Below are 1,062,780 nucleotides of genomic sequence, written 5' to 3'. Positions count from 1 at the left end.
ATTCAGACGTCCGGATGCGTTTTGCGGATCCGATCCATCTATCAGTGCATCCGTAAAAATCATGCGGACGTCTGAATGGAGCTTTACATGGGGGTAATCAATGACAGGGGGGTGATCAAGGAGTCTATATGGGGTGATCACCACAGTCATTGATCATGCCCCTGTAAGGCTTCATTCAGACGTCCGGATGCAGTTTGCGGATCCGATCCATCTATCAGTGGATCCGTAAAAATCATGCGGACGTCTGAATGGAGCTTTACAGGGGGGTAATCAATGACAGGGGGGGTAATCAATGACAGGGGGGTGATCAGGGAGTCTATATGGGGTGATCACCACAGTCATTGATCACGCCCCTGTAAGGCTTCATTCAGACGTCCGGATGCGTTTTGCGGATCCGATCCATCTATCAGTGCATCCGTAAAAATCATGCAGACATCTGAATGGAGCTTTACAGGGGGGTAATCAATGACAGGGGTGTAATCAATGACAGGGGGGTGATCAGGGAGTCTATATGGGGTGATAACCACAGTCATTGATCATGCCCCTGTAAGGCTTCATTCAGACGTCCGGATGCGTTTTGCGGATCCGATCCATCTATCAGTGCATCCGTAAAAATCATGCGGACATCTGAATGGAGCTTTACAGGGGGGTGATCAGGGAGTCTATATGGGGTGATCACCACAGTCATTGATCACGCCCCTGTAAGGCTTCATTCAGACGTCCGGATGCGTTTTGCGGATCCGATCCATCTATCAGTGGATCCGTAAAAATCATGCGGACGTCTGAATGGAGCTTTACAGGGGGTTGATCAATGACAGGGGGGTAATCAATGACAGGGGGGTGATCAGGGAGTCTATATGGGGTGATCACCACAGTCATTGATCACGCCCCTGTAAGGCTTCATTCAGACGTCCGGATGCGTTTTGCGGATCCGATCCATCTATCAGTGGATCCGTAAAAATCATGCGGACGTCTGAATGGAGCTTTACAGGGGGGTGATCAATGACAGGGGGGTGATCAATGACAGGGGGGTGATCAGGGAGTCTATATGGGGTGATCAGGGGTGATCAGGGGCTAATAAGGGGTTAATAAGTGACGGGGGAGGGTGTAGTGTAGTGTAGTGGTGCTTGGTGCTACTTTACTGAGCTGCCTGTGTCCTCTGGTGGTCGATCCAAACAAAGCGGACCACCAGAGGACCAGGTAGCAGGTATATTAGACGCTGTTATCAAAACAGCGTCTAATATACCTGTTAGGGGTTAAAAAAAACACATCTCCAGCCTGCCAGCGATTGATCGCCGCTGGCAGGCTGGAGATCAACTCTCTTACCTTCCGTTCCTGTGAGCGCGCGCGCCTGTGTGCGCGCGTTCACAGGAAATCTCGTGTCTCGCGAGATGACGCGTATATGCGTCCAGGCGGAATGAATCAACCACCTCCAGGACGCGTCTGTGCGTACAGCGGTCCGGAGGTGGTTAAACAAGCAGGAAGTGCTCAAACCCACATGCAGTTGTGCATATATATACAGGGGAGCAGATCCTGCACTTGTGGCCCATTGCTAATGACAATCCCCAGCAAAAATGCATACAGTGGAGGATGCCCGCAGCGAACCACAAGTACCACAATAGACATCCTACACAAGATAGCAATTATGTGGATGTGATAATCAATATAACAATATAACAAAATAATAGCAAGGACAGGTGCACTCTGCGGTCTTACTAAACCCTCAAACTGATTTTAAAATTGAGAGATTAGCCAACATGTCCTACGGTGTAGGACATGTCTGAGCCCGAGCACCGCGCCAGGGTTTCTCAAGTAGCTCGGGACCTAACACTCGCCTACCTGGGCCATGTGGGCAATACCAGGAGCCAGTGGGCAAATTACAGGAGCATGAGGCCGACTCGCAAACAACTCACCAGTTACCTCCAGCATGTAACCATGCTAGCAATGGGAGGAGGGAGGAGTCTGCGAGTCCCACTCAAGACTGGCTGATATGGCCCCGGCCTCACAGGTTTACCTAAATGTAGCCTGTAGATGGAAAGCAGGCACATTTAAATTGGAGTTTATACACCTCCAGACATCTCTATATATACAAACTGAAAAGTTAGGTCCCGAGCTACTTGAGAAACCTTGGCGTGGTGCTCGGGCTCAGACATGTCCTAAACCGTAGGACATGTTGGCTAATCTCTCAATTTTAAAATCAGTTTGAGGGTTTAGTAAGACCACAGAGTGCACCTGTCTTTGCTATTATTTTGTTATATAGATATAAAAAAAGATGCAGATTCCATGTGGTAGCTTACGGCTTATTTGCACAGATGTTGCAGCTGGTCCTGTAAATCCTGCAAAGCAGGCGGCCCAGTTTATGGGACATATGTGCTTGACTGGCAATGAATCTGACAACCGGGCAGGCCAATTAAGTGTTGCTGTCTGGCAGAAACATTCCAGGGAATCCCTGTCTGTGAATAAGCATTATCCAGCGGAAAAATGCCAGTTGGAAGCCGCTGCCATGAGGCAACACATGTAGCGGCAGGACATTAATAAATAAAAAAATAAAAAAGAATTATAGAATATATGTTAATTAAATCAATAATGATAGAATGGATACTTCATCCAAAGGCGATTCGTTCAAAACTTCGGAATAGTATTAATGTATGGGCTCCGATGAGCTGGAGTTAGTTATTCATTCATTATTGATTTTTAAAGTGGAAAACCACTCAAACTTGAAACTGAACTCTGCTCTGGGTCCAAGGTACTAGTCGGATCCAATACATTCTGATACTGTACAGAGACGAATCTGGGTACAGTACTATTCCGAAGTTTTGCACAAAGCGACTTTGGATGAAGCATCTGGAACTTGCTTCTCTCAACACTAATCATAACACCAGCAACTGGGGCTGTGTGTTGCTCACCACAAGGCTCCATACTCAAAGCCAACAGATATTGGATCCTGAACAGAACCCAGATTCATCATTAAAAAAAATAAACATTTCCAGTCCGTAGTAATCAAAGTTTCTCACTCCTAACACCACTACAAATGAAGGTGACAGTGCCTAGATGTCAATGGCAGGGCATGTAATGGGTACTATGACACAAAATTTGTGTAATGAAAGTGCCACCTGTGTCTGGATAGTGGACAACAAAACTGAGAGCTGCTCATGCTGCTGGCGGTCTATCTGGGCCACCTGGAGTCTGTTCAATGTGTTTGTGCACTTACATAACCACTGTTCCTAACCCTTTATAACAACTAGGTCAGAGTGGCCTAGATGGTGAGCTATTCACCAAACGGACCATCCTGCTTCTCTCAGTCCAATTAAGCATCCCCTCTCAAAGTCTGTGCAAAATGTCTTTAAGTGCAGCATAGAGCCATGTGCAATATCTCTTACCCAGTGGTACACAGATGTTGCAGCTCTCTAAAAGCCTTTTTATAAAGGAAGGTGGGGAAGAAATTTTACACCCTCTTGTGGCAAGACCCAGTGTGCAATTAGGCACCATTAATCATGTACATAGCTGTATGGTGAGTTTTGCCGCAATCTAAAATTTAGATCTGGGTGTTTGTTGTGTATCAGTGATTTAGATGTTACCCAAAGTTCAGCATTTCACCAACCAATAGTTGGTATAGAGTTAGTCAAAACGGTGTAGCCCTGAACCAGATTTATCATGGCGTCTGGGCCACTGTGATAAATCTAGTGCTCCTGTAGGTAGCCTAATACCATCTGTATGTTTAGCAAATCTGTCCCAATATTTGTAGTGACTTGAGTTATCATTCTAAGCAAAGATTCAAACAGCTGTCTGGCACAGGGCACTGGAGTTCAATAGAAAGACAATGGAGCTCTGGTGTTCGATACCATATCAAGTTTAACTATTACAATCATATTTCCAAAGCTGTAATTAAAGAAAAAAAATACATATACACTGTAGGTAAACAAAAAAGAGATACTCGCGCTGCCGTCAAATAGGGGAAATAAGCTCACATGGGGTTAATTGCAAAAAATACCCCAATAAATAGGGAAATCCTAATAGAAAAAGAAAAATAGAACCTGCGCTGACTTGTTAGGTAGTTGTGTAGATTAGGATATTGCCGCAATGAATGGAAATTATTCCAATATCCAGTATATACTGACTTAATATTCGCTAACTCCTCGATTCAAATACAGCAGAATCTATGTATCAATAGTCTATGGCAGATGAGAATCCAGTAATTCAAATACAGTGTATGCATAAAAATAAGCGCTGGACACTCACTGGTATGTGCACTGCCGGACACACTTGATGCTGCAGATGGATTTGTGTGTTGCTGGCTGCGATTCTCCTGTTGGTGTCTCTTCCGATCCTGTCTTCTGCTCACCTCATGGTACACGCGTAGCTCCGGCCGGTAGCTCGCGCGCGCACAGGGATCGCTTCCCTACACAGGTTTTTGGTTTTAATTTAATTTTTTTAAATTAAGGTACACTCCAAAAGAGTGAACTATCCAAAATACAAACATGAGCAATTGCGCTGCAGTATAACAATGGCTGGTTAGTGCCGGTATACATGTCTATTCTGGTCAAGGTACGGACAAGTCCTGAGGGATCCATGCCTGGTTCATTTTAATGAACGTGAGCTTGTCCACATTGGCTGTGGACAGGCGGCTGCGCTTGTCTGTGATGACGCCCCCTGCCGTGCTAAACACACGTTCAGATAATACACTGGCTGCAGGGCAGGCCAGCACCTCCAAGGCAAGCTCAGGCCATGTGCCCAATTTGGAGACCCAGAAGTTGATGGGGGCAGACCCGTCATTCAGTACGTGTAGGCGTGTGCACACATACTGCTCCACGATGTTGGTGAAATGTTGCCTCCTGCTAAGACGTTCCATATCAGCTGGTGGTGCTGGTTGTTGTGGCGTGCTGACAAAGCTTTTCCACATTTCGGCCATGCTAACCCTGCCTTCTGAGGTGCTGGTGGTGCCCCAGCTGTGTTGGCGACCTCGTCCTCTGCCTTCGCCTTGTGCTTCCACTGTGCCCCCGCTATCAGGTGGAAATGCCACCAGCAGCGCATCTACCAGTGTGCGCTTGTACTCGCGCATCTTACGATCACGCTCCAGTGACGGAATTAAGGACGGTACGTTGTCCTTGTAACGGGGATCCAGCAGCGTGGCCACCCAGTAATTAGCACAAGTTAGAATGTAGGCAACTCGGTGGTAGTTGCGGAGACACTGCAGAATGTAATCGATCATGTGTGCCAGGCTGCCCAGAGGCAACGAAAAGCTGTCCTCTGTGGGAGGTGTATCATCTGTGTCCTCTGTATCCCCCCCCATCCACACACCAGTGATGGCCAGGAGCTGGTCTGGGTGCCACCCTGCTGTGAACATGGTTCCTCCTCATCCTCCACAACTGTGGCCTGGCTGGACAATTGTGTTCCTTGGGTTTGTGGGTGCAGGAACCCACCCTCGGAGCCACTTGGGAATGACTGGCCGGAAACCCTACGAAATGGTCCCTCTTCCTCCTCCTGTGCCACATCCTCTTCCATCATCGCCAGGAGCGTTTTTTCAAGGAGGCATAGAAGTGGGATAGTAACGTTGAGAACGGCGTTATCGGCACTGGCCATGTTGGCGGAGTACTCGAAACAGTGCAACAAGGAACACAGGTCTCGCATGGAGGCCCAGTCATTGGTGGTGAAGTGGGTGCTGCAGCTGAAACTCCACTATCGCCTGCTGCTGCTCGCATGTGCAAGGTGGAGTCCCACCTTGTGGGCATGTCGCATATGAGGCGGTGTGCGGGAAGGCCGAAGTTACACTGCAGCGCTGACAGGCGAGCAGCAGCAGGGTGAGAACGCCGAAAGCACGCACAGACAGCCCGCACTTTATGCAGCAGCTATGACATATCGGGGTAATTGTTAAGGAATCTCTGCACCAAATTCAGCACATGCGCCAGGCAAGGGATGTGCGTTAAACCGGCTAGTCCCAGTGCGGCTACGAGATTTTGCCCATTATAGCACACAACCAGGCCGGGCTTGAGGCTGACTGGCACAAACCACCCTTACCATGTGCTTTTAATTAGATAGCTTGTACAGCTGTATTCTACCCAGCCCATACTGCAGGCTCATAACCTGGGAGAGGCATGTGTAGGATGCAGCTTGGTACTACTTTGCCCAGATTGTAGGCTGTAAGCCCAGGAGAGGCATGTCAGAGTAGGACCCATCTGATTAGAAGCGACCTTGACGACCGGTAGATGGGCCCGAAATATTTTTGATCAATTATATTCGCAAAAAGCTTCTAGCTGCATTTGCAGTAAGTATGACCCCCAAGCATTTATTCTTTTAGTGTTTGCTTATATCTTTGCGCAATTGACTAGCAGAGTGCTGTTACCTGTAGTTCTACGTATCCAAGAGTGTTTTAGCCAAGGTAGCGTGCACCTGCGTTCTTATATTCACTTATTGTGGGGGTGCTGGTTCGTTTATTTTTTCCCCATTGTCACTGCCACTAGGGGAGTGGCTCCCCCTGGTGGTGAGATTGAACCGTGCACCACCAGCCCATTTACCATGTGCTTTTAATTAGATAGCTTGTACAGCTGTATTCTACCCAGCCCATACTGCAGGCTCATAACCTGGGAGAGGCATGTGTAGGATGCAGCTTGGTACTACTTTGCCCAGATTGTAGGCTGTAAGCCCAGGAGAGGCATGTCAGAGTAGGACCCATCTGATTAGAAGCGACCTTGACGACCGGTAGATGGGCCCGAAATATTTTTGATCAATTATATTCGCAAAAAGCTTCTAGCTGCATTTGCAGTAAGTATGACCCCCAAGCATTTATTCTTTTAGTGTTTGCTTATATCTTTGCGCAATTGACTAGCAGAGTGCTGTTACCTGTAGTTCTACGTATCCAAGAGTGTTTTAGCCAAGGTAGCGTGCACCTGCGTTCTTATATTCACTTATTGTGGAGGTGCTGGTTCGTTTATTTTTTCCCCATTGTCACTGCCACTAGGGGAGTGGCTCCCCCTGGTGGTGAGATTGAACCGTGCACCACCAGCCCATTTACCATGTGCTTTTAATTAGATAGCTTGTACAGCTGTATTCTACCCAGCCCATACTGCAGGCTCATAACCTGGGAGAGGCATGTGTAGGATGCAGCTTGGTACTACTTTGCCCAGATTGTAGGCTGTAAGCCCAGGAGAGGCATGTCAGAGTAGGACCCATCTGATTAGAAGCGACCTTGACGACCGGTAGATGGGCCCGAAATATTTTTGATCAATTATATTCGCAAAAAGCTTCTAGCTGCATTTGCAGTAAGTATGACCCCCAAGCATTTATTCTTTTAGTGTTTGCTTATATCTTTGCGCAATTGACTAGCAGAGTGCTGTTACCTGTAGTTCTACGTATCCAAGAGTGTTTTAGCCAAGGTAGCGTGCACCTGCGTTCTTATATTCACTTATTGTGGAGGTGCTGGTTCGTTTATTTTTTCCCCATTGTCACTGCCACTAGGGGAGTGGCTCCCCCTGGTGGTGAGATTGAACCGTGCACCACCAGCCCATTTACCATGTGCTTTTAATTAGATAGCTTGTACAGCTGTATTCTACCCAGCCCATACTGCAGGCTCATAACCTGGGAGAGGCATGTGTAGGATGCAGCTTGGTACTACTTTGCCCAGATTGTAGGCTGTAAGCCCAGGAGAGGCATGTCAGAGTAGGACCCATCTGATTAGAAGCGACCTTGACGACCGGTAGATGGGCCCGAAATATTTTTGATCAATTATATTCGCAAAAAGCTTCTAGCTGCATTTGCAGTAAGTATGACCCCCAAGCATTTATTCTTTTAGTGTTTGCTTATATCTTTGCGCAATTGACTAGCAGAGTGCTGTTACCTGTAGTTCTACGTATCCAAGAGTGTTTTAGCCAAGGTAGCGTGCACCTGCGTTCTTATATTCACTTATTGTGGAGGTGCTGGTTCGTTTATTTTTTCCCCATTGTCACTGCCACTAGGGGAGTGGCTCCCCCTGGTGGTGAGATTGAACCGTGCACCACCAGCCCATTTACCATGTGCTTTTAATTAGATAGCTTGTACAGCTGTATTCTACCCAGCCCATACTGCAGGCTCATAACCTGGGAGAGGCATGTGTAGGATGCAGCTTGGTACTACTTTGCCCAGATTGTAGGCTGTAAGCCCAGGAGAGGCATGTCAGAGTAGGACCCATCTGATTAGAAGCGACCTTGACGACCGGTAGATGGGCCCGAAATATTTTTGATCAATTATATTCGCAAAAAGCTTCTAGCTGCATTTGCAGTAAGTATGACCCCCAAGCATTTATTCTTTTAGTGTTTGCTTATATCTTTGCGCAATTGACTAGCAGAGTGCTGTTACCTGTAGTTCTACGTATCCAAGAGTGTTTTAGCCAAGGTAGCGTGCACCTGCGTTCTTATATTCACTTATTGTGGAGGTGCTGGTTCGTTTATTTTTTCCCCTTTTTTGGCACAAACCACCCATCGCTCTCTTGTTCAAGGCCCGTCCACAGCTCCTGCGTGGTGTGGGGTTTGTCCCCCAAACAGATAAGTTTTAAAACTGCCTGCTGTCGTTTACCCCTGGCTGTGCTGAAGTTGGTGGTGAAGGTGTTACGCTGACCGGATGAGGAGCTGGTAGAGGATGAGGAAGCAGAGTAGGAGGAGAAAGCAACAGGAGGCAAACTGAAGCGCCCTGCAATCCTCGGTGGTGGAAGGACATGCGCCAAACTGCTATCCGCCTCAGGCCCAGCCGCCACTGCATTTACCCAGTGTGCTGTTATGGAGATATAACGGCCCTGACCGTGCTTACTGGTCCACGTATCCGTAGTCAGGTGCACCTTGCCACAGATGGCGTTGCTCAATGCACACCTGATTTTGTCCCCTACTTGGTTGTGCAGGGAAGGGATGGCTCGCCTGGAAAAGTAGTGGCAGCTGGGCACAACGTACTGTGGGACAGCCACCACCATAAGGCCTTTAAAACTATCCGTCTCCACCAGACGGAATGACAGCATTTCAAAGGCCAGTAATTTAGAAATGCTGGCATTCAGGGCTAGGGATCGCAGGTGGGTAGGGGGGTACTTCCTCTTCCTCTCCAGCGCTTGGGAGATTGAGAGCTGAACGCTTCTGTGGGACATTGTGGAGATGCTTGGTGACCAAGGTGTTGGTGTTGCTGGCAGATCCTCTGTTTGCGGGGTGGCAGGTGGCACTGTCACTCCAGAGGTGAATGAAGAGGTCGAGACTGCAGCAGAAGAGGAAGTAGGAGGAGCCAGAGACCTTTCTTGGTTTTTGAGGTGTCTACTCCACTGCAGCTCGTGCTTTGCACTTAAATGCCTGGTCATGCAGGTTGTGCTCAGGTTGAGAATATTTATGCCTCGCTTCAGGCTCTGATTGCACAGCGTGCAAACCACTCGGAACTCCTTAAAGCTGGCTTTGGTGTTCTCGGTCCCTTGCTGCGGTGGGTAGTAGCAGGCGTACTGTCAAGAGGACGGCCGCTCCGCTTTTGCACCCTGCTCCCTCTTCTGCTGTGCTGGTTGCTCTGTGCGACCACCGCCTCTTCTTCCAAACTACATAGGTCACTCGCATGACCTTGATTCCATGTGGATTCCGTCCTCCACATCATCTTCCACCCAGTCTTCACCCCTGCCTTCCTTGTCGGTCTGCACACTTTCGAAGGCCCCAGCAGTTGGCACCTGTGTTTCATCATCATCCGAGACGTGCTGCGATGGTCCTCCCATGTACTCGTCTTGAAAAAAAAAGTGGTTGGGCATCGGTGCACTCAATCTCTTCCACTTCTGGGGCAGGGCTAGGTGGATGGCCCTGGGAAACCCTGCTAACAGAGTCATCAAAAGCAGAAGAGACTGCTGCATGACTTGGGGCTCAGAATGCTTGGCTGATTTGCAAGGGGGTGAGGTGAAAGACTAATGGACATCGGCTGCAGGTGCCAACTGTGGTCTTTCAGCAGGAGACTGGGTGGGAGACAATTTGAAGGAACTGGATCCACTGTCAGCAACCCAATCTACTACCGCCTGTACTTGTTCAGGCCTCACCATTCGTAGAGCGCATTAGGCCCGACCAAATGCTGCTGCAGGTTCTGTCGCCTACTCGCACCTGAGGAAGCGGTTTCACTTGTGCGTGTAGCTGGCACAGATCGACCACGTCCTCTCCCTGCAACAGGAACTCCACCAGCAGCACCACGACCTGGGCCACGTTCCTTATTTGACACTCCTCATATTTTTCGAATTTAGGATCTTGCCCTTGTTTAATTAATAGTAGAATAGAACGACAGTATGTATCTCACACGGCCTGAACCAGACTAGGCCTCAATTGAAGATTTATTTTCCCAAAATGGCTGTATTTCAAATGGCTGTATCAAACCCCTGTATGTAGAGGGGGTATCTCACAGGGCCTGAACCAGTGTAGGCCTGAATTTAATATTGGTGCACCAAATGGCCGTATTTACAAACTCTGAATGTAACCCAAATGTATTAAGGGTGTATCTCACAATGACATCTGCATCAAAGGCTGCCACCTAAATTTTTTGTGCCCAAACGAGTGTTTAACAACTGAATTTGACAGCAGTATATAAGCCTGTAATTATGCTGCAAGGCCTGAAAATAGTGGTTTTTGTCAAAAAAGTGTGTTTTTAAAACCCCAGAAAATGATGGGTGTATTTCTAGCTTAAATTGCACACTGATGAATCAAGATGTTGTAGTTTGCCCAAAAAATGGTGATTTGCAATGTCCCAAAAGCTCAGATGCAGTGCTGGTGCACTGAGCTTGCACAAAATGGCCACCGCCACCGCCCACATAACAGAATTCTAAATGTTTTTGTTTTTTTTGGTCAATGGGCTCAGGGCAAGGTAAAACTATTGTGCCCTGCACCCACACAACTATTTCTCTGTAGATCGCGGAGTTAGATTCTCTCCTATTCTCTCCCTGAAATCACAAGTCCAGCAGCATCCTCTCCCTACACTTGTAACAGCAGAGTGACGTGCAGCGCTACGTGACTCAAGCTTATATAGAGCCTGGGTCACATGCTGCTCTGGCCAATCACAGCCATGCCATTAGTAGGCATGGCTGTGATGGCTTCTAAGGTCAGACAGTTAACTGCTTGTTGATTGGCTTCTCTGCAGCCTTTCAAAAAGCGCCGAACACCGAACCCGAACCTTTACGGAAATGTTCGGGTCCGGGGTCCAAAAATCCTAAAGTTCGGGTTCGCTCAACCCTAAAAAGGACTAAATGTAAGACAGCTAGGAAACTGTCTTACACTTAGAACTGGTAGAGGATCCGCCAAAGTTATGAAGAGGCCAGCTTAGGGGTTTGTTAAGGCCAGCGTCAAAACTCAGGTCTTTATAAATGTGCCCCAAAAGCTCTACTCTAGCTAAAGATATGTTCAAAGAATTCTCCCATTCCATCAAAAGATCAAACCAGATGTCAAACAGATCTTTTCAAGAATCAGCACGCGTGAAGAATCCTCAAATCAAATTACCACTCATGCTATCCATTAGGGATGAGCGAATTGACTTCGGATTAAACATCTGAAGTCGATTCGCATAAAACTTTGTTCTAATACTGTATGGAGCAGGAGCTCCGTACAGTATTAGAATGTATTGGCTCCGATGCGCCGAAGTTATTGCTTTGCAAAGTCTCGCGAGACTTCGTGCAATAACTTCATAAATTAATTTGTACAGTAAAAAAACATTTCCCGAACTCAGTTTTGGTTCCACAGTATTAGAACGTTTTATGCGAATCGACTTCGCTCATCCCTACCATCCATGTGAAGCAAAAACAAAGAACAGCAAAACAAATGTCTGTATGTTTAACCACTTAAGGACCACAGGTTTATACCCCCCTAAAGACCAGGCCCTTTTTTACAAATCGGCACTCCACAACTTTAGCGGTTTATTGCTCGGTCATGCCACCCAAATGAATTTTACCTCCTTTTCTTCTCACTAATAGAGCTTTCATTTGGTGGTATTTCATTGCTGCTGTCATTTTTACTTTTTTTGTTATTAATCGAAATTTAACAATTTTTTTGCAAAAAAATGAAATTTTTCACTTTTAGTTGTAAAATTTTGCAAATAAACCAACATCCATATATAAATTTTTCTCTAAATTTATTGTTCTACATGTCTTTGATAAAAAAAATTGTTTGGGTAAAAAAAAAATGGTTTGGGTAAAAGTTATAGCGTTTACAAACTATGGTACAAAAATATGAATTTCCGCTTTTTGAAGCAGCTCTGACTTTCTGAGCACCTGTCATGTTTCCTGAGGTCCTACAATGCCCAGACAGTAGAAAAACCCCACAAATGACCCCATTTCGGAAAGTAGACACCCTAAGGTATTTGCTGATGGGCATAGTGAGTTCATAGAACTTTTTATTTTTTGTCACAAGTTAGCGGAAAATGATGATTTTTTTATTTATTTTTCTTACAAAGTCTCATATTCCACTAACTTGTGACAAAAAATAAAAACTTCCATGAACTCACTATGCCCATCACGAAATACCTTGGGGTGTCTTCTTTCCAAAATGGGGTCACTTGTGGGGTAGTTATACTGCCCTGGCATTTTAGGGGCCCAAATGCATGCAAAGTAGTTTGAAATCAAAATCTGTAAAAAATGGCCGGTGAAATCCGAAAGGTGCTCTTTGGAATGTGGGCCCCTTTGCCCACCTAGGCTGCAAAAAAGTGTCACACATGTGGTATCTCCGTACTCAGGAGAAGTTGGGCAATGTGGTTTGGGGTGTCATTTTACATATACCCATGCTGGGTGAGATAAATATCTTAGTCAAATGCCAACTTTGTATAAAAAAAGGGGAAAAGTTGTCTTTTGCCAAGATATTTCTCTCACCCAGCATGGGTATATGTAAAAAGACACCCCAAAACACATTTCCCAACTTCTCCTGAGTACGGGGATACCAGATGTGTGACACTTTTTTGCAGCCTAGGTGAGCAAAGGGGCCCACATTCCAAAGAGCACCTTTCAGATTTCACCGCCTATTTTTTACAGATTTTGATTTCAAACCACTTCTCACGCATTCGGCCCCTAAAATGCCAGGGCAGTATAACTACCCCACAAGTGACCCCATTTTGTAAAGAAGACACCCCAAGGTATTTCATGATGGGCATAGTGAGTTCATGGAAGTTTTTATTTTTTGTCACAAGTTAGTGGAATATGAGACTTTGTAAGAAAAAAAAAAAAATCATCATTTTCCGCTAACTTGTGACAAAAAATAAAAAATTCTAGGAACTCGCCATGCCCCTCACGGAATACCTTGGGGTGTCTTCTTTCCAAAATGGGGTCACTTGTGGGGTAGTTATACTGCCCTGGCATTCTAGGGGCCCTAATGTGTGGTAAGTAGGTAAATGACCTGTGAAATCCGAAAGGTGCTCTTTGGAATGTGGGCCCCTTTGCCCACCTAGGCTGCAAAAAAGTGTCACACATGTGGTATCGCCGTTTTCAGGAGAAGTCGGGCAATGTGTTTTGGGGTGTCTTTTTACATATACTCATGCTGGGTGAGAGAAATATCTCGGCAAAAGACAACTTTTCCCATTTTTTATACAAAGTTGGCATTTGACCAAGATATTTATCTCACCCAGCATGGGTATATGTAAAATGACACCCCAAAACACATTGCCCAACTTCTCCTGAGTACGGCGATACCAGATGTGTGACACTTTTTTTGCAGCCTAGATGCGCAAAGGGGCCCACATTCCTTTTATGAGGGCATTTTTAGACATTTGGATCCCAGACTTCTCATGCTTTAGGGCCCCTAGAATGCCAGGGCAGTATAAATACCCCACATGTGACCCCATTTTGGAAAGAAGACACCCCAAGGTATTCAATGAGGGGCATGGCGAGTTCATAGAAATTATTTTTTTTTGGCACAAGTTAGCGGAAATTGATATATTTTTTTTTCTCACAAAGTCTCCCTTTCCGCTAACTTGGGACAAATATTTCAATCTTTCATGGACTCAATATGCCCCTCACGGAATACCTTGGGGTGTCTTCTTTCCGAAATGGGGTCACATGTGGGGTATTTATACTGCCCTGGCATTCTAGGGGCCCTAAAGCGTGAGAAGAAGTCTGGAATATAAATGTCTAAAATATTTTACGCATTTGGATTCCGTGAGGGGTATGGTGAGTTCATGTGAGATTTTATTTTTTGACACAAGTTAGTGGAATATGAGACTTTGTAAGAAAAAAAAAAAAAAAATTCCGCTAACTTGGGCCAAAAAAATGTCTGAATGGAGCCTTACAGGGGGGTGATCAATGACAGGGGGGTGATCAATGAGTCTATATGGGGTGATTACCCCCCTGTCATTGATCACCTACCTATAAGGCTCCATTCAGACGTCCGTATGTGTTTTGCGGATCCGATCCATGTATCAGTGGATCCGTAAAAATCATACGGACATCTGAATGCAGCCTTACAGGGGGGTGATCAATGACAGGGGGGTGATCAATGACAGGGGGGTGATCAGGGAGTCTATATGGGGTGATCACCCCCCTGTAAGGCTCCATTCAGATGTCCGTATGTGTTTTGCGGATCCGATCCATGTATCAGTGGATCCGTAAAAATCATACGGACATCTGAATGCAGCCTTACAGGGGGGTGATCAATGACAGGGGGGTGATCAATGACAGGGGGATAATCAGGGAGTCTATATGGGGTGATCACCCCCCTGTAAGGCTCCATTCAGATGTCCGTATGTGTTTTGCGGATCCGATCCATGTATCAGTGGATCCGTAAAAATCATACGGACATCTGAATGCAGCCTTACAGGGGGGTGATCAATGACAGGGGGGTGATCAATGACAGGGGGGTGATCAATGACAGGGGGGTGATCAGGGAGTCTATATGGGGTGATCACCCCCCTATAAGGCTCCATTCAGATGTCCGTATGTGTTTTGCGGATCCGATCCATGTATCAGTGGATCCGTAAAAATCATACGGACATCTGAATGCAGCCTTACAGGGGGGTGATCAATGACAGGGGGGTGATCAATGACAGGGGGATAATCAGGGAGTCTATATGGGGTGATCACCCCCCTGTAAGGCTCCATTCAGATGTCCGTATGTGTTTTGCGGATCCGATCCATGTATCAGTGGATCCGTAAAAATCATACGGACATCTGAATGCAGCCTTACAGGGGGGTGATCAATGACAGAGGGGTGATCAATGACGGGGGTGATCAATGACAGGGGGGTGATCAGGGAGTCTATATGGGGTGATCACCCCCCTATAAGGCTCCATTCAGATGTCCGTATGTGTTTTGCGGATCCGATCCATGTATCAGTGGATCCGTAAAAATCATACGGACATCTGAATGGAGCCTTACAAGGGGTTATCAATGACAGGGGGGTGATCAGGGAGTCTATATGGGGTGATCACCTCCGTCATTGATCACTCCCCTGTAAGGCTCCATTCAGATGTCCGTACGTGTTTTGCGGATCCGATCCATGTATCAGTGGATCCGTAAAAATCATACGGACATCTGAATGCAGTCTTACAGGGAGGTGATCAATGACAGGGGGTGATCAATGACAGGGGGGTGATCAGGGAGTCTATATGGGGTGATCAAGGGTGATCAAGGGTGAATAAGGGGTTAATAAGTGACAAGGGGGGGTGTAGTGTAGTGGTGCTTGGTGCAACATATTACTGAGCTACCTGTGTCCTCTGGTGGTCGATCCAAACAAAGGGGACCACCAGAGGACCAGGTAGCAGGTATATTATTAGACGCTGTTATCAAAACAGCGTCTAATATACCTGTTAGGGGTTAAAAAAAATCACATCTCCAGCCTGCCAGCGAACGATCGCCGCTGGCAGGCTGGAGATCCACTCTCTTACCTTCCGTTCCTGTGAGCGCGCGCGCCTGTGTGCGCGCGTTCACAGGTAATCTCGGCTCTTGCGAGATGACGCCAATCGGCGTTAGCGTAGCCTGGGAGAGCCGCCGCGATGACGCCTTTCGGCGTTAGCTTAGCGGTAAGTGGTTAAGTTGATGACTTTGAAAACAGGTCCAGATGCAACAATCAGTGCATTAAGGGTCTCACAAAAAAAGTGGATGACGAATAAATGATCACAGTGCTTCCTCAAACCTTCCACAAACTGTTAGGGCTCATGCACACGACAGTATTTTGCGTTCAGTATACTAGACGTTTTTTGAGTTCAGTATGCGGAACATATACTGAACCATTCATTTCAATGGTTCAGCAAAAAATACTGAAGTGTCTCCGTGTGCATTCCGTTTCAGTATTTCCGTACCGTGAAAAGATAGAACATGTCCTATTCTTGTCCGCAAATCACGGTGCTTGGCTCCATTCAAGTCAATGGGTCAGCAAAAAAAACGGAACACATACGGAAATGCATCCGTATGTCTTCCGTATCCGTTCCGTTTTTGCTGAACCATCCATTGAAAATGTTATGCCCAGCCCAATTGCTGTATACTGTATATGGCATACGGAAAAACCGAACGGAAAAACGGAAAGGAAACGGAAACACAACGGAAACAAAAAACTGAACAACGGATCCGTAAAAAACGGACCGCAAAACACTGAAAAAGCTATACGGTCGTGTGCATGAGCCCTTAGGCAAAGAACATTCATTCAACACACTGAAATCAGAGACTGGAACAAGAGAGATGGAGAGGGTAAAGATCCTCCACTGATGTGCCCACTTGGGAATGAGTAACCAAGCCGAAGGCCAAGAAAACAGGGTTACGGGAGCAATCTTTCCAAAAGGGACTGTATGATGAATGATCAGATATCCAAAATACTCATTGGTTATTTCCTGTATTCTATTCTGTTTATTCCTAAGGTCATCTCACCCGTAACATAACTATTAGGTCTAAGTTAATTAGAGTTGGGTTTAGAACATGAGCATACTCATAAATCTAACAATGATTTTCTTATAGGTTTTTTTTTTTTTTTTTATTGAGACTGAAGAGCAGCCTTTTGATGTTTGCTATTTACCATTTATACTTGTAACATTACTTCAAAAAGAAATAATCTTTCCCCCACTCCCTAAGAAGGTTGGGGTTTGTGGCCTCCACCTACTAAAGTCCTGGGAACAAGAGTATAATTTACCCTTTCACTCCCAACAGCACATAGCTGAAATTTGGCAAAAATGGAAAACAGCGACTCCACCTATCGGCCGAATGGATCAGGGTGCTCACCTCCCGGTCCACCCAGACCGTATAGAAGAAAATAGTAAATAGCAATAGATAATGAGGGGCACTCCAACTTTAGGAAAATGACAGCCATCGTAATATGAATATATCAATTATTTAATATGGTGAGCCAGTTAATATAATAGCAACAATAAAAACATACATACAATAAAACAATGTTTCAAATCAATCTGAACCTTAAGTGAATGTAGTCCCGATACACCTCTGCTTCCAAATGATCGCAAGGGATATCGACAGTCTGTGAATAGCAGTGGGCTTTAATAGAACCAGATGGGAGGACAAACTCTTCACAGCAATATTATATCAGCACTACGCAATGTCCCAAATATCCAGGATAGGTTCCGCTCTTCCAGCCGAATAACCAGGTAGTAATAGTAGTGGAGGATATCCCTTACCACATTACGTCCCCTGCTGGATCCCCAGCTCAGTTCTCCTGCCGTTCTTACCCAACGCGGCGTCCCACGTGGTATGGAGTCTCTAACGTGACTCCTAGGCTTGGCAGCGGTGTGATGTCAGACCGCTCCCTGCGATCCTGCCCTTTCTCAGAGGATCGGACACAATTCAAGACAATTTAGATGGTCCATAAGGGAGTGATCATCGCAACATAGATATATCCTGTAGATGAATCCTCGTAGATGGGAAAAAGCTCACTGTCCCAACAGAATCAGACGCGTTTCAGGGTCTACACCCCTTCCTCAGTGGTGGTGACAGTGAGCATTTAGCAACCTTTTATACCTCTCCAGAGGTAAATTGTGGGTGGGACTGGGCAATTTGAAACCCTGGAAAGTCTGATCTGGAATCCTGTTCTTATTCTGATTTACATAGGAAAACTTAGATTATGCCTCACATGTTTATATTAATTCTCTAAAACTTGGGTCAAATGGTCCTCCAATGGAAATCTCTATCAATAAATGACTGTCCATCACATAATATACAAACCAACATGTGAGAAAACAAATATAAAATGTATGGCTCTATATCAAAAAGCATAAGAATATCTAAAATATAAAAAGTATAAAAAACGCACAGGAAACGCACATGCAGTTGAATGCGTTTTCACTGCGTCTCCAATGCGTTGTCCATTGTAATCCTCCAGATAGCACCTGAGAAGTATGAGCATCAAGTCCAGAGTTTGCCCCCATCAAAGGAATTCTGCCATATCAAAACTTTACTCAGAATGTTAGGGGAAGAGAGCTGTGCAGGGAGGAAGGAACAGAGTGCTGATGAACAGCCAGACTCTGATCCTGCATCACCACCCGGCTCGCCCCCCACCCCTCAGAGAAATCCGAATAACTCCTATTCGGCATTAAGGCCCCTTGGAATCAGGGACTCAAACTCAAAAATACGACGAGACTCCTGTCTAGACATAGAGGCTATATGATTTCCACCTCTCCAAGGTTTCTTAACCCTTTCCAATGCAATGAATGTCAGGGAGGAGGGATCACACTTATGTGCCTCTTTGAAATGTCTAGAAAGAGAGTGTAGCATATAGCCCTTCCTAATATTCGCCTTATGTTCCGCAACCCTCTTTTTCAGCGTTCTCTTTGTCCTCCCTATGTATTGCTAACGACAATCACACTGCAACAAATAAATAACATCAGTCAAGTCACAGGTCAGGCAGTTCTATTGAAGCCCACTGTTGGGCTATAGACAAGGATTGCTATTCACAGACTGTCGATAACCCTTGCGATCATTTGGAAGCAGAGGTGTATCGGGACTACATTCACTTAAGGTTCAGATTGATTTGAAACATTGTTTTATTGTATGTATGTTTTTATTGTTGCCATTATATTAACTGGCTCACCATATTAAATAATTGATATATTCATATTACGCTGGCTGTCATTTTCCCAAAGTTGGAGTGCCCCTCATTATCTATTGCTATTTACATAGCTGAAATTTAGCATCTTATATTCTATTTTAATATTTACTACTTAACTCATGTGTTACTCACCTTGGTTATTGTTTTTTTCCCCAGCCCTTATTCCCCAATAGAGAACTCACAGAAGTACATAAACCTGTAATCCCACATGTAAAACTGACCATGGCTAACTTTATTTGCTCCACGTATAATGTCAATGCAATTTGTGTTTTTTAGGGATATTAAAAAACGACATCTTCTTCCAAGAAATGCACTTTAAGAAAACGTACACTCCCTTTTCCAAGACATTCAATGATCAACAATGGTTCAATGCAACCACCCCTATCAAAAAGAGGAGTCTCAATAGTATTCAGTGAAACAAATTCCTAACACAACCATTTTCTCCAATACATCTTTGAGAAAGTTCCCCCATTCATTGAATATACCCCTGGAAAGCTCAGATCCATTAAAAAGCTTCTACATCAGCACTGTTTAGTAGACACCTGAACCCTTAATCCAGCATCTAAAAGACTACTCATTTTACTCACAGATTCACAACCTATACTCCCGTATTGACTATCTTTGTCCAACTCCAATATACTTCCAGCCCAGCCACATAATCACTTGATGTTTTCTGTCCGGTGAATGAATAATTTTTGGAGCCTGTAGTCCACTGGCCTGCAGTAAAATTGATATCCAATGACCGTCTAATATACCTCCAGCCACATAATTACTTGATATTTTATGTACGGTGAATGCATAATTTTTGGGGCCTGTAATCTAACTGGCCAACAGTAAAATTGTTATACGGTGACCGCCTAATGTACCTCCAGCCACATTATCAATTGTTCTTTTCTGTCCGGTGAATGAAAAATGTTTGGGGCCTGTAGTAAAATTGATATCCATTGACCGTCTAATATGCCTCCAGTTACATAGTTAATACGGTTGAAAAAAAAGACATGGGTCAATCAAGTTCAACCAAGGGATAGGTGGGTATGTGAATCCCAAAAAGAATTGAGACTCAGATTTCTACACATTTTCATAAGCATTAATGTTTTTTACTTTTAAGAATTCGTCTAAACCCTTTTTTTTAAACTGTCTACTGTTCCTGCTGTGACCACGTCCTGAGGAAGTCTATTCCATAGCTTCACAGTTCTTACAGTAAAAAAGCTTTGACTCTTCTGGAGACTGAACTTTTTCCTCTTAAGTCGGATGCAGTGCCCCCTTGCCTTTTGAGCACATTTTACAAAGAACAGCTTTTCACCGTATTTTTTTGTATGGCCCTTTTATATATTTGTATAAGTTAATCATGTCCCCCTTAGACATCTCTTCTTAAGACTAATTCCCCCTATCAGTTTAGTCGCTCGCCTTTTTTTCAGCTGCAGTGCGTCCTTTCTATGTACTGGTGCCCAGAACTGAACTGCATATTCCAGATGAGGCCGCACCAACGCTTTGTAAAGTGGTAATATTACATCCCTGCCACGCGAGTCCATCCCTCGTTTAATGCATGACAATATCCTGGTGGCCTTAGAAGCAGCTGATTGACATTGTGTGCTGTAATTTAATCTAACAAATATTGGTTATACTACCACACTGTCTTGGATGTATGGAGGTATACAGGGAGTGCAGAATTATTAGGCAAGTTGTATTTTTGAGGATTAATTTTATTATTGAACAACAACCATGTTCTCAATGAACCCAAAAAACTCATTAATATCAAAGCTGAATATTTTTGGAAGTAGTTTTTAGTTTGTTTTTAGTTTTAGCTATTTTAGGGGGATATCTGTGTGTGCAGGTGACTATTACTGTGCATAATTATTAGGCAACTTAACAAAAAACAAATATATACCCATTTCAATTATTTATTTTTACCAGTGAAACCAATATAACATCTCAACATTCACAAATATACATTTCTGACATTCAAAAACAAAACAAAAACAAATCAGTGACCAATATAGCCACCTTTCTTTGCAAGGACACTCAAAAGCCTGCCATCCATGGATTCTGTCATTGTTTTGATCTGTTCACCATCAACATTGCGTGCAGCAGCAACCACAGCCTCACAGACACTGTTCAGAGAGGTGTACTGTTTTCCCTCCTTGTAAATCTCACATTTGATGATGAACCACAGGTTCTCAATGGGGTTCAGATCAGGTGAACAAGGGGGCCATGTCATTAGATTTTCTTCTTTTATACCCTTTCTTGCCAGCCACGCTGTGGAGTACTTGGACGCGTGTGATGGAGCATTGTCCTGCATGAAAATCATGTTTTTCTTGAAGGATGCAGACTTCTTCCTGTACCACTGCTTGAAGAAGGTGTCTTCCAGAAACTGGCAGTAGGACTGGGAGTTGAGCTTGACTCCATCCTCAACCCGAAAAGGCCCCACAAGCTCATCTTTGATGATACCAGCCCAAACTAGTACTCCACCTCCACCTTGCTGGCGTCTGAGTCGGACTGGAGCTTTCTGCCCTTTACCAATCTAGCCACGGGCCCATCCATCTGGCCCATCAAGACTCACTCTCCTTTCATCAGTCCATAAAACCTTAGAAAAATCAGTCTTGAGATATTTCTTGGCCCAGTCTTGACGTTTCAGCTTGTGTGTCTTGTTCAGTGGTGGTCGTCTTTCAGCCTTTCTTACCTTGGCCATGTCTCTGAGTATTGCACACCTTGTGCTTTTGGGCACTCCAGTGATGTTGCAGCTCTGAAATATGGCCAAACTGGTGGCAAGTGGCATCTTGGCAGCTGCACGCTTGACTTTTCTCAGTTCATGGGCAGTTATTTTGCGCCTTGGTTTTTCCACACGCTTCTTGCGACCCTGTTGACTATTTTGAATGAAACGCTTGATTGTTCGATGATCACGCTTCAGAAGCTTTGCAATTTTAAGAGTGCTGCATCCCTCTGCAAGATATCTCACTATTTTTGACTTTTCTGAGCCTGTCAAGTCCTTCTTTTGACCCATTTTGCCAAAGAAAAGGAAGTTGCCTAATAATTATGCACACCTAATATAGGGTGTTGATGTCATTAGACCACACCCCTTCTCATTACAGAGATGCACATCACCTAATATGCTTAATTGGTAGTAGGCTTTCGAGCCTATACAGCTTGGAGTAAGACAACATGCATAAAGAGGATGATGTGGTCAAAATACTCATTTGCCTAATAATTCTGCACGCAGTGTAATGTCACAACCCAAACTATTGTCAATAAATTGTGTGAACTGGGTATCTTAAAACATAGCTTTTACTATATACGTTAAAAAAGGTATAGATTACACCACATTGCTGTGAGACAAAAATTACACTGACAGAAGCGCCACTAACTCATGTCACAAAGTGAGTGAAGAAAAAAATAAATAGGTGGATCTTAGCACGTCTTGTAGGGAGATCCACACCTAGTGGCGATTGGTCCTTTTGTGAGGTGGCAGAAGGACACTGGTGACCGGTGCACTTGTGTTTACGGCATAAATTGTTCTATTTTTCCCTCATATAAATCCCTACCTAGGAGGAGGGCTGGGGGCTGAACTGGTTTCCTGCCTATCAGACACAGAGCACCCGCCCCCACAGGGGCGACCCCATACGGAACCTTTACCTCTATATGGGCCTAATCCTAAATTGTACCCTGTTTATAAAGCCCTACATGCCATGTTTCATTCTGATTTTAATGTATATAGTAAAAGCTATGTTTTAAGATACCCAGTTCACACAATTTATTGACTGTAATTTAATCTACCATCCACAAGGACACCCAAATCCTTCTCTATAAGTGACTCTCCCAGTACTACATCACCTAGGACATATGAAGCACAGAGATTATTACTACCAATATGCATAACTTTAAAAAAATATTTAGGAACTCTGCCTTTGCCTTTTCCTTATCTTCAGTGACTATTCCCCCCCCCCCCCTCCTTACCATTATTTAGGGTACCTACCTGCTCAGACCTAGGTTTTTTAGCAATTATATAAAAAAAAAACTTTGGGATTTGTTTTGCTTTCTTTTGCTACCTGCTGTTCATTTTGTAGCTTTGCTAATTTTATCTCCTTTTTGCAGATTTTATTAAGCCCTTTGTAATCTTCAAACGCTACAGCTGACCCCTCAGATTTGTATCATTTAAATGCCCTCTTTTTGTCTTTTATTGCCCAATTACAGTAGCTGCAAGCCATGGGGGGGGGGGGGGGGGTAATTTTTAGCCTTTTATACTTGTTACCTAAAAGGGATACATTTTTTAGTGCAATTACTCAATTCGGATAGTTTTTATAGTTTAGGGGGAATATAATTATTATATTGTGATCACTATTACCTAGTGTTTCTCGAACAGTAGCATTACCAACAAGCTTTGCATCATTAGTAATTACCAGATCCAACAGAGCATCGCCCCTAGTTATTACTTTACATTCCCCATATGTCTACTTCATGTTAGGATCATTTTGGGGATGACATTTAATTTTTGGGGGACGTTACAAGGCTTAGAAGTTTAGAAGTAAATATTTTAAATTTCTTTGAAATTTTCAAAAACCAACTTTAAGGACCAGTTCAGGTCTGAAGTCACTTTGTGAGGCTTACATAATAGAAACCACCTAAAAATGACCGTATTCTAGAAACTACACCCCTCAAGGTATTCAAAACTGATTTTACAAACTTTGTTAACCCTTTAGGTGTTCCACAAGAATTTATGGAAAATAGAGATACAATTTCAAAATTTCACTTTTTTGGCAGATTTTCCATTTTAATAATTTTTTTCCAGTTACAAAGCAAGGGTTAACAGCCAAACAAAACTCAATATTTGTGGCTCTGGTTCTGAGTTTACAGAAACACCCCATATGTGGTCGTAAACTGCTGTACGGGCACACGGCAGGGCGAAGAAGGAAAGGAATGCCATACGGTTTTTGGAAGGCAGATTTTGCTGGACTGGTTTTTTGACACCATGTCCCATTTGAAGCCCCCCTGATGCACCCCTAGAGGAGAAACTCCAAAAAAGTGACCCCATTTTAGAAACTACGGGATAGGGTGGAGGTTTTGTTGGTACTAGTTTAGGGTACATTTTGGTTGCTCTTTTTGGTGATTTTTGGTTGCTCTATATTACATTTTTTGTGAGGCAAGGTAACAAGAAATAGCTGTTTTGGCACAGTTTTTTTTGTTATTTACAACATTCATCTGACAGGTTATATCATGTGGTATTTTTTTTATAGAGCAGGTTGTCACAGACGTGGCGATACCTAATATGTATACAGTTTTATTTAAGTAAGTTTTACACAATGATTTCATTTTTGAAACAAAAAAATAATCATGTTTTAGTGTCTCCATAGTCTGAGAGCCATAGTTTTTTCAGTTTTTGGGCGATTATCTTGGGTAGGGTCTCATTTTTCGCGGGATTAGATGACAGTTTGATTGGCACTATTTTGGGGTGCATATGACTTTTTGATCGCTTGCCATTACACTTTTAGTGATGTAAGATGACCAAAAAAATTTTTACACTTTTTTTTTTTTTTACGGTGTTCACCTGAGGGGTTAGGTCATGTGATATTTTTATATAGCCGGTTGATACGGACGCGGCGATACTTAATATGTATACTTTTTCTTAATGTACTTAAATTTTACACAATAACAGCTTTATTAAAACAAAAAAAAAAGATGTTTTAGGGTCTCCATATTCTGAACAAAATCACAGAAATATCGTGGCAAATATGGGGGAACTGCTCAAACGCCAAAACAATGTAGCGTGTTTTTCATTGGGGGAGCAGTCCCACTGCATGTGGACCGCAGCAAACGACTATCCTCAGAAAAAAAATGGTGCATGATGGGCTCCGATATTTTCCTGACAGGAATATATTGGCAAAAGTCTCAGCTTTTAATATCTGCATTTATGACTAGCCAGTATAGTCAGTGGCATATCCGTTTGGTGCATTTTTTCTGTGATTTATATGATTATATTTTCATCCGCACAATGCTTCGGTTTGTGTAAGGATGCCTTTGTGGTGCATGTGGACCGCGCCGACATCCTCCATTGTATGCATATTTTTGCTGGGGATAGTCGTTTGCTGCGGTCCACATGCGGTGGGACTGTACCCCAATGAAAAACACGCTACAGTGTTTGGGGTTTGAGCAGGTCCCCCATATTTGCCACTATATTTCTGTGATTTTGTTTTGTTTTATATGTAGTGTATGTGCCTTTACCTGGCATTTAAACACTCCTTTGCACCTAATAACCTCCATCACATGGTCTGATTTGGGTGTGGCTTACAGTCTTGCTTTGTTCACATTGCACTAGTTGTCCTGCTAGGCGGTTGTGTGGAAGCTTGTCTGTGAGCTGGATTACATCACCTTCAGACCTTGTTCACACCATAGTTAGCGTAGTGGTAGGACCCCTTGCCATGCTGAGTGACCGTGACGTGGTGCATGATGGGCTCCGATATTTTCCTGACAGGAATATATTGGCAAAAGTCTCAGCTTTTAATATCTGCATTTATGACTAGCCAGTATAGTCAGTGGCATATCCGTTTGGTGCATTTTTTCTGTGATCTCCATATTCTGAGCCATAGTTTTTTCTATTTTTTGGGCGATTGTCTTAGTTAGGGTCTCATTTTTTGCGGGATGAGGTGACTGTTAGATCTTTCCCCCCCCCCCTCCCCCCTATTTTTTTACCAATTTTTGTTTACTTTATTTGGGGAAAATATAAGTTTTTTTGTTTATTTTTAATTGAAACTTAAAATTTTTGGTGGGGGGGAAATTTTTTTTCAACTTTTTTTTTTTACTTTATTTTTTGTCCCATTTTAGGACTTCAACTTTTGGGGGTCTAATCCTTTTTACAATGCATTCCAATACTTCTGTATTGGAATGCATTGGCTGTATGAGTAATACTGTGTGTATTACTCATACAGCTTCCGGCCTGTGAGATGCCATCGGGTTTCCCCTACAGCCGCATGGGGACCTGATGGCACCGCCGCCGCAACAGTGAAAAGCCGCAAACCGCATTTAGCCAAGGTGCCTGCTCAATGATTTTAGCAGGCACTGGGGTCCGATCACTGGCCGCCGAGCGGCGGTGATTGGAAATACACAGGGCGTACAGGTACGCCCTGTGTCCTTAAGTACCAGGACATCAGGGCGTACCTGTACGCCCTGTGTCCTTAAGGGGTTAAACGCCATTTACACCTTTTGGGGGCAATTTTTTTTTATTAGTGCATTGTACTCCTGATGAGCTAAAAATCACTTTTCAGTGGGTCTTTATTAAAAAATATGGAGTCCTTTTCTCTGTACATAGTTGAGATGCTCTACTAGCAGGATCTGAATTTTCTCTGATGCATCAGACAGGGAGCTGTGCTCCTTAACTCTGACCTTATAAACATTCAAAGCTCAATCCTTATCTTACTGATAAGAAAGTGGCTTAAGGCTGTTACACTGGTCAATAATCGCTAACGAGCAATCATTGGACAATTTTAAAGTATGCTTAAAAAAATCAGCGCTTGCCGGCAGCAATTGTGTTGTACAATAGTAATCTGCCACTGGCAAATCACTAAACAGTATGGGGACGAACAATGGCATAGCGATTGCTGCATGTCTCCTCTGTTAGATAGCCAAGAAGGAACACTTCCCTCGAAACAATAGCTTGCTGATCTGCTTGTCTAATACAGGCTTTAAATGAGTATTACACTCACTGGTAATCCGGTTTCCTGGAAGTCTCCATGACAGCACATCTTGAGACGGACTTCCTATGATAAGACAGGAAAAACAGAGGTTTGAATCCCCAACCCTTTCCCCTCACCACTAGTGTATTTTAAATCGGAAACCAGATTAAAGGGAACCTTATATATCAAAATAAAAGTTATACCCTAACAAGAGTAACGAAAAAGGTAGGGAGGGAAATATGTGCAGTCAAAGAGACTTCCAGGAAACCAGATTACTGGTGAGTGTAATACTCATTTTGCCAGTCGTACAGAAAATTATGGAGGGACCACAGCACAAAAGGACTTTGCGTCGAAAAGCCATGTCCTCATTAGCAAATACATCTACTATAGTGTTTGGTGAAGGTATTGCCTCTTTTCCAAGAGGCAGCCCTACAAATTTGTTCTAAAGAAGCTGAGGATCTCTCTGCCCAAGAGGCAGAGACAGCTCTGGTGGAATCGGCCTTAGGCCTCATGCACATGGCTATTGCCCGGCCGTGGCCGTATAGTGGCCCGCAATATGCAGGCACCGGCCGTGTGCCCCCTGCATCACGGATGCGGACCCATGCACTTGAACAGGTCTGCAATCCGGAGCTGCGGTGCGGAGGCACGGAACCCCACGGAAGCACTACGGAGTGCTTCCGTGGGGTTTCTGTCCGTGCCTCCACACCACAAAAAAAAAAAAACTGTTCTATTTTTTTGCGGTGCAGACTGATCATGGACCCATTCAAGTTGCGGTCCCCAATGCACAGAACGGCCACACAACGGCCATGTGCATGAGGCCTTAAGAGAAGGAGGGGGGACTTTGTCTACTGCTTTATAGGCTTCTGAAATGGCTGTTCTTATCCAGCGGGAGACCACTCTTCGCTGCCTTTTTTCCCCATGTTGTTAGGGCCACAGAACTGAATAATTAGATTCTTGTCAATTCTCCAATCCTTGGTGGACTCTACGTAATAAAGAACTGCACGTCTGACATCTAGATTGTGGAATTTAGATTCTTGCTCACTTTTAGGGTTGGCACAGAAGGAGAGTATTACGATGTCCTGGGACCTGTGAAATAAGGTAACTACTTTAGGTTAAAAAAAAATTGGTCCAGCTTGAATACCAGCTTCTCCTCAAATTCTTAGGAAGGGCTCCTGGATGGAAACAGCATGGAGCTCAGACTCTTCTGGCCGAGGAGATCGCTACTAGGAAGATGGTCTTGAGGGTAAGCCATTTGATAGAAAGAGAATCCAGCGGTTCAAAGGGGGCAGAAGACAACCCTAATAGTACCATATTTAGGTTCCACGGTACTACCATATTCTTACATTTTTGGCCTGGACCCATCAATATCTTTAAGAAACCTGGACACCCACGATATATCCGAGAGGCTAGTGTTTTAAAAAGCACTCAAAGCAGATACTTGTACTCAGAGTATTTGGAGATAGGCCAAGGTTCAACCCTTCCTGAAGGAAATAGAGAATGAGGGGGATATTCGGCGATGACAGATTAAAATCGGTCACCACTCGAAGAAGCAAACTTGTTCCAAACCTTTAAATAAGCTTTTGAAGTATTAGACTTCCTGCTGGGTAACAAAGTCTTTACCACTTTTTTTTTTTTAAAACATTTTTTATTCAGGGAAACATCAATATGCAGCGTACAGATGTAATAGTTACACTTAATAGACAAAAATGTCACTTTAAATGCACGTACAATAAAGTGTCACATTAAGCATAAAATAGTCACATTTCCCATTTTTCAGTTTTCTCCTCCCCACCTCCCCCCTCCCATGAACCTTTATTTCCCCAACTTTGAGCCCAACTGTCGGTCAAGAAAAGAACTCTCTATCAAAAGATGTCTGCACGGAGGCATCTCGTTAGTCATTTTCTCTGTCTACAACCAGAAGATACCTCGCCTAAACCTCCTGTTAGCAAAGACTACCATCATACTACACTGCTCAAAAAAATAAAGGGAACACAAAAATAACATCCTAGATCTGAATTAATTAAATATTCTTCTGAAATACTTTGTTCTTTACATAGTTGAATGTGCTGGAAACAAAATCACACAAAAATAAAAAAATGGAAATCAAATTTTTCAACCCATGGAGGTCTGGATTTGGAGTCACACACAAAATTAAAGTGGAAAAACACACAACAGGCTGATCCAACTTTGATGTAATGTCCTTAAAACAAGTCAAAATGAGGCTCAGTAGTGTGTGTGGCCTCCACGTGCCTGTATGACCTCCCTACAACGCCTGTGCATGCTCCTGATGAGGTGGCGGACGGTCTCCTGAGGGATCTCCTCCCAGATCTGGACTAAAGCATCTGCCAACTCCTGGACAGTCTGTGGTGCAACGTGACGTTGGTGGATAGAGCGAGACATGATGTCCCAGATGTGCTCAATTGGATTCAGGTCTGGGGAACGGGCGGGCTAGTCCATAGCATCAATGCCTTCGTCTTGCAGGAACTGCTGACACACTTCAGCCACATGAGGTCTAGCATTGTCTTGCATTAGGAGGAACCCAGGGCCAACCGCACCAGCATATGGTCTCACAAGGGGTCTGAGGATCTCATCTCGGTACCTAATGACAGTCAGGCTACCTCTGGCGAGCACATGGAGGGCTGTGCGGCCCTCCAAAGAAATGCAACCCCACACCATTACTGACCCAATGCCAAACCGGTCATGCTGGAGGATGTTGCAGGCAGAACGTTCTCCACGGCGTCTCCAGACTCTGTCACGTCTGTCACATGTGCTCAGTGTGAACCTGCTTTAATCTGTGAAGAGCACAGGGCACCAGTGGCGAATTTGCCAATCTTGGTGTTCTCTGGCAAATGCCAAACGTCCTGCACGGTGTTGGGCTGTAAGCACAACCCCCACCTGTGGACGTCGGGCCCTCATATCACCCTCATGGAGTCTGTTTCAGACCGTTTGAGCAGACACATGCACATTTGTGGCCTGCTGGAGGTCATTTTGCAGGGCTCTGGCAGTGCTCCTCCTTGCACAAAGGCGGAGGTAGCGGTCCTGCTGCTGGGTTGTTGCCCTCCTACGGCCTCCTCCACGTCTCCTGATGTACTGGCCTGTCTCCTGGTAGCGCCTCCATGCTCTGGACACTACGCTGACAGACGCAGCAAACCTTCTTGCCACAGCTCGCATTGATGTGCCATCCTGGATAAGCTGAACTACCTGAGCCACTTGTGTGGGTTGTAGACTCCGTCTCATGCTACCACTAGAGTGAAAGCACCGCCAGCATTCAAAAGTGATCAAAACATAAGCCAGGAAGCATAGGAACTGAGAAGTGGTCTGTGGTCACCACCTGCAGAACCAATCCTTTATTGGGGGTGTCTTGCTAATTGCCTATAATTTCCACCTGTTGTCTATACCATTTGCACAACAGCATGTGAAATTGATTGTCACTCAGTGTTGCTTCCTAAGTGGACAGTTTGATTTCACAGAAGTGTGATTGACTTGGAGTTACATTGTGTTGTTTAAGTGTTCCCTTTATTTTTTTGAGCAGTGTATTTACGCCTCTAGTTTACCTAACGTCCCCCTTATCTGTTCTTCCAGGTACCATTTAGTGTGGCGAAAAGGCTCCATTACCTCCTGAATTTCAGTAGCAGTCAGAACATGACTGATAAATTTCTTCCACTTATTGAAAAATGGTTTCGTGGACTTAACTTTATTATTTTCTGCCTCCAACCTTTCCATATAAAGAATACGGTTCATAATGCCCACTGTCTCGTCTAGTGTGGGGATGGTGAAAAATATCCAGTGTCTCAGGATTGTTTTTTTTACTGCCAGTAAAAACAAATTGATACCCTTGATGTGTGTGGAGTGAGTTATTTCCCCTTTGGTATCCCAAGGTATATAATGAAAAATACAGTGTAGTGGAGTCAATTGTATCTCCACCCCCCAGATCTGCTTCATGAGTTCTAACACTCCCTTCCACAGGGGAATTACAGACAGGCAGCTCCACAACCCATGCAACAGATTGGCTTTATGTAATTGACATTTTGGGCACCATCTAAGAGCGCTGGGGCATCCTTGTAAGACAAGTCAAATGCATATGTAGCTTTATGCAAAATCCTGAAGTGCATCTCCCTCCAAGTCTCATTACCGGTCGCCTGCCTCACACGTGCCATACCTTCTCTTAGCTTTGGAGTTAACTCCGTATCATCAAGCTCAATTTCCCATTTCTAGAACACCTTTGCATTTAGAGGGATCGAATGAGTATTCTGAATTTTCCGGTACAGGTCTGATAGAGAGCTGTTTTGATTTCCCATTAGGGCATCGAACCAGGCTCTCCTTTCCTGGTCTCCCATATATAAGGACTGAGACCGACAAAATGATCTAACTTGATTATAAGGGAGAAAGTGCGAGGGAGGCAACCGGAACTGCGACTGGATAGTCTGCCATGGTAACATTTCACTTCCCATGGGATTAAGTAACTGTTTTAAAGAGGTTATTCCCTTCTCCTTCCAGAGTGTGAACATTACCGACTGTCTCCCTGCTGGAAAGGCCAGGAGGGTCCATAGTGGCATATATGGAGAGAGGTACATAGGCAATCGAAACAATTTACGAACCCCTTTCCACGTAGCTAGAGTATCCTTTAGTAGCGTATTTTTCCTCAGAGTGAGGGGAATGTCTCGGATTCTGGTGTGTAAGATGGCTCCCAAATCCCATGGAGCGGCCAATTCCTTCTCCAAAGGGGAATTGGAGAAATTCGAGGAGCCAGTCAACCAATCTTTAATATGTCTCCAGAGGGAAGCCAAATTATAATTCCTGATATTAGGCATCTGTAAGCCACCCTCCCATTTCAGCAAAGTTTCGCGTACACGATTCTCAGTCTCATACCTCGCCACAAAAAGCGCGAGAAAGCCTTTTGAATCCTGGCAATGTCTACATGTGTTAGCAGGAGAGGAATGGTTTGCATGGGATGGAGTAGTCTGGCAAAGCTAACCATCTTCAATAGATGGGCTCTCCTGAATAAAGACAGCGGCAAGTTCAGCCACCTTTCAAGTTCTTCCTCTATCTTTCTGATTAGCGGGCCATAATTTAACTTGTACAAGGACAGTGGACTCCTACCTATTTTAATACCAAGGTAAGTCAGGTATTGAGGGACCACCTCCACATCCTGAAGCATAATCGGTGCGTTACGATCCCTAGTATAGCCTTTTAAGTATAGCAGTTGGCTTTTGCTCACGTTCACACGGTAACCTGTCACCTCCCCAAAATATTATAAAGAATCTAGGACACCTTTCAGGTCTGTTTCCGGGGAACCAAGAAAGAGTAGTATGTCATCTGCGAAGCAGGTGGGTTTAGTCTCTTTAGCTCCTACCTTAATCCCCCGGTACACACCCGAATGTATCAGGAATCTAACTAGAGGCTCCAGGGCCAAATTAAAAAGAAGCGGGGATAAGGGGCATCCCTGTCTCGTGCCCCTGTTGAGACGGAAAGGCGTCGACAAAAAACCTGGCAAATGAACTTGAGCTATCGGACCAGCGTACAATGTGTCAAGAAACGTACGGAATGGTCGTGTAAATCCAAAGGCCTCCAGTGCCTTCCTGAGCCAAATCCAGTTCACATTGTCGAAGGCCTTTTCCGCATCCACAGACAGCAGAGCAGGGCAAACAACTGAGTCCTGATTATGGAAGAGGTAATCTTGTATCGTTAAAACTGTTCTGATATTGGTGACAGCTGCTCTCCCTTTAGTAAACCGTACCTGATGAGGGCCAATCAGGGATGGCATGAGTTCCGCCAGCCTATTTGTCATTAGTTTTGTCATAATTTTTAGGTCTTGGTTTATTAACGAGATCGGGCGATATGACCCCATATGGGCAGCATCTTTACCCGGCTTGGGGATAAGTTTAATGTGAGCTAACTTTCCTGTTGACATAATGTCACCCTCATGTAGACAGGAGTTGAACAACTCCTGTAGAACTGGGGAGACTTCCGCCGTAAGAGCTTTGAAAAACTCCGCCGGGAACCCATCTGGACCTGGTGCCTTTCCGTTACCAAGCGATTTAATGGTATACTGAACCTTCAACTGAAATTGGTTTATTGAGTTTATTCAGCATATCTTCCGAAAGTCTGGGGAGAGGGACATTAGCTAGGAGCTCCTCCGCTCGTGACTGGTTAAACCCGTCCTGGGAATAAAGTGTTTCATAGTACTTCCGAAAGCATTCCACTATATCTTTCGGGTTTGTGAGTTTTTTCCCGGTATCATCAACTTGTAGGATGACAGGCCGAACTGGATGGACAAATGTCTTTTTTCGGCCTTATGTACTATCATCTAATATTGACCTAATGGCAGGACTATACCGTTGTGCGTTGATTAAATTAGCCAGCATTTTGCCTGCCTTATTGCCATATTTAAACAGCTTGGCCGAGTGATGGTCCATGTGCAGTTTAATTTGTTGCTCTAGCTTGTGATCGTAATTGTGTTTCGCCGTTACCCATCTAATCCTGTTCATGTCAGTAGGACTCGCTAAATAAGAGGTATAGGCAGAACAAACTTCATCAGTGGCTTGCTGGAGCCCAAGCCATACTTTCTTCCTCCTAGCTGTTGTGTATGAAATAATATTTCCACGAATTACCGCTTTTGCCGTGTCCCAAAGGAGGCAATGATTGTCCCTATGGCCAGAATTGTTATCGAGGAATTCCCACCACCAGCCTTTCAATCTATCTAAAAAAAAAATCATCATCTGACATAAGGTAGCTAGGTAATCGCCACACCCGATCAGTGCCTCTAGGAGTGTTTTCGGCAATAGTGATGCACACCGGGGCGTGATCAGACACCACTATGTCTGTGATCTCTGCCTGAAGAACCTTTTTCGAGAGTTGCGGCGAGGGCATAGTCAATCCTAGACCACGACCGGTGTACATGCGAGAAATGTGTGAATTCCCTTTCCACTGGGTTCAGGAATCGCCATATGTCTATCATACCCGTGGACTTAATAAAAGGTTCTAGGCTGCACAGACTGGTGGGTAAGCTGCGTCTGTTTTCGATCTTCCGCTAGATTATGTACTGCATTAAGATCCCCTATGACCAAAATCTGGTTTCCTGCCTCACAGAGAACTCTGCTTTCCAGGTTTCTAAAAAAAAGAGGCCTGACCAGCATTAGGCCCGTAAACATTAAATAGGTCCAGAGGACCAACAGCTGTGGACATTTTAAGATGTATAATCCTGCCCTCCTCATCACACCCCAGTCGATATCACATCGTAACTTACCCGCTTGTGAATAAGAATTACCACCCCCGCTTTCTTATTACAAGATGGGGATCCTAAGACACGTCCCACAAAGAGACGTTGCATACACCATAAGTCAGCCTCCTCCAGGTGTGTCTCCTGTAGCAATGCAATATTCGCTTTTAATTTCTTAAGGTGTTTGAGTACCATTAATCTTTTCTGTGGGGCTCTAAGGCCCTTTACATTCAAGGTGACTACTTTCATAAAATATGTAGTATAATGGGCTTGCAAGGAGCATCACCTGGAGGAAGCTTCCCCCAGTCGCAAACATCAAGTGTAGCATGTGCAGAACATCTATGGAGCATGACCGTAAAAACATTTCCCCCAACTTGTTGACAACATTAACAAACCATTTTGTATATGTAACCCACAAAAATCCGCCGTAAGGCACTTTGGACTTCACTTTTTTCGCACTGAACTGGCGAGTACATTCGGACTCTGTCTCGCCAGATTCCCTCCTACATAGTCGCATCCCGCTAACGTCTCCACTACCCATGGATACTTAGCAAATATAACCCTTCACTCCCGTCTAGCCTCCCTCTCCCACCCTGCTTTCATTTGAGGGCATTTACATCAACGACCTTCCCCATATCGTCAGTGTAGGGATAATCAAATTTCTGGCATCAGCAAGCTGGTAACTCACAAGTTCCAGAAACGTAACTTCCAGCCTTAGCCGCATCCTACAGCAGATATCAGTCCCAGTCCGAATTAGAAGCCTGGCCGATGGCATCCCCGGACATGCGCGGGTAAGTATCACAAGGCCTCGGATTCGATTGTCCACCGGGGCGACCTCCTCTGGGTGAAGAACTACCTCTGGGTGTTGATCTGGGCCTCGGGCTGTCAGAAAAGTCGCCGTCTTCTAAGGCTTCTGTTGCCTCTCTAGGCGATAAGTAGGTGTCAGTTCCTCCATTCTGTTTGAAAACGCGCAGGACAGCCGGATAAATAAGTGCAAAACGGATTTTCTTCTGCACAATCTGTGTGCAAATCTGGGAAAAGGCTCTCCTTTTGGCTACTTCCACAGAATAATCACCGAATAGAAGCAGCTTATTCCCTCTAACTCTGAGAGGCTGATTTAAGCGTCGGTACTTCACCAAGATGGCTTCCTTGTCTGCATAGTTAAGGAACTTAACAATAACCGGCCTCGGTCTGGATGGCTGGCTGTCCAAGCGTGGTTCCCTGGGGGGGCCAATTCTATGAGCCCTTTCCACAGTGAGCGGCATCTCAAACCCCAGCGCCAGCGGGAGCTCTGAGGAGCAAAAACGCGCCAATTGATGCATTGGAATATCCTCTGGGAGGCCCACAATGCGAATATTACTCCTCCGGGAGCGGTTCTCCAGGTCTTCCACTTTATCCTGCAGGGCCTGGTTAATTCGAGCTATTTCTCTTACTTGAGATTGAGTTTTACATAACTCGTCCTCCAGGGTCCCTGTTCTTTGCTCTAATTCCTGAATATGGGAAGAGTTCTGTGCAATGTCCTGTTGCAACTGTTTCATAGTCCCGGCAATAGTGGATTCTAGCGTGGCTTTAATATCCGGGGCCAGTATTTGTGCAACAGCCATCGCGATTTCTTTGCTGGGGAGCTCCAACTCCTGGAGCTGCTGCAGCGATTGTGGCAGTGTCTCCCCTCTAGAATCCTCTGCATCGGGGGGAAGGGGGGCTGTGAGGCTGTGAGGAGGAGCGGGTTGCTCTCCACTTTCCCTCCGCCATCTTGTCTGGCAGTGGTTGCGGGGTCTGCGGGGGGCCGTTGCGGACCAGGTACTTGTCCATGTGCAACCCGATTCAATTTAGGGGGCAGCGATCCAGCTTCTGGTCCCAGCAAACCCCCGATATGTAACAGGGTACACAGAGCTCCTCCACCACACGTCCTCACATGTGCGTGCCGGAACCGGAAGTCTACCACTTTTTCTGATAGCCCCAGCTTTAGGAGGATGGATTCTTCAGTAGCCAAACTGACAGCTTGAGAAATCTGGTGTTTGGATGATTAATTGGATCCCGAGACAGCAGATCCGATCTTTAAAAGGTATAAGTATTGGATCCTCCTTGCTGAGGGATCTCAATAACCCGATCAATCCCCTTCTGGACCAAAATGGAATGACTAGTATCAGAGAGCAGTTCTCTGTCTGGAATTTATGGAGCACACTTGGAATCAGAGGAATAGGAGGAAAGGCATAGACCATCTATGGCTATATATGCTCTTAGGTTGAGCGGGAAAAAAGGGGATTGCCCCATTGATTCTGGATCATCTGAAAGATCCCCGGACAAAGGGACCACTCGCCTGGATCTAGAGAATGATGGCTTAGTTAGTCCGCTTTGACATTAAGAGACCCCCTCAGGTGTACCACAGATATGGATTTTATGTTCCTTTCTGCCCACCAGAAAATTTGCCCCGATAGGTCTTGAAGATGGCGATGCCTTGTCCCTCAATGATGTTATATAAAAGTGACCACTGTTCAGTTGTCCGAATGTATCAAAACATGGCACTCCCTGTTCTGATCTAGTCACTCTGAGGGTCTCCCAACTGGACAGCAGCTCCCTGCAGATGGATGATATTTGACTCCCTGGAACGAATTTTGATCTGTATGGACTCACCAGCCCCAGGAACTGGCATCTGTTGTCAATGAGAATATTTTTTCTTAACTCCAAAATATTCCATTTTCTAGGTTCCTGTTCAGGAGCCACCATTTCAAAGACCTTCTGACTTCTTTGTTTAATATTATCCTCTGATCCAGAGTTGTTTGAGACTTGATCCATCGTCTGAGGATGTCTCTGAAGAGTTCTCATGTGGAACTGAGCCCAGGCTACTGCTGGGATGCAAGATAACAGGTTTCCTAACATTTTCATGCCTTCCCTGATAGTACACACATAAATGTTTTGGAATTGGCAAATCCGGATCTTCAGGTCCTGACTTTTCTGAGAAGGAAGGAATGATCTTGGGAGACAGGAGTCCAGTAAGATACTTAGAAAAAATCTTCCTGTTTTCCAGGATGAGATTGGACATTTCCCAGTTGATTATCCAACTCAGGGACTGGAGAAGGAACAGAACCACTTGAATATGGGTATAAAGCAGATCTTTGTTGTTTGCTACCATCAGAAGATAGTCTAAGTATGGGACAACTAGTATTCCCTCTTGCCTGAGTGTTGATACAACCTCTGCCATAATCTTGGTGAAGATTCTGGGAGCAGGGGAGATAGCAAACGGAAGACAGTTAAATTTTGGTAGTGATAGATCTGACCGTGCATCTGAACCACAAGTCTTCCTTGATTGAGGATGAATCGGGACATGAAAGTAGGCGTCTTTTAGATATAATGTAGCCATCATTGCCCCCTTCCAAATTACCTTGACAGCAGATTTCATTCTCCATTTTGAACTTGTGGCTTATGGTTGTTTAGTGGTTGAAAATTTATTACATGCCTGAACTAGATGTTTTGCTTTCTCACTAGAAAGGGAGGAGAATAATGACCCAAGCCCCTCTCTACTAGGGAAACCGGTTCTATTGTCCCTAGGCAAACAAGTTCTCTTACACCATTGGACAGGCAAGTCTTCTGGGAATGGGGGAGCTGCATTATAATACATTTTTCAAACGGAGACTCCATTTCTAATATATATATACATATATATATATATATATATATATATATATATATATTGTGGCAATGTGAACATTGAGGTGTTGTTTCCCCAGGTTCCAGTCCGGGACTTAGGGCATGCTCATGCCCAGGGATCCTATTTAATCCTGCTACTGGATCCTGGGTGTGTCTCACTCTGGAGAGTGTGCAGACAGAGGCCTGGTGAGGCTCTGTCAGCGTGGTCTCAGCTGGGCAAGGCTGAGGAGCCATGAGGCGATGCAATAGCCTGGACTTTGGGGGACTCAGCGACACCTGGGAACAAGCATTGAAAGGTCAGAGTCAGGAGGACTGCTAGACCACAACCCCCTCCAAAGGTACTGCATTTATTACAGCCTGAGGGCTGGTGGACTGTATGTCTGGGGTAAGCCGCACCTGGTTCCATGTGGGAACGCTATCGTATAACAGAGTTAGGGATACAATGTTTATTATGTTTAGGTAGAGCCCAGACGGGCAGGTTTTTGTTTTATGCCATGTTGTGTATGAAGAGTGTAAAATAAATTGCACTGTTTGGACCTGAAACCCAGTGGTTATGAAGATCATTGTGAGAATGACCCCCGAATAAGAGGCGATCCCTTACAATATATATTTTATTACACACACACACACAGGTCCATAAATATTGGGACATCAACACAATTCTAACATTTTTGGCTCTATACACCACCACAATGGATTTGAAATGAAATAAACAAGATGTGCTTTAACTGCATACTGTCAGTGTCACGGCGGACAGAATAGAAGATACATAAATCACAAAACAAGTTTTCTAGGCGAGAAGCTGGGGATAAGGTCACCTCCTAGCTAATCCCTAACTGCTCTTCCTATTCTGCTTTGCCCACATTCAGACCTTGAAGGTAGGAATAAGGTGTCCTCGTGCCTGGGCTGAGAATACCCTAGAATCCCTGAGATGGGGAAAGGGGAAAAAGGGACAGCCTGCTCCCTCAGAACCAGGAGGGGACAGACGACACACAAAAGCAAAGACAGGAAACCAAAGAAATAAGAAACCAACTTATCTTATCTGAGCCAGAAAAGCCAATCCTTCACTCCTTACTTCCACAGACTGACTGAGCTATAACCCGCACGGCCCCCTGGGAGTGAAAGTAATTTAAGCCAATGACCCCACCCAGAGCACCTGAAGGGAGGCTGATCTAGCACGACTCCAAAACAAAACAAATGATTAGACATGTGCTGCTAATTTGACAGACCTCCGCACATAGTCTGAGCAGGGCATGACAGTCAGCTTTAATTTGAGGGTATTTACATCCAAATCAGGTGAACGGTGTAGGAATTACAACAGTTTGCATATGTGCCTCCCACTTGTTAAGGAACCAAAAGTAATGGGACAGAATAATAATCATAAATCAAACTTTCACTTTTTAATACTTGGTTGCAAATCCTTTGCAGTCAATTACAGCCTCAAGTCTGGAATGCATAGACATCACCAGATGCTGGGTTTCATCCCTGGTGATGCTCTGCCAGGCCTCTACTGCAGCCGTCTTCAGTTCCTGCTTGTTCTTGGGGCATTTTCCCTTCAGTTTTGTCTTCAGCAAGCGAAATGCATGCTCAATCGGATTTAGGTCAGGTGATTGACTTGGCCATTGCATAACATTCTACTTTTTTCCCTTAAAAAAACTCTTTAATTGCTTTTGCAATATGCTTTGGGTCATTGTCCATCTGCACTGTGAAGCACCATGCAATGAGTTCTGAAGCATTTGGCTGAATAAGAGCAGATAATATAGCCCGAAACACTTCAGAATTCATCCTGCTGCTTTTGTCAATACAAGAGAACCAGTTCCATTGGCAGCCATACATGTTCACACCATGACACTACCACCACCATGCTTCACTGATGAGGTGGTATGATTAGGATCATGAGCAGTTCCTTTCCTTCTCCATACTCTTCTCATCACTCTGGTACAAGTTGATCTTGGTCTCATCTGTCCATAGGATGTTGTTCCAGAACTGTGAAGGCTTTTTTAGATGTCGTTTGGCAAACTCTAATCTGGCCTTCCTGTTTTTGAGGCTCATCGATGGTTTACATCTTGTGGTGAACCCTCTGTATTCACTCTGGTGAAGTCTTCTCTTGATAGCTGACTTTGACACATACACCTACCTCCTGAAGAGTGTTCTTGATCTGGCCAACTGTTGTGAAGGGTGTTTTCTTCACCAGGGAAAGAATTCTTCTGTCATCCACCACAGTTGTTTTCCGTGGTCTTCCAGGTCTTTTGGTGTTGCTAAGCTCACTGATGCGTTCCTTCTTTTTAAGAATGTTCCAAACAGTTGTTTTGGCCACGCCTAATGTTTTTGCTATCTCTCTGATGGGTTTGTTGTGTTTTTTTTAGCCTAATGATGGCTTGCTTCACTGATAGTGACAGCTCTTTGGATCTCATCTTGAGAGTTGATAGCAACAGATTCCAAATGCAAATAGCACACTTTAAATGAACTCTGGACCTTTTATCTGCTCATTGTAATTGGGATAATGAGGGGATACCACACACCTGGCCATGGAACAACTGAGAAGCCAGTTGTCCCATTACTTTTGGTCCATTAACAAGTGGAAGGCACATATGCAAACTGTTGTAATTCCTACACCGTTCACCTGATTTGGATGTAAATACCCTCAAATTAAAGCTGACAGTCTGCAGTTAAAGCACATCTTGTTCATTTCAAATCCGTTGTGGTGGTGTATAGAGCCAAAAATGTTAGAATTCTGTTGATGTCCCAATATTTATGGACCTGACATTATATATATATATATATATATATATATATATATACACACACACACACACACATACACATACCTAAAGAATTATTAGGAACACCTGTTCTATTTCTCATTAAAGCAATTATCTAGTCAACCAATCACATGGCAGTTGCTTTAATGCATTTAGGGGTGTGGTCCTGGTCAAGACAATCTCCTGAACTCCAAACTGAATGTCAGAATAGGAAAGAAAGGCGATTAAAAATTTTGAGCGTGGCATGGTTGTTGGTGACAGACGGGCCGGTCTGAGTAATTCACAATCTGCTCAGTTACTGGGATTTTCACGCACAACCATTTCTAGGGTTTACAAAGAGTGGGGTGAAAAGGGAAAAACATCCAGTATGCGGCAGTCCTGTGGGCAAAAATGCCTTGTGGATGCTAGAGGTCAGAGGAGAATGGGCCGACTGATTCAAGCTGATAGAAGAGCAACGTTGACTGAAATAACCACTCGTTACAACCGAGGTATGCAGCAAAGCATTTGTGAAGCCACAACACGCACAACCTTGAGGCAACATTGGGCTACAACAGCAGAAGACCCCACCGGGTACCACTCCTCTTAGAGTCCAATTTGGCGTAAACAGAATGAGAACATGTATCCATCCTCTGATGGCTACTTCCAGCAGGATAATGCACCATATCACAAAGCTCGAATCATTTCAAATTGGTTTCTTGAACATGACAATGAGTTCACTGTACTAAAATGGCCCCCACAGTCACCAGATCTCAACCCAATAGAGCATCTTTGGGATGTGGTGGAACGGGAGCTTCGTGCCCTGGATGTGCATCCCTCAAATCTCCATCAACTGCAAGATGCTATCCTATCAATATGGGCCAACATTTCTAAAGAATGCTATCAGCACCTTGTTGAATCAATGCCACATAGAATTAAGGCAGTTCTGAAGGCAAAAGGGGGTCCAACACCATATTAGTATGGTGTTCCTATTAATTCTTTAGGTGAGTGTGTGTGTGTATATATATATATATATATATACACACACATACATACACACACACACACATATACATACATACACACACACACACACACATACACACATACATACACACACACACACACACTGCTCAAAAAAATAAAGGGAACACAAAAATAACACATCCTAGATCTGAATTAATTAAATATTCTTCTGAAATACTTTGTTCTTTACATAGTTGAATGTGCTGACAACAAAATCACACAAAAATAAAAAAATGGAAATCAAATTTTTCAACCCATGGAGGTCTGGATTTGGAGTCACCCTCAAAATTAAAGTGGAAAAACACACTACAGGCTGATCCAACTTTGATGTAATGTCCTTAAAACAAGTCAAAATGAGGCTCAGTAGTGTGTGTGGCCTCCACGTGCCTGTATGACCTCCCTACAACGCCTGTGCATGCTCCTGATGAGGTGGCGGACGGTCTCCTGAGGGATCTCCTTCCTGACCTGGACTAAAGCATCTGCCAACTCCTGGACAGTCTGTGGTGCAACGTGACATTGGTGGATAGAGCGAGACATGATGCCCCAGATGTGCTCAATTGGATTCAGGTCTGGAGAACGGGCGGGCCAGTCCATAGCATCAATGCCTTCGTCTTGCAGGAACTGCTGACACACTCCAGCCACATGAGGTCTAGCATTGTCTTGCATTAGGAGGAACCCAAGGCCAACAGCACCAGCATATGGTCTCACAAGGGGTCTGAGGATCTCATCTCGGTACCTAATGGCAGTCAGGCTACCTCTGGTGAGCACATGGAGGGCTGTGCGGCCCTCCAAAGAAATGCCACCCCACACCATTACTGACCCAATGCCAAACCGGTCATGCTGGAGGATGTTGCAGGCAGCAGAACGTTCTCCACGGCGTCTCCAGACTCTGTCACATGTGCTCAGTGTGAACCTGCTTTCATCTGTGAAGAGCACAGGACGCCAGTGGTGAATTTGCCAATCTTGGTGTTCTCTGGCAAATGCCAAACGTCCTGCACGGTGTTGGGATGTAAGCACAACCCCCACCTGTGGACATCGGGCCCTCATATCACCCTCATGGAGTCTGTTTCTGACCGTTTGAGCAGACACATGCACATTTGTGGCCTGCTGGATGTCATTTTTCAGGGCTCTGGCAGTGCTCCTCCTGTTCCTCTTTGCACAAAGGCGGAGGTAGCGGTCCTGCTGCTGGGTTGTTGCCCTCCTACGGCCTCCTCCACGTCTCCCGATGTACTGGCCTGTCTCCTGGTAGCGCCTCCATGCTCTGGACACTACGCTGACAGACACGGCAAACCTTCTTGCCACAGCTCGCATTGATGTGCCATCCTGCATAAGCTGCACTACCTGAGCCACTTGTTTGGGTTGTAGACTCCGTCTCATGCTACCACTAGAGTGAAAGCACCACCAGCATTCAAAAGTGACCAAAACATCAGCCAGGAAGCATAGGAACTGAGAAGTGGTCTGTGATCACCACCTGCAGAACCACTCCTTTATTGGGGGTGTCTTGCTAATTGCCTATAATTTCCACCTGTTGTCTATCCCATTTGCACAACAGCATGTGAAATTGATTGTCACTCAGTGTTGCTTCCTAAGTGGACAGTTTGATTTCACAGAAGTGTGATTGACTTGGAGTTACATTGTGTTGTTTAAGTGTTCCCTTTATTTTTTTGAGCAGTGTAATATATATATATTATACACACACACAGTGACAAACAAAATTAGAGACCACACAATTTCCGAAATGTCAAGGTCGTAGTGTATTCCTATGTGAATATATCCTAACATGAGTAAAACAGCAGTATTTTAATATTTCATCAATTGTATTTTCTCTAAAGCCCAGAATAAAAATGTAAATGAGATAATTGAAGAAGAACACTGATCAAAATTAGAGAACACTTTCAGATACCTGCAAATTATTGGTGTTAATATGGCAACTAGTGCCAATTTCCTTATTGATCTGACAAACCCCATTTAACGGTCAGCCTAACTTTCCAGTTTTCACTGACTTTGGAACAGCACACCATTTTGGCAAAGTGACTGAAACCCTCCGGCAGCAGGTTGTCCAGATGAAGGCCAAAGGGGTGACCCTATCAGCCATAGCAAGAGAAGTTGGTCGTTCCAAGTCTGTGATTTCTAGAATATTGCATCTTTACATCACAAACTCATTCAAGTCCCCCAAGAAGGCTTGTCGCCTACAAAAGATAAATGCAAGAGAGGACAGGATAATGCAGAGAATCTCCCTGGGTAATCGTTTCAACTGCAGCTGGAATTGCTCGCCAGTTTAGCACTGAACAGGGTAAGGATCTGTCTAGTCATACGTGCCTCGACGTTTAAAAGTATTTGGACTGAAAGCCCACTCTGCAGTGACCAAACCTCTCATTAGCAGAAAGAATCAAAAGGCTAGAATAACCTTTGCTGAGGAGTATGTTGTGTGGACAGTGGAGAAGTGGTCCAGAGTTCATTTTAGTGATGAAAGCAAGTTTAAGTTAATTGGGTCTGATGGGAAACCTTATGCTTGTCGACAAACTAAAGAAAAGACTGAACCCAAAGTGTGTAAAGAAGTGAGTGAAAGGTGGAGGAGGAAGTGTCATGGTTTGGGGAAGGTTTTCTGCAGCAGGAGTTGGACCTCTAATACAGCTACATGGCAGAGTGAATGCAAGTGTGTATCAGAACCTTCAACAACAATGGTTCCTTCCTTGCGTTCATCACTTATTCATGCAATTTTCATGCAGGACAATGGCCCCTTTCGCACAGCAAAACGGATAAAGCAGTTCCTTGAAACTGAAAACATTGAAACAATTTAATGGCCAGCCCAGAGTCCTGATCTAAACCCAATAGAAAACCTCTGGAAAATCCTTGGTGACAAAGTTATGGTCAAGAAACCCACAACGGTCACATAACTGTTGGAGACTATTAGAAGAGTGGACCAAAATCACCCCAGAGCAGTGTGAGAGACTAGTGATGTCCTGTGGCCACAGATGTGCTGAAGTCATTCAAAGCAAGGGCCTGTACACTTCCTACTGAAAATATTGTTTGAATCTTTCTCTGTGCTACAGTCATTGATGTTCTCTAATTATGATCAGTTTTTTTTAGAAAAATAAAAGGTTTTATGTTGATATACTTTGGTTATTTTGGAAAACACTGTTCTAATGGCATGGTGTACCCCTTACAAAAAATCCTTCAAATGATGATCAATGTAGATTACATTATTTCAGAAAAAATTTAAAAAAGTGTTCTCTCATTTTGATCGCCACTGTATATATATATATATATATATATATATATATATATATATATATATATATATATAATCTCCTTTCTAATATCCTTCTCCTATGATGATGTAAGGATCTGTATTAATCTGCTCTCCGGTATCCATAAGGGAGTCTTCCCCCTACCCGGATGGCATCATTGTTTTGAAAAGGCAGAGGCTTCCCCGGTTTTGGGATTGAAAATAAAATTTCTTTTACCTCCACCTCCCTGATTTGCCTTTATCTTTTTTGCTTCCCTGTTGAAACTGATCGCCTCAAAAAATATAAATAAAAAAATAATTCTACCCCGAGGTTTATCCTCAGGAAAACCTGTTTTCTAATCCATGGCATTTTCAAGGATCTGGTCAAGGTCAGGCCCAAAAGCACATTAACCGGGAAAAAGGTAGGGAAATTAATTTATTTTTGGAGGTTGATAGGAATCTCTTAGTCTCTTAGTCCCACTTGGTACCTGGCACCAAGACTTCTAGTATCGGCTTGGTTTGAGTCCTTCTGACGTCAGGAGAGCGCTTCACTCAGTATGTAATAAAAGACACAACAGTGATGTACTGAATGAACACTCTAAGGTTTATTTTTAATGCACACAGGTTATATAGAGGGGGCTTTACCCTCTTAATTGGCATCATCGTATGTTATGTATTTAACCTATCATATTAACACGTTTCATTCTACGCTCAGAGAAATAGAAACAAAAACGGAACTTCCATATTAGGAATATTGTCCGGGAGTAGTGCCAAAGAGATAAGATTCAGGGTTACAGAGAATAGAAACCTTACAGTATATTAGTTTCACAGCAATCAGAGTTAGTACCTAACATAGAAATGAAACTTCAGTAAAAGCAGAATTGATTTTGACATAATAAAGAACATGGATTCCTTTCAAATCCCCTCTTAAGAACCTTTAGTGGATCACACTACATGGTTCTTTCCTTTCTTGTCCTTTTTCTCTCTATATGATATTAGGTAATTCTTATACCCATCTGGGCTTCGATCCTCCTGGGGTACAGTAGTCTGATATAATGACATATTAGAGAGCCCTTTTTCTAGCATTCGTCTCACACAGGGAATAACACATAATGCTACTACACCTATTACTACAATTACTATTAGTATGACAATCCCTAGTTGCATGAGACCTTGTTTCCAATTTGTGAACCACCCAAAGTATTGATCCCATGGATCATTTATACCTGAGTTCTTTTTCAGTTCTACTGACAGATCTTCAAGCTTTTTTATAGCTATTGTGACCTTACCAGTGGGGCCAGTATTATTTGGTATGTATGTGCAGCAGGAGGTTGGATCAATCAATACTCGGCACACTCCGCCCTTCTCTGCAAGAATCATATCCAACACCATTCGATTCTGGAATGTCATGATTGAGTCTGCTTGTAGTTCTTCTGCTACCCCTAGAAATGCATCTCTGGTATAGTTTACAAACCTTTGCTGATTGTAGTATATGTAATTTATCCAATCCACATTTTTATTCACAGTAATGATGGGAAATATTGATTCAAATCCGGCGGCTACTTGATCTCTAGCTTTGAACTCATCTGGGACCCCTCTTGGAACACCTATTGCATCTATATACACATGGGGATCAAAACTTGAAAGGGGGGCGCTTCTTTTGTTTCTCTTTAGCACCCCTTTTTCTATAATATCTGATTCAGAAAAAATGTGCATGTTCATTATAGCTTTGGCAAGCGCACATTCACCTTTCCAGGCACCTTCCAATCTGGATCTTATCTTTCCATCTCCACAGATCCAGTACACATATCCTATGGAGTACACTTGGTTCTGAGTGAGGGATATGTTCAGATTGCTGTATTTGTGACAATAACCTTTGGTGAAATTCTGTACATTCCTCCCATGTGTGCTCCCTTTGTAACATGTGTAGTTACCTGGATATACCTGGATACCTGCCCCTGGGCGAGGATTTTTTAACAAAAGAGGGTATTTTGATTTCCATTCTGTACATGCACTGTGGTTATAAGACATATTAACAAAAAGAGTCAAAAAACATTCTTCAACACTTTCTGGTAACACTAGAGGTACGGTACCTAGGTGTGGCTTGGCAGCACCGCATATGTAACAGTTACTTTTATTCACAGAGGCTGCACTATACTTCATCCACTCCAGCCACAGATTAACATCAGAAAAGCCCGTCCCCATGGCTAAAGTATCCTCATATGTGGGATTAGATATGGCCCTTAGGTTTTTTAGAGAAACTATATGTGGAGCTAGTGGGTTTTTGGGGACACCTGTGATGGGCTGGTATTCCTTAGACTTATACATATCTCTAAGTTTGAACATTTGTGTTACCTGAGAAGTCTCAGCTCCCCACATGTTATGATAGTACCATCCTAATACATAATCTCCTTCATCATATTTACCAGGGTTGTCTATTGTCAATACAATTTTCATTTCCGCTGACCTTTTTTTGCAATGATACACTGAAGAGGTGTCCACATAACACGTCCCTCTCTCAAGGAGTGTCATTCTAGTCAAAAGGGACTTAGAATTTTTATCCCTCCTTTTGAGGGCGCTTTCTGGTTTATATCCCCATTTTGTCCCTGTATTCCATCCCACTGATCCCCAGTATCCACAACCTTTTCCCCAGTATGAGTCTGTTACACATATATAGGCCTGTCCTTCTACATAGTCGTTGGAACAATAGCTATAATATGAACATTTTTTCAAGATATCACAAAGGCAAAAGGTGTAGGTGGCTACGTGAGTGTTAGATGAATTATACCAAAAAGTGATGACGCCGCCCTTGCTAGTTGCGGCTACTTCCCCCTTACTACTAATTGGTATAATCAACAAGATTATTGAAGCAATCTTAGTCAGTACATTCAACCATTTCCCAGAAAGGAGTGAGGAGCTCATCATGTTGGAGGTCAGGACTGTCTGCCCCCGTTAGTACCTCTGGGCCTTGTTGGAGGTCAGGGCTGTCTGCCCTCGTTAGTACCTCTTGTCCTTCTTCAAGGCCAAGGCTGTCTGCCTCCGTTCCTGCCTCCTCTCTTTTTCTCACAAGCTTCACTCGGGTGGCGTGGATCCAAGTTGGAGATTGTTCAGTCAGCACAGCTGTTCTGGTCACTGCAACCACGGTAGTGGGTGGGCCATATGCGAAGTCACCTTGGGATTTTCCTTTCTTCAGTGTTTTGATCACTACCTCATCCCCCACCCTGTATGGGTGGGTGGGTTCCTGTGGAAGAGAGGGAGACTTACAAGCAACTTTTTCCTCAGTTTTATTAAGAACCTGTATCAATTTGGTGACATATTCTTCCCTTATTAAATCAAGATCACCTTCCTGCACTATCATTGGGCGTCTTGCCCAGGGGGTGGGGAAAGGCCTTCCCATGAGTATCTCGAATGGTGATAACCCTAACCTCTTATTAGGTGTCATCCTTATTTCTGCAAGTATTATGGGTAGGATCTCTTTCCATTTTTCAAAAGTACCTGCAGTGGCCTTCCTCAATTTATCTTTGATAGTCCTGTTCATGCGTTCCACAATGCCAGAACTTTGCGGGTGATATGGAATGTGAAATTTCCATTCTATATGTAGTAATTTAGCAATTTCCTTGTTGAGTTTGGAGGTGAATGCTGGCCCTTGGTCAGATTCAATCATCAGAGGGCATCCCCACCTAGGAATGATTTGTTGAGTAAGTATCCTTGCTGTTGTTTTAGCATCCTCTGATTTGGTGGGGAATACTTCAGGCCATCTGGAGAACATGTCAACAATCACCAAAGCATATTCCTGTCTACCCTGAGTTTTGGGAATATGTGTGAAGTCTACCTGTAAATGGGTGAATGGAGTAGTGGGATAGTCAAGGTGTTGATGGACTACCTTCAAGGGGTTGTTGGGGTTGTTCCTCAAACATGTAATGCACCTGTGTACATATTCTGTTACTAACTTTTTGATGTCAGTAATGTAAAAATTTTGACTCAACAATGACTGAGTTGTCTGTATGCTGTTATGTCCTGTTCCATGGAAATGTGCTATGAAGATGGAAGCACTGTGTTGGGGAATGCATGGTCTCCCCTCTTTGCAGAGTAATTCTGTCTTAGAATTTTTCTGCAATACTGGATAACACCAGTCTTGCCGTTCCTGTTCAGTGGCGTATCTTTGAAGATCGGTAAGCATTTGTGACATCTCAAGGGTTGGGGGTGCCAAACATGGCATCTCCCAACGTTTACATGGACCTGAGGGGCTGTAGTCGGCTGCTCGTTTCGCCTCCCTATCTGCCAGCGCATTGCCCTGTGAGACATGATCCTTACCATTGGTGTGTGCCTTGCAGTGGATAATTGCCAATTGTGAAGGCAATCTGATGGCTTCAAGTAGATCTGCGACCAACTGTGAGTGTGAGATGCGTTTACCATCTGCTGCAGTGAAACCTCTTCTGTGCCAAATCATTCCATGATCCCACACTACCCCATGTGCGTACCTACTGTCAGTATAAATGGTGACTGGTTTTTCAGCATGTAGAATGCATGCCCTGGTAAGGGCAATGAGTTCAGCTGCCTGTGCAGACTGAAACTTTATGGGCTTTGCCTCTAGTACAACATCTGGGAGCATGACAATGGCGTAGCCTGTACAGTAACTGGTGTCATCTGGTCTGGTGCATGAACCGTCTACAAAAACCTCTGGAGCACCTATAATGGGTGTGGATGACAAATCATGTCTTGGAGAAGTTTCGTGTTCCAGGACCTGTAAGCAATCATGTGTATCTGTGAGGCAATCTTCCTGTCCTTTAAGGCCTAAGAGAGCATTCAGTATTGGTGCTGGTCCTGAGGTGTGGGAAGCATACTTGATTTCGAGTGAAGGGTCACTGAGCAGTAGTACCTCATATCCTGAAAGCCTTTGTGCAGACATGTGTTGTGTGTGGATGCCCTTGAGTAGGCCTACAACATCATGTGTGGTGTGCAAAATGGTGTAATGTCCCATTGTAAAAGGAGTTGCCAACTCTACCATCATAGCACAGGCTGCAAGAGAACGCAGACATGCCGGCATCCCTTGGACAGAGGTGGGCATTACCTTCGAGAAAAATGCACATGGGCGCAACTTGCCTCCATGTTCTTGTGTCAGCACGCCCGCCATGGTTTTACAGTTTTGTCGTGCAAACATGTGGAAGGGCAGTTTGTAGTCAGGGAGGCCCAATCCTGGACTTGACATTAATGAACATTTCAGATAATCAAATGCATTGTACATTTCTGAAGACCATCTTATTAAATCAGGTTTGTCCTGCAGTGTTGCCTGTCTCAAGATATTATCATGGTAGGAACAGTCTGGGATCCATTGTCTGCAGTAGTTTATCATTCCAAGGAAGGATAGCATTTCCTTCTTGGAGTGCGGGGTGACCAATCCCGCTACAGACTGAACTCTCCCTGGACTGATCCTCCTTTCCCCCTTTGTCAGGACAAACCCCAAGTATTCGACTTGCTGTTTACACCATTGCATTTTCCCTAATGACACTTTGTGTCCACATTCAAACAACCATTGTAACAGTGATATACCATCCTCAATGTTGGCCTCCACTGACATACTGCACAACAGTAAATCATCCACGTATTGCAACAACACGGAACCTTGGGGGGGGTGCCATGGTTTTAAAGTCATTTGGAGGACAATGCTGAACACTACAGGTGAATCAGCATATCCCTGCGGCATTCTTGCCCAGGTTAGTTGTCGCCCCTCGAAGGAAAAAGCAAAAAGTAGTCTGGTCTTCTTGTCAACTGGGATAGAAAAGAATGCATTTTTCAGATCTATCACACTGAACCAAACAGCGTCCGCTGGAATGGCAGATAGCAACTGAGTAATGTCAGGTACAATGGGGGCTATAGGCACAATGATGTTGTTGATTCCCCTTAAATCCTGCACAAAGCGAATTGAACCATCTGCTTTTGCCACAGGATTTATGGGAGTGCTGAAGGGTGAAATCACCTCTTCCAGGATGCCTTCTTTTAAAAACTCTTCGATCATTGGCCTCAAGCCCTCAATTTTTTCTGTGGACAACGGGTACTGTTTCTGGAACACTGAGAGGACACCTGATATCACAGTAGCCTTGTAAGGTGTGCAATCTATGAACCCCGTGTCATATTCATTTGAAGACCATAATGCAGGGTTGATGTTGTTGAGTTCTGGGTGGTCCTGTATGTTTGCAAGAATCAGTGGCACTGGTGTAGAGATTGGAATGAGATCTGAATGTACTCTTATGCCCTGATTTTTGGCTGACACTTGTAAATCAAGCTTAATGAACAAATCTCTCCCTAACAGGCTGACAGGGCAATCTGGTATAATGCTGAAGGCATGGTCTGTGATGTACTCCTTGTCCATGGTCTCAAGTGGTAGTGAGTCAGTTTTGAAAGTTTTTGTTAAAACCCCATTAATTCCCATAGAGGGCTCAGATTTTCTCAATGGTCCCTTGTATAAATCTTTACTTAACACACTTGAAGTTGCACCGCTATCTACCATGAATCCTACTCTTCTTCCTCCCACTCTCAGTAGAATAACAGGTGTGTCTTTCCAGTGTGTGGTGACCTGTGTGAAAATCGGGGTACCTCCCTCCGGGCAGCATCAGTATGATTGTTGTTGCTGATTCCAATCAATGGGGAATCTTGGTTGTTGGCCTGTTTGTTGGGGTCTTTGTTGAGGAAGGTTAAAAGACTGTGTATTTGTGTCTGGTACCTGACTTTGGCCCTGTCTACCCCGGTGCCTTCTGGGCTGTGTACACTGTCTTGCCCAATGTCCTTCTTTCCCACAGTTATAACAACAGTTATTTTGTATCTGATCTTGTGGGTGTCCTTGCTGCCACTGTGTGTTCTGGTTGTAACTAGTATGTCCTCCTCTCCTCCTTCCTCTGCCCCCTCCCCTGTTGTTGGCATAGGCATGTGTGGGTGTGATTTTTCTGATTTCGAAACATCCTGCTGATTCCTTTTCATAAAGGTGTTTTTCAAAAGTGACAGTATCATCTGAGGTCCATGAGGATACACCTTGTTTCACTGGAAGGGTTAATTTGTCTGACAGATTGTTAATGAATGTGGAGATGATCAGGCTGTCGTTCTGGAGGGTAGGGAGTCCCGCCTCCAGTCTCCAACAGTCCATGAATCTCTTCCAAAACTCAGTAACAGACTCTGTGGGCTTTTGTTTACAAGCTACAGCAATAGGCAGAGATGATTTTTGTTTGAATACCTTATTCATATGATCCTCAACTTGGGTCCAAATCTTCTTCATTCCTTCTTCTGTATTGCATATGTACCGGCTGGCATCAACAGTTCCATCTACTAGTGTAGAAATGTATGGGACTTCATCCCAATCCCAAGCAGTATGTGTTCCTATGATGCCATCTATTATGAGCCTTAAATCTTCTTGTGTACAATTTCTGCCTTTACAAGCCTTTTTAAGATAGGTGATGGTTCCCAAAGGAGCCACTGTGGGTTTGGGGCAGTGTTTGATAATTTTATTAAGGTCCTCGATGTCCATGGGTTTCTTCATTAAGTGTTCTCCTATTGTTATGAAGGGTGCACTGAGTTCTACCTGTTCTTCTTTAGCTTCTATTCCCTTGCTGCGTGTGTGGTACTTATATTGTTCTGCAGCTTTCTGTTGTTTTTGACTGTATTTTGTTTTCTCTAGGTCGTCATGGACCTGCATTAATGTAGCACCTATATCTTCGTCCTGTATCTCCTGCATGCTTGGACATATGTGTACAGGGTTTAGTGTGAGATGGGGTGCAGGGGCGGACGGGACAGTGTAAGGTGGTGGGTTTGGCTTTTCAGACACGTCTTTTAATTCTGTTCTTTTCTCCATTTTATGTAACTGACTGTCATCTTTTGGAATCTTATTAGTTTTCCCTTTCTTCTTATTTGATGGTACATTGTACCAATGTGGGGCTATCTCCAACCATTGTTCACCCCCTTGTATCATGTAATCCATATTCCAGGACGGATCATGGTCAAAATGTGGCCATGCTTCTTTGTCTTCCAGACAAAGACCCTTTATCATGTCCATGTGGTACGGGCTATTATCGCCGTCCCTGGGAAAGGGGCTAGCAGCTTGCATGAACTCAGTCCATCCAGCTAAATTATCCACCCATGGGTTAACTAGGAAGTAATTTGTGGGACTACACCGTGCAACATAAACTTTGCATGTTTCTCCCGTCTCAGGTTTGGGATAATTGGTTTTAGACTCTTGTGATCCCATTCCGTCTGATATTTTAATGATGCTACTTTCCTAGGACTGGCTGCACTGAACGTTTAAGGCTCAGAGAAATTAATCCTGTCAACTAGGCAAAGGACTCAGGTCTGATCACAATATATCAGAGAGTTTCATCAAACATATAATTTGTTGCTTTGGTCTGCTGCTTGTGTTCACCTATCTGTGGGTTAACGGATTGCTCCCAGCCGGGGGTGGGGCGTATTGCAGACCTCCGCAACACAGTAAAACAACAATGCAATGTCCTTAAAACTCTATGCAAATAGTGAACTTCAGTCCGTACACTTACCACCCGGACATCAGTATCCTTATATCAACTCTAATAATCTTATACTTTAAAACAGCTTTTAAAAAGTAAAGAGTCAAACCAAGCTCCGTCTTTGTCTCCCTGAGACAGTATCTCTAGTGCGCACTATATTTTCTCTGAGTGATCCTCACGGCGAACTCCCGGAGTCCCCGGGTCACTCCCCCAGACTCCCGGAGTCTGTACCCTGTATCCCTGATACAGTAATTATACTAGAAGTTGTAGGTTCTACTTACTAGATCGGGACGTGGTCCTCGGATCGGCCAGAGGACAATAACAGATGCCTTCCTTACCGAACACGAGGAAAACCTTCCCGATCCCGGAAACGAGCCCCCAACTGATAGGAATCTCTTAGTCTCTTAGTCCCACTTGGTACCTGGCACCAAGACTTCTAGTATCGGCTTGGTTTGAGTCCTTCTGACGTCAGGAGAGCGCTTCACTCAGTATGTAATAAAAGACACAACAGTGATGTACTGAATGAACACTCTAAGGTTTATTTTTAATGCACACAGGTTATATAGAGGGGGCTTTACCCTCTTAATTGGCATCATCGTATGTTATGTATTTAACCTATCATATTAACACGTTTCATTCTACGCTCAGAGAAATAGAAACAAAAACGGAACTTCCATATTAGGAATATTGTCCGGGAGTAGTGCCAAAGAGATAAGATTCAGGGTTACAGAGAATAGAAACCTTACAGTATATTAGTTTCACAGCAATCAGAGTTAGTACCTAACATAGAAATGAAACTTCAGTAAAAGCAGAATTGATTTTGACATAATAAAGAACATGGATTCCTTTCAGAGGTCATATCACCTGACCAGTGGTTTTACTGCCTGACAAGAACGCTTAAAATAGTATAATTTATTCTGCTAATATTAAAATGTAGGGGCTACTCGCCAACAATACAAATCAGGCTAGGTGCAGTGGGGGTAGTGGACTGTTGGTATAATTATCCAGCCACTAACACCACTCGTACCAAAAGTAGAATGAATCTGTGTGCAGTATTGGAGATATCTTGTAGCCTCCACAATGTTAGGCCTCCAGCACACGACCATTCCCCCCCCCCCCCCCTGTTTTTTGCGTTCCGTATACGGAACCATTCATTTCAATGGTTCCGCAAAAAAAACGGAATGCATTCATGTTTTCCTGTGTGTTCTACATTCACCACTGTACTGTCCCTTACTTGTATTTTATTGTATTTTGTCTCGTACTGAGACCAGAATAAAGTTTATATCCATTACTACTTGTGCTAGCCCCATTCTCTTTTGTTGTTTTACTTAGCTACAGGAGCATCGACCCGAGGAATAGATTCCCAATCCGTACAGTCTTCCTCAAAGGGATAACATCTCTTTATTCCACGATGAAGAAAGGAACCTCTCTAGTCTTTCCAACTCCGCTTTTAACTTCTGAACATTATCTGGAACAGGAAACAGACCTGCACCTTTCCCCCCAAACATCTCACCCTGAACGGATTTTGGCTTTTTAGGGATCTCCATTCTAATAAGCTCATTAATATCATCTGGTTTTAAACAAGAACCTCAGTAGTATAGGGATGTATAACTCAAACTCAAAGTGACAGGTGGCCACACCATTTTCCTCCCATAACACCGCCCATTCAAATCCCCTTTTATTCTTTTAGATCCAATAAAGCGTCAGTAATTAAATTAAGTTTAATATGTTTAATAAAATGATGTGGTTAATACAAGCTTAATGAATTATAAATATTGGCAATAGCTATTTGAGCTATCTGACCTTTGATGAGGTCACCGAAGGTCCTGCAAGGTATACGATGCAGTCCAACATGCCAGTAACAAATTTTAATATTTACAAATAAAATATTAAGCTTGTATTAACCTCTTACTAAGCTATTATAAATATTGGCAGTGGCTACTTTGATGAATGTGACCAAAACGCCCCATTTTCCACCCATAACCCCAGCCCACTCCGACTACAACCCCGCCCATCGTGTTGTCATCGAAGGTACCTCAAGGCAGCAGTCCCTTGGTTAGTGGACCTGCGAGCTTTGAAATTTGCTTTATTATATACAATAGTGTATAATAAATTGAATGCTGCTGTGATTTAAGCAAAATATTTGATCACCGCATCTAACACAGATATGTATCATTTATAAATATTAACAATAGCTAATTGCGGCACCCATCTTTCCCGGGCCGATTCTGTCCTATTTCATAGCCGCATCTATAACAGATATTCAACATATCTATATGAACAGCTGTTCACAGACATGTCAGGACATGTTCTAATATACCGTATTTTTCACCCTATAAGACGCAGGTTTTTGAGGAGGAAAATAAGTAATATTTTGAACCAAAAGGTGTGCTTTTGAACTAATGGTGGTCTGTAGATGACGCACTGTTATGGGGGATCTGTGGAGGGCACTGTTATGGGGGGGGGGGGGATTTCCGTAGATGGCACATATACAGTATCTTATGCTATATATGTGCCACCCACAGATATCACCCATAACAGTGTTCCTGGGTCACGGTCACTAGCGGAGTACCTCAGGGGATAGTATTGGGCCCTATTCTCTTCAATATATTTATTAATGATCTTGTAGCAGGCTTGCACAGTAAAATAAAAAAATTTGCAGATGACACTAAACTGTGTAAAGTAATTAACACTGAAGAGGACACTATACAGCTACAGATGGATCTGGATAGATTAGAGGCTTGGGCAGAGAATTTAACACTGACAAATGTAAGGTTATGCACATGGGAAGGAATAATGCAAGTCACCCGTACATACTAAATGGTAAAACACTGGGTAACACTGACATGGAAAAGGACCTAGGAATTTTAATAAATAGCAAACTAAGCAGTAAAAAAACAGTGTTAGGGTACTTTCACACTAGCGTTTTTCTTTTCCGGCGCTGAGTTCCGTCCTAGGGGCTCAAATCCGGAAAAGAACTGATCAGTTTTATCCCCATGCATTCTGAATGGAGAGTCAGTCCTTCAGGATGCATCAGGATGTCTTCAGTTCAGTCTTTTTGACTGATCAGGCTTTTCAGAAAAACGTAGCATGCAGTATTTTTACCTCCGGCCAAAAAGCCTGAACACTTTGACTGAACGCCGGATCAGGCCTTTTTCCCATTGACTTGCATTAACGCCGGATCTGGCACTGTGTGTTCAGTCAAACCGGATCCGGCTTTTGCATGTTAAACCCGAGAAATGTGAAAAAAAAGTTAAAGTCCATAAATGGCGGATCCGTTTTTTCCAATGCAGTTTTTCATTGTGATCAAAATCCTGATCAGGATTCAAATGTAATCAGTTTTCACCCGTTTTTCCGGATCCGGCGGGCAGTTCCTGTGTCGGAATTGAACGCCGGATTAAAACAACGCTAGTGTGAAAGTAGCATTAGGCAGCTGCTGCCAACGGCCATAACATAATGGGTTGCATCAAAAGGGGCATAGATGCCCGCGATGAGAACATAGTCCTACCACTTTACAAAATCAATTGTCAGACCACACATGGACTACTGTGTACAGTTCTGGGCTCATGTGAACAAGTCAGACATAGCAGAGCTGGAGAGGGTTCAGAGGAGGGCAACTAAAGTAATAACTGGAATGTGACAACTACAGTACCCTGAAAGATTATCAACATTAGGGTTATTCACTTTAGAAAAAAAGATGACTGAGGGGAGATCTAATTACTATGCATAAATATATTAGGGGTCAGTACAGAGATCTCTCCCATCATCTATTTATCCCCAGGACTGACAGACAAGGGGACATTCTCTGCATCTGGAGAAAAGAAGGTTTGTACACAAACATAGAAAAGGATTCTTTACGGTAAGTGCAGTGAGACTCTCTGCCTGAGGAGGTGGTGATGGTGAGTACAATAAAAGAATTCAAGAGGGGCTTGGATGAATTTCTGAAGTGTAATAATATTACAGGCTATAGCTACTAGAGAGGGGTTGTTGATCCAGGGAGTTATTCTGATTGCCTTATTGGCGTCGGGAAGGAATTTTGCTCCCCTTAAGTGGGGAAAATTGGCTTGTACCTCACAGATTTTTTTTTTGCCTTCCTCTGGATCAACTTGCAGGATAACAGGACGAACTGGATGGACAAATGTCTTTTTTCAACCTTATATACTATGTTACTATGTCCAGTAAATAGTGACCATAATACAAGTGGGGGCCAGCGACTGGTGTTAAAATCGCTGCGGGCCCGATGCAGTCACTGTATTTTAATACACCGGGCCCCGCACACACAAGTATTCAGATCTAAACTGTAGGCAATTGATATGTTAACTGTAGGCAATCCATATTTAAACTACAAGGTAGCACAATACGCGTACCTTAGTACTCACTATTGAACGCCCGTACTTGCAGGCAGCCTGGCCGGTCACACACTTCCTCACTGTGCATCTGCCTGCTTCATTAATAAAGTGGGCGGAGCATGCGCGGTGAGGAAGTGAGTGACTGGCCAGCCTGCCTGCAAGTACAGGCGTTCAATAGTGAGTACTAAGGTACGTAGATTGCGCTACCTTGTAGTTTAAATATTAATTGCCTACAGTTTACATCTGAACACTTGTGTGTGCAGGACCCGGTGTAAGAGTACAGTGACTGCACCAGATCCCGCTGCGAGTTGCCTCCAGCCTCTCCTCCCTCCCCGCTGATACATCGCAGTCTGAGATGTAAATATGGCAGCAATTGCCCCATAAGACGCACTGCCATTCTCCCCCCCCCCCCCCTTTTGGTGGGGAAAAGTGTGTCTTATGGGGCGAAAAATGATGATTACACTTACACTTACCTTAGAGAGATCGCTCCGCCCCATGACAGGAAACCTGCAGCATAAAAAGGTGGAGCCACTCTCCCACCTCAGTGAGTTTCCAGAGCTTGAGGGGGACTCCCCCTTACGTTAGCTTAAATCTTATACATATATACACACACACACACACACTTTTATTTATTTTTTGCGACACCCGTGAACACACAGCCCCACACCAAAAGGGAGGGAATAAAGAGGTGCTGTCGTGGGGTCAGGAAAATCCGATTACCGGGAAGTGTAATCATCATTTTTCCCCTCCCCCACAACAGCACCTTAGAGAGATTTCAAAGATCATCCTCAGGGTGGGAGACAGTGCCCAAGACCTTTGTGCCAAAGAGTAGGTCAGAAATAGAATCAAGCTGAAGCCTATAGTGCTTATAGAAAATGGACGGAGAAGACCAGGTAGCTGCCCGACAAATCTGTTCTATGGATATGTTGGCCTTTTCCGCCCAGGAAGAAGACACCGCCCTTGTGGAGTGTGCCCTCACAGAAACAGGAGGAGAAACACCAGATACTGAACATGCCAGGGATATAGCTTCTCTGATCCAGCGGGCAATAGATGCCTTAGAGGCCGTATTACCTTTCCTAACCACACCGAATAGTACAAATAAGGCAGAAGATTTTTTCCAATCTTGAGTTACTTCCAGATACTGCAAAATACACCTCTTGACATCAAGGGAATGCAGCTCCTTCTCTGTCATCTTTCGGTTCTGAAAAGAAAGCTGGAAGAACTACCTCCTGAGCCCTATTTGACCTAGAAGAGACTTTTGGCATAAAACGGGGATCTGGTCTCAGCACTACCCTATCCTCTCGGACAGTCATAAAGGGGGGTTAATGGAGAGGGCTTGAATCTCAACAACCCTCCTGGCTGACGTTAAGGCTACTAACAAAACCAGCTTAAGGGTAAGCAATTTAACTGAGCAATAATCTAGTGGCTCAAAAGGATGTTTGGTTAAGGCATTCAATACTAAGTTAAGATCCCAGGGAGGAAATCTGGTGCCCTTCACCGGCATCACCCTGTCAACTGCCTTAAAAAAACCTAACCACCCATGGGTCCATGGCTAAACTCCTTCCCCCTAAGACTGACAAAGCTGACACCTGCACCTTCAGTGTACTCTTTGCTAACCCGAGGGACAACCCTCTCTGGAGGAATTCTAACACCTGTACAACTGAGAATTCTAACGGCCAAGAAACTATCTATGCCTATAAAGGATAGGAACTTTCTCCATACTCGCGCATAGATAACGTTCGTCACCTCTTTCCTACTTTTCATCAGAGTGGAAACAACTTCCTTTAAAAATCCCTGACTGGCTAAAAATTACCTTTCAAATCCCACGCCGAAAGGTGAAGAGACTACCTCCGGGTGGAATACTGGACCCTGCGACAACAGGTTTGGAATCCCTGGCAGAATCCATGGGTCCGAAACTGACATGGCTCTCAAAAGGGAAAACCATGCTCTCTTCGGCCAGAAGGGCGCTATTAGAATCACTCTCGCTTCCTCGTACCTGATCTTCCTTATCACTAGCGGAATTTACTGTAGAGGGGGAAAGGCATATCCTAGAGGGAAGTCCCATCTCTGGAGGAAGGCATCCACTCCAGACGGGTACTCCCTTGGACTGAGGGAAAATAACTTTTCAACCTTCCTGTTTTCCCTTGTGGCGAACAGGTCTACTGATGGAAGACCCCATAAATCCACTATCTGGGAAAAAACCTCTGGCTTCAGAGACCATTCTCCCTGACGTAACCTGTGGCGACTCAAGAAATCTGCTTGAGAATTCTCGACTCCTCTTATGTGAATGGCTGAAAGATGGAGAACTCTCCCTTCTATTTCTTCGAAAATCCATTCCATCTCCCTCCATAAGGAATCTGACCTGGTTCCTCCCTGATGATTGAGGTAGGAGACGACCGCCCGATTGCATGTTTACTCTCACATGCCTGTTCTGGATCATTGGTAGAGCTGCTCTCAAAGCTAGTAAGCTAGTAAGACCGCCCGTAGCCCTTTCCGATTTGAAGAAAACGGTCTGACCTCTGGACCATTCTCCCTGAAAATCTGATCCTCCAGGGGCTGGGGTCTGTAGTTACTACTACTGGTTCCGGAAAGGACCAGGTAACTCCCTGAGTCAAATTCTCTGCTTCCTTCCACCAGTTCAGGGATGAAAGCATTGGATCTGATAATTTTATAAATCGACTCCAGGGAAGTCCCTGCTCGTTTCGTGGCGGCCAGGATCTCTCCTTGTTGTCAAGAGTGCCTCTGAGCCCACTGGACTGCTGGCATACAGGATGTCAGAACTCCCAAAAGGGACATAGCTTTCCTTATGGACAGGGCCTCTCCTGACTGAACCCTCTGAACTACCTCCTGAACCCCGGCAACTTTCTCCACTGTGAGGAAAGTTCTCTCCTGTCTGGAATCCAGTACCAGACCCAAGAAAACCTGACTTGTTGATGGCTGCATCCTGGACTTCTGGAAGTTCAATAACCATCCTAGGGATTTCAGTACATCCATCACCCGATTCAGCGCCCTGACACACGTCTCCAGAGACTGGACCACCACTAGAAAATCTTCCAGGTAAGGCATGAACAGGATATTCTCCTTTCTGATGAAGGAAGCCATCTCTGTCACTACCTTGGTAAAGATCCGAGGCGCCATAGAGAGGCCGAAGGGTAGTGCCTGGAACTGAATGTGAAGAACACCGGAATCGGATTTTACAGCCACCCTGAGGAATTTCTGGTGGTCTGGATGTATCGGGAGATGATGATAGGCATCCTTTAGATCCAGAACCGCCATATGGCATCCTGGAGATAAAAAGATAGATTGCTGACCTGATAATCTCCACTGAATTTTCTGGCCCTCGGAAATTTGTTCAGGTGCTTTAGATTTATGATCGTTCGGTATGACCCATCTGGTTTCTTCACTAGGAACAGAGTAGAATAGAAACCTCTCCCTAGCTCTAACACTGGGACAGGAATCAACACCTTTTTGTTTGTTTTGTTTATTTCTTGCATTAGTGCGAGAGACGATCTCGAGATCACAAATCTTTCTGCAGGATATTTCATGAATTCCAATTTTAGCCCTTCCTGCAGAAGTTCCACCAGCCATTTTCCTGCAATTCTCTCCCAAGCAGGAAGGAAGAACTTTAATCTTCCCCCTACTGGGATCATGGAGTCATTGCTTTCCCTGTTTTTCTGCACGGGCGGATGCTGATCTGAACAAAAAAAAAAAACGTATTCCCAGATCTAAGCCTTGCTCCCTATCTCCCATCTGCTTTTTACTCTGGAATCTGGATGGGTTCCAAAAAGGCCGTTTATACTGCTTAAACTGGGTGAAGGACTCCTGAGGAAATTTTTTCTTTCTATCTGCAGCCTTTTCAAGCAAAGAGTCTAGTTCTGACCCGAAAAGAAACTGGCCAACACAGGGAATGCCACATAGCCTCAGTTTCGAAGGCATATCTCCTCCTTTCCAATTTTAAGCCACAAGGCCCAGCGTGCCGAATTAGAAAGGGATGCGGCTCTGGCCTCCAGTCTCATCGCATCCACCGAGGCATCCGCAATAAAGTCTGCGGCCTTTTGGAAAGTGGGTATGGATGCTAACAACTGCTCCCTAGGACATCTGTCCCTGATCTGCCCCTCCAGTCTATCCAGCCATACAGACATTGACCTCGCGGCTACTGTGGCGGCAATACTAAACCTGAATGCAGCCGCAGAAGACTCCCAAGTATTTTTAAGTGAAGAATCTATTCTTATCTAAAGGGTCTCTTAAAAACCCCATATCTAGAGTTGAGCGAACACCTGGATGTTCGGGTTCGAGAAGTTCGGCCGAACTTCCCGGAAATGTTCGGGTTCGGGATCCGAACCCGAACCGAACTTCGTCCCGAACCCGAACCCCATTGAAGTCAATGGGGACCCGAACTTTTGGGCACTAAAAAGGCTGTAAAACAGCCCAGGAAAGAGCTAGAGGGCTGCAAAAGGCAGCAACATGTAGGTAAATCCCCTGCAAACAAATGTGGATAGGGAAATGAATTAAAATAAAAATTAAAAAAATAAAAATGACCCAATATCAATTGGACAGAGGTCCCATAGCAGAGAATCTGGCTTCACGTCAGCAGAGAATCAGTCTCTTCATGCCATAGCAAAGAATCTGGCTTCATGTCAGCAGAGAATCAGTCTCTTCATGCCATAGCAGAGAATCTGGCTTCATGTCACCCACCACTGGAAGAGGCCACTGTCACATATTTAGGCCCCAGCACCCAGACAGAGGAGAGCGGTCCCGTAACAGAGAATCTGGCCTTATGTCAGCGCAGAATCTGTCTTCATGTCATAGCAGAGAATCAGGCTTCACGTCACCCACCACTGGAACAGGCCAGTGTCACACATTTAGGCCGAGGCCGAGGAGAGAGGTCCCGTAACAGAGAATCTGGCCTTATGTCAGCGCAGAATCTGTCTTCATGTCATAGCAGAGAATCAGGCTTCACGTCACCCACCACTGGAACAGGCCACTGTCACACATTTAGGCCCCGGCACCCAGACAGAGGAGAGGTTCATTCAACTTTGGGTTGCCCCGCAATATAATGGTAAAATGAAATTAAAAATAGTATTGAATGAGGAAGTGCCCTGGAGTAGAATAATATATTGTTAAGGGGAGGTAGTTAATGTCTAATATGCACAAGGGATGGACAGGTCCTGTGGGATCCATGCCTGGTTCATTTTTATGAACGTCAGCTTGTCCACATTGGCTGTAGACAGGCGACTGCGTTTGTCTGTAATGACGCCCCCTGCCGTGCTGAATACACGTTGAGACAAAACGCTGGCCGCCGGGCAGGCCAGCACCTCCAAGGCATAAAAGGCTAGCTCTGGCCACGTGGACAATTTGGAGACCCAGAAGTTGAATGGGGCCGAACCATCAGTCAGTACGTGGAGGGGTGTGCACAGGTACTGTTCCACCATGTTAGTGAAATGTTGCCTCCTGCTAACACGTTCCGTATCAGGTGGTGGTGCAGTTAGCTGTGGCGTGGTGACAAAACTTTTCCACATCTCTGCCATGCTAACCCTGCCCTCAGAGGAGCTGGCCGTGACACAGCTGCGTTGGCGACCTCTTGCTCCTCCTCTGCCTTCGCCTTGGGCTTCCACTGGTTCCCCTGTGACATTTGGGAATGCTCGCAGTAGCGCGTCTACCAACGTGCACTTGTACTCGCGCATCTTCCTATCACGCTCCAGTGTAGGAAGTAAGGTAAGCACATTGTCTTTGTACCGGGGATCCAGCAGGGTGGCAACCCAGTAGTCCGCACACGTTAAAATGTGGGCAACTCTGCTGTCGTTGCGCAGGCACTGCAGCATGTAGTCGCTCATGTGTGCCAGGCTGCCCAGAGGTAAGGACAAGCTGTCCTCTGTGGGAGGCGTATCGTCATCGTCCTGAGTTTCCCCCCAGCCACGCACCAGTGATGGGCCCAAGCTGCTTTGGGTGCCACCCCGCTGTGAACATGCTTCATCCTCAACCTTGTTTTTAAGGTGTTTACTCCACTGCAGTTCATGCTTTGCATGCAGGTGCCTGGTCATGCAGGTTGTGCTAAGGTTCAGAACGTTAATGCCTCGCTTCAGGCTCTGATGGCACAGCGTGCAAACCACTCGGGTCTTGTCGTCAGCACATTGTTTGAAGAAGTGCCATGCCAGGGAAATCCTTAAAGCTGCCTTTGGGGTGCTCGGTCCCAGATGGCGGCGGTCAGTAGCAGGCGGAGTCTCTTGGCGGCGGGTGTTCTGATTTTGCCCACTGCTCCCTCTTTTGCTACGCTGTTGGCTCGGTCTCACCACTGCCTCTTCCTCCGAACTCTGAAAGTCAGTGGCACGACCTTCATTTCATGTGGGGTCTAGGACCTCATCGTCCCCTGCATCGTCTTCCACCCAGTCTTGATCCCTGACCTCCTGTTCAGTCTGCACACTGCAGAAAGACGCAGCAGTTGGCACCTGTGTTTCGTCATCATCAGAGACGTGCTGAGGTGGTATTCCCATGTCCTCATCATCAGGAAAAATAAGTGGTTGTGCGTTAGTGCATTCTATCTCTTCCACCCTGGTGAAGAGCTAGGTGGATGCCCTTGGGAAACCCTGGCAGCAGAGTCTTCAAAAAGCATAAGAGACTGCTGCATAACTTGAGGCTCAGACAGTTTCCCTGATATGCATGGGGGTGATGTGACAGACTGATGGGCTTGGTTTTCATGCGCCATCTGTGCGCTTTCTGCAGAAGACTGTGTGGGAGATAATGTGAACGTGCTGGATGCACTGTCGGCCACCCAATTGACTAATGCCTGTACCTGCTCAGGCCTTACCATCCTTAGAACGGCATTGGGCCCCACCAAATATGGCTGTAAATTCTGGCGGCTACTGGGACCTGAGGTAGTTGGTACACTAGGACGTGTGGCTGTGGCAGAACGGCCACGTCCTCTCCCAGCACCAGAGGGTCCACTAACACCACCACGACCATGTCCACGTCCGCGTCCCTTATTAGATGTTTTCCTCATTGTTCCCGTTCACCACAATTTTGAGAATGGCAAATTTGGGAATAGTTTTTCAACCCAGAACAAAAAGTGTGCTTTTACGGTCACTACAAATAACTTGACCAGCTAAAACAGTACAGATTTGGTTGAATAGAAATGTGAGGCCTGTTTTTTTTTTGCGCTGTGTGACAGGTATAGGTTTAATCACAGAACTAGACTTCTATCTGCACGGTAGCGTGTGTCTTAGGTTTTTCTGAATGACACTATCAGCACCTTCAATGTAAGATATCCTTTTTGGGATAGATTTCAAGTAGGCCTCATATACCAGAAACTAGTTATTTTGAGAATGGCAAATTTGGGAATAGTTTTTCAACCCAGAACAAAAAGTGTGCTTTTACGGTCACTACAAATAACTTGACCAGCTAAAACAGTACAGATTTGGTTGAATAGAAATGTCAGGTCTATTTTTTAGGCGCTGGGTGACAGGCTCAACTTACCCCTGATGTAGTATATGGCCAAAAAATAACCAGACTGTTGATGGTTAAATGCACTTCGGTGACACAGGCTCAGCCTGCAGCTGATGTAGGATATAGCACAAAATAACCACACTATTGATGGTTAAATACACTTGGTGATAGCTTGTGCTGGCGCACCACAAGTCACAAAATGGCCGCCGATCACCTCAGAAAAAAAGTGATCTAAAAACTATTGGCAGCCTCAAAAAAGTGAGCAAGTCAATATTAGCACTTCAATGATCCACAGCTGCAGATCGATCACAGAATGAAGTCTTTTGGAGGAGTTAATCTGCCTAATCTCGCCCTAACGTCGCAGCTGCAACCTCTCCCTATGCTTGAATCAGCAGAGTGACGTGCAGCGCAACGTGACTCAAGCTGATATAGAGGCTGGGTCACATGCTGCACTGGCCAATCACAGCCATGCCAATAGTAGGCAAGGCTGTGATGGCCTCTTGGGGCAAGTAGTATGACGCTTGTTGATTGGCTGCTTTGCAGCCTTTCAAAAAGCGCCAAGAAAGCGCCGAACACCGAACCCGAAACGAAAAGGTTCGGGTCTGTGTCACGGACACCCCAAAATTCGGTACGAACCCGAACTATACAGTTCGGGTTCGCTCATCCCTACCCATATCCTCAAAAGGCAAGGAGGATCTCTTAGAAAATTTTGAAATAGCTACATCTAGTCTTGGGGCTTTATCCCAGGATGTAGATGCCTCTTCCTCAAAGGGGTACTTTCGTTTAAAGGTCTTTGAAATAAATGGCTTCTTATCTGGCTTTTTCCATTCTCTCTATTACCGCTAGATTTATGAACTGGGAAACCTCTACTCTTCCTTTCCCTAAGACCCTCAAATACGGAATCCTCCACTGATCTATCCTCCCTGGGTAGATCCAGGGTAGATCGAATAACTTAGTAATTTGTCCGTATCTTCCGCTGGGAATAGGAACTTCCTCTCTCGCTTCATCCTCTGAAAAGGAGGAATCATCAGAGTCCCCATTCACAGAATGAGACTCGCTGTCTTCTGACTCCACATCCGACTTCTGCCTCACCGCTCTTCTCTTTCTACCGGCTTTCAGGGACACTTTAACTTCGGACATAAGAGACTTCAAATCCCTCAGAATACCCGGAGTCTCTTCCGCCACAGTTTTTTCAATGCACTGCTGACAGAGCTTCTTAGCATAGGAAGATGTCAGCGAACATTTGCAGATAGGGCATTCCTTATTCTTTTTCTTGGCCACCACTTTTTTAGGCACAGTCTAAGAAAAGGAAACATACCCATATCTAAGGAAACAGCCTTAACCCTTTAAGGACCAAACATTAGAACTCACAATACCGGCGGCAGGATCTCAATCTGCGCCTTCAGACCTCCTTTCCTCTTCTATAATAGTAGGCAACCCTGCATACAATCAACATTGCAAATAGTTACCATGTGCCACCAGAGTGCCCCTCTCACCTGAGAGATCCACTGTATCCTGCAGACCCACCACGCCACGGACACCACTGAGACAGAACTTCTGTCTATCACCGGACTTCACTCCGACACCCTGAATGCAGCCGCAGAAGACTCACACATCCGGACCGCTGCCATACCCGTTAACTTTTTAAAAATGCCGGGAATGCCGAACTTCCGGTCATCTGACCGGAAGCGCACGGCCGTGGAACACATGGACTTCCTGTATGACGCCATCACTGCGCGCCTGCTTCCGGTGGCATCCTGTGCTGGTCCTGCGCTTCTGGCCACACTCCACGGTGGTGTGGTCCTCCTCACCTGAGGGACCGACACCTTCTGCGGACTCCCGACCATCGCTGCTCTCGCCTATTCCTTCAACTCCACACCTATGGGGGAGGACTCTTAAGGCAGGTAAGAGAAAACTGTCGTCACTGACCCTTCAGTAACTACCAGGACTTCCAGGTCAGGACAAACTGAACTGCAGGCTTCCTGCACCAGGACAGGAAACCTCACTGAGGTGGGAGAGTGGCTCCACCTTTTTATGCTGCAGGTTTCCTGTCCTGGGGGCAGAGCCATCTCTCTAAGGTGCTGTCGTGGAGGAGGGGAAAAATACGGTATTTATATAACTTCTCTATATATAAACCGGCTTAATAAAATACTATAAATATTTTATCTATCCATCTAGCAATCTATTTTTATCTATCTATATATCGACCTATCTATTCTGTCTATCAATCTTTCTATCTATACGTCTGCGATTGAGGTTACTTATCCTGAAAGCGAGATGAGAAGACGTGCCCCAGGAAAGAAGACGACGGTATTTGATCCACCCAATGACTTCCATCTATCAATTTGTCTACCAATCTATCCATCTAACAATTTATCTATTTACCTATCTACCAATCTATTTTATCTATTTATCTAGCTTCTAATATCTATCCAACGTCCTATCTTTCTAACAATTTATCTACAATCAATTTTTTATCTATCCACCTATTATCTATCAATCTATCCATCTAACAATCTATGTTAACTATCTATTTATCTAGCTTCTAATATCCAACGTCTAATCTTTCTAACAATTTATCCATCTACAAATCTATATATCGACCTAATCCATTATCTAATTATCAATCTATCCATCTAACAATTTATCTAACCATCTACCAATCTATTTTATCTAGCTTCAAACAGGTAGCAATCTATCCATCACATAGCTATTTATCTATTATCTATCTATACATCACATTTATCTAACCATCTATTTATCCATATATCTATCTATGTATACGCATATCTATTCATCAAGCTTCTATTATCTTTCTATCTAGCTATAACAGGCATGCTTAACCCACGGACCTCCAGCTGTTGTAAAACTACAATTCCCACAATGCCCTGCTGTAGGCTGTTCAGGCATGCTGGGAGTTGTAGTTTTGCAGCAGCTGGAGGGCCGCAGGTTGAGCATGCCTGAGCTATAACATGGCTACAAACATCTATTTATCTTTCTATCTAACCATCATCTAACAATTTAGGCTAACTGACCAACTAAACCAGACGGATCCGTTGCTCACGTTTGTTTCCATTTTGGCTTCAGTTTAGCGGATCAGTTGTGTAATAAGAAGGCTTGTCTCAAAGTGTCCATCCACTTTTACAGTGCATTTAAGTAGGGATTAATCCATGTAGGCTCTTTATGTATTGGGACCATGTTGCCTGCACACATACGTCTGCGATTGAGGTTACTTATCCTGAAAGAGCTGGAGAAGACGTGCCCAGGAAAGAAGACGACTGTATTTGATCCACCCAATGACTTCCAAATGCCTGACTAGAGGCGTATTTTCAGTCCTGAGCTTTGTGGTAATCCTAAATTTTTCAATCAAGAGTTTTGACCAGCTACTGCAGCGCATTTCGACAAGCCTTAAAAGACAGGATACCCGCTACAGAAGAGCAATTACTCCTGCAGAGCGACTAATAGGACAATCCTTACCTCCTTGTCACCATTTATTTTAATATTTTTACAGCTCTATACATTAAAAAAAAAAATAATTATGTAAATTTTTTGCATCTCGTCACAGGTTTCTTGCTACCGGAGAAAGTCTTTCATCTCTGCATTACCAGTATTGGATGGGAATTTCAACGATCTCCGGTATAGTCCGCGATACTTGTCGTGCCTAAAAGTGGGGAAAATTGGCTTCTACCTCACAGGTTTTTTTTTTTTCCTTCCTCTGAAACAACTTGCAGGATAACAGGCCGAACTGTAATGGACAGGTGTCTTTTTTCGGCCTTATGTACTAGGTTACTATGCCTTGTGGGTGGTACTGCACGAGGATTACATCCTACAACTGAACAGTGGCTTCAGATCGCAGACAAGTTCCTGCAAACCTGCCAATTCCCAAACGGTCAGAGCTGTGGATGGGAAACATACGGATTGTGAAACCTCCGAATTCTATAACTACAAGAAATACATTTCAATTATCTTGATGGTCATTGTGGATGCTGAATACCGGTTTGCCCCAATTTACATTGGAGCTTCTAGGCGGACAAATGACTCAACGGCTTTCAAAAATTCTGCAATGGTACGCCTCCTGTATTCGAAGGCCTTTGGATTGCCAGCACAGAGACCTTTGCCAGGGACTGATGGACCTCCAATTCCGTTTGTGGTAGTAGGGGACGAGGCATTCCAAGTGTGCGAGAACCTCATCAAGCCACGACTTGAACCCTGCAAAGCGCGTTTTTAACTACAGACTGTCACGAGCTAGACTTGGAGTGCTCTTTGGCATTTTAGTTGCGAAATGGTGATTCTCACCAAAGCCATCAATCTTTGGGAATGGGAGTAGGTTTGGGATGGGGGCGGTGCATAATTTCCAACAACCCGTTTTAAATCATGTTCTTGAACTCATGCAACTGCCTGGGCGTCATTGAGTCCATCAAAGTGATTAGGCTTAGCCCATAACGGTAGTTAGGGCTGAGTTGAATCGCTAACTCTGCCACCGGCGCATCAAGTCATCACTAACTACCTTCTGATGTTTGGCAAAACCTTCAAGAGCGTCGGAAACAACCTCTATCAGGTCCACATCATCACTTAGACTTGTCCTACCTGATCTCTGCCTACTCAAGAGGGCTCTCAAATTTAGTCTGAAACTGAAGAGCTTCTGTTCAGTGGACGGATCAGGTAGGGAACCTAGATTGTCCTGAGCTGGTGCATGAGGGACAGGAGTGCTGGGGTGGCGATCCTTTCCGGTTCCGCCTCAAGAGGTGGCTCAGGCTCCCAAGTGCTGTTGGAGAAAAAAAAAGAAAGAATTACCTTCTCATCGCCAGTGTCCGTCGTAGGAACCCCAAAGGCCTCAGTATACATATATGGAGGCCTTGAGGTTGCTCCGGAGCCACCCGGGGCTTGAACCTCAAGGTTGTACTTCCTCCCTCTTGAGGAGGTCCCGGATCAATCGCCACAGAGTGGTAACCTTTTTAACTGAAGAAACCCCCCACAAAATTAAGCATGCGGTTAGGTTAATATAAATGTGTTAAAATTCTATATTTACTTATCACATTCCCTTTGAGCCACCGCGGAGAGATCCCCTCCAGTGTCAACTAGTTGGGGAGTCATCTCCCTCCAGAGACACTGGGTCCGCTGATGGTTGACATGGTGGTGGTCTTTGGCCCCATAAAGCGGTACGCGCCTCCACCAGATGGATGATGAGTTCGCTATCGATTTCAGGGACAACGAACCCCTCATCTTCCCTGGTGAAGTGTTTGGAACCCTGTTTGGAACACCGGGTGAACAGCCTGTCAGATCCGTCCTGCCGCTAGTGAACATGTGCCCCCGGACTGCCGCTCCATACCCATTGACTATAAATGGGGGCTGGGGCAGAGTTCCAGCTGAGGCTGCCGGAATAAAACTACGACATGTCCGACATTTATTCCGGCAGCCTCTCGCCGTGGCTCTGCTCCGCCCCCATTATCGTCAATGGGGACGGAGCGGCAGTCCGGGGGCACACGTTCACTAGCGGCAGGACGGATGTCCGTGCCACTAGTGTGAAAGTAGCCAAAGAAAAAACTAATTTATTAAAAGTAAAAAAAAAAAAAAAAAAAAAAAAATTATATATATATATATATATATATATATATATATTTATTTATTTTCTTCATTTTTTTATTTATTAGGGCTGCACGATAAATCGGAGAAAAGAAATCGAATCCCGATAATCGGCAAACGCGATATGGCGATTTGTCCGACCCGAAAATGCCGCAATTATATATGAAGGGGCCCCGCGCACATAACTGGCTTTGTGTGTAAAGTAATTTACTAGTGTGTGAAACAATCTCTCTCCTATTGATAACAGGTCCAGCCTCTGTACTCACTTTCACGATGAATGCACTGCAGCGAACGGCAGCGAGCGGGCCGGCCGGCGTGTGACTGACGTCACTTAGTAACGCTCCTGCTTCCTGAAGTGGGAGGAGCGTTACTAAGTGACGTCAGTCACGCGCCGGCCAGCTCGCTGTAGTGCATTCATAGTGACAGTGAGTACAGAGGCTGGCCATGTTATCAATAAGAGAGAGCTTGTTTTACACACTAGTAAAATACTTTACACACAAAGCCAGTTATGTGCGCAGTTTAGGGCACATGAGGGGACACATAGGGCCATGAGGGGGACCAGCATAAGATGCTATATGTCATAGCACAGATCCCCCACAACACAGTGTCATGCACAGATCCCCCACAACACAGCGTCATGCACAGATCCCCCACAACACAGCGTCATGCACAGATCCCCCACCACACAGCGTCATGCACAGATCCCCCACCACACAGCGTCCTCCACAGATCCCCCACCACACAGCGTCCTCCACAGATCCCCCACCACACAGCGTCCTCCACAGATCCCCCACCACAGTGCATCATCCACAGATCCCCTATAACTATGTCATACCCAGCCGCGTCAGCGGCTCATATGGGAAAATCCAAGCAAATAGACCTCTAGCACAATTCCCTTAAAATATCGCATCGCATATCGTTATCTCAATTTTTAGGGCCCTAATCGCAATCGCACAAAATTCCCATAAAAAAAGCAGCACACATTAAACGCGGGTGCAAATCCTCCTGGGGGCCTGTGACCAAGGTCCCAAATGCATATAGAAGAAAGGCAGCACTCACTTTATATGATCATGTTCACAACTACTTGAGATATAATCATGACGACAGATGAATTGTATTTTGAATATTGTTATATTTTTGACGCACTTCCACTTTATAGTCCAATTATCGATTTGTGATTATGAAATTGTTTGCACTACTTATGTATGCCACCATGCACATGTTACTCAGCTGGACAAAGGCTCCAATGAGAGATGAAAAGTTGCTGCTAGCAGTCCACCTTTTTTCATCAATATTGGAGTGCTGACATATATACATGGATGTGCTGCGGTGTATTTATTTCTTCTGGATTCAACACTTTGGTAAAGTGCTAACACCGTTGGCACCCATCACTTGTAACAAGGTGTGCTGCCCTGAACTCCTGTCACTATCTATATATATCTATCTATATCTATCTATCTGTTTTTTTTTCCATTACACTTCAGGTCAGACCAGCAATCAGACCCCCAATGTCAATCAGACCTCAGATCAGACGCCCAATGCCTCAGATAAACCCCCCCAATATTCAGCCCATATGTCAACCATCAGCACCCCAGTACAAATAATAAATAAAAAAACTCATAGCGATACTCTTCAACCTGCTGTCGGCTGTGTATCGCGGCGCACAGTGTGATGTATTCACCCCATAAGACGCAGGGGCATTTTTCACCCACTTTGGGTGAGGATATTGTGTAATGTAATGTAATGTAAATTATATATATATATATATATATATATATATATATATATATATATAAAAAGAAAGTCTGCAGCACTCCTTGAAGTAAAAAAATGTGCAGTTTTATTCACTCGTCAGAAAATTGACAACATTTCTCACAGAACCTTTCTCAAGTCAGGTCCAGGTCACCTGACTTGAGAACCGAAACGTTGTCAATTTTCTGACATGTGTGAATAAAACTGCACATTTTTTACTTCAAGGAGTGCTGCAGACTTTCTTTGTTGTTTATCCGTCCTGTATCAAGGGACCACCGCGGGCACCGTACAACCATTCATTGCATGTGAAGGAGTGCTGCCTAACCATTATATATATATATATATATATATATATATATATATATATATATATATACACACATATACACATATACACACACACACACACACACACACACTGCTCAAAAAAATAAAGGGAACACAAAAATAACATCCTAGATCTGAGTTAATTAAATATTCTTCTGAAATACTTTGTTCTTTACATAGTTGAATGTGCTGACAACAAAATCACACAAAAATTTTTTAACCCATGGAGGTCTGGATTTGGAGTCACACTCAAAATTAAAGTGGAAAAACACACTACAGGCTGATCCAACTTTGATGTAATGTCCTTAAAACAAGTCAAAATGAGGCTCAGTAGTGTGTGTGGCCTCCACGTGCCTGTATGACCTCCCTACAACGCCTGTGCATGCTCCTGATAAGGCGGCGGACGGTCTCCTGAGGGATCTCCTCCCAGACCTGGACTAAAGCATCTGCCAACTCCTGGACAGTCTGTGGTGCAACGTGACGTTGGTGGATAGAGTGAGACATGATGTCCCAGATGTGCTCAATTGGATTCAGGTCTGGGGAACGGGCGGGCCAGTCCGCAGCATCAATGCCTTCGTCTTGCAGGAACTGCTGACACACTCCAGCCACATGAGGTCTAGCATTGTCTTGCATTAGGAGGAACCCAGGGCCAACCGCACTAGCATATGGTCTCACAAGGGGTCTGAGGATCTCATCTCGGTACCTAATGGCAGTCAGGCTAGCTCTGGCGAGCACATGGAGGGCTGTGCGGCCCTCCAAAGAAATGCCACCCCACACCATTACTGACCCAATGCCAAAACGGTCATGCTGGAGGATATTACAGGCAGCAGAACGTTCTCCACGGCGTCTCCAGACTGTCACATGTGCTCAGTGTGAACCTGCTTTCATCCGTGAAGAGCACAGGGCGCCAGTGGCGAATTTGCCAATCTTGGTGTTCTCTGGCAAATGCCAAACGTCCTGCACGGTGTTGGGCTGTAAGCACAACCCCCACCTGTGGACGTCGGGCCCTCATGGAGTCTGTTTCTGACCGTTTGAGCAGACACATGCACATTTGTGGCCTGCTGGAAGTCATTTTGCAGGGCTCTGGCAGTGCTCCTCCTGTTCCTCCTTGCACAAAGGCGGAGGTAGCGGTCCTGCTGCTGGGTTGTTGCCCTCCTACGGCCTCCTCCACGTCTCCTGATGTACTGGCCTGTCTCCTGGTAGCGCCTCCATGCTCTGGACACTACGCTGACAGACACAGCAAACCTTCTTGCCACAGCTCGCATTGATGTGGCATCCTGGATAAGCTGCACTACCTGAGCCACTTGTGTGGGTTGTAGACTCCGTCTCATGCTACCACTAGAGTGAAAGCACCGCCAGCATTCAAAAGTGACCAAAACATCAGCCAGGAAGCATAGGAACTGAGCAGTGGTCTGTGGTCACCACCTGCAGAACCACTCCTTTATTGGGGGTGTCTTGCTAATTGCCTATAATTTCCACCTGTTGTCTATCCCATTTGCACAACAGCATGTGCAATTGATTGTCACTCAGTGTTGCTTCCTAAGTGGACAGTTTGATTTCACAGAAGTGTGATTGACTTGAGTTACATTGTGTTGTTTAAGTGTTCCCTTTATTTTTTTTGAGCAGTGTATACACACACACACATATATATATATATATACACACATATATATATATATATATATATATATACACACACATGTGTGTGTTTGTGTGTATGATATATACACATATATATATATATATTTTACACACACACATATATATACACTCACTCACCTAAAGAATTATTAGGAACACCATACTAATACGGTGTTGGACCCCCTTTTGCCTTCAGAACTGCCTTAATTCTACATGGCATTGATTCAACAAGGTGCTGATAGCATTCTTTAGAAATGTTGGCCCATATCGATAGGATAGCATCTTGCAGTTGATGGAGATTTGAGGGATGCACATCCAGGGCATGAAGCTCCCGTTCCACCACATCCCAAAGATACTCTATTGGGTTGAGATCTGGTGACTGTGGGGGCCATTTTAGTACAGTGAACTCATTGTCATGTTCAAGAAACCAATTTGAAATGATTCGAGCTTTGTGACATGGTGCATTATCCTGCTGGAAGTAGCCATCAGAGGATGGGTACATGGTGGTCATGAAGGGATGGTCATGGTCAGAAACAATGCTCAGGTAGCCCGTGGCATTTAAAACGATGCCCAATTGGCACTAAGGGGCCTAAAGTGTGCCCAGAAAACATCCCCCACACCATTACACCACCACCACCAGCCTGCACAGTGGTAACAAGGCATGATGGATACATGTTCTCATTCTGTTTACGCCCCCAAATTCGGACTCTACCATTTAAATGTCTCAACAGAAATCGAGACTCATCAGACCAGGCAACATTTTTCCAGTCTTCAACAGTCCAATTTTGGGGAGCTCGTGCAAATTGTAGCCTCTTTTTCCTATTTGTAGTGGAGATGAGTGGTACCCGGTGGGGTCTTCTGCTGTTGTAGCCCATCCGCCTGAAGGTTGTGCGTGTTGTGGCTTCACAAATGCTTTGCTGCATACCTCGGTTGTAACGAGTGGTTATTTCAGTCAACGTTGCTCTTCTATCAGCTTGAATCAGTCGGCCCATTCTCCTCTGACCTCTAGCATCCACAAGGCATTTTTGCCCACAGGACTGCCGCATACTGGATGCTTTTCCCTTTTCACACCATTCTTTGTAAACCCTAGAAATGGTTGTGCGTGAAAATCCCAGTAACTGAGCAGATTGTGAAATACTCAGACCGGCCCGTCTGGCACCAACAACCATGCCACGCTCAAAATTGCTTAAATCACCTTTCTTTCCAATTCTGACATTCAGTTTGGAGTTCAGGAGATTGTCTTGACCAGGACCACACCCCTAAATGCATTGAATCAACTGCCATGTGATTGGTTGACTAGATAATTGCATTAATGAGAAATAGAACAGGTGTTCCTAATAATTCTTTAGGTGAGTGTGTGTATATATATATATTTATATTATGTATGTATGTATGTATGTATATATATATATATATGTGTGTGTGTGTGTGTGTGTGTGTGTGTGTGTGTGTGTATTTCAATAACTTACTTTGGAGTAGATACATCGTTTTCTGCCCAATATTGAATTTAATTAATTTTAAATTTTTTTCAAAAATGCTGGTAAATTATTACCATGGTCATGTTGTGGGAGTTCTACTAAATAAAATTAGTGTGGTTGTGAGCAACAGCGACAGATATGAAATACGTTGGCGGAGTAGAGCCACGGCTAAATAAAAAAGTGTGGCAAGTCAGCTGAGGAGAGGCAGATGATTTCAAGATGGAATGGGATAAGCAAGTGCCTTCAGTCACCCTCCAGTGCCATAAGCCCCCAAGTGCCACCTGCTTAAATTACTGGCGCGTTGGACTGCATCAAATACCTTGCAGGATCTTCGGTGACATAATTGAAGGTCCTATAGATCGATACGGTAGTTAGATGGATCAAATAGCTATTGCCAATATTTATAATAACTTAATAAGGAGTAAATACAAGCTTAATATTTTATTTCTAAACATATTAAACTTAAATTTAATTACCAAACAAATGAAGTGGAGGGCGGCACAATCAAACAAGCACAGGATTGACGTGGAGCGGTCAGTGCAGGTAGCAAGGCTGGCGAGGAGACACGCACTCGGCGGTGCACAGCTGAGACAGTGGATAGAATGTAACAAACTCCAGTAAGTAGGAAATGAACAGCGGCACTCACCAATGTGCGATCACAGACGGCAGCTTTATTCCATAAGAATTAAGGCAAGGGGCAGACAGTTCAAGCACGCAACTAACAGCGGCGGCCGTTTCGTGCTATCTGCGCTTCATCAGGCTGTGCGTCAATGTGTGCTTGCGTCAATGCTCCTTTTAAACCCAGGTGCAGGCTACCGTCATAATGACAGACGAATCAAACCGCACCTGAGCAAGAGGAGATACATTTCAACAAATACAAACAAACAATGGACAAGCAATAAATCAGGGACAAATACAAACACATTGTGCACATATGTTTAGACGAGCTTAAAGAAACAAATTTGAAAAGCTTACTTAAAGAAACGGGCTGAGGTCATTTCTGTCATTCAGCCCAAGTTCCCCTAGCGCTTGTGTGCGCAGAACCCACCTAGCTTCCCTCTGCAGGAGGAGGCGGTGTCTGTCCCCCCCCTGCTCTAAACCGGAGAATGAAATGCAACTCGCATCCCCATTATGGGCTTCTCTAACATGTTGGATAAACCTCGGGCACCCCTTCCCTGTTTTGATTGAGTTTAAGTGTTCCCTAAACCTTTCAAACAGGCACCTAATAGTCTTACCGATGTAAAATCGTCCGCAGGGGCACAATAGCAGATACACCACGTATGTGCTCCTGCAGTTGATGAAGGTGCTGACTCTGTGTTGGATACCCCCAAATTCGATCCACTTCTTAAGGGAATTATGCTGGCAAAACGAGCAACTGCCACACTTAAAATTCCCTTTGGGTAAATTGCTATTCAGCCAATTCTCACTCCTACTATGCTTAAACCTGCTTCTAACCAATCTGTCCTTTACAGTATGGGCCCTTCTAAAGGAAATCAGTGGTTTTTGCTCGGTAAGCTCATGTAAGGTTGCATCTCTTCTCAATACGTCCCAATTTTTAAAAATAACGGAGCGGATGCGCTCTGCCATAGGACTGTATTTAAATGAGAAGGCAAACCTGGTAAATTTAATTACTGACGCTTTAATCGGATCTAAAAGAATAAAAGGGGATTTGAATGGGCAGTATTTTAGGCGGGATTGTGGGCTGGGTTATGTTTGTGGCCACCTGTCACTAGGTTTGACAAGCTATACATCCCTACACTACTAACCTCTTTTATTCATTATCTTCATCCGAGTCCTGAGATCTATATTCTAAAAAAATAAAAATAAAAAAAACACTGGATCAGAAAGATCAGGGTTAGGTCTCTTGCACACGAACGTGCGTCCCCCATGGCCGTAATACATGGGACACCGGCCGTGCGCATTCCGCATCACGGATGCGGACTCATTCACTTGAATGGGTCTGCAAATCCGGAGATGCGTTGCGGAATAGAACATAACCACGAAATGAAAGCACTACAGAGTGCTTTCGTGGGGTTATGTTCCGTGCTTCAGTTTCGCAAAAAAGAAAGAACTTGTCCTATTTTTACGAAACGGACTGGTCACGGGCCCCATTCAAGTCTGTGCTCGAGCATTGTGGACCGCAATTTGCGGTTCGCAGAACAGCCACGGGACTTAACAGAATCAGCGACACTTTACACATTAATGGAATCCCTAGCATCTCTCAGCGGGTGAGGGGGGTCTGGGGAAGGATGTTGACTCCTAAGACAGGGCAGAATTAACCTCTTCTCTCACAAGCACTTTAATGTTCTCCAGAAAGCTATAATGTCAGCCTTGACCACTGGCTGTACAATCCTTGCACGGGGTTTAGCTCCAGATTATGGTAATTGTTTAGAGCATAAACCACATTTCCTGGTCTTAACTTTACTGAAGGAGGAAGACTCCTTTTCTCCCTTCAACATACAAGGGATAGAAGGGTCAGCCACTACAGGGAAATAAAAAGACATAAGGGGACCTGAAACAGGGTACTCACGCCACCCTGGATAGTGGGGGGCTCCGGTCCCAAGCCTAAAGTGGTGGGGGCACTCATGATCCACAGACCCTATCCACGTGGAAGCCGCAAGCAGGAACGCTGGGCAAGATTTGTCGGGCACCATCTTACACAGGCCATGCACTCTTATGCTGCCGGCATGCGCGGGGACCTGTAATGCCAGACATGACGTCTAGACACATGGCCACACCCCCAGCAGCTGACATCACTTGGTGGCCATTTTCCTCTCCGCATATCCACAGAGACCCACTGGACCGCCGCAGGAGGGATATTTGCCAGGGACACCAAGCAAAAGAGGACCCCTGGATGTTTGTATGCGAGGGGTTCAGCCAGACTTCGTTTAAAAGTTCGATTCGGGTTCTGAACTTGACCCTGAAAAAATTTCAATTACTTACCGGTAATTGTTTTTTCCTCTAGCCCCCACAGCGGCACGTAACAAGAGGATACCCCGCCTCCCCTGGGACAGGAAACAACATGGAGACCTTTAAATAGTCCCCTCCCCTTACCTGCTCCAGTAAATAACCGAGAAACTCTGGAAAGGATGCAACATATTAATATTTATGTATTTTCCAAATTGAACAAAGTATGGGGGGGGGAAATTCCCCGTGCCGCTGTGGGGACTAGAGGAAAAACCAATTACCGGTAAGTAATTGAAATCTTTCCAAACGCCCCCCCAGCGGCACGTAACAGGAGGAATAACAGAGAAGCTCTAAATTAGGGTGGGACTACCGAGCAAAGGATAACTCTCTATTTCTTAACACATCCAACTGATAATGCCTAAAAAAAAGTGGAAGGTGAGGACCAGGTGGCCGCCTGGCAAATCTGCTCTAATGGAACATCTGTTGATTCAGCCCAAGATGCTGCTACCCAGCGAGTTGAATGGGCTTTAAGACCTGCTTGGGGGGGGGAAGAGAGGACTTTTTTTTTTGAGTCATAACACCACAAGATTGCCGATCTGATCCATCGGCTGATAGATGCTTTGCTTCCCGCGTTACCCCTGTTTGGGCCTGAAAATTTAACAAACAGTCTGTCCGTCTTTCTGAAGTCCTCCGTGGCTTTAAGGTAGGTCAGTACTGCTCTTCTCACATCTAGGTTATGAAAGAGAGTCTTTGTTCCTGACTGCCAGATGGATTCCCAAAGGATGGAAGAGACACTTCCTGTAGACAATGGAACTTAGAGACCACCTTGGGCAAAAAAGAAGGAGAGTGTTTTAATACTATTCTATCATCTCTGATGGTTAGATAAAGAGGTCTGCATAAAAAAGGCTTGTATTTCCCCCACCCTTCTAGCCGTGGTAATAGCTATCAGAAAAACAGTTTTTTTTATATCCAGACAGCAAACCCTTCTTACAGATGGAAATTATTTTGACTCGCTGGGAAGATTCCGCTGATTTCTGAGCCTCCCTGACCTAGGAGATACATAAGGGTACTCTTTCAGAAAAGGGGCCACCCCAGAATAATATAATAAGTTAGACCCTCTCCCTGGTGCAATAAAAGATTGTTTCTGACCAAAAGGGGTGCACAGATAAGAAAAGAGAGCAATCGTTTTTAACCTCCCAAGGAGGATGTCTTACCGGGCTGCCAATTTTTGCTGGGTCTTCAGGCCTGCGAATAGTGTCCTCTGCTGGTGCAGACATAGCTGGCTCGTCTGCTGCACCGAGGACGCCAAGCAATCTCCACGCTCGTTGTCTAAGGGAAATCCCGTCACAGACTCCGCCTGTATGTAAGTGAACGGTCACGTGACCCGCGCGTCCTCTCGCGGGACTTCGCACGGACGCGCCGCCCAAGGCCGCCCCCACCGGAGAACTTATGCCTGGGAGTCGGGAAGGGCCGTACTGCGCCCCTGCTTCCTGCCTGGAGTTCCTTGCTGACCGGGCGCTCTTACAAAGAAAACGACGTTCTCCCAAAGGAGGATCTCCATGTACTCCCAGAGGGACAGGAAACAACTGGAGCAGGTAAGGGGAGGGGACTATTTAAAGATCTCCATGTTTCCTGTCCCAGGGGAGGCGGGGTATCCTCCTGTTACGTGCCGCTGGGGGAGCGTTTGGAAAACAAACCCCATTGAAGTCAATGGGGAACCAAACTTTGGGGCACTAAAATGGCTCTAAAAAGTAATAAGCGCTAGAGGGCTGCAAAATGCTCCGAAGTGTGTGTAAAATGAGTACAATTACCCTGCAAACAAAAGTGGATAGGGAAATGACTTAAAATGAAATACAAAATAAAAAAAGGATCACAACCTTGAACCAAGAGGAGGAGGTCCAAATGGAGAAGGAAGTTAAGGAGACTGTGGACATGGCGATGTAGGTGGAAGAAGCGGCACAGGAGGAAGCCAACACTTTTTTTCCATGTGTCCGTCCATTCTGTGTCAGGTTGCTAAGGGCCACAGCGTGACAGTTTGGTGCTTGTATGTCCTGGGTTAAAACGGAGTAAAAAAAATTTCATCTAAGTTATAGATCTCAAACATCCCCTATCTGAGGACTATATATTATTAAAAAAAAACTTTCTCCTAATACAGTAAGACTGGTGCCAAAGGGGTGTTCTAAATTTAAAAAAATTGCCAGTGTCAGACACTCCACAGAAGAATTTCCTCTCCCATTTGGATGGATACAAAATGGGTTGTCTTATTAGTATTCTTCATTTTTTGGGGCGGGGGAGGGGGTTGGTCACTGTCGACCACCAAACATTGCGCTGGAGTACAAAAATGGCTCTGTGTGCCCAGTACACTTCTCTACTCTGCCAATATAAGACATAACAATCTTGAGCCTGGAGGCAGAGGTCCCAGTGGAGGAGGATGCGGACATGGCGGTGCAGACAGAGGTCACCAACCTTTTTTTTTCTTTTTTGATTTGTGGAGGCCTAAAAATATTGGGAAATAGCAAAGAGAAGTCACAAACTGTGCCGGAGTACAACAATGGCTAGGTGCGCCTGGTATACCTCTCTACTCTGACCAAGGTACAGACAAATCCTGTGGGATCCATGCCTGGTTCATTTTTAGGAATGAGCTGTGAAAAGGTGGATAGGCTGTTCTATAATAGTCTCACACACTAAAGTGATCGGACCAAAAGGAAGGGACTGGCTTTGGACTGCATACATTTTGTATACAGTCATCATGGCTATTTTGTTGGCAGAAATCTCCTATTTACCAATAGTATAAATGTAACCGTGCAAGCCACAGTGCTATCCGAAGTGCACAGTGGCATCAGGTAGCTGTACCTTCATTCCAGATAATGCATACAGGAACATAAGTAGTGCACATGTACCTTTGCCCAGAATATACATATATTTATTATGTTGCAACCCATCAGGGCAGCAATGTGTACTCCGCCAATTGGTTACAGCTCTATGGGGAGAGTCACATAACTTTTCTAGACAGCCCAGTGGCTAATCTGCCTAGCAATGCAGTGAAAATTGCACCCTTCAATGCATAATCGGACAGACTTTTCAGCAGTTTTGGAAAGCTGGGTAGCAGCTTGGAGACTACATACACGTTTTTTTTTTTGCTTAAAAAGGACTCCCACAAAAGGTTTATTCTCTGGCCTATTCGAAAGGTTCATGATGTAAACTATAGTGAAGGTAATCTCCTTACCAGTGACTATTTGTGAGTTATAAACTCCCTTCTGATCCTAAGCTGTGTCATGTGACCAGTATACATAGCATTTTATGTGTGGACAGGAATCCAGTTTATCTGTTACTTGGAGTGTCCGAGGGTTGGTGACATGACAGCTGAGGATCAGACGGAAGGTTATAACTCACAAATACAGTCACTGGTAAGAAGATTACTTCCACCACAGTTTACATCACATACCTTTCAAACAGGTCAGAGAACAAACACTTTATGGGAGTGCTTCTTTAAAAGGGGTTGTCTCACTTCAGTAAGTTGCATTTATTATGTAGAGAAAATTAATACAAGCCACATATCCATATTGCCTCCTTTGCACGCTGGATTCATTTTTTTCCCCATCACATTATAGTGACTATACACTGCTAGTTTCCATGGTTACAGACTACCCCAAAATCCATCAGTGGTGCACACTATAGGAAAAAGCATCAGCTTCTCTGGTGGCCAGGACCATGGGAGCGCACATAGCCTGGTGCTTTTTCCTATATTCTGCAAGCACGACCACCACTGATAGATTGCAGGGTGGTGTGTAACCATGGAAAACGAGCAGTGTATTATGTGCTAGAAAAATGTATCCAGCCAGCAAAGGAAGCAATATGGATAATATGTTAGTAAGTGCCTTGTATTAACTTTCTCTACATGATAAATGCCACTTACTGAAGTGAGACAACCCTTTAAGTCTGCCTTGCAGTGCACTAAATTTATCAAATGTAGGAAATTTAACAAGCTTGGTGCATCTTTAAATATGTCAAGATGTTACTCAAGTTTTTGGGTTATTGAAATGCTCTTCGAAATGTACTAGGAACTGCTAAATCCCAGATCCACTCAAGTCTTCACTCCCAAATCATGCCATAGCTAGATAAATTTGCATTGTGCAGGTTACCCGGATTTCCAAGGTTCCCGGAAGGCAAAGGTAACACAAGTGCAGAGTATACTCACTTCACAAGATGTCCCAATACAATGACAATCCAGCATCGGCACATGGATCAATGTTAAAAGTTCTCTAGGCTTGATATTGATGCCGGAGCCCCACTGACTCTATATTGATAACCAAGCCTGAGAATAGGTCATCAATATTAAAAGCCTGGAGAAGACCTTTAACATTGATCCGTGTGCAGAAGCTGGATTATAATTGGCTAAGTCATCAATATTAAAAGTCCAGAGAACCCCTTTAAATTTGCCTAGACTGAATATTCCTCCAATCTTAGTAGGTAAGCAGAACATTTAGGAACTGTAAAAGCTAGATGGCACTTACCAGAGATACAGTGACAGCTTGTCACAGGTGTAGAACTCTGGTTTATGAGAAATCCATTCGCTCATCTCTAGTCCTGTCCCATCTTACTAGTTTCCTTACCAGAACCTGTTCCAAGACTGCAGTAGATCGCCACAATGATCAGACCCATTGAATGGGGCCAATTAGTAATGCAGACCAGCAGCAGGACCCAAAAGCTCAGCCTCAGGTTCCCAGCTGGAATACTGGCTGGAATTGTCTGAGTTATTTGCTTGTGTGAAAATTTCACAACAGTGAATTACCTGGTGACAGACTTTAGCTGGTGTCGCACAGCTTTTTCCTGGCAGTTTTTGACGCAGTCGGAGACAAAACTAATAGCTTAAAAAGGAGCTCATGCTTCTTCCTGCTGGGTCCACTTCTGCTTTGGCAAAAAATAAAAAAATAAAAATAATGAATCAAAAACTGTCCCAAAAGGCTGTGTGCGACACCATCTTTAATGTGTGAATACACCCTTTCTGGAACAAGATGGTAAAAGGAGATTTTTTGTGAACCTCACCTGTAAAATCTTTTTCTCGTCTTTTCCATTGGGGGACACAGACCATGGGTATAGCTTAAGCCACCACTAGGAAGAGACACTATGCAAATAAGAAAAAACAGCTCCTCCTCCTCTGGCTATACCCCCATGCTCCAACAGGAGGACCTCAGTGCGTGCAAAAGCAGTAGGAGGAGGAGACAAAAAACAAATATTAATAAAGAAAAACAGAACCGAGGAATACCGCCATCGGGACCTTATGGTTTACGGCCTAATAGAATAGAACAAACCCCTCCTGTAACAGACAAGAATGGGTGGGAGCTGTCTCCCCCAATGGAAAAGACGAGAAAAAGATTTTACAGGTGAGTTTCACAAAAAAAAAAAAAAATCTCCTTTTCTCGCCCATTCCATTGGGGGACACAGACCATGAGACGTCCTAGAGCAGTCCATGGGGTGGGAAGACCAACACCTCCAGAGGGAAACGTCCAACGGTTAAACAGGAACCACAGCCTGCAATACCTTGTGCCCTAGGGCAGCATCAGCCGACGCCAGAGAGTGCAGCTGGTAGAACTTGGTAAAAGGTATGTAAGGACGACCAGGTGGCCGCCTTACAAAGTTGTGATGTAGAGGCTCGATTGCGCCTAGCCCAGGAGGCCCCCTCCGCCCTGGTGGAGTGCGTGGTAACCCCCGCTAGGGGAAACCCTACCCCGGGACCGATAGGCCATGGTAATATAGTCGACCTAATCCACCGAGCCACAGTGACCTTTGAGGCCGCCAGACCCTCACGAGGCCCCTCGGGGACCACAAAAAGGGAGTCCGAGCGGCGAAATGGGGCAGTAACCGACAGGTACATCCGCAAAGCACAGACAACATCCAGAGAATGGAGACGCGCTCCTTGGGGTTCGCCGGAGCGGGGCAAAAAAGAAGGGACTGGGCGCAGTACCACCCTATCCTTATGGAAGACCAAAAAGGGCCCCTTGGAGGAAAGGGCGCCCAGCTCCGATACCCTCCAGAAAGAGGTGATGGCCACCAAAAGACCACCTTCCCGGTGAGAAGACTCAGGGAAATGTCCCTCAGGGGCTCAAAGGAGCCGCCTGCAGAGAAAACAGAACCAGGTTCAGATCCCAGGGGGGCAGGGGAGGGACACACGGAAGGACCGAATGCGCCAACCCCAGTAGGAAGGTCCTCACCGGACCGAGCAGAGACAGAGACCGCTGAAAGAAAATGGCCAGAGCAGAGACCTGACCCTTCAGAGAGCTCAGGGACATTCCCATCTCAAGACCCGACTAGAGAGAAGAGAGGATCACCGGAATAGAGAAACAAAGTGAAAAAACACCTAACTTCTCGCAAAAAGGCAAGAAAGGCCTTCCAGGTACGATAGTATATCCGGGAGGAAGCTGGTCTCCTGGCTCTTATCATGGACTTCACGACAGAGTCTGAGAAGCCCCTCTACTTCAAAATGGAGGTCTCAACAGCCATGCCGTTAAAAGAAGCGGCTGTAAAATCCGGTGGAAGAGCGGTCCTCGAGACAGCAGGTCCTCCCTGAGAGGAAGAGGTCAGGGAATGTCTGCCAGCATCCGAGTGCCTTCAGAGAACCAGGCGCGACGAGGCCAATCTGGGGCGATTATTATGGTCGGGATCCCTTCCGCCGCGACCCTGCAAAGAACCTTTAGGAGTGAGGCAGTGGAGGGAAGACAGAGGAGCACGAAGTCTCACCACAGAGACACCAGAGCGTCCACCCCGTACGCCTCAGGATCCCGAGCTCGGGCCAGGAATGTGGGAACCTCGTTGATGAGCCTCGACGCCATCAGGTCCACGTCCGGGCAGCCCCAACCGCGACAGATGTCCTCGAATAAGTCCTGATGCAGAGACCAGTCTCCCGGATCCACCCTGTTGTGGCTGAGAAAGTCTGCCGTCCAGTTTTCGACCCCTGGGATGTACACTGCAGACCATATTGGAACAGGAGCTTCCGCCCACTGGAAGATCCTTTTCACCTCTGGCATCACCGTCCGGCTGCGGGTTCCGCCCTGAAGATTGATGTAGGCCACAGCTGTGGCATTGTCCGACTGGACCCTTACCAGGAGACCCGCTAGGAGGGGGGTCCAATGAGACAGAGAAAAATTACTCTGAGCTCCAGTATGTTGATCGGAAGGCGGCTTTCACCTCTGACCACACCCTCAGAACTGTCCGAGCCCGGAAAACGCCACCCCAACCCAGGAGACTGGCATCGGTGGTGACGACTATCTAGGAGATTGGGAGGAAGGATCTACCTGAAGCCAGATTCTGAGGGGACAGCCACCACGGGAGTCCAAAGCGAACCCGAGGCGGTAGGCGGATCTGAGTCCAGACCCCTCGATGTCCTGTCCCAGGAGGACAGGATTGCCTGTCGCAGAGTGTGAAACTGGGCAAAAGGAACAGCCTCGAAGGAGGCCACCATAAGCCCCAGAACCTGCATGCCCTCCCTGGGGCAACTAGGGCAATTTCTCCCCGGACCAGAAGAGAAGAGGCCACTTGTAAAAGGGCCAAGGCTCGGGCCGGAACCACCGGAACCAGAGAAGGGAAGAAACGTCCCGGAGGTCTGGAAGCAAATTCTATCTTGTAACCAGAAGATACAATTTTCAGGGTCCAGGCATCTCGAACGTGAGCTCTCCAGACCTGCTGAAAGGAAAGCAGACTGCCCCCCACCGCAGGCGGTGGGGGGTGCCCTTTTAGGCGGAGAACTGCTTGGGAGCTGCGGGGCGGGCAGAACTCCCCTGGAATTGTGCCCGCGGATGCCAGGGAGGCTGAGGTTTAAAGGAAGGCTTCTTGCGGGAGTCCTGAGAGCCACCGGAGGAGGGGGCTGTCTAGAAAGGACTGGTTTCTAGAGCCAAAGGGGCAAGCTCTGAAGGCGCGCTTGGATCTAGATTGGGGCAGGTGTGTGCTCTTGCCCCCCGTAGCGTCAGAGATCATCTCTTCCAGCGTAGCACCGAAGGGCCCGGAGCCCGAAAAGAGGAGGTTAGTGAGGGAGCGCTCGGAGGAAGCGTCGGCGTCCCAGACCTTCAACAGGACCTCCCTGCTCTGCGTGACTGAGAGGGCCAAAATCCACGCAAAGAGAGTGCTGAAGTCCAATGAGTCCTCACAGAGGAATGTTGTTGCTTGGGACATCTGGAGGGCAAAGCTCAGGGTGTTCGCATAGGTATCCTGCTCTGCGAGGTCCTGATGATGGCGCTGCAACCACACAGAAAGCGCCCTGGCTACCCAGGCAGAGGCGAACGCGGGCCGCAGACCAGTGCCTGCCAGAGTGAAGATGGCTTTGGAAAGAGTCCAAACCCCTATCAACGGAGTCCTGTAGGGAGAACCAGTCCAGGACTGGTATTGCCAAATTCTTAGCCAATCTGGCCACCGGCGGGTCGACCATAGGAGGAGAAGACCACTGCTGCGCATTATCTGCCGGGAAAGGATACAGAGTATCCATGCACCTTGTGGCAGAAAAAACGGTGATTCGGGCGCTCCCAAGCCTTAGAAAGGACCTTGGCGACTCGCCATGAATGGGGAATGTGACTGCCTCTGGTGAGTCACCCCTTCTGGAGTGGAAAAGTGGGGATTCCTGGCAACTAGAAGGAGGTTCCCCCTGTATGTCAAAGGTGTCACGGACCGCCGTGACCAAGTCTGCCCCCAAGGTGGAGAGCTTAAGCGAGGGTTCCGGTTCAGTGTCCTCGTCCGAGACGGACCTTTCCCCTTCAGACCTGCAGTCACCGCGAAGTGGAGAGGCTGAACACGCCTCCAGGCGAGGGGGAGAAGCAGAGTCAACCGAGGAGGGATGCTGCTGCGCACGCTGCCTCTTAACGGTCGAGTGTCCTGTGTATGGGGCACCGGTAGGTGGAGCGGTGCTAACCACAGGCATCGCAGGCGGTGGATCCGAGGCCGCCATGCCTTCCATATGAATGGGTCTGGATTCAGTGCGGGTGCTAGGCGCTCACATTACGCATCGCACCCGCGCGGAAAACTCGCTCGTGTTAAAGAGGCCTAAGGGTAACCAGCAATGGTGCATGTGGTCACCTCATTAAAAAGTACCTATCCAAATAAATGAGTCTCCCGTGTTTGTCCTGACATGCTTCTTGTTCTGCTAGATTATTAAGTATTTGTCTGCGACACACACTTATCTTTAATGAAAGCTCACATTTCCCTAGTGCCAGCTGTATAGTTTTCCTGCACTGGCTCCTCCCATTGATGACTCAAAAAGGTCCTCTAGCCATTTCCTTTTAGTACACCTGTAGGACTTCCTCCCCATGTGCTCTCCTGCTGCCGCTGATCACACAGATTGTATCGGTGGGGAGAGAGAACTGTGTGCAAATGAACAGCTCACACAGATCAGGCAAAGCGCTCTGCCAGATCATTAAGGAAGCAGTCAGGATGGTTTGGCCATGCTGGACCTGCCTGACTGCTGTTTAAGCCGTAACCACTTTTTAGCAAGATTTTAACTTGCTAAAAAAGTGTGTCTTATAAAGCGAAAAATACAGTAACCATCACAGCTCAAATGCTCTCTAGAAGTGCAGCAGGTTATTCCTTTAGTTTCCTACTACAGCCAACGAGAAACAGAAGACATTTATACAGCTAGACTTCCAAAGAGCCTATGCAAATTAATTATGTACAAAAGACATGAATGGGAACATGAAATATTTTATAAAACCATTCAAGGCTGACCAAATGAAAGTCATGTGTACAGTGACCTGCAATTTTCCCTACTATTAGGGTTACATCAGTCAGTTGCTGCAGGATCGGTAAGCATGCTTAACACTCTGGGATGTCTAGAACACATTTCCCCATGTAATATAATATCCAAAATGTCTTCTATTATAATAGCCAAAACGGAAAAAAGCCACACCTGACTTACTAATACCAGGAGTCAATGCCTCACCATGCACAAGTAATACAAAGAAACATTTTTAAAAAAAAAACACCTTTATATTTTATTTTAAAAAAAGGCTTCCTGTAACAACTAAATACAAAATCGTGGGTGTTAAATCAGAAATGTTTAATAAATTCAAAGCTTAAAGCGATTTCCTCAACCCTAAATGGCCAAAATCCCTTTGAGAAAAATGAAGCTTCATAAAATTTAGCATTTCAATAATTGCTACCGAAAGAACATGATAAGGAGATATGGACAGTAGATGCTCGTTCACTCTACAGTTTGAAAGGCTGCAAAAACAAGACATTATTGGAGTAAAGAAAGCCTGAGTCATCTATAAATCTTACGACAAATGCCTGTGCTGCCACACGTTCCGAGGTAGGGAATGTAAATTAGAATTGGAAATGTGAATCTAAATTCCAGAAATTGGTATGAACAGTTTTCCTAGAAACCTCACTAAGGCTACTTTCACACTAGCTTTTTTTGTAGATCCGTCATGGATCTGCAAAAACGCTCCTGTTACAATAATACAACCGCATGCATCCGTCATGAACGGATCCGGTTGTATTATGTCTTCTATAGCCAAGACTGATTAGTCATGAACTCCACCACAATGCGGACAGAAAAAAGCTGCATGCAGCTATTTAGTGTCCACCTCCAGAGTGGAATGGAGACTGAACGGAGACAAACTGATGCATTCTGAGCAGATCCTTTTCCATGCAGAATGCATTAGGGCAAAAATGATCCGCTTTTGAGAGGCCATGACGGATCTCAGAAACGGAAAGCCAAAACGCTAGTGTGAAAGTAGCCTAAGAAATCAAAGAGGAGGATGCTCAGAAGTATCCAAGTAGGTTTTAGAAGAGGAATGCAGCCTTGCAGAAACTTTAATCTTAGATGAAGTTAACAATGCCAATACCGGGCCTATAACTAATGTAATTTAGTGTGCAACCATAGTGCTTATTGCATTGCCAAAATCACTGCATATACAATGTCAGTATGCTCTGGGGAGTACAGTGGTCCCTCAAGTTACAGAATGAATTGGTTCTGGGATGATCATAGTAATGATTAAGACAAATACTTAAAACTTAAGTCACTTATAGGTGCTGGAAACTGTAAATCACTTTCTACAATGAGGACAGGAGCCTCTTCAGGAACCTGTATTGCACACATTGTACCAGAAAAGTAAAATGGAGCTGCCCTCCAAAGAAGCAGCTCATCCTGGCACAGAAACGGTTCAGTGCAGGGCATGTAGTACTACAGTCATTAAAGATGTTTTAAACACAGAAAAGGTCATGTTTAGTGGTTGGATATGAGTGAGGCACTGCATGTTGTGTCTAGTTTAAACTTACGATGGCCCATTGTATAATGAAAATAGTGTCCCGAGGCCATTGTTTCTTGAGGGAACACCGTACTACTTCAGCAGCTTGAAGAGGTAAAGAAATGAAATAGTTTCAAACTTATTTTTTACAAAATCATTAAGTGTTCTTGCCAAAAAAACGCAAAGAGGTTAAATCATACTGGAGAAAGCAAAAAATATTAAGACCTGAATGAAAAACAAGAATGCATGATAGAGGGAGACTGTCTTTGGAATCATCCTCATATTTTTAACACCCGTGCAACATTCACAGATCAGAGGAACCACAGAACTTTCACAGAAAATTCCAAGGGACGTGGGATGGATGAGGAAAAAAAAAAAAAATGATAGATATAGATAGATATAATTTCTACGATCCGACTCTGCAAATGAGTCAGCCGGCCATCTGTTTAAATAAAGCAGCAAACATTTTCATTCAGACCAGAAGTCTAATTTCTCTACACACAGGAGGAGGAAAGGAGGGGGGGGAAAAAAAACAAAACCTTTAACAGGTGGGGGTGGATGGGCTGACAGATGTCTACAGTAGTGTACCCATCAGCAGGCACCATCACATGTACTGATAGCCAGCCCACAGTCCATAAAAAGATCCAGGTTGCCTTTCGAGTATTATTCATCATCCTCTTCCTCAAAATCATCACCTTCATCTTCCAAATCCCTTTTTCGCTTTTCTCCCTGGGGTGCATCTGCATGTATATAAAAGTGAAATGTTACACTTGGCAAGTTTCTCCACTCCTAGAGAATACATTTGTGTGCATAATTAGGACAGTTGTATTTTGGATTACATTTAATTTTGAGCAACTACAATACTGTTGGTCAATCAAAAATGCTAGTAAACCTCAAACCTGAATATTACTTGCATTTAATTACCACCCTCTTCCAGCCAGACCTGTGAAGGTAAGCATACTTACCTGCCGCCTTGTTCCAGCTCCATGGGTCACCGACTGTCCACCACTACACTACACCCCCCCTGTCACTTATTAACCCCTGATCACCCCATATAGACTCCCTGATCACCCCCCTGTAAGGCTCCATTCAAACGTCCGTATGTTTTTTACGGATCCACGGATCGGATCCGCAAAACACATACGGACATCTGAATGGAGCCTTATAGGGGGGTGATCACCCCATATAGACTCCCTGATCACCCCCCTGTCATTGATCACCCCCCTGTAAGGCTCCATTCAGACATTTTTTTGGCCCAAGTTAGCGGAAATTATTATTTTTTTTCTTACAAAGTCTCATATTCCACTAACTTGTGTCAAAAAATAAAATCTCACATGAACTCCCCATACCCCTCACGGAATCCAAATGCGTAAATTTTTTTAGACATTTATATTCCAGACTTCTTCTCACGCTTTAGTCCATGAAAGATTGAAATTTTTGTCCGCTAACTTGTGCCAAAAAAAAAATAAAAAATTCTATGAACTCGCCATGCCCCTCATTGAATACCTTGGGGTGTCTCTCCAAAATGGGGTCACATGTGGGGTATTTATACTGCCCTGGCATTTTAGGGGCCCTAAAGCGTGAGAAGAAGTCTGGGATCCAAATGTCTAAAAATGCCCTCCTAAAAGGAATGTGGGCCCCTTTGCGCATCTAGGCTGCAAAAAAGTGTCACACATCTGGTATCTCCGTACTCCGGAGAAGTTGGGCAATGTGTTTTGGGGTGTCATTTTACATATACCCATGCTGGGTGAGAGAAATATCTTGGCAAAAGACAACTTTTCCAATTTTTTTTATACAAAGTTGGCATTTGACCGAGATATTTATCTCACCCAGCATGGGTATATGTAAAATGACACCCCAAAATACATTGCCAAACTTCTGAGTACGGCAATACCAGATGTGTGACACTTTTTTGCAGCCTAGGTGGGCAAATGGGCCCACATTCCAAAGAGCACCTTTCGGATTTCACCGGCCATTTTTTACAGATTTTGATTTCAAACTACTTCTCACGCATTCGGGCCCCTAAAATGCCAGGGCAGTATAACTACCCCACAAGTGACCCCATTTTGGAAAGAAGACACCCCCAGGTATTTCGTGATGGGCATAGTGAGTTCATGGAAGTTTTTATTTTTTGTCACAAGTTAGTGGAATATGAGACTTTGTAATAAAAAATAAATAAATAAATCATAATTTTCCGCTAACTTGTGATAAAATAAAAACTTCTATGAACTCACTATGCTTATCACGAAATACCTTAGGTGTCTACGTTCCCAAATGGGGTCATTTGTGGGGTGTTGTACTGTCTGGCCATTGTAGAACCTCAGGAAACATGACAGGTGCTCAGAAAGTCAGAGCTGCTTCAAAAAGCGGAAATTCACATTTTTGTACCATAGTTTGTAAACGCTATAACTTTTACCCAACCATTTTTTTTTTACCCAAACATTTTTTTTTTTATCAAAGACATGTAGAACAATAAATTTTGAGAAAAAAATTATATATGGATGGTCGTATTTTTTTGCAAAATTTTACAACAGAAAGTAAAAAATGTCATTTTTTTGCAAAAAAAAAATCGTTAAATTTCGATTAACAACAAAAAAGTAAAAATGTCAGCAGCAATGAAATACCACAACCAAATGAAAGCTCTATTAGTGAGAAGAAAAGGAGGTAAAATTCATTTGGGTGGTAAGTTGCATGACCGAGCAATAAATGGTGAAAGTAGTGTAGGTCAGAATGTAAAAGTGTCTGGTCATTAAGGGTGTTTAAGCTATGGGGGCTGAGGTGGTTAAAAGGTATTTATTCAGATCACCTGAATAAATACCTTTTAAAAAGACGTCACTCATAATTGTGGTTTTGCGCCAAGAGGTATCACATTGTGTACGACCTAGTACACAGCTTTTCACAGTACTCTTTATTGCACAAGCAGTGGGAAAGACTTTGAATGGAGGTGCAGTCGACTATGTGCTGCCACTAACATTTTATAGTAGCCAGTTCAAAAAATAGTAATAAATACTCTTTAAAAACTTACCTTCATCTTCTTCCTCTTCTCCCTCCTCCTCTTCTACATCCTCCTAAAAAAAAAAAAAAAAATTCTCACCTGCAATAAATATTGACGGGCCATTGCCCTTCCAGCAAAACAGACCAGAGGGGTCAAAAGTGTGTGTGTGTGTGTGTGTGTGTGTTTGTGTGTGTGTGTGTGTTTTTTTGTGTGTGTGTTTTTGTGTGTGTGTAGGGGGGGGGGGGGGGAAGAGTATGGAGTGCATATATGATTTAAAGTCATATCCAGTGTCAAAAATAACACTTTCCACATACACAGCAACACGAATCAGTCTTCGAAATGCATTTCAAAAGTATCACATCCCCAAACATTGGTCACATGACTAGAGTTCTCTGCGTTAAACAATGTAATTGGGACTCATACCACATTACCAAGTCACATGAGCAGGACACTGCATATGTTACTGTTCTCTAACATAATAAAAAGCGAAAGATTTACACAAAGGTCAATAACTTAATAAATGCAACAACCACTTGCAGTGAATCACATACTGAGGGGGTAGTCACATGACTTGCGGACTGTAGAACCGCAAAACACAGGCAATGGGCGTGTGCAACCCACACATGACTTCAATGGGATCACGATCCGCATGTTGCAGCCAAAAGGACATGTCCCATCTTTTGGGGATGGCTGTACGGACCCAGAAGCAAAATGGACACGGTCGTGTGAATGCACCCTAAAGGGGGCAAATCACCTGAGGACAAAATTAAACAGCAAAGATGCTATATATGATATCAGTTAAGTCCACAAAATTAATCCCTTGGATACCAGAGGTTTTTTAGTTTTAATTTTTCTTTCCCCAACTTTATTTTCCAGTTCACATGTCTATATGAGTACTCATTTTTTTGCGGGCAAGTTGTACTTTCTAAAGCCACCATTTAATATGGCATATAATGTAGTGGGAAGAGGGGAAAGCAATTCCTCCACCATTTTATGGGTTTTGTTCCTACGGCATTCCCTTTGTGGCAAAACTGACCTGTGCCCTTCATTCTCTGGGTCAGTACGATAATACCAAATATGTACACAGTTTTAAATTAGAGGGGCAAAGGTTTAAAAGTAATATAAGGAAGTATTACTTTACTGAGAGAGTAGTGGATGCATGGAATAGCCTTCCTGCAGAAGTGGTAGCTGCAAATACAGTGAAGGGGTTTAAGCATGCATGGGATAGGCATAAGGCTATCCTTCATATAAGATAGGGCCAGGGACTATTCATAGGATTCAGATATATTGGGCAGACTAGATGGGCCAAATGGTTCTTATCTGCCGACACATTCTATGTTTCTATGTATAGATGGTTTTCTAAATAGTATAAAAATAATTAAAAATAATTAAAAAAAAACTTTGAAAAAATTATATCTAGTAAGTTGTGTGGGGTTCTTTTGCAGACAAGCAGCTGTAGTTTTTATTGATACCATTTTGGAGTGTGACTTTGATCACATTTTCTATTTTTTTGGAAATATTTTTCTATTTTATTATGGGCGTTATCGGACGCAGTGATGCCCATGATGTTTATATTTGTTAAGTATATCCCCGCATCTGGTTCTCCCCGTGCATGGATAAAATGATCGCAGGAGACACTATGGGGGCTCATCCCCATCACTGCCTGCCATTGGCTGCTAACCTTCCCCCCGCCCCCAGGTGTTTTCATCCACACACAGAAGGAGCTGCAGCGATGCAGGACCAGGGCAGGGACCCAGGTAAGTGATGTGCCCACATATGGGGAGCATTTGTTAGTGTAGTGTATAAACCCCTTAAAGAAGAAGAAGAAGAAGAAGAAAAATAAGAAAGTTAGTGATTTAGGTCACAGGCTTAGAGCAAGGACCTCAAAAAGGTAAGGTTTTCCGAAATACCTATACCACGAGCCACACCAGAAAGCAGCGGAGATTAGGGAGGTTAAACAAATGGCTCAAGAACTGGCGTTAGGAAGGAACGGTTTTTGGGTTCCTGGAGAATTGTACTTCTCTGTTTTAGCAATAACCAAAAGAAAATTAACCTTTCACTACTGGTTCAGGATCCACTAGAGACGGCCATACTGGACTTGGTACTAAAGAGTCATATACAGAGAGAGAATGCACCAAACAGAAATGCTACTGACTATACTGGGAAGTCATAATTGCAGGTATTAAAAGCTGAGACTTTCGCCAATATGTTCCAGTCAGGAAAATATCGGAGCCCATCATGCACCACGTCACGGTCACTCAGCATGGCAGAGGGTCCTACCACTGCTCTAACTATGGTGTGAACAAGGTCTGAGGGTGATGTAATCAAGCTCACAGCCAAGCTTCAACACAACTGTGCATGATGGGCTCCGATATTTTCCTGACTGGAACATATTGCGAAAGTCTCAGCTTTTAATACCTGCAATTATGACTTCCCAGTATAGTCAGTAGCATTTCTGTTTGGTGCATTCTCTCTCTGTATATGATTATTTGCTACATTCTGTGTAGTTTGCTCTTGTGGTGCATGTGGACCGCGCCGACATCCTGCATTGTATGCATATTTTGCTGGGGATAGTCGATTACTGCGGTCCACATGCGGTCGGGCTGCTCCCCCAATGAAAGACACGCCACAGTGTTAGGGGCTGAGCAGCTCCTCCAGAATTGCCACTATATTTCTGTGTTCTGTCTTGGTACTAAAGAGACCTGACAGAACAGATGTGCAGGTTGGGGGACACCATAAATTAACCTTCAAACTGTCATTCAAATGAGTGTTTCTTAAAGGAGGAAAAAAAAATAACCAAAGTTCAAAAAAGCAAATAAATTTAGCCAACTAAGGTCATTAGCCCTAACTGGGACAAATTCCTCAAAAATAAAAATACAGCGACAAAATGTGATATTTTTAAAACCATCCTAAACTCTAAATGTGAGAGATCCATACCTTATGGGTATAAAAGGTTAGGACAAAAAAAAAAAAATGAAATAAAACACAAACAATGTGGGTAAATAGAGTTGTAAAGAAAGCAATAAATGGCAAAAGCATAAAAATAAAAAAAAAGTATTGAAAAACTAAAGAGAAAAAAAAAATATATAGAATATGTAAAAGACAAAAGCATCCAAACTAGAAACCGTTAAACGAACAAAAAATTTCTTTAATTATTTAAATGGCAAAAAGTATAAATCTGAAGGTGTCTGCTCTTTACAGAGTGACGAGGGGGGAGTTGCAGACAGTGATGAGGAGAAAGCAAAGCTATTGACTTTCTCCACTGTATTCACTGGGGAAAATAAACTGTCAGATGGAATTCAGAATGTAAAAGTAAATTCCCCATTAAAAGCGTCCTGTCTGACCCAGGAAATACAGCGGCGTCTTAATATATAAATCATCATGACCAGATGGCATACACCCCTGTATCCTCATAGAAGTAATACACTGCTCAAAAAAATAAAGGGAACACTTAAACAACACAATGTAACTCCAAGTCAATCACACTTCTGTGAAATCAAACTGTCCACTTAGGAAGCAACACTGAGTGACAATTTCACATGCTGTTGTGCAAATGGGATAGACAACAGGTGGAAATTATAGGCAATTAGCAAGACACCCCCAATAAAGGAGTGGTTCTGCAGGTGGTGACCACAGACTGCTTCTCAGTTCCTATGCTTCCTGGCTGATGTTTTGGTCACTTTTGAATGCTGGCGGTGCTTTCACTCTAGTGGTAGCATGAGACGGAGTCTACAACCCACACAAGTGGCTCAGGTAGTGCAGCTTATCCAGGATGGCACATCAATGCGAGCTGTGGCAAGGTTTGCTGTGTCTGTCAGCGTAGTGTCCAGAGCATGGAGCGCTACCAGAGACAGGCCAGTACATCAGGAGACGTGGAGGAGGCCGTAGGAGGGCAACAACCCAGCAGCAGGACTGCTACCTCTGCCTTTGTGCAAGGAGGAACAGGAGGAGCACTGCCAGAGCCCTGCAAAATGTCCTCCAGCAGGCCACAAATGTGCATGTGTCTGCTCAAACGGTCAGAAACAGACTCCATGAGGGTGATATGAGGGCCCGACGTCCACAGGTGGGGGTTGTGCTTACAGCCCAACACCGTGCAGGACGTGTGGCATTTGCCAGAGAACACCAAGATTGGCAAATTCGCCACTGGCGCCCTGTGCTCTTCACAGATGAAAGCAGGTTCACACTGAGCACATGTGACAGAGTCTGGAGACGCCGTGGAGAACGTTCTGCTGCCTGCAACATCCTTCAGCATGACCGGTTTGGCATTGGGTCAGTAATGGTGTGGGGTGGCATTTCTTTGGAGGGCCACATAGCCCTCCATGTGCTCGCCAGAGGTAGCCTGACTGCCATTAGGTACCGAGATGAGATCCTCAGACCCCTTGTGAGACCATATGCTGGTGCGGTTGGCCCTGGGTTCCTCCTAATGCAAGACAATGCTACACCTTATGTGGCTGGAGTGTGTCAGCAGTTCCTGCAAGACGAAGGCATTGATGCTATGGACTGGCCCGCCCGTTCCCCAGACCTGAATCCAATTGAGCACATCTGGGACATCATGTCTCGCTCTATCCACTAACGTCACGTTGCACCACAGACTGTCCAGGAGTTGGCAGATGCTTTAGTCCAGGTCTGGGAGGAGATCCCTCAGGAGACCGTCCGCCACCTCATCAGGAGCATGCACAGGCGTTGTAGGGAGGTCATACAGGCACATGGAGGCCACACACTACTGAGCCTCATTTTGACTTGTTTTAAGGACATTACATCAAAGTTGGATCAGCCTGTAGTGTGTTTTTCCACTTTAATTTTGAGTGGGACTCCAAATCCAGACCTCCATGGGTTGAAAAATTTGATTTCCATTTTTTTTTTTTTTTTTTTTGTGATTGTTGTCAGCACATTCAACTATGTAAAGAACAAAGTATTTCAGAAGAATATTTAATTAACTCAGATCTAGAATGTGTTATTTTTGTGTTCCCTTTTTTTTTTTGAGCAGTGTATAATACCTTTATTTCTAATATTTACGTACTCTATATTAACAAGGAGTGTTCCACAGGATTGGTGCTTATGGATGAGCGAACTTGTGTTTTCATGTTCAGTGTACAAGTTTCAGGGTTTGGGTTATCTTAGAATTCAGTTATGGATTCCGCTATGGTCCGTGGTAGCGGAACTCATAACTGAATTCTTAAAAAACCCGAACCTTGTAAACACAAGTTCGGTCAACACTACCGGTAAGATTAACATCTGTCGTGGGTAAACTGAAGGTTTTCTAAGAGATACCATCTTGTAGTACTTCAACGAAAATAAGCAAAAAGTGCCATATCAGCATGGCTTCATGAGGAATTGGTCATGTCAAACTAATTTAATCAGTTTCTATGAGGAGGTAAGTTCTAGACTTGACTGTGGCGAATCAATGGATGTCATATCTTGACTTCTCCAAAGCATTTGACACTGTACCACATAAAAGGTTAGTATATAAAATGAGAATGCTCGGACTGGGAGAAAATGTCTGTATGTGGGTAAGTAACTGACTCAATGATAGAAAACAGAGGGTGGTTATTAACAGTACACACTCAGATTGGGTGACTGTCACTAGTGGGGTACCACAGAAGTCCATACTGAGCCCTATTCTGTTCAATAAATCTTGAAGAATGCTTCTGCAGTAAAATATAAAGTAACAAATGTAAAGTAACACAGAAGAGTACAGTATATTGCTACAGATGATCTGGATAGATTGGAGGCTTGGGCAGAGAAGTGGCAGATGAGCTTTAACACTGAGAAATGTAAGGTTATGCACATGGGAAGGAATAACGCAAGCCACCTGCACATACTAAATGGCAAAACACTGGGTAACACTGACATGGAAAAAGGACTTTAGTGCAATTTTAGTGAACAGCAAACTCAGCTGTAGAAACCAATGTCAAACAGCTACTACCAAGGCCAATAAGAAAATGGATTGCAGGTTGAAAGGGGCGAGTGATGAGAACTTTGTCCTGCCACTTTAAAAATCATTAGTTAGACCAGGGATGCCCAACCTGCAGCCCTCCAGCTGTTGCAAAACTACAACGCCGAGCATGCCCAGACAGCCTACAGCGGTGAATGATGGGAGTTGTAGTTTTACAACAGCTGGAGGGCTGCAGGTTGAGCATCCCTGAGTTAGACCATGCATGGAGTACTGTGTACAGTTTTGGGCTCCTGTGAACAAGGCAGACACAAGGCAGAGCTGGAGAATGGCAACTAAAGTAATAACTGGAATGGGTGGACTACAGTACCCAGAAATGTTATCAAAATTAGGGTTATTGACTTTGGGAGAAAGGGGGGGAATGGAGGGGAGATCTAATAACCATGTATTAATATATCAGGGGTTAGTACAAAGATCTCTCATCTATTTATTCCCAGGATTGTGATGAGGGGACATACTCTGCATCAAGAAATTGTTTCTACAAAAAAACTGAATTGAATATTTTACAGTAAAAGCAGTGAGACTATGGAGGTGGTGAAGGTGAATTCACTAAAAAAGTTCAAAAGGAACCTGGATGCATTTCTGGAGTATAATATTACAGGTTCTATTAGATTTCTGGAGAGTTCGTTGATCCAGGGAGTTATTCAGAATCCCCCCCCCCCCCTAAAATGAGGAAAGAATTCTGGGTTTTTTGCCTTCCTCTGGATCAACTTGTATAACATCTGTCCATCCAGTCCAGCCTGTCTTTTCAGGCTTACACACTATGGGGGTCACTTACCACTACTGAAATTGCCCTTACCAAAGTCTCCAACAACCTGCAAACTGCCAAAGATAAACACCATTACTCTGTCCTCCTCAACCTATCTCCTGCCTCGGATACAGTTGACCGCTCTTCTGCACAAAAAAAAATATATATATATCGCAGCATCACTGACTTGGATTGCATCATACTTTGCAGACCAGACATTTAGTGTCCCCCAATCAACACCTCCTCGCCTCAACGTATTTTCTTTCCACTACCGTTCATTTTTTTGCGGACTGTATGCGGAACCATTCACTTCAATGGGTCCTCAAAAACAACAGAAGGTACTCAGTGTGCATTGTTTCCGTATTTCCATTCCGGAAAAAAAATAGTACATGTCCTATTGTCCGCAAATCACGGTCCGAGGCCCCATTCAAGCCAATGGGTCCGCAAAAAATACAGAACGCACACGGAACACATGCATATGTCATCCGTATTTTGCGGATCCATACTGTATGCTATGCCCAGCCCATATTGCACATGTGTTTGGTGATTAATAAGTTACTGTTTCCGTTTCGTCCCCCCCCCCCCATCTCACTCAGCACCCTCAGACCTTTCTATCACAGTCAGTCAATGATTGCACACTCCCCAGTCAACCAAGTACACTGCCTTGGGGTAACCTTCCATTCTGCACACACCTAAGCCCTTTCAACCTCCTATTGCCTTCAGCTCAAAAATATCTCTCAGATCTGCACAGTCCTCAATCCAGAGTGTGCAAAATGATTGTACATGCCTGAATCATCTCCAGACTAATGTAACATCCTCCTCTGTGACCACACCTTCCAATCTATCCTCAATTCTGCCACCTGACTTATCCACCTCCCCACTACTGTCTCTTCTCTTTCAATCCCTTCATGCTTACTGTACTTTTTATATTATATATACTCCCCCCATATATGTACAGCATCGTGGAATGATTGCCGCTTTAATAAATAATGACTATAGCCTGCAGAACCTGCCCGTCAAACGCCAAGTCCTGTCCGGCATTGACATCCACTCTAATGTCTTATAAACTTAAGGGCTTGACCGCGTAGCTGACTTGCAAATTAATTCAATAGACGCATCAGCCCTTTCTACCCAGGAGGTCAATAAATACCTTGTAGAATGAGCCTTAAGCTCCTATACATTTTGCCTTTCAGAGGCCGTGGTCAAATGTGACCACGGCATCTGCGCAGTCCGGAAGCGAAAGTTGCGCACTTCCTCTCCGGTAACAGCGTTCCCTGACTGAGATCGGGGAACCTGTTACATTGATTTAATAGGCTGAAGCCTCAAGCAGGCTTTGGTGCCTATTAGATGACTATACCAATACACTGCGTGCAGAATTATTAGGCAAATGAGTATTTTGACCACATCATCCTCTTTATGCATGTTGTCTTACTCCAAGCTGTATAGGCTCGAAAGCCTACTACCAATTAAGCATATTAGGTGATGTGCATCTCTGTAATGAGAAGGGGTGTGGTCTAATGACATCAACACCCTATATCAGGTGTGCATAATTATTAGGCAACTTCCTTTCCTTTGGCAAAATGGGTCAAAAGAAGGACTTGATAGGCTCAGAAAAGTCAAAAATAGTGAGATATCTTGCAGAGGGATGCAGCACTCTTAAAATTGCAAAGCTTCTGAAGCGTGATCATCGAACAATCAAGCGTTTCATTCAAAATAGTCAACAGGGTCGCAAGAAGCGTGTGGAAAAACCAAGGCGCAAAATAACTGCCCATAAACTGAGAAAAGTCAAGCGTGCAGCTGCCAAGATGCCACTTGCCACCAGTTTGGCCATATTTCAGAGCTGCAACATCACTGGAGTGCCCAAAAGCACAAGGTGTGCAATACTCAGAGACATGGCCAAGGTAAGAAAGGCTGAAAGACGACCACCACTGAACAAGACACACAAGCTTAAACGTCAAGACTGGGCCAAGAAATATCTCAAGACTGATTTTTCTAAGGTTTTATGGACTGATGAAATGAGAGTGAGTCTTGATGGGCCAGATGGATGGGCCCGTGGCTGGATTGGTAAAGGGCAGAGAGCTCCAGTCCGACTCAGACGCCAGCAAGGTGGAGGTGGAGTACTGGTTTGGGCTGGTATCAAAGATGAGCTTGTGGGGCCTTTTCGGGTTGAGGATGGAGTCAAGCTCAACTCCCAGTCCTACTGCCAGTTTCTGGAAGACACCTTCTTCAAGCAGTGGTACAGGAAGAAGTCTGCATCCTTCAAGAAAAACATGATTTTCATGCAGGACAATGCTCCATCACACGCATCCAAGTACTCCACAGCGTGGCTGGCAAGAAAGGGTATAAAAGAAGAAAATCTAAATGACATGGCCTCCTTGTTCACCTGATCTGAACCCCATTGAGAACCTGTGGTCCATCATCAAATGTGAGATTTACAAGGAGGGAAAACAGTACACCTCTCTGAACAGTGTCTGGGAGGCTGTGGTTGCTGCTGCACGCAATGTTGATGGTGAACAGATCAAAACACTGACAGAATCCATGGATGGCAGGCTTTTGAGTGTCCTTGCAAAGAAAGGTGGCTATATTGGTCACTGATTTGTTTTTGTTTTGTTTTTGAATGTCAGAAATGTATATTTGTGAATGTTGAGATGTTATATTGGTTTCACTGGTAAAAATAAATAATTGAAATGGGTATATATTTGTTTTTTGTTAAGTTGCCTAATAATTATGCACAGTAATAGTCACCTGCACACACAGATATCCCCCTAAAATAGCTAAAACTAAAAACAAACTAAAAACTACTTCCAAAAATATTCAGCTTTGATATTAATGAGTTTTTTGGGTTCATTGAGAACATGGTTGTTGTTCAATAATAAAATTAATCCTCAAAAATACAACTTGCCTAATAATTCTGCACTCCCTGTACAGGCCACTAGGAGGCAGCATTGTATTGGGATAGTGCAAATGGTGTTCAATGGCGTCTATATAATGATTGCCGGTTATTGTCACCCAAAAAAGAGATGATTACCCTTACCGGTAATTGGATTTTCCAATAGCCTCCACAACGGCACTCCAGGAGGGTGTCCCCGCCTCCCCAGGACAGGAAACAACGTAGAAGCTCAGACTTAAAAGGCCCCCTCCCCTTACCTGCTTCAGTTAATGATATAGGACTCAGTTAGTTCAAGAACTGCATTGATATAATGATAACATAACATAACATAACTCCCACAATAATCACACAACTTGGGTAGGCAATCCAGTGCCGTTGTGGAGGCTATTGGAAAATCCAATTACCGGTAAGAGTAATAGTCTCTTTTCCCCAGCGCCTCCACAACGGCACTCCAGGAGGATTAATAGAGAAACAAACTCTAGGGTGGGACTACTGCAGATAAGAATTTTCTGCCATACAATAAATCATGATTTTGGAGTACATCTAATTTATATAATGTTTAAAGAAAGTATTTGGATTCTTCCACGTAGCTGCTCTGCATATTTGCTCTACTGAGGCAGAGGCATTTTCTGCCCATGAAGCTGACACGGCTCTGGTAGAGTGTGCTTTGATCCCTTTGGGGGGGGGGGGGGGGGGGGGGGTTCGGTGTCAAGCTTCTCTGCAGGTAACAGAACTCTGTTTCAGATCCATCTGGATATGGTACTCTTGCTTGCCGCTGATCCCTTATGCTGGCCCTGATACTGAAGGAGGAGATGGTCCGATTTTCTGAATACTCCTGAGACTTCCAGGTAAGTTAGCAGACATCTTCTGACATCCAAATTATGGTATTTTCTCTCTAAATCAGAGGCTGGATTTTCACAAAAGGATGGAAGCGACACCTCCTGTTGGTGATGGAATTTTGAGGCCACCTTGGGTAGGAACATCGGGGTGTGTCTAAGGATAATACGGTCCTCTAGCACTGTGATAGGGTGCTTTGCAGTAAAAAGCCTGAATCTCGCATACCCTTCTGGCAGATGTTATTGCCAGTAGAAAGGCGGTTTTTAGGGTCAGGAGCTTAAGTGGGATCTCCTGCAAGGGCTCAAAGGGTGCTTCCTTTAAAACCTCTAATACTAAATTTAGGTCCCAAGGAGGAATGGTAGAATGAATAAATGGGCATTTTCTGAATGCTCCTTTTATGAATCGCTTTATTAAAAGGCAAGTCTGCTAGCTTTACTTCAAGAAAGCTACTTAATGCTGAGACTTGCACCTTTATGGTGTTAGGTCTGAGACCTTTGTCAAGGCCTGCCTGCAAAAAATCCAGTATAAGTGGAATATTAGCTTCTTGACTGTGGTAAAGTCTGTCTCCTGCAAACTCCAGGAATGTTTTCCTTTTTACTACAAAGTAGAGAGGATATTGTAAAGGAACCCATATAATACAGATGAGCCCTTATGCAGCTTACTCCCGAACACACAGCCGAAACTCCGTAATAAAGCGAATAGAAGATCCCAGTCCCCCAAACATGCGCAGAGACTACATGAAGGGGTAAAATCAATGTGTTTAATTAGCAGTTGAGTCATTTTTTTTATGCCCTCCTCCCATGCAAGGGAGACACCCACAACAAATATACATTAAAGGGTTTCTATCACTTCGTATGACATAATTAGCTGTCAGACACTAGCGATCTGCTAGTGTCTGCTCTGGCCAACCATCCTACTATAATCACTTGTGGGGCAGCGGTTTTGCTAAAAAACTAACTTTTATAAATATGCTAATGAGCCTCTAGGTGCTATGTGGGCGTCATTAGCACCTAGAGGCTCCGTCTACCTTCATACACAGCCGCCGCCCAGCGCGTCCCTCCAGCCCGCCCATGTCCTCCTCCGTGTGACGCAGCGGACGAGTTCTCGCGCATGCGCCGTGCGCGGCTGTATTCGGCGCATTTGAGAGCTCAGCTCGGAGCGGTCAGACATTCAATACGCATGCGCCGAATACAGCCGCGCATGCGCATTGAATGTCTGACCGCTCCGAGTTGAGATCTCAAATGCGCCGAATACAGCCGCGCACGGCGCATGCGCGAGAACTCGTCCGCTGCGTCACACGGAGGAGGACATGGGCGGGCTGGAGGGACGCGCTGGGCGGCGGCTGTGTATGAAGGTAGACGGAGCCTCTAGGTGCTAATGACGCCCACATAGCACCTAGAGGCTCATTAGCATATTTATAAAAGTTAGTTTTTTAGCAAAACCGCTGCCCCACAAGTGATTATAGTAGGATGGTTGGCCAGAGCAGACACTAGCAGATCGCTAGTGTCTGACAGCTAATTATGTCATACGAAGTGATAGAAACCCTTTAACTCATAACACAAAGGTTACAACCCACATAGAATCCTCCCCTCTGCCTGTGATATAATCATGGTACACCATGGTTAACATACTCAACACAGGCAGGAGAATACACAATGTCCTCTGTCCTGGAGACAACAGAGTTGTAATTCAATTATCTCTCAGGACAGAGGGCAATCGCCAATACACAAAGAGAGACAATGGAACAGACCTCACTACTCAACGTATACAATGTCCCACCCTTTACAATACACAGACGTTTAACATCCCAACATGGCACGAATTAGTTAGTAAAAGTAAGCAGAAACCTCCCTTTCTCCACAGATATTACGGACTCCGATAGGCCTCTTTGTTGTAAGTGGACCCGTTCACTTTCCACGCTGTTAAATGAAGTCTTGCTACATCTGGATGGAGCACTGGACCCTGGCGTAGTAGTCCCGGATACGATGGGAGAGACCAGAATTGACCTGCCGACAGATTGTAGAGGAGGGGAAACCAGGACCTTTTTGGCCAAAATGGGGCAATCAGTATTAATTGTGCCTCTTCTTCTATTACTTTTACTAGCACCTTCGGAATTATACTGTAAGGGGGAAAGGCATACAGGAGGTCTTTCGGCCATTGACAGGACAGAGAGTCCACCATTAGTGGGTGATCCCTGCTAGAGAGGGAACCGAATAACTCGAGTTGTTTGTTCTTTTTATTTGCAAAGAGATCCACTTTTGGTAACCCCCATCTGAGAGATATTTGCCTGAACATGTTGGGATCTAATGACCATTCTCCCACTCCTAGAACCTCTCTGCTGAGATAATCCGCTATTCTGTTTTCCTCGCCTTTCAGATGGACCGCTACCAGGGACTTTATATTCCTCTCTGCCCAACTGAAAATTTTCCATGACAACTGTTGTAATTCTTTGCTTCTGGTACCCCCCTGTCGGTTTAAGTAGGCTACTGTGGTAGCGTTGTCGGACAGTATCTTTACGTGATAGGATTTTACATACGGAAGAAGATACGCAAGAACTTCCAGCACTGCCGACAGCTCCCTAATGTTTGAAGAGGCTGCTGACATCTCTGGGCTCCAGGTGCCCTGAACTACCCAATTTCCTGTATGGCCTCCCCAGCCTCGGCTGCTGGCATCTGTTATGATGATCTGATCCGCCGGTCGCCAGAAAACTCCTCTTTGGAGATTTTTCTTTATCTTCCACCAGAAGAGAGACATCTTCACTCTTAATGGAACTTCTATTCTTTTGTTTAAGGAGCTTTGATCTCAGTCCCAGGATTCCAGGAGAAATTTTTGTAATGTCCTTGTATGATGCTGGGCCCATCGCACTGCGGGTATGTTAGATGTCCGGACACTCTTTTGGCTTCGCAGAATTGGGAGATCTTTTGACTTATGATCATTTGTTTTTCTGGAGGTAAAAAGGACATGAGGTTGTGTGAATCTAGCAAGATTCCTAGAAACTTTTTCTGCTGACTGGGAACCAGGTCGGATTTCTGGGTATTTATTAGCCAGCCTAACTCTGTCAGCTTTTCCTGCACCGTCTGCAGATGCCCCTGGAGGTCCTGAAGAGATGAACCTGCTATCAAGAGGTAGTCTAAATATGGGACCACTATTATACCTTGAAGGTGTAGATATCCCATCACCTCGGCCATAATCTTGGAAAATATTCTTGGTGCTGATGATATCTCGAAGGGAAGTGCCTGAAATTGAAAGTGGTACTCCTGACCTCCTAGGAGTATTGCTATTCTGAGATGTCTTTGGTATGCTCTGTGTATGGGAACATGGTAATATGCGTCCGAAAGGTCTATAGTTACCAAGTAACAGTTGCGAGATAGGAGATTCACTGTGGATCTGATGGATTCCATTTTGAATCTTTTGTAGGTCATGTATTTGTTTAGCTTTTTTAAATTGATTATTAGTCTGAAGGACTTGTTTGGTTTTTGAATAAGGAATATGGGAGAGTAAAATCCCTGCCTTTCCTGATCTTGCGGAACTGGAACAATTACACCCTTTAGGAGAGATGATATCTCCATCTCTAAGGCCTGCTGTTTTTCTGATTTTTAACGGCTTGTTGATGGTGAAGTATTCTGGAGGAGGCATATTGAACTCTAGTTTGTACCCCATGCATATGGTGTTTATAACCCATGGGGCGGAAGAAATCTTTTCCCAGGCCTTGGAGAACATCTTTAACCTGCCACCTACTTAAGGCCTGGCGTCATTGTCCAGGTTTAGAAGTGGATTCGGGGTTGAATAGAAACCCCCTCCCTCTTCCTCTGGAGGATTGCCATCTTCCTGTACTGTTCTTTCTCTTCTGGTCTGGTCTATTTCTCCTTGGATTCCGAAAGGACCGACGCTGCTGATAAACTTGGATTCTGAAGGAAATCCCTTCTTTTTGTCTGATCCTTTTTCTAAAATGTCCTCAAGGACTGACCCGAACAGCTTATCTCCCTCACACGGAATAGAGCATAGCCGACTCTTTGAACTGGCGTCACCGGACCAAGATCTAAGCCATATAGCTCTTGTAGAATTTGAGAGGGCTGAGGATCTAGCAGAGTTTCACCAGGTCTGTGGATGCATCTGACAGGAAATTACAGGCATGTTTTAAGGTAGGTATTGAGGCCAGGATCTCTTCCCTTGGAGTCCCTGCCGCCAGGTGTTCTTCAAGCTGTGTTATCCATACCGACAGGGATCTTGACGTGCAGGTAGCGGCTATACTGGGCCTAAGCATGTCTGTGTTTGTCTCCCATGCACGTTTTAACAGACCTTCACATTTCTTATCCATAGGATCTTTTAAAAGGCCCATGTCTTCGAAGGGAAGAGAAGTTTTCTTAAATATCCTGGCGACAGGCGCATCAATCTTAGGCGTCTTGTCCCACAGAACTGAATCCTCCTCAGTAAATGGATATTTCCTTTTAAAGGAGGCAGGGATTAAAATTATTTTTCTCTGGATCTTTCCATTCCTTTTTAATCAACGTTTTAATGTTACTATGAAAAGGAAAGACCTTCCTCTTCTTTTCTCCCAGCCCCTGGAACATGCTGTCCTGCACGGACTGAGGCTCCTTAGTCTCTTCTATTTTCATTGTAGCCCTAATGGTCCTTAACAGCCTTTCTGTATCTTCTGGGCTACAAAGGGGTCTCCCTGATTCCTCAGAGGATTCAGTTTCTTCAAGGGATAATACTTCTCCCTCCTCAGAGTCAGGCTCCGGCTGACGGTCTGACAACTGAGATCTTTGAGAGGTAGAGGGCTGAGGAGAACACGGAGGGAGCCTCGTGTCAACTGCTGATTTAACCTCTTCCTTAATCATGTCTCGGATTGCGTCAAGGAAAGAGGGCGATTCCTCCGAAACTATTTTGTCCATACATTTTGGACATAGTGACTTCTTTGATTTAAAGGGCAGGGATTTTCTACATATTGCACATCTTTTCTTGGATAATGACTCCTCAGATCTTCTGGTGCTGGTGTCCTTGCCCTGTGAGATAATATTTGAATCTTTTCAGGGCTCTGTAATAGGGCTACACTATTAAAACACCAGCACCACACCAGTGAGGGAAATAGTAATGTGCTTCCCCCAACTCCCCCCAGCAGGGTCAATATCAGACAGGAAGGAGGCTTACCGGGCTCTGGGCGGCAGGATCCACAGGCTTACGGGACTCGGGAGCTTCCACAGGAGCCGACATGTCAGCGATGCAGGACACCGAACTCCGCGCTCCCAGCCCTATATCCGCCAGTCCTCTGACGTCACCTGCCACGAACTGGCAACTTAACTTTCGGCCTGTGCGCACGCGCGCGATCCCTCGTTCCCACAATGAGCCAGGGAACGGAAGCCTGGGGCTGCCTTCACCTAAGGACTTATGCCAAAGGAACGGGGACAGGACCTGTCAACTCCCGACCTCTGCACGGCCCTCCCGGATGGGGCAAGTTATCCAGCCCGTACGTCGATGAACCCCTGAAGTAGCAGGAGCAGCTTCCACACAATCCCGAGGACAGGAAACCACAAACTAAAGCAGGTAAGGGGAGGGGGCCTTTTAAGTCTGAGCTTCTACACGTTGTTTCCTGTCCTGGGGAGGTGGGGACACCCTCCTGGAGTGCCGTTGTGGAGGCGCCGGAGAAAAATAATAAAAAATAAAAAAAAAGGTTTTGCAAATATAAAAAAAAGAAAGAAAAAAAAAAAAAACCCACACACAAAAAGTTCAAATCACCCCCCTTTCCTTAAGAAAATAAAAGTACTTAAAAAAAATTATCATGGGCACCGCCGAATGGGAAAAAATGCCCATACTATTAAAATATAAAACAATATTAATGGCATACAGCAAATGGCGTAACGGGGAAAAAATAAAAACAGCAAATTTGCCAATTTGTCACTTCAACTACCCATTATTTTTTTTTTGTATAAAAAGTGATCAAAAAGTCGCACAAACTTCAATTTGGCATTACTGAAAAGAACAGATCGGCCCACAAAAAATTAGCCCTCACACAGCCCCGTACACAACTACAAAAAAGTGCACTTGCATTGGAATGTATTCTGATTTTATTAGTTTCCTATGAAGCCCTATTATAGGCAAGGACTCAATAGGAAATACTATGTAGCAGCCTCATGTCAGTCAAAGACGTGGGCTGCTGCATACACGCTCCGGCTTCTCCGATCGCCACACGGGGGAGCCGGAGCGCAACCGGTTTCTGCCCGCTCAGATGCCGTGGTTAGGATTGACCATGGCATCCGAGGAGTTAAATGTCCGCAATCAGCATTACTGCGGTTGCAGACGTGAGCGGCGGGCGTCTGCTTGCAGGCGGCCACCTGCGGCTATGAAGGTGTTAATATAATAAGAGGGCTAATTACACTTACATACTGCACAAGCCATATACAGAGCAAACAGTTATAGAAACTGACCTCATCATCTACTTCATCTTCATCAAGCTCATCTTCATCAAATTCCTCCTCTTCTTCATCCTCCCCTTCTGGAAGAGAAAAAAAAATTATATATATATATTTATTGATTATTTATTTATGAGTAAACTCCATAGCGGCCGTCGGTTTATTAGTGGCCCCTTCCCCCATGCAAGTAGCAGTGTAGTTGTGCAGTCATACGACTGAATATTTAAGGACCTGCGAACTGCTAAAACCTGTAATCAGCTGTTAGGGCAACCTGAAGTAGGACCTGCGAGCTTCTATTGGCTAATAAGGAACATGTGACTGTGTAAATGGCAGTTCGGATTTAAGTGAAAGGTTTGCTGGCTTCTATTGGCTAATGCTCATTTTTTGGGAATCTCTCAGGAACAGCAAGTCCTAGAGAGCAGAGACCTGGTCTAAAACCTTCCCGGTCACCTGATGTACCTGTGTGCCAAATTTAGTGAAGATCGGTCCAGTCGTTTGGACGTTCTTTATGCGCGACCAAACGACTGGACCGATCATCACCAAATTTGACACACAGGTACATCAGGTGTCCGGGAAGGTTTTCTCATCAGGTGTCTCATCTCTCTAGGACGTACCGTTCCTGAGATATTCCCAAAAAATAAAAGTCTCTCTTCAAATCCCAACTGCCATAAATAGTTTTACTCCAGGTTTCCATAACAACCCAGACATTTTTCTTTACTGCTTAAAGGGGCGGCCACTGTGAAAGTCACTTAAGGGGGCGTGCAGGCACTGTGGAGGTTAATGTTATGGGGGAAACTGTCGATTCGATCTCTTTACGACACACGGAAACCAAATGAAATAGATAACATACCCATGCGAAGCCGGGTCCTTCTGCTAAAAATATATATGTGTATATGTGTGTAAAATTATATATTATATATATATATATATATATATATATATATATATATATATATATATATATATATACACATACATATACACACACACACACACACACACACACACACACACACACTGCTCAAAATAAATAAAGGGAACACAAAAATAACATCCTAGATCTGAATTAAATATTCTTCTAAAATACTTTGTTCTTTACATAGTTGAATGTGCCGACAACAAAATCACACAAAAATTAAAAAATGGAAATCAAATTTTTCAACCCATGGAGGTCTGGATTTGGAGTCACACTCAAAATTAAAATGGAAAAACACACTACAGGCTGATCCAACTTTGATGTAATGCAACGTGACGTTGGTGGATAGAGCGAGACATGATGTCCCAGATGTGCTCAATTGGATTCAGGTCTGGGGAACGGGCGGGCCAGTCCATAGCATCAATGACTTAGTATTGCAGGAACTGCTGACACACTCCAGCCACATGAGGTGTAGCATTGTCTTGCATTAGGAGGAACCCAGGGCCAACCGCACCAGCATATGGTCTCACAAGGGGTCTGAGGATCTCATCTCGGTACCTAATGGCAGTCAGGCTACCTCTGGCGAGCACATGGAGGGCTGTGTGGCCCTCCAAAGAAATGCCACCCCATACCATTACTGACCCAATGCCAAACCGGTCATGCTGGAGGATGTTGCAGGCAGCAGAGCGTTCTCCATGGCGTCTCCAGACTGTCACATCTGTCACATGTGCTCAGTGTAAACCTGCTTTCATCTGTGAAGAGCACAGGGCGCCAGTGGCGAATTTGCCAATCTTGGTGTTCTCTGGCAAATGCCAAACGTCCTGCACGGTGTTGGGCTGTAAGCACAACCCCCACCTGTGGATGTCGGGCCCTCATATCACCCTCATGGAGTCTGTTTCTGACCGTTTGAGCAGACACATGCACATTTGTGGCCTGCTGGAGGTCATTTTGCAGGGCTCTGGCAGTGCGCCTCCTGTTCCTCCTTGCAGAAAGGCGGAGGTAGCGGTCCTGCTGCTGGGTTGTTGCCCTTCTATATGTCTCCTGATGTACTGGCCTGTCTCCTGGTAGCTCCTCCATGCTCTGGACACTACGCTGACAGACACAGCAAACCTTGCCACAGCTCGCATTGATGTGCCATCCTGGATAAGCTGCACTACCTGAGCCACTTTAGTGGTAGCATGAGACGGAGTCTACAACCCACACGAGTGAAAGCACCGCCAGCATTCAAAAGTGACCAAAACATCAGCCAGGAAGCATAGGAACTGAGAAGTGGTCTGTGGTCACCACCTGCAGAACCACTCCTTTATTGGGGGTGTCTTGCTAATTGCCTATAATTTCCACCTGTTGTCTATCCCATTTGCACAACAGCATGTGAAATTTATTGTCACTCAGTGTTGCTTCCTAAGTGGACAGTTTGATTTCACAGAAGTGTGATTGACTTGGAGTTACATTGTGTTGTTTAAGTGTTCCCTTTATTTTTTTGAGCAGTGTAGTAAAATCATAGATTCCAATGCAAATGCATTGGAGTCTATGATAATAATCAGATGATTGATTGTTATAGTTCCCTATGGGAACTATAAAGTGTAAAAAAAAAAAAAACAAGTTTAAGAATTAAAGGGAACCGGTCATGTGGATATTTGATTATAATCTAACTAATTATATACAATCATTAACTACTAAAAAGTACCTTAGATGTATTCACTTACTGGTGTGACAGATGGTTATCTCATAATATACACACAAAAGATGCCACATGCTAATGAGCTGATTTGAGTCCAGCGTGAGGTCATAGAGTCCAGCGTATATTTAATTCAGAGCTATAGCCACTCCCCTGCCCACCTGCTGCTGATTCATATGGAAAATAACTGTCATTCAGCAGCAGGTAGGCAGGGAGAGTCAGGAGCTCATAAATATTTATGACTCATAATTATCAGCTGGAGCTTTTCAATACAAGATGTTGGCAGATTGACTGGGTCAATTAAAGAAAGTGACCCAGCATTTTGCTAAGAGAATCACTTATTTATGTTGCCCTTAGTTAGGACACCATAAAACTGGTGACAGGTTCCCTTTAAATTAAAACCCTAAAAAAAAAAAAAAAAATCACCCCTTAAGGGGTTAACCTCAAAGATGCTGCAGTCTAGGGTTGTCACGATACCAAAATTTTGATTTCAATACCATAAAAAAATATATAAAAAAAAATAAATAATAATAATTGTATTGCGATACTCGATATCACGCGAAAAAAAATATAAAAACCTTGTGCATTACGCATTTTATGGAAAGTCCGGCCCATAATAGAACAGTCCAGGACAAGGGGACTGAAAAAAAATTGCCTGTTTGAGATTTTTTTTTCCCTGTTTCGGCGTTCACTGCATAGGGGATATTTTTTAATCATTCGGACGTGGCGATATGCAATATAAAAATATAAACACAATAGAAAGTAAATATGTAAAATTAGGAAAGTGGGAGATTAAAAATTTTAATATGGGGGGGTTTTAGTGTTAAACTTTTTTTTATTTTATTATTTAATAACCATTTCCCCCCTTAGGGGCTAGAACCTGGGATCTTTTAATCCCTTGTCCTATTCACCCTAATAGAGCTCTACTAGGGTGAATAGGACTTCTCTCCCTGCTGCCCTGTGCATAGTACACACAGCAGCATGGAGCATACGATGGCAGCCAGGGCTTCAGCAGCATCCTGGCTGCCATGGTAACCGATCGGCCTTTATGACCGCGCTATGATACGCCACAATTCACCCCTCAGGTGCAGCAGATCAGTCCCTCCCCTACTCCGTTCTCATTGATGGCCAGCAGCAGCTGCACACAATTGGGAGGGACTCCCTCCTGTGTAACCTGTCCTGCCCCCACACACACACCTTATATAATTTTACCTCACATCTAGCACATATGGAGGGAATAAATGGTCAGAAGAAAAAGGTGGACTTTAACACTAAAATGGGACAGATTGTCAGGGGTGTATATTTTGAAGAGTTTTTGAACCCCTAAGAAAGGGTATTAGGGGCCTCTATTTAGCATATCATAAGCTAGGTTACTTCTTGGGGGAGGGGACACATAGGATTTATTGGGGGGGGGAAGCCACTGCAAACAGCCCATATTAAAGGGGATCTATCCACTCCCAAAAACTCCCCATACTAGAGTGAGCAGTGTATTGTGTAAGTGATATGGAGTCCAGTTATATAATTTTTAACTTCATAGTCACTTGCATTTCGACGCTGTGCTCCAACAAACAAGCAGTAAAATGCATTGAGAGGACTCCTGAGTCCTCTCCATTTTGTGCAAGAGCTCAGAAGTCCACTCAATGCATTTTACTGCTGGTTTGTTGGAGCAGTGTCAAAACGCAAGCGAGTATGAAGATAAAATTACTAACCAAATTCTGCACCACTCACACTATACACCGCTTACTCTAGTTTGGTGGAGGGGGTGGGGGAAGGTTTGCAGCTGACATTTCCTTTAAGAGTAAGCCCAAGCCCCCAATCCACTTGATCGCGCAGCCGGGATCCTCTTTTCTCTTCTTGAAGGACCTGCAAAAAGACCTTCACTGACATCAGCACAGGTCCTTGAAGAAGAACAGAGGATCCTGGCTGCGCGATCAAGTGGATGGGGTGAGTAATGTTTTATTTTTTCACCCCCTGACATTTGACTTTGCATTCTGTAACCATGTTATAATGGAAAATAATGATGTAAATGAGGTCCCGGGTCGCTCATCCCTCATCTCCTTAGCAACCATCCATGAAAAAAAAAATAAAAAAAAATAAAATAAAATAAAATCGCATTGCATCCGCGCTTGCTGATGCTATGCGATTTTCACACAGCCCCATTCATTTCTATGGGGCCTGCACGGCGTGAAAAACGCAGAATATAGAACATGCTGAGATTCGCGCAACGCACAAGTGATGCGTGAAAAACATCGCTCATATACACAGCCCCATTGAAATGAATGGGTCAGGATTTAGCGAGGGTGCAATACGTTTACCTCACACATTGCACCCACGCGGAATACTCGCCTGTGTGAAAGGGGCCTTATACAGAAAACTGCAGTACAAAGGTTGATCTGCTGTACCATTCCAATACTGTTATTCCCAAATGAGAAAAAAATAAAAATAAAAATCGTAGGGGGTTAAAATGTGACTTCCTCATTTATTTGTTGAGTAGCTAATGAGTGGGTTACTGTGAAGCAATGTCAGTTTCACTATCTGAACACAAGACCCATGCCTGGTCCACAGTACACACCAGGAGAGCCATTTGTGTTACAAAGCCCAGTAGATAAATGCTCCCACCCTAGAGTAACCTATTTTAAGAAAGATGCATAAATTAACAGTTCTGGACAATAACCATCACCCAGTAATTAATAAATAATGGATTCTAAGTAATGGACAACTACAGGGTTCTGAAGGAGCTAATACGCTATGGCACAATGGAGTATATTGGAAGTTGTGCGGAGTTTGGCAACTGGGAAGCTAGTACTAGGCAAAAAGGCTAGAGCAAATATTAAATGGCTTTTACTTACCTTCTCCATTTTCATCCACATCCTCACCATCTGGCTCCGGATCAGAATCAGGTGCCTCTTGGTCATCAGCATCAAAACCATCAAGATAAGTTAACTGGGGCAGCAGCGCAAATACACTCTCTCTGTAGTTATTCAGCATGGTGACTTCACAGTTGAATAAATCTAAACTCATGAGGTGATTTAGTTTTTTCTGTGAATTGCAAAACACTACAGTCATGTTTAATACATCAAGGTAGCCAGTGAAAAAGCATGTGCACAGGGCCGGCCTTTGGGGTGTGCGGGCTGTGCGGCCGCACAGGGCGCCATAGTAACAGGGGCGCTGGGCGGCCGACAGCTCGCAATGTAATATGCGGCAGGCGAGGCTGAACTTGTGTTCTCCCTCAGGGCGCCCCCTCCATCTAGCCCTCCCCTGTCTGACCTGATTCGTTCCTCCTCCCCTGTGTCTGACCTGCCTGCTGCCCCCGCCGCTGCCAATAAGAAGAGAGGCAGGAGGAGGAGGGGAGGGGCTGTGGCCACTGCGCCACCAATGAAGATAACTGACCTGAAATACAAATACAGGAGGCGGGTGCCGGAATCAAATAGCCGGCACCCGACCTCTGTGACAGGGAGCTGCGATCAGCTGCAGTTGAGTTAACCCTTCAGGTGTGGTACCTGAGGGGTTAACTGCCGCTGATCGCAGCTCCCTGTCACAGAGGTCGGGTGTCGGCTATTTGATTCCGGCACCCGCCTCCTGTATTTGTATAAGAAACGTTGGTGGCACAGTGCGCCCCCCCCCCCCCAAACACCCCAGTATAAGAAACGGTGGCACAGTGCGGCCCCCCCCCCCCAACACCCCAGTATAAGAAACGGTGGCACAGTGCGGCCCCCCCCCCCCAACACCCCAGTATAAGAAACGGTGGCACAGTGCGCCCCCCCCCCCCCAACACCCCAGTATAAGAAACATTGGTGGCACAGTGGGAAGTGCCAGTGAGGGTTAAAAAATACTAAAAAAAAATTAACTCACCTCCTCCAGTTGATCGCATAGCTGCCGGTCTCCTGTTTTCTTCAGGACCTGTGGTGACGTCACTGAGCTCATCACATGACCCATTACCATGGTGATGGATCATGTGATGAGCACAGTGATGTCACCACAGGTCCTTTGACAGGTCATGAAGAAAGAACAGAAGACGATCAATTGGAGGAGGTGAGTTAATTATTTTTTAACCCTCATTGGCACTGCCCACTGCGCCACCAATGTTTATTATACTGGGGTGTTGGGGGTGCGCACTGCGCCACCAATGTTTATTATACTGGGGTGTTGGGGGGGCGCACTGCGCCACCAATGTTTATTATACTGGGGTGTTGGGGGTGCGCACTGCGCCACCAATGTTTATTATACTGGGGTGTTGGGGGGGGCGCACTGCGCCACCAATGTTTATTATACTGGGGTGTTGGGGGGGGCGCACTGCACCACCAATGTTTATTATATTGGGGGGGCGCACTGCGCCAATGTTTATTATATTGGGGGGGCGCACTGCGCACAACGATGGGTTAGGGAAATTTCACAGCAGAGTGCGCATGCGCTGGGAGCCTCGCCGGCGGTTAGGGTAGGGAAAAATTATGGGCCAGTGCACAGGTGCGGTGATCGGATGGATGTTCTCAGCTGGACACCGGCCGACACTGCGCATGCGCTGGGAGCCTCACCAGCGGTTAGGGTAGGGAAAAAGCACTGGCCCGTACGTAATTTTTTCCTTCCCTAACCGCTGGTGAGGCTCCTGGCGCATGCGCACTCTGCTGTGAAACTTCCCTAACCTGTCGTTGTGCGCCTGCGCGGCGCTGCACACCTCCTCACGTCATGTCCGGTGCGACTGGAAGTGACGAGGGTAGGGAAATCTCACGAAGTAGGGAAGTATAACATTACACCGGCCTTTGGGGTGTGTGGGCTGGTAACTACTTGGTTGGATAGTCAGCCAGCCTATGCCATGATGCCAGCAACAAGCAGTGTTTTTTTTTTTTTTTGGGGGGGGGGGGGCGCCACAAGGTTAGCTCGCACAGGGCGCCTGAACACCTAAGGCCGGCCCTGCATGTGCATTGGATTCAGCAATCAAAAACAATATACCCAGGGATACATTCGAGTTGGCGACATTCTGGTTACTGTTGACCGATGGGTTTGTGAAATGACTATATGGCACTTAATATAGCCTTTGTTGATATTCTGTGCCATTTGCTATATTTCATAAGGTATGCCACCTTTATTCTGCTGTCCATAGAGAGATCCTGTCCACAAGATGGCCGCTGATTGACGGTCATGTGACCAGGCAAAGCACCTCCATGTGATGTCCCCTCCATTGAAATACACTGCACCTGCCACCTATACTTGCATTGTTGGAAGTTTAGTGCAGTGTGCTATAATGGAGACGGCTGAGTGAGGTGTCTGATCACATGATCCTCCATCAGCAGCCATTTTATGGAAAGGACCTCTGTGTGGACGGCACAAAAAAGAAAAAAAAATTGCAACCAAGGGGACAAGGCTTATGAAATATAGAAAACAGAGCAGAAATTAAAGGCTAGTAAGACCCATATAATCATCTCAAATACATTGGTTAACAGTAACCAGAAAGTGGCCAACACCTTTTAGATCTAAACTTACATCCAAGTATGGTCTCCAAAAAGTAGCCAGCCTCGTAAATATACCTTTTAAAAAGGGATTTTCAGAGATTTATAAAACAATGACCTATCCTTTGGATAGGTCACCAGTATCTGATTGGTAGAGGGGTCCTATAATTGAGTGACAGTCTGCCCTCTGTACACAGATAACCGTTAATCACTGATAGGACACATGCCTTAACTTCAAAGCCTAGAACGAGCAGGAATTTATATGTAATTTATAAAATACATATACCAAATCTTTTCCAATAAAAATCAATCTGCTCAGCTCCTCCTGCATCTCAAAACATGATGATGTTCAAGGTGACAGGTTCTCAAAGTTTAAATAACTGACCTTTAGGGCCACGTTCACATCACCACTAGTCATTTCCACTCCGCTCTATTAGAGGAGAACAAATGATTTAACTAACCTCCCTTTCCCAAATTGAACTACCGTATATACTCGAGTATAAGACAAGTTTTTTGGCACATATTATTGTGCTCAAAAAGCCCCCTCGTCTTATACTCGAGTCTAGTCTAGCTCCGGTAATAGCAGGCAGTGCGGGGGGCGGCGCTCACTCACTGACGTCACACGCCTGCGCCGCCTAGTGGGAGCCATCATGGCACTGTTTAGGGGGGGGGGGGGGGTCTGTGGATGGCACTGTTTAGGGGGGAGATCTGTGGATGGCTCCCTGTATTTAATGCAGAGTGTGTTTATATAATGCACACACTCTGCATTAAATACAGGGAGTCAGACTCCCATCAATCTGAGTCACCCTCTTGCAGATGTGTGTATATAATGTAGAGTGTGTGCATTATATACACATACACTCTGCATTATAGCTGCATTTCCCACCCTAGTCTTATACTCAAGTCAATAATTTTTCCCATTTTTTGGGGGTAAAATTAGGGGCCTCGGCTTATACTCGGGTCTGCTTATACTCGAGTATATACGGTACTACAGTTATATGCAGCAGCTTCTTGACAAAGTACTTGCATCACAAGACAAAAAATTGAATAAAAAAATTTAAAAAAATTTATAATATATATCACTGTACAGAATACATACATTTTTATTTTAATAGTAGGGGCATTTTAGGTCACAATAACATGGGGAAAATGGGCAAATTCTATTTTTATTTTTTTTATGTCATTTTACGTCCCGCCCCCACGACTTTAAAACATGTTATCATCAGATCGCTTCTCAAAGTGCATTTATTTAAAGGCAACCAGTCATCAACTTTATGCTGACCATACTAAAAACAGCAGAATAAAGTAGAGACAAGAGAGTTGATTTCAGCGGTCTGTCATTAAAAGTTGTAAGTGGGGGCATGGCCTGACGCAGCATAATGTGAGACGCACGGGAGAGCGCTCCTGCTAGGAATCCTGATATTTATATCTGAAGTACCTTATAGCTACACGCTGGAGCGGCAAGTGAGGGGTGAGAACGCTGGGGTACGAGGAGAAAGCCTGTGGGAATACAAAAAAAATAAAAAAATAAATGCCCAGAAAGGCTAAGGCGACGCACAAACCGGAGCGGGAGCTGCGGCCTCAACATGGCGCGGGCGAGGAAGGGGAGGACCCACAAGACAGGTTGAGCCGCGATATAGCTGCATGGCTCAGCAAATATGCCCGCGATGCTGATGAGAGGACAGACAGGCACAGAAGAGTGTGGGACAGACCTCTCGTCAGATGTAGGAGAAAAATCCTCTGGCAATGAAAAAAGAAAAAGGGGCCAAGGCGCAGGCAACTCCTGGTAAGCAAAGCTGGTCAGCCAGGGATAGATACGCTTCCCCCAAGAAGGAACCTTCCCTTCTAGATGTGATGTCCGTAGTGGCACAATGCAACAACACTCAAATCCCCATCATTACAAGTGGGGGGCTTAAAAGAAGATTTATTGCTTATAAAGAAGTGTGCATAAGATTGCAGAAAGAAGGCGAAGAAGGAAAGGGGGAAAAAAAAAAAAGCGTCAGGCCTGGAAGATGAAATGGGCCCTCCCAAAATGGCAGCCAGGTCGTCTGCTTGCTATATTGCTGTGTTATTTGCCAAAATGGATGACCTGGAAAATAGGTTGCGTCGCAACATTAGACCGCTTCCCCCAGTGAGACCACCAGGCCCAATTCTAGCTAAAATACTTCACTACAAAGACAAACATTATATTGCGACAAGCATGAGATCATCCAGGCCTGTTTATCAATGGAGTTCAGATTTCATTTTTCCCCGACTACTCCACAGAAGTTCAGAAAAGAAGGGTGCAGTTTCTAGATTTTAAAAAGGAGACCGCGAAATCTCCAAATTTCACGATGTTCCCGGCGAAATTGAGGACCACACAGTTCTTCGAAGATCCGGAGGAGGCTCTGAAATGGTTGGATCTACATTAGAATCAACTGAAGACAAAGGACATTGGCACCTGAGGATAAGATCCGGTGAAAGACTTAACACATATTGTTTATATGTTTTTTTCATCCCAGCTGGGGAAGACGCCTTTTGTTATAAGGTGCATCTCCCTTCCTTTTCCCTTCTGTTTAATTTCTTATGTTAGAGGGAAAAGGTTAAAACGGCTCCAGAAATACAGAACTGAAAGGCTAAAGCTAAAGGTTTGCTTGAACGGTACCAACAGCAGGAGCGTGAGTAACCTGTGGGACCGTCTCAAAAGACACGAGTCTGTGCGATTTCTAATGCAGGACTGGGTTATGCTGCGTATTATGTTGGGCGGGTTATGGGGTCAAATACTGGTTACTCTACGTGAAGTTTGCTATGGGGGGGGGGGGGGGGGGTTAAATTAGGCGGGAGGGGTTAACATGCTTCAGCATTGTATGGCCTTCGGAAGTAGGGCAAGGGTTGTGGGCACAGTGGATAACGACTCATATGACTAAAATAATTAGCTGGAATGTGAGGGGAATGGCCAATGCAACTAAAACGCCAAAGTATATTTAATTTGCTGAGGTTTCATCCAGCTATATATTGTCTGCAAGAGACCCACTTGACTAAGCAGTCGCTGCACAATGTAAAGACGACGTGGGTGGGCTTCTCAGCGCATGCTGTATTTTCCCTCACATTCCAGAGGGGTCAGCATCTTGATACATAAAAGTGCGCAGTTTGAATGTAAGCGGGAACATATGTTTACTCTAATGTGGATGGAGTGATAATGATTTCGGTAGGGGTTTATATTCCCCCTCCTCTCAGTGGTCCCCCTGAGACTTGTATTAGATATCCTGGCTCAATATGCAGGGATTCCTTGGATAATAATTGGGGATTTTAATAATGTGCCAGATGAGCGGGTAGACAGATGTAGAATACACAATACAGGCAGACAACCGGGTCCAGCTTCCTTACATACCATCATGACGGAGGTAGGACTGTTAGATATTTGGGACTTCAACATCCAGCGGAATTTAGCCATTCATGCAGTTAGTCCATGTACTCCTTCCCTATCAAGAATAGATCTGGCCCTAATCAATAATAGTATATTTCAGTTAATACACTCCACGGATTACCTCCCTAGATCCCTGTCTGACCAATCCCAGTTGAAAATGGAATTATCCTTTTCCCTTTACGTACTCCGGCAGCACATCACGGGTTAATCCCATTCCCTTCAGTTTGTAGGACCGCCCACCTAGATAAATCAGAATTAATTAGTTATTAGCTCCCAATATAAGGTAGCTACCCACAGGTCTCTGTTTTTTTATTGTCCTTCAGTAAGCACACCTAGCGGTTGGTTACCTGGGATCAGGTAGCCTGATTTCTGCTTTTGTTTCTTTTCCTTTCTTTTATTCGTTTTGGCCATGTATGGTTCCCTGGCCCTAAGCGTTCGCTCCTGCGTTTTTCCAGGACGCGCTCTGCAGGCATTTTGAGGCTTTAGAAGGCAGCGTTTACCGCACGGGCAACCGGAAGTGATACATTCGAACTTCCGGTTTTGCCGGCGTGATGGAGCACAAGGAAGCGCATGGTGGAATGCAGGCGCTGGGCGTCTGACGTCACCCCGCATGCCGCCTCCTACCTGCTGGACACAGCCAGTAAGTATTTAAAGTGGCTGTTTGTTATACTCGCTGCCCCATGCCTGGCAGCAGAGCTCTGGTATTGTTGAGGTAATCTTGCCTGTCCTGTGTCAGGCAGTCCTGCAATAGTCTTCTTTATTGTAACTGGCTACCTGTATTTGTGTATTACAGATGTCCAGCAAGAGGGTCTGTATCATCAGCATCTAAACAGACTACACCTCACAGCCTGGAGGCTGAAAGATCTGCTCTAGAAGAAAGAGGACTCTCAGACTCAGTAATTACTACACTTCTCTGCTCACGTAAGGAGTCAACTAATCAGAAGTATGCCAAGATCTGGAATAAGTTCTCAGAGTGGCTCTGTGAGTCCAATTGTTCATTCATTAACATTTCTTCTATACTGCAGTTCCTTCAAGACGGTTTTCAAAAGGGTCTCAAGCCCAACACATTAAGGGCACATATGACAGCGATCAATGCCATGACTGAAAACAAAGTCATTCATCACCCCCTCATTGTCAGGTTCTTTAAAGCAGTAAAAAAGTTAAGACCTACTTTCCGAGAACCCATACCAGTCTGGGACCTGTCTGTGGTACTCAGAAGATTAAACAGCCTCTCCGTTCGAGCCTCTCCAGCAAGCTGATTTCAAATGGCTTACATATAAGGTGTCGTTTCTAATGGCAATCACTTCTGCAAAGCGGTTGGGGGAGCTACGAGCCCTTTCCTCTAAACATCCGTACCTAAGAATTCTTCCAGATGGAGTGCTACTTCGTACCATGCCATTCTTTCAACCGAAGGTCTCATCTTCATCTAACATTAACAGAGTCTTTCCTTCCAGCGTTCTTTCCTGACCCTTCTGATGAACAACAAAAAGTGTCCTACACACACTAGATGTTAAGAGGGCAATTGAGATCTATCTTCTCAGAACCAAGGAGTTCAGAAAGGCAGAGAACCTCCTCCTGTTGTATGCTGGCTCAAGAAGGGGTCAATATCCATCCAAACATACCATTGCAAGGTGGATTAAATCTACAATTATGGAAGCATATGCACTTGAGGGGATCCCTCCTCTGTTTCCAGTCAAGGCACTCTACAAGAGCCACAGCAGTATCCTGGGCACAACAAACATCTCTAGAAGACATCTGCAACGCAGCATCTTGGTCTTCAACACTGACCTTTGCGAATCACTACCACCTGGACATCTATACTAAGAGCTCAGCCTTCGGCACTGGGGTATTAAGTGCAGTACTAGATGCGGAAACCCCCCTTTTGGGATCTATGCAAATCCCGTGATGTGCTGCCGGAGTACGAAAAGGGAAAGGAAAAATACGTACCTGGGATTTTACTTTCCTTGAGTACGGAGGCAGCACATCGATACCCTCCCTAATAAATATTTGTTATGGAATTTTGTGTCTGGATCTATTTTTTTTTAACACAATGAGGCATGTGGGTAGCTACCTTATATTGGGAGCTAATTAACCAATTAATTATTCTGATTTATCTAGGTGGGCGGTCCTACAAACTGAAGGGAATGGGATTAACCCGTGATGTGCTGCCTCCGTACTCAAGGAAAGTAAAATCCCAGGTACGTATTTTTCCTATCCACAGGTACTGGTCAGGGACCCAAGATGTGTAATGTTTTCTGGTTACAAGTACTGGGGGACATGAAAGAGATTGAGGTTGCATTGAAGGAATATTTTTTTCCTTTACCATTTCATGACCAAGGGTCATTGATGCCCCAGTGTCCAGGTCAAAATTTACAAATCTGACATGCGTCACTTTATGTTGTAATAGCTTTGGAACACTTATTTATCCAAGCCATTCTGAGATTGTTTTCTCGTGACATATTGTACTTCATGATAGTCAAAAATTTGAGTCAATATATTTCACCTTTATCTATGAAAAAATCCCAAATTTACCAAAAATTTTGAAAAATTCACAATTTTCAAAATTTTAATTTCTCTGCTTCTAAAACAGAAAGTCATACCTAATAAAATATTTATTACTTAACATTTCCTATATGTCTATTTTATGTTGGCATCATTTTGGAAATGTCATTTTATTTTTTTAGGGCGTTGGAAGGCTTAGAAGTTTAGAAGCAGTTCTTAAAATTTTTAAGAAAATTTCCAAAACCCACTTTTTAAGGACCAGTTCAGGTCTAAAGTCACTTTGTGGGGCTTACAAAGTGGAAACCCCCCATAAATGACCCCATTGTAGAAACTACACCCCTCAAGATACTCCAAACTGATTTTACAAACTTTGTTAACCCTTTAGGTGCTCCACAAGAATTAAAGGAAAATGGAGAGGACATTTCTAAATTTCACTTTTTTGGCAGATTTTCCATTTTATAAAAAAAAATTCTTTAACACATTGAGGGTTAACAGCCAAACAAAACTCAATATTTATTACCCTGATTCTGCGGTTTACAGAAACACCCCACATGTGGTCGTAAACTGATGTAAGGGCAAACGGCAGGGCGCAGAAGGAAAGGAACGCATTGTGGTTTTTGGAAGGCAGATTTTGCTGGACTGGTTTTAGATGCCTTGTCCCATTTAAAGCCCCCCTGATGCACCCTTACAGTAGAAACTCCCAAAAAGTGACCCTATTTTGGAAACTAGGGGATAAGGTGCCCGTTTTATTGGTACTATTTTGGGGTACATATGATTTTTAATTGCTCTATTTTAAGTTTTTTGTGAGGCAAGGTAACCGAAAAATGGCTGTTTTGGCACCGTTTATTTATTTATTTATTTTTTTTTACAAGATTCATCCGACAGGGTAGATCATGTGCTATTTTTATAGAGCAGGTTGTTACGGACGCAATGATATCAAATATGTATACTTTCTTTGTTGGTTTGTTTCAGTTTTACATAATGAAGCATTTTTTAAAAAGAAATTATGTTTTTGTGTGTCCATTTTCTGAACGCCATATGTTTTTTATTTTTCTGCCGATCGTCTTGTGCAGGGGCTCGTTTTTTGCAGAAAGTTGGTTTTTATTGGTACCATTTTTGGGTACATAGGATTTTTGGATCATTCATTATTACACTTTATGGGGCAAGGTGACCAAAAAATTGGGTGTTTTGGAACAGTTTTTATTTATTTTCACAGCGTTTATCTGAGGGGTTGGGTCATGTGACAGTTTTATAGAGCAGATAGTTACGGACGTGGCAATACCCAATATGTATACTTTTTTATTTATTTAAGTTTTACACAATAGCAGCATTTCTGAAACCAAAAAAATTATGTTTTAGTGTCTCCATAGTCTGAGAGCCATAGCTTTTTAATTTTTTGGGCGATTGTCATAAATAGGGTATAATTTTTTGCGGGATGAGGTCACTGTTTGTTTGGTACTATTTTGGGGGTCATAAGTCTTTTTGATCGCTTGCTGCTGCACTTTTTGTGATGTAAGGTGACAAAAATGGCTTTTTTTTTACACAGTTTAATATTTTTTTATGGTGTTTATCGGACGGGCTCTATCATGTGATATACACTGCTCAAAAAAATAAAGGGAACACTTAAACAACACAATGTAACTCCAAGTCAATCACACTTCTGTGAAATCAAACTGTCCACTTAGGAAGCAACACTGAGTGACAATCAATTTCACATGCTGTTGTGCAAATGGGATAGACAACAGGTGGAAATTATAGGCAATTAGCAAGACACCCCCAATAAAGGAGTGGTTCTGCAGGTGGTGACCACAGACCACTTCTCAGTTCCTATGCTTCCTGGCTGATGTTTTGGTCACTTTTGAATGCTGGCGGTGCTTTCACTCTAGTGGTAGCATGAGACGGAGTCTACAACCCACACAAGTGGCTCAGGTAGTGCAGCTTATCCAGGATGGCACATCAATGCGAGCTGTGGCAAGAAGGTTTGCTGTGTCAGTCAGCGTAGTGTCCAGAGCATGGAGGCGCTACCAGGAGACAGGCCAGTACATCAGGAGACGTGGAGGAGGCCGTAGGAGGGCAACAACCCAGCAGCAGGACCGCTACCTCCGCCTTTGTGCAAGGAGGAACAGGAGGAGCACTGCCAGAGCCCTGCAAAATGACCTCCAGCAGGCCACAAATGTGCATGTGTCTGCTCAAACGGTCAGAAACAGACTCCATGAGGGTGATATGAGGGCCCGACGTCCACAGGTGGGGGTTGTGCTTACAGCCCAACACCGTGCAGGACGTTTGGCATTTGCCAGAGAACACCAAGATTGGCAAATTCGCCACTGGCGCCCTGTGCTCTTCACAGATGAAAGCAGGTTCACACTGAGCACATGTGACAGACGTGACAGAGTCTTGAGACGCCGTGGAGAACGTTCTGCTGCCTGCAACATCCTCCAGCATGACCGGTTTGGCATTGGGTCAGTAATGGTGTGGGGTGGCATTTCTTTGGAGGGCCGCACAGCCCTCCATGTGCTCGCCAGAGGTAGCCTGACTGCCATTAGGTACCGAGATGAGATCCTCAGACCCCTTGTGAGACCAGATGCTGGTGCGGTTGGCACTTGGTTCCTCCTAATGCAAGACAATGCTAGACCTCATGTGGCTGGAGTGTGTCAGCAGTTCCTGCAAGACTAAGGCGTTGATGCTATGGACTGGCCTGCCCGTTCCCCAGACCTGAATCCAATTGAGCACATCTGGGACATCATGTTTCGCTCTATCCACCAACGTCTGCACCACAGACTGTCCAGGAGTTGGCAGATGCTTTAGTCCAGGTCTGGGAGGAGATCCCTCAGGAGACCGTCCGCCACCTCATCAGGAGCATGCACAGGCGTTGTAGGGAGGTCATACAGGCACGTGGAGGCCACACACACTACTGAGCTTTATTTTGACTTGTTTTAAGGACATTACATCAAAGTTGGATCAGCCTGCAGTGTGTTTTTCCACTTTAATTTTGAGTGGGACTCCAAATCCAGACCTCCATGGGTTGAAAAATTTGATTTCCATTTTTTTTTTTTGTGTGATTTTGTCGTCAGCACATTCAACTATGTAAAGAACAAAGTATTTCAGAAGAATATTTAATTAATTCAGATCTAGGAGGTGTTATTTTTGTGTTCCCTTTTTTTTTTTGAGCAGTGTATTTAGAGACTGTCGTTACGGTCGCGGTGATACCTAATATGTGTATTTTTATTTTTAATAGGAAAAGGCAATTTAATTTTACATTTTTATTTATTTATTTTTACTTTTTTTTTTATCAAGTCCCTCTTGGATCTTGAAGATCCAGTGGGGCTGATGGCTGAACTATACTTTGCAATGCTCTTGCATTGCAAAGTATAATACAATCAGATGCCCTGTAGGTGGCAACAGCGGACGCTTTTGGAAAGCGTCCGGTTGCCATGGCAACCTTCGGGCGCTGCAATCGCAGCGCAGCAGCCCCGATGGTAGAGAGAGGGAGCCCCCTCCCCCTATTAACCCCATGGATGCCGCTGACGCGGCATCTATGGGGTTACAGCAGAGTGTCAGCATAGAGCTGACACTCTCTGCTGATGGCGGCGGCTCAGGAATGGAGCCGCCGCCATCACACACAGCGGGGGCACAGGATCGGGGGCAGCGCTGGAAAGGGGGGGGGGGGGTCCGGGGTGATTCGGCCACCAGCATGCCATTGAGGGAGGCTGGGGCAGGACTAATGCATGGGGAGGGGGCGGACCGCAGAAGGCAGGAGATGAGCGCAGGAGAGGGGCACAGATCGGGGGGGGGGGCACAGATTGGGGGGCATGAGGAACACTACCTGCTTTCAGAGCCTGAAACCGGCATTTTTTCACTGCCGCGATCCGATTGGTTAGTCTGTGCAGACTAACCAATCGGATCGATTGTCGGCAAGGGGCCACTCTGACTGGTCCCTTGCCGGCAATACTGAACTGTATGCTGTCCGTGACAGCAGCAGGGCAGGGGCAGAAGCTTTAATCCAAGCGTTTTGCAGCGCTTGGATTAAAGAACTGTCTTGACGTTTATAGACGTAATAGCTGCACGGGGCATGTGCAGCTATCACGTATATATACAGATTACAGTCGGGAAGGGGTTAATGCAGGTACGGCCTCTATGCACACTATATGGGATGCAATGAAGAGTTTTTTATTTTTTTTTAAGAGGGATATTGATCCAATCTATTAGTAAACAAAACCCGATCTAGGGAAGTGGACGTCCATATGCATGAAAGGGTAAAAGAAGCTGAGCTAGCATTTGTTTTGGCTCCCTCATTGCCCTCTAGTACACACTTAAAGATAGCACAAGAGGACTTGAGATGTCAGTTGTGCAGATAGAAAAGAGGCAATTTTATAAACGCTTTTTCGAGGAAGGAGAAAAAGTGGGGCATCTGCTTTCGGTAATCTTTAAGGCCCAGCAGGGATCTCTCTGTATTCCTGAATTAATGAGAAAGGGCAGAGTAGGAAGGGTACAGGGGAGATCCTGGAGACTCTGGAGTGCTTTTACTCTTCTCTATATACATCCAAATCATCTTGTACAGAGACAGAAATCGTAGAGTTTCTGGGTAGGATTGATCTACCCAAATTATCACATGAAGATAGGGAAATGTAGGAAGCCCCTTTAAGCCTGGAAGAATTAGATACAGCATTAAATACCATGGCAAATTAGGCTCCAGGCACTGACTGGCTCCAAACCGAGGTATATAAAAAAAATTCCAAGGGGTGTTACTCCCTGAGCTGCTGAATGTTCTCCATTCTTCAGAGGTGGGTTGTCTCCCTGATTCCATGCAGGAAGCACTTCTTGTGGTGTTACCCAAGCCTGGGACAGATTGAGGCTAATAATGGGGGAGATGGGGCAATCCTGTCACTAAGGCTTTTGATAGCAGATATCTGGTGTACGCTAAAGACAATGGGTTTTAGTCAGTGTTTTATTAAATGGGTGCAAACGCTATATCATCCAAGAGCGCGCATTAGAGCCAACGGGGGAATGTCTTCAATGTTGAGGTTGGCTAGGGGGACTCGGCAGGGATGCCCACTGTCCCCTCTATTGTTTGCAATAGCGATCGAGCCACTTGCAGCAGCAGTACGCTGCTCCCCAGGAATCCAAGGTTTTAAATATGGATCAGACCACAATAAAATAGCAATGCACGCTGATGACACTGCTATTTTTGGGGGGGATACGTCGGCATCTCTGTCAGAGGCCATGTCGCCAATTGGCAATTTCAGTAAGATGTCTGGGTTGAATATAAACTGGCATAAATCGTCACTCATGTTTCCAGATGGTCAAATTTCCTCGAAAGTTGCTAAGGAAAACAATATTCCTTGTGTTAAAACCATCAAATACCTGGGGATTAACATATCTCCTAAGCTGGAAGACTTTGAGGAGACAAATCTAACAGTTGCTTCCAAAGTTTAAAATCCAGAATAGGACATGGTGTAAACTGTTCCTGTCAGTAGTGGGGAGAATTAACCTCATAAAAATGATTATGATGCCCCAACTATTATACTTGCTTCATAACGCCCCGATATGGTTACCACTAAATAGGTTCCAGAGAATCAATTCCATTTTCAGGGAGCTGGTATGGAAAAAAAAGTCCACCTAGAATTAAAATGGAAACCTTACAACACACGAAAACAGAGGGGGGCCTGTCATTGCCCAATCCCTGGATATACAATCTGGCGGCCCGGTCACATTTCAGGGGTGGATAGATCTGGGAATAACAGATATGACAGGCAAAATTTTGCAGCGTAAATTGGGTGGAAAGGAGCTCCTGTGGATATTAGGAGGGTCAGGACTACCGATTTTAGATAAACGTACTCCACTTATATGAATGAGGAAAGTATGGGAAAAATCAAAACAATTGAGAGGGGTTATGGGATAACAGAGTTTACTCCCTTATGGAATAAGCACATCCTCCCAGAATTCCTCCCTCTAAAGAGATTTAAAACCTGGCAGAATAAAGGAGTGACTTGGTTGACAAGGGGTGTTTAGAACATTCACCAAGAGAGAGACCTACAATTTACCAAAAAGTAGCTTTTATCAATACTTACAAATAAGGCATGCATTTAATGAAATGCATAAAAATAATATCGTGATACACAGACACCACCCTATGGTTGATAGTTGGGAAAGGAGATAAAAAGGGACTTATTTACATGATCTATCAAATGCTTTTAGACAAATTCCTGGAAGCATATCCACTATCCAGAATGAAAAGGTGGGAGAATGAGGTCAGGGAGATCTCCAAAGAACAATGGGAGGACATCCTAGAAGCTGTACCTAAAACGTCTTTAAGTGAAAGTGGGAAACTGTCAAAATTATTATACATAGGGTCTACAAAACCCCAGTGTTTTTACATCATATTGGCATCAGGACGGATGCAAGATGTCCAAAATGTCAGATGGAACCAGCAGATATAATACACATGATATGGCAGTGCCCAAGATTAGTTGGTTTCTGGACGAATGTACTAGAGCTTATACACAGAACCTTCCTAATACAAGTACCTCGTGAGCCAAAGATTTGTATTCTAGGTTATATGTCCGAGATTGGAGTGGATGAACCAGATAGGGTAGCGGTGGGAAGATTACTATATGTAGCCAGGAAACTCATAGCATTACATTGGATACAAGCAGTTCCCGAGACTGGAGGAGTTCTGGAATAAAGTAAAACACGATGCTAACATGAAAAAAATGGTATTTACGAAACGTGGTTGCGGTAAAAATTTGAAGAGTTTTGGAGTCAATGGCATACATTGGAGTACAACATGAAAAGTCATATGTGACCGATCAATGCTGAAGTGTGGGGGAAGAAAAAGAAAGAAAAAGAAAGAAAAAGAAAGAAAAAGAAAGAAAAAGAAGAAAAAGAAAGAAAAAGAAAGAAGAACGTGGGCGGTAGCGCAGGAGATTATGAATAACCATGACTCTTCTCAAGTAGATTTGACTCTTCAAGTGCTGTGCGCAATGATTATGATGCTGCTTCTCAGCAACCACTTTTAGCTCATGAGTGACACACTGATGAAATCAACATATCTGTCACAAATTTATGCTGCCCTCAGTGAGGTCAGCAAAAAGTTGATGACAGGTTCCCTTTAAGAATGCAGCCTATGGGAGATATGTTCCGATGGAGCACTGCCACCCACAGGCCTCAATAAGAATATACCTGTGGAAGCCCCTGGCAGGCTGCAAGACATTAGGGAGGGGGGGAATAGTGGTAGGGAGATATTTCCCTGTTAAAACTACAGAACTTATATTCACTAGTGATTTATGCAGTTTGTTGAAAGACCATTTGATGTTCTAGCCTTAGTATAAGCCATTAATAAACACAGCCATACATTTTACACACCTAAACACGAAAGAGCAGCCATTTCCATTGGAGTACCTCTGACATGTTTGCTTTAGCAACACACATTCCCCATGTCAATTCTTAATCATCTTATACAAGTATGTTGTGCCGTTCCTTCCATTTTCCTTACAAAAAATTAGGAATGAATTACCACCATTCTGAAATTAACATCTAGCTAGAATTTTTATTCGGTTTCGATACCATAAAAAAGTATTGCGATACTCGATACAACGCTAAAAAATAAACCAAAAAAGCCACGTGCATTCCGCATTTTAAAAAAAATGGCGAATTGCACAGTTTTTATTTTTTCTGTTCCGGCGTTCACCGCATAGATTTTTTTTTATATTTTAATAGTTTGGACTCTTCTGACTTGCCGATATTTGATATGTTTATTTATTGTTTATACATTTTATATGTGAAATTTGGAAAGGGGGTGATTCATACTTAATATTTGTGTTTTTAACTTTTTATTAATTTTTTTTACACTTTTTATTTAATAACTATTTCCCCCCTTAGGGGCTAGAATCTGGGATTTTTTTCATCCCTTGTCCTATTCACCCTGATAGAGCTCTATCAGGGTGAATAGGACTTCACACTGTCCCTGCTGCTCTGTGCACACAGCATCAGGAATGTTACCATGGCAGCCAGGGCTTCAGTAGCGTCATGGCTGCCATGGTAACCGATCGGAGCCCCAGGCTTACACTGCTGGGGCTCCGATCAGAAGCTGCCACTGCACCAATGAGGGGGAGGGGAGAGGACCCTGTGGCCACTGCCACCAATGATTTTAATACTGGGGGGTGGGGGGAGGGGGCATGGTGCCACCAATGATTTTAATGGGGTGGGGGGTTGAGGGGCCGCATTGCGCCACCAATGATAATTACCCCTTAATACAGGAGGCGGGTACTGGCAGATCAGCGGCAGGGTGCCGGCAATGAGATTCTGCTGCTGGCACCCGCCTCCTGTATTATGTGCTAAAGTCTGGACCCATATAAAGTAGTCTAAGTATTAGGCTACACAGAGCGGCTCCCAGAGTTGTCCCTGCACTTATTATTCCTGGGCGCCGCTCCGTTCGCCCGCTGTGCCCCATTACGGTCTCCTCTCCTGCTCCATATGCTAATTACTATCGGAGCAATGGGGAGGAGACATCAGATTCTCTAGTGGGCATTCCTTCTCCCTGGCTGTAGCGCTGTCCAATCACAGCGCAGCGCAGGGAGAAGGAACGCCCACTAGAGAAGCTGATCTCTACTCACCATTGCTCCGATAGTAATTGGCAAATGGAGCAGGAGAGGAGACAGTAATGCGGGTACAGCGGGTGAACGGAGCAGTGCCCAGGAATAATAGTAAGTGCAGGGACATCTCTGGGCTCCGCTCTGTGGAAGAAAAGTCCCATCATTGTTGGCGCAGTGCGCCTGCTCCTCCTCCACCCCTCTCTCCATTCATTGGTGGCAGCGGCACAGGGGGGAGGGAGAGACTGCTTCCTTCTCCCCTGTGCTGCTGAGGGAACATGTTCAGAGATACTAGACTCCGCAGCAGCGCAGACCAGTATCGAAAAAATTGGAAATCATACCGGGACAAAAGTATCGATTGGGTATCGAAATTTCGATACCCGCAACAACCCTACATCTAGCTTTGTGTTATCAGTTGGTGGAGTGTCCTTGCAGTTAGCAAGAGGCAATTCATAACTTCTAGAAGAAATAAAGCAACGGCACAGTCATAAGAATAGATGCCCCAGAATTACATGGGGAATGCAAGTAGTTATAAGGCATAATAAGCGGCGACAGCTCCTCTAAGTTACTAAAACAAATCCAATGTTTCCATGTACTCACAAGTGGTTCCAGAGTGTTTATGTCTTTAATCTTGTTCCCACTGAGATTCAAGTGTGTTAAATTTGGTGTCCTCTCTGCAAGCACTTCCAGACCACCTGAAATTCTGTTATCACTAAGCTCCATCTGCAGAACAGTACAGATTTCATAGAGTTAATGTCATGGTCGCACAATGCTGAGCAATATGGTTCATAACCCCTTCCGCAATAAAATCTGCAGGTAAAGTCAGTTTGAATAGCTACCAAGATTAACCTTTGTTAACCTCCCTGACGGTATTCCCGAGCGTGACTCCGGGTTAATTTTCGCTGCCAGGAGCAGTAACCCTGAGTAACGCTCAGGGTAACATTGCAGAGTCCCTTCACCTTCTGCTGGCGATCCGGCGATGTCCTCCGCTAAGAGCGCCAGTGTTCTGTCAGATCTCTATAGGTAATGGCTAAATAGTATATTCGGGAAGGACCTGCTGACGTCATAACATCACGTGGCACTCCTAGATCACGTGGATCGGAAACGGGAGAGCCGCGCTCTTTTTCACATGCATCATGGAGCTCGCTAGGGTCAGCAGCACGGGGAGTGAACTAAAAAAACTCCTTCAGCGTTGTAGAAGTACGCAGAACCTACTGATTTAGTAACTTATTTTGTACTGAAACTGTTGATGTGCTGTGAGGGATTGTACACCGCGGGGGGCAGCTGCATGGATGCTGAGGGAGGGGGTATTTTGTTGTATGCGAAAAGTCTATACTGGAAGTGACGCGGCCGCACAGAAATCAGCTGCAGGAGGGTGTGCGCGGCGCTGCGCAAGCGCACACCCACTGGCTTAGGAAAGAATCGTAGCAGCACCGAGATAGAAGTACTTTGTGCACACTTAGGGGTATAGAGATTTTGCAGCGCGCAATGTTGCATCAGATCTCCCTACCCCTGAGTGCGCACAAATCAGTTGCAGTACATCCTGATTTGATCTGATGATTTGTGAGCGTGTGCGCACTCAGGGGTAGGGAGATCTGATGCAACATTGTGCGCTGCAAAATCTCTATACCCCCTAAGTGTGCACGTGCGGTGCACGAAGTACTTCTATCTCGGCGCTGCAACGATTCTTTCCTAAGCCAGTGGATGTGCGCTTGCACAGCGCACACCCTCCTCCAGCTGATTCCTGTGCGGCTGCTTCACTTCCAGTATAGACTTTTCGCAAGGTATAGAGATCTGGCAGAACACCGGCCGGCATTTGACTTCCTGGTTCCATTCCGTGAGCAGCAGCTGCGCATGGGAGCGGAACTGGGCGGGAAATTCAAATAAATATAAACATAAAAAGTGACACACATAAAAGAGGTTATACAGCGTAATCTGAGAGGATTACACTGTATAACCTCAGATCTGACATTTGATGACTGTACAGTGCCCCTTGTTTGCCATTTTACTGTCATTTGTGCCCATAAAATATTTATGCAAAAAAAAAATTGTACCACTTTTGGTACAAAATTCCTGACAATCATACCGCCAGGGAGGTTAAACTAGTCACCCATTAAAGGGAACTTACCATCAGAAAATCACCTGTTCAAGTTTTTACATAAACCATTAAGAATTTTGGCTTATGTGGCAAAGCACTCAATGATTTTTCTGTCTAAATAGTACAGGATAGGCCATTATTAAAGGGGTATTCTGGCTATAACAAGTTATTGGCTAGCAAAAGGAGAGGAAAACTATCAGATCCACTTACCACTGGAACCCCAATCAATGAGAACAAAGGCCCTGTACCCTGTGGAGCCCCCTTAAATGGATGGAGTGGCTGGTTGGAGGTGAGTGCCAGAGAGCAGAGCACTGTACTCTACCATCCCCGGCTCTCCCACAGAAATTTACGGAGCGCCAGCACTACATGTTATAAGCAGAATAAACCTTGAAATAAGTGGCTGCTGTGTATGCCTTAGATATAATAGTTTTATTTCAAGTGCCATTTGTGGCTTGTTAGCCATTTTAATTCCTTCTTTCCCTTTCTTAAAGGGGATGGCCACTCTGTGTAATTTCTACTACTGTGTGGGAGGCAAGGAAAAAGTACATTTCCTAATATATGTCTAAGTAGATTTGCCCGTTTTTAATACAACCTGAAGCCATACCCCCTAAGCCCCGCTCTGCCGTGCAGCCAGTTCGTCCATGGCTGCACGCGACATGGAGGAGCTTCGTCCATGCCTGCAGAGTAAATGCGCATGCGCTGCTTTTCCTCATCATCGCAGCGCATGCCCAGTATGCCTCTGCCCCCCAGCCTCACGTAACCCCATCTCCCGCCCCCCCTCCATCCGGCGCTTGTACTGTGTCCAGGGTCCTAGCCTCCGCCGCAGAGCCACAGCGCACCAGAAAGCCCAGCGCATCAGCATCCGCAGATCCAGCACAAGCCCGCCACCATGTAGTGACACTTATCCAGCGCCAGTGCCCAGCTGTGTTGTGTTGTGTTGTCACTACTGTGTGCATGGGGCTAGTCACGCTCCCCACCCACAGGACTATAGGCACCGGGAGCCTCCAAACTTCAGTGCAGTCAGAGGCGCAACTTTTCCGGTTGCGATTGAGGAGACTTATCAGTCGCGCTGGGCAGTGGAGCCGCCATGGGGAAAGTGTTTACAAGTTGCCTGCTGACTTTGGTTGGACTTCTGCCAGCTGTGGCGTTGGGACTGTACTCCGGTAAGTGCAGGCTGTCAGGGGTGGGTGTCATTGCCGGACATAGGGATGCTACATCAGGCACAGCCTGGAAAGGTGGGCATGGTGCCATGTACGGAGTTAGGGGAAGTTTTTATGTAGTCTCTTGGCTGGGCTCAGCCTCCTGGTGGATAGTTCACCACAGGAATGCCTCCTCTTCACTCCATAGACACTAGTGCACATCAGCCGGTGTGCAAGTAACAGAGCGGTGCTGCTGTGCCATTGCCCGGGTGTAGTAAACAGGCACACACATGACACATGGCACCTGGTCTGATTGGATGGTGAGCACATACTGTACATAGCACATGGGAGGCTGATGCCAGGGCTGTGGAGGACCAGGATCTGTGGACAGAGCAGTGGGTGAGGGCTCTGCAGGTAGTCGCCCCGCACACTGCACGCAGCTGCCCCAGCAAGTGAGAAGAAGAAAACCCCATTCAATTCCGTAATGTTAGAACACTGCCCTACTACGTAGTGATCTTTGGCCCCGTGCAGCCTCAGTCTAAGGGCCCCCTTCTTCAGATTTTGCCACTTTTCCGCAGCAGAAAATTCAGGGCGGCTATGTAACGGGACTGCTGTAGAATATCTAAAATTAGCTGGTCAAGTAAAATGTTGCATGCAACAATCATTAAATAGGTGGCCGACAAAAAAAGGGGCAGGTCAATGGGCGCGGCAAAATTAGCTTTTGCCTAGGGTGGCAAAAATCCTTGCACCAGCCCTGCACGGAGGAACGGCCCCGCTCTCCTGTAACATGGCAAATACAGTGCGGAGGACAACTCAAACTTTCCAGCAGTCCGCCATGAACTGAGTGTGCGGCCAGATGGATGCCGGGCATGTGTCCCCTTCACGCCGCCTCTTCTCCCCTGTTGTGAGGAAGTGCAGCCGTGTCTTCTAATGCCGTCTGAAAGGTTCTGATCTCCACAGTTCATGACTGTGGAGATCAGAATCTTCCAAGATGTAGATATAATACCCACCCCCCCAAAGTGCCCCCTCATTTTATTGCTGGCCCCACTGAGCAAGCGGGTAGGCGCGCGCGCGATCCTCCGACACCGAACACCACACATGCACACTTAGGGGTAGGTAGATCTGATAGAACATTTTGCGCTGGAAAATCTACCTACCCCTAAGTGCGCACGCAGGGTGTACGGTTTTGCACATGAAGGCCTTCTCCCACGGCGCTGCAATGATTTTTTGCTAATCCAGTAGATGGGCGCTTGTACAGCGCCGCACACACCCTCCTCCAGCTGGTTCCTGTGCGGCCGCGTTACTTCCGGTATAGCGTTCTTTCAAGGTATAGGAATCTGGCAGAACACAGCCACCCGATACTTGATGGGATTACAGAGGGAGGGGGCCGCTCCATCCCCCATCAGCCTCTACTCTGTTGTGGCAGCGGCTGATGGTTACCATGGCAACTGGACACCTTCACAGCCTCCCGCTTGCCATGGTGTAGCTCAGCCTTTGTGTAAAGTCTAAATACACTACAGTACACTATATAATGTACTGTAGTTTATTATATAGTCATCAGACCCACTGGATCTTCATGAACCAAGTGGGTCTGGGTAAAAAAAAAAAAAAAAGTAAAAATAAAATAAAAATTCTTCTTATAGCTGCACATTTAACACCGATAAAAAAAATAAAAAATAAATAGACATGTTTGATATCACCGCGTCCGTAACAACCGGATCTATGAAAGGGTCATGTTACTTTCCTGGCACGGTAAACGCCATATAAAAAAAAATAATAATTTTAAAAAACGATGATGAAATTAAAATTTTGCCCACCTCACTTCACAAAAAATGTAATAAAAGGAATCAAAAAAGTCATATGTACGCCAAAATGGTACCAAACTGTCACCTCATGCTGCAAAAAAAAATTGCCCCTACATGAGACAATCGCCCAAAAAAAAAAAAAGCTCAGACTATGCAGACACAAAAAAAAAAATTTCTTCTAAAATGCTATTATTTTGTTAAAATAAATAAAAAAGTACACATATATTAGGTATCGCCGGATCCGTAAGAACCAGCTCTATGAAAATATCTCATGACCTAAACCCCTCAGATGAACACTGTAAAAAAATATATAAAAAAGGTGTAAAAAAAAGCCATTTTTTGTCACCTTACATCACAAAAAGTGTACTACCAAGCGATCAAAAAGGCGTTTTTTCCCCAAAATAGTACCAATCAAACCGCCATCTCATACCAAAAAAATGAGCCCCTATATAAAAAAAAGTCACCCAAAAAATAAAAATTAAACTATGGCTTTCAGAATAAGGAGAAACAAAGAAAAAAATATAATATTTTTCAAAAATGCTTTATTTTGTAAAACTGAAATAAACCCAAAAAATTCTGATTTGGTATTGTCGCACCCGTAACAACCTGCTCTATAAAAATACCACATGATCTAACCTGTCAGATGAACATTGTAAATAACAAAAAATAACAGTGCCAAAACAGCTATTTAGTGTTTCCTTGCCTCACAAAAAGTGCAATATAGAGCAACCAAAAATCATATGTACCCTAAAATAGTGCCAACAAAACTGCCAACTTATCCTGTAGATTCCAAAATGGGGTCATCTTTTGGAGTTTTTACTCTAGGGGTGGATCTGGGGGGGGGGGGTCATCAAATGTGATATGGCAACTTAAATTTATCCAAGTGAAATCTGCCCTCCAAAAACCATATGGCGTTCCTTTCCTTCTGCGTCCTGCCATGTGCTCGTACAGCAGTTTCTGACCACATATGGGGTGTTTCTGTAAACTACAGAATTAAGCCTCCTGCGGTCCGCAAAAAACAGAAGCCCATTGTAGAAATGCCTATTCTTGTCCGCAAAACGGACAAGAATAGGACATGTCTTTTTTTTTTTGCGGGGCCACGGAACAGAGCAACGGATGCGGAAAGCACACGGAGTGCTGTCCACATCTTTTGCGGCCCCTTTAAAGTGAATGGGTCCACATCCAAGCCGCAAAAAAAACTGCGGCACGGATGCGGACCAAAACAACGGTCGTGTGCATGAGGCCTTAGGGTAATAAATATTGAGTTTAGTTTGACTGTTAACCCTTGCTTTGTTAGCAGAAAAGGGTTAACAAAGTATGTAAAATCAGTTTTGAATACCTTGATGGGTGTAGTTTCTAAAGTGGGGCCATTTATGAGTGGTTTCTATTATGTAACCCTCACAAAGTGACTTCAGAACAGAACTGGTCCTTAAAAATTGGGTTTTGGAAATTTTCCAAAAAAAAATTAATTGCTTCTAAACTTCTAACGTCCCAAAAAAAAGAAAATATAAATTTACAAGATAATCCAAACATGTAGTAGACATATAGGAAATTTAAAGTAATAACTATATGAGGTATCACTATCTACAGGATTTTAAAAGCAGATAAAATTGCAACTTTTTTGTAAATTTGGTATTTTTTTTTATAAATAAAAAAGTCTTAGTACACTGCTCAAAAAAAAGGGAACACAAAAATAACATCCTAGATCTGAATTAGTTAAATATTAATTAAATATTCTTCTGAAATACTTTGTTCTTTACATAGTTGCAGGTGCTGACAACAAAATCACACAAATTAAAAAATGGAAATCAAATTTTTTAACCCATGGAGGTCTGGATTTGGAGTCACACTCAAAATTAAAGTGGAAAAACACACTACAGGCTTATCCAACTTTGATGTAATGTCCTTAAAACAAGTCAAAAGGAGGCTCAGTAGTGTGTGTGGCCTCCACGTGCCTGTATGACCTCCCTACAATGCCTGTGCATGCTCCTGCTGAGATGGCGGACGGTCTCCTGAAGGGATCTCCTCCCAGACCTGGACTAAAGCATCTGCCAACTCCTGGACAGTCTGTGGTGCAGGAGTTGGTGGATAGCGCGAGACATGATATCCCAGATGTGCTCAATTGGATTCAGGTCTGGGGAACGGGCGGGCCAGTCCATAGCATCAATACCTTAGTCTTGCAGGAACTGCTGACACTCCAGCCACATGAGGTCTAGCATTGTCTTGCATTAGGAGGAACCAAGGGCCAACCGCACCAGCATATGGTCTCACAAGGGGTCTGAGGATCTCATCTCGGTACCTAATGGCAGTCAGGCTACCTCTGGCGAGCACATGGAGGGCTGTGCGGCCCTCCAAAGAAATGCCACCCCACACCATTACTGACCCAATGCCAAACCGGTCATGCTGGAGGATGTTGCATGCAGCAGAACGTTCTCCACGGCGTCTCCAGACTCTGTCACGTCTGTCACATGTGCTCAGTGTGAACCTGCTTTCATCTGTGAAGAGCACAGGGCGCCAGTGGTGAATTTGCCAATCTTGGTGTTCTCTGGCAGATGCCAAACATCCTGCACGGTGTTGGGCTGTAAGCACAACCCCCACCTGTGGACGTCGGGCCCTCATATCACCCTCATGGAGTCTGTTTCTGACCGTTTGAGCAGACACATGCACATTTGTGGCCTGCTGGAGGTCATTTTGCAGGGCTCTGGCAGTGCTCCTCCTGTTCCTCCTTGCACAAAGGTGGAGGTAGCGGTCCTGCTGCTGGGTTGTTGCCCTCCTACGGCCTCCTCCACGTCTCCTGATGTACTGGCCTGTCTCCTGGTAGCGCCTCCATGCTCTGGACACTACGCTAACAGACACAGCAAACCTTCTTGCCACAGCTCGCATTGATGTGCCATCCTGGATAAGCTGCACTACCTGAGCCACTTGTGTGGGTTGTAGACTCAGTCTCATGCTACCACTAGAGTGAAAGCACCGGCAGCATTCAAAAGTGACCAAAACATCAGCCAGGAAGCATAGGAACTGAGAAGTGGTCTGTGGTCACCACCTGCAGAACCACTCCTTTATTGGGGGTGTCTTGCTAATTGCCTATAATTTCCACCTGTTGTCTATGCCATTTGCACAACAGCATGTAAAATTGATTGTCACTCAGTGTTGCTTCCTAACTAGACAGTTTGATTTCACAGAAGTGTGATTGACTTGGAGTTACATTGTGTTGTTTAAGTGTTCCCTTTATTTTTTGGAGGAGTGTGTATAATATATATATATATATATATATATATATACATACACACACACACACACACACACACACACACACTTCCCAAAATAAAGGCACAAAATTGTAAAATAGAAAATTTTTTACACATAGTATTTTTCGCTTTATAAGACGCACTTTTTTCCCCCCAAATGTCCGTGCGTCTTATAAAACGAATACTAGTGAGCGCTTCCATTATGGAAGCACTCACTAGTATGTATTAAGAGCGGGGAGCGAAGCGCCACAAGCGCAGGTAATATTTACCTGCCCTGGTGTGCACCATGGCTCCTCTTCAGCTGTCGCGCTCCCATCTTTCTGGCCTGCGCTGCATTGTCCTGACCCTGTACAGTGATAGAAGACAGTTGCAGAGCAGCACAAATGGACCTCCTGACCAATCCGGAATGTACCAGCCACGATAGGACCACCGATCCACAGCAGTCCCATAAGAAATGGTAGAAAGTAAAAAAAAAAAAAAAAAAAAAAAAAAAAAGGTTCACAGCAGCATGTCCGGTGTGACTATGAGAAACCAAGAGTGCACACACAAGAGGATACGACGTTTCGGCTATGCAATAGCCTTTATCAAGTATACAGATACAAAAAGTGAGCAGACATATATACACACCAGAGTGGCCAACCATGTGGCATAGTGTAGCCAATAAGCTAAAAGGTAAATCTCATCAGCACATGTGTAGTAATTAAAATGGTCTGAGCTCCAATCAGAATAATGTGTTTCCTTGTGTCTTCCTTTTTTTGTCTGATAGGGAAAAAAAAAAAAAGGAAGGTTAATAAAAAGTGTAATTTTATTGCACCAAGGTCTTGTAGAAAAAAACGGACGCGGACACGAATGACATACCAGTTGTGCACCCGCTTTTTTTGACGGACCCATTGACTTGAATGGGTCCGTTTTCCACTGACAAGAATAGGACAGGTTATTTTTTTGACGGACTGGAATCATGGATGCGGAGAACTATCAGTTTTTTTCACATAGAAATGAATGGGACCGCGGCTAAACTGAAAAATGACGGAACGGACACAGATGCACACAACGGTCGTGTGCATGAGGCCTAAGGGGGAAAAAATTCAACTAAAAATGAAGAAGGCAATGGGAGTCGGCATATACTATGGAGCTAGTGAAGCTAAAAAAAATAATTAAAAATAAAAATTGTACCACAAGGGGACAGATCATAAAAAGTGCAAAAACAATGTGAACATATAACTTAAAGTATCATGTAAAAACATTATATATCGAATCGGACAGCAGTAAATGAAAATATTCTACCCATCTACACTGTTTACATTGAATTCAATGTAAAGTCCCTGGGTTGTAGGGATTGTAATGTGAAAATCCATTTTAACTCTTTCTTCAAAATGCGCTCCCTATACCCTCCTCTCTTAGGGACCTCAACAGAACCGATGACCCGGAATCTCAATTGGCTGACAGTGTCCACAATCAAAATCTTTAGCCACCGGCTTGTCCGTCATTTTTTTCCTTATATTACTTTTGTTTGTTGATACGCTCCCTAATCTCTATTGTCGTCTCTCCCACGTAGATCAAACTACAGGGGCAAACGATCATGTAGATGACAAACCTAGACCGGCACGTGTAATATTCAGCAATATTAAATCTCTTGCCACTGTATGGGTGAACAAAAGTATTCTTTCAACATGTTCCCACAATTACAGCAACCCAAACAAGGGAAATTCCCAGTCTTTATGGGCTTCAAATAAGTCTGGCCCCCTCTGTTAACATCACACGTGTCAGTCTTAATCAGTTTGTCATGCAAATTGGTACCCAGTTTGTATGCCAAGGACGGATTGTAAAATTCACTTACCCCTATGTAAAATGCGCCACTCCCTTCTCAAAATCTGTGCTATATCAGCACTGATTGCCATAGGTGGATACAAAAGGGATGCATCCCACATTCATTCTCCTAGGAGAGACTTGAAAAGTGGACACTGTCAGCCGAGGAGATCCTGGTCCTCGTTCTATCTAGCAGCCTGCCTGGATATCTTCTATTGGAGAACTTGTTGCACATCTCATTAATGCGATTCATGAATTTGTCATCAGATACCACTCGTCTCACACGCAGCATCTGGCTCCAGGGTAAGGAGTCAAGCATGCGGCGTGGGTGATTACTGTCATATCTTAAAAGATTGTTCCTATCTGAAGGCTTTTTGTACAAGTCAGTTTTTAAAACACCTCCTTCACGGTATACCCAGATGTCAAGAAACTGCAACTCCTCAGAAGAGGCCGTGACAGTGAATTGAAGCCCGGGTACACCATTGTTAAGATGTTGGTGGAACTCATTCAAGGAGTCCATCGAGCCACTCCAAATCATAAAAATGTAGTCTATGTAGTGCCACCAGCACAGGACCCACTGTTGAAATTGTGATGCGTATACCAATTTGTCTTCGACCTCCGCCATAAAAATGTTGGCATAAGTTGGTGCCATGTTGGACCCCAGAAGGGGAAGAGGGAGGAGATTTGATCAAGGTCATTTTGGCTTTACAACAGGTGAATCTGAGTCAACAGATGAGTCCACCAAGTCAGCTTTTTTAGGAAGAGCAATGCACGCAGGAGGAAACTCCAACGTGGCGGCAGAAAACACCACAGAGTCCAGAAAAGATCAGCCTCCACCTATGTAGCCAGGATACAATCGGGGAGTACGAGAGTGACGAGACCCATGCACAAGAAATAAATAATCTGGTGGTCAACATATCTACTGAGTTGAATGACGACTAGATTAATGTTTTGCGACATGGACTTTCCTTTTGTCTTCTGGCGGACACGGATTGGTTTGAGATGGAACTTTATTTACGTTTTTTCATGCGGCTTCGATTAAAAGCATTTTTTGCTAACGATGTCAACATCAGGGGTACCCCCAATAAGGAAGTTGCTGAATTGTCCATGGCCAAATTTGAGCTAAGTAACAAGAGCAAATTTATGCCCCCACATAATCATAATGTGGAATCGTATATCCAAATAGTCACTAAACAAATTAGGAATTTGCAAGAACGTAGTAGACAGCAACAGTTTAATTCCAATATGTCATACAAAGAGAGGGCAGCCCTCAAGGTATTGACACAAAACAGGGACATCACTATCAAACCAGCCGACAAGGGGGGAGCTGTGGCTGTAATGGACACCGACAGCTACTTAGGGGATATACATAGGCAGTTGGGTGATTGAGAAGTGTATGAAAAATTTAAACAGGATCCCAAATGAGAGATTGCCAGAGTGGTGCCTGATATTGTTGATACAGCACATGCACGAGGCATTATTGATTCAGATTGATAGAGAAATGTAGAAGGGCACTCAACATATGGAGTCACATCGAATCATGGAGGTCCAAACAATATCGATTTATTGAATAAGTCTAAAATAGGCAGTCAAAAATATTAAGATTAGCAAATTGTCAACACACCATAACATCATAAAAACAAGTAAAACATACAATGGCAATCAAACGAGCAATGTCAATGTGTATAAAAAAAGGGGAGGTTTCAAATAAAATGTCCAATACCACTAAGAACGCAGGTAAATGTTATAAGCAGAAAAACGTTATAGGCAGATTGGAAGTCCTAAATTTGCGAATTATAGGAACTTTCGATTTTCTCAATTAAATAATTGTATAGTCTTAGGCAGTCTCGATTAAAACCATTTCATGGCGTCCCACATTTTTTTATTAAAATCGGCACAGGAAACAAAGTTCAACAAATAAATACTTAGCCTTGTCTATTGAAGCTTATTCGCGGCCTTCTGTTGATCGGCACTGTAGCAGTAGTCGAGTATTCTACTGTAAGATATCGAACTTGATCTTCGGCGTCCCACGTGTTGTGACTTTCGAACACAGATTCAATAGTTAACCCAGGCACTTTAGTAATCGAGTCACACACATTAACCGCCTAACGCAGGATTGCGGTCCGGAGGCGGTCGATTCATTCCTCCTAGACGCGCCGGCGAGTCATCGCGAGAGGAGAGATTTCCTGCGAACGCACGCACACAGGAACCAAAAGGTAAACGAGTGGATCTGCAGCCTGCCAGCAGTGATCGTTCGCTGGCAGGCTGTAGATGCGATTTTTTTAACCCCTTAAAAAGGTATATTAGACACTGTTTTGATAACAGCGTCTAATATACCTGCTACCTGGTCCTCTGGTGGTCCCTTTTGCTTGGATCGACCAGAGGACACAGGCAGCTCTGTGAGTAGCACCAATCACCACTACACTACACCCCCCCCCCCCCCCCCCCCCCCCGTCACTTATTAACCCCCGATCACCCCCCTGTCATTGATCACACCCCTGTAAGGCTCCATTCAGACGTCAGTATGTGTTTTGCGGATCCGGGGACCCACGGATCCGCAAAACACATACGGACATCTGAATGGAGCCTTACAGGGGGGTGATCAATGACAGGGGGGTGATCAGGGAGTCTATATGGGGTGATCACCCCCCTGTAAGGCTCCATTCAGACGTCCGTATGTGTTTTGCAGATCCGCAAAACACAGACACCGCGGATCCGCAAAACACGGACACCGGCAATGTGCTTTCCGTATTTTGCGGATCCGCACATTGCCAGAACTATATAGAAAATGCCTTTTCTTGTCCGCAATTGCGGACAAGAATAGGTCATGTTCGATAGGCTCTACAAAAAACGCAGTGTTCACCTAATCAGGCCTGATCTTGTGCGCACACTTGCGTTCAGTCCGCCCCACCGCAGTGACAGAAATTAATTTTTCTGATCACTGCAAAAACACCGTAAAATCGCTGCGGCGCTATAAAAAGATCACTTTTGGAGGGGCATGGCGAGTTCATAGAAGATAATTGGTTTTTTTTTGTCACAAGTTAGCGGAAATAGTTTTTTTTTTTTTTTGTTTTGTTTTTTCTTACAAAGTCTCATATTCCACTAAGGGCTCTTTCACACTTGCGTTCTTGTCTTCCGGCATAGAGTTCCGTCGTCGGGGCTCTATGCCGGAAGAATCCTGATCAGGATTATCCTAATGCATTCTGAATGGAGAGAAATCCGTTCAGGATGCATCAGGATGTCTTCAGTTCCGGAACGGAACGTTTTTTTGGCCGGAGAAAATACCGCAGCATGCTGCGCTTTTTGCTCCGGCCAAAAATCCGGAACACTTGCCGCAAGGCCGGATCCGGAATTAATGCCCATTGAAAGGCATTGATCCGGACTTAAGCTAAACGTCGTTTCGGCGCATTGCCGCATCCGACATTTAGCTTTTTCAGAGTGGTTACCATGGCTGCCGGGACGCTAAAGTCCTGGCAGCCATGGTAAAGTGTAGCGGGGAGCGGAGGAGCAGTGTACTTACAGTCCGTGCGGCTCCCCGGGCGCTCCAGAGTGACGTCAGGGCGCCCCAAGCGCATGGATCATGTGATTGCATGGATCACGTCATCCATGCGCATGGGGCGCTCTGACGTCATTCTGGAGCGCCCGGGGAGCCGCACGGACTGTAGGTATACCGCTCCCCGCTACTACTATGGCAGCCAGGACTTTAATAGCGTCCTGGGTGCCATAGTAACACTGAAAGCATTTGGAAGACGGTTCCGTCTTCAAATGCTTTCAGTACACTTGCGTTTTTCCGGATCCGGAGTGTAATTCCGGCAAGTGGAGTACACGCCGGATCCGGACAACGCAAGTGTGAAAGAGGCCTAACTTGTGACAAAAGAATAAAATCTCACATGAACTCACCATACCCCTCACGGAATCCAAATGCACAAAATTTTTTAGACATTTATATTTTAGACTTCTTCTCACGCTTTAGGGCCCCTAAACTGCCAGGGCAGTATAAATACCCCACAAGTGAGCCCATTTCGGAAAGAAGACACCCCAAGGTATTCGCTGAGGGGCATATTGAGTCCATGAAAGATTTAACTTTTTGTCCCAAGTTAGTGGAAAGGGAGACTTTGTGAGAACAAAAAATATATAATTATATATATTATATATATATTATAATATAATATATATAATTATATATTTTTTTGTTCTCACAAAGTCTCCCTTTCCACTAACTTGGGACAAAAAGTTAAATCTTTCATGGACTCCATATGCCCCTCAGCGAATACCTTGGGGTGTCTTCTTTCCAAAATGGGGTCACATGTGGGTTATTTATACTGCCCTGGCATTTTAGGGGCCCTTAAGCGTTAGAAGAAGTCTGGAATCCAAATGTCTAAAAATGCCCTCCTAAAAAGGAATTTGGGCCCCTTTGCGCACCTAGGCTGCAAAAAAAAAGTGTCACACATGTGGTATCGCCGTACTCAGGAGAAGTAGGGCAATTTGTTTTGGGGGTGTTTTTTTTTTTTACATAAACCCATGCTGGGTGAGAGAAATCTCTAAAATTACAACTTTGTATAAAAAATAAATAAAAAAAAAGGGAAAAGTTGACATTTACAGGAGATATTTCTCTCACCCAGCATGGGAATATGTAACAATACACCCCAAAACACATTGCCCTACTTCTCCCGAGTACGGCGATACCACATGTGACACTTTTTTGCAGCCTAGGTGGGCAAAGGGGCCCACATTCTAAAGAGCACCTTTAGGATTTCACAGGACATTTTTTTACACATTTGAATTTCAATCTACTTCTCACGCATTAGGGCCCCTAAAATGCCAGGGCAGTATAACTACCCCACAAGTGACCACATTTTGGAAAGAAGACACCCCAAGGTATTTCGTGATGGGCATAGTGAGTTCATGGAAGTTTTTATTTTTTGTCACAAGTTAGTGGAATGAGACTTTGTAAGAAAAAAATATATATTTCCACTAACTTGTGACAAAAAAAAATAAAAATTCTAGGAACTCACCATGCCCATCAGTGAATACCTTAGGGTGTCTACTTTCCGAAATGGGGTCATTTGTGGGGGGTTTTCTACTGTCTGGGCATTGTAGAACCTCAGGAAACATGACAGGTGCTCAGAAAGTCAGAGCTGCTTCAAAATGCAGAAATTCACATTTTTGTACCATAGTTTGTAAACGCTATAACTTATTGCATTTATTTTTATCAAAGACATGTAGAACAATAAATTTAGAGAAAAATTATATTAAGAAATGTAGTTTTTTTTTAAAAAAATTACAACTGAAAGTGACCGAAATTTTTGCAAAAATTTTTCAATTTCGATTAATAACAAAAAAAAGTTAAAAATGTCAGCAGCAATGAAATACCACCAAATGAAAGCTCTATTAGTGAGAAGAAAAGGAGGTAAAATTCATTTGGGTGGCAAGTTGTATGACCGAGCAATAAACCGTGAAAGTAATGTAGTGCAGAATTGTAAAAAGTGGTCTGGTCATTAAGGGTGTTTAAGCTAGGGGAGCTGAGGTGGTTAAATGGACCTTTTTTTCGGGTACAGCAAGATTGGATGCTTGGCTCTTCCTCGATCCTGTAGGCATTCCTCTCCAAGTGTTGTGTCTTTTGGGTAATTGCAATCCGTGCGATTTAATCTTTTTTTCTTTCTTTTTTTCAAAGCAAAGTCCAGTGTATATGGGTTAGGATTATAACCCCACTATGCAAGTCAAACAATAGAGCACCAAACGCATTTCGGAGTGTTGCTTTACTCCTTCCTCAGTGGTAATGCTTGCATGGGGTGTTAGCTGCCTTTTATATCCCTCCTTCCTGGGTTCCTCACAAAGAATGGACAGGATTTCGGTTGAAAACGCTAATAAATGGAGTTGCGGTTTTGATGCGTTTGATACATTAAGTCAAATACCAGTATAAATACATATGGGACCATAACACATTTCAATCTTCATAATAATTGGCTTTCCCCATGTTGACTCAGTGTCTATGGTCCATGGGTGAGGGCCCTCTATCGAGGCCGAACCCCCGCATTAATAGATCACACGGGGGTATCGCATCAATGGGGGGCACCCACCCACAATTCAAAGGAAGCCAAAAATTTCAAGTTCAGCATTTAACCCATTAGGTAACATACTTCCAAATTCAAATATACGTCTAGATTCTGCCCTTGACATCCTGGCAATATGGTCGCCACCCCTCCAATGTTGATCGATTTGTTCCAATGCTACGAATGTTAGGCCCTTCGGATCTTTATTGTGTGCGATTTTAAAATGTCTAGATAGTACAGGTTTCTCATATCCGTTTTTGATATTTGAGATATGTTCAGCTATTCTAGTCTTTAAAAGCCCTTTTAGTCCTTCCGATATATTGCTTTGCGCATGGGCACTGGATTAAATATATCACATTGCAAGTACTACATGTAAGAAACTTATTTATCTCAAATGAAAGAATTTTGCATTGAAGCTATTTTTTTTTAGGAAAAGATGTGTTCCTACAATTGATACATCTTCCACATCTGTGGAAACCCTTCATAGTTAACCATTTGTGTATGGAACGCTCATTTACTTTAGGATTTTTAATGGAGGCCATTTTTATTCCCAAATTAGAGGCTCTTGTATATACTATTTGTGGTGATTTTGATATTAGGGATCCTATAGTTTTATCTTCTTGGATGTAATGCCAGTGTTTGTATATTATCTGCTCAATTCTTTTATATTGTGTATTGAAAGGAAGGATTATCCGAAGGGTTTCTTCTTGTTTTTCTTGGAATTCTCTAGACTAATTTGAAAGTCTTTCTATCCACCAGTTCTATTTTTTGTAAAGCTTCATCTAATATTTTTTCAGGATAGTCTTGTGTTATAAATTCTTCTTTCATTTTTAAAGCTTCCTCTTGAAATTTGTCTTAGTGCAATTTCTCTTTATTCTATAAAATTGGCCTAGAGGGATGTTCAACCACCTAGGTAAATGGCAACTAGAAAATCGAATAAAACTGTTCTTCACGACAGGTTTCTGTTATGTGTTGCAATTGTAATGGTCTCTACTGTAATTTGTTAGTCTAAAAATTCAGTGCATTGATTGTTAATATTTGATGTAAAAATTTGGTTTAAAATTATTAATCTCATCTAAAAATATTAATATATCAGATTTCTCTCCCCTTCAAATAAAAATCACATCTATACATCTTAGCCAGAGCACAGGTCTGTCCCCAGCCTTGGGCCAATGGATAGTTATTCCCAATGTGCCTAAAATAGATTGGTATAGCTGGGGGCAAACCTGGTACCCATGGCTGTTCCCTCGTTTTTGGAGAAGTGGTCACTTTCAAAATAAAAATTGTGCGCGAATATAAAAAAATACTCCTAAAAAAAATTGAATCTGTTTTTCTCCAAAATCTCCACTCTGTTTCAACTAGACTCCATCGCTGTAATACCCTGCTTGTGATCGATAATAGTATACAATTTTTGGACATCCAGTGTCCCCATGTATCCATTGTGGTTCCACTTGTAAATTTTCTAAAACATGAATAATCTGGGTCGTGTCTAATGTAAGAATTTGTTTTATTCACCACTGGCTGGATTAATCTATCAATATACTGTGAGAGATTTGCTGTCAGGGAACAAATCCATGATATGATGGGACAGCCAGGGGGTTCTGTCAGGTTTTTGTGTATTTTGGGCAAGCAGTAGGTTGGTTGCCCGTTGGTTGCCCAAAATATATTCATATTCCTGCTCTGTTAATATAGTCTCTTCTAGACCTTTTTTTACAATATTCTGTTAATAGCTCATAAAATTCTTCCGTTAGGTCTTTTCTTAAATTTAGTATATGTATTAGTGTCTGTCAACTGCGTTCAAACATTCAGTATTGTATTTAGCTGTTTCCCACAAGACCACCACTCCCCCCTTTGTCTGCTGGACGTATGAGTCAGATTATTTTTGGTTTGTAACTGTTTTATTGCTTATATTTCCTGTGGAGTTAATTATTACAGTCTGATTTTTCTGTAGATCAGTTTCTACGTTTTTTTGAAATGCTGTCAACTCAGGGCTGATCTCTTCTGGGAAATTTTCTTTATTCTGGTTTTTAAATCCATATGTTTAATTAACTCATCCACACTTTGATTTTCTCTATATTTAATGTCACAGGGTTTTTCAGATGGTATTTTTTAAGACAGTTTTCAAATAAATTTTCGATCCCTATGTAGGTATCGAATTTATTTAGCTGGGCAGTTTGGAAGCGAATTTTAGCCCCTTATTGAGTAGTTGCGTCTGTGCTATAGTTAAAAAGTGATGGGACTCAAATTTACTATGGTTCCATTTGTTTCCAAAATCTAATTGGGCTTGTTATATTATTGATTCAGATTTATGCCAGGTTTCTCAAGGTACCTTTTTCCCCATCATCCGGCTGATCTATGTTCTCCCGAAGATAAACAAGCAGTTGGTAGACCCCCCCCCCCCGGGCAGACCCAGTGTCGGGCAGAGGGTCCATCTTCAGCAAGATCGCTATATTTTTGGACAGACTGCTCCGTGTCCACGCAACCTCAGCTCCCTCCTATGTCAGGGACACTTTTTAACCAAGTTGAGTGAAATCACTCTACCGGTCCACTTCTATATGGTGAGTTTTGATGTGGTTTCCCTGTACACGTCTATTATGCACGGACTATGGATTAAATGTCGTCGCTTTAGCCCTGGCCGGCCACGGGACTTGATGCGCGCCGTTTTGTCCTTGACCTCCTAGAGTTGGTCCTCAAGAGGAATTATTTTCTCTTTGGCAATACCTTTTACCAACAGTCACGTGGTGTGGCCATGGGGTCCAACATGGCACCAACTTATGCCAACATTTTTATGGCGGAGGTCGAGGACAAATTGGTATACGCATCACAATTTCAACAGTGGGTCTGTGCTGGTGGCACTACATAGGACTACATTTTTATGATTTGGAGTGGCTCGATGGACTCCTTGAATGAGTTCCACCAACCTATCTTAACAATGGTGTACCCGGGCTTCAATTCACTGTCACGGCCTTTCTGAGGAGTTGGTTTCTTGACATTAGGGTATACCGTGAAGGAGGTGTTTTAAAAACTGACTTGTACAAAAAGCCTACAGATCGGAACAATCTTTTAAGATATGACAGTAATCACCCACGCCGCATGCTTGACTCCTTACCCTGGAGCCAGATGCTGAATGAGACGAGTGGTATCTGATGATGACAAATTCATGAATCGCATTGATGAGATGTGCAACAAGTTCTCCAATAGAAGATATCCAGGCAGGCTGCTAGATAAAACGAGGACCAGGATCTCCTCGGCTGACAGTGTCCACTTTTCAAGTTTCTCCAAGGAGAATGAATACGGGACGCATCCCGTTTGCCATAGGTGGATACAATCAAAGTGCTGATATAGCACAGATTTTGAGAAGGGAGTGGCACATTTTACATAGGGGTCTCCCTACAGTAAGTGAACTTGACAATCCACCATTGATGGCATACAAACGGGGTACTAATTTGCATGACAAACCGATTAAGACTGACACGTGTGATGTTAACAGAGGGGGCCAGACTTATTTGAAGCCCAGAAAGACTGGGAATTTACCTTGTTTGGGTTGCTGTAATTGTGGGAACATGTTGAAAGGTAAATACTTTTGTTCACCTATACAGTGGCAAGAGATTTAATATTGCAGAATTTACACGTGCCGGTCTAGGTTTGTCATCTACATGATCATTTGCCCCTGTAGTTTGATCTACGTGGGAGAGACGACCATGGAGATTAGGGAGTGTATCAAACACAAAAGTACTATAAGGAAAAAAATGACGGACAAGCCGGTGGCTAAACATTTTATTGATTGTGGACACAGTCAGCCAATTGAGATTCCGGGTCATCGATTCTGTTCAGGTCCCTAAGAGAGGAGGGGATAGGGAGTGCATGTTGAGGAAGAAAGAGTTTAAAAATGGATTTTCACATTACAATTTCTACAACCCCAGGGACTTAACATTTAAATTCAATGTAAACAGTGTAGATGGGTAGAATATTTTTATTTACTGCTGTCCGATTCGATATAGGTTTTCACATGATACTTTTAGTTATATGTTTACATTGTGTTTTTGCACTATTATCTGTCCCCTTGTGGTACAATGATTTAGGTTCACTAGCTCCATAGTATATGCCGACTCCCATCGTCTCATCCATTGCCTTTTTTTCTCCCCTAAAGCAGAGGTTCAGTGACAAATAAAATATCATGATTTACCCATTTACTATTAGGTGGATCTAGGACCTTTTGCCAGTCAGGTGACGATCAAGTGGGCTGATGATGCGAGCTACATGAGATTTGCTGTCACGGACATGCACAGTGGGTCTGTTGAGACGCCGACTTTGGGAAACGACATGACTGAGGCATGTGGATGAGTTTCAATGATGATCAGGTATATGTAACTTCTATTTATCATTAGTCTGATTAGAACTCAGAACATTTTAATTACTACACATGTGCTGATGAGACTGACCTTTTAGCTTATTGGCTACACTATGCCACATGGTTGGCCACTCTGGTGTATATATGTCCGCTCATTTTTTTGTATCTGTATACTTGATAAAGGTTATTGCATAGCCGAAACGTCGTATGTGCACTCTTGGTTCCTAATAGTCACACGGACATGCTGCTGTGAACCTTTTTACTTTCTACCACTGACCTGTAAAGAGTCAGGACGTAGTGCGCGCACTATGACCTGACGCTGCACGCATGTCCTGTGACAGTGCAGCGCAGGCCGGGAAGATGGCAAGCACGACAGCTGAAGAGGAGCCGCGGAGCAGGACAGGTAAGATGATTTTTTATTTTATAGTCTGATCTGAGGTCAGATGGGCTAATCTGGAGGTCTTATAAGGCTCTGAGTGGGTGATTGAAAGTATTTTTTCAGATTTTTCTACTCTAAAATCTGGGGTGCGTCTTATAAAGCAAACAATACGGTATATATTTTATACACAAATTATATTGTGTAAAAAAAAAAAATTATAAAATTTATATATATATATATATATATATATATATATATATATATATATATACACACCACACACACACATACACACACACACTTGGTATCAGAATAGCGACACTAAAATCATTTAAAGGGTTTCTGTCACCCCACAAAACTCCTTTTTTTTTGGATAGTTATATTCCTTATAGCGCGATATAGGAGAATCTAATAGTCTTACTTACTTTCATGCGGCCGATTCTTTAGAAAACGAAGTTTTATAATATGTAAATCAGGGCTCTACCAGCAAGTAGGGCGTCTACTTGCTGGGCTAGCCGCAGCAGAAAACGCCCCCTCGCCACGTTGATTGACAGGGCCAGCCGTGATCTCCTCCTCCGGCCGGCCCTGTCGGCATTTCAAAAATCGCGCGCCTCTGGTCATTCAGCGCAGGCGCTCTGAGATGAGGAGGCTCGTCTCCTCAGAACTCCCTCAGTGCGCCTGCGCCGATGACGTCTTCTCTTTCGGTGATGTCATCGGCGCAGGCGCACTGAGGGAGTGGAAGGATAGTTCTGTCGTCGGAAGGGTTATCATAAAAGAATTTCCTGATCTTTATGGAATTTAGACACTACCTTTGGCATGAATTCTGGGTCTAGCCTCAGGATTAATCTATCGTTTTTGACCTGCAGGTAAGGTTCCCTCATGGATAATGCTTGTAGTTTCTTAATTCTTCTGGCGGAAGTGATGGCACTAGGTAAGCAGTTTTGAACGATTTTAGTTTCAAAGAGCATTCACTCAACCGGTTCAAAGGGGGGGGGGGGGACATGATAATCCTGTGAGAACTAAGTTTAGGTCCCAAGTAGGGATACGAGATTTTAACGTTGGACGTATTCTGGTAACGGCTCTCATAAATCTTCTAATCCATTTATGGTTCGCCAATTCAGTGTCGTAGAAACAACTTAAAGCGAATATTTGAACCCTGAGGGTAGCAGGTCTTAACCCCATATCGAAACCATTTTGTAAGAAATCTAGAATTGACTGTATATTAGGAGCGGATTTGTTAGGAGAGGGTGATCCTGACCAAGAACAAAATTTCTTCCAGATTTTTAATAAATGGCGACGGTTGACTTTCTTCCTGGAGGCCTTAGAGTAGAGTATCACTGAATCCAAAAGACCCTGAGATTTCAGGATTTGGGTTTCAGGATCCAAGAGATCAAATTTAAAAAGTCTGGGTCCGGATGAAGAATTGGACCTTGATGTAGAAGGTCCCTCCTCCTTGGAAGGGGCCAAGGACCTTGGATGGCCATCTTCCGAATAACGGGAAACCAGCTCTTTTTCGGCCAACAAGGTGTTATCAGTATGACATTTGCTCAGTCCTGATGGATCTTCTGCACCACTTTTGGTATTATCGGAAGTGGCGGGAAGGCATAGTACAGTGCTTGGTCCCACGTGAAGGAGAAGGCGTCTAGGATCCACGGATTGTCCCCTGGGGTCTAGGGAACAAAATGCTGGGACTTTTGAATTTTTCTGGGAGGCAAACAGGTCACTTCCAGTGTGCCCCATTTGTCTGTTATCAGGAAGATTTCTTCCTTCAAGGACCATTCCAATTGGTCTATCTTTTTCCTGCTTAAGTAGTCGGCTTCTATATTCCGGGATCCTTTTAGGTGAACCGCTGAAATAGATTTTATGTTCATTTCCGCCCAACTGAAAATATCCGAGGATAGTTTTAGCAGACTCAGATTTTGTACCTCCTTGATGGTTTAGGCATTTTATTGTCGTCGTGTTGTCTGATAGTATTTTTAAATGACGACCCCGGCGCTGTGATTCTGCAATTTTTAGGAGTTCCCCCAAACCGCTCTCGGTAATTCGACGAGTGACTCATGATTGAACTGGACCAAAGTCCCTGGTAATAAATTTCTCAGACTTTCGACCCCCAGCCCCACTGGCTCGCATCTGTGGTGATTCGGATGTGAGGTATCTTCCTCCATGTTACCCCTCTGGTCAAGTTTCCTGGATCCTCCACCACTGAAGTGAGGATTTTATCCTCTGAGGTATGGTAACCATGTGATCTAACGAGAAAACTTTGTCTCATACTCTGAGTTCCCACATTTGAAGAGGTCTGAAGTGAATTTGACACCATTGAACAGCTGGGATGCAGGAAGTGAGGACACCTAGAAGACTCAGTTTCTGATGGAAAAGGTTCTGATGGATGTAAATACCTTGATCTTCCGTTGGATGTCGGATATCTGGTCCCGAGGTAGACTGGTCAGCTGTTTTTGAGAGTCCAGGATAACTCCTAGGAACCTGATTTTGGTTGATGGTACAAGGTTCGATTTTTTCCTGTTGATCATCCATCCCGTCTGTCCAATGTTATTAGAAACACTTCCAGGTCTTCCTGTAGTTGGGAAGGAGAAATCGTCCAGATACAGAAAGATTGTTAATCCTCTTTTCCTCAGATATGCTACAACTTAATTATGAGTTTGGTGAACACCCGAGGTGCTGAGGATATGCGAAAGGGAGAGGGGGTAAATTGGTAGTGGAGAACAACTCCCCTGTGATCCTTTATTCTAAACCTCAGAAATTGCTGGGAATTGTGGTGTAGTGAGACATGGTAATAAGTGTCGCTTAAATCCACTGTGCACATCACTGAATCTCTCTGTAAGAGGGGAATTGAGTTTAATGTCTCCATACAAAACTTGATAAGAAATGAATTTGTTTAGGAGATTCAAATTTATGATGGCTCGAAAGGAACCCTCTTATTTTCACCAGGAAGAGTAATAGAAACCTATCCCTTTTTCCAATGGGGGGGGGGGACGGGGGACGACGACTCTGTTATTACGTGTTCGGATAATATTCCTGAACCCCTTTCCAAATTGGACTCATATGTTGGAGTAGGGAGTTTTGAGATTACAAATCTATTTGGGGGGGGGGGGGGGAGAAAAGTGAATTCTGTATCCTGTTTTGAGGATCTTTAGCACCCATGGGTTTGAAGAGATTTCCTCCCAGAAGGGAAAAAATCCCTTCAATCTTCCCACCACTCCGGCCTCACTGATTTTTGTTACCTTTCTGTGATGGGGCAGGAACCCCCTTCCCCTTCCTCCTTTGGGGGTAAACTATAACGCCCCGTTTTCCCTTTACCGCTGTAAGGCCTGCTCTGATTAGAGGGGGCACGAAAGGGGTATTTCCTTTTGCAGGACTTTTCTTCTGGGAAACCTTTTTTATCCGAAGCCTTTAAGTATTTTATCAAACTGGGGCCCGAATATATACTCCGAGAAAGGTATAGAACAAAGTCTTGATTTAGAGACCTTGTCTCCAGAGCAACATTTGACCCATAGGGCTCTCCAAGCCGCATTTGAAAGTCCTGCGTCCTTAGCCGCAAACCGAACAGACTCTGCGGAGGCGTCAAGAAATGCTGTGGCAGACTAAGAGTGGGAGCGCACCTAGGAGCTCCTCGTTATCGGATGCACGATTTTCTAACTCCGGTAGCCAGATCCATGTTTGTATGGCTTTCGAGGTAGCAGCTATGTTAGATTTTAAATTGTACATAGCTGCCTCCCAGGACCTGCGTAATAGACCATCGGCTTTCCTGTCCATAGGGTCTCTTAGTTGTGATGCGTATTCAAAAGGGTAGAGAGCTTTTTTTATTGACTTTCGCTACCTGAGCATCTATTTTAGGAATCATATTAAATATTTTGGCCTCTTCTTGATTAAAAAGTAGACGGCTCTGATATGATCTTGAGATTCCTGGGCGTTTTTTCCGGATCAGACCATTCATCTAATATCAAACCTTTAATATTTTCATTAATAGCGAAGAGTTTAGTTTTTTTTCACACGCAGACCACCGAACATTTCCTCCTGAACAGAAGGGTTTGGTAAGATTTCTTCAACCCCCATTGTTGCCCTGACTGCTTTGAGCAATTCTGGCATATCCTATGAAGAAAAAAATATCTTTTTCTACCTTCATGGATATCCCGTTCGGATTGTTTGTCCTCCTCCTCCCATGTTTTGGAGGAAGAGGCACAGTTGAATTAGTCTGACTCAGATGAAAAGGAATCGCCTGTTCTTGGCCGCTTGTGTGGGGGCTCGTATAATCTTGGTAATACAATCACCGCATAACTTTTTCAGATAGTCAGACTTTTTGGGCTTCCTCTGCGCTTCTAAGAGCAGAGGAAAAGCCCCATTAGAAAGATAAAGAAGCCCAATATACTCCACAATAGACCAGAACCAGAAAAAATAACATAGGATTAAATTTTCCCCACAGGGGACTTACGGAAGGTGGCGCAGGGGCTTCTGAGTGTTCCGGTGCGGACATTCTGGAGGGATAGAGAACACAACTCACCGCAACCAGGAACGCTTGGGGAAGGAAAGAAATTCAAATTCGCTTCCGGTCCCGCCGAATATGCGCCGCCTTAGTCACTTCCGGTGATGTCATCCCAGCACCGGAAGGGACCTAACTTATATAGCGCCTGCCGCACGTGACCCAGCTGGAACTACTGGAGCCCAGGCGGGAGACAGCAGCCCCGGGAGCAAGCCCCAGATAAGACCGGAGCGAGGCCTCCCAATCTGCTCCCTACCCAGCGTTAGTACGAGGACCGCAGGGAGCCACCATGTGGAAATGGTATTCCAGGTGCGCAATATCTTCATCTCCCCGGCACGAGGCACACAAAGAGACCTTTCTCCACCCCCTGTCCTCTGTAGGGACAGGAAACACTGGTGTTGGGAGGGGGGGTATTTAAACCTCTCTCCGCTTCCTGCCCCTATAGAGGTCAATCTCCAGGTTATGCAGTCATGGTGGACGAAATGGATAATGTGTATGTGTATGAGATATATAGATATAGATCAGATTAAATAACAAATCATAACTCCATCGACAGTTGCTTTCAAATAATCATCAATTGTATTGGTACTCAGTTATAACCATTGCTGGCCTCACAGACATTTAAGAACATTTAAAAATCAACCATCAGACTTCGGGTGTATGACAGTTACCATTCATATAAATAAAGTGCTAGTGCAAAAGTATACATGGAAAGGTATAATCAGTGCATATACAGAGTGTTGTCCTGTCCACAATATATGGTCACAGAGCCAGAAATGCCGACCCTGGATCCTACGGACACTATCAAAACACACTACTATGCTAAATTATCGTACAATCGGCAAAAAGCTATGCATACTGACCCAGGTATCTGTCACACGGTTAGACTGTGCCCCGAGGCGCGTTTTCGCCGTCAGCTATTTCAAGGGGTAATAACAATGACTACATAGTCGGGTATACATGGTCACAGGAGTGGGCGGGGCAGTTTGTATTGGACTAATGAATAATGGTCATTTCAGTAGTAGGCCGGAAACTACAAATCCTCACCTGTATAAGTTAAAATTGGAGACAACGTCTAGTGTGGCTCGCGAACCGCCGCGCTCCTTGGAGCGCAGAGCGTCCCACGCCAGCGGCTGCGCAAAAGGACGCGCGCACTGCGAGCTCCATCTTGGGTGAGGGAAAATGATTCTCACTATGTATGTATGTATGTATGTATGTATGTATGCATGCATGCATATATATCCCCCCCCATCATTCACATATGTCCATTTTTCAAACATTATATAGATGCATGTATAGAATATGGCACATTTTTCCATGGATATTATAATATTCACCAATTTATCCAACAAGTGCAAATAAATACATGGTGCATGTAGTGAGTGTATATATTATATTTCCAAACATTTCCCATATAATTAATCCTACATGCTTATAAAGATGTTCATACAGTGACAGTACATTAATTTGTCATAAAAATCTAACCATAGTCAATTGTATAACATACTAGGGCTACCAATATATATTATAGCCCATTAACCACATTTTTTTGAAAAAAAATATATATCAATGCAAGTGTTAATTGAAATTCCAGTTCCTTTCACACAATATGGTACATTCTCAATCTATTTAAAGTGTCAATGCAAATTCTAGTGCATAATTGCAATTCCTCCATAGCTTAATAGCTCTGTGTTGAATTTCCCGTACAACACAGAATAACTCATCACAAATAACATCAGAAAAGGTAAGTAAATAAAAAGAAAAAGAGTCAGTGATTGGTGAGAGGTTGTGCATGAGTGAGCCCATGCGCAACCACTAGGGATACCAATAAACAGTGATTATAATCAAGGTGACAGAGGGAAAAGGGTACCAAATTATATGTACATATATCTAGATGTAAAGAGTACATATATGACTGCATGGAATCCATAGAAGCTGGGAGTGCGTGAACCGGTGAAGCAGATCACACAGCCCCACGTTCCACCCTTACACATTGACATAAAAAGAAAAAATGAAAATAGATGCCAAGCACACATTCATCATGTACAAAACACGTGTAATTATATAAAGCAAATTACTTCAAGCTATTTGTCTGTTGTAGATCACACATAGAATAAATGATGCTGATGGAATCATGGAGAAAATGGGTTTTCAGTATTCCAAGGCCAAGTTACAAAAAATCCTACACATGCAAAATAAAGGGGAAATATATTAGTAAATATTATTTAGCATGACCACATTATCCCGGCTCCAGAACCTAAAATAAAACAATTCTTTATTACTTAAAACGCCACAACTCAGGGATGATGCTGCATTCTACAGAAACCTGTCACCTTGATATAATCACTGTTTATTGGTATCCCTAGTGGTTGCGCATGGGCTCACTCATGCACAACCCCTCACCAATCACTGACTCTTTTTCTTGTTTTTCTTTTATTTACTTACCTTTTCTGATGTTATTTGTGATGAGTTATTCTGTGTTGTACGGGAAATTCAACACAAAGAGCTATTAAGCTATGGAGGAATTGCAATTATGCACTAGAATTTGCATTGACACTTTAAATAGATTGAGAATGTACCATATTGTGTGAAAGGAACTGGAATTTCAATTAACACTTGTATTGATAAAATATATATTTTTTCAAAAAATGTGGTTAATGGGCTATAATATATATTGGTAGCCCTAGTATGTTAATACAATTGACTATGGTTAGATTTTTATGACTATTAAATTAATGTACTGTCACTGTATGAACATCTTCATAAGCATGTAGGATTAATTATATGGGAAATGTTTGGAAATATAATATATACACTCGCATCACTACATGCACCACATGTATTTATTTGCACTTGTTGGATAAATTGGTGAATATTATAATATCCATGGAAAAATGTGCCGAGATAGAGAGATAGAGAGATATATATATCCTGTTTCCCCGAAAATAAGACAGTGTCTTATATTAATTTTTGCTCCCAAAGATTCGCTAGGTCTTATTTTCAGGGGATGTCTTATTTTACCATGAAGAAAAATACGGTACACATTTATTGTTGAACAAAAAAAAAAGGAAATTTATTACGTACCTGTATACGGTACGGTAGTAGTTGTCATCACAAACCAGCATAACCAGACAAACTGTGAATCCTACGGTATCAAGAATTTCTTGTTACTACAGTACCATTATTTCCATGTACAACAATCTATGGTACATTTACTGATACCGATACCAGTATGAACACAAAGTAAGATTTATTCAATGACAGTCATGTCATCATCTTCTGGAACATCATCATAACAATCCAAACCCTGAATTTCCTGGTCAATTTCTTGTGACTCCATTTCTTTCAGAATCAGTGGACCAAATCTCTCATGTTTAGCAATAGCACTGTCCTTAAATGAGTACTTCTTGTCAAGGTAGCCTGCTCGTAGTGCATTTGCAATGCAACTGTCAGTGATTTTCTCCCATGAATTCTTCACCCAAGTCACAACCTCTTGCAGTTTAGGTTTCACAAAGTTTCCACGCTGATTTCTCTCTATTCTATTTTCAATGTAGTCATTAATTTCTAAGTGCAAATTGTCCTTGAATGGCTTGTTTATTGCAATATCAAGAGTCTGGAGATAGGCAGTCATTCCTGCAGGAATCATTATTTGATCTATTTTTCTTTCGTGAAGAAATTTCTTCATGTGTTTAGCGCGGTGAGTGCTGGCTGCATCCCAGACTAGCAGACCTCTTTGGCCACCCCGCAAAGCAAGTGGCAGCATTAAATCGAGCCACTTCCTTATAACGGCTTGTGTGGCCCAGGCTTTTTCAGTTTCAAGAATAAAAATGCCTGAAACACGTTCAATATTTTCCTTCTTGCCCTTAGAAATGATTAAGGTGGGATTTTAGTGCCAACAAGACGAATTGCCAAAATACAGGTAACACGTGCACTTTCGTAAGCAGTGGAGGGAATGTACACCGAGGAGGCACCCCGCTGTTCAATTGTTGTTCGAGATGATTGGCCCATAAACACTGCAGTTTCATCCATAGCAATCATGTTGGAAAGATTGTATTTAGAGAAGTCAGCATCATCAATAAATGACTTGAATGCAAGTGCTCGCTTAATAACTTGAGCATCTTCCAGCCTAAACAATGTTGTGGATCTTCTTAAAGACAGTTCACTACGCTGAAGGAAATTATCCAGCCAGTGTTGTGATGCTTTGAAGTCTTCGGGGGCTATGTCAAACTGTGGTGCCATTGCAAGGGCAAATTCTTGAATCTGAGCCCTATTCACAACCAAAGCCTTTGCTCTCCTGTCAACAACCCATTCACAGATGAGATCTTCCAGCTCGGAAAATAATGGTTGCCGACCTGATCCACACTTGCGCTTTTTAGCATTTCCCTTCACTTGTTCAATGAGGTTACCATACTCTGCTCGCCATTTTCGGACCAATCGGATACTCAACATCTTCTCTTTGAAGAAAGCAGTAAGACTTTGGCCCCAAGAGTCTTCCACGATTCCTTTCTTATACTCTATGGAGTAGCCCTTTCTTTTTGCGCTCATGTCTAGGGGTAAAAAAAATGAAAATGGCACAGTGGTATCAGGATGGGGAGGGGGATCACTTAAAATGACACAGGGGGATCAGAAGGGGGAATCAAAATGGTACAGGAGAATCAGAGGGGGGGGGGGGATTACTATAGCATTTTAGTACCCCCTTCTGATCCTCCTGTGTCATTTTGATTCCCCCCTCTGATCCCCCTGTGTAATTTTAAATGATCCCCCTCCCCACCCTGAGTCATTTTGATTCCCCCCCTCTGATCACCCTGTGTCATTTTAAATGAGCCCCCTGCCCACCCTGAGTCATTTTAATTACCGTTTTTTAGTCTCCCCCCCCCCCCCCCACCTTCACCAGACATCCCCCACCTTCCATCATATATTCAACCCCCCCCCCCCCCCCAACTGTCACCCCGTCCCCTGTCTGTCCGTGCCAGCCAAGTTGTCAGGGCAGAACGAGCAGTGGGCGGGAGAAGGCGGAAGCTTGTCCTGGCGGCGGCGCAGGCTCTGTGGCCAATCAGTGAGCTGCGTGGCGGCACCTGTAGGGTCCAGAGGAATCAGAATCCTTACGGTAGGGTAGCAGGGTCCTTACATTCTGGGGTGGGAGGCTTTATAAATCGGGGAGGCATTATTTTCGGGGGGGGGTGCTTTATAATCTGGGAGGCCTTATTTTCGGGGGGGGATGCCTTATATTACAGGGATAGGCAAAACTAGAGGTAGGTCTTATTTTCGGGGGATGTCTTATTTTCGGGGAAAGACGGTACATACACACACACACACACACACACAGAGATGGGCCGTGAGAATCATTTTCCCCTCACCCAAGATGGAGCTCGCAGTGCGCGCGTCCTTCTGCGCAGCCGCGGGCGTGCCGACGCTGTCTCGACTCTGGCGTGGGACGCTCTGTGCTCCAATGAGCGCGGCCGTCCTACGTCCTCGCTGCGACGGCGTACGCAGGCAACGGCGGTGCGCGGCGGTGCGCGGCGGTGCGCGGCGGTGCGCGCGCCACACTAGACGTTGTCTTAAATTTAAACTTATACAGGTGAGGATTTGTAGTTTCCGGCCTACTACTGAAATGACCATTATTCATTGGTCCAATACAAACTGTCCCACCCACTCCTGTGACCATATATACCCGGCTATGTAGTCATTGTTATTACCCCTTGAAAAAGCTGACGGCGAAACGCGCGTCGGGGCACAGTCTAACGGTGTGACAGATACCTGGGTCAGTATGCATAGCTTTTTGCCGATTGTACGATAATTTAGCATAGTAGTGTGTTTTGATAGTGTCCGTGGGATCCAGGGTCGGCATTTCTGGCTCTGTGACCATATATTGTGGACAGGACAACACTCTGTATATGCACTGATTATACCTTTCCATGTATACTTTTGCACTAGCACTTTATTTATATGAATGGTAACTGTCATACACACGAAGTCTGATGGTTGATTTTAAATGTTCTTAAATGTCTGAGGCCAGCAATGGTTATAACTCTGAGTACCAATAAAATTGATGATTATTTGAAAGCAACTGTCGATGGAGTTATGATTTGTTATTTAATCTGATCTATGTATCTATGATTGGTTGCGCTAATGGTGATACTGGATCGCTAATACAATTAGTTTAAGGGAAATAAGTTTTGGATATATATATATACATACACACACTGTATATTAGTAACCCACTGATAAAGCTAGAAAAACTTCAGCAAATTTATCTAAATTCAATAATATCCCCCATTAACCCCATATTTCCCGTATCAGAACACTCAAGCTGCCGCCGGACCTCCAGCCTATCCTCATTATAGTCAATGGGGCCGGAGCAGACATCCAGCGGTATGCGTGCACTAGCGGCAGCATGGATATTGCAAGCTGTTCACGCACGGGAACAGCCTGCCGGAGAAGGCTACCACTAATGCGAAAGTAGCCTCAATGAAACTCACCTTTCTTAATTTCTCCAATTTGGGAATATTAGCTACGGACACCAAGTTACTGTTTATCATGCTCAAGAATTCCAGGTTCACAAACTCCACTGTAAGACCTGTAATCTTGCCATCATCTGAACGGCAGTTATCCAAAACCATTTCTTTAACCTAAGGCAAAAAGAGAGAATAGTAAATTCTTACACTCGTACAGCATTTACAATGAGACTTCGCTGCTGTTCTAGCGCAGCACATTTCTACAAGACACCTGCTTGAGCACCAGCCATAACACTATACATTTAATGAGAATCTTCACTCTAGCTGTGGTAAAACTACAACTCCCAAGATGCAGACTTGCTTGGCTTTTCTCAGAACTCCACAGAAATGAATGGAGATGTGGTTTCACCACAGCTGGAGTGCTGGAGGTTGGCCATCACTGTCCTATGGGGTGGGTAGGGGTCAGAACAGACAGCCCTCTACAACCAGTTTGTTCCAACCCTAACCTCCAACATCCTGGATTATAACAAGAACTGGAGCTTCAAGAAAAATCGGCGCTTCACTCAACCACACAGGCTTGTTTCCTCCACCACAGCCACTAGCTTCCACACTGAAGGAATGCTGCGTCCCTACATACAACTAGGGTGGCCACTGGCTTCACTGAAGAAAGCTGGACCTCAGCAGCCACGCCCACCTTGGTGAAGCCACTCCATCGTCGCCCGCAGAAAAAACAGGGGGAGGAGAGGGAAGAAGGGAGGTGAGAGGGAAGAAGGGAGGTGAGAGGGAAGAAGGGAGGTGAGAGGGAAGAAGGGAGGTGAGAGGGAAGAAGGGAGGTGAGAGGGAAGAAGGGAGGTGAGGGGGAAGGTGAGCTGGGGGTAGGCGGGGTGCCCCTCTCCCCCTCAGTCAGCCACAGGGAGCCATGTCTGCGGGTGTAGTGACTGAGTGGGGGTGAGAGAAGCCTCAGTCAGTTGCTGCAGCTCACGCTCAGACAGCGCAATGCTGCTATCTGAATGTGAGTTACTGAAAGGGCAGACATCCCTGCATCCATCCGGGCCCTGTGCCGAACGGAGGACAGGAAGCCAGAAAACTGGATGTCTGGCCACCCTACATACAATCCTAGAAAAGGATTTAACCACCTCCGGACCGCTTAACGCAGGATCGCGTTCCGGAGGTGGCAGCGCTGCGCACAGTCACGCATATATGCGTCATCTTGATAACAGCGTCTAATATACCTGCTACCTGGTCCTCTGGTGGTCCCCTTTGTTTGGATCGACCACCAGAGGACACAGATAGCTCAGTAAAGTAGCACCAAGCACCAAGCACCACTACACTACCCCCCCCCACCCGGGTCACTTATTAACCCCTTATTAGCCCCTGATCACCCCATATAGACTCCCTGATCACCCCCCTGTCATTGATTACCCCCCTGTCAAGCTCCATTCAGACGTCCGCATGATTTTTACGGATCCACTGATAGATGGATCGGATCCGCAAAACGCATCCGGACGTCTGAATGAAGCCTTACAGGGGCATGATCAATGACTGTGGTGATCACCCCATATAGACTCCCTGATCACCCCCCTGTCATTGATTACAGCCCTGTCATTGATCAACCCCCTGTAAAGCTCCATTCAGATGTTTGCATGATTTTTACGGATCCACTGATAGATGGATCGGATCCGCAAAACGCATACGGACGTCTGAATGAAGCCTTACAGGGGCGTGATCAATGACTGTGGTGATCACCCCATATAGACTCCCTGATCACCCCCCTGTCATTGATCACCCCCCTGTCATTGATCACCCTCTGTAAGGCTCCATTCAGACATTTTTTTGGCCCAAGTTAGCGGAATTTTTTTTTTTTTTTTTCTTACAAAGTCTCATATTCCACTAACTTGTGTCAAAAAATAAAATCTCACATGAACTCACCATACCCCTCACGGAATCAAATGCGTAAAATATTTTAGACATTTATATTCCAGACTTCTTCTCACGCTTTAGGGCCCCTAGAATGCCAGGGCAGTATAAATACCCCACATGTGACCCCATTTCGGAAAGAAGACACCCCCAGGTATTCCGTGAGGGGCATATTGAGTCCATGAAAGATTGAAATTTTTGTCCCAAGTTAGCGGAACGGGAGACTTTGTGAGAAAAAAATTAAAAATATCAATTTCCGCTAACTTGTGCCAAAAAAAAAAAATTTCTATGAACTCGCCATGCCCCTCATTGAATACCTTGGGGTGTCTTCTTTCCAAAATGGGGTCACATGTGGGGTATTTAAACTGCCCTGGCATTCTAGGGGCCCCAAAGCGTGAGAAGAAGTCTAGTATCCAAATGTCTAAAAATGCCGTCCTAAAAGGAATTTGGGCACCTTTGCGCATCTAGGCTGCAAAAAAGTGTCACACATCTGGTATCGCCGTACTCAGGAGAAGTTGGGGAATGTGTTTTGGGGTGTCATTTTACATATACCCATGCTGGGTGAGAGAAATATCTTGGTCAAATGCCAACTTTGTATAAAAAAATGGTAAAAGTTGTCTTTTGCCAAGATATTTCTCTCACCCAGCAAGGGTATATGTAAAATGACACCCCAAAACACATTCCCCAACTTCTCCTGAATACGGCGATACCACATGTGTGACACTTTTTTGCAGCCTAGGTGGGCAAAGGGGCCCATATTCCAAAGAGCACCTTTATGATTTCACAGGTCATTTACCTACTTACCACACATTAGGGCCCCTGGAAAATGCCAGGGCAGTATAACTACCCCACAAGTGACCCCATTTTGGAAAGAAGACACCCCAAGGTATTCCGTGAGGGGCATGGCGAGTTCCTAGAATTTTTTATTTTTTGTCACAAGTTAGTGGAAAATGCAGATTTTTTTTTATTTTTTTTCATACAAAGTCTCATATTCCACTAACTTGTGACAAAAAATAAAAACTTCCATGAACTCACTATGCCCATCAGCGAATACCTTGGGGTCTCTTTCCAAAATGGGGTCACTTGTGGGGTAGTTATACTGCCCTGGCATTTTCCAGGGGCCCTAATGTGTGGTAAGTAGGTAAATGACCTGTGAAATCCGAAAGGTGCTCTTTGGAATGTGGGCCCCTTTGCCCACCTAGGCTGCAAAAAAGTGTCACACATCTGGTATCTCCGTACTCAGGAGAAGGTGGGGAATGTGTTTTGTGGTGTCATTTTACATATACCCATGCTGGGTGAGAGAAATATCTTGGCAAAAGACAACTTTTCCCATTTTTTTAAACAAAGTTGGCATTTGACCAAGATATTTATCTCACCCAGCAGGGGTATATGTAAAAAGACACCCCAAAACACATTCCTCAACTTCTCCTGAGTACGCCGATACCAGATGTGTGACACTTTCTTGCAGCCTAGGTGGGCAAAGGGGCCCAAATTCCTTTTAGGAGGGCATTTTTAGACATTTGGATACCAGACTTCTTCTCACGCTTTGGGGCCCCTAAAATGCCAGGGCAGTATAAATACCCCACATGTGACCCCATTTTGGAAAGAAGACACGCCAAGGTATTCAATGAGGGGCATGGCGAGTTCATTGAAAAAAAATATTTTGGCACAAGTTAGCGGAAATTGATTTTTGGGATTTTGTTCTCACAAAGTCTCCCTTTCCGCTAACTTGGGACAAAAATTTCAATCTTTCATGGACTCAATATGCCCCTCAGCGAATACCTTGGGGTGTCTTCTTTCCAAAATGGTGTTATTTGTGGGGTGTTTGTACTGCCCTGGCATTTGAGGGTCTCCGCAATCATTACATGTATGGCCAGCATTAGGAGTTTCTGCTATTCTCCTTATATTGAGCATACGGGTAATGAGATTTTTTTCTTCCGTTCAGCCTCTGGGCTGAAAGAAAAAAAATGAACGGCACAGATTTCTTCATTCGCATCGATCAATGTGGATGAAAAAATCTCTGCCAAAAAAAGAAAAAGGAGGGGAAAGGCGTCTGCCAGGACATAGGAGCTCCGCCCAACATCCATACCCACTTCAGCTCGTATGCCCTGGCAAACCAGATTTCTCCATTCACATCAATCGATGTGGATGAATAAATCATTGCCGGGATTTTTTTTTTTTTATATATACAAAGTGTTTGCCAAAGTATATGAACACCGCCACCTCCTCAGCTCATATGCCTCGGCAAACATATCTTTTACTGCAGAGGAGAAATCTCGTCTTGCAGCGCCGCATACACCGACTTGCGTGTAATCTGACAGCAGCGCAATGCTTCTGTCCGAATGCACATCAGTGCTGCAGCTGGTCGATCGGTTGGTCCACCTGGAAGGTAAAAAAAACAAAACAAAAAAGAAAAAACCAGGCCGCAAAGCAATAACTTTATTAACTTTAGAACAGAACATATTAACTTTTTTTAACTTTTTTACTTACCGGTAATTTTTTTTTTGTTTAGTTTTTTTTACCTTTATAGAACAAACCTCTCCTTCCCCATGGGACAATGTGCAAAGCGCAAATCGCCCAAAGATGTGGCGAAGTACGTTATGCACTTTATCCCAGGTGAAAGGAGAGGTTTGCAGCAGCTGTGAGAGAAAGGGCCCTAATAGCCCTGTGTGCCTGTCCTGGTGAGATGTGATCCCTATGCTAGGTGTACCTATGTGTGGTACTTCCGGAAACACTCTCCTAAGCATAGGGCAGGGTGGTCCGGACAGTCAGGACAGAAATAGCGGGTGTCACGCCTTATTCCACTCCTGCTACAGACACGACATTTTTTTCGGGGTGGCGGTTGGGTTGAGGTACCAGCAACGACACTGGGGAAATGTCGCTCGTGTAGACGGCTAACTACACTGGTGAATGGGGCCACGGAACCTCCTGGGTAAAGGAGGTTCTCGATGATCTCTTCCTGGAATTTGAGGAAGGATCGTGTTCTCCCAGCCTTACTGTAGAGAACAAAACTATTGTAGAGCGCAAATTGAATTAAATATACAGACACCTTCTTATACCAGCGTCTGGTTCTGCGGGAAACTAAATAGGGAGCCAACATCTGGTCATTGAAGTCCACCCCTCCCATGAGCAAATTATAGTCGTGGACTGAGAGGGGCTTTTCAATGACACGGGTTGCCCTTTGAATTTGTATTGTCGTGTCTGCGTGAATGGAGGAGAGCATGTAAACGTCACGCTTGTCTCTCCATTTCACCGCGAGCAGTTCTTCGTTACACAAGGCAGCCCTCTCCCCCCTTGCAAGACGGGTGGTTACAAGACGTTGGGGGAAGCCCACGCGACTAGTTCGCGCGGTGCCACAGGCGCAAATCTGTTCTAGAAACAAATGCCTAAAGAGGGCCACACTTGTGTAAAAATTGTCCACATAAAGATGGTACCCCTTGCCGAATAAGGGTGACACCAAGTCCCAGACTGTCTTCCCACTGCTCCCCAGGTAGTCAGGGCAACCGACCGGCTCCAGGGTCTGATCTTTTCCCTCATAGATCCGAAATTTGTGGGTATAGCCTGTGGCCCTTTCACAGAGCTTATACAATTTGACCCCATACCGGGCACGCTTGCTTGGGATGTATTGTTTGAAGCCAAGGCGCCCGGTAAAATGTATTAGGGACTCGTCTACGCAGATGTTTTGCTCAGGGGTATACAAATCTGCAAATTTCTGGTTGAAATGGTCTATGAGGGGCCGAATTTTGTGGAGCCGGCCAAAAGCTGGGTGGCCTCTGGGACGGGAGGTGGTGTTGTCGCTAAAGTGCAGGAAACGCAGGATGGCCTCAAATCGTGTCCTGGACATAGCAGCAGAGAACATGGGCATGTGATGAATCGGGTTCGTGGACCAATATGACCGCAATTCATGCTTTTTGGTTAGACCCATGTTGAGGAGAAGGCCCAGAAAAATTTTAAGTTCGGAAACTTGGACTGGTTTCCACCGGAAAGGCTGGGCATAAAAGCTTCCCGGGTTTGCGGTTATAAATTGTGTGGCATATTGGTTGGTCTCTGCCACGACTAAGTTCAAGAGCTCCGCAGTCAAGAACAGCTCAAAAAATCCCAGGGCCGTACTGATCTGAGCCGTCTCAACACGAACTCCAGACTGGGCGGTGAAAGGGGGAACTACTGGTGCGGCTGAAGTTGGTGACTGCCAATCAGGGTTTGCCAGCACCTCAGGGATTCTAGGGGCTCTACGGGCCTGTCTGTGCGGTGGCTGCGACGGGGTAACTAGTGCACGTGCCACCGTACCAGCTTCAACTGCCCTTCTGGTGCTCGCTACTTCACCATGTTGTACGGCAGTGCTGGTACTAGGTCCAGGAAGGGCTGCGCTGCTGGTGTATGCCTCACCACGTGATCCGGCAGCGACAGCCCCACTCTGCTGCTCTTGAAGCGGATCCTGCGCAACCTGTGGTCTAGCGACACAGGGCCGGGTACGCCTGGTGCTGCCAGGGACCTCAACCTCCTCGTCCGAACTTTGGGTCAGAGAGCCACTGCTTTCTACAGGTTCATATTCTGACCCGCTAGATTCGTCAGATGAGGGTTCCCACTCCTCATCCGACTGGGTCAGAATCCTGTAGGCCTCTTCAGAAGAATACCCCGTTTGACATTTTGGACTACTAAATTTAGGGGTATTCCCTGAGACTACCTAAGAAAAAAAGCAAGCCTGTCTTACAAAGGGGAGGCTAGCGAAGTACCGGAGGCCGCTGCGGTTGATAAAAAATATCAAAACTGATTTTTTTATCGCCGCAGAGCGTGTAAAGTGAATGTGCAGTGATCAAAAAAAAAAAAATTTTTGTCACTGCGGTGGGGCGGGCGTGGGTGAACGCACGTGTGGGCGACCGATCATGCCTGATCGGGCAAACACTGCGTTTTGGGTGGAGGGCGAGCTAAGGTGACACTAATACTATTATAGATCTGACCGTGATCAGTTTTGATCACTTACAGATACTATAAAAGTACAAATGCTGATTAGCGATACGCTAAACAGCGAATAAAAGTGACTGCGGTGCGGTGGGCGCTAACTGACGCTAACTACCTAACCAAGGGGCCTAAATTATCCCTAAAACCTAACAGCCAATACTAGTGGGAAAAAAAAGTGTCAGTTTACACTGATCACTTTTTGTCTTTCACTAAGTGATTGACAGGGGGCGATCAAGGGGTTAATTTGGATGATGGGGGTGATGGATGGTGATCAGGGGCTAAGGGCAGTGTTTGGTGTGTACTCAGTGATCTCTGCTCCTCTGCTGGATCCAACCGACGAAAAGGACCAGCAGAGGAGCAGAGAAGCCATATAACAGATCATATTTACTAATATGATCTGTTATCTGGCTTGTGATTCTATTTTTTAAAAACCAGCAACCTACCAGCGACAATCATTGGCTGGCAGGTTGCTGATGCAATAGTCCTTTAACTTTTGCCGGCCCGCGATGCGCATGCGCGGGCCGGCTGTGACAGAAATCTCGCGTGAGGACGCGCCGGCGCGTCCAGGAGGAATTAAACAACCACCTCCAGGACGCGTCTGTGCGTACAGCGGTCCGGAGGTGGTTAAAGGGGCTGTCTCACTTCAGTAAATGACATTTATTGTGTAGAGAAAGTTAATACAAGGCACTTACTATGTGATTCTCCATATTGCCTTATTTGTGGGCTTGATTAATTTTTCCATTGCATAATACACTGTTCGTTTCCAGGGGTTATAGCCACCCTGCCGAGACCCTCTTTTTCCCACGGTGTACAAAGCATGGCCACCACTGCTGGATTGCAGGGTGGTCCAAACCCATGGAAACATGCAGTGTACAACGAGATATAGGAGGCAATATGGACAATCAACACATTAGTGCCTTGTATTATATTTCTCTACATCAGGGGTACACAACCTTTTCTGGTTGGGGGCCACATTGTCAGACTGAAGGAATCCAAAGGGCCGAAAAATAAAAGTTAAAGGGGTATTACCAACTGATATACTGTATTTATTGCATATTGTACATACAGTATATACTATAAATGTCTGGTTATGCCTCCAGGATTCATATCTAATGGGAGAATACATGAAAAATGCATGTGAGCAGCCACAAGACATAGACATACATGTCTGTCACCAGATGGTTGGGGGCCACACAGAATGATATCGAGGGCCGCATGTGGCCCCCGGGCCGCAGGTTGTGCACACCTGCTCTACATGATAAAACGCCACTTACTGAAGTGACAATCACTTTAACCTGTTGAGAACACATGACATACTGGTACGTCATGTGTATTTCTGGGTGCCTGCTGAAATCAATCAAACTGGGTGTCTGCTGAAGGTGTCCTGTGTCCCCACCCCCGTATCGGCGATCGCGGCAAACCGTTTGCCGCTGCGTTTCCGGGTTATTCGGGTCTCTGGTGACCCGATAACCCGGAACAGGATGGTGATCTGTGGTGTGATAATACACCAACCATCCTGCGATCCTGAGATATGGTGACATCACATCTCAGGATAGCTTCTGATTGGCTGCAGGGCGGGCGGTTTAAGTTACTGCAGCTCTGCTCTCCTCATCCTTTGTGTCCGGGAGCGAGAAGAGAGGAGCCTGCGTCGGATCTCCTGACCCTCCAGTGCCATCTGGCACTAAAAGGTATTTAGGGAACGATTAGGGACAGGTTAGGTTAGGCAGGGATATTCAGGGAAAGTTTAGGAAAAAATAAATAAATAAAGTTTTAACTGTTGCATCACCCTGATCGGGTGTCTGGGTGACACTAGACCCCCCCCCCCCCCCGGGGTGCTGCAAGCAGTTTTTTGGGGGGCTTTTTTTTATTAATTCTTTTCTGTTAGGTTTAGGAATAAGTACGCGAACACCCATGCCCCCACACACACTAAATAAAGTTTTCCATGCACGCTTTCACTCCCCTATGGCCCGAATGTTCTCGGCCAAGGAGGCATAAGCCCAGCTTGCCTCCGACTCCAAGAGCCCCAGTGAGGACGAGGATGACCCCACTTTCCTCTCGTCATCCGCGTCCTCCTCATCATCTAGCGATGAGGAGCCCCCAAGGCAGCAGAGATGCCGCCAGGCGGAGCAAGGAGACCGCCATGCCAGGGACCCTGTGGCCCACACTAGTACGAGCAGCTCTGGGGCTCGAACTAGTTTTCTGGACCACCAGATAAGTCCACCTGAGCCCCCTACCAGTGAACTTTCATGGTGTACCCCAGAGCATTTTGAGCCTGCGATTCCTGATTTTGTTGGCCAACCAGAAATCCAAATTCACACAGTGGGCTTCACTGAATATGACTATTTTAGTCTTTTTTTCAGTGACCACTTTGTGAATCTGATGGTGGAGCAAACGAACTTGTACGCCCAACAGTTCATTGCTCAACATCCGGGCTCCTTTCTGGCTAGGGCCGGACTCCAGTCAGTGCAGCCGAGATTAGGATGTTTTGGGGCCTCGCGCTGCACATGGGCCTAGTCAAAAACCCAGTGTCAGGCATTACTGGAGTGGGGACGTCCTCTACCAGACCCCACTTTACAGTACGGCCATGACACGTTCCCGTTTTGAGGCCATTCGGAAATGCCTGCATTATGCAGATAATGAGGCATGTCCCCCCCCCCCCCAAGGTGATCCTGCCTATGAACGCCTGTACAAAATCAGGCTGGTCATCGATCACTTTGGGGCCAAATTTTTGGAAGCCTATGTACCAGGAAGGGAGGTCGCAGTTGATGAGTCTCTCATTGCTATCAAGGGGAGACTCATTTTCCGCCAGTATGTTCCCTCTAAGCGGGGGAGGTATGGCGTAAAGCTGTACAAACTTTGTGAGAGTACCTCAGGGTACAATTACAAGTTTTGTGTGTACGAGGGGCGAGATTCCCGTATTGAACCCCCAGAATGTCCCCCCACTCTGGGTGTTACAGGGAAACTTGTGTGGGATCTTCTGCACCCACTGCTAGATAAGGGTTACCACCTGTACGTGGATAACATACTAGTATCCCCTTGTTCCAGTCCCTCAACACTGCCTCCCTACCCATCCCCTCCAGGTACCTATCCCCAGGGGTGAGACCCGTGCCCTTACCAGTGGAAACCTGTTGCTGGTCAGATATAAGGACAAGAGGGATGTCCTTGTACTGTCCACAATTCACGGTAACGGCATCACCCATGTCCCTGTGCGAGGTACCGCAGCAACGGTCCTCAAGCCCGATTGTATCATCGACTACGATCGGTATATGGGAGGAGTTGATCTCTCTGATCAAGTCCTCAAGCCATATAACGCCATGCGCAAAACCCAGGCATGGTACAAAAAAGTTGCGGTCTACTTGGTACAGGTTGCCTTTTACAACTCTTTTGTGCTGTCCCGGAGCGCTGGCAACACAGGGAAATTCCTCCAGTTCTATGAGGCAGTCCTCAAGGCCCTGATCTTTTCTGACCGGGAAAGAGCAGACCGGAGAACCTCGGGAACTGGAGGCGCCCAGATCGTCCCTGGCCAACACTTTCCAGGTGTGGTCCCCCAAAAAAGGTGTAGGAAGTGTCACAGGAGGGGAATACGGAAGGGAACCACCACTCAGTGTGACACGTGCCCGATCATCGGGGCCTCTGCATTATTGGTTGCTTCAGGGAGTACCACACTTCCATGGAGTACTAAATTTATAACACCCTTCCCCAATTTTTATTCCATTTAGCCACTGACAATCGAAAAAAAGGGAGAGGTCTAATTAGGGTGAATAGGACTTTACACTCTCCCTGCTGCCCTTCAGTAGCATCCTGGATGCCATGGTAACCGATCGGAGCCCAAGGATTACACTGCCGCTATACAATGTGTATGTCGCTGTAGTCTGGTAAACAGAGCACATCACTACCTATCTCCCTGGCTATGACGCTCTCTGCTGTGATTGGACCACAGCAGAGCTGGGGAGACTAAAACACCCACTGAGAAACCCAGGTGACCTCCTCCTCCCTGTAACTATGCTCAGTATTAGGCCTCTTACACACAAACGTATTTTCATTCCGTTTCCGTCGTGTTTATTTATTTTCTGGACCATATACGGAACTAGTGTTGTCTCAGGTATCGAATTATCGGTACCCAGTCAATACTTTTGTCCCGATATCGGTTCGATACCAGGATTTGCCATTTCCTAATACTAAAGAACCCCAAACACATACTGACCTCATCCATTGAAGATCTCACATAAAATTCCGAGCACGGTGACGCATGATAATTGCCGTTCCGTTATCGCACCCACAACTTTAAGAAATGCACTTCATAAAACTAAATTTCATAAGATTTGCCAAAGCAAGTTTTTAAAAAACTTTGCTCATCTCTAGTCATCAGTATCAAAATCCCAGAAACTCCTTTAATACCAAATCTAGCCACCAAAATGCAAAAATAAGATATCCAACACAGTGCCACTAGGTCTAGTGACTATATAGGGAGCAGATACTGGTTATGGTAGTCACACGTGCAGGTTTTGAGGGGAAAGTTAAAATGAGGACTAGAAAAAAAAAGAAAGTTATTAAAACCCACTTCTGAAGAAAGACGAAGTTCTCTGCACGGTGAATTTACCCCAAGAACATGGAGTACATGTGGCTTGGAGGCAGCACAGCTGTAGAGAAACAGGGGAGACCTGTGAATGGAGAAGGAGGAAGTACACACAGAACTTGTACCAGACAGGCGGCGGAGGCGCTGCTCACCAGGCCCCGGTAGCACGCCGCCGGCTCGTGCAGGCTCCCTCACACGTTCTAACGTACGGCCCACATATCAAGCACGGCGATCAGTGTCCCTAGCCACGTGTTCTGGGAACTTGGAAGTCATGGCCACACGATAGCAGCGCATAGGGCGATCAACACCTCATTTCCCCATGTGCACGTCAGCCAGCCAATCCGTATGCTCTTCAGCCCCACCGACCGTTAACATAAGCGTAAAAGAACCGAACACATTTACCGGAGACTAGAACCAAGAGAAGCCGCTTACCTCAGCTGCCTTCCGGTTCCTCAGCTCTAAGGTGAGTCGCTTCTTCATGTCCATTTTAGAAGGTTCAAGTTCAAGCAAGAACAGAAACTTCTTAAAATAAAATAAAAAATAATAAATAAACAATTACGAAATGCGTGTATGCTACTCTTTATATAGGAACGGCGCCAAAGACACAAAGGAGGGGTTTGGTTGCTGGGTGGGAGTATGTAGCGCGATCGACTGACATCTAGAGGTTAAACGCGGTACTGCACCCCCGTCTCATAGCTGTGGACATTGGACAAGGAAAACTTTATTGACCAACATCAACGTGCTAAAAAGTAAAACCGTGTAGCGCCTTTGAACTCCATTATGGGGGTAACAGCTCCGAATGGCGATAGAAGTCCTGAGACAAAAATAAATGCACGTGTTTGGCCTGTGTACTTCGCGATATGAAGTCTGGTACAATGACGTGACCAAATAGTGCGGCTGGGAATGTAATGTTTTTCCAGTGGTGATATGGCACGCTAGTAGATTTCACATGCTTTATTGCTGTGATTCCTGCCCAGGCCCTTGTGTCGTAAGTAGGCATGAGAAAATCGACCTTGGGGTTATAGATCTGAAGTCCATTCATTCTATGTTAATGCTGTTTCCGTACATCAAAATGTATTGGCTCCTTGGAGCCATAGTTCGGTTAATTCCTACCGTATGCATATCTACGTATTGAAAAACAATTTAAAATAGCAATCCGAACTGGGCTTTTGCACTGGCTTGTACCTCAGTACAAAAGCCCAGTTCGGATTCCTATTTTGAATGATTTTTAATTCCACAGATGAGAGGAATTTGCCAAAGTCGCGCACAATAAAGTTTGGCTCCGCGAAGTCAATGGTTTTTACTGTTGTACAGAAACAGCATTAACATTGAAGTATTTGAACGATCTTTGATCTGAAGCTCGTTTCACTGAAGCTTAGTGCACATATACATGTCCTTTGCGATCGATTTGAGGCTTAGGCTACTTTCACACTGGCGTTTCTGGGTCCGCCTGTGAGATCCGTTTCAGGGCTCTCACAAGCGGCCCAAAACGGATCAGTTTAGCCCCAATGCATTCTGAATGGATAAGGATCCGCTCAGAACGCATCAGTTTGCCTCCGTTCAGCCTACATTCCACTCTGGAGGCGGACACCAAAACGCTGCTTGCAGCGTTTTGATGTCCGCCTGACGATGCGGAGCCAAACGGATCCGTCCTGACTTACAATGTAAGTCAATAGGGACGGATCCGTTTTCACTGACACAATATGGTGCAATTAAAAACGGATCCGCCTCCCATTGACTTATTTTTTTTTGTTCATGGTAATGCAAACGGATCCGTTCTAAGCGGATACAAGCATTTGCATTATAGGTGCGGATCCGTCTGTGCAGATACCAGACGGATCCGCACCTAACGCAGGTGTGAAAGTAGCCTTAGCTAACATGGAGTTGTAAACAGGCGTTCCCTCGGCTGGAATGAAGAATTCAGATTTTAATGAGACATTAGCGAAAACTAAAGAATATCAGTCGGGACTCCATCGACATGACAAGTACTCTTGGAGGCCTTTTTACATGCTTCCCAAGGAGATCTACTACAGTGTTGCTATATTATGTGAGTCACTGTATCTTCATGTTTACAGACTGAATGCTTGTAGCCAGTGCCAACCCTCTAGAAAAAACACAATGTGCATGAAAAATTAGAAATTTAGGGGAAATGAATAGAAGTACCGTATTTTTCGCCCTATAAATCACAGCGGCCCATAAGACGCACCTAGGTTTTTGAGGAGGAAAATAAAAAGAAAAAATATTTTGAACCAAAAGGTGTGCTTTTGGTGGGTTTTGAACAAATGGTGGTCTGTGGATGACAAACTGTTGTGGGGGCATCTGTGGATGGCACTGTTATGGAGGATCTGTGGATGGCACTGTTATGGAGGATCTGTGGATGGCACTGTTAGGCTACTTTCACACTAGCGGCAGGACGGATCCGACAGGCTGTTCACCCTGTTGGATCCGTCCTGCTGCTATTTCGTCGGACCGCCACTCCGTCCCCATTGACTATAATGGGGACGGGGGCGGAGCTCCGGCGCAGCACGGCAGTGCACGGCGAAAGGCCGCCGGACTAAAAGTGCTGCATGTCCGACTTTTTAGTCCAGCGGCCCCTCACCGCGAACTGCCGTGCACGGCGAAATAGTGGCAGGACGGATCCGACAGGGTAAACAGCCTGTCGGATCCGTCCTGCCGCTAGTGTGAAAGTAGCCTTATGGGGGCATCTGTGGATGGCATTTGTGAATGACACATATATAGCATCTTATGCTATGTGTCATCCACAGATTCCCCCATAAGTGTCCCTATGTAGTGAATGACCCCCAATACAGGGGGTGGGGGGTCGGCATCTGGTTTTGTAATGGCAGCGGGCCCGGTGCAGTCACTGTATTCTATTATACCCGGCCCTGCTCACTGTAGTAATCATATCTAACCTGTAGGCAATGGTAAACTATAGAAATCATGTGCAATCCAGCCTATAGTACTTACTACAATCTTCCGTAGCAGGCAGGAGGCCGGGCGGGCTGGCGGCGGCAGCATAACTTACTACGTACCGCGCCTGCGTAGCCTGCTTCATTCATAAAGTGGGAGGAGTAGTGAGTTACGCTGCCGCCACCCGCCCGGCCCGCTGGATTGCACATGATTTCTATAGTTTAACATTGCCTACAGGTTAGATATGATTACTACAGTGAGCGGGGCCCAGTGTAATAGAATACAGTGACTGCATCAGGTCCCATTGCCATTACAAAACCAGATGCCAGCCCCTCCTCCCTACCCGCTGACCGCGCCATGCAGGATCACGGCAGCGGTGTATCAGTGTAAATTGCAGCATTCGCCCCATAAGACGCACTACCATTTTGCCCCCACTTTTTTTTTGAAGGGGGGGGGGGTCTTATAGGGCAAAAAATACGGTATACCAAAGAGCATGTAGATAAGGTAACTGAATGAAATTTATTTACATTTAAATGGAATGGAAAATAATGTTGCAGCTTCAGTATTCTTTATGGTTACTAACTTATTTATTGATAGTGGGCATCAGGGGGCGCAGCTAAAGGCTCATAGGCCCTGGTGCAAGAGTTCAGCTTGAGCCCCGCTTCCCTCAGTGCTTTGTGGCAATGGGCAGGGGTGCACCTAGTCCTTCTGCTGCCTGAGGCAAAAATTGAAACTTCCCCTCCCCTTGCCAAATTCTCAAATGTGTCACCAAAAATGTTATCTGCCAGTTAAAATCAGATAGTAGCACATCTCCTTTTTTCTAATCTATTTTTATTTTCTGATTGCAGATTTCTTCTATTTCCTTAACGTTATTATGGGGGCAGCCATCTTACCTGAGATCTTCTTAACAGCATTTGGAAAGCATTAAGTAAATTGCTTTATGGCAGCCCCATGGGCAATGGACAGGAGGGGACCCTATTGACTTATATGGGAGAGTTTTCTAGACATGCTCTGTGACCTGTACACTGCTCTGTGACATACTTGGAAAACATTACATGCAGCGCTACAAAACATACAGGAGAATTGTACAAGGAAAGAATAGATAAGCTCTTACAATCACCTATTGTGAATAGAGGATCCTGTCTTAGGCCTTTTGCACACAAATGTTTTTTTTTCCGTTTACGTTCCATTTTTTGTGTTTCGTATACGGACCGTATACAGAACCATTCATTTCAATGTATCCGCAAAAAAAAGTTCTGTATTTCCGTTCTGTTGAAAGATGAACATGTCCTATTATTGTTCGATAGTATTGGATAGTACTGTTCTATCAGGGGCCAGCTGTTCCGTTCCGCAAAATACGGAATGCACACGGACATCATCTGTATTTTTTGCAGTAAAGTAATCTGTACATACCAAGAAGTGGCACCAATTATATTAGACATAGTGGCCAGTGCAAAAACTGTAGGATTTTATCTTTTTAAAATATATGTAACACATGGAAAATTTAAAACAGCATAATCAAAAATTGTTTAAAAATATGTTAAACATAAAAAATGATTGTCATTTTCTGATGACACATTCTCTTTAACCCCTTCCCTCCAGCCCTACTGTTAAGCCAGACACACCAGTGAGTTGAATGTGATAAACTCAAAGCGTGTGTCAGTGATAGCTCCCGTTCTCGCCTCCGCTTTTCTGATAGCATCGCACAGCATAATAATGCTGTGTAAGGCCTCTTGCACACAAACGTATTTTCTTTTCATGTCCATTCAGCTTTTTTTGCAGACCATATGCGGAACCATTCATTTCAATGGGTCCGCAAAAAAACCGAAGGTACTCTGTGTGCATTCTGTTTCCATATTTCCTTTCTGCTAAAAGATAGAACTTATCCTATTATTGTCTGCATAACGGACAAGGATAGTACTGTTCTATCAGGGGCCAGCTGTTCAGTTCGGCAAAATACGAAATGCCCACGGACGTCATCCATATTTTTTGCGGACCGCAAATACATACGGTCGTGTGCAAGAGCGAAAGAGGCCTAACTCTGAGAGTCCTGGAATCTGTTGTATTACACTGACATAATGCTGTGGCATCCTGTGAAAGGAGCGGAGGCCAGAACAGGACCTCTTAGGGTCCACTCACACGTCCGCAAAAGGGTCCGCACCCGTTCCGCAATTTTGCGGAATGGGTGCGGACCCATTAATTCTCTATGGGCCCGGACGTGAAGCGGAGAGCACACTATGTGCTCTCCGCTTCCGCATTTGCGGAGCGCGGCCCCGAACTTCCGGTCCGCAGCTCCGCAAAAGATAGAACATGTCCTATTCTTGTCCGCAGCTCCGGACAAGAATAGGCATTTCTATAGCGGGTGCCGGCCGGGTGTGTTGCGGATCCGCAATTTGCGGGTCCGCAACACACCACGGACGTGTCAATGGACCCTTACTGAAACACTCTGTGAGTTTATAGCATTCAACTCACTGGTGTGTCTGGCTTTAAAGGGGTTATCCAAGTAATGGGGGGAATTTTTTTTATAAAACTCATCAGGACTTACATATACATTAGTTAAGTTTGATTTCTTAAGAGAAAAACCCATACTTACACCTTTGCATGGTTCTATTATTCATGCTTTGTTTACATGCTGCAGCAAGGCTGTGGGGGCATGTAACAGCAATGACTGAGCTCACCCTCATGAATATTTGTGGGTGTGAATAATCTGCCCTTCCCCGCCACCTGCACTGCACAACCTAACCTTGCATACAAACACAGTCACATCATCATCTCCTAGCTCACACAGGCAGAAGATCTTCCTGTCACATTGCAGATACACAGGGTAAGGGTACTTCCACACTTGCGGCAGGCAGTTCCGTCGGTTTTCCGGAACACTTAGTACCATATCCGGCATTAATACATTTCAATGGAAATGAATGCCGGATACGGCAAGTGTTCAGGATTTTTGTCCGGAGAGAAAACTGCTGGTATTTTCTCTGGCCAAAAAACGTAAAAGGGACTGAACTGATGAATCCTGAACGGATTGCTCTCCATTCAGAATGCATTAGGATAAAACTGATCAGTTTTTTTCCGGTATTGAGCCCTTAGGACGGAACTCAATACCAGATAAGAAAACCGCTAGTGTGAAAGTACCCTAGGTTCTGCTATTTTACAGACATTTATTTCCTGTTTGGTCTCCTTTCCAGTATAATCCTGTTCTCTCTGTTATTACAGTACATCAAGGAAGGCATCTTTGCACTATTTCTAAAATTGAAATTGCACTACTGGCTAGGAAAGAATGGTAAGTCAAAGGATATTCTACAATGAGTAATAACATTGGTTCACTACTTACTGTTCAAACAATATTAATAGCTTTCACTGTCTCTGTCCGTTAGGCCTCTTGCACACAAAAGTTTTTTTTGTTTACGTTTACGTTTTGTATTTTGCGTTCCGTATACGGTCCGTATACAGAACCATTCATTTCAATGGGTCCGCAAAAAAACCTGAATGTACTCCGTATGCATTCCGTTTCCGTATTTCATTTTTTCCGTTCTATTCAAATATAGAACATGTTTTATTATTGTCCGCATAATGGACAAGGATAGTACTGTTCTATCAGGGGCCAGCTGTTGCATTCCACAAAAAACGGAATGCACACGGACGTCATCCGTATTTTTTGCAGGTCCGTTTTATGCGGACCGCAAAATATTGAAAAAGCCATACGGTCGTGTGCAAGAGGCCTTACTCCAGCGCTCTCTGTATATGTATATATATATATATATATATATATATATAATATGAATATCCAACCAAGCTACCTAGCTACTAATCTTTCAATGCTCTGTCTAGTATCTATCTGCTACCTATCTATCTATCTATCTATCTATCTATCTATCTACTATCATATCTAGAGAAAAGTACAAAAAGCCAGCAGCACACGGAGTGGTGCCAGTTCGTGTTGGCCTGATTTTGCACCCTAACGCTAGTGTGCTGCATCCTCATTTTTCATATTACTATCGTATCTATCTAGCTCATATCTTTCTATCACATATCTATCTAGCAGCTACCTATCTATCTATGGATCCATTTATCTATACACTATCACAGGGGTAGGCAACCTCCGGCACTCCAGCTGTTGTGAAACTACAACTCCCAGCATGCATACTTGTTCTGCTCTTCTAAGAACTCTCATAGAAATGAATGAAGCATGCTGGGAATTGTAGTTTCACAACAGCTGGAGTGCCGAAGGTTGCTGATCTCTGTGTGCCGGCATACATACATAATTCCTCTGGGTAGCCATTTTGTATGCTTCTGGCCTATGTAAAAGAACAGTGAACTCTCATCTTCCTGAAGCCTGGGTCAAGTATGATATAGATGGACACTTTTATTACCACTACTCTGTGAGGCCGGCTATAAAAGGTCATAAAGGCTATACCAGGCCCAGCTCATTCTGTCCTATAAGATAAAGATCAGCTCGCTGTCAAGCCTGGCTGGAGCGTGACGTCATTAATTTCCAGGTCTGGTTTGAGGAGAGCTAATAGCCCTTAATTAGCTCTGGGCATAAAACCAGTCCACTTTCATATTTCAGTTATGAATCAACTTATGCCCTTTCTGACACCAGATCCAGGCTCTACAGAGTATTGTGGTTAATTGGGTATCAAATATGACCAGAGGATGTGATTCTGTAGCTCACCTATGGGTGGTAGAAGAACTACAGGTCCCAGCATTACCGTGTGTGGTCTCATTCTGTATGTAAATAAATAAGGATCGCAAATATGTATTATGTATAAAAATATGCCGATGTATCAGGGAGATACAGGCTTAAGTATAATCCTCATTGTAGGAACTGAACTTCGATGGGGTAATAAAACCCTTGGAGGCCAATCCCTGGGCTTCACAGTCACTCTGCTGCCATTGGCTGACAGGAGTAAGTCTCCTGCCCATGGCAGAGTTCATAAAGATCTGTGCACAAGGACAGAGGAGAGAGACCCATGGAACATCACCAGACACTTAATTGGACATTGACGGCATATCCCTGTATCAGAAGAACTTTGAGGGTCTCCCCTGATACATACTGAACGGGGTTTGCAAGGATTCAAAAAGGACATATGAACGACCATCTGAAAGCCTCCAGAGAAACTAAGTATTCTTTCACCTTTTTCCCTTTCATTTGAACTGTCGTGATTATTTATATTGTTATTATTATTCTGTAGATTTATAGTCATTTTCATTAGATTTGTATGCACTGCTTTTTACCTCTTATTAAAGATTATACAATCTAAGTGGCCAAGTCTTCCATATTCTAAGCTGCTGAACAACGTACCTTGCCTTTGAAGAGACGTTACCAGGTAGTTAGTTAAATTGCATTTAGGAATTGTAGCTGGGGGTGATTGACTGCGGTTGGTCAGTAAGTGATATCCGGTTCATCCACTGATCTGTGTGATAGTGAATGACCCGGATAGTCGGCTCGTGGACCGGGAACCCACGTGGTGGCAGTTACCGAAGTGTAGTGGGGGGGTGTTAGCTGAAGGGTAATACCCCGGTCACGTGAGGTCTCTGTGTGTGCGCAGACTCCGTCACAGACCACTACGTCAGAGCTGTGGGATCCAGAGCGATCGGATCCATAGTTCGTGACACTCTGCACTATCATATCTATCTATCTGATATCTATCTGGTACCTATCTATCTCATGTCTGTCTATCTAATATCTATCTATGAAAAAAAGGGTATTTTATTCACCCATGTGTAAACAGCAACGGTTGGTTTTATACATGTGCAAGTTTTGTATTCAAACCAATAACTAATAATTTGTTTTTTTATATTTCCTAGATGAACATGAAATTATACCTTATAATGGATTTTCTTCATGGAAACTGGACGACAGCAGGACCTTGTTGGCGATTAATTATAATTGATGTTGTCTTTTGAATGAATTATTTTGAGAAAAATATATATGTTTGTTGCCTGATGGTACGGGCTGGGTGGGACTTGGCACCATGCATGCTTTTGACAGTGGGATTCTATGACAGAACACTGACGGCCGGTAATGCGGACATGGTTTGTGTGTAATTTGGTCACCAAGTATTGACACAGTCTGCGGGTGCTTGTTTGGCTCTCCTAGAATGGGGACCGGGTAGGCTATGGGTAGTCTCGCGGGATGTAACATTCCCCGCGTCTGCGCAATGTTGAGTTCCGGACGCCGACCGAGTCCTGCAGTCTCCAGCGACATGTGAGAATTCTATATCGAATGAATTATATATTTTTAATTAACACAATCATGCACACCTGTAAGAGAGTATCAATTGATGCTGTTATGCACTATAATTGTATGTATTGATGGTTAATATTTGTGGCACACAGCACTCTAGGGATACTTGATTTGTACAATCTAGATTCACTGGTTTTATGAATGTTTTTTATATTAATTGAGATATAATTATGTAATCACTCTGCTAATTATGTATGCTTTACAAGCACCTGAGTTTGCACTTTGTATTATGGCTTGACAAAGGCTCCATTGAGTGAGCTGAAACGTTGCTGTTTACACATGGGTGAATAAAATACCCTTTTTTTCATGGATATCTGTGTGCTGCCTTGGATTTCTTCTGTATATACTCAGCTGGATCAAAGTCCGTGGTCCGTCTCAAGGAATTGCACCGCCTGGGATTTGTGTGCTGCTCATCTATTTTTTATACATATTGCCTGGACCAGAGGAGCCCCTGCACCATTATCATGGATACCATTTTAAATGCAGTCAACCCTGATGTGTTCTCCTACACGAGAGAGGATGAGGAGAGAATTTTTCAGAACACGGTGAGAGATGTCTCTTTCCTATCTGTTCCTTCTATTGTGGACATTAAGAAAAAGTTAGAAATTGAATCAAAACGTTCTATTAATTTGGATTTACACCTGCAAACGTTAAGTGAATATCATCGCCTTCATAGAATACCGAGGGGTATGCGCTCGCACCTGAGACCAGATTTATTTCTGCACAATTCTGAGTTTTGTGCGAGATTCATACAGATTTCCAACAAATATGCTTTTGACTTTATTTTGTTAAATGTAGAGTTTTTGCAAAAGGAGCTTATTAACCAAGAGGCATGCATACAAGTTCTTACTGAACAACTGCAACATATGTTACCTACAGAGGACTTTGATACATACATGTCCACCAGCCGTTTGATTTTTGATAAATTTAAGAGTGATCTCCAGGCCAAAAAAAGAAATAAATGGTCCAGAGATATGGATGATTACTCTACGGGTTATATTTATAACTGGCAAGGAGACCTGAGAAAAAAACGGAGGCCGGTGGGTAAAAAAAGAGGCTTGACCATGGCAAGTGATAACAGGAAACCGACTAACCAAGGGCCTAAGGACAAGGCTGAAATGCAATCAGGTGCTGGGGGAGTCCCTTGTTCCTATTTTTTAGAGCAGAGTCCAGGAGCAAGAGATCCCGGCGGGGCGGGCGACGCCAGCACAAGTGGAGAAAGAGAAAGAGCACCCAGGTACCAGAGACCAAGGACTGTAAAGAAGAGAACACAATGGTAAACATCTCTTCAGCTGTACTCACTGATGCGCAAATTTCTGTATTAAACAAAGGGTTATCCTTTTGCCCAGTTGCCAAAACTAATTGGTTCAATGTTGAATTGGACCTACAAAGGTTTTACCGTATGATTAAATTGAAAGTGTGGGCTTCAGAGCAACAGGACAGAACCCTGACTGATACTAGGAGAGTAACTGAATTGAGCCTACAGGGCACTGGTTTGTTTCTTAAAAGTGATTTCAACCCTGTGTCACACCATCCCGCCATTGAGGCTTTCACTCTGGCAGTAGGGCGGGACATAGATAAATTAAAACAAGAGGTTGTGTTGAATCCTAGGGGCCATGCGAATATGACCACTGGGGATATCAAAGCTGTTAGCGATCTGTCTTCAGCAGGGGAGCACCCATGAATTTTGTCTAGGGAGGTCCAAAAGGCAAAAATATGTGGCATGTGTAGTGCGGGGGGGGGGGGGGGGGTGGCTGTAGTGTGTTGCGCTGGCCATTTCTAAAAGCTCTGCCGGAACGGAACAGTGCGCCGCCAATTTTTTAGCCCCGCCCATTATTAGAAGCCCCTGCTACATATAATAGGCCACGCCCAACAAACACTGTACAGCTGAAATTCTATAGTTGAGGCCTGTCTCTACATATCATACGGAGAGGGGAGGGTCTGTCCTGGCTGCACTGCCTGCTTATACAACAAGCTACAGCCAGGAAGCTCCTCCGCTCTCCTCCCTCCCCAGATCCTGCTCAATTCCTGTGGTTCCCCCCACCATCTGTCACCCGCCCGTGGCCTGCTGCCCCCTTTGGCCGTCCTCACCCAGCTCTGAATCCTCCTTCTGCAAATTGCAGGGGGAGGAGCCGGAGCATCTCCTCTCCTACATAGCGCCCCATACCTCTTACATCCAGTGATGTCACCTTTGGTGTAGACGTTCTCTTTCTTTATCTTCTCCATTCAGACCAGACCGCCATGATGATTTTTCAGCCATCTCCCGTCTCTGCAGAGATTAACAAACAGACAGACATTAGTTTCCCACATTTCCATCATCTTCTGAACACCCTTTCCTGCCGCCCCCAATACTATACTGCAGAGAAAGTCCCCCTGGAAATACTACCACACAGATAGTGCCCCCTTCAACAATTATTGGCACACAGTGCTCTAAAAATAACTGCGCCCAGACACTAATAGTATAAAGATAATGTCCCCCAAAAATTATTGTGCTAAGCTGATACTGTGCCAGGGTGCCCCCCAAAGTAACAGTGCTCCCCAAAATCCCACCAATAGAAATAATTCTCTGCCAGAGCACACTTAGTAGTAATAATGCCCTTATCGTGCCCATACTAGTAATCATGTTCCTCATAGACCCCCAGTAGTAGTATAGCTAATACCCCTAGTAGTAATAATTCTCCCTATAATATGACAGTACATGAAATACCCCCGCTTAGTGCCCGCAGTTGAGCTAATGTCCCCATAATGTATACCAGTATAAAATACCCCTATATAGTGCCCCAGTAAATGCCCTCATAGTGCTCCTCTTGCCCTTTCCCATAGTGTCCCCCATAATATGCCAGTAAAAAATGCCCCTTCTAAGTGCCACCATATGCCCCAATAGTGCTCCACTCCCCCATAGTGCCCCCAAATAATGCCCCATAGTGCCGCTCTCCCCTATAGTGCCAGTAAAAAATGCCCCTAGTGCCACCAGATGCCATAATGCCCCCCATAATGTGCCAATAAGAAAAAAGTCCCCTTTAGAGCCCCCACTCCCCCATAGTGCCCCCAAATAATGCCCCTATAGTGCCACCAGATGCCCCATAGTGGCGTTCTCCCCTATAGTGCCCCCCATAATGTGTCAATAAAATAAAAAGCCCCTTTAGACCCCCCAGATGCCCCCATAGTGCGCCTCTCCCCCATGGTGCCCCCCCCCATAATGTGCCAGTAAAAAATGACCCCTTAGTGCCACCAGATGCCATAATGCCCCCCATAATGTGCCAATAAGAAAAAAAGTCCCCTTTAGAACCCCCACTTCCCCGATAGTGCCCCCAAATAATGCCCCTATAGTGCCACCAGATGCCCCATAGTGCCGTTCTCTCCTATAGTGCCTCCCATAATGTGTCAATAAAAAAAAAGCCCCTTTAGAGCCCCCAGATGCCCCCCATAGTGCTCCTCTCCCCCATGGTGGCCCCCCTCCCCATAATGTGCCAGTAAGAAATGCCCCTAGAGTGCCACCCCCAAAAAAAATTGGGCTGTAAGAATTGTCAGATGCCCCCATAGTGCTTGCTCCCCCCCCTCTACAAAAAGAAAAAAAAATAGAAAACACTGATACTTACCTCCATCAGCAGCGATGTGATGCAGGTCTCTTCCGGCCTGTGTCCCTGCTGTGTGCTGCCCGGCTCAGGCGGCGCGAAAATGACGTCATCGCGCCGCCTGAGCCGGCCTCTGATAGGCTGCAGGCATTAGTGCCTGCGGCCTATCAGAAGAACAGGGGAGGGACACGCCTCTCCCTCCCCTGCCACAGCATAGGCATCTGTATCGCTGTCCTGAGGACAGCGATACAGATGGATATGGAGATGAGCGCTTCCACAATGGAAGCGCTCATCTCCTACTGCCCGCCGCCACTGCCGCAATTACATCCAGGGCCGCGCCGCCTGTGGAGATCGGCGGTGCGGCCCTGAGGGTTAAAAAAAAATTATAATTGTCTGGTTGTTTTAGGACCCCCCCTGTAGGTGCGCCACTGGTCTTCAGACCGCAGCCTCACCATCAAGTCTGCTGACAAGGGTGGTGGGGTTGTGGTCATGGACACAGATCGCTACGTGCAAGAGATTCTATCCCAGTTGGCAGATAGAAATGTGTGTCAGCGGGTTTCCAGTGACCCTAAATTGGGATTATTGAGAGAACTCAGGGATGTGTTATTGCAGGCCAAATCTGGTGGCATCATAGATGAGAAATTGTACAGTTATCTTTTGTGTGATAAACTGATTACGCCCATACTGTATACCCTCCCTAAAATACATAAGAGTTTTCTTGCTCCCCCGGTCGGCCCATAGTGTCTTGCAGGGGTTCCCTGTTTTGTAATCCAGCGATTTTTCTTGATAGGATCTTGCGGCCATTTGCCATGTCCGCCAGATCTTATATAAGAGACACTAGTGATTTTTTATTTAAGATTAAGGACCTGATGGTGCCACCCTCGCTTCTTTTGATGTGTGTAGTCTATACACGTCAATTGAGCACGAGTTGGGCATCCGTGTGGTGGAGCAATGTCTTTTACAGACTGAATATACTGAGGAATGCAGGGCATATCTACTTGGATTGTTGCGGTTTATACTCTCTAGGAATTTTTTTTTATTTCAAGATGAATACTATGTACAGTTGCGGGGGACCGTGATGGGGTCCAATGTGGCGCCCACCTATGCTAACATATATATGACACATCTAGAGTAGTCCTATGTCTATGGGTGCCGTCACTTCAGCCATGTGCTGGGGTGGTGGCGCTACATAGACGATATTTTCTTGATATGGGTGGGCGCCACAAGGGGCCTCATGGCCTTCCACTCATTCCTGAATGAGATTGACCCAAGTGTCAAGTTCACCTTGATACACTCTCAGGACAAATTGCAATTTCTCGACACTGAGGTCACGATACAGGGACACACATTGTCCTCGGACCTCTATGTGAAGCCTACAGACAAAAACACTCTTGTCCGGTATGAAAGTCACCACCCACGGCCGATGATTAAGTCCCTTCCCCTTAGCCAGATGCTACGAGTGGCCAGGATAGTCGGTGAGGGCCCGGTCCGGGACCAACGACTATCAGAGATGGCCATGAAGTTCCGCTCTAGGGGTTATCCTAAGAGACTCATCTCTGAGAGCATCAATAAAACTGAAGTGAGAATGAAGGATGGTGATGTTAAGAGTCCTAAAACCTCAACATCAAGGATTCCACTAGTCACAGACTATTGCATCAGCAGCTCTCGGGTCTCCTCTATTGTTAGGAAACACTGGCCTATTTTGTCCAGCGGTTTTGATAACATAGAGGAATTCAAAGTCCCCCTATTGTGCTCCTTTCGGAGGAGTTACAATCTAGGTGACAAATTAGGTCGGATGTTGGTTCTGCCCGGGTTGATTGCAGCACGTACTTCGGCTCTACACGCAAGGGCTGTTATCCCTGCTGTAATTGTGTGAATTGCCCCTATATGATCAGGGGTGACTCTGGTAAGACTATCCGTATTAAACAATACCTCACATGTGATTTGACATACGCAATTTATTTGTTATCATTTCCATGTGGTCTATGGTATGTTGGAGAAACAACCTGGGATGTTAAAACTCGGTTAAACCAACATAGATACACCATAAGAAAAAAGAGGTTGGATTTACCAGTGCCCAAGCACTTTACAGAAGCAGGTCATTATGAACGTGATTTAAAATTTAGAATACTTGAACAAGTGCTCTTACCCAGAATGGGTTGGGGACAGGACGATACGTTTGAAAAGAAGGGAGCTCTACTGGATTTTTGAGTTAAAGACTCTCAAACCTAGGGGGCTCAATGTCGACTTTAGGGTTGTTTGACATCTCTTTGTGTTTTTTGTTTACCCCTTTTCCCTTTCCCTTGTTTATGTATGTTGGTTGCCCTGCCTTTGTGATGTTACCCCTCTGCTGTGTTTGTCGTGGGGGTTCTGTTCAATTCTGCTCACACATCTCTCTCGGTTAGTTTTATACATGTGCAAGTTTTGTATTCAAACCAATAACTAATAATTAGTTTTTTTATATTTCCTAGATGAACATGAAATTATACCTTATAATGGATTTTCTCCATGGAAACTGGACGACAGCAGGATTTGTTGGCGATTAATTATAATTGATGTTGTCTTTTGAATTAATTATTTTCAGAAAAATATATATGTTTGTTGCCTGAGTGGGGCTGGGTGGGACTTGGCACCATGCATGCTTTTGACAGTGGGATTCTATGACAGAACACTGACGGCCGGTAATGCGGACATGGTTTGTGTGTAATTTGGTCACCAAGTATTGACACAGTCTGCGGGTGCTTGTTTGGCCCTCCTAGAATGGGGACCGGGGCACGGGGTCACTTCACGGTGATGTCTGTGCCCACCGGCCCCCTAAATGTGTATCGCCATCATCCGGGTAACCCGCGGGTGTAGGCTTCACACAAATGGAGAGCAGGTATGAAAGTGTTTGCTGTGCGGACCTGTAGATAGTCAACTGTAATTATTAAATATGGGGATTAGGTGCTCTAGGGTGACAGTGGCGTTTGCCATTAGCCCGTTTGACACCTCGGGACCCCGCTATGTACGGAGGAGTAACCAGGAAATAATCAATGTAAACGGTCCGTTGCTATGTATGGGTGTCAGGTGACTAGTCACATGATTCCATGTCTGTCCGACTGTGCACGCCTTGCTTTGGGTATGAGCATGCCCAGTTTGTGTGTGGAGCCATGCCACCATCTTGACTATGGACCGTCGGCTATTGTAGGCTATGGGTAGTCTCGCGGGATGTAACATTCCCCGCGCCTGCGCAATGTTGAGTTCCGGACGCCAACCGAGTCCTGCAGTCTCCAGCGACATGTGAGAATTCTATATCGAATTAATTATATTTTTTTAATTAACACAATCATGCACACCTGTAAGAGAGTATCAATTGATGCTGTTATGCACTATAATTGTATGTATTGATGGTTAATATTTGTGGCACACAGCACTTTAGGGATACTTGATTTGTACAATCTAGATTCACTGGTTTTATGAATGTTTTTTATATTAATTGAGATATAATTATGTAATCACTCTGCTAATTATGTATGCTTTATAAGCACCTGAGTTTCCACTTTGTATTATGGCTTGACAAAGGCTCCATTGAGTGAGCTGAAATGTATTTTTTATACATAATATCTATCTATCCATACAATATAGTAACATAGTACATAAGGCGAAGAAAAGACATTTGTCCATCCAGTTCGGCCTGTTATCCTGCAAGTTGATCCAGAGGAAGGCAAAAAGAAACCCTGTGAGGTAGAAGCCAATTTTCCCCACTTCCCGACTCCAATCAGGCAATCAGACTAACTCCCTGGATCAACGACCCCTCTCTAGTAGCTATAGCCTGTAATATTATTACGCTCCAGAAATACATCCAGGCCCCTCTTGAATTCCTTTATTGTACTCATCATCACCACCTCCTTAGGCAAAGAGTTCCATAGTCTCAATGCTCTCACCGTAAAGAATCCTTTTCTATGTTTGTGTACAAACCTTCTTTCCTCCAGACGCAGAGGATGTCCCCTCGTCACAGTCCTGGGGATAAATAGATGATGGTATAGATCTCTGTACTGACCACTGATATAATTATACATATTAATTAGATCTCCCCTCAGTCGTCTTTTTTCTAAAGGGAATAACCCTAATTTTGATAATCTTTCAGGGTACTGTAGTTGCCCCATTCCAGTTATTACTTTAGTTGCCCTCCTCTGGACCCTCTCCAGCTCTGCTATATCTGCCTTGTTTACAGGAGCCCAGAACTATACACAGTACTCCATGTGTGGTCTGACTAGAGATTTGTAAAGTGTTAGGACTATGTTCTTATCACGGGCATCTATGCCCCTTTTGATGCAACCCATTATCTTATTGGCCTTGACAGCAGCTGCCTGACACTGGTTTTTGCAGCTTAGTTTGCTGTTTATTAAAATTCCTAGATCCTTTTCCATGTCAGTGTTACCGAGTGTTTTACCATTTAGTATGTACGGGTGACTTGCATTATTTATTCTCATGTGCATAACTTTACATTTGTCAGTGTTAAACATCATCTGCCACTTATCTGCCCAAGCCTCCAATCTATCCAGATCCCTCTGTAGTAGTATACTGTCCTCTTCAGTGTTAATTACTTTACACAGTTTAGTGTCATCTGCGAAAATTGATACTTTACTATGCAAGCCTTCTACAAGATCATTAATAAATATATTGAAGAGAATAGGGCCCAATACTGACCCCTGAGGTACTGTCACGGATGGTGTTGCAGAAAGTTGGAACATATAAATAAACATCCGACTGGCTTGATCCCAAACTAAGGAGCATATGGGTGAGCCCTATAAACCCCTAAAGCTCTCCCTGACTGCTATGCCCATGCAAAGGTCTTTATGGTAGACAAATGCATGTCCTCGTACCTTATACTATGTGTCACTACCAGAGCTTTGAGACATTCTCACAGCTCTGTTTCTCCACCCCTGTGATGATGTCACTACTAGATCTTGGAGGAGTTCTCTCTGCTCTGTTTCTCCGCCCCTGTGATGAGGTCTTTACTTTCTGTTTCCTTCCTCCCAGCTGTTCCTCCTGTGTTTGATTTCTCTGCCTTTAAATCACCCCTCCTCCTTTGTAGGGTGTGGATTATATTTCTCATTTGAGTTGTAGCTCTCACTTGAGTATCTTCACTTGTGTGCTATCATTTCACTGGACCTGTGTTCTGCTGCAGCAAGTACTCTGGATATTGCCAGTTGTCTTTGGATCTGTCTTCACTGCTGCTACAGCTCCTTCAGTTAAGTGTGCAGACATTGTAGTGTTTCTGTTTGTTTTCTGACTGGATCCGAGGCGACCCCGGTTCCGTCCATATACTGAGCAGGGCACCGGTGGCCGTGCCCCTTCCACTATTGTAGGGGTTACAGTGGTCATCAGTCTTAGGTACGCGGGCATGCCTCGTTCCACCATTTGGATCCGGGCATGTGCTTAGCAGCATAGGAAGAGCTTTGAGGGTCTGACAGGGGTCACCCTTTATCCTCCCTAGTTTGGGTCCGGTCAGTAGCTCTATTTACTGTGCATGCTCTTGTTGCTCACATACAGCCGTGACATTATAACCCGCCAAAACCGTCCTTTTTGACATGGATCCGCTTTCTGGCCTGGTTGACCGCATGCAGGGTCTTTCTTTGGAGGTAGCGGATCTCCGTCAATCTATGACTCAGCTTCATGCATTGGGCTATGCTCCAGCCCATGGAGTCTATTGCGAGCCAAAGGTCTCACTTCCGGAAACGTTCTCCGGGGGCAGTGAGAATTTTGTTCGCTTCAGAGAGGCATGCAAACTCCATTTTTGCTTGTGTCCCCATTCCTCTGGTAATGAGGAGCAGAGGGTGAGGATTGTCATCTCCCTGCTCAGGGGTAATGCTCAGACTTGGGCTTTTTCGCTGCCATCAGGGGATCCCTCCCTTCGATCCGTGGAAAGATTTTTTGTGGCCCTGGGGCAGATATATGATGACCCGGATCGTGTTGCTCTGGCCGAATCTAACTTACGTTTTTTATGCCAGAACAAACTGTCTGCGGAGCTTTATTGTTCTGAATTTCGGAGATGGGCAGCTGATTCAGGTTGGAATGATGCTGCACTCCGGAGTCAGTTCTGTCATGGTCTCTCAGAGAGATTGAAAGATGCGTTTGCTTTCCATGAGAGACCAACGTCCTTAGAGTCTGCCATGTCATTGGCGGTACGCTTTGACAGGCGTCTAAGAGAAAGAAACGAGACCTCTCTGTCCAGCCATTGTCAGTCTAGGGGCAGTGGTGCGGACTCATTCAGTGTGCAGGGGCCTCATCCTGTCTCGGTCCCATCTGAGGAGGAGCCCATGCAGCTAGGTCGACTTGCCCCTGATAAAAGAGGATTTAGTCCTCAGAGTATGGTGTGTTTTTGTTGTGGGGGCATAGGTCATTTGGCAAATGTTTGTCCGTCTAGGAGATTCTTGAACTGTACTAAGAGCGATAATAAGAGAAAAACCTCAAAAGGTAAATCATCAAACTCTGCTTCATCTGCTACTTTGGGCAAAGTTGATGTAGGAATTGATGCTTTTCCTCTGACCTGCAGTTCCCGTTTTCTCCTGTCTGCCAGGGTGGCGCTAGAGAGCAAAGTCATTTCTTGTGAGATTTTTGTCGATAGTGGAGCGGCCGTCAATCTTATTGACACTCAATTTGTAGCCATGCATGGTTTTCAGGTTTGCACATTAGAAAAGGTTATACCTGTTTTTGCTATTGACTCTGCTCCACTCTCACAGAGATCTCTGAAGGGCATTGTTCACAATATCCGGTTAGCTGTAGGTGACACTCATGTGGAGGATATATCTTGTTTTGTCCTTAACGGATTGCCTTCTCCTCTAGTTTTGGGGTTACCCTGGCTCACTAGACATAACCCCACTATTGATTGGCAAGGAAGGCAAATAAATGAGTGGAGTGACTTTTGTAGAGAGAATTGTCTCACAGCGACTTTTGCAGAGGTGTCTACTAAAACTGTGCCATCATTTCTCTCCGATTTCTCGGACGTGTTTCCCGAGAGCTGTGTTCAGGAGCTACCTCCTCACCGGGAGTTTGACTGTCCCATTAACCTCATTCCCGGCGCCAAGCTGCCAAAAGCACGCCTCTACAATCTCTCACAACCGGAAAGAATCGCAATGCGAACCTATATCTCCGAGAGTCTCGATAAGGGGCATATTCGTCCCTCAAAATCACCTGTTGCCGCTGTGTTTTTTTTTGTTAAAAAAAAAGATGGCTCTCTGAGACCTTGCCTAGATTTTGGGGAGCTGAACCGTATCACGATTCGCGATCCCTATCCCCTTCCTCTGATCCCGGACCTCTTCAACCAAATTGTTGGGGCCAAGGTTTTTTCCAAATTGGATTTGAGAGGCGCGTACAACCTGGTCAGGGTCAGAGAGGGGGATGAATGGAAAACGGCCTTTAATACCCCTAACGGGCATTTCGAGAATCTCGTTATGCCTTTCGGCCTGATGAATGCTCCGGCCGTCTTTCAGCATTTTGTTAACAGTATTTTCTACCATTTAATGGGGAAATTTGTATTGGTGTATCTTGATGATATTTTAATTTTTTCCCCTGATGTTCAGACCCATCAGGATCATCTTTTTCAGGTTCTGCGGATTCTGCGGGAAAATAAATTGTACGCCAAGCTGGAGAAATGTCTTTTTATGGTATCGGAGATTCAATTTCTGGGTTTTTTCCTCTCTGCTTCTGGTTTTCGCATGGATCCGGAGAAGGTCCGTGCTGTACTTGAGTGGGAGCTTCCTGAGAATCAGAAGGCATTGATGCGCTTTCTGGGTTTTGCGAACTATTACAGAAAGTTCATTTTGAATTATTCCTCTGTTGTCAAACCCCTCACTGACATGACAAAAAAGGGGGCGGATTTTTCCTCTTGGTCGGAGGAGGCGCTTGCAGCTTTTTCTAAGATTAAAGAGAGTTTTGCGTCTGCTCCCGTCTTGGTGCATCCCGATGTTTCCTTACCTTTTATTGTTGAGGTGGATGCTTCCGAGGTGGGTGTGGGTGCGGTTTTGTCCCAGGGCCCTTCTCCTGCCAAATGGCGACCCTGTGCCTTTTTCTCTAAAAAACTCTCCCCGGCAGAGAAAAACTATGATGTGGGAGCTAGGGAGTTGTTGGCTTTCGAGGAATGGCGCCATTGGTTGGAGGGGGCCAGGCACCCTATTACCGTTTTTACCGACCATAAGAATCTGGCATACTTGGAGTCGGCTAGGCGTATGAATCCGAGACAGGCCAGATGGTCTCTGTTCTTCTCCAGATTCAATTTTGTCGTTACATTCCGCCCTGGGATCAAAAATGTGAAGGCTGATGCTCTCTCTCGCTGTTTTCCGGGAGGAGGAAACTCCGAGGACCCGTGTCCCATTTTGGCGGAGGGGGTAGTTGTTTCTGCTCTATATTCTGATTTGGAGGCAGAGGTCCAGGCTGCCCAGACTGAGGCACCTGCCCGTTGTCCTTCTGGGAAGTTCTTTGTGCCTCCTGAGCTACGTCACAAACTCTTCAAGGAGCATCATGATACTGTTCTTGCTGGTCACCCCGGGAGTAGAGCCACGGTAGATCTCATTGCTCGGAGATTTTGGTGGCCGGCTCTTTGTAAGTCGGTGGAGGGTTTTGTGGCTGCTTGTGAGACGTGCGCTCGCGCTAAGGTCCCTCGTTCACGGCCTTCAGGTTCCCTTCTCCCGTTACCCATACCTTCCCGTCCTTGGACACACCTGTCCATGGACTTTATTACGGATCTTCCTCGTTCCTCAGGGAAGTCGGTGATCCTGGTGGTGGTGGACCGTTTTAGCAAGATGGCTCATTTCGTACCTTTCCCTGGTTTACCCAATGCTAAAACGTTGGCGCAAGCTTTTGTCGACCATATTGTTAAATTGCATGGCATTCCCTCTGATATTGTTTCCGATAGAGGCACGCAGTTTGTGTCCAGATTCTGGAAGGCTTTCTGTTCTCGCCTGGGGGTTCGGCTGTCCTTCTCTTCTGCTTTTCACCCGCAGTCGAATGGTCAGACTGAGCGCCTCAATCAGAATCTGGAGACATATTTGCGCTGTTTTGTGGCAGAGAACCAGGAGGATTGGTGTTCATTTCTCCCTCTTGCTGAGTTTGCTCTGAACAACCGTCGTCAGGAATCTTCTGATAAGTCACCATTCTTTGGTGCATATGGGTTCCATCCGCAGTTTGGGACATTCTCGGGAGGGGCTCCTTCTGGTTTACCTGAGGAGGAGAGATTTTCCTCGTCTTTGTCTACCATTTGGCAAAAGATTCAGAGTAATCTTAGAAAGATGAGTGAGAAGTATAGACGTGTGCCTGGTCCGGACCTGAATGTGGGTGATCTGGTGTGGTTGTCTACAAGAAATATTAAACTGAAGGTTCCCTCCTGGAAATTGGGTCCCAAGTTTATTGGGCCTTATAAAATCTTGTCAGTCGTCAATCCTGTTGCCTTCCGTCTTGATCTTCCACGGGTTTGGAAGATACATAATGTATTTCACAGATCTCTCTTAAAACCATATGTCCAGCCCACGGTACCCTCCTCTTTTCCTCCTCCTCCGATTTTGGTTGATGGCAATCTGGAGTTTGAGGTTTCCAGAATTGTGGACTCTCGCATTGTCCGCGGTTCTCTTCAGTACCTCGTTCATTGGAAGGGTTATGGTCCTGAGGAGAGGATGTGGGTTCTGGTGTCGGACTTTAAGGCCACTCGCCTCATCAGGGCATTTCATAGGGCTCATCCTGAGAAGGTGGGTCCTGGGTGTCCGGAGTCCACCCGTAGAGGGGGGGGGGTACTGTCACTACCAGAGCTTTGAGACGTTCTCACAGCTCTGTTTCTCCACTCCTGTGATGATGTCACTACTAGAGCTTGGAGGAGTTCTCTCTGCTCTGTTTCTCCGCCCCTGTGATGAGGTCTTTACTTTCTGTTTCCTTCCTCCCAGCTGTTCCTCCTGTGTTTGATTTCTCTGCCTTTAAATCACCCCTCCTCCTTTGTAGGGTGTGGATTATATTTCTCATTTGAGTTGTAGCTCTCACTTGAGTATCTTCACTTGTGTGCTATCATTTCACTGGACCTGTGTTCTGCTGCAGCAAGTACTCTGGATATTGCCAGTTGTCTTTGGATCTGTCTTCACTGCTGCTACAGCTCCTTCAGTTAAGTGTGCAGACATTGTAGTGTTTCTGTTTGTTTTCTGACTGGATCCGAGGCGACCCCGGTTCCGTCCATATACTGAGCAGGGCACCGGTGGCCGTGCCCCTTCCACTATTGTAGGGGTTACAGTGGTCATCAGTCTTAGGTACGCGGGCATGCCTCGTTCCACCATTTGGATCCGGGCATGTGCTTAGCAGCATAGGAAGAGCTTTGAGGGTCTGACAGGGGTCACCCTTTATCCTCCCTAGTTTGGGTCCGGTCAGTAGCTCTATTTACTGTGCATGCTCTTGTTGCTCACATACAGCCGTGACATTATAACCCGCCAAAACCGTCCTTTTTGACATGGATCCGCTTTCTGGCCTGGTTGACCGCATGCAGGGTCTTTCTTTGGAGGTAGCGGATCTCCGTCAATCTATGACTCAGCTTCATGCATTGGGCTATGCTCCAGCCCATGGAGTCTATTGCGAGCCAAAGGTCTCACTTCCGGAAACGTTCTCCGGGGGCAGTGAGAATTTTGTTCGCTTCAGAGAGGCATGCAAACTCCATTTTTGCTTGTGTCCCCATTCCTCTGGTAATGAGGAGCAGAGGGTGAGGATTGTCATCTCCCTGCTCAGGGGTAATGCTCAGACTTGGGCTTTTTCGCTGCCATCAGGGGATCCCTCCCTTCGATCCGTGGAAAGATTTTTTGTGGCCCTGGGGCAGATATATGATGACCCGGATCGTGTTGCTCTGGCCGAATCTAACTTACGTTTTTTATGCCAGAACAAACTGTCTGCGGAGCTTTATTGTTCTGAATTTCGGAGATGGGCAGCTGATTCAGGTTGGAATGATGCTGCACTCCGGAGTCAGTTCTGTCATGGTCTCTCAGAGAGATTGAAAGATGCGTTTGCTTTCCATGAGAGACCAACGTCCTTAGAGTCTGCCATGTCATTGGCGGTACGCTTTGACAGGCGTCTAAGAGAAAGAAACGAGACCTCTCTGTCCAGCCATTGTCAGTCTAGGGGCAGTGGTGCGGACTCATTCAGTGTGCAGGGGCCTCATCCTGTCTCGGTCCCATCTGAGGAGGAGCCCATGCAGCTAGGTCGACTTGCCCCTGATAAAAGAGGATTTAGTCCTCAGAGTATGGTGTGTTTTTGTTGTGGGGGCATAGGTCATTTGGCAAATGTTTGTCCGTCTAGGAGATTCTTGAACTGTACTAAGAGCGATAATAAGAGAAAAACCTCAAAAGGTAAATCATCAAACTCTGCTTCATCTGCTACTTTGGGCAAAGTTGATGTAGGAATTGATGCTTTTCCTCTGACCTGCAGTTCCCGTTTTCTCCTGTCTGCCAGGGTGGCGCTAGAGAGCAAAGTCATTTCTTGTGAGATTTTTGTCGATAGTGGAGCGGCCGTCAATCTTATTGACACTCAATTTGTAGCCATGCATGGTTTTCAGGTTTGCACATTAGAAAAGGTTATACCTGTTTTTGCTATTGACTCTGCTCCACTCTCACAGAGATCTCTGAAGGGCATTGTTCACAATATCCGGTTAGCTGTAGGTGACACTCATGTGGAGGATATATCTTGTTTTGTCCTTAACGGATTGCCTTCTCCTCTAGTTTTGGGGTTACCCTGGCTCACTAGACATAACCCCACTATTGATTGGCAAGGAAGGCAAATAAATGAGTGGAGTGACTTTTGTAGAGAGAATTGTCTCACAGCGACTTTTGCAGAGGTGTCTACTAAAACTGTGCCATCATTTCTCTCCGATTTCTCGGACGTGTTTCCCGAGAGCTGTGTTCAGGAGCTACCTCCTCACCGGGAGTTTGACTGTCCCATTAACCTCATTCCCGGCGCCAAGCTGCCAAAAGCACGCCTCTACAATCTCTCACAACCGGAAAGAATCGCAATGCGAACCTATATCTCCGAGAGTCTCGATAAGGGGCATATTCGTCCCTCAAAATCACCTGTTGCCGCTGTGTTTTTTTTTGTTAAAAAAAAAGATGGCTCTCTGAGACCTTGCCTAGATTTTGGGGAGCTGAACCGTATCACGATTCGCGATCCCTATCCCCTTCCTCTGATCCCGGACCTCTTCAACCAAATTGTTGGGGCCAAGGTTTTTTCCAAATTGGATTTGAGAGGCGCGTACAACCTGGTCAGGGTCAGAGAGGGGGATGAATGGAAAACGGCCTTTAATACCCCTAACGGGCATTTCGAGAATCTCGTTATGCCTTTCGGCCTGATGAATGCTCCGGCCGTCTTTCAGCATTTTGTTAACAGTATTTTCTACCATTTAATGGGGAAATTTGTATTGGTGTATCTTGATGATATTTTAATTTTTTCCCCTGATGTTCAGACCCATCAGGATCATCTTTTTCAGGTTCTGCGGATTCTGCGGGAAAATAAATTGTACGCCAAGCTGGAGAAATGTCTTTTTATGGTATCGGAGATTCAATTTCTGGGTTTTTTCCTCTCTGCTTCTGGTTTTCGCATGGATCCGGAGAAGGTCCGTGCTGTACTTGAGTGGGAGCTTCCTGAGAATCAGAAGGCATTGATGCGCTTTCTGGGTTTTGCGAACTATTACAGAAAGTTCATTTTGAATTATTCCTCTGTTGTCAAACCCCTCACTGACATGACAAAAAAGGGGGCGGATTTTTCCTCTTGGTCGGAGGAGGCGCTTGCAGCTTTTTCTAAGATTAAAGAGAGTTTTGCGTCTGCTCCCGTCTTGGTGCATCCCGATGTTTCCTTACCTTTTATTGTTGAGGTGGATGCTTCCGAGGTGGGTGTGGGTGCGGTTTTGTCCCAGGGCCCTTCTCCTGCCAAATGGCGACCCTGTGCCTTTTTCTCTAAAAAACTCTCCCCGGCAGAGAAAAACTATGATGTGGGAGCTAGGGAGTTGTTGGCTTTCGAGGAATGGCGCCATTGGTTGGAGGGGGCCAGGCACCCTATTACCGTTTTTACCGACCATAAGAATCTGGCATACTTGGAGTCGGCTAGGCGTATGAATCCGAGACAGGCCAGATGGTCTCTGTTCTTCTCCAGATTCAATTTTGTCGTTACATTCCGCCCTGGGATCAAAAATGTGAAGGCTGATGCTCTCTCTCGCTGTTTTCCGGGAGGAGGAAACTCCGAGGACCCGTGTCCCATTTTGGCGGAGGGGGTAGTTGTTTCTGCTCTATATTCTGATTTGGAGGCAGAGGTCCAGGCTGCCCAGACTGAGGCACCTGCCCGTTGTCCTTCTGGGAAGTTCTTTGTGCCTCCTGAGCTACGTCACAAACTCTTCAAGGAGCATCATGATACTGTTCTTGCTGGTCACCCCGGGAGTAGAGCCACGGTAGATCTCATTGCTCGGAGATTTTGGTGGCCGGCTCTTTGTAAGTCGGTGGAGGGTTTTGTGGCTGCTTGTGAGACGTGCGCTCGCGCTAAGGTCCCTCGTTCACGGCCTTCAGGTTCCCTTCTCCCGTTACCCATACCTTCCCGTCCTTGGACACACCTGTCCATGGACTTTATTACGGATCTTCCTCGTTCCTCAGGGAAGTCGGTGATCCTGGTGGTGGTGGACCGTTTTAGCAAGATGGCTCATTTCGTACCTTTCCCTGGTTTACCCAATGCTAAAACGTTGGCGCAAGCTTTTGTCGACCATATTGTTAAATTGCATGGCATTCCCTCTGATATTGTTTCCGATAGAGGCACGCAGTTTGTGTCCAGATTCTGGAAGGCTTTCTGTTCTCGCCTGGGGGTTCGGCTGTCCTTCTCTTCTGCTTTTCACCCGCAGTCGAATGGTCAGACTGAGCGCCTCAATCAGAATCTGGAGACATATTTGCGCTGTTTTGTGGCAGAGAACCAGGAGGATTGGTGTTCATTTCTCCCTCTTGCTGAGTTTGCTCTGAACAACCGTCGTCAGGAATCTTCTGATAAGTCACCATTCTTTGGTGCATATGGGTTCCATCCGCAGTTTGGGACATTCTCGGGAGGGGCTCCTTCTGGTTTACCTGAGGAGGAGAGATTTTCCTCGTCTTTGTCTACCATTTGGCAAAAGATTCAGAGTAATCTTAGAAAGATGAGTGAGAAGTATAGACGTGTGCCTGGTCCGGACCTGAATGTGGGTGATCTGGTGTGGTTGTCTACAAGAAATATTAAACTGAAGGTTCCCTCCTGGAAATTGGGTCCCAAGTTTATTGGGCCTTATAAAATCTTGTCAGTCGTCAATCCTGTTGCCTTCCGTCTTGATCTTCCACGGGTTTGGAAGATACATAATGTATTTCACAGATCTCTCTTAAAACCATATGTCCAGCCCACGGTACCCTCCTCTTTTCCTCCTCCTCCGATTTTGGTTGATGGCAATCTGGAGTTTGAGGTTTCCAGAATTGTGGACTCTCGCATTGTCCGCGGTTCTCTTCAGTACCTCGTTCATTGGAAGGGTTATGGTCCTGAGGAGAGGATGTGGGTTCTGGTGTCGGACTTTAAGGCCACTCGCCTCATCAGGGCATTTCATAGGGCTCATCCTGAGAAGGTGGGTCCTGGGTGTCCGGAGTCCACCCGTAGAGGGGGGGGGGTACTGTCACTACCAGAGCTTTGAGACGTTCTCACAGCTCTGTTTCTCCACTCCTGTGATGATGTCACTACTAGAGCTTGGAGGAGTTCTCTCTGCTCTGTTTCTCCGCCCCTGTGATGAGGTCTTTACTTTCTGTTTCCTTCCTCCCAGCTGTTCCTCCTGTGTTTGATTTCTCTGCCTTTAAATCACCCCTCCTCCTTTGTAGGGTGCAGATTTCTCATTTGAGTTGTATCTCTCGCTTGAGTATCTTCACTTGTGTGCTATCATTTCACTGGACCTGTGTTCTGCTGCAGCAAGTACTCTGGATATTGCCAGCTGTCTTTGGATCTGTCTTCACTGCTGCTGTAGCTCCTTCAGTTAAGTTTGCAGACATTGTAGTGTATCTGTTTGTTTTCTGACTGGATCCGAGGCGACCCCGGTTCCGTCCATATACTGAGCAGGGCACCGGTGGCCGTGCCCCTTCCACTATTGTAGGGGTTACAGTGGTCATCAGTCTTAGGTATGCGGGCATGCCTCGTTCCACCATTTGGATCCGGGCATGTGCTTAGCAGTATAGGGAGAGCTTTGAGGGTCTGACAGGGGTCACCCTTTATCCTCCCTAGTTTGGGTCCGGTCAGTAGCTCTATTTACTGTGCATGCTCTTGTTGCTCACATACAGCCGTGACACTATGTGACACCTGAAAACCCTATAATAGTGAGGGGACATGACCACCTGCTCCCTGCACTTAATACGGACGGAGTCAGGGTCACCTACAATCAAGCCAGCAAGAAAACACAAATAAAGGAAACAGACTTATCTGAGGAATCAGGAGAAGCAGGCTCCAGCAGTGAACACAATCCAGGAAGAAGTATAAACCGCAAAGTGAGGCAGTATGGGAGGTAAATATAAAGGGAGTCAATCAGTGCAAATAGGTGACAGCTGAGAGAAGGAAAGGAGATAGAAAGTGAAACCAAAACAAAGAACATCATACAACAGGTAGAGAAGAACGTCTGCCAGATCTTCTCACAGAGCTGGCGGTGACAATACCCATCCCTCTACGGGTTGACTCCGGACACTCAGAGCCCACCTTCTCAGGATGAGACCTATGGAAAGCCCTGATGAGACGAGTGGCCTTAATGTCCGCCACTGGGACCCACATCCTCTCCTCAGGACCATAACCCTCCCAATGAACGAGGTACTGGAGAGAACCACGGATAATGCGAGAATCCACAATCCTAGAGACGGACAAGATCTTGTAAGGCCCAATAAACCTAGGACCCAACTTCCAGGAGGGAACCTTCAGTTTGATATTCTTTGTAGACAACCACACCAGATCCCCCACATTCAGGTCCGGACTAGGCACACGTCTCTTATCCGCCACACGCTTATATCTCTCACTCATCCTCTTCAGATTACCCTGAATCTTTTACCAAATAAATGACAAAGACGAGGAAAATCTCTCCTCATCAGGTAAACCAGAAGACCCCTCTCCAGAGAATGTCCCAAACTGCGGATGAAACCCATATGCACCAAAAAACGGTGACTTATCAGAGGACTCCTGGCGACGGTTATTTAAAGCAAACTCAACAAGGGACAAAAAAGAACACCAATCCTCCTGATTCTCCGCCACAAAACAGCGCAGATATGTCTCCAGATTATGATTGACGCGTTCGGTCTGACCATTCGACTGCGGGTGAAAAGCAGAAGAGAACGACAACCGAACCCCCAAGCGAGAACAGAAGGCCTTCCAGAATCTGGAAACAAATTGCGTGCCCCTATCAGAAACGATGTCTGGAGGAATGCCATGCAATTTAACAATGTGATCCACAAACTCTTGCGCCAGCGTCTTAGCATTGGGTAACCCAGGAAAGGGAATGAAATGCGCCATTTTGCTAAAACGGTCCACTACCACCAGAATCACAGTCTTCCCCGAGGAACGAGGCAGGTCCGTAATGAAGTCCATGGACAGATGCGTCCAAGGACGGGAAGGAATGGGTAACTGGAGGAGAGAACCCGATGGCCGTGAATGAGGGACCTTGGCACGAGCACAGGTCTCGTAGGGTGCCACAGAACCCTCAACCGTCTTACGAAGAGCTGGCCACCAGAATCTCCGAGCAATGAGATCCACTGTGGCTCTGCTCCTCGGGTGCCCAGCAAGGACAGTATCATGGTGCTCCTTAAAAACCTTGTGTTGTAAAGCGAGAGGCACAAACAACCTCCCAGGGGACAAAGATCAGGAGCCTCTGCCTGGGCTGCCTGAACCTCTGCCTCCAAATCAGGATAAAGAGCTGAGACGACCACCCCTTCAGCCAACATGGGACCCGGGTCTTCAAAGTTCCCCCCTCCCGGAAAACAACGTGACAGGGCATCTGCCTTCACATTTTTAACCCCAGGGCGGAACGTAACAACAAAATTAAACATAGAAAAGAACAAAGACCATCTGGCCTGTCTCGGGTTCAGACGCTTGGCCGATTCCAAGTAGGCCAGATTCTTATGGTCTGTAAACACGGTAGTAGGGTGTCTGTCTCCCTCTAACCAATTGCGCCATTCCTCAAAAGCTAATTTGATGGCCAACAACTCCCTATCTCCCACATCGTAATTTCTCTCTGCAGAGGAGAGTTTTCTTGAGAAAAAGGCACATGGTCGCCATTTGGCAGGAGAGGGACCCTGAGATAAGACCGCACCCACAGCCACCTCAGAAGCGTCCACCTCAACAATAAAAGGTAGAGAGACATCAGGTTGTACCAAAATGGGAGCGGAAGCAAAACTCTCTTTGATAGTAGAAAAGGCTTTAAGCGCATCTACCGACCACGAAGAAAAATCTACCCCCTTTTTAGTCATATCAGTGAGTGGCTTAACAACAGAGGAATAATTCAAAATGAACTTTCTGTAATAATTGGCAAAACCCAAAAACCGCATCAGCTCCTTCTGATTCTCAGGAAGCTTCCAATCAAGCACAGCACGGACCTTCTCAGGGTTCATGCGAAAACCAGAAGCGGAGAGAAGAAAACCAAAAAATTGAATCTCCGGAGCCGCAAACACACATTTTTCCAGTTTAACATACAATTTATTGTCCCGCAGAATCAGCAAGACCTGACGTAGGTGGTCTCGATGAGTTTTGAAATCAGGAGAAACAATCAAAATGTCATCCAGCTACACCAGTACAAATTTCCCCATTAAATGATGACAATTGCTGTTCACAAAATGTTGGAAGACGGCCGGAGCATTCATCAAACCAAAGGGCATAACCAAATTCTCGAAATGACCCTCAGGGGTATTGAAGGCCGTCTTCCATTCGTCCCCTTCCCTGACCCTGACTAGGTTGTATGCCCCTCTTAAATCCAACTTAGAAAAAACCTTAGCCCCAACAATCTGGTTAAACAGGTCCGGGATCAGAGGAAGCGGATATGGGTCACGAACCGTGATACGGTTCAGCTCCCTGAAATCCAGACAAGGTCTTTAAGAACCATCTTTTTTCTTAACAAAAAAATAAACAGCGGCAACAGGTGACTTCGAGGTGTCCCTTTCTCAGGCTCTCAGAGATATAAGTACGCATAGCGACTCTTTCAGGTTGGGAGAGATTTTATAAATGTGATTTTGGCAGTTTGGCGCCTAGAATGAGATTAATAGGGCAGTCGTACTCCCGGTGCGGGGGCAACTCCTGGACACCACTCTCGGAAAACACATCCGAAAATTCTGAGAGAAAAGATGGCACAGTCTTGGTAGAAATCTCTGAAAGAGACGCCGTGAGACAATTCTCTCTGCAAAACTCACTCCAACCATTTATTTGCCTTGCTTGCCAATCAATGGTGGGGTTATGTTTAGTGAGCCATGGTAGCCCCAACACTAGAGGAGTAGGTAATCCGCTTTAGACGAAACATGACATATCCTCAACATGAGCGTCCCCCACAGTCAAACGGATATTGTGAACTATGCCCTTTAACGATCTTTGAGAAAGTGGAGCCGAATCGATAGCAAAAACAGGTATATCCTTTTCCAAAGTGCATACCTGGAAACCATGCGTTATTGCAAATTGATTATCAATGAGATTGACAGCTGCTCCACTATCTACAAAAATCTCACAAACAATGTTCTTGCTGTCTAGCGCCACCCTGGCAGGTAGGAGAAAACGGGAACTACAAGTAAATGGCAAACCTTCAATTTCCGCATCAACCTTGCCAATAGTAGCAAATGGAAAGTTTTTAGAGGGTTTTTTTCTTTTTGTTTTTCTTTTATTACCCTCAGAAAACTCCATGAATCTCCTAGAGGGGCAAACATTAGCCAAATGATTTATACCCCCACAACAGAAACAAACCCTCCTCTGAGAGCTGAATCCTCTACTATCAGAGGCAAGCAAACCCAGCTGCATGGCCTCCTCCTCAGAGGGGATTGAGAGAGACTGGGACCCCTGCGCACTGAATCAGACAGCCCCACTGTCCTTGGACTGAATATGACAGGAAGGAGTAGTCTCCTCTCTCTCTCTCTCTCTCTCTCTCTCTCTAAGACGCCTGTCAATACGAACAGCTAGAGACATGGCAGATTCTAACGAGGCTGGTCTCTCATGAAAAGCAAAAGCATCTTTCAATCTTTCCGAAAGACCATGGCAAAATTGACTTCGGAGTGCAGCATCATTCCAACCAGTATCAGCTGCCCATCTCTGAAATTCTGAACAATATATCTCTGCGGACTGTTTACCCTGGCATAAAAGACGCAGTTTAGATTCAGCCAGAGCAATACGTTCCGGGTCATCATAAATCTGTCTCAGGGCTACAAAAAATTCATCCACCGATCGGAGGGGCCGTGCCCCGACCGGCAGCGAAAAGGCCCAAGACTGAGCGTTATCCCTGAGCAGCGAGATGATGATCTCCACCCTCTGCTCCTTATCACCAGAGGAATGGGGAAGTAGGCGAAAATGGAGTTTGCAAGCCTCTCTAAAGTGAACAAAATTCTCACTACCCCCGGAGAACGTATCAAGAGGCACTTACTGTAGATAATCCGGCAATACCGACATTATATGTTCTACCTAAAGTCCACAAAAATGGAAAAACCACCAGGTAGGCCCATCATATTTGGATGTGGGGGACCTTTCGAAAATGTATGCAAATTCCTGGACCACAAATTAAAACCATTTGTTGAATGTTTACCATCATACATTCGGGACACAGCAGATCTACAGTCGTGGCCAAAAGTTTTGAGAATGACACAAATATTAGTTTTCACAAAGTTTGCTGCTAAACTGCTTTTAGATCTTTGTTTCAGTTGTTTCTGTGATATAGGGAAATATAATTACATGCACTTCATACGTTTCAAAGGCTTTTATCGACAATTACATGACATTTATGCAAAGAGTCAGTATTTGCAGTGTTGGCCCTTCTTTTTCAGGACCTCTGCAATTCGACTGGGCATGCTCTCAATCAACTTCTGGGTCAATTCCTGATAGCAATCCATTCTTTCATAATCACTTCTTGGAGTTTGTCAGAATTAGTGGGTTTTTGTTTGTCCACCCGCCTCTTGAGGATTGACCACAAGTGCTCAATGGGATTAAGATCTGGGGAGTTTCCAGGCCATGGACCCAAAATGTCAAAGTTTTGGTCCCTGAGCCACTTAGCTATCACTTTTGCCTTATGGCACGGTGCTCCATCGTGCTGGAAAATGCATTGTTCTTCACCAAACTGTTGTTGGATTGTTGGAAGAAGTTGCTGTTGGAGGGTGTTTTGGTACCATTCTTTATTCATGGCTGTGTTTTTGGGCAAGATTGTGAGTGAGCCCACTCCCTTGGATGAGAAGCAACCCCACACATGAATGGTCTAAGGATGCTTTACTGTTGGCATGACACAGGACTGATGGTAGTGCTCACCTTTTCTTCTCTGGACAAGCCTTTTTCCAGATGCCCCAAACAATCAGAAAGAGGCTTCATCGGAGAATATGACTTTGCCCCAGTTCTCAGCAGTCCATTCACCAAACTTTCTGCAGAAGATCAATCTGTCCCTGATGTTTTTTGGAGAGAAGTGGCTTCTTTGCTGCCCTTCTTGACACCAGGCCATCTTCCAAAAGTCTTCGCCTCACTGTGCGTGCAGATGCGCTCACACCTGCCTGCTGCCATTCCTGAGCAAGCTCTGCACTGGTGGCACTACGATCCCGCAGCTGAATCCTCTTTAGGAGACGATCCTGGCGCTTGCTGGACTTTCTTGGACGCCCTGAAGCCTTCTTAACAAGAATTGAACCTCTTTCCTTGAAGTTCTTGATGATCCTATAAATTGTTGATTGAGATGCAATCTTAGTAGCCACAATATCCTTGCCTGTGAAGCCATTTTTATGCAACGCAATGATGGCTGAAAGCGTTTCTTTGCGGGTCACCATGGTTAACAATGGAAGAACAATGATTTCAAGCATCACCCTCCTTTTAACATGTCAAGTCTGCCATTTTAACCCAATCAGCCTGACATAATGATCTCCAGCCTTGTGCTCGTCAACATTCTCACCTGAGTTAACAAGACGATTACTGAAATGATCTCAGCAGGTCCTTTAATGACAGCAATGAAATGCAGTGGAAAGTTTTTTTTTGGATTAAGTTAATTTTCATGGCAAAGAAGGACTATGCAATTCATCTGATCACTCTTCATAACATTCTGGAGTATATGCAAATTGCTATTATAAAAACGTAAGCAGCAACTTTTCCAATTTCCAATATTTATGTAATTCTCAAAACTTTTGGCCACGACTGTACTTCAGAAAATAGATGGGATCCATATAGACTCTGACATACTCCTTGTGACATGTGATGTACAGGGTGGGCCATTTATTTGGATACACCTTAATAAAATGGGAATGGTTGGTGATTTTAACTTCCTGTTTGTGGCACATTAGTATATGTGAGGGGGGAGACTTTTCAAGATGGGTGGTGACCATGGCGGCCATTTTGAAGTCGGCCATTTTGAATCCAACTTCTATTTTTTTCAATAGGAAGAGGGTCATGTGACACATCAAACTTATTGGGAATTTCAACTTTATTCTTTCATGAGTTATTTACAAGTTTCTGACCACTTATAAAATGTGTTCAATGTGCTGCCCATTGTGTTGGATTGTCAATGCAACCCTCTTCTCCCACTCTTCACACACTGATAGCAACACCGCAGGAGAAATGCTAGCACAGGCTTCCACTATCCCTAGTTTCAGGTGCTGCACATCTCATATCATCTGAAGGCAATCGTCTATGCTGTGAAGATACGAGATGTGCAGCACCTGAAACTACGGATACTGGAAGTCTGTGCTAGTATTTCTCCTGCGGTGTTGCTATCAGTGTGTGAAGAGTGAGAGAAGAGGGTTGCATTGACAATCCAACACAATGGGCAGCACATTGAACACATTTTTGTCCAGACGGATCCATTTTGATTCCCATAGACTTCTATTAGGATGGAAAGCAAACGGAAAGCCTTTTAAAGGCTTCCGTTTTGCATTCCGTTATAATACGGAATCCATAAGACGGATCCATCCTTCCATCTTATGGATTCCGTTATTTTCCGTTATAACCATGTTATAACGGAAAGCCATAACGGAATACCTAACGCTAGTGTGAACCCACCCTTACACCTGCTCGCCATCACATCCGCAGTGGTGAGCAGGTGTAAGGGTGGGTTCACACTAGCGTTAGGTATTCTAACTACACCTTACCGTCCCATTCATTTCAATGGGACGGATCGCTTCTATACAAGTGTATAGTAACGAGCTGTCCCATTGAAATGAATGTGGTGGCTTAGTTGTAATTACACCTGCTCACCGCTGCAGATATGACGGCGAGCAGGTAAGCAATGAAGAGGAGGCAGCACTGGAACCGCGCACGCCTTCATTTTAAACAGCAGATCGGTGGAGGCGCCGGGTGTAGGACCCCCGCCGATCTGATATTGATGATGTATCCTGAGGACAGGTCATCAATAAAAATAACTTGGACAACCCCTTTAATTTCGAAGGGCCTTCAGCCAGACGTGTTTTCTTTTTTTATTTTAATTGATCACCTGGTTTTACTCTATAGTAACTGTAAATAATTCCTTCAATATCACTACTGTATTAGACTTTGGAATACATGAGTGGTAGTTTGGCCTTGATGCCTAGATGTTATGGAAAATATAGTAAAAGACTTTTTCTATCGGAAAATAAAGATAAGATGGTTGGAGAATCAAAGTACTGTGCAAATCTGTAAACTATACATTATGAATTTTGTTTCATATTAAACAAGATAGGTAACTGATTTGTCAAGTTTACTGATGATGTTTCACACAGTATTTTTATATAAATATCTAAAAAAAAATATATATATTAAAATTATATCAAATTCTATGTAAAATAACACGCTATAGATTTAACTCCAACATAAAATGCCCTGGGAAAACAACAACTTATAAGTTTGTTACTGTTATAGCACATTATTGCCTACACAAAACAATGTATTCCACACACTACTTGCATAGTCAAAAAAAAGGTCCTAATGATGGATTTGAAAGAAATGGCAGTTTACAGTTACATTTCACCCAGGCATTCAAAACTAAATACAACAACTAAAATAATGGTTTTATTATTGATAAATATCAGATCTGCACCACCGCCATCAGCTGGTTGAAGATAAGGCTATGCACTGTGCCAGTGCAGCCTACCCTTCTTTATTTAAATGCTTGACTTTGCAAAAGCGGCATTGAATGGGTGCAATTACAATGGTGCATTCACTCCAATCCGACTGCTCCTTCCATTCAAGTGAATACTACAGAGTCGGTCAATTGAAGTGAATGTGATGGCTCAGTTTTACTTATCACCTGCTCAACACTGCAAGTGTGATTTTGAGCGGGTAGACAAGGAGTGGAACGCTACACTGCCATGGTGCATTAGTCTTCACTTCATCGACCTGATGTCAAACACCCGCTGATCTGCTATTCATGACCTATTCTGAGAATAGGTTATCAATAATAAAAATCCAAACATCTATTAAAAAATTTATCCATGTTGACATTTGAAACAAACTAAATAAAATGTTTCCGTCCTGCACAATTGTAATCCAAAGACAGGATCTATACCCACTGCACAAATAAGCTAGATTAATAAATACGCTATAAACACTAACACATAGTCCACTGACAAACCCACAAAAATTTATGGGTTTAAAAAACTAAGTTTTAACCGAGTGTGCATGATATGATTTCGCAAAGCCTAAAGCAGGCCTAATGAACTCTATAGACCGACAAGGATTGATCTAAAAACTAGATAGATGTTCTCTTATAAAGTTTTGCTTGTTTGGTTTGGGTATTGGTGCTATGTTTTTCGGTAATTCGCTGCGTTGAGATCTCCAATCAGATGTAATCTCTTTTTTGGCAAGCCTCAACATAATTTCGCTCATGAACGCCGTTGAAGTGGGCTCATATAATGCTTTCAGAACCGACTCCTTTCTTCCCTTAGAGTGACATACACTACCAATTGGATCACTGGTGGTAGTTTGGAGTTTCACAGTAGCTCGCACTCGATCGACATTATTGTTATGATACATGGCTGCCAGCTGGCTTCTAGCAACCATAGCATCCATAAAGTAATGGATTCATTTTGGCTGATATTCCAGCACTATGATATATTTATAATTCACCTGTATGGCAAAAATGTGTGATTTGCCTTATGTCACATAGTAATGTTTTGCTTTCAACAATATGCTCCAAAATTTGGATTGGAGAAGAATTTGGGGTGAGCCATTTAGTATTGGTCAGTACTGAATCGGTCAATGGTAAGTGATGACATATTGTATATTTGCTTGGAGATTCCCACTCATGTTCATTGTTAGCCCAGCGGTCTGTGCCAGCGCTGCTGCACCTAACTGCGGGCAAGGGCGCCGGGCTCCTTCTTTCCCTGCCGCCTTGCGCTGCGCTTACAAGCGCGGGCAGAAGATAGCTTAACTATGGTATCTGTGTTCCATGCCAGAGTTTCCTTCCTGCTGGAGACTTGTACTGTTGTTTGAACTTGCATAGGTGTGTCTCTCTCCACCTATGAAGCAGCATATACACGCCCTCTGTCTCACCAGCCTATGGCTGGATTGCAGCAGGTATTTAAAGGCGCTTCCTACCACAGGTAGATGCCTGAGCAACCTCATGGTTTTAGCTTGTCTATTTCCAAGTGCTAAGGTGTCTCTCTTGTCTTCTCCACTGTGTACCGGACCTTGCTTATTGAACTCCTGGGCTTTGCCTGTTTGCCGCCTGCCTCTGACCTCGGACTTCGTTTATGAACTTTGCCTGTTTGCCGCCTACCCCTGACCTCGGATCTCGTTAATGGACTTTGTTTACTGCCTGCCTCTGACCTCGGATTTTGCTTACTGACTTCGATTGATTGCCACCTGTCCAGACCCGGAACCTCCTGGCCACCCAAGTCCTCTCGGTTCCTTCACCGAGTACTCTGACCCCCTAGTAAGCTGCCACTAACTTGGGGACTGCTCTGTAGTAGCCCCTGGCAACTACCCTAACGGCCCAAGCCTATCTTCACCATCAGAGGCTCTAGTGAAGACCAGGTAGTGGCTTAGTTACGCCCCTCCAGAGTATACCCAGTCAGTGGAGCAGTGGAGCAGTGGGTCCACACCCACTTGCATAACAGTTTGCTCAGGCCATGGACCCCGCTGATCAGAACCCACCAAGCCTCATCGAACTGTGCCAGGAGTTGGCTAATGAGAAAGGATGTCAGGTTCAGATTCTGTGCTATCTGCGCAAAGTGAACATGCGCCTTAATGACCTTTCGCCCACCAACCCTGCACCTCCAGCTCCCGCTGCAGCGGCTAACCTGGCACCAGCTCCATCGACACCCTATGTGCCATGTTCTAGTCCTTGTTTGTCAGCTCCGTCACGTTTTGATGGAGACCCTAAACAGTGCAGGGGATTCATTAACCAGTGCACTCTGCACTTTCAGCTGATGCCGCATCATCATATTTCTGACCAAGCCAAGGTCGCCTTTTTAATGTCGCATCTTACAGGAGAAGCCCTGGCCTGGATCGAGAAGTGACCCAGTCGTTATGAATCTACAGGTCTTCCTAGAGGCTTTCCGTAGGGTGTTTGACGAGCCACCTCAGCTGTGTCTTCTATACTGCGGTTGCGCCAAGGAAGTCTGTGGGCCAGTATGCAGTCCAGTTCCGGACATTGGCCTCTGAATTGGGCTGAAATAATGATGCTTTAGTGGCCGCCTTTTGGGAGGGTCTCTCTGGGAAAATTAAGGATGAACTGGCCGGTCAGGATGTTTCCTCTACCCTGGACGACCTTATTTCCCTGGCCACCCGGATTGATCTGCGCTTCCAGGAGCATGCTAAGGAGGTAGCACGTGAGAGTAGACCATATCATCCAGCGTCTTCAGTCCCTCAGTCTTCTACGTCTGCAGCTGCGCCACAACCCTTGCTTCTGGCTTCCGTACCAGCAGGGAACTTCCTGCAACAATGCCTAGTGGATCGTCATCAGATACCTGTTCAACGGCTGCAAAGTCCTTTGACAGTATCGTCCGTCGATGGAAAGGCTCTATCAGAGTCCATACAGTTCATCACGGAAGCTGTAAAATTACAGGTGGGAGCGCTTCATTCTGAAGAGATTTAGTTCCTGATCTTCTCAAGTCATCCTCTCCTCCTGGGACTTCCGTGGCTTCGTGTTCATGAACCTGTCCTTGACTGGAGGTCCGGAGAGGTGCTTTGTTGGGGACAGTCCTGTCTTGGTAAGTGTCTTTCTTCTGTTCAGCCAACTCGGTCACCTCGGGTATTACCCAATCTCCAGGGTCTGCCAGCCGCCTATCATGCTTATGCGGATGTCTCCTCACAGGCCGTATGACTGCCCTATTGGCTGGGTTACAGGCTCTTCACCTCCTCGGGGACGCATCTATGCCCTGTCACCAGCAGAGACTCAATCCATGTCTGAGTATATCAAGGAAAACCTCTCCGGCTGGTGCAGGTTCCTTCTTTATGAAGAAGAAAGATGGCTCACTACGTCCATGCATCGACTACAGGGGTCTTAACAAGATAACCGTAAAAAATAAGTACCCTCTTCCCCTAATTCCTAAATTGTTTGATCGCCTCAGGGGAGCTGAAGTTTTCTCCAAATTAGACCTATGTGTGGCCTACAACCTGATCAGAATTCGCCAGGGGGATGACTTGAAGTCACTATGAATACCTGGTAATGCCCTTTGGACTAAGCAATGCCCCTGCAGTGTTCCAGGAATTTGTGAACGATATCTTCAGAGACTTGCTATATTCCTGTGTTGTGTACCTAGAGGATATCCTTGTTTTTTCTCCAGATTTGGCTACTCACGGGAAGCACATTCGTCTGGTCCTTCAAAGGCTAAGAGAAAATCATCTATACGCCAAGTTCGAGAAATGTTCCTTTGAGCAGTCCTCTCTGCCATTCCTAGGATACATAATATCCGATACTGGGCTGCAGATGGATCCTGAGAAGCTGTCAGCGATTTTAAAGTGGCCTCATCCTTCAGGTATAAAAGCAATCCAGCTGTTCCTGTTACTATTGCCTGTTCGTGCTACACTTCTCGTCCTTGACTACTCCCATCTCCACCTTGACCCGTAAGGGAGCAAATCCAAAGAATTGGACAGCTGAGGCTGAATCGGCCTTCCAAGCCTTGAAGCAGGCCTTTTCTGCGGCTCCGGTTCTCAATATCCCTGATGCTAACAAGCAATTCTACCTGGAGGTGGATGCATCGTCTCTTGGAGCTGGGGCGGTGCTTTCACAAAAAGCTTCCTCCGGTAAGATGGTAACCTGTGGTTTCTTCTCCAGGGCCTTCTCTGCTCCTGTGCGCAACTATTCGATTGGGGACAGGGAGTTTTTGGCCATCAAAATGGCACTGGAGGAATGGCGTTACCTTCTAGAGGGAGCATCTCATCCTGTGGTGATCTACACTGACGACAAAAATCTGACCTATTTGCAGTCTGCACAAAGACTGAATCCCCGTCAAGCTAGATGGCCCTTATTCTTTGCCCGTTTTGATTTCGTTCTTCATTTCCGTGCACTAGAAAAGAATATCAAAGCAGATGCTCTCTCGAGGTCCTTTGATGCTACTGATCAGGAGGAGGAGTCTCAACACATCATTGATCCTGCAAAAATTGCTGTTTGTCCTGTCAAGTTGTCTTGAGATTCCGCCCGGAAAGACTTTTGTTGCACAGAACCTCAGGAAGAAAGTTCTAGTCTGGGGTCATTCCTCAAAAATTGCAGGTCATGCCGGACAACGAAAGACTTTCAAATTCATTGCTCAACGGTACTGGTGGCCATCCAAACGGCAAGACATTCAAGTGTTTGTCGCTGCCTGTCCGTCATGTGCACAGTATAAAATCTCCATGCAACGTCCAGGGGGTCTCTTCCTGTTCCTGAGGCTCCTTGGCAACAGATAGCCATGGATTTTATTACTGATCTACCCTTGTCCTCTTGGTGTTCTGTGATCTGTGTTGTGGTGGATCATTTTTCCAAAATGGCGCATTTTGTCCCTCTGCCTGGTCTTCCTTCTGCTTCTCAACTGGATTTCTCTTCAGTTTATAATCCTTAGTCTAATGGTCAAGTGAAATGTGTCAATCAAATTCTGACCAATTTTTTGCGACATTTTACCAACCTTCATTATGATGACTGGGTCGAGTTATTACCTTGGGCTGAGTTTTCATATAATAACCATGTCAGTGAGTCTTCCAAGAAATCACAATTTTTTGTTCTTTACGGTCAACAACCTAACATCTCACTCCCGGTGTCTTCTACTTCTAGTACCCCTGCAGCGGATGCAACTTTTTTAATTTTATTTTATATAAATCTTTATTATTATTTTACCCTTTATACAAAAAAGGTTATAACAATCATTAGATTATATAACATTGTATTTCCCTTCCCACCCCTCCCTCCTCCGATAATTATCTGCTTCAGAAAAAAACAAAAAAACAGACTCCTCATATCTCCTGCCCCCCTCTGCCCATCTCGCACCACCCTCAACTCCCAGGGGGGAATTATATTAGCTATTTCTGCCATATTTTAACAAATCTGTGTTTTTTTTCTTAGTAATTGCCAGATGGAATTACTCTCTAATAAGTGAGATTCTAGTAGCCTTTTCCCATTCCTTAACCGTGGGTACCACACTACCTCCCCAATGCCCAATAATGCATTTCCGAGCTTGAAAAAGAAGTTTGGAAGCAATTTCCCGATGTTGTGGGGTATCCATTTTATCCATCACCCCCAGTATACATGTCACAAATGGGCTAGGGACTTTAAACCAATGGTATTGCTCTATTCTGTCATTGACCTTTCCCCAGAACTCTTGGATCTTTATACATTTCCAAAGTATATGGACATCATCCACCCCTTCCTCCCCACATTTTAGACAACTAAACACTTTAGTTTTATAACACTTCATTAATATCTTAGGGGAGTAATACAGGTGATATAATATATTAAATTGAGTAATCCTATGAGAAAAGTTCTTTGACACCCTATTTTTTTCTTTTATAGCGAATTCCCCAAACTCTTCCTGCTGGGGGTTTATAACGTCTTTCCATTTATTCATTAAACTATTAACTGCTTTTTCCTTGCTCTTTTGATGTAACAAACGTTAATAAATTTTAGAGATTAATTTTTCCCCTGGTGTTATCTTAAAAATATTCATTAACGGCTGTGGAGGATATCAATTTGTGTACCTTTTCCTAGCCAAGTTCGCAGTGCTTGTTTTAGTTGCAGATAGAAAAACCTCAGCTCTATATTACCCATACCATACTCCTTTTTAAGATCTTCATATAGTATTATGTCCCCCTGTCTCCATACCTGACACAATTTATAGACTCCATGTTTCCACCAAATTTTCTGCTCGATTGACTTTAATTTTGTAAGGTGGGTATTATCCCACAATAAGGTGTCAGCATGGGTCCAAACTGGGACCACAACCCTCTTACTTACTTCCAGACCCTATCCATCAATTCAAATATCGGATTCTTACTACTTCCCTGTTGTAGCATTAATTGGAAGATATTACAATTTTCTAACCGGTAATTTATCCCTCTAACCATAGACTTATATCTTGGCGTATTACTCCACCTTATCATGTTTTTTTATATGACCAGCAACAAAATAAAGTTCCAAATCTGGGACGGATAAACCGCCCTCCCTCTCTTGAATATACAATATTTGTGCTTTTATCCTTGTTTTATTCCCTCACCATATAAAATCCATTAAGAGGCTAGCTATTATTTTAAATGTTTTCTTTGGGATTATTACCGGAGAATTCCACAATATATAATTCAGAGAAGGTAGTAGGCACATTTTAACCAAAGAAATCCGTCCTGCCATCGAGACGTATAATCTTTTCCATGCATCTATTTTCTTCCTAATTTGTTGTATTTTAGGGGTCACGTTCAACTGAATATAATCCTTAACGTTTGGGGTTATTTGAATGCCCAAATACTTGACGGGTTCATTAAACTTCTTGATTTCCAGTGCACCTGGTATAAAATTGTTCAGAGGATCAACCGGGATACAGGTTGATTTAGACCAGTTTATTTTAAGCCCAGCATATTTGCCAAATTGGTCAAACACCTGGAAAATCTTCACAAGTGATCTATGAGAACCTACAAACAACATAATATCATCTGCATATAAAGTGATTTTTTCCTCGTGTTCACCAAACCTGAAACCCTCAATTTCTTCATCTTGCCTAATAATATCAGCTAACGGTTATATTTCTAAAGCAAAAAGCAACGGGGAAAGGGGGCAACCCTGTCTAACCCCCCTGCCAATCTTTATATTCTCAGAGTATTCCCCATTTAATATCACTTTTGCAGAGATTTCTGTATATAGCAATCTTATCCATGATATAAAATTGTCACCAAATCCCATCTTCCTCAATGTTGTGATCAGGAAGGGCCATTCTATAGTATCAAACGTCTTTGAGGCATCTATGGTAACAATCAATCGTTCACCACAATTTGTGGGTTCAAGCTGGGTATTCACAAAGTAACGCATAATATTATCAGTTGTAGTTTTGCCTGCCATAAATCCCGTTTGATCCTCATGAACAAACCCCGAGACCACACTTCTAAGTCTAGTTGCCAAGATCTTAGGGCTCTTTCACACTTGCGTTGTTCTTTTCCGGCATAGAGTTCCGTCGTCGGGGCTCTATGCCGGAAGAATCCTGATCAGGATTATCCCCATGCATTCTGAATGGAGAGAAATCCGTTCAGGATGCATCAGGATGTCTTCAGTTCCGGAACGGAATGTTTTTTGGCCGGAGAAAACACCGCAGCATGCTGTGCTTTTTGCTCCGGTCAAAAATCCTGAACACTTGCCGCAAGGCCGGATCCGGAATTAATGCCCATTGAAAGGCATTAATCCGGATCCAGCCTTAAGCTAAACGTCGTTTCGGCGCATTACCGGATCCGACGTTTAGCTTTTTCTGAATGGTTACCATGGCTCCCAGGACACTAAAGTCCTGTTTGCCATGGTAAAGTGTAGTGGGGAGCAGGGGAGCAGGGGAGCAGTAAACTTACAGTCCGTGCGGCTCCCAGGGCGCTTCAGAGTGACGTCAGGGCGCCCCACGCGCATGGGTGACGTGATCACATGGATCACGTTATCCATGCGCATGGGGCGCTCTGACGTCATTCTGGAGCGCCCTGGGAGCCGCACGGACAGTAAGTATACTGCTCCCCCGCTCCCCACTACTACTATGGCAGCCAGGACTTTAATAGCGTCCTGGCTGCCATAGTAACACTGAACGCATTTTGAAGACGGAACCATCTTCAAATGCTTTCAGTTCACTTGCGTTGTTACGGATCCGCGGGCACCTCCGGCAAATGGAGTGCACGACGGATCCGGACAACGCAAGTGTGAAATAGGGCGATATGAATCCAGAAACATTGGATCTTTCTCGGGTTTTTGAATCAATGTAATTAAGGCTTCTCTTGATGATTCTGGCAGTTTCCCTGCTGTCCTCGCCTCGTCCCACATTGTTAATAATTTCGGAGTTAATATTTGTTTATATTGGGCATAGACTTCAAATGGAATACCGTCTATACCTGGGGCTTTGTTCTTTGTGATCCCACATAGTACTTTATCCACTTCCAAGGCTTTTAGAGGGGCTTCCAGGGTTTCACATTGTTCTGTTGTTAACCTAAAGATAATAATTCCCTACAGAAACTGTTGTATTTGGGCCAGAATCTTATTTATCTTACTACTATATATATCTTCAAAATATTCTTTGAGCAATTCTAATTTGGCCGCTTGTTCAGTAATTTTATATCTTTATTTGTCTACCAAACAATGGATATAATAGTTGTTTTTTTTTTATCTGGGTCACTACCAAGACTGCCAGCTTTTTGCCTGGAATATGAGCGTAGATATAATTATTTCTCACATAATTTTCTTTTTGTTGTTCCGCCAGTAAAAAACGCTCATCTTCCAGTTTGGACACTTTCTCTATCCACTCTTCATAGTTTTTATCTATGGGGTTTTCTATGTACTTTTTTTCATATTTTTCCTCCTCTTGTTCCAATTCCATTATTTTTCTTCTTGTTCCTTTTTTATATATTGCTGTATATTTTATAAATAACCCTCTAATATAGGCCTTAGCGGCCTCCCATACTATGTTATTTGCTGCTGACCCTTCATTCACGTCAAAAAACTCCATTATCTTTTTCAAAATCCTCTCATGTACCCCTAATATGTTTATCCACTCTATATTTATGTGCATCCCTCTTATTTATTTTTTAAATCGTGTTTATACTTATAATAATTGGGTTATGATCTGAGATCCCACGCTGTCCGTATTTAACCTGTTCGATCTCAAACGAACCTTTATTATTAGTGAACACTAAATCTATCTGTCATAAGCTCCTATGGGTCTTTGAATAACATGAGTATTTTTTTTATTTAGGGTGCATTATTCTCAAAATATCAATCCAACCCATTTCCTCTGTGATATTTTTTAACTTAGAACCTGTGCAGGAAATTTGAGCATTACCAACTCTACATCTATCTATTTTACTATCCATAACATTATTAATGTCACCTAATACTAAAAGTGGTTTATCTCCTACCTTAAGCACAAAATCGTGAACTTTCAATAAGACATCCGTTTTAAAGGGTGGCGGTATTGTCACGGATGATGTTGCAGATAGCTGGAACTTATGAATAAGCGTCCGACTGGCTTGATCCCAAACTAAGGAGCATATAGGTGAGCCCTATGAAACCTTAAGAGCTCTCCCTGACTGCTATGCCCATGCAAGGGTCTCAATGGTAGACGATTGCATGCCCACGTACCTATGACTGTGTGACACCTGAAAACCCTATAATAGTGAGGGGACACGACCACCGGCTCCCTGCACTTAATATGGACGGAGTCAGGGTCACCTAGAATCAAGCCAGCAAGGAAACACAATACATAAAAGACTTATCTGAGCAAACAGCAGAAGCAGCCTCCAGCAGTGAACACTTCATCCAGGAAGTAGTATAACACGCAAAGTGGGGCAGTATGGGAGGGAATATAAAGGGAGACGATTAATCTAAATAGGTGACACCTGGGAGAAGGAAAGGAGATGACAAAGTGAAACCAAAACAAAGAAAGTCATGCAAGAGGTAGAGAAGGACGTCTGCCAGACCTTCTCACAGAACTGGCGGTGACAGTACCTCTCCCTCTACGGGTGGACTCCGGACACTCAGAGACCACCTTCTCAGGATGAGACTTATGGAAAGCCCTGATGAGACGAGTGGCCTTAATGTCTGCCACTGGGACCCACATCCTCTCCTCAGGACCATAACCCTCCCAATGAATGAGGTACTGGAGAGAACCGCGGATAATGCTAGAATCCACAATCCTAGAGACCTGAAATTCAAGATTAACATCAACAAAAATCGGAGGATGAAACAAAGAGGAGGGTACAGTGGGTTGGACATAAGGTTTTAATAGGGACCTGTGAAAAACATTATGGATCTTCCAAGTCTGAGGAAGATCAAGACGGAAGGCAACGGGATTGATGACGGACAAGATCTTGTAAGGCCCAATAAACTTAGGACCCAACTTCCAGGAGGGAACCTTCAGTTTGATATTCTTTGTAGACAACCACACCAGATCACCCACATTCAGGTCTGGACCAGGCACACGTCTCTTATCCACCACACGCTTATATCTCTCACTCATCCTCTTCAGATTACCCTGAATCTTTTGCCAAATAAATGACAAAGACGAGGAAAATCTCTCCTCATCAGGTAAACCAGAAGACCCCTCTCCAGAGAATGTCCCAAACTGCGGATGAAACCCATATGCACAAAAAAATGGTGGCTTATCAGAGGACTCCGGGCGACGGTTATTTAAAGCAAACTCAGCAAGGGACAAAAAAGAATACCAATTCTCCTGATTCTCCGCCACAAAACAGTGCAGATATGTCTCCAGATTCTAATTGACGTGTTTGGTCTGACCATTCGACTGCGGGTGAAAAGCAGAAGTGAACGACAACCGAATCCCCAAGCGAGAACAGAAGGCCTTCCAGAATCTAGAAACAAATTGCGTGCCCCTATCAGAAACGATGTCTGAAGGAATGCCATGCAATTTAACAATGTGATCAACAAACGCTTGCGCCAACGTCTTAGCATTGGGTAACCCAGGAAAGGGAATGAAATGCGCCATTTTGCTAAAACGGTCCACTACCACCAGAATCACAGTCTTCCCCGAGGAATGAGGCAGGTCCGTAATGAAGTCCATGGACAGATGCGTCCAAGGACGGGAAGGAATGGGTAACGGGAGGAGAGAACCCGATGGCCGTGAATGAGGGACCTTGGCATGAGCGCAGGTCTCGCAGGCTGCACAAAACCCTCAACTGTCTTACAAAGAGCCGGCCACCAGAATCTCCGAGCAATGAGATCCACTGTGGCTCTACTTCCCGGGTGCCCAGCAAGGACAGTATCGTGGGGCTCTTCAAAAACCTTGTGTCGTAAAGTGAGAGGCACAAACAACCTCCCAGGAGGACAAAGATCAGGAGCCTCTGCCTGGGCTGCCTGAACCTCTGCCTCCAAATCAGGATAAAGAGCAGAGACGACAACCCCTTCAGCCAAAATGGGACCCGGGTCTTCAAAGTTCCCCCCTCCCGGAAAACAATGTGACAGGGCATCCGCCTTCACATTTTTAACCCCAGGGCGGAACGTGACAACAAAATTAAACCTAGAAAAGAACAAAGACCATCTGGCCTGTCTCGGGTTCAGACGCTTGGCCGATTCCAAGTAGGCCAGATTGTTATGGTCGATAAACACGGTAATAGGGTGTCAGTCTCCCTTTAACCAATAGCGCCATTCCTGAAAAGCTAATTTGATGGCCAACAACTCCCTATCTCCTACATCGTAATTTCTCTCTGCAGAGGAGAGTTTCCTTTAGAAAAAGGCACAGGGTCGCCATTTGGCAGGAGAGGGACCCTGAGATAAGACCGCACCCACTCCACCTCAGAAGCGTCCACCTCAACAATAAAAGGTATTATTATTTATTATTAAAGCGCCATTCATTCCATAGCGCTGTACATATGAGAAGAGGTATACATACATAATACAGACAATTGCACTAATCATAAACAAGACGAGTTACAAACTGGTACAGAAGGAGAGCGGGCCCTGCCCGTGAGGGCTTACAATCGACATGGTATGGGAGAAGGACACAGTAGGTGAGGGTGAAGTTAGTCATGGCAGTATAGAAGCAGCAGGGTCACTGGTTGTAGGCTTGTCTCAAGAGGTGGGTTTTCAGGTTTCTTTTTAAGGATTCCACTGTAGGTGAGAGTCTGATATGTTGGGGTAGCGAGTTCCAGAGTATGGGGGATGCACGGGAGAAATCTTGGAATCGATTGTGAGAAGAGGCGATAAGAGGAGAGGAGAGAAGGAGGTCTTGTGAGGATCGGAGAGTGCGTGTGGAGGTGTATCGGGAAAGTAGCTCAGAGATGTAGGGAGGGGACAGGTTATGGACTGCCTTGTATGTATTTGTTAGTACTTTGAAGTGAATTCGCTGGGCAATGGGTAGAGAGACATCAGGTAGAGAGACATCAGGTAGAGGTAGAGAGACATCAGGTTGTACCAAAATGGGAGCGGAAGCAAAACTCTCTTTGATACTAGAAAAGGCTTTAAGCGCATCTACCGACCACGAGGAAAAATCTACCCCCTTTTAGTCATATCAGTGAGTGGCTTAACAACAGAGGAATAATTCAAAATGAACTTTCTGTAATAATTGGCAAAAACCGCATCAGCGCCTTCTGATTCTCAGGAAACTCCCAATCAAGCACAGCGTGGACCTTCTCAGGGCCCATGCGAAAACCAGAAGCGGAGAGAAGAAAACCAAGAAATTGAATCTCCGGAACCGCAAACACACATTTTTCCAGTTTAGCGTACAATTTATTCTCCCGCAGAATCAGCAAGACCTGACGTAGGTGGTCCCAATGAGTCTTGAAATCAGGAGAAAAAATCTAAATGTCATCTAGATACACCAGAACAAATTTCCCCATTAAATGATAAAAAATGCTGTTCACAAAATGTTGGAAGACAGCCGTAGCATTCATCAAACCAAAGGGCATAACCAAATTCTCGAAATGACCCTCAGGGGTATTGAAGGTCGTCTTCCATTCATCATCCCCTTCCCTGACCCTGACTAGGTTGTATGCCCCTCTTAAATCCAACTTAGAAAAAACTTTAGCCCCAACAATCTGGTTAAACATGTCCGGGATCAGAGGAAGCGGATATGGGTCACGAACCGTGATACGGTTCAGCTCCCTGAAATCCAGAAAAGGTCTTAAAGAACCATCTTTTTCTTAACAAAAAAAAAAAAACTGCGGCAACAGGTGACTTCGAGGGTTGGATGTGTCCCTTTCTCAGGCTCTCAGAGATATAAGTACGCATAGCGACTCTTTCAGGTTGGGAGAGATAGTATAAACGTGATTTTGGCAGCTTGGCGCCTGGGATGAGATTAATAGGGCAGTCGTACTCCCGGTGAGGGGGCAACTCCTGGACACCACTCTCGGAAAACACATCCGAAAATTCAGAGAGAAAAGATGGTACAGTCTTGGTAGAAACCTCTGAAAAAGACGCCGTGAGGCAATTCTCTCTGCAAAACTCACTCCAACCATTTATTTGCCTTGCTTGCCAATCAATGGTGGGGTTATGTTTAGTGAGCCAGGGTAGCCCCAACACTAGAGGAGTAGGTAATCCGCTTAGGACGAAACATGACATATCCTCAACATGATCGTCCCCCACAGTCAAACGGATATTGTAAACTATGCCCTTTAACGATCTTTAAGAAAGTGGAGCGGAATCGATAGCAAAAACAGGTATATCCTTTTCCAAAGTGCATACCTGTAAACCATGCGTTATTCCAAATTGATTATAAATGAGATTGACAGCTGCTCCACTATCTACAATAATCTCACAAACAATGTTCTTGCTGTCTAGCGCCACCCTGGCAGGTAGGAGAAAACGGAAACTACAAGCAAACGGCAAACCTTCAATTTCCGCATCAACCTTGCCAATAGTAGCAAATGGAAAGTTTTTAGAGGGTTTTTATATATTTTTTTATTACCCTCAGAAAACTCCATGAATCTCCTAGAGGGGTAAACATTAGCCAAATGATTTATACCCCCACAACAGAAACAAGCCCTCCTCTGAGAGCTGAATCCTCTACTATCAGAGGCAAGCAAACTCAGCTGCATGGCCTCCTCCTCAGAGGGGATTGAGAGAGACTGAGACCCCTGCGTACTGAATGAGACAGCCCCACTGTCATTGGGCTGAATATGACAGGAAGGAGTAGTCTCCTCTCTCTCTTTCTAAGACGCCTGTCAATACGAACAGCTAGAGACATGGCAGATTCTAACGATGCTGGTCCCTCTTGAAAAGCAAATGCATCTTTCAATCTTTCCGAAAGACCATGGCAAAATTGACTTCGGAGTGCAGCATCATTCCAACCAGTATCAGCTGCCCATCTCCGAAATTCAGAACAATATATCTCTGCGGACTGTTTACCCTGGCATAAAAGACGCAGTTTAGATTCAGCCAGAGCAATACGATCCGGGTCATCATATATCTGCCCCAGGGCTACAAAAAATTCATCCACCGGGGCCGTGCCCCTACCGGCAGCGAAAAGGCCCAAGACTGAGCGTTATCCCTGAGCAGCGAGAAGATGATCCCCACCCTCTGCTCCTCATCACCAGAGGAATGGGGAAGTAGGCGAAAATGGAGTTTGCAAGCCTCTCTAAAGCGAACAAAATTCTCACTACCCCAGGAGAACGTATCCGGAAGCGAGATCTTAGGCTCGGAACAAACTCCATGAACGCCAGCAGAACCGGTCACCTGAAACTGAAACACAGTTTTACGGAGATCTGCTACCTCCAGCGAAAGACCTTGCATGCGGTCAATTAAGGCTGAAACCGGATCCATACCTAAGACGGTTACAGCGGTTTATAATGTCACGGATGATGTTGCAGATAGCTGCAACTTATGAATAAGTGTCCGACTGGCTTGATCCCAAACTGTCAAATGTCAAGAAGCATATATGTGAGCCCTATAAAACCCTAAGAGCTCTCCCTGACTGCTATGCCCATGCAAGGGTCTCAATGGTAGACGATTGCATGCCCACGTACCTATGACTGTGTGACACCTGAAAACCCTATAATAGTGAGGGGACACGACCACCGGCTACCTGCACTTAATACGGACGGAGTCAGGGTCACCTAGAATCAAGCCAGCAAGGAAACACAATACATAAAAGACTTATCTGAGCAAACAGCAGAAGCAGCCTCCAGCAGTGAACACTTCATCCAGGAAGTAGTATAAAGCACAAAGTGAGGCAGTATGGGAGGGAATATAAAGGGAGACAATTAGTATAAATAGGTGACACCTGGGAGAAGGAAAGGAGATGACAAAGTGAAACCAAAACAAAGAAAGTCATGCAAGAGGTAGAGAAGGACGTCTGCCAGACCTTCTCACTGAACTGGCGGTGACAGGTATATAAACATTTGCTAATATCCATGGTTTTCCTTCCAATAAACAGTCAATCAGCACATATCGACCGTCCTCATCTATCGCTGTTTTCCCTATTTTAATATCTATATCCCAATGTATTAATACACTCACCCCTCTAGCGTTTGATGAATAGACTGAATGAAAAGAGTGTTGTATCCACGGCCTAGACAGCCCATTTATCGTTTCAACTAACAAATTAGTCTCTTGTAAACAAACTATAGCAGATACAGATCTATGTATTACATCAAAAACCACCACTCTCTTTACACCCCTACTCAAGCCCCTAATATTCCAAGAGATAATTCTCATAAAAGCCTATTTAAATTTCTAGCCCTTTCCAAAATGTAGTAAGAGGGGCATCGAGGGAGGGTGGGCAAAGAGAAAGGGGAAGAAGAGAATAAAAAATAAATAAAAAAAACATCTTAACCAAAACAAGCAGAATAATTATACAGATTACAACCCCCTCCCTAACCCACCCTTTCTGAATGGCCCAGGATATCATCCGAACCTGGCCCTCTCACTTGGCATTACTCCCTCCCGACTGAGCCCCCTCCCTATTTACACGTTAAACCTTTAACCTTTCTTTAGCCCATTCTCCCGCTGCTTCTGCCGTGTCAAAATACCAAGACTTAGGCTACTTTCACACTTGCGGCAGGACCGATCCGACAGGCTGTTCACCCTGTCGGATCCGTCCTTCCGCTATTTCGCCGTGCCGCCGGACCGCCACTCTGTCCCCATTGACTATAATGGGGACGGAGGCGGAGCTCCGGTGCAGCACGGCAGTACACAGAGAAAGGCCGCCAGACTAAAAGTCCTACATGTCCGACGGCGGAATCTCACCGCGACCTGCTGTGTTGCGCCGGAGCTCCACCCCGTCCCCATTATAGTCAATGGGGACGGAGCGGCAGTCCGGCGGCACGGCGAAATAGCGGAAGGACGGATCCGACATGGTGAACAGCCTGTCGGATCCGTCCTGCCGCAAGTATGAAAGTACCCTTATTCTCCCATCCCACTCTCAGCTTAGCCAGAAACATCATTGAATACTTTAGATTATTTAGACGCAACATTTTCTTTACATCAATAAATTGGCTTCTCTCTCTTACTGTTTCCCTTGCGTAATCGGGAAATAACATTTTTATTGCACCCGCGTATTCTTGACCGTCGCAGTACCTCCTCTTTATCCCTAGTCGATAAAAAATTTACTATTATAGATCGCAATCTAGTACCAGGAAGGGGAACCCTCACCTATGAGCTCGCTCTACAAAATTTTTATAATCTGAAATATCCTGGCCTAATTGTTCCCTTAGCCAAGTTTGTATGAAACCACAAAGATCTCGTCCCTTCACTCCCTCCGGGAACCCCAGACATCTCAAGTTGGCCCTCCTGGATCTATTTTCCAAATCCAGTAGTTTTTTTTTAAGTTCTCTATTTTCTTCCTTTAGGGTTCTTATTTCTTTTGTGTTTTTCTGCAAAAGGTCCTCAGAGTCTGATGTTCTCTTCTCTACATCTATCAACCTATCCTTATATTTTTTCAGATCTGCCCTGAGGAACCCTACAGCCTCCTTAATATTTCCGGTCTGGAGAGAGAGATCCTGTATTGCAGAATTAATTTTTTTTATTTCTTGAAATATATCCTGCAAACTAGGCACCTGCTCCTCTTTGGTGGAGGTAATTTTCTCTGCAGCTTTCAGCTGTTTATCACCGCTCTTTCCAGATTGGAAACCTTCAGCCAGTAATCTTATATTATCATTTTCTATCAGACTAAGGGATTCCCCCTCCTGGATTTGGGATATATCATCCTTCTTCCTCCTGGGGGGACTAATCTACCCTCCTACGCTAGTCACTAATTGTTGTTTAGATCTCTCTACTCTCTTAAACATTGGGGAAATTGAGGTATTTAGTTCTAGTTGGGCTCTCCCCTTTTTTCATACTCCTTGTCTAGACATTTCTGCAACTTTTTTTTTCCCCTTTCCTTTTCCCGTTTTCTTACCTTTCCCCCTTTTTTTCTTTTTTCTCCTTCCCTTTTTTCCTTTTTTTTCCCTTAATCTCTATCCCAGCTCACTATATTGCACAGCTTATGCAAAAATAAATAATTCATCTGATATTTACATTCAAGAACAGTTAATACATTCTTAGGGCATTTCAACGTTCACATAAAATTAGATAGCAGTTCATACAAGATAGTTCCTGAGAAAACTCCTGAAACTTAGCTAATCACCAAGCAATATCCCTTGATCATTGTCAGATCAATTAATACAGTTGGTAAAACTCATTTCATCCCAAATGCTGTCCGTACAGAGACAAATAGTCATACAGTTGTGCCAATAGAAGGGAGTAGACAAAAGGAAAGGGGGTCCAAGATCTTCCAATCTTCCTGTCTTCTAAATTATTATTATTATTTATTATTAAAGCGCCATTCATTCCATAGCGCTGTACATATGAGAAGAGGTATACATACTTAATGCAGACAATTTCACTAATCATAAACAAGACGAGTTGCAAACTGGTACGGAAGGAGAGAGGGCCCTGCCCATGAAGGCTTACAATCTACATGAATATTCCAATAGCGACGGTTAATAATGGCCCAGGAAAAAGGGAAAAGGCACTTCCAACAATTATACTCTTCCAATTACGCAAACAAAAAAATAAAAATATATATATTGTCCTATGCCAAAGCCCGATAAAGCTGCGAAATCCGTTAGTACCACTCCAGTCATCCAAAATTCCAACAAATGTCACAGAAAAAAAATGACCAGCTAGCTTCTCATCTGGTCTAAAGAAGAAAATTAGCAAAGACTCTCCCTTGAGCAATTTTATTTTTGGTTACTCTGCCGCTTTTCCGCTTACTTGCTGCACTTTTTACACTTTGCCGTCAGTGGCCACCAACCACCTCCCTCCAATTCCACAGTGCAGTTCAGACTTAACTTTCAGGTATACAATTCAGGGGATAAGGGAAATTGCCAGCAGGCTCACACATCAAGCTTCAAGCTGGTAACATCAATTCCCCCTCACTTAACTCCCCCTATACCAGCTTGTCTCACCTCGATACCGAAGCCTGTCCTCCAGTCTGACTTCGACCCGGCACTTCACTGAACACGCACTTCTCACCTTATTTCCGTTCACATCAGGGGGAGGGGGGATTGCCAACTTTCAGACCGTATTAACTGCACTCCGCCTGGCTCCCTCAATCTTCATCTGTGCTACGATCCCGCTCCTCACCCAGGACAGAGGCGACACAGCCAAACATTCAGGTGCTCAAACCCTCACCTCCGAGCAGGGCGACCGGGTAATAACAGCGGCGGGTATTCACGGCGAGGTGCAGAGTTCACATTCGGGAGTCAGCGAGCCGGGAGGTCAGCAGCTGAAGCGGCGTCTCACGTGGGCCGGGAGCTCACCATTCGGAAGGGAGGTGCGCGCGTCAGTCCAGCGGATGCAACTTTAAAAGAGTTCTCTAAAATCTGGGAGGAGACCAGGGCAGCTCTGAAAGAGGCTTCCTTGCGCATGAAGGAGGCTGCTGATAAAAGACAGAGATTCTCCTAAGTTCCATCCTGGTGATAAAGTGTGGATTGTCTCCAAATACATTAGGCTTAAAATGCCCTCTTACAAATTGGGTCCACACTTCATTGGTCCATTTGAGATCCTCAAGCAAATTAATGATGTTTCCTACAAGCTCAAGCTGCCAGCCTCTCTTCGGGTACCGAATTCCTTCCACGTCTCCCTGCTGAAACCTGTCATCCTGAATCATTTTGTCAAAAAACCTGTCTTAGCTCCTTTTGCGCTCAGTGATGAAAACATCTATGAGGTAAAAGCTATTCTGGGGGTTTGGTCCTGAGGAAAGATCTTGGGAACCTAGAGAAAACATCAATGCCCCTCTTCTTCTGAAAAAATTATTGCCCAGGACCAGGCCTGAGGAGAGGGTGCGTAAGGGGAAGGTTACTGTTAGGCCAGCAGTCCGTGCCGGCACTGCTGCCCCTAACCACGGGCAAGGGTGTCGGGCTCCTCCTTACCCTGCCGCCATCCGCCGTGCTGACAAGCGGGGCAGCAGATAGATTAACTATTGTTATGATACATGGCTGCTAGCTGGCTTCTAGCAACCATAGCATCCATAAAGTAATGGATTCATTTTGGCCGATATTTCAGCACTATGATATATTTATAATTCACCTGTATGGCAAAAGTGTGTGATTTGCCTTATGTCACATAGTAATGTTTTGCTTTCAACAATATGCTCCAAAGTTTGGATTGGAGAAGAATTTGGGGTGAGCCATTTAGTATTGGTCAGTACTGAATCGGTCAATGGTAAGTGATGACATATTGTATATTTGCTTGGAGATTCTTACTCATGTTCGTTGTTAGCCCAGCGGTCTGTGCCAGCGCTGCTGCACCTAACTGCGGGCAAGGGCGCCGGGCTCCTTCTTTCCCTGCCGCCATGCGCTGTGCTTACAAGCGTGGGCAGAAGATAGCTTAACTATGGTATCTGTGTTCCATGCCAGAGTTTCCTTCCTGCTGGAGACTTGTACTGTTGTTTGAACTTGCATAGGTGTGTCTCTCTCCACCTATGAAGCAGCATATACACGCCCTCTGTCTCACCAGCCTATGGCTGGATTGCAGCAGGTATTTAAAGGCGCTTCCTACCGCGTGTCTATCTCCAAGTGCTAAGGTGTCTCTCTTGTCTTCTTCACTGTGTACCAGACCTTGCTTATTGAACTCCTGGACTTTGCCTGTTTATCGCCTGCCCCTGACTTCGGATCTCGTTTATGGACTTTGTTTGCTTACCGCCTGCCTCCGACCTCGGACTTTGCTTACTTCGATTGATTGCTGGCTGTCCAGACCCGGAACCTCCTGGTCACGCAAGTCCCCTCGGTGCTTGCACCGAGTACTCTGACCCCCTGGTCAGCTCCCACTGACTCAGGGACTGCTCTATAGTAGCCCCTGGCAACTACCCTAACGGCCCAAGCCTATCTTCACCATCAGAGGCTCTAGTGAAGACCAGGTAGTTGCTTAGTTACGCCCCTCCAGAGTATACCCAGTCAGTGGCACAGTGGGCCCACACCCGCTTGCCATAACATTCGTTATGTACATGATAAAGTAGTGATTTCCATCTCTCGAAGAGGTCATCACTGTCCTTCTTACATGTTCTTGCTGCCCACCAAAGGTGGTTTTTGATTGGTTGAATCCACAGGCTCAGTCCTACACTGTCTCTGGTCTTTGAGGCAGTTAGCAATTTGGTCCCAACTGATTTGGCAAGATGCTATATATCAAATTGGTGATTGATTTCATTATATTGTTCATGTAGCAATTTTCTTATGCCTACATGGCGATCTGTGGCTATAAGTTGTACGTCCACACCCTTTCCAATGAGGTAAAGCAAATTTTTCTCAAATGCTACTGACGAAATGGGGGGCTTTAAACTGTTGTATTTCAAAGGCACAGATTTTTTCAATGCCATGTCCATGAAGGAATACACACAGTATTTAGCAGACTTTCATATTGTCCATCTCCTGTAATAGCCGCCAGCAATTTTTTCATTTCTGAGATTATATTTTCTTGATCCAACTTCCATTTGAAATCAACTGCCGGAAAAAGATAATTTGTCTGGTAGGTGTAGTATGAATATTTGCCGATGAATTTCATTTCAGTATTCAGTATTAGCTTCATTGGTTGCTCTTTCATCCTCACAATCACTGGAATGTGCAAGAGAAACAAAAAGAAAATCTTCAGGGTTTAAAAGTGAGATGGTTGCTTCTAAATCTGGTTCTGGTGCCAGTGGCTCAATTAGTCAGCACATAGTCTTTTTATGAAAATGTTTCCATTTTGTGTGCGTAGCAACATAACGTTGCAAAAGCAAACACTCTGCTTGCAAAGCAAAGCTCCGTACTTGTACTTGAGACTTAGATTCAAGTGAAGTAACTACACCAATAATGTCAGACTTGGAGGTTGGAGTTTTTGCTGCCAGGGTAAGTGATAATGAACTACACAATGCTTCTGCTGGATCATCCTCTTGACAGTTTTCTGATGTGATTTTTTTAGTTTTTTGGACAATTGAGTCTCACTTCCTCTATTACTCAGAGTACTGGATGTACAGGAAGTGGATGGAAGAAATGAACACATTATAGTACATGACAGTGATGACACTGTACTACATGACGGAGCTTGAGCATAGGTCAAACTGATTGTTGTAGTTGTTGGGACACCGACTGAATGTACCGTTTGAGACCATGAAGCATTTCCAAATGTAGACGGGGTAGTCGGTAACTCAGTTTGGCCACTGACTGCCGTGTCTACTACACTGGATAAAAAAATCATGTCTCAATATGCAACGATTTTCGTCATATCGGTATGCCTCTGCTTCAAAATGGAGTGAACAGAGGCGGTACATATATACTTTTCACTCATGAACTTTTTCTATCATGTATTCTAAATTGTCCAGAAATTGACCAGTTTGTATAAGTCAAGTTCTTATACTCTTTCTGGGCTGGAAATGAATGCAGGATCACCGCGCAGTCTTTTTTTCGAGACTTGGAAGTGCATCCTCGAACAATACAATTTGGCATTTTTCCTTGGGAATAAATATTACATAGTTATTTTGCATTTTTTATATAAAAAAGTCTATAAATAACTACCAATCTACAGTAGATTGATAGCTTGTCCAGGCAAATTTAATTTTCCAATCTTGTCTCTATTTTTGTTCAATTATTAGAGTGCTCAAGGTTCGATTTGATTTGGATCTGTTGCTTATTGTTACACCCAAGACGTTTACATTTACATTTACAATGTAGGTTGTACAGGCCAATTTAGAATCTGGTTAAAAATCAAATATCAATTTTTTTATGATCCTCAACAACATATGTCTGAACAACATACCGTACATATTGATATGATTTAGACCGTCAGAAATCTATGGGTTCAGTTCAATTACACAGCTCTATATTTTTTAATTAAAAGAGAGTGTGTTCAAAAATTGTAACGCGGCAAATATATAGAACCAATCATCTATTAAATTAGATTTTATGAGCATGTAAATAAGCAATTGGAAAATGAAAATTAACCAGAGTAACTGATTGCCAGAATCAGTATAACCTCTAGTGCTTGTTGACCAATTGCTCATATCATTCTAAATGAACCAGGTTATGCCTTTAAAATCTGGTATTTGTGTAAATACCAGTCTACTGTTCAATCGCACTGATTTATAAAATGGAAAAAATATTACTATGGCATGTCCATATTCATAAAATCAAATTTTCTAATCTTATTGCAGTTCAACTACAGGCTAAATTAGACAAATATTGGAATTGTCTCCCTCCAGCCTGTAAATCTATTAGATCATTGTTTCTTGTTCAGAGACTATCATAGTTGATACTCTTTACAAACGCAGCCTATGGCTACCTACACATGTTTAATATTTAGCTTTTGTTTTTATAACAATATTTTTTGGGCAAACACCCTATACTGGTATTCCAATTGCTGATACATTTTTTTTTTTTCATGAAACAAATTGATAATATATTGATAGGTTTCTAACTTTACTGTCATTTTTCAACATGGACTCAATCACAAATGTAATTGCAGACTGGAGAATTTCACCTTTTGATTGCATAATTTGCATAGTAGTATGATAAAAGATTTTTCAAATGTCTGAAATATCCAAAAGTATACCATGGGTACATTCGCATTTGTCTTTGTTTTTTCAAGCCTAAATAATCTGGCATGTTGGCTCTGTTTTGTAACAAAATCAGAGCATGTTTTATTTTTATTTTTTTCTCATAAAGTAAACAGTCATCTATGACAGAACCAGTCAAATATAATTCCACATTAAACTACAGCTGCACTCTGTGATCCAGAGTGATTAGATATTTATCAACTTGCTTGGTCACCAAACACAGATGACAACATACACAAAGATGATATTTTTAATAAAATATAATTGATTATCAAATTCAAAATAAGTTTAGAACATATTAGCATAGTATCCAACAAGTGTAGATAACCTCAAATATACAAAATATAAGAGTGCTCTTCAGGAGTATAGCTTGGCCTGCTATTAAATGCAAATATATAATCAAGGGCCAGCTTGTTATAAAGAACAATACTTTAATAAGAACAAACAACATGTAGATCTGGCTAATATTTCATATACAAATGGACTGATCCCCTGAATGGGACCAAAGGGAATAAAACTTAACATTTAATCAAAGATACTTTAGAATAAGTGCCACAAAAAGGAAGACATTTACAAAACACAAATATATAGACAAGCCCAGGTGGGCCAAAACAAGAGCAAGGTAATGCCAGTGTAGAAGAGGAACGTTCTCACCCAATGTGGACTTGATGGATGGATGGATCCTGTCAGAGATTGTCAAAGCAAGAATCCATGATGAGAATCTTCCGAGTCTTTCAGCTGGTAATCACTGGGAACCATGCGTAGAGAATAGCGTACAGTAGGTTGCTGGATATGTAGGCAAGGTCAGGAACAAAAACCCTAGTGTGACCCTGAGAAGAGGGAAGGGGCTAGTAAGGCCCTTCCTACCTATACGGAGTACTTGCCCCGCAAGGAGCGACCCCATCCAGATACCTTTCCCTGGTGGAGGCCGGTATCCCTGGTGTACCCTAAAAAAATCCTGACGTGTCACGTTTCATTTGCATAAAACTCATCAGGGGAAGTGAAAATGAAATTAAACGGTAACAGGCGAGGAGCGCCTGTGGTTAGAGCAACAATGGTAGCCAGTCAGGCTAAAAACTTGCTACAGTTAGAGCCAAACTGGCTACAGGCTATGAGCTGGGCCGTTCAGGCCGAGATGGCTCAAAAAAACGGGCAAAAAGATGGTCCAGTGGTACCAATCAAGCTCACGGTACGGTGGTCAGGCCAGTGGGACCTGACAACACACTTGTAATCACAGGTAGACCTCAAGTACCAGCATGCCAGTGGGCCGCCATAGAACAATACAGCACTGCACAGAAGCGCAGTGCGATCCCTGTGGGGCCCAAAACGTTGGGTATGAAGTAGGGGCTGTCAGCAATTGTCTACCTACTTAATGCCACTTTTAAAGGCAAGAAACAGCGCGCCATTTACCAGGCACACCCTCCTAAGTCACGTGGGGCCGGGTCAGCTAAATCACGTGATCAACGGCCTGCGTGCCGAGGAACGCAGCGCACGGCAGCGTATGCGTTCCACGTCGCGCCCAGGAGCTGAAGAGATGGAGGTAAGCTCAACATGAGGGGGCGGGAGGAAGTGGAACGCAACGCCTGCCGCCGCAGCGGGGTGACACGCAGAACCAGGGAGGGGCGGAGTTTAACAGCCTGGCAACCGGGACGCCGGGAAACTATGCCACGGGGTGTCAGCGGCTGCAGGGGAGACCAGCGGATCAGCGGTCTCATGTTACAGCAAAGAGAAAATTGCTGGACTCACAGAGCTACATAGGTGCTAGGATAACACAGACTACAGACTTAGGCTACTTTCACACTTGCGTTAGGAGCGGATCCGTCTGGTGTCTGTACAGACGGATCCGCTCCTATAATGCAAACGCTTGCATCCGTTCAGAACGGATCCGTCTGCATAACTGTTTTTTTCAGATCTGATTTTTCACTTCGTGAAAACTCAGATCCGACAGTATATTCTAACACAGAGGCGTTCCCATGGTGATGGGGACGCTTCAAGTTAGAATATACTAAAAGAACTGTGTACATGACTGCCCCCTGCTGCCTGGCAGGTGCTGCCAGGCAGCAGGGGGCAAACCCCCCCTCCCTCCCTCCCCTGTATTTAACTCATTGGTGGCCAGTGCGGCCCCCCCTCCCTTCCCTGTATTTAACTCATTGGTGGCCAGTGCAGCCGGCCCCCCCTCCCTCCCTCCCTTGTATTTAACACATTGGTGGCCAGTGCGGCCGGCCCCCCCCTCCCCCCCTGTTTTTAACTCATTGGTGGCCAGTGCGGCCGGCCCCCCCTCCCTCCCCCCCTGTTTTTAACTCATTGGTGGCCAGTGCGGTCGGTGGCCAGGCAGCAGGGGGCAGTCATGTACACAGTTCTTTTAGTATATTCTAACTTGAAGCGTCCCCATCACCATGGGAACGCCTCTGTGTTAGAATATACTGTCGGATCTGAGTTTCACGATCTAACTCAAATCCGATGGTATATTCTAACATAGAGGCGTTCCCATGGTGATGGGGACGCTTCAAGTTAAAATATACCATCGGATTGGAGAAAACTCTGATCTGATGGTATATTAATAGGGACTCCTGACTTTACATTGAAAGTCAATGGGGGACGGATCCATTTGCAATTGCACCATATTGTGTCAACGTCAAACGGATCCGTCCCCATTGACTTGCATTGTAAGTCTGGACAGATCCGTTTGGCTCCGCACGGCCAGGCGGACACGAAAACGCTGCAAGCTGCGTTCGGGTGTCCGCCTGCTGAGCGGAACGGAGGCCAAACGGTGCCAAACTGATGCATTCTGAGCGGATACGCATCCACTCAGAATGCATTGCGGCTGTACGGATCCGTTCGGGGCCGCTTGTGAGAGCCTTCAAATGGAACTCACAAGCGGAATCCCGAACGCATGTGTGAAAGTAGCCTTATTAACAAAAACAATGACTGATGGTGAAGCTCAATGAAGAGATGACAAGAGCTGAGTGGCTAGAAAGATCGGGCGATCACAAAAACAGCTGTGAACAGGTGATCATAAAAAACAACTATAATTAAGCTGTTCATTAAGGCCCAACGGAGCCATAGATTTTAAGTAGTAGATCCAGCAGGTTTCACGCTGCAGGATCGCCCGGTCCCAATCTCCCCCCCGACACGGAGGGAGAACTCTGTCGATGCCCATGACAGACACGTGGGCGATACCATTATGATGGTTGTGGATATGGTTGGCCACCGGTGTATCCTTGCCCTTGGCTATGTCATTAAGGTGCTCGCCCACTCGCCTGCGAAACTCGCGGATGGTATTTCCGACATATTCCTTGCCGCATTCACAGGCGAGACGGTAGATTACCCCTCGGGTCCTACAGTTGATGAAATGATTAATGGTATAGACCTTCCCAGTGTTATTACTGCGGAAAGTCTTACCAGTTTGCAAGTGGCTGCAAGCAATGCAGCTGTGGAACATTTCCTGAGCAGCCGAGGTCGTCAGTATCGCGCCCACAGTCTCTTCATCCTCCATTTGTTGGAGTTCACTCTTACCCACAATGTGTTCTCCTTCAGCGGCAGGGTCTACCACCAGCTCAGGGGCACCGCGATGGGGAGTCCCTGTGCCCCATCATATGCTAACTTGTTCCTGGGCTGGTGGGAGGAGACTCTGGTCTTCACGGATGCTGGATCCGCCACTATGGATCCAGTGGGACTGTGGGCGCTATACATTGATGACATTTTCATCATCTGGAATGGTGATGATGTCTCGTTCTGCTCCCTGGTGGAGACACTCAATATAAACAATATAGGTCTCCGTTTCACTAGCGAGCACAGTACTGCCCTTTTGCCGTTTTTAGATGTCCTCATCTCCAAAACAGAGGAGGGAGAACTGATTACGACGGTTTATAGGAAGCCCACTTCCACTAATAATCTGCTTAAGTGGGAGAGTAGCCATCCGCTCCCACTTAAGAGAGGTATTCCTAAGGGTCAGTACCTCCGCCTTAGGAGAAATTGCTCCTCTAAAAAAGAATACATCAAGCAGGCCGCTGACTTGCGACTGAGATTTAGTCAGCAAGGATACCCCGATAAGGTGTTGCGACAAGCCTTTAGATCAGCACTGCAGGTAGACCGCACGAATCTCTTAATTCCTAAGTCTAACCAGGCACAGACAGGGAACCTCATTCGCCTGGTTAGTACCTTTGATCGGGCAGCACCTGAGGTCCGCGACATCATACGCAACAACTGGGGTATCCTATTTATGGATCCAGATCTAAGAGAGGCGGTGGGGCAATACCCTCACATTACATACCGCAGAGGACGTAATCTCCGTGATAGATTGGTCTCGAGTGAGTTCATACCGCCTGTACCCTCTGGTTCTGTATGGTTACAGTCTAACATCAAAGGCTGTTACAAATGCAGTGGCTGCATTGCTTGCAGCCACTTGCAAACTGGTAAGACTTTCCGCAGTAATAACACTGGGAAGGTCTATACCAGGGATCAGCAACCTTCGGCGCTCCAGCTGTGCTGAAACTACGACTCCCAGCATGCACACTTGCTTAGCTATTTTCAGAACTCCCATAGAAGTGAATGGAGCATGCTGGGAGTTGTAGTTTCAACACATCTGGAGTGCCGAAGGTTGCTGACCACTGGTCTATACCATTAATCATTTCATTAACTGTAGGACCCGAGGGGTGATCTACCGTCTCGCCTGTGAATGCTTCAAGGAATATGTCGGAAAGACCATCCGCGAGTTTCGCAGGCAGGTGGGCGAGCACCTTAATGACATAGCCAAGGGCACGGATACACCGGTGGCCAACCATATCCACAACCATCTTAATGGTATCGCCCACGTGTCTGTCATGGGCATCGACAGAGTTCTCCCTCCGCATCGGGGGGAGATTGGGACCGGGCGATCCTGCAGCGTGAAACCCGCTGGATCTACTACTTAAAATCTATGGCTCCGTTGGGCCTTAATGAACAGCTTAATTATAGCTGTTTTTTATGATCACCTGTTCACAGCTGTTTTTGTGATCGCGGTGATCGCCCGATCTTTCTAGCCACTCAGCTCTTGTCATCTCTTCATTGAGCTTCACCATCAGTCATTGAGCTTCACCATCAGTCATTGTTTTTGTTAATAAGTCTGTAGTCTGTGTTATCCTAGCACATATGTAGCTCTGTGAGTCCAGCAATTTTCTCTTTGCTGTAACGTGAGACCGCTGATCCGCTGGTCTCCCCTGCAGCCGCTGACAACTTGTGGCATAGTTTCCCGGTGTCCCGGTTGCCAGGCAACCAGCCCGCCTCCAGGCTGTTAAACTCCGCCCCCTCCCTGGTTCTGCGTGTCACCCCGCTGCGGCGGCAGGCGTTGTGTTCCACTTTCTCCCACCCCCTCATGTTGAGCTTACCTCCATCTCTTCAGCTCCTGGGCGCGACGTGGAACGCATACGCTGCCGTGCGCTGCGTTCCACGGCACGCAGGCCGTTGATCACGTGATTTAGCTGACCTGGCCCCACGTGACTTAGGAGGGTGTGCCTGGTAAATGGCGCGCTGTTTCTTGCCTTTAAAAGTGGCATTAAGTAGGTAGACAATTGCTGACAGCCCCTACTTCATACCCAACATTTTGGGCCCCACAGGGATCGCACTGCGCTTCTGTGCAGCGCTCTATTGTACTACGGCGGCCCACTGGCATGCTGGTACCTGAGGTCTACCTGTGATTACAAGTGTGTTGTCAGGTCCCACTGTCCTGACCACTGTACCGTGGGCTTGATTGGTCCCACTAGACCATCTTTTTGCCCGTTTTATGAGCCATCTCGGCCTGAACGGCCCAGCTCATAGCCTGTAGCCCGTTTGGCTCTAACTGTAACAAGTTTTTAGCCTGACTGGCTACCATTGTTGCTCTAACCACAGGCGCTCCTCGCCTGTTACCGTTTAATTTAATTTTCACTTCCCCTGATGAGTTTTATGCAAATGAAACGTGACATGTCAGGATTTTTTTAGGGTACACCAGGGATACCGGCCTCCACCAGGGAAAGGTATCCGGACGGGGCCGCTCCTTGCGGGGCAAGTACTCTGTATAGGTAGGCAGGGCCTTACTAGCCCCTTCCCTCTTCTCAGGGTCACACTAGGGTTTTTGTTCCTGACCTTGCCTACATATCCAGCAACCTACTGTACGCTATTCTCTACGCATGGTTCCCAGTGATTACCAGCTGAAAGACTCAGAAGATTCTCATCATGGATTCTGACAGGATCCATCCATCCATCAAGTCCACCTTGGGTGAGAACGTTCCTCTTCTACACTGGCATTACCTTGCTCTTGTTATTGCTCTATATATTTGTGTTTTGTAAATGTCTTCCTTTTTGTGGCACTTATTCTAAAGTATCTTTGATTAAATGTTAAGTTTTATTCCCTTTGGTCCCATTCAGGGGATCAGTCCATTTGCATTCTGAATATTGGGAGTATATTGGTCAAGCCTTTGAGCTAGACCTGGCGCACTGATTTTTTTATATTTCATATACAACGGTATTACCTAGCTTCTAATCACTGTTGACAATTAGCATATAGTCGCAGTCCCTCATTTGTTATAGTGCGAAGCTCTCGCACTGTAATAAAAATGTTGGCAAAGTTCCGTAGCGTTCTTATATACAGTTGCAAGAAAAAGTATGTGAACCCTTTGGAATGATATGGATTTCTGCACAAATTGGTCATAAAATGTGATCTGATCTTCATCTAAGTCACAACAATAGAAAATCACAGTCTGCTTAAACTAATAACACACAAAGAATTAAATGTTACCATGTTTTTATTGAACACACCATGTAAACATTCACAGTGCAGGTGGAAAAAGTATGTGAACCCTTGGATTTAATAACTGGTTGAACCTCCTTTGGCAGCAATAACTTCAACCAAACGTTTCCTGTAGTTGCAGATCAGACGTGCACAACGGTCAGGAGTAATTCTTGACCATTCCTCTTTACAGAACTGTTTCAGTTCAGCAATATTCTTGGGATGTCTGGTGTGAATCGCTTTCTTGAGGTCATGCCACAGCATCTCAATTGGGTTGAGGTCAGGACACTGACTAGGCCACTCCAGAAGGCGTATTTTCTTCTGTTAAACCATTCTGTTGTTGATTTACTTCTATGCTTTGGGTCGTTGTCCTGTTGCAACACCCATCTTCTGTAGAGCTTCAACTGGTGAACAGATGTCCTTAAGTTCTCCTGCAAAATGTCTTGATAAACTTGGGAATTAATTTTTTTCTTCGATGATAGCAATCCATCCAGGCCCTGACGCAGCAAAGCAGCCCCAAACCATGATGCCCCCACCACCATACTTCACAGTTGGGATGAGGTTTTGATGTTGGTGTGCTGTGCCTCTTTTTCTCCACACATAGTGTTGTGTGTCTCTTCCAAACAACTCAACTTTGGTTTCATCTGTCCACAGAATATTTTGCCAGTACTGCTGTGGAACATCCAGGTGCTCTTGTGCAAACTGTAAATGTGCAGCAATGTTTTTTTTTGGACAGCAGTGGCTTCCTCTGTGGTATCCACCCATGAAATCCATTCTTGTTTAGTGTTTTACATATCGTAGATTCGCTAACAGGGATGTTAGCATATGCCAGAGACTTTTGTAAGTCTTTAGCTGACACTCTAGGATTCTTCTTCACCTCATTGAGCAGTCTGCGCTGTGCTCTTGCAGTCATCTTTACAGGATGACCACTCCTAGGGAGAGTAGCAGCAGTGCTGAACTTTCTCCATTTATAGACAATTTGTCTTACCATGGACTGATGAACAGCAAGGCTTTTCGAGATACTTTTATAACCCTTTCCAGCTTTATGCAAGTCAACAATTCTTAATCGTAGGTCTTCTGAGAGCTCTTTTGTGCGAGGCATCATTCACATCAGGCAATGCTTCTTGTGAAAAGCAAATCCAGAACTAGTGTGTGTTTTTTAGGGCAGGGCAGCTGTAACCAACACCTCCAATCTCATCTCATTGATTGGACTCCAGTTGGCTGACACCTCACTCCAATTAGCTCTTGGAGATGTCATTAGTCTAGATTGAGGAGTGAGGTTCACATACTTTTTCCACTTGCACTGTGAATGTTTAAAAATATGGTAACATTTAATTATTTGTGTGTTATTAGTTTAAACAGACTGTGATTGTCTATTGTTGTGACTTAGATGAAGATCAGATCACATTTTATGACCAATTTGTTCAGAAATCCATATCATTCCAAAAGGTTCACATACTTTTTCTTACAACTGTATGCTGAGTATAGGTTGGACAAGCGTGTTCATGCTTTTGGACAGGCTTAATCAAGCTTTTGATGGTAAATTGTTTCGCACTGCTATCCTATAATCATGCAGTCCCGTTCAGATATATCTCAAGTCCGTATCAGACACAAACGCAACCGATTATATGGTATGTATGGCTACTTCTTACCAGAGTCTCAGTTAAGTTCGGATTGTTGGTTGATAGCAGAGCAGTTTATACATACGTGATGTTACTCCATACACCTTTTACGGCTGCTAGCATCTGTATTTAATCCCTGTGCTAGTGCCGGCACTTTGATTTTCTGCGCATGCGAGTTGGGAATCCAGGGACGCCAAGTCGGTATCCTGGCTGTGTGTGGTAATCTCCAATACAGATGGTAAGCGCTTCAAACAACCTTATATTCAGTTGTATAAATGACGCTATGGCAGCATATTCTTCAGTTCACCAGATGCGTTTCGGAACATCATGGTTTCTTCCTAAGTGGTGTATAATCAAAATGAGGGACAAGATTGCTTTTTATATTGTCATGATACTCACAAAACCTGTACCGGACTTTACTCCACCGGTACCATTGCTAAAAGTCGTGACTGGACTATGTGATGATTCCATGTACCTTTTCATATTCAGCATTTTTTACATGACTGTAAAATCTTCTATTTTACTTACTAACTAAACCCGTTTACATATATCTTCCTAGGTATAATCATACATGCGGGCAATACTTTCCGCATACTTGGTGCTGTATACTTATGCTAATGCCAGTAATGAAATCAGATAAAATCATATAAAATTATTATAAAACACATAAGGACTATATATATATATATATATATATATATATATATATATATATATATATATGAGCTGACGTTATCCGGAGGCCGTAGGACTAGTGATGTCGCGAACATAAAATTTTCCGTTCGCGAACGCCGAACGCGAATTTCTGCAAATGTTCGCGAACGGGCGAACCGCCATAGACTTCAATAGGCAGGCGAATTTTAAAACCCACAGTGACTCTTTCTAACCACATTAGTGATAGAAAAGTTGTTTCAAGGGGACTAACACCTGGACTGTGGCATGCCGGAGGGGGATCCATGGCAAAACTCCCATGGAAAATTACATAGTTGACGCAGAGTTGGATTTTAATCCATAAAGGGCATAAATCACCTAACAATCCAATTTTTTTTTTGAACAACGTGGTTTAAAAAAACATCCAGTGTGTGTATACGATCAGGTATGATGTTGTATCGATCAGGTAGTGTAAGGGTTACGCCCGCTTCACAGACATTGACAGACCAAACTCCCCTTTTAATGCACCGCAAACAACCGCAAACAGTCCATTTGCCCAACCGCAAACTCCCCATTATTTCAAGGTTGGATACCAAGCTAGCCATGTCCCGTTGATGTCATTGAAGGTTTCTTCCTCCACCCAGCCACGTACAACACCAAGGGTCCCCGAAAGGTGAATTGAATTGATTTTTCGAACGGGGAGATGGTTAAAAAAACGCTGGCTCCCTCCCCTTTGTTTGAATCCACGGTCACTGCGTCTGTGCCGTGCAATTTGCTGCCCCACCCGATATGAGTGGTATTTTCTGTAGTTCTCTCTTCTCATCAGTTTAATCCCTGTTACGTCCCCAATCTGGGGTCAATTTATTAAATAGATTTTTCGAACGGGGAGATGGTTAAAAAAATGCTGGCTCCCTCCCCTTTGTTTGAATCCACGCCACGGTCACTGCGTCTGCACCGTGCAATTTACTGCCCCACCGGATATGAGTGGTATTTTCTGTAGTACTATTCTCATCAGTTTAATCCCTGTTACGTCCCCAATCTGGGGTCAAATTATTAAATAGATTTTTCGAACGGGGAGATGGTTAAAAAAATGCTGGCTCCCTCCCCTTTGTTTGAATCCACGCCACGGTCACTGCGTCTGCACCATGCAATTTACTTTCCCACCAGATATGAGTGGTATTTTCTGTAGTACTATTCTCATCAGTTTAATCCCTGTTACGTTCCCAATCTGGGGTCAAATTATTAAATAGATTTTTCGAACGGGGAGATGGTTAAAAAAATACTGGCTCCCTCCCCTTTGTTTGAATCCATGCCACGGTCACTGCGTCTGCACCGTGCAATTTACTGCCCCACCGGATATGAGTGGTACTTTCTGTAGTACTATTCTCATCAGTTTAATCCCTGTTACGTCCCATATCAGGGTGGGATTTCCTTCTGTGTAAAAAAATTTAGGCCGGGTACCATCGACTGCCTTCACAGCAGCTTGGTCGGTCCTCTTACTTAGTCCCAAGTTGGGGCACTGCGCGTGCACGGAGCAATGTGCTGTGACACCCTATATGAGTGGTGTCTTAACTAGTACTATTCCTATCAGTTTAATCCCTGTTACGTCCCCTATCCGGGGACGTGTGTCGAATTGATAAACCATTGTCGAATTAACGAACCATTACGACATCCTGGAATAATTTAGTTCTGAGCTTTGTACTTGCTTTGTATTGGAATTTATGGGGATTTTTTTTAATTGTCTGCATTATTTCTAATAAACTATTAAGAGACTTTATTATGATTTTTTTATTTTATGTATTAAAAACCCACCCATACAACTTAAAAAAAAAATTAAAAAAAATGTATGTTTTTTCTATGAAAAATTATCCAGCCGATCGCTTTTGGTCTGATCATAATGAAGCAACGGCCTTATCATCTGGGGTGTGGCAACATTGCCAACACACTCATAGAGGTGATGATCGCTTCATTGTGATATGCAAGCCCCTTCACCACAACAAGGTAACGATCACGAAGGGGAATTGACACTTGTATGTTCCTTTTTTTTTTGTTTTGTTTTTGCAGCCACAGTGCAGCACCAGAGGCCAGAAAAATTAGGCATGTACACATGCCTGAAAAATAATGTTATTGTTGCAGCCGCTGTTGTAGCAGCGGCCGGAAAAATTTATGTTTTCAAGGCAGAAAGGTGACTAAAACATTGCGGCTTGAACCCTAGTTGGTGGCGGAGAATTCACGAAAGTCATCCGGTATGCAGACATTAAATACAGCAGCGTGGGGACCATTTTGAGGCCAAGGCATGTCATCAGGCCCTTTGTTAGTCAAACGTATCCCCCACTGTCAGTCCCTTCGGGATCCATGCCTCATTCATCTTAATTAAGGTGAGGTAATCAACACTTTTTTGACCGAGGCGACTTCTTAGGTCAGTGACAATGCCTCCTGCTGCACTGAAGGTCCTTTCTGACAGGACACTTGAAGCGGGGCAGGCCAGAAGTTCTATCGCAAACTGGGATAGCTCAGGCCACAGGTCAAGCCTGCACACCCAGTAGTCAAGGGGTTCATCGCTCCTCAGAGTGTCGATATCTGCAGTTAAGGCGAGGTAGTCTGCTACCTGTCGGTCGAGTCGTTCTCTAAGGCTGGATCCCGAAGGGCTGTGGCGATGTGTAGGACTGAAAAAGCTCTGCATGTCCTCCATCAACAACACATCTGTAAAGCGTCCTGTCCTTGCCGCCGTGGTTGTGGTAGGAGGAGGATTACTTTCACCTCTTCCCCTGTTAGATTCCCGTTGTGCTGTGACATCCCCCTTATAAGCTGTGTAAAGCATATTTTTTAGTTTTGTTTTGAACTGCTGCATCCTTTCTGACTTTCGGTAAGTTGGTAACATTTCCGCCACTTTCTGCTTATACCGGGGGTCTAGTAGCGTGGCCACCCAGTACAGGTAGTTCTCCTTCATCCTTTTTATACGAGGGTCCCTCAACAGACATGACAGCATGAAAGACCCCATTTGCACAAGGTTGGATGCCGAGCTACTCATTTCCCGTTCCTCGTCCTCACTGATGTAATTGACGGTCTGTTCTTCACCCCAGCCACGTACAACACCACGGGTCCCAGATAGGTGACAACAACGAGCACCCTGGGATGCCTGCTGTGGTTGGTCTTCCTCCTCCTCAAAGCCACATTCCTCCTCTCACTCCTCTTCCTCACACTCCTCTTCCAGCGTTGCCGCAGGTCCAGCAAGCGTGGATGACAAGGCTGTTTTATGGTGGTGATGGTGACCACAACTCTTCCTCTTCATGCTCATCTACAGCCTGATCCAGCACTCTTCACAGGGCACGCTCCAGGAAGAAAACAAATGGGATGAGGTCGCTGATGGTGCCTTCGGTGCGACTGACTAGGTTTGTCACCTCCTCAAAAGGACGCATGAGCCTACAGGCATTGCAAATGAGCGTCCAGTAACGTTGCAAAAAAATTCCCAGCTCCGCAGAGGCTGTCCTAGCACCCCGGTCATACAAATACTCGTTGACGGCTTTTTCTTGTTGGAGCAGGCGGTCGAACATTAGGAGTGTTGAATTCCAACGTGTCGGGCTGTCGCAAATCAAGCGCCTCACTGGCATGTTGTTTCGGCGCTGAATGTCTGAAAAGTGCGTCATGGCCGTGTAGGAACGCCTGAAATGGCCACACACCTTCCTGGCCTGCTTGAGGACGTCCTGTAAGCCTGGGTACTTAGACACAAAGCGTTGTACGATGAGATTCAACACGTGTGCCATGCACGGCACATGTGACAACTTGCCCAAATTCAATGCCACCAACAAATTGCTTCCATTGTCACACACCACTTTGCCCATCTCCAGTTGGTGTGGGGTCAGCCACTGATCCACCTGTATGGTGGTTTTGAGGTTGTGTGCTGCTTCTACTCGTCATCATGTGTTGATCCAATAGGCGTTTGTGATGTGCGATCATGTGCCTTCGCAAAGCAGTTGTACCTAGGTGGGTGTCGGATTTCCCACGACTCAGTTTCTTTTGGCACAGGTTGCAAATGGCATCGCTGTTGTTAGAGGCAGACACACAAAAAAAATGACACACTGCTGAGCTTTGCAATGATGGCATTCTGGTGGTGGCAGCAGCATGTGTTGATTGGCGTGCTGTCTGGCTGACGCCGGGTGCCAATACATGCTGTCTGACTGTGCCACTAGCTCCTTGCGACGACCTCCCCCTGCTTCCAACTCGTCTCCTCCTTCTCTTTGTCTCCCCTTCTGAACTTTCCCCCTCTTCTTCTTCTCTTCGAGCAGGCACCCACATGGCATCCACGGACACATCGTCATCATCAACCACTTCACTTGTATCTGACACCTCAGCAAAGGAAGCAGCAGCAGGTACAACATCATCATCATCATCACACTGTACGTCCATGTGTGTAATGCTGCCTGACTGAGACATATCCCTGTTATCTCCATACTCTGGCAATAATGGTTGCGCATCACTAATTTCATCCAAATGATGTGTAAATAACTCTTCTGAGGGATCAAGTGAAGCGGCTTTGGTGGCTGTGGTGGTGGTGGTGGTGGCGGCGGGCGGGAGAGTGGTAACTTGAGAGCAGGTGACCAAAGCTGAGCTGGAGGAGGATGGTGGGTCAAGGTTCTTAGCGGAAGTTGTTGAAGATTGGGTGTCCTGTGTAAGCCAGTCAACTATTTTCTCCGAATTTTTTGGGCTCAGGGTACGTGGCCTCTGAACACTGGGCATTATTCCAGGGCCAGTGGAAATCACAGCACCAGGAACACGACGGCCCCTGCGGCGTGGCCTGCCTCTGCCTGTCATTTTTTATTAGATAAGTGTTACTATGCGTGCAAGGTACTGTGCCACCCTATATAAGTGGTGGGCAGTGGGCACAGTACAGTCTGTGTGGGCCTGACACACACGGGCTTGCAACTGTGATTATATCACAGAAAAATATTAAATTGAATTTGTATTTATCTGCGAGGTATTTGTGAGTGAGTGACACCCTGTAATGGTATGAGTGGAGGTCTAGCCACTAGCCAGTGGCCATAATACAGTCTGTGTGGGCCTGACACACACGGGCTTGCAACTGTGATTATATCACAGAAAAATATTAAATAGAATTTTTATTTATCTGCGAGGTATTTGTGAGTGAGTGACACCCTGTAACGGTATAAGTGGAAGTCTAGCCACTAGCCAGTGGACACAATACAGTCTGTGTGGGCCTGACACACACGGGCTTGCAAATGTGATTATATCACAGAAAAATATTAAATAGAATTTGTATTTATCTGCGAGGTATTTGTGAGTGAGTGACACCCTGTAACGGTATAAGTGGAGGTCTAGCCACTAGTCAGTGGCCACAATACAGTCTGTGTGGGCTTGACACACATGGGCTTGCAACTGTGATTATATCACAGAAAAATATTAAATAGAATTTTTATTTATCTGCAAGGTATTTGTGAGTGAGTGACACCCTGTAACGGTATGAGTGGAGGCCTAGCCACTAGCCAGTGGCCACAATACAGTCTGTGTGGGCCTGACACACACGGGCTTGCAACTGTGATTATATCACAGAAAAATATTAAATAGAATTTTTATTTATCTGCGAGGTATTTGTGAGTGAATGACACCCTGTAACAGTATAAGTGGAAGTCTAGCCACTAGCCAGTGGACACAATACAGTCTGTGTGGGCCTGACACACACGGGCTTGCAACTGTGATTATATCACAGAAAAATATTAAATAGAATTTTTATTTATCTGCGAGGTATTTGTGAGTGAGTGACACCCTGTAACGGTATAAGTGGAGGTCTAGCCACTAGCCAGTGGCCACAATACAGTCTGTGTGGCAGTGGCGTTGCTAGGGCTGGTGTCACCCTGTGCGGTAGAAAATGGTGTCACCCCAACAATCCCCCCCCGCCCGGAGCAATAATTTTTTTGTCATATAACCAAAAATATGTTGAAAGAAATCAAAGTTAATGCTTTTAAAAAATAACGTTTATTTTAAATCCAACCCCTTTACTGACCAAATAACATTTTACAACACTAAATTTAACGGGATAAAATTATAAATAATAAATTAATAACACAAAATTGAACATGAAGAGACCACAGAGCGGTACAATGACCGAGTCTGGAGGTGGCGGCATCTTAATGGGCGGCGTCATAACTGCCGATGTCCAGGCCGCGCGCTCATCTTCATAACTTTCCAATCCCCCTTTCACCCAGAAGGCCCGCCCAGTGTCTTCAGCTTGTCCTCCTCCTCCAGTGGCCAAATCCCTCACCTGCGCCGAGGATCCGGATGCCCGCAGGCCCATACAGTGACACTCCTGCAAGCGCCGCATCGGAGGGCTGTTCAGAGCTCCAAGAAGAGGTGTGCCGTGTTGGAGCTGCCAGCCTGCCTACCTCCTGACTTTGGCAATAGCAATATTTTTACAGCACAGTACGTGTCCCCTATATTTTTATATAATAAATAAAGAGTCCCACAGTACATAATGTGGGCAAAATATTCCTAATTACATAACATTCCCAATACATAAACTTATTTTTATGTGTAAAATGGTGCCAGGTGGTGTACCATAATAAAAATGCCAGGGTACACCCCCTGGCACCTAAGAGTATCACTAATAAAAATGTAAAATAGTGGTAGGTTGTGGTGGCTCACTAGCAAGTAGTTAAGGTATGGTGCTGCAAGCTCATATAGAGGGAATCACCCCACCCTCTCTTAAAGGCAAATGTAGTAATAGAGTAATGAGCGAGCACTCATACACTTGGCAACCAGATTGACATGTGCAGAAAATATTTATTATATCCCCATAAAATACAAGTAATAAAATTTATAAGAACAATGTAGCAATAATATACAACATTACAGTCACATATATTGTGGTAGATATGATCAACACTATATTCATATGACTCAATAGTGTCGATAAATTCAATAATATATATCACACCAAGAAACTTCAAGTATATGCTGTTATTTGGGAAGAGGGGGTATTATCTTCTAGCGCTCTATCCCAATTTGGGAAACTGAATGTCACTGAAAATGTTGTAGGTGTATTCACTGGGAGCGCAATATGTTCATAAAGTGTCCACAGGAATCCTGATAATGTGAGAAGTCTCTTATAGCTGATCCTTTTAAGCTCGATATGAGCTTTGGATTGGAGAAAACTTTAAATCGATGTTTGGCTTACCGTCTAGCGTCTGCTGTCTCCCTATTGCTTCAATGGAGCTTTAAATATTTGCCGGCTTATTCAGTCGCTCCATACAGCAAGCTGGTTTAAATTTCGCAGGAGTTCCAAAGATCGCAGGAGTTACCACTCTGTTCCGCAATTTCCTTTGGTGCAGCTTTCGACGATAAGAATAGTTAATCCTTTACTGTAGAGATTTTCTTCTGTATGGCCATACAGTATTATCGGAGGCTTTTCAATGCAGGTACATCACTTGTTTCACCATACGCGTTACGGGTAGATTCACTCTCCCTTCTTCAGTGGACCACTGAGGAAGGGAGAGTGAATCTACCCGTAACGCGTATGGTGAAACAAGTGATGTACCTGCATTGAAAAGCCTCCGATAATACTGTATGGCCATACAGAAGAAAATCTCTACAGTAAAGGATTAACTATTCTTATCGTCGAAAGCTGCACCAAAGGAAATTGCGGAACAGAGTGGTAACTCCTGCGATCTTTGGAACTCCTGCGAAATTTAAACCAGCTTGCTGTATGGAGCGACTGAATAAGCCGGCAAATATTTAAAGCTCCATTAAAGCAATAGGGAGACAGCAGACGCTAGACGGTAAGCCAAACATCGATTTAAAGTTTTCTCCAATCCAAAGCTCATATCGAGCTTAAAAGGATCAGCTATAAGAGACTTCTCACATTATCAGGATTCCTGTGGACACTTTATGAACATATTGCGCTCCCAGTGAATACACCTACAACATTTTCAGTGACATTCAGTTTCCCAAATTGGGATAGAGCGCTAGAAGATAATACCCCCTCTTCCCAAATAACAGCATATACTTGAAGTTTCTTGGTGTGATATATATTATTGAATTTATCGACACTATTGAGTCATATGAATATAGTGTTGATCATATCTACCACAATATATGTGACTGTAATGTTGTATATTATTGCTACATTGTTCTTATAAATTTTATTACTTGTATTTTATGGGGATATAATAAATATTTTCTGCACATGTCAATCTGGTTGCCAAGTGTATGAGTGCTCGCTCATTACTCTATTACTAAAAATGTAAAATAGCCTTTTTTCACAAAAAAATAAATGTATTTATTGGGAATGTTATGTAGGTAGGTATATTTTGCCCACATTATGTACTGTGGGACTCTTTGCACCGGCCCTGTCACGTGGACGTGACCAGGGCCTGTGCAAGGATTTTTTGGCAACACAAGCGAAGCTATATCTCGGCGACCCCCCCGCCCGCGGCTCACCTGGTCCTGGTTCTGTCTGCAGCAGCTGGCTTCTCCTCTGTGTGGTCCTGATATCTTCGCTCTGCTTCAATCTGGTTTGAGGACTGTACTTTTCGCCCTATAAGACGCACATATGTTTTAGAGGCGTATAATAAGAAACAATATTTTCCATTATACCTCAGGTCAGACCACCAATCAGACCCCCAATGTTAATCATACCTCAGATCAGCCCCCATCCATCATGCCCCTCATGTCAGCCCCCATCCATCATGCCCCCCCATGTCAGCCGTCATGCCCTCATGTCAGCCGTCAGCACCCCATCCATCATGCCCATGTCACCCGTCAGCCCCCATCCATCATGCCCCCATGTCAGCCGTCATGCCCCCATGTCAGCCATCATGCCCTCATGTCAGCACCACATCCATCATGCCCCCCATGTCAGCCGTCATGCCCTCATGTCAGCCGTCCGCACCCCATCCATCATGCCCATGACAGCCATCAGCCCCCATCCATCATGCCCATGTCAGCCGTCAGTACCCCATCCATCATGCCCATGTCAGCCGTCAGCACCCCATCCATCATGCCCATGTCAGCCCCCATTCATCATGCCCCCCATGTCAGCCATCATGCCCCCCATGTCAGCCGTCAGCACCCCATCCATCATGCCCATGACAGCCGTCAGCCCCCATCCATCATGCCCCCCATGTCAGCCGTCATGCCCCCATGTCAGCCATCATGCCCTCATGTCAGCCGTCAGCACTCCATCCATCATGCCCCCCATATCAGCCCCCATCCATCATGCCCCCCATGTCAGCCGACAGCCCCCCATCTATTATGCTCCCTAATGGGGGACAATGTTGGAGTCTGCACCATCAGGGGGGGTGACATGATGAGGGACAATGTTGGAGTCTGTGCCAAAGAGGGGTGACGGTGACAGGATGTCACCCCCCCCCCTTCCCCATGGCACAGACTCCAACATTGTCCCTCCCTTCATCATTGTCCCGGGTCCCCTCATCATGTCATCCATGATCCCCTCCCCCCATGGGTGGCACAGACATTTCTTCTCTTCCCCTCCAGGCTCCATGGCACAGACATGTTTGTACATTTTGTCCCCCATCTCCCCCTCTCTGTTACAATTACAATACACTTAAAGTACCTGATATATCACTGGGGTCTGGCTGGAGTGGGGTCGGTTGGGTCCTGGCTCCAGTCTCAGCTGGCTCTGCCTTAAGGTGTCTTCTCCAGTCCTCTGTGTTCTTCTGCTGCCAGCCTGGAGAGGCAGCTTTTACAGGCCACAGCAGACAGAGCAGCTCCGCCTCCGTCCATCCAGAGTCCTCCAGTCCGCCGCGGCCCCACTGACAGTCAGTCACGCCTCCTTTGGCCTGAGGGCGCCGCACGGCACAAATGTAGGCTGGACAGCCGCCGCCCGCCCACCAGACAAGACAGTAGCAGCCGCACTGTAAGTAAGTAGTTAGTAAGGCCCCCGGACTTTCTACAGTGCAATTTTAATGTGTTACATAATTTAATTAATTACCTAGGTAGGTCTGGCTGGCGGCTGCTGCTGCTACAATGGGGTGTCACCCGCCCCCGGCGAGGGCAGGTGACACCCCATTGTAGCAGCAGCCGCCAGCCAGACCTACCTAGGTGATTAATTCAATTATGTAACACATTGAAATTGCACTGCAGTAAGTCAGTCCGGCGGCCGGGTGACACCCCATCAGACTGGTGTCACCCGATGCGGCCCGCACCCCCCGCACCCCCCTTGCAACGCCACTGCTGTGTGGGCCTGACACACACTGGCTTGCAAATGTGATTATATCACAGAATAACATTAAATTTAATTTTTATTTATCTGCAAGGTATTTGTGAGTGAATGACACCCTGTAACGGTATAAGTAGAGGTCTAGCCACTAGCCAGTGGCCACAATACATATTGTGTGGGCCTGACACACACGGGCTTGCAACTGTGATTATATCACTGAAAAATATTAAATAGAATTTTTATTTATCTGCGAGGTATTTGTGAGTGAATGACACCCTGTAACGGTATAAGTGGAGGTCTAGCCACTAGCCAGTGGACACAACACAGTCTGTGTGGGCCTGACACACACGGGCTTGCAACTGTGATTATATCACAGATAAATATTAAATAGAATTTTTATTTATCTGCGAGGTATTTGTGAGTGAATGACACCCTGTAACGGTATAAGTAGAGGTCTAGCCACTAGCCAGTGGCCACAATACAGTCTGTGTGGGCCTGACACACACGGGCTTGCAACTGTGATTATATCACAGAAAAATATTAAATAGAATTTTTTTTTTATCTGCAAGGTATTTGTGAGTGAGTGACACCCTGTAACGGTATAAGTGGAGGTCTAGCCACTAGCCAGTGGCCATAATACAGTCTATGTGGGCCTGACACACACTGGCTTGCAAATGTGATTATATCACAGAAAAATATTAAATAGAATTTTTTTGATCTGCAAGGTATTTTCTGTCACACCCTGTATGAATGGTGTGCACACAGTGCTGTCTGTGACTGAGCCTGCAGCCTCTCACACACGGGCAGGCAACTGCAATATATGTATACCGTATATGCCGGCGTATAAGATGACTGGGCGTATAAGACGACCCCCAACTTTTACACTGAAAATATAGAGTTTGGGATATACTCGCCGTATAAGACTACCCCTTTTTCAACACAGCAGTACATTACTGCATCCCACCACCATCCCTGGGTACCTCTGCCATCCCTGAATCCCACCACCATCCCTGGGTACCACTGCCATCCCTGCATCCCACCACCATCCCTGCATCCCACCACCATCCCTAGATACCACTGCCATCCCTGCATCCCACCACCATCCCTAGGTACCACCGCCATCCCATGGTATCACCACCATCCCTGCATCCCACCCCCTTCCTTGTGCTCCCTCCCTGCCTCCCAGACCCTAAACATGTGCCACCTATACCCTGAACATGTTTTTGTTATGTTATTCTTCATATTCACATTCACATATGCACATCTGCGCCGCACTTAGATACGCCGCACGGAGATCTCGCACATGCGCAGGAGCGAGATGCGATCGGCCGTGAGGATCCCGTGTATCCACGCTCGCCGCATGAAATCTCGCACATGCGTAGGAGCGAGATGCGAGCGGCCGGGAGGATGGCGGTACAAGGAGCATACAAGGTACAGAGCAGGGGGGCGGCATACAAGGTACAGAGCAGGGGGCGGTATACAAGGTACAGCGCGGGGGGGCATATGCCGTGGGTTACATCGCAGCTCTCAGCTGCTGGGGATACAAGGCAATAGCCCGGGCTCTCTCTGTTGATAATTCGGGCGTCCCGGCACTGCAGCGCCCGCCATACCCGGCGTATAAGACGACCCCCGACTTTTGAGAAGATTTTCATGTGTTAAAAAGTAGTCTTATACGCAGGAATATACAGTATATAAAATAAAATAAAAAAAGCAGACTGATGTACAAGCCCTGAAAAGGGCTTTTTGGGGTGCTGTCAGGATGCTGTCCTTACAGCAGATGAGTCTGTGGACACAGAACAATGCCCTAGCTAACGCTTTCCCTATTGAATCAGCAGCAGCAGCACTGTCCCTCCTCTCACACACGGGCAGGCAACTGCAATATATGTATATATATAAAAAATTTAAAAAAGCAGACTGATGTACCAGCCCTGAAAAGGGATTTTTGGGGGGCTGTCAGGACGCTGTCCTTACAGCAGATGAGTCTGTGGACACAGAACACTGCCCTAGCTAACGCTTTCCCTATTGAATCAGCAGCAGCAGCACTGTCCCTCCTCTCACTGAGAATGCAGATTCCGAATGAATCTAAAATGAATGCTGTCCTGGAGGTGGGAGGGTCTGGGAGGGAGGGTCTGCTGCTGATTGGCTGGAATGTGTCTGCTGACTGTGAGGTACAGGGTCAAGGTTTACTCAATGATGATGTATAGGGGGCGGACCGAACATCGCATATGTTCTCCCGCCGCGGTGAACGCGAACAAGCTATGTTCGCCGGGAACTATTCGCCGGCGAACTATTCGGGCCATCTCTACACGTAACTATTAAAAAAATTATAGGGGTCAGAATATGGCAACGAAAATAAAAAAAAATTATACATATGTGGTATCGCCATAATCGTACTGACCTTGATAATGAAAGTAATGGATCAGTTTTACCGCATAGGGAACGCCGTAAAAAAAACATAAAACTGTTGCAGAATTGCGTTTGGATTATTTTTTTTTTTTTTTACAGTTCCCCAATATATTGTATGCCATTAAATGGGGGAAGTAGAAAATGAAACTTGTCCCACAAAAAACAAGCCCTCATACAGCTATGTGAACAGAAAAATTAAAAAATTATGGCCCCAGAAAGGCAGGGAGTGAAAAATGTAAATGAAAAAACCTCCAGGGTTGAAGGGTTAGATTCATTCTGGACTTTAAAGTCAAAGAAGGGGTCTCATCAGTGATTGACAGCCTGCCATCTATGAGGGTCCATTCACACATCCATGCGTGTTTTGCAGATGCACGGATCCGCGGATCCGCAAAACACGGACATCGGCAATGTGAGTTCTGCATTTTGCAGACCGCACATCGCCGGCACTTAATAGAAAATGCCTATTCTTGTCCGCAATTGCGGACAAGAATAGGACATGTACTATTTTTTTTTTCGGGATCGGAATTTCGGACTCGGAAGTGCGGGTCCGGGCAGCACATCATGCGCCCCATAGAAATGAATGGGTCCGAAATTCTGTTACGCAAAATGCGGAACAGAATTGCGGACGTGTGATTGGAGCCTTTCTGTGCATACACAGATAGCTGTCCCAGACATTCTCAATGGGGAGAGAGATCTGGTGATTGAACTGGCCAAGTTGCTGCTGGAAACACTGAAGAGCATGCTGTTTAAAGCTGCCAGTGTGTGGGCAGGCATTATATACTAGTAATCGGCCTGGAAGCAATGTGCATAGGCTCAGACATATTACTACTACAGAACACCTTCCCTGATCTTAGCCAGGTGAAGGCATCCTGGGCCGGGAAGTGTGAGGCTTCCGGTTTTAGCACTTTCAGATGCTGTGGCATCTGAGGGGTTAATTGTATGCGACCGCATTTTCGCTGATCACAGCACAAACTCAGCAGTTATGGCGCCTGCTGCCATAACCACCGGGTCTGGAAAGGGTTAAATGGACTCTAAAAAAACATAAATAACAAAAATACATTTACAGGGGTTGCCCTGTTTTAGGAAAATATTGAAAATCAGTTGCAATACGCCAGCAGTACAGAATAGATCATTACTGCACCTCCATTACAGTTCTCCCCGCAGGGCTCTTTTTACATAGCTGCAGCAGTGATGTCCTGTCAACAACATGTGACCACTGCAGCAAATCACTGTCCTTTTTGGTGCACTGCTGAGGCCAGTGCAGTGGCGTAACTAGAGTGTTATAGGCCCCAGTGCAAACTTTGGATCGGGCCCCCCCCCCACCCATTTTTACAAAGAGATTTTCTTTACACTAAGGCCTCATGCACACAACCGTTCCGTTTTTTGCGGTCCGCAAATTGCGGATCCGCAAAACACGGAAGCCCCCCGTGTGCCTTCTGGAATTTGCGGAACGGAACAGGCGGCCCATTGTAGAAATGCCTATTCTTGTCCGCAAAACCGACAAGAATAGGACATGTTATATATTTTTTGCGGGGCCACGGAATGGAGCAACGGATGAGACAGCACATGAATTGATGTGAAAAACTGCGGCTCGGATGCGGACCAGAACAATGGTCGTGTGCATGAGGCTTAAGGGCTCTTTCACATGAGCGGATGCCGTGCGGGTAATCCGCTGCGTGAAAGAGAGTCAAGCCCCGTTCCGGACAGCAGAGGCACGGAGCATTACCATAATTGATAATGCTCTTTGCCTCTCTGTGATCTTTTTACTACAAAATCACAGTGAGATAAAATTGTCACTGTGATTTTGTAGTAAAAAGATCACAGAGAGGCAAAGAGCATTATCAATCATGTTAATGCTCCGTGCCTCAACTATCCGAAACGGGGCTTGGCACTCTTTTACGCAGTGGATTACCCACACAGGATCCACTCGTGTTAAAGAGCCCTAAGCCCAATGCATGGCTACACTCACCCAGTCCTAATAAAATCTGGTCCTACCTCATCCAGGGTGTCGCTGGCGTCGGCGTGATGTTCACTGGATCCAGAACAAGGTCCCTGTGGTCATAGAGTAAAAAAGAATAATCACATAAGGAAGGGATGGTGACTGCCCCTTTGAAATCACCAGCAGGGGGCGCTGTGCTGGCCTGTAAGACTGAGCCATGCCAATGCATAACAGAGAAATCTAGGACATTTCCCCTAAGTGCTTCCACACAGTACTAATGCCCACATTGTGGCCCCTCACAGTACTAATGCCCACCTTGTGGCTCCTCACAGTAGTTATGCCAAATATGTGCCCCCTCACAGTAGTTATGCCCACATATGTGCCCCCTCACAGTAGTTATTCCAGATTAGGTGCCCCCTCACAGTAGTTATTCCAGATTAGGCTGCCCCCTCAGTAAAGATGCCCACTTTTGTTCTCCGTCACTCTAGTTTTTGCCTCCAGTCTGCAGCTTTATGAGAAAAAAAAACAAAAACACATACTTACCCTCTTCCCTAATGTTACGCTCCCACACTCACATCGCGCTGCTGGCTGTGCTGAAGGCCAATTCCTAGGCTTTCAGCACTCCTCCCACAGCCAGCATTGCGATGTGCGGCCAGCAGGGGAAGGGCCTTGATGGGGTATAAGTAACTCCATTTTTTCCTTTCAGCAACGTGTATTACATTTGGTCAGAGCACTTACAAAATCTCCCTTCTCCCTTCCCCCTTTTGGAATGTGTGAAACTTCTTGTGCTGTTTCAAGATATCCATACATTCCTTAGTTTGTAAGTTTGAACAGCCTTCTAACGATATAAGGTCGTTTGGCTCAAGTACTTGCTGGCCTATGTGTATATACCTGATTGGTCAAATGCTGTTACTATGAGTCATCTATTATGTTAATGCAGAGCTCATGTGTGATCATACCATAGGTCGAATACTAATGCTAACATATGATTGGATGTCAAGGAAGCTCAACCCCCTCTATTATAACTGTTTGCCAAGTGTGAAATAAACCAGAATGGATTGGAACTAGACATGTGTTCAGTGTTTATCTGATTCATTCTCCCGGTACCGGATAGACTTAATTCAAGCTGATCACCGAAATCATGTGTCAGGGACACGTTAGGCAAGAGAGTATATTGCCCAACAGCTTGGGGGCTCGGTCCGTGATCGGGGGGTCATCTTTGGGTCTGTTGCAAAAGACATCAATTTTTGTCTTCTTCGGACCTGGAGGCACTGACCAAAATCTCGAATCAAGTAAGTCGAACCATCTATTTATGATTTCGGTGGATTGCGATGTCCGGGACACGCAAATGTTGATTGTAAGAGGCTCCGGGAGTCCGTATCGTGAGATATAAAAAGTGCACTATGAATAGAAATCTGTTCCGGGAACAGAAGGTTACAAGCTTGAATTAACTCTTATGTATATATAGTATAAGTATTTTAGAAGTAATAAGATTATCTGTCTGTGTGAGATGTTGACCGGGTGGTAAGTGTACGGTCACATCCCACTGTGAAATCATTCTGTTTCCATCACTGCCAACATGTAAACTTTATGTTGCACGGTCTAGTCTCACAAATTACTTCCTAGTTAACACATGGGTAGACAATTTGGCAGGATGTGAGAATTGACAGTTAAAATGTGAAACAGAATGTTATGCCCGGCTGGCAACAGGGATGAAAAGCTGTAATAATCTGTGAAGTTAGAAGCTTACAGACTGTCTACACCAGAACTCCTGTGATGGTGAAGGGCTATGGTGAGTGAGAAAGCAGAGCAGTGTCAGGAAGTTAATTGAAAAAAAAAAAAAGTGCCCCAGTGTCTGCAATCAGAAAGGGCTTGTGTTAAACGTTCAGAAATAAACTGGTTAAGTTTTGTTGCCCTAATGATATGTGTGTGTTTAAATAGTGACGATTTATAGCCCTAGAATTAGAGATTACAGCACTAAAAGATGGACAGTTAATGCATAAGTGTATTGATAATTGAAAAGAGAAGTTTGCCATGTGGCATCCCTTCCCCCACTACATCTGCTGTAAATTCAAATAGTTCCACAAGAACTTTTCCTGTTCTGTCTGAGATGTGTTCTCAGAGAGAACTCCCTCCCATCTCATACCCCCCTCCTCTGCTCAGGAATTTCATATGGGGGTTGGGGGGGGGGGAGGGGGGCTGGTAATTGGTAATGCATCAGCAGAATGTGAAGATACTAATCTGTGTTATCTATAAGATCTTCCAGACAGGGCTCCAGTATTGGATTAGATCTTTCCAAATTGTATGTTCTGATGGTTTAAAATGTGCCTGCAGTGATTATTCCCATGATGCTAATTGGAAGTGTCCAATCCTTTCAATCTAAGGTTGCACCCATTGTAAGTCCTTATTCAGATATGAGTAAAAGTTTGAGGAACATGTGGGACAATTGAACGTCCTGTGATAGATTGCTTTACTTCCCCTGTTTGAACATTCCTGAAATAAGAGACGCAAGGCAAAGGAAATGGGGGAAGGGGGAATTATATAGAATAAGTGGCGATGTGTGTAACACTAAACTAAAACTACATGGCATATAAGATGATTTGAATTTTAACAAAATGACTGTAGGATTATAACATGTATATTGTTTTACAGTGACAGACCATCAGCAATTCTGGGTGTGGTGTGGCTATCTGTTTCCAGGAAAGCTGTGTTTGTCTGTGCTGCAAATTTTGGAATGTAACAAAGAAATTGTGTGATTGGGTGAAAGATACATGATTCAGTGGAATGTGAATGGGTGTGGCTCTGAGTTGTATGTTTGTAGCAGAGCTGTGAATTCAATTCATATTTTATGTGTAAGGGCGTGGTTATGAGTTGTTAATGAAAATGATTACATGAAAAATGTATATGAATGCGTATGGAGTACGATATTTGTTTTTAAATATGCGCATTGAGAATTTTATTTTATTTTTCTTGGAAGTTTTTGGTTTTTATTGGTACCAACAGCATTGATCAAGCTGTACATTTTTATTTATTGAAGTCAATGAAAAGTTTTTATGGGCCCTTTGTGTGTTCATGTCTGTATTGTCAGATCTGTTCGTTTCAATGTTTGCAGTTACATGTTACATGTTAAGTGTTGTGCTTAACATCAGAGCTCTGTTCTTATGGACAGCTAGGATACTAATGGCAGAACAGAAGAAAGACCACAGCGTCCGACTAAAAGGGGTGGACTTAGATGACTCAGAGTGGGAGGAAGGAAGTGTGAGCCTTCTATGTGAATTAATGGGGTTTTGAAAAAAAAAAAAAAAAACTTTCAAAACTGACTCACTACTACTCGAGACCATGGACAGGGAATACATAACAGATCATGTATTTAGCATTGTACTAGATTGCCCAGTCAGCCTATTAGGGAGAGATTTGTTCATTAAGCTTGACTTGCAGGTATCAGCAAAGAATCAGGACATAAGAGTACACTCAGATCTCATTCCAGTCTCTACACCAGTGCCACTGATTCTTGCAAACATACAGGACCACCCAGAACTTAATAACATTAACCCTGCATTATGGTCCTCAAATGAATATGACACAGGATTCATAGATTGCACACCTTACACAGCTACTGTGAAACCAGGTGTCATCTCAGTGTTCCAGAAACAATACCCGCTGTAAAAAGAGAAACTTGACGGACTTAGGCCGATGATAGAAGAATTCCTACAAAAGGGAATCCTGGCAGAGGTGATTTCACCCTACAGCATGCCTGTGAATCCAGTGACAAAGGCAGATGGTGCTACCCGCTTTGTACAGGATTTAGGGGCCATCAACAACATCATTGTGCCTATAGCCCCTGTTGTACCTGATGTCACTCAATTATTATCTGCCATTCCAGCAGATGCTGTTTGGTTCAGTGTGATAGATCTGAAAAATGCATTCTTTTCTATCCCAGTTGATAAGATAACCAGACTACTTTTTGCTTTTTCCTTTGACAGACGTCAACTGACCTGGTGCAGAAATGCCCCAGGGATATGCTGATTCACCTGTAGTGTACAGCATAATCCTCCAAGCGATGTTAGAACCATGGTACCCCCCCCCCCCCCCCCCCCCGAGGTTCTGTGCTGCTGCAATATGTCGATGATTTATTACTGTGTAGCATGTCAGCGGAGGCCAGTATTCAGGATGGTTTACAATGATTGTCAGGATGTGGTCACAAAGTGACACTTAAGAAAATGCAATGGTGTAAAATGCAGGTTGAATACTTGGGCTTTGTCCTCACAAAAGGTGAACGGAGAATCAGCGCAGAAAGAGTCCAGTCTATTGCGGGTTTGGTCACCCCGCACACCAGGAAAGAAATGTTATCTTTCCTTGGTATGATAAATTACTGTAGACAATGGATTCCTGATTGCTCCCACTATTGACAATGTTTTGAGGCAAGCCACTCTGGATGGAAATCCAGATTTGATTAAATGGTCTTCTGAAATGTACAATGCATTTGATTATCTGAAATGTTCGCTCATGTCGAGTCCAGGGCTGGGCCTCCCTGACTATAATATGCCCTTCCACATGTTTGCACGCCAAAATTGTAAAACCATGGCGGGTGTACTGACACAAGAAAACGGAGGCAAGTTGCGTCTTTGTGTGTTTTTCTCAAAGGTAATGCCCACCCCTGTTCAAGGGATGTCGGCATGTCTGTGTTCTCTTGCAGCCTGTGCTATGATGGTAGAGTTGGCAAATTCTTTCACAATGTGACATTACACCATTTTGCACACCACTCATGATGTTGTAGGCCTACTCAAGGACATCCACACTCAACACAGCAGGCAGCTGAGCTCATTGCACTCACTAGGACATGTATTCTACATACTGATAGACCTGTCACCATTTATACTGAGAGTAGGTACACACATGGGGTAGTGTGGGACCATGGTATGATCTGGCAGAGGAGAGGATTCACGGCAGCAGATGGTAAGGATCATGTCTCACAGGGCAATGCACTGGCAGTTAAGGTGGCGAAATGAATGGCCAAATGCAACCTCACAGGTTTGTGTAACCATTGGGAGATGCCATGTTTGGCACCTCCAACCCCTGAGATGTTGCAAATGCTTACTGATCTTCAGTGGTATGCCACTGAACAGGAACAGTAAGACTGGTGTTATTCAGTATTGCAGAAAAATCCTGAGATAGGATTAGTCTGCGAAGAGGGGAAGCTATGCATTCCCCAACACAGTGCTTCCATCTTAATAGCACATTTCCACGGAGTAGGACATAAACAGCATTGAGAATACTCATGGGTAGGCCTTTCCCCACACCATGGGCAAGACGCCCCCTGGTAGTGCAGGAAGGGGACTTGGACCTGATCAGAGAGGAGTAATAATCTGATCAGGGTACTCAGTAAAACTGAAAAAAATAAGTTGCTTGTAAGTCTCCTTCTCTTTCACAGGAATCAACCCGTCCATTCCGGATAGGCGACCAGGTGATGATCACGATCTTAAAGAAGGGAAAGGAACCAGGAAGCTTCACTTACGGACCACCCATCGAGGTAGTCGCGATCACCAGAACAGCAGTCCTCACTGAACAGTCGCCCACGTGGATCCACGCCACAAGGATTAAGTTGGTGAAGAAAAGAGAGGTATTAACGGGGGCAGACAGCCCTGACCTCCAACGAGGCCCAGAGGTACTAACGGAGGCAGACAGCCTTGACCTCGAAGAAGCTACAGAAGGGGTACTAACGGAGGCAGACAGCCTTGACCCCCAACGAGATGACGCAGTCGGGAAGTTCCTCGAGATGGCTGAATCGTAGTGCTTTGATAATTGCAGTTTTGTGTCTCCTATTCACTGTCCCATGGCTGTGGAACAGACAGACATACCTGAAAACGGAATGCAGAGGGGAAGACAATCTCTGGAAGACAAAGGAGAACTTATGGCTGTACCTGGCCAAAACTCTGAACTTAACTGACTTTTGTCTCCGAACCACTTTATCTGTATTTAACATTTTGGAGACATGTCTGGTAGCAGTCCCCACCCCAGTAGATGTATGGACGGAGCTCCTATGTTCCCAATGGAATGACACAGACTTGGAGGATCATGATGTTAAATATGGATATGTAAATCCTTATCATGCTTGTTATGACTGTCCTATATATGAGACTCTGCAAAGTAATATGATAGAAATAATTACAGGTCTTGTCACAGCAGCAGGAATATGTTATAACTTCACCTGTGATGAGGAACTATTGCCTCCCTGCATACAAGCAAAAATGCAGAATAAGACTAAACCAAATATTTGTGATAGAGATTTAGGTAGTTGTAAAAAGATAGTATCAGGAAAGAATATGCAATGTAATATTACAAAAACAGTACCATCCCTAGACAAACATGTACCTCTACCAACAGGATGGGTATTGGCCTGTGGGAATACTAGTTACACATACATACCGGCCAATATTACAGTGGGACCCTGTACAATAGCTAGGTTAACATTAGCAATGATACCACTATTCCCAGCAATGCAGACACGACACACGAGAGACACTTCCCTACAGTTACCAGAAAATTGTGATTATAATGTGAATCTCCTCTCTAGATCAGAATATATGAGTTTAGGGGTATCTTTGATAGGAGTACCAGGTTTGGCCATATATAACCACAGGACAATATCAAAACTTGCCTGTTTTATGGTAAAACAGATAAATATCACTAGTGCAGTTCTGCAAGATATGCTGCTGGATATACAATCGTATGAAAAGGCTATCCTGCAGAATAGGGCAACTATTGACTATTTATTGCTCCAACATGGTATAGGATGCTCAGCGTTCGCAGGGATGTGTTGTTTCAATTTATCAGACCACTCCCGTGGAATAAAAGATAAAATAGGCCAATTAGAGGAGATGAGAAAACATATAAAACAGGATGTTGACCAAGGTTGGGGGGACTGGCTTTTTGGCTGAATACCTGACTTTGGTCAAATAAGATATGTTTTAGGAGTGGTACTCGCCGTGGTCGCTGCAATAGTGTGTCTCTGCTGTTGTCTGCAGTGTGTGCCCTCCCTTCTTACCATATGTAAAAAAGTAGGCGAAAGAGGGGTACACTCAACATTCCTCTATACTCCGGTAGAGGTAGAAGAGGTAAACACAACCTCAACAAAGCCTGAGGATTATACTCCTGAAGGGTATATGGAATACCTAAAGGCTTATAAGCAAACAAAGGAAGAGCAGAGAAAGAACCATATAGTATTAGGTATATATATAAGGTTATTAGAGGGGATTGATGGGGTATAAGTAACTCCATTTTGTCCTTTCAGCAACGTGTATTACATTTGGTCAGAGCACTTACAAAATCTCCCTTCTCCCTTCCCCCTTTTGGAATGTGTGAAGCTTCTTGTGCTGTTTCAAGATATCCATACATTCCTTAGTTTGTAAGTTTGAACAGCCTTCTAACCATATAAGGTCATTTGGCTCAAGTACTTGCTGGCCTATGTGTATATACCTGATTGGTCAAATGCTGTTACTATGAGTCATCTATTATGTTAATGCAGAGCTCATGTGTGATCATACCATAGGTCGAATACTAATGCTAACATATGATTGGATGTCAAGGAAGCTCAACCCCCTCTATTATAACTGTTTGCCAAGTGTGAAATAAACCAGAATGGATTGGAACTAGACATGTGTTCAGTGTTTATCTGATTCATTCTCCCGGTACCGGATAGACTTAATTCAAGCTGATCACCGAAATCATGTGTCAGGGACACGTTAGGCAAGAGAGTATATTGCCCAACAGGCCTGAGCTCAGAAGAACAGTAAACAGTGAATAACAGTGAAGCAGGGAGTGGAGAGGTCGCCCTGCTTCACTCTGAAAACGAACAGCCCGGCAGTGACAAGAACTTCAGCGTGAGTGTACCCCCCCCCCTCTTCCTTGCCTCTGTGCTCCCCCTGCCTCCTGCGCCCCCCTTCACTGTACTTCATGCCGGGCCCCGTAAGAGCGCTCACATTACATGTGAGTGCAGCGGGCCCCCTCCCCCCACCAGGCCGGCAGAGGCTGCAACCGCGATCGTTACGCCCCTGGGCCAGTGATTGGCTGCAGCAGTCATAACTGCTGCACCCATGTAAAAATCTCTGCTTTTAGAACAGGAGCAGCAGTGTGGGAGCTGTCGGGTAAGTAACGATCTATTCTTTATTGCAAGTGGATCATATGTGTTGTTCAGTTTCCTCCTGAAACCAGACAACCCCTTCAAGACCAAAACAGTTTTCATCTTAATGACTAGGCAGGTTTTTGCTAATCTTACATATCACTTTATGTGGTAATAACTTTAGAATTCATTTAATTATCTAAGCCAGAATTTCGCAATGCATTTTTTTCTGGAGGAGTAGCATTTTTGAGGAGTATTTTCAGCCAGTGAGAAGTATGAAATAAGACACTGGGCAGTTTTTTTTTATCTGGCCATAACTTTTTTATTTTTCTGTCAATTTAGCCATATGAAGGCTTGTTTTTTGTGTTTTCATGGGGAGAACAGTACTTTTAAGATACGGCCACCGGCCTACACAGAGGCAGAGAGGGAGCGGATGCCTTTTTCACTGTTTGCAATGAGAAGGACCATGTGTATTCTATGAGCACCAAATCACTGGAAGCTAAAATCTTCCAATTGTCTGACCAAGAAGTGAGATTGTTTTGGACAATCAAGTCTTTGAAATCATATAAGGAGTGTAACCGAGTCCCGCAAATACTTAGGGTATAAAGATATGCTCCAGTATGAAGATGATGAGAATTTTGTTGATACCTGGAAGTCCATGCACCTTGAGTTTTCCATGCAGGTTTTAGTTCTGGTTTTAACGCGTGATAAGGAGTATGCAGTGGTGGTGCAAGAGTTGGAAAAAGCATGAACAGAACTCAAGATTAGGCTAACAGAGACAAAGTATATCAACTTTGAAAAAAGACTAAGCAAAAAATTCATGATGACCCAAATGGAGATTAAAGAATGTAAGAGAGATAAGTTTTCGAGAGATAAGACTGATTATGAATGTGATAAGGTCAATCCTGCCCCAGGCGTAATCAATGCCGGGGCAGGATTGACTTTTGGACCACTGACTCTGACTCCAGTCAATCGGAGAGTGGGGCCCATGCTCCAGCGACCAACTGTCCCCCTTTAGCAAAAGAGTCAGAAGGGGGCGAAGAAGTGGCAAAAGAAAGATGCAATTACATCCGCTAGTCGATGAGGAGGAGAAGACAAGTCTCATGGAAACAGTAGAGACTGCTACGTTGCTGTCCCCCTATTGTGATCCCCCCAATGTTGTGGTCAACCTGACGCCACACGAATTGCCCCCAAGCTGTCTCTCACTCCTCAACCGAGGACTGGGATACAGCTTTGTAGAGTAATTCAGCTTGGTGGACTTCGAAATAGATTTATACAAAGCCATACGAAAATTGTTCTTGAAGAAAATGTTTAGCGAGTCTGCTCACATCGGTCCCCCATCCTTTCCTGGGGAGGTCCCCGCATCCATGACATGTGCAGATTTCCACAATAAACAGCGGTTTAATCAGCAGGAGGTCGATTGTGTCACCTTTCTAGCTGATGTTGGGACCACAGAGGATGTTGCACTTGTTGATCGTAGTGGGTTCTTGGGTGGCATCAGGTCCACCTTTCTTCCTCCCATGCCGGCCGCCTCCGCCATTGACCTTTTCTATAAAATAATTCTTAGGGATGTACGTGCTTTGGTGTACCCGGTAGCACCCCCTAACATTACTCGCGAGGAACGGTCCGCCCTTAAGTGGTTAATGGGCCTTGATGACGTTGTCATCAAGCGGGCCAACAAGGGAGGCAATGTGGTCCTGATGACCAAGGATTATTATTTGGAAGAAGCTGCTAGACAGCTTGATGATAGGAGCGTTTATGAAAAACTTAGAGATAGTCCTATTTCATCTATACTGGTCAGGTTAGAATAATTACTTAACAGGTATATTAATGTACAGTTCTTACCTAGAAATATCCTAGACAAATTGGTTCCTAAAATTCCTAAGAATCCTGTTTGGTACTTTGTCCCCAAAATTCACAAGTCACTGACCCGGCCTCCTGGTCGACCTATTGTCGCGGGTGTCAGGTCAGTGACTGAACACTTATCCAGATACGTCGACTGGCTGTCAAGGACATATCTGAAGGACACCGGGGACTTCCTCCGCGCCCTCAATCACTTTGAGTGGCGGGAGGTATTCCGCCTTGTGTCCTTTGATGTTGAAAGCCTTTATACTAGGATACCCAGGGCCGGCGCCACCCATAAGCAGAGTAGGCCACCGCGGCGCCGGCGCTCTGGAGTTCGAATCCTGACTAGCCGCCGCCCGCGCCACGCCCCCTACTTGTGATCCATCTAACATCTTCTCCTGATTCCCGACTAGCCGCCGCCCGCACCACGCCCCTTACTTGTGATCCATCTAACATCTTCTCCTGATTCCTGACTAACCGCCGCCCGCGCCACGCCCCCTTCCATGATGATCATCCATCTGACATCATCTCCTGCGGCTGCTTGAATCCTGTTCCTGTACTTGCCAGCCAGATCATGGATGTGCTGCGAGCCTGCGCGGGCATGAATTTGTTCAGTCACTTCGGCGCGAGATCTCGCGCCGATACACATGATCTTAGCCAACGTCATATCCGGGGGATGTCACAACAGGAAGTGACGTGACAACTCAGGGTATTGAAATATTACAGGGTAGGGAAATATCACTAGACACCTGCCGCAAGTACAGACTAGACTACAGGATCATCAGCGTCAGTGAGCGACACAAGTACGTACGGGGGAGGGGGGGTGGGTTTTGGCGGCAATTTCAAATTACATAATGGAGCCTGGCTGGAGGACAGTGTGACTGTGCACTGTCTGTGGTGGCAGTATTACTTAGTGGAGCACTGGGGGGGGGGGGCAAATTACATAATGGGCAGTGTGCACTGTCTGTGGGGGCAGTATTACTTAGTGGAGCACTGGGGGGGGCAAATTACATAATGGGCAGTGTGCACTGTCTGTGGGGGCAGTATTACTTAGTGGAGCACTGGGGGGGAAATTACATAATGGGCAGTGTGCAGTTGTGCACTGTCTGTCGGGGCAGTATTACTTAGTGGGGACACTGGGGGGCAAATTACATAATGGGCAGTGTGCAGTTGTGCATTGTCTGTGGGGGCAGTATTACTTAGTGGGGCACTGGGGGGCAAATTACATAATGGAGGGCATTGTACACTGTCTGTGGGGGCAATATTACTTAGTGGGGGAACTGGGGGGCAAATAACATAATGGAGGGCATTGTGCACTGTCTGTGGGGGCAGTATTGCTTAGTGGGCCACTGGGGGGCAAATTACATAATGGAGGGCAGTGTGGGGGTCTGATTGGGCTGATCTGAGGTCTGATCGGGGGCTGTGTGGGCTAATATGAGGTCTGATGGGCGGCTGAGTGGGCTTATGTGAGGTTTGATGGGGGGCTGAGTGGGCTTATGTGAGGTTTGATGGGGGGCTACGTGTGCTAATGGGGGGCTGAGTTGGCTGATATGAGGTCTCTCTGCAGTGGCAGAGAGACTCACTGAGGCCAGGAGCATCCATTTTAGTCACATTACAGCCACTCTGCAGCTTTGTCTCTAATCTGAATGAAATGGCTGCTGCTGGCCTCAGTATCTCTGCCACTTCTGCTCTTAGGGTGGCCAGACGTCCAGTTTTAGGCCGGACAGTCCGGTTTTTAGACTCCTGGTCCTCAGTCCGGCGCAAGGATCGACGGCAAGAAGTCCCCCTTTTTTGTTGTTATGGATGATGTTCCGGCGTGTCCGGCTCAGGCATGGTCAATTAAAGTAACAAAGGCAGGGGGCAGGCCCTGGCAGCAATGGCCGGATCACACTGCGCGCTTACGTTCTTTCTTTCTCTCTGCCAGACATTTCTGCCAGCCTGAGCCAGTCCCAGGAGCAGCACTTATTCAGTCAGCCAGAGCCCGCACTGAGCCCAGCCAGCCTCCAGCATTCAGCCTTTCAGCAGGTCGGTTCAGCAGCTTTCAGCCAGAGCAAGCTCAGGTAAGAGTTACTATCTGGCCTTGGTATGTTCTGTATATTATTATATGTGAGCTGGCTTAGTATAAGTTATACATCTTCTGGTATATTAAGATGTATGACTTAGCTACTTTCACACTTGCGTTCGGGGTTCCGCTTGTGAGTTCCGTTTGAAGGCTCTCACAAGTGACCCCGAACGGATCCGTACAGCCCCAATGCATTCTGAGTGGATGCGGATCCGCTCAGAATGCATCAGTTTGGCACCGTTTGGCCTCCGTTCCGCTCAGCAGGCGGACACCCGAACGCAGCTTGCAGCGTTTTCGTGTCCCCCTGGCCGTGGGGAGCCAAACGGATCTGTCCAGACTTACAATGCAAGTCAATGGGGACGGATCCGTTTGACGTTGACACAATATGGTGCAATTGCAAACTGATCCGTCCTCCATTGACTTTCAATGTAAAGTCAGGAGTCCCTATTAATATACCATCAGATCGGAGTTTTCTCCAATCCGATGGTATATTTTAACTTGAAGCGTCCCCATCACCATGGGAACGCCTCTATGTTTGAATATACCATTGGATTTGAGTTAGATCGTGAAACTCAGATCCGACAGTCAGGGGCGTACCTAGAGCATTTGGCACCCGGGGCGAACCCTTTGTTTGCCCCCCCCCCCACCCCAAGAAAGTTAAGAAAACATGCACAAACTTTTTTCAATGTTTTCAATAATATTTATAAACAAAAATAAAACCCCTTAATAAAATAAACCTCTGCACACCCCCTTAACGAAATAAACCCATTAACCCCCCTTAATAAAACCCATTAACCACCCCTTAATAGACCCCTTAACCCTTCCTTAATAAAATTAAAACCTGCACCCCCTTAAACCCCAGTATAATAAACATTGGTGGCGCAGTGCGCCCCCCCCAACATAATAAACATTGGTGGGCAGTGCGCCCCCCCTCCCTAGTATAATAAACATATAAACATTGGTGGTGCAGTGCGCCCCCCCCCAACACCCTAGTATAATAAACATTGGTGGCGCAGTGTGCCCCCCAACATAATAAACATTGGTGGGCAGTGCGCCCCCCCCCTCCCTAGTATAATAAACATATAAACATTGGTGGTGCAGTGCGCCCCCCCCCAACACCCTAGTATAATAAACATTGGTGGCGCAGTGTGCCCCCCCAACATAATAAACATTGGTGGGCAGTGCGCCCCCCCTCCCTAGTATAATAAACATATAAACATTGGTGGTGCAGTGCGCCCCCCCCAACACCCTAGTATAATAAACATTGGTGGCGCAGTGTGCCCCCCCAACATAATAAACATTGGTGGGCAGTGCGCCCCCCCTCCCTAGCATAATAAACATATAAACATTGGTGGTGCAGTGCTCCCCCCCCAACACCCCAGTATAATAAACATTGGTGGCACAGTGCGCCCCCGTCCCCCCCAACATAATAAACATTGGTGGGCAGTGCCAATGAGGGTTAAAAAAATAAATAAAAATTAACTCACCTCCTCCAATTGATCGCGTAGCAGCCGGTCTCATGTACTTTCTTCAGGACCTGTGGTGATGTCACTGAGCTCATCACATGATACATCACATGATCCATCACCATGGTAATGGACCATGTGATAGAGGCTGGAGCTCAGTGACGTCACCACAGGTCCTAAAGAAATTATTACAAGGAGACCGGCAGCAGCTACGCGATCAATTGGAGGAGGTGAGTTAATTTTTTATTTTTTAACCCTCATTGGCACTGCCCACTGCCCACCAATGTTTATTATACTGGGGGGGGGGGCCGCACTCAATGTTTATTATACTGGGGGGGGGGGGGGCGCACTCAATGTTTATTATACTGGGGGGGCCGCACTCAATGTTTATTATACTGGGGGGGGCGCACTCAATGTTTATTATACTGGGGGGGGGGGCGCACTCAATGTTTATTATACTGGGGGGGCAAGCAGCAACTATTAAAGATTTAAATTTTGTTTTTATTTATATATAACCACTGGGATCCCCTTAGATGCTTAGAATGGAAGACAATTGTTCCTGAAGGAATGCAGCGGCAGTGCACATGCGCAGCCAGCAATCAGTTCGTTCTCTATGGGGTCTCCAAACATAGATGAGCTCATAATTGGGCACTCCATGGGAGACAATTTTCGTGATTAGTGAAGGATCCTGCAGTCCGACCCCCAACAATTAACTTGTTATCCTTTATCCTGTGGTTAGATCAGGGCCGACGCCACCTTTGCAGTAGATTGATTTATGAGCAATGTCTGGACCACCACGTAAGAAGTTGTTGGGTGCAGGTTTCAAAAGGAAAAGAAAACTTCAAGAAGAAGAAGCCAAAAAAATTGCTGGATCTTTAAGCAAATTCTTCAGTGTTGGTCAAAAGCAAGCCACACAAGCTGATGAGGAATCATATTGTGTAGCTGAAGACGATCCAGTGCATATGGACACAGATGAAGGACCTTCAACAAGCATGACCTCAACAACTGTTAGTGAGCAATCTGTTATAGAGAAAAGTTACACAGATACTGAAGAAGTGACTTCTCTAAAATCACCAGAACTAATAGAACAAGAAAAGGAGATCACTGCATTACCACTGGATATCTCTGATCCAGCGAACTGGCCAGATGTCATTACTACCTCATTTCGGGATACCATCGTAATGAAAGGCCCAGCAAAGCCACGCAAAGACTTTGCATTTCCAAGAGATGCATCTAAGAGACGTTTTACAGCAGTCCATTACAAACGCCACCTTGGAAATGGAGAAGTGCAGAACAGACATTGGCTAATTTACTCTACCACGCTAAACAGAGTGTTTTGTTTTGTTGCAAACTGTTTGCAAAGCAACAAATAAGTCTGACTGCTGGAGGTGTCGATGACTGGAGAAATATATCTCATATTTTGAACGCACACGAACAGTCTGCATCTCATCTTGCTTCTGTGGGAAGGTGGAATGAGTTATTGATGAGGCTTGGATCAGAAAGAACTATTGACCAGTCTTACCAGAGATTGTTAACAGCAGAAACTCAGCACTGACAAAATGTTCTCCAGCGCCTTGTAGCCATCGTCCAATACAGTGTGTTGAGGAACGGTTGAGACGTGTGCATATATATACATGCATGCCTGCAAACACGTGCGGGCATGTATGGTATATATATGCATACATTAACCACCGCATCATGGGGTGATGCCCATGGTGATCCCCAGGGGCTCATGGTGGCCCCTGTGGGAAATATGTGGTCCCTGGAAGCTGTGCCCCCTTATAATCCCCCTTATATTAGTATATATATGTGTCCCCTTATAGTTAGCATATATTTCCTGGCCCCAGATATATGTGAGGGTGTGTGTATATATAGATATGTGTGTATGTATTTGCACACGTGTCTATGTATATACACTTATGTCAGCATGACAGTATGTATGTGGGCTTATTGCTGCCCATTCATACCCCCGGTTTTGTATGTGTTATATGTATATATGCAATTCCAACTGTTATCAACAGAGTTGTTTAGAGAAAAACTTGTGCTGATAGCCTGTAGGATAACAGCTGATTAGCATCTAGTCCCCTTTTGTTCAGGCCCAAAGCAATCAGACTCTGTGGCACCGTTGTGAGGGGACCTTCTAATCAGAGCCATCAAAAACCTGTTTTTCCACACCTCTGCCCCATGGCCATGCCCATTACTCCCAGCTTTTTTGGGACTAGGAGGGGGGACTAAGGCACACTATGATGTCACATGCCTGAGGAAGGAGGAGGGGGTTGCTTTTGGGCTATAAAACCCCGAACCGGACAGAGGTGCCCTCTCTTGCAACCAGACTAGATTCAGAGACGCATGGGAGAGTGGAGCTCCATGATGACCACCTGGATAAGGCCTAAGTATCACCCCTGGTCCTGTAACCCCTATATTTCCCTGATGTGTACCCTGGGCCCTGATTCCGTGTTACTGGACACCCTGATCCCCCAAACCCTTGCCTTATTGTATCCTTGTTTGTACCCCTGATCCTGTGATCCCCCAAACCCTTGCCTTATTGTATCCCCTGTTGTACCCCTGATCCTGTGGCCCTATTAGTACCCCTGATTACCCCCACTCCCTGCTGTGTAACCCTTGGTTACCCTTAACCTCTCCTGCCCTGAGACCCCCTATAATCATATATCCCCTGTGTTCCCCCAGGCCCCGTAGGGATAGTATATTGTCAGGATTGGGTGGGCTGCTGGTAAAGTGCATGCATGTGTATTAGTACAATTGTAGGTAGATGTTGGGGAGGACTGGGGAATGTGTTAGTGTAGTTAGTACTGAAATAGTGTACTTATATTGTTGTGTGCTGCTATAAATATATATATCTATTCCATTGATATAGATATATATAATTATAAGCAAATATTAGACTACATATAGTGGGTGAATAAATCCCTGCAGAACATTAACCTCTGCATTGCCCTGTCCCTGCAGAGTCCTGACCATTAACCTCTTCAATGCCTGATCCCTGCTACCACTGTCCTGTTAACTCATAACCCTGTGTCCCTTGGCCTGCAGGTAATAACCCCTGCATAGCCACCATTGTGTTTAACTCTTTGTACCCCATAGGGACAGTGATTAGTCAGGCGGGTGTGTTACTGATATTTGTGTGGATACGAATGTATTATTGTATTATATAGATAGTGTGTGGGGTGGAATTTGGGATTGTGCTGTGTAGAGTAGTTAGGCTTGTATTGTGTTTATTGTAGTACCATTTCTATACTGCGGTGTGTACTTCTGTATGTATATATATTCATATCCATTGATCTATGAATATATATAGATATAGCATATTGTTAGACTTGTATAATTGTATTGTGTAATAAATATTCCTTATTGTTCATAATACAGTGTATGGTGTTTTTACAAGTCGCCGCCGTAGTATAGTGATAGTAAGTCGCACGTAGTGTAGTTCAGTGTAGTGTATAGGCAATCAGAGGTAATCAGTAGTGTTTTATGTTTATTTAGGTATAAATGGGCGGAGTCATCAATAGACGGCTCCTCCCATTTATGAATATTAATTATCGATATTTGCATAAATATTGATGATTAATATCCCCCCTTAACATTGGCGAGCCAGGCCCACTGCTAGGAATTTGTTTTCTGTGTTTGTTTTTGGTGGAAAAAATCGTTTACGCTGTGAACTAGTCAGACAGGAGGGACGCAGTCAGTGGATTCTGAGCGTCCATTGCCTGATAGTTCGTACAGGTAAAGCGTTTTGTTCAATCAGAACCAAACACAGAGCAATCTCTACAGCAGAGAATTTAAATCTTTCTGATTTGTGTATTAACGATTTTCTGATTGCCTTGCACGCCCACTGAACACTGGAGAGAAGTCGTCGCATACGTCACTGAAGGGGGGACCATCGCCGTTGGAGCTGAACAGAGAAGTCCGGCTGAGCGGGAGAAGGCGTTCCAGATACTACAGGACCTTCTCCACGCAGCATACAAGGGACAACAAAGGACAACACCAAGGAAGATGAACTCTCATCAAAACGGGAGTATGGACTTTTCCACACTACACCAGCTAGCTAAACACAGCACATTTAACCCCATCCTCCCCACTACATACAAGTCAGCAGAAATGCTGTGGTCCGATTTGTTAGCACAGGCTTGTACTTATGACAAGCTTTGTGTTAACAAACGGATGGTTTTGAACAAGGCCACCAAACGGCTTCGGATGCTCGCCAAACTCGTTCATACGTTTGAGGCTAGTATCTGTAAGCCAAAGGAAGTGGCGCTGGTGTCTCAGTCAACGGAGACAATTCCTCCGGCCATTCACTGCCAATGCTGTGCTAGTAATTCGGACCAGGTTTCGGCATTGCGGGCACAGCTGGCAGAGAATGTGCAGTCTACTGTTGACCGAGATGCGCAGGTGGCTAGGATAGAGTCACAGTTGGTAGAGCTGCAGAGGCAGAAGGAGGAAATTGAGGCTAAGTTGACTCAGTCTTATACTGAAGTCAAGGCCTTCAAGGAGCGGACTGCCTCTACTGACGTGACGGTAGCCAAATTGAAGGCTCAGGTTGCTGTAAGGTCCCAGCTAATGTCTGGCATGCAACAGGTTATCACCAAGTTGGTGCCGGCCCTTTCTTTTTCCGTAAAGCCAGGGTCGGAATCTCCCAAAATGTTGCCCTGTGCAGGGCCACAAGGGGGGAGAGTAGTCTGTGACCGGTCTGATCATCAGGTCAAGCCGGTCCAGACTAACAGAGATTTTTCCCTGACTTTGGGAAAAAGAACTGTGAAGAGTGCGTCCCTGAGGATGGTACAATTCAGAAGAAGGGAGCACGGCTGCAGTGTAGATGGACCTGGGCCATGCAGAGCAAACATCAGATGTTTTGCATGTGGTGGCCTAGGTCACATAGCGAGACACTGCAAAACACACAGGACAGGAAACCAAGTCACGTGTTTCAGGTGTGGGAACAAAGGACACATTGCAAGGAATTGCCCTTGTGCAAGTAATTGCAATGTGTCCAACAGTATCAGCCAGGTAACAAATTGTGCAGTGGGGTCTAGTCAGTCTGGCCATAACGGGGTTACCTCTCGGCAGCTTCACCAGCTGCTGAGGGGTCAGAGTGGCCAGGCTAGGCTAGGCAACATTTGACACCCCTGTACTATTTGTTACACCGTTTGTTCCCTGTGTATGTCCATGTTGTGTGTTTTTGTTATCTGTTTGTAAGTTTTTCTTGATGTTGATGGTGGTAGTCCTTGTCTGCGGATGTGTTCTACCATGCTGATTTATGTAGTGGTGTAAGTCCCATCTGCTGTCTGTTTCATTCTGTGTCCCCTTGCAGTGGAACAGTGTTATACTGTGGATTGAGAACGTATAGGCTTGCGAGCAGATAATTTCACACGGGTAATCCTACACAAAGGATGATGTGATTTTATTCTGGGCAGCCAGGGTCTCGGATCGATACGGATAACGCTGTTGTGCTCAAGGTTTTCGGTAGGGCTGTGTTGCACTGGGGACTGGGGCGGACAGACAACATTGGTGTAATGTTGAGCTGCGCACTTAATTCTAGTCCGGTCAGGTAGCACAGCTCTGATAGGGATTGGACGCAGAGTGTTTGGCAGCAGAATGTGGACTGTGTTCTTGTGTTGTGGGGTCCTGGGGGGCAAGGGCATGCCTATGCCATTGGTTCTGCGGGCCTCCACAAGACGGGATCACAGGGGGAGGTCAGCCTGGGTGCACATGAGGGATGCGGTACCATCAATAACAAGATGGTGCTTTGTCCACAGAACTCCAGTTATCCCAACCTAGTAGGGTGGCCATCCTTATCTGTTGGTGCAGAGGGATGTGCAGCAGAGGATGCAATCCTCTGAAGGTACGGTGTTAAGACACCAGTGTTGGGATAACGAGGGGTCCTGTGAGATAAAGGGCAGCTCAATGCCTTTCTCTACCCATGGGTCAAAGGTATTGGTGCTGGAAATTTTCACATTAATTGCACTGTTAGGGGAGAAATTCCCCTGGGAGCGCCTGGTATTTTCTTCTGCCATAGGTGTGATTTTACATGGAGCGGAAGAAAAACCCAGGAGACGCCACAGAAGAGACCAGCTATTCCCCCTGACACTGTTGTGAAGCTCCAGAGGATCCCACTGGATTTTGGCAACTAAGCGACCTCTGCCTAGAGGTGTTCTAGAGAAGACTGTGCCACAATCCAGCGGGAGCACTATTTAACCACCTCCGGACCGCCTAACGCAGGATCGCGTTCCGGAGGTGGCAGCGCTGCGCACAGTCACGCATATACGCGTCATCTCGCGAGACGCGAGATTTCCTGTGAACGCGCGCACACAGGCGCGCGCGCTCACAGGAACGGAAGGTAAGAGAGTTGATCTCCAGCCTGCCAGCGGCGATCGTTCGCTGGCAGGCTGGAGATGTGTTTTTTTTAACCCCTAACAGGTATATTAGACGCTGTTTTGATAACAGCGTCTAATATACCTGCTACCTGGTCCTCTGGTGGTCCCCTTTGTTTAGATCGACCACCAGAGGACACAGGTAGCTCAGTAAAGTAGCACCAAGCACCACTACACTACACCCCCCCCCCATCACTTATTAACCCCTTATTAGCCCCTGATCACCCCTAATCACCCCTGATCACCCCATATAGACTCCCTGATCACCCCCCTGTCATTGATTACCCCCCTGTCATTGATCAACCCCCTGTAAAGCTCCATTCAGACGTCCGCATGATTTTTACGGATCCACTGATAGATGGATCGGATCCGCAAAACGCATCCGGACGTCTGAATGAAGCCTTACAGGGGCATGATCAATGACTGTGGTGATCACCCCATATAGACTCCCTGATCACCCCCCTGTCATTGATTACCCCCCTGTCATTGATTACCCCCCTGTAAAGCTCCATTCAGATGTCCGCATGATTTTTACGGATGCACTGATACATGGATCGGATCCGCAAAACGCATCCGGTCGTCTGAATGAAGCCTTACAGGGGCATGATCAATGACTGTGGTGATCACCCCCCTGTCATTGATTACCCCCCTGTAAAGCTCCATTCAGATGTCCGCATGATTTTTACGGATGCACTGATAGATGGATCGGATCCGCAAAACGCATCCGGACGTCTGAATGAAGCCTTACAGGGGCATGATCAATGACTGTGGTGATCACCCCATATAGACTCCCTGATCACCCCCCTGTCATTGATTACCCCCCTGTCATTGATTACCCCCCTGTAAAGCTCCATTCAGATGTCCGCATGATTTTTACGGATGCACTGATAGATGGATCGGATCCGCAAAACGCATCCGGACGTCTGAATGAAGCCTTACAGGGGCATGATCAATGACTGTGGTGATCACCCCATATAGACTCCCTGATCACCCCCCTGTAAAGCTCCATTCAGATGTCCGCATGATTTTTACGGATGCACTGATACATGGATCGGATCCGCAAAACGCATCCGGTCGTCTGAATGAAGCCTTACAGGGGCATGATCAATGACTGTGGTGATCACCCCCCTGTCATTGATTACCCCCCTGTAAAGCTCCATTCAGATGTCCGCATGATTTTTACGGATGCACTGATAGATGGATCCGATCCGCAAAACGCATCCGGACGTCTGAATGAAGCCTTACAGGGGCATGATCAATGACTGTGGTGATCACCCCATATAGACTCCCTGATCACCCCCCTGTCATTGATCACCCCCCTGTCATTGATTACCCCCCTGTAAAGCTCCATTCAGATGTCCGCATGATTTTTACGGATGCACTGATAGATGGATCGGATCCGCAAAACGCATCCGGGCGTCTGAATGAAGCCTTACAGGGGCATGATCAATGACTGTGGTGATCACCCCATATAGACTCCCTGATCACCCCCCTGTCATTGATCACCCCCCTGTCATTGATCACCCCCCTGTAAAGCTCCATTCAGATGTCCGCATGATTTTTACGGATGCACTGATAGATGGATCGGATCCGCAAAACGCATCCGGACGTCTGAATGAAGCCTTACACGGGCGTGATCAATGACTGTGGTTATCACCCCATATAGACTCCCTGATCACCCCCCTGTCATTGATCACCCCCCTGTCATTGATCACCCCCCTGTCATTGATCACCCCCCTGTCATTGATCACCCCCCTGTCATTGATCACCCCCCTGTCATTTAGCACCCCTCTGTAAGGCTCCATTCAGATATTTTTTTGGCCCAAGTTAGCAGAATTTTTTTTTTTTTTTCTTACAAAGTCTCATATTCCACTAACTTGTGTCAAAAAATAAAATCTCACATGAACTCACCATACCCCTCACGGAATCCAAATGCGTAAAATTTTTTAGACATTTATATTCCAGACTTCTTCTCACGCTTTAGGGCCCCTAGAATGCCAGGGCAGTATAAATACCCCACATGTGACCCCATTTCGGAAAGAAGACACCCCCAGGTATTCCGTGAGGGGCATATTGAGTCCATGAAAGATTGAAATTTTTGTCCCAAGTTAGCGGAACGGGAGACTATGTGAGAAAAAAATTAAAAATATCAATTTCCGCTAACTTGTGCCAAAAAAAAAAAATTTCTATGAACTCGCCATGCCCCTCATTGAATACCTTGGGGTGTCTTCTTTCCAAAATGGGGTCACATGTGGGGTATTTATACTGCCCTGGCATTCTAGGGGCCCCAAAGCGTGAGAAGAAGTCTGGTATCCAAATGTCTAAAAATGCCCTCCTAAAAGGAATTTGGGCACCTTTGCGCATCTAGGCTGCAAAAAAGTGTCACACATCTGGTATCGCCGTACTCAGGAGAAGTTGGGGAATGTGTTTTGGGGTGTCATTTTACATATACCCATGCTGGGTGAGAGAAATATCTTGGTCAAATGCCAACTTTGTATAAAAAAATGGGAAAAGTTGTCTTTTGCCAAGATATTTCTCTCACCCAGCATGGGTATATGTAAAATGACACCCCAAAACACATTCCCCATTTTCTCCTGAATACGGCGATACCACATGTGTGACACTTTTTTGCAGCCTAGGTGGGCAAAGGGGCCCATATTCCAAAGAGCACCTTTAGGATTTCACAGGTCATTTACCTACTTACCACAAATTAGGGCCCCTGGAAAATGCCAGGGCAGTATAACTACCCCACAAGTGACCCCATTTTGGAAAGAAGACACCCCAAGGTATTCCGTGAGGGGCATGGCGAGTTCCTAGAATTTTTTATTTTTTGTCACAAGTTAGTGGAAAATGCTTATTTTATTTTTTTATTTTTTTTTTCATACAAAGTCTCATATTCCACTAACTTGTGACAAAAAATAAAAACTTCCATGAACTCACTTTGCCCATCAGCGAATACCTTGGGGTCTCTTCTTTCCAAAATGGGGTCACTTGTGGGGTAGTTATACTGCCCTGGCATTCTAGGGGCCCAAATGTGTGGTAAGGAGTTTGAAATCAAATTCTGTAAAAAATGACCTGTGAAATCCGAAAGGTGCTCTTTTGAATATGGGCCCCTTTGCCCACCTCGGCTGCAAAAAAGTGTCACACATCTGGTATCTCCGTAATCGGGAGAAGTTGGGGAATGTGTTTTGGGGTGTCATTTTACATATACCCATGCTGGGTGAGAGAAATATCTTGGCAAAAGACAACTTTTCCCATTTTTTTATACAAAGTTGGCATTTGACCAAGATATTTATCTCACCCAGCATGGGTATATGTAAAAAGACACCCCAAAACACATTCCTCAACTTCTCCTGAATACAGAGATACCAGATGTGTGACACTTTTTTGCAGCCTAGGTGGGCAAAGGGGCCCACATTCCAAAGAGCACCTTTCGGATTTCACAGGTCATTTACCTACTTACCACACATTTGGGCCCCTAGAATGCCAGGGCAGTATAACTACCCCACAAGTGACCCCATTTTGGAAAGAAGAGACCCCAAGGTATTCGCTGATGGGCATAGTGAGTTCATGGAAGTTTTTATTTTTTGTCACAAGTTTGTGGAATATGAGACTTTGTATGAAAAAAAAAAAAAAAAAAAAAAATCATCATTTTCCACTAACTTGTGACAAAAAATAAAAAATTCTAGGAACTCGCCATGCCCCTCACGGAATACCTTGGGGTGTCTTCTTTCCAAAATGGGGTCACTTGTGGGGTAGTTATACTGCCCTGGTATTCTAGGGGCCCAAATGTGTGGTAAGGAGTTTGAAATCAAATTCAGGAAAAAATGAGGAGTGAAATCCGAAAGGTGCTCTTTGGAATATGGGCCCCTTTGCCCACCTAGGCTGCAAAAAAGTGTCACACATCTGGTATCCCCGTACTCAGGAGAAGTTGAGGAATGTGTTTTGGGGTGTCTTTTTACATATACCCATGCTGGGTGAGATAAATATCTTGGTCAAATGACAACTTTGTATAAAAAAATGGGAAAAGTTGTCTTTTGCCAAGATATTTCTCTCACCCAGCATGGGTATATATAAAATGACACCCCAAAACACATTCCCCACCTTCTCCTGAGTACGGAGATACCAGATGTGTGACACTTTTTTGCAGCCTAGGTGGGCAAAGGGGCCCATATTCCAAAGAGCACCTTTCGGATTTCACAGGTCATTTTTTACAGAATTTGATTTCAAACTCCTTACCACACATTTGGGCCCCTAGAATGCCAGGGCAGTATAACTACCCCACAAGTGACCCCATTTTGGAAAGAAGAGACCCCAAGGTATTCGCTGATGGGCATAGTGAGTTCATAGAAGTTTTTATTTTTTGTCACAAGTTAGTGGAATATGAGACTTTGTAAGGAAAAAAAAAAAATCATCATTTTCCGCTAACTTGTGACAAAAAATAAAAAGTTCTATGAACTCACTATGCCCATCAGCGAATACCTTAGGGTGTGTACTTTCAGAAATGGGGTCATTTGTGGGGTGTTTGTACTGTCTGGGCATTGTAGAACCTCAGGAAACATGACAGGTGCTCAGAAAGTCAGAGCTGCTTCAAAAAGCGGAAATTCACATTTTTGTACCATAGTTTGTAAACGCTATAACTTTTACCCAAACCATTTTTTTTTTACCCAAACATTTTTTTTTTATCAAAGACATGTAGAACTATAAATTTAGAGCAAAATTTCTATATGGATGTCGTTTTTTTTTGCAAAATTTTACAACTGAAAGTGAAAAATGTCATTTTTTTGCAAAAAAATCGTTAAATTTCGATTAATAACAAAAAAAGTAAAAATGTCAGCAGCAATGAAATACCACCAAATGAAAGCTCTATTAGTGAGAAGAAAAGGAGGTAAAATTCATTTGGGTGGTAAGTTGCATGACCGAGCAATAAACGGTGAAAGTAGTGTAGGTCAGAAGTGTAAAAAGTGGCCTGGTCTTTCAGGGTGTTTAAGCACTGGGGGCTGAGGTGGTTAAGGCTCTGGAGGAAGACTTGGGAGACGTTCGGGTGGAAGAACTTATCACTTGTTTCACCTAGTGAAACTTCTTCTGGTTCTGGTCATCGTAATCGGAGGGTCAAGGGACTTATTGACCAAATACACCAGAACCAGACAGAACTTTACAGAACTATCCGGAGGAGGAGGCTCAGGACATAACTCCAACTTTGTCCTGTAGCCAAATATTTTATGGACACTTTGTTTCCTATGAGGGTTCGGAACGTATAACATGTACTACCCTGAAACCCCATAGCACATTGTATTGTATATATATTGATTATGTTTGTTGGTTGATTATGTACCCATAGACACTCTAGGTACAAATGTGTGACAGCCTACACCCAGGGAAACTCGCCCAACGCATTGCGGTGAGTTATAATTTGGCTGTACACATTTGCATCCTATAGTCGTTTCCCATTGACACAGGGGTCTGCGACCTACCTGTGTCTTTGGAGGTGTAGAGATATGCCAGGTTGCATTAGTCTCTATGGGTACACACATTTAATGGAATTTGGTGGTGTTGGGAGGGATGTGACATGTGTTTTGTGTGAATGGGGATAAGGTTAGGTCACGATAGGGACAGGCATCATTCATTTGCCACCTTGAACCCTGGAACGGTGAGGTTCTTAAGGGAAGGGCTGGAGGTGTAGTGTGGCGGAGGTGTTCTCCGCAGTAGAATTTAGGTACTATGACATCACCGCTTAAGAGTTTGACCTGCCTTGTAAAGACCTATTAATCTGTCCACGGGAGAACTGCACCCATCAAGATGGAAACAGACGTTGGATAGAAGAAAGTTGGGACAAAGACTGTAAGGGTGAACCCGCTCCAGAATTGGGGGGGGCGAAGATACCTGAAGATCGGCAGAATTACCGAGAGACTGTGGGGGTGTGGTCACTCCAAAGTGGGGGTGGCCAACACCAAGAGACTGTTATAGAAAGGTAAAGACTGTAAGGGTGAACCCGCTCCAGAATTGGGGGGGACGAAGATACCTGAAGATCGGCAGAATTACCGAGAGACTGTGGGGGTGTGGTCACTCCAAAGTGGGGGTGGCCGACACCAAGAGACTGTTATAGAAAGGTAAAGACTGTAAGGGTGAACCCACTCCAGAATTGGGGGGGCGAAGATACCTGAAGATCGGCAGAATAACCGAGAGACTGTGGGTGTGTGGTATCCTAAAGATGTCAAGAAGAAGACGGTGTATCCGGTGGACGGAGGAGGAGGTTACGGTGAAGGGCAGGTCGGAGGAAGCTGGATGAGGGATGTCTAAGTACCTAAAGATCAGTGTGCACTACAGTTCTTCCTGAACTTCCACCAAAGATGGGGTTGAAGGGGGGCAAATATATCTCAACCCGTTCCCCCATTATATTGTCGTATTATATTCCGACAACAGGGGGATTGTTGAGGAACGGTTGAGACGTGTGCATATATATACATGCATGCCTGCAAACACGTGCGGGCATGTATGGTATATATATGCATACATTAACCACCGCATCATGGGGTGATGCCCATGGTGATCCCCAGGGGCTCATGGTGGCCCCTGTGGGAAATATGTGGTCCCTGGAAGCTGTGCCCCCTTATAATCCCCCTTATATTAGTATATATATGTGTCCCCTTATAGTTAGCATACATTTCCTGGCCCCAGATATATATGAGGGTGTGTGTATATATAGATATGTGTGTATGTATTTGCACACGTGTCTATGTATATACACTTATGTCAGCATGACAGTATGTATGTGGGCTTATTGCTGCCCATTCATACCCCCGGTTTTGTATGTGTTATATGTATATATGCAATTCCAACTGTTATCAACAGAGTTGTTTAGAGAAAAACTTGTGCTGATAGCCTGTAGGATAACAGCTGATTAGCATCTAGTCCCCTTTTGTTCAGGCCCAAAGCAATCAGACTCTGTGGCACCGTTGTGAGGGGACCTTCTAATCAGAGCCATCAAAAACCTGTTTTTCCACACCTCTGCCCCATGGCCATGCCCATTACTCCCAGCTTTTTTGGGACTAGGAGGGGGGACTAAGGCACACTATGATGTCACATGCCTGAGGAAGGAGGAGGGGGTTGCTTTTGGGCTATAAAACCCCGAACCGGACAGAGGTGCCCTCTCTTGCAACCAGACTAGATTCAGAGACGCATGGGAGAGTGGAGCTCCATGATGACCACCTGGATAAGGCCTAAGTATCACCCCTGGTCCTGTAACCCCTATATTTCCCTGATGTGTACCCTGGGCCCTGATTCCGTGTTACTGGACACCCTGATCCCCCAAACCCTTGCCTTATTGTATCCTTGTTTGTACCCCTGATCCTGTGATCCCCCAAACCCTTGCCTTATTGTATCCCCTGTTGTACCCCTGATCCTGTGGCCCTATTAGTACCCCTGATTACCCCCACTCCCTGCTGTGTAACCCTTGGTTACCCTTAACCTCTCCTGCCCTGAGACCCCCTATAATCATATATCCCCTGTGTTCCCCCAGGCCCCGTAGGGATAGTATATTGTCAGGATTGGGTGGGCTGCTGGTAAAGTGCATGCATGTGTATTAGTACAATTGTAGGTAGATGTTGGGGAGGACTGGGGAATGTGTTAGTGTAGTTAGTACTGAAATAGTGTACTTATATTGTTGTGTGCTGCTATAAATATATATATCTATTCCATTGATATAGATATATATAATTATAAGCAAATATTAGACTACATATAGTGGGTGAATAAATCCCTGCAGAACATTAACCTCTGCATTGCCCTGTCCCTGCAGAGTCCTGACCATTAACCTCTTCAATGCCTGATCCCTGCTACCACTGTCCTGTTAACTCATAACCCTGTGTCCCTTGGCCTGCAGGTAATAACCCCTGCATAGCCACCATTGTGTTTAACTCCTTGTACCCCATAGGGACAGTGATTAGTCAGGCGGGTGTGTTACTGATATTTGTGTGGATACAAATGTATTATTGTATTATATAGATAGTGTGTGGGGTGGAATTTGGGATTGTGCTGTGTAGAGTAGTTAGGCTTGTATTGTGTTTATTGTAGTACCATTTCTATACTGCGGTGTGTACTTCTGTATGTATATATATTCATATCCATTGATCTATGAATATATATAGATATAGCATATTGTTAGACTTGTATAATTGTATTGTGTAATAAATATTCCTTATTGTTCATAATACAGTGTATGGTGTTTTTACAAGTCGCCGCCGTAGTATAGTGATAGTAAGTCGCACGTAGTGTAGTTCAGTGTAGTGTATAGGCAATCAGAGGTAATCAGTAGTGTTTTATGTTTATTTAGGTATAAATGGGCGGAGTCATCAATAGACGGCTCCTCCCATTTATGAATATTAATTATCGATATTTGCATAAATATTGATGATTAATATCCCCCCTTAACACAGTGATAGGCAAACTGCGGCTCTCCAGCTGTTGCAGAACTACAACTCTCAGCATGAAAAGTCTGCCTACAGCTTTCAGCCTACAGCAGGGCATGGTGGGAGTTGTAGTTTTGCAACAGCTGGAGAGCCGCAGTTTGCCGATCACTGGTCCAATATCTTGGTAAGCAATGCTTGGCTTTCAGAGGAAGCAATGATACACTTTACAGTGAAAACAACAGCAATTACTTGCAACTTGTGGAGATGCTGGCTACCTTTCATACAGTGATGCAGAACCACCTTACAAAAATAACTAATTCAGAAATTCATTGCCATTACCTGGGAAAGAATATCCAAAATAAATTGATTGGCATCATTTCCATAGAAATAACAAGACGGATTGTGTTACTTTTAACAAATGCCAAATACTATTCTATCATCCTTGACTGCACCCCAGATGTTGCTCTTGTGGAACAGATGACCATCATTGTTAGATTTGTGTCGATCACTCAAGGGGACTCAATAACTGCAAGCCCTGAAGTGAAAATTGAAGAAAGGTTTCTTGGATTCATCCCAGTATATAGTTCAACTGAAGAAAGTTTGACTGAATCAATTCTGGCAGAGCTTGAGAAACTTAACATACCATTAAAGGATATGAGAGGTCAAGGTTATGATAACAGGTCTAACATGAAAGGCAAGCACTCTGGCGTCCAGAAAATAATCAAAGATTTGAATTCACGTGCATTCTATGTTCCTTGCAGTGCTCATTCGTTAAACCTTGTTGTCAATGACGCTGCTATGAGCTATAGGCAAGCCAGTTCATATTTTGGTACTTTGCAGAAAATATATGTGTTTTTGTCTGGCTCGACAAATCGTTGGGACATTCTAAAGAAGCACATCAGTAGGCTGACTGTGAAGCCACTATCAGACACAAGATGGTCTAGCAGAATTGATGCCATTCGTCCTTTTAGATTTTAAATGTCAGAAATATATGACACACTGATGGAAATTGAGGAAGATGCAGCATTTTCTTCTCTTGCAAGAAATGAGGCTGCATCATTGGCACAAGAGATAAACAACTTTACATTTGTGTGTTTGACAGCAATTTGGTATAGCATATTAAATTGCATAAACAGAGTAAGCAAACTTCTTCAAAGTCAAACTATTTACTTGCCAGATGTGGTGGAGCTTTTAGAAGCCAGCAAGAGCTACTTAGAAAATTATCGTTCTGACACTGGATTTGAGGAGTTACTTAAAGAAGCAAAAACGATGGCATCAGAAATGGAAATTGATCCTGTTTCCTTCTACATCGCATAGGCACAGAAAAAAAAAGAGACTTTTTTTCCTACGAGGGACAAGATGAACCAATCCAAGATCCCCAAAAACAGTTTAAGGTTGAGTGTTTCTATACCATCTTGGATGTTGTAATAAAATCTGTTCAAGAGAGATTTGAACAGCTTAAAGATCATAGCAACAGTTTTCAATTTTTGTATGACATTAGGAAGCTTAAAGACATGGATAGGGAGCAACACTTAACCACCTCAGCCCCCAGTGCTTAAACCCCCTTAATGACCAGGCCACTTTTTACACTTCTGACCTACACTACTTTCACCGTTTATTGCTCGGTCATGCAACTTACCACCCAAATGAATTTTACCTCCTTTTCTTCTCACTAATAGAGCTTTCATTTGGTGGTATTTCATTGCTGCTGACATTTTTACTTTTTTTGTTATTAATCGAAATTTAACGATTTTTTTGCAAAAAAATGACATTTTTCACTTTCAGTTGTAAAATTTTGCAAAAAAAACGAGATCTATATATAAATTTTGCTCTAAATTTATTGTTCTACATGTCTTTGATAAAAAAAAAATGTTTGGGTAAAAAAAAAATGGTTTGGGTAAAAGTTATAGCGTTTACAAACTATGGTACAAAAATGTGAATTTCCGCTTTTTGAAGCAGCTCTGACTTTCTGAGCACCTGTCATGTTTCCTGAGGTTCTACAATGCCCAGACAGTACAAACACCCCACAAATGACCCCATTTCGGAAAGTACACACCCTAAGGTATTCGCTGATGGGCATAGTGAGTTCATAGAACTTTTTATTTTTTGTCACAAGTTAGCGGAAAATGATGATTTTTTTTTTTTTCTTACAAAGTCTCATATTCCACTAACTTGTGACAAAAAATAAAAAGTTCTATGAACTCACTATGCCCATCACGAAATACCTTGGGGTCTCTTCTTTCCAAAATGGGGTCACTTGTGGGGTAGTTATACTGCCCTGGCATTCTAGGGGCCCAAATGTGTGGTAAGGAGTTTGAAATCAAATTCTGTAAAAAATGACCAGTGAAATCCGAAAGGTGCTCTTTGGAATATGGGCCCCTTTGCCCACCTAGGCTGCAAAAAAGTGTCACACATCTGGTATCTCTGTATTCAGGAGAAGTTGAGGAATGTGTTTTGGGGTGTCTTTTTACATATACCCATGCTGGGTGAGATAAATATCTTGGTCAAATGCCAACTTTGTATAAAAAAATGGGAAAAGTTGTCTTTTGCCAAGATATTTCTCTCACCCAGCATGGGTATATGTAAAATGACACCCCAAAACACATTCCCCAACGTCTCCTGAGTACGGAGATACCAGATGTGTGACACTTTTTTGCAGCCTAGGTGGGCAAAGGGGCCCATATTCCAAAGAGCACCTTTCGTGAGAAGAAGTCTGGAATATAAATGTCTAAAAAATTTTACGCATTTGGATTCCGTGAGGGGTATGGTGAGTTCATGTGAGATTAAATTTTTTGACACAAGTTAGTGGAATATGAGACTTTGTAAGAAAAAAAATAATAATTTCCGCTAACTTGGGCCAAAAAAATGTCTGAATGGAGCCTTACAGAGGGGTGATCAATGACAGGGGGGGTGATCAATGACAGGGGGGGTGATCAATGACAGGGGGGGTGATCAATGACAGGGGGGTGATCAGGGAGTCTATTTGGGGTGATCACCACAGTCATTGATCATGCCCCTGTAAGGCTCCATTCAGACGTCCGTGTGCGTTTTGCAGATCCGATCCATCTATCAGTGGATCCGTAAAAATCATGCGGACGTCTGAATGGAGCTTTACAGGGGGTGTGATCAATGACAGGGGGGTAATAAATGACAGGGGGGTGATCAGGGAGTCTATATGGGGTGATCACCACAGTCATTGATCATGCCCCTGTAAGGCTCCATTCAGACGTCCGTGTGCGTTTTGCGGATCCGATCCATCTATCAGTGGATCCGTAAAAATCATGCGGACGTCTGAATGGAGCTTTACAGGGGTGTGATCAATGACAGGGGGGTAATCAATGACAGGGGGGTGATCAGGGAGTCTATATGGGGTGATCACCACAGTCATTGATCATGCCCCTGTAAGGCTCCATTCAGACGTCCGTGTGCGTTTTGCGGATCCGATCCATCTATCAGTGGATCCGTAAAAATCATGCGGACGTCTGAATGGAGCTTTACAGGGGTGTGATCAATGACAGGGGGGTAATCAATGACAGGGGGGTGATCAGGGAGTCTATATGGGGTGATCACCACAGTCATTGATCACGCCCCTGTAAGGCTCCATTCAGACGTCCGTGTGCGTTTTGCGGATCCGATCCATCTATCAGTGGATCCGTAAAAATCATGCGGACGTCTGAATGGAGCTTTACAGGGGTGTGATCAATGACAGGGGGGTAATCAATGACAGGGGGTGATCAGGGAGTCTATATGGGGTGATCACCACAGTCATTGATCACCCCCCTGTAAGGCTCCATTCAGACGTCCGTGTGCGTTTTGCGGATCCGATCCATCTATCAGTGGATCCGTAAAAATCATGCGGACGTCTGAATGGAGCTTTACAGGGGTGTGATCAATGACAGGGGAGTAATCAATGACAGGGGGGTGATCAGGGAGTCTATATGGGGTGATCAGGGGTGATCAAGGGTGAATAAGGGGTTAATAAGTGACGGGGGGGGTGTAGTGTGGTGCTTGGTGCAACATATTACTGAGCTACCAGTGTCCTCTGGTGGTCGATCCAAACAAAGGGGACCACCAGAGGACCAGGTAGCAGGTATATTAGACGCTGTTATCAAAACAGCGTCTAATATACCTGTTAGGGGTTAAAAAAATCACATCTCCAGCCTGCCAGCGAACGATCGCCGCTGGCAGGCTGGAGATCCACTTTCTTACCTTCCGTTCCTGTGAGCGCGCGCGCCTGTGTGCGCGCGTTCACAGGAAATCTCGGCCATCGCGAGAGGACGCGCCGGCGTGTCCACTCGGAATGAATCAACCACCTCCAGGACGCGTCTGTGCGTACAGCGGTCCGGAGGTGGTTAAAGAGCTGTATGGAGCTACAAACCGTATTAACTGACAAAAATTCCAAGGATGAAGATACTGATGGAATGCAGCTGTATGAAGAGCTCAGTATTTTGGCTCCTGTTGTATCACCAAGCATGAAACCAATTGACGTTCTGGGCTATGCCGTCAGGAATGGTTTTGCTCCAAATGTAGCAATAGCACTTAGAATACTGCTGACACTCCCCATCACAGTGGCTTCAGGTGAAAGAAGCTTCTCAAAACTGAAAATTATAAAAAATTATCTGCGGTCTTCAATGTCTCAAGAACGGCTGGTGGGTCTTGCCATGCTGTCTATTGAGAATGCCATTGCTCAAGATATTGATTTTGAAATATTGATGAAGGACTTTGCTAATGCTAAAGCAAGAAAAGTAAATTTTTTGTAGACCCAATAGCCTTGGTGACATTATGCTTTTACAGCATAAAGATCACAGATTGGCACTTGAATTATTGATTGTATTTAGGTTTGTATTGTTATGCACTGTTATGTTAGTTTGCACTTTGTTGTTTTGCACTATAATTTAATCACAATTTGCACTTTTGTACTTCAGTTTATTGACATTTTTATTTTTTGTACTGTACTTGAGGTGTTTGGAATATTAGTCTTTAATATCTCTCCTGTCTCAAAGTGTTTTTAATTTTTTGGTTATTTATTTTACCATTCTATACTGTTTTAATATTTCAATTTATATTATAATTTTTATGTTATGTTTGGAAATCTTGTTGGTGCTTGATATATGTGCAATGCTGCTATTTTATGTTTTACATATGGGGAAATGTTTACAATTAAAATGTTTTAATTAAATGTTCTATTTTACTATTTTTATTATTTGCTCGAAAGGCTGATTGGGGGGAGGGGGGATTGTAATGGGAATTCTGTAGAATATCTAAAATTAGCTGGTCAAGTAAAATGTTGCATGCAATAGGTGGCCGAAAAAGGGGGTGGGTAAATGGGCGTGGTCAATGGGCGGAGTCAATGGGGCGGCAAAATTAGCTTTTGCCTTGGGTGGCAAAAATCCTTGCACCAGCCCTGAGGATACCCCACAATTTAGGGTTACGGGCCATCGAGGTAGTCTTGAATCGGTCCAACAAAGGCGCCGTCTTTTGTAATTTCATCCAGGAAGCCCTAGATTTGATACTCACCAACAATGTATTTCAGTTTGACCGACAATGGTACCGTCAGGTATTGGGTACAGTGATGGGCACGCCTGTGTCGTGCACGTTCGCTAACCTATACCTGGCGGTATTCAAGGAGACCTACGTCTTCTCTATGGATAACCCCTTTCTGAGATATATGCACTTGTTCCTGCACTATGTTGATGAGGTGTTCCTGGTCTGGTCGGGCAGCGAAGAGGAGTGCCAGTTGTTTGTACGGCATCTTTATGACATTAACCAGATGAATATGTAGTTCACTTTGAACTTTGGTGGAGACTCGTTCGACTTTTTAGACATGCGGGTCACCGTCGTGGATGGTAGTTTATCCACCACTGGGTACCGCAAGCCTACCGCCACCAATTCGCTGCTCCACCAGACCAGTTTTCATCCTGCTGCGGTTAAGGATGCTGTCCCTTTTGGACAGCTCATCCGTCTCCACCGAATTAATAGCACGGACAGTGGGTATTTTCGTCAAGCACACCAGTTGAAGGATCGACTTCTAGAGAGGGGTTACCCGCGGAGGGACGTCCTCGCAGCGATGCATCGAGCAGGCAATTTCATTCGCCACGACCTACTGGCTGATCGAGTCAGAGAACGTGACAGTGATAGGTTTGCCTTCACTTTTAAGTTTAGCGCGGCCGCTGATATAGTGAAACAGGCAGTCATGAATAACTCGGACCTACTCAAGGGTGACTCTAGTTTGGGGGACTTGACGTCAAAGAGGCCGTTAGTTACCGTTAAGAGATGTCATACCCTCAAGGACAAACTTGTTCATAGTATGGTTAAACAATCTAAACGAGTGGATTGGCTACAAAGCAGTAGGCCGGTAGGTAACTACAAATGTGGGACTTGCTCCTTTTGCCCCCGTAACTCACAGAGCAAATTCTTCATCTGGGAGGAGTTGTATACAAAGTGAGGGAGTTCATCACTTGTCGCACACCTTATGTAGTGTACGCCATAGTCTGTGAATGCAAAAAGTTTTATATTGGGAAAACCATCAGACCACTTTTTGAGCGGATACGCGAGCATCTTAATTCGGTTAGAACCGGGCGAGGTTCTCACCGCCTTGTGGAACATGTTTGTGCCGTGCATGGTAGGGATCCGCGGTGCCTCTCTTTTGCGGGCATAGAGGCGGTGGGACCCATCCCTAGGGGTCGTGATCACAACCGCCTCTTGCTGCAGCGGGAGGCACGGTGGATCATTAAAACCACAGCCACTGGCCCGCATGGTTTAAATGATAAGAACGATATGGCGGTGTTCTTATAGTCGATTCTGCTAGCCGATTCCGTCCCTCTATTCCCACTACGTGTTTGTGCTCGTCTGTCTTATTTGTTATTTGTCATATTAGTAATGGCTTAATCATTGCCTGCATGTATTGTTATGTTCTGTTACTTATGTGTCCTTCTCTTTGATGTGGTCTTACTTTGTTTCTGTTTGTATATGGAGCGTCCTGCCGTCACTATGGGGATGGTTTGAGGCGACGCCTATTTGTAGCACGTTTGGTGCGCAGAGACGTCATAACGGTCCGACGAAGCGCTAGTCCAGCGCGAAACGGCCGTCACCGCCGATCCTCAGTGAATGGCTTGCTCCGCTCCCCTGCCTGTTTGTTGATTCTATATAAAGGAATAAAGCCTGAATTGTTTTCGCAACTTGGTGAGTGCCGCAACTTCTTTCTCTTATCATTGCATCGATTTGATCTTTGTTCTCATATTGCTGTGCACCACTGAAGAGGTTGCTTTTTTATACAAGGGCTGTTTAGTCGATGTCACACCGTCTACTGGGGTTATCAGTGCTTGTCCAAGTAGTGCCGCCGTGTTCTACTTCTGATTCTACTATTGATTCGTACTGTACTTTTAAGTGACAGCATTTTGAAGGATATACAGTATAACTTTTATTACCTCTTTTTGGGATGGTAATGGAAAAAAAAAGCCGTTCCGTCACTACATTTTGCACTTTAAATTTACGGCGTTCACTGTGTGACGTTACTAGCATGTTACTGTTATTCTATGGTATAATACGTATAAGATAGTGGAAGCAAGGCGGCACTGCCTTCACTGATATTGCCTTTGATAATAAAAAAACGGTACTGTGGTTAAATGTACTCCGCTGCGTGGTGCTCAGCGATATAGAGGTAAGATGAATAGTTCATAATGTGGAGAGAAGCAATGAAGAAAATCGCGGCACTCACCGGAGTTGAAATAATGTTGCAGCTTTATTGGAAAACTTCCTGGGAAGATAGTGCATGAAGGATCCTGGGGCGGACACACTGTAGCAAGCGGCGACGGCCGTTTCGCGCGCGGGATCGCGCTTCCTCTGGCCGCTATGCACGTCATCGCGCAGGCCTGCGCTTTATGGAGGCGGACTCAGAGCAGCCGGCACCATCAGCTACAGCTGTGCGCCCGTAGGTCCGTGACGTGAGCTAAAAAATATGACCAATGTGGACAAGTACAAATAGAGACACTAGGAGACACACAAGGGGGTGCAATAGAATACAAATTATGCAGCGATGCCCATGCAATAAAGCGCATGGCTACAAGGAAAGTTGAATATAGCGATACAGATTGAAGTGTAATTATGCAGGCTATAATCTATACATAAGTCACATTCGGGCTAAGTTTATGTAGAGTACAAGTGTTAGAGGCCATATGTGACTACTCACCCCTCTAATGGACACATCTCATTTACAAAAACACTGACATGTCGTTTTTGTCATTAAACCCTGCCGCTCCCATTGCTCCAGTTTGCATGATCCAGCTTGCCTCCCTCTGCAGGAGCAGGTGATGCCGATCACCCCCCCTGGGGATGGGTCGGACATGCTCTACCCCCGCAAAGGAGAGACAACGTGGATAGGCATCGTGGGCGGTGCGGATGTGGTCAATGAGACGTGGGCTACCTCTGCCCGACCGTATAGAACCAACATGTTCACGGATGCGTTCAAATAGGGGGCAGATCGTTTTACCTATGTAAAAACGTTTACAGGGGCAAAAGACTACATATACCACATAGGATGTATGGCAATTGATAAATTCACGTACAGCATGTTTAATTCCCCCTATCTGCAGGCCCTTACTGCAGGTGTTGAGTGCACAGAAAGAGCAATGGCCACATCTGTAGTTCCCTCTGGGTTTCTTAAGCCAGGTCTCTTCTGGGGGCGTATTAAATACACTCCTAACCAGCTTATCCTTGATCGTGGGGCACCTTCTGAATGTGACTAAGGGTCGCTCGTTTGCAAGGTTGCTAAGAGAGGGACCCCCCTTCAATAAATCCCAATTTTGATTAATGGCCTGCCTGATTACATCGGCGGCAGGACTATACTGAAAAGAAAAGGCGAAGCGCAAAGGTGTGGCGTTTGTTCTTTTCTCCATGAGCAGAGAATCACGATCCAGTCTAGCGGCCCTGCATAGGGCTGCTGAGACACTTCTCGATGGATAACCCCTATCCAGGAGCCTATCCCCAAGTTCTCTGGCCTGCTTGTGGAACCCCGCATCGGTGTCGTTTATCCTCCGTAAACGGACAAATTGTCCGTACGGGACCGCCCGCTTAACCGAAGGCGGGTGGAAACTGGTCTGGTGGAGGAGCGAGTTAGTCGCCGTGGGCTTGCGGTAACCACTAGTGTGTACAGCGCCCTCTTTAATGGTGACATGCACGTCCAAAAAATCAAGAGACTCACCACCAAAATTGATGGTGAATTTCATATTCATCTGGTTACGTGCGTTGAGGTAGTCGACAAATGCATTACAGGACTCCTCACTCCCCGACCAGACCAGAAAGACATCATCCACATATCTTAAAAACAGGTGGATATGCCGCAAGAAGGGGTTATCCACCGAGAAGATATAAGTCTCTTCAAATACTGCCAGGTACAGGTTAGCAAATGTGCACGAAACAGGTGTGCCCTTTGCGGTACCTAGTACCTGGCGGTACCACTGTCCGTCAAACTGAAAAACGTTATTATTGAAGACGAGATCTAGTGCTTCATGGACAAAGTTTTTAAACACCACATCCTTGTCGCTCCTACTAAGGGCAAGGCTAACTGCCCGAAGTCCTAAATCATGGGGGATTCTAGTGTATAAACTTTCGACGGCTAAGGACACCAGGTTAAACTCACCCCGCCACTCAAGGGATCTGAGTGCTCGGAGGAAGTCGCCCGTGTCCTTTAGGTACGTCGGGGTACTAGCTAGCAACGGTCTCAGGAGCCAGTCGATATAGCCAGACAAAGGCTCAGTCACTGACCCAATCCCGGCAATGATGGGACGGCCCGGGGGTCGGGTCAGTGATTTGTGAATTTTTGGCACAAAGTACCATATAGGGATCTTGGGGAACGCAGGGATGAGTTGGTCTATCATACCTTTGGGTAAGAATCCAACCGATACATACTGATTTATAAGTGTAAAAAGCTTGGACGAGATCCCGGGAACGGGATCTCCCCTGAGCTTTAAATACACTGTACTATCTCCTAATTGCCTGTGCACTTCCTCTAAATAATACTCCCTGGGCATCAGGACCACATTCTCTCCCTTGTCGGCCGGCTTGATTACGATGTTGTCCTGTTTATTTAACCACAAGAGAGCGCGGGATTCTTCTACCGTAAGGTTTGAAGGTGCCACGGGATACACCAGCGCACGCATTTCTCTCAGCACTCGCTTGTGGAACAGATCTATCGCCGAGCCGGCCGGCATGGGAGGAAAGAAGGTGGACCTGACGCCCCCTGCATACTTATTGAGCTGGCCTTGATTGCCCGAAGGCTCCTCTGGCTCCATATTGGACAGAAAGTGGATGCAAGCTATCTCCTCCTCACTGAATCTACCCCGTAAATGGAAATCGGTTTGGGACATGGTAGCTGGGACCTCCCCCGGTAAGGGGGTAGGGCCCTGCATGGAGGTCTCAGCAAACAGCTTTTTCAGGTACAGCTTGCGAACCGACAAGTATAGATCTATCTCGAAATCTACCAGGTTGAACTGCTCAGGTAGGCTGTATCCTCGAGAAGGGGCGGACACATTTTTTGCAATATGTGACCAACGGGACTATGTCTATGCCATCAGCACTGAAACCTTGGAGACCAAGATTTTCCAGCTTGCGGACAAGGAGGTGAGACTTTTCTGGACCTATTCAAAGAAATCATGCAATATGACGACGACCCCCATTTTGTAGGGGAATGGAAGGCTGCGCACCAGCGATTTTCTTTGGAAATCATGGAGCTGGTACTGGCTCGAGACCAGCAAGAATATACAGCCGTCACAGAGGAGCTAAGCAAAGCGCGAGAAGAGCTCCAAAAAAGGCTCTTGGAGTCACAGTTTGTTAATTTTGAAAAGAGGCTTAACAAAAAGCTACTCACCACACAGGCAGATATAAAAGATCGGAAAAGAGATAAGTTTATCAGGGATAAAAATCGATTGGGGCAAAAAGAGGATCCGCCCCAAACGCATGCCACGCCGAGGACGCCATAACTTTTGGGCTACTGACTCTGAGTCAAGTCAATCCGAAGGAAATGGAGCCAATTCCGTCGACGAACCATCCCCTTTAGAAAAGGCACGAGAAGGGGGCGTGGCAGACGCTCAAGAAAAATCCAGAGAGGTCCGCAAGTCCACGAGAAGGAGGCGCCAGGTCTCCTGGCGACAGTAAAATATGAAGATCGAACCCCGAATGCACCTACTAAGGACATCATAGTAAATCTAACAGGCTTAGAACTGCCTCCTGGCTGTATCCCACTCCTCAATCGGGGGGTTGGGATACAGCCTACCTGAGCAGTTCAGCCTGGTAGATTTCGAGATAGATCTATACTTGTCGGTTCGCAAGCTGTACCTGAAAAAGCTGTTTGCTGAGACCCCCATGCAGGGCCCTACCCCCTTACCGGTGGAGGTCCCAGCTACCATGTCCCAAACCGATTTCCATTTACGGGGTAGATTCAGTGAGGAGGAGATAGCTTGCATCCACTTTCTGTCCAATATGGAGCCAGAGGAGCCTTCAGGCAATCAAGGCCAGCTCAATAAGTATACAGGGGGCGTCAGGTCCACCTTCCTTCCTCCCATGCCGGCCGGCTCGGCGATAGATCTGTTCCACAAGCGAGTGCTAAGAGAAATGCGTGCACTGGCGTATCCCGTGGCACCTTCAAACCTTACGGTAGAAGAATCCCGTGCTCTCTTGTGGTTAAATAAACAGGACAACATCGTAATCAAGCCGGCTGACAAGGAAGGAATGTGGTCCTGATGCCCAGGGAGTATTATTTAGAGGAAGCGCACAGGCAATTAGGAGATAGTACAGTGTATTTAAAGCTCAGGGGAGATCCCGTTCCCGGGATCTCGTCCAAGCTTTTTACACTTATAAATCAGTATGTATCGGTTGGATTCTTACCCAAAGGTATGATAGACCAACTCATCCCTGCGTTCCCCAAGATCCCTATATGGTACTTTGTGCCAAAAATTCACAAATCACTGACCCGACCCCCGGGCCGTCCCATCATTGCCGGGATCGGGTCAGTGACTGAGCTTTTGTCTGGCTATATCGACTGGCTCCTGAGACCGTTGCTAGCTAGTACCCCGACGTACCTAAAGGACACGGGCGACTTCCTCCGAGCACTCAGATCCCTTGAGTGGCGGGGTGAGTTTAACCTGGTGTCCTTAGCCGTCGAAAGTTTATACACTAGAATCCCCCATGATTTAGGACTTCGGGCAGTTAGCCTTGCCCTTAGTAGGAGCGACAAGGATGTGGTGTGTAAAAACTTTGTCCATGAAGCACTAGATCTCATCCTCAATAATAACGTTTTTCAGTTTGACGGACAGTGGTACCGCCAGGTACTAGGTACCGCAATGGGCACACCTGTTTCGTGCACATTTGCTAACCTGTACCTGGCGGTATTTGAAGAGACTTATATCTTCTCGGTGGATAACCCCTTCTTGCCGCATATCCACCTGTTTTTAAGATATGTGGATGATGTCTTTCTGGTCTGGTCGGGGAGTGAGGAGTCCTGTAATGCATTTGTCGACTACCTCAACGCACGTAACCAGATGAATATGAAATTCACCATCAATTTTGGTGGTGAGTCTCTTGATTTTCTGGACGTGCATGTCACCGTTAAAGAGGGCGCTGTACACACTAGTGGTTACCGCAAGCCCACGGCGACTAACTCGCTCCTCCACCAGACCAGTTTCCACCCGCCTTCGGTTAAGCGGGCGGTCCCGTATGGACAATTTGTCCGTTTATGGAGGATAAACGACACCGATGCGGGGTTCCACAAGCAGGCCAGAGAACTTGGGGATAGGTTCCTGGATAGGGGTTATCCATCGAGAAGTGTCTCAGCAGCCCTATGCAAGGCCGCTGGACTGGATCGTGATTCTCTGCTCAAGGAGAAAAGAACAAACGCCACACCTTTGCGCTTCGCCTTTTCTTTTCAGTATAGTCCTGCCGCCGATGTAATCAGGCAGGCCATTAATCAAAATTGGGATTTATTGAAGGGGGATCCCTCTCTTAGCAACCTTGCAAATGAACGACCCTTAGTCACATTTAGAAGGTGCCCCACGATCAAGGATAAGCTGGTCAGGAGCGTATTTAATACGCCCCCAGAAGAGACCTGGCTTAAGAAACCCAGAGGGAACTACAGATGTGGCCATTGCTCTTTCTGTGCACTCAACACCTGCAGTAAGGGCCTGCAGATAGGGGGAATTAAACATGCTGTACGTGAATTTATCAATTGCCGTACATCCTATGTAATATATGTAGTCTTTTGCCCCTGTAAACGTTTTTACATAGGTAAAACGATCCGCCCCCTATTTGAATGCATCCGTGAACATGTTGGTTCTATACGGTCGGGCAGAGGTAGCCCACGTCTCATTGACCACATCCGCACCGCCCACGATGCCTATCCACGTTGTCTCTCCTTTGCGGGGGTAGAGCATGTCCGACCCATCCCCAGGGGGGGTAATCGGCATCGCCTGCTCCTGCAGAGGGAGGCAAGATGGATCATGCAAACTGGAGCAATGGGAGCGGCAGGGTTAAATGACAAAAACGACATGTCAGTGTTTTTGTAAATGAGATGTGTCCATTAGGGGGGTGAGTAGTCACATGTGGCCTCTAACACTTGTACTCTGCATAAACTTAGCCCGAATGTGACTTATGTATAGATTATAGCCTGCATAATTACACTTCAATCTGTATCGCTATATTCAACCTTTCTTGTAGCCATGCGCTTTATTGCATGGGCATCGCTGCATAATTTGTATTCTATTGCACCCCCTTGTGTGTCTCCTAGTGTCTCTATTTGTACTTGTCCACATTGGTCATATTTTTTAGCTCACGTCACGGACCTACGGGCGCACAGCTGTAGCTGATGGTGCCGGCTGCTCTGAGTCCGCCTCCATAAAGCGCAGGCCTGCGCGATGACGTGCATAGCGGCCAGAGGAAGCGCGATCCCGCGCGAAACGGCCGTCGCCGCTTGCTACAGTGTGTCCGCCCCAGGATCCTTCATGCACTATCTCCCCAGGAAGTTTTCCAATAAAGCTGCAACATTATTTCAACTCCGGTGAGTGCCGCGATTTTCTTCATTGCTTCTCTCCACATTATGTACTGTTATTCTATAGGTCTACGGTTATGATGATAACAAATATGTGTAGTTTTATCAGTTTTTTTCTACTTTTAGACAATAATTTCTCGCTATGTCAGGAATTATAAATTTTTGAGCAGATGTCACAGTATGAGGGCATGTTTTCTGGGATGCGAAATGTAGATTTTATTAGGACAATTTTTGGGGGGTTCATGGGACTTCATTAACATTTATTATTTTGGGGGGGGGCTGGGGTGAATAGGAAAAAACATGTATTTTTGTGTTTTTGTTGATGAGGTGGTTTAAATAATGATATCTTTATTATACGGGTTCTGGCAAACACAGTGTGGTGTGTGTGTTTTTTTTTTTTTTTACCACTTTAACACAATTAAAACACTTTTTCTGAAAAAAATGTTATATTTTTTTAAAAAAACTTTATTAATCTATAAATATATTTAGACCCACCAGGAGACATCACGTTTAAAATGCAGTGGTATTCTCACATATCCCAAAAGAGATGGCAGCACAGCATAATGCTGGTGATACAACGCTGTAGAGGAAATCCAAAAATCAGTATATATTTTTTATTTATCACAATACTGCATGATCTGAATGGATTAACATAGGAGATAAACAATATCTTTATTTGGAAGGACTAAAATATTATGTAATTTAACACGTGGAAGGCTGAAAAGTCAGCCTGAATTTGTGGGAGGGGCGTCTTACCTTCTTAAGCTCCAGCCCCCAGCTCCTCAGGGCGCTTCTGTTCATAGCTGGATAGGGAGTCGCTTGCTCTGGTACTGCATCCGTGCACGTCGTGAGTTGCTTCATCTGCTTCGTTTCGTTTTCCAGACACCGCCGTTCACGTCTTCAGGAGAGGTAAATAATGTGCGATGATGCTCCCTGCTCCACAGGGGCTCCACCAGCGGCGGTCACACACTTCCGGCTCCCTGGGTCAGCGTGCGTTCCAGCGTGGAACGCACGCCGATATACATTCCTGGTCCTAACAATTTTTCACCTCCCTCCTGAGGCAGCAGGGGGGGCAGTGTCCGGCCTGCGGGTTACCCCTTCCACAAGGCCTCCCCCGTCCCGTCTTTTGCTTGGGCGCTGTTGCAGCCCGGCGTGCGTTCCAGCGTGGAGTGCACGCTGGAAATCCTCCGCCAGGCCTGGGCTCCGGTCACGTGTTCGGCGTGCGCTCCCCTCTGGAACGCACGCCGAACACGTGACCGGAGCCCAGGCCTGGCGGAGGATTTCCGGCGTGCGCTCCACGCTGGAATGCACGCCGAACACGTGACCAGGGGCCCAGGCCTGGCGGAGGATTTCCAGCGTGCACTCCACGCTGGAACGCACGCCGGGCTGCAACAACGCCCAAGCAAAAGACGGGACGGGGGAGGCCTTGTGGAAGGGGTAACCCGCGGGCCGGACACTGCCCCCCCTGCTGCCTCAGGAGGGAGGTGAAAAATTGCCTTAATCTTCACTCAGGCCCGGCGGACTTAATCGACCTGGCGGCTCCAGTGTAGGTATATTCTGTCCCACACCCGGGTCTCCCGCCCCACTTACTACTCGGGACGGGTGGGCCCCGTCCCCCAGGCTACCCGGTCACCCCCCTGCACATTCCATTATGAACCATCTTCTACTTCCGGGGCTAGATGGCGGTGCGTTCCAGGGTGGGGTATCTAGCCACTGGGCAACAACGGCCCACGTCTACAAACAGCCTCAAAAAAACAACAAAACATCAGCAGGATTATCCAACAGCCAGCCATCTCATACGCACTCCCGCCGTGCCACGCAGCGCCAGGTGGGAGGAAGACAAAGTCATCCTCGGTCCCCTCATATAGGAGGAGGGCTCCTGGGTCCCCGCTGGGCTGGAAGGGCGCTAGTTTCTGTGTGGTGGTCAAAGAGAGCTGGGGGTCTCACCACGCCATACGCGATCAGCGGTCACTAAACGCTCACTGCAGTCATCTATTCTATGGTGGCGACAGGGCCACGTGATATATGTATGTGCTTTCACGTTATATGCTGTTGTCTCCCTGCTCTACTGGTTCGCCCAGGCTCTCATCTACCTCTGTCTTCTGGGTCGCCCAGGCTCACACCTACCTCTGCCTCCTGGATCGCCCAGGCGCACACCTACCTCTGCCTCCTGGATCGCCCAGGCGCACACCTACCTCTGCCTCCTAGATCGCCCAGGCACGCACCTACCTCTGTCTCCTGGTTCGCCCAGGCTCATACCTACCTCTGTCTCCTGGATCGCCCAGGCTCACACCTACCTCTGCCTCCTGGATCGCCCAGGCATGCACCTACCTCTGTCTCCTGGTTCGCCCAGGCACGCACCTACCTCTGTCTCCTGGTTCGCCCAGGCTCATACCTACCTCTGCCTCCTGGATCGCCCAGGCACGTACCTACCTCTGTCTCCTGGTTCGCCCAGGCTCATACCTACCTCTGCCTCCTGGATCGCCCAGGCACGCACCTATCTCTGTCTCCTGGTTCGCCCAGGCTCACACCTACCTCTGCCTCCTGGTTCGCCCAGGCTCATACCTACCTCTGCCTCCTGGATCGCCCAGGCACGCACCTATCTCTGTCTCCTGGTTCGCCCAGGCTCACACCTACCTCTGCCTCCTGGATCGCCCAGGCACGCAACTACCTCTGTCTCCGGGTTCACCCAGGCTCACACCTACCTCTGTCTCCTGGTTCGCCCAGGCCTGTCATCCTCCCCAGTTATGTTCTCTTTCCCTTCCGAACTTTATGGATTCGTCCTCTCAGGAACGTGTCCTGACCGTTCACTTGTACGACATTTGGACCAAGGTCAGGTGACCCAAGAAATCAGTACAGGTAGTAGCCTCTAAGCCCAGGTACGTACCCAGACCGACACAAGCCTTCTCGTAGGCACCGGTTGTACTGCGTTCCGGTCACATATAGTTATTGCATATTTTTCCTGGAACAGTCTGGTTATGCATTCCCCTGAATCACTCAGGTTTAGGTATTGGCCTGAATCGCTCAGGCTTCTGTATTTTCCCTGGTCTCTCAGTGGGTAGGTATTGGCCAGGTCCACCCAGGTTCAAGGTAATGCCCAACGCACCCAGGGTCCGTCATCTTCACGAAGGGTGTATGTAATCGCCTGATTCGCTCAGGACTCCATGTTGCCTGAACCGCTCAGGATTCAATGTATTTGCCTGAATTGCTCAGGTTCCATGCATCCGCCTGGAACGCTCAGGGGTTTTCAGCAGTGTCCGGCTGGTTCCTGGTTACCCGGTTCGTGTCCTGCATGTCTGGATTCCTGTTTCCCGCAGGTCTCGTTGCATGCAGCGCGACTTCGGGCCCTGATTCTGGCAGTTCAGGGTCGTCCAGCAGTTGGCCATGGCGCCCAGGCTGCATCCTGGTTCTCCGTCGCTTCATTCCAGTGCCACCAGATCGCACCTCTCTCCGGGTCTCGTACCAACGCAAGCTTATTTTCATGTAAGCAGGGCCTCAGGCCACCGGAATTTCGATCCATCCTCAATTGTGTCGCAGGGCTCCTCCGTGTCCGGTCACTCCACGGTTTCAGGTAAGGTCCAGCCGAGTGGCGGCTTTATGCTCCTCCGCAGCTCGGAGCCTTCCTTTATTCATCACGAGCCTCCATTCCTAGGTCTTCAGTATCGCTGGAGAGTTGGCAGCGCTGTCCGTTAATTCGGGTAGGTTGCGATCCTTTCTATACAATGGTCATTCCTGTTTCCTTTCCACTCTCGCCCGGTCACTCGGCCAATTAAAATAGAAAAGATAGCAAAAAAAAAAAGTAAATATATGTTAACTTTTTTTTTTTTTTTTTTCGTGGGGCGGGGGAGGGGGGGGGGTAGTCTTTTCTGATGCACTCAGGTTGTGTTTTCTCCTGAATATCTCAGGGTGTATTCTCCTGAATCTCAGGTTTCATATATTTCCCTGATTAGCTCAAATTTTCACGTATTCATCGTTAATGTTTATGTATTTCCCTGGATCGCTCGGATTTTATGTATTTCCCTGGGTCGTTCAGGTTTATGTATTTCCCTGAATCGCTCAGGTCTTATTTCCCACAGGTTGTACGCATTTGCCTGAATCGCTCAGGTCTTATTTCCCACAGGGTGTACGCATTTGCCTGAATCGCTTAGGTCTTATTTCCCACAGGTGGTACGCATTTGCCTGAATCGCTCAGGTCTTATTTCCCACAGGGTGTACGCATTTGCCTGAATCGCTCAGGTCTTATTTCCCACAGGGTGTACGCATTTGCCTGAATCGCTCAGGTCTTATTTCCCACAGGTTGTACGCATTTGCCTGAATCGCTCAGGTCTTATTTCCCACAGGGTGTACGCATTTGCCTGAATCGCTCAGGTCTTATTTCCCACAGGTTGTACGCAGTTGCCTGAATCGCTCAGGATCCAATATATTTGCCTGAAAACGCTCAGGGGTTTTCCCATACCATCAGGAAACTACCAAGCTGGCGTCAAGGTTTACGAAGTTTTTCCAGGTCCCACCCGCAAGGTGGCTTGGACGATGTCTCCTACACCCTGGCGTTCATAGCCCACTGTCACCGCAATCTCAGGCTGTCATTTAACACCATCGGGCTGTACCTAGCGGGGATACAGCACTGCGCCATGCTTCATAATCCAAATGGAGGTTCCATTTCTTCAGTGCAGGCAGTCAAGGTGGGCCTTAGGGGGATCCAGAAGTGCGGGGATGCCCCTACCGGCCGTAGACAGCCTGTCTCCGGCGAGATGTTTAGGAGACTGTCGTCCGTGCTGGATGGACATCCTTTTGGGCACTCTCCTAGTTTGGTTATTAAGGCAGCCATGTACCTCGGGTTTTATGGGTTCCTTAGGCCAGGTGAGTTCACCAGCACCTCCCCTAAACGTCAGGGATTGCAGGTGCAGCAATTGTCCTGGGTCCATGATCCTTTTGTCCTCTGGCTCCCCTCCACGAAATCCAATCAGCTTGGGCCTCCCCCGGAGGTCGGGTTCTTCAAAACTTCGAACGATTGGTGCCCGGTCATGGTCCTCCGTCAATTGGTAGCCCTGTTGCTAGATGCCCTCCCTAGATGGCCCGCTGCTTCCTTGGTGTGGGAGTTTCCTGACTTCAATCCAGTTCGTGTCCCACATCAGAACGCTGGCTTCAGGTCTCGGTTACAACCCGCTGGCCATCACAGGACACTCGCTCCGAATCGGGGCTGCGTCCTCAGCATCAAAAATGGGGTCCCGGCGCACGTGATCAAATGCATGGGTCGCTGGCGTTTTTCTTGCTTCACGAGGTACATCCCGAACCCAAACGTAGAGATTTCCAAGGCTTTCTGTAACCTTGTTCTCTGAGAGGAATTAAATGTTTTGGACACTACTCTGCTCTCCTCGTCTATTTTTGCCCACTGCTAGGCTTACCCTCGCTCCTGGCTCCCGGCACAACACAGCCAGCTTAGGTCAAGGGAAGCGCTTCCCCCTCATCATAGCCCTAAGCCTCTCCCATAAGTGGAAGGCTGAAAAGTCAGCCTGAATTTGTGGGAGGGGCGTCTTACCTTCTAAAGCTCCAGCCCCCAGCTCCTCAGGGCGCTTCTGTTCATACCCACCCACCCCCCCTGTTCTCAAACACTCCCTTTAGGGTACGCCCACTGCTAGGCTTACCCTCGCTCCTGGCTCCCGGCACAACACGGCCAGCTTAGGTCAAGGGAACCGCTTCCCCCTCATCATAGCCCTAAGCCTCTCCCATAAATGCTATTACACTCCTCCCCCATATAATATCCATTCAGTGTCTGTATGGAATCACTAGCCCTAGAGGGCTTGCTAGGCTTTGTAGTGCATTTAACACCTTAGTGACCACTAATACGCCTTTTTACTGATGTAAACATAGGGGGTTTTAGCTAAACAGCTGGCTTTAACCGCCTCCGGACCGCCTAACGCAGGATTGCGTTCCGGAGGCGGTCGATTCATTCCTCCTTGACGCGCCGGCGCGTCATCTCGCGAGACGCAAGATTTCCTGTGAATGCACGCGTTCACAGGAACGCAGGTAAACGAGCTGATCTACAGCCTGCCAGCGGCGATCATTCGCTGGCAGGCTGTAGATGCGATTTTTTTTTAACCCCTGAAAGGTATATTAGATGCTTTGTTAACAGCGTCTAATATACCTGCTACCTGGTCCTCTGGTGGTCCCTTTTGCTTGGATCGACCACCAGAGGACACAGGCAGCTCTGTAAAGCACCAAACACCACTACACTACACTACACCCCCCCCCCCCCCGTCACTTATTAACCCCTTATTAATCCCTGATCACCCCATATAGACTCCCTAATCACCCCCCTGTCATTGATCACCCCACATACGGACGTCTGAATGGAGCCTTACAGGGGGGTGATCACCCCATATAGACTTCTGATCACCCCCCTGTCATTGATCACCCCCCTGTAAGGCTCAATTCAGACGTCCGTATGTGTTTTGCGGATCCGTGGATCCGCGGATCCGCAAAACACATACGGACATCTGAATGGAGCCTTACAGGGGGGTGATCAATGACAGGGGGGTGATCAGGGAGTCTATATGGGGTGATCACCCCCCTGTCATTGATCACCCCCCTTTAAGGCTCCATTCAGACGTCCGTATGTGTTTTGCGGATCCACGGATCCGCAAAACACATACGGACGTCTGAATAGAGCCTTACAGGGGGTGATCACCCCATATAGACTCCCTGATCACCCCCCTGTCATTGATCACCCCCCTGTAAGGCTCCATTCAGACGTCCGTATGTGTTTTGGGGATCTGCGTATCCGCAAAACACGGACACCGCGGATCCGCAAAACACGGACACCGGCAATGTGCTTTCCGAATTTTGCGGATCCGCACATTGCCAGAGGTATATAGAAAATGCCTTTTCTTGTCCGCAATTGCGGACAAGAATAGGACATGTTCTATAGGCTCTACAAAAAACGCAGTGTTCGCCCGATCAGGCCTGATCTTGTGCGCACACTTGCGTTCAGTCCGCCCCACCGCAGTGACATAATAGATTTTTTTTCTGATCACTGCAAAAACACCGTAAAATCGCTGCGGCGCTATAAAAAGATCACTTTTGAGGGGCATGGCGAGTTCATAGAAGATTTTTTTTTTTTGTCACAAGTTAGCGTAAATAGATTTTTAGTTTTTTTGTTTTTTCTTACAAAGTCTCATATTCCACTAACTTGTGACAAAAAATAAAATCTCACATGAACTCACCATACTCCTCACGGAATCCAAATGCGTAAATTTTTTTAGACATTTATATTCCAGACTTCTTCTCACGCTTTAGGGTCCCTAAAATTCCAGGGCAGTATAAATACCCCATATGTGACCCCATTTTGGAAAGAAGACACCCCAAGGTATTTCGTGAGGGGCATGGCGAGTTCATGTAAAATTTTATTTTTTGTCACAAGTTAGTGGAATATGAGACTTTGTAAGAGAGAAAAAAAATAATAATAATTTTCCGCTAACTTGTGGCAAAAAAAAAAAAATTCTAGGAACTCGCCATGCCCCTCACGGAATACCTTGGGGTGTCTTCTTTCCAAAATGGGGTCACTTGTGGGGTATTTATACTGCCCTGGAACTTTAGGGGACCTAAAGTGTGAGAAGTAGTTTGGAATCCAAATGCGTAAAAAATGCCCTGTGAAATTGTTAAGTTTCTCATTGGAATTTGGGCCCCTTTGCGCACCTAGGCTGCAAAAAAGTGTCACACATGTGGTATCGCCGTACTCAGGAGAAGTAGAGCAATGTGTTTTGGGGTGTATTTTTACATATACCCATACTGTGTGTGAGAAATATCTCTGTAAATGACAACTTTTTAATTTTTTTATAAAAAGTTGTCAATTTACAGAGATAATCCTCTCACCCAGCATGGGTATATGTAAAAATACACCCCAATCCACATTGCCCTACTTCTCTTGAGTACGGCGATACCACATGTGTGACACTTTTTTGCAACCTAGGTGCGTAAAGGGGCCGAAAGTCCAACGAGTACCTTTAGGCTTTACAGGGTTGCTCACAATTTAGCCCCGCCCAAAATGCCAGAACAGTAAACACACCCCACAAATGACCCCATTTCGGAAAGTAGACACCCCAAGGTATTCGCTGAGGGGCATATTGAGTCCATGAAAGATTTAACTTTTTGTCACAAGTTAGCGGAAAGGGAGACTTTGTGAGAAAAAAACAAAAAAAAATCAATTTCCGCTAACTTGTGCCAAAAAAAAAAAAATTCTATGAACTCGCCATGTCCCTCACAATCCAAATGCCTAAAAATGCCCTCCTAAAAGGTACTCATTGGAATTTGGGCCCCTTTGCGCACCCAGGCTGCAAAAAAGTGTCACACATGTGGTATCGCCGTACTCAGGAGAAGTTGGGCAATGTGTTTTGGGGTGTCTTTTTACATATACCCATGCTGGGTGAGAGAAATATCTCTCTAAAATGACAACTTTGTATAAAAAAATTGGAAAAGTTGACTTTTACAGAGATATTTATCTCACCCAGCATGGGTATATGTAAAAAGACACCCCAAAACACATTGCCCTACTTCTCCTGAGTACGGCGATACCACATGTGTGACACTTTTTTGCAGCCTAGGTGCACAAAGGGGCTTAAATTCCAAAGAGTATCTTTACGATTTCACAGGGCATTTTTTACGCATTTGGATTCCAAACTACTTCTCACGCTTTAGGGCCCCTAAAATGCCAGGGCAGTATAAATACCCCACAAGTGACTCCATTTTGGAAAGAAGACACCCCAAGGTATTCCGTGAGGGGTATGGTGAGTTCATGTAAAATTTTATTTTTTGTCACAAGTTAGTGGAATATGAGACTTTGTAAGAAAAAAATAATAATAAAAATAAATAAATCATTTTCCGCTAACTTGTGACAAAAAATAAAAACTTCCATGAACTCACTATGCCCATCAGCGAATACCTTAGGGTGTCTACTTTCCGAAACGGGGTCATTTGTGGGGTGTTTCTACTGTCTGGGCATTGTAGAACCTCAGGAAACATGACAGGTGCTTAGAAAGTCAGAGCTGCTTCAAAATACAGAAATTCACATTTTTGTACCATAGATTGTAAACGCTATAACTTTTGCGCAAACCAATAAATATACACTTATTGCTTTTTTTTATCAAAGACATGTAGAATAATAAATTTTGAGAAAAATTTATATAGAAATATAGTTTTGTTTGAAAAAATTTACAACAGAAAGTGAAAAATGTCATTTTTTTACAAAAATTTCGGTCAATTTCGATTAATAACACAAAAAGTAAAAATGTCAGCAGCAATGAAATACCACCAAATGAAAGCTCTATTAGTGAGAAGAAAAGGAGGTAAAATTCATTTGGGTGGTAAGTTGTATGACCGAGCAATAAACCATGAAAGTAGTGTAGTGCTGAATTGTAAAAAGTGGTCTGGTCATTAAGGGGGTTTAAGCTAGAGGAGCTGAGGTGGTTAATCAATCATTACATGTACCCAAAATGGTGCATTAAAAACTAGAACTTGTCCTGCAAAAAATAAGACCATACAAGTACATTGATGAAAAAACAAAAAGTTATAGCTCTTGGAATGTGATAAAAAAATAAATGTGAGTGATCACATCTGTATGGTTTTTGATACCTGACTCCTTCTGCGTGTCATGGTATCATCTACCTGACCTTTCAAATGGCCCTACCTGGGCTAGGGCTCTGAGGACATCTCAACTACTAGGATAGGGTTTATGATGTGCAATCTCCTGTCTGTGTGAAGTTTGTTCTGCTTCCTTGGTTTTGTTTAGACAGACCTTGCGTTCTTGTTTTGGGAATAAGACACCAATGATTTTATGGCCAGCCACAAGAATGTCAGGGGTGTTTTCTCCTACACTAATACCTACAAATTATTTTGCTATCTATATCACAACGGGTAACCCTACAACTTGTTGCGCAATTTCTACTGAATAGAGCAACACCCCAAATGTGAACGTAAACTGTTATATGAGTAAGCCACAGGACTCAAAAGGGAACACGCACCATATGATTTTGGAGGGCAGATTTTGCTGGAATGGTTTTTGGGCGCTATGCCACATTTGAAGAGACTCTCAGGTACCCCTACATTAGAAACCCCAAAAATTTACCCCATTTTGTAAACTACACCCACAATGAATTTTTCAAAGGATGTAGTGAACACTTTGACCCAAAAGGCATTTCAGAGAATTTAGAAATATTTGGCTGTGAAAATAAAATATTACATTTTTTGCAAGAAAGGGTAACTTTAGGCCCAAATTTTTTATTTTTTCAAGAGGTTATAGGAAAAATCTCCCCACAATTTGTTAACCATTTCCTCTTGAATACAGAAACACCCCATATATGGTTGTAAACATGTTTGCGCTTGCAAGAGTAAGAGCACCATTTGCATTTCAGGTGTGGATTGCTGATTTTCAGGGCTCATGCACAAGGCCGTGCCATTTTTTGCGGTCCGCAAATTGCGATCCGCAAAAAACGGATGCCGCCCGTGTGCCTTCCGCAAATTGCAAAACGGACAAGAATAGGACATGTCTCATAATTTTTGCGGGGTCACGGAATGGAGCAACGGATGCGGACAACACACAGAGTGCTGTCCGCATCTTTTGCAGACCCATTGAAATGAATAGTTCCGTATACGGAATCAAAATACGGTCTGTATACAGAAGGCAAAATACTGTCATGTGCATGAGCCCTTAAACAGCACTGGCCGACAACTGCAGAAGCTCTTAGGTGAAATATAAAAAAGAAAAATCCAAGAAATGACCCCATTTTAGAAGCCACACTCCTCACAGTATTTACCAAGGAGTGTAGTGAGGATTTTGACCCCGCAAGTAGTTTGCAAAAATTATTAATTAAAAATTCCACATTGGGTGCCACTGTGAAAAGTAAGTCCTCTTATTATTATGCTGTGCTTCCTGGTTTTAGAAATACTGTACATGAGGCCCTAATCTTTTGAACGTACAAAAGGGTTTAGGAATAAAAGAGCACCATATGCATTTGAGGCCCATGGGGTAAACTGTAGCTGCCATGGGGTAAAATAATAAATGGACCCCTGAGAAGCGATCCTATATCGCAAACTACATTCCTCAAGGTATTTGAGGAGTAGAGTGAGCAATTTGACTCCACAGATATTTTGCAGAAATTAACTATTTAAGGACTGCCATTTTTCACCTTAAGGACCAGGCCAAATTTTGGAAATCTGACATGTGTCACTTTATGTGGTAATAACTATGGAACACTTTTACTTATCCAGGCCAATCTGATATTGTTTTCTTGTGACACATTGTACTTCATGATAGTGGTAAATTTGAGTCTATTTAAATCACCTTTATACATTTCTCATATGTCTACTTTATGTTGGCATCATTTTGTAGATGTAATTTATTTATTTTTTTTAGACATTAGTAGGCTTAGGATTCTTTTAAGAAAATTTCCAAAACCCACTTTTTTAAGGACCAGTTAAGTTATGATGTCACTTTGTGGGGCTTACATAAGAGAAACTCATTTTACACTCTTTGTTAACCCTTTAGGTGTTCCACAAGAATTAAAGGAAGATGGAGATGACATTTCTAAATTTCACTTTTTTGGCACTTTTTTTTTAATTTTAGTCCAAGGGTTAACAGCCAAAGAAAACTCAAAATCCATGGCCTTGATTCTGTGGTTTACATAAACACCCCATATGTGGTCGTAAACTTCTGTATGGGCACAAGGCAGGGCGCAGAAGGAAAGGAGCGCCGGATGATTTTTGGAAGGCAGATTTTGCCAGACTGGATTTTAGACACCATGTCCTATTTGAAGCCCCCTGAAGCACCCTACATCCATTTTAGGATGAGGTGACAGTTTTATTGAGGATACATGTGATTTTTGATAGCTTTATATTACGCCAAGGTTACCACAAATAGCTGTTCTGGCACAGTTTTTATGTTTTGTTTTTCACAATGTTCACCTGACAAGTTAGATCATGTGATATTTTTATAGAGCAGGTTGTTATGGATGTAACAATATCAAACATGTCTACTACATATCTACTTTTTTTTGTTTGTTTCAGTGTTACATAATTAAGCATTGTTGAAAAAAAAAATCATGTTTTTGTGTCTTCATTTTCTGAAAGACATCTTTTTTCTATTTTTCTGCCGATCATCTTGTGTAGGGGCTCTTTTTTTGCGGGAAGAGGTGACATTTTTATTGGTATCAAATCTGGGTACATAAAAATTTTTGATCATTCAATATTACACATTATGGGGCAAGTAGACCAAAAAATTTTTTGTTTTGGCTCAGTTTTTATTTGTATTTTTTGACAGCATTCACCTTAGGGCTCGTTCACACGAACGTATTTTGCGTTCCGTATACGGGCCGTTTTCTGCGTTCCGCATACGGTCCGTATACAGAACCATTTATTTCAATGGGTCCGCAAAAGATGCGGACAGCACTCTGTGTGCTGAACGCATCCGTTGCGCCGTTCCATGGCCCCGCAAAAATTAAGAGTCCTGTCCTATTCTTGTCCATTTTGCGGGCAAGAATAGGCATTTCTATAATGGGCCTCCTGTTCCGTTCCACAAATTGCGGAAGGCACACGGACGGCATCCGTTTTTTGCAGATCCGCAATATGCGGACCACAAAAAACGGCACGGTCGTATGAACGAGCCCTTAGGGGTTAGATCATGTGATATCTTTATAGAGCACGTCATTACTTTGTTGAAAAAAAAACATATTTTTGTGTCTCCATTTTCTGAAAGCCAAATTTTTTATATTTTTTGAGCGATTGTCTTATGTAGGGGCTCATTTTTTGCGGGAAGAGATGACGGTTGTATTGGTACTATTTTGGGATGCATATGTCTTTTTGATCTCTTGGTATTACACTTTTTCTGATGTAAAGTGCCAAAAAATGGCTTTTTGGCACAGTTTTTATTTATTTTTTACAGCATTTGTTGGGAAGTGGGGTGGGCAAAATTTAAATTCTATCATAGTTGTTCTTTTTTTTATAGCGTTCACAGTGTGAGGAAAGTAATGTGATCCTTTTATAGATCAGGTCATTTTGGGCATGGCAATACCAAACATTTTTAGTGTTTTTTATTTTATTATTTTTTAATCAATTATAAATGTGCGGATATAGGAAGAAATTAGATTTTTTTATTTAACTTTTTTTTTAAACTTTTTTTTTAACTTTTTTAACTTTTTTCCCCCTTTTTGGACTCAGACCCACTTGGTTCTTGAAGATCCAGTGGGTCTGATGGCTCTTCAATACACTGCAGTACACTGTATAGTGTACTGCAGTGTATTTTCATTCACAGTAAGCCTGATCAGGCTCCTGCCTTTAGGTGTTATCATAAATATATATACATTTAACAAGGCTCTTATCCCCAGTCATGATCGTCAGACTAGCCAATCAGAGCAATCTCCTGCCCGGGACAGCCCTCATTGGTCCAGGGTCGGTTAGCTGAGATCCCTGGCTGTGTGTAACATGGTGACAGTTTAGTGCTATGATGAGTATACCTGTCATGGAGCACTAAATAGCAGTGCTCCATGACAAGTATATACGTCATATAGCACTAAGGGGTTAAAGAAAATTTTTGTTTTTCCACAGAAATGGCATGCCCAATATGCTGTGCCTATTAGCGCCATTTTGCTTTTGGAGCACAGATTTTGCTGGAATAATTTTCAGTTGCTCAGAAAATTTGCAGAGCCCCTGAGGTACTCGTACAGTATAATCCATGTTTCAGTGACCCCATGGTAACTACACCTCTCAAGTTATTTATCAAAAGGTTCAGTGAACATTTTGACACCACAAGTGTTTTGCAGAAGTTAATGAGCAGGGGATGGTGCAAAATTAAAATTGCAAGTTTTCCACAGATATGGCATTTCAGTGCCCAGAATGTTGTGCCCAGCTTGTGCCACCTGAGACACATCACACCCTTTTCAATTGTTAGGTGGGTTCTTCTGGGTTTGGAAATACCATAAATGTGGATGTAAACCGCTGTCTGGGTATGCTTCAGGGTTCAGAAGGGAAAGGCCACCTTTTGTCCTTTGTAGCACAGATTATGATGGATTGGTTTAGAGGCGCTATGTTGCTTTTGAACAGCCTCTGGGGACTAATACAGCGATTTTCTGACAACCATACTTTTATTTTCTCTCGAGGGAGCTTGTGAAGGCTTATTTTTTTGTGGGATGAGTTGCTATCATCATTTGATTCTATTTTGGGGTACATACATCTTTTTGATCACTTTTTATTTAGCTTTTTGGGAAGCAGGATTTTACCATTGCTCTTTGGGTTTTGTTATTGCGACGAACACTGTGCAGAAAAAATGACGTTATATTTATTCTGGTCAGTACAGTTACAGAGATATCAATTTTATATAGTTTTTTTTTAACATTTTACCACTTTTACACAAAGCATTTTTGAAAGAAAAAAGTCATGTTTTTCCATCACCATTATCTGAAAGCCATATGTTAAAACATTTTTCTGGCGACGATCTTGTGTAAAAGCTCATTTTTTGCAGGATGAGTTGATGTTTTCATTTGTACCATTTAGGGTACATATGACTTTTTGGATCACTTGCGACCAAAAAATGACTTTTTTAGAAGTTTTCATTTTATTTAATTTTTTTTAGCAATTTTACACAATGAAAGCATTTTTGAAAAAATAAAAATCCCCTTCTTGTGTTGGCAATTTCTGAGAGCCATATTTTTTTTATTTTTTTGCCGATGTCTTCTGAGGGGGATCATTTTTTGCTGGATAAGGTGACGTTACCATTTTGGGCTACATAGGACTTTTTGATCACTCGCTGTTACGTAGTTACAGACGCTACTTGAAACGTACTCGTTAATTGAAACTTTTTTATTTTTAGAAAAAACTCTTGCTGTTGTTTCAGTGCAGTACAAAATATGCTGTATTCTACTGCACTGAACTGTGAGTATTACGGCACATGCACATTGTGGACCTGCAAAACACGGATGCCACCCGTGTGTATTCCGCAATTTGTGGAACAGAACGGGCCACCCACAATAGAGATGCCTATTCTTGTCCGTAAAACGGACAAGAATAGGACATTGTTTTTTTGTTTTTTTTTGCAGGGCCACGGAACGGAGCAATGGATGCGGACAGAACATGGAGTACTGTCTGCATCTTTTGCAACCCCATTGAAGTGAATGGGTCAGTATATCTGGACCAAAACTATGGTCATGTGCATGAGCCCTTACACTGACAGTTCGCCGATAGGCCTCATAGGCCTCCATAGCTGGCAAGCCCCAAGGCCTTTGAAAGATCTTGGGTTGCAATAGCAGCCATAGGTCCTCTCTCATCGCAGCATGGGGAGTGGGGGCGAGACACAGAGGAGAGACAGAGGGACCCCCTCCCTCTGCGATCCTCATATATGCCATGGTCAGAATTGACTGCGGCATATAAGAGGTAAATCCGCCGTAATACAGCAGAGGCCCGACTGTTAGTAGCAGCCAGGCCACTAGCGCTGATCAGCAAGGACCTGCACTTTAAGACCAGTATTTTCACCCTGTGACCAGGGCCGGTGCAAGGATTTTTGCCGCCCTAGGCAAGATAAAAATTGCCGCCCCCCCCCTTATCAGATGATCTGTCCATATTATGACATCACATATGTTCCACCCCTTTCTCAGCATTTAAATTAAAAGAGAGTTATATGTTGCAATAAAGCCCCCTATTAACTTACTGTAGTACCTTATGTATAGCATTAAGACGGCGCAGACCGGCAGCTCCCTCGGTCATGCGCCGCCTGCCGCAGCTCCCTCCTCATGCGCCGCCTGCCTGCTTATCTCACTTTATGAATGAACAGGCAGACGGGCAGGCGGCGCATGAGGAGGGAGCTGCCAGTCTGCGCCATCTTAATGCTATACATAAGGTACTAGTACAGTAAGTACAGTACAGTAATTGCGGACCCATTCAGATTGAATGTACTTAACAGCTGCAGGGCCTGGTGTATTAGAGTAGAGTCACTGCACCGGGCCCCGCCATGAGTGTCCCCGCCTCCTCCCTCCACACTGATACTTCGCTGGCCGCTCTGTGCAGCATAGCGGCCAGCGAAGTATCCGCAATCCGCTTTATAAGACGCACTGCCATTTTCACCCCACTTTTGGGGGGGGGGGGAGTGCATCTTATAAGGCAAAAAATACAGTAAATAATAAACATTTTGCATTGTCTACTGACTACTTACTACCGGGACAATAAGATGAGCTGGTCTCTAGCTGCAGTCTGGCTCTGGGGACTGGGGACAAACACGGTACATACACCATTCACAAATGTCCTGGGGAAGAAGAAAGCAGGCTGCACTCCAATCCAGGCAGGTAGGAGCCCACTTCTAGTTCTGTCCCAGAAGGAGAAGGTACTGCACTGCCGCACTGGTGGTCGGGGGAGGCAAATTGCTGGTGGTGGGCACCATGGCTGGCTGCTCGGCTGCTGCTCAGTGTGCAGCCTTGCCGCCTTCTCCTCCTCCTTCACTCCACCCCTCTCTCTGCGTCACGTGCTCAAGGGTGGGAGGGGTCAGGGGGTTCAAATCAAGATCATTCGCTCCAAAGTCGGCAGAGCTCCGCCTCCACTCCACCCTCAGCAGCCTGAAGCCAGGTAAGCATAAGCTAGCAGTTAGAATAGTCACTCAGGACGTCAGACCACCAGAGAGACAGACAGCGGTGTCAAACTGTCAGTGACAGACTGTCTCTCTGGTCTGCTGCGCCGGTGCGCCCCCGCCCCACCCCCACGGCTTCACTGAGGCAGCGGCTCAGGACAATACAAAAAACATGCATCATCATCATTCATCTCTCATCTCCGACTTGGCGACTCCGGCCGCCGGCTCAGCTCAGTGCTGCGCAGCCTGCCTGCGCCTGCAGCCTGTGTCTGTGCTGTATCTGACATGTGCCGGCCGGCCGCCACTGTTAGCTAGTTATAACGAAAGTTTTTTGTTTTTTTTTTAAACTGCACCGGGCGGCCCCTGCTAAATGGCGCCCTAGGCGACTGCCTAGTTCGTCTTACTGGTGGCGCCGGCCCTGCCTGTGACATTCTGTGAGGTTCATCATATTACAATAGCCATTGGCTTAATACATTCTGTTTATGGCCTATTATTTTTCTAAGACATAACTTTTAATTAAAACTAAAACAAACAAAAAAAAAAAACTCAAGAAATATGTGTTCCTTTCCCAAAAACCCTTCAGTGACAATAAAAAATTGAAAAACACATCAGTGTACCGTAATTGTTTTTGTTTTTCTTTGCTTATTTAGACTTATTTTTCTCTTGTTGGTAGAGACAGTGATTTTTTTTATATTTATTCTATGTATAAACTGTAATTATATTTTACTTTACATTATCTCTATTCTTTAGGATTTCTTGAAAAAGATATTACGGTATATTATTCATACAGTCCTATCTATACACAGATAGTGTCTCTGATATGACTATCAAGAGAAGTATCTTTTCTTTGATGATAGAATCACTTTGCTATTTTGTAGTTCACCTTTGCAACATTATCTCAGTTGCAAAATAGTTGCATTTGGACTGTAAAACAGTCCTTTTACTTTCCTAATAATCTACTGGTTCATGGTATCTTTATCTCACAGTACTTCTCCTAACTAAGCTTCTCATAACTTTTCCCTTTCCTCTAGTAGATCATTTACTAGTTCTATCATTCCTTTCTGGGGAACGCCTGCAGTACCTTCCTAACAGATTCACTGATGCGTTTTACTATTTTAAAAGAACAAAGAAAGAGGCTCCCTGACATGTTTCGCCTCTGTGTGGCTTCCTCAGCGATTAAGGAGCATCTGACACGAGCGCAGATGGTTGGGGTTACTAACCTATTAACCTTACCTACCTTACGTCTGCGCTAGAACTTTGATAGACAGTCGATCCTCCCTACACTTCAGCATGTCTTAGGCCCCTTTCACACGGGCGAGTTTTCGGCGCGGGTGCAATGCGTGAGGTGAATGCATTGCACCCGCACTGAATTCGGACCCATTCATTTCAATGAGTCTGTGTACATGAGCGTTTTTTTTCACGCATCACTTATGCGTTATATGAAAATCGACAACAAAACTACAGAGATAAACTGCTTATAATTATAGTATTGGGACCTTGAGTTTGGTGGCTTCTTAACCCGTATGTGCTTCCCGTCAAGGGCACCAATACAATTTGGGAATTGAGCCCTCTCCAGGAAGCCATGGGCTATATCAAGCCACTGCTGCTTGGTTGATTGTGGCAGAACTGAAGCCTTCAGTGTCAAACAAATGGCAGAACATGTATCCCGTACCATGCCAGCAATTGTGGAGGTGCCAATTCGAAAAACAAAATGTAAAGACGAAAAAGAATTTCCATTATTTAATGGCAATGTGGCTGGTAAGTATAAATGAAACGAGCACATAGTGGTTGATTTTAAAGCTATGGTTTATATTCTTAGATAATACTAAATAAGGAATAGCATTTATCTTTATAAAGTTCTAGACAATTAACATATACACACAGGTGAAGTGCCCTCATTATTACAGGCTGCATTTGAATTATTAACCCCTGCGGAACTGGATTATGGTGTGACTAATCTAAGCACACACAGTTTAGGAATACAAATGAACGATATTAAATATATGTCAAGTAATTTTACGTACTTATGCATTGAACATCCAAAGTTCATAAGACATAGGCCATTGATCAAACAACTATATATTTTAAAACAGGGTGTCATTCAAGTATTAGTCAGATAATATATAGTCTTACCTTAAAGTAACAATAAGACGTTCTTCAGGTGACACACTCCGCCGCATATTGGTGTCCTGGAAAGTTAAGGAAGGCCTCAACTCCTCCAACAGCCGATCAAACGTAGACACCGACATGCGGCAATAATTGAAGAACTTCTGAGGGTGCGCACGGAGCTCAGCGTACAAGCGAACAAAGAGACCTTTGCTGGCCCGCTGCGAAATTATAGGATGCACCCACATACACTTCCTCCGCCGTTCCTCTTTAATCATTTCTGGCTGCTCTCCAAAACAGCGGTAGACCAGCCAGTGCAAAAAGACATGGTCAGTTGATGACAGGGTGAAAGTGGACATCCTGCAAAGGAAAATCCAATACCAAACACACACACACACCAACCACACGACAACCACTCCACCAAAAAATTGAGCTGTCCAACAAAACACTGCATGCTGGGGGTATTTATATGTGTTTGCAGTCACAGGTGACTGTAGTGGATGGATCAGTTTTTTTTCACGCGTGTGAAAAACGCATGCCATCCGCATGTCACACGCGCTGGAAAAACGCAAGAACGCGACGCAATCGCATACAAAACTGACAGCACTCGCATGTAAAATCACATGCTTTTCCCTGAACGCACCCTGAACGCATCCAGCCAAAGTCCGTGACGCCCGTGTGAAAGAGGCCTTAGGTCTTTGACATTTTTCTCCTTGTTTTCTGCGCATGTCTTGAGTCTGTCATTTTTTTCTCTCTTATTTTTTGCGCATGTCTATAGACTTTATCCCTGAATCGATGTCTTTCTTCTTTCATGTCTCTGCATTTGATTTCTCTTTTATACTTTATTTATCTTTACTGTATACTATTTCATTATTCATGAAGAATATTTTAATGTTAATTTTAACCCTGAAACAACGATATGAGAGGCATTACATTATGCCCAATGATAGTTATTTATTTTTTATATCTGTCAATTAATTTTCATTTTTTATATATATATTACCCTTTCTTAGGCTACATAATATATATATTTCATGTTTTTAACCCTAGATTACTTTCTAATAGACACACCATAACACTCTATATTTATTGCTAGTATTCAAATATAATTTTAGCCAAGATTCAGTATAGAAAATTATATATTATATCTTACTATATTTATTTTTAATTTGTATCAATGAAATCACAGATTTTCCAATCTTTATCTGTGTTCTATTATTACCAAGGATGCAGGTTTACATGATCATGATCTTTGCAATATGGGATAGCCTCCTTCTCGAAATCTGACAAGTAATTCCCTCCTTTCTTGCGAAAAAGACTCCTCAATAGAACAATTTCGACGTGCTCTTAAATATTGTCCTGTCGGAATCCCCCTCTGATTTACAGACTGAATACTATGAGTTCTACAGGTCTAAATGAGGGTTTCTCCTACTCCGCTTTCAAATAGAAGAAACTATAGTCTTTAATAAGAAAAGTAAATAATAGATTAGTTGTTATTTTGAACATCCCAAAAATCTGAAGTTTTTAAATGCGAAGCCTATCATAAACCTAAAAGAGGGGAAAAAATAAAATGAAGAATCTATATAGCAAATATCATGAAGATGTAAAGTAAAATATAATTACAGTTTAGAGAAAAATAAGTGAAAATAAGGAAAGAAAAACAAAACAATTACACTGATGTGTTTTTACATTGAAGGGTTTTTGGGAAAAGAGAACACATTTTTCTTTAGTATTTTGATTTATTAGGTTTAAAAAAAAATAAAAGTTATGTCTTAGAAAAATAATAGGCCATAAAGAGAATGTATATAGCCAATGGCTATTGTAGTATGATGGTTTAAAATACTCTGGACCAAACAAGGGTCATTGTTTATATAAGAATCCAGTGAGGTTATTCCATAGTGCACACACACCTATGTGTACAAGGTGATCCCCAAACTTCTGCCATAAGCAGTTTAAGAGAGATCTTGCACACAAACTACCTTCTCGTTTCCCAACTCCTTTCCATCTTGAAACAGCTATGTGCATGTGCATATAATATCACACACACAACAGGATCTTTTGGGAGAGAGGCAGGTCTTAAAGGGATTCTGTCACCAGGTTTTACCCCTGTCAGCTAAACATATGCTGATGTTCAGGGCGTCTTCACGATTCCTAATGTGGGCTTATAAATGTCATCTGTGGGCTTATTTAGCTAAAAAACAGCTATTACTAACCTGTCAGTCAAACAAATAAGGTGCCCAAGGGGATGTTAATGGATGCAAGGTGCCGGCCGCACCCGCCGCCGTTCGTGCCCAGCGCCGCCTTTCGAGACTTCTGCACCGCCTCCTAATCCTCTGTGCCTCCTCTCGCTCTCCCTCCCTCCCCCCTCCTCCTGCTGTAAGATCTCGCGCATACAGGGGTTGAGCGAAGTGCCGGCGCATGCGCACTTCGCTGTAAGAAGCCAAATGGAGAAGTCCGCACGGGCGCATCAGGCAGAGCCCTGTGCGCAAGCGCGAGATCTTACAACAGAAGGTGGGGGAGGGAGAGCGAGAGGCGGAACAGAGGATTAGGAGGCGGCGCAGAAGTCTGGAAAGGCGGCGCTGGGCACGAACGGCGGTGGGTGCAGCCGGCACCTTGCATCCATTAACATCCCCTTGGGCACCTTATTTGTTTGACTGACAGGTTAGTAATAGCTGTTTTTTAGCTAAATAAGCCCACAGATGACATTTATAAGCCCACATTAGGAATCGTGAAGACGCCCTGAACATCAGCATATGTTTAGCTGACAGGGGTAAAACCTGGTGACAGAATCCCTTTAAGCCTCATACACATTGAAATGCCAGGGCTGCTTTAAGAGTCCCTGCATTGACTCCAAAGATAGTTTTAGGGGTAAGATTGAGGGGGGGGATTATGTTATAATTAACCCCTATCTGTGCGCCACTAGCTGGAACTTTAAAGATGGCACTTGTTCGTGAGCACAGCTGGCTCCATGCTGGATGCCTCCTGTTTTAAACAGCATGTCCGCGATCTGCAATAATGCTGATTGCGGACATTTAACCCTTCAGATGTCGTGGTCAGGAGCTGGATGCAGTGGTGAGGATTGGGGAAGCCGGATGCAGTGTGTGGAAGCCTCTGTCCTACTGAATGACAAGAGGCTGCTGCACATTAGTTCCTGTAGAGCCCCCTGCCTGTGGGGGCTCCTTAGGAACATAGTAAAGTCCTCATAGACTCCAATGCTAATGCATAGAAGTCTATGAGAATAGCAGTCTGATGATTGCTTGTTGTGGGAAATTCAAATCATAAATAATCCAAATCCCACACTTTCCCAAAAATGAAAATAAAAATACATACATATACAACTTACAACATTTCAATCCTCTCCAGAAACTTTCTCAAGTATTTGAGAAAGATCCTGGAGAGGACTGAAATAAAATGCCACTATTTTGTTTTTATACCTGAGTACCTGGAGTGCTGCACAGTTTACTTTTCCTATTTGGGATCCCCTGACCAATTTGTTGTATGCTGGCACTCATTTTTAGTTTTTTATTCTTGGAGTCCTACCTTTTTTAGATTTTCAGTGTTTCAGTACTTTTTGCACAACTTGCTGTTCTTTAACAAGGAGCTTAATGGCAAAATTCACTACAGGTGTTTGATCCATGAATTGCCCAATACATTTTCTGGTTCAATTAGAATTGGTGTTTAAACAGTCCTCCTCATCATGCTGTTCACATTTTGACATCATGAGACCCAGACGACACCTAACAATTGATCGAAATACAAAACGAACAGCAGGTGGCAAAAGAGAGCAAAACATAATCGAAAAAATTCTTTAAATATTTAAATGCTAAAAATTCAAGGTCCGAGCAAGTAGGTACCCTAAATAATGGTAAAGGTGGGTTGGTCACTGAAGATAAGGAAAAGGCAGAAATACTAATTGTTTTTTTTAGCTCTGTATATACAAAAGAAGAGAAATGAGCTGATATCTGTGGTGCTGGGGCTGTTAGTACATCCAGTAATATACTCAATTGGTAACTATAGATATGGTCCAAGATAAGTTAAATAGGTAAATGTGAACAAGGTTCCAGGTCCAGATGGATTACACCCAAGAGTGCTTAAAGAGCTCAGTTCAGTCATTGCTGTGCCCCTGTTTATAATTTTTAAAGATTCTCTAGGTACTGGTACAGTACTAAGTGATAGGCGCAAGGCATATGTGGTGCCCATATTGAAAAAAGGATCTAGGTCCTCGACAGGTAATTATAGACCTATAGGCTTGGAAAGTATAGTTTGTAATTGGATTTAAAACTGGTTGAAGGACCGTGTCCAGAGAGTTGTGGTCTAGTGATGGATGAACATTGGCCAGGGTGATTCGTGAACACGATCAAATATTCGCGAACCGCGCATTCGCAGCGGGCCCCATTTACTTTAATGGCAGGCGAACCTGAAAAACCTTCAGGTCATATTTGCAGCCAGCAAACACTTACTAGAAGTACACAAAGAGTCCCACAACATGGACAGTGATATACCAGAGGGGGATCATTGACAAAAAATCCCACAAAAATATGTATTTTAATAGGGCCATTTTTATGCATCTTAACCACCTCCCGTCCGCCCATAGGATATAAACGTCCGGGAGGTGGATCTCTATTTCTGAATGGACGTTCCAGAACGTCCGTTCAGAAACTGCAACTGCACGCTAATCGTGCAGCTGCTAATCGGGTTGCCCGCTGTCAGTGACAGCAGGGCAACCCTTAGAGAAGGCAGGGACAGTGCCCAGGTGTGCCTGCCTTCTGGATCGCTGCATACACAGCGCTCACCGAGCGCTGTGTATGCAGAGCAGGGCCGCCGGGACCGGAGAGTGCAGGAGCTGTGTGAGGTCTTTCACAGACCTCGATCAGCCCTGCACTGAGGCTGTACAGCGTTGTATTCTGCTGTACAGCCTCTCTGGGGGGTGTATTTCTCCTGTAACTGTGGCTACTATGTCAGCCCCAGTTACAGGAGAAATCAAAAGTGAAAAAAATAAGAAAAAGTGAAGTAAATGTCCCCCAGAGGTCTTGTATGACCTTATGGGGGACGAAAAGTGTAAAATAAAAAAATAAAAATAAAGGGTTGAAAAAATAAAATAAAAAAAATTCCCCAAGTAAGGAATAAAAAAAAGAAATGTTAAAAATATAAAAAATAAAATAGACATATTTGGTATTGCCACGTCCGTAAAAACCAGCTCTATAAAAATATCACATGACCTAACCCCTCGGGTGAACACCGTAAAAAAAAAAAAAACTGTGTCAAAACAAGCAATTTTTGTCACCTTACATCACAAAAAGTGCAACACCAAGTGATCAAAAATGCGTATGTCCCACAAAATGGTACCAATAAAACCGTCACCTCATCTCGCAAAAAATGGGCCCCTACATAAGAAAATCTCTCAAAATATAAAAAAAACTATAGCTCTTAGAACATGGAGACACTAAAACATAATTTTTTTGGTTTCAAAAATGCTATTGTGTTAAAGTGAAACAAATAAAAAAAAGTATACATATTAGGTATTGCCGCATCCGTAAAAACCAGCTCTATAAAAATATCACATGACCTAATCCCTCACGTGAACACCGTAAAAAAATAAATAATAAACTGTGTCAAAACAAGCAATTTTTGTCACCTTACATCACAAAAAGTGCAACACCAAGTGATCAAAAACGCGTATGTCCCACAAAATGGTACCAATAAAACCGTCACCTAATCCCGCAAAAAATGAGCCCCTACATAAGAAAATCTCTCAAAAAATAAAAAAACTATAGCTCTCAGAACATGAACACATTAAAACATAATTTTTTTGTTTCAAAAATGCTATTATTGTGTAAAACTTTAATAAATAAGAAAAAGTATACATATTAGGTATCGCCACATCCGTAACAATCTGCTCTATAAAAATGTCACTTGACTGAACCCCTCAGGTGAACGCTGTAAAAATAAATAAATAGTAACTGTGCTAAAACAACCAATTTTTTGGTCACCTTGCCCCATAAAGTGTTATAATGAATGATCAAAAAATCATATGTACCCAAAAATAGTAGCAATTAAACTGGCACCTTATCCCTTAGTTTCCAAAATGGGATCACTTCTTGGGAGTTTCTACTGTAAGGGTGCATCAGGGGACTTCAAATGGGACATGGCATCTAAAAACCATGTGGAGTTCCTTTTCTTCTGCGCCCTGCCGTGTGCCCATACAGCAGTTTATGACCACATGTGGGGTGTTTCTGTAAAATATTGAGTTTGGTTTGGCTGTTAACCCTTGCTTTGTAACTGGAAAAAAATTATTAAAATGGAAAATCTGCCAAAAAAGTGAAATTTTGAAATTGTATCTCTATTTTCCATTAATTCTTGTGGAACGCCTAAAGAGTTAACAAAGTTAGTAAAATCGGTTTTAAGTAACTTGAGAGGTGTAGTTTCTACAATGGGGTCATTTATGGGGGTATCCACTATGTAGGCCCCACAAAGTGACTTCAGACCTGAACTGGTCCTTAAAAAGTGGGTTTTGGCAATTTTCTTAAAAATTTGAAAAATTGCTTCTAAACTTCTAAGCCTTCTAACGTCCTAAAAAAATAAAAGGACATTTCCAAAATTATGCCAACATAAAGTAGACATATGGGGAATGTTAAGTAATAAATATTTTATGAGGTATCACTTTCTGTTTTAAAAGCAGAAAAAATTGAAATTTAGAAAATTGCGAATTTTTCAAAATTTTTGATAAATTTGGGATTTTTTCATAAATAAAGGTGAAATATTTTGACTCAAATTTATGACTATCATGAAGTACAATGTGTCACGAGAAAACAATCTCTGAATGACTTGGATAAGTAAAGGCGTTCCAAAGTTATTACCACATAAAGTGAGATATGTCAGTTTTGCAAAATTAGGCCTGGTCAGGAAGGGGGCAAATGGCCCAGATGGCAAGTGGTTAAAGGAAACTCTTAAAAATGTGCCCTGCTGGAGCCTAGAAATTTTTTTATTTCCTATCGGTTTGATGTATACGAATGTGCAGCACTCCACATTTTTGTATCCTGCAGAGTCCATAAAAAAATGCATACGTTAACGTAATAATTTTTTTTTCTACCATGGAACTGTATAGTGAACAAACGCCACTGTATGGCATCAGTCTGAGGCATCTGTTAACGCATACATTTTTGGTATGCATTAAATGGATGGCAAAAATAGGATGTGAACCCAGTCCTAGTGTCAGAATAAGCACCAGTACACAGCGGAGCAGCGTTGTGGAGAGGGGAGGCCGCCATGTACTGACAGAGCGCTACCTGGTCCTGGTGGTCAGAGATGAGGACTGTGTTTCCCAAGGATCATTTTCTACTGGGAAATACAGAGCACAGTATAATACACTAGAATCTATATAATATAAAGATATTAGCCCTACCCCCGAATAATAATACAATAAAGTGGTCATTTATTATATAGAAATACGTCTAATATTAGGCGTATTTCTGACACAGATTGTGGCGCAAAGGTCCTTAGCACCGCAATCTGCATATTTTTCCCTGCTCATGACAGGTCTAAAAAAGGATGGCGTGGGCAGGGAAAGGGATACAGTTATGGCCATCCAGTTATTCGATACCACCACCATACATTGACCAGATAACACCGCTATACCGTGACCGGATAAAAGGGTATAAGAGGGCACAGTTCAGGGAATGACTAGGGGCACTGCATATGGTGTGGTAAGAGGGCACAATGCAGGTTATAAGGGGGCACAGTACGGGGTGGGGGGCACAGTCACATGACCCTTTGACATAAGAAGGTCCTTATGGTGAATGCGGGTCATACGCCACCATAATGAGAGGCAGAGGAGTGAGACAGGGGTGTGATTATGTGGAGATAAAAAATTTAACTGTTGGCCAGTACAGGCCCCAAAAATTAGGCAATAGGCATTCACCTGACAGCAAAGAACTTTGGATTCTGTGGCTTGAGGTACATTAGGCGGTCACAGGATAAAAATGTAACTGTCGGCCAGTACAGGCTCCAAAAATTAGGCAATAGGAATTCACCTGACAGCAAAGAACTTTGTATTCTGTGGCTGGAGGTGCATTAGGTGGTCACAGGATAAAAATGTAACTGTCGGCCAGTACAGGCCCCAAAAATTAGGCAATAGGCATTCACCTGACAGCAAAGAACTTTGGATTCTGTGGCTTGAGGTACATTAGGCGGTCACAGGATAAAAATGTAACTGTCGGCCAGTACAGGCTCCAAAAATTAGGCAATAGGAATTCACCTGACAGCAAAGAACTTTGGATTCTGTGGCTGGAGGTGCATTAGGCGGTCACAGGATAAAAATGTAACTGTCGGCTAGTACAGGCCCCAAAAATTAGCCAATAGGCATTCACCTTACAGCAAAGAACTTTGGATTCTGTGGCTGGAGGTACATTAGGCAGTCACAGGATAAATATGTAACTGTCGGCCAGTACAGGTTCCAAAAATTGGCCAATAGGCATTCAGCTGACAGCAAAGAACTTTGGATTCTGTGCCTGGAGGTACATTAGGTGGTCTGTCGGTGGGTAATAATTCAATTAAGAATTATTAATTATGGTCATAAAAATAATTAACCATAAAAAATTTACATTTATTAAATTTGTCATAAATTCTTAAAATCATGACCTGGTGAATTGTAGACAACCTAATTGATACAATTCACATCTGAGTCCGACTATTTCCTCAGATAAATAAGTTATTTTTGACGTGAGATGACGTTAATGATAAAATGTAGGTCTGCATTATACGATAATACACAGGTATTATAAAAATATGCAGATTTATTGGTTAAAAGATTATAAACATATATAAGTAAATAAACACAATGATACATGCAAATGATTATATAGAGCGTTAATATAAAGCATTACAAGCTTAACAATACATGTGAGTGGAAATAACTTGTCACATTATAATCAAGCTATTATTAGGTTAGGATATCAAAATATGAACATAAGTTATATATATCACTTCTGTTCAGAGAAAACCTCATGATATCAAGATGGGCATGTCTAATCCTAGACATCATTATAGAATGCTAAATACATTCCACCCCCCTCTAACCAACTACACATCACATGGCTTCAGGCATGGGCAAATCCATCCAAGGATATAACTTAGAAGAGATAACTGTATCCTTCCGCCCCATCCTGGACTATTTTCACACATATAACTTTGGTAAGACTATTAAGACAAATAACAGGGATCTAGGATCTTAAACGGAAAGGATTTGAAATAAATCTTTCCTGTGGGAATCCATCACTTAGCTTGGCGAAGAATGTTCTATCAAATATATCAATATATATAAGCAATTATTTAATGCTTTGCTAGATTATGAGTCTAGATTCTTCTGCAGGTAGAATGAAGCCTCACAATATCCTAAGACTACATCTCAATATGGAGATGATCAATTAATTTAATTATTTATTTATTCGCCAATCTAGATGGTATAATTTCACCCACACTATCAAATTAGTCTTAATAAAATGAAATATCATTTTCTGTGTCTCTTACCAAGTCCTACTAGGAATCTCATTTCTGCTCCTAGGAAAGCTGGGTGGTCCATCATAGCGCATCTCATTATGGCTTTCATCTTGAAAAACCCCTCTAGAGAGCTCCACTTCTCCTTTTCTCTTGCTAGCCGTTTTTCTTACCTCCTGTGTATGGCTTATGATCCCAAACTTATCAGTTAGACACACCTTCCTAGTTTGGAACTTTCCAATCATTGTCGGATGGGCGTGACCATTGATAAAATGTGACATCATAACCTTACCCAGAATGCATTTTTGCTACTGTTGTAATGTCACCTACTGATACCTAGGTGGCACTGCTGTATAAGCTATTTGCATCATAGTATAAAGGGTTAACTTATATAAGTCTGAATATACATTTTGACCTTAGAAGCTTTAATTCAAAGCCATAGGGATTAATTCTGACACTTGTAGTAATTAGAGACAGACCTCTAGGCGTCTCTTTAAACGTTTCTCACACTGCTAATTTATGGATCGTAAATAGCCTTGTTTTCTCACAAAGATATCAGTACCTTCTCTGTCATACCAAAGATGTGATTAACGGTTACAAAACACACATCTTCACAGACACTCTTCTAATGAGAAATATATACAATATACTGGATACATGTTGTCTTCGTAACATATAACAATATAATATAAACAAATATATATATATATATATATATATATATATATGTCCTACTGATTGTCTTATGCTAAGGACTAGCTAAGGCTCAATAAATGAATACATACATATTATATATTTTGCTTCATTAATAAATGCCTAATTGTATAGGTAATTATCACCAGCTGCATAGAGCTTATCTCTTTCTCCCGTCATAAATTTAAAAGTAGACAAGGAGGCCTCATCTCAGACTGGTACATTCACCAGAAAAATAACACTGAAGAGTATAAACCTTTGTGTGACCTTAATTTGGCCTACTCAAGACATACAAAATTGCAACTATAGTCGAGCATGGCTCTTAAAGGCAATGAACATCCATCTTGACAATAATGAATTGGATATCAATGCATTTACCTATGAAAAGGCACAACAGGTCACAGGATAAATATGTAACTGTCGGCCAGTACAGGCCCCAAAAATTAGGCAATAGGCATTCATCTGACAGCACAGAACTTTGAATTCTGTGGCTGGAGGTGCATTAGGCAGTCACAGGATAAATTTGTAACTGTTGGCCAGTAAAGGCCCCAGAATTAGGCATTCACCTGACATAAAAGGCCTTTTATGCCGCTGTATATAGATAAGGCAAGGACCATTCTTTGTTCTGGGTGGTGGGGGATATGTGTGAGCTGGCATGAGGAAATTCAATTACACGTGGTCATTACAGGTGTTGAATTCCTCCGAGATCCATGCCTTATTCATTTTTAAAAATGTGAGGTAGTCCACACTGCCGTGATCTAGGCAAGTGCGCTTATCGGTCACGATCCCCCCTGCTGCGCTTAACGTCTTTTCAGACAGGACACTCGACGAGGGGCAAGCCAAGAGTTCCATGGAAAATTGTGCCAGCTCTGGCCACAGGTCAAGCCTGCACACCCAGTACTCAAGGGGTTCCTCGCTTCTCAGAGCGCCCACATCGGCCGTTAACCCAATGTAGTCAGATACCTGTCAGTCTAGGCATTCCCTGAGGCTGGATCTGGAGGGTGGCTGTCGATGGGTTGGCTGCAAGAATGATCTAATAAGAAAAAAAAGTGACCAACACATCTTCAAACCGCCATTTTGTGTTTGTTCCGGGGGTCCAAGTACGTTGCCACCCAGTACAGGTCCTTGACCTTTATGCTTTTTATACGGGGGTCCCTCTTCAAACACTGGAGCATGAAGGCCCCCATTTGCACTAAATTGGAAGTGGTGGAGCAGCCTGGCTCCTGGAGAATGTCGTCCTTGGTCTCCTCCCCCCAGCCACGGACAACACCAGGGATCCCCGAAAAGTTTAAAACCTGCTCTTCTTGCTCCTCCCCCTCCTCCCTCCAGCCACCATCCTCTTCTGACTCTTCTTCAGACTCCTGCTGACTTGTCTCAGATGGAGTAGCCCCCCTTGGAAATTAATTCAGCATTGCGACTTCCTCATCTTCCTGCTTCTGCTCCTCGACGGCTTGATCAATGACACGACGCAATGCACGCTCTAGAAAGAAGGCGTAAGGTACGATGTCACCGATGGCCCCCTGGCTGCGACTGACTAGTTTGGTGATCTCATCAAATGGCCGCAGAAGTCTGCATGCGTCGCGCATGAGAAGCCACTGGCGCGGTGAGAAAACACCAAGCTCCCCAGAACCTGTCCTGCCACAGAGTTCGAACAGGTAGTCGTTAATGGCACGTTTCTGCTGGAGCAGCCTATCAAGCATATACAAGGTGGAGTTCCAGCGCGTAGGCAGTCGCAAATCAGACGTCTGAAGGGCACGCGGTGTCGCCGCTGAACGGCAGCAAGGCGAGCCATGGCCGTGTAAAATCTTCTAAAATGGCCAGAGATTTTCCTGGCCTGCCACAAGATGTCCTGGATCCCGGGGGTATTTGGCAATGAATCACTGCACAAATAAAATCAGGACGTGTGCTATGCACAGCACGTGTGTCAATTTGCCCTGTTTCAGCGCGCTCAGCAGATTGGCACCGTTGTCGCACACCACTTTACCAACTGTCAAATTGAGCGGGGTTAGCCACTGATCGGCCTGTGACCGCAGAGCTGAAAGGAGTGCAGGACCGGTGTGGCTCTTGGCTTCCAGGCACAACAGCCACAGCACAGCATGGCAACGTCTCACCTGGCACGTCGAATAGGTTCTGGGGGGGTTGGGGGGTGCAGCGGAAGAGGCTTCAAAAACTAAACTTTCCCTTTTAGTGTTAGGATGCGGTGTTTTATACAATAAACATTAACTGATGTCCCTAGGACTGCCTTACACCTGTTAATCCTACACCTACCTCTATTCCTAAAACTTAACCTTTATTGGTATGCTCATAATAGTATTTCTAATAGCTAGCTAAATATTTAAAATTCCAGTACATCGCAGCCATTGGTGTGTGCCGTGATTCCTGTTAGGAGTCCCCTAACTACAGTCGTGGCCAAAAGTTTTGAGAATTACATAAATATTGGAAATTGGAAAAGTTGCTGCTTAAGTTTTTATAATAGCAATTTGCATATACTCCAGAATGTTATGAAGAGTGATCAGATGAATTGCATAGTCCTTCTTTGCCATGAAAATTAACTTAATCCCAAAAAAAACTTTCCACTGCATTTCATTGCTGTCATTAAAGGACCTGCTGAGATCATTTCAGTAATCGTCTTGTTAACTCAGGTGAGAATGTTGACTGTGCATGGTGGATGGCACCAGATACATTTGCAGTCTGCTTTTTGCCTCCTGTGCACTGCAAGTTCTGCCTGCTTCTCCTTCTTCTCCTCCCTATCTGCTGATCCGTCTCTCCCTCTGAACTCTCCTCCTCTTCCTCTCTTGTGGGCACCCACGTGATGTTCATCGACACGTCATCATCGTCAGCTTCACCACCACTGACAGAGATCTCGGAGTAGGCAGCAACAGCGGGGACCACCCTCCTTGGGCTAATCTGGGTACTGTCGTTAGACCGCTGGGTGGCGGCCATTGCTACCTCCTCTTCCTCATCCGATGCCAAGAATGGCTGCACATCGGTAAGGTCTGGGAATAAATGGGAAAATAATTGCTCTGACTCGAGTGGAGGGGCTATGGTGGTGGTGGTGGTGTCTTTGGGGGTGCACACAGCAGAGAGTGAGGAGGGTGCAGATACAGAGGATGAGGAGGGTGCAGAAGCGGAAGGCTGAGTGAGCCACTCAACCAACTCTGGTGCATCCTTTAAAGTTATCGCACACGCCTTCTTCAACTTCCCACTTAGGCTCCAGCCTGGTGCACCTGCCCGACCCCTACTATCCCTGCGGAACAGTCTGCCTCTTCCTCTGCCTGTCATTTTCTAAATGACCCTCTGCCTAAGTCCGTAGAGAAGAGCAGTATTTGTGGAAGAAGGTATATCGCAGCCCTCAATCAGTATTTGGTGGAAAAAGGTATATAGCAATAGCACCCCTCAATCAGTATTTTGTGGAAGAAGGTATATAGCACCTCTCAATCAGTATTTTCAGAAACAGGTATATAGCACCCCTTAATCAGTATTTTGTGGAAGCAGGTGTATTGCAGCGCTCAATCAGTATTTGGTGGAAGAAGGTATATAGCAATATCACCCCTGAATCAGTATTTAGTGGAAGAAGGTATATGGCACCCCTAATTCAGTATTTGGCGGAAACAGGTATATAGCACCCCTCAATCAGTATTTGGCAGAAACTGGTATATAGCACCCCTCAATCAGTATTTGGCGGAAACATTTATATAGCACCCCTCAATCAGAATTTTGTGGAAGAAGGTATATAGCACCGATCAATCAGTGTTTGGTGGAAACAAGTATATGGCACCCCTCAATCAGTATTTTGTGGAAGCAGGTGTATTGCAGCCCTCAATCAGTATTTGGTGTAAGAAGGCATATAGCAATAGCACCCCTGAATCTGTATTTGGTGGAAGAAGGTATATAGCAATAGCACCCCTCAATCAGTATTTTGTGGAAGAAGGTATATGGCACCCCTCGATCAGTTTTTTTCGGAAACTGGTGTATAGCACCCCTCAATCAGTATTTGGCAGAAACAGGTATGTAGCACCCCTCAATCATGATTTTGTAGAAGAAGCTATATCGCAGCACGCAAGCAGTTGTTTTTGGGGCAACAGGTATGTCACACCCATTGCAATTAGTTACTCCAATAGCGTTTGTCCCTCTATCTAGCTGCGGTATCGCAGCATAACTACACACAACTGCTGCACAATACAAATACACTATAATATAATTTCTATGTTAGAAAGTATATTATAAGTATATCACACCCCTCTATATCACACCTATCGATAGCACACCTATACCAGTCCTTAAAAGGACTTTTGTGGCCCTTATTAGCTAGTGTTTTCTGTCCCTAACTGTCCCTGCTCCAAAATACAACCTCTCCCTACACTAGCAAAACACAATGTAAAATGTCTGCCAGATCGGGTTCTGTTATAGGTTTGGGGGTGTGTCCATGTGCTGAAACGTCTCAATTTGCTGTCCTGTCCCACCTGATGGATGTGTCATGGGTCAAAGTTCGGTGCTATGCAATAAAATACAGCGCGTGCGATTATCGCCATATGTTCGCATGTTTGCGAAACGACTGCAGGGAGAACTGCAAGGCCATCTCTATTGTGGTCAATGATTCCTATTCAGAATGGTCCCGGGTTATAAGTGGAGTACCCCAAGGTATTATTTAATTTATTTATTAATAATATCGAGGATGGGATTAATAGCACCATTTCTATTTTTGCAGATGACACCAAGCTATGTACTACTGTACAGTCTATGGAAGATGTCCATAAACTACAAGCTGACTTGAACACTCCGAGTGATTGGGCATCAACTTGGCAAATGAGGTTCAATGTGGATAAATGTAAAGTGTCACGGTAAATAGGGATGAGAGGAACATCAAATAAACAAACAGCAACAGGAAAAGACTAGGCCTCAGAGCTAGGGAAGATGGAATGGTAACCTCCTAACATTCCCTGAGCCTCTCCCTGACTGCTGACAGTATGAGCAACTCCTGATGGTGAACGAACTCATACGCTGGAACATAAGCCCTGCTAACACTGTTACAAACCCTAACTTAGGGAGCGGGAAATGAGACAGCCGTTACCTTCCACCGTGAAGGGACCAGCGTCTCCCTGAGACCTAGAAACAATACAAACACCTGGGAGAAACAGAAGAACTGAGACAAGAGGAAGGCAGAAGATCCTCAAACAACCAGCATAGGACTCCAGAAGGAAATATCAACCGCAAGGTCAGCAGTAAGAGGCGGACTTAACTAGAGCCTCTTTACAGATAACAAGCAGAACCTGTGGAGAGGTGGGATCCTGCCAAGAACAACAAACAGAAAGGAAAGAACCTGTCTATCCGATCATTTCAGATCTCTCACCGGGGAGGCAGTGACAGTACTCCAGATTACCATCTACCTGTCACGCATGAGAGTGAGGGAAACTCTCATCCGTACGATGTTAACGGAAAGGGAAGCTGCTAGGCCAGAAACAACAGAATTAGGGAGCAGGTCACCTCCTACAGCATCCCTAACTCTGACCCTAACTCCTAGCCGTATCAGCCGACCCAGATGGTAGGAGGGCTCATACTCAGGAACCTCGGGTCCCTACTAGCCCTCAAGGGATCCCTTAACGTAGGAGCAGGGTAAGACGACCTGTTCCTCCAGGACACGGACGAACAGGAGTCTCACTGGCCAAGCTGCAAGGAAGGGGAAACATCAACAGCATAAGGATATGGCAGGTGAGTGAAACACTTCCACACCTACCTGCCACAGACACACTGACTGGAACCCGTGCTCAAATGCTGTTGTCCAGACCAAACACAAAAGGACTCAACACAAAACATGACTCACACTGGAACCAGATCCATATAGCTGCAGTAAGAAGAGACATCACAGGAACATAAAGTAAACATCACGACATTCTTTATGACCGCAAGGGTGGCCCTCACTGGAGAGATGGCATAAGGCTACCAGGAGGATGACTCCAGCAACATGCCTGGAGTACCCCTCAGACTTCTGGCTTCCAGCAGGAACTAAATAGGCCAAGCAGCCACACCCACACACACACTAGGAAAGGAGTTAACCCTTCCATCACCAAACAGGGTAGTGAAGCCACTTAAGGGGGAAGTGCACACACACATAAACCCCGTGCACAACAAACAGGGAAAGTGCACACATATGAACACAAATTGCCATAGGCAACTGCATGCATAGACAGTGAGCATCCCAGCAACAAGCTCAGGCTGCTACACTGCTAAGAACACCATGTTGCCAGCGGCAACCGCACGTGAGGCCAAACAGTCACAGCCCACAGCTGCGGTGAACAACAAAACGACCACTGACAACTGCATGCGGATTCTAAGAGTCACGACCACAGCACAGTCGTGACACTACCATGACAGGAGGAGGTGGCAAGGGAGATGGTTCAGCAGGTTCCACATAGTTTTTCAACAACGACCTATGAAACACATTATGGATCTTCCAAACCTGCGGAAGTTTGAGACAAAACTCAACCGGATAAATAATGGCAGAGATCTTGTAAGGACCAATAAATCTTGGGCCCAACTTCCAAGAGGGTACCTTTAACTTAATGTTCTTAGTGGACAACCACACCACACCAAACCACCCATACACAGGCCTGGACTATTCATACGTCTCTTGTCAGCCATACATTTATATACACTGCTCAAAAAAATAAAGGGAACACTTAAACAACACAATGTAACTCCAAGTCAATCACACTTCTGTGAAATCAAACTGTCCACTTAGGAAGCAACACTGAGTGACAATCAATTTCACATGCTGTTGTGCAAATGGGATAGACAACAGGTGGAAATTATAGGCAATTAGCAAGACACCCCCAATAAAGGAGTGGTTCTGCAGGTGGTAACCACAGACCACTTCTCAGTTCCTATGCTTCCTGGCTGATGTTTTGGTCACTTTTGAATGCTGGCGGTGCTTTCACTCTAGTGGTAGCATGAGACGGAGTCTACAACCCACACAAGTGGCTCAGGTAGTGCAGCTTATCCAGGATGGCACATCAATGCGAGCTGTGGCAAGAAGGTTTGCTGTGTCTGTCAGCATAGTGTCCAGAGCATGGAGGCGCTACCAGGAGACAGGCCAGTACATCAGGAGACGTGGAGGAGGCCGTAGGAGGGCAACAACCCAGCAGCAGGACCGCTACCTCCGCCTTTGTGCAAGGAGGAACAGGAGGACCACTGCCAGAGCCCTGCAAAATGACCTCCAGCAGGCCACAAATGTGCATGTGTCTGCTTAAACGGTCAGAAACAAACTCCATGAGGGTGATATGAGGGCCCGACGTCCACAGGTGGGGGTTGTGCTTACAGCCCAACACCGTGCAGGACGTTTGGCATTTGCCAGAGAACACCAAGATTGGCAAATTCGCCACTGGCGCCCTGTGCTCTTCACAGATGAAATCAGGTTCACACTGAGCACATGTGACAGACGTGACAGAGTCTGGAGATGCCGTGGAGAACGTTCTGCTGCCTGCAACATCCTCCAGCATGACCGGTTTGGCATTGGGTCAGTAATGGTGTGGGGTGGCATTTCTTTGGAGGGCCGCACAGCCCTCCATGTGCTCGCCAGAGGTAGCCTGACTGCCATTAGGTACCGAGATGAGATCCTCAGACCCTTTGTGAGACCATATGCTGGTGCGGTTGGCCCTGGGTTCCTCCTAATGCAAGACAATGCTAGACCTCATGTGGCTGGAGTGTGTCAGCAGTTCCTGCAAGACGAAGGCATTGATGCGATGGACTGGCCCGCTCGTTCCCCAGACCTGAATCCAATTGAGCACATCTGGGACATCATGTCTCGCTCTATCCACCAACGTCACGTTGCACCACAGACTGTCCAGGAGTTGGCAGATGCTTTAGTCCAGGTCTGGGAGGAGATCCCTCAGGAGACCGTCCGCCACCTCATCAGGAGCATGCACAGGTGTTGTAGGGAGGTCATACAGGCACGTGGAGGCCACACACACTACTGAGCATCATTTTGACTTGTTTTAAAGACATTACATCAAAGTAGGATCAGCCTGTAGTGTGTTTTTCCACTTTAATTTTGAGTGTGACTCCAAATCCAGACCTCCACGGTTTAAAAAATTTGATTTCCATTTTTTTTATTTGTGTGTGATTTTGTTGTCAGCACATTCTACTATGTAAAGAACAAAGTATTTCAGAAGAATATTTAATTAACTCAGATCTAGGATGTGTTATTTTTGTGTTCCCTTTATTTTTTTGAGCAGTGTATTTCGCCCATTTTTTTCAAATAGATTTATATCTTCCTCCAGATAGATAACAAAGAAGAAGAGAATCTTTCCTCTTCAGGTATACCAGAGGACTCAGTCCCAGAAAAAGTACCAAACTGAGTGTGAAACCCATATGCACCAAAAAATTGTGACTTATCAGTGGACTCCTGTCTACGGTTATTCAAGGCAAACTCAGACAAAGACAAAAATGAAAACCACTCCTCCTGATTCTCAGCGACAAAACACCTCAAATAAGTTGCCAGATTCTCGTTAGTGAGCTCAGTTTGTCCATTCGACTGAGGGTGGAAAGCCGAAGAGAAGGACAACTGAACTGCTAGGCGAGTACAGAATGCCCTTGCAGTACGCAGACCTGCAGGGTATTGCGATTGTGAGGTCACGGTTACTTAGGCAAACGAGGGTTGCTATGGGTTACTCACAGTTTGTAGGATGACCCTGGGCAGCGTACAGCAGTGATGGAGAGGCTGGCACAATAGTCCTCTGGGGCACTCTCTGTATATAGGGACCAGGCCTGATGGTGGATGAGGTGCCCTGGGTGTTGCAGATATTTAATGTGCCTAGGGCAAGGTCCCTTTAAGGTTCGTGATGCCAGTGCCTGTAACGGTGGCACACCGATTTGTGGTTGTAGTAAATGAGGTACACAATGGTATGGTGAACCAAACTTTGCTTTACTGAGAAACAGCTCAACTTTGTACAATTCAGTTTCAGTTCCACATTGCAGCAGTAACAATTAGCAGGCTTTTTATAAATGGCAGATAATGTTCTTTGCAAGATACTCAGAGGATACAATCGACACTCCCAGACCAGGCTGCACTATTTCTTAGATATTCTGGCTGGCTATATTCCAAGGCCCGTATGCCCTAATGCTGGCTTTTATCCTTGGTAGCAATCCTCCTCAGGTATATATCACTTGCTTTAGATTAATGATGCTTCTGCCCTTCAGCTTACTTGTTTTAGCTGGAAACGATGGCTCTGCTCTGCTCTGGCTAAGGAACTCGGTTTCTCCCAGGAGGCAAACACCCATATAACACAGGGAAATGAACATTAAACATCACATTAATACAATAGACAAATTAACCCTTGTGTAATGCCCACCTTTACCTAGTGGGACACTACATACCCCGTTGCTGTGACGTTGCCCGTCCTCGGCGCAACATAAGGGGCCCACCCAGTTGGAAACTGCAACCTGAAAGACAAAATGGAGAACAGGCATATACGGTAATCACCATATTAGCAGTATAAATATATCAAGCAATTCCACTGGAGAGTGCGGTAAAAAGAGGCGTCGTTCTCTTCTCTCAGGATAGTATAAGGGAACTAGGGGCGCTGACCTGGTACAGCGAATCAAGGATAACCAGGATAGTCCATAATGATAGTCTATAGAAAATGCAAAAACAACATAAGTTTCTGGAGGCTCAAAGAACAAAATGAGTCCGTACCCGGGTCTTGTAAATGGTTAAACAGGGGTTTCCCGTGAGGGGCTACCTTGGCCCATAATGTAGTCCCTAAATCTCACAGGTGGGTGCCCCTTAGTAGACCGTGTGGACCTTCTTACTGGCGGAGATTCTTCCTGGCTTAGTTCAGGAGGGTTGGAGGAGTCCACAGGCTCTGGAGCTCTTTCAGGTACACTCTGGGACAGGTCATCCTGAGGTGAAGGAATAGCAGGAACTGAAATGGGTTCATCCTGGGATTGAGAACCAGCAGGAATGGGAGCTGGTACTACCAACCAGGGTGTGAGGAACCAATGAAGTGGCTCTTTATCATGTATCAGGTTCTCAACAGCTTGCATAGGATCAGCAGGCTGGGTTGGCAACTCGGGCTTAGGAGACTCCGGCTCAATGTCCTCTGCTGCAACCTCTCCTTCTATGCAGGGTTTTAAACGATTCCGGTGTACAATTTGGGAGCCTTTATCTTCTCCGGAAATTTGATAAATATGGGCCTCAGCATTAGGGATGGCAGAAATTACATAGGGAGTTCTTTCCCACTTACTGTCCAATTTACTGGTTCGGTGGTTGTTTTTTAACCACACCATGTCTCCTATAGCTAGAGGCCCTGCATGAGCAGCCAGGTCATAGTCTCTCTGCTGTCGCTCCCGGGCATTTTCCATGCGTTCTTGGACAATCTCCTTAGCATTGAGGAGACGCCTTTGATGTTCCACTACCCAATCAGTTTTTGGTAGTGGATTAATGACATCAGGCACCTGTACATCCAGGAAGTGGTCAGCAGGTAATCTCCCTTGACGGCCGAACATCAGATAGAAGGGTGTATACCCGGTGGAGCAGTGAATGGTATTATTGTAGGTATACATGAGTTGTGGCAGCAGAGTAGGCCAATTACCCCTTGTCTCCGGGGGTACCGCTCTCATCATTTTCAATGAGAGTTTGATTCATCTTTTCACAGAGTCCGTTACCTTGCGGATGATAGGCGGTGGTCTGGACTTTCTGGCAATTATGTAGCAGGCACATCTCCTGGAACAGCTGTGATTCAAAAGCAGACCCCTGGTCGGTGAGGATCCTCTCTCGGCAGCCGTAGGGCAGGAGGAAATGCTTCCAGAACGCCTCCGCCGCAGTCTTGGCTGTCAGGTCTTTCACAGGCACTGCTACGACAAACTTAGTGAAGTGATCAATAATAGTATACCCTGAGCGACTTGGCTCCAACTTCATATGGTCAATGGCAACAAGTTCTAAGGGAGTTTTACTTACGATAGGATGGAGAGGCGCCCTTTGGTCATGGCGTTCACTTCTCGCCACGCCACAGGCAGTGCACTCCCGGCACCATTTCTCAATGTCTTCTCTCATCCCGATCCAATAGAATCTCCTGCGAGTGGCCTCCGTTTTCTGCACGCCGAAGTGTCCGGACTGATTATGATACATCTCCAGCACCAGACTGGCATCTCGACGTGGTATGAGGATCTGGTATACTCTATCGCAGGACACTGGATCCATGCTCCTTCTAAGCAACAGGCCTTTTTGAAGGAAGAGTTGATGGCGATGTCTCCACAGTCTCAATAGTTCTGGGTCTGCACTCTTCCTGCGGACTCTCTCAGGAGTTCTCCCACTAGTAAGGAAGTCGAGCAGTTCACCGAGGACTCTACTTTTGGACTGGAGCTTAATCCACCTTTCTTGTTCACCCCTGTACTCAGGAATATTTGATGAGGAAGAATCAGCAGCTGAGCGATTTTCAGTGCAAACATTATCCTGTTGAGCAAATTTGTTGTAAAATGCCGGCATCTCCATTTCTTCCCAGGCATCTTTTGGTTCCTCTGGGGCTTCTGTCGTGGGAAGCCGGGACAGGGCATCAGCATTATCATTGGAGCGGCCTGCTCGGTATTTCACAGTGAAGTCATAGTTGGCAAGGTGTGAGGCCCATCTCTGCTCCAGCGCCCCTAATTTGGCTGTGTTCAGATGCGCCAGGGGGTTGTTGTCCGTGAAGGCGACAAACGGAGTGGCCGCAAGATAGTCTTTGAACTTTTGAGTTACAGCCCACACTAGAGCGAGGAACTCTAGCTTGAAGGAACTATAATTCTGATTGTTTTTCTCAGCTCCCCTCAGGGATCTACTGGCATAGGCAATCACCCTCTCTTTGTTGTCCTGCACCTGGGCCAACACAGCTCCCAGGCCTCTTTTACTGGCATCCGTGTAGAGGTGGAACGGCTTCTGATAATCCGGGTAACCCAGAACAGGGGGTTCAGTCAGCTTCTTCTTTAGGAGCTGGAAGGCAATCTCCCGTTCTTCATACCATTCAACAGGGATAGGAGTCTTTGGACTCTTCTTGTGATGCCCCCTTAGGAGTTCATGGATCGGATCCGCAATTTGAGTAAAATGCGGGATGAAGCGTCTATAGTATCCTGCAAAGCTGAGGAAACTTCTCACCTCTTTCACGGTGGTGGGAGTAGGCCAATTACGGACAGCAGCAAGTTTATCAGGATCAGGCTGGACTCCTTCGGCACTAACAACGTGCCCTAGATACTTCACGGCTGGTTTCAGTAGGTGGCACTTGGACGGCTTAATTTTAAGGCCATATTTAGCAAGGACTTGAAACACTTCAGCCAGGTGTTTTAAATGGTCCTCATACGTCTTTGAGTAGATAATGACGTCATCCAGGTATAGTAGTACAGTCTCAAAGTTCCTATGGCCTAAACAACGCTCCATCAGCCGCTGAAATGTCCCTGGAGCGTTGCACAATCCAAACGGAATATATAAAAACTCAAACAGGCCCATAGGCGTAGTGAAAGCGGTCTTTTCTCGATCTTCTGGGGCCATAGGTACCTGCCAGTACCCGCTAGTTAAGTCCAGAGTGGAGAAATAGGCTGAGGACCCCAGGGCAGTCAAGGACTCCTCAATGCGCGGTAACGGATAAGCGTCTTTGTGGGTGATCTGATTGATTTTCCTATAATCCACGCAGAACCTTATGCTGCCATCTTTTTTTCAGACAAGAACTAGGGGCACAGCCCAGGGACTATGACTGTCCCGGATTATGTTAGAGTCCTTCATCTCTTGTATCATCTCTTTCACAGACTGATCGGTAGTAGGTGGTATGGGTCTGTATCTCTCCTTGATAGGAGGATGAGAGCCAGTGGGTATGGTGTGTTTGATTACACTGACCTCTCTGTAGTCCGTGGAGTGCTTGCTAAAGGCCTGGTGGTGCTCCTTCACCAGATTCAGGACTCCCTCTATTTGCTCCTTCGGGGTGGATTTGTTCCCCACATGAAGTTCTTCCCACCAGGATACTGAAGAGGCGCTGGCAGGGGCGCTGCTGCTCTGTGTGGTCTGGAACGTCTCCGTGGCAGGCAGACGGATCACATCCTGGAAAGACACCTGGAAAAGCTGAGCAACGGGGCAGTGACAGGGTGATCACCGAAATTAATCAGACGGACAGGCACTTTACCTTGAGACACGGTCACCAGACTCTTGGCTGTACGTACGAAGGGATCAGTCTCAATTTGAATAGGTTCCACTAGGGCTTGATAGTCCTGGCCCTGGATCCCTAACACAGCACGACACCACAGAATAATCTGGGAATTTGGAGGCAGAATTAACGGCCGGTTGTCCCGGATCCGGACAGTACAGATTTCTCCTTTTCTATTTGCGAACCTTTGTTGAGCCCACAGCACACTGATAGTCTTTTGGATGACTCTCTTAGAAGCAGGTGAGGTTGAGGGTATAGTTTGATTCAATGCTTCAAGCACTTCGGAGTAACAATTTTTAAAGACATTAGTCCCTAGGATCACAGGGTGTCCTCCTTTATCTCCGGCCTGTACCACAATCACACCTTGCTGTTGTAAGGTGGCTTCTCCCACTTGAAGAGTAGGTTCCCAGTACCCGTGGACTTTCACTGGCTTACCGTTACTGGCGATGATATCTAGCCAGGACTCTGGTGGCTGGGTGAGAAGACTTGAATCCCAGAACTTGTCAAAGGCAGGCCGTTGGATGGTGGTGACCTGAGACCCAGTATCTAGCAAGGCTTCAAAAGGTATCCCGTTGATACATATGTTAATTTTTGGACGGGATCCTACGTATCTGGGCATCCAGCTTGGATCCTTTGGACCTACTGTTCTACCTCCCGAGGGGTGGTCCTCTGCCTCAGGGGTTGCCCGTTTAACTGCCAGCACATTGATTCAGTATGTCCATATTTTTTACAATAATGACAGACAGGCTGTTTGCGATTTCTAGACCGGTAACTTGGTCGTCCATCAGGTTCCCTGGGATAATCATCTTTATATGCAGGCGGTAGCCTTGGAGGAAAAGGGCCTTCATCTTCCAGTAACAATGGCTTCTCCCATTCCTCTATCTTCTTGCACACTTTCTCCAGGCTCATGGTGAGATGGTTTACCTGCTCCATTAGTGCCGCTACCACATCTGTTACTGGAGCCTGCGTGGCTTGACTGACTCCAGCCGGCCCCACATTGACAGTCTTTGGCTGACAGGCCGGGGGTTCAGGGGAGGCTGCTGGACCTGCAGCCGGGTTTTGGCCTAGGATACTGATGGCCAGCTCCTTAAAATCCAAAAATGCACAATTGGGGTGTTGAGCTGACAGCATCCTCAGCTGGCCCTTTAAGTGCTCAGTACTTATACCCGCAATGAACTGCTCTCTAAGAGTCCTGTCCTGGTCCTCGGCCTCCTTGGGGTCCACCTGGACCACAGCCCTCAGGGTCTCTTGCAAGGACAGAGCAAAATCGCGGAGCGACTCCCCAGGCTGTTGCTTCCTGCTGAAAAATCGCATTTTAACTTAGGACATCGTTCTGGCCTCAAACATGGTGCCGAGGCGATCAAAAATCTGCTCCAGGCTACTCTTTTCAGAACGGGGCCATGACATGACTTCCCTGCGGGCGGCCCCTTCCAACTGAGCTAAGAGGATCTCCATTTGTTGTTCAGCAGAGATAGGGTAGAGCCGGAATAAGGCCAGGATCTGGTCTCTAAAGTCCTTCAATTTATGGGCTTCCCCGGAATATCGTGGGAACCAGGGGGCCCCAAAATAATACGGCATGGTCAGTGGCATCAGGCTTGATGCTGCCGCGGCGGCAGGCGCCCTATTATCAGCTGCGGGCATTTCAGTAGGCACATCAGGGGCCGCCTGCCCCGCTTATTCAGGTGCGGACATAGCGTTGCTAAGGAGGCGATGGAGTGAGTATGGCCCTTTAAGAAACTGCGGAGCGGACCGGAGCTAAGACGGACAGATTTTTCCCCCAGGTCAAGTCTCTTTTTGCTAGTGGGGGACCCTCCCCCCGGTCTCCTGGCAAGGATCGGGACCTCCCCGGTACAGTTATATGAAGGGGCCGGTGAATGGTAAAGTTTGTACTTACTCCGGCGGTGCTCGCTCCAATTCTCGCGAGATGCGTGGCTACGTCAGACGGGAGTCCCACACACAGCATCAGAAGGTAGGCGCGGCCTCTTGGAGCTCCGGGATTCCAGGTAGGCGGTATCCTCTTTCCAGACAGGGCGGCGTTTCTCCTCCTTGCAGGCTGGGCGGTACCTTCTCCTTGTCTTTTTCGCGCCAAACGGGCACAACGAGGCGCACTAATAATCTAGCCAGGTTAAGCGGCCATCTTTGAGCACAACGCTGTCTATTCACTGACAGCAAGCGGTGACTTAAACAAACGGCAATCAATCCATGCAATAAAATCTTCACACCAAGATTATTACAGTCCTTTGGCCCAGCAATTTTCTTCAATAAACAAGTAGGGCTTAGTCACTTTTTGGGCATACAATGGCACACAGTTTTTAAATTCCACAATGGCCTCGGAATAATCCGTAAATACTGTTTGTGATGCCAATTTATGCAGTACGCAGACCTGCAGGGTATTGCGATTGTGAGGTCACGGTTACTTAGGAAAACGAGGGTTGCTATGGGTTACTCACAGTTTGTAGGATAACCCTGGGCAGCGTACAGCAGTGATGGAGAGGCTGGCACAATAGTCCTCTGGGGCACTCTCTGTATATAGGACCAGGCCTGATGGTGGATGAGGTGCCCTGGGTGTTGCAGATATTTAATGTGCCTAGGGCAAGGTCCCTTTAAGGTTCGTGACGCCAGTGCCTGTAACGGTGGCACACCGATTTGTGGTTGTAGTAAATGAGGTACAGAATGGTATGGTGAACCAAACTTTGCTTTACTGAGAAACAGCTCAACTTTGTACAATTCAGTTTCAGTTCCACATTGCAGCAGTAACGATTAGCAGGCTTTTTATAAATGGCAGATAATGTTCTTTGCAAGATACTCAGAGGATACAATCGACACTCCCAGACCAGGCTGCACTATTCCTTAGATATTCTGTCTGGCTATATTCCAAGGCCCGTATGCCCTAATGCTGGCTTTTATCCTTGGTAGCAATCTTCCTCAGGTATATATCACTTGCTTTAGATTAATGATACTTCTGCCCTTCAGCTTACTTGTTTTAGCTGGAAACGATGGCTCTGCTCTGGCTAAGGAACTTGGTTTCTCCCAGGAGGCAAACTCTTCTCTTGGGGTGAATCTTCTGAGCTAACAGAGGCTCAGGAACTTCAGGCAGGCTAGACTGCACTACTAGCCACCTGGAATGCTCTAACTCTCCCCTGTCTGGGCCTACCTATATATACTCAGGGCTCTCTAGCTCCCTCTAATGTTTAGGAGGCTGAACTACACCCTAACAGGCCTGACACCCAGATAACACAGGGAAATGAACATAAAACATCACATTAATACAATAGACATATTAACCCTTGTGTAGTGCCCACCTTTACCTAGTGGGACACTACACCCTCCAGAACCTGGAAACAAATTGCGTCCCCCTATCAGACATCACATCAGAGGGAATGCTGTGTAACTTCACGATGTTATCAATTAACACTTGAGCAAGAGTTTTGGCATTGGGCAAACCTGACAATGGTATAAAGTGTGCCATCTTACTGAAGTGGTACACCACCATCAAAATCACTGTCTTCCCAGAGGAATTAGTCAAATCAGTGATAAAGTCCCCTTCCCTTTTTCTTATCAGATTATAAGCCCCTCTTAAATGCAACTTGGAAAACACCTTGGCTCCGACAATCTGATCGAATAAATCTGGGATCAAGGGAAGGGGATAAAGATAACGGACAGTGATAAGATTTAGCTCCCGGAAGTCTAACCATGGTTTAAGGGTCCCATCCTTCTTTTTAACAAAAAAGAAGCCTGCAGCCACAGGTGACTTGGATGGTCTAATATGACCGTTTGCCAAACTCTCGGCAATATACTTTCGCATAGCTACTCTTTTGGGTTGAGAAAGATTATACAACCGAGACTTTGGCAACTTAGCTCCGGGAATAAGGTTGACCGGACAATCATACTCTCGGTGAGGGGGTAACTCCTGATCTCCACCCTCAGAGAATACGTCAGAAAAATCAGAAAGAAAAGGGGATCTTAGTGGATACTACAGAAAGTGACGCGCCGAGACAGTTGTCTAAACAGAAATCACTCCAATTACTGATCTGTCTTTCTTGCCAATCTATGGTAGGATTATGTCTGGTCAACCATGGTAACCCTAGCACTAGAGGAGCAGGCAAACCCTTCAGTACAAAACAAGAAATGGAATCAACATAGGAATCACACACCCTCAAATGAATATCATGCACCATGAGTCAGACACTTTTGGGAGAGAGGGGGCGGAATCAATAGCAAACACAAATATCCCCTTGTTTAATGCGCTTGTTTTAAAACCCCGACGCTGAACAAACTGAAAATCCACAAGGTTAACCCCTGCACCACTCTCAACAAATACTTCCAATTCAATATTTTTGGAGTCTAGCACCACCATGGCAGGCAGGAGAAATTGGGTACTACCGGTAAAAGACAAAAATACCTTCTCAGACTCCCCAGCCACACTTCCAAGAGTGAGAGAACTAGACCCATTCGGTATAACCTTTTTTTCTTCTTTTTATTACCTTGAGGTTTAATATAAGGACATTCGTTGATAAAATGTCCTTCTTTACCACAGAAGAAACAAAGTCTTCTCTGAACCCTGAAGTTCCTATTACTAGGGCATGAAGAGACCTGTCCCAATTGCATAGGCTCATCACCAGACACGAGCTCGAGAGTCTCTGTACCCCGCGGGACAGAAGAGACTGCTTCCCCATATGGTAGTGCGTCCCGAGTGAAGGGAACCTTGCACCTCTCAGGCGTCTATCAATCCGTACGGCTAGGGACATGGCCGTCTTCAAAGAATCAGGGTTTTTGTGGAATGCCAGGGCGTGTTTCAGTTTCTCAGACAGCCCTTGACAGAAATGACCACGGAGTGCTCGGTCATTCCCCTCCGAATCAGTCGCCCATCTCCTAAATTCAGAGCAATATGACTCTGCAGAACGTTCTCCCTGACGCAAGCTACGCAGCTTAGATTCGGCCAGGGAAACCCTGTCTGAGTCATCATAAACAAGGCCCAAGGCTCTGAAAAATTCATCCACCGATCAAAGGGATTGGGAACCGATCAGTAGAGAAAAGGCCCAGGACTGAGCATCACCTTTCAGCAGAGAAATAATAATCCCCACTCTTTGATTCTCGTCCCCAAAGGAGAGCGGACGCAGTCGAAAATACAGTTTACAAGATTCTCTGAACCGAACAAAATTATCACTCCCCCCACAAAACCTATCTGGGAGGGCGATTTTAGGTTCAAGGCTGAACTGGTTCCCGCTGGCAGAACCAGACGCCTGAGAATTCTGAAACTGTGCAACAGAATTGTGGAGGTCAGGTACCTCCAAAGATAATCCCTGCATGCGATCAACCAGTGCAGTAACGGTATCCATATCTGCACAGAGGAAAATAATAACGGTTGGGCCATTTGATAATGTCACAGTAAGTGGGGATAAGAGGAACACCAAATAAACAAACAGTGACAGGAAAACAGACTATCCTAACAATACCTGAGCCTCTCCCTGACTGCTGACAGTATGAGCAAGTCCTGATGGTGAACGAACTCATACGCTGGAACCTAAGCCCTGCTGACACTGTCGCAAACCCTAACTTAGGGAGCAGGGAATAAGATAGTCAGTACCTTCCACCGTGAAGGGACCAGCGTCTCCCTGAGACCTAGAAACAACACAAACACCTGGGAGAAACAGAAGAACTTAGCTTGAGACAAGAGGGAAGCAGAAGATCCTCAAACAACCAGTATAGGACTCCAGAAGGAAATATCAACCGCCAGGTCAGCAGTAAGAGGAGGACTTAGCAGAACCTGTGGAGAGGTGGGATCCTGCCAACAACAACAAACAGAAAGGAAAGACAGAAAAACCTGTCAGATAGACTCACGTGCCGCAAGTCTATCCGATCTTCTCAGATCTCTTACAGGGGAGGCAGTGACATAAAGTTATGCATTTTGGTAGTGATAATCTCCGTGCTTCATATGTCCTAGGTGATGTAGCACTGGGGGAGTCACTTATAGAGAAGGATTTGGGAGTCCTTGTAGATGGTAGATCAAATAACAGCATACAATGTCAATCAGCTGATTTTAAGGCCACCAGGATATTGTCATGCATTAAACGAGGCATGGACTCGTGGGGCAGGGATGTAATATTACCACTTTACAAAGCATTGGTGTGGCCTCATCTGGAATATGCAATTCAGTTCTGGGCACCAGTCCATAGAAAGGACGCACTGCACCTGGAAAAAGTACAGAGTAGAGCGACTAAACTGATAAAGGGGCATAGAGGGTCTTAGTTATGAAGAAAGATTAAAATAATTTAATTTATTTAGTCTTGAGAAGAGACATCTAAAGGGGGCCATGATTAACCTATACAAATATATAATTGAGCCATACAAAAAATATGGTTAAAAACTGTTCCATGTAAAATGTCCTCAAAAGACAAGGGGCACTGCCTCTGACTGAAGAAGAAAAAGTTCAGTCTCCAAAATCGTCAAAGCTTCTTTACTGTAAGAACTGTGAATCTGTGGAATAGACTTCCTCAGAACGTGGTCACAGCAGTAACAGTGGACAGTTTTAATAAGGGTTTAGATGATTTCTTAAAAGTAAACAACAAAATCTGAGTCTCATTTCCTTCTGGGATTCGCGTCCCCACCTATCCCTTGGTTGAACTTGATGGACTTATGTCTTTTTTCAACCGTATCAACTATGTAACTATGTATATATATTGTAGGAAGGAACAAGGGGACATCATTGATGGTCGGTACGTGTCACCGAGGTTCCTGGCCTCGGTGAGGTAAGAGCCATTTTTTTTCCTCTAGTGTCAATATTGCAGATTGCAGTCTGACACTTCAGCTGTTTAGTATTGCTGTAAAGCTGATCCAGGATGGCTTTTACTGGGAGTAGCCAAAGAGCTGGGTGGGTGGCTACTCCCCACGTTCCAGGCCGGGTCTTGACAGGTTTAAAAGCAGTCATCATTGTCAGGTGGTGTGGATTACCTCCCTCTGACAGTGGAGCTGTGAAGATCTCTGCACTGAGGTCTGAAGACCGTGTGTCAGGCGAGCAGGCTGCCTTACGGCCTGCAAGTGGATTTTCTGAGGCTGAGCATTCAGCCGGTTGAGAACTGACACCCAGAATACCAGGTGAACGTTATTTAGTTTTTTCTGTGTGTGAACAAGCACCAAGCCTGAAAAGGGACTGTTGTGTTATGTTATAAGTGTAAATAAACACTGAAGATTGATTTAAAACCTGGTCCATTGCATCTATACTGCATCCGCTAACCTGCCTACCAGAGCGAAGTTTTTGTTTTTTTCCCGGGCACGGGTGTATGTCCTATAACGCCGGCAAGGTTACGACCCGTGTCCCCTAACAAAATGGAGGCGGTCGTGGAAGCCCTCATGGAGGCTAACTTGCAGCAGCGGAGGGCTAACAAGCAGCAGCAGGAAACCAACCAGCTGCTATTACAGCACGTGATGGCGTTATAAGCGGCAGGAGTGTCCCAGAACATCCACGATGCCCGGAGAGCTGTCCGTGCGGCGATCCCTAAGATGACCCCCTCGGACGACGTCGAGATCTGGCGGTATTCGAAAAGGTGGCCGTGAAGAAGAAGTTACCCCAAGACCAATTGGCTGAGGTCGTTTCTCCGTTTTTGGCGTCTGGACCCCAGCAGGTGTTTTTTGACCTATCAGATGATCAAGCGGCTGACTACCCAACCATAAAGGGTGAGATTCTGGCAAGACTGGGGGTGAATGTATTGGTCCGGGCCCAGCGGGTGCATCAGTTAGAATTTAACCTGGTCGAACCTGCCAGACCACAGTATTATGATCTGCTACACCAGTTGCAAAAATGGCTGCAGCCTGACGTATTGAGTTCCATTGCTATGCTGGACGGTCTGTTGGCTGATGTGTTCTGGAGGGCTTTGCAGTACCCTCTCCAGCACTGGATCGGCCAAGTGTCCCCTGGTAATGCACTAGAGATGGTCGACCTAGTAGAGCGCTATGAGACCACAAGAAATCTACAGGGGTTTTTTTTCTGGGAGGGGGACAGTTAAACTCCGGAAATCTCCACCCTTGACCAGGCGGCCAGTGCCAGAAAAACCCGTTCGGGATATACCCTCTACAGACCCAGCTCTGATGGTCTGTTGGCGGTGTCAGGAGCCTGGTCACATAAGGGCCGACTGTGCCCATCGGGGGGAACCCATGCACACTAACTATGGCTACCGCTTCTCAATGTATGCCAGGAGGCTGTGTGCAACCGGTACCCCCGAGACAATAGACAATCGTCATCTGTGCCAGGTGCAAGTGGGAGATACCCTGGCGGTGACGCTGCTGGACTCAGGGAGCCTGGTGTCCCTGGTATGAGCTGCCCTGGTGTGGCCCGCCGAGTATACTGGCTGAAAAGTCGGCATCGTGTGCATCCATGGAGACTTAAAGGAGTATTCCACCGCCTTGGTGTCTCTATCCACGGTGGCCGGCAGGTGGTCTCATGAGGTGGCCGTCGCCACAAAGTTACATTATGAACTAATAATTGGGAGAGACTTCCCAGGTGTCCCGTCACTGTGGCCTGAGGCAAGAGTCACCGATACCCATGTGGCAGGAGTAGCCCCAATAGAATGGCCTTGCTCAGGGGGGAAACCGGAACCCTGGGAATCTGAGGCTAAAGGGCCAGCCGTAGGGGTGGCTGCCACTCCGGTGGATAAGGGGGAGCCAACCCCACTGAATGTAATGGTGGGAGACATGGAGGATTTTCCGCCGGGTCTGGAGTGGGCAAACCTCAAAGTCTCTGGAGACAATTTTGGTACAGCACAGCACCAGGACCCGACTCTATCTCGGGCCTGGGAAAATGTGGTAGTAGTTGAGGGTGAGCCGCAAGAACCGGGGGCCGAGTCTATGTTCCCCAGTTTTGTGGTTCAACAGAAGATGCTGTACCGGGTAAATCAACTACGGTGTGAGCATATTGATTAGTTGGTGGTGCCCAAGGCGTATCACAAGCTCATGTTGGAGTTAGCCCACCAATATGTTCTTGGGGGACACCTAGGCCAGCAGCAAACGCAGGACCGGATTCTACAACGGTTTTACTGGCCCAGTGTGTTCAGAGACGTGGAAGAGTATTGGAAGTCTTGCCCAGACTGCCAGATAACCATCCCCCAGCCACATTTCCGTAGTCCCCTGGTCCCTCTCCCGATTATTGAGGTTCCATTCGAGCGGATTGCTGTGGATCTCATAGGCCTAGTACTGAAGTCCGCTAGAGGGCACAAACACATCTTGGTAGTCCTGGACTATGCCGCTCGGTACCCGGAGGCGGTGCCTCTGCGACATCCCTCCGCCAAACTCATAGCCAAAGAGTTAATGGAGATTTTTTCCCAAATGGGCCTACCTAAAGAGATTCTGACCGACCAGGAGACCCCTTTTATGTCAAAAGTCATGAGGGAACTCAGTAAACTACTACAGATCAAACAGTTATGTACATCCGTCTATCACCCGCAAATGGACGGCCTGGTAGAGAGGTTTAATCAAACCTTGAAAAACATGTTAAAGCGGGTGGTGTCTAAAGATGGGAGGGATTGGGAATTTCTACTGCCCTATCTCCTGTTCGCAGTGCGAGAGGTGCCCCAAGACTCTACTGGTTTCTCACCCTTTGAACTGCTGTATGGCCGACATTCACGCGGTCTGTTGGACATAGCCAAAGAGGCGTGGGAACAACAACCCACACCGCATAAAAGTGTGATTGAGTATGTCACTTGGATGCAAGAGCGGATGGATGTTGCCGCTGGTTAGGGAACATATGGAGGCAGCTCAGCAAGCCCAGAGTAGTCTATAGGTTTGGAATTTTAACACTGGAGATCGGGTTTTGGTTCTGGTGTCGACAGTGGACAGTAAGTTGTTGGCTAGATGACAGAGTCCCTACGAAGTGATCGAAAAAGTTGGGGAGGTAACCTATAAGGTACTTCAGCCCGGGCGGAGAAAGACGGAGCAGGTGTACCATGTAAACTTGCTGAAACCTGTCGGGGGGTAATAATTCAATTAAGAATTATTAATTATGGTCATAAAAATAATTAACCATAAAAAAATAAAATTTGTCATAAATTCTTAAAATCATGACCTGGTGAATTGTAGACAACCTAATTGATACAATTCACATCTGAGTCCGACTATTTCCTCAGATAAATAAGTTCTTTTTGACGTGAGATGACGTTAATGATAAAATGTAGTTCTGCCTTATACAATAATACACAGGTATTATAAAAATATGCAGATTTATTGGTTACAAGGTTATAAACATATATAAGTAAATAAACACAATGATACATGCAAATGAATATATATAGCGTTAATATAACGCATTAAAAGCTTAACAATACATGTGAGTGGAAATAACTTGTCACATTATACACAAGCTATTAATAGGTTAGGATATCAAAATATGAACATAAATTATATACATTACTTCTGTTCAGAGAAAACCTCATGATATCAAGATGGGCATGTCTAATCCTAGACATCAATTTAGAATGCTAAATACATTCCGCCCCATCTAACCAACTACACATCACATGACTTCAAGATGGGCAAATCCATCCAAGGATATAACTTAGAAGAGACAACTGTATCCTTCCGCCCCATCCTGGACTATTTTCACAAATATGACTTTGGTAAGACTATTAAGACAAATAACAGGGATCTAGGATCTTAAATGGGAAGGACTTGAAACAAGTCTTTCCTGTGGGAATCCATCACTTAGCTTGGCGAAGAATGTTCTATCAATATATATATATACAGGGAGTGCAGAATTATTAGGCAAGTTGTATTTTTGAGGATTAATTTTATTATTGAACAACAACCATGTTCTCAATGAACCCAAAAAACTCATTAATATCAAAGCTGAATATTTTTGGAAGTAGTTTTTAGTTTGTTTTTAGTTTTAGCTATTTTAGGGGGATATCTGTGTGTGCAGGTGACTAGTACTGTGCATAATTATTAGGCAACTTAACAAAAAACAAATATATACCCATTTCAATTATTTATTTTTACCAGTGAAACCAATATAACATCTCAACATTCACAAATATACATTTCTGACATTCAAAAACAAAACAAAAACAAATCAGTGACCAATATAGCCACCTTTCTTTGCAAGGACACTCAAAAGCCTGCCATCCATGGATTCTGTCAGTGTTTTGATCTGTTCACCATCAACATTGCGTGCAGCAGCAACCACAGCCTCCCAGACACTGTTCAGAGAGGTGTACTGTTTTCCCTCCTTGTAAATCTCACATTTGATGATGGACCACAGGTTCTCAATGGGGTTCAGATCAGGTGAACAAGGAGGCCATGTCATTAGATTTTCTTCTTTTATACCCTTTCTTGCCAGCCACGCTGTGGAGTACTTGGACGCGTGTGATGGAGTATTGTCCTGCATGAAAATCATGTTTTTCTTGAAGGATTCAGACTTCTTCCTCTACCACTGCTTGAAGAAGGTGTCTTCCAGAAACTGGCAGTAGGACTGGGAGTTGAGCTTGACTCCATCCTCAACCAGAAAAGGCCCCACAAGCTCATCTTTGATGATACCAGCCCAAACCAGTACTCCACCTCCACCTTGCTGGCATCTGAGTCGGACTGGAGCTCTCTGCCCTTTACCAATCCAGCCACGGGCCCATCCATCTGGCCCATCAAGACTCACTCTCATTTCATCAGTCCATAAAACCTTAGAAAAATCAGTCTTGAGATATTTCTTGGCCCAGTCTTGACGTTTCAGCTTGTGTGTCTTGTTCAGTGGTGGTCGTCTTTCAGCCTTTCTTACCTTGGCCATGTCTCTGAGTATTGCACACCTTGTGCTTTTAGGCACTCCAGTGATGTTGCAGCTCTGAAATATTGCCAAACTGGAGGCAAGTGGCATCTTGGCAGCTGCACGCTTGACTTTTCTCAGTTCATGGGCAGTTATTTTGCGCCTTGGTTTTTCCACACGCTTCTTGCGACCCTGTTGACTATTTTGAATGAAACGCTTGATTGTTCGATGATCACGCTTCAGAAGCTTTGCAATTTTAAGAGTGCTGCATCCCTCTGCAAGATATCTCACTATTTTTGACTTTTCTGAGCCTGTCAAGTCCTTCTTTTGACCCATTTTGCCAAAGGAAAGGAAGTTGCCTAATAATTATGCACACCTAATATAGGGTGTTGATGTCATTAGACCACACCCCTTCTCATTTCAGAGATGCACATCACCTAATATGCTTAATTGGTAGTAGGCTTTCGAGCCTATACAGCTTGGAGTAAGACAACATGCATAAAGAGGATGATGTGGTCAAAATACTCATTTGCCTAATAATTCTGCACGCAGTGTATATATACACTGCTCAAAAAAATAAAGGGAACACTTAAACAACACAATGTAACTCCAAGTCAATCACACTTCTGTGAAATCAAACTGTCCACTTAGGAAGCAACACTGAGTGACAATCAATTTCACATGCTGTTGTGCAAATGGGATAGACAACAGATGGAAATTATAGGCAATTAGCAAGACACCCCCAATAAAGGAGTGGTTCCTATGCTTCCTGGCTGATGTTTTGGTCACTTTTGAATGCTGGCGGTGCTTTCACTCTAGTGGTAGCATGAGACGGAGTCTACAACCCACACAAGTGGCTCAGGTAGTGCAGCTTATCCAGGATGGCACATCAATGTGAGCTGTGGCAAGAAGGTTTGCTGTGTCTGTTAGAGTAGTGTCCAGAGCATGGAGGCGCTACCAGGAGACAGGCCAGTACATCAGGAGACGTGGAGGAGGCCAACAACCCAGCAGCAGGACCGCTACCTCCGCCTTTGTGCAAGGAGGAACAGGAGGAGCACTGCCAGAGCCCTGCAAACAGACTCCATGAGGGTGATATGAGGGCTCGACGTCCACAGGTGGGGGTTGTGCTTACAGCCCAACACCGTGCAGGACGTTTGGCATTTGCCAGAGAACACCAAGATTGGCAAATTCGCCACTGGCGCCCTGTGCTCTTCACAGTTGAAAGCAGGTTCACACTGAGCACATGTGACAGACGTGACAGAGTCTGGAGACGCCGTGGAGAACGTTCTGCTGCCTGCAACATCCTCCAGCATGACCGGTTTGGCATTGGGTCAGTAATGGTGTGGGGTGGCATTTCTTTGGAGGGCCGCACAGCCCTCCATGTGCTCGCCAGAGGTAGCCTGACTGCCATTAGGTACCGAGATGAGATCCTCAGACCCCTTGTGAAACCATATGCTGGTGTGGTTGGCCCTGGGTTCCTCCTAATGCAAGACAATGCTAGACCTAATGTGGCTGGAGTGTGTCAGCAGTTCCTGCAAGACGAAGGCATTGATGCTATGGACTGGCCCGCCCGTTCCCCAGACCTGAATCCAATTGAGCACATCTGGGACATCATGTCTCGCTCTATCCACCAACGTCACGTTGCACCACAGACTGTCCAGGAGTTGGCAGATGCTTTAGTCCAGGTCTGGGAGGAGATCCCTCAGGAGACCGTCCGCCACCTCATCAGGAGCATGCACAGGCGTTGTAGGGAGGTCATACAGGCACGTGGAGGCCACACACACTACTGAGCCTCATTTTGACTTGTTTTAAGGACATTACATCAAAGTTGGATCAGCCTGTAGTGTGTTTTTCCACTTTAATTTTGAGTGTGACTCCAAATCCAGACCTCCATGGGTTGAAAAATTTGATTTCCATTTTTTTATTTTTGTGTGATTTTGTTGTAAGCACATTCAACTATGTAAAGAACAAAGTATTTCAGAAGAATATTTAATTAACTCAGATCTAGGATGTGTTATTTTTGTGTTCCCTTTATTTTTTTGAGCAGTGTATATATACATATATATATATATTTAATTAACCATACTTTGTGTATAGAATCTGTCATGGAATAAGGCTAGGCTGTAACTGCAGTATCATCCTAACTTTTCCAAATACAGGGAGATTTACAAATACTGTTGAGAGTTATCACGGTATCATCTCCAGAGAACTGAGTTCAGTTCCAGGCATGTATGGTTGATTAGATAGATAGATAGATAGATAGATAGATAGATAGATAGATAGATAGATAGATAGATAGATAGATAGATAGAATGAAACATTAGGTAAACTTGATTTGAGTTTAATTTGATTTATCTGTCGGCTGAGAGAAATCAGGTCTTAAAATGATTTAAAATATATTGTAAGATTTTATCAAGATAAGGCATTGTAGTGGATATATATACTTTAGATTACCTGGGCTTTCTAAAAAATTGCATATCATTGATTGAATTTTATTTGTCACCAATTTTCTTATACAGTCCTGATCAAAAGTTTAAGACCACTTGAAAAATGGCAGAAAATCATATTTAGCATGGCTGGACCTTAACAAGGTTCCAAGTAGAGCTTCAACATGCAACAAGAAGAAATGGGAGTGAGACAAAACATTTTTTGAGCATTCAATTTAATGAAAACAACGAATAAACTGAAACAGGCTGTTTTTCAGCTGATCAAAAGTTTAGGACCACACCTCCAAAAAAAAACTAAACCCCCCCCCCCCAAAACAGAAATCCAACTTCCAAACATGAACTCAGTAATGAGTAGCTCTGCCGTTATTGTTTATCACTTTAAAAATTCATTTCGGCATGCTTGATGCAAGCGTTTCCATGAGGTGAGTGGGAACATTTCTCCAAGTGATGAAGACGGCCGCACGAAGGCCATCTACTGTCTGGAACTGTTGTCCATTTTTGTAAACTTCCCTTCCCATCCATCCCCAAAGGCTCTCGATTGGATTTAGATCAGGGGAACACGTAGGATGGGCCAAAAGAGTGATGTTATTCTCCTGGAAGAAGTCCCTTGTCCTGCGGGCATTGTGTACTGTAGCGTTGTCCTGTTGAAAAACCCAGTCGTTACCACACAGACGAGGGCCCTCAGTCATGAGGAATGCTCTCTGCAACATCTGGACATAGCCAGCGGCCGTTTGACGCCCCTGCACTTCCTGAAGCTCCATTGTTCCACTGAAGGAAAAAGCACCCCAGACCATTATGGCACCCCCTCCACTGTGATGCGTTGAAAACATCTCAGGTGGGATCTGCTTGTCATGCCAGTAACGTTGGAAACCATCAGGACCATCAAGGTTACATTTTTTCTCATCAGAGAATAAAACTTTCTTCCACCTTTGAATGTCCCATGTTTGGTGCTCTCTTGCAAAGTCCAAACGAGCAGTTCTGTGGCGTTCAAGGAGATGAGGTCTTTGAAGACGTTTTTTGTTTTTGAAGCCCTTCAGTCTCAGATGCCGTCTGATGGTTATGGGGCTGCAGTCAGCACCAGTAAGGGCCTTAATTTGGGTCGAGGATCGTCCAGTGTCTTGACGGACAGCCAATTGGTTCCTCCAGCTCAGTGCTGATGACATTTTTTGGGGTCTTCCACTTGACTTTTTTTCTTCCATAACCCTCAGGATCATTTAAGAAATTCCAAATGACTGTCTTACTGCGTCCCACCTCAGCAGCGATGGCGCGCTGTGAGAGACGCTGCTTATGCAGTTCAACAACCCGACCACGTTCAAAAAGGGAGAGTTTTTTTGCCTTTGCCATCACAATGCGTGACTACTTGACAGAAAATGACAATGAATGCACATCTTTGCACAGATTTGGCCTTTTAAAGGCATGTGGTCCTAAAATTTTGATCAGCTGAAAAACAGCCTGTTTCAGTTTATTCGTTGTTTTCATTAAATTGAATGCTCAAAAAATGTTTTGTCTCACTCCCATTTCTTCTTGTTACATGTTGAAGCTCTACTTGGAACCTTGTTAAGATCCAGCCATGCTAAATATGATTTTTTGCCATTTTTCTAACTTTTGATCAGGAGTAAATTAATATTAATAAATATATATTTTGATTTACCACTGCCTTCTTTTTGTTGTCTAACTTAGCGCAGATCACGAGCTCTCTTTAGCTTGGTATTTATGATAATAGGTTAGAATCTCCTCCTTTACAGATTCTAATTTATTCACATAAATAATATAGACTGTTAATCGGAGACAGCATAAATATTCCGACAGGGTGCAGCAGTTGCAGAGCGAGCTGAGCCTCTAAGTATAAGGGGGCATTCACACAGCCATATTTTTGATCTGCATCTGATCCACATATTTTGAGGATCGTACGCGGACCCATTTGTGGGTTCACAAAGTATGTGAAGAGCACATGGATATTATCTGTCTGCTGCCCGCATCTGTGAGGCCGAGCTAGAGATGAACGAGTCGAAGTTGACGAAGTGGAATTTGATCTGAATTTTAGGAAAAATTCAATTTGTACCGAAGTCGAATTTCCTCACGCTTCATGTTGACGAATTGTATTTTTTCCTAAAATGGCTGCTGCACATGTTAGAATGAGGAACTAACTACTCTGGAAACAAGGGATCACCCACAATGCCATGTATGCAGCCAATCAGCAGCCAGCCAGCCCCTGTGATGTCACAGCCCTATAAATATCCTCAGCCATCTTGGTTTCTGGCATTTTCCAATGTACTTAGTGCAGGGAGAGATGTGACAGGTGCCAGGGACAGTGTTTAGGAAATAATTTATTCTGCAAGAAAAACGTTTGAGCAGTTCAAGGAAAGATCATTCAAAGAGTAGGGAAAGGATATGGAGGCATTATCCACACTGTAGGGAGAGGAGGGTCCAATAGGGGAGTATAAAGCCTGGGTAATAGGACTGATTACTATTACACCTTGCTGCACTAGATGTGGATCCAAATTGCTCTAATACTACTGCTTTTAGGTTCTTGGCACTATATGATGCATCAGTAATTCCAGTAATCCTTGCTTATTATTGGGGTGAAAGTTCTGTCTGATACCACCAGTTTTGGGGTGTATTTAGGGTAAAAATAACTATTTCCATTCACTCTTGCTTCTTTTAGGAAAGTGCGGTTTGATACAGCTAGTTTTGGGGTGTATTAATAGCAAATATAAGTATGTCCACTCGCCGTTCTGTGGTGAAATTACATGGTGATGCAGCCAGTTTTGGAGTGTATTAATAGAAAATATAAGTAAGTCTATTTGCCGCTCTGCGGTGAAATTACATTGTGAAATAAAGCCAGTTTTGGGATGTATTAATAGCAAATATAAGTACGCCCACTCGCCATTCTGCGGTGAAATTACATTGTGATACCGACAGTTTTGAGGAGTATTAATAGCATATATAAATATGTCCGCTCGCCATTCTGTGGTGAAATTACATTGTGATACAGACAGTTTTGGGGAGTATTAATAGCAAATATAAGTATGTCCACTCGCCCTTCTGCAGTGAAATTACAATGTGATACAGACAGTTTTGGGGTGTATTAATAGCAAATATAAGTACATCCACTCGCTGTTCTGTGGTGAAATTACATTGTGATACAGGCAGTTTTGGGGTGTATTAATAGAAACTATAAGTACGTCCATTCGCCGTTCTGCGATTAAATTGCATTGTGATACATTCAGTTGTGAGGTGTATTAATAGCAAATGTAAGTACGTCCATTCACCCTTTCTACAGTGGTGAAATTGCAGTCTGATAGTATTGCTTTTACCCTTGCAGTTTCTTTGAACTTACATGATATCGGACAGACATATGACATGCCCTTCAAATGAAACTGGCAGTGGGCAAAATGTTTCTGGAGCAGGCAAAAGTAGCAGCAGAAGAAGGGGCGTCACAGCGACAGGCCTGAGCTCCCTGTGTCGTCTAGTGGTAGTGTCTTGACCAGAAACCCAACGGGCCTTGAATGGTTGACCCAGTCTTCTACTTGGTTGCAAGTGACATCAGACAGCCCCAGCAGGAGTTGACATGACCTGGGAACAAGCTCTGTGCCCCCACCTGTCCTCAACCTGCCTCTGTCATTTTCTGTTCCTCTATAAGTATTGTATGCCGTCATCTCAGCTCCTCTTTTTAGCGGGGACGAGATTCTAAAGGACAGTCAGCAGCTACTGCCCAGCAAAGATCTGGGGGAGAGATCCGCTGCTCACTTCGGTAGGTTAGCAAGTAGTGATGAAGACAGTCACACGGGAGCTGGTGTTGCGAGCAGTTGTCATGCTCGTGTGTGGGAGCAAAACACCACACTGAGCATAGGAGGGATAGGGGATACCAGAATAAGGCCTGGAAACTAGGGAAGGAAGATGGACACCTCCTAGTAAAAACCCTAACTCCAGTCCTGACAGACCACCAGTATGAACAGGCCCCAAAGGTAGGCAAGTTCATACACTGGATACCTAGAATCCTATCTCACCCTATAGGGCCCTGGAACTAATGTCCGGACTGAGTCTACCTGTTCCTCCAAAGGGAAGGATAAACAGGAGTCTCCGTCAGGCCTAATGACAAACAACAGGGAAAGGCAACACACAAACATATATATATATAAACAAAATACAAAAGGGAAAGGAAACACTTATCTTCAATGAAGCTTTGGTAGCACCAGGAGCTCAGCCGAGGAACACAAGCTAACCACAAGTCTAACACAAGCTATAAACCGCATAGCATAGTGGGAGAAACAACAATAAATAGAGAAGGTTAAATAACCACAATAGCCACACCTAAGGAAAGAAACAACACAGACATAATTTGATCCAAAAGGAAAACATGTCAGATCAGACCACGTGTTGCCATTCTAACAGATCTCCTGCCACCTGTCGCGGGAACGTCCGCATGTCTTGGTACGTCCGTGACAGTACCCCCCCTTCTACGGGTGACCTCTGGGAACCCAGGACCAACCTTATCCAGATGAGACCTGTGAAAGGCTTTCACCAAACGACTGGCATTCATGTCAGATACCGGTACTCACATCCTCTAATCTGGTCCATAACCCTTCCAGTGAACAAGATATTGAAGAGATCTACAGAAAGCTCGAGAGTCAATAATCTTGGCGATCTGGAATTCCAAACTACCGTCCACCATGACAGGAGCAGGGGGCAAGGGGGACAACTCCAAAGGTTCAACATATCGCTTCAACAAAGATTTGTGAAACACATTAAGAATTTTCAGAGCCTGAGGAAGTTCATGATGAAAAGCTACAGAATTAATAATGGCAGTGATCGTATATGGACCAATAAACCTTGGACCCAACTTCCAAGAAGGAAACTTCAACTTAATATTTCTTGTGGACAGCCACACAAAATCACCCACACTTACGTCCGGACCATCCATATGTTTCCTGTCATCCACACGTCTATACTTGTTGCCCATATTCATCAAGTTATTTTGAATTTTCCGCCATATAGAAGACAATGATGCCGAAAAACATTCCTCATCAGGGATAACGGAAGTAACCGAACCAGAGAATATGAGCTGCTAACCCACTGCCGGTTACACGATCCTTCCTGAAACAAATGGGGTCCCGAGTTGAATCGCTCGAAAACTCCCAGATAGCTATTACAGAACATAGCAGAGGGCTGCAAGCTCAAATGAAGTCACTACGCTCACAACTAAATAATGCCTACCTTAGCCTGGAAGACCAGGAGAATAGGGGACGGCAAAAGAACGTAAGAATTAGGGTGATCCCTATTCTATCCCTGCTGAGGAACTTTCAGAATGTGTTCGCCGAATCTTTTCAACGCTAGTGGGACAGACACATGCGGACGCCATTACAATCGAGCGGGCCCACAGGGCTCTTAGGCCCAAACCCGCAGATGGAGACCCGCCAAGAGACACAGTCTGTGCACTCCTAAACTACCTGGACACAGCGGAGATCCTCAAAAAGGCAAGATAAAAAGAGCACATTCTCCTGGACACTCACAAAATCCAGATTTTCCAAGATTTAGCGGCTAGCACACTTGCAAAACGGAGGGCCTTGCGTCCTTTGACAACAGAATTGCGAGCTAAAAAACTGCCTATGAGATGGCTCTTTCCCTTCGGCCTGAGTACCTCAATTAAGGGCCGACAATACACAGTGCGTCACCCGGACGACCTGCCGAAAATCTGGGAGGCTCTTGAGATATCACCCATGGACATACCATCGTGGTTACCAGCAACTACCGCAGAAGACCTCCCTCATCTGCCTTCACTTGCGCCTTGGACTCTTTCATCTAAGGCCATATCGACAAGGAAGAAACAGGCCCGTATGGACTGAAATTTGGCTCTATAAGGTGACAATGCTACCAGTTGTAGCATCTTAGTCTGATAGTCCATATATTCGCATACTGTTTGAGTTCATGTTATAGTTACTATATGCGAAGTTACCTCACCTGGACCGACATTATGCAATGCCAGGTGTGAGATGTAGACCCGGCCGCGAACCGGGGTTGCTGGACGGGAGGGAGAGACTGCCTGAGATAGCAAAACCCTTTTAAAGGGCCCCCTTCTCCCTCACTTGGTGCGGTTCTCTTCCTCCGGACCTGCAATAGATCATACTTATGTTTTCTGATACGAGTAGGCATTGTAAGGACCTCATACTGGTCGGGTGTGTGTGGAGTCCCTGGTCATATCGGGCTCTACCACTGATGTCCCCCCCCCGGCCCTATACTTTTTGATTGTTATCGCACTGTTGTGCAAACTTGTGCCGTTAGAGCCTCAGTGCTCTTCTTCTTATGTTTATACCAACACTTACCCCTGTCTCCCACCCAATGTCAACCTGCAAACCAATGTCCCTGAGGCGGGTGTGCTAGATGTTAACTGATTAATAATATGGCTGAAATTACTGTTTGCACACCTAACGTTAATGGAATGAATATCCCTCAGAAGAGAAGTCAAGTGTACCATACCCTTAAAAGAGAAAATGCCGATATACTCTTTTTTACAAGAGACTCACTTCAGACATCAACGTGTCCCTAATATAGGTAGTAAGTGCTTCCCTGTCTGGTACCATTCCACCTACTCCTCGACTGCTAGAGGAGTTTCTATTGGCATTAGCAAAAACATACCATTTACCTTGACGGCTAAAATGGAGGACCTTCTTGGACGTTACTTGTTTGTCAAGGGGAAAGTCCTTAATAAAACTATCACCATGGCAAATGTATATGCCCCGAATATTAAACATTATACAGATGTTGGGCACCCTCCAGGAATTTGTGGAAGGATTTTTGATACTAGGTGGTGATTTCAACCTAGCCATAGACCACAGCATAGATTCCACCTCAAAAACCCTGCTCCTCTCTAAAAAACAAGTACAGTTGTATCATCGTTAGCACTCCCTGCAGACTCGCATCAGCGCGTAACGATAGCGAATTTCATTTGTGAACCCGAAGCGCTTGGTGGTGCAATTTTGCTGAGTAAACACCAGATGGCGCTTGGAACTACCCGGGACCTGCTTGGAACTACAGTACATGGGAGAGTAGGCTGTAAACTGCAGCCCCTCCTTCATCACGCACACGGCCAAAAAGCAGAAATCGGGTGTCGGGGGTGGCGTGGTGGGGGGAAGTTCACCAGACCGCTACTGTACACTGTACCGCATTGCGATTTCAACTTTCTCAAATCCGACAGTACATTCTGGCATGGAGCCGTTCCCATGGTGATGGGGACGCTCCATCAGCACGGAAGTCAGCAGAAGCTCTAAGTTGAAATCGCAATGCGATTTATAGAACTTGAATAAATCGCATTGCGATTTCAACTTTCTCAAATCCGACAGTACATTCTAGCTGGAACCGTTCCCATGGTGATGGGGACGCTCCATGAGCACGGAAGTCGGCATACTAGAATGTACTGTCGAATGTGAGAATTAAGTTGAAATCGCAATGCGATTAATATAACTTGAAGTAATCGCATTGCGATTTTAACTTAGAGCTGGGTTTCTAATGCTAGAATTAACGAAGTTAACGAATATGGAATATAGCAGTGCTAAGTTGAAATCGCAATGCGATTTATAGAACTTGAATTAATCACATTGCGATTTCAACTTTACATACACCGAAAAGGGACACTCCACCCCTCCTCCTCTATATAGAACCTCCTCCCTCACACAGACTTCATACACCGGCTGCATCTGACAGCCGCTGCTCTCTCTAGTGATTGGAACCCAGCGCTCCGGCAATGAAATAGGAACAGCCACTCAGCGGGCCCCTCCATACTGAGGGTCTGATCACCACCAGATATTTAGGTCATAGCCAAGCTATAATGTTCCAGTGTCAGCCTACAGAACTGAAAAAGCAGTTTTGGCAGTGACTGGAGCATAATAGCAGATTTACTGATGCTTTTTTTCCCCAGCATAGTGCCAGCCTACAGAGCTGAAAATGGAGATCTGGATGTGACTGCAGTACAAACGCAGGTTTACTGCTTTTCATGGTATTTTTCTTTACCCAAGGTTCCTTCATAGTGCCAGCCTATAAAACTGAAAATGCCGTATTTAAAGGGACTGGAGTATTAGGGCAGGTTTATAGTTTTTAGGCTTTTTTTCTTTACGTAAGTTTCCCTCATATTGTCAGCCTACAAAACTGGAAAAACAGCTTTGGGAGTGACTGGAGCATAACAGCAGATTTACTGATGCTTTTTTTTTTCCAGCATAGTGTCAGCCTACAGAGCTGAAAATGAAGATATGGATGTGACTGTAGTATAAACGCAGGTTTAATGTTTTTTATCCTATTTTTCTTTACCCAAGGGTGGTCAAAGTCACTTTTAAAACGGCGGTCACCGTTAAAGCGGCGGCCATAGTGAAAGTCACTGTTATTTTAAAATAAAATTACAATAAATAAATACCCGGGCAACGTCGGGTCATCAGCTAGGAGATGGACAAAAAGCACCATAAAGGGATGCAGAAAATGGAGGAGCTACTTTCCCAACTCACAATGTTGCCATTTTTTTTTTAATAATGTTATGCTATGGTGTAATTCTTACTGATAACTTAATTGTAAGGCCCCTTTAGTCCAGTGAGGCAAAGCTATGCGTAGGCCTTGAACTACAATGGAAACTTACCATCTGCCTGCTGCTGCTGTTGTCCTGATTTTTGAGAATTCTGTGTAGGCCTTACAGTATACTCCACTATTACCAATAACTGCTGCAATTATCCTGACCACTAGGAGTTCTGCATAGGCCTTATACTCCACCGTTAACAAAGACTGCTGCTATTATCCTCACCACTATGAGTTCTGTGTAGGCCTTAGGGCTGTTTCACGCGAGCGAGTCCATTGCGGGAATCACGCTCCGTGTGCGAGTGTGATCCTCTGCTCTGGACTTGCAGGAGCGCACGGCATTATCGTGATTTATAATGCTATGTGTCTCTGCATGGCCTTATTTCTACAGAATCATACCGACAGCTTTATGTCGCTATGATTCTGTGGAAAAAGGCCATGCAGGGACACATAACATTATAAATGATGATAATGCCGTGCGCTCCTGCAAGTCCAGAGCGGAGGATCACACTCACACACGGAGCGTGATTCCCGCAATGGACTCGCTCGTGTGAAACAGCCCTAATACTACCCAATTTCCATGTACCTGCGGCTACTGTATGTCATGATACTGATGAGTTTCGGCTGGAAAAAATTTGCCTTAATGTAACCATAGTTGTTAAAATAAAACAGAAAACCCAAAATTATTTAAAACAAAACCTCACTTTATAAATAAAATATAAAAAAATTGTTTTAACAAACAGAAAATAAAAAATAAATAAAACTAAGGCAAGGCTTTCAGGACATCATGCTGGTTGAGCAGCTCCGCTATGGCCTTCTGATGCTCCCGCTGCAGCCTAATAATTTTTTTTTTCATTTCTTTTAGTACTGTCCAAAATTTTATTGACAATCAGATTAAATAACTTTTATTGATTAGTGTATAAAGTAGCTGACCATTAAAATCGCAATCAATTATATAGTTCTTTACTTAGAAATATTTCAATAGAGTATTTTATTTTATTTTTTTGTGGGATGAGTTGACTGTTTGATTGGTACTATTTTTGGGAGCAGACGTCTTTTCTATTGCTTGGTGTTGCTATTTTTCATATGCCATGACTCCTGCCATGTCTGTTTGAGTGTGTATGTGGAGGAAGGGAAGCAGAAACAATAGGCTTGTTAATGAGCAAATTAGAAAGCCTATTGTTTTCTGTCCCCTTCCCCCAAATACACACTCATGGTAGAGGACATGTGGAATGAAATGGCAAGAGCTTCAGCTCCCTTATTTTTTTCATCTGTATCGCCCTTAACTTTTTCATTCTTTCGCACTGCTCCCGCTGCACTTTTTTTTTAAATTAATGTGCAAAAATCAAGGGTAAAGTAAAGAGGTCAGATCAGGGTGTGTCTGCGCTCTGGATTATCTGAATTAAGGAGCAGAATACTGAAGAAATAATCCTAATACATAAAACATAACATTTAATGATATGCTAATAAAATCCTAGATAATGTGTGCAACAACTGTATACTGGGATGGACAAGGAATGTAGCCACTAGTAGCAGTGGTCAATGGTCACCCCAGTAACAAATACAAAAATAATTAAAGTGCACAGCGGCAATGAGTAGGTAACCAGTGTGTCCTACCGGTACCCAGGGAAGGTCGTCAGGAGCTTCACCACACGATGTGATAATAGTAGTTCATCCTGTATGGATAGACGGATAAATCACAGGGGGAAAGAATACAACGGCTGACAGTAGAACACATGCGTGTAGGGTCCCTAGGGTGTTCCCTATAGCTGTCTATCCGTAGACCCTGATACTAGAAGTGTGGTAGCAGCCTGACCACAGGGCACTCGTCCTTGAAAGGACGACCCTGTCTGGAACCTGTCCCTAATTCTGGAAACTGTATGTCCCTAAATATGCATAGGCAAGATCCCTACATGCATGTTTCGCTGCCGGGACATGCGGCAGTTCATCAGGGGAGATGATAAGCAATCAGGCAAGTCGATCCTGAATGAAGCGGTCAAGCCTGCAGACCAAATATGACACGGTCAGTCATATGGTCAGGAGGTGCATGATGATAGTCAACCCCTCCAAGGGCTACCTCATAGGTAAGAGGTTACAGGTAAATGCAGTGTGCAGATGAGAGTGACTGCATATGGGACGCCAACTAGCCTGGTGTACCCACCTTATTTAAATACACCTCGTTTCCCGCTGCTGCCGTCCGTAATAGAGGCCAATGGGCGCGTCTGCCCGCTTGCACGTAAGCGCGGCGCATGCGCTCATCACAGTGTGAAAACGAGGCCTGCAGCGCAGGAAGGGTGCGTGATACAAGACGCACTCCTGCGCATGCGCGAACTCGCATAAGGTATCACGAGATCGCGGGAGCTGTGCAGAGCAGCAAAAGAGATAGGAAGCAACATAGGTATCGATAACTTCATAATATTCGGCAAGGTACAAACGATCGGACAAACGGAAGTACAGCCAAATATGTCAAACCACAATCGGTTCTAATTTGAAGATATTTGTGGCTTTTAATCCTGTGTTGGATAAGTACAGCTAGAACATAGTGGAACAAACGAAAAGACAAGTCAGAGTAGGTAGTCATGAGAGATATATTGAAATCCCATGTGGGGTCATAGTCAAAGGTGATAATAGACCTAGAGACTATTGATACAGAATTAAGATATTGATGAATAATATCAAAAAGAGGTACAAACTACGTGCATAATACAAAAAGGGGAGTACATACTGCACGTACATACTACACGTGTATACAACGCCTCGGTGTACATAATGATTTACTGCTCGCAGAAAGATGATTAGTACAAAAATAGTGACGGCTAGATCTATTACTGCCAGGTAGACTGATACAGACGGCAATAAGACTAACAAAAGGTCTATTCTACAAAAAGCAGCTAAAATTCAGCTGCTCATTAAGACCATTAGGTGAAACAGTCTTCAAAAGGAATATCCAACGTGACTCCCGTTGTAGAAGGATCTTATCCCAGTCGCCACCTCTTTTGGGGGGACTGACAACTTCGATGCCCATGACTTTGATGGCCTTGGGGTTGCCTTGGTGCAAGTCACAGACATGACGGGCCACTGGGGTATCGCGACGCTTACCAATATCCAAAAGGTGCTCTCCTATGCGTCTGCGCAACTCGCGCTTGGTCTTGCCGATGTATTCCTTTTGGCAAATACATGTGATTTTATATATCACCCCAGCTGTTCTGCATGAAATAAAATCTTTAATCTCAAAATTACGTTTGAGATTAGTGCTGTGGAAGGTTTTTCCTTGGTCAATGTTGCCACAGGCCACACAGCCACTGCATCTGAAAGAACCCACAGGGCGACGGCTCAGCCACGTACTAGGTCGGGTTGGTGGTGCAAGATGACTATGCACTAGGGCTGCACGATATATCGCAAAAGTAATCGAATCGCGATAAACGGAAAATGCGGTTTGGCGATTCGGCCGAGCCGAAAATGACGCGATTATTATATATGAAGGGGCCCCTATTGATAAAAAAGTCCTCTCTCCTATTGATAACAGGTCCAGCCTCTGTACTTACTTTCACAATGAATGCACTGCAGCGACGAGCGGGAGCGAGCGAGGCAGCCGGCCGGCGCGGGACTGACGTCACTTAATTCAGGAAGCAGGAGCGTGACTAAGTGGGAGGAGCGTGACAGTGACGTCAGTCACGCGCCGGCCGGCTTGCTCTCTGCCGCTCTCTGCACTGCAGTGCATTCATAGTGAAAGTACAGAGGCTGGCCATTTTATGATAGAGCGGCGCCCAGGGATCTAAGTGCACTTACTATTATTCCTGGGCGCCGCTCCGTTCGTCCGCTGTGGCCCCCGGTATTTTCAACATTCAGAGCAAGGAGGAGGAGACGCCAGTGTCTCTCCTTCTCCCTGACAGCAACGCTGTCCAATCAGAGCGCAGAGCTCAGAGCCAGGGAGAAAAAAAACTCCCTGGCTCTGAGCTCTGAGCTGTGATTGGACAGCGCTGCTGTCATGGAGACGGAGACTCACTGGCGTCTCCTCCTCCTTGCTTTGAATGTTGAAAATACCGGGGGCCACAGCGGACGAACGGAGCGGCGCCCAGGAATAATAGTAAGTGCACTTAGATCCCTGGGCGCCGCTCTATGCAGCCTGCTACTAAGTTCATATTCTTTGGACCTATGAAAGGTCCTCTTTAATTACATTCATTGGTGGCGCAGTGTGCGCAGTTTAGGACACATGAAGGGACACATAGGGCCATGAGGGGGACCAGCATAAGATGCTATATGTGTGTCTTATGCTGGCCCCCATCGTGGCCCCATGTGTTATAGCACACATCCCCTATAACAGCGTGCTCCACAGGTCCCCCATAACAGTGCCCTCCACAGATCCCCCACATAACAGCGCCCTCCACAGATCCCCCACATAACAGCGCCCTCCACAGATCCCCCACATAACAGCGTCATCCACAGATCCCCCACATAACAGCGCCATCCACAGATCCCCCACATAACAGCGTCCTCCACAGATCCCCCACATAACAGCGTCCTCCACAGATCCCCCACATAACAGCGCCATCCACAGATCCCCCACATAACAGCGTCATCCACAGATCCCCCACATAACAGCGCCATCCACAGATCCCCCACATAACAGCGCCATCCACAGATCCCCCACATAACAGCGCCATCCACAGATCCCCCACATAACAGCGCCATCCACAGATCCCCCACATAACAGCGTCATCCACAGATCCCCCACATAACAGCGCCATCCACAGATCCCCCACATAACAGCGTCCTCCACAGATCCCCCACATAACAGCGTCCTCCACAGATCCCCCACATAACAGCGCCATCCACAGATCCCCCACATAACAGCGTCATCCACAGATCCCCCACATAACAGCGTCATCCACAGATCCCCCACATAACAGCGCCATCCACAGATCCCCCACATAACAGCGCCATCCACAGATCCCCCACATAACAGCGCCATCCACAGATCCCCCACATAACAGCGCCATCCACAGATCCCCCACATAACAGCGCCATCCACAGATCCCCCACATAACAGCGCCATCCACAGATCCCCCACATAACAGCGCCATCCACAGATCCCCCACATAACAGCGCCATCCACAGATCCCCCACATAACAGCGCCATCCACAGATCCCCCACATAACAGCGTCATCCACAGATCCCCCACATAACAGCGCCATCCACAGATCCCCCACATAACAGCGTCCTCCACAGATCCCCCACATAACAGCGTCCTCCACAGATCCCCCACATAACAGCGTCATCCACAGATCCCCCACATAACAGCGTCATCCACAGATCCCCCACATAACAGCGCCATCCACAGATCCCCCACATAACAGCGCCATCCACAGATCCCCCACATAACAGCGCCATCCACAGATCCCCCACATAACAGCGCCATCCACAGATCCCCCACATAACAGCGCCATCCACAGATCCCCCATAACTATGTCATACCCAGCCGCGTCAGCGGCTCATATGGGAAAATCCAAGCAAATAGACCTCTAGCACAATTCCCTTAAAATATCGCATCGCACATCGTTATCGCAATTTTTAGGGCCCTAATCGCAATCGTACAAAATTCCCATATCGTGCAGCCCTACTATGCACCAATAAGTCTTTGAGACTTTGGCCTCTTCTGAACGTCACCTGTGGGTATTCATGCAGGACTTCTCGGACGTCTGGGTCCATAAGTAGGATGGGCCAGTGTCGTGCCAAAATCTCTCTAGATTCTTTGGCAGAGCCGTCAAAAGTAGTGATGAATCTCACCTTCCTCTCACCCTCCTGTCTAGCCTTGGGGGTAAGTAGGGTCTCTCTAGCGTTGTTGACTGCTCGCTGAAAGGCCCCTCTCAGTACCTTATCAGGGTAACCCCTAGCCCTAAACCTTAGTCGAAGGTCGGCTGCCTGATGTAAGAACTCTTGTTCATCAGAACAATTCCTGCGTAAACGCAGGTATTGTCCATAGGGTATACCTCTCTTTAATGGCAGTGGATGGCTACTCTGCCAGTGCAGGACTGAGTTAGTGGCCGTGATCTTACGAAAAACAGTTGTAGAGAGCTCACCTCCAGGTTTCTTGGAGATGCGGACATCCAAAAAAGGAAGGGAACTATCATTAGCCTCATAAGTGAAACGGAGGCCAATGGTGTTTACATTGAGAAAGTCCACAAACTTTTTGAATGCCAGGGTGTCCGCATTCCAGACTATGAGGATGTCATCGATGTACCGGGCCCATAAGGTAATGGGCCCGGTCATCGGTTCTCCTTCACCAAATACAGCGGTGGCCTCCCACCAGCCCAGGAGCAGATTGGCATAGGACGGCGCACAGGAGCAACCCATGGCCGTACCCCTGAGCTGGTGGTAGAGGCGACCGTCAAAGGTGAAAAAGTTATGCGTCAGCAAGAATCTGAGCAGCTGTAAAACAAAGGTATTGTGCGCTTTGTACTGCTGCCCCCGCATACTTAGATAGTAACTGACCGCCAACAAACCAGCCTCATGTGGTATGGAGAAGTATAATGCCTCCACATCAATACTGGCTAGTAGGGAGTGATCCTCGATGCATATCCCTTCCACCCGTTTCAAGAGATCCATAGTATCACGGGTGTAAGAGGGGAGTGCAATGACAAAAGGCATTAAGATTTGATCAATGTACACACCTAGATTTTGTCCAATGCTCCCGATTCCGGCCACGATTGGCCTACCCTTGAGTGGTTTCAGGCCTTTGTGGACCTTGGGGAGACTATAAAACGTTGCCACAATCGGGTGCCTGGGGTACAAAAAATCAAGTTCATCTGCTGAAATTAGATTCGATGCTCTTCCTGCCAAGAGGATCTCCTTAAGTTCAACTAGGTATAGTGCTGTCGGGTTAGATGTTAATAACTGATAGCTATTCTTATCTTTTAGGATATGTTCACACATGGATTGGTAATCAGTTCGATTCATGATCACCGTGTTGCCACCTTTATCTGATGGTTTGATAATTATATCCTTATCCTCTTTCAAGGACCTGATAGCACGATGTTCGACAACTCCCTTCGATGTGTGGGCGTCCTCAGCGAGGCCATGCAGCAATTCCACATCCCTCAGGATGTCAGTCGGTATGCCTAACAGCTGACATTTCTTTTTTTCGGAGATCTTATAATGTTTATGCCACCTGAGCTTTCGTATGAGCAAGTGTAGGTCTTTAACCCACGTGAACATATCGTAATGGCGAGTAGGGACAAAGGACAGTCCCTTAGATAGTATCGCCATTTCGCTATGTGTGAGGATGCGGCTGGAGAGGTTAATTACTTCAGGCCCGATGGATCCCGAGTGTTGGGACGGTTCCTGAGCGGGTAGTTCACACCCTGATCTAAAAAACCGACTATGCCGGGGCCAGTTAAACCTCTACCCCTCCCCCTGCCTTTCCCTTTTTTGTTGAAATTCTTTTGTTTATTTCTATTGGGATTGCCACCAGGTTCTCTATCACTGTCTGAAACCTCAGTGTCAGTGGTAGAGATCTCTGAGGTTGCTTCTTTGGGGGCCGCTTCTCTTAAGACCAGGTAGGCCTTATTCTCCTTAAATTCGGCTAGGTCCTTGTTGAACTGCCCTATTGAAATCCCCTAGGTCTATTATCACCTTTGACTATGACCCCACATGGGATTTCAATATATCTCTCATGACTACCTACTCTGACTTGTCTTTTCGTTTGTTCCACTATGTTCTAGCTGTACTTATCCAACACAGGATTAAAAGCCACAAATATCTTCAAATTAGAACAGATTGTGGTTTGACATATTCGGCTGTACTTCCGTTTGTCCGATCGTTTGTACCTTGCCGAATATTATGAAGTTATCGATACCTATGTTGCTTCCTATCTCTTTTGCTGCTCTGCACAGCTCCCGCGATCTCGTGATACCTTATGCGAGTTCGCGCATGCGCAGGAGTGCGTCTTGTATCACGCACCCTTCCTGCGCTGCAGGCCTCGTTTTCACACTGTGATGAGCGAATGCGCCGCGCTTACGTGCAAGCGGGCAGACGCGCCCATTGGCCTCTATTACGGACGGCAGCGGCGGGAAACGAGGTGTATTTAAATAAGGTGGGTACACCAGGCTAGTTGGCGTCCCATATGCAGTCACTCTCATCTGCACACTGCATTTACCTGTAACCTCTTACCTATGAGGTAGCCCTTGGAGGGGTTGACTATCATCATGCACCTCCTGACCATATGACTGACCGTGTCATATTTGGTCTGCAGGCTTGACCGCTTCATCCAGGATCGACTTGCCTGATTGCTTATCATCTCCCCTGAAACATGCATGTAGGGATCTTGCCTATGCATATTTAGGGACATACAGTTTCCAGAGTTAGGGACAGGTTCCAGACAGGGTCGTCCTTTCAAGGACGAGTGCCCTGTGGTCAGGCTGCTACCACACTTCTAGTATCAGGGTCTATGGATAGACAGCTATAGGGAACACCCTAGGGACCCTACACGCATGTGTTCTACTGTCAGCCGTTGTATTCTTTCCCCCTGTGATTTATCCGTCTATCCATACAGGATGAACTACTATTATTACATCGTGTGGTGAAGCTCCTGACGACCTTCCCTGGGTACCGGTAGGACACACTGGTTACCTACTCAGTGCCGCTGTGCACTTTAATTATTTTTGTATTTGTTACTGGGGTGACCATTGACCACTGCTACTAGTGGCTACATTCCTTGTCCATCCCAGTATACAGTTGTTGCACACATTATCTAGGATTTTATTAGCATATCATTAAATGTTATGTTTTATGTATTAGGATTATTTCTTCAGTATTCTGCTAACAAGTTAATGTGCACTGTAAAAGTAAAGGAAATAAAAATTTTAAATGTACTTTAAAAGACAATCATTGTTTGGTGTATAAAGCAGATGAATTCCTGTCTGACGCAGGAAGAAGTACATCAGCGACTTAAAAAGATTAAAATAGACAAATCGCCAGGACCGGATGGCATACACCCCCGTATCCTAAGGGAATTAAGTAATGTCATAGCCAGACCCTTATTTCTGATATTTAGGAATCTATACTGACAGGGAATGTCCCACAGGATTGGCGCATGGCAAATGTGGTGCCAATATTCAAAAAGGGTCCAAAAACAGAACCTGGAAACTATATGCCGGTAGATTTAACATCTGTTGTGGGTAAACTGTTTGAAGGTTTTCTGAGAGATGCTATCTTAGAGCATCTCAACGGAAATAAGTAAATAACGCCATATCAGCATGGCTTCGTGAGGGATCAGTCATGCCAAACTAATTTAATCAGTTTCTATGAGGAGGTAAGTTCTAGACTTGACAGTGGCGAATCAATAGATGTCGTATATCTGGACTTCTCCAAAGCATTTGACACTGTACCACATAAAAGGTTAGTATATAAAATGAGAATGCTCGGACTGGGAGAAAATGTCTGTATGTGGGTAAGTAACTGGCACAGTGATAGAAAACAGAGGGTGGTTATTAGTGGTACACAATCAGATCGGGTCACTGTCACTAGTGGGGTACCTCAGGGGTCAGTATTGGGCTCTATTCTCTTCAATATATTTATTAATGATCTTGTAGAAGGCTTGCACAGTAAAATATCAATTTTTGCAGATGACAAACTGTGTAAAGTAATTAACAATGAAGAGGACAGTATACTGTTTGTATATATATATATATATATATATATATATATACACTACAGAGGATAATATACTGCTACAGAGGGATCTGGATAGATCCAGGGAATTATTCTGATGCCTGATTGGAGTCGGGAAGGAATTTTTTATTCTGCTAAAGTGGGGTAAATTGGCTTCTACCCCACAGTTTTTTTTTTTTGCCTTCCTCTGGATCAAACTGCAGGATAACAGGCCGAACTGGATGGACAAATGAATTTTTTCGGCCTTATGTACTATGTTAATCCATTATATATTGGTTTAGTTAGGATTAATAATAGTTCTTTTGACTTTAGGGTTATGGACTTAGTTGAGTTAATGCTTTTTATGTAGATTAATTACTTTATAGTGTTCATGTTTTATATTACTGTTGTGTGTTGTACGTTCTTTGTTGACTGTTTCATAGTTTTTACACCATTTTTTAGATAAATATTAATATGGTTTTGTGCACTTTATTTTTTAGTCTAAGAAAAATTTTATTTATTGGATGCTCATTACATCTTAATTAAATAGTATGCCTCATTGAGATACTTTACGGAAATCAGTACACCAGCAACATCAGCTAGCTGTAAAAAAAACTTTTTACGTGGATTTAATTAGGGTCCGGGTTTTTGGACTGAGTGCCCAGACAGATATAGTGGCACAGGTCACTCCCATACTCCATCAAACCTTTTTAATAAAGTTAGGATTAAAAATGCTGTTCTTTTCAAGTGTGGACAGGAGATGTGAAAACTGAACCTGCAGAGAAATGAGCATGGTCTCTGATAGACCCTAAAGAGTGGTGATATACTAATCTTTTTGTTACACTGCTTGGAGTGAACGCAAAGTGTGGGACTTTAGGTTATGTAATATTTGAAGTCGGAATAACAATTAGAGGTTGAACTTGAACTTGTTTATAATTGCTTTCTTGAATAAAATCTGCCTGTGGTAAAGACTAAACTGACACCTGTATGTGTGTGGGGACATTATTTAAATTAAAACATCAACAGAATATATTTACCCTCCTGGCAGGGGGTGGTCACCACCTCGTCTTCTTCCTCCTCATCATCCTCCTGTACCGTCACCTCCTCTGCCTCAGGTGGGCTTTGGGCCTGATGCCCTGATGGTCCTGCCTGCTCCTCATCCTCCGTCATCTCCTCTTCCACCACCACCTTCTTTTTCGAGCGCTCAGCGCGCACTTTTGGAAGAGGCGCCCCTGTAATGAACAAATTTTCCAAAAATACAAAGATAAACAAGGAAAGCCAAAAAAAAAAAGTAACGGTACACAAATTAATCTATGGTTGGATCTGGATGGGATAATGATTACCCCTATGTTTGATTTCACTTGATTTGGTGTTAGATGAAACTACAAATGAAGTCTTTCAGATGGTTTACAGTTGAGTACGTTAATAGCTAGGATGAGGTAGCGGGGGGTATTGGTTCGCAAGGTACTGTTGCAGGGTTATTCCAATGAGGTGGACCAAGTCAACTGTTTTGACATTGGATAAGGGTTTATATCATATATCTGTATCTCGCTGTGAGTGTATGTATATATTTTAAAGGAATAATCAGCTACGTGTCCCAGTATTTACTAAATCCGTGCTGGAGAACTTTTAGGCAGAAGAGAAAACCTGCATTCCCTGGACTTTGTGTGGCTGTCATGGCCCATGAACAGGTAGGAACTAGTGATAGGGACCACTCAAATGAGACGACCTTGACGCGGTGAGTGGCTTAATACGCTTTGGTCAAAATGTACACCAATGTCTCATCCAGCTTGGAGGCAGGGCAGAGTGCTGGATGTAGTGTGCGATCACATTTGCATTTTCCGTTTGTATATGTATTTCGCCATAGTGATATGCACCTACATACGGGTTGTGCTGACCCAATCCCCCACATTTTTTCTTTGTAGCATATATTGGAGGCGTGGCAATCTCCTTTGAGTCATGCACACCTGACCAGTCAATCTGTCCTGGAGGCTGGTTTTAAAGTCGGTATAAAACGGAGTCTGCTTATATAGAACCTACCAGTAGCCATTTGGCTCCAGGAGAAGTATATGGTGGGCTCAGCATGCATGTTGGTACTTGCATCCCTGGATCCGATGAAAGCTGTAATGGCACCGGACGGGGTTAAAAGCAGAGTGTGCTTGGCTTGCATGCTGACCTGCATTCCCTGGACTTTGTGTGGCTGTCATGGCCCATTACAGGTAGGAACTAGTGATAGGGACCACTCAAATGAGACGACCTTGACGCGGTGAGTGGCTTAATACGCTTTGGCCAAAATGTACACCAATGTCTCATCCAGCATGGAGGCAGGGCAAAGTGCTGGATGTAGTGTGCGATCACATTTGCATTTTCCAGAAGAGAAAGCCAACTAAATTATTTATTGCAAATTTCCAACGTTACCATTGTACCTGAATACCAGGTCCCCACACACATACAGGTGAAACTGGTGTACTGATTTCCGTAAAGTATCTCAATGAGGCATACTATTTAATTAACCACCTCAGCCCCCCTAGCTTAAACACCCTTAATGACCAGGCCACTTTTTACACTTCTGACCTACACAACTTTAACCGTTTATTGCACGGTCATGCAACTTACCACCCAAATAAATTTTACCTCATTTTCTTCTCACTAATAGAGCTTTCATTTGGTGGTATTTCATTGCTGCTGACATTTTTACATTTTTTGTTATTAATCGAAATTTAACGTTTTTTTTGCAAAAAAATTTCATTTTTCACTTTCAGTTGTAAAATTTTGCAAAAAAAACGACATCCATATATACATTTTTCTCTAAATTTATTGTTCTACATGTCTTTGATAAAAAAAAAATGTTTGGGTAAAAAAAAAATGGTTTGGGTAAAAGTTATAGCGTTTACAAACTATGGTACAAAAATGTGAATTTCCGCTTTTTGAAGCAGCCTTGACTTTCTGAGCACCTGTCATGTTTCCTGAGGTTCTACAATGGCCAGACAGTACAAACACCCCACGAATGACCCCATTTCGGAAAGTAGACACTCTAAGGTATTTGCTGATGGGCATAGTGAGTTCATAGAACTTTTTATTTTTTGTCACAAGTTAGCGGAAAATTATGATTTTTTTTTTTTTCTTACAAAGTCTCATATTCCACTAACTTGTGACAAAAAATAAAAACTTCTATGAACTCACTATGCCCATCAGCGAATACCTTGGGGTGTCTTCTTTCCAAAATGGGATCACTTGTGCGGTAGTTATACTGCCCTGGCATTCTAGGGGCCCAAATGTGTGGTAAGTAGTTTGAAATCAAAATCTGTAAAAAATGGCCGGTGAAATCCGAAAGGTGCTCTTTGGAATGTGGGCCCCTTTGCCCACCTAGGCTGCAAAAAAGTGTCACACATGTGGTATCTCCGTACTCAGGAGAAGTTGGGCAATGTGTTTTGGGGTGTCATTTTACATATACCCATGCTGGGTGAGATAAATATCTTGGTCAAATGCCAACTTTGTATAAAAAAATAGGAAAAGTTGTCTTTTTCCAAGATATTTCTCTCACCCAGCATGGGTATATGTAAAATGACACCCCAAAACACATTCCCCAACTTCTCCTGAGTACGGCGATACCACATGTGTGGCACTTTTTTGCAGCCTAAGTGGGCAAAGGGGCCCACATTCCAAAGAGCACCTTTCGGATTTCACCAGTCATTTTTTACACATTTTGATTTCAAACTCCTTACCACACATTTGGGCCCCTAGAATGCCAGGGCAGTATAACTACCCCACAAGTGACCCCATTTTGGAAAGAAGACACCCCAAGGTATTCGCTGATGGGCATAGTGAGTTCATGGAAGTTTTTATTTTTTGTCACAAGTTAGTGGAATATGAGACTTTGTAAGAAAAAAAAAAAATTATCATTTTCCGCTAACTTGTGACAAAAAATAATAAATTCTAGGAACTCGCCATGCCCCTCACGGAATACCTTGGGGTGTCTTCTTTCCAAAATGGGGTCACTTGTGGGGTAGTTATACTGCCCTGGCATTCTAGGGGCCCAAATGTGTGGTAAGGAGTTTGAAATCAAAATCTGCAAAAAATGGTCAGTGAAATCCGAAAGGTGCTCTTTGGAATGTGGGTCCCTTTGCCCACCTAGGCTGCAAAAAAGTGTCACACATGTAGTATCTCCGTATTCAGGAGAAGTTGGGCAATGTGTTTTGGGGTGTCATTTTACATATACCCATGCTGGGTGACATAAATATCTTGGCAAAAGACAACTTTTCCCATTTTTTTATACAAAGTTCGCATTTGACCAAGATATTTCTCTCACCCAGCATGGGTATATGTAAAATGACACCCCAAAACACATTCCCCAACTTCTCCTGAGTACGGCGATACCACATGTGTGACACTTTTTTGCAGCCTAGATGCGCAAAGGGGCCCACATTTCTTTTAGGGGGGGCATTTTTAGACATTTGGATCCCAGACTTCTTCTCACGCTTTAGGGCCCCTAAAAAGCCAGGGCAGTATAAATACCCCACATGTGACCCCATTTTGGAAAGAAGACACCCCAAGGTATTCAATGAGGGGCATGGCGAGTTCATAGAAATTTTTTTTTTTGCCACAAGTTAGCGGAAATTGATTTTTTGGGGTTTTTTCTCACCAAGTCTCCCTTTCCGCTAACTTGGGACAAAAATTTCAATCTTTCATGGACTCAATATGCCCCTCAGTGAATACCTTGGGGTGTTTTCTTTCCGAAATGGGGTCATTTGTGGGGTGTTTGTACTGCCCTGGCATTTGAGGGTCTCCGCAATCATTACATGTATGGCCAGCATTAGGAGTTTCTGCTATTCTCCTTATATTGAGCATACGGGTAATGAGATTTTTTTTTTTCGTTCAGCCTCTGGGCTGAAAGAAAAAATGAACGGCACAGATTTCTTCATTCGCATTGATCAATGTGGATGAAAAAATCTCTGCCAAAAAAAAAAAAAGGAGGGGAAAGGCGTCTGCCAGGTCATAGGAGCTCCGCCCAACATCCATACCCACTTAGCTCGTATGCCCTGGCAAACCAGATTTCTCCATTCACATCAATCGATGTGAATGAATAAATCATTGCCGGGATTTTTTTTTTATATATATACAAAGTGTTTGCCAAAGTATATGAACACCGCCACCTCCTCAGCTCATATGCCTCGGCAAACGTATCTTTTACTGCAGAGGAGAAATCTCGTCTTGCAGCGCCGCATACACCGACTTGCGTGTAATCTGACAGCAGCGCAATGCTTCTGTCAGAATGCACATCAGTGCTGCAGCTAGTCGATCGGTTGGTCCACCTGGAAGGTAAAAAAAAACAAAAAAGAAAAAACCAGGCCGCAACGCAATAAATTTATTAACTGTTGAACAGAACATAGAAACTTTTTTAACTGAACGTTAACTTTTTTACTTACCGGTAATTTTTTTTTTGTTTAGTTTTTTTTACCTTTATAGAACAGACCTCTCCTTCCCCATGGGACAATGTGCAAAGCGCAAATCGCCCAAAGATGTGGCGAAGTACGTTATGCACTTTATCCCAGGTGAAAGGAGAGGTTTGCAGCAGCTGTGAGTGTAAGGGCCCTAATAGCCCTGTGTGCCTGTCCTGTGAGATGCAATCCCTATGCTAAGTGTACCTGTGTGTGGTACTTGCAGGAAACACTCTCCAAAGCATAGGGCAGGGTGGTCAGGACAGTCAGGACAGAAATAGCGGGTGTCACGCCTTATTCCACTCCTGCTACAGACACAACATCTTTTTCGGGGTGACGGTTGGGTTGAGGTACCAGGAACGACACTGGGGAAATGTCGCTCGTGTAGACGGCTAACTACACTGGTGGTTGGGGCCAAGGAACCTCCTGGATACAGGAGGTTCACGATGATCTCTTCCTGAAATTTGAGGAAGGATCCTGTTCTCCCAGCCTTACTGTAGAGAACAAAACTATTGTACATCGCCAATTGAATCAAATATACAGACACCTTCCTATACCAGCGTCTGGTGCGTCGGGAAACTAAATAGGGAGCCAACATCTGGTCATTGAAGTCCACCCCTCCCATGAGCGCATTATAGTCGTGGACTGAGAGGGGCTTTTCAATGACACGGGTTGCCCTTTCAATTTGTATGGTCGTGTCTGCGTGAATGGAGGAGAGCATGTAAACGTCACGCTTGTCTCTCCATTTCACCGCGAGCAGTTCTTGGTTACACAAGGCAGCCCTCTCCCCCCTTGCAAGACGGGTGGTAACGAGCCGTTGGGGGAAGCCCACGCGACTAGTTCGCGCGGTGCCACAGGCGCAAATCTGTTCTAGAAACAAATGCCTAAAGAGGGCCACACTTGTGTAGAAATTGTCCACATAAAGATGGTACCCCTTGCCAAATAAGGGTGACACCAGGTCCCAGACTGTCTTCCCACTGCTCCCCAGGTAGTCAGGGCAACCGACCGGCTCCAGGGTCTGATCTTTTCCCTCATAGATCCGAAATTTGTGGGTATAGCCTGTGGCCCTTTCACAGAGCTTATACAATTTGACCCCATACCGGGCACGCTTGCTTGGGATGTATTGTTTGAAGCCAAGGCGCCCGGTAAAATGTATTAGGGACTCGTCTACGCAGATGTTTTGCTGAGGGGTATACAAATCTGCAAATTTCTGGTTGAAGTGGTCTATAAGGGGCCGAATTTTGTGGAGCCGGTCAAAAGCTGGGTGGCATCTGGGACGAGAGGTGCTGTTGTCGCTAAAGTGCAGGAAACGCAGGATGGTCTCAAAACGTGCCCTGGACATAGCAGCAGAGAACATGGGCATGTGATGAATCGGGTTCGTGGACCAATATGACCGCAATTCATGCTTTTTAGTTAGACCCATGTTGAGGAGAAGGCCCAGAAAAAATTTAAGTTCGGAAACTTGGACTGGTTTCCACCGGAAAGGCTGGGCATAATAGCTTCCCGGGTTGGCGGATATAAATTGTGCGGCATACCGGTTTGTCTCTGCCACGACTAAGTCCAAGAGCTCCGCAGTCAAGAACAGCTCAAAAAATCCCAGGGCCAAACCGATCTGAGCTGTCTCAACCCGAACTCCAAACTGGGCGGTGAAAGGGGGAACTACAGGTGCGGCTGAAGTTGGTGACTGCCAATCGGGGTTTGCCAGCACCTCAGGGACTCTAGGGGCTCTACGGGCCTGTCTTTGCGGTGGCTACGACGGGGTAACTATTGCACGTGCCACCGTACCAGCTTCAACTGCCCTTCTGGTGCTCGCCAGTTCACCATGTTGTACGGCAGTGCTGGTACTAGGTCCAGGGAGGGCTGCGCTGCTGGTGTATGCCTCACCACGCGATCCGACAGCGCCAGCCCCACTCTGCTGCCCTTGAAACGGATCCTGCACAACCTGCGGTCTAGCGACACGGGGCCTGGTACGCCTGGTGCTATCAGGGACCTCAACCTCCTCGTCCGAACTTTGGGTCAGACTGCCACTGCTCTCTACAGGTTCATATTCTGACCCGCTAGATTCGTCAGATGAGGGTTCCCATTCCTCATCCGACTGGGTCAGAAGCCTGTGGGCCTCTTCAGAAGAATACCCCCTGTTTGACATTTTGACTACTAAATTTAGGGGTATTCCCTGAGACTACCCAAGAAAAAAAGCAAGCCTGTCTTACAAAGGGGAGACTAGCGAAGTATCGGAGGCCGCTGCGGTTGATAAAAAATATCAAAGCTGATATTTTTATCGCCGCAGAGCTTGGAAAGTGATTGTGCAGTGATCAAAAAGTATAATATTTTTTGTCACTGCGGTGGGGCGGGCGTGGGTGAACGCACGTGTGGGCGACCGATCAGGCCTGATCGGGCAAACACTGCGTTTTGGGTGGAGGGCGAGCTAAGGTGACACTAATACAATTATAGATCTGACCGTGATCAGTTTTGATCACTTACAGATACTATAAATGTACAAATGCTGATTAGCGATACGCTAATCAGCGAATAAGGGATTGCGGTGCGGTGGGCTGGGCGCTAACTGATCCCTAAACTACCTAACCAAGGGGCCTAAACTATCCTAAAACCTAACAGCCAATACTAGTGAAAAAAAAAAATGACAGTTTACACTGATCACTTTTTTCCTTTTACTAGTGATTGACAGGGGCGATCAAAGGGGTGATCAAGGGGTTAATTGGGGTGCAGGGGGTGATCTGGGGCTAAAGTGTAGTGTTGGTGCTAATCACTGTGAAGCCTGCTCCTCTGCTGGATCCAACCGACGAAAAGGACCAGCAGAGGAGCAGACAAGCCATATAACAGATCATATTTACTAATATGATCTGTTATACGGCTTGTGATTCGTTTTTTTGAAAATCGCCAACCTGCCAGCCAATGATCGTGGCTGGCAGGCTGGTGACGAACTTGTCCTCTAACTTTTGCCGGCCCGCGATGCGCATGCGCGGGCCGGCTTTGAGCGAAATCTCGCGTCTCGCGAGATGACGCGTATATGCGTGACTCTGCGCAGCGCTGCCACCTCCGGAACGCGAATCTGCGTTAGGCGGTCCGGAGGTGGTTAATCTTTATGCTGTGTTTTCTATATTTGTTGCTGGGTCTCTGGATATACAGGTGTTCTGGACCTGGAGGTGTTTTTTTTATTATCTTCGTCTCTGTCTTGTTTCTGTGGATTCCCCATGATGGAAAACTCCTATTATCCAGAGGAAATATACTCAAATTAGCTTTCCTAAGCCTATCTGAAGGTAGTAGATGTTGGACATGGGAATTAAGCATGTTTAGGCTGGAAGGCACCCCTCTGATGGGTTCTGTGCTCTAACGACATTTAACCTGCACCTGGATGTATATTACAACAGCTCAGGTCTCATTTCTATAAATTTAATCTCATGTTTTCTACATTCATTTGTGGATCGCAGCATATACAGATGTTTTGGACCTCTTTATATATTAGGAGAAAAGTAGAGGGATGGCACTCTGGTCATAGGTAGTGCATGGAAAAGAGGATTTATTATGGGATGGCTGGTTATGCCAAATATCAACAATAAAAGTAGAAATTGATTTAAAATTGGGATACAAGTCTACGAATTTTCAAATCAATTAGAAATATAAAAAATAGTATACGATGATACAATGTGAATACAATGTAAAAATGATAGAAATGATGAGCCTTCAGTGACGTTCTCCTAGGAAAATCAGGCATACATAATATTCTAACAATGCATATAAGATACAAAATATAAAATACACGGATAAAAGATGGATAGAAAGCCGTAGGTGGTGGTGTTATAAGAGTCTTATGGACCTACTGGAGGTAGGTGCAGGTATCCAGTCCAATAGTATCTCAAAGAAAACAGATTTAGGTGAGGAGTGGGGGTGTCCTTTAGGAAGTATAGTAATGTTCAATTAGATCTGGTTCTGCCCACTTGTCTCAAATAAATGAGATATTCACCTCCGGTTAATGTCTGTTTAATTTCCTAAAAAATTGTCCAGTAATAGTAATATTGTATAATATTGCTAAGTTTAGCAGGTACGTTACCCTCCTGAGGATCAGAGGTAGGCTGGTGAGCGGCTCCTGACGGGCGGGCGGCGTCCACGTGTGTTGTTCCCGCTCGCGGGGCTGTATGCTCTGCCTATTTGCTGCTGTAGCTGTTAGTCACTTCAGGTGACGTCACTTGCGCTCGCTGGCTCTCCCGCTCAGTTCTCATCGGCGTTACACGTGGTGGCTGATGGCGGGAAAAAGAGGCTGCGGCTTTCAAGGAAATATAATTAAAGATGCTCCGGAGCTCTTGTAGTTCTAGGATCCTTTTAGTTTTAGCTAGCTTGGTTTGAGTATGGCTACCTCAAAAAAACACCATACGCGTTTCAGAGCGTGCTGCTCCTTCTTCAGTGGGAATGGGTAGCCTTTTTCCTTTACTCTAAATATATGGTCCTAATTGGATCCAATTGAGGTTTGGGGGAGTGGTCTTGAACCTTGATTCTTGGTGTTTGGTAACAGTTGTACTGGACTTGCAGATGAAAGGGATGGGATTCAGATATGACCCTGTGGCATATATATAAGGACAGGATACGGCCATATCATAGATCAATATGAGGTCTATGATGCTTCTGGTTGTAAAATGAGAATAAAATCTATATATATGGACAGCTTATAAGAAAATACATATAAAATATAATAAAATAAGAATAAAAACACCAGGTTGGACATAATATCAGATACAGTGTATATTTGGAAATAAAACAATGGGCTAAAACATATTGTGCTAAATCCATTAAAGTGACATAGTGAAAATGAGTCCCTAGACATTATAATTCCGCAGTTGTCAATTTCAGTGCTAGACATATACTCTCCCTGAGGGCAATAGGGATCAGGGTGATCTTCAGTTGGATATTTTTTGATTTTGTTTTGTTCAGATGATTTCTGCATTTCTGCCTATATTGTGGTACATAGATGAACTCAGGTTGTAACTTTAATTATGGAGAGGGTGTTGATAGGAGAATAATAGGGGAATATTGATGGTGGAATGAGGGGGAGGGGCCCACCCGGGAGGAGGGGTCAGAGTGCTGATAGCCAGACTACGATCCCAAATCCCAAGGGGGGGCACCCCGCCCAAATGGTCTATATATGGTGTTGGGTCCTATTCATAAAAACCCGAAGATTTCCATCTCCGCGTTGAGTCCTTTCGGGATCATTGTGTTGAACTCAAATATTTTTCTAGACTCCAATGTAGACATCGCTGCTATATGGTTACCGCCTCTCCATTGGCGTGTGATTTTTTTCTATAGCTGCATAGGTGAGTGATGACGGGTCACAGTTGTGTTTTTCCTTATAGTGTCTGGAGACAGAGTGTAGCTCGTAACCTTTTTTAATGTTCGATATGTGTTCTGATATTCTCGTTTTGAGAAGTCTTTTTGTGCGTCCAATGTACTGCTTGGAACAAGGACATTGTAGGACATAGATCACGTTACTGGAATGGCACGAAAGGTGTTCCCGAATTTGGTGTATGTATGTGCTATTGGTTGCATTTACTGTGGTCGTCTTTCTCAGAAAATTTGTGATCTTGCAGTTGTGGCATTTTCCACACCTAAAAAAGCCCTGCAATGTTAGCCAGCTTGAGTTGGGTTTGGCTGTGATCTTTTTTATTGTTGGTGCTACTTTTAATCCAAGGTTAGGGGCTCTAGTGTAAGTGATCTGCGGTTTGTCAGATAGTAGTTGACCAATGACTTTGTCTCTCAGAATATGATGCCAATGTTTATGAATGCTCGTCTCTAGTTTCTTGTAATGGGCATTGTATGGTAAAATGATTCGCAGAGTTTCTTCTTTTTTAATCGTGTTTGTTGTGGTTTGGTCAAAGAACGTTGTTCTATCCATTGACCTTACTCTGTCCAGTGATCTGTCTATTATTGTCCTTGGATAATCTTTGGCTGTCTAGCGTGAACTGGCTGTCTAGCGTGCAGTTCCTCTTGAGTCGTCTAAACTGACTAGTCGGGATATTTAGTAGACAGCTAGGTAGGTGGCAACTTGAATGTAAAATAAAGTTATTCTTCATCACTGGCTTCTGATACGTACTACAGTGAAGTTTGTTATCTGTTGCTTTGATCGATAGATCGAGGAATTCCACTTGTGTCTCGCTTATGTTTAATTTGTCCCTTGTGTCGCTCCAGATGAAAATAATGTCATCTATGTATCTCCGCTATAGTACCAGGCTCGTCCCTAGCAGTGGTGTGATGAAATCGTGTTCCCACTGGGCCATGAAGATGTTGGCATAGCTGGGGGCGAACATGGTACCCATGGCGGTGCCGCGTTGCTGTAGGTAAAATACTGAGTCAAACATAAAATAGTTATGAGTAAGGATGAAGAGTACACTTTCTATCAGGAAGTTAATCTGATCTATGTGTAGGGTCTGATAGTGATTCAATTGTTCTCTCAGGGCGGCAGTACCGTGGTTGTGATCGATAATAGTGTAGAGTGAATTTACATCCATTGTGCACAGGAGCCAGTGTTTTTGATATTCCACCTGTTCCAATGTTCTCACTATGTCTGTTGTGTCCTTGATGTAGGATGGTATTAGTTTGACAGTAGGCTGTAGTAGTCTGTCTACGTACTGGGAGAGGTTGGGAGTGAGGGATCCGATTCCTGAGATTATTGGTCTACCGGGTGGGTGGGTGGATTGGATTTTTATGAATCTTTGGTAGACAGTAAAAGATGGGAATTCTGTTCTGTGAGTTGGTTATAAATGTAAATTCTTGTTCATTTAGGATGCCCTTTTCTCTACCTGCTTGTGTCAGTGCTACTAGTTCCTTGTAGAATTTTTCTGTCGGGTCTTTTCTGAGGGTAGTATATGTATGGGGGTCTGTTAGTTGTCTTTTACATTCTATGATATAGTCTTCTGTATTTTGTAGGACAATTGCTCCCCTTTGTCTGCTGGTTGTATAGTAAGATTCTGGGTCGATTGTAGTTGTTTTATTGCATGTATCTCTCTCTTGGTCATATTGAAGTGTGTTTTGTTTAGGTTCATTTTCCTAATGTCTGACTCTATGCATTTCCGGAATGTAGCAATATCGTCTCCCATTTCTTGTTTTGGATATTTTGTGGATTTTATTTTAAGGTCAGTATGATTGTAAATTGATATTTGGGAATTGTCTCTAGATATTGGGTTCTTGATAAAGTATTTTTTTAGGCAGTGTTTTCTCACAAATTTCTCTATTCCTATATATGCGTTGAACTTGTCCATTTTGCTGTAGGAGAAAATTTAAGTCCCTTGTTCAATAGTTTCTGTTGTGACTCATTGAGAGTTACGTTACTTAGATTGACAATAATATTTGTTGTGTTTTCTAAGTCCTGTGATATCTGTTCTGTTTTCTTCTTGTGTCGGCCCCTTCTTGTCTTCTTTGTGTTCTGTGATCTAGTGTCCTGAGTGGGTTGTCTCTTTGTGGATCTGTCATTGTTTGGTGATTCGTGTGGTGATGGGGGGTGTTCATTGTAGTCTCTTCTCAGTGTTCCCTGAGGTGGTGGGGGGTGTTCCTCGGTGTTCTCTCTCAGTGTTGTCTGGGTGGGGTTGTCTTGTGTGTTTTGCTCCTGTGTCTTAAGTTGTATTTGTGTGTGGGGGTCAGTGCTCTCTTGTGTCTCTGTGGGGAGCGGGAATAGTGACTATCCTTGTTCTGTGGTGGGGTTTGGTCTAAAAAATGAGGTGAGGAAAGTGATTCAAAATAATTGTTGGTAGGGATATTGTAGCGGTCTTGATTATTTCTCCTAATTTTTTTGTCACCCTGTCTTTCAGGGCGATCTATCGTGTCATTGCTATGGGGATTTGATGAATGTTCTCTCTGATTGGTCAGATTTTTTGGCCGGTTGTGGGGCTGACTTGTTTGTGTGTTGGGTTTTAATTTTAAATTTTTTCTGGTTATGATTGTTCTTTCTAAGTTATCTAGACTGGTGCAGATTCTTTCTTGCCATGTGTTGAAGGACTCATCTTTTGGTGTCTTATCTATTATTCCTTTTAATTTAGAGATTTGATCTATAGTGTCCGCTAGGGTCTGTGATCGTCTTTTGATTATCAGTTGAATTAGCGTACATGATTGTGCTTGTAAGAACCCTTCCCATTCTTGTTTGAATTCTTCACTGTATAGGTCCTCTGCTGGGTCCTTAGTTAACACTAGTCCCTTTGGTATCATGCCTTTTATTAGGTATTGGTTTAATGATTTGATCTCCCATTCTTGCATAAGTTGTTTATGTAAGAGTTTCTCCAAATCTCTGAAAATGTCAGAGACAGATCTGTTTGTTGGGTTTAATGGAATGACATTGTCTGTTAAGTCAAATGCATATGTCTCTATTGTTTTGGATTTCCTTTCCATGCAGTCCCATATGTCAATTTTTTGGGAGTAGGGGCTCAGCCAGTGGGTATTTTAAGTGCTGAGAAGAATATAAGTAGGGCGGCTCACTAAAGCCCAAAAAATGGAGTGAGGTGCTCAATCCGAACGGAGCGTACCCAACGCTTGTAGTAGGGAATTGAGAGAAAAGTAGAGGGATGGCACTCTGGTCATAGGTAGTGCATGGAAAAGAGGATTTATTATGGGATGGCTGGTTATGCCAAATATCAACAATAAAAGTAGAAAGAGATTTAAAATTGGGATACAAGTCTACGAATTTTCAAATCAATTAGAAATATTAAAAATAGTATACGATGATACAATGTGAATACAATGTAAAAATGATAGAAATGATGAGCCTTCAGTGACGTTCTCCTAGGAAAATCAGGCATACATAATATTCTAACAATGCATATAAGATACAAAATATAAAATACACGGATAAAAGATGGATAGAAAGCCGTAGGTGGTGGTGTTATAAGAGTCTTATGGACCTACTGGAGGTAGGTACAGGTATCCAGTCCAATAGTATCTAAAAGAAAACAGATTTAGGTGAGGAGTGGGGGCCTCCTTTAGGGAGTATAGTAATGTTCAATTAGATCTGGTTCTGCCCACTTGTCTCAAATAAATGAGATATTCTCCTCCGGTTAATGTCTGCTTAATTTCCTAAAAAATAGTCCAGTAATAGTAATATTGTATAATATTGCTAAGTTTAGCAGGTACGTTACCCTCCTGAGGATCAGAGGTAGGCTGGTGAGCGGCGTCCACGTGTGTTGTTCTTGCTCGCGGGGCTGTATGCTCTGCCTATTTGCTGCTGTAGCTGTTCGTCACTTCCGGTGACGTCACTTGCGCTCGCTGGCTCTCCCGCTCAGTTCTCATCGGCGTTATACGTGGTGGCCGATGGCGGGAAAAAGAGGCTGCGGCTTTCAAGGAAATATAATTAAGGATGCTCCGGAGCTCTTGTAGTTCTAGGATCCTTTTAGTTTTAGCTAGCTTGGTTTGGGTATGGCTACCTCAAAAACTCCATACGCGTTTCGGAGCGTGCTGCTCCTTCTTCAGTGGGAATGGGTAGCCTTTTTCCTTTGCTCTAAATATATGGTCCTAATTGGATCCATTTGAGGTTTGGGGGAGTGGTCTTGAACCTTGATTCTTGGTGTTTGGTAACAGTTGTACTGGACTTGCAGATGAAAGGGATGGGATTCAGATATGACCCTGTGGCATATATATAAGGACAGGATACGGCCATATCATAGATCAATATGAGGTCTATGATGCTTCTGGTTTTAAAATGAGAATAAAATCTATATATATGGACAGCTTATAAGAAAATACATATAAAATATAATAAAATAAGAATAAAAACACCAGGTTGGAGATGATATCAGATACAGTGTATATTTGGAAATAAAACAATGGGCTAAAACATATTGTGCTAAATCCATTAAAGTGAGATAGTGAAAATGAGTCCCTAGACATTATAATTCCGCAGTTGTCAATTTCAGTGCTAGACATATACTCTCCCTGAGGGCAATAGGGATCAGGGTGATCTTCAGTTGGATATTTTTTGATTTTGTTTTGTTCAGATGATTTCTTCATTTCTGCCTATATTGTGGTACATAGATGAACTCAGGTTGTAACTTTAATTATGGACAGGGTGTTGATAGGAGAATAATAGGGGAATATTGATTGCCCCTCCCCCTCATTCCACCATCAATATTCCTCTATTATTCTCCTATCAACACCCTCTCCATAACTAAAGTTACAACCTGAGTTCATCTATGTACCACAATATAGGCAGAAATGCAGAAATCATCTGAACAAAACAAAATAAAAAAATATCCAACTGAAGATCACCCTGATCTCTATAGCCCTCAGGGAGAGTATATGTCTAGCACTGAAATTGACAACTGCGGAATTATAATGTCTAGGGACTCATTTTCACTATGTCACTTTAATGGATTTAGCACAATATGTTTTAGCCCATTGTTTTATTTCCAAATATACACTGTATCTGATATCATCTCCAACCTGGTGTTTTTATTCTTATTTTATTATATTGTATTTTCTTATAAGCTGTCCATATATATATATATATATATATATATATATATATATATATATATATAGATTTTATTCGCATTTTACAACCAGAAGCATCATAGACCTCATATTGATCTATGATATGGCCATATCCTGTCCTTATATATATGCCACAGGGTCATATCTGAATCCCATCACTTTCATCTGCAAGTCCAGTACAACTGTTACCAAACACCAAGAATCAAGGTTCAAGACCACTCCCCCAAATCTCAATTGGATCCAATTAGGACCATATATTTAGAGCAAAGGAAAAAGGCTACCCATTCCCACTGAAGAAGGAGAAGCACGCTCCGAAACGAGTATGGGGTCTTTTGAGGTAGCCATACCCAAACCAAGCTAGCTAAAACTAAAAGGATCCTAGAACTACAAGAGCTCCGGAGCATCTTTAATTATATTTCCTTGAAAGCCGCAGCCTCTTTTTTCCACCATCGGCCACCACGTGTAACGCCGATGAGAACTGAGCGGGAGAGCCAGCGAGCGCAAGTGACGTCACCGGAAGTGACGAACAGCTACAGCAGCAAATAGGCAGAGCATACAGCCCCGCGAGCGGGAACAACACACGTGGACGCCGCCCGCCCGTCAGGAGCCGCTCACCAGCCTACCTCTGATCCTCAGGAGGGTAACGTACCTGCTAAACTTAGCAATATTATACAATATTACTATTACCGGAGGTGAATATCTCATTTATTTGAGACAAGTGGGCAGAACCAGATCTAATTGAACATTACTATACTCCCTAAAGGAGACCCCCACTCCTCACCTAAATCTGTTTTCTTTGAGATACTATTGGACTGGATACCTGCACCTACCTCCAGTAGGTCCATAAGACTCTTATACCACCACCACCTACGGCTTTCTATCCATCTTTTATCCGTGTATTTTATATTTTGTATCTTATATGCATTGTTAGAATATTATGTATGCCTGATTTTCCTAGGAGAACGTCACTGAAGGCTCATCATTTCTATCATTTTTACATTGTATTCATATTGTATCATCGTATACTATTTTTAATATTTCTAATTGATTTGAAAATTCGTAGACTTGTATCCCAATTTTAAATCAATTTCTACTTTTATTGTTGATATTTGGCCTAACCAGCCATCCCATAATAAATCCTCTTTTCCATGCACTACCTATGACCAGAGTGTAATCCCTCTACTTTTCTCTCAATTCCCTACTACAAGCGTTGGGTACGCTCCGTTCGGATTAAGCACCTCACTCCATTTTTTGGGCTTTAGTGAGCCGCCCTACTTATATTCTACTCTTTATATATTGCATTGGTTCAAGTCTCTTTTCTGTGGATACCCCATAATGGAGAAACCCTAATATGCGGACTACACATGTGCGCTATTGTAGGCCAGACGAAGCCCCAGTGGTATTCTGGGAAATATATGCAAATTAGATTTATTAAAACCTACGTCAGCAGATGTTAATTTGCAAAGAGGAATGTTCCCTAGCGTACATTATTAAAGGATAACTGTCGTATTTTTATTTATTTTTTGGAGTATTGGATTGTGGTGATTAATATCACCCTGGTGGCCCTATTTCAACTTTTCACTGTGTATTCAATTAGCCCTTAATTCCACATTTTTGTTCCCTGTACTGCCTATTTTTACCTGTGCTTAAAATAGGGTTGCTAGGCATGGTCCGTCTATCTGTTGATAGAGGGAGCACGCAGAAGCAGGCTGCGTGCAAGGTCAGATTACTGACAGCCAGGGACTGTAAGTAAATGATTAAAGCCAGGTCCTCCCCAGCAGCTGATAACAGGGGTGGGCTGTGCGCACTTCTCCCTGTCCCTGCGCTTGGCAGACGCTCCCTCACTCAGCAGAGCGGGAGAATGCAGAGTTGGAGTAGTGCACACTAGGGAAGGGAGATCTGCCATCTGCTCAGTGTATAAATGAAAGCAACATGTGGTAAGAGGACCCCTTTGTGCTGCAGGAGATTAACCCTTTAGGGGGGAGAGCTCTAGTTACTGACACTTTTGGGGGGCTATTGTTACTGGCTAGTGCATGTGAGGAGCTCAATGCATTGTGGGTAGTGAGGGCAGGCGGGATTAGCCTCAGGGTGAGGGCAGTGGCGGCCATCTTAACTGAATAGTGAAATTGCAGTTTTATGCAGACTGGTTGCTAAGGGCTGAATCTTATTAAATATGGGCTAAGTCAGTCTACTAGTAACTGATTCTGGAATATCATGTTATTAGTAACTATATATATGAAAATTGAAATCAGAGTCTAAATGTGACAGTTATCCTTTAATGATGCATGTCTTTCTAATAAAATAGGAGTGAGAGAGAAACCTCCTGGTACTTCAGCCTGTGTTTCTCAACCATACCGTATATGTGTGTCTTTAAGGCCTCCTGCACACGACCGTTGTGTGCACCCGTGGCCGTTGACTTTCAATGGGTCCATGGAAAAAACGGAAAATGCACCGTTTTGCTGACGCATCCGTGATCCGTGTTTCCTGGCCGTGAAAAAAATAGGACCTGTCCTGTTTTTTTCACGGCCAACGGTTCACGGACCCATTTAAGTCAATGGGTCCGTGAAAGAACATGGATGCACACAAGATTGGCATCCGTGTCCGTGATCCGTGGCCGTAGGTTAGTTTTTATACAGACGGATCCGAAGATCCGTCTGCATAAAAGCTTTTTCATAGCTGAGTTTTCACTTCGTGAAAACTCAGAACCGACAGTATATTCTAACACAGAGGCGTTCCCATAGTGATGGGGACGCTTCAGGTTAGAATATACTAACAGAACTGTGTACATGACTGCCCCCTGCTGCCTGGAAGGTGCTGCCAGGCAGCAGGGGGCAGCCCCCCCCTGTAGTTAACACATTGGTGCCCAGTGTGGCCGCCCCCCCCCCTCCCTCCCCTGTAGTTAACTCATTGGTGGCCAGTGCGGCCGGCCCCCCCCTCCCCTGTAGTTAACTCATTGGTGGCCAGTGGGCCCCCCCCTCCCCTGTAGTTAACTCATTGGTGGCCAGTGTCCCCCCCCCCCCCTCCCCTGTAGTTAACTCATTGGTGGCCAGTGCGGCCGGCCCCCCTCCCCTGTAGTTAACTCGTTGGTGGCCAGTGGGCCCCCCTCCCTCCCCTGTAGTTAACTCGTTGGTGGCCAGTGGGCCTTCTCCCCTCCCTCCCCCTCCTAATTAAAATCTCCCCCCATCATTGGTGGCAGTAGAGTGTACCGATCGGAGTCCCAGTTTAATCGCTGGGGCTCCGATCGGTAACCATGGCAACCAGGACGCTACTGCAGTCCCGGTTGCCATGGTTACTTAGCAATTTGTAGAACCATTATACTTACCTGCGAGCTGCGATGGTCTGTGTCCGGTCGGGAGCTCCTCCTACTGGTAAGTGACAGGTCCGGCCGGGAGCTCCTCCTACTGGTAAGTGACAGGTCATGTCACTTACCAGTAGGAGGAGCTCCCGGCCGGACCTGTCACTTACCAGTAGGAGGAGCTCCCGACCGGACACAGACCATCGCAGCTCGCAGGTAAGTATAATGGTTCTACAAATTGCTAAGTAACCATGGCAACCGGGACTGCAGTAGCGTCCTGGTTGCCATGGTTACCGATCGGAGCCCCAGCGATTAAACTGGGACTCCGATCGGTACACTCCGCTGCCACCAATGATAGGGGGGAGATTTTAATTAGGAGGGGGAGGGTAGGGGAGGCCCACTGGCCACCAACGAGTTAACTACAGGGGAGGGAGGGGGGCCGGCCACACTGGCCACCAATGAGTTAACTACAGGGGAGGGGGGGCCCACAGGCCACCAATGAGTTAACTACAGGGGAGGGAGGGGGGGGCCGGCCACACTGGCCACCAATGTGTTAACTACAGGGGGGGGGCTGCCCCCTGCTGCCTGGCAGCACCTGCCAGGCAGCAGGGGGCAGTCATGTACACTGTTCTTTTAGTATATTCTAACCTGAAGCGTCCCCATCACCATGGGAACACCTCTGTGTTAGAATATACTGTCGGATTTGAGTTTCACGATGTAACTCAAATCCGACGGTATATTCTAACATAGAGGCGTTCCCATGGTGATGGGGACGCTTCAAGTTAAAATATACCATCGGATTGGAGAAAACTCAGATCCGATGGTATATTAACTCCTGACTTTACATTGAAAGTCAATGGGGGACGGATCCATTTGAAATTGCACCATATTGTGTCAACGTCAAACGGATCCGTCCCCATTGACTTGCATTGTAATTCAGGACGGATCCGTTTGGCTCCGCACGGCCAGGCGGACACCAAAACGACTTTTTTTTCATGTCCGTGGATCCTCCAAAAATCAAGGAAGACCCACGGACGAAAAAACGGTCACTGATCAAGGAAAAACGGGACCCGTTTTTGCGGACCGCAAAAAAATACGTTCGTGTGCAGGAGGCCTAAAGGGAATCTGTCACCTGCTTTTAGCATTTTAACCACTTCAGCCCCCCTACCTTAAACACCCTTAATGACCAGGCCACTTTTTACACTTCTGACCTACAGTACTTTCACCGTTTATTGCTCGGTCATGCAACTTACCACCCAAATGAATTTTACCTCCTTTTCTTCTCACTAATAGAGCTTTCATTTGGTGGTATTTCATTGCTGCTGACATTTTTACTTTTTTTTGTTATTAATCGAAATTTAACGATTTTTTTGCAAAAAAATGACATTTTTCACTTTCAGTTGTAAAATTTTGCAAAAAAAAAACGACATCCATATATAAATTTTTCTCTAAATTTATTGTTCTACATGTCTTTGATAAAAAAAAAATGTTTGGGTAAAAAAAAATGGTTTGGGTAAAAGTTATAGCGTTTACAAACTATGGTACAAAAATGTGAATTTCCGCTTTTTGAAGCAGCTCTGACTTTCTGAGCACCTGTCATGTTTCCTGAACTTCTACAATGGCCAGACAGTACAAACACCCCACAAATGACCCCATTTCGGAAAGTAGACACCCTAAGGTATTCGCTGATGGGCATAGTGAGTTCATAGAACTTTTTATTTTTTGTCACAAGTTAGCGGAAAATGATGATAATTTTTTTTATTTTTTCTTACAAAGTCTCATATTCCACTAACTTGTGACAAAAAATAAAAACTTCTATGAACTCACTATGCCCATCAGCGAATACCTTGGGGTGTCTTCTTTCCAAAATGGGGTCACTTGTGGGGTAGTTATACTGCCCTGGCATTCTAGGGGCCCTAATGTGTGGTAAGTAGTTTGAAATCAAAATCTGTAAAAAATGGCCGGTGAAATCCGAAAGGTGCTCTTTGGAATGTGGGCCCCTTTGCCCACCTAGGCTGCAAAAAAGTGTCACACGTGGTATCTCCATACTCAGGAGAAGTTGGGCAATGTGTTTTGGGGTGTCATTTTACATATAACCATGCTGGGTGAGATAAATATCTCGGCAAAAGACAACTTTTCCCATTTTTTTATACAAAGTTGGCATTTGACTAAGATATTTATCTCACCCAGCATGGGTATATGTAAAATGACACCCCAAAACACATTCCCCAACTTCTCCTGAGTACGGAGATACCACATGTGTGACACTTTTTTGCAGCCTAGGTGGGCAAAGGGGCCCACATTCCTTTTATGAGGGCATTTTTAGACATTTGGATCCCAGACTTCTTCTCACGCTTTAGGGCCCCTAAAATGCCAGGGCAGTATAAATACCCCACATGTGACCCCATTTTGGAAAGAAGACACCCCAAGGTATTCAATGAGGGGCATGGCGAGTTCATAGAATTATTATTTTTTTGGCACAAGTTAGCGGAAATTGATTATTATTTTTTTTTCTCACAAAGTCTCCCTTTCCGCTAACTTGGGACAAAAATTTCAGTCTTTCATGGACTCAATATGCCCCTCACGGAATACCTTGGGGTGTCTTCTTTCCGAAATGGGGTCACATGTGGGGTATTTATACTGCCCTGGCATTCTAGGGGCCCTAAAGCGTGAGAAGAAGTCTGTAATATAAATGTCTAACAATTTGGATTCCGTGAGGGGTATGGTGAGTTCATGTGATATTTTATTTTTTGACACAAGTTAGTGGAATATGAGACTTTGTAAGAAAAAAATAATAATTTCCGCTAACTTGGGCCAAAAAAATGTCTGAATGGAGCCTTACAGGGGGGGTGATCAATGACAGGGGGGTGATCAGGGAGTCTATATGGGGTGATCACCCCCCTGTCATTGATCACCCCCCTGTAAGACTCCATTCAGATGTCCGTATGTGTTTTGCGGATCCGATCCATGTATCCGTGGATCCGTAAAAAACATACGGACGTTTGAATGGAGCCTTACAGGGGGGTGATCAATGACAGGGGGGTGATCAGGGAGTCTATATGGGGTGATCACCCCCCTGTAAGGCTCAATTCAGAAGTCTGTATGTGTTTTGCGGATCCGATCCATGTATCCGTGGATCCGTAAAAATCATACGGACGTCTGAATGGAGCCTTACAGGGGGGTGATCAGGGAGTCTATATGGGGTGATCACCCCCGTCATTGATCACCCCCCTGTAAGACTCCATTCAGACGTCCGTATGTGTTTTGCGGATCCGATCCATGTATCCGTGGATCCGTAAAAATCATATGGACGTCTGAATGGAGCCTTACAAGGGGGTGACCAATGACAGGGGGGTGATCAATGACAGGGGGGTGATCAGGGAGTCTATATGGGGTGATCAGGGGGTAATAAGGGGTTAATAAGTGACAGGGGGGGGAGTAGTGTAGTGGTGCTTGGTGCTACATATTACTGAGCTGCCTGTGTCCTCTGGTGGTCGATCCAAACAAAAGGGACCACCAGAGGACCAGGTAGCAGGTATATTAGACGCTGTTATCAAAACAGCGTCTAATATACCTGTTAGGGGTTAAAAAAATCGCATCTCCAGCCTGCCAGCGAACGATCGCCGCTGGCAGGCTGGAGATCCACTCGCTTACCTTCCGATCCTGTGAACGCGCGCGCCTGTGTGCGCGCGTTCACAGGAAATCTCGCGTCTCGCGAGAGGACGCGTATATGCGTCCACCCAGAAGAGCATGGCCGCCGCCAGGACGCAATCCTGCGTACGGCGGTCCTGAGGCGGTTAAGCTGTCACCATCGCTATGTTCACTAAAGTACCTTATTTCCAGCAGTCTTCTTTTTACTTGATTTCGTTTTGTCCTTTTGATATAAAAGCGCTTTTTATGATATGCTAATGAGGGTCCAAGGTGCCCAGAGGGGCATTTTTTTCCCTCTCCGGTGCCGTTTGCCGGGCTGTGGGAGGTTTTTTCAGGATCAGGAGGCGTTCTTGGGCACTGCAGGGGGGCGTCACTGGGCACCGGAGAGGGAAAAAAACGCCCCTCTGGGCACCTTGGACCCTCATTAGCATATCATAAAAAGCGCTTTTATATCAAAAGGACAAAACAAAATCAAGTAAAAAAGAAGACTGCTGGAAATAAGGTACTTTAGTGAACATAGCAATGGTGACAGCTTAAAATGCTAAAAGTAGGTGACAGATTCCCTTTAAAGGGGTATTCTTTTTCATAAGGGAGAGCCCCAAATATGCGTAGTAGTATGTGCATGGTATTGTAAGGTAAGCGATGCCCCTGTGATAATCTGGGAAAGATATTCAAATTCGCTTTCCCAAGCCTGTCTGAAAGCATCAGATATTAGACATGATAATTTGCATATGCGATTCCCAGAAATGAAGAAGAGTTTCATCTAGCCTACAATAGTATATCATCAAATAGCATATAAAAATAAAAGTCTCCATAATAGAAATAATAAACCTGCAGAGGTTTCCCCAAGGCCTTGCAACTTGAAAAGCTGTTGCAATCTGGTTTGCTCTGAGAAAGGCATTTTTTTGTCCTGAAAGCTGCTTTGTGGTGTGAGGCTACTTAGCTTTGCTACATGAGCATGTTTAATCTTTTGCCACTCGGCGGTCAAAAAATAATGCAGGGTTTCTATGGGTTCTGTGCTCTCTTTATCATCAGTCTGCATATTGTTAGTATGTTTGATCTCTGTTGGTTACATAGTATGTTTTCTATCTTTGTTGCTGGGTCTCTGGATATACACGTGTTCTGGACCTTGGTGTTATTTTTATATTGGTTCATGTCTTGTTTCTGTTGTTTGCCCATGATGGAAAACTCCTATTATCCAGAGTACGTGTATGTTAATGAAGATCAGGCGATGCCCTTGTGGTGTTCTAGGAAAGATACTTAAATTAGCTTTCACAGGAATCTCAGCTAGTGAGTCCACACTGTCTACAAAGTTTTGGTGTTTCTAAATCAACCTTTGGAAAATGGTCATTCTTCCCATTTCTGTGCGTATGTGCATCTAGTATGTTTGCTTTTTTCTCCAACTGGAATAAGATATTGTTGCATTTTCAGGTACGGTATATAATCTCAGCTATCCTCAAAGTTTTAGTGTTCAATCTTTGTGAAAGGATCATTTTTACCATTTATTCTTATGGGAACAAGTGTCTGCTATGTTTGCATATTTCTCTGAATTTTAAAGGGGTTGTCTCACTTCACCAAATAGCATTTATTATGTAGAGGAAGTTAATACAAGCCGCTTACCAATGTATTGTGATTGTCCATATTGCCTCCTTTGCTGGCTCCATTCATTTTTTTTAACCATTGTTTCCATGGTTACAGCCACCTTACAAATCCATCAGTGGTGGTCATGCTTGCACACTATAGGAAAAAGCACTAGCCTATGTGCAGTGACACTGTCTCGACCACCAGAAAGGTTGGCGCCTTTTCAGCCACGGCTGATGGATTGCAGGGTGGTCATAACCATGGAAACAAGTAGTGTACAATGTTATGGAAAAATGAATCCAGCCAGCAAATGAAGCAATATGGATTACAATACAATACAATACAAGCCACTTACTAATGTTCTAACTCCCTCTATATGATAAATGCTATTTGCTGAGGTGAGACAACCCCTTTAATAAAACACGTTGTAGAAAATGCAACAATAAGCTTGGCGTGTGAGCCGACACCATACAAAGTTTTGGTGTTTCTAAATCACTGTTGTGAAATGGGGACATGTCTAGTATGTTTGCATATTTCTCAGCATTGGAAAGAGTGAGGTCCTTGAAAATGCAACAGTAGGAACAGCTGTTAAACCTACAATATCCACAAAGTTTTGCTGTTTCTAAGTCAAACTTTATGAAAGGGTAATTTTTCCCATTTCTGATAGGAAGCGTGTCTGTTATGTTTGCGTATTTCCGCACACTATAATAGGACACGTCCTTGAAAATCCAGTAATAAGCTTAACTTGTGAACTCACATTTTCCAGAAACTTTTTTTTTTTTTGTCACAGTAGGTAAAAGCTCGTCAGCCCACACTATCCACAAAGTTTTGGTGGAGTCAACCTTTGTGAAAAGGTAATTTTTCCTATTCATTCCTACGCAGACATATATCTTGTATTTTTGCCTATTTCTCTGCAGTGGAATAAGATACAATAGAGCCAATACTATTGAAAAAGTGTTGGTGCTTCTAAGTCAACCTTTGTCACAAGGTAGTTTTTTTCCTTCCTGTAGAGACATCTCTGATGTTTCTACAGATTTCTTTGCACTGGACTAATATATCCTTAAAAATGCAAAATAAGCCCATCCAGTAACCCCACACTATTCACAAGGTTTTGTTGTTTCAAAGTTAACCATTGTAAAAGGGTAAATTTTTCCCATTCACTCTAATGGGGACTTGTCTGTTACGTTTGCATATTTCTCCAGATATATCCTTAAAAAATGCACCAATAAACTCAGCTAATGAGCCCACCCTATTCATAAAGTTCTAGTGTTTCTAAGTAAACCTTTGTGAAATAGTCAGTTCTCTGATTCCAGTAGGGACGTTTGTCTGGTATGTATGCATGCATATTTCTCCACTTTGGAAAAAGTGAGTTCCTTAAAAAAATCAAACAGTAAGCAAATCTAGTGAGCCCACACTATTCACAAACTTTTGGTGTTTCTGAGCTAACAACTGTCATGGGGTCATTTTCCCCCTTCCTTTGGGGATGAGTGTCTGATATATTTGCGTATTTCTCTGCACAGGAATAAGATGTGTACTTGAAAATGCAACAATAATCTCAAGCTAGTGAGCACACGCAAGCCACAAAGTTTTGGTGATTCTAAGTCAACCTTTGTGAAAGGGTAATGTTTTCCATTAACTCCTATAAGGACATGCGTGTGGTATGTATCCATATTTCTCCACATGGAATGAGTGGGGTCCATGAAAATAGGCACGGCTAGTGAGCACACACTATCCACAATGTTTTGGTGTTTCTAAGTCAACATTTGTCAATGTGTCAATTTTCTCGTTCTATGGGGATGTATGTTTGCCTGCTTTTGCCTGCACTGGGAAAAGTTTTCAAGTCCTTGAGAATGCAGCAATATGTTTAACTAGTGAGTCGATAGAAACACCAAAACTTTGAGGATAGTAAGTCAATCTTTGTCAAATGGTTATTTTTCCGATTCATTCCGGTGGGGATGTGTGTCTGGTATGTTTGTGTATTGTTTTAAAATGGAATAAGATAAATCATTGGAAATGCAGCAATAAGCTTAGCTAGTGAGCCCTCTGCAGCTACAAAGTTTTGGCGCTTCTATATCAATATTTGTGAAGGTGTAACTTTTCCCATTTTTTCCTCCCATGTTTGCATATTTCTCTGCATCGGAAAGAGACGAGTCTGGAAATGCTGAAAGGGTTTCCTAGGAATGTCTTCACCAGCTTCTGTCACTTCCTTGGCCTGCCTGGTCGCCAGATTAATGGTGAATCAACCATTTGTGGGAAAGGCTGGAATATCAGCTTCGGCAATCTACCAGTGTGCAGGATACAGGCAAATTTGCAGCAGAATACCATAAAGAACCTGTATAATTCCATGGCCAACCTTGTCTCATCTTGTATCCATGCTAGATGCAAGCAGAGACTCATTTCCCAATTTTTTCCCCCAATAAACATAACGTTTGCTCTAATATTGTAATCACTTACATATGTTTTTATTACATTCACGCATTTAAAGTTTAATTCAATTCAAATGACTCCTCCTTGGTGTGTTATTTTGTTGTCATCAATGAATGTATTTCTGGAAAATCACTATAAAGAAAACCTGCACATAAAAGCGCTCATTAGTGCTGGAGGATCGGGATGCGGTGAAGGCTCTGTACTCACCTCTTCCTGGCCCTTGGCTGTGCACAGCGTGAGGGTGCTCTGTGACCTCACCCTGTGCACGTCATGCACAGCCGATGGCAGGAGGAAGAAGATCGCGGGCAGTGAGGATCGGCAGCATCCGGAGCAGGAGAGTTAAGTGTTTTTTTTTTATTTATGTGCTCTGTGGCTGGGGGCTGATGAGAGGCATGGGGCTCTTATCTGAGGTCTGATTGGGGTCATTCACATTGGGGTCTGAGCTGAGGCCTGATTGAAGGTCTGATTAACATTGGGGGTCTGATTGCTGGTCTGACCTGAGGCTAATGAAAATATTTTTTCTTATTGTCCTCCTCTAAAACCTAGGTGCGTCTTATGAGACAGTGCTTCTTACAGGGCAAAAAATATGGTAATACAGTACTAACAAAGTGTATGAGATTACACAAATCACGTGCACATATACACTTTGCTACTTTCTTTCATGATGACCTATTGTCAGAATAGGTTATCAATATCAGTTTTGCAGGTGTCTGACTTCTGGCACCCCCACAGATCAGCTGTTTCTAATGGTTTCTCCAAAATTACCTACACATCGTCTTCTATGTAGTAGCAGAGCAGTGTAATGACAACTGCTCCATACCTTTCAAGAGAACGGGACAAGCAGTTGTAAAGTACATGCACTACTGCTAAAATGAAGATGGCATACAGGCAAACTTTAAAGAGGAAGCAGCATTAACATGAGTGCTGCAATTCCTTCAAATAGCTGCCGTAAGTTAGCCACACATCAACAAAGCAAAGTATTTAAGTGACAACTTTTTAGGTACACTATACTAGCACATTTCAAAGGTTACTCAGAAGTTTTCTTTTAAAGGGCATTTGTCAGCAGATTTGTACCTATGAAACTGGTTGACCTGTAGCATGCGCGCTTGACAGCTGAAGGCATCTATTTTGATCCCATGTTCATACATGCCCCCATTGCTGAGAAAAATGATGTCTTCATATATGCAAATGAACCTCTAGGAACAATGGGGGCATTGGCAGGGGTGGACTGGCCAACAAAATAATAGTAAAGACGGGTGTCCGCCTGGCCGTGCGGAGGCGAGCGGATCCGTCCAGACTTACAATGTAAGTCAATGGGGGCGGATCCGCTTGAAGATGACACCATATGGCTCAATCTTCAAGCGGATCCGTTCCCCATTGACTTACAATGTAAAGTCTGAACGGATCCGCTCAGACAACTTTCACACTTAGAAAATTTTCTAAGTTTTAATGCAGACGCATCCGTTCTGAACGGATGCGAATGTCTGCATTATCGGAGCGGATCCGTCTGATGAAACATCAGACGGATCCGCTCCGAACGCTAGTGTGAAAGTAGCCTCATAGGTACAAATCTGTTGACAGATGCCTAGTAAGTCTAGCAGATCAAATTTTTCTCTGCTCCTAGCTCACTGATAAAAACAAACAGGAGAATGTTACCTTATGTGATGAAGCATAGCTGGTGGTTCCTTTCTGATCTTATTTACAATGATTTCACCTTTTTCACAAATAAATTTGTTATTGATGAACCTCCTCTTACATTGCTTTGCAATATTTCAATCATACCATCCACACAAAGGCTGCAGTATTACTACTTACATAGATCATAATTTATTTAAGTGGCACAAAAGGACAAGGGGCAGTTTTTGGCATTTAACATGTCTCTGGTTGAGATGAGGTACGGCTCAAAGATGATGTTAACTAGCCATGCCAAATGCTGAAGACTTGCTATAATGTGGGAAAGATGACAATCGGCACAGTCTGCAGTAGCCCAAAAATGCAGTCCATATTTTCCCAACCAAAAAAGTTTCCCTATTTTAGACACACAATTTAGTCTACTGATATTAACCCTTTAGGTATAAACTGTGACAGAGCCACAGTCTCATATCTTTTGAGTAGGTGCAGCTTATGTGTAGAAAATAATCTCAGGGATTTGTCCATCTTCAACTGAAGTCCCATTGTTATTACCAGCTGCATAACAAAACGTGAAGCACGTTTTTGCACCAGTAGTTGGAGATTCATGGATAACTTTGCGTAATCCTTTTGTACCATAGTGCGAGTCCGGACCCTATAAAAAAAAAAAAAGATGTGGAAATTATTAATACAAATTTACAGTTTTTTTGATTCATGAGTAGAAAAGTCACCTCCAGCCCCACACTATATTTTATATGTCAGTACCTTTCTTAAAGGGATTACCTTCTTTGTACTATCCCTACTTGTTAAAGGTATTATTTGGAATATGATTATTGTATATTTCCACTAATTTGGAATATCAGACAGATTTAAAGGAAACCTGTCACCGGGATTTTGTGTATAGAGCTGAGGACATGGATTGCTAGATGGCCGCTAGCACATCCGCAATACCCAGTCCCCATAGCTCTGTGTACTTTTATTGTGTAAAAAAAAAGATTTGATACATATGCAAATTAACCTGAGATGAGTCCTGTCCCTGATTCATCTCAGGGACAGGACTCATCTCAGGTTAATTTGCATATGTATCAAATTGTTTTTTTTACACAATAAAAGCACATAGCGCTATGGGGACTGGGTATTGTGGACGTGCTAGCGCCATCTAACAACCCATGTCCCCAGCTCTATACCCCAAATCTCGGTGACAGGTTTTCTTTAACCCCTTTAGGACACAGCCTTATTTCACCTTAAGGACCAGGCAATTTTTTGCAAATCTGACCAGTGTCACTTTATGTGGTGATAACTTTAAAACGCTTTGACTTATCCAGGCCATTCTGAGATTGTTTTCTCGTCACATATTGTACTTCATGATCTGTCACAGGGGCCAACTACCTAAAATATAACTTTTATTCAAAAAATAGCTAAAAAATGCACACAAATATTTCCCTCACATGGGGACTGATAGACAGACAGAAGACACACACAGACAGAAGGAGCCAATGTAAGGACCAGGTCAGGAGGGCCAGATGTAATAGTATGACAGGGCCAGACACACATGGGTCACTAGGTATATCCCTGTGCTGTCCCTGTGCTTCTCTCAGCCCGGAGATGCACCCTAATGGTGGGAACACTCCGTCCCCGTGCCTAACCTACCTGTCCTTAAATTGCCCTTATCTCAAAAAAGACCCATATGGATGTCTGGGTCCTGAGATAGCTACTATACAAAAATAGTGTCCTATAAGAAGATCAAGGGAGATGTCTGGATCAGTCAAAGGCAGAGTCACAATTTACATGGATGATCGCAAAACAGTGCTCTAAAACTAAGTCCCGACGCGTTTACCCTCAAAGATATGGTTCATCAGGAGACCAGTAACAATTTCATCAATAAACACTTAGTGTATAGATGAATAAGTTGCCGTAAAAATTCGGCGACTACATATCAACGGTTTTTCAGTACAGTGACTGTATCGAGATGATAGATCCGCGATCACAGTCAACCAAAAATGAGAAGAAAAGAAAAACCAAGGTAACTGGAGCACCACCATGCAGCACTATACTGTCTGAATTAAAGCAATAAAGCTAACATCACTAAGAAGAAAAAACTGATAGTGATAAGGTACTTATCCGTTCCTGTAGATCTCAGCAGGCAGTAGACAGCAGCATGGGGTGCTCCAGGGGGCAAAAAAGATAAGGCTCCAAGTTGTAAACCAACATTGTGACTAATTATACCATGGATGGAACCGGCCCCCTCCGATTTGCACCAATCATCATGCCCCCTTCTAGTCATGTGACCCACCATTTGGTGCACCTGTGTGAAGTCACAGGACTAGGAGACATATCCAGCATAGTTCCACTAGATGTCCGGGTATAAGCCTCTTAAGAACGCATACCCCCTACCAGTAGAAAGAGGAAAATACCTCTTATAGATGTGTTGGGGTACAAGCGATCGTAGGTGGAACGCACGCCGAGATACTGAAAATGGCCGTGCGTTCCACCCCAGACTTCCGGTCGCGGCCCGCTCACCTCACTGCTAAGTCCGCAGCGGCGTAGCGAGGGGGGCGTGACCATACGCTACATCAACGCCTATCACTCCCTCTTAGCCTATCCCGCAATGTTTGCGTTCCACTGTGGCCGGCAGGGTGGCGTGGTGATGCGTTCCACCTGCCGCTCACTGTCTGCCTGCACTATGTTGTTTGCGTGCCACGACAGCAGAGAGGAGGTGTGGTAATACGTTCCACTAGTGTTATTAAGCGGGACCGGTCCTTCTTTCATAAATACGTTAACTAGGTAGATGTTTCTTATAACTCAATTTACCTGGAGTTCTTATCTTTATCCGTCACTTCTTCCTCATATGACAGAGCTGATTATCGACACGTGAAGTGTCATTGTATAGAATTGAGGATCAATCCTCAATTGGAGGATCCGCTGTTGGTTTATTTTTTCATGTATCTGATATTGTTATTTGAAGTTATATACAGATAGGATGTAAACGGACAGTGTGACAAACCAATTCTGTTTAGCAGAAATTGGCCCTTTCACCAGCATATATATTACCCCGTTTTAATTACCCTTTAGTGGGTTAATTATTTTCCTTACTCCGGCATTTCACGATCTGGTCCACTAGAATGAGCAGACCCCTAGGGGTTCCCGTATTTCTTATACATTTGGGGTATGGATAGATTATATTTATATTTGTGCATACCTATTTATCATTTTTGTGTATGCCTATATATGCCTGTATGCACCTATTCATACATGTACCTCGGTATCTCTCTATCGTTGGTTCTTGGGGATGTAGGTATATACATATATACATTTTACTGGTTATACCCTTTCTTCCATCTACCTAGTTAACGTATTTATGAAAGAAGGACCGGTCCCGCTTAATAACACTAGTGGAACGTATTACCACACCTCCTCTCTGCTGTCGTGGCACGCAAACAACATAGTGCAGGCAGACAGTGAGCGGCAGGTGGAACGCATCACCACGCCCCCCTGCCGGCCACAGTGGAACGCAAACATTGCGGGATAGGCTAAGAGGGAGTGATAGGCGTTGATGTAGAGTATGGTCACGCCCCCCTCGCTACACCGCTGCGGACTTAGCAGTGAGGTGAGCGGGCCGCGACCGGAAGTCTGGGGTGGAACGCACGGCCATTTTCAGTATCTCGGCGTGCGTTCCACCTACGATCGCTTGTACCCCAACACATCTATAAGAGTTATTTTCCTCTTTCTACTGGTAGGGGGTATGCGTTCTTAAGAGGCTTATACCCGGACATCTAGTTACCTTGGTTTTTCTTTTCTTCTCATTTTTGGTTGACTGTGATCGCGGATCTATCATCGCGATACAGTCACTGTACTGAAAAACCGTTGATATGTAGTCGCCGAATTTTTACGGCAACTTATTCATCTATACACTAAGTGTTTATTGATGAAATTGTTACTGGTCTCCTGATGAACCATATCTTTGAGGGTAAACGCGTCGGGACTTAGTTTTAGAGCACTGTTTTGCGATCATCCATGTAAATTGTGACTCTGCCTTTGACTGATCCAGACATCTCCCTGGATTTTCTTATAGGACACTATTTTTGTATAGTAGCTATCTCAGGACCCAGACATCCATATGGGTCTTTTTTGAGATAAGGGCAATTTAAGGACAGGTAGGTTAGGCACGGGGACGGAGTGTTCCCACCATTAGGGTGCATCTCCAGGCTGAGAGAAGCACAGGGACATCACAGGGATATACCTAGTAACCCATGTGTGTCTGGCCCTGTCATACTATTACATCTGGCCCTCCTGACCTGGTCCTTACATTGGCTCCTTCTGTCTGTGTGTGTCTTCTGTCTGTCTATCAGTCCCCATGTGAGGGAAATATTTGTGTGCATTTTTTAGCTATTTTTTGAATAAAAGTTATATTTTAGGTAGTTGGCCCCTGTGACAGATTTCCCATTTACAACTACCAGTCAAGAATTTACTCAGGTTTATACCTATTGTACTTCATGACACTGGTAAAATGAAGTCAAAAAAATTAATTTGTATTTATAAAAAAATACAAAATTTACCAAAAATTTGTAAAAAATTGCAAATTTCCAAGTTTCAATTTCTCTACTTCTGTAATAAATAGTAATACCTCCAAAAATAGCTATTACTTTACATTCCCCAGATGTCTACTTCATGTTTGGATCATTTTGGGAATATTTTATTTTTTGGAGATGTTACAATGCTTAGAAGTTTAGAAGCAAATCTTGAAATTTATTTGAAATTTTCAAAAACCCAATTTTTAGGGACCAGTTCAGGTCTGAAGTCACTTTGCGAGGCTTACATAATAGAAACCACCCAAAAATGACCCCATTCTAGAAACTACACCCCTCAAGGTATTCAAAACGGATTTTACAAACGTCGTTAACCCTTAAGGTGTATAACAAGAATTTATGGAAAATGGAGATATCATTTCATAATTTCACTTTTTTGGCCGATTTTCCATTTTAATATTTTTTTTCCAGTTACAAAGCAAGGGTTAACAGCCAAACAAAACAATATTTATGGCCCCGATTCTGTAGTTTACAGAAACACCCCATATGTGGTCGTAAACTGCTGTACGGGCACACGCCAGGGCGCAGAAGGAAAGGAATGCCATACGGTTTTTGGAAGGCAGATTTTGCTGGACTGTTTTTTTTTGACACCATGTCCCATTTGAAGCCCCCCTGATGCACCCCTAGAGTAGAAACTCCAAAAAAGTGACCCCATTTTAGAAACTACGGGATAGGGTGGAAGTTTTGTTGGTACTAGTTTAGGGTACATATGATTTTTGGTTGCTCTATATTACACTTTTTGGCACTGTTTTTATTTTTTGTTATTTACAACATTCATCTGACAGGTTAGATCATGTGGTATTTTTATGGACCAGGTTGTCACGGATGCGGCGATACCTAATATGTATACTTTTTTTTTATTTATGTAAGTTTTACACAATGATTTCTTTTTTTAAACCAAAAAAAAATCATGTTTTAGTGTTTCCATAGTCTAAGAGCCATAATTTTTTCAGTTTTTGGGCGATTACCTTGGGTAGGGTATGATTTTTGCGGGATGAGATGGCTGTTTGATTGGCACTATTTTGGGGTGCGTGTGACTTTTTGATCGCTTGCCATTACACTTTTTGTGATGTAAGGTGACAAAAAATTGCTTTTTTTACGGTATTCACCTGAGGGGTTAGGTCATGTGATATTTTTATCGAGCAAGTTATTACGGATGCTGTGATACCTAATATGTATACTTTCTTTATATTTATGTAAGTTTTACACAATGATTTAATTTTTGAAGCAAAAACGGCTTGATTAGCACTATTTTGGGGTGCATATGACTTTTTGATCGCTTGCTATTACACTTTTTGTGATGTAAGGTGACAAAAAATGGTTTATTTAGCACAGTTTTTATTTTTTATTTTTTACGGTGTTCATCTGAGGGGTTAGGTCATGTGATATGTTTATAGAGCCGGTCGATACGGACACGGCGATACCCAATATGTATACTCCCCCTACTTTTTACCAATTTTTTTCAACTTTATTTGTGGAAAATGACATTTTTGTTTATTTTTACTTGAAACTTAATTTTTGGGGGGGAAAACTTTATTTTTTTAAAAAAAAATTTCACTTTAGTTTTCGTCCCACTTTGGGACTTCAACTTTTGGGGGTCTAATCCTTTACAATGCATTCCAATACTTCTGTATTGGAATGCATTGGCTGTATGAGTAATTGGGTGATTGTACCAAACACGTTTCGGGACTACCACTGAGGAAGGGATCGTAGTCCCGAAACACGTTTGGTACAATCCCCCATGAAAGTTTAAGTAAATTCACTCTTCAAGTATTGATGGTTTTATTCATTGAGGACTCTCTGCGATTGAAAAATTATTGGAAAAAAAAGCTTCCTTACTTCTTCAATACAGATCTACCTACGTGCAAGAGAGCTTCGGTCCTAAGTGAATCGGCACCGGAACACAAGACAAAGGTCAGAGTGCGGTGCTAGCTAAGCGTGGGAAAAAGAAGTGGTGAGGACGCCAAATCGTGAGTTGAATGAGCGCATTGATGTGTTATATATTTCTCACGAAAACAACATATATTGCATGCCTTTTTGAATGAAACCAGCAAATAGAATTGATTAAATAGAGCACTTGGAAATCAGGACGTCACTTGTGTACTTAGAGTGTACTTAGAGTAGCGGGACGCCGCTAACTCGTACGAACAATTTCTAACCATACGAATCTATGACCATATATTAATACTCTTAAATGTTTAAGATATTTTAGTGGAAACTTTTTTAAAGGGTTTGAATATTATTTTTATGTACCTAGCTACAATTACTCAGCTTTACACCTTACGATTGGGAGGATACTGCGTCCCTGACTATCATTTGATTGTTATTTGCCGTAAATTGAACAGATTTTCGAACTGTTCTATATAGCAGCTGATTTTATGTGACTATATTTTTTGATTTTTATCGATCGATTTTTCTGAGATTGTTGTATGCTGCTAACAACTTTGCACTTTAGAGACCCTCCTCTTTATTACTACACAGGATTACTACACATCTATTGTACTTATTTTAACTTGCGTATCACCTTATTTTTTACAGTTTAAATAAATTGCTCTTAATTTTACTCCATTGCCAGTGAGTGCCCAGTTTTTACTTTACATGAGACGGTATATAGTAATCCTGGAAAGTCATATGCAAAAAACTTAAGGAAAAGGAAAAATAATGATCACAAGAAGCTTGTCACAGTATAATCACGATTTAACCCCTTGGGTGCCAATGTCTGCAAGCGATGAATCCAAAAAGCCTCTCTTTTGAGTAGCATCTCGGCTCTATTTCCCACACGTCTGGGTAACAAAACCTCTTCAATTTTTTGCAAACTTAGCTGCGAGACAATATGTCCTAATTGGTCAAAGTGAGATGGAATAGGTAACAGTAAATTTTTGTTGAGTATAGTGGACTTGTGCTTGCCAAGGCGCTCCTTCATGCGCATAGTGGTTTCCCCTACGTAGCAAAGACCGCGCGGGCATTTCAGTAAATACACAACAAATGTACTGTTACAAGTGAAATGTCCCTTCACTGGGATCTGTTCCCCGGTATGTGTTGTTACCGCCCACTGTTTCCATGTATCTTTTTCACCTGTCTTTGTTACTGCCCACTGCTTCCCTGGTAACATGACGCCTAGATCATGTGACTTGGAGCGGGCTATTTAATACCTTGTTCACTTTGTATTTTTTGCAATCAGCTGTACACTCACTGTTTGACAAAGGCGCATATATGCGCTGAAACTGGCGTCACTACTGCATGTATGAGTGACCAATAAAGAAAACATCCTTCAGCAAATTGGAGTGGCGGTTTTTTCCTCAAGAAATGAAGTCTGTCCATCTGGCCTGACAAACTAGGCAGTGGAGGCGGCTCGTATGCTTCATAATATTGAGATCACAACCAAAATTTGTTTGCAGGTCTCTTCTACACGTTCCCAATGTTGATGCATACTGATCGACTCACTTGGGTACGAATACAGCTTTTTCTTCAACTCTACCCACAAGTGTTCGATTAGGTTGAGGTCTGGGGGCTAATCCAGCACCTCTACTTCATTGTCATTTCTTCGCCAATCTAGACATATGCTTCGGGTCATTGTCCTGCTGGAACACAATGTTGTCCTTTTCATACCCATAATACTCACATGTACGAAGTAACTCGTCTTGTAGGATACTCACCTACAGCTCAGCATTGAGATCACCATCAATCCTGGTCAAGTATCCAATGGCTTTGGCTGTAAAACAACCCCATATTATAAAGTTTCCTCCACCAAACTTGACAGTTCCTTCAATTTCTCAATCTGTTAGCCTCCTTTTCTCTCGTATTACTCACTCATAATAGTGAGATCACAAATGTTCACGCAAGCACCATGCGACGCGCATTACAAAAGTCTAGAATGGTGGCCCGAAAAAAGGTTAAGGAGCCTTGACTTCAATATCATCATAAGACTCGTTGGCTCGAGTTTGCAAAAAGTACGGACAGTGGACAGAATATTTAAAACAAGTGATTTGGAGTGATGAGACGAAAGTCAATAGACTGAGCTTTGATGTGTCAAAATAGGTCTAGAGTAGTGATGAGCGAGCACCAAAGTATTCGGGTGTTCGGCCCGAACACATCGCGATATTCGTGCCCTCGGCCAAGCACCCGAGAATAATGGAGGTCAATGGGAGACAACCAGGCACCCCCAGCTCTGAAGAGGGGAGGGTGCCTGGTCCATTGGAAAATGTCAGAAAGTGACAGAAACCCCACCAAAATGTATCGTTAACAGCATGGGGTGCGATGTCTGGATGCATCTTGGACTCCCAGGTCGCTGCGTTGAACCATTTTGTCCGCGTTGTACCTAGAGTTGTTGCGATACCAAAATTTTGATTTGGTTTCGATACCATAATAAAGTATTGCAATACTCGATACCATTCGATATTACGCGAAAAAAATAAAACAAAAAAGCCACGTGCATTCCGCATTTTTAAAAATGGCGAATCGCGCAGATTTTTCAAAAATATTTTAATAGTTTGGACTTTTCGGACGTGGCGATGTTTATTTATTTATTGTTTATATATTTTATATGTAAAATTGGGAAAGGGGGGTGATTTATACTTAACCACTTTCCGTCCGCCCATAGGATATAAACGTCCTATGGGTGGACCTCTATTTCTGAAAGCACGTTTTAAAACGTCCTTTCAGAAATAGCAGCTACACGCTAATCGTGCAGCTGCTGATCGGGTTGCCCGCTGTCAGTGACAGCAGGGCAACCCTTAGAGAAGGCAGGGACAGTGCCCAGGTGTCCCTGCCTTCTGGATCGCTGCAGACACAGCGCTCACCGAGCGCTGTGTATGCAGAGCAGGAAGCGCTGTGCGCTTCCTGTTCCGGCCCGGCGGTCATGTGACCGCCGTGACCGGAGAGTGCAGGGACTGTGTGAGGTCATCCACAGACCTCGATCAGCCCTGCACAGAGGCTGTACAGCGCAGAATTATGCTGTACAGCCTCTCTGGGGGGTCCATTTCTTCTGTAACTGGGGCTACTATGTCAGCCCCAGTTACAGGAGAAATCAACAGTGAAAAAAAAAAAAGAAAAAGTGAAGTAAATGTCCCCCAGAGGTCTTGTATGACCTTATGGGGGACGAAAAGTGTAAAATAAAAAAAATAAAAATAAAAGGTTGAAAATAAAAAAATAAAAAAAAGTTTCACATGTAAAAAAAAAAAGTCCTCAAGTAAGGAATGAAAAAAAAATGTTAAAAATAGAAAAAATAAAATAAAATAGACATATTTGGTATTGCCGCATCCGTAAAAACCAGCTCTATAAAAATATCACATGACCTAACCCCTCGGGTGAACACCGTAAAAAAAAAAAAAAAAAAACGGTGTCTAAACAAGCAATTTTTGTCACCTTGCATCACAAAAGGTGCAACACCAAGTGATCAAAAACGCGTATGTCCCACAAAATGGTACCAATAAAACCGTCACCTCATCCCGCAAAAAATGAGCCCCTACATAAGGAAATCTCTCAAAAAATAAAAAAACTATAGCTCTCAGAACATGGACACATTAAAACATAATTTTTTTGTTTCAAAAATGCTATTATTGTGTAAAACTTTAATAAATGAGAAAAAGTATACATATTAGGTATCGCCACGTCCGTAACAATCTGCTCTATAAAAATGTCACTTGACTGAATCCCTCAGGTGAACGCTGTAAAAATAAATAAATAGAAACTGTGCTAAAACAACCAATTTTTTGGTCACCTTGCCCCATAAAGTGTTATAATAAATGATCAAAAAATCATATGTACCCAAAAATAGTACTAATAAAACTGGCACCTTATCCCCTAGTTTCCAAAATGGGGTCACTTCTTGGGAGTTTCTACTGTAAGGGTGCATCAGGGGGCTTCAAATGGGACATGGCATCTAAAAACCATGTGGAGTTCCTTTTCTTCTGTGCCCTGCCGTGTGCCCATACAGCAGTTTATGACCACATGTGGGGTGTTTCTGTAAACGCAGAATCTGGGTAATAAATATTGAGTTTTGTTTGGCTGTTAACCATCGATGTGTTAAAGAAAAAAATTTATTAAAATGGAAAATCTGCCAAAAAAGTGAAATTTAAAAACTTGATCTCCATTTGAATACCTTGAGGGGTGTAGTTTCTACAATGGGGTCATTTATGGGGGTATCCACTATGTAGGCCCCACAAAGTGACTTCAGACCTGAACTGGTCCTTAAAAAGTGGGTTTTGGCAATTTTCTTAAAAATTTGAAGAATTGCTTCTAAACTTCTAAGCCTTCTAACGTCCTAAAAAAATAAAATGACATTCCAAAATGATGCCAACATAAAGTAGACATATGGGGAATGTTAAGTAATAAATATTTTATGAGGTATCACTTTCTGTTTTAAAAGCAGAGAAATAGAAATTTAGAAAATTGCGAACTTTTCAAATTTTTGGGTAAATTTGGGATTTTTTCAATAAAGGTGAAATATTTTGACTCAAATTTATGACTATCATGAAGTACAATGTGTCACGAGAAAACAATCTCTGAATGACTTGGATAAATAAAGGCGTTCCAAAGTTATTAACACATAAAGTGAGATATGTCAGTTTTGCAAAATTTGGCCTGGTCAGGAAGGGGGCAAATGGCCCAGATGGCAGGTGGTTAATATTTTGGTGTGTTTTTTTAAACTTTTTTTATTTTATTTTTTTACACTTTATTTAATAACTATCCTGGGATCTTCTAATCCCTTGTCCTATTCACCCTAATAGAGCTCTATCAGGGTGAATAGGACTTCACACTCTCCCTGCTGCTCTGTGCATAGTGCACACAGCAGCAGAGAGATTACCATGGCAGCCAGGGCTTCAGTAGCGTCTTGGCTGCCATGGTAACTGATCGGAGCCCCAGGATTACACAGCTGGGTCTCCGATTAGAAGCTGCCACTGCCACCAATGAGGAGGAGGGGAGGGGACCCTGTGGCCACTGCCACCAATGATTATAATACTGGGGGAGTTGAGGGGGGAGGGGGCACTGTGCCACCAATGATAATTAACCCTTAATACAGGAGGCTGGTACTGGCAGCAGATCAGCAGCACCTGAGGGGTTAACTGCCGCTGATCACAGCTCCCTCTGCTGCTGTCACCTGCCTCCTGTATTAAAAGTTAAAGAGGACCTTATATGGGATTGGACTTTGTTAAGCAGCAGGCTACACAGAGCGGCGCCCAGGGATCTCCCAGCACTTACTATTATTCCCGGGCGCCGCTCCGTTCGCCCGCTGTGCGCCTGTGCCCCATTACCGTCTCCTGCAGTCCTGCTCCATATGCTAATTACTTTCAGAGCAATGGGGAGGAGACAGCAGCTTCTCTAGTGGGCGTTCTTTCTCCCTGCGCTGCGATTAGACAGCGCTACAGCCAGGGGAGAAGGAACGCCCACTAGAGAAGCTGCTGTCTCCTCCCCATTGCTCCGATAGTAATTAGCATATGGAGCAGGACTGCAGGAGACGGTAATGGGGCACGGGCGAACGGAGCGGCGCCCAGGAATAATAGTAAGTGCTGGGAGATCCCTGGGCGCCGCTCTGTGTGGGCTGCTACTTAAAGTCCGGACCCATGAAAAGTACTATCATTGGTGGCGCAGTGCGCCCTCACCTCCTCTGCCCCTCTCTCCCCTCCTCCGCCCCTCTCTCCCCATTGGTGGCAGCAGCAGCACAGGGGGGAGGGAGAGACTGCTTCCTTCTCCCCTGTGCTGCTGAGGGAACATGAGCGCGCTGACAGCAGCATGCTCATGTTCAGAGATACTAGACTGCGCAGAAGCGCAGGCCAATATTGAAAAAATGGAAATCCCGGTATCGTATCGATACCTGGACAAAAGTATCAGTCGAAAGGGCTGCCAAAAGTTACAAGGAATCGGCGCTCCAATACGCCCTTTGTTACACATAAAGGAGGGCATTATACACACCCTTGAAAAATTATCATTAATGGCCTGCTGGTGACCCTCAAAAACATTAGGACCTGCTGATCTGACCATCTAAAATATCAGGGGTGAGGGCCTGCTGCTGAGCTGACCCTCTAAAACATTATATGTGAGTGCCTGCAGATGAGCAGACGCTCTCAAACATTATATGCGAGTGCCTGCAGATGAGCAGACACTCTCAAACATTATATGGGAGTGCCTTCAGATGAGCAGACGCTCTAAAAAAAAATTTGAGTTGAGGGCCTGCAGTTGAGCAGACCCAGTAAAAAAAAATAGAGTGGAGGGAATATATACAATCTGGATGAGGAGGAGGAGCAGAAAACAAGATTCAACCATACACTCTTTTTGTGGTGGAAAAGGTGCATGGGAATACACTACAGTAGATTGAGTACATTATAAATGATAGATTGAAATTGCCTTTATGTTCATCCTCAGCTCAGCTCTCTTCTGGTGGAGCTGAGAAATCTGGGGCAATCCAGGCCTTGTTCATTTTTATCTCAGTCAACCTGTCAGCATTGCCAGTGGACAAGCGGATACGCTTATCTGGTATGAGGCCACCAGCAGCACTAAATACACGCTCAGACAAAACGCTGGCGGCAGGGTGGGCCAGCACCTCCAAGGCGTAGAGCGCAAGTTCGTGCCACGTGTCCAGCTTGGACACCCAGTAGTTGTAAGGCACTGAGGGATTATTTAGGACGCTGACACTGTCTGCTATGTATTCCTTCACCACCTTCCAAAACTTTTCCCTCCTTGTACCACTAGGCCGCGCTTCAGGGTGAGGTTGCTGGCGGGGTGTCATGAAAGTGTCCCATGCCTTGGAGAGTGTTGCCCTGGCTTTGTTGGAACTGCTGTGTGTTCCCAATGTCTCCCTTCCCCGGTTGTCTAAGGAAGTACGGACTCTGCCGCCAGCGTTGTCAGATGGAAAATTCCAGAGCAATCTCTCAACAAGAACTTTCTGGTATTGCACCATTTTACTCGTCCTCTCCACCACGGGAATGAGAGATGACAAGTTCTCTTTGTAGCGGGCATCGAGAAGGGTGAACACCAAGTAATCAGTGTTATCTAAAATGCGTATAACGCGAGGGTCGCGAGAAAGGCAGCCTTACATGAATTCAGCCATGTGTGCCAGAGTACCAACAGGCAAAACGTCGATGTCGACATCAGGATGACTCTCCGTCTCCTCTTCTGCCCACCCACCCTGTGTGATGTCCTCCCCAATTTCCTAGTCTGCCACATTCAGAGCGTCGTCCTTAATTGTGAGCAGCAATCGTTTGAGTAGACACAGCAGTGGGATGGTTATGCTGATAATAGCGTTATCGCCACTAACCATCTGTGTGGATTCATCAAAGTTTTTTAAAACCTCACACAGGTCTGTAATCAATGCCCACTTCTCGCTTGTGAATAGTGGCAGTTGACTCGAAAGGCGACGACCATGTTGCAGCTGGTATTCCACAAAGCCTGGCAAACATGTAGAACGTAGAGTTCCAGCATGTGCTCACGTCGCACAACAGTCGGTGAGCTGGAAGCCGCAAGCGCAGCTGCAGCGTTGAGAGACCGGCTGAAGCTGTGGATGACTTGCGGAAATGGGCACACACACGGCGCGCCTTCACTAGTAGATCTGGCAAATTCTATGTTATGGACATTTGGACGCTGCGCTGGGACAGGGAAGTGGATGTTCTTGCTGATGGTTCATGCGAAGGTCCAGGTGCAGGGCGAGAGGCATCCGGGCCTGCGTCTTTGACAGGGGATTGGACAGCACGTAACACAGAGGAAGAGGAGGCAGTGGTGTGACCCGCAGACCCAGATTGTGGACCCAGGCGTTTGGCCCACTTATTAGGGTGCTTGGATGCCATGTGGCCGATCATGCTGGTGGTGGTGAGGTTGCTAGTGTTCACGCCCCGACTCATTTTGGTACGGCACAGGTTGCAAACTACCACTTTTTGGCCTCTGCACTTTCCTCAAAAAAGTGCCATACTGTGGAACACCTACCCCTTGGCAAGGTTGATTTACACATGGGGGTGCTCGGAGTAATGGTTGCGGACCTGTTTTGTGTGGGCCGACTTCTCCCTTTTGCAACCCCACTGCCTCTTCCAGCCTGTTGCGGTGCTGCGGATCCCTGCCCCTCTGCACTGCTGTCCTCGCTCGGCTTTTCACCTTCCTATGTTGGGTCAGTGACCTCATCGTCCACCACCTCCTCTTCCACTTCCTCACTCTGCTCATCCTCATGTCTTGACCTAACCACAACCTCAGTGATTGACAACTGTGTCTCGTCATAATCCACCTCGTGAATGAATGATTGCCATTCACCACCGTCATCTTCTTGAGACGGTAAAGGCTCAAGAGGTTGGGAAACAGGGCACAATATCTCAGGTCCCTCTTCAAGCATGCTGGGAGCGAGGGCCAAATGTAATAATGGCGATGGAAAGAGCTCCTCGGAATATCCGAGTGTGGGATCACTTATTTGGCAAGCCTCTCCATGGTGGGAGGAAGGATGATCTGAGTGAGGATTCGGTTGGCCAGACTCTTGGCTACAGACACTGGACTTGGTGGAAGAGAGGGTGGTGCTTAACCGACTGGAAGCATTATCTTCAGCAATCCAATCGACCAACTGTTCGCACTGGTCTGACTTGGACAGTGTTGTCGTGCGCCGCCCAGCTAAGTTGGACATGAAGCTGGGTACGGTATTCTTAAATTTTTTTTTGTGGTGCACTGGCAGCAGGCACAGTTTCATTGCGCCCAGTGCCACGGCCTCTGAGTGAACCATCAGCATCACGCCCACTTCCCTGTCCCTTAGTGCTCGCCTTTTTCATATTTATGGATTTGTTACTGGTTGTGACGCAGTTTTTTTTTACTGTCCACAAAAGACAGTTTTCAGATGCAGTACAGTATATGACACAGAACAGCACAGATTTTTGACACTATTTTAGCCACAGATTATTAGAATCTGCAGTACAGACACTGTTTTGTGATGTTGTTTATATTTATAACTAGATTATTCACAATATATGGCCCTAACAACCACTGATGGTGTTCAAATGCAGAGCACTAAGATTAACGGATTAAACTGCAGACAGCAAAAATGTGTTCAGATTCTGGGAAATATGTATATATATTTTTTTCACTTTTTTCCAATGTATGGCCCTGAAAACCACAGATGGCGTTCAAATGCAGAGCACTGAGATTAACGGATTAAAACGCAGACAGCAAAAATGTGGTCAGATTCTGGGAAATATGTATATATTTATTTTTTCACTTTTTCCCAATATATGGCCCTGAAAACCACAGACTGCGTTCAAATGCAGAGCACGGATATTAACGGATTGAACCACAGACAGCAAAAATGTGGTCAGATTCTGGAAAATAAGTATATATATTTTTTTTCACTTTTTCCCAAGGTAAGGCCCTGAAAACCACAGACGGTATTCAAATGCAGAGCACTGAGATTAACCGATTAAACGGCAGACAGCAAAAATGTGTTCAGATTCTGGGAAATATGTATATATTTTTTTTCCCTTTTTCCCAATATATGGCCCTCACAACCACTGACGGTGTTAAAATGCAGAGCACTGAGATTAACGGATTTAACCGCAGACAGCAAAATTGTGTTCCGATTCTGGGAAATATGTATATTTTTTTTCACTTTTTCCCAAGATAAGGCCCTGAAAACCACAGACTGTATTCAGATGCAGAGCACTGAGATTAACGGATTAAACCGCAGACAGCACAAATATGGTCAGATTCTGGGAAATATGTATATAGATTTTTTTTTTCACTTTTTCCCAATATATGGCTCTAACAACCACTGACGGTGCTCAAATGCAGAGCACTGAGATTAACGGATTTAACCGCAGACAGCAAAAATGTGTTCAGATTCTTGGAAATATGTATATATATATTTTTTTCACTTTTTCCCAAATAAAGGCCCTGAAAACCACAGACTGTGTTCAAATGCAGAGCACTGAGATTAACGGATTAAACCGCAGACAGCAAAAATGTGTTCAGATTCTGGGAAATATGTACATATTTTTTTTTTTACTTTTTCCCAATATATGGCCCTGAAAACCACTGACTGTGTTCAAATGCAGAGCACTAAATTCAACGGATTAAACCACAGACAGCAAAAATGTGGTCAGATTCTGGGAAATGTATGTAAATTATAAAAAATAAAAAATAAATTAAAAAAGTGCAACTTTGCACTTTCAAATTGCTGCCAGCACACACAATAGTCCTTAAAAGGACTTTTGGGTCTTTTAAACATCTTTAAAATGAGTAATTTGCAATCAAATTCTCCCTACACTCTCTGTCCCTTCCTAACAGCAGCTCTCCCTGACTCGCATTGAGCCGAACCCACGTGACCGGGTGCTATATAGCACCCGATGACGCGTTCCGGCCACCCAATCACTGTAATGCCAGTAGAAAACATGGCTACTTACCTGCACTTATTGGATGCTTAGCAGGCGCCAAACGTGCGGGGAGGAGACCCAAGCATGGCGCTCAAGCACATGTGGTACTCGGCCGAGTACAGCCATGTGCCAAGCATACCGATGCTCGAGCCATACAGGTATTCGACCGAGCATGCTCCCTCATCACTAGTCTAGAGGAAACAAGAGAAAAGGAGGCTAACGGATCGAGAAATTGAAGGAACTGTCAAGTTTGGTGGAGTAAACGTTATAATATGGAGTTGGATGTTTGACCTGGATCAATGGTGGTCTCAATGCTGAGCTATAGGTGAGTATTCCATAAGACTAGTTACTTCGTACACGTGAGTATTATGGGTATGAAAAGGACAACATTGTGTTCCAACAGGACAATGACCCGAAGCATATGTCTAGATTGGCAAAGAAATGACAAGGAAGTAGAAGTGCTGGATTAGTCCCCAGACCTCAACCCAATTGAACACTTGTAGGTAGAGTTGAAGAAAAAGCTGTATTCGTACCCAAGTGGGTCAATCAGTATGCACCAACATTGGGAATATGTAGAAGAGACCTGGGAGCAAATTTCGGTTGATACATGCTTGAATCTGATCAAGAGCATGCCCAGAAGGATTCAGGCAGTGTTGAAAGCCAAAGGCAGATTAACAAAATAATAAAAATTCAAATTTTGAATTTTAGAAGCAAAACAGTGACAATGCAGTTACATGACAAGAATCTGCATAACTAATCATATGCTAAATAGTTGCAAATCCAATTTATGTATGACATAGCCAAGATGATGGTCTATAAAATGATGGCAATCTCAAGTTCAAAACTGTAGTGGATGGTGAGATATGAAGCCTTGAAGTCAAAAGTTCAAAACATTGTTACCCTTTTACTTGTCAGTGTGTGTCATAGTGATACAGAGCATAATGTACTAGCATACAAATATTATTTCAACTAGTATAATCATATTAGTATTATCAGTGTATTAGTATACTGTATAAGACCTCATGCACACAACCGTATTTTTGGTCCACTTTTTTGGGCACTGGATGTGGACCCATTCATTTCAATGGAGCCACAAAAAATGCGGACAGCATATTGTGTGCTGTCCGCATCCATATGTACATTCCGCTGTCGCTCAAAAACGATAGAACATGTCCTGTTCTTGTCTGTTTTGTGAAGAATAGGCATTTTTAACATAGGGCGGGATGTGCAGAAAGGGAAAAAACGGGACGAACACTGTTGGTATCCATGTTTTGCAGATAGCAAAACGGATACGGTTGTGTGCATGGGGCCTTAGTATGATAATACATTATAAGATACAAGTCATAAAATAGTAATGCCGTAATGGGATTTTTACAAAAAAGTTAAAAACAATGTAAGAAAAATTCTGCAAAAAAAACCTGAAAATAATTTTTGTGTGTAAAATACATACTGGGCACAATATTTACCAATACAGTAATACTTTCTGTGCAAAAATTAAATAAAAAACATTAGGAATACACGTAACTGAAATAACTGGAAAATTTCATTATCAGGTTATTTAGTGTGAAACAGGAACTTTTTTTTTCTATATTTCTGCAGCCAATGCTAAAAAATTACATTTCTCCTGCATAAAACAAGGCCTCAGACAGCCAACGTCAATGAAAAAAAAAAAAATTATGGCTGCTGAAATGCAGAAAGGCAAAAATTTAAAAAGTTTTCGTAGCAAAATTGGCAGCTGAAGTTCAGGTACCTATTGCATTTTGCAATCCACACAATCCGCATTTTGGATTCCACTGGGGCAGCACTAAACGATGTACAGGCCAGAGCACACTCCAGCGCCACTCGCTAAACGCTCTGCATAGCACATCACCAAGGCTTTAGCTGAGCAAGCACAGGCAGGAGCAGAGAAGTGCTATGTGACCTCCTGCCTCTTTTTGCTCGACGGAAAGCCTTGCCTGCACCAACGTGGTACGTTTCTAGCAGAGCGGAGACAGGAGCTCACATAGCACATCGCTGCTCCTGCCTCTGCTAAAGCTTGGCACAGCGCACAGGTGATGCACTATGCAGAGCTTTTAGCGAGCGGAGCTGCTACAAACAGGAGCAGAAATGTGTGCTCAGGCTGTATATGGTGATGGTGCATCTTCCTACTACCAAGTAAAGTTTAGGGCCACATTAAAATTGAATATAAAATAGAAGATTTTAGAACACAGAGTGGAGTCATCAAGGGAAGTTTTTTGGAAAAAGGTTATAGTAAGGAAGATCTACATAGGTGTGAGAAATAAATAAATAGAGAAACAGGGGAGTCTAGGAGTAGATCTTAAAAAGCCCCAGACACAGAATAGAGACCCTCGATTCTCTTTTATCACTCAATTTAATGTACACGCCGGTTTGATTAAGAATGCGATCAAGAAAAATTGGGCTTTCCTGAAGAACGATCCTGTGCTTGGACTGGAAATTCCGGAACAGCCACAGATGATTTTCAGGAAAGCCGCTAATTTACGTACGAAGTTAGTCCATAGTTTTGTCCATCAAGAATCTCAGAAAGCTGGAAATAAGTTTACCTGGTGTCGTTTTTGTCTACCTTGTAGGAATAGGACGAAGGACAATAGAAGGAGATACACTTTAAGTGTGCATTCTAATCAGAAAGATTTAGATTGTAAGGTTAAAGGGTCTATGTCCTGTGAGAGTGAGGGGGTTGTGTACATGTTGGAGTGCCCTTGTGGCCTCCAATATGTAGGCCAAACTGTGAGGAAACTTAAGGTGAGGATCCAAGAACACGTGAGGAATATTAAAAAGGGTCTGGAAACTCATAGTGTTTCTATGCATTTTAAGACAGTGCACAATAAGGATCCCAGGAGTTTGCAATTTGTAGGTGTTGAACTTGTAAAGCCACACAGGCGAGGAGGAAATAATATCAAACAAATCAACCAAAGAGAAGTTGAGTGGATTTACAGGTTGGACACACTACAACCGAGAGGTATGAATGTTGATTTTGATCTTAAACCATGCCTCGTATGAACTCAGGAGTTCACTATAGGAGTCATGTGGTCTGTGATGAATCATATGTTCTGAATGAAAGGGGGTGGTGCCTGTGGGTTAGCGGTCTATGATTGGTTGTGACGCTTTATGGGAGTGATTTATATATGAATGAATATTACTACAGAGCTTTTAGTATAATATTATGATCTTATACTATTGTCTTGGTCTATGATGTATTGTGGAATAATTTGTTTCATGTATGTATTGTATTTATTTGTATTTTTTAATATATTTATTGTGGATTTGAGAGGTGGAGTACACACCCTCCAGTGAGTTAAATAGACCGCCCTGGAATGGGCGGATCAGATGCCCCTGACGAAGCTTTTGAAGCGAAACACGGGTCGGGTGTATGCAATTGGAAATTAGATACTGCTTGTATTTTATTCACCTTTGTGAATGAGTAGAGGCTTTGTTGCTTTCTGTGGCCTTATTGCTTCCCTATATCCACGGATTATTGGAAGGAGTCTATAGTGGTGATATTCCTGCCTTCTGGAGCAGCGCGGTCCAACTGGAAAAGTATTAAGATTTATGTGAATTGTACCCACTTCACGATTGGGACCTGCGACGTGGAAAAATGCAACGTACCAGAGACTCTTTTTGTTTATTTATCCTTTCACATTAAAATTGGAAAAACACTTAAAACTGTCATTTTTCTATTGTAGATTTTTAATTTGTGTCTGAAGTAAATCTTGTTGGCGCACAACTCAGGGGACACAATTGCATTTTTAACCTATAAGTGACAATTAATTTTAGCCTTAAAGGGGTTGTCCAGGTTCAGAGCTGAACCTGGGCATAACCCCTTCCTCCCTCATTCAGCCCCTCTGAGTTGTGTATCAGAGCATTTCACGCTCTAATGCTTCCCCTTGCCCTGCGCTGGATTGTGCAGGGTAAGGCTGTTTGTTTAACTTTTTACACTGCTATTCAGATGCTTCCGCCTAGCAGTGATCCCGATGACCTCACCGGCACTAATGGGCAGTCTTTAGCGCTGCTCTAGCCTACATTGGCCTCCGCCTAAAATAGCCCGTTGCATCACTGGATCTTAAGAAAAAGCTTGCTCCAAAATGCTCCGATGCTCAACTCAGAGGGGCTGAGTTGAGTTAATTTTTCTCCTAATTTTTTATTTTTATTTTGCGGGATTAATAGTTTTTTTAGGACCCATTTTGAGGTATATATAGTGTATATAACTATTACTTTATATTTTTAGGGAGAAAGATTTTTTTTTTAAATAATTAAAAAAAAAAAATTCTGAAGAATTTATTTACAGCGTTTACTCTGTGGTATAAATAAAATAACTTTGTTATGTGGGTCAGTACAATGACAATAAATTTTTAGATATTTTTCATTATTTTTACTCTTCTCCTGCAGGCTGTCAGCTCACCAACTGCCCCCCTCTTCCCCCAGATTGAAGTGGATGGGGCAGCTGCTTTAGCTGCTCATATCTCTAGAAATATAGGCTTTGTATTGTTCGAAGCTGACATTCCAAGTTTTCAAACAATACCAAAATCACAGCATCAGTACATGGGAAGATGTCAGTGTTAGAAATCGAGATGCAGTGAATGTGGCTGAAAGTGAAAGTAAAAGCGGGTTTTACCGCATTTATTTCCGAATAGAATTCTAACAGTGATATCTCCTGCTTATGTTGTACTACTGCATTCCTTTTTGGTCTTGCATGAAAGCCTGGAATGTCAGCTCATGTCTGTAGCTGCTACCAATCAGGAGATATGAGCAGCTAAAGCAGACCACCCTCCCCTTCTGTCCAAGAACAGAAGACAATTGTCGTAAAGTGGAGGCCATGATTTTGCAAGATTGTCAGGTCAAAGTCTGTTATAGTTCATGATTTAGTCATTTCAGTTAGCATAGTTTCCAGTATCATTTATAATGTTTTGATGATGTCAAAGGTCAGTTCCCAGTGGGTGCCACGAATGGTGCCACCTGAACATAAAAACTTGTTGCCAGCAATTTAGCCAAGAGAATTTAGACACGCTTAGAGAAAATCCAGGAGGCTTCTATTCTCAAATTATTATGGGTGATGAAACCTGGGTCCACAACCAGAATCCTAAGATCACACAAGAATCCATGCAATGGAAGCACAAGAGATCTAACTCCAAAGAAATTTGGGTATCAGGTCAACAGTTTTTGGGATACACAAGGCGTTTTATCACTAGAATTCATGCCACACAAAACAACAATTTCTGGAGGCATAAAGCTAAGGCAATCAAAGAGAAATGCCGTAAGAAGTTGTCAGACTGCTATCAGGGAATGCAGCTTCATGAAGCTTAACCATCTACCCTATAGTCCAGACCTGGCTCTTAGCGGGTACTTTCTGTTTCAGAACCTGAAGAAATGTCTGCATGGGCAGTGATTTCTTGATTATAATGCAGTCAAAGAGGCAGTAACAGGGTTCCTGCAACAGCAAGAAGTCTATGCTGAGGGGACCCGATCACTGGAGGCAAAGTGGAATAAGTGTTTTGAAGTTAAGGGGGATTACATTGAAAAGTAGTAAGTTCAATGTAATCCGGATTGCGGTGGTAGTCATAAGCCCTGGGTATGAGCATTGTATAACGTGATGGTAAAATGAATCAAGCCAGCAAAGGAGGCAATATGTACAATAACAAAACATTAAGTGCCTTGTGTTCCCTTTGTCTAGTTGATAAATGTCAATTGCTGAAGTGAGAAAACCTTTAAGATCAAGCTAAAAATTGAGGTTTGTGAACACTAAGTCCCCCTTTATTAACTTCATTCCCTTTTAACGTACACTACAACACTGTGTTAAAATCAAAACCACCAAACACCTTTGTATATGTTTGTTGCTAGTCAGTTCCTATATGCTGTCTTCCAAAGCATTCGTTTGTTTTTGTTTTTTTTGGGTGGGGGAGTAATACTGAGCCAATGTTGATTTTTGAGGCTATTCATTTAACTGAATACATATTTCGAGGGACTCTCTAATGAATCTCAATTTCCTCCCTAAAATCCAGAGCATGTTTATAATGATTTTATTTTTATTTTTTTACTAAGGCAATATAACCCATGAGCTGTACTGCAGACATCAAAAAAATGTATTAATATTACAACCTGTTGCGATTTTGCGTTCTGATGAGGTTTTCTTGAGAAAATTGAACGGTAGCATTAGAGATTACATAAGTGTTGATAAGAAAACCGTTTTTTTGCATGCTAATGTCAGACTGGCTCTACAACCCACATACCAGCCTGTTTTCAGACAACAAACCAACCCAGTTTAGTCTTAGGGCCCTTTTGCACAGTGTGAGGACTGGGTCAATTATCAGGAATGAACATTTTTGCAAATGTTCATTCCTGATAATTGGTCTGTGTAAAAGTACTGCCGATCCACTGAGTCAATTGTCGGGTAGTTATAGTTTTCATGCAGCATGTTCGGAATAAATATAATTTTCCCCCTTTCATTGAGCCAACTGAAAAACAGTTTAAACCTTTGACAAAAAGGTTTTGACTTTTTACATATCATAGTGACATGTCAGAAGTTCTGATTGGTGGGGGTTTGGGGTTTTGAAACCCCACCAATCATTGAAACAAATGGCAGAAGTGCTCAGCCAGCTCTGCAACCTCTGGCTGTAATTGGCTCTGTTCTGGTAGACAGCTGTATGCAGCTAAAGAAAAGAGCTTGGCTTAGCATTTCTGTCTTATGGTTCAGTGATTGTGGGGGTCTCAGAATGTGGACAACTATCACTGATCAAAACTTCTAACATTATATAAGCAATAGATAAGGGGGCACACTGTGATGAAGCTGGAGTACACTGGCAGCTCAACACATATATATCCCAAAACAGGGCCCAAGAAAGACCCAATAAAGTGCACATCCGCTAAGTATAAAACCAATGTATAAATTTTATTAGACTACAAAAGACACACAGACAAATTTAAAAATATGCCATGTGCGGGTACAAAATAAGACTAGACGCTCCCACCAAGTGCCACAAATATGGGCACAGTATATATAGTCCTGAGTGACAATAAGGAATAAGAAAAAAAGGGAAAGATGCAGCCTAAAATGTGCAATAAGTAAACAATGAATGATAATGTAGCATCAAAGCACCTAATAGCTGAATGACATGTGAGATGCAAGCTGAGTACTATCCAGGTGGGCCTGGGAAAACCACTGACGCCCCACGCGTATCACCGGTAACGTCCGGCTCCCTCAGGGGTGAATGCCTGTATGCCCTAGGGTCCTTTTTATCTATGCAAATAATAAACCGTAATCAAAGAAAAACGCAAGTCACCAGCAAGAAGAAGATCAGCTGGATAAGATGAAAGTCCATTGCACCCTTGGCATCTATAACAACCCACAGCGCATGCGCCAGTAGCGCTATGGAGAAAATCATGTGATCATGAGGTCACATGTAGTAGTGAAACAAGGCGTCGGTGGAACACAATGCGCTCCACAAGCAGGATGCTATGATGTGGGTGCATGTAATCGCGGGAAAGAAATACCTGTCACGACTATGACTGATCCAGACAGGTCTGGGAGGAGAAGGTCGCAGCGACTTGCTACTCGCGATAGCTTGTGAGTTTGCTCCGTGGTTCAGGGTATGTCATCTGGGTTTTGCCTTGTGAACCTTTTTGTCCTGACTGGGAGTTTGTAGGCCTCCTTTCCTTCTCAGGTGAGTCCTGTCTGCCACTCCCAGCTACTATATTAGTTTCACTTTCACTTGCAGTCATTGCCAGATATAGTCCTTACTTCCAGTTCTATTCTGACCTTTGTAGGAGATCGTTTGATGGTGTTGCTGTGGAGCTCTTGTCCGGCGTGGACTGTCGTGATTGGGATCGCCTTCTCTGCTCGTGACTGGATAAGTCTATCTCTAATATAGTTTGTTTGTTGCTGTCTTCCCCTGCTGTTCTCCTAGACATGAGTGATTGTGACTAGTGCTCCCATCGGCCTTTCCCCACTCTAGGCTTTAGGGTGACTGAGGGTTTAGGCATCCTGCTCGCCGCATGGGTTCACACCCCGTCTAGGGTATCAGGGCAGACAGGTGCCAGCTTAGGGTTAGTCAGGGGTGGCCATACTATTCCCATCCGTAGATTAGGGTCCCCCTTCCCCTCCGTCTGGTGCGACACGACTGCTGCTGGGGTAGCGGTCGTGACAGTATATCTGGCCTTTTAAAAAAAAAATAAAAAAAAGTGACATTTCTTTTTTTTTTTTTTTGCTTGCTGTTTTTCTTTTTCTGTTCCACTATGGAGCCGGTTACGGTTTTGGCGAAACAATTTCAGGGATTATCCCTTGAAGTGGCAGGATTAAAAGCAACAGTGCTGCAGCAGCAGCAGCCATCCTTGGGTTCCACCGTTGCTACGGGAAACCAAGGTACTCCTGAGCCAAAAGTGGCTTTACCTGATAGGTTCTCAGGAGGGAGAGACCAATTTGTAACCTTCAGAGAAGCTTGCAAATTGTTCTTCAGGTTACGCCCTAGATCCTCCGGCGGTGAGGAACAACGGGTGGGTATTGTAATTTCTCTCCTGCAAGGAGATCCGCAGGCTTGGGCTTTCTCCCTACCATCAGACTCTCTGGCCTTACGATCAGTGGAGGAGTTTTTTGAAGCCCTGGGTCTCGTATATGATGACCCGGACAGGGTCTCACTGGCTGAGTCTAAGCTACGTAGACTTCGGCAAGAGAACCGGTCTGCTGAACTATATTGTTCCGAATTCCGTAGGTGGGCTACTGATACGTTATGGCCCTTAGGAGTCAGTTCTGCCAGGGGTTGTCTGAAAAATTAAAAGACGCGCTGAAAAATTAAAAGACGCGCTGGCGGTATACGAGGTCCCTGGGTCTCTGGAGGCTGCTATGTCTCTGTCCATAAGAATCGACAGACGACTCAGGGAGAGACTATTAAATTTTACGGAGGCCTCTATAGGGCAGGGATCGGTTTGTTATGATCCAGTCGAACCAATGCAAATAGGGGGCGCCACTAGACGGGTGAATCCTCCTAAGTTCCGCTGTAGGTCAGAGGTTTGTTTTCGTTGTGGGGGGAGGGGTCATTTTGTAAAGGTTTGTCCCTCAGAACCCAAGAGACCACAAACAAAGGAGCCGCCGGGAAAACTAGAGTCCCCAGATTGTGCGGAGGATAACAGTCTGGGCGTATTAGTTTCCTCCATACGCATGTCTCAGTTTTTGTTGTCCGCTACCGTTGAGGCGGGCAATAAGACTGAGATCTGTTCCGTCTTTTGGGACAGTGGGGCGGGGGTCAACTTGGTGGATTCACGGTTTGCTCAGGCTCTGGGTTTTACTCCAGAACCGATACGCAGAACTATTCCTGTTTTTGCCATCGACTCCTCCCCTCTTACTCAGAAAGAGTTCACTCAGATCATTCATAATATCCATCTGCAGGTAGGGGACCTCCATAAAGAGCATATCTCGTGTTATGTCCTGGACGGTCTTCCGGCTCCTATGGTATTGGGGCTTCCCTGGCTGGTGACTCACAATCCAGTGGTGGATTGGCAGGCTGTGGAGATTGTGGAGTGGAGTGAACATTGTAAGGACAACTGCTTGAGTAGTAGGTGCTCTACACTCTCTGTAACATCTTTACCTGCCTTTCTGTCAGATTTTATGGATGTGTTCTCTGAAAAGGGTTGTCAGGGGTTACCACCTCATCGTCCATATGATTGCCCGATTAATCTACTACCTGGGGCCAAACTACCTAAAACCCGGTTATACAATCTTTCCGGCCCGGAGAGGAAGGCTATGAAAGATTATATTTCGGAGAGTTTGGCTAAGGGACACATCAGACCCTCTTCTTCACCTGTGGCTGCAGGGTTCTTTTTCGTTAAAAAGAAAGATGGGGGCCTACGTCCTTGCCTGGATTTCCGGGAATTAAACCGGATAACTATCCGAGATCCCTATCCTCTTCCTCTCATTCCCGACCTCTTTAATCAGGTTGCTGGTGCTAAATGGTTCTCCAAAATGGATCTCAGAGGAGCCTATAACCTGGTTCGCATCAAAGAGGGGGATGAGTGGAAGACGGCTTTTAATACTCCGGAAGGGCATTATGAAAATCTGGTCATGCCATTTGGTCTTACTAATGCGCCTGCGGTATTCCAACATTTTGTCAACGATATTTTTAGTCACCTTATCGGGAGGTTTGTTGTGATATATCTTGATGACATCCTGGTCTATTCCCCGGATCTGGATACACATAAGATCCATGTGAGACAAGTGCTGCAGATTTTAAGGGCCAACAAATTGTTTGCTAAGTTAGAAAAATGTGTGTTCGCCGTAAAAGAACTGCCATTTCTGGGGTATGTGTTGTCAGATTCAGGTTTCCGCATGGATCCAGAGAAAGTCCGGGCGATTATAGACTGGGATCTGCCTGAGAACCTGAAGGCATTGCAACGCTTCCTGGGGTTTGCCAATTTTTATAGAAAGTTTATAAAGAACTATTCCTTGGTGGTCAAACCACTGACGGACATGACCCGAAAGGGATCCGATTTCTCCAAATGGTCACATGCAGCCAAAACTGCCTTTGCATCTCTGAAGGAGAGATTCACCTCGGCCCCTATTCTCGTACAGCCAGATGTCTCGCTTCCTTTTATTGTAGAGGTTGACGCATCAGAGGTGGGGGTGGGAGCGGTACTATCTCAGGGCCCGTCCCCTGGTGAATGGCGTCCGTGTGCTTTCTTTTCGAAGAAATTGTCTACTGCAGAAAGGAACTATGATATTGGCAACAGGGAACTTTTGGCTATTGAGTTGGCTTTTGAGGAGTGGCGTCATTTTTTGGAGGGGGCGGTTCATCCCGTCACGGTGATTACTGATCACAAAAACTTATTATATCTGGAGTCTGCTAAACGTCTCACCCCTAGACAGGCTCGGTGGTCGTTATTTTTTACTAGGTTTAATTTTGTAATAACCTATCGCCCGGGGGCAAAAAATACTAAGGCGGATGCATTGTCTCGAAGTTTTCCTGGAGGGGGTGATGTTGAGGTACCAGAGCCCATTTTGCAAAAGGGGGTGGTGGTCTCTGCATTACACTCAGGTTTGGAGGGGAGGGTGTTGGAAGCTCAGGGGGACGCCCCGGCCTCCTGCCCCTCGGGTAAACTGTTTGTGCCAGAAAATTTACGACTGGAGATACTAAAAGAACACCATAACTCCACACTGGCAGGACACCCAGGTAGTAGGGCAACCTCTGAGTTAGTGTCTCGTCGGTTCTGGTGGCCTAAATGGTGCCAGGAGGTGTTGAATTTTGTGTCTGCATGTGCTACTTGTGCTCATTCTAAGGTAGATCATACTCGTCCGGCAGGGCGTCTTTTACCTCTGGCCATCCCCAACAGGCCTTGGACGCACCTGTCAATGGATTTCATTACGGATCTACCAGTATCAGCGGGGAAGACTGTTATTCTTGTAGTTGTTGACAGATTCAGTAAAATGGTGCACTTTATTGCTCTTGCCGCATTGCCTAATGCTAACACACTGGCTCAGGTTTTTATTGACCACATCGTGAAGCTTCACGGGGTCCCTTCCGATATTGTTTCGGATCGTGGTACCCAATTCGTTTCTAAATTTTGGAAAGCTTTTTGTTCTCGTTTAGGGGTTCATCTGTCGTTTTCTTCATCTTTCCATCCACAGTCCAACGGTCAGACTGAACGTACCAATCAAAACCTAGAGACATACTTGAGATGCTTTGTTTCCGAAAATCAGGAGGAATGGTCATCTTATTTACCGTTAGCCGAGTTTGCCATTAATAATCGTCGTCAAGAATCCACCGATAAGTCACCATTTTTTGGTGCGTATGGTTTCCATCCTCAGTTTTGTACGTTTAGTGAGGGGGGGCCGTCTGGGATTCCCGAGGAGGAACGATTTGCGTCTTCACTTTCTTCAGTGTGGCAGAGTGTGCAAGAAAGTTTGAAGAGAATTGGTGGTAGATACAAACGTGCGGCTGATAGGAAGCGCTCTGAAGGTCCGGACCTTGGGGTGAATGACTTGGTGTGGTTGTCTACCAGAAATATCAAGTTGAAGGTTCCCTCGTGGAAATTAGGTCTGAGATTTATTGGTCCTTATAGGGTAATTAAGATCATTAACCCGGTGGCTTTTCGTCTGGAGCTACCTCAGACTCTAAGGATCCATAATGTTTTCCACAGATTTCTGCTTAAGAGATATGTAGAACCTCCTGAACCATTGCCACTACCGCCTCCTCCGGTGGTTGTTGATGGCAGTCTTGAGTTTCAGGTAGAAAAGATTGTTAATTCACGATATGTTCGCCACTCTCTTCAGTACCTGGTGCACTGGAAAGGTTATGGTTCCGAAGAGAGAATGTGGGTTCCAGCATCAGAGATAAAAACGAACAGACTCATTCGGGCTTTTCATAGCTCCCATCCGGAGAGGCCTGGTCTTGAGGGTCCAGGGGCCCCTCGTAGAAAGGGGGGTACTGTCACGACTGTGACTGATCCAGACAGGTCTGGGAGGAGAAGGTCGCAGCGACTTGCTACTCGCGATAGCTTGTGAGTTTGCTCCGTGGTTCAGGGTATGTCATCTGGGTTTTGCCTTGTGAACCTTTTTGTCCTGACTGGGAGTTTGTAGGCATCCTTCTCAGGTGAGTCCTGTCTGCCACTCCCAGCTACTATATTAGTTTCACTTTCACTTGCAGTCATTGCCAGATATTGTCCTTACTTCCAGTTCTATTCTGACCTTTTTAGGAGATCGTTTGATGGTGTTGCTGTGGAGCTCTTGTCCGGCGTGGACTGTCGTGATTGGGATCGCCTTCTCTGCTCGTGACTGGATAAGTCTATCTCTAATATAGTTTGTTTGTTGCTGTCTTCCCCTGCTGTTCTCCTAGACATGAGTGATGGTGACTAGTGCTCCCATCGGCCTTTCCCCACTCTAGGCTTTAGGGTGACTGAGGGTTCAGGCATCCTGCTCGCCGCATGGGTTCACACCCCGTCTAGGGTATCAGGGCAGACAGGTGCCAGCTTAGGGTTAGTCAGGGGTGGCCATACTATTCCCATCCGTAGATTAGGGTCCCCCTTCCCCTCAGTCTGGTGCGACACGACTGCTGCTGGGGTAGTGGTCGTGACAATACCGCAATGTAAGTAATGTGAGAGCAGTGAGACATCCCGTCGGTGGAACGCAATGCAAGATGTGGGTGCATGTAATTGCGGAAAGGAAGTACTGTGGAATCAAACATGTGATAGACTAATGGAACGCAAGTGCTCTCCACTATAGAAACAAATGTGATGTGAGAAATTGTGATGCAGCAAAAATGGAAAAGAAAAAAAAAGTATATATAATGAGCAAATAAACTCATAGTAAGCAAGTGTATAATATGAAATTAGATGAGTAATATATAAGTAACTAGCATAATGAACGAATAATTATTCAAACATGATTAACCCGCTACCGCTGCTTGTGATGTCAGCGGCCGGCGTCCAGTCACGTGATACGGAAGTCACTGCTTGCTTGCGTTCCACCAGGCCTCATGAAATATACTGGGGCGGCTTCCTTGCGCATGCGCAGTCACGTGACCGCCGTACTTTCGGTCACGTGACCGCAATGGTGCAGTCGCATTCACTGACGCCATCAGCAGACGATCGGTCATGTGACGCTGATTCGCAGGTATGCGTCTCACATGGCCCCTCTGCCTATTTAATGGGGTTGCTCGGCCCCATAAGCTGCTGGTCTTTCCATCCAGGTGGACACCATCACCCTGGTTCTCCCCTCTATTGGGTCCCACAGCCATATGCTGACTGCAGCCATCAAACAGTAAGTTGCCACTTCCCCCGTCGTCCTTTTTGTGGACGAATGGTGGTGTTTTATGGTCATTATCCTCATGTGGTTTTTCTTTCTCTGTTATGTTTCAGGCTCAGCCATATGCTGACTGCAGCCATCAAACAGCTACCCCTTTATTGTTGAGCCATACGCCAGCTGGGGTCACCATCATTATGCCCCGTGTCCCCTGAAGAATCTAGGGGCTTATTTCGAGGAAACGCGTCGGGACACTTAAGTATTTTTTTGTTACAAGCCTAATTGGGCTTTTTGGGACAGTTTTTCCCACAAGCTTAATTGAGTTTTTTTTAGCCTTAATTTGTATCCCCTTATGGGAATATGGTTCTTATATCGCTCTTTAGGGCCTCAACAGGGCATCCAGCGTAGGACCAGAGTTCCAGTCGGGGCCACCCCTTGCGTGTTTTTTTGGACCCCGCTCCAAGGATGCATTTGTAGGGTGGACTAGGACAAGTAGGGACCTATCAGGGTCAGTGTATACACCATACCATTACCCTCCATTATTCCCTGATTTGATACTTATCATTTGCTAGTCCATTACCAGTGCCCACGGTGACATTTGCAGCTTTTTCCTGGTATTCCTTCTCCAGGTACCTAGCTGAGCGCTCCAATTTGCGCTATGCACTGTGTGGTTACTTCTTCCACCTGATGGTCCTATCAAAGCCCTATATGGTCTTTATATTCATGACCACACAGGTTTCTATATCACCATTTCTTACATATTTGTTTGTCTGTAGGGGTGTCACGAGTTGGAGGTCCCAGGAGAGACCTCCGCGTCGTCAAGCAATAAACAAATAGAAATCAGGTACAGACACACAAGAGTTTATTGCACAAACAAAAACCAGGGAAGGCAGCACAGACAAAACATGAGCTCTATGTACCGTCAGCACAGTGGGAGAAAACCCCCACCGCGCCACTGTCTAGTAATACTCCAGAGGGGCGTGACTAAGCAACTCCTGGTATTCACTAGGGCCCCAGATGGTAGGGTTAGACTTTGCAGAAGGAAGTTGCCAGGGTCCACTCCAGAGCGTGAACTAGACAGTGACAGCAAGAACGAATGGACAACAGGTACCAGAAGGTACCGACGGCACATAGGCAAACATAACAGACAGGCAAATACAAACAGGGCAACTAATAACACAAGCAGGAGTACATAGCAAGGAAACAGGAGTGACAATGAGCAGAGAAGGACTTGCTCCACCAGTAGTAAACTGCATGGCCTTACCCATGGCACTCTGCTGCAAAGAAAGGTGCAGCAAGGGCTTGCTGAACAGAGACATATGAATGGGAGAGAGTACAAACAAGGAGCAGGACAAGACAACACACACCAGGAGAGCTGACGCAGAACTGAGGAAACCTCAGCCTTATATACAGGTTCCATGGGTGCAGCAGAGAGGCCACATCCATGGAGCAGACAGAGAGGATTAACTCCTAATAGGCACACAGGGGAGTTAACCCATAAAGAACCACAAATGACACACAGGAACGGAGCTGCAGCGAGAGCATAGACAGAAGGTCACAGCCAAAGGTAACGACTGTGACAAGGGGCCTTTTTTTACCCTTAATACGATTAAAAGTGATATTTTACTTAGTTACTGCCCCCCTTTAATAGTTTAATTTTAGACATATTAGGTATCGCTGCGTCCGTATTGACCGGCTCTATAGAAATATCACATGACCTAACCCTTCAGGTGAACACCGTCAAAAAAATAAAATAAAAACTGTGCTAAAAAAAAACATTTCCTTGTCATACAGCAGCAGCACCCATGGGGATTTCTAATCCTCCTGAAAGCATAGGACAGGAGATGTCAATTAATCAATTAAAATGCAGATCCTATAAAACTGCCTAACTTAGACCCTCCTATTGTGTTTTTTTCTGTCCTTCCTGGGAAAGGACTTCCTTCTGGTGAAGGTGATGTTGGGAAGTATTTATTTATTATTTCTCTGTTATATTGTTCCCGCCGGCACTAGAAGCTGAGAGTTAGCAGCCATAAGGGCTCTTTCACACTTGCGTTGTTCTGTTCCGGCATAGAGTTCCGTCGTCGGGGCTCTATGCCGGAAGAATCCTGATCAGGATTATCCCCATGCATTCTGAATGGAGAGAAATCCGTTCAGGATGCATCAGGATGTCTTCAGTTCCGGAACGGAACGTTTTTTGGCCGGAGAAAATACCGCAGCATGCTGCGCTTTTTGCTCCAGTCAAAAATACTGAACACTTGCCGCAAGGCCGGATCCGGAATTAATGCCCATTGAAAGGCATTAATCCGGATCCGGCCTTAAGCTAAACATCGTTTCAGCGCATTACCGGATCCGACATTTAGCTTTTTCTGAATGGTTACCATGGCTGCCAGGACACTAAAGTCCTGTTTGCCATGGTAAAGTGTAGTGGGGAGCGGGGGAGCAGTATACTTACCGTCCGTGCGGCTCCCGGGGCGCTTCAGAGTGACGTCAGGGCGCCCCACGCGCATGGATGACGTGATCGCACGGACGGTAAGTATACTGCTCCCCCGCTCCCCACTACTATTATGGCAACCAGGACTTTAATAGTGTCCTGGGTGCCATAGTAACACTGAACGCATTTTGAAGATGGATCCGTCTTCAAATGCTTTCAGTTCACTTGCGGTGTTACGGATCCGGCGGGCACTTCCGGCAAATGGAGTACATGACGGATCCGGACAACGCAAGTGTGAAAGAGGCCTTAAGTATGCTTGTTGTTATATTATTATATGGCGCTTGCTTCTGCTTGCCACTATAATATGCAGAATTAGCTCCGGTATCTTGACCCCTGTCTCTTTCAAAGACTAGGGGTTACCTCGGCCGATGGCGACGCATCCCTCTGGTGATTCCGCCTCTCCCCGGCCAGCGCTGCGTGCTTGTGTCTGCGCGTACGCCGCCTCGCTGAGGGGAGGGAGGGATAAAAGGAGCCTGCGTCCGTCATCCGCGCCACTCTGCCGGGATCCTGCCACCTCCTAACAGGTAAGGGGTTTTACCTTAGTCAGGTCAGATGAGGGGATATCCATCTTGTAGAGTTTTTGCAGGGTTTCTTGTTGGAGCTTTTCTCCTGTGCAACCAATGCTTTATGACTCTATAACTAAGTTTCTTGTTCAACGTTCTGCTGCCATCTAGTGGATATTTTCAGTATTACCACTGTTAGCTATTTTGCCTCTTCTTCTGAGAACATATGTTATAAATATATATATTATTAGTACGTTAGCTGGCAGCTATTAGGAGTATTGGTCACAATGGACAGACTAATCTAAGTCTTGCTCTACTCTATTGTAGAACAATGTCTCAGCCTTCTGAGGATAGCGGTTCCACTGCAAGAAAGTCCGCTGGGAAGCAAAAACACAGGTCCTGCAGATCATGTAATACCCCCCTGCCAGATGGCAGTGAGTTTTACTTCTGCTCAGACTGCAGAGCAAATCACTTTCCTGTGGAATATCAACCGTTATCCAATAAGGATGTCCTGTTATGGATGAAGGATTTTGTGCATGATACATTTAAAGGGTTTCTACCACTTCGTTTTCACATAATTAGCTTTCAGACACTAGCAATCCACTAGTGTCTGCTCTACCAAACAATCCTAATATAATAGCTTATTGTGCAGCCGTTTCGCTAAAAAACAAACTTATATTGATATACTAATGAGCCTCTAGGTGCTATGGGGGCGTCATTAGCACCTAGAGGCTCGGTCTACCTTCACAAAATGCGGCCGCCCAGCGCGTCCCTCCAGCCCGCCCATCTCCTCCGGAATGCGATCCTCCCTGTGAGCCAGTGGAGATGTCCGAGCAGGGAGCGGTCAGACATTCACTGCACATGCGCCGAAGACAGACGCACACGGCGCATGCGCGAGAATTCGTCCGCTGGCTCACAGGGAGGATTGCATTCTGGAGGAGATGGGCGGGCTGGAGGGACGCGCTGGGCGGCGGCATTTTGTGAAGGTAGACCGAGCCTCTAGGTGCTAATGACGCCCCCATAGCACCTAGAGGCTCATTAGCATATCAATATAAGTTCGTTTTTTAGCGAAACGGCTGCACAATAAGCTATTATATTAGAATTGTTTGGTAGAGCAGACACTAGCAGATCGCTAGTGTCTGAAAGCTAATTATGTGAAAACTAAGTGGTAGAAACCCTTTAAGCAATTCAAGCAGTTAGCTAGTAAAGTTAATGAAGCAGTGGCGGCTACTTCTGATTTGATGGATTCTTCTCCTAGAGAGTCCGACATGATTGAGGATTTCAGAGTTATAGACGAGATTAACTCTTCAGAATCTAAAGAAAGTAATCAAGAAATGAACTTATTTCCATTACAGAGAATGTCAAGATTATTCAAATCTCTTGACCCCGAGTGTGTAGTACAGACAGAAATAATAGGCAATGATGGTAACCCTAAAAAATATAGAGAGTTCAAAGTTGACCCCTTAGTGAAGAGTCTCATGATCAATGAGTGGAAGACACCAGATAAGGGTTCCGATATTAAACAAAAGGTTTAAAACCATGTGTTTAATAGATCAAGAGGATGAGAGACAGTGGGGAGAACCCCCCAAAGTAGATATGGCCATTTCAAAGTTGTTCAAGTGCACGTTGGTTCCAAGCGAGGACGGATCTAATTTTACAGACCCAATGGATAGAAGAATAGATAATGCCCTGCACCGGAGTTACCTCTCAGCCTCAGGCCAATCAAAGGCAGCATTAGCTTCTTATACTGTCACTAAGAACCTTAGATCATAGATAAGGGTGTGCCCAGAGATGACATCTTGCTATCTTTTAAAAGGATTGCTCTGGCTTCTGATTTTCTCTGCGATATGTCAGTGCAACAAGCAAGGTCTGCTGCACGGTCCATGGCATTGTCCATTGCAGGCAGTAGATCCCTGTGGATAAAACCTTGGGAGGCATATGCCCACTCCAAGAACACACTATGTGCCATGGAATACCGTCCGAATAGACTCTTTGGACCTGAGCTAGACACAATCATGGAAAGCTTGTCAGATAAAAAGGGTAAGTCCCTTCCTTATGCTAAGAAAAAGTGGTTTTCTTCCTTTCGCACAGCTAATAGAGGCACGAGACACAGAAGAACAGACGGAGCAGAGACATCCGACTCAAGAAGGGGTATCTCCAGAGGATCTTCTACACAGCGAGGCAGAGGCCGTGGAAGAGGAGGGCCCCCCTTCAAGTCCAAGCTGGAGTTCTGACGCTAGAGGTATGCCTGTAGGGGGAGACTGAATAATTTCCATGTAGAATGGGAGAAGGTGGTGAAAGATCTATGGGCCATAGATAACATAAAAAATTGAGAAAATTCAAAAAGCCAGCAGCACTCCAATAAAGTAAAAAAATCAACGTGGTTTATTCATCCAGTGTCAAATAGTTTCAACCGCTTGTGCGGTCTTTCTCAATAAAAAATGGCTATTGTATCGAGTTGCAAGCCAGACCCCCAGACAGGTATGTCAGAACACAAAAATTACAGGGTCAGAAACAAGGCCTAGTAGAGCAGGCTATAAAAGAGTTAATTCAGATGAATGTACTAGAGCCTGTTCCGGAAAGCGAAGTCTTTCACGGAGTATATTCGAAGGTGTTTCTGGTCCCAAAACCCCAAAAGGGGTGGAGGACTATTGTAGATCTAAGATATCTGAACAAGTTCATACGCAAGAAGAGTTTCCGTATGGAGACAGTTCAGTCCACACTAGGTCTCCTAGAGCCAGGAGACTACCTTGCTACGATAGATCTAAAGGACGCGTATTTGCACATTCCTATTCACAGAGGTCACCGGAGATTCCTACGCATAGCAATTTCTTTACAGGGGCAGCTAAATCACCTGCAGTTTACGGCACTCACATTTGGAATTTCGTCATCCCATTCACAATTACGAAAGTGATAGCGGCGTCGGTAGCCGGCCTCAGAGAACTGGGGATAACAATAATCCCATATTTGGACGACTGGCTGGTGAAAGCGTTGAGATTCTGAACTCTCATCTCCAGTTGATATTTGACAGAATTCAGTCTTTAGGCTGGATGGTCAATACAGAAAAATCCAGTATCAGACCAGCACAACATAAACATTTTCTGGGATTCATCCTGGACACCAGGGAAATGACGATTTCCCTACCAATGAAGAGGATAAATATATTGAGACAGAATGTAAAGATGTTGAGACAGACCAGACCGGTTTCCCTTCGTCAGATGATGAAGACACTCGGTCTCATGACTGCTGCCTGCCAGGCGCTTCCATGGGTGAACTGGCACACAAGGCAGTTGGGAAAATATTACAGAAATGGGATCGAGACAACAGTTCTCTAGATCAGATGACAATAGTCTCAAGAGAGACTAGAGAATCCCTGAGGTGGTGAATGGCGTTAAACAACGGCAGGACGTTCGTCCTTCCCGTATGGACGGATGCTTCGGCCACAGGGTGGGGTGCGCACAAGAAGGGGCATAGGGTGAAAGGAACTTGGACTCCAGTAGAGAGGCTGATGTCCTCGAATCTCAGAGAAATCTACAACGCCAGGGCTCCAGACAAAATAAAAAATATCAAGGAGCCATTGGCTCCTAACCTGAAAAATTTAGGAGCCAAATTTTATTTTTAGTCGCCAAATTTAAAATGCATATAATATAGCTGGGATGCTTAGGACTAGGAGCATGGGGTTTTCTAGGTTACAGCCCACGCAGTTAAAGGGGTTGTGCACTCATTCCCATGACCTGTCAGACTAGCCAGATTCACGTTGGTAATCCCTAGGGGCTGGGTCCCGGCTCATTCGCTTCCCGGCCTCCGCTGCTTATCTTGGGTTTCTCTATGAAAACGTTAGACTGCAGTGGCATCAAGACAATTACTGGCCACAGTGGAGATCTGCTTCCCTTGCATCACATGACTATTTAACATAATGCAAGAGAAGCAGACAGGAGTCCATGGGTGCAGCCACTGGCATCTAATGTGTATGAGGACCTTAGTCCTGAAGAGGGGCGTCACCCGATACAGCGACTGTGACCAGACTATCAGACAGGGCAGAGGGCGGCTATGGCTGTGACCGGACTATCAAACAGGGCAGAGGGCGGCTATGGCTGTGACCGGACTATCAGACAGGGCAGCGGGCAGCTATGGCTGTGACAGGACTATCAGACAGGGCAGAGGGCGGCTATGCCTGTGACCGGACGATCAGACAGGACAGAGGGCGGCTATGGCTGTGACCGGACTATCAGACAGGACAGAGGGCGGCTATGGCTGTGACTGGACTATCAGACAGGGCAGAGGGCGGCTATGGCTGTCACCGGACTATCAGATAAGGCAGAAGGCGGCTATGGCTGTCACTGGACTATCAGATATGGCAGAGGGTGGCTGACTGTAGGGACTGTCACCAGGTCCCCAAACACACCGAACACTCCTGACGGAACATCACCTCCGCCCCATTGGCCGTATCCAGCACAGTAGGGGTTGTCAGAGGCACCTTTTCAGAGAAAACTTCAGTGGGACACTTTACCTAGCACTGTGGCCCCTTGGGTCTATGGACTGGTGGGGACCCCAGTGTGAGAAAACCCCTTCTTTGCTGTAACACATGGCAGTTATGATGCACCCAGAATTGTAAAGGGGTACTATAAGATATATTACTAATAATACTAATAAGATATAGTAAAATACAAATTTAAAAAAATTGTTAAATCTCCAGGAGAGCAGAATTACATACATAAAAAAGTGTAGTTATAATTTTCCACTCAATAACAGCCCCCCTCCCCCCTTCCAGCAGCCTCTGCAGTACATGATCTATACCTGACCTGGAGATCACACCGCTGTCATGTGGGAGGTTTCACAGGATCCATTCATCTTCGGCTACAAGGCAGACTTACTATGTAACCTCAGCGCTGAAGGTTAAAACCACTGTGTCAGAGCCAGCGTGAAATCTAAGCTGAGCGGCTTCATGACATATTTCAGGGCAGAAGAGACAGAGATTCCATTAAAAGAGCCCAGCCTCTGCTCGTCAGTCTCGTTACCTGGTATGTGGAGGCCGCATGGTGCTCGGCAGAGGCACAGTCCTGAGGCAATGCATCAGGTCGTGTCAGGGGGAGCATTACACTATACATGAATTATAATGCACGGCGCAGAGTGGACACAGGACTCCGGAGCTCCCCGACATGTCTCCAGTGAACGGACGGCTCTGATGAATCAGTGGGAGGAGCTCTCCTTACCTACCAGACCAGCAGATTGTAGTTCCCGGGTTATACCTGGCAGCCAATGGCGAAGTGGGTAGGTGGGGCTTTCTCCTGACACCGGAGCGCGTCGGCTAAGTGTAAAAGGAACCACAGAAGAAAAAGCCGGCGCGCAGCCTTAAAGAGACAGAGCAGCAGAGGGTTTAGGCGCAAATGGCAACAAGACTACAAAGTCTTGTCGCCATTTTCTAATTCTAAGTCGCATTGGTGACCATTTTGGTTGCCATCTGGAGCACTGAACGCCCTACTGCAGTTCCACCCTATGGTCCGGGATCAAGCCGTAAGAATAAAATCAGACAACATAACCACCGTTGCGTACCTGAATCGCCAGGGAGGTACCAGATCCTTAACACTCCTCAAGGAGGCAGAGCATATCTTTGTATGGGCGGAGGCCAATATTCAACAGCTATCGGCTGTACATGTCAGAGGAAAAAACAACATAGTAGCCGACAGATTAAGTCGCGATCTACCTCTCCTGTGAGGGTGGTCATTGAACCCACAAATATTCTCCAGATAGATTTAATGGCTACTCGGAACAATGTGAAAGTACCTCTATTTTGCTCCCTATTCAGAGAGGACAACCACTGGGTGCTGGACGCTCTCTCAGTTCCATGGAACTTCACACTGGCCTACATTTTTACGCCCATTCCCATGATCCCAAAGGTCTTGCAGAAGATCAAACAAGACCAGGTCTCTACGATCCTGGTCTGTCCATACTGGCCTAAAAGGGCATGGTTTACTCCACTGATGGTGATGAGCAAGAACACCTTCTGGAAGCTACCACAGATTCTGCACTTAGTAACTCAGGGCAACAGATGTTGTCCGCAGTTACGCCACCTGCAACTGACGGCCTGGATGTTGACTGTCCCCTTTTAACTGAACAGGGTTTGTCTGAGGAGATGGTAAGAACTCTGCTACAATCCAGAGATTGCTCTACAAACAAGGTATACCTAAGAATCAAGAAGACTTTTAATCTCTGGTGCGGAAGTAATGGAGTAGCGTCCCAATCCCCTACAATCCAGGATATCCTGGATTTCCTGCAGCAAGGGTTCGAGAAGGGCTTAACGCCTAGTACGATTAAAGTCCATATCAGCCCTATATGCTTCATTAGGAAAGAGGTTATCCCAGGAGCCTCTAATACAGAGGTTTGTCAAGGCCGTAAAGAGGATTAAGCCACAAGTTATCAACCAGATCCCAAAATGGGACCTCTGCGTTCTAGAGCAGTTCTAGAGCAGCTATGTAAGGCTCCCTTTGAACCTCTTCTAGAAGCAGAGGTGACATTTTTGTCATTGAAGGTCTGTTTTCTAGTAGCAATCACTTCAGCCAAGCGGGTGAGTGAGATTCAGGCCTTGGCATGTGCTGAACCCTACACGATTTATCTTCAGGATAGAGAATTATTAAGGACTCTACATTCTTTTGAACAGAAAGTTCCTTCTTTTAGTAATCTAAATCGGCAGATTGAATTGCCAATTTTTCTCCCCGGATCAGTCTTAAGAGGAAGAGTGTAAGCGTCACTTGCTGGATGTAGGAAGAACATTAAAAATATATGTCCAAAGGAAAAAATAGTTTAGGAAGACAGACCACCTGTTTTTATCCCATTCGGGGAAGAAAAGAGGGGAAAAATTAACAAAAGCTTCAATATCCAGATGGATAATAGAAGCTATCATTATCTGCTATGAGCAGAATGGCTTGGAAGTGCCTAAGCCCATTAGGGCTCATTCCACTCGTGCTGTAGGCATATCATGGGCAGAGAAGAAATCTGTCCCCATAGACCAGATCTGTAAAACAGCATCCTGGAGCTCATCCAATACGTTTGTGAATCACTACAGGCTGGATATGAGACAAGCAGGTCCTGCTGCTGTAGGACGACAAGGAAAGTAATTTTTCTTACCGTAAATTCTCTTTCCTTTAGTCCAAAGCAGCAGCACAGACTTACCCACCCAATAAAATGATTTGAAAAAGCTGACCTTGAGTGGTTATTGTATAACATGAAGTTCAGTTAGAATTACACAATAGGAGGGTCTAAGTTAGGCAGATTTATAGGATCTGCATTTTAATTAATTATTTGACATCTCCTGTCCTATGCTTTCAGGAGGAATAGAAATCCCCGTGAGTGCTGCTGCATTGGATTAAAGGAAAGAGAATTTAAGGTAAGAAAAATTACACTTTTTTTTGTCACCTTACATCACTAAAAGTGCAACACCATGCGATCAAAAAGGCATATGCCCCTAAAATCATACCAATCTAACCGTCATCTTCTCATCCCACAAAAAATGAGCCCCTACCTAAGACAATCGCACATAAAATAAAAAAACTATGGCTCTCAGACTATGGAGACACGGAAACATGATATTTTTTTGTTTCAAAAATGCTTTTATTGTGTTAAAAGTAAAAATAAAATAAAAAAAGCAGACATATTAGGTATCGGCGCGTCCGTAACAACCTGCTGTATAAAAATACCACATGACCTAACACCTCAGGTGAACACCGCAAAAAAGATAAAATAAAAACGGTCAATATCACATAAAGTGCAACTCCAAGCGATCAAAAAGGCGTATGCCCCCCAAAATCATACCAATCTAACCATCACCTCATCCCGCAAAAAATTATACCCTACCTCAGACAATCGCCCAAAAAATAAAAAAAACTATGGCTCTCAGACTATGGAGACACTAAAACATGATTTTTTTTTGTTTAAAAAATGATAGTTGTGTAAAACTTTTATTAAAAAAAAGTATACATATTAGGTATTGCCATGTCTGTAACGACCTGATCTATAAAAATACCACAGGACCTGACCCCTCAGGAGAAACACAGTCAAAAAAATAAAATAAAAAGTGTGCTAAAAAAAACTTTTTTTTGTCACCTTACATCACTAAAAGTGCAACACCAAGCAGTCAAAAAGGTGTATTCCCCCCAAAATAGTACTAATCTAAAAGTCACCTCAGCCCTAAAAAAATTAGCCCCTAGCTAACACAATCGACCAAAAAAAAAAACTATGGCTCTCAGAATGAGGAGACACGAAAACATGATTTATTTTGTTTAAAAAATGCTGTTATTGTGTAAAACTTAAATAAATAAGAAAGTATACATTTTAGGTATTGCTGCGTCCGTAAGAACCTGCTGTATAAAAATTTCACATGAATAAACCCCTCAGATGAACGCCGTAAAAAAAAAAAAGTGTCAAAAAAGGCTTTTTTTTGTCAAATTACATCACAAAAAGTGTAATACCAAGCGATCAAAAAGTCATATGCACCCTAAAATAGTACCAATCAAACAGTCATCTCATACCGGAAACAATGAGACCCTACTTAAGACAATTATTTTCAAATGGTCGATGTGACCAATAATTGTCTCTTGGTTACATGTGCTGCTTTTAGACTTATGTAAAACGTAACATTTATTTCCTTTTAATAAAATAATTCTACCTATTGATAAAGTTTAAAATTATCAGCTGTGTCTGTGAGTTTGTTTTTCCGTCGTTCTAACTTGGTTCTAACCAGCTAGGAGGCTATCATGTGTCTCTTGCTTCGCAGGCTCCCTTCCTAAATATGATCACTGTCGTTGTATTCTATACTTGCACTGCTAGTGTCACAGTGCTCTCTAGCTGGGGAAACTGTGATAGGTTTCCTGCTTCGCCGGCCTCCCTATTACATACAATCACTTTGATAGTCGCTTCTCACACTAAGGCCTCATGCACACGACAGTATTTTTTTAATATGGTGCAATTTCAAACGGATCCGTCCCCCATTGACTTTCAATGTAAAGTCAGGAGTTAATATACCATAGGATCGGAGTTTTCTCCAATCCGATGGTATATTTTAACTTGAAGCGTCCCCATCACCATGGGAACGCCTCTATGTTAGAATATACCGTCGGATTTGAGTTACATCGTGAAACTCAAATTAGACAGTATATTCTAACACAGAGGCGTTCCCATGGTGATGGGGACGCTTCAGGTTAGAATATACTAAAAGAACTGTGTACATGACTGCCCCCTGCTGCCTGGCAGGTGCTGCCAGGCAGCAGGGGGCAGCCCCCCCCCTGTAGTTAACACATTGGTGGCCAGTGCGGCCGGGCCCCCCCCACTGTAGTTAACTCATTGGTGGCCAGTGGGCCCCCCTCCCTCCCCTGTAGTTAACTCATTGGTGGCCAGTGGGCCCCCCCTCCCTCCCCTGTAGTTAACGCATTGGTGGCCAGTGGCCCCCCCTCCCTCCCCTGTAGTTAACTCATTGGTGGCCAGTGGGCCCCCCCTCCCTCCCCTGTAGTTAACTCGTTGGTGGCCAGTGGGCCTTCTCTTCTCCCTCCCCCTCCTAATTAAAATCTCCCCCCTATCATTGGTGGCAGCGGAGTGTACCGATCGAAGTCCCAGTTTAATCGCTGGGGCTCCGATCGGTAACCATGGCAACCAGGACGCAACTGCAGTCCCGGTTGCCATAGTTACTTAGCAATTTGTAGAACCATTATACTTACCTGCGAGCTGCGATGTCTGCGTCCGGCCGGGAGCTCCTCCTACTGGTAAGTGACAGGTCATGTCACTTACCAGTAGGAGGAGCTCCCGGCCGGACGCAAACAGCGATTAAACTGGGACTCCGATCGGTACACTCCGCTGCCACCAATGATAGGGGGGAGATTTTAATTAGAAGGGGGAGGGAGGGGAGAAGGCCCACTGGCCACCAACGAGTTAACTACAGGGGAGGGAGGGGGGGCCCACTGGCCACCAACGAGTTAACTACATGGGAGGGAGGGGGGGCCGGACGCTCTGGCCACCAACGAGTTAACTACAGGATAGGGAGGGGGGCCCACTGGCCACCAATGAGTTAACTACAGGGGAGGGAGGGGGGGGGGGCGGCCGCACTGGCCACCAATGTGTTAACTACAGGGGAGGGGGAACTGCCCCCTGCTGCCTGGCAGCACCTGCCAGGCAGCAGGGGGCAGTCATGTACACAGTTCTTTTAGTATATTCTAACCTGAAGCGTCCCCATCACCATGGGAACGCCTCTGTGTTAGAATATACTGTCGGTTCTGAGTTTTCACGAAGTGAAAACTCAGCTATGAAAAAGCTTTTATGCAGACGGATCTTCGGATCCGTCTGTATAAAAACTAACCTACGGCCACGGACACGGATGCCAATCTTGTGTGCATCCGTGTTCTTTCACGGACCCATTGACTTGAATGGGTCCGTGAACCGTTGTCCGTCAAAAAAATAGGACAGGTCCTATTTTTTTGACGGACAGGATACACGGATCATGGTCTCGGCTGCAAAACGGTGCATTTTCCGATTTTTCCACGGACCTACTGAAAGTCAATGGGTCCGCGAAAAAAAAACGGAAAACGGCACAACGGCCACGGATGCACACAACGGTCGTGTGCATGAGGCCTAACACACTGTCTAAAAAACACACTTCACAATCTGCCCCCCGACATGTTTCGCCAAACACTTGGCCTCCTCAGGGGTTTCGGGCAGTCTGCATAAGTCTATAAAACAGCACATGTAACCAAGAGACAATTATTGGTCACATCGACCATTTGAAAATGTGTGTACGGGTCAACCCTGATAATTTAATTACCTACATAAGACAATCGCCCAAAAAAAAACAAAAAAAAAACTATGGTTCTCAGAATATGCAGACACTAAAACATGATTTAAAAAAAAAAATGCTTTATTATGTAAAACTGAAACAAAAAAAGTATACATATTTGGTATTGTCGCATCCGTAACAACCTGCTCTATAAAAATACCACATGATCTAATCTGTCAGATGAACATTGTAAATAACAAAAAATAAAAACGTTGCCAAAACAGCTATTTTTTGTTACCGTGCCTCACAAAAAGTATATTAGAGAGCAACCAAAAATCATATGTACCCTAAAATAGTACCAACAAAACTGCCACCTTATCCTGTAGTTTCCAGAATGGGGTAATTTTTGGGGAGTTTCTACTCTAGGGGTGCATCAGGGGGTCTTCAAATGTGACATGGCAGCTTAAAATTATCCCAGTGAAATCTGCCTTCCAAAAACCATATAGTAACATAGTACATAGGGCCGAAAAAAGACATTTGTCCATCCAGTTCGGCCTGTTATCCTGCAAGTTGATCTAGAGCAGCGGTTCTCAACCTAGGGGTCGCGACCCCTTTGGGGGTCGATCGGCCCTTTCCGGGGGGTCGCCTGAGGCTTCCTATTGTGGGTCCAGGCCCGTCGCTAACAGACAGGCAAAACAAGCAATTGCTTGGGGCCCCGAGCTGGCCCGGGGCCAAGCAGAGGTGGTGCTTGTTTTGCGGCTGAGTAACTCAGAAGATCCGATGGTATATTCTAACCCCCAGGCATTCTCATAGTGACGGGGACGCTTGCCTGGGGGTTAGAATATACCATTGGATCTGAGTTTTACGAGCTCAGTGAGATCATAAAAACTCAAATCCGATGGTATATTCTAACCCCCAGGCATTCCCATGGTAACAGGGACGCTTGCCTGGGGGTTAGAATATACAGGGCCACGCCGCTCACAGCAGTATATTTATAAACTAATCAGTAACTACTTTAACTTTAATCATTGCTCATTGCTGAGCTCTTTACTTGGATTATAATTTATTTGGATATGGGATATCTTACTTTGTCTTAGCTCCGGTAATAGCAGGCAGTGCGGGGGGCGGCGCTCACTCACTGACGTCACGCGCCTGCTCCTCCCACTAGGCGGCGCAGGCGCGTGACGTCAGTGAGTGAGCGCCGTCCCCCGCACTGCCTGCTATTACCGGAGCTAAGACAAAGTAAGATATCCCATATCCAAAAAAATTATAATCCAAGTAAAGAGCTCAGCAATGAGCAATGATTAAAGTTAAAGTAGTTACTGATTAGTTTATAAATATACTGCTGTGAGCGTCGGGGAGGGAGATCTGTGGATGGCACTGTAGGGGGATCTGTGGATGGCAGTGCCATCCACAGATCCGCTTACAGTGCCATCCACAGATCCCCCCTCCCCTAAACAGTGCCATCCACAGATCTCCCCCCTAAACAGTGCCATCCACAGATTCCCACTAAACAGTGCCATCCACAGATTCCCACTAAACAGTGCCATCCACAGATCCCCCCTCCCCTAAACAGTGCCATCATGGCACTGTTTAGGGGAGGGGGGATCTGTGGATGGCACTGTTTAGGGGAGATCTGTGGATGGCACTGTTTAGGGGAGGGGGGATCTGTGGATGGCACTGTTTAGGGGGGATCTGTGGATGGCACTGTTTAGGGGGGATCTGTGGATGGCACTGTTTAGGGGGGATCTGTGGATGGCACTGTTTAGGGGGGATCTGTGGATGGCACTGTTTAGGGGAGGAGGGATCTGTGGATGGCACTGTTTAGGGGGGAGATCTGTGGATGGCACGGTTTAGGGGAGGGGGATCTGTGGATGGCACTGTTTAGGGGGGATCTGTGGATGGCACTGTTTAGGGGGGGATCTGTGGATGTCTTTGTGATTAATTACTCTGCTTTAATTATGTTCAATTTGTAGCAATAAAAATACATCCTGCATATCAGATATTTAAATTCATAACAGTAGCAAAATTAGTTATGACGTAGCAAGGAAAAAAATGTAATGGTTGGGGGTCACCACAACATGAAGAACTGTATTAAGGGGTCACGGCTTTAGAAAGGTTGAGAACCACTGATCTAGAGGAAGGCAAAAAAACCCTGTGAAGTAGAAGCCAATTTTCCTCATTTTAGGGGAATAAAAAATTCCTTCCCGACTCCAATCAGGCAATCAGATTAACTCCCTGGATCAACGACCCCTCTCTAGTAGCTATAGCCTGTAATATTATTACGCTCCAGAAACACATCCAGGCTCCTCTTGAATTCCTTTATTGTACTCACCATCACCACCTCCTCAGGCAGAGAGTTCCATAGTCTCACTGCTCTTACCGTAAAGAACCCTTTTCTATGTTTGTGTACAAACCTTCTTTCCTCCAAACGCAGAGGATGTCCCCTCGTCACAGTCACAGTCCTGGGGATAAATAGATGATGGGATAGATCTCTGTACTGACCCCTGATATATTTATACATAGTAATATGGCGTTCCTGCCTAATATGGCGTTCCTTTCCTTCTACACCCTGCCGTGTGCCCGTACAGCAGTTTACAACAACATATGGGGTGTTTCTGTAAACTAAAGAATCAGGGCAATAAATATTGAGTTTTGTTCGGCTGTTAACCCTTTCTTTGTTACTGGAAAAAATTTCTTAAAATGAAAAATCTGCCACAAAAGTGAAATTCTGAAATTTCATCTCCATTTTTCACTAATTCTTGTGGAACACTTAAAGGTTTAAAAAAGTTTGTAAAATCTGTTTTGAATACCTTAAGGGGTGTAGTTTCTAAAATGGGGTCCCTGCTGTGTGCCCGTACAGCAGTTTACGACCACATATGGGGCGTTTCTGTAAACTACAGAATCAGGGCAATAAATATGGAGTTTTGTTTGGCTGGCTTTGTTAGCGGAAAAAAATTGATTAAAACTGAAAATCTGCCACAAAAGTGAAATTCTGAAATGTCATCTCCATTTTCCATGAATTCTTGTGGAACATCTAAAGGGTTAACAAAGTTTATAAAATCTGTTTAGAATACCTTGAGGGGTATAGTTTCTAAAATGGGGTCATTTTTGGGTGGTTTCTATTATGGAAACCTCACAAAGTGACTTCAGACCTGAACTGGTCCTTAAAAAGTGGGTTTTGGACATTTTCTGAAAAATTTCAAGATTTGCTTCTAAACTAAAATGGCATTCATAAAATGATCCAAACATGGTGTAGACATATGGGGAATGTAAAGCAATAATTATTTTCGGAGTTACTATCTATGATAAAAGTAGAGAAATTGAAATTAAAAAAAAATAATTATAAATAAAAATGACATGTTTTGACATGTTAAAAGCATTTTAAAGTTATTAATACATAAAGTGACATCTCAGATTTGCTAAAAATGGCCTGGTCCTTAACCACCTCCGGACCGCTGTACGCACAGACGCGTCCTGGAGGTGGTTGATTCATTCCTCCTGGACGCATATACGCGTCCTCTCGCGAGACGCGAGATTTCCTGTGAACGCGCGCACACAGGCGCGCGCGCTCACAGGAACGGAAGGTAAGAGAGTTGATCTCCAGCCTGCCAGCGGCGATCGTTCGCTGGCAGGCTGGAGATGTGTTTTTTTTAACCCCTAACAGGTATATTAGACGCTGTTTTGATAACAGCGTCTAATATACCTGCTACCTGGTCCTCTGGTGGTCCCATTTGTTTGGATCGACCACCAGAGGACACAGGTAGCTCAGTAAAGTCCCACCAAGCACCACTACACTACACTACACCCCCCCCCCCCGTCACTTATTAACCCCTTATTAGCCCCTGATCACCCCTGATCACCCCATATAGACTCCCTGATCACCCCCCTGTCATTGATTACCCCCCTGTCATTGATCAACCCCCTGTAAAGCTCCATTCAGATGTCCGCATGATTTTTACGGATCCACTGATAGATGGATCGGATCCGCAAAACGCATCCGGACGTCTGAATGAAGCCTTACAGGGGCATGATCAATGACTGTGGTTATCACCCCATATAGACTCCCTGATCACCCCCCTGTCATTGATCACCCCCCTGTCATTGATTACCCCCCTGTAAAGCTCCATTCAGACGTCCGCATGATTTTTACGGATCCACTGATAGATGGATCGGATCCGCAAAACGCATCCGGACGTCTGAATGAAGCCTTACAGGGGCATGATCAATGACTGTGGTGATCACCCCATATAGACTCCCTGATCACCCCCCTGTAAAGCTCCATTCAGATGTCCGCATGATTTTTACGGATCCACTGATAGATGGATCGGATCCGCAAAACGCATCCGGACGTCTGAATGAAGCCTTACAGGGGCATGATCAATGACTGTGGTTATCACCCCATATAGACTCCCTGATCACCCCCCTGTCATTGATCACCCCCCTGTCATTGATTACCCCCCTGTAAAGCTCCATTCAGACGTCCGCATGATTTTTACGGATCCACTGATAGATGGATCGGATCCGCAAAACGCATCCGGACGTCTGAATGAAGCCTTACAGGGGCATGATCAATGACTGTGGTGATCACCCCATATAGACTCCCTGATCACCCCCCTGTCATTGATTACCCCCCTGTCATTGATCACCCCCCTGTAAAGCTCCATTCAGATGTCCGCATGATTTTTACGGATCCACTGATAGATGGATCGGATCCGCAAAACGCATCCGGACGTCTGAATGAAGCCTTACAGGGGCATGATCAATGACTGTGGTGATCACCCCATATAGACTCCCTGATCACCCCCCTGTCATTGATTACCCCCCTGTCATTGATCACCCCCCTGTAAAGCTCCATTCAGACGTCCGCATGATTTTTACGGATCCACTGATAGATGGATCGGATCCGCAAAACGCATCCGGACGTCTGAATGAAGCCTTACACGGGCGTGATCAATGACTGTGGTTATCACCCCATATAGACTCCCTGATCACCCCCCTGTCATTGATCACCACCCCTGTCATTGATCACCCCCCCTGTCATTGATCACCCCCCCTGTCATTGATCACCCCCCCTGTCATTGATCACCCCCCCTGTCATTGATCACCCCCCTGTCATTGATCACCCCCCTGTAAGGCTCCATTCAGACATTTTTTTGGCCCAAGTTAGCGGAATTATTATTTTTTTTTCTTACAAAGTCTCATATTCCACTAACTTGTGACAAAAAATAAAATTTGACATGAACTCACCATACCCCTCACGGAATCCAAATGCGTAAAATTTTTTAGACATTTATATTCCAGACTTCTTCTCACGCTTTAGGGCCCCTAGAATGCCAGGGCAGTATAAATACCCCACATGTGACCCCATTTCGGAAAGAAGACACCCCCAGGTATTCAGTGAGGGGCATATTGAGTCCATGAAAGATTGAAATTTTTGTCCCAAGTTAGCGGAACGGGAGACTTTGTGAGAAAAAAATAAAAAATATCAATTTCCGCTAACTTGTGCCAAAAAAAAAAAATTTCTATGAACTCGCCATGCCCCTCATTGAATACCTTGGGGTGTCTTCTTTCCAAAATGGGGTCACATGTGGGGTATTTATACTGCCCTGGCATTCTAGGGGCCCCAAAGCGTGAGAAGAAGTCTGGTATCCAAATGTCTAAAAATGCCCTCCTAAAAGGAATTTGGGCCCCTTTGCGCATCTAGGCTGCAAAAAAGTGTCACACATCTGGTATCGCCGTACTCAGGAGAAGTTGGGGAATGTGTTTTGGGGTGTCATTTTACATATACCCATGCTGGGTGAGATAAATATCTTGGTCAAATGCCAACTTTGTATAAAAAAATGGGAAAAGTTGTCTTTTGCCAAGATATTTCTCTCACCCAGCATGGGTATATGTAAAAAGACACCCCAAAACACATTCCCCAACTTCTCCCGAGTACGGAGATACCAGATGTGTGACACTTTTTTGCAGCCTAGGTGGGCAAAGGGGCCCATATTCCAAAGAGCACCTTTCTGATTTCACTGGTCATTTACCTACTTACCACACATTAGGGCCCCTGGAAAATGCCAGGGCAGTATAACTACCCCACAAGTGACCCCATTTTGGAAAGAAGACACCCCAAGGTATTCCGTGAGGGGCATGGCGAGTTCCTAGAATTTTTTATTTTTTGTCACAAGTTAGTGGAAAATGATGATTTTTTTTTTTTTTTTTTTTTCATACAAAGTCTCATATTCCACTAACTTGTGACAAAAAATAAAAACTTCCATGAACTCACTATGCCCATCAGCGAATACCTTGGGGTCTATTCTTTCCAAAATGGGGTCACTTGTGGGGTAGGTATAATGCCCTGGTATTTTAGGGGCCCAAATGTGTGGTAAGGAGTTTGAAATCAAATTCTGTAAAAAATGACGAGTGAAATCCGAAAGGTGCTCTTTGGAATATGGGCCCCTTTGCCCACCTAGGCTGCAAAAAAGTGTCACACATCTGGTATCTCCGTACTCAGGAGAAGGTGGGGAATGTGTTTTGGGGTGTCATTTTACATATACCCATGCTGGGTGAGAGAAATATCTTGGTCAAATGCCAACTTTGTATAAAAAAATGGGAAAAGTTGTCTTTTGCCAAGATATTTCTCTCACCCAGCATGGGTATATGTAAAAAGACACCCCAAAACACATTCCCCAACTTCTCCCGAGTACGGAGATACCAGATGTGTGACACTTTTTTGCAGCCTAGGTGGGCAAAGGGGCCCATATTCCAAAGAGCACCTTTCGGATTTCACTGGTCATTTACCTACTTACCACACATTAGGGCCCCTGGAAAATGCCAGGGCAGTATAACTACCCCACAAGTGACCCCATTTTGGAAAGAAGACACCCCAAGGTATTCCGTGAGGGGCATGGCGAGTTCCTAGAATTTTTTATTTTTTGTCACAAGTTAGTGGAAAATGATGATTTTTTTTTTTTTTTTTTTTTTTCATACAAAGTCTCATATTCCACTAACTTGTGACAAAAAATAAAAACTTCCATGAACTCACTATGCCCATCAGCGAATACCTTGGGGTCTCTTCTTTCCAAAATGGGGTCACTTGTGGGGTAGTTATACTGCCCTGGCATTCTAGGGGCCCAAATGTGTGGTAAGGAGTTTGAAATCAAATTCTGTAAAAAATGACGAGTGAAATCCGAAAGGTGCTCTTTGGAATATGGGCCCCTTTGCCCACCTAGGCTGCAAAAAAGTGTCACACATCTGGTATCTCCGTATTCAGGAGAAGTTGGGGAATGTGTTTTGCGGTGTCATTTTACATATACCCATGCTGGGTGAGAGAAATATCTTGGCAAAAGACAACTTTTCCCATTTTTTTATACAAAGTTGGCATTTGACCAAGATATTTATCTCACCCAGCATGGGTATATGTAAAATGACACCCCAAAACACATTCCCCAACTTCTACTGAATACGGAGATACCAGATGTGTGACACTTTTTTGCAGCCTAGGTGGGCAAAGGGGCCCACATTCCAAAGAGCACCTTTCGGATTTCACTGGTCAGTTTTTACAGAATTTGATTTCAAACTCCTTACCACACATTTGGGCCCCTAGAATGCCAGGGCAGTATAACTACCCCACAAGTGACCCCATTTTGGAAAGAAGAGACCCCAAGGTATTTCGTGATGGGCATAGTGAGTTCATGGAAGTTTTTATTTTTTGTCACAAGTTAGTGGAATATGAGACTTTGTAAGAAAAAAAAAATAAAAATAAAAAATCATCATTTTCCGCTAACTTGTGACAAAAAATAAAAAGTTCTATGAACTCACTATGCCCATCAGCGAATACCTTAGGGTGTGTACTTTCCGAAATGGGGTCATTTGTGGGGTGTTTGTACTGTCTGGGCATTGTAGAACCTCAGGAAACATGACAGGTGCTCAGAAAGTCAGAGCTGCTTCAAAAAGCGGAAATTCACATTTTTGTACCATAGTTTGTAAACGCTATAACTTTTACCCAAACCATTTTTTTTTTACCCAAACATTTTTTTTTTATCAAAGACATGTAGAACAATAAATTTAGAGCAAAATTTATATATGGATGTCATTTTTTTTGCAAAATTTTACAACTGAAAGTGAAAAATGTCATTTTTTTGCAAAAAAATCGTTAAATTTCGATTAATAACAAAAAAAGTAAAAATGTCAGCAGCAATGAAATACCACCAAATGAAAGCTCTATTAGTGAGAAGAAAAGGAGGTAAAATTCATTTGGGTGGTAAGTTGCATGACCGAGCAATAAATGGTGAAAGTAGTGTAGGTCAGAAGTGTAAAAAGTGGCCTGGTCTTTCAGGGTGTTTAAGCACTGGGGGCTGAGGTGGTTAAAGGGCTTCTGTCACCCCCCAAACAGTAATTTTCAGTATTTAACTTAATATAATTGCTAATGTACGCAGAGTCCATATATACCCCTCTTACCTCTGGCTGTGCTTTAAATTCTTTAAAAATAGTACTTTTGTGATATGCAAATTTCTTCACTACCAGCAAGTTGGGCGGTTACTTGCTGGTAGCCGCCGCATCCTCGGTCTAAAAAAACGCCCCTCCTCTACTTGATTGACAGGGCCAGAGAGCGCTCTCCTCCTTCCGCTGGCCGTGTTTGCAGCTGAAATCCCGCGCCTGCGCCGTACCAGTCCTCATTCGGCGCAGGCGCTTTGAGAGAAGGACGCTCGCTTGGCTGCTCCTTCCTCAGTGCGCCTGTGCCGATGACGTCAGCCCTACACCCGGAAGAGAAGATGCCGGCATCGCTGGTAAGGAGGCGGAGAGTCCGGTGACGTCGTTGGATGCTTGATTCAGGTAAGTATTTGCCTAATAAGCATGCAGTCACTACAACCACCAACGAAATGGGGTGCCATTATTTTACAAAAAGTATATTTAGAGACACTATACCACCAAGGCTTAGAAATAATATACCCATAATTTATATATATATATATATATACATATATATATATATATATATATATATAATATATATATATATATATTTTGGTAAGGCTGATTAGTCAGCCTGCATTTGTGGGAGGGGCGGAGGCCCTTCATATACGAGCCACACCCTCACTTCCAGGCGTGTGTTTTCAGGTGCACAGCTGCCGCTGGGTGTCATTAGCAAACTAGCTTCTCTGGTGGTAGGATTCTTTCTTTGCAGCATGGAGCCAGAATAGAGCTTGTTGTTTTGCTCTCTACTACCGTAGTATGCAAGCGCCATACAATGTAAGTAGGTTGGGCCGGGGCCGTCTCTCCTGGCCGGTCAGAACCGATTTTGCTAGCGAACGGGAGGCTTTGCCTCAGTATCTGCTACCTCAGGTTTGTTTGTTGGGCCTAAATACTTCTATTTTCTTTTCAACTTTGTTTGTTGGTAATAGGAGTTAGTTCCTATAAATTTTACAAGATTCACTTTGCTTCGTTCGTCTCGTATGAAAAGTTACTTCAGCCGGTTTGCTGTAAAGAAATAGTTACCCGGGCTGCACGTGACGTCATGTTTGGAGATCGGACGCAGCGTTTATTGTTTAGGCCTCTTGCTGTAGCTGTTCCTTGCCATGTGTCTGCCCCGCTACCACCATCTTTAGACTTCATGTATTTCACTGTTCCATGTACTTAAAAACCCTGCCGCACTTTCATGCTCTGCTCTTATCCTGAGCGGCATTTACACTTTTGACTTATATTTCATGTCTTATGCTGCATCCGCACGTCCTTACTGTCCTGCACTTTTCTACTCTTGGTTCGTATTCACTCAGATTGGTCTCACATTCAAGCTGCATTCACCTGTTGGCTGTTACATCTCATTCCGTCCCCAGCCGACAACCGGATCCGTATTACACGCCTGTTATCACATGTTGTATACTCGGCTCACAGCCATAGCTGCTACTGTTACTCCGTTTTCATGCTCTGGATGCACCACCCGGGTGTTCCCACCTTGCTCCACTCACAACCAGAGCTGCGTTTATACCAAATTTCATGCTTTGCTTATACCCAATGTTGTGTTCACACTTCTACTGCTACACCAGGTCGTATACCCCACTCACCAAAGCTGCTTTCCATGTCTGCTGTCACATCAAGTTAATATTCTGTTCACATCCTAAGCTGCGTCCGCATGTCTGCTTTCACATCTTGTCCTTTACTCCTTTCACTACTAGAGCTGCGTCCACGTGTCTGGTTTCGCATCACGTCAATACTCTGCTCACTTTCAGGTTGCATTTACACGTCTGCTTTATACCATGCTTTTCATGCGCTACCCATACTCAGAGCTGCGCCCATACCATGTTTTTTAGGTACCACTCACATCCAAAGCTGCATTCACCCATTTATTGTTACATCATGTGTTGTTCTCTGCTCCCACTCAAAGCTACATTCTTCTGTTCATTACTACGTCATGGTTTTGCTCAATCTCACCGGGGCAGTCTGCACCCACCGCTCTGGTACCTCTCTCCCGACAAACATAACTGCGTTCTTTTCAGGCTTACGTTCCCTTCCTCGGTGGTCCGTTACATTCCATAGGCCTACTTTCTGTTTTAATCCTGGTTCATATTCACTCAGACTGGTCTCCTTTTACTTTTGGTTCGTATTCACTCAGATTGGTCTCCTGCCCCAGTTCACCAAACAGCTCCTCAGCAGAGGTCAGTGGGCCAGTAAGTTTCCTGCTATGTTTTCACAGCTGTTTATTTGTTTGTCACGATAAGAGACTTCTCTTAGCGAACTTGCAATGCCTCAGGCTCTTTTCTCCCATCTCCGTTTCAATTTCATGTTTACGTTTATGGTTCGCGGTGGTTAGTGTTTTATGTATGCACGTGCTTCGGATTACTAATGTCTATATTTTTAACGCCTGTTGGCAGTCATCTTCCTTAGGCCACCTTCTAGCCAATCCAATCATTCAAGTCGCTTCTATGCCATCAGGTCCGGCTTACGTTTTAATTACTTATCGTCACCGCAACGTCATCCCTCTGTCTTCGGGGGCCCTATGACTGATCCGGCCTCATGGCTCCGGGGGCCCCATGACCGCTTTTTTTGTTAGGGGTACGACATGGTTGTAGGCTGGTTTGTGTTCCAGGTTTGCTGTTGAAGGGGGTCATGGTTATGCGAGTCCCCAAGGCATCCTGGTGCTGCATAAGTGGTTTATAAAAAAAATAAAAAATAATAATCATAAGAGGCTCGCACGAGTGGCTCTTTGCTTATAGGACCTCACGACTGGCATCGTCATTTGTAGTTTGCACGGTCATCTGATACTTGTTCCGCCATAAGAGGCTCTCACGCATGGCTCCCGCCATAAGGGTCTCTCACGCATGGCTCCCGCCATAAGGGTCTCTCACGCATGGCTCCCGCCATAAGGGTCTCTCACGCATGGCTCCCGCCATAAGGGTCTCTCACGCATGGCTCCCGCCATAAGGGTCTCTCACGCATGGCTCCCGCCATAAGGGTCTCTCACGCATGGCTCCCGCCATAAGGGTCTCTCACGCATGGCTCCCGCCATAAGGGTCTCTCACGCATGGCTCCCGCCATAAGGGTCTCTCACGCATGGCTCCCGCCATAAGGGTCTCTCACACATGGCTCCCGCCATAAGGCTCCTGCCAAAAGGGTCTCTCACGCATGGCTCTTGGCTTAGAGGATTTCACAATTGTCATCGACATTGGTAGGTCATACGGCCATCTGATACTATTTTCCATGCACACCTTTCAGAAGTTTTCTTTTGTTCATTTATATTTTCCAGATTAGTACTTGCGGTTCATTTCAGCCTCATTTCATTAAGAAGCTTTACCCCATGTCTTTGTCTTTCTAGGTTATCGAGTCCCGGTTGATTACTAAACCCATTGGGTTAAGCCCCAATCTTTTCCCCAGCCGGCTGCCTGGCCCCATGGGCCCCTGGTGGTTGCTTCGGCCCCATGGCTTCAGGGGTCCGACCAATGGTTGTCTGTCCACCTGTGCAGCTATGCTTTTGAATGACTCATATCTTTACCTGCTTGCCAGCTTATGTTATTCAGGTTTAATTTTAGTTTATGCCCGTTATCTCCATTTTCTGTCACGTTTCCCTTTGTCTTTTTAGGTCATGCAGTTGAACTCATATTGGGGTCACCTTCCACGTCGGTCAGGTCTTGTTCCTAACGATATTTCGCCTTGCATGTTATTCAGGCCACGTAGTTTATCTTAGGTATCGCCTGCCACATCGGTCAGGCTCATGGTTTAATTTCACCTGCACCTTATTCAGGTCAGTTTTTATAGTCATAATTATATTAAAAAAAAATAATAATAACTCGGCCCCATGGCTTCGGGGGCCCGATGACCGCTTCGGCCCCATGGCTTCGGGGGCCCGATGACCGCTTCGGCCCCATGGCTTCGGGGGCCCGATGACAGCTTTGGCCCCATGGCTTTGGGGGCCCGATGACTGTTTTCAGTTCTGCTGGGCTGATTGCCTGGTTGGTTGTCCATCTGTGCATCTGGGCTGATTTGGCCCCTATGTATCGCATACATACCTGCTTCCCTAATTTCCTAATAATCCATGTTGATTGCTCACTTTATGTTTTGACCACAAACTGGTCCGGTTCTCCCTACAGCATCATTGTCATGTCTTGCGCAGATATTTCATCTTTCTTTAATTGTTCATGCTTTCGTTCAGGTCCTGCCAGAGGAAGGACAAGTAGGGCAATTCCCTCTAACATTTCAGTCTCTGATCGTAGTCGATCATATCTTGTCAACCAGGTCCCTGCGCAAAGTCTTTGCCTTTTTACCACGACCAGGAATTCATTTTCGCCGGTAACTTCATTGCATTCCCTCACTCATGGGAGGGCATAGACAGAATCTTGTATATTATGGCTTCGTAGCTTCTTGCCGCACTAACCTCAGACTCCTACAACCACGTTGAATGGGATTTTGGACAAAGTCCAGCATTTCCTCACGGTAGAAGATTCAGATAGTAGGTCGGTCTTCACGTCTCAAGCGTTAAAACAATTCTCAGGGGCTCACAGAACAATGCGCGGACCACGGCTAGCAGTTAGCTATTGTCTGGGGAACTATTTAAGGACTCTCTTCCTATCTACATGGTTCTTTTTGGCCCTCATTCCTGCATAGTCTAGGCAGTTAGGTTGCGGTCCCACGATCTGAGGCTAGGGCATTGCCAGTACTCTCACTAGAACCAAACTTTACTAGTTTCAGTTGGTTTTTATGATCCATTTCACAACGTATTCCCGGTCCTCCATTCCGCTTTGGAGCAGTATCCGCAATATATTGAGCGTCATGTCTCTGGCCTTGTCATCCACAAGATGGGTTGTAGGTCTCCTACTGGTCTTGCCTCATATACCCCAAATTTTTGCTCGAGATCCCTGACGCCTTGCAGTTGGCTTGGGGATTAGTTTGCACATGCCATTCGAATTCCTTTTCTACCCTACTTGGCTTGGTTTTTGCCCACTTATAGGCCTACCCACGATCATGGCTTAGGGCACACAACAAGCCATTTAGTCAGGTCAGCTAAGACACGCCTAGCTGGGTCAGGTTGTTCCCGTTGTTTCTCTCCCTCGGGTTCTTCGGATACCTCTTGGCCGTAGCCATGACCACAAGTTGGTAAGGCTGATTAGTCAGCCTGCATTTGTGGGAGGGGCGGAGGCCCTTTATATACGAGCCACACCCTCACTTCCAGGCGTGTGTTTTCAGGTGCCCCACCCTCCCTCCCTTATCTTCTCATTTCCACAGGGTATGCCCACTTATAGGCCTACCCACGATCATGGCTTAGGGCACACAACAAGCCATTTAGTCAGGTCAGCTAAGACACGCCTAGCTGGGTCAGGTTGTTCCCGTTGTTTCTCTCCCTCGGGTTCTTCGGATACCTCTTGGCCGTAGCCATGACCACAAATATATATATATATATAAATATATATGTATGATATATACAGTACAGACCAAAAGTTTGGACACACCTTCTCATTCAAAGAGTTTTCTTTATTTTCATGACTATGAAAATTGTAGATTCACACTGAAGGCATCAAAACTATGAATTAACACATGTGGAATTATATACATAACAAACAAGTGTGAAACAACTGAAAATATGTCATATTCTAGGTTCTTCAAAGTAGCTACCTTTTGCTTTGATTACTGCTTTGCACACTCTTGGCATTCTCTTGATGAGCTTCAAGAGTAGTCCCCTGAAATGGTTTTCACTTCACAGGTGTGCCCTGTCAGGTTTAATAAGTGGGATTTCTTGCCTTATAAATGGGGTTGGGACCATCAGTTGCGTTGAGGAGAAGTCAGGTGGATACACAGCTGATAGTCCTACTGAATAGACTGTTAGAATTTGTATTATGGCAAGAAAAAAGCAGCTAAGTAAAGAAAAACGAGTGGCCATCATTACTTTAAGAAATTAAGGTCAGTCAGTCAGCCGAAAAATTGGGACAAACTTTGAAAGTAAGGGCTATTTGACCATGAAGGAGAGTGATGGGGTGCTGCGCCAGATGACCTGGCCTCCACAGTCACCGGACCTGAACCCAATTGAGATGGTTTGGGGTGAGCTGGACCGCAGAGTAAAGGCAAAAGGGCCAACAAGTGCCAAGCATCTCTGGGAACTCCTTCAAGACTGTTGGAAGAGCATTTCAGGGGACTACCTCTTGAAGCTCATCAAGAGAATGCCAAGAGTGTGCAAAGCAGTAATCAAAGCAAAAGGTGGCTACTTTGAAGAACCTAGAATATGACATTTTCAGTTGTTTCACACTTGTTTGTTATGTATATAATTCCACATGTGTTAATTCATAGTTTTGATGCCTTCATAGTCATGAAAATAAAGAAAACTCTTTGAATGAGAAGGTGTGTCCAAACTTTTGGTCTGTACTGTGTGTATATATATATATATATATATATATATATATATAATATATATTTGTGTGATATACACTGCTCAAAAAAATAAAGGGAACACAAAAACAACACATCCTAGATCTGAATTAATTAAATATTCTTCTGAAATACTTTGTTCTTTACATAGTTGAATGTGCTGACAACAAAATTACACAAAAATAAAAAAATGGAAATCTAATTTTTCAACCCATGGAGGTCTGGATTTGGAGTCACACTCAAAATTAAAGTGGAAAAACACACTACAGGCTGATCCAACTTTGATGTAATGTCCTTAAAACAAGCCAAAATGAGGCTCAGTAGTGTGTGTGGCCTCCACGTGCCTGTATGACCTCCCTACAATGCCTGTGCATGCTCCTGATGAGGTGGCGGACGGTCTCCTGAGGGATCTCCTCCCAGACCTGGACTAAAGCATCTGCCAACTCCTGGACAGTCTGTGGTGCAACGTGACGTTGGTGGATAGAGCGAGACATGATGTCCCAGATGTGCTCAATTGGATTCAGGTCTGGGGAACGGGCGGGCCAGTCCATAGCATCAATGCCTTCGTCTTGCAGGAACTGCTGACACACTCCAGCCACATGAGGTCTAGCATTGTCTTGCATTAGGAGGAACCCAGGGCCAACCGCACCAGCATATGGTCTCACAAGGGGTCTGAGGATCTCATCTCGGTACCTAATGGCAGTCAGGCTACCTCTGGTGAGCACATGGAGGGCTGTGCGGCCCTCCAAAGAAATGCCACCCCACACCATTACTGACCCAATGCCAAACCGGTCATGCTGGAGGATGTTGCAGGCAGCAGAACGTTCTCCACGGCGTCTCCAGACTCTGTCACGTCTGTCACATGTGCTCAGTGTGAACCTGCTTTCATTTGTGAAGAGCACAGGGCGCCAGTGGCGAATTTGCCAATCTTGGTGTTCTCTAGCAAATGCCAAACGTCCTGCACGGTGTTGGGCTGTAAGCACAACCCCCACCTGTGGACGTCGGGCCCTCATATCACCCTCTGGAGTCTGTTTCTGACCGTTTGAGCAGACACATGCACATTTGAGGCCTGCTGGAGGTCATTTTGCAGGGCTCTGGCAGTGCTCCTCCTGTTCCTCCTTGCACAAAGGCGGAGGTAGCGGTCCTGCTGCTGGGTTGTTGCCCTCCTACGGCCTCCTCCACGTATCCTGGTGTACTGGCCTGTCTCCTGGTAGCGCCTCCATGCTCTGGACATTACACTGACAGACACAGCAAACCTTCTTGCCACAGCTCGCATTAATGTGCCATCCTGGATAAGCTGCACTACCTGAGCCACTTGTGTGGGTTGTAGACTCCGTCTCATGCTACCACTAGAGTGAAAGCACCGCCAACATTCAAAAGTGAGCAAAACATCAGCCAGGAAGCATAGGAACTGAAAAGTGGTCTGTGGTCACCACCTGCAGAACCACTCCTTTATTGGGGGTGTCTTGCTAATTGCCTATAATTTCCACCTGTTGTCTATCCCATTTGCACAACAGCATGTGAAATTGATTGTCACTCGGTGTTGCTTCCTAAGTGGACCGTTTGATTTCACAATAGTGTGATTGACTTGGAGTTACATTGTGTTGTTTAAGTGTTCCCTTTATTTTTTTGAGCAGTGGTATATATATATATATATATATATATATATATATATATATATATATATATATATATAGACCAAGGAATGTGGGCAGCACCACTGTCTGAAAGGTACAGACGGAGTGCCAGCGGCTGAGTCGGCGATCCACCTCCAAACAATATAGAATAAATGAACTCCGCAGCACATCCGAGTAGTGAAGAAGTAAAAGAAGCTTTAATCACCAAGCATGCGACGTTTCAATCCTCTCAATGGGATTTTTCTCAAGCAGTGACATACAACTGGAAGTACCATTGTTGTGTACAGTTGTTGATTATACACAGGTGGTGTTGGATTACCTGAGATGGTTTAGTTGCTATAACCATGTGCTCGGATTTACATTTGGACAGGCCTTTTGAGCCATCAGTCTCGAGGAGAAGATTGACATATTTTATGGATATATATTAATGTGCCCCCGGAATCTAGAGGATGATCCAGGGTCTGCCATGTTGGATTTCCAGGGATGGTATCCAACGGACAGGGGGGACTAGTCAGGTTGGGACTTTGTGATAACCACATAAGTCGCATATACTGAATTCCTCGTTTAGACTAGGGGGCTACTCAACAACTAATAAACTAAGTCCTTATATAGCAAGGAAAGCGGCGGTACTTCCGCACAGTACATATAGCTTTCCTGTACACAACAATGGTACTTCCAGTTGTATACAGTTATTTTTTCTCCCAGATTGATGGGTGACTCATAAATGGTACTGTCCATGTGATTCGATGCGCCTGGGTCGGCAATGATCCTATACCGGGTGCCCACACTGCCATATGTACTCCGCTACTGCTTATGCCTGCATACATATTCTTATATTTGTAAGATGACATATTTCTTTATACTTTGCATATTTATAGCTTACTTTAGGTGTTATATATATGTCCCCTATAATGATTTTTGGAAATATAGCTGTGGAATCATGCTTTCCTATGTGTTTTGAATACCACTGAACACTTGAATCTTTAAGTTCGTTTATTCCGATCATGTGACACACTGAATCACATGACCTGATGATTTACCTGAACACATGACCGGAAGAGTGATCACATGCTGTGATCACATGCTCACAGGTCCTGCGACATGCGCACTACATCGAATGACCAGAATGGGTGATCATGTGATCGGAATCCCCAGGAAGGTCCTGCGACATGCGCATTGGTATGTCTGAGACGCCGTGACCCATGTGTTCTGACTCCATCGCACACTCCTGTGATCTAACTCATCATTCTACTGAGGTACACCTGCACATTTTTGGTTATTATAATGGCATACACCTGAATTAATCATGATTGTTAGTAAAGTATTTTGTCTGTACACTGTACGTTGGATTTGATACAGGTATCGTTTGCACTGTAACACTGTATGTAATTTCATGAAATGCTATTTTGTATTGATAACACTGTTGTTGTCAGTTTTTTAATATATCACTTTAAATGCTTGTAATTTACTCATTGATTGTTTAATTATGTCAATGTGTTTAAATATGTACTGTGCACTGCCCACAATGTCACTGCTTGAGAAAAATCCCATTGAGAGGATTGAAACGTCGCATGCTTGGTGATTAAAGCTTCTTTTACTTCTTCACTACTCGGATGTGCTGCGGAGTTCATTTATTCTATATATATATATATATATATATATATAGATATAGCAACGTTACCGCTCCTTTCACAATCGCAAAAGCGAAGAACGATAACGAAAGTAAAAACAGAAACCAAAGAAATCAGAATGCAATTTACCTTTATAAACAGCAGATGGCGCATAGAACTATTACATTCTAAGATTTGAACATACCTACAGACAATTTACAATGACCACACTAGCACTTCAACTAATTTTAATTCTATCATTAAATTAATAAACTATTAATCAAATTTTATAGTTTATATTTATCCTACTATTTATAATTATTTTATTAAAGTTACTTTTACTTAAATGCCTATTTATAACACAACACAAAAAAACACACAGGCTATGTGCCAAAAGCCGGATATAATGCAAGTCAGCACCTATTCATAAAACAGGTAACCGGGATACCTTACAATGACAGCCTGGTGCACTATGAGACATTTAAAACCATCTCTCATCTAACTGAGATTTGTAGTATAAAGACCAGCACTCCGTAATTCCAATGATGAAAAAAGGTTTCTTTTATTCGTCACCCATGTGTGACGCGCGTTTCGACACTAGTCTGTGTCTTTATCAAAGTACAGGTGATAACAGCTCATAGTAGTATACAAATGGCACCATTATATACAATTCAAATTGTCCTTGGATGGACCGAGTTAAGGCTGTCATCTACAAACACTGGAACATCTTACAAAAATCATATCCTGAGATTCAGGAATTTAGGGACCGTCCCATGATGTGTTTCAAGCGAAATAAAAATATTAGGGACATGATTGTCCGGGCAGATGTAGGGAGTGACAGGATGCCTCAGCGACAGCTCACTTTCTCTACAGTTAGGAAGGGAACATTTCCCTGTCTTAACTGTGTTCACTGCTCCAATGTGATTAAAGGCTCCAACATAGCACACCCACAGACAGGACAGCAAATCCCCATTCGGGGTCACTTCACATGTGACAGCAGTTTTGTGATTTATTTACTTAAATGTCCCTGTGGGTTGTGCTATGTTGGAGAGACGACAATGCGTATGAAGGACCGGGTAGCAAAACATAAGTCCACAATTAGGAAAGAAAATATTTTGCTACCTATTCCCCAACATTTTAAAGAAAAAAATCACCGCATCTCACAATTGCGTTTTCAAATTTTAGAAGAAGTGACCTTACCTCGACGTGGAGGAAATCGGATCCAGATGCTCCACCAGCGTGAAGCATATTGGATCCATCGACTTGAGACGCTTGCGCCCAAAGGCCTAAATAAGGAATATTCACTCAATAGTTTTCTCTGATCCTATATGTGTGTGATAGATAATTGTGGTCTGTCATTGTGTACTTATGCATGCTATTGCTTTGTAACCAAATATTGATACCGCGGTTCTCTATATATGTTTGAACCGGACATGAATCTTTTTGAATACTGCAGTACAACCTATTTCTTGTGACACGTGATATCCTTTTGTAACATTTTTCGGAACTGAGACAACGGTGCTATGTCATATGATGTATCGTGTGACTGACATCATTGTCTCCGTGACCATATGTCCGTTTTTGTATGAGGAGGAGACGGTCTAATTATAATGTATCGTCACCTATGGATTGTATATATGAAATGTGTAAGGGATCAAAAATTGCCTTGATAAATAATAACATATAGATTAGATACATATCTTACCGTACTCCACTCTTGATTAGTTTGTTTGGTTGGGTTGCCTAGCAGTATGACGCATTGGCCCCGTGACTGGTCACATGGCCGGGGACGGTTCAGCCCGCCCCTCGCCATGTGACCGCTTACGTGGTTAAGAGGCGGGTTATTTGAATTGTATATAATGGTGCCATTTGTATACTACTATGAGCTATTATCACCTGTACTTTGATAAAGACACAGACTAGTGTCGAAACGCGCGTCACACATGGGTGACGAATAAAAGAAACCTTTTTTCATCATTGGAATTACGGAGTGCTGGTCTTTATACTACAAATATTCAGGTATCTACCTCTTGACCGCGCACCTGGACCGCAACTGATGTGCAGTGCCGCCCATTCATTTATCTTATTGTCATCTAACTGAGAGTCAGTAAGTCTCAATTTAGCCTGAGAGTTCTTGGATAGCTTGGGGGACCATGCACCTAAATCTTTATCATTAGGGTGACAAAATTATAATTTTTTTACATTTTTTTATTGCTAGCTAATTCTTCTCTAACTGCTTAGGAAGGCTGCATAAAAATTTACGGGTTTCTAATTGTTCTAATATATATTTAATAACCCATCTATACTGTTTTGTTATGTCAACTAATTTGCATAAATATGAAAGACATAGCACATGTGATTAGCCTACTTTCCACCATGGACAGCGCCATCTATTGGATACATAGTCTTATGTCCTACAGTCTGCAGAGTATTATCATTTTCCTCATGGACAGCTCCATCTATTGGACAGCTGAAACACTGTTTGCAATATCTTGGCCATATTTATGCAAATGAGCTTACTTGACAAAACACTATAGAAAGGTTATTTGAATTGATTTGTAGTTCGGACAATTAGAAAACAGAACATTTTTATGCAGCCCTCTTAAGCAGTGAAAGAGGAGTTAGCTAGCGTAAATTTTTTTTAAATAATTACAATTGTTTTCACCCTAATGGTAACGACTGGTGCACAGGACTCCCTAGAAATCCGAAGTAAACCAATATTGAGACTTACTGGCACTCTCCTTTTGGATAGAGAGCTAGTTTAATATGTCACAGGCTGCCACTGTGAGGTATGCTGATGGTACCTGTCTCACAGATAGGACATTGGCTTGCACGTATCTTGCTTATGGCATATAGCCTTCAGTTAAAAAAAAGAACTGTTTTGTGTTGTCTTTTGTCATTTTAGTAATAAGGAGTTACAAATGGTAGGAAGAGAGCTATATAATAAGTGGTTATTAATATAAGGTAGAGATAAAAAAAAACTATTTGTACTTTGTGTTTGATTGTCTGTTTTTTACACACAATTATAGGCACGTGTGTGTGTGTCAGTATTGTAATCAACAGAAATGTATCTCACACCAGTTGTGACTAACACCAACCAACCCCCAACATTGTCCATCTATTGTTCTCAAGCTGTGATGGAAGAAAGGAGATGCACTACACCCTTTGTTATTTTTTCTCTCTTTTAGAACAATACAGTAGATGGAGAATGATTAGGTGGGGGGAGGGTTTAAATTCCACAACATTTGTATTTTTTTGCCAATGTAGGCTTTCATACTCTCATTTTGCGGAACAGATGACATCCTGATGCAAACTGAACAGATTTCTTTCCATTCAGAATACATTGGGATATGCCTGATCAGTTATTTTCCACCATAGAGCCCTTGTCACATGGACTCTGGTGTCACGCGGACATGCATCCCTGCATTTTGGCCTATGTCACATGGACTCTGGTGTTACGCGGGGATGCATGTCCGCGTGACACCAGAGTCCATGTGACAGGCCAAAACGTGGGGATGCATGTCCGCGTGACACCAGAGTCCATGTGACAAGGGCTCTATGGTGGAAAATAACTGATCAGGCATATCCCAATGTATTCTGAATGGAAAGAAATCTGTTCAGTTTGCATCAGGATGTCATCTGTTCCGCGAAATGAGAGTATGAAAGCCTACATTGGCAAAAAAATACAAATGTTGTGGAATTTAAACCCTCCCCCCACTTAATCAAGGGCTCTATGGTGGAAAATAACTGATCAGGCATATCCCAATGTATTCTGAATGGAAAGAAATCTGTTCAGTTTGCATCAGGATGTCATCTGTTCCGCGAAATGAGAGTATGAAAGCCTACATTGGCAAAAAAATACAAATGTTGTGGAATTTAAACCCTCCCCCCACTTAATCATTCTCCATCTACTGTATTGTTCTAAAAGAGAAAAAAACAAAAAAAAACAAACGGCGTAGTGCATCTCCTTTCTTCCATCACAGCTTGAGAACAATAGATGGACAATGTTGGGGGTTGGTTGGTGTTAGTCACAACTGGTGTGAGATACATTTCTGTTGATTACAATACTGACACAGACACACGTGCCTATAATTGTGTATAAAAAACAGACAAACACACACAAAGTACAAACAAATATTTTTTTTTGTCTTTACCTAATATTAATAACCACTTATTATATAGCTCTCTTCCTACCATTTATAACTCCTTATTACTAAAATGACAAAAGACAACACAAAACAGTTTTTTTTTTTAACTGCAGGCTAAAGATACGTGCAAGCCAATGCCCTATCTGTGAGACAGGTACCATCAGCATACCTCACAGTGGCAACTTGAGACATTTTAAACTAGCTCTCTATCCAAAAGGAGAGTGCCAGTAAGTCTCAATATTGGTTTACTTCGGATTTCTAGGGAGTCCTGTGCACCTGTCGTTACCATTAGGGTGAAAACAATTGTAATTATTTTAATTTTTTTTTACGCTAGCTAACTCCTCTTTCACTGCTTAAGAGGGCTGCATAAAAATGTTCTGTTTTCTAATTGTCCGAACTACAAGTCAATTCAAATAACCTTTCTATAGTGTTTTGTCAAGTAAGCTCATTTGCATAAATATGGCCAAGATATTGCAAACAGTGTTTCAGCTGTCCAATAGATGGAGCTGTCCATGAGGAAAATGATAATACTCTGCAGACTGTAGGACATAAGACTATGTATCCAATAGATGGCGCTGTCCATGGTGGAAAGTAGGCTAATCACATGTGCTATGTCTTTCATATTTATGCAAATTAGTTGACATAACAAAACAGTATAGATGGGTTATTAAATATATATTAGAACAATTAGAAACCCGTAAATTTTTATGCAGCCTTCCTAAGCAGTTAGAGAAGAATTAGCTAGCAATAAAAAAAATTAAAAAAATTATAATTTTGTCACCCTAATGATAAAGATTTAGGTGCATGTTCCCCCAAGCTATCCAAGAACTCTCAGACAAAATTGAGACTTACTGACTCTCAGTTAGATGAGAGATGGTTTTAAATGTCTCATAGTGCACCAGGCTGCCATTGTAAGGTATCCTGGTTACCTGTTTTATGAATAGGTGCTGGCTTGCATTATACCCGGCTATTGGCACATAGCCTGTGTGTTAATTTGTTGTGTGTTATAATTTTTTTTTAAAATAATTAAAATAATATTATAATAAGAAAATAATATATAACATATAGTTTAGTTTAAACAGTTACTGTTGTTTTCATTAGGATTGGTTAATGCTGCCATCTACTGGCTTTGTTATGAATTGCAGGTTAGTATTGCGATTTGTTGCTTTCATTATGCGAAAAAAGGGATTGCTAATGTTGCTATATCTGTATACACACATATATATATATTTATTAATTATGGGTATATTATTTATAAGCGTTGGTGGTATAGTGTGTCTAAATATACTGTTTGTAAAATAATGGCAGCCCATTTCGTTGGTGGTTGTAGTGGCTGCATGCTTATTAGGCAAATACTTACCTGAATCAAGCATCCAGCGACGTCACCGGACTTCTCCGCCTCCTAACCAGCAATGGCGGCGTCTTCTCTTCCGGGTGTAGGGCTGACATCATCGGCGCAGGCGCACTGAGGAAGGAGCAGACAAGCGAGCGTCCTTCTCTCAGAGGGCCTGCGCTGAGTGAGGACCGATACGGCGTAGGCGCGGGAATTCAGCTGCAGACAGGGCCAGCGGAAGGAGGAGAGCGCTCGCTGGCCCTGTCAATCAAGTGGAGGAGGGGGTGTTTTTTTTAGACCGAGGATGCGGCGGCTACCAGCAAGTCCGCCCAACTTGCTGGTAATGAAGAAATGTGCATATCACAAAAGTAGTATTTTTTAAGAATTTAAAGCACAGCCAGAGGTAAGAGGGGTATATATGGACTCTCCGTACATTAGCAATTATATTAAGTCCAATACTGAAAATTGCTGTTAAGGGGTGACAAAAGCCCTTTAACCCCTTAACCACCTCAGCCCCCCTAGCTTAAACACCCTTAATGACCAGACCACTTTTTACAATTCTGACCTACACTACTTTCATCATTTATTGCTCGGTCCTGCAACTTACCACCAAAATGAATTTTACCTCCTTTTATTCTCACTAATAGAGCTTTCATTTGGTGGTATTTCATTGCTGCTGACATTTTTTGTTATTAATCGAAATTTAACGATTTTTTGCAAAAAAATTTCATTTTTCACTTTCAGTTGTAAAATTTTGCAAAAAAAACGACATCCATATATAAATTTTTCTCTAAATTTATTCGACATGTCTTTGATAAAAAAAAAAATGTTTTGGGTAAAAGTTATAGCGTTTACAAACTATGGTACAAAAATGTGAATTTCCGCTTTTTGAAGCAGCTCGGACTTTCTGAGCACCTGTCATGTTTCCTGAGGTTCTACAATGGCCAGACAGTACAAACACCCCACAAATGACCCCATTTCGGAAAGTAGACACCCTAAGGTATTCGCTGATGGGCATAGTGAGTTCATAGAACTTTTTATTTTTTGTCACAAGTTAGCGGAAAATTATGATTTTTTTTTTTTTTTCTTACAAAGTCTCATATTCCACTAACTTGTGACAAAAAATAAAAACTTATATGAACTCACTATGCCCATCAGCGAATACCTTGGGGTGTCTTCTTTCCAAAATGTGGTCACTTGTGGGGTAGTTATACTGCCCTGGCATTCTAGGTGCCCTAATGTGTGGTAAGTAGTTTGAAATCAAAATCTGTAAAAAATGGCCGGTGAAATCCGAAAGGTGCTCTTTGGAATGTGGGCCCCTTTGCACACCTAGGCTGCAAAAAAGTGTCACACATGTGGTATCTCCGTACTCAGGAGAAGTTGGGCAATGTGTTTTGGGGTGTCATTTTACATATACCCATGCTGGGTGAGAGAAATATCTTGGTCAAATGCCAACTTTGTATAAAAAAAATGGGAAAAGTTGTCTTTTGCCAAGATATTTCTCTCACCCAGCATGGGTATATGTAAAATGACACCCCAAAACACATTGCCCAACTTCTCCTGAGTACGGAGATACCACATGTGTGACACTTTTTTGCAGCCTAGGTGGGCAAAGGGGCCCACATTCCAAAGAGCACCTTTCGGATTTCACCGGCCATTTTTTACACATTTTGATTTCAAACTTCTTACCACACATTAGGGCCCCTAGAATGCCAGGGCAGTATAACTACCCCACAAGTGACCCCATTTTGGAAAGAAGACACCCCAAGGTATTCGCTGATGGGCATAGTGAGTTCATAGAAGTTTTTATTTTTTGTCACAAGTTAGTGGAATATGAGACTTTGTAAGAAAAAAAAGAAAAAAATCATAATTTTCCGCTAACTTGTGACAAAAAATAAAAAATTCTAGGAACTCGCCATGCCCATCACGAAATATCTTGGGGTGTCTTCTTTCCAAAATGGGGTCACTTGTGGGGTAGTTATACTGCCCTGGCATTTTAGGGGCCCAAATGCGTGCAAAGTAGTTTGAAATCAAAATCTGTAAAAAATGGCCGGTGAAATCCGAAAGGTGCTCTTTGGAATGTGGGCCCCTTTGCCCACCTAGGCTGCAAAAAAGTGTCACACATGTGGTATGTATTGTATGTATTGTGGGATGTATTGTTTGAAGCCAAGGCGCCCGGTAAAATGTATTAGGGACTCGTCTACGCAGATGTTTTGCTCAGGGGTATACAAATCTGCAAATTTCTGGTTGAAGTGGTCTATGAGGGGCCGAATTTTGTGGAGCCGGTCAAAAGCTGGGTGGCATCTGGGACGGGAGGTTGTGTTGTCGCTAAAGTGCAGGAAACGCAGGATGGTCTCAAAACGTGTCCTGGACATAGCAGCAGAGAACATGGGCATGTGATGAATCGGGTTTGTGGTCCAATATGACCGCAATTCATGCTTTTTGGTTAGACCCATGTTCAGGAGAAGGCCCAGGAAACTTTGACTGGTTTCCACCGGAAAGACTGGGCATAAGAGCTTCCCGGGTTGGCGGATATAAATTGAGTGGCATACCGATTTGTTTCTGCCACGACTAAGTCCAAGAGCTCCGCAGTCAAGAACAGCTCAAAAAATCCCAGGGCCGAACCGATCTGAGCCGCCTCAACCCGAACTCCAGACTGGGCAGTGAAAGGGGGAACTAATGGTGCGGCTGAAGTTGGTGACTGTCTGTGCGGTGGCTGCGACGGGGTAACTACTGCACGTGCCACCGTACCAGCTTCAACTGCCCTTCTGGTGCTCACCACTTCACCAGGTTGTACGGCAGTGCTGGTACTAGGTCCAGGAAGGGCTGCGCTGCTGGTGTATGCCTCACCACGTAATCCGACAGCCCCACTCTGCTGCCCTTGAATCGGACCCTGCACAACCTGTGGTCTAGCAACAAGGGGCCGGGTACGCCTGCTGCTATCAGGGACCTCAACCTCCTCGTCCGAACTTTGGGTCAGACTGCCACTGCTTTCTACAGGTTCATATTCTGACCCGCTAGATTCGTCAGATGAGGGTTCCCATTCCTCATCCGACTGGGTCAGAAGCCTGTAGGCCTCTTCAGAAGAATACCCCCTGTTTGCCATTTGGACTACTAAATTTAGGGGTATTCCCTGAGACTACCCAAGAAAAAAAGCAAGCCTGTCTTACAAAGGGGAGGCTAGCAAAGTACCGGAGGGCGCTGCGATTGATAAAAAATATCAAAACAGATTTTTTTTTATCGCCGCAGCGCTTGTAAAGTGATTGTGCAGTGATCAAAAAACAAAAAGTTTTTTGTCACTGCGGCGGGGCGGGTGTGGGTGAACGCACGTGTGGGCGACCGATCAGGCCTGATAGGGCAAACACTGCGTTTTGGGTGGAGGGCAAGCTAAGGTGACACTAATACAATTATAGATCTGACTGTGATCAGTTTTGATCACTTACAGATACTATAAAAGTACAAAAGCTGATTAGCGATACGCTAATCAGCGAATAAGTGACTGCGGTGCGGTGGGCTGGGCGCTAACCGACGCTAACTACCTAACCAAGGGACCTAAACTATCCTAAAACTATAAATCAATACCAGTGAAAAAAAAAAAAGTGACAGTTTACACTGATCACTTTTTTCTCTTTCACTAGGTGATTGACAGGGGCGATCAAGAAGTTAATTGGGGTGATGGAGGGTGATCTGGGGGCTAAGTGGGGTGTTGGTGGCTACTCACAGTGATGTGTGCTCCTCTGCTGGAACCAACCGACGAAAAGGACCAGCAGAGGAGCACAGAAGCCATTTAACACATTATATTTATAAATATAATGTGTTAGGTGGCTTCTGATTCGATTTTTTGAAAATCATCAACCTGCCAGCGACGATCATTGGCTGGCAGGTTGATGACGAACTTGTCTTTTAAATTTTGCCGTCTCGCGAGAGGACGCACCGGCGCGTCCACCCAGAGTAACAGGACCGCCACAAAGACGCAATCCTGCGTACGGCGGTCCTGAGCAGGTTAAGGACTCAGCCCTATTTCACCTTAAGGACTTGGCCATTTTTTGCAAATCTGACCAGTGTCACTTTAAGTGCTGATAACTTTAAAACGCTTTGACTTATCCAGGCCATTCTGAGATTGTTTTTTCGTCACATATTGTACTTCATGACACTGGTAAAATAAAGTAAAAAAAATCATTTTTATTTATAAAAAAATACCAAATTTACCCAAAATTTGTAAAAAAAATTGCAAATTTCCAAGTTTCAATTTCTCTACTTCTATAATACAGCCAAACAAAACTCAAAATTTATGGCCCTGATTCTGTAGTTTACAGAAACACCCCATATGTGGTCGTAAACTACTGTACGGGCACACAGCAGGGCGCAGAAGCAAAGGAATGCCATACGGTTTTTGGAAGGCAGATTTTGCTGGACTGTTTTTTTTGACACCATGTCCCATTTGAAGCCCCCCTGATGCACCCCTAGAGTAGAAACTCCAAAAAAGTGGCCCCATTTTAGAAACTACGGGATAGGGTGGCAGTATTGTTGGTACTAGTTTAGGGTACATATGATTTTTGGTTGCTCTATATTACACTTTTTGTGAGGCAAGATAACAAGAAATAGCTGTTTTGGCACAGTTTTTATTTTTGTTATTTACAACATTCATCTGACAGGTTAGATCATGTGATATTTTTATAGACCAGGTTGTCACGGATGCGGCGATACCTAATATGTATACTTTTTTATTATTTATGTAAGTTTTACACAATGATTTCATTTTTGAAGCAAAAAAAAAAATCATGTTTTAGTGTTTCCATAGTCTGAGAGTCATAATTTTTTCAGTTTTTGGGCGATTACCTAGGGTAGGGTATGATTTTTGCGGGATGAGATGACGGTTTTATTGGCACATTTTGGGGTGCGTGTGACTTTTTGATCGCTTGCTATTACACTTTTTGTGACGCAAGGTGGCAAAAAATTGTTTATTTAGCACAGTTTTTATTTTACATTTTTTACGTTGTTCATCTGAGGGGTTAGGTCATGTGATATTTTTATAGAGCCGGTCGATACGGACGCGGCGATACATAAATAAATAAAAAGTATACATATTAGGCAAGTTTTACACAATAACAGCTTTTTTAAAACAAAAAAAATAATGTTTTAGTGTCTCCATATTCTGAGCCATAGTTTTTTTTATTTTTTGGGCGATTGTCTCAGGTAGGGGCTCATTTTTTGCGGGATGAGGTTAGATTGGTACTATTTTGGTGGGCAAACGCCTTTTTGATCACTTGCTGTACTTTTTGTGGTGTAAGGTGACAAAAAAATTGTTTAATTAGCACAGTTTTTATTTTTTATGGTGTTCATCTGAGGGGTTAGTTCATGTGATAAGTTTATAGAGCCGGTCGATACGGACGCGGCGATACCTAATATGTATACTTTTTTTTTCCCTATTTCTTACCAATTTTTTTTTAACTTTTTTTGGGGAAAATTACGTTTATTTTTACTTGAAACTTTTAATTTTTTTGGGGGAAAACTTTATTTTTTCACTTTATTTTTTGTCCCATTTTGGGACCTGAACTTTTGGGGATCTAATTTTTTACAATGCATTCCAATACTTCTGTATTGGAAAACATTGGCTGTATGAGTAATACAGTGTGTATTACTCATACAGCCTCCGGCCTGTGAGGGGGCTGGATCTCACAGGCTCGTCACTGGAAGGCAGCGCAGCTGCCTTCCATGCCATTGGGTCCCCCCCACAGCCCCATGGGGACCTGATGGCACCACCGCCGCACCAGGTAAAAGCCGCAAACCGCAGGTCTGAATTGACCTGCGGTTTGCGGCGATCGTCGACACGTGGGGGTCACGGGACCCCCCCGCGCATTTAGCCGAGATGCCTGCTCAATGATTTGAGCAGGCACCTTGTTCCGATCACCGCCCGCCAGTGATCCGAACAACACATGACGTACCGGTACGTCATGGGTCCTTAAGGACTCGGGAACCATGCCGTACCGATACGTCATGGGTCCCTAAGGGGTGAAATAAAATAAAATAAAGGTCAAAAAAACAAACACCAAAATATTAAATCACACCCTTGCCCAATTTTACATATAAAATATATAAATAATAAAACAAATTACATATCGCCACACCCGAAAAAGTGCGAACTATTAAAATATTTAAAAATATCTCCAATTAGGTGAACGCCGTAACAGAAAAAAATTACGGTTAGGACTGTTCTATTACGGTCCAGACGTTCCATAAAATCTGGAATGCACGCGGCTTTTTTGGTGTTTTATTTTTTTCACATAATATCAAGTATCGCAATACTTTTTTATGGTATCGAGTCAAAATTTTGGTATTGTGACAACCCTAGGTAAGACGTGTTTTTTTTTTCTTTTTAAATTTTTTATTATACCGTAATTATATATAATTTTAATTTGGCTCCTAAATTTTTCAGGTTAGTAGCCAATGGTTACTTGATATTTTTTTTAGTCTGGAGCCCTGTTTTTTCCTTTTATCTTGTCGCGATGTGCCAGAGCAATATTGGATAAATGTTGCTGGATGCGTTTACGCAATTCTTGGCCGGTTTGGTCAACATATAATTTCCCACACTTGCAGATAAGGGCATACATGACATTTCGAGTGTGACAATTAACATAATGTCTGAGGCAGATTTTTTGATGAAACTATCAGAAACTATCATTTATTGACAAACGTTGCAATAACCACAGGGATAAGTACCCTGGCGTTTGGTGCCGATTGATAGTGACAGAGTACGTCTTTGAAAATGACTATGCACCGATTTGTCACTTAAGTTAGGAGCTGTACGTGCAATGATTTTCAGTTTTGCATTAATGTAGTTGCGAAGTTTGGTATCAGAGAGAGGGAGATACCAATGTGTATTTAGTACCCTGTACAGATCATTCCACTGGTTGTTGAATCGGGTGATGAGTTGTACCTTGTTAATTGATGTTCTATGTCTAGGTTTAAAGAGTTCCGAGCGGTTGGCCTTATAAGCAATTTCATAAGCTTGGGACACTGCTTTCTTGGTATATCCCCTGTAACGTGTAGTCAGATCTCTTGCAGCCTCTTGAAAATGTTGCATAGTTGTACAGTTGCGGCGGAGTCTCAAGAATTGTCCCTTTGGTATTCCTTTGCGTAAATGGTAGGGATGAAAGCTGTTGAAATGTAAATGACTGTTGGTAGCTGTTTCTTTACGGAATAAGGAAGTCCGGAACTTTGTTCCATTCAAATTAATCCGAAGATCCAAAAAGTGTTTCTGGATGTTTCTGAAATCCTATGGGTCAGTATGATGTTGAAAGGATTATTATTAAGAGTTGTCACAAAATTGGCACATTCTTTATGTGTACCCTGCCAAAAAAAGAAAACATTGTCGATGTAATATTGCCATCCCACAACATGCTGTTTAAAGTGGGGCGATGGGTATATGTGTGTCTCCTTCCACCAACCTAAAAATAGGTTATCGTAGGAGGGCGCACATCGCGCACCCATCGCGGTCCCAGAGACTTGTTTGTAGTAAGTCCGGTCAAAAAGAAAATAATTATGATGCATCACAAATTGCAAAAGACTCACCAAAAAGGTGTGATGCGTCGGATCTCCGTAAGTGGATTTGGATAGAAAGTATTGAACTGCGGCAACTCCATCATCATGTGCTATGTTAGAATAAAGTGATTCAACATCACACGTAAGAAGCAAGGTGTTGGGAGGGAGCTTGCTTGATATCTTGGAGATTCTCAATCAAATGCATGGAGTCTCTCAAATAGGAATCAAGACCTGAAACAATGGGCTATAGAAAAAAGTCCAGATAAATACATGACGGCAACAATAGGACGACCCGGGGGATTATCCAAGTCCATGTGTACCTTGGGAAGCATATAAAAAGGTAGATACCACTGGATTTTTTACTTCCAAGAAAGAAAATTCTCTTTTAGTAATGATCATTTGGAGTGCAGACTGGAGAAGCCTGTTTAACTTGGTCTTGAAGACTGATGTTGAATCTGCGGGTAAGGGAATGTAAAAATGGCAATTATCTAGTTGTCTCTTAGCCTCTGTCACATACAGAATGAGATCCCACAAAACCACATTACCTCCCTTGTCAGCCTCCTTAAAAACAAATGAGGAATTTTGTTGTAATCTCCTAATGGCCATGTGTTCCAAATTTGTCAGATTTTTATTCTTTAAGGGATTGACCTGTAATCTCCTGATTTCCCATACCATGGCCTGAAAAAATAAATGGATATGAGGAAAAAGGCTGAGAGTGGGAGTGATGGTTAAGGACTTACGTAATGTGAACTGTCTACCTATATCAGATTCTTTTTCTCTAAGAAGATACAAAAGGTCCATGAAGACTCCTCTCTCATCATCTGGAAGCTGATGTACAGTAGATAGTTGTTCAAAAAGCTATTTAACCACTTAAGGACCACAGGTTTATACCCCCCTAAAGACCAGGCCCTTTTTTACAATTCTGCACTACACTACTTTCACCGTTTATTGCTCGGTCATGCAACTTACCACCCAAATGAATTTTACCTCCTTTTCTTCTCACTAATAGAGCTTTCATTTGGTGGTATTTCATTGCTGCTGACATTTTTACTTTTTTTGTTATTAATCGAAATTTAACGATTTTTTTTGCAAAAAAATGACATTTTTCACTTTCAGTTGTAAAATTTTGCAAAAAAAACGAGATCCATATAGAAATTTTGTTCTAAATTTATAGTTCTACATGTCTTTGATAAAAAAAAAATGTTTGGGTAAAAAAAAAATGGTTTGGGTAAAAGTTATAGCGTTTACAAACTATGGTACAAAAATGTGAATTTCCGCTTTTTGAAGCAGCTCTGACTTTCTGAGCACCTGTCATGTTTCCTGAGGTTCTACAATGCCCAGACAGTACAAACACCCCACAAATGACCCCATTTCGGAAAGTACACACCCTAAGGTATTCGCTGATGGGCATAGTGAGTTCATAGAACTTTTTATTTTTTGTCACAAGTTAGCGGAAAATGATGATTTTTTTTTTTTTTTTCTTACAAAGTCTCATATTCCACTAACTTGTGACAAAAAATAAAAACTTCTATGAACTCACTATGCCCATCACGAAATACCTTGGGGTCTCTTCTTTCCAAAATGGGGTCACTTGTGGGGTAGTTATACTGCCCTGGCATTCTAGGGGCCCAAATGTGTGGTAAGGAGTTTGAAATCAAATTCTGTAAAAAATGAACTGTGAAATCCGAAAGGTGCTCTTTGGAATATGGGCCCCTTTGCCCACCTAGGCTGCAAAAAGTGTCACACATCTGGTATCTCTGTATTCAGGAGAAGTTGAGGAATGTGTTTTGGGGTGTCTTTTTACATATACCCATGCTGGGTGAGATAAATATCTTGGTCAAATGCCAACTTTGTATAAAAAAAATGGGAAAAGTTGTCTTTTGCCAAGATATTTCTCTCACCCAGCATGGGTATATGTAAAATGACACCCCAAAACACATTCCCCAACTTCTCCTGAGTACGGCGATACCAGATGTGTGACACTTTTTTGCAGCCTAGGTGGGCAAAGGGGCCCATATTCTAAAGAGCACCTTTCGGATTTCACAGGTCATTTTTTACAGAATTTGATTTCAAACTCCTTACCACACATTCGGGCCCCTAGAATGCCAGGGCAGTATAACTACCCCACAAGTGACCCCATTTTGGAAAGAAGAGACCCCAAGGTATTTCGTGAGGGGCATGGCAAGTTCCTAGAATTTTTTATTTTTTGTCACAAGTTAGTGGAAAATGATGATTATTTTATTTTTTATTTTTTTCATACAAAGTCTCATATTCCACTAACTTGTGACAAAAAATAAAAACTTCCATGAACTCACTATGCCCATCAGCGAATACCTTGGGGTCTCTTCTTTCCAAAATGGGGTCACTTGTGGGGTAGTTATACTGCCCTGGCATTCTAGGGGCCCGAATGTGTGGTAAGGAGTTTGAAATCAAATTCTGTAAAAAATGACCTGTGAAATCCGAAAGGTGCTCTTTGGAATATGGGCCTCTTTGCCCACCTAGGCTGCAAAAAAGTGTCACACATCTGGTATCGCCGTACTCAGGAGAAGTTGAGGAATGTGTTTTGGGGTGTCTTTTTACATATACCCATGCTGGGTGAGATAAATATCTTGGTCAAATGCCAACTTTGTATAAAAAAATGGGAAAAGTTGTCTTTTGCCAAGATATTTCTCTCACCCAGCAGGGGTATATGTAAAATGACACCCCAAAACACATTCCCCACCTTCTCCTGAGTACGGGGATACCAGATGTGTGACACTTTTTTGCAGCCTAGGTGGGCAAAGGGGCCCATATTCCAAAGAGCACCTTTCGGATTTCACAGGTCATTTTTTACAGAATTTGATTTCAAACTCCTTACCACACATTTGGGCCCCTAGAATGCCAGGGCAGTATAACTACCCCACAAGTGACCCCATTTTGGAAAGAAGAGACCCCAAGGTATTCGTTGATGGGCATAGTGAGTTCATGGAAGGTTTTATTTTTTGTCACAAGTTAGTGGAATATGAGACTTTGTATGAAAAAAAAAAAAAAAAAAAAAAAATCAGCATTTTCCACTAACTTGGGACAAAAAATAAAAAATTCTAGGAACTCGCCATGCCCCTCACTGAATACCTTAGGGTGTCTTCTTTCCAAAATGGGGTCACTTGTGGGGTAGTTATACTGCCCTGGCATTTTCCAGGGGCCCTAATGTGTGGTAAGTAGGTAAATGACCTGTGAAATCCGAAAGGTGCTCTTTGGAATATGGGCCCCTTTGCCCACCTAGGCTGCAAAAAAGTGTCACACATGTGGTATCGCCGTATTCAGGAGAAGTTGGGGAATGTGTTTTGGGGTGTCATTTTACATATACCCTTGCTGGGTGAGAGAAATATCTTGGCAAAAGACAACTTTTCCCATTTTTTTATACAAAGTTGGCATTTGACCAAGATATTTCTCTCACCCAGCATGGGTATATGTAAAATGACACCCCAAAACACATTCCCCAACTTCTCCTGAGTACGGCGATACCAGATGTGTGACACTTTTTTGAAGCCTAGATGCGCAAAGGTGCCCAAATTCCTTTTAGGAGGGCATTTTTAGACATATGGATACCAGACTTCTTCTCACGCTTTGGGGCCCCTAGAATGCCAGGGCAGTATAAATACCCCACATGTGACCCCATTTTGGAAAGAAGACACCCCAAGGTATTCAATGAGGGGCATGGAGAGTTCATAGAAATTATTTTTTTTTGGCACAAGTTAGCGGAAATTGATATTTTTATTTTTTTTCTCACAAAGTCTCCCGTTCCGCTAACTTGGGACAAAAATTTCAATCTTTCATGGACTCAATATGCCCCTCACGGAATACCTGGGGGTGTCTTCTTTCCGAAATGGGGTCACATGTGGGGTATTTATACTGCCCTGGCATTCTAGGGGCCCTAAAGCGTGAGAAGAAGTCTGGAATATAAATGTCTAAAAAATTTTACGCCTTTGGTTTCCGTGAGGGGTATGGTGAGTTCATGTGAGATTTTATTTTTTGACACAAGTTAGTGGAATATGAGACTTTGTAAGAAAAAAAAAATAATTCCGCTAACTTGGGCCAAAAAAATGTCTGAATGGAGGCTTACAGGGGGGTGATCAATGACAGGGGGGTGATCAATGACAGGGGGGTGATCAATGACAGGGGGGGTGATCAGGGAGTCTATATGGGGTGATCACCACAGTCATTGATCATGCCCCTGTAAGGCTTCATTCAGACGTCCGGATGCGTTTTGCGGATCCGATCCATCTATCAGTGGATCCGTAAAAATCATGCGGACGTCTGAATGGAGCTTTACAGGGGGGTAATCAATGACAGGGGGGTGATCAGGGAGTCTATATGGGGTGATCACCACAGTCATTGATCACGCCCCTGTAAGGCTTCATTCAGACGTCCGGATGCGTTTTGCAGATCCGATCCATCTATCAGTGGATCCGTAAAAATCATGCGGACGTCTGAATGGAGCTTTACAGGGGGGTAATCAATGACAGGGGGGTGATCAGGGAGTCTATATGGGGTGATCACCACAGTCATTGATCACGCCCCTGTAAGGCTTCATTCAGACGTCCGGATGCGTTTTGCAGATCCGATCCATCTATCAGTGCATCCGTAAAAATCATATGGACATCTGAATGCAGCCTTACAGGGGGGTGATCAATGACAGGGGGGTGATCAGGGAGTCTATATGGGGTGATCACCACAGTCATTGATCACGCCCCTGTAAGGCTTCATTCAGACGTCCGGATGCGTTTTGCGGATCCGATCCATCTATCAGTGCATCCGTAAAAATCATGCGGACATCTGAATGGAGCTTTACAGGGGTGTGATCAGGGAGTCTATATGGGGTGATCACCACAGTCATTGATCATGCCCCTGTAAGGCTTCATTCAGACGTCCGGATGCGTTTTGCGGATCCGATCCATCTATCAGTGGATCCGTAAAAATCATGCGGACATCTGAATGGAGCTTTACAGGGGGTTGATCAATGACAGGGGGGTAATCAATGACAGGGGGGTGATCAGGGAGTCTATATGGGGTGATCACCACAGTCATTGATCACGCCCCTGTAAGGCTTCATTCAGATGTCCGGATGCGTTTTGCGGATCCGATCCATCTATCAGTGGATCCGTAAAAATCATGCGGACATCTGAATGGAGCTTTACAGGGGGGTAATCAATGACAGGGGGGTGATCAGGGAGTCTATATGGGGTGATCACCACAGTCATTGATCACGCCCCTGTAAGGCTTAATTCAGACGTCCGGATGCGTTTTGCGGATCCGATCCATCTATCAGTGGATCCGTAAAAATCATGCGGACGTCTGAAAGGAGCTTTACAGGGGGGTAATCAATGACAGGGGGGTAATCAATGACAGGGGGGTGATCAGGGAGTCTATATGGGGTGATCAGGGGCTAATAAGGGGTTAATAAGTGACGGGGGGGGGGGGGGGGGGCGTAGTGTAGTGTAGTGGTGCTTGGTGCTACTTTACTGAGCTACCTGTGTCCTCTGGTGGTCGATCCAAACAAAGGGGACCACCAGAGGACCAGGTAGCAGGTATATTAGACGCTGTTATCAAAACAGCGTCTAATATACCTGTTAGGGGTTAAAAAAAACACATCTCCAGCCTGCCAGCGAACGATCGCCGCTGGCAGGCTGGAGATCCACTCTCTTACCTTCCGTTCCTGTGAGCGCGCGCGCCTGTGTGCGCGCGTTCACAGGAAATCTCGGATCACGCGAGATGACGCCTATTGGCGTTAGTGTGACCTGGGAGCGCTGCAGAAATGACGCCTTTCGGCGTTAGCGTGACGGTAAGTGGTTAAAACAAAGTTGTCTACAAAACAAATAAGCATCTTTAATGAATTCAAATTTCTCCAAAAGATTAATGGGAGAAAATGATAAACCCTTTTCTAGAACTGATTTCTCAACTTCAGAAAGTGAATATGAAGAGAGAATAATGATCTTCAAAGAATCACCCTTGATAGTGTTGTCTATATCTTGTATCTCTAATGCTGTTGAAAGCGTCTCTTGTTGAAGGAAGTATAGAGGTTGTTCAAAGTCCAATTTGTCCCTCTGAAACTTAGGTAAAAAATATAAGTTTCAGAGGGACAAATTGGACTTTGAACGTAAACAGGCATTCAAATGGAAACATACTGGTAATACACGAGATTCGGGTCAGGAATGATCGAATATTCGTAATTATAATGTGGCATTAAGTAATATGACTAACCGTACTATTAGCAATACTAGTGAAGATTTTTTATCCGGAACAAGTGACGACGGTGGGTCAGGCGAGGACTATGCAAATCCCAAAAAAAGAGCCCCGGGCCATCGGAGAGGGAACAACCTCTATGCTCCCTTCAACAAGAGATGCTTTCAACAACATTAGAGAAACAAGATGTAGACAACACTATCAAGGGTGATTCTTTGAAGATCATTAATCACTCTTCATATTCACTTGCTGAAGTTGAGAAATCAGTTCTAGAAAAGGGTTTATCATTTTCTCCCATGAATCTTTTGGAGAAATTTGAATTCATTAAAGATATTTACCGTATTTTTCGCCCCATAAGGCGCACTCCCCCCCCCCCCCCCCCAAAAGTGGGGGAAAAGTGCCACTGCGTCTTATGGGGCGAATGCTGGCAAATTACATCGCAGTCTGCGATGCTGCAGCATCGCAGACTGCGATGTATTAGTGAGGAGGGAGGAGGGACTGTAGTAGGCGGGGAGAGCGGCGGGGCCGTGCAGGCACTGTACTCTGGCCTCGCAGCTCAGTATGTACTGTATACGTAGTGTTAATCATCAGATCTAAACAAAATAATAATGATGCGCTCCCCCTGCGCTTATCGGTACACACATGTCACGCTCCTGTAGTAAGCACTAGCAGCTAGCAGGCAGGCCGGGCGGCTGTAACTCACGGAGGTTGAGTGCATCATTATTATTTAGTTTAGATCTGCTGATTAACAATACGTATAATACAGTACATACTGAGCTGCGGGGCCAGAGTACAGTGCCTGCACGGCCCCGCCGCTCTCCCCGCCTACTACAGTCCCTCCCTAGGAATCTGTGAATGGGATAATGATGGGGGGGTCTGTGGATGGCATTATGATGGGGGGGATCTGTGGATGGGACTGTTATGGGGGGATCTGTGGATGACACATATAGCAGTGCCATCCACAGATCCACCACCCCATAACAGTGCCATCCACAGATCCCCCCCCATCATAATGCCACCCACAGATCCCCCCACCATCATAATGCCATCCCCAGATCCCCCCCATCATAATGCCATCCACAGCTCCCCCCATAACAGTGCCATCCACAGATCCCCCACATAACAGTGCCATCCACAAATCCCCCACCCCATAACAGTGCATCATCCACAGATCCCCCATAATAGTGTCATGCACAGACCGCTATTAGTTCAAACCCACCAAAAGCACACCTTTTTGGTGAAAAATATAATTTTTTCTTATTTTCCTCCTCAAAAACCTAGAGGCGTCTTATGGGCCGGTGCGTCTTATAGGGCGAAAAATACGGTATTTGTTTTATTGACAACTTTGTTTTAAATTGCTTTTTGAACAACCATCTACTGCACATCAGCTTCCAGATGATGAGAGGAGTCTTCATGGACCTTTTGGATCTTCTTAAAGAAAATTAATCTGATATAGGTAGACAGTTCACATTATGTAAGTCCTCAACCATCACTCCCACTCGCCTTTTTCCTCATATCCATTTATTTTTTCAGGCCATGGTATGGGAAATCAGGAGATTACAGGTCAATCCCTTAAAGAAAAAAAATCGGACAAATTTTGAACACATGGCCTTTAGGAGATTACAACAAAATTCCTTACAACAAGGGAGGTAATGTGATATTGTGGGATCTCAATCTGTATGTGACAGAGGCTAAGAGACAACTAGATAATCGCCATTTTTACATTCCCTTACCCGCAGATTCAACATCAGTCTTCAAGACCAAGTTAAACAGGCTCCTCCAGTCTGCAATACAAATGAACATCATTACTAAAAGAGAATTTTCTTTATTGGTAGTAAAAAACTCGGTAGTACCTACCTTTTTATATGCTTCCCAAAGTACACATGGACTTGAAAAATCCCCCGGGTCGTCCTATTGTTGCCGGCATAGGTGGCCTATGTGAAAAGGCATGTATTTATCTGGACTTTTTTCTATAGCCCTTTGTTTCAGGTCTTGAATCCTATTTGAGAGACTCCATGCATTTGATTGAGAATCTACAAGATATCAAGCTCCCTCCCAACACCTTGCTTCTTTAAGTGTGATTTTGAATCACTTTATTTCTAACAAAGCACATGATGATGGAGTTGCCGCAGTTCAATACTTTCTATCCAAATCCACTTGTTGTCTACTCTCCCTTCAAAGTACACTGCCGCTGGGGAATGGAGACAATGCTCTCCTCTCCCTGCAAAACATACTGCCGCTGGGGAGCAGGATCAACTGTCCCTACTCCCTGAAACTCCGGCTGTCGTTGGGCCGTTACTCCCTGTAGGGCCGGTGGAGAGATCTCGGTCCCATCTCCACCTGCCATATGGGTTTCCCCCCAGGACCAGTCTATGAGGTCCCCTACCCCTGTAGCTGGTACTGAAGCAGGGGATACTTCAGTCGGGTCTTCCCAGCTGTAGGGTTGTAGGTCTGGGACTGGCACCCAGCTCTCTGGCAGTGTATATTGGGACCAAATTGAGCTGAAGAGGTATTGGTAATCCTGCTCCAGCTCCCACTCCTTTGACACTAGAGATGCCAGGTCTTGTCTCACCTCTCTCGCTGTAGCCCAATCATGCATAGCCTCCCTGTGGTCATAGATATCCCAGAACCCGGGACTCTCCAGCATCTCCGAACTTCGGTTCTGCGAAGGCCTCAAACAACAGGCCAGGGCCATCATAATCCCCACCCCCGGGTCTGTCGTGCTCAGCCATCCAGGGGGAGTGCCGAATCACATACCACCAGAGTGCCTGGTAGGCGTTGTCTAGCCAAAGCTCCTTCCATACCAGGCTCTCCAGTTCTGTCACCCACTCATCCAGGGGCTGCTCTCCCAGAAGGGGCATTCGCAGGGCCACTCGCATCCGCAACTGCTGCTCCTCACTGGGGAGACACTCGCCCCGCCGACGGTGTACCTCTTCCAGGGCCTCGTGCCAGACGCATTTCCGGACTGCATCTCTCCAGTCCGGGTCATCCTCCTCCTCGTAGTGGAACGCTGTTTGAAGACTAGCTGATTCCATCCTGCTGTACGGATACTAGCGTTGCCCTCAATTTTGTAAATCCACGAACGGTGTCTCCGAGCTGCTTCTCCTCTCACTAGGACGCCATCCCACTGCTTGCCACCAATGTAACGGATCTCCTAGCACCCCGACCGGGTACCTCCGATGATAGAAGCTCCTAGTGCTTCCCGAGGTCCCCAAGCACTCCACTTGACACCGTAAGCGCTGCAGACCCCACGAACCGCCGAAGCTTGGTTGAGGTCTCACCGTCTCCTACCCACCCTGGACCTACGACAAGGCTCCAGGCTCCAGTGGGTGAACCTCTCCCAAATCCCGAGAGCAGGAACAGCTCTTACAAGAGCTAGTAGTTATGCCAGGGGTATATAGCAAATCTTCAGCGTATAGCAATCCCCCAGTGTCAATCAGTTACCCAAACATCAGCCTCAACATGGTAAAGGGTAAAACAGGAACTCTTAAATGGGTTATTTTTCAGCCTTTTATGCAGGTCTCCTAGCAAGGGACACTCCCCCTGGGGCCCTTGTAGAAGACTGTGACAGTTTACATTTTAGCCAATCACATGCATTTACAGTATTGAAACCTTCCCAGCAATTGTACACAAAACCCCCTTCCCTCTGTCTGTAACGCAATCAACAAAATGCAATGAGCATGGTCTTTGACGCAATTAACTAACACATTGGCATTGTCTGAGACGCAATCAACAAAATACAATTACCAAACGTAATGGGCTAACTTAATCACTCACAGACAGAAAACACACATTTTTCCCAAAACACAGAAAACACCTCAAAACCCCACATATCCCCATAATGTATACATCCATGGATAGCTCTGATCTGGGTGAACAACATATCCAAACATCACCCAGATCCGAGCAGGGGTTCCCGAATTCCATGGAAGTCACATTTGGCCGGCCGCAAGAATGGCTTTCCTGCCCAAAACAGTTCCACAGATTTAAAGAGGACCTTTCACCGATTCTTACCCTATGAACTAACTATACAGACATGTGGAGCGGCGCCCGGGGATCTCCCTGCACTTACTATTATCCCCGGGCGCCGCTCCGTTCTCCTGCTATGCCCTCCGGTATCTCCGTTCCCTAAGTTATGGTAGGCGGAGTCTGCTCTAGCACTGGCCAATCGCATTGCAGAGCTCACAGCTTGGGAGACAATAACCTCCCAGGCTGTGAGCTCTGCGCTGCGATTGGCCAGCGCTAGAGCAGACTCCGCCTACCATAACTTAGGGACTGGAATCTCCGCCTATTATAACTTAGTGAGCGGAGATACCGGAGGGCATAACGGGAGAACGGAGCGGCGCCCAGGGATAATAGTAAGTGCAGTGAGATCCCCGGGCGCCGCTCCACATGTCTGTATAGTTAGTTCATAGGGTAATAATCGGTGAAAGGTCCTCTTTAAGCTGTGCGGCTGGTCTGTCTTCTCCTTCAAAGTTAGTATGGGCCATAATCCTGGGGCAAGGGGCTGGCAACCAGGCCCCTCCAAAACCCAGTGGCGAGGTTGGTTTTGCCACATGCGCCCTCCTACGATAACCTATTTTTAGGTTGGTGGGAGGAGACACACATATACCCATCGCCCCACTTTAAACAGCATGTTGTGGGATGGCACCGTTACATTGACGATGTAACATAGTATATAAGGCCGAAAAAAGACATTTGTCCATCCAGTTCGGCCTGTTAATCCAGAGGAAGTTAATCCAGAGGAAGGCCAAAAAAAAAATAAAAAATGCGAGGAGGAAAAAAATTCCTTCCCGACTCCAACCAGGCAATCAGAATAACTCCCTGGATCAATGACCCCTCTCTAGTAGCTATAGCCTGTAATATTATTACACTCAAGAAATTCATCCAAGCCCCTCTTGAATTCTTTTACTGTACTCACCATCACCACCTCCTCAGGCAGAGTGTTCCATAGTCTTACTGCTCTTACCATAAAGAATCCTTTTCTATGTTTGTGTACAAACCTTCTTTCCTCCAGACGCAGAGGGTGTTCCCTCATCACAGTTCTGGGGATAAATAGATGATGGGAGAGATCTCTGTACTGTCCCCTGATATATTTATACATAGTAATTAGATCTCCCCTCAGTCATCTTATTTCTAAAGTGAATAACCCTAATGTTGATAATCTTTCAGGGTACTGTAGTTGCCCTCCTCTGAACCCTCTCCAGCTCTGCTATGTCTGCCTTGTTCACAGGAGCCCAGAACTGTACACAGTACTCCATGTGTGGTCTGACTAGTGATTTATAAAGTGGTAGGACTATGTTCTCATCACGGGCATCTATGCCCCTTTTGATGCAACCCATTATGTTATTGGCCTTGGCAGCAGCTGCCTGACACTGGTTTTTACTGCTTAGTTTTCTGTTTATTAAAATTCCTAGGTCCTTTTCCATGTCAGTGTTACCGAGTGTTTTACCATTTAGTATGTACGGGTGATTTGCATTATTCCTTCCCATGTGCATAACCTTACATTTGTCAGTGTCAAACCTCATCTGCCACTTCTCTGCCCAAGCCTCTAATCTATCCAGATCCATCTGTAGCAGTATATTGTCCTCTTCAGTGTTACTTACTTTACACAGTATAGTTTCATCTGCAAAAATGTATATTTTACTGTGCAAGCCTTCTACAAGATCATTAATATATTGACGAGAATAGGGCCCAATACTGACCCCTGAGGTACTCCACTAGTGACAGTGACCCAATCTGAGTGTGTACCATTCATAACCACCTTCTGTTTTCTATCATTGAGCCAGTTACTTACCCACATACAGACATTTTCTCCCAGTCCCAGCATTCTCATTTTATATACTAACCTTTTATGTGGTACAGTGTCAAATGCTTTGGAGAAGTCCAGATATACGACATCCATTAATTCACCACTGTCAAGTCTAGAACTTACCTCCTCATAGAAACTGATTAAATTAGTTTTACATGACCGATCCCTCATGAAGCCATGCTGATATGATGTTATTTGCTTATTTTCATTGAGATCCTCCAAAATAGCATCTCTTAGAAAACCTTCAAACAGTTTAACCACAACAGATGTTAAACTTGCCGCCCTATAGTTTCTGGGCTCTGTTTTTGACCTCTTTTTGAATATTGGCACCACATTTGCTAAGCACCAATCCTGTGGAACACTCCCTGTCAGTATAGAGTCTGTAAATATCAAAAATAAGGGTCTGGCTATGACATTACTTAATTCTCTTAGGATACAGGGGGTGTATGCCATCTGGTCCTGGCAATTTGTCTATTTTAATCTTTTTAAGTCGCTGTTGTACTTCTTCCTGGGTCAGACAGGACACTTTTAATGGGGAATTTACTTTTACATTCTGCATTTCATCTGACAGTTTATTTTCCTCAGTGAATACAGTGAAGAAAAAAAATATTTAATAGCTTTGCTTTCTCCTCGTCGCTCCCTGCAACTCCCCTCTCATTACTCTGTAAAGGGCCGACACCTTCAGATTTATAGTTTTTACTATTTATATAATTGAAGAACATTTTAGGGTTAGTTTTGCTCTCTTTGGCAATTAATCTCTCGGTCTCTAGTTTGGCGGCTTTTATTTGTTTTTTTACATATTCTATTTTTTCCTTATAGTTTTTCAGTGCTTCCTGGCTTTCCTCCTGTTTTAGTGATTTAAATGCTTTCTTTTTGTAATTTATTGCTTTCTTTACAGCTCTATTTATCCACATTGGCTTCTTCTTGTTCCTTAAAGGGGTTATCAGAGTTATTTTTTTGTTCTTTCTATGTTCCTAACTAAGCAAATGTAACAGCTTTTCTATTAACTCACTTTATCTCCAGTGGCTGGTTTCTCAGATTTCACTGTGATGAGGGTCACATGACCTGTGATGTCAGCTTCTCTCACTGCTCTGATAAAGGTCGTTTACAAGCCTGTAAACGAGACGTCACTGTGCTGGCCACGTCCCCCCCCCTTCACTGCCGTCTGCTCTCTCTCTTAAGATTCTTAACCCCTTCAGCTGCACATACTGGCTAGCTGCAGCAGCGGCAATTCTGGGCACAGGATCTGACAGACTAGAGAGAGCAATGATCAAGAAGGTAGGGGGAAGATCCTGTGTGTATTAGCAGTGTCATTATACAAGTGGGACTTATAGTTCTACACTTACAAGTTGCTGTTGATTCTCCCAGCACTCAGGGCAGCTCTTGTATACACTCCCTTAGCAGTGTCATTATACAGCTTGGACTTGTAGTCCTACACATACAACATGCTGCCGAGTCTCCCAGCAGGCAGACATGTCACTCAGGGCAGCTCTTGTATTCACTCCCTTAGCAGTGCAGGGGGAGGGGCAGAAATTGTTTTTATTGCATGTAAACAAAGGGCCAGAAAAGAACCAGGGAAATGAGGAAATATATATATATTTTGCATAAAACTTGCTTAGCTAAGTTATATATTGCTGCCCATCAGATTTTCAGTGCTATATTATATTTTTTCATAACTCGGACAACCCTTTTAACCTTATAAGGTATGTACCTCCAACAATTAGATTTTAGGATGCTTTTAAAAATATCCCATTTTGTGGCGGTATTTTTATTTTTGAGGACTTTGTCCTAGTTAGTTACGCCTATGGCCTCTCTTAGTTGGCTACATTTAGCTTTTTTTGAAGTTTGGTATTTTTGATCCTCCCTGTAGAAACGCTTGTTTGAAGGATAATTGGAAGGTTATTACTTTATGGTCACTATTTCCCAGGTGTCCCCCAACCTGCACATCTGTTGTTCTGTCAGGACTATAGGTTAATACTAAGTCCAGTATGACCGTCCCTCTAGTCGGGTCCTGAACCAGTTGGGAAAGGTAATGGTCTTTGGTTATTGCCAAGAACCTGTTTCCTTTATGAGATGTACAGCTTTCAGTTTCCCAGTCTATATTCAGGTAGTTGAAGTCCCCCATAATAACCACCTCATTATGATTTGCCGCCTCGACTATCTCATTTAGTAGTAGATTTTCTGTGGACTCTGGTATATTAGGTAGTTTATAATAAACTCCTATTAGTAATTTATTATTATTTTTGCCTCCATGTATTTCTTCCCACAGTGACTCCACATGTTCATGTCCCTCACTTATATCTTCTCGGACTAAGGGCTTGAGACAGAACTTTACATAAAGGCAGACCCCTCCCCCTCTCCGGTTTTGACGATCCTTTCTAAACAGACTGTAACTTTGTACATTAACTGCCTAGTTATAGTTATCATCCAGCCATGTCTCAGTTATTCTCACTATATCATAGTCCTCCTCACACATCACTAATTCCAGTTCCCCAGTTTTATTAGTCAGGCTTCTGGCATTAGTATATATACAATAAGAGGTTTATGTATATTTTTTACCCTACACCTTTCCTTCTCAACTGTTGTAGTCCCTCCTTCCATTCCTCCCCCAGTACCACTACCTTGCCCTTGGTCTCTATCTGCACTATCTTCCCATCCTATAATGTAATTACCCTCCCCCCAGTCCCTAGTTTAAACACTCCTCCAGCCTTCTAGACTTCTTTCCCCCCAACAAAGCTGCCCCTTCCCCATTGAGGTGCAGACCATCCCTACGATAGAGCCTGTAGAAGTCGGCCCAGTTCTCCAGGAACCCAAACCCCTCCTTCCTACACCAGTTCTTAAGCCACTTGTTAACCTCCCTAATCTCCTGCTGACTTTCTTGTGTGGCTCGTGGTACAAGAAGTATTTCGGAAAACACTACCTTTGAGGTCCTTGCCCTAAGCTTTTGACCTAAATCCCTAAAATCATTTTTAAGGACAAGAAGAAAAGATAAGCCGCACTCACCATCCGTGTTCACGATTGTTTATTGCAGAGTATATTCCAGGGGCAGACTCACATGGAGTATCAATTTACAGCGACGGCCGTTTCGCGGTGTGACCGCTTCTTCCGGCTGTTTGATCCACTCTGAGATTCGTGTGTGCGCTGGCTTATAACGTCATATGGGGGAGGGTTCAACCGACCCATCACTCAATGACCCTTGACGCTACACCAGCAGTGCACACACGAGACACAGGTGCATCGATACATTAGTGCAAGATTTAAAAACAGTGATGACATAAGTGAAACAAAAGTTACAAAAAAGTGATACAAAGCTGGCATGTATACCAGGAATGATAATTATGCTCACAAAAGGTGAGCTAAGTACAAAAATAGCTGTTAACTTCCTATAGTAAATGATATATTTCAAAAGGAGACGCATTCATATAGCATCCTATTCAATGAATACTGATAAATCATTGCGCTCGTTCAGGCCTAAACAACCAGTGGCATCGGTTTTAATAATATACCGAGCTTCCTTCTGGAGCAGGGTGCGGTGTCTATCACCTCCCTGAGATAATGGGGGAACATGCTCCAAACCCGCAAATCGCAGGGCGCTCGCATCTCCTCCATGTTGGCATCGTATATGCTCGATTAGGCGAGTGCGTCCCTTGCCTGTTTTTATTGAGTTACGGTGTTCTCGTACCCGCTCCATTAAGGATCTTTTGGTCTTTCCTACATAAAAGGATCCACACACGCAGATCAATACATAAACTACATATGTTGTTCTACAATTGATAAATTGGTGCACGCAATGTTCAAAACCTCCAAAGAAAAAATGGCGGCCTTGAAACATATAGCCGCACAGGGAACAGTCACCGCAGCGATAGTTGCCAACCGGCTTACCGAGTGACAACCAATCGCGTGGTTTCCGCTCACTGTAGCGGCTACGCACCAAAATGTCCCTGAATGTACGACATCTTTTAAAAGCCAATATAGGTTTCTGATCTAGAAATTCACCCAGATCTCCTTCTGCTTTTAGAATCTCCCAGTTGTTTAATATTGTTCTCTTTATACAGTTTGCCATAGGACTATGCTTAAACACAAACACAAATCTGTCCTTTTTCTCTACATCATTCTCCACCCTACATTTTCTGCGTTTCATCAATGATCGTTGTGTATGGGTCCTTGCCCTTTCCAAAGCAATGTCTAATTGCTCTGGCGGGTACCCACGTTGGATCAGTCTATCCCTCAGTTCATTCGCCTGTCTCAGGAATACTGCATCCTGACTGTTAATGCGTCTGAGTCTTAAAAAATGTCCATAAGGGACTGATTTTGTTACGCCAAGTGGATGGTAGCTCCCATGGTGCAGTAGGGTGTTGGTAGCAGTGGGTTTATGATACCCTTCGGTATGTAGGGCACCATCTCCCACAACGACGCGAACGTCCAAGAACTCGATGGTCGACCCCCCAAAATTGAGGATGAACATCATGTTCATGTCGTTCGCGTCATTGAGATGGGCGACAAATTGCTCACACTGCTCCTGTGTCCCTGACCACACCATGAAGATATCATCCACGTAGCGTAAAAATAGACGTATGCAACTGAGGAATGGGTTAGATGTAGAGAAGACATACCTATCCTCGAAACAGGTCTCGTGGAGGAGTTAATGGAAGGGAATAATGTTTCTTCTAACCTCGTAGTTAACATTACTGGTGTCGAGTTGCCCTCGGACTGCACCTTGGTCCTCAATTTGGGACTGGGGTTCAGTCCGACAGAACAATTCGATAGGACCACATTCGAAATTGATTTGTTCAAAAATGTTCGTACACTGTATTTAAAAAAGCACTTTAATAATGTCTTGATTTCCCGCAACATTGTAAGAGAAGGGGATAAACCTTTGAATTTAGATCCTTTAGGGTATACCATCTCTAAACCCTTTAATATACAGGAGGTAGCCTGTTTGGAATTTTTGGCAGACATAGATTTGAGTCCCGACTCTATACCAACCACCGTCCATAGCGATTTCAGAGGAGGTATCCCATCCTCCTTTTGCCCCCCTATGCCCGCCGGCTCGATAATTGATGTATTTTATAAGAGGATTCTGAGAGATACAAAAGCCCTAATATATCCCAAAGAGAAGGAGAATCTGAATAAAAGGCAATCCATTGCCATACAATGGCTACGGAACTCAGACCTCATTATCAAGCCGGCGGACAAGGGGGGTAATGTTGTTGTAATGTCACGCGATTTTTACGTCACTGAGGCGGAGAGGCAGTTGAATGATGCCTCGACATATGAGAGGTTGCCCTCGGATCCAGTTCCTGAGACCAGATCCAATTTGATGAACCTGTTGCAGAGGTACATTGAGGCAGGTGTTCTCCATGGATCAACCATTGACAAATTGGTTCCTCTCTTCCCGAATAGACCCTCTTGGTATTTTCTCCCTAAGGTGCACAAGTCACTGACCCATCCCCCTGGACGCCCTATAGTGTCGGGGGTTGGGTCAGTGACTGAACCCTTGTCGAGATACCTAGACTGGTTACTGCGTCCTATTTTATTCAGATTCCCCACATACCTTGGTGACACTAACGACTTCCTCTTGGCCCTTGATGGTTTCCAGTGGCAGGATGGTTGGAGTTTGGTGTCCCTGGATGTGGTCAATCTTTACACCCGTATTCCACAACGTGGAGGTGTGAACGCGGTTCTTGAACTTATCAAACATTTGGGGAGAGACCCTTTATTTAGTGAATTTGTACAAGAATCACTGCTGTTCATTTTGGAGAACAATACGATTCTCTTTAATGATCAGTGGTATAGGCAAATTTTTGGGACTGCTATGGGGACACCTGTCTCATGTACCTTCGCTAACATATTTTTGGGCAGATTCGAGGATAGGTATGTCTTCTCGACATCTAACCCATTCCTCAGTTGCATACATCTTTTTTTACGCTACGTGGATGATATCTTCATAGTGTGGTCAGGGACACAGGAGCAGTGTGAGCAATTTGTGGCCCATCTCAATGACGCGAACGACATGAACATGATGTTCACCCTCAATTTTGGGGGGTCGACCATCGAGTTCTTGGACGTTCACGTTGTTGTGGGAGATGGTGCCCTACATACCGAAGGGTATCATAAACCCACTGCTACCAACACCCTACTGCACCATGGGAGCTACCATCCACGTAGCGTAACAAAATCAGTCCCTTATGGACAATTTTTAAGACTCAGACGCATTAACAGTAAGGATGCAGTATTCCTGAGACAGGCGAATGAACTGAGCGATAGACTGATCCAATGCGGGTACCCGCCAGAGCAATTGGATTTTGCTTTGGAAAGGGCAAGGGCCCATACACAACGATCATTGATGAAACACAGAAAATGTAGGGTGGAGAATGATGTAGAGAAAAAGGACAGATTTGTGTTTGTGTTTAAGCATAGTCCTATGGCAAACTGTATAAAGAGAACAATATTAAACAACTGGGAGATTCTAAAAGCAGAAGGAGATCTGGGTGAATTTCTAGATCAGAAACCTATATTGGCTTTTAAAAGATGTCGTACATTCAGGGACATTTTGGTGCGTAGCCGCTACAGTGAGCGGAAACCACGCGATTGGTTGTCACTCGGTAAGCCGGTTGGCAACTATCGCTGCGGTGACTGTTCCCTGTGCGGCTATATGTTTCAAGGCCGCCATTTTTTTTTTGGAGGTTTTGAACATTGCGTGCACCAATTTATCAATTGTAGAACAACATATGTAGTTTATGTATTGATCTGCGTGTGTGGATCCTTTTATGTAGGAAAGACCAAAAGATCCTTAATGGAGCGGGTACGAGAACACCGTAACTCAATAACATACTGAGGAGGAGGTTGAATATATAGCGCCTCCACCTGATAGCAGGTGGACGCACTAACTACAAGCTCCTCCTTTAAATGAAATTGACAACACATGCTGAAAGGCATGGTGAATTAAAACAAAAGAACACACATAGCTTATGGATCAAAAAATTCAATAATGTAACATCAAATCGTGTTTTCGATTAAGTCCACTCGGTATGGTGGACCCAATAAAGTCAGATACAGCTACACAGCAATGCACACAAATAATTTAGCTCTCAGATACTCCCTCACTTAATCTAAAGTCACATACTTATACAAACACACACTTAAATCAAACACGCGATGAGAAAACTCGCGTTCTATGCCTGCTTATATAAATGGAGGTCTCAAAACCAGCCTGTTATTTCCGCCGTTTTAATTTTTTGGCCGGGTACACGTGAAGAATGTGCCGATTTTGTAACAACTCTTAATAATAATCCTTTCAACAACATACTGACTCATAAGATTTCAGAAACATCCATCGACTTTTTGGATCTTCGGATTAATTTGGATGGCTCAAATGTCCGGACTTCCTTATTCCGTAAAGAAACGGCTACCAACAGTCTTTTACATTTCAACAGCGTTCATCCCTACCATTTACACAAAGGAATACCAAAGGGACAATTCCCATATTGCTACTTCATCCTCAATTGCTGCCAGCTATGCTGTTCACTTCCTGGTTTTCTGCTGCTAAAGCTGGACAGGCTTAGGCAGTTTGAGTGAAGGCCGGCCACACCTCCTTATGACATCACACTGAGAAGTCAGTCCTTGCGTGCTAGTTCATGTGAAGAGTATGACTCATCAGTCTGGCAGCCAGCAGTGCCTTCCCCCTGCTGGGGAATCATCAGAGAGCCATGTGAAGTGAGCTCAGTGTACAGTAACACTTGGCTGTTCTGCACAGTTTTACACACAAAATCTCAGTCTGATCTTTTACAAACACATCCTGTGCATCAAAAACTATAATTCCATATTATACATTAGCTCAAAAGCTTGACCAACCCCCACCCAACAGCACTGATGCAGATTTGTTTCCATTACAGCTGTACTCCAGTTGTGTATAAACCTTACACTATGTATCTTTATAGATGCATATACAGCTCAGCTACATGCGTCTTCTCCAATCCCCTATCACCACTTTGGCTGAATGGCTTCCTATACAGCCCTGCTACATCTTTATTTTACTCCCCCACTAGCACTGTGTCTGAAAAGCTTCATATACAGCTCTGCTACATCTGTCTGTTTATCTCTTCAACCAGCACTGTGTCAGAACAGCCGCATATTCAAATCTGCTACATCTGTTTCTCTCTTCCACCAGCATTGATGCTGACCTGCCACATATACAGCTCTGCTACATCTGTCTATTCCCTTCCCCATTAGAACTGTGTCTGAACAGCAACGTATTCAGCTCTGTTACATGATTTTCTCTCTTCCACCAGCATTGATGTTGACCCGCCACATATACAGCTCTGCTACATCTGTTTCTCTCTTCCACCAGCATTGATGCTGACCCGCCACATATACAGCCCTGCTACATCTGTCTATCCGCTTCCCCATTAGAACTGTGTCTGAACAGCAGCGTATTCAGCTCTGCTACATCTGTTTCTCTCTTCCACCAGCATTGATGCTGACCCGCCACATATACAGCTCTGCTACATCTGTCTATTCCCTTCCCCATTAGAACTATGGCTGAACAGCAGCATATTCAGCCCTGCTACATCCATCAGCCCCTCCATATGCCTCCATCAGCCCCCATGTGCCTCCAACAGCCCCGAAGTGCCTCCAACAGCCCCCAAAGTGCCTCCAACAGCCCCCCTTATGCCTCCATCAGCCCCCCAAGTGCCTCCAACAGCCCCCAAGTGTCAGAACTATTGAGTATAAATAAAGTCCATAAGCATAAGGCCTACAGTCAGGTCCATAAATATTGGGACATCGACAATTCTAAAATCTTTGGCTCTACACACCACCACAATGGATTTGAAATGAAACAAACAAGATGTGCTTTAACTGCAGACTGTCAGCTTTAATTTGAGGGTATTTACATCCACATCAGGTGAACGGTGTAGGAATTACAACAGTTTGCATATGTGCCTCCCACTTGTTAAGGGACCAAAAGTAATGGGACCTTTGGCTTCTCAGCTGTTCCATGGCCAGGTGTGTGTTATTCCCTCATTATCCCAATTACAATGAGCAGATAAAAGGTCCAGAGTTCATTTCAAGTGTGCTATTTGCATTTGGAATCTGTTGCTGTCAACTCTCAAGATGAGATCCAAAGAGCTGTCACTATCAGTGAAGCAAGCCATCATTAGGCTGAAAAAACAAAACAAACCCATCAGAGAGATAGCAAAAACATTAGGCGTGGCCAAAACAACTGTTTGGAACATCCTTAAAAAGAAGGAACACACCGGTGAGCTCAGCAACACCAAAAGACCCGGAAGACCACTGAAAACAACTGTGGTGGATGACCGAAGAATTCTTTCCCTGGTGAAGAAAACCCTTCACAACAGTTGGCCAGATCAAGAACACTCTCCAGGAGGTAGGTGTATGTGTGCCAAAGTCAACAATCAAGAGAAGACATCACCAGAGTAAATACAGAGGGTTCACCACAAGATGTAAACCATTGGTGAGCCTCAAAAACAGGAAGGCCAGATTAGAGTTTGCCAAACGACATCTAAAAAAGCCTTCACAGTTCTTGAACAACATGCTATGGACAGATGAGACGAAGATCAACTTGTACCAGAGTGATGGGAAGAGAAGAGTATGGAGAAGGAAAGGAACTGCTCATGATCCTAAGCATACCACCTAATCAGTGAAGCATGGTGGTGGTAGTGTCATGGCGTGGGCATGTATGGCTGCCAATGGAACTGGTTCTCTTGTATTTATTGATGATGTGACTGCTGACAAAAGCAGCAGGATGAATTCTGAAGTGTTTCGGGCAATATTATCTGCTCATATTCAGCCAAATGCTTCAGAACTCATTGGATGGCGCTTCACAGTGCAGATGGACAATGACCCAAAGCATACTGCAAAAGCAACCAAAGAGTTTTTTAAGGGAAAGAAGTGGAATGTTATGCAATGGCCAAGTCAATCACCTGACCTGAATCAGATTGAGCATGCATTTCACTTGCTGAAGACAAAACTGAAGGGAAAATGCCCCAAGAACAAGCAGGAACTGAAGACAGTTGCAGTAGAGGCCTGGCAGAGCATCACCAGGGATGAAACCCAGCGTCTGGTGATGTCTATGCGTTCCAGACTTCAGACTGTAATTGACTGCAAAGGATTTGCAACCAAGTATTAAAAAGTTAAAATGTTTGATTTATGATTATTATTCTGTCCTATTACTTTTGGTCCTTAAACAAGTGGGAGGCACATATGCGAACTGTTGTAATTCCTACACCGTTCACCTGATTCGGATGTAAATACCCTCAAATAAAAGCTGACAGTCTGCAGTTAAAGCACATCTTGTTCGTTTCATTTCAAATCCATTGTGGTGGTGTGTAGAGCCAAAAATGTTAGAATTGTGTCAATGTCCCAATATTTATGGACCTGACTGTATATAGAAGAATGGACATGAACCTTAAGAACAACCATTTTGTCTTATTTTGAAAGGGCAGGATGAGGCCAAAGCCCTTTAAAATCAGGATTGCTAGCCTAATGTACCAGAGTGTTTACCCAAGTCTGTTTTTGTGAGAAGGAGGTTTCACAAGGTCTAATGAAAAGTATTTACCCAGATAAGACAATGAAGTAGAAATGTACGGAGTGTTAGTTTATCCCAGTGAATAGAAAGAATATAATTTTATTATTCATTGTAAGGTTTATATTAATCCTCATGTGGATGGATTTTAGGTTCTATATGATGTCTTAATATTGCGTGGGTTGGTTTTAAATGTTTAGATGTGTGAGATTATATATATGTACAGTACAGATCAAAAGTTTGGACACACCTTCTCACTCAAAGAGTTTTCTTTATTTTCATGACTATGAAGGCATCAAAACTATGAATTAACACATGTGGAATTATATACATAACAAACAAGTGTGAAACAACTGAAAATATGTCATATTCTAGGTTCTTCAAAGTAGCCACCTTTTGATTTGATTACTGCTTTGCACACTCTTGGCATTCTCTTGATGAGCTTCAAGAGGTAGTCCCCTGAAATGGTCTTCCAACAGTCTTGAAGGAGTTCCCAAAGATGCTTAGCACTTGTTGGCCCTTTTGCCTTCACTCTGCGGTCCAGCTCACCCCAAACCATCTCGATTGGGTTCAGGTCCGGTGACTGTGGAGGCCAGGTCATCTGGCGCAGAACCCCATCACTCTCCTTCATGGTCAAATAGCCCTTACTTTCAAAGTTTTCCCAATTTTTCGGCTGACTGACCTTCATTTCTTAAAGTAATGATGGCCACTCGTTTTTCTTTACTTAGCTGCTTTTTTCTTGCCATAATACAAATTCTAACAGTCTATTCAGTAGGACTATCAGCTGTGTATCCACCTGACTTCTCCTCAACGCCACTGATGGTCCCAACCCCATTTATAAGGCAATAAATCCCACTTATTAAACCTGACAGGGCACACCTGTGAAGTGAAAACCATTTCAGGGGACTACCTCTTGAAGCTCATCAAGAGAATGCCAAGAGTGTGCAAAGCAGTAATCAAAGCAAAAGGTGGCTACTTTGAAGAACCTAGAATATGACATATTTTCAGTTGTTTCACACTGGTTTGTTATGTATATAATTCCACATGTGTTAATTCATAGTTTTGATGCCTTCAGTGTGAATCTACAATTTTCATAGTCATGAAAATAAAGAAAACTCTTTGAATGAGATGTGTCCAAACTTTTGGTCTGTACTGTATATATCTATATCTATATATATATATATATATATATATATATATATATATATATATACACACACACACACTCACCTAAAGAATTATTAGGAACACCATACTAATACGTTGTTGGACCCCCTTTTGCCTTCAGAACTGCCTTAATTTTACGTGGCATTGATTCAACAAGGTGCTGATAGCATTCTTTAGAAATGTTGGCCCATATTGATAGGATAGCATCTATCAGTTGATGGAGATTTGAGGGATGCACATCCAGGGCACGAAGCTCCCGTTCCACCACATCCCAAAGATGCTCTATTGGGTTGAGATCTGGTGACTGTGGGGGCCATTTTAGTACAGTGAACTCATTGTCATGTTCAAGAAACCAATTTGAAATGATTCGAGCTTTGTGACATGGTGCATTATCCTGCTGGAAGTAGCCATCAGAGGATGGATACATGTTCTCATTCTGTTTACGCCAAATTCGGACTCTACCATTTGAATGTCTCAACAGAAATCGAGACTCATCAGACCAGGCAACATTTTTCCAGTCTTCAACAGTCCAATTTTGGTGAGCTCGTGCAAATTGTAGCCTCTTTTTCCTATTTGTAGTGGAGATGAGTGGTACCCGGTAGGGTCTTCTGCTGTTGTAGCCCATCCGCCTCAAGGTTGTGCGTGTTGTGAATTCCCAAATGCTTTGCTGCATACCTCGGTTGTAACGAGTGGTTATTTCAGTCAACGTTGCTCTTCTATCAGCTTGAATCAGTTGGCCCATTCTCCTCTGACCTCTAGCATCCACAAGGCATTTTTGCCCACAGGACTGCCGCATACTGGATGTTTTTCCCTTTTCACACCATTCTTTGTAAACCCTAGAAATGGTTGTGCGTGAAAATCCCAGTAACTGAGCAGATTGTGAAATACTCAGACCGGCCCGTCTGGCACCAACAACCATGCCACGCTCAAAATTGCTTAAATCACCTTTCTTTCCCATTCTGACATTCAGTTTGGAGTTCAGGAGATTGTCTTTACCAGGACCACACCCCTAAATGCATTGAAGCAACTGCCATGTGATTGGTTGACTAGATAATTGCATTAATGAGAAATAGAACAGGTGTTCCTAATAATTCTTTAGGTGAGTGTATATATATATATATATATATATATATATATATATAGGATATGTGTAAGAATTAAGGGAATGTCTTCCAGAGTAAAGTGTAAGTTAATGATCTATCTCCCTGAAGATTTCATGAATGGAGAAATGTGGACACAGGTGATCATAAACAAACCCTGTCTTTTTACCAAACAATGACCACAAGTGTTGTAGTGTATGTTTGGAATGAATTGGGTTTAGTCAGGGATTTAGAAAGAAGGTAACGGACCGGACTAAAATAATACCAGCGTTTGCTTTGATTGTTCATTCACATTGCAGTACTTATAATTACATTGTCATGACCGGCATACGCAAAGGGAGGGAAATGGGAGGGCCCTGTCCAAGGGAGAGGGAAAGGTGGTGACCCCTGACTCACCTTGAGGCTGGCACCTGACTGCCCTGACGTCCCTAGACGGGTTCCTCACCCGTACGCCGATCACGTGCCTAAACCCTGGCTTTCCCTAAGATGAGCCCTACGTAGTGAACGGCGCGGTGGGAACACTAGTCCGCACCACTGACACTAAAAGGAAAACACCAAGGAGAGGACAGACAACACAGACAAAACATATAATCCCAGGTGGACGACAACAGCAGACAACAAAAGTCCAACAGGGATCCGGAGGGTAACGTTCTGGAACAACAACCAGGGAACACAGCTACACAGCTCCAGTGGGTCAGTATAGAAGTCCAGGCAGGAAGCTCTATATCTGGCAACCAGAGAAGTGGGAGAGGGGAATATAAGGAGGTTGGGATCGCTGGACAAGAAACAGCTGAGGAGAAGGAGCTACGGATCCCTGAGTGAGCCAAAAAGGGTTGCAAGGCAAACCCAGAAAGCTCCCATTAAGAATCAGCACTATCTTTATACATAGAGCGCGCAGCCACCCGCTGCGACTTCCTGATTCCGGGTATAACGGAGTCAGGCGTGGCTCTTGACACCCTCGTGACATACATTTTACCCACCAGTTATATGCATTCCTTCACATAATAGGATATCAACAGGCCGATCCCAGCACATCGCCTTTTTTCCACAGATCCTACCACAATACAAGGGGCAGATTCAATATAGTAATCAAGCTCTATTGGGAGCAACTTTCTAGTTCGTCAACCAGCGCCGGTCTCTTATATCACCCACAGGTGACATACTAGTGATACATATAATTTTCTAATTACGGGGGACAACAGCACCTTAACAGATCACGAGCAGCGGAACCTCCCTTTATAGGTATGCTGATGATTTTAGACAACGGTAGGGCAGGGGGATCTCCTATAATTTATCTTAGGGATTTAGAAAGAGTCTAGATGTTTGACAAAAGATAAACATCATTGTTTTTTTCCAGTCTCTTCAAGGTCTGTATGAAACCTTAGTTAAAATGTATCCCTTCTTCATATTAAAAGAATATATACAGGAACTAGCTATAATTGCCAAAGACTTTTATATGGAGTACTAGTTAGGGTAACATTAAGGTTTAGAGTGTATTATCCCTAAGGGAGGTCCTATTAGTTATATAAAATTAGGTCACTAGTTAATGATAAAACTTGACCAAGCCCTTTCTAAGATAGGATAAAAAGATGGTATGGGCTGACAGAGAGGGACTTATCATCAGAAAACCATCATCAGAAAACCATCATCAGATGACCTTCATCTTCAGATCAGACCATCATCAGATCATCTTGAAGAAGACATCTTAATCCATCAGATATAGCTTTGACCACCTTTTCAGCCATTGGAGGCAGCCATCTTAGAACCAATGAAACTGATTTCTGCTAGCTGATATTTTTGGTATAGTATAACCTTACCTACATTTTATAGGATAATTAATAAATATAATATATCTATATATATTCAATTAACCATACTTTGTGTATAGTATCTGTTTTGGAATAAGATTGGGGTGTACCTGCAACATCATCCTAAAACTTAATCCAATCCAGGGAGATTGAAAATATACTGGTGAAAACACGGTATCATCTCCAAGGAACTGAATTCAGTTCTAGACCGGTATAGTTGATTATATATATATATATCTGTATAGATAAAAGATAAACCAGATTTGGGTTTAAGCAGACATTTGTCGGCTGAGAGAAATCAGGTATCAAATTGATTTAAAATATAATTGAGGGGTATTGTTATAATAAGGCATAATTGTGTAAATATATATATATATATACACTCGATTATTTTGACTTTCTTACTATTTTGCATATCACCAATTTTCTAATATATTAGTTTGCACTAAAATTGTATTAATAAATTATATATATATTTTGTCTATAACGGGGTTTTGTCTTCAATTCAACGCAGATCACGAGCTTGTTTTAGCTTGGTATTTATGATATTAGATTAGAATCTCCTTCATTACAGATTCAAATTTATTCACATAAATAATATAGACTGTCAATCGGAGACAGCATAAATATTCCGACATCACATGCCTCCATCAGCCCCCAAGTGCCTCCATCAGCCCACCAAGTGCCTCCATCAGCCTCCCAAGTGTCTCCATCAGCTCCCCAAGTGCCTTCATCAGCCCCCATATGCCTCCAACAGCCCTCCATATGCCTCCATCAGTCCCCCATGTGCCTCCATCAGCCCCCATATGCCTCCATCAGCCCCCAAGTGCCTCCAACAGCCGCCCATATGCCTCCAATAGCCGCCCAAGTGCCTCTAACAGCCCCCATATGCCTCCAACAGCCCCCCATGTGCCTCTATCAGCCCCCCAAGTGCCTCCATCAGCCCCCCAAGTGCCTCCATCAGCCCCCAAGTGCCTCCATAAGCCCCCATATGCCTCCATCAGCCCCCAAGTGCCTACAAAAGGCCCCCAAGTGCCTCCATCAGCCCCCCAAGTGCCTCCATCAGCCCCCCAAGTGCCTCCATCAGCCCCCATCGTTGGTGGAATTGGTGGTGCATGTAAAAATAATATTCACCCCTTATGAAGTAGTCTCCCGGTCCTCCGCTGGCTCTCCAACGCTGTCCGGACTCGTCTCTTCCTCCCACAAACTGTTTGGGCGCCCGCGCATGTGCTAAACTATCTTCCTTTGTGCTGCGTTGGAGCCATTTTAGACGCGGCTTGAAGGAAAATGGATTAGCGCATGCGCGGCCGCCCGACGACGTGGGCGCTCCCAGTTAGAATGAGGCTGGCCACTGGATCACCAGGGAAAGCTCTGCACAAGCGAGGCCCATGGATGCGGCCGGTGAGCGCTGGCCGTATCCATGGACAGCGAAGAACAACAATGGATTTGAAGAATACTATTTAACAGAGAACAGTAGGATTTTTTTAATGCTATATATTTTCAATTCACAGTAAAGAGTACGGTAGGTATAGCGGTACACGTTCAGTGGATATATATTGAATCTCAGCCTGAAGGAACGTTAAAAATGAAAATAATAAAGATTTTATTAGAATCAGTGAAAAGGGGTAATAGATAAAATCAGGCATACAGGGAATCAGAGATGCGGAGAGGGATAAGGTAAATAACCATCCGACACTCTGAAGGCCTGACTAGTAACCTGTTGCTGGCTATCACTCAGTGTTGGGACACATTGATGTAAGTGTAGCCTGTAGCAACCAGGTAATGATATTGCTACACTCAGATCAGGGACTGACAATGCAGATCTAATCCACTTTACATCTGTCCTAATGCTCTTTGTATTGAACCATAGGGTGGATGGTCTGCAAAGTTTAGACAGCTACAATGGGTCCTGGTGCACCCTGTTAACGCTGCCCTGCTAAGTGAGCGGTATGTGACGCTTCAAATCGCTCAAGTCTGGACGGCCAGTGTAGGTACAGATTCACTTGTAAAGACTGCCCTGTCTATTGAGCGAAAATTAACACATCAGATCGCTCAACGCGTTTCTACATGACTACACTGTCAGGGAGATAAGCGCTTCCATTGCGCTCATCTCCATAGTCATCTGCCTGTGCTGCGGCGGTGCAGGGGAGGGAGAGGCGTGTCCCTTCCCCTTCCTCTGATAGGCTGCAGGCACTAGGCCGGCACCCCATCAGAGGCCGGCGCAGGCGGCGCGATGACGTCATCGCGGCGCCTGAGCCATACAGCGCGGGACACAGGCCGGAAGAGGCCTGCATCGCATCGCTGACATGGAGGTAAGTGTTTTTTTTTTTTTTTTTTACAATAGCTTTACAGGCACATTAGGGGGGCTCTTGTTACTGGCACATTGGGGGGGGGGGGGCTTATTACTGGCACATGATGGGGGGGCTTATTACTGGCACATGATGGGGGGGCTTATTACTGGCACATTGAGGGGGCTTATTACTGGCACATTGAGGGGGCTTATTACTGGCACATTGGAGGGGCTTATTACTGGCACATTGGGGAGGCTTGTTACTGGCACATGATGGGGGGGCTTATTACTGGCACATGATGGGGGCTTATTACCGGCACATGATGGGGGGCTTATTACAATACTGGCACATGATGGGGGGGGGGCTTATTACTGGCATGTGATGGGGGGCTTATTACTGGCACGTGATGGGGGGCTTATTACTGGCACGTGATGGGGGGCTTATTACTGGCACATGATGGGGGGCTTATTACTGGCACATGATGGGGGCTTATTACTGGCACATGATGGGGGGGCTTATTACTGGCACATGATGGGGGGGCTTATTACTGGCACGTGATGGGGGGGCTTATTACTGGCACGTGATGGGGGGCTTATTACTGGCACGTGATGGGGGGCTTATTACTGGCACGTGATGGGGAGCTTATTACTGGCACGTGATGGGGGGCTTATTACTGGCACGTGATGGGGGGCTTATTACTGGCACGTGATGGGGGCTTATTACTGGCACGTGATGGGGGCTTATTACTGGCATGTGATGGGGGTTTATTACTGGCACGTGATGGGGGGCTTATTAATGGCACGTGATGGGGGCTTATTACTGGCACATGATGGGGGGCTTATTACTGGCACATGATGGGGGGCTTATTACTGGCACATGATGGGGGGCTTATTACTTGAACATTGGGGGGCTCTTATTACTAGCACGTGATGGAGGGCTGGGCTCTTATTACTGGCACATTGGGGGGCTCTTGTTACTGGCACGTGATGGGGGCTCTTGTTACTGGCACGTGATGGGGGGCTTATTACTGGCACGTTATTGGGGGCACTTATTACTGGCACGTTATTGAGGGCACTTATTACTGGCACGTTATTGAGGGCACTTATTACTGGCACATTATTGGTGGGCACTATAGGGGCATCTACTGAGGCCACAAAGAAAGGGTATTTTATATGGGGGGCTCTGTACAGTAGCATTTTATAGTGGGACAAATGGTGGGTACTATGGAGAAGGGGGGAGAGAAGTACTATGGAGCCATCTACGGGGGGCACTAAGAAGGGGTATTTTATACTTGCAAATTATGGGGGACACTGAGGGCATCTACTGGGGCACGATATATGGGGCATTTTATATTGGTACATTATGGGGGGCACTAGGAGGAAGGGGGGAGAGGAGCACTATGGGGGCATTTACTGGGGGCCCTATATAGGGGTATTTTATACAGGCACATTATGGGGGACATTAGCTCAACTAGGGGCATTACAAGGGGGGTATTTTTAGCATTGTCACATTATAAGGAGAATTATTTCTACTGGGGGGGGGGCATTATGGTGGGCTTTATTACTCCCCCATGGTATGACCCCGTAGTAGCAGCACCAGCCTCTCCCTGCTCTGTGACCCCTCTGCCCCTTCTCCAAATCCTTATTATGAAATCTTTCTCATTAGGATAAAACACAACATCAGCTCTGCCGAGCCCCCAGTCAAAGTGTTGAAGTGGTGTCCGAGATCCCCAAGGGCCAAGGCAAGTAATTGTAAGTTTTCATGTGCCACACAATATACAGTATACCTCTACACTGTGCCACACAATGTACAGTATACCTCTACACTGTGCCACACACAATGTACAGTATACCTCTACACTGTGCCACACACAATGTACAGTATACCTCTACACTGTGCCACACAATGTACAGTATACCTCTACACTGTGTAGTCTGTTCTATAAGCACCCTTGTTCTGTGGCGGCGGACAGAAAATAATCTGGAAGTACCCATCCCGAGACAAGGCGGCCGAGTCAGGGAGTGTGTCAGATGACGCGCTTTCTTCTCTGATTGGTGGCTTACGCAGGCACACACCTCCTGGGGGCGGGTGTTAGATTATTTATATCCGGCGTGTGTTTGGCCGCACACGGCCATCACAGCGCCGATGTATGCACGCTACAGTGCGGTAGCTTCATTCGCATAGGATACTATTATGAACTATGTATCGCTCCTGATGACACATGACACAGTGTAGTCATGTAGAAACGTGTTGAGCGATCTGATGTGTTACTTTTCGCTCAACAGGCAGGGCAGTCTTTACAAGTGAATCTGTACCTACACTGGCCGTCCAGACTTGAGCGATTTGAAGCGTCACATACCGCTCACTTAGCAGGGCAGCGTTAACAGGGTGCACCAGGACCCATTGTAGCTGTCTAAACTTTGCAGACCATCCACCCTATGGCTCAATACAAAGAGCATTAGGACAGATGTAAAGTGGATTAGATCTGTATTGTCAGTCCCTGATCTGAGTGTAGCGATATTATTACCTGGTTGCTACAGGCTACACTTACATCAGTGTGTCCCAACACTGAGTGATAGCCAGCAACAGTCAGGCCTTCAGAGTGTCGGATGGTTATTTACCTTATCCCTCTCTGCATCTCTGATTCCCTGTATGCCTGATTTTATCTATTACCCCATTTCACTGATTCTAATAAAATCTTTATTATTTTCATTTTTAACGTTCCTTCAGGCTGAGATTCAATGCTATATATTTTGAAAAACGTTCACTGGGGGGTATATAATTTTATCAAATATGATCAAGAAGATGGGAATACCCCTTTAAGACTTCGCTGCCACTGTATAACTATGCAAGATTTTCAAGAGGCTGCAAGAGATCTGACTACACGTTTCCGCTCTAGGGGATACACCAAGAAAGCAGTGTCCGAAGCTTATGAAATTGCTCATAAGGCCAACCGCTCGGAACTCTTTAAACCTAGACATAGAACATTAAATAACAAGGTACAACTCATCACCCGATTCAACAACCAGTGGAATGATCTGTACAGGGTACTAAATACATATTGGTATCTCCCTCTCTCTGATACCAAGCTTTGCAACTACATTAATGCACAACCGAAAATCATTGCACGTAGAGCTCCTAACTTATGTGACAAATCGGTGCATAGTCATTTTCAAAGACGTACTCAGTCACTATCAATTGGCACCAAACTCCAGGGTACTTATACCTGTGGTAATTGCAATGTTTGTCAATACATGGTAGCTTCCAATAGTTTCAACCCAAGGGACTCTAGAAAAATCTGCCTCAAACATTAGGTTAATTGTTGCACTCGAAATGTCATCTATGCCCTTATCGCAAGTGTGGGAAATTATATGTTGGCCAAACCGGCCAAGAATTGCGTAAACGCAACCAGCAACATTTATCCAATATTGCTTTGGCACGTCGCAACAGGATAAAAGGAGAAAAATCATAGATTTTTGTAGCTGCGCATTTTTTAGATGATCACCAAAGCAGCACTACAGGTTTACGAGTTGTTGGATTTGGCTGGGTACGTAATAATCTCAGGGAAATCCTGTTACTTCACAGCTTCTACGTCTTGAATCCAGATGGATCTTCGAACTTGATTCTTTGATACCATATGGAAAGAACGAAGAACTCACATTTACAGGTTTTTATGAGTAATTTTATTTTGCTTTGTTCACAACAAACCATCACTTATTAGTCAGTATGTCACTTTTTTTCACTTGGTTTTTCACATTTTCTTCTCCGCACTCTCTTTTTCTTTCTTCACTTATTAATTCATCATTATTTAATTTTTTATATTTATTTTTTCTTCCTCACGTTTTTCACTTACTTTCCTTTTTTCTCAGTTTTTTTGCAGGCTTCACTGAAGTTCCTCTTCACATCACCTTTACATCCATGGATTGATGTCATGTCCACTTCGTCACGAATTTCATATTTGTTTTGGTTTTTCATAGGTTTTTATGTTATATGATTTCATTGCTTTTTTCTCCTTTGCAATATTTATAACATACTATGTAATTTGACCAAATTTTACACATAATTCTATACATAATTAATAGGTCAAAGAAATTAAGATAAGCGCAGAGTATACAGTTGTGTTCAAAATAATAGCAGTCAGACATTACTAACCTGATCAATCACTGTTTTTGGTAGAAATGATATTTCCACATGGCAAATAATTTACTAGCAGGTGTAGTACAGTAATAGAAATCCAAAAGTCATGACATGCATGCTGCTAATTCTGTGTAATTGAATCACTAATTGAAAGGGGCATGTTCAAAATAATAGCAGTGTGGAGTTTAATTAGTGAAGTCATTCATTCTTCGAAAAACCATTGGCAATTATTGCCCTTTTTTAAGGAAGGAAGGCAGCCAATGTTGTACATGCTGGTTACAGTGCATTTCTCTCTAAAATTCTGAGGAAAATGGGTCGTTCCAGACATTGTTCAGAAGAACAGCGTACCTTGATTAAAAAGTTGATTGGAGAGGGGAAAACATATAAAGAAGTGCAGAAAATGATAGGCTGCTCAGCTAAAATAATCACAATTGCTTTAAAATGGCAACTAAAACCAGAAAGATGTGGAAGAAAGCAAAAAACTACCATTCGAATGGATAGAAGAATAGCCAAAATGGCAAGGACTCGGCCAACAATCAGCTCCAGGAAGACCAAAGAAGGTCTAAAGTTACCTGTGAGTACTGTTACAATTAGAAGAGGCCTATGTGAAACCAAGCTATCTGCAAAAAGCCCCTGCAAAGTCCCACTGTTGAAAAAAAGACATGTGCTGAAGAGGTTACAATTTGCCAAAGAGCACATTGACTGGCCTAAAGAGAAATGGTGCAACATTTTGTGGACTGATGAAAGTAAGATTGTTCTTTTTGGGTCTAGTGGCCGGAGACAGTTTGTCAGACAACCCCCAAACACTGAATTCAAGCCACAGTGCACTGTGAAGCATGGTGGCGCAAGCATCATGATATGGAAATGTTTCTCATACTATGGTGTTGGGCCTATTTATCGCATACCAGGGATCATGGATCAGTTTGAATACATCAGAATACTCAAAGAGGTCATGCTGCCTTCTGCTGAAAAGGAAATGCCCTTGAAATGGGTGGTCCAACAAGACAACGACCCCAAACACACCACTAAACGTGCATCATCCTAGTTCCAGACCAACAAGATTGACGTTATGAAGTGGCCAGCCCAATACCCAGATCTTAATCCAATAGAAAACTTGCGGGGTGACATCAGAAATGCAGTTTCTGAGGCAAAACCAAGAAATAGAGAAGAACTGTGGAATGTAGTCCAATCACCCTGGGCTGGAATACCTGTTCACAGTTGCCAGAAGTTGGTTGACTCCATGCAACACAGATGTACAGCAGTTCTCAGAAACAGTGGTTATACAACTTAATATTAGTTAAGTGATTCAAAAGAATGCAACATCTTCAAACATTTTTCAGTTTATATAGTGCAGGGATACTCAACTGGCGGACCGCGGTCCAAATACGGACCGCGGCCGCCAGTTGTCCGGACCCCGGCCATCCTTCAGAGCGCTGCTCCTCTCCTGCACACTGTGCCGTGCAGGAGGAGGAGCTTACCGGCGCACTTCCGCCTGTCCCACAGCGCAGTGAGACAGGGCTTCCTCCACATGTAAGCGCTCCTCCTCCTGCACACTCTGGCAGCTCTGCTCAATACAGCGGTGGGCACAGGAGATGATAGTTCTCAGCAGCGCAGGAGGAGTCTCTCCCTCCCCTCTGTGCTGCTGCTGCCCCCGCCGCTGCCAATAAGAAGAGGCAGGAGGAGGAGGGGAGGGGCTGTGGCCACTGCGCCACCAATGAAGAAAATTGACCTGTATTACAAATACAGGAGGCGGGTGCTGGAATCAAATAGCCGGCACCCGACCTCTGTGACAGGGAGCTGCGATCAGCTGCAGTTGAGTTAACCCTTCAGGTGCGGTACCTGAGGGGTTAATTGTAGCTGATCGCAGCCCCCTGTCACAAAGGTCGGGTGCCGGCTATTTGATTCCGGCACCCGCCTCCTGTATTTGTATAAGAAACGTTGGTGGCACAGTGCGCCCCCCCCCCTAGTATAAGAAACATTGGTGGCGCAGTGCCCCCCCCCTTCCCCATTATAATAAACATTGGTGGCTCAGTGGGAAGTGCCAATGAGGGTTAAAAATAATAAAAGAAAATGAACTCACCTCCTCCAGTTGATCGCGTAACTGCCGGTCTCCAGTTCTTACTTCTTTCTTCAGGACCTGTGGTGACGTCACTGAGCTCATCACATGGCCCATTACCATGGTGATGGATCATGTGATGAGCTCAGTGATGTCACCACAGGTCCTGAAGAAAGAAGTAAGAACTGGAGACCGGCAGTTACGCGATCAACTGGAGGAGGTGAGTAAATTATTTTTTAACCCTCATTGGCACTGCCCACTGCGCCACCAATGTTTATTATATTGGGGGGGGGGGGGCGCACTGCGCCACCAATGTTTATTATACTGGGGTGATGGGGGGCGCACTGCGCCACCAATGTTTATTATTTTGAGGGGGGGCGCACTGCGCCACCAATGTTTATTATATTGGGGGGCACACTGCGCCACCAATGTTTATTATATTGGGGGGCACACTGCGCCACCAATGTTTATTATATTGGGGGGCACACTGCGCCACCAATGTTTATTATATTGGGGGGCACACTGCGCCACCAATGTTTATTATATTGAGGGGGGGCGCACTGCGCCACCAATGTTTATTATACTGGGGTGATGGGGGTGCGCACTGTGCCACCAATGTTTATTATTTTGAGGGGGGCGCACTGCGCCACCAATGTTTATTATATTGAGGGGGGCGCACTGCGCCACCAATGTTTATTATATCGGGGTGATGGGGGGGCGCACTGCGCCACCAATGTTTATTATTTTGAGGGGGGGCGCACTGCGCCACCAATGTTTATTATATTGAGGGGGCCGCCAGACGAAAAAGTCGGACATGTAGTACTTTTAGTCTGGCGGCCTCTCACCGTGCTGTGCCGTAACTCTGCCCCCATCCCCATTATAGTCGATGGGCACAGAGCAGCGGCACGGCGAAGTAGTGGCAAGATGGATCTGACAGGGTGAGCAGCCTGTCGGATCCATCCTGCTGCAAGTGTGAAAGTACCCTTACTAATGAGCGCTTCCATCATGGAACGCCCATTAGTACAGCCTTTACCTCCACCGCTATTTGTGCTAGTAAAAAAAAATATATATTACGGCAGTATTTCCCAACCAGTGTGCCTCCAGCTGTTGCAAAACTACAACTCCCAGAATGCCTGGACAGCCTTTGGCTGTGCGGGCATGCTGGGAGTTGTAGTTTTGCAACAGCTGGAGGCACACTGGTTGGAAAACACTGTATTACGGTACCTCCACCTCCATTTGCTCACGCTGTGGAGAACACTCCCTGCTGACTAGAAGCTCAGGACAGGACCTACAAGACGCCATCACGTTGGAGCACCGGTCCTGAGCGTGCAGTCAGCAGCGAATGTTCACCGCAGCCAGGTGAATGCAAATAATTTTTTTTTTTTTTGCAAAAGCAGAGAAGGGGGGCACTAATGGGGGCAATACTCTTACTGGGGGCACTAATGGGGACATTATTCTTACTGGGGCACTAATGTGGCCATTACTAATTCTGGGACTTACCCGGGGCGCTCCACTATAACGTCAGATTGCCCCACGCGCATGTATCACATGATCGCATGGCATCTTTACTGCTGGCGTTCAGCTCGGACCTTCACCTGACTGCAGACCCTGGTATGTGGACCTTTAATAAAACTAGTTGAGTACCCCTGATATAGTGAATGGTTGAGTTTGTAAAGAAGAATACAAACACTGCTATTTTTTTGAACAGTCTAATCACTTTTCTTTAATTTTTTTTAGAGGAACAACACAAATGTGATATATTTTTCTTCATGTTTTGATTCGGAATAGAATGTGTAGTGTTCCCAATGCATTTGTGTGTATGAAAAAAAAAGAAAAAGCTATTAGAAAGATTTTGAGCTTTATTCACTTTTATTTTGAACACAACTGTATAGGGGGAGGAAAATGTCAGATGAACTTTTGCACCTTTGGTGCTGTAGCATCCACGTGCTATACATCTGACATGTATAGCTTAAATATTTATTCGTATACATTAAGCCCGTTACAATAACGGGCGCTAGAACTTTAGTGCATAAACATTAGTAGGAACTGTCTATATTAAATGGCACTGGCACTGACTGGTGGCCGAGACTGTTGGCTGTGGCTGAAACTGAAGACACTGACTGGTGGCCGACACGGCTGGCACTGACTGGTGCTACTGCGACTGGTGGCTGAGACTGCTGACACTGACTGGTGGCTAACACAGCTGGCACTGTAACTGGTGGCTAGACGAATGGCGCTGACTGCTGGTGCTAAGACTGCTAGTAGAGACTGGTAGGTCAGACTTCTGACAGGGGCTCCTCTCTATATGGGTTATAGTGCTGTGACTGATGACTGACAAACAGAATTGGCACTGTGACTGGCTAACTAAAATGGCGGCAGTCCGACTTGCTTGCCAGCTCGCAGGTGTGGGCGGTGCAGTCGCCGTCTGTGGACAGTGCTGACAAACTGAATGCTGTGTTGGCGGTACAGGCGGCTTCTTCAGCGCCGTATCCTACTTGCCGGCGCGCTTGTGTGGGTGGTGTGTGGAGCACTGTGTCCGCACGGACGCAGTGCACTAAATGGCATGTAGGCAGTGCAGGCACACTTTAGTACTGCTCATTTGTGAATCTCATTCACTGCCGCTCATCAGGTCTGTACGGTGAAGGCGGCGCACTGGCTGTTTGTGCGCTATGCTGCTGGTGAGCCGAGAGAGGAGTGGACGACGGTGGGGGAGCTGTGGCAGGAGCGGACGGCGGTGGGGGAGCTGTGGCCTGCCTATAGGGTCTCGGAGGTATCTATGGGCAGTCAGGCTGATGACACCCTGTAGGGAAACTTATGTGTAGCACTGTGTCCTAATCGGACGCCCCGCCGCGCATGCCCAGTGCAAAACTTATGTAGGATTCTCTCTGCCTCTCCTGTCTCTGCTCCTTAGCTATGATCATCGTCATTGTATCATCTGCACCTCTGCCTCTATCTCTAACTTCTTCACTTCTGTTTACTGTCTACTCTAGTCTAATCTACTCTACTGTATCTCTGCTCCTTAGCTAGTTAATTCAATGTCTGTCCTCTCTGCCTCTCCTGTCTCTAATCCTTAGCTATAAATTTCTTTGTGTTCTCTGCCTCTACCATCTCTGTCCTCTTCACCCCTGCCTCTACCATCTCTGTCCTTTTCCCATCTACCTTTGCTATCTATCCTCTTCACCTCTGCCGTCTCTGTCCTCTTCGCCTCTGCCGTCTCACACACGCATACACACACGGACAAAGCGCAGGCACAGAGGGCTTTTATTAGTACAGAAGATTATGGTGATTTTGAGGTTTCTTTTAACTCTTCTGATCATGTTGATTTGATCTCTATGATTTATTATTATGTTATTTATTTATTGATATACTTGTCAACTTTTTCTTATGAATTCATGTATATTTTTTTTACCTATTAGATATGTGATTTATTTCATGCACATTTTCATGAATTTTTTTGTGAATTTATAAAAAAATTTCCATGAATTTTTCTATGAATTTATTGGCCAATAAATCATGTGTAGGGTATTTTAATTATGCATTTAACTTTTTTTGGTATTATTTAAAAAATCTAAACTAAGCATACAGACATGGAGAGCAGCACCCAGGGATCTCCCTGCACTTACTATAATCCCTGGGCGCCACTTCGTTCTCCCGGTATAGGCTCCGGTATCTTCAGATTTTTGGCTCAACTGGGAGGAGCCTGCCGGCGTCTCCTTCTCCCAGGCTGGAGTGCTGGCCAATCGCAGCGCTCAGCTCATAGCCTGAGAGGAAACGGAGACGCCGGCAGGCTCCTCCCAGTTGAGCCGAAAATCTGAAGATACCGGACCTATACCGGGAGAACGGAGCGGCGCCCAGGGATAATAGTAAGTGCAGGGAGATCCCTGGGCGCCGCTCTACATATCTGTATGCTTAGTTTAGATTTTTTATTGTAGTGAAAGGTCCTCTTTAATCATGTTTGAATAATTCTTCATTCATTATGCTAGTTACTTATATATTACTCATCTAATTTCATATTATGCACTCATTTCATATTATACACCTGCTTACTATGAGTTTATTTGCTCATTATAAATACTTTTTTTCTTTTCATTTTTGCTGCATCACCATTTCTCACATCACATTTGCGTTCCATTAGTCTATCACATGTTTGATTCCACATTATATCATTGTATATACCACATTGTATCGCGGTACTTCCTTTTCATGATTACATGCACCCACATCTTCACATCCTGCTTGTGAAACACATTGCGTTCCACCGTCGGGATGTCTCACTGTTCTCACATCACTTACATTGCAGGATTTCTTTCCCACGATTACATGCACCCACATCCTAGCATCCTGCTTGTGGAGCGCATTGCCTTCCACCGACGGGTTGTTTCACTACTTCATGATCACATGATTTTCTCCATAGTGCTACTGGCGCATGCGCCGTAGGTTGTTATAGACGCCAAGGGTGCAATAGGCTTTCATCTTATCCAGCTGATCTTCTTCATGCAGGTGACTTGCGTTTATCTTTGATTACGGTTTATAATTTGCATACATAAAAAGGACCCTAGGGCATACAGGCATATACCCCTGAGGAAGCCGGACGTTACCGGGACACACATGGGGCATCAGTGTTTCTCCCAGGCCCACCTGGATAGTCCTCAGCTTGCATCTCACTTTTCATTCAGGTATTAGGTGCTTTGATGCTACATTATCATTCATTATTTATTTACTGCACATTTTAGGCTAAATCTTTGAATTTTTTCTTATTCCTTATTGTCACTCAGGACTATATATACTGTGCCCATATTTGTGGCTCTTGTGGGACCTGTGTAGGAGTCTGGTCTTATTTTGTACCCGCACATGGCATATTGTATACAATTTTGAAGTTTGTGTGTCTTTTGTAGTCTAATAAAATTTATACATTGGTTTTATACTTAGTGGATGTGCACTTTAATGGGGCTTTCTTGGGCCATGTGGCCCTGTTTTTGGATTTCAAAACTTCTGACATGTCGCTATGACATACCAAAAACAGCAACATGAAATAGCGACAGGTTCCCTGGTTACAAACAAATATTATTTACTATTAAATGCTGAGTTTTAAAACAGTTTATAACCAGGTCGGGAATAAGTGAGAAGAGTCATGGGGGTGGCTCATTGGCCAGCTTGAGTGACAGGTCTTTCGCTATATACAGTGGATTTAAAAAGTCTACACAAGCTTGTTAAAATGTCAGGTTTCTGTGACGTAAAAAAATTAGACAAAGATAAATCATTTCAGAAGTTTTTCCACCTTTAATGTGACCTATAAACTGTACAACTCAATTGAAAAACAAACTGAAATCTTTTAGGTAGAGGGAAGAAAAACTATAAAAATAAAATAATATGGTTGCATAAGTGTGAACAACCATAAACTAATACTTTGTTGAAGCACCTTTTGAATTTATTACAGCACTCAGACTTTTTGGGTATGAGTCTATCAGCATGGCACATTTTGACTTGGCAAGATTTGCCAAATCTTCTTTGCAAAAACACTCCAAATCGGTCAGATTGCAAGGGCCAATCCTGGGCACAGCCCTCTATAGATCACCCCACAGATTTTCTATTGGATTCAGGTCTGGCCTATGGCTGGGCCATTCCAAAACTTTAATCTTCTTCTGGTGAAGCCATTCCTTTGTTGATTTGGATGTATGCTTTAGGTTGTTGTCATGCTGAAAGATGAAGTTCCTCTTCATGTTCAGCTTTCTAGCAGAAGCCTAAAGGTTTTGTGACAATATTGATTGGTATTTGGAACTGTTCATTATTCCCTCTAGCTTAATTAAGGCCCCAGTTCCATCTAAAGAAAAGCAGCCCCCAAGCATGATGCTGCCACCACCATGCTTCACTGTGGGTATGGTGTTCTTTTGGTGATGTGCAGTTTTGTTTTTGCGCCAAACATATCTTTTGGAATTATGGCCAAAAAGTTCAACCTTTTGGCCATAACAATAACACCTTTTCCCACATGCTTTTGGGAGACTTCAGATGTGTTTTTGCAAAATGTAGCCTGGCTTGTTTTTTTTCGTAAGAAAAGGCTTTCGTCTTCCCACTCTACCCCATAGCCCAGACATATGAAGAATACGGGAGATTGTTGTCACATGTACCACACAGCCAGTACTTGCCAGATATTCCTGCAGCTCCTTTAATGTTGCTGTAGGCCTCTTGGTAGCCTCCCAGACCAGTTTTCTTCTCGTCTTTTCATCAATTTTGGAGGGACGCCCAGTTCTTGGTAATGTCACTGTTGTACCATATTTTCTCCACTTGATGATGACTAGAGATGGGACGGGGGATTCGTCGAATCCACGAATCTTGCTGGATTCGTGGACTCAAATCCCGACGTAATTTACCGGATACGAATCCGACGAATCCCGGTGGTGCCCAGACTGGTGGTGGCGGCGGCAGGGCACTCTAGAAGATGAGCGCTTCGCTGCTGCGACAGGGGAGGGAGAGGCGTTTCCTTTCCCTGTTCCTCTGATAGGCTGCTGGCACAAGGCCTGCAGCCTATCAGAGGCCGGTGCAGGCGGCGCGATGACGTCATTGCGCCACCTGAGCCGTACAGCGCGGGACACAGGCCAGAAGAGGCCTGCATCGCGGCGGAGGTAAGTAAAAGTGTTTTTTTTTTTATCTGTTACTGGCACATTGGCGAGGAGGAGAGGTGAGAGGCACTATGATACTACTGGCACATTTGGGGGGGGAGGCACTATGATACTGGCACATTATGGGTGGAGATGGCACTATGATACTACTGGCACATTGGGGGGGAGGCACTATGATACTGGCACATTATGAGGGGAGATGGCACTATGATACTGGCACATTATGGGGGGAGATGACACTATGATACTGGCACATTATGGGGGGAGATGGCACTATGATACTGGCACATTATGGGGGGAGATGGCACTATGATACTGGCACATTATGGGGGGAGATGGCACTATGATACTGGCACATTATGGGGGGAGATGGCACTATCATACTGGCACATTATGGGGGGAGGTGGCACTATAATACTGGCACATTATGGGGGAGATGGCACTATGATACTGGCACATTATGGGGGGAGGTGGCACTATGATACTGGCACATTATGGGGGAGGTGGCACTATGATACTGGCACATTATGGGGGGAGGTGGCACTATGATACTGGCACATTATGGGGGGAGGTGGCACTATGATACTGGCACATTATGGGGGGAGATGGCACTATAATACTGGCACATTATTGGGGGGAGATGGCACTATGATACTGGCACATTATGGGGGGAGATGGCACTATGATACTGGCACATTATTGGGGGGAGATGGCACTATGATACTGGCACATTGGGGGGGAGATGGCACTATGATACCGGCACATGGGGGGGAGGAGAGAGGAACTCCGCACTTGATACTGGCACATGGGGCGAGGAGAGAGGCATTTGATACTGAACATGATTAGGGCGGCATCTATGGGGACACTTATTGGCACATTATTGGGGGGCACTATGGGGGCATCTACTGAGGCCACAAAGAAGGGGTATTTTATATGGGGGGCTCTGTGTGGTACTAGTATTATCAGGGGTATTATCTGTTTCTGCAGTATAGTATTGGGGAGCACAGCAGAACAGTATTGGGGGTGTTGGGAGGATGATGGAAAAGTAGTAAACTAAGATTTTTTTTGTCAAACTGCAGAGACGAAAAATGGCTGAAAAATGGTGGTCTGGTCTGAAAGGAGAAGATGAGGAAAGAGAACATCTACATCAAAGGAGACGTCACTGGATGTAAGAGGTATGTGGCGCTGTATTACCCTTTATGTTCTGTAGTGATAGGAGCAGGGGCGTAACGATCGTGGTCATATAGGGTGCGACCGTGACTAGGAGGTGGAGGTTCAGACAAACTGACGCGGTCTGACTTTGTTTCTTACACCGTTCACACAATTATGTACAGGATTCGTAGGATTCGAGATTCTAAAGATTCAATATATTCGAGAACCTTTTCGGATTCGGATTTGAAAAAAATTGGATTCGTCCCACCTCTAATGATGACTATCTTCACTGTGTTCCATGGTATATCTAATGCCTTGGAAATTCTTTTGTACCCTTCTCCTGACTCATACATTTTAACAATGAGATCCCTCTGATGCTTTGGAAGCTCTCTGTGGACCATGGCTTTTGCTGTGGGATGCGACTAAGACAATTTCAGGAAAGACCAACTAGAGCAGCTGAACTTTATTTGGGGTTAATCAGAGGCACTTTAAATGATGGCAGGTGTATCCTGACTCCTATTTAACATGATTTTGAATGCAATTGCTTAATTATGAACACAGCTACATCCCAAGTTATAAGAGGGTGTACACTTATGCAACCACATTATTTGAATTTTTTTTTGTTTTCTTTCCTCCACCTAAAAGATTTCCGTTTGTTTTTCAATTGAGTGGTACAGTTTATAGGTCACATTAAATGTGGAGAAAGTTCTGGAATGATTTATCTTTGTCACATTTTATTACATCACAGAAACCTGACATTTTAACAGGAGTGTGTAGACTTTTTATATCCACTGTATGTACAGGGAGAAACATGAAGGTAAAACCAGGCCAGCTGGGGAGCTGCCCGATGACTCTTCTCATTGTGACCCCTTTATAAACCATGCTTTCACTAAAAATATGCAGTTTCAGAGTAGAACCTAGTTATTTGTAACTATGGATCATGTCTACATTTCATGCTGCTCATGGTTCAGGCAGCATGAAGCACCTGGCAGTTTTCTGTTAAAGATATTTTCTGGGAATAGACTATCCATGACTCATCCTCAGGATAGGTCATAAATACCTGATCGGGGAGCACAGCGGACCAAGCACAGCAACGTACATTGTACAGCATTGCTCCCCTTCCAACAGCTGAACAGCAACCGTCAAACCCACACAGATCAGACACTAATGATGACATATCCTGAGGTCAATCAGTAGTTTAATCCCAGAAACCCATTTAAACCTTCTGTAGTTACAATGGCTCATTCAACAGTATTCATGGCCAATTTAACAGAATATAACATCCACCTTGATTCCGATCAACAAACATTACAGATACAGTCATGGTTCCAAAACAAGAAAGAATAGAATAGCAATATTTGGGTTATGAGTTACCTTTAACGTGGCACATGCAGTGTAGTTGACGTTGGGTAGGATTTCCACTGGTTCTTTAAACATCACCCTAAATGTACTTGAAGAACCATCACAGCTGAATCCCGTGTCATTCTGTCCAAGAACCGTGTTGCTATCAGTGTGAATAATCTAAGAATAAAAGGCATAATAATATAAGTGAATTAAGGAGGAACTAAACTGTATAGTGTTTCTCTGATGTTTAATTTCTCTGTACTTAAAAGTGTGACGGTCAATCTTTTTTATAATGTATATAGGCAGAGATACTGACCATTTTTGTAATTACTTTAATTACTGAAATCGTACATTTTTATTACATAAATAGCTCTAAAGTGGCCCATTTTGAGCCTTAGCAAATACACTCCTCTGTCTTCTGTTTACATAACACAGTCAGTTTTGAGAAAGTCTCCACAGTTAGTTAACCCCTTCAACCCCGGGCCTGTTTTCACCTTCCTGCCCAGGCCATTTTTTTAAAATCTGACATGTGTGACTTTATGTGGTAATAACTTTAAAACGCTTTTACTTATACAGGCCATTCTGAGACGGTTTTCTCGTCACATATCGTACTTCATGACACTGGTGAAATGGAGTCAAAAAATTTATAAAAAAATACCCAATTTACCCAAAATTTGGAAAAATTAGCAAATTTCCAAATTTCTATTTCTCTACTTTTATAATAGATAGTAATACCTCCAAAAATAGTAATTACTTTACATTCCCCATATGTCTACTTCATGTTTGGATCATTTTGAAAATTACATTTTATATTTCTGGGACGTTAGAAGGCTTAGAAGTTTAGAAGCAAATCTTAACATTTTTAACAATATTTCCAAAACCCAAATTTTTCAGGATCAGTTCAGTTATGAAGTCACTTTCTGGGGCTTACATATTAGAAACCACCAATAAGTCACCCCATTTTAGAAACTACACCCCTCAAGGTATTCAAAACTGACTTTTACAAACTTTGTTAACCCTTTAGGTGTTCCACAAGAGAGAATGGCAAATGGAGATGAAATTTCAGAATTTCACTTTTTTGGCAGATTTTTCATTTTAATCCATTTGTTCCAGTAGCAAAGCAAGGGTTAACAGCCAAACAAAACTCAAAATCTATTACCCTGTATCTGGGGTTTACAGAAACACCCCATGTGTGCTCAAAAACTGATGTATGTGTGCACAGCAGGCTTCATAGTGGAAGGAGCATCATATGGCTTTTGGAGAGCGGATTTAGCTGGAATGGTAATTGGGAGCTATGTCGCATGTGAAGACACTCTGAGGTGGCCCTACAATGGAAACCCCCAAAAAGTCACCCCATTCTGGAAACTACACCCCTCAAGGAATATTTCAAGGTGCGTAGTGAGCACTTTGACCCCTCGGGCGTTTCACAGAATTAGGAAATGCTTGGCTATGAAAATGAAAAATTCAAATTTTTTCCATAAAAAGTTGCTTTACACCCACATTTTTCACTTTCACAAGGGGAAACAGAACACAATGGGCCCCACATTTTGTTCCCCATTTCCCCCCGAATACGGCAACACCCAATATGTGCTCATAAAATGATGTATTTGCATGGCAGGGTCCAAAAGGGAAGTAGAGCCATAGGGCTTTTGGAGGACAGATTTTGCAGGATTGGCTTTTGGGAACTATGTCGCATAGAAAGACACCCTGAGGTACCCCTAGAGTGGAAATCCCCAAAAAGTGACCCCATTCCAGAAACTACACCCCTCAAGGACTCAAGAGTCAAACAGCTAAATATGGATTTTTCCGACCGGAATTGACAGACATGGATTTTAGCTGCCATGTCACATTTAAAAAATTTCCAGAGGTCCCCAGAAATGAAAAATCCCCAAAAGTGACCCTATTTTGGAAAGAGCACCCCCGTATGAACATTTTAAGTGGTACTTTTTACCAAACAGGTATCTCACAGAAGGCAGAATTACTTGAGACAAGCATTTCATAGCACACATTTGTAAAAATTACTAGCAGACCCCAATTTTTCACTTTCACAAGGGGTTAAAAGGAGAAAATGCACCCCAGTATATGTTCCCCATTTTGCAAACACCCCGTATGTGCTCATAGCCTGCTGTATTGGCGCACAGCAGGCCTCTACAGGCAAAGTGCAAAATATGGTTTTTGTGGACCTGAATTAGCTGCCATGTCGCGTTTAAAACATTTCCAGAGGTCCCCAGAAATGAATAACCCCAAGAAGTGACCCCATTTTGGAAAGCGCACCCCCGTACGGACATTTTAAGTGGTGGAAAGGGTACTTTTTTACCAAACAGGTGTCTCACAGAAGGCAGAAATTCTAGAGAGAGGATTTCAAAGCACACATTTGTAAAAATGAAAAAGTACTAGCAGTCCCCAATTTTTCACTTTCACAAGGGGTTAAAGGAGAAAATGCACCCCAGTATATGTTCCCCATTTTGCAAACACCCCATATGTGCTCGTAGCCTGCTGTATTGGCGCACAGCAGGCCGCTACAGGCAAAGTAAAATTTGCAGGCCTGAATTGGGAGACTTGGATTTTAGCTGCCATGTCGCATTTAAAAAATTTCCAGAGGTCCCCAGAAATGAAAAACCCCAAGAAGTGACCCCATTTTGGAAAGAGCACCCCCGTACAGACATTTTAACTGGTGGAAAGGGTACTTTTTACTAAACAGGTGTCTCACAGAAAAGATTATGTAGTGGTTGTTGGAAAGTGGGTATGCAAGTGAGGTGGACTAAATCAGAGATATGGAAATATTACAGGGAGCATAAAGGATGAAATAAAAAATCCATGGATGAGTGGTAGATTCGGAAGCATTCTTTCATGCAGAGGCCAGGTTTATTAGGGCAGGTGTCACACTGATAAATAGTGTCCTTTCGTATTCCCCTTTTGTAACAAACCCAACATCTTTTTTGGGTCTTTCCCCTCTTTGCTGTTTGTGGGACTTCACCAGGGAAATGTTGTCCTGGTACAACACGGGCACCATGACCTCCTGAAGTACTCGGGCCCTCCCCTTCCTGACTTTGGAAAATTAGGGCCTTGATTACCGCCTCTTGGAACTGAAGGAAAGTTCCTGTCTGGCCTGCAGTTCTATGTAAAATGTATGCATTGTACATTGCCATCTGTACAATGTATATGGTCAGCTTTTTGTACCACACCTTAGTTTTACGCATGGTACTGTAGGGCTTCAGAACTTGATCGGACAGATCAACCCCTCCCATGTGCCTGTTGTAATCAAGGATGCAGTCAGGCTTGTTGACAGGGGTAGTGGTACCTCGCACTTGGGCAGGAGAACTGGTGTTTGTGTGAATGGTGGTTAGTACAAGGACATGCCTCTTGTCCTAGTACTTACCCGCCAGCATGTTCTCATGGAGGAGAGCCTTACTGTCACCTTTTCGGAGTAGTTTCCCTACCAGGGATCTAGGGAGCCCTCTCTGATTTTTTCGCACTGTGCCGCAAGCCACAGTACCTCAGGCTTTTAGGGACATGAATAGGGGTATGCTGGTGTAATAGTTATCTACACAGAGGTGATAACCATTATCCAGCAGTGGGTGCAGTAAGTCCCACACAATCTTGCCAGTAACTCCTAGGACGGGGGGGCATTCAGGGGGTTGTATCCGGGAATATTTCCCCTCATAAACCCAGAACCTGTAGGTGTACCCAGAGGTACTGTCGCACAGCTTGTACATTTTTATTCCGTACCGTGCCCGGGTACAGGCGAAATTGAACCCTTCCTTTAAAATGTACAAGGGACTCGTCTATGCAAATTTCTTTTGCTGGGGTGAACACTTCTGTAAATTTTGAGTTGACGTGCTCCAGAAGGGGTCTTATTTTGAATAGACGGTCAAAATTTGGGTCATATTTTTTTTTGGGGGGGGCACTGTGCATTATCATTATAATGTAGGAATTTCAAAATGGATTCAAATCTTGAGCGGGACATGGTCATATTGTAAATTGGAGTGTTGTACAAGACATCTGAACTCCAATATTGTCTCATTTCAGTTTTTTTTACAAGGCCCATATGCAGCAACAGCCCCAAAAACTTCATAATGTCTGCTGCATTTACAGGGGTCCAACCTAGGGGTCTAGCATATGAGGATGTTGGGTTTTGAGAAATAAACTGCTGGGCGTACAAATTTGTTTGGGTCACGATCAAATTTATGAGATCGTCAGAGAAATAGATTTTGAAAAAATCTATTTCTGTGAAGCCGGTGCAGTCAATTTGGATTCCAGAGTTTCCCACAAACTCTGGAATTTGGGGCTCATAATCCTCAGGCGGTGTGGACCATAGGGGATCACTGGGGGGTGGGGGGGGGGGGGGGGGGGGCTACTTCATCTCATCTCCTTCATCTCTCCTGGGGCGTCTCCTTGAGGGTCCCTCACCGGATGACGATGAAGGAATTGAGGAGTAGAGGAATGTGGCATCCTCTTCTCCCTCACTTGCAGACTCCGTTTCAGAGGCAAGGATGGCGTATGCCTCTTCAGCGGAGTACATTCTCTGGGGTGAATTGGACATTTTTATTTTTATTGGTGTATGTAAAGTGAAAAGTGTCAGGGGGGTGTATGTAGTGATTTAACACGTGAGGGGACTTGTAATGAATTAATTAAAATAAAATTTATTATAAAGAAAAAAAAGAGAAAGAAAGGAGAAAAAGATAAATGAAAGAATTAGATACAAATTTTGAAAAAAAGGCTCCAAAAAAAAAAAATACATATATATATATATATATATATATATATATATATATATATATATATTAAAAAAAAGGCACTAAACCTGATCAGACGCAGTCAGTAATTGACTGAACTGACCGGCGCTCAGCAGGTGCAGGACCCATGCACGCAGATGGCACGTGTGTGGGTTCAAAAATCTAAACTAGTACTAACTAAAATTGACATATATATATATATATATATATATATATATATATATATATACACATATATACAGTACAGACCAAAAGTTTGGACACACCTTCTCATTCAAAGAGTTTTCTTTATTTTCATGACTATGAAGGCATCAAAACTATGAATTAACACATGTAAAATTATATACATAACAAACAAGTGTGAAACAACTGAAAATATGTCATATTCTAGGTTCTTCAAAGTAGCCACCTTTTGATTTGATTACTGCTTTGCACACTCTTGGCATTCTCTTGATGAGCTTCAAGAGGTAGTCCCCTGAAATGGTCTTCCAACAGTCTTGAAGGAGTTCCCAGAGATGCTTAGCACTTGTTGGCCCTTTTGCCTTCACTCTGCGGTCCAGCTCACCCCAAACCATCTCGATTGGGTTCAGGTCCGGTGACTGTGGAGGCCAGGTCATCTGGCGCAGCACCCCATCACTCTCCTTCATGGTCAAGTAGCCCTTACTTTCAAAGTTTTCCCAATTTTTCGGCTGACTGACTGACCTTCATTTCTTAAAGTAATGATAGCCACTCGTTTTCCTTTACTTAGCTGCTTTTTTCTTGCCATAATACAAATTCTAACAGTCTATTCAGTAGGACTATCAGCTGTGTATCCACCTGACTTCTCCTCAACGCAACTGATGGTCCTAACCCCATTTATAAGGCAAGAAATCCCACTTATTAAACCTGACAGGGCACACCTGTGAAGTGAAAACCATTTCAGGGGACTACCTCTTGAAGCTCATCAAGAGAATGCCAAGAGTGTGCAAAGCAGTAATCAAAGCAAAAGGTGGCTACTTTGAAGAACCTAGAATATGACATATTTTCAGTTGTTTCACACTTGTTTGTTATGTATATAATTCCACATGTGTTAATTCATAGTTTTGATGCCTACAGTGTGAATATACAATTTTCATAGTCATGAAAATAAAGAAAACTCTTTGAATGAGAAGGTGTGTCCAAACTTTTGGTCTGTACTGTATTTATATACACTCACCTAAAGAATTATTAGGAACACCATACTAATACGGTGTTGGACCCCCTTTTGCCTTCAGAACTGCCTTAATTCTACGTGGCATTGATTCAACAAGGTGCTGATAGCATTCTTTAGAAATGTTGGCCCATATTGATAGGATAGCATCTTGCAGTTGATGGAGATTTGAGGGATGCACATCCAGGGCACGAAGCTCCTGTTCCACCACATCCCAAAGATGCTCTATTGGGTTGAGATCTGGTGACTGTGGGGGCCATTTTAGTACAGTGAACTCATTGTCATGTTCAAGAAACCAATTTGAAATGATTCGAGCTTTGTGACATGGTGCATTATCCTGCTGGAAGTAGCCATCAGAGGATGGATACATGTTCTCATTCTGTTTACGCCAAATTCGGACTCTACTATTTGAATGTCTCAACAGAAATCGAGACTCATCAGACCAGGCAACATTTTTCCAGTCTTCAACAGTCCAATTTTGGTGAGCTCGTGCAAATTGTAGCCTCTTTTTCCTATTTGTAGTGGAGATGAGTGGTACCCGGTGGGGTCTTCTGCTGTTGTAGCCCATCCGCCTGAAGGTTGTGCATGTTGTGGCTTCACAAATGCTTTGCTGCATACCTCGGTTGTAACGAGTGGTTATTTCAGTCAACGTTGCTCTTCTATCAACTTGAATCAGTCGGCCCATTCTCCTCTGACCTCTAGCATCCACAAGGTATTTTTGCCCACAGGACTGCCGCATACTGGATGTTTTTCCCTTTTCACACCATTCTTTGTAAACCCTAGAAATGGTTGTGCGTGAAAATCCCAGTAACTGAGCAGATTGGGAAAAACTCAGACCAGCCTGTCTGGCACCAACAACCATGCAACGCTCAAAATTGCTTAAATCACATTTCTTTCCCATTCTGACATTCAGTTTGGAGTTCAGGAGATTGTCTTGACCAGGACAACACCCCTAAATGCATTGAAGCAACTGCCATGTGATTGGTTGACTAGATAATTGCATTAATGAGAAATAGAACAGGTGTTCCTAATAATTCTTTAGGTGAGTGTATATAACTAGCTAGCACTAACTGATTTCTTTTTTTACACAATAAAAAAATAAAAATAAGGCACTAAACCTGAGCAGACGCAGTCAGTAATTGACAGTACTGACCGGCGCTCAGCAGGTGCAGGACCCACGCACGCAGATGGCACGTGTGTGGGTTCAAAAATCTAAACTAGTACTAACTAAAATTGACATATATATATCTATATACCGGTATCTATATGTGTATATATATATATATATATATATATATATATATATATATATATAACTAGCTAGCACTAACTGATATCTTTTTTTACACAAAAAAAAAAAAAAGGCACTAAACCTGAGCAGACGCAGTCAGTAATTGACAGTACTGACCAGCGCTCAGCAGGTACAGGACCCACGCACGCAGACAGGTTAAAAAATAAATAAATTATACTAACTAAAAGTGACATATATATATATATATATATATATATAAAAGTGACATATATAGCTAGCTAGCACCAAAAAAACACAAGTGCTGATCAGCACTTGCCAGTCACAGCTCGCACACTGAAAAAGTGGCGCAGAGCCAAAAAAAGGCCAAAACAAAAAAGGACAGAGGGGGGGGGGGAAGGGGGAGAGGGACAGGGAATGGGGATCTGAAACAGCTGCAGATGAGCCAAAGATCACTACAGCTGTTCCAGATGTTGTTCTTTTTCTTCTTCTTCTTCAAAGCACTGAATGTAAAGGACTGATTTATGTGGTAGTAACACAAGTCCCAGCCGACAACGAGCAGCACAGAAGGGCACAGGTCCTCTCTGCAAGCAGTCACCAAGCTAGAATGGCTGCCTGCAGAGAGGCACCAACGGTTCTTTCTGCTGCATAGCGCTGCCATTGGCTGGAGCGTTGTTCCAGCCAATCGCAGTGCTGGGAGGGGACATCAGTGTCTGATGTCCCCTCCCTGACCTTGGAGGTGACATGGGCTGATGTAATCAGCCCCAATCACCTCCGTCCCAGCCACCAGCTGCACCACAGATTGGATAATAGAAGTATAGCGCTGCCAAAGGCTGGAGTGTGCAGTCAGCTTACTCCGGTCACCGCGCGATTCGCAGCGGTGACCGGAGTTATCCATGACGTACTAGTCACCGACTTTCATGACGTACTAGTACATCATGTGTCGGGAAGGGGTTAAACAGAAGACAGAGGGGTGTTGCTAAGGCTGAAAATTGGCCACTTTAGAGCTATTATTCTAATAGAAATGTACGATTTCAGTAATAAAAGTATGTTACAAAATCGGTCAGTATCACTGCTCCTACACATTACAAAAATAAAAAAAGGATGACAGTTACACTTTAAAGAAGACCTGTCACCATGAAATCCAGTGAAATCTGTCAGTAGAAATTTATAGAGCAAAGGGGGGGAGCAGGCTGATGTAATTTTGTGGTATTGAATCTATGTATTAATCTTGGTTCTGGAATTGTAGCTATATAATAATATTGGTTGTAGTATTGCATCAATGTACTAATCTTGGCTTTGATATTTTATCAATGTACTAATCTTGGTCCTGGTAAGACAAACACACAGCTTTTCGGGTGCGCTTTGGATGAATCCAGTACAACTGTGTGCAGTGCCATTTTACTGCACATGTTGGCGTGAAAAACCACAGGGGAGAAAAAAGAAGGATGCTCACATTATCTGAGAGGAAATGTGGGGAGGGAGGGCTTAAGCTGCTGGGCTCATTGGCTCATCCAGGCTGTCAGTGGGGCAACAGGCAGGTAGGTGCCTTAGCAGAACGACTAGAACTTCATTCTGTGTTCAGCTGCTGATGAGGGTGGATGGGTGTAGCAGTCTATGGCAGAAAACGATCTTAGGGACAGTGTACAATCACAATAAAGCTTCTATTCTAGTGTCAGGGACAGTGACAGAAAAAGCTAGAAAGAAAGATAGTTGTGTAGAATAGGGAAGTGCAAGGAAAGCTTTCAGGGAGTGAGGAGCTGAGGCAGGGTGTGCCTGGCACAGGCAGTGTCTTCTAGCTGCAGTTACTGTCTTATAATACAGCTGCAGCAGAACCTCAAAAGCAGCCACCTGAAAGAAATATTTTTTCATCGGCACTGCGACTACCCCTCAACCCGGGGTCCCCATCCCCATGAGGACCCTTGGGGTCAGTTTCTGGATCCAACCAAACCCTTAAGTGTATGCAGTGTTATTATTTGTAATATCTGAATTATTTGATCTATTTGACCCATTTGCCAATTAGGACATGATATAGTACTGATTTTTCACCATGTATTGTGCTGATTTCGATACACGCTGAATAAAATCAGCTTGAATTGCTCATATCTTTGAATAATATTTTTAATTCAGAGATTTAAAAAAAAAGAAAGAAATATCGCAATAAATAAAGAAAAATCGCAAAAAATCGCAAAGAAAACGCATGAAAGAAGAATCACAGTAAAGATAGACATTGTAGAAGCCTAACCTTGAACAGGTTCCGATATTTATTACTGACATTGTGGATTATAATATTCGATTCAGAAAGCATATAAAAGAAGAAAAAATATAACAAAAAAATCGCAAGTAAACCGCAATGAATAAAAAAAAAAACGCAAATATCCAATTCTAAATCTCGGATCCGGTTTCCATGTATTGATCCCATCTCTACTCAGTATATAAGATTGACGCAGACAGGTGTAGCATGACCACTGAGGAAGGGATAGTGACATATCCCGAAACGCGTCTGGTAACGTCGCACACTTGCTAAAATATCTCCAGTCGCATGGCCATGCGGACATTTCCATAAAGAAATCTAAAAACTGGATTTTGATTTTACATACAAGAGACGCAAGATCCGGATGAAACCGAAGTCTCGTGATTGTGTTCCCGCGAGCTTTCGACAATACAGATCTCGATAATACTTACTCGAGGAGTGCGACGCGAGACGCCGGAATTTTACCGCACCGCTCGCCCTTCGTCAAATTAGCGGAGACACCACGGACAACCCCTGAAGGAAGGTGCTGACATCTTCATCTATCATAACTTAACTGAAAGTCGCATACGACTATTTATGACAGTTTTAATACTATCACTCTTCGGACTATATTAGAACTAATCCAAAAGTAATATTAATACCTCCACTATCTGCGATTATTTTGCGACACAATATCAATCCCTCAGGCTTCGCATATGAAACAAAGAGTATTACATGCGCATGTATAGTAAAGAGACCGATATTATAATACAGACTTTTATTGTGGCGCATTGGAATTGCTCCCTTTGTGAATATTGCGACTATTTGTTTTTATATTGATCTTATATTGGTTATACTGCCACATTTTGTTTAATATTTTATATGTAATAAATGTGTAATTTGTGTTAGCCTGATGTTAGAGTGCTCGCCCAACACATACCTACTTTAGTCATTTCTCTTTTCGGAGAGGCAGGGTGTCCTCTCATTTGGGTTGGCAGCACCATACCATAGGTAATAGGGAGTGAGCCACCAGCACAACAGAATATCATTTTTTTTTTCTCATTTGAACAGAAAGACAGCTGCGTTTTTTCCCCCCAAACCTAAAGTTTGGCTAGGCTTATTGCCGGCATATTCTCAATACAATTAGCATCATGAAGCAGTGCTGACTGCTGAGCAATTATTGTACTTTTTTTTCAGTGCAACATATCTGTCAGTGCTAAACGTGTTACACGGTAGCAGAAGCATTTATGGCAATAACGCCAATTGCTACTGCTGCTGAGAATTTTTTGTTGAAGTGCATTATATCTGTGTTGTTTTTAAATAAGTTGCATAGCTGCAAAAGCAATAACTAAATTTTTCTACCAGTGAAATTAAACGCAAATTTCACCATACATAAATCAGACCACCTTCCCTGCACAGTGTACACAAGTGTACAATCTAGAGGGTACTGTTTTAAATCTGAATGAAAACAACTGAAATAGTAATCCGAAATCTTTTACGGGGCATCTCCAGACAGTTCAAAAGTTTGTGTGAGGAGTATATTCTCTTTAGCAAGTTGACAACTTTCTGTTACTACCGCCGATACCGCATTGTTCCCAAATTAAATTGTCAATAGCAGTGCATATTTACCAACATTTGAGTTGGTAAAATAGGGGCATATATGCCCACCCCTGGTAACGCCCTGAACCCACTGGGGAACACCCACTTATGGTTTAAGTTAGCCACACCCATTCTCAGGACTGCGTGAATTTGCTGGGACTGTCTCTGAAAATCAGGGACATTCCTGGAAAATTTGGGACAGTTGGCAACTATGGCAGTGTGTTTGCAGAAAGGAAAGGGCATTTAATTGAACCTCTTAAATTCCAGAAAACACACTTGCAAACAGATACACAATCTCATCTTCTTTCTCCTCAATGATAATGTTCAAGCGAGGGAGAACTGTGGCCTTGTCACGGAACCATGAACCAGACGTACAACAAGAGATAAGTGAAAATAAGAAGGCTTTATTGAAAATAAAGCTGTAAAGCAAAAGTCCAAACGGATGGTGAAACCGAGCAGAGTCTTTGCGAAGCCAGAGGTCAGGAACCAGAAGGGTAGTCAGACGAAGCCAGGATCAGGAACCAGCAGGGTAGTCAGACGAAGCCAGGATCAGGAACCAGCAGGGTAGTCAGACGAAGCCAGGATCAGGAACCAGCAGGGTAGTCAGACGAAGCCAGGAACAGGAACCAGAAGCAGCAGCAGTCTTAGAAGCATGTGAACACAAGAGGACCAAGCAAGGAACTGAAGCCACAGACCTCCTATATATATGAGCTAGGCATCCAGCTCCTCCCAGGGGAAGGAGGAGCCGCAGGGTGGAAGGCTACAAGAAACCCAGAAACCAAGATGGCCGCCAGCACATGTCAAACGAAGGAGAGCAGCAAGCAGGTAAGACCATGACAGTACCTCCCCCTCAAGGGCCCCTCCTCCGCGGAGCACAAAACGGTTTCTGAGGGAAGCGTGCGTGGAAGGCTCGGAGCAAGGCAGGAGCATGGACATCTGCGGAGGGAACCCAGGAACGCTCCTCTGGACCATAACCACGCCAATGGACCAAAAACTGCAACCGACCGCGGACCAGGCGTGAGTCCAGGATATTGCTCACCTCATATTCCACACGATTGCCCACTTGGACCGGACGAGGCCGAGGAACCGAGGAAGTGAAACGATTACACACCAGTGGCTTCAACAGGGAGACATGAAACACGTTGGAGATCCGCATGCCAGGAGGAAGCGCAAGGGCATAGGCTACCGGGTTTACCCTGCGAAGCACTCGGAAGGGACCAACAAAGCGAGGCGCCAGCTTGGGAGTGGGCACTCGAAGGTTGAGGTTGCGGGTGGACAACCATACACGGTCTCCGACCTGGTAGGAAGGAGCAGGCGCTCGTCTGCGATCAGCCTGGAGTCTCTGGCGCTGCGCAGAGACCTCAAGGGACTTCTGGATCTGTACCCAAGAAGCACGTAGGACGGAAAGGTGATCCTCCACAGCCGGAATATCCTGGGGAGAGAATACCTCCGGTAACACGGCAGGTTGGAACCCATAATTGGCCATGAAGGGAGACGTCCCAGAGGAAGAGTTCACCGCCGTGTTCCTGGCAAACTCAGCCCAAGGCAGGAGGTCAACCCAATTGTCTTGGTGATCGGAGACATAGCAACGAAGGAATTGCTCCAAGGCCTGATTGGATCGTTCTGGGGCCCCATTGGACTGAGGGTGGTAGGCCGAGGAGAAGGAGAGATGAATCCCCAACTGGGAGCAAAAGGCGCGCCAGAACCTGGACACAAACTGACTCCCCCGATCCGACACAACCTCCTTAGGCAAACCGTGCAACCGGAAGACCTCCCTGGCAAAAATCGTGGCCAACTCTTGTGCAGAGGGTAACTTCTTGAGAGGAACACAGTGGCACATTTTGGAAAACCGATCCACAATCATGAGAATGACCGTATGGCCTCGGGATGCAGGGAGGTCCACAATGAAATCCATCCCCAGGTGTGACCATGGACGCTCCCCGGTGGCTATGGGTTGCAGAAGGCCCAACGGAAGGTGCCGAGGGGACTTACTCTGGGCACAAACGGAGCATGCCGCTACATATGCGGCGATGTCGGAACGTAGGGAAGGCCACCAGAACAGACGTGAAACAGCCCAGGACAGCTGATTCTTTCCAGGATGCCCCGCGGTCTTGGAGTTATGGTAGGTTCGCAACAACCGAGTGCGCAACTCCTCAGGCACAAAACATCTGCCGTTGGGTCTCCCAGAGGGAGCACCAGATTGAGCCGCCAAAATCTGCTCACCCAGGGGAGAGGTCAGGCTGGTGCGAATGGCGGCCAGGATCTGATTCGGAGGTATGACCGAAGTCGGAATCGACTCCTCCCTGGACAGCTCGGAGTACTGCCGTGATAAGGCATCCGCCCTGATGTTCTTGGAACCGGGTAGGTAGGAGACCACGTAATTAAAACGTGACAAGAACAGAGCCCATCTGGCCTGACGTGGTGTCAATCTCTTGGCCTCAGAAAGGTAGGTCAGATTCTTGTGGTCCGTCAGGATGAGAACCGGAACCACCGAACCCTCGAGCAAGTGCCTCCATTCTTTAAGGGCCTGCACGATGGCCAATAACTCCCTGTCACCAATCTGATAGTTGCACTCCGCGGAAGACAGTTTCCGGGAGTAAAACCCACAAGGAAGCAGAGGACCCTCTGGTGTTCTACGCTGAGACAGAAGGGCGCCTACTCCCGTCTCAGACGCGTCCACCTCGAGGACAAAGGGCAACCCAGGGTTGGGATGCGACAGAATCGGAGCCGACACAAAGGCGGACTTTAGGGCCTCAAAAGCTCGGATGGCCTCGAGCGGCCAGACCTGGGAATTACTGCCCTTCCTGGTCAGATCCGTGAGAGGCTTGGCCAGCATGGAAAAGTCCCTGATGAACTTCCGATAATAATTGGCGAAGCCCAAAAAGCGCTGCAGGGAACGAAGACCACTGGGCTGGGGCCACTGTAAGACAGCCGAAACCTTCTCAGGATCCATGGAGAACCCCTCAGCGGAAATGATGTAACCTAAGGAGGTTACCTGGGATCGGTGAAATTCGCATTTCTCAAGCTTACCGAACAGCTTGTTCTCTCGTAACCGTTGCAACACTCGTCTGACATCCAGAATGTGGGCCTCCATGGATTCAGAATATACCAAGATGTCATCCAAATAGACTACCACACACTGCTGCAACAGGTCACGGAAAACATCGTTGATGAATTCCTGAAAGACTGCGGGCGCATTGCACAACCCAAAGGGCATAACCAAGGATTCGTAATGACCGGTCCTGGTGTTAAACGCGGTCTTCCACTCATCGCCCGCCTTGATCCTTACCAGGTTATATGCCGCCCTCAGGTCGAGTTTGGTAAAGACCGTGGCCCCTTTAAGGCGATCGAACAGCTCGGAAATCAAGGGTATCGGGTAAGCGTTCTTGATCGTGATGCGATTGAGACCCCTGTAATCGATGCAAGGCCTCAACTCACCGCCCTTCTTTTTCACAAAGAAAAATCCAGCCCCTGCCGGGGACGAAGATTTGCGAATGTGTCCGCGTGAAAGCGCCTCCCTCACGTACTCCTCCATGGCCTCATTCTCCGCTACCGACAGTGGATAGACTTTGCCACGAGGAGGAACGGCACCAGATTGTAACTCTATGGCACAATCATATGGGCGGTGCGGAGGTAGGGCAACCGCGCGCACCTTATCGAATACATCCCGGTACTCCTCAAATTCAGGAGGCAACAGAGAGTCCGAGGAAGTACACAGCAACTTGACAGACCCATGGATGCAACTAGCCCCACACTGCGGTGACCACGAGAGGATCTCGACCGATCTCCAATCGAAAGTCGGATTATGCTTCTGGAGCCAGGGGTACCCCAAGACCACCGAGTAGTGTGGAGACGAAATAACCTGGAGGCAGACCGACTCTCTGTGAACGGCACCAATGGCTATCCCCACTGGAAGGGTCTCATGAGTCACGTGTGGCGGCAGAAGGGGTCTGCCGTCTATCGCCTCAAGAGCCAGTGGGGAACCTCGAGCCTGCAGAGGAATGGAATTGGCGGCAGCGAACACACTATCAATGAACAAACCACCAGCACCAGAGTCCACCAACGCCTGGGTCGTCACCGAGCCCCCGACCCAGGAGAGGACAACAGTGATCAGTGGTTTGTCAACACGGGAAACCGGGGACGAGGAGACTCCACCCAAGATCTGCCCCCGACAGGATCTCAGGGTACGAGCGTTTCCCGGACGGTTCGGACATGCCAACCGAAAATGCCCACCGAGACCACAGTACATGCATCGGCCCTCACGTCTCCGGAGTGCCCTCTCCCCCTCGGACAGGCGAGCAAACCCCAGCTGCATGGGTTCACCCCCAGACAAGTCATCCCCAGGAGGCGTGGGAGGAGAGGGAGGCACGGGTGGGACAGCAAACGTAGGCACCAATCTGTTAGAAGACCTCCGCAGGTTCTCCTTAAAGGAAGGTCTCTCCCTGAGTCTGGTGTCAATCAAAATCAGGAAAGAAATAAGAGACTCGAGCTCAACTGGTAGGTCCTTAGCTGCAACCTCATCCTTCAAGGCATCCGAGAGACCATGAGAGAAAGCAGCGACCAGAGCCTCATTATTCCAGCCCACCTCTGCTGCCAGGGTACGAAACTCAATGGCGTATTCAGCTACGGATCGTGAACCCTGTCTGATGGACATAAGGAGCTTCGCAGCAGAGGCAGCACGAGCCGGCACATCGAATACCTTCCGAAGAGAAGCAACAAAACCGGAAAACTCGGCAACCACCGGATTGTTGTTCTCCCATAAAGGGCTGGCCCAGGCCAAGGCCTTGTCCGAGAGCAGCGAGATCAAGAAGCCCACCTTTGATCTCTCAGTAGGAAAGGCATGTGGCAGCAACTCGAAATAAATGCCCACCTGGTTAAGGAAACCTCGGCACTGAGTTGGCTCTCCCCCAAAGCGCTGTGGAAGAGGGGCAGAACCGGTCATACCCCGAAACACCGCAGGCGCAACAACAGGTGTCGGGGTAGACTCTGGCGCAACAACCGGAGCGGCAGTAGGAGCGAGCCCAGGAGCGACAACCGACCCATCGGCAACGGGAGCGAAATGAGCCGTGCGTTCAAGCAGGGTTTGCAACGCCACAGCGAACCGACCCAACAGGTGATCCTGCTGATCAAGTCTGGCAACCAGCGTGGGTAGCGAGGATGGCCCTGTACCGTCAGAATTCATGGCTTGGTCCTAATGTCACGGAACCATGAACCAGACGTACAACAAGAGATAAGTGAAAATAAGAAGGCTTTATTGAAAATAAAGCTGTAAAGCAAAAGTCCAAACGGATGGTGAAACTGAGCAGAGTCTTTGCGAAGCCAGAGGTCAGGAACCAGAAGGGTAGTCAGACGAAGCCAGGATCAGGAACCAGCAGGGTAGTCAGACGAAGCCAGGATCAGGAACCAGCAGGGTAGTCAGACGAAGCCAGGATCAGGAACCAGCAGGGTAGTCAGACGAAGCCAGGAACAGGAACCAGAAGCAGCAGCAGTCTTAGAAGCATGTGAACACAAGAGGACCAAGCAAGGAACTGAAGCCACAGACCTCCTATATATATGAGCTAGGCATCCAGCTCCTCCCAGGGGAAGGAGGAGCCGCAGGGTGGAAGGCTACAAGAAACCCAGAAACCAAGATGGCCGCCAGCACATGTCAAAGAAGGAGAGCAGCAAGCAGGTAAGACCATGACAGGCCTAGTACTTATGGCCAGATTGCTGGTACTGCTACTACCAATATTCTGTCTCTGGGAGGACAAGGCCTGGAATACTTTGTGTGACTGTGCACATTAGGCCAAATGCCTGGAATACAGAAGAATTCCAAATGAAAGACCCAGGGCCTGGCCTTGTCCTCCCAGAGACAGAATACTGGTAGTAGCAGTACCAGCAATCTGGCCATAAGTACTAGGCCACAGTTCTCCCTCGCTTGAACATTATCATTGAGGAGAAAGAAGATGAGATTGTGGATTGGATGGCTCACTCCACTTAGTCACAACAGGATGACGCCTTGGAGCCAGAGGTTAGAGCATTCCTTCTGCTTCTTCCTATTTCAGCCCCAGAGAAGCCTGTAAATGTCAGCCCCTATGTCTTCACTTCCCACCACCTTCTTTTTTCCATCTCCAACTGCAGCAGGGCAGAGTAATGCTCCCACTCCCCCTCCCTTCTATAACATGTATAAAGTCCAGTGTTGCAATTTACTGTTGGAGCTGGTCGGTATAGGAGAGATTAGCCTCACAGCTGATCACTTGCTAAAGTGCATCAAGCAGCTAACATCCCGCTGGCTGTCTCCCTGCCAACTATAACTGTGCAAGGTGGTCAGTAACAATAGCCGCAACATAGTGGCTGGGCTGAACCTGGGGGAAATAACATGCTCCCTTCATGGAACACGTGATTAACCTAGTCAGACAACATTTTTTTTTTTTTTTTTTTTTTTTTTTTTTTAAGTACACTGCCTTGCACACGGTGCTGGCAATGTCCAGGAGACTGTCCTCACATTTCAGCCATTTTTATTTGGCAAGGAACACTCTCCTGGACGTACAGGGACAGAATGTTCTGTTGTCACACCACATAATCCGCAACATTGGAACTCACTGGAATTCAACAATGCACATGCTAAAGCATCTGTACTAGCAATGGAAAGCCACAAATGATTTTGTCAGGAAGCAGACTGCCTCAGCAGGAAGCAAGAATTGATTCGAGGTCAGGCAGTGGCAGCTCAAAAGACATGCTTTTCGGGGGCTGAAGCCCTTCAAAGAGGCCACAAAATTGGTCACTAGGGACAACTGCAGCATTATAAAATCTCATCCCCCTCATATTACTGTAATTTTAGAACAGATACTCACGCCCAGGGGCGCAACTACCATAGCAGCAGACCATGTGACTGCTATGAGGCCCAAGGCAAGAGGGGGCCCAGTCTTAGTTGGGATTATCTCCTCTTCTACTGGAGGTTAAAACATGGTCAGGACTCTATCCTCTAAAGGAACAACTTTTAGCAAATGAAGCAGTGGAAAAATGGCCCAAGGGTCCTATTGTGTGTGTGTGTGTGTGTGTGTGGGGGGGGGGGGGGGCTGGTTTGATCCTTGCTATGGGGCCCTTACTTCTCTATGTACGCCACTGCTCATGCCTATACAGCAAGGGGAGACGGTGGAAAAACAGCTAACACATCTTGCTGTCCAACCCATAGCTGTTAGGGACTCACAAGGAGAAACTTCAATGGAGAAGGAGGCAATGGTGATTATGATCAGTGTGACACAAGCCACAATCCCCAAATGTCTTAGAAGGGGGCAGAGCTGGAAAGAATTGGCACCTCAGGCATGCTGTCCAGAAAGGCAAGCTTTCTTATGCACTGACAGGAGTATCATTCACATGAAGCAGACTAATGATTACTGGATAAGCCATGCTTTTAGACCCTCACTATCAAAAGGAAAATGGGGGAATGTTTTCCTCCCTCCAAAATTAAGTTATTACCAGGAAACATTGTGTACACAACTTGTCGCAGTTTTTTGGCGGGCAGGCGCTTGCCACCAGCATATCTAAAAGGGAGGCACCTCTACACCCCCTGCAGAGTCACCCACCTCCTGCTGCCTTCTCCGCTACCACAAGCAGCAGAAACCAAGGCAGCAGTAGCAGTAACAGCAGCCAGTTTGGTCTCCTCAATATCATGGTACAGTTTTTTCACGTGCCATATCAAAATGAGGCAAATCAGCAAGTGGAGACCTCCCACCTTAACGCCCAGGTTGAGTCCTACCTACACTTTGGCATGTCTCTGGGGCATACCCTCTTCCCTGACCTCTGGGCAGGCAGACTAGAACAGTGGCCCGAACTGGCCCAGTAGGCGCTCTGTGTTTTTTCTTGCTCAGCTTCCAATGCCATCTCGGAGAGTGTTTTCAGCACCGCTGGAGGTGTGGTGATACCCAAATGGACCAAGATGTCCTTGGCCAATGTCCAAAACATCACTTTTGTCAAAATGAACAAATCCTGGATGATGAATACATACAGTACAGACCAAAAGTTTGGACACACCTTCTCATTCAAAGAGTTTTCTTTATTTTCATGACTATGAAAATTGTAGATTCACACTGAAGGCATCAAAACTATGAATTAACACATGTGGAATTATATACATAACAAACAAGTGTGAAACAACTGAACATATGTCATATTCTAGGTTCTTCAAAGTAGCCACCTTTTGCTTTGATTACTGCTTTGCACACTCTTGGCATTCTCTTGATGAGCTTCAAGAGGTAGTCCCCTGAAATGGTTTTCACTTCACAGGTGTGCCCTGTCAGGTTTAATAAGTGGGATTTCTTGCCTTATAAATGGGGTTGGGACCATCAGTGGCGTTGAGGAGAAGTCAGGTGGATACACAGCTGATAGTCCTACTGAATAGACTGTTAGAATTTGTATTATGGCAAGAAAAAAGCAGCTAAGTAAAGAAAAACGAGTGGCCATCATTACTTTAAGAAATGAAGGTCAGTCAGTCAGCCGAAAAATTGGGAAAACTTTGAAAGTAAGGGCTATTTGACCATGAAGGAGAGTGATGGGGTGCTGCGCCAGATGACCTGGCCTCCACAGTCACCAGACCTGAACCCAATCGAGATGGTTTGGGGTGAGCTGGACCGCAGAGTGAAGGCAAAAGGGCCAACAAGTGCTAAGCATCTCTGGGAACTCCTTCAAGACTGTTGGAAGACCATTTCAGGGGACTACCTCTTGAAGCTCATCAAGAGAATGCCAAGAGTGTGCAAAGCAGTAATCAAAGCAAAAGGTGACTACTTTGAAGAACCTAGAATATGACATATTTTCAGTTGTTTCACACTTGTTTGTTATGTATATAATTCCACATGTGTTAATTCATAGTTGTGATGCCTTCATAGTCATGAAAATAAAGAAAACTCTTTGAATGAGAAGGTGTGTCCAAACTTTTGGTCTGTACTGTATGACTTTGCTGATTGTGCCCCACCTTGCCACTGCCTGCCTACCATCATGTCCTTTGGCTGCTGCTACTATCATGCCATTGCTGGTGTCTGCCTGCCAACATGTACATTATGGCTGCTGCTACCGCCACTGCTACTCCTTACTGCTAATCCACTACTGCCACCACTACCACCCAAAAAGAGCCAGGCCATTGTCTTGTATGTCCCATGTTATGCTGACGCTACTATTGCGGCCATGTGCATCTATTAGCCTACCCTTTCCACATCCACACTGTACTGCTGCTGCTCCCAATTAAAAGGCAGAAGTTTTCTAGGCTTGTTCAAACTTTTTCTTCTGACAATTATCACTTATGCGTGCATTCTGCCCCGTTAGGCATAATTTATGGAGGATTAGCACCAACAAACCACTCTTTCTTCTAAAAAGTAGCACTAGTGCATGTCCTGTGGGCATGCATTCTGGCTCTGTTAAGGCAAAAGGGACAATATTTGGAAGCTTTGGAATATGAAAAAGCAGCATGACAGCGTGGTATGGTATGTTTAAACACGCTGTCTGTTAACGCGGTTAAACATCAATTTACACATAGCTATGTAGGTAAGTTTCACTCTGACATAATTTGCTGTGACATTATGTTCAAGAGCTTAGGGAGGGGGAGAGGGACGAGAAAAAGCAAAAATTTATAAAAATTTAATGAAAAGAGATAACATTTTCAGTCCTAGGAAACTAGAGGGTGTTATATACTAATTTCCAGGGCAATTGGAGCAACTTTGCCTCAGGTTGCATCAATTTAGATCCAAGCCTAACATTTTAAATAATTTGGCGAACCTGAACCGAACCTCAAACGGTTCACTTATCTCTAACCTGGATGTATTTCTGGAGTGTAATATTATTACATCTTATAGTTACTAGAATTCTGGAGAAGGGTCATTGATCCAGGGAGTTATTCTGATTGCCAGATTTGAGTTGGGAAGGAATTTTCCTCCCCAAAAATAAAGAAAATTGGCTTCTTGGTTCTGTTACCATGTCTATATAGCAATCTTGGTTCCGTTACTGCATATATTTAATATTCTTGGCTCTAGTGTTGTATCTATTACAAAGCAGATGTAGATCCACTGTGTCCCCGAACAGATTTGGCTTCGGTCTATTCCTAAGGGTGTTATCTAAGTGGCCCCCCTTTCCTTTACCCTTTAACCCCTATACAGGCATCTGGACATAGCTGCAGGGGGCTGTTACCTCTTGGAGTAGTCTCTACTCAAGTGACAGCTGATCCATGGGGCTCAAGAAACACTGGTATGGAGCACAAAGGGATCAGGCAAAACTGTTGACACGGAAAAGGCCCAGGTTAGGACAGGCAGAGTTCATGTTATCCGATAAATATGCCAAGGTGAGGGCAGGCAGAATAATGTTCAGAAGAGAAAAAAGGCAGAGGTCAGGTAAGGCAACGAAAGGTCAAATCTGAGAGACTGAAGTTGGTAAATGGGCAGATGAATGTAGAAACAGCATTCCTTTGCAGGACACCAGCAAACTAGAACCTATGGGTCAGGTATAGAGTTGAGCGGACACCTGTATGTTCGGGTTTGACTGAACTTTGGAAAAAAGTTCGAGATCGGGACCCGAACTTGACCCCGAACCCCATTGAAGTCAATGGGGACCCGAACTTTTGAGCACTAAAATGGCTTTAAAAATGTCATGGAAAGTGCTAGAGGGCTGCAAATGGCATCAAAATGTGGGTAAGAGCATGGCAATGTGGATAGGGAAATTACTTTAAATAACATAAAATACGTAAAAATATAAAATAATAATCTTGATCTAGGAGGACGAGGTCCATATGGAGTAGGAGGTTGAGGAGGCGGTGGATGTGGCGGTGTAGGTGGAAGCCGCAGTGGAGGACGAGGTAGCCAACACAGGTTTTTGGTTTTAATAAAATTTTTAAAAATTAAAATGCACTCTAAAAGAGTGTGAAATATCCAAAATACAAGTATGACCAATTGCGCTGCAGTATAACAATGGCTGGTTAGTGCCGGTATACATGTCTATTCTGCACAAGGTACGGACAAGTCCTGAGGGATCCATGCCAGGTTAATTTTAATGAACGTGAGCTTGTCCACATTGGCTGTGGACAGGCGGCTGCGCTTGTCTGTGATGGCGCCCCCCTGCCGTGATAAACACACGTTCAGATAATACACTGGCTGCACGGCAGGCCAGCACCTCCAAGGTGTAAAGGGCAAGATCAGGCCATGTGCCCAATTTGGAGACCCAGAAGTTGAAGGGGGCAGACCCGTCATTCAGTACGTGTAGGCGTGTGCACACATACTGCTCCACCATGTTGGTAAAATGCTGCCTCCTGCTAAGACATTCCATATCAGCTGGTGGTGCTGGTTGTTGTGGCGTGCTGACAAAGCTTTTCCACATTTCGGCCATGTCAACCCTGCATTCTGAGGTGCTGGCGGTGCCCCAGCTGCGTTGGCGACCTCTTCCTCTGCCTTCGCCTTGTGCTTCCACTGTGCCCCCGCTGTCAGGTGGGAATGCCACCAGCAGCGCGTCTACCAGCATGGGCTTGTACTCGCGCATCTTACGATCATGCTCCAGTGAGGGAATTAAGGACGGTACGTTGTTCCTGTAACGGGGATCCAGCAGCGTGGCCACCCAGTAATCAGCCCAAGTTAGAATGTGGGCAACTCGGCGGTCGTTGTAGAGACACTGCAGCATGTAATCGCTCATGTGTGCCAGGCTGCCCAGAGGCAACGAAAAGCTGTCCTCTGTGGGAGGTGTATCGTCTGTGTCCTCTGTATCCCCCCAGCCACGCACCAGTGATTACCAAGAGCTGGTCTGGGTGCCACCCTGCTGTGAACATGGTTCCTCCTCCTCCATCTCCTCCTCCTCATCCTCCACCTCGTCATCCTCCAGAACTGTGCCCTGGCTGGACAATTGTGTACCTGCCGTTTGTGGGTGCAGGAACCCACCCTCGAAGCCTCTTCTGAAAGACTGGCCAGAAACCCTACGAAATGATCCCTCTTCCTCCTCCTGTGCCACATCCTCTTTCATCATCGCCAGGAGCGTTTTTTCAAGGAGGCATAGAAGTGGGATAGTAACGCTGAGAACTGCGTTATCGGCACTGGCCATGTTGTGGAGTACTCGAAACAGGGCAACAAGGAACACAGGTCTCGCATGGAGGCCCAGTCATTGGTGGTGAAGTGGTGCTGTTCCGCTGAGCAACTCACCCGTGCGTGCTGCAGCTGAAACTCCACTATCGCCTGCTGCTGCTTGCACAGTCTGGCCAGCATGTGCAAGGTGGTGTTCCACATATGAGGCGGTGAGCGGGAAGGCCGAAGTTACACTGCAGCGCTGACAGGCGAGCAGCAGCAGGGTGAGAACGCCGAAAGCGCACACAGACGGCCTGCACTTTATGCAGCAGCTCTGACATATCGCTGTAATTTTTAAGGAATCTCTGCACCACCAAATTCAGCACATGCACCAGGCAAGGGATGTGCGTCAAACCGGCTAGTCCCAGAGCTGCTACGAGATTTTGCCCATTATTGCACACCACCAGGCCGGGCTTGAGGCTCACTGGCACAAATCACTCATCGGTCTGTTGTTCAAGGCCCGTCCACAGCTCCTGCGCGGTGTGGGGTTTGTCCCCCAAACAGGTAAAGTTTTAAAACAGCCTGCTGTCGTTTACCCCTGGCTGTGCTGAAGTTGGTGGTGAAGGTGTTACGCCGACCGGATGAGGAGACGGTAGAGGGTCAGGAAGCGGAGTAGGAGGAGAAAGCAACAGGAGGCAAACTGAAGTGCCCTGCAATCCTTGGTGGTGAAAGGACATGCGCCAAACTGCTATCCGCCTCAAGCCCAGCCGCCACTGCATTTACCCAGTGTGCTGTTATGGAGATATAACGTCCCTGACCGTGCTTACTAGTCCACGTATCCGTAGTGAGGTGCACCTTGCCACAGATAGAGTTGCGCAGTGCACACCTGATTTTTCCCCCCACTTGGTTGTGCAGGAAAGGGATGGCTCGCCTGGAAAAGTAGTGGCGGCTGGGCACGACGTACTGTGGGAGAGCCACCGCCATAAGGCCTTTAAAATTATCTGTCTCGACCAGACAGAATGACAGCATTTCAAAGGCCAGTAATCTTGAAATGCTGGCATTCAGGGCTAGTGATCGCAGGTGGGTACTTCCTCTTCCTCTCCAGCGTTTGGGAGATGGAGAGCTGAACGCTTCCGTGGGACATTGTGGAGATGCTTGGTGACCCAGGTGGTGGTGTTGCTGGAAGATCCTCTGCGGGGTGGCAGTCACTCCAGAGGTGGATGAAGAAGCCGAGACTGCAGCAGAAGAGGAAGCAGGAGGAGCCAGAGACCTTTCTTGGTTTTTGAGGTGTCTACTCCACTGCAGCTTGTGCTTTGCACTTAAATACCTGGTCATGCAGGTTGTGCTCAGGTTAAGAACGTTTATGCCTCGCTTCAGGCTCTGATTGCACAGCATGCAAACCACTCGTGTCTTGTCGTCAGCACATTGTCTGAAGAACTGCCACGCCAGGGAACTCCTTGGAGCTGGCTTTGGTGTGCTCGGTCCCTTGCTGCGGTGGGCAGTAGCAGGCGTACTGTCTAGAGAACGGCTGCTCCGCTTTTGCACCCTGCTCCCTCTTCTACTGTGCTGGTGGCTCTGTGCGACCACCGCCTCTTCCTCCGAACTACATAGGTCACTCGCATGACCTTGATTCCATGTGGGGTCGAGGACCTCATTGTCCTCCACATCATCTTCCACCCAGTCTTCACCCCTGCCTTCCTTGTCGGTCTGCACACTTTCGAAAGCCCCAGCAGTTGGCACCTGGGTTTCGTCATCATCCGAGACGTGCTGCGATGATCCTCCCATATACTCATCTTGAAAGATAAGTGGTTGGGCATCGGTGCACTCAATCTCTTCCACTTCTGGGACAGGGCTAGGTGGATGGCCCTGGGAAACCCTGCTAACAGTCATCAAAAAGCATTCGTATCGACCGGCTCTATAAAAATATCACATGACCTAACCTCTCAGATGAACATCGTAAAAAATAAAGACTGTGCTAAATAAACAATTTTTTGTCACCTTACATCACAAAAAGTCACACGCACCCCAAAATAGTGCCAATAAAACCATCATCTCATCCCGCAAAAATCATACCCTACCCAAGGTAATCGCCCAAAAACTGAAAAAATTATGGCTCTCATACTATGGAAACACTAAAAAAATGAAATCATTGTGTAAAACTTACAAAAATAAAAAAATAATTATACATATTAGGTATCGCCGCATCCGTGACAACCTGGTCTATAAAAATATCACATGATCTAACCTGTCAGATGAATGTTGTAAATAACAAAAAATAAAAACTGAGCCAAAACAGCTATATCTTGTTATCTTGACTTACAAAAAGTGTAATATAGAGCAACCAAAAATCATATGTATCCTAAACTAGTACCAGCAATACTGCCACCCTATCCCGTAGTTCCTAAAATGGGGCCACTTTTTTGGAGTTTCTACTCTAGGGGTGCATCAGGGGGGCTTCAAATGGGACATGGTGTCAAAAAAAACAGTCCAGCAAAATCTGCATTCCAAAAACCGTATGGCATTCCTTTCCTTCTGCGCCCTGCCGTGTGCCCGCACAGCGGGGTGTTTCTGTAAACTACAGAATCAGGGCCATAAATATTGAGTTTGGTTTGGCTGTTAACCCTTGCTTTGTAACTGGAAAAAAATTATTAAAATGGAAAATTTGCCAAAAAAGTGAAATTGTAGCTCTATTTTCCATTAATTCTTGTGGAACACCTAAAAGGTTAACAAAGTTTGTAAAATCAGTTTTGAATACCTTGAGGGGTGTAGTTTATAGAATGGGGTCATTTTTGGGTGGTTTCTATTATGTAAGCCTCGCAAAGTTACCAGACCTGAACTGGTCCCTAAAAATTGGGTTTTTGAACATTTCTGAAAAATTTTGAGATTTGCTTCTAAACTTCTAAGCCTTGTAACATCCCCAAAAAATAAAACATCATTCCCAAAATGATCCAAACATGAAGTAGACATATGTAGTTGCTGATAGTGGACTCAGTTGATTCAGGTATCGGAACTTGCAGTTAACGACCATACACTATGAAGAAAGAGGTCTTAGCGGTAGATTCATTAGGATAGTCGTTATAAGAAACTTCCACCTGGGGAGTAATGCAACCCAGTCACCATGACATGCAGAAGTGAAGTGTCGCAGATAGTTGACCAGGACTTGATGAATATGCTTCATTTGTTTGTTGGATTGTGGATGGTAAGCTGAGGATATGTCCAACATTTTAAAGATAGCTATCTAGAATTTGAGGTAGTCACACATGATGTGTAGGGCAACCCTCGTGCAAACGACCACTCAGATTACAGAGCATCTCGAGGAGGAAGTTAGATCGTGATGAAATTGCTACCTGTTGCCACGGGACATCTGGTACTGGCAGAGGAAGTAAGTGTCCTGCAGAATTTTGTTTTAGAGTCTTGTTCTGGGCACAAGTGGAACAACTGGAAACATAATCCTGGACATCTTTAGAAATGGTATGCCACAAGTAATATCAGGTAATCAGACTAGCAGTCTTATGAAAACCTGGGTAAACAACAATTCTGGAGCAATGGGCCCAAGCCAGAACCTGTTTGCTCTTGGCCACAGGGACATAAGTCTAGCCAGGTGGTCTGTCCTTGAGCAGAACTGTAGTGGCAGGCTGGATCAATATGCTGGGGTTCCTCTACATGATCAGCGCGGTCAAATTAACAGAAAAGTTTTTTCTGCCTTAATATTATTCTCAGCAAAGTGAAAATACAGGATTAAATCAAATCGAGCAGAGAATACCAACCATCAGGCCTGACAGACAAAGATTAAGGTGTTGAGCTGTTTGCAGATATGTCAAGTTCTTTTGGTCCATATAGATGACAATGGTATGGTCAACACCCACCAGGAGATGTCTGCATTTTTTAACACCCAATTTTCTGGCAAGCAGTTCTCTGTTCCCGATGGGATAGTTGCATTCTGCAGGGGAGAAGAACTTAAAAAATAAGCTACAAGTGACCATCTTACTGCAGCAACCTTTTTGGGCGAGGACAGCTTCGCCTCCCATGGAGGACACATCTGCCTGTAAGAAGAACTTTCTAGAGACATCAGGCCTGCTTGAGGGTCTGGAATACGAATTCTGCCTCAAGTGTTCACTCTCCAGAGTTTTCTCCTTTGCGAGTAAATGTTGAAATAGGGGTGGTAAGAGTGGAGAAGTGATAAATTGCCTGTAGCAAAAGGCAAAGTCCAAGAACCATTGGATTTCTCTTAGGCTTGTTAGATGAGACCATTCTAGAGCTGTGGTCACCTTCTCTGGATGTACCTGAATGCCATTCTCAGATATTATATATTAGCATGCACAGGTTAACATACACAAGAGAAGCCCACATAAGTGTTAGGCAAAATTGTCTGACCCTAAAAAGACAGCTCAGCATCATAAAGTAATCCTAAAAAAGCAAACTGAGACTAAACAGGCTAAAATAATCAGTAATTTTATTAAATACTTAAATATGACAAAAGACACAAAAGTACATCAAAAGATGTGGTACGAATCACTCCTGAGGAATAGCACAACACAGATGTACAGTCGTGGCCAAAAGTTTTGAGAAGGACATAAATATTGGAAATTGGAAAAGTTGCTGCTTAAGTTTTTATAATAGCAATTTGCATATACTCCAGAATGTTATGAAGAGTGATCAGATGAATTGCATAGTCCTTCTTTGCCATGAAAATTAACTTAATCCCAAAAAAAACCTTTCCACTGCATTTCATTGCTGTCATTAAAGGACCTGCTGAGATAATTTCAGTAATAGTCTTGTTAACTCAGGTGAGAATGTTGACGAGCACAAGGCTGGAGATCATTATGTCAGGCTGATTGGGTTAAAATGTCAGACTTGACCTGTTAAAAGGAGGGTGATGCTTGAAATCATTGGTCTTCCATTGTTAACCATGGTGACCTGCAAAGAAACGCGTGCAGCCATCACTGCGGTGCATAAAAAAGGCTTCACAGGCAAGGATATTGTGGCTACTAAGATTGCACCTCAATCAACAATTTATAGGATCATCAAGAACTTCAAGGAAAGAGGTTCAATTCTTGTTAAGGCGGCTTCAGGGCGTCCAAGAAAGTCCAGCAAGCGCCAGAATCGTCTCCTAAAGAGGATTTAAAACCAAGTTGTCCCGTTGGTTTTAAATCCCAAGGCGGCAATACAAAAAGGTAGTGCACCACAAAAGGTGAGATATATGTTAAACCCTGAAATGAGGGAAAATGTCAAAAAGTATATGCAACTACCTAAGGCTACTTTCACACTGGCGTTTTGGCTTTCCGTTTGTGAGATCCGTTCAGGGCTCTCACAAGCGGTCCAAAACTGATCAATTTTGCCCTAATGCATTCTGATTGGAAAAGGATCTGCTCAGAATGCCTCAGTTTGCCTCCGTTCCGTCTCCATTCCGCTTTGGAGGCGGACACCAAAACGCTGCTTGCAGCGTTTTGGTGTCCGTCTGACAAAGCTGAGCCAAACGGTTCCGTTCTGACACACAATGTAAGTCAATGGGGACGGATCAGTTTTTTATGACACAATAGAAGACAGATCCGTCCTCCATTGATTTTCAATGGTGTTTAAAAGAAGGATCCGGAAGAATGCAGACGCCGAAACGTGCGTTGGGGTGTACGGCTCTCCTGAGGAATCGTCTCCCCTTAACTTCATGGGTAGGTTTATGGGATCCAATTGTTAGTAATATGAGGGCATTGTTTTCTGCTTTTGCAATCTGCACTTTATCTATGTTAGGAGGTTTGGGAGCACAAATTGATAGTGATTTACTATGACTGCCAGTTTATTGTTTGTTTTTTATACTTATATACAGATTAGGTAGTTGCATATACTTTTTGACATTTTCCCTCATTTCAGGATTTAACATATATCTCACTACCTTTTTGTATTGCCGCCTTGGGATTTAAAACAAACGGGACGACTTCTGGTGTTATTTTATGGCAGCCCCAGTTGATCACTTATCTTCCCTTCCACCTCCAGGGACGTTTTAGCAGTGTATTACAAGCCTCCATTTATATACACCTGTGCTATGCTATTCCTCAGGAGTGATTCGTACCACATCTTTTGATGTACTTTTGTGTCTTTTGTCATATTTATGTATTTAATAAAATTACTGATTATTTCAGCCTGTTTAGTCTCAGTTTGCTTTTTTAGGATTACTTCAGATATTATATAGCCCAGGAAGTGAAATCTTCTCGAACAGCACTTCTCAAATTTAGCATATAATCTGTTCTTCGAAACCGCTGGAGAACAGTACGAATGTGTTTATGGTGATAAATCACATCTGGATAGATAACCAAGATGTCGTCGTAGACCACAACACAACCATTAAGCAAGTCACAGAAGAAGTACATGGCCTGCAACACTCAAAACCATTGCAAACCTGAATAAAGTTTCAAATCTCACTGCGCAGACACTGGTTAGGGCCAGTGAAATGGAGGTGGTGGAGGAAGGTAAGATCAGGACTCTGAGATCGTAAGTTGGGTAGCATTTAGAAGAAAGAGTAGGGGCAAAAGTGCAGGGGGGCTATTCTTGAGCCACTATAGCACACTCTGGTAAATAACCCAGTTTGGCTGATATTAGGGATGCAAGTCTCCAGAATAGCCAGCCGAGCACCTTACTGCATATGTGAAAGTAGCCTAAATGCATCTGGGTAGTAATAATCTATGGACATGATATGTCCTAGGGAGAGTAACACTGGAGCATCACTTGGAGACAACGATTTGGGTGTACTTGTACACTCACCTAAACCAATCAAATGGCAGTTGCTTCAATGCATTTAGGGGTGTGGTCCTGGTCAAGACAATCTCCTGAACTCCAAACTGAATGTCAGAATGGGAAAGAAAGGTGATTTAAGCAATTTTGAGCGTGGCATGGTTGTTGGTGCCAGACGGGCCGGTCTGAGTATTTCACAATCTGCTCAGTTACTGGGATTTTCACGCACAACCATTTCTAGGGTTTACAAAGAATGGTGTGAAAAGGGAAAAACATCCAGTATGCGGCAGTCCTGTGGGCAAAAATGCCTTGTGGATGCTAGAGGTCAGAGGAGAATGGACCGACTGATTCAAGCTGATAGAAGAGCAACGTTGACTGAAATAACCACTCGTTACAACCGAGGTATGCAGCAAAGCATTTTGGAAGCCACAACACGCACAACCTTGAGGTGGATGGGCTACAACAGCAGAAGACCTCACCGGGTACCACTCATCTCCACTACAAATAGGAAAAAGAGGCTACAATTTTCATGAACTCACCAAAATTGGACTGTTGAAGACTGGAAAAATGTTACCTGGTCTGATGAGTCTCGATTTCTGTTGAGACATTCAAATGGTAGAGTCCGAATTTGGCGTAAACAGAATGAGAACATGTATCCATCCTCTGATGGCTACTTCCAGCAGGATAATGCACCATGTCACAAAGCTCAAATCATTTCAAATTGGTTTCTTGAACATGACAATGAGTTCACTGTACTAAAATGGCCCCCACAGTCACCAGATCTCAACCCAATAGAGCATCTTTGGGATGTGGTGGAACGGGAGCTTCGTGCCCTGGATGTGCATCCCTCAAATCTCCATCAACTACAAGATGCTATCCTATCAATATGGGCCAACATTTCTAAAGAATGCTATCAGCACCTTGTTGAATCAATGCCACGTAGAATTAAGGCAGTTCTGAAGGCAAAAGGGGGTCCAACACCGTATTAGTATGGTGTTCCTAATAATTCTTTAGGTGAGTGTATATTCAGTGTGGTACACACCAAAATCCCAAACAGCATAGTGACCACTTTTCAACCTCTAAAGACAGAATGAATGATTACAAGTTTGAAGACACCCATGATGGTAATTACAGAACACACCTTAGTCCCTATGGTCAAATTATTTTTAATCGTTTCTAGGGGTACCATTATTTTTGTCCAGGCTAGTTTCATTAGTTTTCTTTTTCATAATTATTCTGTTGAGGCACAATTCAAAAGCAATGTCTGATTTTAATTAGTTGTTTTTCAGTAAATTATTATTATGCTGGCTTGAAAGGTCAACATATTGTTCTTCTATTGTTTCAGCTTATTATTCTGTTTTATTATTCTTCTCCGCCCCCCCTTTTTCTATACGCTGCTTCTCCTACAGTTTCGGGGTTACAAACGCCAAACATTCCACACTTCTTTGACCTATAGTGAGGTAAGTTGCTTGTGCTTTAACCACCTCCGGACCGCTGTACGCACAGACGCGTCCTGGAGGTGGTTGATTCATTCCGAGTGGACGCATATACGCGTCATCTCGCGAGACGCGAGATTTCCTGTGAACGCGCGCACACAGGCGCGCGCGCTCACAGGAACGGAAGGTAAGAGAGTTGATCTCCAGCCTGCCAGCGGCGATCGTTCGCTGGCAGGCTGGAGATGTGTTTTTTTTAACCCCTAACAGGTATATTAGACGCTGTTTTGATAACAGCGTCTAATATACCTGCTACCTGGTCCTCTGGTGGTCCCCTTTGTTTGGATCGACCACCAGAGGACACAGGTAGCTCAGTAAAGTAGCACCAAGCACCACTACACTACACTACACCCCCCCCCCCGTCACTTATTAACCCCTTATTAGCCCCTGATCACCCCTAATCACCCCTGATCACCCCATATAGACTCCCTGATCACCCCCCTGTCATTGATTACCCCCCTGTCATTGATCAACCCCCTGTAAAGCTCCATTCAGATGTCCGCATGATTTTTACGGACCCACTGATAGATGGATCGGATCCGCAAAACGCATCCGGACGTCTGAATGAAGCCTTACAGGGGCATGATCAATGACTGTGGTTATCACCCCATATAGACTCCCTGATCACCCCCCTGTCATTGATCACCCCCCTGTCATTGATTACCCCCCTGTAAAGCTCCATTCAGACGTCCGCATGATTTTTACGGATCCACTGATAGATGGATCGGATCCGCAAAACGCATCCGGACGTCTGAATGAAGCCTTACAGGGGCATGATCAATGACTGTGGTGATCACCCCATATAGACTCCCTGATCACCCCCCTGTAAAGCTCCATTCAGATGTCCGCATGATTTTTACGGATCCACTGATAGATGGATCGGATCCGCAAAACGCATCCGGACGTCTGAATGAAGCCTTACAGGGGCATGATCAATGACTGTGGTTATCACCCCATATAGACTCCCTGATCACCCCCCTGTCATTGATTACCCCCCTGTAAAGCTCCATTCAGACGTCCGCATGATTTTTACGGATCCACTGATAGATGGATCGGATCCGCAAAACGCATCCGGACGTCTGAATGAAGCCTTACAGGGGCATGATCAATGACTGTGGTTATCACCCCATATAGACTCCCTGATCACCCCCCTGTCATTGATCACCCCCCTGTCATTGATTACCCCCCTGTAAAGCTCCATTCAGACGTCCGCATGATTTTTACGGATCCACTGATAGATGGATCGGATCCGCAAAACGCATCCGGACGTCTGAATGAAGCCTTACAGGGGCATGATCAATGACTGTGGTGATCACCCCATATAGACTCCCTGATCACCCCCCTGTAAAGCTCCATTCAGATGTCCGCATGATTTTTACGGATCCACTGATAGATGGATCGGATCCGCAAAACGCATCCGGACGTCTGAATGAAGCCTTACAGGGGCATGATCAATGACTGTGGTTATCACCCCATATAGACTCCCTGATCACCCCCCTGTCATTGATCACCCCCCTGTCATTGATCACCCCCCTGTAAAGCTCCATTCAGACGTCCGCATGATTTTTACGGATCCACTGATAGATGGATCGGATCCGCAAAACGCATCCGGACGTCTGAATGAAGCCTTACAGGGGCATGATCAATGACTGTGGTTATCACCCCATATAGACTCCCTGATCACCCCCCTGTCATTGATCACCCCCCTGTAAAGCTCCATTCAGACGTCCGCATGATTTTTACGGATCCACTGATAGATGGATCGGATCCGCAAAACGCATCCGGACGTCTGAATGAAGCCTTACACGGGCGTGATCAATGACTGTGGTTATCACCCCATATAGACTCCCTGATCACCCCCCTGTCATTGATCACCCCCCTGTCATTGATCACCCCCCTGTCATTGATCACCCCCCCTGTCATTGATCACCCCCCCCTGTCATTGATCACCCCCCCCCTGTCATTGATCACCCCCCCCTGTCATTGATCACCCCCCCCTGTCATTGATCACCCCCCCCTGTCATTGATCACCCCCCCCTGTCATTGATCAACTCCCTGTCATTGATCAACCCCCGTGTCATTGATCACCCCCCTGTCATTGATCACCCCCCTGTAAGGCTCCATTCAGACATTTTTTTGGCCCAAGTTAGCGGAATTATTATTTTTTTTTCTTACAAAGTCTCATATTCCACTAACTTGTGACAAAAAATTAAATCTCACATGAACTCACCATACCCCTCACGGAATCCAAATGCGTAAAATTTTTTAGACATTTATATTCCAGACTTCTTCTCACGCTTTAGGGCCCCTAGAATGCCAGGGCAGTATAAATACCCCACATGTGACCCCATTTCGGAAAGAAGACACCCCCAGGTATTCCGTGAGGGGCATATTGAGTCCATGAAAGATTGAAATTTTTGTCCCAAGTTAGCGGAACGGGAGACTTTGTGAGAAAAAAATAAAAAATATCAATTTCCGCTAACTTGTGCCAAAAAAAAAAAATTTCTATGAACTCGCCATGCCCCTCATTGAATACCTTGGGGTGTCTTCTTTCCAAAATGGGGTCACATGTGGGGTATTTATACTGCCCTGGCATTCTAGGGGCCCCAAAGCGTGAGAAGAAGTCTGGTATCCAAATGTCTAAAAATGCCCTCCTAAAAGGAATTTGGGCCCCTTTGCGCATCTAGGCTGCAAAAAAGTGTCACACATCTGGTATCGCCGTACTCAGGAGAAGTTGGGGAATGTGTTTTGGGGTGTCATTTTACATATACCCATGCTGGGTGAGATAAATATCTTGGTCAAATGCCAACTTTGTATAAAAAAATGGGAAAAGTTGTCTTTTGCCAAGATATTTCTCTCACCCAGCATGGGTATATGTAAAAAGACACCCCAAAACACATTCCCCAACTTCTCCCGAGTACGGAGATACCAGATGTGTGACACTTTTTTGCAGCCTAGGTGGGCAAAGGGGCCCATATTCCAAAGAGCACCTTTTGGATTTCACTGGTCATTTACCTACTTACCACACATTAGGGCCCCTGGAAAATGCCAGGGCAGTATAACTACCCCACAAGTGACCCCATTTTGGAAAGAAGACACCCCAAGGTATTCCGTGAGGGGCATGGCGAGTTCCTAGAATTTTTTATTTTTTGTCACAAGTTAGTGGAAAATGATGATTTTTTTTTTTTTTCATACAAAGTCTCATATTCCACTAACTTGTGACAAAAAATAAAAACTTCCATGAACTCACTATGCCCATCAGCGAATACCTTGGGGTCTATTCTTTCCAAAATGGGGTCACTTGTGGGGTAGGTATAATGCCCTGGTATTTTAGGGGCCCAAATGTGTGGTAAGGAGTTTGAAATCAAATTCTGTAAAAAATGACGAGTGAAATCCGAAAGGTGCTCTTTGGAATATGGGCCCCTTTGCCCACCTAGGCTGCAAAAAAGTGTCACACATCTGGTATCTCCGTATTCAGGAGAAGTTGAGGAATGTGTTTTGGGGTGTCTTTTTACATATACCCATGCTGGGTGAGAGAAATATCTTGGCAAAAGACAACTTTTCCCATTTTTTTATACAAAGTTGGCATTTGACCAAGATATTTATCTCACCCAGCATGGGTATATGTAAAATGACACCCCAAAACACATTCCCCAACTTCTACTGAATACGGAGATACCAGATGTGTGACACTTTTTTGCAGCCTAGGTGGGCAAAGGGGCCCACATTCCAAAGAGCACCTTTCGGATTTCACTCGTCATTTTTTACAGAATTTGATTTCAAACTCCTTACCACACATTTGGGCCCCTAGAATGCCAGGGCAGTATAACTACCCCACAAGTGACCCCATTTTGGAAAGAAGAGACCCCAAGGTATTTCGTGATGGGCATAGTGAGTTCATGGAAGTTTTTATTTTTTGTCACAAGTTAGTGGAATATGAGACTTTGTAAGAAAAAAAAAAAAAAAAAAAAATCATCATTTTCCGCTAACTTGTGACAAAAAATAAAAAGTTCTATGAACTCACTATGCCCATCAGCGAATACCTTAGGGTGTGTACTTTCCGAAATGGGGTCATTTGTGGGGTGTTTGTACTGTCTGGGCATTGTAGAACCTCAGGAAACATGACAGGTGCTCAGAAAGTCAGAGCTGCTTCAAAAAGCGGAAATTCACATTTTTGTACCATAGTTTGTAAACGCTATAACTTTTACCCAAACCATTTTTTTTTTACCCAAACATTTTTTTTTTATCAAAGACATGTAGAACTATAAATTTAGAGCAAAATTTCTATATGGATGTCGTTTTTTTTTGCAAAATTTTACAACTGAAAGTGAAAAATGTCATTTTTTTGCAAAAAAATCGTTAAATTTCGATTAATAACAAAAAAAGTAAAAATGTCAGCAGCAATGAAATACCACCAAATGAAAGCTCTATTAGTGAGAAGAAAAGGAGGTAAAATTCATTTGGGTGGTAAGTTGCATGACCGAGCAATAAACGGTGAACGTAGTGTAGGTCAGAAGTGTAAAAAGTGGCCTGGTCTTTCAGGGTGTTTAAGCACTGGGGGCTGAGGTGGTTAATAAGCGATTCCACCCTGCGGCGGACCACCAAAGACCCCCTTTTTGACATTGACAGGGAAAATTTTCAAAAATCGCAGTTTTGAAGCTACACTCCCCAAACTTGGACCACATATTGTTGGTGTCAACCCGAATAAAAGGGTAAATTTTGAGGGGACACCCAAAAGTGGGCGGAGCTAGCAATGGCCAATGAAAATTTAGCTATTTTCTAAACGCTACTCCTCTCACAGTTTTAGGAGTACAATTACCAAACTTTGCACACTTGTTCGGCACATACCCGAATAGGTTGCTTGTGCTTTGTTAACCGATCCCACCCTCCGGGCCCCTGGGGCGGCCCCCCGAAGTCCCCACTTTTTGTCAGACTTTCATTGAAAAATTTAAAACTCGTACAGCTTTGAAGTTAAACTCACCAAACTTGGGTCACTTAGTCATGGGATCAACCTGAAAACTTCTGTCACATTTTGGGGACTCTAAAAAGTGGGTGGAGCCACAAACAACCGATCAGATTTTCTTTGATTGATTAAAATGGGAAAAACTAAAAATGCTGCCATTCTTACATTATTGATGTCATGGATCTCAAATATCACAAATGTGGACTTTGCTTATATCTTTGATGGGTCCTCAAACTTGGTACATTAGGTCACTGGAATTAAAATTTTAAAAGTGGGCAGAGCCAAAAACAGCCAATCAGATGTGGGGGACACCCAAAAGTGGGTGGAGCTAGCAATGGCCAATGAAAGACCCCACTTTTTCCCATAGACTTATATTGGAAAAGACCCCGAAGACCCCACTTTTTGCCATAGACATATTGGAAAATTGTAAACTTTTGCCAGCCGTACAGCTTTAAAGTTAAACTCACTAAACTTGGATCACTTAGTCATGGGGTCAACCTGAAAATTTCGGTCACATTTCGGGGACTCTAAAAAGTGGGCGGAGACACAAACAACCAATCAGATTTTCCCTATTGACTTCAATGAGAAAATTTAAAAAGCTGTCATTCTCACAGTATTTAACCACCTCAGCCCCCAGTGCTTAAACACCCTGAAAGACCAGGCCACTTTTTACACTTCTGACCTACACTACTTTCACCGTTTATTGCTCGGTCATGCAACTTACCACCCAAATGAATTTTACCTCCTTTTCTTCTCACTAATAGAGCTTTCATTTGGTGGTATTTCATTGCTGCTGACATTTTTACTTTTTTTGTTATTAATCGAAATTTAACGATTTTTTTTGCAAAAAAATGACATTTTTTACTTTCAGTTGTAAAATTTTGCAAAAAAAAACGAGATCCATATATAAATTTTGCTCTAAATTTATTGTTCTACATGTCTTTGATAAAAAAAAAATGTTTGGGTAAAAAAAAAATGGTTTGGGTAAAAGTTATAGCGTTTACAAACTATGGTACAAAAATGTGAATTTCCGCTTTTTGAAGCAGCTCTGACTTTCTGAGCACCTGTCATGTTTCCTGAGGTTCTACAATGCCCAGACAGTACAAACACCCCACAAATGACCCCATTTCGGAAAGTACACACCCTAAGGTATTCGCTGATGGGCATAGTGAGTTCATAGAACTTTTTATTTTTTGTCACAAGTTAGCGGAAAATGATGATTTTTTTTTTTTTTTTTCTTACAAAGTCTCATATTCCACTAACTTGTGACAAAAAATAAAAAGTTCTATGAACTCACTATGCCCATCACGAAATACCTTGGGGTCTCTTCTTTCCAAAATGGGGTCACTTGTGGGGTAGTTATACTGCCCTGGCATTCTAGGGGCCCAAATGTGTGGTAAGGAGTTTGAAATCAAATTCTGTAAAAAATGACCAGTGAAATCCGAAAGGTGCTCTTTGGAATATGGGCCCCTTTGCCCACCTAGGCTGCAAAAAAGTGTCACACATCTGGTATCTCTGTATTCAGGAGAAGTTGAGGAATGTGTTTTGGGGTGTCTTTTTACATATACCCATGCTGGGTGAGATAAATATTTTGGTCAAATGCCAACTTTGTATAAAAAAATGGGAAAAGTTGTCTTTTGCCAAGATATTTCTCTCACCCAGCATGGGTATATGCGCGCGTTCACAGGAAATCTCGCGTCTCGCGAGAGGACGCGCCGGCGCGTCCACCCAGAAGAGCAGGGTCGCCGCAAAGACGCAATCCTGCGTACGGCGGTCCTGAGGAGGTTAAAGGGAACCTGTCACCTGGATTTTGGGTACAGAGCTGAGGACATGGGTTGCTAGATGGCCGCTAGCACATCCGCAATACCCAGTCCCCATAGCTCTGTGTGCTTTTATTGTGTAAAAAAAACGATTTGATACATTTGGAAATTAACCTGAGATGAGTCAGAGCTTGAAAATATGACTCTTCTCTGGTCACACAAGTAAGATATGACTCTTATGTTAATTTTCATAAAAGGCGGGAAGTACAAAAATGCATAATACTTATTGAATTCGTCTGCAAATGAAATTAAAAGTGTAATTTATATGTTTATGGTAACACAATGAACATTTAGAAACGCTCAGTGAGGGTAGCATAGTAGAGGTGAGTACCCAAACTTGGGCGGGAACAAAACAATCATATTTCTTTGATTGATTTAAATGGGAAAAATAAAAAATGCTGCCATTCTCACATTATTGATGTCATGGACCGGAAATATCACAAATGTGGTCATTGGGTGTTTCCACTTCAAGGTTAGAAAAAGTGGGCGGGGCAAAAACAGCCAATCAGATTTCAGCCATTGACCTTAATGAAAAAAAGATAAACTGCTGCTATTATCAGTTTAAATGCCAAGTGTCCCAAACTTAACACAATTACACACTAGGTGACTGCGGTCCAAATTTTTGAAAAGTGGGTGGAGCCTAAAACAGCCAATCATATTTCACCTATTGACTTCAATGTAAAACTTACAGTTTTAAAGCCAGAGGTCCCAAACTTGACAGACCATAATTGGGTGAATGGGGTTAAAATTTGGAAAACTGGGCTTAAAACAGCCATTCAAATATTACCTATTGCTATTCAATGGGAATATTTAAAGGGATTCTGTCACAAAGTTTTGGGCTATAGAGCTGTGGACATGCACGGCTAGATCGCCGCTAGCATATCCGCAATATATCTGTCCTATAGGGCTGTGTGCTTTTAATTTCTTTAACAAAGGATTTTATAGATATGTAAATTAGTCTTGTATGTGTCCAAGGGGCTGTACTAACCTTCCTGGAGCCCAGCCACGCCCGCCTGTGAAGGAGCCCAGTACCTCCTATGTCCTCCGAATCTCCTTCTTTCATCAATGATAGATTGCCGTAATCTCTCGATGTGCGAGCTCGCGCATGCGCAGTTCTTTCCCTGAGGCTGATGCCAGCACAGGGAAGGAACACTATAACGACACTGCGCATGCACGAGCTCGCGCATTGCGAGATTACGGCAATCTATAGTTGATGAAAGGAGAAGATTCAAAGGACATAGCCGGTGCAGGGCTCCTTCACAGGCGGGCGTGGCTGGGCACCAGGAAGGTTCGTATAGCCCCTTGGACACATACAAGACTAATTTACCATCTAAGTGTGTGACTTTAGATTAAGTGACTTTAGATTCAGGTACTTCAGTGGGGGATTGCAATTAGCCCGTTTCTTATTACTACATTATATTGTATTTTTCGCTTTTGTGGTGTAATCCCCATTTAGTATGTGTTGCACAATTGACAACGCAGTTCCAGTGCACATCTTACATGATGTATGCAGTCCTGGAACAGCCGTTCGAGGGTGTATATCTTTGTTCAAGATGTGAGCAAATTACCCGCTTGGAATTGCAAATAGAGTCTCTAAACAGCCAAGTTGCAACACTGACAGGCATTGACAATTTGCAAAAGAGTTTGCTTCTCACCGAGCAAGCACTCTTTGGGGTAGATGAGGGGAAGGGTGACAGAGAGGAGGCTGAGGAAGGTGAGGTAGCTAGCCAGGGAGGCTAGCCCTGATCTGACACACCCCAACAAGTTTGCACGTTTGACAATTGAGGGGGATGTCAGTCCAGGGACGGCACTGCTGCAGCCGGACACTTCCTCTGCCAGTCAGGGGAATGTCAGCTCCAGTTTGCAGAGAACCAGGAGAGCAGGGCAGGCCAGACAGGTTCTGGTAGTGGGAGACTCCATTATTAGGGGAACAGATAGGGCAATATGTCACAAAGACCGTGATCGCCGAACAGTGTGCTGTCTTCCTGGCGCTAGAGTTTGACACATCGCAGATCGGGTTGACAGATTACTGGGAGGGGCTGGAGAAGATACAGCAGTCATGGTCCATATCGGAACCAATGACAATGTTAGAGGTGGAGAGTCCTTAAAAATGATTTCAGGGATTTAGGTCAAAAGCTTAGGGCAAGGACCTCAAAGGTAGTATTTTCTGAAAAAATTGACTGTACCATGGGCCACAGAAGAAAGGCAGCGGGAGATTAACAAGTAGCTCAAGAACTGGTGTAGAAAGGAGGGGTTTGGGTTCCTGGAGAACTGGGCCGACTTCTCTATCTGCTCTATCGTAGGGACAGGCTGCACCTCAATGGGGAAGGGGAAGCTGTGTTGGGGAGAAACATGGCTAAAAGGGTTGGAGGAGTGTTTAAACTAGGGACTAGGGGGAGGGAAATTACATTATAGGAGGGGAAGATCGTGCAGATAGAGACCAGGGGCAATGTAGTGGGACTGGGGGAGGAATGGAACGAGGGACTAGAACAGCTCAGAAGGAAAGGTGTAGGGTAAAAAATATACATAAACCTCTCAAATGTATGTATACTAATGCCAGAAGCCTGACTAAAAAAAAACTGGGGAACTGGAAATAGTAATGTGTGAGGAGGACTATGGCATAGTGGGAATAAAGGAAACATGGCTGGATGATAGCTATGACTGGGCAGTTAATGAATAAGGTTCAGGGCCGGCGCTACCATAGAGGCAAGGGGGGAAATTGCCCCCGGGACCCCGCTACTTAGGGGGCCCCCGGCCCCTAGCACCGGCCCGGCCGCAACTACTATTATATTATCTTAGCTATATAATTGATTCTTCTCAATTTGGTGTCAGTGTCACAACAATGACATCACACAGACAGTGACAGACAGTGTCTGGACGGCAGTAATGTAATTAATAAATTAAACTAACTCACTGGGAGGCTGGTCGACTGGAGTGTATGGACTCGGCACTCGTCACTCTGCAGTCAAGTGTGGAGGGGCCCCCCGCCGGGCGCAGGCGGCCACTGACTGTGCCTGTGCTGCGCTGCCGCTGCTTGTCTCTTTAAGAGATTCAAGACTGGAGAAGCAGCGGCATGCACAGCAAAGGCAGACACGTCTGCGTCTGGCTGACGTACATTGCCACAGGCTCCGCCCCCTCGCCCAGAGCAGAGAACTTGCTTGGAGGAATGAATCGGATAGTACTTAAGGTGCACTGAGCAGGAGGCATTGGCAATGGCATTGAGGCAAGGAGAAGGAGCAACTAGCAAAGCAAGCAAGGAAGCGGATACGGATTGTTGGATACCATTGGCATTTGGCAGCCAGGCCAGCCACAGCCCAGCCCGCCCAGTCTGACACTCTGCCAGCAGCGCCAGGGAAGGCCTGCCGCCCACAGTCAGAAGGCAGCCAGCCCCCAGCCAAGTTCCAGTCTGGTAGGTTCATAATTCATTGGTTAGGGTACTTTCACACTTGCGGCAGGACGGATCCGGCAGTCTGGTCTCCCTGTCGGATCTGTCCTTCCGCTGTTTCGCCGGACCGCCGCTCCGTCCCCATTGACTATAATGGGGACGGGGCTGAGCTCGGGCGCAGCACGGCGAAAGCCGCCGGACTAAAAAGTCCTGCATGTCCGACTTTTTAGTCCGGCAGATTTCGCCGTGCTGCGCCCGAGCTCAGCCCCCGTCCCCATTATAGTCAATGGGGACGGAGCGGCGAAACAGCGGAAGGACGGATCCAACAGGGAGACCAGCCTGCCGGATCCGTCCTGCCGCAAGTGTGAAAGTAGCCTTACATTGTTTTGTTGTTGTTAATGAAATTGGATTAGATCCATGATCCATTCCCAGTGTTTCCCACTCACTGACTTACTTTGTCCGGCACCATCTCACCCGTCCGGGCCATCCCAGTGTACTACTAGCCCGGCCTGCGGCCCTGGTTCTGTTTGTGTTTGGAGTCAGTTGGACTGGAGAAATGTGCATTTGGGGGGGCGGGGCAGTTACTGGTACTACCCGTAACTGCCCCATCCCCCCTCAAATGCACATTTCTCCAGTCCAACTGTCCAAACAGAACCAGGGCGGGCTAGTATACTGGCACTGGGACGGGTGAGATGGTGCAGGACAAAGTCCTCAAAAATAAAAATACAGTCACAAAATGGGATATCTTTAAAAGCATCCTAAAATCTCATTGTGAGAGGTACATACCATATGGGAATAAAAGGTTAAGGAACAAAAAGAAACCAATGTGGATAAATAGAACTGTAAAGAAAGCAATAAATGACAAAAAGAAAGCAAATAAATCACTAAAACAGGAGGGTAGCACGGAAGCACTGAAAAACTATAGCACATGTAAAAAAACAAATAAAAGCGGCCAAACTAGAGACCGAGAGATTAATTGCCAAAGAGAGTAAAACTAACCCCAAAATGTTCTTCAATTATATAAATATTAAAAAGTATAAATCTGAAGGTGTCGGCCCTTTAAAGAGTAATGAGGGGGGAGTCACAGAGAGCGACGAGGAGAAAGCAAAGCTGTTAAATATTTTTTTCTCCAATGTATTCACTGAGGAAATGCTAAATGTAAAAATAAATTCCCCATTAAAAGTGTCCTGTCTGACCCAGGAAGAAGTGCAACAGCGACTTAAAAAGATTAAAATCAACAAATCGCCAGGACCGGATGGCATACACCCCTGTATCCTAAGGTAATTAAGTAATGTCATAGCCAGACCCTTATTTCTGATTTGTAGACTCTATACTGACAGGGAATGTCCCACAGGATTGGCGCATAGCAAATGTGGTGCCAATATTCAAAAAGGGTCCAAAAACAGAGCCTGGAAACTATAGGCCGGTAACTGGCTGAGTGATAGAAAACAGAGGGTGGTTATTAACGGTACACACTCAGATTGGGTCACTGTCAGTAGTGGGGTACCTCAGGGGTCAGTATTGGGCCCTATTCTCTTCAATACATTTATTAATGATCTTGCAGATAGCTTGCATAGTAAAATATCAATTTTCGCAGATGACACTAAACTGTGTAAAGTAATTAACACTGAAGAGGACAGTATACTACTACAGAGCGATCTGGATAGATTGGAGGCTTGGGCAGATAAGTGGCAGATGAGGTTTAACACTGACAAATGTAAAGTTATGCACATGGGAAGGAATAATGCAAGTCACCTGTACATACTAAATGGTAAAACACTCGGTAACACTGACATGGAAAAGGATCTAGGAATTTTAATAAACAGCAAACTAAGCTACAAAAACCAGTGTCAAGCAGCTGCTGCCAAGGCCAATAAGATAATGGGTTGCATCAAAAGGGGCATAGATGCCCGTGATAAGAACATAGTCCTACCACTTTACAAATCGCTAGTCAGACCAAACATGGAGTACTGTGTACAGTTCTGGGCTACTGTGAACAAGGCAGACATAGAAGAGCTGGAGAGGGTCTAGAGGAGGGCAACTAAAGTAATAACTGGAATGGGGCAACTACAGTACCCTGAAAGATTATCAAAATCTAATTACTATGTATAAATATATCAGGGGTCAGTACAGAGATCTATCCCATCATCTATTTATCCCCAGGACTGTGACGAGGTGACATCCTCTGCGTCTGGAGGAAAGAAGGTTTGTACACAAACATAGAAGAGGATTTTTTACGGTAAGAGCAGTGAGACTATGGAACTCTCTGCCTGAGGTGGTGGTGATGGTGAGTACAATAAAGGAATTCAAGAGGGGCCTGGATGTATTTCTGGACTGTAATAATATTACAGGCTATAGCTACTAGAGAGGGGTCGTTGATCCAGGGAGTTATTCTAATTGCCTGATTGGAGTCGGGAAGGAATTTTTTTTATTCCCCTAAAGTGGGAAAATTAGCTTCCACAACACAGTTTTTTTTTGCCTTCCTCTGGATCAGCTTGCAGGATGACAGGCTGAACTGGATGGACAAATGTCTTTTTTCGGCCTTATGTACTATGTTACTAAGGGCTCTTTCACACTTGCGTTGTCCGGATCCGGCATGTACTCCACTTGCCGGAATTACACTCCGGATCCGGAAAAACGCAAGTGTACTGAAAGCATTTGAAGACTGAACCGTCTTCAAAATGCGTTCAGTGTTACTATGGCAGCCAGGACGCTATTAAAGTCCTGGCTGCCATAGTAGGAGCGGGGAGCGGGGGAGCAGTATACTTACAGTCCGTGCGGCTCCCGGGGCGCTCCAGAATGACGTCAGAGCGCCCCATGCGCATGGATGACGTGTCCAATGCGATCACATGATCCATGTGCTTGGGGCGCCCTGACGTCACTCTGGAGCGCCCGGGGAGCCGCACGGACGGTAAGTATGCTGCTCCCCCGCTCCCCGCTACACTTTACCATGGCTGCCAGGACTTTAGCGTCCCGGCAGCCATGGTAACCATTCAGAAAAAGCTAAATGTCGGATCCGGCAATGCGCCGAAACGACGTTTAGCTTAAGGCCGGATCCAGGTCAATGCCTTTCAATGGGCATTAATTCCAGATCCGGCATTGCGGCAAGTGTTCCGGATTTTTGGCCGGAGCAAAAAGCGCAGCATGCTGCGGTATTTTCTCCGGCCAAAAAACGTTCCGTTCCGGAACTGAAGACATCCTGATGCATCCTGAACGGATTTCACTCCATTCAGAATGCATGGGGATAATCCTGATCAGGATTCTTCCGGCATAGAGCCCCGACGACGGAACTCTATGCCGGAAGACAAGGACGCACAGGTGTGAAAGAGCCCTAACCCTTCAGCTGAACACAGTAAAAAAAAAAAAAAAAAAAAAAAGCCTTTTTTTGTCACCTTACATCACATAAATTGCAACTCCAAACTAGGGCTGCAGCTAATGATTATTTTATGCCATCATCTCTCCCCTAAGGCCTGCCCTCCTCCTGATACCTGGAGTGCACAGCGTCATTAGTTGCTATGATGCTGTGCACTTCTGGCGCCCGGCCTTAGTCGCGCCCCCACCCCCTCTGTGTCACCAACTTACGTTTCCAGCAAGGGCGCTGCCGCCACTCCATCGTTCCGCGCTGCTCTGGGCCTGACGTCACACAGCGCGTCAGGTCACGGCGTGTGTACGTCAGGAGGTCAGTGCAGGGCGGAACCATGGAAGTGATGTGAAGTGTCCGGAGGCCCCTTGCTGGAAAGGTGAGCATTCCGAGTGCATTGCAGGTCAGTGGGAGACCACGGAACGGCAATAATAGCAAGAAGTTCACTCCCGCTCCGTGGTCACGTGACACAAACGAATCCTCGATGCAAAAATGTTTATTTTAAAGATTTAATCGAGTACTCATTGCAGCCCCACACCAAATGACATACACCCCCCAAAAAAGTACCAATCAAACAGTCACCTCATCCCGCAAAAAATTATACTCTACCTAAGACAATCAGTCAAAAAAAAAAACTATGACTTTCAGACAATGGAGACACTAAAATATGATTTTTTTTGCGTCAAAACTGCTATTATTGTGCTAAAGTGAAATAAAAAATAAATAAAAAAGTAGACATATTAGCGATTGCCGCATACGTACCAACCTGCTCTATAAAAATATCACATGACCTAACCAATCAGGTGAACACCATAAAAAAATAAAAACAGTGCCAAAAAAGCTATTTTACAAAAATTGCAACACCAAACAATCAAAAAGGCGTACACGCCCCAAAATAGTACCAATCAAACGGTCACCTCATCCCGCAAAAAAATGAGACCCTACCTCATGGTTTAAAAAAAATGCAATTATTGTGTAAAACTTAAAAAAATAAGAAAAAGTATACCTATTAGGTATTGCCACGTCTGTAACCATCTGCTCTCTAAATATGTCACATGACCTAACCCCTCAGGTGAACGCTGTTAAAATAAATAAATAAAAATTGTGCCAAAATTACCAATTTTTGGGTCACCTTGCCCCATAAAGTGTAATAATGATTGATCAAAAAATCATACGTACCCAAAAATGGTACCAATAAAAACGTCAACTCTTCCTGCAAAAAACAAGCCCCTGCACAAGACGCTCGGCAGAAAAAAATAAAAATAAGGCGTTCAAACAATGGAGACACAAAAACATACCGTATTTTTCGCCCTATAAGACATAAGATGCACCTAGATTTTAGTGGGTGAAAATAGGAAAAAAATATTTTGAACAAAAGGTGTTTTAAAATTATTACATTATTAGGAGTGAGGTCACTTTTATTAGGACTGGGGTCACTTTATTAGGAGTGAGGTCACTTTATTAGGAGTCGGGTCACTTTTATTAGGAGTGAGGTCACTTTATTAGGAGTGGGTCACAGCAGCATATCCAACCAATTCTTCTTTATTGTACAAAACTTCACAGCATAGTGTACAAGGGTAGCAACCTTTCGGCTAGGTATAGCCTATGTCAATGCTGGCCAACCTGCGGCTCTCCAGCTGTTGCAAAACTACAACTCCCAGCATGCCCAGACAGCCTACAACTATCAGCCTACAGCAAGACATGGTGGGAATTGTAGTTTTACAACAGCTGGAGAGCTGCAGGTTGGCCAGCCCTGGCCTATGTGAAGCATAGAATTGGTTGGATATGCTGCTGTTGCCTTCTATTTCTACTATTCACCTGTGGAACGCTTTGGATCTGTGGTCTCCTGCCCAGCTGCTGCATTGTTTCCACCATTGCTCTGCATAAGCCGCATGCAGTGCTGCTCCTGAACCCACTTTTTTCCTTTATTAGGAGTGGGGTCATTAGGGGTACCTTAGGGATGACTTTCTGGCAGGGCACAGCTCTCACAGCAGTCACAGTGCACGTAGTCAGGAGCAGGCACATGTGAAGACTGAGAGGCGGAGCAGGCATGTGTGACAGGGAAGTCTGCTCCACCCCTCATCTGCCTGCTCTTGCACTCCCATCAACTTTACTCCATAACAGCGCATCTTCAGGCCGGCCGGTCCCTACCACCCAGCACTTGCTGCGGCCGGCCGGTCCCTACCACAGACAACCCGCAGAGGCGACCAGCACCTGCATCCCACCATCTGCAGCAGGGGGCGGTCCCTGCCCCCCAACACCCTTTGCGCCCAGCATCCGCAGCGTGGCGGTGGTGGTGCAGACTCAGGATTGAAACATGAGTGCCCTCTGATCCTGCATTTACCATATATTCCAGAGCAAAAGTCAAACTCGGAGCGGGAAACTGAGTCCAGTTGCAGGAAGTGCTCTCTGCTTCCCACTCCGAGTTTGACTTTCGCTGTGGTATATACACCGGTAAAGGCGAGATCTGAGGGCACTCATCTTTCCATCCTGACCCTGCTTCACCACCGCTAATTCCATCTATCAATGCGGCCCTTTGATCCCTGCACTGCAGCGGCACCCAGGTAGCGCCGGACATTTTCTTCCCCTATATTCACCCCATAAGACACACTAACTTTTCCCCTGCGATTTAGGGGGGGGAAAAGTGCATGTTATAGGACGAAAAATATGGTAATTGTTTTCTCAAAAATGCTTTATTATGTAAAACTGAAACAAAGAAAGAAGACATATTTGATATAATTTTGTCCGTAACAACCTGCTCTATAAAATTGCACATGATCTATCCTGTCAGATGGATGTTGTAAAAAATAAAAACGGTGCCAAAACAGCCATTTTTTGGTTACCTTGCCTCACAAAAAACTTTATATAGAGCAATTAAAAATCATATATACCCCAAAATAGTACCAATAAAACTGGCACTTTATACCCTAGTTTCCAAAATGGAGTCACTTTTTGGGAGTTTCTACTGTAAGGGTTCATCAGGGGGGCTTCAAATGGGACATGGTGTCTAAAAACCAGTCCAGCAAAATCTGCCTTCAAAAAACCATACGGCGCTCCTTTTTCTTCTACGCCCTGCAGTGTGCCCTTACATCAGTTTACAACAACATGTGGGGTGTTTCTGTAAACTGCAGAATAAGGGTAATAAATATTGAGTTTTGTTTGGCTGTTAACCCTCGATGTGCTAAAGAAAAGAAAAGATGAAAAAAGTTAAATTTAGAAATGTTATCTCCATTTTCCTTTAATTCTTGTGGAACATCTAAAGCAGGGGTACTCAACTAGTTTTATTAAAGGTCCACATACCTGGGTCTGCAGTCAGGTGAAGGTCCGAGCTGAACGCCAACAGTAAAGATGCCATGCGATCATGTGATCCATGCGCGTGGGGCGCTCTGACGTTATAGTGGAGCGCCCCGGGTAAGTCCCAGAATTAGTAATGGCCACATTAGTGCCCCAGTAAGAATAATGTCCCCATTAGTGCCCCCAGTAAGAGTGTTGCCCCCATTAGTGCCCCCCTTCTCTGCTTTTGCAAAAAAAATAAAAATATTAGCATTCACCTGGCTGCGGTGAACATTCGCTGCTGACTGCAATCTCAGGACCGGTGCTCCAACGTGATGGCGTCTTGTAGGTCCTGTCCTGAGCTTCTAGTCAGCAGGGAGTGTTCTCCACAGCGTGAGCAAATGGAGGTGGAGGTACCGTAATACAGTGTTTCCCAACCAGTGTGCCTCCAGCTGTTGCAAAACTACAACTCCCAGCATGCCCGCACAGCCAAAGGCTGTCCAGGCATTCTGGGAGTTGTAATTTTGCAACAGCTGGAGGCACAATGGTTGGGAAACACTGCCGTAATATGTATATATTTTTTACTAGCACAAGTAGCGGTGGAGGTAAAGGCTGTACTAATGGGCGTTCCATGATGGAAGCGCTCATTAGTAAGGGTACTTTCACACTTGCAGCAGGACGGATCCGACAGGCTGCTCACCCTGTCAGATCCATCTTGCCACTACTTCGCCGTGCCGCTGCTCTGTGCCCATCGACTATAATGGGGATGGGGGCAGAGTTACGGCGCAGCACGGTGAGAGGCCGCCAGACTAAAAGTACTACATGTCCGACTTTTTCGTCTGGCGGCCCCCTCAATATAATAAACATTGGTGGCGCAGTGCGCCCCCCCCTCAAAATAATAAACATTGGTGGCGCAGTGTGCCCCCCCTCAAAATAATAAACATTGGTGGCGCAGTGCGTCCCCCCTCAAAATAATAAACATTAGTGGCGCAGTGCGCCCCCCCATCACCCCAGTATAATAAACATTGGTGGCGCAGTGCGCCCCCCCTCAATATAATAAACATTGGTGGCGCAGTGTGCCCCCCAATATAATAAACATTGGTGGCGCAGTGTGCCCCCAACATAATAAACATTGGTGGCGCAGTGCGCCCCCCCTCAAAATAATAAACATTGGTGGCGCAGTGCGCCCCTCAATATAATAAACATTGGTGGCGCAGTGGGCAGTGCCAATGAGGGTTAAAAAATAATTTACTCACCTCCTCCAGTTGATCGATTAGCTGCCGGTCTCCAGTTCTTACTTCTTTCTTCAGGACCTGTGGTGACATCACTGAGCTCATCACATGATCCATCACCATGGTAATGGGCCATGTGATGAGCTCAGTGACGTCACCACAGGTCCTGAAGAAAGAAGTAAGAACTGGAGACCGGCAGTTAAGCGATGAACTGGAGGAGGTGAGTTAATTTTCTTTTATTATTTTTAACCCTCATTGGCACTTCCCACTGAGCCACCAATGTTTCTTATAATGGGGAAGGGGGGGGGGCGCACTGCGCACCAATGTTTCTTATACTAGGGGGGGGGGGCGCACTGTGCCACCAACGTTTCTTATACTGGGGTGTTGGGGGGGGGGGGGGCGCACTGCGCCACCAATGTTTCTTATACTGGGGTGTTTGGGGGGGGGGGGGCGCACTGCGCCACCAATGTTTCTTATACTGGGGTGTTTGGGGGGGGGGGGCGCACTGCGCCACCAATGTTTCTTATACTGGGGTGTTTGGGGGGGGGGGGGGCGCACTGCGCCACCAATGTTTCTTATACTGGGGTGTTGGGGGGGGGGCGCACTGTGCCACCAACGTTTCTTATACAAATACAGGAGGCGGGTGCTGGAATCAAATAGCCGGCACCCGACCTCTGTGACAGGGAGCTGCGATCAGCTACAATTAACCCCTCAGGTACCGCACCTGAAGGGTTAACTCAACTGCAGCTGATCGCAGCTCCCTGTCACAGAGGTCGGGTGCCGGCTATTTGATTCCAGCACCCGCCTCCTGTATTTGTATTACAGGTCGGTTTTCATCATTGGTGGCGCAGTGGCCACAGCCCCTCCCCTCCTCCTCCCGTCTCTTCTTATTGGCAGCGGCGGGGACAGCAGCAGCACAGGGGGAGGGAGAGACTTCTCCTGCGCTGCTGAGAACTATCAGCTCCTGTGCCCCGCCGCTGTATGGAGCAGAGCTGCCAGAGTGTGCAGGAGGAGGAGCGCTACATGTGGAGGAAGCCCTGTCTCACTGCGCTGTGGGACAGGCGGAAGTGCGCCGGTAAGCTCCTCCTCCTGCACGGCACAGTGTGCGAGAGAGGAGCAGCGCTCTGAAGGATGGCCGGGGTCCGGACAACTGGCGGCCGCGGTCCGTATTTGGACCGCGGTCCGCCAGTTGAGTACCCCTGATCTAAAGGGTTAACAAAGGTAGTAAAACCAGTTTTGAGTAACTTGAGGGGTGTAGTTTCTACAATGGGGTAATCTATTGGGGGGGGGGGGGGGGGGGGTGTTCCACTATGTAAGCCCCACAAAGTGACTTCAGACCTGAACTGGTCCTTAAAAAGTGGGTTTTGGAAATTTTCTTAAAAATTTTAAGAATTGCTTCTGAAATTCTAAGCCTTCTCACGTCCTAAAAAAATAAAATGACATTTACAAAATGATGCCAACATAAAGTAGACATATGGGGAAAGTTAAGTAATAAATATTTTATGAGGTATCACTTTCTGATTTTTTCATAAATAAAGGTGAAATATATTGACTCAAATTTATGACTATCATGAAGTACAATGTGTCACGAGAAAACAATCTCTGAATAGCTTGGATAAACAAAAGTGTTCCAAAGCTATTACCACATAAAGTGACATGTCAGATTTGCAAAAAATGTCCTGGGCAGAAAGGCCAAAACTGGCCCAGGGTAGGAGTTGACCACAAAATCATGTACACAACATCCATCTCTATGTTGATTGGAGTATTCAGGGCTCTATTCAATATGATCTTATGAGATGCACTCTCCAAGATTGAAGAGTGCCTCAAGTTGTCTTCACTGCCATCAGACTCAGAGAGACCCCAAGACATAGAAACATAGAATGTGTCGGCAGATAAGAACCATTTGGCCCATCTAGTCTGCCCAATATACGGAATACTATGAATAGCCCCAGGCCCTATTTTATATGAAGAATGGCCTTATGCCTATCCCATGCATGCTTAAACTCCTTCACTGTATTTGCAGCTACCACTTCCGCAGGAAGGCTATTCCATGCATTCACTACTCTCTCAGTAAAGTAATACTTCCTGATATTACTTTTAAACCTTTGCCCCTCTAATTTAAAACTATGTCCTCTTGTAGCAGTTTTTCTTCTTGTAAATAGTCGCTCCTCTTTTACCTTGTTGATTCCCTTTATGTATTTAAAAGTTTCTATCATATCCCCTCTGTCTCGTCTTTTTTCCAAGCTATACATGTTAAAGGTCCTTTAATCTTTCCTGGTAAGTTTTATCCTGCAATCCATGTACTAGTTTAGTAGCTCTTCTCTTTTTTTTTTTTTAAAAAAAAGCTTTATTTGTAAAAGCATGAGTACATATTAACAAAGGTGCAACGGAGAGTGATGACAGATCTCCATGCACCAACATATTAATTAACAAGTCAACGACAATATGATGTATACAAGATCACAGGATGAATAGAAGGCATTATGACATTTTGCTTAAATTATTAGCATTATTAAAATAGGTATCAAATATTCGGGCAGGTGTCCAAACTCCAAGAAAGATGCACCACTTCTGGACTATATTACCGAGACAGTACTGATATCCAACTGAGTACATGTGTCACTGTGTGTTTGTTAATTAGACTGGGAAAGGATAGGAAAAACTCCAAATGACCTGTGGGTAACTGATAGCTATCCACTCTTGAACCCTCTAAGTTTCCCAGGCAAGCCATGTGGACCTGAATTTGTGAATAGAAAGGAAAAAAGGTGCTCCCCCTGCGCTCCTGTTATTTGACCGGACAGATCTACCTGGATGGGGAGATCCCGCTGCTTGCTGTCTAGTGAGGAGCTATTGTTCTCCTCAGAATAATGTAAAGAGAGAGGGGTATGTCACCCTTAGGTGATACAAGACAGATAGCGCTGGAGTGTGCGGTCAAGACAGCTGGTCCCATAAACAGTACTGGCCTGGTGTAGTGCTGATATTGTCAGCGATGGTCTGATACAGTATTAGTAGTAGTATTATTATAATAGTGTATGTTAATTATCCTTTGGGCGGACATACCCCTCTCTCTTTGAATTTGTGAATAGATCTGCATTCCCAATTAAAAATTTCCTCAAGCCTATATATCTGGTCCACTCTGGAGCACCATTTTTCGATAGGAGGGATATCTGGTGAAAGCCAATGGAGTGGGATCAAAAATCTAGCTGCGTTAATTAGATGTCTATAAAGGCCTATATTTGGGATCTTAGTAGTTGTAGGATATAAATTAAACAAAGCTAACTCCGGTCGAGGAGCAAGAGAAGACTCACAGACTTTGTTGCATATCTTGAATATCTATTTCCACCACTCTTTTAAAGGAGGACAGTCCCACCATATATGTAGGAAGGAACCTCTAGAACTTAAGCACCTCCAGCATGTGTCTGATGCCGACGCTGAGTACAAACATGTTTTATCTGGTGTTTTCTACCATCTGACTACTACTTTATAGCAGTTTTCTTGAATTCTAACACACCTTGATGCTCTGTGTGGGGAAATCAGCATCTGATCTATTTCCTGTCTGGAAAATGTTCTGTTCAGATCTCTTTCCCAAAGTCTAATGAACGCCGGGGTACTTCCAGTATTCTTAATTTTTCATAAAGCTGAGAAATTAATTTGGCTGGATATTGGGTACCTTCTAAAAAACTTTCTAGCCAGACTGATGGGCGGGAAAAGTCTCTACTGTTAATATTTTGTTGAAGATATGACCTTAGGAAGAGTAGAGGGGAGACATTGGTATGTCGATAGTTAAGCTTGGTTTTCAGATCTGCTAAGGAATAGGAATGAGAGTCACCCAGGATGTCCCTTACATGAGTTGTGGAATTTTTAAGTGAACCCACCACACTATCTAGCAAAACTTTAGGTGCCACGTTCATAATATCTCTGATTTGTAAGGTTAAAGAAAAAAAAAGGTATACAGTGTTGTGAGTCCCTTCCAAACAGAAAATGTAGCTCTCATTAATGAAGAGGCAAGTGGGGGTAGAATTTGATCAGTTCTATGGCCTAATAAAAAGGCCCTAAAGGTGCAGCCCAATATAGCTTGTTTCATGGAGACCCACGATTTATTGGGAGGTTCCCTCAACCAGTCTATCACTCTGGCTAGAAGAACCGCTTTTCCATAAAATTCTGGATCTGGAAGGGCAATACCGCCCCATTTTTTTGCTCTATTCAAAGACTTATATGAAAGTCTAGGTTTTTTGTTAAACCAAATGAATGAACTAAAAAGGGATCTCACCTTTTGATAGAATAAAGAGGGAACCTGTATGGGGAGAACCTGTTGTAGGTATGTTAGCTTCGGGAGGATTAATGAAGCCAATATGTTTTTCCTCCCAAACCAAGAAAGTATTGGCATTTCCAAGTTTTTAATTAACTTAGTAATGTCTAATAACAGGGGGTCATAATTCAGACTGAACCATTGAGATGGGTCTGTGCTGATTCTGACCCCTAGATATGTCAAGAAAGGGGCTGTCCAGTTAAAGGGGGAAGCCTGGGCTAGTTTTTGTTTTGTAGAGGTAGATAAGCCTGAGCAGGTAAGCGATTTGCTATGGTTCACTTTAAAATTAAAACAAAGTCCGTAATTTTCCAGATGTTGGTAAATCCTAGGAAGCGCGGATTTTGGATTGCTAATCATTACAAGCATATCATCAGCGAAGGCTGCTGTTTTATGTTCTTGATCTCCATGGGTAATGCCCTTAATAGCGGAGTCTTTTCTGATTGTTTGAAGAAGGGGCTCAAGTGTCAAAACAAATAACAAGGGGGACAAGGGACACCCCTGTCTAGTGCCATTCCTAATATTAAAAGGGTGTGATATTGTACTGTTAACTGAAATAGAAGCGGAAGCGTTAGTGTACATGGCGTCTATAGCGTGCATAAAGGCACACGGGAAATTCTGGGATGAGAGAACTTGTTTCATGAAGGACCAGTTTACTCTATCAAAGGCTTTTTCAGCGTCTGTGCTGAGTAGGACCACCGGTAATGATTTTTTTTTTGGCATACTGTATGATATTCAGGACTCTAGCCGTATTGTCCTTACCTTCTCTGCGTTTGACAAAGCCCACTTGGTCCCTATGAATAAGCGAAGGGAGGATTTTCGCTAGTCTATTAGCTAATAATTTGGCAAGAAATTTTAGGTCGATGTTAAGAAGAGAGATGGGCCTGAAGTTTGGGCACTGAGTATGGTCTTTGCCTTCTTTCGGTATAAGGATGATGTTGGCCTTTGTCATATCAGCCGAAAGAGGTTTGTTCATTAGGGACGCATTGTATATTGGAAGCAGATGTGGGACCAAAGTGTCGAGAAAGTCTAAATAGTAGGGGGTTGGGAGCCCATCCGGGCCTGGGCTTTTTCCTTTGGGCGACTTCCTTATGACTTCTATTAGTTCATCTTTGGTGAATGGGACTTCTGAAGTTTTGGGAGTAGTAGATCCTTCAAAAAGGCGTTGCATGAATTACTATGATGAGTGACGTCTGTGGGTTGCTGAGGGGGGTGTAAGTTGTATAAGGCCTCATAGTAGTTTCTAAATTGGGATGCAATTTTTAAGGGGTCGAAGATCTTTTAGTTTATGTACATAGTTATCTATTTTTCTTTTTTTGATTCTCTGGGTGACAAATTTTGACGCTTTATCACCGTGTACAAATATCTTCTGTTGAGAGTGCAGATAATATTTAGCCGAGGCCGTGTTTAATCAGTTTTTGAGAGATATTCTAAGGTTACTAAGTTCCTCTAGATGTGTATTAAGAAGTGAGCGTTTATGTAAACCCTCTAGGTGTTTGATTTGTTTATATAATGAGTCCAGTTGTTTTTCTCTTTTCTTTTTAAGGTAAGAACTTAAGTTTATACAGTGGCCTAGGGGTGGGCGGTATAGGCGATATGCGATATAAATTTGGGCCACGATATGGATTTTCGCCATATCGCCGGACCGCGATATGATCGCGCTCTCTGCGCGAACCATTTTCTCCTGAGCCGGCCGGCACAGTGAAGGGAGGAGGAGGGAGTCCCTCCCTCCCCACTGTGTGCGGCTGCCGCTGAACACCAATGAGGACAGAGGAGGAGGGGAGGGACTGTGGCCACTGCGCCACCAATGAATGTGCCGGCCATATCCCACAGGGTCCCCCTCCTCCCTCCCATCATTGGTGGCAGTGGGCAGTTCCGATCGGTTACCATGGCAGCTACTGAAGTCCTGGCTGCCATGGTATGTTAGTGAGCAGCATTATACTCACGTGCGCCGTGGCTGTGGGTCGCTCCTTCTTCTGTCTGTGCGGCGGATTGCTAATGCTTATAGCATTAGCAATGCGCCTCACAGACCTATGAGAAGAAGGAGCGACCGGCGGCCACAGCGCACGTCAGTATAATGCTGCTCACTAACATACCATCGCAGCCAGGACTTCAGTAGCGTCCTGGCTGCCATGGTAACCGATCGGAGCCCCAGCATTACACTGCTGGGACTCCGATCGGAACTGCCCACTGCCACCAATGATGGGGGGGGGGGAGGGGGACCCTGTGGCCACTGCCACCAATGATTAATACTGGGGAGGGTGGGGGGGTGGGTTTGAGTTACCAGAGGGGGCGGATCAGAGGCTGGGGGGGCGGATCAGAGGCTGGGGGGGCAGATCAGAGGCTGGGGGGGGCAGATCAGAGGCTGGGGGGGGCAGATCAGAGGCTGGGGGGGGGGCAGATCAGAGGCTGGAGGGGGCAGATCAGAGGCTGGGGGGGCAGATCAGAGGCTGGGGGGGCACATGAGAGGCTGGGGGGGGGCACATGAGAGGCTGGGGGGGGCACATGAGAGGCTGGGGGGGGCACATGAGAGGCTGGGGGGGCACATGAGAAGCTGGCTGCCATGGTCAGCTCCCTGCTGTTGTGTGCACAAAGCACAGGGCAGCAGAGAGAGTGTAAAGTCCTATTCACCCTAATAGAGCTCGGCTGGGAGGGGGGCAGATCAGAGGCTGGGAGGGGGGAAAATCAGAGGCTGGGGGGGGCAGATCAGAGGCTGGGGGGGCAGATCAGAGGCTAGGGGGGCAGATCAGAGGCTGGGGGGGCAGATCAGAGGCTGGGGGGGCAGATCAGAGGCTGGGGGGGCAGATCAGAGGCTGGTGGGGCAGATCAGAGGCTGGTGGGGCAGATCAGAGGCTGGGGGGGCAGATCAGAGGCTGGGGGGGCAGATCAGAGGCTGGGGGGGCAGATCAGAGGCTGGGGGGGCAGATCAGAGGCTGGGGGGGCAGATCAGAGGCTGGGGGAGCAGATCAGAGGCTGGGGGAGCAGATCAGAGGCTGGGGGGGCAGATCAGAGGCTGGGGGGGCAGATCAGAGGCTGGGGGAGCAGATCAGAGGCTGGGGAGCAGATCAGAGGCTGGGGGAGCAGATCAGAGGCTGGGGGGGCACATGAGAGGCTGGGGGCACATGAGAGGCTGGGGGGCACATGAGAGGCTGGGGGCACATGAGAGGCTGGGGGGCACATGAGAGGCTGGGGGGCACATGAGAGGCTGGCTGCCATGGTCAGCTCCCTGCTGTTGTGTGCACAAAGCACAGGGCAGCAGGGAGAGTGTAAAGTCCTATTCACCCTAATAGAGCTCTATTAGGGTGAATATGACAAGGGTTCTAGCCCTTAACGAGGCTAATAGTTATTAAATAAAAAGTAAAAAAAAAAAAAGTTTAAACCCCCCCCCCCCCATATAGAAAACAATATATCGCAATATATATCGCAAATCGCACATGCTTAAAATTATATCGCAATATAGATTTTAGGCCATATCGCCCACCCCTACATTGGCGCCTAATGAAAGACTTGTGGGCATCCCAGAGAGTCTGAGGCGAGATATCTTGGGTGTTATTCAGGGTGAAATATTTCTCTAGTAAGAGTTGAAGTCGCTCTTTTGTCTCTGGGATCCCCAATAGGGACTCATTTAGCCGCCAAGGTTTGTTGTAATTCCTTGGATGAGGTGCCGAAACAGATAAATAAATCGGGGCATGGTCCGACCATAAGATAGAACCTACAGTCGTGGCCAAAAGTTTTGAGAATTACATAAATATTGGAAATTGGAAAAGTTGCTGCTTAAGTTTTTATAATAGCAATTTGAATATACTCCAGAATGTTATGAAGAGTGATCAGATGAATTGCATAGTCCTTTTTTGCCATGAAAATTAACTTAATCCCCAAAAAAACTTTCCACTGCATTTCATTGCTGTCATTAAAGGACCTGCTGAGATCATTTCAGTAATCGTATTGTTAACTCAGGTGAGAATGTTGACGAGCACAAGGCTGGAGATCATTATGTTAGGCTGATTGGGTTAAAATGGCAGACTTGACATGTTAAAAGGAGGGTGATGCTTGAAATCATTGTTCTTCCATTGTTAACCATGGTGACCTGCAAAGAAACGCGTGCAGCCATCATTGCGTTGCATAAAAATGGCTTCACAGGCAAGGATATTGTGGCTACTAAGATTGCACCTCAATCAACAATTTATAGGATCATCAAGAACTTCAAGGAAAGAGGTTCAATTCTTGTTAAGAAGGCTTCAGGGCGTCCAAGAAAGTCCAGCAAGCGCCAGGATCGTCTCCTAAAGAGGATTCAGCTGTGGGATCGGAGTGCCACCAGTGCAGAGCTTGCTCAGGAATGGCAGCAGGCAGGTGTGAGCGCATCTGCACGCACAGTGAGGCGAAGACTTTTGGAAGATGGCCTGGTGTCAAGAAGGGCAGCAAAGAAGCCACTTCTCTCCAAAAAAAACATCAGGGACAGATTGATCTTCTGCAGAAAGTATGGTGAATGGACTGCTGAGGACTGGGGAAAAGTCATGTTCTCTGATGAAGCCTCTTTCCGATTGTTTGGGGCATCTGGAAAAAGGCTTGTCCGGAGAAGAAAAGGTGAGCGCTACCATCAGTCCTGTGTCATGCCAACAGTAAAGCATCCTGAGACCATTCATGTGTGGGGTTGCTTCTCATCCAAGGGAGTGGGCTCACTCACAATTTTTCCCAAAAACACAGCCATGAATAAAGAATGGTACCAAAACACCCTCCAACAGCAACTTCTTCCAACAATCCAACAACAGTTTGGTGAAGAACAATGCATTTTCCAGCACGATGGAGCACCGTGCCATAAGGCAAAAGTGATAACTAAGTGGCTCGGGGACCAAAACTTTGACATTTTGGGTCCATGGCCTGGAAACTCCCCAGATCTTAATCCCATTGAGAACTTGTGGTCAATCCTCAAGAGGCGGGTGGACAAACAAAAACCCACTAATTCTGACAAACTCCAAGAAGTGATTATGAAAGAATGGGTTGCTATCAGTCAGGAATTGGCCCAGAAGTTGATTGAGAGCATGCCCAGTCGAATAGCAGAGGTCCTGAAAAAGAAGGGCCAACACTGCAAATACTGACTCTTTGCATAAATGTCATGTAATTGTCGATAAAAGCCTTTGAAACGTATGAAGTGCGTGTAATTATATTTCACTACATCACAGAAACAACTGAAACAAAGATCTAAAAGCAGTTTAGCAGCAAACTTTGTGAACACTAATATTTGTGTCATTCTCAAAACTTTTGGCCACGACTTGTAATCTGCTTCCGTACATAGCCCAATATGATTTTTGGTAATAAACAGGTAATCCAAGCGTTGGTACAAATTGTGGGCATAGGAATAAAAGATATATTCAGAAGCATCTGGGTGTAGCGTTCGCCATGTATCTATAAAGTGAGAATTCCATAGACAGGTTGTTAAGGAGCTAAGGGCTCTTTGGGAGTGCACTGACTTATGTGAGGAAGAGTCCAATAGGGGGTTTATTGCTACATTAAAGTCACCGCCAAATAGGGCGATACCCTCTTGGAAGGGAATGGCTAAAGACAGGACTTTTTTGAGCCAAGTGGTTTGTTTAAAGTTAGGAGCATAAACGTTGATAAATGTGTGACTGTGGTCCTATTTTCCCTTTAATCATTAAATATCTACATTCAGGGTCTATAATCTGGTCGCTAAATAGAAAGGGGACATTTTTTTTAAAACCTATGCTCACACCCTTCGAGTTAGAGGAAGGGGATCCACAGTGATACCAATGAGGGTATTGAGAAAATGAGAGGTTAGGGAATCTATTTATCTTTAGATGAGTTTCCTGGAGGAATAAGACATTAGCTCTGTCTCTCCTCAACACCCCAAATATTTGGCGCCTCTTAGATGGCGAGTTAAAGCCATGGACATTGTATGATGCTATCCGTAAGTCCGCCATTGGGGGTGTGGAGGAGAGCCCGAACCGTCTAAATAAGTAGAAGATGAATGAGGTAATGTCTGAAGCAAAGTGAGAAATTTTACTGACCAGGTTGTAATGTATGAAGACTTAAGGTTGGTTTGGTGCAGCTTGACTCTCTCTTGGATTTTTCCTTGCGGTCTAAGATCATACATAACAAAATAAACAACATAAATAACACAAACAAAATAATAAACAGGATCATTGATCACCTTAAAGGGGGGAAAGAAGGGTCCAATCATTTAGGTACCTTTCCCTACCCTAGTATAAAGTATCTGTCGGTAGGGGCTATCCTATAGATAGATAGACAACCCCCCCCCCCCCCCCCCCGGTACCTGACCCTATGAGACTGATTAACACGAAAACCTAGAGGTTTAAGAATCTCATTCTACTTAGAAGTTAATCTAAATAATTAACATAAATAATGTATGGCAAAATGCCTGGGTACTTTGTCTGCCACTAAGAGTATCATGGGTAGGAAGGAGGAAAGGCGGGGGGGTTGTGGGGGTAATATGTGTATAATCCAACATTAAGCTAGGGAGGTTTGGGGAGGGGGTTAGGGAAGAGTGGTGATGGGGGTAGCGGCAAGAGATCTGTAACAAATCTAAATCAGACATTCTTCCTGAGAGCAATGGTTATAAACATACTGGGGAAATCTGTAATTATATAGAACACTAGAGGTTAACATATGAAACGTATCAGGTTTGTTTGCCCTAATCAGGGCCTAGTAATGGACCTGAAAACCTGTAGCCAGAATTAAACTAGTAAGAGACTGTAACGAAAATGCATAAAACTTGCATTTTCAAAAAGTTACTACCAGTCCCTTGGCAATCGGATGAAGGTTACACTTTGGATCAGGAACCGCGATCTTCCCGTGAAAAAAAAAGTGGCTCACCGGTCAGAAGTAGTCCGCATTGATCCTCCTGGGTGTTAAAGGAGAGTTCTTCCTCTTCTGACGCTGTGCTTTGGGTGTTATTCTGGTCTCGAATGGGGCTCAGTATTGAATCGTCGGGAGCGCTGCTAGATCTTGTATGCTGTCCCAATTATCGATCTTTAGTGGTTGTATCTCCAGATATTCGAACAGCGGTGGCAAATCAGCGTGCGAGTGGATATTGTGCCTGCGTCCATTCATGGCGAAGGAGAGACCAAACGGGAAGGTCCAGCGGTATGGAACCTTTTGAGCCCTGAGCCAGTCCGTCAAAGGTTTGAGGGTCTTCCGTTTCTTTAAGGTCACTGGCGCTAGGTCTTGATATATATTGATGGATGCCCCGTTATAGCCGATTTCAGCGGCATTACGGGACTTGAAGAGGACCGCTTCTTTATCTTGATCGTCAAGGAAACTGCAAATGATATCCCTTGGCGGATCTGAAGCATTAGGTTGGGGCCTCAGAGCTCTGTGGGCCCTTTCAAAATTAATTTGCGACGGGTAGTCCGGACCTAGAAGGTCAGTGCATATAGCCAAAATCACAGACGGAATTTCTGGAGCGGTAATGGCTTCTGGAACTCCCTGAAACCGGAGGTTGTTTCTCCGTCCGCGGTTTTCTTGATCTTCAAGTGCCGTGTGGACCGCATTCATATGGTCTTGGCATTTCTTGAAGCTGTCTGTAGCCGCCAATTGCCATTCTTGCATGGAGGTTTGGGCCGTTTCCAGCGTCTCCACCCTGCCTCCGATGTGTCTCATCTCTTGTCTGAGAGAGGCCAATTCATGGGCGACTGGTTCAAGAGCTCTCGCCAACGTCTTTTTAAGGAATTTCCTTGAGATCAGTAAGCTTTGTGAGCCTCTTGCTTCTTCATTGTCGCTGTCGGCTTCAGATGCCTCATGTTCGCTTGTGGCCGCCTCAGCTTGAGGAGCGGGCGCCATCTTGGATTCTCTAGCGGCGCATATCGCCGCCACTTTCTTTATAAATTTGTCCATGTCACCTTCTCCTGACACGGTCTTTTGGTGGCGGGTAGCTTCCCCAGGTTTAGGGTTCCCGATTTTTACCATGGTTCGTCGGGTGTGCTAGCGTAGGCTATATAGGGAGAGACTCGATGTAACGGAGCTCAAGCACTTGCGACCATTCCCTTCCGTCGCTAGCTCCGCCCCCCCTAGTAGCGCTTCTCTGAACTCTCTCTAAAGTATCAATATCCTTCTGGAGATATTGTCTCCAGTACTGCGCACAATACTCCAAATGAGGTCTCACTAGTGCTTTGTAGAGCGGCATGAGCACCTCCTTCTTTCTACTGGTAATGCCTCTCCCTATACACCCAAGCATTCTGCTAGCATTTCCTGCTGCTCTATGACATTGTCTGCCTACCTTTAAGTCTTCTGAAATAATGACCCCTAAATCCCTTTCCTCAGATACTGATGTTAGGACTGTATCACTGATTTTATATTCTGCTCTTGGGTTTTTACGCCCCAGGTGCATTATCTTGCACTTATCAACATTAAATTTTAGTTGCCAGATTTTTGACCATACCTCTAGTTTTCCTAAATCCCTTTCCATTTGGTGTATCCCTCCAGGAACATCGACCCTGTTACAAATCTTTATGTCATCAGCAAAAAGACACACCTTACCATCGAGGTCTTCTGCAATTTCGCTGATAAAGATATTAAACAATATGGGTCCCAGAACAGATCCCTGAGGCATCCCAATGGTAACAAGACCATGGTCTGAATATACTCCATTGACTACAACCCTCTGTTGTCTGTCCCTCAGCCACTGCCTAATCCATTCAACAATATGGCAGTCCACGCACAAAGACTGCAATTTATTGATAAGCCTTCTATGTGGGACAGCATCAAAAGCCTTACTAAGGTCCAGATAAGTGATGTCTACTGCACCTCCGCCATCTATTATTTTAGTGACCCAATCAAAAAAATCAATAAGATTAGTTTATCATGATCTCCCTGAAGTAAACCCATGCTGTTTTTCATCTTTCAATCCATGGGATTTTAGATGTTCCACAATCCTCTCCTTAAGTATGGTTTCCATTAATTTCCCCACTATTGATGTCAGGCTTACTGGCCTATAGTTGCCCGATTCCTCCCTACTACCTTTCTTGTGAATGGGAACAACATTTGCCAATTTCCAATCTTCTGGGACGACTCCTGTTGCCAGTGATTGGTTAAAAAAATCTGTTAATGGTTTTGCTAGTTCGCCGCTGAGCTCTTTTAATAGCTTTGGGTGTATCCCATCAGGCCCCTGTGACTTATTTGTATTAATTTTAGACAGCTGACTTAGAACTTCTTCCTCTGTAAAGACACATGCATCAAAAGATTCATTAGTCTTCTTTCCTAACTTTTTCTTCATTTTCCCTTGTAAAAACTGAACAGAAGTATTCATTGAGGCAGTCAGCTAGTTCTTTATCTTCTTCCGTATTCTTCCGACCTCTATGACGGGGAGCTGCGATCCGCTGCAGTTAACCCCTCAGGTGCGGGACCTGAGGGGTTAACTGCAGCGGATCGCAGTTCCCTGTCACAGAGGTCGGGTGCCGGCTATTTGGTTCTGGCACCCGCCTCCTGTATTTGTATTAACAGGTCAGTTATGTTTATTGGTGGCACAGTGCGCCCCCCCCCCCCCAACACCCCAGTATAATAAACATTGGTGGCGCAGTGCGCCCCCCCAACAGCCCAGTATAATAAACATTGGTGGCGCAGTTCGGCCTCCCCCAACACCCCAGTATAATAAACATTGGTGGCGCAGTGCCAATTAGGGTTAAAAAATTTTAAAAAATGAACTCACCTCCTCCAATTGATCGCGTAGCTGCCGGTCTCCTGTTCTTTCTTCAGGACCTGTCAAAGGACCTGTGGTGATGTCACTGAGCTCATCACATGGTGATTGTTCATGTATTGGACCATGTGATGAGCGAAGTGACGTCACCACGGGTCCTTTTCCTCACAGATGAAGACAAAAGAGAAGCCGGGCTGCGCGAACAAGTGGATTAAGGTGAGTTAAAAAAAAAATATTTAACCCCTCCAGCCCTATTGTACTATTCATTCTGTATTAAGAATGCTATTATTTAAGGGAAAATAATTACATCTACACAACCTTGAACCCAAACATGAACTTCAGTGAAGAAGTTCGGGTCTGGGTACCACAGTTAGTTTTTTATCACGCGTGTGCAAAACACATTGCACCCGCGTGATAAAAACTGAACAACGGAACGCAATTGCAGTCAAAACTGACTGCAATTGCGCACCTACTCGCGCGGGTTTGTCGCAATGCACCTGGGATGCATCCGGAGCCAAAACGTGACGCCCGTCTGAAAGAGGCCTAAGGCTACTTTCACACTTGCGGCAGTGTGATCCGGCAAGCAGTTCCGTCATCGGAACTACCTGCTGGATCCACCAATCTGGATGTGACTGAAAGCATTTCTGAGACACAAATTTACACATTTTTACCGGTCTGCACATGCACAGACCGGAAGGACGGATCCGGCATTCCGGTAATTTGAATGCCAGATCCGGCACTAATACATTCCTATGGGGAAAAATGCCGGATCCGGCATTCAAGCAAGTCTTCAGCTTTTTTCGCCGGAGATAAAACCGTAGCATGCTGCGGTTTTATCTTTTGCCTGATCAGTCAAAATGACTGAACTGAAGACATCCTGATGCATTGCTCTCCATTCAAAATGCATGGGGATAAAACTGATCAGTTCTTTTCCGGTATAGAGCCTCTGGGACAGAACTCTATGCCGGAAAAGAAAAACGCTTGTGTGAAAGTACCCTAAAATATTAAGTTTAAATCCCCCCTTTCCCAATTTTACATATAAAATAAATAAACAATAAATAAAAAAAACATATTACATAGCGCTGTGTCCGAAAAGTCCAAACTATAAAATTATTTAAAAATATCTCCTATGCGGTGAGCGCCGTAACAGAAATAAATAAATAAAAACCATGCGATTCGCCATTTTTTAGTCACCTTGTCATCCAAAAAAATAGGATAGAACTGTTCTATTATGGGCCGAACGTTTCATAAAATGTGAAATGCACGCGGCTTTTTTTTGTGTATTTTATTTTTCCGCGTGGTATTGAGTATCGCAATACTTTTTTATGGTGACGAAAGCGAATCAAAATTTTGGTATCGAAACAACCCTACGCCGATCTGATCGTCGTAGCGTTGTCACGATACCAAAATTTTTATTCGGTTTCGATTTGGCGACTAAAAATTTTATTTGGCTCCTAAATCTTTCAGTTCAGGAGCCAATGGCTACTAGGTATTTTTTTTTAGTCTGGAGCACTGCTCGAGTGATGAGGATACCTAGTTAACCCCTTAGTGATTAACCCGTTTTAAGCCTTAGTGAGCAAGCAATTTTTTTCATTGTCACATTTCAATAACTACAGTATAACTTTATTTTATTTTTCCATCAATATAGTCGTATGAGGGCTTGTTTTTTGCGGGACAAGTTGCAATTTTTAATGGCACCATTTTGGGGTACACTTAACTAAGGCTACTTTCTCACTAGCGTTAATATTTTCCGGTATTGAGATCCGTCATAGGGTCTCAATACCTGAAAAAAACGCTTCAGTTTTGTCCCCATTCATTGTCAATAGGGACAAAACGTAACTGAACAGAACGGAATGCTTCAAAATGCATTACGTTCCGTTTTTCATATCGGAGAGCAAAACACAGCATGCTGTGGTTTGCTTTCCATCCTTGGATGCGGAGCAAGACGGATCAGTCATGACCCACAATGCAAGTCAACGAGGAAGGATCTGTTTTCTATGACACAATAGAAAACGGATCCATCCCCCGTTGACTTTCAATGGAGTTTATGACGGATCCGTCTTGGATATGTTAAAGATAATACAACCGGACACAGCCGGATCCAGCAAAAACGCTAGTGTGAAAGTAGCCTTATTAGTAGTAGTTTATTGAGTCTTATTAGTAGTAGTTTATTGAGTCTTTCTGGAAAGAAACAGCAATTGAGTGTCAACGTTATAAATTTTGCAGTGTTTATTTTTGACATAAATAACATTATAACCTTATTTTCAGTGTTCGTACGATTACAGTGTTACTAGATACATCTAGTTTTTTTATGTTTTACTACTTTTGCACAATAAAAACCCTTAAAAAACAAAACTAAAAAAAAGTTTTTGCATCTCCACATCCTTTTTTTATTTTTTGTTATACAGAGGAGTGTGAGGGCTTGATTTCTGTGTACTCTTCGTTGGTACCATTCTGTGGTCCACAACACTTCTTGATCGCTTTTTAATTTGTTTTTTAGCGGTGAATAAAAAAAAAAGCAGTTTTGGCACTTTTGCTTTTTACAGCATTCACTGCATGAGATAAATTACATAATAATCGTGTAGCGTGAGTCATTACGGACAAGGCAATACCAAATACTGTATGTGGGTGATTTTATTTTAGCATTTTTTTTTACTTTTTTAAATTAAAACTTTTTTTTTTTTTTTTTTTAACTATTTACTAGTTCCACGAGGGTCTTCTAATAGTCAATGTTTTGATAGCTTTTATAGTACATTGCAATAGCTTTATGCAATGCAATGTATCATTCGGTCTATACTGCTATACTGACAGCAACCAGCAGGCAGCGCCAGAGGCATGCAGCCTGCTAGGAAACACTGCAGGCAGGCCTGGGGCCTTAATTAGGTCCCAGCTTGCCATGCACAGACATCAACACCCCACAATCTCAATTAATTAGAAAAAAGCTTCTCACAGTAGTCACTAGCAGTGTACTTTCCTGTTCTATAGTAGGGTATATTTACAATGGGTAATAATCATGTGTCTGAAAGTCAGATATTTAACTACACTGTAAAAAGCACAGCAATACCAATTTGTGAGACTGTACCCTGAAAATTACTTCCCATGCTGTTCACTTCAATCGTCCAGTCATCACAGCATCGTCACTTTATTTCACCCACATCCACCCCTCTTAAGAGCATGCCACTAAGACTGCATTCACAGTTGCACTGGGAATGCAGAAGTATAATCCCACAGAGGATCAGGCTACTGGAGCTCACAATACCCAGGGCCGCTGGACATGACTGTGTACCACTGGTTATTCCCATGTGAAAAACAACTGATAAAGGAGGAAAACGTAGCTTGGCCACTATATGAAGGGACACAATTTAACAGCATGCATTCCTCATTTACTGGAAGCACCTAGCCATCATATGCATAAGGGCAAAAGCAAAACCCACATGTCAGCAAGGACTGTGTAGTTGAGGTAACTGGGTTTTGTCCAGCCATGCATTAACCCTACAGGTTAGGCTGGGTTCACACGAGCGTGCCCGGATTAGGTCCGGATGCGTCCCGGTGTATTGCGGCAAACACGCGCGAGTAGGAATGCAATTGAACTCAGTTTTGATTGCGTTCCGATGTTCAGTTTTTATCACGCGGGTGCAATGTGTTTTGCACGCGCATGATAAAAAACCGACTATGGTACCCAGACCCGAACTTCTTCACAGAAGTTCAGGTTTGGGTTCGGTGTTGTGTAGATGTTATTATTTTCCCTTATAACATGGTTATAAGGGAAAATAATAGCATTCTGAATACAGAATGCTTAGTAGGTGATCAATTGAGGGTTAAAAATAAAATAAAAAATTAACTCACCTTCTCCTCTTGTTCGCGTAGTTCCTGGTCTCTTCTTTACTTCTTAAAAGATGAACTACCGGCTAGGACCTGTGGTGACGTCAGATCACATGCTCCAATCACATGGTCCATCACCACGGTGATGGACCATGTGATTGGAGCATGTGATCTGACGTCACCAAAGGTCCTTTAGCCCACAGCTCATCATTAAAGAAGTAAAGAAGAGACCGGGAACTACGTGAACAAGAGGAGAAGGTGAGTTAATTTTTTTAATTTTTTTTTAACCCTCAATTGATCACCTACTAAGCATTCTGATTTCAGAATGCTATTATTTTCCCTTATAACCATGTTATAAGGGAAAATAATATAGTGAATAGACTGTCACCTAGCAACCATGCGTGAAAATCGCACAGCATCCGCACTTGCTTGCGATTTTCACGCAACCCCATTCACTTCTATGGGGCCTGCGTTGCGTGAAAAACGCAGAATATAGAGCATGCTGCGATTTTCACGCAACGCACAAGTGATGCGTGAAAATCACCGCTCATCTGAACAGCCCCATTGAAATGAATGGGTCGGGATTCAGTGCGGGTGCAATATGTTCACCTACCGCATTGCACCCGCGCGGAATACTCGCCCGTGTGAACGCAGCCTTAGGCCAAATTCACAATTCAGTTATTTGATCATCTATTTCCATCAGCTACTGTAAACCAGTAGTGAAGCCTACACAGACATCAAGTGTAATTTAATGGATTTGCATCTCTTCTGTGTTTTTGACTTGCAACTGGTTTTGGCTCACAATAACTGATTGAAATAACTGACCAAATAACTGAAGTGTTGTATTGTAACGGTATTTTTAAGTGACTGGTTCTCCCCTTTAATTTTGTTTAATACTCTGTGTAATAGTTTATAAGTTTCCCTTGCAAGGGGGGGAACTAACTCTCATTAGGGAGAGAGCACCTTAATCAGTGTGAGGAGACTTATCGGCCATACATGCTCCTCTGGAATTCTGGGAGGGAGGAAATGCAAATTAGCTCTCAACAAGCTTTGCCTCTAATGCCACCAGATGTAAGGCAGCTATCCTTTAAGTCAATATTCAGCTCTTAAAATAAGCCTTAAGACATGACTTGGATATTAAATAAGCCAGCACCTCATCTGCAGACAGCTGTTTCGGGGTGATTGCCCCTCATCAGTGCAGAGCAGAGAGTACTGGCTTAACTGGCTAGGAGGCCTGTGTCCGAGCAAGGGGGAACTAACTCTCCTTAGGGAGAGAGCACCTTAATCAGTGTGAGGAGACTTATCGGCCATACATGCTCCTCTGGAATTCTGGGAGGGAAGAAATGTAAATGAGCTCTTAACAAGCTTTGCCTCTAATGCCACCAGATGTAAGGCAGCTATCCTATAAGTCAATATTCAGCTCTTAAAATAAGCCTTAAAGGGAACCTGTCATGTGGATATTTGATTATAATCGAACTAATTATATACAATCATTAACTACTAAAAAGTGCCTTAGATGTATTCACTAACTGGTATGACAGATGGTTACCTCATAATATACACACAAAGATGCCACATGCCGCATGCTAATGAGCTGATTTGAGTCGAGCGTTTATTTAATTAACAGCTATAGCCACTCCCCTGCCCACCTGCTGCTGATTCATATGGAAAATAACTGTCAATCAGCAGCAGGTAGGCGGGAAGAGACAGGAGCTCATGAATATTTATGACTCATCATTATCAGCTGGAGCTTTTCAATATAAGATGTTGGCAGATTGACTGGGTCAATTAAAGAAAGTGACCCAGCATTTTGCTAAGAGAGTCACTTATTTATGTTGCCCTTAGTTAGGACACCATAAAACTGGTGACAGGTTCCCTTAAGACATGACTTGGATATTAAAGGGAGTCTGTCACCTCCATATGGCCATATATAGTGCTTACATTGCCCTATAGAACATCTATACATGAATGTTATGGTACCTTTGTCTTTACACTTGCAGAAGCTGGAAAAACAAACTTTGATTGATATGCAAATAGGCACTCGCAAGTGCCCAGGGGCGGCGTTCACTGAGTTGGTACCCAGGCTGCTGTGCCTTTATTCATTGTTCCCCCGCCCCACCTCTGCATATGCCCGCCCTCCTATTGCCTTGCGTCATCCTAAGGTCCGACCGAGATCACGCGACTGTGCACTGCCTTGCTGGGCCGGAGCATGCGCACTGCGATGCCCATTGTTGGCACGGCATCGCCGATGGTTGAGAGAGGGAGCCCTCTATTAACCCCATCTATGGGGCTACAGCAGAGTGTCAGCATACAGCTGACACTCGCTGCTGATGGCGGCGGCTCAGGAATGGAGCCGCCATCACACACAGCAGGGGGACCGCATTGGTGGCAGCGCTGGAAAAGGGGGGGTATACGGCCAGCATTGAGGGGGCACAGATCGGGGCAGGATGAATATATTGGGCGGGGAGGAGGCGGACCGCATCAGGGGCATGATACATGGATGGGGGGGCGGGGACCGATGGCAGAGGCAGGGTTCGCGGTGGTGGTGGGGGGTTGGAGGCGCACAGGAAGGGGGCACAGATCGGGGGGCTTCAGGACACATTACCTGATTTCAGGCTCTGATCTGCAGAGTGCAGTTTAGAGCCTGAAACTGGCATTTTAACACTGCCGTTATCCGATTGGTTAGTCTGCATAGACTACCCAATCGGATCGATTGCCGGCAAGGGACCACTCTGATTGGTCCCTTGCCAGCATTACTAGACTGTATGCTGTCCGTGACAGCAGCAGGGCAGTGGCAGAAGTTTTAATCCAAGCACTTTGCAGCGCTTGGATTAAAGAACTGCCATGACGTCTATACACGTGGTAGCTGCTAGCACGTATACAGACAGATTGCAGTCGTGAAGGGGTTAACATAGCCTGCGTAAGCTTATTAATTCTCAAATCTTTCAAACTCACTTTATGTTACAAATGGTGGCAGTGTTGGGATTAGAAATATGAATATGCTTACAGCTGATCGGGTGTTAAATAGAGATAGGGTAGCTTGGACCCACCACTCCGAATGGGAACCCGGGTATTCGCGGGAATTAATAGTCTGCAGGGGGATTATAAGGGTCGCACGTGTTGTACAAATCTGCTATGGGCTGTGAGTGGAGCTGTAGTAGGCTTGGTTGAATCTAGCAAAGTTCATTTAAAAGTTGCAGAACTGAGCAAGTGAGTGAAAATCTGTAAGACTCTGTGATGTTAGAGCTTGCAGACTGTGGACATCAGAGTGATGTTGAGGGAGGTTCTGATGAGTTAGAAAATAGAGCTGTGTCAGGATGTTAATTAATGACACTAGCAAGAGAGAAAGCGCCCAAGTGTCTACAATTAGAAAGGCACTTGTGTTAAATGTTTAGAAATAAACTGTTTAAGTTTTGTTACCCTAATGCTATGTGTGTGTCCAAGAAGGAAAGACCTGTAGTCAAAGCATTCGAGATTAGAGCAGTCAAGGATGGTCAGTAAATAAATAAGTATTGTACCTAGTGTGTGTGCCAATAGATGTGTGGCTAGCACTAAGAATATGAAGTTGAATGTGTTAGAAATATATCTCTGTTGAAATAGTTCTGCTTTAAAGAGTGTGAAAAGATATGTTGGTCAGAAAGATAAAGTATTGTCTGGTATATGTGAAAAGTTGAAAAAGCTTGAAGAAAGTTGAGCTCTGTTTTAATCCCTTTGCTGAATAAAAGGAAAGTTGAATGAATCCTTGAGAGATAAGAGTCAGGAAAGGGGGGCTGACGGCTGTGGTGGGCTGATTGCATCCCCCAGCCTTAACAGAGAAGACTTAAGAGACATATAGTTTGCTAATTCATACACATTCCTTAGATAAGGGATTTTGGATTCTGATTGCTTTGCTAAGAAGGGTCTAAAAGCGACTGGTTTGGATTGGAGGGGGTATGAAGTATCAGACAGAGGAGTAAGGCTACTTTCACACTAGCGTTGTTGGATTCCGGCAGGCAGCTCCGTTGCCAGAACTGCCTGCCGGATCCGGATATCCGTGTGCTAAGGGAGATCATTTGTTTCCGGATTCAGATCAGTCTGACAAATGTATTGAAATACCGGATCAGTCTCTCCGGAAAAACGGATCCAGCATCTATTTTTTTCACATGTTTAAAGATCTGCGCATGCGCAGACCAGAAAACCAGATCTGTCAATGTGGCAATTTCTTGAACACTTGGTACCGGATCCGACATTAATACATTTGAATGGAAATTAATGCAGGATCCGGCATTCCAGAATTTTGGCCGGAGGAAATACTGCAGCATGCTGCGGTATTTTCTGCGGCCAAATACCGTAAAAGGGACGGAACGGAAGATATCCTGATGCATGCTGAACGGATGCTTTCCATTCAGAATGCATTAGGACAAAACTGAAGCGTTTCTTTCCGGTATTGAGCCCCTGTGACGGAACTCAATTCCGGAAAACTTTAACGCTAGTGTGAAAGTACCATAAGACAAATAGAGTCTAGGTAGGATGTGTTTAGTAAGAGATGCAATATGTGTAATACCTTTTACAAGACAAGGAAAGGTGAAGATTATTTAATAATTTTTCCTTCTTCTTTCCCAAGCAGATAACTGTAATCTGGGAACCCAGCCCTAAATAAAAAAAATATTATATATGTGCAACACCAATTAAGACCACGTGGCATATAAGATGATTTGGGTTTATGATTATGACTTGTATGCTGTCTTGTTAGATTTTGATTGATTATAGAGTGAAGACCAGAAGGCATTGGAAAGAATGGCAGCACAGCATTCCAGGAAAGCTGTGTTTGTTTGTGCTGTCAGTTTCAGGAACTTACACAGAAAGCTGTGTCGCTGGTATGGCGGTCATAAATCCTTCTGTGGAATGTGAATGGCTGTGGCTTTAAGATGTAGTTATGTTGAATATGTGTGAAATTGTGAAGACTGATGGAAGCTTAGCAGAGCTGTGTGTGCAGTCTGTATTTCACATATAAGGGTGTGATTATGAGCTGTTTGTGAATAGAAATAAATGATGCTGCAGCAAGAAATGAATAAATGAAAATGTGAATGTGTACAAAGTTCGATATTTGTTTATTTTATAATATGCGCATTGGGGATTTTTATTTAATTTTTCTTGGAAGATTTTAGTTTTTTTATTGGTGCCAAAAGTTTGAATGAGCTCTACATTTTTTTTATTGAAGTAAATAAAATGTTTCCTATGGGCGCGTCATGTGTTCATGTCTGTATTGTCGGATCTGTTTGTTTCGATGTTTGTGGTTACATGTTATATGTTTTCATAACTTCAGAGCTCTGTCCTCATGAACAGTTAAGAGTAGACCGACTGAAAGAGGGAGGATCACACCCTCTGACCGGTAGGGGTGGACTTAGATGACTTAGAGGGGAGGGAGGAGGACAGGGTGGACGTCACAGACACCCCATAGTTAGAAAATAGAAAATATCCCCATGAAAGATGAGAACTCCTGTGTTCCTTCAAGAAAAAAAAGAGTCTATTAATTTAAGAAAAACAAAATGCCAAAGGGTAATAAATGAAGAGTAACACCAAACAGCACTGGGTATCTTAAGAAGGGTTATGAATAGGGTTGAGGGAACCCGAACTGTAAAGTTCGGGCTCGTACCGAACTTTAGGATTTTTGGACCCCGAACCCGAACATTTCAGTAAAAGTTCGGGTTCGGTGTTCGGCGCTTTCTTGGCGCTTTTTGAAAGGCTGCAGAGCAGCCAAACAACAAGCGGTTAACTGTCTGACCGTAGAAACTATCACAGCCATGCCTGCTAATGGCATGGCTGTGATTGGCCAGTGCAGCATGTGACCCAGGCTCTATATAAGCTTGAGTCACGTAGCGCTGCACGTCACTCTGCTGTTACAAGTGTAGGGAGAGGATGCTGCTGGACTTGTGATTTCAGGGAGAGAATAGGAGAGAATCTAACTCAGCGATCTACATAGAAATAGTTGTCTGGGTGCAGGGCACAATCGTTTAACCCTGCCCTGAGCCCATTGACCAAAAAACAAAAACTTTTATCCGTCTGTTAGTTAGGTGGGCGGCAGCGGCGGCCATTTTATGCAAGCTCAGTGCACCAGCACTGCATCTGAGCTTTTGGGACATTGTAAATAACCTTTTTTTTTGGCAATCTACAACATCTGGATTAGTCAGTGTGCAATTCAAGCTAGAAATACAGCCATCATTTTCTTGGGTTTTAAAAACACACTTTTTTGCCAAAAAACTGTATTTTCCTGATCTGCAAGTGTTAAATTCAAGTTTAATATATACAGCTTTCATATTCTGTTACCAAAAAAAATTTAAACACTCGTTTGGGAAAAAAAATTTTAGTTGGCAGCCTTTGATGCAGATGTCATTGTGAGATACACCCTTAATAAATTTGGGTAAGATTTAGAGATTTGAAATACCGCCATTTGGTGCACCAATATTGAATTCAGGCCTACAGTGGATCAGGCCATGTGAGATACACCCTGTATATACAGGGCTTATATTATTTCATTAATAAAACACCCTTTTTGGGGCAAAATACACAATATTTCAGGCCTTGCAGCATAAGCACGTTTAAAATTCCTGTGTTATATACTGCTGCCATATTGCGTTATTAAACAAACACCCGTTTGAGCAAAAAAAGTTTATTTGGCAGCCTTTGCTGCATATGTCATTGTGAGATAAACCCTTAATACATTTAGGTTAGATTCAGAGATTTGAAATACCGCCATTTAGTGCACTAATATTGAATCCAGGCCTACACTGGTTCAGGCCGTGTGAGATGCACCCTCTACCTACAGAGGTTTGATTCAAGCATTTGAAATACAGCCATTTTGGGCAAATAAATCTTTAATTCAGGCCTACACTGATTCAGGCCGTGTGAGATACACCCTCTACATACAGGGGTTTGATTCAGGCACTTGAAATACAGCCATTTGAAATACAGCCATTTTGGCAAAGAAATCTTTAATTCTGGCCTACACTGGTTCAGGCTGTGTGAGATACACCCTCTACATACAGGGGATTGATTCAGGCATTTGAAATACAGCCATTTTAAGCAAAGATTTTTTACACCCCTTACATACTGTCGTTCTATTCTACTATTAATTAAACACCCATTTAAATTAAAAAAATATGAGGAGAGCGTCAAATAAGGGACGTGGCCCAGGTCGTGGTACTGCTGGTGGAGCTCCTGTTGCAGGGAGAGGACGTGGTCGATCTGTGCCAGCTACACGCACAAGTGAAACCCCTTCCTCAGGTGCGAGTAGGCGACAAAACCTGCAGCGGTATTTGGTCGGGCCTAATGCTGCTCTACGAATGGTGAGGCCTGAACAAGTACAGGCGATAGTAGATTGGGTTGCTGACAGTGGATCCAGTTCCTTCACATTGTCTCCCACCCAGTCTCCTGCTGAAAGACCACAGTTGGCACCTGCAGCCAATGTTCATCAGTCTTTCACCTCACCCCCTTGCAAATCAGCCAAGCAGTCTGAGCCCCAAGTCATGCAGCAGTCTCTTCTGCTTTTTGATGACTCTGTTAGCAGGGTTTCCCAGGGCCATCCACCTAGCCCTGCCCCAGAAGTGGAAGAGATGCCCAACCACTTATCTTTCAAGAAGAGTACATGGGAGGACCATCGCAGCACGTCTCGGATGATGACGAAACACAGGTGCCAACTGCTGGGGCTTTCGAAAGTGTGCAGACCGACAAGGAAGGCAGGGGTGAAGACTGGGTGGAAGATGATGTGGAGGACGATGAGGTCCTCGACCCCACATGGAATCAAGGTCATGCGAGTGACCTATGTAGTTCGGAGAACGAGGCAGTGGTCGCACAGAGCCACCAGCACAGCAGAATAGGGAGCAGGATGACTAAAAAAGGGAGTGGCCGTCCTCTAGACAGTACGCCTGCTACTGCCCACCGCAGCAAGGGACCGAGCACACCAAAGCCAGCTGCAAGGAGTTCCCTGGCGTGGCAGTTCTTCAGACAATGTGCTGACGACAAGACACGAGTGGTTTGCATGCTGTTCAATCAGAGCCTGAAGCGAGGCATAAATGTTCACAACCTGAGCACAACCTTCATGACCAGGCATTTAAGTGCAAAGCACGAGCTGCAGTGGAGTAGACACCTCAAAAACCAAGAAAGGTCTCTGGCTCCTCCTGCTTCCTCTTCTGCTGCAGTCTCGGCCTCTTCATCCACCTCTGGAGTGACAGTGCCACCTGCCACCCCGCAAACAGAGAATCTGCCAGCAACACCAACACCTGGGTCACCAAGCATCTCCACAATGTCCCACGGAAGCTTTCAGCTCTCCATCTCCCAAACGCTGGAGAGGAAGAGGAAGTACCCCCCTACCCACCCACGATCCCTAGACCTGAATGCCAGCATTTCTAAATTACTGGCCTTTTAAATGCTGTCATTCCGTGTGGTGGAGATGGATAGTATTAAAGGCCTTATGGCGGTGGCTGTCCCACAGTGCGTCGTGCCCAGCCGCCACTACTTTTCAAGTCGAGCCATCCCTTCCCTGCACAACCAAGTAGGGGACAAAATCAGGTGTGCACTGCGCAACGCCATCTGTGGCAAGGTGCACCTGACTATGGATACGTGGACCAGTAAGCACGGTCAGGGCTGTTATATCTCCATGGCCAACACAAGAACAAAACCAATAACCCCAAAGAAAGATGGGAGACTCACATATAAAATATATGTAATTTATTAGGACATAACCAAATAACGAACAATATACAAGACATAAGGCACAGGTGTACAGGAGGGGGGGAGACCTCATGTAAGGAGGTCAGATACAACCTCTCTCCCAAACACCCAGCTGGCAGTTGCACCTCAACGTACGTTTTACCTGGAGAGGCTTCGTCAGAGGCTTTCACCTGGAGAGACCTCCTGACGAAGCCTCTCCAGGTGAAACGTACGTCGAGGTGCAGCTTCTGGTCACACGCCCTGGGTCCAGCATATCATGGGTAATATAGGTTTAGTTGTTTTGCTCAGTTAGTTGTTATATTCCTATTACCATCTGCACTTGGCACACTTGCCTCTGTCTGTATCATACAGCTCAATGGCTATGTGCATACCTCATGCGGCCATCCCAGGTCTGTGGGTGGGCTAGTTTGCCTTGTGCCATTTGTATCTTTTAATTTCATTTACTTTTTCTGTGCATACAGCATACATACCAGCACATGTTACTTTGAGTGAACCTACAGTTCTCAATTTTCATGCTTATGTATACCTAGGGCTGTGACCTCTTTTCCCTGCCAGCTGGGTGTTTGGGAGAGAGGTTGTATCTGACCTCCTTACATGAGGTCTCCCCCCCTCCTGTACACCTGTGCCTTATGTCTTGTATATTGTTTGTTATTTGGTAATGTCCTAATAAATTACATATATTTTATATGTGAGTCTCCCATCTTTCTTTGGGGTTTTTGGTTTTGTTCTTGTGTTGGCTTAGTATATTATACTAGACCCCAGTGCTATTCACACATTATATGTGAGTTTTTTCTTATAAGTTGGTCTAACCGTTATATCTCCATAACAGCACACTGGGTAAATGCAGTGGCAGCTGGGCCTGAGGCGGATAGCAGTTTGGGGCATGTCCTTCCCCCACCGAAGATTGCAGGGCGCTTCAGTTTGTCTCCTGTTGCTTCCTCCTCCTACTCTGCTTGCTCATCCTCTACCAGCTCCTCATCCGGTCAGCGTAACACCTTCACCACCAACTTCAGCACAACCAGGGGTAAACGACAGCAGGCAGTTTTAAAACTTATCTGTTTAAGGGACAAACCCCACACCGCGCAGGAGCTGTGGACGGGCCTTGAACAACAGACCGATGAGTGGTTTGTGCCAGTCAGCCTCAAGCCCGGCCTGGTGGTGTGCGATAATGGGCGAAATCTTGTAGCAGCTCTGGGACGAGCCGGTTTGACGCACATCCCTTGCCTGACGCATGTGCTGAATTTGGTGGTGCAGATTCCTTAAAAAATACCCCGATATGTCAGAGCTGCTGCATAAAGTGTGGGCCGTCTGTGCGCGCTTTCGGCATTCTCACCCTGCTGCTGCTCGCCTGTCAGCACTGCAGCGTAACTTCGGCCTTCCCGCTCACCGCCTCATATGCAATGTGCCCACAAGGTGGAACTCCACCTTGCACATGCTGGCCAGACTGTGCGAGCAGCAGCAGGTGATAGTGGAGTTTTAACTGCAGCACGCACGGGTGAGACGCTCGGCAGAACAGCACCACTTGACCACCAATGACTGGGCCTCCATGCGAGACCCGTGTTTCTTGTTGTGCTGTTTTGAGTACTCCACCAACATGGCCAGTGCCGATAACGCCGTTCTAAGCGTTACTATCCCACTTCTATGCCAATTTGAAAAAACGCTCCTGGCGATGATGGAAGAGGATGTGGCAAAGGAGGAGGAGGAGGAAGAGGGATCATTTCGGAGTGTTTCCGGACAGTCATTCCCAAGTGGCTCCGAGGGTGGGTTCCTGCACCCACAAACCCAAGGTACACAATTGTCCAGCCAGGGCACAGTTCTCCACAGGAGATGGAGGAGGAGGCACCCAGACCAGCTCATGGCCATCACTGGTGCGTGGATGGGGGATACAGAGGACACAGACGATACACCTCCCACAGAGGACAGCTTTTCGTTGCCTCTGGGCAGCCTGGCACACATGAGCGATTACATGCTGCAGTGTCTCCGCAATGACCGCCGAGTTGCCCACATTCTAACTTGTGCTGATTACTGGGTGGCCACGCTGCTGGATCCCCGTTACAAGGACAACTTAATGTCCCTATTTCCCTCACTGGAGCGTGATCATAAGATGCGCGAGTACAAGCGCACGCTGGTAGATGCGCTGATGGTGGCATTCCCACCTGACAGCAGGGGCACAGTGGAAGCACAAGGCGAAGGCAGAGGACGAGGAAGAGGTCGCCAACGCAGCTGGGGCACCACCAGCACATCATAAGGCAGGGTTAGCATGGCCGAAATGTGGAAAAGCTTTGTCAGCACGCCACAACAACCAGCACCACTAGCTGATATGGAACGTCTTAGCAGGAGGCAGCATTTCACCAACATTGTAGAGCAGTGTGTGTGCACACGCCTACACGTACTGAATGACGGGTCCGCCCCCTTCAACTTCTGGGTCTCCAAATTGGGCACATGGCCTGAGCTTGCCCTTTACGCCTTGGAGATGCTGGCCTGCCCTGCAGCAAGTGTTATATCTGAACGTGTGTTTAGCACGGCAGGGGGCGTCATCACAGACAAGCGCAGCCGCCTGTCCACAGCCAATGTGGACAAGCTCACGTTCATTAAATAGAACCAGGCATGGATCCCTCAGGACTTGTCCGTACCTTGTGCAGAATAGACCCGTATAACGGCACTAACCAGCCATTGTTATACTGCAGCGCAATTGCTCATTCTTGTATTTTGGATATTTCACACTTAGAGTGTACCCTAATTTTAAAAAATAAAAATAAAACCAAAAACCTGTGTTGGCTTCCTCGTTCTCCTCCACCGCCACTTCCACCTACACCGCTACGTCCACCGCCTCCTCAAACTTCTACTCCATATGGAACTCCACCTCATAAATCTAATTTTTTTATTTATTTGTACGTATTTTATTTTATATCATTTCACTACTTTGTCATTTACATTTTCAGGTGAAATTCACCAATTTTTGGGTGTTTAGTACCACTGCTATACCTAGTAGGCCGGTTAAATAAAAAAAAAATGGTCATTAACATTTTTGGGTGAAATTCACCAATTTTTGGGTGTATAGTACCACTGCTATACCTAGTAGGCCGGTTAAAAAATAAAAAAATTGTCATTTACATTTTCAGGTGAAATTCACCAATTTTTGGGTGTATAGTACCACTGCTATACCTAGTAGGCCAGTTAAAAATAATAAAAAAAAATATTGTTATTAACATTTTCGAGTGAAATAAACCAATTTTTGGGTGTAAAGTACCACTCCTATACCTAGTAGGCCGGTTCAAAATAAATAAATTGTCATTTACATTTTAGGGTGAAATTCACCAATTTTGGTGTGTATAGTACCACTGCTATACCTAGTAGACCGGTAAAAAAATAAAAATAAATTGGCAGTTACATTTTCTGGTGAAATTCACAATTTTTTGGGTGTGATGTACCACTGCTATACCTAGTAGAAAGGTTTAAAAAATATATATTTGTCAGTTAAATTTTTTGGTGAAATTCACCAATTTTTGGGTGTAATATACCCCTCCTCTACCTAGTTGACAACTTAATAAATTTCAATAATTTTTCTGTTACATTCTTGGGTTGACATTATACAATTTTAGACATGGATAAACACCTGCTATGCATAGGTGACAGGGAATAAAATTTTATATATTATTCAGTAATTAATGCGCGCCACATCCTTTCATTCAATGCTTAAACTTTTAATAATTTCTTCCATATTTTAACTCTATAATTTGAAATTTGAAAAAATGAATCCTCCCTTGGATGTGGTCTCTCTTTCTCACACTCCCTCTCCGGCCTGGAACCCTGATTCCCCGCCACTCGTGATCACCATGGTAGGCGCATAAAAGAACATCGAAAGTTGATAGAGCAGATATCAAATTGGATCGTGAACATCACGGGGACGTGCGACATGGTGGGGCAGTAAGTGTGCACAGGCCTACACGAACTGACCGACAGGGGTCAGCCCCTGCAACTTCTGGGTCTCCAAATTGGGCACATGGCCTGAGCTTGCCCTTTACCCCTTGGAGGTGCTGGCCTGCCCTGCAGCCAGTGTATTGTCTGAACGTGTGTTTAGCATGACTGGAGGGGGTTATCACAGGTTATATTTCCCAATGTTTTGGGGTGTACCCTAATTTTAAAAATAAAATTTAAAACCGAATAGCAGTGTAGGCTACCTCCTCCTCAACCTCCTACTCCATATGGACCTCGTCCTCCTAGATCAAGATTTTTATTTTTACCTATTTTATGTTATTTAAAGTCATTTCCATGCTCTTAACCACTTGCCATGCTCTTAACCACATTTTGCTGGCATTTGCAGCCCTCTAGCCCTTTCCATGACATTTTTACAGCCATTTTAGTGCTCAAAAGTTCAGGTCCCCATTGACTTCAATGGGGTTCGGGGTCAAGTTCGGGTCCAGAACTCAAACTTTTTTCTCAATTTCGGCCGAACCCGAACATCCAGGTGTCCGCTGGACTCTAGTTAGGAATAAAAATTATATTAATGGTGTTGTGTTTTTATTAAGAATATAATTGGTTAAAAGATTTACATTGAAAAAGATACCCATGCATTGCTATTATTTAATGTGTTGCAGTATGAAGACAATGATCTCTATTAGGGTCCATTCACATGTCCGCAATTTCGTTCCGCATTTTGCGGAACGCAATTGCGGACCCATTCATTTGTATGGGGCTGCAGGGTCCGCATTTTCGTTACCGAAAAAAATAGAACATGTCCTATTCTTGTCCGCAATTGCGGACAAGAATAGGAATATTCTATTAGTGCCGGCAATGTGCGGTCTGCAAAATTCGGAACGAACATTGCCGCTGTATGCGTTTTGCGGATCCGTACTTATAAAAATATGTATTTTTGTTTCGAAGTATTAGTAATATTAATGTTAATATTCAGCTAGTTAGATCAGGTTTAGGATTTTATAGAAGTCTATTTTGCTGTGGCAGAAGACCTCTAGGATACCATTGGAAAGTGTTAGTTAACTCCTTAAGGACACAGCCATATTTCACCTTAAGGAGCAGGCCATTTTTTGCAAATCAGACCAGTGTCACTTTAAGTGGTGATAACTTTAACACGCTTTGACTTATCCAGGCCATTCTGAGATTGTTTTTTCATTACATATTGTACTTCATGAAACTGGTAAAATGATGTAAAAAAAAAAAAATAAATCTTTTTTATTTATAAAAAAATACCAAATTTCCAAAATTTGGGAAAAAATTGCTAATTTCCAAGTTTCAATTTCTCTACTTCTATAATACATACTAATAGCTCCAAAAATAGTTATTACTTGTCATTCCCAAAGTGATCCAAACATAAAGTAGACATATGGGGAATGTAATTTTAGTTTTTGGGGACGTTACAAGGCTTAGAAGTTTAGAAGCAAATCTTGAAATTTTTCAGAAATTTTCAAAAACACAATTTTTAGGGACCAGTTCAGGTCTGAAGTCACTTTGAGAGGCTTGCATAATAGAAACCACCCAAAAATAGAAACTACAACCCTCAAGGTATTCAAAACTGATTTTACAAACGTCGTTAACCCTTTAGGTGTTTCACAAGAGTTAATGGCAAATGAAGATAAAATTTCAGAATTTTCCATTTTAATCCATTTTTTCCAGTAACAAAGCAAGGGTTAACAGCCAAACAAAATGCTATATTTATTGCTTTGATTCTGTAGTTTGCAGAAACACCCCATATGTGGCCGTAAACTACTGTACGGGCACACGGTAGGACGTAGAGGGAAAGGTGCACCGTGTAGTTTTTGGAAGGCAGATTTTTCTGGACTGGTTTATTTACACCATGTCCCATTTGAAGCCCCCCTGATGCACCCCTAGAGTAGAAACTAAATAAAAGTGACCCCATTTTGGAAACTACGGGATAAGGTGGCAGTTTTGTTGGGACTATTTTAGGGTACATATGATTCTTGGTTTATCTATATTACATTTTTGTGAGGCAAGGTTACCAAAAATAGAAATTCAGAAATTTCATCTCGATTTGCCATAAACTGTTGAGGATCACCTAAAGGGTTAATAAAGTTTGTAAAATCAGTTTTGAATACATTGAGGGATGTAGTTTCTTAGATGGGGTCGCTTTTATGGAGTTTCTACTCTGGGGTTGCATTAGGGGGGCTTTAAATTGGACATGGTGTAAATAAACCAGTCCAGCAAAATCTGCCTTCAAAAAACCACACGGCGCACCTTTCCCTCTATGCCCTACTGTGTGCCCGTACAGTAGTTTACGGCCACATATGGGGTGTTTCTGCAAACTACAGAATCGGGGCAATAAATATAGCATTTTGTTTGGCTGTTAACCTTTGCTTTGTTAGTGGAAAAAAAAAAAGATTAAAATGGAAAATTTGCCAGAAAATTGCTGTTTTGGCACAGTTTTTTTTCTTATTTTTTTGACCGTGTTCATCTGAGGGGTTAGCTTATGGGGTATTTTAATAGAGCAGATTCTTACGGACGCGGCGATACCTAATGTCTCTACTTTTTTATTTATTTATGTTTCACACTATATTATGTTTTTATAAAAAATAAAAAAAACATTTTAGTATCTCCATAGTCTGAGTAATTTTTTATTTTTTTTTAGCCGATTATCCTAAGTAGGGGCTAATTTTTTGCGGGATGAGAGGATGGTTTTATTCGCACTATTTGGGGGGGGGGCATATGACTTTTTGATTGCTTGCTATTATAATTTTTGTGATGTAAGGTGACAAAAAAAAACTTTTTTTTTGCACCGTTTTTATTTTATTTTTTTGACCGTGTTCATCTGAGGGGTTAGGGGGGTATTTTTAAAGAGCAGATTCTTACAGATGCGGCGATCCCCAATATGTCTACTTTTTATTATTTGTTTTACTAAATAATATTTTTTAAATTTAAATTTTTTTTTTTGTTTTAGTGTCTCAAATCTGAGAACCATAGTTTTTTTTATCCGATTGTCAGTGGCTAAATTGGGATATAAATTTAGTACTCCATGGAAGTGTGGTACTCCCTGAAGCAACCAATAATGCAGAGGCCCGGATGATTGGGGCACGTGTCACACTGAGTAGTGGTGTCCTTCCGTATCCCCCTGCTGTGACACACTCTGCACCTTTTTTGGGTCCGTCCCTTCTTTCCAGTATGGGGGACCACACCTGGAAAGTGTTTGCCAGGGACGATCCGGGCGCCTCCAGTTCCCGAGGTACTCCGGCCTGCTCTTTCCCGGTCAGAAAAGATCAGGTCCTTGATGACTGCCTCATAGAACTGAAGGAATGTCCCTGTGTTGCCAGCGCTCCGGGACAGCACAAAAGAGTTGTACAAGGCAACCTGCACCAAGTAGACCACAACTTTTTTGTACCATGCCCGGGTTTTGCGCATGGCGTTATATGGCTTAAGGACTTGATCAGATAGATCAACTCCTCCCATATACGGATTGTAGTCGACGATGCAATCGGGCTTGAGGACCGTTGCCGCGGTACTTCGCACAGGGACAGGGGTGATGCCGTTACCATGAATTGTGGACAGTACAAGGACATCCCTTTTGTCCTTATATCTGACCAGCAACAGGTTTCCACTGGTAAGGGCACGTGTCTCACCCGTGGGGATAGGTACCTGGAGGGGGTGGGTAGGGAGGCCGCGTTGATTTTTCTGCACGGTCCCACAAGCGGACGTGGATCTGGGAGCGAGGGACTGGCGGCGAAAGAACTGGAACAAGGGGATACTAGTATAAAAGTTATCCACGTACAGGTGGTAATCCTCATCTAGCAGTGGGTGCATAAGGTCCCACACAAGTTTCCCGCTAACACCCAAAGTGGGGGGACATTCGGGGGGTTGAATACGGGAATCCCGCCCCTCGTACACACGAAACTTGTAAGTGTACCCGGAGGTACTCTCACAAAGTTTGTACAGCTTCACGCCATACCTCACCCGCTTAGAGGGAACATACTGGCGGAAAAGGAGTCTCCCCTTGAAATCAATGAGAGACTTATGAACCGCGACCTCCCTTCCAGGTACATAGGCCTGTACAAATTTGGCTCCAAAGTGATCGATTACCGGCCTGATTTTGTACAAGCGGTCATAGGCAGGATCACCCTGGGGGGGACATGCTGCATTATCTGAATAATGCAAGCATTTCCGGATGGCCTCAAACCGGGAGCGTGTCATGGCCGTACTGTAAAGTGGGGTCTGGTAGAGGACATCCCCACTCCAGTAATGCCTGACACTAGGTTTCTTGACTAGGCCCATGTGCAGCACGAGGCCCCAAAACATCCTCATCTCGGCTGCACTGACCGGAGTCCAGCCACCGGGCCTAGCCAAAAAGGAGCCCGGGTGATGAGCAACGAACTGTTGGGCGTACAGGTTTGTCTGCTTTACCATCAGATTTACAAAGTGGTCACTGAACAAAAGACTAAAATAGTCATATTCAGTGAAGCCCACTGTGGAAATCTGGATTCCTGGTTGGCTTACAAAATCAGGAATCACAGCCTCATAACGCTCTGGGGTATACCAGATAAGTTCACCGGCAGGGGGCTCCGGTGAATTTAACTGGTGGGCCGGAAAACTAGTATGAGTCCCAGAGCTGCTCGTACAAGGGTGGGCAACAGGGTCCCTAGCATGGCGGTCCCCTTGCTCCGCCGCCTTGGGGGCTCATCATCATCGCTAGATGATGAGGAGGACGCGGATGACAAAAGGAAAGTGGGATCATCCTCGTCCTCACTGGGACTCTCGGACTCTGAGGCAATCTGGGCGTATGCCTCCTCGGCCGAGAACATCCGGCGGGCCATAGGGGAGTGTGTGTGTGCGTGTGGAAAACTTTATTTGAAGTGCGTGTGTGTGGGGGCACGGGTGTTCGCGAGCTCAACCTAAAACCTAACAGACAAAAAAAATAATAAAAAAAGAATAACTAAAAAAAAGGGAAAAAAATAGAAAGAAAATTTATATCTAAATCGCTGATCAACTGTCCGAAGTTGATCAGCGGTGGGGTGTGCGATGCGTCAACAGTGGCCGGAGGCTAAGAGTGCCGGACACAGTCAGCGTACGCAGAAAAAAAAAATAACTGCTTGCGCTCAAAAAAAAGTTGTGGGGGGGAGGCAGGGGGCCAAGCTGCAGCACCCCTGGGGGGTCTAGGGTCACACAGCTGTACTGTGGACCCCAGACACCCGATTTAGTGTGATGCAATCAAAAAAATTTATTTCTTTTTTCTTCTCACTAACATTCCCTAAAATATCCCTGCCTAACCTAACTTTTCCCTAACCTTTCCCTAATTACCTGGGTTCTAGGGCACAGATGGGGGTACTGGGGTGCTGGCTGGAGATCCGTGCAGCTTTGGCGATCCGACGTGCAGCGCTCCTCTCTCCTCGGCTCCCGGACACAAAAAAAGGAGGAGAGGAGCGTTGCGGTAATTTGAACCTCCCGCCCGCCCAGTGAGAGCAATCCTGAGAGGTGATGTCACCATCACCGCTCAGGATCGTGATTGGTGGTGTATTATCACACCACCGATCACCATCCTGTTCCGGGTTATCGGGTCCCCAGAGACCTGAATAACCCGGAAACGCAGCAAACCGCAGGTCTGAATTGACCTGCGGTTTGCTGCGATCGCCGACATGGGGGGGGGTCACAGGACCCCCCGGCACATTGAGCCAAGGTGGCTGCTCATTGATTTGAGCAGGCACCGGGTTCCGATCACCGCCCGCCACGCGGCGATCGGAACTATACATGACGTACCGGTACGTCATGTGTCCTTAAGTACCGGGACAACATGCCGTACCGGTACGTCATGTGTCCGGAACAGGTTAAATACAGTGTTGGACCAACAAAAGTGCCAAGGACTTGTTGAAAAGTCCAGGGGCTGCCTAAGTCAATGACACCAGGTGTGCTAAGACACAGTTTTCAGTGACCTGTCACCCAACAAGAAAAGTCTTCAACCACTGGTCTGCATTGCTGAACAAGGCCTTGCTGCTCATACTACAGCTGTCCAGGGGTGGACCTCAAAGGTAATCATCTGCCCAAGGCTTCCTGACCAACCAGCAGGTCTGATGAAACGATCTGCAGACTAGTGAGGGGAGGAGGTACTTGTGTCAAAGCTCCTCCTACATGTGGGCTGCCATCTTGACTCACAAGTCCGGCGATGCACAGGTAAGCCCTTACCTGTGCCTGTGCCGGGAGCCGGTCTGAAAAAAATGCGGTCACCGGGAGCAGGCAGTTCTGAGAACAGCCCGATGAAGGCCCCAGGAGGCTGTTCTCGGAAGTGCCTGCTCCCGGTGACCGCATTTGTTTTCAGACCGGCTCGCGGCACAGGAACAGGTAAGAGCTTACCTGTGCATCGCCGGACTTGTGAGTCAAGATGGCAGCCCGCATGTGTTCGTTGGCGAACACTGGGAACTGGCCATCACTGCTGTCTGACACACACTGATAAGGGGCTCTAAGATCAGCACTGTTGTTACACCTGCAAAACCCCTTTCACATAAATAAGGAGGGGTCATAGACTGAACTTTGTAACAACACAAAAAAACGGGCCATGCAGGTGAACAAGAAATTGACAATTGACTTTGCACCAGAGACTTTGTTATCCAAGAAGTGAAGAAGTGAAGAAGATCTCAGTGACATGCTTCTTGTTAGTCCAACACACAGTTTTTTTTGTTTGGTTTTTTTTAGACATCCAATGGTCCCGAAGTAGCTTTCTGTCAAATACTAGGCTATGTAGAATAGGTTCTGATATTGGGTGTTGAAAATAAATTAAAGTGAAAGAACCAGGGGTGGAGTGTATTGTAAGGGTATTTTTAAGTGACTGACTGGTTCTCCCCTTTAATTCTGTTTAATACTCTGTTTAAAAGTTTATAGGTTTTCCTTGTAATGAAGTGGGTTAGAGATAGTACCCATCCCCCATTGTGCTGATAAGACCACATTTCTGAGTGATCTCAGAGACATGCGTGCTGCACACTGGAGGAGGGGGCAAACAGGTTAAAACATTATGACACACATTCACTTAGCAGACTCCACCAGGTTCTCCATTTTAGGTAGGATGTGGTTATGATTGCCCTATCTCTCTTGTACACCCTGGGGTGTCGTTCATGTGTTATAACTGGGTAGACAGCCATGGACTATAGCATGATCGACAGAGTCTCCACCCCATTTAGGCTAGTGATATTTATTTACTCTTTATTATTCTGTGTGTGATTTCTTTGTGTTATCGTATATTTAATTACTTAGTAAATATATTTATTCACGTAGCCTGCGTAAGCTTATTCATTCTCAAATCTTTTAAATTCACTTTACGTTACAAGTGTGAACTCAGCCTTACTTTTGTTATATTTGAAATAATATATAGACACACACTGTGCATATATGAAAAACTATGTGTATATACTATATATCACTTGAATTCTTCCACATTTTTTTTAATGTTACATGGTTTCTAAACCAAATAAAAATCTAAAAATAAACTAAATAAAAATCTGGAAAGTGTGTCGTGCCTTTGTATTCAGCCCCCCCCCCCCCCCCCCCCCCGAGTCAATACTTTGTAGGACTAGGCCTGAAGTTTTTGGCCATTTTTCTTTGCAAAATAGCTCAAGCTCAGTCAGATTGGATGGAGAGCGTCTGTGAAGAGCAATTTTCAAGTCTTCTCAAAGATTCTCAATTATATTTAGGCCTGGATATTAACTTGACCATGCTAACACATGAATATGCTTTGATCTAAACCATTGTAGTTCTATTTAGGGCTGTTGTCCTGCTGGAAGGTGAACCTCCGCCCCAGTCTCAAGTCTTTTGCAGCCTCTACATAGTTTCCTCCAGGATTGCCTTGTAATTAGAGCCATCCATCTTACCATCAACTCTGACCAGCTTCCCTGTGCCTGCTGAAGAAAAGCATCCCCTCAGCATGATGCTGCCATCACCATGTTTCACAGTGGGGATGGTGTGTTCAGGGTGATGTGCAGTGTTAGTTTTCCGCCACACAAAGGGGTTTGTATTTATGCCAAAAAGTTCAACTTTAGTCTTATCTGACCAAAACACCTTCTTCCACATGTTCTACATGGCTTGTGGCAAACTGCAAACGGACTTCATATGACTTACTTTCAAAAAATGGCTTTGCTTTTGCCACTCTTCCATAAAGGCCAGATCTCCCACTTGACATGTGGATCTCTGCAGCTCCTCTAGAGTGACCATGGGCCTCTTGGCTGCTTCTCTAATTAGTGCTTTTTCTCCTTGCCTAGGCTGTCAGTTTAGGTAGATGTCATGTCTTTGTAGGTTTGAAGTGTGTCATATTCCTTCCTGTTTTGGATGATGGATTGAACAGTGCTCTATGAGATGTTCAGGACTTGGGATATTTTTTTTTTAGAACCTAACACAGATTTTGCTTTACACTTCTCTACAACTGTATTCCTGACCTGTCTTGTGTGTTTCTTGTTTTTCATGATGGGGTTTGATCACAATGTTAATTTTATCAAAATGTTCACTAACAAACCTCTGAGGCCTTCACAGAACAGCTGTAGTTATACTGAGAATAAATTACACACAGGTGGACTCTATTCACTAATTAGGTGACTTCTGAGGGCAACTGGTCACACTGGATTTTATTTAGGGGCATCAGAGTACAGGGGGCTGAACACAAATGCATGCCATACTTTTCAGGTTTTTATTCATTAAAGACTTTGAAAACCATGTATCCTTTTCTTTTCACTTTACACCTACTGTACTTGCTACTTTGTGTTGGTTAATTTCATAAAATCCCAATAAAATACATTTAACTTTATGGGTGTAATGTAAAAAAATGTGGAAAAGTTTTTCAAAGCACTGTGCATACACACACAAAAAATACATCATTCATACCTGAATATTAACTTGATAGTCTGTTGGACCATGTATTGAACCATAAAGTGCAAACCCCACAACAAATATTCTTCGATTAACGGAAAACCTGAAATTATTACAAAATATAAATAAGTATTATCATTGGAAGTAATTAGTTAAACAGTAACGTATTGATAGAGATCTTTCATAAAACAGTAGTAGATCCTAACAAACCTCCCACGCCTTACTCACATTCTAGCAATCTACCACTCCCCATTCACAACTCCTTCTGCCTTCCATCAGATGTATAAGTCAGGAGTATTTCCTAACATACACTGTACCTTCAACAGCAAGGCTCCAACACAAATCTAAGTATAGGTATACAGTGGTGTAGAACACAAACAGGCTTCCATTTTATATAGACAAGATGAAAACACAGCTAAATGTTTAAAATCCTCTAAAAAATAACATTTGATGTAAAATAGTAAAACAAGACAGGGAAGAGAAGGGGGAATCAGATTGTGGTCTCTGTTCCACAGCCTGTGTATGAGACTGAATGAGAAGATGCAGCTCACTGGTAAGAGCACATGGAGCAGCTCTTTAGATTTACACCCATTCATCAGTTTCTTGGTGAGGAAATGCATATTTACAGAAATGATGGAGAGGGGAGAAAAGAGACCCAAAATATGCATGTCAGAATCCTTTTAGGCTACACAACCTATAAAATACAGCTTTGGGATTGTAAATTATTTACTGTATTTTTAGCAACAGTTACGCTTTAATACTCAGGTCATGGAGAAGTTAATAAACAAGCAGCTTTTTATATATTTAGTGACTTAAAATACAGTACCTTATTCGATCACTGGTGCCACTGTAGCCCCATCGACTTTCTACCTGCTGGAAACGGTTAATATTACATTCTTTCCCACGCAAACAACACCTTGGCCTATCTATGAACTCTACTCGAGGTTTAGGGTTTACAGTAAAGTGCAGGAAAAGACTGACCACCTCCCGGTCAGTGAGTATGCCTGACTGAGCTGGGCCTAAAAAAGAAATAAAATTATGAGAGTGAAGTTATAGATATATTTAAGAGGCCAATTAATAAACACCTTAAATACCTTTAACAAAAAATATTAACAGATTACACAAAGCGTATCTACACTTTAAGATGAATTTTCCAGAATAAGCTGCCATGTGTGGGTACATGAAGAATTATATGACTTGTGTATGCCATTTTTTTGAAGTTACCCTCCAATCTAGGCCTCATTTCTAATTGTTCTCCTTGAGACAATGGTGGATGCAAGCTGTTGTTTCCTATACAATGCACAGAGAGAGGATGCTCCCAAACTCTCACTCACTCCCAAGCACCATACCGGACATAATGGAGAAGGACTGAGCAGCAATGATGTGAATAAAGCACTTGTGGAAAGATAGAATACTCCGCAACAGCCTCTGTGTCAGTGCCTCTCTCACTGCAGTTCACTTCTCCTCCCCTCTCCATAGAATTCTATGGGTAGCTATAATTTGATCCTTTAGTGAGCTGACAGTCCATGGATTCAGCAAATAATTCGGATAGAATGCTTGTTTTGTGGGAGGGGAGGTGTAAATGAGCGGATAACTTGAGAAAATAATATAAGAAACTTTTTAATATATCTTCGCTTTCGGTGTCATCGATTTATGTTAATTTGTGTGAAAATTTAGGGCCCTTTTACAAGAGTCGATAGAGCAACAGTGATTGGGAATAAGTCAGTTAATTTCCACTCAGCTGTATATACATGCAGCAATAATTAATTGATATTACAAAAGTTCTATTGTTTGCTGGTAGCAAAGCCCTGTGACATGCTGCCAACAAATGAGTATTTTTGATGCCACATGAAAGATGTGATCAATCTAAAAATTTGTGTTGGCTTGTTAATCAGGTGATCAACGGCACCTGTATATGGGCAATTATCTGGAACAAGCATTCGTATGTTAGTTTCCGATAAAAGCCCCAATCCTCGGCCCGCAGTGACCATTTAAACAGAATGCATTATTAAATATATATATATATTTTTAAAATGAAAACAAGATATTGACCCTTTTAACCTCTTCTATCCCAGGCCAGTTTTCACCTGCCGTGTCACGTTTTGTGGTAATAACTTTGAATGGCGTTACTTATCTTATTGATTCTGAGATTGTTTTCTAGTGACACATTGTATTTCATTATAGTGGTAAAGGTGGGTCAATATTTTTTAAAAAAAATATAAATAAAAAATATTTCAGAAAATTTGAAAAAAACTTCAATTTTCAAATATGAATTTCTCTACTTTTAAGACAGTACTACCTCATAAAATAGTTATCAATCAACATTCCTCATATGTCTAGCTTATGTTGGCATTATTCTGTAAAAGTCTTTTTTTTTTTTAAAGGACACTAGAAGGCTTAGAATTTTAGAAGTAATTTTTAAAATTTTCAAGAAAATTTCCAAAACCGTTTTTTAAGAACCAATTCAGTTATAAAGTGATTTTGAGGGGCTTACAAAATAGAAACCACCAATAAACGACCCCATTTTGGAAACTACACCCCTAAAATTATTAAAAACTGATGTTACAAACTTTTCTAACCCTTGAGGCATTCAACAAGAGTTAAAGAAAAATGGAGGTGTTATTTCAAAATAATTTTTTTGCAGTTTTTTTTTATGTTAATCCATTTTTTCCTGTAACACAGCAAGGGTTAACAGCAAAATAAACCACATATTCTGTAAACCTTGTTTCTGTAAACTGAAACACCCCATATGTGGTCGTATACTGCTCTAAGGCCACATAGGCAGTGGTCAGAAGGGAAGGAGCGCTATCTGGTTTTTGGAGGGCAGATTTTATTGGAATGGTTTTTGGAAGCCATGTTTTTGAAGAGACCCTGAGGTCGCCCTACAGTGGAAACCACCAAAAAGTGACTGCATTTTGGAAACCATACCCCTCAAGAAATTTAGTAAGGCGTGTACTGTACTTTTATGGAATTTAGAAACACTTGGCTGTGAAAATAGGAAATGTAATTTCTTCCATAAAAAATTTTCATTTTCATATGTTGTAACAGGAGAAAAGCACCCCATAAATTTGTTACCCATTTTCTCCTAAATATGACAACATCCCATATGTGGTCGTAAGCTGCCATTTGGGCACACTGCAGGACTCAGAAGGGAAGAAGCACCATAAGGCTTTTACAGCACAGATTTTGATGGATTGGTTTACGGGCACCATATTGCTGCAGGAACAATCCATGGGGTACCAGCTATTTTCTGACAAACATACATTTTTCTACATGTGAGGACTTATTTTTTGCAGGATGAGTTGCCATCATTATCGGTTCTATTTTGGGGCACATACAACTTTTAGATCACTTTTTATTTTGCTTTTTGGGAAGCAGGATAAAGAAATGCAATAATTATGCCATTGGTTTTCGGGTTTAGTTATTGTGGCATAAACTGTGTTGGAAAAATGACATGTTATCTTTATTCTGATTGTCAGTATGATGATTATATAAAGTATATATTTTTATGTTTTACCACTTTTAGGCCTCATGCACACATACGTGGACCACAGTCCGTGAAAACCTGGCCTGCTGTCCTGTTGAGTGGAAGAGCGCACGGCGTCATTGGTTGCTATGATGCCGTGCGCTTCGTGCTGCCGCCACTGTACAGTATTACACTCTTATGATCTATACGAGTGTATTACTGTACAGCGGCAGCAGCACTCAGCAAGACTGGTTTTCATGGACCGTGGTCCACGTATGTGTGTGCATGAGTCCTTAAACAAAGCATTTTTATAAAGAAAAATCATGTTTCTGAATGGCCATAATTTTTTCATTTTTTGCACGATTGTCTTATGTGGGGGCTCATTTTTTGTGGGATGAGGTGGCGTTTTCATTGGTACCATTTTGGGGTACATAGGACTATTTGATCACTAAATACCAGAGAGAGTGCTGGTACCCTCCTCACACCCCGTACATGCCACAGTCAGTGCTGACCACGACACAGAAGGGGTTAATGCGCCAGTATCGGTGCATTCACGGTTGCTGGTGTATACAGCAGAGGCACAGTTGTCAGGAACAGCAGGACACCTGCTGCTGATTGATGGGGGGAGGGGGGCAGCTCCTGCACCTACCAGACATATACATTGCTGAGCGGCAAGTCGTGTCCCGCAGCACTATACAGGTACAACGCTGGTCGGGAAGAGGTCAAGACCTGCCCATTTTTAATCTTCCTGACCCTGCTTAATTTTGCACATCTTGAATGAAGTAAATTCAGTACTCCAATAATGTGTGAAATAAGTAGTAGGATGTGCACATCCTCCAGCAGCATTCCGCCATGTGGAGCATGCAGCTCTCCATTCTCTAAGGCCATGATTAAGGTTCGGGAAGGACTAAAATGTTGGCCAGAATTTACTATGAAATGCTGGCTGAATTAAAGGGGTTATCTTATGAATTATAATAAATAAAAAATAAATTACGTATCTTAGGCTACTTTCACACTTGCGGCAGGACAGATCCGACAGGCTGTTCACCCTGTCGGATCCATCCTTCCGCTATTTCGCTGTGCCGCCGCTCCATCCCTATTGACTATAATGGGGACGGGGGCGGAGCTCCGGCGCAGTACGGCAGTTTGCGGTGAGAGGACGCCAGACTAAAAAGTCGGACATGCAGGAATTTTAGTCCCGAATTTTAGTTTCGCTGTGCACTGCCGTGCTGCGCCGCAGCTCCGCCCCCGTCCCCATTATAGTCGGATCCGACAGGGTGAACAGCCTGTCGGATCCGTCCTGCCGCAAGTGTGAAAGCACCCTTACAGTACATGACAATTTATTTCTAACAAGTTTAGAGCCAGCCCTGTAACTCAAATAGATCCACAGAGCTCCCATTTATTGGTCCAATTGCTCTGCTAGAGTTATTTCAAGCTGGCAGCTTTGGGGGAGTGGGTGTCTTTTCTGCTGCAGCTGAAGGATGGAACCGAGCATGTGCTTCCATCTCAGTGAGCTAGATAAAGAATTTTGAAAAAGGGTATACAGAAGTTGGCCCTATACAGATAGATTTCAGTGAATAACTGAGCGGCTATACAAAGTTTTTTTTACTACATGCAATTACAAAAATATTCTGATCCAGGTGCTGGTTTGAAAAAAGTTTTTCGTGGGACAACCCCTTTAATAAAAGTACTATCTTGGTCATTTACAAACAGATATACCACTTTTTATTGTATATTTGTTGCAGATTGCAGCACAAAGGTTCTTTTTGCAAATCTGATGTGTCACTTTATGTGGTAATAACTTTGGAAAGCTTTTTCTTATCCAGGCCATTCTAAGATAGTTTTTTTCATGACACATTGTAGTTCACGTTAGAGGTAATTTTGATTAATTATGTTTTAACTTTATTACACTTTATTTATAAAAAAAAATCCCAAATTTACAGAACATTTTGAAAGATCTATTTTTTAAATTTCTCTGCTTTTAAGACTGATAGTGATACCTCAAAACAATTGTTCTTAATTAACATTCACCATACATCTAATTTATGTTGGCATCATTTTGTAAATATCACTTTATTTTTTTAAACGTTAGAAGGCTTAGAATTTTAGAAGCAATTTTTCAAAACAAAATTCCAAAAGCGACTTTTTAAAAGGACCAATTCAGTTATTGTGACTGAGGGGCTTACATAAAAGAAATCACCCATAAATGACCCCTCAAATTATTCAAAACTGATTTTACTAAGGCCTCATGCACACGACCGTTGTGTGCATCCGTGGCCGTTGTGCCGTTTTCCGTTTTTTTTTGCGGACCCATTAACTTTCAATGGGTCCGTGGAAAAATCGGTAAATGCACCGTTTTGCAGCCGCATCCGTGATCCGGGTTTCCTGTCCGTCAAAAAAATATGACCTGTCCTATTTTTTTGACGGACAACGGTTCACGGACCCATTCAAGTCAATGGGTCCGTGAAAGAACACGGATGCACACAAGATTGGCATCCGCGTCCGTAGGTTACTTTCATACAGACGGATCCGAAGATCCGACTGCATAAAAGCTTTTTCAGAGATGAGTTTTCACTTCGTGAAAACTCATATCCGACAGTATATTCTAACACAAAGGTGTTCCCATAGTGATGGGGACGCTTCTAGTTAGAATATACTACGAACTGTGTACATGACTGCCCCCTGCTGCCTGGCAGCACCCGATCTCTTACAGGGGGCTGTGATCCGCACAATTAACCCCTCAGGTGCTGCACCTGAGGAGTTAATTGTGCATATCATAGCCCCCTGTAAGAGATCAGGGGCTGCCAGGCAGCAGGGGGCAAACCCCCCTCCCTCCCCAGTTTGAATATCATTGGTGGCCAGTGTGCGCCCCCCCCCCTCCCTCCCTCTATTGTATTATCATTGGTGGCCAGTGTGCAGCCTCCCCCGGCCCCCCTCCCTCCCTCTATTGTAATATCATTGGTGGCCAGTGTGCGGCCTCCCCCCCCTTTATTGTATTATCATTGGTGGCCAGTGTGCGGCCTCCCTCTATTGTATTATCATTGGTGGCCAGTGTGCGCCCCCCCCCGGCCCCCCTCTATTGTATTAATATCATTGGTGGCCAGTGTGTGGCCTCCCCTCTCCCCCCCTCCTTCCCCCGATCATTGGTGGCAGCGGAGGGTTCCGATCGGAGTCCCAGTTTAATCGCTCTGGGGCTCCGATCGGTAACCATGGCAACCAGGACGCTACTGCAGGCCTGGTTGCCATGGTTACTTAGCAATATTACAATATTAGAAGCATCATACTTACCTGCTGCGCTGTCTGTGACCGGCCGGGAGCTCATCCTTACTGGTAAGTGACAGATCATTAAGCAATGCGCCGCACAGACCTGTCACTTACCAGTAGGAGGAGCTCCCGGCCGGTCACAGACAGCGCAGCAGGTAAGTATGATGCTTCTAATATTGTAATATTGCTAAGTAACCATGGCAACCAGGCCTGCAGTAGCGTCCTGGTTGCCATGGTTACCGATCGGAGCCCCAGCGATTAAACTGGGACTCCGATCGGAACTCTCCACTGCCACCAATGATCGGAAGGGGGGGGGGGGGAGAGGGGAGGCCGCACACTGGCCACCAATGATATTACAATAGAGGGAGGGAGGGAGTGGGGGCCGGGGGGGGGCGCACACTGGCCACCAATGATAATACAATAAAGGGGGGGGAGGCCGCACACTGGCCACCAATGATATTACAATAGAGGGAGGGAGGGGGTCGGGGGAGGCTGCACACTGGCCACCAATGATAATACAATAGAGGGAGGGAGGGGGGGGCGCACACTGGCCACCAATGATATTCAAACTGGGGAGGGAGGGGGGTTTGCCCCCTGCTGCCTGGCAGCCCCTGATCTCTTACAGGGGGCTATGATATGCACAATTAACTCCTCAGGTGCAGCACCTGAGGGGTTAATTGTGCGGATCACAGCCCCCTGTAAGAGATCGGGTGCTGCCAGGCAGCAGGGGGCAGTCATGTACACAGTTCGTAGTATATTCTAACTAGAAGCGTCCCCATCACTATGGGAATGCCTCTGTGTTAGAATATACTGTCGGATATGAGTTTCACGATCTAACTCATATCCGACAGTATATTCTAACATAGAGGCGTTCCCATGGTGATGGGGACGCTTCAAGTTAAAATATACCATCGGATTGGAGAAAACTCCGATCTGATGGTATAATAGGGACTCCTGACTTTACATTGAAAGTCAATGGGGGACGGATCCGTTTGAAATTGCACCATATTGTGTCAACGTCAAACGGATCCGTCCCCACTGACTTGCATTGTAATTCAGGACGGATCCGTTTGGCTCCGCACGGCCAGGCGGACACCAAAACGACTTTTTTTTCATGTCCGTGGATCCTCCAAAAATCAAGGAAGACCCACGGACGAAAAAACGGTCACGGATCACGGACCAACGGAACCCTGTTTTGCGGACCGTGAAAAAATACGGTCGTGTGCATGAGGCCTAACTCTGCTAACCCTAGTGTTCCTGAAGAATTAAAGAATAACAGGGGTGAAATTTCAAAAATTCTATTTTTATGCAGATTTTCCATTTTAATTTTTTTCCCCCTAAAGCTTGGTAACATTTTTGATTCACAAGGAGCCACTTCCACAAGGTGGCGGTAACGAGATAGTTCTCTGCTTTGGAGACCCCTCTTAGCATTTTCTGTAACACAGCAAGGGTTTACATAAAAACAAACCTCTATATTATTACCCTGATTCAGCAGTTTACAGAAACACTTCATTTATATGGTCGTAAACTGCTGTATGGGCACACTGCATGGCTCAAAATAGCGCCATATGGTTTTTGGAGGACAGATTTTGCTGGAGTGGTTCTTGGGTGCTATCTCACATTTCAAGAGACTCTGAGGTACACCTACAGTGGAAACCCCGAAAAAGTGACCCCAGTTAGGAAACTACACCACTTAAGGAATTTATCAAAGGGTGTACCAAGCACTTTGACCCTATAGATGTTCCACAAAAATTTACAAACATTTGCCTGTCAAAATGAGAATTTCATTTCTTCCAAAAAAATGTTGCATAAGCCCCAAGGTTTCCATTTTCACACGGTGTAACAGGAAAAAAGCATATGTCACCAGTACATATTACATGGTAAAACACTGGGTAACACAGACATGGAAAAGGATGTAGGCATTTTAGTGAACAGCAAACTAAGCTGTAAAAACCAGTGTCAGGCAGCTGCTGCCAAGGCCAATAAGATAATGGGTTGCAACAAAAGGGGCATAGATGCCCATGATGAGAACATGTTCCTGCCACTTTACAAATAAATAGACAGACAATACATGTAGTACTGTGTACATTTCTGGGCTCCTGTGCACAAGACAGACATACAAAGCTGGAGAGGGCAACTAAAGTAATAACTGGAATGGGGGGACTACAGTACCCAGAAAGCTCAAAATTAGGGTTATTCACTTTAGAAAAAAAGACGACTCGGGGAGATCTAATAACTATGTATAAATATATCAGGGGTCAGTACAGAGATCTCTCTCATCATCTATTTATCCCCAGGACTGTGACTGTGAATTCACTAAAAGAGCTCAAGAGGGGTCTGGATGTATTTCTGGAGTGTAATCATATTACAGGTTATAGCTACTAGAGATGGGTTGTTGATCCAGGAAGTTATTCCGATTGCCTGATTGGAGTCGGGAAGGAACTTTTATCCCCTAAATTGAGGAAAATTGACTTCTACCTCACAGGATAAACTTGAAGCATAACAGTCTGAACTAGATGGACAGATGTCTTTTTTTCAGCTTTATATAAACTATGTTACTATGTTAAACTAAACTACCGTATATGTTGTGATCAACTGCTGTATAGGCCTTCCGCAAGGGAAGAAGTGGTATTTGGTGGGCAGAATTTGCTGGAATGGATTTTGGGCACAATAAAGTTCTTGAGGTACTCTTACAGTGAAATGAGGAGTTTATTTAGGGTGTAGTTGGTGCTTCATAGAATTTAGAAACAATTGGCTGTAAAAACAAAAAAAAATTGTTTTTCCAATAAAATGTTGCTTTAGCCCCCGATTTTTTCATTTTTAGCAAGGGGCAACAGGAGAAAAAGCACTCCACAATTTGATACGTATTTTCTCCTAAATCGGGAAACAACCTATACGTGGTCACACTACTGTACAGAAACAGCTCCGGGCTTAGAAGGGAAGGAGTGTCATATACTGTAGCTTTTGGAGGGCAGATTTTGCTGGAATGGTTTTGGGGGAACCATGTCTCAATTGAAGAGACCCTAAGGTACCCCTACAGTGGAAACCCTCAAACCTTGACAGTTTTTAAAGCAACACCCTTCAAATAATGTATTGAGGGGTGTAGTTAGTGCTTTCATTCCACAGGTGTTTCATAGAATTTAGAAACACTTGAATGTGAAAATTCAAAATTAAATCTTTTCCAATAAAATGTTAGTTTAGCCCCAGATTTTTCATTTGCACAAGAGGTCACAGGAGAAAAAGCACCACATAATTTGTTGCACAATTTCTCCTGAATCTGGCAACACCCTATATGCGTTCATAAAATGGTGTACAGAGACACCTCAGGGCTCAAAAGGGAATGAGTGCCAGATGGTTTTTGGAGGGCAGATTTGGCTGAAATGGTTTTTGAGTGTCATGTCTCATTTGAAGAGACCTTGAGGAACCTTAGAGTGGAAACCCTCAAAAAGTGATCCCTTTTTAGAAACTACAAACTTCAAGGAATTTAATGAGGGGTGTAGTTAGTGATTTGACCCCCACTGGCATTTCATAGAATTTAGAAACAGCTGTGAAAATGAAAAATTACAAAAATTTGTTACCCATTTTCTCCTCAAACTGGCAACACTCAAATATGTTGTCGTAAACTGCTTTTTGGGCACACTGCAGGGTTCAGAAAGGAAAGAGTACCATGTGCATTTTAGGCCTAGTTTAAGCAAATTTACAAAGCACTAGCTGACAACGTCGGAGGCTCTGAGGTTAAATAAAGAAAAATAAACCCTCAAGAAGTGACCCCATTTTGGAAACCACATCCTTCACAGAATTTACCAAGGAGTGTAGTGATCATTTTGACAAAACAGATGTTTTGAAAAAAATTATTCACTGCAATGTGAAAATTGCAATTTTTAAAACGATATGTTATGCCCAGTGTATGTCAGTATGAAAAGCAAGCCCTCTTATTATTACACTGTGCTTCCAGGTTTTACAAACACCCAAGGTGTCCCTCATTTTTTGCCCGGACATACGACAAGGCTCAGGAGTAAAAACGCACAATGCTTATTTGTGCCCAATGTGGTGAATTACACATCTTGTGCTGACTTAACTGTAGGGGCTCCAGGATGAAATAATAAATGGAACCCTGTGATGTCACTCCATTTTGTAAACTACACCCCTCAAGGTATTTAATAAGGGCTGGAGTGAACATTTTTACCACACAGGTGTTTTGCAAAAGTTAATGCACAGCAGATGGTGCAAAGCGAAATTTATTATATTTCTACCAATATGCCATTTTAGTGCCCAATATGTTGTGCCTATCGTGTACTAATGTGACAAGTATGCCCTCTTATTACTATGCTGTGTTTTCTGGTTTTAACAACATCCAACATGAGGCTTAATTTTTTTGCCTAAACATATAAGAGGCCTCAGGAGTGAAAGAGCACTATACACATTTAAGGCACAATGTGGTGATTTACACAGCTTGTGCAAACAACTGTAGAGGCTCTGGAGTGAAATAATACTGTAAATGGAACCCCTGAGAAGTGAACCCATTTTGGAAACTCCACCCATCAAGGTATTTATTTATATATGGGGTGAAGTGAGAATTTTTACACCACAGGAATTTTGCAGAAATTAATGTGCAGGCAACTACAGTAGTGGCTTGATGTGGGAAAGGGGCATTTTAATTTTATTTGAAACATTTTTGTAAAACTTTTTTTTTTACTTTTTTGTCCCACTATGGGACTTCTATTGGGTGTCTAATCCCTTTCCCAATACAGTATGATATAGGGATCGACAGATATAGATTTTTTAGAGCCGATACCGATAATCTGTGAACTTTCAGGCTGATCATTTATACCGATATTCTGTGAATTTTCATTTTTGAAAAAAAAAATCTGCTGAAAATGAATATGTTTATTGTTAACGTGTAGTTTTTTTTTTTGTAAATCTTTCTTTTTCATTTATACTTAATAATTTTTATAATTATTATTTTTTTTTTTACAAACTTTTAGCCCCCTTAGCGACTAGAACCCTTGTCCTATTCACCCTGATAGATCTCTATCAGGGTGAATTGGACCTCACACTCTCCTTGCTGCCCTGTGCTTTGTGCACACAGCAGCATGGAGATTACCATGGCAGTCAGGGTTTCAGTAGCGTCCTGGCTGCCATGGTAACTGATCGGAGCCCCAGGCTCTGCCACCGAGGAGGAGGGGAGAGGCGACCCTGTGGCCACTGCCACCAATGATTAATACTGGGGGGTTTGGGTGGGGGGCTGCACTGCGCCACCAATGTCTTTAATACAGGGGTTGGGGGGCGCACTGCGTCACCAATGTCTTTAATACTGGGCTTGGGTGGGGGGGGCCGCACTGCGCCACCAATGTCTTTAATACTGGGGTTGGGGGGGCGCACTGCGTCACCAATGTCTTTAATACTCGGCTTGGGGGGGTGGGCACACTGCGCCACCAATGATTAATACTGGGGTTTGGGGGGGGGGCGCACTGCGCCACTAATGAAGATAACTCTCTCATTAATTCATATACAGGAGGCGGGAGCTGGCTGCAGAATCACATAGCCGGCTCCCGACCTCTATGAGCGGTAGCTGCGATGCGCGGCAGTTAACCCCTCAGGTGCGGCACCTGAGCGGTTAACTACCGCGGATCGCAGCTACTTGTCATAGAGGTCGGGAGCCGGCTATGTGATTCTGCAGCCAGCTCCCGCCTCCTGAATATGAATTCATGAGGGAGTTATCTTCATTGGTGGCGCAGTGGCCACAGCCCCTCCCCTCCTCTTGTCCTCCCTCCTCTCATTGGTGGCAGCGGCAGCAGCGGCACAGGGGGGGAGGGAGACACTGCTTCCTTCTCCCCTGTGCTGCTGAGGGAACACAGAGTGCTGTCAGTAACACGATCCTTGTTCCCCATACGTTATCGGTATATCGGAAAAATAGATGCCAATACCAATAACGTTCAAAATCCTGAATATCGGCCGATAATATCGGTAAAACCGATAATCGGTCGATCCCTAGTATGATACATACTGTGTTGTACTGCAATTAAAAAATATATTTTTCCCTAGTACAGTTTTACATTTTTATGTTTTGTACACTATTATGGGGGCAGTCATCTTATACTCTGCTCTGTTAACAGGATTTCAGAGTTTTACTTGAAGCCGTATGGACATGGAAAATTCGTCTTTGAAAATGACTTCCTTGGGAGAGTTTTCTGAGCATGTCCTATGCAGAAGTTATTGAGCTGGCAGAGGGAGGACAAGTGAAGTGACAATCACCTATTTTCAATGGTAGATCTTATGTCACCTATATGTAGTTGTCAACTTTCATTTCTGCCTGAGATAATAAAATTACTACCGAAGATCTCTCTATACAGAACAGGAAGTGTCAGTCTTATATATGTGGCCATTGTGAAAAATGCAAACATTCAGCATTATTAGTTTATTAAGTGATGAAATGAAAAAAAAACCATAAAAAATTCAAAAATGTTTAAAAGGGTTTTCTGATACACCAAAAACTGTAGCTAGAAAATTTAGATTAAGGCAGATAATGTAGTAAGAAAAGAAGCATTACTCACCTATTCAATCAGACTGTAATTCAAATAAGACAGCCTTGCAGCAATGAGGTACCCAAATGGCCTGCAGCGGAGATATGCCTGAGGCTAGTAATTGTCTGCAGTAGTCATGTGGGGTATCTGGTGTGTGATCTTTGTACTATAGAAAACAACGATTGCCAGGAGCACCAAAGTAGTTGCACTGGGACAGCAGGGGATGGAATAGTGGAGCAATGCTTCTTGTCTAATTTCATAACAGCTACTTTATTCAGCTTAGCAAATTTTTTGGGTTCTCGGATTAACACCTTAAACATAAAAACTTGATTTAAACAATAGGTTATTTTCTGACATCAAAATCATTTTAAAGTGAATATCTACTTGAACAGGTTTAAAATTGTATGTGGATTATTTTATATACACAGTCAAGTCACATTATTATGAACACTTACTACTTTCAACATTGGCTTCCTATAGCTCATTAAGGAAGCTGCATGAGTAAAAGGGGTGGTTTATCAGAGCTGCAAAATGGGACAATTGCTGGCTTTCGGGCCAAGGGTGGACTGTGAACTGCTCGCATGCTGCTGTGGTAAAAGTGGAAACTGTGGAGCACAACATGTCATTGATGTGAGAGGTAAATGTTGGTTATGAGGGTGGACCGACATGCTACAGGGGAGCAGGTCACCGCCAAAGTGAACCATGGAGTTACCAGACGTGTGTGTCTAAACAGCAGTTGAGCTAATCCCAGTGCATATGGGGTTCTGAAGCAGAAAGATGGTCACTGCACCTCTGTTTAGCTGCATCATCAGTAAAGGCTTTAAAGGGAACCTGCCACCATGAAAATATGATGTAGGCTGCAGGCAGCATGTTATAGAGCAGGAGGAGTTGAGCGGGTTATTACAGTTTTATGGGAAAAGATTCAGTAAAACTTGTATTTTATACATATAAATGTCTGCTCATTCTGGGCTTTGGTTGATCCCATCAGTAACTGACAGATTTCTCTGTATACACAGTCATAGATGGCAGACTGTCAATCACTGATAGGATCGCCTCCTCAATCAGTCTGCTCACCATCTCTTGCTCCATAACATTCTGCCTGCCACTCAAACACCATTTTCAATGTGACAGGTTCCCTTTAATTTTGGCAGCAGTATCAGAAATGAACTTACGCTAATTGGCAAAGGGTTGTCTTCTCCGATAAGTCAAGTTTTTTGCTTCAATAAATGGATGAACATGGTTGAGATAAATTAGAGAATGAAGACCCTACAACCATTGCTATAAAAACACTGTTGCTGGTGGCAGAGTTATGATCTGGAGAATGTTTTCGTTGCATTTTCTGGGCCCACTCGTCCATGTGGAAGGCACTCTAAACAATTCGGGCATAAATTCATCCTTACACCCATACAAACATACTGACTGTTTTCCCTGAGTTGGATGGGAAATGTCCGAGATTGGTTGGAAGACCATGACCAAGACTTCCAAGTACTACCCTGGCCCCCTAATTCCCCTCACTTTAACCCAACTGAGCATCTGTGGGACAACCTCACTCGTCGTGCTCGCCCTATGGAACATCCCCACTCACCCTTCAGTAGGTGTGGGATTCACTGCAGTCAGAATGGGTCCAGATACCCGTAGCAACCTATAAGGACCTTACTGCGTCACTCCCAGCATGTCTAGCTGCTGACTCTGCTGCACACAGCAGTTACTCTGGATACTAGCGGATGGTCATAATAAAGTGACTCAACTGTGTATCTGTATAGTGGTCAGAGCTCATTTTTTCTGGAAAAAAATGCTTCAAGTCCCAACCATATACATAGATTTAAAACATAACCAGCTGGTGATCTTTCAGTCATGCAGTACTCCAATAATAATTTTGTGATGAGACTTGGTGGCACAGTGTTTTTTTATTTTTTTATTTTTTGTTAGCTTAGGTGGCCATGCAGAATATATTTAATTTACATTGAGGCCCATTTTCGGCAGGCTGATGAAATCCATGTCTATATAGAGGATTGTCGGCACTGTATCAGAAAAATAGAGCATATTAAGAAATCAATCACCACAATTTTATACCCAAAAATGACATGATAAAAGATGAAAATTCATTTTAAAGGGAGCCTGTCAGTAAGTTCATGTAGCATAAAAGAGCAATGAATTGCTGCAGTGGTTCAGAGAAAGTATAGTCTTAAAAAGTGCCAGGGGAAAAACGGCCAAAAAGAGTCTCTGCTCTGGGTAGGTTTCTCAGCTTAGAGAACCAAAAGGAGAGACAAGGCCAGTGGATGTTTCTTTCCAAGCCTGACAATTTAAAAAACCTGTTTTCTCTGAAATGTTGCAGCTTTAAGTGTATAAATACACAATTAGATCACCGAAACAGGCCAGCTTAAAGTTAAAATGTTCACTATCAATAATGCAAAACAATAAAACAAGGCAACACCCCATGTTCCTCCACACACAACCAATACAAAGATGTTCACTGAAGGATACCTGCTGCAAATTCTTCAATGGTCATAAGTGGGAAACGGATAAGTGATAATGCTTTGCCGAGTGCTTTCCGTTTGTTTTCTGATGTTATTGGCTGCTGCTGCCTCTGGCACTCTGCATCAGACCAGCGTACAACTGCATTAAAGAGTCTGATCTCACGAATGCCTAACGTATCCCGTTCTAAGACTGCAACAAGGGTATCTGGACAAAAGCAGAAACACAGTGTGAATACAAGTAGCCCATATGTGCTGTCTATCTAAGAGGCACAATTTTTTAATACAGTGTAGTGATAATGCCATCATATTTTGAAAAACAGCATTTTATCAAGTCACTACGGTTTTAAAAACTAGTTCCTATTTTAGGAACTTCCATAAAAGTGAATGGAGAGCACATTGCGCATGTGTTTTGTGCTCTCTTTCACTTCAATGGACCCATTCTGGACATAGGAGCAGGTCCCAGAGGTGGGCCTAAAGTTGTATCTTGAAGATTCTGGGGCCCAATGCAAAATCTATAACAGAGCCCTCCCAGCATGCGCTTTCTATAATACTGGTGTCTTCTTATGAGGAACAAGGGTCTTTGTGCCCCCTCAGGCTCCTGGGCCCAGTAGCGACTGCTACCTCTGAACCCCCAATAGCTACGCCCCTGGGTGGGACACACCTCTCTGACTTTGATTACATAACTTAGCGCTATTCGATCAATTTCTAAGATGTAAATACCCCTTTGAAGGTGTTGCCCAGAAGGGGTCAGACTGTGAACTTAAAGAGGTATTCCCATATTGGAAATAGAGGGCATGCACCTATACTTAGAATGGAGGCCAAAAAGTGCAGGAGGGCACACCGCATATGTACGGCCATCTTCGATTCATTTCTAGGAAACCGATGAAAATAGCTGAGTAGCTTCTCTTGGGCAGTGCACTTTCCATTTAGGTTAATGGAACTTCTGAAAATAGCCTAGAACTCAGCTATTTTCGGCAGTCCCATAGAAATGAATTGAGGGCAGCTGCGCATGTGTGGCTCGTCCTTCTGCACTTTGTGGGCTCCGTTCTAAGTATAGGTGCGGATCTCTGAGGTGAGACCTGCATAGATCAGACATTGGGGGGAAATCCTAGTAATATGCCACCAATGTCCAAGATGGGAATACCCCTTTAAAATAGACCTAGAAAAACCTAAAAACTAAAAGTGGCCCCATGTTGGCAGATCCAAATTGACAGAAGGTAGGACCAATATGAGTTGGCAGGGCCAGCAATACTGTAGTGCAGTGCAAAATACGGCTGTTCAGAACCAAACATACAGTGCAGCACAAAATACTGCCGCCCCCACCGCAGCATTCAACTCTATCACAATCCCGAGGACGGCAATGCAGTTGAATGCAGGAGGGAAATTTTTTCTGCCAGCCAGGTGCTTAAGTACCAGATGCTCCTAGCAGTTTTTAATATGGAGAGCATCAGATCACTATGGACCCAACTAGTGTCCTTGAGGAGGGCTTGGGCGACCCCCTGGGCATCAGCTCACTGGGATATTTTCCTGTAGGGTCCATGGCCATTCTGCCCCTTTTGTTTAGCATTGGAACCAACGACCCCTGGGGTCCTAACCTATGTCCCTGTACAAAAAAATATATAATCACGCTCACCAATCCGTGGTCCCACTGACACATCTGTAATGTACCGTTCAAGCCACAGAGACCTGTGAATAGCCACAACAGTCACAGGACCAAGCCACCTCCTGGTCCTATGGCGCCGAGAAGCGGCCAGTAACAGAGGAGTGGTGGGACCATGGACTGGGGAGTGAGGCTTTTATGTTCAGGGGCACTAAGTGGGATCCCAGTTGTTGTCTGCTATAAAACTGGACAACCCAACCACTTTAATCTTATAAGCTTTTTATTAGATCACAAGTAAAAAAAAAAAAATATATATTATATATATATATGTATATGAAACAAATAAGATACATCACAGTGTGGAACAAAAAAAGGATCAAAACTTTACTGAGGTGTAAACCCCTATGCTCCAATTGGCTAAAAAATTGGTATTTGACACTCTGAGGTCTTCGAAGACATTTTTGCTCTCTCACTTTCCTCCATCCCCTTTTAGGTTTTTGAATGCAACAACAATGGCATATGTCAGAGTGACACTGACATATATCCATGAGTAAACGCATGACTGTTGTGTAACACTGCACTGTTATATTAGAAACCTTTTAAACACTGTCTTTTATTGAGAGCACCCATAGAAATGAAGGTAGAGCACACCGCACATGTGCAATGCACTCTCATTCACTTTCAGTGCCTGTTCTAGAGAAAAGAATGGGCGGGGCAGGTGGCGCGAGCGCGAAGATAATTGGGGGGCGGTGGCAAGGCCAAGGGAAATGAGCGCTTCCATCGTGGTAGCGGTCATCTCTCTATATTTAACTGTATCGCTGTCCTCAGAAAGGCGATACAGTTGGATGCTGCGGAGGGGTACAGGAGAGACGTCTCCCTTCCCTGTCCCTCTGTACCCTTAGAGTGTATTTTTTTTGTACTAGCGCCCATTATAAGGGCGCAGTTTTTGCACTATAAGGAGAATTATGCATTGTTCATGATAATGCAAACTGATCCGTTTTGACTTACACTGAAAGTCAATGGGAGGCGGATCCATTTTCAATTGCACCATATTGTGTCAGTGAAAACAGATCTGTCCCCATTGACTTACATTGTAAGTCAGGACGGATCCGTTTGGCTCTGCATCGTCAGGCGGACATCAAAACACTGCAAGCAGCGTTTTGGTGTCCGCCTCCAGAGTGGAATGGAGGCTGAACGGAGGCAAACTGATGCATTTTGAACGGATCCTTATCCATTAAGAATGCATTGGGGCTAAACTGATCCGTTTTGGGCTGCTTGTGAGAGCCCTGAAATGGATCTCACAAGCGGACCCAGAAACGCCAGTGTGAAAGTAGCCTTATATGGTTGTGCTGGAACAGGCACAATGCTATTGTAGGCTTGTTTAAATGCAAATCCTAGTTGTCAGGTATGCTGCCATGGTGGATTGCCTTGAGGCAGAGGTGCCCAAACTCCCAAAAGGACAAGTACAGCTTCAGATTTGTTCACCTTTTCTCGCAAGAAACCATAAACAACCGGCAAAGGAAAGGATCTTCTTTTATTTTCTTAGTTAAATTAAATGCAAACAAAATACAATGCATTTTGGGGATCAGCAGGTCCCCTTCCTCAGGTCAGGATTGCATGCAAAACAATATATGGATTTTGAATATATATACCCTTGTGCAGAAGGCGCCAAACTGTGTCCATGTGGGAAAAGAAAATGGTCCATTTGATAGATTGATGGTAAAATTAAAGATATCATATTATAATAAAATAGAATGATAAAAGAGGAACTTCCTCTTTGGGACTGCACAGGTGCAAGATTTATCCAGCACACAGGGCCGTCAGGAGAAGACGAACGCTGGCCCTGTCAATCAAGGATGGCAGGACGTGATGTGAGGTGGGAGAACGGAGTCTCTGGAGCAGGAGGCTAATTTGCATATCATCAAAGTTAAAATTGTGCAGTAACCGGGGGACCCATATGCATAAAAATAGTACAGTTAGGCCCCTTTCACATGGGCGAGTATTCAGCGTGGGTGCAATGCGTGATGTGACCCGCACTGAATCCTGATCCATTCATTTCTATGGGGCTGTGCACACGAGCGGTGATTTTCACGCATCACTTGTGCGTTGCGTGAAAATTGCAGCAAGCTCTATATTGTGCGTTTTCCCGCAAGTGCAGTGTGCGCCATGGTTGCCAGGTTTCTACTGCTTTAAACAGCAGACACCCAAGTCTAATGTCTGAAATTGGCCATAATCCTTAGTGTAGACATTTAACCCCTCGGATGCTGTTGGTTAATTGTGACCAAGGCATCTATGGCAGCTTTTCATGGGAGTGCTTTGCTTCCGGGGCTTGAACATCTCCCTGTGCAGCAATCAGGGGAGCCATTGCCTGTATTTAAAAGCCCTGGTCTCTGACAAAATCAAGGATTTTACCAAGAAAATAGCAAATCTGCAATGAATTGCAATGGCAATTCATAGCAATATAAAGAAGAAACATAAAAAAGTGACATACAGTAAAACATTTTTAGAAATATAAAAATGCAAATCTCCCATTTCCTCATAATTAAAATAAAAATGAACAAAAATATAAATATCGCAGGCATCACCGCAAATGCCAAATTATTAAAATATAAAATGGACTGATCCTGTACGTTCAACGGTATAATGAAAATAAATAAATAAATGGCCGATTCGCCATTTTTTTTTTAACACTTTGTGATCAAAATATCATACACACTCCAAATTGGAATCAATAAAAACTACACCCACAAAAAATTAGCGCTCACACAGCTCCATAGACGTAACTTTATAAAAGGTTTTGGGGTTAGAAGTTTTATTTTTTCGGTATTAAAACACACACACTATATATACTGTGTATATATATATATATATATAAAATCAATAAAGAAGACCGGCACTCGCTGTGGATAATCTTCGTATTGAATACGAAGATTATTCACAGCGAGTGCCGGTCTTCTTTATTGATTCTACATTGGGACGCCATCCCATAGACTCGTGCACCGTGACCATATACAGCAGTGCCGACCTGTGATTACTATATTATATATATATATATATATATTTTTTTTTTTTTTTATGGTTGTAATTGTACCGACCCAGCGAACGAAGGTAACAGGTCACAAAACCCATAAACTTGTCAGAATTGAGTATTTTTCCAATTCCACCCCATTTGGATTTGGATTTTTTCAGCTTCCCGCAACATTCTATGCAATATTAATGAGGTTATTCAGGTAAAGATAATGAAGACCCAACCTAAGCATAGGACATCATCTTATCAGCGGTGTCCGAGACTTGGCATTCCCACCGATCAGCTGTTTAAGGAAGCCACCAGAGCTCTAAAAGGGGTTAATGTCAAAAGAAATAACAGCTTGTTCAGCAAAAGTGTGCAAAATTTTGCCTTAGGGCTCATGCACACGACCATTGGATGTTTTGGATCAGCAAAACTCAGATTCCAGCCATGTGCATTCTGAATTTTGTGGAACGGAACAACCAGCCCCCAATAGAACAGTCCTATCCCTGTTCTATTTTTTTGCGGAACGGCCATGCGAACACAATGCGTACAGAATAGGTTCCATTCTCTTTTGCAGACCGATTGAAGGAAATAGTACCGCATAGGGGCTGCAAAGAAAAGCGTAAACAGGAAAAAAATGTGTTTGTGTACATGAGCCCTTAGGCTCATTTCACATGGGTGATAAGTAATGAGTCAGGGTCCATTCAGGGAAAAACTGATAGCTTAAATCAGTTTTGCCTGCGCCTGCATTCAGTGTTTCCACATCTCCTAGCAATCACCAGTGAAAAATGCATTGCATGCCTTAGTTTTTCATGCAAGCCCCATTCATGGGGCTAGGGCTGCATGAAAAACTCACAATATAAGGCCCCTTTCACACGGGTGAGTATTCCGCGCGGATGCGATGCGTGAGGTGAACGCATTGCACCCGCACTGAATACCGACCCATTCATTTCTAAGGGGCTGTTTACATGAGCGGTGATTTTCACGCATCACTTGTGCGTTGCGTGAAAATCGCAGCATGCTCTATATTCTGCGTTTTTCACGCAACTCAGGCCCCATAGAAGTGAATGGGGTTGCGTGAAAATCGCAAGCATCCGCAAGCAAGTGCGGATGCGGTGCGATTTTCACGCATGGTTGCTAGGTGACAGTCTATTCACTGTATTGTGACAGTCTATTCACTGTAATAAAGAATGGTACCAAAACACCCTCCAACAGCAACTTCTTCCAACAATCCAACAACAGTTTGGTGAAGAACAATGCATTTTCCAGCACAATGGAGCACCGTGCCATAAGGCAAAAGTGATAACTAAGTGGCTCGGGGACCAAAACGTTGACATTTTGAGTCCATGGCCTGGAAACTCCCCAGATCTTAATCCCATTGAGAACTTGTGGTCAATCCTGAAGAGGCGGGTGGACAAACAAAAACCCACTAATTCTGACAAACTCCAAGAAGTGATTATGAAAGAATGGGTTGCTATCAGTCAGGAATTGGCCCAGAAGTTGATTGAGAGCATGCCCAGTCGAATTGCAGAGGTCCTGAAAAAGAAGGGCCAACACTGCAAATACTGACTCTTTGCATAAATGTTATGTAATTGTCGATAAAAGCCTTTGAAATGTATGAAGTGCGTGTAATTATATTTCACTACATCACAGAAACAAAGATCTAAAAGCAGTTTAGCAGCAAACTTTGGGAAAACTAATATTTGTGTCATTCTCAAAACTTTTTGCCACGACTGTACAGCTTGCCATTCTAGTCAGCACATCCAAGGAATCCGTTCTTTCTGGAGATGAGTGGTGTCATCATCAGTATCTTGCTCTTACTTCACCATTTATTCCTCCTCCTCTTCCTCAAGTGGTTGCTTCTCATCCTCCACTTCCTCCTCCAGAGAGCTTTCTCCATGTGGGTCCCCAACAGCAGAGGGTGGCCAGCATGATGTGTAAGCTGTTCTTCTTCCAACGTATCGTGCTGTATCAGTAGGAGCGTCTGCTCTAAGATAAATATAACAGGGATGACACTGTTGATGCTGCAATTGTCCCTACTGACAAATCTGGTGGAGTCTTGAAATGGCCTGAGTCTGCAACGAGTGTCTGTGAGGAGTTCTCACTGCTCAACATCAAAACAACTCATGCTCCCTGCTGAGGTGGCCTAGGGCATGACAAAATCATGTTGGCTGCTTGTGGCTACTCTCGCTCTAGATGATCAGCTCTAACACAGCATGGCAACGCTTCACTTTACATATATGGCAGGACGAAAGGAGAGTGAGACAGACACTCTGCTCTGCTTCTGTTGGGGACGGGAGGATGTCCATTAAGGAAGATGTGGAGGAGGCGGATAAGCGTCTTGTGTGGGAACCGCAAAAACAGACATAGAGGTGTCAAAAGGACCTGGCTTTGTTGCTGCCTCGCCACTGCCATGAAAATATTGACCTAGTGGGCTATGAAAGACATAGGCTGGTTTCACACAAACGAGTGTCACGCTCCACACTCGCAGCGTAGCACCCGTTGTGAACTTGCAGCACTGCCAGGGTCGCATAGCATTATATTTATTTATGATGCTATGTAACCCTTAAAGTTCAGGAATGTACAGGGTGGGCTACTTATATGGATACACCTTAATAAAATGGGATTGGTTGGTGATATTAACTTCCTGTTTGTGGCACATTAGTATATGTGAGGGGGGAAACTTTTCAAGATGGGTGGTGACCATGGCGGCCATTTTGAAGTCGGCCATTTTGAATCCAACTTTTGTTTTTTCAATAGGAAGAGGGTCATATGACACATCGAACTTATTGGGAATTTCACAAGAAAAACAATGGTGTGCTTGGTTTTAATGTACCTTTATTCTTTCATGAGTTATTTGCAAGTTTCTGACCACTTATAAAATGTGTTCAATGTGCTGCCCATTGTGTTGGATTGTCAATGCAACCCTCTTCTCCCACTCTTCACACACTGATAGCTACACCGCAGGAGAAATGCTAGCACCGGCTTCCAGTATCCGTAGTTTCAGGTGCTGCACATCTCGTATCTTCACAGCATAGACAATTGCCTTCAGTGGGGCCTAGTAATTTCTAGTTGTGCCACTGGATGTAAGCCATGAACAGAATAAATAGAAGGGGAGATTTATCATTTGCCTTGTTTCTGAAATGTGGAGTTAAAAAGTTGCAAACTATGTGTTTGCGACTTTTCAACTGTGCCTTAACAAAAAAAAAAAAAGGTTGGGGGGGCATGACAATGGCCAGGAGGGGGCGTGACCAGTCGCCTCAACACATTTATGTTCATTTTTGCCAGTTTTCTGACTCAAATGAAGCCAGAAGTACAAATTGATCTGCTCACATAGCGAGGAGCATCCTGTCTATCATCACACGACCTGCTCACAGCTGACAGCCTAGAAATCATCTATGAATATATGATTACCCTTCACCTGGAGAAAAAGAGAAATGATTGTAGTCCTACATCTCTGTATACAGTGTACAGGGGGGTCACACATCTGTATATACAGTATAAAGGGGGTCACAAATTACCAGTGTACACTGGTACCTTATAAACAGTATATAGTTGTATGTGTCTTACCTGTACACTGTATATAGAGACACCCCCTTCCCTGTACACTGTGTATTATGATAATGAGATCCTCCGATGCAGGGGGTCACACATCTCTATATACAGTACAGTGTACAATGATGGTGGTGGGGGTCACATATCACTGCAAGCAGTATACAGAGGGTCACACATCTCTACATACAGTGTACAATGGTGGTGATGGGAGTGGGGGTCACATATCACTGCAAGCAGTATACAGAGGGTCACACATCTCTACATACAGTGTACAATGGTGGTGATGGGAGTGGGGGTCACATATCACTGCAAGCAGTATACAGAGGGTCACACATCTCTACATACAGTGTACAATGGTGGTGATGGGAGTGGGGGTCTCATATCACTGCAAGCAGTATACAGAGGGTCACACATCTCTACATACAGTATACAGTGGTGGTAGGGGTCATATATCACTGCCTACAGTATACACAGGGTGACATCTCTATATACAGTATACAGTGGTTGGGGTGGGGGTCACATATCACTGCATACAGTACACAGAGGTTCACACATATCTACATACAGTGTACAATGGTGGTGGTGGGGGGTCACATATCACTGTATACAGAAGGTCACACATCTCTATATACAGTATACAGGGAGTGCAGAATTATTAGGCAAGTTGTATTTTTGAGGATTAATTTTATTATTGAACAACAACCATGTTCTCAATGAACCCAAAAAACTCATTAATATCAAAGCTGAATATTTTTGGAAGTAGTTTTTAGTTTGTTTTTAGTTTTAGCTATTTTAGGGGGATATCTGTGTGTGCAGGTGACTATTACTGTGCATAATTATTAGGCAACTTAACAAAAAACAAATATATACCCATTTCAATTATTTATTTTTACCAGTGAAACCAATATAACATCTCAACATTCACAAATATACATTTCTGACATTCAAAAACAAAACAAAAACAAATCAGTGACCAATATAGCCACCTTTCTTTGCAAGGACACTCAAAAGCCTGCCATACATGGATTCTGTCAGTGTTTTGATCTGTTCACCATCAACATTGCGTGCAGCAGCAACCACAGCCTCCCAGACACTGTTCAGAGAGGTGTACTGTTTTCCCTCCTTGTAAATCTCACATTTGATGATGGACCACAGGTTCTCAATGGGGTTCAGATCAGGTGAACAAGGAGGCCATGTCATTAGATTTTCTTCTTTTATACCCTTTCTTGCCAGCCACGCTGTGGAGTACTTGGACGCGTGTGATGGAGCATTGTCCTGCATGAAAATCATGTTTTTCTTGAAGGATGCAGACTTCTTCCTGTACCACTGCTTGAAGAAGGTGTCTTCCAGAAACTGGCAGTAGGACTGGGAGTTGAGCTTGACTCCATCCTCAACCCGAAAAGACCCCACAAGCTCATCTTTGATGATACCAGCCCAAACCAGTACTCCACCTCCACCTTGCTGGCGTCTGAGTCGGACTGGAGCTCTCTGCCCTTTACCAATCCAGCCACGGGCCCATCCATCTGGCCCATCAAGACTCACTCTCATTTCATCAGTCCATAAAACCTTAGAAAAATCAGTCTTGAGATATTTCTTGGCCCAGTCTTGACGTTTCAGCTTGTGTGTCTTGTTCAGTGGTGGTCGTCTTTCAGCCTTTCTTACCTTGGCCATGTCTCTGAGTATTGCACACCTTGTGCTTTTGGGCACTCCAGTGATGTTGCAGCTCTGAAATATGGCCAAACTGGTGGCAAGTGGCATCTTGGCAGCTGCACGCTTGACTTTTCTCAGTTCATGGGCAGTTATTTTGCGCCTTGGTTTTTCCACACGCTTCTTGCGACCCTGTTGACTATTCTGAATGAAACGCTTGATTGTTCGATGATCACGCTTCAGAAGCTTTGCAATTTTAAGAGTGCTGCATCCCTCTGCAAGATATCTCACTATTTTTGACTTTTCTGAGCCTGTCAAGTCCTTATTTTGACCCATTTTGCCAAAGGAAAGGAAGTTGCCTAATAATTATGCACACCTAATATAGGGTGTTGATGTCATTAGACCACACCCCTTCTCATTACAGAGATGCACATCACCTAATATGCTTAATTGGTAGTAGGCTTTCGAGCCTATACAGCTTGGAGTAAGACAACATGCATAAAGAGGATGATGTGGTCAAAATACTCATTTGCCTAATAATTCTGCACGCAGTGTACAGTGGTGGGGGTCACATATCACTGCATACAGTATACACAGGGTGACATCTCTATATACAGTATACAGTGGTTGGGGTGGGGGTCACATATCACTGCATACAGTACACAGAGGTTCACACATCTCTACATACAGTGTACAATGGTGGTGGTGGGGGGTCACATATCACTGTATACAGAAGGTCACACATCTCTATATACAGTATACAGTGGTGGGGGTCACATATCACTGCATACAGTATACAGAGGGTCACATATCTCTGTATACAGTAGTGAGGATCACATATCACTGCATACAGTATGCAGAGGGTCACACATCTCTATATACAGTGGTGGGGGTCACATATCACTGCATACAGTATGCAGAGGGTTACACATCTCTATATACAGTGGTGGGGGTCACATATCACTGCATACAGTATGCAGAGGGTCACACATCTCTATATACAGTGGTGGGGGTCACATATCACTGCATACAGTATGCAGAGGGTTACACATCTCTATATACAGTGGTGGGGGTCACATATCACTGCATACAGTATGCAGAGGGTTACACATCTCTATACACAGTGGTGGGGGTCACATATCACTGCATACAGTATGCAGAGGGTCACATCTCTATATACAGTGTACAATGGTGGTGGTGGGGGGTCACATATCACTGTATACAGAAGGTCACACATCTCTATATACAGTAGACAGTGGTGGGGGTCACATATCACTGCATACAGTATACACAGGGTGACATCTCTATATACAGTATACAGTGGTTGGGGTGGGGGTCACATATCACTGCATACAGTACACAGAGGTTCACACATCTCTACATACAGTGTACAATGGTGGTGGTGGGGGGTCACATATCACTGTATACAGAAGGTCACACATCTCTATATACAGTATACAGTGGTGGGGGTCACATATCACTGCATGCAGTATACAGAGGGTCACATATCTCTGTATACAGTAGTGAGGATCACATATCACTGCATACAGTATACAGAGGGTCACATCTCTATATACAGTGGTGGGGGTCACATATCACTGCATACAGTATGCAGAGGGTTACACATCTCTATATACAGTGGTGGGGGTCACATATCACTGCATACAGTAAGCAGAGGGTCACACATCTCTATATACAGTGGTGGGGGTCACATATCACTGCATACAGTATACAGAGGGTCACACATCTCTATATACAGTGGTGGGGGTCACATATCAATGTATGGGGGGGGGGTCACATATCACTATATACAGAGTGCAGGAAGGAGAGGGCACACATTTACAGATGAGATCAGTGACTGCTGCTGATATCACTGACCTCAGCCATATTGACAGCTCAGGAGGGGTTAAACTGTTGGTCTGGCTGTAATAAACATGTCTGTGATAAGATCACAGAGCAGAGGACAGACACTGGGATTGCTCACACTTTGTCTTCCACAGCACCTTCCTGGCTCTGCTACATCCTCACATACAGCAGTAGCCTCTCGGTACAGGAGACAGAGTGGATGGAGTCTACAGACAGTCAGCTTCCATCAGCCATCACAGCTTCTCCTCACAGTCTCCCTTTCTCCTGCAAAAGTTTCTTTATTTCTGCTTGAATCTTCCTGCTAAGCCCCTCCAGCCCTGCACAGCCAGGAGTGTCAATCACAGAAGGAAAGCACATCTGATACAAGTAGGGTGCTTTAGGACCCAGGGAGCAGCACACTCCTTCAGGCATGGACGGGTTTGCTCCTCCATGGCAGGTGCAGCTATGGATGAGACAGGCAGCTGTGAGAGCAGGACAGGAGGGGGCGTGGCTACCAATAGCAGGAAAACCAGGCAGATCTGCTTCAGAAGATATATCAGTAAGTGTAATATCTCCCTACTTTCTTTACAGTTGTAATAAGTGCTAACAAAGTGGCCAACCCCTTTTAGCTTGCACACCAGCTGATGACTTGGCGCAAAGAGTTGTTTCCTAGTTACAATATCTCACAAAAGTGAGTACACCCCTCACATTTTTTGTAAATATTTTATTATATCTTTTCATGGGACCCCACTGAAGATATGATACTTTGATACAATGTAAAGTAGTCAGTGTACAGCTTGTATAACGCATACATTTGGTGTGCCCTCAAAATAACTCAACACACAGCGCCACATGACCCACGCTAGTGAATACAGCTGAGCACCGAGTGCCCAGCTCGGTGCTCAGACCTCCCCTGGTTGCCGGGGGAACTGAGGACGCCGGCCGCGCGGAGGAGACGTGCGCGGCCGGACCGCCCCGCCCCCTATCACCTAGGAGACAAGGATGCTGTGCGCATCCTTGCTCCTGCACAGACGCGGGATGCCAACGGCGCTGAGGAGAACGAGCGCCTCGTCGGCGTCCCCATGGGGCGTCCCCGCGGTTGCGGCATCCATGGGGTTAATAGAGGGAGGGAGCTCCCTCTCTCAACCATCGGGGCTGCAGCGCTGTGATTGCAGCACCCGATGGTTGCCATGGCAACCGGACGCTTTGCAAAAGCAAGAGCATTGCAAAGTATAGTACAGCCATCAGCCCCACTGGATCTTCATGATCCAAGAGGGACTTGATAAAAAAAAGAAAGTGAAAATAATAAAAATGAAAAAAAAAAATGTAAATTAAAAAAAGAAATGGCCTTTTCCTATAAAAAAAATGAAAAAATAAAATAAAATAAAATAAAACACACATATTAGGTGTCACCGCGTCCGTAACGACCCTCTCTATAAATATATCACATGATAGACCCCGTCCGATAAACACCATAAAAAAAAAAAGTGCCAAAAAAGCTATTTTTGTCACCTTACGTCACAAAAAGTGCAACAGCAAGCAATCAAAAAGGCTTATGACCCCCAAAATAGTATCAATCAAACCGTCACCTCATCCCGCAAAAAATGATACCCTATTTAAGACAATTGCCCAAAAAATAAAAAAGCTATGGGTCTCAGACTATAGAGACACCAAAACATCATTTTTTGGGTTTCAGAAATGCTGCTATTGTGTAAAACTTAAATAAATAAGAAAAAGTATACATATTAGGTATTACCACGTCCGTAACGATCTGCTCTATAAAACTATCACATAACCTAACTCCTCAGATGAACGCTGTAAAAATAAATAAATGAAAACCGTTCCAAAACAGCCAATTTTTGGGTCACCTTGCCCCATAAAGTGTAATAATGAATGATCAAAAAATCCTATGTACCCAAAAATGGTACCAATAAAAACCTCAACGCTTTCTGCAAAAAACGAGCCCCTGCACAAGACGATCGGCAGAAAAATAAAAAACATATGGCGTTCAGAAAATCAATCCAGCAAAATCTGCCTTCCAAAAACCGTATGGCATTCCTTTCCTTCTGCGCCCTGCCGTGTGCCCATACAGCAGTTTAAGACCACATGTGGGGTGTTTCTGTAAACCGCGGAATCTGGTTAATAAATATTGAGTTTTGTTTGGCTGTTAACCCTTAATGTGTTAAAGAATTTTTTTTTATAAAATGGAAAATCTGCCAAAAAAGTGAAATTTAGAAATTTCATCTCCATTTTCCTTTAATTCTTGTGGAACGCCTAAAGGGTTATCAAAGTTTGTAAAATCAGTTTTGAGTAACTTGAGGGGTGTAGTTTCTACAATGGGGTCATTTATGGGGGTATCCACTATGTAGGCCCCACAAAGTGACTTCAGACCTGAACTAGTCCTTAAAAAGTGGGTTTTGGAAATTTTCTTAAAAATTTTAAGAATTGCTTCTAAACTTCTAAGCCTAAAAAACGTCCTAAAAAAATAAAATGACATTTCCAAAATGATGCCAACATAAAGTAGACATATAGGGAATGTTAAGTAATAAATATTTTATTAGGTATGACTTTCTGTTTTAGAAGCAGATAAATTGAAATTTGGAAAATTGTGAATTTTTCAAAATTTTTGGTAAATTTGGGATTTTTTTAGAAATAAAGGTGAAATATTTTGACTCAAATAAATGACTATCATGAAGTAAAATGTGTCACAAGAAAACAATCTCAGAATGGCTTGGATAAGTAAAAGTGTTCCAAAACTATTACCACATAAAGTGACGCATGTCAGATTTGTAAATTTTGACCTGGACACTAGGGCATCAATGACCCTTGGTCATGAAAGGGTTAAAGACTATGTACACTGTTTGAGTAAATTTTTTATGATTACATTTAACTTATTTTGGGCTAAAAATCATATTTTCAATTGGCCTTTATTAAAAATATTGAGCTGTTCAGTCAAAAAGGGTTAACTGTTTTTCAAACTGTGTGACTGGTACTTTCCCTTTGTGACAGTCATCCTATTACCCTTATCTCTAAACTACCAAGAGGTCATAAACACTTATTTAAGCCACATTCTTATCAGTAAGATAAGGATTGAAATGTAATGAGTGTTTATAATGTGAAAGAGCAGAGATAAGGCTACTTTCACACTGGCGTTTCTGGGTCCGCCTGTGAGATCCGTTTCAGGGCTCTCACAAGCGGCCCAAAACGGATCAGTTTAGCCCCAATGCATTCTGAATGGATAAGGATCCGTTCAGAATGCATCAGTTTGCCTCCGTTCAGCCTCCATTCTGCTCTGGAGGCGGACACCAAAACGCTGCTTGCAGCGTTTTGATGTCCGTCTGACGAAACTGAGCCAAACGGATCCGTCCTGACTTACAATGTAAGTCAATGGGGACAGATCCGTTTTCACTGACACAATATGGTGCAATTGAAAACGGATCCGCCTCCCATTGACTTTCAATGTAAGTCAAAACGAATCAGTTTGCATTATCATGAACAAAAAAAAAATATATATATATATTATTTTTTTTTTGTTCATGGTAATGCAAACGGATCCGTTCTAAACGGATACTAGCGTTTGCATTATAGGTGCGGATCCGTCTGTGCAGATACCAGACGGATCCGCACCTAAACGCAGGTGTGAAAGTAGCCTAAGAAGTCCATCTGCTCCTCAGATGAAGAAAAAGAAAAAGAAAAAAAAATTTACAGGCAGCTAGTAGAGCATGTCAGCTCTGTACAGAAAAAATGATTCCATATTGTTAATAAAGACCAATTGAAAAAAAAGATACTTGGCTGAAAAAGTACAATGCAATAATATAAAAAATTGCCCCCAATTGTGTACATAGCCTTTAATGTCTAAACTGCTAGCAACAAAAGTGACTACCCCCCTAAGTAAAAATGGCCAAATTATACCAAAGTGTCAATATTTTGTGTGGCCGCCATTATATTCCAGCACTGCTATAAAACTCTTGGAATCCTCCTTCACTCCTCCATGATGACATCACAGAGTTAGTGGATGTTACCTTCCTTTTGAGCAGCGATGTCCAACATGCGGCCCTCCAACTGTTGCAAAACTACAAATCCCAGCATGCCTGGACAGCTTACAGCTACTAAGGCATGCTGGGAATTGTAGTTTTGCAACAGCTGGAGGGCCGCAGGTTGAGCATCCCTGCTGTTGAGGATGCTTCACAGATGCTCAATAGGGTTTAGATCTGGAGACATGCCTGGGCAGTCCAGCGTCTTTAACCTCAGTTTCTTTAGCAAGGCAGTGGTGGTCTTGGAGTTGTGTTTGGGGTCGTTATGTTGGAATACTGCCCTGCAGCCAGGTTTCCGAAGGGAGGGGATTATGCTCTACTTCATTATGTTACAGTACATGTTGGCATTTATGGTTCCCTCAATGAACTGTAGCTCTCCACAGTCGACAGCACTCATGCAGCACCAAACCATGACACTCCCACCACCATGCTTGACTGTTGGCAAGACACACTTGTCTTTGTACTCCTCACTAGAGATGTCCCTAACTATTCGCCGGCAAACATAGCTTGTTCGCGTTCGCCGCGGCGGGCGAACATATGCGATGTTCGGTCCGCCCCCTATTCGTCATCATTGAGCAAACTTTGACCTTGTACCTCACAGTCAGCAGACACATTCCAGCCAATCAGCAGCAATACCCTCCCTCCCACCTCCTGGACAGCATCCATTTTAGATTAATTCGGAAGCTGCAGTCTTAGTGGGAGGAGGGACAGTGTAGCTGTTGCTGATTTAATAGGGAAATCGATAGCTAGGCTAGTGTATTCAGTGTCCACTACAGTCCTGAAAGACTCATCTGATCTCTGCTGTAAGGACGGCGTCCTGACAGCACCCCAAAAAGCCCTTTTTAGGGCTAGTACATCAGTCTGCTTTTTTTTTTCCCTCTGTAATCTAATTGCAGTTGCCTGCCAGCGTGTGTGTCAGGCCCTGCCAGTGCACAGTGTCACCAGTGCAACTCATATCTGGTGTCACAGTAGATTACATTTAAAAAAAACAACAACAATTTTGACTGTAATATAATAGCAGTCAGTTGCCCGAAGGCGTGTGTGTTTCAGGCCCTGCAAGTGCACAGTGTCACCAGTGCCACTCATATCTGGTGTTACAGTAGATTACATAAAAAATAAATAAAAATAATTTTGACTGTAATAGCAGTTAGTTGCCTGCAAGTGTGTGTGTCAGGCCTACAGCGTGTACTGTGCCAACTACTGTCAGTGCACAGTGCCACTCATATCTGGTGTCACAGTAGCTTGCACGCATAGTACAACTAATCAAAAAAAAAAAATGACAGGCAGAGGCAGGCCACCCCGCTGGGGCCGTCGTGGTCGTGGTGCTTTGATTCCCTTTGGCCCTAGAATAATGCCCAGTGTTCAGAGGCCACGTACCCTGAACTTGAAAAGTTCTGAGGACATAGTTGACTGGCTAACACAGGACACCCAATCTTCTACAGCTTCCGCTTGGAACCTTGACGCACCATCCTCCTCCAGCTTAGCTTCGGGCACCTCTCAAGTTACCACTCGCCCACCTGCCGCCACCACCAACACTAGCACCACAGCTGCTTCACTTGATCTGTCAGGAGTTATTTACACATCAGTTGGAAGAAATGAGTGATGCGCAACCATTATTGCCAGAGGATGTAGAAAACAGGGATATGTCTCAGTCAGGCAGCATTACACACATGGACGTACGGTGTGATGATGATGATGATGATGTTGTACCCGCTGCTGCTTCCTTTGCTGAGTTGTCAGATACAAGTGAAGCGGTTGATGATGACGATGTGTCCGTGGATGTCACGTGGGTGCCCGCTCGAAGAGAAGAAGAACAGGGGGAAAGTTCAGATGGGGAGACAGAGAGGAGGAGGAGACGAGTTGGAAGCAGGAGGAGGTCGTCGCAAGGAGCTAGTGGCACAGTCAGACAGCATGTATCGGCACCTGGGGTCAGCCAGACAGCACGCCAATCAACGCATGCTGTTGCCACCACCAAAATGCCGTCATTGCAAAGCTCAGCAGTGTGGCATTTTTTTTGTGTGTCTGCCTCTGATAACAGCGATGCCATTTGCAACCTGAGGCAAAAGAAACTGAGTCGTGGGAAATCCAAAACCCACATAGGTACAACTGCTTTGCGAAGGCACATGATCTCACATAACAAACGCCTATGGGATCAACACATGATGACTAGTACAAGCAGCGCACAAGCTCAAAGCCACCATCCTCCTCCTGGTCCAGCATCTTCAGCCACGTCAACCACTGCTGTCCTCCTTGCCCCCTCTCAACCACCCGCCACTCCTTCTCTCGCCTTGAGAAGTTCCTGCTCATCTGCCCACAGTCAGGTGTCTGTCAAGGAAATGTTTGAGCGTAAGAAGCCAATGTCACAGAGTCACCCCCTTGCCCGGCGTCTGACAGCTGGCTTGTCGGAACTCTTAGCCCGCCAGCTTTTACTAAACAAGCTGGTGGAGTCTGAGGCCTTCAAAAAATGTGTAGCTATTGGGACACCGCAGTGGAAGGTACCCGGCCGAAATTTCTTTTCACAAAAGGCAATCCCCAACCTGTACTCTATTGTGCAAAAGGAAGTTATGGCATGTCTGGCACACAGTGTTGGGGCAAGGGTCCATCTGACCACTGATACCTGGTCTGCAAAGCACGGTCAGGGCAGGTATATCACCTACACTGCGCATTGGGTAAACCTGCTGACGGCTGCCAAGCATGGAGTGTGTGGCTCTGCAGAGGAGTTGGTGACACCGCCACGACTTGCATGCAGGCCTGCTGCCACCTCCTCTACTTCTCCTACTCCATCCTCTTCCATAAACTCCTCGGCTGAGTCCTCTTCTGCTGCTGCGTCTTGCTCCACATCAACTGCACCCCCCCAGCTCCCCAAGGGCTATTCCACATCCCGGATACGACAGTTTCACGCCGTCTTGGGGTGACTTGCCTGAAAGCAGAGAGTCACACCGGACCAGCACTCCTGTCTGCCCTGAACGCACAGGTGGATCAGTGGCTGACTCCGCACCGACTGGAGATCGGCAAAGTGGAGTGTGACAACGGAAGCAATTTGTTGGCGGCATTGAATTTGGGCAAGTTGACACATGTGCCGTGCATGGCACATGTGTTGAATCTGATTGTACAACGTTTTGTGCATAAGTACCCAGGCTTACAGGACATCCTCAAGCAGGCCAGGAAGGTGTGTGGCCATTTCAGGCGTTCCTACACGGCCATGGTGCACTTTTCAGATATTCAGCGGCGAAACAACATGCCAGTGAGGCATGCCTGACACGTTGGAATTCAACACCCCTAATGTTCGACCACCTGCTCCAACAAGAAAAAGCAGTCAACGAGTATTTGTATGACCGGGGTGCTAGGACAGCCTCTGCGGAGCTGGGAATTTTTTTGCCACGTTACTGGACGCTCATGTGCAATGCCTGTAGGCTCTTGCGTCCTTTTGAGGAGGTGACAAACCTAGTCAGTCGCACTGAAGGCACCATCAGCGACATCATCCCATTTGTTTTCTTCCTGGAGCGTGCCCTGCGAAGAGTGCTGGATCAGGCCGTAGATGAGCGTGAAGAGGAAGAGTTGTGGTCACCATCACCACCGGAAACAGCCTTATCAGCATCGCTTGCTGGATCTGCGGCAACGCTGGAAGAGGAGTCTGAGGAAGAGGAGTCAGAGGAGGAATGTGGCTTTGAGGAGGAGGAAGACCAACCACAGCAGGCATCCCAGGGTGCTCGTTGTCACCTATCTGGTACCCGTGGTGTTGTACGTGGCTGGGGGGAAGAACAGACCTTCAGTGAGATCAGTGAGGACGAGGAACTGGACATGAGTAGCTCGGCATCCAACCTTGTGCAAATGGGGTCTTTCATGCTGTCGTGCCTGTTGAGGGACCCTTGTATAAAAAGGCTGAAGGAAAACGACCTGTACTGGGTGGCCACGCTACTAGACCCCCAGTATAAGCAGAAAGTGCCTGAAATGTTACCGAATTACCGGAAGTCAGAAAGGATGCAGCAGTTCCAAAATAAATTAAAAAGTATGCTTTACACAGCGTATAAGGGTGATGTCACAGCACAACGGGAATCTAACAGGGGAAGAGGTGAAAGTAATCCTCCTCCTACCACGACCACGCCGGCAAGGACAGGACGCTTTACAGACGTGTTGTTGATGGAGGACATGCTGAGCTTTTTAAGTCCTACGCATCGCCACAGCCCTTCGGGGTCCACCCTCAGAGAACGACTCGACCGACAGGTAGCAGACTACCTCGCCTTAACTGCAGATATCGACACTCTGAGGAGCGATGAACCCCTTGACTACTGGGTGTGCAGGCTTGACCTGTGGCCTGAGCTATCCCAATTTGCGATAGAACTTCTGGCCTGCCCCCCTTCAAGTGTCCTGTCAGAAAGGACCTTCAGTGCAGCAGGAGGTATTGTCACTGAGAAGAGAGGTCAAAAAACTCTAGACTACCTCACCTTTATTAAGATGAATGAGGCATGGATCCCGAAGGGACTGACAGTGGGCGATACATTTGACTAAAAAAGGCCTGATGAGATGAGCTGCCTTGGGCTAAAAATGGTCCACACGCTGCTGTATTTTATCTCTGCATGCCGGATGACTTGCGTGACTTATCCGCCACCAACTAGGGTTCAAGCCGCAATGTTTTAGTGCGCTTTCTGCCTGGAAAACATAAATTTTTCTGGCCGCTGCTACCGGCTGCAACAATACCAAATTTTTCAGGCATGTGTACATGCCTAATTTTTCTGGCCTCTGGTGCTGCAAAAACAAAACAAAAAAAAAGTCACATACATGTGTCAATTCCCCTTCGTGATCGTTACCTTGTCGTGGTGAAGGGGCTTGCGTATCACAATGAAGCGACCACCTCTATGAGTGTGTTGGCAATGGCAATGTTGGCACACCCCAGATGATAAGGTTGTTGCTTCATTGTTAACAGACCAAAAGCAATCGGCTGGATAATTTTGCATAGAAAAAACATTAATTTTCTTTGTGATCATCTAAGGTGATCATTAAAGCCTACTAGGCCAACAATGGGTCCACACTGCAGAATCATTGTTTTCTGGGTCACTTAACTGTCACTGAACTACCTCAGCACGACCATAGGCTTTGAAAAACCCCCATCGCCTGCAATCTCCCAAACGTGCGCACGAGCACAGTGATCACTACACCAAGATTGACGCATAGAGGAATAAAATTTATGTCATGAGTGTGTCAACTATTGAAAACTCTTTGCGGTTGTCTAAAATCTATTCCATACACGTACCCTGATAGGGGACGTAACAGGGATTAAACTGATAGGAATAGTACTACTTAACACACCACTCATATCTGGTGGCACAGTACATTGCACGATGCACGCGCAGTGCCCCAAATTTGAAGAAAGAGGACCGACCAAGCATCATTTCCATCTTCCGGTTCATAAAATCTATTCCATACACCGGCCCCTGATAGGGGACAAAACAGAGATTAAACTGTTAAAAACAGATTTTTTTTAATAAAAAAAAAAAAAAAAAAACAGCCTCTGCGGACCTGGGTATTTTTTGCCCGCGTTACTGAACGCTCATGCACAATGGCTGTAGGCTCATGCGTCCTTTTGCGGAGGTGACAAACCTGGTCAGTCAAACCCAAGGCAACATCATCGACCTCATCCCATATGCGTTTTTTCTGGAGCAAGCCCTGCGAAGACTGCTGGATCAGGCCGTAGATTAGCATGAAGAGGAAGAGTTGTGGTCACCATCACCACCAGAAGCAGCCTTGTCGTCGTCGATTGCTGGACCTGCGGCAACGCAGAGAGAGGAGTCTGAAGAAGAGGAGTCAGAGGAGGAAGGTGGAAGACCAACCACAGCAGGCATCCCAGGGGGCTTGTTGTCACCTTTCAGGGACCCTTGGTGTTGTACGTGGCTGGGTGGAGGAAGAGACATTCAATTACGTCAGTGAGGACAAGGAACGGGACATGGCTAGCTTGGTATCCAACCTTGTGCAAATGGGGAGTTTGCGGTTGTGCAAATGGACTGTTTGCGGTGCATTAAAACGGGGAGTTTGGTCTGTCAGAGTTTGGTCTGTCACTGTGAAGCGGGGCGTAACCCTTGCACTACCTGATCGTATACACACACTGGATGTTTTAAAGCACGTTATTCCAAACAATTTAGGAATGTTAGGTGATTTATGCCCTTTATGGATTAAAACCAGACTCTGCGTCAACTACGTAATTTTCCATGGGAGTTTTGCCATGGATCCCCCTCCGGCATGCCACAGTCCAGGTGTTAGTCCCCTTGAAACAACTTCTCCATCACTATTGTGGCCAGAAAGAGTCCCTGTGGGTTTTAAAATTCGCCTGCCTATTGAAGTCTATGGCGGTTCGCGAAAATTCGCGTTCGCCAACGGAAAATTTAATGTTTGCGACATCTCTACTCCTCACCTGGTTGCCACCACACACTCTTGACACCATCTGAACCAAATAAGTTTATCTTGGTCTAATCAGACCAAAGGACATGGTTCCAGTAATCCATGTCCTTAGTCTGCTTCTCTTTAGAAAACTGTTTGCGCGCTTTCTTGTCCATCATCTTTAAAAGAGGCTTCCTTTTGGGACGACAGCCATGCAGACCAATCTGATGCAGTGTGCGGTGTATGGACTGAGACAACCTCTGGATATAATGCTGAGCATGTGCACAACTTATTTGGTCGTCCATGGCGAGGGCTATTCTGAGTGGAACCTGTCTTATTAAACCACTGTATGGTCTTGGCCACCGTGCTCAGTTTCAGGGTGTTGGCAATCTTCTTACAGCTTAGGCCATATTTATGTAAAGCAACAATTCTTTTTTTCAAATGCTCAAATGAGTTTTTTGCTATGAGGTGCCATACTGAACTTCTAGTGACCAGTATGACAGATTGTGAGAGCGATAACCCCAAATTTAACACACCTGCTTCCCATTCACACCTGAGACCTTGTAACACTGAGTCACATGACACCGGGGAGGGAAAATGTCTATTCCACGTACAGGAACCGCTATAACACCATCTATGACATTTAAATTAATACACCAATTAATTAGGTGCTCTTAGCGCCCTACTCGTAAGCAGGCCACAATTATAGCAAATACACGATAACATAAACCACACTCATACAATTAAAAATTGAGGTATCTGGGCTGATTCAGGGAACAAGGCAAAACCATCAAAGATGTGTTTTAATGTACTAAAAAGGTACATTACTTAGTTACAAAAAGTTAAAAAAAATAAGACATACATAAATGTGCACAAAACTGTTATAAAAAATACAATGATTAAAACAGAACGGTTCTTAATAAATTGTGTGGTCAAAGTCTATTTTGTTTCTGGGGACAGGAGGAACGTGGAACACAAGCCAATGTTAATTAGATCCCCTAACTGTGTCAATGAAATGTTCCCAATCGTTCATTTTTATCCACATTCGGCAGAGGGTGTAGCTGAGAGGAGTCTTCCTCCTGTTCCGTCCAAGGCTTCTGGGATGGCCCTCATTACTGGTGAGTGCTCCACCTCTCTTACTCAGCTGGCAGACATGAAAAATTAATAAAACATGGCTGACCATCCACACTAATATATATTCGGGCCCAGACATGTTTTAATAATGTATATATTATCATGCTAAACATTTTGATACCACACATGACCAGTTGTCCCAGAAAGTGAGATACTTGTTATGTGGGAATGCTGGTTGTCAGGGGTGGGATGTTTGGACTCCCTACGATGCCCACATCACAGGGAATGCAATGATTACAATTATTAATATGCGAGTTGTACCAGAGATTAGTTATTGCTTATGAGATATTTTCTTCATCTTCTGGTAACCCCGCTGGGGAGGTTCCATTCTAAGCATCTGCATCTCCAGGAAACATCCTCATTACCACTTGCAAAGGGCCAGTTTTTTAACATTCAGGTGATAAATTGATTTCCTCCAAGGGCAATGCATATTCCAACTGCAGGCCCAGACAGAATGGCATGTACAATCACAGAATGGCAAGAAAATATATAGGATCACCCGACATATACAGATAATAAAAGTTATGATAAATGTTGTCCATTACTCACAATCTAATTGGGCACAATTTGGTCATTTTCACTTAAGGGTGTACTCGCTTTGTATAATGTTTAGACATTAATGGCTGTGTGTTGAGTTTTCACCAAATTTACACTGTTATACAAGCTGTATACTGACTACTTTACATTGTATCAAAGTGTCATATCTTCAGTGTTGTCCCATGAAAAGATATAATAAAATATTTTAAAAAATGTGAGGGGTGTACTCACTTTTGTAAGACTAGGACAGAGCAGTGAAGACAGAGAGGATGTAACTGGAAGGCTTCTTTGGGGTTGCAAGGAGGAGGAGCAGGAGGAATGCTGTGACCCGTTTCTGGTATTAAACTCAGAAGTGACATCCACATCATCCTGCTATGACTGAAAGAAATTAGCCATTCAGTCCACAGTAGGGATCAACCGATATCAGAGTTATCAATATTATCGGACGATATTCATGATTTTCAAAGTTATCGGTATCAAACCTTGCCGATAATGCGTCCAGCGCGCTATCAAAGAACATGAGCGCGCTGCTATCAGCTCGCTCATGTTACCTCAGCAGCACAAGGGAGAAGGAGTCACTCTCTCCCTCCCCCTGTGCTGCCCTGCCAATGAGGAGAGACGGGTGGAGGAGGGGCGGGCACACTGTGCCACCAATGATAATTAACGTCTAATACAAATACAGGAGGCGGTGCCCAGCCTATATGACAGGAAGCTGTGATCAGTGGCATTTAACCCCTCAGGTGCCGCAGCTCCCTGTTAGAGGCAGGGTGCCGGCTATGTTATTCTGCGCTAACACACCCGCCTCCTGTATTAAATGTTAATTATCATTGGTGGGGTGCGCCCTACCCCCCACCCCCCAGTATTAAAACCATTGGTGGCGTAGTGCGCCCTTCCTGCCACCACCCAGTATTAAAACCATTGGTGCGCCGCCTCCCCCCCCCCCCCTTCAGTATTAAACTTATTGGTGGCAGTGGCAACAGGGTCCCCTCCCCTACTCTTCATTGGTGGCAGTAGCAGCTTATGATCTGAGCCCCAGCAGTGTAATCCTGGGGCTCCGATCAGTTACCATGGCAGCCAGGACGCTACTGAAGCCCTGGCTGCCTTGGTAAGCTCCCTGCTGCTGTGTGTACTATGCACAGGGCAGCAGGCAAAGTGTGAAGTCCTATTCACCCTAATAGAGCGGGTCCCACCTATCAGACAATAGGCTTAGCTATTTCCGTCGGCCCCATAGAAATGAATGGGAGCGGCTCTCCCATTCACCTGTATGGGAGCAGCGCGGAGCAGCTCTTGGTGGTGGCCAGACCCCGGGGTCCTACAGCCACAACTCTCCCTGCTTTGTTCTCTGGGACCCGCACCTATCAGACAATAGGAGAATATCCTAGCAATATGCCCCCATTGTCTGTGATGGGAATACCCCTTTAATACCCCTTGTGCTGGTGCATGATGCTCCTGCATAACTTAGGTCCATCTACCACCTAATACAGGTGTAGAAAATGATAAATGAGATGGGCCAACTGGCCGGCCCCCTTCCCCGCCCATGCCACTCCCTACTTTTTAAGACGTAGCGTGAGAGGGAAAAGGTCGCATATTCGTCTGCAAATCCCCTTTGCAACCGAATCCGCAACAGATATATGTGTATATCTAATACTGAATGACCCCCTTAATTTCTTGCAGCTTAAAAAAAGCTGATCCTGAACAGTCTAGGGTTCCCCCAAATAAAGGTGTAGAAACCGTTAAGTAAAGTAAGTAAAAACTTTTTACATTTGATTTGCACCAAAAATGACTCCAACTGCCATGAAAATATTATACGTAATCATTTTACTGTGAACAAAACCGATTTGGCAAGACGTTAAGATGGATGGAAGGATAGACTGGAGTATTCAGTTTATTTTTAATATGGTGTAGGGACAGGGATGTTAAACATTTCTGTAACATACTTCATAAGGGCTCATGCACACGGCAGTTTCCTCTCCGTGACCGTATTGAGGCCAGCAAATAGCGGGTCTGCAATATGCGGGCACTGGCCATGTGCTCACAGCATGACAGATGTGGGCCGATTCACTTGAATGGGTCCGCAATCTGTAAGGTGCAGTGCAGAACGGAGGCATAGAACCCCACAAAAGCACTACGGAAACTATGACCTATGTATTATACTGTTCTGTACATGGAATCCATATACAGGGCAGTATAATACATAGGTCACCGTCACGGCAGTCGATTCGTTCAACCACTTCGGTTTTAATGCTGTCTCTGCGTACAGCATTGAAATGCATTGCCTCCGTGTATGCAAAATTCGCCTAACCCAAAGTTGTGTGAGACTTTGGTAAATTAATTCAGTAATCGCATCTGCGTCTTTAACCCTTTCTACCCCAGAGGTTTTTTCTGAATTGGCATTTTCATTTTTCGCTCCCCGCCTTGCCAGAGCCATATCTTTTTTATTTTTCCGTTCACATAGTCGTATGAGGGCTTATCTTTTGTGGGACAAGTTGTACTCCAATGTCACCATTTAATATTACATAGAATGTAGTGGGGGAAAAATTCCAAAGGTGGAGGTATTGGAATAAAAAAAAAATGCAATTTAGCGGGTTGTTTTTTACGGCGTTCATTATGCGGTAAAACTGAGTTGTGATCTTCATTCTCCAGGTCAGTAAAAATTTAGCAATACCACATATGTATACTTTATATATTTATTTTTTTGCCGTCATATTCTGACCCCTATAACTTTTTTGTAGGTATGTGTGTGGAGCTGTATGAGGGCTCATTTTTGGCGAGGCGATGTGTACTTTTCATTGATACCATTCTGGGGCATGTACGGCTTTTTAATCACTTTTTATAAAAAAAATTGTGGGAGGAGAAGTGACCAAAAGAAAAATCGCCCAATTTGACCCTTTTTTTGTTTCGCCTTTTCCATATGGGATTAATACTTTTATATTTTTACAGTACGGGCATTTATGCACGCGGCGATACCCATGATATGTATTTTTTATTCTCATTTTGGAGAAAGAACTTTTTAAAAAGTAATTTGAACTTTTATATTTAAATTTCTTTTTAAAACTAGATTTTTTTACACCGTTTTTTTTATAGTTTAATAATTTGCTTTCTGTTATCACAGACTCCAATGCAAGGGCTCCATAGGAAATACTATGCAGCAGCCTCCGTGATCGCCATTCCCACCAGTCGCGGATATTAGCCGCCGGTGTCTGCTGTAGGAGCGGGCGCCATCTTTAAAGACCAGACATGTGACATAATAGTACATCACATGTCAGGAAAGGGTTAAAAACATTTTACAATAGTAATCTGAAGCTGGATTAGATACCAGCTTGTACCTTGCTACCAAACCGACTTCAGATTGCCATTTTAAAATATTTTTAAAGACGCAGATGTGATTACTGAATTAATTCACCAAGTTAACTCAAATTAATGCAACTCATCTGGCAAAAAATGAGCACCCAAACAAGATCACCATAAAAATAAAAAATATGGCTCTCAGAAAATACTGTCCATCTCTACCTCTTGAGTGCTGTTGGTTTTTAAATTTTGGGCCCACGTACACCCTGATTGGTAGAGGGGTTTAGTACCAAAAGCCTACTATTAAAAGATATCCCTTGTTGTATTGGGGTGAGTGTAGGCATGTACCGGTATGTATAATGTGGATTCTCCAACCCACACAACCGGAGTAATTCTATAATAAGAGGCAGATAACCGTTTTATAATATTTTAATGTTATTTCAATAACATTTTTTTTTTGTTTTTCTTTTTTGAGCGCCATTTAGAAGTTGAGTCAACAGATTTGTACACTGATAGGCGTTAACCTCCATATAATTTTCTTATTTAACTATGCACTGCAATAATCAACAGGTAGTCTTTCTCTTCTGAACCCGGAGGTGTACTCGTAGTTTACATCCACATTTATGGCATTTCAGTACCCAATAGAACCCAACTAACAATTTACTGGGCGTGGTGCATTCTCACATGGTACAAGCTAGGCACAGCATATTGGGGACTGAAATGCCATTCACTTTTAAAAACTTGCAATTTTGATTTCACCCATCCCCTGCTCATTAATTTCTGCAAAACCCATGGTGTCAAATGCACCTGTGTGAAGTTGGCACCCCATGTTTTTAAATTTCAAAAAGAAATACACCATTCGTTTGTGCTGCGTTTGTGCTGGTTTGTGCCGCAAAAATGAACATTTGTGCCGGTTCGGTTCCTGAGATATTGCGCGTTAGATTTTTATGAAGCCCCGCCCATTTTCCACCCCATGTTCTTAAATTTAAAAAATAAATACACCATTCGTTTGTGCTGCGTTTGTGCTGGTTTGTGCTGCAAAAATGAACGTTTGCGCCGCTTTGGTTTCTGAGATATTGCGCGTTTGATTTGCTGAAACCCCGCCCACTTTCCACCCCATGTTTTTAAACTTCAAAAAGAAATACACCATTCGTTTGTGCTGCGTTTGTGCTGGTTTGTGCCGCAAAAATGAACGTTTGCGCCGATTTGGTTTCCGAGATATTGCGCGTTTGATTTGCTGAAACCCCGCCCATTTTCCACCCCATGTTTTTAAATTTCAAAAATAAATACACCATTCGTTTGTGCTGGTTTGTGCCGCAAAAATGAACGTTTGTGCCTATTCGGTTCCTGAGATATTGCGCGTTAGATTTTTATGAAGCCCCGCCCATTTTCCACCCCATGTTCTTAAATTTCAAAAAGAAATACACCATTCGTTTGTGCTGCAAAAATTAACGTTTGCGCCGCTTTGGTTTCCGAGATATTGCGCGCTTGATATGTGAAACCCCGCCCACTTTCCACCCCATGTTTTTAAATTTCAAAAAGAAATACACCATTTGTTTGTGCTGCGTTTGTGCTGGTTTGTGCCGCAAAAATGAACGTTTGCGCCGCTTTGGTTTCCGAAATATTGCACGCTTGATTTGCTGAAACCCCGCCCACTTTCCACCCCATGTTCTTAAATTTCTAAAATAAAAACACCATTCGTTTGTGCCGCAAAAATTAACGTTTGCGCCGCTTTGGTTTCCGAGATATTGCACGCTTGATTTGCTGAAACCCCGCCCACTTTCCACCCCATGTTTTTAACCCTGACCCTAGACCCCCCAGGTGTGCTGCAGCTTGCCCCCCTCCTGCCCCCCCCCCACAACTTTTTTTGGGGCACAAGCATATTATTTTATTTTTTTCTGCGTACGCTGACTGTGGCCGGGACTCTTAGCGTCCGGCCACTGTTAGCGCATCGCACACCCCACCGCTGATCAACTTCGGACGGTTGATCAGCGAGTTTGAATTTTTTTATTTTTTTTGTGTGTTAGGTTTATGATAAGTTCGCGAACACCTGTCCCCCCACACACACGCACACCAAATAAAGTTTATCACGCACACACTGGCCCGCCGGATGTTCTCGGCTGAGGAGGCATACGACCAGCTTGGACGAGGTAAGGACGAGGATGACCGCACTTTCCTTTTGTCATCCGCATCTTCCTCATCATCTAGCGATGATGATGAGACCCCATGGCGGCAGAGAGGCGGAGCCAGGCGGAGCAAGGGGACCGCTATGCTAGGGACCCTGTGGCCCACCCTAGTACGAGCAGCTCTGGGGCTCGTACTAGTTTTCCGGCCCACCAGTTAAGTCCACCGGAGCCCCCTACCGGTGAACTTGTCTGGTATACCCCAGAGCGTTTTGAGCCCATGATTCCTGATTTCGTAGGAATCCAGATTTCCACAGTGGTCTTCACTGAATACGACTATTTTAGTCTTTTTTTCAGTGACCACTTTGTGAATCTGATGTTGGAGCAGACGAACCTGTACACCCAACAGTTCGTCGCTCAACACCCGGGCTCCTTTTTGGCTAGACCCGGTGGCTGGACTCCGGTCTGTGCAGCCAAGATGAGGACGTTTTGGGGCCTCGTACTGCATATGGGCCTAGTCAAGAAACCTAGTGTCAGGCATTACTGGAGTGGGGACGTCCTCTACCAGACCCCACTCTACAGTACGGCCATGACACGCTCCCGGTTTGAGGCCATCCGGAAATGCCTGCATTATGCAGATAATGCAGCATGTCCCCCCCAAGGTGATCCTGCCTATGACTGCCTATACAAAATCAGGCCGGTCATCGATCATTTTGGGGCCAAATTTGTACAGGCCTATGTACCTGGAAGGGAGGTCGCGGTTGATGAGTCTCTCATTGCTTTCAAGGGGAGACTCATTTTCCGCCAGTATGTTCCCTCTAAGCGGGCGAGGTATGGCGTGAAGCTGTACAAACTTTGCGAGAGTACCTCAGGGTACACTTACAAGTTTTGTGTGTACGAGGGGCGAGATTCCCGTATTCAACCCCCAGAATGTCCCCCCACTCTGGGTGTTAGCGGGAAACTTGTGTGGGACCTTATGCACCCACTGCTAGATAAGGGTTACCACCTTTACATGGATAACTTTTATACTAGTATCCCCTTGTTCCAGTCCCTCGCCGCCAGATCCAGGTCTGCTTGTGGGACCGTGCGGAAAAATCAACGCGGCCTCCCTGCCCACCCCTTCCAGGTACCTATCCCCAGGGGTGAGGCCCGTGCACTTACCAGTGGAAACCTGTTGCTGGTCAGATATAAGGACAAGAAGGATGTCCTTGTACTGTCCACAATTCACTTTAACGGCATCACCCCTGTCCCTGTGCGAGGTACTGCGGCAACCGTCCTCAAGCCCGATTGCATCGTCGACTGCAATCGGTATATGGGAGGAGTTTATCTATCTGATCAAGTCCTCAAGCCATATAACGCCATGCGCAAAACCCGGGCATGGTGCAAAAAAGTTGCGGTCTGCTTGGTGCAGGTTGCCTTGTACAACTCTTTTGTGCTGTCCCGGAGCGCTGGCAGCACAGGGACATTCCTTCAGTTCTATGAGGCAGTCCTCAAGGACCTGATCTTTTCTGACCGGGAAAGAGCAGGCCGGAGTACCTCGGGAACTAGAGGCGCCCGGATCGTCCCTGGCCAACACTTTCCAGGTGTGGTCCCCCATACTGGAAAGAAGGGACGGACCCAAAAAAGGTGCAGAGTATGTCACAGGAAGGGGATACGGAAGGACACCACTACTCAGTGTGACACGTGCCCCGATCATCCGGGCCTCTGCATTGACGGTTGCTTCAGGGAGTACCACACTTCCATGGGGTACTAAATTTATGTTCCCCTTCCCCAACTTAGCCACTGACAATCGGATAAAAAACTATGGTTCTCAGACTATGGTTTCAAAAATATTTAGTAAAACTAAAATAAATAAAAAAAGTAGACATATTTGGTATCGCCGCGTCCGTAAGAATCTGCTCTATAAAAATACCCCATGACCTAACCCCTCAGATGAACACGGTCAAAAAATAAAATAAAAATGGTGCAAAAAAAAGTTTTTTTTGTCACCTTACATCGCGTTCCACCGTTTTTATTTTCTTTTTTGACCATGTTCATCTGAGGGGTCATGGGGTATTTTTATAGAGCAGATTCTTACAGACGCGGCGATACCCTAGATGTCTACTTTTTTTTATTTATTTTAGTTTAACTAAATATTTTAGAATTATTTTTTTTTTCATTTTAGTGTCTCAAGTCTGAGAACCATAGTTTTTTTATCGGATTGTCAGTGGCTAAATTGGGGAAGGGGAACATAAATTTAGTACTCCATGGAAGTGTGGTACTCCCTTAAGCAACCAATAATGCAGAGGCCCGGATGAAGAGGGCACATGTCACACTGAGTAGTGGTGTCCTTCCGTATCCCCTTCCTGTGACACACTCTGCACCTTTTTTGAGTCCGTCCTTTCTTTCCAGTATGGGGGACCACACCTGGAAAGTGTTGGCCAGGGATGATCCGGGCGTCTCCAGTTCCCGAGGTACTCCGGCCTGCTCTTTCCCGGTCAGAAAAGATCAGGTCCTTGAGGACTGCCTCATAGAACTGAAGGAATGTCCCTGTCGGCGAGGGACAGGAACAAGAGGAAACTAGCATTAAAGTTATCCACGTACAAGTGGTAACCCTTATCTAGCAGTGGGTGCATAAGGTCCCATACAAGTTTCCCGCTAACACCCAGAGTGGGGGGACATTCTGGGGGTTGAATACGGGAATCTCGCCCTTATAAACACGAAACTTGTAAGTGTACCCTGAGGTACTCTCGCAAAGTTTGTACAGCTTCACGCCATACCTCGCCCCCTTTGAGGGAACATACTGGTGGAAAATGAGTCTCCCCTTGAAAGCAATGAGAGACTCATCAACCGCGAGCTCCCTTCCAGGTACATAGGCCTGCACAAATTTGGCCCCAAAATGATTGATGACCGGCCTGATTTTGTACAGGTGGTCATAGGCAGGATCACCTTGGGGGGGACATGCTGCATTATCTGCATAATGCAGGCATTTCCGGATGGCCTTAAACCGGGTACGTGTCATGGCCGTACTGTAAAGTGGGGTCTGGTAGAGCAGCGGTCCCCAACCGCCGGGCAGCGGCCCAGGACCGGGCCGTGGAGGATTGTTAGCCGGGCCGCGGCGATCAGGGCAGTCTTTAACTCTGTACTAATGAAGCGCTTCCATTATGGAAGCGCTTCATTAGTACAGAAGGACCAGGAAGCGGTGAAGGATCTGTACTCACCACTTCCTGGTCCTCGGCTCGGCTATCGGCTGTGCAGGGCTGCGCACAGCGTGAGGTCTCTCTGTGACCTCACGCTGTGCGCCGCTATACACAGCCAGCCGACAGCAGGATGAAGAGGATCGCGATGGTGACCAGGAGCAGGAGAGGTACGTTTTTGTTTTGTTTTTATTTTATTTGCACTAGGGGCTGATGGCTGACCTGGGGGACATGGGGCTGACATGAGGGGCTAATGGGGGGCTTATGGCTGACATGAGGGGCTAATAAGGGCTTATGGCTGACATGAGGGGCTAATGGCTGACATGAGGGGCTAATGGGGGGCTAATGGCTGACATGAGGGGCTAATGGGGGGCTTATGGTTGACATGAGGGGCTAATGGCTGACATGAGGGGCTAATGGGGGGCTTATGGCTGACATGAGGGGCTAATGGCTGACATGAGGGGCTAATGGCTGACATGAGGGGCTAATGGGGGCTTATGGCTGACATGAGGGGCTTATAGGTGACATGAGGGGCTAATGGGGGGCTTATGGCTGACATGAGGGGCTAATGGGGGGCTTATGGCTGACATGAGGGGCTAATGGGGGGCTTATGGCTGACATGAGGGGCTAATGGGGGCTTATGGCTGACATGAGGGGCTTATGGCTGACATTGGGGGGCTTATGGCTGACATTGGGGGGTTTATGGCTGACATTGGGGGGGGGGGTTTATGGCTGACATTGGGGGGGTTTATGGCTGACATTGAGGGGGGGTTTATGGCTGACAATGGGGGGGGGTTTATGGCTGACATTGGGGGGGGGTTATGGCTGACATTGGGGGCTGATAGATGGCTAAAGGTTTGGGGGTTGATCTGAGGTCTGATTAACATTGGGGGTCTGATTGCTGGTCTGACCTGAGGTGTAATGAAAAATATTTTTTTCTTATTGTTCTACTCTAAAACTAGGTGCATCTTATAGGGCGAAAAATACGGTATAGGGCCGAAAAATACGGTACAGTGCAGCAGAGACCAGTGCAGCAGAGACCAGTGCAGCAGAGACCATAGTCAGTTTATATAGTCATTATATAGTGTTATATATTTTAATATGCACCTTGTGTTTTGTTATGCGTGTGAATCAGTCAACCCCGCCCCTTCCCCCCCCCCCACCCGATCCCTGGGAAAATTGTCTTGCATGAAACTGGTCCTTGATGCAAAAAAGGTTGGGGACCACTGTGGTAGAGGACGTCCCCACTACAGTAATGCCTGACACTAGGTTTCTTGACTAGGCCCATATGCAGCACGAGGCCCCAAAACGTCCTCATCTTGGCTGCACAGACCGGAGTCCAGCCACCGGGTCTAGCCAAAAAGGACCCCCAGAGGAAGGTTTCAAATCGAAACGCGCGTCGGGGTGTGCAGTCTTCCTGTGGACTTACCATCATTTTACATACGGTATGTGACCTCATTCCTGTTCACCTGCTTACCTGTTAAACTTCTGCGGTTGTCTTGTGTTTTTTGATCAAACACTCATTATGTGTTTTCTCTTGTAAATTGTTACGTGATTTGCACATGCATTTTATTTACCCGCTTAGATTACTTGAATAGGTATATATATATATATATATATATATGTATTTAGGGACCCACATTGAAGGGTTATTTCTCCTCTCCTTTGCTTATATATATAAACTTGCACTTGCACTTTATATTTGACGAGATCATGTGTACTCTTACCAATAGTGGGTATCCCTTTAACATATATTTTACATGGTAACTTTGCCTCATTTAGATATATCCATACTTGGGTCACTTCTGTCTTTTTACCCGTTTTGTACTCTACTAACTCTCCCAGGATTGTGCTGCACTTTGTGCATTTGTCTGTTATCTCTATGTATGCTTTTAATCATGTACCCAAATAAAACAATATTTTTATAGTCTATCAGCTTTCAGTGTTCTTTTGTAGGTTTTCTAGCCAAAAAGGAGCCGGGGTGTTGAGCAAGGAACTGTTGGGCGTACAGGTTCGTCTGCTCCAACATCAGATTCACAAAGTGGTCACTGAAAAAAAGACTAAAGTAGTCGTATTCAGTGAAGCCCACTGTGGAAATCTGGATTCCTGGTTGGCCTACGAAATCAGGAATCATGGGCTCAAAACGCTCTGGGGTATACCAGACAAGTTCACCGGTAGGGGGCTCCGGTGGACTTAACTGGTGGGCCGGAAAACTAGTACGAGCCCCAGAGCTTCTCGTACTAGTGTGGGCCACAGGGTCCCTAGAATGGCGGTCCCCTTGCTCCGCCTGGCGGTGTCTCCGCCGCCATGGGGTTTCATCATCATCGCTAGATGATGAGGAGGACGCGGATCACTGGGGCTCTCGGACTCTGAGGCAAGCTGGGCGTATGCCTCCTCAGCCGAGAACATCCGGCGGGCCATAGGGGAGTGTGTGCGTGATAAACTTTATTTGGTGTGCGTGTGTGTGGGGGGACGGGTGTTCGCAAACCTATCCTAAACCTAACAGACAAAAAAAAAAGCCACTCACTGATCAACCGTCCGAAGTTGATCAGCGGTGGGGTGTGCGATGCGCAAACAGTGGCCGGACGCTAAGAGTCCCGGCCACAGTCAGCGTACGCAGAAAAAAATAAAATAATATGCTTGTGCCCCAAAAAAAGTTGTGAGGGGGGCAAGCTGCAGCACACCTGGGGGGTCTAGGGTCAGGGTTAAAAACATGGGGTGGAAAGTGGGCGGGGTTTCAGCAAATCAAGCGTGCAATATCTCGGAAACCAAAGCGGCGCAAACGTTAATTTTTGCAGCACAAACCAGCACAAACGCAGCACAAACGAATGGTGTATTTCCTTTTGAAATTTAAGAACATGGGGTGGAAAGTGGGCGGGGTTTCAGCAAATCAAGCGTGCAATATCTCGGAAACCAAAGCGGCGCAAAAGTTCATTTTTGCGGCACAAACGCAGCACAAACAAATGGTGTATTTATTTTTGAAATTTAAGAACATGGGGTGGAAAGTGGGCGGGGCTTCAGCAAATCAAGCTCGCAATATCTCGGAAACCGAAGCGGCGCAAACGTTTATTTTTGCAGCACAAACGCAGCACAAACAAATGGTGTATTTATTTTTGAAATTTTAAAAACATGGGGTGGAAAGTGGGCGGGGTTTCAGCAAATCAAGTGCGCAATATCTCGGAAACCAAAGCGGCGCAAACTATCATTTTTGCAGCACAAACCAGCACAAACGAATGGTGTATTTCTTTTTTAAATTTAAGAACATGGGGTGGAAAATGGGCGGGGTTTCAGAAAATCAAGTGTGCAATATCTCGGAAACCAAAGCGGCGCAAACGTTCATTTTTGCAGCACAAACGCAGCACAAACGAATGGTGTATTTATTTTTGAAATTTAAGAACATGGGGTGGAAAATGGGCGGGGTTTCAGAAAATCAAGTGCGCAATATCTCGGAAACCAAAGCGGCGCAAACGTTCATTTTTGCAGCACAAACCAGCACAAACGCAGCACAAACGAATGGTGTATTTCTTTTTGAAATTTAAGAACATGGGGTGGAAAATGGGTGGGGCTTCATAAAAATCTAACGCGCAATATCTCAGGAACCGAACCGGCACAAACGTTCATTTTTGCGGCACAAACCAGCACAAACGCAGCACAAACGAATGATGTATTTCTTTTTGAAATTTAAAAACATGGGGTGGAAAGTGGGCGGGGTTTCAGCATATCAAGCGCGCAATATCTCGGAAACGAAAGCGGCGCAAACGTTCATTTTTGCGGCACAAACCAGCACAAACGAATGGTGTATTTATTTTTGAAATTTAAGAACATGGGGTGGAAAATGGGCGGGGTTTCAGAAAATCAAGTGCGCAATATCTCGGAAACCAAAGCGGCGCAAACGTTCATTTTTGCAGCACAAACCAGCACAAACGCAGCACAAACGAATGGTGTATTTCTTTTTGAAATTTAAGAACATGGGGTGGAAAATGGGCGGGGCTTCATAAAAATCTAACGCGCAATATCTCAGGAACCGAACCGGCACAAACGTTAATTTTTGCGGCACAAACCAGCACAAACGCAGCACAAACGAATGATGTATTTCTTTTTGAAATTTAAAAACATGGGGTGCCAACTTCACACAGGTGTCAAATGCTCATTCCTTAATAAATACCTTCAGGGGTGGAGTTTACAAAATGGGGTCACTTCTCGGAGGTTGTATTTATTATTTCAACATAGAACCTCTACAGATTTCAGCACAAGATGCGTATATCACCACATTGGGCCTCATGTGGCATGGTGCTCTTTTACTCCTGAGCCCTGTTCTATTGTCCAGGCAAAAGTTTAGGGTCACATGTAGGGCATTTCTAAAAAACAGGACGCACAGCATAATAATAAGAGGGCCTGCTTTTCACACTGGCATATGCTGGAACAACATTTTGGGAATGGAATTAACATATCACCGTCACTACATCGTTTGGTAAATTCTGTGAGGGGTGTGGTTTAAAAAATGGGGTCATGTCTTGGGGGTTGCTTTTCTTTTTATAAAAATTCTTTGGGAGTCCCTTTAACATTTTTATGGGGCTAAAGCAACATATTATTGAAAAAAATAAATAATTTTTTCACTTTCATAGCCAAGTGTTTCTAAATTCTATGAAATGCCTGTGGGGTTTGAGTACTCACTACACCCCTGAATAAATTCCGTGATGGGTGCAGTTTCCAAAATGGGAATGGGGGTGGGGGGTTGTTTACTAGTGTTGAGCACGAATATTCAAATTGCGAATTTTAATTGCGAATATCGCCACTTCGAGAATTCGTGAAAATTTAGAATATAGTGCTATATATTCGTATTCACGATTATTCTGATTGCGAATTTATCGCGAATATCGGCACTTAGCAACATCCCTAGCAACCAATAGGAAAGTTGCCTATAGGAGTAGTGTTGATAGCGAATTTTCATATCGCAAATTTTCCGATTGCAGATTTTCGCATTTAAGAAAATAATGACTGGAGAACACGAATTCTCGAATATATGACGAATATTCGCACAAATATTCGCGAAATATCACTAATTCGAATATTGCCCCTGCCGCTCATCATGGTTTGGGGTGCTGATACAAGCTGTGGAAAAGGCGGTCACGTAGGTTTGAACCACGGCAGTATGTGACGAGCGGATATTCTGGCATCAGATCTCCAATGTCTGGGTCGGATTTGAGAATGGACACGTGAGATTGCAGAACCTCACGTATCTGTGTGCTTTGTCATACGTGCCTATTATTCTAGGGGTAATTTTTTCAGCGATCTCGGTTTTAGGGCTAAGGAGTATCTCACGATTAGTGCTCATGAAGTGATGATATGCTTGTCTGATGATCTCTTGTGGGTACCCCCGGTTGGTAAAACGGGTCCTTAGATCGCGAGCCGCTGCTTTGAAATCACCCATCTCAGAGCAATTCCTTCTTGCTCTCAAGTATTGTCCCTTCGGGATACCTTTCTTGAGGGCAAAAGGATGCCCACTGTCCCAGCAAAGAAGACTATTTGTTGCTGTTCTCTTTCTGAACAAGTTTGTGACTATTTTACCTTCAGCCCCCAAGGAAATGGTAAGATCAAGAAACGTGATTTCCTGTTGATGAATTTCGGATGTGAAGAATAGGCCTAGCTGGTTCATGTTTAGTTCTGTCACAAATGTATCGAACATGTCCCTAGTGCCTTTCCACAACAAGAATACATCATCGATGTATCTAATCCAGATCAATATCGATGAGGTAAATTGATCGATCACATCACTGAAGACGACCTCTCTCTCCCACCAGCCCAGGTAGAGATTTGCGTAGGTCGGGGCACATGGATTGCCCATTGCAAGTCCCCTGAGCTGGTGGAAGAACTGACTGTCAAACAGGAAGACGTTATGCGTTTAAAACGAATTCCAGAAGATCCATCACAAACGGGTTATGCCGATTCAAATGTTCACCTCTTTGCTGGAGGAAGGTTTTTAAAGCCTGGCATCCAGTGTGATGAAGTATGGAGCTATAACGAGCTTCCACATTAAGGCTAGCCAGCCATGTATCCCCATCACACTGGATGCCATCCAGTCTCTGCAGGACGTCCATCGTGTCCTTAGCATATGACAGTAAGCCTAACACAAATGGCCTCAGCACGATGTCTATATATGTACTGATATTCGCTGCGAGACCTCCTATGCCAGACACTTTGGGCCTACCATTAATCGGCGTGCCTGATTTATGTAGTTTTGTCAGGCTATAGGTGGCACATATTGGAAACGTAGATCACAAAAAATCCAGCTCAGTCCTGCTAATAAGTTTGTTTTCAAAAGCCTTATTACCTGTTTAGGACATAGGGCGCACCGATACGCCCTGATTTCCCGCTCCTTAAAGACACAGGGCGTACGGGTAGTGATCGGAACAAGGTGACTGCTCAAATCATTGAGAAGGCACCTTGAATAAATGCGAGGGGGGGTCCTGTGACACCCCTGTGTTGGCGATCACCGCAGACCACAGGTCAATTCAGACCTGCGGTTTGCAGTTTTACCTTATGCGGCGTGCGGCGGTGACATCGGGTCTCCATGCGGCTGTAGGGGGGACCTGATAGTATGAAAGGCAGCGCGATGCCTTCCTAAGGCATCTGCGCTGCCTTCCGGTGACGAGCCTCTGAGATCCAGCCCCCTGGATCTCACAGGCCGGAAGCTGTAGGAGTAATACACACAGTATTACATATACAGCCAATGCATTCCAATACAGAAGTATTGAAATGCATTGTAAAAGGGATTAGACCCCCCAAAAGTCCACAAAAAAAATTAAAAGTTTCAAGTAAAAATAAACAAAAACATTATTTTCCCTAAATAAAGTTAAAAAAAATTGCTAAAAAAATAGGGAAAAAAAAAAAGTTGACATATTAGGTATCGCTGCGTCCGTATCGACCGGCTCTATAAAAATATCACATGACCTAACCACTCAGATGAACACCGTAAAAAATAAAAACTGTCCGAAATAAACTATTTTTTTGTCACCTTACATCACAAAAAGTACAACAGTAAGCGATCAAAAAGGCGTATGCCCACCAAAATAGTACCAATCTAACAGTCACCTCATCCCGCAAAAAATGAACCCCAACCTAAGAAAATCGCCCAAAAAATCAAAAAACTATGGCTCAGAATATGGAGTCACTAAAACATCATTTGTTTTGTTTTAAAAAAGCTGTTATTGTGTAAAACTTAAGTAAATTTTAAAAAGTATACATATTAGGTATCGTTGCGTCCGTATCGACCGGCTCTATAAAAATATCACATGACCTAACCCCTCAGGTGAACAATGAAAAAAAAATTAAAAAAAGGTGTAAAAAAAGGCAATTTTTTGTCATCTTACATCACAAAAAGTATAATAGCAAGTGATCAAAAAGTCATATGCACCGCAAAATAAAGCCAATCAAACCGTCATCTCATCCCGCAAAAATCATACACTACCAAAGATAATCGCCCAAAAACTGAAAAAACGATGGCTCTCAGACTATGGAGACACTAAAACATGATATTTTTTTGTTTCAAAAATTATATTATTGTGTAAAACTTACATAAAAAAAAGTATACATATTAGGTATCGCCGCGTCCGTAATAACATGCTCTATAAAAATATCACATGACCTAACCCCTCAGGTGAATACCGCAAAAAAACAAAAAAGAAAATGGTGTAAAAAAAGCCATTTTTTTTCATCTTGCATCACAAAAAGTGTAATAGCAAGCAATCAAAAAGTCATATGCACCCCAATATAGTGCGAATCGAACCGTCATCTCATCCCGCAAAAAATGAGACCCTACCTAAGATAATCGCCTAAAAACTGAAAAAACTATGGCTCTCAGACTATGGAGACACTAAAACATGATTTTTTTTGTTTCAAAAATGAAATCATTGTGTAAAACTTACATAAATAAAAAAAAAATAGTATACATATTAGGTATCGCCGCGTCCGTGACAACCTGCTCTATAAAAATATCTCATGATCTAACCTGTCAGATGAATGTTGTAAATATTAAAAAAAACGGTGCCAAAACAGCTATTTCTTGTTACCTTGCCTCACAAAAAAGTGTAATATAGAGCAACCAAAAATCATATGTACCCTAAACTAGTACCAACAAAACTGCCACCCCATCCTGTAGTTTCTAAAATGGGGTCACTTTTCTGGAGTTTTTACTCTAGAGGTGCATCAGGGGGGCTTCAAATGGGACATGGTGTCAAAAAACCAGTCCAGCAAAATCTGCCTTTCAAAAACCGTATGACATTCCTTTCCTTCTGCGCCCTGCCGTGTGCCCGTACAGCAGTTTACGACCACATATGTGGTGTTTCTGTAAACTACAGAATCAGGGCCATAAATATTGAGTTTTGTTTGGCTGTTAACCCTTGCTTTGTAACTGGAAAAAATTGATTAAAATGGAAAATTTGACAAAAAATAAAAATTCTGAAATGTCATCTCTATTTGCCAATAACTCTTGTGAAACACCTAAAGGGTTAACCACGTTTGTAAAATCAGTTTTGAATACCTTGAGGGGTGTAGTTTCTTAGATGGGGTCACTTTTATGGAGTTTCTACTCTAGGGGTGCATCAGGGGGGCTTCAAATGGGACATGGTGTCAAAAAAAACAGTCCAGCAAAATCTGCCTTTTAAAAACCGTATGGCATTCCTTTCCTTCTGCGCCCTGCCGTGTGCCCGTACAGCAGTTTACGACCACATATGTGGTGTTTCTGTAAACTACAGAATCAGGGCCATAAATATTGAGTTTTGTTTGGCTGTTAACCCTTGCTTTATAACTGGAAAAAAGTGATTAAAATGGAAAATTTGACAAAAAATTAAAATTCTGAAATGTCATCTCTATTTGCCAATAACTCTTGTGAAACACCTAAAGGGTTAACCACGTTTGTAAAATCAGTTTTGAATACCTTGAGGGGTGTAGTTTCTTAGATGGGGTCACTTTTATGGAGTTTCTACTCTAGGGGTGCATCAGGGGGGCTTCAAATGGGACATGGTGTCAAAAAAAACAGTCCAGCAAAATCTGCCTTTCAAAAACCGTATGGCATTCCTTTCCTTCTGCGCCCTGCCGTGTGCCCGTACAGCAGTTTACGACCACATAAACTACAGAATCAGGGCCATAAATATTGAGTTTTGTTTGGCTGTTAACCCTTGCTTTGTAACTGGAAAAAAAATATTTAAATGGAAAACCTGCCAAAAAAGTAAAATTTTTAAATTGTATCTCTATTTTCCATTATTTCTTGTGGAACACCTAAAGGGTTAACAACGTTTGTAAAATCAGTTTTAAATACCTTGAGGGGTGTAGTTTCTAGAATGGGGTCATTTTTGGGTGGTTTTTATTATGTAAGCCTCACAAAGTGACTTCAGACCTGAACTGGTGCTTAAAAAGTTGGTTTTTGAAAATTTCTGAGAAATTTCAAGATTTACTTCTAAACTTCTAAGCCTTGTAACATCCCCCAAAAATAAAATGTAATTCCCAAAATGATCCTAACATGAAGTAGACATATGGGGAATGTAAAGCAATAACTATTATTGTAGGTATTACTATGTATTATAGAAGTAGAGAAATTGGCAAATTTGGTATTTTTTTATAAATAAAAATGTTTTTTTTTTTTTACTCCATTTTACCAATGTCATGAAGTACAATATGTGATGAAAAAACTATCTCAGAATGGCCTGGATAAGTCAAAAGTTTTAAAGTTATCACCACTTAAAGTGACACTGGTCAGATTTGCAAAAAATGGCCTGGTCCTTATGGTGAAATAGGGCTGTGTCCTTAAGGAGTTAAGAAGGGACAGCTGAGCTCTGAAAGTTGTCATCGGGTTGGTAGAGAGGCATCTATACGTGGTATCATCTTCCAATATCCGGAGACACATGTCTCGGTATTGATTATGATCCATTATGACTATATTACCCCCTTGTCTGAGAGTTTGATAATAGTTGTGTTGCATTCAAGATCCTCAGCGCATCCCTATCCTCACTACTCACATTATCTGGGCCAAAGTGCCTACCCTCCAGTTTAATCAGATCTTTCGTGACCACTGATACAAAGGTGTCAATCGGTGTTGTATCGCTGATGGGGTGGATATTGCTTGGAAGGTGTTCTCAACTCAGTGAATGGGCCGTACCCAATCTCTCTTTGTCCCTCTTCATATAAGTCAGCTAGGATTTGGACGTCTTCAAGATCCTCCATTTCTATTCCTAGTTCCTAAAATTTGCGCTTTCCTCCATTATGGAGGAAATTTCTCCTCACCCACGACAAGCGCAAATGTCAGGAGCTAGGAATAGAAATGGAGGACCTTGAAGACGGCCAAATCCTAGCTGACTTATTTAAAGAGGGACAAAGAGATTGGGGATGGCCTGTCTACAGGGGTATTCTACATGCTAACTTGTCCATGTGGACTGCAATATGTGGGTAAAACCACACGTGAATTAAGACGACGCATTGGCAAACATCTATCAAACATAAGAAATAACTGGGAAACATCTGTGGCACGTCACATCTGTGACCACCATGGGGGGGATACAAAGACGCTGAAGGTCCAAGGGATTGAACACATCAAAGAACCTATCCGTGGGGGCGATATTGATAGAATGCTACTCCGTAAAGTGACCAAATGGATCTTTAAATTAAGGAAAGCGAGCCCTAAAGGTCTGAATGAAACAATTTCATACACCTTCATATAGTGTACTGTCCTTGACAGTCAGGGACACTTATGCAGTACCTTTATATACATCTCAGTGTACACATGCATACACAACATAGGGTTGAATTGTCCCTTATTACCCTCTATATACAATACCTCGATACTGTGCATATATAGTGGTCCCGGTGTAGTCATTTTACTTTGACATTAGATCTTTGCTTACCTCCCCCCCCCCCTTTTTTTTTTTTTACACATGCAAGGTATATATACATTTTTTCTACCGCTTGTATGTCCAGTTCTGTTTCTCCCAGGTGTACTTAAGTGGTGGTTGATCACGACACACTGGGGGTAAAAGCTGGGGAATGTATGGCTTAACCCTCAACTAATGCTCTGGTGTATAAAGGAAAGGCTGGGCACTCACTAAAACCTGGAGTGGGTGGTACTTTATTAACCACTTCCCGCAACTGTAACGCTGAAAGGCGTCATTGCGGCGGCTCCCCCAGGCTACGCTAACGCCGATTGGCGTCATCTCGCGTGAGCCGAGATTTCCTGTGAACGCGCGCACACAGGCGCGCGCGTTCACAGGAACGGAAGGTAAGAGAGTTGATCTCCAGCCTGCCAGCAGCGATCGTTCGCTCGCAGGCTGGAGATGTGATTTTTTTAACCCCTAACAGGTATATTAGACGCTGTTTTGATAACAGCGTCTAATATACCTGCTACCTGGTCCTCTGGTGGTCCCCTTTGTTTGGATCGACCACCAGAGGACACAGGTAGCTCAGTAAAGTAGCACCAAGCACCACTACACTACACCCCCCCCCGTCACTTATTAACCCCTTATTAGCCCCTGATCACCCCATATAGACTCCCTGATCACCCCCCTGTCATTGATTACCCCCCTGTCATTGATCACACCCCTGTAAAGCTCCATTCAGACGTCCGCATGATTTTTACGGATCCACTGATAGATGGATCGGATCCGCAAAACGCACACGGACGTCTGAATGGAGCCTTACAGGGGCGTGATCAATGACTGTGGTGATCACCCCATATAGACTCCCTGATCACCCCCCTGTCATTGATTACCCCCGTCATTGATCACACCCCTGTAAAGCTCCATTCAGACGTCCGCATGATTTTTACGGATTCACTGATAGATGGATCGGATCCGCAAAACGCATACGGACGTCTGAATGGAGCCTTACAGAGGCGTGATCAATGACTGTGGTGATCACCCCATATAGACTCCTTCATCACCCCCCTGTCATTGATCACCCCCCCTGTCATTGATCACCCCCCTGTCATTGATCACCCCTCTGTAAGGCTCCATTCAGACATTTTTTTGGCCCAAGTTAGCGGAAATTATTATTTTTTTCTTACAAAGTCTCATATTCCACTAACTTGTGTCAAAAAATTAAATCTCACATGAACTCACCATACCCCTCACGGAATCCAAATGCGTAAAATTTTTTAGACATTTATATTCCAGACTTCTTCTCACGCTTTAGGGCCCCTAGAATGCCAGGGCAGTATAAATACCCCACATGTGACCCCATTTCGGAAAGAAGACACCCCCAGGTATTCCGTGAGGGGCATATTGAGTCCATGAAAGACTGAAATTTTTGTCCCAAGTTAGCGGAAATGGAGACTTTGTGAGAAAAAAATAAAAAATATCAATTTCCGCTAACTTGTGCCAAAAAAAAAAAAATTCTATGAACTCGCCATGCCCCTCATTGAATACCTTGGGGTGTCTTCTTTCCAAAATGGGGTCACATGTGGGGTATTTATACTGCCCTGGCATTCTAGGGGCCCCAAAGCGTGAGAAGAAGTCTGGTATCCAAATGTCTAAAAATGCCCTCCTAAAAGGAATTTGGGCACCTTTGCGCATCTAGGCTGCAAAAAAAGTGTTACACATCTGGTATCGCCGTACTCAGGAGAAGTTGGGCAATGTGTTTTGGGGTGTCATTTTACATATACCCATGCTGGGTGAGAGAAATATCTTGGTCAAATGCCAACTTTGTATAAAAAAATGGGAAAAGTTGTCTTTTGCCAAGATATTTCTCTCACCCAGCATGGGTATATGTAAAATGAAACCCCAAAACACATTCCCCAACTTCTCCTGAATACGGCGATACCACATGTGTGACACTTTTTTGCAGCCTAGGTGGGCAAAGGGGCCCATATTCCAAAGAGCACCTTTCGGATTTCACTGGCCATTTTTTACAGAATTTGATTTCAAACTCCTTACCACACATTTGGGCCCCTAGAATGCCAGGGCAGTATAACTACCCCACAAGTGACCCAATTTTGGAAAGAAGACATCCCAAGGTATTCGCTGATGGGCATAGTGAGTTCATGGAAGCTTTTATTTTTTGTCACAAGTTAGTGGAATATGAGACTTTGTAAGAAAAAAAAAAGAAAAAAAAATAATCATCATTTTCCGCTAACTTGTGACAAAAAATAAAAAGTTCTATGAACTCACTATGCCCATCAGCGAATACCTTAGGGTGTGTACTTTCCGAAATGGGGTCATTTGTGGGGTGTTTGTACTGTCTGGGCATTGTAGAACCTCAGGAAACATGACAGGTGCTCAGAAAGTCAGAGCTGCTTCAAAAAGCGGAAATTCACATTTTTGTACCATAGTTATAACTTTTACCCAAACCATTTTTTTTTTTACCCAAACATTTTTTTTTTACCCAAACATTTTTTTTTTATCAAAGACATGTAGAACAATAAATTTAGAGCAAAATTTATATATGGATCTCGTTTTTTTTGCAAAATTTTACAACTGAAAGTGAAAAATGTCATTTTTTTGCAAAAAAATCGTTAAATTTCGATTAATAACAAAAAAAAGTAAAAATGGCAGCAGCAATGAAATACCACCAAATGAAAGCTCTATTAGTGAGAAGAAAAGGAGGTAAAATTCATTTGGGTGGTAAGTTGCATGACCGAGCAATAAACCGCTAAAGTTGTGGAGTGCCGTTTTGTAAAAAAGGGCCTGGTCTTTAGGGGGGTATAAACCTGTGGTCCTTAAGTGGTTAATAATGGTAATATACTATTAACGATAAACAATAAAAACTCTATATTATTACAATAAATGGTCTGGCCAGACTTCAAAATACAGCAGTCCACTCAAATGTTGTCTCAGTGTGGAATAAATATAGAGTATTTAGATGGATCCATTCAATCCACCATAAAACTAAATCACACTGCAGCATTTCCATCCAATCGATATAATAATCACAATTTAGGGTAATGTTCGCATGAAAAAGTCTATACGTTTCCACAATAAAATGTCAAGAATGTTCGTGGTATTCCAAATCACATAGTCTTAGAATTGTATCTAATCAGTTATTATATTCAAATCAACTTGTATAGAAGTATAAAGTCGAACACCACAACCAACAAATCGTTTAAGTTTTCCTTTGTAACCACGGGCGGAATTCGGTGTGTAGATCGCGCCGTCCCACGTGGTAGCTGCACCAGGCCCCCCGCTCCTGCTAACTTACGTGAGTGTTGAATATTTCACCAGAGGCACATAATATGTCGATAAATGTTGGTTTGTGCTTTGATGTCGAAAGTTCCAAGGCTATCTTGGTTTATGTATTCTTTGCCGACGTCTGCCTTATGCACGTGTTTTCCCAACTGGCGCCAGTGCTTTCATTCGTAGTTCCGGGTCATAGGATATCACGAACTTTGATATAATTACAAACTTTAAAGTAGTTACAGTAGATTGCGATAGTCTTCGTGTTCAAAAGGAGGATCCAAACTAAACGCGTTTTGGGACTCTGGGTGGTCACTTCCTCAGTGGTTCCTCATATATATTATATCAAAGTTCGTGATAACCTATGACCCGGAACTACGAATGAAAGCACTGGCGCCAGTTGGGAAAACGCGTGCATAAGGCAGACGCCGGCAAAGAATACACGAACCAAGATAGCCTTGGAACTTTCGACATCAAAGCACAAACCAAAATTAATCGACATGAAATATTCAACACTCACGTAAGTTAGCAGGAGCGGGGGGCCTGGTGCAGCTACCACGTGGGACGGCGCGATCTACACACCGAATTCCGCCCGTGGTTACAAAGGAAAACTTAAACGATTTGTTGGTTGTGGTGTTCGACTTTATACTTCTATACAAGTTGATTTGAATATAATAACTGATTAGATACAATTCTAAGACTATGTGATTTGGAATACCACGAACATTCTTGACATTTTATTGTGGAAACGTATAGACTTTTTCATGCGAACATTACCCTAAATTGTGATTATTATATCGATTGGATGGAAATGTTGCAGTGTGATTAGTTTTATGGTGGATTGAATGGATCCATCTAAATACTCTATATTTATTCCACACTGAGACAACATTTGAGTGGACTGCTGTATTTTGAAGTCTGGCCAGACCATTTATTGTAATAATATAGAGTTTTTATTGTTTATCGTTGATCGTATATTACCATTATTAATAAAGTACCACCCACTCCAGGTTTTAGTGAGTGCCCAGCCTTTCCTTTATATACAGTTTTTTTTTTATAGATTGGGTGAATCTGTTGGCTGAGAGCACCCATCCGGCGGACCTGACGCAGTAGTGCTACTTTTACACATTTTTTTACAAATTTTTAATGCTCTGCTGGCTTTGAGACTTCGCCTACAGATGATAGGGATATACTGTCCTAAACAATAGTGTGCCAACCATCAAATCCCTATACATTGCAGGTGACTCTTGACAGGAATCAGAGAGTGTAGATGGCATATATTTAAAGTCCCTCTTTACACGCTCTATCCCTGCAAGCCTGTTGAACACTGAGAAGGGTGGATTAGCCCGTTTTATACAGTGGTTCTTACATAAGATATTTTTTGTTTTTGTTTTAATGTTCTATTAGGCTGTGAAGTCATTTATTCAAATCAGAACGTATACGTTTTAACGTGTTCCTAGGTATGGAATTTAGCCAAGTTTATTTTGCTTTGGCAGTGGACCGAGAAAATTTATATGGACTTGTTTAATCCATCTGATGCAGGTATGGAGAGAAGTAAATTAAGTTTTAAAAATCAAATCCACCCCATCAATAGCTCATCCTGACATGGACTGAGTTATCCTGGACTAAGTTTAAATCTATGGACTGAGCTTACTGAATACAATTTATTTTAAAACGGAATTACATCTGACTTTCTTCCAACAGTGCAGTCTATATCAGCTTTTTTTTTTAGCAGAGCCATGACTGAGAAGCTCAGCAGTGCCCAAAGGCTGCCCAAATTAATGACCCTGCTGCCTCAAGTGAGGAGTAAGTGTTCCGGCAAAATTGTATTGACAAAATGGTACCATGTATCAGCTATGCTTCATTGCTTATACCCCATCAGTCCCTGATTTATGTCAGTGCTGTGGACAAGTCAGCGGCACAATGTCACACATATGGTGGGAATGCCCTTTTTTGCAACCATTCTGGTGCAAAGTGATAAAACGTATCCATAAAATCACTGGAATTGAGATCTCCAATGACCCAGCCCCCCTTGTTATTATGTATGCTCCCTGGTGTTCTTGCACACTGCACTAGAGATTTCATTAGATTCCTAGTTTTGGCAGCCAGAGTGGTTCCAGTAAATTCTCCATCTGCCTAAAATACTACTTGGAGGCTCTGGTTAGATTCTCTAGCTTCCCTGGAGTATCTCATCTATTCCTGGTTGGTGTAGTTTTGCTCTACACATGATGGACCTTCTGCCACGGCCTTTGCTTTGCGCTGTGACACTGTTGCCACACTTGCGGTTGCCCGCGGCAACGTGTTGCTGTGAGAGCATGCGGTGGCAGTGTCTCGGCCTTCTGGGCGATTGAAGTGACATGGTTGCCACGCATGGTGTTGCCGGTGGTAACCCGTGGCTTAGTTTGCTTGTGTGTGCACTTCCCCTTTAAGTGACTTCCTTCCTCTGTCTGGTGTTGGAAGGGTTAACTCCCTACCTAGTGTTTTGTGAACACTGGGTTTATGTGTTTGTGGGTGTGGCTGCTTGGGCTATTTAGTCTCTGCTGGATGCCTGAAGCTCAGAGTTCTTCCAGCCTTGGTGTATGCTGATGGTTCTCTGCTCCTGGCGTTACCATCTGTCCAGTGAGGGCCACCCTTGTGGTCATAGATGTTCAATGTTATCCCGGTGTCTCCTCCCCTTCATGTCGCTATTTGTATGGAGTGGGTTATGTTCAGGGTGTTTGTATGTCTAGTTTGAAGTTCCATGTCTGGTGGTGTTTGGTGTCCAGCGTGTTTACTAGACATTCCCCTGTCTCGTGTTTTTTGCAGTTATGGGTGTCCTGGGTCCCTGTGTGGTTTGTGGTGTGTGCTGTGTCCTTTAATGTTGGTGTGGACACCAGCACTTGTGCACGGGTTCCAGTCAGTGTGTCTGTGGCAGCTAAGTGTGTTATGGGTTTTGCTTACCTGCCATCTCCATATGCTGTATGTGTTCCCCTCTCCTTGCAGCCTGGCCTCAGATAGAGACTCCTGTTCCTCCATGACTGGGATGAACAGGTCGTCTCTTCCCTGCTCCTTGGTGAGGGATTACCAGGGCGACTTAGGGTCTCCAGGTATCCTGAGTATGAGTCGTCCTACCATCGGGGTCCGCTCATACGGTGAGGAGTCAGGGAAAGGATTAGGGATGTTGTAGGAGGTGACCTGCTCCCTTATTACTCCTTTATGGCCAGGCTGATCCCCTTTACCCTTTGACACCGCACGGTGGGGGGTTTCCCCAACTACCCACCGTGACACCTACACTGTTCTGTTGCTATATGTCATTCTCCCAGGGCCTGTGCTCTCTCCTCAGGACAATACATTAAGAAGGCTTGGCACGAGGGCACAACAGTCATCAGTTCTTATACCGTATGTATGGCAAGCAGACATAATACTAGTTGATATCTTGCTGATTGTGCCACCAGAGGTATGGAGCTAGGGAAATGGCTCCGGATTCACATAGAGGTCCTCTAAAAACTTCTTTATTCACATATAATGCTTACAGCAGACACATCCACCTGGTATACAAGATTTGTTGACGCGTTTCGGAACTTAGTCCTTAGTCGTAACAACATTACATAATGAAGCACAAGAATTTATATGTATCACAAGCCCACCTCTCCAGATTGAGGGGAGGAAAATACAAACATCATTGGTTGCTTCATTAGGTTAACACCCTTCACCCACATTTCTCTAATCAAATAGTAAATGCCTTTCACATTGTGCAATGGTCTAGAACCACTTAACCCCTAGTGATCAGTACAAGCAAATTGCTTCAATCCCCGTGTATGGATTGAAGCAATTTGCTTGTACTGATCACTAGGGGTTAAGTGGTTCTAGACCATTGCACAATGTGAAAGGCATTTACTATTTGATTAGAGAAATGTGGGTGAAGGGTGTTAATCTAATGAAGCAACCAATGATGTTTGTCTATTCCTCCCCTCAATCTGGAGAGGTGGGCTTGTGATACATATAAATTCTTGTGCTTCATTATGTAATGTTGTTACGACTAAGGCTACTTTCACACCTGCGTTCAGGTGTCCGCTCGTGAGCTCCGTTTGAAGGGGCTCACGAGCGGTCCCGAACGCAGCCGTCCAGCCCTGATGCATTCTCAATGGAGGCGGATCCACTGAGAATGCATCCGCCTGCCAGCGCTCAGCCTCCGCTCCGCTCAGTGAGCGGACACCTGAACACTGCTTGCAGCGTTCGGGTGTCCGCCTGGCCGTGCGGAGGCGAACGGATCCGTCCAGACTTATAATGGAAGTCAATGGGGACGGATCCGTTTGAAGATGACACAGTATGGCTCAATTTTCAAACGGATCCGTCCCCCATTGACTTTCAATGTAAAGTCTGAACGGATCCGTTTGCATTATCATGAACAAAAAAAAAAAAAAAAAAAAATTTTTTTTTTTGTTCATGGTTATGCAAACGGATCCGTTCTGAACGGATGCAAGCGTTTGCATTATAGGAGCGGATCCGTCTGTGCAGACACCAGACGGATCCGCTCCTAACGCAAGTGTGAAAGTAGCCTAAGGACTAAGTTGCGAAACGCGTCAACAAATCTTGTATACCAGGTGGATGTGTCTGCTGTAAGCATTATATATGTGAATAAAGAAGTAGTTTTTATAGGACCTCTATGTGAATCCAGAGCCATTTATTTTTATTTTTATGCTGACTGCAACGGGGACACACCCCAAGGCTTCAGGAGTCGGGATTGTACATATTGACCAGGGAGGTGAGCTGGATTAAGTGTGTGTGCTATTAGGTATGGAGCTAGAGTCAATTATAGTTCTCTTGTTTTAGTTATGTTCTATATGAGAATGTGTTGATTTCTGACTTCTGCCACTGAATTATATAAATATTATAATTTGTCCAACCCATCACTAATTCTTATTTAAGAATATGCCTTCATAATTACATTTTCCGTTTTCCTATATGTCTTCACTAAACATAAACTTATTAGGGAGTTCAAGAATTTTTTTTTACTGTAGAAATTGATTTATGAAGTTATTATGCAAAGTCTCGGGAGACTTTGCGAAGTAATAACTTCTGCTCATAGGATCAAATACATTCTAATACTGTACGTACAGTATTCAAACGATTATGCGAATCGACTGTGGATTTTTCATCCGAAGTCGATTCGCTCATCCCTAGCCGTTATGTTCTCTTTGTTTTGTTTTTTGCTTTTATTATAAACATCAATAAAAGTTGATTTCAGTGGGGTCGATTTGGCTGTGAAAAATGGCCAAATAGGACAATTGAAGCCTTTTCTGCCAATGCAACTTTGTTAATAGAGATGCACTGACCTTCCATCTGTTTCGTAGTCCCATACGCAGTAGGGTTCACTGAACTATTATTATTTTTTTTAGACACGTGTGGTTGCCCCCTGGTTCAATTTGTCAGTGAGCTGCTCCACTCTAGTGTGTGGTGCTTCGCAGCTTCCAGATGGACCCTTTTACCCATGAACAAAGGATATGTGTGCAGACAGCCTATTGTACATCTTATATACCCACCAAACCAGCTCATGACATGTTCACTTCCTTCACAAGCTACATGCTGCTCATGTCTGAAGTAGGAACTGGTAGTAATAGTCAACTGTGTATTAATTCCTATAAACTTTCTCTGCCTATGCAAAGTCATAGCTACCCTTCACCTTCTCCTTCACAAAAAGATTAAAACAAGGCAACTGCGAATCAAAATCTAGGACCAATCCTGAAGTTCCCAAGGAGCTGTGATTCCCTTTTCTTTTAACAGACAGTGTACAGTCGTGGCCAAAGGTTTTGAGAATGACACAAATATTAGTTTTCACAAAGTTTGCTGGTAAACTGCTTTTAGATCTTTGTTTCAGTTGTTTCTGTGATGTAGTGAAATAAAATTGCACGCACTTCATAAGTTTCAAAGGCTTTTATCGACAATTACATGACATTTATGCAAAGAGTCAGTATTTGCAGTGTTGGCCCTTCTTTCTCAGGACCTCTGCAATTCGACTGGGCATGCTCTCAATCAACTTCTGGGCCAATTCCTGACTGATAGCAACCCATTCTTTCATAATCACTTCTTGGAGTTTCTCAAAATTAGTGGGTTTTTGTTTGTCCACCCGCCTCTTCAGGATTGACCACAAGTTCTCAATGGGATTAAGATCTGGGGAGTTTCCAGGCCAAGGACCCAAAATGTCAACGTTTTGGTCCCCGAGCCACTTAGTTATCACTTTTGCCTTATGGCACGGTGCTCCATCGTGCTGGAAAATGCATTGTTCTTCACCAAACTGTTGTTGGATTGTTGGAAGAAGTTGCTGTTGGAGGGTGTTTTGGTACCATTCTTTATTCATGGCTGTGTTTTTTGGGCAAAATTGTGAGTGAGCCCACTCCCTTGGATGAGAAGCAACCCCACACATGAATGATCTCAGGATGCTTTACTGTTGGCATGACACAGGACTGATGGAAGCGCTCACCTTTTCTTCTCCGGACAAGCCTTTTTCCAGATGCCCCAAACAATAGGAAACAGGCTTCATCGGAGAATATGACTTTGCCCCGTCCTCAATAGTCCATTCACCATACTTTCTGCAGAAGATCAATCTGTCCCTGATGTTTTTTTTGGAGAGAAGTGGCTTCTTTGCTGCCCTTCTTGACACCAGGCCATCTTCCAAAAGTCTTCGCCTCACTGTGCGTGCAGATGCACTCACACCTGCCTGCTGCCATTCCTGAGCAAGCTCTGCACTGGTGGCACTCCGATCCGGCAGCTGAATCCTCTTTAGGAGACGATCCTGGCGCTTGCTGGACTTTCTTGGACGCCCTGAAGCCTTCTTAACAAGAATTGAACCTCTTTCCTTGAAGTTCTTGATGATCCTATAAATTGTTGATTGAGGTGCAATCTTAGTAGCCACAATATCCTTGCCTATGAAGCCATTTTTACGCAACGCAATGATGGCTGCACACGTTTCTTTGCAGGTCACCATGGTTAACAATGGAAGAACAATGATTTCAAGCATCACCCTCCTTTTAACATGTCAAGTCTGCCATTTTAACCCAATCAGCCTGACAATGATCTCCAGCCTTGTGCTCGTCAACATTCTCACCTGAGTTAACAAGACGATTACTGAAATGATCTCAGCAGGTCCTTTAATGACAGCAATGAAATGCAGTGGAAAGGTTTTTTTGGGATTAAGTTAATTTTCATGGCAAAGAAGGACTATGCAATTCATCTGATCACTCTTCATAACATTCTGGAGTATATGCAAATTGCTATTATAAAAACTTAAGCAGCAACTTTTCCAATTTCCAATATTTTGGTAATTCTCAAAACTTTTGGCCACGACTGTACACTGTTCCATTCACTTCTATGGGGCTGACGGAAGAAGCAGAGCCAGCGCTCGGCTATTTTCAGCACTCCCATAGGAATGAATAGAGATGGCTGCGCGTACGTGGTGAGCCCTCCGAGACTTTGCCAGCTCCGTTCTGAGTAAAAGTGCGGGTCACAGAGGTGGGACCCGATCAGAGATTGGGGGCACATCCTAGCTATATGCCCCCAATGTCTGAGATGGTACAACCCCTTTATCGCCATACTGCAGCAGGTATTGTTTTTTTTACTGCCTACTTTGAGCCATAACTTTTTTACTTTTCCATTCCAATAGCCATTAGAAAACTTTTTGCAGCATAAGTTATGCTTTCTAATGGTATCATTTACCATTCTGTACATTGTAGTGGGAAGCTGAGAAAAAGTTTTATGGGTTCCGTTCATTATACAAAATGATGATAACGTCATTCTTCAGGTTACTGCGATTATAGCAATACCAACTTTATAATTTTTCTTGTGTTGTATTACAAACCGGATTCCAAAAAAGTTGGGACACTATACAAATCGTGAATAAAAACTGAATGCAATGATGTGGAGGTGCCAACTTCTAATATTTTATTCAGAATAGAACATAAATCACGGAACAAAAGTTAAAACTGAGAAAATGTACCATTTTAAGGGAAAAATATGTTGAATCAGAATTTCATGGGGTCAACAAATCCCCAAAAAGTTGGGACAAGGCCATTTTCACCACTGTGTGGCATCTCCCCTTCTTCTTACAACACTCAGACATCTGGGGACCGAGGAGACCAGTTTCTCAAGTTTAGAAATAGGAATGCTCTCCCATTCTTGTCTAATACAGGCCTCTAACTGTTCAATCGTCTTGGGCCTTCTTTGTTGCACCTTCCTCTTTATGATACGCCAAATGTTCCCTATAGGTGAAAGATCTGGACTGCAGACTGCCCATTTCAGTACCCGGATCCTTCTCCTACGCAGCCATGATGTTGTGATTGATGCAGAATGTGGTCTGGCATTATCTTGTTGAAAAATGCAGGGTCTTCCCTGAAAGAGATGACGTCTGGATGGCAGCATATGTTGTTCTAGAACCTGAATATATTTTTCTGCATTGATGGTGCCTTTCCAGACATGCAAGCTGCCCATGCCACACGCACTCATGCAACCCCATACCATCAGAGATGCAGGCTTCTAAACTGAGCAACTTGGGTTGTCCTTGTCCTCTTTGGTCCGGATGACATGGCGTCCCAGATTTCTAAAAAGAACTTCGAATCGTGACTCGTCTGACCACAGAACAGTCTTCCATTTTGCCACACTCCATTTTAAATGATCCCTGGCCCAGTGAAAACGCCTGAGCTTGTGGATCTTGCTTAGAAATGGCTTCTTCTTTGCACTGTAGAGTTTCAGCTGGCAACGGCGGATTGTGTTCACTGACAATGGTTTCTGGAAGTATTCCTGAGCCCATTCTGTGATTTCCTTTACAGTAGCATTCCTGTTTGTGGTGCAGTGTTGTTTAAGGGCCCGGAGATCACGGGCATCCAGTATGGTTTCACGGCCTTGACCCTTACGCACAGAGATTGTTCCAGATTCTCTGAATCTTCGGATGATGTTATGCACAGTTGATGATAGATGCAAAGTCTTTGCAATTTTTCGCTAGGTAACACCTTTCTGATATTGCTCCACTATCTTTCTGCGCAACATTGTGGGAATTGGTGATCCTCTACCCATCTTGGCTTCTGAGAGACACTGCCACTCTGAGAAGCTCTTTTTATACCCAATCATGTTGCCAATTGACCTAATTAGTGTTAATTGGTCTTCCAGCTCTTCGTTATGCTCAAATTTACTTTTTCCAGCCTTATTGCTACTTGTCCCAACTTTTTTGGGATTTGTTGACACCGTGAAAATTGGAATCAATGTATTTTTCCTTTAAAATGATACATTTACTCGGATTAAACGTTTGATCTGTCATCTACGTTCTATTACAAATAAAATATTGACATTTGCCATCTCCACATCATTGCATTCAGTTTTTATTCACAATTTGTTTATTGTCCCAACTTTTTTGGAATCCGGTTTGTATAAATATAATGTGTTAAATGGCTTCTGTGCTCCTCTGCTGGTCCTTTTCGTTGGTTGGTCCCAGCAGAGGAGCACACATCACAGTGAGTACACACAAACAGTACACTTAGCCCCAGATCACCCCCCATCACCCCAATTAACCCCTTGATCGCCCCTGTCAATCACCTAGTGAAAGGGAAAAAAGTGATCAGTGTAAACTGTCACTTTTTTTTCCCACTAGTATTGACTGTTAGGTTTTAGGTTAGTTTAGGCCCCTTTGGTAGGTAGTTAGCGTCGGTTAGCGCCCAGCCCACCGCACTCACTGATTCGCTGATTAGCGTATCGCTAATCAGCATTGGTACTTTTATAGTATCTGTAAGTGATCAGAACTAGTATTAGTGTCACCTTAGCTCGCCCTCCACCCAAAACGCAGTGTTTGCCTGATCAGGCTTGATTGGTCGCCCACACGTGCGTTCACCCACGCCTGCCCCGCCGCAGTGACAAAAAAAATATATATTTTTTGATCACTGCACAATCACTTTACAAGCGCTGCGGCGATAAAAAAAATCTATTTTGATATTTTTTATCAATCGCAGCGGCTTCCGGTACTTCGCTAGCCTCCAATTTGTAAGACAGACTTGCTTTTTTCTTGGGTAGTCTCAGGGAATACCCCCTAAATTTAGTTGACTAAATGGCAAATAAGGGGTATTCTTCTGAAGAGGCCTACAGGCTTCTGACCCAGTCGGATGAGGAATGGGAACCCTTATCTGACGAATCCAGCGAGTCAGAATATGAACCTGTAGAAAGCAGTGGCAGTCTGACCCAAAGTTCGGACGAGGAGGTTGAGGTCCCTGATACCACCAGGCGTACCCGGCCCCGTGTTGCTAGACCACAGGTTGCACAGGATCCGCTTCAAGGGCAGCAGAGTGGGGCTGGCGCTGTCGGATTACGTGGTGAGGCATACACCGGCAGAGCAGCCCATCCTGGACCTAGTACCAGCACTGCCGTACTACATGGTGAAGTGGCGAGCACCAGAAGGGCAGTTGAAGCTGGTACGGTGGCACGTGCATTAGTTCCCCCGTCGCAGCCACCGCACAGACAGGCCCGGAGAGCCCCATCCACCAGTGTAGTGAGCCGTCTACACGAGCGACATTTCCCCAGTGTCGTTTCTGGTACCTCAACCCAAGCTCCACCCTGAAAAAGATGTCGTGTCTGTAGCAGGAGTGGAATAAGGCGTGACACCCGCTATTTCTGTTCTGACTGCCCTGACCACTCTGCCCTATGCTTTGGAGAGTGTTTCCAGAAGTACCACACACAGGTACACTTAGCATAGGGATTGCGTTCCACAGGACAGGCACACAGGGCTATTAGGTCCCTTTCACTCACAGCTGCTGCAAACCTCTCCTTTCACCTCGGACAAAGTGCATAATGTACTTCGCCACATCTTTGGGCGATTTGCGCTTTGCACATTGTCCCATGGGGAAGGAGAGGTTTGTCCTATAAAGGTAAAAAACAAAAGAAAAAAAAAAAAATCACCGGTAAGCAAAAAAGTTAATGTTCTGTTCAAAAAGTTAAATAAAGTTTATAAAAGTTAACTTTCCGCTCAAATGTTATATAAATTTAATGTTAATAAATTTATTGCGTTGCGGCCTGGTTTTTTCTTTTTTACCTTCTAGGTGGACCAACCGATGAACGAGCTGCAGCACTAATGTGCATTCTGTCAGAAGCATTGCGCTGCTGTCAGATTACACAAAAGTCGGTGTATGCGGCGCTGCAAGACGAGATTTCTCCTCTGCAGTAAAAAAGATACGTTTGCCGAGGCATATGAGCTGAGGGGCGGTGTTCATATGCTTTGGCAAACACTTTGTATATATAAAAAAATAAATAAAAAATAAAAAATCCCGGCAATGATTTATTCATCCACATCGATTGATGTGAATGGAGAAATCGGGTTTGCCAGGGCATACGAGCAGAGTGGGTTTGGATGTTGGGCGGAGCTCCTATGTCCTGGCAGATGCCTTTCCCCTCTTTTTTTTTTGGCAGAGATTTTTTCATCCACATTGATCAATGTGAATGAAGAAATCTGTGCTGTTCATTTTTTCTTTTAGCCCAGAGGCTGAACGGAAAAAAAAAATTTCATTACCCGTATGCTCAATATAAGGAGAATAGCAGAAACTCCTAACGCTGGCCATACATGTAATGATTGTGGAGACCCTCAAATGCCAGGGCAGTACAAACACCCCACAAATGACCCCATTTTGGAAAGAAGACACCCCAAGGTATTCGCTGAGGGGCATATTGAGTCCATGAAAGATTGAAATTTGTGTCCCAAGTTAGCGGAAAGGGAGACTTTGTGAGAAAAAACAAAAACAAAAATTTTTTCGCTAACTTGTGCCAAAAAAAAAAAATCTTCTATAAACTCGCCATGCCCCTCATGGAATACCTTGGGGTGTCTTCTTTCCAAAATGGGGTCACATGTGGGGTATTTATGCTGCCCTGGCATTTTAGGGCCCTAAAGTGTGAGAAGAAGTCTGGAATCCAAATGTATAAAAATGCCCTCCTAAAAGGAATTTGGGACCCTTTGCACACCTAGGCTGCAAAAAAGTGTCACACATGTGGTATCGCCGTACTCAGGAGAAGTTGGGCAATGTGTTTTGGGGTGTCTTTTTCCATATACCCATGCTGGGTGAGAAAAATCTCTTTGTCAAATGACAACTTTGTATAAAAAAAAATGGGAATATTTGACTTTTAGAGAGATATTTCTCTCACCCAGCATGGGTATATGTAAAAAGACACCCCAAAACACATTGCCCAACTTCTCCTGAGTACGGCGATACCACATGTGTGACACTTTTTTGCAGCCTAGGTGGGCAAAGGGGCCCAAATTCCAAAGAGCACCTTTAGGATTTCACAGGGCATTTTTTACACAAGTTAGTGGAATATGAGACTTTGTAGGAAAAAAATCAAAATAAAAAATAATCAGCATTTTCCGCTAACTTGTGACAAAAAATAAAAAGTTCAATGAACTCACTATGCCCATCAGCGAATACCTTAGGGTGTCTACTTTATGAAATGGGGTCATTTGTGGGGTTTTTCTACTGTCTGGGCATTGTAGAACCTCAGGAAACATGACAGGTGCTCAGAAAGTCAGAGTTGCTCCGTTCTCCGGTTATAGCCTCCGGTATGTTCGTAGTTAGGCTCCACCCAGGGGAACCTGCCGCGGTCTCCTTCTCCCATGCTGTAGTGCCGGCCAATCGCAGCGCTCAGCTCATAGCCTGGCTATGAGCTGAGCGCTGCGATTGGGCAGCGCTACAGCATAGGAGAAAGAGACGCCGGCAGGTTCCCCTGGGTGGAGCCTAACTACGAACATACCGGAGGCTATAACCAGGGAACGGAGCGGCGCCCGGGGATAACAGTAAGTGCAGGGGGATCCCTGGGCGCCGCTCTACACGTCTGTAAAGTCAGTTTAGATACTTTCTTCTGGTGAAAGGTCCTCTTTAAGCTAGGGGAGCTGAGGTGGTTAAAGCTTGCCCACCTTACTTCACAAAAATGGTAATAAAAGTGATAAAAAAGTCGTATGTACGCCAAAATAGCACCAGTTACCTCATCTTGCAAAAAATTAGACCCTACATGAGACAATGGCCCAAAAAATAAAAAAACTATGGCTCTCAGACTAAAACATGATTTTGTTTGTTTCAAAAATGCTTTTTTATGTTAAACGTAAGAAAAAAAAAAGTTGACATATTAGGTATCGCCGCGTCCATAAGAACCTGCACTATAAAAATACCACATGACCTAAACCCTGAGGTGAACACCGTAAAAAAATAAAAAGCAATTTTTTGGTCACCTTACATCACAAAAATGATACCCTACCTAAGACAACAGCCCAAAAACTGAAAAAACGATGACTCTCAGACTATGGAGACACTAAAAAATTATAAAAAAATTTTGTTTCAAAAATTATATTATTTTGTAAAAATTAATAAATAAAAGAAAGTATACATATTAGGTATCGCCACGTCAGTAACGACCGGCTCTATAAAAATATCATATGACATAACCCCTCAGGTGAAAACTGTCCAAAAAATTAAATAATAACTGTGCTAAAATAAAACTATTTGTTTTGTCACCTTACGTCACTAAAAGTGCAACACCAAGCAATCAAAAAGGCATACGACCCCCACAATGGTACGAATCTAACCATCACCTCAACCCGCAAAAAAATGATACCCTACATAAGACAATCGCCTAAAAAATAAAGAAAACTATAGCTCTCAGACTATGGAGACACTAAAAAAATTAAATTTTTTGTTTCAAAAATGATTTTATTGTGTAAAACCTAAATAAAGAAAAAAAGGTATACATATTAGGTATTGCCACATCCGTAAGAACCTACTCTATAAAAATACCACATGACCTAACCCCTCAGATGAACACTGTAAATTTTTTAAAATAAAAACAGTTTAATAAAAGATATTTTTTTGTTACCTTACATCACAAAAAGTGTAATAGCAAGTCATATGCACCCCAAAATAGTGCCAATCTAACAGTCATCTCATCCCGCAAAAATGATATCCACATGAGACAATCGCCTAAAAACTGTAAAAACTATGGCTCTCAAACTATGGAGACACTAAAACATGATTTTTTTTTTGTTTCAAAAATGATATTATTGTGTAAAAACAAAATAAAAAAAGGTATACATATTAGATATCGCCGTGTGCGTAAGAACCTGCTCTATAAAAAATAGCACATGATCTAACCTGTCAGATGAACGTTGTAAATAATAAAAAATTAAAACGGTTATATCAATTTTTCCCGTAACAAAGCAAGGGTTAACAGCCAAACAAAACTCCATATTTATTGCCCTGATTCTGTACAGTCGTGGCCAAAAGTTTTGAGAATGACACAAATATTAGTTTTCACAAAGTTTGCTGCTAAACTGCTTTTAGATCTTTGTTTCAGTTGTTTCTGTGATGTAGTGAAATATAATTACACGCACTTCATACGTTTCAAAGGCTTTTATCGACAATTACATGACGTTTATGCAAAGAGTCAGTATTTGCAGTGTTGGCCCTTCTTTTTCAGGACCTCTGCAATTCGACTGGGCATGCTCTCAATCAACTTCTGGGCCAATTCCTGACTGATAGCAACCCATTCTTTCATAATCACTTCTTGGAGTTTGTCAGAATTAGTGGGTTTTTGTTTGTCCACCTGCCTCTTGAGGATTGACCACAAGTTCTCAATAGGATTAAGATCTGGGGAGTCTCCAGGCCATGGACCCAAAATGTCAACGTTTTGGTCCCCGAGCCACTTAGTTATCACTTTTGCCTTATGGCACGGTGCTCCATCGTGCTGGAAAATGCATTGTTCTTCACCAAACTGTTGTTGGAAGAAGTTGCTGTTGGAGGGTGTTTTGGTACCATTCTTTATTCATGGCTGTGTTTTTGGGCAAAATTGTGTGAGCCCACTCCCTTGGATGAGAAGCAACCCCACACATGAATGATCTCAGGATGCTTTACTGTTGGCATGACACAGGACTGATGGTAGCGCTCACCTTTTCTTCTCCGGACAAGCCTTTTTCCAGATGCCCCAATCGGAAACAGGCTTCATCGGAGAATATGACTTTGCCTCAGTCCTCAGCAGTCCATTCACCATACTTTCTGCAGAAGATCAATCTGTCCCTGATGTTTTTTTTGGACAGAAGTGGCTTCTTTGCTGCCCTTCTTGACACCAGGCCATCTTCCAAAAAGTCTTCGCCTCACTGTGCGTGCAGATGCACTCACACCTGCCTGCTGCCATTCCTGAGCAAGCTCTGCACTGGTGGCACTCCGATCCCGCAGCTGAATCCTCTTTAGGAGACGATCCTGGCGCTTGCTGGACTTTCTTGGACGCCCTGAAGCCTTCTTAACAAGAATTGAACCTCTTTCCTTGAAGTTCTTGATGATCCTATAAATTGTTGATTGAGGTGCAATCTTAGTAGCCACAATATCCTTGCCTGGGAAGCCATTTTTATGCAACGCAATGATGGCTGCACGCGTTTCTTTGCAGGTCACCATGGTTAACAATGGAAGAACAATGATTTCAAGCATCACCCTCCTTTTAACATGTCAAGTCTGCCATTTTAACCCAATCAGCCTGATATAATGATCTCCAGCCTTGTGCTCGTCAACATTCTCACCCGATTTAACAAGACGATTACTGAAATGATCTCAGCAGGTCCTTTAATGACAGCAATGAAATGCAGTGGTAAGTTTTTTTTGGGATTAACTTAATTTTCATGGCAAAGAAGGACTATGCAATTCATCTGATCACTCTTCATAACATTCTGGAGTATATGCAAATTGCTATTATAAAAACTTAAGCAGCAACTTTTCCAATATTTAAGTAATTCTCAAAACTTTTGGCCACGACTGTAGTTTACAGAAATGCCCCATATGTCGTCGTAAACTGCTGTATGGCCACACGGCAAAGCGCAGAAGGAAAGGAATGCCATATGGTTTTTGGAAGGCAGTTTTTGCTGGACTGGTTTTTTGACAACATGTCACATTTGAAGCCCCCCTGATACACCCCTAGAGTAGAAACTCCAAAAAGTAACCCCATTCTAGAAACTACACCCCTCAAGGTATTCAAAACAGATTTTACAAACGTCGTTAATCCTTTAGGTGTTCCACAAGCGTTAATGGCAAATAGAGATTAAATTTCTGAATTTCTATTTTTTGTTACTTTGTCTCACAAAAAGTGTAATATAGAGCAACCAAAAATCATATGTACCCTAAAATAGTACCAACAAAACTGCCACCTTATGCCGTAGTTTCCAAAATGGGGTCACTTTTTTGGAGTTTCTACTCTAGGGATGCATCAGGAGTTCTTTGAATAAAATCTGCCTTCCAGAAACCGTATGACGTTCCTTTCCTTGTGCGCCCTGCCGTTTGGTCATACAGCAGTTTACGACAACATATGGGGCATTTCTGTAAACTACAAAATCAGTGCAATAAATATAGAGTTTTGTTTGGCTGTTAACCCTTGCTTTGTTACTGGAAAAAATTTATTAAAATTGAAAATTTGCAAAAAAAAATTGAAATTCTGAAATTTCATCTCTATTTGCCAATAACTCTTGTGGTACACTTAAAGGGTTAACAAAGTTTATAAAATCTGTTTTAAATACCTTGAGCGGTGTAGTTTCTAGAATGGGGTAATTTTTGGGTGGTTTCTATTATGTCAGCCTCACAAAGTGACTTCAGACCTGAACTGGTCCTTAAAAAGTGGGTTTTTGAAAATTTCAGAACAATTTCAAGATTTGCTTCTAAACTTCTAAGCCTTGTAACATCCCCAAAAAATAAAATGGCATTCCCAAAATGATCCAAACATGAAGTAGACATATGGGGAATGTAAAGTAATAACTATTTTTGTAGGTATTACTATGTATTATAGAAGTAGAGAAATTGAAACTTGGAAATTAGAAAAATTTTCCAAATTTTTTGTAAATTTGGTATTTTTTTATAAATAAAAATGTTTTTTTTTTTACTCCATTTACCAGTGTCAATCTAAGAATGGCCTGGATAAGTAAAAGAGTTTTAAAATTATTCACACATAATGTGAGACAAAAATGGCCTGGTCCTTACGGTGAAAATGAGCCCGGTCATTAAGGAGTTAAGTGTCACATGAACTGTCATTACATATGCACACCTTTTTTCAAAGGCCCCCAAGGCTGCAACACCTAAGCAAGAGACATCACTAACAAAACAATGCCATGAAGACCAAGGAACTCTCCAAACAAGGGACAGTGTTGTTGAGAAGTACAAGTCAGGGTTAGTTTATAAACAAATATCCAAATCTTTGATGATTCCCAGGAGCACCATCAAATCTATCATAACCAAATGGAAAGACCCTGGCACAACAGCAAACCTGCCAAGAGACGGATGCCCACCAAAACTCATGGACCGGGCAAGGAGGGCATTAATCAGAGAGGCAGCACAGAGGTAACCCTGGAGGAGCTGCAGAGTTCCACAGCAGAGACTGGAGTATCTGTACATAGAGTTGGGCTTTATGGCAGAGTGGCCCGAAGAAAGCAATTACTTTCAGCTAGAAACAAAAAGGCACGTTGTGAGTTTGCGGAAAGGAATGTGGGAGACTCCCAAAATTTATGGAGGAAGGTGCTCTGGTCTGATGAGACAAAAAATGAACTTTTCAGCTATCAAAGAAAACGCTGTCTGGAGCAAACCCAACATATCACATCACCCAAAGAACACCATCACCGGGACTGGGAAACTGGTCAGAGTTGAGGGAAAGATGGATGGTGCTAAATACAGGGATATTCTTGAGCAAAACCTGCACAACTCTGCGTGATTTGAGGCTAGGATAGAGGTTCATCTTCCAGCAGGACAATGACCCCAAACACACTGCTAAAGCAACACTTGAATAGTTTTAGGGGAAACATGTAAATGTATTGGAATGGCCTAGTCAAAGCCCAGATCTCAATCCAATAGAAAATCTGTGGTCAGACTTAAAGATTGCTGTTCACAAGCTCAACCCATCCAACTTGAAGGAGCTGGAGCAGTTTTGCAAGGAGGAATGGGCAAAAATCCCAGTGGTAAGATGTGGCAAGATCATAGAGATTTATCCAAAGCGACTTGGATCTGTGATTGCCACAAAAGGTGGCTCTACAAAGTATTGACTTTAGGGGGGTGAATAGTTATGCTCCTTTTCTGTTATTTTGTCCTATTTTTTGTTTGTTTCACAATAAAAAAATAAAAAATAAAAAAAAATCTTCAAAGTTGTGGGCATGTTCTGTAAATTAAATGATGCAAATCCTCAAACAATCCATGTTAATTCCACGTTGTGAGGAACCAAAATACAAAAAAAGGGGGGTGAATACTTCTGCAAGGCACTATATATATATATATATACAGTACAGACCAAAAGTTTGGACACACCTTCTCATTCAAAGAGTTTTCTTTATTTTCATGACTATGAAGGAATCAAAACTATGAATTAACACATGTGGAATTATATACATAACAAACAAGTGTGAAACAACTGAAAATATGTCATATTCTAGGTTCTTCAAAGTAGCCACCTTTTGCTTTGATTACTGCTTTGCACACTCTTGGCATTCTTTTGATGAGCTTCAAGAGGTAGTCCCCTGAAATGGTCTTCCAACAGTCTTGAAGGAGTTCCTAGAGATGCTTAGCACTTGTTGGCCCTTTTCCCTTCACTCTGCGGTCCAGCTCACCCCAAACCATCTTGATTGGGTTCAGGTCCGATGACTGTGGAGGCCAGGTCATCTGGCGCAGCACCCCATCACTCTCCTTCATGGTCAAATAGCCCTTACTTTCAAAGTTTTCCCAATTTTTCGGCTGACTGACTGACCTTCATTTCTTAAAGTAATGATGGCCACTCGTTTTTCTTTACTTAGCTGCTTTTTTTCTTGCCATAATACAAATTCTAACAGTCTATTCAGTAGGACTCTCAGCTGTGTATCCACCTGACTTCTCCTCAACGCAACTGATGGTCCCAACCCCATTTATAAGGCAAGAAATCCCACTTATTAAACCTGACAGGGCACACCTGTGAAGTGAAAACCATTTCAGGGGACTACCTCTTGAAGCTCATCAAGAGAATGCCAAGAGTGTGCAAAGCAGTAATCAAAGCAAAAGGTGGCTACTTTGAAGAACCTAGAATATGACATATTTTCAGTTGTTTCACACTTGTTTGTTATGTATATAATTCCACATGTGTTCATTCATAGTTTTGATGCCTTCAGTGTGAATCTACAATTTGCATAGTCATGAAAAATAAAGAAAACTCTTTGAATGAGAAGGTGTGTCCAAACTTTTGGTCTGTACTGTATATATATATATATAATACTAGCAGAAGGACCTTTGCATGGGTATATTTCATCTATTTCATTTAATGTTTGTGTGTCGTTAAAAACTATTGACAGTATCCCCCATAACAGTGACCTCTACAGCAACCCGCCCCTTTAACAGTGAACTCCACAGTCCCTCACCCCTTAACACTGACCCCCACACAGTGCCCCAACATTTTAAAATGGGACCTCCACAGCAGCCCATGCCCTTAACTTTGACCATCACAGCAGCCCGCCCCTTTAACACTGAGTTTCAAAGCACCCTACTCCCTTAACAGTGACCTCTGCAGGGGCCCGCTCCCTTAACAGTGACCTCCACAGTACCCTGCTGCCTTAACAGTGACCTCACAGTATCCTGCTGCCTTAAGAGTGACGTCCAGAGCAGTTGCCCGTTTAATAGTGCCCTCTGCCCCCTTAACAGTGACCTCCACAGCACCCTGCCCCTTTAATGCTAGGGCTACACGACGACATAGGCTATGGCAGGGGTGGCCAACCTTAAAGACACAAAGAGCCAAAAAAACTAAAAAAAAAAACTTATGACTACAAGGAGCCACAAGCTATACATTTACACACGAGTCACCGTATTTTTCGCCCTACAAGATGCACCTAAGTTTTAACAAAGAAAAATAAGAGAAAAATGTTTTTTTCATCTGATCTGATAAAAATAATTTTTTCTTATTTTTCATTAGCAGAGAAAAAAAGGATTTTTTTTTTTCATCAGATCTCAGACCAGACTCCTAAATCAGATCCCCAATGCTCATCTGACCTAAAATAAGTTCACCAAACCTCATCAGGCCTCCAAATCAAACCCCCAAAATAAGACCCCCAATGCTCGGATCAGACAACACAAATCAGACTCCCGGTGTCAGACCCTCAGTGCTCAGATCTCCCCACCAATGCTCAGATCCCCCCGATCCCCCTCTTGCTCAAACCTGACCAACCCATGCTCAAACAAGACCCCTCCATGTTCAGATCTGACCCCCCCCCATGTTCAGATCTGACCCCCCCCCCCCTGTTCAGATCTGACCCCTATTGCTCAGATCAGGACCCCCCATTACTCAGATCAGGAACCCCCATGCTCAGATCAGAACCCATGCTCAGTTCTAAGATTTAAAAAAATCTCTTCCCTCTTCTGATCAGACACTAGGCTCCTACTCAGGCACCTGCAACTCTAACACGCTCTCCACTGTGACCTGATGAGCACAACTACAGGTCATAGTGCATGTCTCACTTACTACGTTCTCACACTGTGTGCATCAGGACATAGTGGAGAGTGAGAAGAAGCTGTAAAGTAGCAACAGTGCCCAATCAGGAAGAGAGATCTGAGCATGGGGTGGAGAGTGAGCCAACCTGACTGCTTCCAGGCACAGCAGCTAGAGCCGCATGCGGCTCAAGAGCCACAGGTTGGCCTGGGCTATGGTGTCACAATGCGACTGCGACACGACAGTCACAAAAAATCCATCCAAGATGGCTTTCTGTCGCGTCGCAGTAGCAGCATGTCACATGTCGTGCAACACATGTAGCAGTGTAGTTGTGCCCTATGTGTCGTGCGACTTATTGTCACGCGACACATGTCGTCATGTAGCCCTAGCCTAAAGATGACCTACAGCAGTGAAGAAAAATGGCTGGGTTGTTATGGAAACCTGGATCAACCTTATCAACTGTATGCAACAGAGATGTGTTGCACTGCATGAGGCAAATGGTGGCCACACCAGATACTGACTGGTTTTATTGTGGGCAGTGTAAGGCACACCTGTGTAATATTCATGATGTCTAATCAGCACCTTGATATGCCACACCTGTGAGGTGGGATGAATTATCTCAGCAAAGGAGAAGTGCTCACTAAGGCTACTTTCACACTGGCGTTTTGGCTTTCCATTTGTGAGATCTGTTCAGGGCTCTAATAAGTGGTCCAAAACGGATCAGTTTTGCCCTAATGCATTCGGAATGGAAATGCCAATGTCCGTCTGACGAAACTGAGCCAAACGGATCCTTTCTGACACACAATGTAAGACAATGGGGACGTATCCGTTTTCTACGACAGAATAGAAAACGGATCCGTCCTCCATTGACTTTCAATGGTGTTCAAGATGGATCCGTCTAGGCTATGTTAAAGATAATACAAACGGATCCGTTCTGAACGGATGCAGATGTTTGTATTATCTGAACCGATCCATCTGTGCAGATTCATGATGGATCCGCGAGTGTGAAAGTAGCCTTACACAGATTTAGACAGATTTGTGAACAATATTTGAGAGTAATGGGTCTTTTGTGTATGTAGAAAATGTTTCAGATCTTTGAGCTCAGCTCATGCAAAATGGGGGCAAAACCGAAACTGTTGCGTTTATATTTTTGTTCAGTGTATATATATATATATATATATATATATATATATATATTCAACAAATTTTTTATGAATTTTCATATGAAAATAGAAAAAATATTTTTCAAAGGGTAAGAAATCGGTTAGGCTACTTTCACACTAGCGTTAATATTTTCCGGTATTCAGATCCGTCATAGGGTCTCAATAGCGGGGAAAAAAAACGCTTCAGTTTTGCCCCCATTTATTGTCAATGGGGACAAAGCGCATTCCGTTCCATTTGGTTGCGCTCTCATACCGGAGAGCAAACTGCAGCATGCTGCGGTTTGCTTTCAGTCCTGGGATGCGGAGCAAAACGGATCAGTCATGACCCACAGTGCAAGTCAATGGGGAAGGATCCATTATATCTGACACAATCAAAAACTGATCCGTCCTCCATTGCCTTTCAATTGAGTTCATGACGGATCTGTCATGGCTATGTTAACCACCTCAGCCCCCAGTGCTTAAACACCCTGAAAGACCAGGCCACTTTTTACACTTCTGACCTACACTACTTTCACCGTTTATTGCTCGGTCATGCAACTTACCACCCAAATGAATTTTACCTCCTTTTCTTCTCACTAATAGAGCTTTCATTTGGTGGTATTTCATTGCTGCTGACATTTTTACTTTTTTTGTTATTAATCGAAATTTAAAGATTTTTTTGCAAAAAAATGACATTTTTCACTTTCAGTTGTAAAATTTTGCAAAAAAAAACGAGATCCATATAGAAATTTTGCTCTAAATTTATAGTTCTACATGTCTTTGATAAAAAAAAAATGTTTGGGTAAAAAAAAAATGGTTTGGGTAAAGTTATAGCGTTTACAAACTATGGTACAAAAATGTGAATTTCCGCTTTTTGAAGCCGCTCTGACTTTCTGAGCACCTGTCATGTTTCCTGAGGTTCTACAATGCCCAGACAGTACAAACACCCCACAAATGACCCCATTTCTGAAAGTACACACCCTAAGGTATTCGCTGATGGGCATAGTGAGTTCATAGAACTTTTTATTTTTTGTCACAAGTTAGCGGAAAATGATGATTTTTTTTTTTTTCTTACAAAGTCTCATATTCCACTAACTTGTGACAAAAAATAAAAAGTTCTATGAACTCACTATGCCCATCAGCGAATACCTTGGGGTCTCTTCTTTCCAAAATGGGGTCACTTGTGGGGTAGTTATACTGCCCTGGCATTCTAGGGGCCCAAATGTGTGGTAAGGAGTTTGAAATCAAATTCAGTAAAAAATGACCTGTGAAATCCGAAAGGTGCTCTTTGGAATATGGGCCCCTTTGCCCACCTAGGCTGCAAAAAAGTGTCACACATCTGGTATCCCCGTACTCAGGAGAAGTTGGGCAATGTGTTTTGGGGTGTCATTTTACATATACCCATGCTGGGTGAGATAAATATCTCGGTCAAATGCCAACTTTGTATAAAAAAATGGGAAAAGTTGTCTTTTGCCAAGATATTTCTCTCACCCAGCATATGTAAAAAGACACCCCAAAACACATTGCCCAACTTCTCCTGAGTACGGGGATACCAGATGTGTGACACTTTTTTGCAGCCTAGGTGGGCAAAGGGGCCCACATTCCAAAGAGCACCTTTCGGATTTCACCGGCCATTTTTTACAGATTTTGATTTCAAACCACTTCTCACGCATTCGGCCCCTAAAATGCCAGGGCAGTATAACTACCCCACAAGTGACCCCATTTTGGAAAGAAGACACCCCAAGGTATTTCGTGATGGGCATAGTGAGTTCATGGAAATTTTTATTTTTTGTCACAAGTTAGTGAAATATGAGACTTTGTAAAAAAAAAAAAAAAAAAATCATCATTTTCCGCTAACTTGTGACAAAAAATAAAAAATTCTAGGAACTCGCCATGCCCCTCAAGGAATACCTTGGGGTGTCTTCTTTCCAAAATGGGGTCACTTGTGGGGTAATTATACTGCCCTGGCATTCTAGGGGCCCTAATGTGTGGTAAGTAGGTAAATGACCTGTGAAATCCGAAAGGTGCTCTTTGGAATGTGGGCCCCTTTGCCCACCTAGGCTGCAAAAAAGTGTCACACATGTGGTATCGCCGTATTCAGGAGAAGTTGGGCAATGTGTTTTGGGGTGTCTTTTTACATATACTCATGCTGGGTGAGAGAAATATCTCGGCAAAAGACAACTTTTCCCATTTTTTATACAAAGTTGGCATTTGACCAAGATATTTATCTCACCCAGCATGGATATATGTAAAATGACACCCCAAAACACATTGCCCAACTTCTCCTGAGTACGGCGATACCAGATGTGTGACACTTTTTTGCAGCCTAGATGCGCAAAGGGGCCCACATTCCTTTTATGAGGGCATTTTTAGACATTTGGATCCCAGACTTCTTCTCACGCTTTAGGGCCCCTAGAATGCCAGGGCAGTATAAATACCCCACATGTGACCCCATTTTGGAAAGAAGACACCCCAAGGTATTCAATGAGGGGCATGGCGAGTTCATATTTTTTATTTTTTTGGGCACAAATTAGCGGAAATATATATATATTTTTTTCTCACAAAGTCTCCCTTTCCGCTAACTTGGGACAAAAATTTCAATCTTTCATGGACTCAATATGCCCCTCACGGAATACCTTGGGGTGTCTTCTTTCCGAAATGGGGTCACATGTGGGGTATTTATACTGCCCTGGCATTCTAGGGGCCCTAAAGCGTGAGAAGAAGTCTGTTTTTTTTTTTCCGTTTTGCGGTCCGTTTTTTGCGGTCCGTATACGGTCCGTATACGGAACCATTCATTTCAATGGTTCCGCAAAAAAACGGAATGTGTTCCGTATGCATTCCGTTTCCGTTTTTCTGTTCTGTTGAAAGATAGAACATGTCCTATATTTGGCCGCAAATCACGTTCCGTGGCTCCATTAAAGTCAATGGGTCCGCAAAAAAAATGGAACACATACGGAAATGCATCCGTATGTCTTCCGTATCCGTTCCGTTTTTTGCGGAACCATCTATTGAAAATGTTATGCCCAGCCCAATTTTTCCTATGAAATTACTGTATACTGTATATGCCATACAGAAAAACGGAACGGAAAAACGGAACCGAAACGGAAACACAACGGAAACCAAAAAACGGAAAAACGGATCCGTGAAAAACGGAACGCAAAACACTGAAATGGACATACTGTAGTGTGAAAGAGGCCTTAGACGTCTCTTCTCAAGACTAAATAAATTCAATTATTTAAATTTTTCTTCATAACTAAGACCCTCCATTCCCCTTATCAGTTTAGTCCCTCTCCTCTGTACTTTTCCAGCTGTAGTGCGTTTTTTCTATGGACTGGTGCCCAGAACTGAACTGCATATTCCAGATGAGGCCACTCCAACGCTTCGTAAAGTGGTAATATTACATCCCTGCCCCGCGAGTCCATGCCTCGTTTAATGCATGACAATATCCTGGTGGCCTTAAAAGCAGCTGATTGACATTGTGTGCTGTAATTTAGTCTACCATCCACAAGGACACCCAAATCCTTCTCTATAAATTACTCTCCCAGTACTACATCACTTAGGACTTATGAAGCACAGAGATTATTACTACCAAGATGCATAACTTTACATTTGCCAAGTTGATGCCCAATCACTCAGAGTGTTCAAGTCAGCTTGTAGTGTGTGGACACCTTCCATAGACTGTACAGTACTATATAGCTTAGAAATGGTGATACTAATCCCGTCCTCGATATCATTAATAAATAAATTAAATAATAAAGGGCCCAGCACTGAACCTTGGGGTGCACCACTTATAACCTAGGAATCATTGACCACAACTCACACGGTCCTTCAGCCAGTTTTCAATCCAATTACAAACTATACTTTCCAAGCTTATAGGTCTATAATTACCTGTGAAAGACCTTGATCCTTTTTTGAATATGGGCACCACGTTTGCCTTGCGCCAATCACTTGGCACTGTACCAGTACCTAGAGAATCTTAAAAAATTATAAACAGGCGCACACAGCAATGACTGAACTGAGCTCTTTAAGCACTCTTGGGTGTAATCCATCTGGACCCGGAGCCATGTTCACATTTACCCTATTTAACTTGTCTTGGACCATATCTACAATTAGCCAAGTGAGTATATTACTGGATGTGCTAACAGCCCCAGCACCACAGACATCAGCTCCTTTCTCATTCTTTTGTATATACAGAGCTAAAAAAAAACTTTTATAACTCTGCCTTTTCCTCTTGTTCAGTGACTACCCCCCTTACCATTATTTAGTGGACCTACCTGCTCAGACCTAGGTTTTTTAGCATTTATGTATTTAAAGAATTTTTCGGGATTTGTTTTGCTCTTTTGCTACCTGCTGTTCATTTTGTATTTTTGCTAATTTTATCTCTTACAGATTTTATTAAGCCCTTTGTAATCTTCAAACACTACAGCTGACCCCTCAGATTTGTATTTTTTAAATGCCCTTTTTTTTGTCTTTTATCGCCCTTTTTACAGTAGCTGTAAGCCATGGGGGGGGGGGGGGGGGGGAATTTTAGCCGTTTATACATGTTACCTAAAGGAATAATTTTTTTAGTGCAATTACTCAGTGTGGATTTAAAGCTCTCCCATTTATCCTCAGTATTATTATGTGACAGTAGCTGCACCCAGTCTATGCCCTGAAATGCTGCCCTCAACCCAGGGAAATTGGCCGTTTTGAAATTTAGTGTCTTTGCTCTGCCTGACAGAGTTTGCTTTTTATAGTTTAAGGGGAATATAATTATATTGTGGTCACTATTACCTAGTGTTTCTCGAACAGTAACATTTCCAACAAGCTCTGCATCATCAGAAATTACCAGATCCAACAGAGCATTGCCCCTAGTGGGCGCTTCTACAAACTGGCCCATAAAGTGGTCCTGCAGCAAGTTGAGGAATTTTCTCCCCTTTGTTGTTGAGGCAGAATCATGACCCCAGTCAATGTCTGGGAAGTTAAAATCTCCCATTATGACCACTGGACCAGCCTGTGCAGCGCGATCTATTTGGTTATACAGTTGTGTTTCTATCTCTTCTGTGATGGGTCTATAGATTACACCAAGTATTATTTTTTCCAGTGTATTATTCCTTTGAACTTCCACCCATAAGGTTTCCACATCCTCACCAACAATTGCCTCGTTCACACTTGTCTTCAGATCACTCCTCACATACTGTACAGGCACATGCCACCTTCTTTTATATAGATCCAGTCTTTCCTAAATATTGTAAAACCCTTAATATTTACATCCCAGTCATGCGAAGAGTCCAACCATGTCTCAGCCACACCAACTACATCTATGGGTTCTTCTAGTACCATAGCCTCCAGCTTCCCCATTTTTCTAGCTAGACTTCTGGCATTTGTGAAAATACATTTTCATAATTTTACTATTACCTGTAATAGATTGGCCTACACTTTCTCCAGACCTGAATCCCATTGAAAACCAATGGGATCAGCTGAGTCGCCGTGTAGTGGCTTGTAACTCTGTACCGCATCATCACCTAAATGACCTGAGGGCTGCACTTCAAGAAGAGTGGGATGCAATGACTCAGCAGACAATAAGTCAACCTGTGAAGAGTATGAGATGTCGTTGTCAAGCTGTAATTGATGATCAAGGCCACATGACAAGTTATTGACATTTTTTGTGGGAGTATACCTACTACTGTTGTTGGCATTTGTTTAAATAAATTGCTTGAGATGCAGAAATCCCCATTACATACTACTTAAATGGCCTACTTTCATGATACAATATCACTGTAGCGTGAATTTTTTACATTTTCCATAGATTTCACCCGAAAGCCAAATATTCCTAACTTTTTGTGACTAGTGCATATCATATTCTCATCTTTGTGGTGCAAAAAGACGAGAAGTGAACTTGTGTACTTAAAGGGGTTGTCTCATCTCGCTGTTACTAAAGCGAGATGAGACATAGTCCCGACCACCTACCAGCCTAGAAACTGCGGAGCACTCTGGCACTCTGCTGTTTCAGTAACTCTCATTGCCATGCATGAGAGCTACACTGTAGCACAACAAGCTATGCGGTTTCTCAGGGAAACCGCATAGCTTGCTGTGCTACGCTGTTTCAGTAGCTCTCATGAACGGCGCAGCTATAAAATGGAAAAGAGTGCCAGAGCGCTTTGCTGTTTCCTGGCTGGGAGGTGGTCAGGACTGTCTCTCATTTTACCTTAGTAACAGCGAGATGAGACAACCCCTTTAAAGGTAGGCATATTTCTAAAAAGGCATTTGCCTGTACATATGACTATGTCTTGCTAACACAGAAGTTGTATCACATTTATGTCATTCTGATACTGTAGTGAACAGTATTCTGGTCTGACATATAATAAATTATTGCAGGAACAAAACTGCACTGTAGCGAATGGCAACATGTCCAAGAAATTTGGGGAAGATATGTTCACAAGATGAAAGAACATCTAAATTTGTTATAATCTGTTACAAAGAGTTTGTGCTTGTCGGGAGTAGCCCCCCTCTCGTCTAAGGGTCCATTCACACATTCACGGACAGCGGCTCCGGACCGCACATTGCCGGCACTAATAGAATATGCCTATTCTTGTCCGCTATCGCGGACAAGAATAGGATATGTTCTATTTTTTTCAGGATTGGTATTGCGGACCCGGAAGTGTGGGCCCCATAGAAATGAATGGGTCCGCAAATCCGTTCCACAAAATGCGGAGCGGAATTGCGGATGTGTGAATGGAGCCTGACAGCGAGGGAATGGGGGCGGGACTGTGGGTTCAGTAGGAAAAAAAAAATGGTAATCTGGACTCAATATTTGCACTCATGTATTATTGTGGATAAAGGTCCAAAATTGGGGTGACAGAATCAATTCAAGGGTAATGTCCAAAAATGTATTAATTTCAGGGACACTTGTACTACAAACTGTGTAGCATAAAGGTTAGTCTGCTGTACAATTAACTCCAGGACTCTAGCACCCAGAAACAGATGAAAAAATTGTGGAGTAGCTAAAAATTGGAGTACTTTGGGGTAAAAAGAAGTTGCAGGAACCCACAAAGTGAAAGGGACAGCAACACTAGTCCACGAACGTGATGATTCCGGTGATGGCAGCAGATTTTGAGTCATCACTAAGGTGAATACATTTCCACTTCTGAAGCGGTCAGTTTCACTATCTGAAATGCTAGGAGCATAAAAACTCATATACCTGCTCTGCACTATACACTCTACAAGCCATTTTTTGTTACAAACCCCAGCATTAAAAACATTAAAAAAGTATTTATTTTAGTAATTCAATTCAAAAGTTTAACTCATAATATATCGTATTTTTCGCTTTATAAGACACACTTTTTCCCCCCAAAAGTGGGGGAGAAATGACAGTGTGTCTTATAAAGAGAAGGTTGCAATTTTTACATTGCTGACATTGATACATCGCCGGCCGCTATGCTTCACAGCGCGGCCTGCGATGTATCAGAGCTCTATTACGCCGGGTGGGAGGAGGGGCTAGAGGCCAGCAACTGCTGTTTCACTCACGGAGGGGCCCAGTGCAATCACTGTACTCCATTACACCGGGCCCCGCCACAGCAGTCTTCATATGTAAAGATTAGTCAAGTAATCCTCAACAAGTGGCTCTGCTTCGTTAAACTACTGTAATCGTCTGTAGTAGTACTCACTATCAACCTAGCAGGGAGGCCGGCAGCTTAATTTCACTCCTCATTAATGAAGCTGGCGGAGCTGCCGGCCTGCCTGCTAGCTTAATAGGGAGTACTACTACAGACGATTATGGTAGTTTAACAAAGCAGAGCCACTTGTTAAGGATTATATGAGACTAATATGAGCGGGACCCGGTGTAATGGGGGTAACTATTTACACAGGGACATGAGAAGACACAGAGGGGACCAGCATAAGATGCTATATACCCTCTGTGTCATCCACATATCCCCCATAGCAGTATCATCCACAGTTCCCCCCATATCAGTGCTTCATCCACAGATCCCCCATAATAGTGACATCCACAGACCACTATTAGTTCAAAACCCACCAAAAGTACACCTTTTGGTTAAAAAAAAAAATTCTCCTTATTTTCCTCCTCAAAAACCTAGGTGCGTCTTATCAGGTGCGTCTTATAAAGCGAAAAATATGGTAGATTCATTACAAAGTGATATATTTTAATGTTGATGATTAATGGAAGCCCAAAAGTCAGTATCTCAGGAAATTTGAATATTTAGAAAAAGTTGATTAGCTTATTAAACACCTGCAATGGTTTCTAAGCCTTTAAATTGTCCCTCAGGCTGGATTAGTAGGGTACACAATCATGGGGATGACTGCTGACTTGACAGTTGTCCAGAAGACAGTCATTGACACCCTCCACAAGGAGGCTAAGCCACAAAAGGCCATAGCTAAAGAAGCTGGCTGTTCACACAATACTGTATCCAAGCATATTAATGGAGAGTTGAGTGGAGGGAAAAAGTGTGGTAGAAAAAGCAACAGGGATAACCCCAGCCTATAAAGAACTGTCAAGAAAAGACGATTCAAGAATGTGGGGGAGATTAACAAGGAGCCACCACACACAGATGTATCCAGGACATGGGCTACAACTGTCACATTTCCTTGTTTCAAGTCACTCTTGACCCAGAGACAGGGTCAGAAGTGTCTTACCTGGGCTTAAGAGAAAAGGACTGGACTGTTAGTAGTCATTTTGCATTTAATTTGGAAATCAAGGTTCCAGAATCTCGAGGAAGAGTGGAGAGGCACACAATCTAAGTTGCTTGAGGTCCAGTGTGATGCTTTCTCATTCAGTGATTTAGGGAGAAATGTCATCTGCTGGTGTTGGTCCACCGAGTTATATCAAGTCCAAAATAGCATTTTTTTTATAAAAAACAAAAACAAACACCTTATGAGATAATTGTAAAGGAAATATATATGCATACTACAGTCAAAAATAGGTCCACATTTAATAGTCTAGAAAAAGAGCCAGCGATAGAAGTTTTCAAATACTTGTTGCTACAGGAATTGAGGTTACTTAAACACAAGCCACTTGTAAAACACAATAAAAATAAAAAAAGGATTCATTAATCAAATTTAAAAAAAGCAAGAATTGAGTCATCAAGCCCGCAGATAAGAGGGGAGGGATAGTAATAATGAAAAGGGATTTTTATGTTGATAAAATGAATAAAATGCTGGAGGATGAAGAAACGTACAAAAAAATAATCCAACTGAAAAATATTTATAACAAGTAAAAGGGTTATTAGACAAAGGGATAAAGGAAGGTATTTAAATGAAAAGGAGTACAAATACTTATACAATAAAAACTCTAAGATCCCACTATATATTTCCTACCTAAAATACACAAAGATAAAATGGGTACCCCACCTACAATTTTTGTATCGGGGACAGGTTTTTTTAGTTTTTGCATTTAAATTTTTCTCCATCATCTTCCTGGAGCCATAACTTTTTTATTTTTCCGTTCACATCTCCATGTAAGGGCTTATTTTTTTGCAGGACAAGTTGTACTTTCTAATGCCACCATTTAATATGGCATACAGTGTAGTGGGAAGCGGGTAAAAAAAAATCCAAATGGGGTGGAATTAGAAAAAAAATATATAATACCTCCACCGTTATACGGGTTTTTTTTTTTCTTTACATCACCATATTCTGACCCCAATAACTTTTATATATCTATGTCTACCGACCTGAGGGCTAGTTTTTTGCAGGATGATCAGTAGTTTTTAATGACACCATTTTGGAGTGTGTGTGACTTCTTGATCACATTTTATTCAATTTTTGGGGTAAGAGGAGCAATGAAAAAACGGTGAATCGGCAATTTTTTTCATAAATATCTTTATTATTTTCCATCATATTTATTATGTTATGTTAATGAAAATTTACGACATTTCATTTTTTAGATCCAACACCCACCTTCAACCCCCGAGGAACCAGCTGGGGGGAAAAAAGGGAAAGAAGAAACCCCAATAAATTTCCCATCCAGTGAATCAAGATCTTGTCCCATGTTCATATTCTACCTATACTCTGGTAGTATATCTTCTCATAATTAATTACCATATCCAACAAGCCTTCCCAGGCTTTTATAACCAGCATTTTATCTGAGCCCTATTCTCAAGCAATTATGATTCTGGCTATTAATAATATACGTAACAAACACTTCCTCTTACCACCTATTTTAGGGCATTTATCAACGTCTCCCATCATTGTGAAATCTGGTATATTAGGGCATATAATGACCAATTTACCATTCATTATAGAGAAAAGCTGTTGCCAATATCTTTGAACTACTAGACAGTTAAAATTAAGTGTAAGAAAATCTGCTTCCACCGACAAACATTTGCGACACCTAGGATTTTTAACCCATCCTATTCTATATAGAAACTTAGGTGTATAATATAAAATATGCAAAATATTAAATTGGATCAGCCAACGTTGTTTAGAAATGGAGGCTATCTTTACATTTATGTATATTTGTCCCCATTGCATCCCACTTATATTTCCTAAATCTCTGTTCCAATCCCCTTCGCTTAAAATCCATTTATTTCCGGCATTTCTCTCATAATTTTGTATATTTCTGACAGCGAAACTTGCTCCGCCATTTTTCCCACATATAACTTAAGAACTTTATGTGGATTCACAAAAAAGAGATCCTTGGTACTTTTATAAGAATGTACTAATTCATGATAATGAAACCTGTGCATTAAATCAGCTCCCTTCTATTTTCAAATGTTTTTATTTCAGGTTGACATAATAAAGAAGTACATACAGTATGATGTGATAAGCAGTACTTTACATCAGTTCTTTTAGTATCATGTCATCAGTAAAAGTTCCATATACAATCAGTATAATGTATTGGAGCTGTTGCGCCAATCTTCCGACATCGCTTTCACCCAGTCCATCTTCATTAAGAAGGAGACTTTCTCGAGAAAGAGCTTAAATGGCGGGGGTGTGGGGTCGATACACGTGTGGAGGATAGTCATGATTCCTGCCGCTGCTATTGGACATAATAGTTTCCTACTACCAGGGGTGCAACGTGTAATAGTCGGGTCAATGTGCCCAAAGATGGCCCATATCGAATCCAGAGGTGCCGATTATGTCAAATGGGTGGTGGTAAATGTGTCGACTTTACGCCAGAAAGATTGTATTACCGGGCAAAGCCACAAGCAGTTGTCAGATTCAAAGACACCCATACGGTGACCCCAAATTGGAGAGATGTATGCCTGGTGATACATCTGTAGGGACATCTCCCTGTAGTGACTGGATGGCAGATAACGAAGGCTGCGTTCTAGAGCCTGATATAAGGTGGACATTGTTAACTGTGGAATGCCTATGAGCCATTTAGCTATTGCCCATTCACCCTGCTGATAGTCCAGGGGGTGTACAGAAATTTATAGCAGCTAGTGGTATGTCTAAGGAAGGACTGTAAAGATGGGCTCCATTCTTGGGGGGTCAAGTTGGGCAGAATTTTCTGAAGATAACTGCTGGCTTGTAGATCGGAAAATAAGTTAAAACAAATGTTAGGGTATTTGGATTTAAGATCCTCAAGTGGTAGGATCCGGTATGTGGTGTGATCCACCAAGTGACCAATCAGAGTTATACCAACCTTATACCAGTCATAGAAGTCCCTATGGGGTGACCCTGCTTAGAAATATGGGTTAGCCAGGAGAGCCATTTGTAGTGAGCTATGAGGGTGCAGGTTTTTGAGAAGCCTCATCTTTTGCCAAGCCCACCAGGTCGGCATCAGTAGGATGTTCTCTCTGGCCCATTCTGGAATCTCACCATATGGGGTATGGAGTAAAATAGTCAGAGTCAATCTAGGTATAAAAGCCTGTTCCTGACATCTATTTGAGACCATGGATGTTTGATGTATCCAGTCTATTGCTATTCTCATCAAAGCCGTAATATTATAAGCCCTGATGTTGGGAAAGTTCAGCCTCCCGTTCAGTCTAGGTTGTTGTAAGATAATCTAAGGTACCCTGGGACAGCACCTGTGCCAGATAAATCTGCGGTATAAGAAATTAATTTTCTTCTCGTCTCTGGGGAGTAGATAAATTGGTAGAGAATGCAAAAGATACAACAAGCGGGGAAACTCCACCATGTATGCCAGCCCCATGTATGACAAAGGAAGATGTTGCAATCCTGCTAGCGTGTCCTCCAGCGTACGCACATAGGGTGCAAAGTTTGCATTATATACAGTATCTTACAAAAGTGAGTACACCCCTCACATTTTTGAAAATATTTTATAATATCTTTTCATGGGACAACATTGAATATATGAGACTTTGACACAATGTAAAGTAGTCAGTGTACAGCTTGGATAACCGTGTAAATTTGGTGTGCCCTCAAAATAACTCAACACACAGCCATTAATGTCTAAACCGCTGGCAACAAAAGTGAGTACACCCTAAGTGAAAATAGCCAAGTTGTGCCCAATTAGCCATTTTTCCTCCTTGGTGTCATGTGACTTGTTAGTGCTACAAGGTCTCAGCTGTGAATGGGGAGCAGGTGTATTAACTTTGGTGTCATGGCTCTCACTGGTTACTGAAAGTTCAACATGGCACCTCATGGCAAAGAACTCTCTGAGGATCTGAAAAAAAGAATTGTTGCTCTACATAAAGATGGCCTAGGCTATAAGAAGATTTCCAACACCCTGAAACTGAGTTGCGGCACCCTGGCCAAGACCATATGGTGGTTTAACCACCTTACATCCGCCCATAGGATATAAACGTCCTATGGGTGGATGTTTAACTCTTAAGGGACGTTCAGGGAAGGTCCATTCAGAGATGGCAACTGCAAGCTAATCGTGCAGCTGTAGAGCGGGTTGCACACTGTCAGTGACAGCAGGGCAACCCAGACAGAAGGCAGGGACAGTTCCCAGGTGACCCTGCCTTCTAGATCGCTGTATACACAGCACTGAACGAGCGCTGTGTATACATATCAGGAAGCGCTATGCGCTTCCTGTCCCGGCCCGGTGGTCATGTGACCGCCGGGGCCGGGAGAGTGCAGGAGCTGTAAGGTCTTCTACAGACCTCAATCAGCCCTGCACTGAGGCTGTACAGCCTCTCAGGGGGCTGTATTTCCCCTGTAACTGGGGCTACTATGTCAGCCCCAGTTACAGGAGAAATCAATAGTGAAAAAAATTAAATAAATGAAGTCAAATGTCCCCCAGAGGTCTTAAATGACATTATGGGGGACACAAAGTGTAAAATAAAAAAAAATAAAGTGTTCTATAAAAAAATAAAAAGTTTCACATAAAAAAAATTCCCCAATTAAGTAATTAAAAAAAAAAAAAAAGGAAAAAATAAATAAAATAAACATATTTGGTATTGCTGCGTCCATGACGGCCTGCTCTGTAAATATATCACATGATCCACCCCGTCCGATAAACACCATAAAAAAATAAAAAGCCATTTTTGTCACTTTACATCACAAAAAGTGCACCACCAAGTGATCAAAAAATGGGACCAATTAAACTGTTATCTCATCCTGCAAAAATTAAACCCTACCTAAGACAATTGCCCAGGAAAAAACAAAAACAAACTATGGCTCTCAGACTATGGAGACACTAAAATGATTTTTTTTTGTTTCAAAAATGATATTGTAAAACTTAAATAAATAAAAAAGTCTAGATATTAGGTATCGCCGCGTCCTTGATAACCTGCTCTATAAAAATATCACATAATCTAACCTGTCAGATGATCACTGTAAATAGCAAAAAAAAATTAACGGTGCCAAAACAGACATTTTTTGTTACCTTGCCTCACAAAAAGTGTAATATTAAAGCAACCAAAAATCATATGTACCCTAGAATAGTACCAACAAAACTGCCACCTTATCCCATAGTTTCCAAAATGGGGTCACTTTTTTGGAGTTTCTACTCCAGGGGTGCATTAGGGGGTCTTCAAATGGGACATGGTGTCTTTGGCTTTGTTACTGGAAAAATGGATTAAAATGGAAAATTTGCCAAAAAAGTAAAATTCTAAAACTTCCTCTCCATTTTCCATTTATTCTTGTGGAACACCTAAAGGGTTAACAAAGTTTGTAAAATCAGTTTTGAATACCTTGAGGGTTGTAGTTTCTTAAATGGGGTCAATTTTTTGGAGTTTCTTCTCTAGGGGTGCATCAGGGGGTCTTCAAATGAGACATGGTGTCAAAAAACCAGCCAAGCAAAATCTGCCTTCCAAAAACCACATGGCGTTCCTTTCCTTCTGCTCCCTGCTGTGTGCCCGTACATCAGTTTGCGAGCACATATGGGGTGTTTCTGTAAACGAAACAATCAGGGCAATAAATATGGAGTTTTGTTTGGTTGTTAACCCTTGCTTTGTTAGCGGAAAAAAATGATTAAAATGGAAAATCTGCCAAAAAAGTGAAATTCTGAAATTTAATCTCCATTTTCCATTAATTCTTGTGGAACACCTAAAGGGTTAACAACGTTAGTAAAATCAGTTTTGAATACCTTGAGGGGTGTAGTTCCTAAAATGGGGTCATTTTTGGGTGGTTTCTATTATGAAAGCTTCACAAAGTGACTTCAGACCTGAACTGGTCCTTAAAAAGTGGGTTTGCTTCTAACGTCCCCAAAAAATAAAATGACATTCACAAAATGATCCAAACATGAAGTAGACATATGGGGAATGTAAAGTAATAACTATCTTTGGAGATATTACAATCTATAATAAAATTAGAGAAATGTAAATTTGGAAATTTGCTAATATTTCCATATTTTGGGCAAATTTGGTATTTTTTTTATAATTAAAAATGTAAATTTTTGACTCAATTTTACCACTGTCATGAAGTACAATATGTGTCGAGAAAATAATCTCAGAATGGCCTGGATAAATAAAAGCGTTTTAAAGTTATTACCACATAAAGTGACGTCAGATTTTAAAAAAATGGCTCTGTCAGGAAGGGGGAAATGGCCCGGATGTGAAGTGGTTAACAAGGCAGGTTCCACCCAGAACAGGACTCACCATGGTCGACCATAGAAGTTGAGTGCACGTGCTCAGTGTCATATACAGAGGTTGTCTTTTCAAAATAGACGTAGGAGTGCTGCCAGAATTGCTGCAAAAGTTAAAGGGGTGGGGGGTCAGCCTGTCAGTGCTCAGACCATATGCCGCACACCGCATCAAATTGGTCTGCATGGCTGTCATCCCAGAAGAAAGGCTCTTCAAAAGATGATGCACAAGAAAGCCCACACACAATCAGACTAAGGACATGGATTACTAGAACCATATCCTGTAGTCTGATGAGACCTAGATAAACTTATTTGGTTAAGATGGTGTCTAGCGTGTGTGGGGGCAACCAGGTGAGGAGTACAAAGCCAAGTGTTTCTTGCCTACAGTCAAGATGGTGGTGGTGGAAGTGTCATGGTTTGAGGCTGCATGAGTGCTGCCAGCTGTGGGGAGCTACAGTTCATTGAGGGGACCATTAATGCCAACCTGTACTGTAAAATACTGAAGCAGAGCATGATCCCCTCCCTTCGGAAACTAGGCCGCAGGGCAGTATTCCAAAATGATAACCCCAATCACACTTCCAAGACGACCACTGCCGTGCTAAAGAAACTGAGGGCAAAGGTGCTGGACTGACCAGGCATGTCTCCAGACATAACCCTATTAAGCATCTGTGGGGAGGAGTTCAAGGTCTCTAACATCCACCAGATCTGTGATGTCGTCATGGAGGAGTGAAAGAGGATTCCAGTGGCAACCTGTGAGACCCTAGTGAACTCTATGCCCAAGAGAGTTAAGGCAGTGCTGGAAAATAACGGTGGCCACACAAAATATTGACATTTGGGCACAATTAGGCCATTTTTAACTTTGGGTGGTACTTACTTTTGTTGCCACCGGTTTAGACATCAGTGGCTGTGTGTTGAGTTATTTTGAGGGCACACCAAATTTACATTGTTATACAAGCTGTACACCGACTACTTTACATTGTATCAAAATGTCAGATCTTCAGTGCTGTCTCATTAAAAGATATAATAAAATATTTACAAAAATGTCAGGGGTGTACTCACTTTTGTGAGATACTGTAGCTTACCAGGTGACTTAGTAATCTGTACCCCCAGGTATGAACTAGAGTGAGTGCGCCACTGAAAAGGGAAGAGAGCAGTCCATCTCGGTCTTGTGGGTCCTTTAAGGAGCAGAACTTCGGATTTATCCAGGTTGAGGGTATAACCTGAAAGCTGTCCGATATCTATAAGGTCTTGTAGAGTTTTTGAGAGTGTGTTTTCTGGGTGTTTAACGATTAACAATATATCGCCAGCAAACGTGGCCAGGGTGACTGGAATACTGTCGTTTTGTGGAGTGGTGTTAAACGGATGTAAATAATGTAAGAGAGGGTCCAAAGAGATGTTAAAAAGTAAAGGGGAAAGAGGGCATTCCTGCCTGGTGCTCCTAAAATGGTCTAGGTAGGGGGTGTTGTGGCCATTCACCATGAGTGTGGTTGCGAACATCTGATTGAAGATGCCAGATGAAGTCAGAAAACACAGGGCCAAGGCTTCTATGGAATAAGGCGGCGCTCAGAAAAGGCCATGACACTATTTCAAACACCTTTTCGGCATCTAGACTCAGTAATAGGGCAGGGGGGCCGTTATTATCTCATATCTCAAGGGTGGTGGCTATGGCTGCCCTGATGTTTTTGACAGATTGTCTAGATTTAATGAATTCTCTCTGGGAGGGGTGTATGATTCTGGGGAGAATGTTTTGTAGTCTGTTAGATAGAATTCCAGCTAAGAATTTATAATCACTGTTCAAAAGGGATATGGGTTTATAAGATTGTGGCAGTGACACGTCCTTGTTGGGATTAGGAATCAATATTGTCCTAGAGTCTAGAAATAAGTCTACTATAGCATGTTGTGAGTAGATGGTGTTGTACAGCTGAGTCAGTATAGGGATGATCTCAGGTTTGAGCATTTTGTAATATTCATTACAGAGTCCGTCAGGACTCGGAGTCTTGTTGTTGGGCAAGGAGGAGATCACATTTTGCACATCAGTTTCCATGATAGCTGCGTCCAGGGCTGTCCTTTGGTCCTCAGTAAGAGTGGAAAAATGAAGAGAATCGAGAAAGGAGGCTATCTTGTCCGGATCTGTTGGGGCAGCCCTGTAAAGATCATCATAGTACGAGTGGAATATATCTCTAATCTTCCCTGTCTCAGTGGTGGTACTTGCAGAGGCAGGGTCATACAGGGAGTGAATATGTATGTGTTTAGTACGGTTTTGTATTAAACGCGCCAGGAGAAGCCCCGGCCTGTTTGCTTCTCTGTAATATCTATTCTGATCCAACCGAGCCAGCCAAACTGCTTGGCTTTGGACAAATGAATCCAGTATCTGTTTGGTTTCTTAATATACTCGTTTGGTACAGGAGGAAGGGGAATGTATATATGATTGTTGGGCTTTGAGTAGGTCTCTATGTAGGGAGGAGAATTTTTCTGCTGTTTTTTTTTTTGTTTCAGGCGTTTGTAGTTGATGATATTACCTCTGAGGATCGCCTTAGAGTTTGCCCATAAGAGTGGAAAGTTATCTAAGTGTTCGATATTATCGTCCATGAAATTGGTTCAGTGTATTTTAAGGTATTCATGGAACTCGTCTGACTTCTAAAGATATGTGGGAAATTTAGTTCTGGTTTGTGGTTCTAAGCCTTGTATGGTCTTGGTGCTGGGTGCATGACCCGAAATTGCAATTGCCAGGATTGAGGTGTCATTAACAGAGCAGAAAAGGGATGCGGATGTTAGTAGATAGTCAAGTCTTGAGAAGCTAGCGTGTGCTGCCGAATAGAAAGTATATTCTCGGGCCGTGGCGTGTTGGATTCTCCATGGGTCACATAATGAGACTGCTTCCATTAAATTAGTGAAATTTCTTGAGGACGTTCTAGGTGATGTTTGTAAACCGGAGTTATCTAAAACTGGATATATAGTGGCATTAAAATTGCCAACCCAATGATCAGGTTGAGATCTGACCTGGGTAAGAGAAGGGCCTGGAGCCTAGCAAAGAAATCTGTGTTCATTTGATTAGGGGCGTATATGTTTAAGAGTGTATATGACTTCCTCACTATTTGTATTTGCAGCAGTAGATTCCTGCCCCCTCTATCTCCCTGCACCTCCTCCACCACGACCCCTAGACCTCTACGAAATAGTATGGCTACCCCTCTGGATTTAGAGGTATACAGGGAGTGCAGAATTATTAGGCAAATGAGTATTTTGACCACATCATCCTCTTTATGCATGTTGTCTTACTCCAAGCTGTATAGGCTCGAAAGCCTACTACCAATTAAGCATATTAGGTGATGTGCATCTCTGTAATGAGAAGGGGTGTGGTCTAATGACATCAACACCCTATATTAGGTGTGCATAATTATTAGGCAACTTCCTTTCCTTTGGCAAAATGGGTCAAAAGAAGGACTTGACATGCTCAGAAAAGTCAAAAATAGTGAGATATCTTGCAGAGGGATGCAGCACTCTTAAAATTGCAAAGCTTCTGAAGCGTGATCATCGAACAATCAAGCGTTTCATTCAAAATAGTCAACAGGGTCGCAAGAAGCGTGTGGAAAAACCAAGGCGCAAAATAACTGCCCATGAACTGAGAAAAGTCAAGCGTGCAGCTGCCAAGATGCCACTTGCCACCAGTTTGGCCATATTTCAGAGCTGCAACATCACTGGAGAGCCCAAAAGCACAAGGTGTGCAATACTCAGAGACATGGCCAAGGTAAGAAAGGCTGAAAGACGACCACCACTGAACAAGACACACAAGCTGAAACATCAAGACTGGGCCAAGAAATATCTCAAGACTGATTTTTCTAAGGTTTTATGGACTGATGAAATGAGAGTGAGTCTTGATGGGCCAGATGGATGGGCCCGTGGCTGGATTGGTAAAGGGCAGAGAGCTCCAGTCCGACTCAGACGCCAGCAAGGTGGAGGTGGAGTACTGGTTTGGGCTGGTATCATCAAAGATGAGCTTGTGGGGCCTTTTCGGGTTGAGGATGGAGTCAAGCTCAACTCCCAGTCCTACTGCCAGTTTCTGGAAGACACCTTCTTCAAGCAGTGGTACAGGAAGAAGTCTGCATCCTTCAAGAAAAACATGATTTTCATGCAGGACAATGCTCCATCACACGCGTCCAAGTACTCCACAGCGTGGCTGGCAAGAAAGGGTATAAAAGAAGCAAATCTAATGACATGGCCTCCTTGTTCACCTGATCTGAACCCCATTGAGAACCTGTGGTCCATCATCAAATGTGAGATTTACAAGGAGGGAAAACAGTACACCTCTCTGAACAGTGTCTGGGAGGCTGTGGTTGCTGCTGCACGCAATGTTGATGGTGAACAGATCAAAACACTGACAGAATCCATGGATGGCAGGCTTTTGAGTGTCCTTGCAAAGAAAGGTGGCTATATTGGTCACTGATTTGTTTTTGTTTTGTTTTTGAATGTCAGAAATGTATATTTGTGAATGTTGAGATGTTATATTGGTTTCACTGGTAAAAATAAATAATTGAAATGGGTATATATTTGTTTTTTTGTTAAGTTGCCTAATAATTATGCACAGTAATAGTCACCTGCACACACAGATATCCCCCTAAAATAGCTAAAACTAAAAACAAACTAAAAACTACTTCCAAAAATATTCAGCTTTGATATTAATGAGTTTTTTGGGTTCATTGAGAACATGGTTGTTGTTCAATAATAAAATTAATCCTCAAAAATACAACTTGCCTAATAATTCTGCACTCCCTGTAGTTCGCTGAATAGCATCAGTCAAGCCAGGCTGCCCGTATTCCGCAACTAGGCTCCTGCTTCCAGTGGGTTTCCTGTAAGAATATTATATCAGGTTTTGTTCACTTTAAGTGCGTGAGGACCTTTTTATGTTTAAATAGATTATTAAAGGGTTTCTATCACTTCGTTTGACATATTTAGCTGTCAGACACTAGCGATCCGCTAGTGTCTGCTCTAACAAACCATCCTAATATAATGGGTTTTGGGACAGCCGTTTAGCTAAAAAAAAAGAACTTAGATCTATATGCTAATGAGCCTCTAGGTGCTATGGGGGCGTTATTAGCACCTAGAGGCTCCGTCTACCTTCATAAACTGCCGCCGCCCAGCGCGTCCCTCCAGCCCGCCCATCTCCTGCTGAATGCGATCCTCCCCGTGCGCGTCTCTGTTCGACGCATGCGCAGTGAATGTCTGACCGCTTCCCTGCACAGACATCTCCACTGCGCCTGTTCCTCGGAGCACTATGATGTCATCGGCGCAGGCGCAGTGGAGATGTCTGTGCAGGGAAGCGGTCAGACATTCACTGCGCATGCGCCGAACAGAGACGCGCACGGGGAGGATCGCATTCAGCAGGAGATGGGCGGGCTGGAGGGACGCGCTGGGCGGCGGCAGTTTATGAAGGTAGACCGAGCCTCTAGGTGCTAATAACGCCCCCATAGCACCTAGAGGCTCATTAGCATATAGATATAAGTTCTTTTTTTAGCTAAACGGCGGGACAATAAGCTGTTATATTAGGATGGTTTGTTAGAGCAGACACTAGCGGATCGCTAGTGTCTGACAGCTAAATATGTCAAACGAAGTGATAGAAACCCTTTAAGGACCGCTACGTTCGATGATATAAATTTAAGTGTAGTGGGGGTATTGTAATCCCCCATGACATGGGGTGTGTGTGATGTCATCTGACCTCTGGATAGTGATATAGAAGTTCCAAGAGTGAGTCATAACTGACCATTCCCCGTCATCCCAGCAGCGACAGAGAACGAAGTTGGAAGACCGAGATGGAGTGCATGCGGCCAAATGCCTGGAAAAAAAGGTGATAAATGGGCTGTAATAAAAACAAAACATATCAAAAACCATACAAACAATTGCACGTTAGTAGAAACAGAGGTGAAATTCAGTAAGATTAAGGCGTCACCCGCAGTCCATTACTGCAGGGGTAGTTAGACCAGTGGGCCTCCCATTTTTTAAGAAGATCATAAATATATAGAGGTGTAGAAAACCCTCCCAGTATGGTGGAGCAGGCTTCAGTTCTCATGGTCAAGTTGGAAGTGGCAGCAGGAGTCACGTGGATCCTCAAAGATGAGTTGTCTGCCATTATCCATTACTCGTAACTTTGCCGGATCAGCTGGAACTGGATCTCCCTGTCGTAGAGACTTTTACATATTGGGGTAAATGTTCTCCGCTTTTGGGAGACAGATACAGAAAAGTCTTGGAAGAGTAAGATAGAGTGGCCTCGGATTTTCAGGATGCATTGGCATCAATAGGCGCGCAAGATCTGCTCTTTAATCTCCCAGTTCAGGTATTTAGCAATAATGGGGCAGGGTCTCAGGTTGTCCGCCCAAGCTGGCTCCGATTCTGTGTGCCTGTTCAATGTGTCGTTTATCTGTCGCCAGCTCCAAATCCAGTGCTGCAGGTAGATCTATGGTGGAGATATGCGAGTAAATCTTCCCCTACAATGCTCTCCTGGACACCTATAAATCTAAGGTTTTTGCGGCGATACAGATTTTCAAGATCTCTCCAGTTCAGCGGTTAAAGTAGATTCTGTTTCTCTGCATTGTGCTATGGTGCGTTCCAGATTAGATATAGTTATCTGATGGACCGCGTATCTATTCTACAGGTCTGATATTTTTTGGGAGTTCATGGTGATCAGTTGTAAATCACAGTCTCTTGTCAAAGAGGGGCAGGAGAACCCGAGAAACTTCTTGTGCCACAGTAGAAGCACAATTGGAGTCCTCTTCAGGGGATAGTGAAGGGGCGTATCTGGGGGAGAAATTAGGTGGTGTGATGTCACCGTCTGTTATAAGTTTAGCAGAGAAAGGCATGTCTGAGGCTGGTTCAGAGTCTTAGGCACCTTTTCTGTCAGTTTGCCCGAGGATTTAGACATTTTGGTTGTAGTATCAATGGGGTTGGAACAGAGTGTACCTGGGAAGTGTTACGCATAGATTTAGATGAGTTCTTAGCTACAAATTTGGCTGTTTAATATTGTTTTTTATTATGGGCCTAAGAGGGTGGCGTTTACAACATAAGGAGAAGAAAACAGGAAACTATAGTGTGACCGGTCGTCGTATTGCGATGACTGTGCCACAGCTGTCAGCAGGTCATACAAGTCTGCTCAGTATCGTGAGACAACAGTATTGCGTTGATTAGTTTGTGAGCCTAGAAGGGTGATTCTCATGGATCATTTATGGGGTCATGAGTGAAATCAGAGGGATTTTAGTGCCGTTTGGTAACAGAGTATTGCAGGTGTAGCTGGGATGGCAGCAAGTGGTATTATTCTGTTTTAGGACACAAGGTGTCGCTGTAGGCTTGAAAGTAATATATTATTGCAGAAGGGAAGGAGAGAGTTCTGTTGTAAGAACACAAGGTGTCACTGTTTGCCTGCAAACAAGATGCAATTGCAGAGGCGAAAGGGAAAGCCCTCTGGCCTACACAACTGAAGACTAATGGGCACGCTCTGCCATGGAGAAGTGTGGGATGGATCAAAGGTACTCACGGGTTCCTCCAAACATGCTTCACTCCCCACTGCATGGGGGAGGGGGTCGGCGTGGGATCCTGGGTACCGCTGACAGGTTTGTCTGAGCCTAGTAGTTTATAGCTTAGGTTAGAAGGGGGTGCAGGCCTCTGTGGTGAGGGTGCAGCTGTAAGCGGCCCTGTAATTTTACGGCCGCTGCAGCCGTGTGTTATCTTTTCTGTGTGGGTCCTCCTGCCCTGTGTCTTGAGGCAGGTCTGAGTTCCACTGCTGGGCCGGACATCGAGCCGTGTGAGGGGAGCCGATGTCAGGGAGGAGAAGCAGACCTCAGCAGCTTGTTCCAGCTGCCCACATAAATTCCGTGTGGCTTACCGCCACGGAACCCAGGGTGATGTCAGGTAGCGCTCTCAGGGCTGTCTGTGTCCCTTGGAGTATGTGCCCTCTCGGATGTGAAAAATCCTTGGTTTATTTGAACTGATGGAGGCAGATTCTTGGTGAGGGAGAGGAGAGCGCGGTTAAGATGCAGCCATGCTCGATGCCCTGCCCCCGATGGTCCTCCAGTGCTTCCTTCTACACAAATACCCGTCAATATCTTCATTTTCCCTTCATGGTGAAAAAGGTGAACCACCAAATAGACACCCCTATCAATCCAATTCTTATAATCCTTAAGAACTCTACTAAGTGTCTATTACACCATATTGAAGTAAAAGTAAAAGACCAAAACAAACTTATCCAATTCCATAACCGCTGCAACATATCACAAATCAGAGATTTTTTTTTATAGATTCCACATTGAAGAGCACCTGCATCTAACATTTGAAAAAATTCTACCTCCCTTTCATATTAATTACCAATTACTTTGGCCTCAATTATTATTCATTGAAGTTGAGGTGCAAAAAAATATCCTTTAAAAAAAGGCAAAGATAGACCACCTCTCTCTTTTGAGGTCCATAAATATCTTTGCTTAATGTGCACCCTCTTCCTTCCCCAGATCAGTTTATTAATCATTACTTTGATTGCCCTAAAGAAGGAATCCTTAATCCATACTACACAAAAGGCGAGAACATACAGAATTTGTGGGAGTAACACCATTTTAGCCAACCCAATTTTATCTGTTTTACTTAATGGTAACTTCGCCCATAACTCTGATTTTTGATGTCAGTCTATTAAGCATTGGGAGGAGATTTAATGCAACATAGTTTTTAATATTCACCGAAAAATTCACTCCCAAATATTCAAAACTCTTTTTTTTATAGAACCTTTAATCCTTCTACCTGATCTATATTTATATTTTCCTACTCAATAAGTAAAAGAGTTGATTTATTACAATTAATTTCGAACCCTGATAAGGATCTAAAATACAACAATATCATCATTGTTCTGGAGGGAGTATTTTATGTCCTTAATACTAAAACACCATCTGCGTATAAACTAATCTTATCATTATCCCCTTCCACACCAAAACCCCTAATTCACTGTTCTCCTCTGATCCGAATTGCTGAGGGTTCCAAGAATATTGCGAATAGCATTGGGGACAATGGACATCCCTGTCTAGTACTTCGGGACATCTTAAAACTTCTTGTGATATCACAGTTTATTTTAATGCAAGATTAAGGTTCTAAATAAAGTAATTTTACTCACTTTATGAATTTTTCACCCAGGTTCATTCTCTTCATCACTTTCCATAAAAAGGACCACTCCACCCTGTCAAATGCCTTTGCTGCATCTAATCTAAAGTGGTCCGATCCCTCTCCTACAGCTATATTTAATAAAGCACGTCTGATATTCATCTTTGAGCTCCTTTTGGGAATAAATTCGCAATGGTCGGGATGTATCAAATTACTGATTATTTTTTTAATCTACTTTCTAATAATTTAGCGAAGATCTTAAAATCAGTATTGAGCAATGAGATGGGTCTATGGGATTCAACTCTTTACGGGTCCTTCTTTTTCTGTATTCGCGTAATAACAGCTTCCGTCAAAGATGCCAGCAACCACCCAGACTGATCCGCTTCCATAAGAGTTCCATATAACCGAGGAATAAGAGTCTTTCCATAACTCATACACTTCAAAAGGAAGACCATTCAACCCGGGTCATGCATTTCCTTTAATACTACCTAACACCTGGATTGTAATCAGAGAATTCAGCTCTTCATTTTCTATCTCGGTAATCATTGGAAAATATAGCTGTTCAAGATAATGCTCTATCTCCTCCTCCATATAGTAATCAATAAACGACTCCCTAATTACCTGATGGTCTCGTGTTAACTCCTTAAGGACACAGCCATATTTCACCTTAATGACCAGGCCATTTTTTGCAAATCTGACCAGTGTCACTTTAAGTGGTGATAACTTCAAAACGCTTTGACTTATTCAGGCCATACTCAGATTGTTTTTTTGTCACATATTGTAAATCATGACACTGGTAAAATGGAGTCAAAAAAATTCATTTTTATTTATAAAAAAATATCAAATTTGCCCAAAATTTGCAAATTTCCAAGTTTCAATTTCTCTACTTCTATAATACATAGTAATACCTACAAAAATAGTTATTACTTTACATTCCCCATATGTCTACTTCATGTTAGGATCATTTTGGGAATGACATTTTATTTTTGGGGGACGTTACAAGGCTTAGAAGTTTAGAAGCAAATCTTGAAATTTCTCAGAAATGTTCAAAAACCAAATTTTTAGGGACTAGTTCAGGTCTGAAGTCACTTGGTGAGGCTTACATACTAGAAACCACCCAAAAATTATCCAATTCTAGAAACTACACCCTCAAGGTATTCAAAACTGTTTTTACAAACTTTGTTAAGCCTTTAGGTGTTCCACAAGAATTAATGGAAAATAGAGATACAATTTCAAAATTTCACTTTTGGCAGATTTTCTATTTTAATAATTTTTTTCCAGTTACAAAGCAAGGGCTAACAGCCAAACAAAACTCAATATTTATCGCTCTGATTCTGTAGTTTACAGAAACACCCCATATGTGGTCAGAAACCGCTGTACGGGCACACGGCATGGCGCAGAAGGAAAGGAATGCCATACGTTTTTTGGAAGGCAGATTTTGCTGGACTGGTTTTTTGACACCATGTCCCATTTGAAGCCCCCCTGATGCACCCCTAGAGTAGAAACTCCAAAAAAGTGACCCCATTTTAGAAACTACAGGATAGGGTGGCAGTTTTGTTGGTACTAGTTTAGGGTACATATGATTTTTGGTTGCTCTATATTACACTTTTTGTGAGGCAAGGTAACAAGAAATAGCTGTTTTGGCACTTTTTTTTGTTATTTACAACATTCATCTGAGGGGTTAGATCATGTGGTATTTTTATAGAGCAGGGTGCCACGGATGCGGCGATACCTAATATGTAAACAATTTTTTTATTTATGTAAGTTTTACACAATGATTTAATTTTTTAAACAAAAAAATTAATGTTTTAGTGTCTCCATAGTCTGAGAGCCATAGTTTTTTTCAGTTTTTGGGCGATTATCTTAGGTAGGGTCTCATTTTTTGCAGGATGAGATGACTGATTGATTGGCACTATTTTGGGGTGCATATGACTTTTTGACCGCTTGCTATTACACGTTTTAATATTTTTTTTTACGGTGTTCATCTGAGGGGTTAGGTCATGTGATATTTTTATAGAGCATGTTATTACGGACGCGACAATACCTAATATGTATACTTTTTTTATTTATGTAAGTTTTACACAATGATTTCATTTTTGAAACAAAAAAAAAATCATGTTTTAGTGTTTCCATAGTCTGAGAGCCATAGTTTTTTCAGTTTCTGGGCGATTATCTTGGGTAGGGTAAGATTTTTGCGGGATGAGATGACGGTTTGATTGGCACTATTTTGGGGTGCGTGTGACTTTTTGATCACTTGCTATTACACTTTTTGTGATGTAAGGTGCCAAAAAATAGCTTTTTTTACACCGTTTTTTTTTTTTTTTTGGTATTCACCTGAGCGGTTAGGCCATGTGAAATTTTTATAGAGCAAGTTATTATGGACGCGGTGATACCTAATATGTATACATTTTTTTATTTATGTAAGTTTTACACAATAATATCATTATTGAAACAAAAAATCATGTTTTAGTGTCTCCATAGTCTGAGAGCCATATATATATATATTTTTTTGGGCCATTGTCTCATGTAGGGGCTAATTTTTTGCGGGATGAGGTGACTGTTTTATTCGTACTATTTTAGCGTACATACGACTTTTTTGATCACTTTTATTACCTTTTTTGGGAAGTAAGATGGGCAAAATTTCAATTACATCATAGTTTTTATTTTTTATGGCGTTCACCGTGCCGGGAAAGTAACATGACTGTTTTATAGATCAGGTCGTTACGGACGCGGTGATATCAAACATGTGAAGGGAATTTTATTTATTTTTTTAATCAGTGATAAATGTGTTTTTTTATTTTTACTTTTGTTTCACTTATTTAGAATTTTTTTTTTTTTTACCCAGACCCACTTGGTTCTTGAAGATCCAGTGGGTCTGATGTCTGTATAATACAATGCAGTACACTATATAGTGTACTGTACTGTATTTTCACTTTACAAAGTCTGATTAGACTTCTGCCTTTAGCAGAAGTCTGATCAGCACCATGGACAGCCGGACGCCGTTGCCATGGTAACCATCACTCGCTGCCACAGCAGAGCAGTGGGTGATGGGGAGGGAGGGGGCCGCCTCCCTCTCCCATCAGGGGGCTGAAAAGACACAGCAGCCCCCGATGGGAGAGGGAGGGAGCTCCCTCCCTGTTAACCTCTTCCATAAAGCGGTCCCGGCATGGAAGGGGTTAAACGCCTGACATCTGTGCCAGCACAGATGTCAGGCGTTTCAAGCAGAGTGTCAGCAATGTGCTGACACTCTGCAAACCGCTTGGCCATCCTGAGAGAGGGGGCGGGCGGATGATCGCATGCCTGCCCGCCCCCCAGCACCGCCCTGATGATCGTGGCCCTCCCGCCCGCACTGCCGCACCGCCCTGACCAGGGGGGTTAAACATAAAATAAAGGCATTTTGAAGTTTCTGATCCCCGCGGTCTGTGACCGCAGGGATCAGAAACCTCCCGAAAGGGCTGCAAACCGCAGGTCTGAATTGACCTGCGGTTTGCATTGATCGCCGATACGGGGGGTAACAGGACCCCCCTGGGCATTGACCCTGTGTGCCTGCTGATTGATTTCAGCAGGCAACGGATTCTGATCACCGCCCGCCGAGCGGCGGTGATCGGAAATACATAGGACGTACCGGTACGCCCTGTGTCCTTAAGGACTCGGACATCAGGGCGGACCGGTATGACCCATATGTCCGGAACAGGGAACAGGTTAATATACAGTTGTGTTAAAAATAATAGCAGTCAGACATCACTAACCTGATCAATCACAGTTTTTGGTAGAAATGTTATTTCTACATGGCAAATAATTTACTAGCAGGTGTAGTAGAGTAATAGAAATCAAACAGACCTAACAGTCATGACATGCATGCTGCTGATTCTCTGTAATTCAATCACTTATTGAAAGGGGCATGTTCAAAATAATAGCAGTGTGGAGTTCAATTAGTGAGGTCATTCATTCTTTGAAAAACAGGTGGCAATTATTGCCCTTATTTAAGAAAGGAAGGCAGCAAATGTCGTACATGCTGGTTACAGTGCATTTCTCTCTGAAATTCTGAGGAAAATGGGTAGTTCCAGACATTGTTCAGAAGTACAGCGTACCTTGATTAAAAAGTTGATTGGAGAGGAAAAAAATATAAAGAAGTGCAGAAAATGATAGGCTGCGCAGCAAAAATGCTTTAAAATGGCATCCAAAACCTGAAAGACGTGGAGGAAAGCGAAAAACTATCATTCGAATGGATAGAAGAATAGCCAAAATGGCAAGGACTCCAGGAAGATCAAAGAAGGTCTAAAGTTACCTGTGAGTACTGTTACAATTAGAAGACGCCTATGTGAAGCCAATCTATCTGCAAGAAGCCCGCGCAAAGTCCCACTGTTGAAAAAAAGACATGTGCTGAACAGGTTACAATTTGCCAAACAGCACATTGACTGGCCTAAAGAGACATTTTGTGGACTGATGAAAGTTTAATTAGTCTTACCGGTAATTCCTTTTTCGCGAATCCTCCATGACGGCACCTTACTTGGAGATTATCCTCCTCCTCCAGCCAGGCAGGGACAGGAAGGTTCAAAAGGGCCCGCCTCCTCACTCATCTTCAGTGTCTTCTGGACTTGACAGGCCCTAAACTTACACACTCATTCGTAACCTTCACCAGTTACTTAACTATTCCCTGTTATACATATTAAATCTCATACATATAACTCTAGACTAATTATTTAATTTTATAACTAGTCCTTTTTTTTTTTTTGGGGGGGGGGGGGGGGAATATAAGCGGTGCCGTCATGGAGGATTCGCGAAAAAGGGATTACCGGTAAGACTAATTCAACTTTTCCCCTCCCCTCCATGACGGCACCTTACTTGAAGAACTAACAGATTAATCAATTAGGGAGCGACAACTGCTTGTAAAACTTTCCTACCATAGGATAGGTCTCTTTTAGAATCAATATCTATCCTATAGTGTTTTACAAAGGTACGAGGACTCGACCAGGTTGCTGCCCTACAGATTTGATCCAAGGAAGCGGATGCTTCCTCCGCCCATGAAGTCGATACTGCCCTTGTAGAATGAGCCTTGATATTTACCAGGGGTCGTTCTCCTATTGCTATGTAGGCTTCTGAGATGGCCGATTTTAGCCAGCGTGCAATAGAAGGTTTGGACGGTTTTAATCCTTTCCTACCCCCTAAGAATTGGATAAAGAGGTTATTAGATTTTCTCCAATCTTTAGTTTCCGATATATACTTCAGAACACACCTTCTGACATTCAAAGTGTGAAAGACTTCTTTTTTAGATCTGGGATTTTCACAGAACGAGGGAAGAACCACCTCCTCCATCCTATGGAACTCCGAGACCACCTTAGGTAGAAAGGAATCGTCAAATCTTAGAATTATTCTGTCGTCCCTGATCGTCATGAAGGGTTTTTTAACCGAGAAGGCCTGTATCTCATTAACCCTGCGTGCAGAAGTAATGGCCACTAGGAATACTGTTTTAAGGGACAGATATCTGATATTTGCTGACTCCAGGGGTTCAAAGGGGGGTTTAGTGAGACCGGAAAGAACAGTGTTTAAATCCAACGAAGCGACCAGAGGTCTACTCCGGGGTCTGAGTCTGTCGGTTCCCTTCATGAAGTGAATAATCCACGGGTTAAGTGCTATTTTTTCATCTAAATAGGCGCTTAATGCTGAAATTTGTACTCTAAGAGTGCTAGGTTTTAAACCCTTATTAAAACCTTCTTGGAGAAAATCTAGAACAGACAAAATACTCCCCGCTGAGTTAGAAGGATTTTCTGAGCACCAGGAAACATATCTATTCCAGATTTTACGGTAAATTCTATTAGTGACTTCTTTTTTGCTGGTTAGCATGGTATTAATTACTCTGTCAGATAGACCCTTAGATTTTAAGACTGCCCTTTCAGGATCCAAGCCGAGAGGTGCAAACTTTGCGTCTTTGGGTGAAGAACCGGCCCTTGACATATGTCTTCTGACCAGGGTAGAATCCATGGATCCTCCTTGGACATTTTTGCCAGGAGAGGAAACCAAGATCTCCTCGGCCAGTTGGGAACAATCAGGATTACTTTGGTCCTCTCTTCTTTTATTTTCCTGAGAACCCTTGGAATCAGAGGCAGAGGTGGGAAACAATATGCCAGTTGGAAATTCCAAGGAAGAGCCAGTGCATCTGTTCCTGCACTTCTTGGATCCCTTGGATCTAGGGAAAAGTAAGTTGGTAATTTCGCATTTATCTTGTTTGCAAAAAGGTCTATTTGGGGAAGACCCCATTTTTGTGTTAAGGTTTGAAAAATTTCCTCTTTTAAACTCCACTCCCCCGGATCTAATTTCCTGCAGCTGAGGAAATCCGCTTGCATGTTTTGCGTCCCCTTTAGAAAAACCGCTGATAGGGAGAGGAGATTCTCCTCTGCCCAAAAGAAAATGTTGTTGGCTAGGGCTTGTAGTTGCTTGCTTTTTGTTCCTCCCTGGTGGTTTATATATGCTACCACCGTCTTGTTGTCGGATCTTATTTGTACATTGGACCCCTTTAACTCCTCTGAGAAGTAACTTAGAGCCCCCCACATCACCAGAACAGACTGGCATCCGTGGTGAGGATCAACTGATCTCTCACTATCCACGGTACTCCCCTCTGTAGGTTTGAATTTAATTCCCACCATTTTAGTGAGGACAGAATGTGATCCGGAATCGTTATTAGTCTGTCCAAGGAATCCTGTTTCCGGTTCCATATTTTTAACATAAGTATCTGAAGACGGGAATGTATTTGCGTCCACTTCACTGCCGGGATACAAGCTGTAAAAGACCCTATCAGGGCCATAGTTTGTCTTATGGTGTGGGATTTTTGTTGTCTGAATTGTTTTACTTGGGATTGGGATTTTGTGATCTTTGACCGTGGTTTTTATAGATTCCATCTTGAATTTCTCGTACTTTATGGACTTGTTCAGGACTTTCATATTTATGATGAGACGCATTTTCCCGTTGTTTTTTTTACCAAAAAAAACCTGGAATAACAGCCCAGACCGACCTGATCCGTTGGTACCGGAACTAAAACGTTCATCTGAACTAGCAGTTCGATTTCTTGCTCCATGCAAAGCTGGAGATGTTCCGAGCTCTGAACTGGAGTTTGAACAAATAGAGAGGGGGGACTCTTGACAAAGGGAATACTGTACCCCTTGTGGAGGGTATTTAATAACCAGTGGCTGCATGAGTATTTTTCCCAGCACTCCACAAATCTTCCCAGTCTTCCCCCCACTGGGGCTCTGGCGTCATTTTTTGGAAGATTCCTCAGAACGGGGAGAGAACATAAAACCCTTCCCTTTCTGTTTTCCCAATCTCCAGTTTTCTGTTTTACTCCTTTTATTTTGAAAACTAACCTTTTTTTGGGGACGAAAAAAAGGAGTTTTCCTTTTCTTTTTATCCTCTGGGAAGTTCTTTTTGGAATCAGAGGCTTTCTCTAGAATTTTATCTAAGTCCTGACCAAAGAGAAGGTTACCATAAAACGGGATGTTGCATAATTTTGCCTTGGAACCTGTGTCTCCAGGCTTTAAGCCAAAGTGCCCTTCTAGAGTTATTAGCTAGAGCCGTAGCTCTTGCGGTGGGCCTAACAAAATCCGCTGTTGTGTCTGACAAAAAAATTGACGGCTTTTAATAAGAGAGGGAAGGAGTCTGCAAAGTTTTCGTATGGGGTATTGGATTTTAATAATATATCCAGTTGTTCCAACTAACTTTTTAGGGATCTAGCTACGGATGTGGCCGCGATATTAGGTTTAAATAAAGCCACGACCGCATCCCAGGTTCTTTTAAGGTTAGCATCCACTTTTTTATCCATAGGATCACGTAACGATCCTGTATCTTCAAATGGTAAGGAAGAACCCTTAGCCAGTTTGGAGAGTGATACATAAATTTTAAGACAATTTAAGAACGGGGATAATTCTTCTTCGTCGAAAGGAAGCCTTTTCCTAATTGTTCGGGGTAGGAAAACTTTCCTGTCTGGATTTTTCCACTCCCTCAAGATAAGAGACTGTAGATTTTTGTGTACAGGAAATACCCTTTTTTTCTTGGTTTCTAATACTGAAAACATTCTATCCTGGGAGGATCTATGTATTTTTTCTTCTTTAATTTCCATGGTATCCCTGACCGCTTTCAATAGATTGTTTATATCGTCAGATGAAAATAAGTAATTTTTAAAATCTCCATCAGAGTCAGAATTATTACTACTCTCATCGCTATCTGAAGAAACATCGGAAGAAGATGAAGAGGTTTTTAAGGGTGATTTTTTCCTAAGCCTCCGTTTTGATGTTGATGGTACGCTAGCGATTGCAGAAAAATCTGAAAAAGCTGATTTTTTTTCTTGCTTAATCAGACCCTGCAGTTCCTGTTTTAAAGATGGGACTTCTTCCCTGACAATGTTATCAATGCATTTTTCACAACGTTTTTTAGCAAGATTATCGGGGAGTTTAGCCGAACATACGCGACATCTAGGAATTTTAGATTTCTGCGCTATTTTAGGTTTCACAGAACTGTCTTTGTCACTCTTCCATACAAAACAGGGGAAAGATGAGAAAGACTTATTAACGCATGTGCAAGCAGCATTCCATACTCACAACCTGGATGTCACTCACTGCTACAGGTTGTTCCATAGCTTCCTCCGGATCCATATGTGTGGATATCTGAGGCTGCAGAAATGCTTGCAATTTCTCTGGTCAGAGGCCGACATCCGACTTGACCAGGGCGCCAGTTTTTAAAACACGTATGGCCGGAAGTCTCCCCAGGACCTCCGACATCATCCAGGCCGGCAACTCTCAGGCTACCACTATTAGGCCCCCGGATGACGTCACCTGCCGGAGCCGAGAATCTCGGGCAGCGGGCGCCCTAGAACTGGAAGTGCTCCTTTGAGTGTCCGGTTGCCGCAGCCTGCCACTACGAGCTGGCGCGCGCGAGTTTTAAACAAAAAGGACCGCGGCAGGCACACCATGAAAACGGACTTACTTGCCCAAGGTAAGACCGTGGCTGGCGCAATGCACCCGCCATCCCGCGATAGCTCCCGACCGGAGCGCAAAAGTAGTTCCTATCCTCCGCCTGGCAGGGACAGGAAGACACTGAAGATGAGTGAGGAGGCGGGCCCTTTTGAACCTTCCTGTCCCTGCCTGGCTGGAGGAGGAGGATAATCTCCAAGTAAGGTGCCGTCATGGAGGGGAGGGGAAAAGTAAGATTGTTCTTTTTGGGTCTAGTGGCCGGAGACAGTTTGTCACAAACACTAAATTCAAGCCACAATACACTGTTAAGACAGTGAGCATGGTGGCGCAAGCATCATGATATGGGGATGTTTCTTATACTACGGTGTTGGGCCTATTTATCGCATATCAGGGATCATGGATCAGTTTGAATACATCAGAATACTTGAAGAGGTCATGCTGCCTTATGCTGAAGAGGAAATGCCCTTGAAATGAGTGTTCCAACAAGACAACGACCCCAGACACACCAGTAAACGTGCAACATCTTGGTTCCAGACCAACAAGATTGACGTTATGGAGTGGCCAGCCCAATCCCCGGATCTTAATCTAATAGAAAACTTGTGGGGTGACATAAAAAAGTTCAGTTTCTGGGGCAAAACCAAGAAATAGAGAAGAACTGTGGAATGTAGTCCAATCATCCTGGGCTGGAATACCTGTTCACAGGTGCCAAAAGTTGGTTGACTCCATGCAACACAGATGTACAGCAGAAGCAGTAGTTATACAATTAAATATTAGTTACCGTATTTTTCGCTTTATAAGACGCACCTGATGATAAGACGCACCTAGATTTTTGAGGAGGAAAATAAGAAAAAATATATATTTTGAACCCAAAGGTGTGCTTTTGAACTAATGGTGGTCTGTGGATGACGCACTGTTATGGGGGGACCTGTGGATGATGCACTGTAATGGGGGATCTGTGGATGACACACTGTAATGGGGGATCTGTGGATGACACACTGTTATGAGGGGGATGTGTGGATGATACACTACTACGGGGGATGTGTGGATGACACGCATATAGCATCTTATGTAATGGGGGTCACTATTCACACAGGGACAATATACTGTGACCAGCATAAGATGGTCTTATGCTGGTCACAGTATCATGTGTGTCACAGTATATTGTCCCTGTGCGAATAGTGACCCCCATTACACCACAGGGCACACAGCAGACTTTATATGTAAAATCTTTTAATGGCTCTGCTTTCTTCTATAACAGTACTCACTATGAAAGCAGCAGTCCGGACATCACTCACTCAGTCATTCTCCTGCCAGCTTCATTAATGTGAGTGAGTGACGTCACGCGCCGGCTGGACCGCTGCTTTCATAGTGAGTACTGTTATAGAAGAGAGCAGAGTGTAATGAAGCAGTTTTCATATGTAAAGTCTATAATCTTCAAGCAGCGTCTCTGCTTTAAACTAGGGCAATCCTCTGTAGTAGTACAACTCACTATGAAAGCGGCAGGCAGGGCGGCAGCGTAACCTCGCGATGCTCACTCATTCACGCTCCTGCTCCTCCTTCATGAATGAAGTGGGAGGACCGTGAATGAGTGAGAATCGCGAGGTTACGCTGCCGCCCTGCCTGCCGCTTTCATAGTAAGTTGTACTACTACAGAGGATTACCCTAGTTTAAAGGAGAGATACTGCTTGAAGATTATAGACTGTACATATGAAAATTGCTGTGCGGGGGACCCGATGTATTACAGTACAGTGACTGCATCGGGCCCCGCCGCGAGTGTTGCCAGCCTCCGTCCCATCCTCCCACCCCTCTGATACATCGCAGGTCGCAATGTATCAGCGTCACCAAAGTAAACATGGCATCGTTCGCTTTATAAGACGCACTGCCATTCCCCCCCCCCCACACACTTTTGGGAAGGAAAAAGTGCATCTTATAAACCGAAAAATACGGTAAATGATTCAAAGGAAAGCAAAATCTTTAAACATTTTTGAAGTTTATATAGTGAATGTTTGAGTTTGTAAAGAAGAATACAAACACTGCTATTTTTTTTTTTTTTGAAGAGTCTAATATTCACTTTACTTTAATTTTTTTTTTAGAGGAACAACACAAATTTGATATATTTTTCTTCATGTTTTGATTTGGAATAGAATGTGTAGTGTTTCTAATGCATTTGTGTGTATGGAAATAAAAGCTATTAGAAGGGTTTTGAGATTTATTTTTAACTGTACCTGTTTTTGTCTGCAGCACTAATATTTGACCACTGGATAACTGATTTTGTATTACCCCAGCTAAATATTTACTAGCTTTCCCAGTTTCCGCAAATCTCTTTTGCACATAAAAAAAATGATTTATTGGGCCTTATTAACCAGTAATCTACTAAATTCTTCCTGGGCGCGTTCTAACTGTGCTTGTCTTTCCCCTGTGCTTTGCCTTTCTAATTCACTGTCTAAGCTGGTAATAGTTTCTTTGCACAATTTCTCTTTTATAAACGCCACTCGGCACTCCTGCAAAAAAATGCCTCTTAACCATTTCTAGGTTTTTTTGCATTTTAATTTTGCACTCCCTGCCTTCCCATAGCCATAACTTTTAAATTTTTCTGTTCACATAGCCTTATGAGGCTTGCGGAACAAGTTGTACTTTCCAACGCCACCATTTAATATTGCATATGATGTAGTGGGTAAATAAAATATCAAATGGGGTGAAATTGCAAAAAAAATAAAAATAAAAATATTCGACACAGTCTTACGTTTTTTTTTCATTTACGACATTCGATGTGCGATAAAACTGACCAGTAACTTTCATTCTACAGGTCAGTACTAATCCGGCGATACCTTATATGTATAGTTTTTCTTGCGTGATAAAATAATAAAGTTGGAAAAAAATTTGTTTTATTTTTTCATCACCATATTTTGACTCCTTTTTTGTAATTATGTGTACGGAGCTGGGGAAAGGAACATACCCGAGGAACAATTTTTTAGGCAGGGGTCCTCCCTTATACGATTATCTACTCAGGGAGAGGAAATAACCCTTGAATATCCACCCGGACCTTTATTTCATCTGATGAGATGCAGGTTGTCAATTTGTCTCACAGGTCCCTCAGTTTGGATGAAACCATGGTCCTAAAAAAAGGCTTGTTGTCCGTACCAACAAATAAATTTAACCTTTTTGGGTGGGTGAAAGATCTCCATCTGTTTGTGCGTAGGTTGAAGTGGAAAAAAATCTTCACCATGCATGACAGGAGGAAGTGCGCCCAATTGGGGATTGATGTGGAGGATTTGGCTGATGTCCAAGTTCTGGCTGAATTATGGGAGGAGTGTAATAGGGATCTACATGAAGGAACATTTACCAAACTGAGACCCCCATCCTCCAAAAATCCCCCGGTTGGGGATCACACACCAATGGATGTATTCCTCAGGGTGGTCACTAACCAATTGACCATGTTCGAGGGGCACAGTTTTGGTTCTAATAATCTGACACAGGCAGAGAGGAATGGGTTGGTTACCCTGGAGACTGATAAGTCAATTGTCATCAAGCCCTTAGATAAAGGAGGGAATGTGGTCATTATGGATGATAATCAATACACCAATATGTGTTTGAAGATTCTGGAGGACAGGGCCTGCTGATATTCTCCGCAGAAATCTATTGATGGCCGATCGTAAGGAACTTAAAGAGGTTGTCTCATCATGGACAATGGGGGCATATCTCTAGAATATGCCCCCATTGTCTTATAGGTTTAGATCCCACCGCTTGGACCCGCACCTATATCGTGAACGGAGCCCCACAAGTGAAGGAGTGCGCACTGCGCAGCCGCCCTCCATTCATTTTCTATGGGGCCGGCAAAAGTAGCCTTTCCATCTGCCCCATAGAAATTAATGGGAGCGGGAGCAGGGCATGTGCGGTACACTTCCATTCACTTCTATGGGTAGCCAGCTTGGTGGTAGCCGGACTGGAGTCCTCTAGCCACCACCTTGCGGGGCTCCGTTCTCGATATAGGTGCGGGTCCCAGCGGTGGAGCACACATGTCGATTTGATTCTTAGGTCGTTTGTGACCTCCCTCCCTTCCTACATCGGGACTCCATGGAGGTCATCAAGAAAGTGTATGGCCTCCATGTCGAGCAGGACGTTCTGTTAGCAAGTTTGGATGTGGAGGCATTGTATAATTCTATAGTGCATAATAAGGCTTGAGCGGTGGTGGCCTCGTTTTTACATGAGAGGGGTACCCATCTTTGGCCCCCACGTACGCAAATCTCTACTTGGGTGGTTGGGAAAGGGAGGTGGTGTTCAGTGATAAGATGAGTGACTCTGCATCATTGATTATCTTGTGGCTTAGGTATATCGATGATATACTGATTTTTTGGAAAGGTGATGAAGACACATTTGTAGCTTTTGTCCAACGCCTGATCATCATCAATTGGGGACACTTTTTCACATCGGAGATCCATCCCTCTGCCATTATATGCTTGGACCTCACTATATTTAAGGACATAAATGGTGACATAGGCACTCAGCTTTTTAGCCTACTTGAGTGTAAGAGTTGTCACCCAGGGGCTCTGAAGCGGGGTATCCCCAAAGGCCAATACTTGCGCCTTCCCCGCAATTGTTCATCCTTGCAGGATTTTCATGTGGCTGCAAATTATCTCAGACAGAGATTTCAATGTTGGGGATACCCCATGCAAATTTTGAATCAGGCGTACCATCATGCCCTGAGCAGTGACAGGGAGGTCCTTCTAAACCCACGCACACGCCCAGAAGGCAATGGTCAGATCCAAATTATTGGGGATTATGATGAAGCCCATGGCCCCATTATAGATATCTTGTCACAATATCGGGGTATTCTTCAAGCAGACCCAGACATAGGGCATCTAGTGGGGAGTACCCCTGCAATTACTTATCGGAGGAGCAGAAACATTAGGGACCACAGCCTGCATCACAATCTTCCTGCGGGTTCAGGGATCAACTACTGGGAGCAATGTGGAAGGTGCATTGCTTGTGGATCAATTAAAAAAGTAAAGACTTTACATACAACAATAGATCCTTCATAAATTTCAGATCCACGGGCCTTGTATACCTAGCCACATGTAAATGTGGCCTACAGTACGTAGGGAAGACAGTGAGGGAGTTCAGTAGGTGCACTGGCGAACACCTGAATGACATCAGGAATGAAGCAGATACCCCCGTGGCTCGACATTTGGCTGAATGTCATACAAGTGACCCAGGGGCTATTCAATGTCAGGGCATTGAAAAAATCTGACCCTCACCACGAGGGGGTGACTTTGACAAACGGGTATTACAGAAGGAGGCACAGTGGACCTTTCGACTTGTACTGTATGGCCGAAAGGTCTTGATGACCATACAGCATATACAGTTGCAAGAAAAAGTATGTGAACCCTTTGGAATGATATGTATTTCTGCACAAATTGATCATAAAATGTGATCTGATCTTCCTCTAAGTCACAACAATAGACAATCACAGTCTGCTTAAACTAATAGCACACAAAGAATTAAATGTTACCATGTTTTTATTGAACACACCATGTAAACATTCACAGTGCAGGTGGAAAAAGTGTGTGAACCCCTAGACTAATGACATTTCCAAAAGCTAATTGGAGTGAGGTGTCCAATCAATGAGATGAGATTGGAGGTGTTGGTTACAGCTGCCCTGCCCTATAAAAAACACACCAGTTCGGGGTTTGCTTTTCACAAGAAGCATTGCCTTATGTGATTAATGCCTCGCACAAAAGAGCTCTCAGAAGACCTACGATTAAGAATTGTTGACTTGCATAAAGATGGAAAGGGTTATAAAAGTATCTCCAAAAGCCTTGCTGTTCATCAGTCCAGGGTAAGACAAATAGTCTATAAATGGAGAAAGTCCAGCACTGCTGCTACTCTCCCTAGGAGTGGCCGTCCTGTAAAGATGACTGAAAGAGCACAGCGCAGACTGCTCAATGAGGTGAAGAAGAATCCTAGAGTGTCAGCTAAAGACTTACAAAAGTCTCTGGCATATGCTAACATCCCTGTTAGTGAATCTACGATACGTAAAACACTAAACAAGAATGGATTTCATGGGAGGATACCAAAGAGGAAGCCACTGCTGTCCAAAAAAAACATTGCTGCACGTTTACAGTTTGCACAAGAGCACCTGGATGTTACACAGCAGTGCTGGCAAAATATTCTGTGGACAGATGAAACCAAAGTTGAGTTGTTTGGAAGAAACACACAACACTATGTGTGGAGAAAAAGAGGCACAGCACACCAACATCAAAACCTCATCCCAACTGTGAAGTATGGTGGGGGGCATCATGGTTTGGGGCTGCTTTGCTGCGTCTGGGCCTGGACTGATTGCTATCATCGAAGGAAAAATGAATTCCCAAGTTTATCAAGACATTTTGCAGGAGAACTTAAGGCCATCTGTCCACCAGCTGAAGCTCAACAGAAGATGCAACAGGAAGGTGCAACAGGACAACGGCCCAAAGCATTAAAGTAAAACAACAATAGAATGGCTTAAACAGAAGAAAATACGCCTTCTGGAGTGGCCCCGTCAGAGTCCTGACCTCAACCCGATTGAGATGCTGTGGCATAACCTCAAGAAAGTGATTCAAACCAGACATCCCAAGAACATCGCTGAACTGAAACAGTTCTGTAAAGAGGAATGGTCAAGAACTACTCCTGACTGTTGTGAACGTCTGATCTGCAACTACAGGAAACGTTTGGGTGAAGTTATTGCTGCCAAAGGAGGTTCAACCAGTTATTAAATCCAAGGGTTCACATACTTTTTCCACCTGCACTGTGAATGTTTACATGGTGTGTTCAATAAAAACATGGTAACATTTAATTCTTTGTGTGTTATTAGTTTAAGTAGTCTATTGTTGTGACTTAGGCTACATGCACACGACCATATGTGTTTTGCGGTCCGCCCAAAAAACGGATGACGTTCAGTATAGCATCCGTTTTTTTTGCGGATCCATTGTAATAATGCCTATCCCTGTCCGCAAACTAGAAAAAAATAGAACATGCACTATTTTTTTGGCGGAGCAACGGAACGGACATACTGATGCGGACAGCACACAGTGTTCTGTCCGCATTTTTTGCGGACCCATTGGAATTAATGGGTCCGCATCCTATCCGCAAAAAAAATGGATTGGACACGGAAACAAAATACGGTCGTGTGCATGAGGCCTTAGATGAAGATCAGATCACATTTTATGACCAATTTGTGCAGTAATCCAACTGTATGTTTTTTCTGTAATTCTGCCTCTTTTGGTCCAAAGCATCAGCCCCTGTTTGAGCCCGGATATTGAGGCAGTATATGGACAACAGGCAATATGGTTTTGGTTGTTATAATGTTGTGCACACCAAAGTGTACCAGGATGCAGTGCTAGGGTACCATAGTGCTGAGCACATTAAACCATATCAATCTGCAGTTTAGGCTACTTTCACACAGGCGTTTCTGTGTCCGCTTGTGAGATCCGTTTCAGGGCTCTCACAAGCAGCCCAAAACGGATCAGTTAAGCCCTAATGCATTCTAAATGGAAAAGGATCCGTTCAGAATGCATCAATTTGGCTGCGTTTGGTCTCCGTTGCGTTCTTTAGACGGTCACTAAAACGCAGCTTGCAGTGTTTTGGTGTCCGTCTGACTATGCGGAGCCAAACAGATCCGTCTTGACTTACAATGTAAGTCAATGGGGACAGATCAGTTTTTCACTGACACAATATGGTGCAATTGAAAACAGATCCGTCCCCCATTGACTTATAATGTAAGTCAAGACGGATCAGTTTTGACTTAGACTTTTTTTTTTAATGAATAATGCAAACGGATCCGTTATGAACGGATACAAGCGTTTGCATTATTCGTGCAGATCAGTCTGTGCAGATACAAGACGGATCCACACCAAACGCGAGTGTGAAGGTAGACTTAGGTACAGCAGGCCAGCGGATGTCAATGATGCTGGGTTACATTGTAGAAGCTGAAGATATGCTTTGATACATGTGCGACTGATTGATGCCATTTTGATGGCTATGAATTGATGATTGGCTCTTGAAGAATTTTAAATATGTGATCCAGAATTCTGTAAACATCAGTATTCTACTCCAAAGTATAAATTTCCCCCTAGCCGTCCTTTAATATCCGCCTTTAGTTTCTTTTGAACCTCTCCAAAAATCTAACAACTTACCTCAATTGGAATTCCTTTCATACCTATGGGTTCGCCATTGCCTTGGCTCCATCCTCCAAACACCTCCTAAGATCCAATCTGATATTATCAGGCTGTTTCAAAATCCATCACTGTTCAAACATCAATCTACTCGATACATATATGACTTATTAGGGGACAAGCTGAAGTTCATTAAAACGTCTCCTATGTTACATTGGGAAAAAGATTTACACACATCCTTTACTACGGAGGACTGGGCCAGGTCGGGGAACTTCATAACATCCACTTTTAAATGCACCACCCATTATGAAGCTGGGATGAAAACCATGCTCAGATGGTACTTCACTCCACACAAACTGAGCATCATATACCCAGTTACATCCGCATGCTGCTGGAGACAATGTGGGAAAACTGGTACTTTATACCACATTTTGTGGTCATGTCCAAAACTAGCCAACTTCTGGCGGCAAACCTTCTCCCTTGTCTCACAAGTCATTGGTATACAGGTTTCCCCATCCCTGGCCCTTGCCCTCTTATTTATTGGGATGGACCAGTTTTCCCATGAACTCAGACGTATCGTAGGACACATTCTACTATGTGCTAAGTTGATAATTACCAGACACTGGAAAACTGTGAAACCTCCAGAACTAATGGAGGTTATTCAAACAATAAACACCTCCTGTAGGTATGAGAAGTCATTACCAGAAACCATGATTAACCCTATCATTCCGGATAGCACATGGGCCCCATGGCTGTTACATGCAAATGACTCCTCATGATACCTTATAATTATAGTCGCTCATGTATGTAATTTAAAAAATGAATAAAAATGATTACTCCTAATATCCGCCTTTGGTCCCTGCAATATTTATGGAGCAATGTCTCCTCGCGGGTCCCCCTCCATCTGTTAGCACACCGGGTGATTGCGCCACACTGCATATATAGCTGTCGTTTCGTCGGCCGCTTCACAGCCATTCTAATGCCGGATCACGGCCCTTGTGTGAGATGGGATGCGGGTCCCTGCCACTTTCCTACCTTAAGAGTACTGCTCCTAGTGAAGGGTTACATATGAGGATCCTGATGAGGCATATTCCAGTGTGGAAACGCATTGATCTATAGTATAGGTGTAGCTTTGCAGAGCAGGAACGGCAATTTTTAATAAAAGCTGTTTCTTTGTGAGAGGACTGAATCGGCTGTTATCCAGCTGCATGATTAGCAGCAAGAGTGGTATGTCAGCTCAAGTCAATTATAAGCATTCCCCCATTTCTGCAGTGATTAGTACAGAGCTGTATGAGAGATCATTTTTTGCGGGGTGATCTGAACTTTTCATTGATACCATTATGGGGTGTGTATGACTTTTTGATCACTTTTTATTGAATTTTTTGTAGAAAAAAAAAAGCGACCACCAGCGAATTGGCCATTTTGACATTATTTTCCGTTTCGATGTTTGCCATATGGGGAAGATATTTTTTTGATGTGTTTTTTTTTTTAGTTCTTTTATTTTTATTTTGGGGAAAGGGACTGCGCCATCTTTAAATATCCGGCCAGCGCCGTAATAGTACAGCGCTGGTCGGGAAGGTGTTAAATATGCTTTTAAGGACTCCCAGACAACCTGTGTTTGAGCAGTTCCCTTATTTCTCGCCCAAAATTACATAATATCTACACACAGATCCTTTTCATTGATCAGCGTCAGCCAAATGTGGATTCAACCTGAAGATCCTACTGTTATTACCCTGATTTTGTCTATGTAAATATATCAAAATTGGATTATGATCCGAGATACCATGTATCTCGTATTTCATCTTAGTAATCCAATGCATAAATTCCCTATTGGCCAACGCAAGATCAATTCTGGACCTGGTATTCCCTGAGCCAGAGAAACAAGAAAATATCTTCTTCTCCCCATACAGACATCCATTAATTCTAATTCTTGTGATATTTTAAATAATGGTGTAATCACAGTTTTAAGAGTTACATTCTTCCTCCATACACTAATATGATCTAACCCCTCATCCATAACTCTAAAATCTCCAATACATATAGTAAGACTTCTTTGTAGGGACTCCATAAGCCTAAATAAACAAATTAACACTTGTGAGTAATAGGGGGGAGGGTTATAGACAAAAGAGAGTATGCAGCTCGACCCATTGCATTTACCGTATAAAAAGATATATCTCCCCTTTGAATCTATCTGGATCTTCATAATTTCAATATCCAATTTACGGTGTACGGTATATAAACACTCACTCCACGAGAGTATGATAAGCAACACAAAGGAAATTCATATTTTGCCCATTTCTTTCCCATCCTAGTTAATTTATCTTTAGACAAATGGGTTTCCAACAGACAGACAGCTGCGGGTAAATGTCTATTCACCAGGTCATTCACCATAACCCTATTGAGTCTATCCCCTCACATTCCATACTAATATCCTATCTTGATTCATCTATAGAAAAGGAGAGAGAAGAAAAAATAAATAAAATAAAAAAAACTCTAGCTGGTCCCTCGTCCCCTCACCCACCCACTAAATGATCCAAAAGACACTATCACTCATGGATCTCTTCCATCCAGCCAACCCCTGAAAGAATCCTCTCCATCTCCCACTCCTCCCCCACATATACCCAACATCATTATCACTTTTACAGTCCTTTTAGATCCAGCCATTTTTCAGCATCCTCTATTTTGGTCAAAATAAGCGTTTGGTCTTTTTAGATCACCCGAAGTTTGCCTGGAAATATCAAAGAATATCCAATGTTAGGTATTTTTAACTTCTTTCGTTTCCGTTGAGTCTCCTTTGAGAAGTCTGGGTATATCTCAATTTTCTGACTATTGTATGTTATATCCCTCAAGTACCGATTGCGTCTTAAAATAGCATCCCGATCAAGCGAGTATAATACATTAGTAACATAATAAAATTGTTTAGAAGGCCGAAAAAAGACATCTGTCCATCCAGTTCGGCCTGTTATCCTGCAAGTTGATTCAGAGGAAGACAAAAAAAAAAAACCTGTGAGGTAGAAGCCAATTTTCTCCACTTAAGGGGAAAAAAATTCCTTCCTGACTCCAATCAGGCAATCAGAAAACTCCCTGGATCAATGACCCATCTCTAGTAGATATAGCCTGTAATATTATTACACTCCAGAAATACATCCAGGCCCCACTTGAACTCTTTTAGTGAACTCACCATCACCACCTCCTCAGGCAGAGAGTTCCATAGTCTCACTGCTCTTACCGTAAAGAATCCTCTTCTATGTTTGTGTACAAACCTTCTTTCCTCCAGACGTATGATAGCCCTGGAAGGACTGCCTGGTGGGGGTTTTCTGGCAGGGATTCTATGTGCACGTTCTATCCCATATAAAGAGGACAAAAAATCCTTTACTACCTCTGCGAGCCACGTTTCCATAAACCTAACTATATCCCCCCCTCTGGTAATCCTAAAAACCTCAAATTACAACGACGGGATCTATCTACTAATTCAGTGATCTTAGTTAGCAGTTTACCATTCTCAGATTCCATTTGAGTAACCCTTTTGTTAATTTGGGTAACCTCACTCTTAAGATCTTTTAAATCGGACTCTGCTTCCTTCATTTTCTTCCGCATTTTATTCAAATCATCTCAAATCAGTGAGATATCTGTTCTAACAGTCCCTATTTGTACTGTAAGTTCCTGTAGTGACAAATTGGTTTTATTGACTGCCTCCAAGAATGACTCAATTTTCACCAATGTCTCCCCCTTTTCCCCCTCCCATACACCGACCACATAACTGCTGCTACCATCATTGCCGCAACTCATTTCCCTCTCTATGGGTGCCCCAATTTCCACCTCTGCCGGCCTTTCTACTACATTCTCTATGGCCATATTTTACTAGTTGGCCCTCGTTTTTGCAGCAGGTGGCGATTTCCAAAATGTATCAAAATTATTGGACCCACTCCCTTTGGCTCCCTTTGGTGACGCCATACCGCTCGATTTTCTACTTTGAGTTTTGGCAGGCATTCTTCAGTTTCATAAATCTGGAAGGGAAAGGAGGAGACACCATGAGAGCCCTATAGCTCTATAGAATTGCACTGTACCCAGATTATATCTCTAACTTCAACCTAAATTCCCTCACAAAAAAAAAAAAAATGCTAATATTCAAATCATGCGCTTAAATAATATAGTGCCACTCATTTCATATAAATAATTCATCCCTGAATCTCATCCGTGATTCCGATGGTAGTAGTTGGCGTCTGACTGACTGTGGGGTGGACAGGTGTCTTTAAATAGCTCAGACAGGTGCTACTAAATTAGATTAATGAGTGGAGTAGAGGTGGACTTTTTAAAGGCACCGTAACAGGTCTTTGACAGCCAGAATTGTTGCTGTTTCTCAGGTGCTAAAATACTTATGTTCAGCAGTGCAAGGCAAATCAATTCTTTAAAAATCCTGATTTCCTGATTTTTTTTTTGTAAATTCTGTGTCTCAGAGTGGGAATGCAACTACAATGTGAATTGCAGACCCCTCTATAATTTCTAAGTGGGATAACTTGCAAAATCGCAGGGTGTTCAAATACTTCTGTTCCTCACTGTATAACATATCACAACCAATATAGTATTCCATGATTATATAGCATATCATAACCAGTCTAATACAGTCCCTCAAAGTCCATATACAATAGTGCAAAGTCCAACCCTACTATTGCTCAATTCAATGTCTATTACCCACTTAACGTGATCTAGAAAATAAAAAGTAAAAGGAATAAAAAAGGAAAAGCAAAATTATTATAATTCAATTCATATAATTGTTCATACAAGTAATTCATCCAATGATTTCATCAATAAATCCATCTTTATGCTGAATCTCAATAGTCCGATTGTACCCAGAAAAGAAAAAAAAAAAAACAGTTCATCCAGTCCGATCCGCCAATATCACTGATCATTTCAAATAATCCAATAGGGGTGAGGAGGGCCAACAAAATGGCGGGTAGAGGGCAAAATAAAGTGCCTCGTGCCGGGTTATTTCCAAACCAGTTCAAAACTGAGAACAGCCTTTATACAAAACACCTTGTTCAATTGCCAATAATCCATGAATATCACCGGGGTCACCCCGACATCAAATTAATCTCACAACCGGGCCAACGGAAACCCTTAGTATACAGTCCGCTCTCAAGGCCGTTCTCAATACCGGTCTTCACTGGCCCTGAACAATCATCCAGCCTATGGCGACTCCAGATGGCACTAATTCACCTTAACAGGCAAAATGTAGAAGACCATTCAGGGAGATACTTTTCAATTTTACCTATCCCTCATCTGCGGGTCACCTGTAAATCCTTCATGCAAATCCCCATACGCCCAATTCTCCTTGCTCTCACAGTATCGGGCGGCCACAGAGTTTTCCACCCGGGTATACAGTCCACAGAGGACCCCCGCAGCTGCTTTTCCGAATACAAACGGAGTGCCTCTCCCCGATGCGCTCCATCAGTTTGGCACTATCTATTCTCCCTCAGCCCTTCAGTGTTCAAATCACCCAATCAGCCATCTCACGGCTAAGCAACTTTTGTCCTCCTCAATCATGCTTCCCTCAGCGTCACACACTACAAGGTCATCCGGGCAAATGCTGGTATGGCGGGAACTCACAAAGAGGGAGGAAAACCATCCAGGCAGGCGCTGGTGCGGTGCACTCTCAACAGGAGGGAGGAAGAAGAGAAGGGCTGGGGGGCAGGGGCTCAGCACATCCTGTGTCATGCCGCTACCGATGTTGAGATGATTAGTGAATCGGCAATTTTGATACTTTTTTCCGTTATGCCATTCGCCGTATTGGGAAAAAAAAGTTATATTTAAATAGTACAGGCATTTTTGGATGCGGTAATGCCCATGATGTTTATATATTTTTTTATTATTTATGTATTTATTTTTTTTATTCAAAGGAAAGGGAGTGATTTTCTTTTTATTCAATATTACCACACTCCATACAGGAGCATGGTAATATGTGAATTGCTGATTTCTTATGTTCGCCTGTCACCTGCTGGCCACCATAAGAATTTCAGCTCTAATACGCTGGGTCTCTTCAGAGAATGGATACCCACTGATTGACAGTAACGAACAGACTGTAATGGACGGCCACTGACCACTAGTTACAGACGGACAGTTTATGCATTGATTAGTTTTTCTTTTTTTTTTTTTGTAAAACGCACAGCCATGACAGTAGTCTGATCGCTCTCCTCACAGTGCCCTTTGCGATCTCCATAATAGGGTTATCATGGAGATCACATGATCAGAGACCAACAGTAATGGCTGGCATTACCATTGGTCATGTGTGCGCTGCTGATGGCCACCGCCATCTTGGATTGGGGGAAGGATATAAGGACCCAGCTTTCATCGACTGGGATACTAGGGAACCCGATCCTACCTAGCACAGGAGGCTCTCCCCTCACTTAGGTGATCAGATTACGGTCTCTGATCATTGCCCCGAGCCCTCAGCTACCGGTGGGTACTCCTTAAAGGGAACTTTTAGCTCTAACTGTAAAAAGGAGGTACCCCAATCCAAGGCCCTTTGACCTCTGTAAAAAGTTGTATGGGTGGTCACTAAGGGGTTAAAACAGCTTTTAATTATTTCCAGTTCTGGTGATTTGTGCATGTAACTTTAGAACCAAGCGGTATGTGTAAACTCTACACATGCTGAAGTCACACTTTTACCCTTTAATTTCAACTTTTATGCAATTTTCTATGAAAAATTACATTTTGATGCAAAATTGAATTAAGGTGTCTGGGTGTATAAAGTACCAAGTGGCATTTTAACAATGTGGCGGGTGTTTAAAATGCCTGGTAATGAAAGAGCTAAAGGGGTTTTCAGGGAGTACAATATTAATTTATTTTATGCACTTATATAGTGCTGCTCTATTCCTGCAGCACTTTACAGACATTAGAATCAAGCTGCCCCCAATGGGGCTCACAATCTAAGTTCCCTATCAATATGTCTTTGGAGTATGGGAGAAAACCGGAGTACCCGGAGAAAACCCACACAAACATGGGAAGAACATACAAACTCCATGCAGATGTTCTCCTTGGTTGAACCTAGGACCCTAGTGCTACAAGGCACCAGTGCTAACCACTGAGCCACCATGCTGTCCATATTAGGGCTCTTTTTACACAAGCATGTCTCCTGCGGTATCGTGTGTTCTGGACTTAGGAAGCGCATGGCATTATCATGAATGATAATGCTGTGTGCCTCTGTGTGATAATAGTTGTGTTTGGCACTGCAGCCCAGGTCCATTCACTTGAATGGGGCTGAGCTGCACATAGGTCATGTGATTGAGGTGAATGGGGCTGAGCTGCGCCCAGGTCACGTGTCCTATAGTAATGACATCACTGGCTTGTGGGAAGCAGCAAGAAAGCCGCAGCACTACTGTGAGCACCACTACCTCAAACTGCTGATCAGACTTACACCCAGAAACTAGTTCCTATACTAGTATACAGACACTAGCATCCAGCGTCCCTCACTAAGCAATGTCAGCCTCTTGTTTGTTACAGTGCACTTCCCTGTCTTCATAACATTGTGGTATCAACATATCTGATGGTGGCACATGTGCTACCTCCATTTAAAGAATGTGTGCAGCCCTAGACCTTCCATGTGTATTATTCTTCAGTGGAGAACACTGTCAATGTGTATAATATACAGAAATTTGTTGAATTGTGGAAATCAAAACATCTCTGTTTATTCAGTTTTAAGTAAAAGCGACATGCACAGAAATAGCATGCCACAGAAATAGCATGCTACATTACTAGTTGTCCGAAGAATGTTCTGCCACACAGAATGTACTTCAGCTCACAAATCATCAACATCCGCTGCAGGCAGTTGCCTTTGCAATTGCTGATCAATGACTTCCAAGATGTCCTCGATTCGTAAATTGAAGTGAGAATGGGACCCTTTTTGCGGTGCTGATGCAGATGGACTCAGAACCAGATTCGTATAGGTAGAAGAAATCTTTATTCTAAGTCAACGTGCTTCAGGGATGAACAGCCCCCTTCATCAGGACATTAAAACAAATACATAGAGCGTGGTATCCGTTTCTGTCTTATTTATGTACTCTGTTTGAGCGTGCTGTATTCGGACACAGAGGGGCGGGGGAGGGGGTGGTGACGGGGGCCTTGGCAGTGCATTCCGAATGAGGGAGCTGCCTCCGATGGTATCTTGTCCGTGGCCGCGATGTTTGTGGGCGGTGGCATAGCTGGATGACGTGTGTCAGAGTGACAGTTCAGGGAGACGCTTGCCAGAGTGTCCGTACGCCAGTTGCGGGCAGCGTCCTTCTCTTTTGTTGCGCCTATGAGTGTAGAGGCAGGCATCTGCAAGCAGGCTTTCCTGTCTAACCTCTGTTATGTCAGTCAAGCACACAGGGACTCCGGTTTATGTATGACAGTCTCAGAAATTGGGTTACTCGCCCATTGGGTCCCAAGTGGGGTAAAAAAGAATAAAATGGTTAATGGAAATAAAAACAGAAAAATAAATAGGATAAAAAAGGATAAAAATCTCCACTCTGTCTTTAGTATTACTACATAGCTGATTAAAAGCGCCGGTTATCCGAGGTCTTAGCGTTCTTATTTTTCAATATGCCGTGAGGGGCGGGGTAACAGTTGCAGCTGGAGTAGGGATATTTGAGGGGGGGTGGAGAGGGGGCTCTCTTCATAGTGCGACGGGGGTATTCATATAGTAAGTGATATTCTTGTCCTTTATAATATTGTTATTTGGCTCACATCAGAATTGGGTTGCTAATAGCTTTACTATTCCGTATTTTGGGTGAGACGGACAGTTGAGGGTATTTGTTTGTGCTTATGGACATGCACGTGGTACAGTACTACTGAGCAGGCCAAGGTGCTAATGTACACAGTTGTGGTGTATGCGTCTATTTTTGTATGGTGGGCACATATATTTTTACGTATATATGTATACACTGAGCTTGTTGAGGTGGGAAGGGGAATAAGAGGCACTTGTTGATGTCAATGATTCTATCACTATGTACTAGATCTTTATATTCTTTCATGTCTTTACATAGTGATGGTCATATTTAATGACAGCTGACTTTAGTGACAGGGTGTCCCTTTTTATTGTAGCGCAATGTGTTTACCTGGAGAAATCCTGGGGGGGAGGGGGGTGTATTGTTCTGTGCATACGGAATAGATTACAATATGGTTTCACTAATCTCATTTAGTCCGTATGGGGCTAAGGTGTCCAGTTGGTAAATCCAGTAGACTTCTCTTCTCTGTAGTCTACTGAATCTATTATATGGATTAACATAGAAACATAGAATGTGTCGGCAGATAAGAACCATTTGGCCCATCTAGTCTGCCCAATATATCTGAATACTATGGATAGCCCCTGGCCCTATCTTATATGAAGGATGGCCTTATGCCTATCCCATGCATGCTTAAACTCCTTCACTGTATTTGCAGCTACCACTTCTGCAGGAAGGCTATTCCATGCATCCACTACTCTCTCAGTAAAGTAATACTTCCTTATATTACTTTTAAACCTTTGCCCCTCTAATTTAAAACTGTGTCCTCTTGTAGCAGTTTTTCTTCTTTTAAATATGCTCTCCTCCTTTACCGAGTTGATTCCCTTTATGTATTTAAAAGTTTCTATCATATCCCCTCTGTCTCTTCTTTCTTCCAAGCTATACATGTTAAGGTCCTTTAACCTTTCCTGGATTATCCGGTATGAAGTCAATTTTTGTAATTTTTAGGGCATGTTTGTTCTTTTCTGGTGTATTCGCACAATGTCTGGAGATGCTGTGTTTCGGACACTGTTTCTGTACATTATATCTGTGTTGGTTGACTCTGCAATGTAGTGGTTGTGTTGTGCGGCCCACATATTGGAGGCCGCACTTACATTCAATTAAGTATATGACATAGTGTGATCATATGGCAACACAGGCACCTTTTTATTTCACATTTAAAACGGCCTGCTGGTTTTCGTTTGGTATTCATTTGTGTCTAAGGCTACTTTCACACTGGAGTTTTGAATTCCGTTTGGGAGATCCGTTTCAGGGATCTCACAAACGGTTCAAAACGGATCAGTTCAGCCACAATGCATTCTGAAAAGATAAAGATCCGCTCAGAATGCAGGGGGTGTCTGGAACAGTGGGGGCTGCTGGCACTGGGGGTGGGGGCTGCCTTTATGGGGGCTACTGGCTCTGGGGGTGGCTGCTGGCACTGGGGTGGGGGGGGGCTGCTGGCACTGGGGGGGGTAGCTGTAACTTTGGGGGCTGCTGGCACTGCGGGTGTGTATGTGGCTGGAACTGAGGGGGCTGCTGGCACTGCGGGGGTGTTTGTGGCTGGAACTGTGGGGGCTGCTGGCATTGCGGGGGTGTTTGTGGCTGGAACTGTGGGGGCTGCTGGCACTGCGGGGGTGTTTGTGGCTGGAACTGTGGGGGCTGCTGGCACTGCGGGGGTGTTTGTGGCTGGAACTGTGGGGGCTGCTGGCACTGTGGGGTGGGTGTGGCTGAAACTGTGTGGGCTGCTGGCACTGAGGGGGGGGTGTTGCTGGAACTGTAGGGCTGCTGGCACTGCGGGGGGTGTTTGTGGCTGGAACTGTGGGGGATTCTGGCACTGGGGGACTGCTGGCACTGCGGAAGGGGTGTGTGGCTGGAACTGTGGGGGCTGCTGGCACTGTGGGGGTGTTTGTGGCTGGAACTGTGGGGGCTTCTGGCACTGGGGGGGCTGCTGGCACTGCAGGGGGGGGGGGGTTGTGGCTGGAACTGTGGGGGTTGCTGGCACTGGGGGTGATTATGGCACTTGGGGGATTATGGCTCCTGTCAGATAATTTTTTTAAATCATATTATTAGGGTCATCCAAAAAAAGTTCTGAGGTGGGCAAGCACCAATATATCTTGTAAAAAGTAAGTATTAAAAATAAAATGTTTTTGTTCATATATGTGGAAATAGTGCTCTAAACAAGTTCCTTTAACGTTATATGCATTTTGTCTGGTATTATGTTGCGTACAGATGTCATCCAAGAAACCAACCATAGATTGGAAACCAGAAGGCGCAGTCGTATGGCCGGTAAGCATAAGATCAACGCTTGGAGTTTGTACTGTTTGATTCGTTGCATTTATCAGTATGTGCTCTTATTATAGATTTCTTCATCATCATCATCCTCGGACGGCTCTCCTGCTGTGGCTGGCTCACCTGCCGAGGCCCGCTCGCCAGTGGTGGACTCTCCATCGTCCAGGGGAGGTGGACAAAGCCCGGACCAGGGCTGTCAAGAAGTATATATACACTCACCTAAAGAATTATTAGGAACACCATACTAATACGGTGTTGTACCCCCTTTTGCCTTCAGAACTGCCTTAATTCTACGTGGCATTGATTCAACAAGGTGCTGAAAGCATTTTTTAGAAATGTTGGCCCATATTGATAGGATAGCATCTTGTAGTTGGAGATTTGAGGGATGCACATCCAGGGCACGAAGCTCCCGTCTCACCACATCCCAAAGATGCTCTATTGGGATGAGATCTGGTGACTGTGGGGGCCATTTTAGTACAGTGAACTCATTGTCATGTTCAAGAAACCAATTTGAAATGATTCGAGCTTTGTGACATGGTGCATTATCCTGCTGCAAGTAGCTATCAGAGGATGGGTACATGGTGGTCATGAAGGGATTGACATGGTCAGAAACAATGCTCAGGTAGCCCGTGGCATTTAAACGATGCCCAATTGGCACTAAAGGGGCCTAAAGTGTGCCCAGAAAACATCCCCCACACCATCACCACCAGCCTGCACAGTGGTAACAAGGCATGATAAATACATGTTCTCATTCAGTTTACGCCAAATTCTGACTCTACCATTTGAATGTCTCAACAGAAATCGAGACTCATCAGACCAGGCAACATTTTTCCAGTCTTCGACAGTCCAATTTTGGTGAGTTCATGAAAATTGTAGCCTCTTTTTCCTATTTGTAGTGGAGATGAGTGGTACCAGGTGGGGTCTTCTGCTGTTGTAGCCCATCCACCTCAAGATTGTGCGTGTTGTGGCTTCACAAATGCTTTGCTGCATACCTCGGTTGTAACGAGTGGTTATTTCAGTCAACGTTGCTCTTCTATCAGCTTGAATCAGTCGGCCCATTCTCCTCTGACCTCTAGCATCCACAAGGCATTTTCGCCCACAGGACTGCCGCATACTGGATGCTTTTCCCTTTTCACACCATTCTTTGTAAACCCTAGAAATGGTTGTGCGTGAAAATCCCAGTAACTGAGCAGATTGTGAAATACTCAGACCGGCCCGTCTGGCACCAACAACCATGCCACGCTCAAAATTGCTTAAATCACCTTTCTTTCCCATTCTGACATTCAGTTTGGAGTTCAGGAGATTGTCTTGACCAGGACCACCCCCCTAAATGCATTGAAGCAACTGCCATGTAATTGGTTGACTAGATAATTGCATTAATGAGAAATAGAACAGGTGTTCCTAATAATTCTTTAGGTGAGTGTATATATATATATATATATATATATATTTATATTTTTTTTGTATTTAAATACATTCTGATTAAAACATTTTTTGTTTTTGTTTCAGCAATCTGCACCTACAGCCGCCAGCGAGGATCCCCCAGTCGGCGGGAATGAGCGTGGCGGTCGTAGACGTGTAAGTCTTGATTAAGTAGTTCTAATTTGCATTTTGTATTAGGATTTACAGTTAATTTTGTATTTCCTTTTTTTTCAGGGTTTCAGAGGCTCCACCAGGGAAGATGAAGAGATTGGGGTCCCTACCATCGATTACCAGCTCCTTATCCAACTGGTGGAGGCGCGTCCATCATTATGGGACCACTCGACCGCCACCACGCTGATCATCATCATCAGACCCAGCGGCTCTGGAGGGACATATGTTCGCAACTTTGAGACCTGGGGGGATCTAAATGCGGCGGCTCAGGAGAAATATGGTAAGTACAACAATATGTATTTTACTACATTCATATTGTTCTTTTCCTTACATCATGATAAATTTTATTTTTATGTTTTTTTCTATAGCCAAACTGGTTACCACGTGTTGGCGATCTATCCGGGACCGCTTCAGGAGGGATTTTAACAGGCCCCGAGTGGCTCCGGAGGAACCTCAGGGACCACATACATCCATACGGCGGCCCTAGGGTTCCTACGACAGACAATGGCACCAAGAAGGTAAATAATTTTTACGACTGTAAAAATAATTTTTTTAAAGGGGCTGAGACAGCGGAGCTTTTTGCTCCCCTGTTTTGGCCAGCCCCCTACAGTCAGAGGGACAACTGTTCTCTCCGTCTGAGTGTAAGGGGCTGTCTGAGACAGCGGAACGTCTGGCTCTCCTGTTTTGGCCAGACCTCTATGGTATAAGGTAGACATAGCATAGAACATGGTTGTTTTTTTTTTTTAAAGGACAATTCTTTACTTTCCTTTTTTTTTTTTTTTTTTTTTCAGAAGTGCCTGCAGCACTCAGGAGCCTGAACAACCCCCTGAGGCGAAACTGGAACAGATCACCAGCGCCAGCCCTCCTGTCCCTCATGCATCGGCTCAGGACAATCCAGGTCCCCTACCGGATCCCTCCGCTCAACAGAGGCTCTTTGGTTTCCGCCAAAATTTGAGAGCCCTGGTGAGCAGGCAGAGATCCGGTAGGCCAAATCGAACTGATTATGCGAACCTTGTAGAGGTCGTTTCCAACGCTCTAGAAGGTTTTGCCGAACATCAGAAGGAGTTTAGTGCTGACTTGATTCGCCGCTGGGATGGGGCGGAGTCGGCGATTCAACGCAGCCCAAACTACCATTATGGGCTAATCATAATCAGTTTGATGAACTTAATGACGCCCGAGCAGTTGCATGAGTTTAAGATCATGCTAGAGAACGGGTCTGTGGTGAAAATAACCTCGCCACTGGGTTTTGGAGGGGCCTGTTTGCCAGCCTCTTGCCTCAGGACTATGGCCCATATACTAACTTTGAAGGAGAAGACAGACCGGCCGTACAGCCTAAATCTGTGGAACTGTTTTGGGCAGGAAAGCCATGTTTGCGGTCGGCCAAATGTGACTTCCATGGAATTCGGGGACCCCTGCTTGGATCTGGGTGATTTATGGATATGTTGTTAACCCAGATCAGAGCTATCCATGGATGTATAAATTATGGTGATATGGGGGGTTTTGAGGTGGTTTCTGTGTTTTGGGGGAAAATGTGTGTTTTCTGCCTATGAGTGATTAAGTTAGCCCATTATGTTTGGTAATTGTATCACAGGCAGAGCCCATTGTGTTTTGGTAATTGTATTTTGTTGATTGTGTCAAAGACAATGCCTATTCTGTTATTGAGTGCGTCACAGGCAATGCCATTGTGTTTGCACGGTACCGTCTGAATGGCTTCCGTTTAGACATTTTATTGACGGATCCGTTTCAAATGCGTTTCAAACGGATCCGTGAAACGCCAGTGTGAAAGTAGCCTTAGTATGTTGTTTGGGTTTACTTGGTGCCAAAGTGCTCTTAATTGTAGGGGCCCTCCTATAGATTACAGGTTTTTTGGGGAGGTATTTTTCGAGGTAAGGGTCTTGTCTAAAGATGTGCCAATGCTTTGTTAATATTGTGCGGATGGATTTATTAGATGTATTATAGTGTGCGATGAGATTTAGATGCCTTTCTGGTTGTGTTTCTTCATTCTTTATTGTGTTTTTCAGGCATTCTTTTTGTGTGTTGGTCATACTTCTCCTATATGCATTTTTTATGAGTTTTTCTGGGTATCCTTCGTCCTTAAATCTTTTTTTTGTATAACCTTTGCTTGTTGTATGAAATCCTCGTCTTCTGTACAATTACGTCTTACGCGTTTATTCTGGCTATAAGGGACGTTCTGTAGCCATTTTTTGTGGTGAAAGCTCTTAGGGTCCATTCACACGTTCGTAAGTGTTCTGCGGATCCGCAAAACACAGACACCGGCAATGTGCATGCCGCAATTTACGGACCGCACATCGCCGGCACTATAATAGAAAATGCCTAATCTTGTCCACAATTGCGGACAAGAATAGGACATGTTCTATTTTTTGGCGGAAACGGAAGCACGGATGCGGAAGTGCAAATGCGGATGGGTGAATGGGTCTGCTCTGCACCCGTTCCGCAAAATTGCGGAACGGATGCGGATCCATTTTGCGGACGTGTGAATGGACCTGAATAGTATAATATATAGTAATAATACCCTAATAGTGTATGTAGCGGTTAGTGTCTACTATTTTAAAAACTGTTTTCATCACAAGGGTATTGTTTTTACTGGAGATGGAGATGTCTAAGAAATCTTAGTCTTATCATAATTTGGGATAAATGAGATCGTTTAATTCTTTGCAGAAATCCAGTGCTAAACCTTCGTCCCCGTCCCAGATGATGAAAATGTAATCTATATATCTCTTGTAATAGATAATCTGTATTCTCTGGTGGGAATTATTGTAGATATATCTCTTTTCAAATTGACCCAAAAATAAATTAGTGGAAGGTCGATGCTACTTTCGTGCCCATAGCGGTCCCACGGCATTGGTGATTTGTTATTATTGTAAATGAAGAAATTATTTTCTAAAATAAAGTGTAAGCTTTCAAGTAAAAATTGGACTTGGTGTTTTTAATGTGGGATCATTCCGTAGTGTAGCTTCTACACATTGTATACCTAAATCGTGTTGTTGAATGTTCAAATACAACGCTGTCACATCCATAGTAAGCAAGGCGTATGTGTCTTTCCATGTGATACCCCGGCACACTATGAAGAGAGCCCCCTTCCCCCCTCAAATATCCCTACACCAGCTGCAACTGCTACCCCGTCCCTCACGGCATATTAAAAAATAAGAACGCTAAGACGTCGGATAACCGGCGCTTTTAATCAGCTATGTAGTAATACTAAAGAGAGTGGAGATTTTTATGCTTTTTTTATCCTATTTCCCCTCTGTGTCCGAATACAGCGCACTCAAATAAGAGTATAGTGTAAATATGTCAGCAGCATGAGGAGACCACAGAGTGGCACGGTGACATAGTGTGGATATGGCAGCAGCAGGAGGAGACCACAGAGTGGCAAGGTGACATAGTTTGGAGGTTGTGGCAGCATCAGGAGGCCACAGAGTGGCAAGGTGACTGTCACGGAACCATGAACCAGACGTACAACAAGAGATAAGTGAAAATAAGAAGGCTTTATTGAAAATAAAGCTGTAAAGCAAAAGTCCAAACGAATGGTGAAACCGAAGCAGAGTCTTTGAGAGGCCAGAGATCAGGAACCAGAAGGGTAGTCAGACGAAGCCAGGATCAGGAACCAGCAGGGTAGTCAGACGAAGCCAGGATCAGGAACCAGCAGGGTAGTCAGACGAAACCAGGATCAGGAACCAGAAGCAGCAGCAGTCTTAGAAGCATGTGAACACAGGAGGACCAAGCAAGGAACTGAAGCCACAGACCTCCTATATATATGAGCTAGACATCCAGCTCCTCCCAGTGGGAGGGAGGAGCCGCAGGGTGGAAGGCTACAAGAAACCCAGAAACCAAGATGGCCGCCAGCACATGTCAAATGAAGGAGAACAGCAAGAAGGTAAGACCATGACAGTGACAGTGTGGAGTTGGCAGCGGCATGAGGAGACCACAGAGTGGCAAGGTGACATAGTTTGGGGATGGGAGCAGCAGCTGCATCAGGAGACCAGAAAGTGACCTGGTAACAGAGTGGGGCAGTGGTTGGCAATACCGGTACTCGCTGACGAAGGTGGATGAAATAAGGAGCACTTGGCATCAGATGTGTGGCATCAGGCGGGTTGCAGCCTCAGTGTAGTAGCTGAGGCAGGTAGCCAGAAGAAACCGGTCTCTTTTATCAAAGTGTTGGTGTGGCATTATGGATGATCTAGTCTGATGCATCAGGAATTGGTGGTTGGAAATCCTGGCTGATCCACGCCCGATTCATCTTGACAAAGGTTAGTCTCTCCACTTTTTGGGAGGACAGGCGAGTTCTTCCTGGGATAACTATGGCCCCCGCTGCACTAAAAACCCGTTCTGATGCCCCAGTTCTGGCATGGCAAGACAGCTTTTCCAGTGCAAACTCTGCTAGTTGCAGCCACAAATCCAGTTTGGCTGCCCAGTAGTCCAGCGGATCTTCAATGTTGGGTGGCAGGGTGCTGTCCAAGTATGTCACCACCTGCTGGTTCAGGTCCTGCTACAGGTCTACCTGATGCTGCTGGTGAATAGTTTCTTCACTATGCGGGTGAAGTAAGCTACTCATCAGCGATTGTAGACTCAGGCTGCTGCTGATGGAGCTGGTACTGCTCTTGTCACCCCACCCCTCCCCAGCAGCCATGGCAGTGGAACGTTAGTGCAGAGGGACCCCCGGACGATGGCGCAGACAGGACATGAAGCAGTGGAATGACGTTGTTCATTTAGTAGTTCTGGCGACTGATCAATAACGTGGCCTCCTTAAAGGGCCTGAGCAAATGGCAGGTGTCACGCATGAGCTGCCACTGGCTGACATCGAAGTTACACAGTGGAGTACTCCAATCCGCTTGCATCATTAAGAAATCGTTGATGGCCTTTATCTGTTCGTATAGTCGGTCCAACATATGGAGGGTGGAATTCCAACGGGTGGAAACGTTGTTGGGGCATGCCGTTCTGCCACTGCAGCTCAAGGAGGTTGTGCTTTGCGGTGTACAAGTGGCTCAAGTGCATGCAAAGTTTCCTGCCCATTTTTTAGGATGGTCTTGCAGATGGGTGGAAGACTTCAGGAACCGCTTGACAACCAGATTGAACATGTGTGCCATGCAGGGCACATGGCTCAGCCTTCCTTGACACAGCGCCGACACCATGTTCTTCCCGTTGTCTGTCAGCATGGTTCCGATTTTCAGTTGACGCTGAGAAAGCCAGGATTCGATTTCTTGATGCATCACACGGAGCAGTTCCTCCCCTGTTCGACTTCGTTCGCCAAGGCAAACCAGGTGCAGAAGAGCGAGACACTGCCAAACCCTGCACATGTGGTATGCTAGAAGGGCACTGTGACTAGTCCCTGCAGTGGGGGCTGAGGACATGGTGGAGGATGAGGAGGTAGACATTGTCGCAGGACCAACGGCGTGACAACGTGGAGGCTGAAGCAGCGTGACCTGGCCAAGTTGCTGGTGTGGCTGTGCAGGAACCACATTCACCCAGTGGGCCGTAAAGGACATGTACTGTCCCTGACCGTAGTTACAGCTCTGTTACAGCTTTGGCAGACAGACAGGCTCAAGGACTGTCCGACCTTCTGTTCGACATATTTGTGCAGGGCTGGTACTGCCTTTTTGACAAAGAAATGACGGCTTGGGACTCTTCACCTCGGCTCGGCACAAGCCATGAGTTCTCTGAAAGGTGTAGAGTCCACCACTTGGAAAGAGAGGGACTGCAGCACCAGCAACTTGGACAGGAGCATGTTCAGCTTCTGCGCCGTTGGACAGCATACTGCTGTCTCTTGGCAATCGCTTCTTTTATCGATTGCTGACGGAATGAGTGACGAGGAGTAGGAGCAGGAGCATCTGGACCAGCAGAAGATAGGAATGACAGACTGCTCCCTTTGGCTGAGGTGGTGGAGATTTGACTGGCTGAAACCGGGTGCGTGCCACTGGGTGATGCAGCGGTAGCTGCGGCAGGCTGGACCACCACATTGGAGCCACGGTTCTCCCAGGCCACTGCATGGCGACGCTGCATATGTTGATGCAGGGCCGTAGTGCGAACATTGGCACCCTGGCCACGCTTCACCTTCTGCCCACATATTCTACATGTGGCCATGTTAACCTCCTCTGGCAGCTTAATAAAAAACTGCCACACCGCCGAGTAGGTCATTTCCCCTCCCTTCCCCCCAACAGTCCGCACTGACTGACTGCTACCGCCGCTGCCTCCGTGAACCCCTGCACCACTACTTCCCGGGCAGGTAGGCTGCTGCAAAACAGGTGGTCTACCCCGGGCACGTTTGGCTCCTGACCTGCAACTGCTGCCACCCTGCTGACTCCCAGCCATGCTACCACCTTGCTGGCTTAGCCATTGCCTCACAGGCAAGCTGCCACCCTCTTCTCCTGATAATGAAGCTCCTTTTGCACCCGGCTCCCAAGTGCAATCGGCTTCATCATCATCAAGTAGTGTCTGTACGTCACTGATGTCCTCCTTAACGGTCTCTGGGTCAGGAGCCTGACTGCTCGCAATACAAGCTCCTGCGCCACTTTCCTCATCACTACTTGCCCGCCTAGCGGAGGAAGTGGCGGATGTTTCATCCAGATCTTGGCTGGGCAGTAGCTGCTGACTGTCCTCTAGTAGCTCTTCCTCGCTGAAAAGTGGAGCTGAGCCCACAGCATATAGTACTTTTAGTGGTAAGGGAACAGAAAAGGACAGAGGCAGGTTGAGGACACAGGGCCTGCTCCCGGGCCATGCCAACTAAGGGTTGTGTCCGACAAACCCACCGACTGTTGGCTGGGGGTGTCGGATGTCACTTGGGATGACGTGGATGACCAAGTTAACCAATCAAGAACCGCTGGGTTGCTGGTCAAGACATGACCACTAGATGACACTGGTAGCCCAGGCCTGTCGCTGCAACTCCTGCTACCACGCTCCCTTACTCTGCTGCGACGGAAACATTCAGGCCTCTGCCACTCCTCTGTGCATGGCCTGGCACTTCTCTGCCTGACATACTTGTAGCTGAACTACACAAATTAAACGGAAATTAAAACACCCCTAAAAGGGACGAATATATTTTTCTTTTTGTACTAAAATAGTCCACTAGACGCTTTCACCACAATTAACAGCAGAAATGCCCTGAGAATATATTTTGCTAGCAGTACTGAAATATGCCCCTATACGCTTTGACCAGAAATAACTGCAGAAGTGCAGTGCGTATATATTTTTCTTGTTAGACTGAAATAGGCCACTATACCCTTTGACTAGAAAACAAAGAGTGAAGTGCGGATATATTTTTCTTGTAGTTCTGAAATACGCCCCTATACGCTTTAAACAGAAATAACTGCAACAGTGCAGTGGGTATATATTTTTCTTTTTTTACTGTAATACGCCCCTATACGCTTTCACCTGAAATAACTGCAACAGTGCAGTGGGTATATATTTTTCTTTTTTTACTGTAATACGCCCCTATACGCTTTCACCTGAAATAACTGCAACAGTGCAGTGCGTATACATTTCTTTTTTTACTGAAATACGCGCCTATACGTTTTCACAAGAAATAACTGCAACAGTGCAGTGCGCATATATTTATCTTTTTTTAATGAAGTACGCCCATATACGCTTTCAATAGAAATAACTGCAGAAGTGAAATGCGTATATATTTTTATTGTTGGACTCAAATACGCCCCTATACACTTTACACAGAAATAACAGCAACAGTGCGTATATATTTTTATTTTTTTACTGTAATACGCCCCTATACGCTTTAAACATAAATAACTGCAGCAGTGCATATATTTCTTTTTTACTGTAATACGCCCTTATACGCTTTCACCAGAAATAACTGCAACAGTGCAGTGCTTATATATATATTTTTTTACTGTAATACGCCCCTATGTGCTTTCACCTGAAATAACTGCAACAGTGCAGTGCGTATATATTATTCTTTTTTTACTAAAATACGCCCCTATACGCTTTCACCTAAAACTGCAACAGTGCAGTGCATATATTTTTTTCTATTTTTACTGAAATACGCCCCTATACGCTTTCACCTGATAACTGCAGCAGTGAACTGAGAATATATTTTTCTTGTTGTACTGAACTACGCCCCTATATGCTTTCACCAGAAATAACTGCAACAGTGCAGTGCGTATATATTTTTTCTTTTTTTTACTGAAATACGCCCCTATACACTTTCACCTGAAATAACTGCAACTGTGCAGTGCGTATATATTTTTCTTTTTTTTACTGTGATACGCCCCTATACGCTTTAAACAGAAATAACTGCAACAGTGTAGTGCATATACAGTACAGACCAAAAGTTTGGACACACCTTCTCATTCAAAGAGTTTTCTTTATTTTCATGACTATGAAAATTGTAGATTCACACTGAAGGCATCAAAACTATGAATTAACACATGTGGAATTATATACATAACAAACAAGTGTGAAACAGAAAATATGTCATATTCTAGGTTCTTCAAAGTAGCCACCTTTTTCTTTGATTACTGCTTTGCACACTCTTGGCATTCTCTTGATGAGCTTCAAGAGGTAGTCCCCTGAAATGGTTTTCACTTCACAGGTGTGCCCTGTCAGGTTTAATAAGTAGGATTTCTTGCCTTATAAATGGGGTTGGGACCATCAGTGGCGTTGAGGAGAAGTCAGGTGGATACACAGCTGATAGTCCTACTGAATAGACTGTTAGAATTTGTATTATGTGGAACAGGGAGACAGGGAAAGGAAAATGCAGCGGCACTACTTGCAAAACACCTATGCCTTCGTGCGTCCGTGTCAAATCCAGGGGAGGCAGCCGTGATGTGGAACCCAGCTGGAGGTGGTGCTCAGCGTGATAAAGTGGTAACTGGATAAAAGTTGAGAAAGAGACGCGGCACTCACCGGACTTCTGAATGCTGGTGACTGTTTATTACAGGTACGACATCATGCGCAGGCAGGGGGGGCGGGATGGCCACAATGTGCGTCGGCGGCGACGGCCGTTTCGCGCTGGGATAGCGCTTCTTCTGGCCGGATAAATAAACAGTCACCAGCATTCAGAAGTCCGGTGAGTGCCGCGTCTCTTTCTCAACTTTTATCCAGAATTTGTATTATGGCAAGAAAAAAGCAGCTAAGTAAAGAAAAACGAGTGGCCATCATTACTTTAAGAAATTAAGGTCAGTCAGTCAGCCGAAAAATTGGGAAAACTTTGAAAGTAAGGGCTATTTGACCATGAAGGAGAGTGATGGGGTGCTGCGCCAGATGACCTAGCTTCCACAGTCACCGGACCTGAACCCAATCGAGATGGTTTGGGGTGAGCTGGACCGCAGAGTGAAGGCAAAAGGGCCAACAAGTGCTAAGCATCTCTGGGAACTCCTTCAAGACTGTTGGAAGACCATTTCAGGGGACTACCTCTTGAAGCTCATCAAGAGAATGCCAAGAGTGTGCAAAGCAGTAATCAAAGCAAAAGGTGACTACTTTGAAGAACCTAGATTATGACATTTTCAGTTGTTTCACACTTGTTTGTTATGTATATAATTCCACGTGTTAATTCATAGTTTTGATGCAGTCATAGTCATGAAAATAAAGAAAACTCTTTGAATGAGAAGGTGTGTCCAAACTTTTGGTCTGTACTGTATATATTTTTTTTTTACTGTAATATGCCCCTATACGCTTTCACCACAAATAACTGCAACAGTGTAGTGCATATATATTTTTCTTTTTTTAATCAAGAACGCCCCTATACACTTTCACCTGAAATAACTGCAACTGTGCAGTGCGTATATATTTATCTTTTTTTACTGTAATATGCCCCTATACGCTTTAAACAGAAATAACTGCAACAGTGTAGCGCATATATATATATATTTTTTTTTTTACTGTAATACGCCCCTATACGCTTTCACCACAAATAACTGAAACAGTGCAGTGCTTATATATTTTTCTTGACGTACTGAAAAGATACTAAGATAGAAGCCACTAAAGGCTATTTAACGTAACACTTGCAGCCCAATAACTAAAAGCTGGAATGACAAAGCTGTCTAATGGCTATATGGATCCTTAAATATTCTTTCCCTGCACTTTTAAATCACATTCCAATCAATGTACCTAGAGCCTTCTGACATCTCTCCCTGCACTAACATGCTGTGAAATGATTCCTCCCCATCCTTTCCCTGCACTTATAAATCCTTTTTTTCATTTATTTTTTTTAAATATAGAGGTTTTTCCAATTGTTGTCCCTAGCGCATTCACACATCTGTCCCTGCACTCTGAACGCTGTAAAATGGCAGACTCTAAAATGGCTGCTGTATTTAAAGGGCTGTGACATCACAGGGCTGGCTGGCTGATGATTGGCTGCATGCAGGCATGTCAATCTGAGTGATCCCGCCTTTTCAGAGTTCCTTGCACGATGTCCTCACATGTGTAGCCGCCATTTTAGGAAAATTGCAATTCGTTACCACGAAGCGCGAGGAAATTCGCATTCGCTGCAAATCAAATTTTTCCTGAAATTAGGATCGAAAACCACTTCCTCACCTTTGATTCGCTCATCTGTACTTGACATATCGTACTTTATGTTAGCTGTAAATTTGGGTCGATATGTTTTACTTTTATTTATTTAAAAAATCTTTTTTCAATTTTTAGTTCTCAGCTTTTTTTTGAAAGATAGTGATACCTCATAAAAAAGGGAATAAGATTCACCATATGTCTAGTTAATGCTGGCATAATTTTATGCAATTTTAAATGTAATTTTATTTTTTTGGATGTAAAAAGCTTAGAATTTTAGAAGTAATTTTAAAATTTAAGAAAATTTTCAAAACACACTTTTTAAAGGGGTTTTCCAAGTAATTTTTTGTTACTGAAGATCTATCCTCTGGATAGGTCATCAGTATCTGATCGCGCTCTCAGCAGCGCCTTGGCCTTCTCCAGCTTTTCCTAGGCCATGTGATGCCACAGTCACATGGCCAAGGTACAGCTCAGCCACAGGGGGGGGGACCCCCTCTGATCAGATACTGATGACCTATCCAGAGCATTGGTCATCAGTATAAAACACTTCGAAAACCCCTTTAACCTCCTAACAGTCACATTAAAATGTAACTTTTTTATTGTAAATTTTTAATGTGTATCTGCAATAAATCTCGCTGGCTTACAATTCAGGGGATACTATTGCATTTTAAACTTCTTAGAGATTATAATTAATTTTATCCTTAAGGACAAATAATATTTCCCCCCTTTGTGTTCCAGCAGTCATAACTTTTAAATTTTTTTCTTCTAAATTTTTTTTTTTTTTTTTTTTTGCAGGATTAGTTGTAGGTCTTTTAGGAACCATTTTGGGGTATATTAGTAAATACCTTTTTTATTATATTAAATTGTTTTATGGATTTTAATTATGGTGTTTACTGTGTGCTAAAAATAAATTTATTATGTGGGTCACTTCAGTGATGATCATGCCATATTTCTATAGATTTTTTACCTTTTTTTCCTTTCCTCCTGCAGCTTGTCAGCTCTGCAACTGCCCCCCCCCCCCCCCCCCCCCCCCCCCCCGAGATTGAAGAGGGGAAGGGAGGCTTTTGCTTTAGCTTCTCCAATCTCTGGTTTGGTAGCAGCTAGATATACGAGCTTTGTATTGTTTGATAGCGGTCATTCCAAGCATTCAAACAATACCCGGCAGCAGTATTTTGATTACATGGGAAGATATCACTGTTAGAAATCGGAATGCAGTGAAAGCACCTGAAAGTGAAAGTAAAAGCAGGTTTTACCCGTGATTATTCCTGAATCGATCTCTAACAATGATATCTCCTGTTAGCATTATCTCAAGCAGGAGCCTGTCACTTTTGTCATGTATGAAAGAGCGCCAGAGGGCTTGGAGGCAGATTTAACTGGAATTGTTTCTGGGCGCCATGTCGCATTTTAAGGCATTAAAACCCCTACAGTAGAAATCCCCAAAAAGTGACCCGCCCCGTCAAAGAATTTATTGTGACATGTAGTGAGTGCTTTGACCACACTGGAGTTTCATCAAAATTCCAATTTTTTTTTTTTTTTTTTACAAGGGTTAACATGAAAAAATGCACTGACATTTTTTTTTACTATTTTCTTCTGAATACAGCAAAACTCTATATTTGGTCCTAAACTGCTGTTTGGGCACACTGCAGGATTCACAAGAGAAAGAGCACCATGTGCATTTAAGGCCTATTTTGGTGATTTATACAGCACTGACTGACAACTGCAGAAGCTCTGGGGTGAAATAAAAAAGGAACAAGCCCCCCTCCCCCGACAAGAATTGACCCCATTTTAGAAATCACACCGAATTTACCAATGGTTGTTGTGAACATTTTAACCCCACAGGTGTTTTGCAAAAGTTCATTCACAGCAGACAGTGCAAAGGGAAAATTTTAATTTTCACACAGGGATGCAATTTCAGTAGCCAATATTTGCTGTGCCCACACACTCTTCAGATTGTTAGACGGGTTCTTCCGGGTACTGAAAAGGCAGATATTTGGATGTAAACTACTGTTTGGGTAGACAGCACATTTCAAAAGGAAAGAGCGCCTTCTGGCTTTTGCAGTGCAGATTTGGATGGATTCATTTACAGGTGCTATTACATGCTACTATTGAATAGCCTCTGGGGTACCAGTACACCCATTTTTTTGACAACCATACGTATATTTTTCTCTCGATGGAGGTGAGTGAGGGCTTATTTTTTGGAAGATGAGTTACTACTATCATTGATTCTATTTTGGGGTAGATACAACTTTTTGATCACTTTTGATTTTGATTTTTGGGTAGAAGGCAGCAAGTCTGCCATTGCTGTTTGGGTCTTGTTATTGTAACATACACCTAGTGGGAAAAATTTAATCTCATCTCTATTCTGCTTTTTCTTTTTTTAGTTTTACCACCTACACATAGAATTTAAGAAAAAATAAATCATAGTTTTTGCATTGCCATTATCTGAAAGTCATATTTTTATTTTTCTAGCAACCGTTTTGTGTGATGGCTTATTTTTTGTGGGTTAAGGTACCATTTTAGAGTAGATATGACATTTTGACAGCTTGATATTATGCTTTTTGCAAGGAGAGGTGACCAAATCTGGCTGTTCTGGGACAGTTTTAAATAAAAATTATATATATTTTATGCCATACACCTAATGGGATAATGTGATATTTTTGTAGATCAGGTCATTACGGATGTGGAAATACCTAAAGAGCATTTTTTCAAGTGGAGTGTTTACCCCAGTAAAATTATCCCTTTGCTCCAATATTGTAATCACTCACATAGATTATCATTTCATTCACAGATATAAAGTTTTAATTTGATTCCAACAAATCTTTCTTGGTGCATAATTTCTTTTGTAAAGAAGTGTGTACGTATACATGTATATAACTATATAACCACATGTATCACATCTTCAAAGAATGTAGCTTGCAACTTTTTTTTTCTTTGCAATATATGCGAGTTACGGTTAACTCCGGTAATCTATTCCAGAATAGACTACAGGAGTACAAAACGGAAACGTGAAGGAACCTTAAGTGTCTTATTCTGCTGTTTATACCACATTTTCTAACGTAAGAAACATACATAATTCTTCTTCATGTGGCCCTTGAGATCAGCCATGTCCTTCCTCCTTCTGGCAATCCTTTGGCAGTGAGATAACTGACTGCAGAAGGAGCCTCCTCCCATTGCTTGATCTGTAACAGGAGGCACAGCATATTAAAGGAGTTATTTGGTCTCAACAGGAAACCAGATGACTCAGGGGATCGATTTGTAATAAGGAATAGATGATTACTTACCTGACAAATCCCACACTGCCGTTCCAATTCTCCAGGCCAGGCTCAGTTATCCTGGTTGCAGTGCACTGATTAGTCCAGTGAATAGCTGCAGTGGTCACGTGTTGTGAATGTGATGTCACCACTGCAGCTTGGAGAAAAGACACAGGCCTGGAGGACTGAAGCGCTCGCACAGGATCTGTCAGGTAAGTACTAATCTATTCTTTATTACAGGTCAGTCCCCTGAGTTGTCTGGTTTTCTCTTGAAACCAAACTGCCCCTTAAGCCCACCCAATGGCTAAGCTTCACCCCCAACCATCTTCCAGACAAAAATGAGATCAGAGGTAAATTAACACTCCCAGTATCTGCATTATTTCCACAAAACAATTTGATTCAGGACCAAGCAACAAATACTGCAGACTGAAACGGGTAGCAAGCATATCAGTGTTTTACAAGAATTCCTTATAAACCACTCAGCTCAATCAGCCAACGTCAAACAATTAGTCCAGTTAACTGGACAAATCATTTTAATTGGAAGAAAGGGCTTCAGCATTTGTCAAACACATTTGGGTCCTTGTATACACAAATGAAACAAACTAAGAAAATGAAATTCCCAATACTAGTTTTCTCCCGTCTCCAAGACCCTAAAATCATAAGACAGTCAAGAGATGATGTTCAAGTAAGTGAAATCTCCCAACTAAACTCTTTAGTTTATGGTAAATTTTATCATATTTCTACAACTTTATATATCAGACAGAAATATTATAATCTATGAGCACAATACCCAGGTCAATATCGGTAAAACCTTCTGCATTCAGGGCATCAGATGTATTTTTGTCTATGTTTTCCAAGCAGAGGCTTGCTAACTGAGGTTCATCAAATAGACGAGCCTAAAAAAAAAAAAAACAAAAAAAAACAAAACTAGTACACAACTGAAAAAGTATAATTAGTAAGAAAATATTTTTTTTATTATAAAAGTTACATCATAAAACTTACAAATATTAAGAGAATGGTATAGGTCCATGAAGAATTATGAATAATTATACACATCGCAATCACCATTATTAACTATTACATTTTGCACATACCTGAGTAAGTAACATGAAAGCATTGTCAGCACGAAGGTTCTTCTTAAGAAACTCTACACAGTGTGCCTCTAGCGCTGGCACCGCATATTTCTTAGCTGTGTACAGAGTAGTCATTACAGTCTCTGGACCAATCTGAACCTCGTCAGAATACAGGAACCTTAAACAACATTTTTAAAATTAGTTTTAATGCACAAAAAACTATGTACACATGTAAAAGGTCTGTGTGATGCAGTAAATAATCAGAAATTTTGAAGGACGAGTAAAAGAATTTCAAAGAGGGACCTAGGTTCCAGTATATTTGATATATCTCCTTTAATCAAACTATTGAAATTTGATATTTTTAAAACATTTACAAATGGGTCGTGTTTATCAAATTAAACAGATATACAGTACATGTTTGACCATGTATGCCCTCTATATGATCACATGCCAACGTCGGATGGCATATATAGTTGAAGTGCTTAATGAGTTCTGGACATGTATAGGGAAACACAAGAGTACAGAAATAGGAAGATGGACTTACTGTTGTACATCATATATTGGAGATACAATCTTAGTTAAGATACAGGATCACAGACCATGTACCGCCTCTGAAAAGGGGTGGTGACAAGAAGCAACTTTTAAAATAAAGAGACTTGTTGGATATAGGAGGTGGATACATTGGCCCCTAAGCATATGAATACAGAGTTTAACTACGGGGTATTTAAAAGGGTTTTCCAGGACCTCTGTATCGGTCATCAGTATGTGATCAGTATGGGTCCAACACGGGGAGACTCCCGTAAGCGCCACTTCCTTCTCGCAGCTTACGAAGCACAGCACTGTATATTGTATAGAGACTGTGCTTGGTATGGCACTCCCTGCCGCCATCTCCACTGCATGCCGCCACGTTCTGTCGGGGTCATCTGCGTCATCGTCCTCCTGCTCCTCTCCTGTTGCTTGGTCAGAAAAACTACCTAATTTTTTATATAATTCCTGAGGGTTTATGTCCTCCTCCTCCTGTGCCAGTTCAGACTCCACAGGCCTCAGGTGGCTGTGAGATGTAGGCGCCACATCATATGTACCCTCGCCGGTCAGATTTATCAGCATCCCCTCCAGGATGTGAAGGAGTGGAATAAAGTGCCCTCCTCAAAGGGGCCTGAGCACACGGCAGGTGTCACGCATGAGCTGCAACTGTCTAATGTTAAAGATACAAGAGGGATTAGCACTGTCCATCTGCATCATCAAGTATCGGTCACAGGTTTCCTCTGCTCATACAGTCAGTCCGACATGTGAAGCGTGGAGTTCCAACGTGTGGAAACATCGCCTATGAGGCGATGTAGAGGAACACAATTCTGCCTTTGCAGCTCAAGGAGAGCATGTTTTGCACGGTAAGAGTGGCTGAAGTGCATGCACAGTTTCACATTTTCAACACATCTTGCAGTTGGCTGGAAGTTCAGGAAGCGGGTGACAACCAGACTGAAGACGTGTGCCATGCAGGACGCATGGGTCAGCCCTAGCTGATACAGTGCAGACACAATGTTCTTCCCGTTATCGGTGACCATGGTTCTTATCTCTATTTGGCCAGGATTCAACTTCTTGGTTGATGAAGCAGAGCAGTTCTTTCACGGTTTGCCCAGGTGCGTAGTGTATATCATTATAAACCATAGGTACAGCTGCACACATCACGCCATGCTTTGCATAGGTGGTATGCTGCAGAACTACTCTGAACTGTGCCTACATTGGAGGACAAGGTGGAGGAGGCAGAGGAGGAGATTGGCACAGAAATCCCATGATTACAACTCGGAGGTGGCTTTGCCATCACCTGGCCAAGTTGATGGTGTGCCCAGGCCAGAACCACATTTAGCCAGTATGCCGTAAAGGACATACACTACTCCCAAAAAGTTAGGGATATCTGATTTGCGGGTGAAATTCCAGGATGAATCTAAAATGCACTCTAAACTTTACAGGTGAACTTAGCATGAACTTCTCTAAACTTTTGAATGCACATGTTCCAACCTATGGGATCAGCTGAGTCGCTGAGTAGAGGCTCGTAACTCTGTACCCCAGAACCTTAATGACCTAAGGGCCAACCTTCAAGAACAGTGGGACGCCATGCCTCAGCGGACAAAAAGTCGACTTGTGAAAAGCATGAGACGTCAGTCATAATATATCACTGTAGCGTGAATTTTTTACGTTGTCCATAAAATTCACCCAAAAGCCAAGAATCCCTAATTTTGTGAGTAGTGTATATTGTTACTGACCATAGTTACAGCTTCACATGTCGGCACTGGCATGAACTGTACCAGACGCCGACAGGCTCAAGGACTGGCCCATCTTCTGCTCAACATACGTGTGCAGCTTTTTTAGAGAAGCAATGACCGCTTTTCTATAATCTCCATGATATGGAAAGGGAGGGACTGTAGTACAAGCAACTTGGCCATGTGCACGTTCACTTCTTCACCTTGGATGCGTGCACAGATAATGTTCTCTCTTTGCCACTGCCTCGGTGATCAATTGCTGGCGAAACACGTGACGAGGAGTAGGAGGAGCATAATGAGAAATAGACGAAGATAAGGAACAACAGCTTCCTTCTGCTGAGGTTGAGGAGCCCTGACTGCTGAAGGTGTGTGGTGTGTGGGCTGCTGGGGGATGCAGCAGTTGCTGCGTCAGGCTGTACCACTACATTAGTGCCACGGTTTTCCCAGGCCACTTTATGGGAATATTTTATTAAGTCACTGGAGGAAGTCAGCGTGGCAATATGCAGGATATATAGGCAGAATGTGAAACGTAATCAGGGTGCTAATGTTTGCACAACTGCCCTGTGTCAACACATGTAGTTGACACTACATGTGTTGACACAGGGCAGTTGTGCAAACATTAGCACCCTGATTACGTTTCACATTCTGCCTATATATCCTGCATATTGCCAAGCTGACGTCCTCCAGTGACTTGATAAAATATTCCCACACTGCCGAGCATGGCATTTTACTCCCACCACTCCGTGCGGATATCTTGTCTCTGCCCTTATGAATCCGTGCACCGCTAGTTGTTTCCTGACAGGTAGGCTCCCGAGTAGCAGATTGTCTACCCAAAGTGCGTTTGGCGCCAGATCTCCCACCCTGCTGCTGTCCCACAGGCCTGCTACCACCCTCACCCCCTGATGATGCCCAATCTTCACCCGGCTCCCACGTGCGATCGGCTACATCATCATACACTACTGTCTGGTCGTCACTTATGTCACACTCACAGTCTCACGGCCACATCCCTGACCACTCGCAACACGTGCTCACACCAGATTATTATCATCATCATCGCTAGCTGCACGCCTAAGGGAGGACACAGCGGACCTCTCCTCCAAGTCTACGTTGGCCTGTAGCTGCTGACTGTTGTCACTAAGCTCTTCTCGTCGAAAAGCGGAGCAGAGCCAGCAGCACACATTACAGATGTAGCATCACTGATTTCGCATAGCGTTACTAACGAATCGCGACATCTTCTCTTTCACTATGAAGGAAACACCAACTGTAACAGCAATACACAACAAGGCCAGTAGATAGCAATGTTAACCTAAAGTATGTAATGACACTACACTATGCCTGATACTCCTCCGCAACCTTTCTCCACACATCGCTCCACATCTTCCCCACTCCTACTCTGCTGTCTGAGTGGCTACACATTCAGTTTCTTTAAGGCCAGAGATTATGTGGCAATTCTGCATCAAATCATCTTCAAAAGCCCTCACATTTGTAGACAATAGCTGGTTGTACCAGCAGCTACAGCCATGTCGAACCTTGCGCCTGGAACTTGAGGAGCTTCCTGCAGCGGGAGTGGGTGCCGGGCTTACTGTCGCAGTCCGAAGTGGCGGAGATCCTGTGTGGGAAGGACGAGGTGTGTGTCTGCCCCATGGATTGAAATAAATAGTAACTACATATACAAACAAATACACACTACTAGAATAAACAGTGCATATATGGCTCCTACTGCTCCTCCAAGTGACATCACCTACTCAAAATTACCAACTAATATATGGGAAGAACATAGGAATGTCAATTACACTAGAAACTCCCCCCATATAGATGCAGACTTTGATACGGTTTTTACTCTCCCTAGACACATTTTCCACGATCCCTCTCACATTTTACTACTTTTTATTAGTAACAGTAAAAATGTCACCCCCCCCCCCCCCCCATATAGATACATACTTAAACAATTTAGCCCATCTGCACCCCAAATATATATACACCTTTTTATCCATACCCAGTTGTTTCTATTACTTTTTGCTTTTATTATTTTTACTTCTTCTGAGTGAAATAATAACGTCACCAATTATTTCGGAACACTGTCAACATATAGGAGCCAAGACTGCCAGTTTATATATAGATATACATACATACACACTCCTGCGTTGCTGTTTGGCCACTCACATTCACACGTGTGGGCCAATACTGCCAACCACGTACGTGTGTGTATGTATATATAATATATATAATACATACATACATATACACACTCACCTAAAGAATTATTAGGAACACCTGTTCTATTTCTCATTAATGCAATTATCTCGTCAACCAATCACATGGCAGTTGCTTCAATGCATTTAGGGGTGTGGTCCTGGTCAAGACAATCTCTTGAACTCCAAACTGAATGTCAGAATGGGAAAGAAAGGTGATTTAAGCAATTTTGAGCGTGGCATGGTTGTTGGTGCTAGATGGACCGGTCTGAGTATTTCACAATCTGCTCAGTTACTGGGATTTTCACGCACAACCATTTCTAGGGTTTACAAAGAATGGTGTGAAAATGGAAAAACATCCAGTATGCGGCAGTCCTGTGGGCAAAAATGCCTTGTGGATGCTAGAGGTCAGAGGAGAATGGGCCGACTGATTCAAGCTGATAGAAGAGCAACGTTGACTGAAATAACCACTCGTTACAACCGAGGTATGCAGCAAAGCATTTGTGAAGCCACAACACGCACAACCTTGAGGCGGATGGGCTACAACAGCAGAAGACCCCACCGGGTACCACTCATCTCCACTACAAATAGGAAAAAGAGGCTACAATTTGCACGAGCTCACCAAAATTGGACTGTTGAAGACTGGAAAAATGTTGCCTGGTCTGAGGAGTCTCGATTTCTGTTGAAACATTCAAATGGTAGAGTCTGAATTTGGCGTAAACAGAATGAGAACATGTATCCATCCTCTGATGGCTACTTCCAGCAGGATAATGCACAATGTTACAAAGCTCGAATCATTTCAAATTGGTTTCTTGAACATGACAATGAGTTCACTGTACTAAAATGTCCCCCCCAGTCACCAGATCTCAACCCAATAGAGCATCTTTGGGATGTGATGGAACAGGAGCTTCGTGCCCTGGATGTGCATCCCTCAAATCTCCATCAACTGCAAGATGCTATCCTATCAATATGGGCCAACATTTCTAAAGAATGCTATCAGCACCATGTTGAATCAATGCCACATAGAATTAAGGCAGTTCTGAAGGCAAAAGGGGGTCCAACACCGTATTAGTATGGTGTTCCTAATAATTCTTTAGGTGAGTGTATATACACACACACACACACACTCCGGCCACCCCCATGTTTTAAAAAAAAACAAACACAATTTTATGTGGCATGTCTTACCCTGACCACCACTTGGCGAAAACTGCCAAATACAATGAAACCAACCACACATTTTACATAGCTATATAGGACATTCTATTGAGGATGGGTGGTTAATTGGTAATGACAGGTTGTCAAAACAAAGTTTCGTTTTCTATCTATCTACTGTATCTATCTCTCTGTCAGAGGAAGTGTACTTATGCCAGTGTACTTATGTATTTAAGCAGTTATACTGTACAACTCTCCAGAACCCATTAAGAACATTGATTGGCCTTCTACCAGTAAATTTCTAGTAATAAAATATGAAACAAACATAAGTGAAAAAAAAGCACAAAAACCCTTTAGATTAGATTAAATTATTTTATTGTTTAAAATAAAAAAAAACATATATACAAATATGTTTGCATACTCATATACAGTACAGACCAAAAGTTTGGACACACCTTCTCATTCAAAGAGTTTCTTTATTTTCATGACTATGAAAATTGTAGATTCACACTGAAGGCATCAAAACTATGAATTAACACATGTGGAATTATATTCATAACAAACAAGTGTGAAACAACTGAAAATATGTCATATTCTAGGTTCTTCAAAGTAGCCACCTTTTGCTTTGATTACTGCTTTGCACACTCTTGGCATTTTCTTGTTGAGCTTCAAGAGGTAGTCCCCTGAAATGGTTTTCAATCACAGGTGTTCCCTTTTAGGTTTAATAAGTGGGATTTCTTGCCTTATAAATGGGGTTGGGACCATCAGTTGCGTTGAGGAGAAGTCAGGTGGATACACAGCTGATAGTCCTACTGAATAGACTGTTAGAATTTGTATTATGGCAAGAAAAAAGCAGCTAAGTAAAGAAAAACGAGTGGCCATCATTACTTTAAGAAATGAAGGTCAGTCAGTCAGCCGAAAAAAATTGGGAAAACTTTGAAAGTAACGGCTATTTGACCATGAAGGAGAGTGATGGGGTGCTTCGCCAGATGACCTGGCCTCCACAGTCACCGGACCTGAACCCAATCGAGATGGTTTGGGGTGAGCTGGACCGCAGAGTGAAGGCAAAAGGGCCAACAAGTGCTAAGCATCTCTGGGAACTCCTTCAAGGCTGTTGGAAGACCATTTCAGGGGACTACCTCTTGAAGCTCATCAAGAGAATGCCAAGAGTGTGCAAAGCAGTAATCAAAGCAAAAGGTGGCTACTTTGAAGAACCTAGAATATGACATATTTTCAGTTGTTTCACACTTGTTTGTTATGTATATAATTCCACATGTGTCAATTCATAGTTTTGATGCTTTCATAGTCATGAAAATAAAGAAAACTCTTTGAATGAGAAGGTGTGTCCGAACTTATGGTCTGTGTGTGTATATATATATATATATATATATATATATATATATATATATATATATATATATAATGGCAACACTGACTAAAAATATAAGTAGTATATAGGTGCAAGGCCCAATGGGAATAAGCAAATACCCAAAATATAAAGTACAGGGCAGCACTCTGAAGTAAAAAAAAAAAAAGACTGTTTATTCACCCAAGTGGTACAGCGATGTTTCAGCTCAATAGAGCCTTTCTCAAGCAAGGAAAATGGACAAAGTGCTGGGTACATATAGTGTGACCAATCAAACATCTAATTACTTATTATCACATAATTAATACAAAACCCCCAAAAAATTACATCAAATGTAAATAAAATATAATTCCATACATAAAAACTTGCAATCACCAGATCAATAATTAGGATGATGTCAAGATACATTAAATTCATATCGTGTATTCAAAATAAAGTGCCAGGTGCAAATCATCTAATAATCATGAATCACATGTGATTGATAAAGTGCCATGTACAGTTAATATGATATGCTAAATCAAAGAGGGGGGGAGGGGCGGGCTAGGGTACACTAACCAGGTGTAGAGCGACATCATGTGTAATATCTGCCAAGTTCGGCATACCGAAATCACCACCGCGCATGCCCGGGTTGCGTTCAATGCCTATAATGGGTCATTACGCTAGAGAGCAAATAGAGCATGCGCATAGATGTCTGACAATCCCATATTGGTAAAGGTAAATAACTAGCGCATGCCCAGAACATCCGAAGACCAATCAAATCGCCATCTTGCTAAATGGACAAATATATATAGAGTCATGTAGGGGCACTAAGAGTCATAAAAAGGGCAAATGACATTGCAAACTTGAAGAATAAGCGGACGTATTCTGAACAGAACACGTCCACTCATCCACTAAGCGAGGGATCATATAGATCTCACCACGTCAATTGGGCATCTATAGACATTCCCCCCTACACGTCAATATAAGCCATTGAGTTATCTCCTCTCAATATTAAACGAGGGCAATATATAAAAAAGTAATATCATTTGGTCCAGGAGCTAGTAACACAACCCGGGTATATTGAGCAGATCATACATAAAAAAAAAAACTTTTAAACATTGTCGCACAAACATCTGGCAAGTGTCTCCAACATCCATATTCATACGATTCGTCTCCAGCACATCTATAAAGAGAAATATAAATTAGTAAAGATTACAAAAATATAATCATTTGTCCAAAATAAACTACCTAACAGATACAAGGAGAATAGATCCCCAAGGGACAAAGGGCAAGCTAGCCTCTCACAAATTCCCAAATTTATAATCAACATTAAGACTAGAAGGTTTCAATGAATTGAGATTATGTATACAGAACAACTGCTTTTTCTTCAACATATTAACTCTATTGCCTCCCCTTCTGGGCATAGAAACTGTGGGGATTTGCTCTGGTAGACAGACTTGCGGACGCAGTATAGAGACAACATCTTTAACTTAAACGGTTCAGTGTTTTATTCACACATCAGGAAAGTGACAACAAAAAGTCAGTTTCAAGGAAAAAACAAACAGTCACCTTGAGTCTGGTGTTTCTTCACACCAGACAGCAACACACAAGTCCTTGGGCGAAACAGAAGTCCACGTGCTTTCATCCAAACAAGATAGCAGGCCTTAATCCCGGCCCAAACTCTCAGGCCCCAACACAGAGACTGGCAAAGCTCCACTGTCAGATGGAGGATAATCCACACCCAGCTAAGACTGCTGGCTGGGTTTTATATCCCTAACCAAAACCCGGCCTGGAAAGTGGGGAACAGCCACCCACCCTGCACTTTGGCTGCTCCCAGTAAGAGCCAGCCCGGATCGGCTTTACAGCCACACTAGCCACACTAAATAACCAATAGTGTCAGTCAGCACTACCTGCCGCTGACACTTAAAATTACCGACTCTTGCCTCACTGAGGCAAGGAACCTCGTGACACATATCTTCCGTCAATGACGGCCCCTTGCCCTTTCCTACATACCTGCCCCCTTTGTTCAACCCTGAGGGGGTGAACACCCGCCAGACAGTGTACCTGGGACAGAGCATCTGCATTTCCCTGTAACCTGCCTGCCCTAACTTTTTTAAAGTTCTGTAGAGACAAAAATCACCTGGTGACCCGAGCATTCCTCTCTTTGGCTTGGCTCATCCACTTGAGAGGGGAGTGGTCGGTTACCAAACGGAACTTTCTCCCCAACAGATAATAGCGGAGAGACTCAAGTGCCCACTTGATGGCCAGGCACTCTCTCTTCACTATACTGTACCAAGTCTCGGCTAGGGTAAGTTTGCGGCTCAGGAAAACAACAGGATGTTCCTCCCCATTGATGTCCTGAGAGAGTACAGCTCCGAGGCCTACTTCAGAGGTATCTGTCTGTACCACAAACTCCCTCTTGAAGTCAGGCGTAACCAACACCGAGGACCCAAACAGGGCCGACTTCAGAGCGGAGAAAGCCTTTTCCGCCTGCTCATTCCACTGGACTGTCACCGACTTGCGTCCATTCAAAAGGCCTGCCAATGGTGCAGCGACTGTAGCAAAGTGGGGGCCAAACCTCATAGTATCCCACCATTTCCAGGAACGACTTGCCAAGTAGTGACCGGTCGTGGCCAATTCCGAATTGCCTAAATTTGGTTTACCTGAGGTTTAATAATTCTGCGCCCAATTACATACCCCAGGTACTTGGTCTTTTCTAACCCTATTGCACACTTTTTGGGGTTAGCGGTTAAGCCAGCCTTCCTAAGGGAGTCCACTACAGCCTGTACTTTAGGTAGGTGACTTTCCCAGACGGTGCTGTGGATAACGATATCGTCCAGGTACGCTGAAGCGTACCGACGATGTGGACGGAGTACAATGTCCATTAGCCTTTGAAACTTGGCGGGAGCGCCATGTAGACCAAAGGATAATACCTTGTACCGATACAGCCCCTCTGGTGGGATGAAAGCAGTTTTTTTCCTTGGCAGCTTCCGTCAATGGGACCTGCCAGTACTGCGAACATGAGATAGGGCAGAAGACACCAGTCCCTCCCATCCTTCGACACCACTCTTTTCAACATATTTTTTAATGTTTGATTAAACCTCTCTACCAGGCCGTCCGTTTACGGGTGATAGACGGAACTCCGCAACTGTTTTGTGTGGAGCAACTTACAGAGTTTTCTCTCATGACCTTGGACATAAAAGGGGTCCCTTGGTCAGTCAGAACCTCTTTAGGCAGACCCACTCGGGAAAACATCTCCATTAAGTTTGGCTGATGTATGACGCCGGGTACCAAGTGGCATAGTCGAGGATGACCAAGATGTGTTGGTGCCCTCTAGCGGACTTCGGTACTGGGCCTATGAGATCCATAGCGATCAGCTCGAATGGAATCTCAATAATCGGGAGAGGGACCAGGGGACTACGGAAATGTGGCTGGGGGCTGGTTATCTGGCAGATTAGGCAAGACTTGCAATACTCTTCCACCTCTCTGAACACACTGGGCCAGTAGAACCGCTGTAGAATCCAGTCTTGCGTTTTCTGCTGGCCCAGGTGTCCCCCAAGAACATATTGGTGGGCTAACTCCAACACGAGCTTGTGATACGCCTTGGGCACCACCAGCTGTTCAATATGTTCACCCCGTAGTTGATTTATCTGGTACAGCATCTCCTGTTGAACCACAAAACGGGGGAACATAGACTCGGCCCCAGGTTGTTGCGGCCCACCCTCAACTATTACCACATTTTCCCAGGCTCAAGACAGTCGGGTCCTGGTGCTGTGCTGTACCAAAATTATCCCCAGAGACATTGAGGTCTGCCAGCTCAGGACCCGGCGGCAAGTCCTCCACGTCTCCCCCTCTTCCACCGAAGTGGCGTTCACCCCTACTGCTGGCCCTTCTGACTCAGGTTCCCAGGGTTCTGGTCTCCCCCCTGAGTCGGGCCACTCTACTAGGGTTACATCTGTCTCCCGGGTATCGGTAACTTTCATATCCGGCCATAGTGCCAGGAAACCGGGGAAGTTTCTCCTAATTATTAACTCATTTGGTAACTTTGTGGCGACGGCCACCTCATGCCTCTACCTGCCGGTCACCGTTGACGAAGGCCAGGGCGGTGGGATAGTCCTTTAAGTCCACATGAATGCACACCACGCCAACTTTTCGGCCAGTATACTCGGCCGGCCGCACCAGGGCAGCTATTACCAGGGACACCAGGCTCCCGGAACCCAGCAGTGCCACCACCAGCGTGTCACCCACTTCCTCCCGGCACAGGTGACTATTATCTACAGTCTCGGAGGTACCTGTGGCGCACAACTTCCTGGCATACAATTAGTGGCAGTAGCCATAGTTGGTATCCATGGGTTCACCCCGACGGGGTCAGTCGGTTCTTATGTGTCCAGGCTCGTGACACCGCCAGCAGACCACTAGGGCTGCAGGGGGTACATCATGGGCAGATTTGGCTGTCACCAGCTGCCGGGTTTAGAGTGGAGATTTCTGCGGTTTTACTGGCCCCCTCCCAAAAGAACCCCCTGCAGATTTCTGGTGGCCTAGTAGCGCTCCACCGGGTCAAACATCTCCAAGCATTATCCGGAGACACCTGGCCGATCCAGTGCTGGAGAGGGCACGGAAAAGCCCTCCAAAACACATTCGCCAACAGCCGATACAACATAGCAGTGGGAGTCAATATGTCAGACTGCAGCCATTTTTGCAATAGGTGCAGCAGATCATAATATTGTGGTCTGGCGGGTTCAGCCGGGTTAAATTCCCACTGATGAACCCGCTGGGCGTGGACCAATACATTCACCCCAAGTCTCGCCAGGATCTCACCTTTTACTGTCGGGTAGTCGGCCGCTTGATCATCGGGGAGATCAAAAAATACTTTGTGGGGACCAGACGCCAGGAGCGGAGCGATGACTTAGCCCACTGGTCTCGGGGTAACTTTTCCCTCACTGCCACCCTTTCGAAGACCGCCAGATAGGTCTCGACGTCATCCGAGGGGGTCATCTTAGGAATTGCAGCGCAAACAGCTTTCCGGGCATCGTGGACGTTCTGGGACGCTCTTGCCGCTTCCAATGCCATTACATGTTGTAATAGCAGCTGGTTAGTTTCTTGTTGCTGCTTGTTAGCCTCCCACTGCTGCAAGTTAGCCTCCACGAGGGCTTTCACGACCGCCTCCATCTTGTCAGGGGACACGGGTTGTAACCTTGCTGGCTTAATGTAGGACATGCACGAATGCCGAATAAAAACTAAATTTTCGGCCTTCAGGCCTGCATCACTGCGTTTGCGCGCATCCGACACCAGTTGTGGGGATTTGCACTGGTAGACAGGCTTGCGGACGCAGTATAGAGGCAACGTCTTTAACTTAAACAGTTCAGTGTTTTATTCAGACATAAGGAAAGGGACAACAAAAAGTCAGTTTCAGTTTCAAGGAAAAAACTGTCACCTTGAGTCTGGTGTTTCTTCACACCAGGCAGCAACACACAAGTCCTTGGGTGAAACAGAAGTCCACATGCTTTCATCAAAACAATATAGCAGGCCTTACTCCCGGCCCAAATTCTCAGGCCCCAACACAGAGACTGGCAAAGCTCCACTGTCAGATGGAGGATAATCCACACCCAGCTGAGACTGCTGGCTGGGTTTTATATCCCTAACCAAAACCCAGCCTGGAACGTGGGTTACAGCCACCCACCCTGCACTTTGGCTGCTCCCAGTAAGAGCCGGCCCGGATTGGCTTTACAGCCACACTAAATAACCAATAGTGTCAGTCAGCACTACCTGCCGCTGACCGGCTCTTACCTCACCGGGGCCAGGAACCTCGGTGACACATATCTTTTGTCAATGACGGCCCCTTGCGCTTTCCTACATACCTCCCCCCTTTGTTCAACCCTGAGGGGGTGAACACCCGCCAGACAGTGTACCCGGGACAGGGCATCTGCATTTCCCTGTAACCTGCCTGCCCGATGTTCCACGGAAAACTTAAAGTTCTGTAGAGACAAAAACCACCTGGTGACCCGAGCATTCCTCTCTTTGGCTTGGCTCATCCACTTGAAAGAGGAGTAGTCGGTTACCAGACAGAACTTTCTCCCCAACAGATAATAGCGGAGAGACTCGAGTGCCTACTTGATGGCAAGGCACTCTCTCTCCACTATACTGTACCTAGTCTCGGCTGGGGTAAGTTTGCGGCTCAGGAAAACAACGGGATGTTCCTCCCCAATCTCATTACTCAATTCAGATTAAGTGGAGATGAAAGGAATTCTGGACATCTGCATTTCGGACCTGTTACTAACAAGAGTGCTTTGTCTGTCTAATTTGCAAACCATGTCCTTGTGTGATTGTAATAATTTTGCGGATAGCCACGTTGTGTCAATTTATCCACCAATACATTCAAAGTAGGGGTGCACCGAAATTCCGGCGGCCGAAATTGGGCCTAATCCATTTCGGCCGATATTGGTACATATCGGCAGAAAATATGGGGCTTGGGATTTGTGGGATTTGTCACCCGCGCCGGCCGGGCGGTTTACTTTAAGTCACTGCATCTTTATTTTACCTTACAATCGTGACGCTCCAGTAACAACTCTGCAGGCAGAGCGGAGGGCGGCGTAACGTCACTTACTCACGTGACGCGCCTGCTCCGCCTCCTTCATTCATAAAGTGGGCGGAGCAGGTGCGTCACGTGAGTAAGTGACGTTATGCCGCCCTCCGCTCTGCCTGCAGAGTTGTTACTGGAGCGTCACGATTGTAAGGTAAAATAAAGATGCAGTGAGTGATTAGTCTGCTGTGAGCAGCAGGGCCGGGGCTGTTATGGGTAGGGGGATCGGTCTATGGCACTGCTATGGGGAGGGGGGATCTGTGCACTGTTATGGGGAAAGGGATCTGTGCACTGTTATGGGGAAAGGGATCTGTGCACTGTTATGCCCATAACAGTGCACATATCCCCCCCTCCATAACAGCGCCACCCACAGATGAATTTCATTCATGAAAAAGAATTATTAATAAAATCATTAAAAAAAAAAGTATTTTAAAAGTATTTGGGCAAAAAGGCAGTTTCGGTTTTCGGTCAAGGGCATCCTGAATTTTCGGTTTCGGACCAGAATTTTCATTTCGGTGCACCCCTAATTCAAAGTAGTGTCCAATATACTGTACTTTGGTCGGACACTATACGTCTTACCCTTAAAAATTGTGAATAAGAGAGATGTCTAACCATTTTCCTTGGGTGATAACTATTATAGCGCAAAACTGTATTGACATCAGTAGGTTTTGTGTAAAGCTGCGTACTTAATTGACCATTGAGAAAGACACAGCAGTGTCCAAAAATTTAACCTCTATGTTGGAATATACCAATTTGAATTGTAATGTATTGTACTGTACTGTACTGGGGATAGAGGGAGATGCTGCCTTTCTCAAAATCCAGTCCATTAGGGAAATAAAGGAGTTGTCCGGGTTCAGAGCTGAACATGGACATACCTCCATTTTCACCCAGTTCATGCTCCGATGCTCTCCTTTGCCCTGCACTAAATCGTGCAGGGCAAAGGCATTTTTTTTGAAGATCAGGTAACGTACCGGGGCTCTCCATGGGGCTGCCAGGAACCCCGGTGACGTCACCGGCACTGATGGGCGGGATTTAGCGCTGCCCTAGCCAGTAAAACGGCTATGGCAGCACTAAAGCTCGCCCCTCATCAGAGCCAGTGACGTCACTGAACACACCGCCGGGCGGAAGTTTACCGCCCGGCAGTGTGTTATTGAAAATAAAAGAGCCCTTGCCCTGCGCGATCACAATTTTTAAGACGTATAGTGTCCGATCAAAGTATATTGGACACTACTCTGAATGTAATGGTGGATAAATTCACACAATATGGCTATCGACAAAAATTATTACAATCACACAAGGACATGGTTTGCAAATTATACAGACAAAGCACTCTTGTTAGTAAAAGGTCTAAAGTGCAGATGTCCAGAATTCCTTTTATCTCCACTTATTCTGAATTGAGTACTGAGATTAGCAAAGTCATCAGACGTCATTGGAACATATTAGGTGGTTGTTAAAGGAATGTTCCAGAGTTCAAATCTCGGCCCTTGTTTTCATATCGCAGGTCAAAAAGTCTGCGTGACCAATTGGTCAAGGCAGGTATTGGGCCTATTAAAATCATTAAACAGACCACATTGAAACAAGCTGGCCTGGGATGCTTTCATAAGGAAAGGAAAATGTTTTACTCACCCCGTTTCGGAGGTTTATCATCACATACGTTTTCATCTTACGTGTGACTCTACCTTCGTTATCTATATACTTTCAAGCCCATGTAATTAATTGTATGTGGGTGAGACTTCCACGGATATGAAAACACGCCTTAATAATCATCGTTACGCAAATCATCGTACGCAAAAAACTTCTCTATTTACCTGTTCCTAAGCATTTATTTATTTATTTGAAATACACTGAAAATGACCTAAAATGTTACATCATAGATTATGATTATTCCTATGCCCAGAAGAAGAGGCAATAGAGTTAATATGTTGAAGAAACCTTCTGCCCTTATTGTCGATTATAAATTTGTGAAATTATAGTGAGAGGCTAGCTAGCCCTTTGTCCCTTGGGGATCTATTCTCCTCGTATCTGTCTGTTACGTAGGTAGTTTATTTTGGACAAATGATTATATTTTTGTAATCTTTACCAATTTATATTTTTCTTTATAGATGATGTGATGGAGACGGATGGGATGAATATGGATGTTGGAGACACTTGCCAGATGTTTGTGTAACAATGTTTAAAAGTTTCTATATGATCCCTCGCTTAGTGGATGAGTGGACGTGCTTTGTTCAGCAAAATAAATAAAATAATGTTTAAAAGTTGTTGTTTTTTATGTATGATCTGCTCAATATACCCGGGTTGTGTTACTAGCTCCTGGACCAAATGATATTACTTTTTTATATATTGCCCTCGTTTAATATTGAGAGGAGATAACTCAATGGCTTATATTGACGTGTAGGGGGGAATATCTATAGATGCCCAATTGACGTGGTGAGATCTATATGATCCCTCGCTGAGTGGACGTGTTCTGTTCAGAATGCATCCGCTTATTCTTCAAGTCCACAATGTAATTTGCCCTTTTTATGACTCTATATATATGTGGCCAATTAGCAAGATGGGGATTTCATTGGTCTTAGGATGTTCTGTATAATATGACAGGCCGAATAAAACTGTAAAAAAACAGATGTGCGCACCATAGGGTAATTCTGTGAGTAAAAAAGTAAGGAGGAAATAACTTGCAAGGCTCACCTTACGTGGTTGTGCAAATGTAGGCACAACGCTAACGAAAGTTGGTATGGTAAGTCTGGACGCTTGATTGTGATGGTCTGCAGCCACGGGATCACGGAGAGTCTTCTAAATTGAGATGCCCGGAGTCCCCAAGAAGATTGGCACAGGAAAATACAAATACGTCCCACGGCGCAAATTACCATCAGCCAGTCGCCAGGATCAGAATAAGAATCTTTTATTGCAATAAGAATCTTTTATTGCAGCGATACAATAAAAGATTCTTATTCTGATCCTGGCGACTGGCTGATGGTAATTTGCGCCTTGGGACGTATTTGTATTTTCCTTAGGATGTTCTGGGCATGCGCTAGTTATTTACCTTTACCAATATGGCCGACGGGATTGTCAGGCATCTATGCTCTATTTGCCGTCTAGCGTAATGACACATTATAGGCATTGAACGCAACCCGGGCATGTGCGGTGGTGATTTCGATACGCAGAACTTGGCGGATATTACATATGATGTCGCTCTACACCTAGTTAGTGTACCCTAGCTGCCCCCCCCCCTCCTTGATTTAGCATATCATTAACTGCATATGGCACTTTATCAATCACATGTGATTCGTGATTATTAGATGATTTGCACTTGGCACTTTATTATGTATACACAATATGAATTTAATGTATCTTGACATAATCCTAATTATTGATCTGGTGATTGCAAGTTTTTATGTATGGAATTATGTTTATTGCACACTATGCATTTTTATTTACATTTACATTTGATGTGTACTGGCAGTCTTGCCTCTTATATGTTGGCAGTGTGCCAAAATAATTGGTGACATTATTCCACTCAGATTAAAAGAAGTAAAAATAGTAAAATCAAAAAGTAATAGAAACAGACTAGGTATGGGGAAAAAAAAAAAAAAGTGTATATAGGAGGCTCATGTGGGAAAATCCAAGCAAATAGACCTCTAGCACAATTCCCTTAAAATATCGCATCGCATACCGTTATCGCAATTTTTAGGGCCCTAATCGCAATCGCACAAAATTCCCATATCGTGCAGCCCTAAAATATATATATATATATATTATATAATATATATATATATATATATATATATATATATATATTAGTCATTCGCAAGTGAATGGGTCCGCATCTGTGCAGGGAGCACACGGCCAATGCCCACATATCGGGACCTGCTGTTTGTGGGCCGCAGTATGGCAGTGTGCATGAGGCCTGAGGCGGAGTTCACATCAGCGTTCATTATAGGAGCAGGAGAACGGTAAGAACGGATTCTGCACATAACTGAGCCGAACGAGCCTAAGGACTCTATAGACTATAATGAGGTCCATTAGGTTTCCGCTCAGAGGAAGATTTTTTTAAAGTGGAGACAAAAGTTGTGCGCGCAGGACTTTTGTCCCCACTTCAAAAGTCTTCCTCTGAGCGGAAACCTAACGGACCCCATTATAGTCTATGGGGTCCATAGGCTCCGTTTGCCTCAGTTATGTACCGAATCTGTCCTTTCCATTCTCCTGCTCCTATAACTGAGCAGGAAAATGGAATGGCTGAACGCTGATGTGAACATAGCCTAACAGAACATAAACAAAATCACCTTAGTTTTAAGTCCTGGTGTGTGTTCACACCTTGCTGCAAAACCACGTATAGAGTTCAAGTCCTGAATATCGTCGACTTGTCGTCCTAAACAGGTCCCAAGCACGCACCCAGCTAGAAGAAAACTAACGCAGCAACCAGTTGCCCACACTCTTAGCTGGCTTTTATGACAGTTGGGCGTTGGTGCAAAGCCTGGATCGGCATACGAGATACGGTCCTTGACCTCACCTTGCTGCAATCACTATGAGCAGCACATGCTGTGAGAAAAATGCCTCCCCTCTACTAACACCCTTCACTGTGAACTTATCTCTGAACTCCTGACAACTCAAACACTCATTTTAGCCTTTTTCTTATCAGTTTGATAAGAATTGAGCTACAAGTGTTAATGAGCCGTCAAAATAATAGAAAAAAAAAGGAAATATTTTTAGTCCAAAATGAATAACATGCAATAAGTGTTCATAGCCTTTATAGCTACATGCCATTCCCATAAAAAAAAAAAAAAAAGTTTTCCTACCTTGTGAATTTATTTTTGATAGGTGAAGACATATTTCTAGTGCACATGTGGGGTATCTGACATAACACACACACTCCGTATTTAAAAATAACACAATGAGAAGGAGTTGTTGAATGAAAGTTTACACATGTGAATGTAATGATTATATAGTAGTGATTACATGATCAGAGCGAAAGGATAAGTTTATTAGGGAAAGCTGTACAATTGAAAGGAGGCTCTAGTACCCTGCTGGCCTGCCTCTAACCTGGATGAAAGATGAGATATGGTTGGACATGGTTATACAATTGTCCACAGATGTGGCAGATAGTCTAGTAGATCCTGCATACTTGCAGGTTACCGAAGCTAGTGTTCCAGCTGCAACCCTTGCTGTGTGTGGTCAAGCATTTACCAGATTTAAAAAAATGCCAGTTTCAACCCCTGCTATGAAATTTCTATCTGGATGTGTTATCTTTTGTCAATTCATGTATTTTGTGTACTTTTCAGTTAAAACTGTTTTAACTAATTTATGGAAAAATACCAAGTAGGATATTTACACCTTGCGCTTGGCATAAAAAAAATAAAAAAAAAAGTCATAAACCCAGCTTTGTGACACTTTAAATTCCACTGTAACTAAATTTGGTTTCAGTTGGCACTTTACACAGACCTCACCGGTTTCCAAGATGTGGCAGTGATTTACTCCAGAAACCAGAAAACCATCAATAGATATCACAGTCTTCTAAAGACACAGCTTCTAGTGGCATGTGCGGTCCAAAAAAAAACAAACGTTATCTACAGGTCTGCCATGCCGAAATAGGCATTGCTGCTCACACTACTGTTGTTTGGTAGTGGACTTCTAAAGTAACCATCTGCCAAAGACTTCCAACAGTAACCCAAGAATCAGCAAGGATGATAAACTTTCACAGCGACCTACAGACAGTGAGGGAATATGTCAAAGCTCCTCTTTGAATAGTATAGATAATATGTACTATAAATAAAGGACAGTCCTAAAAAAAAACAAAAAAAAAAAACACATCTACCACAGAAAACAGACACCAAAATCTTCACTTACAATTGTGACTGAACCTAAAAATGCGCTAACAGTCACTTGGAGAAAGAAGAGGGATGAAAGACTGCAACAGACTAAGTAGCAGAGAGGACGGGTTCTGTCCCTTGACCAGGCAAAAGTACAAAGGTGGATTTAAATGAGCAGATAATCGTTTAAGAGATTACAGACATGAGCAACTACAGAACGTTCTAGAGGACAAGTAAGATTTAAATGAAAGGATTATTGTATACAATTTAGCTTCAACGATAAACAATGATTTTACTTGTTCGCATCAACAATTTCACAGACCTTGAATTAGGGTTTTTGGTCAGTTTTTGATCACTCAATCGTTAGAAACATTTACATGCCATGATTCTCGTCCATCTTCCATAGCTTGCATTCGAAACAATGATTATCTGCTCATCTACCGTAAATCCACCTTACATCTCCATGTTTTAATGCATCAGAGACTTTATAAATGTAGGATCCAAGAGGATCAGAAGAAAAGAACCCTTTCCAAAAGAAACCTGTACATTTTTGTGGCTGTTCATCCAGCATACAGAGTTTTCTGATTTTTGTATCTTTTTAAGTAGCCCACTTGTGCCAAAATAGTTTTCTGTTACAAACACCACGCTGCTTTCACAGTTGGGGTTGGGAATCCACCAGAAATTATAGTTAGATGCTAGACATGTTTGGGGGTCTCTAACCCCCTCCTAAGTAGCACCTAACCATAATCTCTGTCGATCTGCTGTTTCATACAGTAAAGAAAAAAGTCACTGCATTTGAAGCGGACTCTAGTACTGCGTCATGTTTTCCATTACAGACTTTTCTGAACATCAAGGGGCTCAGCTGACAGGCAGGCAATACATTTCAGCTAAGTGCGCCTATCATCATCCCTGGCAACGGCCTGCTAGTCGTGCAGGTGTGCTAGGGCCTGGTGGACTCTGAGCAGCAGGAGAGACAAGTCTGCTTGTCCCAGGAGAGTGAGTACAAGCACAGACTGCAACGTGTGTGCTGCAGTATTTTAAATTATTACTGGCTAGTATACTACACTAAACAAGATTAAAAATAGAGACATTTATCTCTATTATGGAACAGGACAGGGCTACGCATAGAAGGTGAACAACGTACCAAGTCCGCTATATAGGAATGTAATTAACATCAACAGTACTATGGTATACATTGAAATCTATTTTGACAGTACATAATGAAACAGAATTTCATGTTTGAGATAATATATATTTGCCTTTTAAGATTTTTTAAATGTTGTTTTACATAATGTGTTATCGTATTTTTCGCTTTATAAGAAGCACCCGACGATCAGACGCACCACAGGTTTAAGAGGAGGAAAAAAAGAAAAAAATATTTTTCATCAGACCTCATTTCAAATCCTCAGATCAGACCCCCAAAAAATATCAGGACATCAGATCAGGCCCCCATATCAGGAAATCACATTTGACACCCTTATCAGGACATCAAATCAGCCCTTCATGTCAGATCCCCATCAGACCTCAGCTCAGCCCACCTTGTCAGACCCCCTTCAAACCTCAGATCAGCCCATCTTGTCAGACTTCAAATGAGATTAAAATAAAAACTCATCTTACTTATCCTGCACCGCGACTCTTCTCCACCTCCGGCGCCCCCCGTCTTACAGACCTGCGGTGTTGTCACCTGACTGCATGCAGCATCAGGTCATAGTGCACGCACTATGTCCTGATGCTGTACGCGGTCAGGACAGTGAAGCACCAGCCCCAGGAATGAAGACCGGGAGGGTGAGTATGACATGCGCTTGCGGCGCTTCGCTCCCCGCATCTATTGGATACAAGTGAGCGCTTCCATATGGAAACACTCACTAGTATTAACTTTATAACACGTACTCATTTTAACCTGTTACAGGGCGGTGATCGGAATAAGGTGCCTGCTCAAATCATTGAACAGGCACCTTGGTACAATTCTCCCCCCCCCCCCCGTGTCGGCGATCCCAGCAAACCGCAGGTCAATTCAGACCTGCGGTTTTCTAAGTTTCGGGGTTATTCGGGTCTCTGGTGACCCGATAACCCGGAATAGGACGGTTATCGGTGGTGTTATAATACACCACCAATCACGGTCCTGCGATCCTGAGAAGTGGCGGTCACGCCACCTCTCAGGATCGCTTCCGATTGGCTGGCTGGGCAGGTGGGCAGATTTGGAATTGCCGGAGCTCCTCTCCCTGCTCATACACGTCCGTGGACCGGGAGAGAGAGAAGCTCGGCTGTAGTGTAAGTTTTTTGTGCCATCAGGCACAAATCTGTGTATTTGGGTGAGGTAGGGAGAGGTAGATTAGGCAGGGATAGTGAGGGAGTGAGGCAGAGTTAGGGAAATTTTTTTTTTTTATTGTGGTTTAGCACACAGATCGGGTGTCTGGGGTCCACAGCACTCAGCTGTGTGACCCTAGACCCCAGGGATGCTGCAGCTTGCCCCCCCCCCCCCCCCACATTTTTTTTGGTGGCGCAAGGTTTTGTTTTTTTTTGCATGCGCTGACTGTGGCTGGCACTCTTAGCGTCCGGTCACTGTTAGCACATCACCCACCCCATCGCTGATCAACCCGTTAGAATTTTATTTTTTTACACTTTTGGGGATTTTCTAATTTTTTTTGTTAGTTTTTTGTTTTTGTTTTTATGTTAGGTGTAGGGCAAAGTATGCGAACACACGTCCGTCCGTCCCCACACACACTGAATAAAGTTTTCCACGCACGAACACACACGCACACACTCCCCTATGGCCCGCCAGACGTTCTCGGCCGAGGAGGTATACGCCCTGCTTGCCTCCGATCCGAGAGTCGCAGTGAGAACGAGGATGACCCCACTTTCCTCTTGTCATCCGCGTCCTCCTCATCATCTAGCGATGATAAGCCCCCAAGGCGACAGAGCAAGGGGACCGCCATGCCAGGGACCCTGTGGCCCCCACTAGTACGAGCAGCTCTGGGGCTCGTACTAGTTTTCCGGCCCACCAGATAAGTCCACCTGAGCCTCCTACCGGTGAACTTGTCTGGTGTACCCCAGAGCATTTTGAGCCTGTGATTACTGATTTTGTTGGCCAAGCAGAAATCCAGATTCCCACAGTAGGCTTCACAGAATTTTTTTTTCAGTGACCACTTTGTGAATCTGATGGTGGAGCAAACGAACCTGTACGCCCAACAGTTCATTGCTCAACACCCGGGATCATTTTTCACTAGGGCCGGTAACTGGACTCCGGTCAGTGCAGCCGAGATGAGGACATTTTCGGGCCTCGTGCTGCACATGGGCCTAATCAAAAAACCCAGTGTCAGGCTGTACTGGAGTGGGGACGTCATCTACCAGACCCCACTTTACAGTACGGCCATGACACTTACCCGGTTTGAGGCCATCCGGAAATGCCTGCATCATGCAGCATGTCCCCCCCCAAGGTGATCCTGCCTATGACCGCCTGTACAAAATCAGGCCGGTCATCGATCACTTTGGGGACAAATTTTTGGAGGCCTATGTACCTGAAAGGGAGGTCGCGGTTGAGGAGTCTCTCATTGCTTTCAAGGGGAGACTCATTTTCCGCCAGTATGTTCCCTCTAAGCGGGCGAGGTATGGCATGAAGCTGTACAAACTTTGTGAGAGTACCTCAGTGTACACTTACAAGTTTCATGTGTACGAGGGGAGAGATTCCCATATTCAACCCCCAGAATGTCCCCCCACTCTGGGTGTTAGCGGGAAACTTGTGTAGGACCTTATGTACCCACTGCTAGATAAAGGTTACCACCTGTACGTGGATAACTTTTATACTAGTATTCCCTTGTTCCAGTACCTCTCTGATCAAGTCCTCAAGCCATATAACGCCATGCGCAAAACCCGGGCATGGTACAAAAAAGTTGCGGTCTACTTGGTACAGGTTGCCTTGTACAACTCTTTTGTGCTGTCCCGGAGCGCTGGCAACACAGGGAAATTCCTCCAGTTCTATGAGGCAGTCCTCAAGGCCCTGATCTTTTCTGAACGGGAAAGAGCAGGCCGGAGTACCTCGGGAACTGGAGGCGCCCGGATCGTCCCTGGCCAACACTTTCCAGGTGTGGTCCCCCATACTGGAAAGAAGGGACGAACCCAAAAAAGTGCAGAGTGTGTCACAGGAGGGGGATACGGAAGGACACCACCACTCAGTGTGACACGTGCCCCGATCATCCGGGCCTCTGCATTGACTGTTCCTTCAGGGAGTACCACACTTCCATGGAGTACTAAAATTATAATCCCCTTCCCCAATTTTTATTCCATTTAGCCACTGACAATTGAAAAAAAATTCAATAAAAACGGTGCAAAAACAGCAATTTTTTGGCACATTTTCCATTTTCTATTCGTTTTTTCCGTAACAAAGCAAGGGTTACCAGCCAAACAAAACTTAATATTTATTACCCCGATTCTGCAGTTTACAGAAACACCCTATATGTGGTCGAAAAACTGCTGTATGACCAAACGGCAGGGCGCAGAAGGAAAAGAACGCCGTATGGTTTCTGGAAGGCAGATTTTGATGGCCTTTTTTTTTTTGGCACCATGTCCCATTTGAAAAAACCCTGATGCACCCCTAGAGTAGAAGGCAGCTCCATAAAAGTGACCCCATCTAAGAAACTACACCCCTCAAAGTAGTCAAAACTGATTTTACAAACTTTATTAACCATTTAGGTGTTCCTTAACAGTTTATGGCAAATGGAGATGACATTTCAGAATTCTATTTTTGGTAACCTTGCCTCACAAAAATGTAATATAAAGCAACCAAAAATCATATGTACCCTAAAAATAGTCCCAACAAAACTGCCACCTTATCCCATAGTTTCCAAAATGGGGTCACTTTTATGGAGTTTCTACTCTAGGGGTGCATCAGGGGGGCTTCAAAGGGGACATGGTGTAAATAAACCAGACCAGCAAAATCTGCCTTCCAAAAACCACACGGTGCTCCTATCCCTTACGCCCTACCGTGTGCCCATACAGTCGTTTACGACCACATATGGGGTGTTTCTGCAAACTACAGAATCAGGGCAATAAATATTGAGTTTTGTTTGGCTGTTAACCCTTGCTTTGTTACTGAAAAAAATAGATTAAAATGGAAAATTTGCAGAAATAAAAATAAAATAAAAGAATTATGAAATTTTATCTCCATTTGCCATTAACTCTTGTGGAACACCTAAAGGGTTAACGAAGTTAGTAAAATCAGTTCTGAATACCTTGAGGGGTGCAGTTTCTAGAATGGGGTCATTTTTGGGTGGTTTCTATTATGTAAGCCTCACAAAGTGACTTCAGACCTGAACTGGTCCTTAAAAAGTGGGTTTTTGAAAATTTCGGAAAAATTTCAAGATTTGCTTCTAAATTTCTAAGCCTTGTAACGTCCCCAAAAACATCCAAACATGAAGTAGACATATGGGGAATGTAAAGTAATAACTATTTTTGGAGATATTACTATGTATTATAGAAGTAGAGAAATTGAAACTTGGAAATTTGCAAATTTTTTTAATTTTTGGTAAATTTGGTATTTTGTTATAAATAAAACAGAATAATATGTAAAAAAAAAAAAAAAAACAATCTCAGAATGGCTTGGATAAGTCAAAGCGTTTTAAAGTTCTCACCACATACAGATTTGCATAAAGTGGCCTGGTCTTTAAGGTGAAAATGAGCCCGGTCCATAAGGGGTTAAAATACAGTATTTTGATCTACCATTGGTCGCCAGTCTTTTATTTAGATCTTTTTAATAAGAAATATTTTCAAATTTAATATACCTAGTGTGCTAAACACTTTTGCAACAGTTATTTACTCCTTTTATTGGCTCTGGTTGTAGCACTCAGTATATCTAGGAGTCCATAACTGGTGTGAGTGAGCTCCTATTTGTATATTACGCAGCAGTTTTTGTTTAGCTGACATTTATGGCGGAACAGGCTAACAAATAGCCTCTCAGAAAACAGTTTACATTTGCATTCTATTAAACCAGTTTTAAAACTAAGGAGTACCATGATATAAAAATCATTGCAAATATATTAAATTTGATTTTAATGTGTTTTTGTATCAAGGTTGGCAGGATGGAGTCATACCAGTTGGATAACCTGGTTGGAATGAATTAAAGTGATAGAACCAGTGGTGCAATGTGTATGAAAGGAATTATTTTGTGGTTCTTCCACCAAAGACTATTTATAACAGTTATAACAGTTAACAGAATCTAGAACAGATCTGAACAATACCACATTTGTAATTGATTAGTTAAGAACACACGCTTGTTAAAGAGGGACTTTCACCACTCCTAACATGGGTTCCCCTTGTAATAACCATTCTGGAGCATCTATTCTTATGGCTCTATGTTGTGCCTTTATTATTTCTACTAGAAGTTATGATTGAATTGCAGTAAGGATACATAGGGTTAAAGTAGTTGGGGGTGTGTACCTGCACAGACTCACTCATCCAATCAGTGTTGAGATTTTCAGACTGTGGAGGTACACACCCCAACTGGTTAACACCAGTTACGGAATAGCACAACATAGAGCCATAGGAATAGATGCTCCAGAATTGTTATTACATGGGAAATGCATGAAAGCTATTAAGACAGGCAGGTCAGGAGTGGTGACGTCCTTCACTCATTGCTCCTGCGCCTAATACTAAAATGGACGGAGCGGGATTTGCGGGGCACGGAGGAGACCGAGGATGTCAATCACCTTTACAAGGGTGTGCCAAACGGTGAGAGGACGGAGCCTCTAGGTGCTACAGCAACGCCCCACTAGCACCTAGAGGCTCATTTGCATATTATAAAAGTCATTATTTAGCGCGAACGGCGGCAGGCAGGGAGATATAAGTAATACAGTTATGTTCTGCTGACATTAGAACATTGCTAATGTCAGCCAGCTACATAACGATTTTTCTGATGACAGAAACCCTTTCACTCCACAGCCCCCACCCCTTAACACTGACCTCCCCACAGTGTCCCGCCTCCTTAAAATGGTATCTCCACAGCAGCCCGCCCCTTTAACAGTGAGTTTCACAGCACCCCACTCCCTTGACAGTGACCTCCTCAGGGGCCCGCCCCCTTAGCAGTGACCTCACAGTACCCTACTGCTTTAACGGTAACCTCCACAGCAGTTGCCCCTTTAATAGTGGCCCCTGCCACTTAACAGTGACCGCCCCTTTAACAGTGACCTCCACTGTGCGCTGCCCTTTTAATGCTAGGGATACACGACGACATCACACGCAACATTTTGTCTCAATTTTTATAATATGCTATGGTGTCACACTGCAACATGTGACATGCTACGACTGTGACACGACAGTTGCAAAAAATCCATCCATCCTGTCCAGGTAGCAAGGGATGTGTATACCAAGTTTAGTTGAAATTGATTATTGCGTTTTTATATATATATATATATATATATATATATATATATATATATATATACACATACATACATACATACATACATACATACATACATACACACACACACACACACACACACACACACACACGTCCTTAGATATAGATAGAGAGATTGTTCAGTAAATAGATTATTTAATTGGCCATTGTTTCAAACCGTGTATCCCAGAATCCATAGTAAAACACTGATATTTCAAATGTTTCAGTTCTCCCATTGTCTTTTGCAGTTACACACAAATATAATGCTAATTAAAGTTTAATAGCTTGGGGATAAAGTAAAAAGCTATCCAAAATGAACTTACTTTAGCAAAGCAAGAAAAGCAGCAGGTTCAACATCTGGCAATTCAATTTCTGTTGATGTTGTAGCCATGCCACCATTAAACATGGCATCAAAGACTGCACTTCCAACTGCCAGAACAAACCTAAGTAGAAAAAAAATGCAGATTAATAGACATCCAAAAGAGATTGTCATGTTAAATTTATTAAATTGGTGCTATGCACACAGATATACAAATGTGATGTTTACATGCTGAAATGGAGTAACATTCAACTATTTTAGTTGTTAAAGGGGTTCTCCACTTTCTGGCTACTGTTGACCGATGAGTTTGTGAGATTATTATATGGCACTTTCTAATAAAGCCTCTGTTGAATCTCTACACCATTTTCTATATTTTAGGAGGTATACGCCCTTGTTTACAAAGTCTTTTATGCTGTCCAAACAGAGCTCCTGTCCATAAGATAGCCGCTGATGGAGGGTCATGTAACTAGCAAATCACCTCCATGTGATGACTCCTTCATTGAAACATACAGCATCTGCACTAAACTCCCAACAGAACAAGTGAAGTTGGCACATGTAGCATATTTGAATGGAGGAGACATTGCATAAAGGTGATTTGCCTGGTCACATGATCCTCCATCAGCAGCCACCTTATGGACAGGATCTCTGTGTGGACAACATTGAAGACTTTGTAAACAAGGGAGCATACCTCATGAAAATGGTGCAGAATTTTAACCAGGACTACTGGTATAATCATCTCACAAACACATTGATCAACAATAGCCAAAAATGACCAACCATCACGTGCCCACATTTGTATGGTGCGGGCTGCGGCGGAGGGCCCGCTCCACACATGTTAGGTGCCAGCTGTATTATTGTGAAAAAAATAAAGTGGTTAATGAACATGAATTGTGATAATTATACTTAATTGTCACGTATTCTCCATTTTTAAGTTTTATGCGTAAATGTCTTTGGCTAATAAAAATTCATGCTCTTCATAGTTCTAAGTTGAATTAAGAAATATAGTCTGCTTCCTTTGGTTCTGTGGAACAGGGAACTACTCAGACACTGAAACAACATGAAATATAGAAAGGGACTTTTGCAGTATATTGAACCGTATGTGTTTGTACTTAAAGAGGTTCTCCGGGAATTAAGAAAATGAAAATACTTTACTTTATTATAAATATATTATCAAATACCTTTCAATATTTATAATGGCTCGTTTTGTCTGGGGAGCAATCAGGGGAAACAAAATGGCCGCTGTCCCATTAGTTCACACACCTGTGAACCTGTCCTAATCACACTGCAGGACACGTTACTTCACAACACTGAGGTAAAGAGCTGCCTCATCCTCCTCCTCCTCCTCTCTACTTGTCATGGATTAAGATTCTGATTCTCAGGGGAATTTAGTTCATAAGGAGACATGAAGTACAGAGAGGACGGACAGGACAGACTGTGGTAATGGAGGCTGCATACAAGAGCTGCTTTCTCCTTATCTCCATTCCCACAGAGATTCACCTGTATTCAGGATCATGATTCCGGACAAGCAGAGCAGAGAGGAGGTTAAGGCAGCACTATGTCTCATTGTGGTAAAGTAACTTGTCCTCCTGTGTGATTAGGACAGGTTTTGTGTGTACTGATAAGACGGAGGCCATTTTAATTCTCCTAATGATTGCTCCCTAGACAAAACAAGTCATTCTAAGTAATGAAAAGTATTTGTGCATATATTTATTATGAAATAATATTTAAAGTATTTTCATTTTTTTAATTGCTAGAGAACCCCTTTAATGTCTAGATGTTCTTTTCCATTATACCATAATGCTTCTGATTAGTTGGCTTAATAAATGCTTGTGATTGGACATATTAAAATAGATGGCCAAGGAGAGAAGTTAGACCCCAATGTACATAAAAAATAAAATTGGCTCTACGAGCATTGCACGGCAGAGAATCCTTTAACCAGCAAAGTGTCTGGGTCTTTGATTTTTAGGTCAACCGCATCCCCGGGTACTTGTACTAAATTGCAGCGACAATCATACAGCAGACACCCAGGCGCATCACGGTGCTCCCCATCATTTAACATCTCAGATGCCACGATTGACACTGATTATTTTTTTCATATTTTTAAAAGGTCTTCTCATGAGCAGACCGGAAAACAGGATCCGTCAATGCGGCAATTTCCTGAACACTTGGTACCGGATCTGGCATTAATAAATTTCAATGGAAATTAAAGCCGGCATTCCGGCAAGTGTTTCGGAATTTTGGCCGGAGAAAATTATAAAAGGGACGAAACGGAAGACATCCTGATGCATACTGAACGGATTGCTTTCCATTCAGAATACATTAGGACAAAACGGAAGCGTTTTTTCCCGGTATTGAATAACAGAAAAGACTTTTACACTAGTGTGAAAGTACCCTAAGTTTCAATACACCACTGTGTCTCTTTAATGAGATGAAGTCCTCCAAGAGCTGTGTCTAAAGTATCTCATCCAGCCAACCAGTTCCCTATGGTACTGATCTGCTCTGTACTGATGAAGGACAAAAACCCCTAAAAAGCGCTGTCTACACTTAGGTATTTCTGCTTATTACATTTTTGTTGTGGTTATTGATCAATTTGCCCAAGTGGTTATTAAGACCACCATATTTTTCTCCTGTGCGTCATCAGTTAAACTAAATATCAATGGGGCTATTAAAGAGGACCGATCCTGACATTGTGAACTAAGTATCATGACATATACAGCGGCACCCAGGGATCTCCCTGCACTTACTATTATCCCTGGGCGCCGCTCCGTTCTCCCGTTATGTCCTCTGGTATGTTCGGGGACTTGGTTATAGTAGGCGGAGACTTAGGGGACTTGGTTATAGTAGGCGGAGTCTGCCCTTGTTCTGCTGGGCGTCTCCTTCTCCTAGGCTGTAGCGCTGGCCAATCGCAGCGCAGAGCTCACAGCCTGGGAGGTTTTTTTCTCCCAGGCTGTGAGCTCTGCGCTGCGATTGACCAGCGCTACAGCCTAGGAGGAGGAGACTCCCAGCAGAACAAGGGCAGACTCCGCCTACAATAACCAAGTCCCCGAACATACCGGAGGACATAATGGGAGAACGGAGCGGCGCCCAGGGATAATAGTAAGTGCAGTGAGATCCCTGGGCGCCGCTGTATATGTCATGATACTTAGTTCACAATGTCAGGATTGGTGAAAGGTCCTCTTTAATACAAGTGTTTTAATGGATTTATGTGCCCAATATGAGAAACTTTCTAAAGAACCTATTCTGGTCGAACTAGCTCATGCAACACCAATCATTAGGCTACTTTCACACTTGCGTTCGGTGCGGATCCGTCTGGTATCTGCACAGACAGATCCGCACCTATAATGCAAACACTTGCATCCGTTCAGAACGGATCCTTCTGCATAACAGTTTTTTTCAGATCTGAGTTTTCACATCGTGAAAACTCATATCAGACAGTATATTCTAACACAGAGGCGTTCCCATGGTGATGGGGACGCTTCAAGTTATCACCACAGCAGCAACATATATGAAAATTGAATTTTGAGTATAAATATAACATTTAGGGTGATTGCCCATCCCATATGGGCATGAATGGGGAAATTGTCTTGGACCTAATGAACCCACTACTAAGACAAGGCTATCATCTGTATGTGGACAACTACTATATATGTATTCCACTGTTCAGACACTTGTATGAGAGGGGTACAGTATATTGTAAAATAATTTGTAAAAACAAAAAGGGGCCTCCCACAATCAGCTCTGTGCAGCTCAGAATTGATGGCTGTGAAATACAGAGATAAGAAAAAGCCATGACAATTTCGTATTCCCAGGACGTCTTAGTCGAAGACACGTGCAAACTGTAAAGCCACTGTGTGTCATTGAATATAGTAAGTATATGGGGGTAATAGATTTTATCGACCAAATGATGAAACCATACCTGGCCTCACAGCAGGATGTCAATCACAGTGAAAGGAGGCCGGGTAAGGGGCAGGCTTAGCTTGACTTGAAGCAAGGAGGCCGCTGCCCCCTTGACTTTAAGCTGACTGAGGATAGCGAAAACATAGATTAACCACCTCCGGACCGCTGTACGCACAGACGCGTCCTGGAGGTGGTTGATTCATTCCGCCTGGACGCATATACGCGTCATCTCGCGAGACGCGAGATTTCCTGTGAACGCGCGCACACAGGCGCGCGCGCTCACAGGAACGGAAGGTAAGAGAGTTGATCTCCAGCCTGCCAGCGGCGATCGTTCGCTGGCAGGCTGGAGATGTGTTTTTTTTAACCCCTAACAGGTATATTAGACGCTGTTTTGATAACAGCGTCTAATATACCTGCTACCTGGTCCTCTGGTGGTCCCCTTTGTTTGGATCGACCACCAGAGGACACAGGTAGCTCAGTAAAGTAGCACCAAGCACCACTACACTACACTACACCCCCCCCCCCCCCCGTCACTTATTAACCCCTTATTAGCCCCTGATCACCCCATATAGACTCCCTGATCACCCCCCTGTCATTGATTTCCCCCCTGTCATTGATCACCCCCCTGTAAAGCTCCATTCAGATGTCCGCATGATTTTTACGGATCCACTGATAGATGGATCGGATCCGCAAAACGCATCCGGACGTCTGAATGAAGCCTTACAGGGGCGTGATCAATGACTGTGGTGATCACCCCATATAGACTCCCTGATCACCCCCCTGTCATTGATCAACCCCCTGTAAAGCTCCATTCAGACGTCCGCATGATTTTTACGGATCCACTGATAGATGGATCGGATCCGCAAAACGCATCCGGACGTCTGAATGAAGCCTTACAGGGGCGTGATCAATGACTGTGGTGATCACCCCATATAGACTCCCTGATCACCCCCCTGTAAAGCTCCATTCAGATGTCCGCATGATTTTTACGGATGCACTGATAGATGGATCGGATCCGCAAAACGCATCCGGACGTCTGAATGAAGCCTTACAGGGGCATGATCAATGACTGTGGTTATCACCCCATATAGACTCCCTGATCACCCCCCTGTCATTGATTACACCCCTGTCATTGATCAACCCCCTGTAAAGCTCCATTCAGATGTCCGCATGATTTTTACGGATGCACTGATAGATGGATCGGATCCGCAAAACGCATCCGGACGTCTGAATGAAGCCTTACAGGGGCATGATCAATGACTGTGGTGATCACCCCATATAGACTCCCTGATCACCCCCCTGTCATTGATTACCCCCCCTGTCATTGATTACCCCCCTGTAAAGCTCCATTCAGACGTCCGCATGATTTTTACGGATCCACTGATAGATGGATCGGATCCGCAAAACGCATACGGACGTCTGAATGAAGCCTTACAGGGGCGTGATCAATGACTGTGGTTATCACCCCATATAGACTCCCTGATCACCCCCCTGTCATTGATTACACCCCTGTCATTGATCACCCCCCTGTAAAGCTCCATTCAGATGTCTGCATGATTTTTACGGATGCACTGATAGATGGATCGGACCCGCAAAACGCATCCGGACGTCTGAATGAAGCCTTACACGGGCGTGATCAATGACTGTGGTGATCACCCCATATAGACTCTCTGATCACCCCCCTGTCATTGATCACCCCTCTGTAAGGCTCCAGACATTTTTTTGGCCCAAGTTAGCGGAATTATTATTTTTTTTTTCTTACAAAGTCTCATATTCCACTAACTTGTGTCAAAAAATAAAATCTCACATGAACTCACCATACCCCTCACGGAATCCAAATGCGTAAAAATTTTTAGACATTTATATTCCAGACTTCTTCTCACGCTTTAGGGCCCCTAGAATGCCAGGGCAGTATAAATACCCCACATGTGACCCCATTTCGGAAAGAAGACACCCCCAGGTATTCCGTGAGGGGCATATTGAGTCCATGAAAGATTGAAATTTTTGTCCCAAGTTAGCGGAACGGGAGACTTTGTGAGAAAAAAATTAAAAATATCAATTTCCGCTAACTTGTGCCAAAAAAAAAAAAATTTCTATGAACTCGCCATGCCCCTCATTGAATACCTTGGGGTGTCTTCTTTCCAAAATGGGGTCACATGTGGGGTATTTATACTGCCCTGGCATTCTAGGGGCCCCAAAGCGTGAGAAGAAGTCTGGTATCCAAATGTCTAAAAATGCCCTCCTAAAAGGAATTTGGGCACCATTGCGCATCTAGGCTGCAAAAAAGTGTCACACATCTGGTATCGCCGTACTCAGGAGAAGTTGGGGAATGTGTTTTGGGGTGTCATTTTACATATACCCATGCTGGGTGAGAGAAATATCTTGGTCAAATGCCAACTTTGTATAAAAAAAATGGGAAAAGTTGTCTTTTGTCAAGATATTTCTCTCACCCAGCAAGGGTATATGTAAAATGACACCCCAAAACACATTCCCCAACTTCTCCTGAATACGGCGATACCACATGTGTGACACTTTTTTGCAGCCTAGGTGGGCAAAGGGGCCCATATTCCAAGAGCACCTTTAGGATTTCACAGGTCATTTACCTACTTACCACACATTAGGGCCCCTGGAAAATGCCAGGGCAGTATAACTACCCCACAAGTGACCCCATTTTGGAAAGAAGACACCCCAAGGTATTCCGTGAGGGGCATGGCGAGTTCCTAGAATTTTTTATTTTTTGTCACAAGTTAGTGGAAAATGCTGATTTATTTTTTTTTTTTTTCATACAAAGTCTCATATTCCACTAACTTGTGACAAAAAATAAAAACTTCCATGAACTCACTATGCCCATCAGCGAATACCTTGGGGTCTCTTCTTTCCAAAATGGGGTCACTTGTGGGGTAGTTATACTGCCCTGGCATTCTAGGGGCCCAAATGTGTGGTAAGGAGTTTGAAATCAAATTCTGTAAAAAATGACCTGTGAAATCCAAAAGGTGCTCTTTGGAATATGGGCCCCTTTGCCCACCTAGGCTGCAAAAAAGTGTCACACATCTGGTATCTCTATAACTTTTCCCATTTTTTTATACAAAGTTGGCATTTGACCAAGATATTTCTCTCACCCAGCATGGGTATATATAAAATGACACCCCAAAACACATTCCCCACCTTCTTCTGAGTACGGAGATACCAGATGTGTGACACTTTTTTGCAGCCTAGGTGGGCAAAGGGGCCCATATTCCAAAGAGCACCTTTCGGATTTCACAGGTCATTTTTTACAGAATTTGATTTCAAACTCCTTACCACACATTTGGGCCCCTAGAATGCCAGGGCAGTATAACCACCCCACAAGTGACCCCATTTTGGAAAGAAGAGACCCCAAGGTATTTCGTGATGGGCATAGTGAGTTCATAGAAGTTTTTATTTTTTGTCACAAGTTAGTGGAATATGAGACTTTGTACATTTTTGTACCATAGTTTGTAAACGCTATAACATTTACCCAAACCATTTTTTTTTTACCCAAACATTTTTTTTTTATCAAAGACATGTAGAACAATAAATTTAGAGCAAAATTTATATATGGATGTCGTTTTTTTTGCAAAATTTTACAACTGAAAGTGAAAAATGTCATTTTTTTGCAAAAAAATCGTTAAATTTCGATTAATAACAAAAAAAGTAAAAATGTCAGCAGCAATGAAATACCACCAAATGAAAGCTCTATTAGTGAGAAGAAAAGGAGGTAAAATTCATTTGGGTGGTAAGTTGCATGACCGAGCAATAAACGGTGAAAGTAGTGTAGGTCAGAAGTGTAAAAAGTGGCCTGGTCTTTCAGGGTGTTTAAGCACTGGGGGCTGAGGTGGTTAAAACAGCGTTTTTATAAAGTATACAACAACCAGTGGAGGAATGAAAAACATGATTAGGAGCACACTGGGGGCTTCTGTAAGGTAATGATGTCAGTTTAAAATGTGTTTTGGAGGTGACAGGCACATTAAAGGGAACCTAAACACAATCAGAATAATGGACTCCCAGCAGCTTTCCAAGCAGAGTGCCGTACATTGTATAGCGGCTGTGCTTAGTATTGCATATTGGCTATTGATCCTGTGTAATCACGGAAACCTTTTGATACATTTTTATTAAATTACTACCATCATCTAACTCAAGCTAAATATAAAGCAATACATGATATATCCCGTCAGATAAATGCCATAAAAAAAATAAAACTGTGCCAGAGAAAGCAATCCAAAAAATCCCGTCCCCCCAAATTAGTACTAATAAAAGTCATCTTTTCCCACAATAAACTAGCCCACATGCAAGACCGTTGCCCAAAAACTTTTTAAATGGCTTACAGAAAATGGTAACTCAAAAACTTGTTTTTTTTCAAAAATACTGATATAATAAAATATTACTATATAAAATTGGTGTATCTGTAATTGTACAAACCAGCAGAATAAAGATGTAATTTTTCCAGCACAGTATACGCCACAGTAACAAAATCCAAAAAGCAATGTCAGAGTTGCTGCTTTAGCTTTTTCCTGTTTCCAAAAAGCAAAATTAAACCAGCCAAAAAGTCATATGTATCAAAAAATAGAACCAATGATGATAGCAACTCATTCAGCACAAAATAAGCCCCCACACCAAGCTTTATCAAAAGAAAAGTAAACCTGTCTGACCCCATGTATATCTGACACCATGGTGCGGCAGAATTTGTGACTTATTCCCCGCTCATGCCAGGTCATGCAGGCCCGTCTCGTACATCATTTTCTTCGTCTGGAGTAGGTGTTGAAAAAGGGTCTAAATGTATGACAGCAAGGAAGCTGTCTTATATTTAGAATTGGCGGTGGATACACCAAAGTTATATAGAGGCTGTTCAATAGCAACATGGCACCCATAAACCAATACATCAAAATTTCTTCTGCAAAAACCAAATGACGGTCTTTCCCTTCTGAGCTTTGCATTGTGCCCAAACAGCTGTTTATGTCCACGTTTATGGCATTATCTTACCAACTATAACCCACCTAACAATTTTAAGGGCGTGTGTCTCATATAGCACGAGCTGGGCTCAACATACTGGGCATTGAAATGCAATATCTTTGGAAAAATTCCAATTTTAATTTCCCTGTGGTGTCAAAATGCGTACTCCACCCCTACCTTGAGGGGTGTAGTTTCAGATATAGGGTCACTTTTTAGGGGGTTCCATTTATTCTTTTCACCCCTGAGCCTCTACAAGATGCTTTTGAGCCCTATGGACTGTCCAGCCAAAAGATTAGGGCCACATGTACAGTGCCTTGAAAAGGTATTTATACCCCTTCAATTTTTAACATTTCCCCCCCTCCCCACCCCGTTATAATGACAAACTTAAATGTAGTTTATCTGAATTTTTTTTTGATAGACCAACTTAAAGTAAAACTCAAAGTATGTGTGAAGTGAAAGAAAATGATACATGATATATGTTTAATAAATAAAAGTCTGTGTATACTTTGTAAGACCACCTTTCGCTGCAAGACCGAGACAGTCTCCTTCACCTCAGGACAGGAAACAGGAGCCAGAACTGCTTTAAAAAAGGAGGGGCCTCCCTCTCTATCCCAAGTTCTTTTTCTGTCCTAAGGAGACAGGAGGTATCGGGGCCAATGGAACTACAGCTGCGGGGACCCCAGTCAGAAGAGTATCAGAAGAGTCACCCCGTGCATTGTAAGCCTCCACTAGGAGCTGCTGCTGTAAGTCTCTAACGTTTTTCTCTTCCTACCCCACTCCGGTCGCCTTCCCGACCTGGACATGTCTATCTTTTTCAGGCAGGTCCGAGGTTGTGTGGACCTCTGCAGGCCATGCCTGTACATTCTTCTGTATAGGGACATAGTCATCATGTGCTCCTGTGGGAGCGGGTGATGTCACTTCCGGTTTTGGCAAAGGAAGCAAGCAGTCACTGCTGCACTCCATAAGTGGGGAGGAGCCAGTTTGTGTGCGCCAGGAGAAAAGCCCAGCCAGTTCTCTATTATGCGGGGGAAAAAGAAGCAGGAGGACGGATTACCCGAGGATTGCTTGTGCCTGTTGTTACTATGATGGAGCCGGTTCAGTGTGCAGAGACCTCTGAGACCACCAGTACCATGATACTCCAGTACCAGGGTGGGGTAAGAGGGGTTTTTAACCCAGTGATCTTGATCATTCATGTTTCTCATGGGGGTCATCTTCTATATTTAGGTGTCAAAGGAATCTTCTAGGAAGATCTCCGAATCAAAGGAAGGAGGTTGTTCAATTTGTAAAAGGAAGTTACCCTCAGCTTGGTCTAAGCCCCCCGTCTCAAGCCTGCGTTAGCAAGTTAATGGAGGAGGAAGCTTCGTCCCTGATGGGGGAACATTAAACAGCTGATTTGGGATGAAGTGAAAGAGTCTGTTAGTGGCCTGCCTAAAAGTCGCCATAGTACTTCTGCGGTTGCATGCAATTCCCCTCCAGTGATAGTGAAGTTTTATCTGGGTTGCAGGAAGAGGGGAAATTACAGTCGGCCGAGGACAAGTCTGCTGGGAAACCGCTCTTTCATGCTGAAAATACCAATTCCCTTGCTAAAGCAGTTAGAGCAACTATGGGGCTAGACAAACAAAAGTTGCCACAGTCAGTCCAGGACGTAATGTTTGAGAGTCTGGGCCCGAAAAGGAGGAAGGTATTTGATGTGCATAAAAATATTCAAGCAGTTATCTCTAAAGAATGGAAAAAGCCTGATAGGAACTTCAATGCGTGCTGTGGCAAGAAGGTTTGCTGTGTCTGTCAGCGTAGTGTCCAGAGCATGGAGGCGCAACCAGGAGACAGGCCAGTACATCAGGAGACATGGAGGAGGCCGTAGGAGGGCAACAACCCAGCAGCAGGACCGCTACCGCCGCCTTTGTGCAAGAAGGAACAGGAGGAGCACAGCCAGAGCCCTGCAAAATGACCTCCAGCAGGCCACAAATGTGCATGTGTCTGCTCAAACGGTCAGAAACAGACTCCATGAGGGTGATATGAGGGCCCGATATCCACAGGTGGGGGTTGTGCTTACAGCCCAACACCGTGCAGGACGTTTGGCATTTGCCAAAGAACACCAAGATTGGCAAATTCGCCACTGGCGCCCTGTGCTCTTCACAGATGAAAGCAGGTTCACACTGAGCACATGTGACAGACGCGACAGAGTCTGGAAAGGGGAGAACGTTCTGCTGCCTGCAACATCCACCAGCATGACGGGTTTGGGATTGGGTCAGTAATGGTGTGGAGTGGCATTTCTTTGGAGGGCCGCACAGCCCTCCATGTGCTCGCCAGAGGTAGCCTGACTGCCATTAGGTACCGAGATGAGATCCTCAGACCCCTTGTGAGACCATATGCTGGTGCGGTTGGCCCTGGGTTCCTCCTAATGCAAGACAATGCTAGACCTCATGTGGCTGGAGTGCGTCAGCAGTTCCTGCAAGACGAAGGCATTGATGCTATTGACTGGCCCGCCTGTTCCCCAGACCTGAATCCAATTGAGCACATCTGGGACATCATGTCTCGCTCTATCCACCAACGTCACGTTGCACCACAGACTGTCCAGGAGTTGGCAGATGCTTTAGTCCAGGTCTGGGAGGAGATCCCTCAGGAGACCGTCCGCCACCTCATCAGGAGCATGCACAGGCGTTGTAGGGAGGTCATACAGGCACGTGGAGGCCACACACACTACTGAGCCTCATTTTGACTTGTTTTAAGGACATTACATCAAAGTTGGATCAGCCTGTAGTGTGTTTTTCCACTTTAATTTTTAATGTGGCTCCAAATCCAGACCTTCATGGGTTGAAAAATTAGATTTCCATTTTTTAATTTTTGTATGGATTGTGTTGTCAGCACATTCAACTATGTAAAGAACAAAGTATTTCAGAAGAATATTTAATTAACTCAGATCTAGGATGTGTTATTTTTGTGTTCCCTTTATTTTTTTGATATATATATATATACACACACAAATATATATATATATATATATATATATATATATATATATATATATATATATATACACACATACACACACACACACACACACACAGTGGATATAAAAAGTCTACACCCCCCCCCCCCCACCCCGTTAAAATGTCAGGTTTCTGCGATGTAAAAAAAATGAGATAAAGATATATCATTTCAGAACTTTTTCCACCTTTTAATGTGACCTATAAACTGTACCACTCAATTGAAAAATGAACTGTAATCTAGGTGGAGGGTTGAAATCAAAAACACTAAAATTATGTGATTTCATATAACTTATAACTGGGGATGTAGCTATTTTCAGAATTAAGCAATCACATTCAAAATCATGTTAAATAGGAGTCAGCATACACCTGCCATCATTTAAAATGCCTCTGATTAACTCCAAATAAAGTTCAGCTGCTCTAGTTGGTCTTTCCTGAAATTTTCTTAGTCGCATCCCACAGCAAAAGCCATGGTCCACAGAGAGCTTCCAAAGCATCAGAGGGATCTCATTGTTAAAAGGTATCAGTCAGGAGAAGGGTACAAAAGAATTTCCAAGGCATTATATATACCATGGAACACAGTCAAAGTGGAGAAAATATGGCACAACAGTGACATTACCAAGAACTGGACGTCCCTCCAAAATTGATTAAGAGACGAGAAGAAAACTGGTCTGGGAGGCTACTAAGAGGCCTACAGCAACATTAAAGGAGCTGCAGGAATATCTGGCAAGTACTGGCTGTGTGGTACATGTGACAACAATCTCCCGCATTCTTCATATGTCTGGGCTATGGGGTAGAGTGGCAAGACGAAAGCCTTTTCTTATGAAGAAAAACATCCAAGCCAGGCTACATTTTGCAAAAACACGTCTGAAGTCTCCCAAAAGCATGTGGGAAAAGGTGTTATGGTCTAATGAAACTAAGGGTGAACTTTTTGGCCATAGTTCTAAAATATATGTTTGGCGCAAAAACAGCACTGCACATCACCAAAAGAACACCATATCCACAGTGAAGCATGGTGGTGGCAGCATCATGCTTTGGGGCTGTTTTTCTTCAGCTGGAACTGGGGCCTTAGTTAAGCTAGAGGGAATTATGAACAGTTCCAAATACCAGCCAATAGTGGCACAAAACCTTCAGGCTTCTGCTAGAAAGCTGAACATGAAGAGGAACTTCATCTTTCAGCATGACAAGGACCCAAAGCATACATCCGAATCAACAAAGGAATGGCTTCACCAGAAGAAGATGAAAGTTTTGGAATGGCCCAGCCAGAGCCCCGACCTGAATCCGATTGAAAATCTGTGAGGTGATCTGAAGAGGGTTGTGCACAGGAGATGCCCTCGCAATCTGACAGATTTGGAGTGTTTTTGCAAAGAAGAGTAGGCAAATCTTGCCCTCTACCTAAAAGATTAAAGTTTGTTTTTAAATTGAGTTGTACAGTTTATAGGTCACATTAAAGGTGGAAAAAGTTCTGAAAGGATTTATCTTTGTCTAATTTTTTTTACATCACAGAAACCTGACATTTAAATAGGGGTGTGTAGATTTTTTATATCCACTGTATATATAACATAACATACTGTATATAGAAACAGACATAATAAATTGCACAAATAGACTGTATATGTATGATAAAGGTATTGTACGTATTTCCACATATATTTCTTGTTGGACGGTTTCTTTTTTTCTTTTTATGAGTTTAAAGGACTAGAGTAGATTTATGTCCTTTTAAACTCGGAAAAAGAAAAAAGAAACAATACCTTTATTAATCAATCAATGTTTCATGCAGAAATAAAGTGCAAATAGTGCATAAACAATTCATAAATACATACAAAATGTGCACAGCTCATATGTGGTCAATCCGCTTAAACATTAGATCATGTGTATAATAAAAAGCATACAAAACCATAAAGTGCAAAAGATAATCAACAAATACATGTGTGCATCATTATCAATGTGGGAGGAGAGATGTGATGCAGTGATACAGAGAGGGAGTAGTGACATACCCCATACGATCCCCTGTGTCGCACACGCCAGTAACCGCCGGCGTTCGGATGTGGGTACTGCGCAGGCGCCAAGTTGCGTCAAAGGCTCACGGCATGACGTCACCACGTGCCGTTACGGGAGCATGCGCACCAATGCTCGGCCATTCTATCGGCCATTTTACAATAGGTAAAGGCCTAAGTGCAATAGTGAAGAACAATGCATTTTCCAGCACGATGGAGCACCGTGCCATAAGGCAAAAGTGATAACCAAGTGGCTCGGGGACCAAAACGTTGACATTTTGGGTCCATGGCCTGGAAACTCCCCAGATCTTAATCCCATTGAGAACTTGTGGTCAATCCTGAAGAGGCAGGTGGACAAACAAAAACCCACTAATTCTGACAAACTCCAAGAAGTGATTATGAAAGAATGGGTTGCTATCAGTCAGGAATTGGCCCAGAAGTTGATTGAGAGCATGCCCAGTCGAATTGCAGAGGTCCTGAAAAAGAAGGGCCAACACTGCAAATACTGACTCTTTGCATAAATGTCATGTAATGGTCGATAAAAGCCTTTGAAACGTATGAAGTGCGTGTAATTATATTTCACTACATCACAGAAACAAAGATCTAAAAGCAGTTTAGCAGCAAACTTTGTGAAAACTAATATTTTTGTCATTCTCAAAACTTTTGGCCACGACTGTACATTTCCATTGCCCTGATCAGGTATCCAATTTAGCCTCTTGGGATTTCCCTATAGGGCCTTATAGGGATCCTAGATCAGGGTGAGGTTTCGGGCGGCGCCACCCCTTGAGGGCACGGACCCCGTATTAGGAGGTCACTAGGGCTCGATAGGTCAAGTAGGGTGCAACAGGGACATATTTCTCTCCCTGAGGCTCCCCTACTATTAAGACGGATGACCTGAGGACCTGATGCCTGCATTACCATCTGGACATCTGGTATCTAAAGCCCGCAAGCCTGGAATGACCACTTCCTCTTCTGACACTCCTCACTGTGGGAATAGAGGTTTCTGAACCAAAGCTGGTAAGACCATTCCGTGTTTTGATATAGTGTCCGGCTTGTCCCAGCATTAGTTTACGGGACTCGGGCGCAGGGAACTTACTTGGTTTGTCGTGTGTGACCCTGCTTTACCACTGTGGTACATACCAGGAGTATTGCGTTTTGGTAAACCCAGTATTACGGTTTGGGTCCCTCTCTTTTGTTGGAACCTAGCTTAGTGTGTCACCGACTTATTGTCGTGTGGCACAATTCTTTAGGACCTGCACTTGTTAGCCTGTTTGTTTGTAAGGGGTCCTTTCTCCCGGTCTATGGGAGTTCTTACCTAGTACTATTAAAAGTTAAGTTTTATAATGTTACTGCTCCCCCTTTTTAGATTTTTTTGTAGATTACACTTTGAGCAGTACCCAGGGAGAGGTGCGAACGCACCATTCTCTCCTGGAGAGACAGCCCTTTTCTTAAGTTCCCATATTAGAAATAAAAAAATTCTACCAGTGCATTAGAAATGGTACTTCCAGTGTCCACAAGCTGAAGCCAGAATGGGTTCAGACGCCAAATAGGTCTTGAATTTTGCCCGTTTCCTACTTTCAACTGCACCAGAATGGGAGAGAGTGGTCATATACACTCCGGGGGAGATAAGAGACCTCTTGGATCAGTTCCAATAAGGACAGGGATCCCAACGCTAGATCGATTCTGGATAATAAATTGTGTGAGGAAGATCTATATACCACCACAATGGATTTGAAATGAAACAAACAAGATGTGCTTTAACTGCAGACTGTCAGCTTTAATTTGAGGGTATTTACATCCAAATCAGGTGAACGGTGTAGGAATTACAACAGTTTGCATATGTGCCTCCCACTTATTAAGGGACCAAAAGTAATGGGATAATTGGCTTTTCAGCTGTTCCATGGCCAGGTGTGTTTTATTCCCTCATTATCCCAATTACAATGAGCAGATAAAAGGGTCCAGAGTTAATTTCAAGTGTGCTATTGCTGTCAAATCTCAAGATGAGATCCAAAGAGCTGTCACTATCAGTGAAGCAAGCCATCATTAGGCTGAAAAAAACAAAACAAACCCATCACAGAGATAGCAAAAACATTTGGCGTGGCCAAAACTGGAATATTCTTAAAATGTGGCGAGCTCAGCAACACCAAAAAACCCAGAAGACCACGGAAAACAACTGTGGTGGATTCTTTCCCTGGTGCCAGATCAAGAACACTCTGCAGGAGGTAGGTGTATGTGTGTCAAAGTCAACAATCAAGAGAAAACTTCAGTGAATACAGAGGGTTCACCACAAGATGTAAACCATTGGTGAGCCTCAAAAACAGGACGGCCAGATTAGAGTTTGCCAACAACATCTAAAAAAGCCTTCACAGTTCTGGAACATCCTATGGACAGATGAGACCAAGATCAAACTTGTACCAGAGTGATGGGAAGAGAAGAGTAAGGAGAAGGAAAGGAACTGCTCATGATCCTAAGCATACCACCTCATCAGTGAAGCATGGTGGTGGTAGTGTCATGGCGTGGGCATGTATGTCTGCCAATGGAACTGGTTCTTTTGTATTTATTGATGATGTGACTGCTGACAAAAGCAGCAGGATGAATTCTGAAGTGTTTCGGACAATATTATATGCTCATATTCAGCCAAATGCTTCAGAACTCATTGGACGGCGCTTCACAGTGCAGATAGACAATGACCCAAAGCATATTGCAAAAGCAACAAAAGAGTTTTTTAAGGGAAAATAGTGTAATGTTATGCAATGGCCAAGTCAATCACCAGACCTGAATCCGATTTGAGCATGTATTTCACTTGCTGAAGACAAAACTGAAGGGAAAATGCCCCAAGAACAAGCAGGAACTGAAGACAATTGCAGTAGAGCCCTGGCAAAGCATCACCAGGGATTAAACCCAGCATCTGGTGATGTCTATGCTTTCCAGACTTCAGGCTGTAATTGACTGCAAAGGATTTACAACGAAGTATTATAAAAAGTGAAATATTTATGATTATTCTGTCCCATTACTTTTGGTCCCTTAACAAGTGGGAGGCACATATGCAAACTGTTGTAATTCCTTCACCGTTAACCTGATTTGGATGTAAATACCCTCAAATTAAAGCTGACAGTCTGCAGTTGAAGCAAATCTTGTTTGTTTTATTTCACATCCATTGTGGTGGTGTATAGAGCCAAAAATGACAGAATTGTGTCGATGTCCCAATATTTATGGACCCGACTGTATAAATCTTCCCTTCGTGTCAATGCATGTGTCTCAATGCAAGGGAATAGATCTATGTATTAAAATACTAACACCACGCGCATGGGTGGAATAATTACAGTGAAACTCGTGCGCTATCCATGCTCTCTGTATCAGATGAGTTTTGTCAGAAGTAAGATGCGCTTCAGATAGGCAAGCGATTGCCGGTTGGTATGTTTGCAAAGCATGGAAGATCGCATGACATTTAGAAGTCGGGCCCATTCCCCTTACATTGCAGATAATAATCCTAAGGGTACCCATCATCAAACCAATTCCAGAAAAACAGTTGCCTGCTGCCGCTCACCCCTAGGGATCCATTATATATCCCAATATTAAACATATACTCTGTATCACGTCTCCCGTCTCCCCCCCCCCCCCCCCCCCCAGAAACCAAAACACAGATTAGGCATATACCTCTAGCGCAAGGAAACTGGGGTACAGAAAATACCTGAACCTGTAATGTAGGAACAGACCAAGACAAGCAGTGTAAATGCTTTAATAGTACTACTCTGCTATGGGCCCTGGCTTTCCTTGATATTTTAACCCGCAACTGTGCAGAACAACCTCAAACTATCCAAGATGAGGATTGAAGGGGAGCCCCCGACATGAGGACATTCCCCTACTAACCCTCTTCCCCCTGCATTCAACAACATTAACTCAGCAAGGATATATATTTTAGGAACCGATATATGTCCCTGCAGTCGTCAATGTTTCCGGACGTCTTTCAGATACTATTATGTATGCACCACATTTTCACGTGTTTCCGCATAGATCCTTCTCATGCGTATCCAGCCATTAAACGCCGCCTCCGGAGTATCGAACATATGTGTCTTCTTTTCGCCACCACTCTGTCTGGCAGGATATATCATTGAGTAGGGAAGTTGTAGGGCTCTCAGCTGTTTCTTGACGTCTAGGAAGTGAGCTCTCCTCTTTTGGACTTCTGCAAAGAAGTCAGGAAACAGGGAGATAAGATTTCCATTTATAGTAAGATCCGCACAGTATCTTGCTTTTTTCAGGATTGCATCTCGATCTCTAAAATGCAGGACTTGTATCAGAAGAGGCCTTGGCGGTGCCCCTGGTGGTGGGTGGAAAGGTACACCGTGAGCCCGCTCAATAGCAAAAAGCTGAGACAATTTATATTTCCCAATTTTATCAGCAAGCCATTTCTCAAAGTACGTCACAGCATCCGCTCCTGTATGTTCAGGCACACAAATTATTCAGACATTATTGCGCCTTAGCCTGTTTTCAAGATTATCCGATTTAGAGATGAGCAGTGTGACATTATGTATTACATGCTACAGATGCCTTTTTACTGGCTGCATTTGATCCTCCATAGCACTGACGCGGCCCTCTATTTCACCAACACGCTCCTTCACTTGACTCATATCTTGCCTTATAAGCAGAATGATCTCTTTGAGGTCCCCCGGGTGAGTGTTTAATGAGGTGAGTGCCATGTTGCACTCTGCCACCGCTGCATATACATCTTTAATGGTTGGCTCTGCCTCCGGAGTTTCCCCTCTACCCTGTGCTTCTCTAACCTCCTTTTGGCACCGGACCAGGGCTATCACTTCCAGCAGCATCCAGAGGTTCCACTGCTTTGACATCCTCTGAATCCAGAGCGGTCATTGGTGGATTTGACGAGCAGGCATATTTCAACAAATTGTGGGCTGCCTTTAATCCTGTTTCTTCCTAAATAGGGTTCTACACTTTTTAGGAAAGAGAGGGTCAATAGAAAAGGTAGCGTGTGCCTATATGTGAGGAGTGATCTGAATGTGAGTGTGGGTGAGGATATTTTAAAAGGATATAAACACTGAAAAAAAAAAAATGCTACTTGGTGTAATCTATAGACCCACTAACATCACAGAAGAGATAAAAGTCCAATTGTATAACCAAATAGATCTCGCTGCACAGGCTGGTCCAGTGGTGATAAATGGGAGATTTTAACTTCCCAGACATTGACAACTGCAAAGGGTAGAAGAGTCCTCAACTTGCCGCAGGACCACTTTATGGGTCAGTTGGTAGAAGCGCCCACTAGGGGCACTGCTCTGTTTTATCTGGTAATTTCTAATAGTGCAGAACTTGTTGGAAATGTTACTATTCGAGAAACACTTGGTAATAGTGACCACAATATAATTATATTCACTATAAAAAGCAAAATCTGGCTGATAGAGCAAAAACAGTGAATTTTAAAAAGGCCACTTTCCCTGGATTGAGGGCAGCATTTCAGGGCCTAGTCTGGGAGCAGCTACTGTCACATAATAATACTGAGGATAAATGGGAGAGCTTTAAATCCACATTGAGTAATTGCACTAAAATGTATTCCTTTAGGTAACAAGTATAAACTACAAAAAATAAACTCCCCATGGCTTACAGCTACTGTAAAAAGTGCATAAATGACAAAAAAGGGCATTTAAAAAATACAAGTCTGAGTGGTCAGATATAGCCTTTTTCGAGTTTACAAAAGGTATTAAAATCTGTGAAATGGAGAGAAAATTAGCAAAAATACAAAATGAACAGCAGGTGCCAAATGAGAGCAAAACAAATCCCCAAAAAAATCTTTAAATATATATATATATATATATATATATATATATATATATATATATATGGAAAAAAATAACCAGCAGCACCACCAAGCCAGGAAAAAAAAAGTAGAGAGGGTGCAATGTCCCAAGTATGGTAACTGGTGCTTACCCACAAATATGGAACAAAGAAATCGGACTGCACTCTAGTTGAATCCTCAGTGAAAAAAGGTTTATTCACCCATAGGTGGCACAAGCGACGTTTCGGCTCGCAATGAGCCTTTCTCAAGCCTAAGCTTGAGAAAGGCTCATTGCGAGCCGAAACGTCGCTTGTGCCACCTATGGGTGAATAAACCTTTTTTCACTGAGGATTCAACTAGAGTGCAGTCCGATTTCTTTGTTCTATATATATATATATATATATATATATATATATATGCTAAAAAACTTAGGTCTGAGCAGGTAAGTCCCCTAAATAATGGTAAAGAGGGGTTAGTCACTGAAGAGAAGGAAAATGCAGAGTTATTACCGTATTTTTCGCCCTATAAGCCGCACCTAGTTTTTGGGGAGGAAAATAAGAAAAAAAATATTTTTAACCAAAAGGTGTGCTTTTGGTGGGTTTGGAACTAATGGTGGTCTGTGGATGGCACTATTACTGAGGATCTGTGAAGGGCACTGTTATGGGGGGGATCTGTGGATGACAGACACTGTTATGGGGGGGATCTGTGGATGACAGACACTGTTATGGGGGGGGGGATCTGTGGATGACGGACACTGTTATGGGGGGGGGGATCTGTGGATGACGGACACTGTTATGGGGGGGGGGGATCTGTGGATGACGGACACTGTTATGGGGGGGGGGGATCTGTGGATGACGGACACTGTTATGGGGGGGGATCTGTGGATGACGGACACTGTTATGGGGGGGGGATCTGTGGATGACGGACACTGTTATGGGGGGGGGATCTGTGGATGACGGACACTGTTATGGGGGGGGATCTGTGGATGACGGACACTGTTATGGGGGGGGATCTGTGGATGACGGACACTGTTATGGGGGGGGGGGCGATCTGTGGATGACGGACACTGTTATGGGGGGGATGGATCTGTGGATGACGGACACTGTTATGGGGGGGGGATCTGTGGATGACGGACACTGTTATGGGGGGGGGGGGGTCTGTGGCTTGCACTGTTACAGGGGGATCTGTGGCTGGCACTGTTACATCCCTCTTCACCTGCATACCCACTACAGAGGCAATTGAAACAGTCAGGAAACAGTTGCTACTACAGTCGTGGCCAAAAGTTTTGAGAATGACACAAATTAGTTTTCACAAAGTTTGCTGCTAAACTGCTTTTAGATCTTTGTTTCAGTTGTTTCTGTGATGTAGTGAAATATAATTACACGCACTTCATACGTTTCAAAGGCTTTTATCAACAATTACATGACATTTATGCAAAGAGTCAGTATTTGCAGTGTTGGCCCTTCTTTCTCAGGACCTCTGCAATTCGACTCTGCATGCTCTCAATCAACTTCTGGGCCAATTCCTGACTCATAGCAACCCATTCTTTCATAATCACTTCTTGGAGTTTGTCAGTATTAGTGGGTTTTTGTTTGTCCAGCCGCCTCTTGAGGATTGACCACAAGTTCTCAATGGGATTAAGATCTGGGGAGTTTCCAGGCCATAGACCCAAAATGTCAACGTTTTGGTCCCCGAGCCACTTAGTTATCACTTTTGCCTTATGGCACGGTGCTCCATCGTGCTGGAAAATGCATTGTTCTTCACCAAACTGTTGTTGGATTGTTGGAAGAAGTTGCTGTTGGAGGGTGTTTTGGTACCATTCTTTATTCATGGCTGTGTTTTTGGGAAAAATTGTGAGTGAGCCCACTCCTTTGGATGAGAAGCAACCCCACACATGAATGGTCTCAGGATGCTTTACTGTTGGCATGACACAGGACTGATGGTAGCGCTCACCTTTTCTTCTCCGGACAAGCCTTTTTCCAGATGCCCCAAACAATCGGAAAGAGGCTTCATCGGAGAATATGACTTTGCCCCGTCCTCAATAGTCCATTCACCATACCTTCTGCAGAAGATCAATCTGTCCCTGATGGTTTTTTTTTTGGAGAGAAGTGGCTTCTTTGCTGCCCTTCTTGACACCAGGCCATCTTCCAAAAGTCTTTGCCTCACTGTGCGTGCAGATGCGCTCACACCTGCCTGCTGCCATTCCTGAGCAAGCTCTGCACTGGTGGCACTCCGATCCCACAGCTGAATCATCTTTAGGAGACTATCCTGGCGCTTACTGGACTTTCTTGGACGCCCTGAAGCCTTCTTAACAATAATTGAACCTCTTTCCTTGAAGTTCTTGATGATCCTATAAATTGTTGATTGAGGTGCAATCTTAGTAGCCACAATATCCTTGCCTGTGAAGCCATTTTTATGCAAAGCAATGATGGCTTCACACGTTTCTTTGCAGGTCACCATGGTTAACAATGGAAGAACAATGATTTCAAGCATCACCCTCCTTTTAACATGTCAAGTCTGCCATTTTAACCCAATCAGCCTGACATAATGATCTCCAGCCTTGTGCTCGTCAACATTCTCACCTGAGTTAACAAGACGATTACTGAAATTCTCTCAGCAGGTCCTTTAATGACAGCAATGAAATGCAGTGGAAAGTTTTTTGGGGATTAAGTTAATTTTCATGGCAAAGAAGGACTATGCAATTCATCTGATCACTCTTCATAACATTCTGGAGTATATGCAAATTGCTATTGCTTTATGTAATTCTCAAAACTTTTGGCCACAACTAGACAACACCTTAGGCTGCAGATCAGAACTTAGCCCAGATCAAGTGTGTGCCTTACGGGACCTTTCTCTGAGTACCACCTACTTCAAGTATAAGGACAAGTTCTACAAGCAAAAACATGGCTGTGCTATGGGATCGCCAGTCTCACCTATTGTAGCGAACCTGTATATGGAGGAAGTAGAAAGGAAAGCCCTGACCACTTTTAAAATGGAATTACACCGAGTCATTGGTATAGATATGTGGATGACACTTTGGGTTAAAATTCATAAACAAGAGAGTTACAGGCTTTCACCGACCACATCAATTCAGTGGATCATAACATCCATTTCACGCGGGAAGATATGCAGAACAACAAACTGTCATTTCTGGATGGTCTGATAACAGTGGAAGAGGCAAGGAAGCTGGGAATAGAGGTCTATTGAAAACCAACAGACACAGACCAGTACCTGCTATTTGATTCCCACCATCCTCTAGACCAGGGCTCGACAAATCCCAGGCGCCAGGTCGCCATGGCGACCAGGAATTTAGTCCTGGCGCTTGGGTATCTGTCAGCCCGTTTTCAAAGGTGCCCGGGCGATGGGTGCGGAGCTGCCGTTCTGTCCGGAGGCAGCACCGTGTGAAACAGCTCCTCAGTCTGAGTCAGTGAGTCGCAGCAGGGAGGGGAGGGACTCGGGAGGAGTGTAATCTGATCCTAGAGTGGAAGCTGCTTCTGCCAGCCCCTCCCCTCCCCGCCCACCAACCAATCAGAGCTCAGGCAATGCAAGCACTAGCAGCTCTGGGTCACTGACACAAGTACAGGAGGGAGTCTAGAAAGAATCGAATGAGTCTCAGGTTAAAAGAATCTAAAGATCCGACTTAGAGACTCATTCGATTCTTTGAGTTAAAAGAACCGTGAGTCAGACTCTAGAACAGGTTACACCGAGGCTGTCGGCTGATGCTTTTGTTGCAGCAGTGATGAGATTAAGTGACAGGACACAGTTTAGATTACAGTTTGAATTAACCCTTTAGGATCAAATTGGCTTCTCAAGGAGATCTATATTAAAGGCATCTCTTCTTCTGTCTCATTCAGTAGCTATATAACTAAGGGTACTTTCACACTTGCGGCAGGACGGATCCGGCAGGCTGTTCACCCTGTCGGATCCGTCCTTCCGCTGTTTCGCCGGACCACCGCTCCGTCCCCATCGACTATAATGGGGGAAGAGCTCTGGCGTAGTACGGCAGTGCATGGTTAAAGACTAAAAGTACCGCATGTCCAACTTTTTAGTCCGGCGGCCTCTCACCGCGAACTGCCGTGCTGCGCCGGAGCTCCACCCCTGTCCCCATTATAGTCAATAGGGTCCGGGGACGGAGCGGCGGTATATGTAACATGGTATACAGCATTATTGGGGGGCTCTATGTAAAAGTGGCGGGGGGGGGGGGGGGGGAGCACTATGGGGGCACCTACTGGGGGCTTTACGACGCGGCTCCGCCTGGCTCCTAACTTTAGTTGGCTCCTAGATTCCAAGGAAATTTGTCAAGCCCTGCTCTAGACCACAAACTGGGAGTCATCCAGACTACACCACCGGACAGAGAAAATCCCCACCAGCACAGAGGCCAAGGTGAAGGAATTCAAACACCTCAGAGGGGCACTTAAAACTTGTGGGTATCCAGATTGGGCCTTTGTCAAAAACGAAGGAAGGAGAAGAAAGAGCACCAAGACTACCAGTGAGGGCGAGAAGCATGACAGACGCAAGAATATGGTTATACCATATGTAGCTGGGGTGTCTGAGAAACTCAAAAGGATTTTTAATAAACATCACATCCCTGTCTGCTTTAAACCCAGCAACACACTGAGGCAACAACTGGTTCACCCAAAAGACCAACGCCTAAACTCAAGATGGACAACATTGTGTACGCAGTCCAGTGCAATGAGGAATGCTCAGAACTGTATAACGGCGAAACAAAACAACAACTACATCAGCGTATGGCACAGCATAGAAGAGCCAAAACCTCTGGTCAAGATTCAGCCATGTACTTGCATCTAAAAGAAACAGGTCACACCTTTGAAGACAGTCAAGTACGTGTTTTGGATAAGGAGGCCAATTGGTACAAACGAGGTGTGAAGGAGGCCATCTACGTAAAAATGGAGAAGCCAAGCTTGAATAAAGGTGGGGGGGGTTAGACATCTATTGTCTGCCACATACAATGCTGTCTTGACACCTTTTTCTGGGAGGTAATTATCACCTACTGACTCCAATTAGGATAATGGAATCAACACCTTTGACCCCATGCTGGGTATAATGACCCCTGACCCCATGCTGGGTATAATTACCAGATGTTGATTCAGTTACATATTTATTCCCAGAGAATTCTTGTACAGTCACTCAGAATTGAGAAAGCTCGTTGGAAGAACGAGTGAAACGTTTTCAAGAAATCTACAGTAAGTCCAGTTGCCTTGATTTATTCTTTACAGATATGCTTCCTATACAGCTCTGCTACATGTGTCTATTTCCCTATACCACCAGCAGTGTGGCTGAATCGCCTCAAACAGCTCTGCTACATCTGTGTATTTGAACCCTACGCCCCCCCTATCACTCTGGCTGAAACGCTTCATATACAGCTCTGCTACATCTGTCTTCCCCACCACCAGCACTGTGGATGAACCCCTTCCTATACAGCTCTGCTACATCTGTCTTCCCCTCCACCACTAGCACTGTGGATGAACAGTTTCCTATACAGCTCTGCTACATCTGTGTATTTCCCCATCCCACTAGCACTCTGGCTGAACCGCTTCCTATACAGCTCTAATACATCAGTCTTCCCTGAACCGCTTTTTAAACAGCTTTGCTACATCTGTCTTCCTCTACACTACCAGCACTGTGTTTCAATCACTTCATATACAGTCTGCCAAATCTGTCTTACCCTCCACTACTAGCACTCTGGCTGAACAGCTTCCTATACAGCTCTGGTACATCAGTCTTCCATGAACTGCTTTTTATACAGCACTGCTACATCTGTCTTCCCCTCCCCCACTAGCACTGTGAATGAACCGCTTCATATACAGCTCTGCTACATCAGTCTTCCCTGAACCGCTTTTTATACAGCTCTGCTGCAACACCTGTCTTGCTCTACACTACCAGCACTGTGTTTCAATCACTTCATATACAGCTCTCCTACATCTGTCTTCCCCTCCACCACTAGCACTGTGGATGAACCGCTTCCTATACAGCTCTGCTACATCTGTGTATTTCCCCACCTCACTAGCACTCTGGCTGAACCGCGTGTGGAGGGACACAATTTCATGATCTAGACACCAAGAATGAAATTCTACGTGTTCAGTTACACGTTAAACAGAAGTAGCAGAGCTGTATAGGAAGCGGTTCAACCACAGTGCTAGTGTGGGAGGGGAAGACAGATATAGCAGAGCTGTATATAAAGTGATTTAAACACAGTGCTGGTAGTGTAGAGGAAGACAGATGTAGCAGAGCTGTTTATGAAGATCAGCATATATAAAGATCTGTGCATGCGCGGCCGCCCGAAGACTTCGGAGACAGAAGTGGAGAGAGGACGTGCCGGACAAGTATCGGAGGACCAGGACAACTTCAAAATAGATGAGTATCATTTTTATATGAATAAATGCACCACCACCGATATTACAATATTTATTTTATGCACTTCTATAGCGCTACTATATTCCGCAGCGCTTTACAGACATCATTCAACTGTCCCCCAATGGGGCTTACAATCTAAGGTCCCTATCAGTATGTCTTTGGAGTGTGGGAGGAAACCTACGCAAACACGGGGAGAACATACAAACTCCATGCAGATGCTGTCCTTTGTCGGATTTGAACCTAGGACCCCAGCGCTGCAAGGCACCAGTGCTAACCACTGAGCTGCCATTGTCCACAATATAGGACAATAAAGGAATTCTGGATGAACCCCATTATGGAAAGGAGCAACATAGGGGGAAGACGTTATGAAGTGTAGGCACAAAGGGGACGCAATGTCCCTCTACTTCATAACGTCCTCCCCTCTGCGTCCCTCCACTTCATAACGTCCTCCCCTCTGCGTCCCTCCATTCAATAACGTCCTCCCCTCTGCGTCCCTCCATTCAATAACGTCCTCCCCTCTGCGTCCCTCCATTCAATAACGTCCTCCCCTCTGCGTCCCTCCATTCAATAACGTCCTCCCCTCTGCGTCCCTCCATTCAATAACGTCCTCCCCTCTGCGTCCCTCCATTCAATAACGTCCTCCCCTCTGCGTCCCTCCATTCAATAACGTCCTCCCCTCTGCGTCCCTCCATTCAATAACGTCCTCCCCTCTGCGTCCCTCCATTCAATAACGTCCTCCCCTCTGCGTCCCTCCATTCAATAACGTCCTCCCCTCTGTGTCCCTCCATTCAATAACGTCCTCCCCTCTGCGTCCCTCCATTCAATAACGTCCTCCCCTCTGCGTCCCTCCATTCAATAACGTCCTCCCCTCTGCGTCCCTCCATTCAATAACGTCCTCCCCTCTGCGTCCCTCCATTCAATAACATCCTCCCCTCTGCGTCCCTCCATTCAATAACGTCCTCCCCTCTGCGTCCCTCCATTCAATAACGTCCTCCCCTCTGCGTCCCTCCATTCAGTAATGTCCTCCCCTCTGTGTCCCTCTATTCAGTAATGTCCTCCCCTCTGTGTCCCTCCATTCAGTAATGTCCTCCGCTCTGTGTCCCTCCATTCAATAATGTCCTCCCCTCTGAGTCCCTCTATTCAGTAATGTCATCCCATCTGCGTCCCTCCATTCAATAATGTCCTCCCCTCTGTGTCCCACCATTCAGTAATGTCATCCCATCTGCGTCCTTCCATTCAATAATGGTGTCCCCTGTGTACCTCCACTTCAGCATGTCATCCCCTTGTGTCCCTCCATTCCATAATTGCATCCCCTGTGTGCCTCCACTTCATAACGTCTTCCCCCTATGTTGCTCCATTCCATAATGGGGTTTATCCAAAATTCCTTTATTGTCCTATATTGTAATATCATTGGTGGATTTGGTGGTGCATTTATTCATATAAAAATGATACTCCCCTATTTTGAAGTTGTCTTGGTCCTCCAATCCTTTTGGGGCAAGTCCTCTCTCCACTTCCATCACCGAAGTCACGCATGCGCTGATCTTTACTCTTTTGTGCCACATATAAAACGGAGGCGTGCATGCACGGCTGTTTTAGACACGGCACAAAGGAATAAAGATCAGCGCATCCGCGGCCGCCCGGCGCCGTACGCGTCCATGAATGAAAGGAGAGGACGGGCACTGGATAGCTGTGGCAGTTCTGCGCATGCGCGGCCCCTGCATTCAGCAGGCGAGATGTGGTCGTAACTAAGGAAAAAGCAATGACAACAATGGATAACAATTTTATCAAGAAGGGTGGGAATTGGCTAATACATTTTATTTACAAAAATGATCACTGTCACATCATTACCAGATTTAACAGTGATCATTGATATGGGAATATCCCTTTGACAGTGACCTTCACAGTGCCCATCCCCCTTAACAGTAACCTCCATAGCACCACACCAGCTTAAAGCGGTTGCACCCAAAAAAAAAAATATTCAACCGTTTTCAAACCAGCACCCGGATCTGAATACTTTTGTAATTGAATGTATTTTGTATAGCCACTGAGTTATTGAATAAAATGTATCTGTATAGCACCACCTGCTGTTTGTTCTTTTTCTTATTTCTGCTCACTGAGAAGGCCATACATGCTCAGTTTTATCCTTCAACTGACTTCTGAGCTGTGATAGTACAGAGCTTCATTAGCAAAGACGCCTCCTGAGCTGCAACAGAAAAAAAAAAAAAAAAACACTCCCTTTGAGCTGCCAGCTTGATCTAAATTTAGCAGAGCAATGAATGGGGAGATCTCTCGATTGTCATGTACTATATCAGTGGTCCAGATGGCGACCCATGCGACCAGGAATTTGCAAATGGCGATAAGACTTTTAAGTCTTATCACCATTTGCAACTTGTCCCACCTGCAGCGTTAAGAAGAAAAAAAAAAAAACTTCCTTCAGCAGTTGCACCAAAGAAGAGCCAATCCCCGGACATCCAGCCTGCCAGCCAGCGAGGAACGGGAAGCAAGGACCAGTGGCGTACTAAGGGGCGGGGAGCTTAGTCAGGCCCCGGTGCCGGCCCTCAGGGGGTATCACGGTCGGCGTGGCTATCACATACGTGACACAGAGGGAGGGAACGAGGAAGGCCCTGCCCAAGTGAGAGGGAAGATGGTGACCCCTGACTCACCTGGCGGCTGGCACCTGGCTGCCCTGACGTCCCTAGACGGGTTCCTCACCCGTACGCCGATCACGTGCCTAAAGCCCTGGCTTTCCCTGAGCTGAGCCCTAGGTAGTGAACAGGGCGATGGGAACACTAGTCCGCACCACTAACTCTAAGGGAAAACACCAAGGGGAGGACAGACAACACAGACTCAACATATATTCCCAGGTGGGCGACAACAGGAGACAACAATAAGCCAAACAGGGATCCGGAGGGTAGCACACAGGAACGACAACCAGGATTAACCACTCCAGTGGGTCAGTATAGATGTCCAGGCAGTAAGCTCTATAACTGGCAACTAGAGAAGTGTGAGGGGAGAATATAAGGAGGTAGGGAGTGGCAGACAAGAAACAGCTGAGGAGGAGAAGCTACGGATCCCTGAGAGAGACAAAAAGGATAGCAAGGCAAACACAGAAAACAATCATTAAGAAACACCGTGATCTTTAGATATAGAGCGCGCAGCCACCCGCTGCGACTTCCTGACCCCGGGTATAACGGAGTCAGACGTGGCTCTTGATACCCTCGTGACAGGGGGGTGCCAGAAGCAATGTGGTGCCAAACACCCTAGGCACGCCACTGGCAAGGACAGCAATCTTGTGAGTACACAAGTACAATACTCTGCCTTCCTAGACACTTTGGCATCCACATAGTAAATTGGGTAGTCTAACTGGCTGCATACCATAGCTGGTACATTATCATGAGGCCCCTGTGCTGTTCCCCCCTCCCCCGGCTTCCTCCCATCACGGCACACTTCCTTGCCTCCTTCTTGTGGAGACCTCGCTGCTCTGAAGATTTCTACCTTCAGCGCAGACAACGCGGAGGAAGGATCACAGGAAACAGGCCCTCACCGAAGATCATGCAGCAGGCTGCAGTGCTCCAGACTAAAAAAAAAAAATACCTAGTAGCCATTGGCTCCTGAACTGGAGCCAAATCAAAACCGAATCAAAATTTTGGTATCGTGACAACACTACGCAGATCAGATCAGGGTTGTTTTGATACCAAAATTTTGATTCGCTTTCGTCACCATAAAAAAGTATTGCGATACTCAATACCGCGCAAAAAAAAAAAAAAAAGCAGCGTGCATTTCACATTTTATGAAACATTTGGCCCATAATAGAACAGTCCTATCCTATTTTTTGGGGGTGACAAGGTGACTAAAAAATGGCGAATGCTCACCGCATAGGAGATATTTTTAAATAATTTAATAGTTTGGAAAGCACTATGTAATATGTTTATTTATTGTTTATATATTTTATATGTAAAATTGGGAAAGGGGGGGGATTTAAACTTAATATTTTAGGGTACTTTCACACTAGCGTTTTTCTTTTCCAGCATAGAGTTCCGTCCTAGGGGCTCTATACCAGAAAAGAACTGATCAGGCATATCCCCATGCATTCTGAATCAGGATGTCTTCAGTTCAGTCATTTTGACTGATCAGGCAAAAGATAAAACCGCAGCATGCTACAGTTTTATCTCCGGCGAAAAAAACTGAAGATTTGCCTGAATGCCGGATCCAGCATTTTTCCCCATAGGAATGTATTAGTGCCAGATCTGGCATTCAAAATACCGGAATGCACCCACACTAAATCCGGACCCATTCACTTCTATGGGGCTGTGCACATGAGCGGTGATTTTCACGCATCACTTCTGCAGTGCGTGAAAATCGCAGCATGCTCTATGTTGTGCGTTTTTCACACAACGCAGGCCCCATAGAAGTTAATGGGGCTGCGTGAAAATCGCAAGTGCGGATGCGGTGCAATTTTCACGCATGGTTGCTAGGATGAAAGGCTATTCACTGTATTATTTTCCCTTATAACATGGTTATAAGGGAAAATTATAGCACTCTAATACAGAATGCTTAGTAGAAGGTCAAAATAATAAACATTGGTGGCGCAGTGCGCCTCCCTAACACCCCAGTATGATAAACATTGGTGGCGCAGTGCGCCCCCCCAATATAATAAACATTGGTGGCGCAGTGCGCCTCCCTAACACCCCAGTATGATAAACATTGGTGGCGCAGTGCGCCCCCCCAATATAATAAACATTGGTGGCGCAGTGCGCCTCCCTAACACCCCAGTATGATAAACATTGGTGGCGCAGTGCGCCCCCCCAATATAATAAACATTGGTGGCGCAGTGCGCCTCCCTAACACCCCAGTATGATAAACATTGGTGGCGCAGTGCGCCCCCCCTCAATATAATAAACATTGGTGGCGCAGTGCGCCTCCCTAACACCCCAGTATGATAAACATTGGTGGCGCAGTGCGCCCCCCCCTCAATATAATAAACATCGGTGGCTCAGTGGGCAGTGCCAATGAGGGTTAAAAAAAAAAAAAAAATATTAACTCACCTCCTCCAATTGACCGTCTCCTGTTCTTTCTTCAGGACCTGTCAAAGGACCTGTGGTGACATCACTGTGCTCATCACATCATCCATCACCATGGTAATGGACCATGTGATGCGCTTAGTGACGTCACCACAGGTCCTGAAGAAAGAACAGGAGACCGGCAGCTACGCGATCAACTGGAGGAGGCGAGTAAATTTTTTAAATTATTTTTTAACCCTCATTGGCACTTCCCACTGAGCCACCAATGTTTCTTATACTGGGGTGTTGGGGGGGGGGGCGCACTGTGCCACCAATGTTTCTTATACAAATACAGGAGGCGGCACCCGTTTCTTATACAAATACAGGAGCCGGCACCCGACCTTTGTGACAGGGAGCTGCGATCAGCGGCAGTTAACCCCTCAGGTACCGCACCTGAAGGGTTAACTCAACTGCAGCTGATCGCAGCTCCCTGTCATGGAGGTCGGGTGCCGGCTATTTGATTCCGGCACCCGCCTCCTGTATTTGTATTACAGGTCAGTTATCTTCATTGGTGGCGCAGTGGCCACAGCCCCTCCTCTCCTCCTCCTGTCTCTCTTCTTATTGGCAGCGGCACAGGGGGGAAGGGAGAGACTCCTCTTCCACTGCACTGCTGAGAAGAAAATCGGCGGCGGGGCAGAAAACTCATCTCCTGTGCCCCGCCGCTGTATTCGACTGCAGAGCTGCGGCAGCGGACTAAAAAGTCTTGTCGCCATTTGTAAATTCTAAGTCGCATTGGCGACCATTTTGGTCGCCATCTGGAGCCCTGGGCTGCTGTGAAGCAGGGACCATAAAGCACTAAGGCTAGGGCTACATGACGACATGTGTCACGTGACACATAGGGCACAACTACACTGCGACATTTATGTCGCACGACATTTTATATGATAGTCTATGGTGACATGCTGCGACATAGCAGCAGCGAGCATGATATAGGTCATCAATATTAACAGCAACCTACATTATCAACCACAACATCACAGAGTGGTTCACATGATGCACCCCATCATTGGCACTGAATAAAGTTTCCACCTGACCATTACATGAAATGAAACTATAAAAGATAAGGCATACAAAATTAGATATATTAAAAATAAAATAAGTTCATTGTGTTTATTAACCCATAATGAAATAAAATTAATACATCATAATTAATATACGTTTACATATATAAGAAATTTCCAAAATCAGTTCATCATTTACATCGACCCAAAAGTGTGACCCAGTGTGTGTGGCTTATGGTGATCAGAGGAATAATGAAAATACTGAAGATTTATTTAATGATTAATCCATTAGGACGTAACGAATTTAGAGTCCAAATCCATTCGCATTCCTTTTGTGCAAATTGTTTGGCAACATCTCCACCCCTCATATTTGTCCATATGCAATTAATCCCCATGTACCTTCAAAGATCGAGGGTTGCAATTAAGATACAGTTAAAAAGGCAGATTTTTCTCATTTTGGGGTAAAAATCTTTTTTCCAATTTCCGTTCCGTCACTGTCTATGTAAATGGTACTCTTTGTGCCGGTCACATGACCTGTGATGTCAGCTTCTCTCCCTGCTCTGATGATGTCTATTACACAAGCCTGAGGGTCACGAGATGTCCCTGTGCTGGCCACACACCCCTGCACTGGCCAAGCTGCTCATGTCTGCTCTGTGTCTCCCTCCCATTAGATGCTTCTTGAAAGATTAACCCCTTCTGCAGCACAAACTCAGGGCTAGAGGCTTTGTTGAGCAGCGACAGGCAGTGAAAACACAAATGCTCAGGATCTACCCTTATCATTCTGTAGACACAGAGATGACAGACTGGAGATCTGCAGAGCATTGCACAAGAACAGGTAGGGGAAAGATCCTAAATGTATCAGCAGTGTAATTGTACAGCTGGGACTTTTAGTCCTACACATACAACATGCTGCTGAGTCTTCTAGCAGTCAGACATTTCACTCAGGGCAGCACTTTTATTCAGTCCCTTTGCAGAGCAGGGGGAGGGGCAGTCTTGACGCCCACAAATATTCAACCTCTGAGATTGTTGTTACTGCATTCAAACAAAGGGCCAGAAATATACAACGGAAATGAGAAAATAGAATTTTTTCCCTATATTTATAACCATCAGATTTACAGTGCTATATTTTTTTAATAACTTTGAAAAACCCTTTAACCAACGGTTTTCTGCTATTTTAAATAAGGCTGATCGCATACATTTTTCCCTTTCAGATGACGTGGTCAAATGTGACGACGGCATCTGCATAGTCCAGAAGCGGAAGTCGCGCACTTCCACTTTGGTAATAGCTGTCCCCGGCTGAGATCGGGGAACCTGTTACATTGATCTAATAGGCTGAGGCCTCAAGCAGGCTTCAGTGCCTATTAGATGACTATACCAATACCGGCCACTAGGTGGCATTGTTTTGGTATAGTTCAAATGAAGTGTTCAATGATGTCTATATAGACATAAATGAACACGATAGGCAATCTAATGATTGCCTGTTTTTTTTTTTTTTAAATTGCAAATATAAAAAAAATATATATATATATATATATATATATATATATATATATATATATATATATATAAATATATAAATAGAAATATATAAAAGGAAGAGTAGTGGCGGCACTGGAAACAAGCAGTATGGGTGCTATGTCCAGGGATATTGCTGCTTACCCCAGATGAACAAAAACGAAGAAAGGACAGCACTCCAAGAAAAAAGTAGTGGTCTTTAATCACCCATGCAGATGGCAACGTTTCAGCTTGAAAAAGGCTCTTGTTTGAGCTGAAACGTTGCCATCTGCATGGGTGATATATATATATATATTCAAATCGCCCCCCCCCCCCTTCCTGAAAATAAAAATACTTAACTCCTTAAGGACCGGGCTCATTTTCACCTTAAGGACCAGCCCATTTTTTGCAAATCTGACCAGTGTCACTTTATGTGGCGATAACTTTAACCTCTTCAGGACACAGGACGTACGCCCTTATATCCTGGTACTTAAGGACACAGGGCGCGGCAGGCGGTGATCGGAAGCCAGTGCCTGCTCAAATCATTGAGCAGGCACCTCGGATAAATGCGCGGGGGGGGGGTCCCATGACCCCCCCCCCCCCCCCTTATGTCTGCGATCGCCGCAAACCGCAGATCAATTCAGACCTGCGGTTTGCGGCATTTACCTACTGCGGTGGCGGCGCCATCGGGTCCCCATGCGGCTGTAGGGGTGACCCGATGGCATGGAAGCCAGCGCCGCGTCCGTATCAACCGGCTCTATAAAAATATCACATGACCTAAGCCCTCAGATGAACACCGTAAAAAATTTTAAATGAAAACTGTGCTAAATAAACCATTTTTTGTCACCTTACATCACAAAAAGTGTAATAGCAAGCGATCAAAAAGTGACACGCACCCCAAAATAGTACCAATAAAACATCCCGCAAAAACCATACCCTATCCAAGGTAATCGCCCAAAAACTGAAAAAATTATGGCTCTCAGACTATGGAAACACTAAAACATGATTTATTTTGCTTCAAAAATTTAATCAGTGTAAAACTTACATAAATAAGAAAAGTATAAATATTAGGTATCGCCACGTCCGTGACAACCTGGTCTATAAAATTACCACATGATCTAACCTGTCAGATGAATGTTGTAAATAACAAAAAAATTAAAACGGTGCCAAAACAGCCATTTCTTGTTACCTTGCCTCACAAAAAGTGAAATATAGAGCAACCAAAAATCATATGTACCCTAAACTAGAACCAACAAAACTTCCACCCTATCCCGTAGTTTCTAAAATGGGGTCACTTTTTTGGAGTTTCTACTGTAGGGGTGCATCAGGGGGGCTTCAAATGGGACATGGTGTCAAAAAAACCAGTCCAGCAAAATCTGCCTTCCAAAAACCGTATGGCATTCCTTTCCTTCTGCGCCCTGCCGTGTGCCCGTACAGCGGTTTACGACCACATATGGGATGTTTCTGTAAACTACAGAATCAGGGCCACAAATATTGTTTTGTTTGGCTGTTTACCCTTGCTTGGTAACTGGAAAAAAAATTATTAAAATGGAAAATCTGCCAAAAAAGTAAAAATTTGAAATTGTATCTCAATTTTCCATTAATTCTTGTGGAACACCTAAAGGATTAACGACGTTTGTAAAATCAGTTTTGAATACCTTGAGGGGTGTAGTTTCTTAAATGGGGTCATTTTTGGGTGGTTTCAATGATGTAAGCCTCGCAAAGTGACTTCAGACCTGAACTGGTCCCTAAAAATTGGGTTTTTGAAAATTTCTTCTAATTTGCTTCTAAACTTCTAAGCCTTGTAACATCCCCAAAAAATAAAATATAATTCCCAAAATGATCCAAAACATGAAGTAGACATATGGGGAATGTCAAGTAATAACTATTTTTGGAGGTATTACTATGTATTATAGAAGTAGAGAAATTGAAACTTGGAAATTTGCTATTTTTTGTAAATTTGGAATTTTTTTATAAATAAATTTTTTATATATTTTTTTACTTCATTTTACCAGTGTCATGAAGTACAATATGTGACGAAAAAATAATCTCAGAATGGCCTGGATAAGTCAAAGCGTTTTAAAGTTATCACCACTTAAAGTGACACTACAGGGAGTGCAGAATTATTAGGCAAGTTGTATTTTTGAGGATTAATTTTATTATTGAACAACCATGTTCTCAATGAACCCAAAAAACTCATTAATATCAAAGCTGAATATTTTTGGAAGTAGTTTTTAGTTTGTTTTTAGTTTTAGCTATTTTAGGGGGATATCTGTGTGTGCAGGTGACTATTACTGTGCATAATTATTAGGCAACTTAACAAAAAACAAATATATACCCATTTCAATTATTTATTTTTACCAGTGAAACCAATATAACATCTCAACATTCACAAATATACATTTCTGACATTCAAAAACAAAACAAAAACAAATCAGTGACCAATATAGCCACCTTTCTTTGCAAGGACACTCAACAGCCTGCCATCCATGGATTCTGTCAGTGTTTTGATCTGTTCACCATCAACATTGCGTGCAGCAGCAACCACAGCCTCCCAGACACTGTTCAGAGAGGTGTACTGTTTTCCCTCCTTGTGAATCTCACATTTGATGATGGACCACAGGTTCTCAATGGGGTTCAGATCAGGTGAACAAGGAGGCCATGTCATTAGATTTTCTTCTTTTATACCCTTTCTTGCCAGCCACGCTGTGGAGTACTTGGACGCGTGTGATGGAGCATTGTCCTGCATGAAAATCATGTTTTTCTTGAAGGATGCAGACTTCTTCCTGTACCACTGCTTGAAGAAGGTGTCTTCCAGAAACTGGCAGTAGGACTGGGAGTTGAGCTTGACTCCATCCTCAACCCGAAAAGGCCCCACAAGCTCATCTTTGATGATACCAGCCCAAACCAGTACTCCACCTCCACCTTGCTGGCGTCTGAGTCGGACTGGAGCTCTCTGCCCTTTACCAATCCAGCCACGGGCCCATCCATCTGGCCCATCAAGACTCACTCTCATTTCATCAGTCCATAAAACCTTAGAAAAATCAGTCTTGAGATATTTCTTGGCCCAGTCTTGACGTTTCAGCTTGTGTGTCTTGTTCAGTGGTGGTCGTCTTTCAGCCTTTCTTACCTTGGCCATGTCTCTGAGTATTGCACACCTTGTGCTTTTGGGCTCTCCAGTGATGTTGCAGCTCTGAAATATGGCCAAACTGGTGGCAAGTGGCATCTTGGCAGCTGCACGCTTGACTTTTCTCAGTTCATGGGCAGTTATTTTGCGCCTTGGTTTTTCCACACGCTTCTTGCGACCCTGTTGACTATTTTGAATGAAACGCTTGATTGTTCGATGATCACGCTTCAGAAGCTTTGCAATTTTAAGAGTGCTGCATCCCTCTGCAAGATATCTCACTATTTTTGACTTTTCTGAGCATGTCAAGTCCTTCTTTTGACCCATTTTGCCAAAGGAAAGGAAGTTGCCTAATAATTATGCACACCTAATATAGGGTGTATGTCATTAGACCACACCCCTTCTCATTACAGAGATGCACATCACCTAATATGCTTAATTGGTAGTAGGCTTTCGAGCCTATACAGCTTGGAGTAAGACAACATGCATAAAGAGGATGATGTGGTCAAAATACTCATTTGCCTAATAATTCTGCACGCAGTGTAGTCAGATTTGCAAAAAATGGACTGGCCCTTAAGGTGAAATAAGGCTGTGTCCTTAAGTAGTTAAGGGGTTAATGAGTGTATATAAAAAAGGTTAGAGATGAGGAGCCCATCAGCTCAGCTGCCTGATGGAACAGAGTGAAAATTCAGATCCTGCTACTAGTTCAGATCCTACTACTCAAAGCTGTACAGGAGATTTTTAATAAAGACCAATTGAAAAAAAATTATTTTAGCTCAAAATTAAAGACTATGTACACCTTTGGGAGGCACTGTATTAAAGTGTTTAGGAATAGGTTTCAATCTACTAATATCCCTTTCTCCACTGGCAGAAGCAGTGTCCCAAACAGGTTCTCGTACCCGGACCTTAGTTTCCCTTGTTGTAAGACCTACATATATCTTGAGGCGTGAATATCTGACATATAAAACAACCGTTGTGCTGAAACAAGTCAGAAGGTGTGCGAATACAAAACCCCACCTTGGTTTCCCAGAGACATAAATTGGCAACAGTTTTTTTTTCATAATAGCTTTTTATACCAAATATTCCATTTTGGACCTTCTTGCAACTAATGATGGCTTAGAGCAGGGGTGTCCAAACTTTTTTCGAGGAGGGCCAGATTTGATAAAGTGAACATGTGCGAGGGCCGACCATTTTGCCCAACATTCTTTGAACCATTAAAAATACATGCAAATTAACTATTTTATGCAAATTTTATTGCAAACGGCATACCTTTCATTTTGTGACTTGGATGACAAATCTAAACAGGTGTTAAATCACTCTGCCTTCAATATAATAAACAGGAGGCAGAAATATGTCGGAAACAGTACATTACAAGGTTGTCTGTTAACTTTTAAATTCCAAAAATGTGAACAGGAACATAACACAAAGTATACACATATGTTCAAATATATTTATAACTGATTGACCAACTGACATTGAAGGGAACCTGTTATCAACTTTATTCCGCCCATACTATACTAAAGGCAGAATAAAGTAGAGACAGGTGAGTTAAAAGTAAGTGGTTGCCGAGAACCAACATCACAATCATTGCAGACTGGGCCTGGAAAAGAGTCCCGGACACCTGAGAAGAGTCCTGGTTATTCATGAATTCCTGCTCTCCCTGCCCTCCTGCTGATGACTGACAGTCTTCTACCTAGTTTTCTCCCTTTCTCCCTAGAAGAGAACTGCCAATCGTCAGCAGATGGGGGAGAGAGCAGGAGAATATGAATAACCAGGACTCTTCTCAGGTGTATTTGACTCTTTTCAAGGCCTGGGCTGCAATGGTTATGATGCTGGTTCTCAGCAACCACTTACTTTTAGCTTATGAGTGACACACCGCTGACATCAGCATTTATGTCACAAATTTATGCTGCCCTCAGTGAGATTAGCATAAAGTTGATGACAGGTTCCCTTTAATTGAGATTTTATAATGTATTCATCTCAACTGAAAGAAATCTTGCCTGCACTAATGTGAAGGGTGAAACTGAGATCTGGACTGCAGCAGATAGGCTAGATCTGGTTCAAAGGCTGTGGTTTTGATGCGCAAAATATCACACAAGTGAGAGTCACTTAGTCTTGTCCGCATGCGATTCTTGTTAAGGTTCATAACAGACAATGTCTTCTCACACAAATATGTTGAGCCAAACAAGCTCAGCATTTTCTTTGGTCGCTCTGGCCTTGTGGCTGTAAATGTGGAGGCGCAGGGAGAAGGAAAGGCAACGTTAATTGGTGATGACTTTAATTATTATGTTTGGACCTGTAACTCAGCGCTAGAACGCAGCCAGAAATGTTTTAATACATTTTTTCTTCTACATTTGGGACCTTCACACTGTATAAATGTCCTCTGGGGGTAATGTGACCGTGGAGGTAGGAGACCTCAACAAACTGCAACTTAATCGATCACAATTATATGTTATGTGCAGTATGACCGATATTCTGGCCTTACAAGAGAAGAAAAGCCGAGATCTCGTGACATCTGAGATTTGGGCTTTCTTTCTCCCTGAGCCCAAATCCTGCGAGATCTCGGACGTTGTGAGATCTCGGCTTTCCTTCTCTGTGAAGGCAAAGACCAAATCTCGCGTGATCTCGGACGTCGCCGCGAGATTTGGCCTTTGCTGATGCAGCCTCTTCCTGTGAAGCTGTGGGCTCCTGGTGAGTAGCTGGCGGTGACTGGTGAGAGGGGCCGGGGGCCGGAATACCCACGATTTAATCAAACCTCTGGGGGGCCGTTTTACTCCGGACCGCGGGCCGCAATTGGCCCGCGGGCCGGACTTTGGACATGCCTGGCTTAGAGGGTAAATATCTTTGAAAAAAAGAAATCCGTAAAACAAAACTGGCCAAAATTTCTCTAGCCAATTCTCAGTCCATCTTTATAAACCTTACCTTGTCATTAGGGTTGAGCGAACCCGAACTTTAGGATTTTTGGACCCCGGACCCGAACATTTGAGTAAAAGTTTGGGATTGGTGTTCGGCTCTTTCTTGGCGCTTTTTGAAAGGCTGCAGAGCAGCCAAATCAACAAATGTTTAACTCTGTGCCCTTAGAAGCCATCACAGCCATGCCTACTAATGGCATGGTTGCGATTGGCCAGTGTAGCATATGACCCAGCCTCTATATAAGCTGGAGTCACGTAGAGCTGCACGTCACTCTGTTGTGCTTAGTGTAGGGAGAGAATGCTGCTGGTGATATCAGGGAGAGAAAAGGACTGAATCTTTGTTCAAAACGTGAATCTAACTCGCGATCTACAGTCGTGGCCAAAAGTTTTGAGAATGACACAAATATTAGTTTTCACAAAGTTTGCTGCTAAACTGCTTTTAGATCTTTGTTTCAGTTGTTTCTGTGATGTAGTGAAATATAAATTACACGCACTTCATACGTTTCAAAGGCTTTTATCGACAATTACATGACATTTATGCAAAGAGTCAGTATTTGCAGTGTCGGCCCTTCTTTTTCAGGACCTCTGCAATTCGACTGGGCATGCTCTCAATCAACTTCTGGGCCAATTCCTGACTGATAGCAACCCATTCTTTCATAATCACTTCTTGGAGTTTGTCAGAATTAGTGGGTTTTTGTTTGTCCACCCGCCTCTGGAGGATTGACCACAAGTTCTCAATGGGATTAAGATCTGGGGAGTTTCCAGGCCATGGACCCAAAATGTCAAAGTTTTGGTCCCCGAGCCACTTAGTTATCACTTTTGCCTTATGGCACGGTGCTCCATCGTGCTGGAAAATGCATTGTTCTTCACCAAACTGTTGTTGGATTGTTGGAAGAAGTTGCTGTTGGAGGGTGTTTTGGTACCATTCTTTATTCATGGCTGTGTTTTTGGGAAAAATTGTGAGTGAGCCCACTCCCTTGGATGAGAAGCAACCCCACACATGGTCTCAGGATGCTTTACTGTTGGCATGACACAGGACTGATGGTAGCGCTCACCTTTTCTTCTCCGGACAAGCCTTTTTCCAGATGCCCCAAACAATCGGAAAGAGGCTTCATCGGAGAATATGACTTTTCCCCAGTCCTCAGCAGTCCATTCACCATACTTTCTGCAGAAGATCAATCTGTCCCTGATGTTTTTTTTTGGAGAGAAGTGGCTTCTTTGCTGCCCTTCTTGACACCAGGCCATTTTCCAAAAGTCTTCGCCTCACTGTGCGTGCAGATGCGCTCACACCTGCCTGCTGCCATTCCTGAGCAAGCTCTGCACTGGTGGCACTCCGATCCCACAGCTGAATCCTCTTTAGGAGACTATCCTGGCGCTTGCTGGACTTTCTTGGACGCCCTGAAGCCTTCTTAACAAGAATTGAACCTCTTTCCTTGAAGTTCTTGATGATCCTATAAATTGTTGATTGAGGTGCAATCTTAGTAGCCACAATATCCTTGCCTGTGAAGCCATTTTTATGCAACGCAATGATGGCTGCACAAGTTTCTTTGCAGGTCACCATGGTTAACAATGGAAGAACAATGATTTCAAGCATCACCCTCCTTTTAACATGTCAAGTCTGCCATTTTATCCCAATCAGCCTGACATAATGATCTCCAGCCTTGTGCTCGTCAACATTCTCACCTGAGTTAACAAGACGATTACTGAAATGATCTCAGCAGGTCCTTTAATGACAGCAATGAAATGCAGTGGAAAGTTTTTTGGGGGATTAAGTTAATTTTCATGGCAAAGAAGGACTATGCAATTCATCTGATCACTCTTCATAACATTCTGGAGTATATGCAAATTGCTATTATAAAAACTTAAGCAGCAACTTTTCCAATTTCCAATATTTATGTAATTCTCAAAACTTTTGGCCACGACTGTATACCCAAAATCCCGGTGACAGGTTCCCTTTAAATGGTATATACACTTGCAAGCATGTCACACGTACAGTAGGGCAGGTTTTGTAAGTGTATGCGCAAATAAATTACACAGTGTCACAAATATTTACGATGCGCAAACGTTATACAGGAGATGTAGCGCAGGTAATGTCGCTGTCACTAGCGGCAAATTATTTTTTTTTTACACTGAATGTCAGATATTTAGGATGCGCAAACGTTATTACCTGCGCTACATCTCCTGCATAACATTTGCGCATCCTAAATATCTGACAGTGTAATATTTTTTTGCTGCTGGTGACAGCAACATTACCTGCGCTACATCTCCTGTATGTCGCCATCACTAGCGGCGAAAAAATTACTCTGAATGTCATAGATATTTAGGATGCGCAAACATTATACAGGAGATGTAGTGCAGGTACTGTCGCTGTCAGCAGCGGCCAAACAATTGCACTGAATGTCACAGATATTTAGGATGCGCAAATGTAACACAATAGATGTAGCAGAGGTTGTGTCACTGTCAGCAGCGGCCAAATAATTGCATGAAATTTAGCGCAGGTTGCGCTAATATGACGTGCTCCGGCCAGCCAATCACTGTAATGCCAGTAAGGCAACTTTCACACTCTCCTTTTGGCATTCAGTTTGTGAAATCCGTCATGGGGTGTCACAAGTCGTCCAAAACGGATCAGTTTTGACCTAATGCATTCTGAATGGAAAAGGATCCGCTCAGAATGCATCAGTTTGCCTCCGATCAGTCTCCATTCCGCTCTGGAGCTGTCCACCAAAACACTGCCTGCAGTCCGCTTGACACAATGTAAGTCAATGGGGACGGATCCATTTTCTCTGACAAATAGAAAACAGATCCGTCTCCCATTGACTTTCAATGGAGTTCATGATGGATCAGTCTTGGCTATGTTAAATGTGTATTATGGGCTGAAAAATACGGTATATATTTATTTTTAGCACAATTTTTTTCATGTGTTAATTTTAATCCTTATAATTTTTTCACATCTGATTTCTTCACATGTTTTTATTACCGTAATTAAAATTTCTCATTTACACTTATTTTTTCATAAATGTTTTTCTCCACTTTCACTTTTTTACATATTCGTGTTTTTTTTTTTTTATAAAAAAGGCTTTTTAATATTCTTACACAGTATTTTTTTACACTGTCACACTTTGAGGATATAAAATGATCTACAGGATTAAGAAAAAACAAAAGTTGGATTCAAAATGGCCGCCATGGTCACCACCCATCTTGAAAAGTTTCCCCCCTCACATATACTAATGTGCCACAAACAGGAAGTTAATATCACCAACCATTCCCATTTTATTAAGGTGTATCCATATAAATGGCCCACCCTGTACTTTTGAAAATGTCATATTTAAATGAATATATAATAATGAATAAGTACAACTGTGGAATAATTGATTCATTATATTTCATTACTGGTACATTATGCACAATGAATTTTATTTTATTATGCACAATGAAATTTTATTTTTAATATATCTAATTTTGTATGCATATGGCTTATCTTTATAGTGTAATGTCAAGTTATGGTTACCAGATGTCAGCATCTTTTGCATGCTTGCACGCACATACTTTTGAATGGGTGCAGTCACATGATCAGTCATGTGGTACATCACATGAGCCGCTCTATGTGATGCGGCGAATGATAATGTAGTAGTTGTGGTAGGAGTTCTAGTAACTGCACTCCCGTCATGTGATAAATCACATAGGTTGCTCCGTCTAGTGACGCAACAAAGGATATAGGCGGTCAACTATTATTGCGGCCAATCACAGGGCTCAGCTGTCGTAATGGCTCCAATGATATGTCACGGGTATGACAGGTGAGTGTTTTATTTTATTTTTACATTAAGAAAGGGTTAATTACTCTTACCGGTAATTGGATTTTCCAATAGCCTGCACAACGGCACTCACAGGAAGGTGTCTCCGCCCCAGGACAAGAAACGCAGAAGCAGCACAGGATTTAAATAGCCCCCTCCCCTTACCTATTCAGTCAATAAGAGAGGACACGGAAGTGATGCAAGAAAAAACACATTAGAACACAAATTACATAATTTTGTAAAGAAATGGGGGGGGGGGGGGGGGGAGAGAGAGAGACCTAGTGCCATTGTGGAGGCTATTGGAAAATCCAATTACCGGTAAGAGTAATTAACCCTTTTCCCCGGCGCCTCCACAACGGCACTCACAGGAAGATTTACAAAAAAATAAAACTTTAGGAAGGGACAACAGCAGATAGAATTTTGCAACCAAAAGACAAGTCCTGGTTCTGGAGAACATCCAGTGTATGATGATTGAAAAAGGTTAAAAGGGTTTGCCCATGTGGCTGCCCTCGAAAATCTGGTCTAAGGAGACTGAAGTAGACTCTGCCCAGGAGGCTGATACAGCCCCGAAGAGTGAGCTCTTATTCCAGCAGGAGGTTGAAGGTCTCTCTGGACGTAGGCAAAGGAAATCATATCCCTGATCCATCTTGCTATAGCCGACTTGCTGGCAGCCTGACCTTCGGTTCCTGGTATTGGAGGAAGAGATCAGATTTTCTGTTGTCACTGGTGGTGTTCAGGCAAGTCAACACACTTCCCCCTACTGTCGACATTGTGGAATTTCCTATCCTTATCCGTAGCTGGAGATGAACAGAAGGAAGGTAAGGAAACTTCCTGTTGACAGTTAAACTGGGAGATGACTTTGGGGAGGAAGGAAGGACAATGCCGGAAAATTATGCGGACATCCAAAGTCATAAGATATGGAGATTTACAAGAGAAGGCTTGTATTTCTCCAATTCTTCTGGCAGTCCTTATTGCTAGAAGAAATTATGTTTTGAAGGTGAGAAGTTTTAGAGAAATATGTTCAATTGGTTCAAACGGGGGTTCCATTAAGACTGAAAGGCCCAGGTTTAAATCCCAGGGTAGAATAATGGAACGGAAGGTGGGCAAGCATCTTGTAGCTCCATTCAAAATCAGTTTAATAAGTGGGGAGACTGCTAGTCTCGTATCCAAGAAGGCACTTCTAGCCGAAACCTGAACTTTGAGGGTCGCAGGTCAAAGACGTTTACCCAATCCCACCTGTAAGAAATTTAGAATTAATGGAATGTCTGATAGAAGCCGATTTGCCGAAAAAGACAAAAAAGTATTCGAAGTTAAAATAAATTTTGGATGTTATAGATTTCTGACTTAAAGGGGTTGTCTAACTTCAGCAAATGGCATTATCATGTAGAGAAAGTTAATACAAGGCACTTACTAATGTTTTGTGATTGCACATATTGCTTACTTTGCTTGCTTGATCCACTTTTCCATCAGATTATACAGTTTCCATGGTTACGACCACCCTTCAATCCAGCATTGGTGGTCATGCTTGCACACCGGTCTCTCTGGTGGAAGGAGCATAGTAGCGCAAATAGGCTGGTGCTCTTTCCTATAGTGTGCAAGCACGGCCATCGAAGCTGGATTGAAGGGTGGTAGTAACCATGGAAAGGAGCCTTGTATAATGTAATGGAAAAATGTATCCAGCCAGCAAAGGAAGCAATATGGATGATAATATATTAGCAAGTGCCTTGTATTAACTTTCTCTACATAATAAACGCCATTTGCTGAAGTGAGACAACCCCTTTAACATAATAGTGAATATTACTGCGTCAATCCTTTTTGCTTAAGGCGAGCAGTTCAGCATCCAGGCCGTCCGACTGAGTTGGGTTACCTTGGGATGGAATACTGGGCCCTGGTGGAGAAGGTCCAGAATATTCCTGCAGACAGCCTGAGCAGGAGAGGGAACCAAGACCTTCTTGGCCAAAATGGGGCAATGAATATTACCTGGGCCCCCTCTTCTGCTACCTTCCTTAGGGTCCTTGGAATCATACTGAAGGTAGGAAAAGCATAAAGAAGGGTCTAACACGTCTACCCACAACTGCTGATCCAATTGGGTGAGCGAGCAAAAATTTTTTTACTTGTCTGCTGTTGCTTTTAGTAGACAACAGATCTAGATCTGGGATTCCCCATTTGTCGCAGAGTTGTCGGAATATCTGATGGTTCAGGGACCATTCTCCTTCCTTCAATGTGCGGTGGCTAAGGAAGTCAGCTATTATATTGATTACTCCCTTCACATGAACTGCCGATAAGGATATAAGATTATTTTCTGCCCAACAGAAGATGTTGCGAGATACTGCCGCTACGGTACAGCTCAAAGTCCCTCCCGGTCTGTTCAGATAAGCTACTGTCGTGGTATTGACAGACAGCCCCTTTAAGTGTTTTGGAGATGAGGTCGTCTGAAGGGAAGTAAGGACATTGTAAACGGCTGAGAGTTCTTTCAGGTTGGAGGAAGCATTCATCATCTTTGTCCTACAGGTCCTGAACTACCCTTCCAAAAGACGGCCCCAACCTAGACTGCTGGCTTTTGTGGTTACGATCATCTGCTTTTCTTGACACCAACAGAGCCTGGTCTGAAAGTTCTTTTTTTATTCTCCACCACATCAGAGATTCTTGCACAGAATGGGGAATTTGAATTCTCTTCTCCAGAGTGAATAGGGTTCCATCCAAGGAAGACAAGAGATAGGATTGAAGGATTCTCGCGTTGCTTTGTGTCCACTTAACCGATGGGATTGCTGAAGACAGTAGCCCCAGGATGGTCATGACAATCCTTATGGAGTAGGTTCTTTTTTGCAAACAGAGATTTTTTGACATAGAATTTCCTGTTTTTCTAGAGGCAAAAAGGACATCAGCTGGCAAGTATCTAAGAGAACCCCTTGGAAGGGCTTCCTCTGATTTGGGGTCAGGTCTGATTTTTTTAAATTTATGATCCAGCCGTAAAGCATTCCTGAACCTTGGCCAGATGGGATCAGAGAACTTCTTGAGGGTGAAGCAATCAGGAAGTCGTCTAAATATGGAATTAAGATTTCTTTTAGGTAAAAGATACTTTGTGACTTACAATTTTTGAAAATACTCTTTTAGTTGAGGAGTGTCAGAACGGGAGAGCTCCGAACTGGAAGTTACATAAATCTTATATAGATGGTGATTCTCAAATATTGGATTGTTTTGATACACCGAGATGTTATAGTATGCGTCCTGAAGGTCCATTGTCACCATAAAGCAGTTCTGAGGGAGTAGGTTTTATATTGCATTTTAGGTCTCAATTTTGAAATTTTTTGTACATGATGAATCTGTTTAGGGATTTGAAATTTATGAGACAGAAGGATCCGTTTGGATTTTGATTCAGGAATACCGAAGAATAGAATCCCTGGCCGCACTGATTTTTTGGAACTGGAAAGATAACTTGTCGACCACAGTAGATATTTTTAGCTCTAGAGTTTTTTTTGTTGAGGAAGTTTTTTTTTTTTGTTTATGACAAACCAATCTGGGGGAGAAGAATTTAATTCCAGGTTTAGGCCCTCTTTTATGGTGGCTTATACCCACGGGGAGGCTCGTATTTCTTCTCAGGCAAATGTGAAGTGTCTTAACCTGCCTCCCACCTGACTTATGGAGTCATTGTGTAGTACAGGAGGCATTCTCAGAATTGAATAAGAATCCTCTCCCTTTAGATGGCTGCCACTTCCCAGATCCCTCTTTCTTCCTTTAGTCCAGTCTCCTTTTTCTGATTGCAAAAGGAACACCTTTGATGGAAGTAACTACTTTCAGAAGGGAATCCTTTTTTCTTATCAGAGGCCTTGTTGAGAATGTCATCCAAGACAGAGCCATACAACCTATCCCCTTCACAGGATGGAACATAGACGATTTTTTGAGCTTGCATAGCCCGACCAAGTGCGAAGACAATAGCACTGGGGGTAGTATTAGAAGTAGCAGCTGAGCAAGCAGAAAATCTAACTAAGTCTGCAGAAGCGTATGCTAGGAAATTAGACACCTTTTTTTTAACATAGGTAGGGAGGCTAGAATCTCCTCTCTGGGGGTGCCTGCCGCTAAGAGCTCTTCTAATTTGTTCAGCCAAACAGATAAGGTTGACACAATACTGGGAGGTAACATGGCTGTGTTACTCTGCCAGGCTTTTATCAATAGGCGATCACATTTATTGTCCATAGGATCTCATATCTCCCATATCTTCGAACGGGAAAGAGGTTGTTTTTTAAAAAAAAAAAACTCGGGCCACTGGGGCATACATTTTTGGCGTCTTGTCCCATAGATTAGATTCAGACTCTGCAAAAGGATTTTTTCTTTTAAAAGAATTTGTCACGGGCGTTCTTTTCTCAGGATCTTTCCATTCTTTGGATATCAGGGATTTGATACTATTATGGACAGGAAAGACTCTTTTCTGTCTTTCTCCTAAACCCTGAAACATCTGATCTTGGATGGAGTGGGATTCTTTGACCTCTTCAATATCCATAGTGGCCCTTATGGTTTTTAAAAGGCCATCTGTTTCTTCCGGTAGAAAACGGTTAACTAAAACCGTCATCTGAGGAATCAGAGTCTAAGTCAGATACAAGTTCCCCCTCATCCAAATCAAATGCAATATCAGAAGAAATGGATGAAAGCGGGGATTGTGGAGTGATTCTAGAGTCCACCGCCACGTTAACTTCCTCTTTAATGATGAATCCAACATTGTCAAGGAAGGATGGCGATTCCTCTGTAACCACTTTCACGGTGCATTTTTGGCATAAGGGCTTCTTGGTTTTTGAAGAGAAGGTTTTTTTTGCAGATAGCGCATTTTTGCGTCCTGGATCTCCCCAGGCTGGTTTAGATGTGAAGGTTTCTCTGCCATAAAATTAAATAAGACTTTATAGGGCCTGCTATTATAAAATTAGACCACCTACACCAGGGGTGGATTCCCAGAACAACTACTGCCACCAAGTGAGGGGTACACCATCAAACCATAAAAGTGTTGAGCCCCTACTTCCCCCAGAAGGCACAATAATAGCATAAGTGCATACAAATCTCCATAAAAGAGGAGGTTTACCGGGCTGAGGGCTAAGGTAGCGGAATCCCCAGGCTTCCGTGCAGTGTCAGCCCCGTCCATTGGAGCTAGCATGTTTGCAGAAGCTGTAGGAAGGATGCAATGGATATCTTCCTGCTCTGTTTTGAGCGCCCCCCCTCTTCACATGCCACGCCATCTGAGGTCTCGCCTTGGAAGTAGACCTGCAGCCGAGTAAGATATTCCCGTGCCCAAGGGGAATTTTGCCTAATGACATCACATCGAATCCCGTGCAATCTCCTCTCACCTGGAAGTATCGCAAGCCCAGGGAAGCCTGAACACAGGGCTTACTCCTAGGAACGGGTAATGGAGGCGCATGCGTCCCTAGTGTGCCCGTTCCCTGCACCAGCCCTCCCACCTCGTGGGGAATGAACACCGAGGCTGGGCGATAATAAATCCACAATTCCTGGCACTGCAGGAGAGGCGTCCGCGCACACCCAAGGACAGGAAACGACTGAATAGGTAAGGGGGAGGCTATTTAAATCTTGTGCTTCTGCGTTGTTTCCTGTCTTGGAGGCAGGGACACTCTCCTGTGAGTGCCGTTGTGGAGCCGCGGGGAAAAACATAGGTTAGTTTTTAGGACACTAGGGTTTGACACTAGGGTTTGTTGGCTCAAAGCCTCAATAAACCCTTTTATTTACATCTGCACCCATCCCTTGGTTTAACTTACGGCATTTATATTGCAGGAAAAGCATTTTTGTGTTTAAGAATAATGTTGCCGTCTACGGGATTTTTAGACAGCTCACTATGACAGGCCTGGGAACCTTGACAAGGCTACCATAAGAACTGATAGGAGGCCTGTGATTTCACTGTGGGGACAATGATCAGAAATCACCCACAGTCCTCTCTAACTGCTCAGATACCGTAGTCGCTATTGACTACTGCATCTGAGGGGTTGAATGACCAGGATCTGAGCTCTGGCTGATCCCGGTCATGGCAGCCAAGTGCCGGCTGAAATAGGCATATGGAGCCGTATCAGCTGATAACCCCTCTCCATGCACCTCTCGTGCTGACGTGCTAATATTACAAAGGGCACAAAGGGGTTAAATGTTTAGCTGCATGAAAACCACTGGGAGCAGAGAGATGCAACTGAGAAAGAAAGACAGTTTCATAGGTTCTTTCTACACACTCGGCAAAAATGGCCAACATCATCCCCTTTCCATTTATCACCTTAGTATATGCTAAGTTGGATTTAAAGAAATGTTTATTACATCATTTAACCCATTAAGGACGTGCGCCATACATGTACGGAACTGTGATCGGGCGGGTGCAGGAGATGCGCCTGCCCGATCCGCGGCAGGGGTGTGGCAGTCACTGATAGCCGGACCCCTGTGCATGCGCCGGCATCAGAGAAATCACCGAAGCCAGCGCATTAACCCTTGATGTGCCGCGGTCATCGGGCACGTGTGATGTGTGGAGGAATGGAGAGAGCAGCCTTCGGCTCCCCACGCTGCTGTGACGGGGACCCGATGGCAGGGCAGGCAGCCCAAAGCCTTCCTTAGGCATCATGGCTGCCTTCTGGTAGAGTCAGCGAGATCCGGGAACCGTGGAAGTCTCGGCTAAAGGGGCGGGCACCGTGGAAGTCTCGGCTAAAGGGGGAAAACTGTTGATATCTTTAAGACACATGGAAACATAAAATGAAATAGATGAAATATACCCGTGCGAAGCCGTGTCCTTCTGCTAGAAAATATAATGTAATCCAATATTTATCTTTCGCCTATGACAGCACCCCTGGAGAATAGGTAATAATCCTATCTAGGGCAGGACCACAGCCTGCAGCACCTTACGGCCAAAGGAAAGACCTTCATTAGAAGGTAGCTGTAGCCTATAGTGCCCAAAAAAAATAAAAATAGTTATGGAGGACTCCAGGTAGCTGCCCTACAAATCTGCTCAACTGAAGCTCTCTCTCTCTCTCTTCCCATGATGTGGAGACTGATCTTTTAGAGTGAGCCCCAAACCCCGAGGGCGGAACTACTACCGTAGAAGAGTAAGCTAAGGAAATGGCCTGCCTGATACACCTAGCGATGTTCTGCTGCCTCTACTCAGACTCCTTCCTAGCTCCCTGAAATAAAAGCAGCAGACGAGAGGAGGCACTCCAAGGCTAAGTAACCTTCAGATATTGTAAAATACACCTCCTAACTTCTAGGCAATGGAACTCTGATTCTTTCTCATTCTTAGAGGAGGCACAGAAGGAAGGTAGCTCTTTACTTTTGGTAAAAAAGAAGGAAGGATCAGGAGGAATCACTACCCGATCCTCCAAGATAACCAAATGGGGGGGGGGGGGGGGGTAAGGCAGCAGAGAGCACACCGATCTCACTAACCCTTTTGGCCGAAGTAATGGCAAGCAGGAAAGCAAGCTTTAGGGAGAGCAGCTTTGGGGAGATGCTATCAATCGGCTCAAAGGGGTCAGAAAGGAGAACAGAGAGGACCAAGTTTAAATCCCAAGGAGGGGTTTTAACTTTAGAGACCAGGGATAACTTGGACACAGCTGTAACAAACCACTTGACCCAGGGATGTTCTGCTAGTCAAAATTAAAATAAGGCACTTAAAAGCAGATATCTGGACCTTTAAAGTACTAGGCCTGAGTTTTTTCTTCCAACCTTCTTGTACGAATTATAGCACGAGAGGAAGGTCAGGAACCTCTAACACATCCACATCTCAGAAGTAACCCTCTTTCGACTGGCCAACAGTGTGTTAACTACTTCTTCATAAAGACCTTTTTAAAATCTCCCTCTCAAGAGCCAAGCAGTCAGATGTAGATTTCTTACTTCTGGGTGAAAAACTGGACCCTGGGACAGAAGCTCCTGAGACTCCGGAAGCACCCATGGGGTTGCTATTGACATCCTGAACTCTTCTCGGCCAAAAGGGGGCTATAACTATTACAATAGATTCCTCCTCTCTGATCTTTTTGAGAACTCTTGGTAACATTTTTAATGGGGGGGGGGTTAAGGCATATAGAAGTCCAAGATTGAGCCAATGTGTCCACTGCTTTCGGATATTCCCCCGGAGATAGTAACATAATATATAAGGCCGAAAAAATACATTTGTCTGTACAGTTCGGCCTGTTATCCTGCAAGTTGATCCAGAGGAAGGCAAAAAAAAAACCTGTGAGGTAGAAGCCAATTTTCCCCACTTAAGGGGAAAAAAATTTGTTCCCGACTACAATCAGAATAACTCCCTGGATCAACGACCCATCTCTAGTGGCTATAGAAACACTCCAGAAATACATCCAGGCCCTTCTTGAACTCTTTTAGTGTACTCACCATCACCACCTGCTCAGGCAGAGAGCTCCATAGTCTCACTGCTCTTACAGTAAAGAATACTCTATGTTTGTGTATAAACCTTCTTTCCTCCAGACGCAGAGGATGTCCCCTAGTCACAGTCCTGGGGATAAATAGATGATGGGCGATATCTCTGTACTGACCCCTGATATATTTATACATAGTTATTAGATCTCCCCTCAGTTGTCTTTTTTCTAAAGTAAATAACCTAATGTTGATAATCTGTGTACTGTAGTCCCCGCATTCCAGTCATTACTTTAGTTGCCCTCCTCTGAATTCTCTCCAGCTCTGCCATGTCTGCATTGTACACAGTACTCCATGTGTGGTCTGACTAATGATTTGTAAAGTGGTAGTACTATGTTCTCATCAGGGGCATCTATGCCCCTTTTGATGCAACCCATTATCTTATTGGCCTTGGCAGCAGCTGCACGACACTGGTTTCTACAGCTTAGTTTTCTGTTCACTAAAATTCCTAGGTCCTTTTCCATGTCAGGGTTACCCAGCGTTTTACCATTTAGTATGTACGGGCGATTTGCATTATTCCTTCCTATGTGCATAACCTTATATTTGTCAGTGTTAAACCTCATCTGCCACTTCTCTGCCCAAGCCTCCAATCTATCTAGATCCCTCTGTAGCAGTATACTGTCCTCTTCTGTGTTATTTACTTTACACAGTTTAGGGTGATCTGCAAAAATTGATATTTTACTGTGCAAACCTTCTAAAGAGCATTAATATATTGAAGTGAATAGGGCCCAATACTGACCCCTGAGGTACTCCACTACTGACAGGGACCCAATCTGAGTGTGTACCATTAATAACCACCCTCTGTTTTCTATCACTGAGCCAGTTACTTACCCACATTCTCCCAGTCCAAGCATTCTCATTTTATATACTAACCTACAGTGTCAAATGCTTTGGAGAAGTTCAGATATATGACATCCATTGATTCGCCGCTGTCAAGTCTAGAACTTACCTGCTTATAGAAACTGATTAAATTAGTTTTACATGACCGATCCCTCATGAAGCCATGTTGATATGGCATTATTTGCTTATTTTCATTGACGTACTCCAAGATAACATCTCTTAGAAAACCTTCAAACAGTTTACCCACGACAGATGTTAAACTTACCGTCCAGGGACCGGATAGGGAATAGAAAACCGCTACCTTTATGTTCAATCTGGTGGCAAAGAGATCTATCTCGGGAATCCCCCATAATGCTGTGACCTGGTTGAAAACCTTCTGATCTAGGGACCACTCCCTAGCATAGATTATGACGACTGAGAAAGTCTGCTTTCACATTGTCCGAGCCCTTTAGATGCACTGCAGAAAGAAGATAGAGAAGCTTCTGCCAGATTTAATATCTCATGGGTGAGAGACATGAGGCCCTGAGCCCTTGTACCTCCCTGCCGATTGATATAGGCTACAGCTGTCGTGTTGTCCGAGTAGATCTTTACATTTCTGCACCTGATAACGGGGTACCAGGGCTAACCTGAACGCATTTTACCCTGTACCAGGGCTAACCTGAACAGCTCTGCTGTCCCAGATCCCCTGTAACAGAAGGGACTCCACATGGGCTCTCCAACCAGATGGACTCGCATCCGTAGTCAAAGGAAGAACCGCTTCTCTGATCCACGGGACTCCTATTTGCAGATTCTCCAATCCATCCACACCTCAAGGAGCTCAGAGTCAGAGGTGATAAAGAGATCTCAGAGTCCAGAGAGAGTATACATCCGTCTCACTCCTGTAAAATATGAAGCTGGAGAATTCTTGAATGATATTGGGCCCATTCTACCCCGGGAATAGCAGCCATCATGAGACCCAACACAGACATGGCTTCTCTTAGGGTGACAGACGGGTGCGAGTAAATCTGTTGGATCCTGGACTATATTAGTAAGGCCTTCTGAAGGAGCAACAGACACTTCTGGGATCTGGAGTCTAGAATCATCCCTAGGAAGCTGCACCTCTGGCTTGGACGTAAACTGGTCTAGATTTATCTCTCATCCTAGCTTCTCTAGAACTTCCCTCAACCAGGCAATCTGTCTTTAAAGAGCCTAAGCTGACCGAGACACGAGAAAAAAGTAAAAATCATTATACCTTACCAGGACTTATCTCCTTCATGTGGGCCATCATTTCTGAAACAATCTTCGTGAACACCCTCGGAGTCTGCGAAAGCCCAAAGGGTAAGGCCTGAAACTGAAGATTTAGAACTTCCTTCCCTAATTGGACTGCTACCCTCAGAAACTTCTGATGGCTGGGATGGATAGGGACATTGTAATATGCATCCCTCAGGTCCACTGTGGCCATAAAGCAGTCCTGGAAAAGATGGCTTATTGCTGACCTGATGGACTCCCTATGAAACCTCTAGTTCAACAGATACTGGTTTAAGCATTTTAAGTTTATTATGGTCGTAAACTAACCATTTGGTTTGTTGACGAGAAACAGGGGAGAGAAAAACCCTTTTGTCACCTCCTGCTCTGGGACCTTCATCAACAATCTCTTCTCTATTATGGAAAAGACTTCTGCAATGATAGCTGACCGCTTTGTGTGATCTGACCCATAATCTGCGACCACAAACCTCCCCTCTGGAATGTTTTGAAAGTTTAACCTTAGGCCTTCCTTTATTACCGAGTTTATCCAAGTGCTGTCGGAGATCTCCTGCCACCGATGGGCAAAGAGACACAGACGACCTCCGACAGGTGGCCTGGTGTCATTGGGACGTTTGAGGCTTCTGACCTGGAAAAAAAGAAACCCCTTATTTTTTTCTAGCGACACCAGAAAACTGCTTTGCTCTCTCCTTTCTCTTAAATCCTTCTTTATTAAATCTAGGACGGAAAGACCTCCCTCCTGGGGGGTTAACTAGCGAAGGGAAAGCCTTTTTTCTTGTCGGAGGCCTTTTCTAGAAGGTCGTCAAGGACGGTGCCCAAACAAAAACTCACCCTGACACGGGATAGCGCAAATCTTTGCCTTAGACTAGGAAGCGTCCCCATTCCAGCCCTTTAACCAACAGGGAGAGTTAGATAAGGCCGAGGTCCTAGCGGATAATCTTAAGGAATCTGCAGAGGCATCGGACAAGAAATCTAGGGCATTGTTTATAATGGCGAAGGAGGTAAGCAACTGTTTCCTAGGGGTACCTCCTTTAATGTGGGCCTCTAACTCCCCCATCCACACCTTTAAGGACCTAGCCACAGACGTAGCAGCAATAGCAGGTTTAAAAGCTACTGCAGAGGCCTCCTAGTCTTTCTTTAAAGGGAACCTGTCACCTGGATTTTGAGTAGAGAGCTGAGGACATGGGTTGCTAGATGGCCGCTAGCACATCTGCAATACCCAGTCCCCATAGCTCTATGTGCTTTTATACATATGCAAATTAACCTGAGATGAGTCAGTGCTTGAAAATATGACTTCTCTGGTCACACAAGTTAACTCATGTTAATTTGTATAAAAGGCGGGAAGTACAAAAATGCATAATACTTATTGAATTAGTCTGCAAATGAAATTAAAAGTGTAATTTATATGTTTAGGGTAACAGAATGAACATTTAGACACGCTCAGTGAGGGTAGCATAGTAGAGGTGACAGGTTCCCTTTAAATAAACCTCTGCGCTTCTGTCCATTGGTTCCTTAAGGGAACACATATCTTCAAAGGGGAGTGTATTTTTTTGGAAATCTTAGCCACGGGAGCATATAGCTTTGGGGCCCTATCCCAGGGGGCGGAGACTTCATCAAACAGATATTTCCGTTTAACAGAGGAAGGAACCCAAAATTTCCTATCAGGTCTTTTTCATTCTCTGGCTATTACGGCCTGAATGTTTTTATGTACATCAAACACCTTCCTCTTCTTAGGACCTAAGCCCCCAAACAGAGTCTTGTACAGATTGCTGAGGTCTTTGATCATCCAACCCCATAGTAGAGCTAACTGCCTTGACTAGGGAGTTAGTGGTGTCAGCATGAAACAGTGGTTTCCCTGCGACCTCGTCCTAAGAAGAATCGTCAGATGACAAACACTCTCCTTCCTCCAAGCCAGATAGTATAAATCACTGTCACTGGAGGGGGAATCTTTAAATGCAGCAGCAGAGGTCCCGGGGCGGCATTTAATCAATTCGCTAACAGACTCTGACCTCCTCCTGGATCATCTGCTTAAAAAGGCTGCTCAAAGATAGGAGCTTCCTCCTCCATTAACTTGCTGACACATCCTTGACAAAGGGGTTTAGCCCACACAGAGGATAGCTTCTTTTTACATACAGCACACCCCCTTTCTTTAGCTCTGGAGGTCTTCATGGAAGACTCCTTAGACACCTAGGCACAAACAAACAAACAAACAAACAAACATGACCCCATGAGCAATACTAAAATATAAAATCTGGCGGGGAACAACCCCTCTTACCCCACCCTGGTACAGATGTATCAATGGTGGTCTCAGCGAGCTGAACCTGCTCCATTCCTTCACACAGCACAACCAGCTGGAATGGGAAATTGCCAGCTCTTCAGTCGGCATGGCAGTGAGCTGGCTGGGCTTTTTCTCCTCGGTGCAGACTGCCGGCTCCCACCCCTTCCGGTCCGCAGCGTCAGCTTCCTCCAACCGCTGAACCCAGAAGTAGATGCAGACACATGCGAACACGGCTGCAGAGGTTCACAGGAGTCCCAGAGAGGTACAAATCCCCCCAGGCCTGGGGAAGGGACAGAGAATGGTGCCCAGACTTTAGCAGTGGCTCCCCATGGAGACTTAGGCCGCTCAGGGTAACCCTCCTCTCCGCATCAATTGCCGGGGCGCAGCTCTAGAAATGTAGACGGCGGATCAGATTCCCACCTGCCTCTTAGGACAGGAAACAAAACTGGAGGTAGAGGGGAGAATCCCTCTTAAAAGGCGGTTCTGGTTCCTGTCCAGAGGAGGAGGCGGTCAATCCAGGGGTGCTGTCATAGGCAAAAAAGAAATAATTTTTTTTTGCCACCTTACATCACAAAAAGTGTAATACCAAGCGTACAAAAAGTCATACACACCCCACAATAGTACCAGTCATCTCATACCGAAAAAAAAATGGAGCCCCTACATTAGACAGTCGCCTAAAAAACAAAAAAGCTACGGCTTTCAGAGCGTGGAGACACTAATTTTTTTTTTTTTTTTAAATGCTTTATTATGTAAAACTGAAACAACCAAAACAAAAGTACTCATATTTGGTATTGTTGCGTCCGTAACAACCTGCTCGATAAAAATAACACATGATCTAGCCTGTGCCAAAACAGCAATTTTTTGTTACAGTGCCTCACAGAAAGTATAATCTAGATCAACCAAAAATCATATGTACCCTAAAATAGTACCAATAAAACTTCCACCTTATCCAGTAGTTTCCAAAATGGGGTCACATTTTGAGTTTCTGCTCTAGGGGTGCATCAGGGGGGTTCAAATGGGACACGTGTCAAAAACCAGTCCAGCAAAGTCTGCCTTCCAAAAACCATATGGCGTTCCTTTCCTTCTGCACCCTACTATTTGCCCGTACAGCAGTTTACAATCACAAATCTGGTGTTTCTGTAAACTACAGAATCAGGGCAATAAATATTGAGTTTTGTTTGGCTGTTATTCCATTTTTTCCAGTAACAAAGCAAGGGTTATCTGCCAAAAAAGTGAAATTCTGAAATTTCATCTCCATTTTCCATTAATTCTTGAGGAACACCTAAAAGGGTTAACAAAGTTTGTAAAATCTGTTTTGAATACCTTGAGGGGTGTGGTTTCTAAAATGGGGTCATTTTTGGGAGGTTTCCATTATGTAAGCCTCACAAAGTGACTTCAGACCTGAACTAGTCCTTAAAAAGTAGGTTTTGGAATTTTATGAAAAATTTAAAGATTTGCTTCTAAACTTCTAAGCCTTCTAACGTACCCAAAAAATAAAATGCCATTCACAAAATGATCCAAACATGAAGTAGACATATGGGGAATGTATAGTAATATATATTTTTGGAGGTATTACTATTATAAAAAGTAGAGATATTGAAATTTGCTAATTTTTCCAAATATTTGGTAAATTTGTCATAAATTAAAGAAATTTTTTGACTCAATTTTACCACTGTCATAAAGTACAATATGTGCCGAGAAAACAATCGTCAGATTTGCAAAAAAAATGGCCTGGTTCGTGAAAGGAATCCATGTTCTTTATTATGTCAAAATCAATTCTGCTTTTACTGAAGTTTCATTTCTATGTTAGGTACTAACTCTGATTGCTGTGAAACTAATATACTGTAAGGTCTCTATTCTCTGTAACCCTGAATCTTAACCCTGGCACTACTCCCGGACAATATTCCTAATATGGAAGTTCCGTTTTTGTTTCTATTTCTCTGAGCGTAGAATGAAACGTGTTAATATGATAGGTTAAATACATAACATACGATGATATGCTAATAAAGAGGGTAAAGCCCCCTCTATATAACCTGTGTGCATTAAAAATAAACCTTAGAGTGTTCATTCAGTACATCACTGTTGTGTCTTTTGTTACCTACTGAGTGAAGCGCTCTCCTGACGTCAGAAAGGACTCAAACCAAGCCGATACTAGAAGCTTGGTGCCAGGTACCAAGTGGGACAAAGAGATTCCTATCAGTTGGGGGCTCGCGTCCGGGATCGGGAAGGTTTTCCTCGTGTTCGGTAAAGAAGGCATCTGTTATTGTCCTCTGGCCGATCCGAGGACCACGTCCCGATCTAGTAAGTAGAACCTACAACTTCTAGTATAATTACTGTATCAGGGATACAGGGTACAGACTCCGGGAGTCTGGGGGAGTGACCCGGGGACTCCGGGAGTCCGCCGTGAGGATCACTCAGAGAAAATATAGTGCGCACTAGATAATATTGTCTCAGGGAGACAAAGACGGAGCTTGGTTTGACTCTTTACTTTTTAAAAAGCTGTTTTAAAGTATAAGATTATTAGAGTTGATATAAGGATACTGATGTCCGGGTGGTAAGTGTACGGACTGAAGTTCACTATTTGCATAGAGTTTTAAGGACATTGCATTGTTGTTTTACTGTGTTGCGGAGGTCTGCAATACACCCCACCCCCGGCTGGGAGCAATCCGTTAACCAGCAGATAGGTGAACACAAGCAGCAGACCAAAGCAACAAATTATATGTTTGATGAAACTCTCTGATATATTGTGATCAGACCTGAGTCCTTTGCCTAGTTGACAGGATTAATTTCTCTGAGCCTTAAAGGTTCAGTGCAGCCAGTCCTAGGAAAGTAGCATCATTAAAATATCAGACGGAATGGGATCACAAGAGTCTAAAAACAATTATCCCAAACCTGAGACGGGAGAAACATGCAAAGTTTATGTTGCACGGTGTAGTCCCACAAATTACTTCCTAGTTAACCCATGGGTGGATAATTTAGCTGGATGGACTGAGTTCATGCAAGCTGCTAGCCCCTTTCCCAGGGACGGCGATAATAGCCCGTACCACATGGACATGATAAAGGGTCTTTGTCTGGAAGACAAAGAAGCATGGCCACATTTTGACCATGATCCGTCCTGGAATATGGATTACATGATACAAGGGGGTGAACAATGGTTGGAGATAGCCCCACATTGGTACAATGTACCATCAAATAAGAAGAAAGGGAAAACTAATAAGATTCCAAAAGATGACAGTCAGTTACATAAAATGGAGAAAAGAACAGAATTAAAAGACGTGTCTGAAAAGCCAAACCCACCACCTTACACTGTCCCGTCCGCCCCTGCACCCCATCTCACACTAAACCCTGTACACATATGTCCAAGCATGCAGGAGATACAGGACGAAGATATAGGTGCTACATTTATGCAGGTCCATGACGACCTAGAGAAAACAAAATACAGTCAAAAACAACAGAAAGCTGCAGAACAATATAAGTACCACACACGCAGCAAGGGAATAGAAGCTAAAGAAGAACAGGTAGAACTCAGTGCACCCTTCATAACAATAGGAGAACACTTAATGAAGAAACCCATGGACATCGAGGACCTTAATAAAATTATCAAACACTGCCCCAAACCCACAGTGGCTCCTTTGGGAACCATCACCTATCTTAAAAAGGCTTGTAAAGGCAGAAATTGTACACAAGAAGATTTAAGGCTCATAATAGATGGCATCATAGGAACACATACTGCTTGGGATTGGGATGAAGTCCCATACATTTCTACACTAGTAGATGGAACTGTTGATGCCAGCCGGTACATATGCAATACAGAAGAAGGAATGAAGAAGATTTGGACCCAAGTTGAGGATCATATGAATAAGGTATTCAAACAAAAATCATCTCTGCCTATTGCTGTAGCTTGTAAACAAAAGCCCACAGAGTCTGTTACTGAGTTTTGGAAGAGATTCATGGACTGTTGGAGACTGGAGGCGGGACTCCCTACCCTCCAGAACGACAGCCTGATCATCTCCACATTCATTAACAATCTGTCGGACAAATTAACCCTTCCAGTGAAACAAGGTGTATCCTCATGGACCTCAGATGACACTGTCACTTTTGAAAAACACCTTTATGAAAAGGAATCAGCAGGATGTTTCGAAATCAGAAAAATCACACCCACACATGCCTATGCCAACAACAGGGGAGGGGGCAGAGGAAGGAGGAGAGGAGGACATACTAGTTACAACCAGAACACACAGTGGCAGCAAGGACACCCACAAGATCAGATACAAAATAACTGTTGTTATAACTGTGGGAAAGAAGGACATTGGGCAAGACAGTGTACACAGCCCAGGAGGCACCAGGGTAGACAGGGCCAAAGTCAGGTACCAGACACGAATACACAGTCTTTTAACCTTCCTCAACAAAGACCCCAACAAACAGGCCAACAACCAAGATTCCCCATTGATTGGAATCAGCAACAACAATCATACTGATGCTGCCCGGAGGGAGGTACCCCGACTTTCACACAGGTCACCACACACTGGAAAGACACACCTGTTATTCTACTGAGAGTGGGAGGAAGAAGAGTAGGATTCATGGTAGATAGCGGTGCAACTTCAAGTGTGTTAAGTAAAGATTTATACAAGGGACCATTGAGAAAATCTGAGCCCTCTATGGGAATTAATGGGGTTTTAACAAAAACTTTCAAAACTGACTCACTACCACTTGAGACCATGGACAAGGAGTACATCACAGACCATGCCTTCAGCATTATACCAGATTGCCCTGTCAGCCTGTTAGGGAGAGATTTGTTCATTAAGCTTGATTTACAAGTGTCAGCCAAAAATCAGGGCATAAGAGTACACTCAGATCTCATTCCAATCTCTACACCAGTGCCACTGATTCTTGCAAACATACAGGACCACCCAGAACTCAACAACATCAACCCTGCATTATGGTCTTCAAATGAATATGACACGGGGTTCATAGATTGCACACCTTACAAGGCTACTGTGATATCAGGTGTCCTCTCAGTGTTCCAGAAACAGTACCCGTTGTCCACAGAAAAAATTGAGGGCTTGAGGCCAATGATCGAAGAGTTTTTAAAGGAAGGCATCCTGGAAGAGGTGATTTCACCCTTCAGCACTCCCATAAATCCTGTGGCAAAAGCAGATGGTTCAATTCGCTTTGTGCAGGATTTAAGGGAAATCAACAACTTCATTGTGCCTATAGCCCCTATTGTACCTGACATTACTCAGTTGCTATCTGCCATTCCAGCAGACGCTGTTTGGTTCAGTGTGATAGATCTGAAAAATGCATTCTTTTCTATCCCAGTTGACAAGAAGACCAGACTACTTTTTGCTTTTTCCTTCGAGGGGCGACAACTAACCTGGGCAAGAATGCCACAGGGATATGCTGATTCACCTGTAGTGTTCAGCATTGTCCTCCAAATGACTTTAAAACCATGGCACCCCCCCCAAGGTTCCGTGTTGTTGCAATACGTGGATGATTTACTGTTGTGCAGTATATCAGTGGAGGCCAACATTGAGGATGGTATATCACTGTTACAATGGTTGTTTGAATGTGGACACAAAGTGTCATTAAGGAAAATGCAATGGTGTAAACAGCAAGTCGAATACTTGGGGTTTGTCCTGACAAAGGGGGAAAGGAGGATCAGTCCAGGGAGAGTTCAGTCTGTAGCGGGATTGGTCACCCCGCACTCCAAGAAGGAAATGCTATCCTTCCTTGGAATGATAAACTACTGCAGACAATGGATCCCAGACTGTTCCTACCATGATAATATCTTGAGACAGGCAACACTGCAGGACAAACCTGATTTAGTAAGATGGTCTTCAGAAATGTACAATGCATTTGATTATCTGAAATGTTCATTAATGTCAAGTCCAGGATTGGGCCTCCCTGACTACAAACTGCCCTTCCACATGTTTGCACGACAAAACTGTAAAACCATGGCGGGCGTGCTGACACAAGAACATGGAGGCAAGTTGCGCCCATGTGCATTTTTCTCGAAGGTAATGCCCACCTCTGTCCAAGGGATGCCGGCATGTCTGCGTTCTCTTGCAGCCTGTGCTATGATGGTAGAGTTGGCAACTCCTTTTACAATGGGACATTACACCATTTTGCACACCACACATGATGTTGTAGGCCTACTCAAGGGCATCCACACACAACACATGTCTGCACAAAGGCTTTCAGGATATGAGGTACTACTGCTCAGTGACCCTTCACTCGAAATCAAGTATGCTTCCCACACCTCAGGACCAGCACCAATACTGAATGCTCTCTTAGGCCTTAAAGGACAGGAAGATTGCCTCACAGATACACATGATTGCTTACAGGTCCTGGAACACGAAACTTCTCCAAGACATGATTTGTCATCCACACCCATTATAGGTGCTCCAGAGGTTTTTGTAGACTGTTCATGCACCAGACCAGATGACACCAGTTACTGTACAGGCTACGCCATTGTCATGCTCCCAGATGTTGTACTAGAGGCAAAGCCCATAAAGTTTCAGTCTGCACAGGCAGCTGAACTCATTGCCCTTACCAGGGCATGCATTCTACATGCTGAAAAACCAGTCACCATTTACACTGACAGTAGGTACGCACATGGGGTAGTGTGGGATCATGGAATGATTTGGCACAGAAGAGGTTTCACTGCAGCAGATGGTAAACGCATCTCACACTCACAGTTGGTCGCAGATCTACTTGAAGCCATCAGATTGCCTTCACAATTGGCAATTATCCACTGCAAGGCACACACCAATGGTAAGGATCATGTCTCACAGGGCAATGCGCTGGCAGATAGGGAGGCGAAACGAGCGGCCGACTACAGCCCCTCAGGTCCATGTAAACGTTGGGAGATGCCATGTTTGGCACCCCCAACCCTTGAGATGTCACAAATGCTTACCGATCTTCAAAGATACGCCACTGAACAGGAACGGCAAGACTGGTGTTATCCAGTATTGCAGAAAAATTCTAAGACAGAATTATTCTGCAAAGAGGGGAGACCATGTATTCCCCAACACAGTGCTTCCATCTTCATAGCACATTTCCATGGAGCAGGACATAACAGCATACAGACAACTCAGTCATTGTTGAGTCAAAATTTTTACATTACTGACATCAAAAAGTTAGTAACAGAATATGTACACAGGTGCATTACATGTTTGAGGAACAACCCCAACAACCCCTTGAAGGTAGTCCATCAACACCTTGACTATCCCACTACTCCATTCACCCATTTACAGGTAGACTTCACACATATTCCCAAAACTCAGGGTAGACAGGAATATGCTTTGGTGATTGTTGACATGTTCTCCAGATGGCCTGAAGTATTCCCCACCAAATCAGAGGATGCTAAAACAACAGCAAGGATACTTACTCAACAAATCATTCCTAGGTGGGGATGCCCTCTGATGATTGAATCTGACCAAGGGCCAGCATTCACCTCCAAACTCAACAAGGAAATTGCTAAATTACTACATATAGAATGGAAATTTCACATTCCATATCACCCGCAAAGTTCTGGCATTGTGGAACGCATGAACAGGACTATCAAAGATAAAATTGAGGAAGGCCACTGCAGATACTTTTGAAAAATGGAAAGAGATCCTGCCCATAATACTTGCAGAAATAAGGATGACACCTAATAAAAGGTTAGGGTTATCACCATTCGAGATACTCATGGGAAGGCCTTTCCCCACCCCCTGGGCAAGACGCCCAATGATAGTGCAGGAAGGTGATCTTGATTTAATAAGGGAAGAATATGTCACCAAATTGATACAGGTTCTTAATAAAACTGAGGAAAAAGTTGCTTGTAAGTCTCCCTCTCTTCCACAGGAACCCACCCACCCATACAGGGTGGGGGATGAGGTAGTGATCAAAACACTGAAGAAAGGAAAATCCCAAGGTGACTTCGCATATGGCCCACCCACTACCGTGGTTGCAGTGACCAGAACAGCTGTGCTGACTGAACAATCTCCAACTTGGATCCACGCCACCCGAGTGAAGCTTGTGAGAAAAAGAGAGGAGGCAGGAACGGAGGCAGACAGCCTTGGCCTTGAAGGACAAGAGGTGCTAACGAGGGCAGACAGCCCTGACCTCCAACAAGGCCTAGAGGTATTAACGGGGGCAGACAGCCCTGACCTCCAACATGATGAGCTCCTCACTCCTTTCTGGGAAATGGTTGAATGCACTGACTAAGATTGCTTCAATAATCTTGATGATTTTACCAATTAGTAGTAAGGGAGAAGTAGCCGCAACTAGCAAGGGCGGCGTCATCACTTTTTGGTATAATTCATCTAACACTCACGTAGCCACCTACACCTTTTGCCTTTGTGATATCTTGAAAACATGTTCATATTATAACTATTGTTCCAACGACTATGTAGAAGGACAGGCCTATATATGTGTAACAGACTCATACTGGGGAAAAGGTTGTGGATACTGGGGATCAGTGGGATGGAATACAGGGACAAAATGGGGATATAAACCAGAAAGTGCCCTCAAAAGGAGGGATAAAAATTCTAAGTCCCTTTTGACTAGAATGACACTCCTTGAGAGAGGGACGTGTTATGTGGACACCTCTTCAGTGTATCATTGCAAAAAAAGGTCAGCGGAAATGAAGATTGTATTGACAATAGACAACCCTGGTAAATATGATGAAGGAGATTATGTATTGGGATGGTACTTCCATAACATGTGGGGAGCTGAGACTTCTCAGGTAACACAAATGTTCAAACTTAGAGATATGTATAAGTCTAAGGAATACCAGCCCATCACAGGTGTCCCCAAAAACCCACTAGCCCCGCATATAGTTTCTCTAAAAAACCTAAGGGCCATATCTAATCCCACATATGAGGATACTTTGGCCATGGGGACGGGTTTTTCTGATGTTAATTTGTGGCTGGAGTGGATGAAGTATAGTGCAGCCTCTGTGAATAAAAGTAACTGTTACATATGCGGTGCTGCCAAGCCACACCTAGGTACCGTACCCCTAGTGTTACCAGAAAGTGTTGAAGAATGTTTTTTGACTCTTTTTGTTAATATGTCTTATAACCACAGTGCATGTACAGAATGGAAATCAAAATACCCTCTTTTGTTAAAAAATCCTCGCCCAGGGACAGGTATCCAGGTAACTACACATGTTACAAGGGGAGCACACCAAAGGTTATTGTCACAAATACAGCAATCTGAACATATCCCTTACTCAGAACCAAGTGTACTCCATAGGAGATGTGTACTGGATCTGTGGAGATGGAAAGATAAGATCCAGATTGGAAGGTGCCTGGAAAGGTGAATGTGCGCTTGCCAAAGCTATAATGAACATGCACATTTTTTCTGAATCAGATATTATAGAAAAAGGGGTGCTAAAGAGAAACAAAAGAAGCGCCCCCCTTTCAAGTTTTGATCCCCATGTGTATATAGATGCAATAGGTGTTCCAAGAGGGGTCCCAGATGAGTTCAAAGCTAGAGATCAAGTAGCTGCCGGATTTGAATCAATATTTCCAATCATTACTGTGAATAAAAATGTGGATTGGATAAATTACATATACTACAATCAGCAAAGGTTTGTAAACTATACCAGAGATGCATTTCTAGGGGTAGCAGAAGAACTACAAGCGGACTCAATCATGACATTCCAGAATCGAATGGTGTTGGATATGATTCTTGCAGAGAAGGGCGGAGTGTGCCGAGTATTGATTGATCCAACCTCCTGTTGCACATACATACCAAATAATACTGGCCCCACTGGTAAGGTCACAATAGCTATAAAAAAGCTTGAAGATCTGTCAGTAGAACTGAAAAAGAACTCAGGTATAAATGATCCATGGGATCAATACTTTGGGTGGTTCACAAATTGGAAACAAGGTCTCATGCAACTAGGGATTGTCATACTAATAGTAATTGTAGTAATAGGTGTAGTAGCATTATGTGTTATTCCCTGTGTGAGACGAATGCTAGAAAAAGGGCTCTCTAATATGTCATTATATCAGACTACTGTACACCAGGAGGATCGAAGCCCAGATGGGTATAAGAATTACCTAATATCATATAGAGAGAAAAAGGACAAGAAAGGAAAGAACCATGTAGTGTGATCCACTAAAGGTTCTTAAGAGGGGATTTGAAAGGAATCCATGTTCTTTATTATGTCAAAATCAATTCTGCTTTTACTGAAGTTTCATTTCTATGTTAGGTACTAACTCTGATTGCTGTGAAACTAATATACTGTAAGGTCTCTATTCTCTGTAACCCTGAATCTTATCTCTTTGGCACTACTCCCGGACAATATTCCTAATATGGAAGTTCCGTTTTTGTTTCTATTTCTCTGAGCGTAGAATGAAACGTGTTAATATGATAGGTTAAATACATAACATACGATGATATGCTAATAAAGAGGGTAAAGCCCCCTCTATATAACCTGTGTGCATTAAAAATAAACCTTAGAGTGTTCATTCAGTACATCACTGTTGTGTCTTTTGTTACCTACTGAGTGAAGCGCTCTCCTGACGTCAGAAAGGACTCAAACCAAGCCGATACTAGAAGCTTGGTGCCAGGTACCAAGTGGGACAAAGAGATTCCTATCAGTCCGTAAGGGGTTAAACTTTTAGCAACAAACACAAGGCATCCACCACTGTACAACTGCTAATATATATATATATATATATATATAAACTACTAAATATGCTCCACCAGTCCAAGAGTTGTTAGTATCCGGCTCTATCCACTATAATGCCTCTTTCACACGGGCGTTGCGGGAACACCCGCGATTTTTTCACGCGAGTGCAAAACATTGCAATGCGTTTTGCACTCGCGGGAGAAAAATCGCGCATGTTTGGTACCCAAACCCGAACTTCTTCACAGAAGTTCGGGCTTGGGATCGGTGTTCTGTAGATTGTATTATTTTCCCTTATAACATGGTTATAAGGGAAAATAATAGCATTCTGAATACAGAATGCTTAGTAGGTGATCAATTGAGGGTTAAAAAAATAAAATGGACCATGTGATTGGAGCATGTGATCTGAAGTCACCAAAGGTCCTTTAGCCCATAGCTCATCATTAAAGAAGTAAAGAAGAGACCGGGAACTACGCGAACAAGAGGAGAAGGTGAGTTAATTTTTTTATTTTTTTTAACCCTCAATTGATCACCTACTAAGCATTCTGTATTCAGAATGCTATTATTTTCCCTTATAACCATATTATAAGGGAAAATAATACAGTGAATAGACTGTCACCTAGCAACCATGCGTGAAAAATCGCACCGCATCCGCACTTGCTTGCGGATGCTTGCGATTTTCACGCAACCCCATTCACTTCTATGGGGCCTGCGTTGCGTGACAAACGCAGAATATAGAGCATGCTGCGATTTTCACGCAACGCACAAGTGATGCGTGAAAATCATCGCTCATCTGAACAGCCCCATAGAAATTAATGGGTCGGTATTCAGTGCGGGTGCAATGCGTTCACCTCACACATGGCATCCGCGCGGAATACTCGCCCGTGTGAAAGGGGTCTAATACTAGTATGTATTAGAGTGTATATAAATTGATTACTACAGTCAATTAGACCCATTGGATCTGGAAGATTCAAATGGAACTTGATTAAAAAAAAAAAAAAAAAAAGCCTCGTTAATAGAGTTGAGCGAACACCTGGATGTTCGGGTTCGAGAAGTTCGGCCAAACCCGACCCAAACTTCGTCCCCAACCCCAACCCCATTAAAGTCAATGGGGACCCGAACTTTTCGGCACTAAAAAGGCTGTAAAACAGCCCAGGAAAGGGCTAGAGGGCTGCAAAGGGCAGCAAAATGTAGTTAAATCCCCTGCAAACAAATGTGGATAGGGAAATGAATTAAAATAAAAATAAAATAAATAAAAATTAACCAATATCAATTGGAGAGAGGTCCCATAACAGAGATTCAGGCTTCATGTCAGCAGAGAATCAGTCTTCATGTCATAGCAGAGAATCAGGCTTCATGTCACCCACCACTGGAACAAGCCACTGTCAGATATTTTTAGGCCCCGGCACCCAGACAGAGGAGAGGTTCATTCAACTTTGGGTTGCCCCGCAATATAATGGTAAAATGAAAATAAAAATAGGATTGAATGAGGAAGTACCCTGGAGTACAATAATATATGGTTAAGGGGAGGTAGTTAATGTCTAATCTGCACAAGGGATGGACAGGTCCTGTGGGATCCATGCCTGGTTCATTTTTATGAACGTCAGCTTGTCCACATTGGCTGTAGACAGGCGGCTGCGTTTGTCTGTTATGACGCCCCCTGTCGTGCTGAATACACCTTCAGACAAAACGCTGACCGCCGGGCAGGACAGCACCTCCAAGGCATAAAAGGCTAGCTCTGGCCACGTGGACAATTTGGAGACCCAGAAGTTGAATGGGGCCGAACCATCAGTCAGTACGTGGAGGGGTGTGCACAGGTACTGTTCCCACCATGTTAGTGAAATGTTGCCTCCTGCTAACACGTTCCGTATCAGGTGGTGGTGCAGTTAGCTGTGGCGTGGTGACAAAACTTTTCCACATCTCTGCCATGCTAACCCTGCCCTCAGAGGAGCTGGCCATGACACAGCTGCGTTGGCGACCTCTTGCTCCTCCTCTGCCTTCGCCTTGGGCTTCCACTTGTTCCCCTGTGACATTTGGGAATGCTCTCAGTAGCGCGTCTACCAACGTGCGCTTGTACTCGCGCATCTTCCTATCACGCTCCAGTGCAGGAAGTAAGGTGGGCACATTGTCTTTGTACCGTGGATCCAGCAGGGTGGCAACCCAGTACTCTGCACACGTTAAAATGTGGGCAACTTTGCTGTCGTTGCGCAGGCACTGCAGCATGTAGTCGGTCATGTGTGCCAGGCTGCCCAGAGGTAAGGACAAGCTGTCCTCTGTGGGAGGCGTATCGTCATCGTCCTGCGTTTCCCCCCAGCCACGCACCAGTGATGGGCCCAAGCTGCGTTGGGTGCCACCCCGCTGTGAACATGCTTCATCCTCGTCCTCCAGTAGTGGGCCCTGTCTGGCCACATTTGTACCTGGCCTCTGCTGCTGCAAAAAACCTCCCTCTGAGTCACTTCGAAGAGACTGGCCTGAAAGTGCTAAAAATGACCCCTCTTCCTCCTCCTCCTCCTCCTCTTCCTCCTCGGCCACCTCCTCTTCCATCATCGCCCTAAGTGTTTGCTCAAGGAGACATAGAAGTGGTATTGTAACGCTGATTACGGCGTCATCGCCACTGGCCATGTTGGTGGAGTACTCGAAACAGCGCAACAGGGCACACAGGTCTCGCATGGAGGCCCAGTCATTGGTGGTGAAGTGGTGCTGTTCCGCAGTGCGACTGACCCGTGTGTGCTGCAGCTGAAACTCCACTATGGCCTGCTGCTGCTCGCACAGTCTGTCCAGCATGTGCAAGGTGGAGTTCCACCTGGTGGGCACGTCGCATATGAGGCGGTGAGCGGGAAGGCCGAAGTTACGCTGTAGGGCAGACAGACGAGCAGCGGCAGGATGTGAACGCCGGAAGCGCGAACAGACGGCCCGCACTTTATGCAGCAGCTCTGACATGTCAGGGTAGTTGCGAATGAACTTCTGCACCACCAAATTCAGCACATGCAAGGGATGTGCGTCAAATCGGCTAGTCCCAGAGCTGCAACGAGATTTCGCCCATTATCGCACACCACCAGGCCGGGCTTGAGGCTCACCGGCAGCAACCACTCGTCCGTCTGTTGTTCTATACCCCGCCACAACTCCTGTGCGGTGTGGGGCCTGTCCCCCAAACATATGAGTTTCAGAATGATGATGGAGGAGGAGGAGGAGGAGGAGGAGGAGGAGACAGGAGGAGGAGGAGACAGGAGGAGGAGGAGACAGGAGGAGGAGGAGACAGGAGGAGGAGACAGGAGGCAAAGAATGTTGCCCTGCGATCCTTGGCGGCGGAAGGACGTGCGCCAAACAGCTCTCCGCCTGGGGCCCAGCCGCCACTACATTTACCCAGTGTGCAGTTAAGGAGATATAGCGTCCCTGGCCGTGCTTACTGGTCCACGTATCTGTGGTTAGGTGGACCTTGCCACAGATGGCGTTGCGCAGTGCACACTTGATTTTATCGGATACTTGGTTGTGCAGGGAAGGCACGGCTCTCTTGGAGAAGTAGTGCCGGCTGGGAAAAACATACTGTGGGAAAGCAAGCGACATGAGCTGTTTGAAGCTGTCTGTGTCCACCAGCCTAAATGACAGCATTTCATAGGCCAGTAGTTTAGAAATGCTGGCATTCAGGGCCAGGGATCGAGGGTGGCTAGGTGGGAATTTACGCTTTCTCTCAAATGTTTGTGAGATGGAGAGCTGAACGCTGCCGTGTGACATGGTTGAGATGCTTGGTGATGCAGGTGGTGGTGTTGGTGGTACATCCCATGTTTGCTGGGCGGCAGGTGCCAACGTTCCTCCAGAGGCAGAGGAAGAGGCGGCGGCAGAAGCAGAAGAGGCCGAGGCGGCAGCAACAGAAGAGGTAGCAGGGGGAGCCTGAGTGACTTCCTTGTTTTTAAGGTGTTTACTCCACTGCAGTTCATGCTTTGCATGCAGGTGCCTGGTCATGCAGGTTGTGCTAAGGTTCAGAACGTTAATGCCTCGCTTCAGGCTCTGATGGCACAGCGTGCAAACCACTCGGGTCTTGTCGTCAGCACATTGTTAGAAGAAGTGCCATTCCAGGGAACTCCTTGAAGCTGATTTTGGGGTGCTCGGTCCCAGATGGCGGCGGTCAGTAGCAGGCGGAGTCTCTTGGTGGCGGGTGTTCTGCTTTTGCCCACTGCTCCCTCTTTGTCTTTTGCTACGCTGTTGGCTCGGTCTCACCACTGCCTCTTCCTCCGAACTGTGAAAGTCAGTGGCACGACCTTCATTCCACGTGGGGTCTAGAACCTCATCGTCCCCTGCATAGTCTTCATCCCTGACCTCCTGTTCAGTCTGCACACTGCAGAAAGACGCAGCAGTTGGCACCTGTGTTTCGTCATCAGAGATGTGCTGAGGTGGTATTCCCATGTCCTCATCATCAGGAAACATAAGTGGTTGTGCGTTAGTGCATTCTATCTCTTCCACCGCTGGGAAAGGTCTAGGTGGATGCCCTTGGGAAACCCTGCCAGCAGAGTCTTCAAACAGCATAAGAGACTGCTGCATAACTTGAGGCTCAGACAGTTTCCCTGATATGCATGGGGGTGATGTGACAGACTGATGGGCTTGGTTTTCATGCGCCATCTGTGCGCTTTCTGCAGAAGACTGGGTGGGAGATAATGTGAACGTGCTGGATCCACTGTCGGCCACCCAATTGACTAATGCCTGTACCTGCTCAGGCCTTACCATCCTTAGAACGGCATTGGGCCCCACCAAATATGGCTGTAAATTCTGGCGGCTACTGGGACCTGAGGTAGTTGGTACACTAGGACGTGTGGCTGTGGCAGAACGGCCACGTCCTCTCCCAGCACCAGAGGGTCCACTAACACCACCACGACCATGTCCGCGTCCCTTACTAGATGTTTTCCTCATTGTTACCGTTCACCACAATAAGAAAAATATTATTTGGCCCAATGTATTGAATTCAAATTCAGGCCTGGGCAGCCTAAAAACAGTGAGCAATTGAATAGCAGCAGTTCAATGATCCACAGCTGTAGATCGATCACTTAATGAAGTCTTTTGGAGGAGTTAATCACTGCCTAATCTCCTCCTAACGTCGCAGCTGCAACCTCTCCCTACACTTTAAACAGCAGAGTGACGTGCAGCGCTACGTGACCCAAGCTTATATACAGGCTGGGTCACATGCTGCACTGGCCAATCACAGCCATGCCAATAGTAGGCATGGCTGTGATGGCCTCTTGGGGCAAGTAGCATGACGCTTGTTGATTGGCTGCTTTGCAGCCTTTCAAAAAGCGCCAAGAAAGAGCCGAACTTTTACGAAAATGTTCGGGTTCGGGTTCGGGTCCGTGTCATGGACACCCCTAAATTCGGTACGAACCCGAACTATACAGTTCGGGTTCGCTCATCCCTACTCGTTAACCCTTAAGCCTTTTAAGACCAGCCTTAATTTTGCAAATCTGACATGTGCCACTTTATGCGCTAATAACTTTGGAATAATTGTATTTATCTAAGCCATTCTGAGATTGTTTTCTAGTGACATCTCGTACTTAAAGGGGTTCTGCAGTTTGTTTAAACTGATAGTCAGAGGTCCGACACCCGGGATCCCCGCCGATCAGCTGTTTGAGAAGGCAGCGGCGTACCAGCAGCGCCGCGGCCTTCTCACTGTTTACTGGTGGCCCAGTGACATCACGACTAGTATCAACTTGCCTGGGCACGGCTAAGCTTCGTTCACTTGAATGGAGCTAAGCCCTGCCCAGTCAAGTTGATACTAGTTGTGACGTCACTGGGACAGCGGTAAACAGTGAGAAGGCCGCGGCGCTGCTGGAGCGCCGCTGCCTTCTCAAACAGCTGATCGGCGGGTGTCCGACCCCCGACGATCAGATGCTGATGATCTATCCAGACGATAGATCAGTTTAAACTAACTGCAGAACCCGTGGAATATTGGAAGACTGGCACTCTCAACACATGGAGTCATAAGGTTGCAGATCACAAATTTATTATAGGTACATAAAAGGTTAAAATTTGAATAAAATTCAATACACTGTTAGTAAATAAACACAATCTGGTATCAGTAGTAACAAATAAATCAAGGTGATAAGTTCATTTTGTCAATGCTACAAGTCCATAGAAAATTGGCAACAAAAAAAGAGAAAAAGCCTCCCTTTTTGTTCCTGATAAAAAAGATCCAATATTGAAATACTTCAGTTATATTAAACTCTAGGTATGATATTCCTTTTCAAGCAGGCTATATATTTTAGCGGTTCAGAATATATCTGATAAAGCCCACTCTATAGGTATACTTCGGTGGTAATCAGTCCCTTCGGTATCTCAAGGTATATATAGTGCCAGCCCACTATACGGGCATGTCTCTGTAATGTTCCGGCACTCTCAAACAATGTACCGATGACAACCCACTGTGTGGGCTTACCTTCTCCTTTCTGTCGGACAGTCGTCCAAGTATTCTGGGAGCTGCTGGAGGCCGGCGTCCCGGCTGTTCCTTGGTCAGCGTTCCACGTGGAGTAAGAGACAGAATCGTCGCTCCGGAAGTGACGTAGCGGCACTCGAGATTTTGTTCTTTAGTATTTTCTTCGGCCAGTTGTATAAGGCATAAGCTCCGTTCCGTCCGATCAGGGATACAGTGCACTGTTATCCCGCAGAGTATAAGGAAAATCTTCTTATAGCTGGGTCATGTATAGATCTTTATCCAGATCACTAGAAACCAAACGCGTTTCGAGGACACCTCTCCTCTTCTTCAGTGGTAATGACCCTACTCCATATAAGGCCTCTTTCACACTTGCGTTGTCCGGATCCGGCGTGTACTCCACTTGCCGGAATTACACTCCGGATCCGGAAAAACGCAAGTGTACTGAAAGCATTTGAAGACGGAACCGTCTTCCAAATGCTTTCAGTGTTACTATGGCACCCAGGACGCTATTAAAGTCCTGGTTGCCATAGTAGGAGCGGGGAGCGGGGGAGCGGTATACTTACAGTCCGTGCGGCTCCCGGGGCGCTCCAGAATGACGTCAGAGCGCCCCATGCGCATGGATGACGTGATCCATGCGATCACGTGATCCATGCGCTTGGGGCGCCCTGACGTCACTCTGGAGCGCCCGGGGAGCCGCACGGACGGTAAGTACACTGCTCCCCCGCTCCCCGCTACACTTACCATGGCTGTCAGGACTTTAGCGTCCCGGCAGCCATGGTAACCACTCTGAAAAAGCTAAATGTCGGCTCCGGCAATGCGCCGAAACGACGTTTAGCTTAAGGCCGGATCCGGATCAATGCCTTCCAATGGGCATTAATTCCGGATCCGGCCTTGCGGCAAGTGTTCCGGATTTTTGGCCGGAGCAAAAAGCGCAGCATGCTGCGGTATTTTCTCCGGCCAACAAACGTTCCGTACCGGAACTGAAGACATCCTGATGCATCCTGAACGGATTACTCTCCATTCAGAATGCATTAGGATAATCCTGATCAGGATTCTTCCGGCATAGAGCCCCGACGACGGAACTCTATGCCGGAAGACAATAACGCAGGTGTGAAAGAGCCCTTAGATTGGTTTTTATACTCCTGGTTGGAGATTCCAAAAGTCAGACATGGAGTATTTATCAACATCATTTTTTCTTTTTTTAGATGCATTGGATATCATTTTTTCTTTTTTCATATATATCCTCACCATTTTTTCCCATCCAGTATTTCATAAATTGCATTATTTTTCAATTTCTCTACTTGCGTTTCTATTGCGTTTTAAGTGCGTTTTTATTTGGCACATGCGTTTTTTTGGCAAAAGCTGTAGATCTTCTCAGGATATAAAGTCCTTCAAGGATTTTGTTGCAGCAGCTTTACTTAAGCTTTTATGATGATTTTTATCAACCATTTTTGTAGATCATGTTTCAATTATATCTAATTAATTCATTTGTCATCTTTCATCATATGTTATATACTAAATCAACATCATAAATACATATAATTAAAAAATTGTAAAATGTGAGCTGCATGAATAATGATTCCCATTAAATGTGACATCCTATTCGGATTGTTCAGGATATAATGGATGTTATCAAAATATTCATCCAATATCAACAGAATATAGGGGTTGAGTCGATTTTATACTTTAAAATTGTGGCAATAGTTCTTTTTGGGATTGTAGATCATTTTCTAGGTATACAATATTAGGTAGGGAGAAGGGTACACATGTTTGTCTCCGAGAGAGAGCCGCAGCACTGATAAACAGTCAAGCATGCGATTCCCTGTCAGAGAGAAACATATGTCCCATAATATTAAAGAAAGCCAAAAATCTCCAAATCTGCATTTAATCCTCTAGGTATAAGACTTCCAAAATCATAAATTCGCTTCGATTCTGCCCTTGACATTTTTTCAATGTGGTTGCCGCCCCTCCAGTCGTGATCTATCTGCTCCAGCGCTAGAAAAGAGAGGCCTCCACCATCTTTATTGTGAGTTTCTTTAAAATGCCTTGATAAAGCATTATTTTCACAACCTTTGGCTATATTATTTAAATGTTCAGACATACGTATCTTTAACTGTCGTTTAGTCCTCCCAATATATTGTTTATTACATGGGCACTGGATCAGATAGATCACGCTGGAGGAGCCGCATGTCAGAAAGCCCTTGATGTCCATCGAAAATGCATTTTGAGTTGGAGATTTTTTCTGGTTTTTTAGGAAATTTAGTTTTTTTGCATCCTATACAGGAACCACATCTGAAAAAAACATCTGGTTTTAGCCAGTTTTGATTTATTTTCTTCTGCTTTCTTTTAACAGTTGGCGCTATCTGAATGCCTAAATTAGGCGCTTTAGTATAGGTTATGAGGGGATTTGCTGGGAGTAATGGACCAATAATCTTATCATGGAGGAAATGATGCCAGTGACGTTTTATAATTCCAGTTATCTGTTTGGAGCAAGCGTTATACGGTAGAATCAGCCTAAATTCCGAATTTTGATTTAGTTTCTGTACTTTAATTTCATCAAAGAAAGTGGTTCTATCCAATTTTCTCACTTTGTCTAGTGTCTCATCCAATAATTTTTCTGGGTAAAGTTTTTCTTTAAACTGTGTTTTCATTATAGAAGCTTCTTTTTCAAATTGAGTTTCTTCCGTACAGTTTCTTCTAATACGTCGAAACTGGCCGAAAGGAATATTCAAAAGCCAATTTGGCAAATGACAGCTTGAGAAAAGGATGAACCCATTTTTTGCTGTAGGTTTGTGATAAGTGTTACAGACATATTTGTTTTCTCTCTTGGTGATCTGAATATCTAAAAAATCTGTTTTTTCTGTGTTTGGTCCAGCCGTAAAACACAGATTATATTTATTATCATTCAGATCTTCCAGAAATTTCGATAAACTAATCTCATCTCTGCGCCAAATAAAAATAATATCATCTATATAGCGCCGCCATAGGACCAGGTCCCCCCCCAGTCTGGGACCGATGGTCTCCTGTTCCCACTGGGCCAAGAACAAATTGGCATAACTGGGGGCGAACCTGGTTCCCATGGCGGTGCCCCTCAACTGTAAATAAAAGTCCTCCTCAAACATGAAATAGTTATGGCGCAAGATATGGTCAACTCCCTCCACAATGAAGTCTATCTGTTCTGATTTGAGGGTGTTATCCCCCTTTAATTGATTCTTAAGAGCCTCAACTCCCTGTTCGTGATCTATCACGGTATATAGTGATTGGACGTCTAATGTATTTATAATCCATTCTGGTTGGACGTCCAAACCTTCTAATTCTTTTATTATTTGTGTAGTGTCTCTAATATGAGACATAGATTTTTTAACAAAGGGCTGAAGTAAAGTGTCCAAATACTGCGACAGATTGGATGTCAGGGAGCCTATTCCTGATATGATAGGGCGACCGGGGGGATTGGTCAAGTCCTTATGTACTTTTGGTAGACAGTAAAATATTGGCAATCTCCCCGGTGTGCCCATAATAAATCTATGTTCATGCTCTTGAAGGATTCCCTGCTGTAATCCTCTGTCGCAGTATTCTAATAAAGAAGCTCTAAATGTTATCAGAGGATCTACTTTGATCAATTTATATGTAGATTGATCTGTAAGTTGTTTCATACATTCATTGTGGTATTGTTCTTGTCCCCAAATAACTATAGCGCCACCCTTGTCAGCAGGTCGGATAATTATATTATGTTCTTTTTGGAGTTCCTGTAGGGCTTTAAACTCTCCTCTAGTCAGATTATTACTATTGTAATTTCTTTCTTTCATCCGTTCTAGATCTGTTTCCACATTTTTTTGGAAAGCCATCATTTCAGGACTTATTTTGGCTCTGGGAAATTTTTTTGATTTACACTTTAATTGAGTATGTGTAAATGGGTCACTTCGTTCACTATTAATAGCTACCGGATTTTTAAAAAAATATTTTTTTAAACATAATTTTCTAATAAATTTTTGAATACCTATGTAGGTATTAAACTTGTTTAATTTGGTGGTAGGGGCAAATTTCAAACCTTTGTTTAATAACGTGATCTGTTGTGGACTAAGATTAATAGTGCTGAGGTTAATTATATTGTCTGAATCCGTGTTCAATAGTGTCTTCTGTGATCGAATTTTCTTTTTTCCTCTTCGTGTCTTCGTGATTTTAGAGGGTGCTGTTTGTGATGTTGTTGCCGATTGTCTTGTGTGTAATTTTTCTGTGTATTGTGTTCGTGTTTTCGTAGATGAGCTTTCGCATAAGTGGGTTTCCTTTGTTCTTGTGGTGAAGTTCTGTGTCGCAAATTGTAAGGGGGTCTGTGTGGGGTTTGTGTCATTATGTTTTGTTCCGGTGAACGTGACCCTCTCCGCCGAATTCTCGGTGGATGATGGGGGGGGGGGTTTTCGAAATTTCTGGAAGATCTGAATGATAATAAATATAATCTGTGTTTTACGGCTGGACCAAACACAGAAAAAACAGATTTTTTAGATATTCAGATCACCAAGAGAGAAAACAAATATGTCTGTAACACTTATCACAAACCTACAGCAAAAAATGGGTTCATCCTTTTCTCAAGCTGTCATTTGCCAAATTGGCTTTTGAATATTCCTTTCGGCCAGTTTCGACGTATTAGAAGAAACTGTACGGAAGAAACTCAATTTGAAAAAGAAGCTTCTATAATGAAAACACAGTTTAAAGAAAAACTTTACCCAGAAAAATTATTGGATGAGGCACTAGACAAAGTGAGAAAATTGGATAGAACCACTTTCTTTGATGAAATTAAAGTACAGAAACTAAATCAAAATTCGGAATTTAGGATGATTCTACCGTATAACGCTTGCTCCAAACAGATAACTGGAATTATAAAACGTCACTGGCATCATTTCCTCCATGATAAGATTATTGGTCCATTACTCCCAGCAAATCCCCTCATAACCTATACTAAAGCGCCTAATTTAGGCATTCAGATAGCGCCAACTGTTAAAAGAAAGCAGAAGAAAATAAATCAAAACTGGCTAAAACCAGATGGTTTTTTCAGATGTGGTTCCTGTATAGGATGCAAAAAAACTAAATTTCCTAAAAAACCAGAAAAAATCTCCTCAACTCAAAATGCATTTTCGATGGACATCAAGGGCTTTCTGACATGCGGCTCCTCCAGCGTGATCTATCTGATCCAGTGCCCATGTAATAAACAATATATTGGGAGGACTAAACGACAGTTAAAGATACGTATGTCTGAACATTTAAATAATATAGCCAAAGGTTGTGAAAATAATGCTTTATCAAGGCATTTTAAAGAAACTCACAATAAAGATGGTGGAGGCCTCTCTTTTCTAGCGCTGGAGCAGATAGATCACGACTGGAGGGGCGGCAACCACATTGAAAAAATGTCAAGGGCAGAATCTAAGCGAATTTATGATTTTGGAAGTCTTATACCTAGAGGATTAAATGCAGATTTGGAGATTTTTGGCTTTCTTTAATATTATGGGACATATGTTTCTCTCTGACAGGGAATCGCATGCTTGACTGTTTATCAGTGCTGCGGCTCTCTCTCGGAGACAAACATGTGTACCCTTCTCCCTACCTAATATTGTATACCTAGAAAATGATCTACAATCCCAAAAAGAACTATTGCCACAATTTTAAAGTATAAAATCGACTCAACCCCTATATTCTGTTGATATTGGATGAATATTTTGATAACATCCATTATATCCTGAACAATCCGAATAGGATGTCACATTTAATGGGAATCATTATTCATGCAGCTCACATTTTACAATTTTTTAATTATATGTATTTATGATGTTGATTAGTATATAACATATGATGAAAGATGACAAATGAATTAATTAGATATAATTGAAACATGATCTACAAAAATGGTTGATAAAAATCATCATAAAAGCTTAAGTAAAGCTGCTGCAACAAAATCCTTGAAGGACTTTATATCCTGAGAAGATCTACAGCTTTTGCCAAAAAAACGCATGTGCCAAATAAAAACGCACTTAAAACGCAATAAAAACGCAAGTAGAGAAATTGAAAAATAATGCAATTTATGAAATACTGGATGGGAAAAAATGGTGAGGATATATATGAAAAAAGAAAAAATGATATCCAATGCATCTAAAAAAAGAAAAAATGATGTTGATAAATACTAGGGGTGCACCGAAATGAAAATTCTGGTCCGAAACCGAAACCGAAAATTCAGGATGCCCTTGACCGAAAACCGAAACCGAAACCGAAACTGCCTTTTTGCCCAAATACTTTTAAAATACTTTTTTTTTAATGATTTTATTAATAATTCTTTTTCATGAATGAAATTCATCTGTGGGTGGCGCTGTTATGGAGAGGGGGATCTGTGGGTGGCGCTGTTATGGAGAGGGGGATCTGTGGGTGGCTCTGTTATGGAGAGGGGGATCTGTGGGTGGCGCTGTTATGGAGAGGGGGATCTGTGGGTGGCGCCGTTATGGAGAGGGGGATCTGTGGGTGGCGCCGTTATGGAGAGGGGGATCTGTGGGTGGCGCCGTTATGGAGAGGGGGATCTGTGGGTGGCGCCGTTATGGAGAGGGGGATCTGTGGGTGGCGCCGTTATGGAGAGGGGGATCTGTGGGTGGCGCCGTTATGGAGAGGGGGATCTGTGCACTGTTATGGGCATAACAGTGCACAGATCCCTTTCCCCATAACAGTGCACAGATCCCTTTCCCCATAACAGTGCACAGATCCCCCCTCCCCATAGCAGTGCACAGATCCCCCCTCCCCATAGCAGTGCACAGATCCCCCCCTCCCCATAGCAGTGCACAGATCCCCCCTCCCCATAGCAGTTCCATAGACCGATCCCCCCTACCCATAACAGCCCCGGCCCTGCTGCTCACAGCATCTTTATTTTACCTTACAATCGTGAGGCTCCAGTAACTAACAACTCTGCAGGCAGAGCGGAGGGCGGCGTAACGTCACTTACTCACGTGACGCACCTGCTCCGCCCACTTTATGAATGAAGGAGGCGGAGCAGGCGCGTCACGTGAGTAAGTGACGTTACGCCGGCCTCCGCTCTGCCTGCAGAGTTGTTAGTTACTGGAGCCTCACGATTGTAAGGTAAAATAAAGATGCAGTGACAAAGTAAACCGCCCGCCCGGCGCCCGCCCGCAGATGGTGGGTGACAAATCCCACACCCCATATTTTCGGCCGATATGTAACAATATCGGCCGAAGTGGATTAGGTGCATTTTCGGCCGATATTTTCGGCTGCCGAAATTTCGGTGCACCCCTAATAAATACTCCATGTCTGACTTTTGGAATCTCCAACCAGGAGTATAAAAACCAATCTAATATGGAGTAGGGTCATTACCACTGAAGAAGAGGAGAGGTGTCCTCGAAACGCGTTTGGTTTCTAGTGATCTGGATAAAGATCTATACATGACCCAGCTATAAGAAGATTTTCCTTATACTCTGCGGGATAACAGTGCACTGTATCCCTGATCGGACGGAACGGAGCTTATGCCTTATACAACTGGCCGAAGAAAATACTAAAGAACAAAATCTCGAGTGCCGCTACGTCACTTCCGGAGCGACGATTCTGTCTCTTACTCCACGTGGAACGCTGACCAAGGAACAGCCGGGACGCCGGCCTCCAGCAGCTCCCAGAATACTTGGACGACTGTCCGACAGAAAGGAGAAGGTAAGCCCACACAGTGGGTTGTCATCGGTACATTGTTTGAGAGTGCCGGAACATTACAGAGACATGCCCGTATAGTGGGCTGGCACTATATATACCTTGAGATACCGAAGGGACTGATTACCACCGAAGTATACCTATAGAGTGGGCTTTATCAGATATATTCTGAACCGCTAAAATATATAGCCTGCTTGAAAAGGAATATCATACCTAGAGTTTAATATAACTGAAGTATTTCAATATTGGATCTTTTTTATCAGGAACAAAAAGGGAGGCTTTTTCTCTTTTTTTGTTGCCAATTTTCTATGGACTTGTAGCATTGACAAAATGAACTTATCACCTTGATTTATTTGTTACTACTGATACCAGATTGTGTTTATTTACTAACAGTGTATTGAATTTTATTCAAATTTTAACCTTTTATGTACCTATAATAAATTTGTGATCTGCAACCTTATGACTCCATGTGTTGAGAGTGCCAGTCTTCCAATATTCCATGTATTTTTAGCCGTGAAGGGTGTTTCACATTTAGACTAGAGCACCTCATAGTGGATGCGAGTGGGTGAGCTATTTCCTATATTCCTTTTATCTCTAACTGCAGAACCCCTTTAATGTTAAGGGTAAATTTGGGTCTATAAGTTTTACCTTTATATTATAAAAATCTAAAATTTACAGAAAATTTGGAAAAATGAAAATGCTAAATTTAATTTCTACGCATTAAAGTCAGAGAGTGATACCTCATTAGATAGTTTTTAACTTAAGATTCCCTATATGTCTACTTTATGTTGGCATCATTTTGAAAATCACATTTAATTTTTTAGGACGTCAGAAGGCTTAGAATTTAATAAACTATTTTTCAACTTTTCTATAAAATTTTCAAAACAGACTTTTTCAAGGACCAATTTAGTTCTGAAGTCACTTTGAGGTCCTTACATAATAGAAACCAAACCATAAATGACCCCATTTTAGAAACTACACCCCACAAATTACTTAAAACTGGTTTTACACACTATGTTAAACCATTTGGTGTCCCACAAGAATTAAAGGAAAATGGAGGGGACATTTACAGCTTTTGTGCAGATTTTTTATTTTAATCCAATTTTTTTCTATAACACAGCAAGGGTTAAACGCAAAATGAACCTAATTTATTACCCCGATTCTGCAGTTTACAGAAACACCCCATTTATGTTCGTAAACAGCTGTATGGGCGCACGGCAGGGTTTAGAAGGAAAGGAGCAAAATATAGTTTTTGGAGAGCAGATTTGTTGGAATGGCTTTTGAGTGTCGTGTCATATTTGAAGGCATAATAAGGCACCCCTACAGTAGAAACCATCCAAAAGTGACTCCATTTTGGCAACTACACCCCTCAAATAACTCATGAAGGGGTTTATTGACCACTTTTACCTCAGAGGAGTTTTATAATATTTAGAAACACATGGCTGTGAAAATAATATTTTTTTATTTTTTACAAGTAAAATTCACCAAAAAACCCAAATTTTTCACTTTAAATAAGGGATAACAAGAGAAAATGCACCCCTTAAATTTGTCACCTATGTTCTCCTGAATACGGCAACACCCCATATGTGGTTGTAAACTGCTGTACGAGCAGATGGCAGATTGCAAAAGGAAAGTAGCGGCATCTGCATTTTCTAACATGAAATTTGCTGAAATAGATTTTCAGGGCCATAGCTTTTTTATTGACTGAGCTGTGTGGGGGCTCATTTTTTGCAGGGTGATATTTAATTTTTAATTGTACAATTTTTGGGTACATATGACTTTTTGATCGCTTTTTATTTAAATTCTTATGAGGTGAAGTGGCTAATATTGTAATTCTGCCAGTGTTTTTCCATTTTTAGTTTTTATGGGGTTCTCCATGTGGTATACTTAAGATGGTTGTATTCTGTGAGTTGATACGGTTCTGGCGATATCAAATTTATATTGTTTTATTCATGTTCTTCCACTTTTATATCATAAAATCACTTATTAAACTTTTTTTTTGCATCACCAAATCGAAGACCCATAACTTTTCCATCAATGTAGCTGCGTGAGAGTGTTTTTTGCATGACAGGCTGTAATATTTATTGGTACAATCTTATCATCAGTGATGGAAAGGTATGGTTCACGAATAGAGAGAGCCTGAATCTCTCCTAATCTTTTAGCGGAGGTAATTGCTATAAAGGAAAGAGTCTTGAATGAAAGTAATTTATATGAACAGCTCTCCAACGGCTCAAACGGGGAACACATAAGGTTATTGAGTACTAGATTTAAGTCCCAGGTCGGAGTGCGAGATCTTAAGGTGGGTCTAAGTCTACAGGCAGCTCTTATAAACCGTTTAATCCATCTATGGTCTGCCAGGTCGGTATCAAAGAGGGCGCTTAATGCTGAAATCTGAACCTTTAAAAGGGTAGATGGAGAGAGACCTAGTTCAAGCCCATTTTGTAGAAACTCCAGAATCTTTTGAATGTTAGGCCCTTCAAGATTTGGATTCTTTTCACCTGACCATGAGCAGAACCTTTTCCAGATCTTCAAGTATATCGCAGATGTCACTTTTTTCCTGGAGCATCTCAAGGTGGCTATGACCTTGTCCGACAGGCCCTGAGACTTTAAGATGGAGACCTCAGGATCCAGGCCGTGAGTTTCAGGAATTCTGGATGAGGATGTAGTAAAAGGACCTTGGTATAGGATGTCCCCTCTGAGTGGAAGTCTCACCGGGTCATCTATTGCCAGTCTTAGGAGCGGAGCAAACCAACTCCTCTTGGGCCAGAACGGGGTGATCAATATCACTGTGGTTCTCCCTTCCAGAATCTTCTGAATGACCCTCGGGATGAGAGGCAATGGAGGGAATGCATACGCTAGATCCCAACACCATTTCAGAGAGAAGGCATCTATTCTCCAGGGATGGTCTCCCGCATTTAGGGAGCAGAATGTTTGTAATTTCGTATTCTTTTTTGTTGCAAAAAGGTCTATTGTAGGAAGTCCCCAACTCTGGGTTAGCATGTTGAAGACCTTTTGATTCAGAGCCCACTCTGTGTGATGTATCTCTTGCTTGCTTAAAAAGTCCGCTTCCAGATTTTGGGATCCCTTTAGGTGCATTGCTGAGATGGATCTTAGCTCTTTCTCTGCAAAAGGAGAAAATTTCCTCTGTGATATTCTGGAGTCTCCTTGATCGAGTACCTCCCTGGTGTTTCAGGTAGGAGACCACGGTCGTGTTGTCCGATAGGTCCCTCACATGCTGTCTTCATATCAGCTGCCTGGCTGAAAGTAGAGATTCCCTTACCGCATACAGTTCCCTGAAATTTGAGGATTGGACAGATATGAGATGCTTCCAAGTTCCCTGGAAGTAAGCTTTGTCGACTTTCGCTCCCCATACAGATTTGCTGGCATCCGTGAAGATAGTTATTGATGGCGATTTGATCCATGGAACCCCCTGGGAAAGATTCTTCTCCTTCGTCCATCATGAGAGAGAGACCTTTACTGACCCTGGAATCCAAAGCTTGGAATCCTGAGAGCCCTTCTTGTTCCATTGGGACAATAGCCAGTTCTGTATCACCCGACAGTAAGCCTGCGCCCACTCGACTGAAGGTATACAGGAGGTTAGGAGGCCGAGAAGGCTCATCGCTTCTCTCACTGAGCATTTTTTCCGGTGTTGAAAGTGCCTCACCTTGCTTACCAGAGACTGGATCTTGATCTGTGGTAGGAAGGTCGACTGAGTTAGGGAGTCTAGTGTAACCCCTAGGAACTTTACCTTCGTGGATGGCACTAACATAGACTTGGGTTGGTTCACCATCCATCCTAGCTGTGACAGACGGGATAAAAATATTTCCAAGTCTGACAGTAGGAGCTCCTTGAGTCTGCTATAATTAAGAAATCGTCCAGGTACGGCACTATATTTAACCCTTCTTGTCCGAGTGGAGCTATCATTTCTATCACCAGTTTGGTGAACAGCCTTGGTGCGGCTGAAATCCCGAAGGGTAGCGCTATGAATTGAAAATGGAGAATCTGATTGAAAGGGTCTAGGATCGCAAACCTTCGGTATCTCTGGTGATCTGGGTGAATGGGAACATGCAAGTAAGCGTCTTTCAGGTCGACCTAGCACATAAATGCTCCTAGCTTTATCAGAGGTACTATGGATTTCAGAGACTCCATTTTGAACTTCCTGTAAAGAATAAACTTGTTCAGTTGTTTCAGGTTTATAATAGTTCGAAAGTCTCCTTCCTTCTTTTTTACTAAAAATAGGGTTGAATAGTACCCCCGACCTCTTTGAGACGCGGGAACTGGGATTACTGCTCCCTTTTTCACCAGGTCTTGGACTCCCTGGAAAATATTCAGGTTGGAGGATCTGGCAGGCATCTTTGTTACGACAAATCTTGGAGGGGGGAGGGAGGTGAATTCGATCTTGTATCCTTGCCGAATGATATCCAAGGCCCAAGGATTTTTTTATATTAGCGCCCATGGACCTAGGAAATCCTTCAGTCTCCCCCCTACAATGGCGTCATCGTTTGTCGTCAAATTTAGATTGGGGCTTAAAGAGGACCTTTCACTACTCTACAAACTAAAAACTAACTATATCAGTGGGCAGGCTATGAGCTGTGCGCTGCGATTGGCCAGCTCTGCAGCAAGGGACACGCCTCATACAAGAAATCACTCCAGTACAACAGAGGGAGCGCAGACACCGGAGCCTATACCGGGCGAACGGAGCGGCGCCCAGACATACTAGTAAGTGCAGGGGGGCCCCTGGGCGCCGCTCTGCCCACTGATATAGTTAGTTTTTAGTTTGTAGAGTAGTGAAAGGTCCTCTTTAAGAAGGAAACCTCTTCCTTTACCCCCCTTGGGATAAGCCCAGCGGCCTGACTTGCCTTTCCCCCTACCAGCCTTATTTTGTCCACCGTATGACCGAAAGGACTGGTTCCTTCTATAAGATCTTTCTTCAGGGAATCCTTTTTTTCTATCAGCCGCTTTCTCAAGTATCTTGTCTAGAACCGGCCCGAAAACATTCTCCTGAAAAGGGAATAGATACTAACTTCTGTTTAGAAATCCTATCACCCGACCAGGACTTCATCCATAAAGCCTGACGAGCCGCATTGGAAAGTCCAACCTCTTTAGCACAGAATCTAATAGATTCAGCCGAGGCGTCCGCAAGGAATCCTGTAGCTGACTTAAGTAGCGGGATGGACTGCAGGATTTCTTCCCTAGAAGTCTTGTTACTTAGGTGATTTTCAAGCTCTCCTAGCCATAAATACATGGACCTAGCTACCGACGTTGCTGCAATGTTGGTCCTAATGTTATACATCGAGGCCTCCCAAGACTTTCTCAAAAGGGCATCTGCCTTCCGTTCCATAGCATCCCTTAATTGAACAGCATCCTCAAATGGCAGGGCAGTTTTTTTTGTTTACTTTCGCCACCTGCACGTCGATCTTAGGGGTCTCATCGAATAGTTTGGACTGAGAAGGGTCAAACAACCTATTTTTGAATTCCTTGGATATTCCAAGTCGTTTATCTGGTTCTGACCACTCTTCCAGAATCATCTCTTTTATATTTTCGTTTATGGGGAAGACCTTGGATTTCTTCACTCTAAGGCCCCCAAACATTTCGTCCTGAATAGATAGAGACCTAGGGGCTTCTTCAATCCCCATTGTCGCTCTGACCGCCTTTAATAAGTCACCAATTTCCTCCGAGGAAAAATAAAATTTTCTGTTGCTTTCATAGATCTCTCCCTCAGAGAGAGAGAAATCATCTTCCGATTGCATGGAAGTAGAAGCCTTATCAGCGTCATCAGATCCCGAGGAGGAAATGATCTTAGAACGCGGACGTTTGTGAGAGGGCTGGCCTTGGGAATCAGATGGAGCGGCTCTAGCGGCCCTAGGTTCTTCCTGAACCACGGATCTAATACTATCCATAAGGGAGGGTTGCTCATGCTGGATCACATCAGAAATACATTCTTTACATAGCTTCTTTCCATATTCATCAGGCAATCTTTTAGAGCAAGAAATGCAGCGAGGAGATTTTTAACCTTTTTTTGAGCCTCTTTAGCCTGAAATTAAATAAATAAATAAGGAATAGAGGCATCAGTAAATAAGCCCAGGTAGAAACTTCAATAGAATCAATAAGCGGACCCCCAAAGGGATACTTAAAGGAGGCAGAGAGGGAGCATCAGGCTCCATAGCAGTTTGCAAATCGGGACCTGACATACTCTGGAAGTAGGGACAGCATACACAGTACTTACAGACCTCAGATCAGCGTTCCATGGCCGTCCCGCCTTTTATTCAAACAGCTCTGCCTTCTGCTCTTTGCGTCACATGACCGAACCCAGAAGTGACATCACAGACGTCTACGTGCGCACACGCCGGCCGCTACACAGCCCGACCCACTGGGGAGGAAGAGGAATTTGCGGCCCGGGAGCAGGCTCCAGACCAGCCAGAGCGAGCCCTCCCGATACCCCCCCCCCCCCCCGCCCAGCATAAGCACGCGGCCGCCGGCGGACTGGGGGAGCTCCGATGAGCTTCAGGTAAACCAGGAGACCGTCCTCGGACCCTCCTGGAGAAGAATAAAAATAAAAAAAGGGTGTAGGAAACAATTCAATTTCCCATCTTCATCTCCCTGCCAGTCCACAGCAGGGTGGATAAAAATCAATGATTTAAAAAAAAAAAAAAATCCAAAAATAAAAAATCTGATTTTTTGGATTTAAATCGGATTTTTTTATATAAAATGCTTTTTGGAGGAAAATATATTACCATCGAAAGGTTATTCCATCATGAAATAAATATTCGTTTTTTAATTATGTAGAATAAGGCTGTACGTAGACTCCCATATTGTTGAATGGATTAGGCAGTGGCTGAGGGACAGAAAACAGAGGGTTGTAGTCAATGGAGTATATGGTCTTGTTACGAGTGGGGTAACTCAGGGATCTGTTCTGGGACCCATATTGTTTAATATCTTTATCAGCAAAATTGCAGAAGGCCTCGATGGTAAGGTGTGTCTTTTTTCTGATGACACAAAGATTTGTAACAGGGTTGATGTTCCTGGAGGGATACACCAAATGGAAAAGGATTTAGGAAAACTAGAGGAATGGTCAAAAATCTGGCAACTAAAATTTTATGTTGATAAGTGCAAGATAATGCACCTGGGGCGTAAAAACCCAAGAGCAGAATATAAAATCAGTGATACAGTCCTAACCTCAGTATCTGAGGAAAGGGATTTAGGGGTCATTGTTTCAGAAGACTTAAAGGTAGGCAGACAATGTCATAGAGCAGCAGGAAATGCTAGCAGAATGCTTGGGTGTATAGGGAGAGGCATTACCGGTAGAAAGAGGGAGGTGCTTATGTCGCTCTACAGAGCACTAGTGAGACCTCATTTGGAGTATTGTGCTCAGTACTGGAGACCATATCTCCAGAAGGATATTAATACTTTGGAGAGAGTTCAGAGAAGAGCTACTAAACTGGTACATGGATTGCAGGATAAAACTTACCAGGAAAGATTAAAGGACCTTAACATGTATAGCTTGGAAGAAAGATGAGACAGAGGGGATATGATAGAAACGTTTAAATACATAAAGGGAATCAACAAGGTAAAAGAGGAGAGAATATTTAAAAGAAGAAAAACTGCTACAAGAGGACATAGTTTTAAATTAGAGGGGCAAAGGTTTAAAAGTAATATCAGGAAGTATTACTTTACTGAGAGAGTAGTGAATGCATGGAATAGCCTTCCTGCAGAAGTGGTAGCTGCAAATACAGTGAAGGAGTTTAACCACCTCAGCCCCCAGTGCTTAAACACCCTGAAAGACCAGGCCACTTTTTACACTTCTGACCTACACTACTTTCACCGTCTATTGCTCGGTCATGCAACTTACCACCCAAATTAATTTTACCTCCTTTTCTTCTCACTAATAGAGCTTTCATTTGGTGGTATTTCATTGCTGCTGACATTTTTACTTTTTTTGTTATTAATCGAAATGTAACGATTTAACGAGATCCATATATAAATTTTGCTCTAAATTTATTGTTCTACATGTCTTTGATAAAAAAAAAAAAAATATTTGGGTAAAAAAAAAATGCTTTGGGTAAAAGTTATAGCGTTTACAAACTATGGTACAAAAATGTGAATTTCCGCTTTTTGAAGCAGCTCTGACTTTCTGAGCACCTGTCATGTTTCCTGAGGTTCTACAATGGCCAGACAGTACAAACACCTCACAAATGACCCCATTTCGGAAAGTACACACCCTAAGGTATTCGCTGATGGGCATAGTGAGTTCATAGAACTTTTTATTTTTTGTCACAAGTTAGCGGAAAATGATGATTTTTTTTTTTTTTTTTTTCTTACAAAGTCTCATATTCCACTAACTTGTGACAAAAAATAAAAACTTCTATGAACTCACTATGCCCATCACGAAATACCTTGGGGTCTCTTCTTTCCAAAATGGGGTCACTTGTGGGGTAGTTATTAGGGATCGACCGATTATCGGTTTGGCCGATATTATCGGCCGATATTGAGGATTTTGAACGTTATCGGTATCGGCATCTATTTTGCCGATATACCGATAACGTATGGGGAACACAGAACGCGCTGCTCTCAGTGCGTTCTGTGTTCCCTCCGCAGCACAGGGGAGAAGGAAGCAGTGTCTCCTCCCCCTGTGCTGCTGCTGCCGCCAATGAGGGGATAGAACATAAGAGGAGGGGAGGGGCTGTGGCCGCTGCGCCACCAATGAAGATAAGCCTTTCATTCATTCATATACAGGAGGCGGGAGTTGGCTGCAGAATCACATAGCCGGCTCCCGACCTCTATGAGCAATAGCTGCGGTCCGCGGTAGTTAACTCCTCAGGTGCCGCGGATCGCAGCTACCGCTGATAGAGGTCGGGAGCCGGCTATGTGATTCTGCAGCCAGCTCCCGCCTCCTGTATATGAATGATCGATAGACTTATCTTCATTGGTGGCGCAGTGCGCCCCCCACCCCCATCCCAATCCCGGCCAATAGTAAAAACATTGGTGGCGCAGTGCGCCCCCCACCCCCCACCCAGTATTAATCATTGGTGGCAGTGGCCACAGGATCCCCTCTCCCCTGATCCTCCGATCGGAGCCCCAGCTGTGTAAGCCTGGGGCTCCGATCGGTTGCCATGGCAGCCAGGACGCTATTGAAGCCCTGGCTGCCATGTTCAGCTCCATGCTGCTGTGTGCACAGAGCAGCAGGGACAGTGTGAGATCCTATTCACCCTGATAGAGATCTATCAGGGGGAATAGGACAAGGGTTCTAGTCCCTAAGGGGGCTAAAAGTTAGTAAAAAAAAAAACACAAAAATATTAAGTATAAATGAAAAAGATTTATAAAAAAAAAATACACATTAACAATAAACAAAAAAAAATACACATTAACAATAAACATATTAATTTTCAGCAGATTTGTGTAGGAATTTTTTTTTTTTCTCAAAAATGAAAATTCCCAGAATATCGGTATAAATTATCGGCTATCGGCCTGAAAGTTCACAAATTATCGGTATCGGCCCTAAAAAATCAATATCGGTCGATCCCTAGTAGTTATACTGCCCTGGCATTCTAGGGGCCCAAATGTGTGGTAAGGAGTTTGAAATCAAATTCTGTAAAAAATGACCTGTGAAATCCTAAAGGTGCTCTTTGGAATATGGGCCCCTTTGCCCACCTAGGCTGCAAAAAAGTGTCACACATGTGGTATCGCCGTATTCAGGAGAAGTTGGGGAATGTGTTTTGGGGTGTCATTTTACATATACCCTTGCTGGGTGAGAGAAATATCTTGGCAAAAGACAACTTTTCCCATTTTTTTATACAAAGTTGGCATTTGACCAAGATATTTCTCTCACCCAGCATGGGTATATGTAAAATGACACCCCAAAACACATTCCCCAACTTCTCATGAGTACGGCGATACCAGATGTGTGACACTTTTTTGCAGCCTAGATGCGCAAAGGTGCCCAAATTCCTTTTAGGAGGGCATTTTTAGACATTTGGATACCAGACTTCTTCTCACGCTTTGGGGCCCCTAGAATGCCAGGGCAGTATAAATACCCCACATGTGACCCCATTTTGGAAAGAAGACACCCCAAGGTATTCAATGAGGGGCATGGCGAGTTCATAGAAATTTTTTTTTTTTGGCACAAGTTAGCGGAAATTGATATTTTTAATTTTTTTCTCACAAAGTCTCCCGTTCCGCTAACTTGGGACAAAAATTTCAATCTTTCATGGACTCAATATGCCCCTCACGGAATACCTTGGGGTGTCTTCTTTCCGAAATGGGGTCACATGTGGGGTATTTATACTGCCCTGGCATTCTAGGGGCCCTAAAGCGTGAGAAGAAGTCTGGAATATAAATGTCTAAAAAATTTTACGCATTTGGATTCCGTGAGGGGTATGGTGAGTTCATGTGAGATTTTATTTTTTTGACACAAGTTAGTGGAATATGAGACTTTGTAAGAAAAAAAAATAATAATTCCGCTAACTTGGGCCAAAAAAATGTCTGAATGGAGCCTTACAGGGGGGTGATCAATGACAGGGGGAGTGATCAATGACAGGGGGAGTGATCAATGACAGGGGGAGTGATCAATGACAGGGGGAGTGATCAATGACAGGGGGAGTGATCAATGACAGGGGGAGTGATCAATGACAGGGGGAGTGATCAATGACAGGGGGAGTGATCAATGACAGGGGGAGTGATCAATGACAGGGGGAGTGATCAATGACAGGGGGAGTGATCAATGACAGGGGGAGTGATCAATGACAGGGGGAGTGATCAATGACAGGGGGAGTGATCAGGGAGTCTATATGGGGTGATCACCACAGTCATTGATCACCCCCCCTGGAAGGCTCCAGGGAGACGCCTGTATGTGTTTTGCGGATCCGATCCATCTATCAGTGGATCCGTAAAAATCATGCGGACATCTGAAAGGAGCTTTACAGGGGGGTAATCATTGACAGGGGTGTAATCAATGACAGGGGGGTGATCAGGGAGTCTATATGGGGTGATAACCACAGTCATTGATCACGCCCCTGTAAGGCTTCATTCAGACGTCCGTATGCATTTTGCGGATCCGATCCATCTATCAGTGGATCCGTAAAAATCATGCAAACATCTGAATGGAGCTTTACAGGGGGTTGATCAATGACAGGGGTGTAATCAATGACAGGGGGGTGATCAGGGAGTCTATATGGGGTGATCACCACAGTCATTGATCACGCCCCTGTAAGGCTTCATTCAGACGGCCGGATGCGTTTTGCGGATCCGATCCATCTATCAGTGGATCCGTAAAAATCATGCGGACGTCTGAATGGAGCTTTACAGGGGGTTGATCAATGACAGGGGGGTAATCAATGACAGGGGGGTGATCAGGGAGTCTATATGGGGTGATCAGGGGTGATCAGGGGCTAATAAGGGGTTAATAAGTGACAGGGGGGGGTGTAGTGTAGTGTAGTGGTGCTTGGTGCTACTTTACTGAGCTACCTGTGTCCTCTGGTGGTCGATCCAAACAAATGGGACCACCAGAGGACCAGGTAGCAGGTATATTAGACGCTGTTATCAAAACAGCGTCTAATATACCTGTTAGGGGTTAAAAAAAAATCACATCTCCAGCCTGCCAGCGAACGATCACCGCTGGCAGGCTGGAGATCAACTCTCTTACCTTCCGTTCCTGTGAGCGCGCGCGCCTGTGTGCGCGCGTTCACAGGAAGTCTCGCGAGATGACGCATATATGCGTGACTGTGCGCACCGCTGCCACCTCCGGAACGCGATCCTGCGTTAGGCGGTCCGGAGGTGGTTAAGCATGCATGGGATAGGCATAAGGCCATCCTTCATATAAGATAGGGCCAGGGACTATTCATAGTATTCAGTATATTGGGCAGACTAGATGGGCAGAATGGTTCATATCTGCCGACACATTCTATGTTTCTATATGTGTAATTTTTTTGGTAAATAAATTCCATTAATCCATTCACAATGTCATGCTCTTCCAGAGGTTTTTGTAAGATTATTGGGCAGTTTCTCTGTCTACAAGATAATATCACAGATGCTTGGTTTACTTTTGCAGTTCTCAAAACTGAATTTGACTCAGCAGAGATCACATGCCTCTTCTTCACAGCAAAAATGTTATAACATCAACAGAGTTGAGAAAAATACCTTAATCCTAACTTCTACAAACCTATGAATGCAGAATCAACCTAATCAAACTAATATGAAAAGTTTTTAAATCTTCATCTACTTGCATATTAGTCTTATTAGTCATATTAGTCTTTATGTAGAAAACTATGATTTAAAGGGTTTCTATCACTTCGTATGACATAATTAGCTGTCAGACATTAGCGATCCGCTAGTGTCTGCTCTGGCCAACCATCCTAATATAACAGCTTTTGGGGCAGCCGTTTTGCTAAAAAAAGAACTTGTATAAATATGCTAATGAGCCTCTAGGTGCTATGTGAGCGTCATTAGCACCTAGAGGCTCCGTCTACCTTCATAAACAGCCGCCGCCCAGCGCGTCCCTCCAGCCCGCCCATGTCGTCCGGAATGCGATCCTCCGTGTGACTAGGCGGACGAATTCTCGCGCATGCGCCGTGCGCGGCTGTATTCGGCGCATGCGCAGTGAATGTCTGACCGCTTCCCTGCTCAGACATCTCCACTGCGCCTGTTCCTTGGAGCACTATGACGTCATCGGCGCAGGCGCAGTGGAGATGTCTGAGCAGGAAGCGGTCAGACATTCACTGCGCATGCGCCGAATACAGCCGCGCACGGCGCATGCGCGAGAATTCGTCCGCTGCGTCACACGGAGGATCGCATTCAGCAGGAGATGGGCGGGCTGGAGGGAGGCGCTGGGCGGCGGCTGTTTATGAAGGTAGACGGAGCCTCTAGGTGCTAATGACGCCCACATAGCACCTAGAGGCTCATTAGCATATTTATATAAGTTCTTTTTTTTAGCAAAACGGCTGCCCCAAAAGCTGTTATATTATGATGGTTGGCCAGAGCAGACACTAGCGGATCGCTAGTGTCTGACAGCTAATTATGTCATACGAAGTGATAGAAACCCTTTAAATCAAGCCTTACTGACTAGTGATTTAAATCATTTTGATTTAAATCAAATCCACCCTGGTCCACAGGGAGACTCTTCTCTGACCCTGGCCACAGTGGGGACAGGAACACTGAGGTGTGGTGGTGGGAGGGGGCAATTTAACCTCCTCTGTTTCCTGCCCCCACAGAGGTCATGGGTCAATCTCCTTGTGGCCGTCATGGTGATGATATGGGAAAACTGCAATTCTGCCATTGTTTATTTTTTTTTACAGTATTCACCATGCGGATTGGTATAGTGATTTTATAGATCAGGTCATTACAGAGGCGGCGATACCAATTTTGTAGTTTATTTTTATTTTTTTATCTCTTATAAATGAGCGGATGTGGGAAAATGCAATTTATATTATTTTAAATTAACTTTTTTTTTTTTTTTTCACACCATTTTCCTTTTCCATCAAGTCCCACTTGGATCTTTAAGATCCTGAAGAGGGGCTTAAAGGGAATCTGTCACCATCGATAGGTTCACTAAAGTACCTTATTTACAGCAGTCTTTTTACTTGATTTCGTTTTGTCCTTTTGATATAAAAGCGCTTTTTATGATATGCTAATGAGGGTCCAAGGTGCCCAGAGGGGCGTTTTTTTCCCTCTCCGGTGCCCAGTGACGCCCCCCTGCAGTGCCCAAGAACGCCTCCTGATCCTGAAATAACCTCCCACAGCCCGGCAAACGGTTCCGCCCCCTCCCCACGTCCTAGTCTACCTTCTAGAAATGCCCCGTCCTTCTTCCTGTTGGCGGCCAGAAAACTCGCGCAGGCGCAGTAACGCCTGCGGCCTGCGCGATCATCAACCTCCTCAGGGCAACAGCGCTCAGGTTACATCACTGGGCTCAGCGCATGCCCAGTGATACTTTTGAGGCTGTTGCCCTCAGGAGGTAGATGATCACGCAGGCCGCAGGCGTTACTGCGCCTGCGCGAGTTTTCTGGCCGCCAACAGGAAGAAGGACGGGGCATTTCTAGAAGGTAGACTAGGACGTGGGGAGGGGGCGGAACCGTTTGCCGGGCTGTGGGAGGTTATTTCAGGATCAGGAGGCGTTCTTGGGCACTGCAGGGGGGCGTCACTGGGCACCGGAGAGGGAAAAAAACGCCCCTCTGGGCACCTTGGACCCTCATTAGCTTACTCCATTGTCCTGATGCACCAGCAGATAATCCACAGTGTGGTCACTACTGCTGCTTTCCTTGGAGGATTTGGGATTCTTTTCCCTCCATTTTTAAATGAGCACACAGATATTCAAACTGGAAGTGCTCCAGCCGATCACGCATGTACCATCAGAAGTATGTCATCGCGCCTTGCCACCACATGGATATGCAGCCTTTCTATCCACTCCTCTACCTGGCTTACTCTGTGTAATCCATGTGTAGAATCACTCAGCGCCTGTTGCAAGAGTTCCTAGAGTCCTTACCAGCCGGAACTACTACCGATCCTTTAACCACCTGTTTTGCCCGAGTTCAGCTCCAGCAGTGGGAAAAGTAGCTACGGTAACTGGAGGGGAAGGGCTGCTTTAGATGCTTCTATCTCCTGAATGGTAGCAGCTAGAAACATGCAACTGGTCTGGTTTGAAAGCTTTGACATTCCAAGTTTTTAGACAATACCAGAATGATAGCAATATGTTCAGTACAGGGGATGATATCACTGATAGAAATCGGGATGCTGTTAATGCAGCCGAGAGTGAAAGTAAAAGCAGATTTTACCCGCGATTATTCCCGACTCGATTTCTAACATTTTTCTGTTGCTAGAACTAATGTTGTCATTATGTATGAAAGCCTGGAATGCCAGCTTCCAAACAAAACCAGTTGCATGTTTCTAGCTGCTACCATTCAGGAGATAGCAGCATCTAAAAGCAGCCCTCCCCCCTCCAGCTAGCCACTTTTTACACTACCCGAGCTGGACTCAGGCAAAACAGTTAGGTGGTTAACCACTTCACATCCGGGTCATTTGCCCCCTTTCCTGGCCAGGCCTAATTTTGCTAATCTGACATATCACTATGTGGTAATAACTTTGGAACACTTAGGCCCCTTTCACACGGGCGAGTATTCCGCACGGATGCGATGCGGGAGGTGAACGCATTGCACCCGCACTGAATACCGACCCATTCATTTCTATGGGGCTGTTCACATGAGCAGTGATTTTCACGCATCACTTGTGCGTTGCGTGAAAATTGCAGCATGCTCCTCTTTGTGCGTTTTTCAAGCAACGCAGGCCCCATAGAAGTGAATGGGGTTGCGTGAAAATCGCAAGCATCCACAAGCAAGTGCGGATGCGGTGCGATTTTCACTCACGGTTGCTAGGAGACTATCGGGATGGAGACCCGATCATTATTATTTTCCCTTAGAAGATGGTTATAAGGGAAAATAATAGCATTCTGAATACAGAATGCATAGTAAAACAGCGCTGGAAGGGTTAAAAATAAATACATTTTTAACTCACCTTAGTCCCCTTGATCGCGTAGCCCATCATCTCCTTCTGATCTCTGTGCAGAAATAGGACCTGTGGTGACGTCACTCCGGTCATCACATGATCTTTTACCATGGTGATGGATCATGTGATGACCGGAATGACGTCACCACAGGTCCTGTTGCTCCACAGAGCTAAGATGAAGACAGAAGGAGATGCCGGGCTACGCGATCAAGTGGACTAAGGCTACTTTCACACTAGCGTTCGGGGCTCCGCTTGTGAGTTCCGTTTGAAGGCTCTCACAAGCAGCCCCGAACGGATCCGTCCAGCCCTAATGCATTCTGAGTGGATGCGGATCCGCTCAGAATGCATCAGTTTGGCACCGTTTGTCCTCCGCTCCGCTCAGCAGGCGGACCCCTGAACGCAGCTTGCAGCGTTCGGGTGTCCGCCTGGCCGTGCGGAGGCAAACGGATCCGTCCAGACTTACAATGTAAGTCAATGGGGACGGATCCGTTTGAATTTGACACTACACTGCGTGCAGAATTATTAGGCAAATGAGTATTTTGACCACATCATCCTCTTTATGCATGTTGTCTTACTCCAAGCTGTATAGGCTCGAAAGCCTACTACCAATTAAGCATATTAGGTGATGTGCATCTCTGTAATGAGAAGGGGTGTGGTCTAATGACATCAACACCCTATATTAGGTGTGCATAATTATTATCCTTTCCTTTGGCAAAATGGGTCAAAAGAAGGACTTGACAGGCTCAGAAAAGTCAAAAATAGTGAGATATCTTGCAGAGGGATGCAGCACTCTTAAAATTGCAAAGCTTCTGAAGCGTGATCATCGAACAATCAAGCGTTTCATTCAAAATAGTCAACAGGGTCGCAAGAAGCGTGTGGAAAAACCAAGGCGCAAAATAACTGCCCATGAACTGAGAAAAGTCAAGCGTGCAGCTGCCAAGATGCCACTTGCCACCAGTTTGGCCATATTTCAGAGCTGCAACATCACTGGAGTGCCCAAAAGCACAAGGTGTGCAATACTCAGAGACATGGCCAAGGTAAGAAAGGCTGAAAGACGACCACCACTGAACAAGACACACAAGCTGAAACGTCAAGACTGGCCAAGAAATATCTCAAGACTGATTTTTCTAAGGTTTTATGGACTGATGAAATGAGAGTGAGTCTTGATGGGCCAGATGGATGGGCCCGTGGCTGGATTGGTAAAGGGCAGAGAGCTCCAGTCCGACTCAGACGCCAGCAAGGTGGAGGTGGAGTACTGGTTTGGGCTGGTATCATCAAAGATGAGCTTGTGGGGCCTTTTCGGGTTGAGGATGGAGTCAAGCTCAACTCCCAGTCCTACTGCCAGTTTCTGGAAGACACCTTCTTCAAGCAGTGGTACAGGAAGAAGTCTGCATCCTTCAAGAAAAACATGATTTTCATGCAGGACAATGCTCCATCACACGCGTCCAAGTACTCCACAGCGTGGCTGGCAAGAAAGGGTATAAAAGAAGAAAATCTAATGACATGGCCTCCTTGTTCACCTGATCTGAACCCCATTGAGAACCTGTGGTCCATCATCAAATGTGAGATTTACAAGGAGGGAAAACAGTACACCTCTCTGAACAGTGTCTGGGAGGCTGTGGTTGCTGCTGCACGCAATGTTGATGGTGAACAGATCAAAACACTGACAGAATCCATGGATGGCAGGCTTTTGAGTGTCCTTGCAAAGAAAGGTGGCTATATTGGTCACTGATGTGTTTTTGTTTTGTTTTTGAATGTCAGAAATGTATATTTGTGAATGTTGAGATGTTATATTGGTTTCACTGGTAAAAATAAATAATTGAAATGGGTATATATTTGTTTTTTGTTAAGTTGCCTAATAATTATGCACAGTAATAGTCACCTGCACACACAGATATCCCCCTAAAATAGCTAAAACTAAAACAAACTAAAAACTACTTCCAAAAATATTCAGCTTTGATATTAATGAGTTTTTTGGGTTCATTGAGAACATGGTTGTTGTTCAATAATAAAATTAATCCTCAAAAATACAACTTGCCTAATAATTCTGCACTCCCTGTATATGGCTCAATTTTCAAACGGATGCGTCTCCCATTGACTTTCAATGTAAAGTCAAAACGGATCCGTTTGCATTATCATGAAAAAAAAAAAAAAATAATAATAATAATTTTTTTTTTTTTTTCATGGTAATGCAAACGGATCCGTTCTGAACGAATCTAAGCGTTTGCATTATAGGTGCGGATCCGTCTGTGCAGATACCAGACGGATCCGCACCTAACGCAGGTGTGAAAGTAGCCTAAGGCGAGTAAAATTATTTTTTATTTTTTTAACCCCTCCAGCACTGTTTTACTATGCATTCTGTATTCAGAATGCTATTATTTTCCCTTATAACCATGTTATAAGGGAAAATAATACAATCTACAGAACACCGATCCCAAGCCTGAACTTCTGTGAAGAAGTTCGGGTACCAAACACGCGCGATTTTTCTTACGCGAGTGCAAAACGCATTACAATGTTTTGCACTCGCGCGGAAAAACGCGGGTGTTCCCGCAACGCCAGTCTGAAAGAGGCCTTACTTATCCAAGCCATTCAGATACTGTTTTCTCGTGACACATTGTACTTCATGATAGTCATAAATTTGAGTCAATATATTTCACCTTTATTTATGAAAAAATCCCAAGTTTACCCAAAATTTTGAAAAATTTGCAATTTTCTAAATTTCTATTTCTGCTTTTAAAGCAACGTGATACCTCATAAAATATTTATTACTTAACATTCCCCATATGTCTCCTTGATGTTGGCATTATTTTGGAAATGTTATAAAAAAAAATTTAGGACGTTATAATGCTTAGAATTTTAGAAGCAATTCTTAAAATTTTTACGAAAATTGCCAAAACCCACTTATTAAAAAAGGACCAGTTCAAGTCTTAAGTCACTTTGTGGGGCTTACATAGTGGATACCCCCATAAATGACCCCATTGTAGAACCTACACCCCTCAAGTTACTTAAAACTGATTTTACAAACTTTGTTAACCCTTTAGGCATTCACAAGAATTAAAGGAAAATGGAGATCAAATTTTAAAATTTCACTTTTTGGCGGATTTTCCATTTTAAAGGGGTTGTCCGGGTTCAGAGCTGAACCCGGACATACCCTTATTTTCACCCAGACACGCCTCCCCATGCTCCGATAGGCTCTCTTGCCCTGCGCTAAATCGCGCAGGTCACGTGCTCTTGTTTTTAATAACACACTGCCGGGCGGTAACTTCCGCCCGGCAGTGTGTTCGATGACGTCACCGGCTCTGAGGGGCGGGCTTTAGCTCTGCCCTAGCAGTTTTACTGGCTAGGGCAGAGCTAAATCCCGCCCATCAGTGCCGGTGACATCACCGGGGTTCCTGGCAGCCCCATGGAGAGCCCTGGTACATCAGCGGATCTCCAAAAAAAAATGCCTTTGCCCTGCGCAATTTAGCACAGGGCAAAGGAGAGCATCGGAGCATAAACTGCTCCGATGCTCATGTCAGGGGGCTGCTGGGGTGAAAATGGAGGGATGTCCGGGTTCAGCTCTGAACCCGGACAACCCCTTTAAGCCATTTTTTTCTTTAACACATTGAGGGTTAAAAGCCAAAAACTCAATATTTATTACCCTCATTCGGCAGTTTACAAAAACACCCCATGGTCACATATGGGGTCATAAACTGCTGTATGACCACATGGCAGGGCGCAGAAGAAAAGGAAAGCCACATGGTTTTTGAAAGGCAGATTTTGCTGAACTGGTTTTTAGATGTCATGTCCCTGATGCACCCATACAGTAGAAACTCCCAAAAAGTGACCCCATTTGGAAACTAGGGGATAAGGTGCCAGTTTTATTAGTACTATTTTTGGGTACATATGATTTTTTGATCATTCATTATAACACTTTATGGGGCAAGGTGACCAAAAAAAATTTGGTTTTGGCAGTTTTCATTTATTTATTTTTACATCATTCACCTGAGGGGTTAGGTCATGTGACATTTTTATAGAGCAGATCATTACGGACGTGGCAATACCTAATATGTACACTTTCTTTTGTAAGCTTTACACAATAGCATTTTTGAAACAAAAAAAAATTATGTTTTAATGCGTCTATGTTCTGAGAGCTAGTTTTTTTATTTTTTGAGCGATTTTCTTATGTAGGGGCTCATTTATTGCTGAATGAGGTGACGGTTTAATTGGTACCATTTTGTGGGACATACGCCTTTTTGATCGCTTAGTGTTGGACTTTTTGTGATGTAAGGTGAAAAATATAGCTTTTTTTGGACAGTTTTATATTTATTTTTTATGGTGTTTATCGGACTGGGTGGATCATGTGATATATTTATAGAGCCGACCGTCAGACGCAGCAATACCAAATATGTCTATTTTATTTAAAATGTTTTCTACTTTTAACATTTTTTTATTCCTTACTTTGGGAACTGTCCCTGCCTTCTCTAAGGCCTCTTTCAAATGCGCGATTTTTCCACGCGAGTGCAAAACATTGTAATGCGTTTTGCACGCGTGTGAGAAAAATCGGCATGTTTGGTACCCAAACCCGAACTTCTTCACAGAAGTTCGGGATCGGGGTTGTGTAGATTGTATTATTTTCCCTTAGAACATGGTTATAAGGGAAAATAATAGCATTCTGAATACAGAATGCATAGTACATTAGGGCTGGAGGTGTTAAAAAAAAGAAATAATAATTTAACTCACCTTAATCCACTTGCTCGCGCAGCCGGCATCTCTTTTGTCTGTCTTTGCTGTGTACAGGAAAAGGACCTGTGATGACATCACTCCGGTCATCACATGGTCCATCACAAGATCTTTTACCATGCAAAGAAGAAAGACAGAAGAGAAGCTGGGCTGCGCGAGCAAGTGGATTAACCTCTTAAGGACATAGGGCGTACAGGTACGCCCTTGTGCCCTGGTACTTAAGGACACAGGGCGTATATGTACGCCCTGTGTATTTTCGATCACTGCCGTGCGGCTGGCAGTGATCAGAACCCGGTGCCTGCTCAAATCATTGAGCAGGCACCTAGGCTAAATGCGCGGGGGGGTCCCGTGACCCCCCCATGTCGGCGATCGCGGCAAACCGCAGGTCAATTCAGACCTGCGGTTTGCTGCGATTTCTGCAGTTTCTGGTCCCCGCGGTCCCTGACCGCGGGGATCAGAAACTTTATATGCCTAAAAAAAAGTTTTATTCACCCCCCCCCCCTGCACCCCCGAATGATTTTTATGGTGGCGGGAGGTGCAGGGGGAGGGTTGCGGGCGGTGTGGGCGGTGCGGGAGGCGGGCGGTGCGGCAGGCGGGATCGCGATCCCCCGCCCGCCTCCCCTTGTATAATCGTTGGTTTCTAGTGGGTATACCAGGGTGCCAGCACATTGCTGGCACCCTGGTATAAACGGCTGACATCTGCGATGCGATGTCAGCCGTTTAACCCTTTCCATACAGCGGTCCGTACGGACCCCCTTTGCAGCCCCCCGATGGAGAGGGAGAGAGCCCCCAGACAGCCCCCCGAGAGATCCCCTCCTTACCCTTCCCCGTCTGCGAAGTTCTGAGCAGTACTGAGCAGACGGGGAAGGTTCCCATGGCAACAGGACGCCTCTCAGGCGTCCTGCTGTCCATGGTGCTGAACAGATCTGTGCTGAAAGGCATAGATCTGTTCAGTGTAAGTAAAATACAGTGCAGTACAATATATATTGTTCTGTACTGTATTATACAGACATCAGACCCACTGGATCTTCAAGAACCAAGTGGGTCTGGGTCAAAAAAAAAGTGAATAAAAGTGAAAAAAAAGTAAAATCCAAAAAACACATTTATCACTGATAAAAAATGAAAAAAATAAAATTCCCTACACGTTTGGTATCGCCGCGTCCGTAACGACCTGATCTATAAAACGGTCATGTTACTTTACCCGAACGGTGAACAGCATAAAAATAAAAAATAAAAAAACTATGATGAAATTGAAATTTTGCCCACCTTACTTCCCAAAAAAGGTAATAAAAGTGATAATAAAAGTCACATGTACGCCAAAATTGTAACAATCAAACCGTCATCTCATCCCGCAAAAATCATACCCTACCCAAGATAATCGCCCAAAAACTGAAAAAACTATGGCTCTTAGACTATGGAGACACTAAAACATTTTTTTGGTTTGAAAAATGAAATCATTGTGTAAAACTTACATAAATAAAAAAAATTGTATACATATTAGGTATCTCCGCGTCCGTGACAACCTGCTCTATAAAATTACCACATGATCTAACCTGTCAGATGAATGTTGTAAATAACAAAAAAAAAAAACGGTGCCAAAAAAGCTATTTCTTGTTACCTTGCCGCACAAAAAGTGTAATATAGAGCAACCAAAAATCATATGTACCCTAAACTAGTACCAACAAAACTGCCACCCTATCCCGTAGTTTCTAAAATGGGGTCACTTTTTTGGAGTTTCTACTCTAGGGGTGCATCAGGGGGGCTTCAAATGGGACATGGTGTAAAAAAAAAAAACAGTCCAGCAAAACCTGCCTTCCAAAAACTATATGGTGTTCCTTTCCTTCTGCGCCCTGCCGTGTGCCCGTACAGCGGTTTACGACCACATATGGGGTGTTTCTGTAAACTACAGAATTAGGGCCATAAATAATGAGTTTTGCTTGGCTGTTAACCCTTGCTTTGTAACTGGAAAAAAAATATTAAAATGGAAAATCTGCCAAAAAAGTGAAATTTTGAAATTGTATCTCTATTTTCCATTAAATCTTGTGCAACACCTAAAGGGTTAACAAAGTTTGTAAAATCAGTTTTGAATACCTTGAGGGGTGTAGTTTCTTAGATGGGGTCACTTTTATGGAGTTTATAATCTAGGGGTGCATCAGGGGGGCTTCAAATGGGACATGGTGCCAAAAAAACAGTCCAGCAAAATCAGCCCTCCAAAAACCAAACGGCGCACCTTTCACTCTACGCCCCGCTGTGTGCCCGTACAGTAGTTTACGGCCACATATGGGGTGTTTCTGTAAACAGCAGAGTAAGGGCAATAAAGATACAGTCTTGTTTGGCTGTTAACCCTTGCTTTGTTAGTGGAAAAAATGGGTTAAAATGAAAAATTAGACAAAAAGACTTACATTACTCTTACCGGTAATCGTTTTTTCCCTTTAGCCTCCACAACGGCAGTAAACATGGAGATTATCCCGCCTTCTCAGGGACAGGAAACAGCTTTGTGGATCAGCCCATATAAGGCCCCCTCCCTCTTACCTCTCCAGTTAGTAACCTAGTACTCAGAGATAAATGCAAGGAAGGTTTAATAAAGAACAAAAGTAACAAATATCAGAGCCAGTCTGCTCTAACTTAGAAGAAGATATATTTCACCAATAGAATATACACATAAGTATTTATACGTATTAAATAATGTATATCTATATATAGTAGATTTTTATTTATTTTTTTGGGGGGGGGGGGAATTCCTCCTGCCGTTGTGGAGGCTAAAGGGAAAAAACGATTACCGGTAAGAGTAATGTAAGTCTTTTCCCTACGCCTCCACAACGGCAGTAAACATGGAGGAAGTAACATAGGATAACAGCCTAGGGTGGGACAACTGCAGATAGGACCCTCCGCCCAAAGGCTAAATCCCTATTTGCAGAAACATCTAATCTGTAATGTCTAAAAAATGTACATGGATTGGACCATGTGGCTGCACGGCAGATGTCCTCTAAGGAAGCTGAAGCACCCTCGGCCCAGGATGTGGCTAGGGCCCTGGTAGAGTGAGCTTTGAGAAACGGTGGAGGAGGAACACCTTCTGTCTGGTAGGCTAGATAGATACAGGACTTGATCCATCTTGATATTGAAGTCTTGCTGGCCGCTTTTCCCTTCAACATGCCCAGGTATTGAATTAGAAGTTGATTAGTCTTCCTAATCTCCTTAGTGGCTTCCAGGTATTGGAGGACACATCTCCTGACGTCCAGGTTATGAAGAAGTCTCTCTTTTTCGTTCTTTGCTGTGAGGCCTTTATCCAACCCTGCTTGGAGAAAGTCCAGTATGAGGGACATCTGAGGTTCTCCTGACGGGTCGTATTTATCCTTCCCGAAGAGTAGAAAGGATTTCCAGGCCCTTAGATATATTTTCGAGGTGACCGGTTTCCTACTAAGAAGTAAGGTGGAGATCACTTTCCCGGAGAAACCTTTTTTCCTCAGGATGTTTCTTTCAGCCTCCAGGCCGTCAGACGGAGTTGGGTGACTTGAGGATGAGAAACCGGACCCTGAAGTAGAAGGTCTGGGCGAGGAGGGAGGATCCAGAATTCCTCTCCTGCTAGAATCTTCAGGATCGGAAACCATGATCTGCGGGGCCAAAATGGAGTGATCAGGATGATTCGTACTCTCTTCCAAAATCTTTGCTATGACCCGCTGTATGAGGGAGAATGGTGGGAATGCATATAACAGGACTGGTGGCCAGGGTACCGAGAGCGCATCCACCTTTAAGGGTTGATCTTCTACTGCCAGAGAGTAGAAATTCGGAACCTGTTTGTTTTTTCTTCTGGCGAACAGGTCGATCTTCGGCGTTCCCCACCTGGAACAGATCTGCTTGAATACCTGAGGGTTTAGCATCCACTCTCCTGCGTTTAGCTGGTCCCGGCTGAGGAAATCCGCCACCTGATTCTCTTTTTCTCTCACATGGGCTGCTGAAAGGGACTGAATATTCTTTTCTGCCCAACTGAAGATTTTTCTCACCACCAGGGCTAGCGATAGGCTTCTTGTGCCGCCCTGTTTGTTCAGGTACGCCACTGTTGTAGAGTTGCCCGACAAGATCTTTACATTCCTCTGCAGGAGGGAGGGTGTAAATGTTTTCAGGGCTTCCCAAACCGCGGACAATTCTCTCTTGTTGGAGGAGGCTTTTTTCAGAACAAGACTCTACTGGCCTTGAGCTAGTTTCCCTTCCATGTGGGCTCCCCATCCTTGTTGGCTGGCGTCTGTAGTAATAACTACGTGGTCTGATGGTCTCCAGGGTACTCCTTTCTTTATCAAGAAGATCGGGGAGTAAAACCCTTTCCCCTGTTCCTGCTTTGGGACTGGGATGATGGCCCCTTTCTCCAGCAGAAGTCTCAACTGATGATCCATAGTTTGTTGGCTTATCTCCCCTGGACGAGGGTTCTCCATATATCTGTCTGGTGGGCAGGTTTTTAACTCTAGACTGTACCCGTTTTTTATGACTGACAGAACCCATGGAGAGGCCTGGATATTTACCCAGGCAGGATAGAATTGGGACAGTCTTCCTCCCACTACGCTTTTGGCGTCATTGAGTAGAGGTGTGGGCCGATTTGTCAGGGTTAAACAGGAACCCTCTGCCTTTACCCCTATTGGACTGCCAGGCTGGTCTAGTGTCCCTTCTTTTTTGGTCCGGCCTACCCTGGTTCTGGGACCGAAAGGACCGCCTTTGTTGAAAAAATTTTGATACTGTAGGAAAGCCCTTTTTTCTATCTGAAGCTTTCTCTAGAATGTCGTCCAAGGCCGTACCGAACACCCTATCTCCCTCACATGGCAGAGTGCACAGCTTGTTCTTGGAGGCTGTGTCACCGGACCAGGTGCGTAACCATACTGCTCTTCTAGCAGAGTTAGAGAGGGCAGCAGATCTGGCTGAAAGCTTCACTATGTCTGCTGACGCGTCTGCCATAAAATTAGCGGCCTGTTTTAGCATAGGTATAGAAGCTAGGATTTCTTCTTGTGGAGTGCCTGACTCTAGATGTTCCTCCAACTGTCCCAACCAAAGGCCCAGGGTTCTCGCCGTATAAGTTGCAGAGATCCCTGGTCTTAGAGTGGCCATAGAGGATTCCCACATCTTTTTAAGGAGGTTTTCACATTTTTTGTCCATCGGATCTTTAAGAAGGCCGAGGTCTTCAAATGGAAGGGCAGTTTTTTTGGAGATTCTTGCTACTGGGGCATCTACTTTAGGGGTCTTATCCCAGGCCACAGAATCTTCTTCCGCGAAAGGGTATTTTCTCTTTAACCACTTAGAGGCGGATTGTTTTTTCTCAGGTTCTCTCCATTCTGAGTGTATTAAAGCTCGGATGTTAGGGTGGACGGTAAAGACTCGTTTTTTCTTGTCCCCTAATCCAGCAAACAATTGGTCCTGTACTGAAAGGGGTTCTCTGGGCTCTTCCAGGCTTATTGTAGCCCTAATGGTTTTCAGTAGGGAATTCGTCTCCTCAACTGAACAGAGAGGTATACCGCCTGCTTGATCTGAAATATCCGAGTCAGACCCAGAGGAAATTTCACCTTCATCCAGGTCAGAGTCCTGCACATTAGAGACTATGGCTCCTGAGGTAGATGGTCTGGGAGACAATGTAGATAACTTAGCTTCTACAGCTGCACCCACTTCTTCTCTGATTATGGTTTTCAGACTTTCAATTAAAGATGGGGTCTCCTCTGACACAACCTTGTCACAACACTTTTGGCACATAGATTTCTTGTATGTACCAGACAGCGATTTCTTGCACATTACGCATTTTCTCTTCAAAGGTGGATCCTTTTTTGAGGATTCTTTACCCTGAGAGACACAAAATTGGAGAGGAAAGTTTTATCCTTAGTCTCTAAAAAGAAGGGTAAAGAACCACCACCAAGGAGACCCCCATACAGGATAAGGCACCCTGTTATTTAGTAATGGGAGGAGGCTTACCGGGCTAGAGGGCCTGGAGGAATCTGTGGGCCGCCTGGGCGAATCGTCAGCTTGCTGGGACATTCTCAGGAGAAGAGCGCAGGAGCTGCATGGAACGCCGGCAGCCGCGCTCCTTTACTTCCTGGTTCCCACTGATGACGACATTATGCTCCGCCCCCCCTCGCGTCACGCGCCGGCCTCCGACGTCACATAGAATTCAACTGCCGGCGCGCGCGCATAGGGGAAATGTGTGGGGAGCGCTCCCAGGCCCAGGAACGCTCCCCCGGCTCGCAGAAACAGGGCCGGTCCGCACTGGACGCGGGTCCAAAGCCCGGGGTGGCCAGCAACGCTGGGCTTAAACCACAGGGAAGGAGGAACTTCTTGCAGAGTTCCGCGACCCTATCCCCTGCCTCAGCCCAAAAGGCTGGGCGCGTGACTGATCCGGCAAGTCCTGACCATTTGAGGGACAGGAAAACAACTGGAGAGGTAAGAGGGAGGGGGGGCCTTATATGGGCTGATCCACAAAGCTGTTTCCTGTCCCTGAGAAGACGGGATAATCTCCATGTTTACTGCCGTTGTGGAGGCGTAGGGAAAAAATGAAATTCTCAAATTTCCTCCCCATTTGCCAAAAACTCTTGTGCAACACCTAAAGGGTTAACAACGTATGCAAAATCAGTTTTGAATACCTTGAGGGGTGTAGTTTCTTAGATGGGGTCATTTTTGGGTGGTTTCTATAATGTAAGCCTCGCAAAGTGACTTCAGACCTGAACTGGTCCCTAAAAATTGAGTTTTTGTAAATTTCTGAAAATTTCAAGATTTGCTTCTAAACTTCTAAGCCTTATAACATCCCCAAAAAATAAAATATCATTCCCAAAACAATTCAAACATGAAGTAGACATATGGGGAATGTAAAGTCATCACAATTTTTGGGGGTATTACTATGTATTACAGAAGTAGAGAAACTGAAACTTTGAAATTTGCAAATTTTTCCAAATTTTTGTTAAATTAGGTATTTTTTGGTGCAAAAAAAATTTTTTGGACTCCATTTTACCAGTGTCATGAAATACAATATGTGACGAAAAAAACAATCTCAGAACGGCCTGGATAAGTCAAAGCGTTTTAAAGTTATCAGCACTTAAAGGGACTCTGGTCAGATTTTCAAAAAATGGCCTGGTCCTAAGGTGTAAAAAGGCTGTGTCCTTAAGGGGTTAAGGAGAGTTAAAAAAAAAAATAATTTTAACCCCTCCAGCGCTATTGTACTATGCATTCTGTATTTAGAATGCTATTATTTTCCCTTATAACCATGTTAGAAGGGAAAATAATAATGATCCGGTCTCCATCTCGATAGTCTCCTAGCAACCAAGCGTGAAAATCGCACCGCATCCGCACATGCTTGCGATTTTCACGCAGCCCCATTCACTTCTATAAGGCCTGCGTTGTGTGATAAACGCACAATATAGGGCATGCTGCGACTTTCATGCAACGCATAAGTGATGCGTGAAAATCACCGCTCATGTGCACAGCCCCATAGAATTGAATGGGTCTGGATTTAGTGTGGGTGCAATGCGTTCACCTCACGCATTGCAACCGCGCGGAAAACTCGCCCGTGTGAAAGGGGCCTAAGGGTTGCCCTGCTGTCACTGACAGCGGGCAACCCGATCTGCAGCTGCACGATTAGCATGCAGCTGCGATCTCTGAATGGACGTTCTGGAACGTCCATTCAGAGATATAGAACCACCTCCTGGACGATTTTAAATCAACGTGAGGTGGTAAAGGAAAACCCAGGACTTCCAGACCAGCGGTAGGATGACCTGAAAAAAATAAAATAAAAATACTGTAGGTCTCCCACTCCATGGTCAGGAAGAGAGAGGCTCCACTTTTTTATTCTGTAGGTTTCCTGTCCTTGGGGGCAGATCCTCTCTATGTGTTGCTGTCGCAGGGGGGAGGGAAAAGCAGCATATACCTGCAGATTTCATTCCCGACCCAAGTGCTCTAACTTGTGATTTATCGCAGTTTGGTTTTGAGATTGTCAACTTTACAAATTGACCCGATAATTTCTAGCTGTTATACAGCTCGAGACATGCCAGCAAAATGCAGCTCTCTGCCTCCCCATCCCTTCAGCTGGCTGATATGTTAGCTAGTGTGAAGGTGGTAAGGGGGGGGGGGGGGGGAAGGGAAGTGCTGAAAGGCAGCACAGCGGAGAGACATTTCCTCTACCTGTGTAACTACACATGGCCCCAGGGGAGTATAACATGGACTTTTGTGCATGTTATCAATCTTCACTGAGACAGCGTACTTGCTGAGGACTTGCTTATCTAATAATAGGAGATTAAAGTACAAAAGACAGATACAACTTTTTTCTGAATTCACTCCTGTTTTTTTCTTCCACAACTGCATGCAGAAACCTTACCATGCGGCCCTTAGTTAAAGGGATTCTGTCACCTCGTTTTCGGGCTATAGAGCTGCGGACATGCACGGCTAGATCGCAGCTAGCATGTCCGCAATATACTGTCCTATGGGGCTGTGTTCTTTTATTTTAAAAAATGATTTTAGAGATATGTAAATGAGCTTAAACTATAGTAATCCTCTGCAGCATAGAGAAATCCATGTAGTACGGTACTCACTTGAAATTCCTGTAGGCAGGCCGGGCGTGCGGCGGCAGAGTAACGCCATTCACTACGTCACGCGCCTGCTCCTCCCACTTTATGAATGAAGCAGGCGCGTGACGTAGTGAATAGCGTTACTCTGCCGCCGCTCGGCCTGCCTACAGGAATTTCAAGTTAGTGCCGTACTACATGGATTTCTCTATGCTGCAGAGGATAACTATAGTTTAAAACAGCGCCCATGCCTACACGTTACCTATTAATACTACAGAGAGCAGGGTCCGGTGTAATAGAATACAGTGACTGCACCGGGCCCCGCTGCCATTATAACATCAGATGCCGGCCCCCGCCCCCTGTATTGGGGGGTCATTCACTATTTTACATAGAAACACTTATGGGGTAGGAGATGCTATATATGTGTCATCCACAGATTCCCCATAACAGGGCCATCCACAGACCACCATTAGTTCAAAACCCACCAAAAGCACACCTTTTGGTTCCAAATTTTTTATTTTCTTATTGTCCTCCTCTAAAACCTAGGTGCGTCTTATACATACGGTAGTAACATAGTACATAAGGCCGAAAAAAAGACATTTGTCCATCCAGTTCGGCCTGTTATCCTACAAGTTGATCCAGAGGAAGGGCCGGTGCGTCTTATAGGGCGGAAAATACGGGTATGAATACCATATATTGCATGGCCTCTGTTTTTAGAAACTCAAGCTCTTGTTCATGTATATGCTTGAGGTATGTATAAGATTTGCACTCATTAATCTATCATATGTAGGGTCCACTCACACAACCGTAGCCGGTCCATACAAACAGCACTTCCGCAATATACGGGCACTGACCATGTGAATCCCGTATCACGAAAGCAGACCCAATGACTTGAATGTGTCCTCGATCCAGGGCAGTGCAGAGGTACAGATCGGAAACCCACTGAAGCATTTCCGTGGGCTTTTTAGTCTGTGCCTCTGCACAGCAAAAGATAGGACATGTCCTATTTTTCACTGTATAACAAGTAAATGGGTCTATCCCACAATACGGGATTCACATGGTCGCTGCCCGTGCATTGCGGACTGCAACACGGGCGGCTTATATTCGTGTGAATGCACCAGTCATTTGTTTTTTGTGTAAATTTCAGGTTTTGTGACAAAGTTACCTGAAAGTGGACATGGTTGTCAATAGTCCGTCAAGGCAACTGCAATCAGGCTGTCTGCTTTCAGAAAATATGTAGGCTTTGGGGGGTGCACTTTTCAAGGACTGTAATCCCTGTATTTTATAGGTCGCTAAATTTCCATATTTTTTTTTTTATGCCCCCCTTCCCCTGCCAAAACAAAGCAATATTTGCTGCAAGTTTGCAATGACCTCCGCGGAGCCCATACATACGGTAGAACGGAGGCTATATTGCTAAAGGGGTTTTCCCATCTCAGACAATGGGGGCATGTTGCTAGGATATGCCTCCATAATCTGATAGGTGCGTCCCCGCACCTACAATAAGAAAGGAGCCGGGAAATGAATGGAGGGCGCACTACTCATGCGCAGCCGCCCTCCATTCATTTCTATGGGGCTGTCTGCCCCATAGAAATGAATGGAAGCATGGGCTGCGCATGTGCGGTGCGCTCCCATTCACTTCTATGGGAGCAGCGCTTGGTGGTGGACGGACCCCGGGGTCCTCCTCGACGAAACCCGGGGTCCTCCAGCCACAGCGCTCACCGCTTCGTTCTCGTTGTGGGTCCCAGTGGTGGGACCCGCACCCATCAGACAATGGGGGCATATCCTAGCAATATGCACCATTGTCCGAGATGGGAACAACAAGGTTTTCAAACGAACATTATACAGCAATCCAAACCGGATATGCTCAACACTGTTGTTCACCGAGCCCTCATATGTTCAGGTAAAAGATTAGGGCCACATGTAGGGTGCATCTAAAACCAAGAAGCATAGCAAAATAAATAAACACTGGCACACTATAGACCGAACAAAGTGGGCACTGAAATACCTTACCATCTGATGTCAATTAATTTTTGCAAAACACCTGTGGGGTCAAAATGCTCCCTACATCCCTTGGTAAATACTGTTAGGGGGGTGGGTTCCAAAATGAGGTCACCTCTTGGGGATTTCCTTTTTATATTTCAAATCGGAACCTGTGCAGTTGTCAGGCAGCGCTGTATAAATCACCAATCTACACCTCAATGCACATGGCGCTCTCTTTCTTCTGAACCCTGCAGTGTGCCAATACAGCACTTTATGGCAACATCCCATATTTGATCATAATCAGTAGAAAATAGGTAAGAACTTCTGGAGTGCTTTTTCTCATGTTACCCCCTGTGAAAGTTAAGAACCTGGGGCTAAAGCAACATTTTAGTGGGAAAAAATTTAATTTTTCATTTTGACAGCCAAGTGTTTCTAAATTCTTTGAAACACATGTGGAGTCAAAGCACTAACACCCCTCAAATTGCATGAGGTGTATAGTTTCCAAAACAGGATCACTTTTTGGGTGTTTCAACTGTAGGGGTACCTCATGGTCTCTTCAAATAAGACAGAACTCACCATGTGCTGTCTATTCTGCGGCCCTGCAAAAAAAAAAAAAAATGAAAAATGTCCTATTCTTGTCTGTTTTGAGGACAAGCATAGGACATTTCTGCAGGAATAAATAAAAAATAAAAATTATAAAATCGGCACTGAGCCCTTAAAAGCAGCAATATTAAAATTTTGAAAACTGCAGTAGTTGCACATAAGTGTCTGTGTGTAACTTTGTGGCTGAGTGACATTGCATCAAATATATTATAGTCCCCAACTCCCATTAGCCATATGCGTTAGATAACAGCTGCAAAGGAGATAACACGCAGGTCAATTTGAAGAGCACTCGCACAAGTGTTGCTACCAATTAAAACAACACATAGGAGGGGGTGCCAGGGGTCGGACCCCTGCCAATCCAATAGTGACAACCTATCCTGAAGATAGGCTATGAACATCTTAGCGCTGCATAACACTTTTAAATGGCCACGATCTCTCTGAAACTAGTCATTGCGGCCACATACACAGCCAGCACCCACCGTGTGGAGTGGGCTCAGCTAATGACACATCCATTGGGTGCAGGAAAGGGTTAAAGAAGCTGTCCAGTCGATTTTTTTAAAAAGGGGCCCAGAGTGGTGAAAAATAATTATACGTCAGCACACAGGAAATGACCGCTCAGCAAATCACTGTGTCAAGAGGGACTTTAAAAAAGAAACTGTCAGGGGACTACAGAGTTTTGGCAAAGAGGATCAGTAAGGCTACATTCACACTTGCGTTTTTGTTATTGTGGTATTGAGATCCGGCACAGGATCTAAATGCCGGGATAAACTGTTTCCGTTAAGTTCTCATGCATTCGGAATGCAAAAAGATCCATTCAGGACACATTAGGATGTCTTCCGTTCCATCAGCTGCAGTTTTGTGTATGGTCATAAAAATGGAAAACAATATAAGTCAATGGTGACAGATACATTTTTTTAGGAGCCTAAAAAACCAGGTCACCCATTGACTTTCAATGTATTTAGTGACTGATCAGTTTTTTTCCCCATTTTGATTTTACACAACCGCACCCTAACAGAACGGATGAATCCTGATGTGCAAATTCAAATCGGATCCATTTCATTCCGGTATTGAGATCCTTTGCCGGATCTCAATACCGGAATTAAAGGGGTTGTCCTTGTTCAGAGCTAAACCCGGACAAACAGTAAAGTCCATAAATATTGGGACATAGACACAGTTCTAACATTTTTGGCTCTATACACCACCACAATGGATTTGAAATAAACTAACAAGATGTGCTTTAACTGCAGACTGTGAGCTTTAATTTGAGGATATTTACATCCAAATCAGGTGAACGGTGTAGGAATTACAACAGTTTGTATATGTGCCTCCCACTTGTTAAGGAACCAAAATGACCCAAAGCATACTGCAAAAGCAACCAAAGAGTTTTTTTAAGGGAAAGAAGTGGAATGTTATGCAATGGCCAAGTCAATCACCTGACCTGAATCCGATTGAGCATGCATTTCACTTGCTGAAGACAAAACTGAAGGGAAAATGCCCCAAGAACAAGCAGGAACTGAAGACAGTTGCAGTAGAGGCCTGGCAGAGCATCACCAGGGATGAAACCCAGCGTCTGGTGATGTCTATGCGTTCCAGACTTCAGGCTGTAATTGACTGCAAAGGATTTGCAACCAAGTATTAAAAAGTGAAAGATTTATGATTATTATTCTGTCCCATTACTTTCGGTCCCTTAACCGCCTCTGGACCGCCTAATGCAGGATCGCGTTCCGGAGGCGGCAGCTGCAGGCAGAGTCACGCATATATGCGTCATCTCGCGAGACGCGAGATAACCTGTGAACGCGCGCACACAGGATCAGAAGGTAAGCGAGTGGATCTCCAGCCTGCCAGCGGCGATCGTTCGCTGGCAGGCTGGAGATATGATTTTTTTTTAACCCCTAACAGGTATATTAGACGCTGTTTTGATAACAGCGTCTAATATACCTGCTACCTGGTCCTCTGGTGGTCCCTTTTGCTTGGATCGACCACCAGAGGACACAGGCAGCTCAGTAATAAGTAGCACCAAACACCACTACACTACACTACACCCCCTCCCCTCCCCGTCACTTATTAACCCCTTAACCCCTAATCACCCCATATAGACTCCCTGATCACCCCCCTGTCATTGATCACCCCCCTGTAAGGCTCCATTCAGACGTACGTATGTTTTTTACGGATCCACGGATACATGGATCGGATCCGCAAAACACATACGGACGTCTGAATGGAGCCTTACAGAGGTGTGATCAATGACAGAGGGGTGATCACCCCCCTGTCATTGATCACTCCACTGTAAGGCTCCATTCAGACGTCCGTATGTGTTTTGCGGATCCGCCAAACACATACGGACGTCTGAATGGAGCCTTACAGGGGGGTGATAACACCATATACACTCCCCGATCACCCCTGTCAGGCTCCATACAGACATTTTTTTCGCCCAAGTTAGCGGAAATTTTTTATTTTTTTATTTTTATTTTTTTTCTTACAAAGTCTCATATTCCACTAACTTGTGACAAAAAATAAAATCTCACATGAACTCACCATACCCCTCACGGAATCCAAATGCGTAATTTGTTTTAGACATTTATATTCCAGACTTCTCACGCTTTGGGGCCCCTAGAATGCCAGGGCAGTATAAATACCCCACATGTGACCCCATTTCGGAAAGAAGACACCCCAAGGTATTCCGTGAGGGGCATATTGAGTCCATTAAAGATTGAAATTTTTGTCCAAAGTTAGCGGAAAGGGAGACTTTGTGAGGAAAAAAAAAAAAAAGAAAAAAAAAAATTTTTCGCTAACTTGTGCCGAAAAAAGAAATTTCTATGAACTCGCCATGCCCCTCATTAAATACCTTGGGGTGTCTTCTTTCCAAAATGGGGTCACATGTGTTGTATTTATACTGCCCTGGCATTTTAGGGGCCCTAAAGCGTGAGAAGAAGTCTGGGATCCAAATGTCTAAAAATGCCCTCATAAAAAGGAATTTGGGCCCTTTTGTGCATCTAGGCTGCAAAAAAGTGTCACACATGTGGTATCTCCGTACTCAGGAGAAGTTGGGCAATGTGTTTTGGGGTGTCATTTTACATATACCCATGCTGGGTGAGATAAATATCTTGGTCAAATGCCAACTTTGTATAAAAAAAAAAAAATGGGAAAAGTTGTCTTTTGCCGAGATATTTCTCTCACCCAGCATGGGTATATGTAAAAAGACACCCCAAAACACATTGCCCTACTTCTCCTGAGTACGGCGATACCAGATGTGTGACACTTTTTTGTAGCCTAGGTGGGCAAAGGGGCCCACATTCCAAAGAGCACCTTTCGGATTTCACAGGGCATTTTTTACAGATTTTGATTTCAAACTACTTCTCACGCATTAGGGCCCCTAGAATGCCAGGGCAGTATAACTACCCCACAAGTGACCCCATTTTGGAAAGAAGACACCCCAAGGTATTTCGTGATGGGCATAGTGAGTTCATGTAAGTTTTTATTTTTTGTCACAAGTTAGTGGAATATGAGACTTTGTAAGAAAAAATAAATAAAAATAAAAATCAATCATTTTCCGCTAACTTGTGACAAAAAATAAAAAGTTCTATGAACTCACTATGTCCATCAGCGAATACCTTACGGTGTCTACTTTCCGAAATGGGGTCATTTGTGGGGTGTTTGTACTGTCTGGGCATTGTAGAACCTCAGGAAACATGACAGGTGCTCAGAAAGTCAGAGCTGCTTCAAAAAGCGGAAATTCACATTTTTGTACCATAGTTTGTAAACGCTATAACTTTTACCCAAACCATTTTTTTTTTTTACCCAAACATTTTTTTTTTTATCAAAGACATGTAGAACAATACATTTAGAGAAAAATTTATATATGGATGTCGTTTTTTTTAAAAAATTTTACAACTGAAAGTGAAAAGTGTCATTTTTTTGCAAAAATTTCATTAAATTTCGATTAATAACAAAAAAAAAAGTAAAAATGTCAGCAGCAATTAAATACCACCAAATGAAAGCTCTATTAGTGAGAAGAAAAGGAGGTAAAATTCATTTGGGTGGTAAGTTGCATGACCGAGCAATAAACGGTGAAAGTAGTGTAGTGCAGAAGTGTAAAAAGTGGCCTGGTCATTAAGGGTGTTTAACCACCTCCGGACCGCCTAACGCAGGATCGCGTTCCGGAGGTGGCAGCGCTGCGCACAGTCACGCATATACGCGTCATCTCGCGAGACGCGAGACTTCCTGTGAACGCGCGCACACAGGCGCGCGCGCTCACAGGAACGGAAGGTAAGAGAGTTGATCTCCAGCCTGCCAGCGGCGATCGTTCGCTGGCAGGCTGGAGATGTGTTTTTTTTAACCCCTAACAGGTATATTAGACGCTGTTTTGATAACAGCGTCTAATATACCTGCTACCTGGTCCTCTGGTGGTCCCCTTTGTTTGGATCGACCACCAGAGGACACAGGTAGCTCAGTAAAGTAGCACCAAGCACCACTACACTACACTACACCCCCCCCCCCCCCCCGTCACTTATTAACCCCTTATTAGCCCCTGATCACCCCTAATCACCCCTAATCACCCCTGATCACCCCATATAGACTCCCTGATCACCCCCCTGTCATTGATTACCCCCCTGTCATTGATCAACCCCCTGTAAAGCTCCATTCAGATGTCCGCATGATTTTTACGGATCCACTGATACATGGATCGGATCCGCAAAACGCATCCGGACGTCTGAATGAAGCCTTACAGGGGCGTGATCAATGACTGTGGTGATCACCCCATATAGACTCCCTGATCACCCCCCTGTCATTGATTACCCCCCTGTAAAGCTCCATTCAGATGTCCGCATGATTTTTACGGATGCACTGATACATGGATCGGATCCGCAAAACGCATCCGGTCGTCTGAATGAAGCCTTACAGGGGCATGATCAATGACTGTGGTGATCACCCCCCTGTCATTGATTACCCCCCTGTAAAGCTCCATTCAGATGTCCGCATGATTTTTACGGATGCACTGATAGATGGATCGGATCCGCAAAACGCATCCGGACGTCTGAATGAAGCCTTACAGGGGCATGATCAATGACTGTGGTGATCACCCCATATAGACTCCCTGATCACCCCCCTGTCATTGATTACCCCCCTGTCAAGCTCCATTCAGATGTCCGCATGATTTTTACGGATGCACTGATAGATGGATCGGATCCGCAAAACGCATCCGGACGTCTGAATGAAGCCTTACAGGGGCGTGATCAATGACTGTGGTGATCACCCCATATAGACTCCCTGATTACCCCCCTGTCATTGATTACCCCCCTGTAAAGCTCCATTCAGATGTCCGCATGATTTTTACGGATGCACTGATAGATGGATCGGATCCGCAAGACGCATCCGGACGTCTGAATGAAGCCTTACACGGGCGTGATCAATGACTGTGGTGATCACCCCATATAGACTCCCTGATCACCCCCCTGTCATTGATTACCCCCCTGTCATTGATTACCCCCCTGTCATTGATTACCCCCCTGTCAAGCTCCATTCAGATGTCCGCATGATTTTTACGGATGCACTGATAGATGGATCGGATCCGCAAAACGCATCCGGACGTCTGAATGAAGCCTTACACGGGCGTGATCAATGACTGTGGTGATCACCCCATATAGACTCCCTGATCACCCCCCTGTCATTGATTACCCCCCTGTCATTGATTACCCCCCTGTCAAGCTCCATTCAGATGTCCGCATGATTTTTACGGATGCACTGATAGATGGATCGGATCCGCAAAACGCATCCGGACGTCTGAATGAAGCCTTACAGGGGCGTGATCAATGACTGTGGTGATCACCCCATATAGACTCCCTGATTACCCCCCTGTCATTGATTACCCCCCTGTAAAGCTCCATTCAGATGTCCGCATGATTTTTACGGATGCACTGATAGATGGATCGGATCCGCAAAACGCATCCGGACGTCTGAATGAAGCCTTACACGGGCGTGATCAATGACTGTGGTGATCACCCCATATAGACTCCCTGATCACCCCCCTGTCATTGATCAACCCCCCTGTCATTGATCACCCCCCTGTCATTGATCACCCCCCTGTCATTGATCACCCCCCTGTCATTGATCACCCCTCTGTAAGGCTCCATTCAGATATTTTTTTGGCCCAAGTTAGCGGAATTTTTTTTTTTTTTTCTTACAAAGTCTCATATTCCACTAACTTGTGTCAAAAAATAAAATCTCACATGAACTCAGCATACCCCTCACGGAAACCAAATGCGTAAAATTTTTTAGACATTTATATTCCAGACTTCTTCTCACGCTTTAGGGCCCCTAGAATGCCAGGGCAGTATAAATACCCCACATGTGACCCCATTTCGGAAAGAAGACACCCCCAGGTATTCCGTGAGGGGCATATTGAGTCCATGAAAGATTGAAATTTTTGTCCCAAGTTAGCGGAACGGGAGACTTTGTGAGAAAAAAATAAAAAATATCAATTTCCGCTAACTTGTGCCAAAAAAAAAAAATTTCTATGAACTCGCCATGCCCCTCATTGAATACCTTGGGGTGTCTTCTTTCCAAAATGGGGTCACATGTGGGGTATTTATACTGCCCTGGCATTCTAGGGGCCCCAAAGCGTGAGAAGAAGTCTGGTATCCAAATGTCTAAAAATGCCCTCCTAAAAGGAATTTGGGCACCTTTGCGCATCTAGGCTGCAAAAAAGTGTCACACATCTGGTATCGCCGTACTCAGGAGAAGTTGGGGAATGTGTTTTGGGGTGTCATTTTACATATACCCATGCTGGGTGAGAGAAATATCTTGGTCAAATGCCAACTTTGTATAAAAAAATGGGAAAAGTTGTCTTTTGCCAAGATATTTCTCTCACCCAGCATGGGTATATGTAAAATGACACCCCAAAACACATTCCCCAACGTCTCCCGAATACGGCGATACCACATGTGTGACACTTTTTTGCAGCCTAGGTGGGCAAAGGGGCCCACATTCCAAAGAGCACCTTTCGGATTTCACAGGTCATTTAACTACTTACCACACATTTGGGCCCCTAGAATGCCAGGGCAGTATAACTACCCCACAAGTGACCCCATTTTGGAAAGAAGAGACCCCAAGGTATTCGCTGATGGGCATAGTGAGTTCATGGAAGTTTTTATTTTTTGTCACAAGTTTGTGGAATATGAGACTTTGTATGAAAAAAAAAAAAAAAAAAAAAAAATCATCATTTTCCACTAACTTGTGACAAAAAATAAAAAATTCTAGGAACTCGCCATGCCCCTCACGGAATACCTTGGGGTGTCTTCTTTCCAAAATGGGGTCACTTGTGGGGTAGTTATACTGCCCTGGTATTCTAGGGGCCCAAATGTGTGGTAAGGAGTTTGAAATCAAATTCAGGAAAAAATGAGGAGTGAAATCCGAAAGGTGCTCTTTGGAATATGGGCCCCTTTGCCCACCTAGGCTGCAAAAAAGCGTCACACATCTGGTATCCCCGTACTCAGGAGAAGTTGAGGAATGTGTTTTGGGGTGTCTTTTTACATATACCCATGCTGGGTGAGATAAATATCTTGGTCAAATGACAACTTTGTATAAAAAAATGGGAAAAGTTGTCTTTTGCCAAGATATTTCTCTCACCCAGCATGGGTATATATAAAATGACACCACAAAACACATTCCCCACCTTCTCCTGAGTACGGAGATACCAGATGTGTGACACTTTTTTGCAGCCTAGGTGGGCAAAGGGGCCCATATTCCAAAGAGCACCTTTCGGATTTCACAGGTCATTTTTTACTGAATTTGATTTCAAACTCCTTACCACACATTTGGGCCCCTAGAATGCCAGGGCAGTATAACTACCCCACAAGTGACCCCATTTTGGAAAGAAGAGACCCCAAGGTATTCGCTGATGGGCATAGTGAGTTCATAGAACTTTTTATTTTTTGTCACAAGTTAGTGGAATATGAGACTTTGTAAGAAAAAAAAAAAAATCATCATTTTCCGCTAACTTGTGACAAAAAATAAAAAGTTCTATGAACTCACTATGCCCATCAGCGAATACCTTAGGGTGTGTACTTTCAGAAATGGGGTCATTTGTGGGGTGTTTGTACTGTCTGGGCATTGTAGAACCTCAGGAAACATGACAGGTGCTCAGAAAGTCAGAGCGGCTTCAAAAAGCGGAAATTCACATTTTTGTACCATAGTTTGTAAACGCTATAACTTTTACCCAAACCATTTTTTTTTTACCCAAACATTTTTTTTTTATCAAAGACATGTAGAACTATAAATTTAGAGCAAAATTTCTATATGGATCTCGTTTTTTTTTGCAAAATTTTACAACTGAAAGTGAAAAATGTCATTTTTTTGCAAAAAAATCGTTAAATTTCGATTAATAACAAAAAAAGTAAAAATGTCAGCAGCAATGAAATACCACCAAATGAAAGCTCTATTAGTGAGAAGAAAAGGAGGTAAAATTCATTTGGGTGGTAAGTTGCATGACCGAGCAATAAACGGTGAAAGTAGTGTAGGTCAGAAGTGTAAAAAGTGGCCTGGTCTTTCAGGGTGTTTAAGCACTGGGGGCTGAGGTGGTTAAAGAGGACCTTTCACCAGAGGAAATCCTCTAAACTAACTATACAGACATGTAGAGCGGCGCCCAGGGATCCCGCTGCACTTACTGTTATCCCCGGGCGCCGCTCCGTTCGCCCGGTATAGCCTCCGGTATGTAAGAAGTTAGGCTCCACCTAGTTGAGCCTGCCGGCGTCTTGTTCTCCTATGCTGTACCGCTGGCCAATCGCAGCGCTCAGCTCATAGCCTGGCTATGAGCTGAGCGCTGCGATTGGCCAGCGGTACAGCATAGGAGAAGAAGACGCCGGCAGGCTCAACTAGGTGGAGCCTAACTTCTTACATACCGGGCGAACGGAGCGGCGCCCGGGGATAACAGTAAGTGCAGCGGGATCCCTGGGCGCCGCTCTACACTCCTGTATAGTTAGTTTAGAGGCTTTCCTCTGGTGAAAGGTCCTCTTTAAGCTAGGGAGGCTGAGGTGGTTAACAAGTGGGAGGCACATATGCAAACTGTTGTAATTCCTACACCGTTCACCTGATTTGGATGTAAATACCCTCAAATTAAAGCTGACAGTCTGCAGTTAAAGCACATCTTGTTTGTTTCATTTCAAATCCATTGTGGTGGTGTATAGAGCCAAAAATGTTAGAATTGTGTTGATGTCCCAATATTTATGGACCTCACTGTTCCTCCATTTTCACCCAGGCAGCCCCCTGACTTGAGCATCGGAGCAGTTCATGCTATTGCGCAGGGCGTAGGCATTTTTAGGAGTTCCGGTGACGTACCGGGGCTCTCCATGGGGCTGCCAGGTAGCCCGATGACGTCACCGACACTGATGGGCAGGCTTTAGCGCTGCCCTAGCCAGTAAAATGGCTAGGGAAGCGCTAAAGCACGCCCATCAGAGCCGGTGACGTCACCACACACACTGCCGGGTGGAAGCCTCCACCCGTCAGTGTGTTATTGTAAACAGAGACCGTGCCCTGCACGATCTAGCGCAGGGCAAGGGAGCTCAGCGGAGCACGAGATGCTCCGATGCTAACCTCAGGGGGGCTGCCTGGGTGAAAATACGGGTATTTCTGTCCGGGTTCAGCTGTGAACCCAGACAACCCCTTTAACAACGCAAGTGAGAAAGCAGCCTAAGGCGTTTCTGGGTCCGCCTGTGAGATCCGTTTCAGGGCTCTCACAAGCGGCCCAAAACGGATCAGTTTAGCCCCAATGCATTCCGAATGGATAAGGATCCGTTCAGAACGCATCAGTTTGCCTCCGTTCAGCCTCCATTCTGCTCTGGAGGCGGACACCAAAACGCTGCTTGCAGTAAAAAGAAAAAAAATATATATCTCAAGACCCCTTTAATAAAAAGGTTGGAATTAAGTATAAAAGTTATCTTTGGTGGAAGAGCCAGACTTCATGGTCCCTCTGGTCACCCAGTAAACATTTCCCACATGGCTAGCGGAAACTGTCAGCCCGTTAATTCTGAGCTTTTCATACATCATTTTCACTTCGGAGGTTAAATGCCATGCCCTGCCACAGCCCGCCGGCTCCGCATCAGGTGAGGGCACACATGGGCCAGGCAGGGCTGTGTCAGCGGTGGGAGTGACATCACATGCAGCTCTCAGTACCTGTGTGCGGGGATCCGCTGACTGCCCACTCCCTTCCCGACCAGGAAGTGTACGTCGCTAAGCACTTCGTTATTGAAGAGAAATGTGAACCGTTCCCGCACCGTGGTCTTGGTCGCCTGCCAGTTGTACACGGGTTCCCGGTGCAGGAGGCCAGCAGCCGCAGGAGGGGGTGGAGGCGGGGCCGCAGGAGGGGAGGCCCCAGTCGAGGAGACCGCAGATGCTGCCTGGTTACCGGGGGAAGAGGCCCCAGCTCCACCGCTATAGTTGTACGAGGATGCCGACGACCCAACACGGTTGCTAGGAGTGCTATTGCCCAGTACCCCGGGAAACGACAGTCCACCGCTCCCTCCTGCCGCCATCTTGAATGAGGGAAGCTCCAATGGGCGGGTGCAGAAGAGGGCGGACGGAGGTTTCTCAAACTTGTTTACAAATAGTACCGGGCAGCAGTGCCGCATGAGCCGCAAAAGCCTCAGCGACCAGGAGTCTGCGCCAGCCTGGAAAGGGCTTCACTACCGGAAAGCCTATTCAGCGCTCCATTTACACCACACTACAAGGACCCTTGTGTAACATAGAGGCCTGCCGCTTCCGCGCCCTCCCTCGGACTGGGTCACGTGATCAGACATAACCTCGCTATGATTCGTCTTGTGACAATGTGCTGTTCAGCGTCCATAGGACGTGGTCACATGTGGTGGTCAAGGACAGACAATTGGAAAGCCCATTCAACTCGTAATTCTTTAGTTTTTCCAACTCGTTCATGGACTGTCTAATTAAATAAGCAGTGCTGTTATGGGTGCTGGCACACATTCCGTTTTTGAAGCAAAGACCATGAGTGAGGAAAAGAGGAGAGGTAGTATATGGGGGCATAGCGATATGACCCCAATGTCTGATAGGTGCAGATCCCACCTCTGGGACCTGCACCTATACTTAGAACAGAGGCAGCAAACATACCTACCAACTTTGTAAACAAACAAATAGGGACACATTGTGCAGCAAGCAATTTTTTTGCCCAGCTGTGCCCCCAGTAATATGCCCAGCTATGTGCCCCCAATAATATGCCCAGCTGTGCCCACAGTTGTTTTCTCAACATTGTGACCAAAGTAATATGCCTTGCTGCGCTCATAGTAATATGTCCACACTGTGCCCCCAGTAATATGCCCAGCTATGTCCCCCAGTAACATACCCACATTCTGGCCCCAGTAATGTTGTGCCCCCAGTAATATGCCCACATTGTGCCCCTCACAGAATGTAAAAAAAAAAGACACCACATACTTCCCTTTTTCATAGCAGCAGCAGGACATCGGCTGCTCTAGTCAGTGAAGGAGGCGGAGCCATTGCTACCTGTGGGCCAGCCCCGCCCCCCCAGCACAGTCCAGAGATGTGGAGAGTCGGCAGGAATTATGACGCAGGGAGCCAATGCCGGCGACTGCTCTTTGCTTCATTATGGCAACTCTCTCTGCTTCCTATGGACGCAAGGACAGATGCCAGAGAGCGGGACATCCCTCCCCCGTACCGGGACAGCCACTGAAAACCGGGACTGTCCCGCCGGATCCGGGATGTATGAGCAAAGTCTCAAAGAGTACACTGCAGCATTATTAACGATTTTCGGAAATCCCATTGAAATTAATGGGAGGCGCACCGCACAAGCATGTACAGTTGTGGCCAAAAGTTTTGAGAATGACACAAATATTAGATTTCACAAAGTTTGCTGGTAAACTGCTTTTAGATCTTTGTTTCAGTTGTTTCTGTGATGTAGTGTAATATAATTACACGCACTTCATACGTTTCAAAGGCTTTTATCGACAATAACATGACATTTATGCAAAGAGTCAGTATTTGCAGTGTCGGCCCTTCTTTTTCAGGACCTCTGCTATTCGACTGGGCATGCTCTCAATCAACTTCTGGGCCAATTCCTGACTGATAGCAACCCATTCTTTCATAATCACTTCTTGGAGTTTGCCAGAATTAGTGGGTTTTTGTTTGTCCACCCGCCTCTTGAGGATTGACCACAAGTTCTCAATGGGATTAAGATCTGGGGAGTTTCCAGTCCATGGACCCAAAATGTCAAAGTTTTGGTCCCCGAGCCACTTAGTTATCACTTTTGCCTTATGGCACGGTGCTCCATCGTGCTGGAAAATGCATTGTTCTTCACCAAACTGTTGTTGGATTGTTGGAAGAAGTTGCTGTTGGAGGGTGTTTTGGTACCATTCTTTATTCATGGCTGTGTTTTTGGGAAAAATTGTGAGTGAGCCCACTCCCTTGGATGAGAAGCAACCCCCACACATGAATGGTCTCAGGCAGGGCCGCTGATAGGCCAGTACAGCTGGCCCAGTTGTACCGGGCCCGGCTGGCAGGGGGGCCCGGGCTGCCGACTCCCGAGCCCAGCTCCTACCTCCGGCTCCTACCCCGGGCCCCCCCTTGACACGCCACCCCTCCCTGTCTGACCTCCGGGCTGCGGGCTCCCTCCCTCCTCCAGGCTGAGCCTGCGCTCATCTGCATTTCACACTGGCCAATCAGCTTTTAGCAGCGCAAAGATCCTGCTGCTGATTGGCCAGTGTATAGCTGGCACAGCAGGAACAGCGCAGGCTCAAGCACGGAGTGCCCGCCATCTGACTGCCGCCCTCAAGAAAAATCATCAGTGTGCCAGTGAGTGCAGCCCCCCACCCTGGCCCATAATGAAGGAAGGACCGCTCCGGTCAGTGGACATAGAACCCGGGGGATGGAATAAACAGACTTGTGTGCCACATACAGTAAGAGGTCTGACAATAAAAAGTTCATATATGTGTATCAGGATGGGTATTCTTGATGGGGGAAGAAACACCAAAGAAAAAAGGCCAGCACAGAAATGAATATATGATTAATCTTTATTATGGTCTCAAACCAGGACCAGAAGTAAAAATACAGATAAAATACAATACACAATGTATTGTATTTTATCTGTATTTTTACTTCTGGTCCTGGTTTGAGACCATAATAAAGATTAATCATATATTCATTTCTGTGCTGGCCTTTTTTCTTTGGTGTTTCATCCTACGTGCAGGCTTGGCACGAGTACTCACTTCAGTGAGTCATATATTGGTGTACATTGATGGGGGAAGGCAGCAGCAAGCATTGGGATTTTTTTGGGGGGGGCCTGTGGGCTCATAGAGGACTCAGGAGGACAATGTGCTTTCCTCCTACTCACTGTACTCCTGAGTCCTCTATGAGCCTACAGGGCCCCCCAGCACATCAGTCACCTTATGGGCGGGATATGATTGGTGGCTATGTATGTGCACACTCAGCATCACACTCAGCATCATCATAACAGTGCCATCCACAGATCCCCTCCATAACAGTGCCATCCACAGATCCCCTCCATAAAAGTGCCATTCACAGATCCCCTCCATAACAGTGCCATTCACAGATCCCCTCCATAACAGCGCCATTCACAGACGACCCCCCAGCGCCATAAATATCACTTGTAGACAAATCTGCATGTTGTTTCAAGGCGGCGTCTGGGGAGGGGCCAAGGGCGGGGCCAGGGGTGTGGCTGAAGGAGGGATCAGGGGGTGGAGCTGAAGGGGGCCCCGTCATGTATGCTGTACGGGGCCCCATGATTTCTATCAGCGGCCCTGGTCTCAGGATGCTTTACTGTTGGCATGACACAGGACTGATGGTAGCGCTCACCTTTTCTTCTCCGGACAAGCCTTTTTCCAGATGCCCCAAACAATCGGAAAGAGGCTTCATCGGAGAATATGACTTTGCCCCAGTCCTCAGCAGTCCATTCACCATACTTTCTGCAGAAGATCAATCTGTCCCTGATGTTTTTTTTGGAGAGAAGTGGCTTCTTTGCTGCCCTTCTTGACACCAGGCCATCTTCCAAAAGTCTTCGCCTCACTGCGCGTGCAGATGCACTCACACCTGCCTGCTGCCATTCCTGAGCAAGCTCTGCACTGGTGGCACTCCGATCCCGCAGCTGAATCCTCTTTTAGAGACGATCCTGGCGCTTGCTGGACTTTCTTGGACGCCCTGAAGCCTTCTTAACAAGAATTGAACCTCTTTCCTTGAAGTTCTTGATGATCCTATAAATTGTTGATTGAGGTGCAATCTTAGTAGCCACAATATCCTTGCCTGTGAAGCCATTTTTATGCAACGCAATGATGGCTGCATTGGTTTCTTTGCAGGTCACCATGGTTAACAATGGAAGAACAATGATTTCAAGCATCACCCTCCTTTTAACATGTCAAGTCTGCCATTTTAACCCAATCAGCCTGACATAATGATCTCCAGCCTTGTGCTCGTCAACATTCTCACCTGAGTTAACAAGACGATTACTGAAATGATCTCAGCAGGTCCTTTAATGACAGCAATGAAATGCAGTGGAAAGGTTTTTTGGGATTAAAGGGGTTGTCCGGGACCAAATGTTTTTTTTAAAAAACACGTTTACTCACAATGCACATCTAAGTAAAGGCCTCCATACATTTTCAGCTATTTTCGCCACTTCTATGTGGCTCCAACGGTCCCCCACTCATTGTTTATATATCTGTTTATCTTTACCTAACTTCCGGCTGCACTGCCCTGTGGGTCCTGGGCAGCGCAGCATCAGGTGGTTACAGCTGTCTCTCTGCTCCGCTGTAACTCCGCCCCCTCATCAATATTCACTTCAATTCATTCAGAAGCTCACCGGACTGGAGGGGCGGGGCTTAGCGGGTTAAGGGGCGGGGCTTAGCGGGAGGCCGGCCAGCCGCTGTAACTCCGCCCCTCATCAATATTCACCTCAATTCATTCAGAAGCTCACCAGACTGGAGGGGCGGAGCTTAGCGGATTAAGGGGCGGGGCTTAGCGGGATGTCGGCCAGCCGCTGTAACTCCGCCCCCTCATCAATATTCACTTCGATTCATTTGCTGCCAGTGACGTCACCGGGCTCCCTGAGCAGCGGAAGAGGAAGCTTTGCTTGCCTGCAAGGGACCCGGTACGTCACTGAGGAGAAGAAAACAGTAACTTCCGGCCATGAATTTCAAAGATGAAAATGGGGCTGCAGAAATCTGTGACAAAGGTACTACCTGCTTGTATGTAATGTGTATGCCACACTTGTACTATTAGAGCAATGTCCCCAATCCCGGACAACCCCTTTAAGTTAATTTTCATGGCAAAGAAGGACTATGCAATTCATCTGATCACTCTTCATAACATTCTGGAGTTTTTGCAAATTGCTATTATAAAAACTTAAGCAGCAACTTTTCCAATTTCCAATATTTAGGTAATTCTCAAAACTTTTGGCCACGACTGTACACTGTTCCATTCACTTCTATGGGGCTGACGGAAAAAGCAGAGCCAGCGCTCGGCTATTTTCAGCACTCCCATAGGAATGAATAGAGATGGCTGCGCGTACGTGGTGAGCCCTCCGAGACTTTGCCAGCTCCGTTCTAAGTATAAGTGCGGGTCACAGAGGTGGGACCCTATCAGAGATTGGGGGCACATACTAGCTATATGCCCCCAATGTCTGAGATGGTACAACCCCTTTATCTCCATACTGCAGCAGTTTTTTTTTTTTACTGCCTACTTTGAGCCATAACTTTTTACTTTTCCATTCCAATAGCCATTAGAAAACTTTTTGCAGCATAAGTTATGCTTTCTAATGGTATCATTTACCATTCTGTACATTGTAGTGGGAAGCTGAGAAAAAGTTTTATGGGTTCCGTTCATTATACAAACTGATGATAACGTCATTCTTCAGGTTACTGCGATTATAGCAATACCAACTTTATAATTTTTCTTGTGTTGTATTACTTAATTAAAAAATGTTTTCATTATTTTTTTTAATGTCTACGGAGATAGTCAGGTCAATAAATATTGGGACATCGACACAATTGTAACATTTTTGGCTCTATACACCACCACAATGGATTTGAAATGAAACAAACAAGATTTGCTTTAACTGCAGACTGTCAGCTTTAATTAGAGGGTATTTACATCCAAATCAGGTGAACGGTGTAGGAATTACAACAGTTTGCATATGTGCCTCCCACTTGTTAAGGGACCAAAAGTAATGGGACAATTGGCTTCTCAGCTGTTCCATGGCCCGGTGTGTGTTATTCCCTCATTATCCCAATTACAATGAGCAGATAAAAGGTCCAGAGTTCATTTCAAGTGTGCTTTTTGCATTTGGAATCTGTTGCTGTCAACTCTCAAGATGATATCCAAAGAGCTGTCACTATCAGTGAAGAAAGCCATCATTAGGCTGAAAAAAACAAAACCATCATAGAGATAGCAAAAACATTAGGCGTGGCCAAAACAACTGTTTGGAACATTCTTAAAAAGAAGGAACGCATCGGTGAGATCAGCAACACCAAAAGACCCGGAAGACCACGGAAAACAACTGTGGTGGATAACCGAAGAATTCTTTCCCTGGTGAAGAAAACACCAGTAGTGAAGCTTCTATATTATTCATCAAAAAAGTGACAGGGACCACGCCCCTTTTCATTGTCTACCAAAACCCCTTTCGTCAAAGTGACAGGTATCACGCCCCTTTTCATTGTCTACCAAAACCCCTTTCGTCCTCTTGACAGCCCCCCACCCCTTGCCCTCCTCCCTCCCAAATCTGAATAATGCATGCCTGGGCATGTCACATTATATTATTATGCTCAGGGCAGGGGTCTCATGTATTTGATATCATTATGGTAGATAGCGTCCTCCTCTCAGGGCAAGGGGCTCATGTATTTGATATCATTATGGTAGATTGCGTCCTCCTCTCATGGCCTGGGGGCTCATGTATTTGATATCATTATGGTAGATTTGTGTCTGAACATGCCTCAGGGTCTCTGGGGTCAGGAGTAATCTCTAACAGACTTTTTTACATTCCCATACAGATAGTTTCAACAGCTTTTATTGTCCAGATAAACAAATATTGCCATCTCATGGCAGGGGGTCTCATGTATTTGATGATATTATGGTAGATCTAGAGGCCCGCACAGCGAGCCCCCCTTATTGACAGTAAGCGAATTGAGTACAAACAAAATAAAAGTTTTAAAAACTTTATTGAGCAGATAAACATTTGCAGAAAAGCGGCAATGTTACAATAACACATATATAAATACAAAAATACGTCTAGCTGTGTTACAATATACATTACATTAATAATATCTACACATAATCCGTATTCACAAGCTTAACCAAGAAGATTGTAACATTGGCGATGTCCTTCTTTTAGGTAGCAGGCTACCCTGTCTTATACCCATAGGTGTGGAGGGGTCGGTCAGGAGTGTGCGATTAGGTGTGGCACTTACAGGCGACTCATTCAACTTCGTTTTTAAACCGTCCAGAATCTCTCTAGTAGATGAATTACCCACAACAGTAGACGGCATATTTATGTCCGCCATGGCATGCATAAATGCAACCCAGCCTGGCGGGTTTTTGTTTTTTGACAGTCTGTGGTTTTGCGTCGCATTGCGCACAAGATCCATCATGTTAGAACCAGGAATAACATCACCCTTATAAATAAATTCACCTTTATCATTCCACGTTGTAACACTGGCATTCTGCTTCAACATGCTTAACAAAAGTTCAGCATTTTTCTTAAAACGGGGGTTGACATGTGTTACAATTTCAAGGACAGAATCGTATTTATTAGCGGGTGTATTTGGCAGTTGTTGATCCTGTATCTAAATTCTATCAATTTATCTATCTATATTTCTATCTAATAGAAAAAAGAATAATCAGCAGCACTCTGTTGATGTGCCAGGTGCAAATCCCAAAATACTCCTGGACAGGGAGCAGTGTAGATATAGGAAGATGAAAAAATGAGCAGCACTCCGGTCTTGTGGTAGAAAATAGGTGATGTTTTATTCACACCCAAACGCAATGCAGCATTTCAGCCCTCTCAATGGAGCCTTTGTCAAGCTAGTGGATACAGTGCTCTCAATACATTATATAGGTGAAGCTCATTACAATAGCATAATTGCTCATCAAGAACATATTCAGTGAACAAAGGTACAAAACAGTAAAAATATGGTTCTTTCTTCATAAAATATTACAATGTGTCAATATATGTGGACCATCATAATGTCCACATATTATACATATATGCGAGTCAGTTACAAATTAGTGTTACATACATAATTAGTGTCACTCCCCCACATATCCTGCAGGTGCAAAACAGTGTTAATTAATTATAAATTAAAAGAGGGACAAACCCACGCTATGAAATCCCATGGTGCGATCCAATATTGGCGTCTTCTGGTGTGTATTACGCAGGCGCCGGCTCACATCGGCGGATCGCGAGAATCCGCAACATCCCGCGCATGCGCACAACATAGCGCGTCAATGCTGGGATGCTTCCAATGTTCGCGGCTTCTCCCCAGATCCCGCAGCAACCCGCGCATGCGCACAATACAGTACGTCAGTGCTGGGATGCTTCCAAAGTTCGCGGCTTCTCCCCAAATCTCGCGCAAGCGCGCACAGCTTACTCTGCATAATCAGGAGGTTAGAGACCTAAGTTGTCACAACGTGACCATGGTAACCGTGCTGTCGCGAGGTATAAAGGATCAGTAAATGCATGGAAAACGTTGACTGCAGTCAGATCCTTAGGCCAACCAGACCCAGGTTCCGATCACTGCCCCTCCGCTTCCAGCAATATTAGACGGGGGTAGTGAGGATGCCGGTGTTGCACACAGGACCCGCAGTCATTTCTGAGTGCATGGACCTATGCGGAACAGGGGACCGTGACATTCTCATGTCACATGTCCCTCGCTCTCCCACCTAACATCATCACACCTCTCCCTCTGACCCATACAAAAACCCCACATTATTCCAAAACTGGATATGATTATATATACAGGTCTCAAATCCCCTCTGCATGTCTTATAATAATTAGATACAGGGAGAAGTCCACAAAGTGGATAAAATGGGCACAGACAATATATGTAGATCGCATAGGGATTTCATATCGGGCGATGTCCTCTCAGTTAAGACAATGATCTCCATTGAGATAGTCTGAAAAAATGATGATGATCTGAAAAAGATGAAAAAAAGGGGATAAATAAAGAGCACAATCTTATCCTACACACTTTCAGATAAAGGTCAAAAGGATCCCACTGGTACAAGATTAAGTCACCCTAAAGTCAACATTAAGTCCACGAGGCTTCAAAGTTTGTAATTTATAAATCCAGTATAGTTCCCGTTGCTTCAGTGTCAGTGACCTGTCACCCCCTCGTCGTGGCATGGCGACCTGGTCAATGACCCTGAAGCGCAGGTCCTTCTCAGTGTGTCCAACTTCTGCGAAGTGTTTTGACACCGGTAGATCCAGTCTCTTTTTCCTAATTGAGTATCTATGGTTATTCAATCTTGTCTTGACGTCCCATGTCGTCTCTCCCACATAGAGAAGACGACAGGGACATTCCAATAGATACACTACATAGGAAGAATCACAGGTCACATGATGTTTAATTATATATTCTTCTCCTGTCTGAGGGTGTGTGAAAGAAGCCCCCCTTAGCATAAGTGGGCAGTTCACACATCCATGGCAGGGGAAGCAGCCTTTTCTGGATGCACCAAAGTATGTGCTAAAAGAGATCTTACTAGTCCCGATGTCTGCCCGTACTAGCTGATCCTTGATGTTACGTGTACGTCTATACGACATCAATGGGGGATTGGCAAATTCGGGAATGCATTTGAAATTACTACCCAGAATGGGCCAATGCCCCTTCAAAATGTCACCAATTTAGTGTCCCTAGTACTATCTATCTCTTTTGCTAATAGGGTTGTTCTGGACTGCTGCATGGCCTTCACTGAGTGTTGTTCCACCAGTCTTTTGGGGTACCCTCTCTCAATAAATTTACGGCCCATAGTGTTGAGTCTGTCCACTGTCTCCTGCTCCCCTTGTACTATTCTTCTGACACTAAGCAACTGGCTGTAGGGTAATGATCTGACCATGCTTCTAGGGTGGCAGCTGTCATATCTCAGAAGTGTGTTCTTGTCCGTTTTCTTAGTGAATAGGTCAGTGTGCAAACAATCACCCTGTCTACTTACGGTCACATCGAGAAACTCAATTTTGGTCTCAGAGAAAACCAGTGTAAACTTGACCTCAGGGTCAATCTCATTGAGAAAATTGCCAAATTGGCCTAGTTCCTCAATAGAGCCCGTCCACAATAGGAAGATGTCGTCTATGTAACGCCACCACCCCAGAACTTGTCTGAAGTAGTGGCTAACATAGACGTACATCTCCTCTAAATGTGACATATAAATGTTAGCGTAATTTGGCGCTACGTTTGAGCCCATAGCGGTCCCGCGTAATTGGACAAAGTACTCATCCTGAAATAAAAAATAATTACAGGTGAGCACGATGTCCAAAAGTGTGATCAAAAATTCCTTACATTTCAAGGAGTACGATGAGTCAGCCAAACAATCCTTGACCGCACTCACCCCCCTAACATGTGAAATGGATGTATATAAGCTGACCACATCGAATGATGCTAGAATGGTGTGCGCTGGAAGTCGAACCTTGTTGATCTCGTTTAAGAAATGTGTAGTGTCCCTTATATATGATTTGGATCTTAGAACATATGGTGATAGGATCCTATCTAAAAAGACAGCGATCTGAGAAAAGGGTGAACCAATGCCCGATACTATGGGGCGGCCTGGTGGGGAAACAAGTGATTTGTGGATTTTGGGTAACATGTATATCACAGGAGTTCTCGGTCGTTCTACATAGAGAAAGGAGTGCAATTTGTCATCAATTACACCCTCCTCTCTAGCAGAATCAAGGACCTTACGGATTCTCTTTAAGAACTCAAATTTAGGATCACCTGAGAGTCTGCGATATACATTAGGGTCATTCAATTGACGATAGACCTCATTCACATAATCCGTTGTGTCCATAACCACTAACGCCCCACCCTTGTCCGCCGGTTTAATGGTCAGACAAGGGTTATCAGAAAGTTCTTTCAGGGCATTGGTTTCATCCCGTTTCATATTTCTCTTAACACACATTTCATCCTGACCTAACATTTTCAAGGCCTCTAGGTCCAATCTGACCGCATTTACAAAGGTGTCAAACGCCACATGATTGATGACTGGTGTAAAGTCACTTTTCAAGTGTAACTGTACATCAGTGAGTGTCAGCTCCGAGGTATTAGCGGGGCCAGCAAATGGCTCTAAAAAACCTGTGTAGATCAAGCTCCAGCTGGAACCAATCAATACTCTTAAACGGACAAAAAGACAATCCCTTTTCTAAAACAGACATCTGTATAGGGGTCAATATAACAGATGATATATTTACCACAGTTGTCTCTTTCGCATGGTTCTCTGCTGCTTCACCTGCCCTGTTTTTACGCCACTTCTGTTGTCTCCTGCCCCCTCGTCTGGTCCGGTAGGTTCCGGGCCCTGATCTAAAAAAGGAGCAGATATAGCATTTGCATTGGGGTTAGACGTTGTAGCAACATCCAAGGTATTGTCCATTTCAGGAGCCGTTGATTTGTCCCTTTGACTTGAGAGTCCCACTCCTTTCTTCCTGGGGGAAGATCGTTCAACCCTCTTGGAGCCCCTCTTGACAGTTCTTTGTCCCCCCTGCCAGCTGTACACAAATCCGGTGGTATAATCTTCCATATCCCCCTGCCACTTTTTCCTCTTTGTTGACTGTAGATCTTGCCTAAGTTTTTCCAGATGCATATTACAGTTGCTGAGGTATTTTTCTAGATCCTCAGAAGTCAATGCTGACCTTAGTTCCCCCTCAGTTTGTTCTAGATTGGATTTTAGTGTCTGGATTTCTTTTTGTAAATACTCCACGTTTAACAAAATAATGTCCAAAGAATATTTATTAGAAATCTGTGCAAAGCGTGCACAAAAATCTACATTGCTGGGAAAAAAATCTGGTCTCAGGATTGAGCGCATCCCTCTTGGGATCCGATGCGCATGGTGGTATTCACTGAGAGTAATTACATGTAAATCTAGGTTAACCAACCTTTTAGAATAGAGTTCATACCTTTTCTTTAGGTCCAATATGGACGGTGTTGACAAAAAAGCGACATCCCTTGTAGTACCCTGTAGGATCCGTGCCTCATCCTCCTGTGTGTAGGAGAAGATATCCGGGTGTATACATCCTGTGGCTTGAGACATGTTCAGTAAAGGTGCTCAGCTGGTTGGTCCAATGCAATAGAAAAAAGAATAATCAGCAGCACTCTGTTGATGTGCCAGGTGCAAATCCCAAAATACTCCTGGACAGGGAGCAGTGTAGATATAGGAAGATGAAAAAATGAGCAGCACTCCGGTCTTGTGGTAGAAAATAGGTGATGTTTTATTCACACCCAAACGCAATGCAGCATTTCAGCCCTCTCAATGGAGCCTTTGTCAAGCTAGTGGATACAGTGCTCTCAATACATTATAAAGGTGAAGCTCATTACAATAGCATAATTGCTCATCAAGAACATATTCAGTGAACGAAGGTACAAAACAGTAAAAATATGGTTCTTTCTTCATAAAATATTACAGTGTGTCAATATATGTGGACCATCATAATGTCCACATGTTATACATATATGCGAGTCAGTTACAAATTAGTGTTACATACATAATTAGTTTCACTCCCCCACATATCCTGCAGGTGCAAAACAGTGTTAATTAATTATAAATTAAAAGAGGGACAAACCCACGCTATGAAATCCCATGGTGCGATCCAATATTGGCGTCTTCTGGTGTGTATTACGCAGGCGCCGGCTCACATCGGCGGATCGCGAGAATCCGCAACATCCCGCGCATGCGCACAACATAGCGCGTCAATGCTGGGATGCTTCCAATGTTCGCGGCTTCTCCGCAGATCCCGCAGCAACCCGCGCATGCGCACAATACAGTACGTCAGTGCTGGGATGCTTCCAAAGTTCGCGGCTTCTCCCCAAATCTCGCGCAAGCGCACACAGCTTACTCTGCATAATCAGGAGGTTAGAGACCTAAGTTGTCACAACGTGACCATGGTAACCGTGCTGTCGCGAGGTATAAAGGATCAGTAAATGCATGGAAAACGTTGACTGCAGTCAGATCCTTAGGCCAACCAGACCCAGGTTCCGATCACTGCCCCTCCACTTCGCAGAATTTGGACACACTGAGAAGGACCTGCGCTTCAGGGTCATTGACCAGGTCGCCATGCCACGACGAGGGGGTGACAGGTCACTGACACTGAAGCAACGGGAACTATACTGGATTTATAAATTACAAACTTTGAAGCCTCGTGGACTTAATGTTGACTTTAGGGTGACTTAATCTTGTACCAGTGGGATCCTTTTGACCTTTATCTGAAAGTGTGTAGGATAAGATTGTGCTCTTTATTTATCCCCTTTTTTTCATCTTTTTCAGATCATCATCATTTTTTCAGACTATCTCAATGGAGATCATTGTCTTAACTGAGAGGACATCGCCCGATATGAAATCCCTATGCGATCTACATATATTGTCTGTGCCCATTTTATCCACTTTGTGGACTTCTCCCTGTATCTAATTATTATAAGACATGCAGAGGGGATTTGAGACCTGTATATATAATCATATCCAGTTTTGGAATAATGTGGGGTTTTTGTATGGGTCAGAGGGAGAGGTGTGATGATGTTAGGTGGGAGAGCGAGGGACATGTGACATGAGAATGTCACGGTCCCCTGTTCCGCATAGGTCCATGCACTCAGAAATGACTGCGGGTCCTGTGTGCAACACCGGCATCCTCACTACCCCCGTCTAATATTGCTGGAAGCGGAGGGGCAGTGATCGGAACCTGGGTCTGGTTGGCCTAAGGATCTGACTGCAGTCAACGTTTTCCATGCATTTACTGATCCTTTATACCTCGCGACAGCACGGTTACCATGGTCACGTTGTGACAACTTAGGTCTCTAACCTCCTGATTATGCAGAGTAAGCTGTGCGCGCTTGCGCGAGATTTGGGGAGAAGCCGCGAACTTTGGAAGCATCCCAGCACTGACGTACTGTATTGTGCGCATGCGCGGGTTGCTGCGGGATCTGGGGAGAAGCCGCGAACATTGGAAGCATCCCAGCATTGACGCGCTATGTTGTGCGCATGCGCGGGATGTTGCGGATTCTCGCGATCCACCGATGTGAGCCGGCGCCTGCGTAATACACACCAGAAGACGCCAATATTGGATCGCACCATGGGATTTCATAGCGTGGGTTTGTCCCTCTTTTAATTTATAATTAATTAACACTGTTTTGCACCTGCAGGATATGTGGGGGAGTGACACTAATTATGTATGTAACACTAATTTGTAACTGACTCGCATATATGTATAATATGTGGACATTATGATGGTCCACATATATTGACACACTGTAATATTTTATGAAGAAAGAACCATATTTTTACTGTTTTGTACCTTTGTTCACTGAATATGTTCTTGATAAGCAATTATGCTATTGTAATGAGCTTCACCTTTATAATGTATTGAGAGCACTGTATCCACTAGCTTGACAAAGGCTCCATTGAGAGGGCTGAAATGCTGCATTGCGTTTGGGTGTGAATAAAACATCACCTATTTTCTACCACAAGACCGGAGTGCTGCTCATTTTTTCATCTTCCTATATTTCTATCTACATATCTATGTATCAATTACCTATCTATCTATACTGTCTATTTACAGACATGTCAGGACATGTCCTAATATAAAGTCTATACATATATCTATGTATCTATGCAGCTATCTATCTGTTATCTATCTACGCCATATACCCCATCTATCTAAATTATATCTATCAATTTATCTACCTATCTATCCGTCTATCTATCTATCAATCAATTATTTATCTATCTTTCTATCTACCTATCTATAGTCTATCTATCCATCTATCTTATATCTATCTATCAATCCATTTATCTATCCAACTATCTATCTATGTATCTATCCATCTATTTGTGATCTATCTATCTATCTATCCATGTATCCAGACAACTGTCTATCTATTTATCTATTATCTATCTATGTATCTATACAGCCATATACCCCATCTATCTAAATTATATCTATCAATTTATTTACCTACCTATCCTTCTATCTATGTATCTATCCATCTATCTATCCATTTATCTATCCAACTGTCCATCTATCTATCCATCTATCTGTTACTTATCTATGTATCTATACATCCGTATACAGCATCTATCTAAATTCTATCTATCAATTTATCTATCTATCTTTCTATCTATCAATTATCTATCTTTTTATCTACCTATCTATAGTATATCTATCCATCTATCTACGCCATATACCCCATCTATCTAAATTCTATATATCAATTTATCTACAGTTGTGTTCAAAATTATTCAACCCCCAATGCTGTAAAGGGTTTTAGGGAATTTAGTGTACATTTGTAATTGTGTTCAGAATGAAATCTTACAAGGACTTTTTAAAGAACCATATGCAACTAAAATGACATCATTTTTTTTTTGTAATACAGTATTAAATGTTTTTTTGTGATTTCTTCATTGACACAATTATTCAACCCCTTAACCCCTTAAGGACACAGCCTTTTTACACCTTAGGACCAGGCCATTTTTTGAAAATCTGACCAGAGTCCCTTTAAGTGCTTATAACTTTAAAACGGTTTGACTTATCCAGGCCGTTCTGAGATTGTTTTTTCGTCACATATTGTACTTCATGACACTGGTAAAATGGAGTCAAAAAAAAAAATTTTTTTGCACCAAAAAATACCTAATTTAACAAAAATTTGAAAAAAATTAGCAAATTTCAAAGTTTCAGTTTCTCTACTTCTGTAATACATAGTAATACCCCCAAAAATTGTGATGACTTTACATTCCCCATATGTCTACTTCATGTTTGAATTGTTTTGGGAATGATATTTTATTTTTTGGGGATGTTATAAGGCTTAGAAGTTTAGAAGCAAATCTTGAAATTTTTCCGAAATTTACAAAAACTCAATTTCTAGGGACCAGTTCAGGTCTCAAGTCACTTTGCGAGGCTTACATTATAGAAACCACCCAAAAATGACCCCATCTAAGAAACTACACCCCTCAAGGTATTCAAAACTGATTTTTCATACGTTGTTAACCCTTTAGGTGTTGCACAAGAGTTATTGGCAAATAGGGAGGAAATTTGAGAATTTCATTTTTTTGTCTAATTTTTCATTTTAACCCATTTTTTCCACTAACAAACCAAGGGTTAACAGCCAAACAAGACTGTATCTTTATTGCCCTGACTCTGCCATTTACAGAAACACCCAATATGTGGCCGTAAACTACTGTACGGCCACACAGCGGGGCGTAGAGTGAAAGGTGCGCCGTTTGGTTTTTGGAAGGCTGATTTTTATGGACTGGTTTTTTGACACCATGTCCCATTTGAAGCCCCCCTGATGCACCCCTAGAGGAGAAACTCCCTAAAAGTGACCCCATCTAAGAAACTACACCCCTCAAGGTATTCAAAACTGATTTTACATACGTCGTTAACCCTTTAGGTGTTGCACAAGAGTTATTGGCAAATGGCGATGAAATTTGAGAATTTCATTTTTTTTGCCTAATTTTCCATTTTAACCCATTTTTTCCACTAACAAAGCAAGGGTTAACAGCCAAACAAGACTGTATCTTTATTGCCCTGACTCTTCTGTTTACAGAAACACCCCATATGTGGCCGTAAACTACTGTACGGGCACACAGCGGGGCGTAGAGTGAAAGGTGCGCCGTTTGGTTTTTGGAGGGCTGATTTTGCTGGACTGTTTTTTTGGCACCATGTCCCATTTGAAGCCCCCCTGATGCACCCCTAGATTATAAACTCCATAAAAGTGACCCCATCTAAGAAACTACACCCCTCAAGGTATTCAAAACTGATTTTACAAACTTTGTTAACCCTTTAGGTGTTGCACAAGATTTAATGGAAAATAGAGATACAATTTCAAAATTTCACTTTTTTGGCAGATTTTCCATTTTAATATTTTTTTTCCAGTTACAAAGCAAGGGTTAACAGCCAAACAAAACTCATTATTTATGGCCCTAATTCTGTAGTTTACAGAAACACCCCATATGTGGTCGTAAACAGCTGTACGGGCACATGGCAGGGCGCAGAAGGAAAGGAACACCATATGGTTTTTGGAAGGCATATTTTGCTGGACTGGTTTTTTTGACACCATGTCCCATTTGAAGCCCCCCTGATGCACCCCTAGAGTAGAAACTCCAAAAAAGTGACCCCATTTTAGAAACTACGGGATAGGGTGGCAGTTTTGTTGGTACTAGTTTAGGGTACATATGATTTTTGGTTGCTCTATATTACACTTTTTGTGCGGCAAGGTAACAAGAAATAGCTTTTTTGGCACCGTTTTTTTTTTGTTATTTACAACATTCATCTGACAGGTTAGATCATGTGGTAATTTTATAGAGCAGGTTGTCACGGACGCGGAGATACCTAATATGTATACAATTTTTTTTATTTATGTAAGTTTTACACAATGATTTCATTTTTAAAACCAAAAAAATGTTTTAGTGTCTCCATAGTCTAAGAGCCATAGTTTTTTCAGTTTTTGGGCGATTATCTTAAGTAGGGTCTCATTTTTTGCGGGATGAGATGACGGTTTGATTGGCATCTATTTTGGGGTGCATATGACTTTTTGATTGCTTGCTATTACACTTTTTGTGACGTAAGATGACAAAAAATAGCTTTTTTTACACCGTTTTTATTTTTATTTTTTTACGGTGGTCATCTGAGGGGTTAGATCATGTGATATTTTTATAGAGCCGGGCGATACGGACGCGGCGATACCTAATATGTATACTTTTTTTTTATTTATGTAAGTTTTACACAATGATTTCATTTTTGAAACAAAAAAAATCATGTTTTAGTGTTTCCATAGTCTAAGAGCCATAGTTTTTTCAGTTTTTGGGCGATTATCTTGGGTAGGGTATGATTTTTGCGGGATGAGATGACGGTTTGATTGTTACAATTTTGGCGTACATGCGACTTTTTTGATCACTTTTATTACCTTTTTTGGGAAGTAAGGTGGGCAAAATTTCAATTTCATCATAGTTTTTTATTTTTTATTTTTATGGTGTTCACCGTTCGGGTAAAGTAACATGACCGTTTTATAGATCAGGTCGTTACGGACGCGGCGATACCAAACATGTGTAGGGAATTTTATTTTTTTCATTTTTTATCAGTGATAAATGTGTTTTTTGATTTTTACTTTTTTTTCACTTTTATTCACTTTTTTTTGACCCAGACCCACTTGGTTCTTGAAGATCCAGTGGGTCTGATGTCTGAATAATACAGTACAGTACAATATATATTGTTCTGTACTGTATTTTACTTACACTGAACAGATCTATGCCATTCAGCACAGATCTGTTCAGCACCATGGACAGCAGGACGCCTGAGAGGCGTCCTGTTGCCATGGGAACCTTCCCCGTCTGCTCAGTACTGCTCAGAACTTCGCAGACGGGGAAGGGTAAGGAGGGGATCTCTCGGGGGGCTCTCTGGGGGCTCTCTCCCTCCCCATCGGGGGGCTGCAAAGGCACAGCAGCCCCCCGATGGGAGAGGGAGGGAGCTCCCTGCGCTGTTAACCTTTTCCATACAGCGGTCCGTACGGACCGCTGTATGGAAAGGGTTAAACGGCTGACATCGCATCGCAGATGTCAGCCGTTTATACCAGGGTGCCAGCAATGTGCTGGCACCCTGGTATCCCCACTAGACACCAACGATTATACAAGGGGAGGCGGGCGGGGGATCGCGATCCCGCCTGCCGCACCGCCCGCCTCCCGCACCGCCCACACCGCCCGCAACCCTCCCCCTGCACCTCCCGCCACCATAAAAATCATTCGGGGGTGCAGGGGGGGGTAAATAAAACTTTTTTTTTGGCATATAAAGTTTCTGATCCCTGCGGTCAGGGACTGCGGGGACCAGAAACTTCAGAAATCGCAGCAAACCGCAGGTCTGAATTGACCTGCGGTTTGCCGCGATCGCCGACATGGGGGGGTCACGGGACCCCCCCGCGCATTTAGCCTAGGTGCCTGCTCAATGATTTGAGCAGGCACCGGGTTCCGATCACTGCCAGCCGCACGGCAGTGATCGAAAATACACAGGGCGTACATGTACGCCCTGTGTCCTTAAGTACCAGGGCACAAGGGCGTACCTGTACGCCCTATGTCCTTAAGAGGTTAAAGGGAACCTGTCACCATGATTTTGCGCATAGAGCTGGGGACATGGGCTGCTAGATGGCCACTAGCACATCTGCAGTACCCAGGTCCCACAGCTCTCTGCGCTTTTATTGTGTTAAAAAACAGTTTTGAGTGATATGCAAATTACGTGATATGAGTCCTGTAGCCGGAGATGAGTCAAGCCGGAAAGGAGCCCAGCACCGCCCCGCGTCCTCCGATTCTCCTCCTTGCCGGCTGACGTCACGGAGCTGGAGCGCCGAAATCTCGCGATGCGCGAGCTAGCGCATGCGTAGTTCGTTCCCTGTGCTGATGCCAGCACAGGGAATGAACATGATGCCGACACTGCGCATGCGCTAGCTCGCGCATCGCGAGATTTCGGCGCTCCAGCTCTGTGACGTCAGCCGGCAAGGAGGAGAATCGGAGGACGCGGGGCGGTGCTGGGCTCCTTTCCGGCTTGACTCATCTCCGGCTACAGGACTCATATCACGTAATTTGCATATCACTCAAAACTGTTTTTTAACACAATAAAAGCGCAGAGAGCTGTGGGACCTGGGTACTGCAGATGTGCTAGCGGCCATCTAGCAGCCCATGTCCCCAGCTCTATGCCAAAATCATGGTGACAGGTTCCCTTTAAAGACTACCAATCTTAAGAACAGAGGTTCATTCAAGTGTTTTCGATCAGGTATTGAAAACACCTGTGGATGTCAAGGAGCAGCAATCAAGCATAATAAGCACCAATTAGGCAGATTTAAAAGGACTGTGATACTCAGCTCCTTCTAGACATTTACTGGTGTGTTTACAAACATGGTGAAGTCAAGAGAATGGGCCAGGAAGGGGGCGGAGCCTGACCTCGCTTCATGGCGGTTGCATCTGAATAGAGCTCCCGTCACCAAGCTCTCCATAAGCCTGTCTACAGCTCGTTTTGCCCACTATGGTGAAGATTCAACCTAAAGAGTTAGCAGTGAAGATGTCCAGCGTGAGTAAAATCGCTAAACAGGACAAATCCATGGAGAAATACCTGAATAAACCGAGACCTCGCGCAGATACAGTGCAGCCCAAGATGGCGCAGGCTGGCGCGAAGCTGAGGGACGGAGGGGCCGGTGGCCTGATAGATAGCTCGGATGCAGAAGAGGATTATACTACTGCCTCTTCAGGAGCTACAGCAGATCCTCCGCTAACTGCAGCTTACCTGGACTTAGCCCTGAGCAAGGCTTTGGCCCCGCTAGCTGAAGATCTTTCCCACATTAAAGCGGATATCCGCCATATTGGCGACAGGGTTGAAACCCTGGAACAGCGGTGTGAGGATCAGCAAAACTTCAATGTCGCGGTCAGACAATCATTGACCTCATGTCAAGCGGCTCTGAACGACTCCATCGCAATGATAGAGGATCAAGAGAATAGAAGCCGGAGGAAGAACTTACGGATAAGAGGCCTTCCAGAAGCTCCTGATAAGGAAAATTTATTCAGCATTATGAAGGAACTTTTCACCTTTCTGGTAGGTGCTGACCGGGCCACTTCTATAATAGTGGAGCGTGTGCATCGTTCCCTCCGACCCAAGCCCTCACCCTCAGAGAACCCGAGGGATATCATTTGTGGATTACTCAGTTATAGAGACACGGAGGCTTTACTGAAGAAAGCGCGGCATCTCCCGGATGTCTTTATTGGGAGTGCAGAAGTCCAGGTGTTTCAAGATATCTCTCCATCTACGCTACAGAAGAGAAGGGTGATGAAACCCCTAACCGTGGCACTGAGAGAAGCTGGGATTAACTACCGCTGGTTATTCCCATTCGGTCTCCTGATCTCCGCAAGGAATAGAAGATTTACCATTCATACCCCAAGTGATCTGGAGCAAATATGGGAACCCTTGGGCCTCACCCCGATTAAGCTCCCGTCATGGCTCCCAGTCTCTATCATACCCGATTCGCCTGGTATCAAAGCTCCGTCTAGCTGGTCCACCGTCAGAAGACAAAAGTCCCTTAAACATGGCCGTTCTCTTCAGCCTGACTCCAACGATTGAGAGAGAGAAGGAGTCATATTCCATTTATCTTCATACCAGTTCCAGGAGTCTCTGAGGACTGCTTTACTTACCTGGTTGGACTCTCATTTTTGCTCGCTTTTATATGTTAACTACTAGTAGCATTAGTATTTCTTATCCGCTGTATAAGTCTCCTCATAGAAGGAGGTAATTGTGAGCGTGCCCGCTTATGTTTGTTGGTTGAGTGGGCTACGATTTAGACCTGCATAGGTAGCTATCAGGCTTAGCTATGGCAGACTTATGTGGCATAAGCCAAGCAGTTACTTAGCCTCCAATGTTAGTAAGAAGGTTGCTCTGTGCTAAATACCTTATTAGTGCTTTTTGCATACACCATAGAGGTGCACTTCTTAAGCCTATGTGTGGAGAGTTTGGGCGGATCAGGCTTCTTTTTCTCTTTTTTGTTTTATCTGCCCCTGCTCCAATTCCATCGGAGCCATATATATCTACTATTTGTTCATTTTATTGTTCATTATGTTTACTTATATGTTATCACAACTCTGGATCACTTACGGGATGAGCGGGTGGCTTTTAAGCGGACTACCTCCTGATAGATTGCTATGGCCCCGGTGAATTTAACAATAACCTCCCTCAATGTTAAGGGTTGCAACCACCCTGTTAAAAGGAGCCGTATTATGCAGTTGCTCAGGAGGGAGTCAGCAGACATCTTGCTACTGCAGGAAACCCACTTCAAGAAAGGACGCATCCCTAGCATGAATAAGTCCGGGTACTCCACTTGGTATCACGCATGTTTTGATAAAGCTTCTAGAGGAGTCAGTATAGGAATACATAAAACCTTCCTTTTGTGATGGCCTCCATGATATCTGATCCTGAGGGAAGATATGTTCTATTGAGAGGTAGACTGGGCTCGAGAGAGGTTACGGTTTGCAATTTGTACGTGCCAAATAGTGGTACGGCTGGGTGGTTGTGCAGATTGCTCACCGTCATTTCACAGTTTTCATCTGGCCTTTTACTAATAGGAGGTGATTTTAACCTCACCTTGAACCCAGTACTTGACTCCTCGACGGGGAGATCGGCGGTTCCAGCCTCACTCCTGAGGAAATTGAACAAGCAATTACTTGATATGGGTCTGTGTGATATGTGGAGGTCTTCCCATGGGGACACTAAAGATTATACTTTTTATTCAGTCCCTCACAAGTCCTACCATAGGTTAGACTATATATTTATTCCTGACAGGTCATTTGTCAATGTTTGCAGGTCTGACATACTTGGGATCACGGTCTCTGATCACGCTCCTATAGTGTGTGTAGTAGCTCTTCCAGAATTAGAGGGATGTGAGTGGACATGGCGGATGAATCCCACGATTTTGGAATCTGCCTCGCAGGTTACAACTCTTAGTGATAAATTGTCTGACTATTTTAGGTTTAATGACACTCCCGAGGTCTCCCCATCTTCTATTTGGGAGGCTCATAAGTCAGTCATTCGGGGAGAAATGATTTCACTTAGCTCACATCTTAAAAAGAAGAGACAGGAGCAAGTCACCTCACTACTTACTAAAATAGCGGAATTGGAAGCATCCCACAAAAGCTCCTTGACTCCTGACATTCTTAAAACCTTAACTAGTCTGAGGAATGAATTGAAATCTGTTCTGAATATGAAGGCAGCCCAAGCCTACCTGAGACTTAGGCACAAACAATATGCCCACGGCGATAAAGGCAATAAGCTCATGTCCACCTGTCAAATGGTTGATGAAAAAGGCAAAAAACATACCTCCTCCTCAGGCATAGCGGGAATCTTTGCCAGATTCTACCAATCCCTCTATAACATTAGATCAGGGGAACGGGACGGGGAACCTACTCTCAGATCCCAATCAATTAAAACCTTTCTGGACGCTCTAGAGCTGCCGGTTATTCCTGAGGAAGCCAAAACCTCTCTTGTAGCCCCAATTACTTTGGAAGAAGTGAGCAGAATTTTATCTTCTGTTTCCAAAGGTAAAAGCCCGGGCCCTGACGGGTTACCCATTAATTATTATAAGAAATTCTTCCCCATTATAGGTCCCTATCTAGTTAAGTACTTTAACTCACTGCTTTCAGGTACCTTACCAGCAAAACAAAACTTAGAAGCTTATATAGTGGTCATCCCGAAACCTGATAAGAACCCCGAATCTCCAGCAAGCTATAGACCAATTTCTCTTCTGAACGCAGATTTGAAGCTATGGGCAAAGATTTTGGCTCACAGAGTTGCTCCGTTGTTGCCTGGGTTGGTGTCTCCTGAGCAGACGGGCTTTGTGGGGGGTAGAGAGTGCAGAGATAGTACATTCCGAGTCTTACAGGCAATTGATTATACTCTAAAACAGGGATCCCTTCTCGCTTTGCTCAGTACAGATGCTGAGAAAGCATTTGACAGAGTGGATTGGGGTTTTATGCAAGCTACCCTTAAAAGATTTGGCTTTCCCCAGATCTTCATCTCTGCTGTGCTCTCTCTGTACTCCTCCCCCCATGCCAGAGTACGTGTAAATGGGTTATTATCCCCCTCATTCCCAATAACTAATGGGACTCGGCAAGGCTGCCCCCTCTCCCCCTCCCTTTTCATTCTATGCCTGGAGACACTGATCCAGGCAATACGGCAAGAGGAGGCGGTGGCGGGGCTACAAGTTGGCCCTGTGACACATAAAGTGGCTGCATTTGCAGATGACATGCTCCTCCTGTTGTCTAAACCTGCTGCAGCTTTCCCTGCTTTACTTAAATTGCTGGAGACATTTGGGGACTTGTCCAATTTTAAAATAAACCTTGCCAAATGCAACGCTCTCTCCATTAATCTCCCCCACAATACCGTCTCAAACTTAGCCGCTAATTTCCCCTTTAGATGGGCTCCCTCTCATATCAGTTATTTGGGAATAAAGATCACCTCTAAGCCTTCACAGCTGTACAATCTTAATTATTCTCCTATCCTGACAGAGGTTAAAAAACAACTAGATGATTTACGTATCCCCTTCATGTCCTGGCTTGGTAGGGTGCATATGATAAAGACCTATGTGCTTCCTAAAATTCTTTATACTATACAGACACTTCCAGTGTATGTCCCCGAACAATTCTTCACTGCTCTACGTAAAATTCTCTCCTCCTTTATCTGGAAACAAATTAAACCCAGAATTTCCCATGATATGCTGATACGCCAGAAACATAAGGGGGGAATCTGGTTGCCGGACTTTAGGTACTATTATTTATCCTCCTTCCTTCGGCTACATTCAGAAATATTAAATCCTAATAATCTCAAATTAGGCTGTCAAATTGCGAGACAAGTTCTCACCCCTACTGAAATTACTAAACTGTGGAAGGTCAAGAGAGCCACTGGTTCACCCACACAACGGCACCGGTGGGTCTTGTCTAATTCCTCACCCTTCTACCAAGGTGTCCTTTCAGCTTGGCAGAAGTTGTCGTATCTATTGGGTTTCCAGACACGCCCATCGCCTTACATGCCGATTAATCTCCTCCCTTATTACATGCTTAATGGTTACTCAGATACATATAGTATGTGGTCACGGCTAGGGAATCACACTATTGGAGATGTACTGACAAACAACTGTGTACCACATGAAAGAGATCTTCGGCAGTCATTCAGGTTGGATAGCTGGTCCACATTACATTATATCCACTTCAGCTTTTTCTGTAGGCAATTTCTGGACTTAATCCGCACTGCATACCTACCCTCCTGGTATGATGTCCTTTTGACAACAAATTTACCAGTGAAGAAAGCTCTTTCATTAATATACAATAAAACTTTGGAGGCTAACTCCGAGTCTACTCCCTCTTTTATAATTCAGTGGGAAAAGGATATGGGCGCCCTCTTGAGGCAACGGATAGAGTGGACATTCTCCGTCATTCCCATAGCTACTCTAGGTGCGTCCGTATCCAGGAGAACTCATATAAACTTGTAACCCATTGGTATCGAGCCCCCGCTATTTTACATAAAATGGACCCCTCCTTCTCTCCTTATTGCTGGAGATGCCAAGGGGACTTGGGCACGAATTACCACCTGTGGTGGACATGCTCGGAAATTGCAGGATTTTGGGAAACGGTGTCAAAGGACATACAGTCTATCTGTTCTATAAGTACTCCTTTGACTCCCAAGACAGTTCTACTGAACCTGCCAACTAAAGATTATCCTCTTTCCAAAATTTCGCTAGTTCCCCACCTAATAGCGGCAGCCAAGATCCTTGTCCCACGACATTGGCTCTCAACAGTACCTCCGTCTAGAGGGGAGTGTATAGATAGAGTTGGAGAGATATGTAGATTTGAGGAGTTATCCAGCTGGGAAACTTTCACTCATGATAAATATCTTAAACAATGGGCTCCTTGGTTTGCCTGGTGTGGCTCCCACGGGTAAGGTAACTCGTTACCTCTGCTTTTTCACCTGATCTAGTCCGTCTGCTATGGTCTCCTGACTGCCCCAACTAATTGGCCCTTATATATTGTAGACTGCCTATTCCCTTTTACTGTAGTAGGGAAATTTGCTCATCTGAATTCACCATACCAGCCGCAGTGACACTGTCTTGCCCCTTATTTATGTGATCCACGATTTGTGTGTCGTTTTAGTTTATCGTTTATTGTGTGTTTATTTTATTGTTTAATTGTATAACTGATAGCCTGTCCAGATGTATCAGGCATATGATGAACAGGGAAATAACACTGCTTATGAGATACACTATTGCTGTGTTGTATGTACAAAATCTGAAATGTATACCCTGTACTAACTTGTCCTGCCTCAATAAACAAAGATTTGAAAGAAAGAAAGAATGGTCCAGGAAGACAAGAGAAGAGGTGATTTCTCTTCACAGGAAGGGCAATGGCTATAAGAAGATTGCAAAGATGTTAAACATACCAAGAGACACCATAGGAAGCATCATTCGCAAATTCAAGGCAAAGGGCACTGTTGAAACGCTACCTGGTCGTGGCAGAAAGAAGATGCTGACTTTGACTGCTGTGCGCTACCTGAAGCGCAAAGTGGAGAAAAGTCCCAGTGTAAATGCTGAGGAACTGAAAAAAGATTTGTCAGATGTGGGTACTGAAGTTTCAGCTCAGACAATAAGGCGCACACTGCGTAATAACGGCCTCCATGCCAGAACTCCCAGGCGCACCCCCTTGCTGTCTCCAAAGAATAAGAAGAGTCGACTGCAGTATGCCAAAAGTCATGTGGACAAACCACAAAAGTTTTCTGTGGACTGATGAAACTAAATTAGAACTGTTTGGGCCCATGGATCAACGCTATATTTGGAGGAGGAAGAACAAGGCCTATGAAGAAAAGAACACCTTGCCTACTGTGAAGCATGGCGGGGGTCAATCATGCTTTGGGGCTGTTTTGCTTCTACAGGTACAGGGAAGCTTTAGCGTGTGCAAGGTACCATGAATTCTCTTCAGTACCAGGAGATATTGGATGAAAATGTGATGCAGTCCGTCACAAACCTGAGGCTTGGGAGACGTTGGACCTTTCAACAGGACAATGATCCCAAGCATACCTCCAAGTCCACTAGAGCATGGTTGCAGATTAACCACCTCAGCCCCCAGTGCTTAAACACCCTGAAAGACCAGGCCACTTTTTACACTTCTGACCTACACTACTTTTACCGTTTATTGCTCGGTCATGCAACTTACCACCCAAATGAATTTTACGTGCTTTTCTTCTCACTAATAGAGCTTTCATTTGGTGGTATTTCATTGCTGCTGACATTTTTACTTTTTTTGTTATTAATCGAAATTTAGCGATTTTTTTGCAAAAAAATGACATTTTTCACTTTCAGTTGTAAAATTTTGCAAAAAAAACCGACATCCATATATAAATTTTGCTCTAAATTTATTGTTCTACATGTCTTTGATAAAAAAAAAAATGTTTGGGTAAAAAAAAATGGTTTGGGTAAAAGTTATAGCGTTTACAAACTATGGTACAAAAATGTGAATTTCCGCTTTTTGAAGCAGCTCTGACTTTCTGAGCACCTGTCATGTTTCCTGAGGTTCTACAATGCCCAGACAGTACAAACACCCCACAAATGACGCCATTTTGGAAAGTACACACCCTAAGGTATTCGCTGATGGGCATAGTGAGTTCATAGAACTTTTTATTTTTTGTCACAAGTTAGCGGAAAATGATGATTTTTAATTTTATTTTATTTTTTCTTACAAAGTCTCATATTCCACTAACTTGTGACAAAAAATAAAAAGTTCTATGAACTCACTATGCCCATCACGAAATACCTTGGGGTCTCTTCTTTCCAAAATGGGGTCACTTGTGGGGTAGTTATACTGCCCTGGCATTCTAGGGGCCCAAATGTGTGGTAAGGAGTTTGAAATCAAATTCTGTAAAAAATGACCAGTGAAATCCGAAAGGTGCTCTTTGGAATATAGGCCCCTTTGCCCACCTAGGCTGCAAAAAAGTGTCACACATCTGGTATCTCCGTATTCAGTAGAAGTTGGGGAATGTGTTTTGGGGTGTCATTTTACATATACCCATGCTGGGTGAGAGAAATATCTTGGCAAAAGACAACTTTTCCCATTTTTTTATAAATGAACGGCACAGATTTCTTCATTCGCATCGATCAATGTGGATGAAAAAATCTCTGCCAAAAAAAGAATAAGGAGGGGAAAGGCGTCTGCCAGGACATAGGAGCTCCGCCCAACATCCATACCCACTTAGCTCGTATGCCCTGGCAAACCAGATTTCTCCATTCACATCAATCGATGTGGATGAATAAATCATTGCGGGGATTTTTTTTTATATATATACAAAGTGTTTGCCAAAGTATATGAACACCGCCACCTCCTCAGCTCATATGCCTCGGCAAACGTATCTTTTACTGCAGAGGAGAAATCTCGTCTTGCAGCGCCGCATACACCGACTTGCGTGTAATCTGACAGCAGCGCAATGCTTCTGTCCGAATGCACATCAGTGCTGCAGCTAGTCGATCGGTTGGTCCACCTGGAAGGTAAAAAAAACAAAACAAAAAAGAAAAAACCAGGCCGCAACGCAATAAATTTATTAACTGTTGAACAGAACATAGAAACTTTTTTTTAACTTTTTTAACTGAACGTTTAACTTTTTTACTTACCGGTAATTTTTTTTTTGTTTAGTTTTTTTTACCTTTATAGAACAAACCTCTCCTTCCCCATGGGACAATGCGCAAATCGCCCAAAGATGTGGCGAAGTACGTTATGCACTTTATCCCAGGTGAAAGGAGAGGTTTGCAGCAGCTGTGAGTAAAAGGGCCCTAATAGCCCTGTGTGCCTGTCCTGTGAGATGCAATCCCTATGCTAGGTGTACCTGTGTGTGGTACTTCCGGAAACACTCACCAAAGCATAGGGCAGGGTGGTCAGGACAGTCAGGACAGAAATAGCGGGTGTCACGCCTTATTCCACTCCTGCTACAGACACGACATCTTTTTCGGGGTGACGGTTGGGTTGAGGTACCAGGAACGACACTGGGGAAATGTCCCTCGTGTAGACGGCTAACTACACTGGTGGATGGGGCCACGGAACCTCCTGGATACAGGAGGTTCTCGATGATCTCTTCCTGGAATTTGAGGAAGGATCGTGTTCTCCCAGCCTTACTGTAGAGAACAAAACTATTATACAGCGCCAATTGAATTAAATATACAGACACCTTCTTATACCAGCGTCTGGTTCTGCGGGAAACTAAATACGGAGACAACATCTGGTCATTGAAGTCCACCCCTCCCATGAGCGCATTATAGTCGTGGACACAGAGGGGCTTTTCAATGACACGGGTTGCTCGCTCAATTTGGATTGTCGTGTCTGCGTGAATGGAGGAGAGCATGTAAACGTCACGCTTGTCTCTCCATTTCACCGCGAGCAGTTCTTCGTTACACAAGGCAGCCCTCTCCCCCCTTGCAAGACGGGTGGTTACAAGCCGTTGTGGGAAGCCCACGCGACTAGTTCGCGCGGTGCCACAGGCGCAAATCCGTTCTAGAAACAAATGCCTAAAGAGGGCCACACTTGTGTAGAAATTGTCCACATAAAGATGGTACCCCTTGCCGAATAAGGGTGACACCAAGTCCCAGACTGTCTTCCCACTGCTCCCCAGGTAGTCAGGGCAACCGACCGGCTCCAGGGTCTGATCTTTTTCCTCATAGATCCGAAATTTGTGGGTATAGCCTGTGGCCCTTTCACAGAGCTTATACAATTTGACCCCATACCGGGCACGCTTGCTTGGGATGTATTGTTTGAAGCCAAGGCGCCCGGTAAAATGTATTAGGGACTCGTCTACGCAGATGTTTTGCTCGGGGGTATACAAATCTGCAAATTTCTGGTTGAAATGGTCTATGAGGGGCCGAATTTTGTGGAGCCGGTCAAAAGCTGGGTGGCCTCTGGGACGGGAGGTGGTGTTGTCGCTAAAATGCAGGAAACGGAGGATGGCCTCAAATCGTGCCCTGGACATAGCAGCAGAGAACATGGGCATGTGATGAATCGGGTGCGTGGACCAATATAACCGCAATTCATGCTTTTTTGTCAGGCCCATGTTGAGGAGAAGGCCCAAAAAAAATGTAAGTTCGGAAACTTGGACTGGTTTCCACCGGAAAGGCTGGGCATAAAAGCTTCCCGGGTTGGCGGATATAAATTGTGTGGCATACCGGTTTGTCTCTGCCACGACTAAGTCCAAGAGCTCCGCAGTCAAGAACAGCTCAAAAAATCCCAGGGCCAAACCGATTTGAGCCGTCTCAACCCGAACTCCAGACTGGGCGGTGAAAGGGGGAACTACAGGTGCGGCTGAAGTTGGTGACTGCCAATCAGGGTTTGCCAGCACCTCAGGGATTCTAGGGGCTCTACGGGCCTGTCTGTGCGGTGGCTGCGACGGGGTAACTACTGCACGTGCCACCGTACCAGCTTCAACTGCCCTTCTGGTGCTCGCCACGTCACCATGTTGTACGGCAGTGCTGGTACTAGGTCCAGGGAGGGCTGCGCTGCTGGTGTATGCCTCACCACGTGATCCGGCAGCGACAGCCCCACTCTGCTGCTCTTGGATCGGATCCTGCATAACCTGTGGTCTAGCGACACGGGGCCTGGTACGCCTGGTGCTATCAGGGACCTCCACCTCATCGTCCGAACTGTGGGTCAGAGAGCCACTGCTTTCCACAGGTTCATATTCTGACCCGCTAGATTCGTCAGATGAGGGTTCCCACTCCTCATCCGACTGGGTCAGAATCCTGTAGGCCTCTTCAGAAGAATACCCCCTGTTTGACATTTTGGACTACTAAATTTAGGGGTATTCCCTGAGACTACCCAAGAAAAAAAGCAAACCTGTCTTACAAAGGGGAGGCTAGCGAAGTACCGGAGGCTGCTGCGGTTGATAAAAAATATCAAAACTGATTTTTTTATCGCCGCAGTGCGTGTAAAATGAATGTGCAGTGATCAAAAAAATATATATTTTTTGTCACTGCGGTGGGGCGGGCGTGGGTGAACGCACGTGTGGGCGACCGATCAGGCCTGATCGGGCAAACACTGCGTTTCGAGCTAAGGTGACACTAATACTATTAAAGATCTGACCGTGATCAGTTTTGATCACTTACAGATACTATAAAAGTACAAATGCTGATTAGCGATACGCTAAACAGCGAATAAGTGACTGCGGTGCGGTGGGCTGGGCGCTAACTGATGCTAACTACCTAACCAAGGGGCCTAAACTATCCCTAAAACCTAACAGCCAATACTAGTGGAAAAAAAAAAGTGACAGTTTACACTGATCACTTTTTTTCCTTTCACTAGTGATTGACAGGGGCGATCAAAGGGGTGATCAAAGGGTTAATTGGGGTGCAGGGGGGTGATCTGGGGCTAAAGTGTACTGTTTGGTGTACTCACAGTTCAGTCTGCTCCTCTGCTGGATCCAACCGACGAAAAGGACCAGCAGAGGAGCAGACAAGCCATATAACAGATCATATTTACTAATATGATCTGTTATATGACTTGTGATTGGATTTTTTGAAAATCGCCAGCCTGCCAGCCAATGATCGTTGCTGGCAGGCTGGTGACGAACTTGTTCTTTAAATTTTGCCGGCCCGCGATGCGCATGCGCGGGCCGGCTTTGAGCGACATCTCGCGTCTCGAGAGATGACGCGTATATGCGTGACTGTGCGCAGCGCTGCCACCTCCGGAACGCGATCCTGCGTTAGGCGGTCCGGAGGTGGTTAAAGGCTGGAACATTTTGAAGTGGCCATCGCAGTCATCAGACTTAAATCCGATTGAGAACCTCTGGTGGGACTTAAAGAAAGCAGTTGCAGCGCGCAAGCCTAAGAATGTGACTGAACTGGAGGCTTTGAAGAATGGGCGAAGATACCAGTAGATTGCTGCAAGACACTTGTGTCAAGCTATGCTTCACGTTTAAAAGCTGTTATAACTGTAAAAGGATGTTGTACTAAGTACTAAGATTGAATGTCACTTGGGGGTTGAATAAAACTGATAATGATGTGAGCACAGAAAATACATTTGTGGTTATTTCATTATAAATGTTATGTTATATTTGTCTGACTTACAAGTGCCTCTTTGATTTAATTGTAAACAAGATGACTGAAATGATCAAAATCAATGTCAAACTGGCCAAAACACTCAATTTCAGTGGGGGTTGAATAATTTTGAACACAACTGTACCTATCTATCCTATCTATTTATCAATTATCTATCTATCTTTTTATCTACCTATCTATAGTATATCTATCGATCTATCTATGGGTATAACTCTTAACGTCACTAACACTAGACTTGTTAATTTTGACAGCTTAAAAGACCTTAGGTCGAATTACTCACGCATACCAGAGACGCAAAAAACAATAGGTATAGAGCAAAACTGCATTTTCAGAAATAGAAACGTTTGGCCATAGAGACAAGACCATGTCCTAAGACGCTATTTAAGAGCGACAGCAGCGGCACACATTTTTCTCGGGGGCCGATTCTATCTTTCCAATTATAAATATTGACAATACTAATTGATCCTTCAATCTAACTATCTATCTATAGGACTTTTTCCATGATCTATTATTAAATACAGTATGCCCTGAAATGTAGATAAATATTTTATAATAAAATAATATCTATTTATATAAAATATTTAAAACTAATTAAATTTAATTTAATAATATCTATTTTATCTATTTATCTATCTATCTACTATCTACCAATTTATCCTATAAAAATCCTATAAACCCCTATCAAGCTATTAAAACTAATAAAAATCCTAATACATTTCTGTAAAAATCCTATAAAACACCTATCAAGCTATTAAAAACCTAATAAAAATTCTAATAAAAACATACAGAAATACGATGCAATGTTACAACACATAAATCTAAAGAGATGGTGCACTTTTACATATAAACAAGTCCTCTTTAACACAAATTAGCTTTTGCAGTCATTTTAGCAACATTTTAAAGTTTCTGATATCGCCGATATGTCCTAGAAGTTTATGTAATTTTAACTAATTAAGACAGTGTATTTACTGTCAAAAGAATAAAACGGCCTACATTTTTATTTGTTTTACATATCTTTGTTACAGAAAGTTTTGTTAGCGTTGTAACTTTACTTTGAAGTTTTACATATCTTTGTTACAGAATTCTGTTGTTTTTGTCGCATCCACCGCGGATGTGACGGGACAAAAGACGACTATGTCTGCTAGATGTTATCGGACCCCCTAAAAAAGTTGTGTGCCGCTGGTCATTTAGTTTTAGGATGTTAGACGTATCAATTATAAATGTTACGTATCTGCTCTAGATGCGGTGATCAAATATTTTGCTTAAATCAAGTACGCCTTTGATTTTTATTAAACATAATTACGTAACAAAGCAAATTTCCTAACACAACAAAAATGCTTTTGCAGCTCTTAAAAACCCCTTAGGACATGCCAGAACATGCCTTCGACATGCTTGGACATACCCTGACGCACTTTGCAAAATGTTTGCAGTATTTGAGAAAATGGCCATCGTGACCAAAAAATAGGGTCAAAATGGACGCTGAAATTTTAAAAATGTAATTGCCGTGTTTCTGACTACCACATATACTACTTGTTTCGGCCTGTTTTGATAGCTGTTTAGATTTTAAATAACCGTTCTATTCCGGCTCTTCATTGTTACAGCTGGTTGTACAACATACTGCCTGCGCCCCGTAACAAATGTGTAAATACTGCTATTTTTGTAAATTTGTTAGTTGCTTGTAGAAATTGCCCGACAGCTGATGGGTGGATCTGTTGAATTTCTGTCATAGAAGCGGCTATGAAATAGGCCTAAGGGGGTAAAATAGAATCGGGTCACGGGAAAGTTGTGTGCCGCGGTTGTCGCTCTTAAATAGGATCTTAGGACACGGTCTTGTCTCTATGGCCAATCGCTTCCTATATCTGAAAATGCCGTTTTGCTCTATACCTAATGTTTTCTGCGGCTCGGGTTTGCGTGAGTAATCCGTCATAAGGTCTTTCAAGCTGTCAAAATTAACCCCTTAAGGACTCAGCCCTATTTCACCTTAAGGACTTGGCCATTTTTTGAAAATCTGACCAGTGTCACTTTAAGTGCTGATAACTTTAAAACGCTTTGACTTATCCAGGCCGTTCTGAGATTGTTTTTTCATCACATATTGTACTTCATGACACTGCTAAAATTGGGTCAAAAAAGTAAATTTTTTTGCATAAAAAAATACCATATTTACCAAAAATTTTGAAAAATTTGCAAATTTCATAGTTTCAGTTTCTCTACTTCTGTAATACATAGTAATACCCCCAAAAATTTTGATGACTTTACATTCCCCATATGTCTACTTCATGTTTGTAGCATTTTGGGATTGATATTTTATTTTTTGGGGATGTTACAAGGCTTAGAAGTTTAGAAGCAAATCTTGAAATTTTTCAGAAATTTACAAAAACCAAATTTTTAGGGACCACTACAGCTCTGAAGTCACTTTGCGAGGCTTACATAATAGAAACCGCCCAAAAATGACCCCATTCTATAAACTACACCCCTCAAGGTATTCAAAACTGATTTTACAAGCTTCTTTAACCCTTTAGGTATTGCACAAGAGTTATTGGCAAATGGGGATGAAATTTGAGAATTTCATTTTTTTGCCTAATTTTCCATTTTAACCCATTTTTTCCACTAACAAAGCAAGGGTTAACAGCTAAACAAGACTGTATCTTTATTGCCCTGACTCTGCCGTTTACAGAAACACCCCATATGTGGCCGCAAACTACTGTACGGGCACACAGTAGGGCGTAGAGTGAAAGGTGCGCCGTTTGGTTTTTGGAGGGCTGATTTTGCTGGACTGTTTTTTTGACACCATGTCCCATTTGAAGCCCCCTGATGCACCCCTAGAGTAGAAACTCCATAAAAGTGACCCCATCTAAGAAACTACACCCCTCAAGGTATTCAAAACTGATTTTACAAACTTTGTTAACCCTTTAGGTGTTGCACAAGATTTAATGGAAAATAGAGATACAATTTCAAAATTTCACTTTTTTGGCAGATTTTCCATTTTAATATTTTTTTTCCAGTTACAAAGCAAGGGTTAACAGCCAAACAAAACTCATTATTTATGGCCCTGATTCTGTAGTTTACAGAAACACCCCATATGTGTTCGTAAACCGCTGTACGGGCATATGACAGAGCGCAGAAGGAAAGGAATGCCATACGGTTTTTGGAAGGCAGATTTTGCTGGACTGTTTTTTTTGACACCATGTCTCATTTGAAGCCCCCCTGATGCACCCCTAGAGTAGAAACTCCATAAAAGTGACCCCATCTAAGAAACTACACCCCTCAAGGTATTCAAAACTGATTTTACAAACTTTGTTAACCCTTTAGGTGTTGCACAAGATTTAATGGAAAATAGAGATACAATTTCAAAATTTCACTTTTTTGGCAGATTTTCCATTTTAATATTTTTTTTCCAGTTACAAAGCAAGGGTTAACAGCCAAACAAAACTCATTATTTATGGCCCTGATTCTGTAGTTTACAGAAACACCCCATATGTGTTCGTAAACCGCTGTACGGGCATATGACAGAGCGCAGAAGGAAAGGAATGCCATACGGTTTTTGGAAGGCAGATTTTGCTGGACTGTTTTTTTTGACACCATGTCTCATTTGAAGCCCCCCTGATGCACCCCTAGAGTAGAAACTCCATAAAAGTGACCCCATCTAAGAAACTACACCCCTCAAGGTATTCAAAACTGATTTTACAAACTTTGTTAACCCTTTAGGTGTTGCACAAGATTTAATGGAAAATAGAGATACAATTTCAAAATTTCACTTTTTTGGCAGATTTTCCATTTTAATATTTTTTTTCCAGTTACAAAGCAAGGGTTAACAGCCAAACAAAACTCATTATTTATTGCCCTGATTCTGTAGTTTACAGAAACACCCCATATGTGTTCGTAAACCGCTGTACGGGCACACAGCAGGGCGCAGAAGGAAAGGAATGCCATACGGTTTTTGGAAGGCAGATTTTGCTGGACTGTTTTTTTTGACACCATGTCCCATTTGAAGCCCCCCTGATGCACCCCTAGAGTAGAAACTCCAAAAAAGTGACCCCATTTTAGAAACTACAGGTTAGGGTGGCAGTTTTGTTGGTACCAGTTTAGGGTACATATGATTTTTGGTTGCTCTATATTACACTTTTTGTGCGGCAAGGTAATAAGAAATAGCTTTTTTGGCACGTTTTTTTTTTTTGTTATTTACAACATTCATCTGACAGGTTAGATCATGTGGTAATTTTATAGAGCAGGTTGTCGCGGACGCGGCTATACCTAATATGTATACAAATTTTTTTATTTATGTAAGTTTTATACAATAACTTCATTTTTAAAACCAAAAAAAGTTTTAGTGTCTCCATAGTCTAAGAGCCATAGTTTTTTCAGTTTTTGGGCGATTATCTTGAGTAGGGTCTCATTTTTTGCGGAATGAGATGACGGTTTGATTGGCACTATTTTGGGGTGCATATGACTTTTTGATCGCTTGTTATTACACTTTTTGTGACGTAAGATGACAAAAAATGGCTTTTTTTACACCGTTTTTATTTTTTATTTTTTACGGTGGTCACCTGAGGGGTTAGATCATGTGATATTCTTATAGAGCCGGTCGATACGGACGCGGTGATACCTAATATGTATACTTTATTTTTATTTATGTAAGTTTTACACAATGATTTCATTTTTGAAACAAAAAAAAATCATGTTTTAGTGTTTCTTTAGTCTGAGAGCCATAGTTTTTTCAGTTTTTGGGCGATTATCTTGAGTAGGGTCTCATTTTTTGCGGGATGAGATGACGGTTTGATTGGCACTATTTTGGGGTGCATATGACTTTTTGATCGCTTGCTATTACACTTTTTGTGATGTAAGATGACAAAAAATGGCTTTTTTTACACCGTTTTTATTTTTTATTTTTTACGGTGGTCACCTGAGGGGTTAGATCATGTGATATTCCTATAGAGCCGGTCGATACGGACGCGGCGATACCTAATATGTATACTTTATTTTTATTTATGTAAGTTTTACACAATGATTTCATTTTTGAAACAAAAAAAAATCATGTTTTAGTGTTTCTTTAGTCTGAGAGCCATAGTTTTTTCAGTTTTTGGGCGATTATCTTGGGTAGGGTATGATTTTTGCGGGATGAGATGACGGTTTGATTGGTACTATTTTGGCGTACATGTGACTTTTTTGATCACTTTTATTACCTTTTTTGGGAAGTAAGGTGGGCAAAATTTCAATTTTCTCATAGTTTTTATTTTTTTATTTTTATGGTGTTCACCGTGCGGGGAAAGTAACATGACCGTTTTATAGATCAGGTCGTTACGGACGCGGCGATACCTAATATGTGTAGTGTATTTTATTTTTTTAATTTTTATTCAGTGATGAATGTTTTTTTTTTTATCTTAACTTTCTTCACTTTTTTTTACTTTTTTTTTTGACCCAGACCCACTTGGTTCTGGAAGATCCAGTGGGTCTGATGTCTGTATAATACAGTACAGTACAATATATATTGTTCTGTACTGTATTTTACACTTGTCTGAACAGATCTATGCTTTTAGCACAGATCTGTTCAGCACCATGGACAGCAGGACGCCTGAGCAGGCGTCCTGTTGCCATGGGAACCTTCCCCGTCTGCCACAACTTCGCAGACGGGGAAGGGAAAGCACAGGGCTGAGGGGGGCTCTCTCCCTCTCCATCGGGGGGCTGCAAAGGCACAGCAGCCCCCGATGGTGAGGGAGGGAGCTCCCTGACCGATGACAGTTAACTTTTTCCATACAGCGGTCCGTACGGACCGCGGTATGGAAAGGGTTAAACGGCTGACATCTGCACAGATGTCAGCCGTTTATACCAGGGTGCCAGCAATGTACTGGCACCCTGGTATACCCACTAGAAGCCAACGATCGTTCATGGGGAGGCGGGCGGGGGATCGCGATCCCGCCTGTGTCACGGAACCATGAACCAGACGTACAACAAGAGATAAGTGAAAATAAGAAGGCTTTATTGAAAATAAAGCTGTAAAGCAAAAGTCCAAACGAATGGTGAAACCGAAGCAGAGTCTTTGAGAGGCCAGGGGTCAGGAACCAGAAGGGTAGTCAGACGAAGCCAGGATCAGGAACCAGCAGGGTAGTCAGACGAAGCCAGGATCAGGAACCAGCAGGGTAGTCAGACGAAGCCAGGATCAGGAACCAGAAGGGTAGTCAGACGAAGCCAGGATCAGGAACCATAAGCAGCAGCAATCTTAGAAGCATGTGAACACAGGAGGACCAAGCAAGGAACTGAAGCCACAGACCTCCTATATATATGAGCTAGGCATCCAGCTCCTCCCAGTGGGAAGGAGGAGCCGCAGGGTGGAAGGCTACAAGAAACCCAGAAACCAAGATGGCCGCCAGCACATGTCAAACGAAGGAGAACAGCAAGAAGGTAAGACCATGACAGTACCTCCCCCTCAAGGGCCCCTCCTCCGCGGAGCAAAAAACGGTTTCTGAGGGAAGCGTGCGTGGAAGGCTCGGAGCAAGGCAGGAGCATGGACATCTGCGGAGGGAACCCAGGAACGCTCCTCTGGACCATAACCACGCCAATGGACCAAAAACTGCACCCGACCGCGGACCAGGCGTGAGTCCAGGATATTGCTCACCTCATACTCCTCACGATTGCCCACTCGGACCGGACGAGGCCGAGGAACCGAGGAAGTGAAACGATTACACACCAGTGGCTTCAACAGGGAGACATGAAACACGTTAGAGATCCGCATGCCAGGAGGAAGCGCAAGGGCATAGGCTACCGGGTTTACCCTGCGAAGCACTCGGAAGGGACCAACAAAGCGAGGCGCCAGCTTGGGAGTGGGCACTCGAAGGTTGAGGTTGCGGGTGGACAACCATACACGGTCTCCAACCTGGTAGGAAGGAGCAGGCGCTCGTCTGCGATCAGCCTGGAATCTCTGGCGCTGCGCAGAGGCCTCAAGGGACTTCTGGATCTGTACCCAAGAAGCACGTAGGACGGAAAGGTGATCCTCCACAGCCGGAATATCCTGGGGAGAGAATACCTCCGGTAACACGGCAGGTTGGAACCCATAATTGGCCATGAAGGGAGACGTCCCAGAGGAAGAGTTCACCGCCGTGTTCCTGGCAAACTCAGCCCAAGGCAGGAGGTCAACCCAATTGTCTTAGTGATCGGAGACATAGCAACGAAGGAATTGCTCCAAGGCCTGATTGGATCGTTCTGCGGCCCCATTGGACTGAGGGTGGTAGGCCGAGGAGAAGGAGAGATGAATCCCCAACTGGGAGCAAAAGGCGCGCCAGAACCTGGACACAAACTGACTCCCCCGATCCGACACAATCTCCTTGGGCAAACCGTGCAACCGGAAGACCTCCCTGGCAAAAATCGTGGCCAACTCTTGTGCAGAGGGTAACTTCTTGAGAGGAACACAGTGGCACATTTTGGAAAACCGATCCACAATCATGAGAATGACCGTATGGCCTCGGGATGCAGGGAGGTCCACAATGAAATCCATCCCCAGGTGTGACCATGGGCGCTCCCCGATGGCTATGGGTTGCAGAAGGCCCAACGGAAGGTGCCGAGGGGACTTACTCTGGGCACAAACGGAGCATGCCGCTACATATGCGGCGATGTCGGAACGTAGGGAAGGCCACCAGAACAGACGTGAAACAGCCCAGGACAGCTGATTCTTTCCAGGATGCCCCGCGGTCTTGGAGTTATGGTAGGTTCGCAACAACCGAGTGCGCAACTCCTCAGGCACAAAACATCTGCCGTTGGGTCTCCCAGAGGGAGCACCAGATTGAGCCGCCAAAATCTGCTCACCCAGGGGAGAGGTCAGGCTGGTGCGAATGGCGGCCAGTATCTGATTCGGAGGTATGACCGAAGTCGGAATCGACTCCTCCCTGGACAGCTCGGAGTACTGCCGTGATAGGGCATCCGCCCTGATGTTCTTGGAACCGGGTAGGTAGGAGACCACGTAATTAAAACGTGACAAGAACAGAGCCCATCTGGCCTGACGTGGTGTCAATCTCTTGGCCTCAGAAAGGTAGGTCAGATTCTTATGGTCCGTCAGGATGAGAACCGGAACAACCGAACCCTCGAGCAAGTGCCTCCATTCTTTAAGGGCCTGCACGATGGCCAATAACTCCCTGTCACCAATCTGATAGTTGCACTCCGCGGAAGACAGTTTCCGGGAGTAAAACCCACAAGGAAGCAGAGGACCCTCTGGTGTTCTACGCTGAGACAGAAGGGCGCCTACTCCCGTCTCAGACGCGTCCACCTCGAGGACAAAGGGCAACCCAGGGTTGGGATGCGACAGAATCGGAGCCGACACAAAAGCGGACTTTAGGGCCTCAAAAGCTCGGATGGCCTCGAGCGGCCAGACCTGGGAATTACTGCCTTTCCTGGTCAGATCCGTGAGAGGCTTGGCCAGCATGGAAAAGTCCCTGATGAACTTCCGATAATAATTGGCGAAGCCCAAAAAGCGCTGCAGGGAACGAAGACCACTGGGCTGGGGCCACTGTAAGACAGCCGAAACCTTCTCAGGATCCATGGAGAACCCCTCAGCGGAAATGATGTAACCTAAGAAGGTTACCTGGGATCGGTGAAATTCGCATTTCTCAAGCTTACCGAACAGCTTGTTCTCTCGTAACCGTTGCAACACTCGTCTGACATCCAGAATGTGGGCCTCCATGGATTCAGAATATACCAAGATGTCATCCAAATAGACCACCACACACTGCTGCAACAGGTCACGGAAAACATCGTTGATGAATTCCTGAAAGACTGCGGGCGCATTGCACAACCCAAAGGGCATAACCAAGGATTCATAATGACCGGTCCTGGTGTTAAACGCGGTCTTCCACTCATCGCCCGCCTTGATCCTTACCAGGTTATATGCCGCCCTCAGGTCGAGTTTGGTAAAGACCGTGGCCCCTTTAAGGCGATCGAACAGCTCGGAAATCAAGGGTATCGGGTAAGCGTTCTTGATCGTGATGCGATTGAGACCCCTGTAATCGATGCAAGGCCTCAACTCACCGCCCTTCTTTTTCACAAAGAAAAATCCAGCCCCTGCCGGGGACGAGGATTTGCGAATGTGTCCGCGTGAAAGCGCCTCCCTCACGTACTCCTCCATGGCCTCATTCTCCGCTACCGACAGTGGATAGACTTTGCCACAAGGAGGAACGGCACCAGGTTGTAAGTCTATGGCACAATCGTATGGGCGGTGCGGAGGTAGAGCAACCGCGCGCACCTTATCGAATACATCCCGGTACTCCTCGTATTCAGGAGGCAACAGAGAGTCCGAGGAAGTACACAGCAACTTGACAGACCCATGGATGCAACTAGCCCCACACTGCGGTGACCACGAGAGGATCTCGGCCGATCTCCAATCGAAAGTCGGATTATGCTTCTGGAGCCAGGGGTACCCCAAGACCACCGAGTAGTGTGGAGACGAAATAACCTGGAGGCAGACCGACTCTCTGTGAACGGCACCAATGGCTATCCCCACTGGAAGGGTCTCATGAGTCACGTGTGGCGGCAGAAGGGGTCTGCCGTCTATCGCCTCAAGAGCCAGTGGGGAACCTCGAGCCTGCAGAGGAATGGAATTGGCGGCAGCGAACACACTATCAATGAACAAACCACCAGCACCAGAGTCCACCAACGCCTGGGTCGTCACCGAGCCCCCGACCCAGGAGAGGACAACAGTGATCAGTGGTTTGTCAACACGGGAAACCGGGGACGAGGAGACTCCACCCAAGATCTGCCCCCGACAGGATCTCAGGTGCGAGCGTTTTCCCGGACGGTTCGGACATGCCAACCGAAAATGCCCACCGAGACCACAGTACATGCATCGGCCCTCGCGTCTCCGGAGTACCCTCTCCCCCTCGGACAGGCGAGCAAACCCCAGCTGCATGGGTTCACCCCCAGACAAGTCATCCCCAGGAGGCGTGGGAGGAGAGGGAGGCACGGGTGGGACAGCAAACGTAGGCGCCAATCTGTTAGAAGACCTCCGCAGGCTCTCCTTAAAGGAAGGTCTCTCCCTGAGTCTGGTGTCAATCAAAATCAGGAAAGAAATAAGAGACTCGAGCTCCACTGGTAGGTCCTTAGCTGCAACCTCATCCTTCAAGGCATCCGAGAGACCATGAGAGAAAGCAGCGACCAGAGCCTCATTATTCCAGCCCACCTCTGCTGCCAGGGTACGAAACTCAATGGCGTATTCAGCTACGGATCGTGAACCCTGTCTGATGGACATAAGGAGCTTCGCAGCAGAGGCAGCACGAGCCGGCACATCGAATACCTTCCGAAGAGAAGCAACAAAACCGGAAAACTCGGCAACCACCGGATTGTTGTTCTCCCATAAAGGGCTGGCCCAGGCCAAGGCCTTGTCCGAGAGCAGCGAGATCAAGAAGCCCACCTTTGATCTCTCAGTAGGAAAGGCATGTGGCAGCAACTCGAAATAAATGCCCACCTGGTTAAGGAAACCTCGGCACTGAGTTGGCTCTCCCCCAAAGCGCTGTGGAAGAGGGGCAGAACCGGTCATACCCCGAAACACCGCAGGCGCAACAACAGGTGTCGGGGTAGACTCTGGCGCAACAACCGGAGCGGCAGTAGGAGCGACAACCGACCCATCGGCAACGGGAGCGAAATGAGCCGTGCGTTCAAGCAGGGTTAGCAACGCCACAGCGAACCGACCCAACAGGTGATCCTGCTGATCAAGTCTGGCAACCAGCATGGGTAGCGAGGATGGCCCTGTACCGTCAGAATTCATGGCTTGGTCCTAATGTCACGGAACCATGAACCAGACGTACAACAAGAGATAAGTGAAAATAAGAAGGCTTTATTGAAAATAAAGCTGTAAAGCAAAAGTCCAAACGGATGGTGAAACCGAAGCAGAGTCTTTGAGAGGCCAGGGGTCAGGAACCAGAAGGGTAGTCAGACGAAGCCAGGATCAGGAACCAGCAGGGTAGTCAGACGAAGCCAGGATCAGGAACCAGCAGGGTAGTCAGACGAAGCCAGGATCAGGAACCAGAAGGGTAGTCAGACGAAGCCAGGATCAGGAACCATAAGCAGCAATCTTAGAAGCATGTGAACACAGGAGGACCAAGCAAGGAACTGAAGCCACAGACCTCCTATATATATGAGCTAGGCATCCAGCTCCTCCCAGTGGGAAGGAGGAGCCGCAGGGTGGAAGGCTACAAGAAACCCAGAAACCAAGATGGCCGCCAGCACATGTCAAACGAAGGAGAACAGCAAGAAGGTAAGACCATGACAGCCTGCCGCACCGCCCGCCTCCCGCAACGCCCCCACCGCATGCGACACCCCCCCCGCACCACCCGCCGGCATCAAATCGTGCAGGGGTGCAGGGGGGGGGGGTGAAAAATATTGATTATAGGCACTGTAAAGTTTCTGATCCTCGCGGTCAGGGACCGCGGGGATCAGAAACTGCAAAAAGCGCAGCAAACCGCAGGTCTGAATTGACCTGCGGTTTGCTGCGATCGCCGAGACGGGGGGGTTACATGACCCCCCCTGGCGTTGTCACAGGATGAAGGCTGAAGGATTTCAGCCGAAATCCCGTTCTGATTAACCCCTGGGGCGCCGGAATACTGATTTCAAGTTAGGATGTACCGGTACGCCCTGAGTCCTTAAGGACTTGGGAAATAGGGCGTACCGATACGCCCTGCGTCCTTAAGGGGTTAACAAGTCGAGTGTTAGTGACGTTGAGAGTTATACCCATAGATAGAAAGATAGATGGAAAGATAGATAGATGGAAAGATATACTATAGATAGGTAGATAGAAATATAGATAGATAATTGATAGATAGATGGGGGTATACGGATGTATAGATACAAAGATAGATAACAGATAGATGGATAGATAGATAATTGTAGAAATATAGATAGATAATTGGTAGAGAGAAAGATACATAGATAGATATTATGATTTATTAGGTTTTTAATAGCTTGATAGATGTTTTATAGGATTTTTATAGGAATTTATTAGGATTTTTATTAGGTTTTTAATAACTTGATAGGTGTTTTATAGGATTTTTATTAGTTTTAATATCTTAATAGGGGTTTTATAAAAATTTATTAGAAACATAGAAACATAGAATGTGTCGGCAGATAAGAACCATTTGGCCCATCTAGTCTGCCCAATATATCTGAATCCTATGAATAGTCCCTGGCCCTATCTTATATGAAGGATAGCCTTATGCCTATCCCATGCATGCTTAAACCCCTTCACTGTATTTGCAGCTACCACTTCTGCAGGAAGGCTATTCCATGCATCCACTACTCTCTCAGTAAAGTAATACCTCCTTATATTACTTTTAAACCTTTGCCCCTCTAATTTAAAACTGTGTCCTCTTGTGGTAGTTTTTCTTCTTTTAAATATGCTCTCCTCCTTTACCGAGTTGATTCCCTTTATGTATTTAAAAGTTTCTATCATATCCCCTCTGTCTCTTCTTTCTTCCAAGCTATACATGTTAAGGTCCTTTAACCTTTCCTGGTAAGTTTTATCCTGCAATCCATGTACTAGTTTAGTAGCTCTTCTCTGAACTCTCTCTAGAGTATCTATATCCTTCTGGAGATATGGCCTCCAGTACTGCGCACAATACTCCAAGTGAGGTCTCACCAGTGTTCTGTACAGCGGCATAAGCACTTCACTCTTTCTACTGCTTATACCTCTCCCTATACATCCAAGCATTCTGCTGGCATTTCGTGCTGCTCTATTACATTGTCTTCCCACCTTTAAGTCTTCTGAAATAATTACTCCTAAATCCCTTTCCTCAGATACTGAGGTCAGGACTGTGTCAAATATTCTATATTCTGCCCTTGGGTTTTTACGCCCCAGGTGCATTATCTTGCACTTATCCACATTAAATTTCAGTTGCCAGAGTTCTGACCATTCTTCTAGTTTTCCTAAATCCTTTTCCATTTGGCGTTTCCCTCCAGGAACATCAACCCTGTTACATATCTTTGTGTCATCAGCAAAAAGACAAACCTTACCATCGAGGCCTTTTGCAATATCACTTATGAAGATATTAAACAAAATTGGTCCCAGTACAGATCCCTGTGGAACCCCACTGGTAACATGACCTTGTTTTGAATGTTCTCCATTGACTACAACCCTCTGCTGTCTGTCACTCAGCCACTGCCTAATCCACTCAACAATATGGGAGTCCATGCTCAATGACTGCAGTTTATTGATAAGTCTTCTATGTGGGACAGTGTCAAAAGCCTTGCTAAAATCTAGATATGCGATGTCTACTGCACCTCCACCGTCTATTATTTTAGTCACTCAGTCAAAAAAATCTATAAGATTTGTTTGACATGATCTCCCTGAAGTAAACCCATGTTGTTTTTCATCTTGCAATCCATGGGATTTTAGATGTTCCACAATCCTATCCTTTAATAGGGTTTCCATTAATTTGCCTACTATTGATGTCAGACTCACTGGTCTATAGTTGCTCGATTCCTCCCTACTACCTTTCTTGTGAATGGGCACGACATTTGCCAATTTCCAATCTTCCGGGACGACTCCTGTTACTAATGATTGGTTAAATAAATCTGTTAGCGGTTTTGCCAGCTCACCACTAAGCTCTTTTAATAATTTTGGGTGTATCTCATCAGGCCCCTGTGACTTATTTGTCTTCACCTTAGACAGCAAACTTAGAACATCTTCCTCTGTAAAGATACATGCATCAAATGATTTATTAGTCATCCTTTCTAGTGGAGGTCCTTCTCCTTTTTCTTTTGTAAAAACTGAACAGAAGTATTCATTAAGGCAGTCGGCTAGCCCTTTATTCTCTTCTACATACCTTCCGTCCTTTGTTTTTAATTTAGTTATTCCTTGTTTTAATTTCCTTTTTCATTTATATATCTGAAGAATGTCTTATCCCCTTTTTTCATAGACTGAGCTAGTTTTTCTTCTGCACACAGTGGTCTCTTCTGCACCACAGTGGTCTCTTCCTTTTTTTGCTTTTACTGACAAGTCTAATGCAATTTTCTGTTGCCTTCAATAATGCACCTTTTAAGTAGTCCCATTTCTCCTGGACTCCATGTAATCCGTTCCAGTCTGATAAGGACTCATTTATGACTAATTTCATTTTTGAAAAGTCTGTTTTTCTAAAATCTAAAACTTTTGTTTTTGTGTGGTGGGACTCTTTCACAGTTCTTATATTAAACCACACTGACTGGTGATCACTAGATCCCAAGGTTTCGCCTACAATGACATCATATACTGAATCCCCATTTGTGAATACCAAATCCAAAATGGCCTCCCTCCGGGTTGGCTCCTCAACCACTTGTTGTAGAGATAACCCCAGTAGGGAATTTAGAATATCTGTACTCCTGGTAGAACTTGCTATTTTGGTTTTCCAGTTTATATCTGGAAGATTGAAATGTCCCATAATGATAACTTCTCCTTTCATTGTCATTTTAGCTATTTCTTCAACTAGTAGATCATCTAGTTCTTTAACTTGACCAGGTGGTCTATATATCACACCTACACGAGTTACTGCATGGTTAGCAAACTGCAACGTAACCCAAACTGACTCTGTGTTGGCCTCACCAACTTGTATTAGGTTAGAATTAATGCTATCTTTCACATACAGGGCCACTCCTCCTCCTTTCTTGCCTTCTCTGTCTCTTCTGTATAAAGAGTACCCTGGTATGGTTATGTCCCAGTCATTTCTTTTATTAAACCATGTCTCCGTAACAGCCACTAAATCTACATTCTCAGATGCCATTATTGACCCAAGTTCATTGATTTTTTTACCTAAACTGCGAGCATTTGTAGACAGGACTCTGAGCTTATCATTTCTTAACCTCTGTGCTTCTGACCTGTTCTGGCATTGTTTCGGGGGGCAATTGGACTCTTTTATTTTCACTCTTTTGCCCCCCCTTCCTAGTTTAAATACTCTTTCGCAAATTCTTGGAGTTGTTCACTAAGTACATTTGTTCCTTTGAGAGAAAGATGCAAACCATCTTTTTTGTACAGTTCCTTTCTATTCCAAGTAGAGCTATCATGAGAAACAAAGCCAAATCCTTGCTCTTGACACCATTTACTAAGCCATATGTTGAACTCCTTTATGCGCCTCTGCCTATCATTCTGAACATTATGCACAGGCAGAACTTCAGAAAATGAAATGGTGGATGCAAAATCCTGTACGTCATTACCAAGTGTGATGAAAGATTTTTTCACCTCTGACACTTCATTATTAATAGCTTGATAGGGGTTTTATAGGTTTTTCGTAGGTATTTATTAAGATTTTTATTAGTTTTAATAGCTTGATAGGGGTTTTATAGGATTTTTATAGGAATTTATTAGGATTTTTATTAGTTTTAATAACTTGATAGTGGTTTATAGGATTTTTATAGGTTAAATTGGTAGATAAAAGATAGAAAGATATGTAGATAAATAGATAAAATAGATATTATTTTAATAAATTAGTTTTAGAGGCTGGTAATGTGGTGTGGGAACTTGTGTAATTTATGATATTACCACCGGTGTAACATGACTGCTTGAATTTATATGTAAAAGTGCACCATCTCTTTAGATTTATGTGTTGTAACATTGCATCGTATTTCTGTATGTTGTTATTAGAATTTTTATTAGGTTTTTAATAGCTTGATAGGTGTTTTATAGGATTTTTATAGAAATGTATTAGGATTTTTATTAGTTTTAATAGCTTGATAGGGGTTTATAGGATTTTTATAGGATAAATTGGTAGATAGTAGATAGATAGATAAATAGATAAAATAGATATTATTAAATTAAATTTAATTAGTTTTAAATATTTTATATAAATAGATATTATTTTATTATAAAATATTTATCTACGTTTCAGGGCATACTGTATTTAATAATAGATCATGGAAAAAGTCCTATAGATAGATAGTTAGATTGAAGGATCAATTAGTATTGTCAATATTTATAATTGGAAAGATAGAATCGGCCCCCGAGAAAAATGTGTGCCGCTGCTGTCGCTCTTAAATAGTGTCTTAGGACACGGTCTTGTCTCTATGGCCAAACGTTTCTATTTCTGAAAATGCAGTTTTGCTCTATACCTATTGTTTTTTGCGTCTCTGGTATGCGTGAGTAATTCGACCTAAGGTCTTTTAAGCTGTGAAAATTAACAAGTCTAGTGTTAGTGACGTTAAGAGTTATACCCATAGATAGATAGATAGATAGATAGATAGATAGATGGAAAGATAGATAGATAGATGGATAGATATACTATAGATAGGTAGATAAAAAGATAGATAGATAATTGATAAATAGATAGAAGGATAGATAGGTAGATAAATTGATATATAGAATTTAGATAGATGGGGTATATGGCGTAGATAGATGGATAGATATACTATAGATAGGTAGATAAAAAGATAGATAGATAATTGATAGATAGAAAGATATATAGATAAATTGATAGATAGAATTTAGATAGATGCTGTATACGGATGTATAGATAAATAGATAAGTAACAGATAGATGGATAGATAGATGGACAGTTGGATAGATAAATGGATAGATAGATAACAGATAGATGGATAGATACATAGATAGAAGGATAGGTAGGTAAATAAATTGATAGATATAATTTAGATAGATGGGGTATATGGCTGTATAGATACATAGATAGATAACAGATAGATAGATAGATAGATAGATAGATAGATAGTTGTCTGGATACATGGATAGATAGATAGATAGATAGATAGATCACAAATAGATGGATAGATACATAGATAGATAGTTGGATAGATAAATGGATTGATAGATAGATATACGATAGATAGATGGGGTATATGGCGTAGATAGATAACAGATAGATAGCTGCATAGATACATAGATATATGTATAGACTTTATATTAGGACATGTCCTGACATGTCTGTAAATAGACAGTATAGATAGATAGGTAATTGATACATAGATATGTAGATAGAAATATAGATAGATAAATTGATAGAATTTAGATAGATGGGGTAGTTGGATAGATAGATAGATAGATAGATAAATGCATAGATAGATAACAGATAGATGGATAGATACATACATAGATAGATAGATAAATAAAATAACAGATAGATAGATAGATAGATAGATAGACAGTTGTCTTGATACATGGATAGATAGATAACAGATAGATGGATAGATACATAGATAGATAGATAGATAGATAGATAGATAGATAGATAGAAGGATAGATAAATAAAGAAAATAACAGATAGATAGATAGATAGATAGATAGATAGATAGATAGATAGATAGATAGACAGTTGTCTGGATACATGGATAGATAGATAGATAGATAGATAGATAGATAGATAGATAGATAGATAGATAGATAGATAGATAACAGATAGATGGATAGATACATAGATAGATAGATAGTTGGATAGATAAATGGATTGATAGATATAAGCTAGATGGATAGATAGACTATAGATAGGTAGATAAAAAGATAGATAGATAATTGATAAATAGATAGAAGGATAGATAGGTAGATAAATTGATATATAGAATTTAGATAGATGCGGTATATGGCGTAGATAGATGGATAGATATACTATAGATAGGTAGATAAAAAGATACAAGGCAAAAAAATGAAGGCAGCACTCCAAATAGTGAAGAAAGTGGAAGGTTTATTCACCCAACCAGCAGCAACGTTTCAGCTCTCTCTATGGAGCCTTTGTCCAGCTGAGTAACATGTGCATGATAGCATACATAAGTAGTGGCAGTGATTAACATGATTGCAAATCCAATCAAAATATCATAGGAACAAATAAGACAAATATATAAAAAATACAATCATATGAATAGTACAATTCATCCATATACATAGTGTCAATATAGTGGGACATAAGTAAATATATAGAAATACATAGTAATTCATAGTGCATGAAAGATATCCAAATCTTACATAATTGGTAATCATTACAGCAGTGAACAGGTGTGTAAATAAAACAAAATTGATTAAAAACCTTGAAATGGATCAATGTTGGCTGAAGCGACATGGTGGAGACTGCTGGCGTCCGGAAACAACAACGGCGCATGCGCCGCACTATCTGTTATCGCGAGACTTGTACAAGTGCTGAGGGTCATTATAGACCATAACAAAGATGGCCACTGTGGGGACATCGCATCAGGGCGCATGCGCAACACGGCACTGTCGCCCATCCTGTTTATAACATCACTACATTGTGGAGCATATACCGCACTGTTGTAGCAGAAAAGCCGGTCCATGAATCGGGGGCCGGCGGTTCAATTCCGGTCACCGTCAAGGTATCCGTATCAACAGGGGGGCGTGGCAGTCATACCGACTCCACCCCGTCGTCCAGATGTATCGGCACATCCGCACCATGACGCTCATAATGGCCAAGTAGTGACAAATCCAAACATGAATAAATCACACTGGCCAGAAAGAGCGCATGGATCCAATGCATCGGTAATCATATGAAAATGAAAGTATATACAAAAAAATTTGTCTCGGGGATGGACTCATTGTTTTGTAAAGCTGCTATCTTTCTAGATAAAATCTTGTGCCCCTATGCAGTAGCATCACGTTCCTACATCAGAGATACCAATGATTTTTTAACCAAAATTGCAGACCTGTCCTTACCCAAAGGGGTGTTATTGGCTTCATTCGATGTGGTAAGCCTTTACACCTCTATAGAACACGAGTTAGGTATACGAGTCATTGAACAGATTTTAGAGAAGACACAATATAGCAGTGATTGCCAACAGTTCTTGAGCTCTTTGCTCAGGTTCATCCTGACCAGGAATTACTTCCTGTTTCAGGATGACTTTTTCTTACAATTGCGTGGGACCGCGATGGGGTCCAACGTGGCGCCGACCTACGCAAATCTTTACATGTCCCATCTTGAGGAGTCTGTCGTCTATGTGTGCCACCACTTCAGCCATGTGCTGGGGTGGTGGCGATACATCGACGACATTTTCCTGATTTGGGTCGGCGCCGCGGGGGACCTCATCGACTTCCACGCTTTTCTTAACACCATTGATCCCAGTGTTAAATTTACACTGTCATACTCTTAATCAACAATACAATTTCTAGATACCCAGGTCAGCATTCAAAATGGTAAACTAACAACTGACTTATATGTAAAACCAACAGATAAAAACACACTGTTGCGCTATGAGAGCCACCACCCAAAACCCATGTTAAGGTCACTTCCTTTCAGTCAGCTTCTCCGCGTAAAGAAAATTGTACAAGATCCATTACAAATAGATATGAGATTAAAAGAAATGGGTCAAAAATTCCAGATACGTGGATATCCTAAAAAACTTATCCAAGAACACACCAACAGGGTTAAATCCCTCACCAAAGAGACCATCAAGGCGGGACTAGGTGATCCTAAACGATCCCAGCCTCGGATCCCTTTTGTTTCTGAGTTTAGCACCAACAGCACGAGTATTGCGGCTATTATTAGAAAGCACTGGCGAATTTTAGCCAGCAATTTTGAGCAGATTGAGGAATTTAAATCCCCACCGCTGTGCTCGTATCGACGTAGTCGCAATTTGGGCGACAGACTGGTCAAATCCGATATTGGTACATTGAGGGAGACATGTGAGACCTATTTTGGGTCCACTAGGAAGGGATGTTACCCATGTTTTAATTGTATTAACTGCAAGTTAATGCTGAGAGGTGATACATTTCTCCATCCAATCTCAGGACAGAGCGTTAAAATTAGACAGTACCTAACATGCGACTCGTCGTATGTTGTCTACTTGCTAATCTGCCCCTGCAATTTGTTATACATTGGGGAGACCACTTGGGACGTAAAAACTCGCCTTAACCAACACCGTTATTCTATTCGAAAACAAAAAATGGATCTCCCTGTGTCAAAACATTTTGTTGAGGCTAAGCACACACAAAATGATTTGAGATTCAGAATTCTGGAGCAAATAACCCCCTCTAGACGAGGAGGTGACCGCATTAAACTTTTAAAAAAACGTGAACTGTATTGGATCTACACTTTAGGCACCCTGAAACCTCAGGGTCTAAACGTGGAATTCAGGGTTGTCTAATTGCTGATTATGCACATTCTTTCTTTTATTTGGATAGCGTATATGGAAAATAACATGTGCCTTATATTAATTGAATTTTTCTTTATTTTCTTTGTCCTATATAGGAAAATATCATGACTTCATATTATGAATGGACATATATGGTGAAGACTGGAGGAACTGTGTCGGCGATCCCTATATACAACTTTGTACTATTCTGTGATGCTGAGCAGTCCAGTGACTGTCCCTGTCTGTCTTGTGTGGCCCGGGCTCCTATTTTTGGGTCTTGGGTCACATTACACAGACGGCCAGACAGTCCTGCTTCCCCTTTAATGAATTTTTTTGTATATACTTTCATTTTCATATGATTACCGATGCATTGGATCCATGCGCTCTTTCTGGCCAGTGTGATTTATTCATGTTTGGATTTGTCACTACTTGGCCATTATGAGCGTCATGGTGCGGATGTGCCGATACATCTGGACGCCGGCCCCCGATTCATGGACCGGCTTTTCTGCTACAACAGTGCGGTATATGCTCCACAATGTAGTGATGTTATAAACAGGATGGGCGACAGTGCCGTGTTGCGCATGCGCCCTGATGCGATGTTCCCACAGTGGCCATCTTTGTTATGGTCTATAATGACCCTCAGCACTTGTACAAGTCTCGCGATAACAGATAGTGCGGCGCATGCGCCGTTGTTGTTTCCGGACGCCAGCAGTCTCCACCATGTCGCTTCAGCCAACATTGATCCATTTCAAGGTTTTTAATCAATTTTGTTTTATTTACACACCTGTTCACTGCTGTAATGATTACCAATTATGTAAGATTTGGATATCTTTCATGCACTATGAATTACTATGTATTTCTATATATTCACTAATGTCCCACTATATTGACACTATGTATATGGATGAATTGTACTATTCATATGATTGTATTTTTTATATATTTGTCTTATTTGTTCCTATGATATTTTGATTGGATTTGCAATCATGTTAATCACTGCCACTACTTATGTATGCTATCATGCACATGTTACTCAGCTGGACAAAGGCTCCATAGAGAGAGCTGAAACGTTGCTGCTGGTTGGGTGAATAAACCTTCCACTTTCTTCACTATTTGGAGTGCTGCCTTCATTTTTTTGCCTTGTATCTACAACTTGGACCTTGGTCACAGGTCTGATAAGGAGGATTTTTTGCACCCGCTTTCTTTCTTGAGTGCTGCTTCTTTTCTTTATTTCTCTAGATAAAAAGATAGATAATTGATAGATAGATAGATAAATTGATAGATAGAATTTAGATAGATGCTGTATACGGATGTATAGATACATAGATCTGTAACAGATAGATGGATAGATAGATGGACAGTTGGATAGATAAATGGATAGATAGATGGATAGATACATAGATAGAAGGATAGGTAGGTAAATAAATTGATTGATATAATTTAGATAGATGGGGTATATGGCTGTATAGATACATAGATAGATAACAGATAGATAGATAGATAGATAGATAGATAGATAGATAGATAGATAGTTGTCTGGATACATGGATAGATAGATAGATAGATAGATAGATAGATAGATAGATAGATAGATAGATAGATCACAAATAGATGGATAGATACATAGATAGATAGTTGGATAGATAAATGGATTGATAGATAGATATAAGATAGATGGATAGATAGACTATAGATAGGTAGATAGAAAGATAGATAAATAATTGATTGATAGATAGATAGACGGATAGATAGGTAGATAAATTGATAGATATAATTTAGATAGATGGGGTATATGGCGTAGATAGATAACAGATAGATAGCTGCATAGATACATAGATATATGTATAGACTTTATATTAGGACATGTCCTGACATGTCTGTAAATAGACAGTATAGATAGATAGGTAATTGATACATAGATATGTAGATAGAAATATAGATAGATAAATTGATAGAATTTAGATACAGGATCAACAACTGCCAAATACACCCGCTAATAAATACGATTCTGTCCTTGAAATTGTAACACATGTCAACCCCCGTTTTAAGAAAAATGCTGAACTTTTGTTAAGCATGTTGAAGCAGAATGCCAGTGTTACAACGTGGAATGATAAAGGTGAATTTATTTATAAGGGTGATGTTATTCCTGGTTCTAACATGATAGATCTTGTGCGCAATGCGACGCAAAACCACAGACTGTCAAAAAACAAAAACCCGCCAGGCTGGGTTGCATTTATGCATGCCATGGCGGACATAAATATGCCGTCTACTGTTGTGGGTAATTCATCTACTAGAGAGATTCTGGACGGTTTAAAAACGAAGTTGAATGAGTCGCCTGTAAGTGCCACACCTAATCGCACACTCCTGACCGACCCCTCCACACCTATGGGTATAAGACAGGGTAGCCTGCTACCTAAAAGAAGGACATCGCCAATGTTACAATCTTCTTGGTTAAGCTTGTGAATACGGATTATGTGTAGATATTATTAATGTAATGTATATTGTAACACAGCTAGACGTATTTTTGTATTTATATATGTGTTGTAACATTGCCGCTTTTCTGCAAGTTGTTTATCTGCTCAATAAAGTTTTTAAAACTTTTATTTTGTTTGTACTCAATTCGCTTACTGTCAATAAGGGGGGCTCGCTGTGCGGGCCTCTAGATCTACCATAATATCATCAAATACATGAGACCCCCTGCCATGAGATGGCAATATTTGTTTATCTGGACAATAAAAGCTGTTGAAACTATCTGTATGGGAATGTAAAAAAGTCTGTTAGAGATTACTCCTGACTAGAGTTGAGCGAACACCTGGATGTTCGGGTTCGAGAAGTTCGGCCGAACTTCCCGGAAATGTTCGGGTTCGGGGTCCGAACCCGACCCGAACTTCGTCCCGAACCCCATTGAAGTCAATGGGGACCCGAACTTTTGGGCACTAAAAAGGCTGTAAAACAGCCCAGGAAAGAGCTAGAGGGCTGCAAAAGGCAGCAACATGTAGGTAAATCCCCTGCAAACAAATGTGGATAGGGAAATGAATTAAAATAAAAATAAAAAAAATAAGAATTAACCAATATCAATTGGACAGAGGTCCCATAGCAGAGAATCGGGCTTCACGTCAGCAGAGAATCAGTCTCTTCATGCCATAGCAGAGAATCTGGCTTCATGTCAGCAGAGAATCAGTCTCTTCATGCCATAGCAGAGAATCTGGCTTCATGTCAGCAGAGAATCAGTCTTCATGTCATAGCAGAGAATCAGGCTTCACGTCACCCACCACTGGAACAGGCCACTGTCACATATTTAGGCCCCGGCACCCAGACAGAGGAGAGAGGTCCCGTAACAGAGAATCTGGCTTCATGTCAGCACAGAATCAGTCTTCATGTCATAGCAGAGAATCAGGCTTCACGTCACCCACCACTGGAACAGGCCACTGTCACATATTTTGCCCCGGCACCCAGACACAGGAGAGAGGTCCCGTAACAGAGAATCTGGCTTCATGTCAGCGCAGAATCAGTCTTCATGTCATAGCAGAGAATCAGGCTTCGCGTCACCCACCACTGGAAGAGGCCACTGTCACACATTTAGGCCCTGGCACCCAGACAGAGGAAAGAGGTCCCGTAACAGAGAATCTGGCTTCATGTCAGCACAGAATCAGTCTTCATGTCATAGCAGAGAATCAGGCTTCACGTCTCCCACTACTGGAACAGGTCACTGTCACATATTTAGGCCCCGGCACCCAGACAGAGGAGAGAGGTCCCGTAACAGAGAATCTGGCTTCATGTCAGCACAGAATCAATCTTCATGTCATAGCAGAGAATCAGGCTTCACGTCACCCACCACTGGAACAGGCCACTGTCACATATTTAGACCCAGGCAGAGGAGAGAGGTCCCGTAACAGAGAATCTGGCTTCATGTCAGCACAGAATCAGTCTTCATGTCATAGCAGAGAATCAGGCTTCACGTCACCCACCACTGGAAGAGGCCACTGTCACACATTTAGGCCCTGGCACCCAGACAGAGGAGAGAGGTCCCGTAACAGAGAATCTGGCTTCATGTCAGCACAGAATCAGTCTTCATGTCATAGCAGAGAATCAGGCTTCACGTCACCCACCACTGGAAGAGGCCACTGTCACACATTTAGGCCCTGGCACCCAGACAGAGGAGAGAGGTCCCGTAACAGAGAATCTGGCTTCATGTCAGCACAGAATCAGTCTTCATGTCATAGCAGAGAATCAGGCTTCACGTCACCCACCACTGGAACAGGCCACTGTCACATATTTAGGCCCCGGCACCCAGACAGAGGAGAGAGGTCCCGTAACAGAGAATCTGGCTTCATGTCAGCACAGAATCAGTCTTCATGTCATAGCAGAGAATCAGGCTTCACGTCACCCACCACTGGAAGAGGCCACTGTCACACATTTAGGCCCTGGCACCCAGACAGAGGAGAGAGGTCCCGTAACAGAGAATCTGGCTTCATGTCAGCACAGAATCAGTCTTCATGTCATAGCAGAGAATCAGTCTTCACGTCACTCACCACTGGAACAGGCCACTGTCACACATTTAGGCCCTGGCACCCAGGCAGAGGAGAGAGGTCCCGTAACAGAGAATCTGGCTTCATGTCAGCACAGAATCAGTCTTCATGTCATAGCAGAGAATCAGGCTTCACGTCACCCACCACTGGAACAGGCCACTGTCACATATTTAGGCCCCGGCACCCAGACAGAGGAGAGAGGTCCCGTAACAGAGAATCTGGCTTCATGTCAGCACAGAATCAGTCTTCATGTCATAGCAGAGAATCAGTCTTCACGTCACTCACCACTGGAACAGGCCACTGTCACACATTTAGGCCCTGGCACCCAGGCAGAGGAGAGAGGTCCCGTAACAGAGAATCTGGCTTCATGTCAGCACAGAATCAGTCTTCATGTCATAGCAGAGAATCAGGCTTCACGTCACCCACCACTGGAACAGGCCACTGTCACACATTTAGGCCCTGGCACCCAGACAGAGGAGAGAGGTCCCGTAACAGAGAATCTGGCTTCATGTCAGCACAGAATCAGTCTTCATGTCATAGCAGAGAATCAGGCTTCACGTCACCCACCACTGGAAGAGGCCACTGTCACACATTTAGGCCCTGGCACCCAGACAGAGGAGAGAGGTCCCGTAACAGAGAATCTGGCTTCATGTCAGCACAGAATCAGTCTTCATGTCATAGCAGAGAATCAGGCTTCACGTCACCCACCACTGGAACAGGCCACTGTCACATATTTAGGCCCAGGCAGAGGATAGAGGTCCCGTAACAGAGAATCTGGCTTCATGTCAGCACAGAATCAGTCTTCATGTTATAGCAGAGAATCAGGCTTCACGTCACCCACCACTGGAACAGGCCACTGTCACATATTTAGGCCCCGGCACCCAGACAGAGGAGAGGTTCATTCAACTTTGGGTTGCCCCGCAATATAATGGTAAAATGAAAATAAAAATAGGATTGAATGAGGAAGTGCCCTGGAGTACAATAATATATGGTTAAGGGGAGGTAGTTAATGTCTAATCTGCACAAGGGATGGACAGGTCCTGTGGGATCCATGCCTGGTTCATTTTTATGAACGTCAGCTTGTCCACATTGGCTGTAGACAGGCGGCTGCGTTTGTCTGTAATGACGCCCCCTGCCGTGCTGAATACACGTTCAGACAAAACGCTGGCCGCCGGGTAGGCCAGCACCTCCAAGGCATAAAAGGCTAGCTCTGGCCACGTGGACAATTTGGAGACCCAGAAGTTGAATGGGGCCGAACCATCAGTCAGTACGTGGAGGGGTGTGCACAGGTACTGTTCCACCATGTTAGTGAAATGTTGCCTCCTGCTCACACGTTCCATATCAGGTGGTGGTGCAGTTAGCTGTGGCGTGGTGACAAAACTTTTCCACATCTCTGCCATGCTAACCCTGCCCTCAGAGGAGCTGGCCGTGACACAGCTGCGTTGGCGACCTCTTGCTCCTCCTCTGCCTTTGCCTTGGGCTTCCACTGGTTCCCCGGTGACATTTGGGAATGCTCTCAGTAGCGCGTCTACCAACGTGCGCTTGTACTCGCGCATCTTCCTATCACGCTCCAGTGTAGGAAGTAAGGTGGGCACATTGTCTTTGTACCGGGGATCCAGCAGGGTGGCAACCCAGTAGTCCGCACACGTTAAAATGTGGGCAACTCTGCTGTCGTTGCGCAGGCACTGCAGCATGTAGTCGCTCATGTGTGCCAGGCTGCCCAGAAGTAAGGACAAGCTGTCCTCTGTGGGAGGCGTATCATCATCGTCCTGTGTTTCCCCCCAGCCACGCACCAGTGATGGGCCCGAGCTGCTTTGGGTGCCACCCCGCTGTGAACATGCTTCATCCTCATCCTCCTCCACCTCCTCCTCATCCTCGTCCTCCAGTAGTGGGCCCTGTCTGGCCACATTTGTACCTGGCCTCTGCTGTTGCAAAAAACCTCCCTCTGAGTCACTTCGAAGAGACTGGCCTGAAAGTGCTAAAAATGACCCCTCTTCCTCCTCTTCCTCCTGGGCCACCTCCTCTTCCATCATCGCCCTAAGTGTTTTCTCAAGGAGACATAGAAGTGTTATTGTAACGCTGATAACGGCGTCATCGCCACTGGCCATGTTGGTGGAGTACTCGAAACAGCGCAACAGGGCACACAGGTCTCGCATGGAGGCCCAGTCATTGGTGGTGAAGTGGTGCTGTTCCGCAGTGCGACTGACCCGTGCGTGCTGCAGCTGAAACTCCACTATGGCCTGCTGCTGCTCGCACAGTCTGTCCAGCATGTGCAAGGTGGAGTTCCACCTGGTGGGCACGTCGCATATGAGGCGGTGAGCGGGAAGGCCGAAGTTACACTGTAGCGCAGAGCGGCGAGCAGCGGCAGGGTGTGAACGCCGGAAGCCCGAACAGATTGCCCGCACTTTATGCAGCAGCTCTGACATGTCGGGGTAGTTGCGAATGAACTTCTGCACCACCAAATTCAGCACATGCGCCAGGCAAGGGATGTGCGTCAAACCGGCTAGTCCCAGAGCTGCAACGAGATTTCGCCCATTATCGCACACCACCAGGCCGGGCTTGAGGCTCACCGGCAGCAACCACTCGTCGGTCTGTTGTTCTATACCCCGCCACAACTCCTGTGCGGTGTGGGGCCTGTCCCCCAAACATATGAGTTTCAGAACGGCCTGCTGACGTTTACCCCGGGCTGTGCTGAAGTTGGTGGTGAAGGTGTGTGGCTGACTGGATGAGCAGGTGGAAGAAGAGGAGGAGGAAGCTGAGTAGGAGGAGGAGGAGACAGGAGGCAAAGAATGTTGCCCTGCGATCCTTGGCGGCGGAAGGACGTGCGCCAAACAGCTCTCCGTCTGGGGCCCAGCCGCCACTACATTTACCCAGTGTGCAGTTAGGGAGATATAGCGTCCCTGGCCGTGCTTACTGGTCCACGTATCTGTGGTTAGGTGGACCTTGCCACAGATGGCGTTGCGCAGTGCACACTTGATTTTATCGGACACTTGGTTGTGCAGGGAAGGCACGGCTCTCTTGGAGAAGTAGTGGCGGCTGGGAACAACATACTGTGGGACAGCAAGCGACATGAGCTGTTTGAAGCTGTCTGTGTCCACCAGCTTAAATGACAGCATTTCATAGGCCAGTAGTTTAGAAATGCTGGCATTCAGGGCCAGGGATCGAGGGTGGCTAGGTGGGAATTTACGCTTTCTCTCAAATGTTTGTGAGATGGAGAGCTGAACGCTGCCGTGTGACATGGTTGAGATGCTTGGTGACGCAGGTGGTGGTGTTGGTGGTACATCCCATGTTTGCTGGGCGGCAGGTGCCAACGTTCCTCCAGAGGCGGAGGAAGAGGCCGAGGCGGCAGCAGCAGAAGAGGCCGAGGCGGCAGCAGCAGAAGAGGCAGCAGGGGGAGCCTGAGTGACTTCCTTGTTTTTAAGGTGTTTACTCCACTGCAGTTCATGCTTTGCATGCAGGTGCCTGGTCATGCAGGTTGTGCTAAGGTTCAGAACGTTAATGCCTCGCTTCAGGCTCTGATGGCACAGCGTGCAAACCACTCGGGTCTTGTCGTCAGCACATTGTTTGAAGAAGTGCCATGCCAGGGAACTCCTTGAAGCTGCCTTTGGGGTGCTCGGTCCCAGATGGCGGCGGTCAGTAGCAGGCGGAGTCTGTTGGCGGCGGGTGTTCTGATTTTGCCCAGTGCTCCCTCTTTGTCTTTTGCTACGCTGTTGGCTCGGTCTCACCACTGCCTCTTCCTCCGAACTGTGAAAGTCAGTGGACCTCATCGTCCCCTGCATCGTCTTCCACCCAGTCTTGATCCCTGACCTCCTGTTCAGTCTGCACACTGCAGAAAGACGCAGCAGTTGGCACCTGTGTTTCGTCATCATCAGAGACGTGCTGAGGTGGTATTCCCATGTCCTCATCATCAGGAAACATAAGTGGTTGTGCGTTAGTGCATTCTATCTCTTCCACCCCTGGGGAAGGGCTAGGTGGATGCCCTTGGGAAACCCTGGCAGCAGAGTCTTCAAACAGCATAAGAGACTGCTGCATAACTTGAGGCTCAGACAGTTTCCCTGATATGCATGGGGGTGATGTGACAGACTGATGGGCTTGGTTTTCATGCGCCATCTGTGCGCTTTCTGCAGAAGACTGGGTGGGAGATAATGTGAACGTGCTGGATGCACTGTCGGCCACCCAATTGACTAATGCCTGTAGCTGCTCAGGCCTTACCATCCTTAGAACGGCATTGGCCCCCACCAAATATCCCTGTAAATTCTGGCGGCTACTGGGACCTGAGGTAGTTGGTACACTAGGACGTGTGGCTGTGGCAGAACGGCCACGTCCTCTCCCAGCACCAGAGGGTCCACTAACACCACCACGACCATGTCCACGTCCGCGTCCCTTACTAGATGTTTTCCTCATTGTTACCGATCACCACAATAAGAAAAATATTATTCGGGCCAATGTATTGAATTAAAATTCAGGCCTTTTTTTACAGACACCTAACACTGTCTGGCTATCTATTTAGGTACCGTATTACACTAATACAGGCACACCAGTAATGACAGATTTAGCTGAATATAAATGTGAGGCCTATTTTTTTAGGCGCTGGGTGACAGGTATACGTTTAATCACAGAATTAGACTTGTATCTGCACTGTAGCGTGTGTGTTAAGTTTTTCAGAATGACACTATCAGCACCTTGAATCTAATATACCCTTTTTGGGATAGATTTAAAGTAGGCCTGATATAGCAGAAACTACTAATTTTGAGAATGGCAAATTTGGGAATAGTTTTTCAACCCAGAACAAAAACTGTGCTTTTACAGTCACTAAAAATAATTTGACCAGCTAAAACAGTACTGATTTGGAGGAATATAAATGTCAGGCCTATTTTTTAGGCGCTGGGTGACAGGTATACGTTTAATCACAGAATTAGACTTGTATCTGCACTGTAGCGTGTGTGTTAAGTTTTTCAGAATGATACTATCAGCACTTTGAATCTAATATACCCTTTTTGGGATAGATTTAAAGTAGGCCTGATATAGCAGAAACTACTAATTTTGAGAATGGCAAATTTGGGAATAGTTTTTCAACCCAGAACAAAAACTGTGCTTTTACAGTCACTAAAAATAATTTGACCAGCTAAAACAGTACTGATTTGGAGGAATATAAATGTCAGGCCTATTTTTTAGGCGCTGTGTGACAGGTATACGTTTAATCACAGAATTAGACTTGTATCTGCACTGTAGCATGTGTGTTAAGTTTTTCAGAATGACCCTATCAGCACTTTGAATCTAATATACCCTTTTTGGGATAGATTTAAAGTAGACCTGATATAGCAGAAACTACTAATTTTGAGAATGGCAAATTTGGGAATAGTTTTTCAACCCAGAACAAAAACTGTGCTTTTACGGTCACTAAAAATAACTTGACCAGCTAAAACAGTACTGATTTGGAGAAATATAAATGTCAGGCCTATTTTTTAGGCGCTGGGTGACAGGCTCAACTTGCCCCTGATGTAGTATATGGCCAAAAAATAACCACACTATTGATGGTTAAATGCACTTGGGTGACACAGGCTCAGCCTGCACCTGATGTAGTATATGGCCAAAAAATAACCACACTATTGATGGTTAAATGCACTTGATGAAAGCTTGACCCTGATGTAGGATATAGCAAAAAATAACCACACTATTGATGGTTAAATGCATTTGGGTGACACAGGCTCAGCCTGCACCTGATGCAGTATATGGCCAAAAAATAACCACACTATTGATGGTTAAATGCACTTGGGTGACACAGGCTCAGCCTGCACCTGATGTAGGATATAGCAAAAAATAACCACACTATTGATGGTTAAATGCACTTGGTGGTAGCTTGTGCTGGTGCACCACAAGCCACAAAATGGCCGCCGATCACCCCAGAAAAAAGTGATATAAAAACGCTCTGGGCAGCCGAAAAAAAGTGAGCAATTCAATATCAGCACTTCAATGATCCACAGCTGGAGATTGATCACTGAATGAAGTCTTTTGGAGGAGTTAATCTGCCTAATCTCGCCCTAACGTCGCAGCAGCAACCTCTCCCTATGCTTGTATCAGCAGAGTGACGTGCAGCGCTACGTGACCCGAGCTTATATAGAGGCTGGGTCACATGCTGCACTGGCCAATCACAGCCATGCCAATAGTAGGCCTCTTGGGGCAAGTAGTATGACGCTTGTTGATTGGCTGCTTTGCAGCCTTTCAAAAAGCGCCAAGAAAGCGCCGAACACCGAACCCGGAGTTTTACGAAAATGTTCGGGTTCGGGTCCGTGTCACGGACACCCCAAAATTCGGTACGAACCCGAACTATACAGTTCGGGATCGCTCATCCCTACTCCTGACCCCAGAGACCCCTGAGGCATGTTCAGACACAAATCTACCATAATGATATCAAATACATGAGCCCCCAGACCATGAGAGGAGGACACAATCTACCATAATGATATCAAATACATGAGCCCCTTGCCCTGAGAGGAGGACGCTATCTACCATAATGATATCAAATACATGAGACCCCTGCCCTGAGCATAATAATATAATGTGACATGACCAGGCATGCATTATTCAGATTTGGGAGGGAGGAGGCGCTTCGGAGGGAGGAGGGGAAGGGATGGAGGCGTGGGGGGCTGTCAAGAGGACGAAAGGGGCGTGTTGACGAAAGGGTTTTTTGTAGACAATGAAAAGGGGCGTGATACCTGTCACTTTGACGAAAGGTGTTTTGGTAGATAATGAAAAGGGGCGTGGCCCTTGTCACTTTTTTGACGAATAATATAGAAGCTTCACTACTAACACCCTTCACAACAGTTGGCAAGATCAAGAACACTCTCTGGGAGGTAGGTGTATGTGTGTCAAAGTCAACAATCAAGAGAATACTTCACCAGAGTGAATACAGAGGATTCACCACAAGATGTAAACCATTGGTGAGCCTCAAAAACAGGAAGGCCAGATTAGAGTTTGCCAAACGACATTTAAAAAAGCCTTCACAGTTCTGAAACATCCTATGGACAGATGAGACCAAGATCAACTTGTACCAGAGTGATGGGAACAGAAGAGTATGGAGAAGGAAAGGAACTGCTCATGATTCTAAGCATACCACCTCATCAGTGAAGCATGTTGGTGGTAGTGTCATGGCGTGGGCATGTATAGCTGCCAATGGAACTGGTTCTCTTGTATTTATTGATGATGTGACTGCTGACAAAAGCAGCAGGATGAATTCTGAAGTGTTTTGGGCAATATTATCTGCTCATATTCACCCAAATGCTTCAGAACTCATTGGACGGCGCTTCATAGTGCAGATGGACAATGACCCAAAGCATACTGCAAAAGCAACCAAAGAGTTTTTTAAGGGAAAGAAGCCAAAAATGCCCCAAAAACAAGCAGGAACTGAAGACAGTTGCAGTAGAGGCCTGGCAGAGCATCACCAGGGATGAAACCCAGCATCTGGTGATGTCTATGCGTTCCAGACTTCAGGCTGTAATTGACTGCAAAGGATTTGCAACCAAGTATTAAAAAGTGAAAGATTTATGATTATTATTATGTCCCATTACTTTTGGTCCCTTAACAAGTGGGAGGCACATAAGCAAACTGTTGTAATTCCTACACCATTCACCAGATTTTTTAAAGATGACAGTCTGCAGTTGAAGCACATCTTGTTCGTTTCATTTCAAATCCATTGTGGTGGTGTATAGAGCCAAAAATTTTAGAATTGTGTCGATGTCCCAATATTTATGGACCTGACTGTATGTGAGAGCTCCTTTTTTTGCCGGTCTATCGGCAGGAATTTTGTTTGTTTCCCCCCCCCCCCGTTACAGTGTGCATCGTATGAGATAAATAACGTATTTTTGCCCCATAAGACACATTATTTTCCCCCAAAGTGGGGGGGGGGGGGGGGAATGTCCCAGCGTCTTTTCGGATGAATACTAATTAGGACCGGGAAGCGGTAAAGACCTCTTCCTGGTCCTCGACTGTGGCTGCACACAGAGTGAGGGCTCTCTGTGACGTCACGCTGTCTGGGGCAGGTCACAGCCGACGGCAGATGGAAGAAGATCGCTGGAGGTGTCCGGAGCAAGAGAGATAAGTGTTTTTTTTTTTATGTGATATGAGGCATGTGAGCTGATGATGAGAGGAGTGGGGGCTGATCTGAAGTCTAAATGGGGTGTCTTATTTATTTTAGGGCTCTTATCTGAGTTCTGATGGGGGGGTCATTCACATTGCGGTCTTATCTGAGTTCTTATTGTGGTCTTATAACATTCAGAGTCTGATTGGGGCTGTCAGCTTAGGTCTGATTAACATTGGTGGTCTTACCTGAAATTTTTTTTTTCTTGTCCTCCTCTAAAAGACTACAGTCAGGTCCATAAATATTGGGACACGGACACAATTCTAACATTTTTGGCTTTCTACACCACCACAATGATTTTGAAATAAAACAAACAAGATGTGCTTTAACTTTTTTTTTGCCCCATTGCTTTAATTTGAGGGTATTTACATCCAAATCAGGTGAACGGTGAAGGAATTACAACAGTTTGCATATGTGCCTCCCACTTGTTAAGGAACCAAAAGTAATGGGACAGAATAGTAATCATAAATCAAACTCTTGATTATTGACTTTGACACACATACACCTACCTCCTGGAGAGTGTTCTTGATCTGGCCAACTGTTGTGAAGGGTTTTTTCACCAGGGAAAGAATTCTTCGGTCATCCACCACATTTGTTTTCCGTGGTCTTCCGGGTCTTCTGGTGTTGCTGAGCTCACCGATGTGTTCCTTTTTTTTAAGAATGTTCCAAACTGATGTTTTGGCCACGCCAAATTTTTTTGCTATCTCTTTGATAGGTTTGTTGTGTTTTTTCAGCCTAATGATGGCTTGCTTCACTGATAGTGATTAAAATAGACAAATCGCCAGGACCGGATGGCATACACCCCGTATCCTAAGGGAATTAAGTAATGTAATAGCCAGACCCTTATTTCTGATATTTGCACACTCTATACTGACAGGGAATGTCCCACAGGATTGGCGCATAGCAAATGTGGTGCCAATATTCAAAAAGGGTCCAAAAAAAGAGCCTGGAAACTATAGGCCGGTAAGTTTAACATCTGTTGTGGGTAAATTGTTTGAAGGTTTTCTAAGAGGTGCTATCTTAGAGCATCTCAACGAAAAGAAGCAAATAACGCCATATCAGCATGCCAAACTAATTTAATCAGTTTCTATGAGGAGGTAAGTTCTACACCTGACAGCGACGAATCAATGGATGTCGTATATCTAGACTTCTGCAAAGCATTTGACACTCTACCACATAAAAGGTTAGTATATAAAATGAGAATGCTCGGAATGGGAGAAAATGTCTGTAAGTGGGTAAGTAACTGGCTGAGTGATAGAAAACAGATGGCTATTAAAGGTACACACTCAGATTGGGTCACAGTCACTAGTAGGATACCTCAGGGGTCAGAATTGGGTACTATTCTCTTCAATATATTTATTAATGATCTTGTAGAAGGCTTGCACAGTAAAATATCAATTTTCGCAGATGTCACTAAACTGTGTAAAGTAATTAACACTGAAGAGGACAGTATACTACTACAAAGGGATCTGGATATATTGGAGGCTTGGGCAGATAAGTGGCAGATGAGGTTTAACACTGACAAATGTAAAGTTATGCACATGGGAAGGAATAATGCAAGTCACCCGTACATACTAAATGGTAAAACACTCGATAACATTGACATGGAAAAGGATCTAGGAATTTTAATAAACAGTAAACTAAGCTGCAAAATCTAGTGTCAGGCAGCTGCTGCCAAGGCCAATAAGATAATGGGTTGCATCAAAAGGGGCATAGATGCCCGTGATATGAACATAGTCCTACCACTTTACAAATCGCTAGTCAGACCACACATGGAGTACTGTGTACAGTTCCGGGCTCCTGTAAACAAGACAGACATAGCAGAGCTGGAGAGGGTCCAGAGGAGGGCAACTAAAGTAATAACTGGAATGGGGCAACTACAGTACCCTGAAAGATTATCAAAATTAGGGTTATTTACTTTAGAAAAAAGACGACTGAGGGGAGATCTAATTACTATGTATAAATATATCAGGGGTCAGTACAGAGATCTATCCCATCATCTATTTATCCCCAGGACTGTGATGAGGGGACATCCTCTGCATCTGGAGGAAAGAAGGTTTGTACACAAACATAGAAAAGGATTCTTTACGGTAAGAGCAGTGAGACTATGGAACTCTCTGCCTGAGGAGGTGGTGATGGTGAGTACAATAAAGGAATACAAGAGGGGCCTGGATGTATTTCTGGAGCGTAATAATATTACAGGCTATAGCTACTAGAGAGGGGTCGTTGATCCAGGGAGTTATTCTGATTGCATGATTCAAATCGGGAAGGAATTTTTTATTCCCCTAAAGTGGGGAAAATTGGCTGCTACCTCACAGGGTTTTTGCCTTACTCTGGATCAACTTGCAGGATGACAGGCCGAACTGGATGGACAAATGACATTTTTCGGCCTTATGTACTTGTAATGACCGACGTCACGCACAGGGAGGATAAAAGGGAAAGCCCTGCCCAAGGGAGAGAGAAAGGTGGTGACCCCTAACTCACCTTGCGGCTGGCACCTGACTGCCCTGACGTCCCTAGACGGGTTCCTCACCCGTGCGGCGATCACGTGCCTAATCCCTGGCTTTCCCTAAAATGAGCCCTAGATAGTGAACGGGCCGGTGCGATCGCTAGTCCGCACCACTGACACTAAGAGGGAAACACCAGGGAGAGGACAGACAAAACAGACAAAACACATACACCCAGGTGGGCGATCACAATTGACCACAAAGGTCCAACAGGGATCCGGAGGGTAGCGTTCTGGACCAACTACCAGAGAACGCAGCAACACAGCTCCAGAAGGTCAGAATAGATGTCCAGGCAGGAAGTTCTATCTCTGGCAACTAGAGAAGTGTGAGAGAGGCATATAAGGAGGTTTGGGAGTGCTGGACAAGGAACAGCTGAGGAGAAGGAGCTACGGATCCCTGAGTGAGCCAAAAAGGTTTGCAAAGCAAACCCAGAAAGCTACCATAAGGAAAACAGCACTATCTTAAATAGAGCGTGCAGCCAACCGCTGCGACTTCCTGACCCCGGGTATAACGGAGTCAGGCGTGGTTCTCGATACCCTCGTGACAGTACCCCCCTCTCTACGAGGGGCCTCCGGACACTCAGGACCAGGTCTCTCAGGATGAGAGGCATGAAAAACCCGAACTAGCCTGTCTGCGTTTACCTCAGACGCAGGAACCCACATTCTTTCCTCGGGACCGTAACCTCTCCAATGCACCAGATATTGAAGAGAGCGGCGGACCCGACGAGAATTAACAATTTTGGATATCTGAAATTCTAGATTACCATCCACGACAACAGGAGGGGGTGGCAGCGGTGACGGTTTTAGAGGTGGAACATATTTTTTGAGTAACGACTTATGAAAAACATTATGAATTTTAAAAGTCTGAGGTAACTCCAGGCGAAAAGCCACGGGGTTGATGATGGCTACAATTTTGTAAGGGCCAATAAACCTAGGACCCAGTTTCCAAGAGGGAACCTTCAATTTAATATTCCTAGTAGACAACCACACATAGTCATTCACTCCTAGGTCCGGACCTGGCGACCGTCTCTTATCAGCCATGCATTTGTATTTACCTCCCATATTTTTCAAGTTAGCTTGCACCTTCTGCCATACCGATGAAAGAGATGACGAAAACCATTCCTCTTCGGGAACCCCAGAAGACCCCCCCTCTTTGAAAGTACAGAATTGGGGATGAAAACCATATGCACCAAGAAATGGTGACTTGCCAGTGGATTCCTGACGACGATTATTTATGGCAAACTCAGCTAACGGTAAATATGATGACCACAACTCTTGGTTTTCAGACACAAAACATCTTAGATATGTCTCAAGGTTTTGGTTGGTACGCTCAGTCTGTCCATTCGACTGAGGATGGAAAGCTGAGGAAAAGGACAAGTGTACCCCCAAACGGGAACAAAAAGCTTTCCAAAATTTAGAAATAAACTGGGTACTCCGATCCGAAACAACATCGGAGGGGACCCCGTGAAGCTTCACGATTTCACTGACGAATACCTGAGCAAGAGTCATAGCATTAGGTAGTGCGGGTAACGCAATGAAGTGTACCATTTTGCTAAACCTGTCCACTACTACCAAAATAACTGTTTTACCCGCAGACAAAGGTAAGTCAGTGATAAAATCCATTGACAGATGTGTCCACGGTCTATTGGGAATGACGAGTGGTAATAGAGACCCTGCAGGACGTGTATGTGAAACTTTTGCGCGCGCACAGGTAGAACAAGAAGACACAAAATCTAATACATCCTGACGCAACCTTGGCCACCAAAAACTACAAGACAATAGCTCCAAGGTTGCTTTACTACCCGGGTGCCCAGCAAGTGCCGAACTATGATGTTCCTTTAATAATTCGAAATGTAGGTTTAACGGTACAAACAATTTCTCTGAGGGGCAAGAGACCGGGGCGTCCCCCTGGGCCTCTAACACCTTCCCCTCCAAAACAGAGTGTACCGCAGAAACAACCACTCCTCTTTGAAGAATGGGCACCGGATCACTCACATTACCCCCTCCAGGGAAACAACGAGATAGTGCATCAGCCTTGGTGTTCTTTGCCCCAGGACGATAGGTAATCACAAAGTTAAACCTGGTAAAAAATAGCGACCACCTAGCCTGTCTAGGGGTGAGACGCTTAGCTGATTCGAGGTACAGAAGATTTTTGTGGTCTGTAATCACAGTGACGGGGTGGACTGCCCCCTCTAAGAAGTGACGCCACTCCTCAAATGCAAGTTTAATAGCTAATAGTTCCCTATTGCCAATATCGTAGTTCTTTTCTGCTGCAGATAGTTTTTTTAGAAAAGAAAGCACAAGGACGCCATTTGCCAGGAGACAGACCCTGAGACAGCACCGCCCCCACTCCCACCTCTGACGCATCAATTTCAACAATAAAAGGCTGAGAGACATCAGGTTGGACTAGTACAGGTGCTGAGGTAAACCTCTCTTTTAGAGAGGAAAAAGCAACTTTAGCGGCGTATGACCATTTAGAAAAATCAGTCCCCTTCCTAGTCATGTCAGTAAGCGGTTTTACAATAAGTGAATAATTTTTAATGAATTTCCTATAAAAATTTGCAAAGCCCAAGAACCGTTGTAGTGCTTTGAGGTTCTCAGGAAGATCCCAATCTAAAATTGCCTGGACCTTCCTAGGATCCATACGGAAACCTGAAGCAGATAAAAAATAACCTAGGAATTGTATCTCCTGAACGGCGAAGACACATTTTTCAATTTTAGCATATAATTCATTCGTCCGTAGGACCTGCAGTACTTGTCTGACATGCACCTCATGTGTTCTCAGATCAGACGAATAAATTAAAATATCATCTAGGTATATTACCACAAACCTGCCGATTAGATGACTAAAAATGTCATTAACGAAATGTTGAAAGACGGCAGGAGCATTGGTCAGACCGAAAGGCATAACTAGATTTTCATAATGCCCCTCAGGGGTGTTAAACGCTGTCTTCCACTCATCCCCCTCCTTAATACGAATCAGATTGTAGGCCCCCCTAAGATCAAGTTTGGAGAACCACCTAGCACCCGCAATCTGTTTAAACAGGTCAGGAATGAGAGGAAGAGGGTATGGGTCTCAGATGGTTATCCGATTTAATTAGCGAAAATCTAGGCAAGGACGCAGGCCCCCATCTTTCTTTTTAACGAAGAAAAACCCTGCAGCCACGGGTGAAGAAGAGGGTCTGATGTGTCCCTTAGCCAAGCTCTCGGAGATATAATCTTTCATGGCTTGTCTCTCTGGACCCGAAAGATTATATAACCTGGTCTTGGGTAATTTTAGTAGTAGTTAGTAGTTTTCCGACGGTCTTTTGCTTCTGAGGAAAGAAGGACAGACATTAATGAAATGACCCCTCTCCCCACAAAAAAAAAAACCCACGCCTACGGCGAGCCTCAGGAGGACGGACCTGACGAGTAGTTCCTCCTAGCTGCATAGGCTCGTCTAAGTCCGTACAGACTAACTGCTGCTTGGGAGGGGTTACCAATTGCTCCGGTTTTTTCAACCTGTCCCTAAGGCGTCTCTCTATACGGATAGAAAGGGACATAACCGCATCAAGGGAAAAGGGGTCTCATATAATGCAAGCGCATTCTTAACCCTTTCGGATAACCCAGAGCAGAACTGACTCCTGAGAGCCGGGTCGTTCCACTGGGTATCCGTAGCCCACCTACGGAATTCAGAGCAATACTCCTCTACCGGCCGCTCTCCTTGTAAGAGTCTCCGTAATCTTGATTCAGCCAGTGCGACTCGGTCAGGGTCGTCATATATGAGACCCAAAGCCCCGAAAAACTCATCCACTGACCGGAGAGCCTGGGAATCAGTAGGTAAAGAGAACGCCCAGGACTGCGGGTCCCCCTGCAGCAGGGAAATAACAACCCCCACCCGCTGATCTTCATTACCAGAGGAGTAAGGGCGCAGTTTAAAATATAACTTACAGGCCTCACGGAATGTCAAAAACTTGTCCCTTCCCCCAGAAAATCTGTCAGGGAGAGGGACCTTGGGTTCCGCAACAACCTGGTTACCAGTAGCAACCGCTGGGCTTGCGGTCAGTTGTAATCGCTGCTGTTGCTGGAGGACCGACGCCTTCAATCCTACCACCTCACAAGACAGGCCATGAAATTGATTGGACAGATCAGCAATTTGATCCATACTGGATTCTAAGTAGGTAAAAAAAAAAATTTTTATTTTTTTTTACCTACACAAAATAAGGGCCAGAGATAAGGTAATGACCGACGTCACGCACAGGGAGGATAAAAGGGAAAGCTCTGCCCAAGGGAGAGGGAAAGGTGGTGACCCCTAACTCACCTTGCGGCTGGCACCTGACTGCCCTGACGTCCCTAGACGGGTTCCTCACCCGTGCAGCGATCACGTGCCTAATCCCTGGCTTTCCCTAAAATGAGCCCTAGATAGTGAACGGGCCGGTGGGATCGCTAGTCCGCACCACTGACACTAAGAGGGAAACACCAGGGAGAGGACAGACAAAACAGACAAACACATACACCCAGGTGGGCGATCACAATTGACCACAAAGGTCCAACAGGGATCCGGAGGGTAGCGTTCTGGACCAACTACCAGAGAACGCAGCAAAACAGCTCCAGAAGGTCAGAATAGATGTCCAGGCAGGAAGTTCTATCTCTGGCAACCAGAGAAGTGTGAGAGAGGCATATAAGGAGGTTTGGGGGTGCTGGACAAGGAACAGCTGAGGAGAAGGAGCTACGGATCCCTGAGTGAGCCAAAAGGGTTTGCAAAGCAAACCCAGAAAGCTATCGTAAGGAAAACAGCCCTATCTTAAATAGAGCGTGCAGCCAACCGCTGCGACTTCCTGACCCTGGGTATAACGGAGTCAGGCGTGGTTCTCGATACCCTCGTGACAGTACTATGTTACTATAGTGACAGCTCTTTGGATCTCATCTTGAGAGTTGACAGCAACAGATTCTAAATGCAAATAGCACATTCGAAATGAACTCTGGACCTTTTATCTGCTCATTGTAATTGGGATAATGAGGGAATAACACACACCTGGCCATGAAACAGCTAAGAAGCCAATTGTCCCATTACTTTTGGTTCCTTAACAAGTGGGAGGCACATATGCAAACTGTTGTAATTCCTACACCGTTCACCTGATTTGGATGTAAATATCCCCAAATTAAAGCTGACATTCTGCAGTTAAATCACATCTTGTTCATTTCATTTCAAATCCATTGTGGTGGTGTATAGAGCCAAAAATGTTAGAATTGTGTAGATGCCCCAATATTTATGGACCTGGCTGTATGTGTGCATTATGGGCCGATGCGTTTTATAGGGCGAAAAATACGGTACATTTATATTTTAATAGTACGGGCATTTTGGGACACGGCAATACCTATGATCTTAATTTTTTTATTTTTTTATTTTTAAAATGGCAAAGTCCCCTTTCACACAAGCGAGTTTTGTGCGTGGGTGCGATGCGTGAAGTAAACGCATACCACCCTCACTGAATCCTGCCCCATTCATTTCAATGGGTCTGTGTACATGAGCGTTGTTTTCCGCGCATCAGTTCTGCATTGTGTGAGAATCACAGCATGTTCTATATTCTGCGTTTTTCACGCAGCCCTGGCCCCACAGAAGTGAAAGGGGCTTCAGTGAAAAACGCATTGCATCACTTTTTTTCACGCTGGTAAAAAACGCATCAAAACTGATGCACCTGCGCAGAAATTTATTATACTGAAATACGCCTATAGAAGGCGTATTTCAGGCGCAGATGGTGTCAATCAAAATGACTCCCTGGATCAACGACCCTTATCCACAAATCTAATATCTATAACATGTAATATTATAACACTCCAGAAATACATCCAGGCCCCTCTTGAACTCTTTTAGTGAACTCACCATCGCCACCTACTTAGGCAGAGAGTTCCATAGTCTCACTGCTCTTACCGTAAAGAATCCTCTTCTATGTTTGTGTACAAACCTTCTTTCCTCCAGACGCAGAGAATGTCCCCTTGTCACAGTCCTGGTGATAAATAGATGATGGGAGAGATCGCTGTACTGACTTCGTATATATTTATACACTTTATTAGATCTCCCCTCAGTCATCTTTTTTCTAAAAAGAATAACCCTAATTTTCCCCATGCCTCCACAACGGCACTTCCTGGAGAGTACCAGCCTCTTCAGGGACAGGAAAACAATGAAGATTTACATATAAAAGCCCCCTCCCCTTTACCTTCACCAGTTGTTTTCCTGTCCCTCAAGTGGCAGGTGGAGATCGACGGTGCGCAGGGCCTTTGGTAAGTTATCCCAGAGTTTTCTGGAGGGCTCCTGCAGGGGGAAGGATCCTGGAGCATGGATGTACTGCTGCGCCTCCCCATGTGTTAGTCTGGTGTGTGCTGGCTGCCCCGGGCTCCCCACTAGAGGAGAAGGCCATGTGTCGGGCATTTGGTGGCGGGGGGGGCGTTCCCGGGCCGGGAGCGCTCCGATCCTACTTCTGTTGGAACGCAGCACAAGAAGTGATGTCATCACGCTTACCCGGAAATCTTCAGGCGGCAAATTCAAAAGCATGTCGGCGTCCTACAGGTGAGCAGTGTGCTACAGGAAAGGAAATTGATTCAGCAAAAAAGACCACTGATGCCCTCAAGCCCGGTAAGCCTCCTCCCTGAGGACATTTATATTGTCAAGTTCACCCTATATGTGCACAGGGTGTTATGTCTTATCTTCTGGCTCTCCTATTTAAAGATTTTTCCTTAATACTCAAATTCTGACTCTCCACCCTCATATTTTATTTTTTGAAGATAAAATATAATAAAGTGCTGTGGAGCTTGCCCAAGGATAGTGGGCAGTGGCACAGGGGCGCCAAGGTGAAGAAAACAAAAAAAAAAGGGGTGAAGGCGGTGTAGTAAGTCTATGGAGGGTTACTACTTTGCTAGTTCGATTTGCGATTCTGCTTCACAGTATCAATATATTGCAAGGGCATATATATCACTGTGTGTCACGGATGGTGTACAGGAAACAAGACAATACCATATAAACAATGTCTCTCTGGATCCACAACTAAGGAACAAAGGGAGACCCCTGCAATAGAGCTGCCGCTCTCCCTCACTGCTCAGCCTATACGAACACCCCAAAGGTGGATGGCCGCATATCCACGTTCCTCGGCTATCTATTACCTGAAGACCCTACAATAGTGAAGGGACACGACCACCGGCTCCCTACACTGACACGGAGGGAGTCAGGGTCACCTGGATCCAGAAAAGACAAAAACATAAATACATAAACAGCACTTATCTGCAGACGACTGGGAACTGGGAACTGGGAACTGGGAACAGCATGCACACACACTCCAGGAAGTTGTATCAGCCGCACACTACTGCATTATGGGGAGGAACTAAAAGGGTAGCGATCAGTCTGACTGCATGACAGCTGAGATAGACTAACGAGATGAGAAACTAAACCAAAACAAAGAAATTCAAGGAGGAGGATCTGAGAAGCTCCTGTGAGCGCTTCTCAGCTGTCTGGCTGTGACACTGTGTCTATATAGTTAGCGGTTCTATTTCGCAGTCTCAGTATATGGTAAGCCTATATATCACTGTGTCTCTTTATATTTTGTTATATTGGTTCTATTTCACAGTATCGATATATGGCGACACATGTATCACTGTACGGGTATTTAAAAGATAATAAATAATATGGATAGTAATAAATAATGTTAAAAGATTTATATGAGAAAGAAACGGAAGGCGACTTACTTCACCAGGGAGGGAGATATAGGATAAGCAAAATACACCTATACTTGCTCCTCCCCCGCCGAGATCGCTTGTCAGGTAGTATAAACTTTCCTCCACGTCCCAAATGATGGTAGTCAGGGTTCCAAATGGAGAGTTTTTTTATTGCATAAATAGATAAAAGCTCAACGCGTTTTGGGGTATCTTCCCCTTTCTCAAGAGCAGTGTTGGTTAAAAACACATAACATAAAGTGCATGTAGCCAGGAATATATATAGTGTCACGAGGGTATCGAGAACTACGCCTGACTCCGTTATACCCGGGGTCAGGAAGTCGCAGCGGTTGGCTGCACGCTCTATTTAAGATAGGGCTGTTTTCCTTATGGTAGCTTTCTGGGTTTGCTTTGCAAACCCTTTTGGCTCACTCAGGGATCCGTAGCTCCTTCTCCTCAGCTGTTCCTTGTCCAGCACTCCCAAACCTCCTTATATTCCCCTCTCACACTTCTCTGGTTGCCAGATATAGAGCTTCCTGCCTGGACATCTATTCTGACCCTCTGGAGCTGTGTTGCTGCGTTCTCTGGTAGTTGGTCCAGAACGCTACCCTCCGGATCCCTGTTGGACCTTTGTGGTCTATTGTGATCGCCCACCTGGGTGTATGTGTTTGTCTGTTTTGTCTGTCCTCTCCCTGGTGTTTCCCTCTTAGTGATAGTGGTGCGGACTAGCGATCCCACCGGCCCGTTCACTATCTAGGGCTCATTTTAGGGAAAGCCAGGATTTAGGCACGTGATCGCCGCACGGGTGAGGAACCCGTCTAGGGACGTCAGGGCAGTCAGGTGCCAGCCGCAAGGTGAATTAGGGGTAATCACCTTTCCCTCTCCCTTGGGCAGGACTTTCCCTTTTATCCTCCCAGTGCGTGACGTCGGTCATTACATATAGGTATCTTAATTAAACAATCAAAAAACAATTTACCAAGAGTTTTGGCGGGGACCGGAAGTGGACGGAGCGTCACCTCCGATGCTCTCATCCCCCCCAGTCATCCAAAATACATGGTCCGATTATGTATAGTGCTTTGATGCATTTCAGAGTATCTTAAGAAAGGAATTATAAAGTGCCTAACAGTGTTCTTGTAGCCTGAGAACCTCTATCAGGCTTAGATCGCTCCTGGTGCGTTCCACTGTGGAACGCAAACAGCCTGGTGAGGAGGCGGGGTCTCGAGCGGATGTGCGCCATGCGTTCCACCAGTGGAACGCATGAGCAGGAGGAGTCAAAGGAAAGGTGCCGGCCGGAGGTGGGGCCGTTTGGAGATACTGTATGGAGCGCACCAAGGGGCGGGGCGCTCGGCAGGGCAGGGAGGAGCAGACGTCTGTGCGTTTCAGGCTGGAGCGCAGAGGCATCAGTTGAAGTCAGGAAGAGAAACCCGAACGTGAATGGAGAATGGGGAGTCCATAGGGACTATAGGCATTTAGGGATGGGCTCACATGGAGTCCTTATATTAAATAGAAAGCCAAATATGTGTAAATAAAAGTCTGGATATGTATAAAAGTACAAATGACATGGGTGCTATACCAGAGAATATTATAAAGTATTATAATGCAAAGGGTGTAATAAGTAGTCTGAAGTATTCACATATGGAATGTTCCTGGGAAATTACATCGTGGATGGTGGTTGTATGAGTATAGTTACAATATAATAAATATATAATTATTAAGGAAAATTAAAGAATAATAGAATAAATATCAAAAATAAAAAAATATAATAATAAAAATTAAAAAAAATACAGAAATATATTAAAAATATATGAAAAAAAAAAATATATATATATATATAAAAATAATAATAAAAAAATTAATAAAAAAATTAGATGTATATATATGGATGAAAAAACACACATTATAGGCACAGTGGCACTCGTTAAAAAGGGATAAAAAAACAATCAAATTTAACGGGTGTCACTGAGCACAGTATCATATAAGCTAAAATAATAAAAAAAAAATATATTTTTTATTTATTTATTTATTTATTTTTTATTATTTTAGCTTCCATGATACTGTGCTCAGTGACACCTGTTAAATTTGATTGTTTTTTATCCCTTTTTAATGAGTGCCACTGTGCCTATAATGTCTGTTTTTTCATCCATATATATACATCTAATTTTAATTTTTTTATATATATATATATATATATATATATAATATTTTTTTTTTTTTTTTTTCATATATTTTTAATATATTTCTGTATTTTTTTTTTTTTTTTTTTTAATTATATTTTTATATTTTAGATATTTATTCTATTATTCTTTAATTTTCCTTAATAATTATATATTTATTATATTGTAACTATACTGGGGATGAGAACACCGGAGGTGACGCTCCGCCCACTTCCAGTCCCCTCCAAAACTCTTGGTAAATTGTTTTTTGATTGTTCAATTAAGATACCTATATACAGGGTGGGCCATTTATATGGATACGTCTATGTAGAAGGTAGAGGACGGCTCACCTCTGGCTCAAGATGGCAAGGTGCACCAAACAGATGTCGTACCCTAATCACCAAAGAACAATTGTAAAATAGAAAGAATGGGCACTCTTATATCTGGTTCACAAAGTCAGCAAAGTGACACTATTTATTAATAGCAATTAATAAATATACAGATCGTCACCATACATAAATGAAAATATATATCCTAAACAGAATGTTACCCTAAAAAATGTTGCAATTAAAACATCAAATAAAATATCAGATAAAATAGCAAATGAATCAGTCCACTGATATAACTACTAGATGGGGATGTGGACCTATGGGTCCGGCCGGAGTTAACGTGGCTGCATAGGAATAAGCGGACTGAGTATCCTCTATTAATTATAACAGTGGCCGATGCCGAAGAATTCTCCAGACAAGAAACGTGAAAATAATTATAAATCAACGTGTATACGTATAAGAATCCAGTGTGATAAATTCCAATAGTGATATAAAACAGTTATATAGAGTGAAAATGTCTATAAGATAAAAAAATAGAATAATAATGTGGCTAATTATAGCGGTGCTCAAATTATTCAAATGTTAAACGTCTAGATAAAAGCATAAAGTGTCGCTGGAGACACGGCAATATTAGAGGGCAGTAAGTCTCACTGGTGGTTCTATTCCTAAAAAGCGATCTTCCTGTTATAACACAGGTCTCCTAGGAATCGGCTTGATATAGCACTATTCAGTCGACACAGTTCATCAGAGTGTACTATATTACACAAAGTTGCGATCCAGCGATGTAGCTAGTTAAGCATACTTTATATTCCAAAGTGGCAGTGCAGTGTAAATGAATTGATTGTGCAGCGGTACGTATAGCTACAGCAGTATTCAGTTCGTTACTCACGTATAGTCCTGCAAGCCCCACCGTGGCGTCCCACGTGGTGTAGAATCAGGGTGAGTTTTCCTTGTGAGCAGCAAGTGGAGAGGCTGCTTAACTGCTGGATAGAAGTGCTGCGTAAGGGGTCTTTCAATTTTGCAGATCCGGCTGTGAGTAGAGGCGCTCTTTCTCTTTCGCTCCAGATTCACAGATTCACAGATTCACATTCAATTTCATTAATTGGAGTAGGTGTTCCGGATCTGCAAAATTGAAAGACCCCTTACGCAGCACTTCTTTCCAGCAGTTAAGCAGCCTCTCCACTTGCTGCTCACAAGGAAAACTCACCCTGATTCTACACCACGTGGGACGCCACGGTGGGGCTTGCAGGACTATACGTGAGTAACGAACTGAATACTGCTGTAGCTATACGTACCGCTGCACAATCAATTCATTTACACTGCACTGCCACTTTGGAATATAAAGTATGCTTAACTAGCTACATCGCTGGATCGCAACTTTGTGTAATATAGTACACTCTGATGAACTGTGTCGACTGAATAGTGCTATATCAAGCCGATTCCTAGGAGACCTGTGTTATAACAGGAAGATCGCTTTTTAGGAATAGAACCACCAGTGAGACTTACTGCCCTCTAATATTGCCGTGTCTCCAGCGACACTTTATGCTTTTATCTAGACGTTTAACATTTGAATAATTTGAGCACCGCTATAATTAGCCACATTATTATTCTATTTTTTTTTATCTTATAGACATTTTCACTCTATATAACTGTTTTATATCACTATTGGAATTTATCACACTGGATTCTTATACGTATACACGTTGATTTATAATTATTTTCACGTTTCTTGTCTGGAGAATTCTTCGGCATCGGCCACTGTTATAATTAATAGAGGATACTCAGTCGGCTTATTCCTATGCAGCCTGGTTAACTCCGGCCGGACCCATAGGTCCACATCCCCATCTAGTAGTATCTTTCATGAGTTATTTACAAGTTTCTGACCACTTACAAAATGTGTTTAATGTGCTGCCCATTGTGTTGGATTGTCAATGCAACCCTTTTCTCCCACTCTTCACACACTGATAGCAACACCGCAGGAGAAATGCTAGCACAGGCTCCCAGTATCCGTAGTTTCAGGTGCTGCACATCTCGTATCATCTGAAGGCAATCGTCTATGCTGTGAAGATACGAGATGTGCAGCACCTGAAACTACGGATACTGGAAGCCTGTGCTAGCATTTCTCCTGCAGTGTTGCTATCAGTGTGTTTAGAGTGGGAAAAGAGGGTTGCATTGACAATCCAACACAATGGGCAGCACATTGAACACATTTTATAAGTGGTCAGAAACTTGTAAATAACTCATGAAAGAATAAAGTTACATTAAAACCAAGCACACCATTGTTTTTCTTGTGAAATTCCCAATAAGTTTGATGTGTCACATGACCCTCTTCCTATTGAAAAAACTAAAGTTGGATTCAAAATGGCCGACTTCAAAATGGTCGCCATGGTCATCACCCATCTTGAAAAGTTTCCCCCCTCACATATACTAATGTTCCACTAACAGGAAGTTAATATCACCAAACATTCCCATTTTATTAAGGTGTATCCACATAAATGGCCCACCCTGTATATTCCTGGCTACATGCACTTTATGTTATGTGTTTTTAACCAACACTGCTCTTGAGAAAGGGGAAGATACCCCGAAACGCGTTGGGCTTTTATCTATTTATGCAATAAAAAAACGCTCCATTTGGAACCCTGACTACCATCATTTGGGACGTGGAGGAAAGTTTATACTACCTGACAAGCGATCTCGGCGGGGGAGGAGCAGGTATCGGTGTATTTTGCTTATCCTATATCTCCCTCCCTGGTGAAGTAAGTCACCTTCCGTTTCTTTCTCATATAAATCTTTTAACATTATTTATTACTATCCATATTATTTATTATCTTTTAAATACCCGTACAGTGATACATGTGTCGCCATATATCGATACTGTGAAATAGAACCAATATAACAAAATATAAAGAGACACAGTGATATATAGGCTTACCATATACTGAGACTGCGAAATAGAACCGCTAACTATATAGACACAGTGATATATATGCCCTTGCAATATATCGATACTGTGAAGCAGAATCGCAAATCCAACTAGCAAAGTAGTAACCCTCCATAGACTTACTACACCGCCTTCACCCCTTTTTTTTTTTTTTCTTCACCTTGGCTCCCCTGTGCCACTGCCCACTATCCTTGGGCAAGCTCCACAGCACTTTTTTATATTATATCTTCATATTATTTCGCAGTGCACTGACGTACACTGCTTTAGGGTGCTGCCTCGGTGAATATCCACCAAACCACCTACATCCCATCCCTAATATTCCGTCACTTCTAAATAGTCCTGTTGGCGCTCCAGAGAATACTTTCCCTCCTTCCCTTTTTATTGCGGTTAATCCCCCTTCTCTTTTTTTCTCTTCTTCTTCAACATTTTATTTTTTGGGTAGGGAGAGTCTAAGATCATCTGGAGAACCGTCACAGATGGAAAAATGTCAAATGTGCAAAAATACATTATCCTCGATCACTAAAAAATCTCTTTGCCAAAGAACCTTTGACCATCCAAGATCAAATGTTCTTAGGACTAGGGTAGAAAAAGAAGCGAGTCTTCCCGATTCATTCTAACATTAGAAATTTAATCTTGAACGAATGGAAGGATCCAGAAAAGAGACAGGCAGCATCTAGAATGTTCAAAAGGAAGTATCCCTTTGCTGAAGAAGACTCCAGCTCTTGAGATAAAGCCCCAACAGTAGATGCACCAGTGGCTAAAAAAAAAATAAAAAAAATCTGCATTACCCTTCTAAGACTTGGGAGTCCTTAAAGAGGACCTTTCACTAGAATAAAACATCTAAACTAACTATACAGACATGGAGAGCGGCGCCCAGGGATCTCCCTGCACTTACTGTTATACCTGGGCGCCGCTCCGTTCTCCCGTTATAGCCTCCGGTATCTTCATAGTTAGGCTCCACCCAGGGGAACCTGCCGGCGTCTCATTCTCCCATGCTGTAGCGCTGGCCAATCTTAGCGCTCAGCTCATAGCCTGAGAAAAAAAAAAGCCTCTCAGGCTATGAGCTGAGCGCTGCGATTGGCCAGCGCTACAGCATGGGAGAATGAGACGCCGGCAGGTTCCCCTGGGTGGAGCCCAACTATGAAGATACCGGAGACTATAACGGGAGAACAGAGCGGCGCCCGGGGATAACAGTAAGTGCAGGGGGATCCCTGGGCGCCGCTCTCCATGTCTGTATAGTTAGTTTAGATGTTTTATTCTAGTGAAAGGTCCTCTTTAAGGATCCTATGGACAAGAAGTGTGAATCCCTACTTAAGAAGTCCTGGGAATCTTCTATGGTTTCATTACGTCCAGGAATATCAGCTACTTATACAGCAAAAACTCTGTCATTATGGCTGACTCAATTGGAAGAGCATATTCAGTCGGGCACTCCAAGAGAGGACATTCTAGCCTCCATCCCGATCCTGAAACAAGCTTCCAACTTCCTGGCTGACACTTCCGCAGATGTTGTGAAATTATCAGCAAAAGCCGCAGCTTTATCAAACGCCTCCCGTAGGGCAATTTGGTTAAGATCATGGAATGGAGATGCGGCATTAAAAAAATAGACTTTGTGCCATCCCTTGTTAAGGGGATAATTTATTTGGGAAGATACTAGACGATGGCCTAGAGAAGGCCTCCAATAGGAAAAAGGGCTTCCCTACCGAATTGAGATTCTTCCATTAAAGCGAACCTTTCACCTCATTTTTACTTTATAAACTAGCAACAGTACCTTATAGATTATCTTCAGTGTGTTCTTATACATGTTAGTGCCGCTTTCCTGCGCTGTTTATTCTTGAAAAAATCGTCTTATAAAGTTCACATTTCCTGCTCCAACAGTCAAGCAACAAGTCAAGGGGGTATTCCTTCCCTCACCTCTGGCTGTACCTCCCCTGCCCTAACCCCGCCTCTATGCTCTGTAGTTGACAGCAGGCTCAGTCGCCGGGACCGCGCTTGTGAATCCTGCGCATGCGCCGTCCTCCTCATTCATCCCGTCTTTCTTGCGGACACAAGCGCGATCCTGTAACAGAATCGCACATGCGCCGTACGCGATGCCTGCCTGTCTGCTCTCCTGTCTGCTCTCCCTCCCGCGCGCGCGCTCCCCTATCTTCAGGCTCCAAGTGCCCCACGTGATCACTGTAGACTTGCCGCAGATGGCAAGTCTACAGTGATCGCGCTTGTGTCCGCAAGAAAGACGGGATGAATGAGGAGGACGGCGCATGCGCAGGATTCACAAGCGCGGTCCCGGCGACTGAGCCGGCTGTCAATTACAGAGCATAAAGGCGGGGTTAGGGCAGGGGAGGTACAGCCAGAGGTGAGGGAAGGCATACCCCCTTGACTTGTTGCGTGACTGTTGGAGCAGGAAATGTGAACTTTATAAGACGATTTTTTCAAGAATAAACAGCGCAGGAAAGCGGCACTAACATGTATAAGAACACACTGAAGATAATCTATAAGGTACTGTTGCTAGTTTATAAAGTGAAAATGAGGTGAAAGGTTCGCTTTAAAGACGTAATTTTCGTGCCCAAAGACGTCCTGCATTTGATCAGAAAAAGAAAAATCATGGATCCTCATGGCAATTATCGAAAAACAAGAATAGAGGATTCCTCTTCTCGGATAAGTCCTCCCATGCAAGTACCACACAATGACACCAGAAGTCCACTCGGGGCGAGATTAAAAGAATTCAACCAAGCCTGGGTACAGATTCATGCATCACCTTGGGTACTATCTGTAATAGCATCAGGATACAGGCTGGAGCTATCAAGTATTCCCCTAGACAGATACCTGGAAAATTCAAGATTAAAAAAGGAAAAACAAGAAGCTCTAGAATCATAGATTGCGCTTCTACTTCAGAAAAAAAGCAATAGTCCAAGTTCCTCTAGAGGAAGAAAAAAAGGGCTTCTATTCTTCAGTCTTTTTGGTCGAAGAAACCAAACCAATCATTAAGATTGATAATAAATCTGAAGAATCTAAACAAATTAATAACATACAACATAGAAACATAGAAACATAGAATGTGTCGGCAGATAAGAACCATTTGGCCCATCTAGTCTGCCCAATATACTGAATACTATGGATAGCCCCCGGCCCTATCTTATATGAAGGATGGCCTTGTGCCTATCCCATGCATGCTTAAACCCCTTCACTGTATTTGCAGCTACCACTTCTGCAGGAAGGCTATTCCATGCATCCACTACTCTCTCAGTAAAGTAATACTTCCTTATATTACTTTTAAACCTTTGCCCCTCTAATTTAAAACTGTGTCCTCTTGTGGTAGTTTTTCTTCTTTTAAATATGCTCTCTTCCTTTACCGAGTTGATTAAGAAGTTGATTAAGAAGTTAAAAATGGAAACAGTCAGGTCCACAATCAACCTAATATTCAAAGACTGGGTAATGGCAACAATAGATCTCTCCGATGCTTATTACCAGGTTCCAATCCATCAACATTACCATTTTTGAAAATGGCAGTCTGGATTCGGGGGAGAATCAATCATTTCCAATTCCTGGTTCTTCCCTTCGGTCAGAGATAGTCTTGATTCCATGCCTGGACGACTTTTAATAACAGCCCCGACAACAGAATCCCTTCTCTTGCAGTTACAGACTGTAGTCAGAACCTTGTCACATTTAGGTTGGATCATGAATATGAAAAAGTCAGACCTAGTTCCAGATTATCGGAAAGTATTCCTAGGGGTACTCCTAGATTCTCATCTAATGTCCTCCTTTCTTCCAGAGGAAAAAAGGGAAGAACTGATCCAAAGAATAGCAAGGTTTCAAAGATTACGCAAGACATCTATAAGAGAGATCATGATGATTCTGGGAGTAATGACTTCTACAATATCATCAGTGAAATGGGCCCAGGTTCACTCAAGAGTGCTTCGGTCCTTCCCGTTACGGTCCTGGGATCGAAGACAAATAAATATCTTTAAACAAGAGGCTGGAGATTGCTTTCCATGTAAAGCGTTCTCTTACCTGGTGGCTCAAAGAAGAGAACCTTTACAGAGGTGTGGAATGACGGCAATCGGAGCAAATAATAGTCACGACGGATGCAAACATGTCAGGGACTATGGCAGAAGAGCCTTATCCGGCCATCTTCCAACATGCGAGAGCTTCAGGCAGTCTGGCAAGCACTAAAATATTTAGCTCCATCCCTGGTCCAGAATCATGTGAAGATATTTTCCGAGAACTCGACCATGGTTGCTTACGTGAACAAACAGGGGGGGACACGAAGTTGTCTCCTCTCGGCGGTGGCAGAAAAAATATTTGTTTGGGCCGAAACAAACCTAAAATCTCTGACGGCAGTCCATATAAAGGGGAAAGAAAATCATATAGCGGACTTCTTGAGCAGAGAAAAACTGAGACAAGGAGAATGGTGCTTACACCAGACAATATTCGACCAGATCTCAGCAAGATGGGGGACACCGTTAATCGACTTGTTTGCTTCAAGGAAAAACAAGAAACTCAGCAAGTTTTATTCCCTTTCTTACAAAGACAGACTACTGCAAGTGGATGCTTTAGCACACAAATGGCCGAAGGGTCTCTTGTATGCCTTCCCACCCTTCTCTCTAATACCAAAAGTCCTGAGAAAAGTGGTAGAAGAAAAATCCCAATTAATATTAATAGCCCCATACTGGCCCAAAAGGACATGGTTTCCGATACTCAAGTCTCTAGCAGGGAAGAATTACTGGAGCCTTCCCCTTCTTCCGAATCTTCTACTCCAGGGTCTGGTTCCTCATCCCAACAGCCCGCAACTCCATCTGACAGCCTGGAGATTGAACGGAACATCTTGAGAAGGAAGGGGCTATCCGAAAAGGGAATAGATACTTTACTGCACAGCAGAAAATCCGTTACTTCAAAAATATATATAAGATTCTGGAAAGCTTTCCTGGCTTTTTCTAAACCTTCTTGGGACCCTTTCAGGCCCCCAGACCTAGGACTAGTTCTAGATTTTGTCCAATCAGGACTAGACTGAGGTCTTAGAATAAGCATTATGTGTTTTTATGGGTGAAAAACTGGCTGAATCAGATCTGATTAGAATTTTTTTCAGGGGCGCTAGTAGATTACACCCAATGTTACATTAGAAAAGAGATGACTCCCCCGTCGGGACTAAAGGCCCATTCCAAGCAAGCTATGGCTGCCTCTTGGGCAGAAGGGGCCTCTGCCTCACTTGACGGTATCTGCAGAGCAGCGACTTGGGCGACCCCTTCTACTTTTTAAAAACATTATAAACTTGATGTGCTATACAATAGAGACCTATCCTTTGGCAGAAAAGTTTTATCTACTATGGTCCCCCCCTGAGTGGATTCTTTGTTATTCCTCCAGGAAGTGCCATTGTAGAGGTGTGGGGAAAAGATGAAAATTACTCTTACCGGTAATTGGATTTTCCCTTAGCCTCCACAACGGCACAGGGAATTCCCACCCAATTTTTTATATATATATATATATATATATATATATATATATTTTTTTTTTTTTTTACATTTATTTTGATATTTATTGGCAGTTGACCCTTTCTTTCATTTGTATCGTTATATAACTTAACCTTATTAAATGATGCATCTACTTGAAGTTCTAGGCTATTAACTGGTGAAGGTAAAGGGGAGGGGGCTTTTATACGTCGATCTTCATTGTTTTCCTGTCCCTGAAGAGGCGGGTACCCTCCAGGAAGTGCCGTTGTGGAGGCTAAGGGAAAATCCAATTACCGGTAAGAGTAATTTTCATCTTTTGATAATCTTTCTGGGTAATGTAGTCCTCCCATTCCAGTTATTGCTTTAGTTGCTTTCCTCTGAACCTTCTCCAGCTCTGCTATGTCTGCCTTGTTCACAGGAGCCCAGAACTGTACACAGTACTCCATGTGTGGTCTGACTAGTAATTTGTAAAGTGTTAGGACTCATGGGCATCTATGCCCCTTTTGATGCAACCAATTATCTTATTGGCCTTGGCAGCAGCTGCCTGACACTGGTTTCTACAGCTTAGTTTGCTGTTCACTAAAATTCCTAGGTCCTTTTCCATGTCAGTGTTACCCAGTGTTTTACCATTTAGTATGTACGGGTGACTTCCATTATTCCTTCCAATGTGCATAACCTTACATTTGTCAGCGTTATACCTCATCTGCCACTTCTCTGCCCAAGCCTCCAATCTATCCAGATCCCTTTGTAGCAGTATACTGTCCTCTTCAGTGTTAATTACTTTACACGGTTTAGTGTCTTCTGCGAAAATTTATATTTTACTGTGCAAGCCTTATACAAGATCATTAATAATTTTATTGAAAAGAATAGTGCCCAATACTGACCCCTGAGGTACCCCACTGGTGACGGTGACCCAATCTGAGTGTTTCTCAGATTTGTGAAATACCAAGGAGCAAGGCATAGCTGCATAACACTAGACTAGGAACCTTCGTAATCGGGGAAAGGGAGGGAGAAGGAATAGGGGGAGGGGGGAAGAAGGGGATAAGGAAAGGAAAGTGGGTTATAAAATTAATTGGAACCCCTCAGGTATCATGAATTATCTTGCTGGAATGTGAAGATATTGCATAAATGTAGCACTGCAATATAGTCCCAGTAGGCTATTTGCTCAAGGCGGTACAGTTGATCGCATTTCTGAGTCCAATGTGCAATCCTGGAGAGTCCTTAGACTTCCAACACACTGCAATCAGTAATCTAGCTGCAGCTAACAAGACATTGCAAAGCGTACGGATAGGTTTAGAGCAATTAAGATCACCATATATCCCAAAAAGGCATAGTTTAGGTGATATCAAGATAGGAACCCTGCATACTTCTGAGATAGTTTTACACACTGTCTGCCAGTAGGACTTTATTTTAGGGCAAGTCCACCAAATATGACCGTGAGTACCCAAATCCCCATTGCATCTCCAATATTTGGGGTCGCATTCCGGAAACATGCGATTGAGGCGGTGCGGAGTATAGTACCATTGCGTTAATATCTTATAGCTATTTTCCTGAAGGTTGGCACACCTGGACACTCTGGATGGGTTCAATAAAGCACATTTTAAGTCATTTGTGGAGAAGGTGATGTTTAAATCTCTTTCCCATCGTGAAATATATGGGTGGGTATCAGAGTATGTTAGAGACAATAGTAGGTTGTATAATTTAGATATTTTGCCCTTTGGCTCTTTAGTCTGAAGAGCTAACTTCTCAAAAAAGGAGTGATCTTGGGGGTCTGAAGGCACAGTTAAATGTTTTTTTTATAACTTGAATAAAGTGTGCCAAGTGGAAGTTGGATAAACTGACCATTGAGGGGTAAACCCGCAGGGCCGCCAATGTTGGGGCATCGTTTTCCGGGCATAAGTCTAGGGCCGGGGAAGATATAGATTTCGCTCTATCTGGTAAAGTTTCCTGAAAATATATAGAAGAATTGAAAAGCACATCTCTTACTTGTAGCAGTACAAGATAGTTCGGAGCTAGTTGACTTAACCAGTTAGAGTCAATCCATAAACATAGTGTATATCCGGTAATGGAATTGAGAGATCTTATTACTTTATTTGCGTGGGAGCAATCTATGAAGAGCAGAGAACGGATTGGGAGAGGTGATATACTATTTTCAACCTCTAGGTCCAAACGGTTCCCAAACGGTCTCAACCAATCCAGGCATTTGGAGCACACTATCGCCTTGTGGTATGTATAGAGATCTGGGACTCCAAGGCCCCCTGTTGCGGGTCGTTGTATTATTTGTTTATAAGGTAACCTAGCTTTCCTACCTCCCAATAAAAATCTCGAGCGAATTTTTTGTAATCTTGCAAAATAATATTTGGGAATTGATATCGGTAGAGCTTGGAGATAATAAAGGATAGTGGGCACAAGGATGGACTTAATTAGCGTTCTACGTCCGAACCATGTAATAAAAGGTACAGTACAGACCAAAAGTTTGGACACCTTCTCATTCAAAGAGTTTTCTTTATTTTCATGACTATGAAAATTGTAGATTCACACTGAAGGCATCAAAACTATGAATTAACACATGTGGAAATATATACATAACAAACAAGTGTGAAACAACTGAAAATATGTAATATTCTAGGTTCTTCAAAGTAGCCACCTTTTGCTTTGATTACAGCTTTCCACACTCTTGGCATTCTCTTGATGAGCTTCAAGAGGTAGTCCCCTGAAATGGTTTTCACTTCACAGGTGTGCCCTGTCAGGTTTAAGAAGTGGGATTTCTTGCCTTATAAATGGGGTTGGGACCATCAGTGGCGTTGAGGAAAAGTCAGCTGATAGTCCTACTGAATAGACTGTTAGAATTTGTATTATGGCAAGAAAAAAGCAGCTAAGTAAAGAAAAACGAGTGGCCATCATTACTTTAAGAAATGAAGGCCAGTCATTCAGCCGAAAAATTGGGAAAACTTTGAAAGTAAGGGCTATTTGACCATGAAGGAGAGTGATGGGGTGCTGCGCCAGATGACCTGGCCTCCACAGTCACCGGACCTGAACCCAATCGAGATGGTTTGGGGTGAGCTGGACCGCAGAGTGAAGGCAAAAGGGCTAACAAGTGCTAAGCATCTCTGGGAACTCCTTCAAGACTGTTGGAAGACCATTTCAGGGAACTACCTCTTGAAGCTCATCAAGAGAATGCCAAGAGTGTGCAAAGCAGTAATCAAAGCAAAAGGTGGCTACTTTGAAGAACCTAGAATATGACATATTTTCAGTTGTTTCACACTTGTTTGTTATGTATATAATTCCACATGTGTTAATTCATAGTTTTGATGCCTTCATAGTCATAAAAATAAAGATAACTCTTTGAATGAGAAGGTGTGTCCAAACTTTTGGTCTGTACTGTATATCCCATGAGCCTATCAAGTTTTCTAACCTTTCAGGTAGCGGAAGGAAATTCTCTCTGAACAGATGTGAAAAATCAGGTGTGAGTTTTACACCTAAAAATGTTATTGAACTCAAAGTCCACTTAACCACCTCAGCCCCCAGTGCTTAAACACCCTGAAAGACCAGGCCACTTTTTACACTTCTGACCTACACTACTTTCACCATTTATTGCTCGGTCATGCAACTTACCACCCAAATGAATTTTACCTCCTTTTCTTCTCACTAATAGAGCTTTCATTTGGTGGTATTTCATTGCTGCTGACATTTTTACTTTTTTTGTTATTAATCGAAATTTAACGATTTTTTTGCAAAAAAATGACATTTTTCACTTTCAGTTGTAAAATTTTGCAAAAAAAATGACATCCATATATAAATTTTGCTCTAAATTTATTGTTCTACATGTCTTTGATAAAAAAAAAATGTTTGGGTAAAAAAAAAATGGTTTGGGTAAAAGTTATAGCGTTTACAAACTATGGTACAAAAATGTGAATTTCCGCTTTTTGAAGCAGCTCTGACTTTCTGAACACCTGTCATGTTTCCTGAGGTTCTACAATGCCCAGACAGTACAAACACCCCACAAATGACCCCATTTCGGAAAGTACACACCCTAAGGTATTCGCTGATGGGCATAGTGAGTTCATAGAACTTTTTATTTTTTGTCACAAGTTAGCGGAAAATGATGATTTTTTTTTTTTTCTTACAAAGTCTCATATTCCACTAACTTGTGACAAAAAATAAAAACTTCCATGAACTCACTATGCCCATCACGAAATACCTTGGGGTCTCTTCTTTCCAAAATGGGGTCACTTGTGGGGTAGTTATACTGCCCTGGCATTCTAGGGGCCCAAATGTGTGGTAAGGAGTTTGAAATCAAATTCTGTAAAAACTGACCAGTGAAATCCGAAAGGTGCTCTTTGGAATGTGGGCCCCTTTGCCCACCTAGGCTGCAAAAAAGTGTCACACATCTGGTATCTCCGTATTCAGTAGAAGTTGGGGAATGTGTTTTGGGGTGTCATTTTACATATACCCATGCTGGGTGAGATAAATATCTTGGTCAAATGCCAACTTTGTATAAAAAAATGGGAAAAGTTGTCTTTTGCCAAGATATTTCTCTCACCCAGCATAGGTATATGTAAAAAGACACCCCAAAACACATTCCCCAACTTCTCCTGAATACGGAGATACCAGATGTGTGACACTTTTTTGCAGCCTAGGTGGGCAAAGGGGCCCATATTCCAAAGAGCACCTTTCGGATTTCACTCGTCATTTTTTACAGAATTTGATTTCAAACTCCTTACCACACATTTGGGCCCCTAGAATGCCAGGGCAGTATAACTACCCCACAAGTGACCCCATTTTGGAAAGAAGAGACCCCAAGGTATTCGCTGATGGGCATAGTGAGTTCATGGAAGTTTTTATTTTTTGTCACAAGTTAGTGGAATATGAGACTTTGTATGAAAAAAAAAAATATATAAAAAAAATCATCATTTTCCACTAACTTGTGACAAAAAATAAAAAATTCTAGGAACTCGCCATGCCCCTCACGGAATACCTTGGGGTGTCTTCTTTCCAAAATGGGGTCACTTGTGGGGTAGTTATACTGCCCTGGCATTTTCCAGGGGCCCTAATGTGTGGTAAGTAGGTAAATGACCAGTGAAATCCAAAAGGTGCTCTTTGGAATATGGGCCCCTTTGCCCACCTAGGCTGCAAAAAAGTGCCACACATGTGGTATCTCCGTACTCAGGAGAAGTTGGGGAATGTGTTTTGGGGTGTCTTTTTACATATACCCATGCTGGGTGAGAGAAATATCTTGGCAAAAGACAACTTTTCCCATTTTTTTATACAAAGTTGGCATTTGACCAAGATATTTATCTCACCCAGCATGGGTATATGTAAAATGACACCCCAAAACACATTCCCCACCTTCTCCTGAGTACGGAGATACCAGATGTGTGACACTTTTTTGCAGCCTAGGTGGGCAAAGGGGCCCATATTCCAAAGAGCACCTTTCGGATTTCACTGGTCATTTTTTACAGAATTTGATTTCAAACTCCTTACCACACATTTGGGCCCCAAAAATACCAGGGCATTATACCTACCCCACAAGTGACCCCATTTTGGAAAGAATAGACCCCAAGGTATTCGCTGATGGGCATAGTGAGTTCATGGAAGTTTTTATTTTTTGTCACAAGTTAGTGGAATATGAGACTTTGTATGAAAAAAAAAAAAAAAAAAAAAATCATCATTTTCCACTAACTTGTGACAAAAAATAAAAAATTCTAGGAACTCGCCATGCCCCTCACGGAATACCTTGGGGTGTCTTCTTTCCAAAATGGGGTCACTTGTGGGGTAGTTATACTGCCCTGGCATTTTCCAGGGGCCCTAATGTGTGGTAAGTAGGTAAATGACCAGTGAAATCCGAAAGGTGCTCTTTGGAATATGGGCCCCTTTGCCCACCTAGGCTGCAAAAAAGTGTCACACATCTGGTATCTCCGTACTCGGGAGAAGTTGGGGAATGTGTTTTGGGGTGTCATTTTACATATACCCATGCTGGGTGAGAGAAATATCTTGGCAAAAGACAACTTTTCCCATTTTTTTATACAAAGTTGGCATTTGACCAAGATATTTATCTCACCCAGCATGGGTATATGTAAAAAGACACCCCAAAACACATTCCCCAACTTCTCCTGAGTACGGCGATACCAGATGTGTGACACTTTTTTGCAGCCTAGATGCGCAAAGGGGCCCAAATTCCTTTTAGGAGGGCATTTTTAGACATTTGGATACCAGACTTCTTCTCACGCTTTGGGGCCCCTAGAATGCCAGGGCAGTATAAATACCCCACATGTGACCCCATTTTGGAAAGAAGACACCCCAAGGTATTCAATGAGGGGCATGGCGAGTTCATAGAAATTTTTTTTTTTTGGCACAAGTTAGCGGAAATTGATATTTTTTATTTTTTTCTCACAAAGTCTCCCGTTCCGCTAACTTGGGACAAAAATTTCAATCTTTCATGGACTCAATATGCCCCTCACGGAATACCTGGGGGTGTCTTCTTTCCGAAATGGGGTCACATGTGGGGTATTTACACTGCCCTGGCATTCTAGGGGCCCTAAAGCGTGAGAAGAAGTCTGGAATATAAATGTCTAAAAATTTTTACGCATTTGGATTCCGTGAGGGGTATGGTGAGTTCATGTGAGATTTTATTTTTTGTCACAAGTTAGTGGAATATGAGACTTTGTAAGAAAAAAAAATAATAATTCCGCTAACTTGGGCCAAAAAAATGTCTGAATGGAGCCTTACAGGGGGGTGATCAATGACAGGGGGGTGATCAATGACAGGGGGGTTGATCAATGACAGGGGGTTGATCAATAACAGGGGGGTGATCAATGACAGGGGGGGTGATCAATGACAGGGGGGGTGATCAATGACAGGGGGGGTGATCAATGACAGGGGGGGTGATCAATGACAGGGGTGGTGATCAATGACAGGGGGGTGATCAGGGAGTCTATATGGGGTGATAACCACAGTCATTTATCACGCCCGTGTAAGGCTTCATTCAGACGTCCGGATGCGTTTTGCGGATCCGATCCATCCATCAGTGGATCCGTAAAAATCATGCGGACGTCTGAATGGAGCTTTACAGGGGGGTGATCAATGACAGGGGGGTAATCAATGACAGGGGGGTGATCAGGGAGTCTATATGGGGTGATCACCACAGTCATTGATCATGCCCCTGTAAGGCTTCATTCAGACGTCCGGATGCGTTTTGCGGATCCGATCCATCTATCAGTGGATCCGTAAAAATCATGCGGACGTCTGAATGGAGCTTTACAGGGGGGTAATCAATGACAGGGGGGTGATCAGGGAGTCTATATGGGGTGATAACCACAGTCATTGATCATGCCCCTGTAAGGCTTCATTCAGACGTCCGGATGCGTTTTGCGGATCCGATCCATCTATCAGTGGATCCGTAAAAATCATGCGGACGTCTGAATGGAGCTTTACAGGGGGGTGATCAATGACAGGGGGGTAATCAATGACAGGGGGGTGATCAGGGAGTCTATATGGGGTGATCACCACAGTCATTGATCATGCCCCTGTAAGGCTTCATTCAGACGTCCGGATGCGTTTTGCGGATCCGATCCATCTATCAGTGGATCCGTAAAAATCATGCGGACGTCTGAATGGAGCTTTACAGGGGGGTAATCAATGACAGGGGGGTGATCAATGACAGGGGGGTGATCAGGGAGTCTATATGGGGTGATAACCACAGTCATTGATCATGCCCCTGTAAGGCTTCATTCAGACGTCCGGATGCGTTTTGCGGATCCGATCCATCTATCAGTGGATCCGTAAAAATCATGCGGACATCTGAATGGAGCTTTACAGGGGGGTAATCAATGACAGGGGGGTGATCAGGGAGTCTATATGGGGTGATAACCACAGTCATTGATCATGCCCCTGTAAGGCTTCATTCAGACGTCCGGATGCGTTTTGCGGATCCGATCCATCTATCAGTGGATCTGTAAAAATCATGCGGACGTCTGAATGGAGCTTTACAGGGGGGTGATCAATGACAGGGGGGTAATCAATGACAGGGGGGTGATCAGGGAGTCTATATGGGGTGATCACCACAGTCATTGATCATGCCCCTGTAAGGCTTCATTCAGACGTCCGGATGCGTTTTGCGGATCCGATCCATCTATCAGTGGATCCGTAAAAATCATGCGGACGTCTGAATGGAGCTTTACAGGGGTGTAATCAATGACAGGGGGGTGATCAGGGAGTCTATATGGGGTGATAACCACAGTCATTGATCATGCCCCTGTAAGGCTTCATTCAGACGTCCGGATGCGTTTTGCGGATCCGATCCATCTATCAGTGGATCCGTAAAAATCATGCGGACATCTGAATGGAGCTTTACAGGGGGTTGATCAATGACAGGGGGGTAATCAATGACAGGGGGGTGATCAGGGAGTCTATATGGGGTGATCAGGGGTGATTAGGGGTGATCAGGGGCTAATAAGGGGTTAATAAGTGACGGGGGGGGGGTGTAGTGTAGTGTAGTGGTGCTTGGTGGGACTTTACTGAGCTACCTGTGTCCTCTGGTGGTCGATCCAAACAAATGGGACCACCAGAGGACCAGGTAGCAGGTATATTAGACGCTGTTATCAAAACAGCGTCTAATATACCTGTTAGGGGTTAAAAAAAACACATCTCCAGCCTGCCAGCGAACGATCGCCGCTGGCAGGCTGGAGATCAACTCTCTTACCTTCCGTTCCTGTGAGCGCGCGCGCCTGTGTGCGCGCGTTCACAGGAAATCTCGCGTCTCGCGAGAGGACGCGCCGGCGCGTCCAGGAGGAATGAATCAACCACCTCCAGGACGCGTCTGTGCGTACAGCGGTCCGGAGGTGGTTAAAGGAGGTAAGTGACTGTAATGCAGTAATTTCTGTAGCTGGGAGAGACATGTTTAGAACCGTAGATTTTGAAAGATTCACCGAGAAGTTGGATAGTGTATGGACTGACAGAAGTTAAACTTGACCGGCCTATAGTTTCCAGCGTCTGCTTTTGATCCTTTTTTTAATATTGGCATCAAATTGGCTAAGCACCAATCTTGTGGAACACTCTCTGTCATTATAGAGTCCTTAAATATCAGAAATAAAGGCAAGGGCGGATTGGCAATATAAGTTACCGGGAAATTTCCCAGTGGGCCAATGGAGTTTTCTATGCTATTGCCATACCCCGACCTTATTATCATACTGATAGCGTGGCCATCGATGTGTAGTGCAAAGAAGGGACTGGCTTTTAGCCCTGCTCTGCTGTAATAGAAAGCCACCATGTTTGAAGTGAGACTGAACCTATAGGAGCTGCTACAATGTGTTTAGTACACATCGCTGGCTACCGGCAGCTCTGCTGTGCATGAGCACAGAGGCTGCTGCAGCCTTTTTATAGGAGGGGGAGGAGTAGGGGGCGGGGCCAGGACACAGGCACACTCACGACACTGCTCCTGCATTGCCTGGGCTAAGGGGACTAGATAGCAGGAATGAGAGCTGACCTACCCCTGTCCATGAAAAGGCCCTGGCTGTGTGATGATGTCGTTGGGCCCTAGCTGTGTGAAGAGAAGGTGTATAGGACATGGCTGGACTGGATTCCAGTGCTTTTAATCTTCATATTCGTTTTCTGGTCCTACTTGGCCTATAACTACCGTATGTCATCCAGCTCTGTATAGGTGAGACCCCCTACATTGTATAGAAGTAGTGCTGCACCTATTGTGATGGATTGTGACTGTGTATTAGTAAAGTGTATGTACATCTTCACATACATTTTTATTAAAACTTTTTCTAAATGTTATGGAAAGAAATAATTTGTACATTTTTTTTTTCCATGAGAAATGGGCACCTAAAGTTTAGGTGGCTATTGTGCTTAGCAATCTGTACTCCCTTAGGCCTCATGCACACGACATGCGGCATCCGTTTTTGGTGGAGGATCAGTTTTTTTCCACAGATCGCTTGTAATAAATGGCTATCCTTGTCCGCAAATGTGAAAAAAGTAGGACATGCACTATTTTTTTTGCTGAAGGGAAACACGGACAACGGACGTGCAACACAAACGGATGAACTATCAGCATTTTGTTGCTGACCCATTGAAATGAATGGGTCCCCATCCTATCTGCAAAAAAAAGGAACGGAGGCCGAGAAAAACAACTGTTGTGTGCATGAGGCCTTACACTGCTGAAATGTCAGTGGTGTAAGGAAGTACGGATTGCACTGGGGCCTTACCTGCATGATCTATTTCAGGATTTTGCAGGGCAGGCACAGGCATGATAAGTGCTCTCTCAGCTCCACTCTGCTAAAAGCCTGGACCTATGTAGTATGCAAAATTTGAGCAGAGCGGAGTGAGCGCAGGACAGGAGCTGACTTAGCACATTACTTATCCTGCCTGTGCCCGCTCTGCTAACATCTGAAATAGCCGGTGTAGGCCAGGTTTTAAGAGAGTGGGGCAGGTACAGTCAGGAGCAGCAACATGTCAGCATTGTATGGGAGTACAGATTGCAAAGCTCAATAACTAACTGAACTTTAGGTGCTTATGTTGCATGGAAAAGTAAAAAAATATATATATCAAACTATATTGCAAGAATTCTTTCAATCACAAATAGGTTAGGCCAGGATCACATCATCGTTTCACTTTCCATTCTTCTGGTCAGTTAGAAGAGCAGAAAGAAAAATATCCTTTATTTTGAGCATCCATTATGCTCATTTTGCATCCGTTTTTGCCTGTTCCCTTTGAGAGCCGTTATTTTCGACAAAAGAAAATATCCTTTATGGAGGACTTTTTCTCACATTTAGGCCTCCTGCACACGACCGTTGTGTGCACCCGTGGCCGTTGTGCTGTTTTCAGGTTTTTTTCGCGGACCCATTGACTTTCAAAAATCTGAAAATGCACCGTTTTGCAGCCGCATCCGTGATCTGTGTTTCCTGTCCGTCAAAAAAATATGACCTGTCCTATTTTCTTGACGGACAACGGTTCACGGACCCATTCAAGTCAATGTGTCCGTGAAAGAACACGGATGCACACAAGATTGGCATCCGCGTCCGTGATCCGTGGCCGTAGGTTACTTTCATACAGACGGATCCGAAGATCCGTCTGCATAAAAGCTTTTTCAGAGATGAGTTTTCACTTCGTGAAAACTCATATCCGACAGTATATTCTAACACAGAGGCGTTCCCATAGTGATGGGGACGCTTCTAGTAAGAATATACTAGGAACTGTGTACATGACTGCCCCCAGCTGCCTGGCAGCACCCGATCTCTTACAGGGGGCTGTGATCCGCACAATTAACCCCTCAGGTGCTGCACCTGAGGGGTTAATTGTGCATATCATAGCCCCCTATAAGAGATCAGGGGCTGCCAGGCAGCAGGGGGAAGACCCCCCTCCCTCCCCAGTTTTAATTTCATTGGTGGCCAGTGCGGCCCCCCCCGGCCCCCCCTCCCTCTATTGTAATATCATTGGTGGCCAGTGTGCGGCCTCCCCCGGCCTCCCTCCGTCCCTTTATTGTATTATCATTGGTGGCCAGTGTGCGGCCTCCCCCGGCCCCCCCTCCCTCCCTCTATTGTATTATCATTGGTGGCCAGTGTGCGGCCCCCCCGGCCCCCCCTCTATTGTATTAATATCATTGGTTGCCAGTGTGCGGCCTCCCCTCTCCCCCCTCCCCCCCGATCATTGGTGGCAGTGTAGAGTTCCGATCGGAGTCCCAGTTTAATCGCTCTGGGGCTCCGATCGGTAACCATGGCAACCAGGACGCTACTGCAGGCCTGGTTGCCATGGTTACTTAGCAATATTACAATATTAGAAGCATCATACTTACCTGCTGCGCTGTCTGTGACGGGCCGGGAGCTCCTCCTACTGGTAAGTGACAGATCATTAAGCAATGCGCCGCACAGACCTGTCACTTACCAGTAGGAGGAGCTCCCGGCCGGTCACAGACAGCGCAGCAGGTAAGTATGATGCTTCTAATATTGTAATATTGCTAAGTAACCATGGCAACCAGGCCTGCAGTAGTGTCCTGGTTGCCATGGTTACCGATCGGAGCCCCAGCGATTAAACTGGGACTCCGATCAGAACTCTCCGCTGCCACCAATGTTCGGAAGGGGGGGGGAGAGGGGAGGCCGCACACTGGCCACCAATGATATTACAATAGAGGGAGGGAGGGGGGGGCGGGGGTGCCGCACACTGGCCACCAATGATATTACAATAGAGGGAAGGAGGGGGGGCCGGGGGTTGGGGCCGCACACTGGCCACCAATGATATTCAAACTGGGGAGGGAGGGAGGTCTGCCCCCTGCTGCCTGGCAGTGTAATGACCGGCGTCACGCAAAGGGAGGAAAATGGGAAGGCCCTGTCCAAGGGAGAGGGAAAGGTGGTGACCCCTAACTCACCTTGCGGCTGGCACCTGACTGCCCTGACGTCCCTAGACGGGTTCCTCACCCATACGCCGATCACGTGCCTAAACCCTGGCTTTCCCTAAGATGAGCCCTGTGTAGTGAACGGGAGTGGTGGGATCACTAGTCCGCACCACTGACACTAAAGGAAAACACCAAGGAGAGGACAGACAATACAGATAAAACATATAATCCCAGGTGGGCAACAACAGCAGACCACCAAGGCCCACAGGGATCCGGAGGGTAACACTCTGGAACAACAACCAGGGAACACAGTTACACAGCTCCAGTGGGTCAGTATAGAAGTCCAGGCAGGAAGCTCTATATCTGGCAACCAGAGAAGTGTGAGAGGGGAATATAAGGAGGTTGGGAGTGCTGGACAAGAAACAGCTGAGGAGAAGGAGCTACGGATCCCTGAGTGAGCCAAAAAGGGTTGCAAGGCAAACCCAGAAAGCTACCATAAAGAAACAGCACTATGTTTCTACATAGAGCGCGCAGCCACCCGCTGCGACTTCCTGACCCTGGGTATAACGGAGTCAGGCGTGGCTCTTGACACCCTCGTGACAGTACCCCCCTCTCTACGAGGGGCCTCCGGACACTCAGGACTAGGTCTCTCAGGATGAGAGGCATGAAAAGCCCGAACTAACCTGTCGGCGTTTACCTCAGACGCTGGAACCCACATTCTTTCCTTGGGACCGTAACCCCTCCAATGCACCAGATATTGAAGAGAGCGGCGGACCCGTCGAGAATCAACAATTTTGGATATTTGAAACTCTAGATTACCATCCACAACAACAGGAGGGGGTGGCAGCGGTGACGGTTCTAGAGGTGGAACATATTTCTTGAGTAACGACTTATGGAAGACGTTATGGATTTTAAAAGTCTGAGGTAGCTCCAGGCGAAAAGCCACGGGGTTAATGATGGCTACTATTTTGTAAGGGCCAATGAACCTAGGACCCAGTTTCCAAGAGGGAACCTTTAATTTAATATTCCTAGTAGACAACCACACATAGTCATTCACTCCTAGGTCCGGACCTGGCGACCGTCTCTTATCAGCCATGCATTTATATTTACCTCCCATATTTTTTAAGTTAGCTTGCACCTTCTGCCATACAGATGAAAGAGATGATGAAAACCGTTCCTCTTCGGGAACCCCAGAAGACCCCCCCTCTTTGAAAGTACAGAATTGGGGATGAAAACCATATGCACCAAGAAATGGTGACTTGCCAGTAGATTCCTGACGGCGATTATTTATGGCAAACTCGGCTAACGGTAAATATGATGACCACACCTCTTGGTTTTCAGACACAAAACATCTTAGATGTGTCTCAAGGTTTTGGTTGGTACGCTCAGTCTGTCCATTCGACTGAGGATGGAAAGCTGAGGAAAAGGACAAGTGTACCCCCAAACGGGAACAAAAAGCTTTCCAAAACTTAGAAATAAACTGGGTTCCCCGATCCGAAACTACATCGTTAGGGATCCCGTGAAGCTTCACGATTTCACTGATGAATACCTGAGCAAGAGTCTTAGCATTAGGTAGTGCGGGTAACGCAATGAAGTGTACCATTTTGCTAAACCTGTCCACTACTACCAAGATATCTGTTTTACCCACAGACAAAGGTAAATCAGTGATAAAATCCATTGACAGATGTGTCCATGGTCTATTGGGAATGACAAGTGGCAATAAAGACCCTGCAGGACGTGTATGAGAGACTTTCGCGCGCGCACAAGTAGAACAGGAAGACACAAAATCCATTACATCCTGACGCAACCTTGGCCACCAAAAACGACGAGACAATAGCTCCAAGGTTGCTTTACTACCCGGGTGCCCAGCAAGTGCCGAATTATGATGTTCCTTTAATAATTCGAGACGCAGGTTAAACGGTACAAACAATTTCTCTGAGGGGCAAGAGACCGAGGCGTCCCCCTGGGCCTCTAACACCTTCCCCTCCAGAACAGAGTGTACCGCAGAGACAACCACTCCTCTTTGTAGAATGGGTACCGGATCACTCACATTACCCCCTCCAGGGAAACAACGAGATAGTGCATCTGCCTTGGTATTTTTTGCCCCAGGACGATAGGTAATAACAAAGTTAAACCTGGTAAAAAATAGCGACCACCTAGCTTATCTAGGGGTGAGACGCTTAGCTGATTCGAGGTACAGAAGGTTTTTGTGGTCCGTAATCACAGTGACGGGGTGGATTGCCCCCTCTAAAAAGTGACGCCATTCTTCAAACGCTAGTTTAATAGCTAATAGTTCCCTATTGCCAATATCATAGTTCTTTTCTGCTGCAGATAGTTTTTTAGAAAAGAAAGCACAAGGACGCCATTTGCCAGGAGACGGACCCTGAGACAGCACAGCCCCCAGTCCCACCTCTGACGCATCGACTTCAACAATAAAAGGCTGGGAGACATCAGGTTGGATTAGTACAGGTGCCGAGGTAAACCTCTCTTTTAGAGAGGAAAAAGCAATTTTAGCGGCGTCAGACCATTTAGAAAAATCAGTCCCCTTCCTAGTCATGTCAGTAAGGGGTTTTACAATCACCGAATAATTTTTTATGAATTTTCTATAGAAATTAGTGAAGCCCAAGAACCGTTGCAGTGCTTTGAGGTTCTCAGGAAGATCCCAATCTAAAATTGCCTGGACCTTCCTAGGATCCATACGGAAACCTGAAGCAGATAATAAATAACCTAGGAACTGTATTTCCTGAATGGCGAAGACACACTTTTCAATTTTAGCATATAATTCATTCGTCCGTAGGACCTGCAGTACCTGTCTGACATGCACCTCATGTGTTTTCAGATCAGACGAATAAATTAAAATATCATCTAGGTATATCACCACAAACCTGCCTATAAGATGACTAAAAATGTCATTAACGAAATGTTGGAAGACAGCAGGAGCATTGGTCAGACCGAAAGGCATGACTAGATTTTCATAATGCCCCTCAGGGGTATTAAAAGCTGTCTTCCACTCATCCCCTTCCTTAATACGAATCAGATTGTAGGCCCCCCTAAGATCAAGTTTGGAGAACCACCTAGCACCCGCAATCTGATTAAACAGGTCAGGAATGAGAGGAAGAGGGTATGGGTCTCGGATGGTTATCCGGTTTAGTTCGCGGAAATCTAGGCAAGGACGCAGGCCCCCATCTTTCTTTTTAACGAAGAAAAACCCTGCAGCCACGGGTGAAGAAGAGGGTCTGATGTCTCCCTTAGCCAAGCTCTCGGAGATATAATCTTTCATGGCTTGTCTCTCCGGACCCAAAAGATTATATAACCTGGTCTTGGGTAATTTTGCACCGGGAATCAGGTTAACCGGGCAATCATAAGGACGGTGAGGTGGTAACTTCTGACAACCCTTTTCAGAAAAAACGTCCTCAAAGTCCGAAATAAATGTAGGTAGGGTAGCTATGGAGGCGACTAAGCAATTGCTATTTGAGCAATTTTCTCTGCAATGCTCACTCCACTCCGATATCTCCCTGGCCTGCCAATCCACCACTGGATTGTGCGCTACCAACCAGGGAAGACCCAACACCACCGGAGTGGGAAGCCCCTCCAGAACATAACATGAAAGTAACTCGTTATGGTGGTCCCCTACCCGAAGGTGTAAGTTATGGACAATGTGAGTGAGGTTTCTCTGAGACAGAGGAGCAGAATCAATAGCGAATATGGGAATAGGTCTCTGTAGCGTACAGAGAGACAAACCCATAGTGTGGGCAAAATGGGCATCTATCAAATTTACTCCTGCTCCACTGTCTAGAAAAAAAGAAATAGTCTCCATCTTAATATCAAAAACAACAACCGCTGGCAACACAAATTGCGATGTTCGTATGGAGGAAACGTATACCCCCCGGCTGACATCCTCCACACAGCCTGGGGTTAGTAGTTTTCCGACGGTCTTTTGTTTTTGAGGAAGGAAGGACAGACATTAATAAAATGACCCCTCTCCCCACAGAAAAAACAAACTCCACGCCTACGGCGAGCCTCAGGAGGACTGACCTGACGAGTAGTTCCTCCTAGCTGCATAGGCTCGTCTAAGTCCGTACAACTGCTGCTTGGGAGGGGTTACCAATTGCTCAGTTTTTTTCAATCTGTCCCTAAGACGTCTATCTATTCTGATAGCAAGGGACATAACCGCATCAAGGGAAAAGGGATTCTCTCACACAGCGCAAGCACATCCTTAATCCTTTTGGATAACCCAGAGCAGAACTGACTCCTGAGAGACGGGTCGTTCCACTGGGTATCCGTAGCCCACCTATGGAACTCTGAGCAATACTCCTCTACTGGCCGCTCTCCCTGTAGGAGTCTCCGTAATTTTGATTCAGCCAGTGCGACTCGGTCAGGGTCGTCATATATGAGACCCAAGGCCCCAAAAAATTCATCCACTGACCGGGGAGCCTGGGAATCAGCAGGTAAAGAGAACGCCCAGGATTGCGGGTCCCCCTGCAGCAGGGAAATAACAACCCCCACCCGCTGTTCTTCATTACCAGAGGAGTAAGGGCGCAACTTAAAATATAATTTACAGGCCTCACGGAACGTCACAAAGTTGTCCCTTCCCCCAGAAAATCTGTCAGGAAGAACAACCTTGGGTTCCGCAACAACCTGGTTACCTGTAGCAACCGCTGGGCTTGCGGTCTGTTGTAATTGCTGCTGTTGCTGGAGGACCGACGCCTTCAATCCTGCCACCTCCAAAGACAGGCCTTGAAGTTGCTTTGACAAAGCAGCAATTGGATCCATACTGGATTCTAAGTAGGTAGAAAGAAAATTATTATTATTTTTTTTTTTACCTACACAAAATAAGGGCCAGATATAATGTAATGACCGGCGTCATGCAAAGGGAGGGAAATGGGAAGGCCCTGTCCAAGGGAGAGGGAAAGGTGGTGACCCCTGACTCACCTTGCGGCTGGCACCTGACTGCCCTGACGTCCCTAGACGGGTTCCTCACCCGTACGCCGATCACGTGCCTAAACCCTGGCTTTCCCTAAGATGAGCCCTGTGTAGTGAACGGGGCGGTGGGATCACTAGTCCGCACCACTGACACTAAAGGAAAACACCAAGGCGAGGACAAACAATACAGACAAAACATATAATCCAAGGTGGGCGACAACAGCAGACCACCAAGGCCCACAGGGATCCGGAGGGTAACACTCTGGAACAACAACCAGGGAACACAGTTACACAGCTCCAGTGGGTCAGTATAGAAGTCCAGGCAGGAAGCTCTATATCTGGCAACCAGAGAAGTGTGAGAGGGGAATATAAGGAGGTTGGGAGTGCTGGACAAGAAACAGCTGAGGAGAAGGAGCTACGGATCCCTGAGTGAGCCAAAAAGGGTTGCAAGGCAAACCCAGAAAGCTACCATAAAGAAACAGCACTATGTTTCTACATAGAGCGCGCAGCCACCCGCTGCGACTTCCTGACCCCGGGTATAACGGAGTCAGACGTGGCTCTTGACACCCTCGTGACAGGTAGCCCCTGATCTCTTACAGGGGGCTATGATATGCACAATTAACCCCTCAGGTGCAGCACCTGAGGGGTTAATTGTGCGGATCACAGCCCCCTGTAAGAGATCGGGTGCTACCAGGCAGCAGGGGGCAGTCATGTACACAGTTCGTAGTATATTCTAACTAGAAGCGTCCCCATCACTATGGAAACGCCTCTGTGTTAGAATATACTGTCGGATATGAGTTTCACGATCTAACTCAAATCCGATGGTATATTCTAACATAGAGGCGTTCCCATGGTGATGAGGACGCTTCAAGTTAAAATATACCATCGGATTGGAGAAAACTCCGATCCGATGGTATATTAACTCCTGACTTTACATTGAAAATCAATGGGTGACGGATCCGTTTTCAATTGCACCATATTGTGTCAACGTCAAACGGATCCGTCCCCATTGACTTGCATTGTAAGTCAGGACGGATCCGTTTGGCTCTGCACGGCCAGGCGGACACCAAAACAACATTTTTTTTCATGTCCGTGGATCCTCCAAAAATCAAGGAAGACCCACGGATGAAAAAACGGTCACGGATCACGGACCAACGGAACCCCGTTTTGCGGAAAAAATACTGTCGTGTGCAGGAGGCCTTAGGCCTCCTGCACACGACCGTTGTGTGCATCCGTGGCCGTTGTGCCATTTTCCGTTTTATTTCGCGGACCCATTGACTTTCAATGGGTCCGTGGAAAAATCTGAAAATGCACCGTTTTGCAGCCGCATCCGTGATCCGTGTTTCCTGTCCGTCAAAAAAATCTGTCCTATTTTTTTGACGGACAACGGTTCACGGACCCATTCAAGTCAATGGGTCCGTGAAAGAACACGGATGCACACAAGATTGGCATCCGCGTCCGTGATCCGTGGCCGTAGGTTACTTTCATACAGACGGATCCGAAGATCCGTCTGCATAAAAGCTTTTTCAGAGATGAGTTTTCACTTCGTGAAAACTCATATCCGACAGTATATTCTAACACAGAGGCGTTCCCATAGTGATGGGGACGCTTCTAGTTAGAATATACTATGAACTGTGTACATGACTGCCCCCTGCTGCCTGGTAGCACCCGATCTCTTACAGGGGGCTGTGATCCGCACAATTAACCCCTCAGGTGCTGCACCTGAGGGGTTAATTGTGCATATCATAGCCCCCAATAAGAGATCAGGGGCTGCCCTGCAGCAGGGGGCAGACCCCCCTCCCTCCCCAGTTTTAATTTCATTGGTGGCCAGTGCGGCTCCCCCTCCCTCTATTGTAATATCATTGGTGGCCAGTGTGCGGCCTCCCCCGGCCCCCCTCCCTCCCTTTATTGTATTATCATTGGTGGCCGCACACTGGCCACCAATGAAATTCAAACTGGGGAGGGAGGGGGGTTTGCCCCCTGCTGCCTGGCAGCCCCTGATCTCTTACAGGGGGCTATGATATACACAATTAACCCCTCAGGTGCAGCACCTGAGGGGTTAATTGTGCGGATCACAGCCCCCTGTAAGAGATCGGGTGCTGCCAGGCAGCAGGGGGCAGTCATGTACACAGTTCGTAGTATATTCTAACTAGAAGCGTCCCCATCACTATGGGAACGCCTCTGTGTTAGAATATACTGTCGGATATGAGTTTTACGATCTAACTCATATCCGACAGTATATTCTAACATAGAGGCGTTCCCATGGTGATGAGGACGCTTCAAGTTAAAATATACCATCGGATTGGAGAAAACTCCGATCCAATGGTATAATAGGGACTCCTGACTTTACATTGAAAGTCAATGGGGGACGGATCCGTTTGAAATTGCACCATATTGTGTCAACGTCAAACGGATCCGTCCCTATTGACTTGCATTGTAATTCAGGACGGATCCGTTTGGCTCCGCACGGCCAGGCGGACACCAAAATGACTTTTTTTTCATGTCCGTGGATCCTCCAAAAATCAAGGAAGACCCACGGACAAAAAAACGGTCACGGATCACGGACCAACGGAACCCCATTTTGCGGACCGTGAAAAAATACGGTCGTGTGCATGAGGCCTTACAATAATGAACCTCAGGTGGAAAAGGCTAAAACAGATGCAAATGAGAATGGATGCTCAAAGTAAAGGATCATTTTTTTTTGTTTGTTTGTTCTACTGATAAGAAAAACGAAACAGATCCGGAATCAACAGATCCGGAATCATCTGATTCTGCTACAGAATCTTTGAATGCTTGGGCAGGCGATATTCAGCAGGCCACACACAGCGTTTTCTGTGAACAAGATGCTTTGTATAAAAAGAAGTCAAAAAACGCACGGCCGGCCGCGAGCACGCCAGGAAACAACCGCTATCCATCCCGCACCAGGAAACCGTGAGTAAATCACAAGTTGTGAATATTTCCTCACGATCCCTGAGTCAATCACAGATTGATATCCTGTCCAGAGGTCTCTCTTTTTCTCCCACCTTCCATTTTAATTTATATCACACTATCCTAGACGTCTATAGACTGGCTCGTAACCTCACTTTGAAGAAACATTTTAATCAAACAGATTCTGCCAAATGTGAGGATCCTGGTGTATCTATATTGTGTGGAAATGAGTCATTTAACACTTGCAGTACTTTGGCTTTTTCCTTTGAGGAACTTTCCAATCTTTCTCATATGCAACAATGTCGTACTCTTCAGGATGAAGAAAGGGACAATAATTTTGCACATAATTTTGTTACATCAAATTGTGACTTTTATCCAGTGCAGTCACGTTCCTTTGCACTAGATCATTTTCAGGAACTTGTGGAGAGCGATTTGGTTGCTTTGAATGAAAAGGTTTCCTCACATGACAGCAATCATATATGTGATAATTTGTCTCGCAAAGAAAATATGGCCCTAAAAGAGCTGACTCTTTTAAAGGAAGTTGTCATTAAACAGGCGGACATGGGTGGGGCTGTAGTAGTCCTAGATAGCTATATTTATAAAAAACAAAACCTCGCTATGTTAGCGGATAGTAATACCTATCTGGAACTCGACCACAACCCCACCCCCTGCTATCAACAGGAGATGCTGCAGCTATTGTCTGATGGCTTGGAGAGTGGTTTCATCAACCAAAAACAGCTGGATTATATATTTATTCAATATCCAGTGGTTCCGATTTTCCACTCTCTACCAAAAATCCACAAAGGAGGTTTTCCTCCAGCCATGAGGCCCATAGTCGCGGGCATAGGTTCCTTTACAGAAAGATTGTCCGCCTGGGTGGACAGTATCCTTCAGCCTCTGGTTCAATTCATACCTGGCTATCTGCGTGATACTCGAGCGGTGCTGCAGGCGTTTTATGATTTTATAGAAACATAGAATGTGTCGGCAGATAAGAACCATCTGGCCCATCTAGTCTGCCCAATATACTGAATACTATGAATAGCCCCTGGCCCTATCTTATATGAAGGATGGCCTTATGCCTATCCCATGCATGCTTAAACTCCTTCACTGTATTTGCAGCTACCACTTCTGCAGGAAGGCTATTCCATGCATCCACTACTCTCTCAGTAAAGTAATACTTCCTGATATTACTTTTAAACCTTTGACCCTCTAATTAAAAAATAGGTCCTCTTGTAGCAGTTTTTCTTCTTTTAAATATTCTCGACTTTTATCTTGCTGATTCCCTTTATGTATTTAAAAGTTTCTATCATATCCCCTCTGTCTCGTCTTTCTTCCAAGCTATACATGTTAAGGTCTTTTAATCTTTCCTGGTAAGTTTTATACTGCAATCCATCCATGTACCAGTTTAGTAGCTCTTCTCTGAACTCTCTCCAAAGTATCAATATCCTTCTGGAGATATGGTCTCCAGTACTGAGCACAATACTCCAAATAAGGTCTCACTAGTGCTCTGTAGAGCGGCATGAGCACCTCCCTCTTTCTACTGGTAATTCCTCTCCCTATACACCCAAGCATTCTGCTAGCATTTCCTGCTGCTCTATGACATTGTCTCCCTACCTTTAAGTCTTCTGAAATAATGACCCCTAAATCCCTTTCCTCAGATACTGAGGTTAGGACTGTATCACTGATTTTATATTCTGCTCTTGGGTTTTTACGCCCCAGGTGCATTATCTTGCACTTATCAACATAAAATTTTAGTTGCCAGATTTTTGACCATTCCTCTAGTTTTCCTAAATCCTTTTCCATTTGGTGTATCCCTCCAGGAACATCAACCCTGTTACAAATCTTTGCATCATCAGCAAAAAGACACACCTTACCATCGAGGCCTTGTGCAATTTTGCTGATAAAGATATTAAACAATATGGGTCCCAGAACAGATCCCTGAGGTACCCCACTGAATATACTCCATTGACTACAACCCTCTGTTGTCTGTCCCTCAGCCACTGTCAATCCATTCAACAATATGGGAGTCCAAGCCCAAAGACTGCAATTTATTTATAAGCCTTCTATGTGGGACAGTATCAAAAGCCTTACTAAAGTCTAGATAAGTGATGTCTACTGCACCTCCGCCATCTATTATTTTAGTCACCCAATCAAAAAAATCAATAAGATTAGTTTGACATGATCTCTCTCAAGTAAACCCATGCTGTTTTTCATCTTTCCATGGGATTTTAGATGTTCCACAATCCTCTCCTTAAGTATGATTTCCATTAATTTCCCCACTATTGATGTCAGGGTTACTGGCCTATAGTTGCCCGATTCCTCCCTACTACCTTTCTTTTAAATGGGAACAGCACTTTTCCTGAATTACAGCAGATGTCACATCTTTATACACGGTTATTCCCCACAATTTAGCCATGGTTTCTTTGTACTGGTTTCTGAATGTATATTCCGATTTTCCCCCTGTCTTTCAGGAATTTGTTTGTCGGGTCATGCTGTTTCTGCTCAAACATAATGTCTTTATGTTTTCGCAACGTTACTTCCTGCAATTGACAGGAGTTTCCATGGGGGCGAAGTTCTCGCCCTCCATGGCAAACATCTATATGGCATGGTGGGAGTGCCATTCTTTATTTTCAGTGCATAATCCTTGGAGTGGCTCCCTGAGATGGTATGGCCGTTATATCGACGACCTGCTGTTTGTATGGTCGGGCGATCCTGCGGCCATACCATCTTTTGGGACCTTTTTTTAATCACAATTTATGCCACCTAAATTTACTATCTTACATTATACTACCACCATTGCCTTCCTTGATCTCTCCTTGGAGGGTGACTCTGTTACACAACAGGTTCATTCAAGCACCTTTCGTAAGGATACAACCGGCAATACAACTCTCATGTCTACATCCCGCCCTCCTCCACATGTGGTCCACAATATTCCTAAAGGAGAATTCATTCGGGCCAAGTGAAATTGTTCCAAAGAGGATAAACAAAAAATTGAGATGGAGGTTGTAGCCATGAGACTTGCGGATCGTAAATATCCTCCCTGGACTTTGGATCGTGCAAGGGCCAGTATATCTAATAAATCCAGAGACAAACTTGTTTTTCCGGACACAGCACGACCCGACCAAAGAATATGTAAAAACAGAAACTACAATGCAGCTGCTAAAAATGTCCCCAGCTTTATCACTAATTACAGTTCTGAATTTTCACAAGTTTGTGCCATAGTCAGAAAACATTTGTCTGTTTTAAATTGCGACGAGCAGTGGTCTGACATCAGCTCTGCAGGTGTCAGATGCATTGCCCGCCGTGCACCTACTATAGCGCAAAAAATCAGTCCAGGTTTGTTTTCTGACAGTGACGCTAATAAAAAAGAAAAAAGTATGTGGTTAAGGCATAAAGGCACATGTTGCAATACATGAAGATGGGCTCCTGCATTTTTTCCACAGCCACGCACAATACCTTCAATATTAATCAATATGTGAATTGCAACACTAACTATGTGGTTTACTGCATAACCTGTTCCATATGTAGTTTGCAATATGTCGGATGCACTACAAACATCCTCAAAACAAGAATCTGTAAACCTCTCTCAGATATTCCACATACCAAAGTGAGAAATGTTTCAGCAGCCAGCTTAGGGTACTTTCACACTAGCGTTATTCTTTTCCAGCACAGAGTTCCGTCAAAAGGGCTCTATGCCGGAAAAGAACTGATCAGGCATATCCCAATGCATTCTGAATGGATAGAAATCTGTTCAGTTTGCATCAGTATGCCTTCCATTCAGTCCCTGGCAGGCGTTTTGGCTGGACATAATACCGCAGCATGCTGCGGTATTATGTCCATCCAAAAGGCCTGATCAGTCGCCGGAATGCCGACTCCGGCATTAATTCCTATTGACTTGCATTAGTGCCGGATCCGGCATTGCAAAACAACTTTAGGATGGATCAGTCCTTCCGGTCTGCGCATGTGCAGACCGGGAAAACTGTGAAAAAGACTGCAAGACGGATCGGTACATCCGTTCTTGGTCGAATCCGTTCTTGGAATGCATTTGTAGACGGATCCGCACCCGGATCTGTCTACAAATGCTGTCAGTTGTTACAGTGATCGGCGGATCCGGCAGGCAGCTCCGACGACGGACCTGCCTGCCGGATCACACTAATGCTAGTGGGAAAGTACCCTTACACTTCGCGGTTTCTCACCAGGGTGATACTGCAGGTTTTCAGGTTCAGGCCTTAGAAATTTAATCCTCCTGCAAGAGGTGGGGACTACAAGTGAAAAAAAACTCCTAAATAGGGTCCTATTGGATTTTTCGCATGGGTTCTCGAGTTCCAACAGGATTAAATCGCAAACATGATTTAATCCTACATTACTGATCTTTGTTCACACAATATATTTTTAGAGTTTATGTTTTTTTGATGCATCCAACTTTTTATCCTCGTTTTCATCTTTACCTGGCACCTTGATAGGAGGCGGAGCCTAGTGTGTTCATTCCTGCCGATTGTAATCACCAGTGAGTGCCAGGAAATTCAGCTATTTAAGAATGTAGCCATTGAGCAACAAACTTGTCATGAATAAGGATCTGTATTAGAGTATCCGAAACGCGTGGACCTGTTTGCTATGTTGGATTTTTAATTCTGTGTGTTATTGGAATAAAGAACTTCATCTTTTTTTGGAAGCTGGACATCTCCTTTCATTTTTATACAGTGATGTGAATCTACCCTTACTTGTAGTCTTAGGCTAAGTTCACACCTTGAGGATTTGCACAGATATCTGTGTGGAATCTACTCACAAATCTGCATCAGATCCATTGTTCTCATGCAGTGAAAAATAGTAGCAACTCCTGTCCCCTAGGAATGCTCTAACAATTTTGCTAAAACTGAAAGTTGTCACTAAGTGATGTTTGGGCCGACACAAAGTTGTGACAGCATTGTCCAGAGAGGTCATTAGTATTTGTAAACACAAGGAGGATAGAATGTGACAGCTATTGATGGCCAGCACTGAGGGGCAGCTTATTGAACAGTATTATGTGCTGCACTGTGGTACTGCTAACCCCGCCTACTTGTGTCACCCCACTTTTTGTCCATTTAGACCCACCTACAACATGGGGCCACTTAGTTTTTTCTTTTTTTCCAGGGCCACTTTAAGTTCACAGTCTGCCCCTGCCCCCATCTCTGCCACTGTCTAGGTACTAGGGTTGTTGCGGGTATCGAAATTTCGATACCCAATCGATACTTTTGTCCCGGTATTGATACGATACCGGGATTTCCATTTTTTCGATACTGGGCTGCGCTGCTGCGCAGTCTAGTATCTCTGAACAGAAGTGCACTGCTGTCAGCGCGCTCATGTTCCCTCAGCAGCACAGGGGAGAAGGAAGTAGTCTCTCCCTTCCCCCTGTGCCGCTGCCGCTGCCACCAATGAACGGAGAGAGGGGTGGGTGCACTGCGCCACCAATGATAGGACTTTTCCTACACAGAGCGGCGCCCAGAGATATCCCAGCACTTACTATTATTCCTGGGCGCCGCTGCGCTGCGATTGGACAGCGCTACAGCCAGGGAGAAGGAACACCCACTAGAGAAGCTGATGTCTCCTCCCCATTGCTCCGATAGTAATTGGCATATGGAGCAGGAGAGGAGACAGTAATGGGGCACAGCGAGAGAATGGAGCGGCACCCAGGAATAATAGTAAGTGCAGGGACATCTCTGGGCGCCGCTCTGTGTAGCCTAATACTTAAAGACTACTTTATATGGGTCCAGACTTTAACACATAATACAGGAGGTGGGTGCCGGCAGCAGAATCGCATTGCCGGCACCCTGCCCCTGACACCTGAGGGGTTAACTGCCGCTGATCTGCCAGTACCCGCCTCCTGTATTAAGGGGTAATTATAATTGGTGGCGCTACTGAATAGGGTGAATAGGACAAGGGATGAAAAAAATCCTAAGGGGGGAAATAGTTATTAAATAAAAAGTGTAAAAAAAAAAAATTAAGTATGAACCACCCCCTTTCCCAATTTCACATATAAAATGTATAAACAATAAATAAACATATCACATATCGACGCGTCAGAAAAGTCCAAACTATCAAAATATTTAAAAAATCTATGCGGTGAACGCCGGAACAGAAAAAATAAATAAAAACTGCGCGATTCGCCATTTTTTAAAATGCGGAATGCACGTGACTTTTTTCGTTTATTTTTTCGCGTGGTATCGAGTATAGCAATACTTTTTTATGGTATCGAAACTGGTATCGCAGCAACTCTACTAGGTACATAATAAGCTATTAGTGGTAATTAACTCTGTTAGAATTAGATACGCAAATACCTGGCCAGCGACATGCCCTCCTGAATTCATTTATGTACCACATCTCACCTTCTAAGCCCCCTGTTCCATATCTTAATCAGAGACAAGTGGAGGAGAGAAAATGGCCTCTATTGATGGCCACCGCAGAGGCGCAGCTTTAGGGGCAATATATTGTGTGGCACTGTGGTATGTGGTATTTTGTGCTATGGTATTGCTGCCCCCCCTTCTTTTGTTGCCCTGTCTCCTGCCAATTTAGACCCTCCTACAATATGGGGCCACTTTTAGGTATTTTTTCCAGTGCCACTTGAGGTTCCCAATCCACCCCTAAATAAAGACCATGCTTAGTACATTACTTAATTCTCTTAGGATACGGGGTTGTATGCCATCTGGAGCTGGTGATTTGTCTATTTTAATCTTTTTAAGATTCTGCTGCACTTCTTCCTGGATCAGACAGGGCACTTTTAATGGGAAGATTATTTTCACATGCTGCATTTCATTTGACAGTTCCTACACTACCCTGAAAATTGTAGACTTAGGTAAGTCCAACAGAGATGGTATATTAGTTTTAGGGACCCATCTACGAAAGCCACCTTGGCGCCTGGTAGATAGGCCCGACACACATTTGATCAAATATGTGCGCTAAGAGCTTCCATTGACTCATTTATAGTACCATATTTTTCGCCCCATAAGGTGCCCCTGTGTCTTATGGGGCGAATGCTGGCAATTTACATCGCAGTATTAGTATTACTAATATTAGTGAGGAGGGAGGAGGGACTGTAGTAGGCGGGGAGAGCGGCAGGGCCGTGCAGGCACTGTACTCTGGCCCCGCAGCTCAGTATGTACTGTATTATACATAGTGTTAATCATCAGATCTAAACTGAATAATGATGCGCTCCCCCTGCTCCCCCTGTGTACCGTACTTACATGTCACGCTCCTGTAGTAAGCACTAGAAGCTAGCAGGCAGGCCGGGCGGCCGTAACTCACGGATGTCACGTGCCTGCTCCGCCTACTTTATGAATGAAGTAGGCGGAGCAGGCACGTGACCTCAGTGAGTTACGGCCATTAGGCCTGCCTGCTAGCTGCTACTGCTTACTACAGGAGCGTGACATGTAAGTACGGTACACATGGGGAGCAGGGGGAGCGCATCATTATTCAGTTTAGAACACTACATATAATACAGTACATACTGAGCTGCGGGGCCAGAGTACAGTACCTGCACGGCCCCGGCGCACTCCCCGCCTACTACAGTCCCTCCCTAGGAATCTGTGAATGGGATAATGATGGGGGGGGGGGGGTCTGTGGATGGAATTATGATGGGGGGATCTATGGAAGGCATTATGATGGTGGGGGGAATCTGTGGATGGCATTATGATGGGGGGATCTGTGGATTGGACTGTTATTGGGGGATCTGTGGATGACACATATAGCAGTGTCATCCACAGATCCACCACCCCATAACATTGCCATCCACAGATCCCCCCCACCATCATAATGCCATCCACAGATCCCCCCCACCATCATAATGCCATCCACAGCTCCCCCCACCATCATAATGCCATCCACAGCTCCCCCCACCATCATAATGCCATCCACAGCTCCCCCACATAACAGTGCCATCCACAGATCCCCCACATAACAGTGCCATCCACAGATCCCCCCCCATAACAGTGCCATCCACAAATCCCCTACCCCATAACAGTGCATCATCCACAGATCCCCCATAATAGTGTCATGCACAAACCGCCATTAGGGCTCTTTCACACTTGCGTTGTTCTGTTCCGGCATAGAGTTCCGTCGTCGGGGCTCTATGCCGGAAGAATCCTGATCAGGATTACCCCAATGCATTCTGAATGGAGAGAAATCCGTTCAGAATGCATCAGGATGTCTTCAGTTCCGGACCGGAACGTTTTTTGGCCGGAGAAAATACCGCAGCATGCTGCGCTTTTTGCTCCGGTCAAAAATCCTGAACACTTGCCACAAGGCCGGATCCGGAATTAATGCCCATTGAAAGGCATTAATCCGGATCCGGCCTTAAGCTAAACGTCGTTTCGGCGCATTACCGGATCCGACGTTTAGCTTTTTCTGAATGGTTACCATGGCTGCCAGGACGCTAAAGTCCTGTTTGCCATGGTAAAGTGTAGTGGGGAGCGGGGGAGCAGTATACTTACCGTCCATGCGGCTCCCGGGGCGCTTCAGAGTGACGTCAGGGCGCCCCACGCGCATGGATGACGTGATTGCATGGATCACGTCATCCATGCGCATGGGGCGCTCTGACGTCATTCTGGAGCGCCCCGGGAGCTGCACGGACGGTAAGTATACTGCTCCCCCGCTCCCCACTACTACTATGGCAACCAGGACTTTAATAGCGTCCTGGCTGCCATAGTAACACTGAACGCATTTTGAAGACGGATCAGTCTTCAAATGCTTTCAGTTCACTTGCAGTGTTACGGATCCGGCGGGCACTTCCGGCAAATGGAGTACACAACGGATCCGGACAACGCAAGTGTGAAAGAGGCCTTAGTTCAAACCCACCAAAAGCACATCTTTTGGTTAAAAATATATTTTTTCTTATTTTCCTCCTCAAAAACCTAGGTGCGTCTTATGGGCCGGTGCGTCTTATAAGGCGAAAAATACGGTAGGTATGATACTACTTTTATTTAGAATGATCCCCATTTCTTAGCTCTATTGTTTGTATGTATAATGGTGTGCAGCCATTTTCTTTTTTATCAATCATGTTTGCTTGATGGATATGCACAGTTGATTCGGAATGTTCTAATCTAAATTTTCTTGTAGTATTAATTGAGGGTAGCGCCTCTTTTAGACTAACAACGCCCATCTACCTGGGACTTCTGAGCAGAGTACTTATGTAGCTGGTTCCTACACTGCCCTGAAAATTGTAGACTTACGTAAGTCCAAGAGAGGTGGTATATTAGTGTTAGGGACCCATCTGCGGAAGCCACCCTGATGCCTGGTAGATGGGCCCGACACACTTTTGATCAAATATGTGCGCTCATAGCTTCCATTGACTCATTTATAGTAGGTATGATACCACTTTTATTTAGAATGATCCCCATTTCTTAGCTCTATTGTCTGTATGTATAATGGTGTCCAGCCATTTTCTTTTTTATCAATCATGTTTGCTTGATGGATATGCACCTGTTATTCTGAATGTTCTAGTCTAAATTTTCTTGTAGTGTTACATATCTTAATCAGAGACAACTGGAGGAGAGAAAATAGCCTCTATTGATGGCCACTGCAGAGGGGCAGCTTTAGCGGCAATATATTGTGCGGACTGTGGTATGTGGTATTTTGTGCTATGGTATTGCTGCCACCCCTCCCCCTCCTTTTGTTGCTCTATCTCCTGCCAATTTAGACCCTCCTACAATATGGGGCCACTTTTAGGTATTTATTCCAGTGCCACTTTAGGTTCCCAATCCGCCCCTAAATAAAGGCCTGCTTATTACATTACTTAATTCTCTTAGGATACGGGGGTGTATGCCATCTTGACCTGGTGATTTGTCTATTTTAATCTTTTTAAGATTCTGCTGCACTTCTTCCTGGATCAGACAGGGCACTTTTAAGGGGGAGATTATTTTCACATGCTGCATTTCATTTGACAGTTTATTTTCCTCAGTGAATACAGTAGAGAAAATTTTTTAGTTTGGCTTTCTCCTCATTACTCTCTACAACTCCTCCGTCATCACTCTGCAATGGGCCAACACTCTCCAGTTTAAACTATTTAACATTTATATAATTGAATAACTTTTTTGGATTAGTTTAATCTCTTTGGCATTTAATCTCTCTGTCTCTAGTTTGGCTACTTTTATCTATCTCTTACATATTCAATTTTTTTTCTTATAATTTTTCAAAGCTTCGTGGCTACCTTCCTGTTTTTGCAATTCAAATGCCTTTTGTTTGTCAATCATTGCTTCCTTTACATTTTTAATTATCCACATTGTGTTTTTTTTTGTTCCTCACCCTTTTATTTCCATACAGTACGTACTTCTCACAATTACAGTTTAGGATGCCTTTAAAAATATTCAATTTTGTGGCTGCATTCTTATTCCCAAGGACATTGTCCCAGTTAGTGAGGCCAATAGCCTATCTTAGCTGGTCAAATTGTTCTTTTTGAAGGTTTGGTATTTTTGTGCCTCCCTGAAGAAACATTCTTTTGAATGAAAATGGGAAGGTTATTACTTTATGGTCACTATTTCCCAGGTGTCCCCCAACCTTCACAGCTGTTGCTCTGTCAGGTATATTGGTTAATACTAAGTCCAGATTGGACGTCCCTCTAGTCTAATCCTGAACCAATTAGGAACGGTAATTGTCTTTGGTTATTGCCAAGAACCTGTTTCCTTTATGAGATCTACAGGTTTCAGTTTCACAGTCTATATCTGGGTAGTTGAAACTGCCTCCTTATGATTTGCCGCCTCATCTATCTCCCTTAGAATACATGCACACGACCGTATGTGTTTTGCCATCCGTATGCCATCCATTTTTTTTGCGGATCCATTGTAACAATGCCTAAAATGGACAAGAATAGGACATGTTCTTTTTTTTTGCGGGGCTACGAAACGGACATACTGATGGGTCAGCATCCTATCCGCAAAAAAAATGGAACGGAAACAAACAACGTTCGTGTGCATGTAGCCTTAGTAGTAGGTTTTCTGTGGACTCTTTTATATTAGGTGGCTTATAATAAACTCTTATCAGTATTTTATTATTCTTTTTGCCTCGATTTATTTCTACTCCACATGTTTATTTCCCTCACTTATATCTTCCTGGATTGTGGACTTTAGATAGTGAGAAGATAGTGAACTTGGGGATGAATGGACTAGAACAGTTCACAAGAAGAGGTGCACTGTAGGGTAAAAAACATCCAAAAACTGCTTAGGCTACTTTCACACTAGCGTTCGGAGCGGGTCCGTCTGATGTTTCATCAGACGGATCCGCTCCTATAATGCAGACGTTTGCATCCGTTCAGAACGGATCCGTCTGCATTATAACTTAGAAAAATTTCTAAGTGTGAAAGTAGCCTGAACGGATCCGTCCAGACTTTACATTGAAAGTCAATAGGGGCGGATCCGTTTGAAGATTGAGCCATATAGTGTCATCTTCAAACGGATCCGTCCCCATTGACTTACATTGTAAGTCTGGACGGATCCACTCGCCTGCGCACGGCCAGGCGGACACCCGAACGCTGCAAGCAGCGTTCAGGTGTCCGCTCATTGTCATTATGTTTTTTGAAAGTAGCCAATTGTATGTATACTAATGCCAGAAGCTTGACTTATAAAACTGGTGAACTGGAATTAGTAATATCTGAGGAGGACCATGACAATGGGAGAGGGGTATGCTTTATGTAAAGTCCTGTCTAAACTATCTTCAATTGACCATAGCATCTGAGCAGTTAAAAGTCTGTGATCAGTGTTTTTCTCTGCTCAGCATATACATATGATATCGTGAATGGTTTAATACATTCTCTCCTTTTATGATCCATTCCTGATTTTGGCTTCCAGAACTGCATCAAAAATCTTGAATGGGCACCATTATAGGATGTTGTTTTCGGATCAGTCAACCTGTGATCATGTCCTCAGACTCCTTCAGTAATGTTTATCCTCTAAGCATAAAAAGCTTTACAACTGACATGTCATATCTATCCACGTCACTAGTTATTCTCAATGTTATTAAACTTCTATGCTAAATTTTGTCTTTTAAATTGCTAAATTACTTAAAGGGGTTATCCAAGAGTAAAAAGGCCTCCCAGAGTGGCCGACCCATGGTGGAGATCATACTTTAAAGGGAACCTGTCACCGGGATTTTGTGTATAGAGCTGAGGACATGGGTTTCTAGATGGCCGCTAGCACATCCGCAATACCCAGTCCCCATAGCTCTGTGTGCTTTTATTGTGTAAAAAAAATGATTTGACACATATGCAAATTAACCTGAGATGAGTACTGTCCCTGAGATGAGTCAGGGACATGACTCCTCTCAGGTTAATTTGCATATGTATCAAATCGTTTTTTTTTACACAATAAAAGCACACAGAGTTATGGGAACTGGGTATTGCGGATGTGCTATCCACAAAATCCCGGTGACAGGTTCCTTTTAAGGGGTCTCCTCCGCTGGTTTCAGTGCCTGACACTCCCGAGCTGTCTCTTCTGTCCTGCCGCCCTGACACGGGGACACGTGACCACTGCAGCCAATCACAGGCCACAGCAGTGACCTGCTCTCCTTAAGTCATGACAACATTCGTCCCTCCATTGCTGGATACTGATTTTGGCATGGCAGGGAGAGGAAGAGGTTGGCCAGGAGCGTAACACACCAAACCCAGCGGTGGAGACCAGGTAAGTGTGATCTCCATCAAGGGTCGGCCACTCTGGGAGATCTTTGTCTCTTAGATAACTCTTGGATAACACCTGCACAATACTGGATATAATATAACATTCCTTTTTTGTCTATTTTCACACAGACTATTGCTTACATTATATATACTCCATGATACCTTAAAAACATAATGACAATGGGGGGAATTTATCATTCCCCTCATGCCAGTTTTCTGGCATCCATTTTTTTTCTGTTCCTCTAACCGATCAGAAGAACGGAAAAGGAAACAGTGATGTGAACCGGGTGGCATAGTGTGGGTTACCAGCACCCGGGGGAACCAAATATTGCTCCTTCCCGCCAACCTGCGGACACCCCCCTTTTTACGGATAATGTAGTAGATGTCACCTGCAGTCCTATGTAACACCACAAATAACACAGTGATAGCTCTCAGCGTACAGAAAGTGTACTAGATAGGTTGGAGGACCTAGAATTCAGAACACACACAGTGTGACCTGAAGTTTGGTGCCTGAAGTGTGGGCCAAATTCTCAATCCACCCCTTCAACCCCAACTTTAAACAGATATTTGGGTGGACATTACATACATCACTACGAAATATACAGAAAAATACTGCACTACATATCTCATACATTCAGTGATGTTTCCTCTTTCCTCAATGTTTGCATTCAGAGATAAGCCCGCCATGATATCTTCTTTCAGCTGTGTCTTGTCTCTGCAAAGTTTATCACAGAATTATTTTTTAAATTCCTCACGTTACTATAATCCTCTCCCTCCTGGAGCCTTGACACTGTCATACTGCTGCTACTCCCAATACTGTGCTAGTGCCATACAGATAGTCCTCCATAATAATATGCTTCCAAACTGTCCTCAGTGGTAATAGTGTTCCCTGCAGTACCCCCAATAGCAACCCCATTAGAAGTAATGCCCTCCATATTGTGTTCAATAATAATGCCCCCACAGCACTCCCAATATTAATAATGCCCCCATAGGTCCCCTAGTAGTTTTAAGGCCTCCTATAGTGCCTTCAGCAGTAACAAGGGCGCTCTGTAAGGCACCCTTATAGAGCCACCAGTAGTAATAAAGTCCCCTATAGTGTCTACAGTAGTTATAATGCCTCCTTGGTCCAAGTATTTAAAAAGACCACCTGCAGTGCCCCATGTAGTTATAATGACTGTAATGACCGGCGTCACGCACAGGGATGGAAAAGGGAAAGCCCTGCCCAAGGGAGAGGGTAAGGTGGTGACCCCTGACTCACCTTGCAGCTTGCACCTGACTGCCCTGACGTCCCTAGACGGGTTCCTCACCCGTGCGGCAATCACGTGCCTAAACCCTGGCTTTCCCTGAAATGAGCCCTAGATAGTGAACGGGCCGGTGGGATCGCTAGTCCGCACCACTGAACTAAGAGGGAAACACCAGGGAGAGGACAGACAATACAGACAAACACATACACCCAGGTGGGCAACCACAGCAGTCCACAAAGGTCCAACAGGGATCCGGAGGGTAGCGTTCTGGATCAACAACCAGAGAACGCAGCAACACAGCTCCAGAGGGTCAGAATAGATGTCCAGGCAGGAAGCTCTATATCTGGCAACCAGAGAAGTGTGAGAGGGGAATATAAGGAGGTTTGGGAGTGCTGGACAAGGAACAGCTGAGGAAAAGGAGCTACGGATCCCTGATTGAGCCAAAAGGGTTTGCAAAGAAAACCCAGAAAGCTACCATAAGGAAACAGCCCTATCTTACATAGAGCGCGCAGCCAACCGCTGCGACCTCCTGACCCCGGGTACAACGGAGTCAGGCGTGGCTCTTGACACCCTCGTGACAGTACTTTCCCTCTCTACGAGGGGCCTCCGGACACTCAGGACCAGGTCTCTCAGGATGAGAGGCATGAAAAACCCGAACTAGCCTGTCGGCGTTTACCTCAGGCGCAGGAACCCACATTCTTTCCTCGGGACCGTAACCTCTCCAATGCACCAGATATTGAAGAGAGCGGCGGACCCGACGAGAATTAATAATTTTGGATATCTGAAATTCTAGATTACCATCCACGACAGCAGGAGGGGGTGGCAGCGGTGACGGTTCTAGAGGTGGAACATATTTTTTGAGTAACGACTTATGAAAAACATTATGGATTTTAAAAGTCTGAGGTAACTCCAGGCGAAAAGCCACGGGGTTGATGATGGCTACAATTTTGTAAGGACCAATAAACCTAGGACCCAGTTTCCAAGAGGGAACCTTCAATTTGATATTCCTAGTAGACAACCACACATAGTCATTCACTCCTAGGTCCGGACCTGGCGACCGTCTCTTATCAGCCATGCATTTGTATTTACCTCCCATATTTTTCAAGTTAGCTTGCACCTTCTGCCATACCGATGAAAGAGATGACGAAAACCGTTCCTCTTCGGGAACCCCAGAAGACCCCCCCTCTTTGAAAGTACAGAATTGGGGATGAAAACCATATGCACCAAGAAATGGTGACTTGCCAGTGGATTCCTGACGACGATTATTTATGGCAAACTCAGCTAACGGTAAATATGATGACCACAACTCTTGGTTTTCAAACACAAAACATCTTCGATATGTCTCCAGGTTTTGGTTGGTACGCTCAGTCTGTCCTCAGTCTGACTGAGGATGGAAAGCTGAGGAAAAGGACAAGTGTACCCCCAAACGGGAACAAAAAGCTTTCCAAAATTTAGAAATAAACTGGTGTCGCGGACCGGCAGGACAGGTAGTGAATCCTCTGGACCAGAGAGGCAATGGCGCGGGTAGTACTAGAGGACCGGTTCTAAGCAGTTACTGGTCTTCACCAGAGCCCGCCGCAAGGCGGGGTGGATTTGCCGCGGCAGTAACTACCAGGTCGTGTCCCCTAGTAACAACTCGACCTCTCTGGCAGCTGATAAGGTGTGGTACACAGGGAGAAGGTAAGAGCGTAGTCGGACGTAGCAGCGGTCAGGACAGGCGGCAAAGGTTCAAAGGCGAGTGGACGGTAGCAACGGGTACGGCAACAGGTAAGGCAAACTAACATCGTAGGGAACGCTTTCTCTGAGGCACAAGGCACAAAGATCCGGCAGAAAGCTGTGGGAGGAGAAGGTATAAATGGGCAGTGCACAGGTGCAGCCTAATTAAGTCAGCACTGCCTCTCACAACCTTAACCCTTAATAACCCCTTTGGACCAGGCACCAATCACTGGTGCACTGGTCCTTTGAATCTAAGAGTCCCGGCGCGCGCGCGCCCTAGAGAGCGAGGACGCACACGCCGAGGCGCTGGAGTGCTGCCTGGGGGCATATACGCTGTGAGCGCTCCGAGGCCAGCAGGGGACCCGGAGCGCTCAGCGTAACAGTACCCCCCCCCTTTGGTCTCCCTCCCTTTTTGGTACCGAAGAACTTGCGGATGAGACTGCGGTCCAGGATGTTCTCCTCCGGCTCCCATGACCTCTCCTCAGGACCGCAGCCCTCCCAGTCGACCAAAAAAAATCTTTTTCCCCGGGAGATCTTGGTCGCCAAGATCTCCTTGACAGAGAATATATCGGAGGTACCGGCGACAGGGGTGGGAGAAAAACGGTTAAAGACAGCAAGTTTAAAAAGGGAGACATGGAAGGAGTTATGGATTCGGAGGGAGGGAGGAAGATGGAGCTGATAAGAAACTTGATTGATACGACTCTTGATTTTATAGGGTCCCAAGAAACGAGGGCCCAACTTGTAACTTGGGACCCTAAATCGGATGTACCTAGAGGTGAGCCACACCTTGTCACCCGGACGAAATTCCGGTGGAGATCTGCGTCTCTTGTCAGCTTGAACCTTCATACGGGCGGAAGCCCTGAGGAGAGCAGCGTGGGTTTCTCGCCAGATGGAGGAAAAATCCTGTACAAGACTGTCAACGGCAGGTACAGAAGAAGGAGTGGGAGACTGCGGCAGAGGTGGAAGAGGATGACGGCCAAAAACTACAAGGAAAGGAGACTTGTTAGAGGCAGAGGATTGTTTGTAGTTGTAGGAGAACTCCGCCCAGGGAAGTAGATCAACCCAGTCGTCATGGCGTGAGGATACAAAGTGACGCAGATAGTCACCCAAAATCTGGTTCACCCGTTCTACTTGGCCGTTAGACTGAGGATGGTACGAAGAAGAAAAGTCCAATTTGATCCCGAGCTGAGCACATAGAGCCCTCCAGAATTTGGAGACGAATTGTACCCCACGATCCGAGACAATATGTTTGGGAAGGCCATGGAGACGGAAGATGTGTTGGAAAAATTGTTTGGCCAACATGGGTGCAGAGGGTAGACCGGGCAGGGGTACAAAGTGAGCCATCTTGGAAAAGCGATCCACCACGACCCAAATAACGGACTTGCCATGGGAGGAGGGAAGATCTGTAATAAAGTCCATGGCGATGTGAGACCAGGGAACTTCAGGAACAGGTAGAGGCAAGAGGAGACCCGCTGGTTTCTGGCGAGGCAATTTATCCCGGGCGCAAATCGTACAGGCCTGGACGAAGTCCTAGACATCTTTCTCCAGAGAAGACCACCAGTACCTTTGGGAGATTAGTTGGAGAGACTTTAGCACCCCTGGATGACCGGCAAAAGGGGAGGCGTGGCCCCACTTGAGAATTCGCAGCCGCTGACGTGGAGGTACGTAGGATTTGCCAGGAGGAAGAAGGCGCAGGTCCACGGAGCGACTGTAATAAGGCGTTCTGGAGGGATAATATATTGAGGTGTTAACTCGTCGCCCACCACATCAGAGGAGCGAGACAGAGCATCTGCCCTAATGTTCTTACAAGCCGGACGGAAATAGATCTCAAAGTTAAAGCGGGCGAAGAACAGAGACCAACGAGCCTGACGGGGATTTAATCTCTGAGCAGACTGGAGATAAGCCAGGTTCTTGTGGTCCGTGAAGATGTACACAGGATGTGTGGCGCCCTCGAGTAAATGTCTCCATTCCTCCAGTGCCAATTTAATAGCCAGCAGTTCCCTGTCCCCAATGGAGTAATTTCTATCTGCGGAAGAGAATGTTTTAGAAAAGAAGCCACAAGTTGAAGTCTTGCCCCGGGAAGACTTCTGGGTGAGGACAGCTCCGGCTCCCACCGAGGAGGCATCCACTTCAAGAGAGAAGGGCTTGGTGGAATCTGGTCTAGAGAGAACGGGTGCAGAGGCAAAGGCGGATTTCAGGGACTGGAAGGCTTCCTCGGCTTGGGAAGGCCAGGATTTGGGGTTAGATCCTTTTCTAGTGAGGGCCACGATAGGAGCTACCAGAGTGGAAAAGTGAGGGATGAATTGCCTGTAGTAATTCGCAAAGCCCAGAAATCTTTGTATGGCTCGGAGACCAGAGGGACGTGGCCAATCCAGAACCGCCGAGAGTTTGGCTGGGTCCATTTGAAGTCCTTGGGCTGAGATAATGTATCCCAGGAAAGGCAGGGAGGTCCGTTCAAAAAGACATTTTTCAAGTTTAGCGTACAGGCGATTTCTCCTAAGACGAGTAAGAACTTGTTGCACATGGACCCGGTGTTGATCCAAATTGGAGGAAAAGATGAGGATATCATCCAGGTATACGACCACGCAGGTGTAAAGTAAGTCCCTGAAAATATCATTGACGAATTCCTGGAAGACAGCAGGTGCGTTGCAGAGGCCGAAGGGCATCACCAAATACTCGAAATGGCCGTCCCTTGTGTTAAAGGCGGTCTTCCATTCGTCTCCCTCATGGATACGGATCAGATTATAGGCCCCTCGAAGGTCCAATTTAGTGAAGATCTTAGCCCCTCGGAGACGATCAAATAGCTCAGAGATTAGAGGCAGAGGGTAACGGTTCTTGATGGTAATTTTATTAAGACCTCTGTAGTCAATGCAGGGGCGGAGGGAGCCGTCTTTTTTAGTCACGAAGAAAAAACCGGCCCTAGCAGGAGAAGAAGATTTTCTTATGAATCCTCTCTGTAGGTTCTCACGTATATAGTCGGACATGGCAAGAGTCTCAGGAGGTGAGAGAGGATAAATTCTGCCCCGAGGTGGAGTAGAACCGAGTATCAGGTCGATCGGGCAATCATAGGATCGGTGAGGAGGAAGAACCTCAGCTTGTTTCTTGCAGAAGACATCCGTGAAGGAATGGTATGGCTTGGGCAGCCCAGAAGGCGGAGAAACTTGCGGGTTCTGTTTGACCAGAGCAGGCTTGAGACAGCGGTCCAAACAGGAGGAGTCCCAACGCAGGATCTCACCGGTGGACCAATTCAGGACAGGGCTATGACGTTGAAGCCACGGCAGACCCAGGAGGAGTTCGGAGGAACAGAAGGGAAGGACAAAGAACTCTAAAGTCTCGGTATGAAATATTCCGATGTCCATCTGCAGAGGCTGGGTACGGAACTGCACGGTGGCTGAGAGTCTCTCACCGTTAACAGTAGAGATGAAAAACGGCTTGGGTAGATGGATTACTGGAATTCGGTACTTGTCAACCAGGGAGGCGTGAATGAAGTTGCCAGCTGAACCGGAATCCAAGAAGGCGGCTGCGGAGAAAGAGGACTTGGAAGAGATGATCAACTGCACGGGTATGATGAGACGTGGAGAGGAAGAATCCACACCTAGCAACGCCTCTCCCACGCTTACTAGGTGCGAGCGTTTCCCGAACGCTGTGGACGGAGAGGACAATCTCTAAGGAAGTGCTCGGTACTGGCACAGTACAGACACAGGTTCTCGTTTCTGCGGCGGCTTCGTTCTTGCGGAGTCAAGCGTGACCGATCCACCTGCATGGCTTCCATGGCTGAAAACCCAGTAGCGGGTTGAGGTGGATGCGGAAAAACGGGAGCCAGACAAGGAAAGCGTCTAGGACGAGCTTTTTCCTTTTCAAGGAGGATTTCCTCTTGTCTTTCGGCGAAACGTTTGTCTATCCTAGTGGCCAGCAAGATGAGGTCACTAAGAGTGGAAGGAAGCTCACGTGCAGCCAGAACATCCTTTACTTCACTGTTAAGTCCTTTCTTGAAGGTGGCGCAAAGGGCTTCATTGTTCCAGTTCAGCTCAGAGGCCAGGGTGCGGAACTGAATGGCATAGTCACCCACGGAAGAACCTCCTTGGGTCAAATTTAGTAAGGCAGTCTCTGTGGAGGTAACCCGGGCAGGCTCCTCAAAAACATTCCGGAACTCTAGGCAGAAGCTCTGGACGGAAGCGGTGGCAGGATCTGCGCGGTCCCATAGTGGTGTAGCCCAGGCCAGGGCCTTCCCGGACAGTAAACTGAGTATAAAGGCTACCTTGGCTCGCTCAGAAGGAAACTGGTCGGACAGAAGCTCGAAGTGGAGAGAGCACTGCGACAAGAACCCACGGCACTGCTTAGGATCTCCGTCATATTTGTCTGGTAAGGACAAACGGATTCTGGAACCGGTGGTAACTGCAGGCGGAGGTGATGCAGCAGGAGCAGACGGAGGAGCTGGCTGTTGCAGAGAAGGCAGGAGCTGCTGCAACATAGCGGTCAACTGGGCCAGCTGTTGACCCTGCTGGGCCACAATGGTGGTGAGGTCCTCCAGGCTTGGCAGGGGAACATCAGCGGGATTCATGGCCGGATCTTACTGTCGCGGACCGGTAGGACAGGTAGTGAATCCTCTGGACCAGAGAGGCGATGGCGCGGGTAGTACTAGAGGACCGGTTCTAAGCAGTTGCTGGCCTTCACCAGAGCCCGCCGCAAGGCGGGTGGATTTGCCGCGGCAGTAACTACCAGGTCGTGTCCCCTAGTAACAACTCAACCTCTCTGGCAGCTGATAAGGCGTGGTACACAGGGAGAAGGTAAGAGCGTAGTCGGACATAGCAGCGGTCAGGACAGGCGGCAAAGGTTCAAAGGCGAGTGGACGGTAGCAACGGGTACGGCAACAGGTAAGGCAAACTTACATCGTAGGGAACGCTTTTTTGAGGCACAAGGCACAAAGATCCGGCAGAAAGCTGTGGGAGGAGAAGGTATAAATGGGCAGTGCACAGGTGCAGCCTAATTAAGTCAGCACTGCCTCTCCCAACCTTAACCCTTAATAACCCCTTTGGACCAGGCACCAATCACTGGTGCACTGGTCCTTTGAATCTAAGAGTCCCGGCGCGCGCGCGCACTAGAGAGCGAGGACGCACACGCCGAGACGCTGGAGTGCTGCCTGGGGGCATACGCTGTGAGCGCTCCGAGGCCAGCAGGGGACCCGGAGCACTCAGCGTAACAACTGGGTACCCCGATCCGAAACAACATCGGAGGGGACCCCGTGAAGCTTCACGATCTCACTGACGAATACCTGAGCAAGAGTTTTAGCATTAGGTAGTGCGGGTAACGCAATGAAGTGTACCATTTTGCTGAACCTGTCCACTACTACCAAAATAACTGTTTTACCCGCAGACAAAGGTAAGTCAGTGATAAAATCCATTGACAGATGTGTCCATGGTCTATTGGGAATGACGAGTGGTAATAGAGACCCTGCAGGACGTGTATGTGAAACTTTTGCGCGCGCACAGGTAGAACAAGAAGACACAAAATCCAATACATCCTGACGCAACCTTGGCCACCAAAAACGACGAGACAATAGCTCCAAGGTTGCTTTACTACCCGGGTGCCCAGCAAGTGCCGAATTATGATGTTCCTTTAATAATTCGAAACGTAGGTTCAACGGTACAAACAATTTCTCTGAGGGGCAAGAGACCGGGGCGTCCCCCTGGGCCTCTAACACCTTCCCCTCCAGAACAGAGTTTACCGCAGAAACAACCACTCCTCTTTGAAGAATGGGCACCGGATCACTCACATTACCCCCTCCAGGGAAACAACGAGATGCATCAGCCTTGGTATTCTTTGCCCCAGGACGATAGGTAATCACAAAGTTAAACCTGGTAAAAAATAGCGACCACCTAGCCTGTCTAGGGGTGAGACGCTTAGCTGATTCGAAGTACAGAAGATTTTTGTGGTCCGTAATCACAGTGACGGGGTGGACTGCCCCCTCTAAAAAGTGACGCCACTCCTCAAACGCAAGTTTAATAGCTAACAGTTCCCTATTGCCAATATCGTAGTTCTTTTCTGCTGCAGATAGTTTTTTAGAAAAGAAAGCACAAGGACGCCATTTGCCAGGAGAGGGACCCTGAGACAGTACAGCCCCCACTCCCACCTCTGATGCATCGACTTCAACAATAAAAGGCTGAGAGACATCAGGTTGGACTAGTACAGGTGCTGAGGTAAACCTCTCTTTTAGAGAGGAAAAATCAACTTTAGCGGCGTCAGACCATTTAGAAAAATCAGTCCCCTTCCTAGTCATGTCAGTAAGGGGTTTTACAATAAGTGAATAATTTTTAATGAATTTCCTATAGAAATTCACGAAGCCCAAGAACCGTTGTAGTGCTTTGAGTTTCTCAGGAAGATCCCAATCCAAAATTGCCTGGACCTTCCTAGGATCCATACGGAAACCTGAAGCAGATAAAAAATAACCTAGGAATTGTATCTCCTGAACGGCGAAGACACATTTTTCAATTTTAGCATATAATTTATTCGTCCGTAGGACCTGCAGTACTTGTCTGACATGCACCTCATGTGTTCTCAGATCAGACGAATAAATTAAAATATCATCTAGGTATATTACCACAAACCTGCCGATTAGATGACTAAAAATGTAATTAACGAAATGTTGAAAGACGGCAGGAGCATTGGTCAGACCGAAAGGCATAACTAGATTTTCATAATGCCCCTCAGGGGTGTTAAAAGCTGTCTTCCACTCATCCCCCTCCTTAATACGAATCAGATTGTAGGCCCCCCTAAGATCAAGTTTGGAGAACCACCTAGCACCCGCAATCTGGTTAAACAGGTCAGGAATGAGAGGAAGAGGGTATGGGTCTCGGATGGTTATCCGATTTAATTAGCGAAAATCTAGGCAAGGACGCAGGCCCCCATCTTTCTTTTTAACGAAGAAAAACCCTGCAGCCACGGGTGAAGAAGAGGGTCTGATGTGTCCCTTAGCCAAACTCTCGGAGATATAATCTTTCATGGCTTGTCTCTCTGGACCTGAAAGATTATATAACCTGGTCTTGGGTAATTTTGCGCCGGGAATAAGGTTAACCGGGCAATCATAAGGACTCCAATATCTCCCTGGCCTGCCAATCCACCACTGGATTGTGCGTTACCAACCAGGGAAGACCCAGCACTACCGGAGTGGGAAGCCCCTCCAGAACATAACATGAAAGCATCTCGTTATGGTGGTCCCCTACCCGAAGGTGTAAATTATGAACAATGTGGGTGAGGTTTTTCTGAGACAGAGGAGCAGAATCAATAGCAAATATGGGAATAGGTCTCTGTAGCGTACAGAGAGACAAACCCATAGTGCGGGCAAAATGGGCATCTATCAAATTTACCCCTGCTCCACTGTCTAGAAAGAAAGAAATAGTCTCTGTCTTATCAGCAAAAACAATAACCGCTGGCAACACAAATTGCGATGTACGTATGGAGGAAACGTATACCCCCCGGCTGACATCCTCCACACAGCCTGGGGTTAGTAGTTTTCCGACGATCTTTTGTTTCTGAGGAAAGAAGGACAGACATTAATGAAATGACCCCTCTCCCCACAAAAAAAACAAACCCCACACCTACGGCGAGCCACAGGAGGACGGACCTGACGATTAGTTCCTCCTAGCTGCATAGGCTCGTCTAAGTCCGTACAGACTAACTGCTGCTTGGGAGGGGTTACCAATGGCTCCGGTTTTTTCAACCTGTCCCTAAGGCGTCTATCTATTCGGATAGAAAGGGACATAACCGCATCAAGGGAAAAGGGGGTCTCATATAATGCAAGCGCATCCTTAACCCTTTCGGATAACCCAGAGCAGAACTGACTCCTGAGAGCCGGGTCGTTCCATTGGGTATCCGTAGCCCACCTACGGAACTCAGAGCAATATTCCTCTACCGGCCGCTCTCCTTATAGGAGTCTCCGTAAGCTTGATTCAGCCAGTGCGACTCGGTCAGGGTCGTCATATATGAGACCCAAGGCCCCGAAAAACTCATCCACTGACCGAAGCGCCTGGGAATCAGTAGGTAAAGAGAACGCCCAGGACTGCGGGTCCCCCTGCAGCAGGGAAATAATAACCCCCACCCGCTGTTCTTCATTACCAGAGGAGTAAGGGCGCAGTTTAAAGTATAATTTACAGGCCTCACGGAATGTCAAAAACTTGTCCCTTCCCCCAGAAAATCTGTCAGGGAGAGGGACCTTGGGTTCCGCAACAACCTGGTTACCAGTAGCAACCGCTGGGCTTGCGGTCTGTTGTAATTGCTGCTGTTGCTGGAGGACCGACGCCTTCAATACTGCCACCTCAAAAGACAGGCCATGAAATTGTTTGGACAGAGCAGCAATTTGATCCATACTGAATTCTAAGTAGGTAAAAAAAATTTTTTTTTTTACTTACACAAAAATAAGGGCCAGATATAATGTAATGACCGGCGTCACGCACAGGGAGGGAAAAGGGAAAGCCCTGCCCAAGGGAGAGGGTAAGGTGGTGACCCCTGACTCACCTTGCAGCTGGCACCTGACTGCCCTGACGTCCCTAGACGGGTTCCTCACCCGTGCGGCGATCACGTGCCTAAACTCTGGCTTTCCCTGAAATGAGCCCTAGATAGTGAACGGGCCGGTGGGATCGCTAGTCCGCACCACTGAACTAAGAGGGAAACACCAGGGAGAGGACAGACAATACAGACAAACACATACAGCCAGGTGGGCGACCACAGCAGTCCACAAAGGTACAACAGGGATCCGGAGGGTAGCGTTCTGGATCAACAACCAGAGAACGCAGCAACACAGCTCCAGGGGGTCAGAATAGATGTCCAGGCAGGAAGCTCTATATCTGGCAACCAGAGAAGTGTGAGAGGGGAATATAAGGAGGTTTGGGAGTGCTGGACAAGGAACAGCTGAGGAGAAGGAGCTACGGATCCCTGAGTGAGCCAAAAGGGTTTGCAAAGCAAACCCAGAAAGCTACCATAAGGAAACAGCCCTATCTTACATAGAGCGCGCAGCCAACCGCTGCGACCTCCTGACCCCGGGTACAACGGAGTCAGGCATGGCTCTTGACACCCTCGTGACAGTGACCCTCTGTAGTGTACCCTGTTTTATAATGCCTCCTATAGTGGAGAACATCCAAGCAAATGTACATGGTGGGAGTGATAGTTTTACCTGATATGGATAATTTGGTTGAACTTTGCGCACAAATCTCTAAAAGGTTCACTTTAGTATTAAAGTGGGCTCAGCACAAACAATTCCATAGCTATCATTCAGTTCTTTCTGTATAGCCCAGGAAGAGTCAGCCACAGTGCTGGTTCAAGCTGGAGTCCGTGTAAAAAGCCTGTGTAAAAAGCCCTTCAATAGACTCCAGACTCCTTTATTAAGGCAATAGAACGACACCCAGTGGAAGATGGCTTTACAATTTCAGCCAGTCAGCCGAGAAAGTGCAGGTACATATTAAAGGACAGGGGAGGGCATCAACATGGCCGAACAGTGCAATGCAATGCAATTTCACTGTCAGCATGGACCCCATTCAATACTGTTTAAAGTGACCAGTATCTAGTGAAGATCATTCTACTAGTTCTTATAGATTTGGGACTATCTGCGGGACATTGCTACGGCTATTGTCAGTATACGGTACGAGTATACCGACAAAGCAGATATGCATGTCTCAAAAGCAGATATGTATCTAGAAAGGGATAGCGAAGCCACAGCAGAGGTATAATATGTATCTCTCGTTATGCGGACTTCACTTCTCTAATGTGTATAGACATTTGAAGGGAAGAAGCCCAGTGCATTGCACTTAATGCTCACAAACCGGCAAACGCCCCCCCCACACACTGAGAACACGTCTCCAAGCCCATGAGAAGGTTTTCATACTGACGGTTTTACCGCTGGTCCCGATTCAACCCAACTACCCTCTGCTAGAGCGCTCTTCGGTTAAATCTGACACAGGGAGACAGATGACAATCTATAAAACACCCACACACATCCTATGATAAAATGTCAGCATAATTCCATATAATAAAATTTCCACAACATACCACAGCTGGAATGCCAGAGGTTAGCCATCACAGGTTTAGGGGTTAATGGCTGTCATCCCTTGGTTGACACAGAGAATCCAAACTCTCTGGTATTACCAGTGGGTCCCACCCACTGGTTGTAAAAAATGCTCTCTGTATGGATAGTATATATAATGTACAAACTACAAAAAATGGTGTGGTGTCAAAAGGCAGGAAATGCTTAACCCCTTATGCAGTTGTGCATCTATACCCAAGGGAGCAGATCCTGCACTTGTGGCCCATTGCTAATGGCGATCCCCAGCAAAAATGCATACAGTGGAGGATGCCCGCAGCAGACCACAAGTACCACAAAAAGACATGCTACACAAGATAGAAAAATGTGTTGATGTAAATAGCTATATGAAATAAACATTAATAAGGAAGGTGCACTACTGTGGATGCAAACAAACAAGTCTGACTAAACCCTCAAACTGGTGTTAAAATTTAGAATTTAGTCACTATATCCTTATATGAAGGACATGTCTGAGCCCGAGCACCGCGCCAAGGTATCTCAAGTAGCTCGGGACCTAATGCTAACCTACCTGTGCCGTATGGGCAATACCAGGAGCCAGAAGAAAGGGGGGGGGGACCCCGGGTGTCCCAAGAGAGAAGGACAGTGCCCACCCAATGTAACCACAAAGGGCACCCGTGGGAAGTAACTCGGTACAAGCTCCCGAGTATAATAGCGAAAAAACAGAGAAAATGGAGCTCAAAGTACCAAATAATAAATATTTTATTTTATTTCAATATGTCAAAACATGATTAAAAGTACATACATGTGATGCCGGGGGACAAGATGGATGGGAGCAGGGGAAGGAAAAGAAAGAGCGCCACCCTGGGAGGACACATAGGTCAAAAATACATAAATATGGAGGTAATAGGGAAGTACATATAGGAATGTGAGGTGAGTGAAGGGTCAGCTGGGAAACCAACCACGGAAATGAGACATGGTATGTTGAACATAAAGCTACACAAGCAAAAGCTGGAAAATAAACAACATACCGAAATAAATAAAGACCAGGTGTAATGATAAAACACCAAAGTCAAGAGACCGTGGAGGTAAGGCTGTAACGAAGACTCACCAAAAGAGGACCATGTGTAGGACAACCCAGGATGGCGCTACCCCAACGCGCGTTTCGGCGTGCCTTCGTCAGGGGGTAACGCCATCACTGTGAGTCAAGTATTTATGGTCTCTCTGAACCAATGAGAAATCGGTACTTACTCGTCCCCAGGTGTGTATGCTGATTGGGCGTGAAAAATCCAGCACAAACACATCCGGCCTCCCCACGGCCGGCAGCCCGCCAGCACGCCCACCTCACGTGACAAAATCACCTGATTGGGCGGAAATGGCGTAAGGACGCTCAGGCGCGGGGCTGCCTGGAGACGGCGCTGGATGACGCGCACACGCATCACAGAAGGGGAGGAGAAACGGACGCCAACATATCAAAGAGTCACCTCCCAAAAACCTAAGTATCTTCATCATGGACCATCGCATAGAAGCAAAAGGAAATCAACATGGGACGCGCCTGTATACATAGCTATGATAGAGACACCAATAATTATTACAAATATATGCATCATATAGTATGGAGTAAATGAAGCCCAGATATATAGTATAGGGATATATACAGATACATACAAAGCAATAATACACATATATATACACTCACCTAAAGAATTATTAGGAACACCATACTAATACGGTGTTGGACCCCCTTTTGCCTTCAGAACTGCCTTAATTCTACGTGGCATTGATTCAACAAGGTGCTGATAGCATTCTTTAGAAATGTTGGCCCATATTGATAGGATAGCATCTTGCAGTTGATGGAGATTTGAGGGATGCACATCCAGGGCACGAAGTTCCCTGGGCCCACAACTGTGGATCCCATTATTTCTTTTAACAGTATGTGTGTTCATTAATTTACAAGTTTTATTGATTCTTTTTAATTTTGTTTCTCTCTCCAGCACCTCATCAGTTTTTTGCAGGACGCCACATCTACTTACCTTCCATCTGATCCACTATTGCATTGGATTTCCCTCCCTTGGTCATATTTCCACTATTGGAGTTTCTGTTGTACATTTGCTTTTTCGTCATTTTTACTGATACATTTCTATGATGCGCCTGACATACCTCTTTGTCTCATTCCCCACTTCCCTCCCTTGCTCCCTTCTCCCTCACCCTTCCCTTTTCCTCCCCCCCCCCCCTTCTCCCCTTCCTTGTGGTCATCACATTTACCTAACTATCACTTTGGTGATTGTATATTTCTCGGCGTTAATTCTGCCGGCTACGTTCTTATTATGTATATAATGTACATCTTATGCAGTAATCCTGCCTAGCACTTTGCACTTTATTAATATTTATGAATTATTGTTTTTTATATAATATTGCTCTTGTCACACTATTTATGAGTTTGACATACCTTTATTATTTTTTTCATTGCACTGTATCACATTATGTCTTCCCGATAATTATGGATACATTGATTATTATAATTATGTCTTGGATTTTTTTCTTAATTTCGGTATGTCCTCTTACCCTAATCATGGATCCATTGATTATTGTGATCATATATGAGTTATCATTTATACGCACTTTCACATTATTGTTCATTTATATGTATCATTGCCTATATATATGTGTACATTCGTGTATATATCTATGGTCATCTACGGTTCACTACAGAAAATTGACCTCATTTTAGCACTACACTTGATGTCCTTGGGTGTGTGTTGTCACAATCCTTGTATGTCCCCCGAACACAATTATGGATATAATGATTATTATGATCATGTTCCGGACGTTTCCCGTAATCCCGGTATGTCTTCTTACTTTAATCATGGATCCACTGATTATTGCGACAATATATGAGCTATTATTATTTGTATGCACTTCCACATTTTTATTGTCTATATATATATATATATGTGTATTATTGCTTTGTGTTGAGGGAAGTGTCATATTCAAGTATATATATGTATATATGCCCTGACATATATGCATATATATATAGGCCCTTTTTCTGGGCCTGTCCAGGTAGGATGTGTATGCATACATAGAGATGTATGTGTGCCCCCTTGTATATAAGGTATATTATAGGGGCGGGTTTCAGGGGTATGGGTACATATATATATATCTATAGATGTGTCCCAGACATCTGTGGATATATATGTACCCCTATGATGTGTCAGTATTTAGGTGGGCTTATTCCTGCCCCCTATGTGTATTCTAGGTCCATTCATATATGTTTATAGATGTGCTTCAAGCATCTATAAACATATATGGCCGTAATCCCGCTCAAAAGACGCCTGCTGGGGGGGGATGGAGGAGACCGACAGTTGGACAATTACGTCCAACGTCGGCCTCTACAAAGGACAGAGGATCAATAAGATCCTCTGCCCTTTGTCACCATCTCCGGCCGTGCCGGAGATGGTGCGCCTAACAGAGACATGGGAACAAAGAGTTCCCATGCCCCTGTGGGTGGCTGACCTCCGGCGCTGTAATTACAGCGCCGGAGATAGGCATCCGCTCCACCGGCGGGAGGATCAAAGGATCCCCCCGCCTGGAAGCGCGCTCCGAGATCCTCGGGCCGGTGCGGTGACGTCATATCACCGCGCCGGCCCACATGTTGAGGCCGGCGGTGCGCATGCGCACGGCGGACATGGTGGAACTGGGAGCGGGCGCCGCCAAGCTTAAATAGGCTGGCGGCGATCCGCTCAGGAGGCAGGTAAGACCACCCAGAGCAGGAAGAAGCATCCCCTGGACATACGAGCCCCCCTGGACAACGAGCATTACACCGCTAAGTATCTATATCCCCCTGCCCTATACCACCAACGATATTCCCTGATTCCCCTGCATTTAACCCTTATACCACCAACGGTATTCCCTGATTCCACTGCATTCCCTGATTCCCCTGCATTTAACCCTTATACCACCAACGATATTCCCTGATTCCCCTACATTCCCTGATTCCCCTGCATTCCCTGATTCCCCTGCATACCCTGATTCCCCTGCATTTAACCCTTATACCACCAACGAGTTTGACAACAATGGGTTTGACAACACGGGAGTTGAGGGTCCGCGTGCGGGAGCATGTAAGGGACATTTTGAATGCACAGGAACAAAAGGAGGCTGAGGTTCTCAAACCTATTGCGAGGCATTTCAAGGAATTTCAATTATGTAACCCGAGACTCCTCGGTGAGGGGGATTGACTGTATCCAGGTGGACTTACGTGCAGGCAATGTATCCAAGAGGCTAGCCCAACGGGAGAGCCGTTGGATCTGGACCCTGGGGACTTTACGTCCCAGGGGCCTTAATGACAACTTGGGATTCTCTGCTTTTCTGTAGCCGCTGGGCCCACAACTGTGGATCCCATTATTTCTTTTAACAGTATGTGTGTTCATTAATTTACAAGTTTTATTGATTCTTTTTAATTTTGTTTCTCTCTCCAGCACCTCATCAGTTTTTTGCAGGACGCCACATCTACTTACCTTCCATCTGATCCACTATTGCATTGGATTTCCCTCCCTTATTTCCACTATTGGAGTTTCTGTTGTACATTTGCTTTTTCGTCATTTTTACTGATACATTTCTATGATGCGCCTGGCATACCTCTTTGTCTCATTCCCCACTTCCCTCCCTTCTCCCTCACCCTTCCCCTTCCCTCCCCTCCCCCCCTTCTCCCCCTCCTTCTCCCCCTCCTTGTGGTCATCACATTTACCTAGCTATCACTTTGGTGATTGTATATTTCTCGGTGTTAATTCTGCCGGCTACGTTCTTATTATGTATATAATGTACATCTTATGCAGTAATCCTGCCTTCCCGGCTGTTTGTATTCACCCCTTGTTATTCCCCGTAGGGAGAGTATATTGACAGGATTGGGTGGGCTTCTGGTAAAGTGTATGTGTATTATTGTAATTATAGTTAGATACTGGGGAGGAATTGGGACTGTGTTAGCGTAGTCAGAACCGTATTAGTGTGTTGTTATAGTGTGTGTACTTATATTGCTGTGTGTTGCCATAACTATATATATCTATTCCCTTGATATAGATATATATAGTTATAAACATAAATATTCCTTTGTAGTAGTAAGGCGCCACAGCAATAGTTGGAGTATATTGTTGGTACTGTATTATGTTCTGTAAGGATTAATAAATACTGTATTATTTATACCTATTGTGTAACGTGTGGTTACTAAGCGGTAGTTAGTAAGGCGTATGCAGCTAGTTTAGGGATTAGCGTAAGGCAATCAGTAGTGATTTGTTGTTAATTTAGGCATAAATAGGTGGAGCCATCACTAGACGACTCACGCCTATTTATGAATATTAATTATTGAGATTGGCATAAATATCAATAATTAATATCCCCTTTAACATTGGCGAGCCAGGCCCACTGCTAGGAATTTGTATCTGTGTTTGGTTTTGGGAAGAAAAATCGCTTACGCTGTGAACTAATCAGGTGGGAGGGACGCGGTCAGTGGATTCTGAGCGTCCATAGCCTGAAGGTTCGGACAGGTAGAGCGTTTTTTTTTCAATCAGAACTAGACACAGAGCAAACTCTACAGCAGAGAATCTAAAATCTTTTCTGATTTTTTTTTTGTGTATTAATATTTTTTGATTCCCTTACACGCCCACTGAAGACAAGTCATCACATACATCACTGAAGAGAGAACCATCATCATTGAAGCAGAAGTCGTCTGGCTGGTCGGGAGAAGACGTTACGAATATTGAAGGACCTCCTCCACGCAGCAACACAGTACAACGAACAACGACACCAATGAAGATGGCCTCTCGTCAAAAAGTGAGTATGAACTTCGCCACACTGCAACACCTCAGCAAACATAGCACATACAACCCCATCATCCCCATCACTTACAAATCCACTGAGCTGCTATGGTCCACTTTATTGGACCAGGCATACGCTCATGATAAACTCTGCATTAATCATAGTGTGTTCAAAAAAAACAAAAAATGGCTCCAAATGTTAGCCAAATTGGTTCACACCTTTGAGGAAATCATTTGGAAGCCAGAACATCTTGAAACACTTAACAGCACAACAAAGGCAGAGGAAGTTTCCAACACGGCAAACTTTCACTGCAATTGTTGTGTCGAAAACATCAAACAGTTACACACATTACAAACACAACTACAAGAGAAGTCCCAGTGTACGGTCGAGAGGGGCAGGGAGATTTGCGTGTTAGAGTCTAGACTCTCGGACAAGGAGAGTTTCTACTCTGACATGGACAAGGAACTGCTCAGACTGTACACTGAGATAAACCAGTTCAGGAGCAATACAGTATCTATGGATAGCATGATTGTTCAACTTCGAGAGGACCTGGCTGCGAAAACGCAAACCATTGCGGATTTACAGCAGGTCATCTCGAATCTGTCACGGCCTGGTGCTAACATCATGTTGCCCACGAAACAGGTTTGTGTTTCGGTAACGGCACAGGGGGAGACAGCGGCGACGGTGCCAAGATCTCCCATGGATCAAACACCCGACGCAGTAGACACTAGGGGACAGGTGGAACGGACGCTACCTTTCACCCAAACACCCAGGGAGAATAGGGGTAGCAACCGATCCCAGGAACAGGACAACGATTCCTGGGATCCGCCAACGCGTCCGGAAAGACAGGAGTTATTCAAGTTATGGTTACCTACACACCTAAACCAAAGGTATGAGGTAACGGGGAGGACGCAACCCATGAATGGACAGTTTTATGACAAGGAGGAACGTCTCTCCATACTCATGCGACTGGCAACGGGCCATTGGGACGTCACTCCAGATATCCTGTCCAAGTTCAAACCCAGTATACATGACAAACCTCTGTCTATGTGTAGTCGGTTTGAAGCAATGTACAGAAGGGTTACAAAGGATCACGGTATTGGAATTCCACAGGGTATGATACGTATGTTTGTGGAGAAATTCCCATACCTTGACACTGCAATCCGGTTGAGTGCAGCTAGGGAGCCATCCCTCACGGATGCTGCTATGATTATTGAGCAGTGCAGACAGGATACACTGCTCAATAAGAAATCCGTCAAAGTGACGGAGCGTGCACCTGTACACGATACATCTCAAGATGAACGGGTACAGCACACAAAGGGTAATTCAGCTGTTTGCCCCACGGCCCCGCCATTGGAAAGAATAGGAGGCATTCGATGCTTCCTGTGTTTACAATACGGGCACATAAAGAGGAATTGTCCACAATGGCCACGTAATAACCGGAAAAATCCTGAAAGAACGGGCAATAATAACGGTTTCAAGATGAAACCTAATTATGCCAAATCAGTGGTGGAATATTTAGAGAAAAATCTGGGACATTCACAGGTCCAGACACCAAAACGTGTGGCTGTGGTGAATGTTCCAGCACGTTCGGTAAGGGGTGTGGAATCCCTGGAATCCACACCAAGGTTCCATAGCAAGAACCCACAAGTGGCAGTATGTACCTCACAGGTACCTACTGGGAGTCTGGTAGAAATTGATTGAAGATCAGGGATCCCTAAAGATCTGGCGCCAGTATGTCCTATCAGACTGGATTCTTCAGGGAGACCCCACATAAAAGCCAAACTCAAAAATCAGGACGCCGAAATCATGCTCGACACTGGTGCGGAAATTTCCATTACCAATGTCAAACATGATTTACATCCCAACAGCCCTCAGTGTGTGGTGATCAGATTTGATCACCAACAAGGGGGTGTGAAGGCCCACAGAATAGAAGAAGTAATTGTCCAGATTACCAGTTACACTACCCTTAGGATCCCCATGTGGTATTACCCCAGTTCTGACAACATTATTGGAACCGATGTAATGACACAAAATGGGTGGATCCTAGATCTGGCAAATAGTATTGTATGGAAGGGTCCCAGACAATCCAAGGTGTTTGTCATCCAACGCCAGTTTCTGGGACCACCATTGCCAACAATAGATGACTCTACTGAACTACTTGAACACAAATGGCCTGAGATCTCGCATAATCCAGACCTTGAGCCTATTGTGTATGAGTACCCCGATCTGTGGGCTTAGGGAAAAAAGGATTGTGGCAGACTGATTGGAGTTCAGGTGGACATACAAGGTCCCGACCCTCCACCTCAACGCCAATACCGCTTTCCGCCAGAAGCCACGCATTCAATTTTGGACACTGTCCAGGAATTTAAAACTAGGGGGGTGGTCATAGAGGGCAATTCTAAATGCAACAATGCCCTCTGGCCAGTGTTCCCTCTAAGCTGCGCGGGTGCGCGACCGCGCAGCAATTATTGTGCCCCCGCTCATGTCCGCTCAGCACCCGCTCACCCTGCCGCCGGCAAAATGCCTACACTAATGCCCACACTAATGCCCACACTCAAGATGATGCGACCTGTGCGGCTCAGCGTGGCGCCGCCTACACATATTACCGCTCTACTGCTGCGGCTCCTCCTTTTTCTGACCGGAAGAGGAGAGGAGGACTGGACTGAGCACGCAGCAGCCAGACGAGGTAACGTCAGCGGCGTCATCTTAGGCATGGTGCAGGGATTATAATGTATTCTGTATAGCATGGTGCAGGAATTATACTGTATATTACACAGCATGGTGCAGGGGTTACACTGTATTGTACGGGATGGCACAGGGGTTACACTGTATGCTCTTTGATGTGACAATTATCCCAGGTTTTCCTATCGCCCACCTTTAATGGCGCTGTGCCCAGCTCTGGGCTGACCCCGCTCAGCAGCCGCCAAGGCTTAGAGGGAACACTGCCTCTGGCCAGTAAAGAAAAAGGACACCAATGCATGGAGGCTCACCATAGACCTCCGGGTCCTTAACAAATACACCCCAATGTCCGCTCCAGTGGTGGCACAGACTCCCGACATCATGGCCAGAATAAGCGGCAAAAGTCGCATATTCTCAACCATAGATGTTGCCAATGGGTTCTTCTCAATTGAACTCACTGAAAACTGTAGGTACAAAGTTGCCTTTACAGTAGGGGACAAACAGTACAAGTTCGGTGTACTCCCCCAGGGATTCCACAGTAGTCCCACATATTTTCACCAGGCATTGGCGGCCGTTCTGAGTGTATTTTCACGGCCGGAATGCCTTCTGCAATACGTGGATGACCTGCTCTTACACACAGAAACCATAGAAGAACACTTGGTTCTGTTAAACGAGCTATTGGGACTCCTGGCCAAGTCAGGACTCAAGCTGAGTCCCCACAAGGCAAATTTGGCCAGAACAGAGGTGACTTTCCTTGGAGTCCAAATTTCTTTTGGAGCCAAAGGAATCGTGGCAGCCAGAATGGAAGCCATGGTAAAGTTACCTAGGCCGGGCACTCTACAGGATTTGAGAAAATTCCTGGGAGTTGCTAATTTCATGAGGGAGTTCATAGAGGATTTTGCTGCCAAAGCAAAACCCCTCTATGAACTCCTCAGAGGAGAAGACCCCTCAATCAAAGGTTGGTCTGATGCACAGGAAGAGGCCTTTTCTACTTTGAAAAGGGACCTCTCCCCTGCCCCTGTATTGGCCACTCCCCATCCTGAAGGGGAAATAGCCATACAGGCGCATGCAGGGACGGAGTCTATCTCAGCGGTCCTCCTACAGCAGATAGGGTATGACACTAGACCGCTGGGATACTTCTCCAGGTTACTTTCGCCTGTTGAACGAGGGTTCGATGAGTGTGCCAAACAACTGGCAGCCATACGCTATGCCGTCAAAACCACCAAGCATATTGTAGGCTTCAGGCCCCTCACTTTGCAGACTCCACACTCTCCATTGGCCCTCCTGCTCCATGATACACTCCCTGGAGTCTCCAAACAGAGATTCGGGAGGTGGATTATGGATCTCAGTGGCCAGAGTCTGCAGGTGAACCACAAAGCCAAGTATGTTCTGTCCCAGTTACTGAACCTAACTGGCACCGAACATGACTGTGGCCAACCAGCGCATATCAACGCGCCACAAATTTTCAGGACCGATAAACATCCAGAAGACAGAGTCATCTTTGTTGATGGCTCTCGATTTTTCATGTATGGGACCTATGTCACAGGTTTTGCTGTGCTGGATGAGACCACAGGTACCCAGAATCTTGTCAAGTTACCAGGTCACATGTCGGCACAGCGGGCGGAACTGGAGGCGGTCAAGGAAGCCTTGCTTCTACAACCCCCAGGGAAACGAACTATATATAGCGACAGTTCATATGTAGTTCGTTCTCTCACCCTGCACCTGGACACATGGAAAAGACGAGGATTTGTGGACAGCCAAAACAAACCTCTGGCTCATTTGTCGGTCCTGAAAGAACTTTGGGAATGGGGCATGGCACACACGGCGGAAGCAGTCATCATAAAAATCCCTGCGCATCAGAAAGGGGATGAGCCTTTGACGCTAGGTAACAACAAGGCGGATGAATTGGCCAAACTAGCGGCAGTGTCTGGGATCCTTCAGGAAACAGACACTGAGCCGCTACCTGCCTACCAGATTGCAGTTCGTACCAACCTGAGTAAAGGCCCGGTGTCATTTGAGGAGGAACAAGCCAAAGATCCTCTTCTAATGACACACCTCACATTTCCACAGCATCCCTGGTCAATACAGCAAGGGATCCTGTGTTACGATACCGGTACACAGCAACTTCCTCTTCCGGTGGTTCCACAGCATCTGCAAGCAGAGCTAACCAGATTGAACCACCAACTGTTTGGACACCTTGGCCGGGATAAACTCTTGTCTCTCCTGAGAGACAAATTATACTCGCCAGGAATGTCCAACACAGTAGAGGAAGTAACACAACAGTGCCTGGTATGTGCTCAGGTTAACCCAAGGGCGTCAGCCCTGAAGCCGGTGTTGCAGCGAGTTCCTCCTGCAGATGGTCCGTGGTCCGCACTACAAATAGATTTTATAGGACCTTTACCAACAGGAAGTCGTAACTATCGTTACGCACTGGTGGTAGTGGATGTCTTCTCTAAGTGGGTAGAAGCCATCCCCACGGTTAATGATTCGGCTACAACCATTGCCCGTGTTCTCTGGGAACAGGTTCTGTCACGATGGGGCATCCCCAGATTGATAGAGTCAGACAGAGGGACCCATTTCACGGGTAAGGTAATGAAAGCGCTTTTAGACATAACGCAAAGGTTTCATGTGCCTTACCACCCTCAGTCTGCAGGCATCGTGGAGCGGATGAACCGGACCATAAAGACACGACTTTCTAAAGCACTACTGGAGAAAGGCTCCTCATGGGTAACCTCTCTGCCCGCCGTGCTAATGGGAATCCGAGCTACCGAGGCTACCAGTACCGGTATCACCCCGTTCGAACTAATGACCGGACGCAAAATGCCCCTATGCCTGCCCAATGAACCCCTAGTGTCAGAACCAGTGAAGAACGCCATCGCCAGAGACCTGTTTCTCCAACGGGTACAACTAAACCTGAAGGAGTTATTGCCTCATGCAGCGATACGGCTACACAGACCGTATCTACAGGGGGAAACACCAATGCCCTCTGTAGGAGAGCTGGTGATGGTGAAAATCTTCCCTCGGGCCGGCCCCTGGGATGCAAACTGGGAAGGACCCTATCAGGTCCTTGAAGTAATGGGTGACACCATGCTAAAGGTGCAAAGGCCGATGACTACCAAGAAAAAGTCACGTAGGCGGCAGGGAGTTTTATGGATCCATATCGACCAGGCCAAGGCCACCCAAGCCTCCCCAACTCAATAACGTGAACCCTCATTTACTAAGGTATTTGCCGCTTCAACATCGACAATGGTGACTTTTTGTAAGGGTTGGACTGAATGATGGTAGTGCGGGGTTCCTTCCCGCAGTTAGAATTTAGGTACTATGACATCACCTCTCACCAGAAATTCTGACCTGCCTTGTAAAAACCTATGTATCTGTCCATGGGAGAACCTCTCCAACAACTGAGTCTTCAATCAAGATTAAAGTCATACTTGTGTTAAAAGGCCAGCCTACGGCCGTCCGTACCCCATAAGGAGGTGCTACATGGATTACCGGCATTGACATTGGGGGTGACGGATGCCAGAAGAACAACACTGGCAAAGAGAGAGAACACGGTCGCTGAGTGGAGCGATCTAAAGACGGCGAGGGTGAAGCCATTCCGGAGTCAGAAATAGACTACATAGGGAGTGGCTGACACCTGAGGATCATAATGTAAGATGCCAAGGAAGTTATCCAAAGAGAAGACGGTGTATTCGGTGGATGGAAACGTTTGGTGAAGGGCAGGTCGGAGATGTTAGTCATGATGGGTGATGTCTAGGTACCTTAGGGTCATATTACTTCAGTCCTTCCTGAATCGTCACCTAGAGGGCGATTGAGAGGAGACAAATACATAAGCTTAAATAGGCTGGCGGCGCTCCGCTCTGGAGGCAGGTTAGACCACCCGGAGCAGGAAGAAGCATCCCCTGGACATACGAGCCCCCCTGGACAACTAGCATTACACCGCTAAGTATCTATATCCCCCTGCCCTATACCACCAACGATATTCCCTGATTCCCCTGCATTTAACCCTTATACCACCAACGATATTCCCTGATTCCCCTGCATTCCCTGATTCCCCTGCATTTAACCCTTATACCACCAACGATATTCCCTGATTCCCCTACATTCCCTGATTGCCCTGCATTCCCTGATTCCCCTGCATACCCTGATTCCCCTGCATTTAACCCTTATACCACCAACGATACCTGTTTAACCCTTACACCACCAACCCCTGTGTTCCCTTGGTTTCCCCCTATAACCCTTGGTTACTCTTACCTTCCCCTGCCCTGAGCCTAATCCCCCTGTGTTCCCCCAGGATCCCTCATATTCCCCACTACTCCTGGAATAACCCCGGAACACAACCCTTATACCTATCCTAGTATTGCCTCTACCACCGATACCCCGTCCCGGCTGCCCTGCTTACCCCAGCAGCAGCAGTGTTTGTATTTACCCCTTGTTATTCCCCGTAGGGAGAGTATATTGACAGGATTGGGTGGGCTTCTGGTAAAGTGTATGCGTATTATTGTAATTATAGTTAGATACTGGGGAGGAATTGGGACTGTGTTAGCGTAGTCAGAACCGTATTAGTGTGTTGTTATAGTGTGTGTACTTATATTGCTGTGTGTTGCCATAACTATATATATCTATTCCCTTGATATAGATATATATAGTTATAAACATAAATATGCCTTTGTAGCAGTAAGGCGCCACAGCAATAGTTGTAGTATATTGTTGGTACTGTATTATGTTCTGTAAGGATTAATAAATACTGTATTATTTATACCTATTGTGTAACGTGTGGTTACTAAGCGGTAGTTAGTAAGGCGTATGCAGCTAGTTTAGTGATTAGCGTAAGGCAATCAGTAGTGATTTGTTGTTAATTTAGGCATAAATAGGTGGAGCCATCACTAGACGACTCACGCCTATTTATGAATATTAATTATTGAGATTGGCATAAATATCAATAATTAATATCCCCTTTAACACTTTGTATATATCTGTATATATCCCTATACTATATATCTGGGCTTCATTTACTCCATACTATATGATGCATATATTTGTAATACAAACCGGATTCCAAAAAAGTTGGGACACTAAACAAATTGTGAATAAAAACTGAATGCAATAATGTGGAGATGGCAAATGTCAATATTTTATTTGTAATAGAACGTAGATGACAGATCAAACGTTTAATCCAAGTAAATGTATCATTTTAAAGGAAAAATACGTTGATTCAAAATTTCACAGTGTCAACAAATCCCCAAAAAGTTGGGACAAGTAGCAATAAGAGGCTGTAAAAAGTAAATTTGAGCATAACGAAGAGCTGGAAGACCAATTAACACTAATTGGCAACATGATTGGGTATAAAAAGAGCTTCTCAGAGTGGCAGTGTCTCTCAGAAGCCAAGATGGATAGAGAATCACCAATTCCCACAATGTTGCGCAGAAAGATAGTGGAGCAATATCAGAAAGGTGTTACCCAGCGAAAAATTGCAAAGACTTTGCATCTATCATCATCAACTGTACATAACATCATCCGAAGATTCAGAGAATCTGGAACAATCTCTGTGCGTAAGGGTCAAGGCCGTAAAACCATACTGGATGCCCGTGATCTCCGGGCCCTTAAACGACACTGCACCACAAACAGGAATGCTACTGTAAAGGAAATCACAGAATGGGCTCAGGAATACTTCCAGAAACCATTGTCAGTGAACACAATCCACCGTGCCATCCGCCGTTGCCAGCTGAAACTCTACAGTGCAAAGAAGAAGCCATTTCTAAGCAAGATCCACAAGCTCAGGCGTTTTCACTGGGCCAGGGATCATTTAAAATGGAGTGTGGCAAAATGGAAGACTGTTCTGTGGTCAGACGAGTCACGATTCGAAGTTCTTTTTGGAAATCTGGGACGCCATGTCATCCGGACCAAAGAGAACAAGGACAACCCAAGTTGTTATCAATGCTCAGTTCAGAAGCTTGCATCTCTGATGGTATGGGGTTGCATGAGTGCGTGTGGCATGGGCAGCTTGCATGTCTGGAAAGGCACCATCAATGCAGAAAAATATATTCAGGTTCTAGAACAACATATGCTCCCATCCAGACGTCATCTCTTTCAGGGAAGACCCTGCATTTTTCAACAAGATAATGCCAGACCACATTCTGCATCAATCACAACATCATGGCTGCGTAGGAGAAGGATCCGGGTACTGAAATGGCCAGTCTGCAGTCCATATCTTTCACCTATAGAGAACATTTGGCGCATCATAAAGAGGAAGGTGCAACAAAGAAGGCCCAAGACGATTGAACAGTTAGAGGCCTGTATTAGACAAGAATGGGAGAGCATTCCTATTTGTAAACTTGAGAAACTGGTCTCCTTGGTCCCCAGACGTCTGTTGAGTGTTGTAAGAAGAAGGGGAGATGCCACACAGTGGTGAAAATGGCCTTGTCCCAACTTTTTGGGGATTTGTTGACACCATGAAATTCTGATTCAACATATTTTTCCCTTAAAATGGTACATTTTCTCAGTTTAAACTTTTGTTCCGTGATTTATGTTCTATTCTGAATAAAATATTAGAAGTTGGCACCTCCACATCATTGTATTCAGTTTTTATTCACGATTTGTATAGTGTCCCAACTTTTTTGGAATCCGGTTTGTAATTATTGGTGTCTCTATCATAGATATGTATACAGGCGCGTCCCATGTTGATTTCATTTTGCTTCTATGCGATGGTCCACGACGAAGATACTTAGGTTTTTTGGAGGTGACTCTTTGATATGTTGGTGTCCGTTTCTCCTCCCCTTCTGTGATGCATGCGCGCGTCATCCAGCGCGCGCCTCTGGTACCACGCGCCTGAGCGTCCTTACGCCATTTCCGCCCGATCAGGTGATTTTGTCACGTGAGGTGGGCGTGCTGGCGGGCCGCCGGCCGCGGGGAGGCCGGATGTGTTTGTGCTGGATTTTTCGCGAGCCAATCAGCATACACACCTGGGGACGAGTAAGTACCGATTTCTCATTGGTTCAGAGAGACCATAAATACTTGACTCACAGTGATGGCGTTACCCCCTGACGAAGGCACCCCGAAACGCGCGTTGGGGTAGCGCCATCCTGGGTTGTCCTACACATGGTCCTCTTTTGGTGAGTCTTCGTTACAGCCTTACCTCCACGGTCTCTTGACTTTGGTATTTTATCATTACACCTGGTCTTTATTTATTTCAGTATGTTGTTTATTTTCCAGCTTTTGCTTGTGTAGCTTTATGTTTAACATACCATGTCTCATTTCCGTGGTTGGTTTCCCAGCTGACCCTTCACTCACCTCACATTCCTATATGTATTTGGTTCATGGGCTGGTCATTGTACCGAGTACTTCCCTATTACCTCCATATTTATGTATTTTTGACCTATGTGTCCTCCCAGGGTGGCGCTCTTTCTTTTCCTTCCCCTGCTCCCATCCATCTTGTCCCCCGGCAATACCAGGAGCCAGTGGGCGAATTACAGGAGCGTAAGGTCCGACTCACAGCAAACTTCCAGTTACCTCCAGCATGCAGCCATGCTTGCAATGGCAGGAGGGAGGAGGCTGTGAGTCCCACCCAAGACTGACTGATAAGGCCCAGGCCTCACAGGTGCACCTAAATGTTGCTTCAAAACTAAAGTGAGAAAAATAAAAAAAGTATACATATTAGGTATCGCCACATCCGTAACAACCAGCTCTATAAAAATATCACATGACCTAACCACTTAGGTGAACACTGTAAAAAAAGAAAAAAAAATGTGTAAAAAATAAATACATTTTTGTCACATTATATCACAAAAACTGCAACAGCAAGTGATCAAAAAGGCATATGCCCCCCAAAATAGTACCAGTACCAATCAGATCGTCACCTCATCCCGCAAAAAATGAGACCATACCTAAGAGAATCGGTCAGAAAATAAAAAAGCTATTGCTCTCAGACTATTGAGACATTAAAATATCATTATTTCGGTTTCAAAAATGCTATTATTGTGTAAAACTTATATAAATAAGAAAAAGTAGACACATTAGGTATTGCCACGTGCGTAACGATCTGCTCTATAAAATATTCACATGATATAATCCCTCAGGTAAACGCTGTAAAAATTTAAAATAAAAACGGTGCCAAAACATCCATTTTTTGGTTACCTTGCCTCACAAAAAACATAATATAGAGCAATTAAACATCATATGTACCCCAAAATAGTACCAATAAAACTGGCACCTTATCCCGTAGTTTCCAAAATGTGGTCACTTTTTTGAGTTTCTACTATAGGGGTGCATCAGGGGGGCTTCAAATGGGAGATGGCATCTAAAAACCAGTTCAGCTAAATTTGCCTTCCAAAAACCATATGGCGTTCCTTTCCTACTGTGCCCTGCCGTATGCCCGTACAGCAGTTTGCGATCACATGTGAGGTGTTTATGTAAACCGCAGAATCAGGGTAATAAATATTGAGTTTTAGTTGGCTGTTAACCCTTACTGGAAAAAATGGATTTAAATGTAAAATCGGCCAAAAAAAGTGAAATTCAGAAATTTTATCTCCATTTTCCATTAATTCTTGTGGAACACCTAAAGGGTTAGCAAAGTTTGTAAAATCAGTTTTGTATACCCTGAGGGGTGTAGTTTCTAAAATGGGGTCATTTTTGGGTGGTTTCTATTATGTAAGCCTCACAAAGTGACTTCAGACCTGAACTGGTCCTTAAAAAGTGGGTTTTGGAAATGTTCTGAAAAATTTCAAGATTTGCTTCCAAACTTCTAAGGCTTTTAACGTCCCCAAAAAAATTTTATGTAATTTTCAAAATGATCCAAACATGAATTAGACATATGGGGAATGTAAAGTTATTACTATTTTTGGAGGTATTACTATCTATTACAAAAGTAGAGAAATTGAAATTTGGAAATTTTTCTACATTTTTGGTAAATTTGGTATTATTTTATGAATAAAAATGATTTTTTTTACGCATTTTTACCACTCCCATGAAGTACGATATGTGACGAGAAAACAATTTCAGAATGGCCTGTATAAGTAAAAGCGTTTAAAGTTTTACCACATAAAGTGACACATCAGATTTGCAAGAAATGGCCTGGGCAGGAAGGTGAAAATGGCCCGGGGTTGAAGGGGTTAAACTAATAACACACAAAGAATTAAATGTTACCATGTTTTTATTGAACACACCATGTAAACATTCACAGTGCAGGTGGAAAAAGTATGTGAACCCTTGGATTTAATAACTGGTTGAACCTCCTTTGGGAGCAATAACTTCAACCAAACGTTTCCTGTAGTTACAGATCAGACGTGCACAACGGTCAGGAGTAATTCTTGACCATTCCTCTTTACAGAACTGTTTCAGTTCAGCAATATTCTTGGGATGTCTGGTGTGAATCGCTTTCTTGAGGTCATGCCACCCACAGCATCTCAATCGGGTTGAGGTCAGGACTCTGACTGGGCCACTCCAGAAGGCGTATTTTCTTCTGTTTAAGCCATTCTGTTGTTGATTTACTTCTATGCTTTGGGTCGTTGTCCTGTTGCAACACCCATCTTCTGTTGAGCTTCACCTGGTGGACAGATGGCCTTAAGTTCTCCTGCAAAATGTCTTGATAAACTTGGGAATTAATTTTTCCTTCGATGATAGCAATCCGTCCAGGCCCTGACGCAGCAAAGCAGCCCCAAACCATGATGCCCCCACCACCATACTTCACAGTTGGGATGAGGTTTTGATGTTGGTGTGCTGGGCCTCTTTTTCTCCACACATAGTGTTGTGTGTTTCTCGCAAACAACTCAACTTTGGTTTCATCTGTCCACAGAATATTTGGCCAGTACTGCTGTGGAACATCCAGGTGCTCTTGTGCAAACTGT

At 44.3% G+C, this 1,062,780-nt stretch overlaps 2 protein-coding genes, 1 long non-coding RNA gene and 1 other non-coding gene across 5 annotated transcripts; 1 reads left to right on the top strand and 3 right to left on the bottom strand.

Annotated features, from left to right (window-relative positions):
- Positions 1–89,177: 89,177 nt before the first annotated feature.
- On the bottom strand, positions 89,178–175,933 carry LOC120991633 (acidic leucine-rich nuclear phosphoprotein 32 family member B-like). The gene is made up of 8 exons (XM_040420428.1): positions 175,788–175,933; positions 163,928–164,077; positions 132,675–132,797; positions 114,984–115,173; positions 109,556–109,623; positions 107,846–107,866; positions 92,733–92,772; positions 89,178–90,447 (listed from the first exon to the last, which is right to left on the bottom strand). The coding sequence occupies exons 1-8, from the start codon at positions 175,839–175,841 to the stop codon at positions 90,371–90,373; spliced, it is 723 nt and encodes a 240-aa protein (XP_040276362.1). The 5' UTR covers positions 175,842–175,933; the 3' UTR covers positions 89,178–90,370.
- Positions 127,021–127,106, bottom strand: LOC120992684. Its single transcript, XR_005777076.1, has one exon. It is a non-coding gene; the product is annotated as a small nucleolar RNA SNORD71 (small nucleolar RNA).
- Positions 175,934–403,125: 227,192 nt separating the features above from the next.
- On the bottom strand, positions 403,126–913,882 carry BTBD2 (BTB domain containing 2). Of its 2 annotated transcripts, XM_040417770.1 has the most exons (9): positions 913,274–913,728; positions 790,940–791,059; positions 763,914–764,070; positions 763,610–763,715; positions 627,260–627,457; positions 612,348–612,540; positions 611,537–611,624; positions 522,986–523,132; positions 403,126–403,847 (listed from the first exon to the last, which is right to left on the bottom strand). In XM_040417770.1, the coding sequence occupies exons 1-9, from the start codon at positions 913,726–913,728 to the stop codon at positions 403,686–403,688; spliced, it is 1,626 nt and encodes a 541-aa protein (XP_040273704.1). In that variant the 3' UTR covers positions 403,126–403,685. The 2 variants fall into 2 exon arrangements, with proteins under 2 accessions (XP_040273704.1, XP_040273705.1); XM_040417771.1 differs by lacking the exon at positions 627,260–627,457 and having other exon boundaries at positions 913,274–913,882.
- Positions 913,883–918,154: 4,272 nt separating this feature from the next.
- Positions 918,155–920,970, top strand: LOC120991632. The gene is made up of 3 exons (XR_005776742.1): positions 918,155–918,385; positions 919,320–919,321; positions 920,960–920,970. It is a non-coding gene; the product is annotated as an uncharacterized LOC120991632 (long non-coding RNA).
- The last annotated feature ends 141,810 nt before the right edge of the window (positions 920,971–1,062,780 follow it).

The sequence above is a fragment of the Bufo bufo genome, chromosome 2 (genome assembly GCF_905171765.1).
Source record: "Bufo bufo chromosome 2, aBufBuf1.1, whole genome shotgun sequence".
In the NCBI taxonomy this organism is placed as follows: domain Eukaryota; kingdom Metazoa; phylum Chordata; class Amphibia; order Anura; family Bufonidae; genus Bufo; species Bufo bufo.
This window is presented reverse-complemented; position numbering and strand designations above follow the sequence as displayed.

Excerpts from the sequence above, each read along its gene's own strand:
- LOC120991633 (XM_040420428.1), bottom strand. The coding sequence starts at position 175,841 with ATGGACATGAAGAAGCGACTCACCTTAGAGCTGAGGAACCGGAAGGCA. Across the intron at positions 107,867-109,555 it reads AAGATGAAGTAGATGATGAG|CCTGACTCTGAGGAGGGAGA; the intron begins GTCAGTTTCTAT and ends CGTCAGCCGGAG. Across the intron at positions 90,448-92,732 it reads AGAAGAGGAAGAAGATGAAG|ATGCACCCCAGGGAGAAAAG; the intron begins GTAAGTTTTTAA and ends ATATACATGCAG.
- BTBD2 (XM_040417770.1), bottom strand. The coding sequence starts at position 913,728 with ATGCGGCACTGCTGCCCGGTACTATTTGTAAACAAGTTTGAGAAACCT. Across the intron at positions 791,060-913,273 it reads CAGCGGATCCCCGCACACAG|GTTTGTTCTGGCAGTTGGAA; the intron begins GTACTGAGAGCT and ends TTTTCTACTTAG. Across the intron at positions 627,458-763,609 it reads TTTTACCGATATTGACCTGG|ATACCCTTGTTGCAGTCTTA; the intron begins GTATTGTGCTCA and ends GCTTTTGTCCAG.